Source organism: Lissotriton helveticus, chromosome 3_1, assembly GCF_964261635.1.
Source record: "Lissotriton helveticus chromosome 3_1, aLisHel1.1, whole genome shotgun sequence".
NCBI lineage: Eukaryota > Metazoa > Chordata > Amphibia > Caudata > Salamandridae > Lissotriton > Lissotriton helveticus.
In genome coordinates, this window is record NC_136061.1 from 594,262,361 (window position 1) to 595,415,793 (window position 1,153,433).

The 1,153,433-nt window shown below is 47.1% G+C and overlaps 1 protein-coding gene across 1 annotated transcript; it reads right to left on the minus strand.

Annotated features, from left to right (window-relative positions):
• Nucleotides 1-261,453: 261,453 nt before the first annotated feature.
• ACADL (acyl-CoA dehydrogenase long chain) lies at nucleotides 261,454-824,460 on the minus strand. Its single transcript, XM_078680576.1, has 11 exons — nucleotides 824,305-824,460; nucleotides 731,301-731,477; nucleotides 668,894-669,031; nucleotides 668,616-668,780; nucleotides 657,116-657,182; nucleotides 620,739-620,903; nucleotides 539,601-539,702; nucleotides 470,717-470,830; nucleotides 445,609-445,736; nucleotides 340,450-340,536; nucleotides 261,454-261,807 (listed from the first exon to the last, which is right to left on the minus strand). The coding sequence occupies exons 1-11, from the start codon at nucleotides 824,403-824,405 to the stop codon at nucleotides 261,714-261,716; spliced, it is 1,338 nt and encodes a 445-aa protein (XP_078536702.1). The 5' UTR covers nucleotides 824,406-824,460; the 3' UTR covers nucleotides 261,454-261,713.
• Between the last annotated feature and the right edge of the window lie 328,973 nt (nucleotides 824,461-1,153,433).

The window sequence follows — 1,153,433 nt, forward strand, 5'->3', positions numbered from 1 at the left end:
GCCCACCCTGCCTTATGCCCGCTTTTAATTTAATTGAGCGGGTCTAGCGAGTGCCCACCCCGCGTTGCTCCGCCGCGGCCCGAGCCGCGCTCTGAAACTTTTCCGCCGAGCTGCCGGTGCTGCCCCGGGCCGACCCGGAAGCCAGGCGGCCTTGCCTGCCTCGGGGCAGGCACGGGGCGCATCATTTCCGCTTCCCCCCGCGGTCGGGGAGAAGCCGTGCAGAGCCCCGCGGGCTCTCTTGCAAAAGTCCCGGTCCCGAGACGGGGAACTGGGTGAATATGCGCCCCGCTCCCGGGCGAGGCATTGTGTGTGTGGCAGGGCTCCCGTGAGCGAAGGGGAGCCCCGGATGCAGAGTCCTGCGCTGTCCCCAGAGAGAGGAGACGACAATGCCGGCAGAGAGAGACCAGCCCAGTAAGGAGGGGGGGTGTCCCAGTTTCCTGCCCGAGCGGCCCCACTTGGCAGCGGGCCGCTCCAACGTCCGGACCAGTTCTTTTAAAGCCCACGCAGGGCTCAGACATTGAGCCTACTTATTTGCAGGCCATTGGGGCCCGTGCTCTTCACCAGGGGACATATTTACTTAGGGGGCAAGTGTTGCTCATTATTTGTTCTCAGACCCTGTGTTGGCTCCACCATGTGCCTATGTATTTACCGCGCCAGCACATTCCAAATTGCGCTCCACCCTTTGGGGCCAGCTCTTTCCCTAGTTGGTGCACAGTTCTTTATCTAGCACCAGAGTGCTCCTAGGGACATGCTTTATTTCTAGAGCCCCTTGGCTCTAACATTTGCCCACATTTGTTCTATTGGCTAGTGAGAGCCCATGCTGCATTTTGCATATTCCCAGCTGCCTAGCAATTAGTAAAGGGGGTGGTGATGAACAGAGTGTCTGAATTAAGCAGACCACTCTTACCCAGTCCAAAGATCAGGGCTTGATCCATCACCGTTTTTTAGCTCACTGCACCATCCCAGCTCAGAACTTGGCTATATGCAAATTAGTCTGTCCCTAGCCCAGTGCATCATGGGAACAGGGCAGACCAAACTACCAAGCCAATTCTTCACCAGAAAGGAGACAAGCTACCGGGGACCGGTTTCTGGCATTTCAGCCTCTTCGGCCCGGCTTGCTTGAATCCTGATGGAGCAGTGAGCTAAAAAACGGTGATGGATCAAGCCCTGATCTTTGGACTGGGTAAGAGTTGTCTGCTTAATTCAGGCACTCTGTTCATCACCACCCCCTTTTCTGAATCATTTTGTCCACCATAAGCGTGGAAGGGTATACTCAGATGTGAGTCCCTTGCTCATTGCACCATCAGGATTCAAGCAAGCCGGGCCGACGAGGCTGAAATGCCAGAAACCGGTCCCCGGTAGCTTGTTTCCTTCCCAGTATAAGAATTGGCTTGGTAGTTTGGTTTGCCCTGTTCCCATCATGCACTGGGACAGGAACAGACTAATATGCATATAGCCAAGTTCTGAGCTGGGATGGTGCAGTGAGCTAAAAAACGGTGATGGATCAAGCCCTGATCTTTGGCCTCGTCGGCCCGGCTTGCTTGAATCCTGATGGTGCAATGAGCAAGGGACTCACATCTGAGTATACCCTTCCACGCTTATGGTGGACAAAATGATTCAGAAAATGGGGTGGTGATGAACAGAGTGCCTGAATTAAGCAGACAACTCTTACCCAGTCCAAAGATCAGGGCTTGATCCATCACCGTTTTTTAGCTCACTGCACCATCCCAGCTCAGAACTTGGCTATATGCATATTAGTCTGTTCCTGTCCCAGTGCATGATGGGAACAGGGCAAACCAAACTACCAAGCCAATTCTTATACTGGGAAGGAAACAAGCTACCGGGGACCGGTTTCTGGCATTTCAGCCTCGTCGGCCCGGCTTGCTTGAATCCTGATGGTGCAATGAGCAAGGGACTCACATCTGAGTATACCCTTCCACGCTTATGGTGGACAAAATGATTCAGAAAAGGGGGTGGTGATGAACAGAGTGCCTGAATTAAGCAGACAACTCTTACCCAGTCCAAAGATCAGGGCTTGATCCATCACCGTTTTTTAGCTCACCACCCCCTTTTCTGAATCATTTTGTCCACCATAAGCGTGGAAGGGTATACTCAGATGTGAGTCCCTTGCTCATTGCACCATCAGGATTCAAGCAAGCCGGGCCGACGAGGCTGAAATGCCAGAAACCGGTCCCCGGTAGCTTGTTTCCTTCCCAGTATAAGAATTGGCTTGGTAGTTTGGTTTGCCCTGTTCCCATCATGCACTGGGACAGGAACAGACTAATATGCATATAGCCAAGTTCTGAGCTGGGATGGTGCAGTGAGCTAAAAAACGGTGATGGATCAAGCCCTGATCTTTGGACTGGGTAAGAGTTGTCTGCTTAATTCAGGCACTCTGTTCATCACCACCCCCTTTTCTGAATCATTTTGTCCACCATAAGCGTGGAAGGGTATACTCAGATGTGAGTCCCTTGCTCATTGCACCATCAGGATTCAAGCAAGCCGGGCCGACGAGGCTGAAATGCCAGAAACCGGTCCCCGGTAGCTTGTTTCCTTCCCAGTATAAGAATTGGCTTGGTAGTTTGGTTTGCCCTGTTCCCATCATGCACTGGGACAGGAACAGACTAATATGCATATAGCCAAGTTCTGAGCTGGGATGGTGCAGTGAGCTAAAAAACGGTGATGGATCAAGCCCTGATCTTTGGACTGGGTAAGAGTTGTCTGCTTAATTCAGGCACTCTGTTCATCACCACCCCCTTTTCTGAATCATTTTGTCCACCATAAGCGTGGAAGGGTATACTCAGATGTGAGTCCCTTGCTCATTGCACCATCAGGATTCAAGCAAGCCGGGCCGACGAGGCTGAAATGCCAGAAACCGGTCCCCGGTAGCTTGTTTCCTTCCCAGTATAAGAATTGGCTTGGTAGTTTGGTTTGCCCTGTTCCCATCATGCACTGGGACAGGAACAGACTAATATGCATATAGCCAAGTTCTGAGCTGGGATGGTGCAGTGAGCTAAAAAACGGTGATGGATCAAGCCCTGATCTTTGGACTGGGTAAGAGTTGTCTGCTTAATTCAGGCACTCTGTTCATCACCACCCCCTTTTCTGAATCATTTTGTCCACCATAAGCGTGGAAGGGTATACTCAGATGTGAGTCCCTTGCTCATTGCACCATCAGGATTCAAGCAAGCCGGGCCGACGAGGCTGAAATGCCAGAAACCGGTCCCCGGTAGCTTGTTTCCTTCCCAGTATAAGAATTGGCTTGGTAGTTTGGTTTGCCCTGTTCCCATCATGCACTGGGACAGGAACAGACTAATATGCATATAGCCAAGTTCTGAGCTGGGATGGTGCAGTGAGCTAAAAAACGGTGATGGATCAAGCCCTGATCTTTGGACTGGGTAAGAGTTGTCTGCTTAATTCAGGCACTCTGTTCATCACCACCCCCTTTTCTGAATCATTTTGTCCACCATAAGCGTGGAAGGGTATACTCAGATGTGAGTCCCTTGCTCATTGCACCATCAGGATTCAAGCAAGCCGGGCCGACGAGGCTGAAATGCCAGAAACCGGTCCCCAGTAGCTTGTTTCCTTCCCAGTATAAGAATTGGCTTGGTAGTTTGGTTTGCCCTGTCCCCATCATGCACTGGGACAGGAACAGACTAATATGCATATAGCCAAGTTCTGAGCTGGGATGGTGCAGTGAGCTAAAAAACGGTGATGGATCAAGCCCTGATCTTTGGACTGGGTAAGAGTTGTCTGCTTAATTCAGGCACTCTGTTCATCACCACCCCCTTTTCTGAATCATTTTGTCCACCATAAGCGTGGAAGGGTATACTCAGATGTGAGTCCCTTGCTCATTGCACCATCAGGATTCAAGCAAGCCGGGCCGACGAGGCTGAAATGCCAGAAACCGGTCCCCGGTAGCTTGTTTCCTTCCCAGTATAAGAATTGGCTTGGTAGTTTGGTTTGCCCTGTTCCCATCATGCACTGGGACAGGAACAGACTAATATGCATATAGCCAAGTTCTGAGCTGGGATGGTGCAGTGAGCTAAAAAACGGTGATGGATCAAGCCCTGATCTTTGGACTGGGTAAGAGTTGTCTGCTTAATTCAGGCACTCTGTTCATCACCACCCCCTTTTCTGAAGCAATTAGTGGGCAGCTGCACCGTTTAGGTTCTTTCTTCTAGGGGGGATATGTACTTTTATCCTGTCCTGGATAAAGGGGGCTCTGCAGCACTTATCCTTTTGGACTTGTCGGCAGCCTCTGGTACGGTTGACCATGTCACTCTTGTCAACCGTCTCAGTAAATTAGGCATTGCCGACAAAGCACTGGCTCTACGCCAATCATTCCTTTTTTTTTTTTGAAAGTATATTTTTATTGCAGAAGTTAGGAACAAAACATCGAGAGAAGCAACCATCAGTCCCCCCGCCACACAAGGCACCACATGTTTTCTGGCATTTACATAGCCCATCAGCCCACATCCCGGAGGCCGGGCGGCGCAAGGTCAATGTCCAACAAGGTTCCCAGTATGGTGCATAGGGGCGATTGGTTACAAACATAATCCTGTTTCCGCATTTTAAATCCGCACAGCTACAACTACAACTACCCCCCCCCCCAAATATCCCCTAGAGGGTCGTGCTTACCACACTGATCACCCCGAAGCTTACTGAGTGCACCAAGCCTGGTGCCGCCTTTGTATCAGTGAGAGGACTCACCCGTGTCATACTCAGGACGTCTACCTCCTATCTCCGATATGGCAGTCCACGAACACCACTACTCCCTCCCTCCCCTGGCTACTGCTGATGTGGGTGGCGGTGATGTGTGTCGGACAGGTGGGTGTGTCAGCATCAATGGTTAAATGTTCGTGTGTCTAGTCTCTAGGAACTCGGTTCCGAGGATCCCTCCTCTGTATCGTCCGTCAAGTAATCACTCAGAGCCTGCACAATCGTCTCCCAGGCTCTAGCCGCCTCTCTGCCCTTCTCATTCCCCAATCTGGTGGCCTGTCGCATCCTCAATACACTCTCGCACCTCGACCACTTCAACAGCTCAGTCGTCCACCTCCCCAGCACAGGCCCTTCCCTAGTTTTCCAGCGCCACGTGATCTCCCTCTGCGCTAACATAAGCCCCAGATCAATGAACTTGCTCGTGACTTTCGTTTTCGCTGTGTGAGGGAACCACAGTAAAAGGCACGCCGCCATATCAAATTCCACCTCCCTATCCGTGACCGCATTCAGAAGGGCGCCCACCTCAGGCCAATACGTATTCAACTTCGGGCAACCCCACATCATGTGGTCCAGTTCAGCCTCCGGCGCCGAGCACCGCGGGCATGCCGCGTCCTGCACCTGGAAGTGCCGGCGGAGCTTCCCCGGGGTCAGGTATGCTCTATGTATAAGGAAGAAATGTATTTGTTGGAACCTAGCATTCCTGCTACCCTTCCACGTTCGTTTCAAGATGTGGCCCCATTCAGTGTCCAGAATAGGCTTGCCTACACTGGTCTCCCACCTGGCTTTCAACAACGTAAGCGGCTCCAGCCCGTCGTGCAGCATCCGTGATTGAAGGCACGTCACCGCCTTAATCGTACCCGCGGCCATCATCACGTACTGACAGGCCGTGGTCGTGTCCGGTTCCGCCAATCCTCTCTTCCAGTGCTTCTGCATTGCTGCAGATATCGCCGCATGCAGGAGGTAATCCCCATCAGGAAGGCCAAATTGCTCCCGAAGCACCGCAAACGGGGCCAGCACTCCTTCCATAAACAGGTCACCCACAACATGCAAACCCAGCTCCTCCCAGCCCGCCAGCGGAGACCAGTCCCCCCCATGTGGCAGCGCCGTCAGCATCCCTATAGGGATCTCCGGGGCATATGGCCTCACTGCTCGCGCCCGCCTCAGGCTCCTGTTCCAGCATAGCCGGAGGGTTTTTTCTTCTAGGGTGAGCTCGCTCAACACCAACCTCTGTTGCATAACAATATAGGAAAGGACATGTCTTTGGACACCCAGCCCTCGGAGCCGTTCAGGACCTCTAAACTCCCTAGCCACGTTCTGTGTCAGAATTTGAAGCTGGGCCGCCAGGTAGTATAACTCAAAGTCCGGCACAGCCATCCCTCCCTCAAGTTTGGGTCGAATCATGGCGTGCAACGCCACCCTATGCCTGCCATGCCCCCAGAGGAACTCAGTAATCATCGACCGCAGTTCTCGGAAGATCCGCTGCGGGATCCAAATAGGCAAGGTTCTGAAATAATATAACAGTCGAGGGAGTGCCACCATTTTCAGCAATGCCACTCGCCCTAGCACCGACAAAGGGAGAGATGCCCAAAAGGACATACATCCGCGTAATCCCCTGATGCATCGCCCAATATTGCCCTCCAGGAGGTTTGCCGCATCATGATAGATTCGGACCCCCAGATTCGTAAAGCACCTATCTGCCCAGAGCACATTTACCGGAAGGGGGGGCACTGGGTATCCGCTCGCAACGGGAAGACACATGTCTTATCCCAGTTCACCCTAAGTCCCGACAATTCGCCGAAGGAGGAGAGCAGCCCCACAGCACAGCTTAAGGCCTCATTGGTATCCTCCAAATACAGCAGCAGGTCATCGGCATACAATGAGATGTAGTGAGTATCCTCCCCGCAGCGGACTCCCATAAAGGAGTTCCCCGTCCTGGCTAATGCCGCCAGTGGTTCCATCGCGAGGGCGAACAGAAGGGGAGAGAGCGAGCATCCCTGCCTAGTCCCTCTGCGTACCGGGTAGGCAGTCGATATGAGCGATCCCACTCGCACTCTAGCTGTGGCCAAGGAATATAGAACCTTCGTCCAGCGCCCAAACCCCCCACCGAGTCCGAACCTCTCCAGTACCCCATCCAGGTAACACCATTCAAGGCTGTCAAAAGCCTTTTCAATATCCACCGATAAAACAGCCGACGCACCGTCCGAACCCAGGGCATCCTGCAGTATACCGATCAACCTGCGAGTGTTAATGGCCGTGTTCCTTGTAGGGATGAACCCTGCCTGGTCATTGTGCACCAGCCTGGAGATATAAGGGAGCAATCTGGTGGCCAAAATGCGGCTCAAGATTTTGTAGTCTACCGTCAGCATGGAGAGGGGTCTGTACGACGTCACCTCCAGCTCCTCCCTACCCGGTTTCAGAAGCGGGATCACCAGCGCCTCCCTCATGGATACGGGAAGGCTCCCCAGCGTCATCGCCTCCGAGTACACTGCTAGCAATCTGGGCGCCAGTACCTCCACATAGGTCGCATAAAACTCGACAGGCAGGCCATCTACCCCCGGCGTCTTGTTCCTAGCCATCTGCTTAATAGCCCCGCGGATCTCCATTAATGAAATCGGGCCGCCCAGATCGTTCGCTGGCTCCTCGTCAAGTACCGGGAGTCGCACCGCGCGCAAGTAATCATCTATGGTCGCTGGACCCGCCTCTAGCTGAGTATCATACAGGCCCGCATAATACGATCGAAAACGCTCCAGAATGGCCTCTTGAGAATGGACCACTTCCCCCGTGTCGGTTCTAATGCCCATAATCGGGCCACTCTTCGGCACCGGGTTAGCAAGCCTCGCCAGCAGAGTGCCCACCTTATCCCGCTCCGCATGGACTTTCAAGAGGTACAATTTATAATCATAACATCTCAGTCTCTCCGTCTCTCTCGCCACCACTTCCTTCGCTTCCACTAGTCGTCCCTGCAAATCCAGGCATTCAGGCCTACTCCGCTCAATCGTTCTCAGCGCACCTTCCGCTTTCTCCAGATCCGCCAGGACAGTCGTCCGGACATTCGAGAAGGTTCCCATGCACACCCCACGCACCACCACCTTCATCGCATCCCACTCTATTGACCTATTGGCAGTCGAGCCCTCATTCTCTCCAAAATAGAGCGATATACCTTGGCCAACCCTCTCCCCAAACACCAAGTCCTCTAGCGTGTCCGGCCGCAGCCTCCAGGTCGGAATCGCAGATCTCGCTCTCTGCCATCTGACCGCTATCAACAGGGGATTGTGGTCTGAAATGGTCCTAGCAAGATATTCAGTATGAGTTACCATGGCAGCTACGGGGGCGCTACATAGCATAGAATCAATTCTGACATGTAGGGCGTGCAGTGTCGAGTGAAAGGAGTAATCCCTATCGTTCGGGTGCTGTGTTCTCCACACATCTAGCAGACCCCACCTGTCCTGCCAGTCTCTCCTTCGTTCCGACAGCTTATGCACCGGGGAGTCAGCCAATGGTGGATGGGATCTATCCCACACTACGTCTGCGATGGAATTAAAGTCGCCCCCTAGGAAAATGGGGCCCGCCAAAAAGTGGGCCAAGGAGCCCGAGAGAACATCAAAATAACGGGCTTGATCCACATTGGGGGCATACACGCTACATAAGACCACCTCAGTGCCCTGCAGCCTCCCCCTCACCGCCACAAACCTGCCTCCAGGGTCCACCACCTGCTCCGCAACCTGAAAGGGAACCCCCGCCCTGACCCATATGAGTACCCCCCTCGCAAACGCCGAATAAGAGGTTCCAAATACTTGGCCGCGCCACCTTTTCTGCAATGCCTCACACTCTAGTTTAGTCAAATGAGTTTCCTGCAGCATGGCAATTTGAACCCCCCTCCTCACCAGGTAGGCATGCACTTTGTACCTCTTCGACATTGTTCTAAGACCCCGAACATTCCATGTGAGACACTTTACATCAGGTAATGATCCCAGCGCTGCAGACTCTCCTCCACCCCTCCATGGTCAACCAACCCACCACAACATAGCAGCCATACCCTCCCCCCCAAACACCCCAACAAACTTCCCCAACCCCACTCCCCAGGACAGGACCTAACAGCACTGCTCCAGCCCCCATCCAAACGCATAACATCACACTCATTACACTAATCTGTGGTAGTCTCCACAGAAAGCCTTAAGGGCAATAGAGGGATAGTCCAGCTCCAACCTGTGACGGGCCGCCCTGCACCCCAGGCCCATGACCCCATGAGAAAATCACAACAGAGTACCTGCTAAACGCCGACCCGCAGGATAACCATACAGCAGTGAAGAACCATCATCAGACCCCCATATCAGTCATTAAACAGGCCATCCGCCGTTTCAGGCGTGACCGTCGGTCCTGCAGTACTGTCGGCTTCCGAAAGTTCTCCACCCGATTTGCGTCTTCCGATTCCGAATCCTCTCCCATCTCTCCTTGCTGCGAGCCCGTGATGGATGCCGTGGCAGCCAATGCTCCCCTCCGTTCTGCCGCCAACAGGTCCTCTCTCATCGCCTGTTTGAGCCTGTCTCGTTTACGGATCCGCTGCGACTTGCGAATCTGGACCGGTCTCGTCTTCATCTTCTCTCCTTTGTGCTGTCGGTCAGTCCCCGCCCTGTACGATTCCAGCCACGACCAGGCCTCGTCAGGAGATTGGAAAAAGTGGGTCGTGTCGTCCATGATCACTCTCAGCCGGGCTGGGAAGAGCAACGAGTATTGGATACCCTCCTCCCTGAGCTCCTTCTTGACCGCCAGGAACGTTGCTCTGTTCCTCTGAACTTCTTGTGTATAGTCTGGGAAGAGTGTGACTTGACTGTTCTCCACCTGGAAGGGTCCCGCCGATCTTGCCCTCTGGATCAACAAGTCACGGTCCTTGAAATGCAAGAGCCTGGCCACCACCGGTCTAGGGGGACGCCCCTGCTGGGGCGGACGAGACGGAACCCTATGCGCCCTTTCTATTGAGAAGAACGGAGATAAGCCTTCAGGAGCGACGGTAGATCTGAACCAGTTCTCCAAATACGCCACTGCATCGCCCCCTTCAATTTTTTCCGGCAAGCCCACCACCCGCACGTTGTTCCGGCGGTTGCGACTTTCGGAATCTTCCGCTCGTCTCTCCAGTGCGGCCAACCGGGACATGACATCGGACAGTTTATGTTCTGCAGTGAACACCGCAGGCTTTAGCTCCTGGAGCAGCAGTTCGTTGTCTTTCACTCTGTCAGAGAGTTTGGCGTGATCCGTCCGCAGGAGACCCAGCCCCGTAGCCACCTGCCCAATGTCCTGGTGCAATGACTCCTTGGTCGCCGCAATCGCCTCCAATATATCATCCAGACGCGCATTCAGTCTACGTTCCTGCGCTGACGCCGCCGGACTCTCCTGGAGGGCGCCAGCCATATCTGGCCCAGCCGTCAAAATCTGAGTCCGTCCCACCGCCACGTCGCCATCCACATCCGCCATCTGGAGCAACACACAGGCGTTCACCACAGCCCCCAGGGCGAGCTGTTCAATCTATACCAGTCCTCAGGCAGTGGTACCCCTCCTTGTTAGTACTGGGCAAGCGCCAGGTGGGGGCGCCCCCTTCTCCGACTCGTGTGAAGGCGCAGTAGTGAAGAAAATGACCTGAGATCACGTGCTCTGCCAGGATTAATCCACCTCTGTAGGGGTCCCACTACGTCCACTCCCACGCCGACGCTTCCCAGCTGCCCAGTTCTCAGTTGCAGGCCGATGCTGGAAGTCCAGCCGGGGGACAGGAAGTCGCCGCGCCTCCACTCCCGCAGGGTCCTCAGTCCAAGCCCCTTTGTCAGACCGGGCAGGGCCCCCCAGCCGCGCAGCGCCGCCTCCGCTGACGATCACCCAGACAGAGCGCCCCACTCCATCATCATCTCTTGCTGTAAAGGAGCACCCAGGCAGAGCGCTCCCTTCAGTAGGGATATTATGTAGCCCGGTCAGCGCCGTACCAGCGTGTGAAGCCCTTCCCTCGGCCCCCTGCGCTCCACCTTATCCTCAGGCTCTGCTAGCGTCGGGACGGCCTTCACTCCGGGGCCCGCTGCACAGCGCCGGCGCTCCCCGACTGCAAAGCCGTCCGTGTCCCTCACCTCTCAGTTCGGTGCCTTGAGGAGCCGTGAGGGCAGCCGGCCTCCCGACTTCACCAGGGCAGCAGTGGGGGGAGGGGCCACCAGCTCGCCAGCCTCAGGTCCTCGGAGCGCTCATCACAGCGCAGACATCCCCCGCTCCACAAATTGCCGGCAGGGCGCCTTCCTAAAGTCCGCGACCAGCGGCCACCCGATTGCCCCGCGGCTGGGCTGCCCGGGCGAGCCCCGTCCTTTAAGCCCAGAACAACGTCGCCGCCGCCATCTTTAGACCCAAGGCACAGCGCCTTCGGAGCTCCGCTCTGTCTCCCCGCACCGCAGCGGGGCAGAATCCAGTCCCGGAATGCCCGTCCCCAGCAGTCCGCTGCGGAAGGCGAAAGCCCAGAACGTTTCGTCGGCCCTATAGCGGGTGTAAACAGGAGAAGTACGGGATCTGGGACGGAGCTCCGGGCTCACGCCGCCATCCCAGTCGGCGCCAAACCACGCCCCCCTACGCCAATCATTCCTGACAAATAGAAACCATTCTGTTATGTTGGAGAATTTCTGTTCTGATTCCTTTTTACTCCCTTGTGGGGTTCCACAAGGATCATCTTTGAGTCCTCTGCTTTTTAATATTTATGTTTCAGAACTTGCCCCTCTAATTAGATCTTTTGGTTTTTCCCCCACGTCTTATGCAGACGACAACCAAATTGTGGTGGCAGCCTCGAGTTGGCAGCCTCGAACACCATAGATGCCACTTCCTCCCAGTTCCAAAACTGTATGAGAGTAGTTAGTGGCTGGATGGAAACGCATTGTCTCAAGCTAAATGCTGAGAAAACTGAGGTCATACTCTTTGGCAACAACCCTTCTTTTTGAAACTCAGCATGTTGGCCAACAGAGATGGGAACTCTTCCCATTCCTGTACAAAAAGCAAGAAATCTGGGTGTAATAATAGACGGCAAGTTAAGTTTTGATAAACACATCAGCTCGGTCGTCTCAGCCAGCTTTAACACCCTAAGGATCTTTAAAAAGATTCTTCCGTTTATCCCCATTGTAGGAGAGTAGGGTCTGCTATCCTATGGTCACCCCATTTTTTGCTTTTTGCTTCACTGGTTTTCGACTTAATGTGGCTGTGGGCCTTCTAATCAGACCCACAGCCCTGCTGTTCTCTCTAAATTCACACCATGTACTTTAGGTACATAACCAATTGGGATTTGGGTCACTCTTATGAGTCCCTGCACAGTGTACTATAGGTACCCAGGGCATAGGTGCACCCAAGGCCTACCAGGGGCTGCAGCATATCTTTTGCCACCCCTGGCTGGCCATCCAAACTGACATAACTGGCTGATCACTCAGCTGGGGCAAGGTCGTGTAATCACCCCTTGCTTAGATATAGTATTTCTATGTCTAACCTTATATCTGAACAACAATTAGGGGAGTGTGTAGGAACCACCTACACAATTCCCACTGACACTCCAGATGGAGAGAAATTCTCCTTCAAAGTTCTATCCAATAATCCAAATGGTTTGTGAGAAATCACACTTCATGGACTGTTCATGTGAATAGGTTTTATTTTGGAGGGTCACATATTGCATTCATAGTGATCTTGAATCCATAGAAGTGAAGGTTCATCATGTCACATGTTAACCAATTGCAATGAAGTAATCCCTATGCATTTCGGGACATAGTCCCTTCATCAGGGGACATTAGGCAATCTGTGAATAAAAATTCACTGAGTCAGGAATAGCGCAACCCAACACGGGAAAGTAATGAACATACAATAAAATTAAACTTAAATAATTCAAGTAACCTAAAACCAGGGTAGTGAAGCTCAGTAAAGGTACGACAACAAAGTGAGTATAGGATGCCGATCCAGGATAGTAGAAACAAACCGGAAACATAATGTGTAGTATTAAGTCAAAAAGCCAAAACGTAAGGTGTGCATCGAGTGTTAAAAAAATAAGAACTTGCAAGATAACACCCAGGATGAAAAAGGAAAACCGAGAGCATGATGTTTAATGGTAAGTCGAAGACCGAAGTGCATATCGTTAACGATTTGTTCATTATTTGCATTCTTTCAATTTTGGAACACGCTATGCACTTCGGTCTTCGACTTACCATTAAAATACCGATTCAGGTGTGCATGCACATGTGTGCATGCACACCTGTATGTATGTATGTATTTTAATGCTTATTAAGCGCAGCTGTCACCCAGCGGGTATCCTGGCGCTGAGATCAGTTCCACCATCTGCTCTACCTCACCTCACCTCACCTCACCTCACCTGTGCCATATGACAGGCAGACCTGCACTTAGGGCAGGTATGCCTGCCACATGGCCCCCGAATCTTTTTTGGGGGTGCTAGAGGGTGTCAAAGTGACACCCCCTGCACCCTTGTCAAAATCGGTATTTACCGATTCGGTAAATACCGACCGGTAATGCCCCATTCATTCCTATGGGCTTCAAAGCCCATAGGAATGAATGGGGCATTACCGGTCAGTATTTACCGAATCGGTAAATACAGATATTTACCGATTCGGGACAAGGAACATCTGGATGTTCCTACATCTCCACCCCTTAGATTTACCGATTTTTCATTACCGAATCGGTATGATTCGGTAATTAAAAATCGGTAAATCTATTTTACCTACATCGGGCCCCTAGTGTCCAGATTTCCAGTTGTTTAGTCCTAGATAGTAAAGACTGTCCGTACTCACCTTTTTCGTAAATTGTACTGTCAATTGACTTTGTTCCGCATCTCGCGTGTGAGTTCACACTCTGCACACGCTTCCCATGGGCCTCCTATTACTTACCTAAGGTTAGGATAGTGTAGTCCCAGCGATCCTACAGCCTCTGGACAGCTCCATTCCTTCTATCGATTTCCTTATACCATTTACTTAGTATATGGTTTGTCGTGCCCCTAGGGCACCATTGTAATTTTGTGCAACTTATCGTATTTTTCGTAAGAGATTGTCATGTGCTTAGCCCTCTGATCTCACAAAGAGTTCAGAGGTGTTTGTTATTAATAAATATATTGTTTATTTTCAAAACAACCTGTGTGGTGTCCTTTCATCTGGTATTCAAGGGGTTATATGTGGTAAAACAGCTGGCTTCACGGGGGCGTGGCCAACCGGGCAGCGAAATGGCCGCTTTGTGAGCGAGCTCCGCCGGCTACAACCATAAATCCTAGCATTATCCTGTTCCAAGACCCGAAGGTGCTTCAAACGCATATCGCAGAGGCGGAAGACGTCAGCCGCTACCTCCGAGCCGACCTTGGTGACTGAAGACAGCCGCTGGACACAGGTGCAACCCCCCTTACATTTGGCGCACTACGCTCCGTCCGCGACCCAGCTTACGTGGAGACGCCGCCGGGCGGCACTGTGAAATTGAAGTCGGGGATTGGTGGGCCGTTCGGAGCCTGCTGGGACTGCTGCGAGGCCTGCGAAAGGACTGCGCCTGCAACGGACCACATTGCTGGTGAGTCACGATCCAGCTCTGCCGCGCTAGATGCCTGGAGATCGCCTCCGCGCCACATTACGTGTTGTTGCACAGCCAGGGGGAGCCTCTGTGAGCGGTCCGGCGGTATAGCCGCCATTTTGGAGGCAGCCTATCGGTGCAGTAAGAGAGGTGGCAGAGACCTCACATAACTCCCGCACCTGAAGGTTCACGGCGCTACGACTTGTTTGATCCTAGGGGGGCCCCCCCAATTGAAGCCTGCTGACGCTACCAGCCGGGTATATTGCTACACTTGACACCTGCTGTTAGCACATCAGCCCCGTTCTTTGCTGAGGGGTGAGCTCCCTGAGACTGCTGGCTGCTCTACACTTGGTCCGACATGGCGAGGCCTTGCTGAGGGAGCGTGGCCTCCAGCTTTGTAAAGTGACCCCCATACTGCCGCAACTTGAACCGCACAGTATCCTATACTGTCACCAAGCTGTACATATAGCGCCGCCTCTATAGCTGCGACCAACCTATTAATCGGAGAGCCTCGACTGTGGTCACCCACTGCGCATTTGCTGTACGAACGCTGTTACAGATAGATCTAATTCTATAGCCGGCTTCATATCCCTGCTGCTGAGAAGGAGTCCCTCACACTACTGCTCGTCAGACTCAAAAGTGGAAGAGGAAACTTTCGGATTGCCGCCATTTTGTGGGCCTGTGACACGTGACTGGGTCCGCGCTGTGAGAAAAGCCTCCCATGCCTACCGGAGCTGCGCTAAGGACGCCTGTATATGATCTGTAGGATCCACCGCAGCTGGGTGCACACGGATCCCGAAAAAACCATACACCTGCAGTTGCCCTGTTCTTCGCTGAGTGTGCCACCAAAAGACCCGTTCAACTGTCCGACTCCTCCCGTGCTGCTCCCTTCTCGACAATATGGGGAAGAATGACGCAAAACAGCCCAAAATCACGTTCGAGCAAAAACGCCTGGACAAACCGAACTCGACGGACCAAACTGCGGGCGCTTCGATGTCACGGGGGGCAGGTGCGGACATGGATTTTGGGGCACTGATGATGGAGGTTCGGGCGAGCCTCAAGAGTATTGACACTAAATTAGATGCGATGTCCACACAATTAGAATCAGTCAAAACCAAGGTGGATGCCCACGAGGTGCGGCTGGACTGCTTGGAAAATCGGCACACCAAATGCAGTGAATTTCAGCAACACACCAAACAGCACATCACCAGCATAGAAAAAGAATTGGACTCCCTGCGAGCTAAAACAGATGATTTGGAGGCGCGCTCCAGGAGGTCGAACATCCGCATCACTGGAATTCCGGAATCTGACAACACTGGCAAGATGGAGGTGTTTGTGACGGATCTTCTGCATGAGCTCTTCGACCCGCATCTATCTCAAGTGTTCACGGTGGAACGTGCGCATAGATCGCTGGGGAAAGTTCCAGCTTTGGGCACGCCGCCACGTCCCATCCTTGCTAAACTGCTTAATTTCCAGGACAGAGACCTCATACTACGCCTCGCTAGGGAGAAGGGTAAGATTACGCATAAAGGTAACAACATTTCCTTTTATCCTGACTTTACCCCCCTGGTCCAAGCAGCGAGAAAAGAATTCCTGCCAGCCAAGAAGATCCTCTTGCAAGCTAACATTAAATACGCACTATTGTACCCAGCTAAGCTAAGGGTCATCCACGAACAAACCCCGCATTTTTTCACGGACGCAAAGTCAGCACTGAAATTTGCGAAACACATTAGTGGCCCCGGAGCGAGGCGAAAGTCACCGAGACTTGAGACTGACTCTGACCACCTTAGTGATAATGATTGAAGCGCTAGCATAGATGATCTACTGTGCTTTTCATTTTAACTCTAAAGAAATGCCTTTCTGTTCTTGGTCACAATCTTCACACTATTGCGCTCCGTGCTGGGCCTAGAAGAGTTGAGAGTAAAGCATTTTACTGCCCTGTCACTCTGAAGTTACTGCTGGGTAAAAAGCTTTGTCATTATTTCGCTGTAAAGTCTGGTTGTGACACTGGTAATTGATAGCCAATTGGGACATGGAACTATATACCTGTATGTAGCCACCCTGTGTAAACGGGGGTGTACGCCTGGAGCGCCACGCCTCACGGGGTGTCTCCCTTTTGTTTGAGTGTCTAGTTTAGGACACGAACTGGGAATGTATAGCGGGGTTTTGTCACGACCTGATTGGGGGGTTGGTGAGGGTGGAGGGAGGTGGGAGGGGTTCAATTGTTTGCTGAATGTTCAAAGTTGTTTTTTTGGGGAAAACACTCTGATTGCCGTAAAACGAACAGTATTTTTGCACTTAAGATGGGCCACGAGGCTTGATGACAAATGGGCGAATGCCGGACTGTTAATTTATATCTTGAATGTAAGGTATTATGGGGGATGTTAAACTGTGGACTTGGAACGTCAGGGGACTGGGGGATTATAAAAAGGCCAGATTGATGCATGGCATGCTAGCTAGACATAATGTTGACATATGTTTTTTGCAGGAGACTCATGTAAATTCTACCCCATCGCCCAGGTTGAAGCACTCTAGATGGTCACAGGGATACTCTGCCATTTTTTCGAACTATGCGAGAGGTGTAGCGATACTCATTCGTAGAGGCCTAGACTGGCGAGAACATGATGTTATACTTGATGGAGAGGGCAGATATGTTATTGTACATGGTTCTCTACATGGCAGACCATTAATACTTGCCGCACTTTATGGCCCAAATGTAGACGACCCAGAATTTTTTAGAAATGTATGGGCCAAAATAACGATGTTAGATTGCGCGCATATTGTCTTAGGCGGGGATTTCAATGTTCCACTAAACGATGATTTAGACCGAAGAGGGGTGGGTAGGCCAGCACACACTAGCGCAAGACAGGCCATTCTGGATGTGATAGCGGAAGGGACACTATCTGATGTGTGGAGGGCTAGGCATCCAGTGGATACTGTAGGTACATGCATAACCAGCCACCATGCCGCCTGGTCCAGACTAGACTACTGGCTGGTGTCCCCAGTTGTGGCAACGTGGATGATGGACACATCCATACAGGCTAGGTCCCTCTCTGATCATGCCCCCTGCCAACTAGATTTGAAGATACCTGGGGTCCCTAAAAGAGCGTTCACGTGGCGGCTACCCCCCCATGCCCTAACAGATACTGTTTTCACAGAGGAAATCCGAGCATATATTGTGCATTATTTTGAAGAAAATGAGGGGTCGACTTCCACGGTGGCTACGGTATGGGACGCTTTTAAAGCGGTGATCCGCGGGCAATGCATCGCCAGGCAGGCTGGAGTGTTGCGCTCTATACGCACCTCGCTGACCACGATAGAATCGGAGCTGCGCAACCTAGACCGGGTGTTCTGCCAGGTGCCGTCTCCGGAAACGGCGGGCCACATAAAGGCAAAATTGATTGCATTTGATGAGGAGGCACAACGTGAGATTGCCTTCCTGGGAAAGCATGCTGAGGCCCGTAGATACGGGGAGGGAGACAGGCCAAGCAGGACGCTTGCAAAGATGATTGCTCCTCGCACTCAATCCAACTACATACACTCCATCAGAAATACTGCAGGGAACATGGTTGTGGGACAGGAAGAGGTGCTGGCGACATTCGCTGCGTTCTACGAATCTCTGTACACCTCCAGACAGCCCACAGTTCCTGAGTCTCTGGAACATTTTTTAGACTCCATCGCTCTTGTCTGGTTCAATGACCTCCACAGCCAATACATGGACGTCCCCGTCACTGTCCAAGATATAGCTCAGGTGATACAAAGCATGCCTGCGAGCAAGGCCCCAGGCCCAGACGGTTTGACCACGGCCTTCTATAAGACATACTCTGAGGAGCTGGCGCCCAAACTGCATGCGGTGTTTGTTGAAGCCCTAGAGTTGGGCTCCCTGCCCGAATCCATGCGAGAAGCTCTAATTATAGCGCTGCCCAAACCAGACAAAGACCAACTGCTCCTAGATTCTTACCGTCCGCTCTCCTTAATTAACGTAGATGCGAAAATATATGCCAAAATCATTGCGGATAGGCTACAACCCTTACTTCCGATGGTGGCACTCCCTGATCAATCTGGCTTTATACCAGGTAGAGCTACATCACATAACCTAAGGACGATCTTCTCTGTCCTTCACTACTTGCATCCCTCTACACAAGCTGCAGTCGCGTTCTTAGACGCTACTAAAGCATTTGATTCACTAGAATGGCCTTTCCTCTTCAGAGTCCTTGGACGAATGGGATTTAGCCCTCTCTTCATAAACTTAATTAAAGTGCTGTACGTCGAGCCCAGGGCTAGGGTACAAATTAATGGACTGGTATCGGAGTCATTTGCAATATCCCGCGGGACCAGGCAGGGATGCCCCTTATCCCCGCTATTATTTGCGATCGCGATGGAGCCCCTTGCCGCTAGGATTCGACAACACCATACAGCGCGAGGGATCAGTTTCAGCTCCAGGAGTCTGCTTATATCCCTATACGCAGATGATGTCACGCTGTATGTCCTCAACCCCTCAGAGAACCTGAACCCCCTCCTGAGGGAATTCGTCAGATTTGAAGGTTTGGCTGGGATATCTATAAACTGGTCAAAATCTGTGGTGTTCCCTCTCACAGATGCTACGCGGGAGACGCCCTCAGACTACCCATTACGCTGGGAACTCGAGGCTGTGAAATACCTCGGGATCTGGATAAGCCGTAATTTACAGGATCTGTGGTCTCTTAATTTTGGGAGAGCAGTGGACTGGCTGGAAGGCAAGGTGGCGATATGGAACAAACTGCCCCTGTCGCTGGTCGCAAGGATAGCACTAGCGAAGATGGTGGTCCTTCCCAAGCTCCTCTACCTATTTGTAAATCTCCCCATACCGCTAACGGCGCATTTTCATGCGAGAGTGCGCTCACTGCTCTTAACACTTGTGTGGGCTGGTGGCCAGGCGAGAACATCTTGGGCATTACTTACACTCCCGCTGCGACAGGGTGGCCTGGGGGCTCCTGACATGAAACTATATTCACTATGTGCGCAGGCGCAGTTCTTGCACTTCTGGGCGTTCCCCACCCCTTACCAGCCACATGTAGCTGTGGAGATGGCTGCGGCGGCCCCTTCCCCTCTAAATGTAGCGCTATATGGCGCGGTGTCCCGCCCTTCGAAAGACGTGGACACAGTTGAACTACTTCGCTGGACATGGCGCGAATTACGAAAAAGGGCCAAACTGTCATTGCTATATGCGCCAGCGATCCCGCTCCGTGGCAACCCTATGTTACCCTGCTTACAGGAAAGTGGTGGCACAATTACGATACGAGGGCAGTCGCTGCATACGTTTGCGGATCTGTACTCTGAGGGTGTCTTCCGCGACCTAGACGCGTGCGGGGAAGAGCACCAAGAGTCATTTTCTGACTTGCTCTTATACCACTCGCTGAAGGCGTCCTGTAAAAAGATGTGGCCCCAGTTCCCCGATGAGCCGCCACAGCTTGTGGCCCTTCAGAATCTGCTTTCTACACCCTCCCCCAGGAAACTTGTTTCCCGATTGTACAACTGCATGCAGAATCAGTCACCCATTGTAGTGCCTTCTTCACAGCAGGCCTGGTCTGCGGACCTGGAGGAGCCCCTCACAGAGGAACAGTGGGAATTCTGTTGCGGCCAACTTACGATGTTATCGCCCAATTACAGGCTGAGACTAATACATTTCAAGTTTTTGCACAGATATTACCGCACGCCAGTATCGCTACACCGCATGGGTATTAGGGAGGGCTCTGAGTGTTGGAAATGCGGCTGCGAAGATGCCTCCATTATACATGTGGCATGGAGTTGCCCTAGACTGGAGCAATATTGGCTGGACATCTTCGCGGCCGTTAACCAGATACTTAATAGGGCTGATTCACCGACTCCGCTATTGGGGCTACTAGGCTGGGTTCATGACACATTATCCGCACACAGAAAACTGCATGCGATACTACTCCTTTATGCTGAGCGGCAGGTGGCGGTGCACTGGGGTAGGCGAGCAACTCCTTCATTTGCTGCATGGATTCGTGATGTGACATACGGAAACACACAACTTGAGAGATACTGGGAATTGATGCCCTCCGCCTCCAGACCTAGAGACATATGGGAGCCCTTTCTGCAGTGGACGCGAGAGCGTGCATCCTCTCCAGACTCTACGCAATCGCCAAATGGAGCGATATCCGATGATATGGGGTGACCTTGCTTTCCCTACAAATACTCCCCTCTGAGGGGACACGCCCTGGTGGGTGGCTGCATTTTCTGTGGATGCACTCAATGTGACGGAGAGCTATGAGTCCGGGGTATGATCTGCAACTCATACACAAACATGTCTTTTCTCTTCCCCTCCCCCCCCCTATACAAATGGCCCCCTCCTCTCCCCCCCTGCGCTTCCATGGTCCCCCTTGCTATTCGGTCTATTGACTATGCCGGTATGTTCGCTACATGTCGTCTCGCCCACAGACATTGATGATTTCATATGCCTGTCCTGATGCCCGTTCAGTGCACTTATCCTATGCAACAGAGTGTAGTTTAACCAATGGTTTGTTTGGTCTGTTGGGGTGGGTGGGAGAGGGATGGTGAAAGGAGACTTAGGTAGATGGACGCTCCTTGAATTGTAACATGCCGCTTTCTGTTCTTTGGACATCCTTATGCTTCCAAACAAGCTGTATTCAGTTTCATTGCCAGCTGCCTGTTACATGCCTGTCTGTCAAATATTGTAACCGTCTCTGATTTTTGCTGCGACATATGCCAACTGTCGTTGATTTTAGGTTACAGCTGCTGTTTACACATTGCCTGCTGTGCACTAACCTTACATCCTTAACGCTCACTACTTGTTTGATAGCGGCCTGCCTCAGGGTTGTCGGCATGACGCTGTGTACCTGCAATTTGGTCTCAATAAAAACGTTTAAAAAAAAAAGTTTAAAAAAAAAAAACAGCTGGCTTCACATGCCAAAAGAGTTTAGCCTAAGACTGCTTTGTCCATGCTACCATTAGGATAGCTGGTCTATAAGGTTTACTTACAACCAATCACCATAAGGGTTGTTTGGACTTATACAAGGTGATTGCTAGAACTAGTGAACATCATATATCAGGCCAACTTCTCACAGTTACCTCTCAAAAAGCCTAAACAAGATATAGTGGACTATGTACTTGGTCTCCGCTCCAGGATGGCTGAGTATATGGAGAAGGCTTCTAAAACCCTTGAGGCTAGCCAAAAACTTCAAAAAGCTTGGCATGACCAAAAGGCTGTGCTGACTGAGTACCAGCCAGGACAGAAGATGTGGGTGTTGGGGCCAGTGGCCCCAGCAGCACTCCAGGACAAATGGTCCGGACCCCACACCATTGTTGAGAAAAAGGGAGAGGTCACCTACTTGGTGGACCTTGGCACCCCTAAGAGCCCCCACAGGGTGCTCCATGTCAACAGACTCAAGGCATATGTTGACAGGGCCGACATGGGCTTGCTCATGGCTACAGATGGGGAACAGGAGGAAGAGAGTGACCCTCTCCCAGACCTGTTGACTCAGTACCCTGATGATGGTTCAGTTGATGGGGTGGCCTTGGCAGGCAGCCTCACTGACCAGCAGCAATGGGACTGCAGACAAGTTCTACAGGCCAATAGACGTATGTTTTCCTTAACACCTAGTCAGACTAACTGGTGCACCCATGAGGTTAAAATGGCAGATAGATGCACAGCGGGATGATGAGAGAGGTTAAGCTGGAGTTTGTATTCTTGTAGGTGCACAATAAGGTGGCGTCGAGGGTCCTCCGACGTCGAACAAAATACTTAGATTGTGGGGCTAGAGGGTCTCTAGTCCCATCCCTTAATTGCCACACAAAATGGTTGTCCTTCCTTGGAGCAAGAAAGAGACTTTCATTCAATGTTCATTCAGATTTGCTTTGATGTTTATTTCATAATCAAGTTCATTATTTTCAAAAAACTGTTCTGATCATTTCACAATCATTTTCAACATTGTAAATCCAAGCACTGTCTTACAAACGGGTCCAATGCATTTCGGGCATTGTTAATATGCCCTTCATCAGGGAATTGACACTGAAAACAATGATATGAGCATACGTTAGAGCGGTATTAGGTATGTGCAAAAAATCATAAAGTAGCATACATCATATGCAATATACTCGTCATTGTGCAAAGAAAGATCTAAAAAACAATGATTAAACATGTCAAAAAAACATTTGTGAATGCGTAAAAGAAAAACACTTATGATGTGTGCATGCATTACTAAACTTTGGAATGAGACGCCGTGTCACTTACGTGCCTCTGATGGAAAGTTATCGGAATCTAAAAAGAAAGGGCGGACGAGCTCTCGTTAAAGTCTGGCGGTTATGTGAATGCCATAATTTAAATGGGGTAGCTGGGAGACTAGAGACTGACCTGAAGTTAAGCGGCAGTACGCCTGGGTCCGATGTTTGACTCTGGAAGTCGCCGGCAAAAGATTCACGTTTGCCGGTTAAGATACATTCAAATGAGGGTGTCATGTGATCGGTGACGTGTGGATCAACATGGTAGAAAGACTATGGGGCCGATTAGGATGGCGGTTTTTCCGCATCCTCCGGGCCGGCGGAAGTGTCCGCCGGCCTGGAGGATGCGGAAAAACCGCGGCGGAGACTCCAAAGACCCACCGCCAAATTAGGATGGCTGGTGGGTCTGGAATTCCGTCCGCCGCTTTTCCGCCGCGGTCGGAGCCGACCGCGGCGGAAAAGCCATAACATGGCAGGCGGTGTCTATGAGACACCGTCCGCCATATTATGATGTGTGTGTAAATATGCTTTTCCACGGCGGCATTGCCGCCATGGAAAAGCATACGGACCTTCACTTCGGGGGCCCGTTGCGGGCCCCCTGGGTGAAGGGGTGGTGGTGAGTGCACATGGGGGGTACCTATGGTACCCCCCTGCATTTGCGTGCACAATGCAGCAGGCACCGCGCGGTGCCTGCCGCTTTGTGCACGGAAATGCTGTGCATGCATTTTTTACATTGGGGCGGGTGCAGCTTGAAGCTGCACCCGCCGCAATGTTAGAGATAGAGGATGTGACCGCCACCCTGGCGGTCACATCCTAATCAGATCGGAGGGAACGCCGCAGCCCATGCGGACGTTCCCTCCTCCTCAGGGGTCGCGGACGGACTCAAGTCCGTCCGCGATCCTAATCGACCCCTATGTGTGTCGGTGATTAGCTGTACTGAAGTGTGGGCTCAAAAATATACATTGCCGGTATTCCCGTGGAACTGTTGCAAAAAAGGGTGTAGAAATGTCATAGTGAGAGCAAGAATAATGATAATAAAAATAAAAAATGTTGAGAAATTAAAAAGCTCGGGGGTTCGAACCGAGGTCTATGGGGTTATGAACCCAGTGATTTAGGTCAAGTAGCTAAAGGGGAGTGGGATGGAAACGAGCTGATTGAACAGTGTCAATGGTGTTGTGACTAGGAACGCACACATTAACAGCCAAGTAGGTGTACAGGGCAATTAAATCATAAATAACATGAAAACTCAATTCTGTCATTAAGGCCCATTGGTTTCTGGGTCGACAGTTTGTATATCCAATAATTCTCTCGTCTGAGTAGAAATTTATTATTGTCTCTTCCTTCTGTTTTCATGACTGTTTCAAGAATGATAAATTTGATCTGGGAAACATTGTGTTGTGCTTCAACAAAGTGAGATGATAACGCTGATTTGGAATTTTTCAGTCTTATGTTGGACTTGTGTTCCGTTAAGCGCACCTTGATGCGTCTTTCCGTTTTACCGATGTAAAACTTGCCACATGGGCATTTAATTCCGTATATCAAGTTACTGGTGTCGCAAGTTGCATTCACTCGTAGTTTGATGGAATAACCATATCTGGGGTGTTGAATTCTGTTACCTTTAATGATGTTGTTACAATGTCCACAACTTAAGCAAGGTTTAGTTCCATGAAAAACAGAAGTTACTGTCTGTTTCTGTTGTAACATTTCGCCTAAGTTTTTGGCCCTGGTGTAGGCGAATATCGGTGGTTGGTTGAATGAATTAGCAAAGTCAGGTTCCATGTTGAGGATCATCCAGTGCTTCATTATGCTTTGTTTGAACCTTCTACTTGCTGTGGAATATTTAGAAACCACTACAGTCCGTGTTGGTTCAGGCTTTGTGGTAGGCGAAAGTAGTTTAGATCTATCTGTCTCAACAATTCTGGTTTTGGTTTTTTCCACTAAAGGTTTGGGGTAACCTCTGTTTGTAAATTTATCGGCCATTTGGGAGAGTCTGACTTTGAGAGTGGTCTGATCAGAAGAAATTCTTTTTACTCTCGCCATCTGTGAGTATGGCAGGTTTCGAATCAGGTTTGGTTCGTGGAAACTGGAGTGTAGCAGCATGTTATTTCTGTCAGTAGGTTTGACATACAAGTCGGTGGTGAACCCTTGTGACGTGACTGTAATTTTTACATCGAGGAAGTTGACGGATATGTCAGAGATATCCCAGGTCAATTGGATCCGTTGATCTATGGCGTTAAATTTGTTAAGTTCCAATTTCAATGTCTCTTCAGTTCCAGTCCAGATGATAAAATAATCATCTATGTATCGGTTTATCATTTTGAGGTGCTTAGTCCAATCTTTGTTCGTGAGGATATGTTGTGTTTCGTACCATTGCATGAAAATGTTCGCATATACAGGGGCTGCAGAATTGCCCATAGCCATCCCTGTGAGCTGCTGGTACCATTCTTCTTGAACTCTAAAGTAGCTGTGGTACAAAGTAAAGTACATCAGTTCCATTAAAAATAGTTGAAAATCTTGTTCCAAATCAGTCTTCAACAGTGCTGCTTCCATTGCTTCTATCCCCATATCATGGGGTATGCTTGTATAGAGGCTACAGACATCCGCTGTGCAAAGGTACATTTTCTCAGTTGGGTTGAACGGAATTTGTTGCAATTTGAGTAAGAAATCCGTAGTATCTTTTATGTACGTTTGCATCGATTGTACTGAAGGTTGGAGATATTTGTCGATGAGTTGACCTGTTGGTTGGTGCAAGCTGCCTCTGGTAGAGACGATGGGTCTCATGGGAGGGTTTTTAAGATCTTTGTGTATCTTGGGTAGCATTCTTAGAGTAGGACTTTTTGGGTTGAGGGTGGTGAGGAAGTTTTTCGTTCTCTCTGTGATGGTTCCTTGTCTTAATGCACGATCAATGATATTTCTCAAGGTTGTAGAGTATTCCATAGTGGGGTTACAAGCTAATCTGTTGTAAGTTCTCGTGTCACTGGTATGTTCTTTGATTTTTTCATTGTACATGCGAGTGTTCATAATGACGATTCCACCCCCCTTGTCCGCTCTGGTGCATATGATTTGGTTGTTCGATGCTATTTTATTCAATGTGTCCAAGTCTTTCTGTGTGATATTTCTCTTTTTTGGTTTGGTGTGTTTCATTTTACTGAGATCCTGTTTAACTAGATTCTCAAAAAGATCAAGTGTCTTGTGGCTTGTGGGCGCTTGAAATGTACTTTGTGGCCGTAAACCCATCAGTTGGTCTTTCTCCTGTTGTGAACGTGCAGGAATGATGTTATCAAAAAAGTGCCTGAGTCTCAGTTTACGCATAAGCTTGAAGAAACTGACTTCAAGTTCAAGATGGTCAGTGGAAGTAGTGGGTACAAATGATGTTCCTTTCTCTAATAGTTTTAGTTCGTAAGAGCTAAGATCCTGGTCACTGATGTTGATGACTAAGCGCTCTGAGGTTGGTTCTTCTAAATTGAACTATAAATAGCACAACATGAGTAACTATGAGGATATCTCGAAAAGCAGAGCCTCCACCTTCGCATTTGAAACAAAGGACGTGGACCAAATGTACTCTTTAATCAGGGAGGAACTCGCACAAGAAACTCCAAGCAGGTCGAAAGAGCAAAACATTAAACAGCTACTTTACTTATCCAAAAGGAGAACTAACCAACAACTTCACGCTAGCACACTCATCAAGTACCACAGGAACCAACGCATACCTCGCGGCCTAAGAATAGCTCTCAAACCATCTTTATGTAAACACTCAAAAAAATTCCAAGAACGCTGGTATGAGATTTTAAATAAGTGTTCGTTGGATTTAATTCTCTTGATTATACAAGAACTTTCTACAATCTTAGAGGAACTAACAGTTGAAATTCAGGAAACGTCAACAGAACTCTCTACAATGATGTCTGAAGACGATCTGAAAACGACTTTAGAAGATATCAAAACACAAATCGACCGCCACTCAAGAGAAATTAACGAACGGAAAATCCGGAAATTCAAACGTGACACCTTGGATTACCGATTAGGAGAGGTTTACTCATGGGCCGACATCTACGCCCAGAAACGCAGAAATCGTCCCCACAATTCGAATACAGATACCTCATCTAACGAGAGTGATTCCACCCAAAAACAACGTAGACAACCACCTTCTAGAACTCCTCAGGAGCAGACACCCTCGGAAGAACCCACCACCAGCAGAACTCCTGATAGCAGTCCTTTTTTAGAACAGGGCCAAGCACAAAGAGGCGACCCAGGAGAGGGAAAAGAAAAGGAAAAGGAGAAAGAAAGGGACCCCCGAACACTCGCAGTACCACTGCGACGTCCAAGGAAAAGGAGAAGAAACCCAAGAAGAACCAACCTCAGAGCACTTAGTCATCAACATCAGTGACCAGGATCTTAGCTCTTATGAACTAAAACTATTAGAGAAAGGAACATCATTTGTACCCACTACTTCCACTGACCATCTTGAACTTGAAGTCAGTTTCTTCAAGCTTATGCGTAAACTGAGACTCAGGCACTTTTTTGATAACATCATTCCTGCACGTTCACAACAGGAGAAAGACCAACTGATGGGTTTACGGCCACAAAGTACATTTCAAGCGCCCACAAGCCACAAGACACTTGATCTTTTTGAGAATCTAGTTAAACAGGATCTCAGTAAAATGAAACACACCAAACCAAAAAAGAGAAATATCACACAGAAAGACTTGGACACATTGAATAAAATAGCATCGAACAACCAAATCATATGCACCAGAGCGGACAAGGGGGGTGCAATCGTCATTATGAACACTAGCATGTACAATGAAAAAATCAAAGAACATACCAGTGACACGAGAACTTACAACAGATTAGCTTGTAACCCCACTATGGAATACTCGACAACCTTGAGAAATATCATTGATCGTGCATTAAAACAAGGAACCATCACAGAGAGAACGAAAAACTTCCTCACCACCCTCAACCCAAAAAGTCCTACTCTAAGAATGCTACCCAAGATACACAAAGATCTTAAAAACCCTCCCATGAGACCCATCGTCTCTACCAGAGGCAGCTTGCACCAACCAACAGGTCAACTCATCGACAAATATCTCCAACCTTCAGTACAATCGATGCAAACGTACATAAAAGATACTACGGATTTCTTACTCAAATTGCAACAAATTCCGTTCAACCCAACTGAGAAAATGTACCTTTGCACAGCGGATGTCTGTAGCCTCTATACAAGCATACCCCATGATATGGGGATAGAAGCAATGGAAGCAGCACTGTTGAAGACTGATTTGGAACAAGATTTTCAACTATTTTTGATGGAACTGATGTACTTTACTTTGTACCACAGCTACTTTAGAGTTCAAGAAGAATGGTACCAGCAGCTCACAGGGATGGCTATGGGCAATTCTGCAGCCCCTGTATATGCGAACATTTTCATGCAATGGTACGAAACACAACATATCCTCACAAACAAAGATTGGACTAAGCACCTCAAAATGATAAACCGATACATAGATGATTATTTTATCATCTGGACTGGAACTGAAGAGACATTGAAATTGGAACTTAACAAATTTAACGCCATAGATCAACGGATCCAATTGACCTGGGATATCTCTGACATATCCGTCAACTTCCTCGATGTAAAAATTACAGTCACGTCACAAGGGTTCACCACCGACTTGTATGTCAAACCTACTGACAGAAATAACATGCTGCTACACTCCAGTTTCCACGAACCAAACCTGATTCGAAACCTGCCATACTCACAGATGGCGAGAGTAAAAAGAATTTCTTCTGATCAGACCACTCTCAAAGTCAGACTCTCCCAAATGGCCGATAAATTTACAAACAGAGGTTACCCCAAACCTTTAGTGGAAAAAACCAAAACCAGAATTGTTGAGACAGATAGATCTAAACTACTTTCGCCTACCACAAAGCCTGAACAAACACGGACTGTAGTGGTTTCTAAATATTCCACAGCAAGTAGAAGGTTCAAACAAAGCATAATGAAGCACTGGATGATCCTCAACATGGAACCTGACTTTGCTAATTCATTCAACCAACCACCGATATTCGCCTACACCAGGGCCAAAAACTTAGGCGAAATGTTACAACAGAAACAGACAGTAACTTCTGTTTTTCATGGAACTAAACCTTGCTTAAGTTGTGGACATTGTAACAACATCATTAAAGGTAACAGAATTCAACACCCCAGATATGGTTATTCCATCAAACTACGAGTGAATGCAACTTGCGACACCAGTAACTTGATATACGGAATTAAATGCCCATGTGGCAAGTTTTACATCGGTAAAACGGAAAGACGCATCAAGGTGCGCTTAACGGAACACAAGTCCAACATAAGACTGAAAAATTCCAAATCAGCGTTATCATCTCACTTTGTTGAAGCACAACACAATGTTTCCCAGATCAAATTTATCATTCTTGAAACAGTCATGAAAACAGAAGGAAGAGACAATAATAAATTTCTACTCAGACGAGAGAATTATTGGATATACAAACTGTCGACCCAGAAACCAATGGGCCTTAATGACAGAATTGAGTTTTCATGTTATTTATGATTTAATTGCCCTGTACACCTACTTGGCTGTTAATGTGTGCGTTCCTAGTCACAACACCATTGACACTGTTCAATCAGCTCGTTTCCATCCCACTCCCCTTTAGCTACTTGACCTAAATCACTGGGTTCATAACCCCATAGACCTCGGTTCGAAACCCCGAGCTTTTTAATTTCTCAACATTTTTTATTTTTATTATCATTATTCTTGCTCTCACTATGACATTTCTACACCCTTTTTTGCAACCGTTCCACGGGAATACCGGCAATGTATATTTTTGAGCCCACACTTCAGTACAGCTAATCACCGACACACATAGTCTTTCTACCATGTTGATCCACACGTCACCGATCACATGACACCCTCATTTGAATGTATCTTAACCGGCAAACGTGAATCTTTTGCCGGCGACTTCCAGAGTCAAACATCGGACCCAGGCGTACTGCCGCTTAACTTCAGGTCAGTCTCTAGTCTCCCAGCTACCCCATTTAAATTATGGCATTCACATAACCGCCAGACTTTAACGAGAGCTCGTCCGCCCTTTCTTTTTAGATTCCGATAACTTTCCATCAGAGGCACGTAAGTGACACGGCGTCTCATTCCAAAGTTTAGTAATGCATGCACACATCATAAGTGTTTTTCTTTTACGCATTCACAAATGTTTTTTTGACATGTTTAATCATTGTTTTTTAGATCTTTCTTTGCACAATGACGAGTATATTGCATATGATGTATGCTACTTTATGATTTTTTGCACATACCTAATACCGCTCTAACGTATGCTCATATCATTGTTTTCAGTGTCAATTCCCTGATGAAGGGCATATTAACAATGCCCGAAATGCATTGGACCCGTTTGTAAGACAGTGCTTGGATTTACAATGTTGAAAATGATCGTGAAATGATCAGAACCGTTTTTTGAAAATAATGAACTTGATTATGAAATAAACATCAAAGCAAATCTGAATGAACATTGAATGAAAGTCTCTTTCTTGCACCAAGGAAGGACAACCATTTTGTGTGCCAATTAAGGGATGGGACTAGAGACCCTCTAGCCCCACAATCTAAGCACCCATGAGGTTGACACTGGTGACAGTCTGCCTGTGAAGAGTAAAATCTACAGGCAACCTGACCATGTCAGGGACTGTATAAAGACTGAGGTGCAGAAAATGCTTGAGTTGGGAGTAATTGAGCTATCAGAGAGCCCCTGGGCCAGCCCAGTAGTCCTTGTACCAAAACCTCACACCCAAGATGGTAAGAGAGAGATGAGGTTCTGTGTGGACTATAGAGGTCTCAATGCTGTCACTAGGACAGATGCTCACCCAATTCCAAGAGCAGATGAGCTCATTGATAGATTGGCTTCTGCCAAGTTTCTGAGCACGTTTGATTTGACAGCTGGCTATTGGGAAATCAGGTTAGCTGAGGAAGCCAAGGCCAAAACTGCTTTCTAAACCCCAGGATGTCATTATCAATCTGTGGTAATGGTTTGGTTTGAAGAATGCACCTGCCACTTTCCAAAGGTTGGTGAACCAAGTCCTTGCTGGGTTGAATTACTTTTGTGCAGCTTATCTTGATGCTATTGCTGTCTTCAGCTCCACCTGGGAGGATCACCTGATCCACCTGAAGAAGGTTTTAGAGGCCCTGCAAAAAGCAGGCCTAACTATCAAGGCCACAAAGTGCCAGATAGGGCAGAGTAAGGTTGTGTTCCTGGGCCACCTTGTAGGTGGGGGTCAGGTTCAACCACTGGAGAGTAAGATCCAGACCATCAAGGACTGGGCTCATCCAACTACCCAGACACAGGTCAGAGCTTTCTTGGGCATGTCTGGGTTCTACAGAAAATTTGTCAAGAATTATGGGTCCATTGTGACACCACTCAATGACTTGACTTCAAAGAAGATGCCAAAAAAGGTTCAGTGGACAGTTAGCTGTCAAAAGGCATTTGATGACTTGAAAAAGGCCATGTGCTCTGCACCTATCTTAAAGAGTCCTGACTACTCCAAAGAGTTTATTGTCCAAACAGATGCTTCGGAGTTGGGGGTGGGAGCTGTGCTTTCACAACTTAATGTAGATGGTCAAGACCAGCCATTGCTTTTATTAGCAGAAGGCTGACCCCTCGAGAGAAACGTTGGTCAGCTATTGAGAGGGAGGCCTTTGCTGTGGTTTGGGCGCTGAAGAAGTTGAGACCATACTTGTTTGTTACTTTGGTGGTAGTAACTGAATCCCTTTACTGCCCCTTTACGTATCCTTTTTTACGTCACTCTTTCGTTGATTTGTATTCATACTTGTTTGGCACTCACTTCAAGATTCAGACCGACCATAAGCCCCTCTTGTGGCTAAATCAGAATAAGGGTGAAAATCCAAAACTGCTCAGGTGGTCCATGTCCCTACAGGGGATGGACTTTACAGTGGAGCACAGACCAGGTACTGACCATAGCAATGCAGATGATCTCTCCAGGTATTTCCACTTAGAACATGAAGACTTATCTGGTCAAGGTTAAGTTTAATGTCCCTGCGTTTGGGGGGGGGGGGGTTATGTAGGAGAGTAGGGTCTGCTATCCTATGGTCACCCCATGTTTTGCTTTTTGCTTCACCGGCTTTCGACTTAATGTGGCTGTGGGCCTGCTAATCAGACTCACAGCCCTGCTGTTCTCTCTCTAAATTCACACCATGTACTTTAGGTACATCACCAATTGGGATTTGGGTCACTCTTATGAGTCCCTGTACAGTGTACTATAGGTACCCAGGGCATAGGTGCACCCAAGGCCTACCAGGGGCTGCAGCATATCTTTTGCCACCCCTTGCTGGCCATCCAAACTGACACAACTGGCTGATCACTCAGCTGGGGCAAGGTCGTGTAATCACCCCTTGCTTAGATATAGTATTCCTATGTCTAACCTTATATCTGGACACATATGCACCTATAAGTCACTCCTATGGCAGGCCTTAAGAATCTTGAAGGCAGAGTGTTTTATGTGAGATGGTGCTCTAGCATGAGCTGAGCCTGTCTGCAGCTTTCGGAACCATGTCTTTATAGCTGTTCCAGGATATTGCCATACCATATACTCTTAAGTGCATTATAATCCTCACGGTTATTGCTGACTTTGGTTTGGCTTTATCAAAACATGTCCTGTAAGGTGTCATACTCTTTGGAATACTACCCCCTCGCCAGTTCTGGCGACGTGGGTAGCATTTCACCCTTCTAGAGGGGAAAGACATGTTACTTCCATTAATCCCGGTTAAAGTTAACCAGAGCCTCAGCATCACAAAATGGATGCTGCTGCCACAGACACAAGTCTGACCTCCTGCTGCTGGGAGTCCTTCCAGCGAGGGAGGCTTGGACAATAGGTTTACTGTCACAGGGAGGTGCTAGCACCACCCCAGACAGGAGATAGTGGATTGGGGCAGGGAGGGCTGAATGAAATGAGACACTGCCTGGGGCACACAAGGTGTCCCATGCATAGGCCAGTTCAAACCGGTGCTGGGGCACCCAAGCCCCAGCTCTGGCGCGAAACTGGACAAAGGGAAAGGGGTGTAAAAACCCCCTTCCTGGGTCCCACCCATAGGAGGGACCTAGCAGGTAATCCAGCCCCTTGATTTGGAATAAAGGTAGGAGCTGTGTCCTTAGACTTTAGATAATCCTGACTGAAACTCTGATACGAAACTCTGGACCCTTCGACATCCTACTCGACGTAGAAGACCGAAGAATCTCCCTTGTGGTCAAGGAGTGACCACCCTGTGCAAGCAGGCACCATCAAGCGCTCAACGGTTTGCTTTTTCGTTGCTCCCGCCGGAGCTTGTACACAGAGACTGACAAGACCCGGACTTCCAGACATCCAACAGCCCGATCCACAGCCACAGCAAAGCTGAGACCCGTGGAGGCGACGAGAGAAGTGGGACCGGCCATCTTGGAAAGCCAGCTAATTGCTTTCCGTGCAACTTCTGAGGCACCCTCGAAGTTGTGCATTGGGGATTGAGAAGCCCCAGCCCCGAGCACCAACTGCACTGAAGATCACCTCTCCACACTCACCGAGTGCTGCGTGGGGCCCTTTTGTATTAGCTGCTCAACGCGTCTGTTCGGTCACTTGGCCATTGGCTAGTGGCCTCTGTGACGATGAAATCTGAAATCTACACCACTGGTCTGGTTGCTCCTGACTGGCCCTTGCTTCCCTGCAAAGGAGAAGCCCCTCAGTCCTTGCTGGCCTTAGTAAGAAGCCATCTTCGATTCCTGCGTGGGTTGCGTTTGCCAAGGCCTGTTGACTCCGAATCGAGATCCAACACCGCCAATAGCGAGAGCCTTTGTGGGACAGTCCGTATCCAGCTCCTGGTTGTTGTCAACACCTCCTGGTCCACGTGGCTGCAGAGACAAGCTTCACGACATCACCTGATTGCATCCCGACATCGCCTGGTTCCTTCCTGGTTCCTTTCTGGTCACTGGCTAGTGACCCAGACTCTGTCCCCTCTGCTTTCAGGTACTCTTCATCCTCGATCCACCCTTGGATCCAACCAGACTCTTCTCTCCTGGTCGCCTGCAACATCTTTTCTCCAAGGCTCTATAGAACTCCACGACGAAACCCGACACACTTTGACACCTATGCACCCGCTTCCTGTGGGTGAGGTAACGCAAGTACTGCGGTGCTCCTGTAGAGATTTACACTCCTAGTGTCCTAGTTTTAAGTGTTTAGTTCTAGTCCAGTCGGAAGACTCCAAACTCTTTAACTTTCTAACTTTACGCACCCATTGACTTCTATAGGTGCACGCGTGTGCATTTAGACACTGCACCCGCATCCTGTGGGCATCCTGCTCCCTAACTATTGTTAGTACAGTGTAGCCCCAGCGATTCCCAAGGCCTTAGGCCTTACCATTGTTCGTGACGTGGTTCTTATACCACTATTTTAGTATATGGTTTAACGGGCCACCAGGGCCTATCCATATTGTGCAACTTATTGTATGTTATATTAAGTTCCTTGTTATACGCTTGTGCTTCTGTGCTCATGAAGAGTACAGGGGGTTGTTTAGAAATAAATACATATATATTTTGAATATATAACCTGTGTGGTGTCCTTTCATTTGGTATTAAAAGGTTTGCATATGGTAAAACAGCTGGCTTCACATGCCCTTTCGAGTTTAGCCTAAGACTGCTTTTGTCCATGCTACCACTAGGATAGCGGGTCTATAAGGTTGACTTTACAACCATCACCATAAGGGTTGTTTGGACGGGTGCAAGGTGCTCACTAGAATAGTGAACATCATATACCAGGCCAACTTCTCACTCCCATGCCAACCAGAAAAACAGTTGTCTCTTTATTGATCTTATCGAAATTGGATTACTGTAATGGTCTTCTTGCCAAACTTCAAAAACAAGAGTTGAAGAAACTTCAGAGTGTACAGAATGCGGCTGCCGGGCTTGTTTTCGACTTGCCTAAATTTCACCCAGTTTCATTTGCCATCAAGGAATTGCATTGGCTGAAGGTTGCAAAGCGCATTAAATTTAAGGCATTATGCCTTTTTTTCAAAGCCCTGCACAATTAAGGCCCTTGCTATTTAAAAACATCTGTTTCATGGTATGTTCCTAATAGAGAACTTCGCTCTAAAAATGCCATGACAATGTCCTGCTCAAGATACAAGAGACAAAGATGGGGAGGCAGTTGTTTTACCACTGAAGCCCCTGCCCTGTGGAACAGCTTACCTATAAACATCAAAGCAGCCCCAACTTTGTTGGAATTTAAGAAGCTAATAAAAACCTGGCTTTTCAATTCTTAGGTGCATAATCACTTTCAGCACCTATTACCCTCACCTAACTGCCACTCAAACAGCGCGAAGACCCCTATGGGTATTCGAACGCTTTAGAAACATTTTAACATAACATAACATTATGGCTCATGACCTCCTGTAATATCTTGTATCCCCTACTTTCCAAGGGTTAGCTTTTAGTCATTAAGCAACTGGAGTTGCCTTTTATTTGATACAAGATTGCAGTCTCTTTTTGCAATTTTGATTTCATTCCACAATCTTTCACATCTGTTTATTTTGGGGATACCAAATATAAGGGGCCATACTGGCTATCATATTTGGCATCCCCTATATTTCTCAGGTTCGAACTTACCAGGATTCAATTTGATATGGTCTGATGTTGGTTGAGTGAGCACAGTATTGTTCTGACAACTGGCACCCTTCTTTGGGTTTTCCAACACCTTTTAATTCCAGGATACACAGATTACGGCATATACGTTGCTGTATTATCTTGTATACCCTACTTATCAAGGGTTACCTTTTAGCCATTCACCAACTGGAGTTGCCTTTTATTTGATACCGGATTGCAGTCGCTTTTTGCAATTTTGATTTATTTTCACAATCTTTCAAATTTGTTTCCTTTGCGGATACCAAATATGATGGCCTATACAGACTCCAGTATTTGGTATCCCCTATGTTTCTCTGGTTAGAACATATCAAGATTCATTTTGACATGGTCTTATGTTGGCTGCGTTAGCACAGTATTTTTCTGCCAACTGGAATTTTGTTTGCATTTCCCAACATTTCTTACTATGGGGATACTGAATATTACGGCTTTAATCAAGGCTGTAATATTTGTATGCCCTACTTTTATGGGTTACCCTTTATCTATTGAATAACTGAGATTTCCTTATATTTGGTAGCCCATTACGGGAGACGACCTTTACTGAGCGGGTGTTTCACAGCTGTACGTTTACAATGCTGGCTTTACAGCGCAAGTCGCTTCAACGACTTGAGCTAGAGGGCGCTTTAAGCTAAGGAATAGTACGATTTACTATTCCAACACCTTCCCTACTGTACGAAGACTGGTGTTGGAATAGTAAATCGTACTATCCCTAAGTCCAGCGCAAGTCGTTGACACAAGTTGTGTTGTAAAACCTGCGTTGTAAGATACCGCGATCAACATGATCGGGTAGTACAGTCATACATTCACCAATTCCAGCACCTGTTCGCATTTTATATTTCATTCCACAATTTTTACATTAGTTTCCTTTGGGGATACCAAATATAATAGCCTATACAGACTATAGTATTTGGTATCCCCTATATTTTTTCTGGTTAGAACTTATCAGGATTCATTTTGACATGGTCTTATGCTGGCTGGGTAACCACAGTATTTGTTTGCCAACTGGCACCCTTCCTTGAGTTTTCTAACTACCTGTTGCTATGGGGATACAACATATTAAAGCTCATATATTGCTCTAATATCTTGTATCCCTGCTATTCAAGGGTTAACTTTTAGCCATTGACCAACTGGAGTTGGCCTTTGAGTGATACAGATTGCAATCTATTTTTACATTTTTGATTTCATTCCACAAACTTTCACATCCGTTTCCTTTGGGGATACAAGATAAAATGGCCCATACGGACTATGATATTTGTTATCCCCTAGGTTTTTAGGGTTATAACTTACCAGGATTCAATTGGGCATGGGTTTTATGTTGGCCTGGTGAGTACAGTATTTTTTTGCCAACTAGCACCCTTCCTTGAATTTTGTAGCATCTGTTAGTATGGGGATACCAAATATTACGGCTTTTGCATGGGCTGTAATATATTGTATCCCCCTACTCTTTAGCCATTGACCAACCAAAGTTGTGAGAAGCCGGGTCAGTACATGGTGCTCACTAATGTAAGTGTAGCACCCTGCACTAATCTGGGCGACCCTTATGGTGATTTTAGGGGTTTATATAACCCTATAAAGCTCTCCAAGTGGTAGCTGCGGAGAGCAGCCTTCAGGCTTAATCTAGGAGGAGTGCAACGCAGCCTGGATCACCAGCATTTAATAGTTTAGTATAGGCTAAATGAAAAAGAACCACACAGTGTACTTATAATAATAGATACTTATTAAATCACTCACTAACACGTTACACTATCTCCCACCCGTAGAATTTCACAATGCGCACAATATTTTGGACATAGAATAGCAGTTAGCACCAACACACAGTGGGACCCAGAAGGGAGACAGACTATATATCAAATTGATGGGAAGTGAACCACGACCTAAGGTGAGACTGGACCCAAGTAATGTAGAAGAGTCAGGTACCCAAGGAACCACCCCAGGTGAGAGTTGAGTAACCCCCCAACGGTCAGGTAAGAAGGAATACTTGACCATACACTCTTTACTGATCAGCAGGTACGTCGCGGTTGCAGTCTTACCACAGAAGGATGAAAGAGTCAATTGGAACTCAGAAGTTAGTTCGAAACGAAGAGTACCTGAAAGCAGAAGGGACAGGCCACACCGGGACATCCAGAAGGCACTCGAGTTCATTTTTTTCAAAACGTAGTTTATTGGTTTTGTACAAAACATACATGAATCTTCACACAATAATAGCCATCACAACCGCAAAGAGGTAATTAAAATAAACCCCCCCAGCATTGAAGTAGTACAGTACATGCTATACCTCCATAATGGAACCTCAGTGGCAATGCTCCAGATATAATGCAATCTTCCGCAACATAAGAAGGCACTCTAGTTCATGAAAGCAAAAGGTGAATAAAGAGGCTTCAAGCTTGGGTACACTGAAGTGGTAGCTCTGACTGAGCCATAGCGATGCTGAGGACAACAGAGTTGTTCAGTCCAACCAACTGCATCAGCAAGGGTCACTTATAGCTGGACAGATTGTCAACAGAACCTCTGGATGTGTACGACTCTGTGTGGCACAAGTCAGTCGGGGTAACCGTTGCGGTCACGGGTGATTGAAGCTATGTAGAAACACTGTGCACAGGGGTTTGGTTCCGGAACGTTCTACAAAGGACACTGGTGTCAACTCGACGGATCGGACAGTTCAGGCCTCGAGGGAATGCAGAACCACCGCCTGTGTTGCAGAGCCTCTTGGAGTCCATGGGAGCCCACGCTCTTGTTGCAGTGCCTGCTGATACAGGGGAGTTACTCCTTCACTCCAAGGGAGATACCTTTTGATGTCTTTAGATGTCCACAGGCCCAGGACAGCACCTGTATGGAGCACGGACACTGATGTTGTAGCGAGTTACCAGGACGATGACGTCAGGAGTCGACAGAGTCTCCTCCGTTGCAATCTTGGTCCGGAAGCAGAAGGACGATGCGATCAGTTAGGAGCAGTCAGCACGACTCAGCCAAGATGTCCAGATAGTCAAAGAAGAAGTGGATTTGAAACTGAATCGAATCCAACAATGAATCTAGGTGCCCTCACACAGGTAAGCCCCTAAGTACCCTAAACTGAGGATTAGGATGATTCAGGAGTCCCTCCCAGAGAAGGGGGCAGACAGTGGGGAGGATACTCCCATGTCCTTTGTCCAGTTTCGTGCCAGAGTGAGTTGCCAACTGCTCCCAGATGTTGTTTGAACTGTAGTATGCAAGCAGGGCCCCAAATGTACCCTTCTAGCAGTCTATGGGGCTCTGGCAAGTGCTCCCACCCCAGCCCAATACACTAAGTCCTGTCTGGGAGGTGTTCACACCTCCCTGCGACAGGAAACCTGTTGTCCTACCTTCCCCTGCCCGGGCTTGTCCCCTCAGCAGGAGGGCAGAATCATGTCTGTGATCGGTAGCAGCCCTAGGTTGCTGTCGGGCTCTCTTAGATTGGTCCCGGGAGCATCGAGGGCCTCCCGGAGGAGCCCTACTGTGGATGTGATCATACCTCCAACACCGGTTACCGCGTTGGGGTATGATTCCCACCTGTTTGATACCAAACATGCAAGGTTCACAGTGCTTAATTTGTAAAATATGAAGTCCAGGTGCTGAATTGTTTGTTGGAGGACACACACTTTCCCTGGCTCCACCCACTTCCTCACTGGCTCCACTCACTTACTCTATGGACCACACCCACATCTTCAAATGGCACTGCTGAAAGTCAAATGTAATACCCGATCTGAATTTCAGCAAGGGAGCCTTCCTCCAAGTAAGGTTTTGATAGGAATTAAATAACTTAATAAGCTGTCACTGGTCAGTGAAATACTAAAAATTGGGATCTTTTGAGGGCGCGGCTAGCAGCCGAGAGCGATGGCTGCTCCTTGAGCGAGCTCTCCCTCGTCCACGGCACATATCTTGCGACACAGCCTGCAGACCAAGTGCAATTTGTGGCGAAATGACCAATACGTTGTCCTATACTCCCATCGAGGAAGCGGAGTGAGTTTTATGAAGCCTGCACCCCTCTTAGCAGCAAAATCTCACCTTCGATGATCCGGGAGTCAAGGAGGGAAGATGGCGACGGCCGCCTGCGGGGATGGGACTTGCCTACACTTTAAGTTGTTATTATCCCTTGATGTTGTCGCTGGACATATCTTGGATCTGGCCTAGTTACTGTAAACCCTTGTGTCTTGTTCAGGAATCTATCTTGACAGTTAATTATTTGTGTCTGTGGGCTAGATTAACCATTTTTTCCATTCAGGATTAGTTCTGTTTTGTTGTAAAATATAATTTACGTCTACCTCCTCATCTGTAGTTCTATTACTATCAGGTGTGGGCTTTGGTATAGACGGTTTGTTTAAATCTTTTATCTTAGCCAGGCCAAGACAAGATGTCTGTTGAACAGTTTCATTTAAGAACATTATTTGTTCGGGGATGATGCATGCTCTAAATAATGCTTCTAAACCTTGTACCTGCCAGTCTTTTGTGCCTCAGACAGTTTTTGTCTCAATGTTGTCTTTCCAAAAGTCAAAGCCTAATGTGGACAATTGAGCATAAAAGGCAGAAGAATACATTTGCTTAGTATTAGTTAACATACTTTTCATGCCTGTTTTATTAACATTTTTAAAGTTTCTGGATTTGTGATATTAAAACCTGTAAAGTATGGAAATTTTCCATAAAATGTTTTCGAGCAACCTTTTGGTGGCGTTGGACAATGTTCCCATTGATTATAAGTTAAAACATTTCTATGGTTCTACAAGGTTGTCCAACAGTGATTCGGATGGCACGAGTGCTGAGCTATTTACCTCTGAGGGGTCGGGGTCGGATGGAGAGGGAGGTGGGAGTGGGGTGGATGGGTCTGGTCTGGGATAGTGCCCTGCTGGATCCGCACGTATACTTCCAGATGTTACTGAGAATTGCTTTGCTCCTTAGAGATGCAGCACAAACTGTAATGTCTGTACCCAAGTGTGCCATAATGAGGTGAACAAACTGTATACATGTATTGTATTATTGATGCCAATTGCGGGGGGGATTGTTTTGCTGTTGCAATAAAAAACTAAAATAAAGATAAAAAAAAAAAAACATTTCTAGGGTTTGCAGATTTGTGCAAATAATGATGACCAAAATGATTAAAACAATACATTTCTTCATAATTTGATGAACCATCTAAGTATTCATGTTTTGCAAATTCTGCTGACATTTCTAAGTCTGCGATCATGTTATTAACAGTTTCAAACTCCCAATCATCAGAAAATGTACTCGGTGAAACAAAATCACTCAAGGAAACGTAAAATTGGTATGGAATCTTCAGCAGCTCAACAGGGCCATTAATGTCATAATCAGTTCTATCCCAAGCTTTACCACCAGGTAGAGGAACGTCTGTGATGTTTACTGATGACAGGTATCTTTGCTTATGATGAGATGATTTGTGTGGCTTCAGGAGCAAGTTGATGTTCTTACTTGCTGTGTCCATTTTACTATATTTCCCATCTATTAGCTTTCCCAAACTTAAAACAAGAATGAGCCATAGTAGGAGAAAAAGTATACCCAACACAATCCAAAGTTCAACCCATGGTGAAACCAGATATGTATTTGCAAGCTGGTGAAAAACGTATTTTACTTGTTCCTTGAAAGTTTTGTTTGTTGGCGTTGTTTCAGGCTCACTTGGATCCTCAGAAAAGGTATTAAAGTTGATGAAATAGCCAGAGGCAGTTTTGTCAATGGTTGGTATTGCATTCGGATTATTTGAAATCGCTAGAGCTACTTGTTCCCTTGACATGTTAGTATAGTCCATTGCTACATCATTGTAATCAGGAGTTTCTTGACGAACTGTTATTAGGGTTTCAAGAGGCACAAGTTCCATGGCTTTGTTTCACAGTCCTTCTTTTCTCACTGCAGATTCTTTAAAAGTGATGAGTCTTTCAGTTTGAACCTCTTGGATGGTAGCAAGATTTGGTTGTCTGCTACATCTTTGAAGTCCACTGGGCTTACTTCTTATTATCGGACACATGGTGGGGTTTTACCAGGTCAATTGATACAGACCGGTTCTCCTTTCTTCCAGCAAGGGGCGGCAATAACACTGTCCTTGATCCGTGGACTGCTAGTACAGGTACTGGTTATCTGTAAGAAGCCCAAATTCCTTCTTATCCGCTATTTTTTCCCTGACCAGATCCCCAATCTTTGGAATCCAGACAGGTCTTGCTGGGTCAGGTGGTTTTTCTTCAGTGGTCGTTGGCTTTTGTATGGTGTTGCTTAGACTTCTTCTTGTTTCATTTAAGTTCTGCAAAACATCCAAACGATCTTTGATATCAAAGGGTTTTTGTTCTACCACTGAAATATGATGATCGAGGTCTTCGACCATCATTCTAGTACCAAAAAGGATTTCATATGGAGTGATTCCACCCAGAGAATTTCTTGGCAGGTTATTAAGACTACGTTGGACACTTATTAGATGTTTAACCCACCCGTCACCCGAGCCTAATACCCTAGCTGTTATAGATTGCTTTATGTCACATTTTTTTCTTTCCACTACAGAATTTCCCTCTGGATGGAATGGAGTCGAAAACCGCAATGCAACGCCCAGGCTGGCCATTGCCTCCTTGTAAGCCCGAGAGCTAAAAGCAGGACCCTGGTCCGAATGTAGCGTGTCGATTGCGTATGTGCCGATAAAGACTCGCAAATCTTTTATAACAGTTCGGGCGTCAGCCGAGCGCTGAGGCTACATCCAAATGAATCTTGAGCATGAATCCACTGCGACCATGACATATTTATAGTTGCCATCCATTTGTAAGGGACCACTGTGGTCCAGGTAAACACATGCAAGTGGTTTATCTGAAATTAAAAGGGGCGTCAGCGCCGGGGGTTTCGCTGTTGAAACTTTCATTTTCTGACAGATTTCACATTCCAAAACATAGTTTCGGGTCTGTTTCCTCATGCGCGGCCACCAGTATCGTTGTTTTAATAATGACACTGTGGCTGAAACGCCTGCGTGTGCAGAAGCAAGTCCTTCATGTGCTGCTAAAATTAGTTCCAATCTGTGTTCCATGTTTGGAATTACTCTATTCCCCACTCTAGTTAATCATGTGCCTCTATAACAAAAATTACCCTACCACCTCTTGCTGATAGGCCATTTTCTATGAGCTTTATAGCTATTGTTTTCCTTACGTTTTCCAGGATGATTATAGCATCCACATCGTCTTGTCGGAAACCTGTAACGTCTAAACCCGGTTGGTCTGCATTTACTGCAGTTCCACTGGTTCTTGTAGGTATACCGGTCTCGGAGTCGCTATCCAACATTTTCCTGAAAGTCTTGCAGAGCAAGTTTCAAGGAAATAAAGATAAGGTGCACAGTATTTTGGAACACTGTATCCTTCAACGTTGAACAAACCTAAAACTAATAAATAGGAATTTTCGTCCTACTCAGTAATATTTTATCCTTTAACCCACTCCAGACGTCTTTTGGAGTATTTTACGGGATAAAGGGGTCTCTGTGAAAAGCACGACTGAGTTACTCTAGTATCTAGCATTAAATTAGTGCCTTACCAAACGTTGGGGGCCATGTAGTGTAGTTCCTATATTCCCAATAGGCTCTGCTCATTGGAATAATATATCCTATAGATGTGACATAGGACTTATGTCTACTAGGTCGCTATCGAATATATCAGACTTAATTGTGAGTGCCAGCTAGCTCAGAGGTCACTTGAAACTTTCTCTAATTCACAAGAAGGGATATTCGGCCACATGCATCATTGCACCCATTTAGGATTCCTAAATTGCGAAAATTAAGGAATTGCAATTTAGAAATTGCAAACTGCAATGCATGAACAATTCGCATTTATTTTTGAGATTCGGTATTTTTCCTTAATTGCGATTCACAATTTGCGAATCGCAATTAAGGAAAACCCTTCCCATTGATTCCTATGGGCCAAAAGGCCCATAGGAATGAATGGGAAGGCATTCACATTTTGCGAATTTCAAATTGCGATTCGCAAAATGTGAATGCAATTTCAAGGGTGCAGGGGAGGTCCAAAGAACCCCTCCCTGCACCCCTGAAATGTAACTTTAAATGCAATTTACACACACACATGCCCCAAGGGCATGTGTGTGCGTGTAAATTAAAACTTTCAAAAATGCAATTTGTGCATATTTGAAAGTTTTCGGTAAATTAGCATGAAGTTCAACTTCATGCTAATTTACCACTTCCAAATTGCAAATTCGCAAATAAAAAATGATCATGCATTGCATTTAAGAAATCTGAAATTGCGATTTCTTAAATGCAATCGCAATTTTAGAAATCGCAACATGGTTGCGATTCCTAAAATTGCGAAATGCATGATGCATTCCAAATTAGTCAATTGCATTCGCAAACGGCCGAAAAATGCGATTCGCACTGTTTGCGAATGTAATTGACTTTGATGCATGTGGGCATTAGTTTCTGACAACCGCATAAACATGACAACTTTGTTTCCCCAAGATAAAACTGACCTTCAGAGTCGTGGAAACAATAGATAGATATTTTACTCAGTCATTCGTGAATGCCTAGTTTCACCAGGGCTGCAGAGAAATAGATAGACGGGAGTTTTCAATAAAAGAGTATTTATTGAACAGTCTTCTTTCTCATGCAGAAGAAATTAACTGCTACAATCGTAATACTGGTTGCAAAGTATAATGCGTACATTAAGAATAGTATTATGAAATAATACTGTAAAAGCATTGTATGGTTCCTAGACCATGGATAAATACATTCATAAATAACAAAGGCTAAAAAGTACTCAACTGGTGCTTCTAAAATACACCTACCCCAATGTACCTAACCTAAGTCTAGTACGAGGGAAGAAGTAAGTGAGGTGTAGCATAAATTTAGTATTCTTTGCCAAGAATCTATCCAAGATTTCTCTTAAGGTCTAATCAGCTCCGTACCTTGGTTAAGAATGAAGGAGGTCTGGTATCTCTCTGTCTCCGGACTCGATTTCCCAACAACCCGCAAGGGTGGCTTGGAAACACTGGAGCTGGATTTCGCTGTAATAGAAAAGACAGCGTCTCTCTCAGTGTGTCTCCTGGAGGGTCAGCTTCCTTCGGCACTTGCTGTAGCAGGATGCGTCGGGCAAGTAGATAATCAAACTGCTCCAAACCACTGTGTGTTTGCTATAGCAAGTGTGGGCATATTTATACATTGAAGGTGCCGAGATTGACGTAAAGGTGGACATAATAACGTCATCAAAGAGTCTCAGTTCTTTGAAAACTCCATGAGTTCTTGGATAAGTCAGTATTCAAGCAAGGGGAAGTCCCTAGCTGCTGAAGCAGAGTTTTCCAGTAAATCGTTGTGGATTTTCAGAACTGGTGGAAGTAGCCCTGCTGAATTTGGACTGCATGAGTTATGTCTAAATATGTTTATGATTTCTATGCCTATATAAGGATATGGTGATTTATACCTATATAGGGGCATGAATCGGGAAAATTACACTAGGGTCCTAAAATGCTATACAACATGACAGAATCACGCTGGAATTGGTTGTGGTTTGCTAGCTTACTTTTTGCAAATTTTGGATTGTTTTGAGCAACAAATAATGGGTGCTGTGTTGAAAAACCTGAAGCCCCTATTGTACCTTCTACTGAGGGTCAGAAATTACCTGCTGAGGGAATGCCTGCCTATGATATGATCACGGACATTAAATTCTACTTTTGTACCCTATTTCTGAATGGCATGGATACACTGCTTCTGGTAACAACTTACAGTTTCTTTAAAAGATACCTTTACTATTAGAAAGCCAGATTTCCTGAGACCAACTATGAATGATAGATACCTATTACTTAGACCTACACAATATGAGGAAATTTACATATGGGATTGTATTACTACAACGCAGGATAGAACGAAAATGTTGGAGCAGGTGAAGAGTTCATTTAGGCAACAGCTTGAATGCAATTGGGATCGACAGGAACAATGCCGGAGGGAGGATATGATAGAGGGAGAAAGAGTTTCTTTGTAATGATCAGAGACGAAAGATAAAAAGGAACATTTACAAGACAGCCATAGAGAAATAAAATCAAGATTCAGATGACAAGGATAACTTTTTAAAGGGAAACAACATTTACAATGCAGTCATTACATCGCAACATTCTTTACAACGCATATCACTACAACGCAGCCATTACATTGGGTGTCACTACAATGCATGACACTACAAAGTATGTCACTACAAGGCAGGTATTACATTGCATGTCATTACAACGCATACTATTACAACGCATAGCACCCCTACACTATCCAACACTTACCCTACTGTTGCACCCCCTGGAGTTAGAATAGTACTTTTTACCCTTACACTATCCAACACTTACTCTACTGTTGCACCCCCTGGAGTTAGAATAGTAATTTTTACCCTACACTATCCAACACTTACCTTAAATGCAATGTAACGGTATGCGTTGTAAAGGTATAATGCGATGTAATGGAATGCGTTGTAAATGTAGTTTTAAAAAATTTGTTTCAATGGCATGCAATCTAAGTGTATGCATTGTAAAGGATGTTGCGATGTAAAAACTGTGTTGTAAAGGCATGTGTTGTAAAGGCAGTGTAGTATGCAAGCAGGGCCCCAAATGTACCCTTCTAGCAGTCTATGGGGCTCTGGCAAGTGCTCCCACCCCAGCCCAATACACTAAGTCCTGTCTGGGAGGTGTTCACACCTCCCTGCGACAGGAAACCTGTTGTCCTACCTTCCCCTGCCCGGGCTTGTCCCCTCAGCAGGAGGGCAGAATCATGTCTGTGATCGGTAGCAGCCCTAGGTTGCTGTCGGGCTCTCTTAGATTGGTCCCGGGAGCATCGAGGGCCTCCCGGAGGAGCCCTACTGTGGATGTGATCATACCTCCAACACTGGTTACCGCGTTGGGGTATGATTCCCACCTGTTTGATACCAAACATGCAAGGTTCACAGTGCTTAATTTGTAAAATATGAAGTCCAGGTGCTGAATTGTTTGTTGGAGGACACACACTTTCCCTGGCTCCACCCACTTCCTCACTGGCTCCACTCACTTACTCTATGGACCACACCCACATCTTCAAATGGCACTGCTGAAAGTCAAATGTAATACCCGATCTGAATTTCAGCAAGGGAGCCTTCCTCCAAGTAAGGTTTTGATAGGAATTAAATAACTTAATAAGCTGTCACTGGTCAGTGAAATACTAAAAATTGGGATCTTTTGAGGGCGCGGCTAGCAGCCGAGAGCGATGGCTGCTCCTTGAGCGAGCTCTCCCTCGTCCACGGCACATATCTTGCGACACAGCCTGCAGACCAAGTGCAATTTGTGGCGAAATGACCAATACGTTGTCCTATACTCCCATCGAGGAAGCGGAGTGAGTTTTATGAAGCCTGCACCCCTCTTAGCAGCAAAATCTCACCTTCGATGATCCGGGAGTCAAGGAGGGAAGATGGCGACGGCCGCCTGCGGGGATGGGACTTGCCTACACTTTAAGTTGTTATTATCCCTTGATGTTGTCGCTGGACATATCTTGGATCTGGCCTAGTTACTGTAAACCCTTGTGTCTTGTTCAGGAATCTATCTTGACAGTTAATTATTTGTGTCTGTGGGCTAGATTAACCATTTTTTCCATTCAGGATTAGTTCTGTTTTGTTGTAAAATATAATTTACGTCTACCTCCTCATCTGTAGTTCTATTACTATCAGGTGTGGGCTTTGGTATAGACGGTTTGTTTAAATCTTTTATCTTAGCCAGGCCAAGACAAGATGTCTGTTGAACAGTTTCATTTAAGAACATTATTTGTTCGGGGATGATGCATGCTCTAAATAATGCTTCTAAACCTTGTACCTGCCAGTCTTTTGTGCCTCAGACAGTTTTTGTCTCAATGTTGTCTTTCCAAAAGTCAAAGCCTAATGTGGACAATTGAGCATAAAAGGCAGAAGAATACATTTGCTTAGTATTAGTTAACATACTTTTCATGCCTGTTTTATTAACATTTTTAAAGTTTCTGGATTTGTGATATTAAAACCTGTAAAGTATGGAAATTTTCCATAAAATGTTTTCGAGCAACCTTTTGGTGGCGTTGGACAATGTTCCCATTGATTATAAGTTAAAACATTTCTATGGTTCTACAAGGTTGTCCAACAGTGATTCGGATGGCACGAGTGCTGAGCTATTTACCTCTGAGGGGTCGGGGTCGGATGGAGAGGGAGGTGGGAGTGGGGTGGATGGGTCTGGTCTGGGATAGTGCCCTGCTGGATCCGCACGTATACTTCCAGATGTTACTGAGAATTGCTTTGCTCCTTAGAGATGCAGCACAAACTGTAATGTCTGTACCCAAGTGTGCCATAATGAGGTGAACAAACTGTATACATGTATTGTATTATTGATGCCAATTGCGGGGGGGATTGTTTTGCTGTTGCAATAAAAAACTAAAATAAAGATTTAAAAAAAAAAACATTTCTAGGGTTTGCAGATTTGTGCAAATAATGATGACCAAAATGATTAAAACAATACATTTCTTCATAATTTGATGAACCATCTAAGTATTCATGTTTTGCAAATTCTGCTGACATTTCTAAGTCTGCGATCATGTTATTAACAGTTTCAAACTCCCAATCATCAGAAAATGTACTCGGTGAAACAAAATCACTCAAGGAAACGTAAAATTGGTATGGAATCTTCAGCAGCTCAACAGGGCCATTAATGTCATAATCAGTTCTATCCCAAGCTTTACCACCAGGTAGAGGAACGTCTGTGATGTTTACTGATGACAGGTATCTTTGCTTATGATGAGATGATTTGTGTGGCTTCAGGAGCAAGTTGATGTTCTTACTTGCTGTGTCCATTTTACTATATTTCCCATCTATTAGCTTTCCCAAACTTAAAACAAGAATGAGCCATAGTAGGAGAAAAAGTATACCCAACACAATCCAAAGTTCAACCCATGGTGAAACCAGATATGTATTTGCAAGCTGGTGAAAAACGTATTTTACTTGTTCCTTGAAAGTTTTGTTTGTTGGCGTTGTTTCAGGCTCACTTGGATCCTCAGAAAAGGTATTAAAGTTGATGAAATAGCCAGAGGCAGTTTTGTCAATGGTTGGTATTGCATTCGGATTATTTGAAATCGCTAGAGCTACTTGTTCCCTTGACATGTTAGTATAGTCCATTGCTACATCATTGTAATCAGGAGTTTCTTGACGAACTGTTATTAGGGTTTCAAGAGGCACAAGTTCCATGGCTTTGTTTCACAGTCCTTCTTTTCTCACTGCAGATTCTTTAAAAGTGATGAGTCTTTCAGTTTGAACCTCTTGGATGGTAGCAAGATTTGGTTGTCTGCTACATCTTTGAAGTCCACTGGGCTTACTTCTTATTATCGGACACATGGTGGGGTTTTACCAGGTCAATTGATACAGACCGGTTCTCCTTTCTTCCAGCAAGGGGCGGCAATAACACTGTCCTTGATCCGTGGACTGCTAGTACAGGTACTGGTTATCTGTAAGAAGCCCAAATTCCTTCTTATCCGCTATTTTTTCCCTGACCAGATCCCCAATCTTTGGAATCCAGACAGGTCTTGCTGGGTCAGGTGGTTTTTCTTCAGTGGTCGTTGGCTTTTGTATGGTGTTGCTTAGACTTCTTCTTGTTTCATTTAAGTTCTGCAAAACATCCAAACGATCTTTGATATCAAAGGGTTTTTGTTCTACCACTGAAATATGATGATCGAGGTCTTCGACCATCATTCTAGTACCAAAAAGGATTTCATATGGAGTGATTCCACCCAGAGAATTTCTTGGCAGGTTATTAAGACTACTTTGGACACTTATTAGATGTTTAACCCACCCGTCACCCGAGCCTAATACCCTAGCTGTTATAGATTGCTTTATGTCACATTTTTTTCTTTCCACTACAGAATTTCCCTCTGGATGGAATGGAGTCGAAAACCGCAATGCAACGCCCAGGCTGGCCATTGCCTCCTTGTAAGCCCGAGAGCTAAAAGCAGGACCCTGGTCCGAATGTAGCGTGTCGATTGCGTATGTGCCGATAAAGACTCGCAAATCTTTTATAACAGTTCGGGCGTCAGCCGAGCGCTGAGGCTACATCCAAATGAATCTTGAGCATGAATCCACTGCGACCATGACATATTTATAGTTGCCATCCATTTGTAAGGGACCACTGTGGTCCAGGTAAACACATGCAAGTGGTTTATCTGAAATTAAAAGGGGCGTCAGCGCCGGGGGTTTCGCTGTTGAAACTTTCATTTTCTGACAGATTTCACATTCCAAAACATAGTTTCGGGTCTGTTTCCTCATGCGCGGCCACCAGTATCGTTGTTTTAATAATGACACTGTGGCTGAAACGCCTGCGTGTGCAGAAGCAAGTCCTTCATGTGCTGCTAAAATTAGTTCCAATCTGTGTTCCATGTTTGGAATTACTCTATTCCCCACTCTAGTTAATCATGTGCCTCTATAACAAAAATTACCCTACCACCTCTTGCTGATAGGCCATTTTCTATGAGCTTTATAGCTATTGTTTTCCTTACGTTTTCCAGGATGATTATAGCATCCACATCGTCTTGTCGGAAACCTGTAACGTCTAAACCCGGTTGGTCTGCATTTACTGCAGTTCCACTGGTTCTTGTAGGTATACCGGTCTCGGAGTCGCTATCCAACATTTTCCTGAAAGTCTTGCAGAGCAAGTTTCAAGGAAATAAAGATAAGGTGCACAGTATTTTGGAACACTGTATCCTTCAACGTTGAACAAACCTAAAACTAATAAATAGGAATTTTCGTCCTACTCAGTAATATTTTATCCTTTAACCCACTCCAGACGTCTTTTGGAGTATTTTACGGGATAAAGGGGTCTCTGTGAAAAGCACGACTGAGTTACTCTAGTATCTAGCATTAAATTAGTGCCTTACCAAACGTTGGGGGCCATGTAGTGTAGTTCCTATATTCCCAATAGGCTCTGCTCATTGGAATAATATATCCTATAGATGTGACATAGGACTTATGTCTACTAGGTCGCTATCGAATATATCAGACTTAAATGTGAGTGCCAGCTAGCTCAGAGGTCACTTGAAACTTTCTCTAATTCACAAGAAGGGATATTCGGCCACATGCATCATTGCACCCATTTGCGATTCCTAAATTGCGAAAATTAAGGAATTGCAATTTAGAAATTGCAAACTGCAATGCATGAACAATTCGCATTTATTTTTGAGATTCGGTATTTTTCCTTAATTGCGATTCACAATTTGCGAATCGCAATTAAGGAAAACCCTTCCCATTGATTCCTATGGGCCAAAAGGCCCATAGGAATGAATGGGAAGGCATTCACATTTTGCGAATTTCAAATTGCGATTCGCAAAATGTGAATGCAATTTCAAGGGTGCAGGGGAGGTCCAAAGAACCCCTCCCTGCACCCCTGAAATGTAACTTTAAATGCAATTTACACACACACATCACCCAAGGGCATGTGTGTGCGTGTAAATTAAAACTTTCAAAAATGCAATTTGTGCATATTTGAAAGTTTTCGGTAAATTAGCATGAAGTTCAACTTCATGCTAATTTACCACTTCCAAATTGCAAATTCGCAAATAAAAAATGATCATGCATTGCATTTAAGAAATCTGAAATTGCGATTTCTTAAATGCAATCGCAATTTTAGAAATCGCAACATGGTTGCGATTCCTAAAATTGCGAAATGCATGATGCATTCCAAATTAGTCAATTGCATTCGCAAACGGCCGAAAAATGCGATTCGCACTGTTTGCGAATGTAATTGACTTTGATGCATGTGGGCATTAGTTTCTGACAACCGCATAAACATGACAACTTTGTTTCCCCAAGATAAAACTGACCTTCAGAGTCGTGGAAACAATAGATAGATATTTTACTCAGTCATTCGTGAATGCCTAGTTTCACCAGGGCTGCAGAGAAATAGATAGACGGGAGTTTTCAATAAAAGAGTATTTATTGAACAGTCTTCTTTCTCATGCAGAAGAAATTAACTGCTACAATCGTAATACTGGTTGCAAAGTATAATGCGTACAGTAAGAAGAGTATTATGAAATAATACTGTAAAAGCATTGTATGGTTCCTAGACCATGGATAAATACATTCATAAATAACAAAGGCTAAAAAGTACTCAACTGGTGCTTCTAAAATACACCTACCCCAATGTACCTAACCTAACAGTGGCGTAACGAAACCTGAGGGGGCCCCCCTGCAAAGTACATGGAGGGGGCCCCCTGACCCACATTTAATGAAATGCCTCGATAGGGTCTGCTGGCCGGCTCCAGCACCCAGCTCATAACTTCTTTGTTGGCTTGCGCATCTAGGGTTTTCTGACTGCCACCGGAGCTGGGTTAATAGAACTCATCATATTGTACCCACCACCGCTCTGTCGCAGTCGAAGACCAAGTCTAAGTTATAGTCAGAAGGCTTGTTATACAGTCCATCGTACAGCTGTTGTGGGATATCTCCGACTTTAACACCATAGGACCACACTGTGTCACTCTCTAGCCATATGTAACTGCAAGATCGAAATTTACTTACAGAAGAACGTAGCAATTTTTAGGCAGAAGGTGGGGCCTAGCACTCATTTAATTGATAAGCTTTAGCGATCTGCAGTCATGCTAGGCGAATCCTGGTCCTCCTATGCAAGGCCTTCAAGCAATTAAGATCTCGAACAATCCACATGAAAAAACTGGGCACGGAACAGTCCACAAGAAAGAGCAAATGCAAGGCAGCCCATATTGGGATACTCCCCTGAAGTTTAGAAATAACAGTCCCGCCCACCCCCCAAATTAAAAAATTGAATAGGCAAAAATATTAGTTGAATAGGAAACAAGCATTTGCAATGCAATAGGTATTGCAATTGGGAGATTTTGAGCTATTGGCATTGTAAATGACAATGCCTTTTATTTATGTGTTTAAAAAACCTGCAATAATAAAAGGCATTGTCATTTACAATACCAATAGGTCAAAGTTTTTAAAATGTGCGACCTATTGCACTGCAAATGCTTGTTATGAGAGTAACAAAGGAGTGGAAGAAGTATGTGATTGTAACCCGGTCCTGAATGACAATCTGTGTAGGGGCAACTGAAAGGAATCCACACTCCACATTCCCTGTAAGAGGGCCATAAAGCTCTGTTTGTAGGCAAGAAGCATTATTCACTCATTAGAACTGCTCATTTTCATTTCATTCATGTTTCTATGTCATATAGCTTTAATCAGTTAAAAGTATTTATTTATTGCCCATTTCATTCTGTTTTTCAAGTTTCTTTGTTAACGTACGTTTTTCCATAGAGGTTCGTGATGTGCCTTTTTCCCAACCAACATGTGATTTACCCTATCATGGAATGGAGGCCCAAGGCTTTAGGTTGGCATAGCTTTAAAATATCAATACAAAAGACACTCATGTGAAGCAACCACACAAATCTGCCCTTTTTGCAACATCAACATTTGAAAAAAAAAATGTGCCTATATAATCTTTATAACCATGGGTGCTAGTTGATGTCTAGGTGTGTTTCTTCTATATATCACCATTTACAGCAACACCATCGAAGATTGTTTTGTTAAATCAAAAGCACATTCTAAATCATCATTCCAGTAATCGAAACTGAGAAGTTTGAAGGCAAGAAAATGAAAAGCAAACTGCCCTGGTTTAATATGTATTTAGCTTTTGTGAAAAAAGCCTCACTGTTACAGTGAGCAAAACAAATGAGGAACAGCATGTGTGCTAAGGAAGCGATCGAAGTAGTCTAACTTTCCTTGATGACGCCATATGTGTCTTTGTGTTTCCCTGCAATCAGCACAGCACAAATGCACTGGTAATGTGTTGCTCTCGAAATCACACTTACACGTTCTACCACTTGAAGCCTATTTCCCACACATCCCTTAACTCCTGTGTGGTCTTTGCACGTTGACTTACCTCCCTCATGGCACGTGCAACATCTGCTCACAACGACCAAAACACTGAACGCCGACGAAACACACTATAAGCAATGCCTGAACCGCGCATGTGTGAAGCCAACAATTGCCTTCCTTAGATCCTTAAAAAGCATTTGCAATGCAATAGGTCTCGCATATTGCATTAATGATTTTTTGTTCATTTATGGATGCCACATCCCCTTCTTTCGACATACGGAGTCTAAGGAAAGGGGCGCAGGCACTATTAAAGTGAAACCACTGCATGCAGTGCTTTGATAAAAAAAAAAAACATCTGTTTGTGAACTTGAGAAACAGATGTTTTTTTTGGTAAAAGCGGCCATGCTGTGCTTTCCCTTTAATAACGGCTGCGCACCCTTCTTTAGACATGGTTAGTCTAAAGAAGGGGACACGGCATCCATAAATTTGAAAGCGCCGCAAGGGCGCTAGTGAACCAAAAAATAAAAAAAATAAGTAAATGCGGCCGATATGCTTATTCTAATCCTGCCATTGGTTGAAATCGCAAATGCATTAAAATGAGGCTACCCCTGAAAATGATGCCAATAATTTTAATTGGGGACACTATTAATGCAGATTAAGGGGTTGGAATTGAAACCATTGTTTGTACGATAATAAAAAAGTGTAATTCACATATAAATATATATTACATGGTTGTCTGGCTGTCGTGATCATATTTAACGAGGATGATGGGTTGCCCATTAATATTTCCACATCCGGGTGCATGGCATAGAGGTATGGATTTTATTGCACTGTCACCCCTGAGGCTGGAGGCCCCGCCGGTGATGAACTTACTTTGGAGTTCAGCTGTTCGGACTGAGTCTGTGGACAGTCCTGAGCGTGGGCGGGCCTAGCAGGCTTTGTCTTCGCTCTCTTCTCTGTCTTCTTGTCGAGTGTGCCTGGCTATGCGCGCCCCTGATGCCACACGCCTAACGCGCATTTGCGTGTGAGCTCATCGTGCCGCGGCCGCTGGCGATTTCGTTGCGCATGTGGGGCTGCCAGGAATTGGTCACCACTCACCAGCCATCCCTGCCCCCGCCCCCCACGCGCATACGCGGCGGCGGTGGAAAGTGAAACTCAGGAGAGGACTCAAGAGTAGAGTAAACAATTGTGTGCGCGCCGCGCATCCACCCCTGTGTCCCGCCGCCATTTCATCGATTCGAGTTGAGAGGATCGACTCACTGTCACACTCATCATGATAATTACACAGTACTGATGATAGATAATAAATTAATAACTGCTCACACCAGGACTGCTGCTCAGTACCTCTCACACACAAAGTGCAGTGCCTCACTCAGTCTCAGAGTGACACTCACACGGGTGTTAACGACGGGCCGGCGGGGCCCCGGCCGGGGCCCCCCACTATATCGGACTTCACTGTACTAGACACTCTCTCTCGGGGCCCCGGCCGGGGGCCCCGCACCGGCGCACCCAGTATTTCTAAGACTCGGGCCCCGGCCGGAGCCCGCACCTGACCATTTCGAAGACTCCCAGGGGCCCCCGCCCGCACGGCCGCAGCATTTCAAAGCCTGGCTGGGGCCCCGGCCGGGCCCCCGCACCCATTTCAAAGACTCGAAGGGGCCCCCGCCGGGGCCCGCACTGGCTCTGTCTGCGCACCATTTTAGAGCCTACTGTGCGACGCGTCACAGATGTATTGAGGGCTGGGGCCACACCGGGGCCCCCCGAGCCCGCAGGCCCCCCCGCAATGCGGGGGCTGCGGGGGCTTGTGTTACGCCCCTGTAACCTAAGTCTAGTACGAGGGAAGAAGTAAGTGAGGTGTAGCATAAATTTAGTATTCTTTGCCAAGAATCTATCCAAGATTTCTCTTAAGGTCTAATCAGCTCCGTACCTTGGTTAAGAATGAAGGAGGTCTGGTATCTCTCTGTCTCCGGACTCGATTTCCCAACAACCCGCAAGGGTGGCTTGGAAACACTGGAGCTGGATTTCGCTGTAATAGAAAAGACAGCGTCTCTCTCAGTGTGTCTCCTGGAGGGTCAGCTTCCTTCGGCACTTGCTGTAGCAGGATGCGTCGGGCAAGTAGATAATCAAACTGCTCCAAACCACTGTGTGTTTGCTATAGCAAGTGTGGGCATATTTATACATTGAAGGTGCCGAGATTGACGTAAAGGTGGACATAATAACGTCATCAAAGAGTCTCAGTTCTTTGAAAACTCCATGAGTTCTTGGATAAGTCAGTATTCAAGCAAGGGGAAGTCCCTAGCTGCTGAAGCAGAGTTTTCCAGTAAATCGTTGTGGATTTTCAGAACTGGTGGAAGTAGCCCTGCTGAATTTGGACTGCATGAGTTATGTCTAAATATGTTTATGATTTCTATGCCTATATAAGGATATGGTGATTTATACCTATATAGGGGCATGAATCGGGAAAATTACACTAGGGTCCTAAAATGCTATACAACATGACAGAATCACGCTGGAATTGGTTGTGGTTTGCTAGCTTACTTTTTGCAAATTTTGGATTGTTTTGAGCAACAAATAATGGGTGCTGTGTTGAAAAACCTGAAGCCCCTATTGTACCTTCTACTGAGGGTCAGAAATTACCTGCTGAGGGAATGCCTGCCTATGATATGATCACGGACATTAAATTCTACTTTTGTACCCTATTTCTGAATGGCATGGATACACTGCTTCTGGTAACAACTTACAGTTTCTTTAAAAGATACCTTTACTATTAGAAAGCCAGATTTCCTGAGACCAACTATGAATGATAGATACCTATTACTTAGACCTACACAATATGAGGAAATTTACATATGGGATTGTATTACTACAACGCAGGATAGAACGAAAATGTTGGAGCAGGTGAAGAGTTCATTTAGGCAACAGCTTGAATGCAATTGGGATCGACAGGAACAATGCCGGAGGGAGGATATGATAGAGGGAGAAAGAGTTTCTTTGTAATGATCAGAGACGAAAGATAAAAAGGAACATTTACAAGACAGCCATAGAGAAATAAAATCAAGATTCAGATGACAAGGATAACTTTTTAAAGGGAAACAACATTTACAATGCAGTCATTACATCGCAACATTCTTTACAACGCATATCACTACAACGCAGCCATTACATTGGGTGTCACTACAATGCATGACACTACAAAGTATGTCACTACAAGGCAGGTATTACATTGCATGTCATTACAACGCATACTATTACAACGCATAGCACCCCTACACTATCCAACACTTACCCTACTGTTGCACCCCCTGGAGTTAGAATAGTACTTTTTACCCTTACACTATCCAACACTTACTCTACTGTTGCACCCCCTGGAGTTAGAATAGTAATTTTTACCCTACACTATCCAACACTTAACTTAAATGCAATGTAACGGTATGCGTTGTAAAGGTATAATGCGATGTAATGGAATGCGTTGTAAATGTAGTTTTAAAAAATTTGTTTCAATGGCATGTAATCTAAGTGTATGCATTGTAAAGGATGTTGCGATGTAAAAACTGTGTTGTAAAGGCATGTGTTGTAAAGGCATGCGTTGTAAATGTATGCGTTGTAACATCATACATTCCTCTTTAAATGATTTTTTAAATTCCAGACTTCCTCCATATACAGATGGAGTATATAGACAGTGTCCTGGTCCTGAGTAGTATCATATATGGGTGCAGCAGGAGATAGTGTGGGTGTACAAGCACAGACACCAACTAAATCTGCGGTTGTGACTACAATTACTAGTCTCCAAAAGAGATTGTAATTACAGCATTACCAAGTACTAGTGGCGATACAACAGCAGTTTCTCTAGGTCCAATTGATTTGCCAGTTATTACTGCTGTTGTTGAAGAACCTCCTAAACAAGGAGTTACTAATGTTGGACTTTTAAAAATTGAAACTGGGGACATTTTACAAGGAACAATTGACCTGAACAGATTTTTGACATATAATGGGGCTAAATGAGCAGCAGCATATGTAAATGAGGCAAATGACAAACTTAAAGAATTGGCTGATGAGTGTGAGGTAGACATTAATGAAATGAAAAATGTGAGGAGAAATTACAGAATAAATCTGATTAATGATGAAATAAAAGAACTAGGTCTGATAACCATAAAAGCTCATACAAAGGATTTATTTTAAAAGTCAAGAGAATGGAGTGACTTAAAGAAATGTGGAAGAGAGTAATTACTAATAGAAAGTAAGCTTTAGAGACCAGAAAGAAAGTGAAGGGGTCAATTAGGGATTTTGGAAATGGGGACAGTTTTTAAACTTGCTAGAGGAACCTGAAAAGTTATACGAAGAGGTTCATACCACTTTATGTGGTTGCTGAAAAATACAAGGATGTGATGGAGCATTTGAAAAAGGATGGTACCAGAGAAGGACATTAATTGGGTAAAGATTTTGAGATCTTCACAGCAGCCTAAACAGTTAGCGTATTCTTACTATCAGAGACACATGCGGGGCGGGGCTTGGCGCCGATGGCGGAGGAAGCTTAGACCTGAGCTCCCGCCTGCAATCCCCCATCTAGGGCCATCCTGAAGCTTGTGGGGGGCCCAGCGGCAGACAAAGGACCCTCCCTGGCTCCCGACACGAGGGGCATGCGAACAGTCTGTCACCCGGCTCAGACAAAGCAAGTTGCGGAGCCCCCGGAGACGAGACCACATGGCAAGGAGAAAATGGCGCCTGGGGTGCCGAGTTGAGACCGGCAGAGACTCTCGGGGCACAAGCATCCACAACACATACCGGTGAGCCACCGCAGGGAGAGGGAGTGAGACACGCCGAGGCCAGCAGCTTGACTGGAGGAAAGAAGTGAGTGCGTCCCACAAGGCTGCAGGAGTTTGGCCCGCAGGAGCGAACTACTGCAACAGTGGCTGCAGAGCTGGGCAGCAGCCTTGGGGGAGAGGGACAGGTCACGGCCCCACTCGGTGTAAAGCCCTAGGCAGGCCTCTCAGTGCTCTGGCTCCGATCAAGACCAGGACACTCGGCCGGGATGTCCTGCTCTTGATCGGAGCCAGAGCACTGAGAGGCCTGCCAGTGGACCACGAGCAACACAGACACTGGCATCATCTGATGCAGGACCTGGAGGGCTGCATAGCGCCCTGCTCCTGTGACCAGTGCTCCTGTGATCTGTGCTCAGTGACCACTGCCCCCACTCGGCACAACGCCCAGGGAGACACCTAGAACCACTCCCCATGCTGAACGCCACTGTACCTGAAGGTCTGCCTGCAGGACATGGGTGTCCACAGCTGCTGGAACCAGCTGCTGTGGAGCTCTGTGCACTGCGGATGGCCCTTTTTCTGGCCACTGCCTGAGAACGTTGAGGAGTGCTGGAACCCGGAGAGGGCTCCAGTACCTTCCACCACTTAGCCCCATGTGGGTGCAGACAAGATGGCAGGACATACTAGGAGAGCCTGGCTCACAGCCAACAAAGACCTCTAACTCCCCGTCTCAGCAGAGAAACAGTGGCAGCCAGCGGGAAGCGATGAGTAAGCCAGGGACCGCCAGCTGGGGACAAGAGGAAGGGAGAGGAGGACCTGGGCTGGGAGAGCGAAGGCCCGCGGAGAGGACAGTGAACGCATTAGATCGGGGAGGTCCCGCGAGAAGCACCCAGGGACCTAAAACCACTGCCTAGGAGCGACCGAGAAGGTGCAAGAGGGCTCAAGGAGCTAGGACTGTTCGGGATTCATCCCTGAGCAGAAACCATATGTAAACCAAGCACAGGACCTCCCGTGCAGAGTACATAGGGGCCAGAGCATGAAGGATGCCCAGCGAGACAAGAACATAATCAACAAAGAACACAGTCCTAGACTTGGTCGCATGGGCCCAACCTGGGTTCGGAGAGCGCCGGAACCTGAGTCACGGCCTGCAGAGAGCAACCAGGGGGACAGTAAAGGAAGTACGCAGTGAGGCTCCCTTCGCAAAGAGGTGCCCACTATGGGGAAACCCACCAAACAATGTGAGCAAGACCAGCAAGAACTGCAGGGGGAAAAGTCAGGGGATACATGTATAAGAGGGCAATGGATCGAAATATGGCGAAAGAGACGCCGGAAGACCCATCACTGTCAGACATTCTCTGGGCCATCGAATCATCAAGGACAGCAGTGGAAACCAAAATCGATACCCTCAGAGAAGACTTGTGCCTCCTGAGAGCGAACCACCGGAAAAATGCAGACTGGGTCTCAACAACAGAGGGAGAAATGGGGGAACTGACACCCGAAGTGACCACAGCCAACCAGAGGCTCTCTGACATGGAGAAAAGAGTACAAATATTGGAAATCAGAGCGGAGGACGCTGAAAACAGAGCACGGCGTAACAACTTACGCATCGTAGGCCTTCCAGAGAAAGTGGAAGGGAACAATATGGTGGCCTACCTAGAACAATGGCTCCGCACCGAAGTGGCAGAGGAGGGACTATCCCAATATTTCGCACTGGATCAAGCGCACAGAATCCCTGCCAGAGCACCTCCACCGGGACGACTGCCGAGCCCGGTAGTAGCACGCTTACTATTCTACCAGGACAGGGATCATGTACTGAGACAGGCCCGGCATTAAGGCCAGCTAAAGGTGGCAAATAGCATCGGCAGGATCTTCCCGGACATCTCCCTGGAGATCCAGAGAGAGAGGGTGTCATATGTAGCCACCAAACGAAAGCTGAGACAAATGAACATTCAATACTTGATAGTGTTAATGGCCAAGCTAAGACTGTCGATAGCAGGCGGGACCAAGTTCTTCACCACGCTACAGGAGGTGTGGGAGTGGATCAACCAACACAGCCAGCAGGACAGAGGAGACCAAAGGCAAGAGGGTCAAGACAGAAGTAGGGCCCGACCTGGAGGTAATGGAGGGAAACCGGCGAGTCAACCCAGGGTGGAGGAAACACAGAGGGAGAGAGGCAGTGCGGTGGCGGCAATTGCATCCCTTAGCGCCCAAGGATGAAAGGGCGTTGCTACAGCATCAGGAGATGACCTGAGAGACTCAGACTCTGGGCACAAGTACAGTGGGGGAATCCAGTCAGGAACTTCCGCACGTTATCCCCGGAACACCAGACAACATCATATGAAGCCACCAATGCGATACACAAGTATATTCAGGCAAAACTGACACACAGGAGGTGTAACTTAGCACACTGACTGGGCGCACTGAAAGGCGGGGAGAACCCATGAGCATGTTCTGCTGATTCAAACCTACAAGTACTTTGATGGGGGAGACCCTGGGTAGGGGGGGCAGGGGAGCGTTCCTCCTTCCCAGATAGGTGCCAGACCTGTCACTACCGGAACTTTGGACACTTCTTAAAAGTTGCACTTGAGTGCATAATTTGGATGGGGGAGAGAACCTCACTTGTCCTGGGGAGGGGGTGTTGGGGTTGTTCTAGAGTTTTATGTTGTGGACACTGCAGACCATTAGAAATGGGGCTAGCGAGAATCTACATAGGGCAGACTTATTAACTCTGACTGTTGGGGGACCTCAGCCCTGGGGCCAGGAAGCAGGAAGAGAACAAATAATTAAAGATGGGGGATATAGTAACGTATAATTTGCTATCCTGGAACATAAGAGGCATGCACTCTATGCATAGGTGAGATAAAATCTTCTCCTACCTTAATAGACAGGGAGTATGCATCGCCATGCTGCAGGCAACACACACACTGGCTTCCGAGGGGGCAGCGCTGCATCGGAGATGGAGGGAACAAGCGTATTACACCTTGTTCTCAGCGTTCGCGAGATGGGTCCTAATCTGGATACGGGCGGGGGTCCCCTTTCAGCTAACTGGACACAAAGTTGACCCAGAGGGCAGGTACCTCATTGTCACAGGGAGACTAGACGGACAAGACATAACACTGATAAATCTCTATGGACCGAATACAGACCAAGCAGCCTTCCTGGAAAAGGAGAGTGGGGTGTTAGCACCTCACATGCTGAGCTCAGTCATTGCAGGATGAGACTTCAACTGTGTAGCAGATCCGGACTTGGACCGCTCTCACCCTCCATTTCATGACTCCCCCATACATAGAACGACCAGGGACTTTTGGGACTGGCAAGCTGATAGGTACTGATTGATACCTGGAGATGCATGCACCCACTAGATAAAGAATACTCCCACCTTTCACATGCAGATGAGCTCCATGTAAGGCATGATCCGGTCCTATGCACCCCAGATATGCACACTGTGAAGCGAGAGGCGGAGTATCTGAATCGCACTATATCAGATCACAATCCCCACCGTGTGAGGTTGCAGATGGGGGCCCTGCTCCAGCCCATTCCAACATGGCACCTAAAACCAGAGGCGCTAGAAGATCAGGTATCCAACAGGAGATAATGGGTCATATCGCCTCAGACTTCACAGATAACACTAGTTCCACGGACTCCAGACTGGTGGAGTGGGAGGCCTTTAAGGTAGTGTTAAGGGGGAGATGCTTGGTAATGTCCATTGGGGTAAGAAGGGTATTGCTCGGGGGAAAAGAAAAAGCTGACTGCCCGCTTAGAGAGCTAGAGATGAGGCGTCCAGAGAATCCGGAGCTCCGCCAGGAGCTACTGGAGGCAAAAGAAGAAGTGGCGGTTCAGCAGGAGCGCTTAAGATGCTTCTACTACAAGAAGTATATGGAGCGGACACACGCGGAAGGGGATAGAGCGGGCAAACTACTGGCATGGCTGGCCAACCCTTCCCGTAGAGGGAACACCATAGTACAGTTTGCTGACCCAGCGGGCCACCTTCTGTACAAACAGGCAGACATAAACAACAGGTTCCTTGAATACTATAAATGCCTATATACGAGCTCTGGGCCCCGAGGAGAGGAGGAGATAAGGGAATATTTAGAGGGTATTCCGCTCTCCCTATTATATGAAGACGACGCAAACCATCTGGGGCAGACATTTCGGAACAAGAGGTCAGAGTAGCTATCAAGGGCCTGGCGAGGGACAAAACCCCACGAACAGATGGATTCCCTACAGAACTTGATGCCACCTATGTGGAGGAATTGCCCTCCAGACTAGCGGAACTTTATAAGGCGGCAAGGGAGGAGGGAGTCCTCCCACAGACTACCGGTGAGGCAGTTGTGATCCTGCTCCTAAAACCGCAAAAGCCCCCTTTCGACTACACGGCTTACCGGCCCTTGTCGACAGGCTCAACCTCGACTTTAAAATCCTAAGTAAAATACTGGCGTCCAGACTGCTCCTGCATATGACCTTTCTGGTCCATCCCGATCAGGCTGGGTTCATACCGGGCAGAAATACAACCCAGAATATAAGGCGACTTCTTTCAATTGTAGACTTTGGAGGCAGAGCAGAACGGGAGGGGATGATATTCACTATTGATATATAAAAGGCCTTTGACAGCCTGGAATGGGAGTTTCTCTACGCGGTGCTGGAAAAGATGAGAATGGGACAGGATTTCCTGCGCTGGGTGAGACTACTGTACACAGGCCCGACGGCAAGGGTGCGCACTGGTCGCACAATCTCAGAGCAGTATCAGGTGGAGAGGTGTACTCACCAGGGGTGCCCCCTCTCTCCCCTGTTTTTCGCCCTGGCGGTGGAGCCATTGGCCTGCGTGGCGTAGCTGGGGAACAAATACAGGGAGCTGCACCTGGAGGAGCAGGTACACCATATAGCACTAACCTCGGGTGACCTCCTGCTGTTCTTGAAAAACCCAGGGGAAGAACTACGCGGGGCTTGGGATAGGATGAAGGAGTTTGGGCTCTCTCGGGCCTGCACGTAAGCGGACAGAAATTCGGACTATTCCCCATGATAGCAGATCAACAACAACCCAAGGGGTTGGGGGACCTGAGATGGGAACCTCACTGTTTCCGATACCTGGGAGTAAAAATCTTCCACTTGCTAAAAGATGTGCAGGAGGGAAACCTAGGAGGGGTGCTAAGATCCCTGAAAGACAACATGAGATTTTTGGGGGGACTCAGCGGTAGTGGGAAAGATCGCCTTGTTAAAAATGGAGGACCTTCCACAACTGCTGTACTTTTTTGTCACACTACCTGTGTGGATACCCAGGGCGTGGTTCTGGAAGCTCGACTCCTGCCTCTCGGCATTCATCTGGGGATCTAGGAGGAGGCGAGTGGCTTTAGCCACACTAAAGAGGCCGTCGGCGGAGGAAGGGATTCCAAACCCGGACTTCGAAGCGTACTACTTGGCGGGACAACTGCACAGATTCACACAATGGATGGCGGGGAGGCTCATGCCAGGTATAGGAGTGCACCCCTTTACCCTGGGAAGAGATGAACTACTCCGAACACTACTGAGGACTGCAAAGCCACACCACATATGCACCAGCGAGCATGATACAGAGGTGTTGGAATAGGTGTCTCCAAAAAACCCAGACAAAATACCCATACTCACTGGAAATCCCGCTGTTGGTGCTCAAGGCACTGCCACACGTGGGACAATGGGAAGGCATAGACGACTGGGTACAGGCAGGGGCGATAAAGATAGGGGACCTCTATAGGGATGGAGAACTACTCCCATTTGAAGACTTCAGAGCTGACTGGGATGTCCCGCAGGGCCACTTTCTGCTGCACAGACCAGTCACGGGGCAATGAGACGGCACTGGCAGATGGGCACAATAGAACCACCACAACACGCCACATGTGAATATATTGGAATAGCCGGAGCGGTTATTAAGGCAGTCACATCATTTAGACCACTAGAGGGGCTAAGGAACTGATGGGCAGAGGACATAGGACGCCCCATGGAGGATAAGGACTGGGAAAGTATACTGCAAAGGGCACCAAGGGTATCACGGAATGCACGAATCAGGCTCATAAGCTTCTAAATGTTACATCAAGCATACCTCACTCCGGACCGAATAAACCGGTACTTCCATAGGTAAGATGCTGAGTGCCCTAGATGTAGAAAAATAGAAGCGAATTTCATCCACATGATGTGGAACTGTTGGGCATTGGTCCATTACTGGCAGGAGGTCACAAGGGAGATGGCCCCTAATCAACGAAAAAATAGTACCCTGTACACCGGCACACTGTCTGCTCAATATGTTCCCACACACGGCCAAGACCAAAGTTACCACCAGATTCCAAAACCTGGCCCTCATATTAGCCAAGCGGGAAATCACCAGCAGATGGAAGGCACCTGATGGCCCTAGCATCACTTGGTGGAGGCATGAGCTAGAACGTTGGGTGGGCTAGGAGAGCAGGGTCCTGATGAGAAATGCAAGGCGTGGCATAGGCAGAATAGAGAGGGCCCAAACATGGGATATACTGGTGGAGTAGATGAAGCACGCTGGCCAAAAATCTTGCAACTCTACCCCAGCGGCAGGATCCAGACAGGGGAGGCCCCAGAGACAAGACCCTGAACCTTGCCCGGACTTAGAAAAGCAGACTAGTTCAAATACACCTAAGAGGTGCAGATGTGAAGGCTATACAGCCCAGTACCGATCATTAGAGCAAACACGGCCCATATTAGAAGGCAAGACTTGCGATGGCCTGCAGTGAGAGGGAGGGTGGGAAGTTGGGGAGGGGGGATGGGGGAGTTGGGGAGAGGAAGTGTGAACAAGCTCAATAGCTTAGGAATGCCAAGGTAATACCTGGGGTACCCAGATAAACAGAATGTAACTCAGCAACTGTTAGTCATGTAACATGTGACATGTAATATTCACTGATGACAGCAAGTGTATGTGTATCGCACCAAAACCAATAAAATATGTTTTTAAAAAATCAGAGACACATGCAGATTTTTAAGTTGAAGATCCCAAGAAAGGTGGTGCAAGATGGTTTTGTTTTGCTTTTGCTATGGGTTTATATTCTGAACTTAGATCTCATATTCAGCAGAGTATGATTTGCTGCTGGCAAACAAAGAGTATAGATGAAAACTTGAAATTTGCCAAATACAGCAGTGATTGGTTTGATGTGAAGCAGAAAAGAATCAAAGAGAAGCCGATGGTTGCCCAGACAAACCGTTTGAGGGGAATGGAAGGAATCAGTTGATGGTTTCTGATTTGGGAAATATGCCATCTGACAATTCTGGAATTAATGTGATGTTCACAATACAAGGTGTGAAAGTGAAAAATTGCATGATTCAAATGCAGGGTCGTGCAGGAGGGATTGTGAAAATGTCAGGAATTATTGGAAATGTTGACATTCTGAAGAAGAGCACTACTTATCATTTCTGTGGTAAAATCAGGCACTGGAAACAGGAATGTCAACAAAATCAAATCCAGAATGATTTTGTTATCCAGAGTCAAAGAAATATGACTCGGACACAGATATAATCAATAGCCCCAGCCCAGTCAGCTCCTGTACAAAACATGCACAATCAAATACAGTTTTGCCTAGATACCCAGTGTTGCAGCAAAATATGAAAACCAAAATAAAATGTCATATAATCCAGGGTATCATTTCCCTCAGTTTTGTCCACAGAATAATTCCCATTGACGGTGCCTGAGGGCAGGAGTATTGCTTATTTGGAGCAATCCTGGAGGCAGACCAGAGTTGCCCCTATATTGGTGGCAAAGTAAATTGGCGCCCTGTTTCTTTCTTGATACAAGGGCTACCCACTTTATAGTAAGTTCTGTGGAGGTTCCAAACCTACCGCTCTCGGGAATAGAAGTCCAAGTTATAGGCTTCAGTAATAGAGAAAAATAATTAGTTCATTCTGTGTGATGCGAGTCCTGTAAATTTGTTGGTCAGAGATTTGCTTTGCAGAGAATCTGAATTTAAAAATACTCCACATAAATCAAGAGTCCAACTGTTCCCTGTCCTGACCAAAGATTTATCTCTGGATTTAAAGCTGTCAAAGAAGAGGTATGAGATTTCTCTGGTAAAGAGATAGGATTCATAAAAAGTTCAAAGCCTGTAAAGATAAAATACAAAACCAATAGTGTTCTGCCCAGAACTAAACAATACAAACATTCAGGGGAAACAGAGAAAGCAATGAAGATTGTCAGTTAACAAAGTATTGAACAGGGGGCGTGGCCAATATGGCGGCGAGATAGGACGGTGTTTCCCTACTCCAGCCTGTCGCCGCCAGAGAATAGCACCTCTTGGGGCCCGAACTTGGCCCCCGAGACCCGAACCTGGCCCCCGAGACCCGAACCTGGTCGGGCTCGTTGAAAGCAAGATCCAGGCACCATCAGAGGGTCCGAGACTCAGCGCCACTTGCAGTAAAGAACACAGACCACCACGTGATGCTGATCCCGGCACAGGCTACAGCGTGGACTAGGGCGGACGCAGACGTAGGCGGCCTGGATCTCCAGAGAGGCTGCCGGCAGTCCTGCGCGTCTGATGACACTGTGGCTGACGGCAGCTCCGGGGACGAGATCGGGGATATGAAGACCTGCCGATACGAGCGGCGGGGGACGCGAGGTGCAGAGAGTCCAGTCCCGCCCCACATACAGAGGCCTATGCGTGTTGGGCGCAATGTGCCAGGCCTGGTGGAGCAGTGAAGCCAGGCCTGGCTGGGAGCAGCGGCTGGGCTGGTGAGCCGCACCCAGATGTAAGGCCCAGCCCGGCATAGCTCTAGACCCGTTATAGCGATCTTCGGAAATCCCTACATTGGGGGACGTGGAGCGAGCATCCGCTTCAGTAGAGAAGACGGCTTAGACTGCGGCGATGATCCACGAGGCAGACCCCGGCCCACTGATCCACGGAGCAGGAGGAGGGAGGTGAGTGACGGGTAGCAGACTGAGTGAAGACGTGAGCATGGACGCCGTTAGAGGCGGTTGCCGAGGGTGGGACCCGGTGGCCCGTGGAGGTGGCCCGGCCAGGTTCGGGGGCGGCTTGTGGGTGTGCCGTGCGGTTCTCCGCTCAACCTCTAGCCTCCATCCAACAACATGAAGAGATTCCCGTCGCCTCTGTTTCCAGCCCGGGCCTGCTGTTTGGGAGGGGGCTTTGCTGCTCGGCGGAGTAGCGCATAGACGTGATGAGCACAGATTCAACAAGGGTTCCTGTGCAGTGAGCCCTGGCCTGCAATTAGGGGATCCTCTTTTTGATGCTGACTACAGAGGCAGCAACGCTCTGGAGCCAAGATTCAAGGGACAGAGGAGAGGGCTGGGGAGTGCTTGAGAGGGAGTGCTCAGTCAGAAAGCTGCTGGTAGGCCTGGGGGCATACTATCCTTCGCCCTAGAGGTTATATGAGGGTGAGAGCCCAGCAATCGATCAGGATCTGGACAGGTCTAACCCACACAGGCACGCTGCTCCCCGTGAAACAAGATTGCCCCGGGCGTGAGGGGACCCTAAAATTTCTCTGCAGGTCGGAAATTGAAGATTCAACACCTGGGAAGGAAGGAATTGATGGTCACAAGCCACACTCTCTTAGAGGTCCACTGAGACGGTGCTGTGACCACCGCTATTACAGACACACCATCCTGCCTGAAATAGGACGATGACCTCTATACGGGGGAAGAAAGATAAAACGCTAAAGGAACTTTTCACACTGACCCAGGGTGGCACCAAGATGGACCACCCACTCCCGGGGAAGCCTCCTCAAACGCAGGCAGAAAGTTCTAAAGAGTACCCAGTGACACAAGCCTTCCTTGAATCACTGTTCACAACGCTCCTCGAAGACCTTCAAACAGTTAAGCGCGACCTCACAGTAGTAATTAAAGAAATTAGAAGAGATGTGGATGACATAGGAGAACGGGTCCCCGCACTAGAAGACAAGGGTGACAGCAGAGAAACCGAGGTGGCAGGCCTATACAGGGGGTTATCAGTCTTCATTAACAACAGGTTGATCTCCAAGCTCATCTTGAATACTTGGAGAACCGCTCCTGCAGACAAAACATTAGGATCAGGGGGTGAGAACCAATGAGGAGGCCAGGGAAATGTTCACATATACGAGAGACCTCTTCAACCACATCCTTGGCAACCCACCTGGCACAGACCTCAAGCTCGACAGAGCACATAGAGTGGGCTCCCCTCTCTCTGACAAAGCACCCCCTGCAGACATACTGGTCTGTGTCCAAGACTTTTGCACGAAAGAAGAGATCCTCCGTAAAGCCAGATCTATGCACCCGGTTGCCTTCAGAGACCAGACCCCAATCCTGTACCGGAATCTCGCCGCACTCACTCTGCAGAAACATAAAGCGTTTTGACCCATCACTATGCATTTTCCTTAGTGCGACATCTCATACTCATGGGGTCATCGATTTCGGCTAATCTTCCGCCTCAATGGTAAGCTCCACCAGCTATGTTCCCTCTCTGAGGCGAGCCGGCTACTGGTTGTTGCCGTCACAGAAAAAGAAGATGAGAGACGCAGCACCACCCCCGGCGCAGGGGACTCGTCACCGCGATGGCAGCAGCAAGGCCGCAGATGCCGCCTAAAACGACCAAACCCGGCAGAAATCTTGAAGGGATAACAGGCGGTACTAGAGTCCCTACCAGAGGCATTGGCAAAGACTTCGTGAGCATACTATATGTCTGTCTTCCCCTTTCTCATTGCATTGAGGCAGGTGGCGGGCGGGACGGAGGGGCACACTTGGCCACACTATGGACCCTGTAAAGACTCCTTACCGGTTGTCCCTGGATGATGGACTATATCCTGAACTTTCTTTTTCTACCCATAAGTTTATTACGTTGGTTTATTAAAAAAAAAATATTTTTTTATTGTTGGGGTCCCCCGTTCATTACTCTCCGGCACACATGGGCTTTGTACTAAGATGCGGAGTACTCGCCATCCTCAAGCATGCACCCGAACATACAGGTTACACTTGGGCGCTTGGCATACTCTCCGTAACTTGACCCCTAGATGCCTCTCCCTAATTTCAAGATCCTCATGTTAAATGTGAGGAGTCTCAACAACCCGATTCAGTGTAGGGCGATTCTCTCGTATCTGGAGAACACTAGAGCAGGAGACACACCTGGTCTTGCGAGACCGTCACCGACGTAACCCCTTCACCGCAGCAGGAATTCCGCTGCGGTGTGGGCAGGGCTATGGGTGGGCGTGTTGCCGCAGTGCTCATGACGGCTCCTGGCCATCATTAAAACACGGTGGGCCTGTGCTCATCAATCAATCAATCAATCATAGTACTTGTAGAGCGCTCTACATACCTGTGAGGGTCTCAAGGTCCTGAGGGGAGGGGGTTGCTGGCACTGCTCGAAGAGCCAGGTCTTGAGGAGTCTTCTGAAGGTGAGTAGGTCTTGAGTCTGCCGTATGTGGGTAGGGAGGGTGTTCCAGGTCTTGGCGGCGAGGTAGAAGAAGGATCTGCCACCGGAGGTCGTTCGTTGGATGCGGGGGACAGTGGTGAGGGCGAGGCTGGCAGAGCGGAGCTGGCGGGTGGGGGTGTAGAAGTTGAGTCTGCTGTTCAGGTAGGCTGGTCCGGCGTTGTGGAGTGCTATGTGTGCGTGGGTGAGGAGCTTGAAGGTGATCCTCTTGTCGACGGGAAGCCACTGTAGGTCTCTCAGTTGGGGGGTGATGTGGCTGAGGTGGGGGACATTGTCAATTAGTCGAGCGGTGGCGTTTTGGATGCCTTGTAGTCATCGTAGGTGTGTGGCTGGGATTCCTGCATAGAGTACATTGCCATAGTCCAGTCTGCTGCTGACGAGGGCCTGTGTCACTGTTCTTCTTGTTTCGGTCGGGATCCACTTGTAGATCCTGCGGAGCATGCGGAGGGTATTGTGGCAGGAGGAGGAGACGGCGTTGACCTGTCTAGCCATGAAGAGGGAGGAGTCGAGGATGAGTCCTAGGTTGCGTGCATGGTCGGTGGGTGTTGGTAACGTTCCCAGTGTGGTCGGCCACCAGGAGTCGTCCCAGGCTGAGGGGGTGGGTCCGAGGATGAGTACCTCCATCTTGTCCGAGTTCAGCTCATGACGGCCGGGAGCTCCCTGCCGTCATGAGCACACGCCTACCGTGACTCATGACGGCCGGGAGCTGTCATGAGCACCAATGTGGTTAAATCACGTATTTTCCCCATTCAATTTTTCTCACCTGGCCCTTCTAAGGCAGCGGGGGTGGCAATACTGGTTTCCCGGACCTTCCAGGGGAGGGTGGCGCAGAAAGTGGCAGAAATCAGAGGACAGCTGTTGATCTATCAGTTTACGATTGGGGGACATATGTTGGTTATTAGGTCCCTCTATGCTCCAAATGAGGGTCAGGAAAGATTCCTACACGATCCTCTGACCGAAGCTGCTGCAACAGTTGAGCGCAGGATACTCCTGGGGGCAATCTTAACTTAGTATTTAACAACTCCCTTGATAGATCGGCAAACACTTTAGCCAGATCGGTGCGCTTTCCACAGCAGGGCTGACCTGACTGCAAGAATTAGGCCTAGTAGACTTGTGAAGGTGTCATCACCCCATTCTCAGAGAATACTGCTATTCTAACGCTCACAAAACCTACACCAGAGTTGATTACTTGATAGGTTCGGAGGCCCTACGTGACCTCACTTCAGATGTCGAGATCTTGGTGGCATCACTTGCAGACCACGTTCACGTCATGACCACCCTCACCCTCCCCCCCGTCTCAATGACCTGCGCGACAGTGGGTTCTTCGGGACATCCTTTTACAATGCCCGGAGGTGGTCAAGCAAATACAGCGCGCTATTGACGATTATCTAGCGCACAATGACAACCCTGACACACGTATGTCTACCCGGTGGGAAAAGCTTAAATCCAAGATCAGGGGCGAGCTCATAGCCATATCGGCGTCAGACAATCCTAAACGCAGGCAAAAGAGAGAGGACCTAATGCAGAAAATAAGGGAATTAGAAGAAATATACCAGCGGACGGGGCACCTAGAATTTGGTGCCAATTGACTGCAGTCCTGGCACAATTAGCGGCTATTGACCAAGCCAGAGCGGAATATGCAGCGCTGCGCCTAAGCCACTTGTTCTATATCGGGGGATAGATGGGGCCGCTTGCTAGCACACAAACTACGTGAGATCCGACAGTTACAGGGGGTACGGGATATTTGAGACTCAGCCGGGAGACTAGTCACGGATGACGCGGCAATAGCAGAAACTTTACGGGACTTTTATTCTCAACTGTATGCGGGGTAGCGAATGGATGCTGCAGATAGTGAGGCTTACCTAACCGGGACACACCCTCCCACACTAACACCAGAGCAAACAGAGCAATTAGAGGGGAATATCTAAGTAGAGGAAGTCATAGGGGCCATATCACCGCTCAAACTGGTAAAATCCCCTGGGCCAGACGGCTACACAGCGGCCTTTTATAAGCAGTTCTGCTCTACATTGGCTGCACTCCTAACTAGGCTCTTTAATACATTTGGGATCCCCCGGGAGCTATCTCACAGGCTATGCTCAAGGCCGCAATAGTGGTTATTCCCAAACCAGGGAAAGACAAAGCTAGCTGCGGGGCATACCAACCCATATCCCTCTTAAATATCGACCTGAAACTGTACACCGGGATTTTAGCACAAAGATTGGCCGCTCATATGCCAGGGCTAATTGAGCCCGATCAGGGAGGCTTCATACCCTAAAGGCAGACTAGCAACAACACTAAGAAGGTCCTGCACCTCATAGTGAAGGCATCTCGGATTCCGGGAACTTTATGCTCCTCACCATTGACGTGGAAAAGGCCTTCGACAGGGTTGATTGGCCTTACCTAGAGCAGATGTTGACCCGCAAGGCCTGAATGACAAAATGAGGACGCATATTTTGAATTAATATCACTCCCCCACGGTGTCAGTTACGGTAAACGGACAAACCTCAACTCCCTTCCCTATAGGCAGAGGCACAAGGCAGGAGTGTCCTCTATCACCCCTGCTCTTTGCTCTGTATATGGACTCCATGGCAGAGAGTGTCCGGGAGCACCCACACATCACAGGAATTCACTTTGGGTGATATATACACCATAAGTCTATACGCAGACGATGTGTAGGTCACCGTACCAGACCCAGCTCTGGCCCTGGGAGCCTTTCTGACGGAGCTTGACTCCTTCGAGAAGGCCTCGGGCTTCAAGGTCAATATCGAGAAATCAGTCACTCTCAAACTTTGTCTGTCATCACAAGCACAGATATGTCTCCAAACTCAGCACCCCATACAATGGACTGACAATACAGTCCCATATTTGGGAATTCAGTTAGCCTCTACCCTCAAACTACGGCATCAGTTAACTACGCCAAATTACACAACCAAATCCGCTCTGACCTGCAGCGGTGGAAGCAATACCCTATTTCTTGGTTAGGGAGGATAGCAGCCGTCAGAATGATCATTTTACTAAAGATCTTATATTTATTCCAGACGCTTCCTTGAGAGCCCCAGAAGGATGGCTCAATCGGGTACAGTCAGAGCTTTCCCTCTTTATATGGCAGAGCCGCAAACCGCGACTGAGGAAACTCATTAGCACCCTCCCACCTGGTGAGGTCGGACTGGTGATCCCTGACCTCCAACTCTACTACAAGGCTGCGCAATTATGACATTTAGTACAGTGGCATCGCACTTAGGGCAAGCCGGGCGCTCAGGAAGATCCCCTTCCTGAAGGAAGCACATAGACCTCCGAATCTATATGCCTCCTATGTAACGCGAACCACACTAACAGCATGGGATCAGACCAACATGAGACATGAGCTAACCACCTTTCCCTCTCCTCTCACCCCGCTTTTCGATAATCTGGACTTTAGATCTGGGATAGGTGAGACAGCCTTAACACACTGGCGCACTTCGGAATATCGGGCCCTGGGCCATCTTTTTGACGAATGGGGAGTGCTTTCCTTCCCACAAATCAGATTGGACTATGGAATCCCTTTATCTGAAAGGCTCCACTACCTGCAACTTAGACATTGGGCATTACACCCTGACATTAGGCCACACGCACAGAGACATCTCACCCCTTATGAACGATGGCTTATCACACGATCGTCCGATAAGAAATTAATTTCTAATACAGGATGCTGCTCTCTCGCCATACGCATGCAAATAATGTGAGTCCCGCACTCTGGGAATGGGACCTGGGATGAGAACTTAGTGGTAAAGAATAGGAGGGTGTTTATTACAGGGCGCAACACACAGCAAGCAACATGGGCTTGACTGACATATTAACCAAACTAGTCAGATATTGGTACTACACTCCAGAGCGCATTCACCAAGTCGAAAAGCCCGGACTGCTGGAGAGGGTGTGAGGAAACCGGAACATTTGTCCACCTCCTATGAGAATGTGGGCATATACAACAATACTGGTCTCAGATTATCGACGAAATCGATAAGCACCTCGACACCGAGCTCCCACGATTTCCAGCGTACACTCTATCAGGAGTACCAAATTCCCTCACATACCCCCTCAAATCCAGAAGTGGCCGCCAGGTAGCTCTGGGAACGGCTGTTCAAAACATTCTCATCCACTGGAAAACTTCTCACATTCCCACATTCATGGGTTGGCTCCAGCATCTCTGGCATATACTGGGGATGGAGAAGATAACCCTCACCCTAGCAGGGAAAGGTTCATCCTTTGGAGATCTCTGGCAACCATTCCTAACCCTACTGGCCTTAGAATTCCGAGAATTATAATGTCCCAGGTACCTGCGCCTCCTACGACTATCCACACCAGACACCAAAGCTCGTCAGGACACGGAGCAACAGTGACATGCTATAAACCCAAACAAGACCATTAACGTGCAGTGAACGAGGAAGTGGGGGATGGAGGGAGTAGGGATGGGTTCCAATTTTTCTGTTCTTTATTTGGTAAGAAAATACCCGGGCTCTGCGTAGCCCGCTACTTGACATAGCTTTCGAAGCGCATTGCCTTGTATGTTGAACTCAATAAAAAGATTTAAACCTAAAAAAGGAATGTCAACTGTGCCTCTTTTGAAATTTGGCTGTACAATGCTACTTTGTCAGATCATAGGGGCAATATTCAATGCCAATACTAGATAAGCTCACCGCTGAAGTAAAGAAACTAGGTGTGGCCCAGAAAAAGATAGCGGATGAGGTGACAAACATATCAACCATAGTCACAAATTTAGGTAACATAAACATAGAGCATATCACGAGTGGGTTAGAGGGAGGTGTAAATGAAGCACAGATCAACCCTACTGGACATTTACCAGCTATAGACCATAACCACCTAGTGACAAGAGAAGATCCGCCTCCAAAACCATCTGAATTGACCACATTAAGCGTAGAAAAAGACTTATTACAATTTATAGAAGATGCCTCACCCTTAGTGTTGGTACTGGCAAATGTTCCCACTTTGGTTACTGGCCAAATAGAATCCCCCTCATCACTGACAAGTAAGGCCCTGCATTGGTTGTCGGGTAATATGCAGATGGCCCCTCGGGGAAAACAACAGTTAGCAGGAGAGGTTAGGTCAGCCAGAAGGGTATCTTGGATAGGGCAAAACCCAAAAAAGTTTAATGGTGATTGTATAGTTCTAAACTTTACGAATTCAGCTGTACTACCCAATATCCTATCAAATATACTCCCTCCTCAACGTAGGAGAGGTACTATTGTCCCACTCACTCTAGAATTTTTTGGTAAGAAACAACGAAGTATGATTTACCCCAAGATAACCCACACCTTTACTAGGCCAGTACAGAATGGATCAACATATGGATGGGGCACAGGTGCTTCTGTCAACAATTGGGGGTCTAGTTTAGAAAGGTGGGAAGGGCCACATCAAACTCACCAATATGAATATCAATACCCTACCCACTTTAATAACCAGTACAACATCCCTATCTTCAATAGGTTTGACGCCTTCTATGGACAGGGAGGGCTGGAAGGGGTTGAATGACTACCTGATACACTGTCTCCCCCTGATCATAACAATTGTATACAACAAGGTGTAGGATTAGGGTATGAGGTTAATACTTTTGTACTGCATGGTTTTAACTCCGAGACCACTGTTTCATCAGCCCAGATTGATCAACCTAAAAACTTATCAAACATGCATAACCCTGTTTTTACGCAAGCTGATATAATATATAATCTCGTGGAAGAACAGGTAGACAGATGTATAGGACCATCGCACGTTATCCCAATTGAAAAGGTAAACACAGACACTAAAACTCTGTGTTCATCATCACCCTGTAATGAAAGTCTAATATCATGGAATATTGCAGGGCTTTTCGATAAATTTAGCGATATTGGATGGTTGTCTCTAGTTAAACAATATGCGGTAATATGTCTCCAGGAAACATGGCTGGTGGAAAAAAAAATTCATATCGAGGGGTTTCAAAGCTTTTTCATCCCAGCAGAACCCTCAACCAGCGGTAGAGCAAAGGGTGGTTTGGCAATTTATGTTAACCTGGCTCTTATATGCTCTAAAGCTGAGTATCATTCTGGAGATAGAAACATTCAAGTTTTGGAGCTAAGGAGGGGTAAAACTACTTTCACACTGATTAACTTCTATAAAGCAGTGAATCAGACAGGTAACTGTAACATACAACCTTTGTGTGATTTTCTGAGAGAACATGCCGAGAATTTGCCCCGCCAAATGCTAATCGTAGGTGATTTTAACACACACCCGTGTGGAAACCCCGGAGAGACTGTTATCGAGCAACTGGGATGCAACAGCCTGGAAGGCTTCCACTTTGATCACTCGCGGCATGGAACAGAACTAAACACGCTAATGAATGAAAATAATCTAATTTCAGCAATGTCTACGGTGGCGGACCAATCTCTTTTTCCCATTCCTACGGTTAAAGGCCATGCAACTGGATCATACATAGACCACATTTTATTGTCTGCTGACCTTGCCAACACTGTTCTGGACTTCTACATCCAATTGAGCATTTATAGTGATCATAATCCTATATGTATCAAAATGTGTGGGGGATTCTTTGAGCAGCGAAAGCCACGAGTGGATCGTGGGTTCATAAAGTGTATAAATGGTAAGCGACGTTTAAAATGGTCAATGGTGAACTGTGAAAATCTGTATACTTCTATTAATACCCTGTGCAGTTCTGAACTCTCACTATGTATATCACCTGTCTCATCATCGCAACAAATTCTGGCAGCCTTTGAGGGTGTTGCCTTAACAGTAGGGTCGATGTTAATGGTGCCAGCTAAAGGGATTGCTAGTAGTGATCCTAAATGGTTTGATAATGCCTGCTCTAAGGCTAGCCGTGAGCTTAGGAATGCATTGAAAACTAAACCCAGAGACTCGGTCCGTATTAAGGTCATGCGTGCTAGGTACAAAAAATCCCTTGCTACCCGAAAGAGAGAGGTAAATAAAAGTGCTTGGGAGTCCCTTTTAGATCCCGAAACACTGAGAAACAGTGCCAAGTTCTGGGATATTATAAATAAACCCCTGTTTGATTGTTCAAGTAATTCTACTGTGGGTACAAATATCCCAGAGGAAGAGTGGGTAAACCATTTTTGTTCTATTTTTAAAAGCAATGAGCTTCAGGCAGAAAATACTTTGGTTAAATTTAAGGAGAATTCTCTGCTCTTCACATTAAATGAGGTTGAAAAGGGAATTGAAGGGCTGACAAGTAACAAGGCCCCAGGACCGGATGGTCTTCCACCGGACCTTTTTAAATCCTGCATATCGTTATAAGCACCAGTCCTCACCGCCGTACTTAATGCGGCCGTGTCTTCGGGTTGCCCAAAGTCGTGGGGGGTATCCACCATCGTACCCATGTTCAAGAAAGGTGACCGTAATAGCCCCCTCTGCTACAGACCAATATCATTAATTAATTCTGTTGTCAAAGTAGTGGGGGGAGTAATTTTAAATAGATTAGTCGCATGGGCAGATGAAAATAAAGTAATATCCCCAATTCAATACGGATTCAGATCCGGCCACTCTACGATCACCCAGTGTCTGAATTTGTACCTAATTATAGGGAAGTACACCATGGCCCGTCAAGGCACAATTCGCATGGCGTTCATGGATCTATCGTCGGCTTTCGACTGCGTAAGCCGTAGAAAGCTCTGGGACGCCATGGTGAAATTGGGCGTAGAGCAGAATCTAATTAACTTGTTAGCAGACATGCATTCTGATACGAGAGCAAACGTCCGGTACACACAAGATTTAAATGTGACAAGAGACTTTGGAGTGTACCGGGGCGTCCGACAAGGGTGCATTTTAGCCCCGTTCCTCTTTAATTTATATATAAATGATTTGGAAGAGCACCTTTTAAGCACAGGAGTAGACTATCCTTATATCGGACGAAAGGGACTGCCGGTACTGCTTTATGCGGACGACGCAGTCCTTTTGTCCAGAACTGCCACCGGTCTTCAAATATTATTAAATTCCTTCTTTACATTCATGAAATCTCGAGATTTGAGCATAAACAACTCTAAATCCTTCGTAATGAAGGTTGGCCAAGGTAATAAAAAGCCAAACTGCCTAAATGTTAATGGGGCAACAATCCCCGTAACAAAAACATTCTCCTATCTCGGAGTCCTGTTCGACCATCAACTGAACTGGGGACCCGTAGTACTGAAAAAAAAGGGAGAGGTAACTCGGGCAAATGCAACAATAATCGGTTTTGCAAGAAAAATGGGCAATAGTCCAGTGGCAGCATTATTGCAACTTTACCAGGCCAAGAGTGTTGCTACTGCATGCTATGGCAGTGAGATATGGGGATATGCCCCACTAGGAGCCCTGGAGATAGTAGAAAATAATTTCCTTAAACAGATACTGAGGGTTCCTAGGGGAACAGCAAATTTTTCCGTACACGAAGAGCTGGGTATGCCATTTTTATGTGATAAAATAGCGGTAAACCCTCTAGTATGTTGGCTAAACTGCTGGCTAATTAATGATGTACCTCTTACTCAGCTCATATTGAGGGAAGCACTAACGTGGGAAAATAGGCTTAAGGTCCCTTGGATAAAGTATTTAAGCAATTGCTTTAATGAAATGGGGCGCCCCAAACTCTTTTTGACTCCAAAATCCATCACGAAATCGGATGTTACTCTTGTAAAGAAGGCTTTCATCTCCTCCAGGTATTTAGCCAGGGAGGCTGGTGAAATAAAGAAAGGAAGTGTACGAAAGCATGTGCTATTAAAAACATCCTTGCTCATGGAACCGTATTTGACGTGGCAGATGACAAGCTATGATCGTTTTTTACTGACAAGGTTCCGGCTGGATTTATTTCACTTACTTCTGGCTGTGCCTAAGGGATCCTACCGTGGACAAGTGTTGCCGGCTTGCGGCTGCGACGAAATGTCTCCGCAAGACCTGGCACACTTTTTATTTTTCTGTCCATTTTATATTATACCACGGAGGTTATACCTAAAACCCTGTCTTAAAAAATTTAATTTCTCTCAATTTAGACCAGCACTTTATTATCTTCAGATGTTAAGCCGTGATTGTATTTTATTTGTATGCAGTTTTTTTAAAATTAGCACTAAAATTTAGGAACAGTATGGAAGGATAACAGTACTGGTAATAGTTATATTTCCAGTAAAATACTAACCTTATTATATTCCCATAAAACTCTCTTTTAATATTTTGAGTGTATATTTTGCCTGTAACTTTTTTTTGTAATTCACCTACTCTAAAGCTGTTTTTATCTCTTCTATGTAAGTATGAGTCAATATATGTTTTGTATGTAATGCTTTTATGGTTGTTACTTTAAACAACCGAATAAAGTTATTTGATTGACAATGCCAATACCTTATTAAACACTGGAACTAAAGTGTAATCAATTTTTGAACTATGCTTGGCTTGTTTTCACAAAGATTTTTCTTTTAACAAAGTTAGCCCAAGCTATAGTAGATTATTGTGACACATTTTAATACCATTACTCGTCCTACCTGAAGAGTTAAATGTGATCAGATGTAAATTCAAGTCACCAGAGATTATCAAACTGGCTTTGGATAACAAAGTGCTAATGTTCTTATGATGTCCCACAGGGTAAACAGCTGGGTCATCTTATTTTTCCTTAAATAAACATTCAATATAATCATCATATAGCAGTTATACTGTACAAGAACACTTTGTAACCATGCCAACTGCAAATCAATTGCTTTTACTGTTAGTCTTAATTTCGTTGGAATATAAAATGAGAGACCAACTTTTTCTTGGCCTTGTTTATTAGTGCCCATAGCTGAAAGATTTAATTAGTCAAAGCCGAGCAATGGGGTGTCTTGCTCTCTCTATGTTTCTTGAAACATTAAAATCTCAAAGGCGTATAAAAATGAGAGTGTGTCAGGGTCGGCCAACAAAATGGGCCAACCCGTGCACATTCCATATTGTCAATTGTATATAATTTTCACTAGCAGCAGGCAAAGTTCAGTCCTCATCACCTAAAGCATTGGTCTCCAACCTTCTCTGCATTGAGAGCTACTTCTGGTAAGTGAAAATGGTTGTGAGCTACTAAAGGCAAAGCAACTCGCACATTTTTCTGAGCAAGAGCACCTCACACCCAGCTTCAATTATTTTGAGCCAAATTTCTTTGAAGCCCATACTGTGGTTAGATAGTAAGTAGAGGCATCACTCTGTGCAGCCCAGCCCCCAATATTTGTATTGTTTCATGGTACCAGTTTTGCCTGTAAGTTTGGATCTCCCATTACTTAAATCAGGGGTCTCCAACCGGTCAATCGCGAGCTACCAGTAGCTCGCCGACCACCTGAAAGTAGCTCGCGCTGGGATCTAATAAGGCTACATTCTAAGAATTAATTATTATCACGTCAGTGTCTTTTAGGGCTGTTCTCAGTGCTTGCCCGCCCTCATCCAGACTGGCTGCTCAAATTGGCTGAACTGAGCTTAGCTGGGGCAGGGCAGGCCGAAGAACGTGACGTTCTTCCTGCACTTGGCACAGTCTAGGGCCTTTTCCAGGCTGGCACAACGCTTGATATCTACCACTTGCTCCTCGCTGAGTAGCTGCATAGGTAGGCAAGCCACTGGCCTTGTACCTGCATATTCAGTAAAAGCAGCTCAGTGCAGGCAAAGCCCTTTGATTATAGCGTTGGCTGCCAAGCTGCCTTACCCTTTAAATGTACCTTCAATAATAAAACGCGGTGACAGCCGACATTTAAAATCCAAGGTCATTGCCTTCACTGGGCCACTACCGTGCTTTACATTGCCTTCCACAGTAAAGTGCGGTGGTGGCCCAGGTTAAAATTCAAGGTCCTTGCCTGCACTGAGCCGCTTTCACTGACTACACCACGCTTCATATTTGCATGCATGTCGTAGTCAGTAAAAACAGCGCAGTGCATGCAAGGCCTTTGATTTTAATGTCCGCTGCCACCGTACTTTACCTCTGCGTTCAGAAGTAAAGCACAGAGGCAGCTGAGGTTCAAATCAAACGGCCTTGCATGCAATAAGCCGCTACCATGCGGGACCTCGCCTTCAATAACAAGTATATACAATGCAACGGTCTCGGCATTGCAAAAGTTAGAGCATTGTAAATGAACGCGAGTTTAAGGTCTTGACATTGTAAATGACAAGGTCTTTTATTTATGTTTTAAAAACCAAAACATCAATAAAAGTCATTGTCATTTACAATGCCAATAGCTCAAAGTCGTGTAATGTGTATGCCAAACTACAGTAGCCTCCTGACGAGTGCCCTTTCACTTAATTTTTTACAAATGAAAGCCCTGGCATTTCTTTTTTTTACAAATTAAGCACGGGTGGTGTCCGTGTCTGCATGGCAGTGGTGGTGTCCGTGTGTGCATGGGAGTGGTGGTGTCCGTGTGTGCATGGGAGTGGTGGTGTGCGTGTGTGCACGGCAGTGGTGGTGTGCGTGTGTGCACGGCAGTGGTGGTGTCCGTGTGTGCACGGCAGTGGTGGTGTCCGTGTGTGCCCGGCAGTGGTGGTATCCGTGTGTTTATGTCAGTGGTGGTATCCGTGTGTGTATGGCAGTGGTGGTGTCCGTGTGTGCATAGCAGTGGTGGTGTCCGTGTGTGCATGGCAGTGGTGGTGTGTGTGTGTGCACGGCAGTGGTGGTGTGCGTGTGTGCACGGCAGTGGTGGTGTCCGTGTGTGCACGGCAGTGGTGGTATCCGCGTGTGTATGCCAGTGGTGGTGTCTGTGTGTGTATGGCAGTGGTGGTGTCCGTGTGTGCATGGGAGTGGTGGTGTGCGTGTGTGCATAGCAGTGGTGGTGTCCGTGTGTGCATGGCAGTGGTGGTGTGCGTGTGTGCACGGCAGTGGTGGTGTGCGTGTGTGCACGGCAGTGGTGGTGTCCGTGTGTGCACGGCAGTGGTGCTGTCCGTGTGTGCACGGCAGTGGTGGTGTCCGTGTGTGTATGCCAGTGGTGGTATCCGTGTGTGTATGGCAGTGGTGGTGTCCGTGTGTGCATAGCAGTGGTGGTGTCCGTGTGTGTATGGCAGTGGTGGTGTCCGTGTGTGCATAGCAGTGGTGGTGTCCGTATGTGCATGGCAGTGGTGGTGTCTGTGTGTGCATGGCAGTGGTGGTGTCCGTGTGTGTATGGCAGTGGTGGTGTCTGTGTGTGCATGGCAGTGGTGGTGTCCGTGTGTGCATGGCAGTGGTGGTGTCCGTGTGTGCATGGAAGTAGTGGTGTCTGTGTGTGCATGGAAGTGGTGGTGTCCTTGTGTGCATGGAAGTGGTGGTGTCCGTGTGTGCATGGCAGTGGTGGTGTCCGTGTGTGCATGGCAGTGGTGGTGTCCGTGTGTGCATGGGAGTGGTGGTGTGCGTGTGTGCACGGCAGTGGTGGTGTGCGTGTGTGCACGGCAGTGGTGGTGTGTGTGTGTGCACGGCAGTGGTGGTGTCCGTGTGTGCACGGCAGTGGTGGTGTCTGTGTGTGCACGGCAGTGGTGGTATCCGTGTGTGTATGCCAGTGGTGGTATCCATGTGAGTATGGCAGTGGTGGTATCCGTGTGTGCATAGCAGTGGTGGTGTCCGTGTGTGCATGGCAGTGGTGGTGTGTGTGTGTGCACGGCAGTGGTGGTGTGCGTGTGTGCACGGCAGTGGTGGTGTCTGTGTGTGCACGGCAGTGGTGGTATCCGTGTGTGTATGCCAGTGGTGGTATCCGTGTGTGTATGCCAGTGGAGGTGTCCGTGTGTGCATGGGAGTGGTGGTGTCCGTGTGTGCATGGGAGTGGTGGTGTGCGTGTGTGCACGGCAGTGGTGGTGTGCGTGTGTGCACGGCAGTGGTGGTGTGCGTGTGTGCACGGCAGTGGTGGTGTCCGTGTGTGCACGGCAGTGGTGGTGTCCCTGTGTGCACGGCAGTGGTGGTATCCGTGTGTTTATGCCAGTGGTGGTATCCGTGTGTGTATGGCAGTGGTGGTGTCCGTGTGTGCATAGCAGTGGTGGTGTCCGTGTGTGCATGGCAGTGGTGGTGTGCGTGTGTGCACGGCAGTGGTGGTGTCCGTGTGTGTATGCCAGTGGTGGTATCCGTGTGTGTATGCCAGTGGTGGTGTCCGTGTGTGCATGGGAGTGGTGGTGTGCGTGTGTGCATAGCAGTGGTGGTGTCCATTTGTGCATGGCAGTGGTGGTGTGCGTGTGTGCACGGCAGTGGTGGTGTGCGTGTGTGCACGGCAGTGGTGGTGTCCGTGTGTGCCCGGCAGTGGTGGTGTCCGTGTGTGCATGGCAGTGGTGGTATCCGTGTGTGTATGGCAGTGGTGGTGTCCGTGTGTGCATAGCAGTGGTGGTGTCCGTATGTGCATGGCAGTGGTGGTGTCTGTGTTTGCATGGCAGTGGTGGTGTCCGTGTGTGTATGGCAGTGGTGGTGTCTGTGTGTGCATGGCAGTGGTGGTGTCCGTGTGTGCATGGCAGTGGTGGTGTCCGTGTGTGCATGGCAGTGGTGGTGTCCGTGTGTGCATGGCAGTGGTGGTGTCCGTGTGTGCATGGCAGTGGTGGTGTGCGTGTGTGCACGGCAGTGGTGGTGTCCGTGTGTGCACGGCAGTGGTGGTGTCCGTGTGTGCACGGCAGTGGTGGTATCCGTGTGTTTATGCCAGTGGTGGTATCCGTGTGTGTATGGCAGTGGTGGTGTCCATGTGTGCATAGCAGTGGTGGTGTCCGTGTGTGCATGGCAGTGGTGGTGTGCGTGTGTGCACGGCAGTGGTGGTGTGCGTGTGTGCACGGCAGTGGTGGTGTCCGTGTGTGCACGGCAGTGGTGGTATCTGTGTGTGTATGCCAGTGGTGGTATCCGTGTGTGTATGGCAGTGGTGGTGTCCGTGTGTGCATGGGAGTGGTGGTGTGCATGTGTGCATAGCAGTGGTGGTGTCCGTGTGTGCATGGCAGTGGTGGTGTGCGTGTGTGCACGGCAGTGGTGGTGTGCGTGTGTGCACGGCAGTGGTGGTGTCCGTGTGTGCACGGCAGTGGTGGTGTCCGTGTGTGCATGCCAGTGGTGGTATCCGTGTGTGTATGGCAGTGGTGGTGTCCGTGTGTGCATAGCAGTGGTGGTGTCCGTGTGTGCATGGCAGTGGTGGTGTCTGTGTGTGCATGGCAGTGGTGGTGTCCGTGTGTGTATGGCAGTGGTGGTGTCTGTGTGTGCATGGCAGTGGTGGTGTCCGTGTGTGCATGGCAGTGGTGGTGTCCGTGTGTGCATGGAAGTGGTGGTGTCTGTGTGTGCATGGAAGTGGTGGTGTCCTTGTGTGCATGGAAGTGGTGGTGTCCGTGTGTGCATGGCAGTGGTGGTGTCCGTGTGTGCATGGCAGTGGTGGTGTCCGTGTGTGCATGGCAGTGGTGGTGTCCGTGTGTGCATGGGAGTGGTGGTGTGCGTGTGTGCACGGCAGTGGTGGTGTGCGTGTGTGCACGGCAGTGGTGGTGTGCGTGTGTGCACGGCAGTGGTGGTGTGCGTGTGTGCATGCCAGTGGTGATATCCGTGTGTGTATGCCAGTGGTGGTATCCGTGTGTGTATGCCAGTGGTGGTATCCGTGTGTGTATGCCAGTGGAGTTCTGGACTTTTTAGTTTCCGTCCAGAGGTGTCAGGGACAACACCCGAAGACCCCGGAGTTCAACCTGTCTTGGATACACAAACAAACAGAAACACGGGCTTCTCGATGGTGGCGTCAAAGACCAAAGGTTTATTACTGCAGGGACACAGAAGTCACAGAAACTACACATGGGCAGTATCTAGGAGCCTGTTCGATTTGTACAAAGAGGATTGCTCCTTATATACTAAATATTGGGCTTCAGGCAAATTCTTTACATGTTACCACAGTTCTAAACATTCGTGTCTTAAACAATAAATATTTGGCGTTGCACAGGAATCGTCAACAGTATCTGATGTCAAAACATTACGAATGAGGGGTTCCCACTAGTCCATCATAATCCCATGTCAATTCTTCATTCAAGACCCGGACCGCCTCATCGTAAATTTCGTTACCTCCCCCTAATAAAGGCCCAGAAGGAAAGGAGCAGAGCCAGGTGTAGAAGATAGAAAGACAGGATAAGAAATGTTTGTGGGTCGTAAATGGGCACGGTTACCAGCTTCGGCCGCCTAATCATGATCAGGCCAACGAACACAAGAACCAGTATAGCAGGACTGGCCTCAGGCTGGGGAGGCAGTTCTTGCCGAGTCATGCTGCTACAGCGTTGCTGGCCTAAGGTGCACGTGTCACTAGCAAGGTGAATTGCCGGTTAAAGCCTACGTGTCCTTTAATGAAAAAGAGATCATTGCGTGTCCATTGACTATGTGAGGGCAAGGAATACAAAATGGCTTCCGTGTTCTAAGATGGATGTCACGGGTAGAACAGAAATGTGTTTGTAACTGGAGTGCTCTTGCTCGTAGCATAGCGAAAACACCAGGATATACTAAATGGATCATTTGCGGTTCACTGATACCAAAATTATGTATTTCCGACAATGTTACAAACATGAGTAAAATCGTCACGGAACCTCAGACCCTCCTTTTGCCCTTACATAGGCAATTACTTAGTCTATATCAGAGTCAGAGTCTAATTCTATGCTCATTAGGTCAGTGACATGTTGTTGTATCATCATCCTGTCTCGTGTTTTTTCTCCTAATGTAGGTGGTTTTCTGAAACAGGTTGCAGCACAGAGGCTACACAGAGCGGGACCACATTGGATAATAAGACAGCACGAGAACAGAAATACTAGGATGACACCAATGACCATCAGAACCTTCCATCCCCACTCTGATACCAGAGTCCAAAACCACTCCATGAAGGACCAGTTTCCCTTATCTACGTGTATAGAGTCGGAAATCTTATGTAGCTTAGAGATTGCTTCATAGACTGTTGGAGCATTATTTGGAATAAAGACACAGCAGCTCGATTGGATCATTCTGCATACCCCACCTCGATCTGCAAGTATTACGTCTAGAACCATACGGTTCTGCAACGTCATGAGACGATCCGCTTGAAGCTCAGCTGTTAAGTTACTAAGGGCACCAGCAGTTTCTGTAATAGTAGATTCAACTACTCGTGTTAGTTGACGTATACTTCTACTATTAGCCATAGGCCCCCAAAACGGAAGGAAACCTTTGAAGAAGTCTCCAGCTTCTTGACCAGCGGTATCTTCCTTGCTGAAGACACCTCTTGCTACTCTGGTTTTGTGATAATCTGAAGAAGCAGTGTATGTCGGAGGTAACAATCGAGCAATATAACATGAACCTGAAAAGTCAGCAGGCAGCCATGTATATGCTCTGTCCTGACAAATGAAGTAGGTACCCCTAGCAGTCAGAAAGGCAGGGGAGGAGTCAGACGGAAATACGTAAGTCTCAACGCACTCACTGCTCCCTAGCTGAGCTCTCGGATTTCTCCCATTTCCTTGCAAACAGACCTGACCTCGGTGAGGCACGACCCAAACTGAAGTGGAGCTTTTACGCTTGCTTTCTCCCAAACCAAGGCGGTACTCTGTAGAGTTCCAAGTCAAATACACCAGCAATTCATCTCTAGGATAAGATGGAGTATTATTGACGTCTTTAATCATATCAATAATTCCCTGGACTAAAGCTTTGTTGGCTGAGTTGTATTTAGTGGACCGTGGTGGACGCGGAGGATAGGTCTCAAGGGCATATGAAAAAATGGTCTGGAAGGCCTGAAATGATCCATTATAGCTAAAAGGCAAGACTAGATAGGGAATGCCTTTATCCATAGTGTGAGGTATCAAACCACACACCCAGCAGTCTGTAGTATTAACTATCAGTTGGTGTTGATGCGAGAGCTGTACAAATGTATTGTTAATAAATTCTGAGCGTCGAGCTTGTTCGTGTTCAGGAAATGAGTGAAAAGAATGCATAGAAGAAACCGTAGAAGTAGCAGGATCAAGGGAAGGTACTGTAGTTACTGGCATAAAAATCAAATGTACACCAAAGACGATTCCACCCACCAACGTTATTAAAACAATTAAAAATGTAACTGCACATTGCATTAGAAAGCATTTGCTGTGTAGTATTCTGTTCAGTCTATTTCTGTGAACATAAATTACATTTTCTCGTGGTAGCTCAGGAAGCTCCATCTTCTACGACCGTTCGCGACCACTGATGATGTGCACGTAGATGAAAATGCCTCTATCAGCCCTGGGAGTTCCCAGAACTAACAGAAAGATCGACCTTGTGTCGGACCCCCGCAGATTCAACTAGGCACACAGCCACGACCCTACGGCTACCCAGACGGCAAGGCAATTTTAAAACAAAAAGAAACAATACATAGTATTAGCAAACTTCCTGGCTGGAGGCAATGTATAGCAAATTCAAATCTGAAAATAGGCAGTTTCCTGCTTTATTTGTCCATATTGCGAGAACGTAAGTTGTATCTCAGTTTTGCAGGAGCTGTCTGATCTGGAAACAATGTATTTTCAGCTGACGTTGCAATGTTCACGTTCGCAGATGACAAATGTTCTTTTGGTACAGATGACAAATGTTCAGGGTTCAAAAGAGCAGTTTCGGGAGGAGAGTCAGAATTTGGTGAATCCGTGATCAGTTCTGCATCACTGAAAGGTATGAACCTGGGGATTTGTTCCGTTTCAGAGGCACCGATTCCTTTCTTTACCCAGTTGTCGTAAGGAAGTGGCAGAGGCACACGTTTAGCATGAGTCGTATGGATCCAATTTCTTCTTCCGGCCACACGAATAGCAGTTCTCGTTGCTAGCAGGACTTGGAACGGGCCAATAAATCTGGGCTGAAGATTTTTCGTTCTTGCAAAATTTCGGATGACCACCTGATCACCCGGTTTCAGCTGATGACCTGGACTCTCCGATGGCTTTGGCAATGCATCGAAAACCTGTTGGTGAATAAGACTCAATTTAGCAGTCAAGTCGAAAAGGTAATCAATTAACATTGGGTATTCCAGCTGCTTAAATTCTTTCGGTCTAGGTACCCCCCAAACATTTGCAGGACGACCGAAAACTATTTCGTAGGGACTAAGCCCTATTCTAGAATGTACAGTTGCTCTTGTTGATAGCAAAGCCAAAGGCAATGCGTCTGGCCAGGACAAACCCGTGGATGCTTGTATCTTAGCGAGTTTCAGTTTAAGGGTGCCATTGTAACCCTCGACTAAACCCGCGGACTGGGGATGATTCGCACTATGAAATTTCTGTCTAATCCCTAGGCCGGCACACACACTCTGCATAACTTTCCCTACGAACTCACTTCCGTTGTCTGACCATACAATCCGTGGCATTCCGTATCTGGGGAAGTATTCTTTAAGAAGAATTTTGGCAGTGGATAAGGCAGTATTGTCCTTCAGTGGGTATGCTTCGATCCATCTGGAGAAAGCACAAACTACCACTAGGACGTATTTCAGGTTATTACAACGATCCATGTGAATGAAGTCTAGCTGGATCACTTCAAAGGGGCAGGAAGGAGGAGCGAAGTGACCTGCAGGTGTGGGGATTCCCTTGCCAGGATTATGCATCAAGCATACCATACAATTCCTCACCACTCTCTCTGCACACCTACTAATCCCGTCATTCTTCCAGACCGGAGCCAACATCTTACAAATCCCTTTTGAACTGATGTGCGCTGTTCCATGTGCCATTGTTACTACTGCAAGCACATACGCATCAGGCAACATCCAACGCTGTTGTTCCGACAAGTCAATCCAACACCCACTCGAGTCCAATTTACCCGTGCTCTCTTTCCATGCAAGTTTTTCCTCCTCAGTCGCCTCTTTCTGAATTTCTTTCACGCTTTCCACTGTGTCTTCACATATTCCAGACTCAGAAATCCATCTTGCAGACGTTGCAAGATACATTCTACTCGTCATATTTCTGGCTGTCTGTTTTGCAGTCTCGTCAGCAAAAGCATTCCCACGACCAACATCATCCGTGATTGCTTTATGAGCACTGCATTTCACAATCGCAACTTCAGTCGGTAAGGTTAGAGATTCCAACAAGTCATTAACTAGCTGACCATGTTGAATCTTAGTCCCATGGGACGTAATGAAACCTCTCTCTTTCCACAAACGGCCAAAACTATGGGCCACGCCGAACGCGTACTGACTATCTGTGAACACGTTCACTCTCTTTCCCTTAGCTAAAACGCACGCTCTTGTTAGCGCGATCAATTCTGCAGCCTGGGCAGAATTCTGACTCACTCTTGCAGTCTCCACAATCGTACTCAAGGTCGTTACTGCATAAGCAGCAGTCACATCACCATTCTCCAATTTGAAGCAAGACCCGTCAACATACAACGTGCCATCTGGTTCTGACAACGGAGTGTCTTTTAGGTCGATTCGTCCTTTTGTTTCTTCCTCAGTTCTGAAACAACAGTCGTGTGGTTCGGAATCACTCGACTCTTCGCTAGTCGGCAACAATGTTGCTGGATTCAATACATTGCATCTTTTGATCTGAATATGACTAGCTAACAGTGTCAGTTCATAACCTGATAATCTAGCACTGGTAAGGTGTTGCGTCTTGGTTCGGTTCATGAGTGTATCCACAGCATGAGGAACCATGACTACTAACATGTTGTTCATTACTAAACCAGCAGATTGTCGAATGGAAGCTGCAGCTGCGGCTGTAGCTCTCAAGCAGCTAGGCAATGCTCTGGCTACCGGATCTAACGTTGATGAAAAATACGCACAAGGGCGTTATTTATCACCGAATTTCTGCGTCAAAACACTCAATGCACAACCTTCTCTCTCGTGGACATAGAGCGTGAATGGCTTACTGTAGTCGGGTGTACCCAATACAGGTGCTGAACACAGTGTATTTCGTAATTCAGAAAAACTCTGCTGACATTCAGCAGACCATGGTACCGGACTCGGAACATTTTTCCCAGTCAAGGCTACCAATGGTTTTGCTAGAAGAGAAAAATTTGGGATCCATTGCCTACAATATGAGGTAATACCCAAAAAGGCACGCACTTCTCTCTGCGTGCTAGGAACGTTCATCTGTGTAATTGCTTTTATTCTCTCTGGGGTCAACTTCCTTCCCTCCTTTGACAAGAGATGACCTAGGTAGGTCACTTCTTGGCAGCAGTATTGCATTTTTGAAGGTGACACCTTGTGATTCAAATCTGACAAGTGATGCAATAAAGAAATCGTAGCTGTTTTGCAAGTTTCCTTGTCATCGGCAGCCACTAGAAGATCATCGACATACTGTACTAAAGCAGAACCACTAGGAAGTACGAAGGAATCTAACTGGCTTTTTAATGCTTGACTGTAAATGGATGGGCTTTCACAATAACCTTGTGGAGCGCGTTTAAATCTAAAACTTCGTCCTCCTAGAGAAAAACCGAAGATATCTCTGCTTTCCTCGGCTATCGGAATGCTGAAAAAGGCATTTTTCAAGTCGACAACCGAAAACCATGCTGCTGTAGCAGGAATCAACGTTAACAATGCAGTAATGTCTGGAACCACAGGAAACTGTGGGATCACAATTTTATTAACCTCTCTAAGATCAATTACGAACCTATATACTGGAGGCTTTGTAGGGTCAGTTCGTTTCAAAATAGGCAGTACAGGACTATTACAGACATTACCTCTAGTCTCTTCTACAACATCTTTCTTGATCAGGTCTTGTACTATCAGTAGGAGCGCACGCTCACCTTCACTAGAGATTCTGTATTGTGGAATTCGTGGAAGTTTGACATTTGCTTTCAAAGTTACTACATAGGGTGGAATTTCCAATAGGCCTACATCATTAGGACCAGTCGCCCAAAGAGTATCAGGGAGTGAACGCAGCTCTGGTGGGAGCGCATCCATCGACAAGTACATCGGAGAGATTATTCTTTTACCCAACGTAAGCTGTACTCCTGCTGGAGAACAGTATAATGTCGCGTACAGGCGTTTTAACAAGTCTAAACCAAGCAGATTTTCGTTACAACCTGTCGTCAAAATCAGGGGTGCTTTCAATTGACGGGGTCCAACAGAAATAGACAAAGGACCAGAAACAGGGTTGTGAACAGGGGCGCCGGAAAAACCTACTGAAATGTTTGTTGAGCCAGACAAAGGTGCGCCAGGGAGTTTCGCATGTATGATAGAACTTTTTGCTGCACCAGTATCCAACAGAAACGGTTCGACTATACCTGATGTTGCTACCGCGACATAAGGCCCACTCTGATCTACTGGTACTGATACTACTCCCTCTCTTTGTCCATGGCTGTCCTAGTATTCACTTTGCTGACCTTCCTCACTAGCTTCATAATAGTCTTCAACATGATACTGTGGAGACCTATTCTGTTGGGCAGATTGTCCATTACGCTGGTCGAAATAATTAGAGGGGCGATCACTTGTCTGTGGAGGCATAGCACCTCGTCCTCGACCTCTAGAGTTTTGCATAGAACTACCACGACCTCTCTGAGCGGCCGCATCATTATTTTGCGCCCGAACTGGACAATCACTTTTGTAATGACCTTCCTTTTTGCAATAAGCACATTGATTCCATTGGTATTGTGGCCTTTGAAAATTATAATCCGTTCTTTGATATGACCCTTGCTGCATATTAGTTTGATTCATGCGAGGCGGATAAGCTTGCTGTAAAAGTACTTTAGTTTTTAAATCTTTCGTCTTTTTATCTGATTTTTCCTTCTCTTCTTTATCCCTATTTTCGTAGTACTGAGCAGTCGCAAGTATTTGCGCAGTCGTAGAGACAGCCCACGCACTTTCAGAATTCTTTAATTTACCACTAAGTTCTGGCAACAGATTGTGCACAAATTTATCAACAAATAATCTCTGGCCCCCTTCTGTGCTCATATCCTGACCACTATGATCTACGAAAGTCTCTTCGAATCTTGTGAAAAAGTCGGAGACGCTTTCGTCTTTCTTTTGTTTGCATGCGGACAATTTATCCCAGTTAACGCGTAATGCAGGCATTAAGGTTTTCATTAAATCGATTATTCTACCAGGCAAGTTAGCAATTAAAGGTTCAGGTTTGGAACCACCTATTTGTTGACCATCCGCTGCAGTTATAGCTGCCCAGTCACCACCTAGGGCGACTGGATGATTCTCTTTACGAATTTTAACCCAAATTGGTTGCGGTACTACGTTACCAAATAGCAGATCTATGTCAGCAAGATTCAATACACAAGCGTCAACTGTTTGAGCCAACTCTTTGTAGTACCCTGCAGGATTTTTACGCGGATCTGGCAAGGCCTGTTTTACTGCTAACACTTCAGCTCGTTTCCATGGAATATGTATCCAGACTCTCTGGAATTGGGCCGGAGCGGCTGCAATACCAAGCGGTGCATTAGCTTGCACAGCTTCGCGCCAAATTGGTGGAACCTCTCTCATTGGATATTGACGATTTCGTTTCGTACTACGTTTCTCTAACTCTCTCGGTGAAAGAAGGGATGAGTCGGATCTATAACTTAAAATTAGTTCCATCGCTTCTTTTATATTTTGACCAACTATCATACCTGTAGCAAACTCTTTCTGAACATTAATTAATTCTCCTAAATTTGATTCAGGGTCATCCTCTTCCAATTCCTCACGTAGAAGGAAACACATTTCATCGAACACATATCGTTGTGTCGGTTCGTTCCATTGCATAAATGTATCTAATACATTTTGTACATTATATCTTCCAACTTTCGAAACCCATCTAAGGGCAGTGGAATCTAGTATTCCTCTTTCTTCAGTACTGGGAAGCTGACTACGTCTCTGCACAGAGTCAGAGGTAGGAGTCTTAATCAGAGTTTTATAGAAGGGAGATAGAATATTGGAGACAGAATCAGTGATTCTTCGTCGAACAGAAATCGGAGTCATAATACTTGCAGAGGCAGTGAATAGAGTAGTGGTTGGAATAGATAGATCAGGAACAGTAGGAGTAGCAGGCAAAATAGCTTGTGAAGTGGCAGGTGTGAGTGACACAGGCATAGGAAAAGAAGCCGGCAACCCTAGAAGAGGGGTTGTCGAAGGAACATTAATATTGACCACAGGAGGTACAGGAACTAGATTCAGGGGAGCGGGAACCGGGACACCAGGTTGTCCAGCAACCGGTAATTGAACATTCGGTATAGGTGGAGCCGTAGCACCCTGTGCATACGGTGGGGGTGATCGTAACAAGTAAGACAACAGGGGATCCTTTTCAGGGTCCTCTACTGTCTTAGCCGTACTCGATGGCAAGGCAGGATAGCACTTGTCTATCGCTAAATTACGCTCTCTATCGGCCACCTCCATCGCTTTCTCAGACTCGTTGAGTTGCAGCTGCCTAGCAGACTGTTCTAAAGTCAACTCTTGCTCTTTCTGTTCTTTCTTCAACTTTTTAATTTCTCTCTGTTTAGATTCTTTTCGCCAATAACGGAAAGAATCAAACATTGCCGGCCGGGCTTTCTTCTTAAACAACCTTCTTTCTAGATTATCGAGAACTTCAGGTTCAAAACTACCATGCAGTGGCCAACTAAGGACACCGTCTTTCTCTGTGTAGCGGATCCATACCTCATTATAAGAGATAGGGCCCACACCAAATTTGCAATATAGATCATAAAGGGGAGTTCCAATCGGAGGAACCAAACACGAGTCCTCCAACCGGGAATCACTGTTGCAACTAAAACAAGACAACATACAATTTTTCCGACTTACCATTTTATAATCCGGAACACAAGACAAACAAGACACAAACAGAAAAGATGCGCACTCGAACCACGAACTTAGGCCTACCAGAACTGACAAATGTATCGATACCTGAACTGAACAGAATGATTATCGTAACCAGAATAACCAGTGATAATCTTACAGAACTGAACTGAACTGAGAACTAAAAGGATTATCCAAACAGGAGCAATCCTTACAAAATATTTAACTAGCAACCACTGAATACTTAACTGAGGCACTGAAGACGTCACCAAGGAGAAACCCGTCACGTTTCGCCGTACTGAGGACTGCACCTCGGGTCCAAGACAGGGCGACGGTCAAGGCAACGGAGCACTGCAGCCGTCTGAACGGGAACCCTCGTGGAAGAGGACGTCGGGGCCACTTTTGCGATATGCCGGGATCGATGAAGTGGGGCGCCTCCCTCTGAAATCTTCACACGAAGCTCCTCGAACTCTTCAGGCTTTTGGACCGGTACCGAATGACGTCGCCCCGAGTTGGGCGCCAAATGGAGTTCTGGACTTTTTAGTTTCCGTCCAGAGGTGTCAGGGACAACACCCGAAGACCCCGGAGTTCAACCTGTCTTGGATACACAAACAAACAGAAACACGGGCTTCTCGATGGTGGCGTCAAAGACCAAAGGTTTATTACTGCAGGGACACAGAAGTCACAGAAACTACACATGGGCAGTATCTAGGAGCCTGTTCGATTTGTACAAAGAGGATTGCTCCTTATATACTAAATATTGGGCTTCAGGCAAATTCTTTACATGTTACCACAGTTCTAAACATTCGTGTCTTAAACAATAAATATTTGGCGTTGCACAGGAATCGTCAACAGTATCTGATGTCAAAACATTACGAATGAGGGGTTCCCACTAGTCCATCATAATCCCATGTCAATTCTTCATTCAAGACCCGGACCGCCTCATCGTAAATTTCGTTACCTCCCCCTAATAAAGGCCCAGAAGGAAAGGAGCAGAGCCAGGTGTAGAAGATAGAAAGACAGGATAAGAAATGTTTGTGGGTCGTAAATGGGCACGGTTACCAGCTTCGGCCGCCTAATCATGATCAGGCCAACGAACACAAGAACCAGTATAGCAGGACTGGCCTCAGGCTGGGGAGGCAGTTCTTGCCGAGTCATGCTGCTACAGCGTTGCTGGCCTAAGGTGCACGTGTCACTAGCAAGGTGAATTGCCGGTTAAAGCCTACGTGTCCTTTAATGAAAAAGAGATCATTGCGTGTCCATTGACTATGTGAGGGCAAGGAATACAAAATGGCTTCCGTGTTCTAAGATGGATGTCACGGGTAGAACAGAAATGTGTTTGTAACTGGAGTGCTCTTGCTCGTAGCATAGCGAAAACACCAGGATATACTAAATGGATCATTTGCGGTTCACTGATACCAAAATTATGTATTTCCGACAATGTTACAAACATGAGTAAAATCGTCACGGAACCTCACCAGTGGTGGTGTCCGTGTGTGCATGGCAGTGGTGGTGTGCGTGTGTGCACGGCAGTGGTGGTGTGCGTTTTTGCACGGCAGTGGTGGTGTGCGTGTGTGCACGGCAGTGGTGGTGTCCGTGTGTGCACGGCAGTGGTGGTATCCGTGTGTGTATGCCAGTGGTGGTATCCGTGTGTGTATGGCAGTGGTGGTGTCCGTGTGTGCATAGCAGTGGTGGTGTCCGTGTGTGCATGGCAGTGGTGGTGTCCGTGTGTGTATGGCAGTGGTGGTGTCTGTGTGTGCATGGCAGTGGTGGTGTCTGTGTGTGCATGGCAGTGGTGGTGTCCGTGTGTGCATGGCAGTGGTGGTGTCTGTGTGTGCATGGGAGTGGTGGTGTCTGTGTGTGCATGGAAGTGGTGGTGTCCTTGTGTGCATGGAAGTAGTGGTGTCCGTGTGTGCATGGCAGTGGTGGTGTCCGTGTGTGCATGGCAGTGGTGGTGTCCGTGTGTGCATGGCAGTGGTGGTGTCCGTGTGTGCACGGCAGTGGTGGTGTGCGTGTGTGCACGGCAGTGGTGGTGTGATTGTGTGCACGGCAGTGGTGGTGTGTGTGTGTGTGTACGGCAGTGGTGGTGTCTGCAGATCAAGCCTATCATTCAGGTTCAGGGACTTTAATTACTGTTATGGCCCTCAGCAGCAGATTGGAATGCTATTAGATAGCCTGGAATTGTGGGCTTTCCAAAACAATAGGTATTGAAGGGAATACAGAGGGGTTCAGTTGTATGTCTTATTTTTCCAGTAAAGTCTTGAAATGTACTGCATATTAGCATATGTGTTAATGACCGACGCTGCAAACCGCACTAGAACATGGCTACTGCATACCCACAATCCAATGCCCGCGTCATAGTTTGCACACGGTAAACAATTCATGCACGTGTTTAATGTGACGCAGGAGCAGAGTCCCGGGATGGCCTGTTTTGCAACACATCGCAGTTTTTCAGACTCATTGCTGAGGCGTTATATACACTATGCGGGGAGTGACGCCGAGTAGGATGTTTGTGTACCGTGAGAGTGGGAGAACCGGCTATAGATTCAGATCCGTTCCGAAGTTATGTGAAAGGACCTGCATCACCGCGATGAGGCTGCCGCGCGCCTCGTGAAGAGCGCCACGCGCCCCTCTGCAGACTCCTCTGCATTCCAGAGAGGCGCGCGACGCGATACGGTCTGGAATGCAATTCTGTGGACACAAGACCTGGCCGCGCGCACAACGTTATCCTATGGGGAAACGCTGCGCGCGGCCAGGTCTTGTCTCCCTTCGGCGTCTCAGACTGCTGAGACGCCGACAATAGTTCTCGGCGAGAACGCGCTTTCAGCCCCATAGGAATGAATGGGGAGTTATTCCTTATTTGCGATTAGCAATTAGCTAATCGCAAATAAGGATGCGATTTCAAGGGTGCAGGGGTGTCCAAAGGACGCCCTGTAGCACCCCTGAAATGTAATCTACATTGGTGTTGCGCACACACATGTCCAAAGGACATGTGTGTGTGTAACATGCAACTTAGAAAAATGCATTTAAATGCATTTTTCTAAGTTTTTGCTATTTACCACGAGGTCTGACCTCTCGATAAACAGCGGCCCAAAATTGCAATTTCGCAATTTTAAAATGATTCATGAATTGCATTTAAGGAATCTCAAATAGAGATTCCTTAAATGCAATTATTCGCAAATGTGCGAATTCTTTAATAGCGAATTTTACATTTGGGATGATGAATCCCAAATGCAAAAATTGCACTCGCAAAAGGCAAGATTCTGAGAATCTTGCATTTTGCAAGTGCAATTTAGCTTGATGAATCAGGCTGTAAGAGCTTTATTTAAGTGCTTGCTGCAACACAATGGAAACAACAATGTCCTCTATACTTTCAGTGCCAGAGTAAGTGGTCACGGTGAAGGACTTTAGATAGGAGGGCAGGGAATCGGTCAGACTAGATGACTGTCTCTTTTCTAGCCTCTCCTTACATTTTAACTGGAAACGTTTGGAACTCTCGTCTTATTGTAGCAACCCTCAGTATTCCCACTGTCGCTTCAACTTTACGTACACTTGTTTTGCACAAAAACTGTGCTTCAGATTTGTCTACTGCGATGTTCATTTTTGCTGTTGTCCCGTACTGTCATTGTGAAGGAGTTTTTTGTTGGTTTGTTGAATATCTTCAGACAAGTACATAGAATGTTAAGCAGTGCCAAACAAGTTGTGTTGCAATTACTTTAATCCGAGCGAATGTTTCTTAATATGTAAGTCATTGTGTAGTGTTAATTTTGCATAACCTTTCCAGTATTCTTTTTTGGAGCCACATTGTTCAGATAGCATTGAAATTCCTATCCATAGACATAAGTGGTTTATAATTGTTTTTGTAGAGGTAATTCAGAATGCCAGGTTCAGGTTTGGTTGTGTGGTGACAGAACTACAAGATGAAAAGTCAAAGTGGTGACTGGTCTTGAAAATTAATAACAAATGGTAGGTGGTATAATGTGAGGGAAACTGGCGCTACAAGGTTGATTTCACCAATATCTCAAAAGAACTATATCAATTCAATTGTGCTGTAGGGGGGGGGAGAACCACCGGCCTCCCCAAAACTCGTGGCCTAAGCTACAAAGACATAAAAGATGCCATCCCCAGCACTTGTTACTCTGTTTCCTAAACAAATAACAGCAGTAGCATAGGTAGGTCCACGTAATCACAAAACAAACATAGTGATGAGGTTCTTTGTTTATTTTATTCTTTTTATATAGCGCAAACTAGACCCGAACCGAATCAGGTATCAGAGCGCTTTACATAGCACCAGTTACGTTACATGAGGACACACTTTCATTTTTAGGCACGGGGAGATTAAGTGATTTGCCCAGAATCACAGGAGGTTTTTGGCGTCGTTACCGAGACTCGAACCCAGATCCCCAGGTCCGAGGTCGAGCGCCTTAGCCGTTAGGCCAACCCCTCTACCTCTCTTTTTTTTTTCTTTTATTCGTACAAGTTCATAGCCAGCCAACACGTAATTCGTCGCCACAGTGGGAATATTAACCCGCAACTTTTTCAAGGCTCTAATGTCACTTGTCCTAATATATTTCAAATGTTGTGCTAATTCCAACCCACAAGGTACATCAGCGAAGATATTCATATATTGCGCCAATAGCTTCCGATAGTCATCCAATGACAGAAAATAAATCTCGGTCTGTTATCATGATGTGTATAGTTGCAAAATTCACAATCGTGTTCAGGTATTGGTGCCTTGAGTGGTCTTGAAAATTAGTATTTATTAAAACAGGTGCCCAGTTAACCTCCTCCCACTATCTATATAGTAAATAGAATTTAAATACATCCTTAAAATGTCTTCTGAAGACTACTTTTGCCAAATTTGAGCGTTTTGACATTGGGCTGACACTGGTCTTCGTTGGGTTGAATTTTGGCTTATACTTGAGCGTCTTTGGGCTTGGGATGGGTTTCAAAACTGTCAACACTGTAAAAAGTGAACCTCTGATTAAGAAAAGTAGACTACTTGATTGTGCTGTCGTCTTTACTTGAGAGAGGATGTAGTCTTACGGTCAGAGCTGCCGCCTTTGGAGCTAGGGAAACGGGCTCGAACCTCGGCTCAGTATCCTGTGATTCAGGGCAAATCATTTCACCTCCCCGCGCCTACCAAAAAACAAGCATTTACAATGCAATGGTCTCGGCATCATTAAAGGTAGAGCTATTGGCATTGCTCATGACATTTCTTTTTTTTTCTTTAAATCATAAATAAATTGCATTGTCATTTACATTGCCAATACACAGCACTCTGCACTCAACAGCACACACCACTCTGCACTCAACAGCACACACCACTCTGCACTCAACAGCACACACCACTCTGCACTCAACAGCACACACCACTCTGCACTCACTACTCTGCACTCACTACTCTGCACTCACTACTCTGCACTCACCACTCTGCACTCACCACTCTGCACTCACCACTCTGCACTCACCACTCTGCACTCACCACTCTGCACTCAATACTCTGCACTCACCACTCTGCACTCACCACTCTGCACTCAATACTCTGCACTCAATACTCTGCACTCAATACTCTGCACTCCCTACTCTGCACTCCCTACTCTGCACTCCCTACTCTGCACTCCCTACTCTGCACTCACTACTCACTACTCTGCACTCACTACTCTGCACTCACTACTCACTACTCTGCACTCACTACTCTGCACTCACTACTCACTACTCTGCACTCACTACTCACTACTCTGCACTCACTACTCACGACTCTGCACTCACTACTCTGCACTCACTACTCACGACTCTGCACTCACTACTCTGCACTCACTACTCATGACTCTGCACTCACGACTCTGCACTCACTACTCACGACTGCACTCACTACTCTGCACTCACTACTCACTACTCTGCACTCACTACTCTGCACTCACTACTCTGCACTCACTACTCTGCACTCACCACTCTGCACTCACCACTCTGCACTCACCACTCTGCACTCACCACTCTGCACTCACCACTCTGCACTCACCACTCTGCACTCAATACTCTGCACTCAATACTCTGCACTCCCTACTCTGCACTCCCTACTCTGCACTCCCTACTCTGCACTCCCTACTCTGCACTCCCTACTCACTACTCTGCACTCACTACTCTGCACTCACTACTCTGCACTCACTACTCACTACTCTGCACTCACTACTCACTACTCTGCACTCACTACTCACTACTCTGCACTCACTACTCTGCACTCACTACTTACTACTCTGCACTCACTACTCTGCACTCACTACTCTGCACTCACTACTCACTACTCTGCACTCACTACTCTGCACTCACTACTCTGCACCCACTACTCACTACTCACTACTCTGCACTCACTACACACTACTCACTACTCACTACTCACTACTCTGCACTCAATACTCTGCACTCAATACTCTGCACTCAATATTCTGCACTCCCTACTCTGCACTCCCTACTCTGCACTCCCTACTCTGCACTCCCTACTCTGCACTCCCTACTCTGCACTCCCAACTCTGCACTCCCTACTCTGCACTCACTACTCTGCACTCACTACTCTGCACTCACTACTCACTACTCTGCACTCACTACTCACTACTCTGCACTCACTACTCACTACTCTGCACTCACTACTCACTACTCTGCACTCACTACTCACGACTCTGCACTCACTACTCTGCACTCACTACTCACTACTCTGCACTCACTACTCTGCACTCACTACTCTGCACTCCCTACTCTGCACTCCCTACTCTGCACTCCCTACTCTGCACTCCCTACTCTGCACTCACTACTCTGCACTCACTACTCACTACTCTGCACTCACTACTCACTACTCTGCACTCACTACTCTGCACTCCCTACTCTGCACTCCCTACTCTGCACTCCCTACTCTGCACTCACTACTCTGCACTCACTACTCACTACTCTGCACTCACTACTCACTACTCTGCACTCACTACTCTGCACTCACTACTCTGCACTCACTACTCTGCACTCACTACTCACTACTCTGCACTCACTACTCACTACTCTGCACTCACTACTCTGCACTCACTACTCTGCACTCCCTACTCACTACTCTGCACTCACTACTCACTACTCTGCACTCACTACTCACTACTCTGCACTCACTACTCTGCACTCACTACTCTGCACTCACTACTCTGCACTCACTACTCTGCACTCACTACTCTGCACTCACTACTCTACACTCACTACTCTGCACTCACTACTCTGCACTCACTACTCTGCACTCACTACTCTGCACTCACTGCTCACTACTCTGCACTCACTACTCACTACTCTGCACTCACTGCTCTGCACTCACTACTCACTACTCTGCACTCACTACTCTGCACTCACTACTCTGCACTCACTACTCTGCACTCACTACTCTTCACTCACTACTCTGCAATCACTGCTCTGCACTCGCTACTCACTACTCTGCACTCACTACTCTCTACTCTGCACTCACTACTCACTACTCTGCACTCACTACCCACTACTCTGCACTCACTACTCTGCACTCACTACTCACTACTCTGCACTCACTACTCTGCACTCACTACTCTGCACTCACTACTCACTACTCTGCACTCACTACTCACTACTCTGCACTCACTACTCTGCACTCACTACTCACTACTCTGCACTCACTACACACTACTCACTACTCACTACTCTGCACTCACTACTCTGCACTCACTACTCTGCACTCACTACTCTGTACTCACTACTCTGTACTCACTACTCACTACTCTGCACTCACTACTCTGCACTCACTACTCACTACTCTGCACTCACTACTCACTACTCTGCACTCACTACACACTACTCACTACTCACTACTCTGCACTCACTACACACTACTCACTACTCTGCACTCACTACACACTACTCACTGCTCTGCACTCACTACTCACTACTCTGCACTCACTACTCTGCACTCACTCCTCACTACTCTGCACTCACTACTCTGCACTCACTACTCTGCACTCACTACTCACTACTCTGCACTCACTACTCTGCACTCACTATTCTGCACTCACTACTCTGCACTCACTACTCTGCACTCACTACTCACTACTCTGCACTCACTACTCTGCACTCACTACTCTGCACTCACTGCTCTGCACCCACTACTCACTACTCTGCACTCACTACTCTGCACTCACTACTCACTACTCTGCACTCACTACTCTGCACTCACTACTCTGCACTCACTACTCACTACTCTGCACTCACTACTCTGCACTCACTACTCTGCACCCACTACTCACTACTCACTACTCTGCACTCACTACACACTACTCACTACTCACTACTCACTACTCTGCACTCAATACTCTGCACTCAATACTCTGCACTCAATATTCTGCACTCCCTACTCTGCACTCCCTACTCTGCACTCCCTACTCTGCACTCCCTACTCTGCACTCCCTACTCTGCACTCCCAACTCTGCACTCCCTACTCTGCACTCACTACTCTGCACTCACTACTCTGCACTCACTACTCACTACTCTGCACTCACTACTCACTACTCTGCACTCACTACTCACTACTCTGCACTCACTACTCACTACTCTGCACTCACTACTCACGACTCTGCACTCACTACTCTGCACTCACTACTCACTACTCTGCACTCACTACTCTGCACTCACTACTCTGCACTCCCTACTCTGCACTCCCTACTCTGCACTCCCTACTCTGCACTCCCTACTCTGCACTCACTACTCTGCACTCACTACTCACTACTCTGCACTCACTACTCACTACTCTGCACTCACTACTCTGCACTCCCTACTCTGCACTCCCTACTCTGCACTCCCTACTCTGCACTCACTACTCTGCACTCACTACTCACTACTCTGCACTCACTACTCACTACTCTGCACTCACTACTCTGCACTCACTACTCTGCACTCACTACTCTGCACTCACTACTCACTACTCTGCACTCACTACTCACTACTCTGCACTCACTACTCTGCACTCACTACTCTGCACTCCCTACTCACTACTCTGCACTCACTACTCACTACTCTGCACTCACTACTCACTACTCTGCACTCACTACTCTGCACTCACTACTCTGCACTCACTACTCTGCACTCACTACTCTGCACTCACTACTCTGCACTCACTACTCTACACTCACTACTCTGCACTCACTACTCTGCACTCACTACTCTGCACTCACTACTCTGCACTCACTGCTCACTACTCTGCACTCACTACTCACTACTCTGCACTCACTGCTCTGCACTCACTACTCACTACTCTGCACTCACTACTCTGCACTCACTACTCTGCACTCACTACTCTGCACTCACTACTCTTCACTCACTACTCTGCAATCACTGCTCTGCACTCGCTACTCACTACTCTGCACTCACTACTCTCTACTCTGCACTCACTACTCACTACTCTGCACTCACTACCCACTACTCTGCACTCACTACTCTGCACTCACTACTCACTACTCTGCACTCACTACTCTGCACTCACTACTCTGCACTCACTACTCACTACTCTGCACTCACTACTCACTACTCTGCACTCACTACTCTGCACTCACTACTCACTACTCTGCACTCACTACACACTACTCACTACTCACTACTCTGCACTCACTACTCTGCACTCACTACTCTGCACTCACTACTCTGTACTCACTACTCTGTACTCACTACTCACTACTCTGCACTCACTACTCTGCACTCACTACTCACTACTCTGCACTCACTACTCACTACTCTGCACTCACTACACACTACTCACTACTCACTACTCTGCACTCACTACACACTACTCACTACTCTGCACTCACTACACACTACTCACTGCTCTGCACTCACTACTCACTACTCTGCACTCACTACTCTGCACTCACTCCTCACTACTCTGCACTCACTACTCTGCACTCACTACTCTGCACTCACTACTCACTACTCTGCACTCACTACTCTGCACTCACTATTCTGCACTCACTACTCTGCACTCACTACTCTGCACTCACTACTCACTACTCTGCACTCACTACTCTGCACTCACTACTCTGCACTCACTGCTCTGCACCCACTACTCACTACTCTGCACTCACTACTCTGCACTCACTACTCACTACTCTGCACTCACTACTCTGCACTCACTACTCTGCACTCACTACTCTGCACTCACTACTCACTACTCTGCACTCACTACTCACTACTCTGCACTCACTACTCTACACTCACTACTCACTACTCTGCACTCACTACTCACTACTCTGCACTCACTACTCACTACCTGCACTCACTACACACTACTCACTACTCTGCACTCACTACTCACTACTCTGCACTCACTACTCTGCACTCACTACTCACTACTCTGCACTCACTACTCACTACTCTGCACTCACTACTCTGCACTCACTACTCACTACTCTGCACTCACTACTCTGCACTCACTGCTCTGCACTCACTGCTCTGCACTCACTGCTCTGCACTCACTGCTCTGCACTCACTGCTCTGCACTCACTACTCTGCACTCACTACTCACTACTCTGCACTCACTACTCACTACTCTGCACTCACTACTCTGCACTCACTACTCACTACTCTGCACTCACTACTCACTACTCTGCACTCACTACTCTGCACTCACTCTGCACTCACTACTCTGCACTCACTACTCACTACTCTGTACTCACTACTCACTACTCACTACTCTGCACTCACTACTCTGCACTCACTACTCACTACTCTGCACTCACTACTCTGCACTCACTACTCTGCACTCACTACTCACTACTCTGCACTCACTGCTCTGCACTCACTGCTCTGCACTCACTGCTCTGCACTCACTACTCTGCACTCACTACTCTGCACTCACTACTCACTACTCTGCACTCACTACTCACTACTCTGCACTCACTACTCTGCACTCACTACTCACTACTCTGCACTCACTACTCACTACTCTGCACTCACTCTGCACTCACTACTCTGCACTCACTACTCACTACTCTGCACTCACTACTCACTACTCACTACTCTGCACTCACTACTCTGCACTCACTACTCACTACTCTGCACTCACTACTCTGCACTCACTACTCCGCACTCACTACTCTGCACTCACTACTCTGCACTCACTACTCTGCACTCACGACTCTGCACTCACTACTCTGCACTCACTACTCTGCACTCACTACTCACTACTCTGCACTCACTACTCACTACTCACTACTCTGCACTCACTACTCACTACTCTGCACTCACTACTCACTACTCTGCACTCACTACTCACTACTCTGCACTCACTACTCACTACTCTGCACTCACTACTCTGCACTCACTACTCTGCACTCACTACTCTGCACTCACTACTCACTACTCTGCACTCACTACTCACTACTCACTACTCTGCACTCACTACTCACTACTCTGCACTCACTACTCTGCACTCACTACTCTGCACTCACTACTCTGCACTCACTACTCTGCACTCACTACTCTGCACTTACTACTCACTACTCTGCACTCACTACTCACTACTCTGCACTCACTACTCACTACTCTGCACTCACTACTCTGCACTCACTACTCACTACTCTGCACTCACTACTCTGCACTCACTACTCTGCACTCACTACTCTGCACTCACTACTCTGCACTCACTACTCACTACTCTGCACTCACTACTCTGCACTCACTACTCTGCACTCACTACTCTTCACTCACTACTCTGCACTCACTACTCTGCACTCACTACTCACTACTCTGCACTCAATACTCTGCACTCACTATTCTGCACTCACTACTCACTACTCTGCACTCACTACTCACTACTCACTACTCTGCACTCACTACTCACTACTCTGCACTCACTACTCTGCACTCACTACTCACTACTCTGCACTCACTACTCTGCACTCACTACTCTGAACTCACTACTCTGCACTCACTACTCACTACTCTGCACTCACTACTCACTACTCTGCACTCACTACTCACTACTCTGCACTCACTACTCACTACTTAGCACTCACTACTCACTACTCTGCACTCACTACTCACTACTCTGCACTCACTACTCTGCACTCACTACTCTGCACTCACTACTCTGCACTCACTACTCTGCACTCACTACTCACTACTCTGCACTCACTACTCACTACTCTGCACTCTCTACTCTGCACTCACTACTCACTACTCTGCACTCACTACTCTGCACTCACTACTCACTACTCTGCACTCACTACTCACTACTCTACTCTGCACTCACTACTCACTACTCTGCGCTCACTACTCACTACTCTGCACTCACTACTCTGCACTCACTACTCTGCACTCACTACTCTGCACTCACTACTCACTACTCTGCACTCACTACTCACTACTCTGCACTCACTACTCACTACTCTGCACTCACTACTCTGCACTCACTACTCTGCACTCACTACTCTGCACTCACTACTCTGCACTCACTACTCACTACTCTGCACTCTCTACTCTGCACTCACTACTCACTACTCTGCACTCACTACTCTGCACTCACTACTCTGCACTCACTACTCTGCACCGACTACTCTGCACTCACTACTCACTGCTCTGCACTCACTACTCTGCACTCACTACTCTGCACTCACTACTCACTACTCTGCACTCACTACTCACTACTCTGCACTCACTACTCACTACTCTGCACTCACTACTCTGCACTCACTACTCACTACTCTGCACTCACTACTCACTACTCTGCACTCACTCTGCACTCACTACTCTGCACTCACTCTGCACTCACTACTCACTACTCTGCACTCACTACTCACTACTCTGCACTCACTACTCTGCACTCACTACTCACTACTCTGCACTCACTACTCTGCACTCACTACTCACTACTCTGCACTCACTACTCTGCACTCACTACTCTGCACTCACTACTCTGCACTCACTACTCACTACTCTGCACTCACTACTCACTACTGTGCACTCACTACTCACTACTCACTACTCACTACTCACTACTCACTCCTCTGCACTCACTACTCTGCACTCACTACTCACTACTCTGCACTCACTACTCTGCACTCACTACTCTGCACTCACTACTCTTCACTCACTACTCTGCACTCACTGCTCTGCACTCGCTACTCACTACTCTGCACTCACTACTCTCTACTCTGCACTCACTACTCACTACTCTGCACTCACTACCCACTACTCTGCACTCACTACTCTGCACTCACTACTCACTACTCTGCACTCACTACTCTGCACTCACTACTCTGCACTCACTACTCACTACTCTGCACTCACTACTCACTACTCTGCACTCACTACTCTGCACTCACTACTCACTACTCTGCACTCACTACACACTACTCACTACTCACTACTCTGCACTCACTACTCTGCACTCACTACTCTGCACTCACTACTCTGTACTCACTACTCTGTACTCACTACTCACTACTCTGCACTCACTACTCTGCACTCACTACTCACTACTCTGCACTCACTACTCACTACTCTGCACTCACTACACACTACTCACTACTCACTACTCTGCACTCACTACACACTACTCACTACTCTGCACTCACTACACACTACTCACTACTCTGCACTCACTACTCACTACTCTGCACTCACTACTCTGCACTCACTCCTCACTACTCTGCACTCACTACTCTGCACTCACTACTCTGCACTCACTACTCTGCACTCACTACTCACTACTCTGCACTCACTACTCTGCACTCACTATTCTGCACTCACTACTCTGCACTCACTACTCTGCACTCACTACTCACTACTCTGCACTCACTACTCTGCACTCACTACTCTGCACTCACTGCTCTGCACCCACTACTCACTACTCTGCACTCACTACTCACTACTCTGCACTCACTACTCACTACTCTGCACTCACTACTCTGCACTCACTACTCTGCACTCACTACTCTGCACTCACTACTCTGCACTCACTACTCACTACTCTGCACTCACTACTCACTACTCTGCACTCACTACTCTGCACTCACTACTCACTACTCTGCACTCACTACTCACTACTCTGCACTCACTACTCACTACTCTGCACTCACTACACACTACTCACTACTCTGCACTCACTACTCACTACTCTGCACTCACTACTCTGCACTCACTACTCACTACTCTGCACTCACTACTCTGCACTCACTGCTCTGCACTCACTGCTCTGCACTCACTGCTCTGCACTCACTGCTCTGCACTCACTACTCTGCACTCACTACTCACTACTCTGCACTCACTACTCACTACTCTGCACTCACTACTCTGCACTCACTACTCACTACTCTGCACTCACTACTCACTACTCTGCACTCACTACTCTGCACTCACTCTGCACTCACTACTCTGCACTCACTACTCACTACTCTGCACTCACTACTCACTACTCACTACTCTGCACTCACTACTCTGCACTCACTACTCACTACTCTGCACTCACTACTCTGCACTCACTACTCTGCACTCACTACTCACTACTCTGCACTCACTGCTCTGCACTCACTGCTCTGCACTCACTGCTCTGCACTCACTGCTCTGCACTCACTACTCTGCACTCACTACTCTGCACTCACTACTCACTACTCTGCACTCACTACTCACTACTCTGCACTCACTACTCTGCACTCACTACTCACTACTCTGCACTCACTACTCACTACTCTGCACTCACTCTGCACTCACTACTCTGCACTCACTACTCACTACTCTGCACTCACTACTCTGCACTCACTACTCACTACTCTGCACTCACTACTCTGCACTCACTACTCCGCACTCACTACTCTGCACTCACTACTCTGCACTCACTACTCTGCACTCACGACTCTGCACTCACTACTCTGCACTCACTACTCTGCACTCACTACTCACTACTCTGCACTCACTACTCACTACTCACTACTCTGCACTCACTACTCACTACTCTGCACTCACTACTCACTACTCTGCACTCACTACTCACTACTCTGCACTCACTACTCTGCACTCACTACTCTGCACTCACTACTCTGCACTCACTACTCACTACTCTGCACTCACTACTCACTACTCACTACTCTGCACTCACTACTCACTACTCTGCACTCACTACTCTGCACTCACTACTCTGCACTCACTACTCTGCACTCACTACTCTGCACTTACTACTCACTACTCTGCACTCACTACTCACTACTCTGCACTCACTACTCACTACTCTGCACTCACTACTCTGCACTCACTACTCACTACTCTGCACTCACTACTCTGCACTCACTACTCTGCACTCACTACTCTGCACTCACTACTCTGCACTCACTACTCACTACTCTGCACTCACTACTCTGCACTCACTACTCTTCACTCACTACTCTGCACTCACTACTCTGCACTCACTACTCACTACTCTGCACTCAATACTCTGCACTCACTATTCTGCACTCACTACTCACTACTCTGCACTCACTACTCACTACTCACTACTCTGCACTCACTACTCACTACTCTGCACTCACTACTCTGCACTCACTACTCACTACTCTGCACTCACTACTCTGCACTCACTACTCTGAACTCACTACTCTGCACTCACTACTCACTACTCTGCACTCACTACTCACTACTCTGCACTCACTACTCACTACTCTGCACTCACTACTCACTACTCTGCACTCACTACTCACTACTCTGCACTCTCTACTCTGCACTCACTACTCACTACTCTGCACTCACTACTCTGCACTCACTACTCACTACTCTGCACTCACTACTCACTACTCTACTCTGCACTCACTACTCACTACTCTGCGCTCACTACTCACTACTCTGCACTCACTACTCTGCACTCACTACTCTGCACTCACTACTCACTACTCTGCACTCACTACTCACTACTCTGCACTCACTACTCACTACTCTGCACTCACTACTCTGCACTCACTACTCTGCACTCACTACTCTGCACTCACTACTCTGCACTCACTACTCACTACTCTGCACTCTCTACTCTGCACTCACTACTCACTACTCTGCACTCACTACTCTGCACTCACTACTCTGCACTCACTACTCTGCACCGACTACTCTGCACTCACTACTCACTGCTCTGCACTCACTACTCTGCACTCACTACTCTGCACTCACTACTCACTACTCACTACTCTGCACTCACTACTCACTACTCTGCACTCACTACTCACTACTCTGCACTCACTACTCTGCACTCACTACTCACTACTCTGCACTCACTACTCACTACTCTGCACTCACTCTGCACTCACTACTCTGCACTCACTCTGCACTCACTACTCTGCACTCACTACTCACTACTCTGCACTCACTACTCACTACTCTGCACTCACTACTCACTACTCTGCACTCACTACTCTGCACTCACTACTCACTACTCTGCACTCACTACTCTGCACTCACTACTCACTACTCTGCACTCACTACTCTGCACTCACTACTCTGCACTCACTACTCTGCACTCACTACTCACTACTCTGCACTCACTACTCACTACTCTGCACTCACTACTCACTACTCACTACTCACTCCTCTGCACTCACTACTCTGCACTCACTACTCACTACTCTGCACTCACTACTCTGCACTCACTACTCTGCACTCACTACTCTGCACTCACTACTCTGCACTCACTACTCTGCACTCACTACTCACTACTCTGCACTCACTACTCACTACTCTGCACTCACTGCTCTGCACTCACTACTCACTACTCTGCACTCACTACTCTGCACTCACTACTCTGCACTCACTACTCTGCACTCACTACTCTGCACTCACTACTCTGCACTCACTACTCTGCACTCACTACTCTGCACTCAATACTCTGCACTCAATACTCTGCACTCACTATTCTGCACTCACTACTCACTACTCTGCACTCACTACTCACTACTCACTACTCTGCACTCACTACTCACTACTCTGCACTCACTACTCTGCACTCACTACTCACTACTCTGCACTCACTACTCTGCACTCACTACTCTGAACTCACTACTCTGCACTCACTACTCACTACTCTGCACTCACTACTCACTACTCTGCACTCACTACGCTGCACTCACTACTCACTACTCAGCACTCACTACTCACTACTCTGCACTCACTACTCACTACTCTGCACTCACTACTCTGCACTCACTACTCTGCACTCACTACTCTGCACTCACTACTCACTACTCTGCACTCACTACTCACTACTCTGCACTCTCTACTCTGCACTCACTACTCACTACTCTGCACTCACTACTCTGCACTCACTACTCACTACTCTGCACTCACTACTCACTACTCTACTCTGCACTCACTACTCACTACTCTGCGCTCACTACTCACTACTCTGCACTCACTACTCTGCACTCACTACTCTGCACTCACTACTCTGCACTCACTACTCACTACTCTGCACTCACTACTCTGCACTCACTACTCACTACTCTGCACTCACTACTCTGCACTCACTACTCTGCACTCACTATTCTGCACTCACTACTCTGCACTCACTACTCTGCACTCACTACTCACTACTCTGCACTCTCTACTCTGCACTCACTACTCACTACTCTGCACTCACTACTCACTACTCTGCACTCACTACTCTGCACTCACTACTCTGCACTCACTACTCACTACTCTGCACTCACTACTCACTACTCTGCACTCACTACTCTGCACTCACTACTCTGCACTCACTACTCTGCACTCACTACTCTGCACTTACTACTCACTACTCTGCACTCACTACTCACTACTCTGCACTCACTACTCACTACTCTGCACTCACTACTCTACACTCACTACTCACTACTCTGCACTCACTACTCTGCACTCACTACTCTGCACTCACTACTCTGCACTCACTACTCTGCACTCACTACTCACTACTCTGCACTCACTACTCTGCACTCACTACTCTGCACTCACTACTCTTCACTCACTACTCTGCACTCACTACTCTGCACTCACTACTCACTACTCTGCACTCAATACTCTGCACTCACTATTCTGCACTCACTACTCACTACTCTGCACTCACTACTCACTACTCACTACTCTGCACTCACTACTCACTACTCTGCACTCACTACTCTGCACTCACTACTCACTACTCTGCACTCACTACTCTGCACTCACTACCCTGAACTCACTACTCTGCACTCACTACTCACTACTCTGCACTCACTACTCACTACTCTGCACTCACTACTCACTACTCTGCACTCACTACTCACTACTCTGCACTCACTACTCTGCACTCACTACTCTGCACTCACTACTCTGCACTCACTACTCACTACTCTGCACTCACTACTCACTACTCTGCACTCTCTACTCTGCACTCACTACTCACTACTCTGCACTCACTACTCTGCACTCACTACTCACTACTCTGCACTCACTACTCACTACTCTACTCTGCACTCACTACTCACTACTCTGCGCTCACTACTCACTACTCTGCACTCACTACTCTGCACTCACTACTCTGCACTCACTACTCACTACTCTGCACTCACTACTCACTACTCTGCACTCACTACTCACTACTCTGCACTCACTACTCTGCACTCACTACTCTGCACTCACTACTCTGCACTCACTACTCTGCACTCACTACTCACTACTCTGCACTCTCTACTCTGCACTCACTACTCACTACTCTGCACTCACTACTCTGCACTCACTACTCTGCACTCACTACTCTGCACCGACTACTCTGCACTCACTACTCACTGCTCTGCACTCACTACTCTGCACTCACTACTCTGCACTCACTACTCACTACTCACTACTCTGCACTCACTACTCACTACTCTGCACTCACTACTCACTACTCTGCACTCACTACTCTGCACTCACTACTCTCTACTCTGCACTCACTACTCACTACTCTGCACTCACTCTGCACTCACTACTCTGCACTCACTCTGCACTCACTACTCTGCACTCACTACTCACTACTCTGCACTCACTACTCACTACTCTGCACTCACTACTCACTACTCTGCACTCACTACTCTGCACTCACTACTCACTACTCTGCACTCACTACTCTGCACTCACTACTCACTACTCTGCACTCACTACTCTGCACTCACTACTCTGCACTCACTACTCTGCACTCACTACTCACTACTCTGCACTCACTACTCACTACTCTGCACTCACTACTCACTACTCACTACTCACTCCTCTGCACTCACTACTCTGCACTCACTACTCACTACTCTGCACTCACTACTCTGCACTCACTACTCTGCACTCACTACTCTGCACTCACTACTCTGCACTCACTACTCTGCACTCACTACTCACTACTCTGCACTCACTACTCACTACTCTGCACTCACTGCTCTGCACTCACTACTCACTACTCTGCACTCACTACTCTGCACTCACTACTCTGCACTCACTACTCTGCACTCACTACTCTGCACTCACTACTCTGCACTCACTACTCACTACTCTGCACTCACTACTCACTACTCTGCACTCACTACTCACTACTCACTACTCACTACTCACTACTCACTCCTCTGCACTCACTACTCTGCACTCACTACTCACTACTCTGCACTCACTACTCTGCACTCACTACTCTTCACTCACTACTCTGCACTCACTGCTCTGCACTCGCTACTCACTACTCTGCACTCACTACTCTCTACTCTGCACTCACTACTCACTACTCTGCACTCACTACCCACTACTCTGCACTCACTACCCACTACTCTGCACTCACTACTCTGCACTCACTACTCACTACTCTGCACTCACTACTCTGCACTCACTACTCTGCACTCACTACTCACTACTCTGCACTCACTACTCACTACTCTGCCCTCACTACTCTGCACTCACTACTCACTACTCTGCACTCACTACACACTACTCACTACTCACTACTCTGCACTCACTACTCTGCACTCACTACTCTGCACTCACTACTCTGTACTCACTACTCTGTACTCACTACTCACTACTCTGCACTCACTACTCTGCACTCACTACTCACTACTCTGCACTCACTACTCACTACTCTGCACTCACTACACACTACTCACTACTCACTACTCTGCACTCACTACACACTACTCACTACTCTGCACTCACTACACACTACTCACTACTCTGCACTCACTACTCACTACTCTGCACTCACTACTCTGCACTCACTCCTCACTACTCTGCACTCACTACTCTGCACTCACTACTCTGCACTCACTACTCTGCACTCACTACTCACTACTCTGCACTCACTACTCTGCACTCACTATTCTGCACTCACTACTCTGCACTCACTACTCTGCACTCACTACTCACTACTCTGCACTCACTACTCTGCACTCACTACTCTGCACTCACTGCTCTGCACCCACTACTCACTACTCTGCACTCACTACTCACTACTCTGCACTCACTACTCACTACTCTGCACTCACTACTCTGCACTCACTACTCTGCACTCACTACTCTGCACTCACTACTCACTACTCTGCACTCACTACTCACTACTCTGCACTCACTACTCTGCACTCACTACTCACTACTCTGCACTCACTACTCACTACTCTGCACTCACTACTCACTACTCTGCACTCACTACACACTACTCACTACTCTGCACTCACTACTCACTACTCTGCACTCACTACTCTGCACTCACTACTCACTACTCTGCACTCACTACTCTGCACTCACTGCTCTGCACTCACTGCTCTGCACTCACTGCTCTGCACTCACTACTCTGCACTCACTACTCACTACTCTGCACTCACTACTCACTGCTCTGCACTCACTACTCTGCACTCACTACTCACTACTCTGCACTCACTACTCACTACTCTGCACTCACTACTCACTACTCTGCACTCACTACTCTGCACTCACTACTCACTACTCTGCACTCACTACTCTGCACTCACTCTGCACTCACTACTCTGCACTCACTACTCACTACTCTGCACTCACTACTCACTACTCACTACTCTGCACTCACTACTCTGCACTCACTACTCACTACTCTGCACTCACTACTCTGCACTCACTACTCTGCACTCACTACTCACTACTCTGCACTCACTGCTCTGCACTCACTGCTCTGCACTCACTGCTCTGCACTCACTGCTCTGCACTCACTACTCTGCACTCACTACTCTGCACTCACTACTCACTACTCTGCACTCACTACTCACTACTCTGCACTCACTACTCTGCACTCACTACTCACTACTCTGCACTCACTACTCACTACTCTGCACTCACTCTGCACTCACTACTCTGCACTCACTACTCACTACTCTGCACTCACTACTCTGCACTCACTACTCACTACTCTGCACTCACTACTCTGCACTCACTACTCCGCACTCACTACTCTGCACTCACTACTCTGCACTCACTACTCTGCACTCACGACTCTGCACTCACTACTCTGCACTCACTACTCTGCACTCACTACTCACTACTCTGCACTCACTACTCACTACTCACTACTCTGCACTCACTACTCACTACTCTGCACTCACTACTCACTACTCTGCACTCACTACTCACTACTCTGCACTCACTACTCTGCACTCACTACTCTGCACTCACTACTCTGCACTCACTACTCACTACTCTGCACTCACTACTCACTACTCACTACTCTGCACTCACTACTCACTACTCTGCACTCACTACTCTGCACTCACTACTCTGCACTCACTACTCTGCACTCACTACTCTGCACTCACTACTCTGCACTTACTACTCACTACTCTGCACTCACTACTCACTACTCTGCACTCACTACTCACTACTCTGCACTCACTACTCTGCACTCACTACTCACTACTCTGCACTCACTACTCTGCACTCACTACTCTGCACTCACTACTCTGCACTCACTACTCTGCACTCACTACTCACTACTCTGCACTCACTACTCTGCACTCACTACTCTGCACTCACTACTCTTCACTCACTACTCTGCACTCACTACTCTGCACTCACTACTCACTACTCTGCACTCAATACTCTGCACTCACTATTCTGCACTCACTACTCACTACTCTGCACTCACTACTCACTACTCTGCACTCACTACTCACTACTCTGCACTCACTACTCTGCACTCACTACTCACTACTCTGCACTCACTACTCTGAACTCACTACTCTGCACTCACTACTCACTACTCTGCACTCACTACTCACTACTCTGCACTCACTACTCACTACTCTGCACTCACTACTCTGCACTCACTACTCTGCACTCACTACTCACTACTCTGCACTCACTACTCACTACTCTGCACTCTCTACTCTGCACTCACTACTCACTACTCTGCACTCACTACTCTGCACTCACTACTCACTACTCTGCACTCACTACTCACTACTCTACTCTGCACTCACTACTCACTACTCTGCGCTCACTACTCACTACTCTGCACTCACTACTCTGCACTCACTACTCTGCACTCACTACTCTGCACTCACTACTCACTACTCTGCACTCACTACTCACTACTCTGCACTCACTACTCACTACTCTGCACTCACTACTCTGCACTCACTACTCTGCACTCACTACTCTGCACTCACTACTCTGCACTCACTACTCTGCACTCACTACTCACTACTCTGCACTCTCTACTCTGCACTCACTACTCTGCACTCACTACTCTGCACTCACTACTCTGCACTCACTACTCTGCACCGACTACTCTGCACTCACTACTCACTGCTCTGCACTCACTACTCTGCACTCACTACTCTGCACTCACTACTCACTACTCACTACTCTGCACTCACTACTCACTACTCTGCACTCACTACTCACTACTCTGCACTCACTACTCTGCACTCACTATTCACTACTCTGCACTCACTACTCACTACTCTGCACTCACTCTGCACTCACTACTCTGCACTCACTCTGCACTCACTACTCTGCACTCACTACTCACTACTCTGCACTCACTACTCACTACTCTGCACTCACTACTCACTACTCTGCACTCACTACTCTGCACTCACTACTCACTACTCTGCACTCACTACTCTGCACTCACTACTCACTACTCTGCACTCACTACTCTGCACTCACTACTCTGCACTCACTACTCTGCACTCACTACTCACTACTCTGCACTCACTACTCACTACTCTGCACTCACTACTCACTACTCACTACTCACTCCTCTGCACTCACTACTCTGCACTCACTACTCACTACTCTGCACTCACTACTCTGCACTCATCACTACTCTGCACTCACTACTCTGCACTCACTACTCTGCACTCACTACTCACTACTCTGCACTCACTACTCACTACTCTGCACTCACTGCTCTGCACTCACTACTCACTACTCTGCACTCACTCTGCACTCACTACTCTGCACTCACTCTGCACTCACTACTCTGCACTCACTACTCACTACTCTGCACTCACTACTCTGCACTCACTACTCACTACTCTGCACTCACTACTCTGCACTCACTACTCTGCACTCACTACTCTGCACTCACTACTCTGCACTCACTACTCACTACTCTGCACTCACTACTCACTACTCTGCACTCACTGCTATGCACTCACTACTCACTACTCTGCACTCACTACTCTGCACTCACTACTCTGCACTCACTACTCTGCACTCACTACTCTGCACTCACTACTCTGCACTCACTACTCACTACTCTGCACTCACTACTCACTACTCTGCACTCACTACTCACTACTCACTACTCACTACTCACTCCTCTGCACTCACTACTCTGCACTCACTACTCACTACTCTGCACTCACTACTCTGCACTCACTACTCTGCACTCACTACTCTTCACTCACTACTCTGCACTCACTGCTCTGCACTCGCTACTCACTACTCTGCACTCACTACTCTCTACTCTGCACTCACTACTCACTACTCTGCACTCACTACCCACTACTCTGCACTCACTACTCTGCACTCACTACTCACTACTCTGCACTCACTACTCTGCACTCACTACTCTGCACTCACTACTCACTACTCTGCACTCACTACTCACTACTCTGCACTCACTACTCTGCACTCACTACTCACTACTCTGCACTCACTACACACTACTCACTACTCACTACTCTGCACTCACTACTCTGCACTCACTACTCTGTACTCACTACTCTGTACTCACTACTCACTACTCTGCACTCACTACTCTGCACTCACTACTCACTACTCTGCACTCACTACTCACTACTCTGCACTCACTACACACTACTCACTACTCACTACTCTGCACTCACTACACACTACTCACTACTCTGCACTCACTACACACTACTCACTACTCTGCACTCACTACTCACTACTCTGCACTCACTACTCTGCACTCACTCCTCACTACTCTGCACTCACTACTCTGCACTCACTACTCTGCACTCACTACTCTGCACTCACTACTCACTACTCTGCACTCACTACTCTGCACTCACTATTCTGCACTCACTACTCTGCACTCACTACTCTGCACTCACTACTCACTACTCTGCACTCACTACTCTGCACTCACTACTCTGCACTCACTGCTCTGCACCCACTACTCACTACTCTGCACTCACTACTCACTACTCTGCACTCACTACTCACTACTCTGCACTCACTACTCTGCACTCACTGCTCTGCACTCACTACTCTGCACTCACTACTCTGCACTCACTACTCACTACTCTGCACTCACTACTCACTACTCTGCACTCACTACTCTGCACTCACTACTCACTACTCTGCACTCACTACTCACTACTCTGCACTCACTACTCACTACTCTGCACTCACTACACACTACTCACTACTCTGCACTCACTACTCACTACTCTGCACTCACTACTCTGCACTCACTACTCACTACTCTGCACTCACTACTCTGCACTCACTGCTCTGCACTCACTGCTCTGCACTCACTGCTCTGCACTCACTGCTCTGCACTCACTACTCTGCACTCACTACTCACTACTCTGCACTCACTACTCACTACTCTGCACTCACTACTCTGCACTCACTACTCACTACTCTGCACTCACTACTCACTACTCTGCACTCACTACTCTGCACTCACTCTGCACTCACTACTCTGCACTCACTACTCACTACTCTGCACTCACTACTCACTACTCTGCACTCACTACTCTGCACTCACTACTCACTACTCTGCACTCACTACTCTGCACTCACTACTCTGCACTCACTACTCACTACTCTGCACTCACTGCTCTGCACTCACTGCTCTGCACTCACTGCTCTGCACTCACTGCTCTGCACTCACTACTCTGCACTCACTACTCTGCACTCACTACTCACTACTCTGCACTCACTACTCACTACTCTGCACTCACTACTCTGCACTCACTACTCACTACTCTGCACTCACTACTCACTACTCTGCACTCACTCTGCACTCACTACTCTGCACTCACTACTCACTACTCTGCACTCACTACTCTGCACTCACTACTCACTACTCTGCACTCACTACTCTGCACTCACTACTCCGCACTCACTACTCTGCACTCACTACTCTGCACTCACTACTCTGCACTCACGACTCTGCACTCACTACTCTGCACTCACTACTCTGCACTCACTACTCACTACTCTGCACTCACTACTCACTACTCACTACTCTGCACTCACTACTCACTACTCTGCACTCACTACTCACTACTCTGCACTCACTACTCACTACTCTGCACTCACTACTCTGCACTCACTACTCTGCACTCACTACTCTGCACTCACTACTCTGCACTCACTACTCTGCACTCACTACTCTGCACTCACTACTCTGCACTCACTACTCTGCACTTACTACTCACTACTCTGCACTCACTACTCACTACTCTGCACTCACTACTCACTACTCTGCACTCACTACTCTGCACTCACTACTCACTACTCTGCACTCACTACTCTGCACTCACTACTCTGCACTCACTACTCTGCACTCACCACTCTGCACTCACTACTCACTACTCTGCACTCACTACTCTGCACTCACTACTCTGCACTCACTACTCTTCACTCACTACTCTGCACTCACTACTCTGCACTCACTACTCACTACTCTGCACTCAATACTCTGCACTCACTATTCTGCACTCACTACTCTGCACTCACTACTCACTACTCACTACTCTGCACTCACTACTCACTACTCTGCACTCACTACTCTGCACTCACTACTCACTACTCTGCACTCACTACTCTGCACTCACTACTCTGAACTCACTACTCTGCACTCACTACTCACTACTCTGCACTCACTACTCACTACTCTGCACTCACTACTCACTACTCTGCACTCACTACTCTGCACTCACTACTCTGCACTCACTACTCTGTACTCACTACTCACTACTCTGCACTCACTACTCTGCACTCTCTACTCTGCACTCACTACTCACTACTCTGCACTCACTACTCTGCACTCACTACTCACTACTCTGCACTCACTACTCACTACTCTACTCTGCACTCACTACTCACTACTCTGCGCTCACTACTCACTACTCTGCACTCACTACTCTGCACTCACTACTCTGCACTCACTACTCTGCACTCACTACTCACTACTCTGCACTCACTACTCACTACTCTGCACTCACTACTCACTAATCGGCACTCACTACTCTGCACTCACTACTCTGCACTCACTACTCTGCACTCACTACTCTGCACTCTCTACTCTGCACTCACTACTCTGCACTCACTACTCACTACTCTGCACTCTCTACTCTGCACTCACTACTCACTACTCTGCACTCACTACTCTGCACTCACTACTCTGCACTCACTACTCTGCACCGACTACTCTGCACTCACTACTCACTGCTCTGCACTCACTACTCTGCACTCACTACTCTGCACTCACTACTCACTACTCACTACTCTGCACTCACTACTCACTACTCTGCACTCACTACTCACTACTCTGCACTCACTACTCTGCACTCACTACTCACTACTCTGCACTCACTACTCACTACTCTGCACTCACTCTGCACTCACTACTCTGCACTCACTCTGCACTCACTACTCTGCACTCACTACTCACTACTCTGCACTCACTACTCACTACTCTGCACTCACTACTCACTACTCTGCACTCACTACTCTGCACTCACTACTCACTACTCTGCACTCACTACTCTGCACTCACTACTCACTACTCTGCACTCACTACTCTGCACTCACTACTCTGCACTCACTACTCTGCACTCACTACTCACTACTCTGCACTCACTACTCACTACTCTGCACTCACTACTCACTACTCACTACTCACTCCTCTGCACTCACTACTCTGCACTCACTACTCACTACTCTGCACTCACTACTCTGCACTCACTACTCTGCACTCACTACTCTGCACTCACTACTCTGCACTCACTACTCTGCACTCACTACTCACTACTCTGCACTCACTACTCACTACTCTGCACTCACTGCTCTGCACTCACTACTCACTACTCTGCACTCACTACTCTGCACTCACTACTCTGCACTCACTACTCTGCACTCACTACTCTGCACTCACTACTCTGCACTCACTACTCTGCACTCACTACTCTGCACTCACTACTCTGCACTCACTACTCTTCACTCACTACTCTGCACTCACTACTCTGCACTCACTACTCACTACTCTGCACTCAATACTCTGCACTCACTATTCTGCACTCACTACTCACTACTCTGCACTCACTACTCACTACTCACTACTCTGCACTCACTACTCACTACTCTGCACTCACTACTCTGCACTCACTACTCACTACTCTGCACTCACTACTCTGCACTCACTACTCTGAACTCACTACTCTGCACTCACTACTCACTACTCTGCACTCACTACTCACTACTCTGCACTCACTACTCTGCACTCACTACTCACTACTCAGCACTCACTACTCACTACTCTGCACTCACTACTCACTACTCTGCACTCACTACTCTGCACTCACTACTCTGCACTCACTACTCTGCACTCACTACTCTACACTCACTACTCACTACTCTGCACTCTCTACTCTGCACTCACTACTCACTACTCTGCACTCACTACTCACTACTCTGCACTCACTACTCACTACTCTACTCTGCACTCACTACTCACTACTCTGCGCTCACTACTCACTACTCTGCACTCACTACTCTGCACTCACTACTCTGCACTCACTACTCTGCACTCACTACTCACTACTCTGCACTCACTACTCTGCACTCACTACTCACTACTCTGCACTCACTACTCTGCACTCACTACTCTGCACTCACTACTCTGCACTCACTACTCTGCACTCACTACTCTGCACTCACTACTCACTACTCTGCACTCTCTACTCTGCACTCACTACTCACTACTCTGCACTCACTACTCTGCTCTCACTACTCTGCACTCACTACTCTGCACCGACTACTCTGCACTCACTACTCACTGCTCTGCACTCACTACTCTGCACTCACTACTCTGCACTCACTACTCACTACTCTGCACTCACTACTCACTACTCTGCACTCACTACTCACTACTCTGCACTCACTACTCTGCACTCACTACTCACTACTCTGCACTCACTACTCACTACTCTGCACTCACTCTGCACTCACTACTCTGCACTCACTCTGCACTCACTACTCTGCACTCACTACTCACTACTCTGCACTCACTACTCACTACTCTGCACTCACTACTCACTACTCTGCACTCACTACTCTGCACTCACTACTCACTACTCTGCACTCACTACTCTGCACTCACTACTCACTACTCTGCACTCACTACTCTGCACTCACTACTCTGCACTCACTACTCTGCACTCACTACTCACTACTCTGCACTCACTACTCACTACTCTGCACTCACTACTCACTACTCACTACTCACTACTCACTCCTCTGCACTCACTACTCTGCACTCACTACTCACTACTCTGCACTCACTACTCTGCACTCACTACTCTGCACTCACTACTCTTCACTCACTGCTCTGCACTCACTGCTCTGCACTCGCTACTCACTACTCTGCACTCACTACTCTCTACTCTGCACTCACTACTCACTACTCTGCACTCACTACCCACTATTCTGCACTCACTACTCTGCACTCACTACTCACTACTCTGCACTCACTACTCTGCACTCACTACTCACTACTCTGCACTCACTACTCACTACTCTGCACTCACTACTCTGCACTCACTACTCACTACTCTGCACTCACTACACACTACTCACTACTCACTACTCTGCACTCACTACTCTGCACTCACTACTCTGCACTCACTACTCTGTACTCACTACTCTGTACTCACTACTCACTACTCTGCACTCACTACTCTGCACTCACTACTCACTACTCTGCACTCACTACTCACTACTCTGCACTCACTACACACTACTCACTACTCACTACTCTGCACTCACTACACACTACTCACTACTCTGCACTCACTACACACTACTCACTACTCTGCACTCACTACTCACTACTCTGCACTCACTACTCTGCACTCACTCCTCACTACTCTGCACTCACTACTCTGCACTCACTACTCTGCACTCACTACTCTGCACTCACTACTCACTACTCTGCACTCACTACTCTGCACTCACTATTCTGCACTCACTACTCTGCACTCACTACTCTGCACTCACTACTCACTACTCTGCACTCACTACTCTGCACTCACTACTCTGCACTCACTGCTCTGCACCCACTACTCACTACTCTGCACTCACTACTCACTACTCTGCACTTTACTCACTACTCTGCACTCACTACTCTGCACTCACTACTCTGCACTCACTACTCACTACTCTGCACTCACTACTCTGCACTCACTACTCTGCACTCACTACTCTGCACCGACTACTCTGCACTACCTACTCACTGCTCTGCACTCACTACTCTGCACTCACTACTCTGCACTCACTACTCACTACTCACTACTCTGCACTCACTACTCACTACTCTGCACTCACTACTCACTACTCTGCACTCACTACTCTGCACTCACTACTCACTACTCTGCACTCACTACTCACTACTCTGCACTCACTCTGCACTCACTACTCTGCACTCACTCTGCACTCACTACTCTGCACTCACTACTCACTACTCTGCACTCACTACTCACTACTCTGCACTCACTACTCACTACTCTGCACTCACTACTCACTACTCTGCACTCACTACTCTGCACTCACTACTCACTACTCTGCACTCACTACTCTGCACTCACTACTCACTACTCTGCACTCACTACTCTGCACTCACTACTCTGCACTCACTACTCTGCACTCACTACTCACTACTCTGCACTCACTACTCACTACTCTGCACTCACTACTCACTACTCACTACTCACTACTCACTCCTCTGCACTCACTACTCACTACTCTGCACTCACTACTCTGCACTCACTACTCTGCACTCACTACTCTGCACTCACTACTCTGCACTCACTACTCACTACTCTGCACTCACTACTCACTACTCTGCACTCACTACTCACTACTCTGCACTCACTACTCTGCACTCACTACTCTGCACTCACTACTCTGCACTCACTACTCTGAACTTACTACTCACTACTCTGCACTCACTACTCACTACTCTGCACTCACTACTCACTACTCTGCACTCACTACTCACTACTCTGCACTCACTACTCACTACTCTGCACTCACTACTCTGCACTCACTACTTTGCACTCACTACTCACTACTCAGTACTCACTACTCTGCACTCACTACTCTCTACTCACTACTCACTACTCTGCACTCCCTACTCTGCACTCACTATTCTGCACTCACTACTCACTACTCTGCACTCACTACTCTGCACTCACTACTCACTACTCTGCACTCACTACTCATTACTCGGCACTCATTACTCACTACTCTGCACTCACTACTCTGCACTCACTACTCTGCACTCACTACTCACTACTCTGCACTCACTACTCACTACTCTGCACTCACTACTCTGCACTCACTATTCTGCACTCACTACTCACTACTCACTACTCTGCACTCACTACTCACTACTCTGCAGTCACTACTCTGCACTCACTACTCTGCACTCACTACTCTGCACTCACTACTCACTACTCTGCACTCACTACTCACTACTCTGCACTCATTACTCACTACTCTGCACTCACTACTCTGCACTCACTACTCTGCACTCACTACTCACTACTCTGCACTCACTACTCACTACTCTGCACTCTCTACTCTGCACTCACTACTCTGCACTCACTACTCTGCACTCACTACTCTGCACTCACTACTCACTACTCTGCACTCACTACTCACTACTCTGCACTCACTACTCACTACTCTGCACTCACTACTCACTACTCTGCACTCACTACTCTGCACTCACTACTCTGCACTCACTACTCTGCACTCACTACTCTGCACTCACTACTCACTACTCTGCACTCACTACTCACTACTCTGCACTCACTACTCACTACTCTGCTCTCTCTACTCTGCACTCACTACTCACTACTCTGCACTCACTACTCTGCACTCACTACTCTGCACTCACTACTCTGCACTCACTACTCTGCACTCACTACTCTGCACTCACTACTCACTACTCTGCACTCACTACTCACTACTCACTACTCTGCACTCACTACTCACTACTCTGCACTCACTACTCACTACTCTGCACTCACTACTCACTACTCTGCACTCACTACTCTGCACTCACTACTCTGCACTCACTACTCTGCACTCACTACTCACTACTCTGCACTCACTACTCACTACTCACTACTCTGCACTCACTACTCACTACTCTGCACTCACTACTCTGCACTCACTACTCTGCACTCACTACTCTGCACTCACTACTCTGCACTCACTACTCTGCACTTACTACTCACTACTCTGCACTCACTACTCACTACTCTGCACTCACTACTCACTACTCTGCACTCACTACTCTGCACTCACTACTCACTACTCTGCACTCACTACTCTGCACTCACTACTCTGCACTCACTACTCTGCACTCACTACTCTGCACTCACTACTCACTACTCTGCACTCACTACTCTGCACTCACTACTCTTCACTCACTACTCTGCACTCACTACTCTGCACTCACTACTCACTACTCTGCACTCAATACTCTGCACTCACTATTCTGCACTCACTACTCACTACTCTGCACTCACTACTCACTACTCTGCACTCACTACTCACTACTCTGCACTCACTACTCTGCACTCACTACTCACTACTCTGCACTCACTACTCTGAACTCACTACTCTGCACTCACTACTCACTACTCTGCACTCACTACTCACTACTCTGCACTCACTACTCACTACTCTGCACTCACTACTCTGCACTCACTACTCTGCACTCACTACTCACTACTCTGCACTCACTACTCACTACTCTGCACTCTCTACTCTGCACTCACTACTCACTACTCTGCACTCACTACTCTGCACTCACTACTCACTACTGTGCACTCACTACTCACTACTCTACTCTGCACTCACTACTCACTACTCTGCGCTCACTACTCACTACTCTGCACTCACTACTCTGCACTCACTACTCTGCACTCACTACTCTGCACTCACTACTCACTACTCTGCACTCACTACTCACTACTCTGCACTCACTACTCACTACTCTGCACTCACTACTCTGCACTCACTACTCTGCACTCACTACTCTGCACTCACTACTCTGCACTCACTACTCACTACTCTGCACTCTCTACTCTGCACTCACTACTCTGCACTCACTACTCTGCACTCACTACTCTGCACCGACTACTCTGCACTCACTACTCACTGCTCTGCACTCACTACTCTGCACTCACTACTCTGCACTCACTACTCACTACTCACTACTCTGCACTCACTACTCACTACTCTGCACTCACTACTCACTACTCTGCACTCACTACTCTGCACTCACTATTCACTACTCTGCACTCACTACTCACTACTCTGCACTCACTCTGCACTCACTACTCTGCACTCACTCTGCACTCACTACTCTGCACTCACTACTCACTACTCTGCACTCACTACTCACTACTCTGCACTCACTACTCACTACTCTGCACTCACTACTCTGCACTCACTACTCACTACTCTGCACTCACTACTCTGCACTCACTACTCACTACTCTGCACTCACTACTCTGCACTCACTACTCTGCACTCACTACTCTGCACTCACTACTCACTACTCTGCACTCACTACTCACTACTCTGCACTCACTACTCACTACTCACTACTCACTCCTCTGCACTCACTACTCTGCACTCACTACTCACTACTCTGCACTCACTACTCTGCACTCATCACTACTCTGCACTCACTACTCTGCACTCACTACTCTGCACTCACTACTCACTACTCTGCACTCACTACTCACTACTCTGCACTCACTGCTCTGCACTCACTACTCACTACTCTGCACTCACTCTGCACTCACTACTCTGCACTCACTCTGCACTCACTACTCTGCACTCACTACTCACTACTCTGCACTCACTACTCTGCACTCACTACTCACTACTCTGCACTCACTACTCTGCACTCACTACTCTGCACTCACTACTCTGCACTCACTACTCTGCACTCACTACTCACTACTCTGCACTCACTACTCACTACTCTGCACTCACTGCTATGCACTCACTACTCACTACTCTGCACTCACTACTCTGCACTCACTACTCTGCACTCACTACTCTGCACTCACTACTCTGCACTCACTACTCTGCACTCACTACTCTGCACTCACTACTCACTACTCTGCACTCACTACTCACTACTCTGCACTCACTACTCACTACTCACTACTCACTACTCACTCCTCTGCACTCACTACTCTGCACTCACTACTCACTACTCTGCACTCACTACTCTGCACTCACTACTCTGCACTCACTACTCTTCACTCACTACTCTGCACTCACTGCTCTGCACTCGCTACTCACTACTCTGCACTCACTACTCTCTACTCTGCACTCACTACTCACTACTCTGCACTCACTACCCACTACTCTGCACTCACTACTCTGCACTCACTACTCACTACTCTGCACTCACTACTCTGCACTCACTACTCTGCACTCACTACTCACTACTCTGCACTCACTACTCACTACTCTGCACTCACTACTCTGCACTCACTACTCACTACTCTGCACTCACTACACACTACTCACTACTCACTACTCTGCACTCACTACTCTGCACTCACTACTCTGTACTCACTACTCTGTACTCACTACTCACTACTCTGCACTCACTACTCTGCACTCACTACTCACTACTCTGCACTCACTACTCACTACTCTGCACTCACTACACACTACTCACTACTCACTACTCTGCACTCACTACACACTACTCACTACTCTGCACTCACTACACACTACTCACTACTCTGCACTCACTACTCACTACTCTGCACTCACTACTCTGCACTCACTCCTCACTACTCTGCACTCACTACTCTGCACTCACTACTCTGCACTCACTACTCTGCACTCACTACTCACTACTCTGCACTCACTACTCTGCACTCACTATTCTGCACTCACTACTCTGCACTCACTACTCTGCACTCACTACTCACTACTCTGCACTCACTACTCTGCACTCACTACTCTGCACTCACTGCTCTGCACCCACTACTCACTACTCTGCACTCACTACTCACTACTCTGCACTCACTACTCACTACTCTGCACTCACTACTCTGCACTCACTACTCTGCACTCACTACTCTGCACTCACTACTCTGCACTCACTACTCACTACTCTGCACTCACTACTCACTACTCTGCACTCACTACTCTGCACTCACTACTCACTACTCTGCACTCACTACTCACTACTCTGCACTCACTACTCACTACTCTGCACTCACTACACACTACTCACTACTCTGCACTCACTACTCACTACTCTGCACTCACTACTCTGCACTCACTACTCACTACTCTGCACTCACTACTCTGCACTCACTGCTCTGCACTCACTGCTCTGCACTCACTGCTCTGCACTCACTGCTCTGCACTCACTACTCTGCACTCACTACTCACTACTCTGCACTCACTACTCACTACTCTGCACTCACTACTCTGCACTCACTACTCACTACTCTGCACTCACTACTCACTACTCTGCACTCACTACTCTGCACTCACTCTGCACTCACTACTCTGCACTCACTACTCACTACTCTGCACTCACTACTCACTACTCACTACTCTGCACTCACTACTCTGCACTCACTACTCACTACTCTGCACTCACTACTCTGCACTCACTACTCTGCACTCACTACTCACTACTCTGCACTCACTGCTCTGCACTCACTGCTCTGCACTCACTGCTCTGCACTCACTGCTCTGCACTCACTACTCTGCACTCACTACTCTGCACTCACTACTCACTACTCTGCACTCACTACTCACTACTCTGCACTCACTACTCTGCACTCACTACTCACTACTCTGCACTCACTACTCACTACTCTGCACTCACTCTGCACTCACTACTCTGCACTCACTACTCACTACTCTGCACTCACTACTCTGCACTCACTACTCACTACTCTGCACTCACTACTCTGCACTCACTACTCCGCACTCACTACTCTGCACTCACTACTCTGCACTCACTACTCTGCACTCACGACTCTGCACTCACTACTCTGCACTCACTACTCTGCACTCACTACTCACTACTCTGCACTCACTACTCACTACTCACTACTCTGCACTCACTACTCACTACTCTGCACTCACTACTCACTACTCTGCACTCACTACTCACTACTCTGCACTCACTACTCTGCACTCACTACTCTGCACTCACTACTCTGCACTCACTACTCTGCACTCACTACTCACTACTCACTACTCTGCACTCACTACTCTGCACTCACTACTCTGCACTCACTACTCTGCACTCACTACTCTGCACTCACTACTCTGCACTCACTACTCTGCACTTACTACTCACTACTCTGCACTCACTACTCACTACTCTGCACTCACTACTCACTACTCTGCACTCACTACTCTGCACTCACTACTCACTACTCTGCACTCACTACTCTGCACTCACTACTCTGCACTCACTACTCTGCACTCACCACTCTGCACTCACTACTCACTACTCTGCACTCACTACTCTGCACTCACTACTCTGCACTCACTACTCTTCACTCACTACTCTGCACTCACTACTCTGCACTCACTACTCACTACTCTGCACTCAATACTCTGCACTCACTATTCTGCACTCACTACTCTGCACTCACTACTCACTACTCACTACTCTGCACTCACTACTCACTACTCTGCACTCACTACTCTGCACTCACTACTCACTACTCTGCACTCACTACTCTGCACTCACTACTCTGAACTCACTACTCTGCACTCACTACTCACTACTCTGCACTCACTACTCACTACTCTGCACTCACTACTCACTACTCTGCACTCACTACTCTGCACTCACTACTCTGCACTCACTACTCTGTACTCACTACTCACTACTCTGCACTCACTACTCTGCACTCTCTACTCTGCACTCACTACTCACTACTCTGCACTCACTACTCTGCACTCACTACTCACTACTCTGCACTCACTACTCACTACTCTACTCTGCACTCACTACTCACTACTCTGCGCTCACTACTCACTACTCTGCACTCACTACTCTGCACTCACTACTCTGCACTCACTACTCTGCACTCACTACTCACTACTCTGCACTCACTACTCACTACTCTGCACTCACTACTCACTAATCGGCACTCACTACTCTGCACTCACTACTCTGCACTCACTACTCTGCACTCACTACTCTGCACTCTCTACTCTGCACTCACTACTCTGCACTCACTACTCACTACTCTGCACTCTCTACTCTGCACTCACTACTCACTACTCTGCACTCACTACTCTGCACTCACTACTCTGCACTCACTACTCTGCACCGACTACTCTGCACTCACTACTCACTGCTCTGCACTCACTACTCTGCACTCACTACTCTGCACTCACTACTCACTACTCACTACTCTGCACTCACTACTCACTACTCTGCACTCACTACTCACTACTCTGCACTCACTACTCTGCACTCACTACTCACTACTCTGCACTCACTACTCACTACTCTGCACTCACTCTGCACTCACTACTCTGCACTCACTCTGCACTCACTACTCTGCACTCACTACTCACTACTCTGCACTCACTACTCACTACTCTGCACTCACTACTCACTACTCTGCACTCACTACTCTGCACTCACTACTCACTACTCTGCACTCACTACTCTGCACTCACTACTCACTACTCTGCACTCACTACTCTGCACTCACTACTCTGCACTCACTACTCTGCACTCACTACTCACTACTCTGCACTCACTACTCACTACTCTGCACTCACTACTCACTACTCACTACTCACTCCTCTGCACTCACTACTCTGCACTCACTACTCACTACTCTGCACTCACTACTCTGCACTCACTACTCTGCACTCACTACTCTGCACTCACTACTCTGCACTCACTACTCACTACTCTGCACTCACTACTCACTACTCTGCACTCACTGCTCTGCACTCACTACTCACTACTCTGCACTCACTACTCTGCACTCACTACTCTGCACTCACTACTCTGCACTCACTACTCTGCACTCACTACTCTGCACTCACTACTCTGCACTCACTACTCTTCACTCACTACTCTGCACTCACTACTCTGCACTCACTACTCACTACTCTGCACTCAATACTCTGCACTCACTATTCTGCACTCACTACTCACTACTCTGCACTCACTACTCACTACTCACTACTCTGCACTCACTACTCACTACTCTGCACTCACTACTCTGCACTCACTACTCACTACTCTGCACTCACTACTCTGCACTCACTACTCTGAACTCACTACTCTGCACTCACTACTCACTACTCTGCACTCACTACTCACTACTCTGCACTCACTACTCTGCACTCACTACTCACTACTCAGCACTCACTACTCACTACTCTGCACTCACTACTCACTACTCTGCACTCACTACTCTGCACTCACTACTCTGCACTCACTACTCTGCACTCACTACTCTACACTCACTACTCACTACTCTGCACTCTCTACTCTGCACTCACTACTCACTACTCTGCACTCACTACTCACTACTCTGCACTCACTACTCACTACTCTACTCTGCACTCACTACTCACTACTCTGCGCTCACTACTCACTACTCTGCACTCACTACTCTGCACTCACTACTCTGCACTCACTACTCTGCACTCACTACTCACTACTCTGCACTCACTACTCTGCACTCACTACTCTGCACTCACTACTCTGCACTCACTACTCTGCACTCACTACTCTGCACTCACTACTCACTACTCTGCACTCTCTACTCTGCACTCACTACTCACTACTCTGCACTCACTACTCTGCACTCACTACTCTGCACTCACTACTCTGCACCGACTACTCTGCACTCACTACTCACTGCTCTGCACTCACTACTCACTACTCTGCACTCACTACTCACTACTCTGCACTCACTACTCACTACTCTGCACTCACTACTCTGCACTCACTACTCACTACTCTGCACTCACTACTCACTACTCTGCACTCACTCTGCACTCACTACTCTGCACTCACTCTGCACTCACTACTCTGCACTCACTACTCACTACTCTGCACTCACTACTCACTACTCTGCACTCACTACTCACTACTCTGCACTCACTACTCTGCACTCACTACTCACTACTCTGCACTCACTACTCTGCACTCACTACTCACTACTCTGCACTCACTACTCTGCACTCACTACTCTGCACTCACTACTCTGCACTCACTACTCACTACTCTGCACTCACTACTCACTACTCTGCACTCACTACTCACTACTCACTACTCACTACTCACTCCTCTGCACTCACTACTCTGCACTCACTACTCACTACTCTGCACTCACTACTCTGCACTCACTACTCTGCACTCACTACTCTTCACTCACTGCTCTGCACTCACTGCTCTGCACTCGCTACTCACTACTCTGCACTCACTACTCTCTACTCTGCACTCACTACTCACTACTCTGCACTCACTACCCACTATTCTGCACTCACTACTCTGCACTCACTACTCACTACTCTGCACTCACTACTCTGCACTCACTACTCACTACTCTGCACTCACTACTCACTACTCTGCACTCACTACTCTGCACTCACTACTCACTACTCTGCACTCACTACACACTACTCACTACTCACTACTCTGCACTCACTACTCTGCACTCACTACTCTGTACTCACTACTCTGTACTCACTACTCACTACTCTGCACTCACTACTCTGCACTCACTACTCACTACTCTGCACTCACTACTCACTACTCTGCACTCACTACACACTACTCACTACTCACTACTCTGCACTCACTACACACTACTCACTACTCTGCACTCACTACACACTACTCACTACTCTGCACTCACTACTCACTACTCTGCACTCACTACTCTGCACTCACTCCTCACTACTCTGCACTCACTACTCTGCACTCACTACTCTGCACTCACTACTCTGCACTCACTACTCACTACTCTGCACTCACTACTCTGCACTCACTATTCTGCACTCACTACTCTGCACTCACTACTCTGCACTCACTACTCACTACTCTGCACTCACTACTCTGCACTCACTACTCTGCACTCACTGCTCTGCACCCACTACTCACTACTCTGCACTCACTACTCACTACTCTGCACTTTACTCACTACTCTGCACTCACTACTCTGCACTCACTACTCTGCACTCACTACTCACTACTCTGCACTCACTACTCTGCACTCACTACTCTGCACTCACTACTCTGCACCGACTAATCTGCACTACCTACTCACTGCTCTGCACTCACTACTCTGCACTCACTACTCTGCACTCACTACTCACTACTCACTACTCTGCACTCACTACTCACTACTCTGCACTCACTACTCACTACTCTGCACTCACTACTCTGCACTCACTACTCACTACTCTGCACTCACTACTCACTACTCTGCACTCACTCTGCACTCACTACTCTGCACTCACTCTGCACTCACTACTCTGCACTCACTACTCACTACTCTGCACTCACTACTCACTACTCTGCACTCACTACTCACTACTCTGCACTCACTACTCACTACTCTGCACTCACTACTCTGCACTCACTACTCACTACTCTGCACTCACTACTCTGCACTCACTACTCACTACTCTGCACTCACTACTCTGCACTCACTACTCTGCACTCACTACTCTGCACTCACTACTCACTACTCTGCACTCACTACTCACTACTCACTACTCACTACTCACTCCTCTGCACTCACTACTCACTACTCTGCACTCACTACTCTGCACTCACTACTCTGCACTCACTACTCTGCACTCACTACTCACTACTCTGCACTCACTACTCACTACTCTGCACTCACTACTCACTACTCTGCACTCACTACTCTGCACTCACTACTCTGCACTCACTACTCTGCACTCACTACTCTGAACTTACTACTCACTACTCTGCACTCACTACTCACTACTCTGCACTCACTACTCACTACTCTGCACTCACTACTCACTACTCTGCACTCACTACTCACTACTCTGCACTCACTACTCTGCACTCACTACTTTGCACTCACTACTCACTACTCAGTACTCACTACTCTGCACTCACTACTCTCTACTCACTACTCACTACTCTGCACTCCCTACTCTGCACTCACTATTCTGCACTCACTACTCACTACTCTGCACTCACTACTCTGCACTCACTACTCACTACTCTGCACTCACTACTCATTACTCGGCACTCATTACTCACTACTCTGCACTCACTACTCTGCACTCACTACTCTGCACTCACTACTCACTACTCTGCACTCACTACTCACTACTCTGCACTCACTACTCTGCACTCACTATTCTGCACTCACTACTCACTACTCACTACTCTGCACTCACTACTCACTACTCTGCAGTCACTACTCTGCACTCACTACTCTGCACTCACTACTCTGCACTCACTACTCACTACTCTGCACTCACTACTCACTACTCTGCACTCATTACTCACTACTCTGCACTCACTACTCTGCACTCACTACTCTGCACTCACTACTCACTACTCTGCACTCACTACTCACTACTCTGCACTCTCTACTCTGCACTCACTACTCTGCACTCACTACTCTGCACTCACTACTCTGCACTCACTACTCACTACTCTGCACTCACTACTCACTACTCTGCACTCACTACTCACTACTCTGCACTCACTACTCACTACTCTGCACTCACTACTCTGCACTCACTACTCTGCACTCACTACTCTGCACTCACTACTCTGCACTCACTACTCACTACTCTGCACTCACTACTCACTACTCTGCACTCACTACTCACTACTCTGCTCTCTCTACTCTGCACTCACTACTCACTACTCTGCACTCACTACTCTGCACTCACTACTCTGCACTCACTACTCTGCACTCACTACTCTGCACTTACTACTCACTACTCTGCACTCCCTACTCTGCACTCCCTACTCTGCACTCCCTACTCTGCACTCCCTACTCTGCACTCCCTACTCTGCACTCCCTACTCTGCACTCACTACTCTTCACTCACTACTCTGCACTCACTACTCACTACTCTGCACTCACTACTCACTACTCTGCACTCACTACTCACTACTCTGCACTCACTACTCACGACTCTGCACTCACTACTCTGCACTCACTACTCACTACTCTGCACTCACTACTCTGCACTCACTACTCTGCACTCACTACTCACTACTCTGCACTCACTACTCACTACTCTGCACTCACTACTCTGCACTCACTATTCACTACTCTGCACTCACTACTCACTACTCTGCACTCACTGCTCTGCACTCCCTACTCTGCACTCCCTACTCTGCACTCCCTACTCTGCACTCACTACTCTGCACTCACTACTCACTACTCTGCACTCACTACTCTGCACTCACTACTCACTACTCTGCACTCACTACTCTGCACTCACTACTCTGCACTCTGCACTCACTACTCTGCACTCACTACTCACTACTCTGCACTCACTACTCACTACTCTGCACTCACTACTCACTACTCTGCACTCACTACTCACTACTCTGCACTCACTACTCACGACTCTGCACTCACGACTCTGCACTCACTACTCACTACTCTGCACTCACTACTCTGCACTCACTACTCTGCACTCACTACTCTGCACTCACTACTCTGCACTCACTACTCACTACTCTGCACTCACTACTCACTACTCTGCACTCACTACTCTGCACTCACTATTCACTACTCTGCACTCACTACTCACTACTCTGCACTCACTACTCTGCACTCCCTACTCTGCATTCCCTACTCTGCACTCCCTACTCTGCACTCACTACTCTGCACTCACTACTCACTACTCTGCACTCACTACTCTGCACTCACTACTCACTACTCTGCACTCACTACTCACTACTCTGCACTCACTACTCACTACTCACTACTCTGCACTCACTACTCTGCACTCACTACTCACTACTCTGCACTCACTACTCTGCACTCACTACTCACTACTCTGCACTCACTACTCTGCACTCACTACTCTGCACTCCCTACTCTGCACTCCCTACTCTGCACTCCCTACTCTGCACTCCCTACTCTGCACTCACTACTCTTCACTCACTACTCTGCACTCACTACTCACAACTCTGCACTCACTACTCACTACTCTGCACTCACTACTCTGCACTCACTACTCTGCACTCTGCACTCACTACTCTGCACTCACTACTCTGCACTCTCTACTCTGCACTCTCTACTCTGCACTCACTACTCACTACTCTGCACTCACTACTCTGCACTCACTACTCTGCACTCACTACTCTGCACTCACTACTCTGCACTCACTACTCACTACTCTGCACTTACTACTCACTACTCTGCACTCCCTACTCTGCACTCTCTACTCTGCACTCACTACTCACTACTCTGCACTCACTACTCTGCACTCTCTACTCTGCACTCACTACTCACTACTCTGCACTCACTACTCTGCACTCACTACTCTGCACTCACTACTCTGCACTCACTACTCACTACTCACTACTCTGCACTCACTACTCTGCACTCACTACTCACTACTCTGCACTCACTACTCTGCACTCACTACTCTGCACTCTGCACTCACTACTCTGCACTCACTACTCTGCACTCACTACTCTGCACTCACTACTCACTACTCTGCACTCTCTACTCTGCACTCACTACTCACTACTCTGCACTCACTACTCTGCACTCACTACTCTGCACTCACTACTCACTACTCTGCACTCACTACTCTGCACTCACTACCCCCCACTCACTACTCTGCACTCACTACTCACTACTCTGCACTCACTACTCACTACTCTGCACTCACTACTCACTACTCTGCACTCACTACTCTTCACTCACTACTCACTACTCTGCACTCACTACTCACTACTCTGCACTCACTACTCACTACTCTGCACTCACTACTCTGCACTCACTACTCACTACTCTGCACTCACTACTCACTACTCTGCACTCACTACTCACTACTCTGCACTCACTACTCTGCACTCACTACTCACTACTCTGCACTCACTACTCACTACTCTGCACTCACTACTCTGCACTCACTACTCACTACTCTGCACTCACTACTCACTACTCTGCACTCACTACTCTGCACTCACTCTGCACTCACTACTCTGCACTCACTACTCACTACTCTGCACTCACTACTCACTACTCTGCACTCACTACTCTGCACTCACTACTCACTACTCTGCACTCACTACTCTGCACTCACTACTCACTACTCTGCACTCACTACTCTGCACTCACTACTCTGCACTCACTACTCACTACTCTGCACTCACTACTCACTACTCTGCACTCACTACTCACTACTCACTCCTCTGCACTCACTACTCTGCACTCACTACTCACTACTCTGCACTCACTACTCTGCACTCACTACTCACTACTCTGCACTCACTACTCTGCACTCACTACTCTGCACTCACTACTCTGCACTCACTACTCACTACTCTGCACTCACTACTCTGCACTCACTACTCTGCACTCACTACTCTGCACTCACTACTCTGCATTCACTACTCTGCATTCACTACTCACTACTCTGCACTCACTACTCACTACTCTGCACTCACTACTCTGCACTCACTACTCACTACTCTGCACTCACTACTCTGCACTCACTACTCTGCACTCACTACTCTGCACTCACTACTCACTACTCAGTACTCACTACTCAGTACTCACTACTCTGCACTCACTACTCTCTACTCACTACTCACTACTCTGCACTCACTACTCTGCACTCACTATTCTGCACTCACTACTCACTACTCTGCACTCACTACTCTGCACTCACTACTCACTACTCTGCACTCACTACTCACTACTCTGCACTCATTACTCACTACTCTGCACTCACTACTCTGCACTCACTACTCACTACTCTGCACTCACTACTCACTACTCTGCACTCACTACTCTGCACTCACTATTCTGCACTCACTACTCACTACTCTGCACTCACTACTCACTACTCTGCACTCACTACTCACTACTCTGCACTCACTACTCACTACTCTGCACTCACTACTCTGCACTCACTACTCTGCACTCACTACTCACTACTCTGCACTCACTACTCTGCACTCATTACTCACTACTCTGCACTCACTACTCTGCACTCGCTACTCTGCACTCACTACTCACTACTCTGCACTCACTACTCACTACTCTGCACTCTCTACTCTGCACTCACTACTCTGCACTCACTACTCTGCACTCACTACTCACTACTCTGCTCTCACTACTCACTACTCTGCACTCACTACTCACTACTCACTACTCACTCCTCACTACTCACTCCTCTGCACTCACTACTCTGTACTCACTACTCACTACTCTGCACTCACTACTCACTACTCTGCACTCACTACTCTGCACTCACTACTCTGCACTCACTACTCTGCACTCACTACTCTGCACTCACTACTCACTACTCTGCACTCACTACTCACTACTCTGCACTCACTACTCACTACTCTGCACTCTCTACTCTGCACTCACTACTCACTACTCTGCACTCACTACTCTGCACTCACTACTCTGCACTCACTACTCTGCACTCACTACTCTGCACTCACTACTCACTACTCTGCACTTACTACTCACTACTCTGCACTCCCTACTCTGCACTCCCTACTCTGCACTCCCTACTCTGCACTCCCTACTCTGCACTCCCTACTATGCACTCACTACTCTTCACTCACTACTCTGCACTCACTACTCACTACTCTGCACTCACTACTCACTACTCTGCACTCACTACTCACAACTCTGCACTCACTACTCACGACTCTGCACTCACTACTCTGCACTCACTACTCACTACTCTGCACTCACTACTCTGCACTCACTACTCTGCACTCACTACTCTGCACTCACTACTCTGCACTCACTACTCACTACTCTGCACTCACTACTCACTACTCTGCACTCACTACTCTGCACTCACTATTCACTACTCTGCACTCACTACTCACTACTCTGCACTCACTACTCTGCACTCACTACTCTGCACTCCCTACTCTGCACTCACTACTCTGCACTCACTACTCACTACTCTGCACTCACTACTCACTACTCTGCACTCACTACTCACTACTCTGCACTCACTACTCTGCACTCACTACTCACTACTCTGCACTCACTACTCTGCACTCACTACTCTGCACTCTGCACTCACTACTCTGCACTCACTACTCTGCACTCACTACTCACTACTCTGCACTCACTACTCACGACTCTGCACTCACTACTCTGCACTCACTACTCACTACTCTGCACTCACTACTCTGCACTCACTACTCTGCACTCACTACTCTGCACTCACTACTCTGCACTCACTACTCACTACTCTGCACTCACTACTCTGCACTCACTATTCACTACTCTGCACTCACTACTCACTACTCTGCACTCACTACTCTGCACTCCCTACTCTGCACTCCCTACTCTGCACTCCCTACTCTGCACTCACTACTCACTACTCTGCACTCACTACTCACTACTCTGCACTCACTACTCTGCACTCACTACTCACTACTCTGCACTCACTACTCTGCACTCACTACTCTGCACTCTGCACTCACTACTCTGCACTCACTACTCTGCACTCACTACTCTGCACTCACTACTCACTACTCTGCACTCTCTACTCTGCACTCACTACTCACTACTCTGCACTCACTACTCTGCACTCACTACTCTGCACTCACTACTCACTACTCTGCACTTACTACTCTGCACTCACTACTCACTACTTTGCACTCACTACTCACTACTCTGCACTCACTACTCACTACTCTGCACTCACTACTCACTACTCTGCACTCACTACTCTGCACTCACTACTCACTACTCTGCACTCACTACTCACTACTCTGCACTCACTACTCACTACTCTGCACTCACTACTCTGCACTCACTACTCACTACTCTGCACTCACTACTCACTACTCTGCACTCACTACTCACTACTCTGCACTCACTACTCTGCACTCACTACTCACTACTCTGCACTCACTACTCACTACTCTGCACTCACTACTCACTACTCTGCACTCACTACTCACTATTCTGCACTCACTACTCTGCACTCACTACTCACTACTCTGCACTCACTACTCACTACTCTGCACTCACTACTCACTACTCTGCACTCACTACTCACTACTCTGCACTCACTACTCACTACTCTGCACTCACTACTCTGCACTCACTACTCTGCACTCACTACTCACTACTCTGTACTCACTACTCTGCACTCACTACTCTGCACTCACTACTCACTACTCTGCACTCACTACTCTGCACTCACTACTCTGCACTCACTACTCTGCACTCACTACTCACTACTCTGCACTCACTACTCTGCACTCACTACACACTACTCACTACTCTGCACTCACTACTCTGCACACTCACTCTGCACTCTGGACTCACACTCTGCACTCACACTCTGCACTCACACTCTGCACTCACTACTCTGCACACTCACTACTCTGCACACTCACTACTCTGCACTCACTACTCTGCACACTCACTACTCTGCACTCACTACTCTGCACTCACTACTCTGCACTCACTACTCTGCACTCACTACTCAGCACTCACTACTCTGCACTCACTACTCACTACTCTGCACTCACTACTCTGCACTCACTACTCTGCACTCACTACTCTGCACTCACTACTCTGCACTCACTACCCTGCACTCACTACTCTGCACTCACAACTCACTACTCTGCACTCACTACTCACTACTCTGCACTCACTACTCACTACTCTGCACTCACTACTCTGCACTCACTACTCTGCACTCACTACTCACTACTCTGCACTCACTACTCACTACTCTGCACTCACTACTCTGCACTCACTACTCTGCACTCACTACTCTGCACTCACTACTCTGCACTCACTACTCACTACTCTGCACTCACTACTCACTACTCTGCACTCACTACTCACTACTCTGCACTCACTACTCACTACTCACTACTCTGCACTCACTACTCTGCACTCACTACTCAGCACTCACTACTCTGCACTCACTACTCTGCACTCACTACTCTGCACTCACTACTCTGCGCTCACTACTCACTACTCTGCACTCACTACTCACTACTCTGCACTCACTACTCTGCACTCACTACTCTGCACTCACTACTCACCACTCTGCACTCACTACTCACTACTCTGCACTCACTACTCTGCACTCACTACTCTGCACTCACTACTCTGCACCCACTACTCACTACTCTGCACTCACTACTCTGCACTCACTACTCACTACTCTGCACTCACTACTCTGCACTCACTACTCACTACTCTGCACTCACTACTCTGCACTCACTACTCACTACTCTGCACTCACTACTCTGCACTCACTACTCACTACTCTGCACTCACTACTCACTACTCTGCACTCACTACTCTGCACTCACTACTCTGCACACTCACTACTCTGCACACTCACTACTCTGCACACTCACTCTGCACTCTGGACTCACACTCTGCACTCACACTCTGCACTCACTACTCTGCACACTCACTACTCTGCACACTCACTACTCTGCACACTCACTACTCTGCACTCACTACTCTGCACACTCTCTCTGCACACTCTCTCTGCACACTCACTCTGCACACTCACTCTGCACACTCACTCTGCACACTCACTCTGCACTCTGCAAACTCACTCTGCACTCACACTCTGCACTCACACTCTGCACTCACACTCTGCACTCAATACTCTGCACTCACTACTCTGCACTCACTACTCACTACTCTGCACTCACTACTCTGCACTCACTACTCTGCACTCACTACTCTGCACTCACTACTCACTACTCTGCACTCACTACTCACTACTCACTACTCTGCACTCACTACTCACTACTCTGCACTCACTACTCACTACTCTGCACTCACTACTCACTACTCTGCACTCACTACTCTGCACTCACTACTCACTACTCTGCACTCACTACTCTGCACTCACTACTCACTACTCTGCACTCACTACTCTGCACTCTGCACTCACTACTCTGCACTCACTACTCTGCACTCACTACTCTGCACTCACTACTCTGCACTCACTACTCACTACTCTGCACTCACTACTCTCTACTCTGCACTTCACTACTCTGCACTCACTACTCTGCACTCACTACTCACTACTCTGCACTCACTACTCACTACTCACTACTTTGCACTCACTACTCACTACTCTGCACTCACTACTCTGCACTCACTACTCACTACTCTGCACTCACTACTCACTACTCTGCACTCACTCACTACTCTGCACTCACTCACTACTCTGCACTCACTACTCACTACTCTGCACTCACTACTCACTACTCTGCACTCACTACTCTGCACTCACTACTCACTACTCACTACTCTGCACTCACTATTCTGCACTCACTACTCACTACTCTGCACTCACTACTCTGCACTCACTACTCACTACTCTGCACTCACTACTCACTACTCACTACTTTGCACTCACTACTCACTACTCTGCACTCACTACTCTGCACTCACTACTCACTACTCTGCACTCACTACTCTGCACTCACTACTCACTACTCTGCACTCACTACTCTGCACTCACTACTCTGCACTCACTACTCTGCACTCACTACTCACTACTCTGCACTCACTACTCACTACTCTGCACTCACTCACTACTCTGCACTCACTACTCACTACTCTGCACTCACTACACACTACTCACTACTCTGCACTCACTACTCTGCACACTCACTCTGGACTCACACTCTGGACTCACACTCTGGACTCACACTCTGCACTCACACTCTGCACTCACACTCTGCACTCACTACTCTGCACTCACTACTCACTACTCAGCACTCACTACTCCCTACTCTGCACTCCCTACTCTGCACTCACTACTCTGCACTCACTACTCACTACTCTGCACTCACTACTCACTACTCACTACTCTGCACTAACTACTCACTACTCTGCACTCACTACTCTGCACTCACTACTCACTACTCTGCACTCACTACTCACTACTCTGCACTCACTACTCTGCACTCATTACTCACTACTCATTACTCACTACTCTGCACTCACTACTCTGCACTCACTACTCAGCACTCACTACTCTGCACTCACTACTCACTACTCTGCACTCACTACTCACTACTCTGCAGTCACTACTCACTACTCTGCACTCACTACTCTGCACTCACTACTCTGCACTCACTACTCACCACTCTGCACTCACTACTCACTACTCTGCACTCACTACTCTGCACTCACTACTCTGCACTCACTACTCACTACTCTGCACTCACTACTCACTACTCACTACTCTGCACTCACTACTCACTACTCTGCACTCACTACTCTGCACTCACTACTCTGCACTCACTACTCTGCACTCACTACTCACTACTCTGCACTCACTACTCTGCACTCACTACTCACTACTCTGCACTCACTACTCTGCACTCACTACACACTACTCTGCACTCACTACTCTTCACTCACTACTCTGCACACTCACTACTCTGCACTCTGGACTCACACTCTGCACTCACACTCTGCACTCACTACTCTGCACACTCTCTCTGCACACTCTCTCTGCACACTCACTCTGCACTCTGCAAACTCACTCTGCACTCTGCAAACTCACTCTGCACTCACACTCTGCACGCACTACTCTGCACTCATGGAATCTTCCACCACACTTTCTAAAACTCTATAGTCCGAAGCATAATAGGCACAGGACCAAAAGAAGGGTAGACATTTGCTTAAAATAATCTTATTGTATTTATGAGAAGCAAAAGCGAGACTGTGAAATGTGCTGAATATCAGTTTGTTACGAATCAACAGAGTGGAGTTAGAGAACCAAGAAATAGTAATTCAGAATCCGGGTTAGAAGGAGTAGTAATCACAAGCTGAGGATCAACGGGCGCGAAACAGCGTGGTGGGCGCGCACGAGACGCAGCGTGGGCGTGCACATCAGCTGAAGATCGCCGGAGAAGACACCGAGTCTGCCTGCTGCCATGACTGACCCGCTGCGGAGGGAAAGAGCCCGGTGAGTGGGGGTAGAGGGGGGGCGGCAGAGAGGGAGTGGGCAGAGAGGGAGGGGTGTGTGTGTGTGTGTGTGTGTGTGTGTGTGCGTGCGTGCGTGCGTGCGTGTGTGTGTGTGTGTCTCCCCCGTCTGTCTGTCTATGTGTGTCTGGCACGTGCCTGCCAGGGTGTGTGCCGTTATCACTTCTAAACAGTCGCCCTCTCCCGACTTGGTTACTGCAGTTTGCTGTATGTACATCGGCCCGTGATTCTGCCTGCAGCTGGCATGCAACCCAGGAGTCAGCCTTGCAGAGTGTATTGGGAGCACATCACATGAACCCTACACCAATTAGGTGCCTTGAAGACAACCGTTCTCAAACACCAGCTGCACTGGTTAAACCGATCAATAAGGCGCTTTCTCTTGAAACTTTAAAAACCTTATTAACACAAATCATTTAATGAATCTAGCAAGAAAACCCAGAGCCTTCAAACCCCTGCAACAACCTAGGCGCTACGTTTTACAGCCGCGAAGACTGTTTATTGTTCATTCTTAGTTCGCGAATGATCATATAATGCTTTTTAATCTCTTGGTGGTTTATGGGTGTGTACCTTTTTGAAACGTAGCAGGTAGCACCAAATAACATTATCGGTAACTCCAATATTCAAAGAAGAACATCATACATGGCTAAATGGTAAATTTAACAGTCATGTTAAATAAAGTTCAGTTAGCCAGTAAATGCATTTTAACGGTCACCAGATATCATGGCATTCTTTCATTTCCTCATATTGTTTTTGTTGTTTAAAAAAATATATAGATATACACGATGCAACATTGGCCCAAACAAAACGAAGCTGAAAGTAATCGACTAACTTATTGTTATAGTTTAATCATATTTGCTCCTCCTACTTATGCGTTACTTTGAGGAAGTATTATAGCCTAGCATGTTTTTGGGGTAGGGAAAAGTGAAGCCATTATGATAACGTTAAACTATCCATCATCGGCTGTGCAAATAGCACATTTTCTTGGTTCACGTAATATTTCTGTATCAAGTACCTGTAATCGCATGGGACACTGAAAGCATCTGTTTTTATATTTATCATGTTTACCTTTGAATGCTCACTTCAGAAGTACCCGTGTGACCCTCATCCCTTGACTCTGCATGGCAGGTAGCATGTGTGTGCTGTGTGCAGTGACATGAAAAGGAAACTATTGACTGTTATCCCGCACGGAAGTTGCCCTCTGCTAATGAGGAAGCGAGAAACATTCCTGGTGAAATGGTTACCGAAGAGCAGTTCACGGACGAAGATGGCAACCTCGTCAAGAGAAAAGTAAACCGCGTGCAGTGTTTCATTGGGTTTTGAGCGTGTCTCCCGTTAGCCACTATGCTTTGAAAAGATTTTTTTCACACATTGTTTCTCACAGGTGATTCGAAAAGTAGTGAGACGTGTTGTCATCCCACATGAGAGGAAAGGTGGCGAAACGGTAAAGGTGTGAGCTGAAGTGATCAGAATGTGCTAGCAGAGTTTTTTCTGTAGTGGTAGTTTCCTCATGCTAAAAGTTTGCAGTGTCATGAGCCTGGCAGGTTAAAGCGCCCGCAACGTGAAGCTGTGTTTAAACTACAAAGGTGCTGCTTGAAATGAGGCTTGCATTATATTGCTAGATTGCTTCATTTGCCAGGGTGTACCACAAGGAGGCATAGGAATCCTCATTCATTGCTTCTAGCCTTATATATTTTCCCATTACTGAACGCTATCTTGCGCCTCGTGAAGAGCGCCGCGCGCCCCTCTGCAGACTCCTCTGCATTCCAGAGAGGCGCGCGACGCGATCCGGTTTGGAATGCAATTCTGTGGACACAAGACCTGGCAGCCTAGATCCCCAGTGTTGCAGCAAAATATGAAAACCAAAATAAAATGTCATATAATCCAGGGTATCATTTCCCTCAGTTTTGTCCACAGAATAATTCCCATTGACGGTGCCTGAGGGCAGGAGTATTGCTTATTTGGAGCAATCCTGGAGGCAGACCAGAGTTGCCCCTATATTGGTGGCAAAGTAAATTGGCGCCCTGTTTCTTTCTTGATACAAGGTGTTGTATCTTGTTGTATCTTAAATAATGTGTGTGTTGCTTTATATGCAAATGTCTCACCTTGCCTACTGGATTCTGGAATGTAGAATCCAGGTGGCACAGATCTGACTTGGTTGATGGAGGAGCAGGACCTTGATGCCTGAAGGGGTTGATTATACCATTAAACCTTCTTAAGAACCATATACTGCGTATCTCCAGTCTTTACAGTGGCCACGAGGATGGGATGAAGCACCAAAGAATCAACATTGAACTTTGCTGGAGACAAATGAATTTATGAAGAAAAAAAAAAAGAGAACTTTCAACCTCTACTGAAAATTTTCAACCCCCAGGCTAATTACTTCAACCACAAGGTACCTCAATTTATTTAAATGAACAATTTATTTCTACTCTCTTTGAATACGTCAATATCGTTTTCTACAACCTTTGCATGACTGAACAGTGCGAGTGCGCCTTAATCTTCTAACTGAATATCGTTGTCTACCTTCAATCTACAACCTCGGAGTGTATGAACGGTCCGCCCAAAACATAAAGCAAAATCGTCGATTTGCTCTATTAGCGCAAAAACTTTGAACATTTTGTTTAACACTACAACCTAAAACGCGATGTCCACTTACAGTTATACGTGTTGATTTTTAAAGTGTGTTGCTTTTCGAAGGAGCTACGCGCCCGCCTCGGAGTGTTCTGTGTCACCGTTCCTGAGCTGATGCGCATCTCTACGTCAACACGCATCAACAATCGTCACTCTTTGAACGCGTAACAACGCATTTCGACGCACGGCGGCCATCTTAAGTCACCACGGCAACCACATAAACAATCTTCACGGAACAAAAACGAAGACGTCGTTCAGGATTTATCGCGTCTACAAAAAAAAAGCGGTATTAAAAATTTTGACACCTCAAAACATAAAGCGGAAAATATACAAAGACAATTAACACACAATACTACAATTATTTTAACTAACTAATAGACGATCTGAAATCTCACAGGAAACACACATAATGTTTGGGTGTTATTTGAACTGTTGGTTACCACTCAGCAAGTTAACAATTCACACAATCTGAATATTAGTAATTGTTGGACAGGCCACATGAAGGGCTCGCTCCCTCCCCGCAGGACAGGGCCCGGGCCCCCGTCAGCACCATTGCCCGGCCCAGCCGCCATCTTGGACACGGCACCACGCGGCCGCGCGGCCTCAGCCCGACCCCAACCCTGGGCCTGGCCAGGCCCCGACATCCCGGCACCACCCTCCACCCAGGAGGTGAACGGACCACTTGGCAGGTCAATGGGAGTACGAAGTGTCGATGGCTCTCCCCCGCCAGGTGCCGAGCACCCCCAGCCTCCTCGGGCGCTGGCTCCACCCCCCTGCTGGGTGTCTGGACTCCCTCATCCCAGACCTCCCGACCTCCAAGAGCGAGGGTCCGGACATCAAAGGGGGCCAGACCTATAACTGAGGCAGCCCCAGGACAGGAAGGCAGTTGTATCCTGGAGTCGAGAGACACCGCGACGAACTCATCCTTGACGGACTGTTGGCGCTGCCACAGCCCTGCCTTGTGAACTATTGTCCTGCCCGCTGGCGCTGCCGCGGCCCTCTGCAACCTTCATCCTCGTTGGGACCTGCTGGCGCTGCCGCGGCCCTCTGCAACCTGCATTCTCGTGGGACCTGCTGGCGCTGCCGCGGCCCGTAGTAACCTTCATCTTCGTGGGACCTGCTGGCGCTGCCGCGGCCCGTAGTAACCTTCATCTTCGTGGGACCTGCTGGCGCTGCCGCGGCCCGTAGTAACCTTCATCCTCGTGGGACCTGATGGCGCTGCCGCGGCCCGTGCAACCTGCATTCTCGTGGGACCTGCTGGCGCTGCCGCGGCCCGTTGTAACCTTCATCCTCGTTGGGACCTGCTGGCGCTGCCGCGGCCCATTGCCACCTACGACCCCCTTCGGGACCTGCCGGCGCTGCCGCGGTCGGACCCATCCGAACACCGAGCTCGAGGATTGTGAGCTATCACCGTTACACACCCGTACCCGTGGGTACCAAGACTGTCCCGCTACCCCCTTCCCTTACTAGAGACTAGAATTGAGAGGATCATCGTGTCCTGATCGCCTTGTATCGTACCACTCTACTACCAGAAGTGCCTATAAAAGGTGTTACCCTAATCTTTGTGTGGTGTCCATCTGTGGGGGGGAAGTTACCTGTCTGTGCGATCACTGTGCTCGGCCGACCCTCCAGGTCCCCGTCTAACATTGGTGGCTAGCGGCGCGATCCGAACCAACGCGTACCGTACAGACAGTAACTCACCCTACGACTAAAACCACAATGACGACCAAAGAGAGCGGATCGGCGGAGAAGTTCCAGATGGAAAAGCTGGAAGAATACAACCACCGAGAGCTCAAACAATTTTGCATGGACTTAGGCATTGCTACCACCGGGCTAAGCACAAAAGAAGACTTCAAAAACGCCCTAGAGGCCTGGACAGAGACAAATACCGCAACCCCCCGGGACCCCGCAGCCCCGGAAGTCAACACCACTCGGACGGAGGAACGGAGAACAGGCCCCTCCCATGAAGAGATCCAAGAGCGGGAAAAAAATAGATTACACGAGTTAGACTTGGCACGACTCAGATTAGACGGAGAATTGAAACTGGCGGAACAAAAAATAAACTTAGAACACTTACGGCTCAGAGAAGAGCGAGAGGAAAAACAGAGACCGAGAGACCTCGAAGAAAAAAGACTGGCATACGAGCACGAGTGCAAACTAGCGGAGATAGAAATACGCAAACTGAACAAAAACCTAGGGGTGCCCGAGCAACCGCACTCCCCGGGTCCTACCGAGCAGAAGGTCCACATCCCCAAGGATGTGGTCCGAGAATATCACCGGAACGACGACATACAGCAGTGGTTCAAGGCCTATGAGATTGCCATGACCGCCCACCGGGTCGCTCGAAGCGACTGGGGAGCCGGTCTATGGGGGAGATTCGTCAACGAGGGTCGTGATGCCCTGCTGCAGCTTCCGGACCATCAAATGACGTCCTATGACCACATGAAGGCCGCCCTCCTCAGTCGATATGGACTTACACCCGAAATGTACCGCCAGAGGTTCCGCAACTGCACCCGGATCCCAGGTACGACGTGGTTGGAATACGTGAACTATTTCAGCCGAGCCTTCGAGGGGTGGATCAAGGGTAACAACGTAACCACTTACGAACAACTCTTCAATCTCATTGTGTGGGAGCACCTCTCCAACAACTGCTTTGTCGAGCTCAGGCAGCACCTCCTCGACAGTAAATTGACTGAACCCCGGCAGCTCGCCACCGAGGCTGACCGGTGGGAGAGCACCCGAGTGGCCCGGAGTGGGCCAAATGAGCAGAACAGAACCAACCAAGGTCACCATCGTCCCCGAGGAGGAGGAGGAGGCCCGGGCCGGGGCAGAGACGCCGCCCCGGCCGCACCCACTAACGCCACCCCGGCCCCAGCAGGCCGGGGAAACCCCCCGATGCGCCCGGGGTTCCGAGCTAACGTGACGTGTCATCGATGCCAGCGAGTCGGCCACTATGCCAGTGACCCGACCTGCCCGAAGAACCAGGCCCCCGGGCCTCGCCAGATGGCGGCCGCCGCCCTGGGAGAAGAACAAGTCTCCGAAGACACGGAGACCTATGAGTCGGAGCAGTTCGAGTGGGAACCCGCCGCCATGACCCTGGCATGCCTAGGAGGAAGAGACATGGTCCCGCGGACTCCCCTGCCCGCCAACACTCGGAAGTACAGCCAATGGGTGAGCATCAATGGGCGCAAGGCCGAGGCCCTGCGTGACACCGGGGCCAGTGTGACGGCCGTCCGCTGTCACCTGGTGACCCCAGAACAAATTCTACCAAACGTACTTTGCCCCGTCCGATCGGCAGATAACTCGGAGAGCCTGTGTCGGATGGCCTGCGTCCCCTTCGAATGGGGAGGAGTGTCCGGCATGCTGAAAGTAACTGTCCGTGACGATGCCCCCGTAGACTGCCTCCTGGGGAACGATCTCGAGAGCTCCCCGTGGGCCGCTGTGGAAAGAAGAGAGCATCTGGGGATGTTGGGTCTCCCGGACTGGGCGTGCGTAACCACCCGGTCCATGGCCACCCGCACCATCCCTCGACCAGAAGGACCAGAATGGGCAGCACCTCCGCCCTCGATCACTCCAGAAGAAGACTTCCTCCAGACCGACCACCCGGACCCCACCCCAGAAGGGTCCACACAGCCCCCCGAGCTTCCCGACCTGGCTCAGTGGCATCAAGAAGGGGGGCCCACCCAGGAACAATTCCGGCAGGAGCAAAAGACCTGCCCCTCCCTCGAGGGATTGCGCCAGCAAGCGCTCGCCCAGAGCCAAGGAGACGCCACCGGGGCCCACTGGGTTTATTGGGACAATGATCTCTTGTACAGCGAACAGAAAATCGCAGAACTGGGGGCCGGGCGAGTACTGGTGGTGCCCCTCCACTTCAGAGACTTCCTGTTGAACCTAGCCCATGATGTCCCCCTGGCCGGGCACCTGGGCCAAGACAAGACCTACCACCGCCTGGTGACTCACTTTTTTTGGCCCAAAATGAGAAATGACGTATCCAACCATTGCCGGTCCTGCCCGACCTGCCAGGCCAGCGGGAAGAGCGGCCGCAAACTCAAGGCACCCCTACAACCATTCCCCGTGGTGACCACCCCGTTCGAAAGGGTGGGAATAGACATTGTGGGGCCCCTGGACCCCCGAACAGCACAGGGACATCGCTTCATCCTGGTCCTGGTGGATCACGCTACCCGCTATCCTGAGGCGGTCCCCCTTCGTACGATAACAGCCCCAGTAGTGGGTCGAGCCTTGATGGGGATCTTCTCTCGAGTGGGCTTCCCCCGGGAAGTCGTCAGCGACAGGGGTACGAACTTTATTTCAAAGTATATGAAATCCCTCTGGCAGCAGTGCGGAGTCACTTACCGATTCACCACCCCCTATCACCCCCAGGGGAACGGACTGGTCGAGCGGTTCAACCGCACCCTCAAGGGGATGATCATGGGGCTGGAAGAACCCCTACGCCGCCAGTGGGACGTGCTACTACCGTGCCTCCTCTTCGCCTACCGAGAAGTCCCCCAGAAGTCCCTCGGCTTCAGCCCCTTCGAACTCCTGTACGGACACCCCGTTCGCGGGCCTCTCAGCCTAGTGAAGGAGGAATGGGAAATGGCCCCCCTAAAGACCCCTCCGGACGTCTACAAATACCTCCTGACCCTCCGTAATCAGACCCGGAAATTCAGGGAGATCGCTAAAGCCAATCTGGAGGCCAGTCAAGAGGACATGAAGAAGTGGTACGACCAACATGTCTCCTCCATCGAGTTTGAACCGGGTCAGCAGGTATGGGTGATGTCTCCCATCGAACCGTGTGCCTTGCAGGACAAATGGACGGGGCCCTTCAAGGTGATCGAGCACAGGAGCCCCGTCACCTATCTCGTCGACCTGGAGTCCCCCCGGAACCCCCTCCGGGTCCTCCACGCCAACCGACTCAAACCCCACTTCGTGCGCTCAGAGCTCAGCCTGCTGATGGCTACCGACAGTGGCGCAGAAGGAGACTCCGAGCCCCTCCCTGACCTACTGAGGACCCGGGAAAGAGATGGTTCGGTGGACGGGGTCCGACTCTCCGAGGCCCTGACCCCAGAGCAGCGTCAAGATTGCCGGGCCCTCCTGCTGCCGTTCGCAAACCTGTTCTCTCTCGCACCCGGAGTCACCTCCTGGTGCCTGCACGACGTGGACACGGGGGACAGTCCTCCTGTTCGACACCGGGCGTACCGAGTACCGGATCGGGTACGTACATGCATCCAAGAAGAAGTCTCCAAGATGCTCGCCCTCGGGGTCATCGAACCTTCGGACAGTCCCTGGGCCAGCCCGGTCGTCCTGGTCCCCAAGGCCGCGGCCCCGGGCACCACCCCTGAACTCCGGTTCTGCATTGACTATCGGGGTCTGAACGCGGTCACCCGAACCGACGCTCACCCTATCCCCCGAGCAGATGAACTAGTCGACCGCATGGGGGCAGCCCGCTACCTAAGCATCTTCGACCTGACAGCGGGCTACTGGCAGATCGGTCTCACCCCCAGAGCCCAAGAACGTTCCGCTTTCTCCACCCCGGATGGGCACTACCATTTCAGAGTGATGCCCTTCGGCATGAAGAACGCTCCAGCCACTTTTCAAAGACTGGTGAACCAGGTATTGGCGGGCCTCGAAGAATTCAGCGCCGCCTACCTGGACGACATCGCGGTATACAGCCGCCACTGGACGGATCACCTCCACCACCTCAGAGAGGTCCTGCAGGCCCTCCAACAGGCCGGCCTCACCATAAAGGCCAGCAAGTGCCAAATCGGCCAGGGGTCCGTGACCTACCTCGGACACCAAGTGGGGAGCGGTCTGGTGGCCCCCCTCCAACTCAAGGTAGCTGCCATTCAGTCCTGGCAACCCCCCGAGACACAAACCGAGGTCCGAGCCTTCCTGGGGCTCACCGGATACTACCGGCGGTTTGTAAGGGACTATGGCAGCTCACGTCTAAGAACCACCCAAAAAGAGTCAACTGGACTCCCGACTGTCAAGCAGCCTTCGAGACGCTGAAGGCCGCCATGTGCACCGCTCCTGTGCTCCAGGCCCCCGACTACAGCCGCGAGTTCATCGTGCAGACCGATGCCTCTGACCATGGTATTGGGGCCGTCCTCTCCCAACTGAACCCCGAAGGAGTGGACCAACCAGTGGCCTTCATCAGCAGACGCCTACTGCCCCGAGAACAGCGCTGGAGCACCATTGAGCGAGAGGCCTTCGCGGTGGTATGGGCCCTCAAGAAGCTCCGGCCGTATCTCTTCGGAACCCATTTTCGGGTACAGACGGACCATCGGCCCCTGCAATGGCTCATGCAGATGCGGGGGGAGAACCCCAAACTATTGCGATGGTCCATCTCCCTGCAGGCGATGGACTTCACTGTGGAACATCGCCCTGGCCAAGACCACGCCAACGCGGATGGCCTGTTCCGCTTTTTCCGCCTCGACGAGGAAAGTCCCCAAGAAGATGGGTGACTCTCCCCGCCTTCAGCTGGGGGGGACGCATGTTGGACAGGCCACATGAAGGGCTCGCTCCCTCCCCGCAGGACAGGGCCCGGGCCCCCGTCAGCACCATTGCCCGGCCCAGCCGCCATCTTGGACACGGCACCACGCGGCCGCGCGGCCTCAGCCCGACCCCAACCCTGGGCCTGGCCAGGCCCCGACATCCCGGCACCACCCTCCACCCAGGAGGTGAACGGACCACTTGGCAGGTCAATGGGAGTACGAAGTGTCGATGGCTCTCCCCCGCCAGGTGCCGAGCACCCCCAGCCTCCTCGGGCGCTGGCTCCACCCCCCTGCTGGGTGTCTGGACTCCCTCATCCCAGACCTCCCGACCTCCAAGAGCGAGGGTCCGGACATCAAAGGGGGCCAGACCTATAACTGAGGCAGCCCCAGGACAGGAAGGCAGTTGTATCCTGGAGTCGAGAGACACCGCGACGAACTCATCCTTGACGGACTGTTGGCGCTGCCACAGCCCTGCCTTGTGAACTATTGTCCTGCCTGCTGGCGCTGCCGCGGCCCTCTGCAACCTTCATCCTCGTTGGGACCTGCTGGCGCTGCCGCGGCCCTCTGCAACCTGCATTCTCGTGGGACCTGCTGGCGCTGCCGCGGCCCGTAGTAACCTTCATCTTCGTGGGACCTGCTGGCGCTGCCGCGGCCCGTAGTAACCTTCATCTTCGTGGGACCTGCTGGCGCTGCCGCGGCCCGTAGTAACCTTCATCCTCGTGGGACCTGCTGGCGCTGCCGCGGCCCGTGCAACCTGCATTCTCGTGGGACCTGCTGGCGCTGCCGCGGCCCGTTGTAACCTTCATCCTCGTTGGGACCTGCTGGCGCTGCCGCGGCCTATTGCCACCTACGACCCCCTTCGGGACCTGCCGGCGCTGCCGCGGTCGGACCCATCCGAACACCGAGCTCGAGGATTGTGAGCTATCACCGTTACACACCCGTACCCGTGGGTACCAAGACTGTCCCGCTACCCCCTTCCCTTACTAGAGACTAGAATTGAGAGGATCATCGTGTCCTGATCGCCTTGTATCGTACCACTCTACTACCAGAAGTGCCTATAAAAGGTGTTACCCTAATCTTTGTGTGGTGTCCATCTGTGGGGGGGAAGTTACCTGTCTGTGCGATCACTGTGCTCGGCCAACCCTCCAGGTCCCCGTCTAACAGTAATAACCTGAATATTTACAATGGATGTCAATTCTTCTGTCACTCCTCCTCCCAAATTTCTTCAAAATCCTGGTTCACCTTCCATGAATTGGGAAGATTGGTCTGAATCATTTGAAACCTATTTAGAAGCTATAGGGGGAGATGTGTTTTTACCTTCTAGAAAATTAGCTTTGCTCAAACACAATTTGGGTGTAGAAGGAAGAAAAGTTCTAAAAACGTTACCTGTAAATAATCGTGTTGTATCTTCTGTGGTTGATACTGTAGATGAAAGTAGTGAAACCAGTGAAACTAGTTCCAACGATACGTCCATAGATGTTTATTCTGAAGCCTTAAAAGCTTTGGAAGAAAACTATGGGAAAAAGACCAGCATAGTAGTGGAAAGACATAAGTTTTTCTTTAGAGCACAATCACAAGGAGAAAATGTACAACAATATGTAGCTTGTTTAAGGTCTTTAGCTGTAACCTGCAAATTCAAAGATTTACACGAAGAAATAATTCGAGACCAATTTATTAATAGAATTAGAAATATAAAAATTCAAGAGCGTTTACTTGAGCTTAAAAATCCATCATTACAGAAAACCTTAGATATAGCTAGGAAAATGGAGAACACATCTCATTATGTCAAGGAATTAAGTGTTTCACAACAAAAAGATACTGATGGATCTAACAATGTTAGTGTAATAAACAACAGTAAAATAAGAAACGATTTTAGATCTGATAACAAAGATGCAAAAGGCAATTTGTCAAAAAATAGGAGTAGTTTTAGCAGGCGTGTTTGTTTCAGATGTGGCAGTCAAAAACATACTGCTGACTTCAACAAATGTCCTGCTGTAAAAGTCACTTGTAGCAAGTGTAAGAAAATAGGTCATTTTGCCAAATGGTGCCGTACTGGTGATAAAAGTAATTGGAAACGTTCAATTAATTTTATCGAACCACAAGATGAGAGTGAAGATGATGATAATGCTAATAGTGAAATAGAAGTGATGGTAGTACAAGATGACTCTGTGTGTGAAATATCAGATGACTATCAACCTCCCAAATGTATAGTGAGAATAAATAATGATGACATGGCACTATGGGCGGATTCATGTTCACCGTATACTATCATAGATAAATACATGTGGGAAAATGGAAGTAAGCCAACTTTAATTTACTCGGTAGCATCTCCAAAAGGGTATTGTGGAGTTAAGTTACCTATGATGGGGTATTATGATGCACAATTAACATTCAAAGGAAGATCTTGTTTTAGTCCTGTATATGTAGTTGAGCAAGGACGTGCCTTATTAGGATGGAAAGATGCAAAGAAAATGGGTTTGATATTAGATCCTAATCATCCCGATCAAGTGTTATTATCCCAAAATTTTGTAGATCAAGTGCTGCTAACTGAAGACGAGCACTCTTCAAAATGGGAATCTATATTTCCAAAACTATTCAGCAAAAATCTCGGGTGTTTAGTTAAATTTGAACACAAAATCATCCTCAAATCAGACAACAATCCGGTTGTTCATAAAGTAAGGAATGTGCCGTTTGCTTTGCGAGGCCCATTAAAAGAGGAATTAAAAAGACTATGTGATGCCAAGGTAATTGAACCAATCGAAGCATCTGATTGGCTTAGTCCTATAGTTTTAGCTCGGAAAACCAATGGAAAAATTAGGATGTGTGTGGACCTGAGAGATTTAAACAACAACATATGGGTTGACCGTTATCCGCTACCACACATAAATGAAATGATATCTAGTATAAAGGATGCCATGTATTTTTCTTCTATCGATTTATCCAATGCATACCATCAAATTAAATTACATGAAAGTTCCAAACACCTGACATCTTTTATAACTCCCGAAGGTGCTTTTCAATACTTGAGGATGCCGTTTGGTTTAGCCTCTGCATCTTCAGTGTTCCAAAGGGTTATGAGCAACATCTTGAAAGATGATAAACATGTGAGAATTTTTCAAGATGATATTTTAATTTGGGGTAATGATTCACGTTCCCATGATAAGAATTTGCACAGTGTTCTTAGTAAATTGCAGGATGCTGGGTTAACAGTGTGTGGTGAAAAATGTAAATTTGGAGTAAGACAAATTGACTATTTGGGTCATACAATATCAAATGAGGGAGTCAAACCAAAATTGAAGTTATTGGATGCCATAGAAAACGCTCCGCATCCAGTGAATAAAGATCAGCTGCGGTCTTTTTTAGGACTTGCGGAATATTATTCCAAATTCGTTCCTAATTTTGCTGACAAAGTACATAATTTAAGAATGTTAATGAAAAAAGGTGTGTCATTCAATTGGTCTACATTGTGCCAACTAGCTTTTGATAATGTTAAAAAAGATATCACCAACGCGGTGGCTTTGAAACCGTATGATCCTTGTCATACTTCAATCATTGTGGTTGATTCGAGTGCATTCGGTTTAGGTGCTGTTCTCATGCAAAGAGATAATGACAATGTAGAAAGAATCATCGCTTTTGCTTCTCGCACCCTTAAAGGAGCTGAACCATCTTATTCAGTTATTGAAAAAGAAGCATTAGCATGTTGGTGGGGTGTAGATCACTTTAAGACGTTTATCTGGGGCACTGCATTTGAGTTATGGACTGATCATAGACCTTTAATTGATATATTCACAACCAAGGGAGCTTCAAAAGCCACACCAAGGATAGCAAAATGGTCTTACAGATTACAAGAATATAATTTCAAAATAAAATATGTGCCAGGTCACAAGAACATCAATGCTGACTGTCTTTCACGTCTGCCATTGAATAGTGATGTGGAAAGTATAGACAATGACAAAGATGAGTGGTTAATAGCCAACATTGAGGATTCCTGTAACAATGCAGTAAAAGAACAGGAGTGGATAGAAGCTGTCGCTGGAGATGACGTTTTGCAACACATTATCAAAGGGTTGCAGGAAGGTGTAGATCCATCTACCTTAATCAAAACAGATTTGGCTGATTACAAGATGATATGGGGAGAATTATCTATTGTTGGAGGTATTCTTAGGAGAGGTGACAGGTTGGTGGTGCCCTTTTCCCTTAAAGAGAAGATGTTAAATTTATTACATGAAGGGCACAGTGGAATGACTAGCATGAAGAGGAGGGCTAGGAATGATTTTTGGTGGATAGGCATGGACAAGGATATCGAAAGATGTGTTAGAAATTGTGTGGCGTGCATGTGTAGTGATAAATCTCACAAGTCACAAGAAACTACAATTTCTGCGACATCTTTTCCCGACAAACCGTGGGACAAGGTTGCCATGGACATATGTGGTCCATTTCATGTAAAGGGAATTGAAGACAAATATGCCATAGTTTTGGTAGATTTCCATTCCAAATGGCCCGAAGTAGCCTTTGTAAAAGACATCAAAGCTTCTAACATAATTGAATTTTGTGAGGAAATTTTTCGTAGAGAAGGGTATCCTAGTATAATTCTGTCGGATAATGGTCCACAATTTGTGGCGGGTGAATTTGCAGGTTATCTCAAAATGGTTGGTATTAAACACAACACTACCTCAGTCTACAATCCAAGGGAAAATGGTTTAGTAGAGAGATTTAACCGTGTTTTGAAAGGATGTATTCAACTAGCTAACAACAATGGTGAAAATTGCAAAGAAGCTGTAAAAAACATGTTATGGTCATATAGGAACACTCCGCACTCAGCCACTGGAACATCTCCTTTCAGTCTTTTAAAGAGACGAGAGGCTGGTTCCAAAGTCAAACCCAATTGGATGTGCAAGAATGATGACAAATTAGTCAGGGATGACACAAAAATATCTGATAAAGTACAAGATTATCAAGAAAAATATGTTCAGAAGCACAATGTGAGAGTGAAGACAACATTGAAACCTTTAAAATGTGGTGATTGGGTACGTACACAGCGCATGGAGAACAGAAAACCTGGTTCTTCCAAGTGGTCTGATCCTAAACAGATCGTTTATGTTGTAGGAAATATAGTCAAACTAAATGATGGGAAGAAATGGAACATGAGGAATGTAACAAAGTGCAATGATTTAGAATGTAAACTCCTTGGTAGCCAAGGATGTATCGAATCAGCATCTAATTCAACAAGACTTTTTGATGCGGATTCGAGTGTGAGGGGGAGATGTGTCCGTCCTAAATCTAAGCCCGTTTGGATGAAGGATTATGAGTATACATAGACTGTATATATAGTTATTTAGTCAGTTGCAACTTTTGATATGTACACTGGAGTATTGTCTATTGTATTCAGAAGCATATGCAAATCTATTATCATTTATAATTCAAATTTCATCTTTCATCTTATTTTGTTTTATTAGTTTCAGTTTTAACTCCTTAAGAAAACTTTATCTAGTTCATTTTATTTTTGTAAATTAGGAAAGAAGATATGTTGTATCTTGTTGTATCTTAAATAATGTGTGTGTTGCTTTATATGCAAATGTCTCACCTTGCCTACTGGATTCTGGAATGTAGAATCCAGGTGGCACAGATCTGACTTGGTTGATGGAGGAGCAGGACCTTGATGCCTGAAGGGGTTGATTATACCATTAAACCTTCTTAAGAACCATATACTGCGTATCTCCAGTCTTTACACAAGGGCTACCCACTTTATAGTAAGTTCTGTGGAGGTTCCAAACCTACCCCTCTCGGGAATAGAAGTCCAAGTTATAGGCTTCAGTAATAGAGAAAAATAATTAGTTAATTCTGTGTGATGCGAGTCCTGTAAATTTGTTGGTCAGAGATTTGCTTTGCAGAGAATCTGAATTAAAAAATACTCCACATGAATCAAGAGTCCAATTGTTCCCTGTCCTGACCAAAGATTTATCTCTGGATTTAAAGCTGTCAAAGAAGAGGTATGAGATTTCTCTGGTAAAGAGATAGGATTCATAAAAAGTTCAAAGCCTGTAAAGATAAAATACAAAACCAATAGTGTTCTGCCCAGAACTAAACAATACAAACATTCAGGGGAAACAGAGAAAGCAATGAAGATTGTCAGTTAAAGTATTGAACAGGGGGCGTGGCCAATATGGCGGCGAGATAGGACGGTGTTTCTCTACTCCAGCCTGTCGCCGCCAGAGAATAGCACCTCTTGGGGCCCGAACTTGGCCCCCGAGACCCGAACCTGGTCGGCCTCGTTGAAGGGAAGATCCAGGCACCATCAGAGGGTCCGAGACTCAGCGCCACTTGCAGTAAAGAACACAGACCACCAAGTGATGCTGATCCCGGCACAGGCTACAGCGTGGACTAGGGCGGACGCAGACGTAGGCGGCCTGGATCTCCAGAGAGGCTGCCGGCAGTCCTGCGCGTCTGATGACACTGTGGCTGACGGCAGCTCCGGGGACGAGATCGGGGATATGAAGACCTGCCGATACGAGCGGCGGGGGACGCGAGGTGCAGAGAGTCCAGTCCCACCCCACATACAGAGGCCTATGCGTGTTGGGCGCAATGTGCCAGGCCTGGTGGAGCAGTGAAGCCAGGCCTGGCTGGGAGCAGCGGCTGGGCTGGTGAGCCGCACCCAGATGTAAGGACCAGCCCGGCATAGCTCTAGACCCGTTATAGCGATCTTCGGAAATCCCTACATTGGGGGACGTGGAGCGAGCATCCGCTTCAGTAGAGAAGACGGCTTAGACTGCGGCGATGATCCACGAGGCAGACCCCGGCCCACTGATCCACGGAGCAGGAGGAGGGAGGTGAGTGACGGGTAGCAGACTGAGTGAAGACGTGAGCATGGCCGCCGTTAGAGGCGGTTGCCGAGGGTGGGACCCGGTGGCCCGTGGAGGTGGCCCGGCCAGGTTCGGGGGCGGCTTGTGGGTGTGCCGTGTGGTTCTCCGCTCAACCTCTAGCCTCCATCCAACAACATGAAGAGATTCCCGTCGCCTCTGTTTCCAGCCCGGGCCTGCTGTTTGGGAGGGGGCTTTGCTGCACGGCGGAGTAGCGCATAGACGTGATGAGCACAGATTTAACAAGGGTTCCTGTGCAGTGAGCCCTGGCCTGCAATTAGGGGATCCTCTTTTTGATGCTGACTACAGAGGCAGCAATGCTCTGGAGCCAAGATTCAAGGGACAGAGGAGAGGGCTGCGCGAGTGCTTGAGAGGGAGTGCTCAGTCAGAAAGCTGCTGGTAGGCCTGGGGGCATACTATCCTTTGCCCTAGAGGTTATATGAGGGTGAGAGCCCAGCAATCGATCAGGACCCGGACAGGTCTAACCCACACATGCACGCTGCTCCCCGTGAAACAAGATTGCGCCGGGCGTGAGGGGACCCTAAAATTTCTCAGAAGCCAGACTCTCTTAGAGGTCCCCAGAGTGATTTTCCAGACTCCTACCCACACTGGAGTGTTTGGCCCACTGAGACGGTGCTGTGACCACCGATATTACAGACACACCATCCTGCCTGAAATAGGACGATGACCTCTACACGGGGGAAGAAAGATAAAACGCTAAAGGAACTGTTCACACTGACCCAGGGTGGCACCAAGATGGACCACCCACTCCCGGGTAAGCCTCCTCAAACGCAGGCAGAAAGTTCTAAAGAGTACCCAGTGACACAAGCCTTCCTTGAATCACTGTTCACAATGCTCCTCGAAGACCTTCAAACAGTTAAGCGCGACATCACAGTAGTAATTAAAGAAATTAGAAGAGATGTGGATGACATAGGAGAACGGGTCCCCGCACTAGAAGACAAGGGTGACAGCAGAGAAACCGAGGTGGCAGGCCTATACAGGGGGTTATCAGTCTTCATGAACAACAGGTGGATCTCCAAGCTCATCTTGAATACTTGGAGAACCGCTCCTGCAGACAAAACATTAGGATCAGGGGGTGAGAACCAATGAGGAGGCCAGGGAAATGTTCACATATACGAGAGACCTCTTCAACCACATCCTTGGCAACCCACCTGGCACAGACCTCAAGCTCGACAGAGCACATAGAGTGGGCTCCCCTCTCTCTGACAAAGCACCCCCTGCAGACATACTGGTCTGTGTCCAAGACTTTTGCACGAAAGAAGAGATCCTCCGTAAAGCCAGATCTATGCACCCGGTTGCCTTCAGAGACCAGACCCCAATCCTGTACCGGAATCTCGCCGCACTCACTCTGCAGAAACATAAAGCGTTTTGACCCATCACTATGCATTTTCTTTAGTGCGACATCTCATACTCATGGGGTCATCGATTTCGGGTAATCTTCCGCCTCAATGGTAAGCTCCACCAGCTATGTTCCCTCTCTGAGGCGAGCCGGCTACTGGTTGTTGCCGTCACAGAAAAAGAAGATGAGAGACGCAGCACCACCCACGGCGCCGGGGACTCGTCACCGCGATGGCAGCAGCAAGGCCGCAGATGCCGCCTGAAACGACAAGACCCGGCAGAAATCTTGAAGGGATAACAGGCGGTACTAGAGTCCCTACCAGAGGCATTGGCAAAGACTTCGTGAGCATACTATATGTCTGTCTTCCCCTTTATCATTGCATTGAGGCGGGTGGCGGGCGGGCGGGACGGAGGGGCACACTTGGCCACACTATGGACCCTGTAAAGACTCCTTACCGGTTGTCCCTGGATGATGGACTATATCCTGAACTTCCTTTTTCTACCCATAAGTTTATTACGTTGGTTTATAAAAAAAAATGTTTTTTTTTATTGTTGGGGTCCCCCGTTCACTACTCTCCGGCACACATGGGCTTTGTACTAAGATGCGGAGTACTCCCCATCCTCAAGCATGCACCCGAACATACAGGTTACACTTGGGCGCTTGGCATACTCTCCGTAACTTGACCCCTAGATGCCTCTCCCTAATTTCAAGATCCTCATGTTAAATGTGAGGAGTCTCAACAACCCGATTCAGTGTAGGGCGATTCTCTCGTATCTGGAAAAAACTAGAGCAGGAGACACACCTGGTCTTGCGAGACCGTCACCGACGTAACCCCTTCACCGCAGCAGGAATTCGGCTGCGGTGTGGGCAGGGCTATGGGTGGGAGTGTTGCCGCAGTGCTCATGGCGGCTCCTGGCCATCATAAAACACGGTGGGCCTGTGCTTATCAATCAATCAATCAATCATAGTACTTGTAGAGCGCTCTACATACCTGTGAGGGTCTCAAGGTCCTGAGGGGAGGGGGGTGCTGCCACTGCTCGAAGAGCCAGGTCTTGAGGAGTCTTCTGAAGGTGAGTAGGTCTTGAGTCTGCTGTATGTGGGTAGGGAGGGTGTTCCAGGTCTTGGCGGCGAGGTAGAAGAAGGATCTGCCACCGGAGGTCGTTTGTTGGATGCGGGGGACAGTGGTGAGGGCGAGGCTGGCAGAGCGGAGCTGGCGGGTGGGGGTGTAGAAGTTGAGTCTGCTGTTCAGGTAGGCTGGTCTGGCGTTGTGGAGTGCTATGTGTGCATGGGTGAGGAGCTTGAAGGTGATCCTCTTGGCGACGGGGAGCCACTGTAGGTCTCTCAGGTGGGGGGTGATGTGGCTGCGGTGGGGGACATTGTCAATTAGTCGAGCGGTGGCGTTTTGGATGCCTTGTAGTCATCGTATGTGTTTGGCTGGGATTCCTGCATAGAGTACATTGCCGTAGTCCAGTCTGCTGCTGACGAGGGCCTGTGTCACCGTTCTTCTTGTTTCGGTCGGGATCCACTTGTAGATCCTGCGGAGCATGCGGAGGGTGTTGTGGCAGGAGGAGGAGACGGCGTTGACCTGTCGAGCCATGAAGAGGGAGGAGTCGAGGATGAATCCTAGGTTGCGTGCATGGTCGGTGGGTGTTGGTGCTGTTCCCAGTGTGGTCGGCCACCAGGAGTCGTCCCAGGCTGAGGGGGTGGGTCCGAGGATGAGTACCTCCATCTTGTCCTAATTCAGCTCATGACGGCCGGGAGCTCCCTGCCGTCATGAGCACACGCCAACCGTGACTCATGACGGCCGGGAGCTGTCATGAGCACCGATGTGGTTAAATCACGTATTTTCCCCATTCAATTTTTCTCACCTGGCCCTTCTAAGGCAGCGGGGGTGGCAATACTGGTTTCCCGGACCTTCCAGGGGAGGGTGGCGCAGAAAGTGGCAGAAATCAGAGGACAGCTGTTGACCTATCAGTTTACGATTGGGGGACATATCTTGGTTATTAGGTCCCTCTATGCTCCAAATGAGGGTCAGGAAAGATTCCTACACAATCCTCTGACCGAAGCTGCTGCAACAGTTGAGCGCAAGATACTCCTGGGGGCAATCTTAACTTAGTATTTAACAACTCCCTTGATAGATCGGTAAACGCTTTAGCCAGATCGGTGCGCTTTCCACAGCAGGGCTGACCTGACTGCAAGAATTAGGCCTAGTAGACTTGTGGAGGTGTCATCACCCCATTCTCAGAGAATACTGCTATTCTAACGCTCACAAAACCTACACCAGAGTCGATTACTTGATAGGTTCGGAGGCCCTACGTGACCTCACTTCAGATGTCGAGATCTTGGTGGCATCACTTGCAGACCACGTTCACGTCATGACCACCCTCACCCTCCCCTCGTCTCAATGACCTGCGCGACAGTGGGTTCTTCGGGACATCCTTTTACAATGCCCGGAGGTGGTCAAGCAAATACAGCGCGCTATTGACGATTATCTAGCGCACAATGACAACCCTGACACACGTATGTCTACCCGGTGGGACAAGCTTAAATCCAAGATCAGGGGCGAGCTCATAGCCATATCGGCGTCAGACAATCCTAAGCGCAGGCAAAAGAGAGAGGACCTAATGCAGAAAATAAGGGAATTAGAAGAAATATACCAGCGGACGGGGCACCTAGAATTTGGCGCCAATTGACTGCAGTCCTGGCACAATTAGCGGCTATTGACCAAGCCAGAGCGGAATATGCAGCGCTGCGCCTAAGCCACTTGTTCTATATCGGGGGATAGATGGGGCCGCTTGCTAGCACACAAACTACGTGAGATCCGACAGTTACAGGGGGTACGGGAGATTCGAGACTCAGCCGGGAGACTAGTCACGGATGACGCGGCAATAGCAGAAACTTTACGGGACTTTTATTCTCAACTGTATGCGGGGTAGCGAATGGATGCTGCAGATAGTGAGGCTTACCTAACCGGGACACACCCTCCCACACTAACACCAGAGCAAACAGAGCAATTAGAGGGTAATATCTAAGTAGAGGAAGTCATAGGGGCCATATCACCGCTCAAACTGGTAAAATCCCCTGGGCCAGACGGCTACACAGCGGCCTTTTATAAGCAGTTCTGCTCTACATTGGCCGCACTCCTAACTAGGCTCTTTAATACATTTGGGATCCCCCGGGAGCTATCTCACAGGCTATGCTCAAGGCCGCAATAGTGGTTCTGTAGTAGGGGATCTCTGTGTATAGTCATAATCTAGTGAATAGTCCCGCCCATGTGCGTGGACCCCGGAGCAATCAAAAATAATCTCTTACAGTGTTGAAAAATGCAGAACTGCACAGACACTTAAGAGAGAATTTAAAGACAGATAATGCAGCCTAAAAAGGCTACACTGTCCAGTACTTCAACTAGAAATTCCACCACAAAAATCCACAAAACAGCAAAGCCTGTACAGATTTCCCTTGCTTTAACAGCAAAATCCCTCAGGAATGATAGAGAGAAGACCCTGGATAGACAAGCCCCATAGGCTGCCATTATGTGGCTCAGAGCAGAATACTGTGCCTTTAAGAGAACTTTCCAGAACTTCACAGTATCCCAGAACGCCCTGCAGGTCCCAATTACTTTCAGTACTTTTTTCCGGCTCCTGCAAGCAGGACCCTGGAGCATTGAGCTCTCCCTTTTCAAGGGTTTATTGGTGTTTTTTCACTGTAAAATCGATTTGAGTACTTTCTAAGTACTTTTAGGCTTTTCTTCTTGGTGTTTTGCACTCTTTTGATGTCAAATATGCCTGCATTATTTTACAAATGCCCGGAGTGCTCCAGGAAGAAGGCAAAGTCAGACCCTCATGAGGTGTGTATCATCTGCCTGCCCTCTTCCCATATTCCAGAGGAGTGTGAGATCTGTCAAGGCCGCCGTCGAAACGGAAGAGGTCGCCGTCGAGGCAGAAGAGATCTCCGGCGAGGATGAAGTCGCCGTCAAGGCGTTCGAGGTCGCCGTCGAGGCGGACAAGGTCGCCGTCAAGGCGTTCGAAGAGGTCGCCGTCGAGGCGGTCAAGGTCGCCGTCGAGGCACAAGAGATCGCCGTCGAGACATAAAGGATCGTCGTCGAGATGGTCGGGCTCGACGTCGAGGCATGGAGGCCGTTCGACGCCGAAGCATAGAAGACGGTCGACGCCGAAGGGGCGCTCGAGGTCGAGGGACCTACGTTCGACGCCTGGTCACCGTTCTTCGGCGTCGAGGGGTCGTGCTGACAGGCCTAGGACTGTGGGGGCTCCCTTCAGTCCGGTAAGGCTGTTCCACCTCCTCCTCCGTTGCCAGGAGGTCTACCTCCGAGGGCTCCAACCCGTCCTCCGTTGCCTCCTCTGCCTCCACTTCCAACAGGACCTAGGACCCCTGTGCCAAGGTCGGTCTTGTTGCCCAGGCTTCCGACCCCTCCCAAGAAGACTCCTAAGTCTAAGGAACCGCCCAAGCCCAAGACGTCCGCCCCGGGGAAACCGGCAGAACGCCCCAGACCTAGGAGGTCAAGGTCGCGCTCCAGGCGGAGAGACAGATCGAGGAGCAGACACAGGTCCTCCACCAGATCTAGACATCGCCACAGGAGGCATAGGTCCAGATCCCATAAAGCATCATCTAGGACCCGTTCCTATTCGCCTACTCTATCGGATTCTCCGGGGACTAGGGTGTCCCCGGTCGACGACATTGGCACGTTCCAGGAGGTGCTCCTGAGGGGGGCTGCGAAGTTGGGTATCACGGTGACGGCTCCTACACCTACGACGTCCGTGATATTCGAGACGCTTCACAAGAAGCACCTGTCTCGCCCTCTTCTGCCGTTGGTCCCAGGACTGGTCGAACCGGCAGAAGTGCTGTTCCTTACACCGGCGGTGGTGAAGGCTGCTCCCTCAAGACTCCTGAAAAAGTACCGAGCTCCTGACTCGGACCCGGCTTTCCTACGTGTGGACCCGGTGCCCGACTCGGTGATAGTGACGGCGGCCAGGAAGTTGCATTCTACCTCCCCGTCCTCCACAGTGCCACCGGATAAAGAGAGCCGCTGGATTGATTCGGCTGGTAGGAAAGCCTGTGGGACTTCTTCCACCACTATGAAAGCCTCCAGCGATTCGGCTTTGCTAGGGCGGTACAACCGTGCGCTATGGGACTCCCTGGAACAGTTTGCGGACCTTGTGCCACGCGACAAGAGGGAGGACTTCCTGGAAATTGTCTCGGAAGGGATGCTGGTTTCCAACCAGGCCATCAGTGCCGCTGCGGACATAGCGCTGTTGGCCGCACATGGCTACTGTCACGGGGTCAACCAGCGCCGCCATGCTTGGCTCAGGCTTACGTCACTCAAGCCTGAGGCGCAACAGCGGGTGGCCAATCTGCCGTTTTCCGGTGAAACACTCTTCGTAAAAATGCCGACGACGAAATGGCCCGGATGAAGGCCGAGGCTGAAACCCTGATGGCTGTGGATCTGGAGAAACCCAAGGACAAAAAGCCTTACCGCCAGTTCCAACGGCGGTTCGGCTCGCAGGGGAAAGGAAGAGGACAGTCTTCTGGACAACAGCAGCGGCAACAACAGCAGCAGTTCCGAAGACCCTTCCAAAAACGTCAGAGGGGTAGAGGTGGACAGCAGTCCTCTACCGCGACCAAAGGCCCGGCCGGGTCTCGCCCCTGAGCGGTTACTTCCCCTTTATCAGTTACCCGCTCCGGTGGGGGGAAGCGTTCAATTTTTTCTGGCAGAGTGTAGAAAAATTACTCAGGACAAGTGGGTGCTGAATATTGTTTGCAATGGATACAGTCTTCGGTTCATCAGCCCTCCTCCATCGATTCCTCCGGTCAGCTCGCAGTATCAGCTGCGCGAGCTCCAGGCGGAGGCCGATATCCTGTTAAGGAAAAGGGCGATAGAAGATGTACCTCTGTCTCAAAGGGGAAGAGGTCTGTACTCCCGGTTCTTTCTGGTCCGCAAGAAGGACAAGAACGAGTTCAGGCCCATTCTGGACTTGCGACAGGCAAACAAGTGGATTCGCAGAGAAAAGTTTTGCATGCTGTTGTTGCATCAGATTTATCCTCAGTTGCAACGGGGAGACTGGCTATGTGCCATAGACCTACAGGATGCATACTTCCATGTGCCCATTGCACACAAACACAGGAAGTTCCTGCGATTTCAAGTCGGCACCTATCACTATCAGTACACGGTACTTCCGTTCGGGCTGAAGTCTGCGCCCAGGACGTTCTCGAAGTGCATGGCAGTGGTAGCGGCACACCTGAGGAAGAACAAGGTGTTTGTCTACCCGTACCTGGACGATTGGTTGATCAAGGCCTCCTCCTTCTCGGAAGCTCAAGCACACTTCCAGAAGACGTGCGTTCTGTTGAACAAGCTGGGGTTGCACATCAACATGTCCAAGTCTGTTCCGACTCCGGTCCAGTGCATTCAGTACTTGGGAGCCTCCATCGATACGCTGTCAGCAAGTGTGTCTCCTTCGGAGGAGCGACGCTTATCACTCCTTCGGAAGGCTCAGGCTCTCATGTCCACTCCATCTACGACAGTAAGGACGGTGTCTTCTCTACTGGGATCGATGGCCTCTTGTATATTCCTGACGCCACATGCGCGGCTGCACATGAGACCGCTGCAGGAGTGCTTAGAAGATCAGTGGGACCAGAGGAGAGGTTCTTGGGACGACAAAATACGACTGTCTCTGCATGCTCTTCAGTCTCTGAAGTGGTCGTGTTCAGCGGAGAATCTCCTCAGAGGGGTTCCCTTCCACAAGGACATTCCCACACAGACTATCGTGACGGATGCTTCTCTCCAGGGATGGGGAGCGCACTCCGGAAACTTACATATTCAAGGGACGTGGTCCCCGACGGAGTCCACGTACCACATCAATTTCCTGGAACTCAGAGCTGTTCACTTAGCGCTGAAGGCTTTTCACCCGTCCTTCCGGACCAACTCTCTGCTTGTACAGACGGACAATACGACTACGATGTATTACCTCAATAAGCAGAGGGGCTCGAGATCCCACACTCTGTCGCAGGAGGCGCAGGCGATCTGGCACTGGCTTCTGGCCCGAGGACTGTCGATAACGGCCACTCATCTGCCAGGTGTGCAGAATGTTCAGGCAGACGATCTGAGCAGACTGATTCAGGAAAACCACGAATGGGTCATAAATGACGAAGTACTAGGAGAAGTCTTCGCAAGGTGGGGCACTCCAGATGTAGATCTGTTGGCCACCGCCGAAAACAGCAAATGCCGAGACTTCGCCTCCAGGTACTACCAGCCAGGGACGCTGGGGAACGCGTTATGGATCAACTGGTCGAACAGCTTTCTGTACGCTTTTCCACCCATTCCCCTGATCCCGACGGTTCTCATCAAGCCGTCCCAATCCAGGGCGAGGATGATTCTGATTGCCCCGGAATGGCCCAGACAGTGGTGGTTCACAGACCTGCTTCACCGGTCTCTCCTTCCTCACATGAAGCTGCCGTGCAGGCCGGACCTTCTCACGAAGTTCGGGGGGCGAATGGTGCACCCCAACCTCTCGTCTTTGAGTTTGGCGGCATGGCTCCTGAAATAGTGCAATATGGCCATCTGAATCTCCCAGAGGATTGTATGGACATACTGAAGGAGGCCAAGCGACCTTCCACTAGGACTTCTTATGCTTACAAGTGGAAGAGGTTTTGCATCTGGTGCAAGTCTAAGAACTATGACCCTACGACATGCAAGGAGGATGTCATCCTTCCATATCTGCTACATCTGGCGCAGTCTGGCCTTAATGTCCATTCCATTAAGGTTCATCAGGCTGCTTTGACTGCCTACAGGAAATGCCCTTCACAGACTTCCTTCTTCCAGATCCCTGTGATCAAAGATTTTCTGGAAGGCTTGAAGAAAGTATTCCCTCCTGTCAGGCTTCCTTCGCCTTCATGGGACTTGAATGTGGTGCTGTCCAGGTTGATGAAGGAGCCTTTTGAACCTATTCATAAGGCTTCGTTGCAGCACCTGTCCTGGAAGGCGGCGTTCCTCGTGGCCATTACATCGGCCCGCAGGGTGAGTGAAATTCAGGCGTTGTGTTGCCAAGAACCTTATACTGTATTTCATGCTGCTAAGGTTGTTATGCGTACTCACCCTAAATTTCTTCCCAAGGTTATTTCTGATTTTCATATCAACCAGACTATAACTTTACCTACGTTCTTTCAGAATCCTTCATCTCCAGCGAAAAGGTCACTCTTAGGTCGTCTGGTCTGTCTATGTTGACTGTCCCTGCAATTCGTCGTGCAAGATTGGGAGGTCGGTCTTTCCGCTACTTAACACCCAAGGCTTGGAACGATCTACCACTGTCCTTGAGATTAGCTCCCTGTCTTCTTACTTTCAGAAAGGACCTGAAAACTTGGCTCTTTATGAAATAGCCCCTTTCTTTTCTCTGCTCTTTTCTGTTGTGTGGTTGCTTTTTATGCTGTTATTCTTTGCCAAAGCGCCGGGATGCTCCTTTGGAGTAGCCGTGCGCTATAAAAGAAATAAAGTAACATAACATAACAAGGTCCTTGCATTCCCTGGATGTTAGGAGGGTGCTGAAATTTTATCTGGATAAAACCAAAGATATTCGTAGGTCAGACCAATTGTTCATCAATTATGGATCAGTCAGGATGGGTCTTGCTACCTCTAAACAGTCCATCTCGAGGTGGATTGTGTCCTGCATACAATTGTGTTACCAACAAGCTAATAAGACCTTAGGGGGAAAACCTAAGGCTCATTCCACCAGGGGCAAAGCCGACACGACGGCTTTGCTTCGTAACGTGCCAATTGCGGAAATCTGCAAGGCGGCCAGTTGGAAGTCGGTCCATACCTTTGCTAAGCATTACTGCCAGGACTCTGATGCCAGGGCAGACGCTCAGGTTGGGCAGGCTGCGCTGCGAAATCTGTTCGCACAATAGTGGTGTTATTTCTCGTTTCTCCACCGCCGCTTTGGTGTGGGGATGGGCTTGCCATTCTATTCACTAGATTATGACTATACACAGAGATCCCCTACTACAGAAGGAGTAGTTTCTGTCCTGTAACTCCAGTTCTGTAGTAGGGGTATCTCTGTTATAGTCATAAGCGCCCTCCTCCCCGGTGGAGAGAGATATTCATGTTCGGAATGCTACAGGTTTGGCGTGTTACGCCTTCAAAAAGAACTGAAAGTAACTGGGACCTGCAGGGCATTCTGGGATACTGTGAAGTTCTGGAAAGTTCTCTTAAAGGCACAGTATCCTGTTCTGAGCCACATAATGGCAGCCTATGGGGCTTGTCTGTCCAGGTTCTTCTCTCTATCATTGCTGAGGGATTTTGCTGTTAAAGCAATGGAAATCTGTACCGGCTTTGCTGTTTTGTGGATTTTTGTGGTGGGATTTCTAGTTGAAGTACTGGACAGTGTAGCCTTTTTAGGCTGCATTATCTGTCTTTAAATTCTCTCTTAAGTGTCTGTGCAGTTCTGCATTTTTCGACACTGTAAGAGATTATTTTTGATTGCTCCGGGGTCCACGCACATGGGCGGGACTATTCACTAGATTATGACTATAACAGAGATACCCCTACTACAGAACTGGAGTTACAGGACAGAAACTACTCCTTATTCCCAAACCAGGGAAAGACAAAGCTAGCTGCGGGGCATACCAACCCATATCCCTCTTAAATATCGACCTGAAACTGTACACCGGGATTTTAGCACAAAGATTGGCCGCTCATATGCCAGGGCTAATTGACCCCGATCAGGGAGGCTTCATACCCTAAAGGCAGACTAGCAACAACTCTAAGAAGGTCCTGCACCTCATAGTGAAGGCATCTCGGATTCCGGGAGACTTTATGCTCCTCACCATTGACGTGGAAAAGGCCTTCGACAGGGTTGATTGGCCTTACCTAGAGCAGATGTTGACCCGCAAGGCCTGAATGACAAAATGAGGACGCATATTTTGAATTAATATCACTCCCCCACGGTGTCAGTTACGGTAAACGGACAAACCTCAACTCCCTTCCCTACAGGCAGAGGCACAAGGCAGGAGTGTCCTCTATCACCCCTGCTCTTTGCTCTGTATATGTTCTCCATGGCCGAGAGTGTCCGGGAGCACCCACACATCACAGGAATTCACTTTGGGTGATATATACACCATAAGTCTATACGCAGACGATGTGCAGGTCACCGTATCAGACCCAGCTCTGGCCCTGGGAGCCTTTCTGACGGAGCTTGACTCCTTCGAGAAGGCCTCGGGCTTCAAGGTCAATATCGAGAAATCAGTCACTCTCAACCTTTCTCTGTCATCACAAGCACAGATATGTCTCCAAACTCAGCACCCCATACAATGGACTGACAATACAGTCCCATATTTGGGAATTCAGTTAGCCTCTACCCTCAAACTACGGCATCAGTTAACTACGCCAAATTACACACCCAAATCCGCTCTGACCTGCAGCGGTGGAAGCAATACCCTATTTCTTGGTTAGGGAGGATAGCAGCCGTCAGAATGATCATCTTACTAAAGATCTTATATTTATTCCAGACGCTTCCTTGAGACCCCCAGTAGGATGGCTCAATCGGGTACAGTCAGAGCTTTCCCTCTTTATATGGCAGAGCCGCAAACCGCGACTGAAGAAACTCATTAGCACCCTCCCACCTGGTGAGGGCGGACTGGAGATCCCTGACCTCTAACTCTACTACAAGGCTGCGCAATTATGACATTTAGTACAGTGGAATCGCACTTAGTATCAGAAACACTAACTATTTCAGGATCATGCAGTGGCAAGCACAGCGCTCAGGAAGATCCCCTTCCTGAAGGAAGCACATAGACCTCCGAATCTATATGCCTCCTATGTAACGCGAACCACACTAACAGCATGGGATCAGACCAACATGAGACATGAGCTAACCACCTTTCCCTCTCCTCTCACCCCGCTTTTCGATAATCTGGACTTTAGATCTGGGATAGGTGAGACAGCCTTAACACACTGGCGCACTTCGGAATATCGGGCCCTGGGCCATCTTTTTGACGAATGGGGAGTGCTTTCCTTCCCACAAATCAGATTGGACTATGGAATCCCTGTATCTGAAAGGCTCAACTACCTGCAACTTAGACATTGGGCATTACACCCTGACATTAGGCCACACGCACAGAGACATCTCACCCCTTATGAACGATGGCTTATGGGGGCGTGGCCAAGACGCCGATGTAGAAGGTAGTGGGACTGCGGAGCTCCTCCGCTCCCGCCTTACCCCACACCATATCCTGGCCCCCAGCTCGACCTCCCGCCCCTCGAACGCACAGGAGAGGGTCTGGGGATCGCTGGGGCAGACTTTGGCGGCGCTGGGATCTCCGCGGCGACCCAGGACGAGCGACTTTGCTCCCGAGGGAGCGCTCGGAGCGTCAGGCGTCCAAAATGGCGGCTGCAGTCCCTGCTGCCTGCGCCTGACGGCGAGTCCCTGGGAGCGGCGGAGAACATTAGGGGCCAAACCGGACCATCCGCGCTGCAGTGGGAGCCCTCCGGTGCCGTGGGTGAGTGGAGACTTTACCCAACGTGGAGCCGTTTGGGGAGGACGACGGCCGGCGGCGCGGCGAGCTGCCTGACCTCAAAATGGCGGCCCCGGAGTACCGGAGCCGACCCGGACACTAGCGGCGGCGCGGCTGGGCTGTGCAGAGACGCCGCCCTACCACTGCAGAGGAGCCCCTGTGGCCTCAGGCCCTGGATGGACTGCCGCAGACAGCATTGGGAGGCCGAAGGCGTAGAGCCCTGAGGAGAGACAACCGGAGTGCTGTGTGGGCAAAATGGCGGCTGAGGCCTGTGGCTGCGCAGTCTGAGGGCTGCGAACTGGGCCTGCTGTAGTGCCTAAGAGGGAGAGTAGAGCATATGCCCTGGGACCCCGCCTGGCAGGGGCTGAGCAGCACGGAGGAGCCGAACAGCTGAGGAGGTACAAGAGGGAGGTGCCCTGCCTCGCTGGTGCCCGCCACGAGGACGCCTGGACTGCTGGGGGTAGAGGTTGGAGCGCTGACCAGGGGCGCCTGCACGCTGCACACTGCCCTGGATCTGCCGCTTACAGACGGGGACTCGGCCCCGGGCACTCGAGGGGGCAGCCAACACCCATAGCGAGGCGGCTGGAGCTGATGCACGGCCCGAAGCCCTGTCTGGGGGGGGCTTGGAGGTACAGCGCCGAGTGACTGTGGTGGAGTCGGAGGGAGACCCGGAAACTCCCGGATCAACTCGGGCCACGGTTGCGAGACGCGGATTTCTCTGCCCGGCAGCATGGCGAGAGGAGGCAAGAAGAAGGGCTTCGAAGCACTGAAGCTGGACGACCCGGGCCACCTGGAGGAGGAAGGAGCGCCGGCATCTGGAGCGGGCAACTCGGCTGGCCAGCGAGATCCGTCCTTGAGTGACATAATGCAGGCGATAGTAGCGTCACGAGAAGCTCTTGAAAAACGCATGGACACCATCGGCTCCGACCTGACCCTACCGAAGGATGACCACAGGAAACTGAAGGAGAGAGTGGCGGCCTCGGAGGTAACCCTGAAAGACTTGCCTGGGGATGTGGCCACCCTGAGAGCGTCGCTGGCGGAGGTGGTGCAGAAGGTTCGAGTGCTGGAGCTTCGGGCCGAGGACAGTGAGGGGCGCTCCAGACGCAACAACCTCCGCCTCGTGGGAGTTTCGGAGAAAGTGGAAGGCCAAGATGCGGTAGCATACCTGGAGGGATGGTTGCGGAACGAGGTGGCTCCGGAGGGGCTTTCCCAGTTTTTCGCCCTGGAGCGGGCGCACAGGGTACCGGCGCGCCCTCCCAAGCCGGGGAGGCCGCCGAGACCAATAGTGATGCGCCTCCTGCACTTTCGCGACAGGGATCACATCCTAAGGAGGGTCAGAGACCTGCCGGACTTCAGAATAGATAATAGCAAGGTCATGATCTTCCCGGACTTCACCAGGGACGTACAAAAACAACGGGCCTCCTTTTTGGCAGTCAAGCGGAAACTGAGGTCGCTGCAACTACCCTACGCTATGTTGTTCCCGGCCCGACTGCGGGTCATCGCTGACGAACGATCCCACTTTTTCCACACGCCGCAGGAGGCTTGGTGCTGGCTGGACAGCAGAGGGGGATCGGGCGCGGGCCCTCCCCCGGAGGCTTCACCTAGTAGGCACTCTGCTGAGACGACGTCGCCGCGGAGATCTGGTTCCCCGTCGAGATGGCAGCAGGAGAGGGCTAAGGCGGTGCTGGCGGTGGCGGCCATCAGCAAGGGAGACGTCAGCCCTACCAGCGGCACATCGGAGCACTCAAAGGTCGGCGCTCCCAGTCCTGGCTCCAGTAGTGGACATGATCTCTCGGAGACGGACCTGCCGGTGGTGACTCCCCAGACAGCGGACGGCATCTTTGGCTGATGACGACGGCAAGCAGATGGACGAATCTGTAAGGTACTGGGCCTGGGTTGTGGGTGAGAGCTGCCTTTGGACGCTATGCTGTGGGATGCGGAGGACTCCTGATGCTCGCCACTGAACTGTGCGGGGGGAATAGAGCAAGGGGGAATTTTCCTGTCTACACCGGGGGGAGGCGGGGATGGGGGACTCCGGTCCTGTTTGGGTAGGCGCTCTGACCACCCTAGCCCTATTCACTTGAGATACGCTTTCGTTACTAGAGTTTGGATGGGGTTTCCAAGTTGGATGTCTGTCCTGGGGTGTGGGAGTTGGGGACGTTTACTTGATAAGTTTGGGGGGGAATGGGGAGGGGACCCGGACGTGCCAGGGGGGTCGCTGAGAGTGTGATAGGAGTGCAACAAACTATACAATGGGACCCGACCTAGGCTACAAATGCATCACATGGAATGTTAGGGGAATGCATACTATGCACAGACGCCACAAAATCCACTCCTATTTGATCAGAAGGGGTGTTCATTTCGCCTTCCTCCAAGAAACACATTTACTAGATAAGGAAGGGAGGGCACTACAACGGAGGTGGAGGGGGCAGATTTACACCAGAGGGGAGATACGTCATGGTGCGGGGCAAATTGGATGGGAGGGACCTTTCCTTGGGTTGCCTGTACGCCCCGAACACTGACTTGCCGGCTTTCCTCTCCCTATTATCCAACAAGCTGGCCCCGTTTTTGGTGGAGCCTTTGATCCTTGGTGGAGACTTTAACAGCGTAATTGACACTACACTAGACAGATCGCATCCCCCCTTGCCTAATGCACCAGCTGGAAGACTGGCACTTGCGCGCTCTGCTTGGCAACGCCAATGGGGTCTGGTCGACTCTTGGAGGGCTAACCATCCGTCAGACAGAGACTACTCGTTTTTCTCCGCTCTCCACGAGCTCCACGTTCGCATTGACGCCTTCCTGTGCTCTCAAGATGTACATGCAGAGGTGTGCCACAGTGAATATCTTACGTGCACGATCTCTGACCATAACCCGCTGCTTGTTCAGTTGCGCTGGTCGCGGTACCGCCCGCGAATCCCAGCCTGGAAGCTGCGCCCGGAGGCACTGGACGACCGGCTCTTTCGCACCACTATAGCCTCGAACATCGAAGCATACTTCCAGCTCAACGCAGGCTCCGCGAGCACAATTGCGATTGAATGGGACGCATTCAAGACAGTGGTACGGGGGCAATGTATTGCGGCGGCGTCGGGAGTTAGGAGGACCTTACTAGATGACATTACGAAGGGGGAAGAGAAGCTGAGGGGGCTAGAGAGGGGGAGACCGGAGCGGCCGTAGATGCATGAGGCACTACTTGAGGCGCGGGAGGTGGTGGCGGCGACGGTGGAGCGTCTCAGGTGCTTTGACTACAAGACCTACCTTACGCGTGCACACTCGAAGCGCGATAAGTCGGGAGCTCTCTTGGCCTGGCTGGCCAATCCGGCTCGACGACGCTCGGTCATCCTAGAGCTCAGGGACCACTCGGGTGCGGCGCGGTTTGACCAGGGAGGGATAAATGAGATATTCTATGACTACTATACGGAGCTGTACCGCAGCCGGGTCCTACCATCGGCGGAAGACTTCCAGAGCTTCACGGAAGGACTAGACCTGCCGGAACTAGGGGAGGAGGACGCGAAGCGACTCGGGAGCAAAATCGAGGAGAGGGAGGTGAGAGTAGCCATCAAGAGTATGGCACGAAACAAGACGCCGGGCTCCGATGGGCTGCCGACGGAGTTCTACCTGACTTATATTGACCTTCTGGCACCCCAGTTGACGGGCCTGTATAATGAAGCAAAACAACTGGGCAGCCTACCGGCGTCTACTAGCGAAGCGCTCATAGTCCCCCTCTTGAAACCGGGCAAGCAACCGTGGGACCGGACGGCGTACCGCCCCCTGTCCATGCTCAACCTGGACTATAAAATTCTGAGTAAAATATTGGCGACACGATTGCTCCCCTTTATGTCCAGATTAATCCATGCAGACCAGTCTGGCTTCATCCCGACCCGCAACACGGCGCTTAACGTGCGGCGGCTCCTGCATGTTTTAGAGGCTGACACCTACGACGGAGATGAGGCGGTGGTGTTTGCTGTAGACATAGAAAAGGCCTTTGACAGCCTGGAGTGGCCTTACCTCTTTCATGTCATGCATACACTGGGTCTGGGCGAGGGCTTTGTGGATTGGACAGAGCTGCTATACCGGAACGCAACGGCGAGGGTCAGAACTGGGAGAGTTATCTCTGAGTTGTGTGCGGTGCGCCGGGGCACTCGCCAGGGGTGTCCTCTCTCCCCCCTCTTGTTCGCCATGGCCGTTGAACCCCTCGCAGCACGAGCCCGGTTGGGTCGAGCATATTCGGGGCTGGATGTTTATGGGCAGGTGCACCACATCGCATTAAATGCAGACGACCTGCTGATGTTTCTAGCGGACTCCACGGACTCGCTCCGGGGCGCAAAAACCCTCCTTCAGTCGCTGAGCAGGGTGTCGGGACTCAGGGTGAACTGGACGAAGTCCTGCTTGTTCCCGGCCCGCCCGCGAAGGATGCACCCACAGGCCACGGAGGGGGTGACATGGGAGGAAGGGGGCCTGCGTTATCTAGGGACCTCAATCTTCCATGATAAGAAGGACATTCTGGAGGGAAATATCGGGTCGGCGATCAGACATACTAAGGAGAACCTTGATTTTTGGAGCACGCTCCCGCTGTCGCTAATGGGAAGAGTGGCACTCCTGATGATGGTGACCCTGCCGAGGCTGCTCTACTTCTTCAAGACCCTCCCGATATGGATCCCGGCAAGTTACTTCAGGCGACTGCGATCGTTAGTAATTGGTTTCCTGTGGGGAGCGGGCAGGCGTAGGGTGGCCCACAGTAGGCTCCTCCGCCCTCGAGAAGAAGGAGGTCTCGCGGTGCCGGATTACGAGCTCTACTACCTTGCAGCCCAATTACAATGGCTGACGCAATGGATTGCGAGAGCCAGGCAGGGAGGAGATGGATGAGGGGAGCCGGCGGGCCCGGTGCAGGTGCTTTCCCGGATAGTTCTGGGGCTCCCAATGGGAGATTTCCACCTCATGCAGGAATTTGCGACGGCCCGGAAATGCTGGAACAGATATCGTCGAAGGGGCCATATTACGATCCCTTACGCCCCTGAGATCCCGCTTAGGCTGTGCGGGGCACTACCGCATGGGGGCTCGTGGCACGGGCTCGATGGATGGGAGCTGCGCGGACTCTCGTCCATGGGAGACCTCTACGAGGACGGCATCCTGCTGCCCTTTGACCTTCTGAAAGACCGTTTTGATTTGGCGGGGGGAGACTTTCTCCTTCATTCGGCGCTAACGGCGGCAATCCGCAGGCACTGGAAGTCGGGCATGATGGAACCGCCACTGTCCCTGGGCTGCCAGTATGTGGTGATGATGGCGGGGACGATCAAGGCAGTCACGTGCCTATACAGGCGCATGATCTCGGAGACGATCACCCCACTGCTATCCCTGAAGTCGAAATGGGAAGCTGACTTATCGGCGGAAATACCTGAGGAGCCGTGGAACGGTATAGTGGCCCGGGTCCGCAACGGGACGCGTAACGCTAGATTCCAGCTGGTGCACCTTTATGTCCTACATAGGGCCTACCTGACCCCTGACAAACTGCACACATATTTCCCGACCCACCCGGCGGCCTGTCCGCGTTTTCCGGCGGACTTAGCCGATTTCCGACACATGTTCTGGTCCTGCCCAGCCCTGGGTTCCTTTTGGCGGGAAGTTGTAGACAGCCTGAGGGAGGTTACGGAGAGAGATTTGCAATACACCATGGCGCACTGCATCCTACATTGGTTGCCGCACACATCGAGGAACAAGATTACTAGCAAGTTCCTGGACCTTGGGCTACTCCTAGCGAAGCGGGCCATAACGTCCCAATGGAAGGCGAATAAGGGCCCTGCGGTGGAGAGGTGGAAGGCCGAGCTTCTCAAGTGGGCCCGGTGCGAGGGGGAGCTGCGTATGCAAGCTGCACTTAGAACAGACAATGAAGTGGCTCTGGAGGGGGCGAGGGCGTGGGAGGGGCTGATCTTGGAGTTCGCACTTTTGGATGTGGACGAGGTGGACACCCCAGTGCATAGTCCTGTTCCGGTACACCGGCCGCCCGATGAGATGGGGTCCTAGTACCCATTCCTAATTCCCCTATTTCCTAGGTGTTGGCTGACTGTTATTAGTTGATTGCTCCTGATAGTCTGTTTCGGGTCTGGATTGATTGAGATGGGTGTGGAGGCACACTGAGGTTCCGCTGGCACGTTTGGGGGTTGGGGGGCAGAGTTAAGGGTGGGAGGGGTAGGTTCAGGGGGGACGAGAGGGTAAGTTGAGGTTTAGCAGTTTGAACGGGTGAAGGTTGTTGGACAGCAATGCAGAAGAATATTTACTGATCCCACTAGGAATTGTGCATGGGGACAAGGCAAGATGAGCTGGAAAGTAGCATTGCCATATCAAGGTCACCCGGATGCTACGGAGACATACTATATATCCTTGCACGAGTTCTCATTTCCGTTGCGCCGCTCGACCTCCGGGGTGTGAGCTAAACGGCTGTGTGGTACAAATACGGAAAGCTAATGGATTTCCCGGGCACCGAGGGGATAGATACTAATGCTTTGTTTGTACCACCTAATTTGCTGCAATAAAAATATATTTACAAAAAAAATGAACGATGGCTTATCACACGATCGTCCGATAAGAAATTAATTTCTAATACAGGATTCTGCTCTCTCAACATACGCATGCAAATAATGTGAGTCCCCCACTCTGGGAAAGGGACCTGGGATGAGAACTTAGTGGTAAAGAATGGGAGGGTGTTTATTACAGGGCGCAACACACAGCAAGCAACATGGGCTTGACTGACATATTAACCAAACTAGTCAGATATTGGTACTACACTCCAGTGCGCATTCACCAAGTCGATCCCACAAAAAGCCCGGACTGCTGGAGAGGGTGTGGGGAAACCGGAACATTTGTCCACCTCCTATGAGAATGTGGGCATATACAACAATACTGGTCTCAGATTATCGACGAAATCGATAAGCACCTCGACACCGAGCTCCCACGATTTCCAGCGTACACTCTATCAGGAGTACCAAATTCCCTCACATACCCCCTCAAATCCAGAAGTGGCCGCCAGATAGCGGTAGCTCTGGGAACGGCTGTTCAAAACATTCTCATCCACTGGAAAAAGTTCTCACATTCCCACATTCATGGGTTGGCTCCAGCATCTATGGCATATACTGGGGATGGAGAAGATAACCCTCACCCTAGCAGGGAAAGGTTAATCCTTTGGAGATCTCTGGCAACCATTCCTAACCCTACTGGCCGTGGAATTCCGAGAATTATAATGTCCCAGGTACCTGCGCCTCCTACGACTATCCACACCAGACACCAAAGCTCGTCAGGACACGGAGCAACAGTGACATGCTATAAACCCAAACAAGACCATTAACGTGCAGTGAACGAGGAAGTGGGGGATGGAGGGAGTAGGGATGGGTTCCAATTTTTCTGTTCTTTATTTGGTAAGAAAATACCCGGGCTCTGCGTAGCCCGCTACTTGACATAGCTTTCGAAGCGCATTGCCTTGTATGTTGAACTCAATAAAAAGATTTAAACCTAAAAAAGGAATGTCAACTGTGCCTCTTTTGAAATTTGGCTGTACAATGCTACTTTGTCAGATCATAGGGGCAATATTCAATACCAATACCTTATTAAACACTGGAACTAAAGTGTAGTCAATTTTTTAACCATGCTTGGCTTGTTTTCACAAAGATTTTTCTTTTAACAAAGTTAGCCCAAGCTATAGTAGATTATTGTGACACATGTTAATACCATTACTCGTCCTACCTGAAGAGTTAAATGTGATCAGATGTAAATTCAAGTCACCAGAGATTATCAAACTGGCTTTGGATAACAAAGTGCTAATGTTCTTATGATGTCCCACAGGGTAAACAGCTGGGTCATCTTATTTTTCCTCATACTTAAATAAACATTCAATATAATCATCATATAGCAGTTATACTGTACAAGAACACATTGTAACCATGCCAACTGCAAATCAATTGCTTTTACTGTTAGTCTTAATTTCGTTGGAATATAAAATGAGAGACCAACTTTTTCTCGGCCTTGTTTATTAGTGCGCATAGCTGAAAGATTTAATTAGTCAAAGCCGAGCAATGGGGTGTCTTGCTCTCTCTATGTTTCTTGAAACATTAAAATCTCAAAGGCGTATAAAAATGAGAGTGTGTCAGGGTCGGCCAACAAAATGGGCCAACCCGTGCACATTCCATATTGTCAATTGTATATAATTTTCACTAGCAGCAGGCAAAGTTCAGTCCTCATCACCTAAAGCATTGGTCTCCAACCGTCTCTGCATTGAGAGCTACTTCTGATAAGTGAAAATGGTTGTGAGCTACTAAAGGCCAAGCAACTCGCACATTTTTCTGAGCAAGAGCATCTCACACCCAGCTTCAATTATTTTGAGCCAAATTTCTTTGAAGCCCATACTGTGGTTAGATAGTAAGTAGAGGCATCACTCTGTGCAGCCCAGCCCCCAATATTTGTATTGTTTCATGGTACCAGTTTTGCCTGTAAGTTTGGATCTCCCATTACTTAAATCAGGGGTCTCCAACCGGTCAATCACGAGCTACCAGTAGCTCGCCGACCACCTGAAAGTAGCTTGCGCTGGGATCTAATAAGGCTACATTCTAAGAATTAATTATTATCACGTCAGTGTTTTTTAGGGCTGTTCTCAGTGCTTGCCCGCCCTCATCCAGACTGGCTGCTCAAATTGGCTGAACTGAGCTTAGCTGGGGCAGGGCAGGCCGAAGAACGTGACGTTCTTCCTGCACTCGGCACAGTCTAGAGCCTTTTCCAGGCTGGCACAACGCTTGATATCTGCCACTTGCTCCTCGCTGAGTAGCTGCATAGGTAGGCAAGCCACTGGCCTTGTACCTGCATATTCAGTAAAAGCAGCTCAGTGCAGGCAAAGCCCTTTGATTATAGCGTTGGCTGCCAAGCTGCCTTACCCTTTAAATGTACCTTCAATAATAAAAAGCTGTGACAGCCGACATTTAAAATCCAAGGTCATTGCCTTCACTGGGCCACTACCGTGCTTTACATTGCCTTCCACAGTAAAGTGCGGTGGTGGCCCAGGTTAAAATTCAAGGTCCTTGCCTGCAATGAGCCGCTTTCACTGACTACACCACGCTTCATATTTGCATGCATGTCGTAGTCAGTGAAAACAGCGCAGTGCATGCAGGGCCTTTGATTTTAATGTCCGCTGCCACTGTGCTTTACCTCTGCGTTCAGAAGTAAAGCACGGAGGCAGCTGAGGTTCAAATCACACGGCCTTGCATGCAATAAGCCGCTACCATGCGGGACCTCGCCTTCAATAACAAGCATTTACAATGCAACGGTCTCGGCATTGCAAAAGTTAGAGCTATTAGCATTGTAAATGAACGCGAGTTTAAGGTCTTGACATTGTAAATGACAAGGTCTTTTATTTATGTTTTAAAAAGCAAAACATCAATAAAAGTCATTGTCATTTACAATGCCAATAGCTCAAAGTCGCGTAATGTGTATGTCAAACTACAGTAGCCTCCTGACGAGTGCCCTTTCACTTAATTTTTTACAAATGAAAGCCCTGGCATTTCTTTTTTTACAAATTAAGCACGGGTGGTGTCCGTGTCTGCATGGCAGTGGTGGTGTCCGTGTGTGCATGGGAGTGGTGGTGTCCGTGTGTGCATGGGAGTGGTGGTGTGCATGTGTGCACGGCAGTGGTGGTGTGCGTGTGTGCACGACAGTGGTGGTGTCTGTGTGTGCACGGCAGTGGTGGTATCCGTGTGTGTATGCCAGTGGTGGTGTCCATGTGTGCATGGCAGTGGTGGTGTGCGTGTGTGCACGGCAGTGATGGTGTGCGTGTGTGCACGGCAGTGGTGGTGTCCGTGTGTGCATGGCAGTGGTGGTGTCCGTGTGTGCATGGCAGTGGTGGTGTCCGTGTGTGCATGGAAGTGGTGGTGTCCTTGTGTGCATGGAAGTGGTGGTGTCCGTGTGTGCATGGCAGTGGTGGTGTCCGTGTGTGCACGGCAGTGGTGGTGTGCGTGTGTGCACGGCAGTGGTGGTGTGCGTGTGTGCACGGCAGTGGTGGTGTGCGTGTGTGCACGGCAGTGGTGGTGTGCGTGTGTGCACGGCAGTGGTGGTGTCTGCAGATCAAGCCTATCATTCAGGTTCAGGGACTTTAATTACTGTTATGGCCCTCAGCAGCAGATTGGCATGCTATTAGATAGCCTGGAATTGTGGGCTTTCCAAAACAATAGGTATTGAAGGGAATACAGAGGGGTTCAGTTGTATGTCTTATTTTTCCAGTAAAGTCTTGAAATGTACTGCATATTAGCATATGTGTTAATGACCGACGCTGCAAACCGCACTAGAACATGGCTACTGCATACCCACAATCCAATGCCCGCGTCATAGTTTGCACACAGTAGACAATTCATGCACGTGTTTAACGTGACGCAGGAGCAGAGTCCCGGGATGGCCTGTTTTGCAACACATCGCAGTTTTTCAGACTCATTGCTGGGGCGTTATATACACTATGCGGGGAGTGACGCCGAGTAGGATGTTTGTGTACCGTGAGAGTGGGAGAACCGGCTATAGATTCAGATCCGTTCTGAAGTTATGTGAAAGGACCTGCATCACCGCGATGAGGCTGCCGCGCGCCTCGTGAAGAGCGCCGCGCACCCCTCTGCAGACTCCTCTGCATTCCAGAGAGGCGCGCGACGCGATCCGGTCTGGAATGCAATTCTGTGGACACAAGACCTGGCCGCGCGCACAACGTTATCCTATGGGGAAATGCTGCGCGCGGCCAGGTCTTGTCTCCCTTCGGCCTCTCAGACTGCTGAGACGCCGACAATAGTTCTCGGCGAGAACGCGCTTTCAGCCCCATAGGAATGAATGGGGAGTTATTCCTTATTTGCGATTAGCAATTAGCTAATCGCAAATAAGGATGCGATTTCAAGGGTGCAGGGGTGTCCAAAGGACACCCTGTAGCACCCCTGAAATGTAATCTACATTGGTGTTGCGCACACACATGTCCAAAGGACATGTGTGTGTGGAACATGCAACTTAGAAAAATGCATTTAAATGCATTTTTCTAAGTTTTTGCTATTTACCACGAGGTCTGACCTCTCGGTAAATAGCGGCCCAAAATTGCAATTTCGCAATTTTAAAATGATTCATGAATTGCATTTAAGGAATCTCAAATAGAGAATCCTTAAATGCAATTATTCGCAAATGTGCGAATTCTTTAATAGCGAATTTTACATTTGGGATGATGAATCCCAAATGCAAAAATTGCACTCGCAAAAGGCAAGATTCTGAGAATCTTGCCCTTTGCAAGTGCAATTTAGCTTGATGAATCAGGCTGTAAGAGCTTTATTTAAGTGCTTGCTGCAACACAATGGAAACAACAATGTCCTCTATACTTTCAGTGCCAGAGTAAGTGGTCACGGTGAAGGACTTTAGATAGGAGGGCAGGGAATCGGTCAGACTAGATGACTGTCTCTTTTCTAGCCTCTCCTTACATTTTAACTGGAAAAGTTTGGAACTCTCGGCTTATTGTAGCAACCCTCAGTATTCCCACTGTCGCTTCAACTTTACGTACACTTGTTTTGCACAAAAACTGTGCTTCAGATTTGTCTACTGCGATGTTCATTTTTGCTGTTGTCCCGTACTGTCATTGTGAAGGAGTTTTTTGTTGGTTTGTTGAATATCTTCAGACAAGTACATAGAATGTTAAGCAGTGCCAAACAAGTTGTGTTGCAATTACTTTAATCCGAGCGGATGTTTCTTAATATGTAAGTCATTGTGTAGTGTTAATTTTGCATAACCTTTCCAGTATTCTTTTTTGGAGCCACATTGTTCAGATAGCATTGAAATTCCTATCCATAGACATAAGTGGTTTATAGTTGTTTTTGTAGAGGTAATTCATGAATGCCAGGTTCAGGTTTGGTTGTGTGGTGACAGAACTACAAGATGAAAAGTCAAAGTGGTGACTGGTCTTGAAAATTAATAACAAATGGTAGGTGGTATAATGTGAGGGAAACCCGCGCTACAAGGTTGATTTCACCAATATCTCAAAAGAACTATATCAATTCAATTGTGCTGTAGGGGGGGAGAGAACCACCAGCCTCCCCAAAACGCGTGGCCTAAGCTACAAAGACATAAAAATTGCCATCCCCAGCACTTGTTACTCTGTTTCCTAAACAAATAACAGCAGTAGCATAGGTAGGTCCACGTAATCACAAAGCAAACATAGTGATGAGGTTCTTTGTTTATTTTATTCTTTTTATATAGCGCGAACTAGACCCGAACCGAATCAGGCATCAGAGCGCTTTACATAGCACCAGTTACGTTACATGAGGACACACTTTCATTTTTAGGCACGGGGAGATTAAGTGATTTGCCCAGAATCACAGGAGGTTTTTGGCGTCGTTACCGAGACTCGAACCCAGATCCGAGGTCGAGCGCCTTAGCCGTTAGGCCAACCCCTCTCCCTCTCTTTTTTCTTCTTTTATTCGTACAAGTTCATAGCCAGCCAACACGTAATTCGTCGCCACAGTGGGATTATTAACCCGCAACTTTTTCAAGGTTCTAATGTCACTTGTCCTAATATATTTCAAATGTGGTGCTAATTCCAACCCACAAGGTACATCAGCGAAGATATTCATATATTGCGCCAATAGCTTCCGATAGTCATCCAATGACAGAAAATAAATCTCGGTCTGTTGTCATGATGTGTATAGTTGCAAAATTCACAATCGTGTTCAGGTATTGGTGCCTTGAGTGGTCTTGAAAATTAGTATTTATTAAAACAGGTGCCCAGTTAACCTCCTCCCACTATCTATATATTGAATAGAATTTAAATACATCCTTAAAATGTCTTCTGAAGACTACTTTTGCCAAATTTGAGCGTTTTGACATTGGGCTGACACTGGTCTTCGTTGGGTTGAATTTTGGCTTATACTTGATCGTCTTTGGGCTTGGGATGGGTTTCAAAACTGTCAACACTGTAAAAAGTGAACCTCTGATTAAGAAAAGTAGACTACTTGATTGTGCTGTCTCTTTACTTGAGAGAGGATGTAGCCTTACGGTCAGAGCTGCCGCCTTTGGAGCTAGGGAAACGGGCTCGAACCTCGGCTCAGTATTTCAGGGCAAATCATTTCACCTCCCCGCGCCTACCAAAAAATGAATGTGTCCTTGTGTAACGTAACTGATGCTCATGTAAAGCACTCCAATACCTTCGGGTCGAGCTTGCAGCTATATAAAAATGCAACAAAAAAACAGTACTTTTCCTTCTGATTAAGCAGCGCCGTTTTCCTTAAAATTGTGGCGCAACCTTTGTCGTTATCACTTCTAAACTGTGGCCCTCTCCCGTCTTGGTTACTGCAGTTTGCTGTATGTACATCGGCCCGTGATTCTGCCTGCAGCTGGCATGCAACCCAGGAGTCAGCCTTGCAGAGTGTATTGGGAGCACATCACATGAACCCTACACCAATTAGGTGCCTTGAAGACAACCGTTCTCAAACACCAGCTGCACTGGTTAAACCGATCAATAAGGCCCTTTCTCTTGAAACTTCAAAAACCTTATTAACACAAATCATTTAATGAATCTAGCAAGAAAACCCAGAGCCTTCAAACCCCTGCAACAACCTAGGCGCTACGTTTTACAGCCGCGGAGGCTGTTTATTGTTCATTCTTAGTCCGCGAATGATCATAAAATGCATTTATATCTCTTGGTGGTTTATGGGTGTGTACCTTTTTGAAACGTAGCAGGTAGCACCAAATAACATTATCGGTAACTCCAATATTCAAAGAAGAAACATCACACATGGCTAAATGGTAAATTTAACAGTCATGTTAAATAAAGTTCAGTTAGCCAGTAAATGCATTTTAACGGTCACCAGATATCATTGCATTCTTTCATTTCCTCATATTGTTTTTTGTTGTTTAAAAAAATATATAGATATACACGATGCAACATTGGCCCAAAGAAAACGAAGCTGAAAGTAATCGACTAACTTATTGTTATAGTTTAATCATATTTGCTCCTCCTACTTATGCGTTACTTTGAGGAAGTATTATAGCCTAGCATGTTTTTGGGGTAGGGAAAAGTGAAGTCATTATGAAAACGTTAAACTATACATCATCGGCTGTGCAAATAGCACATTTTCTTGGTTCACGTAATATTTCTGTATCAAGTACCTGTAATCGCATGGGACACTGAAAGCATCTGTTTTTATATTTATCATGTTTACCTTTGAATGCTCACTTCAGAAGTACCCGTGTGACCCATCCCTTGACTGTGCATGGCAGGTAGCATGTGTGTGCTGTGTGCAGTGACATGAAAAGTAAACTATTGACTGTTATCCCGCACGGAAGTTGCCCTCTGCTAATGAGGAAGCGAGAAACATTCCTGGTGAAACGGTTACCGAAGAGCAGTTCACGGACGAAGATGGCAACCTCGTCAAGAGAAAAGTAAACCGCGTGCAGTGTTTCATTGGGTTTTGAGCGTGTCTCCCGTTAGCCACTATGCTTTGAAAAGATTTTTTTCACACATTGTTTCTCACAGGTGATTCGAAAAGTAGTGAGACGGGTTGTCATCCCACATGAGAGGAAAGGTGGCGAAACGGTAAAGGTGTGAGCTGTAGTGATCAGAATGTGCTGGCAGAGTTTTTTCTGTAGTGGTAGTTTCCTCATGCTAAAAGTTTGCAGTGTCATGAGCCTGGCAGGTTAAAGCGCCCGCAACGTGAAGCTGTGTTTAAACTACAAAGGTGCTGCTTGAAATGAGGCTTGCATTATATTGCTAGATTGCTTCATTTGCCAGGGTGTACCACAAAGAGGCATAGGAATCCTCATTCATTGCTTCTACCCTTATATATTTTCCCATTACTGAACGCTATCTTGCGCCTCGTGAAGAGCGCCGCGCGCCCCTCTGCAGACTCCTCTGCATTCCAGAGAGGCGCGCGACGCGATCTGGTCTGGAATGCAATTCTGTGTGGACACAAGACCTCGCCGCGCGCACAACGTTATCCTATGGGGAAACGCTGCGCGCGGCCAGGGCTTGTCTCCCTTCGGCGTCTCAGACTTCTGAGACGCCGACAATAGTTCTCGGCGAGAACGCGCTTTCAGCGCGTTATAGCCGAGCCCTAATAAAGCGCAGTGGCAGCAATGTTTGAATCCAAGGTCCTTGCATGCTTTGGGCCTCTTTCCCTGACTACACCATGCTTTTTGCGTAGTAATCAGTGAAAACTGCTCAGTGCATGCAAGGCCCTTTGATTTTAATGTCGGCTGCCCTATGCTTGTCATCTGCCTTCAGTAAGTAAAGTGAGGTGGCAGCCCACATCAAAATCAAAGGTCCTTGCCTGCACTGAGCTGCTAACGTGCTTTACATCTGCCTTTAATAGCAAAGCACGGTGGAAACCAACATTAAAACCTAAGGCTCTTGCCCCTTCTAGGACGCTTTCACTCACTGCACTTTATATTTGCATTCACGTACTCGTCAGTGAAAGCGGCTCAGTGCATGCAAGGCCCTTTCTTTTTAATGTTGGCTGACACTGTGCTTTACATCTGCCTTCTGTAGTAAAGAGTGGTGGCAGTTGTAGAGTCCTGGTCTAGGCCTACAAGATAGGGACTCAGGACACATGCGTTACTGTTGGTGGCTAGTAACTAACTGACCACGCCCTGGACCCTGGGCTCTTTATTAACAATGTAGCGTGTCCACGCTCACGTCTGGGCTCTACCAAAACCCCTTCACGCCTGAGGGGCGAAACATTCAGGAACAGTCGGAGGGGGCGTGTGCTGCAGTGGTACACCCCACTGGCAGCAACACTACATTCCTCCTTTACCTAGGGATGAAAAGAAACTGAAAACAACCACACAAATACTAAAGAGTCTATCCGGTCAGCGAACATGCTGTGAGAATTGTGATGGCGGCATTCAAACAAAGTTCACCAACTGTCTCTGGTTCAGTCTCTGCTCAACTGGTACAACCCATAACATTTCGAATATCAAAAACAGAACAGTCTTACTTTTTTTTCTCGGCGGGGTCAGCCATCTCGATCAGTTCAACGCCAACACTGTGCCACAAAGTCACGATATCTCTGGGAAGGCTTTGGACACGGACGCAGGCTGTATCTTGCTTGGCTTCGGCTTTCTCCCGTAGCTGTGGGTGACTCTTCTGGGTCTCTGGTCTCGTTGACGGTGGACTCCTCCGCTGGTCTCTCCGTGACGTGGACGCTCGGGGTAGTGTCTTCTGTTGGGCCCGTTGCAGCGTCTGTTCCCACCGATCCTGATGGCCGACGTTGGGGGGTCGGGTACCACTCGTCCTGGTCAGGGTCTGCACTTCCCTCTGGTACTTGCTTGAAAAATGAGACGTTTCTTGTGACAGATTCGCCATTCCTGATAGCTGTAACCATGGTTCCGTTTATCTCCGTCACAGTCCATGAGTCCAGTTCGAAGGGCAGACGGAACTTTCCTCCGGGGTGGCGGTCTTTCACCAGAACCGTATCCCTGACCTGTATGGGACTGTCTGTTGCTCTTCTCCGTCGGGACGCTTCCTGGTTGGTTTTGGCGCGCTGTTCCATGGACCGGTTCCTTGGGTTTGGGGCGAGCTCCCACGCTGGGTGGTGCGGGATGGTGTCCGCCATGACTCGATTGAAGGAGAGTCGGCTTGGGGAGATTCCTGTAGTGCAATGTGGGGTCAGGCGGTACTCTCGGAGGAATTGGTAGATGGCCAGCTCCAGGCACTGGCCGTCGGCAACTGCAATTTGTATCGTTTTGTTCAAAGTTCTCATTAGTCTCTCGACCTCTCCATTAGCTTGAGGCCATCTTGGCGTTATCCGTCTGTGTTTAATACCCTGGCCCTGAAGATATTCCGTGAATTTGTTGCCGTTGAATGGGGGTCCATTGTCAGTGCGGACTTCCTTCACGAGCCCGTGGGTGGCCAGTATCTTTTCGAACTTTGGTATTACTTCCAAGGCTGCGGTTGACGATATAATTTCCACTTCCGGGTAGCGGGAGAAATCGTCCACCACGACGAGCATGTACTTGCCCCCAGGGAGGCTGCCGAAGTCTGCACTCACTCGCACCCACGGGGATGTGGGGCCTTCTTCAGTTACCACTGGCGCCGGAGGGTTCGGGAGGCTCGTCGCAAGACACACTGGACACCTATGGATCACTTCTTCAACTGCTCTGTCGAGCCCCGGGAACCACACCTTGCTCCGGAGCCTGTTGTTGGATTTGACGATCCCTTGGTGTGATCCGTGTGCCAGTAAGGCGGCTTGTTGGGTCAGGCTGCTGGGTAGCACCAGGCGGGGGCCTCGCAGGAGGCACCCTTCAGTTGATACTGACAGTTCGTGTCGGACTTGGTACAGGGCTTTCAGGATGGCTTGGGCGTCAGAGGTGCGAAAGGATGCCGGGCTCTGGAGCGCCTTCCAGTCTCCGCACTCTATGGCATGGATCGCGATCTGGAGACAGTCATCGTCCTTAGTGGCTCTTGACACCTCTTCCAGGGACATGGGACGTGGCCTTGACCTTTCGACGATTAGTCGGACGTACTCTTCGGTGGCTGCTGCTTCGGCCGCTTCCGCGTCAGTAACTGGTCGGGCGTGCCTTGACAGGTAGTCTGCAGGATTACGCGAGCCGGGCCGGTATTCTACTGTGAACTGGAACTCCTGCAACTGCAGCACCCACTTCTCGATCCTTGGGGGTGGGCGAGAGGAAGAGCCTTGGAAGAGTGGTATGAGGGGTTTATGATCGGTAACCACTGAAAAAGGATGTCCATAGAGGTAGATGTGGAAGTGGCGGCACCCCCACAGAATTGCGATGGCTTCCCGCTCAATTTGGGAGTAGCGTTGTTCGGTAGGTGTGAGGGTACGGCTGGCGTACGCAACGGGGGCCCACTCTCCGCATGGTTGTCGCTGTGACAGGACGGCTCCCAGACCGGTGGGACTGGCGTCCACTAGCAGTTGCGATTCGTTTTGCGGGTTAAAGTATGCCAGTGTTGTGTCAGCTGATAGGGCTGCTTTCGTGTTCATGAACGACTCTTGTTGCTCCGGGCCCCACGTCCAGGTGGTACTCGACTTGGTGAGATCGCGGAGTGGTCCAGTTAAGTCAGACAGATCTTTTATGAAATGCCCGCAGTAAGTCACCATGCCCAGAAAGCTGCGGACTGCTGTTACTGAGGTGGGTGCTGGCGCGTTGTGAATGTCCCTGACTTTCTCTGGGTCCGGGCCTACTCCTTGATCGGAGAATTTGTATCCGAAGAAGCTTATGTCTTTGCGCAGAAACTCGCATTTGTCTTTGTGGAGAGTCAGTCCCCTCTCCTTTAGACGGTTGAATACTGCTTGGACGCGCCGGATGTGTTCGTCCAACGTCGGGGCATGCACCAGGATATCGTCGCTCACGTTTAGTACCCCATCGAGGCCTTGGAGGACGTTGTGGATAATGTTCTGAAACACCTCGGCGGCGCTTGATATGCCGAAGTTAAGCCTCGTGTATCTCCACAGGCCGGCGTGTGTGGAGAATGTCGTGATTGGGCGCGAGTCGGGGTGAAGCGGGATCTGATGGTATCCCGATCTCAGGTCCATTTTGGAGAACCACTTGGACCCTGCGAGCTCCCCGATGATGTCATCAATGGTCGGCGTCAGATGACGTTCTCTTTTGATGGCCAGGTTGGGGAGGCGCATATCCACACATATTCTTACCGCATCGGGTTGCTTCGGTTTTTTGGCCACGACAATGGGGGATACCCACGGGGTGGGTCCCGTCACACGTTCGATGATTCCTGCTTGTTCTAACATCCTCAGCTCGGCTTCCACTTTGGGCCGGAGGTGGAATGCGATCCGCCTGTGCCGGAGGGCTACCGGGGCCACTGATCGGTCAATGTGGAGTCGGACAGGGGGCCCTCGTAGACATCCGATGCCCTCGAACAGCGAGGAATGTTCTGCGACCAGATGATCCAGACCTTGAGCTTGTACTGTTAGGGCAAAGTGTATGAGTCCGAGTTCACGTGCAGTTTTGCAACCAAGGAGGAACCCTGATCCTTCTTGGGAGACGTAGATCTTTGTCTGCAGTTGCATGGTATCGTGGGACACTGTAGTCCGGAATACTCCGCACAGGCGCAATGGGCGCCGGGTTCCGTATGCGAACACTTGTACTCTGGTGGGGTGAAGCGCGGGAGCGTCTACTAGGCCCTGGTACACACTGGCCGCCATGAGGTTTATCGTAGCGCCGGTGTCGATGAGGGCTCTGGCTGCCTGGCCATGGACTTGGACGGTGCACATTGGTTCGGTTGACGACGTGGCAGCTAGGGAGTTAAGCATGCGCACCACGTGGACAGACGCGGCGTCTTCCTCGTCGTCGTCCATGTCGCTGCTGGTTGACGTGTTCGGTAGTGGCGCCACCTGTCGCGCCCTCCTGGGTGGGCCGCTTTGCTTCTTCCGCTGTGACGATAAACAGACACTCGCAAAGTGGTTGGCTTTGCCGCACGCGCTGCAAGTTTTACCTTGGGCTGGGCAGGCGCCTTTGTGTGGAGTGGCACCTCCGCACCACATGCAGGTTCGATCGCGGGTGGACTGGGCCTGATGTGGCTGTGCGTTCCTCTGAGGCCTCGTCCGGCTGTCTGGATGTTGTGACTTGACAGCGCACACCGGCTCCGTCTTGACTTTGACTGCTGGATCTGGCTCCTTGTGGGCCACCCGGGCTTTGGAGAGTTCTTTGGAGCGTCCCAAAGTGAGGATGTCGCGCATGGGCATGGCGTCCGTTTCTAGCACCCTCTCTCTCAGCTTCAGAGAGGCGCACCCCTGAATGAATTGGGCGCGAATTTCGTCCTCCGCGTCCGGGAGTGTACACGTGCTGGCTAGCTTCTTAAGACGCGCGTAGAATACATCAACAGACTCCTCAGGGAGTTGGCGCGCTTGTCGGAGCAGGAAACGCTCATAATCCGCACTGGTGAAGGGCTCGAAGTATCTTGTAATGGCGTCTCGCAGGGTGGCGTATGTGTGGGGTGGGTCGCCTTCCGTGATGTCCTTGGAGATGTCGTGAATAGCCTCTCCTCCCAGGTGTAGGAGCATTGCACGGCGTCGCGCCACTGCGATATCTGCCGCAATAAAATAGGTCTCAAGCCGTTCCACCCACTTTCTCCATCGAGCTGCTTGCGAGGGCGGCGTACGGGTGACGGAAAACGGCTCCAGGGGCGGCACATTGGCCATGGTGGCGGAGGTAGGGCCAGGCGGGACACTCTCGCTGTGCCGGCGGGTAGAGGCGAGTCTTCTTGGCTCCCACACACACACCGGGGCGATGCAGGCACTCCCGGGGCACAGGAAGGCTCCGTCCCGCCAGAAGCGTGATGATTGGCAGCGCTAGCGGGCCGAGGACACGCGAGATGCATGAGGAAACGCCGCCGGGTGCCAACTGCGCATGCGCGAGACCGCTGGGGCGTCGCGCGGGCCTGGCGGCGTATGGAGAGGCGTGCGCGGGCCCAGGGGTAGCGGGAGCGAGGCGTGGGCAGGGCACCGGGACAGCCGTGCGGAGCGGGCAGGCAGCGGCCTGTACCTGAAAGGAGGCGACTGCTGGATGGCTGAAAGGCAGGCGGAGGCCACGTGGAGGCACCGGAAGGTAGCGGGGGCAGCTACAGGCAGGCGGGACGTCGCTCGGCAGGCGGGACGTCGCTGGGGGCCGAGGCGGTGCAGGTCTCCGTTCCGCTGGGATAGAGGCGGGCCAGGGATGTCCGGTGGCGTCGCCGAGGCGGCAGGCTGTTTTGGAAGGCAGGTAGGTGTGCCACGCACAGGGAGGCACGGCGCAGGGCTGCGGGGCAGCCGCGGGTGACCGGCAGGGTCACGGCGCAGCAGGGCACACGGTGGGCAGGCAATAGACCACCGTCGTCGCCAGTGTAGAGTCCTGGTCTAGGCCTACAAGATAGGGACTCAGGACACATGCGTTACTGTTGGTGGCTAGTAACTAACTGACCACGCCCAGGACCCTGGGCTCTTTATTAACAATGTAGCGTGTCCACGCTCACGTCTGGGCTCTACCAAAACCCCTTCACGCCTGAGGGGCGAAACATTCAGGAACAGTCGGAGGGGGCGTGTGCTGCAGTGGTACACCCCACTGGCAGCAACACTACAGCAGTCGATGTTAAAATCAAAGGGCCTTGCATCATATACTGAGTCACTTTCACTGATTACTAAACAAAGGCAGATATAAAGCACGATGTTGGTGAACAGACAATAACTATGTGTATTTTTTTTGATAATGGACTTTGCGGGAGGAGGAGCCAAGATGGCGGCCGGGTCGGACGTGTAGTCCCTCGGCTCCGAGGACCGTCTCCTTCCTCGCGACTATCCTGCCGGCGATCCTGCATTCTGAAGGCGCATTGCGGTGGCGGTTATGCTCCGACGACCAGTGGTGAAATCCTGAAGCCCGGGCCCCTTGGCGACCGGGAGAAAAGTTCGGCGGCAGTTTGGGGCCCGCAGTGACCTTGCGACCGGGGCCTCAATTTAGTGCTGGAACCGGCCGCGGAGCGAACAACATCGGACATCGTCAGCTATCCTGCTCCGGTCGGACCCTCTATGGTGGGTGCGGCCGACTTTGAACTGCGCGCCCCACTTGACTACTGGTGCAGAATTGTTTGTACCGGGTGAGTGTCGGAGGGGTTCTTTTGTGACGGTGACAACCTTTCCTGTACTTTGCCGAGTGCCCGCCTGTGTGCTGCCCCGCTGCCAGCGGGGGACTCCCGAATTTTTCGCCCCACTGATCTCGACAGGGGCGGCTGCGTCTGGAACACTGCCGGCGGCCGTTCAGATCGGCTGGGCTTTCCTTGAAACAGCAAGGCACATAATGACGCATAGCCTTGGGGAGCGGGGGCCATGGTGTGATCGAGGAAGCGTGTCGCAGTGGGTCACGACTGACGTAGACCGTGGAGGTGTTTGGGGCTACGACGTTTTGTTGGCGGCTATCGTCTCCCTTCACTATGACATAGTTTACTCTGCGCGAATCCTGATCAATAAGGTTCACGCTCTATTGATTCCACGGGGGTGCTCCAAAATGGCGGACCTACCTGACCACTGCGTTCCTTCTTGCCCCGCTCCTGATTCATACAAGATGGCGGCCTCGTGTACTGCTGGTGGCTATGGTGTTCCGGTATTCGTGGCTGTCCCCGCGACGGACGATGTTAGCCTTGATCGTGATGTGACACATGGATCGCGACCGCGATTGGAATCCTTTCCCCACGTCTTCCCCCCTGCTACCGGAGGATCCTTCCAGAAGGGACGGGACATTGCGACTTTTTCCTTTGGTTCTGATTCGCTGGATGCTTCGAGGGTTATATGCTTCTGGCTCAGCAGGGAACCGATGTACTCCAGTGCTCTTGGCTTACCTGTGTATTTGCAGCAAAATTTCCTTTTTGGATTACAGTACACGCCCGTTTGGGTTCCTTCTGCTAGGGGTTGGGGGTGCGTGAAGACGGGTCAGGGGTGACCGCTTCTTGTCGTTGTCCTGTGGTTCTCCTCGTTCTAGACCGGGTGTGGGGCGTATTGACTTTTGTATGCCGCAATGTGCCTCTTCTGTGACATTTATTCTGTAAGTTAGTAATGGTGTTGCTCACCGGACTGTGCATCCTGGATTTATGTTGGACTAAAGGAACTGTGATGCCGGGGGGCTGATGGTGGGCTCCTCCTCCGCTTCTCGCCCTTCTGGGGGCTTTGTATGGTTCCTTCTTTCTTCCTTTTCTTTCTGCTTAACTTTAGTCTAGGTGGGTGGTAGTTTCTTTTCTCTTCTTCTACATTTCGGGTTTCGTTACAGGGGCGACAGGCACTCTGCTGAGGGGGGGCCGTAGCTGGAGGCAGGGCTGCAGGGTGGGGGGTATTCTTCGTTTTTCTTTCTCTTTTTCAGTTTCTAGGGCCTCTATTTCTTCTGTTTTGTTTGCCTTTTTCTTTTCTTTCTTTCCCTTTTCTCTATGGGTTTCTGCATGGCGTGGGGTTTACTCTTAAGTCTTCGACCAGTATGGGGGATGTTATACTGCCTTCCTTTTTTGGATCCTGGGGCGGGAGCTGCATGGGGGGGCGTACTGTATTGTTTACTGTTTATCCTGTTTTAATGCGCGTTCTAGCATGTGCCCCGCCTGCAGTGGTCCCTATCGTGCGTATCCTGATGTGACGTCCCCTTCCCCTGGTGTTATTATATTGTTTGCCATCGGATCCTGTTCTATTTTTGATTTCTTGCAAAGTAAAAATCAAACCTCTCTTATCCTAGTGCCGTTAGGGTGCGACAGTATCCTAGTTGTTGATCCGGACTTTTCGGGGCGGGATGTATGTGGATTGACTTATTGATTTGTACTGCCCGTCTTCCGATAATAGCCGGCCGTGTTCTTGCTGGCTGGTGATTGTATCTGCCTTGTTTTCAAATAAAGATTTCAAAAAAAAAAAAAAAAAAAAAAAAAGATAATGGACTTTGCAGACTTGAGCCATGTGTTCAAGCACTGAGTGAAATGCTTTTTTAGAGAGTGTTGAGCATTGGCATGGTGGAGAAGGGCAGTTTTTTTTTTATGTTTGCACAAAAATGCAAGATGGTGGGCATGTGCAGAGAGTGCATGGCCTTTCTCGGAGCTTTGAAGGGTGTGTAGGAGTTACATTACTCTTAACGCAAAGGGGATATTTACCAAGCAAGAAAATGATTCCTATGTGGATGCCATGGATTTATCAAGAATACTCGAGGACCAGAGAGAAACACATGGTCAATTACGTAAAAAAAGCAACAGTATTGGCATCTGCTAACAAGTCCTACGAGTCAAATACGTTTTATACTCATGCTGTATAAAACTACACAAAACCAATAATACTGTCAACATTTAAAAGTAATGCTTTTAGAGCGCCCAGTGTTTAAATGTGGTTTTATAATAATATTATAAAAAACCGTACGTCATGAAGTAAAACATAATCAACTGATACATAGGGAAGTTTAGCTATAAGAATTAATGATAATATCTATATTAATTGTTTAATGACTATGTTGAAATCATGGAAGTCAAAGATTGCTTTGTGTGCACCTTTCCTCCCTCTCCTGTAGGTGAAGGTGCTACCTACATATAACAACCAATATTTTATGGAATGTCCTGTAATAAGTTTGTTAGTATTTTTGCCAAACAGTAATATTTGTCTCTTACTTGTCAGATTTTAGTGTCACACTGGAAGATCTACCTATTTCTAAAAAACAAAGATCTCAATAAGAGTCTTAAATATGGTAAATTTCTGAACTGCGGGTCTCCCGGCCGCCGCCAGTTACATCCCGCGGCTGCCGAGGAGGAGACCACAGCTCCCAGGCTGCTGTGTGTCAGCCCCGCCCACTGCCACGCATTTCGCGCGCCCAGAGGCGCTTTAACTTTGGAGGCTCCTACCAAGGAGCGGGGGACATTCGAAGCAGGGTCTTACCTGCCACGCTGCTCCAGTTGCTCCTGGGTGCCCAACGCTGCGGGTCTCCCGGCCACCGCCGCCAGTTACATCCCGCGGCTGCCGAGGAGGAGACCACAGCTCCCAGGCTGCTGTGTGTCAGCCCCGCCCACTGCCACGCATTTCGTGCGCCCGGAGGCGCTTTAACTTTGGAGGCTCCTTCCGTGTCGCGGGACGCGCGCGGGCGGCGCCGGGCAAAGCCCGGGACAAGGGCGGGACCACTAAGGCCATCTTAGGCCAGAGGAGGCCGGGTCCGGCCAACCCCCTTGGCCTTGAACAAAAGGTGGTAAAGAGACCCGAAGACTATCCATAGGCACATTCCGGCCCTCCCCAAGGGAAACCACACTGTGATGCACGAACATTCTAGGTGCTTCTAGGTGTTTCTTGCTGTTCCCGTGCTAAATACACAAAAGCCAGTTACATTATGACATGCAAGGGAGTGCCTAAAAATACTATCCTCCAGAGGGACTCGGACAAGGGGACGTTGGATCACTACCTAAATAGGGCAACATCACCCATTGTTCGTGAAATAGAGAGAACAGAACGACGTCTGTCTACAGATAACACTTTCAGTAAGCGATCTCCCTCACAGACAGTTGACGTAGCACAAAACTCATCATTGTTGGAGGAACTAAATAAATTATGTAAATCTATGTATGCTCCTGTGGAATCGAGAATCGAACAATCTAGTGCTCCTACCTGTCCAACAATAATCACAAGTCCCCAGTCTAGTACACTATCCCAACTAAATGAAAGTTTGCTGGGTACTCCCCTTTTACTACCAGCAAAAGTTAACACGCAATCTATAGTGTTCCCTCAGGTGCTCTGTGTTAAAAAGAAAGCGAAACGGGGATAAACACACGGGGAGTCAAGCAAAACAACAAAAACTGTACTTAAGCACTCCATTGCCCATCACCATCACCCCTAAAGCATGTAAGATTTTTGTGAAACGGGAAACTTCTGCACCCCTTACCCGGGCAACTCTATTGGCCCAGATAGAAATCATGATCAACTCTATAATATCCCCCTTGATAGAAAGAATGAATAACTTAGGGGATAGGGGAAATGACTAAGGCAAACTCGCTACTCTTAAAAAGTATGGCAGGACCCAACCAAACACAGTTTTTAGCTGCCACTGAAGTGCCTATAACAACTGCACAAAGTAACAGTGTCCAAAATCAACCAGTAGCCTCACACATGTTATCTTCAAACACTCCAAAAGTAACCAAAAAATCCATAATAGCACAGAGCTCATCCTCCAGAGTAGGGCTGAACAAAGAACCCACATCCCATAAAGGGACAGTTCCTAACCACGGGAATAAGTCACAAAAAACTAACCACATACACTTACCGCCGGAGGCTGCTCCGTTTGTGTGCGTCATCTCTGGAGTGCCAGCACTTACAAACGGAAAAACTGAAAGACAACAGGACTTAAGAAATAAGGTTGTGTTCTGGTTAACAAAAAATAGACCGCCCAAACCATCAATTTATGGTGCGGATATGGATGTCAAAAAGAAACTCTAGCCAGTTTGTTACTCAAAAAGTGGTGCTGATAGCGTGCTGTGCAGGGCTCAAGTGAAGTGATAATTAAAATTAACTACTTGGACAAAAAATGTGTTTATTAGAGATTGTACAAGTGTTAAAATTAAAACCACGCCTGGTAGTCTAAATTTATAACTACACTATGGTGCTGTGCAGAACGGTCAACATGTTTCAGCCAAATGGAAACTCTATCCGGCTTTCTTCAGGACCTCAATGATAGTAAGCTACTGCAGCATGTAGAAAATCTAGTGTGGTGATAATGTGCAAATGAAAAAGGAAATAATATACTTTACAATACTTATATCTACCAGGAACTTGGAGCCCCAATGTATACTGGAAGAAGTACGTTGTCTTTCTCCTGTTGGAAAAACATACACAAACAAGCACATATTTACATGTATGTCCACATAATTACATAGAAACTGTACAGACAACACAGTGGCATAAGTATTTTATACTCCGCTTTTCAATTGAGCATACTAGCTCCATCACAGAAAGAAATTCCCTTTCTGTAATACTCACCCAGCTTTTTGTGGGAGACGACCTCACCTCACCCGGCAACTGCTCGGGAATATGAGGCCCCGCTCTAGTATGTAAGAAAAATTGTAGGGCATAATTAACAAGCAATGTCTTATATGTCCAAGCAACTTGCTTTACATCAAAACCCTAACTATCTGGTATGGGGCTCCAAGTTCCTGGTAGATATAAGTATTGTGAAGTATATTATTTCCTTTTTCATTTGCACATTATCACCACACGAGATTTTCTACATGCTGCAGTAGCTTACCATCATTGAGGTCCTGAAGAAAGCCGGATAGAGTTTCCATTTGGCTGAAACACGTTGACCGTTCTGCACAGCGCCATAGTGTAGTTATAAATTTAGACTACCAGGCGTGGTTTTAATTTTAACACTTGTACAATCTCTAATAAACACATTTTTTGTCCAAGTAGTTCATTTTAATTATCACTTCACTTGAGCACTGCACAGCACGCTATAAGCACCACTTTTTGAGTAACAAACTGGCTAGAGTTTCTTTTTGACATCCATATCCGCACCGTCATTTGATGGTTTGGGCGGTTTTTGGATCGATTCATAAATCCCACATGATGAGATTCCGCCAGAAGGGTGGGCTGATGGGAATTTCTCAGCCAGATGTAACTCATTTTTTCTTTACATGAGTCCTGTTGGTTCTTAGTCACTAGTACAGCAGCATACACAGTGGACCTGTCATCTTTGTTTATATTTTGATATCATTAAACTAGGGGAGTGAGATGTCAGGTCGTTAAACATATTCCCTTGGACCCTCTTAAAAACATTTTTATTGGTAACAAAAAATAGACCCTTGCCACCTAATATTGATGGAAGAATACGAAATGTTAGAAGGGTGGCCTGGCTAGGTCCCCTCCGAAAAGATATACCTGGTGACCTGGTATTAATAAATTTCAGAAATAAACACGTCGTCCCACATCTTCAAACCTGGCAGCCACAAATAGGAGACGGCCCCATACACACCTGGGAACTGTGTGACTTTTACCCTAGAGCATCATACCTCCTTCAACCAAGATCAAATGCAGAGAGTAACCTTTCGATGGGCAGAAGCGGCCTCGGATTGAGTGGCTATAATATTCAGACTTCCAATCGATTTGACTTACTTTGTAACAAATTATAATCTATGCCACCCAGCCCTCTTAGACCCATAGAGATTTAACATAATTTTATCTGTTGTAGCAATTTTCTACCACTTTTTTGTTTTCATATTATGCATTAAGTAAATTAATCAGCTTGGTCGTTTTGTACAGCTTGTTTATAAGGGAAACATGTTTTATATTGAAATTGTCTATGTGAATGGAAATTTTAATGTTTTATGCTTTTATGGTTATATCCTAACCGAATAAAGTACTTTGAATTGAATTGAATTGATAATGGACGGAGCGCTTGAGCAAATCAAACACTCGCCTCTAGTCAACTGATCTGGGTTTAACCCATCATCATTCTTTAGCTCACTCCACCACCCCAGTTCAGACATGGCCATATGCAAATCAGTCTGACCCTGTGCCTCATGGGAACAGTCCAGCCCGAACAGCCAATCCATGTCTTCCCTGGACCGGAAACAAGCATCCTGGGACCGGTTTCGGGTTCATAACCCTCATCAGCCAGGCTATCTTGAATCCAGTGGCAAAGCGAGCAAGGGACCCACGTCTGGGCATACCCTGGCAAATTACGGCGAACAAAGGGATACCAAAGGGGATGATGGACGGAGCGCTTGAGCAAATCAAACACTCACCCCCAGTCAACTGATCTGGGTTTAATCCATCATCACTCTTTAGCTCACTCCACCACCCCAGTTCAGACATGGCCAAATGCAAATCAGTCTAACCCTGTGCCTCATGGGAACAGTCCAGCCCGAACTGCCAAACCATGTCTTCCCTGGACCGGAAACCAGCATCCTGGGACTGGTTTCGGGTTCATAACCCTCATCAGCCAGGCTATCTTGAATCCAGTGGCAAAGTGAACAAGGGACCCACGTCTGGGCATACCCTGCCAACTTACAGCGAACAAAGCGTTACGAATGGGGATGATGGACGGAGCGCTTGAGCAAATCAAACACTCACCCCCAGTCAACTGAGCTTGATTCCGGTCCAGGGAAGACATGGCTTGGCAGTTCGGGCTGGACTGTTCCCATAAGGCACACGGTCAAGACTGATTTGCATATGACCATGTCTGAACCGGGGTGGCTTGGTGAGCAAAATAACGATGGATTAAACCCAGATCTGTGACTGGGGGTGAATGTTTTGCCATTGTGCAACATTCCATCCATCATCTTGCTGGGTAGATTTGGGGCTCCTGATATAGAGCTTTATTATAGAGTTGCACAAAGCTCCCATGCCTACCACTGGATGCATTCACAACTGGACCCCCTTCACCCACATAAAGAGAAGTTAGCTGCATACCCTGCCATACTCCCAACTCGATTATTTCATGAGGCCGATCGTAGAACAGGTATTCTGGACTCGATTAATACTACCGTCCATGCATGGCACGACCTGGTAAATAGACAAGGTTGTACTATATATATTGTCCGCGTACTTCGATGGAATGGTGTGGCTGGTTACCCATAGTTAGGGAAAAGGAAGTGTCTAAGGCATTGAAGACTGTCAATATTACTAAAATTGGAGACCTATTCCTTGATGGATGCGTACGTAAATGGGCCGAGACTGGAGCTGAAAAGCAAAATGTCACGCCATTAGTGCATTTTCAACTTCATAGAGTTCAGCACGCTTTGCGGAAACTCCTTGGAGAGGACATGGCAAAGGCACCGGAGGTCACTCCTCTCTACTGTTAAAATCAGAATCACCTAGTGGGCTGGTATCTAACTTCTATGGCACAGTTCAAGACTATCGCAAAAACGATTACACTAAATCACGATTGGAATGGCAGATAGACTTAGATATAGCCATAGATGATGAGAAGTGGAACTATTGCTGTGGGGCGACGTGGGGAATATCTCTAAATGGGAGACATAGGCTTGTTCACTTTAATTACCTGCCCATTTGCATAGATATGGGCTGAGAGAATCGACGGAGTGCGATGGATGTAGAGCATCCCCAGCAGACTTTTACACACAGCCTGGCAATGCCAGAGTATAGCAGAATTTTGGGGAATCATTTTACAAGAAGTGAGTGCCATTGTGGAAACAGCAATAGCTCTGGACCCTCTACTAGCCCTACTGGGCTACTTGAAACAATTAAAGAAAGATTTTCGCCGCATGGTGGAGATGGGTCTGTTGATTGCAAAGCGCTGAGTGGCAATGTGCTGGGGACGTGGCCCGTCTCCTACCCTGGCAGAATGGGCTAGAGACATGCTATATTGCAACACACAAATGGAGGTATACAGCGAACTACTCCCTCCCCAGACTCGCCCCAAACATTTCTGTTGTTTCTATCAAAGTTATTTAGCGCGAAAAGTACCCAATACCCCTGAATAGCTTATTGATACAAATCTATATTGTACGTGTCATAGAATTTTGTTAGTAGAAATAAGATATGGGCCGGTTACCAAGCCATGTATGTTGATATAGACATAATTTACTTGCAACTGTACTGTTTGCCGTATAAGGGTAAATTGGTTTCTTACCATTGTAATCCGTTACTCGTCCCTAGCTGACTCCTAAAAGAGACTGTAACTGGACTTACAGATATTGTATCAATGTCCCATGAACTAGACGCTGCTTTGTGATGTCACTTATACCTATTGTCACGGATAAGATCTATTGTAGGTACAATTTCCTGTTGTGCTCAAGATAAGAGGGTACGGTCACAGATGTGGTTCTTCCATGTTTTGCTTTTGTTTTTGGATTTGTTGTCTTTCTTTTTAATTTTGTTGAATCAAGCGCAGGTGTTATATCCTCTATGATACAGTATTTGATATTGCTTGATATGTTTGTATTATATGGTATAACATTTAAATAAAAAGATTTTAAAAAAGGAGGTGATCGCCAACCGAGGGACCAACTTCATGTCTACGTACATGAAGGCCATATTAAAGGAGTATGGGGCAACCCTCAACTTCTTCACCTTCTACCTCCCCGAAATCAATGGGTTGGTTGAGAGATTCAGCTGTAGCCGAAGGGCATGATTATGGGTTTTTCAGACTCTATGAGGCATAAGTGGGATGTCCTCCTGCCATGTCTTTTGTTTGTTTATAGGGAGGTTCAGAGGAAAGGGGGTTGGCTTGCGCCCATTTGAGCTTATGTATGGACCCCCCTTTGAGGGGTCCTCTCAGTTTGGTGAGGGAGGGCTGGGAGCAAGATCCAAGGAAGCTGCCCCAGGATGTATTCAGTTATGTCCTGGCCTTCCCCAACCAAACAGTCAGCTTAAGGAAGCTTACTCAGACAACCCTAGAAGCAAGCCAGGTTATGAAACAATAGTATGACCAGAACACCAGCCTGGCCAAGTGTGTCATGGTCCCCGTAGAGCCTCAGGCTCTACAGGACAAGTGGTCCGGGCCATTTGAGGTGAAGGAGAGCAAGAGTGGCGTCGCCTATCTGGGGGACTTGCAAACTGCTAGGAATCCTTTGTGGGTCCTGCATGTCAATCGCCTCAAGGCACCTTTTGAGAGGACAGAGTTGACCATGCTGTTGGTCACGGATTATGGGGTGGAAATGGAGACTGAACCCCTCCTGTCCTCCATGGAGCAGGATGGGTCAGTAGAGGGGGGGGGGGAGGTGAGTCTCTTCCCTAGTCTGGCCCAGGAGCAACAGGAAGACTGCCACCTGTTGATGGGGCAGTTTGCTCCCCTGTTCTGGCTCACTCCGGGGTAACCCATTGGTGCATTCAATATTATTGATAAAGGGATAGTCTACCTGTTAAGCATAAAGCTTATAGGTTTTCTCATAAGGTAAGACAGAGCATCTGTGAAGAGATTTTCAAGAGGCTAGCCCTTGGGGTGATTGAGCCCTCTAACAGTCCTTGGCCTAGATCTGTGGTATTGGTGGCCAAGGCAGTTCTCTTCGGCATGGTAACTGAACTTCGGCTCTATGTGGACTATCGAGGGCTCAACGCTGCCACTCGGACTGACTTGCACCCATTTCCCAAGCAGATGAACTAATTGATCGGTTAGGGGCTGCCAAGTTTCTTAGTACATTTGATCTTATGTCTGGGTACTGGCAGATTGCCTTATTTGACGGGCCTGCGAGAGAGGTCAGCCTTCTCGACACTGAAAGTGCCTTTCCAGTTTAAGGTTATGCACTTTGGATTGAACAATGCGCCTCCTACCTTTCAGAGGTTGGTCAACCAGGTCCTCACGGGGCTGGAGAACTTTAGTGCCACCTACCTTTATGAATTTGTGGTTTTCAGCTGGGTCCTTTCGAGGGTCTTCCTGTGCTTCAGTGGGCTCCCCTGCTTGCTCGGACCTGCTCTGACTCTCCTGCACTTGGTGAGTCACTTGGTCCTTGCTGGTCCCAATGTTTGCACCTTTTTGCTCAGACGTGAGTCCCATGCTCTCCACACCACTGGAGTCAAGCTATCCAGGCTGATAACGGCTGATAGCCAGAAACCGGTCCTTGGATGCTTGATTCCGGTCCAGGAAAGACATGGCTTGGCAGTTCGGGCTGGACTGTTCCCATGAGGCACAGGGTCAAGGCTGATTTGCATATGGCCATGGCTGACCTGGGGTGGTGTGGAGTGCAAAAAAACGATGGATTTAGGCCCAGATCTCTGTACTTGGGTGAATGTATGACATTGTTCTGCATTCTGTCCATCAATTGTTGTTTTTGCATTTGTCACCCCGAGTGGGATGGGTATGCTCACCCATGCTCTCCACACCACTGGAGTCAAGCTATCCAGGCTGATGACGGCTGATAGCCAGAAACCAGTCCTTGGATGCTTGATTCCGGCCCCGGAAAGAAATGGCTTGGCAGTTCGGGCTGGACTGTTCCCATGAGGCACAGGGTCAAGGCTGATTTGCATATGGCCATGTCTGACCTGGGGTGGTGTGGAGTGCAAAAAAACGATGGATTTAGGCCCAGATCTCTGTACTGGGGTGAATGTATGACATTGTTCTGCATTCTGTCCATCAATTGTTGTTTTTGCATGTGTCACCCCGAGTGGGATGGGTATGCTCAGACGTGAGTCCCATGCTCTCCACACCACTGGAGTCAAGCTATCCAGGCTGATGACGGCTGATAGCCAGAAACCGGTCCTTGGATGCTTGATTCCGATCCAGGAAAGACATGGCTTGGCAGTTCGGGCTGGACTGTTCCCATGAGGCACAGGGTCAAGGCTGATTTGCATATGGCCATGTCTGACCTGGGGTGGTGTGGAGTGCAAAAAAACAATGGATTTAGGCCCAGATCTCTGTACTGGGGTGAATGTATGACATTGTTCTGCATTCTGTCCATCAATTGTTGTTTTTGCATTTGCACCTTTTTGCTTTACATACCATTTGTGGCTACCAAGGCTTGTTGGTGCTCCAACCAGACACTGACCACTTAGACACCAACATCCCACATTGGATAGCTTGTGCACGGCTCCTGGTCTTCCTCAGCATCGCCTGGCCCTCACAGCTGTAGCAACAAGGTCACAATCTTCACTCATGAACCTCTCGATATTGATGGGCATTGTGCTTTCGTGCCTCCTGGTCAGCTCCTAGTTGCCTAGACTTTGTCCCCTCTGCTTGTAAGTTCTCCACTTCAAGAATCCACCCGACTCCTTCACAGGCTTCTCCAGAGACATCTTCTTTGAAGTCATCCATTGTCATCTAGGGCATGTTCCGACGTCACATCACCCCTATGTACCCACCTTCCCTGGTGTAGGTAACCTGGTTCCTGAAGTTTCCGCGGGTGGGGTGGCTCTCTAATCTTCTGTCTTCCAAAGTGCTTCTTCTGGGAAGGGTCCTTCTTCTTTAAAACTGAAACAGCAACTTCTCTATTGACTTCCAATGGTATGGGGCTGTATTTCCACTCTGTTCCTGGGTATTTACCTTGGGTGGTTCCTTAAGTCCCCAGCTCCTCTGAGTTTTCTGGTCCAAGTCTTTTCCTCCTTCGCAGTTCGCATACCACTTAATTAGTATATGGTTTGGTCTTCCCAAGGAGACCAGTGTATATTTGTGCTTGTTAGACTTGTCTTTTTCAGCGCGTTTACTCGCAGACTTTTTGCTTTTTGGCATCCTGTTGTTGACCTTGTTTTTACTGGTTTTATGACTCTGTGCACTTTACCACTGCTATTCAGTGCATATGCTTTCCATTAAAATTGTGTTTATGCATTGCTGTTTCCATGATTGGGTTATTTAATTTTACTACGAAGTCCCTAGCACAGTGCACTGTGTGTGCCTATAGCCTGTAAATCAAATGCTGCTAGTGGGCCTGCAGCACTCCAAAAGTAGCTTTTTACAGGTCTCCCTGACACCGTAGGTGGCACGCAATGCTGCGGTCAGCCAGAACTGTTGAACTTGTTGTTCATGGCGCCGTGATAGCCCCGGACACAGCTATCGACTTTTTGGAAATGCATATAAAGTCTATTTTTGCTTTATTAGTATTGTAGATTACTGCATGGTGAATTTATATGATTTTAGTCTTGTTTTACACAGATAAATATTGGATATTATTCTAAAACTGGTGTGGTGTCATTTTGTATTGTGTTCACTGTATTACTGTTTGTTATGTGCAAATGCTTTACACACTGCCTCTGGGATAAGCCTGACTGCTCTTGCCAAGCTAGCAAGGGGGTTAGCAGGTGTTATTTTAGACGTGTATAATCCCCTCATCTGGACTGGACTCTGCCTGGCTTAGGTGCAAACCCTAGCCAACCAGAAATCCCATTTCTAACAGTGCTACTTACCTGATTATTTTGAGGTATTCTTGTGTGTACTGTTGATACCTTGGGACAGGAGATATACCAATGTGTTAGTGATTGTGCTGGTTAATAAATAGACCTATTTTTATAAAACACTGCGTGGTCCTTTTTCATTTAATCTACACTGTTGATTAAATGTGGTAAACCAAACTGCTTTACACTCCTTCAAGAAAAAGCCTGAAGGCAGCTCTCCACAGCTACCACTTTGAGAGCTTTCTATAGTTATCAAAGACAACTAAAATTACCATAAGGATTGCCTGGATTAATGCAAGGTGCATCACTCTGGAGAGTGGCCACCATATACAAAGCCAGCCTCCTATATTGGTGTACAGCTTTTGTGATGAAGGCCTACCCTATTTTACCACTTATTCTAAGTGTAGGTTACATGAAAACCATTACTAGCTAGGCATATATAAAATACTTGTATCTAGTAAGTTCTACTGAACTTTTTGGATTGACTGTCAACGGTTTTAGCCCAATCCTTTTTCCAATCTTTAGAGGTTTAGTTGACTAGGATAGGAAGGTGCGTTACACCACACTACACCTAGTACGATGTCTCAGGTTGGCGAGTTTGCTGGGGCTCAACTCTCTAGGTACAGTGGTCTTATGTTCCAGGAACTCAGGACTCTGGCTGCATCTAGGAAACTTATGACAGGTAGCAACCCTAACAATGAGCAGCTCTTAGAGGTGATCCTGCAGGATGACCTCCAAAATCCTGATACGTCAGGTGGGCAGGATAGTTGGATATGAGTGGTGGTGCTCCATAAAAAAGAGGAGCGGGGGTGTCCAACACATGCTTCTGAGCATGTCCAGAGGAAGTCGGAAGACCCCTTACTGGAAATCTCAAATCCCCAAGAGAATAGTTTTAGTGACACAGAGGAAGACCCTAGAGGTAGGACCTCCTTTATTTCTCCTGGGAGGGTACAAAGAGTTCAGGGGAGATCCAGGTCCTCCTCAGTTATTTCAACCTCCTGTGTCACTTCCATTGGGACCTCGATCTTTAGAAAGAGGGAGGATTCCTTAGAAATGGAATACCACCTGCTCAAACTTGAGGGAGCCAAGCTCAAAATCAGGAAGGAACAGTACGCCCTAGAAAAGGAAACCCTAGAAGTTATAAGGGCTAGGAAGAATTTGGGATTAGAATCCCATGGTGGCAGCACTAGTGAACCTAGAGTTAGGGAACACTCATTTGACACTAGGAACTTAAGCAGGATAGTCCCTCCTTACCATGAGGGTGATGTCATCTATGAGTGGAATATTGCATTAGAGAGGGCCTGTAAATTTCAGAAGGCTCCTCGGGGCAGTGACTTGCTATCCTGTTGCTCTCATTTGCTAACTAAGGTAGAAACAAACTCTTGACCGTAAAGGATGAAGAGTGTCCTCTTAGATGGGGTTGGGTTTACCACTGAGCAATACAAGGCTAGGTTTAGAGACACACAGAAAGCACACACACACAAGACTGGGTAGATTTTGTAGACAGTGCTATTAAGGCTCTAGAAGGCTAGCTTCAAGGAAGTAATGTGCAGGATTACGAAGGACTTTACAGTTTACGAGTTAGGGAGCACATTCTTAATAACTGTCAAAATCAACAACTGTGCCAGTACCTGGTGGACTCGGATATGACCTCTCCCCAAGAATTGGGAAAGAAGGTTGATAAGTGGGTCCGCACCAGGGTGAAACAGAAGTCTCATGGTGGTGATCACCAGAAGAAGCAAGATTCTTCTAAGGCCTAAGAAAAAGGCGGGGAGAAATAAAAAGAGAAGAGTATTCTGAAGGTCCCCAATAATCTTCCTCAGGGGGTGGGGTCTTCCTTTTATAACAAGGAACTTTGGTGCTATTTGTGTAAGGAAATGGGCCATAGGGCAAAGGATGCCAAATGCCCTAAGTCTAGCACCAATACTGTTACTACTACTCCTAAACCTCCTATTCCCCCTAGCAATAGCACTGGTAGTAGTAGTACTCCCAAGAGTTTAGCTGGGTTAACCTTGGGTACTGAAGTGGCTTCTGGCCAAGTCAGGTTACCCACTCAGGCTGTTTTAGTTTGTGATGGTGGCACCGAGCGTGCCACCCTTATTTTAAGTCCTACTAACTTGGGCAAATACAGACAACAGCCTCTCATCAATTGTCAGGAAGCTGTGGCTCACAGGGACACGGGACCCTGTCACTATGGTGACAGAGAAACGTGGGTCTCCTGGGCAGATTCTACTTGGTGAGATTTACCAATGATCAATGCTAGCAATGTCAGGTCAGATCATTCAATGGCAGTTGTCAACCTCAGCTGGGGAGGGGTAACTGGCCCAAAGAGAGTTGTGGTATCCTCAGACCTACCTGTGGACTGTCTACTGGGCAATGACTTAGACTCTTCAGCCTGGTCTGAAGTGGAGCTCAGGACTCGTACAGAAACGATTGGAATTTCAGCCAGTGTATTTGCTGTCACTAGGGCTCAGGCCAAGAAATTAGTCACTGATGGAGCCCTGGATCCTGAAAAAATGAACCAGTCCGCTCCAAAGAGAAGGAGCAGGCAGTGTAAAGATGTATCCTCCTCTCAGACTCCCAGTGAGAATAAGTCTCCTGAGGGAGATGATAACAGGGCCTGGGAAGGAACTTCCCCAGGGGCAGCTTGAGCCTGACAAGGCAGAACTACTGGGAGCAGGGGGACCTTCCTGGGAAGACCCGAGTCTGGAGCAGAAGGCCTACCCCTCTCTTGAGCAACTCAGACAGCAAGCTGCTGTTGAGGAAGCAGGGAATGTCAGTGAGTCCCATAGGTCTGATTGGGAAGATGGGCTCCTGTTTTCTGAAAGTAGAGTCCTAAAAGCCTGGTACCACCTGGAGGATGGTCATACCTCAGACGTTCAGGGGTTTCCTATTGACTCTAGCACACAACATTCCCCTTGCAGGACATCTTGGGCAAAGCAAGACTCGGGACAGACTTGTCCCTCATTTTTACTGACCCCATATGTCTGAAGACACCAAGGAGTTTTGTCGCTCTTGTGTCACCTGCCGAGCCAGTGGTAAGTCAGGTGGCTCTACAAAGGCCCCCTTAATCCCACTTCTTGTGGTGGGGGGTCCCTTTAAGAGGGTAAGGATAGACATTGTAGGTCCCTTAAACCCTCCAACAGCATGTGGGCATAGTTATATCCGAGTGGTGGTGGCCCATACCACTAGATATCCAGAGGCTATTACCCTTAGGACAACTACAGCTCCTGTGGTTGCCAGGGCCCTCTTGGAAATATTTTCCAGAGTTGGGTTCCATAAGGAGGTCTTGTCAGACATAGTTACTAACTTCATGTCTAGCTACATCACTGTTATGTGAAAAGAGTGTGATGTTAACTATACGTTTACCACACCCTACCATCCACAGGGCAATGGGATTGTTGAAAGGTTCAACAAGACCATCAAAAGGTATGATCATGGTACTCCCAGAAAAGCTGAGGCAAAAATGGGATGGCTTACTATCTTGCCTTCTCTTTGCCTACAGAGAGGTTCCTCAGAAGGGGATGGGTTACAGCCCATTTGAACTTCTATTTGGACACCCAGTTAGGGGTCTACTATGTTTACTTAAAGAAGGATGGGAGCAACCTCTCAAGCTTCCTAAACAGGACATAATATACTATGGACTAGGCCTGCGTTCTCGCATGGCTGAGTACATGAAGGCCCGCAAAAACCTTGAGGCCAGCCAGGAGCTTCAGAAAATATGGCATGACCAAAAGGCTGTACTGACTGCTTACCAGCCAGTACAGAAAGTATGGGTGTTAGAGCCTGTAGCCCCAGCACCTCTCCACAACAAGTGGAGTGGCCCCAACACTAAGAAAGGTGAGTTCACCTACTTAGTTGATATAGGTACTCCAAGAAGTCCCCACAGGGTACTACCTGTGAATCACCTGAAAACATTTGCTGACAGGGCTGACTTGAGCTTGCTTATAGCCACTGATGAGGGACAGGAGGAAGAGATTGACCCTCTCCCTGATCTTCTCTCACAAGACTTTTATTGATCCTTCGATAACCCTTGGACTAGTCCTGTAGTCCTTGCACTAAAACCTCACACCCAGGATGGTAAGCGAGAGATATGGTTTGGTGTTTACTAAAGAGCCCTCATTGCAGTCACTAGGACAGGTGCCCATCCAATTCCAATGGCAGATGAGCTGATTGATACTCTGGCCTCTGCCAGGTATCTCAGTACATTTGATCTGACAGCTGGTTATTGGAAAATCAGACTCTCTGCAGAATATATAGATGATATATCTGTCTTTAACTCCACCTGAGAAGATCACCCGGTCCACCTCAGACATGTACATGCAGCCCTGCAGAGGGCAAGCCTCACTATCAAGGCTACAAAGTGCCAGATAGGGCAGAGCAAGGTTTTGTACTTGGGCAACCTTGTAAGTGGAGGCCAAGTTCAACCACTGGATAGCATAATTCAGACCATCATGGACTGGATTGCTCCCACTACCCAGACTCAGGTGAGAGCTCTCTTGGACCTGACTGTGTACTACAAACGTTTCATTATGGGTTATGGATCAATAGTGACGCCCCTTAATGATCTCACCTCAAAAAGAATGCCTAAGAAAGTTAAGTAGACAGTTAGCTGTCGGAAGGCATTTGATGATCTGAAGCAAGCTATGTGCTCTGCTCCAATTCTGTAAAGTACTGAGTACTCTAAACCATTCATTGTCCAGATAGATGCTTTTGAGGCAAGGATAGGTGCAGTACTGTCACGACTCAAAGAAAGAGGGCCAGGATCAACCAGTCGCTTTTATCAGCAGAAGGATGATAAACCGAGAGAATCATTGGTCAGCTATTGAGAGTGAGGCCTTTGCTGTGGTCTGGACATTAAAGATGTTGAGGCCATACCTTTTTTGGCACTCCCCACTCAGTGTAGCACAGAAAGTACAAAGTTCCCCAAGAGTGCTAAAAGGAGGGGACAAGGAGTGTGTAACCTAAAGTGGGTAGAGTCAGGGAGCGAAGAGCTCCCTTGTTAGAACTCAGAGGCCTCACACACCCAGCGAGCTAGATGTCATGCTTCATCATTGGCCTCTTGCTCCTCGACAGGCTGGCGCTGCAATGCCTGACGGGCGCCACAAGGGCGCTCTTTGTCGGAGATCTTCAGTTCAGGCCAACGGTTGAGTGCATGTGAGGGGGAGAAATAAGGGTGTAGTCTAGTGGAGAGTGTGAGATTAAAAAAGGTGAGTCAATTCACAAAGATTTTTATTGGCGTGACTGATTCCCTTGATTAAAAGGTGGGAGGGGAGATAGAGGCTGTAGCTGGCACAGGGAAACTACCTCGACCCTCTGATCAGGTCGACATGTTTCTTGCTTAATAACGCAATTCTTCAGGACCTAAAACAGTAAGTACTACACAGTGAACAATATACAAGTGAAAATGAAGCGATACAACCTCTCAGGGTCTGTAAAGGGGCATACCGGGAGGTTCTGCATTGAAGGGAAAACCTATAAAAAAGGATACGAGAAGTTTGGCCACAAATTTCATACTGGCACCATCAACTCATCCAGAGGTAGGTCACACATAATTCTTTCTTGTGAAAATATATACACACTCCAAGGGGGGATTAAAAGGCAGAAGCCCTATCGGAAGATAGAGTCTTCGCAGGATAAATAGTAAAATTAAAATTAATGACGATGGCAACAACACAAACAACTGCATACAGGCTGATGCTTACCCTAATAGAAGTCCCTAATGGGCCTCGCAGTCTGTTCCCGTGGGGCAGCACAATAGGGAAGGTACCCTAAGGGGGAACAAAACTCAAAAAAACAAACAAAAACACACTGGTTCAAGGTAGTTATTTAGATGAGTGAGAGGGCCAGCGTATATGATACGGCTGTGGGAGCTCCACACTAACGAGTGGTCAGGCGGGGGCACCGCCAAAAACCAGTGTCCGACATCCGGGGTATTCAGAGCCAGGTACCAGATCACTCGGCCCCCCGGGGGTAAATGGAGGTGTGCAGAGAGGCCCCAAATATCGGTATGCACGCAAACAGGGGCATGCCACCACGGCAACCGTGTCCACTGAGAGAAGTGTACTCAAGGACTGTCGGTCCGTAACCTTCGAGAAGCACGCAATAGAGTGCCCCCGGCGTGCAACCCCATCCCGGCCGCACGCACCCACCCAGTCCGGAGCGGGTCAGCGAGGCGAGGGCATCTGTTCCAAAAACTCGCCAGACGTCGTCAACACCGACTCGTGGTCCGTGTCGGCCAGTACCAAAGGTCAACATTAGCTCTCGTGGGAGGAAGGCAAGGGACAAGCAGCGCACTCTTACCTGTTGGCAGTGCAGACCCTGGCTTGCAACCTACCCACACGCGAAGCGCTCGAACACAGGCGCGGAACAGCTGGTCACGGCCATGCTGGTGTGACCGAGTTAAATGCTGTCCGACACTCCACTTCGGCGGCCAGGCGGGGAGGGCGTGGTTTGGAAACCGGGTCAACTGCGCATGCGTGGACAGAGTGCACACGCTTAGACTATCCCACAGTCGCATCATAGCGGCCATCTTGGAGTGGGGGAAGTAACCCTCCAGAAAGGCAATGTTGGCAGTAACGATGCACCAGGTCAAGTCAAGAATGTGCGCACAGACACAAGAGTGCGTACCACGTAAAATCGGGGCGTAGGTGTCACCCGGAGAGTGTAACAAAGTCCGGGCTACCAAGGCACGAAATAGGCAAAGACTGCCACAACGGAGGCTAGCACTTCAAGGGAACACAGCGGCCATCTTGGAAGGGTTGTATTAGCGTCTCAAAAATAGAGCAATGAAAATGGCACTGACGCTACAGGGCAGAGACAACCATTTGGCACAGAATTACGAGCATGCATTCACCCCTGAGTCAGGAGTGAGTGTGGTCCAAATCATGATGGGGTAAACAGAGAGGGATCAGTGTTGCTGAAAGGTGATGTCTCAGGGGTATCATCACTGTCAAACTGAAAACCCAAGGGGGAAGGGGGAACAAAGGGGGGGGTTGTTATTGGGATGCCAATGGAGGGCAGTGAGGCAATCATCCCTAGTTGGTCAGGGATGCCCATGGGACCGAATCGTTAAGGCCAAGGGTGTCTAACTGTAAGCGGTGGACCCACCGTTGCTCAATTCTGAACAGTGCTTGTTGTGTGATCGAGGGGTGTGATTCAAGCACCACCCACTTGATACTGTCAGCATGATGGTTGTGTTGCAAGTAATGGTCATAAAGGCGTGTATGTGTTTTGGAACAACGGATGTTACTCTTATGTTCCATTATTCTCCGCTTGACCTGTCTCATCGTCATGCCAACATACTGTTTCTCACAAGGGCAGATGAGCATGTAGATGCAACAGGGACTGTTGCAGTTTGTGTGCCTGTTAAGATGCCAGGTGAAAGTGTCAGATAGTTTTATGTCTTTGCATTGGATTGTCTGAGGACATACCACACATCCCCCACATTGGTAGTGGCCCACCACCGGTGGAAGATTCCAGAGAGTGTTTTGACCGGTGGGGGTTGGTCTTTTGGGGCGTGTGTGGATGAGGGCATCTTTGAGATTAGATGTACGTTTGAAGGCGAACCGGGGTCGTGGGATGTCTAACTCCCCTGTGTTCAATAACCCCCAGTGCCTGTTCACGTTTTTTTTGAAGAAGGTCGAATTCTTAGTAAAGCAGGTCACACAAGTAATCAAATTGTCTTGTTCTTTTGGGTGTGTTTCCAGTAATGCCTCTCTGGGATTGTTAAGCGCCCTTTTGTGTGAGTTCCGAATGAGCTTGGTGGGATAACCTCTATCCTGGAGTTTGTGCTGAAGAAGGACAGATTCCTTATTGTAGTTGGTGCTAGTGGTACAGTTTCTACGTATCCTAAGGAACTGTTCAAAGGGGAGATTATCTTTTAGGGCCTGAGAGGTTGTATCGCTTCATTTTCACTTGTATATTGTTCACTGTGTAGTACTTACTGTTTTAGGTCCTGAAGAATTGCGCTATTAAGCAAGAAACATGTCGACCTGATCAGAGGGTCGAGGTAGTTTCCCTGTGCCAGCTACAGCCTCTATCTCCCCTCCCACCTTTTAATCAAGGGAATCAGTCACGCCAATAAAAATCTTTGTGAATTGACTCACCTTTTTTAATCTCACACTCTCCACTAGACTACACCCTTATTTCTCCCCCTCACATGCACTCAACCGTTGGCCTGAACTGAAGATCTCCGACAAAGAGCGCCCTTGTGGCGCCCGTCAGGCATTGCAGCGCCAGCCTGTCGAGGAGCAAGAGGCCAATGATGAAGCATGACATCTAGCTCGCTGGGTGTGTGAGGCCTCTGAGTTCTAACAAGGGAGCTCTTCGCTCCCTGACTCTACCCACTTTAGGTTACACACTCCTTGTCCCCTCCTTTTAGCACTCTTGGGGAACTTTGTACTTTCTGTGCTACATGTTTGACCAGACGTGTACACTGGACCCCATTAAATATTGTCCAGAATTGGTCCCCCTTCTTGTACTGACTCCCCACTCAGTGGCCACAGGTGTCCCGCAGGAGTCATCCCTTAGTCTCCTTCTTTTTAACATCTATGTCACCCCGTTGGTTTATCTAGCGGAGGCTAAGGTGATGGCCTATGCTGATGACACCCATCTTCTGTTCTCTTGGGGATGAGACGATGATTCAGTCCTCTCTGCCCAACACTGTTTGTCTTCTGTCTTTCACTGGCTAGAGCAGGCACAGTTAAGTGCAATGAGGAGAAATCTGAGATCCTCTTGTAAGGCACATTTCCTGCCAACTTCAGAGAGAAGCTATGGCCCCCAGGTTTCCCCTTTCCCAGTTCTAAGGGAGACTCTGCCAAAAATCTGGGGGTTTGGTTCAGTGAGAACTTGACCTTTTCATCTCAGGTCAAGAAGATGACCGGTACCTGTTTTAGCATTCTGAAAACTCTGAGGAAGTTTCTCCCTCTCCTTCCAAAATCGGCAAAGGAAACTGTCGTTCGCGCCCTGATTCTCTCACGGTTAGATTAAGCTAATGCTGGGTGTGAGTGTTTGATTGGTTCAGATGCTCTGTCCATTACCACCCCTTTTTGTACCGCTTTTGGCCGCCATAAGTGTGGCAGGGTATGCTCAGACGTGAGTCCCTTGCTTACTTTGCCACTGGATTCAAGCAAGCCTGGCTGAAGACGGCTGGAATGCCAGAAACAGGCCCTAGGAAGCTTGTTTCCGGTCCAGGGAAGGCATGGCTTGGCAGTTCGGGCTGGACTGTTCCCATGAGGCACAGGGTCAGACTGATTTGCATATAGCCATGTCTGAACTGGGGTGGCAGAGTGGGCTAAAGAACGTTAATGGATTAAACCCAGATCTTTTGACTGGGTGTAAGTGTTTGATTGGTTCAGATGCTCCGTCCATTACCACCCCTTTTTGTAGCGCTTTTGGCCGCCATAAGTGTGGCAGGGTATGCTAAGACGTGAGTCCCTTGCTCACTTTGCCACTGGATTCAAGCAAGCTGGGCTGAAGACGGCTGCAATGCCAGAAACCGGTCCTCGGAAGCTTGTTTCCGGTCCAGGGAAGGCATGGCTTGGCAGTTAGGGCTGGACTGTTCCCATGAGGCACAGGGTCAGACTGATTTGCATATAGCCATATCTGAACTGGGGTGGCAGAGTGGGCTAAAGAACGGTGATGGATTAAATCCAGATCTTTTGACTGGGTGTGAGTGTTTGATTGGTTCAGATGCTCCGTCCATTACCACCCCTTTTTGTAGCGCTTTTGGCTGCCATAAGTGTGGCAGGGTATGCTCAGACGTGAGTCCCTTGCTCACTTTGCCACTGGATTCAAGCAAGCCGGGCTGAAGCCGGCTGCAATGCCAGAAAACGGTCCTCGGAAGCTTGTTTCCGGTCCAGGGAAGGCATGGCTTGGCAGTTCGGGTTGGACTGTTCCCATAAGGCACAGGGTCAGACTGATTTGCATATACCCATGTCTGAACTGGGGTGGCAGAGTGGGCTAAAGAATAGGGATGGATTAAACCCAGATCTTTTGACTGGGTGTGAGTGTTTGATTGGTTCAGATGCTCCATCCTTTACCACCCCTGTTTGTACCGCTTTTGGCCGCCATAAGTGGGGCAGGGTATGCTCAGACGTGAGTCCTTGCTCACTTTGCCACTGGATTCAAGCAAGCCGGGCTGAAGATGGCTGCAATGCCAGAAACAGGTCCTGGGAAGCTTGTTTCCGGTCCAGCGAAGGCATGGCTTGGCAGTTCGGGCTGGACTGTTCCCATGAGGCACAGGGTCAGACTGATTTGCATATAGCCATGTCTGAACTGGGGTGGCAGAGTGGGCTAAAGAACGGTGATGTATTAAACCCAGATCTTTTGACTGGGTGTGAGTGTTTGATTGGTTCAGATGCTCCGTCCACTACCACCCCTTTTTGTACCGCTTTTCGCCCCCATAAGTGTGGCAGGGTATGCTCAGACGTGAGTCCCTTGCTCACTTTGCCACTGGATTCAAGCAAACCGGGCTGAAGACGGCTGGAATGCCAGAAACCGGTCCTCGGAAGCTTGTTTCTGGTCCAGGGAAGGCATGGCTTGGCAGTTCGGGCTGGACTGTTCCCATGAGGCACAGGGTCAGACTGATTTGCATATAGCCATGTCTGAACTGGGGTGGCAGAGTGGGCTAAAGAACGGTGATGGATTAAACCCAGATCTTTTGACTGGGTGTGAGTGTTTGATTGGTTCAGATGCTTCGTCCATTACCACCCCTTTTTGTACTGCTTTTGGCCGCCATAAGTGTGGCAGGGTATGCTCAGACGTTAGTCTCTTGCTCACTTTGCCACTGGATTCAAGCAAGCCGGGCTGAAGATGGTTGCAATGCCAGAAACCGGTCCTCGGAAGCTTGTTTCCGGTCCAGGGAAGGCATGGCTTGGCAGTTCGGGCTGGACTGTTCCCATGAGGCACAGGGTCAGACTGATTTGCATATAGCCACGTCTCAACTGGGGTGGCAGAGTGGGCTAAAGAACGATGATGGATTAAACCCAGATCTTTTGACTGGGTGTGAGTGTTTTATTGGTTCAGATGCTCCGTCCATTACCACCCCTTTTTGTACCGCTTTTGGCCGCCATAAGTGTGGCAGGGTATGCTCAGACGTGAGTCCCTTGCTCACTTTGCCACTGGATTCAAGCAAGCCGGGCTGAAGACGGCTGCAATGCCAGAAACCGGTCCTCGGAAGCTTGTTTCTGGTCCAGGGAAAGCATGGCTTGGCAGTTCGGGCTGGACTGTTCCCATGAGGCACAGGGTCAGACTGATTTGCATATAGCCACGTCTCAACTGGGGTGGCAGAGTGGGCTAAAGAACGGTGATGGATTAAACCCAGATCTTTTGACTGGGTGTGAGTGTTTGATTGGTTCAGATGCTCCGTCCATTACCACCCCTTTTTGTAGCGCTTTTGGCTGCCATAAGTGTGGCAGGGTATGCTCAGACGTGAGTCCCTTGCTCACTTTGCCACTGGATTCAAGCAAGCCGGGCTGAAGCCGGCTGCAATGCCAGAAAACGGTCCTCGGAAGCTTGTTTCCGGTCCAGGGAAGGCATGGCTTGGCAGTTCGGGTTGGACTGTTCCCATAAGGCACAGGGTCAGACTGATTTGCATATACCCATGTCTGAACTGGGGTGACAGAGTGGGCTAAAGAATAGGGATGGATTAAACCCAGATCTTTTGACTGGGTGTGAGTGTTTGATTGGTTCAGATGCTCCATCCTTTACCACCCCTGTTTGTACCGCTTTTGGCCGCCATAAGTGGGGCAGGGTATGCTCAGACGTGAGTCCTTGCTCACTTTGCCACTGGATTCAAGCAAGCCGGGCTGAAGATGGCTGCAATGCCAGAAACAGGTCCTGGGAAGCTTGTTTCCGGTCCAGCGAAGGCATGGCTTGGCAGTTCGGGCTGGACTGTTCCCATGAGGCACAGAGTCAGACTGATTTGCATATAGCCATGTCTGAACTGGGGTGGCACAGTGGGCTAAAGAACGGTGATGTATTAAACCCAGATCTTTTGACTGGGTGTGAGTGTTTGATTGGTTCAGATGCTCCGTCCACTACCACCCCTTTTTGTACCGCTTTTCGCCCCCATAAGTGTGGCAGGGTATGCTCAGACGTGAGTCCCTTGCTCACTTTGCCACTGGATTCAAGCAAGCCGGGCTGAAGACGGCTGGAATGCCAGAAACCGGTCCTCGGAAGCTTGTTTCTGGTCCAGGGAAGGCATGGCTTGGCAGTTCGGGCTGGACTGTTCCCATGAGGCACAGGGTCAGACTGATTTGCATATAGCCATGTCTGAACTGGGGTGGCAGAGTGGGCTAAAGAACGGTGATGGATTAAACCCAGATCTTTTGACTGGGTGTGAGTGTTTGATTGGTTCAGATGCTTCGTCCATTACCACCCCTTTTTGTACTGCTTTTGGCCGCCATAAGTGTGGCAGGGTATGCTCAGACGTTAGTCTCTTGCTCACTTTGCCACTGGATTCAAGCAAGCCGGGCTGAAGATGGTTGCAATGCCAGAAACCGGTCCTCGGAAGCTTGTTTCCGGTCCAGGGAAGGCATGGCTTGGCAGTTCGGGCTGGACTGTTCCCATGAGGCACAGGGTCAGACTGATTTGCATATAGCCACGTCTCAACTGGGGTGGCAGAGTGGGCTAAAGAACGATGATGGATTAAACCCAGATCTTTTGACTGGGTGTGAGTGTTTTATTGGTTCAGATGCTCCGTCCATTACCACCCCTTTTTGTACCGCTTTTGGCCGCCATAAGTGTGGCAGGGTATGCTCAGACGTGAGTCCCTTGCTCACTTTGCCACTGGATTCAAGCAAGCCGGGCAGAAGACGGCTGCAATGCCAGAAACCGGTCCTCGGAAGCTTGTTTCTGGTCCAGGGAAGGCATGGCTTGGCAGTTCGGGCTGGACTGTTCCCATGAGGCACAGGGTCAGACTGATTTGCATATAGCCATGTCTGAACTGGGGTGGCAGAGTGGGCTAAAGAACGGTGATGGATTAAACCCAGATCTTTTGACTGGGTGTGAGTGTTTGATTGGTTCAGATGCTCCGTCCATTACCACCCCTTTTTGTACAGCTTTTGGCCGCCATAAGTGTGGCAGGGTATGCTCAGACATGAGTCCCTTGCTCACTTTGCCACTGGATTCAAGCAAGCCGGGCTGAAGACGGCTGCAATGCCAGAAACCGGTCCTCGGAAGCTTGTTTCCGGTCCAGGGAAGGCATGGCTTGGCAGTTCGGGTTGGACTGTTCCTATGAGGCACAGGGTCAGACTGATTTGCATATAGCCATGTCTGAACTGGGGTGGCAGAGTGGGCTAAAGAACGGTGATGGATTAAACCCAGATCTTTTGACTGGGTGTGAGTGTTTGATTGGTTCAGATGCTCCGTCCCTTACCACCCCTTTTTGTACAGCTTTTGGCCGCCATAAGTGTAGCAGGGTATGCTCAGACGTGAGTCCCTTGCTCACTTTGCCACTGGATTCAAGCAAGCCGGGCTGAAGACGGCTGCAATGCCAGAAACCGGTCCTCGGAAGCTTGTTTCCGGTCCAGGGAAGGCATGGCTTGGCAGTTCGGGTTGGACTGTTCCTATGAGGCACAGGGTCAGACTGATTTGCATATAGCCATGTCTGAACTGGGGTGGCAGAGTGGGCTAAAGAACGGTGATGGATTAAACCCAGATCTTTTGACTGGGTGTGAGTGTTTGATTGGTTCAGATGCTCCGTCCATTACCACCCCTTTTTGTACCGCTTTTGCCCGCCATAAGTGTGGCAGGGTATGCTCAGACGGTAGTCCCTTGCTCACTTTGCCACTGGATTCAAGCAAGCCGGGCTGAAGACGGTTGCAATGCCAGAAACCAGTCCTCGGAAGCTTGTTTCCGGTCCAGGGAAGGCATGGCTTGGCAGTTCGGGCTGGACTGTTCCCATGAGGCACAGGGTCAGACTGATTTGCATATAGCCATGTCTGAACTGGGATGGCAGAGTGGGCTAAAGAACGGTGATGGATTAAACCCAGATCTTTTGACTGGGTGTGAGTGTTTGATTGGTTCAGATGCTCCGTCCATTACCACCCCTTTTTGTACCGCTTTTGGCCGCCATAAGTGTGGCAGGGTATGCTCAGATGTGAGTCCCTTGCTCACTTTACCACTGGATTCAAGCAAGCCGGGCTGAAGACAGCTGCAATGCCAGAAACCGGTCCTCGGAAGCTTGTTTCCGGTCCAGGGAAGGCATGGCTTGACAGTTCGGGCTGGACTGTTCCCATGAGGCACAGGGTCAGACTGATTTGCATATAGCCATGTCTGAACTGGGATGGCAGAGTGGGCTAAAGAACGGTGATGGATTAAACCCAGATCTTTTGACTGGGTGTGAGTGTTTGATTGGTTCAGATGCTCCGTCCATTACCACCCCTTTTTGTACCGCTTTTGGCCGCCATAAGTGTGGCAGGGTATGCTCAGATGTGAGTCCCTTGCTCACTTTACCACTGGATTCAAGCAAGCCGGGCTGAAGACAGCTGCAATGCCAGAAACCGGTCCTCGGAAGCTTGTTTCCGGTCCAGGGAAGGCATGGCTTGACAGTTCGGGCTGGACTGTTCCCATGAGGCACCGGGTCAGACTGATTTGCATATAGCCATGTCTGAACTGGGATGGCAGAGTGGGCTAAAGAATGGTGATGGATTAAACCCAGATCTTTTGACTGGGTTTGATTGGTTCAGATGCTCCGTCCATTACCACCCCTTTTTGTAATGCTCTGTATGCTGGCATCCCAGGCTACCTTTTGATCAAATTGTAGGTGATACAAAACTCTGGTGCCAGACTGCTGCTGGGTCTTTCCAGCAGGTGCATTGTTCGTTCTTATTTGCGATCTCTGCACTGGCTCCCAGCTGAGGCCCGAATAAAATGTAAAATCCTATCTATTGCCCACAAAGCTCTCCATGGTCTGGGACGCTTCTACTTGCAGAAGAGGTTTGCTTTCAACATTCCGGCGAGACAGCTGCGTTCTTCCTTCCAACGTTTGGAGCAGATTACTCGGTTCCACCTCCAAAGGCTTGGGGGGAGCTCTAGTGCCCGGATTGCGGCGCTTGCATGGAATGCATTGCCATTGGCTTTGCGCATGGTCAACGATCCTGCGATTTTTAAGAAAAAGCTGAAAACCTTCCTCTATTACCTCTGCCATTTGACTCAGACCCCTTTTCAGGTTTGCGCCGGGACACTCCTCGGAGTATCAGTGCGCGCTACAAGTTCATATAACATAACATTGTTCAGACAGACCATAAGCCCCTCTTATGGCTTAAACAGATGAAGGTGGTCTAACGTTTGAGGTGGTACATTTCCCTACAGGGGAAGGACTTTTCAGTGGAACATAGACCTGGGAGTAACCATGCCAACTCAGATGGACTTCCAGATATTTCCACTCAGAAAATTAAGATTCAACTGGGCTTAATAAACTACAGTATTTGAAATTTGGGGGAAATCTAGAACATTCCAATATTGTTGCTCACCTTTATTTCCGTGTTGGGGAAAAAAATTCATGCTGTTTTACCAACAGAGTCCCAAGAGACACCCTCCATTCTTAATACATTGAATCGATAATACAGATGGTGACTCGCTGAGTGGAATCCTGATGAAGGCTATGTTCAAGCATATACCGTCAGTTCCTGATCATTCCATCTATTTGTTACCAATGTATCTTATAATCAAGACTGTATATTCATCAATATATTGTTTTTGAAACTGTCTTATTTGTTCACTCACTGAATGATTTGTTTAAAAAAAAGTTTTTTCTTTTCACTGTTAAAATTATGAAGTCCTATAATATTTGAAAATCTCATGGATCAACTAGTTTGACTATATATATAAAAAATGAAACAATAATTATATTCAATTTTCAATTCAATACTTTATTTCGGTCTACTTTGGACCATAAAAGTGCAGAAAATAAAAAGACAACACATTAAGTTTAAAAATTATCATTACAGCAATTTACAAAAAGTTTAGCAATCCTAGTGAATATACCAAATAGAAGGGATGGGGGAGTTATTTCCACATTTCATCAGTAATTTACATATAAAATCGGTTATATTTAAAAAATACAATAAGTTATTTAAATAGGTATAAAAATTAACAGGGGTATTAAAGTTAAGAGCTTGCATTCCGTTAAAATATTAATGTACAGTCAATCAATCACTGCTGGAATTCTCCAGTGTAAAAAAGAAAATGGACGAACAACATTTTAAAATAAAAATTAATTTTCCTTCTTGTAACAATTTAGATAAAGTGCTGCTGCAATTACAACTTTAAACCTCTTTTGGCTCTAAAAAGCATTACGTTCATAAGAAAGCTAGACACACAGAATACTATCAATCGAGTTGTATCAGATCGTAAAATCCGTTCTGCCTGTCTGCAGTGTCTTAAATTAAGAATGTTACATAAAGGTTTAATCCATCTTTCTCTTGAATACCGATAAGCCGGGCAGAAAAATAAGATATGCATATCATTTTCTATGACAGATGTGACATTTTTACAGAAATCACATTTGTCCGAATCTTTATCATGTGCATTACTGCCCCATTTAGATTTCTTATCGTTGGTCTGCAGGACCCCATATCTGAATTTAAGATATAAAGATTTTGCTACCGGGAGGTTAATCTCATCCAAAAGTATTTCAAATTTAGGAGTGTCTTTAAATTGAAGAAACCTTACAGTCAACGAACCTAATTTGGAATCTTGTAGCAGTATGTTACTTAAGTAATTCCAAAACAAACGTTTTACTATTTTGTTACACGTTTTTGTTAACTCTTGAGGGTTTTCCCAGTAGTTTGATAGTCCTATTCTTTTAAGCCAAGAGGCAATATGTTTAAACCATAAAATATTTTTTTGAATACCAAAGGGCATTATCTCTTGTAGTCCAGTTCTGTAATGGATAAGCTCTTCTGTTGTCCAGATTCTTATCCAATACATAAGGGGGCGTAACGCAGCAAGATTGTCAGTAAGCTTTAGATTAATATCCAAACAAAACGGTGTCATCGGAGTTCTATTGGGTAGGGATAATAATCTTCGTACAAAATTGTTTTCGTCCACTTCAAAAGTACACTTACAATATGGACCCCAAAGTTCTGCTCCATAAAGGGCTGCTGATTGGGCCTTAAATTTAAAGACCTCAATAGCAGGTGATGCAGCCTTAGAAGTACTCTCTCTATGTTTCTTTCTAATAGGCATAGAATTTTGGAGCAGTACTAATTTTGTTTTTACCAATTGGGGTTTCCATGACATTTTGGAGTCCAGCGTGATACCTAAATAATTAAAATTATTCACATATTCTAGTCCGGGGGTCTCCAACCTTTTCTGTAGTGAGAGCTACTTCTGATCAGTGAAAATCGTCGTGAGCTACTAAAGGCCGAGCAACTCACGAATTGTACCCAGAGTCCCCCCACACACATCTTGATTGACTAAAAGGCCACAACAGAGAAAGAGCTACCCATTTAGTATATGCAAAGCACAACATGAAACAAAAAAACCTATTCCGGCTTCCCTGTTGAACAGACTGTGTGATCCTGGCCTTTGCAGTCACCAGCAAAGCACACTACAAAATCATAAAATTATAGGGACTTGCAGAGCTGTGTAAAGCTACCAACATGCTGAAAACCACCACAAACTAAATCTCTGCCTCTCATTCCTGGTCATCAACTATACTGCTCCGTCCCATAACACAGTAAAGACACCTCGACGGTCATCACGTATGACACGGAAACACTTCCACACAAGATCACATGACAATGACAACACCATACCAACCACACATCCTACATGGCATAGCCTGCTGGCCATATATGTAAGCACCTCAGTGCCCCACAAAGGGATAATAAGCTCTTAAAAAAATATAAATGCTGCGATACAGCAATTTTTGTACATTGTGCCTTCTTTTTCTTTATTATCACACATAACTGTAACTTGAAATGCTTGAGTTCAGGGTGTGCACTGTGCAAAAATCTCCCCCAAGAGAATATAAAGCTGTACACATGAGTTGCCTCTTAGTACATTAATATAGCATTGTCATGACATAAGGGACAGTGGCAGTCCATGACTGTTTCATGTTTAAATACTATCACTTTTAAAAATGCCTCTAAATGCAGTGGTGTAATTTGATGCTCCGTTGAAATGCTTCTCTGTGTTGGTTGAAATAAAAGAACATTATTATTATTTTTTTTTAAACGGTTGAACAGAAACACACTGCACTTTGTCTTTTACTTCCCTTCACAATCAACGCAAACACTTCTTTCAAGACACACTCATCATTCATCCCTAGCCACCTTTCTTCTTTTTTTAAATTTTAAATTTTTTTAAAAAAATGTTTATTTTTAGTTTTATTAGAGAGAACAGAAGAAGAAAACAGCGACAATCCCGCACATCTTCCCACCAAGGGGGCATAAGCAGAGGCAAATAGCCAGGGTATCGAGTACTAGCAAGCTACCACCGCACAGCGCAGAGGGGCAGTGCCATAGGGCAATGGAGCAGTTCAGGTGTGGGCACAGTTCCAGAAACCCACCAGGGGTGGAGAGCTCTGCAAGGGTGGAGTAGTAGTATTCAAACACACAGTTTATCGTATCGGGTTCTGAAAAGCCTCATGCATCTGTGAGGGTGCCTCAAAAAGTTGACTAACAAAGTACATTACCCCCCCCCCTCCCACCCCCCTGTTAGTGGTGGTGACAACAACACACATCAGTCATTCATTTTAGCTCCTCTGTTAGACCTGAAATAGGTGGAGCGCTCGTACTGAGGCTGGGCAAACTGCAGATGGCAAACCTTTCGAAAGAAAACGGACCAGGGGACCCCAGCGAAACTGAAAGTTTTTGATGTTGCCCAGGAAGATGTCCGCTACTCGTTCCACGCTCAGCAATTTCCATAACCTTGCGTGCCACGGGGAGATCGCCGAAGCCTCCGTTTTTTTCCAGGCCGCTGCTAGAGTAAGTTTGGCAGCCCCGAGACATAGCCACAGGATTTGTTTGTCCGCACGCGTCTGATGTTCGAGAATGGGATCTCTAAGACCCAGAAGTACTTGGGCCATTGAGTCCGCTACCGGGTATCCGAGGATGTCTTTGATATGGGAAAGAATCTCTTCCCAGTATGGGCGGATGATCGGGCAGTCCCACCAAATGTGGCGGAAATCCCCAAGCAGACCACAGCCCCTCCAGCATCTATCAGAAGAGGCCGGGAAAATGCGGTGGAGCTTGGCTGGGTACAAGTACCAATCCATGAGCGTCTTAAGGTGGGCCTCCCTTAAGTCCAGCGAGTGATTGTGCATAGCAATGTCCCGCCACAGGGCCGACCATTCCCCGACTGAAATGTCCCGCCCCAGGAGTTCCTCCCATTGTCCCATATAGCGGGGACGAGGTGACACTGCCGAGGTAAGCAGTAGGTTGTAAAGAAAGGAAATAACACCCTTCATGGTAGTAGTCCGAAGGATGAAGGCCTCAAAGGGCGAGTGAGGTCTCGTAGCCGCGTCGAGGACCCCAGGCGACATAGCCCAATGGAGCAGCTGAACGTGATGGAATCGCTCCGACGGTGGGACTCCATAGTCCCTCGTACAGCTATCAAAGGTAAGCGGAGTATAGCCGTGAAATAGGTAGGTTAAAGCCCTACAGCCCCCCTCCCTCCATACCCTGAAAGGCAGCGCCGGCGGAAAGGCCGGGTTAAAGTGTATAGGTGTGAACGGGGAAGGGAACGTAGTCCAACGGTCATCCGTAGCCAACGTGTCCCAGACCTTCAGGGTGGTGCCGGTGGGGGTACTAATGTAGGCGTTCTTGGGTCTATCTTTCTTGGGTTTCTAAGCCAGGTCCCAGATTGATCTCCCCGCGACACGTCTGTCCATATGTAGCCAGTGTTTTTCCGAGTATTGTTGGGACCATTCCACCAAAACCCGTAATTGTGCGACTTTGTAATACAAATGCATATCGGTAAGACCCACACCTCCCTCCCCCGCGGCCGTCGCAAAGTAGCAAAGGAGAACCACTCTCGTCCCCCCTGCCAGACGAAAAGGAGCATCTGGGTTTTAAGGCGTCGGAAGAAATCTACATCCAGAGGGATAGGGAGCGCCTGAAAGAGGTACAGGAATTTGGGGAGGAGGACCATTTTAATTGCATGAATTCTACCCAGCCACGATATATATTTTGGCTTCCAGCGGTCCAAGTCCGCCCGGGTCTTTGCCAGCAACGGTGGGAAGTTCGCGGAATACAGCTTCCCCACCGAGGGTGTCAATCGGACCCCCAGGTATAAGATGGAGTTGGGGGCCCAGGGTAACGGAGCAAGAGGCCGCACTTGATCCACCTCCGCAGGTGAAAGCGTACGATTTAGAATATAAGATTTGTCATAATTGACCTTGAAGCCGGCCACCTCCTCGAAGCGCGATAACACCCTTTGGACGTGTGGTAGAGAGTGAGCCGGGTCCATAATAGAAAGAAGAACATCATCAGCAAATAGGGAAATTTTGTGCTGCTCTCCGGTAAAGGGAAGGCCCCGTATTTCCTCGTGTTCCCGCACTGCTAACGCCAATGGTTCAATGCTCAGGGTGAAGAACAGGGGGGAAAGGGGACAGCCCTGTCTGGTGCCGCGGGAATGCGAGAAAAATGCTGACAGGTGGCCATTTACCGCTACTCTAGAGCGGGGGTGCTGTAGTTTGCTTTCACCATCGAGAGGAACTTAGCCGAGAAGCCGAAGGAAGCTAAAGTATGGAACAGGAAGCCCCAGTTCACGCGGTCGAAAGCCTTTTCCGCATCAAGGCCTACTAGCACTGCCGGTATCCGGAATCTGTTAGCCTTCTCTATCAAATGGACAACCCGTCTCGTATTATCATGGGTCTGACGGCCCTTAATGAATCCAGATTGGTCCGGATGTATGAGCGCCGGCATCAGATCTTGGAGCCTACTTGCAATGATCGAGGAATACAGCTTGGCGTCGATGTTGAGGAGGGCTATCGGGCGATACGAAGAGCATTGAGTGGGGTACTTCCCTGATTTAGGTATAATTGAAATTACAGCCTCAGCCATTGATCCCGACGTTACCCCGGACTCAGCCATGTCATTAAAAAGGGAGACCAGAAAGTCGCACACTTCGGTCGCGTACGTCTGGTAAAAAAGGGCGGTTTAGCCATCTGGCCCTGGAGCTTTATGAAGCTTCGGGTTTTTAATGGCATCAAGCACTTCAACTCTAGTGAATGGGGCAGCGAGTAGCTCGTTCCATTCCTTAGAGACCTGTGGTATGGGTAAGTCCCGGAGATAACCCCGCTGGTCTTCAGGATTGAGGGTATCCCCTGCATAGAGCGCGGCATAAAAGCGTCCAAAGAGATCGGCCTTAACCTCGTCCCGGTGCTGCAGAGCCCCCATCGAGTCCTGGATACCTCCTATGTAATCCCTTTCCCTCTTGTCCCGAAGCTGACGAGCCAGGTGTCTCCCCACCTTATTCTCCTGGGAGTAAGAGAGGTGCCGTAGCCTCAACAAGGTGAACTCTGCTCTATTGTTGTAATGGGCCCTCAGTTTGCCCCTAACCGCCGTGAAAGGGCGAAGGGTCAATCTTGAAGGGTTCAGTTTGTGCGCTTGCTCAAGAGCCGCAAGCTCTATTTCCAGCTCCTCTCGTTCCTTTCGCCGCATTTTGTTGAGGTTAGCATTGAGAGCCAAGCAAGTGCCCCTCACTGATGCCTTAAAGGCGTCCCAGGTGGTGGATATCGATGTGTCGGACACAGGGTTGAGAGTAAAAAATTCCCGTATGGCCTTCCGTAACTCCTTACACGTGGTGTCATCCCTGACTAGCGCGGCTGGGAAGTACCACTTGCGTTGTCCGTCACCTTTCGGTGACCATTGCAGCCCGAGCACGAGTAGGCTATGATCAGAAACAGACAGCGGGAATATACTAGAGTCGCGAACATCTCCTCTGAGGGCTTGACTCAGGAAAATGTGGTCTAGGCGAGAATGGGAGTGGTGGACATGGGAAAAAAAGGTGTAGTCCCGGGACAGGGGGTGCAGGGAACGCCACCCATCTACTAAGCCCAACTCACCAAGAAGCCGCTCTGTCTCCGCAGAGAACAAGCCAGCATTAGCCCTCTGAGTACGAGAGCTATCCATCTCTCTATTCCACACTAAGTTAAAGTCCCCCAACAAAAACAGGTGTCCCTCAACAAAGTCTTCCACCTTCTGCAGCAGGTCCTGAAGAAAGCTATTCTGTCCCGCATTGGGGCATACACCACCACAAAGGTGCACAGTCTACCATGCACCAGACCTTTGACCATCAGCCAGCGGCCCTCCTTATCGCTGCGCACACCCATAGGCTGAAAATGAAGGGTCGCACGAAAGAGAAGAGCCACTCTCCTGTGTTTCGTGGAAGCAGATGATCTGTAAATGAGGGGGAAATGTCTGTGCCGGAGGCGGAGCTCATCCTTGCGCGCCAAGTGGGTCTCCTGGAGGCCCACGACATTGAGCTGGTGATCATTCACATATTTCCAGACCTTCTGACGTTTTTGCGGGGAATTCAGGCCTTTCACATTCCACGTTCCAGTACTAAGAGGCATTACTAGGCAGTGACCCCACCCCCGCTACTTCCACACCACACCGCCCCTCCCACCCACAACCACCACTAGGCGACCAGAGCTGGTGTACTACAGCAAGGACATTCACAAAGGCCCAAGGGCAGGAGGACACAGTCCAGCCCACCTCCCCGAACCCACCCAGCGCACCAGGACCCCCCCTCCAAGCAGCCCCAAACTCCATCCCTCCTCCCCGTTCTCCGGTGCATCAGGGGTCCCCCCATAGCCACCCCAAAAACACACAGTCAAAGAGGAAACCCCTAGAGCCCCAGGGGCCAAACGTATACTTTCCGAAGACATTCCACTTACATTCCGGAAGTCAAGAGTTGCAGCAAGCCAAACAACCCTGTCACCACCACTACCCCCCGCACCCCCCCTCCCACTACCCACAACGAATCCCTTAGATTCCTCCCCCCAAAAAAAACTGTGATTTCCACCACCAAACCAGCAGAACCATAGGAAGCAACATGAAGAGAAAGGAAAACAAGAAAAAACAGTGTCCTTGACATTCCCAAGGCGTGGCCGTCTGTAGATTCCCCCAGGGGGTGAGGGACGGGGCACCACAGGGTGTGCCCCCAATGTTCCGGACCGGGGTGTCTTCCCAAAAGTACAAAATTACCCACGGTACCTGAAAGTATGTGTCCCTCCGGCGCCAATCAAACGTCTTCCCAGGGCTCAGGCAGCCCCGGAGCTACCTTGCGACGGCGCCACCGTCACCGAGGCCACAGAGGCAACCGCTGCCCCCCTTTCCTGTAGGCTGGTCGTACAATCAGGTCTCCTCAGATCCGTCTCCCGACCCACTCTCTGCCAGGACGGTGACTGCCGTCTCCGCCTCGACGGGGAGCTCCCGCCGCCCGGGGAGGGGGCTGCATCATCAAGGCCCAGGATGTCACTTGCTGCCTGAAGAGATCAGACCTGTACCAATCTGTTCTGCCACCTGAAAATGAGGCGAAATGGGTGGCCCCAGGAGTAGGATACATTTTGTTCTCGCAAAAAGGTGGTCACAGGGCGAAACTCACGCCTCTTCTGGAGTGTCGATGTCGCCAAGTCCTGGAATAACTGGGGGCGGTGGTCTCGGAATTGTAAAGATGGGGTCTCCCGGGCCTTTCGAAGAATGCGCTCCTTCAGTTGGAAGTCGTGGACGCAGACCAAAATATCGGGGGGAGGGGCCCCTCCGCGTCTAGGCAGTCCGACTCTGTGGACCCTGTCCATCCTAATCTCGCTTATGTCCTCATCATCCAGGATCTGCAAAAAGAGCGCTTCTACATATCCTCGCAGATCACCAGCTTCCCCGTCCCAGGGCACTGCTCGGATGCGGATGTTGTTCCGGCGGGAGCGATTCTCCAAATCCTCCGCATGCGCCTGGAGGTCCAGGTTCTGTTCCGTGAGCCGGATCACATCTTGCTGCAGTTGGTGCACATCGTTCGCCACACTCAAATCGTGATCCTCCAGGGTAGCTACCCGCTCTCCGATGCCATCCACATCTCTCCTCACCTTGCGAAGGTCCAAAGCCAGCTGAGAGCGGAGTTCAGAGATGTCCTCCTTAATGGAAGCGAAAAGTTCCAGCATAAAGGCCTTAGTTGCGGGCGCTTCATCGTCCTTCGGTTTAAGTGATACGCTGGGTCCAGGAGACGCCGCCTGCTGGGTCCCCTTCGGAGGGGCATCCTTACCGGGCTTCCCTTTACGCTGTGTGGTGGACATTGCGTCGCTGCTGGTCTTCCCTCCTCCCGACAGCGCGTGAGAGATGGCCCCGGAGCGCCGGAGCGGTTCGCCACAGGTCGTCTCGTAGGTTCCGCCGCCTCTGCAGCGAGTATAGGGCCGGTACTAGTGCAGCTCAGACCGTTCCAAGTGGCCAGCCGGGTAGCGTCAGTAGTTGCCACCCGGGTATCTTCTGGATGACACTCCAAGCCCCGTCGGAAGCATAGGCCACCAGTCCCAGCCCAGGGAGCGATCTTCCTGCGGCCACAGCAGCGATCTCTCCAGACCTGTCTCCAATGGCGCGACCAGGTCCCGCCGCTCGGGTCAACACACAGGCCTAGGGACAGGAACCGGGGCGAAGGACCACCGTTCACCACCACCGTCGCGCTCAGGGACCAAACCTCTCACCGTCACAGTTCAGTACCTGGCCCAGGTGCAAGACGTAAGCGCTCAGCAGTCCTCCGGTAGGTATTGCGCTTCCCACGTGGCACAGGCCGCCCACCACCACTCACACCACTCGGGCGCCTGTGCAAGTCCACCGCACCGCACATGCTGCCAGGCCTCTATGTTGGAACCGGCCCAATCACGGCTCTGCGGGAGAATCCGGGGAGGGTGCCACCCAGGATGTGACCACCCGATGGGAGCTCCCCCGCCAACCAGACATTCCAGGGATCCGGGCCCACTTCCTGCTACAGTCACCCGCAACCGGGGCCCACGATCCAGCAGCCGCCGGCGATACTTCTTTGGCCCCTGCTCCTCAGAACTGCGCCAATCCGGGCACTCCAACAGGCAGGGTAACCCCGAGGCACAGGCCCCCAGGGGATATCCTCTGCGCTGGGGAGGTCACCGCAGACTCGCAGCGGCACTCAGGTATGCCGGACGACCACAGGCCAGGGCACTCCAACGGCGGCCCACCGCAGCAGCGCAGCCCTCTGACCGAAGGGCGAAGGGCGGTGCGGCAGCACCCCCCCGGGCGTCCCCAGCAGGTCACCGAAGCCCTGGGGGCCCACCGCAGCAAGGCAGCTCCGGCTGCTAAATCAGTCCAGTGACCGAGGAGGGGGGAGGGGCAGCGCGGCAGCGGCTCCGGTCTTCACCAGCAGGCCGCCGCCACCGGTTCCCTCCTGCCGGGCTCTGATGCGGCCGTCTGGCAGCGCCCCATGCGCCGGGAGCACTCCGCGGCAGCCGCCGGGAGAAGATGATCACAGTGCCGGCCGATCCGGGGCCACCTCAGCACACGGCCCCCCGCCGGCGCCCGCTCTCCGTGCCACAGTGCTTGATTCCCGGCCACTCCTCTCACTCGAGGCCGGGGATCTCAAGGCCTCACCACGCCGCAGTGTACGCGGCAAGACACCACCGCCACAGTGCTTCCGGGAGTCAAAACTCCGCCACCGGACCGTGCCCCTCTGCTTCGGGACTCACAGCGGGCAGGAAGGGCACTGATAGCTCACTGCTTCGGGGGCTATACCAATGCGAAGCTGATGTTGGCGCCGGAGGGACTTTGCAGCACGTCTCACTCCGTCGCCATCTTGGCCACGCCCCCAGAACATTATTTTTTAAAGGATACCATTTTTCCATGACTTTTGTGTCATCATTTGCAATATTTTCAAACCTGTGCTCGTGCAAAGATGGGGCCATACACCTAAGCTTGATTTATGTTTCAGCTTTCCATGTTCATTGGCCTCAGAAAAATATAGTCACTACAGGTTAGGTACTTTTTTCAAATGGGATACATAAGTGATGTGTTGAGCCTTATGCTCATTGTGCCATAAAATTAACACTTGATTTTAAATTTCTCCCATTATTTCATGAAATCAAAGCAGCGTTTTTCAGGGATTTTAAAAATAAATAAGGTACCTCTTGCAAGTTGTCCCTATACACAAACCAAAACCAGGAAGTTATTATACCTTTCTCTCATCATTTCATTAAATTTTAATGAAAATAAATGTAAAATGATGTTCCTGGGTCCGGTTTGGGGCCAGGAACAACTTCACAGCTGCCACGTTTTCAGGTTGCTTATGTATGACATTTAGGCATAATTACCATGGAAACAAATAAATATCACCAATTGTCCCCGTCTGAGACATGAAAAAATTTGTAGACTTACCATAACTTGGTCTTCCTGCTGATGGTTGCGGTGCTAATCTGCTGGTATCACACGTTCAACAGGGGCAGAGGCGCTCTCTCTGAAGGGGGCATGCTGCTGCAGGTCGAGTGGCATCATGTCAAGGACACTGCTGGCTACAGGCATTACTCGTCCCTCTGTGGCCTCAATCAATGCTGGTCCTCTGCTGCTGGTGGCACGCTAGGCAAAAATGCATAGACTGCTCTCTTGACTGGCCCTGGGGCTCAGCAGAGGGCACGGACTGCATGCTGCCTGCAATACTGGTCTACCGTTGCTGCAGAGGTGTCTTTTAAACGGCAGCAGTCATCTTTTAAAGACAGCTCAACGCTGCTGGGAACAGCGTGATTAGACAACAGGTGCGTGCTTACCAGCCACTTCAACATGCAGGCCCATCAGGAGAGAGCCATCCCTACAATCTGGACGACAGTGTACCCTATGCACCCTCGACCTCCCGCATGAGGGCTCAGGTGAGTGCTCCTCCTGTTTTCACTGGGCGACAATCATTGTCTGCTAGTGCTTCGGGTGGGGTGGCCCCCAGGAAATAAAACACACATCTTCCGATGCCTAGTCCATGTGGCACCAGGGATGCATGACTTCCTCTGCCCACATGGTTAAAAAGTGGTACTTGAGCCGAGCAGCGGCTGGCACCAGGAATGGCAAATTTAAGCTGGTTTCGACATTGTCCAACCACCCTGCGTGGTCATGGGGGGAGGGCACTGCTCGGTGATGCTCATTCTATGACAGGCCACGTGGTATCAAGGATGCCACTGCAGGGCTGAGTGAGTCTCCATTTGCTTGAATCACGTAGTCAGCTCCAAGGCCGAATTGTAATGTGAATTGTTGGTCCTCCCCCTAGGGCTGCAAAAATCTAACCATGCTTCTGACAGGAAGACTTCACCCACTTCTCCCCGCCCCAGCTAACTTAATAGCCAATGGCAGCAGTGTAATACCAGAAGGAACGACATGAACAGACAAGAGGTCAAAAAGGCCTGAAAATAACATAATGACAGTGACAGGGTACAAAAGTGAGCATCGGACCGCGAGCTACTGGTAGGTTGTTGGCGAGCTACCGGTAGCTCGCGATCGACCGGTTGGAGACCCCTGTTCTAGGCTTTCCCCTTGTAATTCCAACTTTTTTCTAAAAGTTTTACTTGGGTTAATAGACATATATTTTGTTTTGCTAGGGTTAATTTCAAGTCCTTTTTAAATAAAATATAGATGGAAGGTGTTAATCAGATTTTGGAGGCCGCCGGGAGTCTTAGAAATTAAAATGGTGTCGTCAGCGAAGAGTAATGCAGGGATCACATGCCCTCCTAGCCTTGGTGAATCACTCTTGCTTCCCTCAAGGAAGGAGGGGATGTCATTTACGTATAAAGAAAACAAGGTTGGTGCCAACACACAACCTTGCCGTACTCCACGCTTCACTGGAATTTCTCTTGTAAGTTCTCCCCTTGGTCCCCATCTTACTTTTGCAAAGTTGTTTTCGTGCATCCTGATAATTTGAACTTGTAATTCATTGGGTACTCCAAGTTTTTTCATGTGGGACCAAAGACTAGTTCTAGGAACCAAGTCGAAAGCGGCTCTAAGGTCCACGAATGCTACATGCAATGTTCCCTGCCTGATCGTAATATACTTCCAACATAAACATTGAAATCTAAAGACTTGATCAGTAGTGCTGATCTTTTTTCTAAACCCTGTTTGGAATGTTGTTAATAAATCAACTTCTTCCATCCAAGATGAAAGGTCGCAACAATATATGTCTAGCAAATATTTTCTGTGGAATGTCTATCAGACTGATCGGGCGATAATTTGCCAGATCAAGTCTGTCCCCCTTTTTAAAATTCGTGATAATTTCGGCCCCCCTCCATGTATTTGGAATTGGTTCAAAGTTTGCTATAGCGTTACATAGAACATTCATATAAGAAGCCCAAACTGTCAAATCATGTTTTAGTAGGTCGCCGGGAATTCTATCGGGGCCTGGGGCTTTGTTTGATTTTATTGTTTGTAGTATATAGTTAGTTTCTTTTATGGAAAAACGTAGATTGGCTGTCTTTGCTAGCTCAATCATTTCGCCCGTCAGAACAAAAATATTGGTACTAGGTTCAATATTGGATTCGTTACTAATACTATTAAGTGTGGGTGTTCATGCTGTTTGGATAGCCCCCAAAGATGAGCGTTTGCTCTGCCATTCTGAGGAAATGCGTCTCTCAGTTAGAGCTATTTCTTTTTCTAAAACAAAAGCAGCCCTTGTAATAAAAGCGTCTAAAGTCCCTCTCACAGAGCCTCCCACTGATGATTTTCGTCCTAGGCTCTGGATATTATTCATATTTTGTAAACAGTGATCTTTAACACAATGGACAAATAAATAACAATGTGATGCCTTACGGTTGGTACTTATTGTCTCACTTCGCTGATCGTAGGATCAATGGGGGGTGGCCCAGCCCAGCCTTGGCCAGCCCCAGACGGCCAGAGACAGCCCGCCCTTTGCCCGGGCTTAGCCCGGAGCCGCCCGCGCGCGTCCCGCGACGCGGAAGGAGCTCTGTTCTTTTCAGCGCCTTCCAGGCGCGTCAGTGGGCGGAATAGGGCGGAGTCAGTAAGCAAAGGATTGTGGAGGCTGTAGTCCCCCTGCTCGGCGGCCGCGTGGTGTTCCTGTCGTGGCGGCGGAGGGACCAACAGCCGGTGATGAGACAAGCAATGGTAGCGCTGTAGCCAACAATATCCCCAACTTCAAAAGCTCAGCTGCCCCCGGTAAGTTCCTGCTAAAAAGAGAAGGTCGCCCGCTCCCCAGATGGAGCTCTGTTCTTTTCAGCGCCTTCCGGGCGCGTCAGTGGGCGGAATAGGGCAGAGTCAGCAAGCAAAGGATTGTGGGGGCTGTAGTCCCCCGCTTGGCGGCCGCGTGGTGTTCCTGTCGCGGCGGCGGGGGGGGACCAACAGCCGGTGATGAGACAAGCGCTGGTAGCGCTGTGGTCAACAATATCCCCAACTTCAAAAGCTCAGCTGCCCACGGTAAGTTCCTGCTAAAAAGAGAAGGTTGCCCGCTCCCCAGATGGAGCTCTGTTCTTTTCAGCACCTTCCGGGCACGTCAGTGGGCGGAATAGGGCGGAGTCAGCAAGCAAAGGATTGTGGGGGCTGTAGTCCACCCGCTCGGCAGCCGCGTGGTGTTCCTGTCGCGGCGGCGGGGGGGACCAACAGCCGGTGATGAGACAAGCGCTGGTAGCGCTGTGGCCAACAATATCCCCAACTTCAAAAGCTCAGCTGCCCACGGTAAGTTCCTGCTCTTTACAGACCCTGCCGCTCCTGTGTCTATACAGGCCGTTTTTTATTTTGCCAAATTTCTACAAACTGCCTCTGCAAAGACTGAGTCAGCGTGTTACTCTACTGTGTCTCTCACTCGCCGATTCTATCACCCGTCACCTAAATGCGAAAATGTATTTATTTATAACAAAAACATACACATGAAAAACGTTTTTTATATGTTTATTTATGAAATAAATATCTATTTTTGAATATAATTTGCAATGAGTGAAAGGTAATGAATGGAAGGACTGCAAACTGAAAATACTGATTTACTACTGCAAACCTTGTACACTTTCGATGATATTGAACTATATGGATATGAATTTTCTAAATCTATAGCTACCATATACTCTTTTGGCAACTCAATAGGAATGATTTTCTGTAGATTGTCCATCTTGAAATGTACTGTTTGTATCCACTTGTTGACTATTCAGATTCAGAACGGATCTGAAGGCTCCTGAGGACTTCTTTACAAATAAGAATTAAACCCATGACTTACTTTCTTCCTGGGAACCGGTACTATTGCTCTTTTTTCTAAAAATGTACACATACCTCCCATCAAAGCCAAGATTTTTTCTTTGTTCTTCGGTATAAGATTAAGGATGCTTCATGAGTTTGGATGTATGGATTCAAATTCAATCTCATACCCTATCTGAATGATATTGAGAACCTATTGATCGAAAACATTCTTTTCACATTCTTGAAGAAACATTTTCAGCCGGCCCTCAGTTGGAAACATCTCTTTCTCAGCATAATTAGAACCATGGCTGTTTCTGACTGAGCTTGATATTGAAGGTTCTGAACTCTTTTCCTTAGGCTGGAAAGGCTTACTGCATATGACCCTTCCTCCTTTCCTCATAACTTCTTACCCTTCTAGCCAAAGCGTGCTTCCTCTCTTTGAAAGCCTTTGTTACTGTTTATTCCTGCTGGACCTCAAACAATGTTTTGCCTTCAAAGGGAATATTCATTAATGTTGACCATTCTGTTGCCTTCACCTTCCAATCCCTCAGCCACATATGTCTTCTGGTTAGGACAGAGAAACCTGTTGCTAGTTCTGCAGATCTTACATAATCGCAGGGAACATTCAACATGAATTGCACTTGTTGGTCCATATTAACTAGTAACTCGGAACAATCTTGTTCCTCCTGCATAGCAACTGCCAGTTTTTCAAAATCCCTCACTAAGGACTGGGCTGGAGGGCCCTCACTAAGGACTGGGCTGTAGAAGCAGCAAATGTTCCAGTTCTTAACAACATTATTAACTTCAAGAGCTTTTTTTCATCGCCTTCTCTATTCTTTTATCCACCTGATCCTTTGGGTACACGCCTCTGGGATGACTGAAGTGTGGTCAATGAGGGTCGCGATCATTGCATCAATCTTAATAGAATAGGGAAGATTTTTCTCTGCTGGATAACTCCAGGGACACTCAGATGTTCCTGATCCTTTCCTTCACGGAGAATTAGAGTCTTAATTTTCTTGTAAAGTGGTATGTTAATAGTTGAAAGTCTTGAACACTGTGGAAACAGTTCTTCAGTTTCCGGGGAGAGATCTACCTCCAGAAAACCCAGGTTACGTCTTACATGATCCAATACTTGCCTGACATCTTTTCTGCATATATATTTGCCACCAACCACAGAACTTGTGCCTGGTTAGGAGTCTGAGGCAGAAGAATCATTGTTGTTCTTATTCTTTCTCCTACTTCCTTTTACAGCCTTTGTGACTGATTCTTTAAACAATGCATGCACCTCATCAGCAGAAATAACCTAATCTTCAAGATCTTCCTTCTTTTCTTTAGAATGTCTGGAGTTGATTCTGTGGCTCCAGTTCACCTCTTTCCTACAAGAGGAATCAGAGGAGCAATGCCTTCTCTTAGCTTTCCATCCATGTTTCAGTAGAACAGCGAAAGTGAAAACCAACCTCCTTTAGTATGCACCACATAACCAGGAACTAACCAATGCCCTGGAGGGTCATCAATCACACCCAGACATATTTTGTTTAATAAAAGTAGAGCTATAAAATTATCCCGTTCTCTCTTTACTCTTTTTTTAACCAGTTCAAACCAACCAATGAAAGTGTGTCAAGATGGATGCCCGACTTTTTAATCAACAGACTCTGTTATATGAAACGTAAAGCAACCGCTGACGTCTTTCCAATTAATCCCCTAATGAGGCCAGAGATGCAAGCAGGAAGAGGAGAAGAGCACGTTCAGACCAGAGCATCTCCCATCTGGTGAGTATCTTAATACATCATGGAAGTGGTGCATATACACTGTATACCACGCTAGTCCCACAGCCATGCCAGTGCATATCAGCAATAAATGTGCTTGGCAATAAACACTTTTGCACGTGGCCTCCCAACTCCGCTATATTAATGTCGCCTGCACTGGGACTTCCATTATTAAAAAAAAACTTCGTAGAAGTCACTGGAAGCATTAAGCAACAAAAACGTTGCAGCCTTTCCTCCGCCTTCTGCTGACCTGCCAATGGAGACAAAAAGGACTAGGCAGAGTACGGTAAGGAGCCAAATAAACATGTTTTGTAGGGAGGAGTACGTGTTTGGCAGTTTTTGTTGATTGATTGGGCTTATTACAACCAGTCTGTGAAAGCACAGGCGCGTCCCTTTGTAATGAGAGGCAGGAGGAGGGGGACTAAGAGGTAATGTGTACGCAAAGTAAGGGTATTAGCATAAAACCAATTGCACTTTGCTGTAAGTAACATTCAAATGTAATAGTAGAGGAAAGTTCTTTTTAAATCATTGTATTGCTGAAGGAATTGAATCCTTGCACCTCATCTGGCTTTAGATCTGTATGTAGTTTACCCTTGCACACAAGGAGTAAAGTGCCTGTGTTCCCAATTCGACCAATTTAAATTGGATTATTGCTGACTGCCATATTTAACTTGCCTTTAAATTCATGATATACGGTGTACAAAATGCCCCTAAAACCTGGAAGTTAAATGCCACTTCTAGCATCTACTAGAGTGGCAGTAAAAACACGTCTTCAGGCTTACCCTGTGAAGCCTGGCTACTGCAGTGCAAAACCTGCAATGTGACCAGTCAAAATAACCCCTTTTGACAAGTAAAGACCTCACATTTAAATATTAGTAAGGCACCCCTACATAGGGCTTGTAGCCCTGAAGTCACAGGGTATGGTATTTGGGAGCGGGACAGATAGAAATGAATATTACCATGTACCTACTGTGACAATGCCATACAATCCACTTTCATTGTGGCAGGCCTAGCTGTCCTACACAGAAAACCAGAATGCATATGAAAAGGCTGATATTTTATCTTTACAATGGGAACATCTAGATAAATAATTTTACAACTATTGTAATAGTTATTAAAAATCAGATTCAATGGTTAGGTCAGAATGTTAAGGAAAAGTACCTTTAACAAAGTTACCTTTTCGCTGCCTGACGTTCCTGAATGCTTATTTGCTTCAGCTCCCCAGAAACTCCCAGCTCGTTCTCAGCCCTTGAAGACGTGTGAACTTGTTTTCAGGAGTACTCAATGAGCTGATTTGAATGGGCTCCTCTGAGCTAAATAGATAATTCTGCAGGGTGGGGGCTGTGCACATTCTGTTGACACCACTGTGTCAAATCCTGCCTAACAGGCCTGTGGAGCTGCATGTAACACATGGCACACTTGCAAGGCAGAGAATGAGATGGCAGGACAATTTTAGAGTATCCCCTGTCTGGTTGCGAAAGGACCCTGATTTTTTCCTACCAGATTTCTGTGTCTATGTTTGTTGTGGATACAGTGGCTGCTTCAAATTGGATTTTAGTGTTAGATGTGGGAGGACAGTACCAATTATTCAAGGGTATTCTCCTACACACCCACAATCCTCAAGTTTAGCGTGGTTGAAGAATTTCCTCATCTTGAAAATGCCTTGACACAAGGCATTTCATGTCTAGTTGCATTGAGACAAACAGGAATTATTGGAAAAGTAGGTAGGGTTGTACCCGGGAACTTCCACCCCATTAAGTAGGGAGTGCCTACTAGCTGGAGCTAAGTATAAACATTCTACCTGTGGTAAATTAAATTTACTTATTACCTCATTTCTGAATTTCTATGCTTAATAAATCATAATTTCTTGTCAATGCAAAGCGAGGAGTCCGTGGTGCTCAAATGAACGAGGAGGAGACCAATAACTCGGGTTAAGGGGAGCGCTTCCAGCGCCAAGCGGGCACAGGAGCAATCTCTCAAGTCCCTCTCTTGAAGTGGGAGTTTTTATTTTCAACAGCAGGACATTTATACAGTCTTGGTCATGAGGCAAAATAGAGGAACAAACAGGTCATGGCAGATAGAGGAACAAAAATCAGCAAGAGGAGCAGATTTGTGAAGAAATGGGGCATGTCTTAGGCTTCGTGAGGGGACTTGCGATGTGAAATAGTCTGACAGTTGGAAGGGGGAGGCTTCCTCATTTGGGGTTTGTGCTCGTGCTTCATGTCAAAAAGAGGAACTATCTTGTGTAAAACAGAGACCATCTGCTCTCTGGCTTGCAGTAACTATTTCTTAAAACAGGAACTATCTGCTGGTTCTGGGAATTGGCTGAAACACAGGAAGGGGTGGTCAATGAACTAAGATGCCAGGTGCAGGGTGTCTTACAGTTAAGAACAGGAACTATATGCTGCTGGTTCCCAGAATTGGCAGAACCACAGAAATGTGTGTGTTCACAGTGTACAACCTTGTGCTTCCTCTATTAGTTGGGGTGGTTTCAGGGCCTAACCTCGTGCTTCCTCTTTCAGTTGGGGGTGGTCACAGGGCAGTTGGTGTGACAGGCTGAGTTACCAACAATGGACAGGTTGTGGCTGAGTCTCTGGCACAACTGGGGGAGGGCACACAGACAGGCTTCTTGGAATTGGCTCGACCACAAGGAGCAGGGGGTTGTGCAAGATTCAATGGGGATGTGAAGGACAGTTTTCAGACAAATTGCTGAGAGCATGTCACACACAAAATGGGTGTTTGTCTGAGAAAAATGTCTGTCAGGCAGAAACAGGGAAATGATGGGGCACAATTGTCAATTTTATTTCCACATTCCCTCCTTGCCCCAGAGTGTACCTACATTATATCTCAATTTGCATGAGATCATTTATACATTCTTGTAACATGATTCTTTCCCTTTCTCTCTGCTGGACAAGTGGTTTAGGAATGCATTTTGCAGCGCATAGACCGCACAGGGCAGGACCACATTGGATGCAAAGGCAGCATCCAGTTATTATCAGGAATATTATACCTGCTGCTGACAGCAGTTGCCATCCCCAGGACGATATTATCTTCCAGAACCAGTCAGACCACGTCCAAGTGCCAGGTTCTTGATGTAAACTTACGGCTATCTTGTGTAATTTTGTTATGGCCGTGTATACAGATGGGGAATTATCAGGAATAAATATACAGCAGCTAGAGCCTATAATTTTACAGGCTCCGCCTATGTCAGCCAAGATGATGTCAAGGACAAGGCGATTTTGGAGAGTAACCAATCGTATGGCAGACTGCTCCTGGGTTAAGCTCCCAAGGGCAGACGCCGTCTGGTTTACAACAGCCTCTAAGGTCCTTGTCAACCTGCGTATAAGCTTGCTGTTCTGTACAGGGCCAACAAAGAAGAAGAACCCTTTGTTAAAATCTGTATACTGTTCCCATGAGGTTTCCGTTTGGTCAACCAAGGAGGTATCGATCGTTCTTTTATGTCTGACATGGGGCACTAGGAGGTCTCGGTGGTAAGTGGATGGGGCCACAAAGACAGGGGGTAACAGGAATGCTATATAGCAAGTTCCCCCCCAGTTCAAGGGCAGCTGCACATAGGCCGTTTGGCCACAGACGAAATAAGTATGGCGAGATGCTAGGAATGAGGACTTTCCTCTGTCTTCAAAACTTATAGTGGTATGACAGTCACTGTGTCCTAATGGAACAGAGCCATTTTTCTGGATGCACAGGTGTCCTTTTACTGGTGAGACCGAGATGGAAGGGGGACCAGCATTCTTTTTAGGTTTGGTATTTAACATCTTGTAGGACATGGTCATGTTCCCTTGCTTGTATTCTTCACTTTCTAGGACTGTACCTGTCGCCTGAGGATCTCCCTCCTTATTAGGGTAACAGGCAGTATTGAGTACCTTGTTTAAATCCCCCCAAGGCCACCCATTCTTGCATGAATTATTTCCGTCAGGGCAGGAGGTGGGGGTAGTATCGTCAGCTGTTATTAGGGCGAACCAGGTTTCACAAGTTCCATTATAAGAGAATGGGAAAGGAAAAAGAGGCATCCCTACCTTTTTCTGATGAGGTGGGATGCGGCCACGTATCCAACAATTGGTGCTATTACTGGCCTGCTGAGTGTGGTGTAGCATCTGTATGAAGGTATTGTTTCACAAGGCTAGTCTATGGGCTTGTTCATGAGGGGGTAGGTCGTGATAGGTGTGTTCCTGAGTGCTGTTGGGTGTATGACAGGTGTATTGTGTTGGAGGAAAAACAGTGTGGAGAATCCAACCAAGACATGTCATAACTGCCATGAGGAAAAATAATACTGTCAAACATATAGTAGGACCATTATGTCTTTTTCTAGAGTTAATTTTTTCTTTCTCCCACATAGTCAAGGTGTTAAAATCCATTCCCATGCTCCAACCGCTTCACCACTGGACCGACGCCCAATGGACTTAATTAGCCAGAGTCCGAATGGCAGACCTTAACTTTGATTTGTAATGAAATGAAATGAAAAAGAAATTTCTAGAGCGCACTGCGGCCAAGCGGCTTCCTGGCGCTAAGGAACACAACAGTATCTGCCAGGGGCCCAGGGGGATTAGCTAGGGAAAGCCTGAAGAAAGAGAAAAGTTTTGAGGGCTTTACGAAAGTGAGAGAAAATAGGGATAGAGCGAATGGAGAGGGGGAGATTGTTCCAGATCTGGGGGGCCCGCACCGAGAAGCGGGTGCCCCCGGTGCGGGATTTACGGAAGCGGGGGACGTGAAGAAGAGAAAGAGAGGAAGAACGGAGGGAGCGACTGGGGGCATAAGAAGAAATTAAAGAGTTAATGAAAAGCGGAGCAGAACGGGCATGCGCCCGAAAGGCCAAGCAGGCAAGTTTAAACTGGGACCTGAGATGAACGGGAGCCAGTGAAGGGTTTTTAGGGCCGGAGTGATGTGGGAGGATTTGGGAAGACGGAGGATGAGACGGGCCGCCTGGCTTTGGATGGCCTGGAGACGGCGAGTTTCGTAGGCAGGAATGCCTACGTACAAGCCGTTTCCATAATCCAGGCGGGATGTAATAAGGGCAGTGATGATGACTTTAAGAGCGTCAACAGAAAAAAAACGGGACATTTTGCGAATGAGGCAGAGGGAAAGGAAGCAGGAGGAGACAACGGAACTAATTTGGGCGTGCATGGATAGATCGTTGCTGATCTTGATGCCCAAAGTCCGGACAGTGGGAACTGGGGAGGGAGGAGGGCCAAAGGAAAGGGGCCAGTGTGCTGAAGACCAAGGATTAGAGGGGCCACCGGTGAGAACAAGCTCTGTCTTGTCGGGGTTGAGCTTCAAATGATTGAAGCTCATCCACTGGGAGATAAAGACAAGAGTAGAGCGGAACTTGGGGAGAGAATCAGTTGGGGAAGAAAGATCGAAGACGAGCTGGAGGTCGTCTGCGTAGTTATACACTGAAACCCCCAGCTCGAGAAGGGAAGAGATAAGGGGGCGGATATAGAGGTTGAAGAGAAGGGGAGAGAGGGAAGAGCCTTGGGGTACCCCACAAGTGACCGGGAGGGGAGGAGCGGAGAAATCAGAAAGGTGAACTGCCTGTGATCTGCCCTGAAGAAAGGACGCGATCCAGGAGAAGGCAGTGCCCTGGATGCCCGCTGCTCTGACCCGGTCGAGGAGAATGGCATGATCGACCGTATCAAACGCAGCGGACAGATCCAAGAGGACTAAGGCCTGGGGGAGGTTGCTGTCGGCCTTCCCCTTAAGTTCATCCAGGACCGCAAGGACCACACCCTCAGTAGAGTGGCCGGGTCGGAAACCAGCCTGGTGAGAGGCCAGGATATTGTTCTCCTCAATGTAGATGGAAAGGCGAGATGTCACATAGCTCTCAAGAATTTTCCCTAGATAGGGGAGGAGGGAGATCGGCCTGAAATTAGATGGAAGGGAAGGGTCCAGGCCGGCTTTCTTCAAGAAAGGAAGAACAATGGCAGATTTAAAGGAAGAGGGGACACAACCCAAAGCCAGGGAAGAGTTGAGAAAAGTGAGGGGGGGGATGGGACAACTGGTGTAGAGAGTTCTGAGGATCCGTGCAGGTGCACAGTCCGCGGGGGAGCCAGACTTGACCTTAACAAGGAGGTCAAGGAAGCGCTCAGGTGAGATGGGTTCGAAGTGATCCAAAGCAGAGGGAGAAGGGTAGGGATGATCCGGCAAGTCAGGTTGAGGAACGATCGGAATGTTGGCCTTAATGGTGATGATTTTATTGATAAAGTAATCATTCAAAGAATGGCAGAGAGATTGGGAGGGGGCAGGGGCAAGGCATGCACGGTCAGAGGTGGCAAGACTGTGGACCAGTGAGAAGATCTCACGCGATTTGTTGCCGATAGGGCTACGCGCTCAGTAAAATATTTGGATTTGGCCACTAAGATGGCCTTTTTATAATTATTGAGGAGGGCTTTGTAATTGAGGCGGAGGGTAGGGCAGTAGTTGCGGCGCCAACGACGCTCGGAACGCCTAAGCTCTAATTTCAGGGATTTGAGGTCGTTGGAAAACCACTTATGGGCGTCATGAAGGCGAGCTGACCTGATCTTTTTGAGTGGGGCGACCCGGTCACAAGCCGAAGAGAGCCAGATGTTAATGGCATCTGCCTGACTTTCCAAAGACAGGTCGGTCAGGGTAGGAGCCAATGAAGACAGAGAGGAAGAAAGATCGTTGAGATCAATCTTGTTCCAACTCCGAGCCAAGATGTTTTTAGGCAGGGAGGCTTTCTCGAATCCTGTTGTGGGGTTAGTTCCAAAGGCAATAAAGATTGTTCAGTCACAATGTCAGTGGGATTGGCAGGGCCATCAGCAACAGTGTCTTTTTGTCCAAAATGTTTCCGGCAGTGGCTTGCGTGGAGCCAGCCCTTCCTGCCCTCGACCTTCACTGCTGTCCGTGTTGTTAGTAGTACGAGTCTTGGCTTCTTCCACCTGGGCTGGAGGGGGCTGGTCCGGTCGAAGTTCCTCACGAGGACCCAGTCCCCGGGTCGGATGGCGTGTTCTTCCGGGTTGGTTTTGTCAGGGAAGGTGGCAGCAACCTGAGAACGACAAGATTGGAGTGCAGACATCAAGGAAGCCAGGTAGTCAGTCAGCATAGTACTGTCAACATCAGTAATTCTTTTAGGCCTTGGCGTACCCCACATATTTGGTGGTCTGCCAAAGACCACTTCATATGGAGATAAGCCAGTTCTGGAATGGGCTACCATACGCATGTAAAAGAGGGCAACCGGTAAGGCTACAATCCAGTCCATGCCTTTGTCAGTGCATATCTTGGCCAATTTTGTCTTCAAAGTTTGGTTGTGTCTTTCTACTAGACCTGCTGCCTAGGATGTCTTACACAGTGAAACTTCCAAGTGTACCCTAACAGAAGAGACACTTGCTTCATGAGTTCCGAGGAAAAAAGGTTGGCCGTTATCTGAGTAGATGACACGGGGCAACCCATACCTCGGGAAAAACTCTCTAACTAATTGTTTAGCAGTTGTCGTTGCAGTGTAATCTGGGACGAGATAGGCTTCTGTCCATCTGGTCAGAGCACACACTACAAACTAGTACATACTTGTGACCTCTACATCTCTCCATCTGGATATAGTCCATCTGGAGAACTTCAAATGGATGGTCAGGGGGTTGGAATCCTCCCTGTTCCACCTTTGTGCCTTTTCCTGGGTTGAACTGATTACAAATCATGCACGTTTTAACTTTTTGTTTGGCTGCAGTTCTCAAATGTTTGTTGTGCCATATATTCTGTATGCTGTCTAACATTGCTTTTTCTCCCAGATGCGCTGGTCCATGTATGGTGTTTACCATAACCTGTACCATGGCATCCGGTAGAAACCATTCTGCTCTTTCAGGTGTCATCCAGCCTTGATCTGTAAGGACCCCTCCTTTTTCCTTCCATTCTAGCAGTTCCTGTGGTGTGGCGTGACTTTGGACATCCTGGATGTCAGAAAAGGGGTCTCGTATTGTATATTGGCGGTGTGGTATACTTAATTCTGTGTTTGCTGCTAACTTGGCTGCACTGTCTGCAGAATCATTTCCTTTTGATATTTCATCTGTTCCTTTTGTGTGCGCTTTACATTTTAGCACTGCGATTTTCTCTGGTAACTGACTGGCCTCTAAGAGGGCAGTGATGAGTGTAGCATGCTGTATTCTGGACCCATGTGATGTGAGAAATCCTCTCTCTCTCCACAATGTACCGAAGTTTTGTACAACTCCAAAGGCATATTGTGAATCAGTGTAGATGTTAACTGACTTTCCTTTTGCTAAGTGACATGCTCGTGTTAGGGCTATGAGTTCTGCTGCCTGTGCCGACAGTATCTCTATCTTGTGTGCTTCTAAAGTGTCTGTACAATTTGTGACGGCATAGGCTGCTGCTAATTCTCCTGTGGGGAGTCTCATACATGAACCATCAACAAAGAGTGTAATTTCTGCCTTAGCAAGGGGAGTATCTTGTAAATCTGGTCTTGGTTTGGTCACTAAATCAATTATGTCAATACAATCGTGAATTTCTTCAGTAGGAGAGGTCAGTGGCAACAGTGTTGCTGGGTTTAAAATGTTGCAGCGTCTAATCTCAATGTGTGGCTGAAAAAGTGTCATCTCACATCCGGTGAGTCTGGCTATTGTCAGATGCTGTGTTTGTGTTCTGTTTAACAGAAGTTCTACAGCGTGTGGGACCTGAACTATCAGATGATGTCCCAATACAATAGAATCGCTTTGTCTAATAGCTTGTGCAGTAGCTGCTACTGATTTTAGACATGCAGGCAATGCTTGTGCTACTGGATCTAATGTGCTTGAAAAATAACCACATGGTTTATGTTTGTCTGCTTGAAGTTGGGTCAGAACTGATAGTGCTGTACCTGAGTTTTCTGTTACAAATAATGTAAAATCTTTGGTGTAATTAGGTGTTGCCAGCACTGGGGCTTGACACATAGCTTTTTTAAGAGACTGAAAGGCTTGCGTGTCTTCATCTGTCCAGGGTAATTGTGGAGTAGCGCCAGCTTCGAGTGTTGTCAGCTGCACTAATGGTTTAGAAATGAGTGCAAATTGTGGGATCCACTGTCTACAATATGAGGTGAGACCAACAAAGGCTCGAACTTGTTTCTGTGTTGTTGGTTGTGGTATTTGTAGTATGAGCTGGATGCGTTCCTGAGTAAGCTGCCTACCCTCCTTTGACAGCAAGTGCCCTAAGTATGCCACTTGCTGTAAACAAAATTGGAGCTTACCAGGTGAAACTTTATGGCCATTTGCAGCTAGGAATTCTAGTACTAGTAGTGATGCTTCAGCACATGCTGCGTCAGATCTGGCCGTAATGAGGATATCATCAACATATTGTAGTATGGCTGTATCCGTGGGCATTTGAACAGTATCTAGTTGTTTTTTTAATGCTTGGCTATATACGCTTGGACTCTCTGTGAAACCTTGAGGAGCTCTTGTGAATTGGAAACTTCGTCCTTGTAAGGAGAAGCCAAAAAGGTATTGACTGTCTGGGTGAATAGGTATGCTAAAGAATGCGTTTTTCAAGTCAATGACTGAAAAATGTGTTGCTTCCGCATCTATGGCTGTGAGTAGGGTGGAGATGTCTGGATTCACAGGGTGTTGTGGAACGACACATTTATTGAGCTCTCTCAAATCCACCACTAGTCTGTAGACAGGTGGTGTTCCTGGTTCCACTTTTTTATGAACTGGTAAAACCGGGGAATTGTAAATGTTAGAAGGTGTTTCCTTAATCACACCTGACTGTATTAGGTCCTGAATAATTAACATTAATGCTTGTTCAGCCTGAGGTGGAATTTTGTATTGCCTTATACGTGGTAGTTGGGCTCCCTCTTTCAGTGTAACCTTGTCAGGTGGTATTTCCATACATCCTACTGTGGTGGAATCAGTGGCCCACAGGGTGTGTGGCAAATCTTTCAAACGCTCATCTAATTCTCTACTTGTGTAGTGCCCCTTGAAATCTCGCAGAAATAGTCTGACATCTGTAGGTGAGCAAACAATGACAGCTCCTAATTATTTCAATGTTTTTATACCAAGCACGTTTTCTGGACATGATTTTGTCAATATAAGATCTGTAGTTGTCGTGAGGGGACCAACCTGCAAGGGCAGTGGCTTTGACGTGACGTTTGTCACAGGTTGTCCCGAGAAACCCAGAGAAATACTTTTTGAACCCGAGAGAGGAGCCTCTGGGACCTCTTGATGGCTTATTGTTGTTTTACTGGCCCCAGTGTCTAGTAGAAACTTCCTATCCTCCCCAAGAAGTCGGACCTCTATAAATGGACCTGTCTGATCTACTGGAATGGGGATTAGGGGCAGTTTGTCATCTTCTCTCTCTGGGCAACATCATGAGAAATCTGGGTATTATTCAGTGTAGGCGCTGTCTATAATATTCATTTGGGCCATTTGTGTTGTCAGTGGAACTGAAGGTGTTGAACTGTCTAGGGAACCATTCTGTTTTGGCTGATATGGGCGTGGCTGGGTCTTACCAGTAGCCAAATTGTGCTTTAAGACAGGGCAATCTTTAACTAAGTGTCCCATCTTTTTGCAATAATTACAAGTGCTTTTTATATTTGTCTGGCTACTTGGTGCCTGTTGACGCTGGGGTGCAGTTTGGGCTACTAATGCTTTCATCTTTGTATCTTTCATGCGTTTCTTATCATTTTCTTCTTCATCCCTAATGCGATTCTGGTGATATTGTAGCATTTGTAACACCGGTGTAGGTGTATGTGCTTGCCAGGTACTTTCTACTTTTAGTACTCTGTCCTTAATGGCTGGCAAGGCGTTATCTACTAATTTGGAAACAAACAGATGCGGGTAAGCTTCACTTGTCGGCGTAAGGCCGCTATTTACCGCAAAACACTTTTCAAGTCTAGTGTAATAATCTCCTATGTCTTCACCATGTTTCTGTTTGCAGGAGGAAATGGCATCCCAGTCCTCCTTTTTCACTGTTAGTAACTGTGGTAGCACCTTTAAAATAGTGCCAGGAAGTGCTTTTAGTCTGTCTCCTATACCTTGACCTGCTACTCTGGTATTTTCGTCATTCTGAAGTTCAGTCCATCTAATGTGTTCACCTGCTACTTCCCAATCTTTTTCTCTTAGTTTGTCATATATACCTGATGGCAACAATAATTTCAGAATTGCTGTGATATCAGAAAGAGTATATGTTCCCATCATTAATACATCTCCTAATTCCTTAAAGAATCCAGCAGGATCCTTTGAGTGGGAGGGAACCATCTCTTTCATCCTTAGTAACTCAAGTTTTGTCAAGGGTACATAAATGAAGACACGTTGTAGCGCTCCATTTGTGTCAGCTCTGGGGTGGACCTCTCTCATGGGGAACTGGCGTGTTTGAGGAAGTCTATTAGTTGATCCACACGTATTATTGAAAGATTTATATTCAGTCTTTTTCTGGTATTTCTGTCTAAAATCTATAAATGTGTTGAGAAAAACTGAACTATTGTGGAGGAACATGTTATCAGCGCAGTCAGACAGAAAATCTTCGAGTCTTGGATCATGTTTAAAATGAGTGTCATTGAGTGTGATGAGATGTTGTACCATGTAGAGACTTGCTAATCTTTGATGTGAGCGTGGTAATGCTAGACAAAGTTGGGCTATGAGATCATTGTCATATATCTTATATTGAGAGACCCATAGGGTCGCAGTTCTGGCTATTTCCTCCTCCTCCGGTGTAAGCGGAGGTTCCTGGTCTAACCAGTAGTCTAATGCATTGGATGTATTTTCAAATAACTCATCTGGAGATGACCGTTCAGAGTGACCTTGGAGGAATGTAGGCGGGGGTGTTCGTGAATTAAGGGCGGAAGAACGAACGGGTAGGACTTTTTCAGTAGGTTCAGTAATTTCCTCCTCAAGTTTCTTATTCTCTTCATTTGTTTGCAAGTTTTGCAGAATACGGGTCACCTTACGGGTGAACCTGTCTAGTGCATCATTTATAAGTTCTAGACTAGTGTGGTCGGATGCGGAATCTAATAATTCAAAAAGTGAAACTGGTACATTTCTTTCCTCTGCTTGTATGTGTTTTATGAAACAGCAAAGGAGGAACCTATACATGTGCATTTTTGCAGGGTGTGATCTTCTTGTAGTCATAGCGTTAATGGCTTGTGAGTTCTCTCCAGTACGAAGAAACTCAGAGGCCGCTTGAAGAAACGTGTCAATAGCTGGTAGATGTCTTATTTCTTCCCAGGAGTCATGAAGTATTTTACTTATTCGGCCCGCCTCCCCTGTGTTGCTCGGAGTTGGGTCATAGGGGCAGTCGGGAATTGTTTTACCTGGGTCTGGACCTACGGCACCCCCTTCTGGAGTGAGAGGTGGTGTGTTATGTTGTAAAAGGGGTGGCGGAGGCAGACGGTGTTGAATTACTGGAACCTCATATGGAGGTGGAGTATCTAAGAGGAAATTGGTGAAAGTATCCTCTGGTAGTGGGGCTGTAGGCTGTGCTGATGCAATGTTAATGTTTTCAGGTGCAGATGGCAATACAGGATAAAAACCAGTAGAAATGGCTGATTGTTCCCTTTTATTCCTTTCACTAACTACTTCTTTCCCTATTTCTTGTAACTGTTCTTTCTTGGCCTGCTCTGACATTCTCTTACCCTTTTCAACTTTATGCAATTCCTTCTGTTGCCTCCTATGGGCTTCTTTTCTCCATAACTCTACTGAGTCACTCTGTGACTGGCGGACTCTCTTTTTCTTCCATAACTGTTCCTCTAATTTTATAATACATTCCATGTCAAAAGTACCATTTTCAGGCCATCTATATCTGTGTTCTAGGGCTTTAGTATAATCCACCCATAAATCACAATAAATAAGTGCACCGAAACCATGTTTTGCATACATGAAGTGTCCTGGAGTATCCCGAGGAGGAAGGGGAATTTCCTTCTCAAGAATATTCCTTTTGGTTGCCATCTTACGTATTTTCGAGAAAATAGGCATGATGGCAAGACTTTCAAAGATTTTAGAAGTGAGAAAAACACAAACAGAACAAATATCTTTACCGTACCCACGAAAGAGGTGAGTCCGTCTTTTATACTAGTTTAGTAGTCCTCACAAAATAAGTGAGAAACCCACAAAAACATGTATCTTTACCGTGCCCACAAGGTAGTGAGTCCGTCTTTTATACTAGTTTTAGTAGTCCTCACCAAAGATAGGTGAGAAACCAACAAAACGCGTATCTTTACCGCCCCCACAAATGCTGTGGGTTCGTCTTTATACTTTTCAGCAGTACTCACCGAAAAATAACTGGAAGGCCTCTTGAAGATTTTGGAAAAACGCGGCGCGCAGTTTCAAGGTGGGATTTGTAGAACCTCGGACTCGTCTGCTTCGCAGGTTGGGCTTTGGTTCAGGACGTTCCGCTATTTCCTCACCGCCTCGTGTGGATGCTGGGCCGCAGTCGGTCCCCCTCTTCGCCTCGAGGGAGTTAGCGGGAATTCCCCGAGTTGTGCACTTTTGAAGTCCGTCAACGGTCAGGAGGAGACAGTACCGGGTCCAATATCGCCGGCGCATGGGGGAAAGGGAATGTCCCTGTTCCGGGCGCCAATTAATGTGGTAAATTAAATTTACTTATTACCTCATTTCTGAATTTCTATGCTTAATAAATCATAATTTCTTGTCAATGCAAAGCGAGGAGTCCGTGGTGCTCAAATGAAGGAGGAGGAGACCAATAACTCGAGTTAAGGGGAGCGCTTCCAGCGCCAAGCGGGCACAGGAGCAATCTCTCAAGTCCCTCTCTTGAAGTGGGAGTTTTTATTTTCAACAGCAGGACATTTATACAGTCTTGGTCATGAGGCAAAATAGAGGAACAAACAGGTCATGGCAGATAGAGGAACAAAAATCAGCAAGAGGAGCAGATTTGTGAAGAAATGGGGGCGTGTCTTAGGCTTCGTGAGGGGACTTGCGATGTGAAATAGTCTGACAGTTGGAAGGGGGAGTGTTAGACCTGGCACCTTGGCGTGAGTTTCCCTTCCACTTTTTGCTGTTGTGCCTCAAATGTTTTGCTGGTGTCTGCTACTCAGGGCACTGCGCCACGGCCAACCCGTGCCGCAGTGCAAGTGCTCCCTACTGTAAAGTGTACATGTGATTGATGCCCATGATTGGTTCATTGGATTTACTGTTAGTCCCTAGTAAAGTGCACCAGGAGTGCCAGGGCTTGTGAATGCCAATACTGCTAGTGGGCCTGCAGCGCTGGTTGCGCCACCCACAGAAGCAGCCTTAAAATGTGTCTAGGGTCTGCCATTGCAGAACCTGCGTGCAGTCTGGTACTGTCATGCTGGCTGGGCAAGTGCACACACTTGCCCACCCCTAAACCTTCCCTTAACTTCATATTAGTCACCCCTATGGTAGGCCTGAGGGCAGGGTGCATTGTAAGTGTAAGGTAGAACATGCCCTGATGTGTGTGGCATGTTCTAATAGTGAATTACTGCCAAATTCGTTTTTCACTATTGTAAGGCTACCAGTTCCCTTCTAGGCCAGATGGGCTGCTGGAATTATTACACTCTATAATCCCAGCAGGCTCAGGGAACATGGTAGAAATTCATGTTTAGTATGCCTGGACTCAGAATAATAAAATACTTCTTTTAGTAAAGTTTATTTTAATATCCTGTGTTTGCAAATGCTACTTTTAGAAAGTTAGCATTTGCTGGCCTAACCATTTCAGCCCGCCTCTGCTTGGATGTGGATCTGACTGTCTGGTGTGTGTGAGTGACAGGGCTGGGAGTTGACAGGTAGTGAATAGCCAGATGACACCTTAGTGGGTGGTGGGAGTTTCCCCTGAATGATGCATCAGGCTGTGCTCTGCCACCACAATGCTGGCTCCGCCCTCCTGGGGAGCGACTGATGACTCAGCCTGCACCTGGCCCAGGAAGGACCGAAGCTTGTCAACAAAGTGCTCAAGCTGCCTCTGTCTTCACAATGCCGGCTCCGCCCCCCTGGGGAGCGGCTGATGTGCCTGCCCTCACACTGCATGCAGAAGCCAGAAGTACCCACAACAAGTGCTCAGAGACTGGAGCAGTTATGCAGAGGCCCCCCTGGCTTGCTAGAACAAAAGAAACTGGGTATAAAAGTAGGAGCCCTGCTCCTTGTAAATTAGATCCTGTTTGTGCTACAGAAGAAACTCTGCCCGAAGAGAAGGACCTGGAAGGACTACAAGGAGGAGTGCTGTCTCTGGCCTGTGTCTGGTGCCTTGCTGCCAAAGGAGAGGAAAGAAAAGACTACAAGAGACTTTTGCTTTACTGAAACTTTGTGCCAAACTCTGCTGAAAGATCTCCAAGGGCTTGCCTGTGAACTTGCCCCCTGACCAGCGTCCCAGGAACAGTGGGCGCTACCCCTCTGAAGAAAAGCTGCTGCTGGTGTGTGCTGTGTGTCTCTACAGCGCCAAGAAAAAGAGAGTTGAGAGCGCTGTGCCTTCCGCCACGCTCTCTGACAATTTGTGCAGCTGTGGCCCTTCCCCGACCACCGTGACTGTGGCCTGTTCGTGTGCCAGCCGCAAAGTAAGGACCAGCCCCACGCTGGTTCGAGCGCCGTGACTGTCCGCGCTGAGCCGCCCTTGCAAAGGAAAGGGAGGACCTGCCCGGTCTGAGCATCGCCGCCTGTGTGACCCCCGAGGTACAGGCTGCTTCGCAAAGACCGGCACTGCCAAGATTGTGCCCCTCGTGACTTGGGCGCTGAGACCCCCTTGGCCCCCGCAGCTGGAAGTGACTCGCTGCTGAGCCGTGCCTGAATTGTGCCCCGCGCTCCGTGGAGTGCACCCCCCTCAGCCCCGCCTGCCTGCAGCTTCCCCCTTTAGTGTGAGCGAACCTGACCCCGGAGAATCCGGCCCCGCATCTGCACCGTCATCCCGGGTGCCCTGTGACCTGCGCTGAGACTCGCAGGCCGCCGCACCCTCCAGGAAGACAACGCGACGTGGGACAGCTCCACGGACAGCCGTCCGCTCCAAGATCTGCGAGACATCCAAGGTACTGTGTTCTTTGCCCTTGCGGTGCGAGCATCCTACGACCTGAGCTCGCACCGCGCTGCCTGCTTCACAGCGCGAGCCGCCTCTGAAACCGAGGCTCGCACTGCTCCTGGTCCGCGAGGCCCACGCGGAAAGCGTGAGCTTTGGCCGGCCGGGCCCGATCTCCTCTCTGAAGCGAGCGGAGACAGCGGAACGCGCATTTAGGCGCTACAAAACACGGAACCTTGTTCAAAAGCTGGGCAGAAGGCCCAAAAGACCGCATTTATTCAAGAACTGTGCCTTTTCATAAAGAGTAACTGGAACCTGCATTTGAAGTAACCAAGACTGTATTTACAAGCCTGCTTGAAATTTATATAAAGAGAATATATTTTTACAAATACAGTTTGGTGTCATTGTGTGGTGGGTTGGTTGTGATGGTGTGATGCTGCAAATGTTTAACCCTATATGCCCCAGGGATTAGCCTAAGACTGCTTAAGCCACACTACCTAGAGGGTAAGCAGAGGTTGTCTTGAAGGTAACCCTCAGCCCTGACGGGGAAGAGAGAGTCCCTGCTTGTCGCCAGTGCTGCACTGCGCCAACTAGAGACTCCCCCTTCCTACAGGGAGGCTTCCTCATTTGGGGTTTGTGCTCGTGCTTCATGTCAAAAAGAGGAACTATTTTGTGTAAAACAGAGACCATCTGCTCTCTGGCTTGCAGTAACTATTTCTTAAACCAGGAACTATCTGCTGGTTCTGGGAATTGGCTGAAACACAGGAAGGGGTGGTCAATGAACCAAGATGCCAGGTGCAGGGTGTCTTACAGTTAAGAACAGGAACTATCTGCTGCTGGTTCCCAGAATTGGCAGAACCACAGAAATGTGTGTGTTCACAGTGTACAACCTTGTGCTTCCTCTATTAGTTGGGGTGGTTTCAGGGCCTAACCTCGTGCTTCCTCTTTCAGTTGGGGGTGGTCACAGGGCAGTTGGTGTGACAGGCTGAGTTACCAACAATGGACAGGATGTGGCTGAGTCTCTGGCACAACTGGGGGAGGGCACACAGACAGGCTTCTTGGAATTGGCTCGACCACAAGGAGAAGGGGTTGTGCAAGATTCAATGGAGATGTGAAGGACAGTTTTCAGACAAATTGCTGAGAGCATGTCACACACAAAATGGGTGTTTGTCTGAGAAAAATGGCTGTCAGGCAGAAACAGGGAAATGATGGGGCACAATTGTCAATTTTATTTCCACATATCCCCCCCAAGCTACCTGGAGAGAACACTTTCTGACCTGCAGAGGATTATAAGTGGATGGGACCTGCTCTCTATAATGTGAGAGGAGCCCTGAAGGACTGCAGCAGCTCTCCTTTGCACTCAGGGCAAAGACATGGACACCATGGGTAAGTTGGCTGATGTCCTGTGTGACTACAGGGACATATACTGCTGCAAGACCCCTTTTTCATGGAGTGACCAGCTGACCAGTAGCAACCAGTGATCAGGGCAGACGGCTTAGATGGGGTATGGCTATGGAGGAACGGTTTATGGAAACCTTACTCCCCAAAATTGAGGGACCGATAGAAACTTGTCTTGACCAAACTGCCTCGAACCTTCAGGTTGTCACAGCTTTTAATTGTATCTGTGCACAAACTGTCAGGGATCTTATAAAACCCAAATCAAAGTACCCTACAATGCCCCACAAATGGTTTGATAGCAAATGCTCAAGGTCACATAGAGAATTGAAACTGGCCCTTAAGGCCAAGGAAAGGGATAAAGAGTTAATCTCTCATCTGAGACGGGCCTATAAAGCCAACGTGAGGGCAAGGAAAGATGAGATCAAGAACAATGCATGGAATGATCTACTCAATGTAGATGTTCTAAAAAACAGTAAACAGTTCTGGGAAATCATTAACCACCCCTTTTTTATAGGGGAGAACAATCTGAACACAGATTGCGTAATTCCCGATGAGAGATGGGTACAGCATTTTAGCTATATTTATGGGGGTGAATCATTAGTCTGCCCAATTACTACCGAGGTGGCCTATTGTGCAGCCACAGTGGTATTTACGGAAGAGCAAGTCCTAAAAGCCATTATGGATACCACAAAAAATAAGGCACCTGGCCCTGATGGTGTCCCGGCAGACTTTTTTAAATTTTGCCCAGTAATCTGGAGTAAAGTACTGACCAGAGTGTTTAGAGCAGCAGCCGAAGGACTCCTACCTCAAACATGGGCAACATCCATAATAGTTCCCATCTTTAAGAAGGGAAATCGGGAGGACCCCGGGTGCTATCGCCCAATTTCCCTTATCGACTCTACTTTTAAAATCTTAGGTAGAGTCCTATTGGTCCAACTAAGGGAAAATTTAGAATTGAATGGGGGACTCTCGAATATTCAATACGGCTTTCGCGAGAATAGGGGGACATTGGAACAATGTTCCAATCTCCACCTTCTAGTCTCCAGGTATACGGTGGCCGGGGAGGGGTCAGTTTACTTGGCCTTTATGGACCTTTCCTCGGCCTTCGACCTGGTGAATAGGAGTAAGTTATGGACTATTCTACTAGAGCTAGGCATAGAGGAGTCCTTGGTGGCATTTATGGCAAGGTTACACCAAGATCTTGAGGCAAAAATAAGAGTCACCAGGGATGGAAGGTGCACGGAAAGTTTTAAATCTGAAAAAGGGGTGCGCCAGGGTTGCATCCTGGCCCCCCTTCTTTTTACTATTTATATAAATGGCCTGGGGAAACACCTAGAAACAGGATTGGCTGACGTTCCCCGTGTAGGAGGAGCTCAGATCCCAGCCCTCCTATACGCGGACGATGCCGTCCTGATAGCTCGCACAGGGAATAGTCTACAGATTCTTCTGGACCGTTTTGGTTCCTTCATGGAGAATCTAGACTTGAAAATAAACGTCTCCAAGTCCCACACTATGATTATTGGTCGTAAAGTGAATATGTTGCAGAAAAAAACTTTTATTTGCAAAGGGGAGATTCTCTCTAGGGTTCCAGTCTTTCCTTATCTGGGAGTCCTTTTTGACCAAAGAGGGTCCTGGGCCCCCCAGATCAAAGCAAAAAGTCTTAGCTTAGCACGATCTTCATCAGCCCTGCTGGCCTTTACAAAAAGACTGGGAGCCAAACCAATGGAGGCGCTGATTAAAATATACAACAGTAAGTGCGTTCCAATCGCTATGTATGGATCTGCAATTTGGGGTTATGTAGAGACGGCAAAGTTACAGAGGATAGAAAATGGTATCATTAGGAATATTTTATCTGTCCCTGATTCCACACCTACTTTCTCTATTCATGAGGAAATAGGTTTACCATATATCTCTGACAAACTAAAATTAGCCCCCCTCCTTTTCTGGGTCAAAACATGGCTGAACCCCGAGCTGACGCTAAACCATGCCATCCTTAAGGACGTCATTGCAAGGGATAACGCCATGAGAATTCCCTGGCTAAAATATATTAAATCTACATTACTAATGCTGGGGAGACCGGAACTTTTTAATGACCCATCCAGCATCAGGAGGGAGGATGTCAGATTGATTAAGCAGATGTTTCTGGAGAGGGTTTGTATGGATAGAGAAGAATTGGAATTGAGGAAACCCATGGTGAGGGCACATATTGTTCTAACGACTTCGCCCACCATGGAACCCTATTTAAAAATTGTGACTAATCCTCTCCATAGACTCCTCTTAACTAAATTCAGGATGAACTTAATCCATTACTCTCTAGGAAATTTTCCGGTGTGGTCAAAACCTGATGATGGTCCGCCATGCGGATGTGATCAATTTTCAGTTCAAGACACCCTTCATTTTATATTTTTTTGTGACTTTTATAGTAGCGAAAGGAAAAAATATCTATTCCCTGTTTTGAAAGCGGCGGGCTTTTCTCAAATAAGGCCAGCCTTAACCTTTCTCCAAATGTTAGCAGATACCTACACCATGTTTAGCGTTGCTTGCTATTTAACTGCTGCATTTAGATCTAGGAAAAAAAGATTACCCCGGATAGACCTGTCTTAAACTCAAATTTGTTCTTAAAGAAAAATTCTTAATATTTGTAAATAGATTTGTACTTTTGAGAAACAACCTGTTGAACTGTAATCACTAAGCAGAAAACTTTTTGTAATGAGATCGAGTGATGTTTTAAAGAAATTGTATTTGTGTTTGCTTTATGTCTTTTATGATTTTAACAAAAATCGAATAAAGAGTATTTTGACTGACTGACAGTAGCAACTGGATCTGGAGTGAACCTTGGAGGTAGCCTCTGCTGGAGTGAGTTCTGCCCCAGAGGTTCTGGGAGTCTGAGAAGTGACTCAGAGTAGCTGCTCCAGAATCCCTGGAAAGTTGGGACTAAGAGGACTAAGTCAGAAGTTAAATACTTTGCCCGTGACAAACCAGGTTGGTATATCTGACCCGCGCTACATCACAGTCAGCCTGAAATTGTTTCGGTCTACCACAATCATAAATTATAATTGGCGCTTAGTGCTTTTTGGCGCGATGTCTACTTAAAACTTTAAATATTAATATCTCTGGCTTTCTTTATTGGTTCTTTGTCAATTTAGTGTTATTTTCTTTATTACATTTTACTTGGATTTTTATTGCTTGGTGTTTTGACTTTATTACTGTTTTGGTACTGCATAACTACTTTACACATTACCCTAAGTTAAGACTGTCTGCTCTGTGCCACAGCTATTAGTGTGTGAGCTGAGGGTAAATTAGTGACTTTGAGGGTTCATCCAGGCAAGAGTTGTAATTATTTCTTCAGGTGCGCAGCCGCCCACCTCTAATAATAATCTCATTTCTTTCAATAACAGATAAAGAAGTTAGCAGAGCAGAACACAATATTTCAATGCATTTAAAGCTGTGCACACAACGAACGCTCCAGTTTGAGTTTGTTTCCTCAACACTGCCTAGAGCTCTCACTTCACTTAACCTCTGCTCTGAGGGTTTGGTGTGCTTCTGTTCCTCCCTCGCTGCTCAGACAGCTTCTCAAAACAGATCATATTGTATTTTCCTTTTTCCTCTTTTCCAGTCTTTTTCTTTACGTTAAACACAAGCTAAGCAATCTAAATAGGCAGACAATGAAAAGTAAAAAAACTTGTTTTCTTTCTTATTATAATGGATCATGTTAGTTTCAGTCTGGTTTTCAGACTGGCCACACTAGAGACTGCCTTTACTGCCGAGTTGAGCTTCAGTCTTCATGCTCGTCATTAGTAATTATCCTCTATATCGGTAGCGTTGGATCTTTAAATTCCTTTCAATACTGTCTATAACATTTATATTGTATGTTCTTTGGGTGTTTCAGGTTTTGTTTCTTGTTTGAGTTTCCATTTATTTGGTCATTCTTTTTTTTGTTTCTTGGAAAGCATTTATGTCCTTCTCATCCCCACCTCCCCCAGGTAGGGCCTAATGCAAGATTCTGTGATTGACCCGTCAATTTTAAACTCTATACTATTCTACTCTTCTATTGAAGTTCATGTTAATTTCTATGCAAATGGCACTTAAGACTTCCTATAAAAGTTCACGGATTTTGCTCCATGGTCCTCTCTTTCACAGTTTTAATGCCATTAAAACACAGATGGCCTTGAATACTTAACATTTAAGTTCTTAAAAAACTGAAATCGTAATGTTCTATGCCTCTGAATCCATTTTATCTTTAACCTCAATCACTTATCCTTCCTTATTGTTTCAACATCTGCTCCCAAGCTAGGTATTAAGTTTGATTCTACTCCAATTTTTCAAAAACAAATGTCTGGTTTCTATACAGGTTGTTTTTAACTGTACAATATCAAGAAAATCATGGTTTCTGTTCCCAGTAACAAAACTTCTTCTTCAATCTCTAGTTGCATAGCCGTTGACTCTGCTGCTCTTTATATGTAGGCCCTCCTTGATAAGTGGTTTCCATTTCAATCCAATTCCTATTCTTGTGTGTGCCTACTTTTTGGTCTAACTCTTCTTATATCACTCCTTTCTTATCTCGGGAACACTAGTTGAAAAATCTGTATCACACTTTCAATATCACTATGCATTGTTTTTAAATTCACTAAAGGGCTTGCCCTCACCTGTTAACCTGGTTTAAATTACTGTCAACAGGATACATTTCTCTGCTGCCAGCCAACTTCCAGGTTAGTTGCTTTATTGGGTTCAAGGCTGTGGAATGATATCTGTCCTACTATCTGTTTACTCGCTTCATTGTTTTCCTTCAAATAAAATCTTAAACGGTAGATCCCTGAGCTGAACGTTCCACGTCAGTCAGCATAATTATGCATATTCTGTTGTGTGCTCATGCTCAAGGCACTTATGTGCACTATTTTTGCAGGTTTTTAAAGTTTCACATGTGTTTCAGTCCTTTGGAGTTTTATCAATCCAATTGCATGAAAGGCATAGGATGTATAGATGCAAAACTGCAGAAGAATTATATATGAATCAAATGAGTCCAGCAAAAGACAATACAATCATGAGACATAAATAACTAAACTTTGTCTTCATAAGCAACCATCAGAAATAAATCAGCTTTTGGATAGTGCAACTTTCATCATTAGAATGAGTTTCTTCCAGGCTGTGATAATTCTATATTGCCTGTGGCTTCAAAACAAGATAAATATAGCATCGGAATTCAAACTAGGTCAGACCTAACAATAATTCATAGGAATGTAAGTAAAACATTAATTAATAAAGTGTACAGCAAATTTGAGTCAACTACAAAGAAGCACTTCTAGTAATGTTACTTTGCACATATACAGAGACAACACGTTAATAACATCAAAAAACAAAGTGCTATTTTATGTCTTTATTTACATTCATTAAGAAAATGAAAAAGTTAGCACTTCATTTTAAATAACATTTATATTGGCTGCAGCATTATTCTTTTTTTTTAAGTTCTTTTTTTAGCTGCAGCATTATTCTTAATAGATTTTTAAAGAAAATAGATTTGGACTAGAAATCACAAATTCCCAAAAGAATCAGTCCAATATTCCACGTCTGATATTTGAAGTATCATCCTAATAAAGACCAAGAGTTCAGCATCTGGTGGCTTCAGTGATCACTCACAATTGTCCTGGCAATGAGTTCTTTCATGATCTCATTCGTACCGCCATAGATCGGTTGGACACGGGAATCTACAAAAGCTCTACAGTGGAAAGAAAAAAAACAGATAAATCGAATTAAGACGTGATCATATTTGAGAACTAACATCTCTATTAAATATATTATCCTCAAGCTGGAATGGTGACTCGTGTTACTGATGGACTCAGCCATTCACAATAGCAGGAAATCTTATACAAGAACCCATTTTAATAAACCACCAAATACAGGTCAGCCTTAGATTGATAACAGGGTGCACTCACTACTGGGACAAAAAAAGTTACAATTTCCCTTTCGCTAAAATGGTTATGAATGTGTTTGTAATGCAACTTTGTAAGTGCTGTGTTGCATTTATTTGGTGTTCCAAAGAGCCATAACAAAAGAGGGGTCAATTTAAAATACACAGAGTCCAGATTAAAAGGTGAATAACTCCTGTGCAAAACAATGTACAATAAAGGAATGTTGGAAAAGGAAAATGCTACTTACCCAGTATGCATCTATTCTTGCCATGTAGAGCTGGAGATTCACATGCTTTGCATAGCCTGCCATCTAGTGTTGGGCCTGGATGTTTGCACTATATATTTTTTTTAAGAAGAAGTCTTTTCCAGTCTCGAGGTAGTTGACTCCTCCTTTGGGTTGTTACAGTGCGCATGGGCATCAACACCATTGTTAGATTGTTTTCCCGCAGACGGTGACAATGGAGTTAGTAGGAGTAGTAGAAAGAGATGTCCTTGTATATATGTATCTAAGTAAGTTGTCACTGCTACAGGTATAGGTACCTGAGGAGGTGGATGGGCACATGTGGATCTACAGCTCTATATGCCAAGAACAGTAGCATTTTCCTTTCCATAGACTATACCGCAGTGATCTCCCAAAGTGGTGGCTAACCTGTAGCTGTTGCAGTTGTTTGAAATAGTGTACATAAAACTGCTTGGCCCACACTAGCTTGCTGTCTTGCTAACACATCTACCCAATAGTGTTTTGTGAATGTGTGTGGTGTAGACCATGTTGCAGCTTTGCAAATGTCATCTATGGGTATATTTCTTACAAATGCCATAGAAGCCCCTAATTTGCATGTGGAGTGCGCTCTAGGGGGAATTGTCAATGTTCATTTTGCTTTTGCATAGCATATTTGAATGCACTTGACTATCCACCGTGCAATACCTGATTTTGAAATGGGATTGCCTTTATGTGGTGGAGCAAAAGCCACAAATAGTTGTTTGATATTACGGAAAGGTTTTGTCCTTCCTATTTAGTGGAGTAATGCTCTTTTCACATCTAAGGTGTGTAGAGCACGTTCTGCCATAGAATCTGGTTGAGGGAAGAACACAGGCAACTCAACAGATTGGTTGATATAATAGGCAAAAATTACCTTTAGTCGAAAGTTAGAGTTGATCCGAAGAACCACTTTGTTTTGGTGAACTTGTAAAAATGGTTCTTCTAAGGTTAGTGCCTGAAGCTCACCCACTCTTCTCAGTGATGTGATAGCTAGGAGGAAAGCTACCTTCCCTGGACCCCGCGAACGCCACAACACCAGACTCCGCTAGGACGCCAGCACCCTCCACGCACTCAACGCCGGCCGAAACCACATCTGCTTCCAGGCCGCCCGAAACGGACCCACGGACCCTTCTCCTGCCGCATCTGCAGGCTCACCTGCGACAAAGCCACCAAACCTCCAAGGACTGGACCCAACCACCTCCGCTGCATACTTCTCAACACCCACTCTACACGCAAACACGCCGCCGAGCTCTGGGATCTGCTCGACACCTCCGCCCCAGACGTGGCCTTCCTAACCGAGACCTGGTGGAAGGACCCCTTGGCGCCCGACATCGCCATAGCCATCCCGGACGGCTACAAGATCACCCGCAGGGATCGCGCCAACGGAATCGGAGGAGGAATAGCCATCATCCACAAGTCCACCTTCAAGGTCGCCACCCACGCAGATGACACCCTCAACACCGCCGAACACCTGTACTTCCGGATCCACACCTACCCCAACACCACCCTCAGAGGAACACTCGTCTACATACCCCCCCAGACCCCAGGCTCAGTTCAGCGACTCCATCGCCGACCTCCACGGCCTACATCCTCCTCGGGGACCTGAACTTCCACCTCGAGAACAACGACGACGCCAACTCCGCCACACTGATCGACAACCTCGGCCTCAGACAACTCGTCACCGCACCCACCCACGCCGCCGGCCACACGCTGGACCCCATCTTCTCCACAAGCACCCAAGTAGCCTTCGACCACACCACCGAACTCCACTGGACCGACCACCGCTGCATCCATTTTGCCTTCAAGAAACCAACAATGCACCACCGCACCCAACAACTGTCTAGTCGCTGCTGGAGCAAAGTCACCAAAGACCAGCTGATCACCACCCTCGCCCAGAACCCACCCACCGACCCCACCAACCCAGACGCCGGAGCCCGCAACCTCAGACAGTGGATCGACGACTGCGCCAACACCCACGCCCCACTCAAGAAACCCTTCAACAGCGACGCCAGCAAGAGAGCCACCTGGTTCACCGACGAGCTCCAGACCTCCAAACGCGCATGCCGGAAACTGGAGAAGAAATGGCTCCACGAAAGCACAACGGACAACCACGCAGCTCACAAGGACGACACCAGCAGACATCACCACCTCATCAGATCAGCCAAGAGATCAGCCAAAAGATCCTCCTTCGAAGACCGGCTGGATAACAACGCACATGACAGCAAAGAGCTCTTCCGCATCGTAAAAGAATTCTCCAACCCCAGCGCCAATGCAAACGACATCCCGCCCTCACAAGAACTGTGTGACTCACTGGCCACCTTCTTCCACCGCAAGATGGCTGACATCCACGACAGCTTCAACACCACGACTGCCCCGACTACGCCAGACTCCACCTCCCCTGCGAACACCACCAGCGCCAACCGCCTGACCTCCTGGTCCAACATCAACGACGACAAGACACGCAAGGTCATGAACTCCATCCACTCAGGATCTCCGTCAGACCCGTGCCCACACCACATATTCAACAAAGCAGATGCAGCCATCGCACCCCAACTACGGAAGGTCATCAACATCTCCTTCGAAACAGCGACATTCCCGGAAAGCTGGAAGCACGCCGAAATCAACGCCCTCCTCAAGAAGCCCAAGGCGGAACCCAAGGACCTCAAGAACTTCCAGCTCATCTCCCTGCTCCCGTTCCCGGTGAAGGTCATAGAGAAAATCGTCATCTGACAATTGGCCCGCCACCTCGAAGACAACCACATCTTGGACTCGTCCCAGTCTGGATTCAGACAAAACCACAGCACCGAGGCAGCCTTCATCGCCGCTACAGACGACATCAGGCGCCAACTAGACAATGGCGAAACATCAGCCCTCATCCTCCTGGACCTGTCAGCCACATTCGACACGATCTGCCATCGCACTCTAAAGACACTTCTCCCAAGAAGCTGGAATCCAAGAGAAGGCCTTTGACAGGACCACGTTCTTCCTCTCCGGCAGAACCCAGAGCGTCCGCCTCCCACCCTTCCGATCCGAAGCCACCGACATCATCTGCGGGGTCCCCCAGGGCTCATCCCTCAGCCCGACGCTGTTCAACATCTACATGGCCCCCCTCGCAAACGTGGCCCGCCATCACGACCTCAACATCATCTCCTACGCTGATGACACCCAGTTCACCCTCTCCCTCACCAAGGACCCACACACCGACAAAACAAACTTCCACGAGGGAATGAAGGCCGTCACCGACTGGATGAGGAGCAGCCGTCTGAAACTGAACTCGGATAAGACGGAGGTCCTCATCCTCGGACCGACCCCCTCAGCCTTTGACAACTCCTGGTGGCCGACCACACTGGGAACAGCACTGACACCCACCGACCATGCACGCAACCTAGGATTCATCCTCGACTCTTCCCTCTCCATGTCTAAGCAGGTCAACGCCGTCTCCTCCTCCTGCTACAACAGTCTCCGCACGCTCTGCAGGATCTACAAGTGAATCCCGACCGAAACAAGAAGAACGGTGACACAGGCCCTCGTCAGCAGCAGACTGGACTACGGCAACGCACTCTACGCAGGAATCCCAGCCAAACACCTACGACGACTACAACGCATCCAAAACGCCTCCGCCCGACTGATCGCCAATGTCCCCCGCCGCAGCCACAACATGCCCCACCTGAGAGACCTTCACTGGCTTCCCGTCGACAAGAGGATCACCTTCAAGCTCCTCACCCACGCACACAAAGCACTCCACAATGCCGGACCAGCCTACCCGAACAGCAGACTCAGCTTCTACACCCCCACCCGCCAGCTCCGCTCCGCCAGCCTCGCCCTCGCCGCTGTCCCCCACATCCAACGAACTACCTCCGGTGGCAGATCCTTCTCCTACCTCGCCGCCAAGACCTGGAACACCCTCCCTACCCACCTACGGCAGACCCAAGACCTACTCGCCTTCAGAAGACTCCTCAAGACCTGGCTCTTCGCGCAGTAGCGGCACCCCCCTCCCCTCAGCGCCTTGAGACCCTCACGGGTAAGTAGTGCGCTTTACAAGTACTCTGATTGAAACTCTAAGACTTCAGGTGCCAGATGGCAAGGTTGAGATGACTGGGATCAGGATGTCTTATCTCTCCATGGCTCTGCATGAGGAGATTGGATGCAAGATGTATTTTGTGGTGAGGAACTACCGAGAGCTCCAATAGGGTGGTGATCTAGGGTTGACTGGCCCTTGTGGGAGCAACTAGGAATAGTGTGAGGGACGCCTGTCGGAGTTTATGAACCACTGATGCAATGAGTGGGAGAGGCGGAAAAGCGTAGGCAAATATCCCTGACTAATTCATCCATAGTGCATTGCCTCTGCACAATGGGTGTGGATACTTGGATGCGAAGCCCCACATCTGAAAGAATGGGAGGAGAACTCGAGGGTGGAGTTCCCACTCATGGGTCTGCTGCCTTTGACGACTGAGCAAATCTGCAATTTGATTGTTTACAACTGGAAGGTGTTTCCGCAGTACGCTGGTGTTCACTGCTGGTGTTCAAGCTACTCCCTCCACAACATCGGACCCACAGACCTCAACGAGAGTCTCCTTCCACGTGCCCAAAAGGAACCTTCGCACCGCTGACCTTGCACTAGCAGCGACCCCACGCATTTGCAGAATTAGAGCAGGCGGAAAACACTTCTCCTACGTCGCAGCCTGGAACGAGCTCCCACTCAACATCAGACCCTCCCCTACTCTACACACCTTCAGGAAGATCCACAAGACCTGGCTCTTCGACTGAACCGAAGCTGCGCCCCCCCCTCACCCCCACACCCCCAGTGCCTTGAGACCCTCACCAGTGAGTAGCGCGATTAATAAAACGCTGATTGATTGCTGTGTCTGCTGCGTCTAACGCGCACCTGATGGAGGTTTTGGCGATTAATTTACCCTCCTGAATAAGGTCATTAGCCTTTTATTTCTGTTCATCAGGCAGGAACAGCATTCGTTTTTTTAGCTCATCGTCATAGCGAGCTAACAAAGCTTGCGCATTAGCAATGCGTCAATGATTGGCCACTTGCAACACTACCTTTTTGCCCGGGGCATCAGATAATCCTTATCAGGAGGAGGGGCCTCACCTGTAGTCTGTGAGTTAGCTCTCTTGCGAGTGTTGGGTACTACAAGTGAGTCTAAAAGCGGCTGACCTTTGATATAAGTGGGGTCAGTAGGTGCTGGCTTATACTTTTTCTCCACCCTGGGTGTAATACTTCTTGCCATCACAGGATCTTTAACCGCATCGGTGCGGGGCATTTTCCCGCTGTGCGCTAAAGATTGCAGAATCCCGCGGTTCGAGCATACAAGAGGTGTACTTCATGACGAGCTGAGCTCGTCATGAGCGTCGAAGGGGTTAAAGATCACATCTGTATGGTTAAGCATCCCTTTGAGCATTGGTAGTGTATCAGTAGCTCTCTGAGAGGAACTTAGGGTTTCGAATAAGAAATCCTCTTCTAGAGCCTCTTTATGTAGCTCCACCCCATGATAATGAGCAGCCCTGTTAAGTAACTCAATGTATCCTATTTGTTGTTGGATGGTGAGAGTTTGGAAGGATATAGATCCGGATCATTATCAGTGTTCAGTCAGTGTCATAGTCTTCCCATGGGTCAGTATACTTTGGCCTATTCTCATCCCCTTCATCCTGTGGGTCAGGTGGTGGTGGTGAATTTGTGGGTGTGATGAGCATATTTGGATTAGTGGGCGAAGGAGGTGGAATGTAAGGTGGAGAAGGGTTAGCACCCACATTTTTTCTCTTTATGCATGGGCTCAAATGGTGGGCCCATTAACTGTATGAGGACTATGTAAAGATTCCACACTGGTGCATGTGGAAGTCTTGGAGGTATAACTCTTTTTAGTCCCTCCATAAAAGCTTTGATAAGGAGTACGCTAAAGAGAGATAAGTGTTGCCTATTTTGTAAATACTCAGCTATTCCAGCGAGATGTAGCCGGATAGAAGTATAAGCTAATTCTGGCCGTTGCAAGTGTAACAAATAACAAATGATATTTTGTATGGAAGCATCAGGAGGATTGATATTATTATAATCGATAACAAACCGCTTCCATTTAGCTGCAGAACAAGCTCTTGTAGTAGGTCTTCTGGCCTCTCTAATAATGTTCATACAGTCTGGTAGAAGATTAAGATAATCAAATCAGGAGCCAGATCACCAGGTTGAGATCTTTGGGATTTGGGTGTCTGATTTCTCCATGGCTATGTGTGAGGAGACTGGATGTGAGATGCAGTTTTTGTGGCAGGATTACTGATAGCTCCAACTGGGTGGTGAACCAAGGTTGACAGTCCCATGTGGGAGCTACTAGAATCAGTGTGAGGGATGTTTGCCTGAGTTCCCGAACCACTAAAGGAATGAGTGGGAGAGGCGGAAATGCGTAGGCAAATATCCATGACCAGTTCATCCATAGTGCATTACCTTGGGAGAGAGGGTGTGGCTACCTGGAGGTGGAGAAGGTTGGGCATTTTGTGTTTTGATATGTGGTGAAAAGATCTATTTGAGGAAACTCCCAACTTTGAAAGTATGGGTGGAGAACTTGAGGGTGAAGTTCCCACTCGTGAATTTGTTGCCCCTGTCTGCTGAGAAGGTCGCAATCCTGTAATAAATAAATAAATAAATGAATACAATTGTTTTCTTTTGGGAGGTGGTCTGCTATGAGATAGATTTTGTGGTGGATGGCCCACTTCCAAATGTGTTGAGCCAGGTGTGACAGTTGGGAGAGTCTGTCCCCCCTGTCTTTGTATATAATACATAGCTGTCATGTTGTCGGTGCGAACTAGGACAGCTTTGCCTTCAAGGTGAACTTGAAAGGCTGTGAGCGCTAGAAACACTGCTAGCAGCTCCAGATGATGTATGTGCAGTGCGCATACCTTTTGACTCCACAAGCCTTGAACTGTGTGATTTTGGAGATGAGCCACCCAACCACTGAGCGACCCGTCTGCTGTTAGCATTGTCTGTGGAACCGGGTCTATGAAAGGCCTTCCTTTTGATAAATTGTGTGTGTTCCACCACTGCAGAGAACGATGAGTACGGCTGTTTACCAACACTAGATCGGTTAGGAGAACCTGTGACAGGTTCCACTGACTTGCTAAGCATTCCTGAAGGGGACGCATGTGAAGCCAATCAAGATACAAGAGGCCATCATTCCGAGCAGCTGCATAAACAATTGAGCTAGTAGGGGGTGAGGGCTGAAACTGAAGAATTAGCACCTGAATATTGCGAATTCTTGCTGCATTGGGGAAGGCTTGAGCTCTTTGGGAATCTAAAGTGGGTCCTAGATAGTATTGAGTGTTGGAGGGTTGAATATGCGATTTCAACACATTGATTGTGAACCCCAGTTGGTGCAGTAACTGGAGTGTTATGTGAGTGTGGTGGAAACATTATGAGTACATACTGGCTTTAATAAGCCAGTCATCTAGGTACGGGCAGACATAAATGTGTTGTCTTCGTAGGTGAGCAGCAAATACTGCTAGGCATTTGGTAAAGACTCTGGGAGCAATGGTGACTCCGAATGGGAGTACCTTGAACTGGTAATGCTGCCCCGCTACTACAAACCTGAGACATCTGCAACGAGCGGAATGTTTTGGAATGTGGAAATACGTGTCCTTTAAGTCTAGAGTAGCCGTAAAGTCACCCTGTTGTAACAGTGGGAGCACTTGTTGAAGCGTCACCATGTGAAAGTGTCCTGATGGTATGTAAAGTTTAATTCTCTGAGGTTCAAAATAGGTCTGATAGAACCGTACTTTTTGGGTATGAGAAAGTACAGAAGTATACACCCGACTCCTGATATTGTAGAGGTACAGGCTCTAAGGCTCCCTTCAAAAGGAGAGATTGAACCTCTTGTTTGAGAAGGGGTAAATGTTCTGGTGACATTTTGTGTGAGGGTGGAGGAATGTTTGGAAGATTGTTGGTAAGCTCCAGGCAATACCCAGAACGGATAATTCCTATTACCCATTTGTCTGTAGTTACTGATTGCCAGACGGGTAGGGATTGTGAAAGATGCCCCAGACAGGTGTTAAATGATCGGGGGGGGAGTGTAGGCAAGTCACTGCTTGGTATTGGAGGGGGCGGTGCATGTGCTGGAACCTCTATCTCTACCTTTGCCATTGTTGCCTCTGTAACCCCCTCTGAAGAAATCTTTAGAAGCAGAAGGCTGATTGTTGCTTTTGTATTGTGTCTGAGGAGGTATTGTTGGACCCAACGTGATAGAAAAAGCACTGAAATTAACCACGGCCAGAAGGGAACTGTTGAGCTCCCATAGATTTTGCCACATCTGTGTCCTTTTTCATCTTTTCTAAGGACGTATCTACAACAGGACCAAAGATGGTGTTGTTTGTCAAAAGGCTTGTTAAGAATAGGAACTTGAGATCGTGGCCAAGCGCGGACTGAAGATGGCCACGTAGTATGTGAGCTCCGCCGTCCGATTGCTCCCTCGTCTATCCTGAACGACCATCTGACATACCTGAATGCAGCCCCTAATGTGAGCGCCAGCGGAACCCATCCTGCCTGCTCCGGTGTCCAAATCGCGCCGACCAAAGGAAATCTCACCATCGGAAAGTGGAGGCCTACACGCGGACCACTGTAGCTGAGTCTCCCCGAAAATAGCTCCTCCCAGCCCATCCTCGCATAGCGGTTGCGCCGCAGTTTCGGGGTCCGCCAGGACTGCCACCTAACATGAGCACCTGAAGGGATTTCAAGGACCTGTGGTCGCGGAGGTGCTCTTGGACGCACGTCAGAGCAACGGTGAGGGCAAGATGTGTTATAGCCGCAGCAAGACAGGGCGCGCCGGCCGCGGGGCAGAAAATGGCGGCGGCGCGGCCCTAACGACTGAGGCTCTCCCCTCCGCCTCCTTCATTGCGGATCCTGCACACCATTGAGAGCTGCGGCCTGCGACTGGGCCTGGGCCTCCAGTAGCCCAGGCCAATCATCACCCTGGGGTGGTGTTGCGGGTTGGAACGCCTCCGCAATCACTGATTGACTGGACTGTACAGGAGGGGTCTGTTAACTCCATATAGCAGGGGCACCTGAGATCTCGCGTTGCTGAATTGGGGAAAGACATGGCCCACATAGCTACCGAGAAACAGGCGCGCAGGCCGCTGGGAAGTTAATAACGGTGGCCCGTCATTGACAGCGGAGACCCTCCTTTTGCCTGCCTCGGTATTGCAGAAGCTAATGGCCCTTTGGGAGCTGCGGCCCACAGTGGAGCCTGCGGCAGGGAATCACAGAAATTAATCCTCCCGGATGACGGCTGCACACATCCTGCACATCCAAAGCAGGGACACCGCGAGTCTTCAAAATCGTTGCGATCCTCACGCAGCGGGACTACCTCAGGGGGAGGGGACAGGGGGGGGGGGGGGAGTCATCAGGGCCAACGTTGGTGGTGGTTATTCCACTCTCGCGGAGGGGACAGGTGAAATCAACGGACACTCCAAATTGAGGCAAGGCACAGTGTGCAGGCTGCGGGATAATTCATGAAGTTGGTGCACCTTCACCGTTTAGAACACTCTTTTCTGCTGGCCTCATTGTTGGTTGCCTTGGGCCCCCTCCTTACCCCGGACTTCTGGTGGCCCCCCCAGTGCCTTCTCCTCTTGTCGGTGAAATCGGGAACGGCTTGGACTGCAGCCGGTTTAATTGACAGGAAATACCTACCCGGCTGGACTGGTGGGCTCCATTTGGGTTGGGTTCATCCTATTTTCACTAACTGTAGTGACCCTGGAGTGACATCACCGCCGAAACCAGCTTTCAGGAGTCCTCTTGCCCTGTAGTGAAGGTGAAAGAGTGCGGGGCTCACTGTGACATGCCCTAGACCCAAACTGGAGCTGCGGGTGGTGGTTTAGCAGATCACCCTTGGTACCTTGATCCCGCCTGAGTCACACCCTCACTGACACAATGGAGCGTGTTAAGGGATCCGGGACCAGGGGACCCAAGCCAACAAGCTGGACCACTACACAGTTTCCAAGTAGCCGCAGCGGGCCGTCTGTCTGAGGAGACTGCGAGAGGGAGCCCTGAGGAGGAGGAGGAGGAGCAGGAGCTTTCCCTTAAGGATGTCATGGAAGCTATCACAGGCGTAAAAACCTCCCTGGAACATAAAATGGACTCCATGGCCATTGACAATATCTCATCAGGGCCAATATGGGAATGCTTAATAAAAAGGTTAAACAGGTAGAGCTTACGACCACTAGCCTTGTGGGGGACGTCACACAGCTGCAAAGGGAGGTCCGAGAAACACAGTACTCCCGTAACTTCATTGACCTCAAGCTGGATGACTATGAAGGCCGACTCCGTTGTAACAATCTCCGCATCCTAGGAGTTCTGGAGAGATCGGAGGGGCAAACTCCAGACCTATTTGTTGAGGACCTTATTCTAAAGCACCTGCAACCTAAGGGCCTCAGTAATTTTTCATGATAGAGAGAGCTCACAGGGTCCCGGGCGGCCGACCCAAGCCAGGCGCTCCCCTGCGGCCCATGTAGGCTCGGGTCCTGAACTTCCGAGACACGGACGTGATCCTTCAAAACTCCAGAGCCAGTGCCCCTCTCCGATATGAAAATGCAGCCATCTCCTTTTTCCCAGACTTCTCACAAAGAGTGCAGAAGCTAAGGAGGTCATTCCTATCCGTTAAACACGACCTGAGGGGAAGGGGCTTGAAATATTGGATGTTGTTCCCGGCGCGCCTCCGGGTTGAAGCGGAGGGAAGAACATGGTTTTTTGATCGTCCGGAAGCATTTGCGGGATTAATTGAATATCGAGGGACTCCAAGCTCAGCAGAATGTGGAGCCGGGGAAAGTGCGGGCAGCAAGCCATCCTGAAGCAGAGGCCTGGACGATGGCCGCCTCTTTGCTAGTAAAGGAAACTTTGATGCGGAGTGGGCTAAGGAGGGTGAGATATCTGTGCTGTAATTAAGGGGACTGCTAGTTTATCTACGGCTTTACCTTACTAGTTCTAAAAGGATGGGATAATGATTCTAATTAGGGCAATGACACGGAGCCCACTGCTTTTCCCCCCCTGTTTTTTCTCTTCCTTAGAATTTTTCTAGGGCGACATGCATTCTGCAAGTTTATGATGGGCGGTTTTGAACCCAGAGAGCAGGGCAGCAGGGTGGGGGGTTGTTGGGTTGGGGTATTTTGTTCGTTTTTTTGGTGGTTTATTGGTTACATCAGCACAATAAGTGGGTCTGGAAGAGTAAATGTGGAGGATTGTCAACATTACTATATGCATACAAAAGATAATGGGGGATAAGGAGGTGAAGGTTTTGAGTTGGAATGTTAACGGGTTAGGTGATAATATCAAACGGAGTGTGGTTCTCCAGTATATCAAGAGACATGCCCCGGATGTGGTCCTGCTTCAGGAGACACATCTGGTCGGAAACCTATGCAAAGCAATGCACAGAGGGGGGGTACAAGATGATTGCACATTCAGGGTTTACATAGGGTTCCAGAGGGGTGGGTATCCTGACTCGGAACACGTTCCCACAGGCTGTGGCCTACACTTGGGTGGATGATAGAGGCAGATACACTGGCGTCACTGGTAAATGGGGATGGTCGTCAAATAACATTCATGTCCATCTATGTTCCTCCAGGCCTACAGGGTACAACATTCGCTGATTTGGGAGCAGTCCTGCTCACCGTCCCAGAGGGGCTTTTAATTCTGTTAGGTGTCTTTAACGCAGTCGTATCCGGCACATTGGACAGACACCTGCGACGGGACGGGTGACCCGTTGGTTACCAGATTTCATAGAAGCGATGAGACTAGTGGATGGCTGGAGGCTCTACCACCCAGATCAAATACAACATACATTTCACCCCAGGCCTCACCACAGTCTCTCCAGTTTAGACTACTGCCTCGTTCCAGCAGCACAAGCCTCCTACTTAGCAGAAACTAGACACCTAGCTAGAGGTATCTCAGACCACTCTCCACTGTGGATTCACCTCCTTGTGAGCCGGGGCACCGCGGGAAGGTTAGCTCCAATCAATCCTTGGTATCTCCGTAATCCTAAGATTCGTAAGGATCTCATTAAAACTTTGGACAAATATTTTACCAATAATGTGGGGTTGGTGTCTTCCTCTCAGGCGGGTGGGAGGCGTTTAAGACAGTCATTAGGGGTCAGATTCTATCATTGATAACTGGCTCTAAGAAGGATAAGCAGAAGGAAGTCGTTGAGCTTGTGGCTTGAATTTTTACAGGCTGGAAGGTGACTTGGAACTGGGGATAACGCCTGATAAACTTCACTTGTTAAGCCTGAAGCAGCACGACTATAGGAAACTGGTTTCAGACAGGGCCAAAGCCCTTAGCAGGGAACAACAGGGTAGGCTCTATGACCTGGGAGATAAGGCCGGGAAACCTATTGCATGGCTGGACGAGCCACCTTGTTCCGGAGCTCAGAATAGGGGGGGGGGGGGGCAATTACAGAACCGCAGGAAATAGTGGACAGATTCGCAGATCACTTTCAGGCAGTCTATTCGTCGGTCTCCCCCCATTTGGAGGCTGTATCCCATAAACTACTCCACGACATCAAGCTCCCCTGTCTCACCCCTGAGAACCGTGACTATATGGATAGCCCTCTTGCAACGGACGAGATTGCCCAAGCAAATCATTCGATAAACTCCGGGAAGGCACTGGGCCCAAAAGGGCTTCCCATCAAGCTTTATTAACTTAGGCCAGACAAACTTGCACCCTACTTAAAAGCAATGTTTGAAGAATCCAGAGAAATAGGAATGCTGCAGTTGGAGCAAAGGATAGCTACTATTTTCACGATTCACAAGGAGGGAAAGGCTAGAACAGACTGCGCCTCATATAGGCCCATCTCTCTTCTAAATGCTGAGCCCAAGATCTTAGCCAAGCTCCTGGCGAACCGTTTGGTAAAAGTGATCAGCAACCTGGTACATCTCGATCAATCCGGCTTTATGCCACATAGGAACACAGCCTTAAACTTGCGTAGAGTACATGGGGTGATAGATAGAGTCCACACCCTTCGGGAGCCAGCCATAATTGTATCATTGGACGCGACAATGTCCTTTGATACAATCGAATGACCCTATTTGTGGGCGATTCTTGCCAAGTTCAGATTTGGTTCCGAATATATCCGGTGGATGCGCCTTCTGTATTCAGCGCCGCTTGCGCAAGTGGTTGTAAACAATAGGGTGTCAGCCTCATTCTCACTCAGTCGGGGTACCTGCCAGGGCTGCCCCCCCTTCTTTGTTCCTCGGCATTGGAACCCCTTGCGGCTTGGATATGATGGAAACCAATGATAAGAGGGTTGCAGTGGTCCCCCGGATGGGAGGACCGTGTATCGCTGTCCGTAGACGATATACTGCTCTATATGGCTTCCCCTCATAAGTCCCTTCTAGTGGTTCTGGATATACTAACAGCTTTTGGGAGATTTTCGGGACTCTCGATCAAATGGGGGAAATCCTTACGGTTTGTCCTGAGGGGGGACCCCCCCTGTGCCTCCCCGGAACTGTCCAATACAAATTAAGACTGATGAGTTTAAATATTTGGGAATGTTTATCTCACTAGACTCCTCGGTTAGGTATGCCCAGAATCGTTTTCCTTCTTCAGAAGCTCAAAAGTGATATTGCCAACTGGAAGAAGCTCCCTATCTCATTCCTGGGTAGAGCCGCCCTCTTTAAAATGATGGCCTTGCCGCAATTTCTCTAAGCCCTATAAAACACCTTAGCTGTCGTCCCAGCAGGTTACTTCCGGGAGATTGAGGGCCTCCAAAGGGACCTACTATGGGACGGCAAACCTCGAATCGCACAAAATAAGCTAGCGCTAAATTGTTACGATGGGGGCATCAGTCTCCCAGACATCAGGAAGTACTACTGGGCCTCCCAGCTGGCGGCAATCAACCATGGTACGTTTGGTCGTATAGACGATCCGGGCAATGCCATGGACAAGTGGCTCCTCCCAGGGGAGGAACTATAGTAGGGCTCTGTACTCCCGACCGAAGAGATTTGCATTAACAGGCCCTACGAAGCACGCCGTTTGAATTTTGGAGGACGCCACTGGTTCTTTGTGATGTAGACATAAGCTAACATTAGCCATCCCACTCTGGGACTCCGAGAAACAGGGTAATCACAGGAAAACAAAGGGATTTGAGAGGTGGGACCTTATTGGAATTTCCACCATCAGGGATGTGTGAGGGAAGGGGGGGTTAAGTACTTTTAGGAACTTGAGAGGGAGTATGAGCTGGCAGACGCGGAGTATTTTCGTTATGTGCAGGTTCGACACTCACTTCAGTCCTCCCTACCCAAGGGAACGGATCCCTCAGAGGCCTCTCCACTGGAGGACAAAGTTTTAGATGGTCACCTCCCCGAAAAGACAATCTCACTAACATATTAAAACCCTAATCAACCACATGGCAGATCCTCTCCAGGCATTGAGGGATAGGTGGGTGCAAGATCGGATAGAGCTTTACGACGAAGATTGGCAGGCAGCAGTGTCATCCCCCAGAGTAGTAGCAATTCCAACAAGCTTGAGACTGGTTCAGCTTAAGATCCTGCACAGGATTTATATTACAGGGCCCCGATTGGTGAGCATGGAATGCAAACGGCAATGTGGTCTCACTGGCACATTCATGCACGTCATCTGGGAGTGTGCACATATCAATACTTATTGGCTCAAAGTGCATGACATAATTAGCAAAGTACTATGTATCTCCCTCCGTCCAGAGGCAAGGAGGTGCCTCCTAAATATATGGGAACCCACAAACTTGAACACCTCCCAGACGCAGTGGGCCACTCTAGGGTTTATGCTGGCCAAAAGGAATATCGCTCAACTGTGGGGGGCTGTGCAACCATCTATCTTAACCGCATGCGTGCGGGCGGAATTCCGCTCGTACGCTGAGATTTTTCAAAGCGCACTTTACGTGACGAGCTGGGCTCGTCATCAGCGTAGCAGGAGGCTACCTCATGACGAGCCCAGCTCGTCATCAGCGTCGAAGGGGTTAAAAGCATTGGAAAGTAATCTAGATTGGTGTATGTTTAGGGAAAAACGTGTATCTTGCAAGGGGATGCCCCAGGAAATGGTCACTTGTCTGGGGCCCTTGAATAGCTACAGAGGAGAGATCTGCACACCACCTCGGAATATTGCTCAGGATGACCCCTCCTCCCCATAATGTTCCTCTCTTCTGTATTATGTTAACATCCTTCTACCCTTCTGTATTGAAGTGTACAATTTGTGCGACCCTCTGTATTGTATTTCTAGCTGATGTGTTTGTCAATAAAAAGAACTATAATTTTTTTTTTTTTAAAGAATAGAAGCTTGAACTTCTGACTTGAACCCAGAAATTCTTAACCATGTACGCCTTCATAGTAACGAGCCCCTAATGGAATGGTTAGAGATGAGCTTTCCCTCTTGCACCAGGTCTTGAGCTTTGGACTTGTGCTTATCAGGCAGGAATTAGAGCAATTGCTCCATTTCGTCCCAAGGCGCCCTATCGTACCTGGCTAAAAGGGCTTGGCTGTTAGAAATGTGCTTGAAATTTGAAGCTTGGCATGCTACTCTTTTTTCAGATGCGTCTATCAACTTAGATTCTTTGTCCGGAAGTGGAGCATCTCCTGACGTTTGAGAATTAGCCAGTTTCCGGCATTAGAAACTACAAACTAATCTAACTGGCCCTTGATGTAAATTGGGTCTAATGGCGCAGATTTATACTGTTTGTCTATCCTGGGTGTGAGAGTACGTACCCACACAGGATCCTTAAATATGTAATCCACATGTCTTAGCATACCCTTGAGCATGGGGTGTGTGTGAGTGGATCTTTTGTTGTAATTTGGCAGCGATTGGGTTAGCATTAGCAGAAGCCATCCTGTATTTAGAGGTTATCTTATCCGTTTTGGTTAGCATTAGCAGAAGCCATCCTGTATTTAAAGGTTATCCATTTTGTATTTCTGGCAGCCATCTTGTTTGCCATGTGCTACCACATGCGTGCCATGTGCTCTGTTCTACCTTGCTGTTGTCTGCTCTTGGAATCTGCCTAGAGACAGGTTATATTTAGTTTCTTCTGCTTCGCACATGCTCAGTTGAGCTTGCAGCTGTCCATGCAGCTGCTGTTAGTCTGTAACTGTCAGGATATGTTCACCAGAATTAGCAACTGTTAGCTCCTCCCACTTGTTGACTGTGCATTTTCTGTATGACCTTATATGTACCTAAAACCTTCTTCTTGTACTTGTAACGCCTTCTTTTGAGCCCCTGTGTGGGTATAAAAGGACCAAGCTCCTTCAATTCAGTGTGCTACTTCATACATTACCGAAGGGTGCTGTGTGAATGTAGTTCCACCTCATGAGGTTTAATAAATCTTGTATTTTCTATTTCAGTTTCTTTGCTAAATTCTATTCTTTGGTCTGAGGACTCTGTGCAGAGAAGGGTGAACCCCTAGCACTGGTAGGCCTTGCTGAGGCCCACTACTACACTTTGGGAACTGCTAAGTGTTTAAAAAAGGAAATCCTCCCCTAGAGATTATTTGTGCAATTGAACCCTGTGATAATCAGCTGCTCTGCTTACTAGTTCTATATAGCCTACGTTTTCATCTGGTGGAGAAGGTTTAGTAGGGTAAAGCTCAGGATCGTTACCTGTGGGAGAGTCTGTATTGTAATCCTTCCAGTGGTCTGCGGGTGCAGGACCATTGTCCCCATCCCAGTCATTCTGATCATCAGGTGTGTATGGTGGTGGTGAATTAGTATGGGTAATTAACAAGTGTTGTGTTTCTGGGGAAGGAGGTGATGGAAGAGAAGGGTTAGTACCCACATGTTTCTTCTTTAAAGGAATGTGGTAGGCTTCCTCAGAGCAAGTTTTGCGTTTGAGTGACAATTTAGTCGCAACATGTCCAGTCTTTGCATGGATGTACAGTTCCTTTTGTTTCCGGTCTGGTTTTGGAGGCGGGACATCGAAACGGGGCTCCTTTGATGGTACTGGAGCATCTTTATGTTTCGGCCCTGAGGTTTTTGGTGCCGGTGTCTTAGGTGCCAAGGATTTAGGTTCAGAAGACTATTTCGGTGTCTAAGGAGGTGGGCCTGAGACAGGTTTTGGCTTTGAACACGAAGGTGGGACCGGAGCCTTTTTTTTTGGCTGAGTTGGACTTTGGAGCGAGGGACGATCGGTACTCACGATACGCTGGCCTTGCGGGATATCTTCGTCCACATTGGAGACGGATTCTGAGACGGATATAGGATCCTCCTGTTCTTACTCTGCCCCTAGTGCATCCCCAGCCTATTGTTCGGAAACTTCTCCAAAGAGGTCCAGAACAGAACCGGTGTTCTGGCTCTGCATGTCGCAACATCGACCTCGACGGTCGCCGAGTGTTTTTGTTCGTTGTGCTCTGGAGATAAGCACAGTTGCACATTTCGTGCGAGTCGGTGCGTGGGAACTTCACGTGGCACCAAGGTCAGAATTTGAATGGAGTCTGTTCCACCGACTGAGAGGTGGACCGACGCATGTAGGCCCAATGGCCTTCCCAGAGTTTCCCAACTGAAATTGGGAAACTTTTTTTGTACAAATACGATACTTGGAGAAGGGAAATACGTGATTGAAAACAATACCATTAAGGGTAAGTGGATTGCACACTGAGGTGAACCTGAGAAACGATGTCGAACCGGAGCGCAACAATTCACGTCTGAACCGGATGGCGGAAAAAAACAATCTAATAATGGAGTTGATGCCCAAGCGCACTATCGCCGAAAGGAGGAGTCACCTACTTTATGACTAGAAAGACTTCTTCAAAGAAAAACAACTTGCAAACATCAGGACTGAACACTAGATAGCAGGAGTATGCAAAGCATGTGATCTACAGCTCACATGCCTCAAATATATATATATATATGTAAATATATATATATATATATATATTCACTGAAAAAACCATAGGTTATAGACCATATATAGTTAGGAATTAGCATTTACAAAACCTTGAAAATTCACTGAAAAAACCATAGGTTATAGACCATATATAGTTAGGAATTAGCATTTAAAAAACCTTATTTTACTCACACAAAACCATTGAAATTCCATATATAGTTAGTTGTACTAACTATATATCGCGCACCCGCAATCCACTGCTGATCATGTCACATATTACATCATTCATGACATGGTCAGTGACATCACTGATGACATCACTGATGACATCTCAAATGACATCACTGATGACAACATCCAGTGACTGTATTTTTCTGTAAAGTTAAAATATGTCTTGAGTGGATGTATAAGTGTCTGGATGAAGGATTTAGTAGGTGCATGACTGACTGTATGAGTGAGTGATTAAATGTGTCTCACTGAGTGCATGGGTTAGTGACTAAACTGTCTTAATTTGTGCATCATTATGTCTGTTGTTCTGAAAACTGCTGCATGTGTTGTTCAGTAGCTATATGAGTAACTATATGGGTTATTGGATTGGTTGCCCAAGTATTTGTATGGGAGACTGAGTGTGTGTGTGGGTGGCTGGGAGGTGTATGACTCTGTGCATAGATGTGTGAGCAGTTGATTCACTAGATGTATGGGTTCAAAAGTGCATGTGGAAACAGCTGTATGGGCGGTTGACTGTGTGCATCAGTGTATTGGTGAGTGAATGGATATCTCAGTGCTACATGTCAAAGTAAGTACATATGTAAAACACAGTACATGTGAGACTTGACATATATAAATAACTGTGCATAAGAGCCAGTGAATGTGTGAGTGGCTGTATGCATCATTGTGAACTTGTATCCAGGATTGTATAAGAGAGTAAATATGTTTTAGTATATGTTTGAATAAGTAAGGTGTGTATAACTGTATAGTTGGGAAAATGGAGGTGTGATTGATTGTTTGCATGACTGACTAGGTGTGTGTGTAACTTCATGGATGAATGACAATCTGTGAGTCTGTGTTTACACTGAGTGTATCTAAGGTTATATTAGAGTCTGAAGAGGTTCATCGTATTATCACATGAATGATGTAATCAGTGATGTGATCAGTAATGTCAAATGAGATGTCATCAGTGATGTCATCAGTGATGTCATTTGAGATGTCATCAGTGATGTCATTTGAGATGTCATCAGTGATGTCATTTGAGATGTCATCAGTGATGTCATCAGTGATGTCACTGACCATGTCATGAATGATGTAATATGTGACATGATCAGCAGTGGATTGCGGGTGCGCGATATATAGTTAGTACAACTAACTATATATGGAATTTCAATGGTTTTGTGTGAGTAAAATAAGGTTTTTTAAATGCTAATTCCTAACTATATATGGTCTATAACCTATGGTTTTTTCAGTGAATTTTCAAGGTTTTGTAAATGCTAATTCCTAACTATATATGGTCTATAGCCTATGGTTTTTTCAGTGAATTTCAATGGTTTTTTAATAGCAAATATCATAAGCTGTCGAATGTCAAGTACGTGGTAAGTAAAAACATTTTCGTGTTTATGCACACTGATCTGCTTTGAATGCTGCCCCCCCCCTCATTTCTATTAGGAGTACTCTCTCTTTGCAGATAGTGAAGGGTAGTTAACGCAGGCCTTTGCCCCCGTTGTAATCCGTCGTGCCTGCTTCTCTCTCCATTTCATTGATTGTTCTCTTTGGTTCATTCTCTATTTACAAACAAGCACAGAGTCGCAATACTCTGTTTAGTCTTTGCAGATAGCGAAAAATCGTGTAAAAAAATAAAAGGAATCGAGCAAAATCAGTAGGCCACTAATGGGATCTCTTTTTGACCTGGCTAAAATAGAAACATTAGGAACAACCTGTTGAAAATAGCAATGTGTATGTACATAAGCGGCGTTCATTTGTGTTCACAGTACCCCTTGTTGATTGTTTGAATCGAGCATTGAATTGTTCGAAGTTGGTTCTCTTAAGGATCTTCTCTGCCTGCAAACGAGGAAGAATAGGAATATTCTCTCTCCCTTTGCAGATAGTGAAAGGTAGGTAACGCAAACCTTTAACACGTCGTGCCTATTTCGTTCCTCATTGATTGATTGTTTGCCCGAACATTGACTGTTTGGGAATTGGTTCTTTTTGGAGGTATTCCCTGTTTGCAAATAAACGTAGGAAAATCTTTGCAAGTAGTGAAAGGGTAGGTAATGCGGACCTTTGTCCCCCGTTGTAATCTGTCATGCCTATCTACTCCCCACTGATTGATGCACCTGTTTCACCCGGACCATTTACTAGAGATAGGTCATCTGGCCCGACCAGAGAGCACCCCTAGTGAAAAGGACATATGCAATAATAACGAAGTGATCACTGTATCCTGTTAACAGAAACTTTAGCATGAAACAACCTGGAAAGAAAGGAATAGGAAAACGAAAATCAGTAGGCCACTGATGAACTTTTTATTAAATAACAAACAAAGAAACGATAACAATACGTAATGATAAAACCTATTATTGTCCTAGAAACAAGAAACGTTAGAAGTAAGCCCGTAATAAGAAACCTGAAAACAGTAAGAGAAACCAAGTGTGACATTGCAACGGCCACAAGGCAACGAGGCTTCATCGCCCCTCACTGCCCCAAAAGGTGTCTGTCCCACCGCCTGCCACGCCCAAATAACGGCAAACTGGGAAAGATACAAGTCAGCAGACATCCGCCCCATTCTGGAAACTTTATCGGGATTGTACTTGATTGAGTGTGATGTCACAAACAATTGTGCGGATCTAGATTGTGTTAAGGAATACAATAGGTTAAGAAGAGAGTATGCGCCACATTTGCCTCAATATCCTTTGTTTGAGAAACAGGTTTCCGGCTACGCCCAGCCGGAAGCAACACATATAAGGCGGGTCCTGCTGCCAACCGTCGGCCAGGAGATCATCACGTAGGGTGTAGCCGGAGGAGAGGCCGAGGCCAGCGGGACCCGGCCAGGGGGATTGCTACGACCACCCTGGAGAGTTGCAGGGGGGGAATGTCCGTGTCCTCGACCCTCCCCTCTCTCTCCCAGTCCGGCCACCATCAACCAGAGGCCGAGGCCCACAGGATCCGGCCGCGGTGGCGGTAACCCTGGAGAATTGCAGGTTAGACCCTCTCTCTCCCAGTCTGGGCCAGCATCCATGGAGGGCCTGGGAGTGGAGAGGCCACTGCACGAAAGGCCCAGGAGAGGCACCACACGCCAAGGCCTGCCCCACCGGATGAGCCAAGGAACCCGTTCATGGGGCCAGAGCAAAGGGCGTCCGGCCGCCATCCACCGGAGGTCCGGCCCAAAGACGGACGGGACATTTCTTCTTTCTTTTATAATGGCTGCGACAACACTGGGGGGGGATGTCTTGCACATGCCTCCGACCCCCCCCCCCTCCTCCTCATCGCCTGGTCCGGCCATAACAAATGTCAAGCGAGACGCCGTGGGGTGCACTGGGTGGGAGAGACGGTGCGAACAGGCCTCTCCCGCCTCCCCAGGTGGAGGCTTCCCAGCTGCACCCTCAGCGCTCCAGGCGCCCGGAAAAGGGTTCTTCCACTGTGGCGATGCTGCAACGTCTCGCCCGGCAGGGTGGAGCCCGTCCGCTCATTTGACCCCGCGATCGCCAGTAGCTACCGAACTCTCAAAATGGCGGTCGACCTGGCAAGAGCGGGCCCAGCATGAAGAAATGGCCCGGTCACTGGTTGACTCCACCACCGTAGTCCTCCACGACCTTGAAGATTCTAGAGGAGCCGCGGGAGTCCCCGACCCCCGCAGACACCCCCGATGGGGAATGACTGCCATGATCGCCCGTGGAGTGACGAAACTGTAGCCGCGGGACGTCGGCGCTCCCATGCTGGCGCCAGCCTCAGTTTGAATGACTAGAAACCTGCAGACCTCAGTTCCGGTGAAAGCACAGTGTGACCCGGTAGGAAAAATTGTTGCACCCCCTCCCCTTTTTGACTGATGGTTCAAACCACCGATCCTTTCCTTTGCCCTTTTAACGGAACTTTGGACTGCCTCCCCCCCCCCCCCCCCCCCCCCCCCGCGGCGCCCCACGCCGTTATTTGCTGGGCGGCAACTTACTAGACATCACCTTCGTGCCATCCAGATTTCAGCGCGTTCTGCTGCCTTGGAACTATTCGCACAACAGACCGCTACTGACAACCCACCCCCCGGGACGCCCCACGCCGGATACCCAAATCAGTGCGGCACCCAGGCAACATCTCCTGAATTTTCATAATTTGAAAGAACTAGTAACATGTCCCATCAGGAATTTCCTCTTCAATCATCTCATCAGGAATCTCCTCATGAAAAGTCTGCAATGATGATTCTTGTAACTCTATGGTCTCCAAACATTCGATAAATTCGCCATCAAGAGATTGATCAAAAAAATCATTCAAGTCATCTCCTCCTTGTGAGAATATTTCATTATTGGTGCTGTCAATTTCATTAAATGTAGTGGATAATTCAAAAGAAATTGCCACGGTCTCTTCATTGTTTAAATGTTTTTTGTTTTGTTGTATATATTTATAAGTTATTAAAGTTTTATATTCCTACTACTTTGTTGGAGTGCTATATATTTTTAATGTGACACATAATTGTAAAAACTTTGATGTACAAAGAGTCATCCCTGGAATCTTCCGCTTCAGGCTCGGTCCCCTCCCCAATCACAATACAGGATGGTTTTCAGATAGTAGGAACGCGTGTGGTTTGACAGATCTCATCGGGTGTGGGCCTTGATCTACTATAACTCCTTTGAAGAGGGGTGATTCTTTACAGCTGGGGCCATAAACTACATCTGCAGGGCTAGCTGATAGCCTGGACAATCGGACACAGAGGAAGAGGAGTGTCAGAGGGTGCGGTAGTGAATAGGGCGAAAGGGAGGTGTCGGGCGGGCACAGAGTGTGATTCTCAGGGAAGAGCAGCGCAGATGGGGGGAGGTTTATTGCCGATGCATAAGACAGAGAGCGGGGGTGACCAGTGCCTGGGGAAGATGCTTGCGAGGGTGGGGAGCCATGCTACGGATCAACAGCGTGCAGAGAGTGGGTCTGGTCAAGGCATCTAAAATGGCTGCCGTGCACGACAAAAGTGTGGCATTTCAAAAAAGGCAAGATGGCGCAGACAATGTTTTTCAACACTTCCTCATTTCCTTCGAATCGAACGTTAACAGACGTTGGTGCATATTACCAAAGTTAAGCGATATTTATCGCTAACGATGCTTAGCAACAAATTTTTTACCGCTAAGCATCGTCAGAAATTATCGCAGATAAACCTTGCTATTATCAAGGTTTATCGCAAATGCGATAAAAAACGGCTGCAATGCATGAATATCGCTAAAAAGTCAGCGATATTCATGCATTACCGAGCTAATGCTCTTAGCCATGTTATCCACCTCCCATTGGATAACATGGCTAAGAACTGCTCAGGGCAGGTGTTAGTTTTTGGAGATATTCGCGCTTAGCTCGAATATCTCCAAAAGTTGGTAATAGGAGATAGATATCTTGCATGTTGTAATGCAAGTTATTGTGGTATATGGAACTCATACCATAATCTCTCAGGAAAACAGAAACTGATCTTTTGGGACCGCCTGAGAAGGCCTAGGGGGTGAGGGGTACTCTACTTTGCCCCCTTTTCACGTTCCGAACTATTTTATTTTACTCTCTTCTGTAATTACACAAAATGGCAGCGATAAGATGCATCAGACACAGACAGTGAGAGAAAGGAGGCCGGAGATGAAGAAGAGATGTCAAATACACATTGGAGATAATATAGTGGGAGAAGGAAAGTAAATATGAGTAAACTTACGATGTAACATAAAAATGTTGCACTCTATACTATAAGTCTCATTTTATACTACAATCACTTCGCTACAACCTCATAAATTAAAAATAAAAATGAATAATGTCTCAAAAATTTTTGATTTCTAAATATACATTTATTCTTCTGAATTTTCAAAATTTGAAAGAACTAGTCCTCATCAGGAATTTCCTCTTCAATCATCTCATCAGGAATCTCCTCATGAAAAGTCTGCAATGATGATTCTTGTAACTCTATGGTCTCCAAACATTCGATAAATTCGCCATCAAGAGATTGATCAAAAAAATCAATCAAGTCATCTCCTCCTTGTGAGAATATTTCATTATTGGTGCTGTCAATTTCAATAAATGTAGTGGATAATTCAAAAGAAATTGCCACGGTCTCTTCATTGTGAGCCATTTTATTTTGAAATTGCTTGCTGTAAATTGCAGAAAAAAATAATCACTTTCATTTATCGTTTTTAGTAATACATAATATAAAACTAACTTTATCAAGTATTTAGTATAACAGAAGGACTGTAAATAAATAAGAGAAAACATTTTTCAAATTATCTTAAAGTGTACAACATAGTTCCCCTTACAAATTAACAACTCACCTTTTTAAAAGTAGGAGAAGTGTTAGTACTGTGTAAATCAAACACCAGAAATTGAGCACCAAAAATTCCTCACAAATATACCTCAGACAGTAGTATCACAAAATGGCTGTGGTTTCCTCTCATTTTAGATATATACATAACCAATTAACTTTCATCACACACAAATACAAAACCAAAGTAACATTTTAATTGGTTCTAAATTTCAACACTTTCAAATGTGTTTTCCCCATGCAATTTTCCATAGGACATTTAGATACGTCTACAGCCTGAATGGCTGAACGGAATTACAGCAAACTTGGCAAAATGGTACATCAAACCTAAGAGGTCAGGGAGGATCTACTATGCCCCCTTATGGTCATTTGCCCCTTCGCTTTGGCCTCCTCTTGTCTCTCGATCCTACCGAGAGACAAGATGGCGGCCGCTACGGACTGTTTGGAATGTTTACAGACGCCGGAGAACCAATCAGCTTCGCAAAGCTCCGTAACGCGAAAAGTACGCGAAGCGGAGCGATGTTACAGATATATATCTTTTTTTGAACGTTAATTTCTCAAAATCCACTGGAGCACATATATTGAGACCTAGCAAAGGCACATCGGGCTACCAGTCCCTAATATTTTGCCAAGTTTCGTGCAAATCCATTCAGCCGTTCGATTATTATTATTTTTTTTTTTTTTGCCCCGCGGGGCCCTTTTAAAACCTCCACATCAAACCTAGGGGGTCAGGGAGGATCTACTATGCCCCCTTATGGTCATTTGCCCCTTCGCTTTGGCCTCCTCTTGTCTCTCGATCCTACCGAGAGACAAGATGGCGGCCGCTACGGACTGTTTGGAATGTTTACAGACGCTGGAGAACCAATCAGCTTCGCTTCACAAAGCTCCGTAACGCGAAAAGTACGCGAACTGGAGCGCTGCCCGGTCCGCTGTTACAGATATATATATCTTTTTTTGAACGTTAATTTCTCAAAATCCACTGCAGCACATATATTGAGACCTAGCAAAGGCACATCGGGCTACCAGTCCCTACAATTTTGCCAAGTTTCGTGCAAATCCATTCAGCCGTTCGGGCTAAAAGTGAGGCCAACCGCCCTATGGAAAACTCAATGTTAAAAACACGTTTTGGGACCCCCCTTTTTTCTCAGCCCCCCTTGACAAACCCCCCCCAAATTTTCAGTGGCTGCTCAGAAACAAAATGTTCCATTTTCCTGAAAATTTCAGCCAATTCCGTCCACAAACGCCAAAGTTATTAGACATAGAATTTTCAAAAATCCCATAGAGAAAAAATCCTAACTATATATACCTACTGGCGACCACCAGTAGGTAATATATATATATATATATATATATATATATATATATATATATATATATATATTCTTTCGGTTGCATGAGTGCACCAGAACGCTGTGGGTGCAGATTGACGTCACCGCTGGCGTCTTAACATCTACAACTGCTCCTCCAATTTTCAAAGACAAGTTTGCATTAGAGGTGCAGGTATTTATTAATAATTTAGCAGCTTGACTTCAGGATGGGTTTCAACTGTCTATGCAGCCTTTATTAACTGGTTGTGAATGCTGTCCATAGTTAAGTACTTGCACATGGGTTTGAATTCAACTGAAATTGTAAAAATACTTCAGTGCTCTACACCACGTTAATTGTTGCATCTTTGTTTGCATGAACATCATGTTTTTACTACCATGAAGTGAAAATACATTTTCAGTGAATACCTACACCTCAAGTGTGAACTTCTCTTTAAAAATTGGAGGAACAGTTGTAGATATATATAGTGAAAGAGGTGAAAAAAATGCAGGAGGGAGTGATAAAGATAAACTCAGATACTGGGAGAGATTATCAAAGAAAGAAATAAACAAGTGGTGGGAACTCATAACCGTGGAAAAGTATGTGGAAGTAAACCGCATACCTAGAGGCCTACGCCTGATGCTAATGCCCAGTCATCAAGACATCAGTGGAAAACTCCTGCAAGAATGGATGGGAACATCTATTGGAGTCATCAATGGGATTCATATCAATTCTGATCAAATACATTGATTAAAGCCTTGAAAGAAATAAGGAAAGAATTAAAAACTCTGGAAGAAGAGGTGAACACAATCACATTAAGTGAAGATCTGCAAAAACTCAAAACCGATATCTTTAAAAATCTTGAAAAGCATGAAGAAAGGGCGAAACAACGAAAACAACATACATTTTTGCAAGATAAATTGAATTTTGAAGAAGGCAGAATATTCACTTTTAGAAGGCAATATGATGAAAGGAAGGGCAGAATGCATCCGGAAATGACCAGTCAACAGTCGTCAAGCTTTGATTCTCTCACAAGTACAGATCTTAGTGAGAATGAGGATCCCCCACAAGCTTCAGTGGAAATGAGAAAAAAGACCAACTTTTTAATGGAAATGCGCATGGCGTTAAAACAACAAAACAAAAAGACCCAACCAAAAAGAGGTGGTGTGAGAGGCAGTGGAAGAGGACTACCAAGAGGAAAACAAGGAGAGGCCAGAGAGGCAAGGGAGAAACAACAGAAAGTGGATACATGGTCGAAGGATCGTTTGAGGCAACCCATGAAATAGAACCTGAAGAGGAGATTTTAATGCGACAGGATTTAAACACAATCAATCTCTCACAGAAAAGAACGAGGTCCTTACAAAAGGACTACATTTCTGTCCAACATCCCATCTGGACATTGCCCAAGCGAGAATTGACCTATGTAAGTATACAAGAAAATTAAAACTGGCAAAAATCCACGCAGAAAAAGGAAACAATGGGGTACAAAACACAACTAGACCAAAAATGAGTTCCCTTCAGGTCGAAGACACCAGAGGCCTTGAAGCTTTAATGACAATGGGCACGGTAACAGAAACCCAAGAAATGGCAGCACTTATGGAAATACAAGAATATCAGAGAATAGAAGTTGCAGGAGAAAGTGGCCTAAAATTGAAATCCAAATAATATCCAAATTTACCATCTGGTAATAAAATCGATATATTTCATGAGGCGATAACGGAAGACCTATATAAAATGAAACAAACGAAAGGAAAAAACAACTTATCAAAAAACATTTAAATGCTTTGAAAAATCTACAAGAGGATAAAACAATTGAAATAAAGTCCGCAGATAAAGGCGGTAATATCGTCAATATAGATAAACAGGATTATATTTTGGAAGCAAAGAGACAGCTATTGGACCCAGAATTCTACCAATGTCTGACTAAAGAACCAACAAAAGAGATACAAGAAAAACTGGAAAAAACTCTCACAAAATGGGTCCATGATGGGCTAATAAATGAAGATGAACACAGATACATGAGCAAACATCCCACAATGGCGACTTTTTATTGTCTTCCCAAGATTCATAAAAGCAAGGTTAATCCATCGGGAAGACCTATAGCATCGGCAAACAACTCCTTATTGGAACCAGTTGGAACCAGTTTAAGACTATGTCGATCAATTTTTGGCACCCTTAGTAAAAGATCTAAGTTCGTATTTGAAGGATACGACAGATCTCCTGCAAAAACTGGAAACAATTGCATGGAATACAAATTAAAAAATAATCACGATGGATGACATCTCATTATATTCTAACATCGAACATGGAATAGGTATGGAAGCCTGCAAATTCTTCTTGGGTAAGCGTAACATCCAATACAAAGAACATAATGCCATGCTCAATCAGATGATCTCCCTATGTTTGAATAATAATATTTTCTTATTCAATAAACAAATATTCAAACAGACAAAAGGATGTGCCATGGGCTTCTCGTTTTCACCAAACTATGCGAATTTAACCATGGGGTATTTTGAACAAAACGTGGCATGGTGTATAGAAAATTATGAATTTCGTCAGAAAATAGTTCTATGGCTTCGGTTTATAGATGATCTTTTAATTATTTGGGATGGATCAACAATTGAATTCAACACATACTTTGAAAGAATTTAAAATTCACGTATGAAATCAATGAAAAAAGAGTGGTGTTCTTAGACACAGAAATCTATGTTTAAAACAATGATTTGAAAACAACACTACATAGAAAAAAACTGCGACAAACTCAACCCTACATGGAGAAAGCTTTCACAATGAATCGCTGAAGTGGAGTATCCCATATGGGGAGTTTTTAAGACTTCATAGAAACTGCTCAGATGATACTGAATTTTAAAAACACTGTCTATAAGCTTGAAGTAAATTCCTTAAAGGAAATACCCAAAAAAAGTCATCAAAAAAAGTCTTCAAAAAGTGGTAATACAGAATCGTAAGGATATCTTACACAAACCTCCTAAAATAACTGAAACAAACCAAACACAAATAAGGTTAATAACAATGCATAGAGCAGAAAATAAGAAACTAACAAGAATAATCCAGAAAAACTGGGGAATTCTAAAACTGGATCCAACCTTATCTGAAATCATTGGAGATCACCCAAACATAATATACCGACGTGCCAGAAATATAGGCGACAAAATCGTTCATAGCCACTTTCAAGAAGCCCCGATAACCACCTGGCTCCAAAGAGAAGGTTTTTGACCCTGCAAACAGTGCAAAGTCTGTAAAATTGCAATGCCAACAAAATCATTGGACACTAGACGGGGCACAAAATGGAAAATCAACTAGCACCTGACATGCAAAAGCACCTATGTGATTTATATGGTGTAATGCCCCTGTAAAAAGCGCTATATAGGGAGCACGATCTTTGAGGTAAAGAAGCAAATTCTGGAACATACTCGAGCAAAAACACACAAAGATCGATCCAATGCAGTGCTTAATTTGTAAAATATGAAGTCCAGGTGCTCAAATATTTGCCAAAGGCCACACCCACTTTCCCCCTGACTCGGCCCACTTCCTCTACAGTGGGCCCTTACCTCCCCATACCCCCTCTGTTCCCTCCACCAGAACTGCAAACGCCCTTACATCTCCCTCCCTCCTGCGGTCTCCACACACCTGCGCACTTTCCCCTCTTACGCTCAGCCTCTATCTAGGCAATCTCTAACCCCCCCACCACCTTCTAATGTCTCCAAGGCCTGTAAACTCACCCTCTTCTGCAGCGTGTCCCCATTTCTTCTGATATCTACTTGAGGCCTCCTCTCCCTCAGCCCTGATTATGACTCCGCTCCCCCATGTCAAATTCTAACCTGGTTGTCCCCTACTTTCCTTCGGGTCTTTTCGCTATGCCTGACACCGCCCCATCTTACACACCCTTCTAATCCCTCCCTCCCGCAGGCCTGCACACTTGCTCCTCTCTTCTGCTTTCTAAACATAGACTCGCCCCTCTTTCCTGCTATCTTCTACAGGGTTGCCCTGCCCCCCCCCCCCCTTCTGGTCTCCAGTCTCCTGACATCACCTGCCCTCCTCAGCCCTCTCCAGGCAGGCCTCCAAACTACCATTTCTCCCGCTCTCTCCTCTGTCCATACTGGGAGGGATTTCCGGGACGACCCCAGCCCCGCTTTTCAACCTTCTCTAGGAATGCAGTGCATACCCCCTTGCAGGGAGGGGCCCCAGTGTGACGTCAACTCACCGACTCACTCTACAAACTAACCACTCACAAGCAAGGACATCATGTACCAGGACATGCCTGCCAACAAGCCTTTCACCTCCACCAACCCTCAAACTCCCCTGGAAGGCTGCAGCCAGGTCTGTGAACTGAGGCCTTGTCATACTTGCACTGTTCTTCACACCTCCCACATTGTGCAAATCACCTTAACAAAAAGATTATTATCACACCTTTTATTCCGTTCATGGATTTTTTTTTCTTAGCCCAGCCAAATAAAAAGTAAAGTATGTCAAACATTTACCAGAACATGCCTGCCAACAAACCTTTCACCCCCACCACCCCTCAAACTTCCCTGGGGGGCGGCAGCAAGGTCTGTGGGCTGAGGCCTCGTGATTCTTGCACTGTTCTTTAGCTTAAATATTGTGCCAGGAACATTCTTGCATGGCTAGCCCTCCTGACCCGTGCACACTATGGATGTTGGATGAATGCTTGTGAAAAGTTCAGTTGGAGTGATATTTAGGGTTATTTCCTTTGCCTTCCTTGCAACCTGATTATCGCCACTTAGGTTTGAAATTGTACACGTTAGACTGTACATTTTGGTATGCTTAACAGTGTTCTTTACTGTATTTTATGTGGCACAAATGGATTTACAGCTAGCTGCAGGGGGATGTGCAGGGATTATTCTTTTTTTTTTAAAGGTCATATCGAACAGGGAGTGCTGTAAATAGACGAGTGCATTAGGGACATAGGAAATCTGAAATTAGGGATGAGTGAGACGTGATTTGGCTGCACACTGTTTGTGTCATACGTGCAATGTCACCAGAAAGATTCTTTGCTTTGTGACATATGAATACACACGGTGCCCCGCCCGACGCCGTTGGCATGATTGCTGGGGCCTCTCTAACTCGGTTCAAGTGACTGTCACCACGAGCCAGTAAAAGCAGCATTGTTTTTTTATTATTTACTGTCTGTGCCACGGTTACTGCTGGCGGCGCTTCAAACACAGGACAAATCATTTCTCAGAAAGATTATTGCACTTTTTTTTTTACCCTTTTGTCTTTAATGGATTTTTTCATTTCTTTTGAGCACTGCCAGCTAAGTGAAGGCAAGTATCTCATAGTAGAGATTATACCATTTAGAGTAGCCAGGGTTAAAATTCAGCAGCCTCGTAGCATAGCAATGCACAACACGCCCCGCCCGATGCCAGTGGCAATTGCTGGCACTTCTGACTCGCTTCATTTTTTAATTTTTTTATTATTTTTATAGAGACCAAACATTTAAACAGTATAAATTAACAATTGAGCTACTGAGTTGGCTATACAGAATTCATAAAGAAAAAATACATAATACAAACATTAATTCAGAGAATGAGAGAGATAATAAACAAAAGCATACAGCCTATTACAGCTAAGAAAAGGCATTTTCAGAAACATATGAATAGAATACTAGTACAAGAATACCGTCCTAATACCACTAATAGTTTATCCGATCCATTCGGCAACAGGTGCCCAAACTCGGGTCGCCAATTGCCGGCGTCTCCCCCCTCTACAGGAGAATGCTGAAAATTCTAAACAGTTTATGGCAAGCAGTCTTGCCCGCCAATGTACAAATGTAGGTGCATCCGGAGATAGCCACTGGGAGGTAATACATAGCCGGACCTGTGACATAGCGATAAATATAAGGGCTGATTTATTGGAGGTGTTTCCACCTGCTAATATATTTCCTACATCTACCCCAGACATCACCAGTGCAGGTGTTATTATACATCGAATCTTAAGCGTGACATTAATAAAATGCTCAATGTCATCTAGAAAGGCCCGGAGCGATAAGCAGGAATAGAACATATGCGTTGCATCAGCTGCATGCAACCCACATCGCGGACATGTATTATCTTTTGTGGCCCCCCATTTTGCAATCTTAGCAGGCATATAATATAAGTCCAACATAGCCATATAACTTTGAGTTTTTAAAGAGCCAGACACTATAACCTGATTGGCAAGTTCTATCACCGGACTTAAATCAATACCTGCTATACCCAATTTCACTTCCCACTTGGCATTTTGAACAGTCAAATCATCGGGAAATGTTGATAAAACATAATGATATAAAATACCAATTCTGCGTCTCTTTCTTATAAGCTCAATAAGGAGCACTTCGTCCAAAATACAAGAGTTTATCCTAAGAGTCATTACAGCCGTGTGAGGTGCTGCGTCGTTTCCCCAGCCGAATCCCCTGTCTATCGGGGCTTTTTCCTACCTTCTCCGGTTGCAGCTGAATGTTGTTTAGGGTGGCGGCCTGACCGGTAGCTGCTGGACGAGGCTCGAGGTTCGAGGGCTTCTAGCGGAGCTACAGCACTATCTGGCGGCTCCCGCGGTCGGTGTCAGAGGTCACGGTCATAGGACTCAGCTGCGTTGGTCCGGGAGCCAAGAGCCTGAGCCTGAACTAGCTCCATTTGTTCGCCTGCTGAGCTACGCGGCAGCAATTCATTCGGAGGAGGAGAGGAAGGGAAACATTGTGTCTATTACTCGGATTGTATCCCCTGAGGTATATTTTGCAAGACATTGCCGAGTCAGGTGAGAGCGGACTATAATTTTCAAGCTCTCTATCGCTTATACTATAACATAAGCAAAATCCCCAGCAGCGTTTAAAAATTAAAAATTCCTCAGCTAAAAGACGTTTTTGGATTTACAGGCTTTTTGTGATGAGATCAAACAGAAGGGGAAACATGAAAAATAAAGGCGGAGGAGCGATTGAAACTCCGGTTGGAACTCCTATAAGGAAGGGGCTTGCTGAGGGGAATGATTCTGGAACAAAAACGAGAGGAGCTGCCTGTAAGTCCAAGGTTCCTGAGGTAGAAAGTCGACTGAATCCGACAGCTGTAGATGTTGGTACAGGTGGAAAGTCTAACGTTATAAATGCAAAAGTCCATTCTACTTCACAGCTACATGCACGAAATGGGCAAGGAGCCTTAGGTGATTTGCAGACAAACTATAGAGACTCGGCAGCTCATCAGTCTCAAGAGACACCTGTTAAACAAAAAACTGCCGCTGTTGCAGCAATCTTCGATAAAAGGCGGGGAATTCGGCCAAAACAAACTGCTGATTTAGATATTGAGCCCACTAGCGAGTTTAACGCCAGAAATGCTGTAGTTGGAGATGGAAGTGAAGTGAACACCTCTGAGTCTGCCAGGAGTCGCGATGTAATGGTGGCTGAAGGTATGACTGTCCAGACTAGCGCAAGAGCTGTTTTGGATAAGGATCTTGAATCCGAGGTAGAAGGGAAATTCTACTCAATGTCAGACTTAACTAACTTTTCGGACAAAGAGCAAGAATTGGATAGCGCTAGTAATCTTGGTGACTGGGCGGATCTACCTGAATACGAGGACGGAGAGGATCCGGAATTGCTTCAGACTCAGGTTACAGTGAGGAAGATGAAAGATACTGGTGAAACATCACAACTAGCCCAAGAACAGCTATTTGCCCAGATTAACTTGGATGAAGAGCTGGAAGATGAGGCAATTACACTCGGTCTTATATACAAGACTATCATGACTCATCGTAATGAGACAAAAATGGAGGGTCTGCGAACGCAAGGTGCGGTGAGGAAACTACAGAATAATGTACGGCGGCTAATTAAAACTTGTGCAGAAGTTACATCACGTGTGGTGGAAGTAGAGGAGAGGGTCTCCTCTGTAGAAGATACTTTGGGGAAGCAACAATCTGCTGTTGAGACTTTACAAAATGCAAAAATTGATGTAGATTGGAAGCTTACGATTTAGAAAATCGCTCACGACGCAATAATTTGCGAATTTTGGGTGTAGCAGAAACAAGTGAGGGGTCAGATCCTCGCAAGTTTGTTGTGCAGCTGTTCAAAGAGGCTTTTCCAGAATTGTCTAATTGGGACTGGGAAAGAGCGGTAATTCGGGTGCACAGATTTCCGTTTGTAGCACGACAGCGTGCGAGGGATAGACAAGGTGCCCAAAATATATACCCAAGGGCTATATTGATTTGCTTGAATAATTATCTGTTGCGAGAAGCCCTTTACGATCTTGCCCGTCCTGGGAAAAAGCGCAATGCCATGGGCTGTGAGTTTTTCGTGCGCCCGGACTTTTGTCCGACAACTGTAAATGAACGATGGCATATGCAGAAGTTATTTACTCCCTTCCAAGCAGCAGGTGCCCAGGTTTTTTTGCTTAATCCTTCCAAATTAAAGGTTGTCTTTAATGGGCAAACAAGGTACTTTACGTCTAGTCGCCTGGCACAGGACTATTTGTCTGATATCAAAAAGAAGGAATGTTGAAATAGATGATAATTGTTAAAATTTATCAATAGGAGAGGCCGATTTATTCAGATATGTTGCTTTAATAATTCGAATCTGAACCGACAACTTGTAATTAATCACTATTTAGTTCCTGAATCTAGGGGGATGGGTAGGATTAATGTCCCCTTTTTTTTTGTTTTTTCAGTTGAAAGTCAACGAGTGTATCTCTCTTCATAAAATATCGGCTATGTTATAAATACAAATAAGAGAGGAGTAGGCCATTAGCTTTTAAAGAGCTGGTCTATCACAGACAATGTATTAATTGTATTAGTTTGTATTAGTTTATAATTGTTTATATACATAGACAGGGCAGTCTCTTTATTATTATTATTATTATTATTTTGTTTAGGTCTTTAGAGATTTGTTTTCAAAGAATGACTCAACACCGATATTAACGACTAAAAAGTCAACTATATTTGAGAAAAGAAGTAAGAGAGTACCATTTATTGTGGGCAGGGAATTCGACAATTGGGGAACGGTTGACGCATCTCAACATCAATGAGGACAGTGTCCTTAAGCCTCTTTTTTGGGTGGTGTGGGGGGGTTTGGGGGGGTGTGGGAGGAGGGTGGATGGTGCTGGAAGGGGTGGGTCGGGATGGTGGGGCAAGAGTAGGGTTGGGGAAAAAAATAAAAACTGAGACCTATCATGTAGAATTGGCTGTACAAATTCTTTTGTATTTTTTTCGGGGTTTAGATGGGGGAGGATAAAATTACTATTGGTACCTGGAACATATGTGGTCTTAATGACGCTAAAAAGGGCTCTCTTCCGAAGAATTGTTGATTTTATGTATGTAGATATCCTTTGCATACAGGAGACACATATTCCATGGAGGAAGAGGGAATGTCTGAAAATTCCTGGTTTTGAGTTAGTAGTCTGCTCTAAACAGATATTCATGATTAGAGGGGTCGCAATATATGTAAGGTGTGGTTTGTGTAAATGTAAAAAGTCATTGGCCGATAAAATGGGTAGGTGGGCTATAGTGGAACTGTGCATTGGGGGGAAGTCGCTAACAATCTGTAATGTATACGGATCGAATCTAGATGATCCCGAAGTGTTTGAATATCTAGATGTTGAGCTGGCAGTATGGCCAACCCACTACTCATGTGTGGTGATATGAACATTAATATGCCAAGTGATATGGATCTTTCGAATGTTAGTACTTATGCTGGGAGAAAACCAAAAGTCTTTAGGGCTCTTCAGTCTCTCCTTCAAGAGCATGGACTTATAGACTTATGGTATCTTCATAAGAGAACTGAAGATGGCTACACGTTTTACTCCATGCCTCATAAGAAAAACGTCAGGTTAGATTTCGTTTGCTTATCTAAACAGCTAGCAGCGGTCAGTCATATCTCCTGTTTACCACGCTTTCTCTCAGACCATAATCCACTGACTGCTCAGTGTCCTTGGCCTTGTGCTAGAAAACCACCAAGAGACTGGACTTTCGATAGGAAGCTTCTATTTGATGAGGGGTATCGTGCACACATTAAAAAATGGGTAGCTCAATTTTTGAGTATTAATAGAGGGTCTGCTACAGATCAAGTGGTCTGGGACACTTTGAAGGCTGCGTTACGTGGGGAGACCAAAAGTTTTTCTTCGTTTAGGTGGAAAGGAGAGCAAGAACGGATGCGTAAGGGAGCTAGCGAGCTTAGAGATGCTGAGATAGCATTGACCTTGAATATCAGGAATGGGAATGATACAGCTCCCTGTTTACAAAAGATAGCGATTCTTAGGGCTGCTTTGTTGGAGCCTCTGGGGCAGGATCTTGCGCTAAAATTTTTTTTAGTATCGCACAGAAATGTTTGAATTCGGGGAAAACTCTGGCAGGGTCCTGGCTAAGAGGCTACGCCAGCGGAGCATTCAGAGCCAAGTAGTTAAAATTCAAGACGAATACGGAGTGGTACACGAATCACAGGAAAAGGTTAATGATGTTTTCTTAAGATTTTATTCTTCTTTATACAGTGAAGATACCACTCGGCTTAATATTGAGAGTGCTGCCGAAGCTTACCTGACAGACCTGCAGACTGTTGTTATTTCTTCCGAACAGGCTGAATACTTGGCCTCCCCCATTCAATGGGAGGAGCTCGAGATGGCGGTAAAATCATTGGCTAACGGCAAGGCCTGTGGACCAGATGCTGTACCTCTTGAGTTTTATAAGTTGTTTCTACCTGAAATTGGTCAGTTCTTCTTGGAGGTTTTAAGAGCAGCTCAGAGGGGTACGATACCAGAATCGTGGCAAAATACAATTATAGTCCTGTTCCAAAAAAAAAGGCAAACCTGAGCTGCTACCATCGTCATTCCGACCTATTTCTCTAATTAATAGTGACTCCAAAATATACTCAAAAATAATGGCCAGTCGATTTGTACAGGTGATTACCCCTCTGGTTTCAGTATTTCAGCATGGATTCATACCTGGCCGAGATACTGCTGATCATGTCAGACGCTCCATAGCATTACTGGACTGGGCTCAGGTTACTAATTCTCCACTCGGGTTGATCCTGTTGGACGCCGAAAAGGCGTTCGACAGGGTCTCCTGGGGGTTTCTGTGGGCCGTCCTGAAGTGGAAGAGATTCCCTAAAGAATTTATACAGGCAATCTATGCAATGTATACTTTTCCTAGGGCCCAACTTCGCATTTCTGGCCAGCAGACTCGTTTTGTTTCTATTTCTAGAGGCACGCGACAGGGGTGTCCCTGTTCCCCCTCATTATTTGCTTTCATATAGACCCCTTTCTTTCTAAGATTATGGTTAATTTGCGTATTAAACCGATAAGTGTCAATAACATGTCTTATAGCTTATTAGCGTACGCAGACGACATAGTAGTTATAACCTCTGAAGTGTCTTCAGCTTTTAGGGAACTTAAGCAACTGGCAGAACAGTTTGGGGTAGTGTCGGGCTACAAGCTCAATGTCTCAAAGACGCAGGTGGTTCAGACACCTTGCATGGCTATTTCAGATGCCCCAGTGGTTACGGAAGCCATGTACTTAGGGGTGCGCATAACCTCTGTAGTGGAGAATATACCTGATTTAAACATCTTACCCGTTATAGATGAAGCCAATAAAAAACTGGAAAGATTAGATAGTCTACACCTTTCCTTATTTGGACGGTGCAGTGTTATTAAAATGCTAATATTACCCAAGTTTTTAATATTTATTTAAGACTATTCCTCTTTTGTTTTCCCAAACATGTTTGGCAAAAGCGAATAGAGTTTGTTATAGATTTCTGTGGGGGTATAGACGCTCACGAAGAGCAGCCAAATGGATGTACCTTCCCAGGGATCGAGGGGGATGGGCGGTCCCTAATCTTGTTTTGTATTATTGGGCTGCAATGCTGCAGGGAATGGGCCTGTTGCTGTGTGGTGATAAAGCAACTATACCAATATGTAACTCTCCCACTATATATGAGATAGGGCTAGGTTCAGCTGCAAAAGGTATATTACTTGAAGTCTTGGAGCCTAGCTATTTTAAGAGGACTCGATTTAAGGTCTTGTTAGCAGCATATTCCATTTGGCGAAAGATTAGGAGGAAATTAAATATCCCAAATATAAATTTATATACACCTTTTAGTGCTATACGAATATTTCCTAGCATATTTCAGGATAATGTTATGTACAGATGGCAAAATAAGGGTATTTTTGTGCTCAGTGATATTTCAGAGAATGGCGCTGTTTTATCATATAAGGAAATAAGGGATACATTTCAGCTATCTCCACGAGATTTTTTTAAATATCTACAGATTCAAAGCTTTATCCTCTGACTCGCTTCAGGTGACGGGCCCCACGCGCCAGTAAAAGGAGCAGCATTGTTTTCACTTACTGAGGTTACTGCTGGTGGCACTCTGACTTACTAAGAGGCCTGCTACTGCTTCAAAGTTCCCGCCTCGATGTTGTGCTAACGGATGCCGAGGACTCGTCCAGTACATGTGCGCTGGGGTGTGGACGTGTGGTCATGTGGTCCACCATCCATGGAATAAAAAAAGGTTACGCACGCACGCACGGCACGCTGACACAGCCCCCTACACTATAGAACTAAATACAGACCAATCAGGGGCCCGCCCACCTCCGGCAAAACTGAAAGCAAATTAATTTGCATCAAGGAAATGAAATTATCGGGCTCGCTCTCTCAGCAGCACTGCAGAGAAACACTCTTCTTCACCGAGGAGAGGACTCTGGAGACTGTCTGAAGTGAACAACTTGGCAGTACGGCAATTATATTTTATTTACTTTGACCATGACGTGCAGACTGCAGTGCAGTCGTTTTGGTGATGTGAGTTGCCAGTGGCTGTGTAGACCTGATAAAAAGGTGCCGGTGCTAAGCACCGGCAAGCACCGGCACAAATTAAGCCCTGATCCAATGCCATTGCAAAACATATGGCTGCACACCATGAAGGCAAATGGGAGTCATTGAAATTTTGGGCATTGGAACAAGTAGCCCTATCAGATCGAGGGGGTGATCGAATAAGAGCGCTGAGACAGAAAGAATCACGCCACATTGTGACATTCAGGACGCTAGATCCCAGAGAATTAAATCAGAATGAGGAACTTCACACACACATTTAAAGGATAAAATCACATTTACATCAAATGGAGAACTAAAACTCACTAGTGAGATATGAGATTGCTTAACTAACAAAAACAACTGAAAAGAAATGTGTCATCCTATAAAGAATGCAGAAAGGAATAAACTGCCAAGAAGGATTCGACAATTTTGGGTAAAAAAAGTGGAAATAAATAGCTCACTAGAGAGCTTAAAAAGCATGAAAGAAACTTAACAAAGGCTCACTAGCGAGCAGAAAAATATCGGGACTGAAATTAAACCAAAATGACGAACACTGCATTGTAAATAAAGCTTGGACTATATATTTTATAAATGCATTATTACACATGAGTGAAATCACATGTAAACACTTTGTTAATTCACATGTGATAGTAAAGTAAACTACACATACCACAATGTATCACTTTGAAAATAGAAGTGAAATAAAAGATGTCCACACCAACCTTGTGACATCGGGTGATCAAGCCTTCAGGGGAAGGTGAAACGCCTTGGGAGAGGCAGCGCTTTTTAAAATAAAGTCGCCTTAAGAACTTCACTACATCCGAGAGAGTGCGTCTTTCTTATGCAATCACTATTGTTTTGGCAGCGGGGTTGTACCTTGATGAAATTAAAACCAGCTTGGTCCTGCCGGGAAAGACGCACCTTTTGGGAGCAAAAGAGCGCCAGCGTCAAACCTTTGGGACTGCACTGCAGCATATATATATATATTTTTATTACAGCTCACGCTCCTTTCGTCAAAAAGAAGATGCTGCACTCACGGGTGATTGTGTCTGATATTTATTTCAGCACAAAGTGGGACGCGTCTTTGCTGAAATATCAGAAACAATCACCCATGAGTGCGGCATCTTCTTTATGATGAAAGGAGCGAGAGCTGTAATTTGATCTGTGGACCCAACGCCTCGTTAAGCCATACACGTTCCAGACTGCTGTTTGCGCATATACGGTGGACTCGAGCCTTAAGAGCAGGAGCAGGCACAGAATTTTGTTACACAAATTAACTGCAATTCCTTAAACCTAGGATTTACTGCTATCAGTGAGTCATCTGTCAACTTTTTAGACACCCAAGTCTATATCTACAAAGTTTTTACAGAAAGAAGACAGCAGGTAATTCCACCTTACATGCACATAGTTCTCATCCAAAACATTTGCTCAACAGCATACCGTATGGCGAGATGCTTTGCTTTAGACGGATATGCAGTAATGAAATTGACCTAAAAAGAGCCCAGATTGAGAGCAAATCTAGATTTCTTGAGAGAGGCTATGCTCCTAATATCATCTTGCAGGTCATCTCCAAATCTATGAGCATGTCCAGGGAGGAACTCCTCATAGACAAACAAATACAGACAGTCTCCAAACCTTGTGCAATTAGCCCCATCACCAATTAATTTCGCGTGATTTTGGGGTATAGTCGTCAAAACAAAGCCATTCAAAAAATCTTGCAAACTAGTTGGCCTCTTGTACTTACTGACACGGTGAATGGACCCCTGCTACTGCAGAGGGTGTCCATCACTTACAGTAAAGCGCCTTCTTTGAGAGACAGTCTAGTTACAACTAACCCTGAGATTATTGACAATACAACTTGGTTACAGACACACAAGGGATTTTACAAATGTAAGACATGAAAAGCATTTATCCATGGCAAGAATACCAGTATATACTCCACGCCGTTCTGTGATAGGGAATACAAAATTCAAAAACTGTTGACATGTAAATCCGAATATGCTGTCTATGTGCTCATGTGTCCATAAGTACATAGGCAGCACCAAATTATAGGTTCACAAATGGGTCCTTCAACATCTCCGTGCAATCACAAACCAAGACAACAAATACCCTGTAGCTTGTAATTTTAGAGAATTCCATCAATCAGATAACAAAAATTTGAGCTACTTTGTAATTGACACCATACCACCCAGTAGGCGTGGAGGCGACAAAGACCAAATTGAGAAAATTGGGGGAGACTGTAAATATTACAACTCAATGCCAAGTTCCCAGGTGGTCTCAATGTCACGGAGGATCTTTACACACGTCTGTAATCTGTGACCATAGTATTTCGTCAAGGGTTTAGTTGATTCTGCCATATCCGTGATTTCAACTTGCTGTGCTAGGTTTTACACACGTTGATCCCCATATTATGATGTGAGATCAACCCATGATGCATATTCATTTACTATTCTGTGGTTTTACTATAAATGTTAATCAGGATATGTTTATATGCTATATATATTTATTTTCATATTTTGATCATATTTTTAATGATATGTATATTTATATGATAATTTTTATGTACACTTCTTTATATGTACTTATTTTAACATGTGTATGTTAACCCTAGACGTAGCTCTATATAGGTCATGTCAGAGGGGTCAAGCATCTTTGCACAGCAAGTTTGCACAGTTACATTTGCACATCATCTGGTGGTATATGCGGCTGTACATACCACATAGAATGTTATGAAATCTGTGTCTAAACACGATTAGGCATTGTTGACATCATTGTTTTGCACTGTCCATGATCAGGATATATATCCATGAGTATTGGTATTTGACTTAGATAAGTAAACAAAATGGCATCTGCATTATGTATATATAGTCATCCACTTCCCACCTGAAGCTTTGAGATGCGCCAGCACTTTCCTTTTGACTTATTCCTACATGTCAATTCATGGCATAAGTTTTTAAATACCGAGAGAGATAAGCATTCATTATTTAGGAAAGCATCAATAATTGACTCAACAGTTATACCTGTTGCAAAATAATTATTTAAACATTTCTATTTGGTTAATATTTTGCACCACACATTAGGCAAGATTGGCTCTTTACCAATGACTTTCACACCGTGACCGTCATCCGGGCATTTCTACGCATTTATTTTCATCTACAATAACTCAATGTTGGCTTTTAATGTTTAGGCACGTTTGAGGAATGAGATTTGGCCATAAGCTTTGAAAGTCTAATATGCTGCAAAGTAATTTCATCTTTCATTCTGACATTTTGGCCATTGTTAGTTATGTAACTAATAGTGGAGATTTTTCAGTATTTCACTGTATATGTATCTACCAATTTAGGTCTTTAGATTGTTTATTTATATCTCTTGATCACTGTCTGAAATTTGAAATAAGTATTGATGATCCAGGCTGATCTCCAGTATTTTACGTACATTTGTGTATGCTTTATGAAATGTGTTTAAGATTTATTACCATTTCGTCTATGTCTATGCTTGGCAGGTCATGTGGTGTTTTTACGCATTGCACTATCACTTTAATAATGCACTTAAATCGTGCTCCGACATGTCATGTGAACAAGTCTCGTTTGAGCTGAAACGTGTCATGGCGACAAATGGAGTAAATTATTGTAAGCACCTACTTTGGATGGATATATATATATATATATATATATATATCCACCACCAAAACTCTATACATAGAGAGAAGGACTCGCGCTAGGGATAACCAGGGTTTATTTCAGGCAAGGTAACGCGTTTCAACAGTCAAAGCTGTCTTGATCACACAATTTGCCACAAGACACAGAGCGTCAATACATAGATATTCGACAGAAACAAAGGACTACACGTTTGATAACTAGTGTTGTCGAATTTGGCGGCCATCTTAACACTGTAAAATATATATACCACATTGGGTTAAACGTATATTACATGCATATTAACATAGAATATGCCCAGAAAATGCTTGACTATAAGCCTATGTATAAGTCTAATGCCTAATATGGGGCAAAATATACATTGTTATATATATACAATTGCTTGGGGTCACATGACTGAGATTCCGATCGACTTAGTGTCATAAGAAATCAAATGTCAGGAACTACTTGAATGAAGGCTGTATGCAGATATCTACTGCAGTGCAGATGATAATGTACATTATTGTATATACATATTTACAATTATTTTTAACCGTCATTCAACTCGATGTCATAGAATTCCCCGAGGTGCTATGTACATACGGCATAGTGCCACCATTGCATTTATATACAATTTATACAGTTATATACAACAAGCTTCCTGGACATGATCCTATAGATATATAGGTAAAGCAGCCAATCTATGTCACTATTACGAATAAACTGTGTCATGAAAAGTGAAAAGTGCAGGTACAATACAAAGTGCAATGTTATATCTACAATTATCTGATGGACAAAAAAGAGACTCAGGTGGAGGGATTAGCCATAGATTCCTGAATTTCATTGTAGCCAGTCTCTTCCACCTAGGAAAATCAGATAAGACTAATCAAACAGTGTTGTGATATGTGAAGCTACAAACAAAATTAATTAAAAATGAAAACATGGAAACAGATACCAAAGTTTATATGCGACTGCATGAACCTCATCACATATGTGTGCATGGTTTACTCATTTACTCTTTTAGATGGACGGCTAATTCCTCGTCCAAATTATGGCCATTTGGATACTTAGATTCCATATTAATGATCCATTTTGACTCACGTTTGCGAAGAGCGAGAGTTCTATTTCCTCCTCTTACACCTACGTGAACTTGTTCTAGTGCAAAGAAACTGAGTAGATTGCAGTTCGAATGGTGACACAGTTCGAAATGTCTGGCTATCGGGTAATGGGGATCTTTATTGGTGATAGCTCGCATATGTTCCAATACTCTGTTCTTTACTGCCTTAGTGGTGCTACCCACATATTTCATTTTGCACGGGCATGTTAAGACATAGACACAGAAAGATGACCCACATGTTAGGAATTGGTCAATTTTTTTGGGGGTTGCATAACCAGGGATTGTAACAGTTTTGACCATACTGCTGTTGCGGCAGGCTTTGCAATGCCCACAAGGAAAGAAACCTTTGAGCTGATGTTCGTTAGGATCTTTCGTGGGTGTGATATCATTTCGCACAATGATATCTCTTATGCTCCTGCCTTTCCTGTAGGTGATTTGTGGTCTACGTGGCATGCTTGGGCCGATAAGAGGATCACTAGTAAGTATCTCCCACTTGTCAGCCAGGATTTTGGATATCTGTTTGGAGTTGCTGTTATAAGTAAATACAGCTCGAACAACAGGCTCTTGATCTTTTTTCTCAGATTCCCTTACTGTGTCTGGATTCAGGATAGTAGTGCGATCTACACTCTTTACTCTATCTTTGGCTTTCTTTAGAACCCATTCCGGATATCCTCTATCCTTGAATCTTGATATCATGGTATCCATTTCTGTCTCAAAATCCACAGTGGAACTACAATTTCTCCTCGCCCTCAGCAGCTCCCCATAAGGGATACTCCACTTGAGAGTATCTGGGTGGCTGCTGAGAGCGTGGAGAAGAGTGTTTCCGGCTGTTGCTTTGCGAAAAAGGCTAGTCTTGAGAATACTCCCTTCAGGAGTTATACGTAAGTCCAAAAATTCGATGGATGTACTGCTAATCTGACTTGTCAATTTGATGTTATAATTATTAGTATTGAGGATGTTAATAAATTCAACTGCCTTTGCTTCGCCACCTGTCCAAATAATGAACAGGTCGTCGATATATCTCAACCATACTTTGACCATCGGAAAATATGTGGATATGACTTGATCAGATTTAATCTCCTCCTCCCACTTCCCGAGAAAGAGATTGGCGAAGCTAGGGGCAAAGCATGTGCCCATGGCAGTGCCACGTATCTGTTGGTACAATGAACCATTGAACATAAAAATGTTGCCAATTAGACACATCCTCATCATGTCCAACACCATATTGGTGTGTTCTAAAAATTGTATTGGCCTTTGGTTCAGGTAATGATGACTAGCTAGTATGCCCTCCTCGTGGTCAATGATGGTATACAGTGAATTAACATCCAATGTTATTAGTACGTCATTAGCATTCCAAACAACATTATCCAATTTACACATAAAATCAGAACTGTCACGCACATATGATGGTAACGCAGTAACATATTCCCTCAAAAAGAAATCAACATATTTTGAGACATTTTCCAATGTACTGCCGATAGAGGACACAATTGGTCTCCCTGGTGGAGACGTGGGGTTCTTATGCACCTTCGGGAGAAGGTACAGTATGGCTAGTTTGGGGTAGTCTCGTTTTAGGAAGCAATATTCCTCCCATGTTAGCAACCCCAATTCTTCCCAATGTTTTAATTTAGTCCAGGTGTCCACAATACTTCTATTGTATGTGTCTGTGGTTGTAGGTACATAGAAATGTTGATCTTCCAACTGTCTCAGAGCTTCTTTGACATATAAATCTTTAGGCCAGAGGACAATGTTGCCTCCCTTGTCGGCCGGGCGAATCACAATGTCTGTTTCCTTGGCCAAATTAGTCAAAAAAGTTCTTTGTTCTTTGGACAGGTTAAAGTTTCCTTTACTGTTAGAATTTCTTTTTAGCTTGGATAGTGATTGAGTAACAACATCTTGGAAGGTGTCTATATTGTCGTGGGGTAGGATGGGATAGAAAATAGAGCGTGGTTTAAAACCCGTATGTGGAGTTCGATTGGTTGTCATCCCAAGCCCTGTCTCATTAAGACCCTCTTCATCCTCCCCAGTGTCAAGTTGTTGTATACTGCGTATCCCTGGTGCGTCCCCCACTGTGAAGGTGGGAAAAGTACTAGAGACAGTTGCAGATTCAGATATGGTGGTAGTGGGATTTTGTTTGTACAGATAATGCCATTTTTTGAGCTTAACTTTCCTCACAAATTTGTACAGGTCTATTCTAGCATCAGCATAATTAAAGATCTCGGAGGGGCAAAATGTTAAACCAAGACATAATGTACATTTTTCGGAGAAGGTTAAATGTCTGCTACTTAAGTTAATAATAGTTTGGTTTACCGTAGCAGGATCCATTACTCCTTGTTTGTTGAGCTCCTTGTTCTTGTTCCCACGGGCTCCTTTACGTTCTTCTTTGTCTTGTTTTTGTTTCCTTCGTTTCCGTCTTTGTTTGCTCCTCCCCTCCCTCTTCCTCTTCCGCGACCTCTTCCCCGAGGTTTTCCTCTCGTCGGTGGGGAAATGGGGACTGGTTTCGATACTTGGCGGCCCTTCCTTAGGACCTTGAACTCGTCTAAAAAATTGGCTCTTCGTGTTGGAATTGGTCTTTCTGAGATTGAACTTATAGTTGACACTGAGAGATCCGTCTCCGAGCCAGTGGATTCTACCGTAGTGTTTTCATTGTGTGCAGTACCTTCCACTGTTGGCGTCATCTGTGGTGGGAGATCTTCATACAGATAGTCATATTTTGGACTATATGTTAGGATTCTACCTGTTTCGTAATCCAAACAATCTCTATGTAGTTTGCGTTGTTTTCTGATCTTAATATCTTCTTCATGGCGTTCCAATCTAGGCTTGAGGTCCTTCATGAATTTATTTATTAGATCTTGATCAGTGCTTTTGGTTAGTTCTTCCTCTATAGTTTTTATTTCAGTCATAATAACTTCACGGTCCTCCCAGGCATATTTGATCAGGATATTCATCATTACTCGTGACCCATTGGCTGAATTCTCTTGCCAATCTAGCAACATTTGAGGGTTGAGTGACTCATATGACGGCATGATGTAAATTCGTAGGCCTCTAGGTACCATTTGCTTGTCTACATAATCCTGAAGTGAGATTGCTTCCCACCATTTCGATGTCTCGTTTTTCTGAAGTTTTTCCAATCTTTTGAGTTTAGTTAATAGTGAGGTGTCAGGAGGAATGTCTTTCTTTAGTGGATTGTTTGTACCGGAGCCAGGGGCCCTCGAGAATAGAGCTGCAGCCGCAGCACGGCGTTCTGCTTCCATGTTCAATAAAGGATTAAAATGTGAGTCCCAATGTACCACTGGTACACATGCGTAGTGCTGTATATTCTTTAAGCACCTCTCTGTTGTTAATAAACTCCTGGTTAGTATCCCCCTTCTAGCTAGAAGGTTTCTGTTGCCGGTATTTCATTCGTTTTGATTGTCCTCCGTGTGTTGGCTGGTCCGTGATTCAATAACAACGATAGTCGTGTCATAAAAAATAAATTCAAATACCAACACGGGTAACTGTGGATGTTCGAGGTGTTCAGAAAAGGGGTACTTATTAGTGGAAAACAAGGTGTGGATTCAATCCTCAGGTTGTTGTGTACTGTTAATTTTCTGCCTCCATACGGAGATCACCATATACACAGTACCGGGGCAAACGTCTCCTACAGTGAAGAAGAGAGCAGACGAGCGGGCGCGTCTGTTCCCAAACGAACCCGCCCTCTCCCTCAGCGCACTTCCCCAAAGGGCTAAAGGAGACGTTAACCTACCGGTGTTCTCCAACGATCCTCGACCCCAACGTCACGAATTCCACAGCGTATTTCTCGGACCACAGAGTCAAAATGCCGGCCGGCCGATGGACTTCTCCGTTCAATGCAACACCAGAAAAGACCCGTTGATTCACGAAGTCCGTGGCCCATTCACAGATGGCGAGTCCAACCGAGCGGGACACTCGGTAATTTATCCACCACCAAAACTCTATACATAGAGAGAAGGACTCGCGCTAGGGATAACCAGGGTTTATTTCAGGCAAGGTAACGCGTTTCAACAGTCAAAGCTGTCTTGATCACACAATTTGCCACAAGACACAGAGCGTCAATACATAGATATTCGACAGAAACAAAGGACTACACGTTTGATAACTAGTGTTGTCGAATTTGGCGGCCATCTTAACACTGTAAAATATATATACCACATTGGGTTAAACGTATATTACATGCATATTAACATAGAATATGCCCAGAAAATGCTTGACTATAAGCCTATGTATAAGTCTAATGCCTAATATGGGGCAAAATATACATTTTTATATATATACAATTGCTTGGGGTCACATGACTGAGATTCCGATCGACTTAGTGTCATAAGAAATCAAATGTCAGGAACTACTTGAATGAAGGCTGTATGCAGATATCTACTGCAGTGCAGATGATAATGTACATTATTGTATATACATATTTACAATTATTTTTAACCGTCATTCAACTCGATGTCATAGAATTCCCCGAGGTGCTATGCCATTCGAACTGCAATCTACTCAGTTTCTTTGCACTAGAACAAGTTCACGTAGGTGTAAGAGGAGGAAATAGAACTCTCGCTCTTCGCAAACGTGAGTCAAAATGGATCATTAATATGGAATCTAAGTATCCAAATGGCCATAATTTGGACGAGGAATTAGCCGTCCATCTAAAAGAGTAAATGAGTAAACCATGCACACATATGTGATGAGGTTCATGCAGTCGCATATAAACTTTGGTATCTGTTTCCATGTTTTCATTTTTAATTAATTTTGTTTGTAGCTTCACATATCACAACACTGTTTGATTAGTCTTATCTGATTTTCCTAGGTGGAAGAGACTGGCTACAATGAAATTCAGGAATCTATGGCTAATCCCTCCACCTGAGTCTCTTTTTTGTCCATCAGATAATTGTAGATATAACATTGCACTTTGTATTGTACCTGCACTTTTCACTTTTCATGACACAGTTTATTCGTAATAGTGACATAGATTGGCTGCTTTACCTATATATCTATAGGATCATGTCCAGGAAGCTTGTTGTATATAACTGTATAAATTGTATATAAATGCAATGGTGGCACTATGCCGTATGTACATAGCACCTCGGGGAATTCTATGACATCGAGTTGAATGACGGTTAAAAATAATTGTAAATATGTATATACAATAATGTACATTATCATCTGCACTGCAGTAGATATCTGCATACAGCCTTCATTCAAGTAGTTCCTGACATTTGATTTCTTATGACACTAAGTCGATCGGAATCTCAGTCATGTGACCCCAAGCAATTGTATATATATAACAATGTATATTTTGCCCCATATTAGGCATTAGACTTATACATAGGCTTATAGTCAAGCATTTTCTGGGCATATTCTATGTTAATATGCATGTAATATACGTTTAACCCAATGTGGTATATATATTTTACAGTGTTAAGATGGCCGCCAAATTCGACAACACTAGTTATCAAACGTGTAGTCCTTTGTTTCTGTCGAATATCTATGTATTGACGCTCTGTGTCTTGTGGCAAATTGTGTGATCAAGACAGCTTTGACTGTTGAAACGCGTTACCTTGCCTGAAATAAACCCTGGTTATCCCTAGCGCGAGTCCTTCTCTCTATGTATAGAGTTTTGGTGGTGGATAAATTACCGAGTGTCCCGCTCGGTTGGACTCGCCATCTGTGAATGGGCCACGGACTTCGTGAATCAACGGGTCTTTTCTGGTGTTGCATATATATATATATATATATATATATATATATATATATATATAACCTACTGGCGGTCGCCAGTAGGTAGTTATAGTTAGGATTGATTTCCATAGGGAAATCGCAACATTCTATTTGGAATAACTTTGGCGCCGGTTGAGGAATCGGCCTGAATTTTTCAGCAACTTTGCCTCGCGGCGCTCCGCTCCTTCTGTGAAAGTTTGGGGGGGATTCGTCAAGTGGGGGCCGAGATAAAAGGGGGGTCCCAAAACGTGTTTTCCCCATGTTAATTTCCATACGGCGGTCGGTCGCACTTTTAGCTCGAACGGCTGAATGGATTTTCACCAAACTTGGCAAAATTGTAGGGACTGGTAGCCCGATGTGCCTTTGTTATGTCTCAATATATGTGCTCCAGAGGATTTTGAGTAATTTAGGTTCAAAAAAATGTATATATCTAGAGCCGCGCCCCGGTACGCGCACCGGGGAGCGCTCCGGGCGCGCCACGCGACTTGCGCACGAGAAGCTGATTGGCTCTCGGGTGTCTGTAAACATTCGAAACAGTCCGGAGCGGCCGCCATCTTGTGTCTCGGTAGGACCGAGACATAAGAGGTGGCTAAAAACAAAAGGGGGAAATGACCAAAAGGGGGCAGGGTACACCCCCCCTGACCCCCTAGGTTTGATGTGGGGGCCATAAAAGGGTCCCGCGGGACAAAACATTTTTTACATTTTTTTTCGATTTTCACGGGGGGGAGCTTACTATGGAGAAAAAAGAATGACAGAGTTTTTAAAAAATGCAGCATTTTTTTATAAATTGGAGGTAGTTCTGAAAAGAACTTTTTTTAAAAATTTTAGTTTTTTTATATTTTTTTATACTTTTTTAAAACGATTTTATATATTTTTGGGATTTTTTTCAGGGGAAAAACAAAAACAGGGATTCCAAAACTGCTCAACAGGAGCAAAAAATTGTGAAAAATTAGGGACGGGGAGGGCAGCGGTGTTCCTGTCTCTTTATAGCAATGAGTTCAACGCTCTGCTCCCCATAACAGAGCAGTTCATCACAGTCCACGCATAGAAATTTTATGCCTGCAAACACCGGCTGCACGTTAGGGACCATTCTTCCACGTGGTGTTCCTGAAGGTGTTGCTCCACCAGTGGAGGTGCTGCTGCCATCTCTTGGTAATTTCCGTGCCAGGTCCCTCACACTCTCCCTGGCATAGTTTTTTGGGTGTCTTCTCTGGACATGCCTAATTAAATTGGCATTTCCAAAGCTATATTTTTTATTAGGATTGCCTCTGGATAAAATACTGCCACATATCTTGCAGGTTACCTTAGCAGCATTAACCTTTTTTTTTCCTTCAGGGATGTCATAACATTTCCAAATGAAGTGGTCCTTTGTTTTGTGGTGAGGAGGGTCCTCACGCAAAAAACCATCAGAATCACTGCTGGATGACTCCCTTGCAGCCATTGCTGTAGATCAGGAAACTTTGAGAAGCAGATAATGCAAAGAACACCTCTTGCTCTCTCCAAGTACAAAGCAATAGTGAGAGAAATGGGTGGGTTTCTCAATATTTTGAAAAAAAAATGTTCTGAACCAATGAAAAGTGTTATTTTAAAGTCACATGGCTTGACGCGCTTACGCTACGCGCCCTGTGGCGCGTCCCGGGGCGCTTAGCGTAAGCGCGTCGGGGCGCTTACGTTGCGTGATCGTATGCGATTGCGTGCTTCCAGGTGCGCTTACGCAGTGCGTCATATGACGCATCACGCGGCTACGCGATACGCCACGATGTTGTTTTCGTTCGCGGGAATACATGAGTGATGTCACTGACCATGTCATGAGTGATGTAATATGTGACCTCAACAGCAGTGCATTGCACGCGCAAGTTATAGTGAGTCCAACTAACTATAACGTGGGAATTTCAATGGTTTTATGCAATAAAAATTTCCAGCTAACTATAACTGGTGTAAAACCTATGGTTTTTTCAGTGAATATATATATATAGTTAGTGAGCAAGGCGGGAAGAGCCGCCGAAACGCGTCTGAGCAGAAGCTGATGTAAGAAATAAAACCCTTGAACTGAGATACACGGAGTCAGCGCCTCTTTTGATGATGAAAGTTTGGTTGGTGATAATATATATATATATATATATATATACTTCAAATCCTGCACTGCCGCCACGTATCAATTCACGCAAAGCCGTCAAAGCAGGACACGGACCCAATTTTCGTGCTCGTTGTTATTTTATTCGCCCAAGTGTCTGATTTTTTTTTTTTCGTGCTCGTTGTTATTTTATTCGCCCAAGTGTCTGAGACGCGTTTCGCAGCGCGAACGCCGCTTGTTCACTCGACAGTTTGTGTTTACCCAGAAGGCGTTTTTTAAAGTGACAGTGCTTGCATTAGTGTATCACGTGAATACTTTTCACTATAGACATAGACAAAACACTCTATCAGCTCATCTGAATTACGTTCTGTACATATTGGGCTTTCAGTTGATATACAATTGTTGGTAAAATACATTTTTGTATTGAAATCAACCATTTTTGTGGCAGAGTACACAATTGTTATTTGCTAAAAAATTCCATGTAAAATACATTAGCCCAAAAACTGCTGTATATAAGTAATACAATACTGTAGATGTTCTGTCTTATTTCTAGTGAAAATAAATTGAAAAGTGCTTAATTGTGCCAGTGCTATTAAAATCTTTACAGTGAATATTCTTATCTGAAACCAGTTTGATCTAAATTCGCCACTATAATCTCTTTTATAAATACACACCATCTCATATTCTGATTGTTCATTACTGTTGTTTGTTTCTAAATTGTTTCATTCTTAAAGTCTCTAAATAGCAGCATAAAACATCGATCTTATATAATTAACTGATAGACAATCACAACGGTGACTGAATTTTTCAACATAAATGCGTATTTGTACACATATATATATATATACCAGTGTTGTTCTCTCCCTTTCCTACAAAACATAATACTAGATCTGATCTTATAAATAGTAATGTAATACTTAAAAGAATTCTAAAAAAAATTCTAAAATATTTACAAGTGTTTAAAAGTGTTAGTATAAAAGTTCAATTATAAAGATGTATAAAATATTGTCAACACCAACACTTTTTTGATAATAGTATATGTTTCTTTTGTGTTTCGTAAGGGGTTCACAAAAACTATATAATTAGCTTATTGGACTGGTTATGTTGGTTAGTCAAAAAGGACCAATTTTCTCTGTAGTCACTACTCTAGACAAGTGTATAAATCTTCCGTTAGGTTCAATCCATTCGGATGTTTCAAATCTAACAATAAAATGTATCTAGTCTCCAGCTTTCTCAGTTTTTTCTCCCTATCTCCACCTCGTCTATTTGGAGGGATTGCATCGATGAGGTAGTATGACAACCCTTTGTTGTTCGATCCGTGGCACGCCATAAAGTGCCGGGCCACCGGGTATGTGTTGTCTGTATTCGTTATTGCTCGGAGGTGCTGGAGTATTCTGACATGTGCTTGTAGTTTGGTTGAGCCTACGTAGATTAATCCACATGGGCAGGTTAGCACATATACAGAATATTCAGTTTTACAATTTAACATTTTGCTTATTGTATAAGGTCTTGTCTTGAATGGACTACAATATGGTTTAGTATTCGTCCCGTGTGTACAGGCTTTACATGATGTACATTTTTTAAAACCTTTGAGATTTTGATACCAACCTGGTTTATTTAAGATCTCAGGGTCAGATACAACTAAACAATCCCTCATTGAGGGAGCCCTACTATATGTAATGGACACCCTCTGCGATAGCAGGGGTCCTAATACTGGGTCACTAAGTAGTATGGGCCATTCATCCTGAATAATTTTGTGGATTGTTTTATGTTGTTTGCTGTATCCTAATATGAGGCGAATTTTTTTTCCTCTTCACTTGTTTGAGATTTGTGTTGCTCCCTGTCTTTCTTACTAACCAGTAAAGTATCTCTGTCTATTGATGTTGTTTTTGCAATGGCATTGTCAATCGTTCGTCTGGAATAACCTCTAGCTAGGAAATGCTGTTTGCTCAATGCTTGGGCCTTATGTAATTCTTCCTGAGTGCTGCATACCCTTTTTATCCTTAGCATTTCTCCATAGGGAATGCTGCTCACTAAGTGGCAAGGATGAGAACTGGAAGCATGTAATACTGAGTTTCCTGCAGTTTTTTTATGATATAAAGTCGTTTGTAATGTATTGTTAACAATATACACTTCAGTATCAAGGAAGCTGACCCTAGAATTGCTAATCTCAGCAGTTAATGTTAAATTAAGATCATTGTTGTTAAGTTTGACCAAAAACATTTCAGCTTCCACTCTAGTTCCATGCCAAATTACAAATAGGTCGTCTATAAACCTCAGCCACAACTTCACCTTGGTTGACATAATATCCTTGTGTATTCCGCCGAGGACCAGCTTCTCCCATTTGCCCATATGTAGGCAAGCATAGCTCGGGGAGAAGCTGGCCCCCATGGCTACTCCCTGCGTTTGACAATATAGAAGGTGATTAAACATGAATATGTTGTTGTTTAAACAAAAATGTATCATTGCCAAAAGCATCTCATTGTGTTGTTTGTACATTGGCTCTCTGTCCTTTAAAAAGTATTCAACCGCTTGAATTCCATCCTCATGTATTATACTAGTGTACAATGATGATACATCTATTGCCATCATAGTATATTCAGAGTTCCACTCAAAGTTCTTTACCTTGTTTATAAAGTCGCTTGTATCCCTGACGTAGGATGGTAATGATTTTACGTAATCCTGGAGGAAAAAGTCTACATATACTGATGTTTTTTCTAGGATACTATTCCTTGCACTAATTATAGGACGTCCTGGAGGTTTTTTATTGTCCTTATGTATTTTAGGAATGAAATATATCGTGGGTACAGTAGGATTGTCGTTGTTCAAGTACCGATATTCATTCTCACTTATAAGTTGCTTGTTGCACCAGCATGATAATTTTTTGTAATAGGCTCGATACATTTCTTTTAGTTTGCCAACATCAGTTCGTGTATAACATTGTCTGTCATTTAATTGACTCATGGCCTCCCTCATTATATTCAACATGGGCCCAAAGGACTGTATTTCCTCCCTTGTCGCTGTTTCGGATTACCACTTCTTTTTGTTGCTCAATTTCTTCATCAATTGGAAATACTTGTGATCCTGATTTCGATGTTTTTGAATGCTTGTACTTGTTCCTATCTTTTTGTTTAACTTTTTAAATTTTTTCGTAATGACTTCATGAAAAGTATCAATGGCATCATGCAACATGATAGGGCAATATTTTGATTTGGGTTTGAAATTCGTTAAACCTGCCCCTTTGTTTGACGTGTTGGTAATCAAGGGATTATGTGTTCCAGCCGGAGCATTATCTTGATTCCATAGTTCCTCTAATTCGAGTTCAGTATTAGATCCCAATGATATTGTTGCCATGAGAGGATCATCAGAGTCTTCACTTGATCGTTGTTTTTGTTTCATTGCGTACATTTTTTTAAGTTTTAGTTTTCTTACTCCTTTATATATATCCATCCGGATATTTGGGTAATCAAAGTTGTTAGGTGGGCAGTATGATAATCCAAGACTTAAAGTATTTTCTTCCTTAGTTGTTAATTTGAAGTTGGATAAGTTAATTACTGTTTGCATTACTTCTTTCTCCAGTAATTGCGTTTCCGTCTTGGTTGATTTGGATTTACGTTTTGCTGCATTACGTCTCTGTTTCCGCTTGTTGTTTGCCTGCTTCCGTGCGTTTGTGAACGGGTCATTGGCCTCAAAGTTGCCATTCTTTGGGCGGCTAAAATCTTCATTTCTTCCTCCGGCGTTGGTCCAGATCCCGTTGGGCCACACGGGGTATTCCTCAGCTCCGAATCATCCTCACTATTCGAGGTATACTGATCGCTAGATGTTGTGGCGGCTTCCTCATCTGTTCTCCTTTGTCGACTGCCAATTTTATTAGCATTGCTTTGGCCTTGTTTTCGATGGATTTTGCGTACTGCATCATACTTTCGAGCAAAAGTAAAAATCTGTCCTACTTCATAATCAACTTTGCCGCGTTGAAACTTGTGGGTCTTTCTATCCTTTATTTTGTCTTCTTCTTTCTTTAGTCGGTTAGTCATCTCTCTCCGTAATTTGGCAATTTCATCGTCATGACCCATAGAGGCCAACTCTTCATTGAGGGCATCTATTTCTGTTAATAAGCGTGCCCTATCTGTGTCAGCGTACTTGATTAATATTAAGATCTGTCTTCGTGATGAGTCTAGGTTGACTTCTGCCCATTCTCGCATTAAGTCAGGATGCGGTTCTTCATAGGTAGGTGCAGTTAGATTTCGGAGCCCCCGTGGGACTCTGCCCACCTCAATATAACTTTGTAGGGACCTTGACTCCCACCACTTAGACATTTCCATCTTCATTTTCTTTTCTAGTATTTTCATTTTGTATGCCACAGAATCAGGTTTAGGTATTGTAGCAGCTTCACTGGGTTTTGCAGTAGAGCTCACTGAAAGGTCATTCACGAACATTCCCGTGGCTGCTGCCTCCCTTTCTTTAACAATGTCGCTCGACATCTTGGGTTTGTTCTACTGGATAAGGCTGTATCTTAAAAAGCGGGTTTATGATGTCCTGATTCCCACGTTTCGTTAATCAGCCTAGCACACTCCTCAACCCCGCAATACCGTTTAACACAGTACCTGTTGCTCGAGCCCTCGAACTCCTTGCCTTGTATGCGGGTGAAACCACTCGCAGCCAGCCGGTGCCTTCGTGCTGTAGCCCTTCAGGTACACAATGGATATGTTTTGGTGTTGGGGGGGGCCGCGGTATTTCCTTTCCAGGACTTGCAATTGTCCCCGGGTGAACCCGGTAGACGGTTCCGTTTTTCACCGCCGGCCCAATATCAGAGGAGGGGTCCCGTGTTAGACTGGTTTTGGAACGCCAGTCAAATATACTTCAAATCCTGCACTGCCGCGACGTATCAATTCACGCAAAGCCGTCAAAGCAGGACCTTTCCACACTCGGCAAAATCCACACCGAAAAGATGGACACAGACCCAAAGTAGGTGCTTACAATAATTTACTCCATTTGTCGCCTTGATGCGTTTCAGCTCAAAAGAGACTTGTTCACATGACATGTCGGAGCACGATTTCAGTGTATATATATATATATATATATATATATATATATATATATATATATATATATATATATATATATATATATATTATATATATATATATATATATATATCAGAAATCGTCCTCCAGCCACACTTCCGATCTGTATAAGGACGAGGCAAACCAAGGTAGATGGTGCAAATTGTTTATTTGTTTAGCCCAACAACACCACCGCCACGACGCGTTTCAGCCCGCGTAGGGCCTTGGTCACATGACATGTCGATAGGATTGCAACAATTTAAAGTGCCAGTGCATGAAAGTACTTCCCCTTCCAGTCCGTAGACATAGAAAACATACTTTGTTGGTATAATTGCATAAATACTAGGACTGTTAATGTGCAAAATAAATTAATCTATGTGTAATACACAGTTGTGCAGTCAAAATGCTAAATTCAAATGTAAGAACTTATGCATAGATGAAAACATCAATTAATACACTGAAAATTTACAAAGATGAAAATAGTATCAAAAATCCACTTTGTAGAGATATATATACACGTATAAATACATAAATAAATAAATCAATATTTAAATATTTGAATTAAAATACATATCTATACCACTTTTGAAATTCGCATATATACATATAGAAAATATATACATATATACAAATCCATAAATCAATATAAATACAATTGAATTTTTTCTCTGTATTCAAACATATCTATATACATTTTTTATTTGTAAAGACAGCATTGCACTATTAAAGCATGTTGTTATCTATGCATTCGGTTTCTTAAAATATGTATATGGTTTGAAAAAGAGCAGTCTTAAGAAGTTTTCAAATTAATTACATCTTAAAATAAAAACTCACTGCTCTTAAATATATATCAGGGTCTACCAGCTAAATTCTATTTTTTCCCAAAATGTTCCGCCCCTGTGAGCATATGGTCATCTGACCAACTCAATTCATATAACCATATTACGTCAGACTACAGGGAGTACTTGTAAAATCAATGTGCAAAATGTGTGCTAACCCTGGGTAAAAATATATTTAAGAGAGAAATTCCTAAAAAAAGTTTTAAAATTCAAAAAATCTTATCATAGGGAGGGAGGTAGATGATACTTAAATCGAATATGTTCAAAATAGTTTAATATAAGAGTGATCTTAATGAAGGTAAGTATAAAAGTCCTCACTTGTATTCAAACCATCGGGCACCTTACAGTCAGACAAAATTATGTGCCTCGTTTCCAATTTCCTCAATTGAGTTTCTCGGTTTCCACCTCTTCTCTGTGGTGGAACCGTGTCAATGACAAAATATTTGAGGCCTAAAGCATTGCCATTATGTACCTCACCAAAGTGCCTGACCACTGGGTACGCAGTGTCGCCGTTGTTGATGGCCCGTATGTGCTGGAGTATTCTCTTGTGTACCTGCAGCTTAGTGCTTCCCACATAGCGCAGGCCACAGGGACACTCCAGCACATACACAGTGTACTCAATTGCTCTGTTTGATAATCGGTTTGGTACGTAGCGGGGTCCTGCATTCTGTTTTGCTTACTCCAAATTTGCACGCTTTGCAAACAGAACATTTTTATAAATCCTTTCCTGCAATTCAACCAGGAGCTGTTGACCTTCACCTCAGGACTGCTAGACACTAAGTGATTACTTAGTGATCTGGCTTTTTTATATATGCAATACTGGGAGACGGTGTCATTCCCTGCTCCAAAACTGGATCACTAGTGAATAAGCCCCAATGTTTACTAACAATTTTCCGAATGCTTTTATGTTGGTTACTATATGTCATGATCAGGCGTGTTTCATTTTTCTGTGGGTTTGACTGGCTAGGCAAGTTGGTCTTTGTTGTATATCAGTTCGGGTCATTTGCTTTCCTGATTGCCCCATCTACCACTCCTGGTAGATAACCTCTCCTCAACAGCCTTGCCTTGCAGTCTACTTGGGCCCCTGCACAATCAGAGTCATCACTGCAAATTCGTTTGATGCGAAGCATTTCCCCGTATGGAATGCTCCTAATCAAATGTGTTAGATGATGGCTTGAGACATGTAATATCGCATTGCCTGCAAAAGGCTTGCGATATAGTCTGGTTCTCAGATCACTCGCATGTTTGTAGATCTCGACATCCAAAAAGCAAATTGAAATATCGCTGATCTCACTAGTAAACTTTAGGTTTAGGTCATTGTCAATCAAGTTGTTAATGAATTGCCTGGCATCCCCCATCGACCCTTTCCAAATAATGAAAAGGTCATCAATAAACCTGTACCACCTTACAATGTTGTTTGCCATGACCTCTGGGAATGTTGATATGAGGACCTGTTCCTCCCAATAGCCCATATGCAAACAGGCATAACTAGGGGAGAAACAGGCCCCCATAGCGACACCCCTGACTTGAAGGAACACCTGACTTGAAAACAGAAAGAAGTTATTTTCCAAACACAGTTTTATCATTGTCAATAACATTTTGTTGTGCTCATGGAATTTCATTGCTCTCCTACTCAGAAAGTACTCCACTGCCCGTAATCCATCCCTATGGTGGATGCTGGTATACAAGGCAGATACATCCAATCAGACCAACAAATAGTCTGCTTGCCATTGTACACCCTTCAGTTTATTTAACAGGTCTCCTGTGTCCAGAATGAATGAGGAGAGGCCTCTGACATGCTCCTGGAGAAAAAAGCCTACGTACTTGCTGGTGTTTTCCATTATTGAGTTGCATGCCGAAATTATGGGTCTGCCCGGAGATTTGCCAGTGTCCTTATGAATTTTAGGGATAAAGTATATTTGGGGCATCACTGGATGTTCATTTTTCAAAAATGTGTACTCCTCCATTGTAATCAAGCCCTTGCTACTCCATCCCATCAAATTAGTGTACAATACATTCCAGGCCCCTTTGGCCTCACCGTTTGTAGATCTTCTGTAGCAGTTCCTGTCATTCAATTGACCCAAAGCCACCTCCATGTACATTTCTCTGGGCCATAAAACAACGTTTCCGCCTTTATCATACTGACGGACTACCACATTGGTGTTGTTTCGAATTTTCATAATTAACTGATGGTACGCCTGGTCAAGGTACTGATATTTCTTATGTACATTAACTTCTCTCAAGTGTAGCTGCTTCAAGTCAGACCCTACTTTCTCATGGAATGGATTGATATTGTCTTTGAGCATTAGTGGACAAAAAGTTGATTTAGGTTTAAAATTAGTGGGTGCTGTTGCCATCGTGTTTTCCTGATATGGTATGATTGATGACTGCGTGCTTTCTGCTTGGATCTGCCACAAATCATTGTACAATTCCGCATCACCTGCTGTCAGGGGTGGGGGACTTAGACTGGGGGGTACATTCACTGGTCTAGTCTCTAGTTTGTTTGTTATATGATATTTCCGAAGCTTGAGTTTGCGGACATATTTGTATATGTTTATGCGGGTCCCCGCATAATCAAAGTTGTTTTTGGCACTATAGGAGAGGCCCGAGGCCAAGATATTAGTCTCTTTTTGTGTCAGTGTGAGATTGCGGAGATTGATGACAGTATTAGAATCATTGGGAATATTATTATTATTATTATTATTATTATTATTAAAAAAGATATTATTAAAAAAGATTTGGTACCGCGCACATACACCAATTGGTTTCTTGGCGCTCAAGACCAGGTGGGAGAAGAGCAAAAGGTACAGAACAGCTAGCCGTGAGCAAGGCGAAACAGGTGAGTTTTCAAAATATTGCGGAAACAGAGATAGTCGGTAGACAGTCGGATAAAGAGAGGAAGAGAATTCCAGGTCGAAGGAGCAAGAAAGGAGAAACAGGCACCCCCGTGTTTCTTGCGGTTGAACCTGGGAGTGGTCAAAAGATTGTGAGCAGAGGATCTGAGGTGGCGGGAGGGGACATAGGCGTGCAAACAAGAAGAGATAAAAGCAGGGGCACAAATAAACAGAGCTTTAAAGACGATGCAGGCCATTTTGAAGACACACCGTTGTGCAACTGGGAGCCAGTGTAAAGTCTTCAGCAGTGGAGTGACATGCTGGTGTTTAGGCTGCTGGAAGATTAATCTGGCTGCCTGGTTTTGAACCAGTTGAAGTCGGGACAGATGGCAGGCAGGGACCCCCACGTATAGACAGTTGGCATAGTCTAGACGTGAGGTGATGAGGGCCAGAATAACAAGAATAAGGGCCTCTTGAGATAGAAACCTGCGAATCTTCCCGATTCGGCGGAGATGATAAAAACAGGCCGAAGTAACGGTGTTGATATGTGGCCGCATCGAAAGGTCGCTAGAGATGGTAACCCCTAAGCTCTTCACAGTATTCACTGGGCAAGGAGGGGAGCCAAGAGCGGTAGGCCAAAAGTTGGGAGACCAGGGAGTGTGAAGGCCGCCAGTCAAGACCAGCTCCGTTTTACTAGGATTAAGCTTTAACTGGCTAAGATTCATCCACTCGTAAATAAAAAGCATGGTGTTTTGAAAATTGGAACAAGAGGAGGGAGAGGAGTCGATAGGAAAAATAAGCTGCAGATCGTCTGCATAATTAAAAGCAGTAACTGAAAACTGACGAAGAGAAGTAAGAAGGGGCTGCATATAAAGATTGAATAAAAGCGGGGACAGCGCGGAACCCTGGGGAACACCACAAGAAAGTGAGAGTGAAGGGGCAGAAAAGGGAGAAAGACGAACAGATTGAGAGCGGGATTGGAGAAAGAAGCCACCCATGACAGGGCCAGACCAGAGATGCCGGCGTTTCTGACACGGTCGACCAGGATTCCATGGTCGACCGTGTCAAAAGCGGCTGAGAGATCTAAGAGTACAAGGGCCTGGGCTAAGTTCTTGTCAGCCCCCTGTTTCAGCGTGTCCATGACTGCCACCGCCACTGCCTCGGTGGAATGAGCAGGTCTAAAGCCAGCCTGCCGATCGTCGAGGAAGTGTGTTTCCTCGATAAAAGCACTAAGGCAGCGGGTGACATAAATCTCCAAAACCTTTCCCAGGTAAGGGAGGAGGGAGATGGGTCGATAGTTGGCCAACGTGGTAAGGTCAGACCCAGGTTTTTTTAAAATAGGGACCACCACGGCGCTTTTGAAAGCATTGGGGACAGAACCTGACAAAAGTGAGTGGTTTAATAGATCAAGAGGCGGACCGGGGCAGGCCGTAAAGGCATCTCTTAGAATAGATGGAGGACAGCAGTCATTAGGAGAGCCAGAACTCACAACCTGAAGTAGTGAAAGAAAAGTATCCAGAGAAATAGGGGGAAATTCAAACAAGGAGTGAGGGTTGGGGGGAGGAAGAACAGAGTCGTGAGACAGAGTACTAAGGGGAATATTGTTTTTGATCTTGGAGATATTATCAGAAAAAAAAGAATTAAGGGAGTTACATAGGACTTGTGAGGGTAGAGGCTGGGGGGTGACCCGATCAGGAAGGGAGAGTTCGGCGACGATGGAAAAAATTTCTTTAGTCTTCGATGCCGAAGTCAAAACCTTCTGGGAGAAGTAAGAGAGTTTGGCCGAAATGATCGACTTTTTATAAGTTTTTAATAGATCAGTATAAATAGACTTAGATAAAGAGTCGTAATTACGCCGCCAACGGCGCTCAGCCTGTCTGAGACGAAGTTTGTCGGCCTTCAATGTAGAGGTAAACTAGCGCTGAGCGTCGTGGGGGCGTTTGGACTTAACAATTTTAATAGGGGCGACAGCATCACAGGCTGAAGACAGCCACTGATCAAGGGAGGTTGCCTGTAAGTTCAGGTCAGGATGGTCAGGGGGGAGTGTGGAAGCAAGGGTCGAGGGAAGACGAGAAATGTCGGCGTGCTTCCAATTGCGGGCCTTGAAGTTGTGAGAGACCGGATGGCAAGTAGGCAGAAAGAGGTGTAGGGAAAATGAAATAAAGAAATGATCGGACCAGGAACAAGGAGAAACCAGAGGAGGGGAAATATCAGAGTTAATAGTCCAAATCTGGTCTAAGGTGTGACCTTTGTTGTGTGTGGCCACAGAGATATGTTGGGATAGATTCAAGCCAAGTAATGAGACGGTGAAATCACGAGAAAGAGATGATTCTTGGGGGTCTGATGGCCAATAATTGAAGTCGCCTACAATCAGAACCCTAGCTGAATTGATGGCTATTTGCGAAACCAAATTACTGAATAGGGATGGGAAAAGAGGCATATTGACGGGGGGACGGTAAACTAAAATACAGATGAAGGAGGAATTAGGAGAGGTGAATTTCAACGTGAGAATATCCGAGTTAGCTATGGATGGGGTGGAAAGGGTGGTGAATTGTAAGTGAGAACGGATGATGGCGGCGACTCCACCGCCAGACCTGCCAGAGTTTCTATTAGAGTGGAGGATATAGTAACCCACTGGAATGGCGGCCAAGATATCCGGATATGAGTCCGCATTTAGCCAAGTTTCTGTTAAAAGCAAGATGTCAATGGAGCCCCCTTCTAGAAGTTGGAATATTTCTAGTTGGTGTTTCGGAAGGGAACGGGTATTGAGATAGAGTAATGAAAGAGGATCCCGGCCCCGAGGGCTGGACTGAGTCAACAGAGGGGCTACGGGGGTGGGGGGGGGGGGGAATGGGAGGGGAAGGGGCCAGAGGAATAGTGGACAGGGGAGAAGGTAAAATATTGTTTTCCAGTATAGTGGCTATAGCATGAGGGGCAGGGGGGACGTGATGGGATAAGGCACGGAGTGCATGTGAGGAATAGACAAGACGTTGCACAGCATGCATGGCCCCGGGCCTCGATCAGCCGCGGACGGGCGCAGACGGGCTTGACTTGTGCGCGACTTCGGCGCGAAGTCGGCGCTCCCGCTGCGCTTACTCCAGATGGCCATTTATGCTGGCCAACGTGAGACACTAGACCGCTCACCTGCGCGGTCTGGAGGCAGGGCGGAAGTGCAGCAAACCGGAAATGGCGCTCTTGCAGGGACCCTCCGCTACAAACGGCACACAGCCGGGGCGGACCGGGGTCAGGAGCGGGTAAGTGTTAAGTAAAAAAATGAGCGTCAGAGCATGAGTGCTAGCACTGTTAACTATAGCGCAGAGCAACAGTACAAAGATTAATACACGTGCGCTGAAGCTCGTAGTCAGCTTCAGTGCACCCAAAACATTAAAATCCTGAAAGTTACAGCTCCAAGTCAGCTGAGGGAATTTAAGAACACTTGTAGGTCGCGCTGGTGCACGCTAGTGGTCTAATAATGTCACTTACTTGCGCTTCCATTGCTTGCGCTGTTTCTTCTGTGTCGATTTTGTTAGTTCACCATCTTTGTTTGTGACACTTCCTCCTTGCGCTGCGTTTGTAGTTTGCCTTTTGTTTCCATTGGCATTTCTGGCACCTGATCGCAGGGTCTGCTTGCGGTCCTAGCGCATGCAATCCAGTTCTTGCGCTAGGGTGAATTTGCGAAACCCCACCCTTTGTGCCCTTTGTTGATCACCATCAGATTCACTGTCAATATTTGAACTTATATCAGAGATTGATGATGCCTCAGGTGGGGCTCCCGCCCCCGTTGTTCAGCATTCGGCATGGGGGCACCGATTTTAGTTTTAGCCTTCACATTGTCATATTTCCTAGCAAATGTCCATGCTCATAATCTAATCTGTCTCTTTGAAATGTATAACTCTTCCTTATCTTTATAATCTCCTCCTCTTTTTGCAATCTTACTAAAATCTCCTCTCGATATTTTGTAATTAAGGGATCTTTAGGTAGTTTATCAATTTCCCCATTAAGCTCCTCTATTCGGCTGAGTAATTTCACCGTCACTCTCGGCATATTTTACTAAAATCTCCACCAGGCGCCAAGAGGACTCAAGGTTACACTCTGCCCACTCAGAGAGTGTGTATGTATAACTATATGTATATATATATATATATACACACACACACATATATATATATATATATATATATACACACACACACACACACACACACATATATATATATATATATATATATATATACATACATATACTTATATATTCTCCAGTACAAGAAGGATATGGCAGAGCGAGTGAAGAAGTTGGGAATCTCTATCAAAGAGCGGAAAGCCCAGAAATTCATAAGAGATAAAAAGGATTATGATCGTGGACAGATTTACACTTTGGCTAAAAAATTCGAAAATGTCAGAAGAATAAAAATGAGTGGTACCATGCAAAGACAACAAGTGGCCCAGTCAGGCGCAAGTAGCGTCCCGAGTTCTGATGTGGCAACTTCAGCTGAAGAAGGGGAGAGTGGGGAACGAATCCCTACAGTAATTGATTAATTCGTTTTTTTTCAGGAAGACCGACGATTCAAACTACGCCCCAGAACAAGAGTAAACTATGCCAAACCACCAAGAGGAAAAGGCAAAGGAGCAAAAGGCACAAAGGCGCAAAACAACGAATAATGAATAATGCAAAAGTACAATCTGACCCTGTTAGACCTGTCTGGCTTTTTGCGTAGTCCTCCCAATTCATTATTTATTTTGTCCCCTTTTTGCCCCTCATACCTTTATTAATTTTTGTGTCCACTAGCTTTTTCTAGGCGTTGGTCAAGGGGATAGGTGTTCTTTTCCCCCCTCATAGTTTTTCACCTCCGGCCTAGAGGCCTTTTCTGACAGGGAAATAGCTGGAGTCACAAAATGGTGGCTACCAACTGTCCCAACTGTCATACCCAGAACCTGTCCCATAGAGTAGAATAGGGCGTTCCAGAACCTTCTGGTCCCTTCTGGACTTCTGAGGGTCAGCCTATAAAAGGCGGAATGCTGGTCAGCCATTTTGGCTAACCAGAGAGAGTCAGCTGGAGGATAGGCTGTAGCAGAAGGTGGGGGTAGGATAGTCAGAGGGTTGACCTATTGATTCACCACCCTTCCTCCCTTGGGTTACTTGACTTGTCCCCGCTACATGGGATTCCTGGAGACCCTGGGCGCCTGACCAACCTCTAGTTTGGAAGATAGGGGTGTGAGAAGGAGAAGGAGACTGCGGCGCTGTGGAGCGCAGTCCTCTGCCCAGTTGAAGAGACTTTGGAAGAGTGTTCCTCATCCCCTATCACCAGCCTCCGTCCAGCACTGTGTGATAATAGGACCTTGGTAGGGATAGGAAGTGGGAGCTGATGAGTGAGGAGATCTAGCGCTGTTTCCCATCTCCCTGGGAATTAGGGAAGGCTAATGCCCTTGTGTCCCTGAGGGCCCTTACCAGACGTGCAGTCGGCAAATCCCCTGTTTCCCTTGTGAGTTGGAGAAAGGAGAGGGGTGCCGGTTTCCTTGAGGCAACGCCGTCTCAGCCGTGTGCGGGACCCCGGGGACTCCGATCGCGTTGCTGTGGTAGCGCCACTGTTGTGAGGAGAAGGTGGGGGCTAGACACTGACAAAAGGCGCCATCGCGCATGCCCCAAGTAATTGCAGTTATCCCTGGAAGGAGGGGCCTGGAAGTGAGCAGGCCCGTGTAGGAGACGCTGCTAGCGTCAGGTGATCGGGGCCGACTCCCGCCTGGTGCCGCTAGTCTCCCGCACTTGCGCAGTTGCACCGCGGTGAGAGAGACGTCCCGGACCGGCGAAAGGAAGAACGTTGAGGAAGCGGGCAGGAAGCAGGTACCGGCGCTTCTCCGCTCCTGGAACCCCTTTCCCTGCTTGAGCTCCAACACGGAGGAGCGGTAACGAGCAGAGGAGAAGGGGCGGGGGCCCATCACGAGTGCCTGTAAAGTTTGGTGTTGTTTTTCCTCACGCCAGGCAGAGTCACCGGCCCATGAGAAGGGGGCCCAACAGTAAAGAAGTAAGGAGGTTGAGTGGGGGACGTGGGAGGCTATAGAGTCTCCATCAAAGAACTCAGACTATCACTTGGCTACCTGAGGATTAGGCTGGCCCTGGGGAAGGCGATCCAGCTATATAAAGGAAACCAATAAGTCTTAAGCTTCAAAGCAGGAAGTTTCTCTTTGGTAACTGTGTTTCTTGATACTAATGCCTCCCCTTACTTTTGACATCTCTGGAAAGGAGGGGGTAAAAGGGTAAAACTTGTCTAGCGAAGTGCAGACACTGCCTCTCTGAACTATTGTACTGAGATGAAAGTTGTAGAGTCTCATAGAAGTTAAACCTAACCAATTTTGGAGTCTATTGTAATGTACTATTGATGCTGATAATGAAATAAGTTAGCACTTCTGAAAGTATTATTATTAATAATTTCATGACAACTGTATGTACTAAGCGGTGATTTCTAAAGACATAAGAGCAAGAAATATTTTTATAAACAAGCTCGTATTTTTCCAACAATGGTGTGGTGTCCTTTTTGTGTGTTATTGCGTTGATTTACTGCTGGGTGGTTTGCAACCTTCACACATGTGCCTCTAGTATTTGTGTCTTACCCTAGGCCAGGCTACCCTAGGTGACCTGACATCCCAGGTTCCAACAGACCCCCTCCCGGATGTGACACAACCCACAACATCGGTAGTTAATTTGACCAACATGGAATTGTCGACAAAAGAAGAGGAAATCCTGAATCTAGGGTTATCATTTTGTCCGACAGCGGAATTTAATTATGTCCAGACTCGAATAGACATTTTCAAGTTTACTAGACTTTTGAAACTTAAGAAACATTTCACTCTGAACCGAGGTTCGATAAACGAGGCTTCGAATCAAGGAACCAGTGAGGCTTCACTGGGTGAATTGAATGTACAGGACATAGACCTTATGCTTGATCTTCAGCCATCAGGCACAGTGTTGAGAAGCAATGAAAATGGTGAAAACATTGAAAGATCTACAAGTGGTGATCCACCGGAATTGATGAACCAAGCAGATGAAGTGGCAAGGACTGAGGGTCTTGTCATTAATGCAAGTGATCCTACTGACTTTAGACCTAGGTCTCGGTATATTCCCTACACTGCACGAGATAATATCGATGTATTTAATGACCTAGTTGTCAATGATCTGAAAAACTTAGAGAAATGCACCAGTGTGTGTAATAAAAGATTTAATCAGCATGAAAAAGACCAGGCTGCCCTTATTAACAAAATTCAACAGAATGACATGTGTATTGTGCGTAATGGAGATAAGGGTGGGAACGTGGTACTTTGGGATAGGCAAAAATATCTCTCTGAAGCCTATAAACAGTTAAACAACAGAGCATGCTATATGAGGATTAAACCAGAAACTATGATAAATAGTCACACACAATACAACTCTGAACTTGATAACTGGTTTAGTCAGCAATTGATTACTCATGATGAACATAGATTTCTTAAAATAGTTAATCCGGTAACTCCGGTTTTCTATTTACTACCTAAAGTCCACAAAGATCTCTGTGACCCCCGGGAAGACCTATTATTTCTGCGATAGGTAGTGGACTCGAAAACACTTCCAAGTTTATTGACTCTTATCTTAACCCACTAGTTGCATTGCTTCCGTCTGTCACAACGTAGCCTGGGTTGTCTGTATGAATGAAATTAGTGTGAGAATGTTAGTACACTACATTGCCCAGAATGCCTAGGGGCGGATGTCCTTTCTATCTTTTCATTTTCTAACTTATACTCCTCCTCTACCAGCAGTCAGGTGCTTGTCACCTGATCCTAGGAGTAAGCTGTGTTTCTTAGCAGGTCTTGCAGCGCCTTGAAAAACGACAGATTCCCTTCATTTTTTGTTTCCTGTTGGTTCGCCATTCTTGAACTTTTGAAGCAAGTAAGCTTGAATTCTGATTCTGCCTAGCCTAGATCGCGCACTGAACGTGCTGGGATCTGAGGCAGGCACTGCTTTCTGATGAACGGAGACCCGACGCTTACACCCACTTTGAAATTGGCTTCACGGTAAGGCGCCTTTGTTTCTTTCAGCAGCGCATTTTCAGTCGCGCTAATCCCAGAAGAAGAGCGGATGCTCTAATGGTGATTGGATAAGAAAAAACGAACATTTTTAAATTCAACCTTGACTTGAGGGGAATTTATTTTCTGCTTTTGGAACTTGCCAAAAACATTGGATTTTCGTTATGATTTTTGGAATCAAACATTTGGATATTTACATGTTCCTAAGGAGTAAGACTGTGTAAATCCAATACTAGCTGGGCAGTGAATCCTTTTGTGAAGTAACAGAAGATTCTGCAACGTTTAAGAACTGTTAGCTTGCATAAGACTAAGGAGTATATTATTCAAATTGCAAAAGGATCTAATGGAACAACGCTCTAGTATTTTGAGTGTCTTGCTACCTACAGAATCTTTTTCTTTACTTTTATGCTTTATTTTTTCCTGTTTTTGAATGGTTAATAGGAGATTCTTGCGGCTATCTAAACTGTAAGTTATGTTCCATTCACATAGTGTATTGATCTATTCGGAGGTCTGGAATGTATGAATGATACCTTGTCTCTCCCTCTGCAGGGGCTACCATACAAGATCAGAGAGTTATACTTCGAACAGATATCCGAAGTTATCTGCTACTTTATTTTGAACAGCTGCACTTTATTGTTTCTTTTATCCATTTTTTCCCCTTCCCTGGCGGTGTTACGCTCAGTGGTGTTGGTTTATTACACCCGGGGTGTGCCATTGCAGGGGATAGGGAGACTTAGCGTCGGACATCGCTCCTGCTGCACCTTGCTACAGTTTAGTGCATCTGTATGGTTTCTGACAGAGTGACAAGCCCAAGGTTACGTGCGGCCTGAGCGATGGACACCAACACTGTTTTGACATCAGTGCTGGAAACTATGACTGCATTGAGGATGGAGGTGGACGCCTTTAGGGGGGAGAACTTAGAAATGCGGAAAGAGTTAGGTACACTTCGTAGGGAGGTAGCTGGTATCTCTCGAGCTAGCCCGACAAGTACACGAGGTACTCCTTATATAAAGAGTTGGACTCTTCCTCCTCCCCAAGTACATGACGCCACTCAGGTACATTCCGGGGGGTCTGGGCCATCCACCATTCAAGTACTTCAGCCCTTGCAGCTTCCATTGGCTCCTCCAGAAAGATACTTTGGGGACCCAAAGAAATTTGGCACATTTTTGGGACAATGTAAACTGCACTTCATGTGCAAACCTGCAGTCTTCCCGGATGATCAAGCCAAAACAGCGTTTGTAATGTCTTATCTGGGGGGTAATGCTGCTAGTTGGTCCTTTCCATTGATGGAAAGGAATGACCCAGTGTTGCGCAATTTTAATAACTTTTGCGACGAAATGCGTAAACTCTTTGATAGGAAGGCACATCAATTGACATTAGATAGGGAGCTCATAACACTGAAACAGGGTGCACAGGATCTTCTTACGTATATCACCTCATTTAATAGGTTGGTCGTAGAAACTGAGTGGCCAGTTGAGAAAAGGACTTCACTATTCTACCAGGGCCTGAGAGGTGAACTGAAAGATGTGTTAGCACAGGTAGTGAACATGCCGTCAACTTGTGATGAGTTGATAGACTTGACAGTTCAACTAGATCATCGCCTTCAGGAGAGGAAGGGAGATAAACAGAGGTCTGATTCCAGGATGTTGTTTACACGAACGAAACCTAGTGCTGAAGAACGTCCTCCGTCCATGGAAGGAGTGGAACCCATGCAAGTGGGTGGAATCAGAGGGCCCCTTAATTCCGAAGAGAGACAGAGAAGACGGACCTTAAAGCTATGCATGTATTGTGGAAAGCCAGGTCATTTTATTAAGGAGTGCAAGTCTAGAACCAGAACCTCATATAAAGATTTTCCTGGAGCAAAAAACGCTTCTGGTGTGGAAATTCAGTCTGAGACGTCGGAAAACTAAGGAGCGCAAATAAGCAGGAGACCCCTTGTTTGCAGCTAGAGAATTCCGAGGTCTTCCCTACTCTGGCTAACACTGTACAGACTTCTGTTGCTCATATGAATGTATGTGTAGTATTGGAGATGCAGAGTTCTGGAATCATTCAAGTGCATGCTCTTTTGGATTCCGGTGCTACAGGAAACTTTATGGACCAAAGATACGCATATGAGATGGGTATTCAATGTATTAAAAAATTGAAGCCTGAGCCTGTGAAGGCAGTGGACGGAACTGCTTTGACCTCTGGACCTGTATGTTACCACACTCAGATGTTGTCTATGCAGGTTGGGTCCACACATTTCGAGACAATACAGTTCGATCTGATTGATGCCCCTCATTTTAAGCTCATTTTAGGGATGCCTTGGCTCACTTTACATGATCCATTGGTGAAATGGGCAGCTCGTACCATAGATCTCAATTCTGCCTACTGTATGGAACATTGCACTCGAGAGATGAGAAATTGTCCGTCGAACCAAGAAACACCTGCATCCTTATTAACTTCTAGTTGTACCACTCCTTCCGTGTGTTTCCTTGGATCCATTCCAGAAGAATATAGGAAATATAAGGATGTGTTTGATGAACAGGAAGCCAGCAGACTACCTCCCCACAGGGAATACGATTGTGTTATAGATCTGGAACCAGGAGCCTCTATACCCTGCAGTAGGATTTACGCTTTAACAGAGGCCGAAAATACCTACTTGCAATCGTATCTAAAAAAGATGCTGAATTCTGGATTCATCCGTCCTTCTTCATCTCCTGCGTCATCGTCGCTTTTCTTTATACCGAAACGGGAAGGTGGTCTGCGCACGTGTATAGACTTTAGAGCCATTAATAAGGTCACAAAAAAGAACAGGTACCCGTTACCCTTGATTCCAGTTCTACTCGATCAATTGAAGGGATCTACCATCTTTACGAAACTGGATCTTAGAGGGGCCTACCATTTGGTGCGAATGCGGCGGGGGAATGAATGGAAAACAGCTTTCCGTACAAAGTACGGGTTGTATGAGTACCAGGTGATGCCTTTTGGTCTCTGCAACGCCCCTGCCGCATTCCAATACTTTATGGATGATGTGCTGAGAGGCTTATTGGATGTATGCTGCATGGTATACATTGATGACATTTTAATATACTCTGCTTCCTTGGAACAACATGTGCCTCATGTGGCTGCAGTATTGGAAAGACTGAGTAGACATGCCTTGTACGCTAAGTTGGAAAAGTGTCTTTTTCACACAGAGGAAGTAGAGTTCTTGGGGTACGTGATTGGGTCGGGAGGACTCTGCATGGATAGGAAGATAACTGATGCCATAGTCCTTTGGAAATCCCCTACTAGTGTGAAAAGTCTCCAGAGTTTTCTTGGATTTTCTAATTTCTATCGCCGGTTCATCAGGGATTTTTCGAAGATCATCCAACCCATGACTCTTCTTTTGAGAAAGGGAGTGCAATTCCATTGGACAGAGGAGGCAGAGCACGCCTTCCAGACATTAAAAGGTTGTTTCACCAGTGCACCTATATTGAGACATCCTGATCCTGCTCAGCCCTTTGTCGTGGAAACGGATGCGTCCTATTATGCTATCGGTGGTATCCTATCTCAGAGAAATCCAGATATGGGCCAACTACATCCGGTTGCTTATTTCTCAAAAAAGCTGACACCATGTGAGGTGAACTATAGCATTACAGACAAGGAGTTGCTGGCAATTAAGAGGGTCTGTGAAGAATGGAGGCACCATTTGATGGGGGCTAGGCATACAGTGGAAATCTTTACAGATCATCGGAATCTGCTGTTTTTGAAGAGTGCTAGGGCATTGACGCCTAGACAGCTTCGATGGTCGCTCTTTTTCGCAGATTTCGATTTTGTGATCAAGTTTAGACCCGGCCCACAAAATGGTAAAGCCGACGCCCTGTCACGACCTTCCTCTGGTATTGAAGGAGGAAACCCAGATGTCATCGGAAGAACCTCCTGTTATTTTACAGAATGCCTCTTTTGAGTCTGTGATTCCAGTGGTGGTAACAGCAGATGATTTCCTAGAAGAAGTAAAAACCCACTACCAACAAATGGATGTACAAGGATGGTTGGATGGAGCTCCTATACACAGAACGAGGGCACATGGCTTGCTATTCCATGACAATAAATTGTACATTCCTCAAGTGCCAGTACAACAAAAAGTGTTAGCATGGACTCATGATTCCCTTCTAGCAGGTCATCTGGGGTTACAAAAGACGTTTCATGCTTTGTCTAGATACTTTTGGTGGAACACTATGCGCAAAGATACAGAGACTTACATCAAACATTGTTCTATATGCGCTCAATCTAAGTCTAGGCATCAGCCTTCTAGTGGGTTGTTGAGGCCAATACCTGTTCCACCTGCACCCTGGCATACTGTCTCTATGGACTTTATAGTGGAGACGCCATTCAGTCGGGGTAATGATACCATTTTGGTCATTATAGATCATCTAACTAAGATGGGTCATTTTGAATCATTGCCCAAATTGCCTACATCAGGAGAATTAGCTATCACTTTCCTTCATCAAGTAGTGAGACTGCACGGAATACCTTCTGTTTTGATTACAGATAGGGGAACTCAGTTCACCTCGAGGTTCTGGAAGGCATTATGCTTAGCCATGAAGGTAGATGCTAGATTATCTACTAGTTATCACCCCGACAGATGGCAAAACAGAAAGGTTAAATCAAACCTTGGAGCAGTATCTCAGGTGTTTCACCTTACAGCATAATGAGGAGTGGAGCATGCTTCTTTGGACAGCCGAATTTGCATACAATAACGCTGTTCATTCCTCATTGGGCTGTTCGCCTGTCTATTGCCTTAACGGATTTCATCCAAACATGATTCCTTTTGAGCAACCAGTTACCTCTCTGCATCCTACCATACAAGATCATCACACTCATCTTCGGGCAGTCTTGCAGGAAGCTAAACAACATCTAGAAACATCTAGAGCCAGGGATAAGAGTCAGGCTGATAGAAAGAGAACGCCCGAACCCTTGTATAAGGTGGGAGAGAAAGTGTGGCTCGACACTAAGCATCTGAAGTTCAAGAGTAACACTAGGTTAAAACCTAAATTTGTGGGTCCATATCCTATTAGCCGTGTTATTAATCCTGTGGCTATGGAACTGACTCTTCCCTCTTCCTGGAACATTCATCCTGTGTTTCATGTGTCCCTTTTGAAACCATGTCCCCTTCTCACTAGGTTACCCTCGAAGCCATCTCCGGTACTAGTGGAGGGTGAAGATGAGTATGTGGTACGGGCTATATTGGATTCCAAATATGTGAGAGGCCGAGTGATGTATCTCGTGGATTGGCAAGGGTATGGCCCTGAAGATAGGTCTTGGGAGCCCCGTGCTAATGTACATTGTCCAGCTCTGTTGAGGCGTTTTCACGCTCGTTTCCCTTTGAAGCCTGGTGGACCGCCGAGGCGTCGGTCCTAGTGAGGGGGTTCTGTCACAACGTAGCCTGGGTTGTCTGTATGAATGAAATTAGTGTGAGAATGTTAGTACACTACATTGCCCAGAATGCCTAGGGGCGGATGTCCTTTCTCTCTTTTCATTTTCTAACTTATACTCCTCCTCTACCAGCAGTCAGGTGCTTGTCACCTGATCCTAGGAGTAAGCTGTGTTTCTTAGCAGCTCTTGCAGCGCCTTGAAAAACGACAGATTCCCTTCATTTTTTGTTTCCTGTTGGTTCGCCATTCTTGAACTTTTGAAGCAAGTAAGCTTGAATTCTGATTCTGCCTAGCCTAGATCGCGCACTGAACGCGCTGGGATCTGAGGCAGGCACTGCTCTCTGATGAACGGAGACCCGACGCTTACACCCACTTTGAAATTGGCTTCACGGTAAGGCGCCTTTGTTTCTGTCAGCAGCGCGTTTTCAGTCGCGCTAATCCCAGAAGAAGAGCGGATGCTCTAATGGTGATTGGATAAGAAAAAACGAACATTTTTAAATTCAACCTTGACTTGAGGGGAATTTATTTTCTGCTTTTGGAACTTGCCAAAGACATTGGATTTTCGTTATGATTTTTGGAATCAAACATTTGGATATTTACATGTTCCTAAGGAGTAAGACTGTGTAAATCCAATACTAGCTGGGCAGTGAATCCTTTTGTGAAGTAACAGAAGATTCTGCAACGTTTAAGAACTGTTATCTTGCATAAGACTAAGGAGTATATTATTCAAATTGCAAAAGGATCTAATGGAACTACGCTCATAGTATTAAGAGTGTCTTGCTACCTACAGAATCTTTTTCTTTACTTTTATGCTTTATTTTTTCCTGTTTTTGAATGGTTAATAGGAGATTCTTGCGGCTATCTAAACTGTAAGTTATATTCCATTCACATAGTGTATTGATCTATTCGGAGGTCTGGAATGTATGAATGATACCTTGTCTCTCCCTCTGCAGGGGCTACCATACAAGATAAGAGAGTTATACTTCAAACAGATATCCGAAGTTATCTGCTACTTTATTTTGAACAGCTGCACTTTATTGTTTCTTTTATCCATTTTTTCCCCTTCCCTGGCGGTGTTACGCTCAGTGGTGTTGGTTTATTACACCCGGGGTGTGCCATTGCAGGGGATAGGGAGACTTAGCGTCGGACATCGCTCCTGCTGCACCTTGCTACAGGTTAGTGCATCTGTATGGTTTCTGACACCGTCATACATACTGGACACTGGGGCGTTTCTTAAGTCTATTTATGACATCCCTTGGGAAGATGACATGGTATTGGTGACAATTGATGTAACCACTCTTTACACCAGCATTAAGCACAGCGACGGTCTGAATGCTGTAAGACACTTCCTGGGGAATAGACCAATCAAACTTTGGGCCCATATTCAAATGCTTCTTTCGATGGTCTCAACTTGTTTGAAGAATAATTTCTTTATCTTCAATGATGAATTATTCCATCAGACGTGTGGCACGGCGATGGGCACCTGCTTCGCCCCCAGCTATGCTAATTTGCATATGGGCTGGTGGGAGGAGCAGGTGATCCGGAAGCAATGCCACGTGGAATGGGACAATAACATTCTCCATTGGAGTCGCTTTATTGACGACCTGTTTCTTGTTTGGAGGGGAACAATTCCTGACTTGAATGTGTTTTTGGCCAAATTGCAGAAGAACAGTTTAAATCTAAAATTCACAAGTACTGTGAGCACTGAGTCTGTCAACTTTCTTGATTTAACAGTATATGTAAAAGACAATAAGTTGCACACCAAGCTCTATAGGAAAGAAACATCTGGGAACACCGTGTTACACGCGAGTAGTTTCCATCCCACCAACCTGGTAAATAGCATCCCCTATGGGAAGGGTTTGAGAGTCTTAAGAAACTGTAGTGACCCTGCAGAGAGAGAACGGGAATTGAGGACTCTCAAATCTAGATTTTCACAACGTGGGTATAGTGAGAACTGTTTGAATAGTTCATTTGGTAAAGTCAGGCAAAAAACTAGAGAAGATGTCCTTTTCAAGCATAGAGATAAGTAGAAAGGTATGACTGATAATGAATGCAGACTGATTACCAACTATAATAAGCTGCATGGTTCAATAAGGAAGATACTGGCACGACATTGGCATGTCATCAAAAATGATCCAATTCTAGGCCCTTCGTTGGCTAGTCGACCCCTTATCACCTTTCGTAAAGCGAAATCATTCAAACAAATGTTAGTGAAAACAATGGTGACCAAGGTTAAGAAAAAGAGTAAAAAGAGTAATTGGATGGCAAGAAAGGATGGGTTTCTGAAATGTAGCAAATGTAAAGCTTGTGAACATGGAAAAAATGTCAGTACATACAAACCAGGCCTCTCTAACAGGGTAAAAAAGATAAGAGGACAATATGACTGTAAAACAGACTATGCCATCTATGTCTTGAAATGTGATTGTAACCTGCAGTATGTGGGGAGTACAATTAAACCCGTCCATCAACGGGTGTTACAACATCTTAGGGCGATCAAAAATGCAGATAGATCATATCCGGTCGCCCGGCATTTTGAAAGATTTCATAACAGAGATGTTGGTGGTTTGACTTACTTCGTTATTGATTCTATACCTGTAAATGAAAGAGGGGGTGATAGGATTAAGAAGCTACGGAAACTCGAATCGTGGTACATTGTGGAATTAAATTCTAAAAGCCCTTATGGATTGAACATTGAAGAGGATCTTTATACACACCTATAACTATTGATTAACATCGTATTGTTGAATGAAATATATTATCCAGACTATTGCCCCCTAGACAGTGGCATCCAGTTTTCTTTTTTAAGGTTTTTGTTGGTTTAAATTTTTTTTTATGTTTTCACTTTATGTTGAGCTGAACCTCTGGCCCACTGGGGCAGTACTCTCTAGCTGTAAAAACTTTTTTAGTTGCTGTGTTGTAAATCATGATTGTGGGTATAATTCACTATGGCAAACGGAATGTGGAAAGGATATATATTCCTTGATGGGAATATTTTAGCTCCAGAGTATTAACATTTTATACGATTGAAGAGCATGGTTAAACATTGAGGTTTATAGCGTGTCTCTGCCCACTGGGGCTTAATTGACTACAGAACTGATTTGAAATGTGGTATGGTTATAATATTGAGTGACAACAATTAATGCGATCAATTGTATTTGATACTTCATTTCTATTATATTTAATGGAGCGTCTTACCTTTCTTTAAATGATTATTTGTGTAATTTAGCCGTTTAGCAGTTAAGGATTGTTGACTAATTCCAGCAACATATACAGCGTAAAGAAAGTCTTTTGTTCAGTTCCATGGATTTTATGGGCCATGTGACATGTCACAAGGTACCAGTGCACTTTAAATGTTGTTTGTATTCAAAAAAACGTTATTCGTGATCAAGCCTGCTGGGTCAGGCGAAACGCGTTGAAAAGCGATAATAAAGAAAATCTATCTTCACCACATTGGCGTCGTCTCCTCTCCGTATCCAGTGTTGAGGTTGAGTTGGAATATATATATATATATATATATATACACATATACTTATACATACACACTCTCTGAGTGGGCAGAGTGTAACCTTGAGTCCTCTTGGCGCCTGGTGGAGATTTTAGTAAAATATGCCGAGAGTGATATATATATATATAGCGTTCTTTATTCTTTTAAGCCAGACGTCATGGTGTTCAATAAAATCAACAGCCCTACGTGTTTCACCACTCCTGCGCCTTGCTAATGGGCACCTAACAAAGTCAGCTGACGGCCTTTGTTGACCAAAGGACTTCATCAGCCGCGGTTCTGGCATGCCCATAACTAATATTTTGTTCATGTTTCCTACCAAGGGACACTGAACTCACGATGGGTACATCCTAAAGCGGGGGTAGGACACGCTGGTTCCACAAATACTACAAAGAAAGGCTAATGCACTCACAGGATTTAAGATATGCCTTTATTCTACCGCAGACGCTCACGGGCACCTAACAAAGTCAGCTGACGGCCTTTGTTGACCAACGGGGTTCATCAGCTGCGGTTCTGGAATACCCAAAAGTAATTGTGTTAGGTTTCCTACCAAGGGACACTGAACTCACGATGGGTACATACAAATGCGGGGGTAGGACACACTGATTCCACAAGTACTGCAAAGAAATGCTGGAGCACTCACAGGATTTAAGATATGCCTTTATTCTACCGCAGATGCTTTTCAGCATGATTGCTTTCCTCGGTGCAGCCAAACGAAATCCGACATAAGCAGCCCAATTCTATTTAAACTGTCCCACTATGCCATTGGCTGTTCTCCTAGTCAATCAGAACGGAGGCAACAGTTCTGGCATAGGATGAAGTGTCGGCACTGAGGCATCATCGGTCAAATTCAGGAGTACTCACTGGATTTAAGATACGCCTATACATATATATACATACACATCAATAATAAAAGCTATAAAAGAAGAATAGAAAACATGAATTAAACAACCTAGTCCATGTAACTTCCTAATAAACAACAATGACACGTTTAATGTGGGTAACTAACCAAGCTGAACAAAAGCAGGATTTAAATGAATGATAACTTGCAGGCAAATCTGTAACACAATGCCAATACAAATGATAACTTCACAGCTTTTTCCCTACCACCCAATATAGGATTATAGAAGTCGTCATCATCAGTATCGGATTTACTCTATTTGGCCTTGTAGGTGTAAAATGGGAATATTCCCAAACCGAATATGACATACGTTGTAGGATCTGTGCAAGAGTAGTGACATTCCAATATGACTCACAAACTTCAAATGCATCAATGGACACATATTCTGTAGTTAGTGTGTCATTTTAGGCATCTTGGTGCATCATTACCAACATAGTGCTCCAATATCTTTCAACTCAAGTCTTCAGATCTATCACTGCAGTCCACTTATTTCAGTAACCCCCAACTATACAATTACAGTCGCTAAACACACACATACACGCCCATTTATGTTGAGTTGCACATATTGCAGTTTGGAACTGAAGGATTCTGCATTAGCCCGCAGGTTCCCCATAAACCTAAAACCAACCCACATGACCTTTAGGGACTCACTATACTTACTTTGCAATGGGGTACTCCCACATATAACCCCATCCTCCGTGGAGCTGTACGCCTTGTGTGGCAATAGTGTTCTGGAGATCTGAAGCCCTACAGAAGCAAACACAAATGGCTATAAATGCTCTAATACATTTGACAGAAAACAGAGCCAAGACATTCCTTTTAAACAGTCCAACTGGATGAAAGAAATAAAAGTCATAGATTGACTGAAATGTACACCACGTAAATAGCACCAGGTCAGTTAGGCTTCCCATTTTTGTGCCATTCGTAATACTGTAAACTCTTACTTATTGTGCCGGTGCCAAACACTTATGAATTCTTTTACAATGGTTGACCCCACCCACCCTGAAACCCATGCTGCAGACCTGTGGCGTCTGGTGGATTTGAAAAATTATGGGGCAGAAAAGTAAGATCCGAGTTGCAGTGCACAAGCTAGCATAGCGTAAACTTATAGAGGAGGGGGTTGGGCTAGAATTGCAAGACACTGTACAAGAAACAATAATGAATAGTCAGTTTTAAAATTCCCTACATCCCCCCAATATTTGGTTCCCTACATATAATGCATCCCTTACTCTTTACCACATCATTCAATCAACAATGAGATAAGCTGGGTCAATGAACAAGCGGGGTTAATACTAATAGCTAATGATCGATCCATTCATATCTCCTTACTGCCATTTGTGAACAACCCAGGAAGGATGGACTTCTGAGTCCACCTTACCATGATTTGAACTCTTTATCTCCAGATCATTGCAAATGTCAGAGGCATGCATTAATTCACTAAGCCATCATGCTTATTTGGTTTGCATTTAAAACCCCATTTTGTAGTTCATCAAACATATAGTTTACAGGTGTGAATGTAGCAGATTCAAATTCTCTTATCTTCATCATTTTGTCCCCACTCTGTCAAGCTATTAGCATTCAGACACAGTGGTGCACCATTTGGAGACACTTTTTATATGTACATATGGATGGGTGAACACACACCCAACTTTCTTTCAGGCGACATTTAACCTTGCTTTCTTGATTTCAATGATATTTTAAAATCGGGGTTAGTTACCCGATAAACCTGACAGCTAGTTTCTAAGGCAGGCTCCTTTCTACTCAGAGGTGAGAACAAACACGGGTCACTTCACTAAGGATGTCTGACACCCAAATTTTGTTGCCACTTAAGGCAAATGCTACTTTAATCCTCATGAAGTCCTTGTTATTTCCGATCAGCATTTCACGTAGAAAAAAAACATGTTTTTGTAGGTAGTGGAGTGAGCAGTTCAGGAAATATCCTGGTCTACAATGGTGGCAGTGTTTTCTGTATTCCTTTCACTCTGCTTGTCCTCTTTTTTCTCTCATCTACACCATTTTCCTCCTCCCCTTCTTCAAATGCTACATGCTCCACCTAGTGTCATGAAGTCTTATCTTTAACTCTCTCTCGTTGCATTTTCCATCTATCTTGTTGGATTTTTTTCTTGAGCTGCTCTCTTACCATCATGTTTTCACTTTCATTTGATGTTGCTGTTAACTTATTCCTCCATATCAAATGTTTTAAGCTGCATTCCCAGCGCCGAGTGCGTTGCTTATATTTTGGCATGGCCTGGGCAGGCCAGAATTTGCCTTGCTTACTTTTCAGGTCTCGCCTGAACCAGCGCTTGCGCTGGTCTAGCGAGACTAAAAAGTAAGGGCTTAAAAAAATGCTACCGTCGGCTACAGCTTGTAGTGCATGTTTTATTTTATTTTTGGAGTTTTATATAGCGCTGGCTAGACCCGGAGGTATCAGAGTGCTTTACATAAGGTAGAACGTGGACAGTAGACAGGTTACATACAATAGATACACAACATCAATGTCCAAAACTAAAAGTGCAGCTGAGCAAGGGAAAGATCACAGTTACACTTAGCAAAGCGGAGATGGGAATAAGGCAGACAGTAGTAGGAAGGAGAGTTCAAGACCAAATAGACCGGCACCAACAATGGGGGACGAGAGGTGAGTCCATCCCACCTGGCACGAACATAGGCATGTGCGCGAGCGCGCGCTTGAGCATAGGTGCCATATGGCATTCCTCATGCTCATTGAGCGCATCGCTTGCCCCGCGCTATCACTTTCACTTTTGTCACTTTCATTCTGGCTCCTCTGCTCCTCGCATTCCCCCCTCCTTTCCCGCCCAGACCTTTGATGCTCTGCTCGCATCTCCCTCCTCCCTTTTCATCAGTTTCTGACTCCTCTGCTCCTTGCATTCCCCCCTCCCTTCTCGCCCAGCCCTTTGATGCTGTGCTCGCATCTCCCTCCTCCCTTTTCGTCAGTTTCATTTTGGCTCCTCTGCTCCTCGCATTCCCCACGCCCAGCCCTTTGATGCTCTGCTCGCATCTCCCTCCTCCCTTTTCCTCCTCTTTTTTCGTCACTTGTTTTTTTTGGCTCTGCTCGCTTCTCCCCACTCCCTTTTCAATATTTTCATTTACTTGTTCCTCTCCCCTGATTAAGGCTTTAAACTAGTCAACAACAAGAACACACGTGGACCACTTCCACGAAGACAGTACAATTGCATCCGAGTCACCACAACTACTCCATATATGCCATATATGTCCGATTGCTATTCTTTCACTGCGCCTCCTTCTCAGCATCCTATTCACTGTGCTCTTTAAAGTGGCCGAAAAGTGGAGAAACTGCTAAGAAATTAGAAAGTGGCGAGTAGGCAATGTAAAACTGCATAAAAGCAGCTGTCTTCTAAAGTAGGCCATTGTACAGCTCACATAGAGGTTGTTGCTGGTGACATTCAGGTGTGGGTGGATCGTCAGGCAAACTGTGTAAGTGTGAACATGCATCTGCCCCACCCCTTTGCTGGATTCCACAAGGGTTCATCCTACACACTGGATTCATGAATATCAGTGGTGTTTGTCTCACGTGCTCGGTGGAAGGTACTCGGGCACACTGGTCCACTTCTCCTGGAGAATGCAGGCTCATTTGATGAGTGGATGGGGCTAATGGGGTGCTCGGCCTGGAAATTACCCATACCTGCTCTGCTCTCTCTCTTTGTCTCTTAGTCTGACCTTGCTCTCTTCTTTATTTCACTAATCTTACCAGCTGTTCAGCCACATCTCATCCTTTATTTCTGCTCCCTTCCCTCTGCAGCCCATATTGCCCACTCCTGTCCCTCCACTACCCCCATTTTCTTCTTCCCCTTTGCCGCTCCTCCACTTTACTCTCGCCTCTCGGGTGTCCCTGCTTCTCTACCCATCTCGGTTTCTCTCTCTCACTCTTTCCTATTCCCTCACTGCTCTTCCGCCTTTGTGTGCGTACGACTCCTCCACTGCGCCATTCTTCTTCTCTACTCTCTTGTCTTCTCAATGTCAGCCTCCACTCTCCGGCCAAGTCCACTCTTAATTTACTTCTACCTCCCCCAAAGCACCACCTGCCACCATCTCTGCTCTCCCCCGTCTGCAGGTTGCACCGTGCCCAACCTGCGCCATCTCTGTTCGTCATGCATCTCCTGCTCACTGCCGCCCTGTCTTACTGTGCAGTTGTATCAACAAGCATTGGCATTGCCAATAGGTCTCGCCTTTGGGACCTTATAAGTGTTTAGCCATGCAACAGTTGATGTCCTTGCACCAAGGATATTGTGCTGCATAACTAAATACTTAATGCCAATGCTTGTTGCAATTTGCACGAGAGTGAGGCCGGGCGCGGGGGCAGAGGTGGAGGGACCTTGGAGCTTGAATTAAATGTTACACACATGTTCAGGTGGGCCTGGGGTGAAGTGTGCACGTATGGTCGTACGGGTGCCTTGCTGTGACCAGCCTGACATGCGCACTTGAACCCTCAGGAGCCCGGGGGATTAGTCACCGACCCCAGGTCTCCGAAGGAGCTTTGGCAGCGCCTGCTGGAGTCAATCATGGCGCTGCTCTCATGCAGTTTACTAACAAACAGCAAGGGAGCAGCGTCATGACTGGCTCAGGACATGGGGGGGGGGGGATCTGAAGGGCCAAGCTGGTCACAACTTCCATGCACACCCTGAAAGTCCCGAGTGTTCTTTGAAAATGAGAGGGACTCGTGGGAAGGTGCTGCCATGGCAGACACGAGTCACTGAGTCGTGCAAGGTGCAGCTCGGGAAATGTGTGTTATACCAATGTACTAGAGTGCAGTAACAGTATAATTCCATATTAGAATGCGTTAAGTATAAAACAAGGAGATGTTCATATCCTGAGTTCAGTACGCCTTGTGAATACAACAATGTACAACATGGGAGGGGTCAACAATAAGGTGCAGTTTAAGTCATAGTCCTGTTGCGCTGACAAGCTACTTAATCAGGCCATCACGGTGAGGTGCTGCTTCCATCCAGTTCAACATGGGTAGGCCAGGCCAACATCTCATCGACCTACTACTACCACCAATATCTGTGGGACTGGTCCCACCTCAGCCCTGACTCAAGTCTTCCGCCATTACCATCAGGGGGGCGGGAGGTCGGGAGAGGCACAAGCACACCAAGAATCCCCAAGCGGCAACAAGATTGATATCTTAATGCCCAGCGATAGCCATTTAAGCACTATATGGGCCTTAAAAAGTGGTGCTACTCATCTTAGGGTAAAGCACAACCAAAGGGGATGATGGACGGAGTGTTCCACATTGCAAGCACTCACCCCAGTCAACTGATCTGGGTTTAATCCATCATCATAATTTAGCTCACTCCGCCACCCCAGTTCAGACATGGTCATATGCAAATCAGTCTGACCCTGTACCTCATGAGAACAGTCCAGTTGAACTGCCAAGCCAGGTCTTCCCTGGACCGGAAACAAACACCTGGGACCGGTTTCTGGCTGATGAGCCGTCATCAGCCAGGCTAGCTTGAATCCAGTGGCAAAGTGAGCAAGGGACCCACGTCTGGACATACCATGCCAAATTAGGGCAAACAAAGCAAAACCAAAGGGGAGGCATGGTGAGCAAAAGAATGATGGATTTAACCCAGATCTCTTGACTGGGGGTGAATGTTATGTTAAAATAAATTTATAAAGCGCGCATACACCGAGGAGGTTTCTTGGCTTACAATGTTTTCAGAACCCAAGTCCGAGTGCACGATTAGAAGGCTTGACGAAATAGCCAAGTTTTAAGACAACTTCTAAAACTAAGAAGAGTAGGACAGAAGCGTATTTTGGAGGGGAGAGAGTTCCAGAACATGGGGGCCAGGACAGGAAACCTGGCACCACCAATGCGCTTTAGTCTGTAGGAAAGCAGAGACAGAAGTTGCTTGTGTGCTGAACGAAGGTTACGCGTGGGAACATGCTTGTGAATCAGATTGTTCACAAATGTAGGACTTTTCCCATTGAGGGATTTAAAAATGAGGCACCCGACCATAAAGGCGCAATGCTGGATTATTGGGAGCCAATGGAGTTGTTTCAGGAGGGGGGTAATATGGAGATGTCTGGGTTGATGAGTAATCAAGCGAGCCACCTGGTTTTGAACCAGTTGTAAACGTTTGGAAAGATAGAGGGGAATGCCATAGTAAAGTGAATTGGCATAGTCAACATGAGACATAACCATAGCAAGAATCACCTGGATTCGAGCTTCAAAGGTAAGGAATCTGCAGATCTTTTTTATTTTCCTAAGTTAGAAAAAGCAGGTAGCGATCACTGACCCTATCTGAGCCTTCATCGTGAGGTCCTGGCTGATGATGACCCCCAGGCTCTTGGCCGTGGTCGATGGCGAGGGAGCTTGGCCAAGTTCCCCAGGCCAGAAATGAGAGCACCAGGGGTTCTTAATAATGCCACCAGTGAGGACTAACTCTGTCTTGTCCGGATTAAGCTTAAGAAGATTGCTGTTCATCCACTGACTGATAAACAGCATGGTGGACTGGAAAGTGTGAACAGACTCCAAGGAGTTACTGATGGGGAAGATGAGTTGAAAATCGTCTGCATAATTGAAGGTGCAGACTTTGTGTTCTTTCAAAGCTCGGACAAGAGGGAGGAGGTACAGAATAAATAACAAGAGAGAGGGCGAGAAGCCCTAAGGGACTCCGCAGGAGATGCTCACTCTGGGAGCGATGAAAGGTGCTGTCCTGACTGCCTGTGATCAATTCTCCAAAAAGGAGATAATCCACCAAAGGACAGGTCCAGTGATTTCCGCGTCTCTGACACGATCGAACAAAAGAGTGTGGTCGACCATGTCAAAGGCCGCAGAGGGGTCAAGCAGGACAAGGGCCTGTGGAGAACCAGCGTCAACCCTGTCACGAAGAGAGTCTAAGACTGTGAGTATCACTGCCTCAGTGAAGTGAGCCGGGCGAAACCCTGCCGGGTTGGAATCAAGGAATTCAGAATCTTCTAAGAACTCAGTAAGGCATCTCGTGACATGAGTTTCTAGAACCTTGGCAAGGTAGGGAAGGAGAGAGATAGGGCGATAATTTGTTAACAATTGAGGGTCAGCCCCCGACTTCTTCAAGAGGGGAATGACAATGGCCTCCTTGAAGGTAGCAGGGACAGTGCCCTGGGATAGTGACTGATTCAGAAGATGGAGTGCAGGACTGGGAAGGGTAGAGACAATTTATTTCAAAATACTGGGGGGACAACAGTCGGTAGGAGAGCCTGTCTTGACCTTAGAAAGCAAGTCCACAAAAGCAAGCTCGGTGATGCTTGGAAATTGTGTAAAGGTGCTATGGTTTTGGACGACAGTAGGGCTGAGCGGCAGGTTATTACACAACGGAATGCTGACCTTTATCATTGCAATTTTGTTGATAAAGAAGGAGTTCAAGGAGTTACAGAACTTTTGCGAGGGGACGGGTTTGATAGAGATTCTGTCAGGATTAGATAGCTCATTTACTATAGAAAAAATCTCTTCTGTACGATTAGAAGTGGACAACATTTTAGAGGAGAAATATGTTGCTTTGGCAGTCAAAATGGATTTTTTATAAATCTTCATCGAATTTATATAGAGGCGTTTGTCTTCAGGAAGGTACTTGCATCTCCAAGATCTTTCTAATTGCCATACGACTAATTTCTGAGTTTTTAGCTCGTCAGAGAACCACTTATGAGCGTCATGACGGCGAGGGGCATGTACTTTCTTGAGGGACGCAAATTTATTTCTAGTGGCCAACAACCAACAGGTAAGCTGTTAGTCAGCCTGGTTCATGGAAGAATCGATGGGGGGGGAGAGAATTAGTAAGTGAATCAAGGAATAGAGTTTTATCACTAATATTCCGATTTCTGCGAGTACCTCCTCCTTGACAAGATGATTTAATAGGGAAATTATCAAGAATAGTTAATTTAATTATATAGTGGTCAGACCAGGTGCATGGAGATACCGATACAGGGGACATGGCTATATTAACAGTCCAGATCTGATCAAGGGTATGTCCCTTGATGTATGTATGTATGTATGTATGTATGTATTTGAGCTTGTAAAGCGCACTGCTACCCGTCCGTAGGTTTCCTGGCGCTGTATAACTCTGGGGAACCCATCCTGGCTTTTCCCTGTGGGATGGCCCCTGCTGGGAGTCCCCAAGGTGGAGCCAGGCATCCCCGGAATTGATGGGGCCGTTGTGGAGATTAGGCAAGCTAATGCCCAGAGTTGCCGAGTGGAACCCCTGATTAGAGTAAGCACCGAAGCGAGAATTATCGAGCCCGCTGACCCAAGTCCACGACCCTGCCGCGTCGGGAATCGAACCCTAGTCCCAGGCCGACTTCTGCTCTCGGGTCTGCCGCCTCTAACCAGTGAGCCACACTACTCCACAATGTGAGTGGCCGTGGTAACTTGTTGCACCAGATTTAGTCCAGAGAGTAACTCACTAAGTTAAGCTGATTGGGGACCACCCGATGATTAATTGGCCCAATAGTTAAAGTCACCAATCAGCATGACTTTCCCGTGGGTGGTGACTAAGTGCGCAACCTGTTCACCTAGAGAATGAGGGAACAGGGGCATCCTTTGAGGGGGCCTGTAGAGTAGGACACAAACCAACGGTGTCGCGATCGGTACGCATTCAAGTTTGAGCACTAAATTGTCCACAGAGGGTAGAGCTAAAGAGGGAAGCGTAGAGTATTTACAGTCATGCGGTGTAATGATAGCTACTCCTCTGCCAACTTTCCCCTGAGGATGGTTAGCTTAAATGATGTGATAATCAGAAGGGAGAGCAGCTAGGATGTCAGGGGAGGATTCCTGAGATAACCAGGTTTCTGTAAGCAATAGGAAGTCTGGTTGTTCAAATTTGAGCAACAAGAAGATGTCTAATTGGTGCTTGACCAGAGAACGGGTATTTAGGTATATGACAGAAAGCTTTCGAGCGACATTATGCTCCAGAGTCTGGAAAGGAGTTGCTGTTTGAAAAGTAGTTAATTCGGGGAATATTGTTCTAAGCTGCAAGATCCCCTGAGATTGTAAAGTAGAATAAGTCAGGGTGTCAAGAGTGGAGGGCAGTTTGTGCAGTGTCAATAGTTCAGTACTGCTGTAATGGATTGTGTTTTGGGCATAGTGACAGGCCCCAGGCTCTGTACAGGCGTGGATGGGCGCAGACGGGCTTGCCTTTGACGCACCGCTGCGCGCGTCCGCTGCACTCCCGTGATGTGATCGGCATGTAATAGCTGCTGGCAGCCTAAGCTCTGCCCCGCCTGCACTGTGATTGTCTGAGGGAATCAGCTGGCAGTAGCTGGTCCTGCCTCGCTCGTGAATCAGCTACAGGAAAATTACCCCAAGGTGAATTTTTTTGAATGTTTTGATTTGTGCTGCATTCCGTCCATCAATTGTATGTCTTTTGCTTTCTTGACCTAAGTGCACCAGGTATGCCTAGACGTGGGTCCTGGGCTCACTCTGCCACTGGAATCAGGCTATCTTGACTGAAGAGGGGTGAAACCCCGAAACCGGTCCTAGGATGCTTGTTTCTGGTCCAGGGCGGACCTGGCTTGGCAGTTCGGGCTGGACTGTTCCCATGAGGCACTGGGTCAAGACTGATTTGCATATGGCCAGGTCTAAACTGTGGTGGCATGGTGAGCAAAAGAATGATGGATTTAACCCAAATCTCTTGACTGGGGGTGAATGTTTTAATTTGTGCTGCATTCTGTCCATCAATTGTCCATCTTAGGATAGGCCCCCCTCACATCTGTCCAGGCCTCAGCGATGTCCCGCTGACATTAACCAGGCTCACTGTGGAATAGGTTTGTGACTTCTACTATAGTTACATGATTTGTAAAATTATTTTGCAACTCGTAACCATCACGGGAGGCGCTAGCGAAAATAAACATTGAGAAAAAACAGCGTTTGGGTATCTTTCATTTTGTGATTTCCCTCACTCGCTAGAGGTTTCCACAGTTTACTACCCGAGGCGTGGTCGGAATCGACAATTTAATTCCAAAAGATTCCCTGAATATTGCGCGAAGGGAAGCTGAACAAAATAGCATATTTCCTTTAGCTTATTGACAACCAATCAGTGACTTCACTCAGATACTTGCTGTTTGGCAGTTCAGTTCGGCCTGAATTTAGTTTTAAGATTAGGGGGTAGGGTGGGGGATAGCAATCTTTTAAGGGTGTTTTTGTAATCTATTTCATGACTTATTTTTATTTGAGATCCCCAGACAGAATTATTGTTTTCTCGCCTTATTTGATACAAGTAAAATATGTGGCTTCTGCTCCTTTGTTGTCAGCTGATCGTGCAGTTCTCATTTCAGAGATTCAGGTGGCTTTATTAAGAAGCTATGATGTTTTGCATAACTTTAGCATGTATAACCAACTGACTATTAGGAACACCCTTAACCCCTTGTGTGCTAGTGACGAGCTCAGCTCGTCATTAGGGACGGTTGAGCTGCCCTCATGACGAGCTGAGCTCGTCACAGCCGTTTGAACATTTGCACGCGGAGATAATTTCCCCGCTATGCTGAACGTTCGAAAACGGGTGTGGTTGTGACGAGCTCAGCTCGTCATGAGGGCAGCTCCGCTGTGCTTCATGATGAGCCGAGCTCGTCACCAGCACAGCGGCGGGCCCCCTTCTCCCCCGCACAGCGTGGGAAAAACACCCCGCAGCTAAGGAGTTAATAAACTAACAGTGGCCTAGATCAGGATGAAGTATTCAAAATATTTAGATCAACAATCCAAAATGGTTGAAAGGATTTGAACCCTGCCTAAACCCTCACAGACCGAGCTTGAAGAGAAAATTGTATAACTGGCTCAGACTGGCTCAGAATCAAAGCATAAACCACAAAATACTATTAAATAACTACAGAAGCCAACACAGCTGAAAGAATGTTTGAAACAAAAATGGCTAAAGGTGAATGTTGTTAAAACAATTGGCGACGATAAAGGCAGGTGGGCCATTGCCCAACTAGAATTTAACAAAAAAAGCTATGTATTTTGCATTATCTACGGACCTAATATCGATATTCCCAAACTGTATGAAAAATTGACTATCGAGCTACTTGATTGGGAAGGGGAATTGCTCATAATGGGGGACTTTAATTGTGTTATGAATTATGCTATAGATTCTTCAAGCAAAAGAACTAGAAATAGAATGGTTAAAGGGAGATTTGCTATAGAGGAACTAGCCAGGGTGCACAATTTGAAAGATGTTTGGCGTACTAAATACCCTGCCATCCCTGGTTTTACATTTTACTCATCCCCACATCAAACTCTTTCTAGAATCGACATGGTATGGACATCAGCTAACATCCTAAAAAATTGTGAAATAGAGATCTGCCCTAAAGTCACCTCAGATCATAATCCTATATTGTTTGAATTTAAAATCCTGGACTTTAAACAAACTACCCGGCAATTTTCATTTCCCAGATATCTACTTACTGACCCTAAATTCATCTCTGGTATTAAGAACCACATACAGGAATATATATCACTAAACATCAACTCTACTGCTATTAACTATGTATGGGATGCATGCAAATGTAGCATTAGGGGCTACGCACAACAATACATCTTTCGGGATAATGCTGAAAAGCGAGGGGAAGCTAAATCGGCCACCTCTAATATCGTAACAACTGAACAACAACTTTCTGATGCTATTATCCAAGGCAAAACAAACATCAGAGATTTAAATCTAATATTAGTTTCATTAAGAGCGACATTAAAGAAGACTCTTAGGGAGAAATATAGCTGTAAAATGCACAAATATAAGCTCTCACAATACGAAGGGGGAGATAGGATTGGAAAAATCTTAGCTTACAAAGTAGCGGACAAGAAGGCTAAAACTAGTATAAAAACAATAAAAGGATTAGATGCTAAAAATTATAATGAACCAGAGCTGATCTTGGAACAATTTGCCAAATACTATTGCCATCTTTATACCCCAGAGAATACACCTACTTTAGAAGCAATAGAACTATATTTAGAAACACACAAACTCAAAATAATGGACCAAGAAATAGCTAACCAGCTCAATACTAAAATTTCTACTGAAGAAATAAGCAAGGCTATACAAACACTTCCCCTAGGCAAGGCTGCAGGAGAAGATTGCATACCAATGGAGATCTATAAGATCTGTGAGCGAGAGCTACTCCCTCTATTCCAACAAGTGATAGACTCTATTGGCAAATCGGGAAGTGCTCCTATTTCATGGCGAACTGCTAAAATAATTTTCTTTTTAAAAAAAAACAAAATACCGGAAGAACAGGGATCATATAGACCAATTTCACTAATCAATACGGACGCAAATTTTTTTGCCAAAATACTTGCCAACCGCCTCTCCCCTATAATGCCCGATCTGGTTAATTGCCAACAACATGGATTTGTGGTGGGGAGGGATACCACCGCCCACATCAACACCGCGGTAACTGCTTTTAATGTAGCATCGACTAATTCCACCCCACTCGGAATGGTCATGTTAGACGCAGAAAAAGCGTTTGACCGAGTGGGGTGGGAATATTTGTGGGCCTCATTAAAATCAATGGGCATACAGGGACAATATCTGGGATGGATTCAATCTTTATATGAGACACCCACAGCCATAGTTAGCTATCTCGGCAATAACTCGGATACCTTTTCAATAAAGAGGGGCACTAGACAGGGGTGCCCTCTTTCACCACTGCGTTTTGCTCTAGCCCTAGAACCTTTCCTAAACGCACTAACAGCTCAGGAGCATATTACCCCAATAGAGCATGAAGGCAAGGGCTTAAAAATCACCGCCTTCGCCGATGACATCGCCATATACACTACCGACTTGGTACAAGCTATGCCTAACATAATTAAGGAAGCTAGTGATTTTGGCGATGTCTCAGGCTATCGCCTTAATGTTAACAAAACCCAAGTGGTAGCAAACTATCAACCTCTACAGCTAATAACAGGGCTATGCTCTAACGCTATCTATTTAGGGGTAAAACTTACCTCCAATATAGACAAAATCATTCAAATTAACTATGATCCTCTACTCAAAGATATTACTTCTATACTTAAAAATTGGCATAAAATCCCACTTAGCCTGATTGGACGCATTAATACAATTAAAATGAAGATAATACATAAAATACTTTACCTTTTTAGATCCATCCCGCTACAACTAAATAAATCATACATCAAGAAAATAGAAAGCATTTTTAGCAGCTTCATTTGGGGATACAAAAAAGTCCGTAGGTCAATGAAAGCACTTAAACTACCAATTGAAAAAGGGGGGCTAAACTTCCCAAATCTTACAATTTACTTTTTTGCCACCTTTATCCAACGCATACGTAGCCTCTTGTCTCAAGAAACCTCTCTATTTTACCATCAATTCATGTTAGGGCCACAAAGCAATCAGTTCCTATTCCGGGTACACGACCCAAATTACTACAAGAGAGTGAAATTTAAGACCGCTAGAGCAATTAAAAGAATTTGGGAACAAATTATGGTCACTAATAAAATATCTTTTTTCAACGCCGAATTGCCAATATGGGGGAACCCAGGGATGCCAAACATTTTTTCCGACGATGCCTGTGCCCAATGGATGGATCAGGGAATTAATACCCTAGGAGATCTCTACAGTCCGGAAGGCTTCCTCAGCTCTCATACACTAAAATTACTCTATAAAATTAAAGACACCACTTATTTCAAATACATGCAGATACAAGACTTTTTGATAAATAAAATGAAAATTGAAATAGTTGAGCGATCAGATATTCTCCAATGTATTTACTCGAACTATACCAAATCTCTCATTAGTAAAAGTTACACTCTTCTAAATAAAGGACAAGTGGGTGACTGCGAGAAAATGGCGGATAAATGGACTAATAGGTTGGGCATTAGGATCAACTCTAACCAGATTGCGGGCTCATTCAAACAACTAAATCGGGTGGTGCACTCTTCAAATTTAAAGCTACAACTCTATAGGACTATCACTCAAATATATTACACACCGCAAAGAATTTCTAATTGGAGTCTTGGCAACATCTCTAACGAACGGACCAAATGTTTAAAATGCGATAAGGAAGCCGCCGGCATAGAACATATGCTTTTTCAATGCCCAAAACTTTCGACTTTTTGGTTGGGAATAACTGAAGTTCTCAACAAAAAACATATAATATCACCTGCTCTATCTGCCCACTTAATTTTGTTAGATATACAAGATACTAGAAGCAACTTTCATGATTTACTAACAATAATATTTGCGTGTGCCAGACTGGTCATTGCACGAACCTGGATATCAATAGAACCCCCAAGTGTTATGGAATGGTGGTATCTAATGCATGAAATACATACCATGGAGCTTTCATTGGCTAAACTAAGAGGCCCAAAAGCACTGAAAGGAAGGGAGAAAATATGGGGAACATTTATGGATTAAACTGTGGAGTATACTGTGTGACCGGCAAATTAGTTTGTCTTTTAGTATTTCTTTGTGTTATGATTCATAGCTTTGTGAATATCTATTTTGCAATCTCCTGTCTTATCTTTTTCTTTAAACATAAAGATTTAAATTGTATAGATAATTATAGATAATCATATATATATATGTGTAACTAATGTGATTTCCATATCGTGTTTATTTCTCCTCTTGCAATAAATAAAAACAATTAAAAAAAAAACAGTTGAAAGAATGTGCCAGCATTGTGATTGTGGATCCTGGGCAAACCTGTGCTAAAATTGTGCACCTGTCTGCACAGCAAGCGAACCTGTCGGTGGAAACAGAGTTTGTATGAGCTTTAAGCAACGCCATAGTAGAAGATGTTAAAAACAGCATCCTTTTATGGGTCATTCATTAATATATAATTTAACCATTTCCGTGCGTCGGACGTCCGGGAGCCGTCGGACGTTACGCTGGGCTTGTGCTTCGGTCGGCTCCCGGCCGTCCTAGCACCCAGCCATGGGGGAAGCGCCGGCGCTCCCCCTGTGGGCCGGTCTTTAAGGTGCTCCCACCGGGGAAGGCAGGGGAAGCCCTTCCTCTGCCTCCTCCCACCCTTTCCCCCACGTCACCTAATGACGTCAGTGCGCGAGGCGCGCTGACATCATTAGAGGATTCCGGACGTGCTGGAAGGAGGTAAGTTTCTCCTCGGAGGAGGGGGGGCATTTAAACAAAAGAGGCATCGGGGAAAGGAAAGGGTTTTCCTTTCCACTGATGCCTCTTTTGAGCATTCCTGCTGCACTATAGTGCGATCGGGCAGCAGGAAGGCCCACTAGACACCAGAGATTGTCTTTTAATTTGAAATATGATCAACTGTTTGCGGGGAGCAGCCCCTTAGACAAGGGTCCCTCCAATTTTGGGGTAAATTTTGTTTGGCTGTGTCTGCCTCTATGCCACCAGTGATTTCTTTTTATGTTGGGGAGCGGCCCCTTGGACAAGGGTCGCTCCCCTTTATGGGAGGATGATTGTGGCCATTTCTGCGCTAGTTGGGTGGCAGATCAGCAGTATTTTATAGGCCCATCTGTCCCCAAGGAGGGCAGAAGCCACTAGACACTAGGGTATTTTAAATTTTGGTGTTGGAGAGTGGCCTCTTGGGCCAGGGTTGCTCCCCTTTTACGGGGGTGAATATTTTATTTATACTCTTAGGCCCACCTACCCCTTAGCTTGGCTGGTGGATTGAGTGTGGACTGGTGCATTATTTGCATATGTGATTGTAATATTTTTTTCTCCTTTTTATTCTAGTGTAAACCTTTTGATTCTTGTTTGCGGTTTCGGCAGTGGTTGTTCTGCAGTTTTGCATAGTTGCATTTATTTGGTAAGAAAAATGTTTTTGTTGTGTTAACTCCAAATGAGTATTATTGCCAAACATGAATGATTTTTTTTGTAAGTGGTGTCATAATAGCAGCATATTTAGTTAGTGTTTTGAGCATGAAATTCTTTGTGATGTATTTTGCATAGTCTTATATGTAATTTCTTTTTCTTTTTTAGTGGGATATTGTTGATCCTTACTGTGTCTGTGCAGAGTAGGTGGTGGTGAGTCTAGCTGCTTCTGGCAAGTGATTGGTATAGTTTTGGAGTATATAGGTCTTTGTAAAATAAACAAAATATGTCTTTATCACAAAGTGTTTGTTGTTGTTGACTTGTTTGACAAGTTACCTTAATTAGTAAGGATTATGGCTAGCCTTAGAATTACTGCTCAGCAGGTGGTTGGTATGCTTTTTGAATCTTCCTCTGTGCAGGATTATAAGACGGACAGTGCGTCTGAGGGAGAGGAGGGAGTGCAAGATTCTGGCAGTGAGTTTTCTGCCCACGAGGAATCTTCAGATGAGCAGACTAATTTGTAAGCAAACAGTTTTTGAGGAACAACAGTGTCAGACTTAGGCTCGGCTCTATAGCTACCTGGTAGACTCCCACAAATCTGGATGAAATGAAGAAGTTTTTGGGTTTTACTTTTTTGACGGGCTGGCTTCATATTGGTCTACCAGTCCCTTGATGGCAACGGACATATTTCCTGCAATTAGGAGTTGTGATCAGTATTTATTTTTGCTTCGAAACCTGCATTTTGCTGATAATGCTTTGGAGTTGCCACAGGATCACCCTGACTGTGACCATCTTTTTAAGATTCGGCCTATTTTTGATCACTTTGTAGATCGATTTTCAGAGGCCTATACTCCATGAAAAGAAATAGCTGTTGATGAGTCTTTGGTCCTGTCCATGGGCAGTTTGGTTTTTAGGCAGTACACTCCTACCAAGAGGGCACGATGTATATGCTGTCTGAGAGTAGGACCGGATCGGTCTATAATTCCCGGGTGTACACTGGTAGGGATTCCATTATTGACCCCCCTGATTATCCATCCACTTTTGGAGTTTCAGAGAAAATTGTGTGGGATCTTGCTAGAGAACTGTTTAACAGAGGTCATCATTTATACCATGATAAATTCTACACTGCTGTGCAATTGTTTAAGGAATTGTTCAAAGTGGACACGTTTGCTTGTGGCACAATCCGCTCTAACCGTAAAGGTTACCCAAAAGAGCTTGTTTGCAAAAAGCTTCAGAGGGGACAGTGCAGTGCCTTGCATAGCGAGAAACTGCTAGCTGTGAAATTTGTGGACAGGAGGAATGTGTACATGCTGGCTACCATCCATGATGAGTGTACTTCACCTGTGACTGTTTGGGGTCAGGTTGCTGAAGTGCACAAACCTGTGTGCATGGTACACTACGATAAGGACATGGGTGGTGTCAATAGAGTAGATCAGAGATTGGAACCTTACACTGCTATTCGTAAGACTACATTTGGTAAAAGAAGTTCGCCATCCATCTCTTCAATGTAGCAACATTTAATGCTTTTGTTTTGTTCAAGGAGTGTTCTCCTGCATCAAAGATAAGTTTTATTCAGTTTCAGGAGTCTGTGAGCGGCAGCCTTGTTGTAGTGGAACAGGCAAGTGTCCCTAGAGTTGGAGTGGTGGAGGATGTGGCTAGAATGAAAGATCGCCACTTTCCTGATTTAATTCCTCCCACGCCCCCAAAAAACAATCCCTGTAAGAGATGTAGAGTCTGCTTGCGAAGAGGTATGCGGAAGGAGAGTCCTATGTACTGTGCTAATTGTCCTTCTAATCCTGGGCTGTGTGCGCCTACATGTTTCAGATTATATCACACTCAAAATAATTTTTGGGAGCAACCGTGAGTCTAATAGTGTACTGCCTGGTCTGTATGGTTTTATATAGTAGCTGTTCAGTTTCACGGTTGGCATTAGAATGATGTCTTTAGTTACTGCTGTTGTTTTTGTAGTTATAGTTTTGTATCTAGTTGCAATTGGTATGTGTGTTCATTCTTGTTAAAAAAAAATATTGACGTGTGCGTGTACTGGCGATTGGCTGGCAGTGTGCATGAACTGGCGCTTGGCTGGCGGTGTGCGTGGACTGGTGCTTTGCTGGCAGTGTGCAGGACTGGCGCTTGGCTGGCAGTGTGCGTGGGCTGGCACTTGGTTGGCAGTGTGTGTGGACTGACGCTTGGCTGGCGGTGCCCGTGCACTGGCGCTTGGCTGGCAGTGTCCGCAGACTGGCGCTTCGCTGGAGGTGTGCATGCACTGGCGCTTGGTTGGAGGTGTGCATGCACTGGCGCTTGGCTGGCAGTGTGCATGCACTGGCGCTTGGCTGGCGGTGTGCGTAGACTGGCGCTTGGTTGTTGGTGTGTGTAGGATGGCATTTTGCTGGTGGTGTGTGTGGGCTGGCACTTGGCTGGTGGTATGGGTGGGCTGGCGGTGTGGGTGGGCTAGTGCTTGGCTGGCGGTGTGGTGCGGTGGCGCTTGGCTGGCAGTGCGGGTGGGATGGTGCTTGGCTGGCAGTGTGCGTTGGCTGGAATTTGGCTGGCAGTGTGTGAGTAGTGACTTGCTGCTGGTCATTACACACTCTGCTAATCAAACGCCACTGCAGACCACCAGCCGCTGTGATTGCTGTATCAGTCATGTGGGGGTATGAAAGTGATGGGCCCTCGAATGGCCCTGTCTGTTGATGTGAATGTTGTAATGTGCTGGGCCCACGGCTGGCGGTGTGAATGGTCTTGTGTGTCACGTATGAAAGATGTGTGAATGGCTTGTAAAGTGGTTGGTACATTGCAGTGGATTTACAGCAAATCATTGGTTCAGGTTTTTAACCTTTTAAATATTAACAGTGCATTTCCTTTTTGTGAAATCTCTTGTTAATAGAATGTTATGCTCTGAACCTTCACTCACCCTCGTGCCAAATCCAACCAGTATGTGTGAGAACTTAAGGAAATGTTCAGTTTGAAGTAATATTTGACTTTTCTGTTTCTCCAGGGTGTACATTGTCTCCACATTGTCTGTGGATGTGAGTGTTGTAATGTGCTGGGGCCGCAGCTGTGGGTGTGAAAGTGTGTGTCAGGTATGATTGGTGCCTTGTCGTGGCTTTACAACTCACGAGCTGTGAGTCATTGGTTCAGGTTTTTAACCTTTTTTTTTTTCACACAACCGTGTTTATTAGAAGTTTAAGCAGATCATATGTACAGTTCTCCAAAATCAGGAGAGCACGTCAGTGGTCTACACACAAAAGAGTACATGCATAGCTTAAATGTTTAACTGGCCCCCTCCTACCTCCCTGTCCCACCCAACAACCCCAAAATCCCCCACTACCCACCCCTTATCCCACCCTAGCCCAATGCACGTGATCACTATCAGCTGCAGTATACAGATTAAAGCAAAAATAGGCATCTTGGAGCCACCTAGGCCCCGAGGTCTCCGTCTGTAGGCAGTCCATCATCCATGTCAATGGGAGGCTCCAAGGTCAGGTCCCTGTAATCTGCCCACCGCTTCCAGATCTTATAATGTTTTCGGGGGCAGCCCCTGGCCTCAAACACTGGTAACTCCAACCCCATGAGTAAATCCAAGCCCGCCCTCCAGGTGCCAAGCGGGGGAGCGCGGTCACTTTTCCAAGCCCTCGCCAAATCCCGCTTGGCCACGACGAGGCCCAGCAGAAGGAGATGACGCTTATAGATGTTACCACCTACTTGATCTAGGATATGAAGAAGACCCAATCTGGGCGTACGAGGCAGATCCCACCCCAGCACCTCCGATAAGCAGTTCCATACCCCATTCCAGAACCGGGCTAGACCCACACACACCCACACAGTATGCACCAATGTGCCTCTCTCAGTCCCGCAACGCAGGCAGTCTGGGGTAGCAATAAGGCCAGCCTTCCACAGTCTCTCTCTGGTGTAATAGGCCCGATGCAGGTACTTGTATTGTATGAACCGTAGTCTCACAGCTATTGCCGCTCCACGGGGGGACTCTAGTGCCTCCCTCCAGTCATCTTCATCCAACGGCCCAACATCCATCTCCCAGGAGGCCTTCAACGACATAAGGGACGAGGAGCAGTGAGTGACCAGCGTTTGATAAATTTTGGAGACTTTTTATCCCCCAGATCTCCCATGAAGAGCTCAGCTTCCACGGGGCTAAACTCTGGAAGCCGGTCCAGCCCTACTAGGCTCGGCGCAAGAGCATGACGGAGCTGTAAGTATTTAAAAAATTGGGTCTTGGGCATATCAAATTCAGTGCTGAGACCTTGAAAGGATTTGAGGGTAGTTCCGGTAAGGACATGACCAAGTGACGAGATCCCTATGGAGTCCCAGCCACCAAACCCCTGCAACGAGGCCAGCGCAGGGAGCTGTCCGTTATTCCAAAGTGGAGTTTCGGCCGTCAGCCGACCCCACCAGCCCATGCGGCGCAGTACTTGTCTCCAAATCAGGAAGACTACCTGAGTAGCCTGCGGCAGTTTTTTCCGCTGCCCGGCTGAATACAAGAGTGTATGCAGCGTGGCGTCCCCCATCAGAAAGTGCTCTAGGGCGTATGCCGGATCGCCATGTCCACCGTACCACCACTCGTTTAGAACCAACAAATGGGAGGCTTGGTAGTAGGATAGGATGTCCGACGTTGCGAGACCTCCACAATACGTGGACAAAAAACAAGTCCGCAGCGCCACTCTGGAAGCGCCCCCAGCCCATAAAAATCGGCCTAGCAGAGAATTCACACGACTGAACCACTGCGGGTCCACCCTGTGTGGATGGTTTTGCAGTTGGTATAATAGTCTAGGAAGGGCGACCATCTTGAAAATGGCAGACCTGCCATAAATATTAAGGGGCATGCGCGACCAAGTTTTGACGTCCGATTGAACCTTGTCCCACACCGGTTGTATGTTACGCTCCCATGCAATGGCAGCAGACTCCGACAGGAAAACTCCCAGATATTTCAGTCCACCGATCGCCACTTGTAGAGCCGAGGCCCAAGGAGATACCTCGGACCTTCCCCCCAGTACCCAAAGAGTCGATTTGCGCGGGTTGAGGAAGAGTCCCGAAACGTCACCAAAAATGCGCAGTATTTCCAAGATTCGAGGGCCTGAACGATCAAGGTCCGTCAAAAAGAAAAGGACATCATCCGCATATAGCGCGATCCTGTCTGAGAGTCCCACTCCCCATACAAAGCCGCGAAGCTGTGCATCAATGCGCACCCACGCAGCCAGTGGCTCCATGACCAACGCAAAGAGATAAGGGGACAGGGGGCACCCCTGCCGGGTCCCCCTAGCAACCGGAAATCTCTCCGATATGGCTCCTGCAATACGCACCGAGGCGGTGATGTCTGTGTACAGCAATCTGACGTATGAGACAAAAACCGGACCCAGATTGAGGCGCGGTAAAAGAGCGAAGAGGTAAGTCCAGCTGACAGAGTCGAACGCTCTGTCAATGTCCGCAAGCAGGAGCGCCGCCCGCTCCCCAGTCGCCCCCATCGCGTCCACCACCACCTGTGCACGTCTGATATTGTGTCTTGTCGCTCTACCCGGCATAAAGCCCGCCTGATCCGGGTGGACCAAGTCCACTATATATGGGAGGAGACGATTCGCCAACGCTTTAGCCAGCAATTTGGCTTCAAAATTAATTAGAGATATGGGGCGATACGACGCGTGTCTGTCGGGAGGCCTGCCCGGTTTCTGGAAAACTACGATCTCAGCCTGACGCCAGTCCACCGGCAAGCTACCACACTCCCGCGCTGCTTCCAAAGCCCGCCGATAGTGCGGTCCCAGCTGCAAGTGAAATTTCTTGTAGAATTCACTGGGAAATCCACTCGGTCCGGGCGCCTTACCAGTGTTAAGTTGTCCCAGCGCATCACCTAGTTCCTCCGCTGTCAAGGGAAGGTCCAGGGCCGTCCTGGCTTCGTCCGATATCGCACGGGGGGGAAGGTCAGCTATGAACTTGTCAATCGCCTCTGGTGGGAGACCGTCCCTTGGGGCGTATTGTACCGCATAGTAGCCAGCAAAGCTTGCCGCCAGGGCAGCAGGATCTGTCATAGCAATCCCCTCTCCGTCCGTGAGGCCCGGCAGAGTAATCGGCTGTAGAGTTTGTTGACACAACCTGTGGAGCATGGTGCAGGATTTGTCGCCCCATTGGTAAACCCTGCTCCGCGTGGCCAGCCAGGCTTGTCGAGCTTCGTCCAGTAGGACCGAGGCGTAGGATTGCTGCGCCTGCAGGAGCAGTCTTAGCGCTACATCGCCATCGTCCTCCCGACACCGATTCTCCAGTTCTCCCACCTTAGCCGCCGCTGCCACCGCGGCCTCCTGACGTCTTCGACGGGCAGCAGTACACCAGGCGATATCCACGCCCCTCAACGTGGGCTTCATGGCCTCCCAGACCGTCATACTATCCACTCCCTCTGTCAAGTTCTCCTGCCAGTATTGGGCAATCGCTCCGCGCATGTATGTCGTATAACCCGCCTGCTGGAGATGCCACGAGGACATCCGCCACCGGAACGGCTGGTGCGACTTGCGCAGCCCGATCCTTACCACGACCGGGGAGTGGTCTGACAGCCCTCGAGTAGGTTTTTAACCTTTTAATTATTAACAGTGCATTTCCTTTTTGTGAAATCTCTTGTTAATAAAATATACATTTTGAACCTTTCACTCACCCTCGTGCCAAATCCAACCAGTGTGTGTATACCTGAGGAAAAGATGGATAGGCAGTCATATTTGTCTCATCTGTATTTCTGTGCTAAGGTGTAGTCTGTCTCTAGGGAACATTTACCAACTTTAGATTTTTCTGTAAAGTAAAATAAAAATGGGGGAGTGCTGGTTGGTGTGCCTCACATGGATCCCAAAGAGTGTTTTTACTCACAACGCCATGTAAACCACAAAATGTGATTATAGTCAAGCATTTTCCTTGCACTACTATGTCATAATATTCTGGTGTCAGAAAACCCACATTTTTCCTGCCAACCAGCATTCCCCCCAGGTCTCCCGATAAAAATGGTACCTCACTCGCTTGGGTGGGTCAAGCGCCCGCAGCAGGCAAGTGCCCCAAACCTATTGAGGCGACATCAAAATTACCTATCACAAAACAACCTGGTTTTGCAAGGGAGTCCCCTGGGTTTTTGGCCCCGGGCTCAGCGGCCATCTTGGGAAACTACCAAATCCACACATTTCTGAAAACAAGACACCCAAGGGAGTCCAGCGAGGTATGGCTTGCATGGACCCCCCAACGATTTCCTACCCAGAATACCCAGCCAACCTAAAATTTAGCTGAAAAGAATCACTGTGCTTTAAAATGCACTATCTGCAATGTACAGGCCACAAAATGACCCCAATACACATTTGTACAATCAATATAATAAGGAGAGGATGTTGCATTAAGGACAGAGCTACCGACTTAGGAACTAGGGAACCAGGTTTGAATCTTGGCATTGGCTCAACATCCTGATATCCTGGGCAAATAACTTTGGCCCATATTTATCATGGGTGTGCGTCACCCTTGCACCAGGTAAGGGTGTACAAGTTTGACGCGAACCCTTGAATAATATTTACTAAGCCAAGCAAGGCCACACTTTTTCGCTTGGAAAATGTGGGGTAATTCAAAATGCTGCCTTGCGCTACTCAGCCCCATGGAGGCGTTACATGGGTGAAACGTATGTGTTCTCACGCATCCATCCACGTACTTTGGTGCATTCCCAGATTTGCCATTCGTGGTATTCCTGGGAATGCGTCAAAATCCTACGCACCCCCATCCCAAGGAAGGCATAACGAGGAGCAATATGCCTATTTCTCCTCGTTCTACTTGTGATGCATTCTGTAGCACACATGGAAAGAGGAAATTGCCTCAGAGGATTGTGTTTGTGCAGGACAGTGCCCCTTCCTGGAAAAATAATCCTGCCTTCAACACAGGCACCCTTGCACCATGGCCTGCATTGCTGCTAGGACGTCAAAAGTGTGCCAGATCTAGGAAAGACAGGAATGCGCTGTACAATCAAAAATATGACACATTCTTGCTCTTTCATGCAGAGCATCAAGGTGGCTTGCTGTGTTGTGTGAATTTAAGGTAAATGTGGCCCTTAATCTCCCCATGCCTAAAATATAAAATAAGAATGTGACCTTGTGCAATGTAACTGGGGATCCTGTAAAGTGCTCTAAATACCTTCAGGTCAGGTTTACGATATATAAAACTGCAAAATACATAACATGGCCACCCACAAACTATTTTAAGGCTGAGGCTGAAGTTGGCTTCGCCTCCAGCATTTGAAGTGTCCACTCCCCGACCCCAAAATGTGGGTTTAGTTGCGCCCCTGCATACATGCGTAGAGATACACGCACTCAATGCATATATCTACACACAAAACTTCACAGTTGTGCACACACACACAATTATGTTTAAATGTTTTTATTAGCATTTTCAAAAACAACAACAATGGCAGTAAAATGCAATAGACATACATCCATTTTTGCAATGTAAAAAAGGTATATTGCTTACAAATAATCTCGCACTTTCGTATCACTGTCAAGGCTAGGAGGACATTGCATTGCAAAAGACAGCACTGTTTATGTAGAACAAAAAACTGAAACAACCCCCCGACCCCGTCCGATATCCCTCGGCCCCTGACTGATTAAATCTTGTCTCACCACACTAACGATTCCTTTCATACAGTAGAAACAGGTGACAGCTCTGTCCCCAGGTAACACCCTCAGGTATTTGGGCCGCGTGATTTCATTGAATTCTGCTAAAAAACATTTAAAAAAAGAATTCCATATTTTCTGGAACGAGGCAGCTGAGCCACTCAGTGTGGCAGAAATGCATTCCATCCCAATGATGTGCCATATGCGATTAAGCCACCCACATATGTGGGCGGAGTGGCCGCCCCCCAATGCATCAAGATATTCTGTATAGCTGCACACAATGCTTCAGGGGAAATGTAATGCAGTTAGGTAGGCCCAGGACCACATACACGGGGAGCCGCAGGATTTCACTAGCAAACAGGTCATCTATCTTGTCTAGAATTTTGGATCAATAGAGGGACAGTTTGGGGCATTCCCACAGTATGTGAAGCAGAGTGCCCTCTTTGTCACAGCCTCACCAACAGGTGGGACTCCTTTGAGGGTTGCCCCTGTGAAGGTGCACTGGTGTTAGATACCAATATGTCACTATTTTCATAGCATTTTCAATGCTAGCTACATTGCGGGCAGTGTGGTTTGCTCTGTAATAAATGCCCTCCCAATCCTTCCCAGATCACCTTCCAACTCTATCCCCCATCACTACTGACCCTGGGTTGCCTGTGGGCCCGGTCCATCCCGGAACATGACGTACATTTCTTATTTTAACCCTTTGTCTGTAAGTTTAGTGATTAACCATTTTTCGTATTTGGTCAATTTGCGACCCCCCTGTTCCCTTATCCCGGGCTGGAGGACCCAGTGTCGTATCTGCAAGTATTCCAGTCTTTCGATCTCAGGAATCCCATATTCTAGCTTCAACTGGGTAAATGGGATCACCCCAGAAAGATCAAACAAGTGACCCACCGAATCGCACGAGGTGTCACGCCAGCCCTGAAATGATTTGTCAGGCATGTCGGGGGTGAATTCACTATTGCCAAACAGAGGGTTCAGTGGAGAGGGAAAGGTTGTGAGTTTCTTGAATGTCGCTACTTCATCACATACCGCCATTACCGATTTAGTGACTGGAGAGCCCATCAGGCCCTGTGGCTGCTGTGACCTCCGGAGAAAGGGGACCTTCCACAAGGGAGTGCCAGCTAGCGCCCTATCCTGGAAAAGCCACTGCTTTTCGGACTCTGGCTTGGCCCACTCCACTAAATAACATAGTTGGGCCGCTTTATAGTAGTTCAGGAGATCTGGAATCCCGAGGCCCCCATGTTTGGGGCGCATGTATCCAAGGGCTTTGCTCATCCGTGGTCTCTTCCCCGCCCAGACAAACTGATTGATGTTGTGCTGCAGCGATGCAACCACTCCAGCGGGAGGTTGAGCCCGCAAGGTTTGGAACAAGTTGAGTGCCCTAGGAAGTAGGGACATTTTAACCATGGCAACCCGCCCGAGGAGAGAAGGGATGCTTGCTCCAAGAGCCCAAATCTTTCACAGCTTGACGCAACAGCTTAGTGTAATTTTGCTGGGCCGTTCGCTGAACCGTTGCCGCCAAGTCTAAGCTGAGAAACAGAATTGTATCCACAACTTTTATGCCAGTTACCCAATCGCCTGTGGATGACGGCGGGGGCAACAGGGAGGAAGCTGCCGAGCCGAGAATCAGTGCCAGGGATTTGCCCACTTTGACCCGGAAGTCAGAGACCTGGCTGAATGCATCCAACTCCTCCACGAAGGCGGGAAGGGAAAGCTTGGGTTCTGACAAAGCTGCCAAGACCTCATCAGCGTATAGGCTGAAGGGATGAGTTTCCCCTCCAAAGATGATCCCCCTAATTCTCGGGTTATCTCTAACCCGCAGCGCCAATGGTTCAATGTATAAAGCGAATAATAACGGCGACAGCGGGCATCCCTGCCTGGTCCCTCTTTGAATAGCAAAGTGTGTGGAGGGAATGCAGTGGACTCTGATGCACGCCATAGGCTTGGCATAGCAGCACCCCACCCATTCACGGAACCGCTCACCCAGGCCAAATTTCTCCATTGTGTGTCCCATGAACCCCCAGTCCACCCGATCGAACGCTTTTCGCCGTCAATCATCAACAGGAGGGCGTCCATATGCGTTTGGTGAGCCTTATCTACAAGATGGAGTATTCTCTCAGTGTTATCGCAGCATTGACTGGACTGGATGAACTCCGCCTGGTCGGGTTCTATCAAATTTGGCATATAGGGGCTCAAGCGCGACGTGAGGATTCCTGTAAAGAGTTTGAAATCTACATTTATTAGAGAAATTGGGTGATATGAGCCGCATTGTTGCTTATCCTTGCCTGGCTTAGGCAATACCACTATTGCTGCCGCCGACATGGTGTCTGGAATCTGGGTAGGGCCTCCGAATGTATTAAATAGACTAGTCAGTATCGGCGCGAGGGCCAAGGAGAATTTCTTGTAAAGGAGAGAAGGGAACCCGTCCGGGCCCGGGGATTTAAGCAGTTTCAGGTGCGAAATCGCCATGATGACCTCCTCCACGTGGATGGAGGCGTCCAAAGATGCTGCCTGAGTGGGGGACAATGCTGACATAGAGACAGATTGCAAATAAGCCGCTGAGTCGGTGCCGGGCTGAGATTCCGCCGTGCAAAGCTTCTGATCGAAGTCCCAGAATGCCTGTGCTATCTCTGCATCCCCGCTAATTTCTCCCCCGCCCGCCCCGTACCTGTGCTAACAAGGTGGACCGCACCTCTTAGCGCTCTCTGTTTTGGGCCGCTGCGATCCCTAAAAGCTACCCGCGTACCACTGCTTTCAGTGCCTCCCACAGGGTGGTAACTGCAATGTCTGGCATGTTATTTATGGTGAGATAATCCCTAATGCAGGTACGGAGTTGCTGCTCCACCTCCTTGTTATGAAGCATGTGTTCCTTAAGCCTCCGACTTCCATTCCGGTGTATGCGTGGGTTCGGCAAGACCTGTACCGACAATGCATCATGATCCGACAGACCATGGGTTCAATGCATGTCTCCCCGCATGGCAACATTTACCTCCCTGGCCCCCAGAAAGTGTTCTAAGCAAGCATAGGACTTATGGGTGTGGGAGTAGAATGTATATTGTTTTGATGTGGGATGAGCCACCCTCCATATAACAATCAAGCCCATTTCCCTCAACCATTCCTTCCAATTCCGCACGAGCTCCCCTCCCTGAAAAAAGGATGCATGGAACCTGCCCATGCTAGGGTCCATGACTATGTTGCCCCCCCCCACCAGTGTCATGCACCCCTGCGGAGCCAGTACATCCACAAGGGCTGCTTGGAGAAAATGTTCCTGTCCTGAATTAGGGAGGTAGATGGAGCCAATCACTAAGAGCTGGTTACCAAATTGAAAAGTATAAGCCCCTTGAGTTCTTCCACTTTCTCCTCCACCTGCCCCTTACATCGTCTAGAGATGAGAATGGCTACCCCAGCCTTTTTCTCCCCCAAGGAGGAGAAGTACTGGAGAGGAAAGGCCAGTGATCGCATTCGATGGGTAGCTTTGGGGAGGAGGTGCTCCCACCCAGAGGGAACAGCTACTAATGCGGCTCCCTCCAGATGGGAGAAATATTTTGATCTGTTTCCCTGCCCGCTTCAGTGCGGGAAGAGGAATAGATTCAAAGCTGCCATCCCAGAGTCCATGGGGCACAGGGTCAAGACTGATTTGCATGTGGCTGGGTTCAAACTGGAATGGCATGGTGAGCAAAAAAACGATGGATTTAGGCCCAGATCTATGTACTGGGGTGAATGTATGACATTGTTCTGCATTCTGTACATCAACTGTTGTTTTTGCATCCCAGAGAGTGGGAGCATTTTCAAAGCTCCTGCCAGCTGGGAGATGCCTTTTTGTTTGATTTCGCTTTGTGGGGGTTTTGAAAATGCTTACGCTATGCGAAAGCAAACCGCCATTTTGTTTTCTGATACCATGGGAGTCTTGAGGGATCGCAGCTTTTTTGTGAACATATTTTTTCTTTTATGGCAGTAGGGCCCCATGGGGCATAGGGGGTCAAGGTGCACCTACTCTGGATATATATCAGCAAGCTTTTACATACTCGTAAATACAGAAACTGCACTCCACATAGTGGAAGCAAAATAAACACTTGCATGGCAAAGGTATTCGCCTGGTTTAGGCAAAATCAACTGCTATGTAATTTAGAAAAGTCAGAAATAATTTTTGGGGGACATAACCCAGGCGATGAATGGTGCTAATGGTGACCGCAGAATTTGTCCCCCCCAGCAAGCTCAGTCACCACCGTAAAAAACCTTGGGGTGAAACTGGACGCTGATATGTGCATGAAGTCCCAGGTTCAATCAGTGGCCGGCATATGCTTTGGGCTACTGAAAACAATGAGGAACTTCCTCTCCTTGCTTCCAATCTCGCAAAGGAAAACAGTGGTCCAAGCCCTGATTACGTCAAGGTTAGACTATGTCAAAGTGCTGTACTTAGGCCTCCCCGATTATTTACTAAGCCGCCTGCAGGTGGTACAAAACGCAGTCAAGGGCCGTACTCATGGTCGGACCCAGGACACATATGACTCCTCATTTAAAGACCCTGCACTAACTTGTGGTGCATAAAAGGGTACATTTTAAAGCCCTGGGGCTGGCCTTTAAGGTCTTTCACAACATAGGGGCCCCTTCAATTAGGAACAGAATTCAGCCCGATGCACCATCCAGAACCTTGCGGTCTTCGACCCAGCGCCTGACGATCGTGCCAAAGTTAGTTTGTTCGCGTATGGGGGGACGCTCCTTCCAGGTGGCAGCCTCTAAGCTATGGAATAGCCTGCCGCCCTCCCAGAGACAGGTGCATGATCTCCTCAGTTTCAGGAGAAATTTCAAAACTTGGCTCTTCCAACATTAGATGAGGCACCCGCTGTTGTGTTCACTGCTCTGTCAAGGGGTCATGCTAGCGCTGAGACATTCTCAGGAGTAGCCGCGCGCTTTACAAATACCCAGTAACATAACATAACTGGGACAGTTCACCCTATTAGGATGCACTGCCCCCCTGGCCAGCCATTAACAGTGCATTCAGTGAAATACAGAGATGCTTACAAGTCGCTCCCTGTTTCTCTGTGCAAGCGACAACCTGCCTCCTCTTTAAAGAGAGCACACAGTGAGTAACTGCACTCGCCCTGCAGGGGAATTTCTGTGGAATCCAGGGGACTCCCTTTTCCCCCTCCAAAGGCTGCCCTCAGGAGTTGCACTAACAGTACGCCACCTTTATGTGAAGCACTGTCAGTAGTCCTCCTAAGGGCATACTTGCCTCTGCACCAGTTATGTTATGTTATGTTACGTGAATTTGTACTGCGCACAGCTGCCCCAGCTAAGGGGCGTCCTGGCGCATGGCAAGGTAACACGCAACAGCCACAGGAAACACAACAGCTAAAGAAAAGGAACCAAGTTAAAATAAGAAGGTTTTAATAGCCTTACGGAAGGAGAAAAGATCCTCCAACAGCCGAATCTCCACCGGGAGGGAGTTCCACAGTTCGGCTGCTTTGACCCGGAAGGAACGACCACCAACACGGCACAACTTATATCGAGGGATGATAGTAAGAGCTTGGCCCAAAGATCTCAAAGGCCGAATGGGGACATACCAGGACAGGAGGTCCGTAAGAATTTGAGGGGCCGTACCCTTTAGAATCTTAAAGGCCAGGCACAGTACCTTGAATTGAATTCTGGCCCTAACTGGCAGCCAGTGCAATGCTTTCAAAGTACTGGAAACAGGGCAGGATCTAGGAAGACCAACGATTGCTCTAGCGGCAGCATTCTGCACACGTTGGAGGCGGGTGACTTCAGCCAGGTTAGCCCCCACCAGGAGAGAGCTGGCATAATCCAGGCGCGATATAACAGTCGCCTGTATTACCAACTGCCGGGTGCGGGGGTCGAAAAACTTCAGGACTGGTCGCAGAGCCCGGAGGATTCCAAAACAACAGGCGGCCGTTTTCTTCGTGTGCCCCACAAAACTGAGAGTGGGATCCATCCACACTCCCAGGTTTTTTAATTCCGTCACCGGAAGAGGGGCCGACCCAAGCTCCGAAGGCCACCACCTGTCCCCCCAGAGATCCGCCCTTCTACCGACAATCATGATCTCTGTCTTCTTCGCGTTGAGCTGGAGACAGTTGGCCTTCATCCAGCTTGCCACCGCCCTAAGTCCATTCTGAAACCTGGGAGCATCTTGGTCCGCATCCCCGCTGATCGTAACCGCTAGCTGGGTGTCATCGACATATGACACCATGGTCATGCCCCACTGCCTGACCACCTCAGCCAGCGGTCTCACGTATAGATTGAACAACGTGGGACTCAGCGAGGATCCCTGCGGCACTCCCTGTTTCAGAGGATGGAACTTGGACTGAAACGGTGGCACCGCAACGCTGAAGAAGCGACCATCGAGGAAGGACCGGAACCACTGGAGGGCAGACCCGCCCACCCCAATCTCCTCCAGGCGATGCAACAGGATGGAATGAGAGACAGTATCAAAGGCGGCGCTTAGATCTAATAATACCAGCGCCGCCGTCTGTCCTGCATCCATCACTGTGCGAAGATGTTCAGCCATGGTGAGAAGGGCGGTCTCCGTGCTGTGACCAGCACGGAACCCATTCTGGGTGGGGTCTAAGATGTCAGGTCGAGTGAGATGGTCGGAAAGAACCTTGTTCACATGGGCCTCCACGACTTTAGTCGGCCAGGGGTGCAGGGAAATAGGCCGATCATTTTCCGGTTTTTCCGGGTCCAAGGCGGGTTTCTTCAAAATAGGAGAAACCACAGCCCGCTTCCAACTGGCAGGAACCGTACCCGAAGCCAGCGAGATATTAATCAGGGAGAGTACCGAGGTACGACCCACAAACAGCTGGTCTCTAAAAAGGGCTGACTTAAGCGGATCAGCGGGCGACCCGGATTTCACCTGCTGAGCCAAGATGTCAAATCCCTCAGATGTCAGCGGGGGCAACACATGAAGCAGAGAATCTCCATAGATGTTACATAGAGTACCTACCGGAGGCCTAGTGACAGGGAATGTTAAGTAGATGTTCTGAACTTTTTCTAGGAAGTACAGGGCAAGAGCCTCACAATGCGCCGTGGAGCTCGTAGTTATAGCCGAGGCCCGCTTTGCCACAAGGTCCTTCATCACTTTGAAGATGGTTTTTGATGGATTTGGGCTATTGCCGAACTCCGCAGCGTAAAAAGCTGCCCGGGCCCGGCATATAGCACGATGGTAAATTTTAACGGCAGCGAGGTAAACAACCTTCTTCCCGCTGTCGTACATCTTCCGCCACTCCCTCTCTGCTCGCCTACAACTGCCCTTGAGTGCGCGTAAAGCACTGTCATACCAAGGGCTTGACTCCCTGGAGCTGATTTTCCTAGCCGAGATGGAAATCAGGGAATCAAGTGCCTTAGTAACCCAAGAGCAGAACTGATCGTAACCTGCATCTACGTCCTCCAAAGGTCCCAATGGCTCTGCCACGAGGACACGATGAAGGTCCTCAAGTCTCAATTTACTCCAGTGCCGTGTGGAGACCATCCTTACGGGAGCAGAAGAAGAAATTCCCGGCAAGGGGACATGGATGGCCACCGAAGAATGGTCCGTCCAGCCGAGCGGAGTAATGGCCGTAACAGTGGCCTCTGTCAAGTTCGTAAAAAACGGATCTAACGTATGGCCGCCTACGTGTGTGGGGTGCAGCACTAATTGTTGGAGTTGAAGAGCCTCCAAATCGGCTAGAAAACTGCACACCGTAGAGATATTCTGATTCTCAAAGTGCAAATTGAGGTCCCCCAAGATAGAAAAATTAGCACACCCCAACGCCAGAGAACTTACAGCGTCGGGAAAGGCAGCCCTAAATGCCACATCGCTTCCCGGAGGGCGATAGACTACCATCCCTGAAAGGGAGAAATGAGGGTTAACCAAGATTTTAAAGACAGCACTCTCGCAGCCTGCGATGTTAAGGGCAGACCAACAACAAGAGAGACTAGATCTCACTGCGAGAGCGATGCCCCCTCCCCTAGTCAATCGATTCAGGGTGAAAACCGAAAAATCAGAGGGGAATGCCAGATTAATGATGGCCGTATTGTCATCCTTCAGCCACGTTTCCGTAATAGCCACAATGTCAGGGGCCTCATCTCGTATCAGGTCCCTAACGGCTTGGTGATGTTGAACTAAAGACCTCGCGTTAAGGCTAAGGATGCGCAGAGCGTGAGCCTGACGGCTGCTACACGGAGCGACCGGTGGAGCCTCCTGACAGATCTTGACCGGAGAGTCCACCGCCCACTGGCCACAGGCGCACTGATAAGGGCCACTGAGCGGGTGTATAGGTGCATGTATACATCTCGGGACAGAGTGTCCTAAGGCCCGCAGCATGGCGGCAGAATATACAAGCATAGCGCAAACCTGTGTAGCTGAACCTGAGGATGTGAAAATACCTAAAGGCCGCCGCGCCCGGCGCGTCCTCAGCGCGGACGGGCGCAGACGGGCAGGATTTAGGCACGACTCCGGCTTAGCGACGGCGTCCCACTGCGCGATCCCGCTGCGCGGGAGAGGACGACCTTAAGTAGGCGATGCGATTAGCATACCGAGCGTAGAGACGCTCCAAGATGGCGCCCGTGGAAGATCTGGACAGCCCAAGGCAAGATGGCGCCCACCAAACCAACCCCGGGACCCGGACCCGCCAAACGGCGGTGCGTATACACTTTTATATGCAGGTGAGAGGGCAGGAGGGTATTCCCAAGCAAAGCGCCTAAAAACAGGGGAAAACGAAAATCAAAATAACACAGATAAAAAACGGGCAGTTAAAATAGACAGCGCAGCAGCAGCGCGACCTGCAACAAAGCCAGTACCTTGACCAGGCTACTGGTGTCGAGTCCGCCTTAAGTAGGCGATGCGATTAGCATACCGAGCGTAGAGACGCTCCAAGATGGCGCCCGTGGAAGATCTGGACAGCCCAAGGCAAGATGGCGCCCACCAAACCAACCCCGGGACCCGGACCCGCCAAACGGCGGTGCGTATACACTTTTATATGCAAGTGAGAGGGCAGGAGGGTATTCCCAAGCAAAGCGCCTAAAAACAGGGGAAAACGAAAATCAAAATAACACAGATAAGGTCGACACCGGAGGTCCCGATCTCGGAAGCGGTCGGCCTCCGCCAGTGCATCGCAGACAGGTGGTGCGGGGGACTCGGAACACTCTGATGCCGGCAGTTGAACTTTGATGGGACTGGGCCTTGTTGCTGAGTGCTGAGTTGCCCTTCATCGGCTGGTGAGACTGTTCTATTATGACTTCCCTATACTAGTCTGTTCCCGTTTGCGGACTCCTCTCCCTTTTAGCGGGAGCGCAATGGGGCTCGGGAGGCACCTTTTGTGGGCCTCTGACCCTCACGGTTGTGAGTGTTGTGGGGGGGGGTGGTGAGTGTGTGTTGATTGGGGTGTTGGGATCCATTGGTATGGCGGGCCCTGGGTTCTCTGTTCTGGACCCGGGTCTCTCCATGCCGCGACAGATACTTCAATGTTCTCTGAGGTATTGGGGTGGGGGGAGCGGGGCGAGGGGGGGATGTTCTTTTGTTGCTAATGGTTGGGGGGGTCTGGGTCTGGGGGGGGTTGCTGAGTGTTGGGGTTGGAAGGGTGGGACCACACGTGCCTATGACTATTGATTTTGTTGCTTTGTGGGGTGCGCCGGGGTGGTGTGGAGGGCCGGGTGCTGGTCACTGTGTTGATTATGGCTGATCATACGACTGTCTCCTCAAAAGACCCTGCGTGTTGTGACATGGAATGTGAGAGGAATTCTAGATAAAATCAAGCGTGGGGCTGTGCTACGTTGGGGGAAGAGGGAGATGGTGGACGTGCTGCTGCTTCAGGAGACCCACATGCTGGGTTCCAAGGCCCTTAGCCTCCAGAGGTTCGGCTTTCAACAAGTGTACCATGCGGGTTTCACGAGGGGCTCGCGGGGGGTGGCTATCTTGGTGCACCGCAGGGTGGCTTACGTGCATGAAAAGCAATGGATTGACCCTCAGGGCCGATATGTTTTCATCAAGGGCCTGCTGGGTACCGAGCAGGTGGTATTTGGTAGCGTGTACGCCCCCCCCCCTCTCCAATGGGCCCTGTCTGAGCGGCTGTTTGCGCTGTGGGATGAGATTCCGGAGGTGCTGACCATGGTGGGAGGTGACTGGAATGAGGTTATGGATGTGGGCCTGGATCGTCGGAGGCGGGTGCCTGTTGTGGTGGATCCCCCCCCCCCCCGCTGCTGCTCCCACCAGATTGCGTGCAACTGTGAGTGGCCTGGGATGGGTTGATGTGTGGCGACATTTTCACCCTGCTGCGCGTGAATTCACATATGTGTCGGCGGTGCATGGGTCCTTTTCGAGGCTGGACTATCTGTTTGTGCCGGGTGCCTGTCTGAGTCGAGTAAGAGATGCTGTGATACTCCCCAGGGGCCTGTCTGATCACTCCCCTGTCCTAGCTACCATGACCCTCCCTTCCAAACGACAGCCGTTTAGATGGCGGATGCCGTCCTGGCAGCTGCAACGGCCCGAGTACGTGCATCACCTGCGTGAGGCGATTGATCACTATTGGCGCGAGAATCTAGTGGGTGATGTGGATGCAATGGTGGTGTGGGAGGCGCTGAAACCCACGCTGCGGGGTATTGATATTGCTTGGTGTGTGGCTGCTCGGCGGAAGCATCGGGAGGCCATTGTGACCGCTGCCGCCCGTGTGGAGGAGCTGGAGCAGCGTGGTAGTCTGGGGGGCGACGAAGGCATGGTGCGGCGGCTCCTGCAGGCCCAACAATCGTAAGCCTCCGTCCTATACGATGAAGCCCGGCAGGCGTGGCTCGCCACGCGCAGCAGGGTGTACCAGTGGGGCGACAAGTCCTGTACTATGCTACATAGGTTGTGTCAGGCGACCTTCCAGCCTCTTGTGTTGCCGGGTCTTACGGCGGAGGACGGCTCAATTATGACCGACCCAGCCTTACTGGCGGCTAGCTTTGCCCGCTATTACGAGATGCAGTACGCCCCTTGTGATCACTTGGAAGTGGGTGGGATCTCCGCATATCTTGATGACCTGCTACCACGGGCCGTTCCTGATGAGACCAGGACCGCCCTGGACGCCCCGCTCACGGCTGAGGAACTCGGGGAGGCCCTTGGTCAATTGAATACCGGGAAGGCGCCCGGCCCGAGCGGATACCCATGCGAATTCTATAAAAAGTTTCACGTCCAGCTGGGGCCCCACTATCGGCGTGCCCTGGAGGCGGCGCGGACTCGGGGGGAGCTGCCGCCGGACTGGCGCCACGCCGAGATCGTGGTCTTTTTGAAGCCGGGCAGGGAGCCGGACAGGCACGACTCTTACAGGCCAATTTCCCTGTTAAACATCGAGGCCAAGATTCTGGCTAAGGCCTTAGCGAACCGCCTATTGCCCCACATTACTGACCTGGTCCACCCTGACCAGGCTGGATTCATGCCTGGGAGGGCCACCCGGCATAACATCCGACGGGCGCAAGCGGCAGTGGATGCTATGGGTGCTAGAGACGAGCAGGCGGCACTCTTCTTGGCGGATATGGACAGAGCCTTTGATTCTGTGAGTTGGGTATACCTGTTCGCCCTCTTAGCCCGCCTCAACCTGGGGCCGGTTTTCCTGTCATATGTCCGTCTTCTCTACACAAACGTGACGGCCTCGGTCCGAGTGGCCGGAGCTACCTCTGGGCGCTTCCATATAGGTCGAGGTACTCGGCAGGGTTGCCCTCTGTCCCCGTATCTGTTTGCCCTTGCCATGGAGCCCCTGGCGTCGCGGGTACGAGTGGATGCCCAGTTGTGTGGCTTTGTCTGGAATGAGGACCTGGCGGATAGGATTGCGCTGTATGCGGATGACGTCCTCTTCTTTCTCACCGACCTACGGCTCTCGGGTCCCCGGGTCCTGGAGATTATGCGTGCGTTTGGCGAGGCCTCGGGTCTTCGTCTTAACCTTAATAAATCGACCCTGTGGGTGCTGGGTGGCGGAGTGGTTGCTGACCCCTGGGCTGCGGAGTTGCGAGTGGTGACGGATGGCCTGAAATATTTGGGCGTTTTCCTATCGGAGTCGCGGGTCGTGGCCTGGGCGCGTGGAGTCCTGCCGGTGTGGGGGCGGGTACAGGCTGATGTCAAAACTTGGTCCAGGATGCCGCTCACTCTCTTTGGAAGATCGGCCATCTTCAAGATGGTGGCGCTTCCGCGTCTCCTATACCAGCTTCAGAATTTCCCATACCCCATTGGCTTGGAGTGGTTCCGTCAGGTTAACTCAGTGTTGGGTCGCTTCCTGTGGGATGGTGGTGCGGCCAGGGTGGCATTGAGGACGTGTTTTCTGTCCACATACTGTGGCGGCCTGGCCACCTCGGACCTCCTCTCCTACTACCAGGCTTCCCAGCTACTTGTCCTTAATGAGTGGTGGTATGGCGATAGAGGTGACCCGGCTTACGCCCTGGAACGATCGCTCATGGGTGATCGCACGCTCCACACCATCCTTTATTCGGCTCGCCTGCGTCGTGGGTTACCTTCGGTCACAAGGGTGGTCTTTGCTGTGTGGCGACAGTCCTTGCGCCGCATGGGATGGTGGGGCAGGTCGACGGCTGAGACGCCGCTTTGGCATAATGGTCTGCTCCCGGAGCTGGCGGCCTTGACCGGCTTCGAGGGTTGGGAAGCCATAGGGGTTACACAACTGGGCCAGGTCATGTCCGGCACCACCCTCAAATCCTTCGAGGAGCTCCGCACGGAATTCCAAATGCCTCAGTCCCAATTCTTTCGCTACCTCCAGCTGCGACATGCCCTCACCCCGAGCATCGCCGGCCTCGACTCCTTGCCAGAGTTTAGCCCGATCGAGGCTAAAGTGTTTATGGGAGACTTGGGAGACAGAAAGGTCTCCAGGATATACCAGACGCTTATTATCCACTGCTCCTCCACCCTGCACTCTCTTCGGGAGGCATGGGAAGTGGACGTGGGCCCCCTCGATGAAGACGATTGGAGGGAGGCGCTGGAGTCCCCACGTGGAACCGCCATTGCTGTCCGGCTCCGGCTCATTCAATTCAAATACCTGCATCGCGCTTACTATACGCGTGAACGATTGTGGAAAGCTGGTTTGATTGCATCCCCGGAATGCTTGCGCTGTGGGTCGGTGCCTGGGTCCCTAATGCACACTGTGTGGACGTGTGACCGGCTGACTAGGTTCTGGAGGGGTGTGTGGGGTTGCCTGGCTGAGGTGCTGGGCTGGGACCTTCCTCGTACCCACCGGTTGGGCCTACTGCACATCATGGAAGGGGTTGGGGGTAACATGTATAAACGCCACTTGTTGCTATTGGGGCTGGTCGTGGCTAAACGGGACCTGGCCCGGGCATGGAAAGCAGTGAGGGCCCCCCCCCTGTCTGCATGGAAGGCTGGGCTGGATTACTTCATGGGTCTGGAGAGGCCGATCTTTGAAGCGCGGGGCTGCCCTCGCAAGCACTACAAAATTTGGAAGTGTTGGGCTGACTACCGTGGTCTATCCCTGGACCCACCGGCGGAGCGAGAGGAGGACATTTGACCACAGTGACACTATTGGCCCGAAGCGGCGTCGCCCTGGTGGCGCTACACCTACTTACTTTTCTTTATTGCTTTCTATGCACGTGTGGTAGGGGGGGGGTTGGGGGTGTCCGGGGCTGGGGGGGTAGAGTTGTGGGATAGGGTGGGTCGCTGGGGAGCTTCTATACTGAGCCTATTTTTTGAGTCTGCTCCATCATTTGCTACCTATGTAATTGCTGTTTTGATATTGTTGTGGTGTTCTTCGGTTGTGGAGATGCCACGTTCTCAATGCTTATTTGCTCAATAAAATTGGTTGTGAAAAAAAAAAAAATAACACAGATAAAAAACGGGCAGTTAAAATAGACAGCGCAGCAGCAGCGCGACCTGCAACAAAGCCAGTAACCATAATATGGTAGTATCCATAATATGATACAGATGCAGAGGGAAAGTGATTCCTTCATTTGTATGGGCCCACTCCCACAGGCAAATGAGGAAACATCCTCCCACGATGGCGCAGACACTATATGTGCATCAGCGCTATCAGTATTACTTATCTATTGGTCATGTCTGACCTGATTGACCACAGTACTCTCAAATCTGCCCTCACCTCTATTTGGATCACCGTACTAACTCTAAAATGGCTCTTTTCATGCCTCTCAGGCCACGTGTTCTCAAAGTAGTAGGATTCTGAAATCCTTACCCATTGCTTTATCGGTTGAGGTTCCCTCAAGGCTAGAGACTGGTTTCACACTGTTTACTCTATACACCACTTCCTCTGGATAGAATTTCTTATTTTGAATTTTCTTATCACCTTGAGGCAGATTACAGTCGAATCTTTTTTTTCCAACTTCCCAACCATCTCCCAACCCCACCCAATCACATATCTTAGACTATTTTGGTTAATGGATTGCACTGCAATCCCCGATGCTAAACTCAGAGACACTGTATATACCTTTCCTTCCTCTACTTCACCTGTCTTTTTAACTCATCAGTCTCTCTCCAGACACCCTGAACTTCATCTCCTCTAGCAGGAATCTCAGGGGTGTCTTCAATCCTACCATACAAATAGAATCTTTCCTCACTACCATTGCAGCTTAATTCAAATGTTAAAATGTACAAGTTACATCCTTTCATCCCTTTCCATGCGGTCAATGCAACAATAAATTGTCTCAGTAAACAAGAGTGGTACAGGAGTTTGTAAGAGGTTTGCCCTCAGCATTATATTACCTCTGTAGATAAGAGACGACATTTTTCTACAAAAATATACTGAGGTACCCTCCCACATCATTAAGGATGTTAAAAGAAAATTCAAAGGGCATTGTGCACGTTACTGTCTTTAAAGCCGTTCACAGCACATTCTCAGATTGGCTTTCTAACACACTTAACAGCTGTAACCCTACCCCCGCAATCTGAGATGGGTGAATTAGAGCCTTCTGGTTTCACCAAAACCGCCATTTAGATCATGGTTCTTCAATTTATTGGGTCCTATTTACTGAAAAAAGCATACGCTTGCCACCAGGACCTGCCTTTCAATCTAGGAGTTTATGAGAGCCCTCAAAAGCCATATCTTGGCACTAGAAGGGAAACGTCAAACAATGCATTAACAAAAATGTGTGACTTATTTTAAATTGTCAATAATTTAATCGTTTTTTATTTGGCCATTTAAAAAAATGCAGCCAGCATTTTGAACTCCGAAATAAACATTTTTGCATGGTATGTGATAGTCGTTTTACCTTTTATGTTTTTTTCAGTCTGTTATATAACACACAACCTTGCATTAATCCATACATATTTGCTAATATTACATGTTTTTCCCTTTACACTACACCCTTTCCATAAAAGTGACTGTAGAGTTTGGCATTAAGATACGATGGATCACATGAATGACTGCCTAAGAAACGAAAGAGTGATGCATTTGGGTAATCCATGGAAATAAACTAGTTACCTACCTGTAACAATAGTTTTGCAGCTTGAACTCTTCTAGATTAACATACTATGGATTTATCCTGCTATTTAGTGGTTGGAGTCGAAAAAGCGAATTGTTTTGTATTTCTTTTCCCCAATGAGTGTGTATGAAACCAGATCTGACTGGCTTTGGCTACAACCCCTTTTGTGTGTGTGCTGGGTGTGCAGTTGAAAAGGCGTAATATTATTTGTATGTTTTTATTGTGGTGAGTGTGGCAGTGCTTGTTGTGTGTTCCACATATGTTGTAGTATGTATATTTTTGGGCTCACAATCAAAGGAATATTAATATCTGTATTCTTATGCTTTGTTTATGGATTTATTACTTCTTCCATTATATAAGAACTATATAGTTGAATATGTGTGGCATCCTTCTGAAATGTCACCTATTATAAACGTATACGTGTAGCAATTCTTTTTGTTTTTATTTATTTATTTATTTTATGTAGCTCTGGCTAGACCCGGCGGTATCAGAGCGCTTTACATAAGGTCGAACGTGAACAGTACACAGGTTACATACAATAGATACACAACATCAATGTCCAAAACTAAAAGTGCAGCTGAGCAAGGGAAAGATCACAGTTACACTTTGCAAAGCGGAGATGGGAATAAGGCAGAGGGTAGTAGGAAGGAGAGTTCAAGACCAAAAAGACCGGCACCAACAAGAGGGGACGAGAGGTCAGTCCATCCCACTGGGCACAAACATAGGCAGGAGAAGAACCCACAGGAGGGTTTTGATCGAGCACAGCAGCGCAGCGGGAGGGATTTATTCGCCGTACCAAATAATGTACTTTGGGTTCAGGATCTGTGTCCTGAGCTTTTCTTTTTTCTTTTGTTTGTTGTTATCACACCTTTATTTATCTGTTTCTCCAGGTAGGTAACTAGTTTCTTATGCAGCATGGACATCTTCTATATTCTAACACTATGCATCAATTATGTAGCGGTATTCGCCCATTGTGGAGGAGGGAATGAAATTTCAGTAGTTCCAACAGAAATCATTGTGTGGTTTACCACTTGTTCTCTTTGAGAGAGAATGCATTCTCCACTGTGTCTATATAGTAGGTATCCATATAACCTGTAGGAAGCTGGCTCTTTATACGATATACCAAAATGAGGTACATTGTGCATAGAGTCCAAGGGTTCACTTATGAGTGAACAGGGGCTTGCTCTAACAAACTCAAGGACCTCTTCTAGGGGATAGTGTGGTCAAGCAGTCTTAGGCTTATCAGAAAGGAGTGTTAGACATCTGCAAATACACACATGGCCCATAAACGATGCATAAAACTCAATAAGGAGATTCTCACCAATTTATAAAAAATAACACATATCTTTGAATATATTTAGGCACCAGATAAATACACTTGGGTAAGTACCTTTTGCAGGAGAAATACTTTTTTTTTTAAAAAGTCGACAGTGCAATTTTCAGCAGCTGCAATGTTATCCAAGCACAAATATGGCATACAGGTAGAGTACAGCGACTTACGAGACTAATCTCCTGGACTAAAGTTAAGTATGGGGCGAGGTCCAAGGCAGCACCAGCAAGTCTGCTACAGCAGCACAAGTGTCCTTAGCCGTCAGGTTTTTGTCACCGGGAGCGGTGGCAGTACAGAGGGCCTGCAAACAGAGGCTGCAGGCGATGTTGAGAAGTCCACTGCGGGAAAAACCAAGGTGGGCTTTGAGTCCGGAGGGCCAGGGACCACGTTGGCACCATTGAACCAATTCAGCTTGGGCTAGGCGGCTCGGGTACAGTGTTATGTTAATTGCGATTTGTAGAGCGCTTAATACCGCCAGGTCTTTAAGCGCTAAGCGCTGAGAGAGAGTAGCCACAGCCTGTTAGCCTGTGATCAATCTGCATTATGGCCAGGCCTCTGAGAAGAGGAGGCGCTTTAGTTTTTTCTCTGAAGGCGAGAAGGGCTTTTTCTAACCGAAGGTAGCCAGGCAACTTATTCCACAACTGCGGGATAAGGACAGAGAAGGCTCGCCCTCCTTTAGTCGTGTGGTTAAACCGTGGCAGGCCAATAGGCTTCCCTTGGATGACCAAAAGGTGCGGCCGGGGACATATTTCCCCAGTCGCTCATTAATTCATCTTGGGGTCTGGCCATAGAGGGCCTTGTGGGCAATAAAGAGGCCCTTGAATCTAGCCCGCTGTTTGACGGGAAGCCAATTAAGTTTTTGCAGCAGGGGAGTGGCCCGTGCGCATCTGGGGAGCTTGAAGATCAGCCTAGCTGCATCATTCATCACAACTTGCTGTTTGCCTAGCAATTTTTCAGGTCGCCCAATGTATAGTACATTGCCATGGTCTAGGAGCGACACGATCAATGCGGTCACCACCGTCCGCATGGTGGAAAATGAAAGTAGGGGTCCCACAGGTCCCGATCAAGGAGGACACTTGGTTGGTCTGTGTGAGTTTGTCATCGATTTTAATACTCAAGGTTTTTACAATTGGGGCTGGTGACGGTGTGTCTCCCAGCTCCTGTGACCAGAAGTGTTAGCTGCCTGTAGTGATGGCTAGTACCTCCGTTGTATCTGGGTTAACCTTAAGTGACTTGCCCGTCATCCAGTTGACCACGTATCCAAGTGTATCTTGCACATGTGTGAGGGCTTGTGGGGTGTTGTCAATTTGTAAGATAATTTGTGTATCATCTGCATAATTGAACACCTGGCAGTCCATCTGGGCCAAGTCCCTCACCAGTGGTCTGAGATAGATGTTAAACAGAAGCGGCAATAGTGTTGACCCTTGAGGGACTCCACAGGTTATTGACAGTATGTTGGACACACAGTCACCCATCTAAATTCTTTGGGTATGGTATGTCAGGAAGGAGGTGATCCATTGGTGTACCGTCCCACAGATACCAATGTCCCTGGATCTGTGCCAAGAGTTGACTGTGGTTGACAGTGTTCAACGCTGCTGAGAGGTCTAAGAGGACCAGGGCCACGGCTTCTTGCTGTCTGCTGGGAGCCTGATTTCGTCCAGCACCGACAGCATCATCACTGTGGTGGGCTCTAAATCCTGTCTGGCTGTCCCCAAGTAGTTGATGTTCCTCTATAAACATCGATAGGGTTTTGAGGACATGCTGTTCCATTACTTTAGCCAGGAAAGGAAGTTGGGAAATGGGCCCATAGTTTTTCATGTTGGTGGTGTCTGCTCCCACCTTTTTGAGTAGGGGGTTACTCCGCCTTCTTTAAAAAAGAGGGGGCCAACTTGAATATTCTTGGTGGACACGGGTCTGCGGGTGAGTCTGACTTAATTCTGGTCGCAATGTGGAGGAAAAACTCATAGTCAAGCCTTGGGAAGGAGGTGATGGACTCTTCCATGTCCCCCTGTGACTCCACCCTAGCCAAGGCGCGATAGTTGATGGGGGTGTTGTGTATGTCTGTTAGGATGTCTTTTACTTTGTCTAGGAAGAAGGTCAGAAAACTGTTAGTGTTCCTGGCTAGTGGGAGCTTCTTGCATCTGCTTTTGGCTAAGCTCCTTCAGGATTCTAAAGGTTTCTTTTTGTTTCTTGTCTGCCTCCATAATCCTAGATTCCTAGAATTCGGCTTTTCTTTTGTAGGTGGTTAGTCTAGTCCTATACTCTATAAACGCATGTGGATCATAGGCTTTACGCCACTGTCTTTCATACTGACGGAGGGTCTGTTTCACTCCACTTAGTTCTTCGGTGAACCGGGGGGCTTCCTTACCTTGTTTTCCACTCTTACTTTATGGGCCAGTGCTAGCCTGTTGATGGCTACTCTCAGTTGGTTCGATATGAATTCACTCCTCTCCTCGAGATCCTCCGGCCTAGGACTCCTTGGAGAGTCGCCTCACAGAGCATCCCCAGGCTATCCTCGTAAATTTTGTTCCAGCTTTGCACCATTTTCCATTTTGGAAGGGGGCCCAGTGATGCTTTCTGGCATTGGGTTTCGCGGTCATGGAACCACACAGTTCTTTCTTGGTACCTGCAAGATGCGGGGGAGCAGTACAGTGGTTCCTCTGCAGTTCCTGCTTCTTGGGTGAAGTGCTGGCAGTTCTCCTAGGCTTTGGAGACACAGCAGCTGCAGGACAAGTCATCTTTTGGCGCCATTATCGATTGCAGGCTCTTCATGTCTGGCTTCTTCTTTCAGGTCGGCAGGATCAGATTTCTTGGTGCCAGGGGCTCCCCTAAATGCTAGGGGCATTAGGGGAGTGTAGAGTAGTAGCCAATGAGCTACCTACCCCTGGGGTCATTTTACCTCCTATATGACTACTTTCTGTGGTAAGTAGAGTTCCTAAGTTTACCATCACAAATATGGCAGACTCTGAAATTTCATCTTCCCTTCAAGTAGCCCACCTTAGGAGTGGAACTAGCCTGAAGGTGAACCCACCTACCTGACTACTAATTTTACAGTCTTGTCTAGCTGTCAAATGGACCCTGATTAAGGGGGGGCCGGCATCCTCTCCTGTGAAGGAAGCCAGATTAGCATACCAAAGGCGGTGGGCTCTTTGAAGTTCCCTGCCTTGGCATGGTAATTTGCAGGTCATTCTGTGGGTGGGTGTTCCCTCTGCCCGAGCAGACTTTGTTCCTAGCCTCCTGAGAGCAAAGGCCCTCGCCCTGGGGAGTGGGGCATTAGAAATACGTATGTGGTGACAGGCTGGCTAAGACTAGTCCTTGAACACACCAGTAGATGGTAGGTTTTGAGGGGGCACATCTAAGGTGCCCTTTGGGTGTATGTATTAATACATCCAACACTGAAATCAGTGAGGGCTTACTAATACAAGATGTTTGATACCAAACATCTCTGGTTTCAGTGAAGTCATCATCTAGCTGGGGAACTCGTTTTCACCATTGTCCAACATTTGTACTTAAAATGGCTTTCCTGGTCACTTGCACTGGCAGCAGTAGAACTGACCAGTACAGGGACGTATTTGTTTGTGCAGATATGTCCAAACATGTAGTATAGTGCACCCTGCCTTACGCTATAAAGCCTTCTGTAGGGGTGATTTACCAATACTGCATGCAGTGTATGTGGGCATGGCACACAGGGATGTGTTGTGTTTTCACTTTTGTCTGCAGCAAGACATGCAGCCTGAAGTGGCAGTCTGTATGTGTTTGGTGAGGGGTCCTTTAGGGGGGCCTAATTTGTGCTGCAGCCCTTAAGGACTCTCTTAAGCCTCCTTGCCCTAGGTACCAGGGGTTCCATTTCCCAGGGACATACAGAGACAAGGTATTGCCAATTGGGGAAACAATTGTAGAGTTTTGGGAAAGAGTTTTCGCACTGGGGACCTGGTTTGCAGGAACCCAGTGCACTTCCAATTGTACTCCAAATCACATCAAATACTCGGCAAAAAGTGGGGGGGACACCATGTCAAAAAGGGGCACGTTCCTACATATCCATATATTGAGAAATAATGTATGTACATACACACATCCCTAGACCTTCTTGCATGAGTGTGTGTGTGTGTGTATAACTATCTAAAAGGCTTGACCATGAAACCTTTTATTATGTGGTTACCAGCTAGCAGTTAACCAGATTTATGTCAAAACTCTTATATTCCCTTGGCCCATACATCTGTATTCAGGGTAAAGTTGAATTTGGTTATATTATTTTGTGTATGCTGTTTTAATATGCTGAATGCGTACATTCTAGAGGCCCCTGATTATACTGTTACCAACAATTAGCTTGTTGTTTTGTTAACCAGAGACTGTTTGCAGTTTTTTTTTTTTTTAAATTAAAAAACTTTTTTATTGGTTTTACAATCAGTGCATAATACATTCATATAACACATATATATGGCTGTATTCATATCTACAGAGTTAGGTGACATTATTTATTCCAACAATACCTGCTGTAACCCAGTAAGACAGTTGACCTGTGTTCATGTTCATACCACTTATTCTTTCCATTAGTCGGACACATCGTCTCTCTCCAGTACAGGAGGGTCACAAATATAACCTCTAAACTCGTTCCATATTCCCCATATTTTTACCCATTTGCGTGGACATCCGCGGTGGATAAAGACCGCCCTTTCTGCCACAATGGCTTCATCCATGACCTTGCACCATTCCTGGAGTGTAGGTGTTTCCCCCGACCCCCACAATTTAGCAATATTGTGTTTGGCAAATGTCAGTCCCAGAGTCACCCAGTCCTGTGCTTGGTGGGTGAGATCAATAGGTTCCCATGACTGTTTGTAGTTTTCGAGATATAATGGGCCAAACCTTAATGCTTTGTGTAGATATGGATAATGGGTTACTGGGTGCTTGGTTGCTTTTATGTATGTATTTGGTTGCTTTTATGTATGTATATCCTTTTTCTTTGAAGCCTACTTTTAGCAGCAACCATAAGCTATGTGCATTCTGCTGATGTGTTGTAGTCAGTCCTTTCCTCTCCATGTTTATGGTTTTCCTATAACGTGGAAAGTACGGTATGATTATGTTAGATATACACACGTTTATGCGTAAAACCCCAAAAGAATCGGTGCTTCACCTTTTTATATGGTCAATGTCTCTGTACAGGAAGCTGGTGTTGGTTGATATCAGGGAACTTAGTCTGTACATATAAATATATATATATATTCACTTAAAAAAGCAAAGGTTATAGGGGCGTTATAGTTAGGCTCACATTTTATTCGTACAAAACCAGTGAAACTCGAATATGCCTCCTTACAATGCATGCCTTTTCCCAGCAGGCTATTACAACGCATACCATTACCCTGCAAGTCATATCAACGACTTGCTCTGGGAGGGATGGGGGGGCGCCGGATGTTGGAATAGTATGATTTACTATTCCAACTCCAGTCTGTGCAACAGAAGGGAAGGTGTTAGATTTTAAATCTAACACCTTCTGACCCCTCCGCAAGTTGGTTTTATGACTTGCGGAGTAATGGTATGCGTTGTCACAATGAGGTCATTGTAATGACCGCGTTGTAATAGCCTGCGGGGAAAAGGATTTGTAGTAAATGATGTCTACAGTGAAATTCAGCAGTTATAGTTAGCTGAGCCGACTATAACTTACACCCCCACAATGAATTGCTTATGACCTCACATATTACATTACTCTTGACATGGTCAGCGACATCTCTAATGACATCCCAATGACATCACTGATGAAATCACCAAGTGAATGTGAGTGTTTTATAAACGTTTACGAGTGTTACACATATATACCATGGTACTACAAAAGTTAAAATAGTTACTTTCTGTACTACTAATGAGTGATACTATTTCTAACACATATTATGTGCATGACTGTGTGCATCCGTATGTGAGTGGACGTCTGAGTGCATGTATGGGTGGATGTGTGAGTAGCTGTGTAGGTGAATGAGTGGCTGTGTGAGTGACTATTGGCGAGCGAGTGAGTGGTCGAGTCAGTGGCTGTATGGGTGAGTAAGTGGCTGTGTGAGTGGCTGTATGGTTAAGTGACTGGATGTATGAGCAGCTGTATGGGTGAGTGGTGGTTGTGTGAGTGGCTGCATGAGTGAGTGGGTGTGTGATTGGCTCTATGGATGAGTGAGTGGTTGTGTGAGTACTTGTATGGGTCTGTGAGTAGTTGTGTGGGTGTGTGAGTGGGTGTATGAAAGATTGTATAGGAGTATGAGTGGATGTGTGTATGCTTCTGTGGATGATGTCAACAGTGATATCATTTGAGATGTCATCAGTGATGTCACTGACCATGGCATGAATAATGTAATATGTGAGGTCCTAAACAGGGGTGTAAATTATACTTAGCTCAATTATGACTGCTGAATTTCACTGGTTTTGTTCAAGTGAAATGTGAACCTAACTATAATGTCCCTGTAACCTTTGTTTTTTTCAGGGAATTTTTTAGTTTTTAAAATTCTATTTTCTAACTGTAACCACTACCCTTTGATAGTGAGTGAGTGCATGAGTGTCTGAGTAGGTGTGTGACTGGGTGAGGGTGTCTGAGGAGGTTTGTGAGTGGGTGTGTGAGTAGGTCTGTGATTGGGTGTGTGAGTCGCTTAGTGGGTTTGTGAGTGGGTGCAAAAGCCTCTGGGGGCCGGGCCATATATGACTCCAGAAGGGGGATTACATGGCCCCCTCCTTTGCTGATTAGAGGCGGGCCCTGGAGAGGTGGTGCTTCGGGACATATATTGCTCGGGAGGGAGGTCGTGCAGCCTCCTTCCCCCTTTGAATTGTTTTTTGGCCTATCATAATGGTTGGGGGTGCCACACCAAACCATGTGGTGGTGAATAGTCTTTTTTAGGTTTAAATCTTTTTATTTGCATTTAAAAAAACACAAAGGCCAGCTGTTTGATACATACATGTTCTCCAACGCAAGTCAGGTTGACCGACAATAAGCTGCGAATGGTGGAGAGAACCAACAGTTGCAAGTGTACAAAGGGCCCAAAAAAGGAAACTTATTCTACCCTACCACCCCACCCGAGCCTCGTCCACCGACTAAAAGACTAATGCGAGACAGGCCTACTCCTCCTCCTTCAACTGAGCCTCCCGACACACTCCCTCGGGGAGGAGGGCGGGCTGAGAGAGGCAGCAGGCAGAGATATCTCGGGTGGTGAGCTCCCTAAACTCAGAGCCTAGGAGAGTGAGAAATGGCTGCCAAAGATCTACCAAAGTGGAACCCTTCCCTGCTAATGCAGGGGTCATATTTTCCATCCCCAAAACCTGCCACAGGCGCTGCAGCCAGCCAGTAAATGTGGGGATACGAGTGGTCCGCCAGTGGAGCAGAATGTTTTGTGTAGCCGAACCCAGAGCAATCGCTATCTGGCGGCCCGCCGCGACCGGAACAGGTATGTGAGAGGATTCAGGAGGCCCAGTAGGACATAGCTTGGAAAACGTGGGAGGTGGGTGTCGAAATGTTTGTCTATTTCATTGATAACCTATGTCCAATAAGTGTGCAACTGTTCACAGTCCCACAGAAGATGTACCAGTGTGCCCAGTCTCCCACAGCCCCGCCAGCACTTTTCGAGGGGGTTATCGAGTGTAGGCTATCGGGTGTGTAATACCAATATGTGGTCACCTTGGTCAGGGTTTCCGTCAGTTCCATATTACCTGCTGAATGACGGTCTCTAGAGTATAACCCTTCCCATTCCTTGTGATTGAGGACCCAACCTAGGTCCCGTTCCCAGCGCGTGCGACCTGCATTGTAACTATGTGTATGTCTAGCTAGCAGTATCTTGTACAGGTTCGAAATTAGCTTTTTGTCAGATGTGCGCGGAAGTAACCATTTTCCGTAGTGTGTGAGGAAGCGCTGTGCTTGCGGTTTCACAAGGGGGTGAAGTGCCCAGTGGCGGAGCTGAAGGTAGTGGAATCGTTCAGATTCCGGAATCCCGTAAAGTGAGCGAACCTGAGGGAAAGTAAGAATTCCATCAAGGTCAAACAAATGCCCCAGGGACCGACAGCCCGGGGGGCGCCAGCACGTGAAGGAGGTCTCGCCCATTCCCGGTTGAATTCTAGTCTTGTGCTTTCCGGCTTTCGGGATGACCACAATGGCTACTTCCAGCATGTTCTCCGGGATTGCACCCGTGAGGGAGGAGGAATTAAAAAGGCACATTAGATGGGGTGCTATCGTCGGGCAGAAGGTTTTGTAAAAGGCGGCTGTGTAGCCATCGGGACCAGGAGATTTGGCCAGTTTGAGGCAAGAAATCGCCGCTAGGACCTCCTCCACGTGTATCTCTCTCTTCAAGTGGTCAGCCTGTGCCTGCGTGAGGGAAGGAAGTTGCGCAGCAGCTATGTACGTTTCGCTGAGCGAGCTAGCTAATGCTTGCGTCGAGTACAGTTGGGCATAAAATTCACGAAAGCTGTTCACGATTTCAGCGTCGGCTGTCACCACTCTCCCTGCGCCATCGTGTAGTTCCTGAACCCCCTGGCGCAGCCTGATCTCGTGCAGTTTGAGAGCAAGTAAACGGCTGCACCGGTCTCCTCCCGTGTAAAAGGCCTTGCGCAAGCGGAGGGCTGCATATTACGCCCTATCATTATCAATAGCCTCCAGCTGGGCCCTCGCTGCGCGCAATTGTTGCCAGATCCTAGGTGCCCCGGTGCGCCAGTGCATCTGTTCCAACTCCCTAGTGCGCTGTGTAAGATCTTCTCGTTTACGCCTGCGGTCGATATTATCTGCCGTCGCGATGGCCATAATTACCCCTCACAACACTGTCTTTAGCTCTGCTCATTGAGTGGAAAGTGGAGTATCATTATTGTCAGTATGCGTCAGGGAGTTGTCTATCGCATTCTGCACTTGCTTGACCACGTCTGCGCGGTGGAGGAGGGTGTCGCACAAGCGCCATTGGCGGAATAGTCTTTTTAACTGAAGCAGACTCGTCGTTTTTGTTTTGTGATAAACACCTTGTTTAGTGATAAATTAGTGAGGCAGAGCTTTGTATGTTTACTTTGTGTTGAGGGCAGGCTCCCTTGGTAAAAAGGTGCTATGCAGCATTTATGGACGTGATTCGTTAGTAGTGATTTGTAAGTCCTACTATGTGAGTGAGATCCATCCCTTCACTAGAAACTGGCTGAGAATATGTAATAGGATAGTGTATGGTTTTGCGGTGCAAACTTTATCTCTCGAAAGAAAGGTTGAAATCCCAGTAGGTGCAAACAGGGTTGCAAACAACTTTAGTAGTAAGTGTTATTACTCCCATGACCTTTAACTGCTGTACATGTGAATGTGTAGAAGCAGAGAGCTATTATATGTCCTTAGTCGGAGTAGCTGCATATATAAAAAAAAATCCATGTATGCCTTGGGAACTGTGATTGCTTACAGCAAGGAATTTAGTTATAAGCCGGTGTGTAACTGGTAAATATGTATTAATCTTTATATAGGCATTATTGTTGCTTTAATAGGCATCCCCATTTAAGGGTTCTGAATTGTTCCCATAGTTCACCATAATAGTGACCTGTTGTTGTATTGGGAATAGAAAATTACCCTCCTGTTATTACCCCTGGGTGTACATACTGTACATATTCATAATCTAAACTGTTCTTGCCTACAGCAATGAAATTAGGAATAATGCAGTGTGCAACCGTTAAAGATGACCTTATTTTTATATAGGCATTATTGTTGCTTTCTTTGGCGTCCCTATCCTAGGGTGCTAATTTTGTTTATCAATAGTTGATCTAAATAGTGACAACCACTCCTTTTATTACCCAGATTTCCCCTCTGTGCATATATGACTAGTAAAAGGCAATATATGGGTAAGTGTGTGTTTACAGATCCATGACCCATGTACATATAGTGTGCGAACAAGCCCCCCTGTCTTTGTATCTTTGACCACGGGTCGTTAGGCGATTTCTTTTAATGCTCATTGCACAGAAGGTTATTTCACAGAAAAGATATCAATGCAACTAGTTCACAGAGATTTTGTGGCGCACATGAATGAGACACCCATATGCGTGCATTAGTACTTGCTTTACTATGCAGCAAATTATTTTACTAAGTGGTTGTAGTGACTGGTAACTGTTAAAACTGCCCTTATATTAGTGTGTTCTTTAGGCACACATGTTCTCTTACTGTGAGTGCTACTTGTTATGTAGTATAGCTATGGGAAAAGAAGAACAGGTTTGTGCATGTAAAGAATAGTTGCGTTTTGAAAGTATTTGACCCTAGTTTGCCTCTGAAAAGTCAAAATTAAAGAGAATAATTAAGTACCCTTTTTAGTTCTCGCCTAGTGAATGCAGCTCATGCGCTGCTTCGCTTGGCAAAACTCTATTGTTGTGGCTTTGGAGAGCGAAGGGGTACAAACCATGGGCGCACACGGACAGGCGATGTGCGTGCGCATGGCTCCACCTCTGTGGCTCCCACCGTGCGCTTGACATGAGCGCGCCTGACAGGCGATAATTACCCACATGGCGTCTCCTGCGCTCGCTGCGTCTGAGCAAACAGCTGTCACTCTCCCGGCATCAGTTTGTTAGTTCTTTCTCCGGTTTCATGTCCTTGTTTCGGTTCTGCCTCTAGCTTATGTTCCTTGACAGGAGCCCAATATGTTCGTTTGCTGCTCGGCTTCCTGGAGCTGATTTTAAGGATATTATTTTTCAGCTGCCCGGAATCGATTCGGTGCTGGCGCCAGCTCCTAATTGTTCCCTGGATTGGAGACGTGTCTTTACATTGTTGACTTGTTTGAGGTGATACCGCTTCCCTTGAATTATATCCTTCCTTTCTACTCTCAGCAGGGTCACCGGGCGACACATTAAGGATGTCAATGGGCTGATTAACTCTTTTTGTGTCGAGTAGGCCACCGTACACGCGACCGCTACATGCGTTGAAAGGACCGCTACATGCGTTGAAAGAACACAATATGTATTTCGTGCGAGTTCCAAAAATCTTTACTAAAACGTCATACTGCATTTTGTTAAAGTAAGACCTTGCTATTCCTGCTGTGCTCTTTTCAAGCACGTTTCTTGTTTCTATTAATGCTTTTGAACAAATTAAAAAAAGTTTTGTCAGCAAAAATGCAATTGCTTCCGTTCAGTTGTCCCTCCTGTGAGTTTTCGTACACTCTGAGATTTCAGAGAACCCTTCGGGTTTCTATAAACTGGAGGGCAGAGATAATCAATTCACACTAGCCCCAGAAGCAAAGGAAATGCAGAAAGGCAACATCAGCAGTTTTTTAATTAGACTCCTCAGAGTTATGACAAGAAGCTTCAAATTTGATTGTTATTACATTTAAATACACTTTGCATAAACTTAGGTCAAATCTGAAGGTTTAGACGGATCAACCATATTAATCTGCATGTAGGATAAACTGACGTTTTGCAAAATGTGTACAAGAAAGCAATATTTAAAAGAAGGTAACACAGTATGGTGGTCTTGCAGTTGTCAGGGTCGTGATATGGTGGTCAAGATTGCAAACATTTTCTAATTGCTTAAATCAAATAAAGTATTAATTTCAAAATAAAAGTTCTTTTTGAAGGCTCAATGCCTCGTTAGAAGTGCTGGGGAAAATCGCGTGAAAAACTACATATAGGGAAATTAAATGCTGTTTCTGTACAATATTGAGTCGGTTCTGTGATGTAGTTCAAAGTTTTCAGCAGGGTAATAGAAAATAAAATGCAGTAATGAATGCCCTTTTTGACCTTTATTACTGCACTATATACCATTTACCATGTCCCTTTGGTCATACAAATTCCTCTATGTGATAAATGTGAAGCGTGATCTGCATTACCCATTTTTGTCTTCTAGTTACTTGATCCAGTTTTAGTGGGTAAATGACATTCATCTTTGTAACAAAATGCCATCACAGTATTTATATTATGTTGCAACCTCTGTGAATGGCCATTAGTGGCTCAAGTTTCAAAAAGACACATACAGCATGCCACAAAAAGGAAGGAGGCTGGGGAGACAGCCATGACAACGCAGGGTTTACACCGCACTGCCATTACAACGCTGCCATCATAACGCAAGTCGTTACAACGACTTGCGCTGGAGGGCGCTCTTGGTAAAGGAATAGTTTTATTTTCTATTCCAACACCTTCCCTACTGTTACATGGGCTGGAGTTGGAATAGAAAATTAAACTATTCCACAATCCAGCGCCTACAGCGCAAGTCGTTGTAACGACTTGCGTTGTAAAGGCAGCGCGGGGTAACGCCCGCGTTGTCATGACATACATCCGGAGGCTGAACACCCGAGCCGATAGCCCTTTCCTTTTGTGACTGGCTAGACCTGTTCCTTTCGGCAGAAGGTATCTCATATACTGTCTGCTAGAAGTAGTGCCACGAACATGGGATTGAAACACTCTAAAGGGGACTAGGCTGAACTAGTTTGAGTCCAGTTGGAGGGAAAGCTAGGCATTCCCATGTACAAAGATGTCCCTAGCAATCTTGGATGTTAGTCCACTAGGTACTGTGGGAGATTAGTCAGTAGGAAGAAAGTTTACGTTGCAATGAGATATGTGGGACTAATTTTGTATCACCTACCAATGTATATCAGTTTCCTTTTTAAAAACATTTGCTTGATACACCTATCAGTTGCAAAGAGTCCTTCTAACATTTGACATGGGAACTCGGAGTTTGTGCCACCCCTGGATACAACCTGGGCTTCCAGGGCTAGAATACAGAACTACGAGGGCTAGCATCCCAGAAATACTTGGCCCTGCATATGTTGGAAAGGCTGCGTACTGGACAGGCCGCCTACAGGGACTGAATAGCCTCTGGAACCACACAAATGTGCTCATCAGAAAATCCTTGAACTAAGAAGACTGAGCTTGGTAGTACCAGTTACTAAGAAGAAGCACCTATGCTGGGTTTCGGTTAACCTGCTGTAACCCTTTGGAATCAGCATTAACATCCATATCAAGCCCTGGACAATTTTGAAACTCCTGTCGTTGAACCAGCACCATGCTTCAGCCTAAGAAAAGCGTCTTCACCTACTTTTCCTACCACAGACATACTGGCCGCTCACAGAACCTCAAGCTTCAAGTTCACCATCTTTGAATTTAGAGCTACAGACAGATGCCTTGTTACAAGTGGCCAGTAAAATCCAATGGGTCCGAGTAATGGGAGCCCAAATCTCTGTGTAAAACTCCATGGGAAGCAAGGGGACGTCGGAATAGAAACACAGTCTATTCCCTGGAAATCCAGAGTGGAGTAAACAAGAATTTGCAATGCAATAGGTCTCGCAACTGCGAGTTTTGGAGCTATTGGTATTATAAATGACAATGGACAATGCCTTTAATTTATGTTGTACAAACCAAAACATGAATAAAAGGCATTGTCATTTACAATGCCAATAGCTTAAACTTGTTTCTTTTAGTTGAAGTACTCCATAATAGTGCATGTGTTGGCAGGGCGTCTCCCACGTGTGCTTCCACCCACCTCCTTTTTGTTGCTTGCCTCCTCCCACTCTCCCATCTTTTTTGCATGTCCCGTCCCGCTCTGTGTTGTTGCTTGCCCCCACCCACCCCATCCTGCATTGTTGCTTACTTCCTCCTGTCCTGTCCCATGGCCACGTTGTTGCTTGCCCGCTCACCCCCATCCTTCATTGTTGCTGGCCCCTCTCAACCCCCTTGTCCCACCTGAATATACAGCATTGAAGTATTGGGAAATCGAATAGGTCTCATCTTCGAGACCAATTGGCTAAGGTATTAGCCATGCTGCACCGCAGTGAGGCAGCTGTGCAGCATGGCTCAAAGTAATAAAGTGAATTGGACGTGTCATAGTGCCTTATTTTATTGCTGGTATTGGCATCTAAACTCTCTGTATTGCATTTCCGGAACCCTGTGCCTGACAATTTTAACCCAACTTCCCTCATCGTCTTGTCTCCAGATACCAATTCTCAGCGTCCGGATATTTACCAGTGTCTAAATCAGGACGGCCTGCCAAAGATTAAGATTGTTTCTCACAGATTAAATAAATCTCTTCTAGTTTGTAATGGAGCTATGTGGTGCACTCCCAGAGCAGTCCAAACTACAATTCCCAGCAGCCTTCATGATCCTGTAGTGCAGTGTTTCCCAAATGGTGGGTTAAGGACTACTGGTAAATTTCGAGTTGCTTTTTGGTCGGTCGCTTAAGTCTAGTCAACAAAGAAAGATGCCAATAAATATTGTCTTTATAGTGTCACATTTGCTGTGCTTGTCAGCAGATGAGCACTCAATTGTCAGGCTATGTCTTAAGCTGCTTATTTTTAGGTCGAGCCTGGGCAGTACATGCGCTGCTCTGCGAGGTATGCTGTATTGGAGTATGGACTTGAAGCTCCGCCCACTCTCTGCCCTTATTTTTCAGTGGCTTGTGTCATTGCCCTTTGTAAATGCTGGCTTCTAGCTCGTTAATGGACTTAATAGTCCCTCCTTAGTACTGCCTTGTCTGCATTTGTAAACTCCCATGAGGACTGGCCCTTTTACTTCTGTTGTTACACGGTATGTCTTATTTAGTCTGTAAGCGATATTTTCTTTCCTGAGTTTCTCTTACTGCAGGCTAGACATGCTTTCCTGCAACATTCGGCGCGCCATGCACGCTTTCACTTTCCAAGGAGCCCTGGACAATGGCGCCCACTTCTTTGAAGTGAAATAGGTCTTGTATTTACAAGAGTTTGAGCTATTGCCATTGTAAATGACAATCCCTTTTATTTATGTGTTAATTATCAAAACAGATAAATAAAAGACATTGTCATTTACAATGCCATTACCTTACACTTTCACAAATGCGAGACCTATTGCATTGCAAATGCTTGTTTTCTTTTCTTGGAATGTAATTCTGCTGTCCTGTCCTTGGTTTGAGGGCAGATAAGGTATGCGCTTCCTGGAGATAAGCATATTATTTATGAGGTATTTGTGCTCGACATGAAAGCAACTTTGTGGTATCTTTTATTCTCTGCTGGACGCTTCCCTGTTGTGGAATCCTTATGTGTGTTCAACAAGAAAAAACGTTTTGTAATCTTTACAGCCCCTTGTCAGAGCCCACCAGATGTGAGCTATGTATAGGAAGCGTGGAATTTACTTTGTGCATACATGTTTATTTGCCAGTGCGACAAATAACTTGTGTTGTCGAATTTCTTTTTATTGAACATTTTCAGTAACAACATACAGTATTAGCTCATTCAGATAATTCCCGTTAACCATGTTAAAGCTATAGAAGGAATACAGTTGCTCTCACTGGGAAAAATCATACAGATAACTTACACATTACAAGTATTCATCGCTGTAAAAGAGTTCTTAATATCCTGAAAGGTCCTATAAATCCTCCCCATTTATCCTCCCCCAACCACTTCCCCACCCAGTCAAGCGTAACGAGGTTGAGAGAATAGAGAGTGACAAAAAGAAAGAGGAAGCAAAGGAAAAGAATAGAAAGAAAATAGAAAATAACCCCCTGGCAGGCTCTTCAAGGTGAAAAACGTATATAGAAGAGGAAGTGGATTCACTGGGTGCTCTACTCTGGGTTTAGAACTGGAAGAGATGTAGGACTCTAACAGTAGGAGGACTTGTTGTCAGAGGAATGCCCCGGGAGAGATAAGACACCAGAGGGCCCCAACAAAACTCAAAGTTTTTAAAGTTGCCCCTAAAGATGTCTGCCATCCTCTCCATTGTGAGCGCCGTGCTTGGGCCCGCCTGCCATTCAGTCAGGGCTGGAGCTTCTTTCTTTTTCCATGCTGCTGCTATTGCTAGTTTGGCAGCTCCCAAACATGCCCAAGCACTGCCTGATCTCCTTTTGTCCGATTCTCTAAACCCACGTCCCTCAGGCCCAGTAGGGCAAATTCGGGTGTGACAGGAACCGGGTACCCGAGAATTTCTTTGACTTGTGCCAAAATCTCTGTCCAGGAGGGACAAACTGTGGGACAATCCCACCACATATGTCTGAAGTCCCCTAGTAGGCCACCAGCACAAATCAGAGGACCCTGGAAACAACTTCTTTAATCTTGCGGGGCGAAGACACCAGGCATACAGTATCTTATAATGCGCTTCTCTCATACCTATAGAATGGTTATCTCTTGTTATATCTCACCACATGCTCTTCCACTGATCCTCAGAAATCTCAACCACTAAAGTGTGCTTCCAAAAGTTCATATGCCTCAGTCGTGGGGAGTACATTGTGGAAAGCAAGACTGCATACAAAAATGAGATGTTCCCCTTCGAGGACCCTGCTCTTTTTACAAAGGTTTCTATGGGGATCAATTCAAGGGTGGCTGCATCTCTTACCTTAGGTTGTAGAGCGCAGTGTTTGTTCTGGAAGAAATGGTAATACTCGGGGGAGGAAGGTGAAAGTTGAGCTGACAATTCTCAAAGTTTAATAATTCGTAATTGTGAAAGAGGTCGGATAATGTCAAACAACCCACTTTTCACCACTCATCAAAGGGTCCCGGCTGGCACGCTGGTGGGAATTCCAGGTTGAAATGGATCGGATTGAGAGGAGGGGGGAAGGCTGTCCATCCCGCTGCCTCCACAATTGCATCCCACACTTTAAGAGAGGTCTGGGTGGGCGTGCTCAAGTATGAATTAAGGGGCCGGTCTTTCCTTGGTTTCCAAAACACATTCCCACTATGGCCCTGTCCATGTGTAACCAGTATTTATCTGATTCTCTTAGCAACCATTCTGTTATCAAACGCAACTGTGCTGCTTTGTACAAGAGAACAAAGTCGAGTAGAGCTACCCTTCATGTGCTTTTTGGTCACCTAAGCAATGCAAAGGACAACCATGCCCTTCTATTCTGTCAGATATATCGTGTTATTTGCATCAGAAATTTGGAAAGGAAGTTGCTCTCTAGACCTATGAGGAGGGCTTGGAATAGATATAGTAATTTCGGAAGGATCCTCATTTAGATCACATGGATGTGGCCTAGCCATGATAAATATAGTGGCTTCCACAGTTTAAGTTCTTGCTGTACTTGATGAAGTAAGGAAGGATAGTTTGCTCTTAACAGTCCCTCCACTCACGCCGTGATCTTCATACCTATATAGGTGAGATTGTGTTTAGCCCACTGGAACTTTAAGTCAACAATTAGGGACTTCAACTCTTTTTCTGGGAGTGTGAGATTTAGTAGGGAGGATTTGGCCGAATTAACGAGGAAGCCTGCAATTTCTTCAAATGCCTTGAGCGCCTTCTGAGGGGCTGACAAGGAGGTTCGAGGCATGGAAAGCGTCAGCAAAATATAGTCAGAAAATAATGATACATTGTGTTCCACTGACCCAAAACAAATTCCCCATATATCTTGTGAAGCTTTGATCCGTGCAGCTAGCAGCTCTATACTCAGAGCGAACAACAACAGGGAGAGAGGACACCCTTGTCTCGTCCACCTACCTAGGGGGGACATATTCAAACTGACCCCATTGAGCACTACTCTAGATCTCAGTTGGAAGTAGTTTGCTTTTATCATACTGATCACAACCTCCCCAAAACCAAATTTCTGCAAAGTCTGGAAGAGAAAGGGCCAATCCACTCTGTCAAATGCCTTCTCTGCATCTATCCCAAACAGGATTGCTGGAATTTGGAATGTTATTACTTTTTCAATCAAGTGAGCATCCTTCGAACATTCTCATGCGTTTGCCTGCTTTTTATAAATCTGGATTGGTCCAGATGGATTAATTCTGGCAACACCTCCTCCAACCTAATCGCTATTATCTTTGACTAAGACTTGCTATCTAGATTTACTAACACTATTGGTCTATAGCAGGAGCAAAGCTAAAAGCTCTTTCCTGCCTTTGGAATAACTGCAATCAGGGCTTCAATCATTGAGGGCATTGCTGCCTTCCCAGCCGCTATATGGTTGAAAAGGAGGGTCCGCTGTGGTTTGATCTCTGCTACAAATGTCTTATAAAAGTGGATCGTGAGACCATTGGTCCCGGCGATTTATGAGGTTTCAATGATGCGATTGCAGCTTGCACCATTTCTTCTGTTATAGAAGCTCCCAAAAACTCATTCTGAGCGGGTGTTATCTGAAAGAGGGGGACCGACTCAAGGTATGCGGTTTGAGCTGTTTCCACTGTGGACGCTGCCCGATATAGTTCAATGTAAAATTCAGCAAACAGCTTTGCTTTTCAGAGTTTTTAAGGACTCCCCCTGAGTCACTGGTCCACCTATGCATTCCTTTGCTCTCTTCACCGTGAGTTGCCTAGCTCAATGTGGCCCTATTTTGTTTCCATGTCCATAAGAGTGAAGTGGTAAGTGAAGGAGTGCAAGTTCTGCTCTAATTGTGTATATTCCATGATTCTCCCTTTTAAAACCGTTAATTTCAGTTGCATTACCCATTTGGGTATTGTTTTATGTGTTGGTGCCATTTTCCTCAATTCTAGTTCAAATGCAGCCCATTCCTTTGTCCTCTGTTTGTTCAGAGCGGTATTGAGTTCCAGACATTTACCCCTCAACACCGCCTTGAACGTATCCCAATTGTTTGATGGGGAGGTATTGTGGGGTAAATTCAATTGCAAGTATTATTTAATTGTCCCTTGTAACTCATCCCATAGCAGCCTGTCGTGAGTGAGGGACACAGGAAAGAACGAACGTGTGAGCCGGGGTGAGTGGACTCCCCAATCAAGGCATATTGATATTGGGGCATGGTCAGAAATGGTAATGGAGTGGATCTTGGCGTCTTGTAATGTGCCCAAGAGGCCCTGACTAATAAGAATATAGTCTAAGCGTGAAAATGTCTGATGCGCATGAGAGAAAAAGGAGTAGTCCTTTGTTGTTTGGTATAGAGTTCCACAGGCATCCCTCAGCCCCCAATCCTGCCCAGCCATTTTATGACTCCTGTGGAAGCTACCAGTAGAGGCTTGGTGCGGGTGTGTACTGTCTAGACTGAGTGCCATGTTAAGTTAAAATCTCCCACCAGTATTACTGGGTTCTCAGCAAATCCCCCCTACTAATTCTATTACGGTGGCAATAAAAGTAGGTTGAGCAGTGTTGAGCGCATATACCGGCAAACTGTTAGAATTTCCCCTTCAGTCTTCCCATTACAGTACAGCCCTCCCCTCTTTATCAGTTTTAACTCCCTCTGGATCAAATCTGGTAACAGCGTGAAAAAACATGGCCACCCTCTTATGTTTTGCATTGGCCAAGGACTGGTAAATCATAGGGTAGCTTCTGTGTCTCAGACTATAATTGTTGTTTCTATTAAGATGGGTTTCTTGTAGAGCCACTACCTCAAACTGCTGATCTAGCAAATACACATTTTGACGATTGAGTTGGGAGTTACGATCTTTCAAATTCCACAATGTGATAGCAATCATTCTGTCCTATACCTGGTGTTCCCCTGACCCCCAGTCATGTCGTTTTGTCACCTCCCTTTCCCCTCGACCCCCAACCCAGTTTGCCCCCAGCCTCATCCCAGGTGTTTTGTAGCCTTCCATAGCATGTGACGAATGAGCCTGCCATTCCTCCCCCCAAAAAAAGAAAACCCCATAAACATAAAAAACACCAACCTCGAACATGAACTGTGGGCTCCTTGGTCCTAATTTGATATGTCTAGTTTGGAAAGAAAACACTGCAACAGGCTTGTAGAGCATATACAGCTGGAGTTGTCTCCCGGCGTCCTTGGATAGCCGATGAACATTTCTCCGGTTTGAAAGGGCAATCTCCCTCCACCCCAGGCCACTCGTCAAGGGACCCTGAGTGAACAAAGATGTGAGCAGTCACCAAGAACAGATTTATTCATCACCTTCACTTTCAGATTCCGCCCTCTGTGTTGAAATTGATTTTTGGGAAACCTTCCTCCGGTCGCTGTTGTCACCTTGAGAGGATTTATGGTTGACTGATGAGTCTTGATGTGGCAGTCCCAGAATCTCCATCGCCTCCATCAGCTCCGTAACATGCCATGGTTTATTGTTAAGCTTAAAGGCCAAGCCACAGTGGTTAAGTCCATCTATTCCTAATATAGTTTTGTTTCAATTTCACAGGCCTGAATTTTTGGCAGATGTCGCTTTGTCTAGTTCTTGTGTCTTGGTCTCTACATCAAGCACTCTGGTACTCACGTAGTCTACATCTTGTTGGATAGATGCTATGCAGCTGGAAAGGTAAGCTTTCAGTTGTTCCAGGGATGCAGCCATATCCAACTTAAGCTCAGAGCACAGTTCTTTTTTTGAAGTCTCTGAGTGAGGCTAGCAGATTGTCTTTTGTGAGCACCATTTCACTCTCCACGTTTTGATGTTCACACATATTCTTCTTCTTTGCTGGTGTAAAATAGCTGGACATTCTATTGGTAAGCTTTTTTGGTGGCATAAAGGCGGTCTATGTCCTCCCAGTGACCCCCACCTCTTATACCTCCGGCAGCTTCGTTCGTCCACCTCTCTTCCAGGAGGGGACACCCTCTCTTGGAAAAGGGGTTGTGTGCTTTGTACCAACCAGCTTCTCTTGGGTTCTAGGCGGTTTGCTCTAGTACTATTTCAGAGTGTATCCCATGTTGGCCCAGTACTCCAGGGACTATGTTGTCGTAGATCCCTACTGGCCTTTTTCTGCCTGATGAGAGTGAGTGCTTAGTAGCCTTCCCTATTTGCTGCTTGGTTACCGCCTGCTGCCGGGGTCCTAAGCTTTCGCTCACTTTCTCCCCTTTTGGACTCCATGCTTAGTCCAGGCAATGCAGTGCGGCCCATTTGTGAGGAAAGTTATGTTTATTCAGGCACTGTGTCCGTGTTTCCTAGCTCTGGATCATTCCCAACAGTCTCTCTGTTAGCGATATGGGGGTGAAGGTGTTGCCTGCTCCCCCAGCCAATCACATCGTCCAGCCTCACGCTGACGCAATTTTAGGGTCAGGCGCGTCCGCAGTTTTGGTGTTGAATTCTCCTACCTGGCACCGTGAGCCAGTGCAAAGCTGTCCTCTGCCCCGCGATAGCTGCTACACGGACATCTGCCCGCTGTGTAGTCCTTGGCCCTGCGGCAGCCTCTATGCCCCTCCTTCTGTTCGGCGTTAGGCTCTTGTCTGCTCTGAGAAACCCAAAGTCCAGAGGCAGCTCTTTGGTATCTTTAGACTACGTTCACTGCTCTTCTTCTGTCGCTGTGTCCCGCACCCCAGATCTCGGTAAGTCAACGCTCGAGGAGGGGGCAACACACCGCCTGAAGTCTGGCACTAAGTCTCTTATTACAGATGGGACGAACAGTTACCAGGCCATCTGCCCCTTCATAACATGAATACAGGGCCTGCTGTCATCATCTTACTCGGTGCCGCGGCCTCCTCAATCTCCTTAACTCTGTCGGATATAGTTGGAATCAGGTTCTGACAGGGTTGCCACTTCTCCCCTCTGACAGCTATTTCTCTGTTAGGCCTCCCCCTAGACTCAGGACAGTCTCGAGGCAACTACGGACAGAGCGGGGCCTCTATATCCTGAGCATGGTCCAGGTGAGGTGAGGTCCAGTCCCCGGTCAAGCTGGATGCCATCTGCATTCCTTGATGCGGAGGATTAGTACATAACAGGTTGTATTTATTCCAACCTGTATTGCTTTATTTCATTTTAAGACTTGGTGCATAAATTATCATTAACTTTTTTGTTTGCACTTTATATCTCCATTGGGTATAAGTAACACGTTGTCTATGCAGTAGAAAAGTTTGAGAGCAGAGGCCCTGAAGAAAGCCTAGGGGTTAATTGCCCGATTGGCTGAAACATGTTGGCCCTTGTTCTGCAGTTATTTGTTTAAACTGCCCCTTGCACTGTTCTGTTTTTAATTAGGGGATGTGTCTGTACTTTAATAAAATGTTTTCTATTTTCGGCCTCATCACCCTATTTTAATTCACCACATATTTTTTGTGTTTTGCACTGCACTTTATTATTTTTTTGCGATCAACTATTCAGTTGCTCATTGGTTTGTCTAAAGTGACTGTGAGTGCGATCCAGCCCATGATCATTAGAATGGTAGTACGTCTCTATGATCAAGAGACACACCATTCCGCCAGCTGGATGACCAAATGATAAGATTGATCACGATGATACGTTGATGGCAATCCAGACATACGGGCTCGGATTTTACCACTTATCACTTTATCGTTAGTTCTGTTTCTTGGGCTTTGTTATGATTTGGGTACCAACTTACTTTTGAGAAGAAGTTAAGGTTAGCCCGCCATAGTATTGGCCTTTAGACCCCCGTTTTTTTCTGTTGAGCATATTACAGTAGTTGGGGATGTGAACCTGGGCAGGTCTTTAAAATTCTCCTATGACCCTTTCTCTCTCAGTATTGTTGTAGTAGCTATTTCTCTGTTCCCTGCCTTTGCGATAAATTACTGCTTCATGACCTCCCAAGAAGGCGCTTTGGCAGCACAGCCGTTACGGATCATGTACACTCGGACATCACAGATATATTCTTTTGGCAATCTTAAACATTGTGAAGGCTAGAGTGCCTTTAGTGATGTTTGAAAGTAAAGAAAGATTGGGAAACAATTAAGTGCTTACCCACACAATATAAAGCAAAATACAAAGTGTGTAACAGCACATTGAAGTAGGCATGGGCATCTTAAAGATGCTGATATTTACAGAATTTGTGAAATACGTTGTTAATGCATTTAAAGCTTATGCATGGAGCAGGCCCCCTGTGTTCTGCTTCTATAATATAGTTACAAGTAAATTCTTATCACATGCTTGGATGAGGCATGAGTTCTTTGCACCACATTTTCCAAATTACAAGCTTTGGCATAGCCAGTAGGTCTAGCCTTTGGGGCCTTGTAAGAGTTTAGCCATGCCATGTTAAGTCCTAGCTTACTCTTGAAAGTCTGTAATACTATAAGAGTAAGACCCGTCAGCATGTTTGGTAATCCTGCCCTAAGTGTTTGAATATATGATTCCATGCACAAGTGTTTACATGCAGCTCTTTGACAGCAGTTCTTAGCTAGATTACTATTGTAAATTGTGAACTGCATAGTAACAAAAGGATCGGTGTGACAAAAGCAATATCCACAGAGTTATACACTTAAAATACACTGATGTGATCTGCGTTGTACAAATTATTTGCAGCAGTCAAATTAACCCTTAAAAATGGTTACATAAAACTACTAAATTAGAACCTGAAGAAAATTAAAAGTGCTAAACAAACACTTTAAATTCATAAGGGGAAAATCACAGCAAGGAAAACTAGAATGTGTGGCACTGCAGAGAAGTTTCCTATTCAATAGTCCCAAATTTTAATCTCTAGGGCTACATTTGTGTTTGGCTTGCAATGCCAAGGACATTGGCAATCGTGATTAAATAGATCGGCGACTTCTTCATTGGTAAAGGAATTTTTATTTGCAAACTAAGGGCCATATGTATCATGCAAATTCGCAATCGCAAAGGCCGAAATTGTGTGAATTTCGGCCTTTGCGAATGCGAATTTGCTAAACGGAATGTATGAAGCAAAACCGGTGCAAAATAAGGAATCGCAAAATTTGCGATTCCTTATTTTGCAATTGCATTTATTCATTTATGCATTTACTCATTCCTATGGGCCTCCTGGCCCATAGAAATGAATGGGAAAGTATTCCTTAATTGCGATTCGCAATTTGCTAATCACAATTAAGGAATTCTAAGGAATCGCAAAAAAATGTGGATTTGTACATACATACCCATTTGCGATTCTCAAATAGCGATTTCTTTAAAATCGCTATTTGAGAATCGCAAATGGGTATCTTGATACATATGGCCCTAAATGGAAAACCCACAGATTTCTCGTCACACTGGGGGAAAACTGCTTATTATGAAAAAGTGACTCACACAGGACACACAAGAACCCCCTTGGTCCTTCCTGGTGCACTAAATGTCACTCAAGTGCTTCTGCTCGTGCCCATAATTTTCCTCAACAAAAAAGGGTACACAAAATTTGCCAAAGAAAATGTTTGACACCAAAGGTTCAAACGTTTGCATAGGAGATTCACAAGGCTTTTGTTCACGAGTGAAAATAAATCCATATGCATGGTGAAAGAACAACTCTCGTGATGTGGGTTATTTCCATGATACAAGTGAGGGAAATGGATGAAGCATGCTGCAGTTAATAGGTACTCATGCTTTCCTTTTTGTAGTAACAAAAAAAGAGTTAACTCCCCGTCTTTTCATAAATGTTATGTGATCAATGAAAAAAAAAGAAATTCTCCTCTCATCCCCATTTCCCCCGTGCAGGGGAATCTGCAAAAGCCAGCTAGAGACAATCATCGTTGGAGATACTTGTGCACATATTTATTGCCCACCTTGAAAGCCAGCTAAACCACTGATGGACAAATGGGAAAACTCATTCATTTCATGAAGCTTTATTCGGTTCATATTATACAATGACCATAAAAGCACATAAGCAAAATGCATGATACAAGACAATACAGTTAAAAAGGTGTATAGTAAAAAATCAATACAGGTTAAAAGGAATAAATATTTGAAATAACATACTATTTCTCATCTGGACTGATTTGGAAATAAAAGTGGCAATATAAAAACATTTGTCCGGAGAATTCATATTATAAATTAGCTTCATCGCATCCTCCACATTTCCTACACCATATTTTACAAAAATCGGTTAAAAGTAGGCCACCCTAACATTCAAAAAGAGAGTGCAAATTAACATAAAGTGCAGGGTACTTTGCTTGGAATGCCCATCACATGGGCACGGCCCAACGGGTTGCTTCTTAGGTTGGGGAAAGGCCACCAAAACGTGAGCCGTACCGAATCTTAGTCTGGTTAAAACAAACCTATGTGCAGGTCTAGTTACCATACTCAGGTATAGCTGTGGTACATCACCTTCAATGTATTTATTATAAAGACAGACTGTAAGGCGACAGTTAACTTCCAGGCGTTTCTGTGCTCTGTACTGCATAAAGATGTTTTTCATGTCTGCTTTAGGGATATTCCATGCAGAACATGGTTCAGCCAGTACATTGAGCCCAAAAATATCCCTGAAGCGGTCTAGAACATACTTAAGCCAGGGTATCTTGGTGTAGTTGTCTAGGTCAAGGCAATCCTTAATGACGCTTTGATTAAAGGCCGTTTCATCCTTCCCCCAGATCGCATGCCATATCATCAGGGGTCTCAACGAAATGAGGTCGCCTAAATAGGCGACACCCAGTTCTCTGTGAGTCAATTCAATTGGGGCTGAGGTAGGTAGGCAAAGGAGTTTTTTGAGGAAGTTATTTTCTTCTCTTTGCACATATAATGCAATTGAGACACTCCTGGTCTTGTAAATTGACATCATGTCCCTAATTCGTCTATCGCCGATCTTAGAGGCAAACTTAAAGATACCATGGGCACTCTTTACCATTTTAGTCCTAACATTTGAAAGTTCTTGAGACCAGCTATTATTATGCGTAAAGGCAACACCCAAGTAACAAAATGTTTCCACCTGCTGCACTTTTACCCCTTCAATAAAAAAGGCGTTCCTTTTATTACATTTAGCCCCACAAGTCATAACAAGAGTTTTACTCTTATTACACTAATAAAATCAGAGAACTCAAAACAGATCAAGAAGAGAAAATATTCACCTCTGTCATCTAATGAAGGCTGAAGAGCTATATGTATGTCTAATTGAGATCTTCAGAGATCCACTGTACAGCGGATGCGTGGGCACAAATCTAACAAGCATTTGCAATGCAATCTGTGTCGCATTTGTGAAAGTTAGAGCTTATGGCATTCTAAATGCCAACTTTTTTTAGTTTTGTGTTTTTTGTTTTCAGTGGATATTTGCATAGAGCTTTTGACATTCATATGACTTCACAGCACCGGAGAACCAGGAAATGGGAAATAGGTTACGAAGTAGGGGAGGTGAAAAATAAATGACACCAATGAAAAAAGGAATTATAAAAAATGGGAAGGATTTGCTGTAAAGGGTCAGGGATAATGTAGGACAGGAGAGGGCGTGATACTGGAGCAGAATATGTGCGTGAGAGACAGAGTGAAAGAGGGTTAAGAGAGAAGTGTGCGTAATGGGGCATAGCTATGTTCTAGACTCGATCACCATCATCATGCGATGCCACTGGATGCCAGCGGAAGATGAAAGGTGGGTGCTTATGGCCAACCTGTGACACATATTTAAAAACACGAACCACAAAGTGAGGGTGGTCCCATCCTGTGTGAGTGTAAAAAATTAACATGTAAATCTGTTAAAGAAGAGCTTTAACACCAGCATGTGCACATGTGGTACTTTTTAGTTTGCAGAGACATAACTATTGTTTAGAAATCAAGAAACAGTAATGCTTTAACGCTGAATGTTATGATTTCGAGGAGAAAATTTGACAGTGCACTGCGACAGTGATGCTACCTGCAGAGAAGGTGATTTAGCTGCAGAACAGACATGTAGAGAGGGTATTCAGATGAGACGCCAGGAGGGAGGTGGGGGCCGGGGGCCTGGGAGTAACACTGGGGAGCTTTACAAAAAAAGGTGCTGCTGCTAAATACACAGACCAACCTTTTGTCCTAGTTTAATCAGTAAAAGAAAAACAAAGGTTTGAGACACACCCACGAGCATATGACTTTGAACTTTGTCTGCAAACAAATAGCTGAAGACCACACAGTCTTTGCACCTACCCTCCTTGAAATATAAGAAAAAGAAGGCTTATTCGTAAGCTATAGCCTCACTTGCACAAGCTCTAAACTCTGAGAAGCATTCTGGTATCTTCCTTTGTAGTCTTTTCTGTATTCTGTGTTTTGATCATGAATAAACACTCTTTTATTCGTCTTCTTTTCTAGCTGTGTGCTCCATCCTTACTGGCGTTTCTAATTTCAGTTTTGACAATCCACATTCCTCTGATTACGTTACCAGGTGGCGAAGTGGTGTGTCTGCGGAAGATGGGGTGGGCCATGCCTGCGCTTTGGCTTATTTATTTATTTATTTATTCAAAGTTTTATATAGCGCGAACAAGATCCTTACAGATATCAGAGCGCTTCACAGAGACAGGGGTAGGGGCAGCAGGAATGAGCAAGATAATGGGAGCAGTATAGTAATCACTAACATAATAGGATAACAGTAATGTACAGAAACATATCAAAATACAATCAGGTAAACAAGTCATATAAGACGGCACAAGTCATTGCTCCCACTACAGAAGGGTTCAGGTAAAACCGTGGATGTGTGGATGGCTTATACCAATTTCTTAGGATAGAGAAAGCACTGGGTGGGGGCATCGGGAGGGTGATTCAATACACCAAAGTGTAACATATATTGGTCGGTAGTAAGAGAGAAGCGTAGTAGTGACACCATCAAGTAGGAGTATAGTGCCAAAGGACAAGGTGATCAGTGATACAAAGCGATGCAGAGTCTCAGATCCAGTATCTATAAAGTTCAGGAGATCTTGGCCAGAAGGATTGTTTTCACCTCTTTCTTGAAGAGTGCAGTGGAGGAGATAATCCTGGTTTCCGGAGGGAGCGCATTCCAGATCCTGGGTGCCATTCCTGAGAAGGAGCGCTTGTATGTTTTTTCTTTCCGGAATCTACGAGGTTTCAGGAGTAGATTTTTTGTACTTCGATTGGATCTCGACCCTCCTAATATAGACAACTTTTGTGCAAGGTAGTTGGGTGCCTTGTGGTGCACGGCCGAGTGTGTCATAACTGCAATTTTTAGCTGTATTCTGGCTTCAAAAGGCAGCCATTTTAGAGATTTTAAGTCTGGGGATATATGCGAATGTTTTCTTGAGCCAGTAATGAGTCTCGCGGCAGCGTTCAGGGAGGCTCTTAGGGGTGCTGTTGTGGATAGCGGGAGTCCGCTGAGGGCCACAATTCCGTAGTCTATGCGAGGGATGACTAAAGCTTGTACAGCAGTTTGGAAGTCTTTGGCAGGGAGGAAGGGTTTAAGTTTCCTCAGTGTGTTGATTTGGAAATTAGCTCCTTTTGTGGCTTTGCTAACGTGCTGTTGCATGTTGAGCTTGGCGTCGACTGTGATGCCTAGGGATTTCGCTGAGTCCACGATGGCAGGTTGGACATTGAGTGCTGTTAGGTTATTGAGCCAAGTTTGGGTGGTGGAAGTTTTCGCCGGGGGGTGAGATGAGTAGGAACTCAGTTTTCTGCGCATTTAGTTTGAGGTGATTATCGGCCAACCAAGATTGAGTGTTGCTAAGTGTGGAATTCAGAAGTTTGATATCTTCCGGGGATTGTAGCTTTAGGTAAAGTTGTGTGTCATCGGCGTACATATGGAATTGAACATTGGATGCTTGGAGCAAGGTGGCGAGCGGTTCCATGACGAGGTTGAACAGTGTGGGGGAGAGGGAAGATCCTGTGGAACACCTAGATCTGCAGGCACCGGTGTAGATAGCTTATTGTCGATCTTGAACTTCTGAGACCGGTTATGAAGGAAGGAAGAAAACCATTTGAGAACAGTTCCCGATAGACCCATTCTAGTGCTTAGCAGCTCCAATAAGTTCTCATGTTTGACCGTGTCAAATGCTGAAGAGAGGTCAAGAAGGATGAGGAGGCAGGACTCATTGCGATCAAGGATTTGGAGGGCGTCATCAATTATGTGTGTCATAGCTGTTTCCGTGCTATGTTTCGCTCGGAAGCCTGATTGGTGAGGGTTGAGGAGGTCAAATTGGTCAATGTGTTTTGTTAGTTGGAGTTGGACACATTTCTCCAGCAGTTTGGCCAGGGTGGGGATATTGGTGATAGGCCGGTAATTGTTCAGGTCAGACGGGTCAGCTGTGGTTTCTTGAGTATAGGTGTGACTTGCCCCACCTTGAGGGAGTCTGGGATGAGACCTTGTTGAAGGGAGCTGTTGATGATTTTGGTCCAAAGAGGGAGGAGCAAGGGGATGAAGTCTTTTACTGCATTAGCAGGTAGGGGGTCTGTGAGGTGATTAGAGGGCTTCAAGGTGTAGAGTAGTTTGTGTATTGCTTCTTCCGAGTAGGTGTCGAAGTACAGCCAGGATGCCTTGTTTTTAGGTTGAATGTTAGACATTCTGGTGTGGTTGGGGAATCGGCTTAAATCCATGACGAGGTCATTTCTTATGTTGTCTGTCTTTAGCTTAAAGAAAGCAGAGAAGGCTTCACAGTGTGGGGTGTCGCTTGTTGCGCTGTTTGATTGTAAGGGTTGTGTCTTTGTTTGAGTCTTGATTAGTTCGAACAGTTTTCTTGGCCTGTTTTTTGCTTGGTCCAGCTGGAGGCTAAAGAAGTCCGACTTTGTGCGCTTTATTTTCCTAAAGTAGGCATTTCTCTTGTTTTTAAGCGTTTTTAGATGCAGTGATGAGGGGTCAGATCTCCACGTACGCTCTGCCATTCGCATAGTACGCCTGTCGTCATTGAGTCTGCCGTCATACCAGGGGTTAGAAATTTTGTTGGAGACTCTCTTCAGTTGCAATGGAGTGACTTCATGGACTATTGAATTCATAGAGTCAAGGTAGTGGTCGGTCAGTGATTGAACATCCGAGACACCTGAAGGGGGAAGGAGGAGACTGCCGATGTGGGGAGGCAGGGTAGTGGGGTTAAGATTCTTCATGTCCCTTTTCCAGGTTTTGGATTTGGTGGGTTGAGCCGGGTTAGGTTTAACTTTTTCGTTGATAAAGAAGGTGATAATGTGGTGATCTGACCAGTCGCAGGGTTGGATCGCCTCCAGTTGGGTAGAGTCCTCTTTGGCGATGATGAGATCGAGTATCGAGCCTTTGTCGTGTGTTGGTCTATCGCATATTTGGGTGAGGTCAAGCGCATTAAGGAAAGTTTTGAGACTATTCACCGCTGTGTCTTTCTGATCATTCCAGTGGAGGTTAAAGTCACCCAGGTAGACTTGGGTGATCTGCCGACCGGCATTGGATGTGATCGTGTCCATGAGTTGTTGGGTGAATATGAGGTTGTCACCAGGCGGGTGATAGATAAGATGTAAAGCACAAACTTGTTTGCCCTCGCTGGTGATATCGAGGCAGAGGAGTTCACAGGAGGTAAGGGAGGGGGAGGCGGCTTTAGTAACGGAGAGGTTGCTCCTAAAAATGCATGCAATTCCCCCGCCCGTCTTGCCAGGCCTGTCCAGTCTAATGATGTGATAATTGGGGGGACTAATATGTCCATTATCGGGGTAGAGGCTTCAGTAAGCCACGTTTCAGTCAGAATGGCTTGGTCCAGATCCATTGCTGAGACGAGATCAGCGATGTCGGAGAAGTGTCTCTGGGCCGATCTGCAGTTGAGTAGGATGCATTTGAGTTTGGGAGTAAGAAGGGTGGTCGAGCCTTCTAGAGAGAGGGGGACTTTTCTGAGGTTGTTAGGGATGGAACCTCTGTTGCTATGCGTTGGGAGCCTCAGAGGATTTGAGAGAATTGTGGGTATGGGGATGTGTGTGTTGGATATGTGTTTTACCGGACCTGGGCCATAAGGGCTTGAAAGTAATAGCATGCATCTAAACAGCTGATTTGTATGTAAATAAAGAACATATGTGCTCGTTTAAGATTTTTGTTTAGGCAAGCAGATTAAAGTGTTTGGCCAATGTTTTGCAACAATGCTTTTGAAAGGTTTCATAACAGCCAGAACGCATGGCACGGGGTCAATTATTTCGGCACCCAGACAATTCCACCCTTTCAACTTTTATTGTGCTCAGTGGCTGAATACACCAGTGGAAGATGGCCGTGGCATAAGCTCACACAGCTGACAAATTTCCTGTTACTTAATTCGTACTCCATTGTCCAATTGATCCCTTCGGCCCCTATGGCTGTAAATGGCGGCCCAACATGCGTTCAATTTGAACACACTTCAAATAATAAGTTACGTTTATAGGGAATCATTGGTTTGAATGGAAGCACGCTCACCCATTGGTTGTGGCCGCAGTCACTAACCAAGGAGGCATCGATATAAGAAACTAAGAAGTACACGGCTACGCAAAAAGTTAACCTCTTTACATATTAAATAGCATTCACGCCATTGTTAGTCGCCAAAATTTGAAATTAATATTTTTATAACAATGCCACCTAAGTACATACATGTATTTGGATATGTTTGCGAAAACTGGAGAGAGCACATTGACAGTAACAATATTAGCAATTACTCTTTGTTTATTGAAATCGTGCCAGAGGTTCCACATCAAACTTTCTTTATGATAGGCAGAGGCCGGGATTAGGGCATGATGCATGTGCAGTGGGCATTGCTAAGGGGGGCAGGGGGCCTGAATCAGTGTACCTTGCAGGTCAAGAGTAGCTGCAGCTGAATGTTGTGCTTCGCGAGGAACATCGGAGATGCGTTATTGCATAGTTGTGGGATGCAGCATGTTCTATCTGATGCTAGAAGTTGGGGGCGGAGGCTGAAGATTGTAACTCCCAGCAGATGTTTAGTGGCGGTGTCTCGTGACATGAGGAGCGGGGGCCCGAGAAGGGTGTGCAGTATGACTCTGGTAAATCTGGGCATGCCTTGATGTTTGCACTTCGCTGCGTTTGTGTTGGAGGATGGGAAGCAGCGATGGATGTGCCGTATCTTTAAGGGTAAGTCTGCGTTTGTGTTGAAAGGTGATGGGAGAGCGCACATTCGGCAGAATTCTGTGATGCAATACTGGCGCTCTGGTTACAGAGGCTAAAATAACTGCCCTGCGGATAACGCCACAAGGAGAGTCTCCAGTTACAGACGCAGGGGGTAATCTCCAAAATAAATAAACAAACGCAGCGTGAGAAACAGATGGCACACTGTACGCAATTAAAACAAGTGCAAGCGGAGCGGACAAAAACTCTAGTTAGGCGCCGCTGCTTCGGGACTATATTATTATTATTATTATTATTATAATTGCATTTATTGAGCGCGCAGCTACCCGAAGGTTTCCCGGCGCTGTAGCAAACGGAAGATGGAACAGTGAAGAAAACCATGGGCATGGCAGTTACATGTTAAAAAGCCAGGTCTTAATACCTTTGCGGAATGTCATATAACAGACTTCCGAGCGCAGGGATTGGGGCATAGAGTTCCATAAAGAGGGGGCCAGAAAGGCGAACGAACGTCCGCCCATCTTGGCTCGCTTAACACGTGGAATTTGAAACTTGTTTTGGGTAGATGATCTTAAAGTGCGGGATGGGACATAGTGCTGGACCAAGGAAGATAGATATTTCGGGGCTTTGTTCATTTTTATACGATGCATAATACAAAGGGCTTTGAATTTTATACGGCTCTCAATTCGTAACCAATGCAGTTTGTGCAGATGGGTAGTAGCCGAAGATCTAGCAGGTAGGTTACATATCAGGCGCACAGCCATATTCTGAACAACCTGAAGTTTCTTTAATACCTCCTTACAGGCGCCCAGGAGTAGTACGTTCCCGTAGTCCATCCGGGAGATGACAAGGGCTTGGACCACGGTTCTCAGGGTATCCACTGGGAGCATCCATGTGATTTTTCTAAGCCACCTGATGATGGTAGTACAGGTGGCAGAGACCTTTACCACATGTTGCTTCAATGACAACTGGTTGTCAAGTAGAACCCCGAGATTACGGGCAGAATCTGAGGGGGTAGGTAAAGGGCCCATCTGCGGAGGCCAATGTTGCGGGCCCCACAAAGGTGCATTGGGACCGAATAGGAGCAGCTCCGTTTTGTCCCCATTGAGCTTTAATTTATGTCTCTGCATCCAATTGGCGATCTGTTCCAAACCTGTCTGCAAGGAGGAGGAAGGCGAGTGATTCTTGGTGGAAAGTGAATAGACGATTTGAGTATCGTCAGCGTAAGAATATATTGTGAGACCCGCTTGCTCTGCCAAGAAAGCAAGCGGTCTCACATAAAGATTAAAGAAAAGGGGACTAAGAATCGACCCTTGGGGAACACCGCGAGGGGAAGAGTAGATAGAAGAAACAGAAGTAGCAGAAAAGACCTGGAAGGTGCGATTAGAAAGAAAACTAGCAATCCAAGCCCGGGCTGGGCCAACAACCCCCACGGATTGCAAGGTGGACAATAAGATGGGATGGGAGACGGTGTCAAATGCGGCACTCAAATCAAGCAAGATGAGTGCCACAGTCTCCCCATTGTCCACCTGTCTCCTGATGGTCTCAGACACGCCAAGAAGCGTAGTCTCCATGGAGAAACCAGCCCTGAACCCAGACTGAGAGCAGTGAAGAAGGTGAGAAGATTCAACATAAGAGGTGAGAGAAGAATTCACGTGTTTTTCAAGAATTTTAGAATAACAAGAGAGGAGAGAGATAGGACGAAAATTAGAGGGGTTATTAGAATCCGCATTGGCCTTCTTTAGCAATGGAACCACCATTGCATGTTTCCATTCGCTGGGAACTGAAGCCTCCTCCAGTGAGGCATTCAACATATCTAGTATGATCTGAAGCAAATTTGGGTCCAGGGAGGCCATTATTTGAGGGGGCAGAGGGTCAGTGGGGGAACCCGATTTAATTTCATGTAAATATTTCTGGAGGAGCGGAAGAGATATCGGTTCCCAAGAGAGAATTGGTAGAGAAATATGAGTACCATCATCAGCAACAGCGAAACACGGGGTGGAGAGTACGGGCTCAGGGAAAGAAGGAGCATTGGGAGTGGCATCAAGGATAGCATAGATCTTATCAATTTTGTCCAAGAAGAATTTAGCCAAAGCGTTGCATTGGGAAGAGTCCAAAGAAGGGTCTCTAGGTGCAGAAGACATGCCAGAAGATCTTTTACTAGTTTAAACAGAGCCTTAGGTCTATTTTGGGCCTTAAGTATGGTGCTGTTTGCATGATTGGCTCTGGCAGTGTCACAGGCGGAGTGGTATGTCCGAATGGCAGCCTTGTAATTTGCTTTCTTAAGTGTGCAATAATCCGAACGCCATAAGCGCTCCAGTTTCTTGCAACAGGACTTTTCCCTACGCAATGAGTCGTTAAACCAGGGAGCTGGTGGGTGATGGAACTGTGACTTATTCCTCTGAGTGGGAAGACACAAATCTAGGGCTGTATTTAGCCAGGAATTGACTACAGAAACCTCCTTGGTAGAGATAATAGGAGATGTTGGTTTGGAATTATCAAGGCAAAAATTAAGTTTGTCTATATCCAAACGTTTCCAGTTCCTACTAGCTTTATGAGGGGGAAGTCTAGAGGAATTATTATGAGCTGGTATTCTAATTGAAAAGTTGACAGTAAAGTGATCAGACCAAATGACAGGAGAGGAAGAAAGGTGAGTGATACAGTTGAGATTTGAGATGATGGGATCCAATAAATTACCGGCTTTATGGGTGGGGCCGGAGTTGTGTAAATGGAGGTCAAGGGCAGCTAAGTCCTGAAGTAGGCGCATACCAATAGGACAAGATGTGAGATTAAAATGAATGTTTAAGTCACCCACTACTAAAAAGTTAGTGGATTGTAAAATTAGAGGGGCGATAAGCTCGGGGAAAGAAGAGGCCCAAGATTTGGCCCAACCCGGGGGGCGATAAATCAGGGTTCCAGTCAAAGTATAATGCGGGGTGAGGGAAAGTTTAAAGAGGCCAGCCTCGCAGTTAGGGAAATCGAAATCCTCCCATTTACAGGAAAACTCTCTTTTAAAAATTATCGCTATGCCACCTCCCTCCTTGAGCACACGATTTCTTCCCACATAGGTGTAGTTATTAGGGAGAGCCATAGCAATGTCAGGACCAGAGCAATTGCTAAGCCATGTTTCTGTTAGAAACATTGCTGCTGGACTTGCCGATTCGAGAAGATCAAAAATCTCTCTTTTATGTTTTGCCAGAGATCGGCAATTTATGCTAATAAAATTCATAGAAGGAGTGGATATAGGCATATTGATGGAGGCCAAATGCGTAGCCTGAGTGGTGGTCCAAAAGGAGGAGGACAGGGAGTCTGTGACCGCAGGGATGGAATCCAGAGTAAGGGCACAGGCACAACATTTTAATGGAGCATCTTGTTAGTTGAAAATGGGAGCCAAGGTGCAAGAGGAGGTCTGAAAAGACAGTAAATCGGAACGGGAATATGATGTATAGCCCGGGGCCGATGGAGAGGCCCCTGGTCCCGTCCTGGCGCGGACGGGCGCAGACGGGCAGGACTCTGGCTTGACTCAGGCGCGATAATGGCGCGTCCGCTGAACGCGTCCGCTGCGCGGAGTCATAGCCGTTTATTTTTATAGACTTTCCTCTCGCCCCAAGGGAGGAAGCCCTGCCCAAGATGGCTGCCACACTAGCTCTGCCCTAACCCCAGGTCGAGCAGCCCCAAGATCGGCCGGACCCTCTGAGGAAGGTAGCGCTGGGTGTGGTAAGTGAGGAAATGCTCAGAATTAATTTGGCAATTTTAAAAGTGTCTTGACCCCAAATCGGACAAGACAGTCAGCGTCGCGCTAAATCCGCGTGCTGGGTGCAGGGGGGGAGAGGACACAAGGGGAAGTGAAATCAAGGAACAAAAGTTAACAAAAGTTTTAAAACAAAGATTAAAACGAAGTGTAACTGCCCGGCTCAAGCCTCAGGCACCGAATGCAGGGATCTCCCTGTCCTGATCCTATGGAAGTTGCCATAGGATCAAGAGCAAACAGAAAGCAAGATAAGAACAGCAATGCCACAGGTAAACCAATCGCAAGCAGAAAAACAAATTACACAGAGTTTCAGCCAACATATAGATTACTTTATGTCTCGCTGAGACAGCGCATGCACTGCCAAGGCGAGACCTAAAAATGAGATTGTGAAGACACACCGGCAGGGAAGACAATCTAAAGAGGTCGCTGTAAGACCAAGACACAGTAGTGAAGTTATTCGACTCTAGGCACAAAGAAAATCATAGTCTATACCACACACATGGAAAGATTCACATAGTGACAGTAGGGTGCTGCTCTTCAAAATGTATCAGCCATAATTCCAAAACAAACAGTAGGCCGAGATTGCTGACTGAATGTTTTTTTTTATTTTTTTTATTTTCAAAACCTTTATTTGGTCACCATACAATACACGGCTCTCAGCCTACAACCCGGAGGCCGGCAGCTATCGTAAACACTGGCGTATACACATCTGTTTTGTCAACAACCTCAGGGGCAGACAGCGTGTTAAGCAGATGCATGGGCGTAGTCCGTATTGGGATTATAATCATCTCAGTGCATTATGAAACATCAGGCATCACACCATGGACATCTTCCATTACTATCTTTCTTAGTCGCAAATCTCAATTCTTCGTATAATAAACCACTCCCACAGCACACATCCTGTCTGAGTGGCTCCGTGCATGCAACCCATGTGTCTCACATTCCCTCCCCACAGAGTGTCTATGGCCTTGTTGTGAGCAACTGAACTCCGGCTACTCCGTCTGAAGGTCCGCACCCCTCAGTCTCAGCCAATCTACAAAGGGGGGCCATATATCCTCAGGCCTAGAGTTCCCCGGCATCTGTTCCCAGTATCCCTCAAGTTGATCTTTGCAGTAGACGACCGCCTGTATCCAGGCCGCCACTGTCGGGGTTTTTTCTTTCGCCATTGGATGGCCACTTGCCTTTTCGCCAGCAGCAGTAGCATTGCCGTGAGTTTACGCCGTTTCTCCGGGATATCTCTCACATACCCCAGCAGCGCCATGTTTATCGTCCTCTCTACAGTGGTGCCTGTTATGTGCTCAATGTGTGCGAGAACCTCCCACCAATATCGTGAGACTACCGGACATCCCCAGGCCATGTGTGTGAAGTTGGCATCTTGTGCATTGCATCTCCAGCACCTGTTATCGTCGCTCAGTCCCATACGGCACATCTGAGTGGGCGTGCGGTATAGACGATGCAGATAATTAAAATGAATAAGCCTAAGTCTATAGTTTGGCGACAGGTACGTCAGTTGGGTGCAGCAATATACCCATTGTTCCTCCGTAATGTCCAAGTCTGCCTCATCATTCCAAGCCTCTCGCGATTTAGTATTTATTAATGGGTTTCCCCGCTGTGTGATGCTATATATGCGCGTTACCAGTTTGCAGGGCGAGGCGTTAGCCAGTACATTCTCTAGTGCTGGAAGTGACGTCGGCTCATTGGGAAAGTTCTCATAAGTGGCTCTCTCAGCTGGTAATAAAGTAAGGTATCGGACGCCGTGGGGGCCTCCGTGCCGCATAGATCCTGCAGTGATAAAAATGTCCCCCCCGGGTATAAGTCACCTCCCTTGTGTATGTTGTGCGACCGTGCCCTTTTCGCTATTGCCTCGTCTGTCAGCGGTGTCAGCATGGGATTGCCCCGCAATGGCATCGACGGAGCATATAATTTATCAATGTGTGCCCTTCTTGCAATCTTCCCCCAGGCCCACCGTACACTTTCAGCGGTGTCTACGTCCTGTCTAGGGTGTTTGTACGGCTGAAAAACTGCCGTGTTTATAGGGGTAGGGGCTACTCTATCTATTTCAATTGCTACATGTGGTTGATAGGGGACCGGATGGTGCCAGTAATGTAAGTATTGTGCTTGCGCGCTATAGGCATAAAGTTCAAAATCTGGAGCTCCCAGCCCTCCCTGTGAGTAGGGTAAAGTCAGTACCTGCCAGGAGACGTGAGGTTGCTTATTCGCCCATATCAGGATCAGCACCGCAGTGCGTAAGCGTTTGAAAAAGTGCGAATTCAGAGGAATAGGCAGGTTCACAAAAAAATACAGCAGCTTGGGGAGAATTATCATCTTTGCGATGGCTATGCGCCCCGTCAACAACAGCGGGAGGTTTTTCCACCTCTCTACTTTGCTCTCTATCCATTCTATTACTCTGCCATAGTTCAGGGTCCACAACTCTTGTACCGAGCGGCTCAGCTGAACACCCAGATATCGCACCTCTTCAGTCGTCCACTTTATAGGGAATTCTGAGGTAATCGGGGTTGTGCCGTCAGTTAGTGGGAACATAGTGGATTTGGCCCAGTTAATCTGGATGGCTGTCAGGCCACCATATCTAATGAACTCACGCATTATCGTGTCGAAGTTGTCACTAGGGTTGTTGAGATACACCGTGATATCGTCGGCGTATAGGGAGATGAGGATGCCACGCGTAGTGAACCCTATGCTTTTATGGGCATGTTGTTGTCTTAACTTGGCTGCCAGGGGCTCTGTCGCGATAGCAAAGAGCAGGGGCGACAGCGGGCATCCCTGTCTAGTGCCTCTGGTTATGCTGATTGGCTCAGATGTGCGCCCGTTCACTCGAATTCTGGCAGAGGGTTCAGTGTATAATAATATGTTGCAGGAAGAGAGGGCTGAGACCCAATCGCTGCAGCAAGGTGAACAGATAGTCCCACTCCAGGGAATCAAACGCCTACGTGGCATCTAACAGGGCAGGCGCTGCCTGTACGTGTGGGGCTAAGTAATGGAGCATACCGAAAAAGGTTCTCAGGTTATGCGCTGTGGATCGTCCCGAGACAAATCCTGACTGATCTGCCAAGGCGATTTGCGGCACCATAGGCGTCAGTCGATCCGCAATTAGTTTAGCGTAGATCTTAGCATCTAGATTAATGAGGGAGAGCGGGCGGTAAGAGTCCGTCTTAGTGGGGTCTTTATCCGGCTTCAGAATCGTGATAATTATAGCTTCACGTACAGTGGGCGGTAGTTTACCGACCTCGAACGCCTCTTGATACATACGATGCAGCCAGGGAGCCAATGTTTCCGCGTATTTCTTATAAAAGGCAGCTGTAAGTCCATCTGCTCCCGGGGCTTTGCCGCCTGGCATAGCGCTTATTACCTTCCGTATGTCTTCCACCGTAAACGGTAGGTCCATATATTGCCGTGCTCCGTCATTAAACCATGCAAGGCATATCTCATCTAGATACTTGATTAAATCCGCCTATGACGGGGATAGTGTAGAGGTGTATAGCTCAGAGTAGTAATCAGTAAATTCCTTCGGTATGTCCGGCGGTGTACGGACTGTCTCACCACCCAACGTCTGTATCTCCGCTACATAAGAGGTGCCCCTGGGTGTACGTAGTAGGTTAGCAAGTGTCCTGCCAGGCCTATCCCCCTCGCCATATTTCCTGGCTTGTGCGTGTTTATGTATGTACACTACCTCCCTTTCCGCCTCAGTTTGGTATTCAGTGAGTTTGGATCTAATGTGTGCTAAAGTCTCTTGCGATGGTCTGTCCACTTGCTGTTTCTCTAGGTCTTGTATTTCTCTCTCTAGTCTCTGTAGTGAATTTCGGATGTCGCGCAGTACTCCAGTCTTTAGGGCTATGCAGTCCCCCCTCACAACAGCCTTAAAGGCCTCCCACAGCACTCCAGGGGAGTCCACCGAGCCCTCGTTGAGAGTGAAATATTCTTCTATTTTGGTCCTAAGACCCTCACAGAAAACCTGATCTCGTAAGGCGTCGGACGGAAATCTCCATGTAAAAGGCTGGGTGTACATCGGGGGGATTCTAATGTTTATCTGTACCCGGGCGTGATCCGATAAAGTGCGGGAGAGATGTGAGGTCTCAGTCACCCACGCATGTAAGTCTCTAGTAAGCAGCCAGTAGTCTAATCGCGACCAAGCACTTCTGTGGTGTGTTATGCAAGTGCCCTCCCTACGCGTCGGATGCGCTTCCCTCCATGCATCTACCAGAAGGAGATCCCCCATTATCTCCCGGAGTAGTGCTGCAGCTTTAGGGTGATGTGCCCGTGAGGCTCCCTGTCTGTCTAAATCCGCTGATAGGGGAACATTAAAGTCACCGCCCCATAGGATCGTCATAGGGCCCAGCTTCTGCAGTTCATGCCATATTATGCTATAGACGTCAGGACTGTCAGTATTAGGTCCGTATATGTTCACTAGGGCGATAGGTGTATTATACAGTGCTCCCACTAGTATTAGGTATCTGCCGTCCCTGTCAGCCAGTGTGGAATGCGTTCTCCAATGTAGGCCTCTCCTTATCATTACCGCCACCCCCCTGGAGTAGCTAGAGTACCCAGCCGCAGCTACCACCTCCCATCTCCTGTTCCTCAGAGTGGTCGTGTCAGAGCTGAGCAAGTGTGTTTCCTGCAAATAACAAATGTCTATACCATGCCGTATCAAGTATGAGTGTGTGAGTCGTATTTTACGTCGGTCGTTAAGGCCCCTAACGTTCCATGTGAGACACTTCAATGTGTTTATAGTAGGCGCATTCGTATGTTCCGCCATCTCCCAGGTCATGTAATAGCGTCAGCAGGCGGCCTCTGCCCATACCGTAGTTGTCGGGCAGATCTGTCTTGTGCCAATCTGAGTGTTTTACATCTAGGGTGCATCAGGCATGTCTTACACACCGTATAGCCAACATACCCATCGTTACGCAGTGGTTGTATGCATGGTGACTCAGTAGTTAACAATAATGCAAAAAAAAACATCAATGACCCTCTTCCCCCCCCCTCCCACACCAACCCCCCAACTAGGTTGTGCATCAGACCCAGTGAATAACAATAGTGCAAAGTAAAACAGCACAATTTCCCACCTCCCACCACCCACACCAACCCCCCAACCAAGTTGTGAATCAGTTCCCACCCCGTCCCATGATGCGTCCCAACTAGCAGTGAAAAAACAATCACCAGGGATCAGTTCAGTTAGTATAGTAATAGCGGGAATCATCCCAGGGGGTGCGTAGGGTGACCGCCTTTTTGCCCTGTGCTTGTGACAGAGTGACCAAGCGCAGCTAAGAGCGCTGCCTCTCTAGGACCCCCCCCCCCGGAACCGTACCGTACATTATGACAGGTGCCCTGTCCAGCTCCGTCCATCTCTCAGGCATTTGCCTTTCCACACCAGGTTGTTATTACAGCAGCCATCTATTACAGTAAGTCAGTGCAGGGAGCATAGTCATCATTCAACATCACTCGTCTGGTCCGGAGCAGCCTGCTCTCTCTGATTAGGCCTTTGATTTTGTTCTTTCGCCAAGTGCTTGGCATATTGGAGTGCGGCTTTTGCATCTACAAAAAACATTGGCTTCCCGGGACCCTGCACTCTGAGCTTCGCCGGGTAGATTAAGGCATATTTCGTGCCCGTCTGTTGAAATATCTTCTTGGCAGGTATGAATTCCCTGCGGGCTGCTTGCACCTGGAGAGTGAAGTCTGGATATATTTCTATGTTATTGCCTTTGTACTGTATTTTGCCTTTTTCTCTGGACAATCTCAATATCGCGTCTCTATCTCTATAGTTCAGAATGCGGGACAGGATCGGCCTTGGCGGGGCTCCCGGTTTAGGCTTAGGGCCTAGTGATCTGTGCGCCCTTTCCACTAAAAACATCGGGGATAGACCGTCGTCAAAGAGGTCCTTCAGCATGGTCTCCATATAGCGCTCCATGTTGGATATATCCGTGGTTTCCGCCACGCCTATGACGCGTATGTTATTTCGGCGCGAACGCACTTCCAAATCCTCATTTTTTTGTTGTATTACTTCCAGGATCTTATCCATACCTCTCACTTTCTTTTCCAGTTCTGTCTGGTCCTCCTCCATTTCGGTCACTCTCGTCTCCAGCACGCTCACCCTGCCTTCTTGCTTGTCCATGCGCCTCGTGATGCCATCCATTCGGGCAGCCAGAGTGTTCATCTTAGCATCGATGGTCAGTAGGCTTGTTTTCAAGTCCTGGAACATATGGCGAATATCTTCCGCTGGGTATTGTTGTGCACTCTCACCTCCAGTGTCCGACTCAGCCTGTCCCTGAGTAGCCGCTTTCTGTTTCGTTTTATCGAATGTAATTTTCGGTTGTTGCGTGTCCGGCTTACCCATGTTGTCCCAGACGACAGAGCCAGGTGTCATCCAGGCCCCGTCCAGGTATGCCTCTCCCAGCTGCTCACTCCACCCAGACAGCAGGCCTGGCTGATCTTGCTTTATGCTCTCAGGCAACGTGCCGCAGCTGCCAAGACGGCTCTGCTCAGGAGATTCGCCACCAGGGTCTCACTATTCACAATGACAATATCCTCCGCAGCGCAAAGTGACCTGCAGGCAATAGGCGTCGCCCCAGCAGTACCCGTACGCAGTCACTTTGACTTCATATGTATTGCTCCGTTGCACGTGTGTCAACACGGCCCAAGTTTTGGTCCGAGTCCTGGCCTGCTCTGTCCCTTCTGCCCACGAGGCGCAGCTTGTGGCGTGCTATGATGCCCCTGTTTCAGTCGTCCAGCTGGCAGTTATGAAGTTCTTCTGGCCGGTCTCGAAAACCTTCACGCCCCCCCCAGCCCCCACCAGCAGGCACAGTTCAGCCCCGCAGCGCGGGCCGCTTCGCGCCCAAGATGGCGGCCCGAGTGCAGCACTTTGCACAGGAGAGGCAACTCCGATGTCTACTGGCCCGCGTTCCTGCGCCGCAGCGCCACAGTTATGGAGCGACGTGGTAGGTTTATGCAGGCGCGGAGCAACTTTTCTCCGACCGCCCGGCCGCCCGCACCGCCCCAGTCTCCAGCGGTCGGGCTCAGCGGGGGCGCCGCGCGGTCCTCTGTGTCCTCTCGCTGCGGTCGCTCTGCCTCGGCCCTCTCCGTCGCCCCGGTCTCCCAGGCGCAGCGGCAGCACTAACCTCGTCCCGCGACAGCCGGCGGGAGGGGGGTGGGGGCGGTCGCGCCCCGGCCGATGGCTATGCCCGCGCCTCAGGCGTTGGCGATATTCCGCTCTCGGTCCTGCTACTCTTTCCCCTGGGCTGGGCAATAATCCAGGTCCCGCGTCGGCACCTCGCACAGGCCGCACCCCATCAGCCAGGCAGCCTTCGGCGCGGCCGTTTTCGCGCTCTCCGTGGCACCAGAGTCACCGGGACAGCGACCGGAGGGTCGTGTATGTAGGCTGGCTCCCCGGGGGACCGAGATGCAGCGTCTATTGGCAGGATATATATCGGATGTATGGCTTGGTCTGCGGAGCCGCCGGATTAAGCAGCCATTCCGCTCGGCAGTTAAGCCACGCCCCCATTGCTGACTGAATGTTACCTGCTCCAGCCACCTAGGGCACGGTGCGCGCTCTCCTGGTGCTGCCGGCAGGAGCCTGCCACAAACAGCCATGGACACGACCGTAAGGAATGGATGAGGATGGAAAAGAGGGTCCCGCTGCGCCTGTCCTGCACTCTAAAAACCAGAAGTGTTGCTGCCACCGGAGGGGCTCTAAATCAAGGGAACATTGCCTGACACTGCTGAGGGGGCCGAAATTGCAAAGCCGCTCGCGACTCGAGTGACCAGGAGTCCGTGCGTGCTTGCAGCTGCGAGGAGCCCCGCCCCCCCCGCACACCGGGGCTTCATTACAGCTTGCCGGAAACACGCTGGCGCGGGTCTGCTGCGCCTGTCCTGCACTTCTAAAACCGGAGCTGGTGCTGCCCCCGGAGGGGCTCTAAATCAAGGGAACATTGCCTGACATTGCTGAGGGGGCCGAAATTGCAAAGCCGCTCGCCGCACGGGACTTGAGTGACCAGGAGTCCGTGCGTGCTTGCAGCTGCGAGGAGCCCGCCCCCCCCGCACACCGGAAGATATAGTTAGTTCCGACTGCCGCAGTGCGGGACGCACGCGGGACGAGCCGGACAAAGCCCGGACAAAGGGCGGACAGTCTGTGACAGTCCGGGACAGAACAAGGCTGGGCTGGGCCACAGACCCTGGACCTCATACGGCCCTTTACAGTGAGATTTTATAACTTATTAGGTCCATGTACAAACCTTGTGTTTCTGTTAAAGACCAGTGCCACTAGTTTAGTGGTTTGTTTTATTCTGTGCAACTCATGAGAGCTTTATTTCGGTTTCTTATTGTAAATAAATTTGTGACCAATTAGTTTTAAGTATGTCTAAACAAAAGGCTTTTCCTACGCCATGCACCTTGGACAACTATCTAGTTAAGGTTGTCAACAAAATTAACAATGAAAGGCGACAGTCGCTAGGATTAAGCAGTTCCTCTTTATTTCCTACAACCTGTCCTGTCCCGGTTTCATTGGCGCTGGATGTTAGTATTAGTCTTAATAATCCCGACGTTTCCGTCAGGGAAACGCCTGTGCAGTCCACTTCCACTCAAGTTGTCTTGGATGACCCCACAGACTCTACAACACAGTATCCGCCGACTCCTGTGAAAAGATTAGTCAGAGTATGCAGGAAAGCACAGACCAAACGTAGGGGCTCACGTACCATAAGAAAAAGAGCTGCCACCTCTCCTAAAAATATAGATAAGGATGATGGTGATACGGCCGAGGATGAGGTTGTTAAATTGGATGCTGAACAACTTAAAAACCTAGTCAGTATCATCAACTCGAAGATTAAGGGTATTATTAAACCTTTAGTGGCCAAACTTGACCAGCTGGCCGCAGAAGTTAATAGATTAGGAGGACTCCTTAACAAGTATGGGGAGGAAGTGGGTAGTTTAACTGCCCTAACTAAGAGAAAGACTGATCAACAGGATGTTCCTTCTGGTGGGGGTACATGTGGTAGTGAGAAAGTTGTTCAGACCACCCCGCCCGTCCCGCCCCCAGTCTGTCATGATAGGCAGGATGTAACAGTCGTAGAAAGGAAAGAGGGCTGGACTGAAGTAAGGCGAAAGCATACTACTAACCTCCCTCCTGACTGTGCACCATACGTGGTAGTCTTAACTAATGTACCCCCCCCCCCCCCCCCGAGAATGAGAATCACCAGGAAACACACGATTCATTAAAAAATAAAACGTTATCCTGGTTGCATAGACACTGCGGTTTCCCGACTGATTATTCGGACCAAGTTTTGACTACAAGAAGGGTCAACTGATAGGGAGTTCCAGGAAGCACTATAGGGGAGATTGTGTTATTGTTAACTTTAAATACCCTCAACATGCTGCCACTGTACTCCTGAGAGCTGCCTCTCTACCAATTACTGATAACGTGTGTGCCCGCTCGCTTGTTTTTTTTTATAGCCATCTTAACACTGCCCCTCATGAGAGTAAAAGAAGCAGATTCTGCCCTGTTACCGATAGGCCATACCCTGATATCACAATACCAAACCGTTTTCAGGTTTTAAACTCCTAGGACGTAAATGATTGACTTGTCCAGGTAGGACAGCCCCAACCCAAGGAGACTATTAGCCCTTGTATGGTTGTCTCCGAAGATAATATTTTGGCCCCAGAGTTAATAGTTATACCAGAGTCAAACCTGGTGGGGGATTCAGGGGAGATTATGGAATGTGAGGATGCAAGTAATATAAATCAGAATGAGCGTGCGAGTGTCCTGATGTTAGACAAGGGTGGTACAAGAGGTAAAGGTATTACAATCGTCAGTTGGAATGTGGCAGGACTGAAATCTAAGGAGAGGGATTTGGGATGGTTAAATTTTATCGATGCCCATGACATCTTATGTTTCCAGGAAACATGGTGCAGAGATGATGTCAGTTATGAGGGATATGTCTCCTATAACCTACCGGCGGTGGGTGTGGGACCAGGTGGAGCCAAAGGGGGTCTTTTGACACTTGTATGGATTCTTCGCCCAATTGTTGTTAAAAAGTATATACCAGTGGGCGATCTTGTGCAGATACTTTGGCTCACTGAGGACAAAGACCGTAATATTTTATTGATTAACTATTACAATAATATTTTTCATGGCACAAGGGTCAAAGTAGTACTAGAGCTGGCCAGTGCCATCGAAGATTTATGTTCGGGAGTGAATGTGGTTTTTGATTTTATTTGGATAGGGGATTTTAACACTACACTATGTGAACTGTCATCACTAAAGGTTTGCAGGGTCACAAATAATGCCGGGTGGGATGTACTGCATTTTGGGCATAGCAGCTATGGGGAAGTACTGAATAAGCTCATGGGCTGTTATGACATGGAAATACTGGAGTGTTGTAAAGATGTAAATGGTTTACCCATTCCCACCTTTCAAAACCGGCATTCTAGCTCTGTAATTGACCATGTGATTGTCTCCTCCAATATCATCTCTTGCTGTGCCCCCCCCTAGGGTCGATGTAACCTTATTAAGTGACCATAATCGTATCATCTTGGACACTATTCTTTGGGCAGGTAGTGCAGTCAGTATAGGGAGTACAATCACTAATATAGAACCACATATGACTAACGGAGTAAGGCTTAGATGGGCATGGGGAAAAGGGTCAAGAATTAACCAGCTCTATAATCAAGGAGAACCTGCTGGGCATTGTTTCTATTTTGGAAAATAGAACTGATCATGAGAAGGTCATATGCTCTTTCAATGGAATCAATAATGCTATTGACGCTAAGTTCACTGGACATAGTAGCGGGAAACCGGGATGGTTCGACCATGTCTGTACCACTGCATTAACTGATCTCAAGCAGGCATTAGCAAAAAAGCCAAGGGATAAAAATCTAATTATTAATTTGAGATTGGAATACAAATGTGCGCTCAAACAGAGGAAGAGTGAACTGCAGCAACAGGCCTGGGATTCCCTTAACCAAGCAGCAGAACAATCAAATTGCACCTTATTTTGGGCTACGGTTAATTCTGCTTTCCTTAAGGATGAAAAGAAACCCGAATTAACCTCTAACATCTCGAGTGACGGTTGGATAGCTCATTTTTCTAATATTTTTAACTCCAATAGAATTATTGATGCCAGTTACAAGGAATGGCCTGTTTTGCCGCTGGATATCTCAGTTAGCGAGGTTGAATCCGACATATGTGCAAGCAAGGGAGGGAAAGCCCAGGGCCCGGATGGGGTGCCTATAGATGTTTACGAAGCTGCTCCAGAGGTCTGGGGACCTCTTTTGACCACCATTTTTAATGCAGCCGTGTTTTCTGAGGCCCTGCAACCTGGGGAGAATCGATTATAGTGCCCATCTACATAAAGGGAAGTAGGTCTGACGCTAAAAATTATCGCCCCATTTCTCTTCTTGACTCCTCAGTTAAAATCATGAGTAGAGTCATGTTGGTGAGATTAGAGGAATGGGTCGAGCAGGATGGCATTCTGGCTGACAGCCAGTATGGATTCAGGAAGGGTCGGGGAACACTCGATCAGTACATCAACCTTGATCTACTGATCGGGAAACATACAAAAGCTAAACAGGGCTCCCTGTACCTCTGCTTTGCAGACCTGAGTAGTGCATTCAACATGGTTGACCGTTCTATTTTATGGCCAACCCTGTTGAAGTTAGGGGCACCCGAAGGTATAATTTTCTTTCTCACTAGGCTATACGAGAAACTGAAAACTAGTGTGCGCTTTGGAACTAAAGGAGAATGCACCCCAAAATGTAGTGTCAAAAGAGGAATTAGGGGGGGCGTGGCCTAGCGGGTGAAGATGGTGGACGTAGCTTGTTAGAGCTCCCACCGGCCCGAGATTAATCCGTGCATTTATCCTAGCCCCCGGACCTACCTGGCAGTATACAGGCTCAGCGTTGGTGGCGAATGGTGTGCGGCGCCCTCCGGTGTGCCGAGTGGAGTCCCCAAGCCATCGGGGGTTGACGGCGGCGGCGACGTCTTGAGGCCTGGTCCGGCGCGCGAGGCCGGGGCCTCGATTTTGGTGGCGTCCGACCGGGTGGCTGTTGCGCCGGTCCCTGGCCCTGGCTTCTGGTGCCGCCCTGACCACCTAAACGGACACCGGAGCAGAGGGTTGATGCCCCGCTGTGCCCCTCGGCTCCTTGAGCAGTGGCCTGGGCGCCTCGGACGCCGGGGGACGGCATTTGCTGGTGCTGGGGCCTTGAGACCGGGGCCTCGATTTTCGCGTCCCCTGGCTGGGGGCGGGATCGCTGGAAGCAGACACGTGTGGCAGAGGGGGCGGCCCGCCTGCAGTCTCGGCGGCGCCACTGATCCCTGCGCTGGACGCCTTTACCCCCTGCCCGGCTGGGGCCCCCCGCAGAGTGTCTCTGGAGTCGGTGGCAGGAGTATTATTGCGCTACAAGTGAGTCTCCCCGGTCCCTGTGTCTGTGCCTAGGGACGAAGACGGTCGGGGAGTGAGGACCCAGTGTAGTGGTGTGTGCGCAGATTGCTTTGGGGCCCGAGGGCGAATTTGGTGCGGCGGCCCTCCTACTGCCTGCAGCATGACCAGGGGCGGAGGAGGCAGTGGCCCTGCTAAACCGGCCCAGACCGGTGATTGCACGGCTATTGAACTATCATGACAGGGACACCATTCTGCGGGAGGCGAGAGCGAAGGACACGTCTTGTTTGATAACCAGAAAATCATAATTTTCCCGGACTATACGAAAATGGTGCAGCAGCAACGGCATTCCTTCATAGCAGCCAAGGCAAAGCTACGCGGCCTGAAGCTCCAGTATTCGCTACTCTATCCGGCCCGTCTTCGAGTGATCTTCCAATCGCGGACACACTTTTTTGACACCCCGGAAGACGTTTTCAAGTGGACGGATGAGACGGTGAGAGTTCGACCGCATGCTCAGCCAGGCCTGAATCCAGGTTCATCCAGGGCCTCCTCGCCGGATCGGGCAGATCAACGTGTCCGGGGAAAGAGACACAGGAGTTCTAGGTCACGGCAGCGCTCCCCTCCTCATGCTGGGGCGGGAGATGGAGCACCTACAGACTCGGACCACTCTACTAAGGACAATCGAAGGCTGTTGGAGTGCAAGGTGACTTTTTGCTATAGTGGATGTTGGCAGTGTGTGGCTGATTAGTGTGTCCGGCTGCTCACCTTATTCGGAACTGGATACCTTGACACTGTTTGCTTTACATGTTGGGGATAATGTGGGACTGCGGGGTGGGGTTCGGGGTGCTATTTGATAGGGGCTACATCCCTCCGTTATGGGCGGGTGTTGGTAAGGGGGGGTTCCTGAGGGCTGAGTGGGTAGTTGGGATCCATTGGTATGGATGGTTTTGGGCGCTCTGTTTTGGGCCCGAGGTCACCCATGCCGCGACAGATACTTCTGTGTTCTATGAGGTATAGGGGAGGGGGGTGGGGGTTGAGAGATGGGAAGTTTAGGGGGGGGGGTTTTGGAGGGTGCGAGGGGGGGGAGGGGGTTCAATTCGTTGTGCACGTGATTCTCATGCTGGGCTGGTAATGGTGTTGTGTACTCGAGCCCGCTATTGGATGCTCTTGCTTTGTATTCCTTGGGATTATGGTTTATGCTTTGCCTATGGGGCCCCATGGAGGGTCTATACGCATATTAAGCTGGAATGTCAGGGGACTGCTGGACAAAATCAAGAGGGGGGCCGTTCTGCGGGTGGCAAAGAGGGAGGAAGCGGATGTACTGCTCTTGCAAGAGACACATATGATGGGAACGAAGGCACCCTGCCTGCAAAGGTTTGGCTACCACCAGGTTTTCCATGCCGGCTTTTCGAGGGGCTCTAGAGGGGTTGCCATCTTGATTCATAGACGAATTGCTTATGTACACGAGAAACTCTGGCTTGACCCCCAGGGCAGATTTGTTGTTGTGAAAGGAATGGTGGGTACAGAACCGGTCGTGTTTGGGAGTGTCTATGCCCCCCCCTTTACAATGGGCTCTGACTGAAAGGCTATTTGCGGTGTGGGCGGAGGTCCCGGACTCTCTGGCTGTGATTGGTGGAGATTGGAATGACGTGATGGATGCGACTGTGGACCGCCATCGATTACAGGGAGCGCCTGTGGTTGCCGCCCCCTCACGATTGCGTGCGATGGTGGATGGTCTGGGCTGGGTGGATGCATGGCGACATCTGCATGCGGAGGCCAGAGAGTATACCTATGTTTCGGCAGTGCATGGCTCCTTTTCACGGCTGGATTGTGTGTTTGTACCCGGCGGGTACCTGAGTCGAGTGCGGGGGGCGGCCATTCTGCCCCGTGGGTTGTCAGACCATTCCCCAGTGGCCGTAGATGTTGAATTGTGCAGGCGGCGGCAGCCGTTCAGGTGGCGAATGTCCCAATGGCATCTCCAGCGGGATGACTATGTCCGACATATGCGGGGGGCAATAGCCCACTACTGGCAGGAAAACCTGGTCGGGGACACGGACGTGTCACTGGCTTGGGAGGCTATGAAGCCCACGCTTCGTGGGGTGGACATAGCGTGGTGCGCGGCGGCTCGCCGCAAACACAGAGAGGCCATAGTTGCGGCGGCTGCGCGGGTAGAGACCCTCGAAAGGCGGTGTCAAGAGGAGGGGGGTGGCGAGGCTGTGCGGTTGCTCCTGCAGGCGCAACAGACTCACGCATCTGTACTGCTAGATGAAGCTCGACAGGCATGGCTCGCTACTCGCAGTAGAATTTACCAATGGGGGGACAAGTCGTGTACTATGCTCCATCGACTGTGCCAGAATACCGTGCAGCCCATTACGCTGCCGGGTCTCACAGATGAGTCCGGGGTTACTATCACGGATCCGGTAGAGCTGGCGGCTAGTTTCGCACGATACTATGCGGAACTCTACGCGCCACAGGACTGTCTCCCGGCTGAAGCGGTGGACAAGTTTATCGTTGACCTCCCCCCAAGGGCAGTTTCTGACGAGGCGCGTGTGATTTTAGACCTCCCTATTACAGGGGAAGAATTGGGGGACGCACTGGCGCAACTGAATACGGGAAAGGCGCCCGGACCGAGTGGTTTCCCATGCAAATTTTACAAGAAGTTCCAGCTCCAGCTGGGGACTCACTACGGGGCGGTCCTAGAGGCAGCGCGTGAGTCGGGCCGGTTGCCCGCCGATTGGCGTCATGCTGAAGTGGTGGTGTTTCAGAAACCAGGTAGGCCGCCTGCTAGGCATGACTCGTATCGTCCCATATCACTGCTTAACATAGAGGCTAAGCTACTGGCAAAAGTACTGGCGAACCGGCTTCTTCCCTACATGGCGGATCTGGTTCATCCAGACCAGGCGGGCTTTATGCCGCGCAGGGCGAAGCATCACAATGTTAGACGGGCCCAGGCGGCCGTGGACGCGGTGGGGGCCACGGGTGAGCGAGCGGCCCTGTTGCTGGCGGACATTGATCGGGCGTTTGATTCTGTGAGCTGGGCCATCTGTTTTCTGCCTCACCTCAACCTGGGCCCGGTTTTTGTCTCCTATGTTCGACTGCTCTATACTGACATCACAGCGGCTGTGCGAGTTTCGGGTGCTGTTTCCGAGCGGTTTCCAATCGGGCGGGGGACCCGGCAGGGCTGCCTGCTCTCCCCTTATCTGTTCGCGTTGGCTATGGAGCCCCTTGCTTCCTGGGTGCGCATTGATGCTCAGTTGCGAGGTTTTCGTGGGGACGGTGGACACACGGATAGAATCGTGCTGTACGCGGATGACGTCCTGTTCTTTCTCACGGACCTGGACAGGTCTGGTCCGCGGGTGTTAGAAATTATGCGCATTTTTTGGGAGGTCACGGGTCTGTACCTCAACCCGCGTAAATCCACCTTGTGGGTGTTGGGCGATGGAGCGCGAGCGGGCCACTGGGCCCTGAAGGTGGCGGTTGGTGGCCTATTGTATCTCGGTGTGTTCTTATCTGACTCTGCGTCGATCTCCTGGGAGCGAAATGTGGTACCGGTCTGGGATAAAGTCCAATCAGACCGTAAGACGTGGGCACGAATGCCCCTCACCATTTTTGGCAGGTCTGCTATATTTAAGATGGTTGCTCTCCCGCGCCTTTTATACCAACTGCAGAACCACCCTCATCCGATTGCACCCCGGTGGTTTCGACAGGTTGACTCGGCCTTAGGACGCTTCCTGTGGGCTGGGGGCGCCGCCAGAGTGGCGCTGCGTACATGTTTTTTGTCCACTTATTGTGGCGGGCTTGCGACATCGGACGTACTATCCTACTACCAGGCCTCCCACCTGTTAGTCCTCAACGAATGGTGGTATGGAGATAGAGGGGACCCTGCATACGCGTTGGAACACCTACTCATGGGAGGCAACACTCTGCACACAATTTTCTACTCGGCCCGACTACGGCGGCTGCTGCCCCGAGCCACGCAAGTGTTTTTTACAGTATGGCGACAGACACTGCGCCGCATGGGTTGGTGGGGCAGACTGACGGCTGAGACCCCACTGTGGCATAATGGGTGGCTCCCTGCGTTGGCCGCGCTGTCGGGGTTTGAAGGATGGGACTCCATTGGGATCTCCTCGTTGGGCCATGTTGTCTCCAGCACAGCACTCAGGTCGTTTCAAGAACTCAGGGCTGAGTATCGTATGACTAACACCCAATTCTTTAGATACCTTCAACTCCGCCACGCACTTGGACCTAGCTTGGTGGGCCTGGAGTCGCTGCCGGAGTTTAGCCCCCTGGAAGCCAAAGTTTTTATGGGGGATCTGGGTGATAAGAAAGTGTCCCGCATATACCAAACGTTAGTCACTCACTGCTCTTCTTCCCTCCTCAAACTGAGGGAGGCCTGGAAGCCGGACATTGGCCCACTAGACGAGGATGATTGGAGGGAGGCTCTGGAGTCTCCGCGGGGGGCGGCCATTGCGGTGCGCTTGCGCCTGATCCAGTTCAAATATCTACATAGGGCCTACTATACACGAGAGCGATTGTTGAAGGCAAGCTTGAGTGGGTCCCCGGAGTGCTTGCGATGTGGTACTGAGGCGGGCACGCTGCTACATACGGTATGGTCCTGTGCTGGTCTGTCCCGGTTCTGGAGGGGTGTATGGAGCTGTCTGTCGGAGGTGCTGGGATGGGACCTTCCCCGGACTTCACGTTTGGCCCTTCTTCATATTCTTGAGGGTGTGGGGGGTAACATTTACAAGCGTCATCTGTTGTTGCTGGGCCTTGTCATTGCCAAGCGGGACTTGGCACAAGCTTGGAAGAGTGAGCGGGCCCCCCCTTTGAGTGCTTGGAAGGCAGGGATTGATTATTGCATGGGGCTGGAGCGCCCGGTGTTTGAAGCGAGAGGGTGTCCCCGTAAACACTTCAGGATCTGGAAGAGGTGGGCGGACTATCGGGGTTTGATACTAGATCCCCCGGTGGAACTGGATGAGGAAGACACTGAATCAGTGGACGGGCGGCGGGCCTGAGGAGACACAGGCTCCTTTGCTGGATTCGACTGACTACTGGTGACTGGAGAAGATCACGTGCACGGGGATTGGGAGGGATAAGGGGTGGGTAGTGGGCTCTTTGGGGGATGTTGGTTAGTGGGGGGGTTGGGTGGGGTTATTTCTGATTGGGCATGCACTTTGTGACTATATGCGTCCGATTGTGGCAGGATTCTCCTGACTGTGGAGGACTGCGATTTTGCTTACCTGGTCAATAAAATCAATCAAATTTGTTGTTAAAAAAAAAAAGAGGAATTAGGCAGGGCTGTTTATTGGCCCCCCTCCTTTTTATTTTATTTATTAATGGAATTGATGCTATTTTAAAAAAGGTTAATGCAGACGCCCCACAGATTAAAGGGGTTCCGGTACCGGTGTTATTATAAGCCGATGACTCCGTTTTACTCTCTAGAACCCCTGTGGGATTACAGCGATTAATGGATAGTTTTTCTTCCTTTATTAAAGACAGAAAATTAGTAATTAACAAAGGGAAAACACATACTATGATCTGTGGGGCCAAAAGTAAACTGTCAAATGGCTTTTTTATAGACAGTGAAAAGGTGCAGCAGGTTGACAAATGTTGTTACCTAGGTATCACCTTCTCTAAAGACAGGAAATGGACTAATGAATTTAATAACATTTGGAACAAAATGGCAAAGAATGCCTATGGTATCTATAGATTTGCTGCGAAGGTTGGGGATCGTCGCACAAGGGATATGTTCACGATTTGCCAGGCTAGATGTGTTACCATAGCGCTGTATGGGGCAGGAGTATGGGGCCACAGCTGCGCCCATAATTTACAGCTGGAGGAAAATCTATTTCTAAAAAAGCTCCTATTTTTGCCCGCTTCAGCTCCAACTGAATTGAGTCATCGAGAACTAGCCACCAATTATTTAACTGATCTGTTATCCCTTAGGCCGTTGATGATTTGGCGGTCAATATGGCTGAAGGATGAGAAGGCATTTAACAGATCTATTATTGCGGACTGTTTACAATTGGATAAATTTCGAGAGATACCTTGGGATGAATATGTTGTTGCCTGTTTTTCAGACATTTTTTATTTAAACATTTTATTTGATCCCAGTGCAGCATCAAGGATACCTAAAGCCGAAATGAAAAGTATATTCTTGGCATATGCGGGGAGGAAGCGGGCTTTTGCCATAGGATCTATGTCCACTGTCATGTTTTACAACAGATATCGTTCAGTGGAAGGTTTTCCTTCGTATTTAACCATGGCAACTAGGCTTTCACATAAATTTGTGCTAACCAGACTTAGATTTGGTATGGCACATTATTTAGTGGCCCACCCAAATATAAAGAAACATCCAACTGGGCCATGTATGTGTGATGCTGTATCCACTCAGAGCACTTTGCACTTTTTGCTGTTTTGTACACTGAACACGAATTTTCGTATTACCTTTCTGAAACCTATGTTTGCCAAATATGGTGTACGATCAGTTAATCATGCTATGACCTTAATTTTTAACTTGCAATCAGCAGACATATGTTTTTATACTGCAACGTTTTTAAACCAATGCATCAACTCCAGGAAAAAGTATGTGTTTTTAACGTATTTGGATTGTTAATATTAATTGTAGAACTAGCTCATGAATCATGAAATGTTTGTGTGTTTTTAATGGATTGTTATATTTTGTTTTGTGCTTTTATGGTCATATTTATGCACCGAATAAAGCTTCATGAACTGAATTGAAACAGTAGGTTTCGTCCAAAAGTCCAGAAGCTTAATTTATGAAGCTGGGAACCCCCGAGGGGTGCCATCCCTGTCAAGGAGCACAATAGAACATAAGTCTAACAGCTGTAAATAGAGAGAAAGAGTGTGGGGGGGAGGGGTGGGTAGGGGCTGAGGACACAAAGCTGCGCCTCTGATGTAATCTAAGATGTTTTGTAACTCCATTCACTTTTATGTCTCACCCTCCTAAACATCTGGCCTCGCTCAAGAGAAAACCAGTTGATACATCAGTCAGTGTGCAGGTTTGCATTTATTATAAACTCAGTTTGAGTGTCACTCACAAAGCCCTCCATCAAAACACCCTGCCGTATCTCTCAGTCCCTCCTCTGCAAAATATAAAATCCATGCAATCTCGCTCCTTCTCGGGAACCGCTCCAACCATCTGGCATACCCTCTCTAAAGACCAGCGTTGTAACCCCTCCTACTTCTGCTTCAAAAAGGATCTAAAACTGCACCTTCTTAATAAATATTAGGGTCCATAATCCTTGCCTCGAATGCTGACCCCTATTCTGCTTCCCCCTGTCAGGTTCCCCTCCACTACCATCCTGTCTCTCACCTCTCCACTCCTTTGCCTATCTCCCTTAAGCTTCTCTCCCCCTGCCTCCCTAGTTCCCCTCCCTGCCTCCGACTTCTCTTCCCTGGTCCACTCCTAACCATCCCCTTTCACAGTATCCCTCTACCTACTCCTCTTCCCCTTCCTCTATCTATTCCTCACCCCCCTACCCTATCCTTATTACTCATTAAACGCTAAAGCCGTATGTAATCTTTATGTAAATATTCCTTGCAATTTCAATTTGTGCTTTTTGTCCTTATGGTTCTGAATACTATATCTTCGAGCAAATGTTTTATCTCGGTTCCTCTTCAAACTCCTGTAAAGCGCTCAGATACCCCAGGATCTAGCCAGCGCTATATAAAACCTTTTAAATAAATAAACATCACAGGAGCCTTGCTGTAAACAGTAGGTTACTGTGTAGCCCAACTCTCATGGACAAAAGCAGGCGCCATCTTCTATCTCAATAGAAGAGAGTTTGTGCCTTTGTGTAGTGAATCAAGACACCAGTCACCAGACCCTCGGCCAGAAGAGCCGCAGCAGAACAACCCACAACCCGAACACATCCCACAGCAGTGTCCTTAGCAGCGGGTCGTAGCTATCAATAGCGCTGAAGGTTCAATAGCGCCGGGACTCAAGTCTCCAAGCGGCCCTATGTACCAAATTATGGCCGAGATTTATTACAAAGCTGAGTGGGGACAGCATTATCCTTGCTCGCGTGTGAGACAAGGCACCGTTGCTACGCCACTGACTGGCACATTGATGAAACCGGGTGTATTACAGATTTGATGTTTTCAGTGGCAAAGGCCATAGCTGGTGCGAGCGCAGTGGGTGGAAGCGCTCTACGCATCATGACTCCTGGAGGAGCCAAGCGTTTCTAGAAAGCAACAATTGGTTCATTCAAGTGTGTAAGCTGTCTCTACAAGTCCTCGATGTTAGCATCCAGAAGCCATTGATAAGGAATACCGTACTGTATGTGCTCATTTGAAACAGAGGCCAAGTATTTAACCGGCAAGCACCTGGTCAGAGTGGGTTTCATCACTGGGAGAGACCCATGGAAGGAAGACCAAGCTGAAACCCACAGGGGACCCGGGCCTCGTGTTAGTGCCTAGAAACTAACTTGTTTGCTTCACAGTTCTCATACATATGAAACAGATCATGGGTTTCTCATGAAGGAAGATAGTGAGTAAATACAAGTAAAATGGCTGATTTAACACCCCACTGAAATCTGAGGCAACTAATGCATCTTAATCGCTGCTTTACCGAGCTCTCAAGTTTCCCAGTTCCCTGTTCAATTAACTTGTGTGTTTTCATCTTTTCTTTAGTTTTATATGGCACGCATCTCGCTACAGGGTATTGTTACCTTTACATGATCTAAAGATTTTATAACAAATGGTCCGTGTTTCTTGAGAACAGCGGAGAAGTGATGTAATTAGCCCAGAATTAAAGCAAGGCGAGCGGACGCTGGGACGTGAGCCAGGAACCCCTGTGGCCACTACTAAGCTCGGCAGCTGTGGAAATTACACCACATCGTATCTCCCTATTTGAATTTTACAGTTTTAGTCATATTTGTGTTATAATTAACCACATTTCAAGAACAAGCATTTGCAATGCAATAGGTCTCGCATTAGGAAAGTTTGAGCTATTAGTATTGTAAATGACAATTTTTTTATTTATGTGTTGGTTTTGAGAATAGCGAAATGAATAGCTTTGTCATTTATAATGCCAATAGTTTTAACTTTCGCAAATGTGACATCTTTAGCATTTGTAATGCAATATGTGTTGTATTTACATGACTTAGATGTATTGATATTACAAAGAACAATGGCTTTTATTTTTTACAATAATTAATAGTTAAATAAAAGTTATTGTAATTTATAATGGCACTAGCTTAAATTTTTGTAAATAACTTTTGGGAAGATTATGTTCTTGGATTTTCGTCACAATAAAATACAATGAACAGAAGTGAAATATTAACATTTTTTTGTAATAAAGCGTGAAACATTGAGCTAACATATTTGAACCAGTTGTTGCGTACCAGACTTCAACATCAGCCAATCGCGCTGATAAAGAGGTTTTAATGCGCACGATTCCAACGATTGCAAGTTGTGTACGATCGAATTTTGAGCAATATGTTCCTGTGACGTGCAGCAAGTTTTCCCTGTTGCAAAACACGATAATGGATGCCTATATAATGCGATATTGAATATTGCTCCGAGCGCAAAACGGGATTTTTGGCCCAATCATAAAGAGAGCATCGGGGTTCAATTTTTGGAAGCCTGATTCTTTTGGGGGGAAAAATGAACTTCACCCGTAGATGTATTGTTATTTTTGGGTATAAAACTAAAATGTTGGGATTATTTATGTGTGTAAACTGAAACCATACCTACATACACACTTCAGCACCGCCCACGTCCTGTAAACTGGGCCCCAACTCGAAATCTATACTCTAAAATTAATTTACTCGCCAATAGTCTCACGGACATATTTGCTCTGTGACCGCGGCGGCTGGGACACGCTAGTAGCCAGAAGGAGGCGTGCTCGCGACAGGCTGGGGAGCGCGCGCACAGGTTCCAGGCAGTGACGGAGGCCTGGCGCGCACCGCCTCCCTGTGCCGTATCGCGCGCCGTGGGTCTCGTCCCCTTTTTCTCTTCCCATTGTGTGCACCGCGGGGGCCTGTTTCCTACGCTGGGGGCCTGCAACCGCCGCTTCCTGCGATGTTGGCGGAGGCTAGCGGGGATGCGCCCCCGGTATGGGGGAAGCTGCTGGTTTTGCAGCCACTTTCGGTCCTTCCCCTGAAGCCGGGCCCGCCTTCCCACCACTGCCTCCTCCACCTGGAGCCTACGGAGCTGCAGAGGAGCCTGACTCTAGACTGGCCGGAGTACGAGGAGGAAGAGGTGGTGATTCCGCTGACCGCTCTGGTGCCTAACTAGTAAGTACCGAGATTCAGGGGGGATGGCAGATCTCCCGATGCATGGGGCGGGCGTGTATGTCTGTGTGTGCGTGCAGGGGGGGTAGGGGGCGGCAGCGTGTGTATGCGTGCGTGTCTGTGCGTGTCTGTATGTGTGTGTGTGGTGGGGGGGGCGGCAGCGTGTGTACGTGTGCCTGTGTGGTGTGTGTGCAGGGGTGTGGGGGCTGGCTGTGTGCGCATGGGAATATGAGGCACGAGATGGGCACGGCGGTGTGCGCGCCCACGAGGTCAAATCTGCGCTAGTGCCCCTCTCGTGTCTACATTCCCAGAAACGGGCAGCAATAGGTCTCGAGCAGACTCTGCTCAACCTAAATACAAGAATTAAAGAAGCAAGGTGCGCTAGGTGCCGCTATCTTCAATGTTACCGGAGTGAACCTCATGTCGAAGAGGTGTCTGTGAGTGGCATTAGTTTCTTCCCTTGCGTGTTTAAGCCCTCCCCTTCCCGCTGGCTGCACACCTAAGTGACGTATAATGGGACACACAGCGGGCTGCTCTGAAAGTAAAAGCATGCATGGCCATGGCATGCTGAATGTTGCAGGAAAACATGTGCCTGCAGTAGGAGAAACGCATTAAAGACAATAGTGCTTACAGACTTAAAAAAACATCTGTCTAACAGCCGAAGTAAAAAGGCCAGTCGCCATGGGAGGTTACAAATGAAGACAAGGCGGTACTAAGGAGAGACTAACAAGCCTATCAACGAATCAGAAGACAGCATTTAAGAAGGGAATCTAGGCTCAACCTAAAAAAAAGGCAGGGAACATTTATTTTATTTTTGGAGTTTTATATAGCACTGGCTAGACCCGGAGGTATCAGAGGGCTTTACATAAGGTAGAACGTGAACAGTACACAGGTTACATACAATAGATACACAACATCAATGTCCAAAACTAAAAGTGCAGCTGAGCAAGGGAAAGATCACAGTTACACTTAGCAAAGCGGAGATGGGAATAAGGCAGACGGTAGTAGGAAGGAGAGTTCAAGACCAAATAGACCGGCACCAACAAGGGGGGACGAGAGGTTAGTCCATCCCACTGGGCATGAACATAGGCAGTCCAATATGGAATGAGGAACCCACAGGAGAGTTTTAATTGAGGCACAGCAGTGCAGCAGGAGGGATTTATTCGCCTTACCCAAAACAAGTAAACCACTACGAGGGCCGTTAAGAGGGGATTAAATTGCGGCCTTGCACACGCCATCACCGCCAACAGGTAACAGACGAGAAAGCGGAGGGGGAGAAAGAGTGGTACATTGCAGTCAAACGCTGGAAGCGGGACTGGCTGCAAGAGTTGCTCCTGTAGAAAAAAAGCCTCCCAACTCCAAGATGGAGGGCTCAGTCAGTGATCGCCAGACCCAAGAAGAACCTCAGCCAAAATAACGTAGGGAAGGGACTCTTAGTATCCATAAATGACTCATCAGCGAAGCAAAGGCTGATCCTACACCTGGACTGTACGTGGGGCAGCCAAGGAGGTGAAAAAAGGCTGATGTCTGTAAAACCACAGCTCTGTCTCCGCTCCGATTGGGGGAGATCGTCGTAGTGATCGCAACGTCTTTTGTTTATCTGGAGCCTGTGTAGATCTCCCAGGTGACCGGTGATGTGGCTGCTGCGGGGGGATGTTCAGGATGAATCTGGCGGAGGCGTTCTGGATGTTCTGCAGTTTTTTTTTAGGAGTTTCCGGGTGGTGCTGGAGTAGAGTGTGTTGCCGTAGTTGAGTCTGATGCAGACGGGTGCATGAGGGACCATTTTTCTGGACTCAGTGGGGATTCACCTGAAAATCTTCTGAAGCAGGCAGAGCATGTGGAAGCAGAAGGATGAGACGGTGTCGATTTGGCAGTTGAAGGAGAGCGAGGAGTCCAAAATGATGCTGAGGGCTTGTGAGTGAACTGTGGGTGTGGGGGGTTCTGAGTTCTGCGGCCCACCTGGAGTTGTCCCATGCGGAGGGAGCTCAGGATGGGAAATCTCTGATAACCATGGCGGAAAAAAATTATCTGAGAGCTGGCACATACACAAAGGGGATTGTAGCCAAAGCTAGAAGGATCTGGTTTCACATAAAAAAATACAAAACAAGTAGCACTTTCCGACTCCAACTAGATGATAGGATATATCAATCAATCAGGCCTTGTGTTAAGTGCGACTACTCAGCCGTAAGGGTCTCAAGGTGCTGGGGGTGGGCGGGATGCAGGCTCCAGTCCATCAAGGAGGGGGTCTGTCGAAGAGCCAAGTTTTGCGGTTTCTTGCGAAGATGGGGAGTGATGTCAGTTTGAGGTGGAGCGGAAGGGTGTTCCAGGCTCTGGCTGCGAGAAAGGAGAAGGAGCAGCCTCCCGATCTGGTCTTTCTGGTGCTGGGGGACCACGGCGTAGAAGAGCTGGGCTGATCGTAGGGTCCTTTGGGGTGTGTGGAATTTGAGTCGGCTGTTCAGGTATGCTGCTCCGGTGTCGTGGAGGGCCTTGCCTGTGTGGGTGAGCATCTCTCTAGCCTCGATGGAACGCCAGTAGAGTGTGCAGAGGTGCTGGGAGATGTGTCAGTGTCTCGGCAGGTTGAGGACCAGGCTTGTGGTGGCGTTCTGGATGTTCCGTAGCTTGTGGGTGAGGTTTTTGTTTATTTCGGTGTAGAGTGCGTTCCCGTAGTCGAGTCTGCTGGTGACGAGCGCATGCGTAACGATCTTTCTGTGTTCGAGGGGGATCCATTTGAAGGTCTTACGTAGGAGGTGGAGGGTGTGGAAGCAGGAGGACAAAACTGAGTTGATCTGGTGGTCCATTTTGAGCTCTGAGTCCAGGATGATTCTCAAGTTGCGTGCGTGGTCCGTGGGAGTGGGCTTCCGAGGACGGGGGGGAGGGGCCACCAGGTGTCATTCTAGGCGTCAGGGTTTGGGCCTATGATGAGTTCTCGGTTTTGTTTGTGTTCAGTTGTAAGCAGGTATTTTTCATCCATTTGGCGATGGCTTCCATTCCTTCTCGAAAGCTGTGTCTGGCGGTGTTGGGGTCCGCAGCTCCGTTGAAGACGTGGTGGGGCAAGGGTCCGTGGGGGCCCCGGAGTGGATTGACTTCATCGTCTTCAGTGGGTCTTCGGTGGAGAGGGCTGCCCAGTTGTAGATCGCTGGCTTCAGGGTGCCGGGCTGGTTGGTGAGGGTTCAATGTGTTGGTTGTCTTCGTCGAATAGTATGGGAATCTAGAAGATGTCCAAGCTGCAAAACAATATTTTGTCATCCATAGCATGAATGCAGAGTCACTCTGAATAGCCTGAATACTGCAGCATAAGACACATTAAGAAATGAATTACTTCCATATGCTTAAGAAAATTCAGGGACTGTATTTGGTATCACACAAAAAACTAATCTGGCTCTGAGCAGGCACAAAAGACAACACCAGGCAGTTCACGCTCTGCTCGTTTTAACCTTGGCCTTTTTAGGTCCAGCTGCAGACATATTCAGATGTATTATGGGCTTCATGTTATCTATAATTTAACAAGCATTTGCAATGCAATAGGTCTCGCATTTACATGAGTTTGAGCTATTGGCATTGTAAATGACAATGCTTTTTATTTATGTGTTGTTTTAAAAACAGATAAATAAAAGGCACAACGCCAATAGCTTACACTTTCTCAAATGCGTGACCTATTGCATTACAAATGTGTATAGTGCTATAAAAAAATGTAAAAAAGCGTTCGGAGAGTGCATGTCCTGTTTGCAAAAGCAGGCAGGACAAAGCTATTTCAGAAAATAGTGCTCGGAGGCTGTAAGTAAAGCCTATAGAAGTAACAACACACGTAACAAGGGGTGTTGCCATGGGATTTTACAAAATGTGTCAAGACAGTACTAAGGCGGGGCTACTAAGCCTATTGACCAATCATTAGTTATGGTTTACAGTCGCCAATGACAAAAATCAATGAAAAATATAGGTGGAGGGTGGGCAGAGCTTCAAGTTCCTACCTAAACACAGCATTCCTCGCAGAACAGTGCATGTGCTGCCCAGGCTCGACCTAAAAATCAGATAATTATGCAGCATATAATGAACTACCTCGGTACTGAGGTAAATTCATACTGATGAAAAAACTCACAGATGTAGAATCACTTTTAAGTAGTTTCCCTTGGTTTACCTTGCACCAACTACTAATCTGGAATCAAACTTTTTGCAAAATAAATCATGCCACAATCTAGCCTACTTATTTGGTAAAGAAATTATATGTGATTGCGAACAAGGCCATTGAGACAGCACATAAAGAAAAAAAAGACAACACAAAAGGGGGTCGGACTGTCCTCAATCATTAAAGAGAATTGGAATGCTAATACGCCAAAGCCAGAACAGACTTCAGAACAAAACAGAATACATTTAATATATAAGCAAATCTGAAGGTGTGTTCACACAAACAAATATGTATGTAAGAGGAGAACATTGCTCTCTCGTTTTCACCATAATGGGACCAGTGGCCCTATTCAAAATCATGGGTCTCCTCTGCAGAATATGAGAAGGGGCCCGCAGCATCACATATCTCACAGATATTCATAGGCCTTCAGAGGCATGTGGGCTCCTTGAATATTGGGGGCTTCTTGCACCACGCCTCCGAAGGGAATGTATGATTAAATGAATACGCTTTCCAGGGACAGCTCTGCCCTCCTAATTGTTAAGAATGGCTGCACGTTTCAACCATGTGTCCATTTGAACCACAAGAACCTTCTAAAGAGTGTTTACAAAATCTGTTTGTAAATCATGTGTAAATGTAACGCATGTATCTGTAACTTTCTGTCCTGAAAATGATGGCGCTGCCAGGGATTTAACACAGAACAGACGGGTGCTGTAGAAAATATTGTGCAAACACATTTCCGTAGTTGTTCACTGCTGCACGCATGAGCTATGAGTACTGTAGGGTGGCATGCTGATGCAAAGACACCAGACTCAGTGGCTTGAACAATATCTTATAGGCTGAAAGGCTACTTTGTGCCTTGATGCGCCAGGCGTTTAGTGTAGTACAATCCCCCTCCACTGCATTCACATGGCAAGTTGTTGGACACTAGCCTTTAGATGTCTGTTTTACTTTTCAGTAACAGAAGATGGTTGCCACAGAAGCATCCTTTGCCATGACACCGTTTCCCGCCTCCCACTGCTGCCGGTGTGTGAGTTTTATAAACGTAAAATTCCATTCAGTGGCACAGCAAGGAGGCTTTAATCAGAAAGCAAGCAATGCACACGAGTTCAGTGACCAAACATAAGGGTGATGATAAAAAAGGCAACAGCGACAATGGGGATCAGAGGAACCCTCACATAAATCGGACCTGGTGCCAATGCACCTCCTGCACTAAAGCTACGTCCGGTTATCACTAGAAGAACAATATTTTCCCAGAATAACTAATAATGCATAACTGGCACCCAAGCGGCCATTGTGCATTACCAGTGTGCAAACGAAATAAAAGCATTAATAATAAGAAGCAGCCTTACTTGTCAGTGGCCTCGCAGGCTGGAAGTGTCCCATTTCGCAGCGCTGTTGCTCTCTTTGTTTTACATTTGTGCTTAGGTGAAGGGGAGGTAAGGGAGCGGGGCAAGGGGAGAGGGCTGAAGTGAGGAGAGGCACCCGAGAGGCCATTGTGGCGAGCGACGCATTTTGTAAACATTATGCCGGCCCCCTTAGTAAAACAAGCAGAAGGTCACCAAATCAGGTTGCCTGAAATTAACTAAGCAGCAGGTCCTCGTCTTATACACCAGGAAGTGAGGTGCACTGGAATGCTGACAGCGTTTTGTGCTGCCCAAATCCAATTTGCTGGAATTAAATAAGCAGCAGGACAGCGTCTACAGAGGCAAGGAGTAGGATAAAGTACGTGTGACAGCGTTTTGAGCTGCGCGGCCCGACCCACAACAACAAAGGGATTTTTTTTTAACGTAAAGTCAATGAAAATACAAGAACCGGATTGTAATGAAACGTACTTACAGTTGCCTGTTACACAGCAAAAACTCGCTTCTGGACAACTGTTGACACGAAGAAAAAAAGCGGTGCTCTGCAGGACAGCACCTACTTCCGGTTTGGCGGCAATGCTTCCGGGTCGCCGCAGGCAGCGCGGCGGCCCGCCCTGCACGGGGAAGGGAGGCAGCTTTCGAGGAGGACAGCACCTGGCCGCGAGCGCGTTCTCGTGCGCGTGACCTTAACAAATCGCCGCGCGCGGCCAGTGCTGTCCTCCTGGAAAGCTGACACGCTAACTATAGGTCTTTGGCGAGAGCGAGCTTCGCTCGCTTCTAGCCGAGACCTAAAAAGGTAGGCTAATGTCAGCTACTAAACGCCTAAAAATAGCCTGTGTTTTACTTTGCTGTCATAACATGTTGTTGAATTTAGAGGTTTTTTGTTCTAATAATATCCATATGAACCCACACAAGCTTTCTTGTATCTATTTGTAATATTTTGCTTTTTATGACTTATCATTTCACTACTTGGAACACAAACTTCATAATTGACTCCGTTTTATACCCCTCTTCTTGGAGGGTATTTCTCAGCTCTTCTAGCACAATTGTCGAACAAAGGGCCCCTACTCCCATCTTCCATATTGTAGTAGCCTAAAATATATTTTCTTTTTTAGGACCACCTGGTGCAACACCTACAATGTCATCCAAACATTATTAAGCACCTTTCTAAAGAAAATCCAGGTCTATTGACTAAGTCACTATGTTTAAGAAAGCAAGACTGATTGGTTTACCAACGCTTGTTTTTATCCTTTTGCCACTGAGAAAAACAAATAACCTTCATTCAAAAAGAAAGGAACCTATTTACATCCCTGAATAATCTAGGAGGTATCTAAATCACTACAATTGCCAAACAGCTATGAAAAGAACTCAAAGGCCAGAGACACTGGTTTATGTGAAGTTTAAAGCAGCAGACGAATTTAGCAGATTATCTTCAGAATAGGCCCCTTTTCAGGCTTAAATAACCTTAACCCAACACTTACCAGTATTTGGCCATAGAAGCAGTTGCAGAGTCCAGGCGTTTTTGGTTGTGCAGCTGGAGGCAGTTGTCGATGAATGCACGGCCAATGCAGATCTGCGTTTTCATTTCTGCCAACTTGTGCTGCACTGTCTAATTTCCATTCAGATGAAACAAGAGAAAAAGGTAGAATTCAGGGCTCACTTTAATTTATCTTTAAGTCCCAGAATTCCTGTAAGGCTTCTAAATGACACTCACAATTCTCATAGCAATTGTTTTGGGCTAGCTTTTGAGGACAACTCAATTACATAAGACAACTCTGAATTTCATACATAAATAAAAAAGCATCGCCATAGCCAAAAGGGCTTCGTTCTAAAATGCCAAGCTATTTGCTTTGCTAATGCTCGTTTGCATTGGCATTAATAAAGCTGAAAAACCTTTGTAAGATATCCATGGATGAGCGGGAACACATGCATCGTGATGCACTGGCTGCAATTTTGTCATTTATAATTTACAGTTCCAACATGGGGACCATTTTGGAATGGTAAATTAAAAGTAAACAAGCATTGGCATAGCCAATAGGGATCGCATTTTGGACCTTATAAGTGTTTGGACATGCAGCACATTATCCTAAGAGTTGTGCCACTAGGGATTGCAGAGCTATACAATTACTACTACACTTTGGGTCATGGAGTCTGATTCAGAAGTACATGCTTGCCTCAGGAAGCATTTATGGATACATTCCAAGGCTTTTTTAAGGCTCAGACAGAAAGACTTGCTTGCACGTAAACATCACTATAACATTCTGTGTTGACTATCGCTAGATTAATGAACAGCCTGAAGAATCAGCGTTTAGAAACATATTAGATGGTGAAGTAATACAGCTCAAGGAATGGGAGAGGATGTAGCCGGAGCTGCTGACTTAAGAAAAAAAATGTTTTGAGGCCTTGTACTGCTTACTTATCTTACCTTGAGAAGGCAACCCTCATCTACTTCTAGAATAATAGTGCAGCTCAAAATAATTTATTTGCAGTGAAACATATGTACGCAGCTCTCACTCTATAGAGACCCTCTTTTTACCCAAAACAGCTATTTTCCTAATATGACCACCCTAAATGTTCAGTTCAACACGTTTCAGCAGAAAGAAAAATGTGTAAAAATTCTGACGTTCGAACACACTCATTGCTACTTTGACAGGTTGAGTTTTGTATCGGAAACATCTATCCATCACTTCACTCTGGAGTGAAACTGAAACCAGAAACATTACACAAAAGATGTGAATAAACATTTCAGAAAAATAAGCATTGGTGCCGGCTTACAACATGATACCAGAGGTTAGAGAACGACAGACATGCCAGGGCATCACTGATTGTACAGAAAAATATTTTCCGGCTTACATCCTGCACAGGGCCATTGGAAATTTGTAAAACGGGAGGGTCAAATTATGTTGCAAGAAGAAAGGCAAATTATGTGGTATAACGCACATTTTATGATAGCATGATGCCTTTTTTTTATTTTATTTCAAAAGACTATAATATTTTCCATAAAAGACAAAATAAAACATGTTTGGTAAGTATACACACTGCACACGTCGCAATATTACAATTAAACAATGTGTTAAATTAACAATATACCACAAGGAATATTATGGCAACCAATTTAAATCCAAGTAATTGTTAAAGAAAAACCGAAAAAGGAAGCAAAAGGAAGCAAAAGGAAAGAAAAAGAGGAAAAAAGAAAAAAAGAGGAAAACAAAGAAGATACCGAATAAAAAAGAAAAGACCATGAGAAATAGCTAACATAGTGTAACTAAAGATAAATGAGGCCCAATGTACACCCAGTAAATATGAACAAGTACAACACACAAATTACCTATCAATTATAAGCTTAGTTTTCGCTAACTGGGTAATCAACTGGGAACGCAGGAGTTGGAACAGAAAAACAAGCATTGAAAATTAAATAGGTCTCGCCTTTGATTAAGTTAAAGCCATTTGCTTTGCTCATGGTATTGTACAGCAAAGCAAATGGCTTCAACTTCATAAAAAGCGAGACCTATTGCATTTTCAATGCTTGTTTATTTTTAGTTTTGCACTACATAAGAGTGCATGTGTTTGCAGGCTCTCTCAAACTCACCCATCCCTCCCACCTTCTACTGTCATAGCGTTTTTTTAGGAATCTTGTGTGAATGTTTTTGCTTTCTACAAATGAATGTGATTAAAAGTCAGCCCGGGGCACGGGCACCTTGTCTTCTTTTTGTGTATTTGTTTTGTGTTTGGGTAGAACGGTCAATTTCTATAGTGCTTCTGAAGAGTTTTCGTAGTCCTTACTTAAAAGTGCTGGGCAGAGTGCTCCTGCTCCTTCCTGAAGCCACTGGAGCAGACTTATTCGGAGGGGCTGACAAGATCAAGCAGCCTTGGGTTTATTTGCAGCCATAGCTGCTGTGGAGATGGGGTGGAGGACCTGAAGGAAACCCTTGTTTATATGGGGGTTTGCAGGTAGAAGCTCCAGCCGGAGGTGTATATGCACTTGGTGGCTTAATGGTATGCGATTTATACATGTTTAGGGCAGAGTGGTGTCATCTAAGAACCTGCTTTGATCAGGCCCATGTGTAATCGCTCACAACTGCACACAGACACACACTCGTCAAACATTGACACACAGCCATGTAAAAACACACGGAGACAAATGCGCACATGTACCCCTTAAGGACACACATGAACACACAGGCACATATAACAAAGAAATATCCAAGCATACACAAGGACACACCACACAAGGAAAGACACCCTAAACATTAACAGCTATTTAAGAGACATGCACTCAGCAGAGGCTCACATATCAACCATAAACACACACACAAAAAGTACACCCAGTCAGAAATCATACAGAAACGCCCACGCTTGCAGAAACATCCTGCATGGACACACACCCCAAATATTGAGAGTTGCTTAAATACACACGTACAAAGTAGGTGCACACATATACACCTCAAAGACAAACACAAATATTCATAACACAATTGGACACACGCCTCATGGATCCTAAACAAACATACAGCCAGGCATGTAAAAGATATAGCTGTACCCACACGTGTACGCTCATTCACTCACAACAAGTTCACATAAATTCTCCTAACGGTTTTGCGTCTGTACACAAACACAGCTCACAAACACATACACATGGACTTAAAATACACAAATAACATTGTGTGCACGTGCACATCTAAACATGCACCCACTGATGCACTATCACCCACGTGTAGATTCTTGACAACAGTAACTAATAAATCACAAACCCAGCGGCATTGAGAATAGATATGTAGAGAAAGGTAAACAGATGGGGTCTGAGTTTGTGGGATGGGGAACTGATGGCGTGAGCAGTCGTTAGGAGGAACGGCAGCGCACTTTAAAATATGAGACTCTCACTTGAACAATCAACAGGGATCATCTGCTTGCACAGTGCCAGCTGCTTAGCTGCCAAGTTTGAGGTCCATGCTTGATAAATTAGCTCAGTTCCGTTTTTTTCCTTAGAATTGTCTTATTGTCTTATTTACCCCAATATAATCCCTCAGCCCCTGCAGGCTCTCACCTGTGGGAACGCTGTCCAGGATGTGTAGGTCGTAAGCTCCGGGGCAGCGGTAGTTGGTAGCGGTGCCGTTGTCCCAGACCACCACCACCTCCTCGGGGCTCTCAAAGCTGCACACGGTGCCTATGTGCCCCTCGCCACCGTCCTGCTTGCCACACTTCCAGTCGGGCCCACGGGAGACAGGGGCTCCCACGCCCTCCACTATCACGCAGTTGTTGCGGGTGTTGCTCGCCACAGGGCAGTACTTTTGTAGGTCATTCACCGACCGCACGGAGATGGTGGTGTTTGTTAAACAGCGCGCAGCTGACATCCAGCCATCCTGAGCCCGAGAGAAAAGCACCACTTCCGGCCGTAAAGAGGAAGGCGCGGGGTCTCTGGGAGGAAGCGGCAGCTAGAGCAGGGGCGGGTAACCCGTTTTGCTGCCTTGGGCTTGCTCCTATTGGGCGTAGACATGGAACGAGTACTGTTTTGATGGAAAATAACCGACAGCGGCCATCTCAAAGCAGTACACAGCAGGGCAAACAGTTTGCATTTCTGTTCTGTTGAAGGAAAATATCAACGAGGCACAGTTTATAATTTGAGACATCTACGATAATTTAATTACTTCTGGCAGCAGCAAAAAGTAAAGTAGTAGTGGCAAAGCAACGAGATCTGACCTAGGAAAGACCGTATTACATTTCAATATTTTGGGTGACACAAATTGAGTCACGTTTTAGCCGCGGAGCCGGATTACATTAGCGATGGGCACGACGTACACATTTCTTCTATTTCTGCCGTCCCACTTGGACGGGATCGGCCGGACTTCCTGCTGGCGTAAAAGGATTATTATCTTCTTTATGGGGCCATCTGTTTTTCCCAATAAAGAAGATAACAGACCTTTTACACCAGCAGTAAGTCAGGGCAGCCAGTCCAAGTGGGACAGCTCTAAAGGAGAAAAGTGTACGTCAGAGGACGCTCTTTTCCAAGGGCTTGCCACCGTTTACCCTAAACGGTGACGCCAGCAAATGGAAAAGAGGGGCGGGGCTTAAAGCCCGCTAGTGAAAGCTACCCAGAAACATAAAATCTTGCAAGCGAGACTGCGCATGTGCAGCCTACGCTAGCCGAGACCTAAAAAGGGAACTAAGGAGGAAGTGGAGAGGGTGGGGGGTTCTTATTGTTTCTATGGGATTATGTTATGGGGCTTTAGTCGTGGCTCAAGTTAAGTTGTGCTGGGGTGTGGATATACCCTGTATTCCGGGTGTGATACATTTTGTCATGTTTTAGCAAAGTTTGATCCTAGCTGGAGCTAAAAGCAAGTATTTTATTTTGTTCAAATCAGTAAATAAGTAAGCAGATAATGGATTATGTGACAAATCCATATCTATGCGAAAAAGACCAACGCTGCAGAATCACATCATTCTGGTGGATGACGATACAACAAGCTACGCCAAAGTTACACGGACTTACAAGAGACCTCCTTATGGTCAGGGAAATACTCAAAGTTATGCAATGTCATATGCTGAACCTATTTACATTAATATTAATAACAACACTAATGGGAATAATAACAGCTATAAATTATCATCAGCATCAATTGCATTGTTGTTGATACTTCCAGTAAAGTATTTACAGCACGTAATTGACGGTGGGAGATGGCTTCAAAATGAATACTACAGTGGGAAGTCAACAAAGTGAGTTTGGGCTCACTGACAAGAATATGGCTCAGTGGGTCCAGCACACATTAGGTTTTCCACATTATCCTGGCCGTTGTGTGCTAAAATAAAATACGCAATCAGTGTAGTATAAATAATCCGGATCAATGGAGTAACGGAAGACCAAATTATGTTGCAGGGTTTACTGATTAACTGTATTGTATTTTCTTTATATTGTGCTCTCCTGCCCCTTGTGAGGCTTAAAGAGCTTTAATTATATTATCAATGAACAGCTAAATATAAGACACAAGATGCCATTAGAGACAAATTCACCATATGTAAGAAGCTGGCTCTACATATACTATACCAAAGTAAGGTATAGTGTGCACAGAGTCCAGTGGATCCCCAGGGTCTAAAGTAGATAACACTAAAGCTCTCTTTTGTGGTAGTGTGGGGGAGCAGTTAGGCTTATCAGAGGGTAGTGCTAAGCATTTATTCTAAACATAGAGACACAAAATGAAACACACACTCAAAGACTAAGTCCAAGACCAATGGTTTTATAAAAATGTTACTTTTGGTATATTTATTTTATACAGCCAAAGATACTTTTATGCAAGTAAATCAGTTTTTACAATATCTACGCTTTTCAATTTAAAAAGTGGACACTGCATTTTTTCAACAATACAATGTTATCGTATTGGAGGGAACACAATCAGCAATATTCAGGTAAGTAAATGATTTACCCTATTGAGTTTCTGGATTAGGAATCAGTACCAGGTAAGGTATAGATAAGTAACAAAACCGCACAACCAGTGGCACTGGGAAAGCCGGGTGCAGAGGTCAAACTTGGTATCTGGTGCTAATTTTATCCAATGTTAATTTTATCCAATGGAGAAAGGGGGCAATCAAAGTGGTACTCCTTACAAGTAAGGAGCACGGCTTGGTAACCCAGTCTCCGGGGGTCAAAACTTACACCTTTGACTGGGGGAGAATGTTTGCATTGTCAGCATTCTATCAATCATTTGTTTGCTGTAAAACTTACACCTTCAGCAGCACAGGCGCGGCCGAGGGCAGAATGCCATCACACCATTCGGCTCCCAATACACATCAACGAGGAATCTCAAAGTTGGTAAAAAAGGCTGCAGGCTCAGACCAGGAGGCCGATCGAAGGAAACCTGCAGCGGCACAGGTAAGCTGGGATGTACAGGAGCATCAGGACACCATTGGTTGATCTCCCCAAGATCCAGGGGTTCCGGGTGCAGGGGTGTCCTTGATGTCAAAAGCAGCTAAACTGTCCCGATTGGGAGGGGAGGGGTGGGGCGGTTGAAGAGGCTGCAGGTGTCGATGTAGAGTTGGCAGGGGTCTGCCCGCGATGGACTCTGGCTCTGAATCGCTGGGGAACCTTTGCTGGACTAGTGGGCCACTAGGCTCCGACCGTGAGCGTCGGGCGCAGAGACAGTAGATTTCGTGATTCTGCAAGCAGAGTTTTGGTCTTTGAAAGTTGGCTCTCTTTTGGGCAGATCCAACTTCCACGGGAGTTTAGGAGTCTTTATGTAAGGCAGGCAGTCCTCCCAGGGTTCGGGCGGTCACTAGTCTGCGTGATGAGTCGTGGAAGCTTGCGAAGTTCGCAGACAGGCTGGCTGGGCTGGGACCAACTCAGTTGCTGGAGCTTTCTGTCATGCAGTAATCAGCTCTTCTTTGTCCTCTTTTTCATAGGTCATCTGTAATATAAGACATAAGGCTCAGGGATGCCCCTAAAAACGAACTTTAAGTGCATTACCTGGGTTAGATGGTAGTAGCCAATGGGGTGCATACACCCTTTGTATGTCTACTCCCTCTGGGAAAGGGGCATATCCCTGATACTATTGGTTAGTGTCCTGCAAAACAATAGAGATGATTCTGAAAGGAGGGGGTCATTTCAGCTCAGGGCACCTTAGGGGTGGCCCTGGCTGAGAGTGGACACACCTCTCTGGCTTACTTATTGTTCCGCTGAGCTTGTCGCCAAAAATGGGCTTTGGCCAGGTGGGGCGGGCATCTCCACAAGCTGGAGAGGCCCTGGTGAGCATGACCTAGGAAGGGAAGCCTTTGAGGCTCACCACCTTGCTATGCTGTTCCTGCACGTGGGTAGGTTTGAAGCTCGTCCACCCGAGCAGGGTTTGTTTCTGACACACGAGAGCAAAAGGCTCCCACCTTAGGTGGGAAGAAACATGTCTAGAGATCGCAGGCTGGTGGGGACCAGTCAGGCACACACTAGAGAGTTGGCAGTATGTCAGGGCGCACCTCTGAGGTGCCCTCTGGGTGAATTTTGCATTAAATCCAACATTGGCAACAGTGTGGGTTTATTATGCTGAGATGTTGAGTACCAAACATTTTGGATTTCAGTGATGCCATCATGGAGCTGTGGAGCTCGTAATGACAAGCTCCCAGCCCCATGTACTCAGTATGTTTTCACTGTGTACTTTTAATGTCTAAGAATGGACTTAAACACTATAGGGGCATATCTGCTCATGCAGTTATGCCCTCACATGAGGTTTAGTAAGTGCACCCTGCCTTAGGGCTGTAAGGCTTACTGTAGGGCTGACTAGCCTAAGTCTCCTACAATGATGGTAGGCCTGGCACACAGGGATGTGTGTCAGGTCAACTCTTCAAATATCTCCACCAAAATACGCAGGCTGCAGTGGCAGTGTGCCTGGGTTTGGTGAGAGGTCTCTCATGCTACAGCCTTTAGAGATCCTCTCTTGTTATAAGACCCTTAGTACCAATGGTACCTTTTACAAATGACTTGTTTGTGTTTTTCAGAGGTCTCCCAATTGTGGAATCATTGGTACAGTTTAAGGGAAAGGACACAGGCACTGGGGACCTGGTAAGCAGGAACACAGTGCACACGCAGTCAAAAATGCAAGAGAATCAGGCAAAAATTGGGAGGGGAGAGGCAGCCATACCAAAAGGGGTTCTTTCCTACACCATATTCTCTGGCAACAATTGCATATTTTTTTTTATTACACAAGCGTATTTCCACATAAATCCCAATTTGTTTGAGCTACTAATGTCTTATGTAGTTGCTTGCTTTTTTCATGGCTATATTGACTGCATATATTATCTCCCAGGAGAAATGGTTTGAGGAGAAAGGTCACAACAATAAACGCCACAAGGTAAGGGAGTGTAAGACAACTTCTGCTTTAGCGTTGACTTTTAATTCCTCAGGCGCAGCATCTTTTCTTTACCTTTCTCTCACTAGTGAAGTGTGCTAGAAGCTCCGTATTGCTCTTGTAGTTTTTGTTGTAGCTTTAAAGCCCCTGTTTGTTGTATGCCGAAAGTTTGTTTTGTCAGACTGTTCAATTCATGAGATGTAGCAACATTGTGCGTTTTATCCCTTTTACCACATGATGTCACTGTGGTGTAACATTTTGCAGAGTGTGACCACAAGCTACTCAAATTACCCTAGTAAAGTGGCTGGAAACCAGAGTGAAAGAAAAAACAAAGGCAACAGGCATTGGCATAGCCAATAGGTCTCGCCTTTGGGGCATTATAAGTGTTTAGACAGAGCTATTGGCTTTGTTAACGTTTTTAATATGTGTTGTAGAGCATTGTGAATGTTGTGTTACAGTGGCGGTACTGGTGTGCTTCCTGTCTGGGCAGCACAGGGGCACAAATGTTGCTGCTGATGATTTAAAAACAAACAAATAGTGTAATAAAGGGCAATAATGTAAATGCCAAAGTTGCAAGGAATAATAAAAATGTATAATATTATCATACTATCACAGCAACTTGTGGCTGAGTTTTTCCCTCGGCCGGAGTGGAGAGGATGTGCCTTGCAAGGAAAGCTGCAAGGTCCAGCACCTTGGTGCTTCTGTCAGGGTGCTTTATAATCCAGCTTATGGCGGTGGGGTCTGTCCCTCGGCCTGGGTGGAGGGGACGCGCCTTGTAAGAAAAGCTGCGAGGTCCAGTGAGTTCACAATTGCTAGTATCGGAAACCTGTGCATCTGTGTATGAAAGTTGTTTATTAAACAGAAAACGAGAGAACCACGTGGGTGTGATGGAGGAGGCACGTGCAGCAGGGTGAAGGAAACATGCACCACAGCTGTGCACAGTGCAGTGGGGTGAAAGGAAGCACGCACCACAGCTGTGCAATGTGCATTAAGGTGAATGGAAGCACACAGCACAGGTGTGCACTGGGGTGAAAGGAGGCACACACCACATATCTGCACTCTGCAGTGTTGCGAAGCAGCGCCACTACTGGGCAGTGGGGTGAAAGGGAGCCCTCGCCACAGCGGTGTACTGTGCGGGAAAAGGAAGCACACACCACAGCTGTGCATTGTGCAGAGATGTCAAAGGTAGCACGCACCACGGCTGCGCAGAGATATGAAAGGAAGCATGCACCACAGCTCTGAAAAAACACAAATGTTAAAGGTGTAGTCAATTTTTAAGCTGTCTACTGTGCTATGTACGCACCACAGCTGCACAGAGGCATTATTTAGCAGCCGGTGCCAGCAAGCACGCACAAAAAGCAAGTGCTAATAATTAAGTGCCTAAGTGCGCACCGGCAGACACCGGCTCAAATTAAGCCCCCAACAAGGGCATGCGTTACACCCCTGGCGAGCGAGCACCAAAAGCAATGTGGGGAAAAGTAGCACGCACCACAGCTGAGCAGAGGTGTAAAAGGAAGAACGCACCAAAGTGATAAAAAACGCTAATGATAAAAGATGCTGTAAATTTTTAAGATGGGATCGAAAAAGAAGCAACTATGGAGGCCAACTACAGAGTACAGCAAATGTCTTGACAATAACATACTAATACAAATACAACAGTGCAGGAAGAGAGTGCTGACAGAGATGAAATCAAAGTGCTGGAAAAGAAGAGCGCACTCATTTGGCGGTGGGGTCTGTCCTTTGACCGGGGTGGAGGGGATGCACCTTGTTAGTATCTTATTGTCATGAATGAGAGTGCTGGAAAAGAAGCGCGTACTCTTGTGGCGGTGCGGTCTGTCCCTTGGCCGGGGTGGAGGGGACACTCCTTATAAGGAAAGCTGCAAGATCTTGAAATGAAACACGATCCACTACAGATGGCACGCTGCGCACTCCCAACAGATAAACGCTGTGGGAGTAAACATTGGCCAATTGTGTGCTTTCATTTTTGAAAGCCACACGCAAAGGCCAAAAGCATGTGTGGAAAATCAAACACCACTCGCACAAGTTTGCAAAAAGTCTGAAGTGATTCCTAGAGGCCTTCTCCTAGAGCAGCGCATGCGCACTGAGCTAGGCTCGACCTAAAAATCTTCGGACTGAGCAGGAGTCAGCGTAAGATAGATATGAAATGGCTCTAGTCCGTATGACTGTGGGAGTGGCTTAACATTGTGAGATTCTGTGCAAACTATTTTAATATCCCATGCCGAAAAAAATGAATATTAACCTGTGCTATGTAAATAGTGCTCATGTAAAGTGCTCACTGAGCAGCAGACGCACCCCTGTTGCAGCAGCTCCGATCAGAGCACAACAGCTGGTCTTTTCCAGCTGTGGGCGATGAGGAAGTTAAAGGGGGCAGAGGTAAAGGTACAGCAGAGAACAAGGATTATTTAAGGGGGCAGGCACAGGACAGTCAGAGGATTTAAACACACACCAGCAGGAAACGAAGACAAGTAGCAAAGCGGGAGGGGTTAGGGCGTGGGGAACTACTCTCACTTTTAAGTCAGAGAAAGAAAATTACCTTGCGTCTGGCATTTGATATTGGGATTTCAATACACAGAAAATCTGAGGACATAACAAGAATTACAGCCCTGTTCACATAAACCGAAGTGGGAGCAGAGGCAAAGAATAGAATGAGCAGGGAAACATCGATCTGGTCAATACTCTAAGAGAAAGGGTAAAGTAGTCCCTAAACAGGTGTTACAATGAGACAAGTGGAAACAAGAACTGCAGCATTGGTCCGGTGGATTGAAAAGGGGCGACAAATAGGAAAGATTGACCATGAGCAAGAATGGATTATTAAAGGAATCTGAAACAAACCAAGGAAAAGCAATATGCCCACAAAGAAGTATACACTAAAGTATATGAAGTATATACTAAAGTATGTACAAGAGGTCTTGAAAGCTCGACCTAAAAAAGTGCTCTGCATAAAAAAAGGAAGCAGCCGTCCTAATAGCACTTTGCCTCTCCTAAGGCCACTGTAATAAAATAACATTTTTGCAAAAAGGAAAGGTGTGCTGGGATAGCAGGAGGTGTTACAGCAAACAAATGATGGATGGAATGCTGACAATGCAAACATTCTCCCCAAGTCAAAAGAACTGGGTTAAATCCATCAATCTTTTGCCCACTACGCCACCCCAGTTTGGACCCAGCCATATGCAAATCAGTCTTTACCCTGTACCCCATGGGAACAGTCCAGACTAAACGGCCAGGCCATGTCCTCCCTGGACTGGAAACAAGCATCCTGGGACCGGTTTCAGGGTATGTCACTCTTGTTCAGCCAGCATAGCTTGAATCCAGTGGCAAAGTGAGCAAGGGACCCACGTCTGGGCATACCCATCCCACTTAGGACCAAAAGTGTTACAGCAAACACATGATGGATGGAATGCTGACAATGCATACATTCTCCCCCAGTCAAAAGATCTGGGTTAAATCCATCGTTATTTTGCTGAGTCACTCCTCAAGCTTGCCATTCAGTTCCCTCAGTGTGCCCGTGAACCCTTGCATCACATGCACAAAAAAAACGCTGGGTTACGTTCATGGCAGAAATTTTGGAATGGGCCAGTAGTGATGGACGTTTTTAGTTGGCTTCCGGTGCGCCTCAGGTTTTCACGCTAAAGCGCACAGCTGATCCTCGCTCAGCTTCTAAAGCGCATCAGCTCGCGTATCCTGCAAAGTGCATCGCACCCACGCACTGATGCATCCAGCTGTTGTCTTCAGAGAGGTCTAGTGTAAGGATTTATTTTATTTGTACCTATCGTCTCAGTATTTAATACTGGGTGTGCATCAGGCTTTCACACTGATGCGCACAGCTGGAAAGTTGTTTGGATTACACAGCTGGCTTCATTTGTTTCTGGTTGTGCGTCAGGTTCTCACGCTGATGCACACAGCTGGAAGGTGGTTTGGATAACTCCGCTAGCTTCATTTATTTCTTGTTGCGCACCAAGTCCTCAAGCTGATGCACACAGTTATCAGCGCACCAAGTCCTCAAGCTGATGCACACAGTTATCACCTTTGTATAACTATTTTGTGGTGAACCTATGCTTGGGAGGCATTATCTTTGATCAGCTGTGATCTGCATTTCCACAAGTATTTTCTGTGTTTCGTGTGATCTCTGTACATCATGCAGAATGCTACTGCACCTACTTTCTTTTTTTCTTCCCCGGGTGACCCTCCTCTTCCTTGGCTAAAATGGGAAAAGGCTTTTGCACATTATGCTCGAGTATGTGGTACTTCTCTTAGTGCGGAAAGGAAAACATTTTTGTTCATGCACCTTTTGGATTCAGAAGACCAGGAGGTCTTTGAGCACCTCCCTGATCTTTACGACATGGATTATTCTAGTTTAAATGAATAGGAGAATTGTATTTCTAGGAAGATGGGGTGAGAAGAAGGATTGTGTGGAAGAACTCAAAGTACACTGGCCGATCAGGGAGAAGCTGGTTGTAATTGATGGTCTTCTTGTGAGGGGTAGCAAATTGGTTTCCCCTAGTGGTCTCAGAGACAAATTGGTGAGTAATGCTCATGCTAGTCACATGGGTATTGCCAAAACAAAAGAAAGAATCAGAGAGGCCTATTGGTGGCCTGCCATTGACATACATATTGAGAGTGGTTCGAGATTGAGCAGAATGTTTGTCCAGTAACAGGATTTTGAAATGCAGGACGCAGACCTTAGTACAAGGATATTGTGCTGCATAACTAAATACTTATAAGGTCCCAAAGGCGAGACCTATTGGCTATGCCAATGCTTGTTGAACTAAGGTAGTCTGGTTACCATATTTCTGTATTGCTTACTAGTGCACAGAAGGTTTTAAACAGATCTGTGTCTATTTAAGTGCTATTTCTGTTGTATTTGGCGAACATATCCAAAGGCAGCAGAACGCTGAGCAGGGTCAAAACCAAAGATGCAGTTACCAAGTGGATTAAAGGTAGCTGTTTTTTGGATTGTTACTGCATCACGGTTTCAGCAGTTGGATGTGGAGGGGTTTTCATCATGATAGGGTAATTTTCAGTTGTAGCAAAGGCTACTCCCGTTAGAAGTGACCCAGGGACATTTTAAGGATTTTGGGGGCCCTGGGCCAAGCATATTGGGGGGCCCTGTGAGGAACAGTTTTGAATTTATGATCCTATTTCAGCTCTTTCATGCCCTCTGTGGCCGAGTAAATTTGTGTTTCCGCTCCGCGTTCAAATCGAAAAGTTTATATAAACAATCAACCTGCATAACAAACATTGTTGGTGTTTGCCAAAATGTAGACAGTGTATCTTATCTGTACACATAGAAACTAGGTTAATATGTGGAAATAGTGCTGCGGTGAATGTGCGTAGACGCTGCCTGGTCTTCGGCTGAGGCGTTCCGTGGCGGTCACCTGCAAGAGTGCACAGTTTTTAATGGAGGGAAAGATCACGGAAGTCTTTCATACGCCCTTCGTGGACAAGTAGTGCTTTCATGACTCCAGCAGCCGCGGAGAAGCGACGCTGCCAGGAACAAAGAGAGCTTCATTTCGCCAATGAAACCAAAGGTGCAGTGCAGAGGGAGAAAATGGCATTGAGTTGCTTTTATCTCTCTGTGCACCATCCTGTTACCCTGGTCACGTTTGGGTGTTTCCACGGGACCCGCCCTGCCCGACCGCGTCTATGATATTTCTTTAAATAGGAACGCAGGCGCATGTATGGAATCTTTCTGGCTTAAGGAAAGGTGTTCCAGGGACTGTTTTGAACTGAGTTGGCACAGAACTGTTTCCCCTGTAGTAAGAGGCAGTTTATAGAACATATTGCGACGGCAACAGTGTGGCTTGCTTGGGAGAAAGAAGGCCCCCCATTGCTTACACTCCGTCTGACCCAGCAGACCGCCCTGCCCAAAGTGCAGCTAGAGTGGTGTACATGGACTTGTGTCTGCACGCGGGCAAAGCATTTTTTCTTTGATATATGCCTTTGGTGAGGCTATTGGTGTATGGTTAATGCAGTGCTTGCTTTTCCAACTTTTTGTCTTTCCAAAGTGTGGATCTTCACCTAAACAACCTCCTAACGTGGATGTCCTTTTAATTTCTCCAGAAGTTCATAGCCATAGTAGAAAGTGCTCATATAGATGCATTAACAAGCATTGGCCACGCGGCCGCGAAAGTCATCGCGATGAAAGCGAAAGTGATCACGATGACGCGCTCTGTGATGAAATAAAAAAAAGCGCGAGCGGTGAGGCATGTTGTGCGCACGCGGCGACGGGAAAAAGTGCTGTGAATGTTGCGTACGCTTGTTCGTGTAATAGTAAGCTGGTGGCCGGCAAGGTAGCACCTTCGAAGCCGCTACTAAATGTCTCGCCAGGACAGCGCATGCGCTGGCTCAGACGAGACCGAAAAAAGGGAACAAGTTAGTGGTCCATGGTCTGACGTTACATTGGACATTTTAGGCCCAGGAAGTTTGAAATCGAAGGACAGATGTGTATTAGTGTGTCTTGATATGTTTTCTAGATGGCCGGTGATTAAGGTTGTTAATTTGGTTGAATCAGTGGTAGTGATTGAATTCTTGGAGGAACTTTTTTAACTAGAGCTTTTTCCGTTGTCTATTTTGTCTGATAATAGTATCCAGTTTACCTCTAGGGTAGTGGAAGAGTTTCTGAGAGAGAGGAGTATCAAGCATAAGAGGGCGGTGTTGTACCATCCAGAGAGTAATGGTGTTGTGAAAAGGTTTGTCAAGGTACTTAAAGGAACAATGCAACAAGTGGCTGTATCTGGAGGCAATTGGGAGGTAGCCATGAGGGAAAAAAGTACGAAAGTACAGATTTACGCTGCATTTCTCAACTGGTGTAGCTCCATTTCGTTTGTTCAAGGGCAGGATTGCTACTACTGAAGAGACAACCGTGTGAGTCACTGCTAAAAGAGGTGTTTTGGATGAAGGAGTGGTTAGCACAGAGGGGTGGAAAGAAAAAGAAAGGGCTAAGATGGAAAAAAGGAAAGTGTGGTATGATGAGAAGTAGGTGGTGAAAAGGACTGTAGTGTGTGTGGGTGATTGGGTCAGGATCAAGTCACCCAGGAGAGATGGGAGGAAGTCCAAATTTAGTCAACCAGTTAAGATTCTTAAGGTGTTTAAGAATGCCGTGAAGACACATGATCACAAGATTTGGAACCTTAACAGAGTTGCCAAGTGTCAAGCAAATGGGGTTGGTGGAACGAATACACAGGATGAGCGCAAGGAGGGCAGTAGGCCTCTTCGTATAAGAAGAATTTAACTCTGATTACAAGGCTGCGTCTACTGAGAAGTGGCCAGCAGAATTTTTTATTGATGTGTTTTTATTTAGTTTTAGTTTTTACTCAACTTGTTGGGCTTCATTAGGTGGGATGTGATGTGGTGTTCTGTATTTATCTTTTCTGTAATGAGGTTGGTTTCCAGGTGATAATGTAGGGGATCAAAATGTGGGTGGTTGCTATGTTAGAATGTGAAGTTCTGAGAAAAAGTCAGTTGGACCTGGCTGTCTTGTGGATGGGGTCTCTGTTACTGCTGTTGTTAATAAATTAAACACAAGATGGTGGATGGAGTGCTGAAACTTTTAAACCACTCATCCCCAGCCACAGATCTGGGTTCAATCCATTGTTCTTTTGCTTACTATGCCACCCTAGCTTGGACCTAGCCATATGCAAATCAGGGGAACAGTCAAGCCCAAACTGCCAGGCCAGGTGTAAGAATTTAAGCTGGATAAGTCAGAGCTGTGAGGGGATGACTAGCACCCATGGGGTGCATACAGGCATCTCTCCAGCTGTTGTCATCTAGTTGCCCCAACCATTCTTCTCAATGTTGAAAAGAGATCAGGAGAGTTAATCCCTATCCCCTTTTCCATCAGGGATGCATTAGGACCTTTGCTTTGCATGGGCTACATTCAAGTAAATGTCCGAGAGAGTCAAGGTGGGACATGAGTGCATGTCGCACTTGTAAATAACAACAACAAAAAATAATGTGCATTTATGCAAGTCAAAATCTGTTTGGAGACCTAGAAAATTATTCACCGCAAGTCTTGTATTACTAATATGCCAATAAGACCATCAAACTTCAAAACGTTCAAGGGCTGGTGTGTGTTGAGGCCAGTTTCCCCACCACAAAGGCTTTTTGACCATATCTTCCGGTCTTACCAGATCCATTTTGGACAGATCTCCATGCAAGACAGACTACTTTAGTGACTTCTGGAAGGCACAATAGGGTAGCCATAAAGTAATACCCACAATAGCCTCTCGACCCACCAGTGCCACTATGGTGTTCTGCATATATCTTTTCTGTAATAATGTTGGTTTCCAGGTGATGATGTCGGGTATCAGAATTTGGGTGGTTGCTATGTTAGATTGTGGAGTTCTGAGAAAAAGCCAGTTGGACCTGGCTGTCTTGTGGAAGGGGTCTCTGTTACTGCTGTTCTTAATAAATCAGCATTCATCACTTCCTTGGATTATGAGCTTTATTCTGAAGAAAGAACTCACTTCCACAGTCACCTCCAACAGGGAGGCAGAATTATGTGACCCACCACTCAACCTGTCATTTATCACCAGGATCTGTGCTGCCCAGTAGTATAGATGTATATCTGCCATGCCTATCCCCGTCATACTGTGATTTTAGGCATTTTCCAAAGGCCAACCAGGAGGGCTGATTTTACCAAAGAAACAAGCAAATGTTCACAAGCAATTCCTTGAACCAGATTTTGAGGAAGGGGCAATTCGGGAGGATGTACAATAGTCGTGGTAGCCCCTTAATTTGATTCTAAAGTCAAGTCTTGAAAATAATCCCCACACTGTGACCTGCATAATACTGGAAAATTGTGGAACATTTTGAAATGCTTGACCACATCCCTAGTTTGTCTACAATGCCTTAATCATTAGGCCAAAACCCTTATCCAATTGGTCAACAACTTTGTCTCAATAACTTGCAGTCAGACACATTTTACAACCCCCAAACACAAGGTACTTAGAATGTACACTACTCCCAGAAACAAAGGAAGCAAGAAGGCATGGCTTAACCGAAGCCCTGGGCTGGTTAGAAACGGACCCCTGCTCAATTGAAAAAATCCATCACCACCCCCTTTTGTACCGCTTTGTTCGCCATAAGTTGGCAGGGTATGCTCAGACGTGAGTCCCTTGCTCACTTTGCCACTGGATTCAAGCAAGCCTGGCTGAAGATGGCTGGAATGCCAGAAACCGGTCCTAGGAAGCTTGTTTCCAGTCCAGGAAAGGCATGGCTTGACAGTTCGGGCTGGACTGTTCCCATGAGGCACAGGGTCATACTGATTTGCATATGGCCATGTCTGAACTGGGGTGGCAGAGTGGGCTAAAGAACGGCGATGGATTAAACCCAGATCTTTTGACTGGGTGTGAGTGTTTGATTTGTTCAGATGCTCCGTCCATCACCACCCCCTTTTGTATCGCTTTGTTCGCCATAAGTTGGCAGGGTATGCTCAGACGTGAGTCCCTTGCTCACTTTGCCACTGGATTCAAGCAAGCCTGGCTGAAGACGGCTAGAATGCCAGAGACCGGTCCTCGGAAACTTGTTTCCAGTCCAGGGAAGGCATGGGTTGACAGTTCAGGCTGGACTGTTCCCCTGAGGCACAGGGTCAGACTGATTTGCATATGGCCATGTCTGACCTGGGGTGGCAGAGAGGGCTAAAGAACGGTGATGGATTAAACCCATATCTTTTGACTGGGTGTGAGTGTTTGATTTGTTCAGATGCTCCGTCCATCACCACCCCCTTTTGTACCGCTTTGTTCGCCATAAGTTGGCAGGGTATGCTCAGATGTGAGTCCCTTGCTCACTTTGCCACTGGATTCAAGCAAGCCTGGCTGAAGATGGCTGGAATGCCAGAAACCGGTCCTAGGAAGCTTGTTTCCGGTCCAGGGAAGGCATGGCTTGGCAGTTCGGGCTGGACTGTTCCCATGAGGCACAGGGTCAGACGGATTTGCATATGGCCATGTCTGAACTGGGGTGGCAGAGTGGGCTAAAGAACGGTGATGGATTAAACCCAGATCTTTTGACTGGGTGTGAGTGTTTGATTTGTTCAGATGCTCTGTCCATCACCACCCCCTTTTGTACCAATTGAAAAAAACAGCGTGCTTTCTCAGTCTGTAAAAACTCAACCAGGAAAAGCCCACATGGATTGATTTGTTAAAGCCAGAAACAGGAGCTTTATACTATGACCTTTTTAAAATTAGCATCACGCTGGACAAGGAATATGAAACATCGATTAATTTTTCGTTGTTTTTTAATCTAACAGCATTTCCAGTGATTCACGTTAGACAAACTACTATTTTCTCCTATCTGATCAGCTACATAATACCTAATTAAAGCACTAAGGCATAAAATGAGCTTTGCATCAATTGATCATGTTTATGAATTTAGTCAGTTGAGTGCATTTTCTGTCAAAATTACTTTCTTTACCTCTTGTTTTCCTTTTTTGGACTGGCTACAGCGGATGTTACAGTTAAAACTACATAGAGAGAGCCATGTTCGACCAAGGCCTCAATCGCAACCACAATCTGGGGCACATAGTGGTCACATGACCTACCTCCGGGTTGCAGCCCATTCAGCTTTTACCACCAGTAGGAACAGGTTCAAGAAAGTCTCAGTCTAGCATCACACGCAAGCGGGCTAAAGGAGGTTACTTGACATTCCACAGCACCTGCCAATCGCAGCAAGTTTTCATTATGCATTTGTGTGACATGTCTATGCTTTGCCTCATGCCTTATACATGGCAATCCAAGTGACATTGTATACGCTCTTTAGATTAATAGGCGATGGTCCGAATGAGAACATGCAAAAAGAATCAATGGGGAAAATATAAACATGCATGATAGTGAGAACTAACATTTGTGGTCATTCGAACACAATGGTGTGTAGCCAAGTGTAATGACTGGCATAATAATGGTAATTTATGTAATATCACTATGTTACTTATTCCACCTCCTGCCCACTCCCTCCAGACACTGGATTTAGTACCAAGGTTGTGGCAGGTGTTATATTCATTTCTTTTTAGGTCGAGCTAGAATACGCATGTGAAGCATGTGTTTAGCTCAACAACTATAGTCATCCGTCTCCTGGGAATCTGAGACAGGGGCCGGGCACGAGCATCGACTTCACCTCGTGGGCGCGCACGCCAAGCCCGGCGCCGTGCATATCCCCTGCCTCAGATTCCCTGAGGTGCGCAAACACACACATGCACACACACACACACAGGCAGGCACACACACGGCAGGCTCACACACGGCAGGCTCACACACGGCAGGCTCACACACGCAGCTCCTCCCCCCCACACACTCACCGGGCTCTTTTGCATTTCCTGCTGTCTCCCGAGACCCGAGTTACTCGCGCTCCGGACGAGCTACGTGCCTACGTCACCGCTAGCCTGCTACAGAGGCGGGGAATCTGCTGGAACTTCGCAGGCTCCTGCCTATCAAAGTAGAGCCCGCCTCTCTTGCCTGCGTTCCACGCCTCGGAAGTTTGGCATCCTGGTTATATGTGATTTGTTTTCAGGGGTGTTGGTCCCATTAAACTTAACTACCTGGTAAGTGTCTAGTTTCATTTCTGCACCATCAGCATTGTTGTATTATGGAATCAGGCCATGTTAAGTTTTTGCCGTAAATTGTTGCTGAGTTGCATCGTAGTCCCTAAAGTGTTGCTTTTTAGGTCTCGCCTGTCGATGCGCATGCGCATCGAGCTTGCGAGACTATTGGGGCTTAACCACTCTTTAACTAACTTGCAAGGAATCGTGGCGATTCCTTGCAGTGCCCGTGACTTTTAAGCTCAATGCGCATGCTCATTGAGCTTAAAAGCGCGTGCACATCAGTTCCCTCAGCCGCACTCCAGTCCCCTGCTGCTTTCACACCCTCTCCCCGCTCCGCCCCCTCCCCTGCCCGCCGTGTCGCATTTCTCCTCCCCCCTCCCCTTATCTGCCTTTCCCTCCGTCTTGTTTTTTTTTGTACCCGCTCCGCCCCCTCCCCTGCCCGCCGTGTCGCATTTCTTTTCTCCTCTTTGCTCCTCCAGCAGTTCTCTGTCACCTTTCCTTCTCTCCTCCCTTGTCCACCTTTTCATTGTTTTTGCCCACCTCTCCTCCAGTTGAACTCTGTCACTAGCTCCTTTCAGCCCCTTCTCATTCCAGTGTTTTCGGGTCCCATCTCATGCTTGGGGTTAAGCTCCCTTTGCCTGCAAATGCACGGGAAAACGGACAGACACGCACCAGGAAACACCACACAGACGCAGTACAAGCATTGATTAATCACTCGCACACATCACGTTTTACTCCTTTGCTAGTGTTCTCGTTGTTTACATCAGAAAGAAACAGACCTTAAAACGATTGAATAATTGACAGAATCCTCAAATATTGTTAATTCCATTGAAGTCTAGTGAAAACGCTGCTCGAAGATGATATGTTGCTAAAATTACCGTAACAAAATCAATCCACTCACTGTAATATTCTTAATGTAATTGTATGTGCTAGCACCAGAAGGTATGGAGTGAAATTACTTAACTTGTGAGTAAACATATTTGTTCACACCCTCTCCCCGCTCCGCCCCCTCCCCTGCCCGCCGTGTCGCATTTCTCCTCCCCCCTCCCCTTATCTGCCTTTCCCTCCGTCTTGTTTTTTTTTTTTACCCGCTCCGCCCCCTCCCCTGCCCGCCGTGTCGCATTTCTTTTCTCCTCTTTGCTCCTCCAGCAGTTCTCTGTCACCTTTCCTTCTCTCCTCCCTTGTCCACCTTTTCATTGTTTTTGCCCACCTCTCCTCCAGTTGAACTCTGTCACTAGCTCCTTTCAGCCCCTTCTCATTCCAGTGTTTTCGGGTCCCATCTCATGCTTGTTATAAAGGGGCTGCCAAAATGCGGACACTCCTCAACCCTCTGCTTCACATGAGACTCTGCGGCTCTCCTGGGACAATAAACCACTCCAGAACAAACATGGAGTTGTCATACGCGGCCATCTATCTCAATTAAAGGCCACATAGCTTCTCTAACCTCTAGGAAAATCTAGCCCTGCTATTTAATTTTGGTGCGGGATTACTGTGTAAAGAAGGTTTGCATAACGTCTCATCTGACTAACTAGTGCTTTAGTTTAGCATTGTATGTGTTTTCATAGGCTTGTGTGTATGTCCTTTAATGCATGTGCATGCTTGTCTTTTTCTGTTCAGTTCCCGTGTCAGTGTGTGCTTACCTGAATTTCCGTTTGTCTAATTTATGTGGCCTTTGTCAACGAGGCAATCCGCTACTCTGTCCAACGTTTATGAAGACGAGACACTCAACCACGCAATGCCACTCACACACACAACGCCACTCACACACGCAACGCCACTCACCCACGCAACGCCACTCAGCCACGCAACGCCACTCAGCCACGCAACGCCACTCACACACGCAACGCCACTCACACACGCAACGCCACTCACACACGCAACGCCACTCAACCACGCAACGCCACTCAACCACGCAACGCCACTCAACCACGCAACGCCACTCAACCACGCAACGCCACTCAACCACGCAACGCCACTCACACACGCAATGCCACTCACACACGCAACGCCACTCAGCCACGCAACGCCACTCACACACGCAACGCCACTCACACACGCAACACCACTCACACACGCAACGCCACTCACACAGGCAACGCCACTCATCCACGCAACACCACTCACACATGCAACGCCACTCAACAACGCAACGCCACTCAACCACGCAACGCCACTCACACATGCAACGCCACTCACACACGCAACGCCACTGAAACAACAGCGCCACTCAAACAACAGCGCCACTCACACACGCAACGCCACTCACACACGCAACGCCACTCACACACGCAACGCCACTCACACACGCAACGCCACTCACACAAACAACGCCACTCACACAAACAACGCCACTCATCCACGCAACGCCACTCATCCACGCAACGCCACTCATCCACGCAACGCCACTCATCCACGCAACGCCACTCATCTATTTGCAAAACGAAAAATGTTAAACTCTTCTATTGCGAGACCTATTGCATTTTCAATGCTTGTTATTAAACCTTTCTAATGTCATCATCGCCTAAATAGTACTGCTGATGATCGATTATAGCCACACCGGGTTTCTTCTTCTCATTAATCACTGCCCCCAAAGCTGGTTATTACTATTTGTTTAAGATCAGCGTGGCGCCCGCCTCACGTCCACCGCGCTTAACCTTAAATCATGGCGGCCCCTTCCGGAGGTCACAGACTGTGCTCAGAGAACTTTTCACTTGCATGTGCACTGCCCTCACAAGCTGCCACGAAAGGCTCTGTCTGCACAGCTCACCACACCCTGCAAAAAGCCTCAGAGTGCTTGAAATGAAAGGATACCAAAGCTACTGCTAGACTGCTACGGCTCTGCAGCATGAATCAGCTCACTGCCTGGCACGGTAAGAGCTTTTCATTCCTTCACATGACTCTAAGGGCTTGAAAAACAACATATCGTGGTTCAGCACAAGTGCAGTGAAAGAGCCGCATGTCACAGGGTATATTGCAGGCAAATGTTATTTGCAATCCCCGCAAACAGCACTGAGCGGAGTTGTTTATCAGAGAGAAATCTTTCTGGGGCATACGTGTTTGGTTTCCACCACACTTTGTTTGTGTAAACTGCGGCGGAGCATTTCTCGGTACCAAGTACTTACTGTGTCTTGTCCCTACTGGAAAATCAGTGTCAGAGCCAACCTTCTCCAGGTCTCAGGCTAAATGCACTGCAGCATAGAGATCCGGTGCATTAGGTTGTTTCCTTTGCAGTGCCTCCCCGGCCACGGACTTTCTTTTGTTCTGTCGGTGCTACACTACCTTCTTCCTGGCTTAGTGCGGCTGCGGAGCATGGCCGGCATCCAGCTTGGTGCAAATGGTGAATTTCGGTCTGCTGAACAAGATAAGTTTATATTTAACCCCTTCAGGAAGCCGTGTCCATGACTGGGGCTTCTGCATACAGAGCGAGAGTTCAGGCTGAAGAGATGTTTACTGTAATTATGGCGGCTGCGTCTTTCGTCAGGCTTAACTTTTAATCTTGTTTTTTTCTCTCACTCTCTACTGTGCTTATATATGTGTCCCACCTTTCTGTTCCTTGCGTGTTCTCTCTTTTCTGCTCTACCGTCCCCTGACTCGACCCTCTCTTTGCCCCCTAACGCTCTTCACCCACTAACCCTCTCTTTGCCCCTCACCCCTTCTAACACTCTCTTCGCCCCTCACCTCAACTAACCCTCTCTTCACGCTATCAGTGACAGTCATGGACTATATGGCAAGCAGCCTTTGTAGCACCCTCACACAAGCCCCGTGTTATGGACAGCGCCTTGCAGTAATAACAGCCGTACTCTCGGCACTGCACAAAGCATGACTAGCACAGTGTGCAGTGGAAGCCACAACACTCACTTGACAGTGCATAGAGGTTGTAACCAAGTACACTGTGCAGTGGTAGCTACTCGGTCACAGTGTGCACTACCAACTTACAAACGCACTGCATCCATCAAGGAGACCACTAGTCACCAAACACTGCTCTGCTGCTGGCTTCGAGGCACCTAGGCGTGTGCACATGATGTCACTCAGTCACACTCTTCCTCCCATTTCTGCTCAATTGTCTTCTCTTCTCCATTTCAGTCTCTTCTCTCTCAACTCCTCCTGCCTCTTGTGGCCCTCCTCGGGTTTGTGTGTTTTCTCATGCGTTTTTTTTCTTTCTCACCACAGTGGTTGTATCCGTGTCCCACCTTTTAGCAGCGCTTTATCTGCACCACAATAGTTGTGTCCCACCTTTCTGCTCATTCCGTGTTCTCCCTTTTCTGTTCTACCACCTTCACACCCAATCCTTTCTTCACCCCCTAACCCTCTCTTCGCCCCCTTACCCCACCTAACTCTCTCTTCATGCTATCTCCCCATCTTCCTTTTACATACGTCTGCCCTTCTCCTCCGTCCCCAAACTGAAGACCGTAAACGAGGGGGCCTCCTCACTCCTCACCAGGCAGAGGTCTGTAAATAACTAGCACAACAGTAGCCCCCCCCCTCCCACACACACGATCCTAGCATCGCCACATCATTACTCAGCACTACACCAGCATCACTCAACACCACCACATTATCACTCAGCACCACCACATTATCACTCAGCACCACTCAGTACCACCACATTATCACGCAGCCTTACCACATTATCACTCAGCCCCACCTCAGCACCACTCAGCACCACCACAACATTACTAAGCAGCACCACTCAACACCAGTCAGCACCACCACATTACCACTCAGTAACACTACATTATCACTCAGCACCACCACAGCACCACTCTGTACCACCACAGCACCATTAAGCACCACAACAGCACCACCACACCATCAGTCAGCACCACCACTGCACCAACACAGCACTGTCACGTAAATACAAAACATGTTGCATTACAAATGCTATAGGTGTCACATTTGCGAAAGTTATAACTATTGGCATTGTAAATGACAAAGCTATTATTTAGCTATTTTCAAAAACACATAAATAAAAAAATTGTCATTTACAAGACCAATAGCTCAAATTTTCCTAATGCGAGACCTATTGCATTGCAAATGCTTGTTTTCACTTTCTTTTGGTTAAAAGTAATCTTGATCATTCATGAATATGACTGCGAGTCAAATTTGACTGTTCTGAGTTGTTCCAACCAATCATAAATACTTTAATAAAGCTGAGTTTACTATGATCAGAAGCAAACACATCAGAGATTGCTTTGACATTAGATTGTTGCTTACCTGTAAATGAGCAATGGTTTTTTCAAAAGCCTTCCTCTGTTTCACATAGTTCCTGGTTTCCTCAAACATGAACTCGCAACTGGCAATAGCCATATCAGCAATCAAAAGTCTTTCCTATAGGAAGAGAATGAAAATATTCAGCAAGGGTAATTAAAAATCTTATAATTATAGATATTCTACATCACTAACCTACATCTCGATCTACGTATGTTCAGATCGAGAGCGTCTTCAACAGAAACACTTTACATTCCAGCACGTCAATTAACACACAGAATATTAATAGTTTGGGTGAGTACATTTACTATTGGAAGTGTGATCCTACAAACGGAAGCTAAGACACAATTACCAACAAGCATTTGCAATGCAATAGATCTCGCATTTGCGAAAGTTTGAGCTATTGGCTTTGTAAATGGCAATGCCTTTCTTTTATGGGTTTGAAAACCTGCAAGCCGTGCGAAAACGGGCCATTTGTATTTATAGTCCTTGCTGATGAGAGGCAAGGCTGGCAGTCTCTTTTGCTGCCAGCTTTGCTTCTTGTAGGCGAGGGCTATGCATGCAGGGTGTATGTGCACCGTTTTTGGGTTTTCGAAACAGGTTAGTGGAGGGCGTTGTCATTTATAATGCCAGTGGCACAGGCTTGGATGCGCCACCTATTATTGCCTAGGAGATGCTTGTTTTGGGTGCTTTATTCTAGGTGATCTGTCCCAGTTGTGAGTGCACTTGTTTTGGGGACTAGTGCTTATTTTTCGCTATTGGGCTTTGGCCTAGAGCACGAGATGGGGGGGGGGGCTGGAGGGGGACAGCCATCTGTGGGAGAAGCAGGTTTCAAAATACAAAGTAAACCCGTACCTGCGGATGATCCATTAAGGCTGTCCGATGCCTTTGAATCAAATCCAAGCATCGAGAGAAGGCGCAACAGACATTGTGTGCCCTCATTGCTGGAACAACTGTAGAATGCTGGAAACTGCAGAGTAGAACAAAGTTAAAAGTCCCTCGCAGCTGATTTACCACCAAACAACGGGTCGGTGTTGCATCGTGGCGGAGCTGCGCCGGTCTTTCATCCTTCTGGGGATGATGGATGGAGTTCCGAAGGGGCAGAGGTGTGAAGTGCAGGGGATCTCGGATGGAAGACGCTTACACATGGGTTCAGAGGTGGGAAAGATGTGGAGGACGGTGGGTGGGTGGGGCTCAGGCCCGGCTCCAGGAATTTTTATTTGGGTGGGCCAAGGGTGCATTTGGGTGGGCCACTGCGGGCTTGATTTGTTGCATATATGTCTAGGCAGGCCTGCTTCAGGGCCCTCCTTTATCTCTTCTTAGTCTTACAAGGCCCAGTAAAACTCACTATTTTCCAAATCTCTTTTTAATGTTATCACTCTCAAAAAGTGTTTTTTCCATGTAATGTTACTTTGATGGGAAGAGGAGGTTTCTGAGGTGGGAGTATCAGGCAAGTGATATTCCTCGGGCTCCCTCTGTGTGAGCCTCAGGGAGAATCCCTCTGCATTACTACCTCTACCTGACCATGGACTCTGCAACACACTCCCTTACAGGCTTGATTAGCCACTATTCCTCTCCAGTGCACCTTATCGCACAGATGACATTGGGCCTCAGCCCCATATCAGGCACCATCAGGCTCCACTTTCATTTTTCTTGGTAAAAACATTAGTAAAATCACCTTCATACTTTAAACATTGAATATAGCAGTACATATAATTAGCAGGCACTTTAAAATATGTTCCACAGTTGCCCTTATGGCCGTGTCTGCTAATTAAATAAACAAAAACAGAAAGGCCATGACAGGGTCGACTTAAGCGCTGATGCGAAAGTCTTTTTTGGCACTGCACCAATAACCTCTTTTCAGCAAATACCTTTACTACCACCTTTCAACAGTGCCCCTCATCCCTCCAGGGCCCCCCTATTGACTTCTTCCTCGGATTCCCCACTGCCACACGCCACAAGTGCCTCTCTTCTCCCCATAGCCCCTACCCCTTATGACCTTTTCCTTGGATTCCCTCACTGCCACCCTCCAACAGTGCCCCTTATCTCTCCGTAGCCCCTCCTATTGAACTCCTAATCTGGCTCCCTCACTACCACTCTCCAAGAGGGCCCCTTATCACTCCATAGCCTCCCCCTATTGACCTCCTCATCAGATTCCCTCACTGCAACCCTCCACCAGTGCCCCTCATCTCTCCGTAGCCCCTCCCCCTCATGACCTCCTCCTCAGACTCCCTCACTACCACCCTCCATCAGTGCCCCTCATCTCTCCCTAGCTCCTCCCTCCACCCCATGACCTCTTCCTCGGATTCCCTCACTGCCACCCTCCACCAGTGCCCCTCATTGCTCCATAGCCCCTCCCACTACCTCCTCCTCGGATTCCCTCACTTCCACCCTCCACCAGCGCCCCTCATCTTTACATAGCCCCTCTCTCATATGCATTTCATTTGTTGTATAGCGCTACTCATATCAGTGTAGTGTGTGTCAGTACTTTACACCACACACACATTATACAGAGACAATGAATCATACAAGTATGTAATTCAGTCTACAGGGAATGTCACATAAACCAATGAGGATTACAAGGTGTAGGAATCACATGTCATCCATACTGGTGGGCAGTATCTTTTAAGAGGGTTTGGTCTGGGGAAACACAACCTTAGGATTTAAAGAGTATTCCATCGGGGTCAGCTTTACTGATAAAATGTATATCTGCCCAAACATACTCATTTTAGCAACATTTTTTTTTTTTAAGTTTTTTTTTTTTTGCAATAAACATCCAAACAGTTCCCCCCAGATCAGCATCATGAACAAAACATATGTGTACAGTTCGTTCATCTCCTGCTGGCCCACGTGGATACTGACAGCTGAAATACTAGCGTAAAAACCCTTGGGATCCAAGGCATATCACAATAACAATAGCGGTCAGACATGCGTTTCCAGCAAGGCACTACTCCAGGGCAAGCCCCCCTTCCACCTCCCCGCTCCCACCACCCTCACTCTCGGATCCCGACTCCTCTGGGGTGAATAGTTCAGCACTAGTGGCATCCGAGTCACTGGTGGACGCACCCACAGCACACATCATCCTCCATGCAAGCAAGTCCTCCTGTAGCCTCTCATCCCTGCGCGTGCGCTGCATGTGCGTTTCCTCAGCCAAGGACCATTCCCTAACATCTCTCAGCCACAACGACATTTCAGGGGCCCTCTATCCCATCCAGGTGATAGCCACCCTCCGTCTTGCCAACACTAGCAACAACTGCAGCATCTTATAGGACAAGTTTCTCTTTCTGGGCTTGGGGACCAGTGCCAATAAACAATGAAGGGGGGCCAAATCGATCCGGAGGCCCGTGACATTCGAATGCGCTCCACCACGGTCTTCCAGAAGTCTCCAACCCGCAGGCACTCCCAGGCCAGATGCAGAAATCCCGCCCCCTCCACTCCACATCTAGGGCAATCGTCCCGCCTGTCCCCAGAAATGCGCCGCAGGGAGACCGGGGTCATATAGGTGCGATGGACAAAGTTGAAATGAATCAATTTTAATTGTGCGTTGCACGACTCCTTACGGGTGAGGGCCCCTATGCGTTTACGCTGCCCCGGATCCAGGGCCACTCCTAACTCATTTTAGCAACATTAGAATGGTGAATGACTGGTGAAGTTCTAACTATATCACAAAACAAAAAAAGCGAAGTTCTAACTATACCATCCATGTTTGTATGCAGCTCTTTGGTGACAGTTCATTGGTCACTGTCCTATGTTAGGATTGTAACTTCTGAACTGCAAGTAACACAAGGATCTCTGTGACAAAGGCAGTAACCCACTGAGCTATCCACATACAATACAGTTCACCTGCATTAAAAAACTATTAACAGACAAATGATTGCTCTCTAGAAGGATCATTAATCACCAGCGTTATCTCGGCATTTTGTATTGTCTTATTGCTGTCCTGCATCAGCCATGATAATGATAATAACTGTTTAAATAAAGCACACACAAAGTATGTGTCCTGCTGGGCCTGTGCAGATTTTAAAAAGAAAAAAATGTAGTAACACATTCTCTACCTACTAAATGAGTCAAACTTTGTGTCACAGCTGATGTGGTAAGCCGCTGCAGGGGTTAGGAAAGGTGACTAGGAATAAACAAACTTCTTTTCTCCTGTGCTGCATAGAAAAAGAAATATCAACGCAGCAGGACAGTAGGCAAAGGTTACCAAAGGTTACCATCGTCAAAGAAAGGATTTGTCGCCTTTCACCATGCAGAGATGAAGGGGTGAAAAAATAAACGCGAAGCCCAGTTAACATTTAAATGGTCTTTAAAGCCCTGTGAAGTACCCGGGTGCGGCTGCCATCATCTCTAAAACTGTCTCTGTGTGCGCGCCCGGGAAGCTGTCTCGACCCAGGCTGACACACACGCCCTCACTGCGAGGGCCAAGGCTCCTGTTTGGGTGGGCCAGGCTCATGTTTGGGTGGGCCTGGCCCACCCAGCCCACCCGGCCCACCCGCTAGAACCAGGCCTGGTGGGGCTACTGGTGTGGTGGATGGGAGGGTGAACAGTCGCTGCATTTATCGCCGTCGATGTGGGCATGAATGGTTTGCCGGGTGATGGAGGAGCAGTGTGGTGACAGACAGTTGAATTCGTTAGCAGTAACGCGCCATTTGGTGGGAAGGGGTGACGTCGGGGTGTTCTTGCATGGCGGGGGAGCTCAGGGGCCAGCGTGTTGAAGTAGATGAGTAGTGCTTGAGTTGCTGGGGTTGTTTCGGATGGTGTGCCTGCGATTGTGGAGGGGCGGGGGGGTGATGGCCTGGGAGACGTGTTGCTTTCGCGTATGTGGGAGAGCAGCTGGAGGTTGGAGGGATAGATTTGGCCACTGGCCGACTTTCTTGTGTGGCACGCACATGCAGGGGGAGTGTGAATTGCAGGTGGATGTCTCGTCCAGTTGGACAGCTGAGCATGGTGGAATACCCAGGGGCAGGGGGTCGAGCACTCATCCTCCAGCTGAATCTTTGTGGAGGTTCAGTGGACGCGCCGTAGTGGGGCTAGGGTTGGCGGGAGTGCACGCCCATGGGCTCTGCCTGAAGGGGCGGTGGGAGGGAGCTCTCCTCGGACGGGTGTCTCTTCCCTCTACACCGCCATGCAGGAGCCGTCAGAGTGTTCCTGGGCTGCTTTTGGTGTGGAGCTTCCGCCCGATCACTGGAATCTGCTTTGGGGAGATGGGGTGCGCCTTCGGCCGGGAGGGAGAGTGCAGCCCTGCGTGTTGCTTAGAGCCGGTGCACATGTTGAGTGGTGCGGTCGAAGCGGTGGGTAGAGCTTCCGTTGGGGGGCGGAAGATGCAGCTTTCTTTGGACGGGATCTCGGTGGAGCGCACCTGCACATGCACTGTTTGTGGACGGTGAATGCGGAGGCCTTGCGGACCTTGACAGGTGTGGGGGAACGCCAGCATGATCATATCTGCATGCGGGAGACTCTTGTGAACAAGTGTGAAGGCGCGGCGACACCGCAGCCTTGCTGATGCTGCTGTTGCCCGTTCCAGTGGCGCTGGTGTTCTTGTCTCGAGGAGAGTGAGGATATGCTGGTGGCATGTTGGCATTCGGCTCCCTGCCTTGCTGGCTGTGCACAGGTCTTTGCAGCAGCGGACGGGCGCGTGAACCTGCTGGGCTGTCCTAGTCTAGGGGCGGAGGAGGTGATGCAACACACCGCGGTTTGTGCTTCGCTTGCAAGGGTCACACATTGAAAGTGACAGATTCGGGGGGTAATTGATTCCCTTTAGGGAAAGAGGTGGGAATTGTGAGATGAACACTCGGGAGACTCCCCGGTCTCCCCCCCTCTTCAGCCCTCGAGCCATGTGCTTCGGCGAGTGTCAAGGAAGGCGTTCCTACTGTTGGGGGTTACGTGTTTGCTTTGAGTCTTGTCGCGTGTGCCTGTGGGTGCGCTTTGGTGGGCACGCACACACGGGTGGGGGATTGCAGGGAGGCTCAGCGCGGTGTTGGTTGTTTGGAGCGGAGATGCGCTCGGTTTGTACTCTGTGTGGTGGGGAGTGAGATTGCTACACTGAATCGTGCCGGCTGTGACATGTATGTATGTGTGCGTGCCCGGGGGGACTCCGGCCTCCGAGCACCCTCCATGCCGCTCCCGGTTGGCTCGTCCACTCCTCCAGCAGGCGCCCGGTGCCAGGACCTGGAGTGACTACCCACCGACTGGGATGCTCGGGCCGTTGGCTGCCAGGTCCTTTTCTGGTGAGTGAGTGGCGACCGTGGATGGCTTGGAGTTTCGGGAGTTCAATGCTGCTGCTGGCTTGCTGGCTGTGGGTCCTGATGCCACCGCAACCAGCATGGATGATCCGGGTGGAGCGGGGCCTGCACAGCTTCCCATCAAATGGGGTGGGTATTGTTGAACTGTGTGGTGTGGCATCTCGTGTTTTCGGCACGAAGAGGCGGTGGACGTGCTGTGTTAAATCCTGCAGTTTGTGAGGTGTTGCGCTGGGATGCTGGCCAGCTCGGCGGGTCAAGTGTGTAGCATTGAGGCATGGCTTTGCTGGACGCGCCCGAGGCTGGGTCAGAAGGGAGGTTTCTTTCTCTATGCGCCAGTCCGGGGCGAGGGCTTCTCTAGCCGAGGGGTTGCATTGTGTGTACACTTCCATGCAGGTGAAGCGGTGTGCCTATTTGTTTGTGCCGGCTCATTCACACAGTTGCGATCGAGACGTCTCCCTATAGATGTGATTGACATGGGCAGCTTGCTGCTTGAATGGGGAGGGGTGGGAGAGAGACGAGCACGCATTGTGGGCGTGCACATTGCCGTGGTCTGCGGCTCGTGCCCAGTGGTGGCGCTTGCAGGCTTCGCCGTGCTCCGGTCGGTGGGTGCTGCGCAGCTCGTGCGGCCCAGGGAGGGGGCCGCCAGGGCAGGGACACATGGCGTGCCGCGGTTTGGAGAGGACTCGGAGGTGGGAGCCACAGAGGTACTCCTGTAGTTGCGGGGGAGGAGCGCTTCGGTGCGCGTTGATGGGCCGGCAACGGGGGCTGCCGTGTCGTGGAGACCAATTTGAGGGGCTGTCTCCGTGGAGCATAGGGGGAGGGAAGGGGTGTCGGCTCCCTTGATGCTGTCCCGCGGCGCCGGGTTGTTGAGCGGTCGCGGCCGCTTGCGGAGCCGGTGCGCCCGCGTTGACCCCCATAGTGGGGGACAGCGAGGGCTCTGGACGTTGGGGATCCGTGCGGCTCCTGCGGCCTCTCGGTCCCTCTGCCCACTGCTGTGCCGGTGGTCGGGCGGGCAGCGGCTTGCTGCTGTTGGGATGCGGCGGTGGGAGGCTCATCCTCAGCGCGGGGGTGGTGGAGAGGGGGGACATGGGGCGTGGTGGTGTGGGACGGTGGTGCGTGCGGAGATGGGCAGTGGCGCTGTCGGGCAGCGAGGCAGAGTGAGCACAATTTGTTGTGTCACCCGGAGGTGAATGTCGAGTGGAGCTTCTGCCACATGGCGCCGGTGGGACGCCCGCTCACGAAACAGAGGGTAGTTGTCTTGGCAGGCCGCCGGGCGCCTCGCATGCTGCTGGGTGCTGCCCCGTCTTCCGGGGCACGTTCACACTGTTGACTCGACCCTGGTTGGCGCGCGCCAGCTGTGCACACTTTGAGGCAGGCGCACGGGCACGTCCAAAGACCACAATCGCGCGTGCCCCGGTCTGTACCACTTGGCAGGAAGACGACAACAATAGATCTCGCTGGTGACAGCGCTTCGCGCTGCATCGCCGGGTGCGAGACCTAAAAACAGCAGGTGCTCAGCACCAGTGAGACCCGGCCCACTTAAAGCCCTGGCTGTACCATTGGTAGCAGAGCCCCGGAAGTGTTGCATTTTGAATTTTGATGAGGGCAGGGCAGAGGCTAGCACGAGCAACTCAGAGTGCATCTCCTTTTCCATCACTGAAACTGAGATAAATAGCTCTGTTCCATTACTGAATAAACTGTGCATATTACATTTAATCTAGGGTTGGCCAGACATTCTTTTTTTTCAAGATGGTAGGGTTGGCCAGACATTCTGCATTTGAGGTGTCTGTCTTGCGTCATGCAAAGAGCTAGTGTGGGTTGCACAATGTTTTCGTTGCCGGACAACAGAGGCAGCTTGTGAAGTCCAGAGATTGGAGCTGAACCTCTTCCTAGCAGGTCCTACATCCGGAAAGGTTTCAGCCCTTTGACAGTTAGCCGATCAGGGAAGTCTTCAGCAGGCTGTACAGTCCCAGCTCTGAGACTGTGAACAAGAGCTGCGAACAACAGGTGTGAGCAGCCAGCGTTTTCTAACATGGTGATAGGTTGGAGAGCTGCAGCAGGATTGTATCAGCATAATGCTGCTTTAGCAACACATTTACCTTTACAAATACAGACACAGATGTGGAATATGTGTACCTGCAGGGAAGAGGTCAAACGCAGAAGGAGACTGGGCATAATTGGGGCAACCACCTCACTCCAGTTCATTACAGACACTGACTCTAGTGCTAAACCTTTTGACAACTAATCATTTATTTCAGGGGTGCCCAGAATGCATCAGGTTATCATACAAAAGTCTAGGGCGAGCTAGAGAGTCTGTATTTACCTCAAGCCATAAACCAGCAGAAGAATGGACCTAAACCAGCACAGGAAGGGATCCCAAACCGGCAGCAGCGCCCCAAAACACATTTGCTAACTGAACTAAGCCAGAGAAGGTGCATTGAGCAAACATGATTTGCCCAAGGTCAAACAATGTGGTTAAGTATGAGACACAGGATTGTAAAGCAGGACTGCTCCTTTCAAGGCCAGTAAAGCTCACACTTAGCACATTTTAGCAAATTTAAGATTAGCGTGGGGCAGCCTTCCACCCGAACTAACATTCAGTGAGTATTTGGTTCAGATCCTGTGTCCTGTCACAGCATCTATCCACCTGTACCCCTTGTTCTCACCCCTAGGACTGTGTCTCTGTGGTGAGTTTGTGCATACAGCGCCAATCAATACCGCACACTGAATGGTGTTGTATCCGAGGCTGCATATGTCATACAACGATAATAAACTACCTTGCCATAAAGGTGTCGCACAATGCTTATTTTGGCGCTATAAAAGCTTCAGAAATGATCTTGGTAGTGAGGGAAGCGGGTCAAAGAGCTTGCGACAGCCCTTCAGGCGTTAGCCAAAGTTTTGGGCTTTTCGAGAAAGTATGTTGCACAAAAGGGGGCCATTTTTGGAATTCATCGCAGTGCATGGGTACAACTTCTTAATTCTACAAATGAAGAACTGTCACGAGGAAGGTTGCTTCTAGGACACTGAGATGTCACGCATAGGCACCCTAAAAACCAAGGGGGTAGCTTAGTCAGTAAGATTTGGGGGTGGAGGGAGGGAGCTTCAGATTTCCAAAGGATCATGTTGGCGCATAATGATAATTCACATTATGCGACAAGCAGGGCGCACCAGAGGGTGAGGAATGCAGCTTTTAAGGGGCGGGGGGCACTGGGTGAGAGAAAGCACATTATTTTGAGAAATAACCAACATTTTTAAAGTCTTTCCAAACAGAGAGGAAGAGACTGTGTGTGTATTTGTCTGTGTGTGTAAACATCCCTGGTGAAATACCACGGACAACTCACCATACTCCTCTGAAAGCACCTGTACCCAACCATATATCATAAAATAGATTTATTAGGAGAGTGTAACACCTCGAACGCCCCTGGAAGGCACGCACCTGCTGATAATACGGAAATGTCACACATAAGTAAATCGAAAACTAATGGTTGTCGCTGACGGTGTAGGAGGACGGACGTGAACAAGGCAAGGGTATTAACATTCTGCGCTTTCTTATCTGCTATTCTATCACTTAAAGTGAAACTTTCTACCAAGGCGAGGTTTTTTTGTCATGAAAAAAATTGGCAGGCCTTCTTACAAACGTAAGTTGTAACTAGAGGTGGAAAACCTGTGCCATGCTCGAGCCTAACCCCTGACTGTGTCTCTTCTCGAGGTCCCTTTGGATTTTCTAGCCCATATCGAGAGATTTCATGTGGCGTCTGAAACTAGGGAACCAGGTTTGAATCTCGGCGCCACCTCAACATCCTGTGATTCTGGGCAAATCACTTAACTTCCTCATGACTAAAAAATGAATGTGGCATGCATAATGAATGGTGGTGGGGCAGGGGCAGCAACGGATCTAAATTCAGGTCTAAAAACGGTGATATAATGTGACGCATTAGAGGAGAAGGTTGTATATGTTAAAGAAAAACACTTTTTTGAATGCTAAAGAGACTGACAAGTTATGTGATGTTTGTTGTAATGACTCGCATAGCAAATGTCTTCAGGGTTTGGATCGCGTACGAGCTCTACGAGCCGAGCCAGACCCTGGGCTCAACTCTCCATGTTCATTCGTTGGCTCGCTCTCCTCTAGTGGTAACAAACGCATGTGTGCACACCCTTGGCACAGAGCCTTCCCCGGCACACGCGTACACTTCTGAGGTACTTACAGATCTGTGGGGACTTGCCATCGCTGCACGACGTCCGACCGAGGGCAGCAGTTGTCACTAGTGGTTCACAAGTGATGCAAGGGGTTTACAGTGAACGAGGAATAGAGGCTCCTAACATCCCCTGCTGGGGCTGCTGCGGCTGTGAGGGCGCCTGACAATCCCGGCCTCGAGGCAGCTGGCATCGCCCTCAGGATCCGTGCCCTTCTCGGCGCTACAGAGCACTCACTGCCCGCCACTGCGCGCTGACGACACCTCAGTTTCTCCTGCCTCGCCCAATACGCCCCTTGCTTCCTTTTGTAGGCGATGGTGAAAATAAACAAGAAACAAGACAGAGCGTGCCGTGCTTGGAGCACGCCTGCGCATTAGAAAAAGAAAGTGAAAACACACTTTAGAAGCAAGTGCGACTTAACAAGCGCGTCCACAAACCCCAATCGCCTGCGTGTGCCCCGGTCTGTCTCCCTTGGGAGGCATCACAACGACAATAGGTCTCTCTGGCGAGACCTAAAAACTGGGAGTGATTTACATGAACACACATTACTGTGGGAAAGTTTGGAAGAGAAGATGTGACCTGGAAGCACATCATCAGAGACTACAGGCAAATAGCTGGGTAGAGCTCAATCGCTAAGCCTCAAGTTTGTGTAATGAGGATATCAAGAACACTTCAAAGGCAGGGATAGCCCTGTTGTCAGCTGCGACAGCAGCCCAGAGGTACCTGAAAGATGCGAAAACTTAATGGTGAGTAGGTGATTCCAGCAAAGCCAAGTGGAGTTGAAGGTTAGCCAAATGCAGTATTCAAAGTAGGAGAATAACGAGATTGCAAGGTCGGGCGAGGAATGTTTGCGTAGCCTTCCTTGAAAATGATTGTGAGAAGTTGAGATTGAGCTCTGTTACGCAGATAAGCAGCCTGCCTGTCGTTGACAAGGTGATGTAGGTTGGAGTGAGAATAAAAAATACTGTGTTCAAAGTTTACAGCTGTGTCAAATGGCAAAAAGCTTGTTGAGCCAAAAAAATACAGATGGGAAGCACCGAAGCACAGAATATAACAAGCGAGGCCCAGGAGTGTGGGATGTTAATGCTTTGAAGGGGAAGCGTCTTCCGTATTTTTCTAAACCGCAGGAGGTTCACAGTAGCTTTCATGGCGATTTGGATGTTGTTCCAGGTCCTGTGTGTTCTGCTTTTTTTATTCTGACACTTCTTTGTCTCTAATCTGCCAATCTCTTGTCTGCTGGTATGACGCAGTCAACCTGAAGTCGATCGTTTCTGTGCAAGGTATACTGAGTTATTTGTGATTGACATGTGATTTAGAGCTTCTTGAAGTTAACATGGGCCTGAAGGGCTTGGAGGGGGCAGTGTAGTTCCTTCAGCACTGGGATAATATGGTCGAACTTAAACACCTTAATGTGTAGGATGCCTTTCAAAGGTACCTGGGTGGTATCAGGGAAGCAAGAACGTTGCCTATATCTAGGCAGGAGAGCACCAGGGCCTGCACTACTGCTCTGAACTCAGCTCCCTGGAGGAAGGAATCACCTTTTTTAAAGGAAGGATGATTGGTACCATGCTGTTTGCCCTCCTTTGAGACATATTGTTTGAAGGGGAGGTCTGCACTGAGGGTCAATTCAAGTGATTTTGCATTGTCACTCAGCTAGTTGGTGAAAACATCTAGGTTCACGTCAGATAGCCAGGATAGTGCCTGTGGTCGTTTGCAGCTGTTGTCAGCCAAACAATGAAATAATAAAGTCCTACTTTGGGAGGCCAACAATCCGGGGTGTAATCAAAGTGACAATATAAAAGTAATATAATTCCTTGATGTCAGTCATACATGAAAGTTAAAAGACATATATATAGTCAGGAATAACAGAGTTAAAATCCAAGAGGTAATTCAACACTAAACTCTTCCTCTAAGCGACTGCTCTTTTAAAAAACATCGCAACTTTCCAGATCATGTCCGCATTATCCAGGGTTTGCAGTGCAATATACGCAGTACGACAAGTCCTAAATCCCATCATTTTTAACATTGGTCAGATCCACACTTTCCTTATTGCGGAGTAAAAAACACAAAAAACGAGTACATGGATGGTGGATTGACATGAGCAATCATCACAAGGACAGGGTATCAGAGTATGACTCCAATTATTCATATTAGGAAAGCTGGTGAGTCTGTGTAATATACAGAGTCGAAATCTTGTTAGTAAGAACCTGTCATACCCTGCTGGGACTATGGCTAAATAGGGCTGTATTTTAAAGACGCTTAAAATCATTTGGTTATCCAATACAGAGGGCTTGAGTATTTCAGTCGTCAGCCTTGTCATTTAAAGCAACGCTATACCTTCCTTTTTTAATTCCTTCCTGCTTACTGATTGCAAGGTTTCGGGGTCAGTAAAATACTCAGGATGACCCATATTCTGCAAAAATTAAAAACCTAATAAATCCAGTGAATCTTTAACACTTTTTCCAATGTCCTCTAAAATATCCCTGTTTAATGTGGGTTCCTTTTTAGTCCATACACGATGCCACAGTAAGACTGGTTCGAGTTTAATGATGTCAGTCAGATACGTTAATTCCAATTCGGCATGGCAAACGTAGGAAGATGTTGTACTGGGTACAGACAATAAATATCTTAAAAATGTATTTTCCACTACTTGCAAAGAATTAGTATTTGCAATACCCCAGACCCATAGATTGCGGTAGAAGTACATTTTGCCCGATAGATTTGTAAAAGTTCCAGTGGTGGTCGTTTCTCTAATCTTTTCGAAAACTGGTTGAATGCGGATATAGTGTTAATGAAACTAAGGGCCAGATGTAGGAGCCCTAATACCGGACGCTAACCGCCGAATTCGGCCGTTACCGACCGGTATTAGGGTTTTCTGATATAGGGGGCCTATATTTTACCGATTCTGTAAATTTACCAAATCGTAAATTTACAGAATCGGTAAAATACCGAATCGGTATATTTACCGATTCCGTAAATCCATATGTAGCTGACACTCCTAAGAGTGCCACAGGCCCTTAAGAGTCGGTATTTTACCACCCAATCCTATTGGGTGGTAAAATACCGAATTCAGGTGTGCATGCACATCTGTGCATGCACACCTGTGCAATGTGACACACAGACATGCCCTTAGGGCATGTATGTGTGCCACATGTCACACATGCCTGTACTTGGGGTGCTAGAGGGTGTCAAAGTGACACCCCCTGCACCCTTGCAGGATTCGGTATTTACCGATTCGGTAAATACCGAATCGGTATTGCCCATTGATTCCTATGGGCTTCAAGGCCCATAGGAATCAATGGGCAATACCGAATCGGTATTTACCGATTCGGTAAATACCGAATGTTACAGATTCGGTAATTCAAAATAAAAATTTACCTATATCTCCCTCCTTTTAATTTACCGATTCATAAATACCGAACAATCTAGCCCTAAGAGTTTTAGATCTTGTTGCCTGTGCCCACGTGTCTTCTTGGTGGAACATGACCCCCAGATAAGAGAAGGGTTTGGTTGTTTCAAGCTTTTGATCCGCAATAAACATTTTACAACATTTTTTACTCCCCACGCTACATCACTGTTAGTCTTAAGTCCCGCATAAAATCATTAAAACCATTCAGAACTCTCTGTAAACCGACTTGGGTTCTGGACATTAAAACCACATCGTCGGCATATAAAAGGGCAGGGATTGGACGACCGTTAATCTTAGGGAAGTCAATGTTTTGCTGAATTAATGCGTCCTCCAGATCATTTATATATAAAATAAAAAGGAACGGTGCGAGGACACATCCTTGACAGACTCCCCTACGTATTGGGATTGGAGTTGTGATCCCACCCTTAACATCAAAACGGACTCTAGTTTGAGCGTTGCAGAAAAACCGCCTTAAAAGTGAATAATTTGGAGGTCCACGCCTATCTTTTCTAAAAGCTCTCACAGTTTAATATGTTGTACCGATTCAAAATCAGCTGTCAAATCTACAAAGGCTAAAAACAAGTTGCCATTTTTCACACAAACATTATTTTCCCACCAATAAGGCAAGATTAAGAGACTGCTCAATGGTGCCCTCTCCTTCCCGAAAACCATACTGCAGATCGGAAAGAATCCTATTATCAGAGGCCCAGGCTTTTAGTATTTATAAAATGACACGACCTAGGATTTTTGTCATTGAGTCAAGTAATGAAATAGGCCTGTAACATTTTGGGTCTTGGCGGTTTCCTTTTTTGAAAATGGGGACTATAATTGGCTCAGTCCAAGTTGCTGGGAATGGAGCGTAGCAGCTAGCATTTGCTACGTGCGCAACGATTAGGCCCCAAAAGGATAAGTCAGATTTAAAAAGGTCACTGGGGACCCCATCTGTTGCGGGCGGTTCATTAATCCATCTTTTTCATTACAGGTGTTGTGCATTAGAGATTTAGAGTTACAGAATGAAAGATCAGCTTCAAACGCCTAGCTTTTTGAACTGGAATTTGAAGGCCATGGAATGAATTACTGCACCCTTCAGTCAAACAATACTCCAAGATTTGTGGTAGTAGGATGGGACGAAACAGGAAGGTTCCTATAGTGAAGCAGAAAATAAAGTATATTTCACTTTTACGGAAATGTGTGCAAGTGTGATGTCTTCCCTGAAGTCCAAGGTAAGTAAGCAAGTGTTTACTTGCCAGTAGCCTGTGTGGTTACTGCTAACTACCAAGTGTGTCCTAGTACTACTGCACTCTAAATAGATGTTTTTGGCCTCTCCATCAGTTCTGGAGTCAAACAGTCAAGGCTTGCTCTAGGAGATGGCAGGGTTTAGAACCTAAGATACTGCTTTATTGGGCATTTAAAATTCAGATGCACACATAAAAACTAGAATTTGCTGACACATGAATGCAAGCATGTTTAGAGAATTTCCACACCAAGTTTTAAAATAACATTGGGCTTATGGTCAATATTATCCTTCACAATAGTATTTGTTCTCAGATAGGTTCAGGACTTGTCAAGCTCACTAGTATTTGTAAACAGATCTGAGTCTGTATTAGTGGGCCTCAGCTAGGCCTAACAGTGCTAGGGGTTCTCCCTTCTCTGCACAGAGTCCTCAGACCAATAGAAAGAAGTTGGCACAGAAGCTGGAATAGAAAATACAGAGTTTATTAAACCTCATGAGGTGGAACTACATTCACACAGCACCCTTCGGTAATGTAGGAAGTAGCATACTGAGTGGAAGGAGCTTGGTCCTTTTATACCCACGCAGGGGCTCAAACGAAGTCAGTACAAGTACAAAATGCTGGTTTTAGGTACATATAAGGTCATACAGAAAATGCACCGTCAACAAGTGGGAGGAGCTAACAGTTGGTAATTCTGGTGAACACATCCTGACAGTTACTGACTGGGGACAGCTGCAAGCTCAACTGAGCATGTGCGAAGCAGAAAAGGCTAAATATATCTTGTCTCTAGGCAGATTTCAAGAGCAGTTAACAGGAAGGTAGGACAGAGCACATGGCGAGCACATGGTAGCACTTGGCAAACAAAATGGCTGACAGAAATACAACATGGATTCCACAAAACGGACAAGATAGTCTCTAAAAACAGGATGTGTTCTTCTAATGCTTAACCTAATTGCAGCCAAATTACAACAAGTCAATGGATTAGAGGTACCCGACACAGAGAAACACTGATTAGTGTTAAATATGATGTGTCTGCTCAATACCCTTTTGGCTATAGCAAAGAAGACAAAACGGGTCAAAGGTTGCTTTGATATCACAGGGCACACCCATAATAAGAGGACTCACCCAAGACACAAGGATCTTATTTCTGTTTGTCGAAAGAAGGCTCACTGTCACTGTGTGCATGTAACAAAAGCTACAGGACATTTTTAGGTCGAGCCTACAGCGTGCATGGGCTACAAGCAAGACCAGCTGTGGTCAATAAAGGACTTTGCTCCTTCGTCCTGCTCCTGACTTGTTCAATCCATTGTCCCTCTTATTTGCTGCCTCCTAACTAGTTCAGGCAGCAATACCTCACTTCACTCAAAGCCACACAGTTCTAGGCCACACCTTCAACTCCACACATTTCCAATACACACCACATAATTCCACACCAAACAACATATTTCAACTACACAACACAAACCCACAGTACACCACATACCTCCAATCCACACCACACATTTCCACATCATGTCACGAAATTTATCAGCACATCACATAATTCAACTACACAACATGCAACTCCACAACACTCAATACCAATCAGCATAATTAACTCCATAACACACAATCTCACTTTACATAATTCCAGTACACTTAATACCATTTAATTACTATCCATTAAATTCCACAGCACACGATGCCACATATTTCTGGTACACAACTCCACACCAAACCACAACTTTCCACCTCACACGATTCCACAACAAATTATTCCAATACAACTCATCTCTCCCTCACACTGCCACTAGGCCCTAATCTTGCAATCCCATTGCCCGTCTCATTCCTACCTCACACTCCCTCTCTATACTGCCTCCTCACACATGCTACCTTCTTATGCGCCTTCTTGTACTGTGCAGTAGTCCACCGCTCGCCCCCCCTACCTGTGAGTGCCTATCACACTTGTCCCTTTTTCTCTAACGCTCTCCCACCCCTCAAATGTGGATTACTTTGAGGACATTTTCTTTTTTCTTGCCTTTTCAAGGTTTCTGTTCCTCAAAGCCACGCTCTTCTTGGGGTGTATTGCACTTACACAGATGCTCCTTTTTTATATGTCTGGGGCCTGCTGCCTCCTTTATCTCGTTCTAAACACATACTTTCTGCTTCTCTGTATGAAGTTCATTCACCACTTCGGGCACAAGCAACCTATACCTATCTATCTTCCTTTCTATCTATTCTCTGCAGCTCTCATCCCTATCTATTTACCATACCACACCATTCCACTACACACCACCCTATTCCAAGCCAAAGAGCCCCAATCCTACCCACATAATTCCACTCCACATCACATATACCCACTCCAAACCAAAACACGTAGGTAAAAAACATTGTCATTTACAACGCCAATAGCTCCAACTCTTGCAAATGTGAGACCTTTTGCAATGAAAATGCTTGTTATGTCTAGCATTCAAATACAGGAACAGACTGCTTTGTCATCATTATCTTTGTTAAAACTCAACTTAATTCTTCCAATTGTTCCATGTATGGCTTTAGGTAGATCTGGTCATTTTAATTCCCTAGAGCCAGAAATGTTAGGGTAATTGAGTATTCTACAATACTTTTCATCATTTTCGCCAGTCTTAGTTACCAGCCTTTAAAGATCCAACTAGTCTCAAAGCATTACAGTATTCTATGAGGAAAAAAAATCTTTTGGGCTTCACTCTATAGAAGTTCAAGTGGATAACAAACTCTGGGATCTAAAAAGGCCCAGTTTTTCTGGTGGTGTCCGCACCACACGCTCAACTTGTTATAAGGGGAGATGGAATGTAGAGTTCGGTTTCTTTTTTTATCCTCATTCCGCTGTTAATTTTTATGCCCAAGTCTGCCTCTTATGGATGGGCTTAATTTCTCCATCCCAGACAAGTGGCTGCATGTCTTGCTGAATAATTCTTACTTTCGCGATAACCCAACCTAGTCTCAGCAGAGCTTTGAAGTAATCATTGGACTGTTTCTGTTCCTCTGCTAGGTCACACAAGGGAGCCAGTCCCCCAACATCTTTATTGTTAAAGGTTAAGTCTAGTTGGCAAACATAACTTACTGAGGTGATCCAGTTTAATCATGTTGGGGCTTAGGTAAGATCTATCTTTTACAGTTTTTCCTCCTGGCTATTAACATTAAAAAGAACATTCTTAGTCCATTTGTTCGCCATTGTAACAATCCCAAACAATATTAAAGAATGGCTTTCCTTGACTATGACTCACACAAGGCCCAAGATTGGACAATCCTTAAACACATGCTTATCATCCCCTCATACCAAGTTGCACCTCTTGCATCCTGATGTCTCTAGTAAATTTGGCCAGTCTCATGGGTGTCCAGTAGGCCCTATGGAGTGTGATAAGGTGGTTCCATTGTAATGGTGCAGACTTTACCGTATTATAATGGAAGTTCAAAGATACTTGATATAAGTTTTTTTCAGCCTCCTCCAGCGAGTCCTTCTCCCATATCCGATGGAGGTCTGTAGACTTCTTGTCTTCGGCTGCTACTATATCCCAGGACTATAAGGATACTCCTTTCTTGATTTGCTTTTAGTCTACAAAAGGCACTCATGTTCCCAGTGGTTAGTCTTTGCCAAACCCCGGCGCCGACCCACATCAGCATAGCTGAAAAATATGAATTTGGAGACTCTCCCCTCAATTAGTGCCCAGAGTGCATGCCAAGAGATGGGGGCTTTACCATCCCTCAATTCTCTCCGGGTGCTAAATCATTAATTCTATAAGTGTTTGTCTGAGGGGTTACCGTCAGCGTCTCGACCACGGGACATCTGGGAACCTTATACAGCGTATATACTGGTGCAATCAGATGATGATTAAAGCACAAAATAATTGTATACAGCGTTCGATGTGCACAGCATTGTTCTTCTTGGGATAGGCAGCCTGACACTACTGCTGGCTCTTGGTTAATGGAATCGATGCCCTAAACTGCGAGTGATGATGTTAGTACTAAATATGAAAGATGTGATGGATGTATTGATTGAATCCCGATGTATTCCTTCCCAATGATACTCATACCTGATGTATATAACTGTGACCACTTGATTGTTTATTGTATTATATGGGAAGGGAATGTATTAGCATTTCACAGCTGTACTGTGTTTTTCTGTTGATAAATAAAAAAAATGTAAACAAAAATGTTTTATAAGTGTTTGTCACTTAGCCAGTGTGGGGTTCCAGGGGAGTCCCAAATAGGTGACATCTCTGTATAATAGTGGATTCCCAAGAGTCTCCTCAAATATATCCATACTAAGAGTGCTCTGAGGAAAACTTTTAATCTGTCTCGCTTAAAGAATTTCGAGTCAACAAAATTGTTCAAAACCTTCTCGAAGCTCAGATGCATTAACATAGCTGTGTACATATGTCCTAAAGGAGATTTATCAGGTGTCCTAGCTAAAAGCCAAATGTGTATCATGTGAAAGGCATAACAATATATCTAAAAGTCTGGCATGACTAAGTCCCCTTGATTTAGCTTCTTCCTAAGTTTTTTCCAGGAAATCCTTGCACCTTTGGACATCCAAATTAAACTGGATAACCTTCCTTGTAGTTTCCTAATCTGCTTGCAGGGAATGACAGCGGTACAGTGCTAAACAGGAAGCTCACTTTAGGAAGGCTCATTGTCTTAATGATGTTTTCTCTTCCATATATACCAAGTGGTAAACTCTCCCATCTCCCTACCAGCCTTTCAATTTCATACTGACTTTGGCCAGATTTTTCCTGAGGAGCTCGTCGAACTTGAGTGTTACTACGACACCCAGTACCTAATCTTGCCTTTGAGGAGGTGTATAGAACTTACACTGAGCCATGCCATTACCTCACTTTTAACCTTATTTATTGAGTAGCCAAATAGTTCCCCAAAAATCTCAGCATGCTATTGAAGTGTAAGTATGGAAAGTTCTGGGATGGTGGTGTACAGGATTAAATAGTCCACATATAACTCTATCTTGGTTGAGAACTGAGAGGATTCAAAAGGAAGCCTAGATTGCCTGTGGACTGCCTGCACCAGGCACTCTATATATAGAATAACAAATATTATTTAGAGTGTGGACCCCTGTCTAGTGCCTCTGTGGGGCAAAAAAGCTTCAATAAGATCATCATTGATTAACACCCTTGCTGTAGGTGCCTTAAATACAGTTTGTATTTCCTTCACTAAGTTAGCACTGACACTGAATATCTTTAGTACTTCCACAGGTATCAACTAGGGATTCCTTCTGATATGCCTTGCGTTACTGCCGGTATTTCGCTTTTTTTCCTAATGATCCTATCGATCAAGTCCTACTCCCTTTTTCTCTCACGGAGATATGCCTTATAAGGGGCACAACTGCAATAGATAAGTCACTGATTTCATTCAGAGCCTGACAGTGAAAGGACCAGATGCTACATCTGGGGTGCCAAGGAACTCTAAGATCCCAACCTGCGGGCGTATTTTATATTGTGCCCTAGGAGCAAAACGGGCATGTGTGCCCGCTTTGTGTGTCCCTGGGCCACAATGGTGTTACAGAAAGGGCTACAGACGCTTGTGCGTTCCCTTTTGCTACACTGATAGCACTGGTGCACAAGTAGCACCAGCGCTATGATGAGAGGACCTCCTCTCATTTTCATGGGGTTGTGGCCCAATGCAAATGAGGAAGGCTCCTTGTCACTGAGCCCGCTCCATATTATGGAGGCAAACATGCCCTTAAGAGGTACACTGATCCAAACCCCTGTGCTGTATTTAATTGATGAGTGCCTGGGACCCTAACCCCTAGCCCCCCACCACCAGAAAAGGAAGTGGGAAGCACCTAATGGACCTCCTAGAGTCAAGTCAGCAGCCTGTGATCCCAACTCTGGGCCCTGATGTGAGCAACTATCGGGAGAGTAGTGTTGCACTCCTCCCAACTCCAGGCCCTGGAAGAGTCTAGGAGAACAGAGGAGCACCACCGTGTTCGCCCCAACCATGGTGGACCTGCCCCACTCCCCATGCCTGGGGGGAGAGGGGCATACTCCTTGATATGGGAGTACCAGATTATCTTTGTCATCAGCTGAAACGTCTGCACTAAGACAACCATGCGAGAATAAGATATGGTAAAAAGGTGAATTGACCGCTCCCTTTCCTGTAAAGGAAGGGGTGAGACAGGGATGTGAGCCCCGACACTGTTCTCCCTCTTTTTAAACGGCTTAATTGAAACCTTACTAGCAGGGAAAAACATAGACGCACCGAGGTTGGCGAACCGCAAAATTCCAGCATTTATGTTTGCGGAAGATACGCTGCTACTCTCTAAATCACCTATGGGTATGCAGCGGGTACTTGAGGATTTTAGTGCTTTCTGCAGGAAGAGAGGCTTGGAGATAAATCTCCAAAAAACAAAATACACGGTCTTCCATGCTAACACCACTAACTGCCCACACCCTCAATTGGATGGCAGGCCCTTGAGAGGGTGTCAGGTCTTGATTATCTGGGGCTTACACTTAATAAGATGGATTGGGGGTCACAAGTAAAGAAAGCTAATTTAAAAACCGATTTATTCTACAGGGGACATTTTAAAAATACATAGAAATTACTCTCAGAAAGTGATAGGCCTACCAGCTGAAATTGACAAAATACTGGCCAGGGGAGCTTCCTTATACGGGGCACAACTATGGGGTCACTGCTCACCAACTTCACTATCCATGACAGAGAATCTATTTCTCAGGCAATTGTTGGGCCTCCCCAAGAGTAATCCACTAATACCACTTAGGATGGACCTGGGGATTGGTCCCATAGCCAATGTAGTTGCCTCTCGACCACTTCTTTATTGGCGCCGCCTCTGGAGTACACCGGAGTTAGTCAACTACAGAGAGGAATTGAAGGATGTCATGACCCTTCTGGGTGCAGGGAACTTACCATGGCTAGTCCATATTAGGAATTCCTGCCAGGCACTTGGAGGGCAAATATGTGGTCAACACCCGAAGAGATCTGCCCCACAATTCCCAAAAAGGCTTTACTTGTCTCCTACAGAGAACACAAATTGGCCCAACTATGCCAGAGGACCAATTCCAGTGGCTTGACCTCCAGGTTTCTAGATTTCAAACAGAAATATAAGCTGGAGCTAGTACTTGATAGTATCCAACCACTATTGGCAAAGAAACCGTTCCTCCAATTTAGACACGGGGTGCTCCCGCTCCGAGCATTCACTAACAAATAGCAGGGAGCACTCAAACTAGATTGCCCAGGGTGTGATACAGTTGAAGAAACAGTAATTCATGTTCTTCTCTTCCGTCCTGCCTACAGTAGGCCAAGGTCTAAGTGGGTGCTTCAGCTCTTTAGAAATCTGGGGATTAGACACCATACCAAGGCCTATAGGCTCCTCAAACATGAAACAGACTCATTACTCGTGTTCGCTATTTCTAGGTTTCTTTATGCGATGTGGGGCATTCGTAGGGGCATTTTAAAGAAAAAGAATTTAGAAAATCCTTAATCTCGATTGCCTATTAAATATGTTCTTATGCTATGTCTGCATATCCCCATAGCTTGAATATTGCTTTGTAAATTCCCTTTTTTTTGGGATGCTTTAAAAAAAAAAATGAATGTTCTTTATCTCAAATGCTTTTAACGTGTTTTTTTAATATACACCTTTGGGATATCAGTTAAAGCTAGAAATGTTATTATGTATCAACTGATAAAGTGTTTTATATATTAATACAATGGCAATCACTAACAACATGGGATATTGCAATTGCTCTTATTGTGATGTAGAACACATACCCATTGTTGAATATTGCCTGCACTATTTTAGTATTGAGAATTGTTGAGAGGGAGTGCAGTCAATGCTGAGCCAGAAAACGTTGTATAATCTGGACCTGAACTCTTGGTCTTACGATGATATTTTAGTGTAACATTTGTTATTTTTATTGTATAAAATGTATTTGCATTATTCTTTATGCTTTTATGACTGTACGGCCGTAATAAAGTTTTCATTGACTGACTGACTGGCATACCTTTGGTTGATTTTAGTAAAGTACTGCATAGTATTAATGGTGTGGGGGGGGCTGGGTGTGTGTGTGTGCTTGTGTAATGTACTTTTACTTTTCTAACAGAAAAAAACCAGACTGGACAATTATTTATTTATTATTATTGTTGTTGTGTGCCAGCGAAGAGGGAATGCTAGTCCAGACCACCTCCCTTCAGTAGGCCTTGGACTGCTCCGACTTGCTACCCAGAGAAAGTCAAGCGGTACAATGATTGTTTGGTTCACAGTGGAAGGGTGAATGTGGGCTCATTACTTGTGCAGGCCACACAACTATTGGCACGTTTTCATAGTCTTATTCCGGCAGACAGCAAAAGGAGTTTGGGTACGTTCATAGGTCTGTAGTGCAAGGCTTTGAAGCTGATGTAGCCTAACTTGAACTTAATTTGTGCCTCGAGTGGTAGCCAATGGAGGCGTCTCAGATTCTGGAGTACATTTCAAATCATTTTTCTCCAATATGAGTCTAGCAGTGGCATGGCAGATGGCTTTGAATGGAGGCAATTTTGAATTCCTGCTTGGATTGCACTACCGGTTTCAATTCTTGAGATGATCAAGGTTTGGGCTGCTAATCTTAATTGATCCTAGGAGAGAAGATGTTTTCTTAAGGTGGTGGAGGTAAAAACTGGCAGGTTGTGCCATTTTGTTCACTTATGCTGATAAGGACGGTGTGGAACAAGCGTAAAACCAACAGATTTGACTGTTCGCTGAGATGCGTTGAAACCCAATAATGATATGTTGGCAAGTAAAGTAGGAACAATCTTGGGGGAGGATTCGAGTGGGATTATGAGATAGTCCATTCTTGAAAAGTTCAGTTGCAGACAGTGCGAGTCCATCCATCCCTGAATAATTTCTGTGCCTTTTAGTAGGGTGTGTAAGTCTTGTACTAATGATTGTCTTAATTATAGCTGTATGCCATCTGTGTATTTGTGTTGTATTATGTCAGGGTTGTTCAGAATCATCTTGAGTGGGTCCAGGTACAGATTAGATTGGCGAAACAGCGGAACCTTGCGTGAGGCTGCAGGTCATTATTTCCGTTATAGAGTGTAACGCCCAACGGAAACCAGCAGAATCAGCTTAGTACTGCCTCTCTGAGACTCATTTTAAGTTCCAGGGTCTTCAGGAGGAGATCATGGTCCACCATCCCAGGGGAAGCCGATAGGTCTGAGACGACCAGAGGGATATGGTACAAGTTGTCTAGTATTTTAATGGTAGCAGTTTTTGCGCTGTAGCCTTCCCTGAAGCTCAATTGGATATTGGAAAATAAGTTATTGCTGCTTATGTGTTTGTTCAGTTGCAGAGCGACATTTTTTCAGTGGCTTTTCTTAACCAGTAGATGTTGCTGATGGGTCTGAAATATTTGAGGATTTTAGGTTTAACACTTAGCGGTATATGTACAAGAACTGCCGCTAACTAACGCTAACGCTATTTATCAGCAGTTTTCTTAACAAGGCCTATCACCAAAAACTATCGCCCTGTTAGCGATGTATATACAATGCATAGCTACATGGCAATAGATTCAGGTAGCTGCGGTGAAAACTATTGGTAACACTAGCGTGAAGGCGATACAAATTCTGACGTTAGCGGGCGAAAACTGACGAAAGGCCCATTGGGGGCAAAAATACTCACGTTAGTCAGCCCAATGTGACTTTTTTTTGCCTCTAGAGGCACAAATAGCCTATAAGTCCACCTCCAAGGAAAAATAGGAAATAAAACCAATGGCATGCAGAATGGAGCAGCCAGGGCTAAGTGCAGCACAGATCAACACCCACCCTAAACCCCCCAACAGCCAGGATGACCAGCCAGAGTCCCACTGGAAGAGGAAATTCAGGGCTACATCTATGAACAGTGGTGCATCGCTGTGCCAAACCAGTGATGTATCACTTTTCATTGCGCACTCCTTGCAACACCATGGCATCCAAAACCTTGATACTATGGACAGTCCCTGGGGCCCGGGGACCTCGCTGGGCCTGCGTCTGGGACCCGGAAAGGGATGCAGAGAAGCTGTGGGGTTGCTGGGCCGTGGCGGTAGACATTGAGGCATGGTGATCGCCCTTAAATGGTGGTGACATCTGACAGGTCACATGGGAGACACGATGCTGACCTGTGTGAGAAGACCGCCTTGCGTCCCTTGGAGCTGTGAACGGTAGAGCATCTCCTGTGCACCAACGTAGGACGGTCTAAATTGCATACTATGATCCACCGCTATCACTGGGGCACAGAGGAGCTTATCAATGGTGTGTCGCGCCTCTCTGCATCACAGGCCGTAGGATTTTGTACTGGTCGGACGCTGTGAGGGTGAGACCCCTGAGCTGTACCAAACTTGTGTGGCGGAAGGGCTGCAACTTTACGTCTAAGGGGGCCCTGTTGCCACACCAGCATTGGGAGGTTCACCAGCAGACATGGCGGCGACTGCTGTACCCAGGCTTGTGAAAACCCATCTGGCTGAGGCTCCTGCTGGCTGAGCCACATATTTAGAGAGAGTGCAGTGCACTGAGCCCCTGTGTCAATGTCCGGGTGAGTAGAAGATGGGACACTTAGCAGAGGAGGCCCGGAGGCGAGTCAGGCCCAGGCCTAGCGCATGTGGGTGAGGCACCACGTGCACTGAGTAATCCCTGCATTGCGGCTGACCTACATCATTGAGGGATTTTGTTTATATACAACAGTTCTTTTGCTCAGATTCCAAAGATGTAATATCAATAAATTCTTTGAACCTATGTGTATAGATCACTGGTTTAGGCACTGAATGCACTACCAATTAAATCAAAAATCAACTACAAACATGGGAATATCTTTTAGAAATTGTATTATCTGTTTACTTTTCAAAATGTATACGGTACATCCAACATTCAGGTTTAAAACAAATGCATACATATGAAAAAAGGTACAGCTTAATTACACCTTAATTTCATTAGTAAAAATCCTCTCCTAATAAAATCATAAAATGACCAGTATTTTCAATGAATAACACAGTCACTTAATGTATATTAATACATGAGGAGTTGGATAATGCAGTTGACGTTTCGGTCTTCTGTCGTGTAAATCCTTTAGACCATCATCAGGACAATGCAATCTGCGTTTTTTTAACAATGACCCCTAGGAGAACACAATGTAAATTATTACTTTTGTGTACAAAGATAATACAATTTCTAAAAGATATTCCCGTGTTTGTAGTTTATTTTTGATTTAATTGCTAGTGCATTCAGTGCCTAAACCAGTGATCTATACACATAGGTTCAAAGAATTTATTGATATTAAATCTTTGGAATCTGAGAAAAAAAACTGTTGTGTAAGCCTCCAAGGGTATATTGGGTTTCCCCATGTCCTTATTAACTACATCACTGAGGCCACCTCACAAGACTGGTGGGGGACTCCACTAACTCGCTCAATTAGTTGAGAACGGCCATCGGAGGCTGTGGTGCCAGGGGCCGGTTCTGGCCCCCATGCAGCTTGCAGCTTGATCCGCTGTTACTTGCTGAGGAACACAGTATCTGGTTGCCACTGTCGGATCTGAAGAGGCAACTGGGGGGTGCTGCCTTTCCTTGCCCCCTGTTAGCTTGCTTTTGGGTGTACGGGGGTCTAACCTTTAGTTGACTTCCTCTTTTCACAACACTGCACCGTCTGGTTGATGCTGCTGCTGTCTCCATCTGCTGCTTCTGGTTCCTCTCACCAGCGTCCCCGCCCCCTCCAGTGTCCTTTCCTACGTTTCCATCCTCATAGCTGTCTGGCCCCCCTGCAGCACTACATAATGGCAGACGCTGTGCGGCCATGTGCAGCGGGTGTGCCACTGGTGCGCTGAAGGGAAGCGAAAGGCAAGCCTGTCTGTGTCTGTCCGGCCCTGTACCGTGCCCAGCACCAGGGACCCTGCCTCTCGGACGCTCAACCGCTACGACGCCAGCGCCCTCAACCATGGACGCCAAGCCGCCTGCAATCTAGCATCACCGAAGAATACCCTTGCACCCTGCGCCTGTCAAAACTGCAAACGCACCTTGTGCCACACTTGCGCTTCTTGCCGCCTAGCCAACTAACAGCACACCCAACAGGCTCAACTCCATCCTCCACAAATACGCCACAGACATCTGGGATCTCCTTGATAACACCTCTTCAGACATCGCCTTCTTCACGGAAACCTAGACCAACCTCTGCTCAGGGCCAGACATCTAGGCATACGCGTGACATTGTGAAGCCCTGTGCCACATTATACCTGCATCAGGTAAGATGTATGCAGGGTGGGCATTCCCACGCAACAAAGCCTCATAGGAGTGGCGCAGTGAAATCATCAGATTTCACTGCAACAATTGTAGGATGCCACTGCGTCAGTACCTTACGCCTGCCTCATTGCAGCCGTAAGGGTGATGCAGTGAGACAGGGATACGATAGCCTCATGCATTGCTGCAGTTGTGTCATGCTTGTGACACAACTGCAGCAATACGTGACTTTAGTGCTGACAGATATGTCAGGATTCCAGACGTACTTGTCATTAATTGCGACATGGAGCTCTGTACAGTGAATAGAGTGCATCCATGGTGTCAAAAGAAGGGCCTAGTGAAAAGTGGTGCAACGCTGTTTTGCCGCAGCAATGCAACACTTTTCATGAATGAGGCATAGGAATGGTCCTATGGTGTCAAGAAGAGATGGGTAGATTCCTCTCTATATGGAATTATACCAGAAGAGAGATGGATTGAGCATTTTTAAATCTGTATAGCTATAGGATTCCTACTGCAAAGTATCCCTACCAGGATATCCTTCTTCCTGAGCAAAGGTCTGTCAATAAAAATTGCCCCCTCCCAACCTCACAAGAAAAGCGCAGCTGGGATTTGGCACATTTATTACTGTAAGGCTACAGTTAACTTTGGGCCCCATGCGGTCCTGAAACTTGTCACCTTTCAATAATGATCCCTATCCTCAAAAAGGGAAATTGCGCAGATCGTGGCTGCTACAGGCACATTCTCTTCTTTGATTGTTTGCTTAAACTGTTAAGTGACTTGCTTCAAAGTCACAGCATGGACCATGGAAAGCAATATAATTGTTAAAGTTCAGTATGAGTTTTAGGAGTACCTTGTCACTTGGGAACAGTGATGTTTTTATTTTGAGGAAATGTAGAATATCACATCGTGGTTTATGTCAGGAGAAGTAGACCTCTGATAGTATTACTGTATGCAGATGATGCCGTTTTAAATTCAAAAACTGCCACAGAGTTGAAAAGCTGGTTTCCCTGTTTGTGGATCATTCCTGGTCTTCCAGCTATTCTTACAAAAACCAAAGATCAATCTCTGGGACTTGCTAAAACTGAATGCAAGACTATTGCAGTGGCTAGTGTCTCTTTAAGACGAGTTTAAGTCTTTCTTCTATCTTGTTATTACCTCTGTCCACTAATCAGCCAAGATAAATTGGGTATATTCAGATTTGATACTAGCCTTCACGTTCTCACTATGATAAATATTATTGTGAAAAAAGTATCCTCTCTATCTGTTATAGTGTAGGAGTCACCCAATGTTTGTAGGTGGAGAACACTTTTGTTAATAGACTTTTAGGATTCCAAAACTCAATTTTGAGTTGTGTTTTACGAGGAGAATGCACACCCTTAAGTTTCAGATAAGATGAAATGGCTACTCATAGATTTGTGAACCCTGATCTGGTCTAACCCACCTGACACACTCATGAGATCAATTCTAGCCAATTGATTAGAAAAATTATCATTAAACATCATGGGTGAATTTTGCACTAACATGGCCATTAAAGAGGTTATGAGGCCATGTTTGATATGCCAGATGGATTGCCTTCATGCTTTGACATCATAAGATCCAAACAACATGCAAATTAGAAAAACCCTTTAAGAGCCTATGTTCATATATTAACAATTATAAAAAATAATAATCTTGAGTGCAGTGGTGGCTGGTGACATTTGAAAGTTCTGGGCAAAAAAGTTGCGTATAAATGTTAAGTTGCAAGCGTAACCATGACACCGTAACAAGCTATTAAACTATTCCCTGGGACCCTATTAACTAATTGCTCAATACTCTAATAACCAGTTCAACAGGAAATTATTCGCGTATTCCGTGAAATACTGTTAACAAGTTCTCTCAGACACTATCACCCAGCTTCTTTAGACACTTTTATCCGGCTCAATAAGAATCTGTAAACCAGTTCATTGAGACACTATTAAGCAACTTCGTAGAGCACTATTAGCTTGTTCCCTAGGACACTATTACACAGTTCCTTGCGAACCACTATTAAGCAGTTGTATCTGTTTACCACTTTCCTGAGACACTATTAATCCGCATGTAGAGGTACTATTAATTAAATCTGTGACACACAATTAACCAGTTCTTTTTGAGACTCTTAACTAGCTCTATCATACATACTTCACCAGTCTATGTTTCTAATATCTGCAAACACTGGGAGTTTTCTGATGCCGGTCAGAATTAATAATGGCTTTTATTGGGTTGAAGCATGTGGAGGTGAAAAAATTGCAAAGCATTATAATATGCACGCAAGAAAGTGAGAACTTACTTAACCATGTGAAAAATACATTACGCTTATGTAAGCATATTTTTCACAGAAATGTTGGCTCAAATAAAACTTCTAAAACCTTTACTGACTATGCTAGCAGTCAAATGGGGTGTCCGCAGACATTTTTCCAGGGGAAGGGGGCGTGGGGGTGCAAAATGTCAACGTCATCACCTTCCTCCAACATGATGTGTGCCAGGTGGGGCACAAGAGACACTGGGGCGCAGAACTAGGATAGACTCAATTAAATGTCAGGAATCCAGGACATGTGACTGATCCTGCCACAGGCCAACAAGCACCACCTGTAGGGAAAACGCTAAACTTTCTGACAAGGTGCTTTATCTCCGTCTGCTAGGTGTGCAGACTTCTGGGTCCTCGATCCAACACCAATCAAGGCTGTCTTCAGTACGATTCGATTTTTATCAGAATACTTTAAAACAGCCTATGATTAAAGCACCAGATTAAATATACTGTATGCACAGTGTATGTTAGGGATTATTTGTAGCACACATATTTACCAATATTGGCTTCTTGGTGCTAGAATTCATGATAACTTTTATCCAAAGTTAAAGAACAACGTAAAAGTTAGTAATAAATAATGCGGCAATCACACCCGCTAGTGATTTGCCAGTGGGTGCTCCCTTTACTAGAATTCCCCGAGCATTGCTAAATTTTACACACATTCAATTAATTTATACAAAATCAAATGTATAGGTCCAAATGTTAGCTATATTTTTTAAAAGAAACTTAGAGTCCCTTTAAGTGTAGTCAATGTCAAACTGACATTGTGCGCACGTTTAGGGATACAATAATGGCCAGCTCCCTTATGCGGAAGCCCGGCACCGTAAATGTGTGGCACATGCGGCGCCCGCAGCTGTGCCACATCACAGGTCCAGGGATGCTGAGTCTTACACAGTGGTCGAAGTGGGGGGAAAAAAAGTAGGAGAACAGTGGGCGGAGAATCAGAGGGCGGGAATAACCCAAGGATTGGATCTGTGGGTGGAGCCAGAGTTGTGGCTAGAATGCACAGACATCCCAATTTTTAGTATTTGTTCGGCATTTCACTGCCCAGTTTAATCAACCAATGGTTACACATGATTATTTAAGGTTATAATGAGCTATTGACATTAAAATATATTCACAAAGTGGGATATGCTTCTAATCACAGAATGTACCAAATACGTTAAAATGTGGAAACACAAGCCATTTGTATCTGAGCCATGGAGTTTCTGTCATCAGCACTTCACCCTTTTTCAACAACAGCAGTTCAAACATGAATGGCAAAATATCCTAGTTTGCAAATGTTTTCTCTAAAATTATGGCTCTGCCATATTTTTCATAATGCAAGATCTGCTGTATGATCTGACCATTTAAACTAATACATTGTATGTAGCTCAAACATATCAAAAGTTAATATAAAATGTGACTTGTGTTGCTGCGGAGTGGATAGCCTATTGTAAAGGTTGACTGGTCACATTTCTCACTGCTGCGTATGTATGTTACACTGGTACTAATAAGGCAAAATCTTTCCAGAGACTGTTAGAATGTGTACACACGTCAAAATAATAAAATATCTGAAAATATACTGCATTACGCTGCAGCCTTTTTTTTTAGTCAACACTACGGCATAATGTTGTCATCCTTTGCTGCATAATTAATTCCAGTGGCCCCACAGCAGGCAGCACATGTTAAAAGTGATTGTGAATGAAGCAGGGAGACTGTGAAGTTTGCAAACTTAGTTTGGTGTGCGTGCAAATCCTGCATTGCCAATCCCTGGTGAGTTGCAGCTACTGCTGCTGAAACAAGGCCAATGGAGGTACCTTTGGGTGAGGCAGACTAGCCTCAAGGGCAGGGCCAGCCATAGCACTGGTGGTGTCCTGTGCATTAATGTTTGTTAGTGCCCCCCCAATGACCACCTCTGCCATGGATTCCCTCACTACCACTGTTAGAAAGGTGGTCCCGGGGGAGGCAGAAGATGTCTGACTGACCACCCCTAGGTCCACCCCTCCGTCGAGAAGTAGCCGAGCGTTAGCGAGAGGCCTCCTGGGTGAGGGTCCCCTCCTAGGTTCGTACAGCAGAGTAATCACACCACTACAAATGGACACCACACAGGAGGATAAGTTCTTTAGGCTTTTATCAAGAATAAAAGGTTGTTGGTCTTCAGCGATAGATACAGGCAGATCGAAGGATCTGAAAAGTCTCGTAAATAGGGGACAGGGTAGCGGGATAGTCTTTGTCCTGAGGACGGAAGGGATACCCTGCGCACAGCTCTCAATCCTCGAGCCGGGGGGTTCCGAGAGGATGGGCCGCGGCAGCGCCAGCAGGCTCCCAAGATGGTTCAGCTAAGGTGGACCGCAGCAGCGCCAGCAGGTTCCCGAGATGGTTCAGCTCAGATGGACCGCGGCAGCGCCAGCAGGTTCCCAAGATGGTTCAGCTAAGATGGACCGCGGCAGCGCCAGCAGGCTCCAAAGATGGGTTCAGGCTTCAGGGTAATGAGTTCTTCTCGGGTCAGCCGCGTCAGCGTCAGCAGGGCTCTTGACTCCAGGATTCAACTGCCGTCCTACTCCGGGGCTGGCCCAGATATAGGACTGGAGTCCTTTGATGTCCGGACCCTCTCGCCTGGGGGTCAGAGGGGCGGGATGATGGTGTCCAGACACCCAGCAGGGGGGTGGAGCCAGCGCCCAGGGAGGGCGATTGATACCAGGCGCCGGGGACGACTGGAGGGCCATCGAAACTTCCCTCCTCTAGGATCTGTTGAGTGGCCACTCTACCACCCGGGGGGATCTGGGTGCCTCGATGTCGGGGCTTCGCTGGGGCCTTGACGTGGTGGTCCAAGATGGAGTCAGACGAGGCCTCGTGCTCGTGACGTGATGGGTCCAGGATGGAGTCGGGCCGGTAGGGTTGGGGATGTGCTGGGTCCGCCATGTTTCAGGGGAGGAGAGCGATGGTGTGTCAGGGGGGTGGCTATCGTTGGTAGTTCGTGTAAGGTCGGGCCAAGGGGCGCCCGGGGTCTGATGGAGGGCCGTTGTCGTCCTGGGCCCGCCATGCGGGGAGGGTTAGGACCACGCCGTGGGGCCGGGTCCAACACGCGTCCCCCCCAGCTGAAGGCAGGGGAGAGTCACCCATCTTCTTGGGGGGTCTCCTCGCCGAGGCGGAAAAACCGGGACAGGCCATCAGCATTGGCGTGGTCGTTGCCAGGGCGATGCTCCACAGTGAAGTCCATCCCTTGGAGGGAGATGGACCATCGCAGTAGCTTCGGGTTCTCGCCCCGCATCTGCATCAGCCACCGCAGAGGCCGGTGGTCGGTCTGCACTCGGAAGTGGGTGCCGAAGAGGTAGGGCCTGAGTTTCTTTAAGGCCCACACGACGGCGAAGGCTTCCCTCTCAATGGTGCTCCATCGTTGTTCCCTAGCCAGCAGGCGCCGACTGATGAAGGCCACGGGAAGGTCGATTCCGTCAGAGTTCACTTGGGATAGGACGGCCCCAATGCCGTGCTCGGAGGCGTCGGTTTGGACCACAAACTCTCGGCTGTAGTCGGGGGCCTGGAGCACAGGGGCGGTGCACATGGCAGTCTTCAAGGTTTCGAAGGCTGCTTGGCACTCTAGGGTCCAGTGTACCTTTTGGGGTAGTCTCTTGGATGTTAGTGCTGTGAGGGGCCCACAAGGCTCCCATAGTTTTTAATGAAACGCCGATAATATCCTGTGAGCCCCAGGAAGGCTCGGACTGCGGTCTGGGTGACCGGGGGCTCCCAGGCCCGGATGGCGTCAATCTTTGGCTGGAGGGGAGCCACCTGGCCGCTCCCTACTTGGTGCCCTAGATAGGTCACAGACCCTTGGCCTATCTGGCACTTGCTGGCTTTTATTGTCAGTCCGGCCCGTCGGAGGGCCGTCAGGACCTCCCAGAGGTGGGTCAGGTGTTCGTCCCAGTCGAGGCTGTATACTGCAATATCGTCCAGATACGCGGCATTGAACTCTTCTAGCCCCGCCAGCACTCTATTCACGAGTCTCTGGAAGGTGGCCGGGGCGTTTTTCATGCCAAAGGGCATCACGGTGAAATGGTAGTGGCCATCAGGGATTGAGAAAGCAGACCGCTCTTGGGCACCAGGGGTGAGGTCGATCTGCCAATACCCGGCCGTGAGGTCGAAGGTGCTGAGATACTTGGCGGCCCCCAGGCGATCGATCAGTTCATCCGCCCGGGGGATGGGATGGGCGTCGGTCCTGGTGAAGGCATTCAGCCCCCGGTAGTCGACACAGAACCTGAGCTCCGGGGGTGCGCCGGGGGCGGCGGCTTTAGGGACCAAGACAACGGGACTGGCCCAGGGACTGTTTGAGGGTTCGACTACCCCCAGAGCCAGCATCTTGGCAACTTCGGACTGAATGCAGGCCCGAACTCGGTCGGGAACCCGAAAAGCCCGGTGTCGTACAGGCGGGCTGTCCCCAGTGTCTACATCGTGTACACACCACTGGGTGACTCCGGGAGTGAGGGAAAATAGGTCTGAAAATTGCCCCAGCAGCTTCCGGCAGTCTTGGTGCTGCTCTGGGGTCAGGTTAGAGGAGAGCGCGACCCCTTCGACGGAGCCGTCCTTCTCGGTGGTGCTCAGGAGATCTGGTAGAGGCTCGGAGTCGTCTTCAGCTCCGTCATCGGTAGCTAGCAGTAGGCTCAGTTCGGTGCGGGCAAAGTGAGGCTTGAGCCTGTTGGCGTGCAGAACCCGGAGGGGGTTCCGGGGGGACTCCATGTCCACCAAGTAAGTGACGGGGCTCTTGCGCTCCACCACTTTGAAGGGCCCCGTCCATTTGTCCTGGAGGGCACAAGGTTCGACCGGGGACATGACCCAGACCTGCTGGCCCGGCTCGAACTCGATGGGCGAGGCGTTCTGGTCATACCAGCGTCTCATTTCCTCCTGACTGGACTCAAGGTTGGCCTCGGCAAGTTCCCGGAACTTCCGAGTCTGGTTGCGGAGGGTCAGGAGGTACCGGTAGACGTCCGGAGGTGCATCTTGGGCAGCCGTCTCCCAGCCTTCTTTGACCAAGCTGAGGGGGCCTCGGACAGGATGCCCATACAACAGTTCGAAAGGGCTGAACCCCAGGGACTTCTGGGGCACCTCTCGATAGGCGAACAGGAGGCAGGGCAGTAGGACATCCCACTTGCGTCGTAGCGGTTCTTCTAGGCCCGTGATCATTCCCTTCAAGGTTCGGTTAAACCGCTCTACCAGTCCATTTCCTTGGGGGTGATACGGGGTGGTGAACTTATATGTGACCCCGCACTGTTGCCACAGGGACCGCATATATTTAGATATAAAGTTGGTGCCCCGATCACTCACGACCTCTCGGGGGAAGCCGACTCTGGAGAAAATCCCCATTAGTGCTCGACCCACCACGGGGGCCGTGATGGTGCGGAGGGGGATGGCTTCCGGATAGCGGGTGGCATGGTCCACCAGGACGAGGATGAAGCGGTGCCCCTGAGAGGTGCGGGGGTCCAGGGGCTCCATGATGTCGATCCCCACGCGCTCGAAGGGGGTGGTGACCACGGGAAAAGGCTGGAGCGGGGCTTTGATTCTCCCCCCGCTCTTCCCGCTGGCTTGACAGGTCGGACATCTTCGGCAGTGGTTATTCACGTCGTTGCGTATTTTCGGTCAGTAAAAATGGGTCACCAGGCGGCTGTAGGTCTTGTCCTGCCCTAGGTGCCCGGCGAGGGGCACGTCATGTGCCAGGTTCAAGAGAAAGTCTCGGAATCGGAGGGGGACGACCAGAACTCGGCTGGCTCCCAGTTCGGCAATCTTCTGTTCGCTATAGAGGAGGTCGTGATCCCAATAGACCCAGTGGAACCCCGAGGGGCCTCCGGCGGCTTGAGTGGCGGCTTGTTGACGGATTCCCTCGAGGGAGGGGCAGGTTTTCTGTTCCTGTCGGAACTGTTCGCGGGTGGGGCCACCTTCTTGGCGCCATTGAGCTAGTTCTGGAAGGTGGCCGAGCTCGGTGAGGTCTTCAGCGCTGGACCCCTGGGGCCCGTTTTCAGTGTTGGCGTCCTCGGCGACGGCGGGCGGCGGAGGTGCCGGCCACTCCGGTTCTTCAGGCGGGGTGTCTTCGTTCGGGGCGGAGGCCCGGGCGGTCATAGATCGAGTGGTCGCACAGACCCACTCGGGCAGGCCGAGCATCCCCAGATACTCTGTCCGCTCGACGTGGGCCCAGGGGGAACTTTCCAGGTCGTTCCCGAGGAGGCAGTCCACGGGGGCATAGTCCCGGACAGTCACTTTCAGCATGCCCGACACCCCTCCCCACTCGAAAGGAATGCGTGCCATCTGGCACAAGTTCTCGGAGTTGTCCGCCGACCGTACTGGGCACAGGATGTTGGGCAGGATTTGTTCAGGGGTCACCAAATGGCAGCGGACCGCCGTCACGCTGGCTCCAGTGTCACGGAGGGCTTCGGCCCTGTGTCCATTAATGGTGACCCACTGGCGGTACTTCTGAGTGTTGCCTGGGATTGGGGCTCGGGGGATCATGTCTCTTTCGCCCAGGCACACCAAGGACATAGCTGCGGGCTCCCACTCGGTCTGTTCTGGGACTTCGTCCTCTTCCGCGCCGCCTTCTTCACCCAGGGTGGCGGCCATGATCTGGCGGTTTGGAGGACCGGTGGTGCCGGGTCGCTGGTTCATCGGGCAGAGAGGGTCAGTAGCATAGTGACCCAGCCGCTGGCATCTGTGGCAAGTAACGTTCGTACGGGGCCCTGGGCGTGCTGGAGGGGCCCCCCTTCGGCCTAGGGCGGGCGACGTGGAGGTAGGGGACGGCCCCGTGGGGGCGTCTCGGCCTCGGCTCTGGCCACCTCCGCCGCCTCATGGTCGGTGGTTCCCCGGGGATCCCCGACCGTAGTCTCCCATCGGGCTCCGGGGGACTCGGGTGCTCACCCATCTATCAGCCTCGACAGCAAGTTTTCGTGGCTCGGTCAGTTTGCTGTCGAGGAGATGCTGCCGGAGTTCGATGAAGCAGTTGTTGGAAAGATGTTCCCATATAATGAGGTCGACCAACTGCTGGTAGGTGGTGACCTGACTGCCTTTGATCCACCCCTCGAAGGCTCTGTTAAAAAAGTTCACATATTCCACCCAGGTGGTATCGGGGATTTTTTTTACAGTCTCGGAATCGCTGCCGGTACATTTCGGGGGTGAGTCCGTAGCGAGTGAGGAGTGCGGTTTTCATGTGTTCGTATGAGGTCATCTCGGTATCGGGAAGCTCTAGCAGAGCGTCCCTCCCTTCGTTGACGAACTTCCCCCACAAGCCGGCGCCCCAGTCCTTGAGGGGTACTCGATGGGCGGTCATGGCTACTTCATAGGCTTTGAACCACTGTTGGATGTCGTCGTTCTTATAGTATTCCTTGACGACATCCTTGGGTATGTGCACCTTCGTGTCCACCGGAGGGAGCGAAGTCTTGCCCCCGGAGGCGCTGGCCTCATTTGTCTTGGCCTTGATCTCTAGTTCCTTTAAGCCACGCTCATTTTCGTACGTGAGTTTCTTTTCTTCGAGTTCTCTTTGTCTTCGTTTCTCCTCCAGGTCTCCTTCTAGTCGTAGTTGCTCGAGGGCTATTTTTTTCTCGGCCAGCTGTAGTTCTCCGTCTAGCCGGAGTCGGGCTAGTTCTAGTTCGTGCAGCCTGTTCCTCTCTCGTTCTCGGGCGTCTTCGTGGGAGAGGCCCGTGTCTAGGTTTGCGGGTCTTTCCCCCGCTGGAGACGCGTTGGTCTCCGGGCGTCCGTTCGGGCCCGGGTTATCTTCATTCTGGGGTGGCGAGTCTCCGGCTTCCACCCATGCTTGCAGGGCCAGTTTAAAGTCTTCCTTGGTGCTTAGGCCAGTGGTAGCGATGCCCAGATCTTTGCAGAATTGTTTTAACTCCTTATGACTGTACTCTTCCATTTTCTCTTTCTGGAATTCTGCGGTCGGTCTTGTTTCTTGAGTAGTCATGCTCGCGGTGTGTCTTCCTCGGTAGCGGTTGACTCACTCTCTGTACGAATGGCGTTGGCTCGGGTCGCACCGCCTGCCACCAATGTTAGAAAGGTGGTCCCGGGGGAGGCAGAAGATGTCTGACTGACCACCCCTAGGTCCACCCCTCCGTCGAGAAGTAGCCGAGCGTTAGCGAGAGGCCTCCTGGGTGAGGGTCCCCTCCTAGGTTCGTACAGCAGAGTAATCACACCACTACAAATGGACACCACACAGGAGGATAAGTTCTTTAGGCTTTTATCAAGAATAAAAGGTTGTTGGTCTTCAGCGATAGATACAGGCAGATCGAAGGATCTGAAAAGTCTCGTAAATAGGGGACAGGGTAGCGGGATAGTCTTTGTCCTGAGGACGGAAGGGATACCCTGCGCACAGCTCTCAATCCTCGAGCCGGGGGGTTCCGAGAGGATGGGCCGCGGCAGCGCCAGCAGGCTCCCAAGATGGTTCAGCTAAGGTGGACCGCGGCAGCGCCAGCAGGTTCCAGAGATGGTTCAGCTAAGATGGACCGCGGCAGCGCCAGCAGGTTCCCAAGATGGTTCAGCTAAGATGGACCGCGGCAGCGCCAGCAGGTTCCCAAGATGGTTCAGCTAAGATGGACCGCGGCAGCGCCAGCAGGCTCCAAAGATGGGTTCAGGCTTCAGAGTAATGAGTTCTTCTCGGGTCAGCCGCGACAGCGTCAGCAGGGCTCTTGACTCCAGGACACAACTGCCGTCCTACTCCGGGGCTGGCCCAGATATAGGACTGGAGTCCTTTGATGTCCGGACCCTCTCGCCTGGGGGTCAGAGGGGCCGGGATGATGGTGTCCAGACACCCAGCAGGGGGTGGAGCCAGCGCCCAGGGAGGCCGGAGGGCGATTGATACCAGGCGTCCGGGGACGACTGGAGGGCCATTGAAACTTCCCTCCTCTAGGATCTGTTGAGTGGCCACTCTACCACCCGGGGGGATCTGGGTGCCTCGATGTCGGGGCTTCGCTGGGGCCTTGGCCGGGGCCGAGGCCACGTGCTCGGGACGTGGTGTTCCAAGATGGAGTCAGACGAGGCCTCGTGCTCCTGACGTGATGGGCCCAGGATGGAGTCGGGCCGGTAGGGTTGGGGATGTGCTGGGTTCGCCATGTTTCGGGGAGGAGAGCGATGGTGTGTCAGGGGGGTGGCTCTCGTTGGTAGATCGTGTAAGGTCGGGCCAAGGGGCGCCCGGGGTCTGATGGAGGGCTGTTGTCGTCCTGGGCCCGCCATGCGGGGAGGGTTAGGACCACGCCGTGGGTCCGGGTCCAACAACCACCCTTTAACTGTGCCCCCCAAGTCTTTATAACCACTCTCTCTCAGATGCATTTAATTTGATTTACAGCGCCACTCATACCATTGTAGGGTGTCAGAGCACTTTACATCACACACATTATACAGAGACAATCAATATGTGAGTAAATCACTGTATAGAAAATATTACATAAGACTAAGGACTACAAGGTGTAGGAGTCACATGGCAACCATACTAGTAGCCTCTAAGGTTTTATAGTGATTGGTCTGGAGAAACACAATACCCGGAATTTAAAACGTAATACCATGGTTTAGGGTTCTCCTTAATAATCAGAATTGATTTCTGTCCAAAAGAACACTTTTTGGGACATTAGGATAATCAAAGACTGGGGGAGAGGGGGTGGGGGGAACATAACGCTCTAATGTATACCTTGCAGTTTGTATGCAGCTCTTAGATGACAGTTAATAGCTCACTGTTGTAAGTTAGGATTTTAACTTATAAACTACAAGTAACAAAAGGATCTCTCTGACAAAAGCAGTAGCCCACTGACCTATTTACATTATGTGCACTTTGTGATCTGCATGGCGCATGTTCTTTGCAGCCGGTACATTAACCCTCTGAACTACCTGTCCATGAATCAAAACTTCCACTAAACAAAATTCTGATCTCTCTCTAGGAAGAACATTAATCACCAGAGTCATTGGGACATTTTTATTGTTGCCGAAAATTGCTGGAGGACAGGAAGGAGGCAGCAAGCATTTTTAGAACCATAATATACTTTCAGCCATGGTGCCTTCACCTAAAGTAAGCACCCGGTGCGGTCACACTGGTTGCACCTGGATGCGCAATTTAAATTACACACTAGACAAGAGCAATATGCGGCCTACCAAAAAAAAAAGTAACAACATCCTGGAAAAAGCAAACGCTTATAGGGAATGCAAAATTTAGCAAACCATGGGAAATGTAAGCAGGAACAACATAGTTACCTTAATGCTTTTACACTCACTATTCAGAAATCAGTGAGTGCTTTTGCCTGAAAAGTTAAGGACAAGACTACAGGGCCCTGAATGGACCCATTTCAATGGCCATTGCTTATATCCTTACAAAACGTAAGCAGTATGGTAAAAAGACCACATCCCTGGACGCAGAGCCGCAGCACACATTTTGTTTTCCAATCCACACATTGCAGTACCTCCAGGATTGGTGCACTAGTTCCAAGTCCAGGGAAAACAAGGACAAGAAAACAAAAATAACGCTTCACAGGTAAACTCTGTAAAAGTGGCGCTAATGTGTTTTAGTGTGAATAAAATCAGTTTGGCCAGTTTGCTACCCTACCACTCTGTCTTACTTTATTTAGTTATTTATCTATTTTTCATATTTTTAGCCTTTTATTCCCAATGCTGCACTTTGGAATTAAAATGTCAGAAAAATCCCGACATTTCCAGCAAAAGCGTCTTTCTTTTTTGGATCCATTTCACAGGGAAGCAAATAAAAGAAAGGAGAGGTAAGAGAGTGAGAACCCCGTCTTGAAGTCACGGTTTTCATGGGCGTCCGCAGGGGGGGGCAAGGAGGGTCGCTCCAGGGGGGGGGGGGCAAGCGCCCCTCCTTGCCCCCCCTGCGGACGCCCAGGAGCCCAAAATGTGCAAGTAATGCCTTAGGCCCCTCTGGAATGCCAGCAAAAAAAGAAGCATGTTATTTATTAGCATCTAGGGCTAATCTTGAGAGGTGCGGAGTGAGGGTCGGTCTAAAAAGAGCGCATTTTATTCCACTGCTTCTGTCTGTTTCCCGTTATCGGGGACATGCCAAATACTTTGGCTTATGTGGTGGAAAAGACTTGGAAGGAGAGTCATGACAGGAGCTTACACTAAGATTTACTCATGAAAACTAGGCCAGGTGAAAAAATAAACGAAATAATTTAATTTCTTGCACAATTACTTCATTTTTTATTCATGAACTGTAGTGAGATCGGTGACGTGATTCAGCCAGGTGTGGGAGCTGGGATCGGAACCGAGCTCTGCTTAATGAGCTGACAACCTAAACGTTGTGTTACTTCTCAAAGATGCGACACGTGCAGGGGCTGCCTTCTCACTCACATATATGCAGAGCCAGGTGTTCCTTACCTGTGCATGCCACGTTGAGAAGGAAGAACACTGCAGCCCCCAGGGCATCCCCTGTAAGTCACCTGGCTGTCATGGTTCCAGACTCCACAGCTCCCAGAGTGAGCTGTAAACAAGCCCCTCGGGATGGCCTCCCATAGGGTCAATGATTGACAGAAGATGGTTTGTTTAGAGGCAGCTTGGCAAGCCGGGGAGGTCTGAAACTATGACCTGTGTGTGCCCGGAGGCCTGCTCTAAAATGTCCCTCGCCTCATCACCCACACTGGCTCATCCGTAGGAAAACCATAAGGGGAAACAAATGCCAGCCAGGTCGACCCAGCGGATTAAGGAGAGTTATGTATTCAATGTTATGTTAAAGGGCCCACCCTAAAATAATAACTATAAATAAAAATTGTACTTACCGACGCTTCCTTGTACTACGCTCTATGTTTCTTTTGGAATGCAGTCCATGCAAGTCCTCCTGGAGCCTCAGCCAACTCACCCCTATGAATCCGGACGCTGATCTCATGCTGCTGATACTGTCAGCCGCATGAGTGAAGAGCCAGGATTGGCTGGAATGGGCTGCCTTGAAGCTCCATCGGGCACTGGGGGCCTGAGCCTGCTCTCCACCCAGCTGTCTAAGACAGCTGAGAGGAGAGGTTTAAAATGTGCATGTCAGGCTGGCAGTCGCAAGACAACTGACTAAAGTGACAAGCACAGTTTAAACTGGAACAGCCAGCAACACACCTCTCTACTGCCATTCAGCAGCTATAGCCCCGCCCAGTGATGCCACTCAGTTTTGATAAAATGAAAAAAAAATGTAGTAATGAAATCTCTTCATTACTATTTTATTATTCATGTTTGCTGAACTGTCAGTGGGGAGGGGGTGAAGTTTGGGGGGAGAAATAGAGGAGGGGCAATGCTCCTCCACCCTAAAGGACCCATCGCCGCTGCATGATTTGGTACCAGGTACCCCAGATAGATACTTTCTGGTGAGATTTAGGACTCGCCTGCAGCCCACCTATAAAGGTTTCCAGAAGAAATACCAATACTTCATACCAGTCTTTCCCCTTGGCATGCAAAATCGGTCCAAATCAGTACACATCTTCTTCATGTAAGCTGTATGGGGCTAGAGGGGTACATTTTTAGGTCGAGGACTCCGTCGCACTGCTGTTAGCAGTGTGGGCGGGGCTCCGAAGAATGAATGTTTTTAGTTAGGGGGCTTGGAACCCGCCCCTCTTCTCCATTGGCTGGCCTCGTAAATGCTGGCCAGCCATTGAAGGAGAGGGGCGTCACTCTCCGTAAGCCCCGTCTTTTTCGGATTCGGGGGGGTGTTTTTTAGGTTCTTTGTACCTGTGACGTCATCCGTCACTCAAACCTAAAAACACGCCCCCGATTCTGAAAATATCGGAGCTTTGCGGCGGCCATTTTTTTGTTGTTGTTGTGAGGAACATCTTGTTTTTTTTTGTTAATGTGAGGAACAGCTTGTAAATACTGTCAAATCCACCCAAAAATGTTTGCTGTAAACATATTGGGTTTAACCAATATGTTTAAAATGGATAATGTATTGCTATTTTCTTGTTTTTGAATATGTGTTGGTGGTAAGTGGGCAGTGGCAGTGTCCCTACCGCTTCTCTGCTACAGCGCTCGCCAGTGCGTGGGTGATTGCTACCTGTGCGCTGTGCGATCAATTTTGGTGTGTGAACTTTTAAACTTTACTTTTAAAACCACATTGTCCTGACCTGGCAGTGTTCCTACCGCTTTACTGCAGCGTTCGTCAGTGTGTGGGTGATTGCTACCTGTGCGCTGCGCGCTCAACCTGGCGTGTGATTTTTAAACATTTAATTTTAAAATGGCATTGTCCTGACCTGGCATAGCGGTGTGATAGCGCGCACAAGCCTCACTGCGCTCTTGCTGATCCCGCCATTTGTATTCTGCTCGGCTGAGCTTCACTAGCGGAGACGCTTTACCATCACTTAGCAACGAAGTGCTGGACTCGTCCCTCCCTCCCGCCTCGTTCTGACGCCGGTGACTAGCACCGTTCGAGCAGAGGGCGTGGAGGGTCCGAGCCAGCACTTCCGGAAGCTGCCTGCAGCGCTCTAGCTGTTGGGCGCTGGGGGGGATATAAGGCACTGGAGCCTGCTCCCTCGCGTGGTAAGTGGGCAGTGGCAGTGTCCCTACCGCTTCTCTGCTACAGCGCTCGCCAGTGCGTGGGTGATTGCTACCTGTGCGCTGTGCGCTCAATTTTGGTGTGTGAACTTTTAAACTTTACTTTTAAAACCACATTGTCCTGACCTGGCAGTGTTCCTACCGCTTTACTGCAGCGTTCGTCAGTGTGTGGGTGATTGCTACCTGTGCGCTGCGCGCTCAACCTGGCGTGTGATTTTTAAACATTTAATTTTAAAATGGCATTGTCCTGACCTGGCATAGCGGTGTGATAGCGCGCACAAGCCTCACTGCGCTCTTGCTGATCCCGCCATTTGTATTCTGCTCGGCTGAGCTTCACTAGCGGAGACGCTTTACCATCACTTAGCAACGAAGTGCTGGACTCGTCCCTCCCTCCCGCCTCGTTCTGACGCCGGTGACTAGCACCGTTCGAGCAGAGGGCGTGGAGGGTCCGAGCCAGCACTTCCGGAAGCTGCCTGCAGCGCTCTAGCTGTTGGGCGCTGGGGGGGATATAAGGCACTGGAGCCTGCTCCCTCGCGTGGTAAGTGGGCAGTGGCAGTGTCCCTACCGCTTCTCTGCTACAGCGCTCGCCAGTGCGTGGGTGATTGCTACCTGTGCGCTGTGCGCTCAATTTTGGTGTGTGAACTTTTAAACTTTACTTTTAAAACCACATTGTCCTGACCTGGCAGTGTTCCTACCGCTTTACTGCAGCGTTCGTCAGTGTGTGGGTGATTGCTACCTGTGCGCTGCGCGCTCAACCTGGCGTGTGATTTTTAAACATTTAATTTTAAAATGGCATTGTCCTGACCTGGCATAGCGGTGTGATAGCGCGCACAAGCCTCACTGCGCTCTTGCTGATCCCGCCATTTGTATTCTGCTCGGCTGAGCTTCACTAGCGGAGACGCTTTACCATCACTTAGCAACGAAGTGCTGGACTCGTCCCTCCCTCCCGCCTCGTTCTGACGCCGGTGACTAGCACCGTTCGAGCAGAGGGCGTGGAGGGTCCGAGCCAGCACTTCCGGAAGCTGCCTGCAGCGCTCTAGCTGTTGGGCGCTGGGGGGGATATAAGGCGGATGTGTTGCAGGCAGCGCAGCGGACGAGCGCAGCGGGCGCGACGAAGGCGCGCCGGAGTTGCGCCTGAGTTAAGCCCGTCTGCGCCCGTCCGCGGCCGATCGCGGCCCAGGGCCAGAACCCCTGGTCCTCCTGCAGCACATATTCGCTGGAGCCGAGAGGAACTACTTCTCCTCCGCCATGGCCACCTGACACCATGCTTACACGGCATGGAGGCGGACAAGAGCGTGGACTGCAACTACTGCGGCTTCACCTTCTGCTCAGGGCAAACCAACACTAGTGCCCACCATCCTTTGATGTGCGGTCTGTTGAATGTCCGCTCCTTGCGAAAGCACCGCCTCGACATCCATGACCTCCTTGCTGGAAAGCGATGGGACCTACTCTTCCTCACAGAGACATGGCTGGACTCGGACTCCATGCCAGAAATTATTGAGGCCATCCCAGAGGGTTACTGTCTTCAAAGATTAGACAGACTTAGAGGGAGAGGTGGGGGTATCGCCATAGTGGCGAAACAGGAATACCAATGCCAGCTGGAACGCACCACTATTGAAGGTAGTGAGGCAGGTGCCTTTTCCATTTCACTGAATCGCAAGTCCACCTTAAAAGGCTTCCTGATCTACCGCCCACCGGGCTCCCCCACAGCTTTCATTGAGAAACTAGTGGAAGCTGTTACTGAAGCCGCTCTGAGCACTGATAGGTATCTAGTCTTAGGTGATCTGAACCTACATCTGGATACTCTAACAGATAAGACAGCTAACGATCTTTGTCTCACAATGGCTAATTTACAATTTGAGCAGAAGGTGCAGCATCCCACCCACAACCTGGGTCATCTTCTTGACCCAATCTTTGCTAATTGGAGTCAAGTGGAAGCATGCGCACCGGTTCCCATCCCATGGACAGACCACCACCTTATTCCCTTTACTATAGGGAGTCAAGAACCTGCTCCAACTGACCCTCCAGCCGATAAACACCCTAGGCGGAGATGGGCAGCATTCTCCCAACCCGCATTCAATCTGGCTTTAACTGCCAAAGGTCATCCAGGCGGAATAGGTGTGGTAGACATCAACTCCAACCTAGACCAACGTATTACAGAGGCCTTGGATTTGGTTGCCCCACTTGGTGCGGCCAAATTGGGGGGCCGAGCAAAGAGATCTGCTCTCTGGTTTAATGCTGATATGCGGGTGGCAAAAGCAGCGTGCAAAAGGGCTGAAAGACAATGGAGAGTAGCATATTCCGCCTCCGCTAAAGCAGAGTATACTAACTGTAGGCGTAGCTACCATAAATTGCTACGGAAGGGCAAATCGGCGTACTTCTGCGCTAGGATTGAAGGAGCTGAGCAGTCCACTAAAGAGCTCTTTTCAATCTACAAGTCCATCACCATAGGCAAGTCTGCTGTATGCCCCTCGAAACTCTGCACGGTGGAGGGCTGTGACCGTGTTGCAGAGTTTTTCACTAACAAGGTCACTCACCTCTACAATTCCTTTCCTCGGCAGGCACTAAACGCTCCCACATGGGGGAAGGGTGTCAAAAAGATGGGAGTACGACAGCTCACCTCTTTCTTCACCCCGCCCACAGAAGAGCTAATCCGCATCTGCGGGTCAATTAAATCTGGCTCTCCAAGAGACCCGACGACCCCTAGTCGGCTTAAGGGTAGCTTGCAGGTGCTTGAACCTTATGTTCGCAATCTACTCGATTCCTCTTTTCTGTCCCAGAGTGTCCCCAAGGCTTGGAAGCGGGCAGTTGTACTCCCCCTGCAAAAAAAGGCCAATGTGAATTTCGAGAAATTCGACAATCTCCGCCCCATTTCTCTTTTGCCTTACATGGCTAAAATAGCGGAGAAAATTGCTAATACTCAACTGATGCAGTTCGTGGAGGAGGCATCGCTACTCCACGACTCGCAATTTGGCTTCCGTCCCAGTCACTCAACGGAATCTGCACTTCTTGCGGCGGTGGAGGCACTCCGACAGGGTGTGGATGAGGGCCAGACCATGGCGCTGATCCTACTTGACTTAAGTGCAGCATTCGACACTGTAGCACATACCATCTTGCTACAGTGTCTGAGTGAAGGTGGGGTCACAGGCGCTGCGCTTGGTTGGATCAAGTCCTTCCTGTCTGACAGGTGCTTCCAAGTCAGGATGGGAGAATGCTATTCGAGGGAGATCGAGTTGGGCCAGGGCGTACCACAGGGTTCGTCACTGAGCCCGACCTTATTCAATACCTACGTCTCCCCTTTAGCAGCCATCGCGGAGGGCCACGGTCTCCACCTGGTGTCTTACGCCGACGACACGCAGTTGGTCGTCTCCCTGTCTCGTTCCCCCGGCCTTGCGGCGGACATCTTCAGGAACTGCATGCAAGATCTTGCAGCCTGGATGTCCGCACACTGTTTAAAACTGAACGGTAGCAAGACCGAGGTGATCGTGGTGGGGGGCGGGCCTTCTGCGTGGTCGCCTGCGTGGTGGCCACCCTGCTTAGGCGAGGCCCCCACTCCCAGTCTGGAGGCCAAGAATCTTGGCATGTGGCTTGACAAGGACCTTGCCTTTGGCCCGCAGGTTGGCCGGGTGACGGGGGTGTGTTTCGGCGTCCTGAGAACTTTGAGGAAGGTTTTAGATCTGCTTCCCATTTCGGCTCGTAGGACGCTGGTGCACGCCCTGGTCACCTCGCGCTTAGACTATGGGAACCTGCTCTATCTGGGGGCTTCAGGCAAGGTCATGGGTCGCCTCCAGGTGCTCCAAAATGCCGCAGCACGGCTCGTGCTTAGACTCCCGAGAAGGTCACCTTCTAAACCCGCTCTCCAAGCCCTCCATTGGCTCCCGATGGAGAAGAGAGTTGAGTTTAAGGCCCTCTCAACGTGCCATCGCATTCTGAGCGGCAAAGCCCCTGTGCCGCTCCAGAGTTTGGTGTCCCATTATGAGCCTACCCGCAATTTACGGTCCTCTCAGACGGGACTACTGGTGGTGCCCAGAGTTAGGAAGGCACGGATGGGGGGGAGATCTTTCCGATACCTTGCTCCCAAATGCTGGAATGTCTTGCCCCCAGACCTGCGTCTTGAGCCATCAGAGGCCCTGTTTAGGAAAAAATTAAAAACTCACCTTTTTAGCAGGTAACTCCTGGGGGAGGGGGGGATGGCAACTGCTCACTTATCATAGCGCGGGGACACGCCCTCTGGCGTCACCAGGCGCTTTATAAATGTCCTAAACTAAACTAAACTAAACTAGGAGGTAATATGAGTAAATAATTGGTATGGGAGGATAGCTTCTTTCAGCGGGCACTTTGTACAGTGATATGTCTGAATATACTGGGGTGAGCGTATTTCTGTGCTTCTGATTTCTTTCCCTCCCACAGCTGCAGGCATCATTTTGAAGCAGGGAAGTGAAAGCGCTGCGCACCCTCCATTCCGCCCAGAGAGCAGCTACAGCACAGGAAGAAGGAACGACCCTGCAGGATGGTAAGTGTCTCTGCTTCAGATGAAGGGAAGACAGGTCCCCCTCTAGGAACCTCTAAAGCCTGAACAGGTGCATTTTGTGACCAAAAGACGAAGGTTGTTTCCCCCCATCGAAACGCGGGCATTTTGCAACTTCCCATTGAAAGACGCCGTGGGGGGGAAATGGACGCGATAATAATGGCGAATGTTGGTTGCCAGAAGAGGGGACTTCGCGGAGCCCCATTGCCTAGGGACGGGTGAAGCTCCCGCGTGGCAGCCAGCTCGGAGGTGTGCAGTTCTGCTCTGTGTCCGTTGACTTTTGGGTTCGGCTGGTTAACCGGGAGAAAGTGTCACTGTTACAAGAGCCCCCCCCCCCCCAGTTTCCAACTTGATGACCGTTGGTGCAGAGCTGGGAATGGCGGCAAACACCCCAACCCCGTCTCACCCCTCCGCCACCAACGGGGGTGCGGAGGATGCGGGAAAATGGGGTGACAGAACCTTTAACTGTACATTACATACAGGAAGTCTTCATAGCGGCACTTGGTTTACGTGGTGCGGTTTGACATTTTGTTTTCTTTCGAAACGGAGCTCCCAATGTTCGTAGGTCCATGCGTGAGGGATCGCACAGTCCAATTTTTTTGCTTTGCCTTCTGGGGCGTGGAGTCCTTTCTGTACTGACGCGCGGAACCTGGGAAACATTTCTATGACGTATTACCGTTCACTCCTAAAGTGGCCCAGGCCAGCTCCTCAGTATAAGTGGGTGAGATGATTGGAACTACCGGATCATGTTACTTCCGGTACCAGAGTTAATTCCAAGGAATGCGACTCTTTTCAAAACATCATGAATAAATTAGTGCTGACATGACACAACACCAACCTCTGCTTCGTTTGGAGGATATGGCCCTTGGCCCTCCACATACTGCATGACAAATCTTAAACTCGTCTCCGCTCTTTTAATGAGGGTTGTGTTTTTTCTTAAGTCCTGCGTATGACATATCCTGTGAACAAACTCTTTGCTCTGAGGAGATGCAGGGTGTTTTAGGGCCTGGAATTTTAAATATGCATTCCTTTTAAATACTTTTGTCCAGGTTGCGTACATTACTGTCCCTGGAAGAGTTGGTGTCTAGAAGTACTGGATGATTAGTTTCCCTATGTGCAGTTATTGTGTTTTTTTCATGTACCTTTAGGTTTCCCCTAAGGCAGCGCATGCCCCCTCGCTGTGCTTGCTTCCCTGCCCCCTCGCTGTGCTTGCTTCCCTGCCCCCTCGCTGTGCTTGCTCTCCTGTGTGTGTATGTGGCTCTGGGTGTGTGTGTGGCTCAGGGTGTGTGTGTGTGGCTCTGGGTTTGTGTGTGTGTGTGGCTCTGGGCGTGTGTGTGTGGGGCTCTGTGTGTGTGGCTCTGTGTGTGTGTGTGGCTCTGTGTGTGTGTGTGGCTCTGTGTGTGTCTGTGGCTCTGTGTGTGTGTCGGTGGCTCTGTGTGGGTGGCTCTGTATGTGTGGCTCTGTGTGGGTGTAAATGCAATAGGTCATGCATTTGCGAGCTATTAAGCTATTGGCATTGTAAATGACAATGCTATTTATTTAACGATTAAGCTATTGGCAATGTAAATGACAATGCCATTTATTTATGATTTAAAAAAGAAATGTCATGAGCAATGCCAATAGCTCTACCTTTAATAATGCCGAGACCATTGCATTGTAAATGCTTGTTTAAATCATTGCTCAGATTCCCTGACCCAAAGAACTTTCAGGCCAGCTTTCTTTAAACTTGCTGACGTTGAATACTATACATATCTGTTTTGCAGTTAACCAATTTTGTAAAAGTAGCTGTTCTGATAAGAATGCCATCTGGTAATGACTATGCTCCGCTACAATGAAATGTCTGCATGTAAATAATTGTTATTTTGTATAGCAATCCACGATCATTCAGCTTCTTCAACTCAGTACATGCTACTTTGAGGAGAAATATTTTGTTGGTATACTACTGTCTTTATCATACAATATGCTTTGTATTGTGTGTTTTTAAGGCCAACAATAAGCAAATACACTATTCTGATTGCTTGAGAATACCACAACAGCACAACCTCTCAAGTGGTTTGAACACTTAAGCATCACAAGACACATAGGTGCAGCAGAGCTGTGGAGTCAGTACAACTAATGCCAGTATTGTCAAATGACTGAGTCTGCATATGTTCACTGAATAGTACCGGACTTCACAGCTTAACTAACCAGATTTTTGATTTCACATAAAGTCTTCAACTTTAAATACACTACCGGAAAAAACTGAGTTGCAGTTGGAATCAGTGGCTAAAAATATAGCTCACTGACTTGGGAGCCAAGTGTCACGACATATGATGTGGAGAGGACACAGAAGGACTATAAAAGAGAAGTTCCACTCATTATTCGACATGGGAGCCAGTATCTCGGATTCACAGCAATGCTCTACGCATTATGTTCAGGCGTGCTGGTAAACCAGTTTCCACTTTAAAACGCCCATCTCCAGATAAAATTATAATAGAGAAGAATTGGTTACGTATTTGTCATCCTGGGTCTGCATCTTAGGCATCCTCATTTACTTTATAAACTTTAGAGTAATTCCTTGTCGCTTGCGAGGACCACATATTAATTCACCGCTATGTGCGGAGCCCCAAGAACACCGGTATTTAGTGCATATAGTTGTGAAAGGGTGAGGAGTTCAGCTTAATGAAATGCAGTCATTCACCCCCAAAAAGACTTTTCAGCCAAAGTGTTTTTTCAGACTATGAAAAAATGTCTTTAAATCAGAGATGCCCTTTCCAACACTACATTACAGCACCTGTGAAGTCAAGACAATACCCTTAACGAAACACAGGGACTTCCGTATACAATGCTGCCTTGTACTGACAGGTGCCTCACAGTTCTTTCTGACGCGTATTTGACTAAGCACTAATTTGACGTACCCAGTAACCAGCTGTTCGTAGCTTGTTGTGCTGTAGTTTCCCATGCTTTGCATACTCCTGGCATTTACCCCCAGATTCATCAAAGTCCCGTTTTGCGAGTCCTTAATAGTGATTATTAAGGAATCGCTATTAACCCCTTCCATGCTGATGACGAGCTCAGCTCGTCATCAGCGTTACCTATCGTGTGCTGATGACGAGCTGAGCTCGTCATGTAACGCGGTAATCTGAAAAATGCCGCATACCGCGGGAAAAACGGCCGCACGCATGCGGTTAAGGACTCGCAAAACGGATTCATGTAGAAATCGCACAAATTATAGCGATTTCTACTGCCTCCTTATTTGCGATTCGCAAATTGCTAATCGCAAATAAGGAATGGCATCCGCATTCATTCCTATGGGCCTTTAATGGGGAGTCATTCCTTATTTGCGATTAGCAATTTGCGAATCGCAAATAAGGATGCGATTTCATGGGTGCCTGGGTGTCCAAAGGACACCCTGTAGCACCCCTGAAATGGTGATTTACACAGGTGTTGCGCACACACATGTCCAAAGGACATGTGTGTGTGTAACATCCAACTTAGAAAATTTTTCGCTATTTACCACGAAGTCAGACTTCGCGGTAAATAGCGGCCAAAAATTGCGAATTCGCAATTCTTAAATCGTTCATGAATTGCATTTAAGGAATCTCAAATAGAGATTCCTTAAATGCAATTCCACGCAATTTAGCGATTTCAATTTTTGTGATTTTTGCATTTGGGATGATGAATCCCAAATGGAAAAAAAGCGCTCGCAAAGGGCCAGATACGGAGAATCTGGACCTTTGCGAGCCGATTTTTGCTTCATGAATCTGGCTGTTAGTGTTGGGCTTGGAAGTTGTTTTTGTTCAAATAAGTATTTTCCCATGGGCACCCATTCTATTGTTAGATTGTTTTTCACACAGTGAGTAAGCGCAAATTTGGAGTGGCGAGTTGAAAGAGCATGGTGACAATGTAAATGGTGTATGAGAAAGATATATACTAATAATAGAGAAATCTGCAACTAGACACCAAGTCCAGGAGAAGGGTGCACAGGTTAACTTACAGCACTACAATCAACGAACAGATGTTTACTGGGTAAATAAAATGTTCTGCTCAAAGCATGTGCGACTGTAAATACACATGCTCTGCATACACTGTACAGCAGTATTATCGAAAGCAGTGGCTAGTCAGCTGATGATACAGATCTCTGGAATAAAGTTCTTAAGACTGTTAGACCAACTCTAGCCTGTTGACAAGCCAGAATGTCCACACAGTCATGCTTTGTAAAGGTGTGCGGGGTTGACCATGTCATTCTTCACAGAGGTCAGCTACAGAATGTTCCCTAAAAAAAGCCATGGTTGCCCCTTTCCTCCTAGTAGAGTGTTGCTTGGGGAGCAATCTTTTGGGTTTAAGCAGGGCCGGACTGAGAACCAAAACAGGCCCTGGCAAAGTGCTCGGCCGTCCCCCCTCCCCCCCACCCACAGGGGTTGGGGGTGTCGCCGAGCTCTTTGCTGGGGCTGGTTTTTCGGCCGATTTTGTACTGGGCCGATTTTGCAGCCATGCTGCAAGAAAGTCCCTGTAACAAAAACGGCACCCAGGGGCCCAAAACCGGCCCCCACCAATGCGGCCCACCGGGGGATTGCCCAGTGCCCGCTACGGCCAGTCCGGCCCTGGATTTAAGCTTGCTTATTTTAAAGAACTTAACAATCCATCTAGCTATGCTAGCTTTTGATATTGGGTGACTTTTACATGTATTGTCAAAAGTGAAAAGGTTAGGTCCTGTCACTGCAGTACATTAGAGTTCCCTTTACATCTAAAGTGCGGATCAGGGTGGGGGGAAAAGACTGGTAGCTCAATTGCTTGACTGACATGGAAGCGAGAGACCAATTTGGAAAGGAAGTTTGGGTTGGTTCTAAGGACACCCCGTTCTGAATGAATCTGTATGAAGTGTTTTTGTAAAGTCTGGGCCAGTAATTCACTTATGCGTCTTTGAAAGGTAATAGTTATGAGGAAAGTTCCCCTTCCAGGAGGGAAACTGCAAGGGACAGGAATGCAGTGGCTTGAATGGCAGGCCTATGAGTCTTTAATGACAAAAATTCTAAAAAGCGATTAATATTGTCTATTTTTCTTGTATGCTGCAATAGCCACAAGATTGAACGGAAGTGCATTCTAAACCTGATTTTTGTAGGTGAATACCAGATTGCCCGGTCCCGCAGGTTTAAAGGGGTCAAAATTCTTAGAAATGCAGTAGTGGACAAATCTTTTCAACTTTGCAGCAGAGCAGCCTCTTGTAGTAAGCCTACAGGCTTCTTTGTGGATACCCATACTTTCTAGCAGTAGATTTAAATAACCAAAATCTAAGACCTCAGATGCCAAATTGCTATAGTGAATTGTGTGGAGAAACGGTGTATCAGATTTTGCCCTGCTTCTGAGTATGAAGGTCCAGTCTGCTTGGGAGCTTCTTGTCAGGAGTAAGTAAAATTTTGAGTAGAGTTGAGAACCAAATTGTGAGGCCCATGTGGGAGCTATCAGGGTGACGCTGAGGGAGGTTTGTCGTAGCTTCCTAGCCATGTATAGAAGTGGGAAAGGAGAAAACGAGTGCATTGTCCATGGATGAAGGAAACCTGGAGGTTATGTTTTGGCATCTTGTGTTCTAGCTAGTGGCAAATAGGTCTATTTGTGAGAATGCCCTATGCAGGAAGTACTGTAGTAGGGCTTGTGGGTGGAGTTCCCACTCATGGACTTGTTGATGCATCCTGCTGAGCAGGTTTGTAAAGTCATTGTCCACTTCTGGCAAGTACTCTCCGGGCATGTGAATGTGATGTGATTGGCCCAGTGCCAACTCTTTTGTGCCAATACTAAGAGCTGTGGTGAGTGAATTCTGCCCTTTCTGCAGGTAGTACATGGGGGTCATATTGCGGGTTTGTATGAGTACTACTTTGCCCTGAATGTTCTCAAAGAGGACTAGGTGAATGGCAAGAAGTTCCAGGATGTTGAACTGTTACTTGGGTGACCATAGACCTTGAACTGTTATGTAATGGAGATGCGCCACTCGCTGGCTCCCCAGTCAATGAGAAATGCGTTGTGGTGATCGTCACTTGTGGAATGTTGTCCATGAAAAGGCTGCCCTACAGTGTTCCACTACTGCATACAGTGACAAATAATGGCCCCTACCAACATTAGATTCTATGTTTGACCCTTCGCTTGTGACTATTGTGTTGAGAGGCAGTCCTGTAATGGTTGCAGTTCAAACTGGCATGGAGAACTATGGCAATTCAAGAAGCCATCACTCCTAAGAGGCACATCACTGTTCTGAATGGAAGCCGACAATTTAACTGTAAAAGAAGCTGTACCTGCTGAAAGTCTAGCACCCTTTGATGGTTGGGATATGCCCTGCCTGTGATGGCATTGAGAACTGACCTTAGAAAGGGCTGAATTTGTACAGACGTTGTTGCATTTATTGTAAATCTCAAGCAGTGAAGCTGAGGGTTAGCAACTTGAGTGTTTGCTAGAATGATGTCTGCACACACTCTTGATCAGCAAATCGCTTAGACAGGGGTAAATAGATATGCACCTCCCCTTCTAAGGTGGGCAGCTACGAACGCTAGACATTATGGAAACCCAGAAGCCAGGCAAACTGAATTAGTAGTGTTGTCTACATACCATGAAGCGATGGTGGTGCCGGTGAGCGGGATGAATGGGTACGTGGAAGTAGGCAATCGTCAGATCTAGAGTGGTCATGCAGTCACCTTGCTGTAGCAGTGAAATACCACCTTGTAGGATTGTCTTATAAAAAATGTTACTACAGAAAGTATTTGTTGAGGGGTCTGAGAGAGCCATCCATTAAGGGATTTGAATGATCAGGGATTAAACCCATTGCCCGGGTTTTGTGAGGGTACTGGCTCCGTTGCCCCCTTTGAGGAGGAAAAGGGAAAAGTTGTTCTGCATTTAGGGTGTGTGCCAGGGTTGGAATGTGTGATGCAGGTTGAGAGAAATTCTAGGCATGCCTGTGTTGTATAATACCTAGAATCCAATGGTCTGAGGTGATTTATTTCCTCACAAAGGGGAATGAAATCTTGCAATCATGCCCAACAGGCGACGTCTCATATGAAGATACTTGGCAAGTTAGTGTTTTGCGGTGGAGGCTCCCTTGGTGGGAGTACCTCTACCCTTGTTGAAGCTGCTACCCTCCTGTATAATCCCTGCTTTGGTGGTAGGACTGCTGCAGCTTTTATTTTGACTGGGGCTGCTCAGCAGAAGCGTTCTTCACTCCTCCCCCGCTATATTGCTGCCTACTAAAGGAGCCGTAGTGGATGGCATCTGGAGGGCACCCATAGATTTTGATATTGCTGTTGGTTTTTTCATTTTTTCTAAAATGTCATCTACCTGATCACTGGAGAAGTGTTCAACGTCAAAAGGTAGACTGATGAGGTGTTGCATCTCTGTCTTAAAGCCGTAGATAGTAGCCATGAGTGACGGTGGAGGATAATAGAGCTGTTTACTCCCCTAACTGCAATGTGGGTTGCATCCAGGGCACATTATATGGTGGCACTGGTGAGGAGTTTGCCCTCCGATACGACCTCCTCATCTCTTTTCCTAAACTGCTCAAGAAGGTGTTACAATAGGCCTTCATTTACTCCCACTTTCCAGGATCAGCCTTTCGGAGTACTTGGATCCAGCCGAAGAAGATGTTCTTCGCAAGGACGCTACATTAGGAGCTGAGGTAGGGGCAAGCGATGATGCGGTTGTATTCCATATTGGTACTATAATATAGGCCTCAGTAAACTGGTTACCCTTCACCTATATTCTCTCCCTACATATACTTGTCACGGTTTACAGGGACTGACTTTTTACCTTGATATTACACTGCATTCAAAACGCGGGTTTTCCCTAGTTCGAAATCTCATACATTATGCATGAGGATTCCTGGAAGCACAGCAGGACTGCCATCTCCTGTATAAAATCTATCTATAAAGTTCATGCCCAACGTCATCCTTAGGCCGAAACAGTAATACAGCAAGGTCGGACCCCTGGGAGACCTATGGGTATATATAAATCACATCTTGCTAAGATAGATAGAGGAGACCAAGACTTCCCGGCCGACACATTGAACAGAGATGCTGAGGTTCCTGCATGCAGACACTCCAGCTCGCAGTGGTCTAACATCCCTCGCGGGGTGTCAAGCTCGAGACCAGGACGGGGCTCACTTCAGGTAATGGGGTTGACTAAATCCTAGAGGAATTCTTGGCTTAGGGCCTACACCCATGCTAGGTAAACTTAGGTACATCTAGTTAGGGAGGCATCTAGGAGTATGCATCCTTTTATCATGTGTTTTATATACTTGAATGTATTCACGATTTTAGTAAGATTGTAGAACTGTACCATCCTTTTACCTTTATAGTAATGTTAATCATTTATCTCTTATACTGTCTAACGGCTGTTGCAGCACATCTATTCTACACCAGAATAACAACTGTTCAATAAATGATTATTGAAAAGGCCCAGCTTGTTTTATTTGGTGTATCTCTTTAAGTAAGCACAAGTGACTGAGCTAAAGGTAGTACATTGTTTCCAAGGTCCTGAGGGATCAGGGTTGTCATGTTCAATGGTTGCCAAGAATTATTTCTTTCCTGGTAAGAGGAGATTCTAGTGGCACTGTGAGCTAGTTGGTACAAGAAGGCCAACATACCCGGTGGGGGTGGTCAAAGTTCGTCTGACACCAATCCTACAGTGTATGATCCAGTCCTACCTACAGATCCAGTAGATTTTCTATAGGCAATACACAACAATGCAGTCTTTGGCTTCAAAGGGTGTTTCTTTCTTTCAGAGCCAGAGGGTCAATCAGTGGTGGGGGGTAGAAGGTCGAGGCTCATTGTTGAATCCTGTTTTGACTCCAATGTCCTGCCTTGGTGCCAACCAGGCACCGAAAGCTGCGAAGGCCCTGTAGGTGGCAGTGTCTTGTAATTGTAAATTGTATTTATATAAAGCTTGCTACCTCCGATGTAACAATGCAGTGCTTTGCGGAGACTAGCACATTATTTCACGACTCAAAGTAGAGGTAAAAGGGCAGTAAATTAGTAAAAGTGCTTTGTTTTTCGTTTATTTCTTTGTGCAGTAGTTGTAATAAGTATGTTAAATGTGTGCTCTTGAGAACTCATACATTTACCTTATTGTTTCCAAAGAAATAGATTGATTGAAGTGGATTAGTAAAGGGAAAATTTGTGCTATTATTGGAGTGATGGATATGTGCGCATGTTAGCTGGATAAATTGATGAAGGAGGGAAGAATTTGGAGAGGATGTTCAGTCCATAGCAGCCAGAATGGTTTGGGATCAGTCGAGGTACAAGCAGCGGTTAAAAGGGAGAATTAGGTATTTTTTTTAAACGAAACTTCCCCCTCCCCCAGGAAGTATACATACATGTTTGGAGACATACCCACACATTTAAGTATTTTGTGACATGCATACATATATAAACACAGTTATTACATTTTATGGAAAAGGCACAAACCTCACTATATATGCACATTCATGTGCACATACTGGCAGCCGGACTCCCTAAAGGATGGTTCTCCCCCTCTATATGTGATCTCCTACAAGGTTTATGGTGTTCTTGGGACTCGGTCTCACGTCTCTCAACGTCAATTTCGTTCGAGGCGTGGTGTCACTTGAAGTGTATTGGACGTCCACCTCCTCTTGTTCTGGTTTGGAGGTGCCAGAGTTGATTATCTCTGGGCCAGGTTGATGTGGTGGGACACCTTGATGATCCACAGCTGCCTGCCTCTGTATTGCGATTTGCACCCAGCTTATGTCCCTATGCTGCCAAAAAGTATTTTTGCACCTACAGGGCAGGCAGAAGGTGTACTCAGTGTCCTTGTCGTCCAGGAGAGGCAAGAGATCACATACCCTGTGGAGGGTGGACCATGGCTATTTTGCATGGGACTGAGGGCATTTCCTGAAAGGCATCCGTTCCATCACCCTGGATGCCTCTTAATTCTCCAGAGTTGGTGAAGAGGAGACCGCATTAAGCTCAGAATGTCGGGGACCGGCTCTTCCATTCACAGAGTCAGAAACATGTCAAGCTAACAGGGAAAAATCTGACCTCAGGAATTAAAGAAGTGTTTCTCAGCAATGTGAGTGGTTGTCTTTACTGCATGGGCCGAAGCAGCCAATAAGGAACATTTCAAGTCCGGAAGCCCACTAGGTAATTATACAAACCCCATGGTGGTCAAAACCACATAACAGAATCCGTGCCCATGAGCTTTACCAACTAAAAGAGGAGTTACAGGGTATCTTGTGTCCTGAAAGAACTTCTTCTAAGAAAAAACACTTGCAACTTCCAAGCCCAACACTAGATGGCATGAGTATGCACAGCATGTGTATTTACAGCAACACATACTACGAACAGGAATAGTAAACACTGAAAAAAATACACATGCTGTATGGCCAAGACGAGATTCTGAGAGGAAGGTGGACAGTTTATGACTTCAATGAAGATGCCTACAATGAAGAACCAGGACTACAAGTAAGTAACCATTTCTTCTGAATCGTAGATCTAGTGTATCACCTTTTTAAAACTTGATGCTTAGTGTTTCTCAGTCATACCACACATTAAAAACGCTACCAGAAGTGATTATGTAATGCAACTTTATCATCCTTAGAACAGCGGTTTCTAACATGGCTTGACTTATGCTATGGTTTGCTCTAGTATCAGAGTCTAGGCAGAAGGGTCTCCTAAAAGTGTGGATTGACTTCCAGGTTGCTGCTTTACATAAATCTGCTAAAGGGAAATTTCCCCCCATACTTTAGTCTCCGCTTTATCTCTAGTGGAGTGATATTTGGTAGAAGTTTATTAGCTAACCAATAATATGTGATAAAATACAAGAAACTATTAAAAGAGTGATGGATTACTTTGAAGAGGCGGCCAACTGTGTAATGGACCATAGCTGACAAGTAAATTATCAGATATACATATATCTTTGGTTTTAAGTAAAAAAATATAACACTCTACTGACATCAAGCACATGTGAAGAACACTTACCTTAGTTAGATGGATTGCTAAAGAAAAATAGTAAAGTTATAGTCTGGTTTATATGAAAATACAACAGATGCACTTGAGATGGAGGTTAACAAAAAATGGTGCTTAATAGAAGTTATGGAGTTCAATTTAAGAGAACTGCAGTGTGGATCAAGCCAAATATAGTAAAACGGGTAGAATCTCTTCTTTTTGCCAAGTAATGGGAGTGTGACCTTTCTGTTGATATCACAAAGTCTTTCCATTAGAAAGAAAAATAACGTCTTGTGGATGATCATTTTGCCTCCCTTAAAATGTCAATCCATGTGACCATATTGCCTGACCTCAGGAGTCATTGCCAAGTTCAATGATGTTAAATTCTTGCATGGGTTTATTAACAGCAATAGCCAGTAATATGACTTTTGGCTAGAAGATGCAAGAATCCAAAGCTTTCATCTCAAAAAAGTTGAAAATTGGGGCACCATCAACCATATGTTATATGTTGGTGCACGGTCTTCAACATCTAGGACAGCAACCATTACGTTAGCGACCCCACCTAAGGTTGGCTGGTCAATAATATAGACTCAATTTCAGTTTAGCTCAAAGCAAAAAACATTACCAATTTTTATAGCCTTACACTAGTTTGTTACCACTACATTAGTACCAAGTTTGTTGCTCCAGTATGCAGCTACTTCAGAATAATCTTTTGTTTTCTTGAAGTTATCATAAGAAAGCATTGGAAATCCAGACATAATAAAAGTATTTCTATCATTTTTTTGAATGAAGTTTCTAAACTGGAGGTATTTAAAAAAAATGACTCTTTCGGTATTCCATATTTCTTTTGTTACTGAGAAAATTAATATATTATGGTTTCATCACATACATCATCCAGCCATCCGATTCCAGCATTTTTCCATGGTCTAGAGTGCCCGTCTCAAAAAATTGGGAGTAGAGACCAAGAACACCACGACGGGGGTGTGGTAATAATATAATTTGATGTTGAATACTTTAGTCCTTACTGTTCTTAGCTTCATAGCACTTCAAAACAAACTTTTGCAAAGTAGCATCGTTCTGTAAAATCGCTTAAAAATTTCTTAGCAGTGTTGCCCAAACGAAATTCCTAAATTGAGGGTAAATTACTTAGTTGCTGTGTTGTTGAGGTCTAACAAATGATTAGAAAATGTAAATGGCTTATCATAGCTGAAAAAATAATACCTAAAATTAGTGAATACCAAATCACCTCTGGTAAAAGTCTAGGATATTTTATAGCTCTGCGGAGTCATTTATATTCCCAAATAAAGCTAGTAAAATGTAATAATTGTTTTTAATCATATAGCTTGTAAATACAGAATTATTGGAGGAAGGAAATTGTTACTTACCCTGTAAGCATCGGTTCGTGGCATGTAGTGCTGTAGATTCACAAGCTGTGCATACTCTTGCCATGTAGTGTGGCTCAGATGTGTGCAAGTTGTTTTTCTTTGAAGAATTATTTTGAGTCACAAGGTATTGTGAATCCATCAATTACTGATAATGGGCATGGACATCGGCTCCATAGTTAGATTATTTTTTACACCCAAAGGGTGAGGATGTAGATAGAGCATAGAGATACCGAAAAGATGACAATACAAGAGAAATAGTAAACGTAAAAGAGGTTAAAAGTGTCAGCAATACTGAAGGGCTTCTGGGGAGGGGGTTGAGAACACGTTAATCTACAACACTACATGCCTCGAACAGATGCTTAGCAGGGTAGGTAACATTTTCTGTTTGTGGCACATGTAGCAGTAGGTACACATGCTGTGCAAAGATTGTAAACCAGTTCTCCCTCAAAGCAGTGGCTAGCCATGGATGTTGCAGAAGATTGGTAAAAAGTACTTAATACAGCCTTGTCCACTCTAGCTTGTTGACAGGCTGAAATATCCACACAGTAATGTTTAGCAAGTGTGTGGAGCAGGCCACGTAGGTGCTTTACAGATGTCAGCTATAGGAATATTACACAGAAAAGCCACAGGCTCCTTTTTTTACAGTTACACAAAGGATAGTGGGGCTTCCAGATGCTTGCTTATGGCCACAATTAAAGAAGGGAATAGAGCCCTAATTAAGGAAGCTATGGGATCCTACAAGGCTGTCATTTAAAAGGCGAAGTGCAAGCATGATTTGATGTTTTGGGAGACATTACTGTTTGCAGTAAAGGGGGAATGATAGTCACCAGGTTTGGCATACATTTGCCAATAAAGGCCCTGGAACTTCAGACCCTTTAACATGTAATAGATTAGCTACTGCCTGGGTTGACCATTTCTCTGGGAAAGCAGCCGGCCTGGATAAAGTTCCAGGTTATCTTTTTAAAGCAGCGAAGAGCATCTGGGGTCCTTACTTTTTTGTGTTTTTTAATAGTATCATGAATAGGCTACTAATGCCAGGGTCATGGGTCGGAGCAGAGATCATTCCAATTTATAAAAAAGGGTTTGGGGTCACTTCCATCCAATTACTGACCGATAAGTCTTATTGATAGCATCTCAGAAGCACTTTAGCTGAATTATACTGAGTCGACTGCAGGATTGGATGGAGGTTACAGATGTGCTCACACCACTACAGGGGGTTCAGGGCTGGGATAAGTACCATTGATCAGATCCTTCAACTGCAGATATTATATTGGAAATATATTACTTTGGGTGGTGGTCGTTTATATGGCATTTTTGTTGATCTTCGATGAGCATTTGACCTTGTCCCTAGGGAGGCACAATGGGAAGTTTTGACCAACATGGGTGTCCCGAAATATCTTGTGGATGTTTTAAGAAGGTTACATACGAACAACTATGCCCAGGTCAGATGTGGAACTTCTGGGGAGTTAACTGATCCTATCACAGTCACTCAGGGTGTGAGACAAGGCTGTGTTTTAGCCCCAACACTTTTTTCTTTTTACTTTTTATTAATGATCTAGTGATTCATTTGGAACACTATAAGCATGATGCACCAATCCTGGCCAATAGGAAGATCCTGGCATTCCTGTTTGCGGACAATACCTAGCTGATCTCTAAGTGTCCCATGGGCATACAAAACCTTCTTGCCTCACCACTAGGTCGCACCCAATTTACAACTGTGTTCCCCTGGAGAGAATTTGCACTTTTGATTACTTGGGCTTTGCTCTCAATTACTCCTTTGGTATGTCTTCTCAGATTTCGAGGGTAAACTTAGATTGGAGCATTATTCGGGAGGCATTTTGAGGGTGTCCATGGCTCTAGCTTTCGTCCAGTTACTCCTGCTCTGCAGATCTAAATTTGTAGGGATTGGGAGGGTGGCTATGTGGTTGCGAACTCTGGGTACATGAGAATGTAAACAACTTGGTAATGGGGGAGAACTGTTTTTTACATATCCTCAACAATTTGCCGACAAGTACCCCCCCATTGCACCTTTGCGGTTAGATCTGCGTATTATCTCTTGAACATAGGGTCAGACTAAGACCACTGATGTACTGGATGAGGATGTGGTCCACCCCTGAAATGGCACATTATAGGCTGGGTCTTGAAGACATTTTAAAATGCTGGGGGATAGGCAAGATTGCTTGGCTAGAATATATCAAACGCAGCCTAGTTGAGATCGGTTGTGAATCCCTTTGAGAACATCCTGAAACTGTTGGTAGGATGACAAAGTCCAGGTTAAAAGCAATCTATCGGAGACATATAGATGAAGGGTTTTATAGGCTAGAAAATGTGGCCCCCTTATGGCAGCATTCTTGGAATTCAAAGATCCCCATTTTTTTGGAAGAGACTATGGATGACATCGAGCTTTCAGCTGTTAGAACATTGTACATTAAATTAAGGTTTGGAGCCCTGCCTCTCTGACTTTTTACGGCAAAATGGCAGTGCTCCCTTACTAAGCAGGAGATGAGCTGTCTCTTTTGTGTTGGTACCAAGGAAAATGTAGAGCACTTTTTCCCCCCCAGTTCTATTTTTATAGGAGGGCCTGGATTGTTCCAATTTGCTGAAATTATAGGGTTAGGCACCACAATTCTGCCTTAATTTTAAGCTCCAGTACAGCTCGCCCAATAGTCCTTGCTGTTTCCCTTACATAAGTGGCGGTGTAGTCTGAAGTGGGCTACGTTCCATCTATAGACCAGCCTGTGTGATTTCTTTTTAGGTCGAGCCTAATGCAGCGCGCATGCGCGCATAGGAAATCAACATCTTGGAATCACTTCAGCTTCAGTAGAAGCTCGTGCCTGTGATCCTCGCACACGATTGGCCTTTGCGTCTGGCTTTAGTACGCAATTGACCAAAGGCGTTTAGAGGTCCCAGCTTCTTTTGAAAGGTTTACTCCCAGAGCGTTTTGCTCTCTGGAGCCAGCAGCGGCGCGCAGGGGTCATGCGTTTTGGGTCAGGTTCCCTTGGGGCTTTCATTAGAAGGCGCGTCCCCAACTAGGTTTGGAACTCGTTATATGTTATCTGTTTGCTTCCCAAGGCTGCTAAGCGCTACTTGCTCCGAATTGATCACACTGAGAAGCCAGCACAAATACAGCGTTAAATGGGTCCTCAGGAATCCTCGCTCGGCCTCCCACCGCTCTACTGGGACAAGGCTTGCTTTCTGAGCAAAAAACATGCGCGTAGAGGCACGCTAAGTGAGTGAGTGTAAGAGGAGGCATTGAGGCACCCAGCTGATCTGGCACTAGAATGCGCCCGGGGCTTGGCAGCCCCTTCCTCGCCCCGACTGCTTATTTGAATTAGACTGCAATTCCACTCTCACGCCTGCTCGCCCTCTCTCTCTCTTTCCCCCTCGCCGAAGCACGGTCTGGAAAACTGCTGCTGCCCCAGAGTGCAGTTGACTGGCTGTCCTGTCAGCATTGTTCTGCTGCTCATTTCATGTGTATGTCACATCACGGCTCCATGCTCTCCTTCACCCTCACTCCCCTTCCCCCTACTGGTGTGCTTTCTCTCGCTCTCACTTTTTTTCCTCCTCTCCCCTCTAGTTTCTTTTACTGGCAGTCTGGCACGAGAGTGCTGTGTTCGCATTTATTAGTCTGTAATTTAGTAACGCTCAGAAGAACTGATTTGGGAAAATCTACTTCTTTTATGGGCGCTTAAGTCGCCAGTTATATTTCCCCATTTCTCCACTTATACCAGTAGGGTCTCCAGTCCTAATCAATACGTCAGTGGGACTCCTTGCAAACTCTGTATTTCTACTGCCTTAGCCTAGTTTACCTAATTTCTCTTCAAACTGGAAAGCACCAGGAGGGCACCTGGGGCCTGCGGAGCTGCTTTCTATCTTGCTCTGCTCGTTTTAACCGCTCTAATGCGGATTCTGTAATAATCGCCTTAATGACCTGGCTTCGCCCCCTCCATCCCAGACAGGGCCTGGTCTCACTTTCATCTGCCTTATCCTCGTCTCCCTTTAACGCGTTCACGCTGCCACTACCCCGCAGGGCTTCCTCTCCTCTGCTTCCCCCCCACTTCTTCGACCTCTTCTGCCCCCGCTGCGAACTCTCCTCTGTTCCCCACCCAACCCCCTGCGGCCGCCTCTCTTCTCTGAAGTGGGCTGACCCATTGCCCTCTCCTGTATGCTGTAGTGGGAGGAAATAGCGTGACTAAAACACTAACAGACCAATGGATGAAGAGGACTACCCGAAAGCCCCTATAATAAGTAATTATATTATAAATATTATTTTAATAAAATCTTAAAGTCTTCTCTAACTCTTGCACTGAAAATGGCCATTTATTCAGTGCGCACTGCAGCGTTTTTGTGTAGCGTTCACGACTACATATTTGGTGTTGGGTAGCGCTATAAGTAACTCGCGCTACTGTTGACCAGCTCATTTTTACGATGTTTAACGATTGAAAGGCAGAGTCAACTGCTCTGGGCTTTAAATCAGTGACTTGCAGGATGCACGGTTATCAAAGCACCAAGTGCAGAAATTAGTATCCTTTAGCCAAGTATGTCAGCCCACAAGATCTGTAAGTATTAATTTGTAGTGCTCTAACTGACACCCTCACCAGCCATTCACATTAAATTAAATAGGTCTCACCTTTGGGACCTTATACATTTTTAGCCATGCAACAATTGATGTTGTTGCACCAAGGATATTGTGCTGCATAACTAAACACTAATAAGGTCTCAAAGTCGAGACCTATTGGCTATGCCAATGCTTGTTAATATCTGCCATTGCTGCTAATGTAATATTATTATGTCTTCTCTATGGGATTGTTTGATTTTAGCCTAATGATATTTAAAAAAAATATTTATAGTTGCCTATTTGTATATTTATCTTGTTTTATTTTGAAGGTTTTAACTGTGTTTTACGAAATGTGCTTTTATGTCTATCAGCCAAAATAAAATAAAATAATGTAAAGTAATACATAAGCCGTCTTTTGACATCTAATGTAAGGAGAGCTTGTTCTGCTACAAATTCTGGATGAAGGAAGAACACTGGGAGTTCTATAGTTTGATTAAGGTGGAAACTAGAGACCACCTTCGGAAGAACTTAGGGTTCGTCCTGTGGACTACTCTATAGTGGTGAACTTGGAAGAAAGGTTCTTCCAGAGGAAAAAGCTGTAGCTCACTGACACATCTGAGGGAAGTGATAGCTACTAGGAAAACTACCTTCTAGGAAAGGAAGTGCAAGGCGCCCGAGTGAAGTGGCTCAAAAGGAGGTCCTATAAGACTTGTTAAAACTACATTGAGGTTCCACACCGGGGCCTGCGGCACCCTTGTTAGGATAACCTACTTGAGACCCCCAAGAAAAACTTTAATAACAAGAACCCTGTAAAGAGAAGTGTGTTCTCTGTTTTGAAGGTAAGCGGCGAAAGCAGCTAAATGAAGCTGGATGAAGTGTACACAAGGCCTGACTTCTGCAAGTTGATCGGATGTTGGAAAAAATAAAAAGGACACAGAAACAGCCAGAGCCGTGGGTGCCTTACAGACCTCATCTGCCAGTGGCTCCTTTCACCACACACCATACCGTGCAGCGACTAAGATTACTTCTTCTTAGCCATCCACGTCCTATCCCAGACAACAGCAGCAACATACACCCTCTCGAGGTTACTACATGGGAGGATAATAGAACAACAACAACGGAAGACGCAAGGGAAAGGATGCAGACCTGAGTGTGGCCACATCTTCCAAGCAGTGACTTCCTTATCATTTTCCCCATACCATAGAACACCTGACCGGGGCAGATTGCGAGGGTGCCTGTCGCGCTGGTCAGAGTTCACCTAGGCAAACACAAGGAGATGATGAACGGAGCGCTGAAACTTTTCAGGCATTCACCCCCAGTGACAGATCTGAGTTGAATCCCTCATCGTTCTTTAGCTCACTTCGCCACCCCAGTTCATAACCAGCTATATGCAAATCAGTCTTGACCTGGTGCCACATGGGAACAGTCCAGCCCAAACTGCCAAGCCAGGTCTTCCCTGGACTGTAAACAAGCATCCTGGGACCAGTTTTGGGGTAACACCCATCATCAGCCAGGCTAGCTTGAATCCAGTGGCAGAGTGAGCAAGGGGCATAACCTGCCAACTAAGGGCGAACAAAGCAAACGCAAGGAGATGATGGACGAGTGCTGAAACTTTTCAGACACTCACCCCAAGTCACAGATTTGGGTTGAATCCATCATCGTTCTTTAGCTCACTTTGCCACCCCAGTTCAGACCCAGCTATATGCAAATCACTCTTGACCCTTTGCCTCATGGAACAGTCCAGCCTGAACTGTCAAGCCAGGTCTTCCCTCGACCGGAAACAAGCATCACCTCGGGCCAGTGGGTTTTAGATATCAAAAAAGGGTACTGTCTAGAATTCACACAAACACCACTAAACATCCCCCCTGACACAGATTTACCCCAGATCATCAGTGTCTGCTCCAGGAAGAGATGCATGCACTACTCAGCAAAGGGGCCATAGAACCCGTACCACCACAACACTGCAGCAAAGGGCTATACTCCCTTTACGTCCTTAATTCCCGAGAAGGATGGGTCTCTCATCCTCGATCTGAGACACTTCAACAAGTACACCAGGATGCCATACTTCTACTACACTAAGGCAACTTCATGACCTCCCTGGATCTAGAGTATGCCTACTTTCCCATCCCGATCCACCCTGCACATTGACGATTCCACCGCTTTGTAGTAAGTGGTCAGCATGAATGACCTGAATGGAACGTCAAAATTGTCCGACCACGGAAACGAGTACCAAGGAATACACGATGGGTTGATCCAATGAGCTAATGCAACTGTAGTCCTTGGAGGAGGAAGGCACAAAAATGACAGAAGCTGAGGCATCTCTGGGGTCTTGTCACTTTTTCTTTTCCCTGGTCCTAAGTACTTTCCTTGCAGTCTGATGCCTTTTTTGTCCTCATTTGGTCATTTTATGGCAGCATTCACACTCAACAATCGAATATAAAGCTGGGAGACACACTACACATAACTTTTGAGGGTCTGTGGCTGTTTTCTTCCTTCCACACGAAGCAGACTCCACAAAAGTGAGGGTATAGTGCTAGAAATCAATGGATTTAAAAGTAAAAACACCATTAAATGCTTTCTAACGCTAAAGGTGTAGAGTGAAGTCAAAAACTGCAGGCTCTGACACGATTAAAAACACACACAGGTAAGAAAATACCCAAGATGTTCCAGGATCTCACTAACAGGAGCAAGGAAAAATAAATTACTCTGTGATGCAACTGCCAGTACAAGGCCTCAATGAATACTTAAGTCAGTGAATTTAATTGACCCTTCTAATGCAAGCTTATGAGGCTGCTTTTTTTTTACTCTCTATTTAGGCATGTTAGACTGCAAGCACTTTTCCTCGGTGCTACACGATGAGGAAAAGGTCATCTCCAATTTAATGAAATACTGTATAGCATAAATAATCTGAAAATGCCTGAATAGGCTTTTGGGGATGATTTGCTATATTACATAATGCAGGATTCTCCATCTTCACACAACTCTATATGTTGAATATCAGTATTCTGGGTCCCTGCACGAAACACAGAATTATTCAAGGGAACCTGTTCGAAGCTGGGAAGTATTTCAACACTTGTGCCCAGAATTTAACACAAAATACAACACTGGTTCAGATAAGTGCTTGCATTTTTCCATTACAAACATGTGTGAATTGGTCTGTTAAGGTGAGCATACCCAAGGTAAAATGTTTATAATCACACTATACATACCTTTTATCAGTACTTCTTACTGAACTCTCCTATGGAGGACAGTGTTACTCTACCAGTAAAGCTGAAAGGTTTCACCTTTTGCTCCTGGTGAAGAATGGCGCGGGCACACCAGATCCCTCCTAACTAGCCAGTGAACGCCTTAGATGTCTCAGGCAAAATTTACACTTTCTTTTAGAGGTGGTTGGGTATTCACAATATTTTATGTACTACTAGTTCATGAAGATAGGCCTATGGAAATCTCATTTGTTAATGCAGAGGAACAATCCACGTGTGGAAATTGTGTTTTGAGGGAGGGGAACTTGTTAAGCCATATGAAACTGGCTCTCTGGTTTTCACTTTGAGTAAGCCAGAGAGATCTGATATGACCTATAACATGCAGTGGTTTCTTTCCCTAGATACTGGGACATGCTGGGTGTCTGGCAGGAAGGGCAGTTTGTATTTAAAACATGTTTCAGGTGCCAAGACTAAGCAGAGGTGAAAGTTTGAGCAACAAACAGAAGGAACTATTTAAAAAAAAGTAAGGGTGGTCCTGAAGGGAAAATGAGTCAAAGCTACACTTAGAATTGGAAGAAACAATAAGGGATTTTAAGGAAATAAAAGGAAAACTGGAGTGGGAATAAGAGGGAAATGCTACAGAGAGTAGGAGTTAGACAGCACGTAGACTTCGCAAGAAGTAAGGAAACCCACCTGTATGAAATCCAAGTCAGAGGCAAGTGCTAATGCCAAATCAAGACAGAAAATAAAACCATTCATGAAAAAGTTACTAGAGCTTGACTCCTAGAACAGGTACTGAATATCCATAGAGAAACAACATTCTTATGCAAATAAATGTTTGTCTTTTCAAACGGCAGGGACAGCAATTATAAAGATAGAGCTGCATAGAGCTGGATAACTCCTTGTTAGAAAAACTGTTCATCATGATTATATAAACATCTCAAAAGGCCTACTACAAACTTATCAACTACACATAATGCCAGATTTATGGCATGAACAGAAGTGGTGGTTATTTTGATCTGAGTCTCTACAATGATCTGGCTGCATATTAAAGATCTGGAGCGCATTGTGGGGGAGTTCAGGACACTATTCCTTCATAGACAATGTACTGACATTATTTGGTATTTGATTTTCTACAGAATTTCAATTTACCACTGTGGGAAATAGTAGTGGTGGCATCCAATCAATTATGCCTTGATTCTTACTTGTGGCAGCTCAGCCATCAAATAGTAAAATCCCCTGTTCTCTTCTCCGAGTAGTGCATCAGCTGGAAGACGAACATCCTCAAAGAACAACTCTGCTGTGTCCTGGAAACAAACAGATCAAGACTGAAAATAAAGAGGATGAACAGAAAACAGGTCACATAATATAAAGCATGATTATTGTCTGTTTTTTTTTTAAATATCAGTGCACCTAAACCAGCTCTTAACTGTCACTTTCCATACAATGGGGCGGGAAGGGACCACAGGTGGAACCAAAAACCAATCTTTTGAGCCTCGCTTGTAGACCATTTAAATTGTTTTCACACATCATACAAGATACAGATGCATACAGAAAGAAGCTTTTGGATACAACCCAGTCATCCATTGACCACTGTCAAGCTAGCTTAAAAATGTACTGATGAGGGCCCAGGCTTAATGCTTCAGCTGAACTCAGTTGAACTCTGACCAGGGCACTGCCACACACCCTGTCGAAAGCTCCTGCACTCCTTGGCATCCCAAGTACCCCAGATAAGGATCTGTGTTCTGGAGTCAAAGCAGGGTAATCCTCTGCCTGATAAGGTGTTTGCTGAATCTTGCAATGATTCTACAAACCGAAGCCTCTCTGTACTGCCTCTGCATTGATTTAACTTTCACACGTGACAGCAATGTCATTAGTTCACCTCGAGGATGCAGGTTTTTTTTTACATAGATGATGAGAACAGTAGGCATCGGGGTAAAGCAGTCTCCTAATACAGGCAGCCATAATGCCTGTGAGCCATAGCAGCACCAACCTCCCAATGACCTAGTCAGAACTTAAAACCCAAGGTCTTCTTTTCAGGGGAGATCGGAGAGAACAGTGGACCATACAATTTGTGGATGGGCAGGTGGTCAAGCAATCAATATCCTGGTAACACATGCAGCATACCCCACTTTTACATAGCGTGAATCATAACCCCTCTACATTGAATTCCATCGGAGTTGGGAAATACTATTTCCTAGCCTGGTTAATATTGGTCCACTTGTAGAGCCAAGAACAACCAACAAGATCCAGTCCACGCGACTCCTACTCCTGGAACTCTGACCTCAAGCTGCCATTTGGCCTTGAAGCGAAGTCTGACTTTGATCCTATTACGGATGGTAACTCTCCAAAACGTAGCCTGGTTAGACTTGGTCCACCTGTAGATTCTAAAAGAATTGCCTTGACTTGCTCAACTAGAACCAGTCAAAAACCTTTCAACTCCCACAATCCAGGGATAATGCCCCAAAGGTAGCTCTGCTCAACTCCCCCAACACAGCTTATCCCAAAGTGTGGGCATTTTCTACCCCTGGAACGCGGCTTGAGGCTTGCAAGTGCCCACTTGTAGATTAACTGTGGCAGTATTCACAGTGGATACAAGATGGCCTCACCTTGCTTGTTTGGATAGAACATAGCAGTTGTGTTACAATTTGGACTTTCTTGTTCTGAATCTGGTTCTTGTAGGTTTTCAGTGCCAGGTAGATGATTTTTCAGTAGCTGATGTGCTTCGTCATCTTTTGAGCAGACCACAGTCCCCTTATTGTTATCCAACCTACAGGTGATACGTCTGTTATGATGGCTTGGGGAAGGCATACTGAGAGAGCCCTCCCCTGCAATATGTTCTCTCTGTTCCACTGTTCATCTCCCTGCTGCCATTAGATTGTTAAAATCAAAAGAACCTCCCATTTTCCCAGAGTTTGCAACCATTGGTTGTTTAGCCAATCCTAAATAGGTCTTGTGTAATCTTGATTTTGGGAATCGGGAGAATACAAAAGGCCATGATACCAAACAGCTTCATTACTGCCCTCACTGTCTGAGACTGAGATATCTGGAAAAGGAAAGCCGGCTCTTGCAATGATTGGACCCTCTTTAGGGTACGCAACGCCATTGCTTTCGGCTATGTTGAGATTCGCCCCCAGGAAATTCTTCTTCATTTCATGGGCAGGGGAAGATTTTTTCCATTTCACTGTGAACCAAAGCTGATGAAGTTCACCAACTTTTGAATGCTTAACTTGCATTGCTTGAAAGTGCTCGGATTTACCAACCAGCCATCCAAGTAAGGATAGACATGAGTAGACAGCCTCCTTAGGCAGGCTGCTACCATTGTCCATGTCTAGGTAAACACTCTTGAAACCGACTTGATTCCAAAGGGCTACACTTTGAACTGATACTGTCCCTCCTTCATAGCAAACCTGGGGTAGCTTCTGTGTGAATGGTTTATCGGTTTTGTCTAAGTATCCTTTAAATCTATGGGCACCAGATAATCCTTCCTTTCCAGCAATGGTATGACCTATTGGAGTCTCGTCATCTGGAACCTCTGAGTCTTGACAAACCGCAGGTCTAGCAGTAGTCACACAGTTAGTTGGTCTTCTTATGGGCCGAGGAAGAATACAGAGTAGGTCCTAGGGTTTCTCTCTTCCAGGAGCACTATCTCTACTAACTCCTTCTGTAGAAGTTCCTGGACCCCCACTTGGAGTTATTTGTTCCTGATCTTTTCTGTATCTCGGTGGCTTTTGAGGTTTTGCAGAGGGTGTTCTTATGAATTATACATATTACCTGCCACCCATTTCTCTGACGTTACAGACTAACAGGTGCTTAGGAAGTCCTACATCATAGCCCCCACATCAAATCACAGGGGTTAGCTGTGCGGTGGGCAGCAGCAAATCTCTTCAGAACTGGAATCTGCCCCTCTGGAAGTTGTGTCTGTGCTCCTACTCCTACCACGCGAGAGGCTCTCGAGAGTCTTGCCGGACAGCCAATTTAAAAATAGACCGTTCTGAATGGTTCACTGAGCTTTTTATTCCCTTGGGCCATCTCGCTCCCGCAGGACCGAGGGCTCGGATTAGTTGCCAGCAACATGAGAAAAATATTGCTGGCAGTTAATACAGGATACGGAGACTTCGTCTCCTATACTGTAGTGTTAGAAATGGGTTTTCTGGCTGGCTAGGGTATGCACCTAAGCCAGGCAGAATCAACCACTCTAGTCAGGATAAGGGGACTACATGTCTAAAATAACCCCTGCTCACCCCCTTGGTTGCTTGGCACGAGCAGTCAGGCTTATCTCAGAGGCAATGTGTAAAGCACTTGAACATAACAAACAATAATACAGTGAAAACACTACAAAAGGACACCAGATCAGTTTTAGAAAAATATCCAATATTTATCTGTGTAAAACAAGACCCAAAATGATAATCCAATATAGAGTGATCACACTACTAATAAAGCAAATATAGATTCAAAAACAGTTCCTTCAAGTCGATAGCTCTGTCCAGGGCTATCACTGTGTCCCAAGCTGACAAATCTAATAGTTCTGGCTGTCTGCGGCATTGCGGGCCAGCTATGACGTCGAGGAAACCTGTAAAACAGTACCTTTGGAGATGCAGGGCGTTGGACCTTGCAATGGGCTCAGGTTGAGTTGCAGGTAGCAGCTCAGTGACGGTCTAGCAGCGTCGGTGAGACTAGGGCTGCGGTGCGTATCGGTGCTCGTTACGAAGCTGACAGGTCACAGTGCAGTCAGCGGTGTCTGTGTTGCGTCGTTGTCTGGGATACGGAGGCGGCGGTGTGAAGCGAGGCGGTGCGAAGGGTGGTTGCCACAGGTCACGATGCAAGCAGCAGCTCGGTGGCATCATCATTGGCGAGATCAGGGTTGCAGTGCGAAGTGTGGCGGTGCCCTCTGTGGTGCCTTCAGGTCACGGAGCCCGCTGCGGGGTCTTTGACGGCATTGGGTTAACTTTTTCCTCTGTGGCAGCTGAAACATCCAGTTCCAGAAGCCGGTACCGAGAAGAAGTTGAAGTCTTTGATTTCCCTGAGACTTCCAACAGGAGGCACGCTCTACATCAAACCCTTGAAGATACTTAGAATGCAGAAAGTCCAGTCCTTTCTGTGCCCAGACCGAAGCAGCAACCGCAGGCCAACCCAGCAAAGTGGTAGCCTCTCCGCACAGCTCTTCCAGCCCTTCTTCCTGACAGGTTCCTTAGTCCAGCAGTAATACAAAGTTATGGGGTCAGGGCCCCAATATTTATACAACATTTTCCTTTGAACTTGGTACGAACAAAGTTCCTCTGACACACATAAACCAGTTCAGCCTGGCTCAGGCCAGGTTCACCACAGGAGGTGGAGACAGCTTTGTGAGAGGCAGCCACAGTCCATTCAGGTGCAAGCAACAACTCCTCCGTGAAGGAAGTGACCCGATTAGGGCCACCCGGGTCACTCACGACCACCTCTTAGCCTTCCATACAAATGAAGAGTTGGTCAAACATTAGAGAATACAAACTAAAGTTATTATATTAGTATTCACTCAAGCGGAGTCCAGTCTGACCAGCCTCCTTAGATAGCTGCTGAGGGACATTTCCAATACCTCTAAGACACGACCAGACTGGAATTTTCCAGCATGAGCACAGATGAGCAAAGAAGATACAGAAGGATGAGCTACAAGTCTGAGACCAGGAACACACTATCTTAGCTTTAAGGTTACTCAGCCAGTGCCCTTCTCTGAGAGTGGGAGCCGGGCTACATACGAAGAAAGGCATGCAAACACAGAAGGAGCTATTCATTAGTACAATGAAGTTCAACCTTGAATGAAAAAAAGAACTATCAAGACTGTTTTCCACTGAGGCAGACGTGTGAGGCAGAAGCTTAATTTCGTTCATGGCACAAAATGGCGGCTGAATATAAAATGGTGCCACAAATGCTAACTTAACTCGCATAATGCTAAAAGAAGTCAGCCAGATACATTTTCAGTCCAACATCCCACTACTCTAAAAGCAGCCAGGTCTATTCAGCCTGGCTATGAGTCACCCAGGAAAGGCAGGACACACCTCAAAACCCCCCTTGTGTCTGTCTAGTGTGAATGCACATCTCCTTCTTCTGTCACTCTAAACCCAGACAAGGAGTACACAAAAGGTAGAGGCACACAGGATGGTTAGGCAAGAAAATACCCACTTTCTAACAGTGATATTTTCAAACATACAATATAAAAATCCTCTTTACTAAAGAAGTATTTTTAAATTCTGAGTTCAGGCACACTAAACTCTGTTTCTTTATCAGCTCCCACTAGCAAGTTACCTTGGTAAAGTGTTACCAAGCAGCCTCAGCTTAACCTATGGGAGAGATAGCCTTTCAACAGTGAAAACAAAATACCAAGTATTTCACTATTAGGACATGCAAAACACACCGGTATATGTCCTACCTTTCAGATACACAGCAACCTGCCCTTGGGGTTTCTTGGGCCTACCTGAGGGGTGTCTTACATGTAAGAAAAGGGAAGGTTAGGGCCTGGCAAGTGGGTTCACTTGCCAGGTTGACATGGCAGTATTAACTGCAGGTAGCCACTGCAGAGGCAGGTCTGATAACCCTTTGAAAGGCTACTTGTGTGGGTGGCACAATCAGTGTGGAGTTCTGGACTTTTCGGTACCGTCCAGAGGTGTCAGGGACAACACCCGAAGACCCCTGAGTTCTACCTGTCTCGGTGCACACATAAACAGAAACACGGGCTTCTCGATGGTGGCGTCAAAGACCAAAGGTTTATTACTGCAGGGACACAGAAATCACAGAATCTACACACGGGCAGAGTCTAGGAGACTGTTCAATTTGTACAAAATGGGTTGCTCCTTAAATACTATATTTTCAGCTTGGGGCAAATTCTTTACATGCTAGTACGTTTCTAAACCTTTGTGTCTTAAACAATAATTATTTGGCGTTACACGAGAATCGTCCACAGTATCTGATGTCAAAATATTACGAACGAGGGGTTCCCACTGTTCCATCACAATCCCACGTCAACTTTTCATTCACGAGCCGGACCGCCTCATCGTAAATTTCGTCACCTCCCCCTAATAAAGGCCCAGAAGGGAAAGAGCCGAGCCAGGTGCAGAAGATAGGAAAGCAGGATAAGAGATGTTTGTGGGTCGTAAATGGGCAAGGCTACCAGCTTCGGTCGCTTTATCATGATCAGGCCAACGAACACGAAAACCAGTATAGCAGGACTGGCCTCAGGCTGGGGAGGCAGTTATTTGCCGAATCATGCGGCCACAGCGTTACTGACCTAAGGTGCACGTGTCACTAGCAAGGTGAATCGCCGGCTAAAGCCTACGTGTCCTTAATTGAAATCAAATAATCAGAGGTCACTGTGTGTTCATTGGCTATGTGAGGGCAAAAAGACAAGATGGATGCCATGATCTAAAATGGATGCCCTCGGTGTATCGGCAATGTGTTTATAACAGGAGTGCTCTTACTCGTAACGTAGTGAAAACACAAGGATATACTAAATGGATCATTTGCGGTTCAACGGTACCAAGATTATGAGTTTACGACAATGTTGAAAACACGGGTTCAAATCGTCGCGGAACCTCAGACCCTCCTTTTGCCCTTACATAGGCAATTACTCAGTCTATATCCGAGTCTATCTCGATGTTCATCAGGTCAGTGATATGCTGCTGTGTCATCATCCTTTCTCGTACCTTGTCTCCAAACACAGGTAGTTTTCTGAAACAGGTTGCGGCACAGAGGCTACACAAAGCAGGACCACATTGGATAATAAGGCAGCACGAGAACAGGAACACTAGAATAATACCTACGACCATCAGAACCTTCCATCCCCACGCTGACAGCAGAGTCCAAAGCCACTCCATTAAGGACCAGTTTCCTTTGTCTACGTGAATAGAGTCGGAAATCTTGTGTAGCTTAGAGATCGCTTCGTATACTGTCGGAGCATTATTGGGTATAAAAACACAGCAGCTCGATTGGATCATTCTACATACCCCACCTCGATCTGCAAGTATTACGTCTCGAACCATACGATTCTGCAGCGTCATGAGACGATCCGCCCTAAGCTCAGCTGTTAAATTACTAAGGGCACCAGCAGTTTCTGTAATAGTAGATTCAACTACCCGTGTTAGCTGGCGTAGATTTCTACTATTGGCCATAGGCCCCCAGAACGGAATGAAACCTTTGAAGAAGTCTCCAGCTTCCTGACCAGCGGTATCTTCCTTGCTGAAAACACCTCTTGCTACTCTAGTCTTGTGATAATCTGGAGAGGCAGTGTATGTCGGAGGCAACAGTCGAGCAATATAGCATGAACCTGAAAAGTCAGCAGGCAGCCATGTATATGCTCTATCCTGACAGATGAAGTAGGTACCCCTAGCAGTCAGAAAGGCAGGGGAAGAGTTAGACGGATACACGTAGGTCTCAACGCACTCACTCTTCCCTAGCTGAGCTCTCGGATTTCTCCCATTTCCTCGCAAACAGACTTGACCTTGGTGAGGTACGACCCAAATTGGAGTGGAGCTCTTACGCTTGCTTTCACCCAAACTAATGCTATACTCCGTAGAATTCCAACTCAGATAAACTCGTAGTTCATCTCTAGGGATAGGTGGTGAGTTATTGACGTCTCTAACCATGTCAGTTACTCCCTTTATCAAGGCTTTATTAACAGATGTATACCTAGTGGAGCGAGGAGGGCGCGGGGGATAGGTTTCGAGAGCATAGACGAATATGGCTTGGAAGGCCCAACATGATCCATTATAGCTGAAAGGCAAGACCAGATAGGGAATGCCTTTATCCATAGTGTGGGGTATCAAACCACATACCCAGCAGTCTGTTGTGTTAACTACCAGTTGGTGTTGGTGCAAGAGCTGTACAAAAGTGTTGTTTATGAATTCAGAGCGTCGAGCTTGTTCGTGTTCAGGAAACGGATGAAAGGAATGGTAAGAAGAAATAGTAGAAGGCATAGGATCAAAGGGAGGCACTGTGGTTGCTACCGGTGTAAAAATTAAATGCACACCAAAGACGATTCCACCCACCAACTTTATTAAAACGATCAAAAACGTAATTGCACATTGCATCAAGAAACATTTGTTATGAAGAATCTTGTAAAGTCTATTTCTGCGAGCATAAATTACATTCTCTCGGTGCAGCCCAGGAAGCTCCATCTTCTACAACCGCTCGCGACCACTGATGATGTGTACGTAGTTGAAAATGCCTCTATCAGCCCTGGGAGTTCCCAGAACTAACAGAAAGGCCGACCTTGTGTCTGGCCCCCGCAGATTCAATTAGGCACACAGCCACGACCCTACGGCTACCCAGACGGCAAGGTAAGTCAAAACAACATAACATGCATGTTAGCAAACTTCCTGGCTGGAGGTAATGTATCAAGATTCAAATATGTAAAATAGGCAGTTTCCTGCTTTATTTGTCCTTTGGGTGAGAACGTAGGTTATATCTCAATTTTCCTGTAGTTGTTTGATCCGGAAACAGTTTATCCTCAGCAGGGGCGGCAATGTTCAAATTCGCAGATGGCGAATGTTCTGTTGATGCAGAGGACAAATGTTCAGAGTTCAAAAGAGTAGTTTCAGAAGGGGGGTCAGAGTTCGGTGAATCAGTGATCAGTTCTGCATCGCTGAACGGTATGTATTTTGGAATTGGTTCGACTTCGGAGGCACCAACCCCTTTCCTCACCCAATTATCATACGGGAGTGGTAAGGGCACACGCTTGGTGTGTGTCGCGTGGATCCAATTTTTTCTACCGGCCACTCGTACAGCAGTTCTTGTCGCCAAAAGCACCTGATATGGTCCAACGAATTTTGGTTGAAGATTTCTGGTTCGTCCAAAATTCTTCACAACGACGAAGTCTCCAGGTTTCAGCTGATGGCCTGGACTTTCCGGAGGTTTTGGCAATGCATCGAAAACCTGTTGATGAATAAGACTCAATTTAGCAGTCAAGTCAAAAAGATAATCGATTAACATTGGGTATTCCATCTGCTTAAACTCCCTCGGTCTCGGTACTCCCCAAACATTTGCGGGTCGACCGAACACAATCTCATAAGGGCTAAGCCCTACTCGAGAATGTACAGTCGCTCTTGTGGATAACAGGGCCAAAGGTAAGGCGTCTGGCCAGGACAAGCCCGTGGAGGCTTGTACCTTAGCCAGCTTCAGTTTGAGGGTGCCATTGTACCCTTCAACTAAACCTGCTGACTGGGGATGATTCGCACTGTAGAACTTTTGCTTTATGCCTAAGCCTGCACACACATTCTGCATGACTTTTCCTACGAACTCACTTCCATTATCTGACCATACAATCCGTGGCATACCAAACCTAGGGAAATATTCTTTGAGGAGAATTTTGGCAGTCGACAAAGCAGTATTGTCCTTAAGTGGATAAGCTTCAATCCATCTTGAAAAGGCACAGACTACCACTAGGACGTACTTGAGATTATTACATCGGTCCATGTGAATGAAGTCTAACTGAATCACTTCAAAGGGACAGGAAGGTGGAGCGAAATGACCAGCAGGTGTTGGGGTTCCCTTGCCAGGATTATGCATCAGGCATATCATGCAGTTTCTCACCACTCGCTCTGCACACTTACTAATTCCATCATTCTTCCAAACTGGGGCCAACATCTTACAAATCCCTTTCGAACTGATGTGCGCTGTTCCATGCGCCATCGTTACTACCGCAAGCACATACGCATCAGGCAACATCCAACGCTGCTGTTCCGTCAAATCAATCCAACATCCATTCGAGTCCAACTTACTCGTATTCTCTTTCCATGCAAGCTTTTCCTCTTCAGTCGCTTCTTCTTGAATCATTCTCACACTTTCCATTGTGTCTTCACACATTCCCGAATCAGTAACCCACTTTGCAGACGTTGCAACATACATCCTACTCATCAGATTCCTAGCTGTCTGTTTTGCTGTTCCATCAGCAAAGGCATTTCCTCGACCAACATCATCCGTGATTGCTCGATGAGCACTGCACTTCACAACCGCAACTTCCATTGGTAAGGTTAGAGATTCCAGCAAGTCATTAACTAGTTGACCATGCTGTATTTTAGTCCCATGTGACGTAATAAAACCTCTTTCCTTCCACAATCGTCCAAAACTATGGGCTACGCCAAATGCGTACTGACTATCTGTGAACACATTCACTCTCTTTCCCTTAGCTAAAACACACGCTCTAGTCAACGCAATCAATTCTGCAGCTTGGGCAGAATTCTGACTCACTCTTGCAGTCTCCACAATTGTATTCAAAGTTGTTACTGCATAGGCAGCAGTCACATCACCATTCTCCAATTTAAAACACGACCCATCAACATACAACGTGCCATCTGGATCTGACAACGGAGTGTCTTTTAAATCAATTCGTCCTTTTGTCTCTTCCTCTGTTCTGAAACAACAATCATGTGGTTCGGAATCACTCGAGTCTTGACCAGTCGGCAACAATGTTGCTGGATTCAATACATTGCATCTTTTGATCTGAATATGACTTGCAAGTAGTGTCAGCTCATAGCCTGATAATCTAGCACTGGTAAGGTGTTGTGTCTTTGTTCGGTTCATGAGTGTGTCCACAGCATGAGGAACCATGACCACTAGCATGTTGTTCATAACCAACCCAGCAGATTGTCGAATGGACGCTGCAGCTGCCGCTGTAGCTCTCAAACAACTAGGCAACGCTCTGGCTACCGGATCTAACGTTGATGAAAAATACGCACAAGGGCGTTGTTTATCACCAAATTGCTGTGTCAGAACACTCAACGCGCAACCTTCTCTCTCGTGGACATAGAGTGTAAATGGCTTACTGTAGTCAGGTGTACCCAACACAGGAGCTGAACATAGTGCATTTCGTAACTCAGAAAAGCTCTGCTGACATTCGTCAGACCATGGCACTGGATTTGGAACACCTTTCCCCGTCAAAGCCACCAACGGTTTTGCCAGGAGGGAAAAATTTGGGATCCATTGCCTACAGTATGAAGTAATACCCAAAAACGCACGCACTTCTCTCTGTGTGCTAGGAACATTCATCTGCGTAATTGCTTTTATTCTCTCTGGGGTCAACCTTCTTCCCTCTTTTGACAAGAGATGACCTAGGTAGGTCACTTCTTGGCAACAGTATTGCATTTTTGAAGGTGACACCTTATGATTTAAATTAGACAAATGATGCAATAAGGAAATTGTAGATGCTCTGCAAGTTTCCTTGTCATCGGCAGCCACTAGAAGATCATCGACATATTGCACTAGGGCAGAACCAGGAGGAAGGACAAAGGAGTCTAACTGACTTTTTAATGCCTGACTGTAAATGGACGGGCTCTCACAATAGCCTTGTGGAGCACGTTTAAACCTGAAGCTTCGTCCTCCTAGAGAGAAGCCGAAAATATCTCTGCTTTCTTCGGCTATCGGAATGCTGAAAAAGGCATTCTTCAAGTCGATCACTGAGAACCATGTGGCTGTGGCAGGGATCAGCGTTAGCAATGCCGTAATGTCTGGAACCACAGGAAACTGTGGAATCACAATTTTATTAACCTCTCTAAGATCGATTACAAATCTATATACTGGAGGCTTTGTTGGGTCAGTTCGTTTCAGAATAGGCAGTACAGGACTATTACAGACATTTCCTCGGGTTTCCTCTATTACATCTCTTTTTATCAAATCTTGCACTATTAATAGGAGCGCACGCTCACCTTCACTAGAAATTTTGTATTGTGGGATTCGTGGAAATTTAACATTTGCTTTCAACGTCACTACATATGGCGGGATTTCCAAAAGGCCTACATCGTTAGGACCAGTTGCCCAAAGAGTATCGGGGAGAGAACGCAGCTCCAGTGGGAGCGCATCCATTGATAAGTACATCGGGGAGATGATTCTCTTACCTAATGTAAGCTGTACTCCTGAAGGAGAACAGTACAATGTCGCATATAGGCGTTTTAACAAGTCTAAACCAAGCAGGTTTTCATTACAACCAGTCGTCAAAATCAAGGGTGCTTTTAATTGACGAGGCCCAACAGAAATAGACAAAGGACCAGAAACAGGGTTGTGAACGGGGGCGCCTGAAAAACCTACAGAAACATTTGTTAAGCCGGACAAGGGTGCACCAGGGAGTTTCGCATGTATGATAGAACTTTTTGCTGCACCAGTATCCAACAGAAACGGTTCGACTACACCTGATGTGGCTACTGCGACATAAGGCCCACTCTGGTCTACTGGAACTGATACTACTCCCTCTCTTTGTCCATGGCTGTCCTAGTATTGATTTTGCTGGAATTCCTCACCAATTTCACAGTAATCTTCCACGTGATACTGTTGAGATCTAGCTGGCTGTGTAGACTGACCATTTCGTTGATCAAAATAATTAGAAGGGCGATCACTTGTTTGTGGGGGCATAGCACCTCGTCCTCGACCTCTAGAACCTTGCATAGAACCACCACGACCTCTCTGAGCTGTAGCAGCATTATTCTGTGCTAATACTGGACACTCATTCTTGTAATGACCTTCCTTTTCGCAATACGCACATTGATTCCATTGGTATTGCGGTCTCTGTGAACTATAGTCATTTCTCTGATATGACCCTTGCTGCGTATTCGTTTGATTCGTGCGAGGCGGATAAGCTTGTTGCAAAAGGACCTTAGTTTTTAAATCTTTCGTCTTTTTATCTGATTTTTCCTTCTCTTCTTTATCCCTATTTTCATAGTACTGGGCAGTGGCAAGTATCTGCGCAGTCGTAGAGACAGCCCACGCACTTTCAGAATTCTTTAACTTATTACTGAGCTCTGGTATCAGATTGTGCACAAATTTATCGACAAATAATCTCTGACCTCCTTCCGTGCTCATATCTTGACCACTGTGATCTACGAAAGTCTCTTCGAATCTGGTGAAAAAGTCGGAGACGCTTTCGTCTTTCTTCTGCCTGCATGCGGACAACTTGTCCCAGTTAACGCGCAACGCTGGCATCAGAGTTTTCATTAAGTCAATTATTCTACCGGGCAAATTAGCAATTAAAGGTTCAGGTTTAGATCCCCCAATTTGTTGGCCATCTGCCGCAATAATAGCTGCCCAGTCCCCACCCAGGGCCACTGGATGATTTTCTCTACGAATTTTAGCCCAAATTGGTTGTGGTACTACGTTACCAAATAGCATATCAATGTCCGCTAGATTCATCACACAAGCTTCAACCGTCTGAGCCAATTCCTTGTAATATCCAGCTGGATTTTTACGCGGATCTGGCAAGGCTTGTTTTAATGCTAACACTTCTGCTCGTTTCCACGGGATGTGTATCCACACTCTCTGAAATTGGGCTGGAGCGGCTGCAATACCAAGGTTTACATTAGCTTGCACAGCTTCACGCCAAATTGGTGGAACCTCTCTCATTGGATATTGACGATTTTGTTTTGTGTTACGTTTCTCTGAATCTCTTGGTGAGTGCCGGGAAGGATCAAATCTAAAATCTAAAACTAATTCCATTGCTTCCTTTATCTCTCGACCAACTATCATACCTGCAGCAAATTTCTGCTGAACCTGAATTAATTTGTCTGGAACTTGTTCGGAATCGTTCTCTTCCCACTCTTCACGCAAAAGAGAACACATGACATCAAACACATAGCGTTGTGTCGGCTCGTTCCATTGCATAAATGTATCTAATACATCTTGTATACTATATCTTCCCACTTTCGAAACCCATCTAAAAGCAGTGGAATCCAATATTCCTCGTTCTTCGATACTAGGAAGCTGACTGCGTCTCTGAACAGATTCAGAGGCAGGACTCCTAATCAAAGTTTTGTAGAAAGGAGAGAGAATATTAGAGACAGAGTCAGTGATTCTCCGACGAACAGAAAGCGGAGTCACATAGCTTGCGGAAGTCTGAAGTAGTGTAGTAGTTGGGACAAGAGAAACAGCACTAGTAGGAGTAGTAGGCAAAATAGCTAACAGGTGTTAGCTGTACAGGCACAGGCAGAGGAGCTGGCAACCCTGGAAGAGGGGGTGCCGGAGGAACATTGATAACCACGGGGGGTGCAGGAACTTGATTTAGGGGAATAGGAGCCGGTATACCAGGCTGTCCAGCAACCGGTAACACGACATTCGGCAAAGGTGGAGCTGTAGCACCCTGTGCATACGGTGGAGGTGACCTCAACAAATAAGACAGCAAAGGATCATTTTCCGGATCCTCCAATATCTTAGTTGTACTAGATGGCAAGGCAGGGTAGCACTTATCTATCGCTAAATTACGTTGTCTATCGGCTACCTCTATCGCTTTCTCAGATTCATTGAGTTGCAGCTGCTTGGCAGACTGTTCCAAAGTCAATTCCTGTTCTTTCTGTTCTTTCTTCAACTTTTTAATCTCTCTCTGTTTAGATTCTTTCTGCCAATAACGGAAAGAATCAAACATTGCCGGCCGGGCTTTTTTCTTAAACAACCTTCTTTCTAGATTATCGAGAACTTCAGGTTCGAAACTACCATGTAGTGGCCAACTAAAGACACCATCTTTCTCTGTATAGCGGATCCATACCTCGTTATAAGAGATAGGGCCCACACCAAATTTGCAATAAAGATCATAAAGAGGAGTTCCGATCGGAGGGACCGAACACGAGTCCTCCAACCGGGAATCGCTGTTGCAACCAAAACATGAAAACACAGAATTTTTCCGACTTACCATTTTTAAAAACCGGAACACAGAACAAACACAAATAACAGTGCGCACTCGAACTTAGGCCTACCAAAGAGAACAAAATGTATCGATACCCAGACTAAACCAAAAAGGTTATCGTGACCAGAACAACCAACGATAATCTCACAAAACCAAACCAAACCAAGGAACTAAAAAATTATCTGAAACTTTACGAAGTAACAAAGCAACTCACAACCGCTTAATACTTAACTGAGGTACTGAAGACGTCACCAAGGAGAAACCCGTCACGTCTCGCTGTACTAAGGTCTGCACCTCGGGTCCAAGACAGGGCGACGGTCAAGGCAACGGACCACTGCAGCCGTCCGAACGGGAACCCTCGTGGAAGAGAACGTCAGGCCACTTTTGCGATATACCGGGATCGATGAAGTGGGGCGCCTCCCTCCGGAATCTTCACACGACGTTTCTCGAACTCTTCAGGCTTTTGGACCGGAACCAAATGACGTCACCCCGCGTTGGGCGCCAATTGGAGTCCTGGACTTTTCGGTACCGTCCAGAGGTGTCAGGGACAACACCCGAAGACCCCTGAGTTCTACCTGTCTTGGTGCACACAAACAGAAACACGGGCTTCTCGATGGTGGCGTCAAAGACCAAAGGTTTATTACTGCAGGGACACAGAAATCACAGAATCTACACACGGGCAGAGTCTAGGAGACTGTTCAATTTGTACAAAATGGGTTGCTCCTTAAATACTATATTTTCAGCTTGGGGCAAATTCTTTACATGCTAGTACGTTTCTAAACCTTTGTGTCTTAAACAATAATTATTTGGCGTTACACGAGAATCGTCCACAGTATCTGATGTCAAAATATTACGAACGAGGGGTTCCCACTGTTCCATCACAATCCCACGTCAACTTTTCATTCACGAGCCGGACCGCCTCATCGTAAATTTCGTCACCTCCCCCTAATAAAGGCCCAGAAGGGAAAGAGCCGAGCCAGGTGCAGAAGATAGGAAAGCAGGATAAGAGATGTTTGTGGGTCGTAAATGGGCAAGGCTACCAGCTTCGGTCGCTTTATCATGATCAGGCCAACGAACACGAAAACCAGTATAGCAGGACTGGCCTCAGGCTGGGGAGGCAGTTATTTGCCGAATCATGCGGCCACAGCGTTACTGACCTAAGGTGCACGTGTCACTAGCAAGGTGAATCGCCGGCTAAAGCCTACGTGTCCTTAATTGAAATCAAATAATCAGAGGTCACTGTGTGTTCATTGGCTATGTGAGGGCAAAAAGACAAGATGGATGCCATGATCTAAAATGGATGCCCTCGGTGTATCGGCAATGTGTTTATAACAGGAGTGCTCTTACTCGTAACGTAGTGAAAACACCAGGATATACTAAATGGATCATTTGCGGTTCAACGGTACCAAGATTATGAGTTTACGACAATGTTGAAAACACGGGTTCAAATCGTCGCGGAACCTCAAGTGCTGCAGGCTCACAAGCAGCATTTGATTTACAGGCCCAGAGCACACATGTGCACTTTACTAGCGACTTAGTAGTAAATCAAATAAGCCAATCATGGAAACACCAATCCATAAACACAATTTAAATGGAGAGCATATGCTTTAGCACTGAATAGCAGTGTAAAGGGCCCAGAGTCCTAAAACCAACAAAAACAATGTCAAAACAGGATGTCAAAAAGTCTAGGGGTAAACCCGATTAACAAGAAAACTCTAACGTGTAGTTTAAAAAATATATATATATATATAAATATATAATGTTTTAATTGGCGCCTCCACAAGACTCTTGCAAGCCTCCTTCGTACCCAACCATCCAAATATACAAATATTGTTACACCTTAATTTCTCAAATACTACTGAACGTATTTACACCAAATCTCAAAAAGGACAATCTGTCTGACGAAGATATAGCATCCTGTCAAATTTGGTTTATTTCCAATTCAGCAATTTTTGCAGTAGCGCTTCTTAACCCCTTCCGTGCTGCGCAGATTTGCACACTGTGTGGGGGTTTTATTAAGTGGGCGGAATTCGGACGGCCGTCGTCACCACACACCCATCGTGACGTCGGATGGCCGGGGGCCAACCGAAGCACAAAAGAGGTTAAAGACGATGGAAAATGCATGGGGATTTTACATTTTTGGACACCCACCCCCCTTTTTCCCAGCCCCCATTTGACGGATCACACTGAAACTTTTCAAGCACAAACTAGGCAAAAAAGAGAACTTTTTGGGAAAGTTTTGTGGAGATTCATCAGAACACAAAAACGCATTTACTATGGAAATGCTGACACTAGTATAACTACCCAGTGGTGACTGACAGTGGCTAAAATATATACATACATACACAAACATAGAACATTTTGAATATTCTGGGTAGACCCAAATGTACGCAATAAACGACAGAGCTTTTTTTATTTAAAAAGGTTTCTCAAAGTTTCCTGGCCTACTTTGGCCTCTGCTTGGTATCAGCTACTAGACAATATTGTCTAGTGAACGTGTGGATAGATTTTTATTTTGCAGCTTTACAAATATCAGCAATAGGGACATACCTTATCCATGCTATTGTAGCTGCTTTACCTCTTGCAGTGTAAGTTCTGAGTGTTCCCTGGTAAAGGGCTTGTTCAAAAGTTGGTAACATAATGAAATATAATCCCTGTCCACCTTGCAATGGATTGTTTAGCAGTGGCCAGCCCTTGTCTAATGTGACCATGGTTAATATAAAGTTTTTTTTGTTTTTCTTATCTTTTTGGTTGTATTTAAATAAAAACATAGGACTCTTCCAATGTCCAGCAAATGGAGATACATTTCTGCTGGTGTAGATGGGTTAAAGAAGAAGGTTGGTAAGGTAATGGTTTGATTAATGTGGAAATCAGACACTTTTGGTAAGAAGAAAGGATGTGTCCTTAAAAACGCAATGTTTGAATGAAAGTCGGTAATCGGTTCTACTGTTAATAATGCCTGCAGTTTGCGAACTCTCCTAGCTGTAGATGCAGTGTTGCTCTATGCATAGGCTCAAATGGAGAACTCATGAATTTCGCATATACAAAGCTAAGCTGCCTTGGAGGAGATCGTTTTTTTTTTTTTACAGGTGGAAAATAATTCTTAAGTACCTCAAGGAAGTCTTTAATGAACGCATTATTAAACAAGGATTTACAATGCAATGGTTTCGCCTTTGGAAAATTTAGAGCTATTGGCATTGTAAATGACAAAATTTGTATTTATGTGTTGGTTTTGAAAACAGATAAATAAATGGCATTGTCATTTACATTGCCATTAGCTTAATCTCTGCAGTCACTCTGCAGTCCCATAGCACTCCATAGCACTCCCTAGTCACTCTGAACTCCCTAGTCACTCTGCACTCCCTAGCACACCCTAGTCCTCCCTAGTCACTCTGCACTCCCTAGCCCTCCCTAGTCACTCTGCACTCCCTAGCACTCTGCACTCCCTAGCACTCTGCACTCCCTAGCACTCCCTAGTCACTCTGCACTCCCTAGCACTCCCTAGTCACTCTGCACTCCCTAGTCACTCTGCACTCCCTCGCACTCCCTTGCACTCTGCACTCCCTTGCACTCTGCACTCCCTTGCACTCTGCACTCTCTTGCACTCTGCACTCCCTTGCACTCTGCACTCACTAGCACTCCCTAGCCCTCCCTAGTCACTCTGCACTCCCTAGCACTCCATAGCCCTCCCTAGTCACTCTGCACTCCCTAGCACTCTGCACTCCCTAGCACTCTGCACTCCCTAGCACTCCCTAGTCACTCTGCACTCCCTAGCACTCCCTAGTCACTCTGCACTCCCTCGTCATTCTGCACTCCCTAGTCACTCTGCACTCCCTCGCACTCCCTAGTCACTCTGCACTCCCTAGTCACTCTGCACTCCCTCGCACTCCCTAGTCACTCTGCACTCCCTAGTCACTCTGCATTCCCTCGCACTCCCTTGCACTCTGCACTCTCTTGCACTCTGCACTCCCTTGCACTCTGCACTCCCTAGCACTCCCTAGTCACTCTGCACTCCCTAGCACTCCCTAGCATTCTGCAGTCACTCTGCACTCCCTAGCATTCTGCAGTCACTCTGCACTCCCTAGTCACTCTGCACTCTCTACTCTGCACTCTCTACTCTGCACTCTCTACTCTGCACTCTCTACTCTGCACTCTCTACTCTGCTAACTCACTCTGCACTCACTACTCTGCACACTCACTTTGCACTCTGCACTCACTAGTCTGCACACTCACTACTGTGCACTCACTACTCTGCACTCTGCACTCACTACTCTGCACACTCACTTTGCACTCTGCACTCACACTCTGCACTCACTAGTCTGCACACTCACTACTGTGCACTCACTACTCTGCACACTCACTACTCTGCACTCTGCACTCACTACTCTGCACTCACTACTCTGCACACTCACTTTGCACTCTGCACTCACACTCTGCACTCACTAGTCTGCACACTCACTACTGTGCACTCACTACTCTGCACACTTACTACTCTGCACTCTGCACTCACTACTCTGCACTCTGCACTCTGCACTCACTACTCTGCACACTCACTCTACACACTCACTCTGCACTCTGCCTTGCATCGCCTTGTGCAACGTACAGACAACGCAACACCTTTTATAAATCTGGGCCTCGGTATTCAATTTTACACAGAAATCAACTCAGCAAACACATTCTGCAAAGTCTGCCTTCCATCCAACATAAACAGCTCCACGCCGACTGCAGCCCCACCGCATGCAAATTAAAAGGTCCACTGGATTGTGGAATAAGTGACAGTTACTTGCTCTTACAGAACTAGAGACCGAATATACATACTGAAGCTGAGGATCTCCCTCTCCCAACTTGGCCACAAATCAGCAAAAGCACCTTTGACTGGGGGCTTACTGTTTTACTCCAGACAAGTAAACACTCTCCCTTTTACTCAAAATGTGCTCTATACTTTCTCTTCCGTTTAAAACAATTTAACCACTTCACCGTTTTTGCAGTCTACTACGGATCGACTGATAAGAATCCATTTCGATCATATTAGCTGTTGTGATGAGCACTTGCCTGGCCCGACCTTGCTTTTGTTTTGCAGTTTCCATCCTGAGAGGCCATGCACGCGGGAGAAGTGTGGGGGAGGGGTGGTGCCCTGGCTCTTTAAGGGACTCCTTTCAGAGCTGGTCCAGCGAGTTATTGATTCACGCTCTGGTAACGAATATTAGATTGTGTAGAGCTGGAAATAGTTGCAGAGCGGGCCGACTGCTTGGGAAGCCCGGCTCCTTCTTGTAAAGCAGCTCCCTGAAGGGGGCGTGGGTTAGACATGCTTTTGCCTGCATCAGTTAAATGCGCCTGGCTGGGAGTGGGGCGATGGCTAGACCCAGGCTAGGGTCTGGGTGGGCGCAGGGGCTGTCTTGAAGGGGTATAGTCGTTGGTGTAAGCATAGGGCATCAGACCAGAGATGGGCGGGCCTTCAGAAAAACGGAGCGAGTTCCCGGACCGCCGGCGTCTTTGAAAGGCTAAACAGGATGGGGAGCATTGCATGTCAGCGACATGAAGAGATTGGCGTGACATGCCATTGATTCAGCCCCAGACACGAGCGCCTTCCACGGGCACTGGGGGGCGGGAAAGGCACGGACAGCGGGAGGGTGGGGGCGGGAAGACGAACAGCGGGAGGAAAAAAAAAAAAGCTTACCTGCTAGCAACTCGAAATCGCGCAGCCCACCCCTGCAAGGCACACGTTGGTAATGAAACCAACATGCCGATACGAAAAAAAAAAGCACCGCCCACCGCCGCATGACGTAGGAAAAGGGGAGGGATGAGTAAAAATCGCGGGAACGCCCACGAATCTGCTCCGTCAATGACGGACAGATGTCTGTTCCAATGGCTAGCCTCCATTTATGGAGCTAGCCAATGGAACAGAGGGGCGGTACTACACACACTACTCTAGAACTAAAGATTTCGCCTCGCGCAGCCTTTCGGCGAGGCAAAACCTAAAAATGAAACTTGGATATGGCTAAATAGAGCAAATATGGAAGGAAAACTTCTATCTGGCATGAAATAAGATTGACACCTTTATATTGACACCAAATTCAGAATCTTTTCTATTTTAATGTGTAACAGGATCTTGTCAATAAACATTTTGCTCCTTTAAGTACGTCCATGCATTCTTCAGGGAGAGTTAGAAGTCCGTACTACCTTACTTCAGGAGCCATGCAGCCACATTCTATTACTGTAGGCTTGGGTGATGGATCTGATCTTAAAGCCACGTCAGTAAATCTGGTCTGCTAGGAAGTCACACGAATGGCTGATCCAGATGGTCTAGGCACCACCACTGTCTCAGCCAATCTGGGGCTATTAAGATTATATTGATCTTAGATTTGCATAGCTTGACAATTGCCATAGGAATGAGTGGGGTCAGAGCAAAAGTGTAGGAAAATGTGTTGACCATTTGATCAAAAGGGCATTGCCCATTGAGTTGAGTTCTGGTGCTCTGGACACAAAGGGGGTCATTAGGATGGCGGGCGGACTTTGTATGTCCGCCATCCCGACGTAAAAAGGGACCGCCTGCTATAAGGTCGGGGGTCCCATGGGGGCCATTAGGATGCACCCGCCACACTGGCGGTGCATCTCGTATTTTTAACATTGCGACAGGCAGTGCTGAAAGCAGCGCCCGCCGCAATGCTTAAAATGCACCTCATGCATTTCAATGCACAACATGACAGGCACCGCGCGGTGCCTGCCACATTGGACATTGAAATGCAGGGGGGGTACCATAGGTACACCCCATGTGCACCCCCTACCCCACAAAATCCCTGGGGGGCCTGCAACGAGCCCCCGCAAGAGATTCCCACATGCCTTTCCGTGGCGGCAATGCTGCCACGGAAAGGCAAGTGTCCGCCCCATCATAATGTCTAACAGAGACCGCCACCATATTAAACTCTTTTCCGCCCGGTCGACTTGTCGACCGGGCGGAAAAGCGACGGAAGGAAAGACCGTCCGCCGCTGGTCCCCCCGCCATAGTAATATGACGGGGGAAATGGGTGGCGGGCAGGGACGGATGGTGGGCGGATCGCCACCGACATTTGGGCAGTGGCGATCCGCCCGACATCCTAATGGGGCCCAAAGTCTCCGCATTTTTTTATCCGCTTCTTGATTTTAGCTTCCTGAGACATGAATTGCTGTCAGTGGCCTTTGGCTATGGCCCAATGCCACATTGTTTGAGCATGAATAGACAAATGTTTTGAATTTGCTCTAATGTGCTTATTTGTATAATACACAGTAGTGGTATTGTCTATTTGGCTCATGACGTTTGATTCTAGGTAAGGAAGAAGAGCCTTGAGAATGAGCTGAACTGCAGCTTTCAGTTCCAAAAGGTTGATATGTTAAGTTTTTCTTTGGCTGGCCACAGTCCTTGAATTGTTAGGCTATTGAGGTGGGCTACCCAGCCTATTAATGAGGCATCTGTCACCAAAATTTGTTTGGTGAGTTTTCTTTTGGAGGGATATTCCAAGGAGATTGTTGCATAACCATGTTAGTGACAGAGTTGCTTGCATCATTAAGGATATACGGTCTTCCCAACTGTCTTTCTTACGAGACCACTGACCCTCCGGACACTGTTGGAGAAGTCTCTCAAACAGCCAAGGACTATGAAAATACAAAATGACAGGCCTCCTAGAAGGGAGGTGTAAGAAACTGGAGTATTGTTTGGGGTGGGTGACTAACCACCTAAAAGAATAATCACAACTCTTGTAAGGGTGAACCCTCAAAGTCACTAATTTAACTGGAGCTCAAACCTATAGTAGCCATGGCACAGAGCTTTAACTTAGGGCAGTATGTAAAGTATTTGTGCCATTGCAAAACAGCAAAACAGGAATACAGTAAAAATAAAAAATAACAGAATAGATAGAAAAATAGAGTAAAAGTTAATAAACAAAAATACCCCAAAATTAAAAGAATCCAGAGATATGGATTTTTTAAGTTTTAAGTAGAACTAGTGTCAACAATCACAAAGCTAGGTGCAATTTGAAGCAGACTACAATGGAGTAGGGGTCGGATACACCAACCAGATTCCTCCCAGTCAAAGATTTTACCTTCTGATGTAGTACTTTAAGTCCTACTCCACCACAGGAGTACACTACTAAAGCCCCTCAGGACTTTCGGGGATGTACATAGAGACTCACAGGGTGCCAGGTAGAGGCCAAAAGCAGGTTTCAGTCCATGTTCAGTAGCCACTGGTCCGCAAGGTACTTCCAACAAAGGCCTCTTACAGCGTGTTGTCTCAATGGAGCCACACAGGAGGCCAGCCAACTAACCCTTTGAGTTCACTTTGTCCTGGGTAAAAGAGGAAGCAGGTCTAGTGCTTCAAGACTATTCTCAGGTCACGGATAGCAGGCCCAGGCCTTTTCTGAACTTCTGCAGGTCCAGAAAGTCTTCTTAAGTGGTTGTCCACAGGTGCCTCATTTATGCATGGCACTAGCTAGTGGTGGGAATGACTCCTGGGCATGCCCTAAACAATGCAGTAAACGTTCCCGGTGCCAGCAACACTCACTTCGGGCATTTCCACGATGGCAAAAGTCTTTGTTGAAACTAAAATTGGGATCTGAGGCTCGAGTGTGTGTGGGGAGTATACTATGGTAAGTCTGTGCCCTCCAACAAATAGCATTAAAATCCTGTTCAAGGCAGCCACTATACCCACAACAAACCCAGAGACGGAATCTGGCACGACAAAAGAAGAGTTCTTCAGCAAGCAGACAGTGGATCCACAAGAATTGTTTTGGCATCCTGTTCTCTCCCCTTTTAAGTGTGCCCCAAGTGTTACATTTGACCTCAGCAGACCAGTCAAGCAGGATTTGACTCTGTGGTGTCAAACAAGGTGGCTGCAGCCCCCACACAGCATATTCTGTGGAGTTCAGAGGAGATATCTCTGCCCATTCAGGTCAGACTATGTTTTGCTTTTGGGAGGCATTTCACACGTATTTCACACATATTCAAGGCTAAGTACAAGCAGGGAGAAGCTGGAGAGTCAATGCAAATTTGACTCCAGGAACGTCAGGAAGGTAATAGATAACTTTCTAAATGTTATCTTTCCTGAATAGTTCATAAAAATCCAAATTCACCTTTCAACTGGATTTTTTAAAAACTATTTAAAATAGCTGGTTAGGTTTTTATTTGGCTTGTCACTCCTGACATACAGTATTGGAATTTTAATCTGTACATGATTTTCAACATTGGGCAGCTAGGCCTGCTACAGTGGAAATATCTATTCGGTGCTAGTCACTATAAGTATATGTTAACATGAAGTTTCTACATGTCCTGCTTTTAAATACTACGCACCCTGCCTTGAGGGCTACAAGGCCTAAATGGGGAGGCTTAATAATACTTAAAAAGGAGGTTTTTACTTGTCAAACTAATTTGTTCACTGCTATACTCAGGCTACAACGGTAGGCCTGAAACCATGTGTGCAGTGCCACTGTAATGGATGACACAATAGGTGGTGCAGTCCAATGACATTGAACTTCCAGGCCATGGGTACATTTTGTGCCATACAGTAGGGACGTATAGGCGAGTTAAATTTACAAATTAAGATTATGCCAATTTTATCATGTTTAAAGGAGGAACACAGGCATATTACAACTGATTAGCAGGGGTAAAGTGCACAGAGATCCAAAGATAGCAAAAACATAGGGTCCAGCAAAGGTGAAAAATCCGGGTTGAGCAAGCAGAAAAGGTGGCTTTACTACAAGAGGCAACCTGACGGGCTGTGGGGTTGGCAGTGGTTTTCAATTTGTAGTATTACTTCTAGATAGAGGAGACTCTACTCTGAAGGGTACACTTTTTATAGTCTTGCGTCTATCTTTGTTACTAAGTGGTAATTTTTGTATGTTTATGTCTAGACCAAGACTTCTCATCAGGTTTGTTGTAGATTGAAAATCCAGAGAAGCTTTCTTTTGAGAGTCTGCTTTTATAAAGCAGTCATCTAAAAATGGGTAAACAAAAATTCTGTTTTTTCAGAGATGGGCTACAACAATTGCCATGCATTCTGAGAATATTCTTGGAACAGGTTTTAGTCTGAATGGAAGTACGGTGTACTGATAGAGAGCGTCTCTAACCAGAAATCTCAAATATCTAAGTTTATCAATAACTGGAACATGAAAATAAGCATCCTGCATATCTATGGAACAAAATCAATTGTTTCTTTTTATGTTGAGAAACATTTGGTTAAGAACCAACTTTCTGAACTTCTCTTTGAGATTAAATCTATTGAGCTGTTTTATTGATGAAAAGGAATATTTCGCATGGGTCTTTTGGCCAAAAAGAGCTGAAATTCCTCTTAATAAACAGAGGTTGTGAGAAAGTGCCTCTTTTGACATGGTTAACCCCCCCCCACACACACACACACTTTTTGCCTGGAAAATGATGTAGCTTCAATTCCCCTGTGCCAGTGCCTTTTCCCTAAAACTATTCCACAATTGGCAACTTCAGAACCCTGTAAATCCCTAGTAAATGGTACCCTTGTTACCTAGGGCATGGCAACTGAAGAGGGGCCCCTAGGAAGCCCGCTTCAAGGCCATGCCACTGCCCTGCATCTGGCATGCCCTGGTGCAGTGAAAAATGGCAAAGTCGATATGGCACACTGCCTGTGTTCCAAGCCAACAAGCAGTGCCTAAAGTATAGAGAAGTCTCCCTCCTAGCAGGCCTTACAGTCATAAGGCAGGTGTAACATATTACAGGTGTTCACATATCTGTATGAGCGGACATGAACCTACAATATTTAAGTCTATTCTTTGATATTGTAAGTGCCAGGCCAGCCACAGAGAGTACATGGGCTGGAAATTCGACAACTCAAGTTCCCCAGCACCATGATGGCTTCTCTGAACCCAGGAGTGTTTGGTACCAACCGACTCCCCTGAATAAACCCACACTGATGCCAGTGTTAGATTAAACTATGTACTCAGAGGGCACATAAGAGGTGCCCCCTGAAATCCTACCAGCCCTGCTGTGGTCTCTGACTGGATTTAGGCAGCCTTCCACCACTAGACATGTTGCTGGACCACTGGGTGGACAGACTCTGCTCTATGTGGAAAGAAACAAAGCACACCCCCACCCCCAGGATAGGCACAGCGCTTGAGAGGGGAGTTTCAAAGGCCTGCAGCCTTTGTTATGCGACCCCCAGCCTCTGCTGCTAGCAGCAGATAGCTGCCCCTGGTTCAAATCCACACTTTGGGGGGATAACAAGCAGGAAAACCTAGTACGAATAGGAGGTGTGCCCTCCTTCACAAACTCCACCTCTCAGGTGTAGGAGGTGAAGTAAAGCACACTTTCCAGTGCCCACCATTTTGAAGATAGTGGGACTTATCCAATGAGGGCTAATGCTGTGCCCCCTCCTACATGAGGGTGGCATAATAGTGGGTGTAGCCACCCAAGGTAAGAAACCCACTGATCCCTACCTGCTACTCCCCTGTGATGTCCCTAAATCTAATATTTAGGTGGCTCCCCCAGACCTTGAAATGGTACACTGACTAAATATTGACATAAAAAAATATCTATGTAAAAAACTATCTACATCCTATACTTATAATGGAAAGTACAAAAATATCAAGAAACAAATATTGATGTCATAAATATAGTTGTAAAAATATAGTTTTTATACATTCATAAAATAAATTATTAAATGTTAAAGAATACAATTAATTTAAAAAAATGTAGATTCAATACACATTTTAACAAATATAACAGATAAAATTAATTTGAAAAATTGAAACACATATATAATAATTTATATATGTTTACTTCAAAACAATTATTAAACTAATAATTGCAATTTATTTTATAATTTTAAGATTATATAAAATGGATATATATATATACACACACACATACACAAACACGCACATATACCAATAACAATCTATTTAAAAAAAATCCTATTATAAATTAAAACATTATACTATTTTATCTTTGAACTTAAATTTCCCACTCCACTCAGCGCAACAGTAGTGAAAGTGTTGGATAGCGGAGGAGAGGATGTAGCCTTACGACTAGAGCAGGTGATCTCGAAGCTGGGGAACCAGGTTTGAGTCTCAGCAGGGACGCTCAACATCCTGTGATACTGGGCAAATCACTTAATCTACCTGTGCCTACCAAAAATGAATGCGTCAATCTGTATTGAAACTGGTGCTCATGTAAAGCGCTCTGATACCGATTTTTCAGCTCTACTTCGAGCTATATAAAACCGTACAAAAAAATAGAAAAAAAGGGGTTGAAAATTACTATTCCCACTCCAGTGAGTGCAACAGTAGGGAAAGTGTTGGATAGCGGAGGGGTAAAAATTCCTTTTCCCACTCCAATGAGTGCAACAGTAGGGAAAGTACTGGATAGTGGAGGGGTAAAAACTACTATTCCCACACCTGTGAGTGCAACAGTGCAACAGTAGGGAAAGTGTTGGATAGCGGAGGGATAAAAATTGCTATTCCCATTCCAGTCAGTGCAACAGTAGGGAAGGTTTTGGGTAGCGGAGGGATACAATTTACTATTCGCACTACAGGCAGTTCAAAATTAAAAACAAACAAAATATCAACAGAATAAAAAAAAATTGTTAGTACATGTTTTTATAAATATGTAAAAAATAAAAATATATTTACTAAAAATAAAAAAATAAAAACTAATTATAATGTTATATACATATCACAAATACCTACAATTATATTAAATAAAATAAGAAAATGTATTTTGAATCAAATACATATTTATATTTAGAAATTATTTAACAAAAACATTACATACATTTCGTCTATTTACTTCCTAGCCTATGACACCACAAACACACAAAGTATTTGCATAATTAACATAATTATCAATTAAACAATTATTATTAATTAAAAAACAAAGAAAACACATTAAATGAAATTACCTTTCCATCCTTTACACCTATATTCCCCACAACCCACACCTAAAATTAAGCTGTAACAAAAATAAAATTACACACTTTAAAAAAACAATTAAATAACTAATAATATTTAACAACTAATTATAAAGTAAGTAAAATGAATTGACCCCCACCCTAAACCCCTATAAATCCGAAACACACAAAAATCAAATTAAACAAGTACCCTAATTATCAATTAATTAAAATTAAGTCAATAAAAATAAATTACTTCCCACCCTAGACCCCTAAAACCCCATAACCCACAACTAAAATTAATTACACAATTTCAATATTTAATTGTCAATTAATTAAATAGCAATTAACTAATTATTTATGAATTAAAAATAAATTACTACCCCCTTACACCTATAAACCCCACAACCCGCACCTAAAATTAATTACACAATTGTCAATTAATTCTTAACTAAATTAATTACAAATAAATTACTTCCCATCCTTTACCGCTATAAACCCACAACCCGCACCTAAAATTTACCAAAACAAATTAAAAACACATTTAACATTTAAAATCTCAATTAAATAAATATTAATAAATAAAAAATATTCATTCATTTATTATAATCAAATGACTTCCCATCCTATTCCTCTATAAACCCACAACCTGCTACAGAACTAAAAAATACAAAATGTAATTAAAATAAAGTTATTACCTACTAAAAATGTAACACATATTAGAAAACATAAAAAATACTTATACAAAAAATACATCACAAATATTTAAAACATATACAAAAATACATAACACTAATTAAAAAATCAATATTTTAAACAACTATATTTTGGCAAACAATTATGAATTCTATATTTTTAAAATCGATGTTTTTTTACCTTAATGTCAATATTCTTGACCACAATATTCTTGCAGTCGATATTTCTGTGTCCCAATATTTAAAATTCGATATTAGTCAAAGTCGATATTTCCAACTCCAATTTTGACTGAATAACCCCTGAAACTAGTTCCTGCCGACCTAAGAAGAAAGAGGACAAAGAAGGCGCTGTGCAGAGAAGACTGAATATTCCCACTGAGTTGGCCCCAGCCCTACCGACCTGCCTACAGTTTGAAGATCCTTCAAAGAACCCGATGCCTGTCCTGCAGCCAGCAACCTCCAAAACCCTTGAGAGGTCTGCCTGACTGTGAAAAAAAAAACAGAACTACAGAGGACAAAGGACTCTGGTGCCCACCCCCCAACCCACCTCAAACTGTGATTGCTGACCAGTCTGCACCAGATGCCACCAGCGTGTTTCCAGGTGGCCCACCGATCCAGAGTCTAAGTCTAGCATTGGCTCACCCCTCCTGGAGTCCACGACGACACCTGCAGTGTGAATGCAAAGGCTCCCACCAACCGCGAGGGGCTCTAGTAAGAGAAACCAGACATCAAATGTCAACCCTGCACCTGATGCCCCTGGGTCTTTGCGAGCTCGACTGATGGTGTTCATGTGATATACAGCATCCCAACTTACCTCTGTCATCGCTGGTGTTTTTCGTGCAGCTTCCAGTTCGACGCCTGGAGCCTGTTTTCAAAACCGTGGTCCTACATTCACTTGTATTGAGCGCCCAACACCGTGTTTGCACCCTGCACTCAGCCGCCCCTGTGCCGCTGGTGGTGTAGGTTTGGTGCTACCTTATGGCACACCCTGTGCTTGCCAAAACCTCCACCACTTGAACCCAGCAGCCACATTACTTACCTGCAAGCAGTGTGTCAAGCACCCCCAGTTTATATTGGTTAACATTGGGCCCTAACTCCGGATTTTCCCTGTGCTGCTGGTGGTGCAGTGTTTGTGCTTACCTGAACCATGTCCACTTTTGAAACTGAAATTTATTTTTATTTAAAAACGTACTTGCTTCTATGAAAGTTTTTAGGTCTTCATAAATAAATATACTTAAGTACTAGTTTTATAAATTGGTCTCGGATTTATTAATTGAGTGTTTGTCATATTTATTGCCACTCTGTACAACAAATGCATTAACACAACCTCTGAAGAGCCTAACTGCTCGCCCACACTACGACAAAAAGGAGCACTAGTGCTATCTATTTAGACTTTGCACAACCTCTGGAGACCCACTGGACTCACTACACACTATACCCCTTTGGGTTATAGCATATGGTGAGCCAACCTCTCACAGAGGTGGTACATTTGCTGTTGGTTTTGGTGGAACAGGTGCCTCGCTGCGGATGATGTAGCCCCTTCTTATAAAGTTCAGTACCCATTTGTCTGTTATAGACTTCCACTCGTACAGGTGAGACGTCACTGCTCCTACTACAGGAGTGGCTAACTATGTGAGGGGGGCTTGTTGAAACATCATTGGTGACTGCCTGAGGAATTTCTTCCTCTGGAATATGAGATCTTTGGAAGTATGGATTTTCTCTTTTGGTACCTCCGCTTGTAATGCGGGGTTTGCTTTTGTTTTTGTTGTGTCCAAATGGGCCGATTCAGGTGTTGTACTCTGTGATGGAAAAAAACATCATTCTTTCTGCTTATACCGACTGAAAAAGTTCTCTTACTGTTTAAGGCCAACTGTCTTCAAGGTCTCAGCTTCATTTTTCACACAAAGTATTTCTTCCTCCATATATTGCCCAAAGCCTGCAGTACCCGCAAAAGGCTAGTTATCTTGGATTGTGCCTCAGTTTTTAGTCTCAGCCAAGAAGATGTTCTCAACGTGATGAAGTGACTATATTCTGTGGCAGGTAGTTCTGCTGAATCCACAGCAGTGCTAATCACCTGACTAGTGATCAGGTAACCTTCATTAATCATTTCCAAGAAATCTTGCAGGAGGTGTTTTGGCAAGTCTCCCCAAAAGGACTTAATTCCATTTCAAATTGTCTGATAGCACAGGGAAGTGGTGTTGCACTTGCATTTTTAGGTAAGTTGATGCTGTCCCACACTTCTTTCTTCCAGTTACGTCAAACTCATTTACTATCTCCCTCCGGTTTAACAATGATGTGCTATTTCTCAGATAGTGGCAGGAGTCATATTTTTTCTCTGCTATTTCTAAAAGTTCTGGTACTAAAGGTAATAGCAGTTTAAGAGCTACTCTAGCTTTGAGCATCTCTCGAATTACAGACAAAGATATATGGAACATTCCTAAGTGGATGTTGTGCTGCCACTCTCTGAACTACCTCCTGAAACGTGACAATGTCAATTGGTGAAACTCTTGATGGTTATGGAGCAGGTGATGTAGGACTGTAGAATGTCACGCCGGTGTAAGAGCAAGGAGAATGAGGCTGTGTGTAAGACCTTGTGCCTCTAAAGGAGAGCTTTAAGGTGCAGTTGGTCAACTCCTTTGTGATTTCTGTGGAGAAGTGGTTTCCACATTCACAGAGAAGGCATCAAGGCTACCTTAGAGATTGTTCTTTGTGGTGAACGGTCTTACTGTGTTAGAGGAGTCTGCACCTAGTCCTGAAAGGGAATTATAGGAGTAATAGGATGATACAGCAAGGGTGCCAGGTGCAAGAGTGAAATGACCAGCAGGAGTGAAATTTGTTTCCTCTCGTTCTCCCAAGCAGGTGGACTTTCTTCAAGAGGCAAATATATTATGGCCGGAGACGCTAGTGAATAGATGGATTGAACAGCAGAAGGTTTATGGACTATGCTTTACACATGAGAAGGTAAGATATAAAAAAATGTGTCTTTCGACATAGATGGTGAAGTAGTCTGTAGCGTGCAGCATCTTTTTGACGTCAGCGGTGTGCGTCTGTTTTCTCGACGTTGAAGAGTGATGACAGTGTTTTTTTCAGTGTCGACATTGACAGCTCTAAGTTTCATCAGTGCATGGTCCACAATTCTTTCTTTGACAGAGAACACATCAGCACAGATGGTCTCAATGTTGTTTTGATCTCAACGTTATTCATCGGTTTCGTTGGGAGCGATGTCTGCTCCTGTGAGCAGATTTTCTCTTTGGACCTACCTGTGTTGCACTTTTCCAGTAAATAGGAGAAAGAGACTAAAAGAGATGGAGAGGCTGATCTTTCTATTCTCATTTTCTTCTTCCTCTCTTCTTCTTTCCTCATGTCTTCCAGCAAGCTTCTTAACATGCTCCCTTCTTGTCTTGTAGGAGTCTTCTAGACATTTTTCTGCAGATGTCGCATTCAGAGACTAAATGAGAGGCAGACATAAATACAGGACACACCTTATGCATGACAGGAATAAAAAAAAAAATCTCCCGCAAGAGACACTCTGAGAAGATGGAATTTTGAGTTAAAAAAATGCCTTCACTGGACTGTAAATGTTCTCTCCCTGGCAGCATGGTTTCATCCCAGGCCGGGGTACTACGGATCACATAAGACGAGCAATAACTCTGTTTGATGTCCATGCTGCTGGGGAGGGGGGGGTGGCAATGATCCTCCTCGATGCTGAGAAAGCGTTCAATGGCGTCAAGTGGAATTACCTTTGGGGAGTATTGGAGGGAAGGGGGTTTGGACCAAGAATCCGGACGGCTATCCAAGCTATCTATTCAGACCCAGTCGCTAAGATTCAACTGATGGGTGAAAGCGCAGACAAAATGTATATAACAAGAGGGACCCGGCAGGGGTGCTCCTGTTCACCCATTTTGTTCGCGCTTTACATAGATCCTCTGATACAGCGGATACTGGGTAACCCAATAATAAAACCGGTCATCACAAACGGCTTCAAAACGAAAATCTTGGCATACGCCGATGATTTGGCAGTTATTTCTGTGGAACTGGATGCAGCTTTGCGGGCACTGGTTGACATCACTAAGTCATTTGTGAGGTACTCAGGCTATCGGTTAAATGAGGAGAAAACCCAAGTGATTTGTTCCCAGAACATTGCCAAGTCAGATTTGAGATTTGTTGACTCGGCTGTATATTTGGGGGTAACGATTAATGCGGTACCTGAACATATCATCAGAGACAACTTTACCCCAATACTGAAATCAATGGAGGCAGAATTAAAAAGAATGGATACATTACATCTGTCAATAATAGGGCGCTCCAACGTCCTGAAAATGGCAATGTTTCCAAAAATGTTATACATGTTTCGGGCTATCCCCTTTCTAGTAGACGAAAAACTTATTAAATCAATAGAAGCCATATTCATGAATTTTATATGGCAATATGGAAAGGTTAGATGCTCTAAAATTTATGTCCCTTCCACAGGAAAAGGGAGGCCTGGGGATCCCCAATATAAGGTAGTACCATTGTGCTTGTCTATTAACCCAAATGGCAGTCTTATTCGACCCTGCAGTTAATGAACCAAGTGCTTCTTATAGAAATGAAAATTCCCCTTCAATATACAAACTAATACTAGGGAGGGAGGCAATTGGGGTATTATTGAGAAGGACAGAGCGACGCTACTTCAAGAAAATGAGATATAAGACAATAGAAAGCGTTTGGGGGGGGGGGTCTGGAAGGCAGTGCAGAAATTATTGGGAATCCCAAAGTTTAATTACCATACACCTCTGTGGAAATCAGGGCTATTCCCCAATCTATGTAGTGATGGTATGTGGGCATGCTGGGAGCAACAGGGCATTTTGTTAGTGGGAGATATTATGGTTGGGGAAGAGGTCAAAAGCCTAGAGGATCTACAACAGAGACATCTCCTGCCTAGAAACCAAGACTTTAAGTATGCTCAAGTCACCCAGACAATAAAATCTAAGAGGCCATGTATCGATTCAGGCAAAAGGTGTAGTATACTAGATTACCTGATAAAAGGAGGACGCAGGATCAAAGTCATTTACAAAACTCTAATGGATGAAACTCAGGATGACATGGAAAAAAACGAGGCTTCATGGGCCACAAAATTGGAAGATCCCGATGTAGATCTGGACAAAGCTCTACAGCTGGATAAAAGGTTTCTACGCTCCTCCAATTTAAAGGTGCAACATTTTAAAACATTCTTTAATTTATACTATACGCCCTCTAAGTTGTTTGAATGGGGCAAGAGGGAGGATAACAGGTGTCCTAGATGCTTGGAGGGCCCAGCCGATCTACTGCACATGTTTCATCAGTGCGAAAAACTTAGAATGATCAAAAGTGAGATCGAGGCATTCTGGGGGGGCTGCTAGACATTAAGATAAGTCTATCCCCAACCTTGATGATCTTAGGTAGAGAAAGTAAGTTGGCTCTAAAGGCAGAGACAGAAGCACTGGTTTTCATATCAGTGGCAGTTCTTCGCATTCTTATTTCAGCCGCTAGGAAAGATACGGTTGCACCCTCCTTCCAGGTGTGGATGACCAGACTTTTAGGTATACATAATCTAGAGGCCGCCTTATATGAGCTCAAGGGCAGGAAAGCACGGGAGATGGGTTTAAAGATCTGGGCACCCTTGGATAAATCGAGGGCCGCAAGGCTGTAGTAATAAATTATGCATTTTAGAAGTATACAATAATGTATATAATGGTTTTTTACTATTCTCTGATCGTTGTACAACTTGTAAATGTATGATTATGTATATATGGTGTCCCTCTCTTTTAAGGCTGCCAGTGGTTTTAGTGGTTTTAATGCCGGATAATATTTATTTTTGTACTATGAAGTTTGTTTCTGTGGCAATTAATTCTCAATAAAAATAAAAATTATTTTAAAAAAATTAAAAAAGGACTGTAAATGTTTAAAGATGTGCTTTTTTTCTGTGAAAAAAGCTCCCAAAAACGTGGGAGTTGAAAAAAACCTCAGCAGTTGTCCCGAGATACCTCTCATGAGCTATAAAAAAAGACAAGAATCAGAGAGGCACATGCTGGTACAAGGCATTCTGGGAATGGGTACCTCCTTGACTCTTAACTGGATAGGATACATTTTTCTGACTCTCTTCGACGTAAGCCGAACAGGCTGCATTTTTACATTCATGTTTTCTCTACAATAAAAGGGGCATTTTTATTTCCGCACATAAATGAGGCTATCCGGTTCTATTAATAAAATTTGAAGATTTATGTGAACAGTCATGAACAAAGAGCCATTTTTAGACTTACATCGCAGAGTTTTACATAAGAAACATGAACAAATCCATTCTGTGATGCGGTAATATATATAAAGGTGTTCCATGGCTTGCAGGCTCTGCTGGCAATTATTCAAGCGTTTATGAATATCAATGAAGATCTTACCATGAAGAATAGTGGTTAAATGTGTGCTTTTGGGGTGATAACTGACAATGATCCACTAGATGAAATTACTCTAAATGTTTTTTAGCTGGTTTGTGCCTATTCCTATTATCAGTTTGACAGATAGAGGTAGTGTACTAATGGTTCGTAAATGATAGGTCCAGGTGGGTTACAGATGGTTCCTTAGTAGTGCAAACTAGTTCATGATTTTCTTCTAACACAATAGAAAGCAAGTCTAAGCAAAAGGTGTTCATGATTTTCGACAATAAGAATGCAAACAGTGAAACAATGTGATAAAATCACAAAGGTAGAGAGACCAGATTTAAAGTTGAAGAGCTTTGTTTGAAAACCGGAAGATGAACTATACTTTTGTAGTTGGTTTCAGAGAAAGACAATCCACTAAATTAAGGGTGGCATACAAGTAGCAATTTCTGTCAATCACTCCCAGGATCAAATTTACTTTTATTAAATTTTCAGCAAAATTGGGTAGGCAAGAATTTATATTTTTCATATCGGGTGTTGCATTTGTTTAGGATAACTGTTAGACATGATAGCCTTGGGTGGTCTTACCCCAACTTTTCTAACTTTGTTAGTGCAGGTTATTGGACTCGGAGCACTTTACCACTGCTAGCCAGTGCTGAATGCAGGTGCTCTCTCTCTTAAACATGTTATGACTGGCGTATACCTTTTTGGTATATTTAATTTACCTATACGTCCACTGTAAAGTGGTATATCATATACCCAGGGCCTGTAAATTAAATGCTACTAGTGGGACTGCAGCACTGATTGTGCTACCCACACAAGTATTCAGGGCCTGTATGTGCAGATTGCTGCCACTTCGATTTGGCATGTAAAACTACTTGCCAAGCCTTAAAACTCCCCTTTTAAACATATATTCACCCCTAAGGGAGGCCCCTGGTAACCCAAAGGCAGGGTGCTATGTAAGTAAAAGGTAGGACATGCACTTTTATGTTTTACATCTACTGGTAGAGACAAACATCCTATTTCATTTTTCACTACTGTTAAGCCAACTCCTCTCATAGGCTAGCACTGGGAATTTCTTAATACACTTAATGTGTAATTCCTAATCAATAAGGAGTAGTGGGCTTGATAAATCCTCTTTAATAGTGAAACTGGATTTAACATTACTAGTTTAGAAATGCCACTTTTAAAAAGTAGACTGTTTCGGTTTAGAAAACATAGCTAAAATGGATACAAACATTAATAACACAAAGGAAAATATTTAAATTGTGGGATAAATAGCAGCTTCATGCAAAATGGAAATCAGTTATAAAACGATACTTTGTTGAGGGATATAAACCTTTTTAGGATAGGTCCATTATCTGTGTTCCCAGGTTTACTGCCTCTTATTTTGTGACGTGACACAGGTTAACACAATACATGTTGCTGAGTGGGAGCTTAAAAAAAAACAGGTATTCATTAAAAAATATTTTTTCTTGGCCTGGGGATGCTTTGCGCTAAAATTTATAGGAGTTGATCAGCTGAATGGAGTAGCTTATTAATGAGAGGAGAAATTTTACTCCTCGGCATATCAGTGGAATGGAAGAGCCGCCTAGTCAGCTGATGACCCCTTGCCTGCAAGTACGTATATCCACCTCCAAGAGAATTGGCTTGAGAAGGATCTTCCTTTGTGCCATGACTTTTTGGCATGTGTACAAGATGACTTATTGATTCCGTTTTGTAGACCCATAATCAGCATTTGTGTTTGTACCCACTCTTCCATGTGGGGAGGAGATCTTTGGAGTCGTATGCCAAATCGAAAGAGCATAAAACTCGATTTGAGAGCTGGATGGAAGGACGCAGTGACGTATGCTTGAGGCCTCAGGTTATTGTCAGAGTTTAATACTGCCCAGGTGTGCCGCCGCGGTGCTAGGATGTTTTTATTGTGTAGGAGCGACAGCTTTTTGATTTGAAGTTGTTAACTTGGCAAATACAGTTGACACTTCTTGAAACTTGGGTTTACCAGAGCTTTCTCAAGGTAGGAACCCCATGAGTATGCTTGTTTTTTCTCCATTTGAGACTTTATCTCAAGCCAACAGATTATTCAAGGTTTCACTTTCTGTAGCAAAAAGTCTCCAGCATAGTTTCACATTTGTGAATATTTCTGGTTTTGGAGACCAAATTTCAAGCGTACTTGGGTTGGAGAGGACACTTTTTGAATCCTAAAGACTGATTTATTGACCTTTGTCTGGAGCTGATTTAAAATTGCTGTCTCCTTCCCATGCCATATTTCCAGCCCATACATCAAGAGCGGCAAGAGTTGTGCCGCCATCAAGGTAAAGGAATATGCTACTTACCAGTATGCGACTGTTCTTGGCATGTAGGGCTGCTGACATTTATATCTATGCATAGATCGCCGCCTAGTGTTGGGTCCGGATGATTGCACATTGTTGTCCTGGAAGAGTCTTCGAAGTATCACGAGATAGGTGGCTCCTCCCCTGGACTACAGTGCGCATGGGCATCCTCTCCATGCTCAGATTGTTTTTCGCCATTGTGGCAGAGATGGAGTATGATATAGTAAGAGATGACCATGCTTGAGAATAATTCTGAGTGCTACAGCTGCGACAGGCACCGGGGAGGAGGGCGGGCGATATAAATGTCAGCAGCCCTACATGCCAAGAACAGATGCATACTGGTAAGTAGCATATTCCGTTCGAGGCATGTGGGCTGCTGAATTTATATCTATGCATAGAATAAATAGTAGTACCCTCCTTAGTGGCGGTTACCCGTGCCAGCTGCAGCAGTCTGAAAAAGAGTTCTGAGAACAGCTTGACCTACAGCCGCTTGCTGTTTTGAGTGTACATCCACGCAGTAGTGTTTGGTGAATGTGTGTATGGTGGTCCATGTGGCTGCTCTACATATATCCTCTAGAGGAATGTTACCTAGGAAAGCCATGGATGCCCCTAACTTGCGTGTGGAATGCGCTCTTGGGGGAACTGTTAATGTGCGTTTAGCCTTTTGATAACTGATCTGTATGCACTTAACAATCCATCTGGCTATACCTGATTTAGAAATCGGGTTGCCCTTGTGCTGTGGAGAGAAGGCAACAAACAGTTGTTTAGTTTTCCTGAAATCTTTAGTCCTGTCTATGTAATACAGGAGAGCCCTTTTAACATCTAGTGTGTGTAGTGCTCTGTCTGCCACTGAATCAGGATTTGGGAAGAATACTGGTAGTTCAATAGTTTGGTTAATGTGGAACTGTGACACTACCTTGGGCATAAATTTAGGGTTGGTACACAGCACTACCCTATTAGCATGAATTTGAATAAAGGCTCCTGAATAGTGAGGGCTTGCAGCTCACTAACCCGTCTTAGCGACGTGATCGCCACCAGAAAAGCTACTTTCCATGTGAGAAATTGTATCTCACAAGAGTGAAGAGGTTCAAATGGTGTACCCATGAGCCTAATGAGGACTATGTTGAGGTTCCAGACAGGCGAAGGCGGGTGTCTTGGAGGAATGACCCTTTTGAGTCCCTCCATAAAAGCTTTAATGGCCGGCACTCTGAAAAGGGATAGGTGCTGTCTATTTTGAAGATAAGCTGCCATTGCAGCTAAATGTATCCTGATGGAACTATACGCTAGATTGCATCTGTATAGGTGCAGCAAATAACATATGATGTTTTGCGATAAAGCATTCAGTGGGTTTATGTCATTATTGGAACAATAGATGACAAAACGCTTCCATTTTGCCGCATAGCATGCCCTGGTGGTAGGACGTCTAGCCTCCTTGATGATGTCCATACAGTCAGGGGGCAGGTTCAGGTAGCCAAACTCTATGACCTCAGGAGCCATATTGCAAGGCTCAACTGTTGTGGATCTGGGTGCTGAATGTCTCCATGGCTCTGAGTGAGGAGACTGGGTGTGAGTTTTAGGCGCTGGTGGGGCACCACTGAAAGTTCTAGGAACGTGGTGTACCATGCTTGCCTTGCCCACGTTGGAGCAACCAGGATGAGTGTCATGGAGTGCTGCCTCAGTTTGCGTGCTACCAGCAGTATGAGTGGTGCCGGAGGAAAAGCGTACGCAAATCTGTTCGACCAGTTCATCCATATCGCATTGCCCTGAGACTGCGGTGTGGGAACCTGGCGGCGAAGGTGTGGCATTTAGCGTTTTCTTGTGTGGCGAATAGGTCTACCCCATTGGAAATATGGTTGTAGCACTGAGGGATGTATCTCCCACTCGTGCATCTGATGGCTGTGTCTGCTGAGCAGGTCCGCCATTTGGTTGTCCCTGCCTGGGAGGTGTTCCACCATGAGGAACATGTTCCTTTGAATGGCCCACTTCCACATGCACTGTGCTAGGTGTGACAATTGTGGAGAGTGTGTCCCTCCCTGCTTTTGAATGTAATACATCGCAGTCATGTTGTCCGTCCGGAACAACACGACTTTGTTGCAGAGATGCTACTTGAATGCCTTCATCGCCATGAAGATTGCCATCACCTCCAGTAGGTTGATGTGCAACCTTTTCTGCTGCGTAGTCCACAGTCCCTGCACAGTATAATGGAGGACATGAGCTCCCCAGCCCTGGAGAGATGCGTCTGCTGTTAGCACTACCTGTGGTACAGGCTCCTGGAATGGTCGTCCCCTGCAAAGGTTTTGTGTGTTCCACCAATGCAGAGAGTTGTATGCACGACCGGTCACCAACACTAGGTCTTTTAGCTGTCCCTGAGCCTGATTCCACTGGCGTGCCAAGCATTCCTGAAGTGGACGCATGTGTAGCCTTGCGTGAGGGACTATAAAGATGCATGAGGCCATCATGCCTATTAGTTGCATGAACACTTGCGCTGGGAGTGAGTGTTGTGGCCTGAATTTTTGAATCAGCACCTGCAAGCTGTTGACTCTCGCTGAGTTCGGTTGCGCTGTGACAGTGAGAGTGTTTATTTCTGCGCCTAGGTACTGTTGTACAGGTGCGGGTTGAAGATGAGACTTTTGGTAATTTAGTGAAAATCCTAGACTGTGTAGGAGGTGAATTGTGCGGGACATGTGGCTGGCACACTGCTGAGCCGATTTTGCCTGGACAAGCCAGTCGTCTAGATACGGATAGACATGGATGTGTTGTCTCCGAAGATGCGCGGCCACTGTCGCTGAGCACTTTGTAAACACTCTGGGGGCTGTAGTGACCCCGAAAGGCAGGACCTTGAACTGGTAATGCTGGTTGTTGATGGTGAACCTGAGATATTTCCTGTGACTGGGGTGAATGGGAATGTGGAAATAGGCATCCTTCAGATCTAGGGTTGCTAGGAAATCTCCCTGACTGAGCAATGGCAGAACTTGCTGTAAAGTGAGCATGTGAAAGTGTTCCGATAGGATGTATTGGTTTAAGGGTCTGAGGTCTAGAATGGGCCTGAGAGACCCGTCTTTCTTTGGGATTAAGAAGTACAGTGAATACACCCCTGTTGGTCTAAAGGCACAAGTTCTATGGCCCCCTTTTGCAGCATGGAGATGACTTCTTGCTGCAATAAGTGCATGTGCTCTGCGGACATAGGACGGTGCCTTGGGGGTATGTTGGGTGGAGTGGAGGTTAATTCTAGACAATAACCATGATGTATAAGTTGTCTCACCCACCTGTTCGTGGTAATGCTTTCCCAGACGGGCAGGAACTGCTGAAGTCTTCCCCCGACCGGTGTTGTATGGTCGGGGGGCAGTGACAAGACGTCACTGTTTGTTAGTGGCGGAGGATCTGGCATTATTATTTCCACATCCTCTGCCTTTGGTGCTGTTCCCACGGTATCCACCCCTATTGTTCTTGTTATAGGTGGTTTGTGTGCCTCCCTTGGTGTATTGTGCTTGTTGCAACGCTTGTCCTCTAGAAGCTCCCCTGTTACCGGAGCGATGAAAGGAACCGCCCCTGAACTGTTGAGACTGCAGAGCTCCCATGGATTTTGCAGTTTCAGTGTCTTTTTTAATCTTTTCCAGAGTGGTGTCTACCTCAGGACCAAACAGGAAGTCAGGGTTAACTGGCTGGTTAAGTAGAGTAGTTTGGATTTCCGACTTGAAACCAGAGATGCGGAGCCAGGCATGCCTTCTGAGCATGACGCTAGTGTTTATGGCCCTAGCTGCTGTGTCAGCTGCATGTAACGCGCACTTAATGGACGCGTTGGAGATCAACTTCCCCTCTTGTATAAGCATTTCTGCTCCCTCCTTATAAGCATCTGGCAGGTGTTGCATTAGCTGCTCTAACGTGTCATAGTGGGCCCTATCATATCTTGCTAACAGGGCTTGTGTATTGGAGATCCTCCAAAGATTAGCTGCTTGAGCTGCTACACCTTTCCCAGAGGCTTCTAAGATCTTGGATTCTTTGTCCGGAGGAGGAGCATCACCAGTTGTTTGAGAGTTCGCTCTTTTACGAGCATTAGCCACCACTAAGGAGTCCAGGGGGAGTTGGCCCTTGATATAGGTAGGGTCCACAGGCGCAGGCCGGTACTTCCTCTCAATTCTGTGGTTCACCACCCTTGCTTTAGTGGGCTCTTTAAAAATACCGCTTGCATGTTTGAGCACACCTTTGAGCATAGGCAGAGTTTTTATAGATCTTTCTGATGTTGAGAATGTATCAAAGAGAAAGTTTCCTCCACGGGGTCGGCGTGCATGTCGACATCATGGTTATGTGCCGCCCTTTCAATCAGTGCGTTAAACGCAGCAGTATCTTCAGTAGGCGAAGGTTTGACCGCATATGACTGAGTGTCAGGGGTGGTGTGTGGTTCATCAGGGTCCACAGTGTCAGCCCATGGCTGGGACTCATCCTGATCTGTATCAATGGGATAGTTAAACTGGTCCTCATTGTCCCCTTCCTCCACATCCTCAGTGATAGATGTGGGAGAGTAGGTATAGTCTCGCCCATGTGATTGAATGGGTTCAAAAAGGATAGGAGAGGTGGTAGAGTTCCTCTTTTTCTTTAGTGGTATCCTGTAAGACTCCATAGGAGTTTCAGGCATGATTTTACGTTTATAAACGGTGAGTCAACCTGATTCGTAGTCGATGTATAGTTTGGACTGGTCGTCGTAGGACGGTGGCTGGAACATAACGTCATCCGTCCTAGGCTGAGTGGGTGCGGCTACTGATGGTGACTTGGATGAGTCGGTAGCCTTTGGCAGTTGAACAGTTTTAGGCCGTGCTGTCGGGGGCAGTCCGTATTTTATCGGCGCCGGAAGCATCGGTGACGGACTGACTTGCTTCGATGTAGGCGTTGTCTTCGATCCGACAGACTTCGACAGTTCCGTGTGCTTGAGGCCTTGCGTCGACTCGAGCCGTTGTTGCGCAGCAGGTACGCTCTTGTTCTTCGACGCGGTCTGTTCTTTCGGTCCGAGTTTGGGTTTTCGGCTCGAAGGCTTTGACTAACAGCGGCTTCCTAATTTTCGGATCGATGGTTTTTTGGGCCTCGAGTCCTTTGGAAGAGTCGCCATCTTTGGCGCCGGACGTCGACGTGAGCATGACGTGCTTAACCGTAGACACGGGCGTAGTCGATCCGATCTTCGGATCGACGCCCCCTTTCGACCCCGAGGGGTCGAGCACACGTTGGTAGGTTCCGAAGTCGTCGAGCCGATGGTTGCTTTCACCAGTTTCGGTTTCGATTTAGTGTCTTTCTGTTTCTGTTTCGATTTTTCCACTGATTGTGGCCGATCGACCGATGGCTCTTTGGAAATGTTCTTAGTCGGGCCTTGAAGCGGGACTAGAGAACGTGGACGAAGATCTTGGCTAAGGCCTTCCGGCGATGCCTCGACCTGAGCCGTGGAAGAGTCTTTATGGGGCCCCGCTACTGCGGTTGGGCCTAGCTCCTCGCGTGAGTCGTCGTCGACGGCTCCGATAGGTTGTACGTCGTCTCCTACCTCGACGATGTCTTCATCATGGACGTATAGTTCTTCCTCGTCCTCATTGTAGTTGGAGTCTTGCTCCGGCGCGGGATCCGAGTGCTGATCAGGATCCTCCTCTTGTACACCCTCCTCGTCGTCACCCCCGAAGATGTTTTCTGGGTCGGGTGCCGACTCCCGCGCCGACCGTCGTGCAGCGCGCCTAAGACGGAGAGTTTTCTTCGATCTGAATTTGGAACAGGCCATGCAGCTGGCCTCGTCGTGGTTCGGTGAGAGGCATTTATTGCACACCGGGTGCACATCGATGTGGGGGTATTTCGAGTTGCAAACGGGGCAGCGCTTGAACGGACTCCGTTCCATCGTCGATCGTCGATGGGGCCTTTGGTGTCGAAAGGCAATAGTCCTTCGACGTCCTGTTCTAAGAACTGGAAAGAAGTACAAGGCACTGAACGAAAGACAATACCGACGCCCTGAAGGCCTTTTGGCCTTGAGAAAGAGTATCTAATATATATTCCGAACGTGAGTTAAGAAGTACATCCGAACCCAATGGCGGAAAAAAACAATCTGAGCATGGAGAGGATGCCCATGCGCACTGTAGTTCAGGGGAGGAGCCACCTATCTCGTGACTCTTCCAGGACAACAATGTGCAATTATCCGGACCCAACACTAGGCGGCGATCTATGCATAGATATAAATTCAGCAGCCCACATGCCTCAAACCAAGCATTTGCAATGCAATAGGTCTCGCATTAGGAAAGTTTGAGCTATTGGTATTGTAAATGACAATTTTTTTTTAATGTTTTGTTTTTGAAAATAGCGAAATTAATAGCTTTGTCATTGCTTTTACAATGCCAATATTTATAACTTTCGCAAATGTGACACCTATAGCATTTGTAATGCAATATGTGTTGTATTTACGTGACTTACATGTATTGATATTACAAATAACAATGGCTTTTAATTTTTTTCATAATTAATACTTAAATAAAAGTTATTGTAATTTATAATGGCAATAGCTTAAACTTTTGTAAATAACTTTTGTGAAGATTATGTTCAGTGTATTTTATTGTGACGAAAATCCAAGAACAGAAGTGAAATATTAACATCTTTTTGTTAATTTGTAATAATGCTTGAGACATTGAGAGAACATATTTGAACCAGGTGTTGTTGAATAGTTGCACAGATTGATGCTGTGGTGGCGCCGAGTGATGTTGTGATGGCGAACGAGTGATGCTGTGGCGTTCAGTGATGCTGTGGTAGGGCATAGTGATGTTGTGGTGCCCCTGAGTGATGCTGTGGTGGTGCGGAGTGATGCTGTATGCTATGTTATGTTTTGTATTGTTATGCTATGCTATGTTTTGCTATCCTATGCTTTGATTGGTTATGCCATGCTGTGTTTTGTTATGCTATACTATGTTTTGCTATGCTATGCTTTGTTGTGTTGTGTTTTATTATGCTATGCTTTGTTTTGCTATTATATGTTTTGTTTTGCTATGCTATGTTTTGTTGTGTTTTGTTAAGCTATGCTATGTTTTGTTATGCTATGTGTTGTTGTGTTTTGTTATGCTATGTTTTGTTGTGTTTTGCTATGCTATGCTTTGTTTTGCTATACTATGCTATGTGTTGTTGTGTTTTGTTATGCTATGCTATGTTTTGTTGTGTTTTGTTATGCTATGCTTTGTTGTGTTTTGCTATGCTGTTTAGTTTTGTTATGCTATGTTTTGTTTTGCTATCCTATGCTTTGTTTTATTATGCTATGTTTTGCTATCCTATACTATGTTTTGTTATGCTATGTTGGTCAGGGTGTGTGAGGGTGAGTGAGGGTGAGGGTGTGTGAGGGTGATGGGGTGTAAGGGTGATGGGGTGTAAGGGTGATGGGGTGTAAGGGTGAGGGTGTGTGAGGGTTGTTAGCGTGAGGGTGAGAGGGTGAGGGTGGGTGAGGGTGTGAGGGTGTGAGGGGGTGTGGGGGTGTGAGTGTGAGGGTGGGTGAGGGTGTGAGGGTGAGTGAAGGTGTGTGAGGGTGAGGGGGTGTGAGCAACATGGCATTTTGTTAGTGGGAGATATTATGGTTGGGGAAGAGGTCAGAAGCCTAGAGGATCTACAACAGAGACATCTCCTGCCTAGAAACCAAGACTTTGTGTGTGTGAGGGTGAGGGGGGTGAGGGTTTGTGAGGGTGAGGGAGGGTGAGGGTGAGGGGGGGTGAGGGGTGTGAGAGTGAGGGGGTGTGAGGGTGAGGGTGTGTGAGGGTGTGTGAGGGTGTGAGAGTGTGAGGGTGAGAGAGTTGTGCGGGTGAGGGGGGTGCGGGTGTGAGGGTGAGTGAGGGTGTGTGAGGTTGTGTGAGGGTGATAAGGTGTGTGAGGGGGAGGAGGTATGAGGGTGAGGGTCCGAAGTAAATGGTGGAAGGGCAAAAATCATGAGACAGAGAGAAACACACTTGTTAAGATAACAGTGCTCGAAGGGGTTGTGAGAAGGTGGAAATGGGATTAAAGGAGAAAGGATGAAAAGTTAAGTAGGAAAGAGGCCAGAAAGGAGACACAAAGGAGTGGAGTGTGTGGCGGAAACAGGGAAAAGCAGAAAAGAATGAAGATGGATCCGAGAGGTTGCAAGTAGGGTCACATGCGGGAGAAGGAAGACTTGTTAGGAGAGAGTGATGAGGGTGATGCTAGAGAGAACAAACAAGAGGACACAAGTGCGCCGAAAAAAGAGCGCATATTAGACATGATGGTAGAGTGAGGGAGGTAGAGTGAGGGCGGTAGAGTGGTAGAGTAAGTGCGGTAGAGTGAGGGTGTGAGGGCAGTAGAGTGGTAAGAGTGAGAGCGGTAGAGTGAGGGCGGTAGAGGGGTAGAGTGAGGGCGGTAGAGTGAGGGCGGTAGAGTGGTAGAGTGAGGGCATGAGGGTGGTAGAGTGGTAGAGTGAGGGCAGTAGAGTGAGGGCGTGAGGGCGGTCGAGTGGTGGAGTGAGGGTGGTAGAGTGAGGGAGGTAGAGTGGTAGAGTGAGGGCGGTAGAGTGGTAGAGTGAGGGTGGTAGATGGAGGGCGTGAGGGCAGTAGAGTGGTAGAGTGAGGGTGGTAGAGTGAGGGCTAGAGGGCGGTAGAGTGGTAGAGTGAGGGTGGTAGAGTGAGGGTGTGTGGGCGGTAGAGTGGTAGAGTGAGGGCATGAGGGCGGTAGAGTGAGGGCGGTAGAGTGGTAGAGTGAGGGCGATAGAGTGGAAGAGTGAGGGCGGTAGAGTGGTAGAGTGAGGGCGGTAGAGTGAGGGCGGTAGAGTGGTAGAGTGAGGGCGGTAGAGTGAGGGTGTGAGGGCGGTAGAGTGGTAGAGTGAGGGTGGTAGAGTGGTAGAGTGAGGGCGGTAGAGTGGTAGAGTGAGGGCGGTAGAGTGAGGGCGGTAGAGTGAGGGCAGTAGAGTGAGGGCGGTAGAGTGGTAGAGTGAGGGCAGTAGAGAGGTAGAGTGAGGGCAGTAGAGTGAGGGTGGTAGAGTGGTAGAGTGAGGGCGGTAGAGTGGTAGAGTGAGGGCGGTAGAGTGGTAGTGTGAGGGTGTTAGAGTGGTAGTGTGAAGGTGGTAGAGTGAGGGCGGTAGAGTGGTAGAGTGAGGGTGGTAGAGTGAGGGCGATAGAGTGAGGGCAGTAGAGTGGTAGAGTGAGGGTGGTAGAGTGGTAGTGTGAGAGCGGTAGAGTGATAGAGTGAAGGTGGTAGAGTGAGGGCGTGAGAGTGGTAGAGTGAGGGCAGTAGAGTGAGGGCGGTAGAGTGGTAGAGTGAGGGTGGTAGAGGGGGGGCGGTAGAGTGGTAGAGTGAGGGCATGAGGGCGGTAGAGTGGTAGAGTGAGGGCGGTAGAGGGAGGGCGGTAGAGTGGTAGAGTGAGGGCAGTAGAGAGGGTGTCAGGACGGTAGAGTGTTAGAGTGAGGGCGGTAGAGTGGTAGAGTGAGGGCGGTAGGGTGGTAGAGTGAGGGTGGTAGAGTGAGGGTGGTAGAGTGAGGGTGGTAGAGTGAGGGCAGTAGAGTGAGGGCGGTAGAGTGGTAGAGTGAGGGTGGTAGAGTGGTAGAGTGAGGGCAGTAGAGTGAGGGTGGTAGAGTGAGGGCGGTAGAGTGAGGGCGGTAGAGTGAGGGCGGTAGAGTGAGGGCGTGAGGGCAGTAGAGTGGTAGAGTGAAGACGGTAGAGTGAGGGCGTGAGGGCGGTAGAGTGAGGGCAATAGAGTGGTAGAGTGAGGGCAGTAGAGTGAGGGCGGTAGAGTGGTAGAGTGAGGGCGGTAGAGTGAGGGCGTGATGGCGGTAGAGTGAGGCTGGTAGAGTGGTAGAGTGAGGTCGGTAGAGTGGTTAAGTGAGGGTGGTAGAGTGAGGGCAGTAAGGTGGTAGAGTGAGGGCGGTAGAGTGGTTGAGTGAGGGTGGTAGAGTGAGGGCAGTAGAGTGGTAGAGTGAGGGCGGTAGAGTGAGGGTGTGAGGGCGGTAGAGTGGTAGAGTGTGGGCGGTAGAGTGGTAGAGTGAGGGCGGTAGAGTGGTAGAGTGAGGGCGGTAGAGTGAGGGCGGTAGAGTGAGGGCAGTAGAGTGAGGGCGGTAGAGTGGTAGAGTGAGGGCAGTAGAGAGGTAGAGTGCGGGCAGTAGAGTGAGGGTGGTAGAGTGGTAGAGTGAGGGCGGTAGAGTGGTAGAGTGAGGGCGGTAGAGTGGTAGAGTGAGGGCGGTAGAGTGATAGAGTGAAGGTGGTAGAGTGAGGGCGGTAGAGTGGTAGAGTGAGGGCGGTAGAGTGGTAGAGTGAGGGTGGTAGAGTGAGGGCGATAGAGTGAGGGCAGTAGAGTGGTAGAGTGAGGGTGGTAGAGTGGTAGTGTGAGAGCGGTAGAGTGATAGAGTGAAGGTGGTAGAGTGAGGGCATGAGAGTGAGGGCGGTAGAGTGGTAGAGTGAGGGTGGTAGAGGGGGGGCGGTAGAGTGGTAGAGTGAGGGCATGAGGGCGGTAGAGTGGTAGAGTGAGGGCGGTAGAGTGGAAGAGTAAGGGCGGTAGAGTGGTAGAGTGAGGGCAGTAGAGAGGGTGTGAGGACGGTAGAGTGTTAGAGTGAGGGCGGTAGAGTGGTAGAGTGAGGGCGGTAGGGTGGTAGAGTGAGGGTGGTAGAGTGAGGGTGGTAGAGTGAGGGCGGTAGAGTGAGGGCGGTAGAGTGGTAGAGTGAGGGTGGTAGAGTGGTAGAGTGAGGGCAGTAGAGTGAGGGTGGTAGAGTGAGGGCGGTAGAGTGAGGGCGGTAGAGTGGTAGCGTGAGGGCAGTAGAGTGAAGACGGTAGAGTGAGGGCGTGAGAGTGGTAGAGTGAGGGCGGTAGAGTGAGGGCAATAGAGTGGTAGAGTGAGGGCAGTAGAGTGAGGGCGGTAGAGTGGTAGAGTGAGGGCGGTAGAGTGAGGGCGTGATGGCGGTAGAGTGGTAGAGTGAGGCTGGTAGAGTGGTAGAGTGAGGTCGGTAGAGTGGTTGAGTGAGGGTGGTAGAGTGAGGGCAGTAAGGTGGTAGAGTGAGGGCGGTAGAGTGGTTGAGTGAGGGTGGTAGAGTGAGGGCAGTAGAGTGATAGAGTGAGGGCGGTAAAGAGAGGGGTAGAGTGGTAGCGTGAGGGCGGTAGAGTGGTAGAGTGAGGGCGGTAGAGTGGTAGAGTGAGGGCGGTAGAGTGGTAGAGTGCGGGCGGTAGAGCGGTAGAGTGAGGGCGGTAGAGTGGTAGCATGAGGGCAGTAGAGTGGTAGAGTGAGGGCGGTAGAGTGGTAGAGGAAGGGCGGTAGAGTGAGGGCGGTAGAGTGGTAGAGTGAGGGCGGTAGAGTGAGGGCGGTAGAGCGGTAGAGTGAGGGCGGTAGAGTGAGGGCGGTAGAGTGAGGGCGGTAGAGCGGTAGAGTGAGGGCAGTAGAGCGGTAGAGTGGGGAGCGGTAGAGTGGGGGGCGGTAGAGTGGGGGGCGGTAGAGTGGGGGCGGTAGAGTGGGGGCGGTAGAGTGGGGGCGTGTAGAGTGGGGGCGTGTAGAGTGGGGGCGTGTAGAGGGAGGGCGGTAGAGGGAGGGCGGTAGAGGGAGGGCGGTAGAGTGCTACTGTTAAACTGTTAAATGTTGTAAGAAACCATGGAGAAGAAATCTAGAGTTGAAGCCTAACCACCGCCCTTCTCACAGAAATAGCATGTTTTAAGTAATTTCCAACTCACGTGGATATCAGGAACAGCAAAGCAAACTCTAGAGTGGAAATGCATGATCAGAGTTAAGTATCTATCATGTGAGGAAGCAATTAAGTGAAGGTGAGAGGGAGGAAGGGGATGGAGAGAGAGAAAGGATGTGAGAACAAATGAGAGATTATGAAGAGAGGAAGGAGTGACTAAGATGTTACATTACCTCACTAAGGCGGCCTAGTGAGGGTGAAATCCGCCTTCCATGGGTGTTTTCTAGCTCAGGGTGGGCATGGCCTGACAATTCATGTTATGCTGTTCATACTGAAGCAGGACCAATACAGATTTGCATATGGCTGCGGAGAACGTTTAATTAGAAAAATAAAATTGTGTGTTTAACATGGACGGGACGCGAATGGAGTAAATGTATTGTATTTTCTTAATAACGTTTTAAACTTGCCAGAACAAGGCCTCAAGTGAGAGCAATAAAGCAACAAGCTCTCGGCATTGCTGTGGCGGGAGAGCGCATTCCTTTGAAGTCTGAAGTGGGGGCGGGGGAGCGCATTCGTTTGAAGTCTGAAGCGGGCGGGTGGCGAAGCACATTCCTTTGAAATCTGATGCCGAGGACGATGGTGTTTGATGTGCATGCGCCTGGCTCACATGAACTGTGTCTAATCCGTAGCTAGGGGAGACTTTTCGGAAGCCTTACTAAAATCTCGCCAAACAATGCTTTCGCATTGCTTCAGCGAGACCTAAAAAATGGCTATCTGGTAGACTGCTCAATTTCTTTTTCATAAGTTTCAAGATGAATATTGAGGACTGGGCTTTTGCTTGTAAGATCCTGGTGTGACTGATAAACGACAGTTGGCGCCTCAAGGGGATTCCCAGGAATCTATACGAGTTGACTGACACAATTTGCTCAACTTTAATGAACCGCATGTGCTTATTGTATTTGAAATCCACTAGGCGCACCACATTGGTTTTCCGCAGGCTCAGCTCTAGCCCTTGTTGTTCAATATATCGTGCCAGTGCGATGATCAGTCTTTGCAAGCCGACTGGTGTTCGACTTAGTACAACAATGTTGTGATTTTTGTGTTAGCCAGAATAGGTGGATGACTGTCAAGAATTGTCAAGTGGATGTTCATGTCAGTCAAGTATAAGTTTAACAAGCTCAGGGCCAGAACACACTCTTCTTTCAGGTCGTTTTTGGTGTTAATCTTTGAAGTGGTTCTGCTGCCGTAGAGTGAGGGCAGTAGAGTGAGGGTGGTAGAGTGGTAGAGTGAGGGCAGTAGAGTGGTAGAGTGAGGGCGGTAGAGTGGTAGTGTGAGGGCGGTAGAGTGATAGAGTGAAGGAGGTAGAGTGAGGGCGGTAGAGTGGTAGACTGAGGGCGGTAGAGTGAGGGTGGTAGAGTGAGGGCGATAGAGTGAGGGCAGTAGAGTGGTAGAGTGAGGGTGGTAGAGTGGTAGAGTGAGGGCGGTAGAGTGATAGAGTGAAGGTGGTAGAGTGAGGGCGTGAGAGTGGTAGAGTGAGGGCAGTAGAGTGAGGGCGGTAGAGTGGTAGAGTGAGGGTGGTAGGGGGGGCGGTAGAGTGGTAGAGTGAGGGCATGAGGGCGGTAGAGTGGTAGAGTGAGGGCGGTAGAGTGAGGGCGGTAGAGTGAGGGCGGTAGAGTGGAAGAGTGAGGGCGGTAGAGTGTTAGAGTGAGGGCAGTAGAGAGGGTGTGAGGACGGTAGAGTGTTAGAGTGAGGGCGGTAGAGTGGTAGAGTGAGGGCGGTAGGGTGGTAGAGTGAGGGTGGTAGAGTGAGGGTGGTAGAGTGAGGGCGGTAGAGTGAGGGCGGTAGAGTGGTAGAGTGAGGGCGGTAGAGTGGTAGAGTGAGGGCAGTAGAGTGAGGGTGGTAGAGTGAGGGCGGTAGAGTGAGGGCGGTAGAGTGGTAGCGTGAGGGCAGTAGAGTGGTAGAGTGAAGACGGTAGAGTGAGGGCGTGAGAGTGGTAGAGTGAGGGTGGTAGAGTGAGGGCAATAGAGTGGTAGAGTGAGGGCAGTAGAGTGGGGGCGGTAGAGTGGTAGAGTGAGGGCGGTAGAGTGAGGGCGTGATGGCGGTAGAGTGGTAGAGTGAGGCTGGTAGAGTGGTAGAGTGAGGTCGGTAGAGTGGTTGAGTGAGGGTGGTAGAGTGAGGGCAGTAGAGTGGTAGAGTGAGGGCGGTAGAGTGGTTGAGTGAGGGTGGTAGAGTGAGGGCAGTAGAGTGATAGAGTGAGGGCAGTAAAGAGAGGGGTAGAGTGGTAGCGTGAGGGCGGTAGAGTGAGGGCGGTAGAGTGGTAGAGTGAGGGCGGTAGAGTGGTAGAGTGAGGGCGGTAGAGTGGTAGAGTGAGGGCGGTACAGTGGTAGAGTGAGGGCGGTAGAGCGGTAGAGTGAGGGCGGTAGAGTGGTAGCATGAGGGCAGTAGAGTGGTAGAGTGAGGGCGGTGGAGTGAGGGCGGTAGAGTGGTAGAGGAAGGGCGGTAGAGTGATAGAGTGAGGGCGGTAGAGTGAGGGGGGTAGAGCGGTAGAGTGAGGGCGGTAGAGGGAGGGCGGTAGAGTGAGGGCGGTAGAGTGAGGGCGGTAGAGTGAGGGCGGTAGAGTGAGGGCGGTAGAGCGGTAGAGTGAGGGCAGTAGAGCGGTAGAGTGGGGGCGGTAGAGTGGGGGGCGGTAGAGTGGGGGCGGTAGAGTGGGGGCGGTAGAGTGGGGGCGGTAGAGTGGGGGCGGTAGAGTGGGGGCGTGTAGAGTGGGGGCGTGTAGAGTGGGGGCGTGTAGAGGGAGGGCGGTAGAGGGAGGGCGGTAGAGGGAGGGCGGTAAAGGGAGGGCGGTAGAGTGCTACTGTTAAACTGTTAAATGTTGTAAGAAACCATGGAGAAGAAATCTAGAGTCGAAGCCTAACCACCGCCCTTCTCACAGAAATAGCATGTTTTAAGTAATTTCCAACTCACGTGGATATCAGGAACAGCAAAGCAAACTCTAGAGTGGAAATGCATGATCAGAGTTAAGTATCTATCATGTGAGGAAGCAATTAAGTGAAGGTGAGAGGGAGGAAGGGGAGGGGATGGAGAGAGAGAAAGGATGTGAGAACAAATGAGAGATTATGAAGAGAGGAAGGAGTGACTAAGATGTTACATTACCTCACTAAGGCGGCCTAGTGAGGGTGAAATCCGCCTTCCATGGGTGTTTTCTAGCTCAGGGTTGGCATGGCCTGACAATTCATGTTATGCTGTTCATACTGAAGCAGGACCAATACAGATTTGCATATGGCTGCGGAGAACGTTTAATTAGAAAAATAAAATTGTGTGTTTAACATGGACGGGACGCGAATGGAGTAAATGTATTGTATTTTCTTAATAACGTTTTAAACTTGACAGAACAAGGCCTCAAGTGAGAGCAATAAAGCAACAAGCTCTCGGCATTGCTGTGGCGGGAGAGCGCATACCTTTGAAGTCTGAAGTGGGGGCGGGGGAGCGCATTCCTTTGAAGTCTGAAGCGGGCGGGTGGGGAAGCACATTCCTTTGAAATCTGATGCCGAGGACGATGGTGTTTGATGTGCACGCGCCTGGCTCACATGAACTGTGTCTAATCCGTAGCTTGGGGAGACTTTTCGGAAGCCTTACTAAAATCTCGCCAAACAATGCTTTCGCATTGCTTCAGCGAGACCTAAAAAATGGCTATCTGGTAGGCTGCTCCATTTCTTTTTCATAAGTTTCAAGATGAATATTGAGGACTGGGCTTTTGCTTGTACGATCCTGGTGTGACTGATAAACGACAGTTGGCGCCTCAAGGGGATTCCCAGGAATCTATACGAGTTGACTGACACAATTTGCTCAACTTTAATGAACCGCATGTGCTTATTGTATTTGAAATCCACTAGGCGCACCACATTGGTTTTCCGCAGGCTCAGCTCTAGCCCTTGTTGTTCAATATATCGTGCCAGTGCGATGATCACTCTTTGCAAGCCGACTGGTGTTCGACTTAGTACAACAATGTTGTGATTTTTGTGTTAGCCAGAATAGGTGGATGACTGTCAAGAATTGTCAAGTGGATGTTCATGTCGGTCAAGTATAAGTTTAACAAGCTCAGGGCCAGAACACAGTCTTCTTTCAGGTCGTTTTTGGTGTTAATCTTTGAAGTGGTTCTGCTGCCGTCTCCCAATTGTACCTTTGCCCATGTGTCTTTGTGTAGACCTATGATTGCATTGAGCATTTTCCCTGGCATGCCCTGCTTTTTCAATTTTCAGAGTCGTTTGCGTGGCACTCCATTGAATGCCGATTTGAGGACGAAGAAGCAGGAGGACAGCCTTGTTTTCCTCCTGTTTTCTGTCAAGATGCCCAGAGTTACGAGGCCCTTGGGAGTTGGGAGATCCTTGGGGCAAGATGGCATCCAAGACTATGGCAGAGTAAGCGGACTCCTACCTCTCCCTGCTTTACCTCTCCCTCCCATGTAGCTTATCGGAGATTAGAAGACTTACCGTCTTTACAGCATGGATGATCTGGTTGTGGTGGTCTTGGTCTTGGCTGTGGGGAGGTTCCACTTCCTTTTCGTCTGGTGGCTTGTAAAAACTGCGCTGGCAAAGCGGCAATGCCTCCAAAAGCAGTCATCAAAGGCAGCAAGGCGCGGGGGCGCCGACAATTCCTAGCAGTCCTCGCAAGGTGGATCATGCTGGGGTCAGTCCTTACTCTGTGGGACCCGGCACTGGAAAGGCGGCAGCGGGCAGATCCCCAGGGTTGGGCGACCCACTGAAGAAAAAGAGTATTGTCACTCGTGGAAGGCAGACGGTCCCCGCGTTGTTTAAAATACAGTCTGGAAAGAATAAGGGTGTGTGGGACCCGGTAGCAGGTGAACAACCAAGTGGTAAAGATGCCTCCTCCCCGCCGATTCCGGAGATTCGTAACAAATCTTTAACTACCACTTCCCTGGCAAACAAGCCTCTGCGAGGTAAGGCGTGGGTCAGGTAGAAAGTGGGTGAGAGCACCGATCTGACTCTTGTATGGTGGGGGATGGGAATCCGGTTGCTGATGTCAGCGTGGATAGTGGTATCCCTCAGTTGCTGTTTCTTTCAGATTCCTTGGGAGCGATTGAGAATCCGGTTTCACTGCAGAAACAAGGCATTGTGGGAAATGGAGTCTCTCTAAACCATAATCAGTCAAAGGTTATAACGGAGGTGACTCCTAGGGACTTTGCCGGTTTGGAACCCACTTCCTTATTGTCTAAGGAAGAGGAGTCTGCTGACAATTGTTTCTGTCTATCAGACCATTCCAGTCTGTCTGGCGAAGACAGTAATGGTAATGACTGGCCCGCACAAGAGAGCGATACCAGCAGTTTGCAATGGGAGGAGGAAGGCAGTGATACGGCTCAGATGAATACTGGGACAGTTCACAAAATAAAAGAGCTAGGTACTTTCAGTTGAATGGTAATGAGGCAGTCTCAGGGGATGTGCCGACAGCTAGTAAGGATGATAATCTTAATAGCTCTGAAAAAATCACGTTGTCAACGATATATCAGAATATCATGGCTCATCGTGCGGAAACCAGAGCAGAGAGCTCTCGGACACAAGGGGCATGTCGTAAGCTGCAGAATTCGATGCACCGGATGGCGAAGACATGCTCTGATTTTGCAATAAGAATTAGCAAGGCTGAGACGCGGATTTCACAATTGGAGGACGAGCTTGTTGTACAGAAATACTTGACGGAATCTATTAAAGCAGTGAAAGACAATACAGTCTGGAAATTAACGGACTTGGAAAATAGATCAAGGAGGAACAACTTACAGGTCCTGGACATCCCTAAAGGCAAAGAGACAGAGGATGCCCGGCAGTTTGTGATTGAACTTTTTGATGAGGCAATTCCTGAATTACAACAGTGGGATTGGAAAGTGCAAGTTCAGAGGACTCGTCAATTCCCTTTTACCCAGCGTAAAAAGGCCGGTCAGGCAGATAACAGGCTGCGGGCTATTCTTATTTGCCTGAATAATTTTCTGGCTAGGGAGGCTCTGTATGACTTGGCTAGGCCGGACCAGAAACGAGCTGCAAAAGGCTGTGATTTTTTTGTAAGGCCTGACTTTTGTCAGGCCACTGTTGAAAAGAGGTGGCTTCTGCATCAATTAATACCAGCCTTTCAGGCAAAGGGGGCACAAGCCTTTCTTCTTAATCTTGCCAAATTAAAGGTGGTCCATCAGGGGCAGACCCATTACTTCCAGTCTGAGATTCAAGCAAAGGAATTCTCGCTTTCATTATAATGTTGGGAGGATTTATATACTTATGATTGAGTGTTTTTTTTCACAATTTGTATTTTGTTGGGGTCTAATAGGCTATTAGTATTGCTAGGGAATTATTCACTGAGTTGAAAGCAGGACAGATAGCCTAGGAGTGGGGGGGGCTAGTTTAGCAAGGAGGGTGGAGGTTCATCTCAGCATCACCTGGGACTTTTACTCCCCATGTCCTATGTGGTGGATGGCAGTGGAAGAGGGTGGTGGGGTGTGGGCTGGTAGTGTAATGTTGTTGTTGTTGTTGTTGTTCACATTGTTTTTTACATTCTTTCATGATTATATTTGTTTAAGGAAACTGGTAACCATTTGTACAATTTGGAACTGTGTTTTGCTTCAAATGTCTAGGCCCGACGAAGAACCTGATTTTTTGCAAAATGATAGGTAGAAGGGGAGGAATATCTATATGCTCATGGAATATTTGTGGATTAAGTGACAGGGAAAAAGTTTTTTTTTTATCCAAATGTGTACCCCTCATGCAGATAGATATCCTTTGTCTACAAGAAACCAACATCCCAGCAGTAAAAGTGGTTGGCTGAAGGAATTTGGTTTAGATCTTGTGGCATATACACGCAAAGTACTACTATTAGGGGTGTGGCTGTACTCGCACAACGTGGTGTAGGAATATGTCGGAGAGTTAAGGAGGACCAATTTGGGTGTTGGGTGATTGTCGAATTCATAATCAAGAGGGTCCCCTTTACAATTTGTTCAGTTTATGGATCTAACATGGATGATCCTGACATCTTAAACTTCTTGAACATGGAACTTGTGATGTGGCCACACCCATTAATTCTCTGCGGGGATTTTAATATTCATTTGGAGAGCAATTTTAATGTGTCGAGTGACTCTTCGTATCATGGGCGGAAAATTCTGACTTTTAAGGCTCTACTGGGGTGGTCAGAGAGCATGGGTTAATCGATCTATGGTACAGACATAAATGGTCGGACATGGGTTATACTTTCTATTCTGCCCCCCATAACAAGATGGTCCGCCTGGATTTTTTTTTTGTTTCATGTTAAAGGGCAGAAGGGACTAGCATTAGTATATACCCCAGGATCATTTCAGACCATAATCCTGTAATGGTGGAACTTCCGTCTAGCGGATTTATGGTGACTCCACAATTACTAGAGATTGATTTGTGTTAACATAGTCCGTGATCTAGAAAGTATCATAACATAGCCTGATCTTCTGTTATTATGGGAGGAATTTGCTCATAAGAAAACTCTTAGCTTATTTTTTGAAAACTGACGTGGATGAGATCCTTCTAATACTCGGGGAAGTGAATTCCAGATTCTTGGTGCAACACCAGAGAATACTCTGTCATAAGTTCTTTTCTTTCGAAGAGGGCAGGTTTCAGTAAGAGGTCTCCATTGCTCCGAGAGAATCTTCTGCCTCCTGATATTGTGATTTTCTGGGCTAGGTATAGTGGCGTTTTGTAGTGTATCGCTTTGTGTGTGATACATGCCATCTTTAGTTGGAATCTTGCCTTGTAAGGTAGTCAGTTAGCGCTTCCAGATGTGGGTGATGTGGTCAAACTTTCTGGAGCCCGTTACGAGTCTTGTGGCCACACTGAGATAGGCTTTTAGTGGGGATGATTAAATCTTGGGTAGTTGTGATAATGTTGTGCATCCATACTCAATTCCTCAAAATGACCAATGCCTGGACTGCTGTTTTGAGGTCTGATGTAGCTATAAATAGTTTCAGTTTTCTAAGACAGCTCAGATGGAAGCAGACTTTTTTAGCCATCGTGCTAATGTGGGATTGCATGTTCAGGTTCTTATCTAGTGTAATTCCATGAGACTTGATTGAGTCCACTAGATTTGTAGTACAGTTTAACTCAGTGATCAACTTGGTCCATTCCATTATCCTCGCTGAGCTTTTCTGGGATGAAAACAGATGGAATTCTGTTTTGTTCGGGTTAAGCTTGAGATGATTATTAGTTAGCCAAGGAACGGTCCTTTTCAATGCCAGGTTCATGATGTTGATTTCTTCCAACGATGTGATCTTGATATATAGCTGTGTGTCATCTGCATACATGTGAAAGGAGATGTTTGCCTGCTGTAAATTTTCTGTTAGTGGTTCTACATAAAGATTGAATAGAGATGGGGATAGTGTTGATTCCTGTGGCACTCGAATAAGATTAGGGGATGATGCTGATAGTATTTGGTTGACCTTGAATCTTTGTAATCTGTTCACTAAGAAGGATCTAAACCAATCTAGGAATGTGCCCGATAATCCCATCCTTTTCTCCAGCCGGGCTACTATTTTGACATGGTTTACCGTGTCAAATGCGGACGAAAGTTCGAGCAGGAATTGGAGACAAGTTTTGTTGTGGTTAAGGGCAAGTAGTGTCATCCACTATGTGAAGAATTGCTGTTTCCATACTGCGATTTGGTCTGAACCCAAGTTGGCAGTTGTTCAGGAGTTTGAATTCAGAAATGCGTTGGCTCAGTAGTTGTTGAACACATTTTTCCAGAACTTTGGCTAGCATGGCAATGTTTGTTACCGGTCGAAATTTATTAGGGTGCAAGGGGTTCTCAGTAGGTTTTTTTAAGATTGGAATGACTTGCCCCGTTTTTAGGCAGTCTGGTAATGAGCCTTGCGATAGCAAAGCATTAATAACCTTGGTCCATGAGGGGATGAGCAAGTAGTTGATTGTAGACCAGCATTTTGAAGGGAGAGGATCATTGAAATGGTTGAACAGTTTTATGGTCAATAGGGTTTTGGCAATATCTTTTTGGTCATAAAACTTGAATTCGGACTATAGAGCATTATTTTTGGGCATTTCCTGAACGGGTTGAGACTGAAGCTTAGCTGGATTGCTGTTTTGAATCGAGGGGTTCACCGTGGCATTCTTGAGCTCAATCTTAAGGGAGTTGGCTTTGGCTGTAAACAAGGAAGAGAATTCTTCACAGCTGAATTTCGATTTTGGAGCTTTTAGAGATGATTTGGCAGTTTCGTTAGATTGATCTTTAAAAAGGTCGAAGAGTTTCCTCAGTCTGTTTTTTTGCATTATCCAGTTCTCTTCTAAAAAAGTCTTTTTTTGATTTTAGAATACTTTTATTGTAGGCGTTTCTGGCCTGTCTTAGTAGTTTTAGATGGGGGGAGGATAGGTGTTGTCTCCATTTCCGTTCTGTTAGTCTGAATATCTGTCTTTCTTCGTTGTGGGATCCGTTAAATCAAGGGTTCTTATCTTTGTTCGGTATTCTTTTGAGTTTTAAAGGGCTATCTCATCCTTTAATTTCGTCATTGTGGTGTTGTAGTGTTCCGTGAGTTCGCTGGCATCAGCCATGTTGTTTGGAGGTTGCCGTTCTTCCTCACATCGTGCTACAAGATTCTCCATATTGAGACCTTTGGTGTCACGGACCGATTGTCTGGGTTTGATCGATTGTGAGGATGTTTTCCTCTTTATGTACAGTACTTGGAAGGTAATAATGTGATGATCTGACCAATCACAAGGGATGATCGCGATTGTATCAATGGTTTTTTCTTTGGAGATGATCCAAGCTAGTGTAGAGTCTTTCATGTGGGTAGGTAGATTGCATGCTTGAATCATGGATTGATCTTCAAGGAAGACTCTGAGCAAATTGACCGGACTATGATTGTGGTCTTCCCAGTGAAGATTGAAGTACCCTAAGAAAATATCGTTGGAGTGAGGAGCAGAGTCTGCTGCGGTGATTTCGCTCAGCTGGTCTATGAATATGGTGGTTTTGCCTGGGGGATGGTAAAACGTGTGTAGTTTGCAAAGTTAGTTATCTGTGGATCTTAAGGACAGACCGAGGTATTCACATGATTCAAGGGGGCCAGAGTGTACTTTCGTGATAGCGAAGTCTGATCTACATATACAGGCGATGCTTGAGCGTGGACCTTAGACCTGTTATATCTCTTCTGTGGGGTTTGGCAAACCCACCGATTGCCATTGGTTACAATCTGTGGCATTCAGAAATACTGGCTTCTTATTGAAGCATTTCTGTCAAAGTTCCACCGTTGTGTGTTTAGTACCCTTTCCTGCGATTTCACTCTCAGAACATTTGATTTGGCCATCACACAGTACAGCTGTTATGTCCTCTCTTCCCTCCTCCTATCTGGCTATTGCAGGTCAGCCAGAGTTGTTTGTATTTATTTATGCTTTTTTTTTGTATAGCGCAAACTCGATCCGCAGATATTGGAGCACTTTACATGCAAGAAACATACGTTACAGAATGACACATTTTTAGTAGGCGCGCAGAGATAAATGTATTCATGACGCCTGAGTGGGCGGAGTCGAGGCTGCTCCCGTTAACTCTGTGACTCCAGTTTCCGCTCCTGCTCATGTATTGCTGGTTATTAAAGTGTAACATGCATCACAGATTTTCACCCACCCACCCAGCCATCATAGAGCCTGTATACTCGGTGCATGAACAGGCGCTGCAGCCCGTGCAGTACACTCCGGTTATCGAAAGTCCTTTTAATTCACAGGTTTGTGTTCGTGCTGAGTCTGCAGTGGGAAGGGGAGGTTTTGTAACACAATAGGAAGTTAGTTTGGGAGCTAAAGCGGTGGCCACAGCAGCTGACAATGGAACACAAGTAACCCTTTTGTATGAGCAGGTCTCCTGAGGCACTTAACAACAGGGTGACTAAGTGTCGCGTCTGGGCGTGGCCAAGCCCTGGTGACCGGATGAGGCCTTTGTGGCTGATGATGGTGATACTGCCGTCCAAACAGGCCGATGTGGGGTTGTCCACGGGGTCTTATATAGGGCAATAGTTTGGGATACGTGAAGTGACTTCTTGGAGTGCATGTCATATTCATTTTTGTTAATGGAATGCACATTTTCTGCCATTTCTGAATCGAATATTGAGTATGTTTGGTGAAGGCTAACAGAAGACTACATATCCGTAGTGACACAATTTGAGGCAGATGCATTCATTTAAGCACTCAGTGCATTTTGGGAGCTGTAGTCCCAGTTCACAACTGGCCTAGAGATACAGATTACAATGATTTTGAGAATGAAAAACTGGATGGAATATATGATCCCGCTATTGGCACGTCCAGCAGGCCGGGCATTAGCTTAACGCAGCGCATTTTGGAAGCTGTAGTCCGTGGCTCATTCCAAGTGCCAGTTGGGTTGCAGTTGAAGGTGATCGAAATAAAGAAAACCTGTAATCTAAAGGGATAACTGACTAAGGTTGTGTGATCCAGAGAAATGGGGGTGGGGAGGCAGCTTTTTGTCTTCTTGGCGCTAGAGGGTTGGGGAAATCTCCATTATCCAAAGACCTTTGCCTGTAAAACGCCTTCTGGATTGGGCACATACCATCCAGTGTTAAAATAAAAATCCTCTAGGTTTGTTTCGTTTCGGCAGAAGCAGCATGACCTTTTTTGACCAGAAATCCCACAAAAGATCAGGTGTGGTATACATCATGTTAGATGTGATGGAATAGAGAAGTGGGAGAGAAGTGAGGTTTTCAGCAAATTAGCTGTTTTGTGACGAGGAGGGTGTGGGTACACGCTAGAAGGAAAACACGAATAGTATAGTCGGGCAAGGTGTAGTGACAGGACAGGCCTCTTTCCACTTCAGATGCTGTCATTAATTCTTCTTTTGCTCCCGGCTCGTCAGATGGCTTCTCAGGATTCTTCTGAACCCAATGAGAGGGGCATGCGCTGATATTTGGGCGTATAGGGGAGGGGCGGTCGGTTGCAGTAAGATCAGCAGGTTATTGCAGTAATCTGATTTACTAAGTACTATTGAACTGATGACTTGCGGTGCTGGGTGGCAGCAATTAAATGAGTTTTGCATTCGGTGGCCGTGGAATTGGCACATTTCCATATTTGGGTAATAGAAAAGCTTTGTTTGAGGTGCTTATTGAGGAATGAGACCCAGTCCATGTTGGTGCAATGGTGGATTGTAACTGGTAGCAAAATATGTAATGCACATAATCCCGTTTACCACGAAGTTGCACTGTTGGGCACACTTTGGAATGCTATGTTGAGTGCTTTAGTATAGCACATTGAATTCATTTGTATAGTCCCACAGCACTTTCAGAATCTGGGTTCTCTTTACACTTCTCATTGATGGAAGTTGAAGTGTTCAGATGACACTGTATTCGGTTGAATTAAATTGTTTAGAAGTGAATCACACTGGACAGTGGTCAGCAAGGTTGGAGTTGACTAATGGATGCGACTGATGCGATCTCAGGCCTTTCAGCCTTCCACACATCGCCCTGTTGTAATTTATCCTGCATTTCTAATAGCTAAAATGTCCATGTGTGTTTCAGTTGTTGCTGAATGTGGCTGTTGGTTGATGGGCTTGAATGACTGGCAGGAGTATGCTGTTGGAACTCACCCCCTGCAGTACGCTGTGAGGGGCACTGAGGTTTACTTAGCAAGAATGATTGTGTTTCCTCATCTTCTCTGCTTTGCCTCAACAGCTGGCCTTCCTTCAGCGATGACAGGCAAGCTCTTGCTAGGCCACAAGACCTATGCACTAACAAAGCACCAAATTATACGGCAATGTACCTAATTATGCAGCGAGGAAAGACAAATGATGCAACATTACTATTTAGCAATTTTGCAATTTTAACAAACCTGGGCTTGCTATTAAAATGATTCCAATGCCACACAATGCATTTCTTAGGGAACAATACTTAAAATTTTAAATGTTACTGAATGTGGAGTCAATAACAGGTAGTCATTTTGATTTGCACAGACCAGATCTATTGGTAAGCTTTTCTACGTTTGCAATCACTTGGGCCATTATGCATCTTCGTTTTGGTTGTCTGCTTCTTAAAATCACACTAGTTCACGCCAACAGCTCAAATTTCTTTTTAACTTTAAAAACTATATTCTCCCCAATGCACAGAAATTGAGAGGAATGCATTTTTGGGATGAGTAATGTGGCCTAGGTTCCATTTGGTGTAAACTGCACAGAATCTTCTAGTTAAATTATGACTTTTATCCAATTTTAGGTCTAGCATTAGTGAACAGCATTTGATCATACTAAAAAATGTTTGTGTATATATATAATTATATTTGAATATTTAGAGTTTCTAGCAGCCATATTCATATGTTGTTCTGTTCATTTTGTTTACAGTACATTAAGACGGTGACCTGATGAAGGCGACCTCGCCGAAACGCGCGTAGTCTCACTACCGCCTTGCCATCATCATTTGTGTCTCATGTTTTTATTCTGTACTGTGTACTTGTACTATATAATGATCACCATGACTAAGCATTAATATATGTCTTATATTGTATTGTAAAAAGTATCAATCATTTTCGACATTTAAAAATAACAATAATAAATTTACAAAAAAATGATTGAAATTATGATTTATTATAATAAGGTATTTTTTAGGCCACAGTTTTGCTAGGAAATATCAATTTGGGTTTCATTAATATGTCACAGCATCTGACGAAGCTATAGACCTTTCCCTACTAGTTTCTTTCCCCATGTATAGCTAGTCCAGTCACTATATAGGGGTCCCCTTCTTTCCAATTAAATAATACTCATAGCCAGTCTATGAGGGGATGCTGCTCTGTTCGAATGGTCCATGACCATCTTTAAAATAATGTCTTCTCCTTCTCTTGTACTATTGACCACATTTTAATTTATTAGACACTTTAGCATAGGTTTGTTGTTGTTTTGCTCTATTATATAGGCTCTCACTGCATGTTATAATTATCTTTTTGATTTGATTTTTTAGCCTTAGCTTATTTATAAATATAATCATCTATTTTTCTGTATTGACAACATGGCCAGTTTAAAAAGCTTTGGTTTCTCCGATGATGACTTTATTGCCATGGTTTGAGAATCAACTAGCTTTGAACACAGAGCAGGCCCTAATTCAAAAGATAATGCAGAGCTAGTCAAATTGTTGGCTCTGAAAAAGAAAACAAAGAGAATAGAGCTACATGGCGACTATATGCTGCAATATTTACGTACGGGGATAATCCCGCAAGGGATTACAGGTCAAAAACATATCTGGTTTATTTACACATATCAAGGAATTTCTGGACAGATGGTCTCAAATAGCTAACCGCTGAACATCCACAAAACTACCAGTAGTCCTATACCAAGACCTATGTTTGCGTACCGTAAAAATAGACACATCAAAGATATTGTGGTCAGATCACGTATGCCTACCCCTGTAAAAACAGTTAGTCAACGAAGCATTGTTGGAAATAACCCAGTTGAAGGTACTTTCAGATGTGGAATGTGCAAAATATGCCCTCTCACAATAGAATGTAAATCCATCTGTTATAATGGACATACTATTAACAGCAAAGGAATAACAAACTGTGAAACGAAATTTTTTATATATTTTTTGTTATGTCCATGTCAGAAGGCATATGTTGGAGAAACATCACGTAGACTGATTGTCCGTCTTACTGAACACAGATCGGCGACTAGAACGCGTAAAATGAATTCTCCTATGGTTTCTCATTTTGTGGAATATAACCATTCAGAAAATGACATCAAATTACCCCGCACCCTGGACTGTGCCCAGATAAAATAAGAAAAAACGTGAGGTATATTACATCTTCCTCCTAGAAACTGTAAAATCAGGATTAAATGCGGAAATACCCTGGGAACAGGCTATCATTTGATAATATAGATGACCTTAAACAGCTAACTGCAGCAGCAGCTAGCCCCTCTATCTATTAGGTCCATCTTCTTCTATATATATCACATATGTGTCACTATTAGAAATTGAATCTTACAGTGCTTTTTTATATCTTAATAAGCTTGAACAGCTTAGATCTATGTATGTAGGATATGTACTGTATTATGAAAATCCACCTATATCTTCATTTCTGTTTTTGCAAATGATATGTTGCAGTGCCTCATATATGTATGTAGGATATGTACTGTATTATGAAAATCCACCTATATCTTCATTTCTGTTTTTGCAAATTATATGTTGCAGTGCCTCATATATGTAATATTAACTAGATCTGTAAATAGCCTGCATTTCGAATAAGTAATGGGATCTTTAATTTCATGTTTTGACCCCATTAGATATTGTATTTAGATATACAAAATACCCTATTCACCACATCTGGTTTTCTTTGTGACAAACCTATGAAATAGAAACACCATAGAGCTGTATTGCGTTTAGAGGCAACAAAAAATTACATGACCCACTTTAAAAGATCTTGCAAGGACTGACACACTCTGGGCTATATTATATACACAATCTCGGATTTGTACCTTTTTGCGACAATACTTTTTCACTCTAATCATTATCTATTGCTGGTCTATTTTTCACTTCTATTTATGGCATTATATCTTCGTTCTTCTATATACACAGGATGGTGTATATAAAGCTACATTTTATCCTTACAGTTTTGTATGAACCTTTTGAGTTCGCATTATTCTCTCATACTAACATAGGACATTCTTATATCCTCCCTTTCTTTAAATATGTCTAAAATTGCGTCTTTTTTTGTTTGTTAAAAACGATAGTGCCTCTTTTAACGCTAGTTATAGCTTTAACCATCTGCAGGTCACCGCGTTAGGTGAGTCTTTTTTCGTCATTTATCTTCCTTATTCTTTTAGTCCATTTTTCCTTTCTATGAGTGCGGTAGCCCTCTGTCAGTTTCTAGTGGTCATTCACCTGTTTCAAGTTTAAATGCAAGTTAGTGTTCGGCGTGCGAACTAAATCTATTTAATGGCGCCGCACTTGCAACTCGCAACAGCCATTATTCGCGGTCTAGGAGCTCGGGCTGCTGCTATTGATCCCCTACTGTGCCGTTTCTCTACAAGGTAAGCGCGGATACTCTATTCCTTTGCTACGAGAGAAGGCTACAGATTACATATATTAATTCGCCCCTTTTTTCCGTTTCTTTTTTATTCATTTTTGAATCTTTTTGTGTTTTCTCTGGTTTCATAGTATACTGTCCCGTTCCATCGTGAAAATATCTGGCTCCGACTATATGATATCCAGCCTGTAAACCACAATGAATGTTATTGTAAAATCCACATCTCGCCATATCAGGTGGGCAATCTATATGAACTCTTTTTTGTTCATATTCTGCATTCACTTTATCGATGTTAGCAACCTTTGATTAAACATATCTCTGTCTTTGTTCGATCCCCGACATACAGGATCTAAATGTAAGGGGCACTTTAAACAAAGAATCTGGATACAATTAAGAACTATAACTCTGCACCACATCACGGTGACATCTTTCTTCGATACAGGTTACCTGGACAGTCAGTAATGGTCTTAGAATACCATGCCCTCATCTTTATGATGCGAGCACTTACATCATCAGGAGAGACTTATTAGTCTGTGTTGGACTTGGCCTTTTCCCCCCAAAATTTTTCGCTTTTGACCCCCTTATCTAGATTGTCTCCCCCATGGGATTAAACCTGTATAGGCCATGAGTGGTGTGAGACACCTTGTGAAAATGTAATTACCTGAAGTAATGTGAGCACTTGTAAAATCCCCCATTTTAAAACTGCCCCTGATTGAAATGTATTGTATTTAAAATGGATGCCATGGCCCTGGGTTTTGCCACTGGACTGACATAGGTCAGCGGTCTAGATAATATTACCCAGCTACCCCTAGCTTTTGGAGGGAAAGCCTGGCACCCAGGGTGCTCACCCCCTCCCCTAGAACCAGTTTAGGCTAGATGTGCCAACATTCTAGAAGGTCCTGGCACTGCCTGGGAGGAGGGTATAAATAGGGAGAAGTGTCACCAGAGAGTCAGTCAGCGCTGGGACAAGGAAGAGAGGGGACCTGCTGTGAGGTGCTACCGCCACATGGGCCTGTGAGCTGGGCCCTGCACCCCTATAAACCCCCCCTCTGCTGTCCCCATGGGCCCCTGACAAGGGAGGGCCCCTACCCAGGTCCCTGACACTGTGGGAACCGGGAGTTACGCCAGCGCTGCGATGAAGAAGCGCCCAGGAGGCGAGAAATAGGATTGTCCACTCCCCCTGCTGAAGCTGTGACCCTGTGGAAGTACTGGGTCGTGAGGAGCTGCCTGAAGGAACTGTTGCCCCTTGTGAGGTACTGCCCGGCAAGCGCTATTCTGGGGAGGTTGATGCCCAGGGAGGAGTGTGCCCTCGAGGAACTGTGTCTATTAGACTGCCCCTGGACTGCCTATCAAGCGCTGTGGGGAGAGAAGCGCTGGGGCTAGTGTGGCCCCCGGAGTGCTATTGGCCCTGGAAGTGGTATGGGCCGAGGAAGGAGTGGTGCGCTGTAAATAGCGCCGTTTTCACTGTTTTCCTGAGGAGACTGACAGCCTGTGAATAGCGCCGTCTGTGGAGGCGCGCTGTCCACCATATAATTAAGTAATTGAAAGGGAGCCTACCCCTTGTTATCGGCGGAAGTTACCGCCGCAGCCCGGCGCTGCCCTTGAGGAACTCCCGCCGTGTTTGGCATCGTCGCAGCGGCCCCCGGTGCCAGGAGAGGGCCGCCGATGTGAAGTGAGGGCCGCGCTGGGCCCTGAAGCTGTCCGGGCCCGCGTCACATGACGGGGGCGCCCGGCCGCGTCATTGGCCGCGCCCCCGTCCTTGACGCGCATGGATTGGCTGCCTAGTCAGGCAGCAGGAAGAAGCCCGCGGAAGCTGCCGAGAAGCTCCGGGTTCCCGTGAGGCCGAGGGAACCCGGACGAAGCCAACGGAGGTGTTTCGGGGCTCCCGTGGTGAAGAGGGAGTCCCGATTGAGCCGGCAGCCAGAGAAGAGGCCATCCAGCCGGTGAGTGCCCCGGGCCGGAGGGAGGGGCCCGGGAGGAAGGAGGAAGAGCGCCGGTGTCGGCGGGGCTCTGGTGAAGAGAGGAGCCCTGCGCGAAGGGCGACAGCTGCCTGCAAGAGGGCCCCGGTTGGACAGGGAAGCCCCGCTATTGTGAAGGAGCTGTGCGGGAGCCTCCCTTGCACTAGGCCCCCGCACTCAAAGGAGCCGGCCGCCTCACGAAGGCCGCTTTGAAGTCCCGGGTCCTCGTGAGGGAGGAGGGACCCGGGGAAGCAGAGGAAGAGCCCCGCATGTTCCCCATGCCTGCCGCCAGCTGACCGTGGTGAGGGGAGAAAAGTTCCCTTTGCGTGCGCTACGCCAGGGGGCCTCGAGGCACGTTGTCGGTGCCTGGCCTCTTCGCCTTGCAGCCTGGGTCCCCACCAGATAAGAGGGGCCTATGAAAAGGCCGCGTGGAGCCTCCGGATCGCCCCCCCCCCTGGATAAAGGGGTCAGCAGTGTGGATGGAGCCCGGAGTTAGAAACCAGGAGTAACCGGTGAGTGGGGCCTATGAAGAGGGTGGAGAGGGCAGCGGGGCACAGGGTCGGTGCTCGCCCCCACCCATGACTTGTACATTGAAGCCACCTTGTGAAAGGGCCCAAGGTGGTAGGTGCGTCCAGTTCGGACGGTATAGGTGGACCCTGGAGTGGGCAGTCATCTGAAGAGTGAATTGACAATGATGCCTAGTGGTTGCCTGTCACCTGTGGTGCATAGGGTCCCAGACAGGTCGTGAAGCTCATGTACAGGTGCCCCGGCCCCTAGAGGTTAGGCTTATCATTCAATTTATATGTTATGCCCCGAGGAGGGTTTACCCTATGTTGAGGTTTGTAGGCCTATGGTTCTATGCCCCAGGGGATATTGTCTCTTCTAAGGTGACCCAGGAAGAGTTGTTGCCAATGCACTGCCTAAAGTTTATGTTGTTGGTTGGGGGCTAAAAAGCCATGTTCCCAGGTTGCCTTTGATGCCTAGGGTGTATACCTCAGATATTGGTGAATGCCAGGTGCCTTCCTACCTGTTGTTTTATACCCGTAGGTGGAGGGCGGAGTAAATCTGGGTGTTCCCTTTTACTGCAGGGGTGCCCCTAAGCTGGCCTGACAAGTTATTCCAGGTCCCTGTTCATGCCCCTGGTTAATGAGCCAGCCATGTTGATTCATGATAGGTGCTCCTGTCTAATATTAAATGTGCTGTGATGCTCTGTTTTTCTTTTACAGGGGTTGGGTTGGCGTGATTGTGCATGATATAAATATCTATGCTAAGGTGGTATTTTGCATTTACAGCCTTCCCTGTAGGATGAGAGTCTGAGTTGGCCCCGCCAGATTGGGCTCCAGATCTAATGACATTTTTAACCCATCCTTTTTCCCTTACAGCATGGACTTTGGACTCAACCCTTTTTATCCCATGTAAATAATCCCCCTCTGAAGTACTGGGCTCTGGTGCCAGTTGGCGCCGTGTTATGATGACACTGTTGATGCATTTTTGCCTTGCAGGTTGGAGATACTAAACTGCTTAATTTTCCAACTCAAACTGGTGTCCTGCCTCTTTTGTGGTGTGCCTGGTGTGTTGACTGAGGGTACTGCGTGAGTGCTTCACATGTCCTCGAAGTTTGGCCTGCCCGCTTGATGCCATGCTACCCCCTTTGAGACTTGGGCAACCCCCAGTTCCAACATTTGGTGGCAGAGCGGTGGGATAGGACTTGTGTTTGCGCAGTACCACAGCGGCCACAGGTTACACCACAAGTAGAGCCTTGTGGTGGGGATTATTGTTTGGAAGATTGGTTGCTAAATTGCTTCCTCCTGAAGAGTGTTCTGAACTGTCCCCTTGTTCCACTGTGGGTGTGTCCCGGGTGTATCTCGCCACGATGGGGTTGATTTACCAGGAAGTGGAACTGATGGAGTACACCGAACAGGAGGTGATAGATTTCCTCCTGGAGAGAGGGATACCCCCAGTAGGGAACATTAGGAGGAATTTGTTTCTCTATGAGGCCCTCAAGAGGGGAGAGCCCTTAGAGATTGATGGGGACTTGTCTGACTACCCCCCCGAAGTTTTGAAGGGTCAGTGGGTTAGAGACCAGAGAGAGGGCTCCCCATCCAGAACCCTGGGAGGTAATTTCTCCAATGAGGAGGAGGAAGAGTTTAGCAGGGCAGAGACGCCAGTAGCTGTGGAGGACACCGAAGATAGGGAGTCTCGCACTGGGTCCAGTCCCGGGGGCACTGCCCCATCCCTTTCCCTGTCCCCAGAAGAGTGGGTAGATAGGAGAGAAGTAAGGGAGCATCAGCTGGCGCTGGCAAAGCTCAGGCATGCCGAGGGCTTAGCGCAGCTGAGGGTAGAAGAGCAGCGACTAGAGACTGAAAAAGTCCTAGCGCTGGAGAGGTTGGCGGAGGCGGAGAGGGCCTTCGCCAGAGAGAGATCAGCTCAGGTGGGTAGGTTGTCCCCTGAGAGTGGTTTTAGGAGTCTGGATTCACCGAAGAGGGTGGGATCCAGTGGTGGCAGCGAGTGTAGGTCCAGTGCAAGGAGTCCCACTCCCGAAGCCCAAGAGACTGTGCCTGATTCCCCGGAAGAGGAGGACGGGTTAGTATTTAGGGGCAGGGGAAAGCTGTTCCATCAGTCCTGGGGAGAGTTCGAGGAGGAGTGTTGGACTGTACTGGAGGATTGGGTGGTGAGGAGAGCAGTGGAGGATTGGGAAGGGCTGTGCCATGCCGTTATCCGGGAGCACATGCTGAGGAGTTGTTTCCCAAGACTGCGTCACCATCTGGTGCGGTGCGGGTTCTCAGACCCCAGGGAACTTGCACGGGAGGCAGACCTCTGGGTAAGTGCCAGAGCGTCTGGGAAGGCTGAGGGGAGTGATCCTGAAGGGAGTGAGACGGGGAGGTGTCCCGAGATGCCCCAGCTGTGGTCACCGGGCCTGGAGTGTTCTTTAAGAGAACCCCAGGTTGGGAGTCTAGGCTGTCCCGATGTGTCATCCAGAGGAAGGGATCCCCTCATGTCAGGAGGACCCGGAGCATCAATAATTGGAGTTCCAGTGGTTCGGGGGTCTGACCAGTCACAGGGTTTAGATCCTGGACTGGGGTTCCAGGTTAAGGGGTTGCCTGACTTGGAGGGTGGGGTACCTGTAATTCAGGTCCCTACCAATTTGACTCCCAGGGGTACTACTCCCAGTGGGAGGGTGCGGAACTCTGGGAGGGGGTGCAGAGGGAGGAAGGTCTCTTCTCTGTCACCAGCTCAGCCACAGGGCGCAGATCCTGGGTTGGGTGGCCAGGGACAGGGTTTGCCTGCCCTGGTGGGAGGGACCTCTGTAACCAGAGTCCCCCCAGAAGTGACTCCCAGGGGTACTTCTCCGGGTAGGAGGGTGCGGAACTCTGGGAGGGGGTGCAGGGAGAGGGAGGACTCGCCCCTGTCACCAGTTCAGCCTGTGGGTTTCGACTCCAGGTTGGGGAGAGAGTTGTGTGAGGGTGTCCCCAGGCGTAGGAGATGGAGGAACCCTTGGAGGAGAAGTAGGGGGAGGAGAGCCTTGCCCCTAAGGACTGGTCAGTCTGAGGGTGTAGACCCCAGGTGGGTGGACCAGTGGCAATTTGGAGAGAGAAGAGTGGTCCAAGAGAATTACAAGCCTGAGGCTAGAGCCTCCCACTCTAGGAAGGAGAAACATCCCACTAGGGAACATCAGTGGGGTGGTTTTGTTGGTGAATGGAGGGTTGCGAAAGAGAACCATTGGGTTCCAGAGTGGAGGAGAGACTGCAGGTGCTCCTGTAGTTGCAGGCCTGCGTCCACCTTTTTCCGCCCCAAGCAGGGAAGTCCATCAAGGCATTGATATGTCTACCCTGGCTTTTGGCTGGGGGGGAGTCGTGTTGGACTTGGCCTTTCCCCCCCAAAATTTTTCGCTTTTGACCCCCTTATCTAGATTGTCTCCCCCATGGGATTAAACCTGTATAGGCCATGAGTGGTGTGAGACACCTTGTGAAAATGTAATTACCTGAAGTAATGTGAGCACTTGTAAAATCCCCCATTTTAAAACTGCCCCTGATTGAAATGTATTGTATTTAAAATGGATGCCATGGCCCTGGGTTTTGCCACTGGACTGACATAGGTCAGCGGTCTAGATAATATTACCCAGCTACCCCTAGCTTTTGGAGGGAAAGCCTGGCACCCAGGGTGCTCACCCCCTCCCCTAGAACCAGTTTAGGCTAGATGTGCCAACATTCTAGAAGGTCCTGGCACTGCCTGGGAGGAGGGTATAAATAGGGAGAAGTGTCACCAGAGAGTCAGTCAGCGCTGGGACAAGGAAGAGAGGGGACCTGCTGTGAGGTGCTACCGCCACATGGGCCTGTGAGCTGGGCCCTGCACCCCTATAAACCCCCCCTCTGCTGTCCCCATGGGCCCCTGACAAGGGAGGGCCCCTACCCAGGTCCCTGACACTGTGGGAACCGGGAGTTACGCCAGCGCTACGATGAAGAAGCGCCCAGGAGGCGAGAAATAGGATTGTCCACTCCCCCTGCTGAAGCTGTGACCCTGTGGAAGTACTGGGTCGTGAGGAGCTGCCTGAAGGAACTGTTGCCCCTTGTGAGGTACTGCCCGGCAAGCGCTATTCTGGGGAGGTTGATGCCCAGGGAGGAGTGTGCCCTCGAGGAACTGTGTCTATTAGACTGCCCCTGGACTGCCTATCAAGCGCTGTGGGGAGAGAAGCGCTGGGGCTAGTGTGGCCCCCGGAGTGCTATTGGCCCTGGAAGTGGTATGGGCCGAGGAAGGAGTGGTGCGCTGTAAATAGCGCCGTTTTCACTGTTTTCCTGAGGAGACTGACAGCCTGTGAATAGCGCCGTCTGTGGAGGCGCACTGTCCACCATATAATTAAGTAATTGAAAGGGAGCCTACCCCTTGTTATCGCCGGAAGTTACCGCCGCAGCCCGGCGCTGCCCTTGAGGAACTCCCGCCGTGTTTGGCATCGTCGCGGCGGCCCCCGGTGCCAGGAGAGGGCCGCCGATGTGAAGTGAGGGCCGCGCTGGGCCCTGAAGCTGTCCGGGCCCGCGTCACATGACGGGGGCGCCCGGCCGCGTCATTGGCCGCGCCCCCGTCCTTGCCGCGCATGGATTGGCTGCCTAGTCAGGCAGCAGGAAGAAGCCCGCGGAAGCTGCCGAGAAGCTCCGGGTTCCCGTGAGGCCGAGGGAACCCGGACGAAGCCAACGGAGGTGTTTCGGGGCTCCCGTGGTGAAGAGGGAGTCCCGATTGAGCCGGCAGCCAGAGAAGAGGCCATCCAGCCGGTGAGTGCCCCGGGCCGGAGGGAGGGGCCCGGGAGGAAGGAGGAAGAGCGCCGGTGTCGGCGGGGCTCTGGTGAAGAGAGGAGCCCTGCGCGAAGGGCGACAGCTGCCTGCAAGAGGGCCCCGGTTGGACAGGGAAGCCCCGCTATTGTGAAGGAGCTGTGCGGGAGCCTCCCTTGCACTAGGCCCCCGCACTCAAAGGAGCCGGCCGCCTCACGAAGGCCGCTTTGAAGTCCCGGGTCCTCGTGAGGGAGGAGGGACCCGGGGAAGCAGAGGAAGAGCCCCGCATGTTCCCCATGCCTGCCGCCAGCTGACCGTGGTGAGGGGAGAAAAGTTCCCTTTGCGTGCGCTACGCCAGGGGGCCTCGAGGCACGTTGTCGGTGCCTGGCCTCTTCACCTTGCAGCCTGGGTCCCCACCAGATAAGAGGGGCCTATGAAAAGGCCGCGTGGAGCCTCCGGATCGCCCCCCCCCCCCCCTGGATAAAGGGGTCAGCAGTGTGGATGGAGCCCGGAGTTAGAAACCAGGAGTAACCGGTGAGTGGGGCCTATGAAGAGGGTGGAGAGGGCAGCGGGGCACAGGGTCGGTGCTCGCCCCCACCCATGACTTGTACATTGAAGCCACCTTGTGAAAGGGCCCAAGGTGGTAGGTGCGTCCAGTTCGGACGGTATAGGTGGACCCTGGAGTGGGCAGTCATCTGAAGAGTGAATTGACAATGATGCCTAGTGGTTGCCTGTCACCTGTGGTGCATAGGGTCCCAGACAGGTCGTGAAGCTCATGTAAAGGTGCCCCGGCCCCTAGAGGTTAGGCTTATCATTCAATTTATATGTTATGCCCCGAGGAGGGTTTACCCTATGTTGAGGTTTGTAGGCCTATGGTTCTATGCCCCAGGGGATATTGTCTCTTCTAAGGTGACCCAGGAAGAGTTGTTGCCAACGCACTGCCTAAAGTTTATGTTGTTGGTTGGGGGCTAAAAAGCCATGTTCCCAGGTTGCCTTTGATGCCTAGGGTGTATACCTCAGATATTGGTGAATGCCAGGTGCCTTCCTACCTGTTGTTTTATACCCGTAGGTGGAGGGCGGAGTAAATCTGGGTGTTCCCTTTTACTGCAGGGGTGCCCCTAAGCTGGCCTGACAAGTTATTCCAGGTCCCTGTTCATGCCCCTGGTTAATGAGCCAGCCATGTTGATTCATGATAGGTGCTCCTGTCTAATATTAAATGTGCTGTGATGCTCTGTTTTTCTTTTACAGGGGTTGGGTTGGCGTGATTGTGCATGATATAAATATCTATGCTAAGGTGGTATTTTGCATTTACAGCCTTCCCTGTAGGATGAGAGTCTGAGTTGGCCCCGCCAGATTGGGCTCCAGATCTAATGACATTTTTAACCCATCCTTTTTCCCTTACAGCATGGACTTTGGACTCAACCCTTTTTATCCCATGTAAATAATCCCCCTCTGAAGTACTGGGCTCTGGTGCCAGTTGGCGCCGTGTTATGATGACACTGTTGATGCATTTTTGCCTTGCAGGTTGGAGATACTAAACTGCTTAATTTTCCAACTCAAACTGGTGTCCTGCCTCTTTTGTGGTGTGCTTGGTGTGTTGACTGAGGGTACTGCGTGAGTGCTTCACATGTCCTCGAAGTTTGGCCTGCCCGCTTGATGCCATGCTACCCCCTTTGAGACTTGGGCAACCCCCAGTTCCAACAGTCTGGTATAATTTTTTTTATATATACAGGACATACACAACCATGACGTGTTTAATGTAGAACCAGCCAGAGATCGTGAGCTCTGTTTTTTGCCAGACTGCAGCACAGCTTCCAGGTTATTAAGGTAATTTGTACTTTGGATATAGGTGTTTCTGCTACATATTATCAAGAACCCCCACCGCTACACATGGCGTTATATCCTTCTATTTTGTAGGTTTGTTAATAAACTCTTATGTACCACTATGAAGGCTGTCTGCTATCACCCATATAATCTTGACGTTTTGAAAGCAATACCAGTCATAAACAGCCTCGGATTGGTAACGCAATGCCCGAGGGGCCGGTGTCTGAGTTCCTGCTGTAGGCTGCTTTTTTGAGCAGTATGGGGCGGATTTGGGGGGTGTCTCTATTTTCGGAATACAACCAGCGGCCCAGTGGGTGACTGAGTGGCCTTTCTGCAGATAGATGGGCGCTCATTAACACCCCTGCCATCAACACCGCCGGTACCCCACCCCTGGTTTAGCAACATGCAGAGGTATTACTCCCTTTGTCTCGCTGGCCGGCCCATTAATGTATGCACATACTGAGCGGGGCAGGGGGCCCCAGTAGAAGTGGCCTCACTTGTTTTCAGGTGTGTTTCACTAGTGTAAACTAATGCGTGCATTTTTTAAGCCTCCCCCCCTCCTTCTTTCTAATGCAATTACGCTGAAGCAGTGATTTGAGGAAAGGCATTATGCAAATGGGACCGATTTTTTTGTGTGTGCCCGGGCCGATTTTCAATCCCAATCCGACCCTGGTCATAAACCGAGAGCTCCATAGTTCGCCAGAATGCAGCACAGTTTATTCAGGCAATATGTATATGCGGTCTGGGTGTTTTTGGTATATATCAAATAGAACCCTATCATTATACTTGGTGCTATATTCTACCATCTTGTAGGTTTGTTCACAATTTTGGTATATCGCTATGAAGGCTGTTTGCTATCAGCTAGGTCAGTCTATAGCTGGGCTTTAGCGCACTATATTTGTATTGTATACCTCCTAGTTTTTTGTCTTCTAATGATGTATATTTTGTATTTCATGTATGATATTAGTTATGTTATATATTTCTTTTTTCTCTTCTTAATCATTTTCAGTTTATATACACTTGCAATCGGGATAGAAATACAACATAGTGTACAGTTTCAATCTATATCCTTTTTCGGGTGTTACAGGTAATACTGAGGTCCCTTTCAGATAGTGGATAATAAAATGTAACTTTTTGAATCATCATGAGTCCGATAAGATGTTGCCTATCTAATTGCAATTATTAAGTTCATCTACTAGTTGGAGAACGCGTAAATAGCATTAGAACCTACATGATCGATTTCAGGCTCTTACTCAATTATGCTAGTTGGTATTCGTCTGTTGAAAGACTGCCTCTATTAGGTCATATTATTCTTGTTTTCATTTAAAGTCCATACCATGTTAGTTTTTCATTACATTTCTTAGTTACCTAAAAGCTGGCACACTTTCATGTTTATATAATCCTATTTGGATAGCAATATAAGGTATAACATTTGTGGCTAAGGCTATATATATATATATATTGTTTGGATATTTTCTGGTTGTTCTTATGTCGAATTTTCAAACCACTGTAAATATGTATAGATCACTATATTGATATATGTGAATTATAACTTTTAGATTCTCTGTTCATTATGTACATGATATATTTATATCTGTTTGTGGTCACTATATTTTTTTAATGGTTAGGAGAATTATGAGCTGTGTTTATGATTTTCAAGACATGTAACCCATCCTTAGTAACAATATGTTAAATAATAGCTATGTCCTATATCATTTTGTTTACAGTACATTAAGACGTTGACCTGATGAAGGCGACCTCGCCGAAATGCGCAAGTCTCACTACCGCCTTGCCATCATCATTTGTGTCTCATGTTTTTATTCTGTACTGTGTACTTGTACTATATAATGATCACCATGACTAAGCATTAATATATGTCTTATATTGTATTGTAAAAAGTATCAATCATTTTCTACATATTTAAAAATAACAATAATACATTTTCAAAAAAATTATTGAAATAGAAATTATGATTTATCATAATAAGGTATTTTTTAGGCCATAGTTTTGCTAGGAAATATCAGTTTGGGTTTCATTAATATGTCAAAGCCTCTGACGAAGATATAGACCTTTCCCTACTAGTTCTGTTCAACTATCTCATGTGTTAATCCCACCCACCACAGCATTCAACATAGGCAACAGGTCCGCCCACTTGAGACAGTGTATTGTTTTTAGGTCTACTACAACAGCGCATGCAGTTTCACTTGCGAGATTCTATACAATAAGGGGTTTGCAGTCCGCCCATTGCTTAACATTAGTTGGCTTCATTGTCACTCCTATTTGCTGCCTTCTAATTGGCCGGCGCCTGCTGGCTTCACTGAGTCTTTTTTCGGCTGGAGCATGGAACAAGTCCTGATTGGTTCAGCTTGATAACTGTTCTTCCACTGATTTCACTGATTGAGGCACTACTTTTCTTTTTTTCTTATTCCGTCCTCCTTGTTGAACCTAGTACCTTGTAATGCCACATACATTTCAAAGAAGCCCTTTTCTCCTTTGAAATGGATGTTTATTGTGACAACGGATGTTATCTGCTTCAAAATGTACTTCCACTAAGACATGGACATGGGTGCAATTGAGTTGGGGTTTTTTGTATATTTTTTTATAAGATAAATTTTCTTTTGCCAACTGTCTTTTTTGTAATTTTCTTCCCACATGGGGAGATTAAATGACTTGTTCAATATTGGTGGGTATTGTACGGAGGTCTAACTAGCGTTGGTAAAGCTAATAGGTCTCATCTTAGGAACTGTTGGCTCTGTCATTGCTTTTTGTTCATGCTGTACCCCGTAGGCATTGCTGGCTTCGGCAATGATTTGTATCCATGCTGTACAGTAGCATGGCTAAAAAAATTAAATAAGATGCATCCAGTGCTAATGCACTTAAAAAGAAATGCATTACCCCTGGCCACATCATAGCGCTTTTTAAATTTAGTTTTAGCCACACTGCAAAGCACCTGTGATGCTTCACAGCATGGGCACCACACCTTGCCAAATCCAATAGCTCTCATGGGCGAGACCTATTGGCTTTGCCAATGCCTGTTTTTCATTCTATTTGCTAACTATAATGACTCTGTAAACTTTTTTTTTTAAAAGGAGTTTTTAGGGTTCTTAACTAGTCACGTTTACTGAGTGGTAGAGAAAAGGGGCGGGGTCTCCGACCAGCTATCCGGAATGATGCTGCGCTCTGACTTACTAGAGGTAACAGGTGGGCTTCTGGGCCCCAAGGAACCCTCAGTATCAAGAGGACTTCATCCTCCAACCAGCAGTGTGCCAAGAGGCGCATTCGCAGAGTGTAGCAGAAAGGAGGCGTGGCCACTGAAGACCTTAGCATTCGTGCTCTGTGGGACTTACTAGAGCTAGCAGGACCCTCAGCATCCAAGGGAACTTCATCCCCCAACCAGCACTATGCCAGGAGGAGTTTGCAGAGTGCTGGAGGAAGGAACCGTGGCCTCCGGCTACTTAACATTCTTTTTGTTTTTTTTATTGGAGAATGGCCTGTATGCCCCCACTTCCGTGGGCCTATTTCGTCTCTGATCCCATTCCCAGGGCCAGGCTGATTTTTAATGGGGGAGGGGGCGATTTCGCCCCCGGAGCCCAGGCTTTTTTTTTTTACTTTAAGGAAGGGGACCGAGCACTCCCCCCTTTAAGCCCCAAGGACCTCATCCCCCAGGGCCTGGCATCACTTGTGGGTGCCCTGATCCCACACATGGCACCCACTCTGTTAGGGACCGTGGGGGGGGGGGGCTCAAGGCCCTTGCGGTCCCTGCCATTGCTTTGACAGAGAGGGAGGTGCTAACATACAGCTCCCTCTCAGTCAAAGCAATTGTACTCACTTTCTTTTTGAGAGATAGTTCAATTAATCTCTCTTTTCGTACAATTTGTCTACACTTTCACTTCCTGCTGTGGCTTGCTCTCGATTTGGATCCACGTTCACTCCTCTTGTTCTCTCCCTTATCCTTCCTCCTAATCTCATCACCCCTCCTCTTTGATCTTTAGGATGTGTCTTTCTGAGTGCAGCGGTACTTGATTTTTAACTGAGCCTTGTTTAGTTGCTTACCCTAGACACTGATTTCTTTTAGTTCTCGCTGAGTCAGCGCATGCGCTGCTCGGCGAGACATTTAGTGTGTGGGCTTTCAAAAGTCTTACCAGACGCTTTTGCTGGCCACGAGCGTGCGGTTACGCGCACAATGACGAGCAGAGGCGCTATGTGGCTTTCCTCTCTCGTCATGGTGTGCACCACCGGACACCACTCACCAGACGTGCACCAGACGTGCAGCTGTTTTTTTCACTTTTTCCGCCGCGCACGCACCACTCACGTGCTTTTTTTTTCTTTCCGCGCGCACCCAACTCACGGGCTTGTTCATTTAGTTAGGATGTAGTGCGTCACTGTTTGTTGATCAGCCACTTCAGAAAGCTCTTATGTTTTTCATGATGTAAGAAGCATGCCAGAAAGGAGCAAAGTAGCAAACCAGCTGTGAGACAGACAATGAAACCCGATCACGTGCACGTAGGGCATCTGTGGTTACATGAGTAACTGAATAAATGTGGGCTGCTGACAAAAAAGGGCGATATGAACCAATGATTCAAATCAGTGCAAATAGCGAGTTTCTAGAGAGCAAGCTCTGTTAGGAGTGGGTGTGAACTGAGAATGAGCCCAGAAAGGAGTGGGAATAACAAGGACTAACTGCAGGAGACCTAGACTGAATTCCCTTTATTGTTTCTATGACTGCACGATGCTTCTTTTCTTTTTATTCTGTTGTGTAGATACTTCCTGCAATAACATTCTAAATGTTTTTAAAAACATGAAATGTAAATAGCAGCAGATGTGATTGCCTTTCCGCAATTAACTCACCAATCAAGATTGTGGATAGACTTTTTTCCTCCCGAAAAACACTAACGGAATATTCAGGTGTATGACAGCTTGTTTAGATCATGATGGAGACACTCCGAGAGCCATTGGTCTTTGAAATATGTAAATATGTGCCGAGAGACCAGAGTAGGGACAATATGCAGAAGGAATTTTTGTTATCAATAGGAAGTAGCATTATAAAATTCCAACAGTTTTTGATATTCACCTTGAGAATATACCTAGGTAATAAATGGAGCATAGGTATTAAACTTGCACATTGAATTAAAAACATCTGTAAAACTAATGCATACGTTTTTTCCTCAAATTCCCACTTGCATCTGTAATTGCATAATAGGCAGATTGGTCCATGGATTATTCCAATCCAGACTGTTTCTATTTATTGAGTTGTCGACTTCGTAGATATTTTCTGAATTCATTATTTAGAACATAAATCAAAACAATACTTCTGCCCAAAATGTGGTTGTGAATAATGCATGTTTGGCTATGTTGTTTGAAGTTCCTATGATAAATCACTGTCAAACTCCATTATCCCTTTACCAGAAAATGCCCTATTGGCCTAACCAGTCTATTTCCATGCCTCGGTTTCATTTTATTTCTATGGTGATCAGTCTCCCTAATAATCTTCTTCTTTCTTTACCTCTTTTTTTTATATCCATCTGCTGTTATTCATCTATCATCTCTTTCTGTATCCAGCTATCACTTTCTGTACCTACCAATATGTTTGTATCTACTTGTCTTTTTCAGCAAATTTGTATTGAGTTCTCTCTATTTAACATTTTGCTTCTCCCTTCCATTTTCTATACCTCACACCCTCTTTCTTTCACTACAGACCTCCTTATACTCAATGTATCTCTTTGCATATCCATCCTTTCTGTCTTTAGATCTTTCAATTTCTACATATGTAATCCCCGGCTATCTGTTTTTTTCATGCATAAGGCTTTCTGTCTCTACAAAGGTTTGGCTCACAGTCTTACAAAAGACACAGTGGACTTAAGAACCACACACTCAAGTAGTCTGCCTCTAATCTCAATGCATGTCCAACTATCTCTTATTAGTTCTGCATATCTTTAGATCATTTGATCATTTTCCATTTCTCTCTGTCATTTTTATATCCACCTATTCTTTTCCGCATGCATCTATCTTTCGTTCTCTACTTCAGATTTGTTTCTGTCTAAATCTTTATAATTCCCCCGTCTTGTTCTATCACTTCCTAGCTCTTTCTAGATTAATTACTAGGCCTGAACAAATGATTCTGTATGAATCACAAATATTCAGCATATTTGACATGCAAGTCAGAAATCTTATAACATTTGCACATCTATGGTGTGTCCACAATCCCACATGACAACCTTTTTCATTAAAAAAAATCTAAGGTAGAAGGTTGTTTTTTTTACCACATTTAATGTCCCTTCATCCCACTGCTGCCTTTGGGACCTTATAAGTGTTTAGCCATGCAACAGTCAATGTTGTTGCACCAAGTTATATTGTGCTGCATAACTAAACACTTATAAGGTCCCAAAGGCGAGACCTATTGGCTATGCCAATGCTTGTTTTCTTTGTATTTGTTCACATTGCGCACTCTAATTAAGTTGCTGATAAAATGTATTAATCAAATTAAATGAACTACTTCTTTTGTAAAGCAATCAAACACCATCTGGTAATGTTCATGCTACATAAAACGGCTTTAATAAAATACATTATAATAAAATGAATACAGACTTGACCCATGGCTGACACCTTAAAGTAAAAAATGATTTGTGTTTGAGGACAATTCCAGACCTTAGCTACTAAATGGCAGACTAATGCACAGAATATGAAAGTTTAATTAGGGAAAATTAGTACAGCCTCTTACTAGAGTAAGCTCGTCTCTAAAGAAGGTGAAACAACCATTTCTGAAGACAGATGTGGTAGAAGAGGAGGTAGCAATAAACAAACTGAAAGGCTTTAGAGGGCCAATGAGTAAACGGATTAGGCTTAATCATGATTGTAGGATTCAGCTATTTCCAGATCTTACCAGAGGCATACTGCTGAGGAGTGAAGAACTGTTAAACCCCACAGGACCTGCCTTAATTTCAAAACTCGTATATCTGTCTGCCACCCTAGTATGCTACGGGATGACTTGCATGTTTTTGCAGACAGACAGAGTGAGCACTTTTCACAACCAAAAAGCAGATGAATACGGTGATTGTTTTGGGGAACTATAATAATGGCTTTTCATGTTGCTTTTCGAAGGCCGCTCAGGGATCTCTCTTGATATCTAGTCTCTAGTGAGTTGAAATCTGATCGATGTAATTCAAAGTTAGTGATCATATGTGCCGATGCAGAAGAATATGCAAGCAGAGGTTTCAACTGTCATCATGATTCTCATCCTACTCTTTTCTCCAATCTAGACTTGAAACATGGCTGTTGCAAAGCCGTTGCGAGTTAGAAATTAAGTAGGGTTATTGTGGATTACTTTTACAACAATGCTGTCTATGACTGTCAGGATTTTGTTAACTTTTTGCTCTATATTTATTGAAATATGGAAATATTTTACTTTTTAGAGCACGATTAGTACATGGTCCTTAAACTACAAGACTGAACAGTTTCAAAGTAAATGGTAAAGGGCAGGGTGCTCTAGCCAGTTAGCACAAACGGAAGCATTTAATATTCCCAACGAGGACTTAACATTTTAAAAGAGTAAACCTGCATGCAGTTAGAGACAGAATTGCGGACTGTGACAGATTTTAACCATTAGGCTGGCAGTTCCAGTGATTGATGGTTGCATTTTATTTAAGAGTGAATCCTGATCATTAAAGACACTGATTTATGCCATCTCCATTACATTGCTCCTACCCACTGAAATGTACTGCCTCTTGAGTTTCACAGATATGACCTTTCAACCCACCTGGGCTTTCAGCCCGATCTTTTCCAGCTTTCGGCCCTTGACAAAGCCTTTCATTCCATTGTCCACCAGAAACAGGCTGATCCCATGTGCTGGTGACCGAGCTTCACGGTTCGTCACAGCAACAACAATCACAACGTCACTCAACCAGCCATTTGTGATGAATACCTTGAAGAAAGAATCAGAAGAAGGCACTTAAAAGGGCATCATACTATAAAATAGATTTTTCTGTGATAAAGAATGTGAAACTCACCGATTTAGGGACTTGCATTACCTGTCAGCTAAAAACACTTGTAATCTAGTACTAAGTTTTACATCACACTGTAAACTAAATGGGTGGTGTATCCAATACATGTAGACAAGAAATTGGGCTACAAACAACAAAAGGGTAAATATTTGAATCATTTATTTAGATGTTAGAAATCACCTCACGGTTATCTTCAGAGCGCTGTTGAGTTTATACTACAAGGTTTCTGGAGTAGTTGCAGTCTAACCAAATGTAGAGCAATTCACTTTTCTGATATTGCTCTCTTGTTATCCCAGCAACTGAAGGCTAGTATCAATCAGTGCCTACTGCAAACTTGTCAACTGAATGCCATCTTGGCTTACTAAGATCTTCATGCCACCCCTTAGCAACAGGTTCGCTAGCTAAAAAGTTCCATAATTATTGCTGCATAATTAATTCATATAACTGATTAGGATAATGTTACTTACCCAGTAAGCATCTGATCTTGGCATGTAGAGCTGTGGACTCACATGCTTTGCATACTCCTGCCATCTAGTGTTGGGTCCGGATGTTTGCAATTTGTTTTTCTTCGAAGAAGTCTTTCCTGTAAAGAGGTAGGTGACTCCTCCTTTCCGTGATAGTGTGCATGGGCATCAACTCCATTGTTAGATTGTTTTCCACAGAGGGTGAGAATGGAGTTAGTAAAGGTAGAATAAAGATGTCCATGCGTATGTATGTAAAGTAGGGAAAAACTACAACAGGTATTAGTGCCCCGGGGAGGCAGGTGGGCGCATGTCAATCTACAGCTCTACATGCCAAGAACAGATGCTTACTGGGTAAGTAACATTATCCGTTCAAAGCATGTGAGCTGTAGATCACATGCTTTGCATAGACTATACAGCAGTAATTCCCAAATCGGTTGGCTAACTTGTAGCTGTTTCAGCGGTTTGAAAAAGTGTTTTAAGTACTGCCTGGCCTACATTAACTTGTTGCCTTGCTAAAACATCTACACAATAGTGTTTGGTGAATGTGTGCGGTGTAGACCATGTTGCTGCCTTACAGATGTCAGCTAAGGGAATATTCCCTAAGAAGGTCATAGTAGCCCCTATTTTGCGGATGGAATGCTCTCTAGGGGGTATTGTCAAGGTTCTTTTCGCTTTCACTTAACATGTTTGGATACATTTCACGATCCATCTTGCAATACCCGATTTAGAAATGGGATTGCTTTTGTGTGGTGGCGAAAAAGCAACAAAGAGATATGTTTTACGAAAATGTGTTGTTTCCACATAATATAGTAGAGCTCTTCTAACATCTAGTGTATGTAGAGCTCGTTCTGCTACAGAATCAGGTTGAGGAAAGAACATAGGTAACTAAACTGATTAATTGATGTGAAAAGCAGAAACTACTTTAGGAAGAATTTTGGGATGGGTTCGAAAGAACCACTTTGTCTTTGTGAAGTTGAAAGAAAGGCTCTTGTATAGTTAGTGCCTGGAGTTCACCAACTCTCCTTAAGGAAGTGATTGTGATAAGAAAAGCAACTTTCCATGAAAGAAATTGTAGTGGACACTTGTTCATTGGTTCAAACGGTGGACCCATTAGCCTGGTAAGGACTATGTTCAAGTTCCATACTGGAGCAGGTGGAGCTCTTGGTGGTATTACTCTTCATAGTCCTTCCATAAAAGCTTTAATCACTGGTACCCTGAATAAAGATAAGTGTTGTCTGTTTTATAAGTATGCAGCAACTGCAGCTAAATACAATCAAATGGATGTGTAGGCAAATCCAGATTGTTTTAAGTGTAAAAGATGACAGATGATGTTTTGCACTGAAGCATCAAGGGGATTGATATTGTTATTGTTCCAGTATATAAGAAATCTTTTCCACTTTGCTGCATAACATGCTCTAGTAGTAGGTTTCCTAGCTTTTTTAAAGATATTCATACAGTCTGGCGGTAATTGAAAATAACCAAGCTCTATGACTTCAGGAGCCAAATTGCCAGGTTGAGATCCTTGGGATTTGGATGCCCGATTCCTCCATGAGTGATGAGACTGGAGTTGAGATGCAGCTTTTGGTGTGGAACTATTCAGAGCTCTAGCAGGGTGGTGAACCAAGGTTGACATGCCCATGTGGGAGCTCTAAGAAAGGGGTTTGAGGGATGATTGTCTGAGCTTCCAAACTAGTAACGGAATGAGTGGAAGAGTAGGAAAAGAGTAGGCAAATATCCCTGACCAGGTCATCCACAGGGCATTGCCTTTGGAGAGTGGTGTGGGAACCTGGAGGTGAAGCTTGGACAGTTTACGTTTTGAGCTGTGGCAAGCAGGTCTACGTGAGGAAATCCCCACTCCTGAAAGTAGGGAAGAAGAATCTGGGGATGAAGTTCCCACTCGTGGATTTGCTGTCTGTTTGCTGAGAAAGTCTGCAATTTGAATATTTACTCCTAGAAGATGTTCTGCTAGGAGATAGATTTTGTGATGTATAGCCCACTTCCAAATGGCTTCTGCTAGGCGGGACAGTTGGAGAGAGTGTGCTCCCCCTGTTTTTGTATATAATACATAGCTGTCATGTTGTCCGCGCGGACTAGGACAGTTTTGCCTATTAGGTGAGTTTGAAAGGCTTTGAGCGCTAGAAACACTGCTAGTAGCTCTGGGGTCATTTATGTGGAGGCTCTTGTACTTTAGAGTCAAAAGTCCCTGGATTGTGTAAGTTTGTAGGTGAGTGTCCCAACCAGTGAACAGTGCGTCTCCTGTTAGCACGGTCTGTGGAACAGGGTCGAGAAAGGGCCACCCTTTGGATACATTTTGTAGGTTCCACCACTGCAGAGCGGCCCTCTACCAACACTAGAACGGTCAACTGACTCTGCAATTGGTTCCAATGACTTGCTAAGTATTCTTGAAGGGGACGCATGTGAAGTCTTGCATTTTAATTGTTCCCCACGCAAGAAGCCATCATTCCTAGCAGTTGCATGAATACTTTCGCTTTTAATGACTGGTTGGGCTAAAATTGAGTGAGAATGGACTGATTATTGTGAATCCTAGCTGCACTGGGAGATGCTAGAGCTTTTTGAGCGTCTATTGTGGCTCCCAGATAAGTTTGTGTGTTGGAAGTCTGTAGATGATACTTTAACGCATTTACTGTAAACCCTAGTTGGTGAAGTAAGTAAATAAGTGCTTTGTGTGTGTTGGAGACACATTTGGTAATTGCACGCTTTGATGAGCCAGTCGTCTAGGCATGGAAGACATGGATGTGTTGTCTACTTCAATGTGCTGCGACTACTGCCAGACATTTGGTAAATTCCCTGGTAGCAGTGGTGACTCCAAACAGGAGTATTTTGAATTGGTAATGTTGACCCACTATTATGAATCTGAAGTATTTGCGGTGAGCGGGATGAATTGGAATGTAGAAATTTGCATCTCTGAAGTTTAGAGTAGACATAAAATCGCCCTGTTGAAAAAGTGGGAGCACTTGATGAAGTGTTACCATGTGAAAATGCTCTGACAGTATGTAGAGGTTTAGTTCTCTGAGGTCTAGAATAGGTCTCAGGGAGCCATCCTTTTTGGGGATGAGAAAGTACAGGGAGTATACACCTGTTCCTTGATATTGTAACGGCACAGATTTGATGGCTCCTTTGGAGAGGAGAGACTGGACCTTTAACTGAAGTAGATGTAAATGTAAATGTTCTGGTGACATTTTGTGCGAACGTGGTGGAATGTTTGGAGGATTGTTGGTAAGTTCCAGGCAATAACCATGTTGGATAATTCCTAGAACCCATGTGTCTGTAGTTACGGATTGCCAGATGGGGAGGAATTGTTCATGACGTCCCCTGACAGGTGTTAAATGATCGGGGGGAAGCATAGGCAAGTCACTGTTTGTTAGGAGAGGGGGAGGTACGGTTGTAGAACTTCTACCTCTACCCTTGCCATTGTTACCTCTGTACCCTCCTCTAAAGAAGCCTCTCGAGGAGGAGGATTGATTGTTGCACTTGTAGGGTGCAGCAGTAGTGTCTGAAGAGATGGTCTTGAACCCACCACAGTAGAAGGAGCGACTAAAGGAGCCACGATTAGAAGGAAACTGTAGGGCTCCCATAGATTTAGCCACTTCCGTATCCTTTTTCATCTTTTCTAAGGAAGTATCTACTACAGGTCCAGAGAGATGCTGTTTATCGAATGGTATATTCAAAATGGATTGCTGGACTTCAGGTTTAAATCCATAGATCCTTAACCAAGCATGCCTCCTTAATGATACACTAGTATTGATTGCATTAACTGCAGTGTCAGCAGCATCTAAAGTACACCTAATTGATGAATTTGAGATGAGCTCTCCTTCTTGGACTAGGTCTGGAGCTTTAGCCTTATGCTCATCTGGTAGAAATTGGAGCAATTTCTCCATCTCATCCCAGTGTACCCTATCATACCTGGCTAGAAGGGCCTTTGTATTGGCAATACACCAGTGATTTGCTGCTTGGGGGGCTACCCTTTTACTGGAGGCGTCTTATCAGTTTGGACTATTTGTCTGGAGTGGGGCATCCCCTGAAGTTTGTGAATTGGCCCGTGTACGGGCATGAATACTAAAGAGTCCAGTGGTAACTGCCCTTTCATAACAAGCATTGGAAATGCAATAGGTCTCGCAATAGATACGTTTGAGCTTTTGGTGTGTAAAATGTAAATGTTTGTAATATTTATTTATGTTTTTAAACAGATTAAAGTAATATTTTTTGTAATACAAATGGCAATAGTTCTGAATTTAGCAAATGTTACATCTATAGCATTAGTAAAGGTACATGGTTTAGTTTTTCCCTGTCTTCTATGTATTGTTCTGACAAATTACAATGTTTTATCAAGAACATACTTGAAAATATTTAACTTTTTTAATGTATTTTTTATTAAATTTAGATACATTGACAGAAATGTGTTGATGCATTTGTAGTTGAATTGTTTAACAGATTGATGCTGTGGTGGCGCAGAGTGATGTTGTTTTTGCGACAAGTGATGCAGTGGCGTTCAGTGTTGCTGTTGTAGCGCATAGTGATGTTGTTGTGCCCCTGAGTGATGCTGTGGTGGTGCTGAGTGATGCTATGGTGATTGAATAGATAGAGTGAGTGAGATAGATAGATAGAGGGATGGTGAATCATAGAGGGAGGGCGATAGAGGGTGAGCAATAGAGGGAGGGCGATAGAGGGAGGGAGTGCGATAGATGGAGGGAGGGGGATAGAGTGATGGAGGGCAGTAGAGTGATGTTGAGCGATAGAGTGAGGGAGTACGATAGAGTGAGGGAGGGTGATAGAGTGTGTGAGGGTGGTAGAGTGATTTAGGGCGGTAGAGTGATGGAGGGCGATAGAGTGTGTGAGTGCGATAGAGTGATTGGGGGTGGTACAGTGAGTGAGGGCGGCAGAGTGAGTGAGGGCGGTAGAGTGAGGGCGGTAGAATGATGGCGGTAGAGTGAGGGTGGTAGAGTGAGGGTGGTAGAGTGAGGGCGGTTGAGTGAGGGCGGTAGCGTGTTAGGGTGAGGGTGGTAGAGTGAGTGCGGTAGAGTGAGTGCGGTAGAGTGAGTGCGTTCAAGTGGTAGGGTGATGGTGGTAGAGTGTCAGAGGGAAGGCGGTAGAGTGAGGGTGGTAGAGTGTTAGAGTGAGGGCGGTAGAGTGGTAGAGTGAGGGTGGCATAGTGGTAGAGTGAGGGCAGTAGAGTGTTAGAGTTAGGAAGGTAGAGTGAAGGCGTGAGGGTGGTAGAGTGAGTGCGTGATGGTGGTTTTTTCTTTTTTTTTTTTGAGTGTTATTTCTCCCGTACATTGAGCGTTTACAAGTTAGTGTTATTTTGTTCCATATATCTGTTAATATATATATATTTTGCAAACATGCAGGTGAATATTCATTACTGTTTGTCCGCCTAGTGTGATAATAAAATACATTTAGTGGGCGTCTTTTATATGTACAAAGTGATGCTGTGAATTGTGGTGATTTTTTTTCTTTTCTTATTTAAGCATTATTTTTGTTGAGTGTTGCAAGTGTTGTGCTGAGCGATGCAAGTGTTGTGCGTAGTTTTCCTGTGTTGTGTTGAGTGTTGCATGTGTTGAGATGAGTGTTGCATGTGGTGGGATGAATGATGTTGTTGTTGCCCTTAGTGATGCATGTGTTGTGTGTTTTGATGCTGTGGTGTTGTAGATTTGTGTGTTGTTGGAGCCTTTGATGTATAGTGATGCTGTATTCTTGTTGAGTGGTATTCTGTTGTTGTTTAGTTGTGTTGTGGTGTTTGTTATTGATGCTTTGCTGGTGCTGTATGAGTGTATTGTAGTGTTGCTATGTTTAGTGTGTGATGTGTATATTTGTAGATGTGATGTTGTGTAAGTGTTTTTTAGCATTATGTAATAAATGTAATGTGTATCTAAATTTTTTTTTGTTTGTTTGTGTTTATTAATATGTATTGTGTGTTGTGTGTGTAATAGTTGTGTTGACTGCCGTTTTTGATGTTTATGTATGTATTTAGAAAAAAAAATGGCGGACGCAATGCTTCCCCTTGACGCTACCTACGTTAAGTAGGTCAGCGGTCAAGTTTTTTTTAGTTTTCCTATTGCCAGTGTACCAGTTTTGATTGACGTTTTTTTTACAGCCAATCGGAGCGCTACGTTTTTGACTGATGAATTCCCCAGAAGATCGAGAATCGCGGGGCGCGGAAGGCGTGTTCTTGTTCCTGTGCTGTTGTTGCATCGTTTGACAGGTACGATTTTATTTCTAAGGGTTTTTTTTATTTAATTGAATGTACTATTGATAGTATGTATAAATTACGTAATGATTATGAGTTTTTTTCTATAAAAATGTACATGTTTTGTTTGCGACTATTATTTTTTTGGTATTTACTTAAAATAAAGTTTTTAAAGTTGATATATAATGTATAGGTTTGTGACAACTGTAATTTAACGGATTTATTGGTTGTGTTCGTATTTTTACGTACATGAACTGTATTTTCACTTAGAAGGGGTATGTACTTAGAGTATATTTATGTAATAATCGGATGTGCTATGTTTTAATGATTTTATTTTGTTTTTTTACAATGTATTATAATTTGTTATACTATGTAATACATATTGTGATATTTTTTTATTCAGCGTATGTAATTAATTTGTTATTGCGGTGTAAATACTTGACATTGTTTTAAAATTATAGGAGACACAGTGTTTATATGAAGGTGTGTAAATGTATACTTTTGCAAATGTCTTATGGTTTTATTCTTCATTAACGAAATATGCGAATAATGTTAGGCAACACATTTTAAAACTGCAAATGTGGATGTTTCTTTGTGTTTTAATTTGCAAATGTATGTTCACGTTATTCCCATTTATCCTTCTTTTTTCCGTGTTGATTGTTTAGCTTTTAAATTTTTAGTTTTGTGAGTGTTACCTAAAGGTGTTAATAATGAACGTATTATGCGTTAGTTATGTGATTGTTAGCTAGTGTAGTTTTTATTTACTTTGTGAGTAACAGATCTTGTGCATTTTTTTGTTATTTAGAATTTTCTTTTTGGCATTTTTGAAGGTTTTTTGGTTTTGTTGTTCGGCCTTAGTTTTGTAGTTGTTTGTCTAGGTCTAAAAAGGATAGCGTAGATTTTTTTTTAATGTAGTTGATGCGAAACTTTAATAATAGGGTGTAAAAAACTTGCTTTATAATACTTGAAGAAAAAGAGCATGCTAGTTTAATAATGAGGTGAATTTTCAAAACGCAGGAAGTTGCCTGTAGGTGTTAATTGGAGGTGAAGATAGTTCCAGACAATGGACCCTTCAGAGTGAAGGCATCTTCTTTCAGCAAAGCATTCTTGCTAGGTTGATAAGTTGGCAGAAACCTTTTGGATGTCTCCTATTTGTGAGTAAGCTGACATTTCCAGAAGGTTCTGAATCAGTGAACTGCGAGACTCCTGTGTAGTGCCTTGTGGACGATGCAACGATCCACAGTCTGAGCATGTGGTCTAAAGGGTGCTACCTGTAGCTTGGTAGTTTGATGATGAAAAAGTTGTGTGTGATAGTAATGTCCTAATCCACTCTAGGAAGGGTCGCCGCAGGAGCAGGGTGCCTCTGTGGGGGAGAACAAGAATTTGCAAGAGTCCCCAAAGTAAGCTTAGGTGATAAAAGACACAATTGATTACGTCCTTGACAGTAGGAATGAAAGTGAAGCATAATATTAAAACGTTTATATTCAAACCTGAAAATAGTCTATTATCATCCCTACCGATGGCATGCATTTCTTGGACGGTGTTGTGAACACAGTGCATTGTATGCAGTATAACTGACTTGACGTCTCACACTTTAGTGAAAGTCATTGATAAAATCAAGCAAGAACATTTCTGGCCCTTGTTAACTACACTTTGGGCAGTGCACCTTCGCATGAAAATGGGCACTGCTACATTGCAAGAACTTGGAAGGACTCCAGGGCAGGTGTGATAGCAGTGACTCTTTTCAGGCCAAACATGAGACAACCTATATTGTTCTGGACCCTCTTTGAAGGTATGTTTGTTGGGGAGATCAAAGCAGTGCCTCCTGCAGTAATCAAGTTGGAGACAAACACATGAGAACGTTAAGGCAATTTGATGAAAGATGTGAAGAAGTGTTAGAACATATCTTTGAAGACAAAGGGGGCATAATGCAGATTCACCAATAGTATATATTTGTAGTGTAAATGAGATCTCACTGTTGAATAACACACTATAGCAGTGGGCTTGGACATTAAGGTTAATCTAGGGAGTCAGATCAAGACAAACGGACTGTTTAAAGGTACCAAAATAGAGTTATATTCAAATAGATACCTCAAAATTATTATAGGGAGCATTTTTATTGATATTTGGGCAAATAGTGAATGGATGTGCAGAGTTAGATTAGAATATACCTTTATTTATGTTCAACTACAGTACTTGAACGTATTGTGTTAGCTTATAGCACTTTTAATCTATAGACTGATCACTGTGCATGTAGTTTACCTTTGTTAGATAACAGGTTATTCAAAGACACCAGGTACATTGTAGGGCTTTGATGTACACGTGTGTGCATGGACGGCCGGTGGTGTGTATGCCTGGTGAAAGTGTGCACTGATGGCTGGTGATGTGTGCGTGCGCCTGTTGAAAGCATGCACTGATGGCTGGTGGTGTGTGTGTGCCTGGCCGGCTGGTGGTGTGTGTGCCTGGTGAAAGCGTGCACTGATGGCTGGTGGTGTGTGTGACAGTTGAAAGTGTGCACTGCCCTTTTCGTGGTGTATGGCTGGTGGCAGCGTGCACTGATGGCTGGTGGTGTTTGTGGCCGGTGAAAGCGTGCATTGATGGTGTCTGGTCCTGGTGAGAGTGTGCACTGACGGCCGGTGGTGTGTATGCCTGTTGAAAGCATTCACTGATGGCTGGTGGTGTGTGTGTGTGTGTGCCTGGTGAAACCGTGCACTGACTGCCGGTGTTGTGTATGCCTGGTGAATGTGTGCACTGATGGATGGTGGTGTGTGTGTGCCTGTTGAAAGTGTGCATTGACGGCCGGGGGTGTGTATATGCCTGGTGAATGCGTGTACTGATGGCTGATGGTGTATGTGCCTGGTGAGAGTGTGCACTGATGCCCGGTGGTGCGTATACCTGGTGAAAGTGTGCACTTTTGGCTGGTGGTGTGTGCGTGCCTGTTGAAAGCGTGCACTGACGGCCGGTGTTGTGTATGCCTGTAGCAAGCGTGCACTGATGGATGGTGGTGTGTGTGTATTCCTTGTGAAAGTGTGCACTGACGGCTGGTGGTGTTTGTGCCGGTGAAAGCGTGCACTGATGACTGATGGTGTCTGTGCCTGGTGAGAGTGATCACTGATAGCCGGTGGTGTGTATGCCTGGTGAAAGCGTGCACTGATGGCCGGTGGTGTGTATACCTGGTGAAAGCGTGCACTGATTGCTGGTGGTGTGTGTGTGTGCCTGGTATAAGCGTGCACTGACGGCCGGTGGTGTGTATGCCTGGTGAAAGCGTGCACTGACGGCCGGTGGTGTGTATGCCTGGTGAAAGCGTGCACTGATGGCTGGTGGTGTGTGTGCCTGTTGAAAGCGTGCAGTGACGCCCGGTGGTGTGTATGCCTGGTGAAAGCGTGCACTTATGGCTGTTGGTGTGTGTGTATGCCTGGTGAAAGCGTGCACTGATGGCTGTTGGTGTGTGTGCCTGGTGAAAGCGTGCACTGATGGCTGGTGGTGTGTGTGTGTGTGTTTGCCTGGTGAAATGTATTGTAAAACTGTGCACTGAGCTCACTTGACCCACCACTCTAAATGGTGCTCCTATGACTATTGTCACATACAGTGCGCGCACAAATGTCCTAATAGGTCTGTCTAGTGTTATTTGCCTGTTTGTGCTGCTCTCATTATTTGCCTGATGTTATCTGCATTGTCACCTGTGAATATTATTAGGTCTCGCCTGTCGATGCGCATGCGCATCGAGCAAGGCGAGAGTATTGCGAGTTATCCACTCTTTATCCACACTGCAAGGAATCGTGGCGATTCCTTGCAGTGCCCGTGACTTTTAAGGTCAATGCGCATGCGCATTAAGCTTATGCGCATGCGCATTGACCTTAAAAGTCACGGGCGCGTGCATGTCCGTCTTTGTTTACCCGCTCCGCCCCCTCCCGCCGTGTCGCCTTGCCTACTCTCTTCCACAGCCTCCCCCAGCTCCGCCCCCTCACTACTTGATTGCACGGCCGCTAGGCCGTGCCTCCCCTACTCTCCTCCCCCCTCCTCCTCTCCTCCCCTGCCTGCCTGGGGTAATATCAGCACGAAGCCAGAGAGCAGGTCTGTCGGGACTGGGTGCCCGTCTCCGAGCTGCAACCAGGCCGCTCACCCCCCACCCCCATTACCCGACGGCGTAGGCACCAATCTCTCCACACTTCCGTGCCTCAGCCTGAAAGCGCCATCCCGACGACATTTATTTAAAATGAAAATGACGGTTAATTTTTATATATTCGTACCCGATGTGGGCCCAGCTCTAGGTACACAAAGTTAATGCCCCAATTCAAGTGCGCCTCTCCACCCTACTACAGTAGGAAGATCACATTACTTCCTGTCATTAGGGGGCACCAAGTTCTCAATTCGGGTAAGAAAATAGAACCTCAGCTCGACTTGAAAGTTAACCATGACTATTCGCGATCATGCAATAAATTGAGGCCCGGAATGGAGCCACCGTGCTTATACCCGCTGGATTTCGTCACCCTCACATGCTCACTCTTGCTCGCCCTGGGATGGGGTATGAGGGTCGGGCTCACCTCGATTGAAAGTCTCCGGCGTCGCGAGGCATATCTGAGCTCACTCAGTCCGTCTTGGGAGCGGCGATCTTGAGTTGTTGCCGGGGGCGCCTCACTCCCTCGTCGGACTCATCCCTCCGTTTCATGGGGCCGTCGCTCCAACTTCAACAATCCACTATATTTTAAAATGGTGTCCTGAATGCGCTGCCCTTGGACGCCCCTCCGTCCAGTGCCAGATTGGAAGTGAGACCGGTTTCAGATTTGGAGCCGCCCCCCCCCCCAGGCCAAGTGCAGATCTGGTGTGAACTGGATTAAAACGGTAGGCCCAGGAGCCGCCTCTCCCCTCAGGAAGTGCGCTCCCTGGGTGCCCTTGTGTGGGAGATGAAAGAGACGGGAGGGGGGCAATTCAGAGGTTCACTTCCAAAGCTAAACTGATTAGAAGTATTGTGCGAGGGCCTGAGACCTGCAGGGGGTCTGTGTGCAGCCCAGCCCCCTATCCCGGCTCACCCCAGTTCACACCCGGGGCTATGGAGATACCAGTGTGTCCCAGCCCCCTCTCACACCTATCGGTGCATACAGTGTCCAGCACGGAAGATGGGCACAGCCAACACGTTCAGCACAATAAAGATGGCGCTGATAAGAAGTCCCAAAATAAAACCAACCGACAGTTCAAACGCAGGGCGTTGATCCCAGGCCAGTGCCCTACAAGGACCAATCACTGACGGTGCTGATACTGGACAGATTTGCAAACTGCAACCAGGCCCGTGCCTCGGCGTTGACCTTAATGAAACTCAACATAGACTACACCTGGGCAGTGCTGCAAGGGGCCGTCCACAAATTGCACCTTACTCCGTCTGACCCACTTACAAGGAGCTATCTAAAAATTGCACCCTGCCCATCTTCTGGACAGTGTTACAGGAAACGTCGTCTAACTGGACCTGCTGCTTCCTCTGGGCATTGCTGCAAGATCAGTACAGAAACTGCACTCTATTCCACTTGCCCCCTACCGCAAGGGGCGATATAAAAACTGCACCATGCATCTTACCCGAACAATGATGCATGCTGCATCTTAAGCCTTATCTGAGCATTTGTTCACGGGGCAGTTAACAGAATCCAATTACACATAACTCCGCCTGACTCCTGCTGCAAGGAGCCACATCCAAACTGTACCATGCTTGCAGCTGCAGGAGGCACGCCAGTCCAGGGGCTCTGCCTTGTACGGAAACATGATGGGTGCATGTACCCATAAACTAATTCCGGGCAAAACTGCACGGGCCCAGCTGCAGAGTGCTGCCACAGGTCCACGTGTGCACAGCAGAGGCCACGTATTTGCTAACTGCTCATTCACAGCTGCCCAGGGTCGGACTGGTTTATAGGCAGGGCCACTGGTATTTTGAGACAGGAGCGGGCCAAATTATGCGGCAGAGTTGAGTAAATTGTGCGGCAAGGAAAGGAAAATTATGCAGCATAATGTGGTACATTTGTTAATAGTTTCACTACTTTATTTTGTACTTTCACACTTTTTAACATTGTCTGGGCATTGGGTGCACATCATTAGGACCAGTTTAACACCCAAATATAGCAATAAGAAACAGAAAGGTGACCTGGCAAAAGGCGCTCCACTGCACGGCAACATGTGTCACTGCGTTTTTAGTAACTTTTGAAACATTTACACTAGAAACAACATTTGTTTTGTTAAAATCTACAGATAATGTGGAAAATGCAGCAAATCTATAATTAGGTGGAAATTGTCACAACTGCACAGTTGCATAATTTCAGTGGCCCCGCTTATGGGGCAACAAGGCAGTACCAGATGGGCTGATCTGACAGGTCAATGTGAGGACCATTTTTTGTTGTTGTTTGTGGACAACTACAGGTCACAGAATTCAAAGAAAAAACCTGGACTGAAGCAGCACATCACATATGGACCAGGGAAACATGGCAGGGTAAACTCCTAAGTCTGTATTTTCTGACAAAATGGAAAGTATTGCTACACCGCACTGCACTACGCTATAAAACTTTGCTTTTTACAGAGTTCTCAAGTTTCCCAGCTCCATACATGATTAGCTCATCCAATAGAAGTTTTATCCTTTGCCGTCTGGGATTTGTAGTACTGTTGATTCTATTATAAAATCAGGATTGCAAGTGCCAAAACACAAAGAAAATAATCTGAACAGGATAACCTACTCACACTTGGACCTAGGAAACTTGAAAGCACTACTGTCTACGAGCTAAGTCTTGGCATTGACACGGTGCATTGCTCTCTAGTTTCCCAGGTGTATCCGAGAGTTGGGCTTGAAGTACAAATTTATTCTTTGACTTCTGTGACTTATAGTCCTGATGTTGTGTTGGGCTAAACATGACTACAAACAGAGGTATTGCGAGTTATCCACTCTTTATCCACACTGCAAGGAATCGTGGCGATTCCTTGCAGTGCCCGTGACTTTTAAGGTCAATGCGCATGCGCATTAAGCTTATGCGCATGCGCATTGACCTTAAAAGTCACGGGCGCGTGCATGTCCGTCTTTGTTTACCCGCTCCGCCCCCTCCCGCCGTGTCGCCTTGCCTACTCTCTTCCACAGCCTCCCCCAGCTCCGCCCCCTCACTACTTGATTGCACGGCCGCTAGGCCGTGCCTCCCCTACTCTCCTCCCCCCTCCTCCTCTCCTCCCCTGCCTGCCTGCCGCTAGAAAGCAAACAAAATGTTAGCGGTAGCAAGCAGCAGTATTGCTCGATACCCCGACCTCTTCCGGTGAGAATATTAATGGTGTTATGCTTTGGCGACTTTAAGAACGGACACATCTTTCTTGTCGGATAATGATTTTGTCCCTTTGTTTATTATATATGTCGGAGTGTTCCCGGCTTCGAGTAAACAGCTGACACCTATCCTGAGCAGGCCCAGCTGTCCCGTCGGTGACCAGCCGTTACCATTCCTCAGTTTAGATTTCAAGTTTATTAAATAGAAGGCGCTCCCGTACTTTCCACCTCTCGAGTCCCAGCGCCGCCGCTGTCGCCGCGCAGCTCGTGTGCTGCCAGGTTCATTATCCCTTCGGCTCGATGCTTCCCACGTTTGATTGCAGCTCCCATGGAACGCGTTGGGCCCACTGGTGAAACCCGATCTCCCGCCTTCTCAGGAGCTTGTGTTCCAGCCGCGTCGTTTGTCCTCCCCTACTCTCCTCCCCCCTCCTCCTCTCCTCCCCTGCCTGCCTGCCGCTAGAAAGCAAACAAAATGTTAGCGGTAGCAAGCAGCAGTATTGCTCGATACCCCGACCTCTTCCGGTGAGAATATTAATGGTGTTATGCTTTGGCGACTTTAAGAACGGACACATCTTTCTTGTCGGATAATGATTTTGTCCCTTTGTTTATTATATATGTCGGAGTGTTCCCGGCTTCGAGTAAACAGCTGACACCTATCCTGAGCAGGCCCAGCTGTCCCGTCGGTGACCAGCCGTTACCATTCCTCAGTTTAAATTTCAAGTTTATTAAATAGAAGGCGCTCCCGTACTTTCCACCTCTCGAGTCCCAGCGCCGCCGCTGTCGCCGCGCAGCTCGTGTGCTGCCAGGTTCATTATCCCTTCGGCTCGATGCTTCCCACGTTTGATTGCAGCTCCCATGGAACGCGTTGGGCCCACTGGTGAAACCCGATCTCCCGCCTTCTCAGGAGCTTGTGTTCCAGCCGCGTCGTTTGTCCTCCCCTACTCTCCTCCCCCCTCCTCCTCTCCTCCCCTGCCTGCCTGCCGCTAGAAAGCAAACAAAATGTTAGCGGTAGCAAGCAGCAGTATTGCTCGATACCCCGACCTCTTCCGGTGAGAATATTAATGGTGTTATGCTTTGGCGACTTTAAGAACGGACACATCTTTCTTGTCGGATAATGATTTTGTCCCTTTGTTTATTATATATGTCGGAGTGTTCCCGGCTTCGAGTAAACAGCTGACACCTATCCTGAGCAGGCCCAGCTGTCCCGTCGGTGACCAGCCGTTACCATTCCTCAGTTTAGATTTCAAGTTTATTAAATAGAAGGCGCTCCCGTACTTTCCACCTCTCGAGTCCCAGCGCCGCCGCTGTCGCCGCGCAGCTCGTGTGCTGCCACGTTCATTATCCCTTCGGCTCGATGCTTCCCACGTTTGATTGCAGCTCCCATGGAACGCGTTGGGCCCACTGGTGAAACCCGATCTCCCGCCTTCTCAGGAGCTTGTGTTCCAGCCGCGTCGTTTGTATGGCCTTTCTCACTTTCACCGGCTAATGCTTTATTTATGTAGCGTGCTGTCAGCACTGGAGGCTGCAGCAGCCGGTTCCACGCGTTCTTGCAGCTTTTGTTAATGCAGGAGAGGTGATCGAGGCGCTGCGCATGTTCACCCTCTCACGTCCCCCTCGCCCCACAGACCCCAGCCAAGGGAGCTCCCAGTATAGAGCGGAGGGGCCCCTCAAATTCATCCTCTCCCCTCCCCCTCGCCTCACAGACCCCGGCCAAGGGAGCTCACATTGTAGAGCGGAGGGGCCCCTCATGTTTATCCTCTCACGTCACCCTCAACCCCTCACCCTCACTCACCCTCAACCCCTCACCCTAACTCACCCTCACCCTCACTCACCCTCAACCCCTCACTCACCCTCTCACCCTCAACCCCTCAACATCAACCCCTCACCCTCACTCACCCTCACCCTCACTCACCCTCACCCACCCTCACTCACCCTCACCCTCACTCACCCTCACCCACCCTCACCCTCACTCACCCTCACCCACCCTCACCCTCACCCTCACTCACCCTCACTCACCCTCACCCTCACTCACTCTCACCCTCACTCACCCTCACTCTCACTCACCCTCACTCACCCTCACTCACCCTCGCTCTCACTCACCCTCAACCCCTCACCCTCACTCACCCTCAACCCCTCACTCACCCTCACTCACCCTCACCCACCCTCACCCTCACTCACCCTCACTCACCCTCAACCCCTCACCCTCACACAGTGCAATAGGTCTCGGAGCATTTGAGTTAGAGCTTTTAGAAATGTTTATGGCTTTTTTTTTTAATTCTTTAGCATTGGCTACAGGAAACAAAAATGCTAAAGATTTACACAAAAACCCATAAACAATTCTAAAAGCACTAACTCTAATGCTGCGAGACCTATTGCATTTCCAATGCTTGTTTTTTTCTTGCAAACACGTTGCTGCAAAGAGACTGAGAGAGAGACTGAGACTGAGAGAGACTGCGAGAGACAGACTGAGAGAGAGACTGAGACTGAGACTGAGAGAGAGACAGAGAGAGACTGAGAGAGAGACTGAGAGAGAGACTGAGGGAGAGACTGAGGGAGAGACTGAGACTGAGAGAGAGACAGACTGAGACTGAGAGACTGAGACTGAGAGAGAGACTGAGACTGAGAGAGAGACTGAGACTGAGAGAGAGACTGAGACTGAGACTGAGAGAGAGAGACTGAGACAGACTGAGACTGAGACTGAGAGAGAGACTGAGACTGTGAGAGAGACTGAGACAGAGAGACTGAGACTGAGAGAGAGACTGAGACAGCGAGACTGAGACTAAGAGAGAGACTAAGACAGAGAGAGACTGAGACAGAGACAGAGACAGAGAGAGACTGAGATTGAGAGAGAGACTGAGACAGAGAGAGACTGAGACTGCGGGAGACTGAGACAGAGAGAGACAGACTGAGAGAGAGACTAGGACTGAGAGAGAGACTAAGACAGAGAGAGACTAAGACTGAGAGAGAGACTGAGACAGAGACTGAGAGAGACTGAGACTGTGAGAGAGACTAAGACTGAGACAGAGAGAGACTGAGACAGAGGCTGAGAGAGACTGAGACGGAGACTAAGAGAGAGACTGAGTGAGACACTGAGACTGAGAGAGAGACTGAGAGTAATTGCAGTTGTGGATTAAAAAAACGCGAAGGGAGATTGTGAAGTTTAGAAATGAAAAGGTCGGAAGACTGCTCTTGAATCTGTTTCCCTCCAAGCTTCTACTCTTGAGCTCTGGCTGAAGGCAGCTGCCGATGTTGTAGCCCCTTTAAAATCCATTAAAACCTCTCGCCCCCACGACGCTCAGCGATGGTTCTCGGACCAGCTCAAACTCGATAAGCTGGCCCTTCGCCAGGCTGAACGTCGCTGGCGCCAGAAGTACGACCCTGCACTCAAGACTGAATTCACTACTCTACTAAATAAATACAAATCTTCTATTCTTGAAGCCAAGACTTCCTACTTTTCATGCCGGATCCTGGAGTCGGCTTCAAAAGCTAAGGACATCTTTTCTATCGTCAATGAGCTCTCCCTCCCTGACCGTATCACCCTCCCGCCTGCTCCCACCCAGGCTCTGTGTGATGAGCTCAATTCCTTTTTCCTAGACAAGATTTACACAATCAAAAACAACATTCCCCCGCCCTCTCCCTCCAATTCTTTCCCTCTCCCTTCTGAAAATGCCCAGAACTTCTATACCTTCCCTCCTATTTCTATCACGGAATTTCATAGTCTCCTCCACAAATTTAGCTCTGGCTCCCCAAGGGACTGCTGCCCCCCTCACATCTTTAAAGAAATTTTTAGGCTCTGCCCTGATCCTGCCCTGGCCCTTCTCAACTCTTCGTTGACATCAGGGGTTGTTCCTGAGGCTTTTAAGCAGGCCATTGTGTTACCCATCCTGAAGAAGCCTAGCGCAGACCCTCTTGTGATGAGTAACTACCGACCCATCTCTCTCCTCCCCTTTCTGGGAAAGATCTTGGAGACATATGTAACCAAGTGCCTCAGCTCCTTTGTGGAAACTTCCTCCTTCTTGGACCCTCATCAGGCTGGCTTTCGCCCACTACATTCCACAGAGATGGTGATTGCTGCAGTGATGGACACTCTTAGAACCGGCGCCGACAACAACATCCCCCAGGCTCTTGTCTTGTTAGATCTGTCGGCGGCTTTTGACACGGTCGATCACACCATCTTGATCGACCGTGTCAACAACGCCGGGATCCGCGGGATCGCCCTTGAGTGGGTTCGCTCCTTCTTACACGGCCGCTCCCAGGCTGTCCACCTCTCTACTTTCTCCGCCCCTTTCTCCCCCCTCACCTGTGGTGTTCCCCAAGGTTCAGCCCTCTCCCCGCTCCTCTTCAACTTATATATGCAACCACTTCTGGCATCCCTTCGTCACTCCCCAGCCACCATATACAACTATGCAGATGACCTGCAACTGATTTTTCCCCTGGACACTTCCCCTATCTCCCGTCTTAACATCCAAACCATAATGCTACGTATTTCTGACTGGATGGCTCATAGCCAACTTAAGTTGAATCCGTCCAAAACGGAACTCGTCCTGGTGGGCGGCTCCACCAACCCCTGGAATGACAATTTTTGGCCATCTTCCCTTGGCGCCCCTCCTCGTCCAGTCAGTACTGTGAAAAGTCTAGGAGTGATCATCTCGGAGGATCTATCTATGAAACCTCAGATCTCTGCAGTCACATCATCCTGCTTCTTCCAGCTGCGCAGGATTCGCAAGATCTGCAGATTCTTAACCAGAGAGGCACTCATTCTTACCATCTTGGCCTTGGTCATTTCCAGGGTTGACTTTTCTAACATCCTGTATGTGGGGATTCCCGCCTACCAGCTTCAAAAACTTCAGCTAATCCAGAACCAGGCTGCTCGCCTGGTGTTTCGTCAACCTAAACATCAGCATGTCTCCCCTCTTCTGAAGAGCCTTCATTGGCTCCCTGTGGCCAAACGGTGCTCCTTTAAACTCGGTTGCACCGTATTCAAGTCCCTTCACAACCACGCCCCCGAGTTCATTTCCTCCAAACTCAGGCGATATCTCCCATCCCGCTACCTTCGATCCTCTGCCGACAATCTTCTCTGCATTCCATCCATTCGCCGAAAAAAACACGGTGGCCTCCGGCTTTCCTTTCTAGGCCCCACTTTTTGGAATTCCCTCCCTGTGTCCTTTCGTCACTGCCCTTCTTATGATTTGTTCCGAAAAACCCTGAAAACTCACCTTTTTAAGTTGGCCTTTGAGTAGTGCTCCCTGCCTCAGTTGTTATGTCTGTTATGAGCGCCAAGAAACCGTCTCGGTGTACGTGCGCGGTACAAATTTTTTAACATAACATTAACATAACATAACAGTGAGTCAGAGTGTGGAGGGGCCGGGAAGGTGGTGGCATGCGACTGTACTTTGAGCCTGAGGCTGCTCTGTGGTGGGGGAGAGGGAGGGGCAGGTGTGAGAGGCAGGAAAAGCAGATGGCCACAAAGGAATGCAGGAAAGAGTGAGGCCAAGCGCGTGCTGGCCTTTTGGCAACTGAAGTACAAACACTACTTCTGTACATTTTAGGAACGGATCGACTCTAAACACAGGTTGCCCGCCCTTTCCTCTCAGATGTGCGGTGAGTGAATGCATTAAAGTAGAGAGGCCCGTCAAGTGTCTGAGAGCTCTTAGGAGCGCGGCTCGGGAGTGGCGTGCACCGACACTGACGGGGAGGTGGTAGACGGGCCATGGCTCTCCCTGCAGCAAATTTGCTACTGATTGGGAACATCAGAGGAAGAGAATTGTAAGGGTGAGGACTGTGTTACTGGTTTCAATGACAATAAAGTATCGATGAGTTGCGTGCGAACATTAAAAGGTAAAAGTGTGGCAGCAAGTGCTAAATAAAACAATCTAGTAACAAAAACAGAAAGGGAAAGACGTGAAAAGCTAAGAAAGTTTTGCAAGAGGTCTGCTCCAACAACAATAAAGGTGCTTCAACAAGGTCTGAAAGCGCCGCCGATATGAAAGGAGGCGGGAGGGGTGGGCATACTGTGTGGGGAGGCGGGAGGGGGCTGAAAGCACAGCTGCTATGAAATAAACAAGCACCCTTATGTATGTCTGACTACTAGGTAATGGAAAATGCAAAACTGCAAGTCTTCAATATCAAGGTACTCTCAGATTGAGTAAACCAGAGAATGAGAAATGCAGGAGACAGAGGTAGGGAAGAGAGTGAAAGACTAGAGAATGAGAAGGCCGGGAGAGCGAGGAAAGAGACAGAGAAAGAAAGAAAACAGAAACACGAAGGAGAAAAGAGAGAGAGGAGAAAATTAGAGAAAGAAAGTTCGAGTGGTAGAAAAGGGCAGAGACCATAGAGTCGGGGAGAGAAACAGAGGGAGAAAGGGATACGAAGGGCTAGAGTTGGAGAGAAATGAGGGAGAAAGAGCGACAGAGAGAGAAAGAGAGAGGAGGGGGTGAGCGGGGATACGAAGAGAGAACGGAAAGAAAACCAGGAAAGTAAAGAGGAGGGGAAGGAACAGAGAGCTATGAAAAGTTATTTCTGAAGCTTCCCGCACAGGAGATGAAAATCACCAAGAACAAAGACCAGTATCTGTTCCAATCTCTACAGCCGTGAGGTCCCTGGGCACCGAAAAGAGGTTCGCGCAGTAAAACCACAAGCACCAGCCTGGTGCCATCAAGCCGGCAACTAAAGATGCCAGCAGATAGTACAGCGACTCTCGGGTACTGCATGAAACAGAATAAAAGAACACAGAGCAAGGGTATCTAAACACCAAGGAACTCTGAGCAGGAGACATCACAGGCACACGGAGATCTACCCAAACAGAAAAGAGAGTGGTAGAAAAGGGCAGAGACCATAGAGTCGGGGAGAGAAATAGAGGGAGAAAGGGATACGAAGGGCTAGGTGTGTAGAAAGATGACTTGTAATGTCAGCTGGGGTGACTTTGTATTGTCAGCTGGGGTGACTTTGTATTGTCAGCTGGGGTGACTTTGTATTGTCAGCTGGGGTGACTTTGTATTGTCAGCTGGGGTGACTGTATTGTCAGCTGGGGTGACTTTGAATTGTCAGCTGGGGTGACTGTAATGTCAGCTGGGATGACTGTATTGTCAGCTGGGGTGACTGTATTGTCAGCTGGGGTGACTTTGAATTGTCAGCTGGGGTGACTGTAATGTCAGCTGGGATGACTGTATTGTCAGCTGGGGTGACTGTATTGTCAGCTGGGGTGACTTTGTATTGTCAGCTGGGGTGACTTTGTATTGTCAGCTGGGGTGACTTTGTATTGTCAGCTGGGGTGACTTTGTATTGTTAGCTGGGGTGACTTTGTAATGTCAGCTGGGTGACTTTGTAATGTCAGATGGGGTGACTTTGTATTGCCAGCTGGGGTGACTTTGTATTGTCAGCTGTGGTGACTGTATTGTCAGACGGGGTGACACTGTATTGTCAGCTGGGGTGACACTGTATTGTCATCCGGGGTGACACTGTATTGTCAGCCGGGGTGACTTTGTATTGTCAGCTGGGGTGACTTTGTATTGTCACCTGGGGTGACTTTGTATTGTCAGCTGGGGTGAAAGTGTATTGTCAGCTGGGGTGAAAGTGTATTGTCAGCTGGGGTGACTTTGTATTGTCAGCTGGGGTGACTATGTATTGTCATCTGGGGTGACTTTGTAATGTCAGATGGGGTGACTTTGTAATGTCAGATGGGGTGACTGTATTGTTAGCTGGGGTGACTGTATTGTCAGCTGGGGTGACTGTATTGTCAGCTGGGGTGACTTTGTATTTTCAGCTGGGGTGACTGTATTGTCATCTGGGGTGACTTTGTATTGTCAGCTGGGGTGACTTTGCAATGTCAGCTGGGGTGACTTTGCAATGTCAGCTGGGGTGACTTTGTATTGTCAACTGGGGTGACTTTGTATTGTCAGCTGGGGTGACTTTGCAATGTCAAGCTGGGGTGACTTTGTAATGTCAAGCTGGGGTGACTTTGTAATGTCAAGCTGGGGTGACTTTGTAATGTCAAGCTGGGGTGACTTTGTATTGTTAAACTGGGGGGACTTGTAATATCAAGCTGGGGTGACTTTGTAATGTCAGCTGGGGTGACTTTGTATTGTCAGCTGGGGTGACTGGCTCGGGTAATGGGATGATGATCGACAGGCGGTGTGAGGCACTAATCATAGTACTTGTAGGAGAGTAGGGTCTGCAATCCTATGATCACCCAGATTTTTGCTTTTTGCTGCACTGGTTTACGACTTTCCCTGGCTGTGGGCCTGCTAATCAGACCCACAGCCTAGCTGTTCTCTCTATCCAAATTGTACTCAGGTACTGAATTGGCACTGGGCCCTCTCCAAGTCCCTGTACCCAGGGCTGAGGTGAACCCAGAAGTCTCCCAGGGGCTGAAGCATGTATTATGCCACCCCTGGGCTGACTAACTAAACTGACACAACTGGCTGCACGACAGCTGGGGCAAGGTGGTGTACTCACCCTTTGCTTTAGATATAGTATACCTATATCTAACCCTAAAATGGACACACAGATCTCCTATCAGTCACTCCTATGGCAGGCCTTGACAATCCTGAAGGCAGAGTGCTTGGAATCGTGTGAGATGGTGCTCTGGCATGAGCTGAGCCTGTCTGCGGCTTTCGGGATCCATCCCTTAGCCGTTTCCATGATATTGCATACCATATACTCTTAAGTGCATTATAATCCTCGCGGTTATATGCCAACTCTGGTATCGCTTTATCAAAACATGTCGAGTAAGGTGTCATACGAATTGGAATACTAACCCCTCGCCAATTCTGGCGACGGGGTTAGCATTCCACCCTTCTAGAGGGACACGACATGTATGTAACCCCTAACCCCGGTTAAAGTCAAACAGGGCCTCAGCTCCACAAAATGGATGCTGCCACCGAGACACAAGTCTGCCCTCCTGCTGCTGGGAGTCCTCCCAGAGCAGGAGATAAGGACAAAGGGTTTCCTGCCAGGGGCGGTGCCAGCACCGTCCCAGACAGGGTTTGTGTATTGTAGGTAGGCAGGGCTTCAGAGGAAGGTGACTGCACGTGGCACCCCGGTGCTCACTGTGCATAGGCTGGCTGGAACCAGTTCCAGGGTCACTCCAGACCCTGTGCTGGGGAAAAGCCCGCCAAGGAAGTGGGTGTAACCACCCCCCTCCTAGTCCCACCCCTAGGGCAGGACTTAGTCGCGTGCCAGCCCCTTTTTACAGGATAAAGGTAGGAACTGGCCCCCTTCCAAATCAGATCATCTTTGAATCCTGAAACTACTTTCCACGAAAGGAACTCAAGACTTCTTCCTAAGATTTCTCCCTTGTGACTAAGGAGTAGTCACCCTGCATCCGCAGGCACCATCTTAAGAACACTGCGGTCTGCTGCAAGTCTCTCCTCCGGATCAAGACTGCCCAGCTCGACGAGAACCGGCTTCCCTGGCACCTCTGACCTCTACCTACATCATCAGTCACGCTGAGATTCGTGGGTGTGACGAGACCTCGAGGGACCGGCCATCTTCAAGACTGCACGACTTCTGCACAGCAAGCCCGCCGAGTAATTTCCTGGTGAGTGCTTTGGGGTCCGAGAAGCCCCGACCCTGAGCAGCTCCAGCACCGAAGTGCAGCCTCCCAGCATCTCCACGATCTGCGTGGGGCCCTTCTGCTTTTTGCTGCTCACCGCGTTGTTTGGCTACTAGCCCGCTGGCTTGTGGCCTTCTGAACGACGCCCGACGACATCACTGCTGCTAGTCTGGTTGCTCCAGACTGGCCCTTGCTTCCCTCCATCGGAGAAGTACCCTGGACCCTCCTGGTCCGGCTAAGACGCCATTTTAGGTCCACCGCGTGGGCCTTGCATTTGCCAAGACTTGTTGCCCAATCCTGGGTCCAGCGACGTCGACAGCAAGAACCTTCGTGGGACAGCTCGCACCTCCATCCTGGTCGCCGACAACGCCTCCTGGTCCGAGAGACTGCAGAGCCCAGCAGCGCCCACTCACCTGACTGCGGTGACTTCGCCCGGTGCCATCCTGGTGCCCATTTAATCACTGGCTAGTGATTCAAGAACTTGGTCCCCTCTGCTTTCAGGTTTTCTTCTTCCTTGATCCAGGCTTGGATCCATCGAACTTTTCTTCACTGGTCGCCTGCCAGCAACTTCCTTCTTCCAGGCTCCTGGTCCGGCAACGAGATTCCCGACGTCTTTTCAGACCTATGCAGCTGCGGCCCCTGGGCTAGGTAACTTCGGCACTTCGGTGTCCCAGCATAGCCTCACTATCCTAGGGTCAGGATCCACTGTCGTTTTCTTCCTACCAGGTCGGGTTCGCCCGTGAACACTAACTTTGCCTTTACTAGCTTCCATAGACTTTGTCCCGCATCCCGCGTGAGAGTGCACACTCTGCACCCGAGTCCCCTAGGTCTCCTAGAAGTAATCTAACGATTCTATAGTCAAGTCCTAGCGATTCCAAAGCCTATTAGTACTGTACTTACCTGCTAGTAATTTCGCATTCCACTTTTAAAGTATATGGTTTTTCGTGCCCCTCGGGCATTTGTGTATACCGTGCTAACTTAAGTATTTTCGTAAGAGTTTTGTTGTGTGCTTAGCACCCTGTCCTCATAAAGAGTACAGGGTTGTTGTGATTCTAATAAATACATTGTTTATTTTCATAACACTTGTGTGGTGTCCTTTCGCTGGGTGTTCAAGGGGTAATGTGATGGTAAAACAGCTGGCTTAACACGCCCTCTAGAGTCTTAGCCTTAGACTGCTCGTATCCATGCTACTAGGATAGCTGGTCTATAAGGTTGACTTACAACCAATCATCAATAAGGGTTGTTTGGACTGATATATAGTGATCACTGGAATAGTGAACACTGCACATCAGGCCAACTTCTCACAGTACTGAAAGCTGTCAAAGTTATATTTGTGCAGGGTGTGTCAGTGGCTGATCAAGTGGGCTCGCTGTCCAGGGAAGGAGGAACACAGGGTATCTTTGGGAGAAACCGATGAGGACGGGATCCATACTCAGTGCTTGAAATGGAAATATAGAAGAAGTGCAGATACTCCTTGATCCAGAGTACACGTTTGCTGCAGGGAGTGCCAGTACTCTCATATTAAAACTATAGGAGAAGTGCGGAGAGGTGCCAGTACTGGCCCTTCCAAATAAAAGAAGTGCAGGTACTGAGTACCTGCCCACTTAAAGCACTCCCTACCTACACACTTTAAAGGGCGATGTGAGAGGAGACGGTCTATGGAGCGAGACAGCGGCATGCATCCCACTAAGAGTCGAAGAGACAGCCCAGGCATGGAGTGAGATATGCAGACAGCCGGGCACTCTCTTGAGGGAGGGGGAGATGGCAGACGCCCTGGGCATGGAGATAGCTGTGTGTGAGCACTGTTGGAGAGAGCAGGCGTCATTGGGAGGGAGAGAATTAAATCGCTCACGGAGGATGGGAGAAGGGATGGAGTTTATGATGTTTGGACAGAAAGGGAGAGCGAGCTGAAGAGAGCAGCCGGCCAGCTGGCCTGGAGTCGAGCCCTGTATAGTGAGTCTAGGCAGGGACAAAACTAAGCATTGCATGAAATGAGTAATGGGGGTACGGCATTCTGAAAATAAAGAGAGCAGGAAAGTTCGGTCTCAAAAAGTGAAAGCGGGGGAGGGGTAGGGTGAAGCCTGCGGCGCCTTACGTAGAAAGAAAAGAGCCCATGTCCACATTAAACAAATACATGCCGATTATCCCGTCGGTGCCTGTCTTAAAAACCTGAATGCATCCCGACCGCTTGAGCCTATATTGGACATTCCTGCGCTGCCCCCCTGGGGTCACAGAATTCTAAATCAAATAAAGATGTTGTCGGTTGCTGCCCGCTATCCTAGAGGACGAGAGGACAGCACCACAGCACAGAGGGACGAGGGAGAGGTGGGGAGGGACAAGTAAGCACTCCATAAGGAAAGAGGGATACGAAGGGCTAGAGTTGGAGAGAAATGAGGGAGAAAGAGCGAGGGAGAGATAAAAAGTGAGGAGGGGGTGAGGGGGGATACGAAGGGAGAACGGAAAGAAAACCAGGAAAGTAAATAGGCTGAAGTTCAGAAACATTTGTTACATGGAGTCAGTTGCCAGCAAGTGAGTGCAGACAGGGAAACTGAATTAAATATAAAACAAGCAGCAATATCGAGAGGTGGTGGGGGCAGGGTTAAGGGGTAGGGAGAGACGGCACAGGCTGGGCAGGCTGCGATGGGCTGGTGGGAGGAGAAATGCGAGTGAGTCACGGCCTGGCGGCCGTGAAAAGTGAAGTGAATAATTAGGGGAGGAGAAATGCCAGAGGCCGGCCGAGCGCACGCTAGGGGAGCCTTTGAAGTCATGGGGAGGGAAGCCTGTGGGAGGCTGATGCAGGGGGGAGTAGAAATGCGAGTCACGGCCTGCGGCCGTTAAAAGTGAAGTGAATAATTAGGGGAGGGAGGCTGATGCCTTTCATGTGGGGAAATGCGCGTGCTTGTGGTCACGTGATTCACGTGAACTGTTGAAAATCCGCTTTGGGGAGCCTTTTAAGAGCCCAGTGGTTTAGTGGCATTAGACTCGCATATTCATTCCTGCGGAATGGAATAGGCGAGACCTAAAAACTGGATCTGATGGACAGGCTTGTACTTTTTGTCTATCCTGGGGGAGAGCATGCGAGCACGAACAGGATCTTTGAATATATCGTCTGCATGCCTTTGAGTACATTGAGAGTGTACGTGGACCTTTGTAAGCTTTGAGCCCGAAGGTTTCGGCTCGGTGCCCGAATTTAGTCAACTCGATCCTGAGCCGGAAGGCTTTGGTGCATGTTTCGGTGCCAAGTCAGAAGGCGAGTGTTGGAAACCTCTTTTCGGCGGGACCGGAACCTTTTGCTTGGGCTGAATAGGTATTTGGGGCAAGAGGTGTTCAGTACTCACGTTATGTTGACCTTGCAGCATGTGTTCTTCCATGTCAGAGTACGATACCGAAATAGATACAGGTCGTACGCATCGTAATCTCCGAAGACAGTATTTGAATGGAGTCCGTTCCTTCGACTGAGAGGTGGCCGACGTGGTGAGGCCCAATGGCCTTCCACGAGTTTTCCGATTTAAATATGAGTTTTGTGGGGGCGTGGCTAGCAGCCGATGATGGCGGCAGCATAAGGGACAGGCTCCGTAGTTAAGGCGGCCTCTCCGACGATCCGGCAAGCGATCCGGCACAATCTTACATCCCTGCAGGAGGGAACCAGAGCCCAGGACCGGGCGGAGCAAACGGCGGTGAGCGGTGTCTAAATCCGAAGTCTGGAAACCGACGGCCGTTGCAGCTGCAGACAGGCCCACTGGGACTAAGCAGACCGGGGACTGTCCTGACGGCCGTGCCCGACAGGAAGTGGGGATACTCCGGGGGACCCTCGCCGGAAGTGCCCCTGCTCATCGAGGGAGTGCGGAGATCCGGAGAGTGCCCCAATCAATACCCCTCGGATCGCCACTGGAGAAACGGAAACGGTGTCTACTCTCCTCTCCCTTCACCCCGGTGGCCGCGTCAGGCGCAGCGGCCCGGTGAGAGGGAAGATTGCGGACTGTGGAAGGGAGCCGCCATTTCGCACAGTGTGGGTCGCTGCTCGCCAGGCGCGAATTGAAAACTGACCGAGAGCTCTGGCCCAGGCGTTGTGAGACGCGGTGATTGCGGAGGGTGAACACTCTTACACGGGCCGGACGACTGGGTGTACACCGGAAGGGCGCAGGATTCATCAAGCCCTCCAAGATAAAGGGCTCGGTGGACGTGACTGATAGCCGCTCACATCCTACTTCGACCTCCACCGGTGGGGCCAACAACTCAGACCGCGTGGCGCTGGGGAGACAGACACCCCCCCCGAATATACCACCAACCGGCGGGACCTTCGATCAAATATACGGAACTGGGATTTGGAGGTAACAGGGGGACATGTGACACGCCTCAGGCACTGGTCCCGCGCGGCGACGTAGGGGGGAACTATTGCCACAGCAACACACCGAGATCTACCACTCGAGGAGCAGCGCGCCCTGATTCGCCCAGCGGGTGGATCCACCCGCCCGTTGCCTACACACGTCCTTTGAAACCGAGGCGGCGACGGCTCGTTTGGCACCCCCTGCACGGTGCCGCACGCGGACGACCCCATACAAGTCAATTCAGGCCCTGCGCTGGAACTGGTCGGCGGCGCGCTTCCTGCTGAGAAAAGCTGGGTACATTCACCACTGTAGAACGGATCTCAGCCTATAGACCACGCCTGGCGCAAAAGAGACTTTGCGGATCTGCAGACCTTGGCTCGCTGACCCCCCTGGACGGTGGTGAAGTGCCCTGCCTGACCACGAACTCAGGCGACGACCTCAACACACAATAACGATAGCAGGAGGAGGCGATCCTCTGGGTCAGGAGTACCTGAAGACCGCGAAGACCGCAGGCATGGCGGGGAGGGGACAAAAGTCTGGCACCACGCAGACCCGAATAGACCGCTACGCTTGCGACAAACCAACCACCTCCCCGATCGTGGGGACGGGGACAACCGGAAAAACCACGGAAGCATCAGGGGGCAAGAAGGCGACGCTGGACGATGTGATGCAGGCCTTGGCACATTTACAAACTACAGTGGGCTCGATTTCCACCGATGTAACCCTGCTCAGGGCAGACTTCCATAAAATGACGGAGAAGGTAAACGCCATGGAAGTGGTAACAAAATCCCTGGTGGAGGACGTGTCTGACCTTCAGCAGGCGGTGGAAAAGTTGGCGACAGACAACAAGGTTCTGCGTGAAATACTCGACGAGCGGGAAGGGCGCTCTAGACGGAATAACATCCGCATTATTGGCGTGCCGGAGTCGGAAGGCACGAGAGCCATGGACTTGTACGTTGAAAACCTGATTACGAAGGAACTTAAACCAAAGGGACTGTCCGCCTTCTTTTCTGTGGAGAGGGCGCACCGCGTGCCAGGTGGCCAACCTAAACCGGGGGCGACCCCACGACCAATTGTTGCCCGACTGTTCAATTTCCGGGACCGGGATGCCATCCTGCAGGCAGCACGGTCCCCCCCCCTATTAGACTACAGAACACCACTGTGGCTTTCTTCCCAGACTACACGGCGGATGTCGCACACAGGAGAAGAACCTTCTTCGAAGTAAAGAAAGAACTTAGGGCAAGAGAACTCCCATATTCAATGCTCTTCCCGGCTAGGTTGCGGGTTGTTGCAGACAATAGAACATGGTTCTTCGAACCCCGGAATCCGCGCGAGAATGGCTGGAGGGATGGCGAACGGACACACACCCTCGGAGATCTAACCGGCACCAGAAAGGTCGTCCGGCCACTGGACACTGGGCGCTGGACATCCGGGGAAGAGACTGAGGGGCCGCTGACTTCGGAGCGTCCTTTACCCCAGCGCGCAAGTAAACTGTTGTGGGAATGGGGCATGCACTCTGCTAAGTTGGGGGGGGCGGGCAGTTTTGAGTCCGTATAGCAGGGGGGCAGGGAGGGGGGCGTTTCAGGGAAGGGGAAGGGTTCATGTTCGGGATCAGTTGGTCCTAAAGGTTCAAGGCTTGACTCACAATCACACTATGTATTACGGCACTATCAACACACAACGTCACAAGACTCGCGTACAGGCACACGACAGTAGGCATGCTGGCGATATGCCTGCTTTGCTCCTTAACAGACACAATGCCCAATGCACGAGGAGATGGGCTAGCCCCCACATCAGTACTTCCCACGGGATACAGGAGGGAATGAATCCGGGGACACTACTTGGGCCCCATGACAAGCCACCGCCATGGCCAGGATAGATAGCCTCGCCCCGATAACCCCGCTACAAATCATGTCATGGAACGTTAGGGGACTGGGCGATAAGATCAAAAGGGGCCTGGTTAACCAAGGAATTAAGAGGTTGGGTCCTGCCCTGGTTCTGGTACAGGAGACACACTTAGTGGGTGCGGCCACACGGGCGATGGATAGAAGGGGTTACCGCATGATTGCACACGCGGAATTCACCTCGGGATCCCGCGGTACTGGCATACTGCTACGAAAATCCTCCCAATACATTGTGAAGTCCACCAAGACAGACGATCAGGGCCGCTTCGCGGCGGTTCATGGCCAGTGGGAAGGCAGGCCATTGAATGTGGTGTCGGTCTACATCCCGCCGGCGCTGCATGCCGTGGCGCTGCCAGACCTCGGCAAGTTCCTCTTGAGTCTCCCTGACGGGGACTTAATCATTGGGGGAGACTTTAACACAATACTGCATAACACTCTTGATCGATTCCCGATACGAACGTACACAGAAGGTCCCAGTAAGCTTCATAGTTTTCTGGAAGCGCAAGGGTTGGTGGATGTGTGGCGCCTGTTACACCCCGAACAACAGCAATACACCTATTACTCGGCTACACACAATAGCCTCTCACGGATAGATTACTTCCTCACATTAGGAAACGGTCTTCTTACCATAGACGAAGCACAGATACAACCGAGGGGTATTTCGGATCATTCACCGATTACTTTGATCGTGTCTAGTTTAGGGAAAACGCGCAAGAGGATCTATCCAATCTTTCCAGGGTATCTTAGGATTCCATCTATTAGTACGGAACTAAAGAAAGCTACCCGATATTATTTTGAAGAAAATCGGTCTTCGGTACAATCGCCTTCCATACTATGGGAGGCTTATAAAACAGTGTTCAGAGGGCAAGCCATTGAAGCGATCACGCACCACAAGAGAACGCAAGGGAGGGAAGCTTCAGAACTGGAATTAGATTTAGAAAGGGCCAACACTGCCCATATGGCGGATCCATCGGATGACACACTACACTCACTACAATTGCATCAGCGTCGCCTCGACGACCACCTGAGGCAATTAACCTTGGCGGATATTGCAGCCACCAAACACAGGGTGTACGATATTGGGGACAAAGCTAGCAAACTCTTGGCATGGCTCGATAGAAAACAGGGGGGTAACAGGAATATATTGCAAATTACAGACTCACATGGGACAGTGCATACCAGGCCGGAAGACATTGTTGACGTGTTGGCCGATTACTTTTCTGAGGTATACACCCCCGCGGTACTTGTGACCGAAGAAGAGGCTCGGGAGGCTCTTAATCATGTATCCATACCAACGCTGACGGAGGAGGCGGCAAAAGACCTTGATGCCGCTCTGACAACTGACGAAATTCAGTTGGCTATTAATGCGCTCCACTCAGGCAAGGCTCTAGGCCCAAATGGGGTGCCCATTGAATGGTTTAAAACGATGTCGGAATCCCTGAGTGCCCCCCTTCTTCAGATGTTCGAGGAGAGTAGAGGGAAGGGTACATTGCCCCCAGACCAGCGGATGGCGACCATAGTGGCCATTCCAAAACCGGGTAAACTGCCTAACGAATGTAAGTCATATAGGCCTATCTCACTCCTGAACCCTGAAGCGAAAATTCTAGCGAAATAGTTGGCAAACAGACTCATGCCGTGCTTAACCCAGCTGATCCACCCGGACCAATCTGGATTTATGCCGCACAGAAGCACGGCATTGAATCTTCGTAGAGTGCAGGGAGTATTGGCGAGAACCCCACTGTTGAAAGAACCGGCTGCAATACTGTCCTTAGATGCCAAAATGGCGTTCGATATGGTGGATTGGAACTACCTATTCGCAGTACTCACCCGCATGGGATTTGGGCGCACCTTTATCGCATGGATCAGATTATTGTACAAAGACCCAGTGGCAAGAGTAGTGGCAAATGGACACATATCGCGTGATATACGTTTGGCGCGAGGAACTAGACAGGGTTGCCCGCTCTCACCCCTCCTTTTCGCGTTGGTCCTAGAGCGGCTGGCAGTTACTATTCGAAAGACGCCACAATTGAAAGGGATTAAATGGGATGATAGTTGGGAAGACAGGGTGTCCTTGTACGCGGACGACATGTTGATTTACCTCACAGACCTGGGAAGTAGTCTCCCGAACCTCCTCACATTATGCAACTCACATGGGCGGCTGTCCGGCTACACTATCAATTGGTCGAAATCGACACTTTACGAGCTTAGGGGACCGATCCCGGCCCTTCCGGAGTCTTGCCCTCTGGAAATGGCTGGCACTTCCTTTAAATACCTAGGAATACATATTACCCGAGAGGCCACAGACTTCATTACTCTTAATCTACAACCCCCTCTCGTACGGCTGCGCAATGACGTACAACACTGGAAGGAGCTTCCATTGACATTGCTAGGCAGAGCAGCATTATTTAAAATGATGGCACTGCCGCGCTTTTTATACATACTTGAAAACACTCCAACGCTCATACCCACCAGCTTCTTTCAGAGGGTGACAGCGCTGATGTCGAGTCTATTATGGGGGAATCGCCCGGCCCAAATAGCCCACGTGAAGCTCAACAGGAGCTGGTTCGATGGCGGGATTGCACTGCCTAACGTGCAACTGTACTACTGGGCGGCCCAACTCAAGGTTATAAATCAATGGATGCATGCCCCACAGGACGACCCGGCATTTCAGGCGGACAGAGCACAACTAGGCACTCACACCCTACTGGCGCCTCTGTATCACAAGGGTGCTGCGGCGAAATTGATAGGACCCACTAAGCATACCGTACAGCTATGGTACAAGGCGCACACAAAACTACGCTGGGAAGGGATCATTACGAAACTCACTCCACTGTGGGACTCCAAAGCACTGGGGCACTTGAGGCATACTAAGGGCTTTACCCAGTGGGACAACATCGGGATCTCAACAGTGGGAGACATGTGGTCCAGAGAGGGGGTGATTCCATTTACGTCCCTTCAGGAACAATACGAATTAGGGGACAATGAACTGTTTAGATACATTCAAATTAGGCATGCCCTCCAGGCAGTGATCCCTCAGAACACCACACCACCAGAGTCTTCCCCGCTTGAAGACCACCTGCTCACAGACTTTATGCAAGAGGGAGCAACATCATTAACTTACCGCAAGCTACTTAATAACATGCCTGACCCCCTGGGGAAACTAAAAGAGAAATGGGTGGAGGATGTCGGCGATTTCGACGACTCTGAATGGAATGCTGCTATTGCCTCCCCACGTGAAGCTGGCATATCGGCTAGGTTCCGCCTGGTACAGTTAAAAATCCTGCATAGGATATACTACACGAGAACTACTCTACATAAATTACTGAGGGCGGATCACCCGTATTGTCTAAGGGGATGCGGCGAGGAAGGTACTTTCATACACACACTCTGGAGCTGCACTAGCATCGTGTGTTATTGGCAGCGGGTGCTCCGCACCATCGCACAAACACTTGACACCTCATTAACACTAGACCCACGTGTGTGCTTGCTCAATGTCTGGGGGCCTACTGATTTAACATTTTACGGTAGGTTGTGGGTCACGATAGGCCTCATGACAGCTAAACGGGATATTGCACAAAAATGGGGGACGGCCGAGCTCCCCACCTTGGCACAATGGAGTAGAAATATGGACATGCTCATGCTCACAGAGAGGGCGGTATACAAAACAAGAGCCAGTCCGCGTAAATGGAATGGAATTTGGCAATCCTGGAACACATACAGAGGGGACATTTGCGACCCTTTGCCGGAGGATGATATTGACAGTTCAGAGGATGAGGAAGAAATTGAGTGACGGCCGAGGGCTATAGCAGAGGGCATGCACAATGGGTACAAACCTTGTCTGATGCAATAGGAGCAGACGGGGGGCGGTAGGGAGGGGGGTGTAGCTTTCTTTGGCTTGTGGGCATGACATACATCAGGGTAGCGTTGAGGTTGAACTGCAAGGTGTGAGTTCTGTGAGTTATAACTGAGTCACGTGTTGAGTTGTTTATTAGTTGTACATAAAACACAAAATGCAAGTTTTCATTACGCACATGTCTAACATATCCATAGGGATCCAACAACATACCTGACCATTAATATAAAGAAAACCTGAGTAGGGCAGAATGCATATTTGAAGACCATGCATGTGACACCTTTTAAGCCGGCCTCAGGGTTGTAGGCACAAATGCGAACAGTTGTTGGTATTGATTATCTATATTCTTGCGACAATAAAAGAAATTAAAAAAAAATATATATGAGTTTTGTCAACTAATATGATATGCGGAGAAGTGGGATATGTGTACGAAAACAATATTATCGAGACTGGAGTGGATTGCGCACCAAGGGGAACAAAAAGTAAGTTTCAAACCGGAGCACATCAATACACTTCCGAACCCGATGGTGGAAAAAATCAATCTAACAATTGAATCGATGCACATGCGCACTATCACCAAAAGGAAGAGTCACCTACCTCGTGACTGGAAAGACTTCTTTGAAGAAAAACAAATTGCAAACATTCGGACCCAACACTAGATGGCAGGAGTGTGCAAAGCATGTGATCTACAGCTCACATGCCTCGAACTAAAAGTTCTTTTAAGCAGGACATTGCATGTAATTACATCTTTAGTCAGAGATGCCAGTGGATGGACTTGTGCATGAACATCCACATGTATATGTTATATGAGTTAAACGTTGCTGTACTTGAATATATGGATGGCAATGTGTTTTAATAATTAATGCAATTTGTGATATTGGATATTGCACAGTTTAGCATTGTATGGGTGAAAACCTGTTTGATTTGGAAAGATGTATGTGGCGGGGTGGAAGTTAAAGTGAGTGAAGACAGTGGTATTGAGCTATGGCTAAGGTTAGACCTTAACGTGTGAATTTCATTATTTTAAGACTCAGCCATTACTACATCCCATCAGCCTGAACACTCTCGCACATGCTCTCTCTCTCTCACATGTCCACGAACAGATATCAGTAAAAGAGCTGAATATTTATCAGTGCGGTTACCATTCAATCTATCTAGCAACATTGATATTCATGATGAAGACGAGCCAAGGGACCTTCCTTGGCTTGAGGGAGACAACATGTTAATAGCTCTCACTCCCGAAAATATCCCTGCTCCTGGAAGACAATTTCCGAGTGCACTTCTGGTCCTCTCCCACCTGGAGGAAAGCAACGCTTGAAGACAAGCCTTCTCCGTTATTGCATTCAGGATATGGACCAGCATCAACACTGACTGCTCAGACCCTCCTGCATTTCAGGAAGAAGCTAAACACAAATCATTTTGTAAAGAGAATTATCACATAACACACAAGAACTTATATGCAGTCTGCTTACCCCACACAACTATCATTCCCTGGGTTAATTTCCATGCTCAACACTCCTTCCCAGCTATATGAGTGTTGTTTGATCTCTATATTTTTAAAGTACTGAACATGCAGATTCAAATCTTGGTTGTCTCCTGAAACAATTTACACTCCATAAAATGGAATGGGGATATAGAAAAAGGCCATAGCTCTGAATGTTCAGTTACAAAGTGTGATCTAAGTCCAACATTTATAATCTACAAATAAAGTTATGTATAATCCTAATTTGACAGAGACAGGTATGGCCTTGAAGTGATAAGAAATGTGTCAGAGTAACTGGACTTTACTTGATGTTTTCGATATGCTACCCCCACACTGGTATACTTAGTTTAGATTATTATCTAACAAAAACTACATCATCATGTAGAAAAACATACATTAACTAGTGAAAGGGATGAGGAAACAGATGATCAATTAATGCTCACGACATGCTCTCTGCTGTGTTGCTAGCTATAGTGAACAACAGACTTCTATCTTTTTTCAAGAATATGAAAACAATTCCTTATGAAACAAAACCAGTCGTTTCACATCTAAACATATACAGTTAAGTGTACGCATTGCCCTTTTCCAAATACCAGATTTAAATTAATTAGTACAACACAGACCAGACAACAAACTGAATTATATTGTGGCACCTAAAAGCTATACCCAATTCGCTGATACTCAGCTTATCAAGCTTGGAAAATCTGAGGCAGAATTAATCTTTCATAATTTGAACTAGTGCCGTTAAGTTCAGGAAGGCTACAAGGCTTTATGGCAGTGGGACACCACCTGTCAAGCGGAGGCTTACTCTTCACAATTCATTATGAGCAGGCAAGTTAATCCAACAAGTTCACTTGAAGAACACGAACACTACTATTACTCATACTGCTAGAATGTGCACATAATCGAATTGAACACTATTCTAGGTTGGCATAAATCTCTGCAGCACATATACTAACCAAGTAAATGATCTTACAAAGCAATACCCCTTCTGAGTAACTTGCGGTCTGGTTCCCCATCCCTAAATAGGCACCAGCAAAACACACCGACATCATCAGACCTACCTTGCTCCCATTTAGAATCCAGTCACTTCCATCTTTTTTTGCATTTGTGCGAACTCCTTGCAAATCACTGGGATGCGTAACAAAATAGGAAGAAAATGATATATTTAAAACAAAATACGAAGAAAATTATATATTCAAAAGACAACATATCACTCATTTTCAGCAAACACATGCCAAATCCCATTGACTTCAACCCCACTAACCAGCCACCAAATCAGTACAATTACCCACCAAAACCTCATTTATGGTCTACCTGGAAAGCCTTGTTCATGATGCCATTATTTTAAACCCACAGACACCATTACTTTATTGCTTTCTCTCCACTAGTAGGACTACACAAGAAGCACACCATTACTTATTTATGTTTATGGCATTATTATAGGGCCTTCTAATCAAGACTTAATAAGGACAAATGGGTTGGCAAAAGTCAAGAGTTCAATAACATTATTATGTTCTTCTTACAAAGGTACCACGTGTGGATATCACATGTTAATCAGGAAGGACAAGTCTCTTTATCTGTTCCTGTGACTGTTTCCTACGAAATAGTTGGTTCTGTGACTGGGGTAGTTCTACTTCCCCACTCACTCTGAAAACTAACAGACAGACAGCCCTAACAGGGCTGGACCTGAGGCAGTCCCAGAGGAGGACACTAAAGCACGGTGCTCTGGGTTGTCTGGTCCTCCAACGCATTTATATGGACTGGAACTTGGTGGCAACCGCTATATGGATGCCACAAGGCAATAGTAGTCTGGCAACATGTGATACTCACACAAGAGCCACCAAGCCTGGGTAGGTTTGCACATGGACAGTTATCTACCTCCTTCTAGACTGGATGTTGTTTCACTGAGGCTCTGCATGAAGGCATAGCCATGAGCTAGAAAGTCTAAGACTGAGAATCATGGCAGGCCAGGCATTAAGATAAGTCACCTTCATTAGTGGTGAGGGAAGATAGTCGTCCTTCTAATGAGCCACAGGTGCACAAATTATTTCCCATGATTGTAGAACTCTTTCCTATAGGGCAGGGAAGGTGTTCCATTAAAACAGCCACTCAAACTAATGAACGCTTAGGGAACTCAGTATGGTAATTAGGAAGAGAAGCCCACCTTTGAGAAGATATAAGAGCTTACTATGATGGAATCCCAGAGTGAACAATTATATGTGAAGGCAATTCATGTTTTTCGGAGAGGCCCTATAAAGGCCTAACCACATTCCCAAAAGGACCACTTCTTTTTTACCTCATGATGGTGCAACCAGTGCGCCCAATGTAGCTCAAAATCTAACTGCCACTTAATTGAGCTACAGGCTGTGGTCATTTGAAGTTGGGAGGAAAATAATTCCTGGACTGCACAATGAATGGAGGTGACACTAAACTGTTGGAATTGTGCTTTAAAAATTCAAGAAGTGCAAGAGATACTGCACACTGTAGGAAAATGCCCATTTTAGGTCGAGTCTAGGCAGCGCGCTTGCGCCGTCTTAGAAACATGCTGTATTCACTGTATGGGCTTTGGGCACACCCCTCACTTTTAATTGTTTCCCTGTAGTGCCCCTGGTATAATCTTGCTTTTTTTTATTGTCCCTTTGTTGTCTTCGTCCTCTTTTGGCTCTTTGTTTCCGCCCTGGAGACTGACCATGTTACATGGATCAGTTCACTTGTGACCATTTAGGTAGGTTTGGAGCACTACTTTTTTTTTGTTTTGACTCAGCTCGCGGTGCCGCCCCCAACCACCTCCCGTCCGTCGCTGCGTTTCCTGCTAGAGTCGGATTCCAGGCATCTCCCTCGTGTGCTTTTAGCTCTGGATGTTCTGCATTTCCATCTAAGCACGCTCAGTCAGCTGATGGCATTTTAGTTCCAGAACGGTAGCTACTGCGCCTCCTCATCTACCCAGCAAGGCTTTCCCGCGGTCATGTATTTGGGATATATATATATATAAATATATATATCTATAGGGTGTTGAGCCTCCCGCACGGAGGGACGCGTTCCGTATTTTTACATACTGCCAAAAACCCACAAGAATGTGTCACCTCCCCCCGGGAGACCCATCGTCTCGGGGTTGGGTTCACTTCTTGAGCCCCTTTCAAAATATTGTGACTATTTTTTGAGACCTATCATTGAGTCTACTAGCACTTATTTAAAAGACACGAAAAGTCTCCTCTCCTTGCTCAGGACGATCACCTTACCTGATGAGCCTTGTTTCCTTGTCACGATGGATATCGAGACCATCCAGGTGGTGAAGGAAGCACTGGACAGAGCTCCCTGGGACTTCAATACAACTCGTGATTTTATAGTAGACTGTGCCACCCATGCCCTGAAATGCAATTATTTCGAACATGAAGGAAAGATCTACCTGCAAGCTACAGGGACATCCATGGGCAGCACTTTTGCCCGTTCGGTGGCGGGCCTTTACGTGTTTAATTTTGAATCCAACCACATCCTGAGTGCTGCGAACCCATATGGCATGAACATCATCTTATGGCAACGCTATATAGACGATGTGCTCATGATTTGGCAGGGCGAGGAGACAATGTTATTCAATTTCTTCACTTGGGTTAACACGTGCGATAACCACCTAAGATTTACGCATGAGCATGCCCGTGATAAAATAACATTTTTGGATGTCAGCATAAGTAGGATTGGCAATCAGCTTGAGACCAAGACCTTTTACAAGCCGACTGCCAAGAACAATTTGCTGACCTTCACCAGCTACCATCCCCGGGCCCTACGGGAGAATCTCCCGTATGGGCAGTATCTTAGGATACGCCGGAATTGCAGCAACCTCTCGGACTACAAGCAGCAGGCCAATGAACTGACTACCAAACTGACAAGCAGAGGGTACCCCAAGGGCATAATAGACAAGAGTCAAAAGAGGGCTAGAAACCAACAAAGGGATGTGCTGTTGGATGACAACCCCAAAATAGGAAGTGATGAGATCCCTTTGACATGCGTAACAACCTTTAATTCACTGTCAAATGCAGTAAGTAAATGCATCACAAAAAACTGGAGAATCATCACCAGCAATAAGACAAATTGGAAGAAGCCCCTTTTCTCTTATAAAAGAGCCTCCAGTCTTAAAGACTCTTCAGTCCATACACGACCAAGGTAGGTGGTAACAAGTAACCATGTACAGAGTGTTCTTAATGCCTGGGGGTTTCCTCCAGTTACAGGACACTATCCGTGTGGTAATTGCAACGTTTGCCACCTCACTTCCAACACAAAATTCCTGGACCTGACGGATGGCACACGTTGGGAGCAACGTAGCCATACAAATTAAAATACCGCTAACGTCGTGTACCTGGTAACCTGCAGATGTAGTCTACAGTATATAGGGATGACATCTAGACGCATAAAAACCAGGATATGCGAACATCGTAGTAACATACGTTGTAAAAAAGCAACAACTAAATTGACAACGCATTTTTTACAACACACCTAATGACCTGCGATGGACAGTATTGGAGCATTTGGAGAGCGGGTTGGAAGCTAGGTTGTTCGAGAAAGAACAACGTTGGGTCTACCGTCTCGGTACCAACAAAACCGGTTTGAATGATGACATACCATGGGGCAGTGTGCTAAGACGATAACTGATCCTTTAATTAGTGACTTAAACTGTGTTACCTCATGTACTCTGTGGCTTTCACATTTCATTAGATCACACTTTTGTCCCTGTAGTCTCTCCTGCCGCTATTTGTCACGTTGGATCCCATCTGTTCAGGTTGGTGTCCTGTGTTACACTACCCCCATAGTCGAGGGCTCACGCTATTTGCGTGGTGTATTGAGATCGGGCGCCAGTGTGAGGAACGTCCTCTGATTCTGCTACCAGACCACGGGAGTTCATTTCCTACCTCCCCGTGTGCATTGTAATACAAACTCATGGGTCACGATTATAATAATTAATTTTCTGTGTAAAAGAAATCGTGACCGAGTCAATACCGTGATTCGAACCCCTGTACCGAATCCCTCTTTTGTAATACTGCCACTTTAAGGTCTTCGGCTGAACGGCAGCGAGGTGACGTCACACCACCCACGTGACCGGCCTCGACTAATCGAAATAATATACAATAAAAGCCCACTCCTCCCCTCTCTCGGCATTTCCGGGAGACAGCAGCCTAGAGAGCAGGTATATCGCGAGGAGCCGCGAGTGCTGAAGTAAGCGTTTGTGTTTTTATAAATAGCCATCGACAACACGGGCACTGATTTTCTCTACGAGTTTTCATTTGCCCATTTTGTCTCTTTAGAGAGACACCGCGTGAAGTTCACCCGCGCTGTCCTTACCGAAGGGGCGAGTCGACGCCATCCGCTAAGTGAGTCATTTATGACCTTTTGCCATACCACTACCACCTTCCCTGTAATTAAGGGGCGGGATCTCTTTTCCCTCCATTGTTTTGACTCTTGTATGCCACCACGTATGACGATAATCTATAAATATGATGTTGTTTCTTCTCAAAAGGACGAGTTTAATAATATATTGGCTCACATTGAATTTTGCCGAATTAAGCAGGATTAGCTTGAACATTAGCGCTAGATGCCTTTCCTTACCTCCAAGGTCGGATATCATGATTCGGGCCATGGTGGGGTACCCATTAATCATGGAAAGCACTCCTCATTGGTTGGAGGGCCTCCCATTGTAAATTCGACACGATGGGGGCATTTATTTTCGATATCCTTTGAACTTTTTAAGGCAATTAATCAGAAATAACGCATTTCATCGCAGGACTTATTATTTCAGGTCCTCTTATGTGTTATTGTTTGTCTTCTTTCTCCACACAGGTTTGTTGTATATTCCTGCAAATCGCAGTGAATAACCATGGATACCAGTTTTTATATATTTTTATATATTTTTCACACATAGAGCCTCACAGGAGGATACGCCTTAGCGCGCGCACACCACCGGAGGACTTATTTGGTAGGTACTGATGAATGCTGAGCAAATTGCACTCCAAGCAGCAGAAACATGTTGACCATTTTTTGATATCTAACAGGACTCAGGTTCCGTAGCTTAGAACATTGTCAGTCCATTCACTTTGTTTTTAATGCCATGCAGGTTGGCCATTATTAAAGACTTTTGTAAAGGCTACAACCGTTGCATTTTTTAATACCTAGGCACATAGTTATTATCACATTCTAATTTGGGCACTGTTACACTCACCACATCCCGCTCCGCTGTAATCAGGCGTTGTAGCACGCTGGGGGGGCATTCGGTCACCCCAGCGGGGACCCAATGATGAAGCATGTCACCAATTAGTGGTGAGTGAGGGTCCTTCATAAAAGTAGGGATTTTCCCTTCCCTCCTTTGATATTCTTGGGTTAGTATTTCCCAGAGGAGGTGCCCTCCTAGGAAGGGGGATTAGTGGTATTCACGGGGAGACAACTAGGAAATACTTCAGACAGGCACTTGTGGTGGTGTGTATGATTTCTATGTACGCTGTCATATGCCAAATATGGAGTAATAAGATGGACATCACAACATAGTTGTTTTGATCACTATTTGGTTTATTTAGCTTTTCACTTAGTCACTCCTTTGTTGTTGTTTACACGAGCCTCCCGCACATACACAAACCGCTGTAGCCCTAGTGGCAAAGTCAGCAGCTCTAGCCTAAACAACACCTCATCTCCCAAGATCAGCATTTAAAAAGGCTGGTACTCCTTTAGAACGCACAATTAATATCCATCAAAACAGCGCTGTACATCTTTTTTTCAAATGCTACAACCCTGTTGAATAATGTGGCGCATTGGATTTGTGCGCCACAAGTATGCTTCCAAGGGAGGAAACTTGCATATCCTACACTTCAGCAGCACCTACTTTAACAGGATTCTTTGTGTTAGCCCTTAATCACAAGCTGTATACAAGTGCTGGTGCTCAGTCATTTCAATCTTAAACTAGAACATGGAAGCCTTTCTACGACTAATTTACAAGACCGGATGTTTTCACCCTATTTGCAGGAAAAGCAGTTAAGTATTAAGGTGTGCTCTGCAGATTTAGTTTTTGTGGTCTTGTTCTTAACTAGGCTGTGGTTAAATAATGACAATGAATTTGGGGTGTTGCATTACGTATATTTATTTGGTACATCTAATTGTTTTTGAATAACAATGACATTTGTTTAACAATTGTTGGAGCAGGTTTGAAGAACGCAAATTATGTTGTTGGAGTTTTGTGTATATTACTTTACTTTTGTTGTTTTCATTGCTTGATTAAACAGCTAGGGACTTTTAAAACAAACCTCCATGATAAGCAAGTCAAGTGCTTCACTGTATACTACCCTTTGTATATGGAGGCTTAACTTTTTAAAATATATTGCAGTCTCGAACACAATCAGTTTGTATCCTTGCTTTATTCAATAAAGTTTTATTTTTAAAGCAGGCTTTGGGGTCAATGAAAGGAGTTTTTTGAAAATATAAGACCCACACGCATTTATTCAGCGACACTGAAGGTTTTCTATAATGAAGTAATTTATATAGTGTACAATCTGCCATTAATACGACACTTGCATCGCAAACAGAGTCCAAGTAACTTGCAACCCCTTATTTGATGATTTCACAACAGCTCGCCATCTGAATTGCCTTTTAAATCTGTAAAATCAGTAGTGGATTTGTGGTTCTTTCACTGTTTCCAGGACGAGTATCTTAGTCATTGATGTATGTAAGAGGATTCTTTTTAGAAAAGTGTGGCAAGGAGTCTTCTGAAATCGACTGGGCGCAGACTGGGTTATTGTAGATCAAGGAGTGGTTGTTATCTTGGTCTGTGTTAGGAGGTGCCTGGATTCCACTACCGGTTGTTGCCACACCGGTCTTGCATGCCCCTCAACTCAATGTCGTTTTTTCCAGTACTTGGGGTTGGTGGGGTACAGAAAGTTCAAATGGTCACATGTCATACATGTGAAGTTCATTCTGTCCTGTTTCTTTCACTCTGGTACTGGTATGCTTTAATCTATAAAGTGAAGAGCAAAACTATAGGTGCCAAAAGTTAAAGAACTAAGATCAAACCATTCACATCTCTAGGGAATGTATGTAAAAAATATCGTCCTGCCATAATATTGTTGGGCAAAATATCTAGGGATTAAATGCATGTAGTGTATATGCCATTTTCCGAAATTCGATATTGAGGATGCTACCAGTGCCCATTTCTAATACTCTATTTCTCTGGCTTTAGCTGTTCCTCTTGTGATTTGTTATCCAAGATTGGCATATTTGATTTACTGGTAAGCCCCCAGTAAAGTGCACTGAGTGTGCCAGGGCCAGTAAATCAAATGCTACTAGTGGGCCTGGAGCACTGATTGTGACACTCACATGAGTAGCCCTGAAAAGATATCACAGACCTGCAATTGCAGTGTCTGTGTGCAGTTTTAAACCTGCCATGTCGACCTAGCAAAAGCACCCACTTGCCAGGCCTAACCTTCCCTTTTCTTATATATAAGGCAACCCTCAGGTAGGCCCAAGGCACCCCCATGGGCAAGGTACAGTGTATGTGAAAGGTACGACATGTACTGGTGTGTGTGACATGTCCTGCTAGTGAAATACTGTGAATTTCGTTTTTCACTATTGAAAAGCTATCTGACCTAAAAGCTAACATGGGGGATACTTTGTAACATCTTACAAATATATATTCCCATAGTGACAAGATAGAGGAATAACGTTTAGCCTCTTTGAACTCAGAATTTAATAACATATATTTTAGTGAAGATGTTTTTTAAATCATGTGTTTGAAAATGCCACTTTTAGAAAGTAGGCATTTTCTTGTTTAACAAATCTGTGTGCCTCTGCCTGTTTGTGGACTGTCTGACTGACTGGTTTTGGAGTGACAAGGGCTGGTGATGTGCATTCACTGTAGACAGTCACTTGGGGGGGGGGGGTGTGGGGGGGAGTTTGAGGTGGGCCTGGCCCTTCCTGTACGACTCAGAGCTGAACCGAATAGGCCGTGGCTGCATTTAGAGTGGTGAGAGGAGTTTTCCTAGCACCTGTCTCCCTTGCACAATCCTGCCTCCACCCTCTATGGACATTCTGCACCAGTGAGGACATAACTGGTTTGGACTGGGCTCAGAGACCCTGGCACAAAGAAGAACAAAGACAAAATGGGGTATAAATAGTGGACCTTAAACCACAGAACTTTAGTATCACTTCTGCACTCAAGAGGAACCTTTGCCAAGGAGAAGAGCTATAGAGCTGTGAGGAGGAGGAGTACTGCCCCTTTGCTATGTGCTGTGTGGGGTTGGCCTGCTGTTGATGCTTCTGCCAAGGAAATAACAAAGACTGGAACTTTGCCTCTGAGAAACCTGCTTTAAGAAGAATCTCCAAGGGCTTGTGTGTGCGGGACTGCTGTTCTGAAGTCTCAGGGACACAAAGACTTCACCACCAGCTCCCTTGAACTCCAGTGCTGGGAGTTCTGACTTGCCCGCAGGTGCCTGTTCCAGTTTTGGACCTCTGGGGATTATTGCTGCTGCTGAGAGCTGGAATCACCGACGCCGTTAGTGACGCCGCCGTGACCTACACCGTGGCTAAAGGCACCACTCATGAAGTGCACGATGCATCACCCGGTCTGCAGTACAGCTCTGATGCCTACAGTTATCGGCCTTACCGGCGCCAGTGCTCGCCCTGACTCAGTCACTGCCACCGCCTGCATCCAGTTATAGCGCTGATGATAACCGTTGAGGGGGATTCCACAAACTCACCGACTTAGCATCGATTCACTGGAACCGATGCCACCGAATTCCCCTGTCCTCAATTCAACACTTTTTCTCCTCGCAGACACGACTCCTCGCCTCCCCCGTGGCAGTCAGTGGTGCCAGCCTCGACCTTGGGAACGACGCCTCACCTCCATGACACCAAGCAACGTCATAGACTTCGTTATCCAAGTTAATTATTGTTTGGGGGTCTGTGTGACTCCGTTCCCATCGCTGTGCACCTCGCGGTTTGTGCTGTACTTTGGATTTAATGATGTTGTAATGGCCCCAGGTGGAGCGATTTGTTTTCTACAAGCTTTACTTTGGAAATAACTGTTTAAAAGTGCTATTTTACTACATGTATGATGGATTTTTGTTATTTTGGTCTTGTTGAGTTTAGATAAAGATACTTTCGTTTTCTAAACTGGTGTGGTGTCCATTTGTGGTGTTTTCACTATATTACTGTATGTTTTGAGTACACACACTTTACACATTGCCTTTGGGATAAGCCTGCCTGCTCGTATTAAACCACCAAGGGGGTGGGTGGGCAGGGGTTATCCAGAGTGTGTATCTCCCTTACCCTAACTAGAAGCCAGGGTCCCTACTTGGACAAAGGTGCATACTTCTGCCAACTAGAGACCCCCAGTGCTAACAAGGTGTTCTAAAGATTGAATACCCCTATCGTCAGCAGAGGAATGTCATCCTGCCAGGCTGTCTTTTGGAATGACTAGATGCAATGTAGCAGAAAAGATTTGGTACATAGCTTTTTCCTTTTCAGGAATTAGGAAGTAGATGTCTCCTTATCAATGTTGGTGTACTGCCACTATTTCTAATGTGTGCTTGAAAAAGAGCACTCGTATCAGTTCTGGACCACCGCTAACAAGAATTTCCAGGATGTCCATGCTGATTTTGTAGGAGCAGGTATTTTGGAGGGGTGGTGTGAGATTCCAGGCAATAGTTTGGGCAATGCGCATTCTAATCAGAGGTTAAAGCCTCCCTTTGGAGGAAGGTACAATCTCAGCCATCCCTTGGCAGTTACTGGATGATCAGGGTGGATGTAGTGAAGGTCACTGTTAGGCAGCAGAGATGCCTCTTCCTTGGACACCTCAAGCCATAGAAAGCCCATCAGCAGTATTAACCCTGCCTGAACTGCTGCTGCATTTCCTGAAATGACTACTTTGGCTGGTACTGTTGCCTTAAAGTGCCATCAACGGCTTTAGGTGCTGAGCTAGATTGCGTCCATCAAAAAGCTGTTTTTTGCTATTGATGTTGGATGACACCCATAGCTTTTGCTGGGTCTTCTGTCCTTTTTTTTTTGTTGTGACATTGCATCAATTTGAGGTCCGAATTGGTATTGGCCAAAGGGTAGGCGTATAAGACATTGTAAAACTTCTGACTTGAAGTCAGAAATCCTGAGCAAAGCATGATGATGCAGGAGGATGTTTGTGATGATTTGTCTCGCGGCCATTTTCGCTGTCGCCAAAGCGCACCTAATGCTGGTATTTGAGATTAACTTTTTCTTCTGCACAATGGCCTCGGCCCTCTTTCTGTGTGAATCGGGGAGATATTGCAAGAGTTCCTCAAGCTGTTCCTACTGGTGCTTAACATAGTGCGCAATAGGCCATACACTGGGTAATACAACACTTTGTAGTCACACCCAGCGTTGCTCACTTTCCTGCCTTTTTAATCTTGTTTGGGGTGGACTTCTCGCCTGTTGAGTGAGGGCCATTTTACGGGCTGTCTCCACCACTAGGGAGACTAAGGGCACCTGTCCTACAGTGACCAAGGTGCCAGGTTTGTATTTTTCTCCACCCATGGGATAACTGCCCTAACATTTACTTGGTTCATAAAGTTGACTATTAAGCACTTCAAAATTGTTTTTAACAGACAAAAATTGGGTGGTACTCTCAGTCATAGAAAAAGTTTATATGAGGTGTATCAGAAGCAAGTATCCCCTGACGGACTTTGAGTACTTAGGCGGCTTCAAAGTAGACTCCAGAGGAGTCAACCGGATTTCTCTTAGCTCTTACAGTCCTGACCTTGGCATTTAGATTTCTCCGGTGTCAAAAGTGCCTTTCACCATCAAGAGATCTCAATCACAGTGGGTAGAGCAGACTGCTGAGACTTCTTTGAAGGAGGTTCTTCAGTCTAGGCATGACGTTCAGCTTGAGGCCACTTTTTGCACTGGAACGAAGACACTTTTCAAGGCTGATCCCAATCTCCTCAGTGTATATATGGACTTTGTCCTTTTGAGGGGATGGTGAGACTGGTCCCGGCTGTTCATGCCTGAAAGAAGAGGGCTGGGTGCAGGCTTACTTGGTAGAACTGGAGATCGTTGATGTATGGAGTCAGAGTCTTCAAGGAACGCAGAGGTTGGGCTCTATTCCCGCTGGGCATCCAGGCTATGGATGGGCTCCCTAAATTGTTGTGATTTGAATCTTTTGATGTCCTCATCAACTACGCTGAATGGGGTCTCTGTAGAGACCTGGTGATACACAACTCTGTTGTACACATCCTGTCACAGTCAGTGCTGGATGGTCTCTTTTGCAATGAGATGCATACAAGATACAAAAGCTGACATGCTGACCGTAAACGCCAAATACTCCTTACAATCTCAAACCACCTGCTCTTTCCACCCCAAAGTTTGCGCCTACAACCATTTTCTCTGCATGCAATAGCAAGTTGTAGGAAACGGAATGGTTGTAAATAAATAGTAAATGGTGACATATTATCAAGATCTTAAGGGCAGACCTTTTCTCCTCTCAAAAGAGATTTACAGATCAAACAAATATTTTAATAGGTATCTCGATAGGAATAAATCTGTAATACTATTCAGCTTATACAGTACCTGCCAGCTCCTGGCTCTGTCATGGCTATCGCACCAATACATTTCCCTGCAGCCATCTGGGGGATGTAGCGCTCCACCTGACTTTTGCTCCCGTAACGCGATATGTATGGCATAACTATGTCAGAGTGAAGACTGAACCCAGGGCCAGTGCAGTTTACATACATCCTAGATGAAGACAAAAAAGGATTGAATTTAACGTGTACCTAAATCAATCAACAATAAATCTCTAACGTCCAACGCACAGTGGTAGATGGTGGCTATAAATACCAAATACTTACTGTTCCTCCCACACTACAGCGGATGAAAGGATGTCCCCTCCCATACCGCCTTGTTCTTCTGGAATATTGGCACCAAGTAGCCCTTGCTGTCCGGCTTTCTCCCATGCCTCCCTGCTCACCTGACCATCCTTCTCCCATCTGCAAAAGGTGACAGTATTAGACTTCAGTACACTCTTTTGTGCTCAATTAACAAAAACAAATTGATGATTTATTATGCGACGCACCAAATGCCTGCATTGTCCATAGCAGAAAGGGAAATGTGGAACAATACATTTATATTTTACAATTGAAAGGCAATACTCTTCCATTACCTGTGTCCAGCAGTAGGGAGAGAGGAGTAACAAACCTCCTTCATTTAACTCCCCCAAAACCCATCCCCTCCACAGACAATCAGAAATGTCCAATCCAGAACATAAATAACCACCCAGAAAGTACATGCAAATAATTTACACTCTTACAACTTTTCAATGTGTAAATGATCCTCATAGAAAGAAATGTGCATAAGGTAGCACACTGTCGAAAAGTAGGTGAATTCAAACATGGACCCACTAATTCCTGAGGTATAATATCTAACCAAGCCTAGTAAAACCAGTTATATATTATCCGGTGTTCCTAAACAGTACACTAGCTTGTAACTGGTTTGTCAAAAATTATACCCAACCTAGGGCCCAGCAGTCAAAGTATCTACTGGGCAATTCTGACTATTAAACATGTCTTACTGATTGAAATCGCAGACCACATCTTCTCCTGTTTTAGCCCACTGTATATCTGGTATTGGCTATGAGCAATCCTGAGTGCATCCACATGTGTGCAAAAAGAATACTGAGTTCCCCGGGGATCAAAAGGAGGTATGGGAAAGTGGAGACAAAACTAAACTAAAGTCAGGGAACTGGGTGTTCCCTTGTTGGAACTTAGTTCCAACAAGGGAACACCCAGTTCCCTGACTTTAGTTTAGTTTTGTCTCCACTTTCCCATACCTCCTTTTGATCCCCGGGGAACTCAGTATTCTTTTTGCTTACAAGTTATCTGGACATATACTCTGGACCCCGTAAAAAACTGTCCACACTGGTTCCTTCCTTTGTACTAAAATGCATCCACATGTGTCACCGACTCATTTTAGGCTGAAGCCTACTGGACAGTGGAGCGGTCTGGTTTGCTAACAACATCTTGGGGACATTCGGAAAGTTTCCCTGGCAATGCATTCCATCCACTGCTTACCATTGGTTTGGTGGTGCATGTGTGCTTGCATTCTATTTGTTGGCTTCATTAGTTTACGCTGTCCAGCTGGAGTTTGTCCTTTTCCTTGCCCAAACTCTATTTACTGTATTCTTCCACCAGTACTGTATTTATGTAAACAGACCTTTAAATCTTGTTCTTATCTTGTCACATTTGAGAGGTCAAAGGATGTGAGGGAGCTTGGTCTTTCTTCGACTCAGAGTGAGAGAATGTATATGACAATCATGCTGGCTATTGGGAAAGTGCTTGAGGAAGGCTGTACAATGTTATTTTGGCAGATTTATTCTGTATAAGGGTCACCACTTTTTTCATCTTTGGCCAATAGCCAGCTGTGCATGATCACACTTGTTTGGAAAAGCATTGGTGAACGTTTTCAAAACATTTATGATTGTTTTCAAAAACATCCATATAGATTCTAGAAACAACCCTGGAGTGACCACTTTGGTATAAAAGACCCTCACTCCCCCCTACAAATTATAGGAGAATTCCTTCCAGGCTAAGATGGGGGTCCTGCGTACCGAATCTCCAACATACAGCAGCCTTGACATCCCTTGTGGTTTGTCATCCTCGACGCAGAGATGGGGTCCTTCGTTCTAAACCATCAGGTGAGGGGGCTGGTTCTTCCCTCTGGGTTTCTTGGCTACAGATACACATAGCTATACAGATATACACCTACACATCCAGGTTAGGGTAGGTACAATTAGGCAGATTACTTAGGGCACGCATTATAGGAATATGCAAGTGCTACTGTTTTAATCTGATCTGCTTATGTTCATCTTATTAGCACTATGGTAGAAATGTATCTACTATTTACTATATTTATACTAGCAATCTCTTTTGTATGCTTCTGTCTCCTGATTGGCACAGCACATATGTTTTACACAAGGCTGTTGCTGGACCAATACATTTTTATTGAAACGTCCTAACCGCCATCCTGTGTATTTTCTGAGAGAAAGCAAACACGAACGAGTGTCTAAGCGAAACGTACTGTACTGTTTTCAACAATCCCTGAGGAATTAGGGTTGTCATGTTCAGTTGTTGCCAGAGACTACCTACACCACTGTATAATACAGAGGGGTGGTAGTGGCACTGTAGAGCTAGCTGGTCTAACGGCTGACATATCCTCTGGGGGTGTACGGAAGCGGCTGGGACGCCAAGCCCTCAGTGAAGGTCAGCCAAAATGCGCAGGTCCTGGGGGACTCCTAGGAACTACACGACATGGCGCCGCCAATGTTGGTTTGGTTCCTATATTAACAGTGAAAATCTGAGTAGCTCCATTGTGCTTTCTCAGGAAAGCCCTACTCACAACTTTTCAGAGACGTCTGAAGTGGGAAGGGAAATCTGCCTCAGCTGACCATATATACTCAGTGTATTGGCTGGAGGTTTAAACAAGCTTGTAAGGATAAAAGGTTCACCACATTGTGCAAAACCCTAAGTTTTAAAATAATTTATTCTTCTCCATTTGAGAATGATTGATTCCATGAGCAGTGGTTCAGGGAATGGGGAGGAAGAGTTGGCAAACGCTCTTAACATTACAGAAAACTGCAGACACGCAGTTACTACAAAATTGTTAGGAACACGGCGTACAAGCAACTGGTGGCTGTGTTACCTTTGTGAGTGAGGCACTAGAGGTGTTCGGATCAGAGGTATTCTATTCTTGGGTTCAGTTCCCACCTGCAGATTCAGTGACTTCACTGTTGCTGAACCACTGGAGGAATACATTCCATACGAAGACATTGAAGTCCCGTTAACTTACCAGGAGCATAAAAGCTGTTTTAAAGGCGACCTCCCACACACAACATCAGTCGTGAGACTTGGTCGGCTCAGCATGGAAGGAGCAACCTGGTCAGTCTTAGCGACATATACTCCACATCCATAGATAGATACACTATCAGTGGATGAAGTACGTAAAATATACAAAGACATAGTCTATACAGACACATTGTGCAGTTAGTCATGTGAACATTAACAGTCCAAACTGTGAGAAATGCTCCAGTTGGTCCACACCAGACCACATCTACAATTAACCCACAGACACTAAAATCAGTAACGGGGATAATTTCTTCCAAACAGAAGCAAATTTCATTCTGGGTAGCACAAAAAATTGCACAGCAAGAAGCATTATTTACCCAAACGGGTCCGCAGGAAAAACATAGAATGATAACAATTTGCTTGTCAATGGGGATGGTCCCTCGATTGAAGATTGTACCACTTGGGGAATAATCTTTGTAGCAGTTTACGTCAGAATACACAGTACTCCTTCCTTATCAGTTGTTCCAGATGTATTGAAACAAATACAGAATGAGTACGGGGCAGGACCTGCCCTGGACGTGGGAATGAACCTGATGGATAATTGTGCCCAAGTCTCTGCAATCATGCTGAACAATATAAAGGGGGAAGCAGCAGCAGCGGCCATACACAGCCGCCTAAGGGAAATAACACCTAGAAATAAGGGGCGAGAACGACCCAAAATTATCGAAGAAACCTATGCTGAATTAGGTAGAGATAATTTGGGAACAAAAACAGGGGAGGCGACAAATGGTGCGTAGTCTCAACAAGGACAACTCGAAGTAGGCACGCACTTCTTAAAAGAATCCTCTTTCTATGTGGGGAGAGCCGACATCGGGGTCCTCGTGCCGCGATCTCGAATGCCGTTTGCGTCACGTCACTCCCACAATTCTTTGCGGTGAGTCACGTGATGCGAAACAACTGGACCACGACGCTACACATCTTCCCCCTTAACAACAATGGCAAAAAGAACTGTAACAGAAGAGAAAGAAAGAGAGAGAGAGAGAGAAAATGTTCATAACTGGATTTCGCTGAATCGTTTCGGAAGCTTCACTGTACGGCCCTTGCGGGTGTGCTTGACAGATGCCTGGTTGCCTTGCTCTCATCTACTGATGGCGGCCTGGACTGTGCCCATGATCACCCGTGGAAGCGTTCCACTTGGCCGTTGCCAGCTGGGTGGTAGACGGGTGTGCCTTTTGCCTGGATACTGTTGCGACTGGTGAATGCTGTAAACTTGGCGGATGTGAACTGTTGTCCGTTGTCACTGGTGATGGTTTTGGGAATGCCTTCCCTCAGGAAGATGCTGGTGAGGAAGGCGATGACAGTGTTGGAGTCCACAGATTCGCAGATTTCGACCTCTGGCCACTTTGAGTATCTATCCACTAAGACAATGAGGTATTTAGGTGTTCCCCAGGAATCCAGGATGGGGCCTACGATGTCAATGGAGACGTCCTCCCATGGGTTGTTGGGTGTGTTGAACTCTTCCATGGGTGGTCTCATTGTAGTGAGTGTTTTGTCAGCCTTGTTGCAATGTTCGCATGCTCTCACAAACCTCTTCACTTGGTTGTCCATGGCTGGCCACCAGTACAGTAGTTTCATTCATCTTTTCACTTTGACGATGCCCAGGTGGCCTTCGTGGTTGTTGTGGAGTATGCGGTCGAGTAGCTCCTTCGGGGGTACAACTCTGTCACCTCGTAGTAGAAACACTGAGTTGTCACTAATACAAAGTTCACCGCAGACTTCCCAGTATCTACTGAAGTTGTCCTTTGTGCTCTTCTTCTCTGGCCATCCGTGTGTAACGTATAGTTTGACATGTGACAGTTCGGTGTCTTGTGCATAGGCGTCTGCCCAGTCCTGGACACTGATTGTGTGTTCGTGATCAGTCAAAGGCAACGCTGTACTCGTCCCAGTCTGACTGCGTGACGGTTCCTTCCATGGCTGCTGCTCTGCTAAGTAAGTCTATGACTTTGTTCTGTGGTCCTGGGATGTATTCCACGTCGAACATGAAGTCCAAGAGTCGCAGCGTCATCTTCGCGATGCGTGGTGTGGTTGTCACATTGCCGCTGGATGTGTGGACTTTGATTAGGGGTTTGTGGTCAGTGCGGAGCGTGAATCTGGATCCCCACAGATATTTCCGGAATTTTTCCATCGCCCAGATGGATGTAAGCATTTCCTTTTCGATCACGCTGTACTTCTCTTTGCTGGGGGTGAGGGATCGCGAGGCAAATCCCACGGTGTTCTGCGTGCTGTCCGTAGCGCTCTGTGAGAGATCCGCTCCCAATCCTTTGTCGCTGGCGTCTGTGGTGAAGATGCTGGGAGCGGAACTGTCGAACCCTTGTAAAGGAATCGCTCTGCAAATGTCACTCTTGATGGCGGCGAATTCTGCTTCTGACTCTTTGGACCAGGACGGTCTCGTCTTTCAGCAGTTGATGTAAGCTGTGTGTTTTGGTCGCGAAGTTTCTTACGAATTTGCTATAAAACTCCGCCATCCCCAGGAATGAGCGGACTTCTTCTTTGCTTTTGGGGGAGGGCGCAGACTTGATGGCTTCTACATTGACGGTTTTGGAGAGATGCCTGTGTCGCTGATCTCGTGTCCAAGATAGGTCACTTTGCATAGGCAGAATTTGCATTTTTCAAGTTCTGCCCTGAGACCGTTTGCTGCCAGCGTATGCAGGAAGGTGTGCAGGATGTCATCGTGTTCGGTCTTGGTCTTTCCCATGACTAGGATGTAGTCCTGGAAGTAAAGGATTCCATGGACGTCCTTGAAGAGTGTGCGCATGAGTTTTTGGAAGACAGCCGCTGCAGATGCAAGGCTCAAGGGTAGCCATCGGAACCTGTAGCAGCCGAAGGGCGTGATGAAAGAGGTGAGATTCCAGCACGATGGATGGAGCGATACCAGATGGTAAGTGGCTTTGAGATCGATGGTGGAAAACCATTTTACCCCCTTGGTCTGGGTTAGAAGCTCATTGATTTTTGGCAGCGGGAACTTGTTGATGATGATATTTTTGTTGAGTTCGCGGAGATCAATGCAAAGGCGTATCTTACCGATCTGTTTGCGCGCCACCACCAAAGGCACGAGCCATTCGGCGCACTCTATTGGTTCAATGATGTTGTTGTCTTCCAGCAGTTTGAGCTCGAGCTGAACTGCCTCCCTGCAGTTGAACGGGATGTTCCTGACTTTGTAGGAGACGGGCACCGCTCCCTCTGCAAGCATGATTTTATGGGTGAATTTGGACATCTTCCCAACGTGGTCGCTGAAGACTGCTGGAAAGGTTGCTTTCAATGAGATTGGCGTGGTTGAGTCGTCCATCGACAACACTTGCGTGTCTCCTCATGGGTTAAGCTGGATGGCGATTTCTCCCTGGTCCGCCCACCCCAGGACCGAGGGGCCTTTCTGCGCGATGTACAACTTCGCGGTCGTGTGCCTGCCCTTAAACTCGAACAGGAGCCACCGGTATCCCACCATGGGGATTCATCGTGGACATATTTGACTGCGGCACTTTTGGACCTCCGCCGGCAGACCTTGCCGAAATGACCTGTGATGCAGCAGAAGGAGCATTTGACGTGGAATGCTGGGCACTTCTTATCGTTTGCCATGTGGGATTTGCTGCCGCATCTTTAGCAGGTTCCTTGCTTATCCATGGGAGCACGACTGGGTCCTTTGGATCTGGACGTAGATAGTCTGTTAGAGGTAGCGATAGAATGGGTCGCAGGTTTTGCGGTCGGGGCTCTCCAGTCGGATACTTTGCACACCACAGGCTGTTGGAGCAGTTCCTTCTTTGCAGCAAGTGCGCACCATTTAGATAGTTCGGCTCTTTTGACTATTGCGATGATCTCCGGGAGGGACGCTTTACCACTAACTCATAACTTCTCCTGGACGCTGGAGTGGGTAGTGTGCATTATGATCTGATCGTGGATGAGGTCATCATGTAGAGTGCCAAACTTGCAGTTGATGGCTAGCTTCTTGAGGGCTGCCACATAGTCCTCCACTGATTCCGACTCGGTCTGTTTCCGCTGAAAAAAATTATACCAGTCGATGGCTGTGCATATTACCGGTGGGTAATGGTCATTGAGGTTTTCCAGGGCATGTTGGAACACATCGTCGTCTGTAGAAGCCCTGGTCTTCTTCACCATGTTCTCGTAGACGCGCAGACCTTCCGGGCCCAGATTATGTAGGAGTATTTTCTTTCGGCGTTTGCTCGAGAACGCCTCCTCGCCTTCGTCTTCCAGCGCCGATAAGTAGTACAGGAAGTACCCTTTCCAGTCGGCCCACTTCATGGCCGGTTCTCCTGGCTTAGGTAGGAAGGGCACTGGGTTGGTGTGTGAAAAGGTCTGGGCGCCCATGATGCAGGTAGCGTGGAAGGCGGAACGCCTTGAGGTGGTGCTGATGCGTCAAGAGGACGTTAATGGTCCTCTAATTGGCGTGCCCGGTTGAGGGCAGGAGCCCTTATGTCCTCCCGCCCGTAGCGTTGTGCTCTTGAGCAGGGAGCCCTTTTCCTTCTTGCTTGAAGAGTTGTGCTCCAGAGTGCTGTGGTGGTGCCACGCGGTCTGGTGGGCTGCGTTCTCTTTGTGGTGCAGTTGCGGTGTACCTGGTGCGAAAGGCTTCTTATGGCCCAAACAGCACCCCTGGAAGTAGGCCTAGCCTTGATGGTCGAGGGCAGGGTGGGGTGAGAGGCGCTCGCCGATGTACGTGCCGAGGCCTTACGTGGTGGGACTTGGGGACCCCCATTCCTGCAAATGCGCCTGGCTGGATGCGGCGAGCAGGCTGCACCCACACTTCCGATCGCTGGCTCTCCCCTACCTTGATGGCAGCCTGGGTGCATTGGGCGGTTCTGCCTCCTCGTCGCCACTGTGGTGTAGGGAGCTGCACCCTCCCCTCCAGTGATGGCCAGGATACTGGGTTAGTGTTCAGAAAACTCTTTCTTTAATTATCCTCTTTCTATGTGGGAAGAGCAGACAGCGGGGTCCTCGCGCCGCGATCTCAAATGCCGTTTGCGTCACGTCACTCCCACAATTCTTTGCGGTGAGTCACGTGATGCAAAACAACTGGACCGCGACGCTACAGAACCGCGTTATCTAATCTGAAGTGAGGCTTTCCTTCAGACGAGGATTATTTTCTACTCTCAGAGGATGCTGCCCCAATTACTACTAAAAAAAGATGTACGGTCTCTCGGAAGACAAAGCATGTTAATAAGATGAGTAATGAGGTTTCACCTAGAGCTACAACAGTATGTGGTGCCTTCAGCGGCACAAAGAGCATGGCCCACCTTAACGTGGCAACATTTGGAGGTGGTGTCCAGAGCGGCACAGAAGGAAAGAGTGCCCTTATTGGTAAAAAAGATGGACAGGGCTCCTCTAGCATAGAGGAGGAAATCTATAATAATGAAGACACAGAATTAGATGACTACTTATTTGACCCGCATGAGGGTTTGAGACTCTAGAAGAGGACTTGTAACATCCTTCAACCTCAAGGGGCATCAAAGATCCTCTGGGGGGCATACGTTTGGTCCCAATACAATTAGCTGCCCTTGTAGCCGCGGTTGTGGCTAATGAAGCACTTTGCGAAGTTCATTACATTTTCACTAAGGAAACCCTTGAGCAAGGACACTTGCAATTTTTTGAGAGCAGAACGTCCAAGACCGTTCATAGAGAACAAGGCTTGTATTACCCTTAATCTTGACCCAGAGCTATTAACCTTTCTTTTTAAAACTGGGAAAGACCCAAGAAAGGGGACTGAACGCTGCTTTAAACAGTGCCATGATAGACTACTGGATTTTCTGGGTCCCTTGGCTCATGTTTGAAACATGGCCGTGGATGTAAATTGTAACAAAAACGAGGGTTGATGTGGAACTCTTAAGAGGATGGATTCAACATGCTTTATGTATGTTAGGGAATGCTAAAGCAGGTTTAACAGTGGAGAGAAGGAAGGCTGTTTTTATGAGAATGAACCCCCGATTGGCAGATTTAGCAAACAGGGGGTACGTGGGCAAGCCAAATGGGTGACTTTTTGGAGAGAGATTTGTAAAGTCCTTAGGCAAATACGACTCCACCTTCACAGCTTTTAGCAAGGCTCAGATGAGTATGAAGTGTGTTTTAGGCTCCAGACTGTTTTAAAGGGCTTACAGGAGGGATCTAACTGCCGGCTGTGAAGTTCAAAGGTCCTTCTATTACTTTCAAGAGCCAAGAGGTTATGGAAGGAACTTTCGTTCCAATAAGGGTTTCTTTCTGGTGCGTCTGAGCAGCTGAATTGGTTCTTCGAGGGTTGGGGGAAGCCTTCAATTCTTTAGTCATAACTGGGCAAATCTAACAAGTTAATTAGATTTGTGGAAAATTCCTTTTCCGAAAATCCAGCCAAGAGAGCTGGTTTTGGACTTGGAACAAATGGCATTACTTAGAGGTTTCCCAAATGCTAAACAAATGGGTAAATACAAGAGTTGCAGAGCCAGAAGATGGTTTTGTGAGTACGGGTTATTTATAGGAAAAAAAGACAAGTGTAGGCGTCCCGTAATAAATCTGAAAAATTAAAACAAATTCTTTGTATACAGCCATGTCAAGATGGAGGGGAGCCATCTTTTGCAAGAGATCTTGCAGGAAAGGCATTGGCTGGTAAAGTTGGATTTGAAAGAAGCTTATATCACAATACCTATGAAATGGCTTCCCAGACATACCTACACTTCAGGTGGAGAGGTATCCTGAACCAGTTTCACTGTCTTCCTTTTGGTTCGTCCTCAGCTCCTTGATGTTTCACCAAGATGTTACGGCTAGTAATAGGTTTCTTGAGTGAGAGGGGTGTCAGGTTGATAATTTATTTAGCTGACATATTGTTGAGGTGTCAGGACAGGGAAAAACTGCTGAAGCACCTTGGACGGACAAGAGAACTATTGGAGAGCTTAGATATGGAGAAGTCTATCAGGATTCCAAAACAAAACCTGGAGTTTTTAAGGTTTCAGATGGACACTCAAATATTTCATTTGTTCATTCCTCACAAAAAGATAAGGAAGGAAGTGAAGTTTGCCTTGGTGAAGAAGATGGTGACCCTAAGGAATCTAGCAAAGGTAATTGGTTTTCTATCATCATCAATCCAGGCCACATATCCGTTCCCACTGCAGTGCTCTTCAGAGACTGAAGGCCTTGAGTCTGAGGAAAGGCTTGTGGTACGCAGAACCCATCTCTATTACATTAGATGCTTTGAAGGATTTGGGATGGTGGTTAGACCAGGGGTTTCCAACCTTCTCTCTAGTAAGAGCTACTTTCGATCAGTGAAAATAGTCATGAGCTAATAAACTTGCACATTTTTCCAAGAGACCCCACCAAAACCCAGCTTCACTGACTTTAAACCTAATTTCTTCTGAGCATATTCTGTGGGTTTGAACAATATTACGTAGGGTTCCCTAGAAACACTCAAATAGGAATAGGAATGACTTTCTATTTGTGAGGTCACCATGCTTCAAGACTTTCCAATTAATAGCGGTCACTGAAATAATAATTGAACAACACTTCTCCCCTAAAGTACTGCAAATCACAACCTACCACCTTTTCTGTTACCACTGACACCCATCGTCAGAAAACCCAGACTTCCCACCTGGCCTCAAAACCCCAGATTTATTCACTGGAATGTGGGAAGACCCTTGCCTACTCTGCGCGGCCTATATTATGAAGGCAAACTATGCCCTTGAAAGGAGCTACAGGCAGACTGGCATCTAGGGAGAGAAGGCAAGTATCGCCTCACACAATTACTCCATTGGGCGCGCATACCAGAAGGAGTAGTTTCTGTCCTGTAACTCCAGTTCTGTAGTAGGGGTATCTCTGTTATAGTCATAATCTAGTGAATAGTCCCGCCCATGTGCGTGGATCCCAGAGCAATCAAAAATAATCTCTTAAGGTGTCGAAAAATGCAGAACTGCACAGACACTTGAGAGAATTAAAGACAGATAAGGCAGCCTATATCCTCAGGCTACACTGTCCAGTACTTCAACTAGAAATTCCATCAAAAATCCACAAACAGCAAAGCCTGTCCAGATTTCCCTTACTTTAACAGCAGAAAAAACCCTCTGGAATGATAGAGAGGAAGACATGGACAGACACGCCCCATAGGCTGCAATTATGTGGCTCAGAAAAGGATACTGTGCCTTTAAGAGAACTTTCCAGAACTTCACAGTATCCCAGAATGCACTGTGTTGGACAGGCCACGTGTAAGGCTTGCTCCCTCCCCGCACGACCAGGCCCGAGCCCCGCTCCTCAGGCGTTACACGCAACAACAACCCGTTTCCCGTCTCCTATAGGGCCCCTGCCCCTGAACATCTCCACATCGGGGGCCCGATTCCCTACCGGCCCTCTCGCCCTGCCTGGGCGCCATCTTGGACACGGCACCACGAGGCCGCGTGGCCTCCGATCAACCCTAACCCTGGGCCTGGCCAGGCCCCGACATCCCGGCACCACCATCCACCCAGGAGGTGAGCGGACTACTTGGCAGGTCAATGGGAGAAAGAGGTGTCGATGGCTCTCCCCCGCCAGGTGCCGATCGCCCCCAGCTCCCCCAGGCGCTGGCTCCACCCCCCTGCTGGGTGTCTGGACTCCCTCATCCCGGACCTCCCGACCTCCCAGTGCGAGGGTCCGGACATCAAAGGGCGCCAGACCTATAACTGGCGCAGCTCCAGAGCAGGAAGGCAGTTGTATCCTGGAGTCGAGAGACGCAGTGAAGAACTCATCCTTGACGGACTACTGGCGCTGCCGTAGCCCTGCCTTGCGAACTACCGATCTGCCTGCTGGCGCTGCCGCGGCTCTCTACACCCATCTTCATCGGGACCTGCTGGCTCCGCCGCGGACCGTCACTACCTTCAACCATCCCGGGACCTGCTGGCTCCGCCGCGGCCCGATCATCTAGAACGCCGAGCTCGAGGATTGTGAGCTGATTCATCTACCACCACATCCCCCAGAGTGGTAACGAGACTGTCCCGCTACCCCCCTTACCCAACCAAGAGACTAGAATAGAGGGGACCCCGGAGTCCAGATCTCCTTGTACCACCTCACCGTACTTAAAGAATTGCTTATAAAGTAACGTTGAACCTTATCCTTGTGTGGTGTACGTCAGTGGGGGGGAAGTTATTTGTCTGTACGATTGCTGGAGACGGATCTCCCCGGAGACCTCTCCCCTTATCCTCGGCCGACCCTCCCGGTCCGTCTAACATTGGTGGCCAGCGACGGGATCCGAATCAACGCGTAATCGTACAGAGAGTAGCTCACCCCACGACAAAACCACAATGTCAACCAAAGAAAGCGGATCCACCAAAAAATTCCAGATGGAGAAATTGGAAGAATACAGCCATCGTGAGTTGAAACAATTCTGCATTGAACTAGGTATCGCTACCACCGGTCTGAATACTAAAGACGATTTCAAGCACGCCATTGAGTCATGGGCAGAAACCGGGGCCGTCAGACCCCCGGACCAAAATCTCGCAACAGCAGAGAAAGACACCACGGCTCCCGAGGAGCGAAGAACGGGTCTCTCGCAAGATGAGATCCAAGAACGAGAAAGAAACCGACTACATGAGCTAGAGATGGCCCGGCTCAAAATGGATGGCGAACTCAAATTAGCCGAACAAAAACTAAATCTGGAACATCTGCGGCTCCGAGAAGAACGGGAAGAGAAACAGAGACAAAGAGAGCTTGAAGAGAAGAGACTGGCGTACGAACACGAACGCAAACTAGCTGAGATAGACTTACGCAAGCAGAACAAAGAATTAGGAGTGCCCGAGCAACCGCGCCCCCCGGGGGTGACAGAAAGGAAGGTACACATCCCCAAGGATGTCGTTCGAGAATATTTCCGAGAGGACGACATACAGCAATGGTTCAAGGCCTACGAGATCGCTATGACCTCCCACCGGATCGATCGAAGCGACTGGGGAGCCGGTCTATGGGGGAGGTTCGTCAATGAGGGCCGCGATGCCCTGCTACAGCTCCCAGACCATCTGATGACCTCCTATGACCACATGAAAGCTACCCTCCTCACCCGCTATGGGCTCACACCCGAAATGTACCGCCAGAGGTTCCGAAACTGCACTCGGATCCCGGGCACAACTTGGGTGGAATACGTGAACTATTTCAGCCGGGCCTTCGAGGGGTGGATCAAGGGAAGCAACGTAACGACTTACGAGCAACTCTTCAATCTCATGGTATGGGAGCATCTATCGAACAACTGCTTCGTCGAGCTCAGGCAGCACCTCCTCGACAGTAAATTAACTGATCCACGACAGCTTGCCGCCGAGGCTGACCGGTGGAAATTACCCGAGTGGGCCGAACTGGGCCCCATGAACAGAACCGGAACAACCACGGTCAGCACCGTCCCCGAGGAGGAGGAGGGGGCCAGGGACGAGGGAGAGACAACGCCCCGGCCGCTCCCGCTACCAGCACCCCACCCCCGGCCAACCGGGGCAACACCCCGGCGCGGCCGGGATACAGAGCCAATGTCACGTGTCACCGATGCCAGCGAGTCGGCCACTACGCCAACGACCCGAATTGTCCACAGAGCCAGACTCCGAGACCCCGCCAGATGGCTGCCGCCGCCCTGGGGGAAGAACAAACCTACGAAGAACATGAGGAATGTGAGCAAGAACGCCAGGAATGGGAACCAGCCGCCATGGTTCTAGCGTGCCTAGGGGGAAGAGACATGGTCCCGCGGGTCCCCCTACCCGCCAACACCCGGAAGTACAGTCAATGGGTGAACATTAATGGACGCCGGGCCGAAGCCCTACGTGACACCGGGGCCAGTGTAACGGCCGTCCGATGTCACCTGGTGACCCCAGAACAGATTCTGCCGAACGTCCTCTGCCCTGTCCGTTCAGCCGACAATTCGGAGAGTCTATGTCGGATGGCTTGCGTCCCCTTCGAGTGGGGAGGAGTCTCCGGCATGTTGGAAGTGACGGTCCGAGATGATGCCCCCGTAGACTGTCTCCTGGGAAATGATCTTGAGAGTTCCCCGTGGGCCGCCGTAGAGAGGAGAGAGCACCTAGGGATGTTGGGCATCCCGGATTGGGCGTGCGTAACCACCCGGTCCATGGCTGCCCGTGCCATCCCCCGACCCGAAGAACCTGAATGGCCGGCACCTCCTCCCCCGGTCGCTCCAGACACCGACCGTGCCGTCACCCCAGAACAAACTCCCGAGGGGCTCGTTCAGCCTCAGGACCTTCCCGGCCTGGATCAGTGGCGTCAGGAGGGGGGGCCCACCCAAGAACAGTTTCGCCACGAGCAGAAGACCTGTCCCTCCCTCGAGGGACTCCGCCAACAAGCCCTCGCCCAGAGTGCAGGGGATACCTCCGGAACCCATTGGGTCTATTGGGACAATGACCTGTTGTACAGCGAACAGAGAATCGCAGAGTTAGGGGCCAGTCGAGTACTAGTGGTGCCCCTCCGCTTTAGAGACTTCTTGCTAAACCTGGCCCACGATGTCCCCCTGGCTGGCCACCTGGGTCAGGATAAAACCTACAGTCGCCTGGTGACCCACTTTTTCTGGCCCAAGATGAGGAACGACGTACTCCAACACTGCCGATCTTGCCCCACGTGCCAGGCCAGCGGGAAGAGCGGCCGCAAGCTTAAAGCACCTCTGCAACCTTTTCCAGTGGTCACCACCCCGTTCGAGAGGGTGGGGATAGACATTGTGGGACCCCTGGACCCCCGTACAGCACAAGGACATCGGTTCATCCTAGTACTGGTGGACCACGCCACCCGCTACCCCGAGGCTGTTCCCCTGCGAACTGTGACAGCCCCGGTAGTCGGCCGGGCCTTGATGGGGATCTTCTCCCGGGTGGGCTTCCCCCGAGAAGTCGTCAGCGACCGGGGCACAAACTTTATTTCAAAATACATGAAGTCCCTCTGGCAACAGTGTGGGGTCACCTACCGATTCACGACCCCCTATCACCCTCAAGGAAACGGACTGGTTGAGCGGTTCAACCGCACGCTCAAAGGGATGATTGGGGGGTTGGAAGAGCCCCTCCGTCGCCAGTGGGATGTGCTACTACCGTGCCTTCTCTTTGCCTACCGAGAAGTCCCCCAGAAGTCCCTCGGCTTCAGCCCGTTCGAACTCTTGTATGGGCACCCGGTGCGGGGGCCGCTCAGCCTAGTCAAAGAGGGCTGGGAAATGCCCCCTCTAAAGAACCCTCCAGATGTTTTCAAGTACCTCCTAACCCTCCGCAACCAGACCAGACGGTTCAGAGAGATGGCAAAAGCAAACCTGGAGGCCAGTCAGGAGGACATGAAAAGGTGGTACGATCAGAATGCATCCTCCATCGAATTTGAACCCGGCCAACAAGTGTGGGTAATGTCTCCCACCGAACCATGCGCCCTGCAAGACAAATGGACGGGGCCCTTCAAAGTAATCGAGCGCAAGAGCCCTGTCACCTATCTCATCGATATGGAATCTTCACGAAACCCTCTCCGGGTCCTCCACGCTAATAGACTTAAACCCCACTTTGTACGCTCAGAGCTCAGCCTCTTGATGGCAACCGACAATGGAACCGAGGAGGACTCCGAACCCCTCCCTGACCTCCTACGGTCTCGGGAGAAGGACGGCTCCGTGGACGGGGTCCGACTCTCGGAGGCCCTCACCCTGGAACAGCGCCAAGGCTGCCGAGACCTCCTGCTGCAGTTCGCCACCCTGTTCTCCCTCACCCCAGGGGTCACCCCCTGGTGCTTACACGACGTGGACACTGGAGACAGTCCCCCTGTCCGCCATCGGGCCTACCGCGTACCAGATCGGGTACGGGCCTGCATCCAAGAGGAGGTGGCCAAGATGCTCACGCTCGGGGTCATCGAGCCCTCAGACAGCCCCTGGGCCAGCCCAGTGGTACTGGTCCCCAAAGCGGCCGCCCCCGGCGCCACGCCGGAGCTTCGGTTCTGCGTCGACTACCGGGGCTTGAATGCGGTCACCAGAACAGACGCACACCCCATCCCCCGAGCAGATGAACTAATCGACCGCATGGGAGCTGCCCGCTACCTCAGCATCTTCGACCTGACAGCGGGCTACTGGCAGATCGGTCTCACACCCCGGGCCCAAGAACGATCTGCATTCTCCACTCCTGATGGCCACTATCACTTCAAGGTCATGCCATTCGGCATGAAGAATGCCCCAGCAACATTTCAGCGGCTAGTGAACCAGGTCCTGGCAGGACTCGAAGAATTCAGCGCCGCCTACCTGGACGATATCGCTGTGTACAACCGCCACTGGTCCGACCACCTCCACCACCTCCGAGAGGTGCTACAGGCCCTCCAACGAGCTGGCCTCACGATCAAGGCCAGCAAATGCCAAATTGGCCAGGGGTCCGTGACCTATCTCGGGCACCAGGTGGGAAGCGGTCTGGTGGCCCCTTTGCAACTCAAGATCGCTGCCATCCAGTCGTGGCAGCCCCCCATCACCCAGACCGAGGTCCGCGCCTTCTTGGGACTCACAGGCTACTACCGGCGGTTCGTGAGGGACTATGGCAGCATTGTAGGGCCCCTCACGGAACTCACATCCAAAAACCAACCCAAGAAGGTCAACTGGACCCCAGACTGTCAAGCGGCCTTCGAGAAGCTGAAGGCCGCCATGTGCTCCGCCCCGGTGCTCCAGGCCCCCGACTACAGTCGGGAATTTATCGTCCAAACAGATGCCTCCGACCATGGCGTTGGGGCAGTCCTTTCCCAGCTGAACCCCGAAGGACTTGACCAGCCAGTGGCTTTCATCAGCAGACGGCTCTTGGCCCGAGAACAACGCTGGAGCACCATCGAGAGGGAGGCCTTCGCCGTGGTGTGGGCCCTCAAAAAGCTCCGGCCTTATCTCTTCGGCACCCACTTCAGGGTCCAGACCGATCATCGACCCCTGCAATGGCTAATGCAGATGCGGGGGGAAAACCCGAAACTACTACGTTGGTCCATCTCCCTGCAGGGGATGGACTTCACTGTGGAACATCGACCCGGGCAAGACCACGCCAACGCAGATGGCCTGTCACGCTTTTTCCGCCTCGACGAGGAGAGTCCCCAAGAGGATGGGTGACTCTCCCCGCCTTCCGCTGGGGGGGGACGCATGTTGGACAGGCCACGTGTAAGGCTTGCTCCCTCCCCGCACGACCAGGCCCGAGCCCCGCTCCTCAGGCGTTACACGCAACAACAACCCGTTTCCCGTCTCCTATAGGGCCCCTGCCCCTGAACATCTCCACATCGGGGGCCCGATTCCCTACCGGCCCTCTCGCCCTGCCTGGGCGCCATCTTGGACACGGCACCACGAGGCCGCGTGGCCTCCGATCAACCCTAACCCTGGGCCTGGCCAGGCCCCGACATCCCGGCACCACCATCCACCCAGGAGGTGAGCGGACTACTTGGCAGGTCAATGGGAGAAAGAGGTGTCGATGGCTCTCCCCCGCCAGGTGCCGATCGCCCCCAGCTCCCCCAGGCGCTGGCTCCACCCCCCTGCTGGGTGTCTGGACTCCCTCATCCCGGACCTCCCGACCTCCCAGTGCGAGGGTCCGGACATCAAAGGGCACCAGACCTATAACTGGCGCAGCTCCAGAGCAGGAAGGCAGTTGTATCCTGGAGTCGAGAGACGCAGTGAAGAACTCATCCTTGACGGACTACTGGCGCTGCCGTAGCCCTGCCTTGCGAACTACCGATCTGCCTGCTGGCGCTGCCGCGGCTCTCTACACCCATCTTCATCGGGACCTGCTGGCTCCGCCGCGGACCGTCACTACCTTCAACCATCCCGGGACCTGCTGGCTCCGCCGCGGCCCGATCATCTAGAACGCCGAGCTCGAGGATTGTGAGCTGATTCATCTACCACCACATCCCCCAGAGTGGTAACGAGACTGTCCCGCTACCCCCCTTACCCAACCAAGAGACTAGAATAGAGGGGACCCCGGAGTCCAGACCTCCTTGTACCACCTCACCGTACTTAAAGAATTGCTTATAAAGTAACGTTGAACCTTATCCTTGTGTGGTGTACGTCAGTGGGGGGGAAGTTATTTGTCTGTACGATTGCTGGAGACGGATCTCCCCGGAGACCTCTCCCCTTATCCTCGGCCGACCCTCCCGGTCCGTCTAACACACTGCAGGTCCCTTTTACTTTCAGTTCTTTTTGAAGGCGTAAAAACGCCAGACCCGTAGCATTTCTTACATGAATATCTCTCACCACCGGGGAGGAGGGCGGGCGCTTATGACTATAACAGAGATACCCCTACTACAGAACTGGAGTTACAGGACAGAAACTACTCCTTCTGTAGTAGGGGATCTCTGTGTATAGTCATAATCTAGTGAATAGAATGGCAAGCCCATCCCCACACCAAAGCGCGGTGGAGAAAAGAAAAATAACACCACTATTGTGCGAACAGATTTCGCAGCGAAGCCTGCCCAACCTGAGCATCTGCCCTGGCATCAGTGTCCAGGCAGTAATGCTTAGCAAAGGTATGGACCGACTTCCAAGTGGCCGTCTTGCAGATTTCTGCAATTGGAACATTACGGAGCAAAGCAGTCGTGGCAGCTTTGCCCCTGGTGGAATGAGCCTTAGGTTTACCCCCTAAGGTCTTACCAGCTTTTTGGTAACACAGCTGTATACAGGACACAATCCACCTAGAAATGGACTGTTTAGAGGTAGCAAGACCTGTCCTGACTAATCCATAATTGATAAACAATTGGTCTGACCTACGAATATCCTTGGTTTTATCCAGATAAAATTTCAACACCCTCCTGACATTCAGGGAATGCAGGGACCTTTCCGCTGGAGAGGTAGGATTCTGAAAAAACGTAGGTAACGTTATGGTCTGGTTAACATGAAAATCAGATATAACTTTAAGAAGAAATTTAGGGTGAGTACGCATAACAACCTTAGCAGCATGAAATACAGTATAAGGTTCTTAGCAACACAACGCCTGAATTTCACTCACCCTGCGGGCCGATGTAATGGCCACGAGGAACGCCGCCTTCCAGGACAGGTGCTGCAAGGAAGCCTTATGAAGAGGTTCAAAAGGCTCCTTCATCAATCTGGACAGCACCACATTCAATTCCCATGAAAGCGAAGGAAGCCGGACAGGAGGGAACACTTTCTTCAAGCCTTCCAAAAAATCTTTGATCACAGGGATCTGAAAGAAGGAAGTCTGCGAAGGGCATTTCCTGTAGGCAGTCAATGCAGCCAGATGAACCTTAATGGAATGGACATTAAGGCCAGACTGCGCCAGATGAAGAAGATATGGAAGGATGACATTTTCCTTACATGTCGTCGGGTCATAGTTCTTGGACTTGCACCAGATGCAAAACCTCTTCCACTTGTAAGCATAAGAAGTCCTAGTGGAAGGTCGCTTAGCCTCCTTCAGTATGTCCATGCAATCTTCTGGGAGATTCAAATGGCCATATTGCACTATCTCAGGATCCATGCCGCCAAACTCAAATACGAGAGGTTGGGGTGCAACTTCTGCCCCCCGAACTTCGTTAGAAGGTCCGGCCGGCACGGCAGTTTCATGTGAGGAAGGAGAGACCGGTGTAGCAGGTCCGTGAACCACCACTGTCTGGGCCATTCCGGGGCAATCAGTATCATCCACGCCCTGGACTGGCACAGCTTGATGAGAACCATCGGAATCAGGGGAATGGGTGGAAAAGCGTACAGAAAGCTGTTCGACCAGTTGATCCATAATGCATTCCCCAGCGTCCCCGGTTGGTAGTTCATGGAGGCGGAGTTTCGGCATTTGCTGTTTTCGGCGGTGGCGAACAGATCTACGTCTGGAGTCCCCCACCTTGCGAAGACTTCTCCTAGTACTTCGTCGTTTATGACCCATTCGTGATTTTCCTGAAACATTCTGCTCAGTGCGTCTGCCTGAACATTCTGCACACTTGGTAGATGGGTAGCCGTTATCGTCAGTCCGCTGGCCAGAAGCCAGCGCCACATCGCCTGCGCCTCCTGCGACAGGGTGCGCGATCTCGAGCCCCCCTGCTTGTTGAGGTATTACATCGTGGTCGTATTGTCCATTTGCACAAGCAGAGAGTTGGTCTGGAAGGACGGAAGAAAGGCCTTCAGCGCCAAGTGAATAGCTCTGAGTCCCAGGAAATTGATGTGGTACGTGGACTCCGTCTGGGACCACGTCCCTTGAATCTGTAAGTCTCCGGAGTGCGCCCCCCAGCCGTAGAGAGACGCATCCGTCACGATAGTCTGCGTGGGAATGTCCTTGTGGAAGGGAACCCCTCTCAGGAGATTCTCCGCCGAACACCACCACTTCAGAGTCTGAAGAGCATGCAGAGACAGTCGTATCCTGTCGTCCCAGGACCCTTTCCTCTGATCCCACTGATCCTCCAAGCACTCCTGCAATGGTCTCATGTGCAGCCGTGTGTGTGGCGTGAGGAAGATACAAGAGGCCATCGATCCCAGTAGAGAAGACACCGTCCTCACTGTTGTAGATGGAGTGGTCATAAGAGCCTGAGCCTTCCGAAGGAGTGATAATCGTCACTCCTCCGAAGGAGACACGCTTGCTGACAGCGTATTGATGGAGGCTCCCAAGTACTGGATGCACTGGACCGGAGTCGGACAGACTTGGACATGTTGATGTGCAACCCCGGCTTGTTCAAGAGAACGCACGTCTTCTGGAAGTGCGCGTGAGCTTCCGAGAAGGAGGAGGCCTTGATCAACCAATCGTCCAGGTACGGGTAGACAAACACCTTGTTCTTCCTTGCACATGCACTTTGAGAATGTTCTAGGCGCAGACTTCAGTCCGAATGGCAGTACTGTGTACTGATAATGATTGGCGCCGACTTGGAATCGCAGGAACTTCCTGTGTTTGTGTGCAATGGGCACATGGAAGTATGCAGCCTGTAGATCTATGGCACACAGCCAGTCTCCCCGTTGCAGCTGAGGATAAATCTGATGCAACGACAGCATGCGAAACTTCTCCCTGCGAATCCATTTGTTTGCTTGTCGCAAATCCAGAATGGTCCTGAACTCGTTCTTGTCCTTTTTGCGGATCAGGAAGAACCGGGAGTACAGACCTCTTCCTCTTTGAGACAGAGGTACGTCTTCTATCGCCCTTTTCCTTAACAGGATATCGGCCTCCTCCTGGAGCTCGCGCAGCTGAAACTGCGAGCTGACCGGAGGAATTGATGGAGGCGGGCTGGTGAACCGAAGACTGTATCCATTGCAAACAATATTCAGCACCCACTTGTCCTGAGTAATTTTTCTCCACTCTGCCAGAAAAAATCGAACGCTTCCCCCCACCGGAGCGGGTAACGGATGTAGGGGAAGTAACAGCTCAGGGTCGAGACCCGGCCGCGCCCTTGTTCGCTGTAGAGGACTGCTGACCTCCTCTACCCTTCTGGCGCTTCTGGAAGGGCCTACGGAACTGCTGCTGTTTTTGCTGCTGCTGTCCCGAAGCCTGTCCTTGCCCTCTGCCCTGCGCCCCAAACCGTCTCTGGAACGGGCGGTAGGCTTTCTTTTCTTTGGGCTTCTCCAAGCCCACAGCCGTCAGAGTCTCGGCCTCCGCCTTCATATGGGCCATCTCATCATCTGCATGTTTCTCGAACAGGGTCTCCCCCGAGAAGGGCAGATTAGCCACTCGCTGCTGGGCCTCCGGCTTGAGTGATGTGAGCCTGAGCCAGGCATGGCGTCGCTGGTTGATCCCATGACAATACCCATGGGCCGCCAAAAGAGAGCCATCAGCGGCCGCGCTGATGACCTGGTTCGAGACCAGCATCCCTTCCTTCTGGATCTCCAGGAAATCCTCCCTCCTATCTCGTGGCAGATGTTCCGCGAACTGCTGGAGGGATTCCCACAGGGCACGATCATAACGCCCTAGCAGTATCGCTAGCGGCCTCCATGGACGTAGAGGCCGTCTCACAGGCCTTCCTGCCATTTGAGTCGATCCATCGGCTCTCCTTATCCGGAGGCACGGTAGAAGACGGAGAGGTAGAGTGTTGTTTTCTGGCCGCCGTCACTATAACGGAGTCCGGAACAGGGTCAATCCTCAGAAAAGCCGTGTCGGAACCCGGAGCCCTGTACTTCTTAAGAAGACGGGAAGGAGCGGCTTTCGTCGTTGCAGGCGTAAGAAACAGCTCCTCCGCTGGCTCTACCAATCCTAGCACGAGCGGTAGTAGAGGGCGAGACAAATGCTTCTTGTGAAGTGTCTCAAAAATCACGGACGTCACCGTGATTCCCAATTTCGCTGCACCCCTCAAGAGAACATCCTGGAACATGCAGATGTCATCCACAGGAGACACCCTCGTCCCCGGGGAGTCTGACAAGGTCGGGGAGAAGGACCTGGTTCTGGAAGAGTCCGTACGGGACCGTGATCCACGCCTTCTGTGGCGCCGTCTTGACCTCGTAGAGGATCTGTGACGACTGCGCGACCTCCCTCTCCGTCCGGAGCGGGATCGCGCCTTCCTTGGCTTCGGACGCCCTGCCGGTTCCACCGGGACGGAAGACTTTGGCTTGGATGGAGCCCTCGGCCGAGGGGTTCCCTTAGGAGGAGTCGGAAATCGTGGCAACGAACCGTTCCTCGGAGGAATCGGAGGAGGTTTGTCAGCCAGCAACTGGGGTTGCGGTTGAGGCTGCGGAGGAGGCGGAAGTGGAGGCGGGGTGGGAGCCCGCGGAGGAAGTCCTCTCGGTAACGGAGGAGGAGCAGGAGGAGTAACTATCTTTGGCCTAGCACGGGTATACACAACAGAGTACACCGAGCCCGGTGAACCGCCCTCCTTACTAGGCTGGGACTTTGGAGAGTCTTCCATAGGCACTTGACGCCTTCCAGACTGACTCCTGGCACCAGAACGCCTTCCCGGCGTCAAAGAACGGCGACCAGACAGCGAGCGTCGGCCCCTCGACGGCGAGCGCCGATCCCTCGACGGCGAATGCCTTCGCTTCGACGGCAACCTTCTTCGCCTCGACGGCGACCTCATGTGCCTCGACATCGACCGTCTACGCCTCGACGGCGACCTTCTATGCCTCGACGGCGACCTTCTGCGCCTCGATGGCGACCTATGCCTCGACGCGATCTTCTCCTCGACCTCAAGGATCCCCTCGACGACGACCTTCTCCTCTTCGCCGACGGCGAAGTCGCCTCGACGGCGAGCGCCGACGCCGGGCCTCTCGACGTCGAATACTCGACGACGACGCAGACGAAGACGACGACGAAATCGTCACTGGAGACTTCGACGGCGGCCTGTTTAGGTCCCTCGACGCCGAACGTCGACGTCGCCTCGACCCAGAGCCCTGGGGAGACGGGGAACAGACTGCAGTCATCCCTCTCGACGTCGTGGTCGGTGCAATCGACGCCGACGGAGAATGGGGACGTTTGCTGGTCTTCCTGTCCCTGGGGAGCCCCGCAGAGGCCTCAGCATGGGCAGATGAAGCCCCTCCAGACCCACCTTGTGCCTTCCGTCTTCTGTCTTCAAGGCCCTGAAACCTGATCTTCATCCTATCCCTCAGGGTCCTGCTAGAGAAACCCTGGCAGATGTCAGGAAGAACCGGGAGTACAGACCTCTTCCTCTTTGAGACAGAGGTACGTCTTCTATCGCCCTTTTCCTTAACAGGACATCGGCCTCCTCCTGGAGCTCGCGCAGCTGAAACTGCGAGCTGACCGGAGGAATTGATGGAGGCGGGCTGGTGAACCGAAGACTGTATCCATTGCAAACAATATTCAGCACCCACTTGTCCTGAGTAATTTTTCTCCACTCTGCCAGAAAAAATCGAACGCTTCCCCCCACCGGAGCGGGTAACGGATGTAGGGGAAGTAACAGCTCAGGGTCGAGACCCGGCCACGCCCTTGTTCGCTGTAGAGGACTGCTGACCTCCTATACCCTTCTGGCGCTTCTGGAAGGGCCTACGGAACTGCTGCTGTTTTTGCTGCTGCTGTCCCGAAGCCTGTCCTCGCCCTCTGCCCTGCGCCCCAAACCGTCTCTGGAACGGGCGGTAGGCTTTCTTTTCTTTGGGCTTCTCCAAGCCCACAGCCGTCAGAGTCTCGGCCTCCGCCTTCATGTGGGCCATCTCATCATCTGCATGTTTCTCGAACAGGGTCTCCCCCGAGAAGGGCAGATTAGCCACTCGCTGCTGGGCCTCCGGCTTGAGTGATGTGAGCCTGAGCCAGGCATGGCGTCGCTGGTTGATCCCATGACAATACCCATGGGCCGCCAAAAGAGAGCCATCAGCGGCCGCGCTGATGACCTGGTTCGAGACCAGCATCCCTTCCTTCTGGATCTCCAGGAAATCCTCCCTCCTATCTCGTGGCAGATGTTCCACGAACTGCTGGAGGGATTCCCACAGGGCACGATCATAACGCCCTAGCAGTATCGCTAGCGGCCTCCATGGACGTAGAGGCCGTCTCACAGGCCTTCTTGCCATTTGAGTCGATCCATCGGCTCTCCTTATCCGGAGGCACGGTAGAAGACGGAGAGGTAGAGTGTTGTTTTCTGGCCGCCGTCACTATAACGGAGTCCGGAACAGGGTCAATCCTCAGAAAAGCCGGGTCGGAATCCGGAGCCCTGTACTTCTTAAGAAGACGGGAAGGAGCGGCTTTCGTCATTGCAGGCGTAAGAAACAGCTCCTCCGCTGGCTCTACCAATCCTAGCACGAGCGGTAGTAGAGGGCGAGACAAATGCTTCTTGTGAAGTGTCTCAAAAATCACGGACGTCACCGTGATTCCCAATTTCGCTGCACCCCTCAAGAGAACATCCTGGAACATGCAGATGTCATCCACAGGAGACACCCTCGTCCCCGGGGAGTCTGACAAGGTCGGGGAGAAGGACCTGGTTCTGGAAGAGTCCGTACGGGACCGTGATCCACGCCTTCTGTGGCGCCGTCTTGACCTCGTAGAGGATCTGTGACGACTGCGCGACCTCCCTCTCCGTCCGGAGCGGGATCGCGCCTTCCTTGGCTTCGGACGCCCTGCCGGTTCCACCGGGACGGAAGACTTTGGCTTGGATGGAGCCCTCGGCCGAGGGGTTCCCTTAGGAGGAGTCGGAAATCGTGGCAACGAACCGTTCCTCGGAGGAATCGGAGGAGGTTTGTCAGCCAGCAACTGGGGTTGCGGTTGAGGCTGCGGAGGAGGCGGAAGTGCAGGCGGGGTGGGAGCCCGCGGAGGAAGTCCTCTCGGTAACGGAGGAGGAGCAGGAGGATTAACTGTCTTCGGCCTAGCACGGGTATACACAACAGAGTACACCGAGCCCGGTGAACCGCCCTCCTTACTAGGCTGGGACTTTGGAGAGTCTTCCATAGGCACTTGACGCCTTCTAGACTGACTCCTGGCACCAGAACGCCTTCCCGGCGTCGAAGAACGGCGACCAGACAGCGAGCGTCGGCCCCTCGACGGCGAGCGCCGATCCCTCGACGGCGAATGCCTTCGCCTCGACGGCAACCTTCTTCGCCTCGACGGCGACCTCATGTGCCTCGACATCGACCGTCTACGCCTCGACGGCGACCTTCTATGCCTCGACGGCGACCTTCTGCGCCTCGATGGCGACCTATGCCTCGACGCGATCTTCTCCTTGACGTCAAGGATCCCCTCGACGACGACCTTCTCCTCTTCGCCGACGGCGAAGTCGCCTCGACGGCGAGCGCCGACGCCGGGCCTCTCGACGTCGAATACTCGACGACGACGCAGACGAAGACGACGACGAAATCGTCACTGGAGACTACGGCGGCCTGTTTAGGTCCCTCGACGCCGAACGTCGACGTCGACGTCGCCTCGACCCAGAGCCCTGGGGAGACGGGGAACAGACTGCAGTCATCCCTCTCGACGTCGTGGTCGGTGCAATCGACGCCGACGGAGAATGGGGACGTTTGCTGGTCTTCCTGTCCCTGGGGAGCCCCGCAGAGGCCTCAGCATGGGCAGATGAAGCCCCTCCAGACCCACCTTGTGCCTTCCGTCTTCTGTATTCAAGGCCCTGAAACCTGATCTTCATCCTATCCCTCAGGGTCCTGCTAGAGAAACCCTGGCAGATGTCACACTCCTCTGGGACATGGGATGAAGGAAGGCAGATGATACACACCTCGTGTGGGTCAGACTTGGCCTTCTTCCTGGAGCACTCAGGGCATTTGTCGAATAAGGCAGGCATATTTGACAATTAAGAGTGCACCCAAAGACAAACAGGAAGAAACAGCAAAGTACTTCAAGAAAAGCACTCAAATAACTTTGAAAAAGTGAAAAAAATCACCAATAAACCCTTGAAAAGGGAGAGCTCAATGCTCCAGGGTCCTGCTTGCAGGAGCCGGAAAAAAGAACTGAAAGTAAAAGGGACCTGCAGTGCATTCTGGGATACTGTGAAGTTCTGGAAAGTTCTCTTAAAGGCACAGTATCCTGTTCTGAGCCACATAATGTAAGCCTATGGGGCTTGTCTGTCCATGTCTTCCTCTTTATCATTCCAGAGGTTTTTTTTGCTGTTAAAGCAAGGGAAATCTGGACAGGCTTTGCTGTTTGTGGATTTTTGGTGGAATTTCTAGTTGAAGTACTGGACAGTGTAGCCTGAGGATATAGGCTGCATTATCTGTCTTTAATTCTCTCTTAAGTGTCTGTGCAGTTCTGCATTTTTCGACACCTTAAGAGACTATTTTTGATTGCTCCGGGGTCCACGCACATGGGCGGGAATATTCACTAGATTATGACTATACACAGAGATCCCCTACTACAGAAGTGAAGGATAAAGATGCAATCCAAACAAAAAAAAAAAATTTTTAAGCACACACTGAAAATCATATCTGCAGACACAAAAACACCAAAATGAATAACCCTGCTACAATGAAGTGTCACAAAACTTGGTGCAAGTACTAAATATAAGTACACACACTCATAGGAAGGGGATTTGGCCCATTATATGGGAATATATGTGAAGTAGAGCTGCAAAATCATCCATCTGCACTTCACATAAAGAAAGTGCATATAAACTATTCACCCACTGAAATCAGCACGCCCTACCATAGCTTTTAAGGACATCAGTTCAGAATTGGAAAGAACAGCATGTGCGTCCAGGCAAGCACAATGAAGACCTCCTGGAGTGCTTTATCATTTCTTATCTGCCAGCCAGCACGCATTTACAGTCAAAGCATGACATTTATGAGATATCTATGTTTGCATGCGTAGCTTTATGTGAAAAGTAGCCTTCCAGACTAGTCAAACATCGAGCAAAAAGCAGCCTACGTCAGATCCCAAAAGACATTTTACACAACTCTGGGGAAAAAACTTGTTGACTCAAAAACTGAGAGAAACATTCCTCCTACTTGATCAATAACAGATTCCACAGAAATAATTTCACATTAAAAGCTTTAAGTGTAAGTACTTTTATATTGCATTGCATCGTGGGAACTACGCAGTATAGAAATCTGTTCAATAATTTCTTTCAGTGGCAGGGTATTTCTGCATGGCCAAGAATATAGAGGACTGTGAGAAGTTGGCCTGATGTGCAGTGTTCACTATTCTAGTGATCACTATATATCAGTCCAAACAACCCTTATTGATGATTGGTTGTAAGTCAACCTTATAGACCAGCTATCCTAGTAGCATGGATACGAGCAGTCTAAGGCTAAGACTCTAGAGGGCGTGTTAAGCCAGCTGTTTTACCATCACATTACCCCTTGAACACCCAGTGAAAGGACACCACACAAGTGTTATGAAAATAAACAGTGTATTTATTAGAATCACAACAACCCTGTACTCTTTATGAGGACAGGGTGCTAAGCACACAACAAAACTCTTACGAAAATACTTAAGTTAGCACGGTATACACAAATGCCCGAGGGGCACGAAAAACCATATACTTTAAAAGTGGAATGCAAAATGACTAGCAGGTAAGTACAGTACTAATAGGCTTTGGAATCGCTAGGACTTGACTATGGAATCGTTAGATTACTTCTAGGAGGCCTAGGGGACTCGGGTGCAGAGTGTGCACTCTCACGCGGGATGCGGGACAAAGTCTATGGAAGCTAGTAACGCTAAAGTTAGTGTTCACGGGCGAACCCGACCTGGTAGGGAGAAAACGACAGTGGATCCTGACCCTTGGATAGTGAGGCTATGCTGGGGCACCGAAATGCCGAAGTTACCTAGCCCAGGGGCTGCAGCTGCATAGGTCTCAAAAGACGTTGGGAATCCTCGTTGCCGGACCAGGAGCCTGGAAGAAAAGATGCTGGCAGGCGACCAGTGAAGATAGTTCGAGTTGATCCAAGCCTGGATCTGGAAGATGGATGACACCTGAAAGCAGAGGGGAACAAGTTCGTGACTACTAGCCAGTAGTCAGTGGGCACCAGGAGGGCACCGGATGGCAGTCACCTCGACTAGGTGAGTGGGCGACGCTGGCTCTGCAGATCTCACGGACCAGGAGGCGTTGTCGGCGACCAGGATGGAGAGGCGAGCTGTCCCACGATGGATGAAGCTGTCGGCGTCGAAGTTACCCAGGATTGGGCAACAAGCCTTGGCTAATTCAAGCCCACGCGGTGGACTCAAAATGGCGTCTGGAGTGGACCAGGAGGGTCCGGGGTGCTCCTCTTCGGGAAGGGAGCAAGGGCCAGTCTGGAGCAACCAGACCAGCAGCAGTGATGTCGTCGGGCGTCGTTCAGAAGGCCACAAGCCAGCGGGCTAGTAGCCAAACAACGCGGTGAGCAGCAAAAAGCAGAAGGGCCCCACGCAGATCGTGGAGATGCTGGGAGGCTGCACTTCGGTGCTGGAGCTGCTCAGGGTCGGGGCTTCTCGGACCCCAAAGCACTCACCAGGAAATTACTCGGCGGGCTTGCTGTGCAGAAGTCGTGCAGTCTTGCAGATGGCCGGTCCCTCAAGGTCTCGTCGCACCCACGGTTCTCAGCTGGGCTGTAGAGGTGGGTAGAGGTCAGAGGTGCCAGGGAAGCCGGTTCTCGTCGAGCTGGGCAGTCGGATTCCGGAGGAAGGACTTGCAGCAGACCGCAGTGTTCTTGCGATGGTGCCTGCGGATGCAGGGTGACTACTCCTTAGCCACAAGGGAGAAATCTTAGGAAGAAGTCTTGAGTTCCTTTCGTAGAAAGTAGTTTCAGGATTCAAAGATGATCTAATTTGGAAGGGGGCCTGCTCCTACCTTTATCTGGGAAAAGGGGGCTGGCACGCGACTAAGTCCTGCCCTATGGGTGGGACCAGGAGGGGGGTGGTTACACCCACTTCCTTGGCGGGCTTTCCCCAGGCCAGGGGCTGGAGTGCCCCTGGAACTGGTTTCAGCCGGCCTATGCACAGTGAGCACCGGGGTGCCACTTGCAGTCACCTTCCTCTGTAGCCCTGCCTACCTGGAATACACAAAACCCTGTCTGGGACGGTGCTGGCACCGCCCCTGGCAGGAAACCCTTTGTCCTTGCCTCCTGCTCTGGGAGGACTCCCAGCAGCAGGAGGGCAGACTTGTGTCTCGGTGGCAGCATCCATTTTGTGGATGCTAAGGCTCTGTCTGACTTTAACCGGGGTTACAGGTTACATACATGTCGTGTCCCTCTAGAAGGGTGGAATGCTAACCCCGTCGCCAGAATTGGCGAGGGGTTAGTATTCCAATTCGTATGACACCTTACTCGACATGTTTTGATAAAGCGATACCAGAGTTGGCATATAACCGCGAGGATTATAATGCACTTAAGAGTATATGGTATGCGATATCATGGAAACGGCTAAGGGATGGATCCCGAAAGCCGCAGACAGGCTCAGCTCATGCCAGAGCACTATCTCACATGATTCCAAGCACTCTGCCTTCAGGATTGTCAAGGCCTGCCATAGGAGTGACTGATAGGAGATCTGTGTGTCCATTTTAGGGTTAGATATAGGTATACTATATCTAAAGCAAAGGGTGATTACACCACCTTGCCCCAGCTGTCAAGCAGCCAGTTGTGTCAGATTTGGATGGCCAGCCAGGGGTGGCATAATACATGCTGCAGCCCCTGGTAGGCCCTGGGTACACCTATGCCCTGGGTACCTAAGGTACACTGTACAGGGACTGATAGGGTGACTCAGTATCCAATTTAGATATGTACCTAAGGTACATGGAATCCATTTTACAGAGAGAGCAGTAGGCCTGGGGCCCTGAATAGCAGGGTCCCCGGTCAACTAAGTCAGAAAACCAGCAAAACACCAGGCAAAAAGTTGGGGGCAACCATAGTCAGGGATCTACCTTCCTACATAACCCCCCCCCCCCCCAAACGAAAGGAGATAAGGCTATCCTTGCCAGGTAAGCCTATATTGCCTGAGTGGCCATATAAGGAAGTACCAGCACTGGCATGGTTACCTCCTATCTCATGGTCCACTAAGCAATCCCTCACCCTAAGGGTATCTGAGGGTCTCCACCATAGGGAATCTCTACCTGTGGTGTGTTTTGGCAAAGGAAAAGGCTGGTGCTGAAATGGGGTACTGAAGTGAGGCTCCACTAATTTTGGGCTCAGCTTCCTCCAATCATTTTCCACCATAGAGGCCTTTCTTTCCAAGACTGAGTTGTTTTGGGCTCTCAGAGTCAACCTCTGGCTACCTACAGCTGGAGGTTGGGTCCCTCTGTTTGGCTTACTGGAGGGACAGGTCAGGTTTGGGGCCCTCAGGTCCCAGGTTTGGCTGTGCCCAACAGTGTCCATCTGTGGGAGGTCCCTCACTAAATTTAAGGGGGATCCCTCAGGAGTTGATTTTATTTTCACTTGGCTAGGACTACTAGCTTCAGTGCCCTTAATCTGCTGATTGGGGAATTCTTTTGGACAGGGGGCCCTTTGGGGTCCAACACTGGCCTCCCTGACCTCTACAGCCCTGGGCTGACTGAGGCAGGGTAGAGAGGGGCAGGTTACCTGCTCCAGACTGGGCCCCACCTTGGAAGGGTCCACTGACATCAGGGGTTCTGCCAGGCTAGGCCTGACTACCTCTGTGGCAGTTTCTTCACAAGGGGTCAGATCGGTTCCCTGAGGAGGCTGACCCTTTCCTAAAGTCTGGTGGGAGGGAGATTTCTCTTCCTCCTCAATGCTCTCTGTCTGAGTGGAGTGAATCATAGTTTCAGGCTTCACAACACTATCATCTGTCTGAGTTTGAGCTGTGGCCATCACAACTCTCCCAACCTTTTCAGGAGGGGGCTCAGTTTGGGTGTGGGCTGTGACCATCACAGCCTTGACAACCTGTTCTGGGAAGGAAGTTGTCTGAGATTGGGCTGTGACTGGCACAGCCCTCCTGACCTGTTCAGGGAGGACATCTTGGACTGGGGCTGTGGCTATCACTGCCCCACTAACCTTACCATGGATGTTTACCATTTTAAAATGGGTTTCTTGCTCTACTTCAGCCCAGGCTGAGAGCTCTAAATCATTCCCCAGTAGGCAATCTACAGGCAAGTTTGGTGACACTGCCACTCTCTTGTGGCCAGTGACACCTCCCCAGCGGAGATTGACCACTGCCATGGGATGATCTCTCTGTACTCCATCAATATTGGTCACCTGGTATGTGGCACCAGGTAAAAGTTGCCTTGAGGGGACTAGACTCTCAGTCACCATAGTGATGCTAGCCCCTGTATCTCTATAGGCCTCAACTTTTATACCATTGATGAGGGGCTCCTGTCTGTACTTGCCCAAAGTGTTGGGACAAGTTGTGAAGTTGGCAAACCCCATGCCAGTCTCACAGACAAGAGTATCTAAGTTTGGGGACCTGGTTAGGCCAGAGTCCCCAGGAACTCCCAAAGTAAATGCACCCAAATTCTTGGGGGCACTCCCACCACCTGGGGGATTACTACTAGTAGTAACAGGAGGTTTGGGAATGTTACTTGGGGGTATGTTCTCCTTATTGTTATTCTTTGGGCAACTGCTGTCAGTTTTCAAATGACCCACCTGTTTACAGGGATAACAATGAGGTTTCTTCTGGTTATTAGAAGGATTCTGGGACCCACCCCCCTCAGAGGATTTTTGGGGCCCTGATGTGGTTTGATCTGGAGATTTATTCCCACCCTTCTCTTGAGGCTTGGTTGATTCCTTTTTCTGGTCACCACCTTGGTTCTTTGGCCTAATCCTGGTTCTGACCCATTTGTCTGCCCTCTTACCCAATTCTTGTGGAGAGATCAGATCAGAGTCTACCAGGTGCTGGTGTAATAACTGGTTCTGACAATTATTTAAGACTTGCTCTCTCATAATAAGATTATACAATCCTGTGAAGTCAGTAACCTTGCTACCCAGTAGCCAGCCTTCCAAAGCCTTAGTGGCACAATCAACAAAGTCAGACCAGTCCTGAGACTGAGTTTTCTGGGTGTCTCTGAACAGCAACCTGTACTGCTCAGTGGTTAAGCCAAACCCATCAACCAGTGCATTTTCAGGACCTGGTAATTGTTAGCATCCTCCACTCTTGTAGTGAGGAGCTTATCTCTACCTTTACCATCAAAGGAGAGCCACAGTATAGCTGCCCACTGACTCTTGGGAATGCACTGCACAGTGCAGGCCCTCTCCAGAGCAGCCATCCATTTCTGGATGTCATCCCCTTGCTTAAAGGGGGGCACTATCTTTGTCAGGTGTTTAGTATCTAAACCCTTCTCTCTATCTCTTGGGAGATTGCTGCCACCAGTGGGAGCTAGCCCACTCATCTGCTGCTCTCTAGCAAAAGCAAGCTTTTCTTTGGCCAGGGCAAGTTCTTCCCTTTCAATCCTCAGAGCAGCCTGTCTCATTCTAGCTTCATGCTCTATTCTCTGAGGGGAAGTCACTCTCCTCTGTGGAGAGTTTCTCCTCCTCTGGGAAGAGGCATTAGAGTGCAGAGATCTATTGGAGTCCCTAGAAAGAGATCTATCTCTCCTAACTCCAAGGTTAGGCCCACTTCGGGTTAGTACTGGGGGGCCCCCAGATCCTAGCCCAAGTAAGTCTAAGTTGGCCCTGGTTAGCCTTCTGACTACCTCAAGACCTTTGTCTACCTCATCCCCAGAGAGTTCCTCTTGATCCTCCTCCTCAACTGCAGTAGCAGTGTTGGAGAGGTCTGGATCCCCAGAGGTTCCCTCTAAGGCTGGCATATTCTCATGTAACTGAGAAATCTTTCTGGCATCATATGTCTCTAAGAGACCTATCAGAAAGGGAATGGTGGGGTTAGACCCCTGCTTCAGTTTCCTGGAGGTACAGACTTGTCTCATCTCCTGAAAACTGAGAGCTGCATATCTTGAAGTGACCTGTGGAGGGTCAACACTGACCAGGGGAGTCTCAGTAGATTCTCCCTGGGTAGACATGCTTTTCTAGTGAGGTGTAAGTGGTGCACTTACCTACACTATGTGTTTGCCTACTGATCCCTTGCTAGAGTTGTAGTTTAGGGTGTGCCAGGCCCTAGGAGCTACAACAGCTGGTTCAGTAGAACTCAGAGTATTCTAAGCTAAGTTATATGTACCTTTAGTACTTATGTGATCTTTCACAAGATATTCTTAGGATATGTGTGGTAAAACAACAGCAAGCTCAAATCCCAACCGCTGCTCACCAATGTGAGAAGTTGGCCTGATGTGCAGTGTTCACTATTCCAGTGATCACTATATATCAGTCCAAACAACCCTTATTGATGATTGGTTGTAAGTCAACCTTATAGACCAGCTATCCTAGTAGCATGGATACGAGCAGTCTAAGGCTAAGACTCTAGAGGGCGTGTTAAGCCAGCTGTTTTACCATCACATTACCCCTTGAACACCCAGTGAAAGGACACCACACAAGTGTTATGAAAATAAACAGTGTATTTATTAGAATCACAACAACCCTGTACTCTTTATGAGGACAGGGTGCTAAGCACACAACAAAACTCTTACGAAAATACTTAAGTTAGCACGGTATACAGAAATGCCCGAGGGGCACGAAAAACCATATACTTTAAAAGTGGAATGCGAAATTACTAGCAGGTAAGTACAGTACTAATAGGCTTTGGAATCGCTAGGACTTGACTATGGAATCGTTAGATTACTTCTAGGAGGCCTAGGGGACTCAGGTGCAGAGTGTGCACTCTCACGCGGGATGCGGGACAAAGTCTATGGAAGCTAGTAACGCTAAAGTTAGTGTTCACGGGCGAACCCGACCTGGTAGGGAGAAAACGACAGTGGATCCTGACCCTTGGATAGTGAGGCTATGCTGGGGCACCGAAATGCCGAAGTTACCTAGCCCAGGGGCTGCAGCTGCATAGGTCTCAAAAGACGTCGGGAATCCTCGTTGCCGGACCAGGAGCCTGGAAGAAAAGATGCTGGCAGGCGACCAGTGAAGATAGTTCGAGTTGATCCAAGCCTGGATCTGGAAGATGGATGACACCTGAAAGCAGAGGGGACCAAGTTCGTGACTACTAGCCAGTAGTCAGTGGGCACCAGGAGGGCACCGGATGGCAGTCACCTCGACTAGGTGAGTGGGCGACGCTGGCTCTGCAGATCTCACGGACCAGGAGGCGTTGTCGGCGACCAGGATGGAGAGGCGAGCTGTCCCACGATGGATGAAGCTGTCGGCGTCGAAGTTACCCAGGATTGGGCAACAAGCCTTGGCTAATTCAAGCCCACGCGGTGGACTCAAAATGGCGTCTGGAGTGGACCAGGAGGGTCCGGGGTGCTCCTCTTCGGGAAGGGAGCAAGGGCCAGTCTGGAGCAACCAGACCAGCAGCAGTGATGTCGTCGGGCGTCGTTCAGAAGGCCACAAGCCAGCGGGCTAGTAGCCAAACAACGCGGTGAGCAGCAAAAGGCAGAAGGGCCCCACGCAGATCGTGGAGATGCTGGGAGGCTGCACTTCGGTGCTGGAGCTGCTCAGGGTCGGGGCTTCTCGGACCCCAAAGCACTCACCAGGAAATTACTCGGCGGGCTTGCTGTGCAGAAGTCGTGCAGTCTTGCAGATGGCCGGTCCCTCAAGGTCTCGTCGCACCCACGGTTCTCAGCTGGGCTGTAGAGGTGGGTAGAGGTCAGAGGTGCCAGGGAAGCCGGTTCTCGTCGAGCTGGGCAGTCGGATTCCGGAGGAAGGACTTGCAGCAGACCGCAGTGTTCTTGCGATGGTGCCTGCGGATGCAGGGTGACTACTCCTTAGCCACAAGGGAGAAATCTTAGGAAGAAGTCTTGAGTTCCTTTCGTAGAAAGTAGTTTCAGGATTCAAAGATGATCTAATTTGGAAGGGGGCCTGCTCCTACCTTTATCTGGGAAAAGGGGGCTGGCACGCGACTAAATCCTGCCCTATGGGTGGGACCAGGAGGGGGGTGGTTACACCCACTTCCTTGGCGGGCTTTCCCCAGGCCAGGAGCTGGAGTGCCCCTGGAACTGGTTTCAGCCGGCCTATGCACAGTGAGCACCGGGGTGCCACTTGCAGTCACCTTCCTCTGTAGCCCTGCCTACCTGGAATACACAAAACCCTGTCTGGGACGGTGCTGGCACCGCCCCTGGCAGGAAACCCTTTGTCCTTGCCTCCTGCTCTGGGAGGACTCCCAGCAGCAGGAGGGCAGACTTGTGTCTCGGTGGCAGCATCCATTTTGTGGATGCTAAGGCTCTGTCTGACTTTAACCGGGGTTACAGGTTACATACATGTCGTGTCCCTCTAGAAGGGTGGAATGCTAACCCCGTCGCCAGAATTGGCGAGGGGTTAGTATTCCAATTCGTATGACACCTTACTCGACATGTTTTGATAAAGCGATACCAGAGTTGGCATATAACCGCGAGGATTATAATGCACTTAAGAGTATATGGTATGCGATATCATGGAAACGGCTAAGGGATGGATCCCGAAAGCCGCAGACAGGCTCAGCTCATGCCAGAGCACTATCTCACACGATTCCAAGCACTCTGCCTTCAGGATTGTCAAGGCCTGCCATAGGAGTGACTGATAGGAGATCTGTGTGTCCATTTTAGGGTTAGATATAGGTATACTATATCTAAAGCAAAGGGTGATTACACCACCTTGCCCCAGCTGTCAAGCAGCCAGTTGTGTCAGATTTGGATGGCCAGCCAGGGGTGGCATAATACATGCTGCAGCCCCTGGTAGGCCCTGGGTACACCTATGCCCTGGGTACCTAAGGTACACTGTACAGGGACTGATAAGGTGACTCAGTATCCAATTTAGATATGTACCTAAGGTACATGGAATCCATTTTACAGAGAGAGCAGTAGGCCTGGGGCCCTGAATAGCAGGGTACCCGGTCAACTAAGTCAGAAAACCAGCAAAACACCAGGCAAAAAGTTGGGGGCAACCATAGTCAGGGATCTACCTTCCTACAAGGACCTAGGAGCGGAGCTCGACAAATCGTAGGCATACTGTTTTAGGATTTTTTTAAATTTTCATTTAGTCCATTTCTCGAAAAACCTCTTAACGTTCAAGCAAAGCTCCAAAGAAAATGTTGCGGCTAGTGTGTAAATACAGCTGTTTTGGAACAACTTTCCAAAATATGCTACAAACTTAATAGCTATGTGAAAACGCAGTAGAGGCATTCGAGTAAAATCAATGCTGCCCTACTCTCACCGTCTCGGCAGCTAATTAGACCGCCAGGGGCTTGCTGTGTAACTATCAGGCCAGTGCTTGCCGATCTGCTGCACCGCGGGCTGGAAAAAATACGGCTGCAGTGCCAAGCTACTAAAGGCGGATGGCACGGTTCTCGCTAATAGCAGTACAATTCTGCTTGCGCCATGTTGCAGGGATTCTGCACAGACACAGAACTATGCGCAGGAAACCAGGACCTCGGTGTGTATTGGTGTACCAGAAAACCCACCTCAGTACCCAGAACACCAGTCCGACTAGCTATGGTGTCTCATTCATTCTCCGTACTACAGCAATGCTACCAATGATTAGATATCCTAGAACATGTCAATCCGTCCCTCTCAGGAATCGCTTGAAGAAGAACACTCTTTCAATCAAACACTCATACTTGTCCACAATGTGAGTAAATAGAGACACGGTATAGTTTAAAATGTTTATTTTAACTAACGTGATCTACAAAGCAGTATACTAGCCAACACAAGCAGCGAAATGCATAAGAACAATTTAATCAACATGGTTACAATTCCATAAAGCACAAACGGGGCAATCATTTTATAATGATAGTGGAAACACGGCTACAGCGCCTTACCACCCTCCCCGTGCAACAAGCTAGTTTATTATAATTATAGAAGACCTCTAGGCTTTGTCAGAGGGACCCCATACCTCTTAAGTTTAGATGCAAGGAATCACATCTTAGGACAAGCACAGCTTTTCTGCGTTGGAATGAATCTCTCCAAGTGCCTTTTCATGCATGCAATGCCATATTAAAAGCACTCGACTTTCAATAGTCCAGCTATGCTCTAGGTTGTGTCTATGGGCGCGGGACTGACCAAAGTGAATCAACAGCATACATTGTTTTTCAACCTTGAATACGCTGCGCAGACTAGGAGTACGGTGTGCCGCTAAATGTGTGAAGGGCAGACCGTGCTCATGCACAAATTCATCAGCAGTTTATCCACGAGAATATAGGCATGTAGTAACGTGCGCAAAAGCGGCAAGATGGCTGCCAAGCATAAACAAACTAATGCTAACTTAGCAATGTCTTGTCACGATTTCCCCCGGCCGCTGGTAAATCACTGCCTGCTCTTCGATACTGAACGGGTTGGGAAAACTACATATCCCATGATCCTTTACGCGGCGCGTTTCTATGACGCTGTGCGACTGGAGTGGATAATACGGCGTCTCACGGGGGGCGCGCTGCCGATTATTCCTGCTTGGCGAGGAGAGTCTCTGACTGTGTATCCTGTCTCCTTTGGGAAGGTTCTCTGGATTTCGGCGGCGGTAAGCGTTTGTTCGCTTTAACCGGTATCACGGATTGCTGAGGTGGGGCTTAGGAAACGCCTGCTACTAGCGCTGTGGATCAGCGTTCTTTGTTTGGGTCCTTGGATTATCCTGGTGGGGCTTAGGAAGCGCCTACATTGGAAAGGTCTCCAAAAGTCTGTACACGTGAACTCTGGATTACCCTGGTGGGGCTTAGGAAGCGCCCGTATGGTCACCTGTTAACGGAGCTTCAGGTTATCCAAAAAAGAGTGTGGTGCTAGAGTCTCTCTGGTGGAACCGGGTGTTCGTGTACTTGTCATAGAGGGCATTCGGGGAGCGTCTTGCTCCGGGTTTTGCAGGACACCTGGGCTTAGGTGCCGCGAGCCCAGTTATCGCACCACATTACTCATTAGCGCTTACAGAGAAGGATCTGTAAAGACGCTTTGTTTATTCTTTAAGCTGGGCATAGGATTTTGTTCTTTTGTTTCTTTCGACAACAAACAAGTAGGGAATGTATGCAACATAACTGGGGTTGACTCTTCCTGATTTACCCCGTGAACATTTGTTTCATACTATTCTCAGGAGGAGGAGCCTTTTGTTGTGATCGGACCGTTAAGGGATGTGATCATCTTTCGTTTGTGTTCTGGGCATTTGTTTTGGGTTATCTTCATCCCCAATTCTGGGTAGGTGTCCTGATATCAGCGCTGTCTTTCAGAATTCCGGTCACAGGATGGGAGGGAACATGGGGGTTATCTAATGTTTTCTGTCTTATGTCTTCTAGTAGCACATGCCAGGGGATTCAGAAGCAGCCCTTTAGATACTCCCTTCATTCAGGCACGCCTGTAGGATATACAGGTGAGGTACCATGTGGTATAATACTTAGCAGGTCTACCCGCTTAAGGTTGTATTTCCACTTATCCCTTGCTTCTATAATTGCAGGTTGCGGTTCCAGTTGCCCAGCTGTTCCCCTCCGGACACTTCTTTTTTCCCCCGCTTGATCTCCTTAACAGTCTGTGTCAATTGACAGTCGGACTTGGGACGATCTAGAGGTGGGCCCCTTTATAGCATTGATCTGATCCTGAGGAGCAACCACGACCGACCTGACAGAATAATCGGCCCAAGAGTATTTGCTCCTCCCGGTTGGGTTGATATAAAGGATGGCCTCCTTGGAGGAGGTACTGACCGCATTAGGCTTAGTACAGGCGGAACTAGCCGCCTCCCGCCAGGATACTGCGGCGTTACAGGCACGGATGGATGCCATGCAGCGGAATCCGTTTGATGCAGGGAACCCTGCCCCTCAGCCTGCCTCAGTGGTGGTAGAAATGCCCTCCCCTGTACCCTTAGCTCCCCCGGAAAGGTTTACGGGAGATAGAAAGAAGGTGCAGGTGTTCATGACCCAGGTGATGTTGCATTTCACCTGTAAGCCTAAATGTTTTCTTACCAACCAATCACGGGTTTCCTTTCTGATCTCCTATTTGGGTGGAGAGGCAGCTCAGTGGGCGGTCCCTATTGTCCGGAATAACGATGGGATCCTGTATGATTGGGACTTGTTTCGTGCCGAATTTGAGAAAACATTCGACAGGAGAGCTGAAACCTTCTCCGCAGATAAGGAGTTGCTTGTTCTTAAACAAGGTAATTCCGATATAGTGACATATCTAAACCATTTTAGGAGATTAATTGCTGAAACCGATTGGCCTGAAGCTAAACAGTTGGTTCTGTTCTACCAAGGGCTCACAGACAACCTAAAAGACGTCATAGCACAAGTTGAACCCCAGCCTACCGCATGTGCGGCCCTTATAGATTTGGCCTTACGTTTGGACCACCGGTTGAGAGAGAGAAAAGGAGAGACGGGAAGAAAGGACAGGCCTTTGTTGTTCGGGGAGAAACCAACCGGTGGGGAGAAAGCCGAGGGAAAATCTGAACCCATGGACATTGGGGTGGTGAGAGCATCCCTCACAGCGAGTGAAAGAGAACATCGCCGCAAATTTGGGCTGTGCCTGTACTGTGGAAAAAAGGGTCACTTTCTGCGCGAATGTCCTGTGAAACCAAAGGGAGGACGCTATCGTGCAGGACAAGGAGTAGTATCCACGGTGGACAAGGGGTCGGAAAACTCAAACGCTTGAGTCCAAAGGAAGGGAGGGACTCGAGTGCACATTTCATCCCTTCAATAACAGAGGAGGACTTCGAGGGAAACCATCTGTTCTTCGTAGACATTGAATTATGGATTGATCAACACCCTAAGCAGGTCCGTGCCATGGTAGATTCAGGAGCCACAGGTTGCTTTATGGACTTGACTGAAGCAAGGAAGTTGGGAGTTTCTCCGGTAGATAAATCTGTCTCTGAAGACGTGTTTGCAGTAGACGGTCATGTGTTGGAATCTGGTCCTATCACCCAGCACACCCCGGAGTACGAGATGTGGTATGGGGGTTATCATATGGAGCAGCTTTCGTTTAACCTCATCCAGGCCCCTAACTATGGAATAATATTGGGTCTCCCTTGGCTGAAGAAACACGAACCCACCATAAAATGGAAAGAACAGTCTTTGGAATTCTCCTCCTCTTATTGCTTAGACCACTGCCTCCAGGAGTATCCCCGACCATCAAGGATACTGGCGGTTACTCATACGATCTCTACTGCCGCTGAAAAAGAGGTGGAGCTTCCTCGGTGTTACCAAGAGTATGAGGAGGTATTCAGTAAAGTAAAAGCTGAAGTCCTTCCTCCGCATAGAGAATATGACTGCCGCATTGATTTAACACCAGGGTCAGTGGTTCCGTGTGGTCGAATCTATGCGTTGTCACAACCTGAAACAAAACATCTTCGGGAATATTTGGACAACCTCCTTGCCTTGGGATTCATCCGACCATCAAGATCTCCAGCAGCTTCCCCGCTTTTCTTCATTCCAAAGGCCAATGGGGAATTACGCTGCTGTATAGACTACAGGGCGTTAAACGCCATAACAACAAAGAATCAATACCCTCTCCCACTGATACCGGTGTTGTTAGAGCAAGTAAGAACGGCCAGGATCTATACGAAATTGGACCTGAGGGGAGCCTACCATTTAGTGCGCATACGAGCAGGCGATGAATGGAAAACAGCGTTTAAAACAAGGTACGGGCTCTTCGAGTACTTGGTTATGCCCTTTGGGCTATGCAACGCCCCTGCCTCCTTCCAGTTTTTCCTTAATGAGGTACTGAGAGACTACTTGGATATCTTTGTTGTAGTCTATATAGATGACATTTTAATATACTCGAATGATGAACCAGAACATATCAAACATGTGAGTCAGGTGCTGGAGGCCCTAAAGCAAAACCAACTGTACTGCAAACTAACGAAATGTGAGTTTCATGTCACTACGGTGGAATTCCTGGGAGTCATGCTTACTCCATCAGGGCAGATAATGGCCGAAAGGAAGGTACGGGCCATCGTGGAGTGGCCAAGACCCACCTCTGTGAAAGAGATCCAAAAACTCCTTGGATTTGCGAACTTCTATCGGAGGTTCGTCTCGCACTTTTCTGATTTGGTAACACCACTCACAAAACTAACTCGGAAGAACACCCCCTTTGTATGGGGGAAGGAAGAACAGACCGCGTTTGATCGGTTGAAAACTGCGTTCACGTCGGCACCGATATTGGTCCATGCTGACCCTGACCTCCCCTTTGTGGTAGAGGCTGATGCGTCAGAACTAGCGATAGGAGCAGTTCTCTCGCAAAGGAGTGAGAGTACCGGCCATCTCCACCCCATCGCCTTCATGTCGCGCAAGTTAAATCCTGCAGAACGCAACTATACCATCGCTGAGAAGGAACTGCTCGCAATCAAAGACGCCTTCATGGAATGGAGGCATTGGCTAATGGGCGCTTCACACCAAATCACTGTATACACCGACCACCGTAATCTACAGTTTATGCGAGCAGCTCGTCATCTCACCCCCAGACAACTAAGATGGATGCTCTTCTTTTCTGAATTCCGTTTCATGGTTACCTTTCGTCCGGGTTGTGACAACCGGAAAGCCGATGCTCTCACGCGTCAAGAAAGTCACCCAGCATTGATGGCATCCCCAGAGACCAGCATCATTGAACCTCGACAAGTGGTAGGGGTGATCCACACGGATGAGTTTCTCCGCAAAGTCAAGAGAGGTATCCAGACCTTTGCTTGGAAAGCATGGATTCGTCTATACCCGGAATGGAGAATAAGGCAAGGAGTGCCGAGAAAGGGGTCCCAGTTACTTCTCCCCACACTCGCCTTAAGGCAACAAGTTTTCCAGTGGTGCCACAATCTGCCATGTGCCGGACACACGGGAGGGAAGAAAACTTTGGAAAAATTGTTACGCACCTATTGGTGGCCAACAATCAGGCCGGATGTGTATGCTTGGGTTCAGCGATGTGACATCTGTTCGCAAGCTAAAAGCGATCATCGACCAGCACAAGGGCTGTTACAAACTATGCCCACTCCTGTGAGTCCTTGGGAGAGCTTTTCTGTAGATTTCGTGGTGGGTCTCCCTAAAGACCAAGGGATGACGGCTATATTAGTTGTTGTAGACTACTTAACAAAGATGGGCCACTTCATCGCCTGTAAAGGGGTTCCCACAGCTAGCCAATTAGCCCATACCCTGCTAGTTCATGTAATTCGGTTGCATGGTCTTCCCAAGGTTATCGTTTCCGATCGGGGGCACAATTCACCGCAAAATTTTGGAGGGTCTGGTGTGACCGTTTAGGCATTGCCTCTTCTTTGTCCACCAGTTTCCATCCTCAAACGGATGGGCAGACCGAAAGGTTGAACCAGACCCTCAAGCAATACCTGAGGTGTTTTGTGGATACGACTACCGAGGCGTGGGTGGAATGGTTATGGTCTGCGGAGGTGGCATATAATGACGCAGTTCATTCCTCTACCTTGTATACCCCGTTTTTCTGTACATATGGGTTTCATCCCAGATTTGCCCCCTTGAGTGTACCAGTCGCTGAAGCCCCTATTCCGCAGTTACAGTCCAGATTAGTGCAGTTGAGGAAAACGGTATTGCAGGCTAGACGGAATCTTGAAAAGGCGAAGCTGAGATACAAATCCCAGGCTGATAGACACCGAAGGCATTGTCCTGGGTACAAGCAGGGGGATTGGGTGTGGCTGTCCACTCGGAACATCCGTTTCAGGAAGTACAGCGTGTTCAACCCTAGGTTCATTGGTCCGTACCAGGTGCTGCGCCATGTCAACCCGGTGGCGGTGAGATTAAAACTTCCCTCACATTTCCGGATACACCCGGTGTTCCATATCTCGCTGCTCAAACCTGCTCGGGGTCCGGGCCATGTGGCCCCTGCGCCTGTGAGGGTGGAGGGGGATGTGGAGTACGAGGTGAGGCGAATTCTGGACGCTCGTAGGGTGAGAGGGAAGCTCCAGTATTTGGTGTCTTGGAAGGGATATGGGCCGGAGGAGGACTCTTGGGAGCCGGTTGGTGCTGTTCACGCTCCTAGACTGGTGCGGAGGTTCCATTTGTCTCATCCTGGGAAACCTGGTGGCAGTCAGTGAATGTCGTGAGGGGGGGGTGTACTGTCACGATTTCCCCCGGCCGCTGGTAAATCACTGCCTGCTCTTCGATACTGAACGGGTTGGGAAAACTACATATCCCATGATCCTTTGCGCGGCGCGTTTCTATGACGCTGTGCGACTGGAGTGGATAATACGGCGTCTCACGGGGGGCGCGCTGCCGATTATTCCTGCTTGGCGAGGAGAGTCTCTGACTGTGTATCCTGTCTCCTTTGGGAAGGTTCTCTGGATTTCGGCGGCGGTAAGCGTTTGTTCGCTTTAACCGGTATCACGGATTGCTGAGGTGGGGCTTAGGAAACGCCTGCTACTAGCGCTGTGGATCAGCGTTCTTTGTTTGGGTCTTTGGATTATCCTGGTGGGGCTTAGGAAGCGCCTACATTGGAAAGGTCTCCAAAAGTCTGTACACGTGAACTCTGGATTACCCTGGTGGGGCTTAGGAAGCGCCCGTATGGTCACCTGTTAACGGAGCTTCAGGTTATCCAAAAAAGAGTGTGGTGCTAGAGTCTCTCTGGTGGAACCGGGTGTTCGTGTACTTGTCATAGAGGGCATTCGGGGAGCGTCTTGCTCCGGGTTTTGCAGGACACCTGGGCTTAGGTGCCGCGAGCCCAGTTATCGCACCACATTACTCATTAGCGCTTACAGAGAAGGATCTGTAAAGACGCTTTGTTTATTCTTTAAGCTGGGCATAGGATTTTGTTCTTTTGTTTCTTTCGACAACAAACAAGTAGGGAATGTATGCAACATAACTGGGGTTGACTCTTCCTGATTTACCCCGTGAACATTTGTTTCATACTATTCTCAGGAGGAGGAGCCTTTTGTTGTGATCGGACCGTTAAGGGATGTGATCATCTTTCGTTTGTGTTCTGGGCATTTGTTTTGGGTTATCTTCATCCCCAATTCTGGGTAGGTGTCCTGATATCAGCGCTGTCTTTCAGAATTCCGGTCACAGGATGGGAGGGAACATGGGGGTTATCTAATGTTTTCTGTCTTATGTCTTCTAGTAGCACATGCCAGGGGATTTAGAAGCAGCCCTTTAGATACTCCCTTCATTCAGGCACGCCTGTAGGATATACAGGTGAGGTACCATGTGGTATAATACTTAGCAGGTCTTCCCGCTTAAGGTTGTATTTCCACTTATCCCTTGCTTCTATAATTGCAGGTTGCGGTTCCAGTTGCCCAGCTGTTCCCCTCCGGACACTTCTTTTTTCCCCCGCTTGATCTCCTTAACAGTCTGTGTCAATTGACAGTCGGACTTGGGACGATCTAGAGGTGGGCCCCTTTATAGCATCGATCTGATCCTGAGGAGCAACCACGACCGACCTGACATGTCTGCAGTTAATTTATGACCTCACTACAGCCACCAGCACCATGCTCGTGTTGAGAATCGAGTTGAACGTAACTGACACGGAAGAATACCACGGAGTTCACAGAACCTAACAGAATTCGTCCAACGAGGTATAATACAGACGAGTTTTTCGAGACTCATTAGTTCCCTGATGAAGAGCAATTACTGCTCGAAATGCATTGGAGCAAGGGGCATTATGAAGTTGAATAATGTTTCATGATCAGCAAACTAATTATCAATGAAGAATTGTTAAAATACAAATGAAACAACCACTAAAAGCGTTGGAATCATTTAACGTCTTCTAAGAAGGATACCAAAGGAGAATGCACACAGGGGGATGCAACCAATGATATTGGAAGCACAATTTCAAATTGAACATTAAGGCATACTAAAATAGGGTGGAAACTTCACCCCTAGAGCACCCAGAAAGCAGATTAAAGTTATACACAACAAAGTGTAACCAAGGTTGTGCGCGGGTTAATACTTAAGATATTCTGAAGTTCACATGACAAGCTTTTTGTTGTTAGATGACTGGTAAAGGTAATAGTAATAATTAACTGTTTATACATCTTTGCACTTTGTTGTGATCTCACCGAAAGCAATGTTTGACATTATGCGTTTATATTGGTTTTATTGATTGCAACAACAAAAAAAGGTTTATAAAAAAATAGGATTTTTCGGAAGAATCTTGGGCACCGGGTATCAGGAAAACATACAGTGGAGTGTGAAAAAAATGGTTTAGATGGTGCATGGAGCGGAATTTGGATCCAGTGAAAGCTCCTGTAGTGCAGGTGGCAAATGATCTGGCTGACTTGTTAAATTCAAGTCTTTCTTACAGAATGATTAATTATTATAGATCAGCTGTGTTGGCAGGTCATGCTTTGGTAAATCATTTTTCTATAAGAAGCGATCCTTTGGTCCGTAGAGTCCTGAAAACAATTAGGGTTAGGAGCCCTCCTAGGGCTCGCTATTACGCTTCATGGGATGTAGGAATGATTTTCAATTTGTTCGTTTCATGGCGGAGGTATGCCTATATTTCCTTGATGCAGAGATCTCTAAAGTTGGCAACTTTACTTCGCTTGATTTCCTTTAGAAGGATTTTAGATGTCAAGCCTTCAGAGATTTGTAACAGGTATTACTCTCAAGAAGGCTTATAAAGTAGTTTCAAGTGCTAATTTGTCAAGGTGGGTGTTGGGGAAGCTGGAGTAGATCTTTCAAAATTTGGAGCTCATTCCTCTTGGGGTGCAATGGCTAGTAAGGTTTTCTGGGTAGGTGGATCTCTTACCGAGATTCTGAGGGTGGTCAAATGCAAACACCTTTGCAAAATTCTATTTGAGACATGTGGAGCATGTGAGCAGTCTGGATCGGGATGGCTTTAAGCATGCATACTGGTAGCCTCTGGTTTAATGAAATGACAATTCTCCCATTAACATGCAGAGAGAATCTTGATTTCAATAAAGAGAACAGAGGCTAGCATTATCCCACCCTCCGCTCCCAATTCGGTTGTTTAGATAGAGAGTCGTATATACTGTTGGAGAGAAGTAGGGAGAATATACTTTATTCTTTGGCTAAACTTTCGGTTTGAATGTGCAAATAAGCACATGTTACTAATTGTTTTCTAATGGGGAAATTTGTCGATGTATTTATTTATCTTTACAGACTTTTTGCAATAGAAGAATATGGTTCAAGATTAAGAAAGTGTCATGTTGTATTGCAGCCTCCATAGATAAATAAAATCAAGATTCTCTCTGCATGTTAATTGGACAATCGCCATTCTCATTAATATATACATAAATCCCAATAAGAGGAAAACAAGATAAATGATAAGGGAAATAATAATTGACATTAGAGTAAAGAAACTCTAATATTCTTTGCTTCAGTTGCCAAGACAAATTCAGTTGATGTGAGGCAAGCACCAATTAAGACTCTCCCGGATAAGTTACGCCTGGATAAAATGGGGAGAAATGTTGTTATTTTCTGCACAATAGCAGGATTGAGAGTGCTAAAAGACAGGTTTACAGACTACACTCCCCCATCATGGAGACGTGCGTCTCATATCTGGACAACACAATGGCAACCACTTCTTTATTTGATCACATACTGCGATATAGAATTGAACAACGCTTAGAAAGTGATAATGATCCATAGGTTATCATCTTATCTGTGAAAATACCAGTCCGTCAGATAGTTAAGATATTAATAGTAGAGGCGCATACAACACATCTAATAAAAAGGCTACAGTGGATCAAAGAGGGCCTGCCACCACTGAGAAAACCCCAGCAATTTTTGCCTTGCACGCAAAAGGAGTAGATCAGATTTGTATCTGGAAGAAACTCACTGAATATATAATATCAAAATTACTATGGAAGTACAGTGTCGCTAGTTCTCCCCAGGAAGAAAAACAACAAAATACTAGCAGTGAAACTGGGTAGGAAAAAACCATTAAAATGAAGCTTTGGCTACACAATAAGACCAGCCTCGAAGAACACTGGCCTAAGATAGTCTATGCTAGCAAGTGCAAGAATCCGGCAAAATTCTGGCAAATGGTAAACCAGAGGGAATGCAGACTGCTAAGCACAATTAACACGAATATCAGTGAGCAAGTCTGGATCAAGTAGCTAACAATTCACTAGGCAGTTGAGGAGGTGGATAGGCGCCAATGATGAAGCATGTCATGATAAGTGAGTGAGGCGTCTACTCCAATATCTTTGGATACCCCATCTTGCAGGATAGGACAGAGGAAAAACACAACATCCTGACCCAACAAGAAGCCCAGAGTTCCTTGGGAGTACTTCTAAGGCATCAGTTGCTTGTGAATGAAAGCAGTTGAGGAGGACAAACAACAAATAGACAGCAGCCTGGAAATAAAAAAGGAGGAGGAATTTAGGCCTCCAAATATCCATGCAAACCCTGTGGATGAACAGTGAAGTCACACTTCTGTGCAAAATATACAATGAGGTGATGAGAATGAGTTAGAAGCTGGTCCTTTGCAACGACAAAAGTGATCAGCAGTCAGCTACAGAAACTTATTGAGCATTCGCGAGCTGTGCTCTGGGGCCAAGTATTCCGCAAGGAGTTTTCAAAAAGCCCCCTAAGTTCTGGGCAGATAAATTAGCCCCTCACTTCAGAGAAGTCCTTCAGAAAGATGAAGCCACAGATTCCTGGAGAGGTTCAATAATAAATCCCATTTGTAAGGGAGGGAAGAGCAATTATCGTCTGATATCGATCTTAGATGTGGAAGCAAAATACTTTTCAGGAATGCTTTTGAAGGATTTGAAATCCTGGGTTGAAGAACCTGGTGAGTGGTGGTGAGTGGGCAGTGGCAGGGTCTTCATACCGCTGCATTTTTCGCCTGTTTTTAACTGCACTGGGGTCTAATCTATAATACATAACGTGACTACTGTGTTTTAGCAGAACTTTTAAAAATGATATTTTACCTGCTCTGGGTGCTTTCTTTCTGAGACCGACCCGAGGCCTGTACTCGATCTCCTCCTTCCCGCCCCGGTTCGACGCGGTGAATAGCACCGTTGCGCAGAGGGCGAGGAAGGGTAGAGACAGGCACTTCCGGTTGGCTGGGGGGCTGGTTAGCGGTCTAGTAGCCATCCCCTGCTCAGTCTTTAGGGATAAAAGGCGAATGCTCATCGACCGCGCAGCGGACGCGCGCAACGGGCGCACCAAAGGCAAGCCCGTCCGTGGCCGTACGGGGACCGGGGCCAGGACCCCTGGCCCCTTTGCAGTCAGAATACAATATGGCATGGCGGAACTGCAGGCATTATGCCCCCTTGTAGATAGTGCTTGCAGACACAGCATGTCGGCTACTCAAGTTAGTGCCTGTAATTACTGTCCATTTAGGTGTAATAAGGATCACATAAGGCAGGTAGGGAGAGGTGTACTCTGTTGTGGGTTACTGAATTGTAGATCTCTCAGTAAACACAAAATCGAAATCTCTGACTTGCTCTCGGATACTAAGCTTGATCTCCTATTTCTTACAGAGACCTGGCTGCACGCCGATTCTGAGCCAGATATCCTAGAGGCACTCCCCTCAGGCTATACTATAGCCAGAATTGATAGGGCGGTAGGCAGAGGAGGGGGGTTAGCGGTGATCTTTAGACCTCTCCTTGAATGCTTCCTTGAACCAGTTATGCTATGTGAAAGTGAGGCCGGCTCCTTTTCGCTGAACATCAGCCCCAACCTTACAGTGAAAGGGCTTTTGGTCTATAGACCCCCGGGTTCCCCTACACGCTTTATGCCCAGTTTGGTGGAGGGTATTGCTCATTTGGCCTTAAGGCATGATAATAGTTCTGGGTGATCTGAATCTTCATTTGGAGGATCCCCTGAATAAGGGGGTATTCGATCTACGTCAGGATCTTCAGTTACTTCACTTATGCCTGAAATCATGCGTCCCTACTCATCAGCACGGACACATACTTGATCCGGTGTTCGCTAGCTGGGAGAATGTAGAAGTATCCACCCCCCTCCCCGATCCCTGGTCGGATCACTTTCTAGTACCCTTTGTGATAAGGGTGCCAGAGATTGAAAGCCAGCATTTAGCCGTTAGCAATCACCCGCGCAGGAAATGGAAAAACTTTGTACAGGATTATTTTAATAGAGAGTTGACAGTGGGCGGGCCCCCAGGTGGCTCAGACAATGAAACTGCCTCTATGAATCTGGAGAGGCGCATAAAGGACGCTTTTAGTAAGGTGGCCCCACTGCTCTCTAATAAAGCGATGGGAAGGGTACATAAATCTGCACCCTGGTTCACCCCTGCTCTACATCTCGTAAAAGCTGAATGTAAACGTCTGGAGAAGCAGTGGAGAAAGGGATTTTTGTGCCAGGATAGATTGAAATACAGGGAGGAATAGAGAAAATACCATGGTCTTTTAGGACGGGCTAAAGCCACCTACTACAAGGCCAGAATTGGGATGGCAGAAAATTCTACAAAAGAACTCTTTAAAATATATAAGGCAATCTCTTCCCTTGCTGCTACGGCTGTGCCAATTATGGGCTCAGCTGAGGCTTGCAATCCGGTTGCGAATTATTTCTCGGAGAAGGTGAAAGAAATCTATTCATCCTTCTCAGGGACCCTAAGGAGGGGTGTAGAATTTGAGGAACAGACAGGAGAAACGGAGGCAGGGCAGAGACTGAACAACTTCACTGTCCCCTCTCCGGAGACTCTTAGTAAAATCTGTCTCAGTATTAAATCTGGTTCTCCCAGAGATCCTGCCCCACCTAAAGTGCTGGGCAGGAGTTTGGAGATTCTTGAGCCATTCATAAGGCATGTTTTGGAGGTCTCGTTCAATTTACACAAGGTGCCAGGGAATTGGAAACGATCTATTGTTCTCCCAGTTAAGAAGAAGCCGAATATCAGTCAAGACAAATTAGAAAATTTGCGACCCATCTCGCTTCTGCCATTTCTGGCAAAGGTAGCAGAGAAGGTGGTTAATCGGCAACTCATGACACATATGGAAGAAGCGAGCCTCCTACATCCGTCGCAATCTGGGTTTCGGGCTGGTCATTCTACGGAATCCGCACTACTGCGTGCCACGGAAACTATTAGACAGGGGGCTGACGCTGTGCACATTATGGCTCTGTTCATGTTAGACCTCAGTGCCGCCTTTGACACTGTATCAAAATCAGGGGGGTTGCCAAGTGCACACCTGTTTCTTCTTTTGTTTATATTCTCGAACATTTAACAATTTTTAAACTTTCAGCGTGCAGCCCGGTGACGTAGTCTGCCCAAATACTGCGTATTCAATAAACACTGCAAGAACTGAAGCGTAATGACACTCCAACCAGACGCACAGCTTGCTCCTTGCTTAATAGCAAACAGTATTTTCACATCTTGTATATATTTAATCAGAACTTTTTATTCCGTGTACTCCAAAACCTTAATTTCATTAAATATTTTTCTGTCACATGAGGCACTTTATGTATTTGAAGTTTTCTAATGTTCAAGATATGCCAATCCAGGCCTTTCTCGAGAACATGACATATACATAAACCATCCTCCATCCACCAGAAAAAGATTTCATGAAATTAATGTTTTGGAGTACACGGAATTAAAAGTTCTGATTACATAGGGACTAGATGTGAAAATACTGTTTGCTATTAAGCAAGGAGCAAGCTGTGCGTCTGGTTGGAGTGTCATTACACTTCAGTTCTTGCAGTGTTTATTGAATACGCAGTATTTGGGCAGACTACGTCACCGGGCTGCACGCTGAAAGTTTAAAAATGGTTAAATGTTCGAGAATATAAACAAAAGAAGAATCAGGTGTGCACTTGGCAACCCCCCTGATTTTGAAACATTGCAGAACTGCCCGTCTGCCAAGTTGCACCCAACGAGAAGAACTAAGATTTAATTAAAAGGCAATTGTCACATGAGCGATGGCACAAATATCTTTTCACCGGAGGAATGGAAGTTCGAGTTTCATGGAAAAATTATGATGGACGTTTTTAAGTCGGACTATGTATAAACAGTCAAGAAGAGTGAGAATTCATCATCAAATAATTTGTCAGTAGCATGCAAGCACACGTTTTTCAACTAAAAAGTTATGTATGGAAAGTTAGAACTGAAATATTTGTTCAGAATTGACGTTTGTTATACATCTTTCGGAGGGCGGAGTATTCTAGGTTGTGACCCGGGGAGATTCTAATGAAGAGGAGTGTTGGGAATGAGGTATTCAGAGTAGTGCCTTGTGGGATTTGGAGTTATGGGTTGTGGAAGGGCAGGGTTTATCTGACGCAAATGACTGATGAAGAGGGGTGGGGTCAATCATTCGTATTTGAGTGCGAAAACATCAAGAAGGGGTAGAACACTGTTTGGCGCAAGGAGAGAAACCTGCTGAAAAAGAGATTAATCTGTTTAACGTTAAAGGTACAGGCGATTGTTTATGGAGCTTTGAACCACAGGCTTTTGAGAATGTGGAATATTAGGCTATGGGAATAATCAGGTTGGTTGTTCTACGATCGGAGGTTAAGCATGGGAGAGTCATGGCTGTTGGGAGTAGCACCGTGGGCCACAAGCTTTTGGCGCATTTGTGCGCATTTAGAGGGAAAAAACGTATGTTGTTAGTATAACATGAAATTGATTGTTTGCAGCTATGTTTAAATTAAATGCACAGAAATCTCAAAATGTACACTAATATCTATGTCTTAATACTTCCAGTGACCCCCTGAGGAAGGGCTTTTCAAATGCCCGAAATGCATTGGGTTAAAATGATCCACTACCGAGGATGGTTTATGTATATGTCATGTTCTCGAGAAAGGCCTGGATTGGCATATCTTGAACATTAGAAAACTTCAAATACATAAAGTGCCTCATGTGACAGAAAAAGATTTAATGAAATTAATGTTTTGGAGTACACGGAATAAAAAGTTCTGATTAAATATGGACTAGATGTGAAAATACTGTTTGCTATTAAGCAAGGAGCAAGCTGTGCGTCTGGTTGGAGTGTCATTACGCTTCAGTTCTTGCAGTGCCTTTGACACTGTAGCACACTACACCTTGCTGCAGTGTCTGAATAAGGGCGGCGTATCAGGCCCGGCCCTGAAATGGCTGAAGTCCTTCCTGGTAGGCCGTAGTTTTCAGGTTAGACAAGGTGCACATTACTCCAATGACATTAAACTGGAGCAGGGATTGCCTCAGGGCTCTGCCCTGAGCCCTACCCTGTTCAACCTGGAGATAGTACAGGGTTTTGGAGTTGGGGTGGTCTCTTATGCGGACGACACCCAGCTGATGATCTCCCTATCCCAGGCACCGGAGGATTGCATGCAGGAGGTTGCCTCCTGGATGGCTAAGAACTGCCTGAAACTTAATGGCAGCAAGACAGAGGTGCTTGTGGTGGGGGGTGATACATCGAGCTGGACGTCGGCTTGGTGGCCTCCGAGTCTGGGCCCTACCCCCATACCATGCACCGAGGAGAAAAATCTGGGGGTCTGGATGGATTCCACTCTTTCCAATGATGGGCATATTAGATGCGTAGTGGGGAAATGTTTTGGAGTCCTCAAAAATCTACGCAAAACGTTACATCTTCTCCCTATAGGGGCTAGGAAGACGCTGGTGCATGCGCTTATTACATCTCGCCGAGACTTTGGCAACATACTCTACCTTGGCGCCACGGCAAAAGGTCTAGGGAGACTACAGGTCTTGCAGATTGCTGCCGCACGGCTGGTACTTCTGCAGCCTATGAGGGTGGCTTCAAAAAAAGCCCTGGATTCACTGCATTGGCTTCCAGTAAAGAAAAGAGTGATGTTTAAGGCATTATGCACCTGCCACCGCATCACCCAGAACCTTGGCCCTTCATATCTGAGCGACCTGGTCACCAGCTATGTGCCAGGAAGGTCCCTTAGATCCAGTGGGACCGGGCTGTTGAAATTCCAAAGGTAAAGAAGGCCTGAATGGGAGGCCGTTCCTTCAGGTTCCTAGCAGCTCAAAACTGGAATAAACTCCCTGTAAAACTCCGGGTGGAGATCTCTGAAGCTAGGTTTAGGAAAGCGCTTAAAACATATTTGTTCTCCGGTTGGCATAGCGTGGGCCTCAGATTGGATCTCACTCAGCGCGGCGACAAGCCGAGATGTCGTAACCATGCGCTTTATACATTTTCTTTATTATTATTATAAGAAATGGGCTTAATATCTATGAAACACACAGAATTCCGACATAAACAAGGCTGCATCTCGAACTTGCTTGTAATCTCTATGCTTATGTTCTGAGCTCTCCATTCACAGACACTCCTCTAGATTTGTTTTGTTGACTTTAACGCCTTAACGGCGGCCGCGATTTTGCGGAAGTGCGGCACTTCCGCAAAACGGGCGGGCCGCGTCAGCCATTAGCCGACGGCAGCACTGGAGAGGTAGTGCTGCCGTCGGAAATGGCCGACAGCAGCACGAAACGGGTTAAGGCAGCTTTTGACACGGCCCCTAGAAGTCTATTGTGGAAAACATTGTACTCATGGTCCATCCCTGTGAACGGCAATAGAACTTTTATACTCTGACACGGATAACATTAGGTGAAGGTAGTCTTTTTTATTCAAGGAAAATCCGCAACACTGTAACTAAAACAAGGCTGAGTCTTAGCTCCCTTGCTATTTAAACTTTATATATCGAATCTTGTTAACTCGCATTTGCCGAAACTGGGAGATAAATTACCGTCTTATCCATTGAATGTGGATGATTTAGGCAGAACAAAAGTGATTAATAAATTAGATGAATTTACCAGGTCCAATAGATTAGAAATTAATTTGAGAAAAACTAAAGTTGTTATCTATCCCAAAAGAATAAAGAAAACAGGAGCCTGGTAGTTAAGAACCGAAAGTCACGACCAAGTGAAAGAGTATACGTACACAGACGTTTGGATTGACGGAAGATGAAACCTGATACACCACAAAGAATCAATCAGAAACAAAGTCCAGGTCCTGCAATGTGCTTTCATAACTGCCTCAAAATATCTATATATAGTACGGGGCACTACCCGCAGACAGGAAAAAAAACCTTGTGTGTGTTATATGTCTGTGTCCCGTGCTCTATAGAGGACGCAAGCAGCTTTTGCGTAGTTTTTTAACAATCTCAAGGTGCGGAAAGGTCATCATGGCGGGGTTGAAGCTTGCCAATATCCATTTGAACATCAGGCTGGTAAAGTTTCTGCCTAAGTTTCAGGAAAAGATTTGACTTCCATATAATGCACTTTATGGCTGAAATCTGTTTTACTGGTCAAAATGCACTTAACTACAATTTTAATGGAACATATCTTTTGTAGCACTTTATTATAAGCACTTGATAACCGACTGTGGTTTTGTGACAGCATAGGCTTTTAGAGAAGATTTTATCGTTGTTTGTAATGAATGAATGGAAAGATTTTAATTAATCATGCAAATAAAGAGATGGTAGTCTGATGATAAAAAAAAACTCCTACCGCAGAAGTGAGCCCATTTAAAAAGGTAACTGAACTAAAAAAAAAAAAGGTGAATGGAGAGAAAAAGAACAGAACAGAGAAGCTGGGTGGTGGAGAGGGGAAAGGGTGAGAAACAAGAAGCACCGAAGTGGGAGAAAAGCACATGAGGGAGACAGCTGATAAACACGCACAGCACACTCTCATGGAGTGCCTCGGCAAAAAGGAAACTTAGGGCCAGATGTAGGTAGCCAAATACCGGTCGGTAACGGCCCAAAATCAGTAAAATCGGCCGTTACCGACCGGTATTGAGAAAAAGAGATGTAGGTGTCAAAAATATACCGAATCGGTAAATATGAATCGGTAAAATACCGATTCTGTATTTTCCGAATACATATTTACTGAATCGGTATTTACCGATACCTTATTTACCGAGTCCTTATTCACCGAATCGGTAAATAAGAAATCTGAAAAAATGCCCAAAAATACCGAATTCAATGAAATTCGGTATTTAAGAGTCGGTATTTACCATGGACTGAAAGCAGGTGGTAACCATGTGCAGGCTATAAAAAAGGGCCCAAAATGCAACAGTGTTGCAAAAATGGTGGCACTCTATGTGATTGCGAGGAGGCGAAGGCTACAGGCTGCAGGTCTGAGGGTATGGCAAAGAGAGGAGCAGGTGTACAGGCAGAGGATCACTCTGTTCCAATTGACTGAGCCTGAGATACTCCAGAGGTACAGGCTGCACCCCAGAACCATCATGGATCTAATAAGGGACCTCCACCCATACCTGGATCACCCAACACCCAGGGCCCACGCCATCCCACCCCATGTCCAGGTGCTGGGTAGCTTACACCTGCTGGCCTCTGCTGGCCTCTGGGAGCTACCAGAGTGTGATAGCTGCAGTAGGAGGTGTATCCCAGAGCTGTCTGTCCCGTTTTTTCAGGAAGTTTCTGGATGCCATGACGCAGAGAATGCGACATTACATCCGGTTCCCTGACACACCTGCGGAACTTGCAACAACAAAAACTGATTTTTATGGACTGGCACACTTTCCGCATGTGATAGGCTGCATAGATGGCACCCACATTCCCCTATGCCCACCTGCAGCCACCGAACACATATACAGAAACCGTAAGTCTACGCACTCCATCAATGTGCAGGTGATATGCAATGCAGGCATCATCATCACCAACATAGTGGCCAAATTTCCTGGGAGCACGCACGGCTCCTACATTTTCCAGAACAGCGGAATATACACACGGCTAGTTGCTGGAGATTTTGGAGATGGATATCTGCTAGGTAAATAAGTGTAACACACCCTGTAATGAATGGCAGCTGAATGTGCAATGTGATTGTAACTCATGTACCTCTCATTCCCTCCCAGGTGATAGTGCATATGCCCTGCGTTCCTTTGTGCTCACACCGTACCTCAACCCAACCAACAGAGCCGAAAGGCGATACAATGTGGCACACAGGTCTACTCGCACGTAGTGGAGCGAACATTTGGACTCCTCAAGAGCAGGTTCTTCTGCCTCCACAAGAGTGGAGGTGCTCGACAGTACACCCCCATCCTGTGTTGCAAGATAATAGTGACCTGTGCCATTTTGCACAATCTTGCTACCAAGGAAGGCACAGAGGTGGAGTTGACACATCGCGCGAACATCGATGATGACCAAGAACATGCAGAGCCCCAGGCAACAGGACCAGCAGCACTAGATGGTAGATTGAGACGGACAGAAATTACACGTCGATATTTCTAGGTAATGTATGACACATAGACAGGTGTAGTGTTTGACAAGTGTAGTTTAATCTTCACTACATCATCATTGTCACATCGGAAAAGGCTTCATTAATCAAAGTCAATGTCTCTGGCTGCTCCTGCTCAGTTGCCGTCACTGTGTGCAGTTGAGTCAATCTGCAGCATAGGTCAGTGCTTACGTCCACGCACTACATTGCGCGATTGTTGTGCCTGGCTTTCAGATTCCCTGCTGGGGCCTGACTCAGCATGGCTGCGCCTGCCGCTCCTGCGCACCTCCGGAACTGGTGTGCTAGAGCCACTCCTGCTGGTTGACCCCTCTGTCTCCTCCACACCCGTGTCACCAGCATTGCCTGTGTTAGTGTTGAGCATCTGCTCCATCGCTGAGGTCACTCTTCCTATGCCCCGTGTCAAGTCTGTGCAGCAGTGCACAATTGCATCCTGCATGGAAATAGAGCGTCGGCACAGTAGTGATGTACTTGTAGCAAATCTGTTCATTGCCTTTGTTTGTTAGCGCATATACTGTCGATCCCTGCCACGCTGTAGATGATCCCTGTCCAACTTATCCGACAGTACTCCCATGTATGTGGAGATATCTGTAATCCCCTTTGAAATTTGCTCCAGACTCAATGCAATGTGGCCTATGCCCTTGTCCATGTTGGTCATTTTATTGTTCATGCAGCGAACCTGCCTATGCATGGTTGACAGTGCTTTGGCCTGCTGGCGCTGTACCTTCACCATTTTGCCCTCCAGGCCACAGAAGTCGCTCTCCCCTTCCTGCCCCTCCCCACCCTCACGTGCCCTCCTGCCAAGAACACTGGTGCGCGCAGCGCCTGCTGCAATCGGTGGTCTAGCCCTGTCAGCCACAGGTGCAATTTTTTTGGGGACATCATCCTCATCCTCCGATTCAGAGGTTTGCAGGATCCTCTGAGGGGGCTCCTCATGCCTACTTGCCCCTCCCGGCATGGACACCCTGGACATTGCAATGTGTGTGTTTGACAGGTCAGGAGATCCAAACAACAGAGGGGAAAGTGGGACAGGTGTTGTGGGTCGGTCTGGTGATGAGGCTTCCTGGGTGGTGTTGTTGCCTCCTTCTACCGCGCTGTGACCAGATTTTCTCTTCTCTTTCTCCCCCCTCTTAGTTGCTGGTGCCCTCTCCTCCCTTGGTGGTGCTGAACTGCGTGAGGACTCTCCTGTGGAATGAAATTGACATAGGGTCAATGTTGTTGTTCATCTGTGTGTAGTTATGTAGGAAGGTAGATCCCTGACTATGGTTGCCCCCAACTTTTTGCCTGGTGTTTTGCTGGTTTTCTGACTTAGTTGACCTGGGACCCTGCTATTCAGGGCCCCAGGCCTACTGCTCTCTCTGTAAAATGGATTCCATGTACCTTAGGTACATATCTAAATTGGATACTGAGTCACCTTATCAGTCCCTGTACAGTGTACCTTAGGTACCCAGGGCATAGGTGTACCCAGGGCCTACCAGGGGCTGCAGCATGTATTATGCCACCCCTGGCTGGCCATCCAAATCTGACACAACTGGCTGCTTGACAGCTGGGGCAAGGTGGTGTAATCACCCTTTGCTTTAGATATAGTATACCTATATCTAACCCTAAAATGGACACACAGATCTCCTATCAGTCACTCCTATGGCAGGCCTTAACAATCCTGAAGGCAGAGTGCTTGGAATCGTGTGAGATGGTGCTCTGGCATGAGCTGAGCCTGTCTGCGGCTTTCGGGATCTATCCCTTAGCCGTTTCCATGATATCGCATACCATATACTCTTAAGTGCATTATAATCCTCGCGGTTATATGCCAACTCTGGTATCGCTTTATCAAAACATGTCGAGTAAGGTGTCATACGAATTGGAATACTAACCCCTCGCCAATTCTGGCGACGGGGTTAGCATTCCACCCTTCTAGAGGGACACGACATGTATGTAACCCCTAACCCCGGTTAAAGTCCAACAGAGCCTCAGCTCCACAAAATGGATGCTGCCACCGAGACACAAGTCTGCCCTCCTGCTGCTGGGAGTCCTCCCAGAGCAGGAGATAAGGACAAAGGGTTTCCTGCCAGGGGCGGTGCCAGCACCGTCCCAGACAGGATTTTGTGTATCCTAGGTAGGCAGGGCTTCAGAGGAAGGTGACTGCAAGTGGCACCCCGGTGCTCACTATGCATAGGCCGGCTTGAACCAGTTCCAGGGACACTCCAGACCCTGAGCTGGGGAAAAGCCCGCCAAGGAAGTGGGTGTAACCACCCCCCTCCTGGTTCCACCCATAGGGCAGGACTTAGTCGCGTGCCAGCCCCCTTTTCCCAGATAAAGGAAGGAGCAGGCCCCCTTCCAGATCAGATCATCTTTGAATCCTGAAACTACTTTCCACGAAAGGAACTCAAGACTTCTTTCTAAGATTTCTCCCTTGTGACTAAGGAGTAGTCACCCTGCATCCGCAGGCACCATCTAAAGAACACTGCGGTCTGCTGCAAGTCCTTCCTCCGGAATCCGACTGCCAGCTCGACGAGAACCGGCTTCCCTGGCACCTCTGACCTCTACCCACCTCTACAGCCAAGCTGAGAACCGTGGGTGCGACGAGACCTCGAGGGACCGGCCATCTTCAAGACTGCACGACTTCTGCACAGCAAGCCCGCCGAGTAATTTCCTGGTGAGTGCTTTGGGGTCCGAGAAGCCCCGACCCTGAGCAGCTCCAGCACCGAAGTGCAGCCTCCCAGCATCTCCACGATCTGCGTGGGGCCCTTCTGCTTTTTGCTGCTCACCGCGTTGTTTGGCTACTAGCCCGCTGGCTTGTGGCCTTCTGAACGACGCCCGACGACATTACTGCTGCTGGTCTGGTTGCTCCAGACTGGCCCTTACTCCCTTCCCGAAGAGGAGCACCCCGGACCCTCCTGGTCCACCCCAGACGCCATTTTGAGTCCACCGCGTGGGCTTGAATTAGCCAAGGCTTGTTGCCCAATCCTGGGTAACTTTGACGCCGACAGCTTCATCCATCGTGGGACAGCTCGCCTCTCCATCCTGGTCGCCGACAACGCCTCCTGGTCCGTGAGATCTGCAGAGCCAGCGTCGCCCACTCACCTAGTCGAGGTGACTGCCATCCGGTGCCCTCCTGGTGCCCACTGACTACTGGCTAGTAGTCACGAACTTGGTCCCCTCTGCTTTCAGGTGTCATCCATCTTCCAGATCCAGGCTTGGATCAACTCGAACTATCTTCACTGGTCGCCTGCCAGCATCTTTTCTTCCAGGCTCCTGGTCCGGCAACGAGGATTCCCGACGTCTTTTGAGACCTATGCAGCTGCAGCCCCAGGGCTAGGTAACTTCGGCATTTCGGTGCCCCAGCATAACCTCACTATCCAAGGGTCAGGATCCACTGTCGTTTTCTTCCTACCAGGTCGGGTTCGCCCGTAAACACTAACTTTAACTTTACTAGCTTCCATAGACTTTGTCCCGCATCCCGCGTGAGAGTGCACACTCTGCACCCGAGTCCCCTAGGTCTCCTAGAAGTAATCTAACGATTCTATAGTCAAGTCCTAGCGATTCCAAAGCCTATTAGTACTGTACTTACCTGCTAGTAATTTCGCATTCCACTTTTAAAGTATATGGTTTTTCGTGCCCCTCGGGCATTTGTGTATACCGTGCTAACTTAAGTATTTTCGTAAGAGTTTTGTTGTGTGCTTAGCACCCTGTCCTCATAAAGAGTACAGGGTTGTTGTGATTCTAATAAATACATTGTTTATTTTCATAACACTTGTGTGGTGTCCTTTCACTGGGTGTTCAAGGGGTAATGTGATGGTAAAACAGCTGGCTTAACACGCCCTCTAGAGTCTTAGCCTTAGACTGCTCGTATCCATGCTACTAGGATAGCTGGTCTATAAGGTTGACTTACAACCAATCATCAATAAGGGTTGTTTGGACTGATATATAGTGATCACTAGAATAGTGAACACTGCACATCAGGCCAACTTCTCACAAGTTCTTAAATAAATAGTCTACACACCTTTGCCCAGTGCACATTGTGTGTTTGGTGATGTGTGTGGCATGCCTTGCAGAGTCATGTGGTGGATGCTTTGCATCTATGTATTCATGACTACGTCTACCATGATGCATTGCTGCCATCAAGTATGAGCTGTTATGCAGTGCGATGATTCTACACAGTGGGGTACGGGGTCAGGTTGATGGTTGTGGATAAGGGTACATGCCTCTTACCTTGTTTCTTAGTAGCTTTTGCTGTACTGTCCAGGTCTCCTATCCCATGGATGCATTCTACCTCCATGGTGGTTTCCACTAGCTCCTCAATCGCTGTCAGCTTTGGTGCTTTGCTCCTGCCACCTCCAGTCACACCAGCATCCTTTTTCTGGGCTGCAATCTTTTTTTTTGTCACGATGCGCAGGTCATACCACCGCTTTTTTATGTCCTCAATCTCCCGGTGGGTCAAACCAATGGCATTCACTTTGCCCTGTATGGAAATCCAAATGTTCCTCTTCACAGTCTCTGCAACATGCAGAGACTGTCTCCCGAAAATTTGGCTGCAGTGGCTTACAATTTCTTCTACAGCCACCTGTAGTTCCTCTGGGCTGAACTTGATCTTCCTTTTTCTCTCCTCACCATCCTTTTGGCCTTCATGTGACTCCATTCTGTAGCACTGCTTGCCTGTGGATGCTCTGCTCCTCTCACCTCTGCTAAATTGTTTGTTCTGTTGGTTTGCACCTGCATGGGTGTGGCCACTCCCAGGTACTGGGGTGGGGTGCTTCAATCTGATTGGTTGGATTCTCAGGGGCTTGGTTGTGGGGTGTGTAGGGTGTCCCTGATTGGTTGGCAGGCTCACATGGCGTTTTTCAAACTCCCGATTCGGTAATTACCGATTCGGAAAATTCCGAATCGGATTTATCCGATTCTGTAAATCCCATTCATTCCTATGGGCCAGGAGGCCCATAGGAATGCTTGGGTTTCACCGACTCGGAATTTACCGACTCGGAATTGTCCGATTCGGTAATTACCGAATTGGGTTACCGAGTCATACCGAATCGGTAACTTTTACCGATTTTTTACCTGCATACCATTTACCGATTCAGAAATACCGATTCGGTATGAGTCGGTATTTATGAATCGGTAAATGGAAATTACCTACATCTGGCCCTTAGTTCCCTAAAAGTGTGCTATGCTCTGTGGGAGACAAATACAAGATGGACAAGGCAAGTAAACAAATAAGAAGCTAGCAAATCAAAGTCATAATAAATCCCATCAATGGTAAACAATGGACGAGCTACCAGCCACGGCAAGTTAATAATAGGTATTTTGAAAACATAGGCTAGATCTAAAAATGGGACAAATCACTTAGGGCAATTCTTTGCATAAGAGACTGCAAGGACATACTTGGCATAGCATTTAGGCAAAGCCAACTGGAGGATAAAGGCGCATCTTAGGCACAAACATTGTGAAATATTAGCTTTGTTAAGTCCTGTAAAAGTAAGGTGAAAACCCAGCACGTTTGTAATGTACACATGTTTTGCCATACTTGCCACTGAATTCATGTTACAGGAATGCATGTTCAATAGATAGTGTATGGGCCTTTCCTCATTATTTATACCATTTAGAAATTCCAACACTACCTGGGTGCCCTTTCTGTCAAATCATAAGTCAACATTTGGTGGATTAAGTATGGGGTGGCTAACTGCTGAACATTTGGTAGAATAAGTATGGGGTGGCAAACTGCTGCTTGAACACAAAGTCATGGATTTAAGTGTTTGGGTCTCAGGTTTTACAGGATCTTTCTCCATCTCTAAATAAATAAATATCAACGAGAACAAAACCATTTTACAATGTAACTGTCCAACTTTGTAAAGGCTTTAATCTATTTTGAAGTGCCTTCAAATACAGAAAATGATAAACAAGCAGGTAAACTAATAGCCAATGCTGCTAGCATCTAGTTCTTATCTCCTAAAACACAAGCACCAATCACTGCGCATGAAAATCAACAAGGCCCTGCGCATTCTTAGACAAACATTACCAGTATAAATGGATGTTTTATGGCACATAGAAGTACATTTCTTTCAAAGTCTTATGTGTAAACATGTGTTTCATGCTTGCGAATAATTTTTGCAGGCTTTCAGGTCAATTGCATAAAAGGGGAATTTAGCATGTTCTGCTACAACATTAAAACTCCAAAATGTTCACACAACAAACAATGAAAAGTACAGGTAAAGATAATCCGTTTGCCTACTTTGCATGGTGGGGAACCACCTCTTCCTGGAAGAAACGCCTGGCACTATGCCTGAAGATATCATGTTCTGCAGATAAGATCCGTCGGGTTCCTATATCCATCAAGCTCTTAGCAGAAGATGGTTCGGGGCGGAAATCCCCAAGGTTTTCATTCTTTTGACTCTGGGTGTGCTGGCACCTAGAGAAACAACACACACGCAGTCAGAAAAAAGTTCTACTGTGCCAATATAAAATAAATGCAAACAGTCTTGCACAATACTTAACCAATGTAATCTAAAACGGTAAGGTTTTCTTGACAAATGCTGAACCAGTTAATCAAAAGTCCCCCTCTCAGAAAAAAGGCAGGGGGCACTTTTACCATCGGGAAATGCGATTTTCAAAATGTTACACTTGTGGAAGCCCTGTATGTAAATAGATGTTTTTTGAAGGTCATCTTGTCTTGGTCTCAAGGATTTTTCTCCCTTATACCTGCTCATTAGGAATATTGAAACTTGTGCATAAAAACGAATCTAGAATATTTATAATTAGTTATTAATATGTGTACTCTTGTCTTCAGAGAGCTCTACTCCATAGCCGATCAGTGGGACCCAGTGCTTTATTTTTCTGAAATTCACAACGTTTAATAAATACATTTAAAGACAACTGAAAGCTGAATTTTGAAGTTTTGTTTGACAATATTTACTGCACTGGCCGAGAATCACAATGCTTGAGCAGAAGCCACAGCTGGGTTGAACCAGCCCTCCACTTTAGGAAGAAAAGCATGCAATGTTGGGACGGAGGCTTTTATGTAGGGACCCCAGGGGACAGCAGGACGCTCAGCACATCAACCAGGTCAGGCAGCTTTCATAATTTAAACTTCAAATTGGTCGGATTTGTATTTATTAGTTTAAATTAGGATGCTTTTCATTACCATGATAGTTTTGGGATGAAGAGGCCTGTCAGTGTCTAAAAAGAGAGTAAAGTGTGGTAAGAAAGGAGGCCCTTCAGGGCATAAGGAGGTGATGAAAATCCAAGGAAAGACAGGGTGTTTCAGACGAGATATTGCGTATGTATAGGTACCCAGTATATACCACCCTGTTGAATGAACGTGGTTTACGAATAGATATTGGTTCAGCCGGCCTGGGTGCTCTGTACATTACAACAGGTTGTGATGGAGCCTTCCCTAATGCAAAGGGGCCAGTAGTACACAGAGGTTCATAATGTGTGAATGTATACTTTCTGAAGAGGATACAACAGGTCCTGCAGAGGCTCGACCTAAAAAGAGCATAGATTGCCTGCTGCTGACAGCTGATGCCCGGGAGGAAGTCCCTGTTGTATCCTCTTCTCTAGGCTTTTGGCACCCACATCGATTGCCATAGGTTGCTATCTGTAGCATTCAGAAATGCTGGCTTGTTATTGGTGTTTGTCCATGTTAGTCCCTCCTTTCTGTGTCTGTTCGTGCCCCATGGCAATTTAACTAACTGTTTCTTTTGGTTGGCTGCTGCAACATACTTCAATGTGCCCTTCCTCCCTTCGTATAGGCATGCTACTGTTGTCTTCCTATTTGCCATTGTTTTATTTTGTTCACACGTGATCATCATGTATTTAATACTTTTAACTAGACAGGGACGCTTAGACTCTAACCCAGCTCCAAAGTCGGCCGCTTTGGACGTTACGCCACGTCCTCTCTCCAAACATTACTGGTTTTTAGCTGGTTGGTCAGCTGTTCAGTGGACTGTAAACAATTGTAAAATGCCAAAGGATTGTGTTCTATCTACACCCAAAATTAAAACGTGAATACATTAAAGACAATGTTCCAATTTGCCATTGCATTATTTTAACATCATGTACCTATTTGTTTGTATGTAGGCAGGGAATCTTAGACTTGAACCTGGTTCCCCAGCTCCAAAATCAGCAGCTTTGGATAATATGCCACGTACTCTCTCTAAATATTGCTGGTTTTTAATAGCAGTGATCGCACTAAGTGGGGGGATTACCAGTCCATAATGTCTTTATAAAAGAGAACGCCTTCTACAGTGCAATGGTCTTAAACTTAATCCCAGCCCAGGCATTTTTTAATGGCAGCTCACCCCCATTTGGTGATTATTGCTGAATTATACGGTTAACCTCACTCTGGGGTAGTGAAGGTTGTCCATGCGAGAGAGTGCACTGGTTGGGTGTTTGATTTTAGCTTCTATTGAACTGTGTTTTCACAGTATGGAGTGGGGTTCTCTTCCCTGCACTTAAAGGCCTGGCATCGTCTGTACGAGATGGCACATGGCTCGATTCGCAGATTTGGGGTGTAGATCGAGGAATGCCAAGTTTTAGTTTAGTGTGTACCAAGCAAAACATCAAAACCCAGTTACAGTTAAAAAACATGTCTTTTATTTACTATGTTGTTGTGAGCCTAAGACAGCCATCTCTCAAAGACGTTTAACAATCACAAACCCTTTTCACTTCGTTGGATGGATTTCATAGGCTGGTCAGTGGACAGTAAACAGTTGTAAAATTCCAAAGGGTTGTGTTCTACACCCACTTTGAAAACGTGAATAAATTAAAGGAAGACAAAAAGAGATAGGGGACATAAATTTGTATAAATACCTCATACATTATAATTTTTTGCAGTTTTTTTTTAAAATACAGCGCAAACTTGCTTCAAAGTTTTTGGAGCGCTATATAGGCGCATAAATTGCATTACACAATGTCACCTTTATTTTGTAGGCACGGGGAGATTAAGTAATTTATCCAACATCACAGGATGGGGAGTCTGTGGTATTGCACTCTTTCCCTGCTTCGTGTACATTAGAACGGTAAATATTGCTGTAGCCAAAGGAGAGACTGACTGCATTGCAAATGCTTGTTCTTGGTGTTGTGCTCTCCATCCTCCCTTTATGGGAATGAATTGCCGTAGCAGGTAGCAGACAACTTAAACCGTTTCTCCTTTTTTGTGAAATACAGTAAGCGAGGTTAGAAACGGAACTCGAAAATCTAGTCGCTAAGATTCCGCCAAAAGAGACTCCCACTTATTTTATGTATACCTATTATGGGAAAAGCACATGCAGCTATTTAAAAAATTGGGACAAGTGCACAGTCCTTCTCTGGTACAGGGTACCTTTGAATAGAAGTTAAAAAGAATTAAATAGAGGTTGAAGGAATCTATAAGATGTTTTTTAGAGCTATGCAAGCTTTCTGAAATTGGCAAGAGGAAACCCTCAATCACCAGCAAGTCTCAGATTAGAGTTTTTAAAGGCTCTAAAAACAAGCATTTGCAATGCAATATGTCTCACGTTTACTAGAATTTGAGGTATTGGCATTGTAAATGACAATGCCTTTTATTTACTTGAAGCAAATCCATTTTTGTGGGAAATGAAGCTAATGGGAAGAGAGGAGAGGATGTAAGGTTTCAAACTGTGCCCTGGTACAGGAGAGGAGATGCTAGAAAGGGGGTTTGGACTTGGAGTTGCAGGATGAAGGGCGAGTGGGGAGGAAGCAAACAAGGGTGAGCACATCACGGAGGGAAGTGGGGAGGAAGCACATAGGATGAGCACATCATGGAGGGAAGTGGGGAGGAGTACACATGGGTGAGCACATTACGGAGTGAAGTGGGGAGGAAGCACACATGGGTGTGCAAATCACAGAGTGAAGGGGGAGGAAGCACACAGGGTGAGCACATGACGGAGGGAAGTGGGAGGAAGCACTCATGGGTGAGCACAAGATGGAGGGAAGTGGGAGGAAGCACACATGGGTGAGCAAATGACGGAGGGAAGTGGGGAGGAAGCAAACAAGGGTGAGCACATCACGTTGGGGAGGAAGCACACAGGGTGACCACATGACAGAGGCAAGTGGTGAGGAAGCACACATGGGTGAGCACATCACAGAGGGAAGTGGGGTGGAGTACACATGGGTGAGTACACATGGGTGAGCACATCACGGAGGGAAGTGGGAGGAAGCACACATGGGTGAGCACATCACGGAGGGAAGTGGGAGGAAGCACACATGGGTGAGCACATCACAGAGAGAAGTGGGGAGGAAGTACACCAGGGTGAGCACATCACGGAGAGAAGTAGGGAGCAAGCACACATGGGTGTGCACATCACGGTGGGAAGTGAGGAGGAGTACACATGATGAGCAAATCACAGAGGGAAGTGGGAAGGAAGCTCACAGGGAGAGCACATCACGGAGTGAAGTGGGGAGGAGTACACATGGGTGAGCACATCACAGAGGGAATTGGGGATGAAACAAACGAGGGTGAGCACATCACGGAGGGAAGTGGGGAGTCTGGTGGCACTCTATGAGACCTAGCACATGCCCACTCCTGGAAATGTTTCCCATGTAATTCATGTAACAAACATCACAAACAATATAACTTTTCTTCAAAATAAAAAAAACACATATCTTTAACTTGTAACGCCTTTGACATTAATGATTTACATTATAGGCTCACTGAGAGGTAATGTGCAAAAGGTGGGATTGCTGAAACAAAATATTTGCCTAAATTCACACAGTTTGTAAGTACGGGTGCTTGGGTTAAACCCAGCTTTTCTTGTTTCACTGTATAAAATCAACCAATTGTTGGTATCTATTTGTCTCTCTTTTTCACCACAAACATGAGTGCTTGGTTTTAAACTTTGAGCACCAGGGTAGAGCGAGGGTGGCAGGCAGAAGCCACGTGAAAGCTTGGTTCGTTTTGAGATCCCAGAGGACAATGAGCTGAGCCAGAGCCCAGGATCCGCTCGAGCCTAAGTGGCTCGCCCACTTTTATTACCAGGTTGTGACTCAGCAATCCCCTGGGGATTGAACGCAGGGGCAGGGGAGGCTTGGCTCTCTGAGGCTCCAGGTAATCTCAGCTATGGTGGCTGTGATAGGTTTTTCAGTGCAGGTAAATGCATTAAACAACTAAACACCATCAACTAAAATCTGCTCTTCGACTTGGACACGGAGATTCTCTGTGATGCATAAAAGTGGTCTGTCCCACTATTATGAGAACACATTTTACCTCCCTTATAAGTAGGGAAGAAGAAAAATAACTGGTAGGCTCATCCAGTGGTTAGACAGAGTATCTTTTCCAGTGAAGAACGGTGCTGAACGCATCAGAATGCGAGTGTGTGGAGCGATGCGGATAGCAAATGAGATCTGTTTGTGAATGTCTTGCTCTGCCTTGCGGCCCCTCTCCTCGAAGGCAGTTATCCTCATTTACGGCTTCCCCGAACTCTTGGCGCACTAATCAATGATTCTGCCATCTATTAAGTTTCGGAGAACACAATGACACAAAGGCAGAAAAAGAGGAGTGCACTTTGTCTGATCGCGCTAGGACCAGAGCAGGAGGGCTTGGGAGCACCGAAGAACACTACAGCCAGTCAAATCCTAACCAGAACCAGAACAAAAAAAAACAGGCTGAAGGGTTGGGCCGGCCCGACTCTTATAGAGGTCAAGAGTGTATTGTGTCGGACATATTGGGAAGGGATGGGAGGCGGACTTTTTGCTTTGGAGGGTTCTGGTGTGGAACTGAAGCTCACTTTGTTAGTCATGTGGCGAGGAAGACTAACAAGGAGGTAATCGAATAATCCCAAAAGTTTTGAAAAAGTATATGAAAGAGAAAAAACGAAAATCAGGAAGAAACAAAAGGAACGGGGGAGAAGGGATTGAGAACAGAAATTCTTGTCTGTACTATAGTGAGTCACAGAATAGTTATCTCTGCGGATTCGTTCACTTTAAAGAAAAGCCACTGGCCTATTAAGGCTGCAGGGCTTAACTTGTCAGTGCTGCCTTGTGCACCGGCCGTCAACCATGAGCTCCCACTTACACATTACACACATGCCTTGCAAATTCAATTAGCAAAGAGACATTAGGGGCAAAAAATCTCTACACTGGTCTATAGGAAAGCAAGAGCATGGAGGAAGCTACTGCCAGTAGAGAGAGGTCACACTCACTAACACTAAAGAAGGGGGCCTGAAGTGGGGGTGTAGGAGGTCTACAATATATATAAACCAGCATGAAAATGAAACGAGTGGTGCGTGCGAGCAGCCTACCTCTCTTTCCTTCTTTCATTTCGTGGCTTCCCTGGGAAATGGATCCAAAAAAGTAGAAGCATGCGAGTGGTGCACGCGCGCCAAAGCGAGCCATGTGGGTTCAATTATCTAGGCATGATTATTGAAATCACATGACGGCCGGTGCGCGTAATACACACCAATAGGCCGCGGGCGGAGCAATGTGCCTGCCTTTGGCCAATTGCGTGCAGTCTTTCATTAAAAGACGCGCGTAAAGGCCAATAGCGTGGCCCAAAAGGAATTCAACATGCACAAGAGTGTGCGATTCCTAGCTCCGTTTTCAAACCCCCCTCAAGAGGTCTCTCACTGCGTGCGCAATGCTGAGCACAGCAACGCAGGCGCGAGACCTATAAAAATAAAAATTTTAAAAAAGAAGGAGGAACAACTGATAATTGGGATATTGTAGGAGGCACAACTGTGCTGGGTTGAAATGATGATCTCTGTATGTAACTATGATGGTGTCCATGTTTCTTACTAGAATATTACGAGCCTAATGAAAAAATATTATAAACGAAAAAGAGATACCAAATCAGTCACATGAAGGAAATCATTAGAGCTTGGACCCCAACTGTACTGCCTCCCAGTTACCACTTCATCAGGACATAAAGGAGATCAAAGAGGACAGAGTAGAGGATCTCAAAAGAATGCTAACCTTCCTTAATATCGTGAACAGAGCAGGTGTCCTAGGATAAACCTTCCTTAATTTGGTGAACAGAGCAGTTGTCTTAGGATGTCCACCAGTCTGTGTGCATGCGAGCGGAGCAGCACCAGCCAGTGGCCAGGCAGATATTGTGCAAGCAGCACAATGGAGATAGACTGTGCACAAGAAGGTGCAATGAGAGACAGCAGCAAGGGAGAGGCCATGACAGAAGGGCAACACAACGCCCTAATTGTAGCCTTCTGTGAGGTCCCAAGAGGTGAATGCTCAGAGCAGACAGGTGCGTATTCTGAATATTGCCCGCGATAGTTTCAGAACAACAGAAGGGGGAGTTCGGAGCACACTGCCTCACATCCCAGCACAGTTCGCCCCTTTGCATTATGGTAAATGCAGTACACAATTAGCGCTTACCTCAAAATATTTTTTCACCAAAGTCAGTGCAGATAGTGTTGTATATCTGTAGATAATAAATATTTGTTTCTGAATTTCGTCCTTTATCAGTCCAGAGCAGCAAAATTTCATCCGGGGTAGCAGGAATTGCCGACGAAATTTTCACAGTTCACAGTACCACTTAGAGGAACACAGGTGCGTCTCTAAAGCTTGTCAAATCAAGAGATCCCTTTAAACAGGAGGCGAGTTGGCAGCACACTGCCTCACATACCAGAACAGTTTGCCCCTTTGCATTATGGTAAATGCAGCACTCAATTAGCGCTTACTTCAAAACTAAGTATCGTTTTTAACAGTTTTTATTTTAGTCTCCAATATAAGGATGTGTTAAAACAATTCTACTAATAAAAAAATACCTTAGCTCTTTGTGCAGGATTTGAAAGTGTCTTGTTGCATTGCCCAGCTTCATTATTGTAGCAGGTCTGGAACCACTCTTTCTTGTATTCTGACTAAAAATACCTACCTCAACATAGCTAATTTGTGTTCTGACTTCTTTTCCATTCCTAATCACCCTTAAAGCCAATTTCTATTTGCATTCTTGTATGAAAGAAAATTAACGTGGGCAAGACTGCCCAAGTTGACAGTGAATCGCCTATTATTTTCCTCAAGCTCTTATGATTTACTTTTCAGAAAGGGACTGAGGTAGAAAAACACGTTTTTCAAAGTTCTGTGAAGATTCGTCAAATCACAACAAAGAGTGCCGTGGCGATTCATCAAATGCCACCAAAGTTATTAGGATAGCAAAAAATGCTTTTCCTATGGAAATATAATTTTAACAATAACTATCCAGTGGCAACTGCCACTAATTATATATATATATATATATATATATGACACTGACGAAGCCTTGTGCGAAACGCGTCTGTCGAGGGTGCTGGGGGGTTTGGAAATAAAATGAACTAAGAACACCGACACTGGAGTGCTGGCCGTTTTTATCCTGGAACCGATTTCTAGGAGTGTGTTGCAAATATATATATATATATATATATATATATATATTATTATATACATACATGTACATAAAAAGGATATGGGTAAGTCTGCAGTCCCACTGAACAGTACGCATCTGGATCTGAACCACGTGTCCACAATAAATACTTACAGAGACAAGTCACCTTTGTTTAGCCTAAAATCTCAACTTTTCATAAGTGTGATCCACTATATAGATACATGGTATAAGCTATTTCCTCTAATGCTAAACACGTTTAACAGCAGCCACATGGTAGCATTTTGATGTGTCTTGAAACAGGCTAAGAGAAAACTTCTGTGAATCAATATATAGTAGAACGCTGGCATATTTTCTAGAAAAACTGGGAGAATCAACATCCCAGGATACAAGCCTGCCATTCAGTCACTAAAATAGTATGTGTTATTTGATCCGGAGTTACTCTAGCAATAGTTACCCCAGGGATCATGCCTGTCCCATGCAAACTGTATTAATGAAGCATGTTCTGTTTTTATGAATTCACACAGTAACTTCTTTGGTGCATTGAACTTTCGACTCCTGATGTGTTTTTGCCCCTGCGTACTATCTTTTTACAACCAGCCTGTGCACTTCCTACTCTCTTTTAATCTCCCTTTCTCCTCTGCTCACTCTCAACCCAGCCTTCCACAAGAAACCACCCTCTTTAATAGGCTGTAGAACAGCAGAATTTTTGGGGTCCATAAATGGGATCTCCTGGACATTCAATTTTTTATCTCGTGAATTCATTGCCTCTTTCTCTAAAGTATCAAAAACAAAATTAGAACCCTTTTATTTTCTCTTTACAGTTGTCAGTCTTTCAGTTTTTGCGAATTTCTGACCTTTGTTTGTTTCAGAGTAAAACCTGACAGTTAGATTTGATCTACATCTAATCTTGGCCTCTCAGGAATACAACTGCTCCCACTTTCTACACTGAGTCAATAAACTGTTAGTGGCCACTGATGTGAAAGATTTTTATATTTTAACCCAGAGTGAAAAAATGTGTTCATGAATCCCCCCTATTTGACGTATTGTCTTTTTATGTTGCTGTAGCAGCCTAGATACCAGTTCAAAGTGTTTCCTGAAGTCTTGGAAAAGAAGAGTTGCAGACATTCTGGTTAAGTGATCACTGAGATATCAGAGACCAGATGACCTGATGGAAGATCACTGGTGTAAGAGGGTTATTTATTGATTTGTCAAATCTAATTTTGTGCATAATTGTAGGAGACGGATAACTGAATTGTGAGAAAGCTTATGTTTGATATAGTGAACCTGAGTTGCCTATGGTGACCAGTAATAAAGTACATAGGCGTGAGTGGTACATGGGAAATGTCATGTCAGATGTCATAGGTGTGATCTGCTCAATGTCAAAAAATAGAAAAAAAGCAGTAGGCACGACCTATTAATTGTGAAAAAATAGAAAAAAAGCAGTAGGCCCGACCAATTAATTGTGAAAAACATTTGTTAAGAGCTGTATAGCCATCTTTAAAACTGGTAGAGTTGTGTTGCCAACAACATGACTGAGTACATGTGTTTGCCGCGACCTCCGGCCACCGGAGTTAAGCCGACCCATATCCTGCCTTTCCAGACGCCTTCAATGCACATTTCAGTGCCTTAAATGCAGCTCAACTGACCCTACCACGTCACTGGCGTCTATTGAGGGTCAGAAGTGTACACAGCTGAAAGTACACGACCTGCGAAGCTGCCACTGATCCAAAAAGAAGAACACCGCTTGACCGCACTGACTGTAGCGGCAAGGCGGGAGGATTGAGACGACCAGGCTGTGATAGTGAGTGGCTGCCCTGCCCTCATTACCAAGAGCTCTGGAGAGAGCCATAGTGGAAAAGCGACCCCCTGCCCTATGACGGGTGCACAAGCCACAGCTTCCCCGGGAGTGGAGCTGCTAGTGAGGACCGCATGCCAGGCCCTAGATGTACAAAGAAATTGTGGGGGAGTCCCGGGCCGGAGAGACGAGGCCTGGACTTTGCTGGAGCTCAGGGAATGGCACTGAGGCCATAAGAAACAGGATCAAGAGCCCTGAAAACATTGAGGGGGAGACTCCTCTGCCTCCACTGTCTAGCCCTGGGTGGGAGATCTCCTCTGCCGCCTGACTCCCTGTTGTGTGACTGGACTGCAGCACACTGTGAAATGTAGATGCTGTGGACTGAGTTGAGGGCCTTGGAGCCATAAGGTGAGAGATTGCTACGTGAATGTGCGCTAATGAAATCTAAAATGTACTCAGTATCCCCACACTGCTGCAAAACCTTTGGGACCTGCTTGGGATCTCCGGAGACCGCTGGAGGTGGAAAGTGCCACCTCCCACCCCACTCAAGGAGTTTCTCAGTGGGCGACACTCTTCCTAGGGGTCCCGAAAGGCGCAGAACATGGTGCCCGAGACCCCGACTTTGCTGGCAACTGCCGATCGCATTAAGACCCTCTGATGCCTCCATTTTTCTGCACTGAGAGGGGTCTGTACTGGATGCTTGCCGCCGTCGGGCATCGCCGAGGAACACCCAAGGCCCTTTTTCCTGCTGGAACTGCAACTATACCTTCGACTACCACACACACCTGCCCCACCACCCACCATGCAACAGTCAAAGCCAGGACCCAGCAGCCTCAACTGCATCCTGCTCAATACATGTTACCTCCACAAACACGCCGTAGAGATCTGGGACCTGCTCGACTCCATCGACCCCGACATCGCCATCTTCGCGGAATCCTTGATGAAATCTACCTCCGCCCCGAACATCGCCACTATTATTCTAGGTGGCTACAACATAATTCACAAGGGCCACATCAACAAACCAGGAGGTGGAATTGCCATCGCACACAAAAGCACCCTCCGTCTCACCATCCACGCAGATGACCCCTTGTCCAACATGGAGCACCTCCACTTCCAGACAAACCCGAACACCACCCTCTGCGGCACCCTGATCTACAGACCCTTCACACCCTGCCCACCCTTCAGTGATTCCATTATCGACCTCATCGCACCCCACGCTCTTGCCTCCACAGACTACATCCTTCTTGTGACCTCATCTTTCACCTGGACAACTCCATCAATAAAAACACCTTGTCTTTGCTGAATAATCTCGCCACTGTTGGACTCAAACGACCAGTCACCACCCTAACCCACTCAACAGGACACACGCTCAACCCCATCTTCTCCGCCAGCAACATCATCACCTTTCAGCCACACCACAAGCTCCAGTGAACTGACTACCGCTGCGTCCACTTCTCCTTTACCAAACCCACCATACACCACCACGCCCGCAACTACCCTACAGAAACTGGAACAAGGTCACCGAACAACAGCTGACCACCTCACTCAACAAAACCCCTCCACTGACATCCACAGACGCCAATTCCTCAGAGCGCAACCTCCACTGATGGATCTCCGACTGCACCAACACACTGGCTCCGCTGAAGATAGCCCCAAGCAAACAACACTCCAAGAAAGCCAGCTAGATCTCTTCCGCCTTTCAGGAGTCCAGACGCACATGTAGATGGCTCGAGAAAAGATGGAGGAGCAGCAAGACCCAAGAAGACCACTCGGCCTTCAAGTCCACTGTCACCGCACACCACCACCTCATCAGAAAAACTAAGAGTGGCCCTACAAGAAAGGATCAACATCAACGCACACAATAGTAAAAAACTTTTTACCGAGGTCAAAGTATTCGCCAGACCCAGCACAGACACAACAGACTTCCCCCTCTCCCAAGACCTCTGCAACAAACTTGGCACCTACTTATACCCCAAGATCAAGGAGATACCCAACAGCTCTGACACCCAAGATACCCTCCCACCCCACCGCAACAACCGTAACATGACAACACCAGCCCCGAACGGACTGCAATCAGCTGGACTCCCCTCACCACGGATGACTCCCTCAAGATCATGAAGAGCATCCACTCCGGGGCACCTTCGGACCCCTGCCCGCATAACATCTTCAACAGAGCTGACACCACCATCGCCCCCGAACTCTGCTGCACCATCAACTCCGCCACCTTCCCAGAAAACTGGAAACATACAGAGATGAACCCCCTGCTGAAAAAGCCTTCTGCTGGCCCAACGGACCTCAAGAATTTCCGACCCATCTCTCTCCTCCGCTTTCCAGACAAGGTCATTGAGAAAGCCATCAAAGATCAACACTCCAAGTTCATCGAAGGAAACCATATCCTGGACCTCTCCCAATCTGGCTTCCGAAACAACACACCACTAAGACTACCCTCCTCCCCGCCACCGATGACATCCGCGCCCTCCTCAGCCAAGGCGAAACAGCAACCCTCATCCTACTAGACCTCTTGGCCACCTTAGACACCGTCTCTCCCTATACACTAAACTCCACAACGCCGGCATCCGTGACAAAGCCCTGGAATGTATCTGCTCCTCACCGGCCAAACACAGAGTCAGACGACCTCCCTTCTACTCGGGACACCACAGAGATCAGCCGCGGAGTGTCTATTGGGATCCTCCCTGAGCCCCACTCTCAATAGCTACATGGTCCTGCTCGCAACCATTATCTAGAACTACGGACTCAATATTGTCTCCTACTCTGGCGACACCCAGCTGATTCTCTCCCTCATCAATGAACCCACAGTCGCCAAAAACAGCTTCCACAACGGAATGGAGGCTGTCACCACCTGGATGGAGAAGAGCTGCCTCAAGCTCAACTCGGAGAAGACTGAAGTCCTCATCATGGGCGCCACCCCCGCTACCAGAGACAACTCCTAGTGGCCCGCAGCACTTGGAATCCCTTCGCTCCCACACAGACCACACATGAAACCTCTGCATCATCCTGGGCTACTCGGTCACCATGAAACACCAGATCAATGGCATCTCTTTATTGTGCTTCCACACGCAATGCCTGATCCGAAAGATCTTCAAGGGGATTCCCACCGAGTCCGGAAAGACGGTCACCCACGCACATGTCAGCAGCATAATTGACTACGGCAACACACACTATACAGGCATCACCCAGAAACCCCTGAAGAAACTGCAGAACACCCAGAAGGCCTGTGCCACACTCATCCTCAACATCCCCTGCCACAGTCACATCACCAGCTCCCTGAAAGACCTCCACTGGCTCCCAGTCATCAGAAGAATCACCTTCAAGCTCCTCACACACACCTACAAAGCCCTACACAACACTGGGCCTTCATACCACAACCACTGCCTCGCATGCCACGCACCCACCAGAGACCTCCGCTCAATTGGCACTGGCCACCGTCCCACGTATCCATAGGACCACAATCGGAAGAACATCCTTCTCCTACCACACAGCAATGACCTGGAACACCCTACCTCTCCACCTCAGGTTATCACCATCTCTGCGTCAGTTCAGGAAGAACCTCAAGAACATGTTCTTCAACTGAAGCATATCACCTTTGGCAGACCAGCAGGCCCCCTCACCCCTCTCCTTGAGACTTTTTTGGGAGAGTAGTCGGGTTTTACAAGCCACCTGATTGATTGATGGATGACATCACCAGGGGTGTCTCTGCAAGAATAGCTAATGTGCTGTCCCCGTCTGGATATCTTGAGCCCCTCTCCCCCCAGACTTCACTTACCCTCTCCCCCGCACTTTACTTAGGGTCCCGATCTTGCTTTGTTGCCACAGCTGTGATGCCTTGTGCTCCCTGGACTCTCTACCTCCCCCTTACCTCACCCCGAGGTGTTCTCATCTGCCTGGCATGAGGGAGCAACCCCTGAAAGGAACTAGTGGAGTTAAATGCCTGTGAGACCAGTTGCGGACAAGGCCTGCGATTCTCTGGCTCAGAGACCTGCATCAATCCATTTATAGATGAATCTGTCCCAACTCTCTGGAATATGCAGGGGCTGATCTTGGCCCAAAGACTACCCCATTCACATGACATAAAAGAATGCTTGTCCCGGAGGTGGCCTCCCTCACCTGCGGGCTTTCCAAGAATGTTTTATTTACATTGTTGTTTTCATTTATCATTTGGAGAAAAGGACACAATGACATTGCTAAGGTAACGAGCCTAGGCGGGAGTGAGGAACATCTGATGTCATTTTGACACAATAAGCACTACTGACTACGATCTCCAACAGCACTCCATCCTCACCTGGAATGTGAATGGGATGGGTAGGAAGATCAAAAGAGGGCTAGTGGCCGCCTATCTTAAACATCTTAAGACTGACAAAGCCCTATTGCAGGAGACTCATTTTAAGGGTAATGTCTGTCATTTCCTGGCCCAAGGCGCACACAGGCTTCACATCTGGATCTCAAGGAAAGCAATTTTGATCCGGTGAAGAAATCTTGGTTGGATCTCCAAGGAACGTATGCCACAGTCCAGGGTCTTGGGGTAAGATTAAATGTCACCCCAATCAGAGCCTAACCCCCGATACCCGCCTCCAACCCTACACATTAACCAAACACAACGACATTTTACTTGAAACAAACTCCTCTCTACATGGCAACTTCAATGATGTGATAGCACTGGGCCTAGACAGATCTGAAGGGACTCCTTAATCCGGGTAGAAATACACCCCTAGACCAATTTTTTTTAGGGCTCGCCCTCTGCCAATGCGCTTGCGCATTGCAGATGTCGAGACATATTGGGGCTTAACGAGAGCTTAACCAAACGGGTGATTTGATGCTGGGCCCGTGAAAAAAGCTTGTGCACGCATCAAAGCCACCAGCTTCCCTCCCACAAGATTCCCCCAGCGTGCGCTCTGGCATTTCTCCTCCCCTAAATATTCTGTGCCCACGGCCGGCCGGCACATCAAAGGCTGTTGCTCCCCGTGCGTCTCGTCACCCTTACTCTCCCCTATTCTTCCCTTCTTGCCTCTCCCCGCCCCCCTCCCCACCACAGCAATGCCGAGGGCTTGTTTTTCATGCAAGCAAATGCACTCTTTCTTCTGTACAATGCAACACCTATAGCAGTGTCTCTTTTATTCTAGGAGGCCCGGGGGGGTACCGAGGCAGCCTTCTAGACTGCCACTCCGTAATAGCTCGCCTTTATTTCCATCTCCAACAATGCGCTACCCTTATGTATCCACCTCTTCCATTTCCTGCCTTATGCCGTCGGTTACCCCATCTTCCCGTCATTCCAGCCTCTATCTACCCGTCTCCATTCCCTGGTCCCTATCTCTCCTACTTTTTATGAAACACATTTTCTTTTTTCCACAACACCTCTTACTGCGTCACATTCCCTAACGATTTGTATTCTGTTGTCTCATTCTCTCTCCCCTTTGTCCTTCCCTACTCCTACCTCTTCCAAACATGCCTCTCCTTCTCACCACAGCTCCACCACGCCCCCTCCCCCTCCCCTGACCCACACCCCGTCTCTTGACCAGGGCTCCTCCGCTCTGATCTCACAAAACAGGGAAGGTCAGAGAGTATCCAGGGCATTTGTTTTAAACTTATGTCCGCAACCAAAGCCGTGCCGTGCTCTGGGACACACTTGTTTTTCCCTTGTTTTTGTGCCCTTCTGCCCTCTGTTAGACCTGTGTTTCCCTTGTTATGTACCTGTCCTTCCCTCCCTTCCCCGCCATTTAAAGACTCTGACACTGGTCCACCGGTGCTTTCACTTTATGTAGCGCCTCGTGCAGCAGCACTGTCAGTGCTGCAGTCACATGTAGCACTAGCACCCCGTGCAGCAGCACTGTCAGCAAACGTAACATTTTGAAAACGTAGACTTTGGAAGCCGTGCCTTTCATTTCTCTAGCGCCGCACGCAAAAGTCTATTTTTTCAATGTTATACACTTTTAATAACTAGCGCTGCACGCCGCTTGTGCCGCTCTGGTTACTAAAAGCACATAATATTAAAAAAATAGACCAATAAGTCTTTTTATTTCCCCACTTCTCTCTATCCGGGACTGCCGTTTCCGAAGCATTTGTTCCTCCCCCCTTCTGCCCCCCCTAAACAAGGTTGTTAATCTTGGCTCGGTTGGAGGGGGTAGAAAGTCTTTTGCTTGAAATCAACTGAGGTGACAAAGACTGCTTTTCCAGCCCGCCGCAACCTCTTACAGGCCCCAACTCCTTGCCCCTCCCCTCTCAGCTCGGTCTCCTGTCGGGGACTTACTCTTCACTTTCACTTCCCTTTTGTTTTTACGTACCTGTCCTTCTCTCTGCCCCCCGCTCTTTGAATCGGGCAAGCTGCATGATTTCAGCCCCCACCCACAAAGCCAGATGAACTGGTTGTTCCCGTTTTATTGATTGAGTAGAAGGATGTTTCAGAGGGGGGGTTTAACGAGAGGCGAGAGAGACCTTGTTGACAGCTGGCTCTGGACCTTTGACCCCAGAGTGAGTTGAATGATAAGGAGAGGAGAGACACTACATCCCCCACTGTCCTACCGTTATGCATAGAGCGGCCACTAAATTGTATTTTCCAGTCCCGTGCATTACTTCACCGCTGCATCTAGATTTAAAAGGTTTGCTTGTCTTTTAAGCGTCGCAAAAAAAATTTCATCTGGTACATTCAAGTTTCCAGTTGGAGGTCACAAGGTTGGAAATAATTTTAAAATGGGAGTTAAAATGCGAGCCACATCTTCCTCTGCAGCACAGACAGCTTTTTTTGTGGCTCCTCTTACATCACCTACTGCGCTCTGAAGCTAAAACATTGTGTTTCTCATGCCAGACTACTTTTGCGCATAATGTTTGCTTGTCTTATGCTCACATCACGCATCACAAATGAAGGGCCGTTTTAAGGCACTACATCCCCCACTCCATCTATCCATCCATCCCCCCCACTCCATCCATCCATCCATCCACCCCCCACTCCATCCATCCATCCATCCATCCCCACACTCCATCCATCCATCCCCCCACTCCATCCATCCATCCCCCCACTCCATCCATCCATCCCCCCACTCCATCCATCCATCCCCCACTCCATCCATCCATCCCCCAACTCCATCCATCCCCCCCACTCCATCCATCCATCCCCCCACTCCATCCATCCATCCATCCCCCACTCCATCCATCCATCCAACTACATCCATTCATCCCCCACTCTATCCATCCATCCCATTCCATCCATCCATCCCCCACTCTATCCATCCATCCCATTCCATCCATCCATCCCCCCCACTCCATCCATCCATCCATCCCCCCACTCCATCCCCCCACTCCATCCATCCATCCCATTCCATCCATCCGTCCGTCCGTCCCCCCACTCAATCCATCCATCCATCCCACTCCATCCATCCATCCATCCCCCACTCCATCCATCCATCCATCCCCCCACTCCATCCATCCATCCATCCCCCACTCCATCCATCTATCCCCCCACTCCATCCATCCATCCCCCCACTCCATCCATCCATCCCCCCACTCCATCCATCCATCCCCCCACTCCATCCATCCATCCATCCCCCCACTCCATCCATCCATCCCCCCACTCCATCCATCCATCCATCCCCCACACTCCATCCATCCATCCATCCCCCCACTCCATCCATCCATCCCCCACTCCATCCATCCATCCATCCCATCCATCCATCCCATCCATCCATCCATCCCATCCATCCCCCCACTCCATCCATCCCACTCCATCCATCCATCCATCCATCCCCTCCATCCATCCATCCCCCCACTCCATCCATCCCCCACTCCATCCATCCATCCATCCCCCACTCCATCCATCCATCCATCCCCCACTCCATCCATCCCCCACTCCATCCATCCATCCCACTCCATCCATCCATCCCCCCCACTCCATCCATCCATCCATCCATCCATCCCCCACTCCATCCATCCCCCACTCCATCCATCCATCCCACTCCATCCATCCATCCCCCCCACTCCATCCATCCATCCATCCATCCATCCCACTCCATCCATCCATCCCACTCCATCCATCCCACTCATCCATCCATCCATCCCACTCCATCCATCCATCCCCCCACTCCATCCATCCATCCATCCCCCCACTCCATCCATCCATCCCCACACTCCATCCATCCATCCATCCATTCCCCGACTCCATCCATCCCTTCCCACCCCACACTCCATCCCTCCCCCGCCCCACACTCCATGCCTCCCCCGGCCCACACTCCAGCCCTCCGCTGCCCCACACTCCAGCCCTCCGCTGCCCCACACTCCAGCCCTCCCCTGCCCCACACTCCAGCCCTCCCCTGCCCCACACTCCAGCCCTCCCCCGCCCCACACTCCAGCCCTCCCCCGGCCTACATTCCATCCCTCCCCCGGCCCACACTCCATCCCTCCCCCGGCCCACACTCCATCCCTCGCCCACACTCCATCCCTCGCCCACACTCCATCCCTCGCCCACACTCCATCCCTCGCCCACACTCCATCCCGCGCCCTCTTGTCCTGCCTCTATCTCTCGCCCTCCCTCTATCTTTCGCCCTCCCTCTATCTTTCGGCCTCCCTCTATCTATCTATCGATCTCACTATCCATCGCATCACCACAGCATCACTCAGGGGCACCACAACATCACTATGCGCTACCACAGCATCACTGAACGCCACAGCATCACTCGTCGCCGCCACAACATCATTCAGAGCCACCACAGCATCAATCTGTGCAACCATTCAACAACAACTGATTCAAATATGTTCTCTCAATGTTTCAAACTTTATTACAAATGTCATAAAAAAATGTTAATATTTCACTTCTGTTCTTGTATTTTCATCACAATAAAATACACTAAACATAATCTTCCAAAAAGTTATTTGCAAAAGTTTAAGCTATTGCCATTATAAATTACAATAACTTTTATTTAAGTATTAAATATTGAAAAAAATACAACCCATTGTTATTTTTAATATTAATACATCTAAGTCATGTACATACAACACATATTGCATTACAAATGCTATAGGTGTCACGTTTGCAAAAGTTAACACTATTGGCATTGTAAATGACAAAGTTATTAATTTCGCTATTTTCAAAACAAAAACATAAATAAAAAAATTGTCAATTACAATACTAATACCTCTAACTTTACTAATGCGAGCCCTATTGCATTGCAAATGCTTGTTTATTTTTATTATTATTAGGTCCATTGTCGCTGACTTGGCTCTCAAGGGAGACAGGAGATGGGCACGTGCAAGACGGACTGCAAATGTGGACTCGCGCGTGAACACACGCTAGCATCCACTGTGAGCCATTGCTGATAATTACGTTTCAGTTTCATTCTTAACCCCTTCGGTGCTGATGACAAAGCCAGCTCGTCATGGGCGTTACCTGCGCTACGCGGATGACGAGCTGGCTTTGTCATAAACAGCGGGATTTTCAAAAATCAGCGCATAGCGGGAAAACGCGGTAGCGCGGTAGCGGTTAAAGATGTACAGCTGGCGCCTGGCACTTGCAAACGCGTTAATGACCCTTTCTTTGTTGTGCAAGATTTACAGGCTGTACTTTGTTTTGCAAGAAGGGGCTTTTGAATATACTCGCCCCATCGTTGGAGTGGCCCGCAAACGGCGGTCCGCTCAAGAAATAAACCTGTACACTGTGCCTTCATCGGCACAACCACTGACTGCCCGCTTAGTCGTGCACCACCCCCCTCCCCCAGGGAAGAGCTTAGCCACCCCCTGCAGAGACGCAAACAAACGGAGAATCCCCCACTCACCGGGTCTGCGGGGAGAACTCCTCCTGAAGAGCGGCTAGCTGCGGCACGCTTCTGGAGCACTCTAGCTCCTCCGTAGTTCTGCCAGCACGACGCAGTCATGGGAGCCCCGCACAGCTATCTGGCGCTCTTCACCCGGGCCCCCTCCTGGGACCCGGGACTTCAGGTCCCGCACTTCTTCTCTGGCGCCAGTGCTCCCTCTTCACCCCGGAAGAGGACAGGCGCTGCCTGCACCGCCCACACGCGCCGACACTGGGCACAAGCCGCAGGGCACGCAAAAACTCCAAGTACCTCGCATGCGCGGGCAGCCCTCGCCCTCCCAGATCTCCTCTCCGGCCCGGATGTTTATTTAATTTACCTCCATAATGGTAGCTAGCGGTGAATGTCGATGCAATTAAGTGGATTAAGGTAACAAACCACATCTTAAAAAAGCAGCTGCCACCTCGGACTTGTCTAAGTTTCAATGCAATGCATATCTGTGACAGCATCTTCTATGTTGCATTTACTCGTTAGGTCTCGGCCTAGAGACGCCCGAAGCGCGTTCTTGGCAGAGAACTATAGCAATCGTTTCTGCCGACAAACAAGACAAGAGCTGGGCACGCGCCCAGCATTATGAATGGAGAGAGAGCGACAAGAGCTGGCCACGCGCGGATTTGGTCGCACGCGCGCTCACGGCGCCAGCGTCTCCGCCGCACGCCACAGCCCCATGATGTGTGTGGTGATGTTACTGGTGGAGCCTGCGCCGGTGACTGGAGAGGAGCAGAGGTCGGGAGGAGGACTCGTGAGGTGAGTGCAGTGTGCGGCTAGCACGTCGTTGCCGAACCACAGCTCAACTCCTCGCTATACACTGCTGTCTACAATCACCCAAGCATGATGCACCGTAATATAAGAAGTACACCGCAACACGCGCATCGCCGTGTATGCCAGCGCACACCAGGGCATGCAGCCCACACATGTTCACTAAAATGAAAGCAAATCACTGTATTCCACAGCACACCATTTGCTCACACTTCGACAAGGCTTATAACAACATCACACGCACAGCACATAAGGACATGCAAATATTGCACACCTTCACTCAGCGCATCTGGTTATACTAGCCGCAGACACAGGCTGCACTCCGTGCCACACAACCCATTGAATGACTACCGCCACCACACACCACCGCTCCACTCCCAGCGGTGTGCTGCGCGGCTTGCACTGGCCGGACTCCCCACAACAACCACACACCGCGTGGCTTCTTCCGTCACCGGGCTGGCAGGCATTGTGCACGCGCATTCGCTGGCGTCTCCCCCTCTCCGGGAAGCCCCGTCTCCTATCAGACGCACGGATGGGAGGGCTGCCTCCACCCCGCTGCTTTGTTTGTAAGCTCAGCATGGGGCGCGTGTCACATGCACACAGGAGCTTCCGCACCCCAAACCCGCCGAGCGTCCACGAGGCACTCCCTGTCTTGTTCCCCGGAGGACATGCCGCCGGGAGGGGGGACCACACACACCCAAGCAGAGCTCCGACCACCGCCAGGCAGGCAGCCAGGCTCGCGCAGCCAGGCAGAAACTCTTTCCAGGAATCAGTTCTCAAAAGAGCCCAGCACTCGCTCCTCAGTATGACTCGCACATGGCCTCATACAGCCCCACGCACTTTGTACGTTTTAGAAACCCGTTGATGTGCCCCCGGCTGGCTTGCACCGCGTCGTGGCCAACGTAGAAAACATGCCGCCACCCCTTCAATTAATGCAATGCATGGAGGGTCTGCTGTGGGCGCCTGGCTGCCTTATCAGGGTCCACTGGAAACCACGTCCTGCTCAGCGGCAAAACCGCAGGAAAAAGCTTCTGTTCTCCTCAGTGTGTGAAGCCACTTCCACACTCTACCACCCACGAGCCCTCGCTCGCTATGATTACCCTGGAAGTAGGATTCCGCATTCTGTGTTTTGTTGGGGTAGCAACCACTTGGGGGGGGGTCTCATTATTTTGGTAGGGGGGGTCGCATGAGCTACTTATGCCGATTATGGGTGCCGGAGCCACAAGCCAGCACGAAAGGGGCGTGGGACGCACACCTTCCACGCATGGTGTTTATATGTAAACAGAGGCCACCTTATCTGAGGACAGTGACCCTGGCCCATGCCTGAGGCTAAGGGGAGGGAACCCCGGCTCCACCGTGAAGTGCATGGCCTCCCCGGAGTGTCACAGGGTATCCTAACCGGGACCCACCAACCAGCGCCTGCCTGGTGATTTAGCGCGTGTTTTGAAGTTGCATTCGAGCAGGCAGTCTTGCGCGCGGCTGATGGTGTCTCGCGCCTGATCCTTTGTGGTGCTGCTGAGCTCGGGCGGGGGGGGAAATCTGGTGCTTCGCCTCTTTTAAGACCCTCGCGCCTCAGCAGCACTCATATGTCCGGCCAGTACATCATGCTCGTTTTGTGTCATGCTCATAGGGGTGTTCTGGTGGACTGTGTGTCCCTGCCTGGGACGCGGTACTTGCTTTGTGTAGTCCTCGTAGGGGTGCTGTGAGGCAGTCGGTGTCGAGGTAGACACTGGGATTTGGCCTGGCCTATACGTAGGGTGGATTAGGGAGATGTGGGTACCGATGCGCTGAGTGTGAGAGTATGGATTAGAGACAAAGTGTTTGATCCAACGATTGTCTTGAAGAAGAGGCTGGGGTGTAGAGATTGAGTGTCTGTTAGATACGGCTACCCCTATAAATGAGGTAGAAATACTCAACCATTTATTTATGATTAAAAAAAAAAAAGAGTCATAAGCAAGGCCAATAGCTCTACCTTTAATAATGCAGAGACCATTCCATTGTAAAGGCTTGTTTATATTTCCAGCTGAAACTACTGAGCTAAGTAAAGCCACTTATTTTTTCCTGGCACTAGCTGTGCTCGTTTTCGAAATTATTTGGAGTGAGATATCTTTTATTGGGGCATGAGGTGCACTATTCCTAACATTTCCTATCGTCAGATTCTTGTTACATTTAAACTGTTTCGGCACACCCTTTGTGTGCATTATTTTTTGGGCTGTTTTCTAATGCCCGACGACAAGCGAGCGCATCAAATAAATGAAACGTGCCGCGTTAAAGAATGTATGTAATTAATCTTTTTTTCTGCTAGAAAAAAACGAGAAACCGAGACAAACTAAATTAACGACGCGACTGTAAACAGGCAGGTTGCTTTGAATATATCTCCCCCTCTGAAGCCTCACATCTTTTTTGTACATAACATTTTCACAAGGTTCCCAGCTAGAAAGTGGCGAGATTTGAGCGCTGCAGTTTTATGTGACGTCAGTCGGTCAGTGCTCACTGATGGAAGGTGCTGGGGCACTGGGCTTTACCATCTGGCAATCGTAACAAGCATTTACAATGCAATGGTCTCGGCATTATTAAAGGTAGAGCTATTGGCATTGCTCATGACATTTTTTTTCAATTTCTTTTTCTTTAAAACATAAATAAATGGTATTGTCATTTACAATGGCAATAGGTGAGCATTAGACAGTAGTAGAGTATTCCCGGACACAGAGCCACGCACACACACACAAACGGCTCCGTGTGTGTGTGCGTGGCTCTGTGTGGGTGTGTGCGTGGCTCTGTCTGTGTGTGGGTGTGTGCGCGGCTCTGTGTGGGTGGGTGCGCGGCTCTGTCTGTGGGTGTGTGCGCGGCTCTGTCTGCGAATACGCTCTACTACTCTCTAATGCTCACCTATTGCCATTGTAAATGACAATACCATGTATTTATGTTTAAAAAAAAGATGAAAAAAATTGTCATGAGCAATGGCAATAGCTCTACCTTTAATAATGCAGAGACCATTGCATTGTAAATGCTTGTTTTGGGTCTTGACCTGAGAAAATCTACTATGTGTATATCTATGTATATAGAGATAACTCTAATCACTAGTGTATGCAGCAGACCTTTGTACTCTCTACCATTCTTATTTGACTCTTAGAGTATATCCATTCTTATCTCTTCCTTGAGTGACTTTACATCTTGTACATTAGCATTTTTTTCTGTTTGTATCTTTTATGTAATGCATGTAATCCTAAATCCTTATGTGTTGCAACTGGTTCTTATGTAAAGCGCTGACACCTTCGGGTAATGTTCGGGCTATATAAAATCACATTAAATAAATAAAAAATAAAGAACAAAGGTTTCTAACATATCAATTCATTTTCCCAAGTGCTGCTAAAATATATACATTCAACGTTGAACGATTACAATGGCCACGAGCAACAAGCTTTGGCATAATTTGTTCCTGCACTTGTGTGAAAAACTATTGAATTCGTGCACATCCTGGATGATGCGCTATTACAGCAACGTGCACAAATACATATATTCGCTGATGTACGCAAATATGCAAGATAGATTAAGTAGCACTTCTCAAGAATTCTTCCTGTACAGTTATCTAGCCCACAGTGTGAAGTACATTTAAATTAGTGTGTTTTTAAATGAGAAGTTGTCCAACACCGGATTGAAACTCGGTTTCCGAAATGTATTTTAGGAAAACTGTTGCATGTGGATTGTTGATTTTTAAAAATTCCTGACTGACTTTAAACGGCCCTCCTTTGGGCGGAGCTCTGAGGGTCACAGAAAGTGGACAGGCATGAGGGTCACAGAAAGTGGGCAGGCATAGTTTCTGTGATGGAAAGACATGTATGAGAAAGAGAACAAGGTATGGAGAGAACCAGGATCAAAGGAAAGGCTTAAGAGTCCATGATGGAAACAAGCATTGGCAAAGTCAATGGGGCTGAAATTAGCTGTCAGACTATTAGCTTTGTTGGTGCTGGTTTTGTTTGCTTTTGTTTTTGCAAAACGTTTTTGTTGGGGGAAGATGCTGGACCTCGCCCATCTAAAACACATTGGCTAAAAACAAAATATGATTTGGTTCTGAAAAGCACACATTGCCACAAGACACCCTGGCACTTAAGGGAACTGCCTGTGGTGAATGGACAAAGCGGGCAGGAAAGATGGGACATGTGACAACAGGGTGACAGAGTGACGAGGAGGGACCAGACTGTAATGAGTGCACGTCTAGCTGTGGTGCGCCGGAGCTTGTGGTTGTGAAGGCTACTACAGCACTGCCCAGTTCCTAGCGCCTTGAAGTGGAGGCTGGGTTTACTATTGGAGCTGATCACCCCAGATAATGCGCCTACTCACTGAGTGTAATTTCCCAGGGCCGGCCTGTGCGGAAATGCTGCCCCTGTAGAGTACGGTGGCGCGATGCACACTGGTGTCCGGAGGTCGGGAGAGCGGTCAGATGCGGGAGCGCACGGACCCTGCTGGGGACACACAGATGTCTCTGGTGAGAGCGCGCTTGTGTCCGCTCCCTGCGAGCCACACTCCGTCCCTGCCCCTCTTGTTATAGTAACCCTCTTTCACTCCTGCTGACCAGAAAATGCAGAGTGCAGTGAACGAGTGCCTGCGCCTCGTCTCCCTCTCTGCACGACGTTAGCGCTTTAGCGGACTCTGGATCCCCTCTCCCGCCCCGTACACACCCCTCACTCCTTCCCTAGCCCTTCTCACCTTGTCGTCAAGTTTCTCCTTTCATCGCCGGAGCTGTTACATCCCTCCCCAGCGGCCAGAACTTCCCCTCGCTTCTCACAAGTCCTCCTTCTTAATGTTTTGAACTGCTGCGCCCTCACGAGCCAACACGATTGCGCATCACCTGATGCAAATGTGAACGCCCACGCTCTGAGGTCATCAGGGTGAGGCTGTGGACAGTTTTTAATACAACGTTACGTACAACAGCCTACAGTGGGACATCTGTTTTCACGTACGTCACTAACAGCAGTGACTTGGTTGCAAGTGGAGACAAAAGGTCCGATACACTTAAATGCCACTGAAGTTGGAGTGCCTACTTCAGATGTCGAAAATGAAAATGAGTGAGAGGTGGACCGGAACCAAGGAGACTATTAACAGAAAACAGCCGTACACTACACGCTGCTAGAAAAGTGTAGTAATGACCAGTACCTAGAGACGTTACAGCGCAAGCGTTAATCTGCCCTAACGCCTGTGTTTAAGCTAAGTGCAGTTCTATATACACACTACCACTGTCTTTTTACTAGTACTCAACACCTGTGCTGACTGCTTCATCTTAACCCCACTATCAACGCTCTCGTGCAATAGGCGATACTCCAAAAGCCACATTAATACCTCAGAACTGCAGCCCAGTGACCTAGGATAGTACTGGTACTCGCATTATCGCGGCATCTGTCCTACCATGCCAGTGCCGGTATAGAGCACTGTAGTCTGTAAACGAGAACCCAGCATTGATTGAATCAAAGGCATCTGTACCAGTAGTAATCGCATTAAGCGCAGACACCACTTTCAGTATTAGTTTAGCATTTCACACTCAGTGACACTAGGACTCGTTATGTGGCCTAATGGTCAGAGCTGCCGACTTTGGGACTGGGGAACCAGGTGAGAGTCGTACACCGGCTCATCGTGCGCTAATAGTCTAATTCTCCCAGTGCATACAAAATAATCGTGGAATGCAATCCGATGCTCTTGTAAATGCACTGGACCAGATTCGCGCTATATTTGACTGCAACCACGTCTACCCCCATCATTGATATTCACAAACACCAAGAAAACGGTTTCCCAGTATAATAATCTCATTCGTACCCGGAGCATTAGCACCAACATCCCAGACCTAGTCCACTATGACCTAGGTAGCTCCTCAGTACCGACTGTTAGCTGATCTATTCCTCGAGGCACTAGCATTCGCAGTGCTGGGGCGACGGTACATGTCAACATTTAGAAACAGGAACGAGGTAAGAACAAAACGAACGTTTAAAATCGTATAGAGACTAACATTGAAACGGAGATAATTTTAGACGAGAGGCATGGGAGCCCCGGCAGGCAGCTCCCGACTTCCTCTTTCCTGTCCCGGGCCGGCAGCCAATCAGAGCGCGGCCCCGGGGATGATGTCATGGGATGTCCCGCAGTCCCGCCCCCGGCCTGCCTGACTTCCTGGTCGCGGCCGGGCGGCAACAGGGACTATTTCACCTGGCAATGCCGGGTGGGCACCGGCGGTAAAGATAAATTAAGCGCTCCCAAAGCCTGTGGTGAATGGACAAAGCGGGCAGGAAAGATGGGACAGTAACAACAGGGTGACAGAGTGACGAGGAGGGACCAGACTGTAATGAGTGCACGTCTAGCTGTGGTGCGCCGGAGCTTGTGGTTGTGAAGGCTACTACAGCACTGCCCAGTTCCTAGCGCCTTGAAGTGGAGGCTGGGTTTACTATTGGAGCTGATCACCCCAGATAATGCGCCTACTCACTGAGTGTAATTTCCCAGGGCCGGCCTGTGCGGAAATGCTGCCCCTGTAGAGTACGGTGGCGCGATGCACACTGGTGTCCGGAGGTCGGGAGAGCGGTCAGATGCGGGAGCGCACGGACCCTGCTGCGGACACACAGATGTCTCTGGTGAGAGCGCGCTTGTGTCCGCATTTTCTTTCCTGTCCCGGGCCGGCAGCCAATCAGAGCGCGGCCCGGGGGATGATGTCATGGGATGTCCCGCAGTCCCGCCCCCGGCCTGCCTGACTTCCTGGTCGCGGCCGGGCAGCAACGGGGACAATTTCACCTGGCAATGCCGGGTGGGCACCGGCGGTAAAGATAAATTAAGCGCTCCCAAAGCCCTCGTGAAAAATAAACCGCTCCCTGCGCTAGGGCACAAATCAAGCGCACCGCTGAGCCAGCCAGTGAGGTGGCAGGGACACTGCGCATGCGCAGGAGAGGGGGGGTCGAGGAAAGAGCAGCCTAATAACACGGAGGCAAGCTCCGTCTTTTTTTCGGATTTGGGGGCGTGTTCGGTGGGCGTGGCTAAAAAGTGGAAAGAAGAACGACGAACACACCTCCAAATCCGAAAAGGAGGGAGCCTATTTGGAGTGACGGCTCTCTCCTGCAATGGCTGGCCTCCATTTAGGAAGCCAGCCAATGGGAGAGAGCCAAAATTAGAGGCGGGATTAAGAGCCCCTCTAAGAAACATAAGATCTCGCTACTTCCGGTTCTGACGAACCGGATAGTACCTCGACCTAAAAACGAGCGCAATACACATTTTTATATGGGATGGGGTGAGGAGGGGGCTAGAGAAACAAACTGAACACTGTGTCAGATCTCTATGTCCCCCGTCTTATCCTCCTGCAACAGACACCTTCCAACAAGCCTGTTTCCCTCCTGGCTGGGTGCTGGACACTCAGTGGTCAAGAGTTCAATTTTTGTTGTCCCCTTCTCTGTGAAAGGGCTGGGGCAGGCAGGGGGTCAGGAAGTGCAGCAGTTGTATAAGTCAACATCCAGCATCGATCTCCAACTACAGACTTGAGCGAAAGACAGAAAAAAACCACACAAACGTGACAATTATGTCCTGCTGGCAGTGAGAGTCAGCGTTTTGGATTCAGTTTAAAAATTACCTGATGGCTCCGTGTGATTGGGAACAACACCGGGTTTCCTGTCCTGCGGTTTCAGTTTACAAATTAATATTTGCAAGTGTTAATCTAGTTGGTGAATAAAACCGACAAGACTACAACTCCCACAATGCAGTAGATTCTGGGGGTAAAACGCTCAGGATTACAAAATAGTTTCTCGCTGACATGCTGTCGCCTGGCAATCCCACATCTTGCACACACTGGTCCGCTCTTATACTTGGTTTCTTGGGCGAGAGACAGCCTAGCTAGGTAAGGTGTTCGGAATTTTCAGCCCAAGAAAACGACTAACTAGGAGATGCACAAATGGAGTTCTGTGGTTCGGTCGCCATTAGTAAGCTGTACAAGACCCCTCAGTTTCGAGTGAGTTATGTACATGGGCATGTCTAGGTTTTGACAAGAAATTCAACAATGTGATGCTTCAGTTAATCTCAGCCAGAGAGAGGTCTGTGGTAGGGTATGCCATGACGTGGGTCCCGTGCTCGTGGTATAATTGGACTCATGGTGCATGTGGCAAAAGAGGCCCAGATAGGCCCAAAACCGGTCTGTGGTTGCTTGTTTAGTCTGTTAATGAGTTTCTCCTACTGTAGCAACAAAATGCTTTCCTGGAATATTCAGCGCCATGCAAGCTTTCACTTTCCAAGCAGCCCGGGACAATGGCGGTCGCTTCTTAGCATTGCAATAAGTCTTGCATTTACAAGCTATTGGCATTGTAAACGACAATGGCTTTTATCAATGAGATAATTAGCAAAATAGATAAAGAAAAGGCATTGTTATTTACAATGCTTATAGATTAACCCTTGCACATGTGAGACCTATTGCATTGCAAATGCTTGTTATAAATCTTTTTATGAACAATGCTCATGAGACCATACAGTATACAGTAGTTCCAAAAGGCCATAGTTGGAGATACCAAAGAAATCAGCAGTTAAACAATCATGAGGGAGGGGGCGTGGCTTCGAGAGCGGCAATGGCGGTCGCAGCTTCTTAGAGCTCCCGCTTGCCCGTGATACATCTGTCCACTTATCCTGGTCCCCGAGCCTCTACGACACACCCCAAGTGAGGCGATTGCAGCTGAGGGCACCGGGCCTCCTCCGGTGTAGTTGACGGCGATTCTGGCGCTTTGATCACGGCTGGGAGGCAGGGAGAAGAGTGCGGCCTGGTGCACAGCCGGAAGCCGGGACCTCGATTTTGGCGCTCCCCGTCCGGGAAGCACCTGTGTGGCGCGGCCGCCTTGCCGCTTCTCCGGCGCTGGATTGACCCGGCGGGACAAAAGACGGCTGACACTGTCCCCCCGGGAGTCCGGCCACTGCACTACAATTTTGGAGGGGCGAGGCTCGCTCCATTGGTTGCAGGGGCCTAGCGGGACCGGCGGAGCCGGGGGGCTCGAGTTTCGCGGCTCCCGCCCGGGGCTTGCGGTGGGCTGTGGCCGCTTCCGGGACTGGATGACGCCTCACCACTGCTCCTCTACAAACGACGACCTATTCACAGCGGTGCGGCGGTTGGCGGGCCCTGTGGCGGACGGCACATCGTGAGTACCCCCATCTGGACCCCCAGGCATTACCGGCAGTGGCGGCAGGACTAAGGGCGCAAAGAGGGCGAAACAAGGCCCCATCAATACGCTAAGTGACTTACGGGCCACTGGTGGCGTGGGGGTGGCTCCCGAGGCCTGCCTTACTTCACTTGAGCTGAGATACTAGAGGGGTGTCCGGGTGAACGCATCTGGCGGTGGGACGTGATCGGCTGAGGGGGTCCCCATTGGGCTGGACGGAGGAAGTGGGAGACCCCATACTGCCACGCCTGTGTTGACTGTCGGTGGCCCACGGGCGGGTGGCGATCATGACCCGAGGAGGAGGCGGCAGCCAAACCAAGCAGCCGACCATCGACAAGTTCACAGGACCTGCTGGAGGTCCAGGCCCATCGGGTGGGGGACAACAACAACCACCCCCCCCGGACAATACCGCTCTTATGGCCGCCATCACCCAGTCCAGGGACATGCTGGACGCCAAAATCGGCGCGGTGGGCGCGGATGTTACCTTGATACGCCAAGACCTACGGAATGCGGTGGCGCGGATTACCGAAGCGGAATCCAGAATCTCTGTGGTGGAAGACGATGTCGGGTCCTTGAAGAAACGACTAGCGGTGGTGGAATCGGTGCAGAAGAATCTGGCGCTTAGGGCTGAGGATGCGGAAGGACGCGCTCGTCGTAACAATCTCCGATTTGTTGGTTTTCCGGAACGCTGTGAGAAGGGGAACATGGAACAGTTCCTTACTCAGTGGCTGCAGAGCTGGCTGCCTCCGGGGATCCTGTCCACGTGCTTCGTCATTGAACGCGCACATCGCGCCTTGACCCAGAGGCCGCCGGAGGGTGAGCGGCCCAGGGCAGTGATCGCTAGACTGTTGAACTACCACGACCGCGATGTTATCCTGCGGGAGGCGAGGTCCAAGGATGCCATCCTATATGAAAACCACAAGATCATGGTTTTCCCAGACTATACCAAACTCGTGCAGCAGAGGCGACAGTCCTTCATGAATGCTAAGGCGAAGCTCCGTGGTCTGGGTCTCCAATACTCCCTGCTGTACCCTGCTCGCCTGAGAGTAATCTTCCAATCCAAGACGTTGTTTTTTGATTCTCCGGTAGATTTGTTTCGATGGACGGATGAAACGGTAGCGCTCAGGCCCCATGCCCAGCCGGGACTGAATCTGGGGTCCTCGAGGGGTTCCTCGCCGGAACGAAGAGATCGACCGACCAAGGGTAGGAGACACCGGAGATCTAGATCACGAAAGCGATCGGCCTCTGCCTCTGGTGCACAGGGAGGCGGCAGAACCGAAGATTCGGACCACTCTGGGAAGTGACATTAATACTTTCAGGTACTCTGTACTCCCTATTTGATGGTATGGCTCCCGGGGAGGGGAGAAGTAATGGCGGTGGCCCGGCGAACTGGACGCTTTACTGATGCCTCAGCGTCATCTCGAGACTGTGTTCTTGGATTTAAATGGGGTGGTGGAAACTGGCTCGGGTACAGCCGATTGGGGGCTGTCCCTCTCCTACCCTCGTAGGAGTTGTTTTTTGGGGGGGGTTGCGACAATTGGTTTAAGGGTGTAGGGATCCATTGGCATGGTTGGTCTTGGGCCCTCTGTTTTGGGCTTGGGACTGCCCATGCCGCGACAGATGCTTCATAGTTCTGTGAGGTGTAGGGGGGGGGGGGTTGGGGGAATGGACAGTAGGTATAGAGGGAGTTGGGGAGGCTCGGGGTTCGTGGGCAGAGACGACTGTTGCTTTTCTTGAGGGGGTTTTGGGGCAGATGGGGGGGGGTGCACGTGTTCTTTACAAAGCTACAGATGCTGAGGCGTGGTGGGTGGTGTGGGTGCAGAAGGCCCTCGGGGTGGGATACACCTGATTATGGCTGATCTAGTACATGAACTCCCAGCGGCGTCTCTGCGAGTGGTTACATGGAATGTCAGGGGGATGTTGGACAAGGTGAAACGTGGGGCAGTCCTCCGCTGGGGCAAGGGGGCGGCAGCAGATGTGCTCCTGCTTCAGGAGACCCATATGATGGGGTCAAAGGTGCTCAGTATGCAGCGGTTCGGTTATCAGCAGGTATTCCACGCTGGCTTCTCCAGGGGGTCCAGAGGGGTGGCTGTCCTAATCCATCGCAGAGTGGCCTACATACATGAGAAGACGTGGGCAGACCCGCAGGGCCGCTATATATTTGTCAAGGGCGTAATGGGCACAGAACCCGTGGTCTTTGGGAGTGTGTATGCCCCCCCCTCTGCAGTGGGCCCTGGCTGAGAAACTGTTCCAGATATGGGAGGATATCCCTGACTCCCTGGCGGTGATTGGGGTTGACTGGAACGAGGTGATGGATGTGGGGATGGACCGCCAGAGGCGACAGGACCTGGGTGGGCCGGCCCCTTTCCCCTCCCCTCCTACCAGGCTGCGTGCGATGAGTGACGGCATGGGCTGGATTGATGCCTGGCGACATATGCACCCTACAGTGCGCGAATATACGTATGTGTCTGCTGTACATGGTTCCTTTTCACGTCTGGATTATGTGTTTGTTCCCACGGTGTGTATGTGCAGGGTGCGAGCAGCGGAGATTTTACCAAGAGGTCTATCTGATCACTCCCCGGTGTCAATCGAGGTGGAACTCCTCAGGAAACGTCAACCTTTCAGATGGAGGATGTCCTTGTGGCATCTCCAACAACCTGGTTATGTCAAGCATCTTCGAGAGGCCATAGACCATTATTGGCGGGAGAACCTGGTTGATGACATTGACGCAGTGGTGATATGGGAGGCGTTGAAGCCTACTGTGCGAGGGGTGGACATTGCGTGGAGTACTGCGGCCCGTCGTGGGCGGCGCGAAGCCGTCACGGCAGCTGCGGCACTGGTAGCAACATTAGAGCACAAGAGTCGGGAGGGAGGGAGCGAAGTGGACATACGGCTGCTTCTCCAGGCACAACAATCCTATGCGTCGGTCTTACTGGATGAGGCCAGACAGGCGTGGCTAGCCACGCGGAGCAGGATATATCAGTGGGGCGATAAATCGAGTTCCCTGCTCCATAGACTATGTCAATATAGCGTTCAACCCATCACGCTGCCTGGCCTCCTGGACGCTGCCGGGGTAGCTATCACTGATCCTACGGAGTTAGCGGCGAGCTTTGCTACCTACTTTGAGACACAATATGCTCCGTGTGACAGCTTGTCGGTGGACGAGGTGGCTAAATTCATTAATGACTTACCCCCTAAAGCAGTGTCGGATGAGACCAGAGATTCCTTGGAGGCTCCCCTGACGGCGGAGGAACTGGGGGAGGCCCTGGGACAGCTCAATGTGGGTAAGGCCCCCGGGCCGAGCGGATTCCCCTGTGAATTTTATAAAAAGTTCCATGTGCAGCTAGGGTCCCACTATCGCCGTGCCCTTGAGGCGGCACGTGCACAGGGTAAGATGCCTCCAGATTGGCGCCATGCCGAGGTGGTGGTTCTTCCGAAACCGGGCCGTCCCCCCGATAGGCACGACTCATATCGTCCCATTTCGTTACTCAACATAGAAGCCAAAATACTGGCCAAGGCCCTGGCGAATCGGTTGCTTCCGTATATAACGGATCTAGTACACCCGGACCAATCCGGATTTATGCCTCGCAGGGCCACGCGCCATAATATTCGGCGTGCGTGGGCGGCGGTGGATGCTATGGGGGCCACGGGTGAACAGGCGGCTTTGTTGCTTGCCGATATTAATAAGGCATTTGACTCAGTAAGCTGGGCATATCTCTTTGAGCTCCTCCTCCTGCCCCGGCTGAATCTGGGCCCGGTGTTTCTGTCTTATGTTAAGCTACTTTATACCGATATCACGGCTGCAGTGCGTATTGCCGGGGCGGTGTCGGGGACCTTCCGCATTGGACGGGGTACCCGACAGGGATGCCCTTTCTCCCCGTACCTGTTCGCCCTGGCCATGGAGCCTCTGGCCGCCTGGGTGCGTATTGATGTACAGATGCGGGGATTTGTGTGGCCCGGGGGCCTCTCTGATAGGATTGCGTTGTACGCCGATGATGTCCTTTTCTTCCTCACCGACCTGAGGCGCTCAGGGCCTCGGGTATTGGAAATAATGCGGGTCTTTGGAGAGGTCTCGGGCCTGTACCTGAACTTGTGCAAATCTACCCTGTGGGTCCTTGGGGGGGATACAGTAGATGACCCCTGGACGTTGGAACTGCGGATGGCTGATGGCGGGTTGCGATACCTGGGAGTGTTCCTTTCGGAATCGGTGAGCCTCACGTGGGAGCGCACCGTACTGCCGGTTTGGGAGAGGGTGCAGGCTGATGTGAAAACCTGGACTCGGATGCCCCTTAATATTTTTGGCCGGTCTGCCATCTTTAAGATGGTGGCACTTCCGCGCCTTCTGTATCAGCTGCAGAACTTCCCACATCCAGTCCCTTCCTCATGGTTTCGGCAGGTGAACTCCGTCTTAGGACGGTTCCTGTGGGCTGGGGGCTCCGCCAGGGTGGCGTTGCGTACGTGCTTCCTATCTACGTATTGTGGAGGGCTCGCCACCTCGGACCTCATGTCCTACTATCAGGCTGCTCAATTGCTCGTCCTCAATGACTGGTGGTACGGCGATCATAGCGATCCGGCCTATGCTCTGGAGCGGGTCTTGATGGGTGAAAATACGCTTCACACGCTCCTTTACTCGGCTACGACGGGGGTTGCCTAGAGTCACGAGAACTGTCTTCGTGGTATGGCGACAAGCGTTGCGGCGCATGGGCTGGTGGGATAGGCTAACGGCGGAGACGCCATTATGGCGTAACGGTCGACTGCCCGCACTGGCCTCACTATCGGGCTTCGATGGCTGGGACGCGATTGGGATCTCGTTGCTGGGACATGTGATGTCCGGGGTTGCCCTCAAGTCGTTCCAGGACCTCAGTGCGGAGTTTCACATGCCACAGACTCAGTTCTTCCGGTATCTGCAGCTTCGACATGCGCTGACACCCAGCATCGCTAATTTAGACTCGCTCCCTGAATTTAGCCCCATTGAGGCGAAATTGTTTATGGGCGATCTCGGAGACAAGAAAGTATCCCGCATATACCAAACAATGGTCACTCACTGCTCTTCTGACCTCCTTCCCCTGCGGACAGCTTGGGAAGCAGACATTGGCCCCATGGATGAAGACGATTGGCGGGAAGCCCTGGAGTCCCCGCGTGGGGCTGCCATTGCAATGCGGCTCAGATTTATCCAATTTAAAATTCTCCACAGGGCTTACTACACCCGCGAGCGATTGTGGAAGGCTGGACTGATTGCGTCGCCGGAATGCCTGCGCTGTGGGGTGGAGGTAGGCTCACTGCTCCATACTGTATGGACGTGTCCAAGAATAGCTGGGTTTTGGAGAGGTGTGTGGAGCTGTCTGTCTGACGTGCTGAATTTGGACCTGCCACGCACCCATCGGTTAGGCATGCTTCATATTCTTGAGGGGGTGGGGGAAATGTTTATAAACGTCATTTATTACTACTGGGTCTTGTCCTAGCCAAAAGAGACCTGGCGCGAGCTTGGAAAGACGTAAGAGCCCCTCCTCTGTGTGCATGGAAAGCAGGATTGGATTTTTGTATGGGGTTGGAGCGACCGATATTCGAAGCACGAGGGTGCCCCCGCAAACACTTTAAGATATGGAAGAGATTTGACGCTGGATCCCCCTGTCGAACCTGAGGAAGAGTTCTAGACATCCACTCGCGCATGGGCCTATAAATTGCGCCATGCCTGCCGCACCATGCTCACACACAGTTGTTCCTTTAAACACGTGCACGGGGTTAGGGAGGGATACCGGGGAGGGGTGGGCTGTGGGTGGTGGGAGTTGGGGTGGGGTGGAGGGGGGGTAGTTTATACTATATATGTTTTGCCATGGTCCTAGTCTGGACTTTGATCCTGAGATATACAAGGTGTCAAATGTTGGTGGTTTCTCCTGACTGTGGGGTGCCACATGGATTACTTTGCTTGATTTACCCAATAAAATCGGTTGTGAAAAAAAAAACAATCATGAGGGAACTAAACAGATAATCAGTAATCCCCCATCCCCCTACCTCTACATGTTAGCCCCAGATTCTCTGTATTTCCGCCATGGGCGCCCACACTTTCTTCCATTTTTTAGCACACACCCTACTTTTGTACACAGTTTCTTCGGCCCTTTGGCACCAATCGAGGTCCCGCTTCCATTCCTCCAGTTGCAGGCGTTCGGCGCCCCTATCACCTAGCAATATTGCGTTTTGCGATTCCCGCAGCCAGGACTAACCATATTTCCTCATGCCTAGTCCAATCAGTGTCACCTTTAATCATCAGCAAGAGCCACTTCGGCTCCATCGGGATCGCCTCTCCCACCACCCTACCACATGGTATCAGTGACCCTCTTCCAGAAATGAATGATCTCCTGGCATTCCCATAGTGTGTGGAAGAAGGTGCCCTCTTGCTGGCACCCCTATCACATAACGCTGATTGAATCTTGCCCCTTGTATAAAGGTGTGCGTGTGGATAGTATGTGCAGTGTAGGATATGTACCTGCACTAGTCTAAAACGAGAATGGACTGCGATCTCTGGAGGTCTCTGCAGCGCATCCTGCCAGTCCTCATCTATACTTCCAAGGTCTCTGGCCCAAGCTTCTCTGAGAGCGATTGAGGGGTCAGGTACGTTGTTAAGTTTGCGATAGATCAGGGATGTCGGTTTCTCTGTGATGGGGTCGAGCAACAACCTATCCTCAAGCGGGAAGTATTCCGGAATATACATATCGCTGTGTATATGTGTATGTAGCACATGTAAAAGTCGGATATAATGGTACTTCTGTGACTGATGAAGGCTGTATTCCCTTTGGAGATACTCGAAGGAACGGGGGAATCCCCTTTTCAGACATCTCCAAAGTAGTTGATCCCTATCAGTTTCCAACGCCTTGAAGCCAGTTAAAGCGGCCACTAACCGCATTTGGTCACCCAAACACAACGGGGTCCTACCGGTCAGTTTTTCCGACCACCTTAAGAGCTTATTTGCCTCTCTCCAGAACTGCAGTACCACCTTGGTATGCTCGGGCCCCCATATATGTGACCTCCAAGCATATAGGAGAGGTTCACAATTTCCATTAGGCATAACCATCCTATCTACACTATAGGCAGGTTCACTACTATCCATGTAGATCCAGTCCTTTATCACCTGAAGCTGCGAGGCCCAGTGATATAACTTGACATCCGGGATCGCCAAGCTTCCATCGTACACTCCCCTTTGCAGCTTGTGTAGAGCAATTCTCTGAGACCCGCCTTCCCACAACAAGGTTCTAACCGCCTCTGCTATTCGTTTAAAAACGCCTGGCGGGACAGGGTATGGTGTATTCTGTAAGATGTAGAGGAGTCTCGGCAGTGTCAGCATTGTGAATAATGCCGCCCTGCCTATGAGGGAAAATGGAAGGGTACACCAATGACTTACATCCGCACCTAGACGACTCAGTTGGGGCTCAAGATTTCTATCAAGAAATTCTTTCTTGCCTTGCGTGAAGTAAACACTGAGATATTTAAAGGCCTCTGCTACCACTGGGGCCGAGCACCGAGATGGAGTCCTGGGGGCAGGACCTGACAGTGGAAAGATCACTGACTTCGACCAGTTAATAGTATAACCGGAGTAGCTACCAAATAGGCCGAAGATATGTAGCACACGGGCTATTGAGTAGTATGTCTCGCCAGGTACAGAACGATATCGTCAGCGCAGAGGGAGATGCGCTCCTACCAACCCCCCGGCGCCATTATGCCCTAAATCTCGGGGTCCCTCAGGATCCAGTGAGCCAGTGTTTCAAATGCGAGAGCGAAAAGGAGAGGAGACAGGGGACAACCCTGCCAGGTACCTCTACGCAAGGGAAAAGCTCTGGAAATTGCCCCATTGACCCGCACATGATCCGTGGGCAGTTCGTAGAGGAGTCGCACCCAGCTGCAGAAGGTCAGACCAAAACCCAGCCTCTGGAGGAACATAAACAGATAAGGCCACTCGATGCTGTCAAAGGCCATTGAGGTGTCCAGTGCCATCAATGCCGTCTGTGAACTCTCAACCTCCTCGGTCATATATAGCACACCATACAGTCATCATAAATTATGACAGATGCTTCTGTGGGCCATAACCCCGGACTGGTCTACGTGTACCAGCTCTGCTATGATGGACACCAGCCTATCCGCCAGGACTTTAGCAAGGACCTTGGCTTCAACGGTGATGAGAGAAATAGGACGGTACGGGCTGCACTGGTCAGGCGGCTTTCCCGCTTTGTGGATCACCACAATAATAGCCTCCTGCTGATTAAAGGGCCCGCCGGAGAACTGGAACAATCCAGATCCGGGATCATGACTGCTTTTGTAGCCCCACCAATTAGGAGAACACCTGAGGGGAGGTCCGTTAAGAAGGAACTCAATTTGGAAAGGCTTATGGAGTTCAGGCCAGGGGGTATATAGCAAGAACAGACTACCAACAAACGCCCCTCCCATCTACCCGCTGCCGCAGCAAAACAACCTGCGTCGTCCGACCACGTGCCGGTTATCACCAGGGATAGAGCATTACGTACCAGGATCTCTACCCCCATGCACTAGATATGAACCCTGAATGGGCTACCATTTTATATCCAAGGCGATCCAGTGGCCTACATCTATTCCCCCGTAGGTGCGATTCTTAGGTCATGATTACATCTGGGGAGTGCCTCTTTAGATGTTGTAAAACTAGTGTGAATTTGATTTTGTTACCAAGCCCATTCACGTTCCAGGTCCAAACCTGCATTCTAGCTGGATCACCCATAATCATGGAGAGGTCCCAGAACCTTCGAGTAGTTGCTTGCCCCTGCTAGATCCTCAAGGTTAATCTCCAACAACTGATGAATATCAACGTCTCGAGCAAACATCCCCTCCCCCTTCAACACAAGCCCTGCTAGGTGAGTCCCCAACCTCCCACCACCAAAACTTGCAGAGTACCTGTCGCCCAAATAGTTCTAGAAAAAACACAGCCAGCATGAAGAAGTACGTATCTGCTGGCAAAGGTGCATGCCCACACTGTAGAAATAGAAATGGCATTCCCGTCGGCAGACCACAGGGCCGACCCAACTACCCATCAAAATACAGGTATCAACAAGAGTATAGAAGCTGTGTTGTGGCAAAGTCAAATGAGGGGCTGCAGGCCCCCCACCCAACTGGATAGTAGCACTTCACCCCGCCCCATTCCCTAAAAGCCAGAGCACCCTAGAAATGTGCACTGGAAGGCAACCTGCGAGTTCAGCAATGTGCGGATAGCCCCAGAGTCACTTAAATGTCCGCTGCTCTTGCATCCGTCTGCTAGGTGGCCACCCATCCTCCAGCTCGACCTCCTCACAGTTCTGACTTGACCAGGGGCGCGGCTGTCTTCCCCCACGGCCAACGGTTCGCCAACCCTCCAACCAGTCGCTTACATCTGCCGGTGCATAAAAGAAATATACTTTCCATCTAGGATTTTGAGTCTGGCCGGGAAGAGCGTCATGTACTTCACACCCTGATCCCGGAGGGCCTTCTTTACTCCATCGAAGGAGCGCCGCCGACGCTGGACCTGGAGTGTAAAGTCGGAAAAGAAGAGGACGGTTGCATTTTCCAGCCGAAGATCGCCATGCGTATGTGGAGCCTGCAGGATCGCATCCCTATCTCTACAGTTCAGGATATGGGCGATAATTGTGAGAGGAGGACCCCCAGGTCAGGACTTGCCCCCCCCAGGGCCCTATGAGCCCGTTCGACAGAAAATAAATTCGAAAGGCGTTTGGGCTTCAGATGGTTCAGAATCAAGTCTTCTATGAACCAGTCCATTGATGGTCCTTCCATCTCCTCCAGCACTCCCACCACGCAGATGATGCTGCGCTCCCTTCTTGGTCCTCCAGCCGGGCGTACATATCTGCTTGGTTTTTCGTAATGGTGGCTGCTTGTTCTTCCAATCATTTGGTTTTGGATTGTAGGCACCCAATGCCTGCCTCTGCAGTGGAAATCTGCTCGGACATTTTCCTGAAGTCCGCACGCAAAAGGTTCACTTCTTCAGTAAAAGAGTCAAGTTTGGGCTCCAGGGTTCCATTAAAGTCTCTGATGGCCCTCATAATGTCCTTCAGCAAGGGGTCCGTACCATTGTCATCCGGATCGTCCTGCGGGCCTCCATCCGTCGCACCCTCATCTCGTCCGATGGCAATGGTGTATTTATCAATTTAGTTAGCCTGGCCAGGTCCCGTTGCCTTCTTACGGCCCATGACGGAGGTCAAAAGGTGTCCCTAGCAGCACTCCATTACCAGAAAGGACGGTGGAGGTGCCCAGGTACTAATGGTGTAGTTACACCTTACAGCGCGGCCGTCTCAGGATCGTCCAAGCCAATGCCAGCTCCAGGAGTCACTGAGTCTAGAGCTCGCTGTGGGCCGCGGCGCTCCTATTCTCACGCCAGGCCCAGGCGCCTAACACCAGCCTAGGAGAGAGGTCCGTGAAGTAGCAGAGTTCCCACCAGTAGGGCTCGCCACACTGACCCCCATGGTATTGCCCAGGAATGCAGGTGAACGAGTTAGCAACTCCTCCTTGACCACACTGGGCGAGCCAACTGTCGGTCAGTCAGGGGGGCCGGAAAAACAACACGATCCTCCTCGGCCACGGCTCCACCAGCCCTCAGCGATTTTGCACCACTCCACTCCCGTCACGGGGAGTTTGCGCGGTCGACCTCAATGTCCCCACTGCAGGATCCGTGTCACAGGCGGCCCTCCGGCATCACCGATTCTTTGTTCTGTGTGCTGTCTTCCCAGAGACACACCGTCCCAGTCCCGCAGGGTCTCCCAGGTATCGCTGTGCGTGATCTGGTTCTCTGACGTCCTTGCAAACACTGATATCGTAGGTAAGAACCAGTATGCCCTAGTTTCTTCTCTCCCGATATCGCTGCCATTTTAGCTACTGCAGTGGGTTCATTAAGTAACATCGAGCAACTTCCCTTTTCCTCCAGCTTACCGTTGGCCTAACGGCTAAGGCGCTCGACCTCGGACCTCGGGATCTGGATTCGAGTTTCGGTAACGACGCCAAAAACCTCCCGTGATTCTGGGCAAATCACTTAATCTCCCCGTGCCTAAAATGAATGCGTGTCCTCATGTAACGTAACTGGTGCTAGGACACCTCCGGGTAACAGTGCGCTCAAAAAATGTGAAAAATAAATAAATGTAAAGCGCTCTGATACCTGATTCAGTTCGGGTCTAGTTCGCGCTATATAAAACTCTTTTTATGTCTACCACTTTTCTACACTACAACCGATGGAAAGTCTCACGTCATGTAAGCTCCGTCTTTTTCTTCTCTTTTCCCTCTCCATAATTATGTAATACGTCTTGTTCCATGCTGGTAATTCGCTCATCGCTATTTTACTCTGTCTTTAGCCGCACTGTGGGTCCTTGCAAACCACGTAAGTATACATACGCTGATCGAAAATCAGAGCGTAAACCCTATTCAATTACTGGTAAGAACCAGCTGAAAGGGTTTTTCACCTTTATATAACTAGAGCTTCCTTTACCAAGCCATGAGCTTGTAATACCCAAGATGCACGCCTTTAATTATACATTATGGGCAGTACTTATCGAGATTGCTCAGATGCATGCGCACCCAAATAGGATTAACATGTCCCCCTATTTATTTTCACCTCGTGCTCTTGTAGGACACACATTGTTCTTTCATCTCAGTATTGCTAGTGTGAGCTGAGCAGGCCTTATGTATTTGCGGTCATCATGAGGTTTTCTCAGCTATTGAATTCATTAATTACAGGCAGAGCAATATATATCCCCTCTTCTTAACTATTGGATAATCTGGCAATACAGATAACATTTCTTGCAATCTAATGTCTAAACTGTACCTATGTTATGTCGCCTAGACCCACGACCGATACGAAAACCACATTTGTTGCAATTTCAACCCTTCTACTTGGACCAGAGGATCCCTACCTACAGAGGTTCCATTCTAATGCCGGACTATTTATTATTGATCAGTAATGCCCTTTACATGAGTAATGGATCTTTTACTTTATCCAAACTAATGTATATACAGTTCACTCTTGGACATACCTTGACTCCATTTTGTTGTTATTCCCATATAGAACCATTTATCCAACCTGAGGTTTCACATTCTCCCCGGTGATTTACCTCATAAGTTCTAATAAGGTACCCATTATTTTAATCCTTTTAAGAAATCCCTTTATAATATGGAGTCACTGGATCAATAGCACATACTACTTTTCTGCATTCAATTTGCATGGTATATAGCGGTCACCAAGGCTATTTCTGCTTCTCTATCCTATCCTTGGCATATTATTGCTTCATTTTATCTTTCACCCTTAGGTATCTTTGGCACTGCTGGTCTTATTCTATTCTTTAGTGATGAATATTTAGTAGATATGGCACACAGTTAAGTCTAACTATTTGTTATGTGTTTTTGAGAGTTATAATTGCCTTGCAATTAGAGTTTTTAATCCCTCAGCCGCTTTTGGTCTGAGTTTTATCTTTCGCATACCATATGGTAGCCAACACTGTAATAGAACCGTTAATCTCTTATTAATATTGACTTAAGTTTTGTTTGTACATGCACCCTCTCTCTCTCTAGGTTTCAGTTTTTTGTACATGGCTTCCTGATGAAGGCACACAGCCGAAACGCACGTAAGACACTGATTTACTAGAGCCATGGCAGAAATTACTGTCCTCTGATATTGTAGGAGAGTAGGGTCTGCAATCCTATGATCACCCAGATTTTTGCTTTTTGCTGCACTGGTTTACGACTTTCCCTGGCTATGGGCCTGCTAATCAGACCCACAGCCTAGCTGTTCTCTCTATCCAAATTGTACTCAGGTACTGAATTGGCACTGGGCCCTCTCCAAGTCCCTGTACCCAGGGCTGAGGTGCACCCAGAAGTCTCCCAGGGGCTGAAGCATGTATTGTGCCACCCCTGGACTGACTAACTAAACTGACACAACTGGCTGCACGACAGCTGGGGCAAGGTGGTGTACTCACCCTTTGCTTTAGATATAGTATACCTATATCTAACCCTAAAATGGACACACAGATCTCCTATCAGTCACTCCTATGGCAGGCCTTAACAATCCTGAAGGCAGAGTGCTTGGAATCGTGTGAGATGGTGCTCTGGCATGAGCTGAGCCTGTCTGCGGCTTTCGGGATCTATCCCTTAGCCGTTTCCATGATATCGCATACCATATACTCTTAAGTGCATTATAATCCTCGCGGTTATATGCCAACTCTGGTATCGCTTTATCAAAACATGTCGAGTAAGGTGTCATACGAATTGGAATACTAACCCCTCGCCAATTCTGGCGACGGGGTTAGCATTCCACCCTTCTAGAGGGACACGACATGTATGTAACCTGTAACCCCGGTTAAAGTCCAACAGAGCCTTAGCTCCACAAAATGGATGCTGCCACCGAGACACAAGTCTGCCCTCCTGCTGCTGGGAGTCCTCCCAGGGCAGGAGGCAAGGACAAAGGGTTTCCTGCCAGGGGCGGTGCTAGCACCGTCCCAGACAGGATTTTGTGTATCCTAGGTAGGCAGGGCTTCAGAGGAAGGTGACTGCAAGTGGCACCCCGGTGCTCACTGTGCATAGGCCGGCTGAAATCAGTTCCAGGGGCACTCCAGCCCCTGGCCTGGGGAAAGCCCGCCAAAGGAGAGGGGTGTAACCACCCCCCTCCTGGTCCCACCCATAGGGCAGGACTTAGTCGCGTGCCAGCCCCCTTTTCCCAGATAAAGGTAGGAGCAGGCCCCCTTCCAAATTAGATCATCTTTGGAATCAAGACACGACTTTCTACGAAAGGACATCAAGATTTCTTCTTCAAGATTCTCCCTTGTGACTAAGGAGTAGTCACCCTGCATCCGCAGGCACCATCTTAAGAACACTGCGGTCTGCTGCAAGTCCTTCCTCCGGAATCCGACTGCCCAGCTCGACGAGAACCGGCTTCCCTGGCACCTCTGACCTCTACCCACCTCTACAGCCAAGCTGAGAACCGTGGGTGCGACGAGACCTCGAGGGACCGGCCATCTTCAAGACTGCACGACTTCTTTCCAGCACGACCGCCGAGGGATCCTCTGGTGAGTGCTTTGGGGTCCGAGAAGCCCCGACCCTGAGCAGCTCCAGCACCGAAGTTCAGTCTCCCAGCATCTCCACGATCTGCGTGGGGCCCTTCTGCTTTTTGCTGCTCACCGCGTTGTTTGGCTACTAGCCCGCTGGCTTGTGGCCTTCTTAACGATGCCCGACGACATCACTGCTGCTGGTCTGGTTGCTCCAGACTGGCCCTTGCTCCCTTCCAAGAGAGGAGCTCCCCGGACCCTCCTGGTCCACTCCAGACGCCATTTTAGGTCCACCGCGTGGGCTTGAATTTGCCAAGACTTGTTGCCCCAATCCTGGGTCCAGCGACGTCGACAGCATCCTCCATCGTGGGACAGCTCGTACCTCCATCCTGGTCGCCGACAACGCCTCCTGGTCCGTGAGACTGCAGAGCACAGCGTCGCCCACTCACCTTGTCGAGGTGACTACCATCCGGTGCCCTCCTGGTGCACCCTGACTACTGGCTAGTAGTCACGAACTTGGTCCCCTCTGCTTTCAGGTGTCATCCATCTTCGATCCAGGCGTGGATCACTCGAACAATCTTCACTGGTCGCCTGCCAGCAACTCCTTTCCTTCAGGCTCCTGGTTCGTCAACGAAGAATCCCGACGTCTTATCAGACCTATGCAGCTGCAGCCCCTGGGCTAGGTAACTTCGGCATTTTGGTGCCTCAGCATAGCCTCACTATCCAAGGGTCCAGATCCACTTTCGTTTTTGACCTACCTAGTCGGGTTCGCCCGAGAACACTAACTTTGTGAACACTAGCTTCCATAGGCTTTTTCCCGCCTTACGCGTGAGAGTTCCCACTCTGCACGTGGTGTCCCTAGGCCTCCTGCTCCTAACCTGAGTGTTCAGTATTGTAGGCCTAGCGTTCCTAAAGCCTCTGAGAATCGTTACTTACCTGCTAGTAATTCGCATTCCACTTTTAGAGTATATGGTTTTTCGTGCCCCTCGGGCATTTGTGTAAATTGTGCGACTTGAAGTATTTTTATAAGAGTTTTGTTGTGTGCTTAGCTCCCTGTCTCATAAAGAGCCAGGGTAGTCTTGTTATAAATAAATACACTGTTTATTTTCATAACAACTTGTGTGGTGTCCTTTCACTGGGTGTTCAAGGGGTAATGTGATGGTAAAACAGCTGGCTTAACACGCCCTCTAGAGTCTTAGAATTAGACTGCTCGTATCCATGCTACTAGGCTAGTTTTATGTTTGTTTATGTATTTAATCTAACCTATTTATAAAAAATAACAATAAATAAAAAACACTTTTGATACCATTGAACAGAGGCTGCATGTACATGTCTTTAATATTGTTTAGGTCCATATCTATTTCCATTGCTCCTGAAATTGTGATATTTACACCCTTGTCATTCTCCCTGATTCAGGAACTGTTGTCAGGGGTACCCTTGCTCTCACACACACCGCTGTGTTCCAATGCAGGTCAGTTTCAGCCAGCGGAGTATAAAAGCCTGAAATTGCCGGGCCCGCAGCACAACCACCCGGGGACTCAGGACCCTCTGAGTACCCCGGCTGTCGATTCAACGATCTGCAGCAGTTTCTGAAGTAGCACAATGATCGGGTCCCGGACACTCCGACGTGCGTTTCCGCTTTCTATAAAACTCCGGCCCCGCTGCCAGCAACGCCTCAGAGGCTCGTCAGCTTCCTTTGCTTCTAGGCAGCGGAGGGCATCGGGGTGAGGGGGGGAGGAATCAAGGGCCTCCACTCACGGGTCGCTGGTGGATGCCATTTTGTCTCCTCCCAGCCGCCGAACTCCCCCACTCTGTATCGCCACACCCGGCACTGTAACACGGCTATTTCTCACCATACACAATCGCCGCCACTCTCCGGTATCTGTGGGTGATCTGTCCGCTCACGGATAACGACGGATGTGTGGGCTTAAACGCTGACAGCTTGCACAACGCGATTAGCTAGCGGCCATGTTCTGTGGCTGCAAGCCACGCCCCCCCCAGACCAACACATTAGGACTCATTGGGCTGAGATTACTGCTACTACTCAGTATCCCACAACGTCTATTCTAGACTGGACTATTTATTTATACCTGCGAAATAGGTGGGACAGACACACAGACCCTACTATTTAGCTAGGGGCCTCTCCGCTCATTACTCACTATGGATAACACTAGGTAAGAAACACCATAAAGCCACAAATGCATGGAGGTTAAACGCCTGCGAATCAAGAGATGCTGCCACATTGTGAAGGTTGCACAGAATCGGATGTATACTTTCTTGACAATAAAGACTCCGTTGATTCAGCCGTCACACTATGGGAGGCATATAAGACAGTCATGCGAGATAGAATCCAAAATAATATTGACTTTAAGAAACGGAAGGCAATACGGGAAATAGAAAACCTATAAAAACAGAAAGCAGAGGACAAACACATCCTTTTGCCTAGCCCATATTAAAAAGACAGATATACACCGTACGCACTGAATATAACAAATTGGCTACTGACTCGGTACGTAATCATAAGCTTGCCTCACAACATCGTCTCTATGAAGTAGGCGACAAAGCCAGCAAATAGTCACCTGGCTGAGTCTTCGGGGAATCGAAGCCAGTTGGATAAACACAGGATACGGAGGGCACCCTTTATTACACAGATGGAGAAATACTGAGGGAATGTATGAAATAATAGGCTGCCTTTCATCAAGCACGACCCCAAGCAAATACTGTCCAAGCTGATGACTATCTTGCAGAGATCAATCTACCGGCCCTGCCCAGCAACAACTGTGACTTCCTTGATGCTGAGATCACCTTAGAAGAAGTTCAAAATTATATTACTCGAATAAAGCCCGCTAAAACTACTCAGCCATAAGGTCTCCAAGACAAATTTATTAAGAAACAAAGGATATGCTTGCCCCTCATTTACTCAATTTATACCAAAGGGCACAAGAGGATGGTACCTTCAAGCCAGATCTCCGTAGTGCCACGATAGTAGTCATCCACAAAACCGGCAAACCTCCCACCTCCTGTGGCTCTTACCGACCAATTTGCCTGATTGACCCAGAAACTAAAATCCTAGTCCCATATTAGCCACCAGACTTTTGAAGATGATCACTCCATTGGTCCACAGTAATCAATCTGCTGTAGCGCTCCACGAGGGGGAACTTATGTAGACTTCATAATTGGTTGGTGGGGCTTAACACAGACCGGACCCCCACATTTTCATTTCGATTGACACCGAGAAGGCCTTTGATGCAATTCACTGGCCCTTCATGGCCCAAACCCTACAGATTTCAATGTTCACGTTTTTCAACCTGGCAACTGTGCACTGTTGCCTAAAACAGTTGTAGGATTTCTGAATGGCTAACCTTCTTCATACCAATAAATTCAAAAACGGGGGGAGGAGCCAAGCTCGCGACCGAGATGGCCGCTCTGTAACTCGGCTCCGCCAGCCTTCCTGCCCAACACACAAATCCTGTTGAATATCCTGCCTCGAGACGACACACCCTGGAAGGAAAAGGAAGGGGAAACAACGCTGGTACTCACCGTCTGGCCTGGGGGCCCATACATGCTGTGGATCCGCTGCTGGGCTCTTGCTTGCTCCGGGGCGTTTGCGGTGTAGAGACCGGGGACTTGCCTGTGTGGGTCAGCCGGTGCTGCGGTGTCGGCGGCGGGCCCCGGTGCGGGGGCGGAGCCGGCTGTGAGGGCCATTGTGCGAATAGACCGGTGGATCCTGGCCGGGCCGGTCCTGCGGCCGGTGGACCCCTTGTTGGAGCACGGAGCACCGTGGAGGTGGGAGGTCTGTGCAGGATGACCCCCCTTTGATGCCTTGTCCGGCCATCTTGAAGCCCTGCGCCCGGAGTCGGCGGGAGGCGCCCTCGGGTGCTCGAACAGCGGGCCCCCGAATTTGATGGCGCTTTTTCTGCACCAAGATTGCCATTAGCGTGTCCCGGTGACCCCCGGCGGTGTCCCTGCGTGAGAGCCCGTCCCGGGCGTTGTGGAGTGTGGTGACGCAGCTGACCCCACAAGATGGCGGCTGACGCCCAGGAACACGGATTTCATCGGGGCTGCGGATCTGTGTCGCTGACGTGTGCGGGGGCCTGGTCATGTGAACCCACGATCGGCGATGTCTTGGCTGCCCTGCAGTCTTTGCGTGCGGCCTTGGCCCCCGGTGCCCCTGTGGGGGTTGGGCGCTCCGCCGCCATCTTTGAAGGACCGTTCCCCATGGTCACCCCTCGACTTTGTGATGGCGTTGCTTTGTCCCCCCTGGTCACTACAAGGAGTGCTTCCGCTGTGCGTGGACAGGATTGTCGCCATGCGGCCCCGACTCTCCTGGCAGCTGTGAATGTGGAGTGCGAGGGCATGGGCTCCATGTCAGGTTCGTATGCTGCTTGAGGGTTCAAGGAACGGCATGGAGTGCTGATCCGATCTGCTATGGGGAGGCCCTGCTGTTGTGCTGCAGGGGGGACTCCACTTTCCTGTGCTGCGATGCGAGACTCCTACATCTTGCTGCTCATCGTGTTACTGTCGAGGGTTCTGGACTCCCGTGACTGGTCCTTGTTTTATTGCTGGCTGCCGGAACCCTTTGATCTGCGCCCTAGTCCTGGTCTGTTTCGACCGTGGAGCAGCTTCACTTTAAACTGCTTGCCTTTCCTTGCTATATCGCATATGGTGGTGAAGACGAAGACAGGCCAGGGATGAGCCGATGCTGCACCCGGCGGACTACCGGTTAATAGCTTGCTATGCTGATGGCCCCCGCTTATGATAATATGGACGGTTTCCTTTACAAGTTTATAATACCTAAGGTTGTGTCGATCTCGTCTGGACGTTGCATATTCGTATGGGTGGGCGGGAGGCTGGGGCCCACCGACTTGCCTTATGTTCTCCTCCCTCCCCCCTTTTTGGGTTCTTTCCCCCCCTCTTTTTTGCCTTCTTATTCCTTTCTCTCTTCTTGACTTCTCTATATTTCGGGTTCTGATTTAGGGCGACAGGCACGCTGCTGGGGGGGTAGGCCGTAGCCTTCTGCAGGGGTGCAGGGTGGGGTGGGTGGGGTGGGGCTTTTTTCTCTTTTTCCTTTAGTTCTATGGCTCTTTTGTATCCCTTTATCGGAGCGCCGCGTCTGTGCTTGTCTTCCATGGTATGATTGCGGGTGGTAACTGGGGGTGTGTTGTTCTCCCTTCTACTGCATTGCCACATTGCTATTGCGACTCGCGTGTCCACCTCGCTGGCTGTACCCTCACTCTTTTTGCGTGCTCCGTTGCTGTGGGGCGCGTGCCGCAGCGCGGCGTTCTCCCCCTTTCTGATTTATTTTATTTTTCCCCCTTTTCCCCCTTTATTCTCTTCTTTTCTTATTATTTGGGTTAGTATGGCGGATGATTGTATTTCTTGCTGCTGTTCTGGTTCCTCCGTTCACTCTCAGTATGTGCCTGGTTGGTGGGGTGACTAAAGGCGGGCCAAGGTGACCATTGATTTGTTATATGGCGTATATATCCTAATTGATGTACACTGTTGCTGATGATAGTTTTCTCCGCTGCCTTTCTGTTTTGCTGTCTGAGTTGTGGCCCGCTATGGGAATTCGGATGACCATACACTGCAATTAATCCTGCTATACTTCCTAATATAAAATTAACCTTCTTTGCTCCTGCTTTCGGTTGTCGTATATGGCCGTTCTCATATTGACTGCTTACCTACATAATGTAATGTACATCCCGGCACACTTCCCTTCGGATACATTGGCTTATTATATTGTGTCGTGGCCTACCTGAGCGGATGTTGGCCCGTATTTGTATATCCTTAACTGTACAATAAAGGTTTTCAAAAAATAAATAAATAAATAAATTCAAAAAATTTAAAATGACAAACAATAAATCGTTAAAGCATCCATAAATGTCCTTATATCATAAACATGTTTAATTTGTTCCAATTACAAATTTGATTCTTTGGTGAATTTTCAAGCTTTCCAAGTTTCAAGAAAATCGCCCAATGCATTTCGGGCCTCATGGCCCATCTTCCGGGGCTAAATCTGTGAATAAAGTGAACATACTTTCATGTAATAACAGAACCCAACTTTGTGTAAGCAGTCTAGTAAATGTATGCGTAAAAACATCATCATGTCATCAGAAAAGACAAATGCAACAGAAATGTAGATAAAAAAAAAAAGAAAAAGATGGACAGAAGACCCGTGAATAGACTGAAAGGCAATGTAGTAAAAAGAAAGTGTCAGGTGGCTGACTGACAATTGCGACTGATATGCTCTATTACGTGAAACAGAATCCTATCCAACAGTAGTGCACAGGAATCCAGAAACCGTGAATATGTGCTGACAAAATGGTGCAACTATAGAGTAAGAAAAAAACGTGACCAGGCAATAGATTAACGAACCTTGAACTCCGTCCGTGAATTTAAACTTAGAATCTGGCAATCTGTACATATCTGTGGAACAATACATGCACACGCTAAAGTTATGAAGTCCTTGATCTAATAAACTGAACCAACAGAAATACTGAGACACGTGAGATAGTAAAGGCGGTGTCAACCAACGTCATTCCCAGCGTATAGCAGAGAACCGCAGCTTCTCCGTCTGTCCTACTGGGTGTTAACAGATTAATCCAATCTGTAAAAAAATACATGTAATTGCTCAAAATACCAACCCACTACTACATTGTACATCTACAATAATGGAGACCATGCTGAAACCACCCGCAATGTACTGACCTTTCACCAAACTATAAACCTCGTAACCCGATCTTCCCGTCTGACCGGCCTTCGATTCAACTGCTGGTGAACGCAACGCATGCTCAGATTATGGCCGTGGTATAAATCTTGAGAAAAGGATGACGGACTTCAAACACAAACTTTAACTGATATGGGCGCCATTTCTACACGGTGAAACCAAGCACTATATAAACAAACTGATCATGTCGCACCGAAACGCAGGGCAGTGAATGAGAAGGTTTTTGGAATTAAAAAGAAGTGCTCTGAAAAGAGGCAAATCCACATGTGCAAGAAAATCATGGAAGAAAGTAGGTAAACAACATATCTTAAGCAAGTGTTACACTTCACTTCCAGAACAATAAATAACATAGCCCTTCAGGTAGACTGTGAAAATACTACATACATAAGAAATAATAGTCAACAAAAATCAATCTCATTAGTGTATATTGAAAAAATGGCCTGTATTGCTTACAGTCTAATGCAGTGCTACAAAAAACATCCTAGATCAACTTTGTCATTGATCTCTTTGGGATCTTGAGTGTTAAGCCTCCTTATCCAATACATTTCTCTTTGCAGTAAAGTCCTAGTGAGATCTCTCCCGGGGGCAGGTTTGACCATCTCTATGACCTGGAATTTCAACTGAGCTATAGTGTGACGATTTTTGTTCCAATGAACTGCTAGACTACTGTTCATGTTGCAATTGCGGATTGTACTTTTATGTTCGGAAATGCGAGTTTTAATTTTTCGCTCAGTTTTGCCTATATACAATATGCCGCATGGACACATAGAGCCATATGCATGAACACATTTTCCCATAGACACAGAATGGGCAAAACCCTTTGATGCATCTGGCCCTTAATTCCATAAATCAAATTCATTGAGTTGCAATCAGCGTTGTGTTTAGTTTTTATCGTCTCTCCCGTCTGGGGATGCTGTTTGCTGTCGCTGCATATTACATTATTACAGTGAACACAATTCTGGCACCTTCTAGTGCCCCTGAAATTTCCCATTATTTCTGTTAGTTTGGGCTTTAGAATTTCTTTTAAATTACATGATCGTCTGTAGGCAAATATAGGTTTGTTCTTAAAAAGATATTGGAAATCACTTTCATTGGCTAATATTTCCCATCGATGGTTGATAATCCTTTTGACTTGCCGAGAACATGTGGAGAATTTTGATACAAATACTGGTCTATTAACGTCTGTTTTGACTTTTGTTTCTAAAAGACTGTTTTGGTTTCTATTCTCCACACTCTGAATCGCATGTTCCAAGATCGATTCCGGATAGCCTTTAGATGTATATCTTTCTTTGATGATACAGAGATATTTTTGTAAAGAAATGTTGTCAGAACAGATCGTTTTGGCTCTAAGGAACTGGGAGTACGGAAGATTGTGAATTAAACTTCGCAGATGGAAGCTGGTGAATAATAAGGCGTTATTTTTATCAGTTGGTTTATGATACACTTCTGTATGCATGTTTCCGTTCTCCAAGGTCACTAATACATCCAGAAACAATAGAGATTTACGGTTCATTGTGCTCGTGAATTCAATGTTCTCATCAAACGGATTCAATTGATTAATTTTGGTGTTCAATAGTTCCAAGCTGTTGTTCACAAAAAAAATATTTCATCAATGAATCTACAATATAGTAGCAAATTGTCAGACCATTCTTTATCATTGTAAATGAAGGAATCCTCAAAATTAGCCATGCAAATATTTGCATACGCCGGGGCCCCCGTAAAACCCATAGAGGTACCTTTTCGCTGCAGAAAAAATTAGTTGTCCCATTCAAAAAAGCTGTGATGAAGGCAAAAATTTAATATCTCAAGTATGAATACTTTGTCAGCACCTATAGCATTTTGTTTCAATAACTCCCATTTCACAACCTCTATTCCCCCGGAATGGGGGATTGAGGTGTATAATGCTTTGACGTCCAAAGTACACAGAATGGTGTCCTTATCAGGTTTGACGGTACTAAATTTCTGCAGAAAGGGAGTAGCATCTTTTTATGTACGAGTTCCAAGTCTGAACAAAAGGTTGCATAAAATGGTCTATATATTGACCAATGGGCTCAAAGATGGTTCCGTACCCCATGAAAATTGGTTGAAAAGGGGGATTAGTTAAATTTTTGTGGATCTTCAGTAGCAGGTACAGTCCAGATCTTTCTGGATTGGTGACGGTGAAATATGATCGGGTATTGGTCGAAATCCATTCAATCTCAATGGCTTTATTTAATATTGTTTCAAGTGTTGAAACTAAATCACGCGTGGGATCTTGATACAATTCAAAGTAGGTGCTAGAGTTTGAAATGTGCTCAATTACTTTTGATACGTAGAACTGTTTATCCATTATAACAATGGCACCTCCCTTATCTGCTTTTTGTATAACAATGTGGGCATCCAATGCTAGAGATTTCAAGGTGCTCTTTTCATGTTTGGATACATTTGTTCATCTAGATCCTTTGACTTCAATTTTAGATAGATCATTTTTCACCAAGTTTTCAAATGCATCGAGAATTTTATGAGATATGGGTGCTTGAAAAGTAGATTTTCTTTTGAATTAAATGAATTCAGGTTCTGGTCGGGTCTGGTTTTCAATATTAATGGTGGAAAAAAAAGTATAGTAGGCGTAGCACTCTCATGAACGTAAACAATGCAATTTCATTCTCCAATGTGTTAGTTTGATGCGTAGGAACAAATCCTAATCCTTTGTTTAAAATTTGAATTTGTTGTGGAGTAAGCACAACAGATGAGATATTGACTATTGAACATTTTTCTGGCTCATCAGGTTTTGTCTTGGTTTTTCTTTTACTTCTCCTTGTGTTCCTGTTGCCTTGCCTGGTGGTTGGCTGATGTTGGTTTCCTGGGCCAAAAAAGACTTTGATGTGGAAGCATGGCCCACACTTGTCTCACCGTTGCTCCACGTGATGTTTCACTGCTTTTGTCGATGTTTCAACTTGGTGAAAAATGATCTATCTAAAATTGATGTCAAAGGATCTAGAAGAACAAATGTATCCAAACATGAAAAGAGCACCTTGAAATCTCTAGCATTGGATGCCCGCATTGTTATACAAAAAGCAGATAAGAGAGGTGCCATTGTTATAATGGATAAATAGTTCTACGTATCAAAAGTAATGGAACACATTTCAGACTCTAACACCTACTTTGAATTGGATCAAGATCCCACGTGTGATTTAGTTTCAACACTTGAAACAATATTAAATAAAGCCATTGAGATGGAATGGATTTCCACCAATACCCAATCATATTCCACAGTCACCTATCCAACAAGCATTTGCAATGCAATAGGTCTCGCATTAATTAAGTTTGAGCTATTGGCATTGCTAAATATTGCAACACCAATTGCAACAAAAGTCTATAAATTGTAGGCCAAAAAAATGTGTATTTATTTTTGTAGCAATTGTGGCATACTACGCTTTAGATGAATATGTTTAAAAGTAAAGTGTGCCATACTGCGATTGCTACAATAGTTAATTGTGGATGCGTTAACAATTGATGTGTGCACTGATGGCTGGCGGTGTGTGTGCCTGTAGAAATTGTGCACTGATAGCTGGTGATCTGTGTGCCTGGTGGAAGCGTGCACTTATGGCTGGTGGTGTGTGCGCCTGGTGAAAGCGTGCACTGGCGGCTGGTGGTTTGTGTCTGGTGAAAGCGTGCACTGACGGCTGGTGGTGTGTGTCTGGTGGAAGAGTGCACTGACGACTGGTGGTGTTTGTGCCCGGTGAAAGCGTGCACTGAAGGCTGGTGGTGTGTGTGCCTGGTGAAAGCGTGCACTGGCGGCTGGTGGTTTGTGTCTGGTGAAAGCGTGCACTGACGACTGATGGTGTCTGTGCCTGGTGAAAGTGTGCACTGACGTCTGGTGGTGTGCATGTGCCTGTAGAAAGCATGCACTGACGGTTGGTGGTGGGTGTGCCTGGTGGCAAAGCGTGCACTGATGGCTGCTGGTGTGTGTGTCTGGAAGCGTGCACTGAAGGCTGGTGGTGTGTGCGCCTGGTGGAAAAGCGTGCACTGACATCTGTTGGTAGGCGGATATGTAGACAAAAACGATGGCCAACTGAGTCTCGAGGTAGGCGCATTTTATGAAGGAAACCGTGCCGAGGCTCCAATTAAAGTCAGTTGCGATGGTGCTTTCAGTGATGTGAACTTTGGTGTGCTGGTAACTGAGCTGAGACCAGTATCCAGCACAGGACAGTGCACAGAGGTCTGCTTGGGAATGGCTTCGGGTTATGAACAATCCGAGTTTGGCTCCTTTTTCTTTAGGAACCTTTATATAAAGTTGCAACTAAGCCATGATTTGGAACACTCTGCCTCAGAGGTCATGTGCCAAAATTCGCACATGCAAAACATCTTGTGATGTGAAGTAAATAGAGCAGCAGTTGCATAGAAATATTTCGATGACAGAAATTAACAAGCATTGGCATAGCCAATAGGTCTCGCATTTGGCACCTTATAAGTGCTTAGCCATGCAACAGTTGATGTTGTTGCACCAAGGATATTGTGCTGCATAACTAAATACTTATACGTTCCTACAGGTGAGACCTATTGGCTATGCCAATGCTATGTTTTTCGGATGTAATCCCACATTTCACCTCCCTTCACTATGGACTTAAAGCTGGTACTGTTGCAGGTCAAAATAATAGCATAGATGTTTAACAAAAAGTGCCCATAGGTGTATGTTTTTATCTTACTCAAATATCAATTAATTTAAAACATTTTTTAATGTTGCATTAACAAAGTTGGTGTCCCGCGACCGGTCTTTATGCTTCATAGGGCTTTAAGGATTCCGTCTGCAGTTCTAAGATGTTCCACAGTGGGGCGGTAGACAGCAGTACAACACAAGCACACATCATTCCTGTGCACTCAAACTTTAGTGGTGATATCATCACTTCAAAGATGCTCCCTTTACTGTTTGAGTAGGAACCTGCTCTGGCTGCAGAAAACCAGATACTTGGCTGCCTTTCAGGGACTTGTGCGGCGTCGTTCCGATTGTGACACATTTATAAGGGAGCTGGACAGCTAGAATGCTGTAGTATGCTTGTCAAATTGTATTATTAAAGAGTGAACCTAGCAGTGCTGTGCAAGACCGGTGAAGGGAGCACGACTGCTTGTAAGAGGACGGAGGGTACCTATTAACATAGCCCCGGAGAAGTACCAATATAATGTTACGTTTCGATAGTGCGTAGTGACGTTCCACATAGTGTGGTGCACGGAGTCGGTTGCATTTTAACACTGCACGTTGTTTTACGTGGCCGCCACTGGAGAGGCAGGTTTTAGATCAAGGCACGCTCCACGGGGCAGATGGGGCACGGGTGTGGGAGGGAGACATATGTGTAGTGTCACATTTCACTGTAGCATTCAATGTCTTTGTTTCGAATTATAAATGGAGCTAATGGCTCTTGGTATGTGCGTTCACGAACAAGCTTTTTTACCGCCATGACCTAAACTAATGCACAAAGAAGCGCTTTAGGGGCCTCTCTATGGTGGTCACAAGGCGAAATGCATGGGGGATATGCGCCCCATTAACAGACCTCTGGCAGGAAAGTCTGGTGCATGGGCCCCCGAAACATCATGTGCCACGGTGTAACACAGAACATAAATCCGTGAAGCGACAGGGCAGTTGTGGTTTACCAGTGAACTGTCCTAGAGGTTTAAATGAGAAATCCAATGTAGTCGTTATGAGTGCTTGTAGGATCTGTGCATGTCCGTGATAGGAAATTGTTACCCGATAGTTCTAATCTTTCAAATAAATCACTAAAGTATATTAAATCACTAAAGTAGGTAAACTAACAGAGTGCCCCCGCCAATAGTTTTATCTGTGTCAGTATTTTTTATTGCAACACTTTATCCATCTGAAAGCTAAAAAGGAAAGCACCATAAGGGAGAATTAGAGGAGGAAGGAAAAGGGGGGAAATGAAAATTTCGAAGTGAGCAGGAAGCAAGAAAAGAAGAGAAACCATGGAAGAACACGAAAAGGAACAGGGAGGGGGGTGGGGGGAGAGGGCAGAAGTTAAGGAGCCAAAGAGGACGTTGGGGGGGGGGGCGGGGAGGGAAGCCTGTGGGAGGCTGATGCCTTTGATGTGAGACCAGTGAAGTGTGAACCAGTGGGCGGGGAGGCAGGAGCAAATGGAACCCTTTGAAATCACGGCCTGCGGCCGTGATGGCAAATGCTGCTAGCAGGGGAAGCCTGTAGGGGGAGGAGAAATCCAAGAAAGGCTGTGTGCGGGGAGAGGGAAGGGGGCTGATGTGCGTGCTTGTTTGTTCACGTGAGAAAACCGCAGCAAAAAGCCCTTGGTTTGACGAGCTTTTTGAGCACTTGAATTCTCGCTCCGCTCAATGCGCTTGCACGCATTGATAGGTCGCGAGACCTAAAAAGACCTGGACTGTACATGTTACCGCAGATCCACACAAATTTAACTAATCCCCCTTTTTGACCAATTTTCACAGGGTACGGAACCATCTTTGAGCCCATTGGTCAATATATAGACCATTTTTTGCAACCTTTTGTTCAGACTTGGAACTCGTACATAAAAAGATATCACTCACTTTCTGCAGAAATTTAGAACCGTCAAACCTGATAAGGACACCATTCTGTGTACTTTGGACGTCAAAACATTATACACCTCCATCCCCCATTCCGGGGGAATGGAGGTTGTGAAATGGGAGTTATTGAAACAAAATGCTATAGGTGCTGTCAAAGTATTCATACTTGACATATTACATTTTTGCCTTCATCACAGCTTTTTTGAATGGGACAACAATTTTTTTCTGCAACTAAAAGGTACATCAATGGGTTTTGCCGGTGCCCCGACGTACGCGGCCTATTGTATATAGGCAAAACTGAGCGAAAAATGAAAACCTGCATTTCCGAACAATTGGAATTGCAACATGAACAGTAGTCTAGCAGTTAATTGGATCAAAAATCGTCACACTATAGCTCAGTTGAAATTCCAGGTCATAGAGATGGTCAAACTTGCCCCCGGGAGAGATCTCACTAGAACTTTACTTCAAAGAGAAATGTATTGGATAAGGAGGCTTAACACTCAAGATCCCAACGGGATCAATGACAAAGGTGATCTAGGATGTTTTTTGTAGGACTGCATTAGACTGTAAGCAATACAGGCCGTTTTTTCAATATACACCAATGAGATTGATTTTTGTTGACTATTATTTCTTATGTATGTAGTATTTTCAGAGTCTACCTGAAGGGCTATTTTATTTATTGTTCTGGAAGTGTAGTGTAACACTTGCTTACGATATGTTGTTTACTTTCTTTCTTTCATGATTTTCTTGCACATGGTGGATTTGCCTCTTTTCAGAGCACTTCTTTTTTATTCCAAAAACCTTCTCATTCACTGCCCTGCGTTTCGGTGCGACATGTTCAGTTTGTTTATAGTGCTTGGTTTCACCATTTAGAAATGGTGCCCATATCACTTAAAGGTTGTGTTTGAAGTCCGTCATCCTTTTCTCAAGATTTATACCACCGCCGTAATCTGAGCATGCGTTGCGTTCACCAGCAGTTGAATCGAAGATGGCCGGTCAGACGGGAAGATCGAGTTACGAGGTTTATAGTTTGGTGAAAGGTCAGTACATTGCGGGTGTTTTCACCGTGGTCTCCATTATTGTAGATGTACAATATAGTAGTGGGTTGGTATTTTGAGCATCTACATGTATTTTTTTACAGATTGGAATAATCTGTTAACATCCAGTAGGACAGACGGTGAAGCTGCGGTTCTCGGCTATACGCTGGGAATGAGGTTGGTGGACATCGCGTTTACTATCTCACGTGTCTCAGTATTTCTGTTGGTTCAGTTTATTAGATCAAGGACTTCATAACTTTAGCGTGTGCATGTATTGTTCCACAGATATGTACAGATTGCCAGATTCTAAATTTAAATTCACAGACAGTGTTCAAGGTTCGTTAATTTATTGCCTGGTCACGTTTTTTACTTACGCTATAGTTGCACCATTTTGTCGGCACATATTCACGGTTTCTGGATTCCTGTTCACTACCGTTGGATAGGATTCTGTTTCACGTAATAGAGCATATCAGTCGCAATTGTCAGTCATCCACCTGACACTTTCTTTTTACTACATTGTCTTTCAGTCTATTCACGGGTCTTCTGTCCATCTTTTTCATTCCTTTTACCTACATTTCTGTTGCATTTGTCTTTTCTGATGACATGATGATGTTTTTATGCATACATTTACTAGACTGCTTACCCAAAGTTGGGTTCTGTTATTACATGAAAGTATGTTCAGTTTATTCACAGATTTAGCCCTGGAAGAAGGGCCCTGGGGCCCGAAATGCTTTGGGCAATTTTCTTGAAACATTGAATTTGTGATGGAAAGCTTGAAAATTCACCAAAGAAACAAATTTGTGATTGGAACAAATTAAACATGTTTATGTTAAAAGGACATTTATTGATGCTTTAACGATTTATTGTTTGTCATGTTACATGTTTTTTTAATTTATTGGTATGAAGAAGGTTAGCCATTCAGAAATCCTACAACAGTTTTAGGCAACAGTGCACAGTGGCCAGGTTGAAAAACTTGAACATTGAAATTTGATGGTTAATGGCACATTCAGACAGCGTGACAGCCCCTGTAGCACGCCTGGTTTTTTGTTGATAAAAAATAATTACTATAAAAAAAATATAGGAGTGCTCTTTTACGCTTATTTTTAGCCAAACCCTACAGAAACTAGGCTTCGGACCATGCTTTAGAGAATGGATTAACTTACGTTACATGGAACAGATGGCTGCAGTGAGGGTTAACAATATGTTGTCTCATGACTTCCCTATAAAGAGGGGTACCCGACAGGGCTGCCCCCTTTCCTTCTCCGATTTGCCGTGACCTTGGAGCCCTCACCATGTTTGATTTGAGCCCACAATGAGACCAAGGATTTCCCTAATTGGAGGCTCTCCTGTCCCAGAGGAAAAGATTTCCCTATAAGCAGATGGCACCCACCTCAAAAACTCGATCCCAACAGTCATATATACATTTGAACGGCCACTCCGGGCATACGATAAAGTGGGAAAATCTGTACTCTTTCCCAAAGGTGGCTACTTTGACCCAACCCACCTACCCCGACAACTTAAAAAAACTAGGGAGGAATTGCAATATTTGGGGATCTATGCAATGACAGACTCTGAGCTCTGTGTCGCTCACAACATTAATAAAATAATAGCTGACTTTCAAACAGACGCAAACGTTAGAAAAGACTTCCTTTAACACCCCCGGTGAAGAGTAGCATTATCTGAAATGATCACCCTCCCCAAATTCATATATGCTCTGCAGATCACATACTATAAGCTCTCCGACAATATTTTCACTCGAATTGAGGGCGACATTACTGTTGAACGATGGCCATCCTAGAATAGCCCTCCGTAAACTACAACATAATCCCTACAATGGAGGTAAAGGTCGTCCCAACCTTATGGCCTGTTATTGGGCATCCCATCTAGGACTATGGATACATAGATAGAGACTACCCCACTTCCGCCCTAGAAAGGACCCAATTTCAGACACACCCATACCAACATTTCTGCTATGGTGATAGGGGAAAATGCGCCCTTTTAACAGCTACAAAAATAACTTTAGAGGCATGGGATAAGGCAGATTCTGCCATGGGTTGGAAAGAGAAAAATCACACATGAGACTCAACTATGGATGGGCAGAAATTTGAAGGAAATTACCAAATGAAAATGTTTTACACCCTGGGACCAGATAGGCATTTCCAGAGAGAGTTCCAACTTCATGATCGCCAACATTATAAACACCTACAACTTGCACATGCATGGAAAGCTGAACATATCCCCCTGTACCTCCCAGAGTAGGCTCCCTTATTAGGCAGGCTTCTGATGGACGAATTACAACAAAAGACAGTGTCCTACACTTATAAAACTAGAAGAAAAAAAAATATGCCGGATACCCTCCTAAAATTGAGGATAATGTGGGAGGCTGATGTTGGCACACTTGGAAATATTGACTGGGAGGCCGGACTGATGTTCCAGCAAAAAGTAGCAATTAGAACCCAGCTACGCCTTGTACAATATAAAATCTTGCATAGGATTTACTACAACAAGGCCAAAGGGGGAGGGCAGCATTATCAAACTGTCTGTGTTGTGGGAGTAACTGAGGAGACTTCATCCATACATTACAGTCATGCACGTCCATACAGGCATACTGGCACTGAGTACTGTCGGAGTTTAGCACAATACTGGAGGTACAAATCCCTGAGGACCTACATCCATACCACAATCAGCCTCGTTGAACAAAATAGGGACTAACTCACCTCAAAGAAAAGATTCATAAAGATCCTGAAAGGGACCTGTATCTAATAACCAGGATCCCAACAGGTCTTCTTCTATACACTCAGTGAGTGTTAGGTCTCATTGAGTTTGAAGAGGCTGACTGAGGTATGGATGTAGGTCTGTGTACTCAGAATAGATTAACTGAGTGCAAGTGTTGTGTATACATATGGGGAATGTGTGAGCATAATGCATGATGGCGAGATTAAATTAGGGTGACACATGACTGATAATTAGAATCAACCGCAATGGATCGCACACCGCTAGCCCCTCCTCTGGATCGCCCCTAAGGATTCTGGTACGTATAGTTCGTAAGTGGTTCACCTCAGTAGGTGCAAGTAAGTACTTGTTGTTTTGAAGATCTCTAGACCCGAGACATGGCCTGGGTTTCGGGATATCTTCTCTCATCAGTAGAGAACGTAGTTGGGGTGGAAAAGAAGGCCGCCAAGGAACCGTCACAGGCCTTGATGCCTAACCGGCACGCAGGTGCGTCATCCAGAAGCTCGTCAGCCTAAAGGCTCAAGGGAGCCGATTTGTAGAATCAACCGCAATGGATCGCAAACCGCTAGCCCCTCCTCCGGATCGCCCCTAAGGATTCTGGTACGTATAGTTCGTAAGTGGTTCACCTCAGTAGGTGCAAGTAAGTACTTGTTGTTGTGAAGGTCTCTAGACCCGAGACATGGCCCGGGTTTCGGGATATCTTCCCTCATCAGTAGAGAACGTAGTTGGGTGGAAAAGAAGGCCACCAAGCAACCGTCACTGGCCTTGATGCCTAACCAGCACGCAGGTGCGTCATCCAGAAGCTCGTCAGTTTAAAGGCTCAAGGGAGCCCATTTGTAGAATCAACCGCAATGGATCGCACACCACTAGCCCCTCCTCCGGATCGCCCCTAAGGATTCTGGTACGTATAGATCGTAAGTGGTTCACCTCAGTAGGTGCAAGTAAGTACTTGTTGTTGTAAAGATCTCTAGACCCGAGACATGGCCCGGGTTTCGGGATATCTTCCCTCATCAGTAGAGAACGTAGTTTTCCTGTTTAGGGATCCCGTGAGCCTCCACAGCTGACGAGCTATAGGTGAAGCACCTCCGCGCCCAAGAGGCAACGAAGCCTGGATTGTTTGGCAGCCTCTTAGCCACCCCAGATTGATCTCTACTGATGAAGGATACTATCCAGAAACACGAGCCATGTCTCGTGTCTAGAGACACCTTATACTAAGCACCTGCTTGCACCAACCTTGGTGTAATACCTACGAACTTTGTCCTGAATCTTATGAACTGCATTTACCAGAATGCGAAGGGGCGACCCGGCTGAGAGGTCAGGAGTGTGCTCCCTCCCTGTTTCCTGTTAGGGCTCCTGTGAGCCTCTGTAGCTGACGAGCTATAGGTGAAGCACCTCCGCGCCCGAGAGGCAACGAAGCCTGGATTGTTTGGCAGCCTCTTAGCCACCCCAGATTGATCTCTACTGATGAAGGATACTATCCAGAAACACGAGCCATGTCTCGTGTCTAGAGACACCTTATACTAAGCACCTGCTTGCACCAACCTTGGTGTAATACCTACGAACTTTGTCCTGAATCTTATGAGCTGCATTTACCAGAATGCAAAGGGGCGACCCGGCTGAGAGGTCAGGAGTGTGCTCCCTCCCTGTTTCCTGTTTAGGGCTCCCGTAAGACTCCGTAGCTGACGAGCTATAGGTGAAGCACCTCCGCGCCCGAGAGGCAACGAAGCCAGGATTGTTTGGCTGCCTCTTAGCCACGCCAGATTGATCTCTACTGATGAAGGATACTATCCAGAAACACGAGCCATGTCTCGTGTCTAGAGACACCTTATACTAAGCACCTGCTTGCACCAACCTTGGTGTAATACCTACAAACTTTGTCCTGAATCTTATGAACTGCATTTACCTGAATGCGAAGGGGTGACCCGGATGAGAGGTCAGGAGTGTGCTCCCTCCCTGTTTCCTGTTTAGGGCTCCCGTGAGCCTCCGTAGCTGACGAGCTATAGGTGAAGCACCTCCGCGCCCAAGAGGCAACGAAGCCTGGATTGTTTGGCAGCCTCTTAGCCACCCCAGATTGATCTCTACTGATGAAGGATACTATCCAGAAACACGAGCCATGTCTCGTGTCTAGAGACACCTTATACTAAGCACCTGCTTGCACCAACCTTGGTGTAATACCTACAAACTTTGTCTTGAATCTTATGAACTGCATTTACCTGAATGCGAAGGTGTGACCCGGCTGAGAGGTCAGGAGTGTGCTCCCTCCCTGTTTCCTGTTTAGGGCTCCCGTGAGCCTCCGTAGCTGACGAGCTATAGGTGAAGCACCTCCGCGCCCAAGAGGCAACGAAGCCTGGATTGTTTGGCAGCCTCTTAGCCACCCCAGATTGATCTCTACTGATGAAGGATACTATCCTGAAACACGAGCCATGTCTCGTGTCTAGAGACACCTTATACTTAGCACCTGCTTGCACCAACCTTGGTGTAATACCTACGAACTTTGTCCTGAATCTTATGAACTGCATTTACCAGAATGCGAAGGGGCGAACCGGCTGAGAGGTCAGGAGTGTGCTCCCTCCCTGTTTCCTGTTTAGGGCTCCCGTGAGCCTCCGTAGCTGACGAGCTATAGGTGAAGCACCTTCGCGCCCGAGAGGCAACAAAGCCTGGATTGTTTGGCAGCCTCTTAGCCACCCCAGATTGATCTCTACTGATGAAGGATACTATCCAGAAACACGAGCCATGTCTCGTGTCTAGAGACACCTTATACTAAGCACCTGCTTGCACCAACCTTGGTGCAATACCTACGAACTTTGTCCTGAATCTTATGAACTGCATTTACCAGAATGCGAAGGGGCGACCCGGCTGAGAGGTCAGGAGTGTGCTCCCTCCCTGTTTCCTTATTACATGACTGATAATTTTCCAGGAAATATCACAAATGTATGGATATCAGTATTGCCTCGGTATAGGAGACACTGGGATATTAGTTGTGGTGGGCTGTCAATAGTTTGTCTAGTGGTGCTATGCATTTTATGGATGACATGTAAAATTATAAAATAAGTATTGTCTTTTTTCGCAGTTAATGGGTCTTTTTATGTGGGAGAATCAATGTATTGGTCCTGAAGAAGTGAACTATAAAATTGTCCATGATCCACAGAAACGCTTTGACATAACTTGTAATACTGAATCCTTGAAAACTGGGATATGATAGATGGTGATTCAGATACTGTATTATTTACCACAGATTGAACGGATCAGTATGTCTGTTTAGACAATTGTTGTCTGTTTATGTTTATCCCCATTATTATTTTAATTATGTAGTGTATTTATGGTATATAATTGCTTTGCGCTGCACTGGAAAGATCTCTATCTCAAGAGATTACTATTTTTAAAATGTCAATCTCAATTGTAAGAGATCTCTCTATTTAAAACAACAAACTGTTTTTAATCTTTAAGAATGACCTGTTAATTATGGTATGATATTATGAATGTACACACTGCAAGGTCTTACAATTAGAATTGTTAACACGCTATTAAAACTCAGTGTTTTTAATTACTGTTGTGGTACTGGATTTGTAGTGGTAGGACATTGCCCCACGGTTAAGTAAGGAGTGAAATATATATGTGGAATGATCATTTCCCAGAGGGGAGATTGAACCTTATTCAATTAATCTTAGCCACTGATAATTACCTTGGGCACCAAGCCAGACAATCGTTTTTCAGGCACCATGCCAGAGGATGTTATTTGTTGTAGTAGATGCCCTTAGTGAGAGGGGATTGAAACATTTCTGGGCTGAATATATAGCTTTGCAATCCTACATGTGAGAAGAAGGTTGCAACATACAGCAGGATTTGTGCGGTTCTAATAAGTGTTATCCAGAACTTAGTTCTAACTTAAAGATCCACTATTCTAGTCTACAACACTGTCATCAACTGTAGGGGTGAACCGGTGCTCTTATGCGAAGGTCTTATTTAAAAGGAGCATACTTGTTTCCCTTCTCACAGACAAGGAATGGTTTTCCTTTGGTGGAAGCTTTCTATGGGTTGTGTAGATGAGCTGATATTTAGCCAGCTATATGGACTTACCACTAAAACACCCCAAGATCGGTGGCTACGAGAGCGGCAATGGCGGTCGCAGCTTCCTAGAGCTCCCGCTTGCCCGAGATCCATCCGTCCAGTTATCCTGTCCCCGAGCCTCTAAGACACACCCCGAGTGAGGCGATTACAGCAGAGGGCACCGGACATCTCCCGGTGCGGCCGCCGAAGACCCTGGCGCCTTGGTCACGGCGGGGAGGCAGGGAGAAGTGTGCGGCCTAGTGCGTGGCTGAATCCGGGACCTGGATTTTGGCGCTCCCCGTCCGGGAGACACCCGTGTGGCGCGGCCGCCTTGCCGGCTTTCCAGTGCTGAATTGACCCGGCGGGACAGGTGAGGGCGGATACGGTCCCCCCGGGTGCCTAGCCACGGCGCCATAACATTAGAGGGGCACGGCTCGCTCCACTGGCTGCTGGGGCCTAGCGTGACCGGCGGAGCCGGGGGCCTCGAGTTTCGCGGCTCCCGCCCGGGGTTAGCGGTGGGCGGTTGCCGCTCCCGAGATTGGAGGACGCCTCGCCACTGCCTCTCTACACTCGAGGTCCAGTACACAGCAGTGCGGCGATTGGCGGACCCTGCGGCGGGCGGCACGTCGTGGGTGCCCCCCTCTGGACCCCCGGACATTGCTGGCAGTGGCGGTAGGCCCACGGGTGCAAAGAGGGCGGACGAGCCCATTCGACAGACTTGCGGGGAGACCCCATTTTGCCACGCCGGTGTTGACTGTTGGTGGCCCGTGGGCAGGTGGCGATCATGACCCGGGGTGGAGGCGGCAGCCAAACCAAGCAACCGACCATTGACAAATTCACGGGACCAGCTGGAGGTCCGGGCCCGTCGGATGGGGGTCAACAACAACCACCCCCCCCAGACAATACCGCGCTCATGGCCGCCATCACCCAATCTAGGGATATGCTGGACGCCAAAATCGGCGCAGTGGGCGCAGACGTTACCCTGATCCGCCAAGACCTGCGGAACGCGGTGGCGCGGATTACCGAGGCGGAATCCAGAATCTCTGTGGTGGAGGACGATGTTGGGTCCTTGAAGAAACGACTGGCGGTGGTGGAATCGGTGCAGAAGAATCTGGCGCTTAGGGCTGAGGATGCAGAAGGTCGCGCCCGCCGCAACAACCTCCGATTTGTTGGTTTTCCGGAACGCTGTGAGAAGGGGAACATGGAACAGTTCCTTACCCAGTGGCTGCTGAGCTGGATGCCTCCGGAGAGCCTGTCCTCATGCTTCATCATTGAACGCGCACATCGCGCCTTGACCCAGAGGCCGCCGGAGGCTCGGCTATTGAACTACCACGATCGCGACGTTATTCTGAGGGAAGCAAGGTCCAAGGATGCCATCCTCTATGAAAACCACAAGATCATGGTGTTCCCTGACTATACCAAACTGGTGCAGCAGAGGCGACAGTCCTTCATGAATGCTAAGGCGAAGCTCTGTGGTCTGGGTCTCCAATACTCCCTGCTATACCCTGCTCGTCTGAGAGTAATTTTCCAGTCCAAGACATTGTTTTTTGATACTCCGGAGGATTTGTTTAGCTGGACGGATGAAACGGTGGCGCTCCGGCCACATGCCCAGCCGGGATTGAATCCGGGGTCCTCGAGGGGTTCCTCACCGGAACGCAGAGATAACCCGACCAAGAGTAAGAGACACCGGAGATCTAGATCGCGGAAGCGATCGGCCTCTGCCTCTGGTGCGCAGGGAGGCGACAGAACCGAAGACTCGGACCTTTCTGGGAAGTGACATTGCTACTTTCAGGTACTCTGTGCTCCTGGTTGGATGGTGTGGGTCCCGGGGAAGGGTGAAGTAGGGGCGGTGGCCCGGCGCACTGGATGCCTTCCTGATGCCTCAGTATCTTCTCGAGACTATGTTAGTTGAGTTGAGTGGGGTGGTGGAAACAGGCTCGGGAACAGCCGATTGGGGGCTGTCCCTCTCCTACCTCTGTAGGAGTTTGTTTTTGGGGGGGGGGGGGGGTGATGATGGGTTTAAGGGTGTTGGGATCCATTGGCATGGCAGGTCTTGGGCCCCCTGTTTTGGGCTTGGGACTGCCCATGCCGCGACAGATGCTTCATGGTTCCGTGAGGTGTAGGGGGGGGGCGGGGGGGGTTGGGGGAATTGGCAGTTAAGGGGGGACCGGCAGTTGCTGTCCCTGAAGTTTCTGGGTTTTGGGGTGGTGGGGGGGGGATGCACATGCTTTCTATGAGGATGCGGATGTTGTTGAGTGGTGGGTGGTGTGGACGCAGTGGGCCTTCCTGGTGGACTCCATCTGACTATGGCTGATACTATACACAAACTCCCTGTGGAGTCCCTACGAGTTGTTACGTGGAATGTAAGGGGGATGTTGGACAAGGTGAAACGTGGGGCGGTCTTGCGCTGGGGGAAAAGAGCCGCTGCAGATGTGCTTCTGCTTCAGGAGACTCATATGATGGGGTCGAAGGCGCTCAGCCTGCAGCGATTGGGCTATCAGCAGGTGTACCATGCTGGCTTTACCAGGGGGTCCAGAGGAGTGGCTGTTCTAATCCATCGTAGGGTGGCGTACATACACGAGAAGATGTGGGCTGACCCGCAGGGTCGTTATTTGTTTGTCAGAGGCAGGGTGGGTACGGAGCCCGTGGTCCTTGGGAGTGTCTATGCCCCCCCCCCTGCAATGGGCCCTAGCTGAGAGACTTTTCCAGGTGTGGGGGGATATCCCGGAGTCCCTGGCGGTGGTCGGGGAGACTGGAACGAAGTGATGGATGTATGTATGGACCGCAGGGGGCGCCGGGGGCTGGGCGGGCTGACACCCCCTTTCCCCCCTCCCCTCCCTCTACTAGGCTGCGAGCGGTGTGTGATGGAATGGGCTGGATTGATGCTTGGCGACATATGCACCCTACTGCGCGTGAATATACGTTTGTGTCTGCGGTGCATGGTTCCTTTTCCCGTTTGGACTACATGTTTGTTCCCCGGGTGTGCATGTGCAGGGTGCGTGCGGTGGAGATTTTGCCTAGGGGACTGTCTGATCATTCCCCAGTATCGATCAACATAGAACTCGTTAGGAAACGCCAGCCCTTTAGATTGAGAATGTCCTCGTGGCATCTTCAGCAGCCTAGTTATGTTAAACACCTCCGGGAGGCCATTGATCACTACTGGCGGGAGAACCTTGTTGAGGACATTGACGCGGTAGTGGTGTGGGAGGCTTTGAAGCCCACAGTGCGAGGGGTGGATATTGCGTGGACCACTGCGGCTCGCCGTGGGCGTCGTGAGGCGATCGTGGCGGCTGCAGCACTGGTGGAGACACGGGAGCGGCAGAGTCGGGAGGGAGGTGATGAGGTTGGTGTGCGACTACTTCTCCAGGCACAGCAATCCTACGCGTCAGTCCTACTGGACGAGGCCAAACAGGCGTGGCTGGCCACGCGGAGCCGGATTTGCCAGTGGGGTGACAAGTCGAGCTCTATGCTCTATAGACTGTGCCAGTATAGAATTAAACCCGACACACTGCCCGGTCTTCTTGCTGAGGATGGAGCGGCTATCACGGACCCTGTCGGCCTAACAGCGAGCTTTGCCGCCTACTTTGGAATGCAATATGCCCCGTGTGATAGCCTGTCGGGAGAGGAAGTGGCTAAATTCATTGATGACCTGCCCCCTAAAATGGTATCTGATGAGGCCAGGAAATCCCTGGATGCTCCCCTCACGGCGGAGGAACTTGGGGAAGCCCTGGGACAGCTTAATGCAGGTAAGGCCCCTGGGCCGAGCGGCTATCCCTGTGAATTTTATAAGAAATTTCACACGCAATTGGGGCCCCACTTTCGGCGTGCACTGTAAGCGGCGCGTACTCAGGGCAGGTTGCCGCCTGATTGGCGTCATGCTGAGATTGTGTTTTTTCCGAAACCGGGTAGGCCCCCTGATAAGCACGACTCATATCGCCCCATCTCGTTACTCAACATTGAAGCCAAAATACTGGCCAAGGCCCTGGCGAATCGGTTGCTTCCATATATAGCGGAACTAGTACACCCCGATCAATCGGGCTTTATGCCTGGTAGGGCTACACGCCACAATGTTCGGCGTGCGTGGGCCGCGATCGAAGCTATGGGGGCCACGGGCGAGCGGGCTGCTTTGTTGCTTGCTGATATCAATAAGGCGTTCGACTCGGTGAGCTGGACATACCTGTTCGCGCTCCTGCCCCGTCTCAACCTGGGCCCTGTTTTTATATCCTATGTTAGGCTGCTATATACGGATATCACGGCCGCTGTGCGGGTTGCCGGGGCAGTGTCAGAGACCTTCCGCGTTGGCCGGGGTACCCGACAGGGATGCCCTCTGTCCCCATATCTCTTTGCCCTTGCTATGGAACCGTTGGCCGCCTGGGTACGTATAGACGCGCAAATGCGAGGATTTGTGTGGCCCCAGGGCCTCTCTGATAGGATTGCGCTATACGCGGATGACGTCCTTTTCTTCCTTACAGACCTGCGTCGCTCCGGGCCGCGAGTATTGGAAATAATGCGGGTCTTTGGCGAAGTCTCGGGCTTATACCTGAGCCTAGGTAAATCCACCTTGTGGGTCCTGGGAGGTGGTACAGTATCGGACCCTTGGACACTGGACCTACGAGTAGCGACCGATGGCCTGCAATACCTGGGAGTGTTCCTGTCCGAGTCAGCGACCCTCACGTGGGAACGTTCTGTGCTGCCAGTTTGGGAGCGGGTGCAGGCCGACGTTAAAACATGGTCCCGGATGCCTCTTAACATCTTTGGCCGGTCCGCCATCTTTAAGATGGTGGCGCTTCCACGCCTTCTATACCAATTGCAAAACTATCCCCATTCGGTCCCAGCCTCGTGGTTTCGTCGGGTGAACTCGGTCTTGGGGCGGTTCCTGTGGGCTGGGGGTTCTGCCAGGGTGGCGTTGCGCACGTGCTTCCTATCCACGTACTGTGGAGGACTCGCCACCTCGGACCTCATGTCCTACTATCAAGCAGCTCACCTGCTCATCCTTAATGACTGGTGGTACGGTGATAGGGGCGACCCGGCATATGCTCTAGAGCGCGTACTGATGGGCGACAACACTCTCCACATGCTCCTCTACTCTGCCCGGCTGCGGCGGGGATTGCCCAGTGTCACGAAGACGGTTTTCCTTGTTTGGCGTCAGGCGTTGCGACGCATGGGCTGGTGGGGTAAGCTGACTGCGGAAACTCCGCTGTGGCGTAATGGCAGACTGCCTGCGCTGGCCTCCCTGTCGAGTTTCGGTGGCTGGGACGCAATCGGGATCTCGTCGCTGGGCGATGTGATGTCTGGAGCTGCTCTTAAGTCATTCCAGGACCTTAGTAAGGAGTTCCACCTGCCACGGACTCAGTTTTTCCGTTATCTGCAGCTTCGGCATGCGCTCACACCTTACATTGCCGACTTAGAATCGCTCCCCGAATTTAGCCCTATTGAAGCGAAGTTGTTCATGGGGGATCTCGGAGACAAAAAAGTGTCCCGAATATACCAAACGATGGTCACCCACTGCGCCTCCGACCTTCTTCCCCTGCGGACGGCCTGGGAGGCGGATGTTGGTCCCCTAGACGAAGACGATTGGCGGGAGGCCCTGGAGTCCCCACGAGGGACTGCTATCGCGATGAGGCTCAGGTTCATCCAATTTAAAATCCTCCACAGGGCTTATTTTACCCGTGAGCGCCTCTGGAAAGCTGGACTAATTGAATCGCCGGAATGCCTGCGTTGTGGGATGGAGGTGGGCTCACTGCTTCATACGGTGTGGCTGTGTCCTAGAATTGCTGGCTTTTGGAGAGGTGTGTGGTGTTGCTTGTCTGAAGTGCTAAGATGGGACCTGCCCCGCACCCATCGATTAGGTTTGCTTCATATCCTTGAGGGAGTGGGAGGGAATGGTTATAAGCGCCATCTACTGCTGTTGGGGCTGGTACTAGCCAAGAGAGACCTGGCGCGAGCTTGGAAGGACGAACGGGCTCCTCCTCTGTGTGTTTGGAAGGCAGGATTGGACTTTTGTATGGGTCTGGAGCGCCCGATCTTTGAAGCACGAGGGTGCCCCCGCAAGCACTTTAGGATATGGAAAAGATGGGCCGAGTATAGGGACTTGCCACTGGACCCCCCAGTTGAACCAGAGGAAGAACCCTAGGCTTCCCCCATTGCGTGGGCCGGTGTCTAGCGCCATACCGACTACTCTATACTCACTTAATGCTGTTACCTCTTCACATGTGCACGGGGTTAGGGAGGGACTGCGGGGTGGGACTGGTTGAGGGTGGTGGGAAGTTGGGGAAGGGAAGGGGTGGGGGGTAGTTCCGAATAAATGCGATTTGAAATGTGTCTAGTGCGGATTCAGATCCTGCTATATGTAATGTATTCAAATGCTTGGTGGTTTCTCCTGACTGTGGGGTACCACATTCATTGCCTTGCTTGACTATTCAATAAAATCTGTTGTGAAAAAAAAAAAAACACCCCAAGATCTGAAAAATAATTCTAAAGAGCATTGGCAACACATCTTTTGACAAACACTTTTGTACTTGAATAGTCAAGAGTTTTTAAGATTCTCTAGACACAGGTGGTGCTGGCCCAATATCACATTAATATGCATAACCTCATTAAAAAAAGGAGGAAGGGGGCCCACTATCAAATAAATTTGAGGATTTTAAATAGATGAATAAAGTACAGGCACTTGAAAATGGAAGACTTCCATCTTTAACGGGGCATGTTACAATCAAAGGATTGGGTAGTGAAGTTGGATTTGATTGATGCTTACTTCACGGTACCAATGTAGAAAGAGTCAGAACTTTCTTCAATTCAGATGGAAGAACCAGTTTTTATGTCCCCCTTTTGGACTGTCTTTAGCACATTGGTACTTCACAAAGTTAATGCATGTTGTGGTAGCTTACAGGCGAAAGAGGGGGAGCCGTATGATTGTGTATTTGGACGCCATTATAATCATGTCTCAGGATGCTGTGGAGTTGGTTTCATAATTCAAAATAACAATGCAAACATTGGAAAGTTTCAGATTCATTATATATCAGAAGAAGCCAATTCTGGTGCCTACACAGAATATGGAAATCTTAGGATACAATATAGACACAATAGAGAAAGTTTTGAGGTTGCCTAGGAAAAAAAGTGAAGATGATAAAGAAAGCGGTACAAAGAGCTTTGAGGAAGGAGGATACAATGTTGAGAGAGTTAGAAAGAATACTGGGGTTGTTTTCTTCTTCTATACAGGTGATATTTCCCAGTCCATTGCATTATCAGGATTTACAGTGAGTAAACACAGTGGCGTTGAGGAAAAGTTTATGGTATGCAGACAAAGTGAGTGAGTCAGGAAGCGAGAGAGGAATTAGATTGGCGGTTGCACAATCTAGAGGCATAGAATGGGAGAGCGGTTTTTGGATTTGAACCACACTTTGTACTAGAGATGGATGCCTGTCTGTTAGGATGGAGTGCACATTTGAGAGAAGAGGAACAGGTGGAGCCTGGTCAGGAATAGAGAAAGGTTGTCACATAAACTGTTTGGAATTGACAGCAGACTTGTTAGCTTTGAGAAGTTTCAGGGAGAAATTACAGGGAAAGACAGTATTGTTGATGATGGACAACATATCAGCAGTGACTTACATAAACAGATTAGGAGGTTGCTGGTCAAAAATGATGTCAGATGTGGCAAAGAAATTGTGGATGTTTTGTTTGAAGAACAAGATTGCATTGAGAGCGGAGTATCTGCAGATGTTAAGAATGTTATAGCAGATTGGAATTCAAGAAATATGAAGGATTACAGCGATTGGATGCTGGGGCAGGAATATTTCAGGAAAATAGACCATATTTTGGGGCCAATGAAGTGGATCTGTTTGCGAGCAGGTTAACTTGTCAGATGGCGAGATATTTCAGTTGGTTGCCAGATCCAGGAGCTGCAGTGATAGATCTTTTCAGCAGGACTGGACAGAGATAAAGGGTTATGCGTTCCCTCCATTCGCAATGATTCAAAGGGTACTTCTGAAGGTACAATAGAAATGATGTCAATTAGTGTTGATAACACATTTTTGGGTGTCTCAGGCATTGTTTCCAGCGGTGTAGCAGTTGGCATGCGAGAGACCTTTTTTGCCTTATGCAGAGAGCGGTCTGTTAATAAACGAGGGAGGAGAGGATCATCAATTGGTTCAGAATTGCATGTTGAACCTTCTTGTTTGGAAGGTGTCAGGAGAACCTGTGCAATCGAGGAACTTTTGCAAGGGGCTGGGGATGGTGCTTGAGGAATCCAGGGCTCCAGGAACAAGGAAAAGATATAGAGGAATTTTGAAGTTTTGGGTAGGTTGGTGCTTGGAAAGGAGTATTTGGGTCCCGTGGAGGCTCCTGTAGTGGAGGTAGTGAATTGTTTGGTAGAACAGTTTGAGACAGGTTTGAGTTACAGAACTGTAAATTGCAATAGATTGACAATTTAGTCAGGACATATTTTAGTTGGAGGAAAGGCTGTGGGTAGCAATGCTTTGGTTTGTAGAGTTCTAAAGAGTATGAGGCTAAAGAGACCTCCTACAGCTCGGTATGAGGTGATATTGGACATAAATATGGTATTGAAGTGGTTTCAAGATTAGCCTGTTAATAAGTATTTAAGGAATAAGAATCATTATGTAACGTTAGCAACTCTTTTGTGTCTGATATCTTGTAGACGGTTGTCAGATGTTAAATGTTTAGAGGGGAACAATAGAATGTTTAGTGCAGAGGGGGTATATTTTTAAAATACGGAAAGGCCGAAAACAATGTCTAATTTAATATTTTATTCAAAGTATGATGAATGTAAGAAATTATGTGTGGTGGAATGTTTAAATGAATATGAATGTAGGGTTTTAGCGAACAGAAGTGATGGTGAGTTTCAATTATTAATTACATTTGTGAAACAGTTTAAAGCGGTAAGTACTGCGACGATTTCAAGATGGGTAAGATGTGCAATGGAGCAAGCAGGAAAGAACATGGAGAAGGTTAAAGCACATTCTGCTAGAGGGCAATGACTAGCAAGTCATGTTGGTATGGAGGAAGGCTGGAGAACATTTTAAAAGTAGCAGATTAGTAAAATGTGGTAACTTTTACAGAACACTATTGTAGACCAATAGAGCATATGTCAGAGGTGGTGTTGAAGTGCTTTCAACAGTTGCTTCAAGTTCCACCATCCTTTTTCACCTAAGAAAGCGGCGCCTTTACTCATTTTGATAACTTGTACAGTGTTCGAAAAAACCAAAATGCCTTTTGAAACCTTAAAAGGCTTTTTAATCATCACCCAATCCCCAACAGAAAATTCCACAATTCTCACAGCCTTTCTTCTATCAAAATGTTTCTTCATTAGATCTTGTTACCCTTTAACCAGCACTGACTAATTCTACTTGCTGCTTCTGTGGTTGCTGCCTCTCTCGAGCTGTATGCGAGCGGTGCATGTGCTGGGAGAGCGTTGAGTGGGTTAAAGGGATTGGTAATATTTGAGAAATTCGTGGGAAACTGAATTCGAAATCTTGCCTAGCCCAAGGCTGAATCGGGGACTGGGCAAAGTGTACATTAGTGACGGCGCACGCATGCTATTAATATATATTTCTACGCGTGCGCCTCTCCTCTGGGGCTATTAGTAGGTTAATTGATAGGCAGCAGATGTAGCCAATGGCTACACGGATATTTGTTGTATCAGGAGACTTTACCTCTAATACCTCCGCCCCTAAAAACGTGATTCTGCTCAAATTGCTTAATCTGTTGGTTCAGATTCATTATTGACAACAAATGGGAGTGCTTAGAAACGGGTTTATTGCCAATTGAAAGGCGAACATTTGCCGATGTATCACAAATTCGTTGGGAATAGCTGGATTTGTCCCCCACGAGGTCTTTCACTTTCAAACAATTACAGGTCTCACATTTTATTTTCAAGAACCGTGGATGTCATTTAGGGGTCGCCCATAGCTTGCCCCTTGCTACCCCTGACACTGCCTTTGTGACCCTGGCCACAGAGGTAGCAAAATCAGTGCCAAGAACACAGGGGTGTCTGTGTCTCGCATTATCAGTCAGTTTCAAACCTCATTTTCTGATCTTTTTTTATTATATAAATAGTGAATAATACGTTTATTATTCATTATTAATGTAATAGAAAATGAAGGAACATCTTGACCTTCACTGGCATCTTAGATAAGATTTGTTTTTTGCTTAATCTGTATGTTGTGTGTGTGTATGTGTGTGAGTTTGGGTGAGAGATTGTGTACATGTGTAAGCATGTATATGGGATTGTGGATATGTGTGTGTGTGATAAAATGAGTGAATAACTATAAGTGAGTGAGAGTAAGAGTGAGTGAGAGAGTACGAATGAGGGATTCAGGGTGACAGTGAGTGCACAAGAGTAGGTGAAAATGAATGAGTGCAAGTCAGTGCTAATGATAGAATTAGTCTAAATAAGGGAATGTAAATGAGCTTGTGTTCCAACTGTCCCATCTTCCTTGCATATGACTATATTCCCTTTCTATTTATAAGCGTTACCTCTGACTAGATAATTAATTTATTATGTGAGAATGCATTTGCGTTCCAAACCTACTGCCACCTGCTGGGGTGAGGAGGGACTGCTATCCTGAGCTACCAAAGGAGAATCAGGAGCGCGGTTTGATAACTTGCCTAACCCATTGAAGGGTAATAGTATTGGGCCAATGCACCAGAGGTAAATAAGAGTGCATACTGTGAATACTCTTGCGTCACTGTGATATGTTTCCTGGGTCAATATTTCAGAACATGGCCCGGGATTGACTTTCTAGATGCCTTGGCACTAACAACTTTGTCAATGTGCCAATCCTAGAAAGAGAGCCAATTGGACTGACCCCACCCCCATGCCCACTGAGCAATACCTGAATGAGATTGAAATCCTATCCTAATGCACAGTATATGAATAATTCATTGATGAACCCTTTAAAGTAAACAATGAGCAGAAGAAGGCCTGATTAAACCTTTACTTGTTTCAATTCTGTGAAATGGTCTCCTTTATTAGGTTTTGCCTGGCGAAAAGATGCGCTCTGCGCATCTTTTTCGCGCAGGCGAAAACCTGATGAGAACTGTAGTGGGGTTTGGGTATGCCCTCGTCATTCATTGGCTGGCTCCATAAATGGAGCCTAGCCATTGGACGAGGGGCCTGTCCGTCAATGCCGGACCAGATTCGGGGGCGTTCCCGAGATTCTTTGGCTTTTGCCGACGTCACGCTACGTCAGCCGAAAGCCGATTCTCGGGAACGCCCCCGAATCTGGGTCTGCATTGAGCCTACACCCACCTTCCTGCCGAAGGAAGCAGCCGTCCGTCTACAGCAAGGGCCGCGCTGGGATTGGCCCAGCCGGCCGAGCCTCCGCCGTGTCATCGGGAGGAGGAGTGGCTTTATTTTGAAGTGGTTCCGACGGTATGTATGCTGCTGTGTTTTTTTTTTTGAGGTAAGCCATCTGCTTTATTTTGCTAATGTAATGTTTCTCCCTCTCTTTTCCAGGTCCAGCATGGCCCGTGTCTTCTACCTGCAGCTGTGTGCACCGCTGTGCAGGAAGTGGTTCCGACGGTATGTATGCTGCTGTGTTTTTATCTTTGAGGTAAGCCATCTGCTTTATTTTGCTAATGTAATGTTTCTCCCTCTCTTTTCCAGGTCCAGCATGGCCCGTGTCTTCTACCTGCAGCTGTGTGCTCCGCTGTGCAGGAAGTGGTTCCGACGGTATGTATGCTGCTGTGTTTTTATCTTTGAGGTAAGCCATCTGCTTTATTTTGCTAATGTAATGTTTCTTCCTCTCTTTTACAGGTCCAGCATGGCCCGTGTCTTCTACCTGCAGCTGTGTGCACCGCTGTGCAGGAAGTGGTTCCGACGGTATGTATGCTGCTGTGTTTTTATCTTTGAGGTAAGCCATCTGCTTTATTTTGCTAATGTAATGTTTCTCCCTCTCTTTTCCAGGTCCAGCATGGCCCGTGTCTTCTACCTGCAGCTGTGTGCACCGCTGTGCAGGAAGTGGTTCCGACGGTATGTATGCTGCTTTGTTTTTATCTTTGAGGTAAGCCATCTGCTTTATTTTGCTAATGTAATGTTTCTTCCTCTCTTTTCCAGGTCCAGCATGGCCCGTGTCTTCTACCTGCAGCTGTGTGCACCGCTGTGCAGGAAGTGGTTCCGACGGTATGTATGCTGCTTTGTTTTTATCTTTGAGGTAAGCCATCTGCTTTATTTTGCTAATGTAATGTTTCTTCCTCTCTTTTACAGGTCCAGCATGGCCCGTGTCTTCTACCTGCAGCTGTGTGCACCGCTGTGCAGGAAGTGGTTCCGACGGTATGCATGCTGCTGTCTTTTATCTTTGAGGTAAGCCATCTGCTTTATTTTGCTAATGTAATGTTTCTCCCTCTCTTTTCCAGGTCCAGCATGGCCCGTGTCTTCTACCTGCAGCTGTGTGCACCGCTGTGCAGGAAGTGGTTCCGACGGTATGTATGCTGCTGTGTTTTTATCTTTGAGGTAAGCCATCTGCTTTATTTTGCTAATGTAATTTTTTTCCCTCTCTTTTCCAGGTCCAGCATGGCCCGTGTCTTCTACCTGCAGCTGTGTGCTCCGCTGTGCAGGAAGTGGTTCCGACGGTATGTATGCTGCTGTGTTTTTATCTTTGAGGTAAGCCATCTGCTTTATTTTGCTAATGTAATGTTTCTCCCTCTCTTTTCCAGGTCCAGCATGGCCCGTGTCTTCTACCTGCAGCTGTGTGCTCCGCTGTGCAGGAAGTGGTTCCGACAGTATGTATGCTGCTGTGTTTTTATCTTTGAGGTAAGCCATCTGCTTTATTTTGCTAATGTAATGTTTCTCAAATCTCTTTTCCAGGTCCAGCATGGCCCGTGTCTTCTACCTGCAGCTGTGTGCTCCGCTGTGCAGGAAGTGGTTCCGACGGTATGTATGCTGCTGTGTTTTTATCTTTGAGGTAAGCCATCTGCTTTATTTTGCTAATGTAATGTTTCTTCCTCTCTTTTACAGGTCCAGCATGGCCCGTGTCTTCTACCTGCAGCTGTGTGCACCGCTGTGCAGGAAGTGGTTCCGACGGTATGTATGCTGCTGTGTTTTTATCTTTGAGGTAAGCCATCTGCTTTATTTTGCTAATGTAATGTTTCTTCCTCTCTTTTCCAGGTCCAGCATGGCCCGTGTCTTCTACCTGCAGCTGTGTGCACCGCTGTGCAGGAAGTGGTTCCGACGGTATGTATGCTGCTTTGTTTTTATCTTTGAGGTAAGCCATCTGCTTTATTTTGCTAATGTAATGTTTCTTCCTCTCTTTTACAGGTCCAGCATGGCCCGTGTCTTCTACCTGCAGCTGTGTGCACCGCTGTGCAGAAAGTGGTTCCGACGGTATGCATGCTGCTGTCTTTTATCTTTGAGGTAAGCCATCTGCTTTATTTTGCTAATGTAATGTTTCTCCCTCTCTTTTCCAGGTCCAGCATGGCCCGTGTCTTCTACCTGCAGCTGTGTGCACCGCTGTGCAGGAAGTGGTTCCGACGGTATGTATGCTGCTGTGTTTTTATCTTTGAGGTAAGCCATCTGCTTTATTTTGCTAATGTAATTTTTTTCCCTCTCTTTTCCAGGTCCAGCATGGCCCGTGTCTTCTACCTGCAGCTGTGTGCTCCGCTGTGCAGGAAGTGGTTCCGACGGTATGTATGCTGCTGTGTTTTTATCTTTGAGGTAAGCCATCTGCTTTATTTTGCTAATGTAATGTTTCTCCCTCTCTTTTCCAGGTCCAGCATGGCCCGTGTCTTCTACCTGCAGCTGTGTGCTCCGCTGTGCAGGAAGTGGTTCCGACAGTATGTATGCTGCTGTGTTTTTATCTTTGAGGTAAGCCATCTGCTTTATTTTGCTAATGTAATGTTTCTCAAATCTCTTTTCCAGGTCCAGCATGGCCCGTGTCTTCTACCTGCAGCTGTGTGCTCCGCTGTGCAGGAAGTGGTTCCGACGGTATGTATGCTGCTGTGTTTTTATCTTTGAGGTAAGCCATCTGCTTTATTTTGCTAATGTAATGTTTCTTCCTCTCTTTTACAGGTCCAGCATGGCCCGTGTCTTCTACCTGCAGCTGTGTGCACCGCTGTGCAGGAAGTGGTTCCGACGGTATGTATGCTGCTGTGTTTTTATCTTTGAGGTAAGCCATCTGCTTTATTTTGCTAATGTAATGTTTCTTCCTCTCTTTTCCAGGTCCAGCATGGCCCGTGTCTTCTACCTGCAGCTGTGTGCACCGCTGTGCAGGAAGTGGTTCCGACGGTATGTATGCTGCTTTGTTTTTATCTTTGAGGTAAGCCATCTGCTTTATTTTGCTAATGTAATGTTTCTTCCTCTCTTTTACAGGTCCAGCATGGCCCGTGTCTTCTACCTGCAGCTGTGTGCACCGCTGTGCAGAAAGTGGTTCCGACGGTATGCATGCTGCTGTCTTTTATCTTTGAGGTAAGCCATCTGCTTTATTTTGCTAATGTAATGTTTCTCCCTCTCTTTTCCAGGTCCAGCATGGCCCGTGTCTTCTACCTGCAGCTGTGTGCACCGCTGTGCAGGAAGTGGTTCCGACGGTATGTATGCTGCTGTGTTTTTATCTTTGAGGTAAGCCATCTGCTTTATTTTGCTAATGTAATTTTTTTCCCTCTCTTTTCCAGGTCCAGCATGGCCCGTGTCTTCTACCTGCAGCTGTGTGCTCCGCTGTGCAGGAAGTGGTTCCGACGGTATGTATGCTGCTGTGTTTTTATCTTTGAGGTAAGCCATCTGCTTTATTTTGCTAATGTAATGTTTCTCCCTCTCTTTTCCAGGTCCAGCATGGCCCGTGTCTTCTACCTGCAGCTGTGTGCTCCGCTGTGCAGGAAGTGGTTCCGACAGTATGTATGCTGCTGTGTTTTTATCTTTGAGGTAAGCCATCTGCTTTATTTTGCTAATGTAATGTTTCTTCCTCTCTTTTACAGGTCCAGCATGGCCCGTGTCTTCTACCTGCAGCTGTGTGCACCGCTGTGCAGGAAGTGGTTCCGACGGTATGTATGCTGCTGTGTTTTTATCTTTGAGGTAAGCCATCTGCTTTATTTTGCTAATGTAATGTTTCTCCCTCTCTTTTCCAGGTCCAGCATGGCCTGTGTCTTCTACCTGCAGCTGTGTGCACCGCTGTGCAGGAAGTGGTTCCGACGGTATGTATGCTGCTTTGTTTTTATCTTTGAGGTAAGCCATCTGCTTTATTTTGCTAATGTAATGTTTCTTCCTCTCTTTTCCAGGTCCAGCATGGCCCGTGTCTTCTACCTGCAGCTGTGTGCACCGCTGTGCAGGAAGTGGTTCCGACGGTATGTATGCTGCTTTGTTTTTATCTTTGAGGTAAGCCATCTGCTTTATTTTGCTAATGTAATGTTTCTTCCTCTCTTTTACAGGTCCAGCATGGCCCGTGTCTTCTACCTGCAGCTGTGTGCACCGCTGTGCAGGAAGTGGTTCCGACGGTATGCATGCTGCTGTCTTTTATCTTTGAGGTAAGCCATCTGCTTTATTTTGCTAATGTAATGTTTCTCCCTCTCTTTTCCAGGTCCAGCATGGCCCGTGTCTTCTACCTGCAGCTGTGTGCACCGCTGTGCAGGAAGTGGTTCCGACGGTATGTATGCTGCTGTGTTTTTATCTTTGAGGTAAGCCATCTGCTTTATTTTGCTAATGTAATTTTTTCCCCTCTCTTTTCCAGGTCCAGCATGGCCCGTGTCTTCTACCTGCAGCTGTGTGCACCGCTGTGCAGGAAGTGGTTCCGACGGTATGTATGCTGCTGTGTTTTTATCTTTGAGGTAAGCCATCTGCTTTATTTTGCTAATGTAATGTTTCTTCCTCTCTTTTACAGGTCCAGCATTGCCCGTGTCTTCTACCTGCAGCTGTGTGGGGGCTTGCAGTGTGTGTGGGGGCTTGCAGTGTGTTGGGGGGCTTGCAGTGTGTTGGGGGGCTCGCAGTGTGTGGGGGGGCTCGCAGTGTGTGGGGGGGCTTGCAGTGTGTTGGGGGCTCGCAGTGTGTTGGGGGGTTCGCAGTGTGTGGGGGGCTCGCAGTGTGTGGGGGGCTTGCAGTGTGTGTGGGGGGCTTGCAGTGTGTGTGGGGGGGCTCGCAGTGTGGTGGGGGGCTCGCAGTGTGTGGGGGGGCTCACAGTGTGTGGGGGGGCTCGCAGTGTGTGGGGGGGCTCGCAGTTTGTAGGGAGGCTGTGTGGGTGTGTGGGGGGCTTTGTGTGGCTGTGTGTGTGGGGGGCTCTGTGTGGGTGTGTGTGTGGGGGGGTCTGTGTGGGTGTGTGTGTGGGGAGGCCTCTGAGTGTGTGTTGGGGTGGCTCTCTGTGGGTGTTTGTGTGTGTCATTTGCGAGAGATAAAGCTTGTGGCATTGTAAATGACAATGCCATTTATTTATGTTGAAAAAAACATAAATAAAAATATTGTCAAGAGCAATGCCAGTAGCTCAAACTTTAACAAAGGCAAAACCATTGCATTGTAAATGCTTGTTATTAGAAAAACATTCAAGAAATGAGATTATGAGCTTCCATGATGCCTTGTCCATAACAATTAAAAAAGAAAATTTTTAACAGAGAACGAGGTTCATACTAAATACTGTAATATTCAAGCAGACTTCTTTATCACATTGCAGTGAAAAATGACACATTTGACACGCATATCTAAATAATCAACACATGCAGCTCTGAAAAGGGTCTATCAAGAATGGGGAAAAGATTATAATATAAGTATTATATATTATATTATAAGTTATAATAACTGCTGCTGCTCTAGAATCTGGAGGAAAGCCCATACAGCCCCCATTGATTACTAGGGTATAAAGAGTTAATTTTGATGTCAGTTAGACCGTGGGCATGAGCACGAGATATCGACGAGCACAGTAGCTTACCCAACTAAAACGCAATAGCGGCTAGTATGAGGTGTATTGGAAGGATAGAGAAGGTAGGTGGGGGTCTTTTGAGGCAGAAAGTTTGTATTTTGGAATGTAATAACATTTTTAAAACCCTTAAATCGATCCCAGCACTGAGGTATCTGTGTGTTGCACAAGAAGAACTTCAGAGTTCTGTAGTAGTAGTGTGGGCCATTCCTCAAGGCTATACCATCAAGTGTCATAATAGTCAGACAGGCAGGGGTGGAGGACTAGCTATTATTTATAAAGACATATATAGCTGTCGCATCACCCCCTCCACCTCTTCATCGTGTGAAAACCTATATTTTTCATTATGTCTGTCTCCGACTACTACCTTTTCTGGGATCTTGGCATATCGACCACCAGGCGCTTCTGGTGATTTTATTGCCAACATAACAGACCTAGCAGCCAACTCTGTACTTACCTCCGCCAACTTCACTTTGCTGGGCGATCTAAATCTGCATTTAGACGATCCCCTCAACGCCGCTGCTAACGACCTCCGTTCTAGCCTCCAATCCATTGGTCTCACCCAAAAGGGGCTTCAACCGACACATACTAGGGGCCATCTGCTGGACCATGTTTTCAGCAATTTGGACACGCTCTCGGTGGAAACACCAGTACCACTGCCATGGTCTGACCATTGTCTAATTCCCATTACATGGTCTATCAACACTCCCACTACCTCTGCACCTCATATTAGGCATTGGGGTAGAAAATGGAGTGCGCTTCCAATTCACACCTGGGAACAGGCCCTCTCTGAACAACTTCCCCAAAAAACGGAGAATCCTGACCTAGCAGTCTATAATTTTCATAACTGGATCTCCAACTCTCTAGATCGAGTCCTTCCAAAACGCTCCCTGCAAACAATCAGAAGGCCCAAAGTCGCCCCCTGGTACTCTCTCGCCCTTAGGGCCCTGAAACAATCGTGCCGGAAAGCGGAGAGAGCGTGGAGGAAAGACCGCTCTCAATCTAAAAAATTGGAATACAGGGCAGTTATAATGAACTACAAGAGGGAGATAAAACTTGCTCAAGCCAAATTTTATGAAAATAAAATTAATATGGCAGCAAACTCACCTAGAGACATTTTTAAGATTGCTAAATCTCTGATATCTCTTCCGGCGGAGAGACCTATATCAGAGGGGGCGCAGGCCCGCTGTGAGGATCTTGCCACTTTTTTCTCACAGAAGATTCAGGCCATCTATTCCCAATTAGCAGCAAATGATGGGGGCACTAATCCACTGCCCACCTCAGACTCAGACCTGTCTCCATCCTGCTCCCTGGCTACCTTCCCTCTCCTGGACCCTAATACATTAGATTCTCTTGCTCAGAAGGTCACCTCAGGATCTCCAAATGACCCTGCTCCTCCCCAGACCTTAGTAAAAGCAATGGACACCATCCGCCCCTGTTTGCTGGAGGCTCTTAACACCTCCATTACCTCCAACTCTGTACCAGTCGCCTGGAAGTGTGCAATGGTAAGGGCCCTGTTAAAAAAAACGAATTTGGATCCTAACAACCTATCCAATTTTCGCCCTATCTCGCTGCTTCCATGGATGAGCAAATTGCTGGAGAGGCATATCAACAAAGCATTAGGGGAATATTTGGAGTCCAATAAACTGCTTCAGGTCTCCCAGACAGGGTTTCGCCCACAACATGGCACTGAGACCGCTCTTTTAGCGGTTACAGAGGCAGCGAGAGCCATAATGGACCAGGGTGGTAAAACAGCTATCATACTCTTGGACCTCAGTGCCGCGTTCGACACTGTGAACCATGCCACACTATTACATCGCTTGAGTGGCCTGGGAGTGTCGGGCGCGGCCCTGTTATGGCTGACCTCCTTTCTGGAGGAACGCTTTTTCCAGGTATTTGAAGGCGAGGCGACATCATCAAAGCATCTTCTCAGCTGTGGGGTTCCTCAGGGCTCCTCCCTGAGCCCCACGCTGTTTAATGTTTATATGCAGCCGCTGGAGAAGATCGTTCTCCCCTTTGGTGTGCGTATTGTCACCTACGCAGACGACACTCAACTCGTGGTCTCTTTGGACCACGAGGGGGGTTCGTCGAACACTTTGGGTCCATGCCTGGAGGCTGTAGCGGGGTGGATGCAACTTTCCCACCTCAAGCTTAATGGGGAGAAGACCGAGATCATGGTGCTTGGTAATTCCTCCCCTACCTCCTTCCTGGATGACTGGCCTCTGTGTCTCGGTACTCCCCCTCCTCCTAAAGAGCAGATAAAGAGTCTGGGAGTCTGGTTGGACAGAGCGCTAGACTTCTCGTCCCAAGCTACTATCACTGCCTCGGTATGCGTGGGGCTAATGAAAATGCTCCGGAAAGTGCTCCCCCTGCTCCCATTCCAGGCGAGGAGGGTCATGGTCCAGGCCCTGATTCTCTCCCGCCTGGACTACGGAAATGTTTTATATCTTGGGGCCCCGGCAACAGTGACAAAAAAACTGCAGGTCACTCAAAACTGCGCCGCCCGCCTACTGTTTAATATTCCTCGCTGGCAGTCGGCGAGAACTGCCCTAAAGGAGCTTCACTGGCTTCCAGTGGCCTCAAGAACATTATTCAAGGCCATGTGCATCCTGCACAAATCCCTTCATCAAACTGGCCCGGCAGTACTGTACCCTCTAATACCGCCGTATGTGCCACTTAGATCCCTACGTTCAGCCTCACTGCACCTGGCAACTAAAGTAAAAATCAAGAGAGCCAGATGGGGCGGCCGCTCTTTCACCTATTCAGCGGCTAAGGCATGGAACTCCCTGCCCCTGTCCCTCAGGAAAAACAGCAACCTGATGTCATTTAGGAGGGATTTGAAAACCCATCTGTTCTCAAAAGCGCACTAATCCCTCCCTGCAGTCGCACACAGAATTCAGTCTCTAGCGCTGCGAGGCCTTCGGGTGGTTATGCGCTATACAAATGGAATTTTCAATTCAATTCAATTCAGAACCGTTCCAACCAGGAGTAAATGTAGGCCATTGTCACTTGCAATGTACAAGCTCCAGTCCCAGAAAGATAGCTCAAGAGCTGGGTGCCTGCCAGTGCTATGTGGGTACCTGCTGGTCACCGATTCCTGTGACACAAAGATGGCTTGGCAGGTTAATACATGCAAGTGTGTGTGTTTAGCTCTTTAAAGAGAACATATTTCTGTTAGCAGGAGTATCTGCACATCTGTAATGTGTCTGTGGGACTCTGTTGAAATGAGGTCTTAAAAAACAATGTGGCCGGGGGTAGGGGATAGCCTCATTTTGGGAGGGTATAAGCCACCAGGTCTAAATTTGCATGATTTTATTCCATTTATTTTCCATGCCCTGGTGTGTGTGTGTGTGTGAGTGTATATGGGGGAGGGGGGAGGTTCTGGGAGGGAGGTAAGAAGTGAGCAGGGCTTGGTATACAGTAACACCTGAAAGATTTGGATGTGCGTGTCTGTGTCTCCAACGCTGCTGTAACCAAGGAATCTCGACACAGCTGACCCGGAACCTCCGACCTGACCAGCTAATAAAAACATTTATTAGTGGATTTAGCACATCCAATGCCCCACCTTCAATAAGGATGCACCCTGAGCATACATCTATAAAGCTCGCATTTGTATCCACCTCTTTCCACAAAAGCTTTGTTCGGTTACAGGGTTTTCATGTTTTGAGCCGTGGATTTCCCCTTTGGATGCAGGAAACAGTCTCTAGGAATTTAGTTACAAAGGTTGCTTAATTCCGCTCCCCCTCTCCCCCACCGGTGCTGTTCGTTTGTCTTTTGGTCTTTTGTCCTAGGTAGAGTAATTCCTGTAGTGTTAAGTTCTGCTTGTAGGAAGCCTGTTTCACGTGCTCCTACAGTCAGATGGCGACCACCAGCTCTGAGCAGCGGAACAAAGGAAACACCCTGGGCATCCCGAAGCACTCCCCAGCGCGATAGCCGGCCAATGTTTATACAGCCGCTGGCAAGAGGGGTCGGGCACGGCGCCCCCATCACAGGTATCAGACACAAGACTGTGTTCGGTGCTGGGCGAGGCGACGGAACTCTGACTCTCTGTGCCTTGGAGGCTTTTAAAGATGGTGAGAGATCGGCGGGCTGCTTCATCTGGTGGGGGTTGCTGAGTGCACAACACAGCTGTGGCGAACCAGCTGCAGCTTCTCTGTGACTGCCCTACGCCTGTGTATACTCCCAGCTGTAAGATCCAGGCACACGTTGAGTGATTACGATCGCGTCCTCCCACCACGACCGATCGTGGGTTTGAAAACAGCGTTTCAGCTGGGCTATTCTGGGCATGCTGATGCGAGCTCTTCTTTTCCGGTTGTGCTTGCTCCCCTGCCCCCTGGCTTTGCTTGCTCCCCTGCCCCCTGGCTGTGCTTGCTCCCCTGCCCCCTGGCTGTGCTTGCTCCCCTGCCCCCTGGCTGTGCTTGCTCCCCTGCCCCCTGGCTGTGCTTGCTCCCCTGCCCCCTGGCTGTGCTTGCTCCCCTGCCCCCTGGCTGTGCTTGCTTCCCTGCCCCCTGGCTGTGCTTGCTTCCCTGCCCCCTCGCTGTGCTTGCTTCCCTGCCCCCTCGCTGTGCTTGCTTCCCTGCCCCCTCGCTGTGCTTGCTCTCCTGGGTGTGTGGCTCTGGGTGTGTGTGTGGCTCTGGAGGTGTGTGTGTGGCTCTGGGTGTGTGGGGGTCTCTGGGTGTGTGGGGGTCTCTGGGTGTGTGGGGGGCTCTGGGTGTGTGGGGGGCTCTGGGTGTGTGGGGGGCTCGCGGTGTGTGGGGGGCTCGCTGTGTGTGGGGTTTGCTGTGTGTGTGTGTGTGTGTGTGTGTGTGTGTGTGTGTGTGTGTGTGTGTGTGTGTGTGTGTGTGTGTGTGTGTGTGTGTGTGTGTGTGTGTGTGTGTGTGTGTGTGTGTGTGTGTGTGTGTGTGTGTGTGCTCTGTGTGTGGCTCTGTGTGTGGCTCTGTGTGTGGCTCTGTGTGTGGCTCTGTGTGTGTGTGGCTCTGTGTTGGTGTAAATGCAATAGGTCATGCATTTGCGAGCTATTAAGCTATTGGCATTGTAAATGACAATGCCATTTATTTAACAATTAAGCTATTGGCAATGTAAATGACAATGCCATTTATTTAACAATTAAGCTATTGGCAATGTAAATGACAGTGCCATTTATTTATGATTTAAAAAAAAAAATGTCATGAGCAATGCCAATAGCTCTACCTTTAATAATGCCGAGACCATTGCATTGTAAATGCTTGTTTCCCTTGGCAGGAGCTGTTTGTGAGGCGCTCGGGGGAGCAGCATGCGGCTCCCACCCACCGTTTCCGGCACGAGTGCTCGTCATGCAGGCGGCGGCACCCAGTGCTGCGGTGCTGGAGGCCCGGTGGCCCCCCGGGGCAGCAGCCCGGGCAGGGGGCTGTGCCAGCCAGAGGAGGACAAACTGGGGTGAGGGGTGGGGGCCGAGGGGGTGGCGCTGGGGCTATGGGAAAAGGCTCATACGCCGGTTAGGATCGAACGGATGGAGCCCTGGTTGGCGGCGTATCCGCGGGCGGAGGATGCTGCAGTGCTGCGTCGTGGTTTCCGGGAGGGGTTCAGGCTGGGGTACGAGGGCCCTCGGATTGCTCGCTGGGCGGACAATCTGAACGCACACAAGGGCGTTGTAAGAGAGAAACTGTTCAAAGAGGTCAGGGAAGGTCGGATGGCGGGCCCCTTCACGGCACCGCCTTTGCCGGGCTTGATCATCTCCCCCATCGGGGTGGTGCCCAAGAAGGTGGAGGGACAGTTCCGGCTGATACAGCACTTGTCTTGGCCGGAAGGGGAGTCGGTCAACGCCTACATTTCGGCGGATTTGGCATTGGTGACTTACTCGTCGGTGGACGTGGCGCGGAGGCTCGTCGCGGCGGCAGGACAGGGCGCGCTGATGGCAAAATGCGATTTCAAGTCTGCTTTCCGACTCCTTCCGGTACACCCGGCGGATCACCAGTTGCTGGGGATCCAGTTTCAAGGTCTCATCTTCGTGGACAAGGCGCTGCCGATGGGGTGCTCCATTTCATGCGCGCTGTTTGAGCGTTTCAGCTCATTCCTGCAGTGGGTTTTTTCCAGGCGCACAGGCTCGGAGTCAGTGACGCACTACCTGGATGATTTCTTTCTGGTGGGACGGCCCGGAACGGCGGACTGTCAGCGGCAGCTGGATGGTTTGGCCGGGTTGATGGGGGAATTTGGGGTTCCCCTGGCGCCAGAGAAGACGTGAGGTCCCAGCACAGTGTTGTCCTTTCTCGGTATCGAGCTCGACTCGGTCGCCATGGAAGCGCGCCTACCGGAAGATAAGAGGTCAGCGATGCTGGTTTTGGTGGATGAAATGTTGTCCAAGAGCAAGGTGATGGTGCGAGAGGTACAGGTGTTGTTGGGGCATTTGAATTTTGCTTGCCGCGTGGTGCGGGCGGGCCGGACGTTTTGCAGGCGTTTGGGTTTGGCGTTGTCCGGTTTGACTTTGCCGCATCACCATGTGCGCCTCTCGGCGGGACTGAAGGAGGATCTGCGCATGTGGCGGGCGTTCCTAGAACGGTTCAATGGGATACCCATGGCGCCGGCGGAGGGCTGGGAGTGGGACGTCACCATGTACTCGGATGCGGCGGCGGTTTCGGTCTGTACTGGGACGGAAAGTGGTGCGCAGAGCAGTGGCCGGAGCAGTGGCAGGCGGGCGGGAGGAGCATCGCGTTCTTGGAGTTGTTCCCGTTAGTGGTGGCAGTCACGGTGTGGGCAGGGGCGCTGGCGCACAAGCGCGTGCTGTTTCGAGTGGACAATATGGCCGTCGTGCAGGTGGTGAACAGGCAGTCGGCTCGGGACCCGCAGGTTCTGAAATTGATGAGGGTGTTTGTCTTGCGTTGCTTGGAGAATGACATACTGTTTCAGGCACGCCACGTTCCAGGTGTGGACAATGACATTGCCGATGCCTTGTCTCATTCACAGTGGGAGAGGTTCCATGGGTTAGCCACGGCGGCGGAGGAAGTCAGAACGCCGGTGCCGGAGGAGCTGTGGTCGGTGGGCGAGGCCGGGTCTTTCAATTGGTGAAAGGGTCGGTAGCGGTGTCCACGTGGAAGGCATACGAGCTAGCGTGGGAGGAATTCCGGAGGTCCGGTGCGGTAAGGCATGGGGACCGGTGGCAGCGCGAGGAGCAGGTGGTAAGGTATATGCTGGCGCTCATGGATAGAGGGCTGTCGCGAGTGTCGATTGCGGGCAAGTTGTCGGCGGTGGCGTTCATGGGAAAGATGTGGTGGGGCTACCCCCCCCGTCGGCGGGGGAACTGGGGACCAGGCTGCTGGAGGGGTGGGCGAGAGAAGGGGGTGCAGAGGTGCGGCTGCGGCGTCCCATCACGGTGGAGTTGCTGGGGGGAGTCATTGGCGCGCTTCCGGCAGTGTGCAGGGACGAGGACGAGGCAGTGCGTTTTTCTACTCTGATGTCCTGGCTGTTCTTTGGAGCGTTTCGAGTGTCGGAGCTGCTGGGCGCAGGGGGAGGCGGGGGGTGTTGTGGGGGGATGTGGAGGTGCGAGCGCAGGAGGTGGCGGTGCGTTTGCGGCGCTCGAAGACGGACCAGCGGGGGGTTGGGACCTGGGTGGTACTGGGCCCGGCCGGCGGGGAGGGGGTGTGCCCGGCGGCGTGGGGGCGGAGGCTGATGGCGGGCGGCAGCAGCAGGGAGGGGGAGGTTTTTGGTCGAGAGGAGGGGAACGGAGTGTCAGCGTCTCAGGCTTTGTGGGTTCTGCGGCGCGCCCTGCGGTACTTGGGGGAGGACCCGCTGGCTTTCGGGACGCATTCCTTTCCGATCGGGGCGGCGACTGAGGCGGCATGGAGGGGCTGGGGTAAGGAGGAGATTCAGAAGCTGGGACGGTGGAAGTCGGATTGTTACCGGACGTACATGCGGTTGAGAGAGGCGGAGGGGGTGTTGTAACGGTGTTTCCCGATTTTGACATGTGTGTCTTTACAGGTGCTGTGGCGGGGCCGGCAGTGGAGGTGTTGAACATATACATTGTGGGACACTCATTCGTCAAGAGGGCAGAACAGGCAGAGTGGGACAGGCAACTGACACTCAATTTGGGATTGGATGCAGGGTTGTACCGTTGTCATTGGAGGGGGAAAGGGGGTAGACGTTGGCACGAGTTATTGCCTTTGTTGAACACGTTTGTGAGAGGGGGGGTATGCCCGGATGTGGTGGTGATTCATCTGGGCGAGAACTATTTGGTGCAGTGCAAGGGGTTGGCGCTGCTCAAACAGATGAAGCGGGACCTGAGGGAAGTTAAGAAGCAATGGGCGGGCTGTCATATCATCTGGTCCGAGTTTATTCCCAGGCGAGTGTGGAGGGGGGCTGAGCGCCCGGGAGCCATAGACAGGGCTCGGAGGAAAATAAATCGGGAGATGCGCGAATTCTGTGCCAGGGAGGGGGTGGGGAGGATGGAGCACCCGGAACTGCGCTATGGCGCAGTATATTTCTTACGGGAGGACGGGGTTCACCTGTCCAGGTATGGCATGGAGTTGTACTTAGTCCAGTTGAGGGAGGCTTTGGATGGGGCGTTGGGGGTGCTCAGGTATCCCAGGAGGCAGGAGTCCTAGGGGGGGGGGTCAAAAGTTGTATGCGAATTTCGAGTGGCGCTTTCCTAAGGAGATAGGGTGGTTTTTCTGGAGGCCTGGGACTGTATGGTAGGCGGGGGTGAGGTCATGGAGGTCACTGGGGCATTCAGTCGAAGGGTAGGTTGCTGAGTGGATGGTTGTATTTAAGTTGAAATGTTGGGGTTACATTTAGGGGTGGGGGTGGGGGGCGGTCAGGCAGTTGTTATTTAGTGAGAAGTAGTTTTGTTCGGCACAGGCCAGGTGGGACAATGTTGTAGGTGCACCTGATTCCAATAAAGCGGCTTTTTCCACACTACGTTGGTTGTCTGTGTCAGTGCGTCCCCCCCCCTCACCTACTGGTGTGCCCCAATGGGGATTTGGGGGGGTGGCCGACCAGCGGGAGGCTCTCCCCCCCGGGGAAGTTTGGGGCACCAGGGGAGGGGGGGTGGAAGCTTGACCCTGAGGGCTCGCCGTAGCTGGCGTTTTTGGGCTGGTTTGGGCTGGTTGGGCTGGTTTTGGGCTGGCTGATATATAATGCGGCCATTTTGTGCCACCGCACATTGTTTGTGGCAGTGACACAGCAGCCAGGTTAGCTTAGGCATTTCGTGGTCCCACCCTCCCTCCCTGTTAATTCCTTTCTGGGTATGGGGTGGCGGGGGGGGGGTCCGTGTCCGGAGGGGTTTTGTTGGATGATGGTGCACTGGGTTAGGGTACAGTTGTGTTGTCGCTGGAACAGGTGCGGATTCTGGGGCGCTTTCCTAAGGAGATAGGGTGGTTTTGCTGGAGGCCTGGGACTGTATGGTAGGCGGGGGTGAGGTCATGGAGGTCACTGGGGCATTCAGTCGAAGGGTAGGTTGCTGAGTGGATGGTTGTATTTAAGTTGAAATGTTGGGGTTACATTTAGGGGTGGGGGTGGGGGGCGGTCAGGCAGTTGTTATTTAGTGAGAAGTAGTTTTGTTCGGCACAGGCCAGGTGGGACAATGTTGTAGGTGCACCTGATTCCAATAAAGCGGCCTTTTCCACACTACGTTGGTTGTCTGTGTCAGTGCTTCCCCCCCCCCCCACCTACTGGTGTGCCCCAAATACTATTTTTAAAAATGAAATGGTATTATCCGAATCTGGAGAGTCCACAAACCTATAGTACATCCATTTCGAATAGTAGTCCATCGCGAAAATAAGGTATCTCATCCCCTCAGACAAGACATAATAGGGACCCGAAAAATCTAATCCCACTTTTTCCCAAGCTGAGCTAGGAAATTGAGTTGGATGTAACGGAGAAGCTGACGTTTTCCAGTGCTTATCCGAGAGTAAAACACTCTTCACAGTTATTCACCACAGATCTAACCTGTGCATCTAAACTCGGCCACCAATAATGCAATTTAATTCTCATACAAGTTTTTGTAACTCCTAAATGACCTTTATAAGCCATTCTTACTACAGCGTTTCTTAGTTCAGCTGGAGGAACAAATTCATCACCCCTTAATAAGATGTTATCCTTTACCGATAGCTCATCTGCAACCTGAGCAAAATTTCTCAATCCGCCTGATAAATTTCTAACATCGGACCCAATTTTTGTCGAAAATTGTCCCTAACCCATTCATGCTTGCATAGACTGAAATGACTGACATACAGTTGTCACGAAAAGCATGAAGCGCTTGCGCTGAGACAATCAATTCCTTCACCTGGGCAAAAGTCACATCAAGTTCTTTAGACCATAAAATGTTTTGCTCCTTTTTAAGTAAAACACGAAGTGGTTCCACAATTTGAGCATAATTGACAACAAATCTAGCATAATACTCTGCGAGACCCAAAAATGAGCGTAGAGAATCCTTATCACTGGGAGCCTTTGCTTCCTTCAAAGCCCTGATTACTGAAAATGTCGGTTTAATGCCGGACTCAGATATTGTGTGACTTAAGTACTCTAATTCATTCACACCAAACATACATTTGTCCTTTCTTACGGTCATACCACGTTCCCCCAGTAAAGAAAGCACTTTTCTCAATAAAATATTGTGTTCATCTAGACTTTTTGCAAAAATTTAAATATCGTCCAAATACGCCTGAACTCCCTTCAGATCCTTGGACATAGTATCCATAAGTCTCTGAAAGACGCTGGCCGTCGATGCCAACCTTCTGTAAACAAGTAAACCCATTACACCACTACACTCTCCCCTGAAGTTAAGAAAACGCAGTATGTGCTTCATGTGACACATCCAGTGTAAATATGTTCTTATGTAAAGTATTCTAAATACTTTGGTTAATGTTTACGGTTAAACAAAGAATGAAATAAATACAGAACAGCTGTAGAACCCTAACCCTGCAGCGTATGGGAGGATTGCTTGAAAACGTTAAGAATCCCTAGTCTGTCTTACTGGGGTGTTTACATATAGTTTCATTGTAAACTATTTTCTCAATGTAGTTAGAATGCTGAGAGCGTGTTGCCCAGGCGCTGTGCAGCCCGTTCAAGCTGCGGAGCTTCGTTGAGATTTGAATATAATAGCACCATGTTGATTAAAACGATTTAGTGCCAAAGGGTCAGGGACTTAAAATACGGATTTTGACTAAAGACAATGATGGCCCCAACGAAGCAGATCAGAACTTGCCAAGGGGGCCAATATCGTTAGTGTCCACGACTGAACGTCTACCCTGCCCTGCCCCGCCCCCTCCCGACGTACTGCGGCTTTGTTGGCTGCTCGTCTAGTTTTCAATAACGTACATATAAGCTCAAACGTTCGAAAGACGCCTTCCCATTACGTCGTAGCGAACAGTCAACTTCCGCTTTGGCGACATTAGCCCCAAGCTGCTCAAGACTGACGTGCTGGCCGTACGTACCGTCCCTGCTTAACTTTAAGTCATTTATCGGGAGCCTTACTTACCTCGATCGTGTTCGGGAAATGGCGGGACCCACGGGCCCCAACAAAGCGCATCTGGCGGCTCGTATATAAGAAGCTCGGAACAGATAACATGAGGACGCCATGGTCCCGTTTCCGTGATCGTTGGTCGGGGATGCAGGAAGCGGAAGCGGAGAGAAACTGGGGCAAAGTTCACAGCGGGGCTGTTGTTTACAAACAGTTAAAGTCCGTCGGTGCTGAGAGTTAAGCGTGTTTCACCGCTTTGTGCTGACGCACACGTACGCTCAAACACACCCCTCGTCCATCATCACTCGAACATAGAATGTGGCGCTTCTGTGCATATGAATAACTCAGAATATATTGGCCAAAACGCATCTGGAGTACAGAGCGACTGTTTTGTTCGTCTTTTACTTATCTCCTTCCACAGAGCCTTTCCATTTGCAGATTTACCAACTGCACACAATTTAGAAAGAAGGGGACCCCTACTATTGGTGAACTCACTAAATGTAGGGAATAGTATAAACTCAATTTGTAACACAACCAGTAGTGAGCTAAATTAATAAGCCAAAACACCCAAGGAACCTAATACAAAAACTAATGTGACATGTGATTAAATTAGATCAAACAAAGAGAGGGAGATAACTATTTTTTGTATATAAATCAAATTATTTTTGTTTTATTTAAATCATTTTCTTCTTCTTTGATAAACATTTCATATATATCTGTACATATTACATTAAAATGACAACCTTGTGTAGATACAACAAATATGCAAAAAACAAGCTAAATCATAAGAAAAAGGGGGAAGAAACATAGAGGGGAAAAAAACCAAATGACTATGATGTTAAGCGGGGCTATTGGAGTAAGCAAAGCGGTGGATGGAATCTCTACGCGCGTTTCGGCATTTGCCTTCTTCAGGAGTCCGTCATTTGCAGTAAGACATTTACATAACACTGAAAAACATATAAAAGAACCATGTCACAGACTATTCATCTACTATATTTACATACATATTATACATCATCCTTGGGCCTAGGTCTCGTCTATATACAAAATCACGCATAACACATATAATACAATTGTGGTATTTACATATATACATCGGAGCAGTTATATCTACATGAACAAAATAGTCACCAAAAAGGTTAGAGTAGCTACCAAATACATACCTAACACTCCTTTTAACCTCACATTGGAAGAGTACAATGCGCTTAAATCTCTGAAAGAATCACCGTCCATTACAGTAAAGGGCTGTGATAAAGGAGGAGGCATTGCTATCCTAGACACCTCCCATTATACAGCAAAAATAGAAAATATGCTGAACGATGATGTATTTTATAATGCAATATCAAAAGACCCTACTGCCAAAACTAAACAAAAAATTCAGAAACTGACATCTAGGGCATTAAACAATGGCCATATATGCCAGAAAGAGTATGACTATCTAAATGTGGCATCACCTAGAATGGCTTGTCTATATGGAACACCAAAGGTCCATAAAAATGAGGTAGATCCACCTTTTCGCCCGATTGTCAATACCATAGGGAGCATCACTGAACCCCTGTCAAAGTACCTGGATGCCATTTTGAGACCATACATATCAAAAATACCTGGGTATGTAAAGGACACCGGCCATATTATCAATCTATTAGAAGGAACCGCATTTAATGAAAAAAGACAATGGCTAGTGACGTTAGATGTGGAAAGCTTATACTCTAACATTCCTATCGATGGTGCCATTTCAGCAACAGAATGGTTTATCAACACATATGAAGTCGACTGTGATATTACCTTTACCTTAGACTGCCTAAAGATTGTTTTAGAAGAAAATGTTTTCGAATTCCATGGGAATTTATACAAACAAACGAAAGGAGTGAGTATGGGCGCTTCTTGCGCCCCTACTATAGCTAATATTTACATGGCACATTTCGAAAATATTCATATTTTTAATGAAATTGCACCATTTTTCGAGACAATCTTTCACTGGTCGAGATATATCGACGACGTGATTTTCATATGGGATGACAATGAGGACATTCTCGATGAATTTATATCATGGCTAAATGATTGTGACAGCAACCTCAGATTCACGTCTCATGTTAGTAACATTGAGATGGAATTTTTGGATATAACCGTAAAGCATGAACAAGGGCAGCTCTTTGTGGACCTGTTTGTAAAGCCCACTGCTCGTAACACCTTGCTTCACTATAAAAGTTTCCACCCTGCTTCACAAAAAAATAGCATCCCGTTCAGTCAATTTTTAAGATTAAGGCGCAATTGCACTAAGCTAAAAGACTATGATGAACGATCCTTAGTGATGAAAAAGAAATTTGAGGATCGAGGATACCCGCACAGGCTTGTCCGGGAATCATTTAAAAGAGCCCGATTTTTCGACCGACAGTTCATACTACAAGATAAGGACAAAAAACAAAATGACAAACTAGTATTTGTCACCAGACATTCCTTACTCAATGACAAACTACGGCAAATTATCTGTTCCAACTGGCATCTTTTGAATGTGAATAAATCCAAACAAGATCAGATACCAAAACCAGTTTTTGCCTGTAAAAGAAATAAGAATATAAAGGACCTAGTTGTAAGATCAAGGCTACCAGATAAAATGGAATCTGTACAAAGAAGCATAACTAGTGACAACCCGGTGAAAGGTAACTTCAAATGTGTAAACTGTAAAATTTGCCCACAAGCCATTGAAGGTAGAGATTTGAGATTTAATAACAGAATAATCTCTAGCAAAACAATGACAAACTGCAAAACACAAAACGTAGTATACCTGATACTATGTCCATGCCAGAAAGGATACGTAGGGGAAACCTCCAGAACAATTAACAAAAGGATAACAGAACATAAATCTGCAATACGCACAAAAAAGATCAATGCCCACCTGGTAGAACATTTTTTAGAACATGGTCACTCTCCAGAAGATGTAAGGTGGTACATTCTTGAGAATATACAACCTAGACCAGGATTGTGTCCAGACAAAATCCGAAAAAAGAAAGAGGTATACTGGATTTTTTCTTTGGATACAACCCTTACGGGTTTAAATTGTGATATTCCGTGGGAGCAAGCAATCATTTAAACAGCATCCTGTATGGCAATTTAGAGTCATTTAGCTATTATATAAGCCAGGAAAACACCTGATATACTGCAGGACAGAAACTACCCTACAATTTCGTTAGCTCATCATCGGAATGTAAGTTACCTTTGCGTTTTCAATCTGACTATAATTTTTACAATATTACTGAAATATCGAGGCTTTAAAATATATGCATTTTCTTTATTTTGCTTATATCTCCACATCGTGGTTATTTCAGAAAAACAATATAAATGCCAAATAAAGATTGTTTGCAGTAACATAAATATAACATTTTTCCGTATTAGTAAGTTGTGGTATCATTCGCAATCGTTAGGGATCAATATATCTTATGCCTGTAGTTCTATGCTAGAACTACTCGAGGACGTCCATTGGTAGACACTTCCATATGACCTAGTATCGAGAAGGAACGAGACTTACAATATTTGCACTGTCTCGCTTGCATGTAGTTCGACATTTGAACTACTGGCAGGTGCCTATTGGCCGAGGATTAGAACATGCCCCCCTAGTCTTTCATCATGTTCAATTTTTGCAAACGTCAGGGATGTATATATCCTATGTTTGTAGTTCTATGCTATAACTACTCGAGGACGTCCATTGGTAGGTTCTACCATGTGACCTATTATCGAGAAGGAACGAGACTTGCGATAGTTGCACTGTCTCGCTTGCATGTAGTTCGATAATTGAACTACTGATAGTTACAGATTGGCTGAGGATAGTACACGCCCCCTCAGCCTTCTATCATGCACACCTGTCTCACCTTACATCTAGGCGGGTTACTTAAGCAGGGTAAAACTGAAAGTCGGTTCCATCCAGTATCACCACGACGAAGGACGCTCTCCAGAACCCCGTTTTCATCTCGGCGCATGTTGCCGATAAAGGTATGCTAGGACTCTATGCTTAGTATTAATATTGACATATCGAACTAGATACGACTTTTACATCCGTTTCCCCCAATTTTTCTTGCAATTTAGCTTAAACGCTGAGGACTACCAATATATTCAGTCGGCCCAATATCAAGATTTTAGCTACCGGATACAATGCGACGCCACATATAGACAAGGTAACTTTAATAACCCAGGATTAAGAGGTCACTCTTTTCATAACTTTGAAACACAGTCGGGAGTAAACTTAACTCACTAACCTGATCCCTCTTATAATCATTTATGTTTTAAAGGTTATCAGGATCGTGTGGGCCCCCCCCCCCTCCACCCCCACATTACTTCTACCGTCGAATAAAGACATTTATGTCCTTGCGACAGGTAAATAAATAGTTCACTTTACTTTGGCATATTTGATATTTATGTGACCCGAAGTGGAATATTATGTAACAGTTTTTTACATCTTAGAGCCTCCTAAAATAGTCGATATATTCGTCTCCACAGGTGACATGAACACCCCCTATTGGAGCTAATAGTATCCACAGGCTCTACCAATACTGCTGATTTAATTAACTCGATATAACTAACTATATCAAGATATACCCATCAGGAGATAAGGTAAGACGCCAATAGGTAGATGCCTGAATATAAAATGTTGGTCTAGAGTCTAGAGTAATCGCAATTGGTATATACTTAATTTCTTGTAGCGTTCTCTATCATATATACCGGTTTCAACTCGTCTGTGTCCTCCGTATGAAGCACTTTTACAAGAGATTGTTGTATAGCTCCTATATATCCATATTTCGTGTTAAGTTAGCATAGGTACATTTTAGATTTAAACGCCATTTTTCCTTTCTTGCAACTTCTGCACACGACCCTTAATTGTTGACTTAGCTTTCAACCTAGTGGTTTGCCGTGGTGAATGTGAGAATAATATGTTATTGCTCTGATATCTGCTTTGTTTAATAAAACATGTCTGCACGGAGAGTGCTGAAGTTTCAGGAGCAACACGATATGGAATTGTTATGAGGTCTGATCTCCACGCCTTCATAGTCATAACACAAGTGCAGCCTTTGCCAACTTGGGCTTGAGGCGGGATTGATATTGCTTTGCACGAGAATTGTTAACACACTTGATGCGGTGCACATGCAGAGAGAGCTGGTGTATGCTGATGTGATTCCTTCATGCTAGGACACTAAGGTATGGGCCCGCCCTAAAACAACCCAAAGAGACCTTCTTAGATAATAATATAATATATGTGTTAGGGAGGGTGAGATATAAGTGTTGTTAACTCTTATTCATTACAGCATGTTAACATGCTGTCACCATTCGCTTTTTATGTCTTAGTAACTATGCTGATAATTTTGCTACTGATAATAAGTATACTTGTATTATCAAAGATACTGCGCCTGAGAAGACGGCATTAGTAAATAAACATTTCAAATGCACATGTGTCTTCTTTACTCCATGTTCTGGTTTGTAATGATAATATAACGAAAGAGTGTTCATGAGTCCCACGTACCCTGAGGTACTGTAAGTTCATGTTCTGGTTTGTCTAAACATTGGGTGTTTGATATGTCCAATGAGACACTGTAGCTAGCTCGGTAAGGGGTGAGTTGGTTGCTAAGGTAAGTTTTGGGACATCCTAATTTGCCGAGGTTCCACTCCTCTGTGCACAGTTCTGTGTGAGTACAGAAACCCTGCAACATGGCGCCCAACGGTTTCGGTGGTCTTATATCATGACACTCGAGTAGTTTATCGTTCATGCCTTAACCCCTTCACGTCCGTTTCCGGAAAACGGGGTGTTGGTGAAACCTACCTATTTTTTGAAATAGGTCTTTATTCAAGCTTGATTCTTACTTAAACGGTTTCTTTGAATTACTACCCAGTTGTGCTACAAAGTATTCTTTGTGTTTTCTTGTTTCCATTCTGTGATGGCGGCAGCGGTGGCTATTGCGCAGCATAGTCGCGTAGCGGTACGCAACCATCTTCAGACGTACCAGGTCCCAGTAGATGGGATGGCTGTGATTTTCGTGGTAAGTGCAGATCCGGCGTTTCCTTACGAGTTGTTTTACTCTTGGGTTACGTTTCCGGCTGTGGACGCTAATTCTGGTTTGTACCACTCCTACACCGCCTCGGATGTCCCGGCTGAATATACGCCATACAGAGCTTTGGAAATACCTATTGATCATTGGCAGCATCGAGTTTGGTTTGATGGCGCCCTCCCCCACTCTTTGTCCCGTGCGAGGTTAGGTCCACTCTCGATTCCAGGTACTAATTGGCCTGCGCTTGGTGGCTTTACCCCGCACCCGAATCACGGGGCTTGTACCCTGATAGAAATTCGCAGGCTGCATGTAGTTTCCATTTCCGTGATTCGTGCTTTAGTGCAATACATCGGTCGACATCTTCCTGGTGGTCCCCAGGTGGGTGTGATCGCTCCCATGGAACGAGGCGGAATGCGTCTCAATCCTGTTATGGTAAATTCGGTTTTTGGTGCGCGTCCTGTTGACAACGATGACTTCCCATTCTGGCTAGCAGAGAAGTTTGATCAACTGGAAGCGGTTTTTCCGAATTCCACTCCTGCTGATAAACATAGAATGTTGACGATTACTCTCCCGAAGGATATTACTCCTGAACTTGCTGACTGTGACAGCTGGGGAAAAACATTTGCGGCAGTTTATACAAGGTGCTTCGGCACCCCGTCTATGACTGCCCTGCCTGAAATCGTTCGACGTGTTCAGAATGATCACGGTCCAGAGGCTGCGGTTGAATTGGGTATGCGCCTGTGTGGTTCATTTGAGATTGTAAGTGATCTCATTCTCTCCAATGTTAAAGGAGATGCAGTTAACTTTCAGGTGTCGAATGCTTTGGCTGCTCTGCCCGATGCCGACAAACCCCGCCAGTTAGCAAGGATTGTGGTGGCCGCTTATAAAACGATTGGCCGCACAAGTAGAGGTCTGAAATATTTTCCAGTGAAGGAGAAAAAACAACCACTGGGACAATCTGCAGTGACAGATGCCCAGCCCAAGTCCAAGAAACAAAATTGGCCTAAAAAACAGACACAGGGGAAGCAGACAACGCAGACTCAGGGTCCTTTTCCTGCAATACTAGCTCCTGCACCACCCGAAAAAGTTTATGATTTGCGCGACCGCGCGATGATTAAATCACCTGATCGTTTTCAGGGTTCTGATCAACGCTCTCCTCGTTCCTTTCAGGACACATCGGCCCAGAAAACCGGTGGAGGAGGAGGGGGTGGACGTGGACGTGGTGGCCAACAAGGACGTGGTCAGTCCCGCCAGACGGACGGCGCAGTGAAGCAGGAGGATTCTACGCCTCGGCGTCCGCAGTTTGCGAAAAAGAAAGTCGCAGCCTTAACAGCGCATCGATATGCCACAGATAGTGAGAACGCGGCTTCGGAATCTGACGTGGGCTCTGACCTTGCTGGACAGCGCGGCGGAGATAACAATAGTCAGAGAGGCGCTGCGTCCACTACTGAGGGTGACAGCGACTGATGTCTACGTTGTGATAGAAACAGCGGATACGAGACTTGCTCCCCCTGAAAGACTATATGAAATTGTCCTGTTAATTGAAGGTGACATACAGCGTACCGTTAAGGGTGTATTTTGGGAGAATCTGTCTTCTACATATGATATTTTACTTTCGGAGGCTGACTGGCCCCCACCTTTTGTGCTCGCAGCGCCGCGAGGGGAGGAGGTGATCCTACCCAGTTTCGCGAACACTGTCTCGAAAGAGCATGCGCAGCATTTTGCAGAAGAGTGGGCTCGGGCTCTCGCGCCGGCTCTGTACCGTAACCAATGTGGTTGGGATAAATTGTCGCCTTGCCACGAAATACCGTTGCGGTCTCAGCCGCAGCCTCAACCTCAATATCCCATCCGGCGTGAAGCAAAATCTTCCGTCGCGGAAATCCTTGAACAATTGGAATATCAGGGAGTTATTGAAACGTGTGTGTCACCGATGAATAATCCCCTTTTTACTGTGAATAAACCTGACGGGTCATATCGTTTGGTTTTGGATTACCGGCATTTGAACTCGCATTGCCGTAACTGTGCAGTACAGAATACCCACGGCTCTGCCCTAGTGGATAGTCTCGTGCGTAAGCGTTTCAAGACAACGCTTGACATATCCAATGGTTTTTATGCCCACCGATTGGACAGCTTTAGCTCCCAATGGACCAGTTTTACAAGCGCTGGAGTCCAAAAGCAATTCCGGCGTCTTCCAATGGGCTACAAGAATAGTCCTGGTGTATTTACCGCTCGAATTGTCTCTATTTTGGAGGCACTCGACCCTGATGCTTTTTCGTATGTGGATGACATATATCTCACAGACGACGATATTTGGGAGCATCTGTGTCGTGTAAATTCTCTTGTTTGCAACTTCGCAGACATGGGTTACAAATTCAACTTTGCAAAATCGCACATTGCTGAACACACAGTGTTGTTTTTGGGCTATGAGCTCAACAATGAAGGTAGAGGTTTGGCTCCTCACTTCTTGGAGAAGTGCGCACAATTACGCGCACCAACAACACTGAAGAAATTACAATCCTTACTGGGCTTTTTGAATTTCGGCAGAACTTACATTCCGGAATATGCCCAGCGTGTCAAGCCTCTGTATGCTTTGATACAACCAACTTTCTCAAAATCATGCTGGCTGCCTGAGCATTCAGCCATTTTGCAATCCTTGCAGGCTGATCTGCTCGCTTCTAAATATTTACTGACTCGTGATAACCACACCAACCTGGTAATAAGAATAATTCCTGGGACGGTGGGTTTCACCTACCTCACTTTTAATGAAGGTGACACAGTACCTATTGCTTACAAGTCACACTTGTACACCTCGGCTGAGATGCGGTTTCCCACCATAGAAAAGGTTTTAACTGCTGTACAGATGGCAATTCTAAAAGAACGTGCTCTGTCACAGGGGAAACGCATGCTAGTGGTAACACCCTGTCCTCATTTGGAGGCAGTCACGAAAGCCAGTGTACCAAATTCAAAGGCTTTGCACCCTCGGTGGATTCAGTGGGCTGCGTCATTGTCATCCGCAGATGTCATGTTTATTTTTGACGCCTCCTTACGGTCACAGGAGTACTTGCAGTATGAATTCGTTCATCCTGCTCCTCTGGCGATGCGACCTTTGGAGGACTTCCATTGCATCATTTACACTGATGGGTCGGCGCAGGTTGCGCATGGCTCTAAACATGCCTACGTTTCCGCATGCGCCATTGTGGTCGGTGCTATGTTGAATGACGAGTTCATTTCCAGGGAGGTACACACGTTGCCCCTGGGCGATTGCACTGCACAATTGGCAGAGCTTCGTGCTCTATTACTAGCTTTGGAGTACGCAGATCCAAGTGTTACTACTCTAATTGTAAGTGATTCTTACTACTGTGTCCAGTCTTACAATGAAAACTTGTTCTTTTGGATTCAAAATGACTTTCGTGATTCCAAGGGTAGCACAATAAAACATAAAATGATCTGGGTTCGAGTGGCAGAGCTTAAAGCTATGTTGCCACTCGTTTATGTGATTCATACTCTCGGTCATCAGCGCGTGGGAGTACACGCTCTTGGCAACTCGCTTGCTGATGAAGCGGCGAAATCAGCAGTATCTACATACTTAGTTGCAGCAGTTACTAGGTCTAAAACCAAGATTGATAGCGACATCTTGGCAGCGGTTGCTGCCTCTGAGAAGGGAAGTAAACATCCTTCGGGATTCCCTTCGAAGTATAAATACCACTTAAGTCCCGAAAAGGTTCCTTTTGTGACAATTCCTGATGTTGGGGAACGGCTGATTCCCAACTCGGATCGCAGAACAGACTTGATTACAGCGGCTCATGAAGGTGTGGCGTCTGCGCATGCGGGCGTCTCAGCCACTGTAACGCAATTACAACAACGTTTCTGGTGGCGGGGACTGTACAAACAGACGCGTGATTATGTCCTTCTTTGTGACATATGCCAGCAGATTAAACCTTCAACTGCTACGCGTCCGCCTCAGACTCAGTTGTACATTTCTAATAAACCACTAGGCTGTGTTTATTTAGATCACTGCGGTCCATTTTCATCTGATACTGCGTATAAATACATCTTAGTAGCAGTTGACTCATGCACACGCTTTGTGTGGTTATGGCCACATCGCAGCGCTGATTCCCGGACTGTCATCAGAGATTTGCGTATCTTTATAGGGATTTTTGCCTGTGGTACCTTCCATTCGGATCAGGGTCCGGCTTTCGCCTCTAAGGCGTATAAGGATGCCATGACTTCGATGGGGGTCCAAGTCAAGTTTTCGTCACCCTACAGACCCGAGGGTAATAGTGTAGTTGAACGAATGAACCGTGATTTAAAGCAATCTTTGACAGCCCGAGTTATAGGCACTGGCAGAAACTGGCTGGCTCACCTCTATGGCGTGCAGCGTGCTCTTAATAATCTCCCTAGAAGGTCTCTGGGTGGGCGGACCCCATACGAAATGCTCTTTGGCATCAAGATGTTCGTCCCTGACCTTGACGGTCTAGACTCGGTGGTTCGCGCCACTACCTTTGACGCAGATGAACATTGCAATGTTTTACAGAATCTACAAAAGACGAGAGACACTCTTGCAAAGGAACATTTGCCCTCCACATCGGATGATGCGTTGCAGATCCCGGTAGTTGGCTGGCTACCCCAAGTTGGAGAACTGGTTCGAGAGAAGATCGACAACAAGAAAGAGTTTGGTCCCTCCTATCGAGCTCCAGTCCCAGTGCTTGGAGTGAAGGGCACAAGAACAGTCATTTTACCACCACTTCCAGGTCGTAAGGAAAACAGGTTTATTTCTATTGACAATGTCAAGATACACAGAGTGGCCGATTCTTCTTAGCATGACACCGGCAGTTTCCTGTCCTTCCATTGTGAGAAATTCAGTTATGCACACTGCTTCTGATAATGAACCTGAGGTGGCAATCGATTTACCTGCTGTTTCCAGTCCATTATTGAATAATTTACCAGGAACTAACCTTGATGAGACAGACTATACATACCCCACTGATCTGTCCATGCCTGACCTGCAAGCTCGTTTAGCCACGGAATCCAGATTTTCATTTGACTCTGCTTCCCTTGCCTCGAAAAAACCCTCTAAAATTGCAGTATATGCCAGCCTGTTTAAAAAACATTTTTTGATACCTCCTTGGATATACATTTGGCTGGTCCTTTTTTCAGTTTACCTTTTTATGTCAATTGGTTTTGTGTTTTATTTTTTTCGGATTATGAATGGACACTATGTCGAGGAGAGAACTTGCATTACTCATTTAAATGGAACTTTGGCCCCACTTTCCTCTTCACATTCTACACACAGATTAAAAAGAGACTTGACTTTGGTTAACATCACAGCGTGGCCTGTTCTGGATGGAATCGCGTGGGATGCAGTTCGTTTTCAGATTCATGGTCCAACGGAAGTCGTTAATGTCCCTAATGTACTAAGAGTTAATATGGGGGATGTAGTGAAACAAAACATTCGTTCTGATGATTGGGATGTTAATGCTGTGGAGAGTTTGTTTTCTGATTTGAAATATTATGCTGCTTTTGATGCTGAGGATTTATATTTAGAATCTGCTAATTATGGTGAATTGTTCTGTTACCAACATTATGGCAATCACTTCTTACACAAGACATCTTCCCGAAGGGATGCGGTTAATTTTACTCAGTGGGAACATTGCCCAGCACCAACACAAGGGAGTTCTGATACGTTTCTTAAAAAGTATACTTATTTCACTGACTTTAATCAGTCCAATCCCGAGTCCTTTTATTTTAAATTTCACAAACAGCCACAGTCCAAGGTTCGACTTACAAATACAAAATTGTTATATTCAAAAGCCTTCCTGGATCAATTAGTTACTGGAGGGTATGAGTTATGGAAGGATACCATAGACCTTAAATCAGTTTGGGGCTCAAGGGCCTGGCAGGTACAAGGCACTGAGGCTTTGCACCGTGCATGTCTCATCCCAAATCATATGTGGTTTTTAAATGAAACCATTTCCCAGACCACGTGCTTTGGATTGGCTACGTCTAAAAGGTTAAACACCCCGTCTTTCCCGGAGTTGGAGGAATATGAGAATTGGAGTAATTTCACTAACTTGTCCATTAGAGAAATACAGGCTTTGCTTCTGAATTCCTCCTTTAACATTTCCAGTATGAATCCCAAGGGTTGGCTACTTTGGCACCGTAGTGCTGATTCTTGCCAAAAGAGATTTTTAAATATAACTAACGGTTTTAGGGCTGTTAGATCTGATCCCCGTTTTGATTTGAGTCATACTGTCACCTCTTACTCAGTTGGCAAGTTGTGTCAAGCTTGGCTGAAACATTCAACTTTACCTGCGGTTAAGTGTCACCTTTCCAAACTGAATGCAGACGTGGATTTGAATGATTTCATTAAAGGCCCGGCTAGTGGCAGGTCGAAAAGATGGTTATATGGGGTTTACAATGAAATTTGGAAACTCTCACAGATTGAGGCTGCTTCACGTCTTAGGGCTATTGATCAAGCAAATCTTGAAAAAGTGCTTGCAGTGGTTGACAATAGCATTAACGTGCTTTCCTCTAGAATTTACACATTAGATAATATTGTGTCGTCTGTTGTTGATATTGTGCATGATGAAGTGTCTGTATTATACCATGGTCAAAATCAATTACGTTCAATCATGCAGTTTGCATGGACACTACAGACTCTAAAAATGGGTAAAGTTCCCTGGGGATACATGAACGTTTCCTCTTTATTTGCACCATTTAATTTGACAGACAAACAACGCTTGCTTTCAATGCGTGATGCTTCCTTTTCAATGCTCCATATTGAAAGGTTGGAATCTTTACCTTTCTCTGTGGCAGAGACCACTGCTGCTACGTGGCTTATCCACGGTTTGATAACACTGCCTTTTGCTTTATATAAGTTTTCAAATTGTATGAAATATGTGCCAATAGGTCGTTTTGAACCCTTAGGTAGCGGTTTTCTTCATGAGGTCTGGTCACTCCCATACACATACAGATGTTTCAAGGATGATCAAGAGGTTTATCTGACAGGGGATGAGTGTACTGAGACTCCAGATCATTCTTTAATGTGCAGACACATACAGTTGCACGGTTCATGTAACAAGGACCGCCCGAATATGGCTTGCGTTTTACAGGGCACGCCAGTTCCTGCTATCATCCCCACGTTTAAATTGTTAGAGAATGGTAGTTATTTAATGCTCAATAATGAAAACTGTTGTGGTTTAATTAAAGGTATAGCTTTCATAGTAACAGTTAGTGAGCGAGTTATTTGCTGCAGAAATGTTCTTTATCCTCCCACACGTGAACATAGGGAGTCTTCCATTTGGCCACAGATACCGACCTTGGGAGCAGAATTCAGCGGCATGGCTAGAATAAGAGCTCTATTGTCCCAGAAAGAGGTGGCCTTGAGCTCGGCCCGTGAAACTTTCGTGCTTCACATTGCTAACACCCGCACGGAGGTTCAGGCTCTTTTAAACACTGATTTGCCCTTGCATTTCGGAGCCATGGTCCGTTCTATCTTTAACGCGTCCTCCACGACGGGCCTAGCACATTTTTTTAAAGTTGTTAGCGGTGGTCTCGTGACTTCCTTTGAGAAGATTTTTGGAGTCATCCCTGCTTTCTTCCATTCTATTTTTTCATCCTTGTTTGGAGGGTTTCCGTTTTTGCTTGCATTAGCGGCTGGCGCATTGGTGGTTTTCTGCCTTTTTAAATATGGATGCCCTTCCTGTGCAAGACCACGCACGGCTACTACTGACGCGGTTTCGCAACCGCATGCTTGATTACTATGGCACACTGCCGTTAGCGACTCTAAGCACGGCTTTTGGATTATCTTTTCGGTTCTCCTATTTCACCTGTGTCCAGCCTGTATTTCGCTGCCTGACCTGTGATTTCCTTTGGGCCATTGATTTGTGTCTCTGCGGACCGATATCTGCTGACGTCGATTTTGATCAACTGATGAGTCCTATCATTGCTCACGAGTTGGTTTGTTCTGACGAAAGGATTATGGCCTTGGCGGTGGCACATGGACTAATGGGTCCCTGGGATGTGTTGTCGGCAGCGCGAAATTTCTTGGAACTAAGTTTTCTTGAGAACCCACCGAGCTGTCCTCTGATGGTTATAGAGGATCCGGTGCTGGCAGATCACGTATGTTCCTTTCATCTTTTAAATTGGATGGCTGAACTGTTTTCGGATGAGGACGGTGACTTCCTCCTGGAGGCTGTTGCAGCTTACTTTTCATATACGGTCTTATCATAGACACTGCCTCAAATTGGCATGCTGATTGATAGCATTTCCTTGATTTTATTGACTTTTGGTCAAGACATTTTATTTTTTTGCTTGCCTATTGGCTTGAGCCACATTATATTTGTGGACTATTTTTTAGCATTAGTTTTTATTTTTTGAATTTTTATTCATGCTCGTTTATAAATGAATTCTGCTCTCATGTGATGGCACTTCTGTTACCTTATTTAGTCCGTTCTCGGATCATGGGGGGGTGTTGTATAGCTCCTATATATCCATATTTCGTGTTAAGTTAGCATAGGTACATTTTAGATTTAAACGCCATTTTTCCTTTCTTGCAACTTCTGCACACGACCCTTAATTGTTGACTTAGCTTTCAACCTAGTGGTTTGCCGTGGTGAATGTGAGAATAATATGTTATTGCTCTGATATCTGCTTTGTTTAATAAAACATGTCTGCACGGAGAGTGCTGAAGTTTCAGGAGCAACACGATATGGAATTGTTATGAGGTCTGATCTCCACGCCTTCATAGTCATAACACAAGTGCAGCCTTTGCCAACTTGGGCTTGAGGCGGGATTGATATTGCTTTGCACGAGAATTGTTAACACACTTGATGCGGTGCACATGCAGAGAGAGCTGGTGTATGCTGATGTGATTCCTTCATGCTAGGACACTAAGGTATGGGCCCGCCCTAAAACAACCCAAAGAGACCTTCTTAGATAATAATATAATATATGTGTTAGGGAGGGTGAGATATAAGTGTTGTTAACTCTTATTCATTACAGCATGTTAACATGCTGTCACCATTCGCTTTTTATGTCTTAGTAACTATGCTGATAATTTTGCTACTGATAATAAGTATACTTGTATTATCAAAGATACTGCGCCTGAGAAGACGGCATTAGTAAATAAACATTTCAAATGCACATGTGTCTTCTTTACTCCATGTTCTGGTTTGTAATGATAATATAACGAAAGAGTGTTCATGAGTCCCACGTACCCTGAGGTACTGTAAGTTCATGTTCTGGTTTGTCTAAACATTGGGTGTTTGATATGTCCAATGAGACACTGTAGCTAGCTCGGTAAGGGGTGAGTTGGTTGCTAAGGTAAGTTTTGGGACATCCTAATTTGCCGAGGTTCCACTCCTCTGTGCACAGTTCTGTGTGAGTACAGAAACCCTGCAACAAGATAGGACTACAATAACAAGGTACAAATAATATGACCTTCCATTTCATGTACACAGATACTATCTCTGTTTGTGATTACTTAAATGATCCATACGTAGGAGATACCGCTATCTTTAAGATAATTCCTCCCTTCCGGTCTTAATGAATATAGCAGCGTAAGAAATGTACTATGTACATATTGAACGAACAAATTACCCCATGTAGGATACTTTCAATAGCAAACTACATGTGTTCTATGTATGCTTTGAAATCATAAAAATCGAGCAATACAACATCAGACGATTGTAATGACTAACTTGACTTCATCTGCTAATTTTTTTTTTGTTAAAGTGTAATGTATCCTATATAAACCAACAGAGGAATGATACTATCACCCACTAGCTGAACAATCCAGTCAGGACATTAATCATAGAAGAGTATGACACCTACCTTTTATGTAAGTAGCTAATAGAGAGAGAAATTTAACTAATTAATTTTGTCTAACTCCATAGTCCTTTTAGCAATCTACCATGGGCTATCAGTTTTATAATCATAGGCACTAACTAGGTGTAGTTTTCTCATTAGACTCATCTTGGTCCCTCTCTTTCTTCCTTTTTTTACTGCTCTCTCTCCCTCTTTCTTTACTGCCATCTCTGTATCTCCTTCTCACCCTCTTTTCATCTCATCCTACTTATGGAGTTCTCAGTATTTACAAATGTGCTAGTTTAAAAAAAGTTAAATTATCATTCATCTTTGAGTATATCTATGAGATACATTTCTCAAATTTGGAAAGGCAATATTAATTCTCTAAAAAACTAGCGGCCACAAGATGGAAAGCATAAATAACTTTATGTGGTCTCTAAGAGTAATAAGGTATATCTTACACATCAATGTATAATACATGAGATCATTTGATTAACCCGTAAGAAATATTTTGTTCATGTAGATATAACTGCTCCGATGTATATATGTAAATACCACAATTGTATTATATGTGTTATGCGTGATTTTGTATATAGACGAGACCTAAGCCCAAGGATGATGTATAATATGTATGTAAATATAGTAGATGAATAGTCTGTGACATGGTTCTTTTATATGTTTTTCAGTGTTATGTAAATGTCTTACTGCAAATGACGGACTCCTGAAGAAGGCAAATGCCGAAACGCGCGTAGAGATTCCATCCACCGCTTTGCTTACTCCAATAGCCCCGCTTAACATCATAGTCATTTGTTTTTTTTCCCCTCTATGTTTCTTCCCCCTTTTTCTTATGATTTAGCTTGTTTTTTGCATATTTGTTGTATCTACACAAGGTTGTCATTTTAATGTAATATGTACAGATATATATGAAATGTTTATCAAAGAAGAAGAAAATGATTTAAATAAAACAAAAATAATTTGATTTATATACAAAAAATAGTTATCTCCCTCTCTTTGTTTGATCTAATTTAATCGCATGTCACATTCGTTTTTGTAATAGGTTCCTTGGGTGTTTTGGCTTATTAATTTAGCTCACTACTGGTTGTGTTACAAATTGACCACCTGCACACAATTACATTTCTTGCTGGTAGTATTAGTGGTCCTGGAAAGAAGACTTTTTAAGTTTGGCCTGCGTTAAATCTATTGTTTTTTTAATCAAAATCTTGAATGGGTCTTTCCTGGCTTTTCATTGGTTCCTGTGATTCCCACTTTCCTTCACTCCATTTGGTTGTCGCATATTTTCCTGCATTTACCAATGCTTCTCTTTCTCTTATCATTTTCCCTAGAACAAATACTGTTAAAATCGCTTTGGTGGAACTATTTTTCATAAGAGTTTTGCCTCTTTCTGCTTTTTCGGCTTGAGTAATACTTTTAATTAAATTAGCCCAATTTATCATCCAGGGAGATGAAGTGATTTTCCAAGACAGCCCTGCCAAATACAACGCATCAGGCATTAGACTAATGCATTTTTAGTGTGGTGTCCACATCACCGCACAAAAATACGTTAGTCACGCATTTATAGTGCCTCCCTGACGCCAACGGTGCTGTGGGAGCCTTACATAGAACAGGTGCCGCATTAGTATCGTGAGTGCGCTGCTGGCACTGGAGTGAGACTGATGCTGCAGACACTGGCCTCTCAGTTTATTCGCAAATTCGATGCACATGGCTGCTACACCCCACTAATGAAATGATGGCACCGCTGCAGCCAGGGGCTCAATTGAATCAAGCCACCATTCAGCCGTGAGCTTCAGGTATCACATGCCCCATCACAACGGTGCATAACCACGTTAAAAACACAGCACCGAAGGAGTGGCCAAGATGGCGGCGGAGTAAGACGTGCTTCACTGTCCCTCCGGCGCCGGGCCTTTCACAGCCTTGTTTAGCACTTGCCCCGGCCTCCTACACGGCTTTCTGAGCGACCCCGGATCCACTGGGGGTCGTGCCCGGCGATTGGCATCGAGCGAGGGGAGGAGCGGCTTGGAATCGCCGTCGGACCCGGGGCGGCCAAGCGGAGAGACCGGCCGGCGCTGCTGGGCCTCCGTGGGGTGCTCCGGCCGCGCTGTGGCTGCTGCGGGCCGCGGCGGTCCCTGAGGTGAGCTGTTCGGGCCGCCGGACGGAGGGGAGCCGCATCGGCGGCGACCGGCGCGGTGGAGAGAGCCGACGCTGGTGCGGAGGTGGGGCCTTGGGGACGACGCGGCGGCGCCTCCTGACCCGGCCTGTGAGGAGCGCGAGCCCGGGGACTGCGGCCTAGCTAACCTGACCGCCAGTCACCGCGCTGGTAGCGCTAGCTGGGGCGGAGCAGCAGACTCCCACCTGGGTCTGCCCTACGAGCCTAGGAGGTGTGGAAGAAGCATGGCCTGCGGTGGGGGACGCCTGGGCACCCGGACTCCCGATCTGCCCGGGCCGGTGGCCCCTGGAGTTGCACGACAGGCGGAGCCACGGATGGTCGTGGGCCGGACCCCCTGCATCACCGGCGGGGCTGCGGTTCTGCCTGGCCTGGGTCCCCGCAAGGTGCGTGGAGGTGGTGCACCTGGAGACGCGAGCCCCCGCTGGGATTCCCCCGTGCAAGTGGAGAGCTGCCGGGATTGGCGAGGAGCCCGACGGGGCACACAGTAGCGGTCCCGCTAGGGACGGGAGGGGCCTCCAGGGGACTCCCCGGCTGAGCGGCCTGGATTCCATCGCCTTCTGGGAGCGAGCCCTGACCCCCGCCAACGGGGAAAGAAGACGGTCTTGAGAGCCGAGGCGCTACGCATTGGGGCCCAGATCGCTGTCGGGCTGCGGGCCCAGAGGGAGGAGTGTGTGAGGCACCCCGATTGGATCCCGGATCCTGTGGCACTTGACCTGCGCTGCTGGCCTCGAATGGGACAGAGACTTGTGAGCCATCGCGCACTCCCCTACATCGGTGCGACTCATCTGTGTACTGGTGCCACGGGGTTGTGCCGACCTACGGCGCCCGGATCTTCCTCGCCCAACTCAGGTCCATTGGGCCACCGGGGGCCGCTGGTGCAGCGTCCCCACTTGTGACTAGCTACAGGGGCCCGATGGAGCTCGGCTCTCCTGCACGGTGCTTTCCCGCTTTTCCCCCGGATGGAGGGGTGCAGCAGTGTTGGCCGCCTCGCAGCGCAAGGGGAAGCCCGGTAAGGAGGGTCCGTCCAAAAGCTCCCAGCCACCGGCCTCACCTGGCCCTAGTGCCTCCCCCGGGAGAAACGATGATGAGGCTCCGGCCACCAAAGCTTTCATGACAGAACTCTTCACCTCGATAAAGGAGGATATCTCGGAACTTCGCGCCCAACTTGCGTCGGATCTTCGCGACGTGCGGAGGGACGACCTGGTCTGTATGTTTCGCGTGAAATCTGATGCCATTTGTTGTCTGGAGGTGCATGTTGCAGCATCTCTATGTGATTGTCACCATATTTGTGCCTGTGATCGGAGAGCTTGTGGCCACGCTGGAAGATCACGATCTTAGCATGGCCAATGATGTCCATCAACTGCAGCAGGATGTACTCCGTCTCATGGAACAGAACATAGACCTCCAGGCCTACGCGGAGGACCTGGAGAATCGTTCCCGTAGGAACAACATCCGCATCAGGGCGGTGCCGTGGGATGGCGAAGCAGGGGACCTCCGAGGCTATGTGCAGGCGCTCTTTCTACAAATACTGGACGAGGAGGACCTGCGAGAAATCAGGATGGATAGGGTCCACAGGGTTGGGTTGCCCAGGCGTAATGGTGGTCCTCCCCCTGACATACTTGTATGTGTGCATGACTTCCAGCTCAAGGAGCGAATCCTTAGAAAGGCACGGGACATTCCTTCCTTGCAATTCCGTGAACATCGTCCTCAACTCTATCAAGACCTGGCTGCCACGACACTCCAGAAGAGGCGCGAATTCCGGCCGGTGACAGCCTACTTGCGAGAGCACAACATCTCCTACTCGTGGGGCCATCCCTTTTGCATAGTTTTTCGATGGCAAAATAGACTGGCACAGATTCGGTCTCTCCGGGAGGCAAAGGAGCTTCTGGGTATTGACGACAAGACCCCTGCACCTGACCCTCGCAGCCCGTCACCACGGAGGAGGCGTCGATCCTCTTCATGGCACAGAGTGGGTTCAGAGGCGAGTCGCAGACGACCTGATCGCACGACTAGCCTACAGGAGAGAGGGAACGCGGTGGCATCCGTGGCTTCTGTAACGCTGATGTCCTCTCAGCAGAGCTCCCGGGCGGCCTGATCTTCGGGCAGCTGGCCTATGGTGCCGGAGGGCCACGTGTAATCAGGTACCGGGGGTATGTTTGTACTTTCTGAGAAGACACCCCGGTCTTCGGCCTTGGGAGCACCCTTGTTGAACTCCCGATCCTGCCCCCTGGGAAGTTGCCCTCAGGGTTTGTTTATTTCAGGACTGTATTACTTTGTTTTGTGGGTTCTTGGTATGTTGGGGGGGAGTAGGGGGGTTGGGCGAGGAGGGGGGCCTGGGGGGAGGTTTTGTTGGGGCGGGTGTTGGGGTGGTTTGGGCGGTGGTGGTGACAACTGAATGCTTGCTAAAGGTATTACCCGTTTGGGGGATGCGATTGGCTGGCTCTTGAATACGTTCTTCTCTGCATATTGTGCTCCAAGGGGGGGTTCTCTGATGGACTCCTCCCCATACTTGATCGGGGGCCGGGGGGGTTGGATGCATGGGGCTGGGAGCGGGGACAGGCGGCGGGTGGGGAAGGGTATGACCCGGTGTGCACAGGGGGGACCTGTTGCGAAAGGGGGAGATTGGAAGTGTGCGGTGTGGAAGGGGTGGAGAAGTGTTGGTTTAGCTACTGTGGAGCGGTGGGGTTTGCAGTCTTCTTATGCCTCTTAGCATTGGCACATGGAACGTGAAAGGTCTCAACTCCCCACAGAAACGCCAAAAGTTATGGAAATATTTGTTGGACCATCATCTAGATGTGGTGGGTCTCCAGGAGACCCACCTAGCACGTAAAGATGAGCTCCGGCTCCGACACAAGCAATTCCCCCTCATCTATAGATCTTCTTCTCTACTAAGCACAAGGGAGTGGCTCTTCGTTTTCGGGCGTCCCTTCAATTCCAGCCTTTGGGAGTGAGTTGTGACAAAGAGGGCAGATGGTTGATGGTCAAAGGATTGCTATATGGCCGTTTGTGTACGTTTGTGGTGGTGTATGTGCCCAATGCCCAACAGAATAGCTTTCTTCAGGGTTTATTGGATAAGATGGGAAGCTTTGTGGAGGGTCATCTGTTTGCCATGGGTGATTTCAATATGGTGTCGGACAAAACCTTAGACAGCTCCCTTTTTGAACTCCCGATCCTGCCCCCTGGGAAGTTGCCCTCAGGGTTTGTTTATTTCAGGACTGTATTACTTTGTTTTGTGGGTTCTTGGTATGTTGGGGGGGAGTAGGGGGGTTGGGCGAGGAGGGGGGCTGGGGGAGGTTTTGTTGGGGCGGGTGTTGGGGTGGGTTGGGCGGTGGTGGTGACAACTGAAAGCTTGCTGAAGGTATTACCCGTTTGGGGGATGCGATTGGCTGGCTCTTGAATACGTTCTTCTCTGCATATTGTGCTCCAAGGGGGGGTTCTCTGATGGACTCCTCCCCATACTTGATCGGGGGCCGGGGGGGTTGGATGCATGGGGCTGGGAGCGGGGACAGGCGGCGGGTGGGGAAGGGTATGACCCGGTGTGCACAGGGGGGACCTGTTGCGAAAGGGGGAGATTGGAAGTGTGCGGTGTGGAAGGAGTGGAGAAGTGTTGGTTTAGCTACTGTGGAGCGGTGGGGTTTGCAGTCTTCTTATGCCTCTTAGCATTGGCACATGGAACGTGAAAGGTCTCAACTCCCCACAGAAACGCCAAAAGTTATGGAAATATTTGTTGGACCATCATCTAGATGTGGTGGGTCTCCAGGAGACCCACCTAGCACGTAAAGATGAGCTCCGGCTCCGACACAAGCAATTCCCCCTCATCTATAGATCTTCTGCCTCTACTAAGCACAAGGGAGTGGCTCTTCTTTTTCGGGCGTCCCTTCAATTCCAGCCTCTGGGTGTGAGTTGTGACAAAGAGGGCAGATGGTTGATGGTCAAAGGATTGCTATATGGCCGTTTGTGTACGTTTGTGGTGGTGTATGTGCCCAATGCCCAACAGAATAGCTTTCTTCAGGGTTTATTGGATAAGATGGGAAGCTTTGTGGAGGTTCATCTGTTTGCCATGGGTGATTTCAATATGGTGTCGGACAAAACCTTAGACAGCTCCCGTGCCCAGAGGACGGACTCTGGCGTCTTTTCCACTGCAACGAAGGACCGGGTGGAGGAACTGGGGCTGATAGATGGCTGGCGCACTGTGCACGCTCAGGCACGAGACTATACATTCTTCTCCCACGTGCACCACACCTACTCCCGCATTGATTATATTTTTTTAAGCCAGGCACTCAGGGGAGATGTCCGCGATTCTAGGATCTTTCCACTCTCTGTCTCAGATCATAGCCTCTTGGTACTCATGCTACAGTGGTCGGCGAGGGGAGATGGCTTTCGGAAATGGTACTTTCCGGCGGCGCTAGTTCGAGATGATACCTCCTGTAAGGAACTCAGGAAGGCCATCAGGGAGTTCCTGAATCTTAACCCGATCTCGGATACGTCGGTATTCAACACATGGGACGCCTATAAGGCTTCTTTGAGGGGCACCTGCATAGCCCTCAATGCGGCTCTTAATCGCTTGAGGAGGGAGGAGCGGGAGAAATTGGAGGCAGAGCTCGTGGACTTAGAGCGGCCGCACAAGCTGAACCCTTCTCGAACGACACTCCGACCACTAACGGCTGTCAGGGGAAAGTTGAAGGCCCACTACAACAACCGTGCTGAGTTCACTCTCCTGAGACTGCGACGAGTATCGTACTCGCAGGGGAACAAGGTGGGATGGCATTTGGCCCGTCAACTTTGTGAAAAAAGAGAGAGAGAATATATTAGGGGGATTCAGGACTCCGGGGGCTCCGTACGGCATCGGGATGAAGATATGGCGGACATCTTTGGGCGATTTTATGAGGCTCTTTATAAGGGTGATCCCCTGGATCAGAGTGCGCAGGACGCATTTCTGTCTGGCCTCCCCATCCCGCAGGTCTCTAAAGAACGAAACGAACAACTGACGGCCCCCTTCTCCAGGGAGGAGGTACTGGAGGCGATTAAGGCCCTGAAGCCTAATAAGGCTCCCGGCCCGGATGGCTATACTGCTTATTTCTACCAATCGTTTGCGTCTGAATTGGCTGACTGTTTGGTCTCCCTCTTCAACGAAATGGCGACCACTGGGAAGACCTCTGGTACTATGGCCGAGGCCATGATCACGGTGATCCCCAAACAGGGGAAGGACCCCTCCAGATGCGCGTCATATCGCCCGATAGCCCTCTTGAATGTGGACGCTAAATTATACTCCTCTATCATTGCCCGCCGACTACAGGATCTGATGCGGGCCATTATACATCCGGACCAGTCCGGGTTCATTAAGGGGCGGCAAACGCATGACAACTTACGGCGGGTGATACACCTGATAGAGAAGGCCACCAGATTCCGCATTCCGGCGGTACTGGTGGGGCTGGATGCCGAGAAGGCGTTCGACCGCGTCGACTGGGGATTCCTGTTTCGCACCCTAACCGCCTTTGGTTTTTCGCGCCAGTTCCTCACGATGATCCGTGCTAATTATAGTAGCCCTACTTCGCGGGTGCTGATTAACGGACACCGATCTGCTTGCTTCCCTCACTCCCGGGGTACGAGGCAGGGGTGCCCCCTCTCCCCCCTCCTCTTTGCCTTGAGTATCGAACCCCTGGCCCTGGCGATACGGGAGAAAGAACAGATCCAGGGCCTTCCTTTTACGGGGGAGCAGCACAAAATATCCCTTTTTGCGGATGATGTGCTGTTGTCATTGGGAGACCCGGCTCACTCCCTGCCGCATGTCCGCGAGGTGCTTTCCCGCTTTGAGGCAGTGGTGGGGTTCAAGGTCAACTTTGACAAATCATACATACTGAACCTAACTCTTCCTCCGGCGGAAGTGGAGCGAGTGAGCTTGCTCACGGCCTTACCGTGGGCTCCTACCTCCCTATTATATCTGGGGGTACACCTGACGCCTACTATTGGGTCCTTATTTGCGGCCAACTTTACCCCTATGCTGGCCGCGGTGTGAAATGACTTGGACCGGGAAACCGAAATTCCTTTCATGGCTCGGCAGGATCCATGCCCTTAAAATGGTCCTCCTGCCTAAGTTTCTTTATCTTTTCCAGGCCCTCCCTATTCCTCTAGACATGGACTTTTTTCGCCGCTTACGGACTCTGATGCTGAAATATGTCTGGCAGGGTGGCCGGGCTCGTATCCCCTTCGCAACGCTGCGACAACCACGCTGGGAGGGTGGAGTGGGATTCCCTGACATGCTCCTCTACTATAAGGCTGCGCAGCTACGGGTGGTGGTGGAATGGTCCCAGCAGCTTTCAGAGAAACACTGGCTGCATATGGATAGGAGCGTGGCTGGGAAGTCGATTTGGGACTTGATTTGGAAGCCCAGAACGGACCGGCCGAAAAATGCCTACGTTAGCACCCCCACTAGCACTGTTCTGAACGTGTGGGACACAGTCGCTGGCGACGACCGATGGACCACGTTTCTGTCTCCCTTCACCCCCATTCACTTCAACCCGGCCTTTCCACCGGCTCTGCAGGAGGGACCTTTTAGGCTATGGAGGGAGGGAGGCTGATGGGCGCTTACGCATTTGTTTCACGGGGCTGCTCCGCTCACGTTTCACTACTGCATGCGTGATTATGGGGTTCCGGTCACTGAGCGCTTTCGCCACGCCCAGCTTCTCCACTGGGCTACATCGGCGGGGATTGCTGAGGCCACTACCCGACCACTTTCCCCTTTCGAATCCTTTCTTCTCCGCACCTCCAATGCGGGGGACGATCTCCTTCTTGTACGGGCTGCTACTGGCCACTGCGGTCTCCTGCGCTATATGGAACAGTGGGAGGTCCTTTTGGGTCGTGACATCTCCGATGACGAATGGAAACACCTCTGGAGTGACATTGTGACGCACAATCACTCCGTGCACCTTAGGGAAGCCCACTTGAAGACCATGCATGATTGGTATCTTTACCCGTCCAAACTTCACCGGATATTCCCAGCTTCTTCGGATAGATGCTGGAGGGGTTGCGGCCTGTTGGGGGACTTCCACCACATCTGGCGGGACTGTCCGGTCATTCGCCCCTTCTGGGCTGAAATTCTTTCCCACATCAAGGATATCTTGGGATATCCGATCTCGGACTCCATAGCTTATGCACTGTTGGGTCTCCGAGATCCGATATTGGAGCATCAGACTAAGGCGGATAAACGCATTTTGTGGCTTTGCTTAGGGGCAGCTAAGCTTACGCTGGCGGCAGCATGGAAGAAACCTCATGCCCCAGCTATCACCTTGTGGCATGCGAGACTCTGGAGCTTACTGAGCATGGAGAGAATGGCGGACATCTTCTTGGGCAATTTTCAAAACTTTCTGTTCCGTTGGGGTCCACTGGTCCGTTTCTTGTCACGTGGCCTGCCGTCTGCGGTGTGCCCGCATACGCTCCATGCACTCCACCTGTTCCAAGTTTAATCGGATTGCTTGCCTATGATGCTCAGTATGGAGCGAGAATGTCTGTGTTGTCACCACTGGGGGGGTGGGGGTGGGTGGGAAACAGTTGGGTAGGGGTTTGTTGACTTGTTGACTATTGCGACACTACTCAGCCTTTTGGGGATACAGAGTTTCTGTATTATTTACTGCACCCTTCTTCTACCGGCCCTCGGGCTGGTTTGGATCTGGGCCTGGGAACTCCCAAGCATGCACTGGACTTCCATATGGACTTGGTTATCATGCTTACCATCTCATCCGGCCATTCCACGCTTATATCCTCAAGTGCTTATTGCAGCTTCCCCTGTGAGGGTTTTTTTTTGGCGGAATTGTCGCCTGTGTGATTTTCTTTATTCTTTCCTCTTCCCCTTCCCTTCCCCTTTCTGAAATTTTTTTAATAAAAATATATTTTACAAAAAAAACACAGCACCCTATCAGAGGAAAAGATGCATCGACAGGAGCTTTGTTTTCGTTGTTGCGCTGCTTACCACCAGAGTATCCTTCAGTCCACACAGCCTAGCACGACTCGGCCTCAGTGACATAGGTGGTGGTGATCTAGTGTGAGGAAGTTGGCATGCATGATTTACGCCGGGTGGGGTGGCTTTTAGCAAGTTCTGCTGGGCCCCCAGGAAGACATCCGTTTGACCCATGTAGTGCGGCAGGCCTGGGGACGCCAAGCTGCTGATGCTAGCGCAGGAGGCCTTGCACGGGGGCAGGAGCGCTGATGCCACATACGGACACCACACAGTTGGCTCGGGTCGGAAGTGAAGTTCACGAGTGGCTGCACCTCTTTTATTATCGCCCCGCAGGCCATGCCTGGCCTGCAGATGTAGTGGGTGGGTGAGTGTTGGCGAATAGACTGCCAACCATTACATCCCTATCCACCTCGGACCTTTAAACAAACACAAAAGTAACAGTTGTATGCATTGTCTTACAGTTTAGCACATTAGTTCAGTACTGGCACTTGCCCCGGCCGATGGCGTCCAGGCAGTTTTAGCAGGCATAGTCTCTCAGACGCTGGCTTGGGTGGGGATTCACCTCAGGCTGTACCTTTGGGTGCCAGTGCGCCCGCTGGTGGGGCTCAAGCTGGGGTCTTCAGCGCGGGCTCCGGATTGAGATGATGGGTTTGCTTCTGAAGCCTCCTCCGCTCTGCCGCTCGCAGGTTCTTCTTCCCCCTCTCCAGGTGTAGCGCAGGCCAGCGTCGGATTGGTAACGCGGGCATTCGGGCAATGCCCGAGGGGCCGGTGTCCGAGAGCTGCTGTGGGCTGTTTTTTTAGCAGTCTGGGGGGCTATTTGGGCGCTGTCTCTGTTCTTCTGATACAGTCAGCGGCCCAGTGGGTGTCTGAGTGGCCTTTCTAGGTGCAGATGGGCTTTCATTACCTCCGTTTAGCACCAGGCAGAGGTGTTACTCCCTTTGTCTCTCTGGCCGGCCCATTAATGTGTGCACATACTAAGCGGGGGCAGGGGGCCTGAGTAGAAGTGGCCTCACTTGTTTCACCAGTCTAAACTAACATGTGCATTTTTTTTACCCCTCGCCCCCTCCTAAAGTTTTTTTATAAGATTACACCAACGCAGTGATATGAGGAGTGTTTATGCAAATGTGGGCCGATTTTCTTTTGTGTGTGCCCGGGCCGATTTTCATTCCCAATCCAACCCTGGCGCAGGCTATGGGTCATGTCTGGTTCCTTGGGGTCTCTCGTGGATGTATCGACTCGACCTCCTTGAACCACAAAATGTTCCTGGATACTTCCTCTTCTCCTCTGCGTGCAGTTACCATGGTGCCATGGTTGGCGGTGACCGCCCAGGTGCCAGGTTCGTAATTGTCCGGAACTTTCCTCCTTGACGCCGGTTTTGCAGGAGGACTGCCGTTCCAGGGCTGATCACTCTTGGGGTAGCGTGTTGCCGGACTCTGGCATCTTGGTTGTGCCGTCTTCTTCTTTCTTGCACCTCTTCTGCCTTCAACTGCGGCGGTGACCACCCTCAGCAGGTAGGGAGCAGGTCTCGGCGTGCCCCGTGAAGCATGAGGGCCCACGGGCTCCGTTGGGTTGCGCCTTGAGGAGTGCTTCGGTATTCCCTCAGGAAAGCGTATAGCTTCTGTTCAGGGTCAGCTTGTTCCACTACCGCTATGCGGAACATTTTGTTTAGCGTGCGCATGAAGCGTTCGACGTCCCTGTTGGCTTGAGGCCACTGAGGGGTGATGCGACAATGAGATATGCCTTGTTGTTGGAGAAACGTGGCGTACTCAGCTCCTTGGAACGGAGGACCATTGACACTGCACACTTCTTGGGGATGACCAAACATGGCAAAGGTTTTCTCCAACACTGGTCCCACTGGGTATGTCGAGTATGCATCGATGATCACTAGGGTGTGTCCTCCTCCAGGGAAACTCCTGAAGTCTACGCTGACCTTGGACCATGGGACCGTGCATGCTTCTTTGGTGATGACTGGGACAGGTTTCTCAGGGCCGCTGGTCAGCTGACACAACGAGCAGCGTCGCACATATTCTTCGACCATGTCTTCGAGCTCTGGGAACCAGACTTTCTCCCGGATCCTTGCTTTCATCTTGGTGATGCCCTGGTGCCCTCCGTGGGCTAATTGGACTGCTCGGTGTTGGAGGCTTCGTGGGATCACTAGCCTGGGTCCTCGCAGTAGGACGCCATCATTGGTCGCACTGAGTTCGTGACGGACCCTCCACATCCTCTTTAAGGTATCCTGATCTTCTGGGGTCCACGAGTTAGCCTGCTAAGGGTAATTGGTCCATGACCCTTCTTGTACCGCACTTAGGGTCCTGGTGTAGATGGCATCATTGGCGGCAGCCTCTTTGACGTCGTCTAAGGACATGCTTTGAGGGCACGCGGCCAGCACCACTAGATGGGCATAGTGCTCGATGTCTTATTTATTTATTTATTTATATGCTTATTTCGCGCCTGAATCAGCCCCGAAGGGGTATCTCCGCGCGTAGCTTCTGAACCGGTATCATGGAACAACCAAGAACATAAGACTGCTGCGATTGCAAGGGAAAACATTAGTCTTGGGAAAAAAGGTATGTTTTTAGCTTCCTTCTAAAGGACAGATGGTTAGAGGTGTGCCTCAGCAATGGGGGCAGAGAATTCCAGAGCATCGGGCCTTTAAGTGAGATGGCCCGTCCTCCCTGTCTTGCTCTCGTCACCCTAGGAACCTGAAGCAGCATAGTGCTGCTGGAGCGTAGAACACGTCCTGGTAAGTAGGGGACAAATATGTCTCTTAGATATTGAGGGCCGGATCCGTAGATACATTTGTGCATTATACAACATACTTTGAAGTCAATGCGCTGTTTCACCGGGAGCCAGTGAAGAAAAAAGAGGAGAGGGCGAGAGGCAGTTCGGGGCAAAGCATTCAAAATGAGTCTTGCTGCGGTATTCTGTACCACCTGCAGCCTACCCAGCTGTTCTTGGTTGGCAGAAATAAGAAGTCCATTGCAATAGTCCATCCGACCGATGACCAATGCTTGTACCAGCGTCTTCCTATGGATGTCAGGTAGGAAGGGGAATATGCGTCGAAGCAACCCTATCACACGGAAACAAGTTCCCGTAACTTGATTGACGTGGTCTTTTAAGATCAGTGCTTGAGCTAGACGCACTCCCAGATTTTTTACAGTCTGCTTTGGTACCGGAACAGGTCCTAGCTCAGATGGCCACCAGTCGGGAGACCATAGCAGAGTGGCCCCTCCGAACAGCATGACTTCGGTCTTAGTCACATTGCATTGGAGGAAGTTGTGGGCCATCCAATCTGCCACGGCTCGCATACCATTTTGGAAAGATTTTATAATCGTTGGTGTAAGGGTTTGGAAGGGAAACAGCAGCTGGGTGTCATCAGCATAGGAGATTGGGGTGAACCCGTAGGATCTTATGATGTCTGCCAAGGGGGCCACGTATACGTTAAATAACGTGGGGCTCAAGCAAGAGCCCTGTGGCACACCCTTAGTAAGCTTCCTACAGATGGAATTGTAGGAGCCTAGTTTGACACCTTGTTGGCGGTCCGCAAGAAAGCTTTCTAGCCATGCCATGGCAGCCCCTTTTATTCCCACCTCCCTCAACCGGCCGAGAAGGATGTCATGCGACACCGTGTCGAAGGCAGCAGACAAATCCAATAGCACCAGAATCACTGAGCTCCCCCCATCAAGTGACATCCTGATAGTATCAGTCACTGACAGGAGAGCTGACTCTGTGCTATGGTTGGGCCTAAAACCAGATTGAGAGTGGTCTAGGCCGCCTGCTGCCTCGATGTAGTTGGAAAGGTGTGCGTTGACGTGTTTCTCGGCAAGCTTACCAAAGTATGGTAGGAGGGAGATGGGTCGGAGGTTGGAAAGTTCCGACCAGGGGAGAACAGCATTCTTGCGGATGGGGTTCACCACCGCTCTCTTCCACACAGTGGGCACGTTTCCCTTCTTTAGGGACTGATTTATTACATCTTGAATGTAGGGGCCCAGCAGGGGACTCAGGGGGACTAAGATTTTAGCAGGAATCAGATCTTCTGGAGACCCGGATTTTACATGGGTCATTAGTGTTTCAAGTTCTTCACTTTTAATGGGAGGAAAGGTGGTCAGAGAGAAATTGGTGTTCTTATTAAGGAGAGGTGTATTCAAAGTACCTCTTTCTGTTTGGGACACCAAGATCTTATCATAAATGGAGTCAATTTTATTTTCGAAATATAGAGAGACTTCCTCGCACAGACTTTGAGAAAAATCATCTTCATCTTCATCGTCTTCTTGCCTCTCTGGCTGAACTGGGTGCCTTGAGAGAAAATCGGCCGGGTTCTTGGACCCTGGGCGGTATACCACCTCCATTTTGTATGGATGCAGCTGGTCGGCCCAGCGCTCAATGCGTGGGGGCGGATGCGGGGCAGATCCTTTGAAGAGGGGAACGAGAGGCTGATGGTCGGTGACTATAGTAAACAGCCGTTCCCGGAGGTACAGATGGAAATGACTGCACGTCCATTTGATGGAGAGCTCCTCGTGCTCAATCTGGGCGTATCTTGTTTCTGTAGGAGTGAGGGATTTGCTAGCGAATGCTAGGCCGACCCATTGGCCTTGCTCGCGCTCTTGTGCTAGTAATGCCCCGAGCCCTACGGGGCTTGCGTCAACTAGCACCTCCGTTCGCTTCGCGGGATCGAAGTAGGCCAGCGTTGCTTCTCCCAGGAGGGCATCTTTTATCCCTTGGAACGCCTCTTCCTCCTTCGGGCCCCAGCGCCATGCTGCGTCGGCTTTCGTGATGGTTCGCAGTAGTTCGCTCCGGGTGGCCAGACCGGGTATACACCGCCCACAGTACGTTGCCATCCCCAGGAAGCTCCGCACTTCCGTCGGTGTTTTCGGCGCGGGGTATCCTTGATGGCTTGCAACTTCCTCGGGTCTACTTGTATGCCCTCTTGGTTGAAGACATATCCAAAGAACTCGAGGGAAGGCTGGAAGAATTGGCACTTGTCTTTATGTAAGGTTGCTCCATATTCACTGAGGCGTCTCAGCGTGCGGCGGAGATGCTGGTGGTGCTCGGCGGCTGTTGCTGAGTGGATGAGGATGTCGTCACTCACGTTCAGCACTCCCGGTAGGCCTGACAACAGCTCTCGTATCGTGTTCTGGAATACTTCGGCCACCGAGGATATTCCGAAGTTCAGCCGTTTGTATCTTCTGAGCCCTAGGTGTGTGCTGAACGCCCTGATGTATCGGCTCTCTTCAGACAAGGGTAGTTGGTGATACCCTGCATTTAAGTCAATTTTCGAGAACCATTTGGATCCGTTTACATCCGCAATGATGTCATCCATCCTTGGTGTTATGTGACGTTCTCTCCTAATCTCCTCATTGGGTAAGCGCATGTTGATACATAGGCGTATGGCTCCTGGCTGTTTCGTTTTTTCCGCGATGACCATCGGGGACACCCATGGCGTCTGCCCGGATACTTTTTCGATGACTCCCTGTGCTTCAAGGGCCTCCAGTTCTTTCTCCATGAGCAGCAACAGGTGGAAGGGAACTCCCCTGTGGCGCAACTCAACTGGGGCAACTGATTTATCAATGTGTAGTTTGATGGGGTCGCACTTGATGCACCCGCGGCCCTGGAACAGCTCGGGGAACTGTCCGAGAAGTTCTTCTACCTGGTATGTCTGGATTCGCCTGGCGAAAGCAATTAACTTCAGATCCTCTGCGGTGTGACTGCTCTGGAGCGTATCCGCCTCCCTGTCGATTACATGGATGGTCGCCGTCACTTTGAGGTCGTCCGCTTTGATGGGTACTGTGATCTTCCCCTTCAGCAGTAAAGGTGTGTCCGCTCTGTAAGCATAGATTCTGGTTTTGGACGGCACGATAGGAGGGCGAGGCCGTAGGCTTCGGAATTGTTGTAGGCCCATGATGTTCGTCGTTGCTCCTGTATCGATGACCGCTGTCACCTCAGTTCCCGTGACTTGTACTATGCACGTAGGTTGGGGTCGGTGGCGCTGTTTAAGCTCTCTTGCGAAAGAGACTATATATACTTCTTCGTCGTCATCTTCTGACACATCTTCTACCGTTGGCAGGTGTTTCACTGGTCTCCTCTGCGCGTGGTCGGGAGGTGTGTCGTCTGTCACCGACAGTTGCCGGACGGCTCTCGTTGGGGGTTCCGTTCCTCGAAACTCTCGGTTCCTGTTGCGCCTTCTGCAGACCGATGCAAAGTGGTTAGGTATCCCACAGTTGGTGCAGGTCTTTCCTTGGGCGGGACAGTCTTTGGCAGCATGAGGTTCATAGCCACAGTACCCGCATCTCGATCTGGGGGTGTCACCTCTTGTCCCTCCGAAGGTCTCTCCTCTGGGCTTGGTTCTCACAGCATCAGCTCGTTCCGTCTTGATGGAATCCGTTTTTCAGTGGGGTTTGGTTAGGGCTTGATCCATTTCATTTGCCCTCGCTGCAGATAGTTCATGGGATCTGGCTAATATCAGTATGTCCTCTAACGAGATTTGTGGTTTGCATAGTATGACTCCTCGTAGGGTCTTGTCGCGGCACCCTTGAATTAGTTGTCTCCGGATCTCTATAGGCTGGTCATCAGTGCACGTGCTGGCCAGTTCTCTGAGACGCACATAGAACACGTCCATGGATTCTCCTTCCCTCTGGCGGGCTTGTCCGAGTTTAATTACCTCAAAGTCCGGGTTCAACTGTGGGTCATAATGGCCGTTTAGTGCCGTTACTGCTGCGTCATAGTCATTAGCCGCCCCTGTGTTAGGTAAGTGCTTGAACAACTTAAAGATCTCATCTCCTGCATAGTGGAGTAGCAGGGATCTTTTTACTTCCGTCTCCCTGGTCGCGACAAAGTAGTTGTTGAGGCGTTCGATCCATATCCTCCAACGAGACGCAGGATCTTCTAGCTCACTGAAAGGGGGCAGGACTCCTGACGCGGCCTGCTGGAACGGTGCGCTGGCTGGTGCTGCGGCGTTGTTTTCATCTCCCATGGTGCCTGGTGGAGACTGTCTGTGATCGTGTGCGGGCCGGTGGCGTGCCACGTGTTAAGGCCGGGTCTAGGGGAAGATGGCGCAAGGTTATGCGTGATGTCCCGTCCTGCTGTTCTCTTATTCTGGGCCTTCTGTGGTTATAGTACCCCTTTTTACCTCCTTGGTTGACGTGCACCCCTTCTTTTCTTCCTCTTGTTTGTTGTTCTTTTACTTGTCCATTCACAGAAGGCTTTTGAGGCAGCTCATGCTTGTTTGCTCTTTGCCTTTGGCAGGCGCTCAGGCAGTTGGGAGCAGACGATGAAAAAGAGGCCTCGGGCAGCCCAGGGAACATACAGGGCCCGCTCGCTGACACAAGGCGAGGGCGTGGCCCGGAAACACCGCTCGGCTTGGGATCCTCTGCCGTGGGCGTCTGAAGGTTCAGTTGACTCTCTCGGTGCTTCCCGCACTGATCGCGGCAGATGCAGAGGCTTGGGTCGGGTGTGCACACCGCCTACGCGTGGAAGCGCGGGATACACACGGAGCGCAACAGCGCCGTCACGCTGGTAAGGCAGCCGCTATCCAGAGCAGCGAGGCGAGGTGGTGTGAGCGAGGGTTGGGCCCCCTCCTCCCGTCGCCAATGTAGTGGGGCAGGCCTGGGGATGCTAAGCTGCTGATGCTAGCGCAGTAGGCCTTGCGCTGGGGCAGGAGTGCTGATGCCACATACGTAGACCACACTGTTGGCTCGGGTCGGAAGTGACGACCACGAGCGGCCGCACCCCTTTTATTATCGCCCGCAGGCCACGCCTGGCCTGCGGATGTAGTGGGTCGGTGAGTGTTGGCGACTAGACTGCCAACCATTACATCCCAGACAGGGCTCGGATTCACATCAACAACTCATCACGGTGAGCGCTGTTCTTAATGGTAAAGCTCAGTCTGACAAACCATATCACAGCCTAGCTCACTCACCATAACCTGCTGAGACCATTTGCCCCCATCAAAGAGCTGAGTGTGTGTGTGTGTGCACGTCAGCCAATGCGATAAAGATGGCTCGAAGCTGCTTTCCGAGTCTGATGGTAATTTAAGCTCACCCATCCAACCAGCAGCCTGCCATAGTCAGCAGCACCTACTTTGTGGTGACATGAGGGAGTCTGCCATAATCGGACGGAGTTAGTGACTGAAGGGGGGATTCCTGCAGCTTACCGTGACAAGGCCTTCCCCAGCCAGTATGTGCTCATAAACTACAGCGGAATCGGGTAAGTTGGAGAGACAGTACGAGGACATCCCTCTTTCTACTAATGGTAGTCACTAGACTCCCAAGCCTCCTTGTTCAGGCCCAGTAAATTTACATGCCGCGCATTAAATGAAAAGGAAATGTTTTACTGATTTTACAGCAAAAGGTACGTCACAGAAAGTCATGCAAAGCAGTTGAATGTTAAAACCAGGTTACTGCTGACAAAGTTTAGGAATACAAGGAAGCAATTGTCATTGTGTAATAAAATGTTGAGCTACATTCCCTAAGTGCTAGTTTCCAAGTAAATTCATCACCCTGTCAATCATGGTATTGTACATGTTAGCTTGTGGTTCTATCAAGATTGATTAAGAATAGTTGTGCTACTGCAGTATCAGTAAATTTCAGTTTATTTTGTTCATTTTAGTTCCACATTTCCCAAAGCATTCTCATTGTTTGCCAAATTTCTATAAGGTTTCTTAACTCTCACAACTCCAAACAGGAGTATTGGCCAAGCTGTTCTTTAACCTTCTGGCTTAAACTTAAGTGGCAGGATGTAGTATCCCAACATAAAACAAGTAGCAGTGCTAAAGTACAGACCCTTGCAATTGCATCAGAGGTCAGTTCTGCTCTGGCACATGCAAGCATGGTTGTAGTTCACCGTTGTTCCTACTCCCTCTGGCACTCATCCATACACTCATTCGCACCTGCACTCATAAAACCACTGGTGTACTTACACTAGCAATCTCACTGCCACATGCACGCACCTGCAATGGTAGGTGAAAAGTAATCTCATTTGCAACTCACTTTCGCAACTGGAACTTGCACCAGTAAATTTACTCTCACCTTGCTCACACCTCTACAGTCAATTGTACCAGCACCTGTACTGGCACTTTAACTCTCAGATGCACTCACTTGGGCTGGCATCATTAATCTCTCTCACAGCAGCACTGACATCTTATCTGGCACTAGCATTCACCCATGCACTCACAGGTATTCTGACACTTGCATCAGTAACATCTGGTCACTACTAGATGATTTGAATAAAATTAATTGGTGGCTTCATGCAGTGTCTCACAGCCGACTCACTGCCGAGTAATGAAGGAGGGTGATTCCTAATCCTTAAAGAGCCGAAACATCTCTAAAGAGACTCCTGCTAATGGATGGTGAACTTTTATACCGGTAGAGTATAAATTGGTGCGCAAAAGTAATTGTTTTATTCTGATTGTGAAGTGGATGCATAAAGGAGAATAGTACAATTGTGACAGATGTCTGTGTGTGTTGCATTCTTTTGGGAACACAGCATGTGTCAACCAACTACAATTGTCTTGCAATTTAATTTCAGAATTGTAATGTCTGAGTAAAACCAGATGTGCCAAGTACCACGCATCAGGTGTTACAGATCCAGAGCTGAGCTAAACATTGCAGTCACTGTCCACAGTCTGCACAAAGTTGAGTTCAGCATCAGTGAGGCTGTCTCAGGCTCCGCGCTAGGTCCTCTTTCAAATCCTAGTGCCCTTTCAGTTCTGGTGCTTTGCATCAGTTTTAAGATCTTCATAGGGTTTCTCATTGCTTCCTCTTCTTCATTGCTTGATTTTCCTTCCGAAAAAGTGTCACTCATAGTTATTGAATGTCACTCATAATTACACTGAAATTATGAAATTGTCGTACATGAGCAATCTGAAACCTTGGCAGCTGTGCCCAGAATCACAGGATGTTGCATCATGGAGACTCGAACTGGGATCCCCATCTCTTGAGTCAGCAGCTCTGGCCACTGCACCTCATCCTTTCCACTCCCATGGTACTGGTTTAAAATATATAATGCTAAATAAACGTTTTTGTGAGACAATACCAATCCATTTTAGATCCTAAATAGAAGAAAAAAAGACAACCAGGTCTTGTGAATGCATGCAGGTATTCAACTCTCAGATAATTGGTTTGGCTCCACGAAATCATGCTGAGACAATGTAAATTATATTTTTCCTGTGCCCCCAGCTCTCCCTAGCAGTGAGAAAATGAAATCTTTAAATGTTAGCTGTCAAAACAAGCATTTGCAATGCAATCAGTGTCAAATTAGTGAAAGTTAGAGCTATTGGGGTTGCAAATGACATTGAATATTAGTTATGTTCGCAGGACACCCCCGCGCCGCACGGCCACCAGCTGTGTGTGTGCCCCCGCCTCGCTGCTGCCTGAAAGCCCGTTGTGCCTGCCTCGCCCGTCCGCCATATTGCGTGTCTCCATTGTGACCGTCTGACTGTCTAATCGCTTCTTTGCCTCCTATTTTGTTTTTCCTGCCCTGCACTGTTGTCCCTGGTTTAATCGTTTTAACTCCGATTTGTTCCTTGCCCTGTACTATTGTCCCTGGTACCCCCCTGCACGTTGCTGTTGTTAGGTGTTATCTCCCAGCCCCCCTGTGCCTTCCCACCCCGCTCCCCGCTTCCCGCCGCCGTGCATACGGACACGCCCTCTCTTTGTTTTGTGCCCGCCCTGCTCCCGCCTCCCAGCTGCTCCTCCCTCCCTCCCACTTCGCCATATATGGCGACCGCGCGCACGTGCAGCGGGCGCGCCGATTGTGCGCCGAAGGCGCGCCAAAGGCAAGCCCGTCTGCGCCCGTCCGTGCCTGGACCGCGCCCAGCGCCAGAACCCCTGGCCCCCACCAACGCAAGACGACCCGACAGACCTACGACGCCGCCGCCCTCAACGCACTCAACACCGGCCAGAACCCCGCCTGCTGCCGGGCCGCACCGAAACGCTTCCACGGACCCTTCACCTGCACATCCTGCAAGTTCACCTGCCTCCGAACGTGGACCGCGCCCGCCAAGCCAAATCCCAGCAGCGACCTCAAGTGCATCCTGCTCAACACCCGCTCCGTCCACAGACACGCCGTAGAACTCTGGAACCTCCTCGACACAACATCAGCGGACATCGCCTTCCTCACTGAAACATGGATGAACGCCTCCTCAGCCCCCGACATCGCCATCGCCATCCCGGATGGATACAAGATCCTCAGGAGGGACCGCGTCAACCAGACCGGAGGAGGCATCGCCATCGTCCACAAGAACACCATCCGCATCACGACCGACACCGACGACACCTACACCGCCGCCGAACACCTCCACTTCCAGATCTTCACCGACCCAAAGACGACCCTCAGAGGAACCCTCATCTACAGACCCCCGGGACCACGCACACAATTCAGCGAAGACATCACGGACTTCATCAGCCCACACGCCCTCCGCTCCGCCGACTACATCCTCCTTGGGGACCTCAACTTCCACCTGGAGAACAACAAGGACCGCAACACCACCACCCTGCTGGACAACCTCGCCAACCTCGGACTCGAGCAACTGGTCACCACCCCCACTCACTACGCCGGCCACACGCTTGATCCCGTCTTCTCATCCAGCAAGCACATCACCTTCAGCCACTCCACCGGACTCCACTGGACCGACCACAGCTGCGTCCACTTCAGCTTCAGAAAATCCACCACCCACCACCACCCGCAACAGGTTCCTCACAGGAGCTGGAACAAGATCACCGCCGACCAGCTCACCGCCTCCCTCAGCCAGAACCCACCTGCCAACACACCGGACCCCAACGAAGCAGCCCGCAACTTCACGCAATGGATGACCGCCTGCACCGACGACCTCGCACCACTGAAGAACCCCCCCAGCAAACCCAGAAGCAAGAAGGCCCCCTGGTTCACCGAAGAACTCAAGGACTCCAAGAAGACCTGCCGCACCCTCGAGAAAGCCTGGCTCCTCGACCGGACCACTGACAACATGGCCGCCCTCAAACACGTGACCCGCAAGCACCACCAGCTCATCCGCACCACCAAGAAGAAATCACTGAAGGACCGTCTGGACAACAACGCCCACGACAGCAAGGAACTCTTCAGCATCGTCAAGGAGTTCTCCAACCCCAGCACCGGCAACAACGACATCACCCCTTCACAAGATCTCTGCGACTCCCTCGCCTCGTTCTTCCACCGCAAGATCGCCGACATCCACAACAGCTTCGACACACCATGCTCGCACCCTACCATCGAACTAACGCACCCCACTGCCACCCTCCGCACCTGGACCGCAGTGACCACCGAAGACACAGCCGGCACGATGAACACCATCCACTCCGGATCTCCGACTGACCCCTGCCCCCACCACATCTTCAACAAGGCCGACTCCACCATCGCACCCCAACTCCGAGACATCATCAACACCTCCTTGGACACCGCCACCTTCCCGGAGAGCTGGAAGCACGCCGAGCTCAGCGCCCTACTGAAGAAACCAACAGCGGACCCCACCGACCTCAAGAACTTCCGCCCCATCTCGCTCCTCCCTTTCCCTGCCAAAGTCATCGAGAAGATCGCCAACAGACAGCTTGCCGCCTTCCTCCAGACGAATGGATCCCTCGATCCCTCGCAGTCCGGTTTCAGAGCCAACCACAGCACCGAAACCGCCCTCATCGCAGCCACCGACGACATCCGAGCCCTCCTCGACAACGGGGAAACAGCGGCACTCATCCTCCTGGACCTCTCCGCCGCGTTCGACACTGTCTGCTACCGCACCCTAGTCCAACGCCTCAGCAACACCGGCATCCAAGAGAAGGCACTGAAGTGGATCGTCTCGTTCCTAGCTGGAAGAACACAGAGAGTCCGCCTCCCCCATTTCGTTCCGAGGCCACCGAAGTCATCTGCGGCGTCCCGCAAGGATCATCACTCAGCCCCACCCTCTTCAACGTCTACATGAGACCCCTCGCAGCCATCGTTCGCCAACACAACCTCAACATCATCTCCTACGCCGACGACACCCAGCTGATCCTCTCCCTCACCAGAGACCCCGACACCGCCAGAACCAGCCTCCACAAAGGGATGAAAGACGTCGCCGAGTGGATGAAGAACAGCCGCTTGAAACTGAACTCAGACAAGACGGAAGTCCTCATCCTTGGACCAGCACCCTCCGCCTGGGACGACTCCTGGTGGCCCCCTGCCATGGGCACCGCCCCCAAGCCGACAGACCACGCACGCAACCTGGGCTTCATCCTGGACTCCTCCCTCTCCATGACCAGACAAGTCAACGCCGTCTCCTCTTCATGCTTCCACACCCTGCGCATGCTCCGCAAGATCTTCCAATGGATCCCGATCGAAACCAGGAAGACGGTCACCCAGGCCCTCGTCACCAGCCGGCTGGACTACGGTAACACCCTCTACGCCGGAACCACAGCCAAGCTACAGAAAAGACTACAACGCATCCAGAACGCCTCCTCCCGACTCATCCTGGACATCCCTCGACGCAGCCACATCTCCGGCCACCTGAGGAACCTGCACTGGCTCCCCGTCAACAAGAGGATCACGTTCAGGCTCCTCACCCACGCACACAAGTCTCTCCACAACCTGGGCCCCAAGTACCCCAACGACCGCCTGACCTTCCACGCGCCCACCCGCCAGCTACTTCAGCTAGCCTTGCCCTCGCCGCCGTTCCACGCATCCGAAGAGCCACCGCCGGAGGCAGATCCTTCTCCTACCTGGCAGCCAAGACATGGAACTCCCTCCCCATCCACCTTCGGATGACCCAGGACCACCTCACCTTCAGGAAACAACTCAAGACCTGGCTGTTCGAGCAGTAGCGTCCCCCTTCCCCCAAGCGCCTTGAGACCCATCCGGGTGAGTAGCGCGCTATACAAGTGCTATGATTGATTGACTGATTATGTGTTTTTGGGGAGTTGCAGCCTGGCTTTCGTGTTTTTTAGTGAAACATACATTAGCAGAGCTTTTTATGAACACAGCATTGCGAGTGACTCATACCAACAAACCATGTAGTTAACAAAGAACCCATAAATAAAACAAAACTACAGAGAGGACTTTGGTAATGTGGAAGTGTAAAATAAAAACATGAGCAAAGTATAGTGCCAAAATGAAACTTTAAAACGGCAGGAACATTGAGGGGGCACCGATTTCATAGCACAAACAACCTAAAAACAGCACAAAATCCTTGTGTACAATGTACCACAAACACCTTAAAAGTGCACCGCTTGGAGTCTAAGTTTGGTGCTCAGATGGTGAAAAAACAGAAACCAACCTCCCTCTCTCCATGCGGTCCTTACCCAGACGAGGATCGAATTGCAGTCTTGGGTTTCAGAAGGGGCAGCAAAAATTGTGCCAAAGTCTTGGCTGTCCCAAAGCAGTGAGTTCTGCCGGTTGCATGAGGGATAAATGTAGTTTGTTGTCGGAGCCCTAAAGCTTTAGACATTTTGCGGTGCAGGGGAAGCTGGGAAAGTCCATATGTATAACTGAGGGCCTCGGGAATGGAGAGAAAGGTCAGTGGAGACAAGTAACCTTGCGCGGCCATGTAGTTACATTAGAAAACTACAAGTCCCAGAATGCAAGGAAAATGACTGGACTAGATGTACTCTTTATACATGATATGGAACCCAACGTCCCTCTGCCCTTAAGTAAAGAATCAGCTGAATAAAAGCGCGCAATTCCTACATGGAGCACCACTCCTTCATTTGACTCTGCCTGGACTCAAGATGGCCAATCCTTTGACTCTCGATGATCTGTGCCTATTTAAAGATAGGATCTTTAAAAACAACCCAACCGCTGCAATGGCTACCAAGTAATGAAGAACTCAACTGCCTTCTGTCTGTAACTATAGAAGTATCCTGCCTCTACGCAGACTCTCATTCTCCAATGCACATTGAACACCCCTTTATCAAGAGAGTGAGCTACACCCTAACTCATCCTGGCTGAGGTGATCCCTCAGCGCAAAAACCTATCCTCATAGTAAGTGCTCCAGAATTTTAATGACAAAAATCAGGTTACACCAAGAAAATAGTAAAAGGACCACAGTTTGACATTAACCTGACTACTTTCCTGAAACAACTGCTTAGTATCACTGCCTGGTAAAATACAGATAAACACCTCCCATAGCTTTTTGCAGCCAATCCTCCTTGATTAACGGGATAGTAGCTACACTCACTGAAAACAGCGGTGACTAGGTGAAAAAGCGAAACTGTCTGGGCTAACCTGAGATGCAGAGGAACCCTTACTAAGGACGCACAGACCAAGCCACACCAGACCCGGAGGCCTGCACCATAAAGAGGTGGTCTCCCAAAATCAATTCCACCTGATCTCCACTGGCATGGCAATAAGGGTCCATACAGTTTCATCCTTATCCTCCCCGGTACAACTTTAGGCGACACTTTTTAATTCACCCCCTGCTGTTCTGTCCAAATGCACCAACTGTCTTAGAATCCCTTTCAGATGCACGGTCCCCCCTCTTCTAGTAATCCCACAATGTCACTGGACACACCAACCCACTCCAACTAACACATATCGACCCACCTGAAACCTCACAGCGCGAACGCATTCACTATTAGCTCCCCCCCAACCTCTCTCTTAAAGCGAGAAGAAGACACATATCACTGCCCCTCCAAAGGTCAGATTAAGTTGGACGTAATCTTTCACACCACTTTCAGATCACAACTCTACATCTCTAAAATCAATACCACCTCACATAGCTGCAAACTAACAACCTCGCTCCCTATTCGCTCGTCCAGGAGTAGGAATACGTCTGTGACCATCTACACTAACCGCACTGTCCTGATTCAGGCTAATAACGAGAACCTAGAGGCTTTCGACTCCCTTTTCCCCATACTCCAATCCGCTCTCCCTCACTTGTCTCAACCCTTCACGACACAACTCCCACCAACAGATAACCAACCTCACATAGATAAACAAATTTCACCACCTCGCCCTACACCTCCTCCTCCCGCCTCCCCCGAGCCAACTCCCACTCCAGCGCCTCCACAAAATGTGTTCTCCTATTCCCAGTGGAATTTCAAACTCAACTTCCTCATGTCATCCACCCACCTCAACACCCCGACCCGCTCTGCCGATTGCCACCTCGCCCTACTCCTCCTCCCGCCTCCCTCGAGTCACCTCCCACTCCAGCGCCTCCACAAAATGTGTTCCCCTAATCCCAGAGGAACGTCAAACTCAACCTCCTCTTTTCATCCACTCACCCCTACACCACTACCTTGCTGTGCCGACTTTGACCCTTAATGTCACTAGTCCTAGCGTAGACCTCAGAAGATCAAATTCTCGTCATGACCCTCCGCACCCCCCTCCCAGGGTCCCAAAAGGAGACATGTTCTACACAAATAGTAATAGGCAACATAACCTAAACATGACCTACACCACTCAGAGCGCCCCCCCCGTCCCGCCCAAGATACCCTCACACCTGCCCACGACCTTATGGCGCAGCATCTCGCTTCACTAGAAAGCCAACTAGAAATTATAGCCCGGGCTTGAACGAAATCCTCACCAACCTGGGCAAGGCCCGAAGGCCCCTTTTATCCCCGCCCAGGGTATCCTCTCCATTCAACCCCAACCACCCTAAGCGCCCTACAAGGCCCTTAGCAACCCGAGTGGCACGGGTACAAAGACCCTCTAGAACGGATACCGAGGCCCTGTCACAGAGAACCCTAAGAAACACAATCTGCGCCACTAGGGTCCAAAGACACACGAATACCGACATCGAGCCCATGACTTCAAGACCCTCTAGGACTGAAGCCGCAATGTCTGACAAAGAAGCGGCCGATCTGGCCTCTTCATACAACGCACCTCACTCTGACTCTCCAAGATCCACATGATCCCGGGTTACTGAAGAGACCATCCTTGCACGAAACCCCCTAGACCGCCCTTCCTAACCACCCTACCTAGGGCGCCCAGGGGAAAGAACCCCGGAAATAAAGGGCTTTCCACCAATTGCATGCTCATCAACTACAGATCGGCGTCTATGCAGGCAACCGATCTAGCAGAAGCCATCCTCTCGCATGACATTGACATTGCGTTCATCACGGAGACTTGGCTCAATGAGTTCTCCTCACCATGCTTAGACATGCTTGTGCCCCCAGGTTTTTCCATTATTAACAAAGACAGAAAAGACCAAGGGGGAGGGGTAGCTATCATTCATAAAGACAACATCGCCATCATAGAAATAGACTCATGCAAGTTCAACACCTTTGGATGTCTTACCACCAACATGACGACTAAAGACAACAGAGCTATACGCTGCCACCTTATTTACCACCCATCAGGCAACACCTCTGCATTCGGGGAACACTTTTCTGACCTGATTGCTCACTGTGCTCTTGGTGACATCAACAACCTAATTCTTGGTGATTTTAACCTGCGGTGGAATGAAACAAACAACCCGCTTATTCAAACGCTATCCAATCTTCTCTGTCACAACAATTTAGCCCAACACAGAGGAAACGCGCTACAAACGAGCTACCTTGGATGCCATTATCGCTCAACGAGGCGCAATTACTATCGACCACATACTCCCCGTGGACTGGTCGGACCACCACATGATCCTATTTCATATCAACCAACAAATACTCTCTCAACTACCTATGCAAGACCCCCCCCAAATGGGCCAGAAACCTCGCCCAGATTCCCATGGTAGCCCTTGAAGAAAGGATAAACTTGCTACTTCCCTGCTCCAACGACCACCTCTCCACAACCAAACTCACTGCGCTTTACAACTCAAACTTGGTGGCTATGCTTGACCAACTAGCTCCTCTAAAGCTAAAAAAAAGCTGAGCCATTCCGTCAAGGTCTTGGTTCAACACTGACATCAATTCCGAAATGAGAAAACTGAGAGCCAAAGAAAGAAGCTGGAGGAATAACCCTAATTCCACCATCCGCAAACAACTTAAAACAGCTTGTAGGAAGTACAACAATCGCATCAAGAACAAGAAATCCACTTTCTTCTGCTCTGTGCTGGACAGCGTAAAAAATAGACCCAAAGAGCTTTACAGCATCATCAGGCAACAAACCACCAAGCCCGTTAACGCCTCAATACAGGCGTCCAAAGAACTCTGCCCCAACTTCGCCAACTTCTTTAATGACAAGATCACTAAGATGTATTTATTATTTATTTATTTAGACGTTTCTTATAGCGCTAGCTGGACCCGGGGGTATCAGAGCGCTTTACAGCATATACAGTAATGAGCAGACATATGATACAGGGGAATGGTAGAACATGAGGGTTCAAGCAGGGAAGGGAACAAGCGAGTGGGCGAAGGGGCAGAGGAGAAGAGGATGCAGGATAAGTCTGATGATTTGAATCAGTGTCGTCAGTCACGAGGTTTGAGGTAAGGTGGAGTGTCGGCTGAGAAGCTACAGGTGTTCTTTCGGAACGCTCAAGATCGGTCGAGGAAGAGGGCTTTGAGTGGGCTCTTGAATTTTGGAAACAAGGGGGTTGTTCTGATGTGAGGGGGCATGGAGTTCCAGATTTTTGGAGCGTTACCGGCAAAAGATTTGGCAGAGGTTTTATGCTTGCGAGTTCTTGGAGGGATGAGTAGTAGAGAGTTGGAGCTCCTGAGATTTCTTGACTGGCCTGCCCTATTGAGTTTGTCGGCCAGGAAGAGCAGCACGAACGGGGCGTACGATATCGCTCCTTGTCCCTCTTCCAAATCTTGGCTAAGCTTCTGACTCATTCAGGAATCTGAGATAATCACTTTAATCTCCACCTCCAAACCCTCATCTCATGTCCTTGACCCCATTCCGCCCCTACTGACCAAAAAGCTGAAGCGCTCCCTAGCTCCGCTTTGGTGTACGATCATAAACCGCTCCATGAAAAATGGGGTAGTTCCAGACTGCCTTAAAGTGGGACAAGTCACACCCTTGCTAAAAAAAACGGCCTTGACATACGGATCTGAATAACTTTAGACCTGTATCTAACCTTCCCCTTCTGTCCAAGATCCTAGAAAGATGCGTACTCCTACAACTAACCCAACACCTGGACAACATCAACCTCCTGGACTGCCATCAATCTGGCTTCAGAAAAGGCTGTGCACAGAAACCACGATCCTCAACATCATCGCCGATATCCACAAATCACTAGACTCTGACCAATGCTGCCTCCTCATTCTCCTAGACCTATCGGCATCATTCGATACTGTAGACCACAAACTCCTCATTAGGGCTCTCCAAGAAAGAGCTGGTCTTGGCGAGATGGTCTTCCGATGGTTTTCTTCCTTCCTACACAATCGCACTCAAAAAAAAAAAAAACAACTTTGCTTCCGTCCTCCACCCAGTCAACAAGGGAGTCCCTCAAGGCTCAGTGCTCTCCCCGCAACTCTTTAACATCTACATGGAGCCTCTCACCAAACTACTCAAAACAGCCAACATACAATTCCATCTGTATGCTGACTATACACAAAAGGATCTGGAAACCACCTCCTTCAGAGACATTCAAAGACTCAATGATGTACTGAGAGATGTCCAACACTGGCTGTCATGTAATCACCTTAAACTAAACCCCGACAAAACCGAGATACTCCTCATCTCGAACAAAGAGCAGAACCCCCAAATTGCTGAATGGCTAAAGGCTGTTGATGTGCTAAGCGGGAATCTGTCCTTGGCTGACTCTGTTAAATCACTAGGTATCACGCTTGACCCGAAACTGAACATGACCAGAAACATCAAGAATTCGGCCAAGAGCGCTTTCCTTAACCTAAAACTACTGAACAAAATAAAACCCTTCATTCCGCCCAGCGATCTTAAACAGGCCACTCAAACACTGGTGCTGTCAAGACTTGATTATGGGAACGCAGTCCTCTCAGGAATAGCAAAATCACATTTGGCTCCCATCAAAACAACTCTGAATGCGGCAGCCAGAATGGTCACCGGAATCAAGAAATTCGACCATATTTCCCCCGCACTCAGAGATCTTAAGTGGCTCCATTAAAAATGCGGATTAGTTTCAGAACAGCCTGCCTCACTCATAAAGCCCTACATACCGGCAAACCTGAATATTTGGGGGCCAAACTCAAAAAAGCCGGTCAGGCCAGGAACCTCAGAAGCTCAAACTCCCTCCTACTCACCCCCCCCAAAACTAGAAAACAAGAAACTGCAGCACGATCCTTTGCCAGAAGCACGCCTAAAATCTGGTACTCTATTCCCTCTCAGATCAGAACCATTCCCTCTTTTGGAAAATTCAAAAGCCAACTCAAAATCCTGTTCCTCGACCGCTCCCTAGGGAGTCGATAGGATCAAACGGAGCGGGAGAATACAGACACCTCGCATTGCTCCGACTCCTTGTCCTCAAGACTACGAAGCTCTTAAACAGTGTCCTGCAATGTGTTCTTGCTTCTAATTGTTTGTTGTGAATCTCTGCACTGTATCTGTTGTAAAGCGCTCCGATACCCTCGGGTCATGCCAGCGCTATATAAAACTTCTTAAATAAATAAATAAAATAAATATGCTACGCATATGTTTCATAATAAAATACATTAGCAATACCAAAACTTCCATTCAAACAAGTGGGCCTAAGTACACAATAAACGCTATGTTTGAATGTGAAATTCAGTTCCACCTCTTAACGGGAAGCTGCAAATATCTTAAGCTAAGAGAAAGTAACAAACACTCTGTTCACTTCAAACCATTCTTTGCGACCAAACATAGTTTTACTGACATGGGATATCAGTTCATGTAATTTACATATTATTTGTTAAATGATGCTGAAGTGTTAAATAAAAGGTAAATCACAGATCATATTTTTTTATAAGTAGTTGCAAAATTTCCCTGATCTGCTGTAGAAGGGTTGAATCTGCTCCTCTCAAATGTACTCTTGTAAAGCCTTAAAATTCACTTATTTTCTGTGAGAAAACAATAAGCACTATTTAACATATAGGTTTTAATCACAGTCCCTAAAACATGTCTCTCACTGTCATCTTCGAAACCCAGAAATAAATGGCTTAGGCACGTTTGCTTTCAAAGCAGGATAGATCTGTACAAACATTTGATAAAAGCACCACAAATCTAAGTGTTCATTATATTTTTTAGCAGATGGCCCCGCCCCCAGGGCCTCTCAGGAAGCTGCAGCTTGGTTTGAATGGATAGGTGATAGCATCACAATTAGGACAAGGACAGCCCCAGGAAGCAGGCTTTGCTGCCGGCAACTCGCTTCAAGAAAGTCGCATATAAATACACTGACGTCTATGGCCAGCAAGAGAGAGGCTGTGGCATAACCTTAGAGCTGCCGACTTTGGACATAGAGAACCCGGTTCGCTTCTCGGCATTGGTAAAACTGTTGTACATTAAAAAAAGAATAGAATGTAAATTAATGAAGATCATTTCTACAATGGCAAAGTAAATAAGGAATGCCGACAGTCAAACTAAAGCTGGAAGTGAAATGGAATAGCGGGAGTGGGGCTGCGAAGTCACCTCTGTTCTGCTTGCTTAAGCATGGGAGGGGAGCAGGGAATTTACAACTTGGACTGCATGGGGGAGAGGAGCTAAATTCTACATGGACAGTGGTGAATAATAACGAGAAAAGAAAGGCATCCATCAGCTGAGCGTGAGCGCTGCTTGAGGACAGCTAAAAAAAATTGTGTTGTGCCTGTAGTAGGCGAAACTCATTAAAGAAAATTGTGCTTACGGTCTAAATAAGACATACTTTGTAACAATAGAAGTAAAAGGGGAAGTCCTCTTGGGAGGTTATAAATGAAGACAAGGCAGTACTAAGGAGGGACTAACAAGACTATTAACAAATCAGAAGCCAGGATTTACGAAGGACAATGACACAAACCAATGAAAAATATGGACGAGAGTGAGCGATTCTTCAAGTCCATACTCTAATACAGCATGCCTCACAGAGTAGCACAAATGCTGGCCAGGCTCGACCTAAAAAGAAGGCCCTCAGTGTGTGAAAGTGGGTTAAGGGAGATCGAAGACAGGAGGGCAGGGCTGGATGAAGGCTTTCAAGCGACAAACTAGATAGTGTTGGCATTTTTAATTATGGTGTACGATTTCCAAATGTTTTCAACACATCAAATAGTACTCATGTCTGGCAGTTCAGCAGTGGAAAGCTTCTCTCTGGTAAGCCTAAGCGGTAGGTGTGCAGCTCCGTGTTGGCATTGGACATTACACTGTCTTAGCAGTGGCAACATTGGCTATACTGCTCAGGGCTTGCAGTTTATATCTGGCCACAACACAGCATATTGTTGGTAGTGCTAGCAGTGTAAATGCTGATCAGGGCGTACAATATTACCATTAGGTACTTTGCCGGCAGTGTTAGCACTGCATTTACTGTTCAGGGCCTACAGTGTTAGCATGATGGTGTTAGCATGGTTTACAATGTTTTTTTTTTTTGTAAAACTTTTTATTCAATTACAAAAGCATAATGGTACTTGTAGGACTTGGCCCTTTCCCCAGAAATTGTTCGCTTTTTGCTCCCCTTAATTTAGGATGTCCCCCATTGTAATAAAAGGGTATAGGCCTTGTGTGGTGGAGATGCCCTGTGTAATGTTAAACTAATGTTAAGGTGCAGGTGCCCTCTTCCCCTAACATGGCTGCCACTGACCCCTGCTACTGCAGCGCGGTCTTTGTGGGCGCATTCTAGTAGCCAGGAGCTGGCTGGAACCCTCCAAACAATGTATCAATACTAGCCTGCCAGCCTGCCCATAGCCAGAATGGTGGAACCTCCTGGAACCTTCTGGAACAGGTGAGGTGTCACCAACTGCCACTGCCAACTGTCAACTGGCACTATAAAAGGAAAGGGAGGGAAACTTTCCTGTCAGACTGAGGGAGCACAGACCTGGGGAAGAACCTACGCAGGAGTTTTAGGCAGTGGGGCCTAGACAGGGACCTATGACACTGGTAGTGACAGGGCCTAGGTGCTGCCTATCAAGTGTTGAGGGACCCTGAACTTGCCCCCTGACCTGGCCCGGCGGGAGGGGAACCCCGGAACCACTTGAAGGGAACTGGCTGAGGAGACTTGATACCAGCCATCATCTCCAACCCTCCCCCCTTCAAGGAACCCACAGACTGCAATTTACAAGGGCGCAAGAAATATAAAGCGCCAAGAAGAAACCAAATCACCACAGGACCATTGAGAAATCAACCAGGTATTGGTGCTGTATCGCTTCCCGCGCTCCCTGACGCCACCTGGGATCCCTTTTGCTGGTTTGCCACTGTTGTGTGGCCTGTCCTGTTGGTCCTGCTGACCTGCTTCCAACTAAAATAAACTGTCTGCTGGTTGAGCGCTCTTATTCCCTGGCGCTAGCACCCTGCACTACCTGTCCTGAGGAAAGTGCCCCACTGAAGTGAATGCTAAGCGCTATCTCTGCGTAGCGCTAGCCTCCTGAACTGCTAGCCTAACTGAATTGCCTGAGGCTCAAGCACTGTAACTGCATGCAGAAGCGCTAGAACCCTGAAGCGCTATATCTGCCTGAATTGCTAACCTGCATCATCTGAACTGCCTAATTTACTTCAGCTTGCTAAACTGGACAGAGCGCTGTGTCCCAGGCGCTATCCCTCCGATCACCTGCTGAAGAGCTGTGCCTCCTTGAGAAGCGCTTATGTCCTGCAGACTGTTGGGCCCTGAAGCGCTATACTCTTAAAGCGCCACGAAGCTCCTGGGCGCTATTCCTGCCTGAAGCGCTTTTGCCCTGATGAGCGCTGACTCTGCCTGAGACGGCTGTTGTGCCTTCAAGCGATGTAGCCCCCTGTGAAGCGCTGGAATCCCGAGGCGCTGTGCTAATTGTCCCCCTCAAGCGCTCACCTGCCCCGTCTGGTGAAGCGCTGAGATTAGCCCCCAGGCGGCCCCCGGTGCCAGGAGAGGGCCGCCGCCGTATCTGGAGGAGTGGGCAGGAGAAGATGCCAGATTCAGGCGTGCCCCGAGGCCGTTGTCACCGCCGCCGCCCAGCCAGAGAGTGGGAAATTCCCGCGGCGGCCACCGCAGCCAGAGGTAGGCCGCCGCGTTTGATTGAAGGCCGCGCTAGGCCTGAAGCCGCCCCTCGCGTCATGTGACGGGGGACGCAACGTCACTGGCCGCGCCTCAACCTATCGCCGCGCAACCATTGGCTGCTGTTGTTACACCCCCGGGTCCCGCCTCCTGATTGGTTCCCGGGCCGTGGAATCCACGGAAGGCCCGGGAACAGCCTTGCGACATCGGGGAGGGCTCCGAGTGAGTCCGAGCCCCCCCCATCTGCCACTGCAAGCCCCGGGCGGGCCGAAGACCAACAGGGAGCCCCCACCTGCCGGCGACAGCCTAGAAAGGGCCCTGACTGGCTGACTGGCCCCCACACCGCCGGAGGGCTCCTAGAAGAGCACGAGCCTTCCCCCAACCAATCAAATCTCCGCAAGGGCCTTGGAAAGGCCGCAGAGAGAAGGTAACCCCGGGGAGGAGGGCGGGAGGCCGGAGAAGGCCTACAAGTTCGCCCCTCCCCGGGAGTAAGTTGAAGTTGGGCCCTGCTGGCCATGTGAGACTGAGAAAGCTGTTGTTGGGCCCGTTAACCCTAATTATTCAAAGAAGGCCCACTTCTGACAGGGGCAGTAGCCCTTATTGACTGGGTAGGAATCCCCAAATTCCTAATTAGTGACTGGTCTGAGGAGGAAGTAGTCCCTAGCTGTGGGATTTTTTTAGCCAGATTGCTTCTTAGCTGGGGCTGAGTTTCACAGGGGGAAATCCCCTGCGGATTCAATGTTTTATCCATGTCTAGAGAGATGTTGATGCATTGCCTACCAGTGTAAAATGAAATGCTGATTAGGAAGAAATGAAAGGCTATGCCTATATTGTATGTGTTGCACTGGTGAATTGCTCCCTTTACTCTAACCCAATGGGATGTTTACCTAAGGGTATGCCTATTCTTGCTCAGGAAATGTTGTGCCTTTTTATGGGGTACTTACCTGATAGAATGTTGTTTAACAACTAAAATGGAAATGTTTAGTCAAGTTAATGACCTGTTTATTCCTGATTAAGGAAATGGTTACTTCTGCTAATTGACCTTTATTGAAACAAGTCATTGCTATTGAGAATATGAATAGCTCTATATGAAATGTTGTTCTTACCTGCAAACAGGATAATTCCTAATGAAAGGTCCCTTCTAGATTAAGGGGATGTTTACCCTGGTATTGGACTGTTTTAGAGGTCCCAAGGCCCACCGTTTATAGGCCTCAGTTCATAAAAAGGTTAACCCCTGATTAGGGGCTGTAATAGAATGCCTACAGTACCAGGATGAAGAGTATTAGCAAGGGCTAGGCCCAAACCTTGGGATTATCCATATTCCGCCTAGTGTCCTGTTCAGCCTAGGCCTTATGAAAGGTTTACCTGTTAGTAAATGTTTACTCCTGCTCAGAAAAGTGGTTACTAGCATAATGAGATGCTCACCCTTGCTGGGTGCCTTGTTTTAGAATGCTTAAGGAGATGGTTAATCCTGCACAAGGGGTTGTTTAACCTTAATGACATGTTTTCTCCCCTTAAGTGCCGCATTTACGGGAAGCCTACAGTTATTTATTTACGTGTTTTCTGCTGTAAAACGCTCACCCTTGCTTGGTGAGAAGTGGGTAATATGCCTACAGAACTAATATGATGCAATGCCATTTGGTTGCTTTTGTAATGTATTTCTTACAGGTGGTGACAAGAAACAAGGCTACGGTCAGGCCTGTGATTATCTATATTTTATATAATCTAATATTCAATATTTATCTGATATTTAATATTTATTCATCTGATTATTTATTAAAAAATGTTGAAACCTATGTATTCTGAAGGAGAACTAATGAGATATTGATACTGCAATTCTTGATTTCCCTGAATCTGCTCTTTATAAAAGTTATCTAATTTTTATACAAACTAACTGGAGTGGTGTCACTCATTGCGTGCCCATTTTTACCGTCTCAGTGGTTGTGTGTGCTGTATGGTCGCTTTACACATAAGCTTTCGGATGCCTACCCGCTCGTGCCATGCTACCCTCGGGGAACTGGTGACCCCATTTCCCACAGTACTGTAATATATGCATGACACAGATACAGATCATAAACAATGCATTTCAAATTATTCACAATTGCAGCTGTGGGGAACCTTTTCCTTTGCATCTGAAAAACCAGGAACTCTCCCAATCCATAACACGGTAGTCCGGTCTCCCAAAAGAGAAGGCATTTATTCACTCTCATCTGAATCACTGTCCTCCGGAGGTGGTGGGTCACATATGCCTCCCCTATACGAGTTCCATTTACCCCATACTCTTTCCCACTTTTTGGGACATCTTCTATATACAAAAACAGAAATTTTCCGCCACCATCGCTAGGTCCATATCTGCACACCACTGGGTCAGTGTCGGGCAGGTCCCGGCGCCCCATTTCTGCGCAATATTCCGCTTGGCCACTGTGACCCCCATGGTTACCCACCCTTGCATTGTCACGTTCAAATCTGTTGGTTCACAGATTTTTAACAGGTAATATTTTGGCTCAGGCAATAGCGTGACTTCTGTTACTTCAGAGATTGTTCTCAATACTGCCATCCAGTACCTCTCTATCACTGGCCAGGCCCACATCGTGTGGAAGAAGGTCCCTAGTTCCCCGCACCCTCTCAAGCACTGTGGAGTGTCTGCGCTTTCAATTTTGTGTAAGAGCACCCTCGTGTAATATGTGCGATGTAATATTTTGAGCTGCACCAGACGCAGTCTGAACGGGATTGCAGCCTCTCTTGGGGAGGCGAGCGCATCCCTCCAATCCGCCTCGTCAATGTCTCCTACATCCCTTTCCTATGCCCTCTTCAATGTTTCTGTGGGGTCAGCTCTATTGTTAATGATTTTTTTATACGTCATCGATATCGCCTTTTTTTGAAGGTGGTCAGTCAGGAGCCTATCCTCCAACGGCGAGGACTCCTCTGGGGTCTCGCCAGGAGGTAAAGCCGATGTCAGAGCATGCTTAGTTTGTATATAGCGGAAGCATTCCCTCTCAGCAAGGCCATAGGTGGCCTGTAATTGCGCAAATGAAATCACCATTCCTTTCTGCCATAGATCTCCCACTGATGAGATCCCAATGTTGTCCCAATTCCGAAATCCTTTAGAGTTACCCAGTCTGCTCAGCTTTCGGGTGTCCCATAATGACGTTGCCAATGTAATCACTCCCTCCCATCCCATTGCGCGCTGCGCCATAAACCAGATGCTAATCGTATGGAGTGTCGGTCCGGTGGCCAACTGCTTACATCTCCTATTATATAGGGCATCCATGATACCATACTTCTCAAGATATGCCTGTCTAGCCTAAACGCTGGCTCATCTTGGGGGACATGTAGCCATTGGTTAATCGGAACAAGGTGTGCAGCCCAATAGTAGGCCCTAATATCAGGTAAAGCTATTCCTCCGTCAAACCAGCCTCTATGCAGTTTCTTCATAGCAATGCGAGGTGTCTTCCGTTCCCACAGCAGCGTGGTCATTTCTGCCTCTATTGCTCTGAGATATGTAGACAGGACCAGGAACGGAGTGTTTTGTAACGCGTATAGAAATCTCGGCAACGCCACCATCTTAAACAGCGCCGCTCTGCCGAGGGGCAGTGAGCACCAATGCTGGACATCCTGCTTGAGTCGCTGTAGCGGCTGCATCAGATTTTTATCAATAAAGTGTACCCTGTCAGGTGTAATGAAGATCCCCAAATATTTGAAGCCATCCGTAACTGTCTGGCAATCGAGGTGGCGGGCCACGGAGGACATATAATAGCGACTTGTCCCAGTTTATCATATAGCCAGATGCTTTTCCGTACGCTGCACAGATGTCCAGTAAACAATTAATAGACCTCCCTGGGGAGGTGAGTTACAGTAGGATGTCGTCAGCGTATAATGAGATTCGATCTTCCCATCCCATCGCCCATCGTATACCCTTTATCACTGGGTCCTGTCTCACCCACGCCGCTAATGGCTCCAAGAATATAGCAAAGAGCAGGGGGATAGCGGGCACCCCTGCCGTGTCCCTCTTCCCAGGCCAAACTGTCTGGATAAACATCCGTTTACCACCACCCTTGCCAGTGGCTGCTCATATAATAACCCCACCCACTTACAGAATTTACGGCCAAAGCCCAAATGCTGGAGGACTGCAAATAGAAATGGCCATTCCACCAGATCAAATGCCATACGCACATCCAGGGAGAGGGTGACTGCGTCTTCTTCTAGCTCCTCTCTTCGTTCTAGCACACCGAACAACCGCCGCAGATTGAGTGCCGTGTTGCGGTGGGGAATAAAGCCCTATTGGTCCGGGTGGATGATGTCGGCGAGATAGGGCTGGAGTCTGGTAGCCAGAGCCTTCGCTAATATTTTAGCCTCTGCATTTAACAGCGAAATTGACCTGTATGAAACACATTCCTGCACTGGCTTGCCCGGCTTGTGGATTGCAACTATAGTGGCCAGACGTCGGTCCCTCGGAAGGGCCCCCTGCAGTAGGCTTTCCTTGTACATGGCTAGCAGGCGCGCCGCTAGCTGCGCGTTTCCCAGCTTATAGAATTCTATGGGGATGCCATTTGGTCCCAGTGCCTTTCCCGGGTGCAGCGCCCTAATTGCTTGTACTATCTCTTCCTGTGTCATGTCTTTTTCAAGTGCAGAGACCGCTTCTTCCCCCAGCCTGGGAGTCTGTATGTCATGTAAAAAGGCCCTATTATCTTCCACTGTTGCCGTAGCTACTTGAGTGTATATCGATTCGTAGTGACGTGCTAGTTCGTCTGCAATCTGCTGTGGGCCCTGTACCAGTGTGTCTTCCCGCGTACGTATTTGCATTATCCAATTTTTTTCCCTTTCTTTCTTTCCTAACCATGCCAGTAGTTTTCCTGCCTTGTCTCCCTGACCGTAAATAGTATGCTGGGTTTTTGTAAGTCTGTCAGCGACCTCCTCTCGTGTGTATGCCCTGTATTCCTCCTGTGCTAGCTTTAATGCATGTGTCGTGTCCTCAGTAGTATCTATTGTATGCGCCCTCTCTGCCCTGTCTACTGCTTCCTCAAGGTCTCCTATATGTTTCTGCTGATCCCTCTTTTGGCCTGTAATTTCCGAAATAGCCTGGCCTCGCAAAACAGCTTTATATGCCTCCCACAGTGTCGATGGTGAGGTGACCGAATTCTCGTTTTCCTCAAAATAGCGCTTGGTTGTCAGGAGTAAAACTTTCCGAATCGTCTTATCTTGTAAATAGCCTGGTTTAATGGGGAAGAGTCGCCGATCCTGTAGGTTTGACGACGTGTATGTGATGCTGACAGGGGAATGATCCAAGATACCCCTCGGGTGATGCTGTACTTCTGTCATGCCCAATATCCCAGTGGCTAAAGTGAAGACATAGTCAAGTCTAGAGAGACTATTATGGGCCCCCGAGTGATACGTAAACTGCTTATCCGGTGGGTATCTAGTTCTCCACACATCCACAAGTCCCATTGCTTCTACAAAGTCCCTTAATCTTCGTGTCTCCCGGCTGGCCTCCCTCTCAGGTTGTCTATCTAAGTCTGGGTCTATAACTGCGTTGAAATCCCCCCCTATAATCAATTCTCCCTCAGGGAGGGCGAGAAGGAACTTCCCCAGATCTGCCAGTGTATCCTGGTGTAGCGTCGGTGGGACACATACTGAGACCATATTATATTTCTTGCCATTCCATTGACGCTTATTCACTAAGACACAAACTCCCCTGGACCCTGAGGAGAATTCTGCATGTGCTGCCATGTGTAGCCCCCATCTATTCAGTGCCTTGACCGCTGTACCCTGCATGTGTGTCTCCTGAATCAGTGCTACTGCCGGGTTTTTCCTTCTGATGTATTGCAGCACTAAGCCCCGCTTTATTTTGTCCCCCAACCCATTAATGTTCCAGGAGAGCACTGTTCGTTGCGGCGCCCGCTGCTGGGCCTCCTGAGTCCCTGTGGATGTGCTACTAGTGTTCCGATGTGTCCCCGCCATATGAGTAGATGTGTATATCCTGTATCTGGATTATCCCAATTCGATCCAATCTGTCATGCATCAGTTTTCTTTTAAAGAACAAACTCCCCATGAACATTGGGGACATGATTCCAAGAACGTCTCCCCTCTCAAACCCCCCCCGACCCCCTCTCTGCCTCGCAGACTCAAAACTACCCGCCTCCCCAACATAGCAGAGTGCTTCAATCCCCAACCGTTATACATCTGTAACTTGGGGGGTGAGAGAACCCGCCTACCCCGCCCACCCGAACCCTTAGTATACTCAGCTGAAGACCTGTAACGGAGTCTCTGCTTAGTCCATGGCCAATAGTCCCCATATTGCAGTATCCTCTCCTTGTTGAGACAAGTCGGCGTTATCCTACTCACAGTTCTATATGATCCATGTGCTCGAGTCGATTTTCCCCCAGCCGCTCGAATTTCTCTTTAGCGGGGGTTGTACCCAGTCTATGTCCGTATCAGTATCAATTGTATCGTGGAATCTGCTTGGACCTCCTATCCTTCACTCGTCGGCATCGCCAGCTCTTTGTTCCTCCCTTATCTCCTGTGTCCCCTCCTCTCGTTCCTCACCTCCGTCTTGCCGAGAGGACCACCGGCACCGTTCCCTCTGATGTTTGTTAGCTGGCCTCCAGCCTTCCAGCCATTCAGTAGCCTCTCCAGGCGATTCAAAAAACCAGGTTTTTCACTCTTCTTCCACTCTTAGCTTTGCTGGGAAGAGCATCGCATAGTTCAGTTCTCTGTTGGGAGTTCCTTCTTTACTTCCATGAAGCTGAGTCTTTGGGCCGTGTCTGCCGCCGTACAGTCAGGGTAGAGCGTTACCGCACTGTTCTCCACTTGGATAGGGGGGCCCACTCGGGCCGCCTGGAGGATCGCATCCCTGTCTCGGAAGTTAAACAGTCTTGCAAGAATCGGTCTCTGGGAAGCTCCTGGTCTGGGTCGCCCGCCCGGGACCCTGTGCGCCCTTTCTACTGAGAAGAATTTAGATAGTCCTTTGGGGCGTAGCTTAGTTTGGATCAGGTCTTCCACAAATAAGTCCAGTTCTGGCCCCAGTACACTCTCCGGCACACCAACGAGGCGCACGTTGTTGCGCCGAGAGCGCCCCTCTTGAATCGTCCAGCTTTGCCGAGAGTTGTAGGTTCATTTTTTCTAGGTGCGCCATTTGTTTCTGCAGTGTTGCAGTGTCTGATGTGAGGGTTTTCGTCGTGGCTTCTACCTCCGTCACCCTAGTGCTCATTTTGGAGAGATCAGCCCTTAACAGAGACACCTCCGTGGAGATGGAGCCTATGGATGTTTGCATCTGTAGTAACGTTGCCATCACGTCTTGCAATGTGACCTCTTTTTGGGGCTCGTCTGCCTTGGCGCCCTTGGGCGGAGATCCCGATTGTGGCTCTGCCTGTTGAGCCCTCACAATTGTGTATTTATCATTGCGATTCTGTTGCACCTGCCTTATCCCCCTGGAGCTCATCTTGCCGCTCTCCAGGTATCCTGCGTTGATTAACCCCCCAGGGGGTGGGGGTGGGGGGGCAGGTGTGGGGGGGTTTGCCGCTCCTCAATTGCAGTTTGCTGCCTCCCCACTGTCACTCACCGGGTCTCGCTAAAGGCCTCAGAAGCCCTTCCTGTGTATATCGCCTCCTTTTCACCGTTTGGGCCACACCAGCACTGAAGGCGTTGCACTGCCTCGGGCATTCCTCTGCCAACTGCGCTGCAGTTTAACCCCCCGGGTGTTTCTCTGGCTCCCACGCTGTGCTCCGCCAAGACACTCTGCTCTAATGTACACACTATTTATCTTGGCCAGGGGGGTCCGTTTCGGGTCGCCGCAATTGCGCCAGCTGCAAAAAAGTACTCGCGACCGGCAACACTCTAGCCCGGCTCTTTGAAACAGGAGCTGGTCGCCGCCCCGCCGTCCAGCCGCCGTGCGTGCTCCGACGTGAGGCCCTGGTCTTCACTGTGGGTCCCTGCGTTGTTTATGGTTGTCAGGCCTCAGCTCCGCCCCTTCTCCTTTCCCGGTTCTGGGGACACTGCGCTCCTTACCGGATCTCTTTTTCAGGTAGCGGAGGACACACTGCCGCTGTTACAACGCTCTGGGCACTTCAGGTTGCAGGATTAATGCAGGATATGTGGGCCAAGGCTGTCGGGTATCGGGAGCCTCTCTAGGTTGCGGCCATCTTGAGTCGGTCGCAAGCCACGCCCCCTACAATGTTAACATTATACACATTGCTCATTCCCTGTGGCAACATCAGTGCAACATATACATGTAATGCTCAGAGCATAGATGAGCATTGAGAGCTTTGCTTGCAGCGTTTGGATTGCATATGCTGCTCAGGGTCTGCCAATAGTGCTAACATACGACACACTGCTTATTGATGGCTATTTTAGCAGTACAAATACTGTTCAAGGTGTTCATTGTTAGCATTTGGCACATTTTTCAATGCTGGCAGTATCCACAGTATATATACTGCTCTGGGCTTACAGTGCTAGCATTGCCCACACTTCTTGTTGGGAATGAAAGCAGTACTTATACGGTTCAGTCGTTCATGGCTTACAGTGCTATCTTTGGGCACCTTGCTCATAGTTGGCTGTTGCTAGTAGTGTATATAATTCTCAAAGATTGTAGTTTTTTTTATCATGAAGCGTGTACATTGTAACACTGGGGTAATTACAATGCATACTTGCGCAGCAGGGTTGGTGCATGCACACTTAAGTATCATTATGCTTTTCTAAAGTTTTTTTTGGGTTCGGCATTGGTAATAACTATTTCTTTGCCAGTGCTGAACAGTATAGGCAAAAAAAGTATTGGCAAACCCTATACGTGAAATCTATTGGCTTTGCCAATGCTTATTACTATATACCGGTGTGAGTGCTTGGGCTGCAATCTCAAAACATAAACCAACTGCATCCTGCTTGTGTCACATGAACACATTGCTACAGCACTAAACCACACCTGAGCTTCAATGACTAATAATTAAAGGTATTTGTAGAGCTTAGCTCTAAATGTCATGTGAAAACCAGCTGAGTGAGTAAGTCCTGAGGCGGAAGCCGGGACTCTGCTTGTGTGATTTCTATTGCTTACGCTCTGGTGCTTACTATTTTAAAATTGCCATACATTGTTTTAAATGTGTATTTTTCACTTTCGCCCACAATTTAAAAAAAACATTTACTGCCTTTGCGCACTCGGCGCTTACATATTGGGAATTACCTGCCTCTCCCTGAAGCGCTGTAGCCCCCACCACAGACGACTAAGGTCTGGCTGGGTTCGACTACTTTGGGCGCCATCTTGTGTGAGGCGAGGAGCCGGCGAGCGGTCTAGTGCTCGGCCCCTCCCGCCCCACAAGCTTAAAACCATCGGCTTTTTACTCACTCGGCGATTTTCAGCTGAGTGAGTAAGTCCTGAGGCGGAAGCCGGGACTCTGCTTGTGTGATTTCTATTGCTTACGCTCTGGTGCTTACTATTTTAAAATTGCCATACATTGTTTTAAATGTGTATTTTTCACTTTCGCCCACAATTTAAAAAAAACATTTACTGCCTTTGCGCACTCGGCGCTTACATATTGGGAATTATCTGCCTCTCCCTGAAGCGCTGTAGCCCCCACCACAGACGACTAAGGTCTGGCTGGGTTCGACTACTTTGGGCGCCATCTTGTGTGAGGCGAGGAGCCGGCGAGCGGTCTAGTGCTCGGCCCCTCCCGCCCCACAAGCTTAAATGGTCCCTTGGTGCCGGAAGCGCAGCGGACGAGCGCAGCGGGAGCGCCGACTTCGCGCCAAAGTCGTGCCAAAGTCCTGCCCGTCTGCGCCCGTCCGCACCAGGCCGGAACCAGGGGCCACTCTTTCTCTGTCTGCCCCAGATTACATCACATATTCACGCTCGGCCCTATTGAGTCTACAGCCACCTCCCTGCACTTTTGCCCCTAGCCTGAACTGTCAAGATGCACCGTTAAAATGTCCTAAATGTGCTCTTACGCTAGACTCTGTTACCTCGGTCACAGATTCCCTCTCATCCACTTTCTGGGACACTTCGCCTACTATACATCAGGTTCCCTTTTCTAAGTTGAAATGCCCTGAGTTTAACTTTATTAGCATCAATTGCCGATCTCTCCCTAGGCATAGGAGAGATATTTTTGACCTCCTTGAGTCATCCAGCCCGGCAGCCATGTTTGTAACAGAAACATGGCTCAACGAGAGCTCCGGCCCTGACATCGCCATGGCCCTCCCCAACAACTACACCTTTGTGGGGAGAAACCGTGCTCTCAAGGAGGGCGGAGGGATTGCTGTTATTTTTAAAAGAGATTTTTCCTGTTTATGGGAAGACCTTGATTTTCCAGGTTGCGAAGCAGGTCTCTTTAAACTTCTCCTCTCTCCTTCCTTCACTCTGACAGGAATCCTTATTTACCGTCCCCCTGGGTCAGCCTCTGCATGGGCCTCTGCTCTTCCTGAGCTTATTGCCCCTCTGATTCTACAATCCACTAATCTCCTTATAGTGGGTGATCTAAATATTCACTTTAATCAAGCTTCTTGCCCTATAAGTACGCGCCTATTATTGGACTTAGCCGCCTTGGACCTCCACTTACTTAACTCCGGCCCTACCCACAAAGCCGGTAATTTATTAGATCCCCTTATTTCGAATCTTAAGTCTATTACTTACCACTCCTCTTCTCCTGTTATTTGGTCTGATCATTTTATTATTGATTTTTCAATTAAGATATCTACTCACAACTCTTTCACTAGTTTAGACCCCCACAAGGCTAGTAGGAATTGGAAACGACTAGACAAGGATAAGTTGAACATCTGCCTTGACATCTCTAAACCTAGGTGTTCCATCATCACCACGAAGGAGGTGTCTGTCGTTAGCTCTTGGTTGACATCTGCCCTAGACTCCTGCCTCCCAACTCAGAGAAATAAATCTCAGATCCATCACCCTCCGGCTCCCTGGTTTAATGACGCACTTCGCCTTGAAAAATCTTGTTGCAAGAAATTGGAGCGCATTTGGCGCTCCAATTACTGTACGACTAATAAAACAAGATATAAGGACGCCTTGCGGGCTTACCATTCTGCCTGTGATACCGCCAGAGCTAATCATGCCAACATTACCATACTCAATGCCCAAAATCGACCAAAGGCCTTGTTCAAAGTGGTAAAAGATCTTTCAGGCATGTCTTCTGCACCTAAAGACCCCTGTCTGGATACAACCCAATGTAATGCCCTGGCAAAAAAATTTCTGGAGAAAATAGATAAGATCTACGCTATTTTCGATGCTACTCCCACTGTTTCTTCCACGTCCGTGTCTCAGTTACCCAATCTTGGTCCCACTGATGCATTTAATCCAACTCCCACTGCCCCCCTACTTCACTCCTGGGAGCCGATTTCGCTCTCACTTTTTCAAAACTATCTTAAAGAAATAAAATCTGGTTCTCCCCTTGATCCTATGCCTCCACAAATACTGCGCACCGTGGATCCAACCATACTCCAGATCATTCTGAATCTTCTAAATGCTTCATTGGTTGAAGCTACGGTCCCTAACGAATGGAAACATGCGATGGTGGTTCCATTGATAAAAAAGGCCAACGCGGACCCAAATAACCCTTCCAATTTTCGTCCTATTTCTCTGCTTCCCTGCTACTCTAAGGTTCTTGAAAAACACGTTAACTCTCTTCTTTCCTCTTATGTTGAATCTTCCAATCTTCTACATGGTTCTCAATCTGGGTTCAGGGCTGGCTTCTCTACTGAGACCACACTTCTCGTGTGTCTGAGACCATTAGAAGACAGGTGGACAGCGGGGAGACTGTGGCACTCATTCTGTTAGACTTGAGTGCCGCGTTTGACACCGTCTCCCACTCCATCTTGCTGTCCACCTTGAAATCTGTGGGTATTGATGGTCCCGCCCTGGCCTGGATTGCTAGTTTTCTTTCTAATCGCACTTTTCAAGTCTTTTCTTCCTCGTCTGTCTCCTCTATCTTTTCCTCCCCTCACGGTGTGCCCCAGGGGTCTATTCTCAGCCCTCTCTTTTTCAATCTCTACGTGAGACCTCTTGCCTTTTTGGCAGAGCAAGCAGGCCTCAGGATCTATTCTTACGCAGACGATACACAAATCGTCTATTCGCTATCCACCAATAAACATCTTCCTACGTCCTCTCTACAGTCCGGGTTGGAACAAATCGCCAACTGGATGCACAGACATAAATTAAAACTGAATGGTGACAAAACTGAGCTACTTCTATTCGGCCCTCTCACCTCGCTTTGGGGCCCTCAACATTGGCCTCATCAGATGGGTCCCACTCCTACCCCTTCAGCCTCAGTTCGCAACCTCGGGGTCTTTTTCGACAACCAGCTGTCATTTAAGCAACATGTTGTAAAAGTCTCTGCCACCTGTACTACCATCATAAGGTGGCTGAGAAAAATCACGTGGATGCTTCCAGCTGACACCCTGAGGACAGTGGTCCAGGCCCTTGTCACCTCTCGCATGGACTACGGGAACATTCTGCTTCTGGGTGCCTGTAAGGAGGTAACAAAGAAATTTCAGGTGGTCCAGAATATGGCAGTCCGCCTTCTCTGTAACTTGCCTGCCAGGTCATCGGCCTCCATCCATCTGCGCAAGCTGCACTGGTTGCGCATTGAGAGCCGAGTAAAATTTAAAGCTCTCTGCATAATGCACCATATTAAAATGGGTAAAGCCCCTAAATACCTATCCTCCTTAGTCCAGCATTATGTTCCTTCCCGTACACTGAGATCCTCCACACAAAACAAGTTTCTGATCCCTCGGGTCAACAGAGCCAAAATGGGCGGCCGCTCGTTTGCTCTACTGGCACCCTCCTTATGGAATTCCATGCCCCAATCCTTGCGATCTGAAATCTGTTACTTGACATTCCGCAAAGGAATTAAGACCTGGCTTTTTAATACTTAATTTGTGTCCTGATTCCCTCTTAAACTCACTCACCTTCTGTTTTTCTTTAGCGCCGGGAAACCTCCGGGTAGCTGCGCGCTCAATAAATGCAATTATAATAATAATAATAATAATAAACCAGGGAGTAAGAGATGGTCACGTTCTGGCATTTGCAAGTGTGTTTTGAAGTTTGCAGCGGCTGTGGGAATAATGTACTGCTCGACAATAGTTATCAAAGCTACCAGTTGTTACACATATAATGAATTCACATCTGTTTCTCTTGCATGAGAACTGAATTGTTGGGTAAAGTTCATTTGCTGAATGAGGGTATAGCTACCTTTGTCTAGAGATTTTTGAGAGACATTTTGCTGGAAATCCTGGAGCTCCCATACCATTTAGCTGAATAAAACTTTGATCTCAAAGAAGATTCCTGTTTATTGATTTTATTTAAGATGTGGTTGTTGACACCAATGGATATGAGGACCACCGGTTTGACTGATTTGAATTGTCAAAGATGTAGTCAAGTGAAGCAGACTTCATACATCTAACTTGGCTGTGCCTGGATGTCGGATTCTGGAGGAAGGTATTCACTGAACTACATCTCATGATACTGTATGGTGCCTGACACAACGGGCAGGAATGTTTTTAAAGGGAACATCAAGCCGCAATGGAAAATATACACGTTGCGACTGCCGTGAAGGCGGTTGCATTGCAATAAGGCCAGCAGGACCATCGACTCCTTGGCGGGTGGTCCAGTTTCTGCTATGGTGTCCGACCGACATCACACTAGATAAATACAAACACAAGATTTTTTATTTGACTACATGAGTGACAATTCACATGCATACATAAACATGGCATATTGCTAACACAATAAACATATACACATGTACACAATCCTGGTAACACACCGTGCCTTGGCCACTATTAACATACTTTATGGTTCTTAGCTTGTCTTGCTGGCTGCCTGGTTATTTAGCCGTAGCAAGGTTAATGTCACAGTCTCCCTGCTAATGTGTACACAGGGTGAACAGAGGTCTCCCTTACATCTCAAACAAGAGAATGCCAGAAACGAAAGAGAGAGAAACATTTACATAAACAATCAGATACTTGGGCTGTCTCGCAATGTAATTAGATGATACCGCAGGTGCCAATGAGAGCAGAGCTATACTTTAGGATGCCTTGGAGCTAAAGGCTTGCATTTTAGACAGCATAGTAATGAAACTGTTTAGTTGTGCTTCATATAGCGCCTAACACTTAGCCCCAAGTTGCACCCGTGATCAGTAGATGCAACATGCTTAAAATTATGTTGTATACTCAGAAGGCTGGCTGCGGCTGGCATGCCGACTGGAGTAATTTTTAGCTATTAAACACTTCAGATGTAAGATTCTGCTGTGCTGTGCCTACGAGTAATGTACCAGTATTGTTTGGGATTAGCTTCATGGATAAATAAACTTGGCAACCATTCTTACATCTTAAAAAGAACACAGTCTAAACAGAATAGTAATGCTAAGGAAAAACAAAAGTTCATATATAAGTTACCGCCCCACTGAGAGAAACTCACACTGGCTTCCGCTACAACTCAATTGTGCCCTGCTATAAACACCTAGATGGGACTCAATTCAAATTGTGCTCTAGAGAAGAGTAATATGCTGCCTGGAAAAAAAGTAATATCCTGGAAAAAGCAAACACTCATTGAGAATGCAAGTTTAAGTAAAGTGTGTGAAATGTAAGCAGAAACCACATTGTTACCTTAATGCTTTTACACGCGTTATTCAGAAATCAGTGAGTGTTGTTGCTTGAAAAGTTAAGGATATGACTACAGGGCCCCAAAGGGACCCGTGTCAGTGTCCATTGCTTATATCCTCACACAACGTAAGCAGTATGGTTTAAAAAGACCACATCTCTGAACACAGAGCTGTGGTACCCACTTTTAAAAATAAAATAAGGAAAACAGCTGGGAAGGATCACAATAAACGTTTACTTATCCATACATCAACCGGGAATTGCAGGACTACCAGGAATGGTGCACTTTTCTACCCGGGTAAAACAATGTTGTTCACAGAAAGAAGAGAAGATGAAAGTAGCACTTCTCTGGCAAGTGTCACTAATGTGTTTGGGTGTGAATAAAACCAATCCGGCAATTTTGCAACCACTCTGTCTTGCTTCATTTAGGTATTTAGTTACTTTTCGTATTTTGAAACTTTTTTTCTCTCTGTCCCAAGGCTGCACTTTGGAATTGAAAAATGATAGAAAAAGACGACATTTCCAGCAAAAGTGTTTCTTTCTTTTTTTGGATCCATTTCCCAGGAACAAAAGGAGCGGAAAGAGAGGGTAAGAGCCTTTTCTTGAAGCCACGGCTTTCAGCAAGTGAGGAGGAGCAAGACAGAGGCAGAGAAAGAAAGAGAGAGAAGAAGAGGAAGAAGAAGAAAGAGAGCGGGAGGCAGCTGCCAGAGGCAGAGCAGGAGGAGTGGACACTCGTTTTTATGCAGCCCCTGCGCATAATAAATTTGAGGAGGAGGGAGGAAGCGACTGCTGAAGCATTGGTGCATGAGGGTTGAGTCCTGTTACTCTGCCACCTGCCGCTGTTCCTGGGCCCCAGCCCCCTCCTCTGTGATACAGTGAGAACTTGGTGTCAGCAATAACGCCAGGGAAAATGCCAGTGCTCTTTCGAAGCAGTGACATAATAGTCTAGGGAAAGGGGAGGCAGCGAGGCATCCGCACTGCTGATGCTAGAATTGGAGGTCAGGAGCTGGCCGAGCTCGGGCCGCAATGAGAGGTCAGCGGGTTGGTTGAGCTGGCGAAGGGGCCACCGAGCATGCACCAGTACTCTGGAGGGTACGGATGGGGCAGTAATGCCACGGATGCCGGCAGAGTCGGATTGGTAACACGGGCATTCGGGCAATGCCCGAGGGGCCGGTGTCCGAGCTCTGCTGTGGGCTGCTTTTTTTGAGCAGTCTGGGGGGCCATTTGGGCGCTGTCTCTATTGTTCGAATACAGGCTCAGCCAGCAGCCCAGTAAGTGTCTGAGTGGCCTTTCTAGAGGCAGATGGGCGATAATGACCTCCGTTTAGCAACAGGCAGAGGTCTCACTTTCTTTCTCCCGCTGGCCGGCCCATTAATGTGTGCACATACTGAGCGGGGGCAGAGGGCCCGAGTAGAAGTGGCCTCACTTGTTTCACCAGTGTAAACTAACGCATGCATTGTTTTACCCCCCTCCTAAAGTTTTTTTTCATAAGATTACGCCAAAGCAGTGATTTGAGGAGTGATTATGCAAATGTGGGCCGATTTTTGTTTTGGCGTGCCCGGGCCGATTTTCAATCTCAATCCAACCCTGGATGCCGGTAGGTAAATGGGTACCTTTTTTTTACCTGTGTTTTCATTGATGGTAAAGCAGAGAACAAAAAACAAAGGCACTCACGCACATAGCCACTGAATAAATGGTGAAAAAAAGTACCTAAGCAGAAAGCAAAACAAGACTCTCCAAGGACCCAAACAAAATGTTTCCCAAGGGTGCCCCCCTTGTGTTAGTTTCAATTATTCAATACGAGAAAGATGTTCAGGTTTAAACAACGGGTTGGGGCGGTGGATTGGGCTGTGCTTTGATTAGAGTTCGAAAACAAGCATTTAAAACCAATATATCTCGTCTTTGAGACCTATTTCAAATACCCTCAGCACACAACAACGAGAGGAAATGCGGATGTATCGTGTAGCTTTTAGAAAAACGTGCTTTAAGATTGTTTTCTTAAAAGTTACATGTGAAAGACACCGGAATTTAGTGCCTATCACATCAAATGAAACAAGCATTGGCCACGCGGATGTAAAAGTAACGATGCGCGGCCGCGAAATGAAATTAAAAAAAAACACGAGTGGTGACGCGAGTTGTGCGCATGCGCAACGGTAAAAAGTGCTGTGCACATCGCTCGCGCGCGTTCTAGCAAGCTGGTGGCTGGCAAGGTAGCGCTTTTTGAAGCAACTACTAAATGTCTCACCAGAGCAGCGCATGCGCTGACTCTAGCGAGACCTAAAAAGCAGAAGCAAACAAACTACATACAACAGATGACCCTGCAGCGCAACGCTGTAGGCTCAATCTAAAAAGTAAGGAGCTGTTTGTGTTAATTAAAAAAAGTATAGGCATGTTGTTCTCCACAAATCCTGCCTACATCAACCTCTGTACAAGTTAAATTATTAGTGTGTTGTATAAGAGCTGCACAGAATAAAAGTCTCTTTGGTATCCATGTTATGTGCATGAACAGGCAGTACATGATACAGTCCATGTCCTGTTTCCTGTAGGTTTAATGTTTACATATCATTGCTTAATTAGATTGTTCTGTATTGTGCTCAGATTCTATTTCGTGGTTTTGGGTTATGAGGGTTCCATGGATGGCAGCTGTTGCCTGTCTGTGGTAAAAACAGTAGTGGGTGGTGAATTTAAATAGTGATGTAGTGCAAATTCCCAATGTTAATTATAATATGAGCGAGAAGGTCAAGCTTGCCATAGAAGCTAGTAAGGTTGTCCCAGCAAAAAAATTAGACAAGAACGGGTTTAAATCACACCGTTTTTCAGCACAGTAATGCTCATCCTTGTGCAAAGCATAGTAATTTCTGATTTCAAGCACAGGCACTCCCGAATCCCAGACACTGTGATTAGATTTAGGCAGTGGTTGTAGTGGGTGGGATCGTCAGAGCACGACGTGGCCCTACTTTTTAAATTTAATAGAATCCCATCCCCTACTTTTTTTAATTTGAAAAATTCATCCCCCAAAAGAGGCAAGATGGTGGTCACTGCAAAAGGCCTCGTGGCTCGCCACTTGCAGTGACAAGGGAGAGAGGTGGCCGCCTGAGGCGAGGCAGCATGGTGGCTCTGAGGACAGCAAGTGCACCCATGGAGTGGGGAGCCTAGCTGGGAGAAGAATTTGTGCTCATCCACCGACCACCTGCCAAGAACGAGCAACCCCAGAGGCGAGGGGAGCCCCCTCAGTGACAAGGTTTCAGATGCGTACAAAGGCAACCAAAGAGGATACCTGCAGCTGGGTCCGGCCGATAACCGGAGGAGTCTGTGCTGAGGAACGCTGGTGGCAGCCTGACACTCGAGTCCTGGACAGCCGGCGACGGGGCCTTGCCGCCGAGATGCGAACAAGTGGGCCTCAGGTGGAGCAGCGATGGAGGGAAAGCGAACTGCCCTTGACCGCGACGGCATTCTCAGCAGAGGTAGTGCACGTCACTGCTACACAGGTACAGCGAAGGGTGGGAGGAGGATCATGGGGCTGAGTGTCCCCGCCTCCCACCCCCGAAGGGTTGCACTCAGCCATCAGGGAGCGCAGACCCCGGGACGGGGGTTCCTTGAACAAGGAACAAGGGGCCCGATGTAGGTAAAATAGATTTACCGATTTTTAATTACCGAATCATACCGATTCGGTAATTAAAAATCGGTAAATCTAAGGGGTGGAGATGTAGGAACATCCAGATGTTCCTTTTACCGAATCGGTAAATATCTGTATTTACCGATTCGGTAAATATCTGTATTTACCGATTCGGTAAATACCGACCGGTAATGCCCCATTCATTCCTATGGGCTTTGAAGCCCATAGGAATGAATGGGGCATTACCGGTCGGTATTTACCGAATCGGTAAATACAGATTTTGACAAGGGTGCAGGGGGTGTCACTTTGACACCCTCTAGCACCCCCAAAAAAGATTCGGGGGCCATGTGGCAGGCATACCTGCCCTAAGGGCAGGTCTGCCTGTCATATGGCACAGGTGTGCATGCACACATGTGCATGCACACCTGAATCGGTATTTTACCATCAAATATATTTGATGGTAAAATACCGAATCGTTAAGGGTTGTGGGACTCAGAAGAGTCCCACCTACATATCAATAATACCGAATAGGTATGAATACCGATTCGGTATTTTACAGAATCGGTAAATTTACCGATCGGTAAATTTACCGATTCCGTAAAATACTGGGCCCTACATACCAAATCAGATTTACTGGTCGGTAACGGCCGAAAATACCGATTTTCGGCCGTTACCGACCGACCTACATCTAGCCCAAGGTGAGCCTGGGGTAACCTCCATAAGGTGAGCCTGGAGAGGAGAAACCTTCAGGGAAGGCTACAGCATTGACCTGGGCCGCAGCAGAGGCAGCAGCGATAGGAGGCAACGGCGAGTGGGCTAAAGGCGTGGATAAGCCGGGAAGAGGCCTTGCAGGATGGGGAAGTTGATCCTAGTTCTCCGAGCCCCTGGCTTTGCCTGCATGCTTCGGGCATAGGATGAGGAGAGAGCCTAGTGCAGCAAGAGCGACTACAGCCAGTTGAGTGTGGAGAAGTGTGAGCCCGACTGCAGAAGGAGACGGTCCAACTTGGCACTACAACTGGGCCCTAGTGCTCACGGGAGCTAGGCGTGGTGATCTCTGCCCAGTAAAAATTGACCGGCACCAGGATTGCAGCTTCTCTGCCTTGGGTGTCCCCGCTGGGTTCTGACTACCTGCTTTTGCTCCTCAGTGGGGGTGTGCAGAGACTGACCCTGGTGCTGGGCTCGACCGGGCCACAGGATCTGGTGTGAGCTGGCCCCAGGAGGGTGGAACGTTCCAGGGTCACTCTGCATTGCGAAGCGACTCGAAGCTGGGGCACTGGCTCAGAGGGGCCCAGCGCGCTGCCTGTTGTGGGCCCTGGATTGCTCTGATAGGGAAGATGGAGGGACTGACTGTTGAGCTGGAGAGCAGCGACTGGGTACCCTTGACTCGCAGTCACGGGACCTAATGACAACCACGTCATGCTAGATGGGTCTCTGCGGTCACCTTGCGCTGCATGCTGGGGAAGATCCTCTTTTAGCAGGAGCGTTCTTGCATCTGGAGGACTTACTGGAAATGGTGCAGCAAGGGCCCGGTATCACTTGTGGCAGGCAGGCCAGTTGATGACCCACATCATGTCCTCTGTGCACTCTAAGAAGATCCGATCTCATAGAGACATAGACCACCAGGAGGGTCAGAGGAAATAGACGGTCCGGCCACCAAAGCTTTCATGGCATAGCTTTTCTCGTCCCCTCGAGAGGACCTACCAGCTATGCAAATGCCTTCTCTGTGGATTTGAAGGGGGTGCGTCTGGACCTAGATTTGATTTGATTTGATTTTACATTTTATAAAGCGCAGCGAATGCCCGAAGGCGTCTTGGCGCTGAGGAGCTTGGAGATCAAGTGGCTGTGCTAGAGTACACGAAACAGGAAGGGACGAACTAAAGATGATTCAACAAGAGATCCTCTGGTTAAAGGAGCATCAAGTAGAGCAACAGGTGCATACGGAAAATCGGTCTCGCCAAAACAATGTCCGAATCTGGGGGTTCCGGCCCAGACAGAGGGAGAGGACCTGAGGGGCTACGTTTGGGCCCTGTTTCGCCATATCCTGGGGTACACCGATGAACCGGAAATTCAAATAGACTGAGTACATAGAGTCGGCCTGCCCCTAGCTAGCACCGCCCCTCCTGCGTACATACTGGCATGTGGGCATGACTTTCAAATCAAAGAAATGATCCTTTGCCAGGCTAGAGAGTCTCACCCGGTAAAGTTCAGAGGACACACCCCAACATTGTACCAGAATCCGTCCGTGATCACCCTCCACAAGCATAGAGAATTCTGCCCAGTCATGGCACACCTAAGGGAGAAAGGGATTTCATACTCGTGGGGGTACCCCTTCCCCCTCATTTTCCTGCACAAGGGCAGATTACAACAACTGAGATCCCTTAAAGAGGCCTTAAGAGGTGGTGGGCTTTAAGGAGGAGATGGCACGGAGACGAGACCGCCGTCCCCGGACGATTATCAACACAAGCAGCACTGATGGCGGAAAATCCTTCGGGAGACACAAACCAGACACAGCCACCATGGCTAAAGAAAGACAGGCAATACTTACCACTTTATCAGTTTTACCAGCATCTCTCACGACTGCCAAGCAGGATGAATTCAGCATGACGGAGTCGGAGAGGTGTGCCAACTGCGCTACTACTCTGCTGCAGCCTTTACATCTGGGAGCTGGAATCCTGCGGTGCTGGTGTTTGAATTGCCTTCGGAAGTCCCAACTGGCCAACACCATGAACGAGTTTGAGTACTGAGACAGACTGATGTCACCTTTTGTTCTAATGTTTGTTGGTGATGTGTACTTTTATTGGGGTTTTTTGTTCTTTTTTTATTCCTCCGCACCAGTTATTCACGGCGTACCAATACAGACATACTACCGCAATCCCCAGTTGCTTAAGATGCTCACGATTCCCACTATGCCTGTATCTGAAGAGCACTTGGCAATTCGCTTCCTTCTTGATCCATTCCTAGGGAACTAAAGATACTTAGTCTCAATGTCCAGGGCTTAAACAATCCAGTAAAGAGCGCTGCAATTTTGTTTTTTTTGGAGCGTATGGGGGACATATGCTTGCTTCAAGAGACATACATGCTCCCCAAGGGCACTGTTCTCATGCGCTTCCGCTGGTTTCCCTGTCAGTTATGGTCCTTGGGTCCCATGAAGAAGAATGAGATAGCTATCCTATTGGCCCAGTAGTTTAACAGTAAGCTAATTGCTACAATCGCCGAAACAAAGGGGCACCTCCTGACAGTTCGCATACAATGGGGCTCCTTGTTCTTCACCCTGGCCAATATCTATGCCACAAATGAATGGCAGGAACCGTTTATCCTGAACGTACTTGCAACGGTACTTGCCACCCAGAACTCAGTGGTGCTAATGGGGGAGGAGGGAGTGGGGGGAATGGGGGGGGGGATTTTAATTTAGTCATTGATCGCGAAAACCAGCGTTTCTCACAAGCTGGGACTTTCACAGCTGGGGGCATGAGGTGGCTTGCAGAGGGAGGGCTTTGTGATATCTGGTGCCAACTACACCCTTCATTAAGGGACTACGGGCCAGATGTAGGTAAAATTATTTTACCACCTCTTAAATACCGAATCATACCGATTCGGTATTTAAGAAGTGGTAAAATATAAGTACCGAGATGTAGGTAAATACAGATGTGCATTTACCGAATCGGTAAAATTCGGTATTTACCGATTCGGTAAATACCGACCGGTAAATGCCCATTCATTCCTATGGGCTTTGAAGCCCATAGGAATGATTGGGCATTTACCGGTCGGTATTTACCGAATCGGTAAATACCGAATTTCACAAGGGTGCAGGGGGTGTCACTTTGACACCCTCTAGCACCCCCAAAACGGGTTCAGGTGCCATGTGGCAGGCATACCTGCCCTAAGGGCAGGTCTGCCTGTCATATGGCATAGGTGTGCATGCACACATGTGCATGCACACCTGAATCGGTATTTTACCATCAACTTGTATTTGATGGTAAAATACCGATTTTGTAGGGCTTGTGGGACTCAGAAGAGTCCCACCTACATCTCGATTTTACTGATTCTGTAAATATACCGGTCGGTAAATTTACCGACCGGTATATTTACAGATTCGGTAAAATTACCGAAATGGCCTGTTTTCAGGCACCTACATCTCAAAAGCCAAATACCGGTCGGAAACGGCCGAAAATCGGTATTTTCGGCCGATTCCGACCGGTAAAGGGCTACCTACATCTGGCCCTGCACCTTTTATTTGGCATCACACAAGTCATATGCGCATATTGACCATTTTCTTACTACCTCCACACTTATGACCTGGCTTGGTGACGCAAACATAGAGCCACGATCTCTTTCGGACCATGCCATGATCACGTTGATGCTGAGGATGGATGACTCTCCACCCCGTGACTCCCGGTGGTGGCAACGCGACACAGTGCTGCAGTCGTTACCACGATGTCAGCAGTATGCATGGTGCTTGAGTATTACTTGTGCATCAATGACGTGGAGGACACTCCCCTTTCGTCGGTATGGGAAGCACTGAAGCTGATAGTGAGGATGAATTCATCGCTATTTCAGTTGCAAAAAAACAGGTACGAGAGAGGCATCAGCAGCTGGAGTAGGTGGTCACGGAGCTGGAGGCCATACACAAACGCAAGGGGCCCTCAGGGTCTGGCGAGACCTGGAGCATGAGATGCTTCCCTTGGAGCGTCTGGATCTGGATGGGGTGGAGTATGCCCTTCTCCGACTGAGGCACAAATGCTAACTGAGTAGTTCCCACTGTGAGCGCATGCTGGGGCATAGGCTCCACACTATGGGGCCCAATAGGATTGCGGGCCCCGACGTAAAACGGGACCGCCTGCCATAAGGCGGCGGTCCCGTGGGGGTCATTAGGATGCGCCTGCCACACTTGAAGTGCAGGGGGTATGTGCGCCCCACCACCTCCCAGAATCCCTGGGGGCCCGCAACGGGCCCCCGTAGGAGATTCCTGCATGCCTTTCCCGCTGCCTTCCTAATATGGATGGCGGTGTCTAACAGACACTGCCACCATATAGAACTCTTTTCCGCCCGGTCGACATGTCGACCGGGCGGAAAAGCAGCGGACGGTCTTTCCGTCCGCCTGGGTCCCCCCGTCATAGTAAAATGGCAGGGGGGAAATGGGTGGCGGGCGGGGAAGGATGTCGGGCGGATCGCCACAGTCGGCATGGCGGTGGCGATCCGCCCGACATCCTAATAGGGCCCTAACACTCTGTCGGGTTCCGTCAGTTCGATTAGGCAGGCTTCGGGGGAGGGGAGATGCACACAGACTGAAATTGCAGCCACCTTTAAGGACTTTTACCATGTTCTGTATTCCGACTCGGACGGTCCTTGTGGGGACCCGAGACCCTACCAATGGGGGGGTCCACCTGGCTCGCTTGCAGGTGGCAATCGCATCCCAACTGGATCAGCCAATACAGATCGAGGAGGTTGTTGCTGCCATTGCACGTCTTAAGTCCGCAAAGGCACTGGGGCTGAATGGCTCCATGGCCCAATTTTATAAATTCTTTTTCCAGGAGTCGGCTCCTCTCCTCATCTGACATTTTAATTCTTTTCACGACTCGGGCGCTAACACACTCGATGAGGGAGGCGTCCGTTTCTGTGATACTTAAGCTAATGAAAGACCCTAGGAACTGTGGGTCATATAGACCCATTTCCCTTCTTAACATTGATGTTAAGATCTTCCCTAGTGTCATGGCCTCTCGTCTGAATCTTTTCATGTTGGGACTGGCCAACCCTGACCAAGCCAAGACAAGGAGCGGACAATACCAAAGGGCTTTTACACCTCCTGGACATAACTCAGAGGTGCTTCTCCTTTCCATCAATATGAAGAAAGCCTATGACCATGTCCAGCGACCATACCATGTTTGAAACGCTACTCCATTTTGGATTTTGAGACAAATTTCTAAGGTGGATAGGTTGTATTTATAGCACCCCCAGAGCGTTCGTCCAGATTGACACCATAGGATATGTTCTCGATAGCGTACGTGACCCCATCTGCCCTCTATATGGAGCCCTTGCTCTCATTGCCACTGGATTCAAGCAAGCCTGGCTGATGAGGGCTGTTGGCCCGAAACCGGTCCCAGGATGCTTGTTTCTGGCCCAGGGTAGACATGGCTTGGTAATTCGGGCTGAACTGTTCCCATGAGGCACAGGATCAAGACTGATTTGCATATAGCTGTGTCTGACCTGGGGTGGTGAAGTGAGCTAAGGATCAATGATGGTTTCAACCCAGATCTGTGACTGGGGATTAGTGTGTATGAAAAGTTTCAGCGCTTCGTTGATCATCTCCTTGTGTTTGCTTTGTTTGCCCTAAGTTGGGAAGGTATGCCCAGACATGGGTCCCTTGCTCACTTTGCCAGTGGTTTCAAGCTATCCTGTCTGATGAGGCCGCTTAGCCCAAAACCAGTCCTAGCTTGTTTCCGATCCAGGGAAGACATGGCTTGGCAGTTTGGGCTGGATTGTTCCCATGAAGCACAGGGTCAAGACTGATTTGCATATAGCTGTGTCTGAACTGGAGTGGTGAAGTGAGCTAAAGAACAATGATGGATTCAACCCAGATCTGTGACTGGGGGTGAGTGTCTGAAAACTTTCAGAACTCCGTCCATCATCTCCTTGTGTTTGCTCTATAGGTTGCCCATGGCACAGCACATTAGCACCCACAGATTGCAGGAATTTGGTTTGGGGCTGACACTCATACTATCAGTCTGTATACCGATAATGTGATGTCATTCTCTCACTGGCAGACCCGATGACGTCCCTGCCGAACTTACTGGATGAGCTGCAGTGCTCCGGCGACGTCCTAGGCTATAAAGTCTTAGATCTTGAACCTGTCGGTCACCCCTCCTCAAGAGGCAGCTCTTCGTGCCCAGTTCCTCTTTGCTTGGTGAACGGAGGCCATCCCGTATTTGGGAATATAGCCTACTCCCACAATAGCAAAGACCCACTCGACCAGACAAATAAATCACTGACTGTTTGGAGTCGACTACGGCTGGCCTGGTTGGGGCACATTGTAGCTTTCAAAATGACCGCACTGCCGCATATTCTTTACATCTTTCAGACAGTCCCGCTGGCACCCCCTCCCTTGGCTCTATGCTCTTTACAACTCGCTTTCAACACATTTTTCTGGGGTGGGAAGATACCGCGTCTTCCAGCTAGCCAACTAGTGTGGCAAAGGATGAAGGTGGCTTGGGGCTCCCCCTGATCAATCGATATTACCAAGCCACGCAACTCTGATATTCTGTGGTTTGGAATAGGCCCCCTCACCAAAAAACACTGGTCCTTTATGGACCAGACGGTAGGCGTTGTAAACATTTGGTGGGAAGGCAGACTTCCTCCGACGATGAAAGTCTGGAACAGCATTGACCTCCTTAAGGGTTTGATGTTGTTCCCCTCCCCGGTGTCGCCAATTGTCGATAACCCTGACTTCACCCTGGGGTGCGGCTTGGAGGTGTTCAACCGCTGGTGTGAGCAAGGATGTAAATGGGTTGGTTCCCTCTTCGATCCTTCAGGGATCATCCCCGTTGAACTGCTTAAGCAGGCCAATTCTCTACCCACTGCGGATGCGTTCCACTATTTCAACCGAGGCACTGGGTGACCTCCCCAGGTTATAAGACGGTGGCCTTCCTCCCACTCACTGTGTTTGAGAAATGGCTGGTCAGCAAAGAGGGTGACAAGCACCTTAGCTCCAAGCTCTATACTATGCTTTCAGAAGCGGGCATGACGTGTAATTCAGAAGACAGTTGCACTGGGAGGAGGAATTGGGGTGCTCACTCGCCTCTAAAGAATGGGCTGACATTTTTTATAGCAAAACGACACACAATTGATGGATGGAATGCAGAACAAATAAAAACATTCACCCCCAGTCAAGAGATCTGGGTTAAATCCATCATTCTTTTGTTCACCATGCCACCCAGTTTAGACCTGGCCATATGCAAATCAGTCTTGACCCTGTACCTCATGGGAACAGTCCAGCCCGAACTGCCAAGCCAGGTCCTCCCTGGACCTTAAACGAGCATCCTAGGACCAGTTTCGGTGTGTTTCACCCCTCTTCAGCCAGGATAGCTTGATTCCAGTGGCATAGTGAGCCCAGGACCCAAGTCTGGGCATACCTGGCGCACTTAGGGCGAGAAAGCAAAAGACACACAATTGATGGATGGAATGCAGAATACATCAAAACATTCACCCCCAGTCAAGAGATCTGGGTTAAATCCATCATTCTTTTGCTCACCATGCCACCCCAGTTTAGACCTGGCCATATGCAAATCAGTCTTGACCCTGTGCCTCATGGGACCAGTCCAGCCCGAACTGCCAAGCCCGGTCCTCCCTGGACTGGAAACAAGCATCCTAGGACCGGTTTCGGGGTTTCACACCTCTTCAGCCATTATAGCTTGATTCCAGTGACACAGTGAGCCCAGGACCCACGACATTTTTTATAGGCCACATCACACAGCACACAACATGGCCGATACAGAGGCAGCCTACAAAATTTCCTCCTATATGTACTTTACACCTGCACGTATACACAGGTGTAACAATGGGCGCTCAGAGAATGCTGGAGGGGTTGCAGGCAGATAGTTTCTCTTCTTCATCTTCTGTGGCACTGCCCCAAGCTGTCCAGATTCTGGGAGCAGGTATTAAGCGACATTGATTTCTCTTTTGACACTACTCTTGCGAGCTTCCCCTCATTTACTATACTTGGCCTGCCGAATCCCCTGATTTTTCAGATCCGGTCGCTACCGGATCGGCAGATGTCCCTGGCATTAAATGCTGCGTGCCAAGTGATCCATGTGCTCTGGTGTTCGGAGAGCGTTCCGACCATACCTCCTGGCTTCACAGACTATCTCTCGCAGTGAAGAATAGAGCAGCTGCTTACCTGGAGCTATGGGCCCCCATTATTCGTATTCTTTCGACAGAATTCAGGGAAGTGACATGCCCCAAATATCTACAGATTTTATGCATGCTTCCCCGCGAAAAGCGGAACTGGCAGAGCCCCTCCCAACCGGCATAGACTCTTCTCAGTGCCCATAAGGGACCTAATGCTGCCCGGGGCTCAACAAGTACATTCTTCTGGTGCGGAGGAGAAGGGGGGAGGTTGAAGTTTTGTCATTGATTTTTTTGGCTTTTCTTTTCTTGTGCAAATGGTCCCTGCATCGCTGCCGGCCTCCAGGTTGTGGCACACAGCTATGTATTGCGGGAAACATCCTTTACAACGCAACTTTTACCACGCAGTGCCTTTACGACGCAACTTTTACAACGCAAACCATTACAACGCATTGCGCTGGTGGGCGCTCTAGGATAGGGAATATGTTTAATTTACTATCCAACACCTTCCCTAGTGTCCACGGGGACTTGAGTTGGAATAGTAAATTAAACTTTTCACTATCCATCACCCCAAAGCGCTATGCGTTGTAAAGGTTTGCGATGTAAAAACCGCGTTGTAAAGGCATGCGATGTAAAAGCATGCGTTGTAATGTCATACATCCATGTATTGCTAGTTCCAATGACGTACACTGCTGACCGCCAGTTGTGGGCAAAAGCTGTTTTATTTACGCTGTGTATCTCTATCAATGAACAGAATTTTTCCATAAAAATGCATCCCAGGATGGCAGAAATAGCCAAGACCTACACATCATAAGGCTCAACCGTCTCCTGGCTGTTCGGGAACGGGTGGAAAGTAGAGAAGGAAAAGGACTACTCTGTCTTTTTCTTCCTATCCAGAGAAGACAGGGACAGTGCCCACTTATTCCATCTATTTCTGTCTCTGTCTCGCTCCTCCTCACTTGCTGAAAACCGTGACTTCAACAAACGGCTCTTACATTCTCTTCCCTCCTTTCCTTCGTTCGTTCCCCTGTGAAATAGATCCAAAAAAGAAAGAAAACACTTTTGCTAGAAATGTCTTCTTTTTCTGACATTGTTCTAGTCCAACTTGCAGCCTCAGGACAGAGAGAAAAAAGGTTAAAAAAACAACAACAAAAATAAAGCATGCCAGAGTGGTTGCAAAGTGGCCAGATTTCTTTTTTTAACCCAAACACATTAGCGCCACTTTACAGAGTTTACCAGTGAAGCACTATTTTTGTTTTCTCATCTTTCTTTGAAAAGCATTGTGATGTTTTCCACAGTTGGGGAAGTGCACCATTACTGGAGGTACTTCAATACTTGGTTGATGTGTGGAGTGGAAAACGTTTAATGTAACCCATGTCAGCAGTTTTCCTTATTTTAGTTTAGAAAATGTCTAATGCCGTTTTGTGTTCAGGGATGTGGTCTCTTTAAACCATACTGTTTACGTTTTGTAAGGATTTAAACGATGGACATTGAAAATGGTCCCTTCCAGGCCCAGTTGTCATGTCTTTAACTTTTCAGGCAAAAACAATTATTGAATTCTGAATAATGAGTGTAAAAGCATTAAGGTAACCATGTTGTTCCTGCTTACATTATACATGCTTTACTTAATCTTGCATTCCCTATGAGTGCTGACTTTTTCCACAATGTTTTTTTTTCCAGACAGCATATTACACTTGTCAACCAATCAATCAATCAATCAAATAATTTGTAAATTGCACTACTTACCCGTGAGCGTTTCAAATTGCTGAGGGGGGGAGGTGGGGTTGTGCTGCTGCTACTGGTCGAAGAGCCAGGTCTTGAGTCGTCTTCTGAAGGTCAACAGGTCTTCATTTCGTCGTAGGTTTAGGGGGAGGGTGTTCCAGGTCTTGGCGGCGCGGTGGGAGAAGGACCTGCCTCCAGATGTGGTTCTGCGGATGCGCGGGACCGTTGCCAGGGCGTGGTCAGCGGAGCGGAGTTTCCTGTTGGGTACGTAGAAGGAGAGTCGGCTGTTGAGATAGGCCAGGCGGGTTTTGTGGAGTGCCTTCTGTGGGTGGACCAGGAGCTTGAAGGAGATTCTTCTGTCGCCGGGGAGCCAGTGCAGGTTCCTCAGGTGGGGGGTGATGTGGTCGCGGCGCGGGATGTCGAGGATGATTCTTTGCAGTCTGTTGATGAGCTTGGACGAGGCTCCGGCATAGAGGGCGTTTCCGTAGTTGAATCTGCTGCTGACCAGGGCCTGGGTGACTGTTTTCCTCGTGTTTGTTGGGATCCATCTGTAGATCTTGCGGAGCATGCGGAGGGTGTTGAAGCAGGTGGAGGAGATTGCATTGACTTGTTTGGTCATGATGAGTTTTGAGTCGAGGATGACTCCCAGGTTGCGTGCGTGGTTGGTAGGGGCCGGGGGTGTCCCCAGTGATGCGGGCCACCAGGAGTCGTCCCACGCTGAGGGGTTGGGCCCGAGGATGAGGATCTCTGTCTTGTCTGAGTACAGCTTAAGACGGCTTTCCTTCATCCAGTCGGCAACGGCCTTCATTCCCTGGGGGATGGTTGGATTTGGCGGTGAGAGGGTCCTTGGTGAGGGAGAGGATCAGCTGCGTGTCGTCGGCGTAGGAGATTGTGTTGAGGTCGTGCTGTCAGACGATGCGTGCTAGTGGTGCCATGTAGACGTTGAACAGCGTCGGGGTGAGGGAGGATCTTTGTGGGACGCCGCAGATGATCTCGGAGGCTTCGGATCAGAACGGGGAGGCAGACTTTCTGAGTTCTGCCAGTGAGGAAGGAGGTGGTCCATTCCAGGGCCTTGTCACGGATCCCTGCATCGTGGAGGCGCGTGCGTAGTGTGTGGTGGCAGACGGCGTCGAAGGCGGCAGAGAGATCCAGGAGGATGAGGGCCGCCGTCTCGCCATTGTCTAGTAGGATCCTGATGTCGTCTGTGGCAGCATAATTTGAATTGAGTCTCATCTAGGTGTTCATAGCGGAGCACAATTGGGTTGTAGCTGAAGACAGTGCGTGTTTCTCTCAGTGGGGCAGTATGGTGTTCAGTTTGGGAGAGGATGTGGCACTATGGTCAAGGCTACCGAATTTGGAACTGGGCAATTCATCCTTCATAACTAGTCCACCAGACCACTCTCCTGAGGGAGCACATTCCATTGTTAGACCATAGAAGTCCACGTTAGACCTTATAAGCGCTGGTGTCTTTGTACCAACAGGTTCACCTCCAGTCTTGTGGGCAGGTCTACGAATCAGCACACCGTAGAGGAACAGTGACTCTATCACTGAGGTCACAGGCCTCTTGAGGCCTGTCCACCTCACCCATCGGTATCTCAGTTGGCCTTGTTTCAGCAGCAGCAGTACAACTCAACAGGGATCGGCAATGCAGGGTTTGCATGCACACCAAACTACAGGGGAGACTTAGTAAGATTTTGCGCCGTGTTTGCATCACAAAAGTGACGCAAACCGGTGCAAAATCTTTTTTTCCTTATTAACTTTCCAACGTCAAACCTGTTTAGCAATGGCAATAACAGAAAAGTAACGCAAAGTAGCGCACAGTGCTGCTTCACATTACTTTATGCCAAGGGGGGCGTACCGAGGGTGGTGCATGGGTATTCCCTTGCAACCACCCAAGGTTTCTCACGCTTAACCCAATTTACTTAAAACAGTAGATTAGGTTTAGCTTGAGAAAACTGCGCTCTTTTCAATTAGGTGCAAGGAAGGAGAAAGGCTTTCATTTCTCCTTCCTTTTCCGACTTTGCATGCGTGCTGCACTGTGTAGCATGTATGCAAACCGGGAAAAGCTTTGCGTGGTGCCTAGCGTAGTATTTTGTACAGGAAGAGTAGCCTTCCTGTACAAATCCTATGCTACACTCATGAACACTCCCTAGCACTATGGCGCTAAGGTGTGTGGGTGGCGCACGGTAGCTGAAATCAGCGCAAGAGAAAGGGGAGTAGAGAGCCATATCTTTGAAGATATGACACTCTCCTGCTGCCTCCCTGTCGTGCAATACAGCGCAGCCTGGCGGGGGCTGCGCTGCCTTGCATGGAGATTTTGTAAATCTCCCCCTAAGTTCACAAACTTCATGGTCTATCTGCTTCATGCACAAGCACTTTTAACATGTGCTGCCTGCTTTAGGGCCATTGGAAATATACAGCATTGAAGGAGAAAATTATGTTGCAGTGTTGACTAAATTATGCAGCAAAAGAAAAGCTGCAGCGTAATGCAGTACATTTTCTGATACTTTATGTTTTTTTTACATTTTTACACGTACTAACATTCACTGCAAATATTTTGCCTCATTAGTACCAGTGTATAATACAAATGCAGCACCAAGAAAGGTGATCAATCAACCTTTGCAAAGGGCCTGCCACATTTTTTTGTAACTTTTGATCCGTTTGAGCTACAATTTTTTAGTTAAAATGGTCAGATTATGCAGAAAATAATGTATTATGTGGCAAATATGGCAGAGCCATAATTATGTGGAACAGATGTGCCAAACTAGGATATTTTGCCATTCATGTTTGAACTGCTCTTGTGGAGAAAGGGAGGAGAAGTGCTGATGACAGAAACTGCATGGCTCGTAGACAAAGGTTTATGATTCCAGTTTTCCCATGAGGCACAGGGACAGACTGATTTGCATATAGCCATGTCTGAACTGGGGTGGCGGAGTGAGCTAAAGAATGATGGTGGATTAAACCCAGATAAGTTGACTGGGGGTGAGTGCTTGCATTGTTCAACACTCCGTCCATCATCCACTTTAGTTTTGCTTTGTTTGCCCTAAGTTGGTAGGGTAGGCCCAGACGTGGGTCCCTTGCTCACTTTGCCACTGGATTCAAGCTAGCCTGGCTGATGATGGTTGATTAGCCAGAAACCGGTTCGCGGGATGCTTGTTTCTGGTCCAGGGAAGACATGGCTTGGCAGTTCGGGCTGTACTGTTCCCATGAGGCACAGGGTCAGACTGATTTGAATATGGCCATGCCTGAACTGGGGTGGTGGAGTGAGCTAAAGAATGATGATGGATTAAACCCAGATCAGTTGACTGGGGGTGAGTGTTTGATTTACTCAAGCGCTCCATCCATTATCCCCTTTGGTATCACTTAGTTCGCCCGAAGTTGACAGGGTATGCCCAGACTTGCGTCCCTTGCTCATTTTGCAACTGGATTCAAGCTAGCCTAGCTGATGACGGCTGATTATCCAGAAACCGGTCCTGGGATGCTTGTTTCCGGTCCAGGGAAGACATGGCTTGCCAGTTCGGGCAGGACTGTTCCCATGAGGCACAGGGTCAGACCGATTTACATATGGCCATGTCTGAACTGGGTTGGTGGAGTGAGCTAAAGAATGATGATGGATTAAACCCAGATCAGTTGACTGGGGGTGAGTGTTTGATTTGCTCAAGAGCTCCGTCCATCATCCCCTTTGGTATTGCTGTGCTTGAAGCTAGGTCAGGCTAGTTGTACTGAGTCAGGAGTGACTGCACTTTGACTCAGGAATATCTACAGACTTCAAGCCTGTTCACTCCCAACTCCAGTACAGTTAATCCATCCAAGTAAAAACAAAAATGTATATTGCTTATTATTCCTTTTTCTCCTTTTATGAATGAATGGTTATTCCAAGATTTATTAAAACCTTTGCAAAAATACAATACATAAAAAAATTCTACGACTACTACAGGCTTAAAACTGCAGTTCAGCACACATAAGATCACGATGCACCATAAAGAGCATGTTATTAAAGTGCAATGTAACTAGATACCGTTAAAATTAATGAAGTGCAAAATCCTTACAGAACATGATTACCACGCATTATATGAAAATTCCCTAAAACATAAAAAATATATATAAAGTCACAGTGTTTGTAAATTGCATGTTGAAAAGTTCTATATAACTGGGTGCCATTACAATCAATATATACGTACATTTTAACAATAAAGTGATTTAGGACAAATGTCTGTTCTGCATGGGCATTTAATTGAACTTACTTATACACTTCACCAGCCTAATGTTCAAGTGGGTGTTAAATGGGTTTAGCGCCACCATAATACCCTGTCTGCAAGGGATATATGACATTACAATGAATGCCAGTACTACGCATGCCTTTACCATGAAATGCCTCTACCATGCAATGCCTTTACCATACATATGCCTCTACAACAAAAATGGTAAGTATATATCAGGTAAGTGAAACCCATATTCCTCCTGAAATTACGCGTTTCGGGCACCACTTGCCGTTGATCACATGATATGTATGTATGTATGTATATATTTATATATATATATATTCACTGAAAAAACCATAGGTTTCAGCCACGTTATAGTTAGGAATTAGCATTTAAAAAACCTTAGAAATTCACTGAAAAAAACCATAGGTTTCACACATGTTATAGTTAGCTGGACATTTCACTTATACAAAACCATTGAAATTCCCCCGTTATAGTTAGTTCTGCTAACTATAACTCGCGCGCCCGCAATCTACTGCTGATGACGTCACATATTACATCACTCATGACATGGTCAGTGACATCACTGATGACATCTCAAATGACATCGCTGATGACATCATCCAGTAAATGTGTGTCTTTCTGAAAAAATTTCTTTTTTTATATATATGTATATCTGAAGGTCGATGGAAGAATAAATGGGTAAATAAGTGTCTAAATGGATGGATTTTTTGTAAAATTGATTGTATAACTGACTTATTAAGTGTAACTGTTAAATTTCCATGAGAGCGCCCCCAGGATTAGTAGTCATGAGGAATGATCTAAGACTACAACACCCAGAAGTCTTAGCAGCATCATGCTCAAGGGGCGTGTCTATATAGGAGTGTACTTCCTGTAACTCTTTGTCGGATATTCTGGCTGTTTTCGACCTCGGAGGTATCCTGTTGGATCTTGTGCTTTGGTACCGTCTTTCCTACGGTACATTCCCGCTTTGCTTTCTTGCTTGGAGTTGTATAATCGAATCCGCATTCCGGCCAGTCTGTTCACGCTTTTGTCCTCTGTTGGCGAGTCACTGTAGACTCACGCAGAGGACAATTTGGTAAGGCGGAGCAGGTGCGGAATTGCTTGCGTAGTATTTGCCCTCCGTTGGAAGAGCCCCTGGACACCGGCTCATGCGGAGGACGAATAGCGTTTCATCACTGGCTTTGGCAGATATCTGTTACCTATTTAAATTGCAACGTGTTGCCCTTCGTTGGCGAGTCGCGATTCTCGTGGCTCATGCGGAGGACGAAAACTCTACTACCAAGGAGTTCCATACCCGACTGGGTAATCGGCTCCTTCTTTGGCTGATCTTACGTTCCGCATGTTACATGGAGGAAGTTGTGTGAGGCAAAACACATTATTCCGTCTACCCGTTCACGGAACAACGTAGGTCATTTGTGATATCGAACTTGGAACCTTCACTGGTATTGATCCCTTGACCTTCTACGGGTGAATTAACCCATTAGTGATTTTGCGTTTTTACAACATTATCTTCAGATGATTCCTGGGCTACCAAGACGTTCAAGAAATTTCACTTCCCAGTTTATTGCATTACAGTGAGGATATGTACAAGCAGTTCAAAGTTCAGAAGATGTTCTATATGAGGGTATACAGAGAGTAAGAGTTGTTGTTCTTGTGTGCTGCAGTGAGGTGAGAAGTAGCGCAGTATTGATCCGCCCAGGGTTTGATGGTCACGAAGAGTCTTATCTTCTACATATACAAATCTGTTTATTTCTTTTACAGGTATAGTCTATATAGAACGTACAAATGGTGGTTGGGTTAAGTGGATAAGGAATACCACTGAGATATTAGAATTGTTTCAAATATTGTGTTTTGTCATTTCAGATCTCCTTCCCCGCTGTTCCCTTCCTTTCCCGCCCTCATTTGATTCTTCCTTAACCCACGGCTATTACAGCGGGTTTGGATAGATCAAGAGGTGGCACTATTTAAGCACCACACTGATCCTGAGGAATGCGAGGATAACAGTAACTTAGTGAATACATGTATTAGCAAGTAATATTTAAATATTTAAATATCTGTATCAGTGTCTCACTTTGTGTATGAGTGGCTGCATGGGTTGGTGAGTAGCTACATGAGTGTGTATATGGGTTATTAGTTGTTTTTTTGAGTATCAGTATGAGTGTCTGTATGGTTCGGCGGGGATATTACTTAGCACATAGATGCATGAATGAGTGACTCATTGTTTGTATGTGTTTAGAAGAAGCATGTGTGCAGGACTGTATGGGTGGATGAGTGTGTGTATGGGTGTGTTAGTGAGTGAATGACTGTGTCAATAGTGTCTCTATGAGTAAGTACATATATTTTAAACTACTATATGTGAGTATTGATGTATATAAGTCAGTATATATGAGAGTAAAAGATTGGAAGAGTTCCTGTATAAATAAGTATGTGTTTCTATAAGTGATTGTTTAAGAGAGTAAATATGTGTACGTTCCTGTAGAAGTAAGTGTAGTGGTGTGTGTATAGCTGTATATGCAAGTAAATGGATGTTTGATTCTTTATTTGCATGTGTGAGTATGTGTGTAAGTAACTATGTATGAGTCTAGGTGTGTAACAGGATCTATAGGTGTATGAGTACATATGATGAGTGAGTACATGTATGAGTGACTATATAGAACTGATCGTGAATGAGTGGATGTGTATGTAGATTTTGGAATTCCTGTATAGGTTGTTCTAACTGGTATTGGTATCTCCATTGTTTTAAAAATTTTAGTTTCTATTTTTCAATGTGTGTATCAAAGTTAATATTAGGGTGAGAGGAGGTCTGCCACTCTTTCACAAGGATGATGTCATCAGTGATGTCATCAGTGATGTCATCAGTGATGTCATTTGAGATGTCATCAGTGATGTCATGAGTGATGTAATATGTGACGTCATCAGCAGTGGATTGCGGGTGCGCGAGTTATTGTTAGCAAAACTAACTATAACGGGGGAATTTCAATGGTTTTGTATGAGTGAAATGTCCAGCTAACTATAACATGTGTGAAACCTGTGGTTTTTTTCAGTGAATAATCAAGGTTTTTTAAATGCTAATTCCTAACTATAACGTGGCTGAAACCTATGGTTTTTTCAGTGAATTTGCAAGGATTTTTAAATGCTAATTCCTAACTATAACGTGCCTAAAACCTATGGTTTTGTTCAGTGAACTTCATAGGTTTTGGAAATGCCAATTTTTAAATTTATTAATTGGTATGTTTTTTTTTTATACTAATTTACTAAATTTTTTATAATTATTATTTTTAGCTATTTTATTTTTTAAATTACATTACATATTTTAAAGGTAAAATAACAAAAACATTCAAAAATTATGTATTTTATTTGATATTTTTTTTCAATTTATTAAAATTAATTTCTATTTTGTTTTGTTGCTTTTTTTGTAGTAAACTTAGGGTACGCGTTTCGTCGTCGCACACTGCTGCGCAAGTATAATCGTACTGTACGTGTACCCGCGCGTACGTCACAGATACGTTTTGACATTACGCGTCGCATCGGCGCTTCCTCGTGACGTCATGTATGTTTGTACGGCGAATATACAGTCAGTGATACCCCGTACCTTCCATGTTGGCCAAGTTGTGGAACTTTACAGATATAATGACACATTTACTTTTAAGACCCGGGTGACGTCAGCACTACAAAACGGACATCTGATTCACATGATTTTTCATATAGCTCGCGACGGAATCAAGCCCATAGCTCCGGAATCATGCTTCAGAGCCTTGCGCAGCACTAGTGTACGTCAGGCCAGCCCACTCCGTTTACGCTACCAGGAAAACACAACAACATTACATGGCCCAGATTTCCATTGTAGTGATTTGTTAGTTCCAGGTCTAGTTGTCTGAACGGTACACACACTCCCTCATGGCTGGTGTACACCCGCACCACACCCATCCAGAACATGCGTCACATCACACGTGACCCTCGCTATAAAAAAGACGGGGCGCATGTGCTCTATGCCATTTTAGAGTTGCTCCCATCCCAACCGCCGTGATGGTCTGTCCTACTGGTTTGAAAGCTTAATGTAGGCCCGAACTACCGAACAAGGAGGCCCATTCGTCCAGTTCATCGTGTGCATACCTCATTTGTTGAGTTCATCGAGTGCATACCTCATCTTTTTCCTGGCCTTGCAAGGTGAGAAATTTGCATTATTTTTGTTATTGTCTATACTGTAACTATGAGTACTGTATTGTTTCCCGTACATCGGCGTGTATTTCTGTGTCGCATTTTTGTGCTGCGCCACGTGCCCTGTGCTTCCTTGTATGTAATGGTAGTGTAAGGTTTAATCCTAGTTCTGTGGTGGTCCAATCACTTAATCCTCCCTTGACTTTCATATTTATTCCTGCGCCGCTTGGCCTGTTTTTTCAGGCCTCTATTCTTATAAATCGTGCATGCATGACTGTAATACTTCTGGCTCCGTCACATGGCCCTCCCTGGCCTCTATTCTTATAAATAGTTCGTGCCATACCCCGAAGATAAGGTACATTTCTCCCACTCAGGAAATTGATTCTTGTGAATTTCTATGTCACATTTTGCTTCCTCACATATAATGGTAGTGTAAGGTTTAATCCTAGTTCAGTGGTGGGCCAATCACTTAATCTTCCCTTGACTTTCATATTTATTCCTGCGCCGCGTGGCCATTCATGGCCTGTTTTCTCAAATATAATGCATGTCTGACGCTGAACTTTATGTAATGTGGTCCCTCTTAATCCTCCTGTGATTGTAATAGTTGTTGCTGCGTCACGTGGCCCTCCCAGGCTTCTATTCTTATAAATCATGCGTGCATGATTGTAATACTTCTTGCTGCATCACCTGGCCCTCCCAGGCCTCTATTCTTATAAATAGTGTGTGCCATACCCCGAAGTTAATGTAAGTTTTCTCCCGCTCAGGAAATTGATTCTTGTGAATTTCTGTGTCGCATTTTTGTGCTGCGCCACGTGCCCTGTGCTTCCTCGCATATAACGGTGGCGTAAGGTTTAATCCTAGTTCTGTGGTGGGCCAATCACTTAATCCTCCCTTGACTTTCATATTTATTCCTGCGCCACGTGGACATTCCTGGCCTGTTTTTTCAAATATCATGCATGTCTGATGCTGAACTTAATGTAATGTGCTCTCTCTTATTCCTCCCGTGTTTGTAATAGTTGTTGCTGCGTCACATGGCGCTCCTAGGCCTCTATTCCTATAAATCGTACGTGCATGACTGTAATACTTCTTGCTGCGTCACGTGGCCCTCCCAGGCCTCTATTCTTATAAATCCTGCATGCATGACTGTAATACTTCTTGCTGCGTCACGTGGCCCTCCCAGACCTCTATTCTTATAAATAGTGCGTGCCATACCCCGAAGTTAAAGTAAGTTTTCTCCCGCTCAGGAAATTGATTCTTGTGAATTTCTGTGTCACATTTTTGTGCTGCGCCACATGCCCTGTGCTTCCTCGCATATAATGGTAGTGTAAGGTTTAATCCTAGTTCTGTGGTGGGCCAATCACTTAATCCTCCCTTGACTTTCATATTTATTCCTGCGCCGCGTGGCCGTTCATGGCCTGTTTTCTCAACTATAATGCATGTCAGACGCTGAACTTTATGTAATGTGGTCCCTCTTAGTCCTCCCGTGATTCTAATAGTTGTTGCTGCATCACGTGGCCCTCCCAGGCTTCTATTCTTATAAATCATGCGTGCATGACTATAATACTTCTTGCTGCCTCACGTGACCCTCCCAGGCCTCTATTCTTATAAATAGTGCGTGCCATACCCCGAAGTTAATGTAAGTTTTCCCCCCGCTCAAGAAATTGATTCTTGTGAATTTCTGTGTCGCATTTTTGTGCTGCGCCACATGCCCTGTGCTTCCTAGCATATAATGGTAGTGTAAGGTTTAATCCTAGTTCTGTGGTGGGCTAATCACTTAATCCTACCTTGACTTTCTTATTTATTCCTGAGCCACGTGGCCGTTCCTGACCTGTTTTTGCAAATATCATGCATGTCTCACGCTGAACTTTATGTAATGTACTCATTCTTAAACCTCCCGTGATTGTAATAGTTGTTGCTGCATCACGTGGCCCTCTCAGGCTTCTATTCTTATAAATTGTGCATGCATGATTGTAATAGATATTGCTGCGTCTCATGGCCCTCCCAGGCCTCTATTCTTATAAATCGTGCATGCATGACTGAAATACTTATTGCTGCGTCACGTGGCCCTCCCAGGCCTCTATTCTTATAAATCGTGCATGCATGACTGTAATACTTACTGCTGCGTCACGTGGCCCTCCCAGGCCTCTATTCTTATAAATCGTGCATGCATGACTGTAATACTTATTGCTGCGTCACGTGGCTCTCCCAGGCCTCTATTTTTATAAATTGTGCATGAAGGACTGTAATACCTATTGCTGCGTCACATAGCCCTCCCAGACCTCTATTCTTATAAATCGTGCGTGCATGACTGTAATACTTCTTACTGCGTCACGTGGCTCTCCCAGGCCTCTATTCTTATAAATTGTGCGTTCCATACCCCGAAGTTAATATAAGTTTTCTCCCGCTCAGAAAATTGATTCTTGTAAATTTCTGTGTCGCATTTTTGTGGTGCCCTGTGCTTCCTTTCATGTAATGGTAGTGTACGGTTTAATCCTAGTTCTGTGGTGGGCCAATCACTTAATCCTCCCTTGACTTTCATATTTATTCCTGCGCCGCGTCGCCATTCCTGGCCTGTTTTTTTTGAAAGATCATGCATGTCTGACGCTGAACTTAATGTAATGTGCTCCCTCTTAATCCTCCCATGATTATAATACTTGTTGCTGCGTCACGTGGCCCTCACAGACCTCTATTCTTATAAATCGTGCGTGCCATAACCCCCAAGTTAATGTAAGTTTTCTCCCGCTCAGGAAATTGCTACCTCCATTTAATGCTAGGTATTCTCTGTCCCTCGCCTAAAATTCATGGGTGGATTGAGCTGTGAAGACAGAGTGACACTTGTTTTAGTAATTGTGTATTCACACACCTTTATAGTTATTTATGTCTTTGTAATTGAATGTTAGCATGCACCTTTATAGTTATTTATGTCTTTGTAATTGAATGTGAGCATGTACAATTTGTTCTTTACATCTAACATGCAATTCTCTTTGTTTTTTTCTCGTTTATCTTTATTTGAAATAGAAATGATTGCCACTAAGTACCAAGAGCTTCTGGATTATGTAAACCGTAATCTGTATCCTGGTGGTTTTAGTAAAGTCCAGAAGCATGAATTGCGTAGACTGTCTAAAACATTCACTGTTGACGGTAGTATAATTTTCTGAGTATTGATTTATCATTGCAATGTGAAATTTAGAGTACTCCAATGTGTATTTTAATCTGAAAATGTATGTGATATGTATTTATACATACATTTACTTGTTGAATACTTGTTAAAAACATTACATCTATTTTTTGCTGTGCTAATTTTCTTGTTTTTGTCATAAAATGTATTTATAAAAATGTTACTTTTTTCAATTTGAATAGAGTATATATTTTTAAATGGTAAATATCAGTGATTGAGTTTTATGTTTCCTTTATTACCTTGAGTTTGTACTACTAATAGAAAGCGAATATGCAGGCATTATAGCAGAAAAGAACATTAGAAAAGCAGAATTGCAGAAGCACACAAAGCAGAATATTGATGTTGTCCAAGAAAAGCATATAGAAAAATATAAAAAGAGAGTTTCCAAGAAATATAAGGCGTGCACCTTCAGAGAAGGAGATTTAGTGCTTCTAAAAAATTGCAGTCGAACAACGAGAAAAGGAGGGAATTTTGGAGCACAACTTTACTGTATCCTACTGTATTTCCGAAATGCAAGGAAACCATGTAAATTTAGTCTATGGTAGCAACATGCCTTAAATATAATCTCGACATGTTGAGGCCTTATAAATTGAGCGTGAAAGGTAATATATTAAAGGGTACCTTTTTTTAAACAATGGGACATAATTTAGATGTGTGGTGTAATGATGATCCAGTTACTTAGCCATACATAATAATTCTTCATCAATGTGTGTACTGAAAACCTTTTATTTTAATGTTAGTGTTCAGCAATCTCAACAACAGTGTCGTCCTGTATATTCCTGGGCAAATATCGATCATCTGCTTTTCGGGTAAATATTCATATCTGTTATGTGATTTTTCAGTGTTACAGGTGCAAAGGAATATTGAAAGTTAGTGATTCTTTTAATTAATGTTTGAGAGTAGAATCGAGTAATGTTTAGAAGACTATGACAAATGTAAGATGTTTTTCAAGGGAAGTTTGTTTATTTTGAATATATATTGCATTGATATTCCCGTTTTTGAATTGTTGTAAGTCTAAACGTATGTATTTGGGTTGTAATGTAAAGTTATTCATGATTGTATTTTTAACTCGACAGGTACCTTTTGAGAAAATGGACATTGTTCTTTGCCTGACAAATTCTGGCTTTTTTTTTTCAAGGAAAACAAGTGGTCCCAAGCTTAAGGAAAATAGTTTTAGCAAAATAGTATAAAGACCACAGTGGGCTACTATATAGTGTGTAAAATCCCTTGCCCAGCCGGGCAGGGTATCTTTATTCAAGTAGTGATTTGTCTAGATGTAGGAATGAATCAGGTAACCAAAAACATCAAGGTTACTGTAAGGCACAATCCTGTGCCATACAAAAAGGAAGAAGTAAAGAGGACAGTAAGTGCAAACAATATCAGGCAAACAAAGTGAGCTAGCAGGCCACTGACATAAATTGAAATCAACAGTGTGACCTGGAGTTAGACAACCATACTCAAATGCAATACATTTTAAATATGGGACACTCTTAAAGCAGTCGACGGACGTTTCGATCCCAAGCTCAATTATAAAGGGATCATCTTCAGGACTTTCACAATCAAAGCTTGTGCCTGAATATAACCTTTTAACATAAAAACCGCCTGTTGTGGGAAAGATAAGAAGGAAAAAGGAAAAAACAGAAGTATAATCAGTGAAAAAGACATGTACAGTATATATATTGACAAATTCTGGCTGTCATTGGATACTTCTGGTTACTGCAAGTTTTTCAACATTTATCAGTCCGTTTTGAAAGTTTTTGTTAGAAAATATGACTGGTTGTAATAGATTAAAGTGCCTAAATTTTTTTTTCAAATAACATAAAGACTAATATTTTTAAATGATTTTGTAATGTATTTAGAGTAGACATCTGTTAGTTTTAACCATAAAAGCACATACAAGTACATATACAGTTTTCGAATAATTCATTGTTATCATCATAAATCAACAGAGGGGAAGAGACAATATATTAAAACTTTAAAACTTTAAATATCTACAGATGTTTAAAATTTATAGGATGTCCCTTACTGGTCCACTTAATTCCCTGAGTCTCTACGATAAAACTAAATACAATATGTGCCAATTTTAACTGAGCAATTTTCTTCGAGTAATCCACATTGAAAACAGAAACTTGACTACAGCGGACACTATCACTGGATTTGTATCAGATTTCAAAATCCTGAAGCAAACAAGATAGTTCTTAATACCCAGATTGATACACAACTGGATTATCCACTTTCTCCGTATAGTGCCATAGGCCGGACCGAAGAGGGTGACATGGAGAATAGTTTCATCCTCTATTCTACAGCCTGGGCATGGACGTGCAGGGCCCCCCGACCACCTGTCAGTCAATGAATAAAGGGGCAGTGTTCCATATCTAAACTGTAGATACAGCTTCTTCGCTAGGGTAGGTTGGATTACGTCAATCTCCTGTTCAAAGCTATAAAATGACTTATGATCCAGGAAGGCATCAGTCAAGCTTGCTGGTATAGCTGAACAGAATGTCTTCCTGAGATTAAAGTCCTTTATGGTGTTAGACAGTGTTTTCTTAGAGATAGCTGAGCAGGAGACCTCTGGATTTGACCATAAATGTTCATGTCCGATCAAAATAAAGGACTGCCTAACGAAGGATAACCATTAATCCTGCCTACTCCTAGGGAGGCCAATACAACCTTCAATTCCTCCTTATACGATCCCAACTCGGGAGTGCTCCACAGCCTCCTCCAGTAAAGGAGTGGGCGTGAGGCAATAGCGTCAGCAATAGGGATAATTTTCAAATCCAGCCTAAGTGGAACTAGTGGAGTGTTTCTAGGGGATGTATGACATTACAACGCATGCATTTACATCGCATGCCTTTACAACGTAAGTATTACAACACAGTCCATTACAACGCATAGTGCTTTGGGGTGCTGGATAGTGAATAGTTTAATTTACTATTCCAACTCCAGTCCCCGTGGACACTAGGGAAGGTTATTGGATAGTAAATTAACCTCTTCCCTATCCTAGAGCGCCCCCCAGAGCAATGCGTTGTAATAGTTTGCGTTGTAATGGTTGCGTTGTAAAGGCTCTGCGATGTAAAAGTTGCGTTGTAAGTGTTGTAAGTGTTGTTCACCGTTTCTAGGCAGAGATAGAATTTGCCTAATAAAGTTGTTTTCTGTGATGGTTAGCTCCGGGGATGGGACGTGCCCCCAAAGTTCTGCCCCGTACAGGGATGATGACCTAGCTTGAACTTTGAATATTTCTAGGGGGCACTAACTATTTTAAATGCACAGTTTTTTTGGACTTTTAAAATCCCACCGGCAGTCTGAGTTAGTCTTAAATTGTCCTTGGCCATTTGTTGGCCCCATCCCATTCTGTCATTTAAAGTTAAGCCTAAATAGTCAAAGGTTGGGACCCTTTCTAGGGGTCTACCTTCCATCATAGGATGGGTACAGTTGGTAGTATTAGCATTAAATACCATGTACTTGGTCTTGTCGATGTTGACCACCAGGTTTCTTTTATTACAAGAGTTAATGAACTGGTTCAGCACCCTCTGCATGCCCATTGGCGATTTAGATAGCAGCAGGGTGTCATCCGCAAACATTAATGCGGGAAATCTCTGAGATGCCAGTTTTGGGGAGTCAATATCTTTAACAGTTAAGAGATCTTCTATAAGCCAGTTGAGAAAGAGGGAAAAGAGGGTTGGGGCAAGCACACATCCCTGCCTGACCCCCTTCTCAACCGGGAAAGGCCCAGTTAGCTGACCATATTTTCCATGACGTACCCTGGCATAGGTGCCATCATGAAGAAGTTTAAATTGGTAGCATAGGTATGGTGGAACTCCCATAGATAGTAAAATAGACCAGAGCTGGGTCTGGTCCACCATATCAAATGCTGACTTTAGGTTCACAAACGTTAAATATAGACTTCCTCCGTCCAAAACAACGTGCTTCCAGTAAATAATCTGTAGCTGAAATAATTAGTCAGTTGTGGACGTTTTGGCCCTAAAACCCGCCTGAAGCGGGGTCAGCATATTATTATCATTGATCCAGTCCTGTAACCGTTGTAAAAGTAGCCTGGCATAGATTTTCTGGCTAACATCGATAAGGCTGATCGGCCTATAATTTGAAGGTTCGATCGGAGAGCCTTTCTTGTAAATGGATATAATCTCCGCCCCTAACCAAGTACCTGGGAGAGGTAGGCCCTGCAGAATTGCATTATATAATAATAGGAGATATGGGGCCCAGACTATCGGTTCCTCTTTAAAAAGGTCGCCCGGAATCCTATCTAGCCAAGGGGCTTTGTTAGGTTGCAGGCTGTGCACAGCAATTTGCACCTCAGCCAAGGAAAATAGCGGTGTAGACCACATAGGGTCCGGGGCCAAAAGGGTTGGAGGGGCTACACTTCTTACTGTAGAAACGGTGGAGTAGAGCTCTTTAAAATGCAGAGACCAAGATTCCTCAGGGATATTTGGATCAATCGAGGTCTTACCTTCTGGTTTCCCGGTGGGAATGAGATTCCAGAAGGTCCTGGTATCTTTTGCCTCGAGTGCAAATCTGATGGCATGCCATTGTTCTTCTTCCCAGTCTGATTTTGCATTAAAAATCATTAGCTTGTAAGCGCGCCTAGCTTCCGACACTGCAGCCAGCGTACCTTGTTTGAGTGCCCTAAGCAGTGCATGCTTCGCATCCCTACATGCCCCATTGAACCAAGGGTGTTTACCACCCTGTATCGTGGGTTTAATGGGGGCTGTTTTATAAAAGCAGTTTGCCAGTAGTGCGGTAAGTTCCTTATGTATTCCTAAAAGGACCCTTTCCTCACTGCTTTCATATGGGAGAGCAGTAATTGAGTTAGCCCTTTCCAACAGAGGAATTAGACTCGAGTACATATTGGCCATGGTTTCGGTGGACATCTTTATGTTTGCCCATCGAATTCTCCTCCCACCTTGGATAATTCTAATGTCACTGGTTTTGGGGGATGCACTGCCCTCAGTGATCAGGTCGAAGTTCCTTTCAATGGACAGGGGGTTATGGTCACTTTCCGAGTGACTAGTTATATAGAAATTAAGAATTTTAGGCCGCAAGGACATACTGACCATAAGATAATCGATTACAGAAGTGCGCCCCATTCCACTATAAGTTGTATGCCCTGGGCTGTCCCCCTGCAATCGCCCATTACATGCTCTTATGGAGAAGGAATAGGTAAGGGAGATTAGCTGAAGAACCAGGGCTGACCAGTGTTTCACTGGGTAAATATTCGGGTATGGGACTAGCCATGTTTCATCCTCTTCGGTTGTAATCTGAGAAACACCATGAGTGGTTCGAAGTGACAATTGAAGTCACCACCAATCAACAGTGCAACATCTCCCGGAAGAGAGTGGATTAAGGTGGACAAAGAATCTAAGGTCTGGGAGGTGCCTCCCGATCTGGCTGGCCTCGAATAGATATTAATGAGTGCCAGTTTAGGTGTTTTAGTGTGAGATAGTAAAATACATGTCAGATCGGGACTGTTGGTATCTATTCTTTTCATAGTAAAACCAAGATAAGCACCTACCCAAATGCACAGTCCCCCCGATGGTCTGCCTCTATGGCCCTTTGTAGCTGGCTCCATATAGGTTGCATAGCCCAGTCTGTGTGTATGGTTAAGGGCCCAAGTTTCCTGGAACAAACATATCCCATGAAGGTCTACAAAGTCGCACCAATCAGGAATTTCTAGATTGGCAGCAAGACCCGCTACATTCCAGGATAAGATTTTTAGAGTCACATTTTATTTGGATGTCCTGCATACACAATTATCCTGGAAGACCAGACTGTTCGAACCCCAAGTACATTATTGAGCCCATGTTGTACCAGGCTGGTTGTGAGGCTGAACCTGTTATTTACAGGAAAGCCCAGAACATAATCGCTCGCCCTCCAGCCCCAAAGGCCCTCTTCATGCCATCGAATATCATCTTGTAAATGACAAGGGATCGGATTGTGTGAGTGAGCTGGGGGATAAAAATAGCTTAACTTTAATGTTTTGATATTAGTACCTGAGCTATCGAAGCGGTTGCTACACACATAATCAATTACCCTGCTGTTCTGGAAATTTATTACAATACGGTCCCCGATCATGTCTTTCGATTTTGGGCCCACCCACCCGACTCTTCTAACTAACAGAATCTTGCTATGAACACTATTTGGCCGAGGTCTATGAGTGTTCAGCCAATGTATTGTTTTAAATTTGAGTCCATAAAAGATTCTGATCTATTTGGGGCCAATGTAGGGACCCCAGTGAGGAATACTACATAAGGGGCACTCTCGGGCGGTAAGTCAATATGTGGTGGATCCAGAGAGCGTTGATTCTCCCTTAATCAATTTGTAGGGGCTCTGCTCGGAGATTTTACCTTCTCTGGTCTAGGAGATGGAATTTTACCAGCTGGAATTCGCTCAGAACTGCTTAAGCTTGCGCTGGATCGTTGTGGTAACGGAGCCTCCACTACAACAGTTGGAACTTGTAGTTGTGCATTGGTAGTAGGAGGTTCCTTTACGTAGGCCATGTTTAACACAAATAAATCCTCCAATTTCGAGAGCTTTTTTTCAATAGATTTTAGTCTTTGGTCCAAGGGCTGGATAAATGATGCTAAGATCGAACTCAGCTTTCCCATCATCAAGTCTTCTCTGGAGGTGTTCAAAGGTGTAGGATCAATACGAGCCTCAGAAGAACTCTGTGGCGGGATTAGAGACTCGCTTTGATCACCTTGCTCTACAATATGGGTCTCGGTACAGTTGTTGTGTTTGGACTGTTTAGGTTTTCTACCCCGGAGTGGTGCACCCGCCCTTTTCCGTTTAGGCACTGCGTCTTCATTAATAGTACTGAGATTGGAAGGAGTTGTAGTACGATCTAGGTGTACAATCGCTTTATGGGACACCAGACCAGATGAAGGTTGGTTGGTCGAGTCCTCCGTGCCCAATACATTATTTAGAGGAGTATTTGTGCTCCCTGGCAGCCCCTCCATTCCAGTTGTATGTTGGGGGGAGGGTGGGGGGGCGGGGTAACGCGCTTGAGCCAGAAGGCCCAGGGATGATCTCCTGAAAAAAACCGGGTCCTGTGAAATCCTGCGTTCTGTCATAGCGATCTCGCGTTCTAGTACAGATGATGCCCTCGTTATAAATTGGTCCAAGGTCCCTGCTACGTGCCCTGTAGGTGTGGGTTACATGCCCCTACGGGCCGCCATACTAGCTAGGGATAAGGTAGAGGGCAAACAGTACTCACGGTTTCAGTTGAGCGTTAGAGAATGGGTCCGGTCCGGTCTCTTCCATTCTCTAGCGAGCTAGAATGGGCCCGCCCTTGGCCCGGGCTTCGCCCGGCCCCGCCCGTGCGCGTCCTGCGGGGCGGAGATGGCCAGCTGTTGATATCCGGTAGGAGGGGGCGGGGCTGTGCGCGCTGCTGCCTGACGGGACAACGAGTCCCTCGCGCTGCTGTTTCCCCGCTGCTCTCCCTCACTCTGGGGTCCTGTAATCCGTGTGGCGGTTCGCTGCGGGTCCAAGGCGCTGCGTCTCCTGTGGAGCGGGAGACGCAAGGTCGTTTTTCAACAGCCCGGTAGGAGGGGGCGGGGCTGTGCGCGCTGCTGCCTGACGGGACAACGAGTCCCTCGCGCTGGTGTTTCTCCGCTGCTCTGCCTCACTCTGGGGTCCTGTAATGCTTGTGGCGGTTCGCTGAGGGTCCAAGGCGCTGCGTCTCCTGTGGAGCGGGAGACGCAAGGTCGTTTTTCAACAGCCCGGTAGGAGGGAGCGGGGCTGTGCGCGCTGCTGCCTGACGGGACAACGAGTCCCTCGCGCTGGTGTTTCTCCGCTGCTCTGCCTCACTCTGGGGTCCTGTAATGCTTGTGGCGGTTCGCTGAGGGTCCAAGGCGCTGCGTCTCCCTACAACATATACATTTATAACTCTCTTTTCAGTTTGCACAATGTTAAATAAGTCAGCTGTCAGTTGCCCAGATTTTTATTAATGAAATATTTCTTGAGAATTATCTATTGAAAATTGCAATGGACCTAATGGAGTCATAAGGTTTGACTTTAACATTTCAATGATAAAAAAGGTGTAATACTCTAGTAATGTCATGAAGATTGGATTATTTGGTATTTTGTTTTGTCATATACATTTTTTTTAGAAAAAGGCATAACTTTAAATTTTAGCACAGTATAGGAAGACATTTTCATTATGTTTGTGAATTTTCAATTATGTTCGTTGTCTAGCCATTACAATTTCTTTGGAACAGTTGTGACTGACTCATTTCCTCCATTTGAAAACACTTGGAAACATGTACAATATATAACAAATTACATTTTCTATGGTTAGCATTGCTGTTATGATACGCTAATGAACTACAAAAGTACTAGAGGGTCTAAATATATGCAGCAAAATTAAAGAACAGGAAATCAAACTCACATCCCTTGCATATGGTCCACCCAGTCACCCTTAATCACGACCCTCATGGTGGTCAGGAAAGGATGCCCATCAGTCACCACACGAAACCGCCCTTCATCATTTGGGTTTCTTTTAAGACCACCAAGAAGGGTACCACTCGTCTCGCACGACGAGGGCCCAGATGTTGGAACAAGTCTGTACTCATTCAGGCAGATCTTATGGGGTCTTATAACTCTTTGTGAGGATGTAAAAGTAACTGGGACTGATGTTGCAGTGCAAAAAGGTGTGTGAGAAAAAGTGAAAAAAGTGCATTTAAAATTGGATTAGTGGGCACTAATAACTTTATTCTGTTGTTCCCCACTATGCCAATATTAAAAAGTAGTCAGAGACGATCAAGACATTACAAATTGTCTAGATGTGTATTGGGGTCGACATGTTTCAGCAAATCTGGCATGGTTTGCCTTTGCTTTCTTCAGGGCCAATCTCAATTAATAGCTACTGCAACCTTGTGAAAAATAAAATGTGTTAACAAACCATACATGATACAAAGATCACCTGTATTTACTAGGTGTCCTTGACCTTTTCCTCCTTCCCACTCCAGATGAATTTCTGAGGAAAGTGACAAAAAAAGGGGGGACTTTAGAATGAATCCACTGTCAATAAATGTTGCATTCATATCATAGCATAAGTCTATAAGGTGCTAATATAGGCATCCTTGCACTCAGTACTAAGGTAGCGTCTAATGTCGTTACCCTCTACAGTTCAGTACTAATTACTCCACATGTACTCGTAATTACAGATGAACAAAGGAAATAGAAACACATTACCCGATTTGGGAGGTGTATGGACCTCACCCCACCTGGCCACGGCTCAGGGATAGGGGAAGCACCGCTCTAAGGAGAAAAGAAGCACAAAAATGAGCCCTAATGCCCCTTCTTTGTTTGTCTACTTAGCAAATTACCAGCGCCACCCCTTCAAAACGTCTCAATGAAGGCAATGAACTGAAATAATGACAGTAACAACTAATGGTACTGCCCAAAGTTCAACAAATAGGGTCACTGCCATGTCGTTCTTAGAAAGCCTGGTAAATCTACTTCAACGTGACACGCAGATAGATTGACCTAAACGTGACCCGCCCTGCAGCATTACCGCGCGCATATCCGATACAAGCCTATTCGAATCCGCCTTGTGTTTAAGCTTTATTAAAAAACGCCTTGTGTTTAAAAACACATCAAATGATAACAGAAACGCTGCGTTTTTAGGAAGCAAATGAACCCAAAGTATTGCGCTGGCCACGCAACATACTACCTCTCCGTCGGTACTCCAGGACTCAGCTTCTGAGCCGATCGGGGAGGTATCCGGACCAGCATGGTGTCTGTATATGAAGCCGCGCCTGATTGGTCAGACGTCCGATCACGTGACGCTTCTGATTCTCTAACATGGCGTCTGATTGGATAGGACAACAACCAATCCAGGCGCGAGAAAAACGTCACCGACATCGAGCCTGTACTGCGTTTTTTTAAATCTCAATAGTGCTTTACACATAGCACTCGCAGGGTTGTTCAACATCAAAAACCTTTTTCCACGAAATAACTTTAATAGCTGTCTCTCACCTTATCACTCGATTTTAATGATTTTAGTGACAGCTCAATGTTGAACCCATTATGACATAGATGCCCTTTGTTGAACCCATTATAGTGATTTTAATGACAGCTCAATGTTGAACCCATTATGATATAGATGCCCTTTGTTCCCAACGGTAAGTACGTCACTATAATCAATCATGGGAAATAGATGTAATGTCCCAAGACAATTGTTCTATTGAAAAGAACAAGATACCTCCACAGGATATTCTGTGAACAAGATGCTTCCACAGAACCGGGCTAGGCAGAAAACACTTGGAAACATGTACAATATATAACAAATAAATTTTTCTATGGTTAGCATTGCTGTTATGATACGCTAATGTACATCTTTTTTTACATTTAGACTCTGTTGAAAAGTATTGTGGTGTCTGCAACCAAAAAGCTTCAGCAATATATACGGAAAACTTTATGGTAAGGGTCTTTTCTGAGTTGCGTCCGCCCTGTTGGTTCATTGGCTATGCACCCTTCCTAGTAATAGACTCAACACCAATTTGCCACTGACTGAGGACAGTCACTATGTTTACTATGTAAATAAGTTGAAGTTAGCATAACAAAAAGCTATTGACATTTATACAATGCAAATAGAGTAACAAATTATTTTTCACTTTCTTACCAACAGGCACAATGTTTAGAATGCTGCAGATGGGTCCACCTTGAATGTATCGAAAAGAATGCAAGATCTTAGTTACCTTTTTCATGTTACACATTTAACAAATGTATGTATTAAGAAAGTAAAGATGTGATTGCATACCAGCTGTAGAATTACATGTTCTGCATACTCCAGCCATATAGTGTTGTGTCCGGATTATCATAAGTAGTATTTATTTGAAGAAGTCTTTCAAGTTGGGAGTAAGGTCACTCCTCTTCTTTTTATTCTGTGTGGGCATCGACTCCAATGTTTCTATTCACACACGAGTTTGATAACGGAGTAAGTATGTGTAAGATAGAGTTGTTAATGCGTATGTGAAATAAATAATAACATGAAACAACAACAGGTGTTGACAGGGTAGGCAGGAGGACGCATGTTAATGAATAGCTGAACATTCCAATAATAATGCTGACACTAATAATGTCCCAGATATTCACCCTGTTTGCAGTTTCTTACATAAGTCAACAGCCCGAAGCAGATATTTTAAGAAGTTTGCAAAAACCGAGCTGTACAGCGACTAAATTGTCATAGTTATTTAATTTGATCAAATTTGATTTTCAAAAATTACAGGTTGTCCTTTTAAAGGAGTAAATTGTGGTAGATCTCCAAAAACTATGACGTGTTTTCCTCCAAATAATACATCGTACTCTGTTTTAAGAATTTGCTGCATTCTTAAATGCACAAAGGCAAGCATTAAGTTTGATACCATTCTTACCTCATCAATAATGATAAGTTTCATTTTCTTCAAGACTCTTGAAACTTCACAACAAGCTTCTCAAGATAGCTTGTAGTATTCCAATTTGTTTTCATGCTCTACTGGTAGCATTAGTAAACGATGTAAAGTAATTCCTTTAATATTGTGTGCTGTCAACCCAGTTACTATTTGAGACGGGGTAAGGTGAATAGACATATTCGACATTTTTTAGTACTGCATTTTAGTTTAACAGCCTGAGTCATTTTCCATAGTCATAAGCAATGACTGGTTTCGAATTGTATGAAAACTAAAGAACAGGATATCTTTATAAGTAATTATATTTATATAACCTTATAAACTACTAAAACTCTACTGTTGGACTGTTATTTGACAACTGTATATACATCATATTTTTTGGGGGTCTGTAAGGGAGGGGGTCTTATGAGGACTGATATGAAGGTAATAAGGGCCAATAGTCGTTCGTAGTTAGAGGATTGTTATTTATTTCACGATCAACAAAGTAAACCAGCTAGTTCAGTCAGTCTTTGACTACACAATAAAGGGAAAGAAGCGAGGTCCTCAAGTTTCGTTTCACTTGGTCCGGGACTTCTTGACTTGGTTCCGCGTCTCGGCGTCATGAAAAACAAGGAGAACACAAACCGACCATTACTGATACATCTGAGTGCTTCGTAGATAAGGAGGGGGAAAGGGGTAGTGAGGAGTCACCGGGGCCCGACACCAACCGTAAGCAATGTTTTCACTGCGTTTTGTCCCAAAGGAAACAGCATTACCGGGAGTGAGACACACAGTGGGTGTACCGGGTCCTCCCTCAGACCTCCCTTATCGGTTCCCACCCTGTGAGGCAAACAATCCCTTCAAATGGCCCCGTACCTTGTCCAGCCACACTTCCCCAGAAGTGCGGCAGGGCGGCTCGTGGTGACGGTGGCCTCCAGGCATACTCCTGGTCCCTTCGTCTACTTCTTGTCCTGGCAACTCGTCGGCTTCTCGTCCTGGCAACTTGTCGGCTTCTCATCCTGGCAATGCGTCTGCTTCTCGTCCTGGCAACACGTCTGCTTCTCGTCCTGGCAATGCGTCTGCTTCTCGTCCTGGCAACACGTCTTGAACGGCGTTCAACTCCCGACTCCCTTCTCCGGCTTTCGCGCTGTGCTGTTCCGGGCGCGTTTCCTTATCCGCCCCCTCTGGTGCTGATAGGTCGGAATTGCCTGACGTCAGAGGAGCGGAGTCCACCTCCACCGGGGAGATCCAAGCTGCGTTAAAGGGACAGTAGGGTTCCTGAGGACGGGGCGGAAAGGAACAATAGTTAAGGTCCCCGCCTCGTTCCATGCTGACACCAGAGGCCCGTGACAGGGTCAAAATAGTTAGTAAACCTACTTATGTATTATGTACTAAGAAAACTGTTAAAGTGATGTTTTTATGTTTCTTTGCTAGGACCTAGAACCTAACAGATTTGTTATGGATAAAGAGGCCAATATTACAGAAGAGACATTAAAAATGAGCAACAGTGTAATTGAACTACAAAATCAATCTATAACAGGCAGCGAGACTAATTCAGAGGACATCAGTACTGTAGATGTCATCTGTGAATTTGAAAATGAAAGCAATGATGCTGATTTTTTGGAAGCACTGGATAACGTAGAGATACTGGAAGCTATAAACTCTAAAATGGCAAACCAGCAGACAATGTTAGACAACTGTATTTACATGTGTAAACTCTTCATCCCCACAATTAAGCGAGAGCTGCATGCGACAGGCTGTGGAAAAACCCTCCACCAGCGGTAGCCAGCACTTCCACAGCACCATCAACTCCGCATCTGGACATCCGTCCCGATTTTGCAGACCTTAATATTTCATGCAATAATACGTTTTTGGTAACTACTTCCCCGACAAGGCAGTGGCTAATTTGCGCGTCTGCTGCCTTCGTTGGATGTGGTTGCCAATTCTTATTCTAATTCAAATTACAGACCCTCAATAGAGCCCAGTATTGTTGATTTTTGATACCATGGCATGCACAGAAAATAGCATCAAAAGTTGATAGTGGAGACATCTGAACGTTTCGTCGTCTTCAGGGGAACGTGCAATCATCCCAAGGTTATCTATAGTATGTATTTAGTATGTATTTTAATGAAACTATTACAAACACTTTTCCATTGTATCACACACACACCCACACACCTACATTTAAAAATGTCTAATTTTATTAAAAAAGGTAGCACAGTTATCGGGCGTTTTCTTGGCGATGGCCAAGGCGTCTTCCATCTTTTTCAAACGTTAGAGGATACTTTATTTTTTGTTTCAAGTTGTCAACTTGCTCAAATCTTCTTTCATATACAGAGCCACTTTAATTCTTCTTCCAAGTTAAGCGACAGGAAATGTCGACTTGCTCATTCCAATTACAGGGCCTCGTAAGAGCCCTGTCTTATTTTTTGTAACTACGTCACCGAGTCGGGAGTGTGTAGTTTGCGCTTCTGCAGCCTTCCTTGCATATGGCTGACGTTTATAGACTCCCTCTACGGACTCATACTTTACAATTCCTTTTTACCTTATTCGTGTAGAATGAAAAGCTTAACATAAAATGTAAACTCTCCATACTAAAAATCTTATTTCTATATTGGTTTTTTATAGATGTTGAAACCTTTAACCAAGTCAATAATCGTTCATGATTCACTGAGTAACAAAGTTCAGACCTATCAAGAGTTTTTACTAAATTGAAGGTAACTTTTCCTTAAAAAAATCTCAGTTATCTCTTTATTATTTCTTATATTGTATAAATATAAAATTGTCCATATGATTTCTCTTTATGAAATTAAAAAAGCAAAATATTTAACATAACCATTCGTATGTCTCTAAAGGGTTTTCCTACAGCAATTGAAGCCTCCCGACTATGACAAATGGCAGTTAGTCGTAGAATGTAACCAAAAGCAACAGGACAGCCACAATTGTGTTTTTTTGCATGCTGGTAATGATACTTCCATTATGTTTTTTTTATCTTAATTTGTTGAAGATACATTACTTTATCTTAATAGCTTACTTCTTTACAATACTCGTAAATAGCAAAGAGGGTTTTTAGGGATGACATTTGTGAACGTCTACCGAATGTATCTATAGTGTCCGTCAGAAGCATTTTGCTATTCGCAAATGATTTTGTCTGACCACTATTATGGTCCTAACGTGCTTTCTCTGAAACCTATGATTGCTTTTCAACCCCAATCTTATTGCGAACAATTGTTTTTGTGTAAATTAAAATTCAGGTTGGACATTTTGTACAACATATACAGTTTCAGTTCAAAAACTTTATTTCGGTTAGTTTTAACCATAAAAGCACATACAAGTACATATACAGTTATCGAACAATTCATTGTTATTCTAAAATGTAAGATATGTCATCATAAATCAACAGAGGGGAAGAGACAATATATTAAAACTTTAAAACTTTAAATATCTACAGATATTTAAAATTTATAAGACGTCCCTTACTGGTCCACTTAATTCCCTGAGTCTCTACAATAAAACTAAATACAATATGTGCCAAATTTAACTGAGCAATTTTCTTCGAGTATACCACATTGAAAACAGAAACTTTACTACAGGGGACACTTTCACTGGATTTGTATCAGATTTCAAAATCCTGAAGAAAGCAAGATAGTTCTTAATACCCAGATTGATACACAACTGGATTATCCACTTTCTCCGTGTAGTGCCATAGGCCGGACAGAAGAGGGTGACAGGGAGAATAGTTTCATCCTCTATTCTACAACCTGGGCATGGACGTGCAGGGCCCCCCGACCACCTGTCAGTCAATGAATAAAGGGGCAGTGTTCCATATATAAACTGTAGATACAGCTTCTTCGCTAGGGTAGGTTAAATTACGTCAATCTCCTGTTCAAAGCTATAAAATGACTTACGATCCAGGAAGGCATCAGTCAAGCTCGCTGGTATAGCTGAACAGAATGTCTTCCTGAGATTAAAGTCCTTTATGGTGTCAGACAGTGTTTTCTTAGAGATAGCTGAGCAGGATACCTCCGGATTTGACCATAAATGTTCATGTCCGATCAAAATAAAGGACTGCCTAACGAAGGATAACCATGGAATCCTGCCTACTCCTAGGGAGGCCAATACCACCTTCGATTCCTCCTTATACGATCCCAACTCGGGAGTGCTCTCCAGCCTCTTCCAGTAAAGGAGTGGGCGTGAGGCAATAGCGTCAGCAATAGGGCTAATGTTCAAATCCAGCCTAAGTGGAACTAGTGGAGTGTTTCTAGGCAGAGATAGAATTTGCCTAATAAAGTTGTTTTCTGTGATGGTTAGCTCGGGGGATGGGACGTGCCCCCAAAGTTCCGCCCCGCACAGGGATGATGACCTAGCTTGAACTTTGAATATTTCTGGTGGGCACTAACTATTTTGAATGCACAGTTTTTTGGACTTTTAAAATCCCACCGGCAGTCTGAGTTAGTCTTAAATTGGCCTTAGCCATTTGTGGGCCCCATCCCATTCTGTCATTTAAAGTTAAGCCTAAATAGTCAAAGGTTGGGACCCTTTCTAGGGGTCTACCTTCCATCATAGGATGGGGACAGTTGGTAGTATTAGCATTAAATACCATGTACTTGGTCTTGTCGATGTTGACCACCAGGTTTTGGAGTTCTGGACTTTTCGGTACCGTCCAGAGGTGTCAGGGACAACACCCGAAGACCCCTGAGTTCTACCTGTCTCGGTGCACACATAAACAGAAACACGGGCTTCTCGATGGTGGCGTCAAAGACCAAAGGTTTATTACTGCAGGGACACAGAAATCACAGAATCTACACACGGGCAGAGTCTAGGAGACTGTTCAATTTGTACAAAATGGGTTGCTCCTTAAATACTATATTTTCAGCTTGGGGCAAATTCTTTACATGCTAGTACGTTTCTAAACCTTTGTGTCTTAAACAATAATTATTTGGCGTTACACGAGAATCGTCCACAGTATCTGATGTCAAAATATTACGAACGAGGGGTTCCCACTGTTCCATCACAATCCCACGTCAACTTTTCATTCACGAGCCGGACCGCCTCATCGTAAATTTCGTCACCTCCCCCTAATAAAGGCCCAGAAGGGAAAGAGCCGAGCCAGGTGCAGAAGATAGGAAAGCAGGATAAGAGATGTTTGTGGGTCGTAAATGGGCAAGGCTACCAGCTTCGGTCGCTTTATCATGATCAGGCCAATGAACACGAAAACCAGTATAGCAGGACTGGCCTCAGGCTGGGGAGGCAGTTATTTGCCGAATCATGCGGCCACAGCGTTACTGACCTAAGGTGCACGTGTCACTAGCAAGGTGAATCGCCGGCTAAAGCCTACGTGTCCTTAATTGAAATCAAATAATCAGAGGTCACTGTGTGTTCATTGGCTATGTGAGGGCAAAAAGACAAGATGGATGCCATGATCTAAAATGGATGCCCTCGGTGTATCGGCAATGTGTTTATAACAGGAGTGCTCTTACTCGTAACGTAGTGAAAACACCAGGATATACTAAATGGATCATTTGCGGTTCAACGGTACCAAGATTATGAGTTTACGACAATGTTGAAAACACGGGTTCAAATCGTCGCGGAACCTCAGGCCCTCCTTTTGCCCTTACATAGGCAATTACTCAGTCTATATCCGAGTCTATCTCGATGTTCATCAGGTCAGTGATATGCTGCTGTGTCATCATCCTTTCTCGTACCTTGTCTCCAAACACAGGTAGTTTTCTGAAACAGGTTGCGGCACAGAGGCTACACAAAGCAGGACCACATTGGATAATAAGGCAGCACGAGAACAGGAACACTAGAATAATACCTACGACCATCAGAACCTTCCATCCCCACGCTGACAGCAGAGTCCAAAGTCACTCCATTAAGGACCAGTTTCCTTTGTCTACGTGAATAGAGTCGGAAATCTTGTGTAGCTTAGAGATCGCTTCGTATACTGTCGGAGCATTATTGGGTATAAAAACACAGCAGCTCGATTGGATCATTCTACATACCCCACCTCGATCTGCAAGTATTACGTCTAGAACCATACGATTCTGCAGCGTCATGAGACGATCCGCCTGAAGCTCAGCTGTTAAATTACTAAGGGCACCAGCAGTTTCTGTAATAGTAGATTCAACTACCCGTGTTAGCTGGCGTAGATTTCTACTATTGGCCATAGGCCCCCAGAACGGAATGAAACCTTTGAAGAAGTCTCCAGCTTCCTGACCAGCGGTATCTTCCTTGCTGAAAACACCTCTTGCTACTCTAGTCTTGTGATAATCTGGAGAGGCAGTGTATGTCGGAGGCAACAGTCGAGCAATATAGCATGAACCTGAAACGTCAGCAGGCAGCCATGTATATGCTCTATCCTGACAGATGAAGTAGGTACCCCTAGCAGTCAGAAAGGCAGGGGAAGAGTTAGACGGATACACGTAGGTCTCAACGCACTCACTCTACCCTAGCTGAGCTCTCGGATTTCTCCCATTTCCTCGCAAACAGACTTGACCTCGGTGAGGTACGACCCAAATTGGAGTGGAGCTCTTACGCTTGCTTTCACCCAAACTAATGCTATACTCCGTAGAATTCCAACTCAGATAAACTCGTAGTTCATCTCTAGGGATAGGTGGTGAGTTATTGACGTCTCTAACCATGTCAGTTACTCCCTTTATCAAGGCTTTATTAACAGATGTATACCTAGTGGAGCGAGGAGGGCGCGGGGGATAGGTTTCGAGAGCATAGACGAATATGGCTTGGAAGGCCCAACATGATCCATTATAGCTGAAAGGCAAGACCAGATAGGGAATGCCTTTATCCATAGTGTGGGGTATCAAACCACATACCCAGCAGTCTGTTGTGTTAACTACCAGTTGGTGTTGGTGCAAGAGCTGTACAAAAGTGTTGTTTATGAATTCAGAGCGTCGAGCTTGTTCATGTTCAGGAAACGGATGAAAGGAATGGTAAGAAGAAATAGTAGAAGGCATAGGATCAAAGGGAGGCACTGTGGTTGCTACCGGTGTAAAAATTAAATGCACACCAAAGACGATTCCACCCACCAACGTTATTAAAACGATCAAAAACTTAATTGCACATTGCATCAAGAAACATTTGTTATGAAGAATCTTGTAAAGTCTATTTCTGCGAGCATAAATTACATTCTCTCGGTGCAGCCCAGGAAGCTCCATCTTCTACAACCGCTCGCGACCACTGATGATGTGTACGTAGTTGAAAATGCCTCTATCAGCCCTGGGAGTTCCCAGAACTAACAGAAAGGCCGACCTTGTGTCTGGCCCCCGCAGATTCAATTAGGCACACAGCCACGACCCTACGGCTACCCAGACGGCAAGGTAAGTCAAAACAACATAACATGCATGTTAGCAAACTTCCTGGCTGGAGGTAATGTATCAAGATTCAAATATGTAAAATAGGCAGTTTCCTGCTTTATTTGTCCTTTGGGTGAGAATGTAGGTTATATCTCAATTTTCCTGTAGTTGTTTGATCCGGAAACAGTTTATCCTCAGCAGGGGCGGCAATGTTCAAATTCGCAGATGGCGAATGTTCTGTTGATGCAGAGGACAAATGTTCAGAGTTCAAAAGAGTAGTTTCAGAAGGGGGGTCAGAGTTCGGTGAATCAGTGATCAGTTCTGCATCGCTGAACGGTATGTATTTTGGAATCGGTTCGACTTCGGAGGCACCAACCCCTTTCCTCACCCAATTATCATACGGGAGTGGTAAGGGCACACGCTTGGTGTGTGTCGCGTGGATCCAATTTTTTCTACCGGCCACTCGTACAGCAGTTCTTGTCGCCAAAAGCACCTGATATGGTCCAACGAATTTTGGTTGAAGATTTCTGGTTCGTCCAAAATTCTTCACAACGACGAAGTCTCCAGGTTTCAGCTGATGGCCTGGACTTTCCGGAGGTTTTGGCAATGCATCGAAAACCTGTTGATGAATAAGACTCAATTTAGCAGTCAAGTCAAAAAGATAATCGATTAACATTGGGTATTCCAGCTGCTTAAACTCCCTCGGTCTCGGTACTCCCCAAACATTTGCGGGTCGACCGAACACAATCTCATAAGGGCTAAGCCCTACTCGAGAATGTACAGTCGCTCTTGTGGATAACAGGGCCAAAGGTAAGGCATCTGGCCAGGACAAGCCCGTGGAGGCTTGTACCTTAGCCAGCTTCAGTTTGAGGGTGCCATTGTACCCTTCAACTAAACCTGCTGACTGGGGATGATTCGCACTGTAGAACTTTTGCTTTATGCCTAAGCCTGCACACACATTCTGCATGACTTTTCCTACGAACTCACTTCCATTATCTGACCATACAATCCGTGGCATACCAAACCTAGGGAAATATTCTTTGAGGAGAATTTTGGCAGTCGACAAAGCAGTATTGTCCTTAAGTGGATAAGCTTCAATCCATCTTGAAAAGGCACAGACTACCACTAGGACGTACTTGAGATTATTACATCGGTCCACGTGAATGAAGTCTAACTGAATCACTTCAAAGGGACAGGAAGGTGGAGCGAAATGACCAGCAGGTGTTGGGGTTCCCTTGCCAGGATTATGCATCAGGCATATCATGCAGTTTCTCACCACTCGCTCTGCACACTTACTAATTCCATCATTCTTCCAAACTGGGGCCAACATCTTACAAATCCCTTTCGAACTGATGTGCGCTGTTCCATGCGCCATCGTTACTACCGCAAGCACATACGCATCAGGCAACATCCAACGCTGCTGTTCCGTCAAATCAATCCAACATCCATTCGAGTCCAACTTACTCGTATTCTCTTTCCATGCAAGCTTTTCCTCTTCAGTCGCTTCTTCTTGAATCATTCTCACACTTTCCATTGTGTCTTCACACATTCCCGAATCAGTAACCCACTTTGCAGACGTTGCAACATACATCCTACTCATCAGATTCCTAGCTGTCTGTTTTGCTGTTCCATCAGCAAAGGCATTTCCTCGACCAACATCATCCGTGATTGCTCGATGAGCACTGCACTTCACAACCGCAACTTCCATTGGTAAGGTTAGAGATTCCAGCAAGTCATTAACTAGTTGACCATGCTGTATTTTAGTCCCATGTGACGTAATAAAACCTCTTTCCTTCCACAATCGTCCAAAACTATGGGCTACGCCAAATGCGTACTGACTATCTGTGAACACATTCACTCTCTTTCCCTTAGCTAAAACACACGCTCTAGTCAACGCAATCAATTCTGCAGCTTGGGCAGAATTCTGACTCACTCTTGCAGTCTCCACAATTGTATTCAAAGTTGTTACTGCATAGGCAGCTGTCACATCACCATTCTCCAATTTAAAACACGACCCATCAACATACAACGTGTTATCTGGATCTGACAACGGAGTGTCTTTTAAATCAATTCGTCCTTTTGTCTCTTCCTCTGTTCTGAAACAACAATCATGTGGTTTGGAATCACTCGACTCTTGACCAGTCGGCAACAATGTTGCTGGATTCAATACATTGCATCTTTTGATCTGAATATGACTTGCAAGTAGTGTCAGCTCATAGCCTGATAATCTAGCACTGGTAAGGTGTTGTGTCTTTGTTCGGTTCATGAGTGTGTCCACAGCATGAGGAACCATGACCACTAGCATGTTGTTCATAACCAACCCAGCAGATTGTCGAATGGACGCTGCAGCTGCCGCTGTAGCTCTCAAACAACTAGGCAACGCTCTGGCTACCGGATCTAACGTTGATGAAAAATACGCACAAGGGCGTTGTTTATCACCAAATTGCTGTGTCAGAACACTCAACGCGCAACCTTCTCTCTCGTGGACATAGAGTGTAAATGGCTTACTGTAGTCAGGTGTACCCAACACAGGAGCTGAACATAGTGCATTTCGTAACTCAGAAAAGCTCTGCTGACATTCGTCAGACCATGGCACTGGATTTGGAACACCTTTCCCCGTCAAAGCCACCAACGGTTTTGCCAGGAGGGAAAAATTTGGGATCCATTGCCTACAGTATGAAGTAATACCCAAAAACGCACGCACTTCTCTCTGTGTGCTAGGAACATTCATCTGCGTAATTGCTTTTATTCTCTCTGGGGTCAACCTTCTTCCCTCTTTTGACAAGAGATGACCTAGGTAGGTCACTTCTTGGCAACAGTATTGCATTTTTGAAGGTGACACCTTATGATTTAAATTAGACAAATGATGCAATAAGGAAATTGTAGCTGCTCTGCAAGTTTCCTTGTCATCGGCAGCCACTAGAAGATCATCGACATATTGCACTAGGGCAGAACCAGGAGGAAGGACAAAGGAGTCTAACTGACTTTTTAATGCCTGACTGTAAATGGACAGGCTCTCACAATAGCCTTGTGGAGCACGTTTAAACCTGAAGCTTCGTCCTCCTAGAGAGAAGCTGAAAATATCTCTGCTTTCTTCGGCTATCGGAATGCTGAAAAAGGCATTCTTCAAGTCGATCACTGAGAACCATGTGGCTGTGGCAGGGATCAGCGTTAGCAATGCCGTAATGTCTGGAACCACAGGAAACTGTGGAATCACAATTTTATTAACCTCTCTAAGATCGATTACAAATCTATATACTGGAGGCTTTGTTGGGTCAGTTCGTTTCAGAATAGGCAGTACAGGACTATTACAGACATTTCCTCGGGTTTCCTCTATTACATCTCTTTTTATCAAATCTTGCACTATTAATAGGAGCGCACGCTCACCTTCACTAGAAATTTTGTATTGTGGGATTCGTGGAAATTTAACATTTGCTTTCAACGTCACTACATATGGCGGGATTTCCAAAAGTCCTACATCGTTAGGACCAGTTGCCCAAAGAGTATCGGGGAGAGAACGCAGCTCCAGTGGGAGCGCATCCATTGATAAGTACATCGGGGAGATGATTCTCTTACCTAATGTAAGCTGTACTCCTGAAGGAGAACAGTACAATGTCGCATTTAGGCGTTTTAACAAGTCTAAACCAAGCAGGTTTTCATTACAACCAGTCGTCAAAATCAAGGGTGCTTTTAATTGACGAGGCCCAACAGAAATAGACAAAGGACCAGAAACAGGGTTGTGAACGGGGGCGCCTGAAAAACCTACAGAAACATTTGTTAAGCCGGACAAGGGTGCGCCAGGGAGTTTCGCATGTATGATAGAACTTTTTGCTGCACCAGTATCCAACAGAAACGGTTCGACTACACCTGATGTGGCTACTGCGACATAAGGCCCACTCTGGTCTACTGGAACTGATACTACTCCCTCTCTTTGTCCATGGCTGTCCTAGTATTCATTTTGCTGGAATTCCTCACCAATTTCACAGTAATCTTCCACGTGATACTGTTGAGATCTAGCTGGCTGTGTAGACTGACCATTTCGTTGATCAAAATAATTAGAAGGGCGATCACTTGTTTGTGGGGGCATAGCACCTCGTCCTCGACCTCTAGAACCTTGCATAGAACCACCACGACCTCTCTGAGCTGTAGCAGCATTATTCTGTGCTAATACTGGACACTCATTCTTGTAATGACCTTCCTTTTTGCAATACGCACATTGATTCCATTGGTATTGCGGTCTCTGTGAACTATAGTCATTTCTCTGATATGACCCTTGCTGCGTATTCGTTTGATTCGTGCGAGGCGGATAAGCTTGTTGCAAAAGGACCTTAGTTTTTAAATCTTTCGTCTTTTTATCTGATTTTTCCTTCTCTTCTTTATCCCTATTTTCATAGTACTGGGCAGTGGCAAGTATCTGCGCAGTCGTAGAGACAGCCCACGCACTTTCAGAATTCTTTAACTTATTACTGAGCTCTGGTATCAGATTGTGCACAAATTTATCGACAAATAATCTCTGACCTCCTTCCGTGCTCATATCTTGACCACTGTGATCTACGAAAGTCTCTTCGAATCTGGTGAAAAAGTCGGAGACGCTTTCGTCTTTCTTCTGCCTGCATGCGGACAACTTGTCCCAGTTAACGCGCAACGCTGGCATCAGAGTTTTCATTAAGTCAATTATTCTACCGGGCAAATTAGCAATTAAAGGTTCAGGTTTAGATCCCCCAATTTGTTGGCCATCTGCCGCAATAATAGCTGCCCAGTCCCCACCCAGGGCCACTGGATGATTTTCTCTACGAATTTTAGCCCAAATTGGTTGTGGTACTACGTTACCAAATAGCATATCAATGTCCGCTAGATTCATCACACAAGCTTCAACCGTCTGAGCCAATTCCTTGTAATATCCAGCTGGATTTTTACGCGGATCTGGCAAGGCTTGTTTTAATGCTAACACTTCTGCTCGTTTCCACGGGATGTGTATCCACACTCTTTGAAATTGGGCTGGAGCGGCTGCAATACCAAGGTTTACATTAGCTTGCACAGCTTCACGCCAAATTGGTGGAACCTCTCTCATTGGATATTGACGATTTTGTTTTGTGTTACGTTTCTCTGAATCTCTTGGTGAGTGCCGGGAAGGATCAAATCTAAAATCTAAAACTAATTCCATTGCTTCCTTTATCTCTCGACCAACTATCATACCTGCAGCAAATTTCTGCTGAACCTGAATTAATTCGTCTGGAACTTGTTCGGAATCGTTCTCTTCCCACTCTTCACGCAAAAGAGAACACATGACATCAAACACATAGCGTTGTGTCGGCTCGTTCCATTGCATAAATGTATCTAATACATCTTGTATACTATATCTTCCCACTTTCGAAACCCATCTAAAAGCAGTGGAATCCAATATTCCTCGTTCTTCGATACTAGGAAGCTGACTGCGTCTCTGAACAGATTCAGAGGCAGGACTCCTAATCAAAGTTTTGTAGAAAGGAGAGAGAATATTAGAGACAGAGTCAGTGATTCTCCGACGAACAGAAAGCGGAGTCACATAGCTTGCGGAAGTCTGAAGTAGTGTAGTAGTTGGGACAAGAGAAACAGCACTAGTAGGAGTAGTAGGCAAAATAGCTTGCGAAACAACAGGTGTTAGCTGTACAGGCACAGGCAGAGGAGCTGGCAACCCTGGAAGAGGGGGTGCCGGAGGAACATTGATAACCACGGGGGGTGCAGGAACTTGATTTAGGGGAACAGGAGCCGGTATACCAGGCTGTCCAGCAACCGGTAACACGACATTCGGCAAAGGTGGAGCTGTAGCACCCTGTGCATACGGTGGAGGTGACCTCAACAAATAAGACAGCAAAGGATCATTTTCCGGATCCTCCAATATCTTAGTTGTACTAGATGGCAAGGCAGGGTAGCACTTATCTATCGCTAAATTACGTTGTCTATCGGCTACCTCTATCGCTTTCTCAGATTCATTGAGTTGCAGCTGCTTGGCAGACTGTTCCAAAGTCAATTCCTGTTCTTTCTTCAACTTTTTAATCTCTCTCTGTTTAGATTCTTTCCGCCAATAACGGAAAGAATCAAACATTGCCGGCCGGGCTTTTTTCTTAAACAACCTTCTTTCTAGATTATCGAGAACTTCAGGTTCGAAACTACCATGTAGTGGCCAACTAAAGACACCATCTTTCTCTGTATAGCGGATCCATACCTCGTTATAAGAGATAGGGCCCACACCAAATTTGCAATAAAGATCATAAAGAGGAGTTCCGATCGGAGGGACCGAACACGAGTCCTCCAACCGGGAATCGCTGTTGCAACCAAAACATGAAAACACAGAATTTTTCCGACTTACCATTTTTAAAAACCGGAACACAGAACAAACACAAATAACAGTGCGCACTCGAACTTAGGCCTACCAAAGAGAACAAAATGTATCGATACCCAGACTAAACCAAAAAGGTTATCGTGACCAGAACAACCAACGATAATCTCACAAAACCAAACCAAACCAAGGAACTAAAAAATTATCTGAACCTTTACGAAGTAACAAAGCAACTCACAACCGCTTAATACTTAACTGAGGTACTGAAGACGTCACCAAGGAGAAACCCGTCACGTCTCGCTGTACTAAGGTCTGCACCTCGGGTCCAAGACAGGGCGACGGTCAAGGCAACGGACCACTGCAGCCGTCCGAACGGGAACCCTCGTGGAAGAGAACGTCAGGCCACTTTTGCGATATACCGGGATCGATGAAGTGGGGCGCCTCCCTCCGGAATCTTCACACGAAGTTTCTCGAACTCTTCAGGCTTTTGGACCGGAACCAAATGACGTCGCCCCGCGTTGGGCGCCAATTGGAGTTCTGGACTTTTCGGTACCGTCCAGAGGTGTCAGGGACAACACCCGAAGACCCCTGAGTTCTACCTGTCTCGGTGCACACATAAACAGAAACACGGGCTTCTCGATGGTGGCGTCAAAGACCAAAGGTTTATTACTGCAGGGACACAGAAATCACAGAATCTACACACGGGCAGAGTCTAGGAGACTGTTCAATTTGTACAAAATGGGTTGCTCCTTAAATACTATATTTTCAGCTTGGGGCAAATTCTTTACATGCTAGTACGTTTCTAAACCTTTGTGTCTTAAACAATAATTATTTGGCGTTACACGAGAATCGTCCACAGTATCTGATGTCAAAATATTACGAACGAGGGGTTCCCACTGTTCCATCACAATCCCACGTCAACTTTTCATTCACGAGCCGGACCGCCTCATCGTAAATTTCGTCACCTCCCCCTAATAAAGGCCCAGAAGGGAAAGAGCCGAGCCAGGTGCAGAAGATAGGAAAGCAGGATAAGAGATGTTTGTGGGTCGTAAATGGGCAAGGCTACCAGCTTCGGTCGCTTTATCATGATCAGGCCAACGAACACGAAAACCAGTATAGCAGGACTGGCCTCAGGCTGGGGAGGCAGTTATTTGCCGAATCATGCGGCCACAGCGTTACTGACCTAAGGTGCACATGTCACTAGCAAGGTGAATCGCCGGCTAAAGCCTACGTGTCCTTAATTGAAATCAAATAATCGGAGGTCACTGTGTGTTCATTGGCTATGTGAGGGCAAAAAGACAAGATGGATGCCATGATCTAAAATGGATGCCCTCGGTGTATCGGCAATGTGTTTATAACAGGAGTGCTCTTCCTCGTAACGTAGTGAAAACACCAGGATATACTAAATGGATCATTTGCGGTTCAACGGTACCAAGATTATGAGTTTACGACAATGTTGAAAACACGGGTTCAAATCGTCGCGGAACCTCAGTTTCTTTTATTACAAAAGTTAATGAACTGGTTCAGCACCCTCTGCATGCCCAGTGGCGATTTAGATAGCAGCAGGGTGTCATCCGCAAACATTAATGCGGGAAATCTCTGAGAGGCCAGTTTTGGGGAGTCAATATCTTTAACAGTTAAGAGATCTTCTATAAGCCCGTTGAGAAAGAGGGAAAAGAGGGTTGGGGCAAGCACACATCTCTGCCTGACCCCCTTCTCAACCGGAAAGGCCCCGTTAGTTGACCATATTTTCCATGACGTACCCTGTCATAGGTGCCATCATGAAGAAGTTTAAATTGGTAGCATAGGTATGGTGGAACTCCCATAGATAGTAAAATAGACCAGAGCTGGTTCTGGTCCATCATATCAAATGCTGACTTTAGGTTCACAAACGTTAAATATAGACTTCCTCCGTCCAAAACAACGTGCTTCCAATAAATAATCTGTAGCCGAAATAATTAGTCAGTTGTGGACGTTTTGGCCTTAAAACCCGCCTGAAGCGGGGTCAGAGTATTATTATCATTGATCCAGTCCTGTAACCGTTGTAAAAGTAGCCTGGCGTAGATTTTCTGGCTAACATCGATAAGGCTGATCGGCCTATAATTTGAAGGTTCAATCGGAGAGCCTTTCTTGTAAATGGGTATAATCTCCGCCCCTAACCAAGTACCTGGGAGAGGTAGGCCCTGCAGAGAAGTGTGGCTCACTGGTTAGAGCGGCAGACTCTGAAGCAAGGATCGGGCCCGGGACCAGGGTTCAAGTCCCGACGCGGCAGGGTCTTGAGCTCAGTGTCCGCGGACTCGATAATTCTCGCCTCGGCGCCTACTCTAATCATGGGTCCCACGCTGCAACTCTGGGCAATAGCTTGCTTAATCTCCACAATGGCCCCTACAACACTGGGATGCCTGGCTTCACCTTGGGGGTGCCCAGGAGGGACTTCTCACAGGGAGAGCCAGGAAGGGTTCCACAGCGTTATACAGCGCCAGGACGCCCCGTTGGGGCAGCTGTGCGCTTTACAAAATACACTACATAATAATAGGAGATATGGGGCCCAGACTATCGGTTCCTCTTTAAAAAGGTCGCCCGGAATCCTATCTAGCCCAGGGGCTTTGTTAGGTTGCAGGCTGTGCACAGCAATTTGCACCTCAGCCAAGGAAAATAGCGGTGTAGACCACATAGGGTCCGGGGCCAAAAAGGTTGGAGGGGCTACACTTCTTACTGTAGAAACGGTGGATTAGAGCTCTTTAAAATGCAGAGACCAAGATTCCTCAGGGATATTTGGATCAATCGAGGTCTTACCTTCTGGTTTCCCGGTGTGAACGAAATTCCAGAAGGTCCTGGTATCTTTTGCCTCGAGTGCAAATCTGATTTTGCATTAAAAATCATTAGCTTGTAAGCGCGCCTAGCTTCAGACACTGCAGCCAGCGTACCTTGTTTGAGCGCCCTAAGCAGTGCATGCTTCGCATCCCTACAGGCCCCATTGAACTAAGGGTGTTTACCACCCTGTATCGTGGGTTTAATGCGGGCTGTTTTATAAAAGCAGTTTGCCAGTAGTGCGGTAAGTTCCTTATGTATTCCTAAAAGGACCCTTTCCACACTGCTTTCATATGGGAGAGCAGTAATTGAGTTAGCCCTTTCCAACAGAGGAATTAGACTCGAGTACATATTGGCCATGGTTTCGGTGGACATTTTTATGTTTGCCCATCGAATTCTCCTCCCACCTTGGATAATTCTAATGTCACTGGTTTTGGGGGATGCACTGCCTTCAGTGATTAGGTCGAAGTTCATTTCAATGGACAGGGGGTTATGGTCACTTTCAGAGCGACGAGTTATATAGAAATTAAGAATTTTAGGCCACAAGGACATACTGACCATAAGATAATCGATTACAGAAGTGCGCCCCATTCCACTATAAGTTGTATGCCCTGGTCTGTCCCCCTGGAATCGCCCGTTACATGCTCTTATGGAGAAGGAATAGGTAAGGGAGATTAGCTGAAGAGCCAGGGCTGACCAGTGTTTCACTGGGTAAATATTCGGGTATGGGACTAGCCATGTTTCATCCTCTTCGGTTGTAATCTGAGAAACACCATCGAGTGGTTCGAAGTGACAATTGAAGTCACCACCAATGAAAAGTGCAACATCTCCCGGAAGAGAGTGGAGTAAGGTGGACAAAGGATCTAAGGTCTGGGAGGTGCCTCCCGATCTGGCTGGCCTCGAATAGATATTAATGAGTGCCAGTTTAGGTGTTTTAGTGTGAGACAGTAAAATACATGTCAGATCGGGTCTGTTGGTATCTATTCTTTTCATAGTAAAACCAAGATAAGCACCTACCCAAATGCACAGTCCCCCCGATGGTCTGCCTCTAGGGCCCTTTGTAGCTGGCTCCATATAGGTTACATAGCCCAGTCTGTGTATAGGATTAAGGGCCCAAGTTTTTTTTTTTTTTTTTTTTTTTTTTTTTTTTCGTAAGACCTTTATTAGCAAAAAGATTTTTACACAGCATGAGCCTACAACCCTGGGGCCGGCTCGCTACGTTGGTAGTATCCACAGTTATACCTCGCTTGTGCACAGGAGAATAGTACAGTATTACAAAGTCGAGCCCCCCCACACAACCTCCGTAGGTCCACAAGCCGACGCATTACTTGAGTCTCACCATTTAACATTTTCATAGAAAGGAAAACAGAAGTCAACATACCCCAACTAAGACCTCACAGCTCCATCGTACACATTCTAAACATCATTTATGAGAATAGTTCTCACGCCCTCCAAGAGTTGCCATCCCCAGATACGGGTCTGCGCTTCATACATCCTCCCAGTTAGATTGAAAGTAAAGGAGAGTTAGTCCTCCTCACTGTCCTGCAGAGAGGTGAGGTAATCTGTTAGAAAACACCAAATGTCCTTTGGTCTGGACTTAGCCGGCAATTGCTCCTCATATGTTTGCAGTTTGTCACGGCATGTAGTCATATCATAGAGCCACGTTTTCTTCGTTGGCACTTTGCGGCTGTTCCAACATTGCGCCACTTGTCTCTTCGCCATTAGCAAAGCAATTGCACAAAATTTTCGCTTTAAGGCCCTGAATTGTGGCACAATACCCAGCAGACAGATCTTGGGTGTGCACTGCACCACTTCTCCCAGTATCAACGCTAGTGTGTCTGTAACCTCCCCCCAGTATGTCGTCACTCCTGCGCAGTCCCAGGCCAGATGCCCAAAGTCCGCCCCCTCCCTGCCACACCTTTTGCATTTGTCTTCCTCGTACAACCCAAACCTGAGCAATTTCGACGGTGTATAATATATTTGATGAAGAAATTTAAAATGAATAATCCTCAAATTGCCGTTAGGTGTCAGTATCTGTGTTAAAGCGCAGGTGCTACTCCATTCCTCATCTGTTAATGGTGTGTCCATCAATGCATCCCACCGCCCTTTAGCCTTATGAGTATTACCCGCTATCTCTGATTGCGCTGCCGTATATAATCTGGACACCAAATGTGAAAGATCATTAGAGGTAATTATCAGTTGTAATGGTGCAAGGCATTCTGGTTCCTGTGGGAATGTCGGGTAGTGTTCCCTCAATGCTCTGGTCAATCTGTAGTATGTGAAACTAAACATAGGAGTCTGATTTTGAATGTAGTGCAGTTGTTCTAGACCTACGAATGTGCCTTCCTTAAACACATCACCCAGTCTGTCAATCCCAGCGTTACTCAGCAAAGACATCCCAACCTTTTCCCCAGTCACAGACAGGGCCTGATGATGTTGCAGCGGCATGGCAGGTGCATAGAGCGGGGCCTTATGAGCCAATTGTCCCAGCCTGTGCCATGCTCTAACCGTCGTATCCACAGTATTGATATCGTTTGCATGCAGTGGCGGCCTCTTGTGCGTGACTATTGCAGAGAGAGGAACCGGATACGCATCATCCCTTTCTATAGCTGTGTGTGTTAGATATGGGACCGTATGGTACCAATATGCTGCATACTGTGCCTGTGCACATAGGTAATAGAGGAGGAAGTCCGGCACCCCGAACCCACCTTGCGCGAATGGTAATGTAAGTGTTTGCAAGTCAATACGAGCTTGTTTGCCCGCCCATATTAGCGTCCTCACCAAGGAAGTCACTCGGCGGAATATTGCCTGTGGTGGCGTGATCGGTATGTTGTTGAACATATAGAGCAACTTGGGTAGCACGTTCATCTTGACTATAGCTATTCTATCAGCCAGCGATAGCGGCAGATGAATCCAGCGTTGAATTTTGTCTTCCAGTTTGGAGAGCACCACCCCATAGTTCGCTCGTAGAACCTCATCCGGATCCCTGTGATACATAACTCCCAGGTATCTAATCGGCTCTCTCTGCCATTCCAACGGAAAGTCTACTGCAAAGGACAACGTAGTGTCGGTGAGGGGTATTATGGAGGACTTAGCCCAGTTGATCGCTAACCCTGAATACCCGCCAAACCTGATGTATTCCCTAAGCAGCGGGTTCAGGTGCGTCTCCGGGTCCCGGACGTATAGTAACATGTCGTCCGCATATAATGAAATGTGGAGAGGTCTGTCAACAAATCTCAGCGCCGACTCCTTGTAGTTCTGTCGCACTATGCATGCCAGTGGCTCCAGAGCCAGCGCAAATAGCAGTGGCGACAGCGGACAGCCCTGCCTGGTACCACGCTCTACATCAAACTGTTCAGAGACATAACCATTTATTCTGACCCTGGCGCGCGGTTGTGTGTACAGCAAAGAGACCCATTGCACAAACCTCTTGGGGAACCCCATTCTATGCAGGACCGTAATCATGTAACGCCATTCAATTGAATCGAATGCCTTGGCGGCGTCTAGCATGACAGCCACCGCCTTAACCGTGGGCTGCAGGTAGTGTGAGAGTGCAAATAAGGACCTAGTATTGTGGGCAGTCGATCTGGTGGGCACAAACCCAGACTGGTCCGGCAGCACCAGTCGGGTCATCAAGGGGGATAGTCGTCCCGCCAAGAGTTTGGCGAGAATTTTCGAATCTACATTGATCAGGGAGAGAGGTCTATAGGAGTCACACTCCTCCGGGTCCTTGGACGGCTTTAACAGGGCGATAATCATCGCTTCTCGCAGTGATGGGGGAAGGAGCGATCTCTCCAGGGAGGCACCATACATCGCCACCAAGTGTGGAGCTATCTTGTCCGCGAAGTGTTTGTAGAATTCCGCGGTGTACCCGTCGGGGCCCGGTGCCTTTCCATTTGGCAAGGAGCATATCACTTCAGTGACCTCCTCCACCGTTATGGGTCTGGCCAGGAGCTCCCGTTGTCCGTCCGACAGCCAACCAATCGCTACGTCATGTAAGTAGTCGTTCGTTTCCTCCTCCGGTGCCGTGGGTTGTGACCTATACAGTGAGCCGAACGAGTCCACAAAACATCGCAGTATGTCCGCTGAGTGTGTTTGCAATACACCCTCCCCGGTTTTAATTCTAAGTATTGCTGATTGCCCCTTTCCCTCACAGATTTTCCGAGCCAGCAGCGCCCCTGGCCTTCCCCCTTCTCCGAAGGTTCTAGCCACATGTGGGCGGTCTAGGTACTTCATTTCAGATTCCAGGAATTCTGCATGTTCAGTATGCAACTCGCGTAGTTTAGGCAGCAATGAAACGTCACTAGTCGTCTCATATTGGACTTCTAGATCTCTCATCTGCCGTTCGCAACGGTGGATCTGATTCCTGACGTCTTTTAGCACCCCTATGGTGGTGCCAATGCATACACCCCTAATAGTGGCTTTGAACGCTTCCCAAAGCAGGCACGGGTCGTCCGTCGTCTGTGTGTTAATATCAAAATAGTCATTTATTGCTGTCATAATGGTGTTTACATATACCGTGTCTGTAAGAGCACGGGAATTGAATCGCCACTGGAAGGGGGGAGGGGTGTACTGCGGAACGTCCACCTGCAACATGACCGGATTGTGGTCCGATAATGTACGTGGCAACAACTGTATCTGTCGTACCCACAAGGCCCAGTCTCTCGATCCCAACCAGTAATCCAATCTAGACCAACTATTGTGATATGTCGTGACGTGTGTGGCGCCCGGCGTGTCAGTGTGCTGCAGTCTCCAGAGATCCGCTAACCTTAAATCCTGCATCATGTGGCCTATCAATTGTCTCGATTGCTTATGTGGCTCCAATGAATTAGAGGAACGGTCTATCCCGTCCTGCAGTGTCACATTCCAGTCCCCCCCGCATAGTATGTGCGTGTCAGCATGTTTTTGCAAGTGATCCCAGACTTCCCTAAAAAAGTCCGGAGCCTCAGTGTTAGGTCCATACACGTTAAGCAGCGTAACACGCTGGCCCCGCAAAGTACCCGTTACTATCACGTATCTGCCATACGGATCCTGTGTGACCTGGTGCGCTTCAAATTCCACCCCTTTCCTTATCAATACTATCACTCCACGAGAGTAGGAAGAATAGGAAGCCCTGTATACAGACCCAGCCCATCTCGCTCCCAGATGTGCGTGAGTGTTGGGTGCTAGGTGTGATTCCTGCAGAAACGCCACATCCACTTTCCATCTAGTAAGACTGGCAAAGATCTGTCTGATTTTCTGAGGCCTTGAAAATCCCCGGATGTTCCAGGTGAGCACGTTTAAATTACCCCCGCCCGTACTTCCAGAACCCTTGAATAGCATCTAATGCAAAACATAACATTTTCATACAGTTACATGACGCAAACAATATGATTTTTCCCTTCGCATGATAGCCCTCCATATCCACGGTAGGCAGTCCCGGCGGAGAACCAAAGAACACTTTCAGAGACAGTGCTGTCGGTCTATGCAAACATACAAATAACCCCCCCTCCCTTATCCCACCCACTCCAGCATCCCCAACCTGCCGAAGCCATATCCCTTCTGGGCACCCTCCCCATACATAGAAAACTTTCAACTCAATGCCCATATTCAGAACTTGTGTTGGGTATTACCCTCTGGGAGGACCGCCAGGTGCACACTACATCACCCAGAATATGGGTGCGGCAACACTATATAAACTGTGTATATGCGTGAATTTTGTGATCCTCCGCCACCCACCCCTCCTCCCTCCAAGCAGCGCCTAGTATTTTCCAATCAGCGTCAATGGCACAGGGTATCATAACAATTCTACAACTTCTGCCGATGGCGGTTTCCGCACTTTTCTCCTCATGTACAATGGTCAGTGCGCGCCCTGAGACAGTCTCTGCCTTGTCCTGAGGCTGCACATTTGAGACTTCCAGGAGCGAGTACGCAATTGTCGGGTGTCACACCCCTAATTCTAGCTGCGCATGGTGCATCTCATTCCTTCTCCGGTGACTCTCCTGCACCCACTATCACATGCGCCCTAAAATCACCATCATATTGCTGTTGTTTCAGCGTACACGTGCCGCCAGGCGTGCCTATTGTTAACGTGTTCTGGCAAAAACAAAAATAAAAAACAGCCAGCGAGAAAACATTATGCGTTGTAGCAAATCTTCATACTACAAGAAGTGTCAGTCCCTGAAATATATAAGCAGTGCATCACCATCTAACTGATCCGCCCTGCGGATCCGGCAGCCATCTTTGCATAGTTCAGTCGTAGGCGAACACGTGGCAACACACAGCCGTCAACAGTATATTATAACTCACCACCTGCAGATGTGGGACATTTCCAGCGGCCTCAGTCTGAGTCTCTCCGTTGTTCGTTTTGCGATTCCGCCCTCGCTTCCCGCTGTGCCTTTTTAACAAACTCCAGGGCCGCTTTAGGTGTGGGTAGCAGCAGTGCCTTCTCCTTCCACACCACTCGAAGCCGCGCTGGGTACAACATGGAGTATGCAATGTTCAAATCACGCAGCTTAGCCTTCACTGAAGCATACTCCCTTCGGGCCTGTTGTACTGCAACAGTGTGGTCCGGGTAGAACTCCAGGGAGTTGCCTTGATGTTGTATTTTACCCTTCTCTCGCGCGAGCCGTAGGATGGTATCTCTGTCCCGATAGTTTAGGATCCTCGCCACTATCGGTCTAGGTGCGGCACCAGGTGGCGGCTTGGGGGCCAGTGATCGATGCGCCCGCTCCACTATGAAGATCGATGAGAGGGCCTCCGCCCCAAAAAGATCCTTGCACAGGCCTTCGACGTAGTTTTCCATCTTCCCCGTGTTTGTCGTCTCCGGCAGGCCCGTGATACGCACGTTGTTGCGCCTCGAGCGCGCTTCCAAATCCTCCTCCTTCGCTCTTATCACTTCCAGTATTTTTTCCATACCCGTGCATTTGGAGGTGGAGGCACGTGCTTCGTCCTCAACGGCTGAAATCCTGGTTTCGGCTTCATCCAACCTCTCGCCATGTTTTTCCTGCCTTGCGGCCATGCCATCCATCCTGCAAGTCAGGTTGTCCAGCTTACCGTTGATATCCTGTAGATTAGATTGTATCGCCAACAGGATCTTCTCCATGTTGCTGTTAGACATATGCTCAGCCGCGCCACCATTGTCCGACACATCCTCCGTGGATTTGGTTGTTTTCCTGTTGTCGAAGGAGATCCTGGGCTGCTGCTTATCCGGTTTCCCCATGTTCGTGGATGGGGATGTCACTTTCCTGCAAACGGGCCGAGACGCCCTCGTGGTCCTTACCGCAGTCGCCGTGATTTACCACCCTGGGCACTCCACTGCTACAAGCACCACTGCATCTGTTATTAAGGGTCAGCGTTGGGTAAACCGCCCCTCAGATTCTGCGGGTGATGGGGCTCGAGGCCAGGATCCCACTGCAACAACACGGCGCAACAAAGCAGGGTAGTGTCCTTCTGTTCACGCTGCACTAAGGACGGGTAGTACCTGTCCTGGGCTCTTCACCCCACCATATAGCGCAGGACACCGAGGCGCATATGTCTTGCCAAGCTCCCCGCCGTCTGTGCTGCGTGGGCTTCCGGCGCCGACTTTACCGGTCTGTGGCAATTGAAAGATGCAGGAATTGGCAGTGCGCTCTCCGGGAGTTGGGAGCAAGCGCTAGTACCCAGTAGCGATGGTCTTCATTAGACAGCCAGCCAGGGAGAGCAGACCCGCGCAGTCTGTGCCCCAAGGCGCGAAAGCAACAATGTCCGCACACCGCGCGGCCATCTTGTCAGGCACTTGTTCGGCGATCTTGGTGCGTTAACCTGCCGCGTAAAGTAGGCTGAGGTTGCTTGGCCCAGCGATTCCGGCGGCTACGGCTACAGCTTACCCTGTGTGGTAATCCGCTGTTGTAACGCGCTGTGCTCACGCCGCCAACACTCCTTTAGGTCGATGATCTCTCAGTGCCGCCGGCCATTTTGTCAGGCATTCGACCGAGCGCTGCAGTCCCTCCGGCTATAAACATCTTCTGCCGCAGAAAGTGGGATTATCACCTCACCGAGCGGAGCAGCACTCGTTCCCCCACATGTACAGCCGCTTGGAGGGTGGGTTCGAAGGGGCTAGAGCGGTAGATTCTCACATTGCCTGCGGTCGCCCGGCGGAGCTGCGGTTCAGGCAGCCATCCCGCTGTGCGCCCCCTAGCGCCTCCCCAAGGGCCCAAGTTTCCTGGAACAAACATATCCCATGAAGGTCTACAAAGTCCCACCAATCAGGAATTTCTAGATTGGCAGCAAGACCCGCTACATTCCAGGATAAGATTTTTAGAGTCACATTTTGGTTGGATGTCCTGCATACACAATTATCCTGGAAGACCAGACTGTTCGAACCCCCAAGTACATTATTGAGCCCATGTTGTACCAGGGCTGGTTGTGAGAACAAACTTTGGTCAGATGGTACAGTAGTTTGAATAGGTGTTGGGGTAACCACTATTTCATTTGTAGATTTACCCCCTTCATGGAAACACTCTTCAGTAGATAATAGCAAATCCGGGGAACCTTTCTTCCCCCCCTGTCCTACCCTCCCATAATCTGCTGGTAAGGGCAATACATCGAAGGTGGAGGACATTTGTGGTCAATCCACCTGGTCCAGGAGGCTGAACCTGTTATTTACAGGAAAGCCTAGAACATCATCGCTCGCCCTCCAGCCCCACAGGCCCTCTTCATGCCATTGAATGTCATCTTGTAAATGACAAGGGACCGGATTCCCGGTTTGATAAGAGTAGCGTGAGTGAGCTGGGGGATAAAAATAGCTTAACTTTAATGTGTTGATATTAGTACCTGAGCTGTCGAAGCGGTTGCTACACACATAATCAATTACCCTGCTGTTCTGGAAATTTATTACAATACAGTCCCCGATCATGTCTTTCGATTTTGGGCCCACCCACCCGACTCTTCTTACGAACAGAATCTTGCTATGAACACTATTTGGCAGAGGTCTATGAGTGTTCAGCCAATGTATTGTTTTAAATTTGAGTTCCATAAAAGATTCTGATCTATTTGGGGCCAACTTAGGGACCCCAGTGAGGACTACTACATAAGGGGCACTCTCGGGCGGTAAGTCAATATGTGGTGGATCCAGAGAGCGTTGATTCTCCCTTAATCGATTTGTAGGGGCTCTGCTCGGAGATTTTACCTTCTCTGGTCTAGGAGATGGAATTTTACCAGCGGGAGTTCACTCAGAACTACTTAAGCTTGCGCTGGATCGTTGGGTAGTAGACACGACCAATGAATTGGTGGAACAAGCAGTTTTAGGCTTAGAGTGTGGTAACAGAGCCTCCACTACAACAGTTGGAACTTGTAGTTGTGCATTGGTAGTAGGAGGTTCCTTTACGTAGGCCATGTTTAACACAAATAAATCCTCCAATTTCGAGAGCTTTTTTTCAATAGATTTTAGTCTTTGGTCCAAGGGCTGGATAAATGATGCTAGGATCGAACTCAGCTTTCCCATCATCAAGTCTTCGCTGGAGGTGTTCAAAGGTGTAAGATCAATACGAGCCTCAGAAGAACTCTGTGGCGGGATTAGAGACTCGCTTTGATCACCTTGCTCTACAATATGGGTCTCGGTACAGTTGTTGTGTTTGGACTGTTTAGGTTTTCTACCCCGGAGTGGTGCACCCGCCCGTTTCCGTTTATGCACTGCGCCTTCATTAATAGTACTGAGATTGGGAGGAGTTGTAGTACGATCTAGGTGTACAATCGCTTAATGGGACACCAGACCAGATGAAGGTTGGTTGTTCGAGTCCTCCGTGCCCAATACATTATTTAGAGGAGTATTTGTGCTCCCTGGTAGCCCCTCCGTTCCAGTTGTATGTTGGGGGGGCCGGGGGAACGCGCTTGAGCCAGAAGGCCCAGGGATGATCTCCTGAAAAAAGCGGGGTCCTGTGAAATCGTGCGTTCTGTCATAGCGATCTCGCGTTCTAGTACAGATGATGCCCTCGTTATAAATTGGTCCAAGGTCCCTGCTACGTGCCCTGTAGGTGTGGGTTTCATGCGCCTACGGGCCGCCATACTAGCTAGGGATAAGGTAGAGGGCAAACAGTACTCACGGTTTCAGTTGAGTGTTAGAGAATGGGCCCGGTCCGGTCTCTTCCGGTCTCTAATGGGCTAGAACGGGCCCGTCCTTGGCCAGCTGTTGATATCCGGTAGCAGGGGGCGGGGCTGTGCGCGCTGCTTCCTGACGGGACAACGAGTCCCTCGCGCTGGTGTTTCCCCGCTGCTCTGCCTCACTCTGGGGTCCTGTAATCCGTGTGGCGGTTCGCTGAGGGTCCAAGGCGCTGCGTCTCCCGCGGAGAGGGAGACGCGAGGTCGTTTTTCAACAGCCCGGTAGGAGGGGGCGGGGCTGTGTGCGCTGCTGCCTGACGGGACAACGAGTCCCTCGCGCTGGTGTTTGCCCGCTGCTCTGCCTCACTCTGGGGTCCTGTAATCCGTATGGCGGTTCACTGAGGGTCCAAGGCGCTGCGTCTCCCGCGGAGCGGGAGACGCAAGTTCGTTTTTTAACAGCCCGGTAGGAGGGGGCGGGGCTGTGCGTGCTGCTGCCTGATGGGACAATGAGTCCCTCGCGCTGGTGTTTCCCCGCTGCTCTGCCTCACCCTGGGGTCCTGTAATCCGTGTGGCGGTTCTCTGAAGGTCCAAGGCGCTGCGTCTCCCGCAGAGCGGGAGACGTGAGGTCGTTTTTCAACAACCCGGTAGGAGGGGGCAGGGCTTTGCGCGCTGCTGCCTGACGGGACAACGAGTCCCTCGCGCTGGTGTTTCCCCGCTGCTCTGCCTCACTCTGGGGTCCTGTAATCCGTGTGACGGTTCGCTGAGGGTCGAAGGCGCTGCGTCTCCCACGGAGAGGGAGACGCGAGGTCGTTTTTCAACAGCCCGGTAGGAGGGGGCGGGGCTGTGCGCGCTGCTGCCTGACGGGACAAGGAGTCCCTCGCGCTGGCGTTTCCCCACTGCTCTGCCTCACTCTTGGGTCCTGTAATCCGTGTGGCGGTTCCCTGAGGGTCCAAGGCGCTGCGTCTCCCTACAACATATACATTTATAACTCTCTTTTCAGTATGCACAATGTTACATAAGTCAGCTGTCAGTTGCCCAGATTTTTATTAATGAAATATTTCTGGAGAATTATCTATTGAAAATTGCAATGGACCTAATGGAGTCATAAGGTTTGACTTTAACATTTCAATGATAAAAAAGGTGTAATACTCTAGTGATGTCATGAAGATTTGGTATTTTGTTTTGTCATATACATTTTTTTTAGAAAAAGGCATAACTTTAAATGTTAGCACAGTATAGGAAGACATTTTCATTATGTTTGTGAATTTTCAATTATGTTCGTTTTCTAGCCATTACAATTTCTTTGGAACAGTTGTGACTGACTCATTTCCTCCATTTGAAAACACTTGGAAACATGTACAATATATAACAAATTACATTTTCTATGGTTAGCATTGCTGTTATGATACGCTAATGTACATCTTTTTTACATTTAGACTCTGTTGAAAAGTATTGTGGTGTCTGCAACCAAAAAGCTCCAGCAATATATACGGAAAACTTTATGGTAAGGGTCTTTTCTGAGTTGGGTTCGCCCTGTTGGTTCATTGGCTATGCACCCTTCCTAGTAATGGACTCAACACCAATTTGCCACTGACTGAGGACAGTTCACTATGTTTACTATATAAATAAGTTTAAGTTAGCATAACAAAAAGCTATTGACATTTATACAATGCACATAGAGTAACAAACTATTTTTCACTTTCTTACCAACAAGCACAATGTTTGGAATGCTGCAGATGGGTCCACCTTGAATGTATCGAAATGAATGCAAGATCTTAGTTACCTTTTTCATGTTACAAATTTAACAAATGTATGTATTAAGAAAGTAAAGATGTGATTACATACCATCTGTAGAATTACATGTTCTGCATACTCCAGCCATACAGTGTTGTGTCTGGATTATCATAAGTAGTATTTATTTGAAGAAGTCTTTCAAGTTGGGAGTAAGGTCACTCCTCTTCTTTTTATTCTGTGTGGGCATCGACTCCAATGTTTCTATTCACACACGAGTTTGATAACGGAGTAAGTATGTGTAAGATAGAGTTGTTAATGCGTATGTGAAAAAAATAATAACATGAAACAACAACAGGCGTTGACAGGGTAGGCAGGAGGACACATGTTAATGAATCGCTGAACATTCCAATAATAATGCTGACACTAATAATGTCCCAGATATTGACCCTGTTTGCAGTTTCTTACATAGGTCAACAGCCCGAAGCAGATATTTTAAGAAGTTTGCAATAACCGAGCTGTACAACGACTAAATTGTCATAGTTATTTAATTTGATCAAATTTGATTTTCAAATATTACTGGTTGTCCTTTTACAGGAGTAAATTGTGGTAGATCTCCCAAAACTATGACGTGTTTTCGTCCAAATAATACATCGTACTCTGTTTTAAGAATTTGCTGCATTCTTAAATACACAAAGGCAAGCATTAAGTTTGATACCATGCTTACCTCATTAATAATGATAAGTTTCATTTTCTTCAAGACTCTTGAAACTTCACAACAAGCTTCTCAAGATAGCTTGTAGTATTCCAATTTGTTTTTATGCTCTACTGGTAGCATTAGTAAACGATGTAAAGTAATTCCTTTAATATTGTGTGCTGCCAACCCAGTTACTATTTGAGACGGGGTAAGGTGAATAGACATATTCGAAATTTTTTAGTACTGCATTTTAGTTAAACAGCCTGAGTCATTTTCCATAGTCATAAGCAATGACTGCTTTCGAAGTGTACGAAAACTAAAGAACAGGATATCTTTATAAGTAATTATATTTATATAACCTTATAAACTACTAAAACTCTACTGTTGGACTGTTATTAGACAACTGTATTTACATCATATTTTTTGGGGGTCAAAATAGTTAGTAAACCTACTTTTGTATTATGTACTAAGAAAACTGTTAAAGTGATGTTTTTATGTTTCTGTGCTAGGACCTAGAACATAACAGATTTGTTATGGATAAAGAGGCCAATATTACAGAAGAGACATTAAAAATGAGCAATAGTGTAATTGAACTACAAAATCAATCTATAACAGGCAGCGAGACTAATTCAGAGGACATCAGTACTGTAGATGTCATCTGTGAATTTGAAAATGAAAGCAATGATGCTGATTTTTTGGAAGCACTGGATAACGTAGAGATACTGGAAGCTATGAACTCTAAAATGGCAAACCAGCAGACATTGTTAGACAACTGTATTTACATGTGAAAACTCTTCATCCCCACAATTAAGCGAGAGCTGCATGCGACAGGCTGTGGAAAAACCCTCCACCAGCGGTAGCCAGCACTTCCACAGCACCATCACCTCCGCATCTGGACATCCGTCCTGATTTTGCAGACCTTATTATTTCATGCAATAATAAGTTTTTGGTAACTACTTCCCCGACAAGGCAGTGGGTAATTTGCGCGTCTGCTGCCTTTGTTGGATGTAGTTGCCAATTCTTATTCTAATTCAAATTACAGGCCCTCAATAGAGCCCAGTATTGTTGATTTTTGATACCATGGCATGCACAAAAAGTAGCATCAAAAGTTGATAGTGGAGACATCTGAACGTTTCGTCGTCTTCAGGGGAACGCTCGATCATCCCAAGGTTGTCTATAGTATGTATTTAGTATGTATTTTAATGAAACTATTACAAACACTTTCCCATTGTAGCACACACACACCCACACACCTACATTTAAAAATGTCTAATTTTATTTAAAAAGGCAGCACAGTTATCGGGCGTTTTCTTGGCGATGGCCAAGGCGTCTTCCATCTTTTTCAAACGTTAGAGGATACTTTATTTTTCGTTTCAAGTTGTCAACTTGCTCAAATCTTCTTTCATATACAGAGCCACTTTAATTCATCTTCCAAGTTAAGAGACCGGAAATGTCAACTTGCTCATTCCAATTACAGGGCCTCGTAAGAGCCCTGTCTTATTTTTTGTAACTACGTCACCGACTCGGTAGTGTGTAGTTTGCGCTTCTGCAGCCTTCCTTCATGTGGCTGACGTTTCTCAGGCTCCCTCTACGGACTCATACTTTACAATTCCTTTTTACCTTGTTTTAAATTTGTGTAGAATGAAAAGCTTAACAAAGCCACTTTAATTCTTCTTCAAAGTTGCTAAGCAACATGAAATGTCAACTTGCTCATTCAAATTACAGGGCCTCGTAAGAGCCCTGTGTTGTTATTTTTTGTATCTACGTCACCGACTCGGGAGTGTGTAGTTTGCGCTTCTGCAGCCTTCCTTGCATGTGGCTGACAGACTTTATTTCTTCTACCAAGTTGTCAACTTGCTCAAATCTTCTTTCATATTTCACCATTGTAGGCACAGAAAATAGCATTGAAAGTTAATAGTGAAGACATCTGAACGTTTTGTCTTGAGGGGGACGTGCGATCGTCCCGAGGTTATGTAGAGTATGTATTTTGTATGTATGCCTTCAACGCCGAACGTCGAGCTGACAACGGCGGGGGACTGCTACTGCTCAACGCTGATTGACTACTACGTCCCATGTTGGACACATCTGTGAAATAGGCTGGAGATCCAAACATTCTACAAGAGACACAGACTTTTTTTTTTATTCCAAGTTGTCAACTTGCTCAAATCTTCCTTCATATACAGAGCCACTTTAATTCTTCTTCCAAGTTAAGTTATCAAGTTCCACTGTAAGGAGGTATCTGTGCGCTGTTTTTCTTCCAAAGTAGTATATCCCATGCAATCCCACTGCATACCAGTAAGTTCTCAATATTGTGTACCTAGACTGTTGCATCCCATTGACTCAGAGATTCAAAGAGGGTGCACTACGTGTCGAAGCAGGCTTTTCAGTCGTTGTTACAAAGGCCACGCATCATCATTGTAGGTCTTTAGATTCTGTTGAAGACTTCGCAAGAAACAGCGTTCATTTTTCACCTTATTCAGCATCCACACAAGGCAGTGGTTAAATTGTGCATCTGCTGACTTCGTTGGATGTGGTTGCCAATTCTAATTCTAATTACAGGCCCTCAATATACCCCAGTATTGTTGTTTTAGGTAACTACTTCCCCGACAAGGCAAAGGGTAATTTGTACATCTGCTGCCTTCGTTGGATGTGGTTGCTAATTCTAATTACAAACCCTCGATAGACTCCGGTATTGTTGTTTTTGGCAACAACGTCCCCGACAAGGCAGTGGATAATTTGCGTGTCTGCTGTCTTCATTGGAGATGGTTGTTAATTTTAATTCCAGGCCCTCATTAGAGTCCAGTATTGTTGTTTTTGGCAACTACATCCTCTAACAAGGCAGTGGGTAATTTGCACATCTGCTGCCTTCGTTGGATTTGGTTGCCAATTCTTACTCTAATTCGAATTACAGGCCCTCGATAAGAGTCCAGTATTGTTGTTTTTGGTAACTATGTTCCCAACAAGGCAGTGAGTAATTTGCACGTCTGCTGCCTTCGTAGGATGTGGTTGCCAATTCTAATTCTAATTACAGGCCCTCAATATACCCCAGTATTGTTGTTTTAGGTAACTACTTCCCCGACAAGGCAAAGGGTAATTTGCGCATCTGCTGCCTTCGTTGGATGTGGTTTCTAATTCTAATTACAAGCCCACGATAGACTCCAGTATTGTTGTTTTTGGCAACTACGTCCCCGACAAGGCAGTGGGTAATTTGCGTGTCTGCTGTCTTCATTGGAGATGGTTGTTAATTTTAATTCCAATTACAGCTCCTCTATAGAGTCCAGTATTGTTGTTTTTGGCAACTACGTCCCCGACAAGGCAGTGGGTAATTTGCACGTCTGCTGCCTTCGTTGGATGTGGCTGCCAATTCTTATTCTAATTCTAATTCCAATTACAGGCACTGAATAGAGTCCAGTATTGTTGTTTTTGGTAACTACGTCCCCGACAAGGCAGTGGATAATTTGCGTGTCTGCTGCCTTCGTTGGAGGTGGTTGTCAATTCTAATTCCAATTACAGGTCCTCGATAGAGTCCAGTATTGTTGTTTTTGGCAACTACATCCCCGACAAGGCAGTGGGTAATTTGCGCGTCTGCTGCCTTCATTGGATGTGGTTGCCAATTCTAATTCTAAATCTAATTACAGGCACTCAATAGAGTCCAGTATTGTTGTTTTTGGTAACTACGTCCTCGACAAGGCAGTGGATAATTTGCGTGTCTGCGGCCTTCGTTGGAGGTGGTTGTCAATTCTAATTCCAAATACAGACCCTCGATAGAGTCCAGAATTGTTGTTTTTAGCAACTACGTCCCCGACAAGGCAGTGGGTAATTTTCGGATCTGCTGCCTTTGTTGGATGAGGTTGTCAATTATAATTCCAATTACAGGCCCTCGATAGAGTCCAGTATTGTTGTTTTTGGCAACTACGTCCCCGACAAGGCAGTGGGTAATTTACGCGTCTCCTGCCTTCATTGGATGTGGTTGCCAATTCTAATTGTAAATCTAATGACAGGCCCTCGAAAGAGCCGAGTATTGTTGTTTTTGGTAACTACTTCCCCTACTAGGCAATGGGTAATTTGCGCGTCTGCTGCCTTCGTTGGATGTGCTTGCCAATTCTAATTCCAATTACAGGCTCTTGATAGAGCCCAGTATTGTTGTTTTTGGTAAATACTTCCCCGACAAGGCTGTGGGTAATTTGCGCGTCTGCTGCCTTCATTGGATGTGGTTGCCAATTCTTATTTTAATTCTAATTCTAATTCCAAGCCCTCAATAGAGTGCAACAATAGCTCAACATTCCAAGAATAGATGCTGCCACTAATAATGTTCCAGATATTGACACTGTTTCCAGTTTCTTACACAAGTCAACAGCCCGAAGCTGATATTTTAGGAAGTTTGCAAAAACCGAGCCGATTAACGACTAATTTGTTGTACTTCTTCAATTTGATCAAATTTGATTTTCAAAAATTCAATACATCTCTATTTAGATAATTAATGAAATCAACAACTTTACCCATTGCTCCATTTACTAAACCTTTTTCCACATTCTTTTCCAAACCAGCAGTTTTAGATATCGATTTCTCTAAAGAATCTAATTTCCTATTACACTTTTCTGTCAAAATATTAGTGATTCCTTCGTGCTCTATTTTATCAATAGCTTCCAATTTTATAATGTCTTGTTTGCCATGTTCAGAAACTTTTCCAATTCTTATATCTTGAAGAATAGTTCCATAATCAGCATAATTTGCCTGTCGCATATTTGTAATAAGTTCCTTGTATTCAAAATATGACCAAATGTTAACATTTCCAATGCTACCCAAAAACTTTCTGGTATCTTCATGTTCAAGAGTTTTAAATACTGGTTGTCCTTTTACTAAGTTGTAGTAGATCTTCAAATCTAGAACATATTGAATACAAGACAACTGGAGAGTTGTGTTCCTTGGATCCAGTTAATGTATGCAGGTTTTTCAATCATAGATTTGAACCTATGATGTGTTTTATCTGTAATAAAAAAATCCTCTTGGAGAAGTTATGGATTTCTTTTGGAGAAAGGAGCATCAAGCAAGAGGTGCTCCTCATATACATATGCTAATATGGATCAAAAATGCCCCCAAATTCGGAACAGATTCGGATGATACTGTGTTGTCTTTTATTGAAGAATATGCTACATGTGCTATACCCAAAAGCACAGAAGAAAAAAAATTAAGACAACAAGTCTTACGATTCCAAAGCCATCGTTGTGGGAAATACTGTCGTCGAACGTACAAGTCAAAGGAAACGTTTTATACCAAATGTCGTTTTAGTTTTCCATATCCTATAATATCCAAAGGAAGAGAAAACTGTTTTATGTCAGCTATGCGACATACCTTGACAAGAAAGTGTTCAAAGAATACCTCTAATTTGAAAAGAAGAGAAGAGTCAAAATATATAAATGATTATAATCCAGTTATTCTGTCCATGTGGAATACTAACATGGATATTCAATATGTTGCGGACAATTCCATTGCTGTTGCACGATATGTAACATCCTATATAACAAAATCAGAAAAGACGGAATTGAAGAAAATGTGGGAAGAGATTTCCCACGAGAAGAGTCTAAGTAAGAAATGATATAGTTAGGTTTGAAGATGTTATCTCATCAAGAAATCGGAGCGTGTGAATACTTAGATCGCTTATCATCTGCAAGTCTATACTCCAAATCTAGATGAATCATTTGGGTGAGTCCAGATCTTGCTGCAACATGAAATCGAAGCACGCTTCGCAGTCTTTGTTACAATGGCAACGCATCATCGCAGAATGTAGAAACGTAGAGCTTTGTAGGTTTTGGGGGGGTGACGTCAATTTCTGAATAACTAAATATTGAGCAAATACAAATATATGACCAAGTGAGAGAACAGATTGACCATGGATTACTTCATGAAAAGAAAGAGTGCTCATGCTCGTCATTTTAACCTATCCGAATGTACGTGACTGGACAAGCTGGAACAGGAAAAAGTTTCTTAATTAAAGTAATCACCAGTTATCTACAGAAAACAACTGAGTCGCATTTGTCTTGTGTTGTCACTGCTCCAACTGGGTTGGCAGCACACAAAATTAAAGGAATTACTTTACATCGTTTACTAATGCTACCAGTAGAGCGTGAAAACAAATTGAAATATCACAAGCTATCTGGAGAAGCTTCTTGTGAAGTTTCAAGAGTCTTGAAGAAAATGAAACTTCTCGTTATTGATGAGGTAAGCATGGTATCAAACGTAATGCTTGCCTGTGTGCATTATTATCTGCACATCTTAACGACTATCGTAAAAAATATTCATTTGGAACTGCCAGCATAGTAAAACATGTGAAGACTCTTCATCACCGCAATTATGCAAGAGCTGCATGCGACAGGCTGCGGGAAGACTCTCCACCAGCTGACGCCAGCGCTTCCACAGCACCATCAACTCTGCATCCAGACATCCATCCCAATTTTGCAGACCTTATTATTTCATGCAATAATAATTTTTCGGTAACTACTTCCCCGAGAAGGCAGTGGGTAATTTGCATGTCTGCTGCCTTCGTTGGGTGTGGTTGCCAATTCTAATTCTAATTCTAATTACATGCCTTCGTTAGAACCCAATATTGTTGTACTTCCCCGACAAGGCAGTAGGTAATTTGCGCATCTGCTGCCTTCGTTAGATGTGCTTTTCAATTCTTATTCTAATTCTAATTACAGGCCCTCAGTAGACCCTAGTATTGTTGTTTTTGGTAACTACTTCCCCGACAAGGCGGTGGGTAATTTGCGCGTCTGCTGCCTTCGTTGGATGTGGTTGCCAATTGTTATTCTTATTCTAATTCTAATTCCAAGCCCTCGATAGAGTCCAGTATTGTTGTTTTTGGTAACTACGTCCCCGACAAGGCAGTCGGTAATTTGCGCGTCTGCTGCCTTCGTTGGATGTAGTTGCCAATTCTTATTCTCATTCCAATTACAGACTCTCAATAGAGCCCAGTATTGCTGTTTTTGGTAACTACATCCCCGACAGTTACTGCCTTCGTTGGATGTCATAGCTGTTTGTCAGGCACCCACGGTGGACTCTGACTCACACTCTGTATAATGGCCTGGAAAACCAAACAACAAAAAGGCCTTAGTTGGATGTCGTTGCCAATTCTAATTCCAAGCCCTAGATAGAGTCCAGTATTGTTGTATTTGGTAACTACGTCCCCAACAAGGCAGTGGGTAATTTGCGCATCTGCTGCCTTCGTTAGATGTAGTTGCCAATTCTTTTTTTTGTTTTGTTACAAGTCTGTTTTATTTTGGAACAAAAACCCCTGACAGGGGCACATGGACACAGCGTTAAGCCTACAACCTCTATCCGAGGCCGGCCGCGGAGAATATGCAATAAGGTGATACAATTTGCATAGACAAACTAGTTAACACAGCGCCTTGCCTACAACCCCAAGGGGGCCGGCCGCGTGGCTTAGGAGAAGCTGTTAGAGTTATTCAGCCTTTTAGAGCCCCAATGACAGATCAGTGAGAATAGGTGGACAGGCAACAAGCCCAACACTTAGAAGCGACCCAACAGAGGTCAGTAAACACAGGAGAGAGCTATGGAAAGAGGTGCGAAAGGGAAAGAAAAAATGAGAAAGAAGCCAGAGACAAGAGATAGGAGGGATAGCGCGCTGGCAGGGTGGATGTGTTGGTCCGTGGGTGAGGGGCGGTATCAGGCAGCAAGAGGTGGGCTCTAGAACTCACATGTCATGAAAGATGTCTATGGGAGCAATCTAGTGGGGTCTGCAGGGACGACAGCATCCTCAAAGAGATGCAGGGTCCGGAGCCTAGTGGGCATGTGTCGCGCATGTTCCATTGAGCAAAGGTAGCGCACCAAGGGCTTCCAGACTGTCTCAAAGCGAGTGTTACGCAGCTCCATTGCCAAGACGTGCCACAGCCGCCCAAACCAGGAGGCAATAGGAGGTGCTTCAGTCTTCTTCCAATACAAGGCTATGAGCTGCTTGGCCGCACCTAGCATTTGCAGTGTTACAATCCAGTCATTACGGGTGAGGGCCAGCAGCGGTGCGTCCATTGGGGCGTAGGGGCGTAGCCCCACCAGCCACCATGGACGCATCGCAGCCGCCGGCCTATCTAAATAAAAGACATTGCCTCACAATCAGCCTCCGGGAATGCGCAGGGGGGGTGTGGCCTGCTGCAGCTTGAGTGACAGACACTCAGGCTGTAGCAGACCGTAGTGGGCAGTCCCGCTAGGGAACTTATAGTGCGCATGCTTGGGAAAGTTGAAAACTTTCCCAAGCATGCGCACTGTAAGGTCCCCAGCGGGACCCAGGGGTGCTGTTCGCCTGCCACAGCCCGGGTTTACAGAGGGCGAAAAGGGCGAGCAGCAAATATGCCATGCTAGCCAATCCTTGCGCTGCTGTCCACCGGTGCAGCATCCCATTGGATGCCGCGCTTGGGGGTGGCACACACACTGTCTGACGCACGCACTGCTAGGATGTCGGCGCCGCCCGCGGTAAGAAAACTTTGGGAACCTTTCTCCCGTTATTGTTTTTTTTCCAGGACGACTTGTAAAAAATGTTGGTATTGAGATGCTCGGCTCGCAAAGGCTAGACGGTAATAATGACTAGGTTCCATGAAAGTGTCCAGCGGATGATGAAGAACTGCTCCCTGCCTGCATGCACCGCCACCTTCGCTTTGGCGCCGACCCGGCTTTTAAAATGTCTTTATTTATGCAATGTTATATAGCGCGGACTTTACCCGAAGGTGTCAGAGCGCTTCACAAAAGGACCAATAATGATACACGAGTAACAAAATATAAAAGCAAACATTAAGTTACATGGATGGATCAAAAGTTTTGAAAGTGACGGTGCATTACAGGAGAAATAAAAGTGATGTGTGCTGGTTACAAAAACGTACAAAATACAAGTATTTGGTAAAAAGCCCATAACGTTAAGATCTCTGCGCGAAGTCCAATTCAAAAGCTCGTGACTGCGGCTCACACTCAGCAGTGCTAATTTGCTACGAACAAGTTATCATAGAAATTCTGACTTTTTTTTTGGCCGCCAAAATAGCAGTGGAGTTGTTTGCATAGTGGTTACAGAAAGAACGTCTGCCGAGGGAGGAGGATTATGGTTACAGCAGCTGCACGCGCACACGCCATCGCTCCCCAGGGGTGAAGATGAGATAATGCCCTGATGTGCGCTGTGCCTACAGCACAACAACATTCCTTGCCTTGTCATGGCCTGTGTCCAAAGCACTCTCCTCCAGATGGCAGAGTGGTCGTGACACTATTACACTAAAAGAACTACTTAAATGCTAGTCTACTGAATAAAGAGGACTTCATCTGTAGAATGCCTGCTTAATTTTCTGTTAAATGTGGTCTGGAGAGGCCTTTACATTAAAGTTTAAGTGCCCAGATGTGCTTGGCAGATGCCTTTCAACAGAACAGTTCAGTTGTTCTCTAATGATTCGTATGTTCTTTGTTAAGTTTTCTTAAATACAAATATTGCTCTCTAACTTTTTTTTTTTACTGAAGGTGCCTTTTTGATCACGTTTAAAGTGAATTCTTATTTTCTGATTGTTGAACCGTCAAGCTAATGGCTTTGATATTTCATCCTTTGGCGTACCTGATAGGATGAAAGCATGGCTACGGGCAAAGTGAGTGTTTAGAGAAGGTGCGGCGTGGGATGACACTGGGGGTGGAAGGTATAGATTCTAGAATCAGGTGATGCTAGATTCCAATTTATAGCGAGCTGACTTTGGAAAGTCCATGACTCAGAGAATATTGTTAATTCATTGGTCTTTGAAAGCGAATCAGTGCTATAATCAGCCCACGCAGGAAATTGTTTATGACTCAGCCAGTGACACTAAACAAAAGAGGGTTGAATTCAAGCCTGAGATTTGAACGCCACCCTCGGCAAAGCCAGTAGGTTTGAGCATTTTATAAGTGGAAGCTCTCTGCAATAAAAGGCAGACACTCCAGCACAAGAACAAACGTTACGTAGGCAATGGTGGCCGGGTGCAAGTATCAAAAGCAAACAAAATGTGCGTGGTAGCAAACAGTGTGTTACAAGACGCTTCGTAGCTTGTGTGTCTGCTTGTTGGGATTGGTGGTCAGTTTGTCTGGAGCCTGTTTTGTTCGTACTGTCCACAGTCACCTTCGTTGCCAACATTTACAGATATTCCTGATGTCCGTTGTTGCGAGGCAGTTCCATGGATAAGAACTTTCTACCCTATGTAGCGCCTGTTGTACACGGGCTGGGCTGTCAGGACTGCTTGGTGAATAAAAGACTGCTGCTGAGATGAGATGATTTGGATGGCATGATTTCAAACCTGCAAGGCTGACTCAGCCTTCCATCCGTTCGATGACCTGTCTGCTGGCTATTGATCCGGCTGGGGTTCAGGCAGCCATCACTCGGATGCCCGCTCTCTGCAGCGATAAAACATGATTATCTGGAGCCCACGTGAGGATCTTCCATTACCGACATGTTAGGACGGGTGGAGGAAAGCACACTGTAAAATCAATCCGCTTCCTTATTTTTTTTATTTATTTATTTATTATTCATTATGTGATTTGGGGCATATCTATCTCAATGTGCACAGAACTGTAAATGTATATGTTGATGTGCTTTGAGTTCCGTGCCGAGTTATATGCCAAGTACATGTTACTGCGTCTCTTCCATTGAACCTTCTCAGCACACATCATGCTGTTGTAGCTACCGCACCCCATACCCAACATTTTTATGGTAGAGCGTTTCAGGGCCTTTCAACATGGCAGTGCAAAAATCAATTTGCAGATGTGTGTACCAGCGATGAGGTTGATCAAATTCATGTGTTGTGAGGCAGGAGGTGGGTCTTGCAGTAGGGTTAAAGGAACAGGGGCAGCGGGACCCATGGGAGTAGGAATGTTACCAGCATCTGAAAGTGATCACATGCAGTAGTCTGGGCTTGGTATGTTCTTGTTTGCAGAACTGCTGGCGAGAGTTGTCTGTAAGCCCTGTCTGCGCAGTGTTTATATGTACGTCATGTTTGCTGTCAGTTGACCTCTGTTGCAAATGTATATTAAACAGTTTTGGGTGGAAAGGGAGTTCTGCCGAATCCCAGGATAGTACCTATTGTATTACGAGGGAAACTGGGAATTGCATTTATATAGCGCCTACTACCCCTGGCCATTCGTTGGCGCGCTTCACTGCGAGTATCCAGTTGTTCCGACTACCGTCCTCAATGTAGCATCCTTGTTGGCTAGGCTACCCCGGCATTCGATGGTGGCTGTATAACTAGTTATTTTTATGTAATTAAAATGATAATGGAATCGATTAGTCGTTGACTGCGAAAAGCAGAATTTGTATGATTTCCAAAGTCGTCCTAAAGAACATTGTAACAGAAAGGTGTTTTTTTTTCTCGCCAGTGCACTTAAATTGGTGTGAAATCCCCTTTTATTTAGCTCAGCGGGTTAATACATCTGCTGCAGAAATATGCAAGTGCAGATCGATTTGAAGCGCCCCAAAGGGCTGACTAAGAGGTTCGTTCTTCTGTACTTAGGAAGATTTCCTTTTTTTACTAAGGGGGGGCGAGTATATCTTTTGCGACCGATACCCACATCTGGGTACATTGCCTTCCTTCCCAAAATCCCATCAGTGCCCGATAAATGAGCCGAACAAAGGGTTATCATAAACGTCTGTAAATACGTGATGATATGTAGAATGCAGGAAAGCGATTATCAGCTTTACTTTGAGACGCCTTCACCGCACCTTAGTGTAAAGGTCACTTCCGGGATTGTGGTGGTTCTTTCAAGCTTGTGCCGCATACTTGGCTCTGGAATCGACTAGAAAAGTCCGGGGTGTCTGAGAGCGCGAGTGAGTGGGTGTGTGAAAATTAGATGCACACTGCTTCCAGCGCTGCGGCCGCGCCATGTGATCTTGTGCATGCCCATCCCCCACTGTCACCCCTGTCATTCTTTGTGCATGCTTACTGTAGTTCGTTGTCACACTTGTTTCGCTTTTGCCAAGAGGGACATGTTTTTAACGTGCCTTTTTATTCTTCCTTTTTAGTTTGAAAGATTGGAAAGCCCGCATGAACTACTTCCTGCAGCATTCCCCCGCTTCCGACGACTCCCCGAAAACCGTCCAGGGCAAGAAGGGCAAAAAGTACGCCTATTGCAGGTAAGAGTGCCACTACCTTGTGTGTACATATTGCATATCGGGTGCTGAAGTGCACTTTATACTTTGCTTTTGGGTGACACCAAGTATTGCTGGTTTAATTGGATTCAGTTTGCTGACTTGTGATGCACGGCTTGATGGGTGCATGCGTTTGTTTTCCTGTGACTAGTTTGTTCTGATATAATTGTCTTATTTAAAATAGTTTTCAGTACACAGTTTGCTCAATCAGTTATGATTTTGTGTGACTACCTGGATTCCTGGAGTGCCTCTAACTTCGTTCTGTTTCTTTACTTTTTGTGACTGTTGGTCCTGCGGGGAAACATTTTCAATTTATGTTGTCTTGTTTACTGGGAGCATTGCTTTTATTTTCCTTTAGTGTAATAGGCTGGCTGGTGAAGTGCACTTCCCATAGTGTGCAGTCACTTCAATTTGCCTTTAGGTGACTACCTGGCTTGATGGTGGTTTTCTATTTGATTTCATGTAAATCCTTGTCTTGATGAGTGCATTGGTTTTAGTTTGTTTGAGGTAACTGCTTCACATGCTGGTTTCATCACACAGCTGACACCCACCCTGAGAAAGCCAGAGCTGCCCTGTTAGTGGTATCAACACCAGTGCGCTTAGGTTCCTTACAGCTCCTTCACTTGAAGTGGGTTACCACCTACCCGTTACTTTTTGTATCCTGCTCGTACCAAGTCAGATCCAGATCCAGACCCAGACCAGTCCCCACAGTTGCTCCGGATTAAGGGACATTGTCATGTCATCTCAGGCGCGATGTAAAGACTCCCAGTGAGCTGAGGACTCTTTTGGCTCAAGAACCAACTAGCTGGAGACCCTTGTGGTTGTTTAAAGATTTAGGATCAGCCTGTAACTCAGTCTTGAGCTGGGTGGGTGACCTCGATTACAAAGTGGCTGTGCCAGATGTCCCATTATGACCCCTTTTGCCTGTCTCCCCTTCAGACACACAGGGCATAAAAGTGGGGGGTGCTCCACCCTGCCAAAAAACTGAGGGGTGACCCTAAGAGCACAGCTGCCATCCTATCAGTGGTGGGATGCTTTGGTGTGCTGGTCTGGTTTTCTGGATGCATTGGCTCAAGTTTTTCCCCATGTAATTGATTAGGTGTCTTGGTAAGTTGCTTTTATGTGAATGTCTGACTAATGACTGCGCATTCCTTTCAGTGTGCACTTGCTTCAGTTTACTTTTTGAGTCACTGTCTAGTTTGCTGGATGTATTGCTTTCATTTTTCTTTCATTAAACTGTTTGACTTGCTTGGTGCTTTTATGTTGGTGCCTGCATGCTGAGGTGTACTCTTCTTCAGTTTAAATGTATGTGACTGGCCTGTTGACTAGCACCCTGCTTTCAAAGTGAAGGTTCACAGGTTCACACTTGCTTTAGTTTACTTTTGTATGGTTGACTGCATGCACAGTTTTGCTGGATGCATTGCTTTAAGTTACTACTTGATGCATTGCTTTCAGTTTGCTTTCAAGTAATTGCCTCTCATTTTCCCAATGCTTGTGAAGGCTGTTTCCCAACTGCTGAGCAACTTCTTCTACTCTTAGAGCTGAGATTTTCATGAAAGTCTTATAGTCTGAATTCAGCGTAATAGGACGGAATGTATGAAGCTCTGTGGTTATACTGAATAAGCAGCTACCTATGTTATGCCATCTATTAATGTAATAACTGCACTTTCACAATTGCTTTATTAACCTTCCTGCTTTCTCAAATTTGCTTGAAAATGCACGATTTGTCTTCTTTTTTTCAAAATTTTCTTGGGGGGGGTTCTGCCCCCAAATGCCCCCTTTTGGGGTTCGGGCTCGCTCGCTGCGCTCGCTCGCTACGGTGCTGGATGATAATTACTTTGCGCCCCACCACTTTCAAATGTCACCCACCGCCCCTGGTGAGGGCCTTGAGGCCTAGAGGCCTAACACCCAGCAGGAGCGTATCTATGGCTTCAGGCAAGGGGAACCCCAACACCCCCCTAATGTGGCTAAGGACTTCCTTCCAGAAGACAGTTAGGAGCGGGCACGCCCACCAAATGTGCACGAAGTCCCCCGTTGCAGCCTGACACCTCCAGCACAGCGGCGAAACATTGGGGAACATCTTGTGGAGCTGCAGGGGAGTGTAATACCATTGAGTTAGAAGCTTATAAGCATTTTCTCTCTGCGGAATACTCCGGTACACCTTGGGGATGTCTCTCCACACTGCGTCCCACTGCGAGGGCTCAATGTCCGCTTTGGCCGCTATCTGCCATTGGCACTGATATGGGTGGATGGGTATAAGTGATGGGTGCTGCAGAATGTGATAAATCTGGGAGACCAACCGCTTGGAGCCCCCAAGGGAGCGTGCCAGTCTTTCGAAAGGGGTTGTCACGATTTAGGTGCCCTTAGGAGTAGACTACATTTCCCGGAATGCCTGCTCTGTTGTCTGTTGTTTGTTTCCTTTACTTTTTCTCCTCTCATTCCTATATCCGGTGTCTGCCTGCAGCGCTCGGTGCTTGTCACCTGGTAGCCTACCTGACGCTGTGTTTTTGCAGACCGAGGAATCTGGAGCACATCAGTAACAGAAACGCTTTGGAGCCGCGTTTAATATCCATCGTGGGAGACCTTCTTCAATCATTTGCTGTACTCGCGTATTTTGACCCCTTCTTGACCTGGAGCCGCGCTGGCAGCCGCGCTGGGAGCCGCGCTGAATATCCATTGAGGGAGAGAGCTGGGGAGTGTGAACATTATCGTTGTGGAAGTGCTCTTCTGATACAGAGTGCGCAACGGAGCCCCTTTGAGAAACTGTATTGTTAGTCACTGGTAGAGGTACCTTGCCAATTGTTGGAGCAGAAAGGAAACCCTAGAGCTGTTGAGAGGCTCGGATTATGTCCTGAACCATTATTAGGAAAACAAGAAGTATTGTTTCCCGGACAAGTTCTCGAGGCTTTGGAACTCATATAACCAGACGGATGAGACGTCGAGTTGTGAGCTAAGTAGCTTCATCTTCCCTTGATAGACTTTCTCCAAGCATCAAGGACTCTTGGGAGAACTTGTGTTTCTTTTGCCTTTTACTTTATTTTTGCCTTTTTACTTTGAGATCTTTTCCATGGGTGATTGTGGCAGCTTATGGCAGTAAGTGATTCTTGCATCCATATAATTAGTAACTGCATACATCTTTCCTGGAGTGTATTTATGTGTGTTCTTTGTATTCTAATGCAGGAACCTGAATGCCGACCTAACGTATGGTACCTCTCCTGTCGCTGGGAATTGTTGATGGTTTCTGGCTGCCAGTCCTTTATGTTTTATTTCTCCACTTTTCCCCTTCCCTGGGTGAGGTCCTCCTAGGAGAGTTATATATATATATACTCACTTGGGGCGCCGCCCCTAGGGAGGAGTGAAATCAGCTACTACATCGCTCCTGCTGTATCTGATTATTGAGGTTAGTCAATCTGCAACTATTGTGACAGGGGTGAAGGCACGCATGGCAGCCTGGTACATGTCCCCATCAGAGACCCAGTGTCGTAGTTGGGCATACTGCAGCCGTGCCGCGGGCTGCACGCGGAACTCCTCGCGACATTGGTCGAACGATTTAAATGAGCCCCCGTCAAAATGGTCGCAGATCACTCTGCAGTCCACTTGCACCGAGGTCTCAAACGCCCGAGTTTGATAGGCCGGCGGGAAGTGAGGGTTTGCCGCTATGGGAGTATGGGGAGACGGAAATGTAGTGAGACCCCTGGATACAGCAGTGGCATCCCAGATGTCCAGCACCGTTTTCGTGGGTACTGCAAGGTATGCACTCCTGGAGCGGGCCGCCCGGCGGATCCACGGTAGATCCCAAATGGTATGTCCCGTCACCGCCCTGTCCATATGCAGCCATCCTTTTTCACTCTCCCTCATCCCCCACTCTATTACAAATCGGAGATGCGCAGCCCAATAGTAGTGGACCAGGTTAGGGCAAGCTAGGCCTCGCCTGTCTCGTGGAGCCATAAGAATTTTGGGGGAAAAACTTGATCGCTTACCGCCCCAGACAAAGGATATAAGTTCGCGTTGTAAGCTTCATATGCAGTGGAGCGGGATCGGAGTAGGGAGGCATTGGAACACATAGAGGATTTTGGGGAGGATCGACATTTTGACAGCGTTGAGGCGGCCTAACCATGACAGCATCAGGGGTTTCCACCGCTGCAGATATTCCAAGACCTCCTTTCAGCAGTCACGCCAATTTACAGATGTCCAGTCATCCAGGGAGGGAGTCAAGGTGAGGCCCAGATATCTGATATGGCGCTCAGCCCACTGATAGGGCACAATCCCTTTCAAAGTGGAAAGATCCTCTGCCGGGATAGTAAGATTAAGAGCCCAGGACTTGTCATGGTTGATCTTGAGGCCGGAGGCTCTCTCGAAAAGGCAGAGCACCCTATGAACAGCCGGTAAAGAGTCCCGCGGGCGCGTTAGAGTAAGTATCAGATCATCCACGAACAGTGCCACCTTGTTGTCCCGGCCACCGTGCGCTATCCCGTGGATGTCCGAGTCGCGCCGTATCAGCTCTGCGAGAGGTTCCACTGCGAGGGCAAATAGAAGGGGCAAAAGGGGGCACCCCTGTCTAGTGCCCCTATGTATTGTTAGTGGCAGCGTTAAGTCTCCGTTGACCCGAATTCTAGCCTGGGGTCCTATATACGGAGCCATAACCCTAGCAGTCATCTTCGGACCCAGCCCAATTTTACGAAGCACCGCTCTAAGAAAGGTCCAATCCACCCGATCAAATGCCTTCTCCGCGTCCAGGGAGAGAAGGCAGGCCGGGGTTTGCCAATGACGTACTTTCCCCACAAGGTGCGCAAGTTTGCGAAGATTGTCTGCTCCCTGACGATCACGAATAAATCCGACCTGGTCAGGGTCCACAAGCCATTGCATAAACGGGTCTAAGCGTTTGGCGAGGAGCTTAGTGTATATTTTGAGATCCGTATTCAGCAAGGCGATAGGGCGGTAGGACGCACACAATGCGGGGTCTTTCCCAGGTTTCGGTATTAACGCTATCTCTGCCATGCCCATGTCAGGGGATGGTCCCACATCCTCAGAGAAAGAGTTGAACAGTCGAAGGAGGTAAGGCCTAACCTGGGTCTGAAATGTGTGATAGAAAGATAGCGGCAGGCCATCCGGACCCGGTGTTTTCCCCAAAGGGAGGTCTTTAATCGCTGCCGTGATCTCCTCCTCTGCAATGGAGCCTTCTAGCTCCGTCATGCTCCCAGCAGATAGCGTCGGCCCCTCGTATCCATCCAGGACAGCCGCCATCGCATCCACCGAGACAGGTTCCCTCCCGTACAGAGAAGTATAGTAGTCCACAAATGCAGCCTGCTTGGACTTCTCCGAGACTACTTTCGACCCATCCTGCAGTTTAATACTAGTGATGTGAGCCTTGGCGGCGCACACTCGCAGCCTTCCCGCCAGCAGTCGGCCTACCTTGGCGCCGCCCTCAAAGTACCTTTGCTTCAAGGCCAGCAGGGAACATTCCGCCTAGTTGGTGCGTAGAAGCCGAAGTTGTCCTCTGAGATTGGCTAATCTCCTTCTAGTGTCTCGCGACGACCGCTCCCGATCGTGCACCTCGGCCCTCTTAATGTCCGCAGCCAGATCAGCCTCCAGTTTGCAGGCAGCGCGCCTCCGTGCAATCACCAGAGAGGTGACATGTCCCCGAATCGTGGCCTTGAAGGCGTCCCAAACCACCGAGAAAGGCATTTCCGGGGTATCATTAGAAGCAAAATTAGCGTCTATGGCCTCCCGGATGCTATCCACATCATCAGCATCTCGAAGGATGCTCGGCGGGAAAGACCAACGAGTGGCACACATGGGATGCATTGCCGGGTCCTGGAGGAGCATTTCCACATGGGCATGGTCCGACAGAGAAATGTCCGAGACGGAGGCTCCCAGTGTGTCTCAGAGCAGCTCCAGCGACGCAAAAAGGAAATCGATATGGGAGTAGGATCTATGGGCGTGTGAATAGAATGAATAATCTCTAAGATCCGGGTTGTGATAGCGCCACGCATCTAATAGTCCTAAGTCTGCAATCTGTTTACGCAGGACATCACCCCAGAGGCGTTAGAAGCAACACCACAGCGATCTATGTCAGGGTCCCACACTAAGTTGAAGTCCGCTCCCAGTATTACATGCGGGTCTCCACATGGAATCTGATCCCTCAAGAGCGTCTGAAGATATCGGTCCTGCAACTGATTGGGTGCATACACGTTGCACAAAGTGAATCTGCGCCGCCCCGCATATACTGTGACTTTGAGAAAGCGCCCATCTCCACTCTTATAGGGTCCGGAGTCTCCCCTCCTGAAGCCAGCTCTGCATAGTATGGCCACCCCCGCAGTTTTAGTGTCCGCAGCTGCCCAGAACTGGAGAGGGTACTTGAGGTGGGCCATGCGGTGTGTGTCCCCCTGCAGTAGGTGGGTTTCCTGGAGAAAAATAATGTCAGGTTGCTGCTGGAGGAGATAGCGCCAAACCTGCTTGCGCTTGTTAGGGGAGTTTAGGCCCTTAAGGTTGAGAGTCAAAACCTTCAGGGTCCTAGGCACAGTCGCAGCCATGGCATGTAGCGAGTAGGATCCACCCACGTTCCCCGCTCCCACCAGTGCAGGGAGAGGTGACCAGGAGAGCCCCCCTCCCGCCCACCCCCCCCCAGGGGACAGCTGCCACCCCATCCCTGTCCCACCACCCACCGAACCAGAGGAAAGGAAAGAGAAGAGTTCCAAAGGAAGAAAAGCGAGATAGAGGAGGAGGAGAGGAAAAGAGGGAGAAGGGGACCAATAAGAGACCAACCAGGCCTCGTAATTACCAAGGACAACAAAGGCCAACAGGGCCGTTTCGGACTACCCCAGTCACCGGGCATCCTCTACCCAAGGGTTTGGACGCACTCAGGAATGTCACTCCCTATGGGGCAGTACAGGGGGTACCCACGTGTAGTGCAGAAAACCTCGACCCCACTAGCCCCGCTGCTCGAACCGTAGTCAGAGGTACCATACAGCTGGACGGAGCAATCAGGCATGTCAACGGCCATCGCTCAGCCCCTCAATGCGAACCAGGCACTGCAATCCAGGCGGGTCCCCTAGAGTTTCAGGCCCACCACATGAATGACGCCAGTAGGGGGCCGTCTGTTGAAGCCGGTGGCAGTGCAACCCCAAGCACAGATTAGGCCAAGACGTCCCGGGGATGCAGGTCATCCGTGCTACAAAGAGATCAGCAGCTCCTCCGGCGACAGTAGTAGAGGGTAGGAGTCTGGGCGCCGTAAGGGGTGCCAGCGCAGTCAGCGGGCCAATACAGCATCGCAGGTCAGTGAACATGAGAGCGCCCCACATCAGCGGCAAGAGCCACAGAAGAGTATGTCTCGTTGAGTTCCAGGTCACGGGGTAGACGGATGTGAGGACTGGCCCTCACTGTCGCCCTCGAGAGAGCGGATGTGCGCTATGATGTCCTGCTTGGCCTGCGATGAGGATCTCTCATCCACCGGAGGGGAGCGGCGATGTCGCCGAACCTTGGTCCAGTCCGGGCGAGCAGGGACCCTCTCCTGTTGTTGCGATCTTGAAGGGCTGTGGGCCGGCGATTCCAGCATCTTGAGGAGTTGGGCCGCCTCTTGGTAGGACCGGATGACCCTGCGTTTGTCCTCCCAGCGAAAGATGAGTGCGAAGGGGTGGCCCCTCTGAAAGGCAATGTTGAGAGCCCTCAACTTCTCCGTCACCGGCTGGAAAGCCCTCCGCCGGCGCAGGGTGTTAGGAGCCAGATCCTGGAAAATTTGTATTTTGTGGCCTCCGTAGGTGAGATCGGGCTTGTCCCGTGCCGCTTTCAGGATGGCTTCTTTTTCCGTGAAGTAGTGCACTCGCGTTAAGATGTCCGGGAGGAGGCCCGCTCTGCCCGCCGGTCCGTACACCCGGTGGGCACGATCCAAAGTCGGGGAGGAGGCGTCCTCATCCCCCCATACCTCATGTAGGAGCTGCGCCACGTAGATCAGGATGTCCTTCCCCTCCTCATCAAGCGGAACACCTCGGATTCGGAGGTTATTTCGGCGGCTTCTGTTCTCGAGATCCTCCTGCTTAACCTGCAGTTCAATGTTCTGGTCTTCCAGGGCCGCCACCCTCTGCCACAGCTGCTCTTGGTCTTCAGTGCGCGCGTTAACGAGCTTCTCCAAGCCGTCCACTCTGTTGCACAGCTCGGTGACCTCCTTGCGCAGTTCCTTGACGCATGATTGCACTTCCGAGCGTAAGGAACCTATCTCTGTCTTAAGCTCAGACATGAAGGAGGCCATAAAGGCCTGAGTCACCGGCGGCCAGTCTGCAGCCGTCTGCGAGGGGCCGTCAGCCGGCGCCGCCGCTCCATTCTTGCCCCACATAGCCATCACCGACGTGTCTTTAGCCGTCGCCGCCGAGTCCAGTTTGCCTCCCTTGGATCTCGTCATCGCCAGATCTGCAGGTGGCAGCTATCAGCTAGTGCCACTAGGTACAAGCAGGGCGCAGCCCAGCGGGCTCAGGGGGATAGTTAGTGAGAGGAGGTTCCACACCGGGCTGCGTCACCGCAAATCTCTTCACCCCCCTATCGATACAGCAAAGGCCCAGAACCCCCAGGCGGCAGCAGCCCAGGGACCAGCGGCCAGGACTTCCCGCTCACCACCGGACCAGGGTGGAGGGCACGCCGGGGGCACGCACGAACAGTACAGGCATAGGACAGGGCCAGGCAGCGTAGAGGGATGGTTTAGCCACCGTGTTCGGGGGCAGAGAGGCAACAGGCAGAACGCACACAATGTGTAGAGGCAAGTCCCCGGGGAAGCAACGCCTCCAACACCTCGGCAATGCACCGCGGCCCGCTCGAGCAGTCCGGGTGAGGGCCACCTCCACCGTCAAGGGCCCAAGTCTGGCAGCGTCTTAAGTCTCCCCGGTTAGCTCCGCCACCCAAACAAGCCAAGGCCCACGCCACCGCTCGAAGTGCAGGGTCCCCAAGTTGCAGTTCGTAGGGCAGCTCCCAACGGCAGGCAGCACCTCCGTCCACCCTCGATCAGCACCAAGCGGCAGGTCTAAAAGTCTGCAGGGTCTCAACACCCCCCCGCCAACTTCACGCTATCAGCCAGGAGGTCAGGGCGCAGTCAGGCAAGGCCCAGTCGAGCTCGATGGCACGCCGCAGCTTACAGCAGGGTAAAGCCCGTCAGGCAGGGACCATCACAGGCCCCAGGGCCCCCAGTCCGACCCGCACGTCCTTCGAGGAGGGCGCACAGTACCCCACCGCTCCTCACCTTGCAGGCCGGGTCTCGGGGCAGTTCGCCGGGGTCTCGCGCCTCCAAGACACACAGGGGGGCGGCCAGCGGGCAGCCGAAGACGCAGCTCCACACCGTGTCCCCCGCTCCGGAGGGTCGCCGGGTCCCAGCACTCCCACGCCGATCACTGCTTGTAGGCAAGGCTCTAGCACATAGGGGGGGAGGGGCGCAGGATAACAGGCCGCAGCCCCCCAAAACTGAGCCGCCACAGACACCAGGGACGAGGGGGCGCCCTCCACGCCCAGCTCCAACTGCCGCAGCCCCCAGCAGGTACAGCTCACCTCCGCCTTCGCGCTGATCACTCAAGGCTCCGTGACCAGGCGGTGCCGCCACCACTGACCGGCTGGCCGGATGCACAGCTTTCTTTGATTGTCCATGTTATGGAGATATGGCCGGGATAGGTCTCAGGACTGGCCCCTCCTTGCTAACGATGATGACTTGGAATGTTCGTGGTCTGAACACCACGCGGAAGCGCAGACAGGTACTGAACTATGCTGTGCACCACAAGGTGGATGTACTGTTCCTACAGGAAACCCATTTGATGCATTCGGACACTCACTCTCTGGCCAGGGGATGGGGTGCACACAGAGTGTTTTCATGTTACAGTAAATACGCCAGAGGGGTGGTGATTCTGGTACATAAACGTATTCCCTTTGTGCTGCTCGATAGCAAGACTGACGATGAGGGCAGGTATGTGCTTATCTCTGGAATGTTGTATGGGTATAGGATTGCCATGGTGTGTGTCTATGGCCCTAATGTTGACTCCCCTGCCTTTTTCCAACATCTACAGCTTCTGCTGCTCCGATCTGACATTGACTTACTGGCGATGGGGGGTGACTTCAACCTCTTGATGAATCCCGGCAGGGACAGCACCTCCCTCTCCCCGGACTGCAAACCGATTGCCCGCTCAGTGATGGCGGACATCTGCTCCCACTTTTCCCTCATCGATGTAGAGGCCAGGGCGCACCCACACACCCCTGCTTACACACATCATTCAGGCTTCCATAACACCAGCACCAGAATAGACTACTGGCTACTCTCTCCAGGCGTGGCCGGTTGGATGTACGCTCTTTCCACGCCCCCGCGCACACTGTCCGATCACTCCCCGGTGGTGTTGACACTGGCAGTCCCGAGGCTGGGCGGATATGAAAGGCAGTGGCGTTTCCCCGGCAAGGCCTTGCTTGACCCGATTTTTACGGAGGAGGTCCGCACAGCCATTGATGACTATTTCGAAACTAACACGGGCTCGGTGGCCTCCAGGGCCACACTGTGGGAGGGTTTTAAAGCCACCATCCGAGGGTTTTGTATCGCCAAACACGTTGGGGCCCTTCGTGACACTCGCATCACTTTAACCAGCATAGAAGCTGACCTCTCTGCACTGGATAGGGAGCTACTTGGAGGTCCCTCCCCGGCCCGGGAGGCAAGGCGCCTTGAACTCCTGCTGGAATTTAGAGACACTGCGGATAGGGAGCTCCGATTCCTAGGCAAGCACTACACAGCGCGTCAGTATGGGGAGGGGGAAAGGCCGGGCAAGTTGCTAGCGCAGATGCTCCGCCCGCCAAACCAAGCGGCATACATAACTGATATCCTCGACGCTCAGGGTACGAGACATTACTCCACTCCCGACATTTGCGATGCCTTTTTGTCCTACTATACCCGTCTTTACACTTCTACACTAACCGGTGCCAACTGCGACCCAGGGCCCTATCTTAACAAAATAGCCATGGTCTACCTCGAGAAACATATGCAGGACTTTCTGGCGGACCCCATCACGCCAGATTACATAATTGAGGCTATAGACTCGCTGAAGAGCTCCTCGGCGCCTGGTCTTGATGGGTTTACTGCCGATTTTTATAAGGAGTACAAAGAAGAACTGGTACCGCGCCTGATGGAGGTCTATGCGGAGGCATTGGAGACAGGCGTGCTCCCCCCCACCCTCCGTGAGGCGGTCATAGTTCTGCTTCCAAGTCGGGCCGTGATCCCTCCTATTGTAGTTCCTACCGCCCTCTGTCCCTCCTTAACCTTGACTACAAAATTCTAGCGAAGGTCCTGGCAATTCGCTTGGCGCTTCTTGTGGATACCCTGGTCGCGCCGGCCCAATCCGGCTTTGTCCCACACAGGTCCACCTCCCTCAACCTCCGCACGTTGTTCTCTGTTCTACATAAAATCGACCCCTCCACCCCGGCGGCTGCGGTCTTCCTGGACGCTGAGAAAGCGTTCGACACCCTGGAATGGCCCTTTTTTTTATCCATCATGCGCAGAATGGGAATGCCTGCGATGTTTGTGGCCACGGTAGAATTGCTATACACTGCGCCCACGGCGCGCATACGTTTGAATGGCACCATAACTGGAAACTTTGCGCTTTCTAGAGGGACCAGACAGGGCTGCCCCCTGTCCCCACTCCTTTACATTCTGGCAATGGACCCCTTGGTCCGTCATTTTCAGGAGAAGCACCTCCACAGGGGTCTGCAATTCCGCACGGGCCCTCTTCTTGTCTCTTTATATGCGGACGACACGGTCCTGTATGTCCGCACCCCTAATACTAATTTGGAACCCTTGATCCATGAGATCACACGATTCGGCTCGTACTCTGGCCTGCAGATTAATTGGCACAAGTCGCTTATTTTTTCCTTCACCCCCTCCACGGTGCAATGGGATTGTCCCTTCCCATTGGAATGGTGCACGGACTCCGTCAAGTACCTTGGAATACACATCCACCTTGATGCGGTGTCCATTGTGCGACTAAACTATGGGCGCGCCCTGGATTTTTTGGAGGATAATACGGAGCGTTGGCTCCGTCTTCCTCTGTCCATGGCTGGCCGGATTGCCATTGTTAAAATGGTTGTCCTCCCTCGCTTTTTATATTTGTTCAACAATATTCCGATCCCTCTGACTAAGGTTTTTTTCACACAACTTCGCTCTGCCTTGCTGCGCCTGATATGGGGCGGCAGGAACCCTCGTGTGGCTTGGCGCACGTTGACATTACCTTATGAACGGGGAGGGTTCGGGGTGCCGGATTTTCACCTTTACTACTTGGTGGCGCAATGCTCATACGCGCACTCCTGGTTTCACCCGGATGCCAGAATTCCCTTCCTGCGGCCTGAGGCCGATACGGCACTTCCGGTGCCGCTTTGCTCCATACTTCCCAAGGGGCTTCCCCGTGACCCACAAGACATACAGCCGGTCTCCACTACGAGCTGGGCCTGGGATAAGTTGCGGAGACTACTCCGCATGGATAGGTTGTACTCTTCTTCGCTTCCCCTCCCCAACCCTCACTGGCTCCCCATCACTGGAGAGGCGATAGTTGACCGCACGCTATCCAAATTTCAATTACACACGATTGGCGACCTGTTCCCTGAGGGACATGCTTTTTCATTGACCGAGGACGCCCGCTTCGATGACCGCTCATTCATGGATGCGTTCACCCTGACCAGGCTCCCGTCCATGCTGCGCGCTGAATTCCCCACGTTTCCATTGTCTCCGCCCGAGGACCCTGCACTCACGTTTATTATACAGACTCAAACAAGCGCTCACGTAGTGTCACGACTATACAGACTATGCATGGCATCTCTTCCCTCCTTTGACACCGCGGTGCGCGCTGCGTGGGAGAGGGACTTGGGCATCCAGATTACTGACGATCAGTGGGAGGCATGCTGCGCTGTCACCAAAACGGTGTCCATGAATAGTAGGCACAAACTTCTCCACTTCAAGTTCCTACGGAGGATGTACCACACCCCCGCGCTTGCTCATAAAATAGACGCTAACAGGCCACACGGTTGTCCCAGGTGCGCCTCTCCTCATGCTGACTTTTCCCACTTGTCATGGACGTGGCCGAGGATACATACATATTGGCTAGAAGTCCACAGGGTCTTGGGTGAAATACTGGGCATGACACTACATCCCACCCCCGAAATTGCGTTGTTGGGCAAAGTAGCTAATTTCCCACAACCTCTCCCACAACCTCTCCGTAGACTAGCATCCCTGTGCTTCCTTCTGGCCAAGAGGGAAATTGCGCTGCTCTGGTGCGCGCGTCGCGCTCCGCAGGTTGGCGCATGGCTAAGGAGTGTGGCCCACTGCAATGTTAACAGCGTGGAATTTTCGGCCTTGCTCCCTTCAGCTTCCCGTCCGACAGACATATGGGGGCCATATCGAAACTATGTGGAAAAACTGACTCAGAAGGCACAGTCCCAATCCCTTCATTCCATTGTCCCGGAGGGGGTGGGTTAGGCTGTGAGCGGCTCCACCGCGCGCCCGGCCTATGTGGAAAAACTGACTCAGAAGGCACAGTCCCAATCCCTTCATTCCATTGTCCCGGAGGGGGTGGGTTAGGCTGTGAGCGGCTCCACCGCGCGCCCGGCGCCATCTGACGTCCCACTCACCAATTTGGGCTCTACACTGCAGACTGCCTTGGATGGAGGAGTGGGGCGTAGGCGTGGAAACTGGTGTGTTCCCATGCATAATGCTTGCCAACTGTGGAGTTTCGCTCCTTTTTTGAGGAGGGATCTGTGCTAGCGGATCCGTGGCGGGATGCGTGGGTTATGTCCCGGACCACTACGACATTCTAACTATTTACCTGCCCCTGTGCTGCCCGACTTGCCTTCTTGATTCTCGCATGCTTGTTGATTTCATTTCCTTTGCTATACTGTGTCTTTTTTGTTTTTCTTGCACTTTGTTCATTTTTTGTCTTTATACTTCTCCTGTATTGGAAAATGGCACTCTGTATTTCTGATCGAACCGACCAGGACTTCCCCGCTCCTGCATTACTCTCCTTCATTTGTTATGTATTGTATCGCCATCTGGCACACATATACGGTTCTGGTTTGTTGATAACTGCTGTGCATTGTATTTGGTGCTGAATAAAGTCTTTTAAAAAAAATAAAAAACTACGTCCCCGACATGGCAGTGGGTAATTTGCGCATTTGCTGCCTTTGTTGGATGTAGTTGCCAATTCTTATTCTAATTCCAATTACAGGCCCTCGATAGAGTACGGTATTATTATTTTTGGTTACTACCTCCCCGATAAGGCAGTGGGGTAATTTGCACGTCTGCTGCCTGCGTTGGATGTGGTTGCCAATTCTTATTCTTATTCTAATTCCAATTACAGCCCCTCGATAGAACCCAGTATTGTTGTTTTTGGGAACTACATCCTCAACAGTCGATGCCTTCCTTGGATGTGGTAGCAGTTTATCAGGCACCCACTGTGGACTCCGACTCACACTCTGTGTAATTGGCTGGAAAACCAAACATCCAAAAGGCCTTAGTTGGATGTGGTTGTCAATTCTAATTCTAATTCCAAATGCGGGCCCTCGATATAGTCCAGTATTGTTGTTTTTGGTAACTATGTCCCCGACAAGGCAGTGGGTAATTTGCACGTCTGCTGTCTTCGTTGGATGTGGTTGCCAATTCTTATTCTAATTCTAATTCCAATTACAGGCCCTCAATAGAGTCCAGTATTGTTGTTTTTGGTAACTACGCCCTCAACAAAGCAGTAGGTAATTTGCGCGTTTGCTGCCTTCGTTGGATGTGGCTGTCAATTCTTACTTTAATTCTAACTCTAATTCCAGTATTGTTGTTTTTGGTAACTACGTCCTCGACAAGGCAGTCGGTAATTTGCGTGTCTGCAGCCTTCGTTAGAGGTGGTTGTCAATTCTAATTCTAATTACAGGTCCTTGATAGAGTCCAGTATTGTTGTTTTTGGCAACTACATCCCCGACAAGGCAGTTGGTAATTTGCGCGTCTGCTGCCTTCGTTGGATGTGGTTGCCAATTCTAATTCTAAATCTAAATACAGGTTCTCAATAGAGCAGAGTATTGTTGTTTTTAGTAACTACTTCCCCGACAAGGCAGTGGGTAGTTTGCGCGTCTGCTGCCTTCGTTGGATGTGATTACCAATTCTAATTCTAATTACAGGCCTTTGATAGAATCCAGTATTGTTGTTTTTGGTAACTACTTCACCGACAAGGCAGTGGGTAATTTGCGCGTCTGCTGCCTTCATTGGATGTGGTTGCTAATTCTTATTCTAATTACAGACCCTCAATAGAGTCTAGTATTGTTGTTTTTCATAAGTACGTCCCCAACAAGGCAGTGGGTAATTTGCGCTTCTGCTGCCTTCATTGGATGTGGATGCCAATTGTTATTTTAATTACAGGTCCTTGATAGAGTCCAGTATTGTTGTTTTTGGTAACTACGTCCCCGACAAGGCAGTGGATAATTTGCGCGTCTGCTGCCTTCATAGGATGTGATTGCCAATCCTTATTCTAATTCCAATTACAATTACAGGCCCTCGATAGAACCCACTATTGTTGTTTTTGGTAACTACGTCCCCGACACTTGCTGTCTTCCTTGGATGTGGTAGCCATTTCTCAGGCTCCCACTGTGGATTCCGACTCACACTCTGTGTAATGGACATGAAAACCAAACATCCAAAAGGCTTTAGTTGAATGTGGTTGTCAATTCTAATTCCAATTACAGGCCCTCGATAGAGTCCAGTATTGTTGTTTTTGGCAACTAAGTCCCCGACAAGGCATTGAGTAATTTGCGAGTCTGCTGCCTTCGTTGGATGTGGTTGCCAATTCTAATTGTAAATCTAATGACAGGCCCTCAATAGAGCCGAGTAATGTTGTTTTTGGTAACTACTTCCCCGACTAGGCAGTGCGTAATTTGCGCGTATGCTGCCTTCGTTGGATGTGGTTGCCAATTCTAATTCCAATTACAGGCTCTCGATAGAGACCAGTATTGTTGTTTTTGGTAACTACTTCCCCGACAAGGCAGTGGGTAATTTGCGCATTTGCTGCCTTCGTTGGATGTGGTTGCCAATTCTAATTCTAAATCTAATGACAGGCCCTAGATAGAGCCGAGTATTGTTGTTTTTGATAACTACTTCCCCGACTAGGCAATGGGTAATTTGCGCGTCTACTGCCTTCGTTGGATGTGGTTGCCAATTCTTATTCTAATTCCAAACCCTCGATAGAGTCCAGTATTGTTGTTTTTGGTACCTACTTCCCCGACAAGGCAGTGGGTAATTTAAGCATCTGCTGCCTTTGTTGGATGTGGTTGCCAATTCTAATTCTAATTACAGGCCCTCAATAGAGTCCAGTATTGTTGTTTTTGCTAACTACGTCCCCGACATGGCAGTGGGTAATTTGCGCATTTGCTGCCTTTGTTGGATGTGGTTGCCAATTCTTATTCTAATTCCAATTACAGGCCCTCGATAGAGTACGGTATTATTATTTTTGGTTACTACCTCCCCGATAAGGCAGTGGGGTAATTTGCACGTCTGCTGCCTGCGTTGGATGTGGTTGCCAATTCTTATTCTTATTCTAATTCCAATTACAGGCCCTCGATAGAACCCAGTATTGTTGTTTTTGGGAACTACATCCTCAACAGTCGATGCCTTCCTTGGATGTGGTAGCAGTTTATCAGGCACCCACTGTGGACTCCGACTCACACTCTGTGTAATTGGCTGGAAAACCAAACATCCAAAAGGCCTTAGTTGGATGTGGTTGTCAATTCTAATTCTAATTCCAAATGCGGGCCCTCGATATAGTCCAGTATTGTTGTTTTTGGTAACTACGTCCCCGACAAGGCAGTGGGTAATTCGCACGTCTGCTGCCTTCGTTGGATGTGGTTGCCAATTCTTATTCTAATTCTAATTCCAATTACAGGCCCTCAATAGAGTCCAGTATTGTTGTTTTTGGTAACTACGCCCTCAACAAAGCAGTAGGTAATTTGCGCGTTTGCTGCCTTCGTTGGATGTGGCTGTCAATTCTTACTTTAATTCTAACTCTAATTCCAGTATTGTTGTTTTTGGTAACTACGTCCTCAACAAGGCAGTGGGTAATTTGCGTGTCTGCAGCCTTCGTTAGAGGTGGTTGCCAATTCTAATTCTAATTACAGGTCCTTGATAGAGTCCAGTGTTGTTGTTTTTGGCAACTACATCCCTGACAAGGCAGTTGGTAATTTGCGCGTCTGCTGCCTTCGTTGGATGTGGTTGCCAATTCTAATTCTAAATCTAATTACAGGCCCTCAATAGAGCAGAGTATTGTTGTTTTTAGTAACTACTTCCCCGACAAGGCAGTGGGTAGTTTGCGCATCTGCTGCCTTCGTTGGATGTGATTACCAACTCTAATTCTAATTACAGGCCTTTGATAGAATCCAGTATTGTTGTTTTTGGTAACTACTTCACCGACAAGGCAGTGGGTAATTTGCGCGTCTGCTGCCTTGATTGGATGTGGTTGCTAATTCTTATTCTCAGTACAGACCCTCAATAGAGTCTAGTATTGTTGTTTTTCATAAGTACGTCCCCAACAAGGCAGTGGGTAATTTGAGCTTCTGCTGCCTTCATGTGGATGCCAATTGTTATTTTAATTACAGGTCCTTGATAGAGTCCAGTATTGTTGTTTTTGGTAACTACGTCCCCGACAAGGCAGTGGATAATTTGCGCGTCTGCTGCCTTCATAGGATGTGGTTGCCAATCCTTATTCTAATTCCAATTACAATTACAGGCCCTCGATAGAACCCAGTATTGTTGTTTTTGGTAACTACGTCCCCGACACTTGCTGTCTTCCTTGGATGTGGTAGCCATTTCTCAGGCTCCCACTGTGGACTCCGACTCACACTCTGTGTAATGGACATGAAACCAAACATCCAAAAGGCTTTAGTTGAATGTGGTTGTCAATTCTAATTCCAATTACAGGCCCTCGATAGAGTCCAGTATTGTTGTTTTTGGCAACGAAGTCCCCGACAAGGCATTGAGAAATTTGCGCGTCTGGTGCCTTCGTTGGATGTGGTTGCCAATTCTAATTGTAAATCTAATGACAGGCCCTCAATAGAGCCGAGTAATGTTATTTTTGGTAACTACTTCCCTGACTAGGCAGTGCGTAATTTGCGCGTATGCTGCCTTCGTTGGATGTGGTTGCCAATTCTAATTCCAATTACAGGCTCTCGATAGAGACCAGTATTGTTGTTTTTGGTAACTACTTCCCCGACAAGGCAGTGGGTAATTTGCGCATCTGCTGCCTTCGTTGGATGTGGTTGCCAATTCTAATTCTAAATCTAATGACAGGCCCTCGATAGAGCCGAGTATTGTTGTTTTTGATAACTACTTCCCCGACTAGGCAATGGGTAATTTGCGCGTCTACTGCCTTCGTTGGATGTGGTTGCCAATTCTTATTCTAATTCCAAACCCTCGATAGAGTCCAGTATTGTTGTTTTTGGTACCTACTTCCCCGACAAGGCAGTGGGTAATTTAAGCATCTGCTGCCTTTGTTGGATGTGGTTGCCAATTCTAATTCTAATTACAGGCCCTCAATAGAGTCCAGTATTGTTGTTTTTGCTAACTACGTCCCCGACATGGCAGTGGGTAATTTGCGCATTTGCTGCCTTTGTTGGATGTGGTTGCCAATTCTTATTCTAATTCCAATTACAGGCCCTCGATAGAGTACGGTATTATTATTTTTGGTTACTACCTCCCCGATAAGGCAGTGGGGTAATTTGCACGTCTGCTGCCTGCGTTGGATGTGGTTGCCAATTCTTATTCTTATTCTAATTCCAATTACAGGCCCTCGATAGAACCCAGTATTGTTGTTTTTGGGAACTACATCCTCAACAGTCGATGCCTTCCTTGGATGTGGTAGCAGTTTATCAGGCACCCACTGTGGACTCCGACTCACACTCTGTGTAATTGGCTGGAAAACCAAACATCCAAAAGGCCTTAGTTGGATGTGGTTGTCAATTCTAATTCTAATTCCAAATGCGGGCCCTCGATATAGTCCAGTATTGTTGTTTTTGGTAACTACGTCCCCGACAAGGCAGTGGGTAATTCGCACGTCTGCTGCCTTCGTTGGATGTGGTTGCCAATTCTTATTCTAATTCTAATTCCAATTACAGGCCCTCAATAGAGTCCAGTATTGTTGTTTTTGGTAACTACGCCCTCAACAAAGCAGTAGGTAATTTGCGCGTTTGCTGCCTTCGTTGGATGTGGCTGTCAATTCTTACTTTAATTCTAACTCTAATTCCAGTATTGTTGTTTTTGGTAACTACGTCCTCAACAAGGCAGTGGGTAATTTGCGTGTCTGCAGCCTTCGTTAGAGGTGGTTGCCAATTCTAATTCTAATTACAGGTCCTTGATAGAGTCCAGTGTTGTTGTTTTTGGCAACTACATCCCTGACAAGGCAGTTGGTAATTTGCGCGTCTGCTGCCTTCGTTGGATGTGGTTGCCAATTCTAATTCTAAATCTAATTACAGGCCCTCAATAGAGCAGAGTATTGTTGTTTTTAGTAACTACTTCCCCGACAAGGCAGTGGGTAGTTTGCGCATCTGCTGCCTTCGTTGGATGTGATTACCAACTCTAATTCTAATTACAGGCCTTTGATAGAATCCAGTATTGTTGTTTTTGGTAACTACTTCACCGACAAGGCAGTGGGTAATTTGCGCGTCTGCTGCCTTGATTGGATGTGGTTGCTAATTCTTATTCTCAGTACAGACCCTCAATAGAGTCTAGTATTGTTGTTTTTCATAAGTACGTCCCCAACAAGGCAGTGGGTAATTTGCGCTTCTGCTGCCTTCATTAGATGTGGATGCCAATTGTTATTTTAATTACAGGTCCTTGATAGAGTCCAGTATTGTTGTTTTTGGTAACTACGTCCCCGACAAGGCAGTGGATAATTTGCGCGTCTGCTGCCTTCATAGGATGTGGTTGCCAATCCTTATTCTAATTCCAATTCCAATTACAGGCCCTCGATAGAACCCAGTATTGTTGTTTTTGGTAACTACGTCCCCGACACTTGCTGTCTTCCTTGGATGTGGTAGCAATTTCTCAGGCTCCCACTGTGGACTCCGACTCACACTCTGTGTAATGGACATGAAAACCAAACATCCAAAAGGCTTTAGTTGAATGTGGTTGTCAATTCTAATTCCAATTACAGGCCCTCGATAGAGTCCAGTATTGTTGTTTTTGGCAACTAAGTCCCTGACATGGCATTGAGTAATTTGCGCGTCTGCTGCCTTCGTTGGATGTGGTTGCCAATTCTAATTCCAATTACAGGCTCTCGATAGAGACCAGTATTGTTGTTTTTGGTAACTACTTCCCCGATAAGGCAGTGGGTAATTTGCGCATCTGCTGCCTTCGTTGGATGTGGTTGCCAATTCTAATTCTAAATCTAATGACAGGCCCTAGATAGAGCCGAGTATTGTTGTTTTTGATAACTACTTCCCCGACTAGGCAATGGGTAATTTGCGCGTCTACTGCCTTCGTTGGATGTGGTTGCCAATTCTTATTCTAATTCCAAACCCTCGATAGAGTCCAGTATTGTTGTTTTTGGTACCTACTTCCCCGACAAGGCAGTGGGTAATTTAAGCATCTGCTGCCTTTGTTGGATGTGGTTGCCAATTCTAATTCTAATTACAGGCCCTCAATAGAGCCCAGTATTGCTGTTTTTGCTAACTACGTCCCCGACATGGCAGTGGGTAATTTGCGCATTTGCTGCCTTTGTTGGATGTAGTTGCCAATTCTTATTCTAATTCCAATTACAGGCCCTCGATAGAGTACGGTATTATTATTTTTGGTTACTACCTCCCCGATAAGGCAGTGGGGTAATTTGCACGTCTGCTGCCTGCGTTGGATGTGGTTGCCAATTCTTATTCTTATTCTAATTCCAATTACAGGCCCTCGATAGAACCCAGTATTGTTGTTTTTGGGAACTACATCCTCAACAGTCGATGCCTTCCTTGGATGTGGTAGCAGTTTATCAGGCACCCACTGTGGACTCCGACTCACACTCTGTGTAATTGGCTGGAAAACCAAACATCCAAAAGGCCTTAGTTGGATGTGGTTGTCAATTCTAATTCTAATTCCAAATGCGGGCCCTCGATATAGTCCAGTATTGTTGTTTTTGGTAACTACGTCCCCGACAAGGCAGTGGGTAATTTGCACATCTGCTGCCTTCGTTGGATGTTGTTGCCAATTCTTATTCTAATTCTAATTCCAATTACAGGCCCTCAATAGAGTCCAGTATTGTTGTTTTTGGTAACTACGCCCTCAACAAAGCAGTAGGTAATTTGCGCGTTTGCTGCCTTCGTTGGATGTGGCTGTCAATTCTTACTTTAATTCTAATTCTAATTCCAGTATTGTTGTTTTTGGTAACTACGTCCTCGACAAGGCAGTGGGTAATTTGCGTGTCTGCAGCCTTCGTTAGAGGTGGTGTCAATTCTAATTCTAATTACAGGTCCTTGATAGAGTCCAGTATTGTTGTTTTTAGCAACTACATCCCCGACAAGGCAGTTGGTAATTTGCGCGTCTGCTGCCTTCGTTGGATGTGGTTGCCAATTCTAATTCTAAATCTAATTACAGGCCCTCAATAGAGCAGAGTATTGTTGTTTTTAGTAACTACTTCCCCGACAAGGCAGTGGGTAGTTTGCGCGTCTGCTGCCTTCGTTGGATGTGATTACCAATTCTAATTCTAATTACAGGCCTTTGATAGAATCCAGTATTGTCGTTTTTGGTAACTACTTCACCGACAAGGCAGTGGGTAATTTGCGCGTCTGCTGCCTTCATTGGATGTGGTTGCTAATTCTTATTCTAATTACAGACCCTCAATAGAGTCTAGTATTGTTGTTTTTCATAAGTACGTCCCCAACAAGGCAGTGGGTAATTTGAGCTTCTGCTGCCTTCATGTGGATGCCAATTGTTATTTTAATTACAGGTCCTTGATAGAGTCCAGTATTGTTGTTTTTGGTAACTACGTCCCCGACAAGGCAGTGGATAATTTGCGCGTCTGCTGCCTTCATAGGATGTGGTTGCCAATCCTTATTCTAATTCCAATTACAATTACAGGCCCTCGATAGAACCCAGTATTGTTGTTTTTGGTAACTACGTCCCCGACACTTGCTGTCTTCCTTGGATGTGGTAGCCATTTCTCAGGCTCCCACTGTGGACTCCGACTCACACTCTGTGTAATGGACATGAAACCAAACATCCAAAAGGCTTTAGTTGAATGTGGTTGTCAATTCTAATTCCAATTACAGGCCCTCGATAGAGTCCAGTATTGTTGTTTTTGGCAACGAAGTCCCCGACAAGGCATTGAGAAATTTGCGCGTCTGGTGCCTTCGTTGGATGTGGTTGCCAATTCTAATTGTAAATCTAATGACAGGCCCTCAATAGAGCCGAGTAATGTTATTTTTGGTAACTACTTCCCTGACTAGGCAGTGCGTAATTTGCGCGTATGCTGCCTTCGTTGGATGTGGTTGCCAATTCTAATTCCAATTACAGGCTCTCGATAGAGACCAGTATTGTTGTTTTTGGTAACTACTTCCCCGACAAGGCAGTGGGTAATTTGCGCATCTGCTGCCTTCGTTGGATGTGGTTGCCAATTCTAATTCTAAATCTAATGACAGGCCCTCGATAGAGCCGAGTATTGTTGTTTTTGATAACTACTTCCCCGACTAGGCAATGGGTAATTTGCGCGTCTACTGCCTTCGTTGGATGTGGTTGCCAATTCTTATTCTAATTCCAAACCCTCGATAGAGTCCAGTATTGTTGTTTTTGGTACCTACTTCCCCGACAAGGCAGTGGGTAATTTAAGCATCTGCTGCCTTTGTTGGATGTGGTTGCCAATTCTAGTTCTAATTACAGGCCCTCAATAGAGTCCAGTATTGTTGTTTTTGCTAACTACGTCCCTGACATGGCAGTGGGTAATTTACGCATTTGCTGCCTTTGTTGGATGTAGTTGCCAATTCTTATTCTAATTCCAATTACAGGCCCTCGATAGAGTACGGTATTATTATTTTTGGTTACTACCTCCCAGATAAGGCAGTGGGGTAATTTGCACGTCTGCTGCCTACGTTGGATGTGGTTGCCAATTCTTATTCTTATTCTAATTCCAATTACAGGCCCTCGATAGAACCCAGTATTGTTGTTTTGGGGAACTACATCCTCAACAGTCGATGCCTTCCTTGGATGTAGTAGCAGTTTATCAGGCACCCACTGTGGACTCCGACTCACACTCTGTGTAATTGGCTGGAAAACCAAACATCCAAAATGCCTTAGTTGGATGTGGTTGTCAATTCTAATTCTAATTCCAAATGCGGGCCCTCGATATAGTCCAGTATTGTTGTTTTTGGTAACTACGTCCCCGACAAGGCAGTGGGTAATTTGCACGTCTGCTGCCTTCGTTGGATGTGGTTGCCAATTCTTATTCTAATTCTAATTCCAATTACAGGCCCTCAATAGAGTCCAGTATTGTTGTTTTTGGTAACTACGCCCTCAACAAAGCAGTAGGTAATTTGCGCGTTTGCTGCCTTCGTTGGATGTGGCTGTCAATTCTTACTTTAATTCTAATTCTAATTCCAGTATTGTTGTTTTTGGTAACTACGTCCTCGACAAGGCAGTGGGTAATTTGCGTGTCTGCAGCCTTCGTTAGAGGTGGTTGTCAATTCTAATTCTAATTACAGGTCCTTGATAGAGTCCAGTATTGTTGTTTTTGGCAACTACATCCCTGACAAGGCAGTTGGTAATTTGCGCGTCTGCTGCCTTCGTTGGATGTGGTTGCCAATTCTAATTCTAAATCTAATTACAGGCCCTCAATAGAGCAGAGTATTGTTGTTTTTAGTAACTACTTCCCCGACAAGGCAGTGGGTAGTTTGCGCATCTGCTGCCTTCGTTGGATGTGATTACCAATTCTAATTCTAATTACAGGCCTTTGATAGAATCCAGTATTGTTGTTTTTGGTAACTACTTCACCGACAAGGCAGTGGGTAATTTGCGCGTCTGCTGCCTTCATTGGATGTGGTTGCTAATTCTTATTCTAATTACAGACCCTCAATAGAGTCTAGTATTGTTGTTTTTCATAAGTACGTCCCCAACAAGGCAGTGGGTAATTTGCGCTTCTGCTGCCTTCATTGGATGTGGATGCCAATTGTTATTTTAATTACAGGCCCTTGATAGAGTCCAGTATTGTTGTTTTTGGTAACTACGTCCCCGACAAGGCAGTGGATAATTTGCGCGTCTGCTGCCTTCATAGGATGTGGTTGCCAATCCTTATTCTAATTACAATTACAATTACAGGCCCTCGATAGAACCCAGTATTGTTGTTTTTGGTAACTACGTCCCCGTCACTTGCTGTCTTCCTTGGATGTGGTAGCCATTTCTCAGGCTCCCACTGTGGACTCCGACTCACACTCTGTGTAATGGACATGAAAACCAAACATCCAAAAGGCTTTAGTTGAATGTGGTTGTCAATTCTAATTCCAATTACAGGCCCTCGATAGAGTCCAGTATTGTTGTTTTTGGCAACTAAGTCCCCGACAAGGCATTGAGTAATTTGCGCGTCTGCTGCCTTCGTTGGATGTGGTTGCCAATTCTAATTGTAAATCTAATGACAGGCCCTCGATAGAGCCGAGTAATGTTGTTTTTGGTAACTACTTCCCCGACTAGGCAGTGCGTAATTTGCGCGTATGCTGCCTTCGTTGGATGTGGTTGCCAATTCTAATTCCAATTATAGGCTCTCGATAGAGACCAGTATTGTTGTTTTTGGTAACTACTTCCCCGACTAGGCAGTGGGTATTTTGTGCGTCTGCTGCCTTCGTTGGATGTGCTTGCCAATTCTAATTCCAATTACAGGCTCTCGATAGAGCCCAGGGTTGTTGTTTTTGGTAACTACTTCCCCAACAAGGTTGTGGGTAATTTGCACGTCTGCTGCCTTCGTTGGATGTGGTTGCCAATTCTTATTCTAATTCTAGTTCCAATTACAGGCCCTCAATAGAGTCCAGTATTGTTGTTTTTGGTAATTATGTCCTCAACAAAGCAGTAGGTAATTTGCGTGTTTGCTGCCTTCGTTGGATGTGGTTGCCAATTCTTACTTTAATTCTAATTCTAATTCCATTTACAGGTCCTTGATAGGGTCCAGTATTGTTGTTTTTGGTAACTACTTCCCCGACAAGGCAGTGGGTAATTTGTGTGTCTGTTGCCTTTATTGGATGTGGTTGCCAATTCTTATTCTAATTACAATTATAGGCTTTCCAATGCTACCCAATGACTTTCTGGTATTTTCATGCACAAGTGTTTTAAATACTGGTTGTCCTTTTACAAGAGTAAGTTGTAGTAGATCTCCAAAAACTATGACGTATTTTCATCCAAATAACACATCGTACTCTGTTTTAAGAATTTGTTGCATTCTTAAATGCACAAGGGTAAGCATTAAGTTTGATACCATGCTTACCTCATCAATAATGAGAAGTTTCATTTTCTTCAAGACTCTTGAAGCTTCTCCAGATAGCTTGTGGTATTCCGATTTGATTTCATGCTCTACTAAACTACTAAAACTCCACTGTTGGAATGCTATTCTTATTGTAATTCTAATTCCAATTGCAGGCCCTCAATAGAGTCCAGTATTGTTGTTTTTGGTAACTACTTCCCTGACAACCATCTCTTTTCTGAAGCTTCTGTGTTTTTGAAGACATCTTTATTATGGCTGCACCCCAGGAGGAAGATACATCTGAACACTCTTCAGAAAAAGAATTTCTTGCTGAGGATGCACAGCCAAAAAGGAAGGAAGGTTCTAACTATAATTATGTCATTACTCTACAATAACAGGATGTACATGCAACTCCGAGACTGGAACACTGGTTTCAGCATCAAGTTGTACAGTAAACCTGAATGACCACATACGTATATACTTTTCATCCCTACCACCCGGAGTCGGGAATAGGTAATTTGCGCACTTGCTGCCTGCCTTGGATGTGGTAGCCGTTTCTCAGGCTCCAACTCCGGACTCCGACTCCCACTCTGTATATTGGCCTGGAAATCCAAAGACCCTACAGGAAACAGACTTTATGTCTTGTACCAAGTTGTCAACTTGCTCAAATCTTCTTTCATATACAGAGCCACTTTAATTCTTCTTCCAGGTTAAGCAACTGAAAATGTCAACTTGCTCATTCCAATTACAGGGCCTCGTAAGAGCCCTGTGTTCTTATTTTTTGTAAGTACGTCACCAAATCGGGAGTGTTTAGTTTGCGCTTCTGCAGCCTTCCTTGCATGTGGCTGACGTTTCTCAGACTCCTTTACGGACTCATACTTTAAAATTCCTTTTTACCTTATTTAGCATTTGTGTTCAATAAAAAGCTTAACAAGGCTACTTTAATTCTTCTTCAAAGAAAGTTCTGACCCTTTTTTAATGAACAGAGTTATTTTCAGAGCAATGATTTGTTGCATGCAGTTGAGACCAGTGGTCAAGCTTATGAGGTTAGAAATGGTTGTCCTATTGAGAAAGAGAAAATTGCCTGTAAGATGTGTGGGACCATGATTTCTACAGGTGATCCGAATAAAAAATATTAATTTGGAACCGTCAGCATGCTGAGACATGTGAAGACTGTTCATCCCCACAATTATGCGGGAGCTGCATGCAACAGGCTGCGGGAAGACCCTCCACCACCTGTAGCCAGCACTTCCACAGCACCATCGAGTCCCGATTATGGAGACCTTATCATTCTTTGCAAAATTTGTGAAGAGACAATATGTTATGGCGAACAGTCCATTGATTTGATTTGCAGGCGGTAGATAATTCTACTATATGTCTTCACATTTTGTTTAAATAAGTGACAAAAAGCATTTGTCCATGTCTGTGTCAACAACTGCCTTCAATTAACACTGCGGACAGCAGGGTTCACAATTTGAATTCAGCTTTCCATCTACACTACGGACAGCATTCAAGTTAGCCTTGTTTTATGTAAGGCAGAGACAATATTGCTAATGGATGTCACAAAAAACGTTCCTCAATGTCTGTATTAAGTACTGCCTTCAAATGTACACTGCGATCAACAGAGTTTACTACTTGATACCAAAAGCGCATCAGCACTACAGGCAACATGGAATTTAGTCTCGATTTATATAAGGCAGAGACAATTGCGCAATGTCCTCTGATTTTCTTAAAGTATGAACAGTAGGAAATTCAGCCTTAATTTATTTACTGCAGAGACAATTCTACTATATGTCTTCACATTTTGTTTAAATAAGTGACAAAAAGCATTCGTCTATGGCTGGTAACAACTGCCTTCAATCTACACTGCGGACAGCAGGGTTCACAACTTGAATTCAGTTTTCCATCTATACTACGAACAGCATTCAAGTTAGCCTTGATTTATGTAAGGCAGAGACAATTTTGTAAATGGATGTCCCAAAAAACTTTCCTCAATGTCTGTACTAAGTACTGCCTTCAAATGTACACTGCGATCAACAGAGTTTACTACTTGGTACCAGTGGCGCAGTAGCACTTAAGACAATATTGAATTCAGTCTCAATTTATTAAAGGCAGAGGCAATTGTACTATGTCCTCAGATTCTGTTAACTGTAACAAAATAGCATTCATCGATGTTTGTGTCGAGTAGTGCCTTCGATCTACACTGCTGACAGCAGGGTTTACAACTTGAATTCAGCTTTGGATGTAAATTTGTCTTCAGTATCTGTGCTGAGAACTACCTTAAATCAATTATGCGGTCAGTAGAGTTCACAACTAGATACCAAGAGCGCCAGCACTACAGAAAACATTAAAAACAGTCTTGATTTATTTAAAACAGAGACAATTGCACAATGTCCTCAGATTTTCTTAAAGTTTGAACAGTAGGAAATTCAGCCTTCATTTATTTACTGCAGAGACAATTCTACTATATGTCTTCACATTTTGTTTAAATAAGTGACAAAAAGTATTTGTCTATGTCTGGTAACAAATGCCTTCAATCTACACTGCGGACAGCAGGGTTCACAACTTGAATCCAGCTTTCCATCTACACTACGGACAGCATTCAAGTTAGCCTTGATTTATGTTAGGCAGAGACAATTTTGTTAATGGATGCCACAAAAAATGTTCCTTAATGTCTGTACTAAGTACTGCCTTCAAATGTACACTGTGATCAACAGAGTTTACTACTTGATACCAAAAGCGCAAAAGCACTACAGACAACATGGTATTTATTCTCGATGTATTTAAGGCAGAGACAATTGTTCTATGTCCTCAGATTCTGTTAACTGTAACAAAATAGCATTCATCGAACTTCGAGTCGAATAGTGCCTTCTATCTACATTGCGGAAAGCAGGGTTCACAACTTGAATTCAGATTTGGTTGTAAATTTGTCTTCAGTATCTGTGCTGAGAACTGCCTTCAATCAATTCTGCGGTCAGTAGAGTTGACAACTAGATACCAAGAGTGCCAGCACTACAGAAAACATTCAATACAGTCTTGATTTATTTAAAACAAAGACAATTGCACAATGTCCTCAGATATTCTTAAAGTTTTAACATTTGGAAATTCAGCCTTCATTTATTTAATGCAGAGACATTCTACTATATGTCTTCACATTTTATTTAAATAAGTGACAAGAAGCATTTGTCTATCTTTGTCAACAACTGCATTCAATCTACACTGCGGACAGCAGGGTTCACAACTTGAATTCAGCTTTGGATGTAAATTTCTCTTCAGTATCTGTGCTGAGAACTGCCTTCAATCTATTCTGCGGTCAGTAAAGTTGACAACTAGATACCAAGAGCGCAAGCACTACAGAAAACGGGGAATTCAGTCTTGATTTATTTAAAACAAACAATTGCACAATGTCCTAAGATTTTCTTAAAGCTTAAACAGTAGGAAATTCAGCCTTGATTTATGTAAGGCAGAGACAATTTTGTTAATGGATGCCACAAAAACTGTTCCTCAATGTCTGTTCTAAGTACTGCCTTCAAATGTACACTGTAATCAACAGAGTTTACTACTTGGTACCAGTGGCGCAGTAGCACTTAAGACAACATTGAATTCAGTCTCTATTTATTAAAAGGCACAGACAATTGTACTGTGTCCTCCGATTCTGTTAACTGTGACAAAATAGCATTAACCAATGTTTGTGTTCCCCTTTACCACTCATGATCACAGGGTACGTACATGCTCAGTGCCAAAGATACTACTAACTCAGTGCACCATAAATCATCGCAAAGAAAAATTAACAATTTTATGTCCGCAATGAGGCATACTATCACTTTTAAATGGAATTGATGCAGAATTTACTGTGCCTCTCCCCCGACCACGCATCATCACAGGGTATGTTCAAGGTCAGCGCCAAAAGAATTACTAACTCAGTGCACCAGAAATCATCACCACGTGACCGTATTGAAAGAGATAACTTATTCAGAACAAAATATTTCTTAGTTTTTGGAGATATACTTCAACTTACTTCTATGAATGGACAACCAATATTTATTAGAAAACTTGATTTTATAGACTTTGCTACCAATGCGTCCTGCTTAGACCACGCATCATCGCAAGCTCCATAGAACCTTGTTGTTTCAGGTACCACTAACTCAGCGAAAACCAAACTAAGTATAACACCTATCAAAACCGAGAAAATATCCCTTTAGTATCCTTCCTTCAAAAATATATTTTATATCACTTATAGATGTAGTTGAATAATGAAATGCATGTTGCATACATGTTCGATCTTCCACTTGCACTATGATTGCTGATGATGCACTCCACCCTAAGATGTACACTACGGACAGCAGGGTTTACAACTTCAATTCACCTTTACATCTACACTATAGACAGTACAAAATTCAACCTTGATTTATTTAATGCCGAGACAATTATACTGTATGTATTCAGATTTTGTTTAAAAAAAGTGACAAAAAGCATTGTTCTATAACTGTTCTGACTACTAGCTTCCATATACACTGTGCGCTGTAGGGTTCACAACATCAATTTACCTTTTCAACTACACTACAGACAGAATTAAATTCAGCCTCGATTAATTTAAAGCAGAGAAAAAAAAGTGCTGTTGCACTGCTAGTATGCGAAAGCTCCATCAATCATTGCATTCTGTGAACTATGAAAAGAATGTACGTCCCATGTTGGACACATCCAATACTAATAACTAATATGTCCCATGTTGGACACATCTGTGTAATGGCCTGGAAATCCAAACAGCCTAGTTTAAGTTGTCAACTTGCTCAAATCTTATTTCATATACAGAGCCACTTTAATTCTTCCTCCAAGTTAAGCGACACAAAATGTCAACTTGCTCATTCCAATTACAGGGCCTCATAAGAGCCCTGTGTTCTTATTTTTTGTAAGTACGTCACCAAGTCGGGAGTGTGTACTTTGCGCTTCTGCAGCCTTCCTTGCATGTGGCTGATGTTTCTCAGGCTCCCTCTACGGACTCATACTTTACAATACCTTTTTACCTTATTTAGGGGCAGATTTATGAAGGCCCTGCGCCGCCGGTGCGTCACTTTATTTGACACAACGGCGGCGCAAACAATGCGCCCTATTTACAACGTTTCATAAAGGGGGTGGTTCATATATAAACTATTTACAACGTGGCGCATCTAGGAGATGCGTCACGTTGTAAAGCCCTGCGCCATAAGGAGGCGTTCCTGCGCAGGGGGGGGCGTTCCTGCACAGGAACGCCTCCTAAAAGTGGCTGAGTGAAATCTATGAGATTTCACTCAGTCACTTTCAGGACAATGCTGCGTCAAAACCCTGCGCCTGCTTGAAGCAGGCGTAGGTCTTGACACAGCATTGTGGAGATGGGGCACCCTCGAGCCTTGCTGGAGCTGCGTCGCGCTTGCGACGCAGCTCCAGCAATGCGTCACTTTTACGGCACAGATGCGTCACGCATCTGTGCCGTTTTTGCCCCATGGTGCGCCGCATTATAAATGCGGCGCAACATGGGTGGCGGAGCAGCGGCGCAGGATGACTGGCGCATCCCTGGGGATGCGCCAGTCATCATAAATCTGCTCCTGAGTATTTGTGTAGAATAAAAAGCTTAACAAAGCCACTTTAATTCTTCTTCAAAGTTGCTAAGCAACATGAAATGTTAACTTGCTCATTCCAATTACAGGTCCTCGTAAGAGCCCTGTGTTATTTTTTGTAAGTACTTCACCGAGTCTGGAGTGTATAGTTTGTGCTTCTCCATTCTGACGTTTCTCAGGCTCTCTCTATGGACTCATACTTTACAATTCCATTTTACCTAATTTAATGGCCTGCAAAACCAAACACCCTACAGGAAACACACTTTGTGTCTTGTTCCAAGTTGTCAACTTGCTCAAATCTTCTTTAGTATTTCACCATGGTAGACACAGAAAGTACCATCGAAAGTTGATAGCGGAGACATCTGAACGTATCGTCGTCTTCAGGGGGACGTGCAATCATCCCGAGGTTATCTAGAGTATGTATTTTGTACATATACGTATGTATTTTGTATCTACTCCTCAACGCTGATCGACTAATACATCCCATGTTGGACACATCTGTGTAATGGCCTGCAAATCTAAACACCCTACAGGAAACAGACTTTATTTCTTGTAACAAGTTGTCAACTTGCGCAAATCTTCTTTCATATTTCACCATGGTAGGAACAGAAAGTAGCATCAAAAGTTGATAGTGGAGACATCTGAACGTATTGTCGTCTTCAGGGGGACATGCGATCATGCCTCAGGTAGCAGATTCTTACATAACTCAACATCCAAAACCAGAATTTTGAATAAGTTATACATTTTTTGAGGATTTTACATTCCACATTGCAGACCTTTATTCACATTGATTTACACCTTCTTCACCTTAATAGATCTTGTTCACAAATAATAAAGAAATGTTCACTTTTTGTGTCGCATTATTTTGCTACGCCACATGACCTGTGCTTCCTCGCATTTAATTGTAGTGTAAGGTGTAATCCTAGCTCTATGGTGGGCCTATCCATTAATGCTCCTATGACTTTCATATTTATTCCTGCGCCACGTGGCCGTTCCTGGCCTATTTTCTCAAAAATCATGCATATCTAACGCTGAACTTAATATAATGTGCTCCGTCTTATTCATGGTGTGACAGCAGGAGGTGTGAAGAAGATGGGAGGAAGGCAGGACATTGATGGGGTAGTAACAATTACACTAAGATACATTAAGGGATAATTACAAAGTCTATAAGGGAACCCCATTGAGAACAAGTGGGATGGGTGAGATGCTGTTTGTATGACATTAAGTCAGGCAGCTCCCTGACAATAGAGTCAATTCCCATGCAGAATATCATCAAAGGAGGAGACAGCCTTACCAAGTGACTAAATAGACTTCTTCAAAGAAAAACAACTTGCAAACATCCTAACACAACACGATATGGAAGGACTATGGAAACCATATGAATCTACACCACTACATGCCAAGAAGAAATGCTTACTGTGTAAGTGACATTTTCCATCTGTAACATGTAAGATCTGTCAGTATTAAAAAAACATGTTGTCATTGAAGTGAAATAAGTTATTTCGATACATTGAAAGTATTTTCACAACTTGTTTACTGTTCTATCTGTGTTTGTAGTCCTCACGTTTAATATTTTGAGCTACACTCCAACTATTTTTACAACTTCTTTACTGTAATATCAGTGTTTGAGGTGCTCACATAACATGTTTTGTAATACATTGAAACTATTTTAAGAACTTCTTTACTGTAATATCAGTGTTTGAGATACTCACATAAAATATTTTGTGAAACATTAAATTTATTTTTACAACTCCTTTACTGTAATATCGGCGTATGTGGTGCTTCAGAAGAAATGTATTTCATATTTATTTTGAAAATGAAGGAACAAAGTGAACTTGAGTAGAAAATATTATGATTACATTCAATAAATAAATACAATATATAAATACAGTGTCACTATGGATTGTGTCAAGTGCTTTATTTAAGATTTGCAGGAATATGGTCCCTTTCATTGTCATGACACACAAAGCCAGATAAGAATGAACAGTGCAACTCAATTATTATAGAATGGTACAAAGCATGTAATTTAATGATTGGGTATTAGGATGGCAGACCGAGATCACATATAAATTGATTCCCGAACCTTCTTACTTTTTCTCTTAAAGGGTTGATACAGTCTTTCCAAGAGGTTTTGAATATTTAAAAGAGGAAAGTAGGAGGTAAAAAACAGAGGTAGGAGGTTACATCTCAAGATGCAAGTATGGATGAAAAGGGTGGTCCAAGGTCTGCATATACATTGGCCAGTGGAGGCATTTTGAGGGCGGATACACTCAAGGTGGTGTATAATATGCAATATCTGGTGGCGGTACCACCACACACACAGACTGGGCAAGGGCAGATGAAATGATAGATTGTATGTGCTTGGACTATGAGGAGAATACACTAGAGGAAGGAGGTGGAAACAAGGGGCAGGGGGGTCCATGAGTGGTGGAGGCGGGATTCCTTAATCCGAGTCCTACCTACTGTGTTGCAAGCTTCAGACACTGACAACCACAAACCCTTACTTTGTCTCCCCCCATTAGGTTGTCAATTAGGATGGAGGCAGGGAAATGGAAAGGAATAAAGTACATGTCAACAGATGTACTGGTATGTGCAGGACTCTGAATTAAGCACTAAAGAACCAAGGTCAGATATAGAAGACGATGCACAGAAGGCTGCACAAATAGGATGGCGAATCATGTACACAAACCTTTAAGTCAGTAAAAGAACAACAAGGCTAAGAACACTGCAACAAACGGACGCTATACTGTGGAACTGATTGACATAAGAGGTAGAAGAATACTCTAAAAAAAAGCCAGGTTCAAATACAGAAAAGAGAAATAAGATATCCTATATGATGACAAAGACAATGGGGTAGCACTCTGTTGTCCAACACAGAAAAGATCGTACAGAAATTATATGTTAGAATGTTTAAGGAGCTGCAAAGGGGGTACACAAATAAATAAAATATAAATATATTTATAAATAAATAAAATCAAAAATATAGGCCTATATAAGCTCCCTTCTAATTTAGGGGGGTACACAAAACTACGGGGAACACAAATACTATCTGCTCCCTATCAGCCCCAGCCAAACCCTAGTCAACTCACACAGCCAACCTAGAATAGGCCTGTATAAGCTCTCTCTTCCAAATAGGAAAGCTGTTTCCAATGACAGGGTGGGAGCCACGAGGCTCCCACCCTGTCATTGCAAACGGCAGTGTCCCGGGGGTGTGCACCCCGCGACACTACAGGAGCCGGCCCTGGGGGGTGGCGGTCCCCTGGGGCTGAAGGGGCCTCAAAGACCCCCACACATATACATTTACATTTACTGCAAGGTGGCCGTGAGCCCCCCGCACATATATTTAAAAAAAGCACCGGGGTTGGCGATCCCCAGGGTCAGGGGCCCCTCTGGGCCCCCATTATAGCAAACTACATTGCCCCCGAGAGTTTGCCCCCCTGGGGGCTAAATAGCACTAAAGCAGGCTTCAGATGTTTTTTTTAACGTGATACGCGTATCCGACGCGCATCCTGCGATTTAAAAAAAAAGAAAAAGAAATTTTTTTTGGCCTTGGGGTCCTTGTGAGGAGTGTTTCTACCCTGCCCCCTTTGCGTCTTTTGCGCACTTGTTTTTCAGTTTTCTTGTGCCTCGGTTCTACCGAGACACAAGATGGCTGCCAACACTTCCTGGTTTGGAGTGTTGACAAACAATTGACTATTGTACAAGACAGTGGACCCTAGTTATTTAGGATCATGTAAAGGAATAGACATATACTAAATAGTATATAACCTCTGTCCAGCCGGACAGGAATTTATTATTTAGATTTTTTGTAATGGTTCAGATTTTTCAACATTTATACAAAAGTGGGCACAACCTGTGACCCACAGGAGACAAGACAAAACAAGTGACAAGATTTCATGTAGAAAGCGCACAAGGCGGTCTGTACTATTACTCAGTATAACAGACTAAGATTCATTTTGAGCAACCCATTGTTAGCAACATTTCTGTAAATTCATAACAACATATGGTGCTTTTAAAGTCGACGACGTTTCGATGCAATTCAAAGATACATGCATCATCTTCAGGACAAAACTATTAAGCCATGTTTGTCTTGAGATTATTTTACATATGTTACATAACCACTGTTGCGATTCACATAAATACAAGTGGAGAAAAAGAGGAAAAAACATAAACAGAAAAATTTCAATTAGACGCTAGGCATGACTGACTTTCATAGTCTGGTGCTACTGTCAAGGTTTAGAGGTGACATGGTGATTTTAAAAAAAAACATTGGTGAAGGTTGTGCATCGTTTCAACAGTTGCATGCGTACCACCTGGGTTTTTTTTTGGTGTTCGGCGCTCTGCGCAAGAATGCAAGTGATATTGGTGAAATTTAAAACCATTCATTCGAGCTGTACTTCGTGCATATTCACGCCGGTATAACCCCTGGGGTATTTAGTACTTATACGTTGATAATAGAGACCATTCATAGGAGCTATACTTAGTGCAATCTCATGCAGACGTGCCTCCTCGGGTTGTTTCAACTCAGAGATAGTTGTATTAAGTATTTCATACTCATGAATTGAACCACGGTACCATGCGAGAAGCCGTGACGATTCGTGGTGAAGACGTGAGAAAATAGAAATAAACGGCGCGGTGATAACTAAACGGCGCAGTGAACTGGGTGGAAGAAGGTAGAGCGAGGGAGTGAGGTTGCTATCTCGGTGGGCCAGGTCATACCTGGAAGGGCTGAATACGATAGCCATGTTGCAGTTATGGGCTGATTATAATAGCCGTTTTTTAAGTCAGGGGGCCGCGGGATATTTGCATGGCATCTATGAGGGCGGGAAAATCGAGAGCATTATTTTAGCAATTACTTGTGAAATCTTGTCGTGCTCTTAAAAAGTGCAGCTAAAATACTCACTTCAGGTTGGTCAGCACGGGGAATTTACCGGAAACTGGGGAATAAGGGGAGGGATAATTAGCTAAGTAATAATCTGAAATAGGCGGGTAACCGTAAAGACAATCTAAGTCTTACTTGATAAAATAAGTTCCTAGATCTGGAACGTGGTGCTGCCGGGCTTCCAAATGGAATGCTGAGAAAACAAGAGTATTAATTATTTACAAGCCCCGGGTCGGATAATATGGGAGGAGGAGTGGAGGGGAGGCTCGGACATCGTGGGTTACTTACTGTGAGAGGTCTTGCTCAATGGCAGGCCGGATGGGGTTCTGGCGGTGATCGCTACAGAGTGGTGGGAGGGACTGGGTTTTGGAGGTGCCAGAAATAGAAGAAGGACTAAAGAGTCCGTGACCGGGCAGACATCTTAGAATGGTGAAAGTGGATTGGGAATCCGTGACAGATGGTGCTCTTGTGACATGTGGTGATACATACGTGCTTTTTTAAAAAAAACATGTTGAGAGACATTTATAACAGTTCGATTGATTTCATCGAGGGGGCCACTGGGAGCGGTCCTGCTGTGAAAAAAATGTTATAGTAAGGAAGTCCAGTCCTCAATCCTGTTTAGCCCTTTCCTTATACTGTCTGTTTTCAGGATCCAATGCAACTCCTCTTTATTTAGGATTTGGGAAATGTCTGCTCCTCGTGGGGGGGCTTTGATCTGTGTGATGACAGTCCAAGTGAAGTCATCTTCCGTGTGTCTCTTTTCTTTGAAGTGTTCCACAAGAGGCGCATTGGCGGTTTGGCATCGGATTCTACTCCTGTATTGTCCTATTCGTAGCTTAACCTTCTGGCTTGTTTGTCCTATATATAATAGCATACATGGACAGACAATCGCATAAATCACATTGTTAGAATTACAATTTGTGAAGTACTGTCTGTCATATTTAATTGTTCCATAGGAGAAGGTCTTGCCCTCAATGGTTGAGCCACAGGAGACACACTGACCACATTTGGCATGACCCTTGAGGGCCGGTAAGTCCCACATATCATTTAGTGTAGTTCTTATTTCAGGTTGAGGGAGTGATGCGCGTACCAAGTGATCTTTTATATTTTTCGCTCTTTTGAAGGCGAACATTGGTCGTTCCAAGTTAAGGACCCCAGCATTAAGTACCGGCCAGTGTTTTACAACACTCTTCTTGATTGCATTAGATGCAGGTGAGAACGTTGTCACACAGGTAATTCTTTCTGAGTTGTTTTTGATACGTGGTTCTAGTAATGTCTCTCTGGGGCAGTACCATGCTCTTTTTAGTGAGCGGCGTACCAATTTGCGTGGATAGCCTCGTTGTCTTAATTTTTGACTCAGCGTCTTTGCCTCTGCAAAGTAGTCTTGTTTGAAATAACAATTTCTACGGATACGTAGAAACTGCGAGTAAGGTAGAGAATCTCTTAGGGCGCGGGGATGGTGACTACTATAATTCAGTAACGTGTTTCTTTCTGTAGGTTTTCTGTGAAGACTTGTTATCAATTGTCCCTCGCAGTGTTTTATCTCAATGTCTAGGAAAGGTAGAGATTCCTTGCTAGTGTTTAGGGTGTATTTCAGGCCCCCGCTGTTGTTATTTAGCCAGTGTAGGAATTGGTTAAGTGAGTCCTCTGAGTCTGTCCATATCATAAAGATGTCATCAATGTACCTTTTCCACAGGGCAATGCCACGGTGGAAAGGGTTTGATGCATCGAGGATGGTAAGGTTTTCAAGGTGGTCCATATACAAAATGGCCAGGTTGGGGGCAAAAATAGCCCCCATAGATGTTCCACGGACTTGTCCATAAAACTGTCCTTCAAAAAGAAAGAAATTTTTTGTTAAACATATCTCTAGCAGTTGGAGGATAAAAACAGATGGGACATTATGAGGCCGAGGACGTGTGTCTAGAACAGTTTCTATCACTCGGAGGGACTCATATTGGGGTATATTAGTGTATAGTGATTCCACATCCAGCGTGCACATTGTGCTGGATGTGGGATCAAAGGGGTGTTCTTCAATGAGGTTAATCATAGACATAGTATCTCTGATGTAGCATGTGGTAGTGGGGACAAACGGTTTAATGAAATGATCAATATAATGTCCTAGGGGTTCTAGGATAGACCCACACCCAGACACTATAGGTCGTCCTGGGGGTTGTTCAGGGTTTTTATGGATCTTGGGAAGGCAATATATGACCGGAGTCCTTGGGGCTTTGGTATTGAGGAACTCAAATTCCTTTTTAGACAGAAAACCTGCTTCTAAGCCTTTGTTGGTCACTTCAGATATTAGTTTCTGGATTTCAGCAGTGGGGTTACGAGGTAATTTGCAGTAGTGCTCTTGAATCGAGAGTTGACGCAGAATTTCATTTTTGTACTGCCCCATTTCTTGAATTACAATGCCTCCGCCTTTATCAGCCGGTTTTATGACTAATGATTGATTGTTTTTGAGAGTAGAGAGAGCGTTTTTTTCTTGAATAGAGATATTGTAGGGGATGAAGGATCTTTTATTTTCTAACGAGGCCAAGTCATTCAGGACTAATTTCTCAAATGTGAGAATTTCTGGAGGAACCATGGCGCTAGTAGGTGAGAATTTAGATGGGGGTTTAAATGGAGTATTGGCATATTTCTGAGGGCTAGGGTTCAAGATGAAGTAGCTATGTAGCCTAACTTTCCTGAAGAACCTAAGGAGTTCGGTCTGGGCATCTAGAAAATTAGGGCGGACCGTAGGGACAAATGAGAGACCCTTGCTGAGCAGTGAGATTTCACTACATGATAGCGTGTGTTTTGTAAGGTTGAAAATAGGGAGGAGTGTGGTATTGTTTTGGGCATTTTCATGTTCATAGTCGTGTTCATTTACCACTGGTAATGTTGACGACGGGTGAAGCGTTCGCCTGGAGGGTTCGGCCATCTCTGTGGTTGTTTGCCTCTGCCCTTCCCTGGTGGTTCTGGTTGTCCTTGGCCTCTTGATAAAAAATTCCTGTTTGAGGGGCCTGGGCTGTCACTTTGATCAGAGTTACCTGAGGAATCGGCTGAACTGTCTGAAAATCCTACAAAGTTCTGCCGCCTATTAAACCTACCCCACGGTCTCTGATTTTGGGGCCCGCTATATGCGCGATTGGTATAGTAATCCTTAGTGAGGTATGGGTATGCCCTTTCTTGACTAAAGCTTTTTATATCTTTTCTGACTTTAGTGGTTTTTTTGTCGGTTTCAAATTTATGAAAATCGTCGACAGTTTTATGGATCTGGTCTAAAAGTTTTTTTGCCTCAGTGTTTGTGTTATCATCATTTATTTGTTTCTCTAAGTCGCTGATTTCAATGGCCAGTTTTTTTAGTTCCTCTGTCGCGATATCAATCCCTAGCACCATCCAGTGCCGGGAGCATGTAGTACTTATATAGCTAAATCCGTTGAGGTATTTCGGATTGTCTGTAAAGACACCAGGGATATTACGTACTTGTAGCCCGATAGGGATTATATTGGCCTTGAGATAATCTGTTAGCAGTTTTATCATTAATGTAAGTCTGACTTCTTTTTTCTTTGCTTTCTCCAACTCGTCTTTAGAAGAAGAGCTTGGTGCGTTGGGGGTGTTGCCTGAATCAGAAAGTAGAGAAGGGCCTCCTAGGATTTTGTTGATATAATCAAGATTATATAGGGGTGGGTGGGGGTCAGACATGCCTAGTAAGAGGTGTTTTTTGGAAAAAGGAGATTTTTAAGTGAGGGGAGTGAAGGTTGGGACCCACTTTTATGAAAAAAGGGGGGGAGGGATTCCAATCCCTTGCAATCATGCGATTGCGCTAAATTCTGTTTTTTCTAGACAAGGGAAAACCCGAAGGAGTAGCACTAGGGTCCTTGGGCAGTAATCTATTGTACAAGACAGTGGACCCTAGTTATTTAGGATCATGTAAAGGAATAGACATATACTAAATAGTATATAACCTCTGTCCAGCCGGACAGGAATTTATTATTTAGATTTTTTGTAATGGTTCAGATTTTTCAACATTTATACAAAAGTGGGCACAACCTGTGACCCACAGGAGACAAGACAAAACAAGTGACAAGATTTCATGTAGAAAGCGCACAAGGCGGTCTGTACTATTACTCAGTATAACAGACTAAGATTCATTTTGAGCAACCCATTGTTAGCAACATTTCTGTAAATTCATAACAACATATGGTGCCTTTAAAGTCGACGACGTTTCGATGCAATTCAAAGATACATGCATCATCTTCAGGACAAAACTATTAAGCCATGTTTGTCTTGAGATTATTTTACATATGTTACATAACCACTGTTGCGATTCACATAAATACAAGTGGAGAAAAAGAGGAAAAAACATAAACAGAAAAATTTCAATTAGACGCTAGGCATGACTGACTTTCATAGTCTGGTGCTACTGTCAAGGTTTAGAGGTGACATGGTGATTTTTAAAAAAAACATTGGTGAAGGTTGTGCATCGTTTCAACAGTTGCATGCGTACCACCTGGGTTTTTTTTTTGGTGTTCGGCGCTCTGCGCAAGAATGCAAGTGATATTGGTGAAATTTAAAACCATTCATTCGAGCTGTACTTCGTGCATATTCACGCCGGTATAACCCCTGGGGTATTTAGTACTTATACGTTGATAATAGAGACCATTCATAGGAGCTATACTTAGTGCAATCTCATGCAGACGTGCCTCCTCAAGACCGAACTCCTTAGGTTCTTCAGGAAAGTTAGGCTACATAGCTACTTCATCTTGAACCCTAGCCCTCAGAAATATGCCAATACTCCATTTAAACCCCCATCTAAATTCTCACCTACTAGCGCCATGGTTCCTCCAGAAATTCTCACATTTGAGAAATTAGTCCTGAATGACTTGGCCTCGTTAGAAAATAAAAGATCCTTCATCCCCTACAATATCTCTATTCAAGAAAAAAACGCTCTCTCTACTCTCAAAAACAATCAATCATTAGTCATAAAACCGGCTGATAAAGGCGGAGGCATTGTAATTCAAGAAATGGGGCAGTACAAAAATGAAATTCTGCGTCAACTCTCGATTCAAGAGCACTACTGCAAATTACCTCGTAACCCCACTGCTGAAATCCAGAAACTAATATCTGAAGTGACCAACGAAGGCTTAGAAGCAGGTTTTCTGTCTAAAAAGGAATTTGAGTTCCTCAATACCAAAGCCCCAAGGACTCCGGTCATATATTGCCTTCCCAAGATCCATAAAAACCCTGAACAACCCCCAGGACGACCTATAGTGTCTGGGTGTGGGTCTATCCTAGAACCCCTAGGACATTATATTGATCATTTCATTAAACCGTTTGTCCCCACTACCACATGCTACATCAGAGATACTATGTCTATGATTAACCTCATTGAAGAACACCCCTTTGATCCCACATCCAGCACAATGTGCACGCTGGATGTGGAATCACTATACACTAATATACCCCAATATGAGTCCCTCCGAGTGATAGAAACTGTTCTAGACACACGTCCTCGGCCTCATAATGTCCCATCTGTTTTTATCCTCCAACTGCTAGAGATATGTTTAACAAAAAAATTCTTTCTTTTTGAAGGACAGTTTTATGGACAAGTCCGTGGAACATCTATGGGGGCTATTTTTGCCCCCAACCTGGCCATTTTGTATATGGACCACCTTGAAAACCTTACCATCCTCGATGCATCAAACCCTTTCCACCGTGGCATTGCCCTGTGGAAAAGGTACATTGATGACATCTTTATGATATGGACAGACTCAGAGGACTCACTTAACCAATTCCTACACTGGCTAAATAACAACAGCGGGGGCCTGAAATACACCCTAAACACTAGCAAGGAATCTCTACCTTTCCTAGACATTGAGATAAAACACTGCGAGGGACAATTGATAACAAGTCTTCACAGAAAACCTACAGAAAGAAACACGTTACTGAATTATAGTAGTCACCATCCCCGCGCCCTAAGAGATTCTCTGCCTTACTCGCAGTTTCTACGTATCCGTAGAAATTGTTATTTCAAACAAGACTACTTTGCAGAGGCAAAGACGCTGAGTCAAAAATTAAGACAACGAGGCTATCCACGCAAATTGGTACGCCGCTCACTAAAAAGAGCATGGTACTGCCCCAGAGAGACATTACTAGAACCACGTATCAAAAACAACTCAGAAAGAATTACCTGTGTGACAACGTTCTCACCTGCATCTAATGCAATCAAGAAGAGTGTTGTAAAACACTGGCCGGTACTTACTGCTGGGGTCCTTAACTTGGAACGACCAATGTTCGCCTTCAAAAGAGCGAAAAATATAAAAGATCACTTGGTACGCGCATCACTCCCTCAACCTGAAATAAGAACTACACTAAATTATATGTGGGACTTACCGGCCCTCAAGGGTCATGCCAAATGTGGTCAGTGTGTCTCCTGTGGCTCAACCATTGAGGGCAAGACCTTCTCCTATGGAACAATTAAATATGACAGACAGTACTTCACAAATTGTAATTCTAACAATGTGATTTATGCGATTGTCTGTCCATGTATGCTATTATATATAGGACAAACAAGCCAGAAGGTTAAGCTACGAATAGGACAACACAGGAGTAGAATCCGATGCCAAACCGCCAATGCGCCTCTTGTGGAACACTTCAAAGAAAAGAGACACACGGAAGATGACTTCACTTGGACTGTCATCACACAGATCAAAGCCCCCCACGAGGAGCAGACATTTCCCAAATCCTAAATAAAGAGGAGTTGCATTGGATCCTGAAAACAGACAGTATAAGGAAAGGGCTAAACAGGATTGAGGACTGGACTTCCTTACTATAACATTTTTTTCACAGCAGGACCGCTCCCAGTGGCCCCCTCGATGAAATCAATCGAACTGTTATAAATGTCTCTCAACATGTTTTTTTTTAAAAAGCACGTATGTATCACCACATGTCACAAGAGCACCATCTGTCACGGATTCCCAATCCACTTTCACCATTCTAAGATGTCTGCCCGGTCACGGACTCTTTAGTCCTTCTTCTATTTCTGGCACCTCCAAAACCCAGTCCCTCCCACCACTCTGTAGCGATCACCGCCAGAACCCCATCCGGCCTGCCATTGAGCAAGACCTCTCACAGTAAGTAACCCACGATGTCCGAGCCTCCCCTCCACTCCTCCTCCCATATTATCCGACCCGGGGCTTGTAAATAATTAATACTCTTGTTTTCTCAGCATTCCATTTGGAAGCCCGGCAGCACCGCGTTCCAGATCTAGGAACTTATTTTATCAAGTAAGACTTAGATTGTCTTTACGGTTACCCGCCTATTTCAGATTATTACTTAGCTAATTATCCCTCCCCTTATTCCCCAGTTTCCGGTAAATTCCCCGTGCTGACCAACCTGAAGTGAGTATTTTAGCTGCACTTTTTAAGAGCACGACAAGATTTCACAAGTAATTGCTAAAATAATGCTCTCGATTTTCCCGCCCTCATAGATGCCATGCAAATATCCCGCGGCCCCCTGACTTAAAAAACGGCTATTATAATCAGCCCATAACTGCAACATGGCTATCGTATTCAGCCCTTCCAGGTATGACCTGGCCCACCGAGATAGCAACCTCACTCCCTCGCTCTACCTTCTTCCACCCAGTTCACTGCGCCGTTTAGTTATCACCGCGCCGTTTATTTCTATTTTCTCACGTCTTCACCACGAATCGTCACGGCTTCTCGCATGGTACCGTGGTTCAATTCATGAGTATGAAATACTTAATACAACTATCTCTGAGTTGAAACAACCCGAGGAGGCACGTCTGCATGAGATTGCACTAAGTATAGCTCCTATGAATGGTCTCTATTATCAACGTATAAGTACTAAATACCCCAGGGGTTATACCGGCGTGAATATGCACAAAGTACAGCTCGAATGAATGGTTTTAAATTTCACCAATATCACTTGCATTCTTGCGCAGAGCGCCGAACACCAAAAAAAAAACCCAGGTGGTACGCATGCAACTGTTGAAACGATGCACAACCTTCACCAATGTTTTTTTTTAAAATCACCATGTCACCTCTAAACCTTGACAGTAGCACCAGACTATGAAAGTCAGTCATGCCTAGCGTCTAATTGAAATTTTTCTGTTTATGTTTTTTCCTCTTTTTCTCCACTTGTATTTATGTGAATCGCAACAGTGGTTATGTAACATATGTAAAATAATCTCAAGACAAACATGGCTTAATAGTTTTGTCCTGAAGATGATGCATGTACAATAGATTACTGCCCAAGGACCCTAGTGCTACTCCTTCGGGTTTTCCCTTGTCTAGAAAAAACAGACAAACAATTGACAGCCAATTAGCATGCAGCTTGTGCTCGTAAGGGTACGCGTATAATCCTCAGACGGTACTTCGTTCATAGATATATCTATGATTTTACTTTTGATGTTCTCGGGAACTACTGCACAGATTTACACCATTTAACAAAAAGCGTCATCTGCGAACCAAACTCTACCTCTCTGCCCAATTTGGTGTAATTCAGTTCAGCAGTTCGGGCTGTAGCCCGTCTTATAGGTCCCTATTGAAAATTGCATGGGGAAAACACGTTTCGGGACCCCCATTTTATCTTGGCCCGCTTGATGAATCACCCACAAACTTTCAGGGAAGGAGTGGAGCGGAGCAGGCCATCTTCTTGGAGAATTTCGCAAAGATTCATTTACAGGCACCAAAGTTATTCTAAATAGAATGTTGTGGATTTCCTATGGAAACTGGGTCCTAACTATAACTGCCTACTGGCGACCGCATTTCTGCAAGCCCGTCAAACGGCGGATTTGTGCAAGACACTGGTGCCGTTTTTTGAGGAATACAAATGGGAGCCATGAACTGTGACCTGACACCACGATCCACTCAGATGTTAATAATGTTTAATTTGGTACAGTAAGCAGCAGGCAACTCACTCGAGAATAATGGTGACACTACAAATACCAGCAGGCCTGAGTCCAGGCCACGCCCAATGAGGCGGGGTGTTTGTGGACATTTAATGATGCCGCCGAAATTGCCCTGCTGTTGCTGCCTTCTCCTAAGCCCCTGATGAAGTAACTATGAAACGCGTTGGGTCTGGAGTCTGTACCTTGTGGGCATGGTTGCATTCACGCTGCTGCTTCCTGCAATAAAACTGAGGTGGCGAATATTACCTGTGGTGAGACGTCTTCCATATCAAGGAATTCTTTGGTTGGATATATATACATATATATATATATATATATATATATATATATATATAGATAGATAGCATGTGAACGAGGGCTTTTTAAGCCCGAAACGCGTAGTGCCCTCTTGCCTACCGACAATTTTGCAATAAAGAAAGAACCTGTGAAGCGCATTTGGTGGTCCGTCTCCTCTGTTACCTCGCCGATCTGACTCCTGTCTGACTCGGAAGTGGTGTTGTTTGGAGTTTCTGCATATATATATATATATATATATATATACACACACACACACACACATACATACTGAGATGCTTTTAACTCCATCAATGCTACAGCAATTCTTCCTCTGTGCTGAAAATCTTTGAGACCCATGTTTCATGACGAGCTCAGCTCGTCATGAGCACGCAAGCAGTGTACTGCATGATGAGCTGAGCTCGTCATGAGCATGGAAGGAGTTAAATATGTTACGTTGGTGCCTATACAACAACATATTTTGGGGGGGGTAGATTTGTGTCGGCAGCTAAGGGGAACGACCATGGGCATCTGCTTTGCCCCCAGTTATGCAAATTTGCATATGGACCGGTGGGAGGAGCAGGTGCTGGCGTCTGAGTTTGCCCTAGAAATTACTAAAAATTTGATCTTATGGTCACGCTATTTATTTTTATTTTTTTAATTTTTTATTGAAACAATAACAAGAACACAACAAACAGGCAATAATGGCAATTGAGCGGTAGGTCACGGGTCCGCGCAGAAGGCGCTCCGGAGCAACGGCATATATCATACAATCAGTAACCATAAGAAGGGGGGGGAGGGGCGCAGCGAGGAGACAAGCAATAATACCTGAAAAGTCAACAAGTGGAATGTCAATCATGGGGACAAAGTGACGTCGGGAAGCAAAGCATGTGGGGGGGTGCAAACATCTCCACGATAGGAGTTCCACTGCGACCAAATTTTACTCCATTTTTTGGGTCGACCCCGTGACAGATAAACAGTTTTCTCCCTAAACATGCACCAGTCCATGTTCTCCTTCCAGGACGATACAGTAGGCGGCCTGTGGGCACCCCACAGCTGTGCAATGTCTCTTTTTGCAATCATGTTGCCCAGGGTCGCCCAGGTAGTCTGAGCCGTATTGTAGCCAGTGGGCTCCCAGACATTAAGGAGACAATGCCTGGCTTCGGGAAGTAATGCAACACCAGTCACCCTTTCCATTACAGCATGCACACGGGACCAAAATTCACACACCACCGGGCATTCCCACAGAATATGGAAAAAGGTACCAATCATGCCGCATCCACGCTTACACTGAGCATCCGTAGAATAACCCATGCGAACCAGACTCGGACCAGTGACGTACACACGATGGAGGATCTGGAGTTGGACGAATCGAAGGCGAGCTGGTATGGCGACCTCCTTAGGTGAGGACAAGGTGGATTGCCAGTCCTCGTCGTCCACTTCTAGACCATCAGCGGTCCACGAAGCCCTGAGGCGCACAAGCAGATCAGCCCTGTTGTTTATGAGCTTCTTATAAATCAGAGAAATAGTGCTATCGGGTACATGTCCATCAAGCATACGATCCTCGAGGGGAGAGGACTCAGGAAGATCCGTACCCACGGTAAAAACCGACAATAGGGCATGCCGGACCTGGGCATATCGGAAATATTCTCTATCCCCCAGGTCGTACTCAGCCTGTAGCACCGCAAAGGATTTAACGTCTCCTTTGGACCAGAGATCCCCAACCTTGCTGATACCAATCATGTCCCATTTATCAAAACCTTTCGTTCGCCACAAATTACCCAAACATTCAGAATCATACAGGGGGTCGCACGGGTGAATCTGTCATTCCATCCCAGAGCCGCAGTCGCATAACGCCACACTCGTGACGCAATTTTAGTGGGGCACGTCAGCGATTTACAGAGCCTCCAAGAATAAAGCGCTTTGTTGAAATTTCCCCCCGGCAGAAGGTGTTTATCCATTGCAAAGGCCGGGGCCGGACCGGGGGCATACGTCGCGTGGTTAACCGCACTCAGCTGGGAAGCCCAATAGTAGCGCCTAATGTCAGGGAGGGCGATACCTCCGTCGTACCACGGTAATGTGAGTTTAGACAGAGCAATGCGCACACGCCCATCCCAGACAAGTCGTCTTTGTAGACCCTCCACCTCACGAAAGTACCGAGAGGGAACAAGATCAAACGAGTTCTGGAGAGCGTACAGAAATCTGGGCAGCGACATCATTTTAAAAAGGGCCGCACGACCCAGCGGGGACAACGGCAACCGACGCCAGCGAGCGACATCTAACTTCAGCCTTTGAAGAGGAGGTAGCAAGTTACGTTCATAACGAACGGCGGCATCCAAGGAGATGTAGATCCCCAGATATTTAAAGCCGGTCTCAGTCACTTGAATTAACCATCTACGAGGCGATGGGGGGGGTCCCCCAGCCAAAACGTAGACACAAGATTTGGTACAATTAATAACGAGACCCGAGTTCTTCCCGAAGGAGGTCAGAACATCGAAAAGCACATTAAGAGATTTACGAGGGGAGGTAAGGTACAGGAGAATGTCATCCGCGTAAAGCGAGATACGATCCTCAAAGTCAGGAGTCCACCGAAAGCCCCTCATGGAAGGCTCCCAACGGAGCCACTCAGCCAGCGGTTCCAAAGCGAGGGCGAAGAGTAACGGAGACAGCGGGCAGCACTGCCGGGTACCCCGCCCGAGCGCAAAGGCCCCGGACACCTTACCATTAATCACCACCTGAGCCAGGGGGTTTCTCATAAAGAAGCTTAACCCAAGCGATGAACCCCGGGCCGAACCCAAACTTCGAGAGGGCAGCCCAAAGGTAGGGCCACTCAATGGTATCGAAAGCCATCGTCGCTTCAAGGGAAACCAAAATGGCCGACTCAGTGAGAGTCGCAGCCCGCGCGAGAACTCCATGGAGTCTCCGCAAATTAAGGGCGGTGTTACGATGAGGAAGGAAACCGGACTGATCCGGATGGACCAAGTCCCCGATAACCGTAACCAAGCGGGTGGCCAACAGTTTGGCAAGAATTTTGGGTTCAGCGTTAAGCAATGAAATGGGTCTATACGAGGCACAGCGATCACGAGGCTTACCCTCCTTGTGGAGAACCACAATGGTAGCAAGCCGCTGATCCGCAGGCAAGGAACCAGAGTCCAAAGCCTCCAGGAACATCCCCTTTAAATAGGGTGCCACGGTGTCAGGTCGCAGCTTATACAATTCGATGGGCAAGACATTGGGGCCCATTGCTTTACCAGAGCGGAGGGAACGGATAGCACCCGCGATCTCGTCTACTGTGATGGGCGCGTCCATGAGGTCTCTGTCGTCCTCTGAAAGACAGGGCAACGCAATGTCCCGAAGAAGTAACCGGGAATCATCCTCGTCTCTGACAGAGATCGAGGCATATACAGTTTGAAAGTGGTCAACTAAGCAATCAACGATCCCAACAGGCTCAGTAATACGCTCACCATCCAGCCTCTCAATCACAGGGACAACACGATTCTCTCTCTCTTTCTTATCCAGCCACGCAATCAATTTACCAGCCTTGTCCCCCACGTCATACAGCCGACCCTGTTGCTCACTGTACATCACCTTAGCCGCATCAGTAACGAGGGCTTGGTAAACAGCCTGCTTCAAACTGAGGGAATGCGACGCCAAACGTGTCACTCCAGAACCAAGATCATTCTCAAGTGCAGTGATATCAGTTTCAATCCGCACAATTTCCTCATTTTTAGCCTTCTTTGCAGCAGCAATAAGTGACAGTGACTGCCCACGGATAACCGTCTTAAAAGCCTCCCACAGCGAAACAGAAGAAGAAACAGACCCCACATTGTCATTGAAGTAGTGGTCAATAGCTTTAACAATTTCAGAACGGGTCTTAGGATTACGGAAATACCAAGGGTTGATGGGGGCCATCCTACCCGCACTCTCAGCTCCAACCCGAAACCGAAGCCACAAAGGAGAATGGTCCGATATACCCCTGGGAAGATGACGAACCTCGTCGATGAGGGAAGATTGGGCTGAGGGCATCAGGAAATAATCTAGCCTGGAGAGACTACCATGCGCCCCAGAGTGGAAGGTGTACTGAAGCTGTGTGGGATGCATCAGTCTCCAGCTATCAATGAACCCAAAAGTTTCCAGCAAATCACTTAGCCACATCTGAGATCTAACCAACTCCCGGGGTGGAAAACGGTCAGCAGTACCAGAGACAACAGAGTTAAAATCCCCACCAAGGATAAGAAGACCCTTGGGTAACCCTAGCATAACCTTACCCACATCGGCATAAGTAGGGGCCTGTAGGCCCGGAGGGACATAGATCGAGAGAATGGAGAGAGTCTTCCCCTCCCATCTACCCGTGAGGGCAGCATAGCGCCCCCTATCATCAAGTATCACCTCATCGATCTCGAAAGGGAGAGACAACCTGATGAGAATGCCCACCCCCCGGGAACCAGAAGTGAAACCAGAGTGAGCGACTAAGCGATAACCACGCCTATTCAAGGCTTGACAGACGTTACCAATCAGATGCGTCTCCTGTAGGAGAACAACATCGGGAGAATGGCGTCTGAGGAACTGCGAGACCACCCCCCGCTTTATTCTGTTTCCCAACCCATTAACATTCCAGGACAACTGTCTCAACGCACCACCCCCCATCCCCGAGAACGAAGCAGGGCACCCCACACACGAACCCAAATGACACGAGCAGAAAGAAAAATCAATACGAAGCCTTGTGACAAGAAAAAAACACACACAGTCCCCTCAGTACGACTCAGAAGCCACCCCAATTTGCAGTGTGCCTGTCGCCCCATAGTGAAACTACTCTACACAAAGAACCCAGGAGGAGAAAGAGTCCCCAGTAACCCCCGCCACCCTCAGGCCTGATCTATAAAATAAAAACAAAAGAACCAAAGTCCAGACTCAGCCGAGAGAGTAGAGAAGTTCAGACGCCAGGGCCCACAGCCTGCTCGGACAAGCCACCTTCAGAACCACCAGGGTGCTCAGTTCGATCATCACTTTTGGGCAAAGAGTCAAGCCAGTCACTGACACTGTCCGGGCGATCAAAGAAAAACGTTTGTTCACCACGTTCCACACGAAGTCTGGCCGGAAACAACATGGCATATTTTAGTCCCAGGTCCCGCAACCGTCTCTTAACTCCCTGAAACCCCATCCTCTGCTGCTGAACAAATGGAGTAAAGTCGGGATAGAAGTTCACAGTAGAATTTTCGAACTTTACCGGGCCCTTGTCCCGGGAGGCCTGCAGGATAGCGTCCCTGTCCCTAAAGTGGAACAATCTGGCAACAATGGGTCTCGGTGGAGCCCCGGGCTGAGCCTTCCCTCCCGGAACCCTGTGAGCTCGCTCAACCGCAAAGAATTTGGGAGCAAGATAATTCGAAACCAGATCTTCCACTAGGAGGTCAGTAGCAGAGGGCTCGGGAGTCTCTGGAACACCAATAATGCGCACGTTATTGCAACGGGACCGACTTTCGTAATCCTCCAGACGACGGGCCATCATGTCCCGAGAGGAACGCAGGTTCTCGATCTCCATTTGGATCTCTGTAACATCAGTAGTCAGACTGGAAGTCTTCAGATTTAACTCCTTGACCCTCTCATTGGTCTTCGCCAAGTCCGCTCTGATTAACATAACATCCACAGCCACCGTGTCGATCTTGGAGGCAAGCGCCTCATATTGCTGTCCCATGGAGGTCTTAAGGCCGGTGATGGCGCCCATGACATCCTGCAACGATATCTCCGTCGCGGCAGGTACAGCCTTAGGATCGTCAGGCGAACGGCCAGCACTGCCGGGGGATCCCTTTAGTTGAGAATAATGGTCCATAATATTCGTCTGGGATGGGCCCCCACGAAGCGGTGCCTTTGCCTTACGTTTCTCCGGCTTGTGTCTAGCGGCCATACTGGAATAGGAACCCCGGAGGGGCCCGTGCGACCTGGTGAAAATGGCCGAATGCGATGAGGTCAAAAGACCAGGAAACTGGGCCAAATGGGCGCAAATGTCAACAATGTTGAGGACACGGTGGTCAAATGAAATGGCCAGAAACAGAGCTGCTAGACCAGGCTGGGGCAGGAGTCAATCTGAGCCACAGTCCAGTCAATCCACGCCGGGAGTAGGAAGTGAAACCGAAAGTTAGACAGAGGCCGCCCGGGGGGAGAATCCCTTCGGCCGATGTTGTTCAACTACTCCCCGGCCAGCAAATCAACTGAGCCTCCGGTGTCGCCTCGGAGCGGGCAGAGAAAGGTCCAGACGATGTAGAAATGGACCCAAGCGTCCGATTTCGATTTTTCGAAGAATGTTGACATCAGCCAGAGTCTGCCTTCAAAAGCCCATCGGTAAAATCAGGATTTAGAAAGGATAGATGCGAAGGGCGGCGCGGGTTTCGGGAGCTCCTCACTCACGCGACCATCTTGGATGCCCGCGAAGCTCCTCCCTGGTCACGCTATTTTGATGATCTTTTTATTATATGAAGTGGCAATAAGTCAACAGCAGAAAGCTCTCTGAACAGACTTAACAACAATAAACTAAATTTGACTTTTACATCTAATCTCAGTGAAAGGGAGGTTTAGTTTTTAGATCTAACGGTATATGTAGAAATTGGGCAGCTGCACACAAAAACGTACACTGCAGGAAACGCAGTGCTACATGCGTGCAGTTTCCATCATAGGGAAGAGGTGTGGCGCCACGGCTAGGGCGACTGATGTTGGAATCTGCGGATCACGGTTCGATCCCCAGCGTCAGCGGCAGATTAGCCCAGCACCATGTGACTCTGGGCAATAGCTTGCTTAATCTTCCCGACGGCCCCCAGCGCCTGGAGACCCTTACGGGTGATTGTTCGCGCTTTAAATGTGGATTATTATTATTATTATCATAAAAAGCTAAAGAATAGCATTCCTTATGCTGAGAACTTGCGTATGAGGAGAAATTGTAGTAGCCCAGTTCAGCTCTGCAAAGCACAAATATATCTCAGTGATAGATTTTAACCACAAGGCTACGATAAATCCATCCCGGATGGGGCCATAAGTAAAGCAAATATGAAACTCGGAGAGCAGTTGATATTCCCAGAAAAGACAAAGAATCCACCTACTCAGCAAGATCAGAATTTCTGGTTCATTACAGTGTATAGCACTCAGCATCGGAGAATAAGAGACATTTTTCAGAAACATTGGCACTTGTTACTAAGTGATCCAGTGATAGGTTCTAAAATACAGAGTAGACCTCATCACTTTTCGAAAAGCAAAATCGATGAGACAGGACCTTGTTGTCTACAGTCCAGGGACTCAGCAACAAGACATGGCTGAGGGGAAGCAACGGCTTTAGAAGATGCCATAAGCTCAAAGCATGCAACTACGGAGTAAACCGTATAGAAGTGCCTTTGACATTTTCTGAAAGAAAGTGTAGGATTCCAAAACCCTTGAACTGCAGGAGTGAGTTTATAGTCTATTCTCTAAGATGCACTTGTAAGAAGCTCTATATAGGCAGCACAATGTGACTTGTAGATACACTTATCTTACAGCATGTCAATGCCATTGAAAATAAAGACCAAACCTAACTGGTGGCCAGGCATTTTGAAGCTGTAAATGCTAGTAAGATAGAAGATATAGAATATTTTTTATTGGATCAAGTGCCAAGCCGATTGAGAGGTGGAAACAGAGAGAAATGCCTCAGAATACTTGAATCTTAGATCTTCTACCTCTAGATGCTAAAAAGACCATTATTCAGGCTCTGATTACATCTCATTTGGATTACTGCAACATTCTCTACCTAGGGATCACTACATGTAATATGCTGCAGAAATTCCAGAAAGCTGCTGCCCGGATGTTATTGAACATCCCAAGGCGAACCTCGGTGGGAGCGGCCTTGAGGGAACTACATTGGCTACCGGTGCAGAATTTAGTAACTTTTAATCCCTTCGATGCTGATGACGGCCGTCATAAACCCGCCCACTCATGATTCTGCCGCACAGGCGCAGAAATGCGGCCGCTCCCAAGGGGTTAAAGCTATGTGTTTCTGCCATAGGATTCTGAATGAGAAAAGACCTAGCTCTCTTCTGCCCTTACTCACTCCCTACCGACCAATCCGGAATCTTAGGTCCGCAGGCATGGCGAGCAGACAGTGCCTAAAATCCACCTTTAGAAGGCAGGTCCTTTAGCTTTTAGCAGTTAAAGCTTGGAATCAACTGCCATGGGAGCTGAGGATGCAGCCCTAAGAAGTTCTGTTCCGTAGGAAACTCAAAAAATGGTTCTTAGAGTCTCCTTCGGGGGGTAGGTGCTAATTTTTGCTTTTTTTTTTCAGACAGGGATGTCTTAGCTCGGGAACACCCCATTGGAGAAACCATGTGCTTTATAAGCTTTTAATCTATCTATCTAATCTAGCTATGTACATTTTAAGGTTCAATACCAAGATGCGGAATGGCCTCAAAACCGAGGAAGATTTACGGGTCCACTTATAGTAAAAAATAATATAGAAGCTATCCAATCAGACTGTTTTTATTTTCACAGTATAATAATTTAAATATAATTGTTTGGGGGGGTTTCACATTTAGCACAGATGGCACTTTACAATAGAATAACCACTGTCAAAATTATATTAACTGGATATATGAAATCAATAGCAGACAAATGAATATACAAATGACTGATGCCAGCCCAAAAATTGATGTGGATGGTTAAATAGCTGTATAATTGGTATTTGTTAATGAGTGGAGTGTATCTATCAGGGTCAATTATGTTGTGTATAAGACACACATTTTTCTTTTGCACATGAGACAAAAGCTTTTTTAACCGTTTCAAATATAATTTTGATGATAGGTTATAAGGGAAGAATGTGCACAATAAATGTCTTTGAAAATAATGTAAATATTAATAGACAATGTGATTTCTCTAATTTGTAACAAGCACTTTATAATTAGAAATTGGGATTGAACTGTTGAATATTTAGGATAACAGCACAGTCTTTAATAGACATCGTGATTTTCTCATTTGCAATATGTACTTTACAATTGGGCATTGGGACCTATGTGTGGAATGTTAATTTGCTAAATTTGTTTTGCTATTGTGGGCAATAAATTACCTGAATAATATTTTAGACGAGTGGTTCAAGTTTTACATGTCACTTTAAGAAAACATTGAAACTATAAAATGTGCATGTCACTTTAAAAGGTTTTTGTTGCACTGTCACTTTAAAGATTTGAAACCTTGCTACCAGTATAAGAAGAACCAAAATGGCAACTTGTATAGTTTTGACAAAAACCGCAGAGGCGGTTGAAACGTGTCTCCTATAGCCACAAATAACGTCTTTTAAGTGAGCCGCAGCGTTTAGGAGCCTGTTTTTATGGAAGACCAGGCATGTTGAAGATATATATATACATTTGTGTGCATGTTTTTGTGTATGTGTATATATATATATATATATATATATATATATATATATATATATATATGTATGTAACACACAACCGTGCTCCCGAAGGAAAAGATCACGCACACGAAGATAGCAGGAATCCGGCTTCTTTATTGTGATGGGCCTCCCACGACCCAGCTACCAGGAGAGACGCGTTACGGCTGTAACAACCACCTTTGTCATGAAACTTTGTTATTGTCGAAAAGTCCATGGGGCCTTTCTACACTGCTCGAGAGATTATCCTTATATTGTAGGGACTATGGGCTAGAAATCAATTACAACTAAACCAAGAATATGGTGTTTGGCGACCACAAGGGCAAAATGAGAAGACCTATATCAGGGGATGGGGTAGACCTCGAGCGGATGTCTGAGTTTTATTACTTGGGTGTTCGCTTGGAAGATTCGCATAGGTAGCCAGCTCAATTGAGGATGAGTACCATGTTGTTAAAGCAATCTTTAGGGTCAATTATAAGGTTTGCATATAGCGCACCATCCTTTCCCACTTACCCCTTTGGAAATTTATAGGAGCCGCCAAGCGTGTGGGCAGCCCTATGCGGAGCAGATATCTGGGGTTACTGCAATTTGGAGATGTTGGAAATGGCAGAGAATAATTTCTGAAATCGCTGTTAAAAATTCCGCCTAGCACCCCTACAGTACCTATCAATATTGATCTAAACTTGAGATCTATTGCGGATATTACAGCAATGAGACCAATCCAGTATTGGCTAACGGTCTAGGTGACAAGAGAACTCAAGCCCTATAGAGAGTGGCTCTAAGGTTTCTTAGAGGGGTTGTGTGCTAACAGGATCCCTTGGTGTGCCTAAATACATTGATGGCCATACAAGCTGTACTTAGGGGACTTTTGGTCAAACTCCAATGATATATTCGGCAATGCCATTGGAAGGCACACATTGGCCTATTGGGCTCACATTTTGGGAGAAAAAATTAGTAGGGCCACTTTGGGCAGCCTGACCAATGATTTTTATTTAAATGGGGTTCTGAGTATGAACCTTATTTACATATGGTTGCAATCCCGTTTGCACAAGCACTTTTTATCAAGCTTAGGGTATGCACATTACCGATAGTTCCCTTCACTTGTTGCTGAAAGAAGGGGCCAAGTATACCAAATATGTACCCCCTGGGAAGTGAGGCCATTGAGTCCGTCGAACATGTGTTATTTTTTTGTGTGGCATATAAAAAGCAACAGACGCACTGTATTGTACAATCATACAATTATGCAGAATGCTGGGCCTCAATGACCGTATTACCACACTTAGAATATGTATTACGGACACGAGTGTACCAGTTGTCTTTTCTATTGGTACATTTCTGACAGCCATATGGTATTTGAGGACAAAGAAATTCAGTAAGGGCGATAGTTTATTTTATAAACATCTTACATTTTTTAACTGTTTATATTTCTTACCCAAAGGACTGTAACCTGTTTTTAGAACTTTTTAACCTATAGTATTTTTATTTGTGTATTGGTACTTTTTATTGTTACCTTTTATGATTTTTTATGAACTGAAATAAAGGATGAATGATGATATACCCTTATCATCCCCTAAACGCATCCTCCCCTAATTGCTACACGACCTTTGCCACGGAGTACCTATACCCACATCTAAACCCTAAAAATACCCATACCACTCAATAACTCTACCCACCCTTAAACCCTAAAAACACCCTTACAACCCAATGCCCTTACCCACCCTTAAACCCTGAAAATACCCTTACCATGCAATACCCCCACCCATCCCTAAATCCTAAATACACCCTTACTGCCCAATATCTTTACCCACTGCATAACCCTAAATGCACCGTTACCGCTCAATATCCTTACCCACCCCATAACCCTAAAAACACCCTTACCACCCAATACCCTCCCATCCCTTAACCCTAAAAATTCCCTCACTACCCAATACCCTCTCCCACTCCTAAACCCTAATATCGCCCTTACCATGCAATACCATTACCCATCCAAACACTAAAAACACTCTTACAGATATACATATACAAAAATTAGTGCACATTTTGAGTGACTTCCCAAATCCTCTTCTATTTCATTAAAAAATTCTGACATGCAGTCTCCCAAGATGGCCACCAGAGACAAAAGAGCCCAAATGTAGCCCAAATATCACCCAGATGTAGCCCAAGTATAGCCCAATGACAGATTGTCCCAGAGTGTTCTAAAGAACAACTAGAGCGCTAACAGTCTTACTTATGACAAAAGTATGGCACACCAGAAGCCATCTTGATTGGAATGAAGTGGTAAGTCTGAAAACATTTAATTTAAAAAGGAACAAAATGAGGGGGTTCATTTTGCCATAGAAAGTATGATTAGCAGCAGACTTCCCTGGTGAGCAGTAGTTTTACTACAGTGATCTAATGAGCAACTAGAGTGCTAACATTCAGAATTTATGGCAAATGTGTGACACATCTGAATGCCTTCTTGATGGAACCCAAGTAAACAAGCATTGAAAATGCAATAGATCTCGCCCTCGTTTAAGTTAAAGCCATTCTGTTTGTAATGAGGTGGCTTTTTAGCTTTGCTTTTATTAGTGTTTTTAAAACTTTCATGTAAATAACATGCATATGTATGCATATATGTATATGTATGCATGTATTTATATTTGTATTTATATAGATATGCAGATTATATATGTTTATATATGTATGTATATATATATACACACACACATACATAAATGCATATGCATATATATGCATATATATATGTGTATATGTGTGCGTGTAGAGAGAGGTAGAGAGGTAGAGGTGTAGAGGTAGAGAAGTAGAGGTAGAGAGGTAGAGGTAGAGGTAGAGAGGTAGAGACTAGTAGAGAAAGAATTAGAGAGAGGTAGAGAGGTAGAGAGAAGAGAGTGAGTAATAGACTAGAGAGTGAATAGTAAAGAGTAGTAGAGAGCAGTAGAGAGAGTTGCAGAGAGTGAGTAGTAGAGAGTAGTAGAGTGAATAGTAGAGAGTAGTAGAGAGTGAGTAGTAGAGAGTAGTAGAGAGTAAGTAGTTGAGTGAGTAGTAGAGAGTAGTAGAGAGTAGTAAAGAGTGAGTAGTAGAGAGTGAGTAGCAGAGAGAGAATAGTAGAGTAGTAGAGAGTGAGTAGTAGAGTGAGTAGTAGAGAGTAGTAGAGAGAGAGTAGCAGAGAGTGAGTAGTAGAGTAGTAGAGAGTGAGTAGTATAGAGTGAGTAGTAGAGAGTAGTAGAGAGTGAGTAGTAGTAGAGAGTAGTAGAGAGTGAGAAGTAGAGAGTGAGTAGTAGAGAGTAGTAGATAGTGAGTAGTAAAGAGTGAGTAGTAGAGAGAGAGTAGTAGAGAGTGAGTAGTAGAGAGTAGTAGAGAGTGAGTAGTAGAGAGTAGTAGATAGTGAGTTGTATGGAGTGAGTAGTAGAGAGAGAGTAGTAGAGAGTAGTAGAGTAGTAGATAATGAGTAGTAGAGAGTGAGTATTAGAGAGTAGTGGAGTAGTAGAGAGTAAGTAGTAGAGAGTAGTGGAGAATATTCCAAAGTTTGGCAGAGCACCACTTGCACAATAAGTCCAATCAAATCATATCACTTAGAGTCCTTATTGAAGCGCTGAATCTTGGTGTATATTCAAATGCTTTTATTTTCCTTAAGTTTATGTACCACAGCCAGCTGACGCATTTCGTTCTGTACAACAGAACTTCTTCAGGGCGTTCTTATTTCCTTCAAGTTATGTCGGTATCCTGTTGTCATATAACTAGATATTTCTTCCAAATGTTAGACGAGACGTAAGTACATTCTTATTCCAAGTGACTAGGTATCAATTTTACCCACACAATTCGGGCAGACTTGAGTAATTTATTGCATCCTCAAAGTCAGTCTTTCAAAAATTCCAAAGTATAGGACATGATAATCCAAACCCAAATGTTTCTCAAGAAAAGTCATTTTCAATTGTTCGGAATATCGGCGTTTGGGCAGATATGACCCAGGGACCCCCAGTATGCAGGGGGAATGAGTCCCCCCCTCTGCAAACGCGCCAGTGGGCTGTGTTGCAGAGAGGTGTAAAAAGGGGCATAGCCTCATTACACCTCTGCAATGCAGCCCCCTGACGCATACTGGAGGTTCCAGGTGGGCTAGTTGGCCACAGGGGCCCCCAGTATGCAAGGGGAATTAGTTCCCCCTCTTCAAACATGCATGGGGGCTGCGTTGCAGAGAGGTGTAAAAAAGGGTGTGGCCTCATTACACCTCTCTGCAATGCAGCTCCCAGGCGCATACTGCAGGTTCAAGGTGGGCTAGGTGGCCCCCAGGGACCCCCAGTATGCAAGTGGAATTAGTTCCCCCTCTGCAAACACGCCCGGGGGCTGCGTTGCAGAGAGGTATAAAAAGGGGCGTGGCTTCATTACACCTCTCTGCAATGCAGTCCCCTGGCGCATACTGGAGATTCCTGGTGGGCTTTCAGGTCTTATATAGTTAGGATTTAGCATTAAAAAAACCTTTGAAATTCACTGAAAAAACTATAGGTTTCAGGCCTTATATAGTTAGAAATTAGCATTTAAAAAACCTTGCAAATTTACTGAAAAAACCATAGGTTTCAGGCCTTATATAGTTAGGAATTAGCATTTAAAAAACCTTTGAAATTCACTCAAAAAACTATAAGTTTTAGGGGTGTTATAGTTAGCTGGACATTTCACTCATACAAAACCATTGAAATTGCTCCTATATGGTTAGTTGTACTAACTATATTTCGTGCACCCGCAATCCACTGTGTAGATGTCACATATTACATCATTCATGACATGGTCAGTGACATCACTGATGACATCTCAAATGACATCACTGATGACATCACTGATTACATCATCCACGTGACAATCACATACACCTTTTCATACACTAGTAAAATCTTTCATCACTCTTTGTAAAATACAGAGTATCATATTTGAATCCATTGTTACAGCAATCCAAGTATCTAAAAACCCACTCAGTGATTCATAGATGTATACACACATCTAATCACTTACCTGTAGATGTATGACGTTACAACGCATGCTTTTACCACGCATGCCGTTACAACGCAGTTTTTACAACGCATACCATTACAACGCATAGCGCTTTGGGGTGCTGGATAGTGAATAGTTTAATTTACTATTCCAACTCAAGTCCCCGTGGACACTAGGGAAGGTGTTGGATAGTAAATTAAATCTATTCCCTATCCTAGAGCGCCCCCCAGCGCAATGCGTTGTAATGGTTTTCGTTGTAAAACCTGCATTGTAATAGCACTGCGTGGTAAAAGTTGCGTTGTAAAGGATGTTTCCCCTTACCTGTAGATTCACTCATACATGCTGTCAATGAACAATAGAACACTATCAAAAATACTTGTACACCTAAATCGACATTACACACCAGCACACATCCTATTCACATATGAAGTCATCCTACTCACTTATGCAAACAATGGATCATACTTACATATTTACTTAGCTACACACTTATACAAACACAACTTCATCTATTCATTTAGATAGTAAGTCATACTTAGTAAATTATAAAATCATTATTACAAGTATAAAGTTATCCATACAGTCACTCACACAATCATTGAGTCTTATTTATACTTATTTGTATTCAACAACTGACACATACACTGTCTTTTATTTTTCTAGTTTGTCGGACATGTACCATTGAGAAATATATTTGCTCATCACCACACCCATAAAGATATTCACTCACCCAAACAACTGTTAGAACATGTAGTTTTAACTTCATATACCTAGTGAATCAACTATTCACACATCTTTGGGCAGTCACACCCCTCCCCCCCACCGAACCACACACACAAACACTCTCCCATACAAATACTCAGTTAACTAATCAATAACTAATATAGACTTTCACATAGCTAGTAACCAACTGCAGTACCAGTTTACACAACAACTGACAAAGTGATACAGATATTCAAACAGTTTAGTCACTATCCACTATATTTAGTGAGACACTATAAATTGGTCAATTTGCAATTTCCGCCAGAAGTTTGGACTTCGTCCCCCCAGCTTGTTGATATAACGCACCGCGGAGACATTGTCCATGCGGAGAACAATGCAACAGTTGGACATCTGGGGGGGTGAGGCAATGAATCGCAAAGGAGCCCGCCAGAAGCTCCAAGCAATTGATATGAAGGGACAGTTCCGTTGGGGACCAACGGCCCCCGTGGATAACGGACCGCAACGGGTGCCCCAGCCCCACCGACTGGCGTCCGATTCTATCACAACATCCGGGGACCTCCCGAATAGGGCTCGGCCGTTCCACGACTCCATGTGCTCCAACCACCACAACATCTCCCACCTCGCCTCCTCTGAAAGAGGAACCTGATCCGAGTAGCTGAGGCCTTTGCGGAGATGAGTGATCTTGAGGTGCTGAAGAGCCCGATAATGCAAGGGGCCTGGAAAAATCGCCTGGATGGAAGAGGCGAGGAGACCCACAATCCGAGCCACCGATCTCAACGATACACTCTGTTTGGATAAAAACAACTTCAACTCCCTCCTGATGGATCTGATCTTTTGATTGGGCAGAAGGAGGAGACAAGAGACCGAATTGACCTGAAAGCCCAGGAAGTCTATTGACTGTGAAGGAGCGAAAACTGATTTCTGGGGATTCACCAGAAACCCCAGAGATTGCAAAAGATCGATCGACCAACTCAAATGGGTCTGTAAGAGGAGCGGACACTGAGCCAAAAGGAGAATGTCGTCGAGATATACAATCAACCGAACGCCTCGGGCTCGCAAGGACTCCATCACAGGCCTCAGAAGTTTCGTGAAGCACCAAGGTGCTGACGAGAGGCCGAAGGGAAGGACTGTGTACTCGAACCAGGTCCCCAACCACTGGAACTGAAGGAAACGACGACGAGGGCCGTAAATTGGGACCGACAAATAGGCATCCTTCAGATCCAAACGGACCATCCAGTCCCATTCCTGAAGCAGATCCCTCAAGAGATGGATGCCCTCCATCTTGAAATGACCATAAACAACTCCCCCGTTGAAGTCTCTGAGATTGAGCACCAGGCAAGAGCCGCCTCCCTTTTTCTGTACGAGAAACACCATGCTGACGAATCCCTGAGGATGATGAGATGTGCGAACTATCGCCCCTTTGGACAGAAGAGATTCGATCTCCCCGGAAATTAACTCCTGATCTATTTGGGAAAAAACTAAAGGAAGTGGTGGATGGGATTGACGGGGGCACCTGTAAAACTCTATCTTGTAGCCCTGCACAGTCTCCAGTATCCAAGCACCACCTGAGATCAAGCGCCAATTGGGGAGAAAAAACCTGAACCTGCCCCCCAAAATAACCTCCGATGCCAGAATAAGGCTTACCTGAGGTGGAGGAGTCTTGACGTCCTCCCTGATTGCCACCGTAGTGGCCCTTATTGTACTGTCCTCTGCCTTTCTTGGAAGGGTAGAAGGAAGAGCGGCTGGTGTTGAAGTCTTGACCTCTACCCCATTGGGACTGTGAACCACGTTGTCCTTGTTGGCCTTGGCCACGGCCGAACGAACGTCCCCGTCGTCCGGTCCTACCAAAAAGTGGGCGGAAGGCCCTCCGAAGTGAAGATTGCGCCTTGTCCAGGCCACTGAAGGTAGACACGAATTTGGTCAGCTCCTTTAGGAAAGGTTGGCCAAAGAGCAACCCCTGAGCATGAGGACCTGACTTGGATTGAACGGCGGCGTTCAGAAGATAAAGCACTGTTAGCATTACCTAAAATGCAAATGGCCCTTTGGGACCATCCCACAAGCACCTCCGGATCGATGAGAGCACCAGACTCCTTTGTGCGGAAACCCAGGTCTAGGATCTTTGTGAGGGGGCCCAAGAGATCTAAAACCTTGTCTTGACAAGTACGCCACGACCTGTCGATGCCCTTTTTGGGATCCTTGGCGTATTTCTTGAGGTAAGTAACCATCATGGGCTCTACCTCAGGTGTATCCGCCAATTTGTCAGCCAAGTCAGGACGAGGACATTCAGAACGAAGATGAGCCCTTACATCTTTATCAAAAGGCTGACGAATGTGTGCCTGCACATACTCTGCCACCTCCGGTGAAGGGAGCCAGGCCGAAGAATTCGGATGAATAATATCCGAAGGATCAAAGGTCAAAAATGGTGGATGAGAGGGGGCATCAACAAAGCGCTCCTTATGAGCCTTCTTGGCGGGTGGAGGAACCACGGGGTCAGAGGACGAAGAAGAAGAGGTAGAGTCATCATCCTCAGGCTGGAAGGTGGAAGGCACATGAGAAGACTTGGCAGCCTTACCAGAAGCTTTGTCAGAAGCCAGAGACCTTGCAAGTTTGGCAAAATCTGATTTGTGCGGATTTGAGGGAGATTTAGATGGGCGCCCCGAAGTAGTGGGCAACCAGCCTTGTTGGGTGGCATACTCCGAAAGATGGCGCTTCAACAGAGCAATGGCGCGTACCAAGGTGGTATTCACCAAGCGCTGGACACCCAGGTCAAGAGCCTCCACCAGGTCCTGCTCCATGGAGCCAGAGGCCTCCTCATCACAGTAATATTCCTCCTCATCCTCATATTAATCTCCCATTATTACAGCGTAATAAAGTAATGCCCACGAGGAATGAGGAATAACCAAAGAAGTAAGTAAAGCCACAGGCTAAATATAATGGGGGAGTGGGGACCCCAAAGCAAGCCCTGTAAGAACAGGCAGAGCACCTGACAACAACAAATAAATTCAAATGTGGAGGGAAGGGCTTGCAATAAAGCTGCCACTCTAGACAAAGCCTATGAAGTAGTTTAACTGCCCACATTTTTCAAAAATAAAGGCGTCTTAAGGGGACCAAACATCGCGTACAGGCTGTGGGCAATGAGCTAATAGAAAACGCTGCTCAAGCGTGTCGAGCTCCGTGAGAGAACACGGAAATGTAAACAAGCTGCCGCGCATGCGCGCTGAACAGCCGCCTGACGCCGCAGGGAAAAAAATGGAGAGGCGCGCGCTAGAAGCTCAAAGCGCCCGAATCGGGAGGCAACAGCACACACTCCCAGGAAACACCCGCAAGCCGCGAGAGAAGAACGCTGCCAAGAGACAGAGCCGCAACACACAACGCGCACCGGAGAGCAATGAGACACTGCAGGGGCGCGAGGCACAATACAAGATAGCGGTAAGCAAGTAAACATCAAAAGTCAAACAGGCAACATGCAATAAGCACAATATGTTGAGTAAACAGAAAAGAGACTTAACTGGCTGCGGAGCAGCAAAGAAAGAGGAAGTGTTGTCCTCTATGGTTGCTTTTATACCCTATACTCTCTATGGTTACCAGTGGATTCATGGGTATTGTAGTTTTTCTTTTCTATTGGCTGCTGTGAGTTTTGAAGTAAAGAAATTGAGAAAAGCATAATCAGGGCCTCCGTCCTGCCATAGAATTCATCTTGCTTACTGCTCCGGAGCCCACTGAGGGTGGAAATAATGCTTTTAAACGTTGGAATGCGTCACAGGACCTACTATAGGTAAAAAAATTGTTCTCTGGGACTACAAAGCCCAATGTGCACTGTGCGCACATAGCACGAATAAATGCTGAAATGAGAACCGCCTGTGTGTTTCAATATGCAAATGACCTTCGAGAAAGAGGCAGAGAGCCTCGAAACGCGTCAGGTTAGTGGAAAATTATCTGGGAGCAGCATTGCGAGATTGTGTTATTGTGTTATCACCGGATGTTGCAGCCTGTTGGGAGTGCGCCCCTGAAAGCTGGGATGTTTGGTGGAAGATGTTTGTGCACGGTAGTACTACCGTGAGGGTCAGCAACAAAAAGAGAAAGGGAGGCCTTGGGTCGGAACTGTTCAAGACTCTGCTACGGCACAACAGACTGTCACTAATTCATCTTGCTTGCTGCTCCAGAGCCCACTGAGGGTGGAAATAATGCTTTTAAACGTTGGAATGATTCACAGGACCTACTATAGGTAAAATAATTGTTCTCTTGGACTACAAAGCCCAATATGCACTGCGCGCACTTAGCGCGAATAAATGCTGAAATGAGAACCGCCTGTGTGTTTCAATATGCAAATGACCTTCGAGAAAGAGGCAGAGAGCCTCGAAACGCGTCAGGTTAGTGGAAAATTATCTGGGAGCAGCATTGCGAGATTGTGTTATTGTGTTATCACCGGATGTTGCAGCCTGTTGGGAGTGCGCCCCTGAAAGCTGGGATGTTTGGTGGAAGATATATATATATATATTTTTTTTTTGCAAAGTTGTGAAAAGTTTGCAGCGCACTCTGTCTGCCAGTGGTGGTGTTATGAGAAATATAATAAATTAACACACAGTAGAAAGTGTAAAAAACACGAAAACATGCATAACAGCAGACACCAGCAGAAAACCCACGGCTGTACGTGCTTAAAGAACAGTGTAGGCCCAGATCTTGCGCTGACGAGAGAAAGGTGAAGAGTTCACTTGAGGACACAATGGAATAAGTAACTTAAAAGAGTTTCAATTAAAGGCCAACACATGTTTAGGAAGGATGAAAGAATTTATAGCTGTAGCACATGGGCTCACCAACACAAACTTTGGGGCAGATTTATGTTGGACTTGCTGCACTTTTGCACCGCCGTTGCGTCACTTCTGTGATGCAGCGGCGGCGTAAACCCTGCGCCACATTGCAACATACTTACATCGTGACGCATCTATGGAGATGCGTCACGGTGTAAGGCCCTGCGCCACATAAAACCTGCGTCAGGTTTCATGTGGGCGTTTCCACGCAGGGGGGGCGTTCTGTCGCAGGAACGCCCCTGAAAAGTGACTCAGTGAAATCTACAAGATTTCACTGAGTCACTTTCCCAACGCTGATGCGACAAAACCCTGAGCCTGCTTGAAGCAGGCGTAAGGCTGATGCACCATGTTAGAGATAGGGCAAGTTGGAATAGTCCTGGAGTTGCGTGCCGCACGCAACACAACTTCAGCACTGCGCCAACTTCACGCCCTAGATGCGACACGAATCTGTTTATTCCTGCGCCATGGTGCGCCGCATTGTAAATGCGGTGCATCATGGGATGCGTCAGGCAACATAAATCTGCCCCTTTGTGTTTCGCAATAGAGTGTAACTTGATTAGACAATGGGTGCAGGAAATCCAATTAGCTTCGAATACATGGAGGGCTTAGGTGCACAATGACAAAACACACAAACTACTAAAATTGCATTTACCATGAATACATATGCATTCACAAGTAGAAGAATGCTTTGTTTTTTAAGCATTGTCAGAACTGCAGTAAAGACTGTGTCGAGAATTAGGTCAGAGTTTGGGGGTCACAGGTCTTTGAGTGTTTTTCCATTTTCAATCTGCAACCTACAAGTTAACTATTATTTGTTGTTTTGTAATAAAGCATTGTGTAAATTCTGTATGAAAAGGGCTGCCTGTGAAGCAGCAAATTGAAACCGGTTGCCTGCCTGTGTGTAACGAAAGTCAGTCTCCCTGTCGCGAAAGTAAAGAGCTATCTTTACATTTCCAAAGAGGATTCTGTCATTTTCATTTTTTAGAAGTTTTAATTCACCCTGCAACAGTTGGCGAACCATCCCAAGAGGTCCCTAACATGACTTCTGACATCGGAAGACTACTTCTCCCCACTGAATAGATTTTTTGAAGTAAGTAGACACCCTGTAAACTGAAGTTCTGACTGTTTACAGGGGTTGGGAAGGATCCAGGATCTGCCATCTGTTAAAGGTGAGGACAATGCTGACTATGGGGTCCATTAGGATGACGGGCGGACTTTGTCCGCCCTTCATCCTAGCAGGAATTGGGAACGCCCGCCATAAGGGTGGGGGTCCCGTTGGGGGCATTAGGATGTGCCTGCCACAGTGGCGGGCACATCCTGCATTTGTAGCATTGTGGGGCGGGCGGTGCTCTCAGCACCGCCCGCCCCAATGCTAGAAATGCATTTCAGCATTTGCATATACAAAGCGGCAGGCACAGTGCGGTGCCTGACGCTTTGTTTATGCAAATGTGGGGCGGTACCACAGGTACCCCCATGTGCAGCCCCCACCCCTCCTTCACCCTGGGGGCCTGCAGGGGTCCCCCAGAGTGAAGATCGCTTGCCTTTCCGTGGCGGTATTGCCGCCACGGAAAGGATTTGTAAAATGCCCATGCTAATATGGCTGGCGGTGTCTGATACACACCGCCACCATATTTTACTTCAATGATTCGAGGGAGTGGACTCCACTTCATGAAAATATCACAGGGTCAAAAATTGTTGATTGCCAAATTTTTCTTTTGATTCAAGTATCCGTCACACATTGACGACAGTTTCCAAAGTTAATTCCAATATTGCAAGTAAATCCAAGATGATCACAAAACATCAGACAGCCGACGCGTTTCGTCCAATGAAGGACATCATCAGGGCTGTTGAAAAAAAAATCAAATATAAGAAAATATATATTACATCAATATAACCACATGTCAATTATTTACATCCTATTACAGTGTTTCGACACCTGCCTATTTCACAAACTAATATCATTACAAATAGTGTTCATTCAACCCCCCCAAAAAATTCAATTTTTTTATCATAACGGATTTCACGAACAAATTCATGCAGCTCACAGAATTTTCCAATTTTTAAAGAAACCTGCATAATCAGCACCCATCACAGATACAGTTTGCTTTTTCTATATACATTACCAATATAAAGTAATGCCTATCTTTCAAAGGCTTTTCTAAAGACACTTTTCTTTTTCCAGTTCGCATCAAATTAGTAAGCAACAGTATTCGAAATCTGTGAAAAACATCATATTGGTATATAAGTTACATAGTCCAATATTCCCTATTGGCACCTCATTCATTCTATTGATAAAACTTCTGTTTAACTAGTAGACACTTGGTTGCAACTGTTTGCATTCTAAGATACTATCATCACTCACATAAAATCCCGATCATGATCCTGCTCCTGATCCAGATTAGTAAATCACCTAAACATTCCTTATCCACTATATCTGTCCCACTTGCCAGTCCTTTTTTCAATTCAAATTGTAAAGTCTTACCTATGTTCTAAGTCTATTCAGCTGCAAGACCTCAACCTCCCTTTTATTCTTCCAATGTGTCCTATTCTGTACTCTGAAAAAACACAATATATAATTCAGCCAGTGATTATTGATTAATACTATTCCCTGACATATATCATGTTGTCTCCAAGCGTAACCACAAATGACTGCTTACCACTATGACTATCAACCGTCCCCAACAAGGGTTAACAAATCTCAAGAGGACTCAAACATTTTCTTTTGATTCTGTATCTGTGAAAAAATGTATATATAAAAAATATATTGAAGGAAAAGTTCAATGTTAAGGAGATGCTTGATTACATTGTCACTGCACTATCATCATAAGTCCATAACCTCACCTGCTCTCAATCAAATTCTTCCATCAAGGTTCTGTTAAAAAAATATAAAATAAAACAAGATATCTCTATCATTACCCATTATCAAATCCAACTATTAAGACAAATAATGTGTAGGTCATATATAACTATCCTCCTCCCCTCTTTACCTGAATCAATTCTATTAGATCATCTGCGGGAAGTCCTGGTCCGCGGCGACGGGCATCTCGTCTGGCCTCCGTGCAATTATCCTTCTCGGGTTGCCGTTATTTAAACCGGCCCTCAGCCAATCACCATTATTCTATTTTCGCGCTAAAAATCTCAATAGTTTCCCTCTCAGGTCCGCGCTGTATTACTTCCGCCAAACCTGCATCATCACCACCCATTCCGTCTGGTGATTTCCGCTTCCCTGAGCTCACCAATTGTACACCAATCACAATCTTCCCTTGTTCGTATGTATAACTATACGGAGCTCCCTTTCTGGTCCGATCCTTATTCCCTGTTCAAGAGAAGAGTTTATGTCCGCAATCCTATTGTATCCGGTTACCATTGTTTCCGGTTTCCTATTAACCAATAGGATTGAGGGGCACGAAATACTCTCGGTAAACAACTTCATCTGCCCTGTTTCCGGTTTTCTATCCACCAATCAGATTAAGGGACACGAGTTTCTCTTCAACTTCACCTGCCCCGTATCGAGTATTCTTCCACGTATATTCAACATTTCATATCATATTAATTATATTCTTGTAACAGAACCAGCCGCCATCCTTCTCCACCTAGATGTTCACCCTGTGAATTAATATCTACAATGTTCCTATTAATGTATATTGACAAATTTCCACATATTCTACTCGCCTGCACTCTAGATCTTCAATGCACATTGATACAATTACCACATATTCTTATCGCCTGTACTCCAGTTCTTATTGTTACATTCACAACCATCCCATTACTATTGTTGGTATTCAATAATAAAAAGATCCACTAATCCATACAAAGATTTTATTAGAGTCTTATATTATGCTCGCAAACAATGTTTCACATTAATGTCAAATATCCACTAACTAGCGGTGTACATTCCTGCCTGCTCCTACTCATTACATGTCAAGCATGTCCTCTCTTAGCCCTACATTCACTCATTCATGATTTTTTAACTATTTAAACTTCTACATCAGAGACTATGCCTTTTAATATCCTCGAAGGATAATTCAAATAAAGTAATGTAGCTCATGTCTGTATTGAGTCCACATTGTACATCCCTACAGCGACTGATCCATCGTGACTCCTGGTGTCGTAATTGCAATACCCAATCTCCTCCTCTTTTCGAGGTCTTAACTTTTTGTAACCCGTGAAATCTAATCTTGTTCTTGAATTGATGATGTGTTCTGATATGTTGATAAATGGGTGACTTATCATCATAATTCTGAATGGATCTGACATGTTCCTGTATCCTTAATTTGAGTTTTCTTTTAGTGCTCCCAATGTATACTTTATTGCATTCACATAGAATGGCGTATACAACTCCCTCACTATTGCAATTAATGAATTCCTTTATTGTATGTACCTGCTCAGGATGTATGACATTATAACGCATACTATTACTCCGCAGACCATTACAACGCGACTTTTACTCCGCATACCGTTACAACGCATAGCGCCTTGGGGCGCTGGATAGTGGTAAGTATAATTTACTATTCTAACTCCAGTCCCCGTGGACCCTAGGGAAGGTGTTGGATAGTAAATTATACTTATTCCCTATCCTAGAGCGCCCCCCAGCGCAATGCGTTGTAATGGTATGCGGAGTAACAGTCGCGTTGTAATGGTAGTGCGGAGTAAAAGATGCGTTGTAACGGGTGTATACCACCTGCTCAGTGTTGAAACTGAATTTCTTGGTCCTGTGCATGCCTATATCACAAGATCTAAGTAAAGCAAGAACAGGACCAAGAAATTCAGTTTTAACACTGAGCAGGTACATACAATAAAGGAATTCATTAATTGCAATAGTGAGGGAGTTGTATACGCCATTCTATGTGAATGCAATACAGTATACATTGGGAGCACTAAAAGAAAACTCAAATTAAGGATACAGGAACATGTCAGATCCATTCAGAATGATGATGATAAGTCACCCATTTATCAACATATCAGAACACATCATCAATTCAAGAACAAGATTAGATTTCACGGGTTACAAAAAGTTAAGACCTCGAAAAGAGGAGGAGATTGGGTATTGCAATTACGACAGCAGGAGTCGCGATGGATCAGTCGCTGTAGGGCTGTACAATGTGGACTCAATCCAGACATGAGCTACATTACTTTCTTTGAATTATCCTTTGAGGATATTAAAAGGCATAGTCTCTGATGTAGAAGTTTAAATAGTTAAAAAATCATGAATGAGTGAATGTAGGGCTAAGAGAGGACATGCTTGACATGTAATGAGTAGGAGCAGGCAGGAATGTACACCGCTAGTTAGTGGATATTTGACGTTAATGTGAAACATTGTTTGCGAGCATAATATAAGACTCTATTAAAATCTTTGTATGGATTAGTGGATCTTTTTATTATTGAATACCAACAACAGTAATGGGATGGTTGTGAATGTAACAATAAGAACTGGAGTACAGGCGATCAGAATATGTGGTAATTGTATCAATGTGCATTGAAGATCTAGAGTGCAGGCGAGTAGAATATGTGGAAATGTATCAATATACATTAATAGGAACAAAGTAGATATTGATTCACAGGGTGAACATCTAGGTGGAGAAGGATGGCGGCTGGTTCTGTTACAGGAATATAATTAATATGATATGATATGTTGAATATACGTGGAAGAATACTCGATACGGGGCAGGTGAAGTTGAAGAGAAACTCGTGTCCCTTAATCTGATTGGTGGATAGAAAACCGGAAACAGGGCAGATTAAGTTGTTTACCGAGAGTATTTCGTGCCCCTCAATCCTATTGGTTAATAGGAAACCGGAATAAATGGTAACCGGATACAATAGGATTGCCGACATAAACTCTTCTCTTGAACGGGGAATAAGGATCGGACCAGAAAGGGAGCTCCGTATAGTTATACATACGAACAAGGGAAAATTGTGATTGGTGTACAATTGGTGAGCTCAGGGAAGCGGAAATCACCAGACGGAATGGGTGGTGATGATGCAGGTTTGGCGGAAGTAATACCGCGCGGCCCTGAGAGGGAAACTATTGAGATTTTTAGCGCGAAAATAGAATAATGGTGATTGGCTGAGGGCCGGTTTAAATAACGGCGACCCGAGAAGGATAATTGCACGGAGGCCAGACGAGATGCCCGTCGCCGCGGACCAGGACTTCCCGCAGACGTGGAAGAGGTGTGGCGCCGCGGCCAGGGTGACTGACTCCGGAATCTGGGGATCACGGTTCGATCCCCGGCACCGGCGGCAGTTTAGCCCAGCACCATGTGACTCTGGGCAATAGCTTGCTTAATATTCCCGACGGCCCCCAGCGCCTAGAGACCCTTACGGGTGATTGTGCGCTTTACAAATGTGGATTTAATTTAATTTTAATAGAATTGATTCAGGTAAAGAGGGGAGGAGGATAGTTATATATGACCTACACATTATTTGTCTTAATAGTTGGATTTGATAATGGGTAATGATAGAGATATCTTGTTTTATTTTATATTTTTTTAACAGAACCTTGATGGAAGAATTTGATTGAGAGCAGGTGAGGTTATGGACTTATGATGATAGTGCAGTGACAATGTAATCAAGCATCTCCTTAACATTGAACTTTTCCTTCAATATATTTTTTATATATACATTTTTTCACAGATACAGAATCAAAAGAAAATGTTTGAGTCCTCTTGAGATTTGTTAACCCTTGTTTGGAACGGTTGATAGTCATAGTGGTAAGCAGTCATTTGTGGTTACGCTTGGAGACAACATGATATATGTCAGGGAATAGTATTAATCAATAATCACTGGCTGAATTATATATTGTGTTTTTTCAGAGTACAGAATAGGACACATTGGAAGAATAAAGGGGAGGTTGAGGTCCTGCAGCTGAATAGACTTAGAACATAGGTAAGACTTTACAATTTGAATTGAAAAAAGGACTGGCAAGTGGGACAGATATAGTGGATAAGGAATGTTTAGGTGATTTACTAATCTGGATCAGGAGAGGATCATGATCGGGATTTTATGTGAATGATGATAGTATCTTAGAATGCAAACAGTTGCAACCAAGTGTCTACTAGTTAAACAGAAGTTTTATCAGTAGAATGAATGAGGTGCCAATAGGGAATATTGGACTATGTACCTTATATACCAATATGATGTTTTTCACAGATTTCGAATACTGTTGCTTACTAATTTGATGCGAACTGGAAAAAGAAAAGTGTCTTTAGAAAAGCCTTTGAAAGGTAGGCATTACTTTATATTGGTAATGTATATAGAAAAAGCAAACTGTATCTGTGATGGGTGCTGATTATGCAGGTTTCTTTAAAAATTGGAAAATTCTGTGAGCTGCATGAATTCGTTCGTGAAATCCGTTATGATAAAATAATTAAAAAAAATGTTGGTGTTGAATGAATACTATTTGTAATGATATTAGGTTGTGAAATAGGCAGGTGTCGAAACACTGTAATAGGATGTAAATAATTGACATGTGGTTATATTGATGTAATATATATTTTCTTATATTTGATTTATTTTTCAACAGCCCTGATGATGTCCTTCATTGGATGAAATGCGTCGGCTGTCTGATGTTTTGTGATCATCTTGGATTTACTTGCAATATTGGAATTAATTTTGAAAAACTGTCGTCAATGTGTGACGGATACTTGAATAAAAAGAAAAATTTGGGAATCAACAATTTTTGACCCTGTGATATTTTCATGAAGTGGAGTCCACTCCCTCGAATCATTGAAGTAACATTTGTCAGTTTCTAGATCTCTGGACGGTGGATCCTTTTTGAGGTTCGAGTGGACAACGGACCAAGATAAGACATTTCGATTGAAATTAAATTTGGTTGTTTTCTGTGCCACAGTCTTTTGGCCCTTACCGTCGCTTCTATTAGTTTACTGCCACCATATTATTCCTTTTCCGCCCGGCCGCAAAGAGACCGGGCCGGGAAAGCGGCGGGCGGTCTTTCGGTCCGCCGTTGTCCCCCCCGCCATACTAATATGGCGGGGAGGAACTAGTGAGGATGTCGGCGGATTGCCCCCGCCAGGCTGGCGGTGACATCCTAATGGGCCCCCATGTTCCTTGTTTTTGTATATATTGTCTAACTTGTTTCACCTGGCAATGGTAAAAAAAACTATGAAAATATAAGATATATAAGGTTATAAGAGACATAAGAGTCTGCAAGAATGTGTCAATGATTTGCACAATAGTCAGAAAGGCGCTGCATAATTGGTTAACCTGTTATTCCCTATATAAGGTTGGAAGTGGTGAATGTGGCAATTTGAAATTGGAAGGTGATAATATGTGTTTCAGTGCTTGACATAGAGGGACAGCTGAAAAGCAGGTGTCACTAAACTTTACCTCCAGATACGATCTGAACGCTCAAATTACTGCCCTGGACCCAATGTACAGAAGTAATTCTATGGTTTGAGAGACACATGGTTTGAAAGGTTTACCTTCTCTAAGCACGGAGGAAAGTGACCAGTGGTTGCTATTTGCATTTACATTTTGGAATAGAAAATGATGATTAATATTTAGAAGGAGTAGAAGTGTTCATATGTTAATGCTAATGGTGAGTGTGTGTGTATGAATAAAATATGGCCACAGTATGATGTTGTTGTGTAATGTTGCATAATGTACATTTTAATGTGCATCACTTAAGTGGTAAGATGAAAGGTTGATGATTTTCCTGTTTTTAAATACTTGTGTAAGTTTTAAAAGAGGAATAGCATTCATCTAGATAGATAAAAAATTTAATTATAGAGGGCATGATCATGGAGACTCACTTAGCACATATGCAAAAGAATGTTCCACATCATGAGAGAAAATTGCAACAATATAACTTAGAATGGTTTAATTTGAGATGTTTGGCACCAGACATCTTGGGATTCGGTGAAGCCATTGTGGGCCTGTGGAACTCGTATTGGCAAGCTCCCAGCCCATGTACTCAGTATGGCTTTACTATGTACTTATAATGTCTAAGAATGGACTTAGTCACTTTATGGGCATAGGTGCTCATGCAGTTATGCCCTCATTAGAGTTATAGTGCACCCTGCCTTAGGTCTGTAATGCCTGCTATAGGGGTGACTGACCTATGCCTCCTGCAGTGATGGCAGACTGGCACATAGGCAAGTGTGGCAGGTCGACTCTGCACTTTTAGCTGCACCAAAACATGCAGGGTGCAGTGGCAGTATGCACATGTTTGGTGAGGGGTCTCATAGGGTGGCATATTGCATGCTGCAGCCCAAAGTCGCCCTCTCAGCTCACATTGTCCTTGGTACCACTGGTACCGTTTACAAGGGACTTATATGTGGGCCAAAGGTGTGCCAATTGTTGAAACGAAAGTACGGTTTTGGGAAAGAACACAGGCACTGGGAACCTGATTAACAGGGTGCAGTGCACATTCAAAGTGGCATTCAGTCAGGTAAAAAGATGGGGGAAAGGGTAACCATGCCAAAAGGAGTACTTTCCTACAGGCGGTTTGCAACTGAGGAATCCTCTAGGGGGAAACACAGTGAGCAACTTTGGGCTTATGACTTGCTTGCAACTTGGTTCTGGAGCCAGGGGTTTAGGGCCCAGCAGCATTAGCAGTTATTGACAGAGTGCGCTCCTTATAAGCATGAGCACAATTGTACTAATTTATACTTGTTTTTTGCATTGCTTTTGGGGTGACTTGTGATCCTAGAAGTCATGAATTGTTGGGAGTAAAATAGTGGGAGGTATTGGTCCATAGGTAGGGTTTTGGCACCAGGATTGTGTTGTTTAGTTCCCACCCATCCTTAGGACCTGCTCGTTTGTTGACATCATAAACTTTGGATGAGGTGCGTAGACTGATTCAGAGCACCCCTGCAGGATATGTTGCCCTAGAGACCAGCTAGCTCACAGTGCCATCATAAGCCCCCCTAACCCTACCAGTGAGCAAATGGTTTCTGGAAACCAATGAACATGACAACCCTGACTCCTCAGGCATTGTGGTAACAGATCAGAACCTCTCGCTCAGTCACTCGTGGTCTTTTGTTCTCAGAGAAATATACAGAGAATACACTCTGGGACATTTTAAATATATATATTTAACCAAAGTTATTCTTGTATAAAATACATGTGGTGCGATAATCAGTAGACAGAAGCAGATGAAAGTGATTACAAGCACCAAAAGAGTAAATAGTGGATACAGTTCTACTATGGTTCTAAAACAGTGTATACATGCAGACATATAAAACAAGATAATAATCAGGCTTACTCCTATGTTGTGAACCCTACTCTGCGTACCTAGAGTGTGTGTAGGTGTAAAGCCAAGAATACCCTCTAGGGATGATCCAACCCCATTACCTGGAAAGAGCCCGTCTCTTTAGTGAAGTCTCTGCATTGACTTCCTTGGTGTCAGCTGAAGTGCCTCCTCTTCTTATTCTATGAGATGCTGATCATTTATAATAAAAAGCATCCTTGCGATGTACGTAAAGATTAGTAATTTTATGGATATGTAGATAGCCCTGTCGCCCCATGTATGAAGATAGACCATTTGTACATTTGTGCGTAAAGGCCTTGTCCTGCGAAGCCAGATGTGCAAGCAGAATTTGTTTCAGAGAAACTAATCCAACATTGTCATGTGCACAAATATTTGCAAAAAGCCACAGCACTAATAATGTGAAAAAGAGGACTGTGTAGAAAATAAACAGCTTTGCCACATGGGCCTCACCCGGGCGCATAACAAGTGAGGAGCAGAACCATGCGTGAAAAGGTGTAACAAGCACCACACAATATAAAAATAGATGTGGTTAACACTGATGCGTTTTGGTATCTTGGCCGCGAGGTACTAATGTACACTGGAGTGGAAAGCATCAGTGTTTCTAGAATACTCCAATCGGTCAAATAAACACATATGTACAGCGCACATAATATGTCAGCGGCCATCTTTGGAAAGGCTTGTCTGTTGGCCACAGAAACAGACATGCGCGGTGCACACAACACATCAATGCCATTTTGGGAACAAATTGGTCCAGCTGTCAGCAAAAACAACTTTGATTGCCTGCAAAAATTGAACATGTATGATGTCTCCTAGCCATTTAGTAAAGTTTCCCCATCTTGCACAAGCTTCTGCTGGTTCAGGTGAGAGGCAGCCATCTTGAATGATTGTAATAACTGCAGTTTTCAAAACAAGTGTGTCTATTTCTTCTTATAAGTTTGGTGTGAAATGTAGATTTCCTAGTAATTTATATTGGAAAGTCTTAATTTTATTTAAGACAGTTCGGCGAGTTTTATTCTATCTTAACTTGCTTTAATATCAGTCAAGAGAAATAAAAAACTACAAACCCCAAGAGGCTTAGCAACCAGCTAGCCAATGGGAATAAAAAAGGTCATGTACATAACAACCAATAATATATCACCAGCACATATAATGTCCCACTTATCTGCCAACAGCCCCCTTTTCTTGTGCGTGAAGTTAGATAGGACCAGAAAACAAAGGAAAAATTGAGAAAATAATGGAGAAGGCCATAACAAATGTAAACAATTTTGCAAAAGTTCATAAGATGGAAGGTTTGTACAAGTTCCAAGGAGACCGATAAACATCCATGTGGAAGCGTTGAAGAGGAAGGAGCAGGAGAAGATTCCATTTGAACTATGATGTTCTTAAGAGTATGCAGGTGGTAAAGCAGGAGCCACTGTTAGGGAGGGGAAAAAACAGGTTACCAAGTGTTAAGGTGGGATAATACTCGCCTCCATGTCCTCAATAAAATTAAGACTTTCCTTCATAAATTACTAGGAAAATCTACATTTTATGTCAAGACCGGAGGCTCCTATTATGCTTGTTTAAAGCATGTCTACAACAACAGACACTGCAGTGAGTACAGGTTTGCAATAAAATGTTCTAAAAATTTATCATTGGACCAGTCAGCTGTTCTCAGAATGTCCTCTAATCTGGAACCTACCGAGAAGACTTTTGGAGCCATAGCACCTCTAGAGGAATGTACCCAAAAACAAAAATATCAATACCTGCCAAGAGCATTACCCCTCTGACCCAACGAGCAAGGGTGGTGGGTGGTGAAAGAAACAGGATTGTGGGGCTTACGAAAGGAAATGAGAATTTGGGACTGAGAGGGTGTTCTGAGATCCAAGGTCAGTTGTTCATATACTGTGAGACTTTATACAACACACATTGTGGGTTGATTTGGTAAATAAGGATAATATACTGAATTTAAATTAGTTTTTGTATGTTTGTTTATTGTAAACATACCTCCAGTGGGAGTGTACTGATGAGATGCTACCACTAAAAAGCCTTAATATCAGATAAACGTTTAATAGAAATTAAACACAATAACATAGTTAGGTTAGCACCAAACATTTTCAAGGAATGAACAGTATTATGAGGCCATGAAAGAAAAAGTTGTAAAACCTCATTGACATCCCAAAGTTTGTTATATTTTGGACAATGATGTTTAGAAAATGTTACTACCTTTAAAAGTCGACAGATGAGCGGATGTTCTCAAGCTGGTTTGCCATCGATGTAAGGATGATGACGTGAATTTGCCGATATGCACAGGTTTATAGTCCGGTGAGACTTAGCTCCACTGGCTTCAGCTGCCAAAAAATTAATGATATAGACTATATCGGTTGAAAACGGATCAAGATGTTTTCTCAAACACCAGCTTGACCATAAAGCCCATGCAGACTTGTAAGCCTTAGTTGTTTCTTTGCTAATGAATTCTGAAGTCTCTGACTAAATAAAATGGGAAGCTTGGGCTGATTCGCTATTCACCAAGCAGAGAGAATAAGTGTGTTGTCAAGAATCAAATTATGAGGATGGCTGAGAGGATCCTGAAGAAGATCTGGGAAGGACGGGAGGAGGACTGGGAAGTCGATCAAGAGTTTTTGATGGGGAGGAAACCACACTTGAGATTGTCAGAAAGGGACTACCAATACCAGAGAGACTTGTGGACCACTGACCTGAGACAGCACCCTGTTTATAATAAGAAAAGGGAAAAAAGCGTAGTTGACTGAAAGAGACCAGTCCTGTAAGAAAGCGCCTGTAGCCAAACCTAGGGCATCTAGACGCCAACTGAGGAAGGTGTGTATTGAGGCGTGAAGCAAAAAGATCGATGTGAACAGGACCCAATTTTTGAGAGATAGAGATAGAGTGGAAAACTGAAGGATGAAGCTTCCAATCGCTGAAGTCTCGAAAATGAAGAGAGGGCCAATCTGCGATGGAATTGAGATTGCCTGGAAGATATTCCACTCGAATAGAGATCTTGTTGAAGAGAGAGAATTCCCAAAAACATTTAGCCAGTTTTGCCAGAGGTTTGGATTTGGGATTACCCAAATGATTTATGTATTGGACCGCAGACACATTGTCCATGCGAAGAAGAATGGAATATTGTATTCTGTCTTTTGCTAGGCTTTTGATTGTGAAGAAGCCTGCCAACATCTCTAAACAACTGATGTGTAATTTGAACTCCTCAGACCAGACCATGTACCTCCAGTAGAGATTGGACCACAACTGCCACTCCATCCTGTCCAGCTTACATCTGATTCTAACACAAGATCGGGCTGATGAAAAGATAGTCCTGCTGTTCTAGGCTTCTAAATGGTCTATCCACCATTGAAGTTCTAAGTGGACCTCTTGGTTGATAAAGACCAGATTGGAATAGGCCAGGCCTTTGTGGAGGTGGCAAATGTGTAGGCTCGGTAATGAAGAGGACCTGGGAAAATCGCTGGTATGGAAGGATAGGAGGCCCACTACTCTTGCAAGAGATCTGAATGAGCTGCAAAGAATGTGAAGAATCTGCATTTATAGCTTTTACCTTTGCTTAAGGAATTTACGAGAAAACCTAGGAATTCTATTTGTTGAGTGGGAATGAGAATAGATTTGTCTTAGTTTAGAAGCTCTGAGAGAACACGGGAGACAGAGATGAAGGTGAAGAGACTGAACATTTTGACTCATGAGTAGAATGTCATCTAGGTAAATTATTAGTCTGATGCCTAAAGATCAGGTTTCATTACTTTTGTAAAACACCAAGGTGCTGAAGAAAGACTGAAGATATTAAATAAAAATTGGTAGGTTAGGTCCTGCTACTGGATTTGAAGGAATTTTATGTGGGAAGGATGGATAGAAATTGTAAAGGTATGCATCCTGTAAGTCCAGACGTACAATCCAGTTTTTCTGTTATTAGGAGTCTCCAAGATGTATTATGGTCTCTATTTTGAAATGTCGGTAGAGGACAAATTGGCTGAAGAGCCTCAGGTTGATTACTGGACACATCTTTTTGTTTTTCTTTTGGACTACAAATAGTGAACTGAGAAACCCCGCAGGATCTGGAAGAGAAATTTGAATGGCATGTTTTTGTAACCGAGATTGGATTTCTTGAGAAATTAGATTGGCCATGTCCAATGAGAACTTTGGAAGAGGGAGGGAAAACAGTTTGCAAAAGTGGAGTGTAAAAGTCTATAAGATAACTTTGAACAGTGTTTAGAACCCAAGGGTCTCCAGGTAAAATGTGCCATTTTGCAAGAAAGAACTGAAGACAGCCCCCACAGGAGAAAGACCGAGCTGAAGACTCACCTTGTTGATTGTTCCTGGTATTCTTTTGTCTGAGACCTCGTTAGCCTCTTCCTCTTTGAGAGTAGATCTATGGTTTGTAGACCTGGGAGGAGTAGCTTATGTTATAGGAGCTTCTGGATCCCTAGTTGCACTAGGAGTGGCTGGTAAAGCAGCTTCTGCCTCTACCGGCCCTCTCAATAAAACACATTGTGAGAATATCTTTTTTTAGTGATTGTTGTGCCTTGTCAATGGAAGAAAACGTAGTGACATATTGGCTTTGATCTTTGATAGGAATCTCCAAATATGAGACCATCAGCTTTAAAAAAAAACAAAAAAACGTTATTTATGCTTACAAGAGGCATACATTATAGGGAATCTATTTCAGTATATCACAGTTGGCAGCAAAGTGTTATCACCATGCATCATTATCGCATAGAATAGTCTAGGAAATAGGAAATGTATTAAACACACATAATACTATTAAGCACTATTGAACTATAACATTATACCAGATATTTTGGGGGCAGTTCATCGGAGGCATAAGGTCCCAAAAAGTAGTCCTCTGTTCTCAGCAGTGTGAGACATTGGCCAGCCACACTTTAACTCTGGGCACTGGCCTACGGCCCCAGTGTATCGCCACCCTGCACTTGGCCAGCAGCAATAACATTGCGACATGGTGGCGATGTGTGTCAAAGGTCTTCATAACATATCCAAGTAAACACATCCAGAGGTCAGGTAGAAAGGAGTTTCCCGTGATGGCACTGACAGTCTCACACACGGTATACCAGTAGTCCACCACCATAGGGCAAGTCCAGGCCAGATGCACAAATGTAGCCTGTGGCCCAGAGCAGCGTGAACACCTCGCGTTGCCAGCCAGTCCTATCATATGTTAGTGTACAGGGGTAAGATACATTCTATGTAGATATTTAAAATGTGTCAGTCGTTAGGAAAAATGCGTTCTGTTTGACTGCAGTAGTAAGGCCATTGTTCTGCTGGTATTACCATGCCTCCCTCTAGTTCCCAGGCCTGGCGGGCCCTTGAGGTGTCCAGCGAGGAAGCAGTCCGCGTCAGGGAAGAAAGTTGGGTAATGATTTTGCACAGTGATATGGTTGTGTGGATATATTCTAATGACTTGGAGATAGGGGTGGCAGAAAACATGATGTGTGCACTCCGACAGGTCACCCTGATTTGATACTATAATAATGTGTCTAGTAGTGTAACCATGCGCTCGGTATTACTGGAGAAACTGGCCATCTGGGTATAAATCTGCAAACATTTCATTTTGACTCCCAATGCACCAGCATGTCTTGCTGTGCCTCTGTCTTGCAGTGGGGTGAAAGAGGGATTCTCCGCCAATGTAGCGGATGGCGTGTACAACAAAGCGGTGCCAGTTTGTCTACGAATGCCTTCCCATGCCCAACACACACTTTCCACCGTGTTGATTTTGGTCTTGGGTGCTTTATATGGCTGGAACAAGGCAGTTTTAGTGGCCATGGAGACGTTTGGTCGCCCTCCACCGCCAGATGTAGTTGAAACGGTGTGGGGTGCAGCCAAAAATGTAGAAAGTTTGCTTGGGCGCAGAGGGTGTACAGCTTTAGGTCCGGTGAACCCAGTCCTGCGCGTGCCGGAGGCAGCCTGAGTATTTCATATGACACTCTAGACTCTCGGCCTGCCCACACTAGTGTAACTATGTCGGAGCGCAGTCTCTTGAAGAACTGTGGTGTGAGGGTAAGCAGGACATTGACAAATAGATATAAAGATTTTGGTAGGACCAACATTTTCGCAATTGCTATGCGCTCAGCGAGAGATAACAGTAATTTGTTCCATATCTGGATATGGCCCTCGAGCCAATCTACAGCATGTCCGTAATATACCCCTGACAACTCCTCTGGGTCCCTACTCAGCCATAGGCCCAGATATCTAGTCAACTCAGATTCCCATTTTACTGGATATTCCATCTGGTATGGGCATGGGGCCTCAGAGAACAGGTTGAGGCTTGACTTACTCCAGTTTATCTGAATGCCCGAGTAACCCCCAAATCTGATCACTTTCCTCATCATAGGTTCTAGGTTGTTATATGGCTTGCGAACGTACAGGGTGATATCATTGATGTACATGGACACCACAAGTCCTTGGGTAGTGATGCTGAAACCCACTCCGTGTGGTATTGGCGCAACTTAGCTGCTAGCGACTCCATTGCCATCGCGAACAGGAGCAGGGAGAGGGGGCAGCCCTACCTAGTGCTGCCTGGGCTTTCGATGGACTCTGAAATATGACCATTTAGTTTGATGTGCACTGAGGTAAGAGTGTATAGTAACTGGATTTTCTGAATAAAGCTTGAGCTAAAACCCAGGCCTCCAAGAAGGGGGAAAAGGAACGACCATTTGAGGGAGTCAAATGTCTTTGTTGCGTCAAGAAGAACCGCTACTGCTGGCAGGGAGGAATATTTGTGATGCATTACGGAGAATATAGTGCTGAGATTGTGCGACGTGACCCTCCCAGGTATGAACCCAGACTGATCGGGTCGCACATTTAAAAGTATGAGAGACAAGAATGTTTGCATATATTTTGCTATCTATATTTATTAATGACAGGGGGCGATATGAATCGTAGAACTTGTCGGTTTGTCGGGTTTAGGTATAGTTATAATGATTGCCTCTTGGAGAGTTGGGGGGAGGTGGCCCAACAACAGTGAGTTGTGGTACATCTCAATAAGATGAGTATGGTGGTGTATTCCTTATAAAAGGCAGGCGTAAGGCCATCTGAGCTGGGGCCTTATCACCAGGAAGGCTAGCATTAATAACTTGTGCGATTTCTTCCGGCGTGATCGGGGCATCGAGGTATTCCCTTTGTCCATGATCCAGCCAGAGCAGTTCAACGGAGTCAAAGTAATGTTGCAGTGACTCCTGGTCGCACACTGTCCCAGCAGAGTAAAGCTGGGCAAAAAAGGAAGACATGACTGTAGGCAATTTCGCTGCCAGTGTCCTACCAGGGCGGTCCCCTTCGCCATATTGTTGCACCTGTGTTTCTCTCCCCAGTTACTGTACCACCCCATCCATCTCGATTTGATATTCAGAGAGTTTAGCTCTGATGTCAGCCAATGTCGCTGGTTTGGGGTCACAGTTGTATGCTTGCTCTAACATCTGAAATTCCGCCTCTAGCCTCTTCAAGGTCCCTCTAATCGCTTTTAGCACTCCAGACTGCTTCGCAATTCATGTGCCCCAAATTACTCGCTTGAACGCCTCCCATAGTGAGGAGGGTGAACTTACTGACCCAAAGTTAAAAGCAAAATAATCTATGATAGCTCACCGGAACTCTTCCCAGAACGCCGCATCCCGCAGCGCATGCAGTTGTAGTCACCATGAAAGCATCCGACGTATGGTCCTTGGGATCTGAAGGACCAGACGCACTGGTGAGTGGTCAGAAATAGGGCGTGGTAAATGCTCAACTGATGTGGTCCAGGTAGAGACATCCCTAGACGCTAGCCAGAAGTCGATGCGGGACCAGGAGCTGTGTGAGGAGGAAAAGAACGTGCCATTGCTCTTGGCTTGGTGTGTGTGCCGCCAGACGTCCAGTAGTGTGTTGTTGGTAATAAGTGTGTTGAGGGCTTCCACAGACCGCAGGTATTGCAGTCTGGTGCCAGAACGGTCCAGGTGTCCCTGCAACACAACGTTAGAGTCGCTAGCCCACAACACCGGCCGAGGACCGTACTCCGATATCTGTCTCCGATATTAAGAAAGAAATCAGGGTTGTCTGCATTCGGACTATTAGTGGCTACCATAGTCATTGGTTGTTCGTAAAGTCTACCCACCAGAAAGGCATATCTACCCTCTTTGTCAATAAGGAAACGAGTAGTGAAACATGGCAGCCCTCTAAAATTGTGATGCTTCTGGCATGGCAAGAGTAGAATGTGGAATAGGACTCTCTGCACCAACGGGCACAGAGGTGAGCCATGTTACTAGTAGACAGCTATGTCCCCTGTAGAAAACATATGTCTATGCCTTGACGAACAAGGTATGCATGTACCAATGGGGATTTCCATGTTAAATATGTAACGCTTGCCACGCTGTCAGGTGATTAGCGCATGTGTCTTCTTGTGTTGCGTGCGGCATATACCCGTGTGTATTGTTGTGCCATGATGGGAGTGTTAGTGTTGCCTTCCAGTATGTGTGTCGCGCCAGAACAAGAACGAAATAAACAAAACAAAGACCCCTGCATGCTCTGCATCCTGCCCCGCCGCCCCCATCCAAGGCCCCCAGAACCTCCATTTTGGAGGGTATCAGCTGTCCCCCAAACAAGTTGAGACAATATTCCCTCCCAGCCCAAGTACCCCCAGCTGATATACATACCAGATGCACAAGGGAATTATCCCATGTGGACATGGTCACACCAGGCGGGCGATGTTATCATGTATGAGTCTAGTTGTTGTCGCTGGTACGACCTTCTTCAAACAATCTGGGTAAATTGGACAAAGTTTTAATGTCTCTGCTGATTTGTTTCGTATAGGACAACGTGGCCTTGGGATCGATGAAGAACTGTAGTTTACCACCATGTGCGATGTGCAGCTTGGCCGTGTAAAGGAAGGGTGTAAGGAATCTCCAGCTGTTGGAGGATGCATTTTACCAGTAGAAATTCTTGCCTTACAGCCTGTATTGCAAGGGTGAAGTCCAGGAAAAAGGAGATGGTGTTTCTCCGATGCCAGACTTCCCCCATTTCTCTAGCTTTCCCCAGGATCACTTCGCGGTCATGGTAATTTACCAGGCCAGCAATTATGGGGAGTGCAGGGGTGCCAGGCGGCAGTCTCGGCCCTAACGATCGATGTGCCCATTCCCCTATAAAGACTTCTGGCAGTTCTGTTTCAAAGAGCTCATGGCGCAACAATTCCAAATAGTTCTCCATCCTTGAGATCACCGTGAATTCCAATGATACGCTGGTTATTTCTTCTACAGCAGGATTCAAGGTCTTGTTTTTTGCGCAGACGAGCTCCAGCACTTTATCCATTTTTAGCGGGCGTTGTCGCTCCTCAGTGAGTGTGTCATCCGCATCAGACACTCTGTACTCCAATTGTGTTATCCGGGTGTTTTGTGTGTCAAACAGCTGTTTTACCTCATCTAGTCGAGCTGGGAGGTTGTCTAGCTTTTAATCTATAGTTTTTAAGCTGGATTTGACCTCCATCAAGAGAGACCGAAAGTCCTTGCCTCGCATACTTGGATCTTCAGTCTGTGTGGATTATTGTTCGGTATCCTGTGACAGTTCCCCATGATGTCCAGTGCGCCTACTTTCAAATGATGACTTAGACTGTTTTCCATCCGTTTGACCCATACTGCCAGGTGTAAGGATGTGGTGGCCACATGGAAGTCGGGAGGGGAGTATATAGCTGCGTGTCAATCTGGTGTGGGTCTTCTAATGTTCAAGCAGCTTACGCCCTACCCTACAAACCTAACTTGTAGGACTACAGCCATTCTGTAAGCCTCATTGGATGTGGTCTGCTTTTAGTGGTGGCTTCATGGGTGGGTATCTCGCATTCATGCTCCACGCTATCCTCAACACAGACTGATGTTTATCCCAGGCACACTGATGCTGCCACAAGGGCCGCTATGACCTTCTCGCAGGTCGCGGCGTCACACCGGGTGAAGGGGAGCGCTCCAGGCTGAGTGCTCCAGGCTGAGCCCAGGCGCCTGCAGGGCCACACTAATGTGCGTACAGACACCCACACCTCAGGGTCACACGGGCATGGCACCACGCGAAAAAGAGACAACAGCCAAGGGTGGGGGAGGGTGGGGATGCAGGGGGTTGCGGCTTGTATACAGAAGAAGCCTTCTGCGGCACTGGACCTTCCCCCCACCAGCCAATCCCAACTCCTTACTGCCGATCACAGTACCAATCTTCTCCGTACAGCAGTCCCAATCAGCAGGCTCTTTCAACGGATAATTTCCTCCCTGACTTGCATGGTGGGCTTGACTTCTCACACTACACATCGTCTAGCAGATACTAGTCTTCCAGGGAGATTGCGTCCTTGCAGCGGTTCTGGCCCAGTTTGTTCACTCTCTCGCCAGGCCCACCACGTCCATCTACATGCAGGGGGTGTTCCCGCACTGGCTGTCGATGCACAGGTTGGTGTCGCCTGGATCCAATGCACCAGCTCATTGACGCGGGTCACAGTCTATGTATTCAGCTTTCTCGAGTCCCAGTGGCGGCCCCCTCGACCCGGACAACTGGTGTGTTGATGTCACCGACTTCGGCTAGGCCCGTATTGTCTTTATTGGGCTAATAGCTAGCGGCCGGTCTGTTCCGGGTTCTATATGCGCCCCATGGTGTAGATGACCTGCCTCTCCAACAGTAATTGTCAGGAGCCTCTTATTTCCCCAGGATTGTGGTGGATTAATCGCTCGGCTGACAGAGCCCACTCAAGGTGCAGCCATCTTGCAGCCATCAAGACCACGCCCCTTCGACTATCAGCTTTAATGTCTGGATCAAGAGTAGCTAAATTAGCCAATTTAGGGTCTAACTTGAGGAGGAGACCTTTTCTTTCTTCATGAGTGACTGCTGAATTAGCATTTACAAGTAAGCGAAAAGCTCATTGAATCCACATGGAGAGGCCCAAAGTATCAATATCCAAGTTATCCAGTCTAGTGGCTTCTGCCATGTCAAAGATGCAAGCTAAAGGACCACAACGTCCAGTAATTTATCTTGGCAGGTAGACGGTGCATTTTCAATACCTTTGTGAGGGTCTTTTCTAAATTTGGAAAAGAATATGAGCAAAGATGAATCAATGGATGGGGTAGGGGTAATGTTAGAGGAAAGGGATGGGTGAGGACATTCTGATCTTAATTTACTTCTAGTTTGTTTATCCAAGGGAAGGCGAAGGCATGTAGATCCGTATTTGTAAAGCGTGAACTACTCACCTTTATGGGTCTCAAGGCGCTGGGGGCTGCTGTGGAAATTAAGTGAACTATTGTCCAAAGTCACATGGTGCTGAGCTGAGCTGCCGCCAGAGCCGGGGATCGAACCGTGAACCCTGTGCTCCGAAGTCAGCTGCCCTGGCCGCTGCACCACACCTCTCCAAGCATGAAGAAATAGTTTCCTAAATGGGCAGCAGGGAACCACTCTGTTGAATTTGGATGTTGGATTAAGGAGAGATCAAACATAGGAGAACCCTCAGATGCAGTGAGCGCAACGAAATTCATTTTATTTATTTAAATGTTTACTTACCTGTAAAACTCCGTAATCCATACATTACTACCCCCCCACCCTGCCCCTTCCCCTGCCCATGTCACCGCCCTACAGAAACACCTACTGCCGACCGCTACTGCTAGGGTGTGCCCTAATGGAATGGCAATGATATTAAAAAAAAACATAACAGAAATAACTCACATTGGCATTAGAAACGTATGGTATAAAATGGACTTATCTTTGCGAAAAAGACGACTGTTCACAGTCAAATGTGACATTATATGTGCTGGTGTTAGACTATTGGTTGTTATGTGTATGACGTTTTTATTTCATTGGCTAGCATGTTTCTAAGCCTCATGGGATTTGTAGTTTTTTATATCTCTCGACTGCTGCTATTAATATTAAAGCAAGTTAAAATAGCATAATAGGAGCCTCCGGTCTTGACATAAAATTTGGTTAAGTACTGAAGTAAGAATTTCAGCTTGAAAGCTATGTCTTCTTGGAAGAAGGCCAGAGATCTACAAGTGCTTGTTTAGATTTTAGGTGACAGGTACATAGCTGCCAAGATTTCAGATTGCTTATGTGTGACATTTTAATACTTTCAGTGTAATTATGAGTGACACTTTCCCGCAAGCGAAATCAAGCAATTTGGATGAGGGAAACCTCTCAATATCAGAAATGATACCCATTTGAGCAACGTGGAACACAAAAATGATCTCAAAACTGCTGTAAAGCATCAAAATAGAGGAACACTAACTTAGTAAAAAGCAGTAACTCACACCTAATTCTCATAAAATACAGTTTTGCGAATATGACTGGTTCATGTTAGAGGAGGTGTGTGCCACAAAGAATGCTATAAATCTTCCAGCCGTCCTGCAGTGGGAGGGCGGGTAGGATCAGGTACAGGCTGTCCTGACACATTCCTGGGCAGACTTAGGCCTTCAGCAGTGACAGACACTCTGTCAGCCCACCCACTCTCTTGGGCCCCGTTTCCAGCGTGCTTCCAAGCAGGGTTGGATTGGGACCAAAAATAGGTCCGGGCTCCCAAAAAGAGCAGCCCATGTTTGTGATCATGACTAGGCCTCCCAGTTTTATGGTATTTATTTCATCCACATTTCCATATGTATTTATCCATATTTCTTTTTTGACCATTTTATCTGTATTTAGCCATATTTACTTTGTGTTTTGTGTATAAATAAACTTGCACCTGAAAAAACGATTTCTAAAAATAGATTGTCCCCCTCTGCTCCGTGGTTTACGGATTCTCTTCGAGAACAAAGACAGAGGTGTAGGAATTTAGAAAGACACTGGCGTAGATCCTACTCTCTGGAGCAAAAGATTGAGGTTCCGTGAATTCTGAACCCGTTTCCTAAATATCGTCGTATCATGACAATTTTTGTATCAACGGACCGAAAATGGGGAGTGTACGATGTACGAGTGTTTTCGTCATGTTCGAGTGACGAGACCACCCTGAAATCAAGGATTCCGTTCTGAACCCTGGGTTCCATTTTGTGTACGGCAGCCATTTTGTGGTTGCCCTCACATAGGCTGATGACTATGGCCGAACGAGTCCTTGGGACACGTACACCTTTAGCTGACTTCTGTGTGACCTGGGCAAGCTGACTCCGTTGCCCGAAGCCAAACCTGTTATGCCAGTTCCTTTTCCAGTAGCTGGTCGAGATTGAGGATCAAGGAACAGGATTTCATAAACCCTTTATTGCACACAACTATGTCTTATCTGAATCACACCTGTCTCTGCTCCTTTCTTTATGACCTGTTTACGATGAGGAGGTGCCCGTTTTTATTAGGGGTCCGTCCGATTTATCTGATGAAGAGTGTTGGGCCTTTCCTGGTAATTGATTGTGGGCTGGACAATGAAATGTGGGTTTGTTATGCAATGCTTTTTGTCGTGTACACATGGGATTGGTCAACTGTAAATAAGGAATGTTTGCGTGAAGCACAATATTTGGTATAAAAGGGATGACACGCTTTGTAACATTGAGCAGTCTCCTATGAATATACAGCCTTTGTACTTCGTGGACCTCTGTTACTGGTTGCAGCCAATAAATCTGATCTTTGACGTCATCAAGAAGAGTCCGCGTTTCTGTAGTTCTGAGACAGGTGAATCCGGAGACTTCGGGTGTGTCCCCTGGCACCGCTGGGTCTTAAATAACCCGGTTCTTCATTTGGCGCCCACAGTGGGGCGACTTCAGCGGTACCGGTCCAAGCCTGAGGATCGTGAGGAGCTTCGTGTGAAAATTCTGGAGGAAGGCCAACCACTTCATCGACCCCTGTATGTCGTCGTGGTCCGAAAGTCTTTGCTGCGAGGTTCCCCGCTTTCCGACGGCTATGAAGGACTGCTGCCCTGACTGTCGCCCTGTCTTGGAGCCTTAGACGATTTGTAGAGCGAGACGATAGACGGGTCTTCTGGTGACATCATCGATACCTCAGTTAAGTATGAGTGGAGCGTCTCCCAGTCCTTAGTTTTGGGTATCCCTTGGGATCTTTGATTTGAGTTCTTTGATTTGGGTTCTTTGATTTGGGCCTTGCAAGTACCAAAGCAGAGGGACTCGTGTATTCGCGAGACTATCGTATTCGATACTCCCTTGAAGTTTGAAGCTAGACTAGAGAGCAAAGATGCCTGGTCTTAGCAGACTTGGAAGATTATTCTGTTGTGGTTCTAATAGGGATCCCGATTGGAGGGCTCGTGTCCGGTCCCTCCGATTGGAACTCCAACCTATGAGCTGTATGTGAAGCATGGCGTGGGCCCCATCGCGTATAATGAAGTATGGATTAGGTACACAAGGAAGGACGTGTCCTAAAATGGCCCCAATATGGTAGTTATGACACAGAAGTTCTAGATAATTTAGAGATTAGACTCTTTAAGAAGAAAGCCCGGCCGGCGATGTTTGACTCTTTCCGCTTATGGCGGAAGGAAGCCAAACAGAAGGAAATTAAATTAGCGAAGAGAAATAAAAGAGAGAGAGGTATCTCGATTATGCAAACTGCTATGCAGTTTAAGGATAACGAAGAAGAACAGGCGAGTGAGCAGTTGCACAGGCAACGTAAAATGGCGATTGATAAATGCTATCCAGCTTTGCCGCTTCTTCAGCAAGATGCAGCGAAGGAATTTGAGAAAGATCCCTTGATGTCGCATTTGTTGAGTTTGCCACCCCCTTATGCGCAAAGTGCTACAGCACCCCCGCAACCTTTAGTTGTGCAACCTCCAGTTGTGCAGCCTCCTGTTATTCCACAGCCGCCAGCTCCTCTTCAGTTGGCTCCTGCTCCTTTGGTCCAGCCTTCTCAAGGGCTGCCGACTTTGCCACCTGCTCCGCCTCTAATTACTGCAACTTTTTCACCTGTTCTTACTACCTCCTCTGCTACTGCTCCTACGTTGACCTTTTCTCAGTCCGCTTTATCTCCTGTCCTGTCGACCTCTCCTTCTGTTCGACAGAGAATGATCAACACTGTTACTAGTCTTTTTTCTCCTTTCTTTGGGTCACTTAATACGACCCCTGTTTCAGAGCGTAAACAGTTGCGTAGCCAACTGCCTGATTCTCGAGAGAGAGAAATATTGGATCGTTTGGCGCGTAAATGGGTTACTCGTCCTTTAAGATACGACGTAGAATCTGTTATGGATGTCTTCCGTCAATGGGAAGAACCGAAGCAGAGATATGTTTTCGATAAAATGTGTATTTTCCTTCGTGAAGAATGGGAAGATGATGATTTGGGACAGACTCCGCCGGAGTTGTCCAATGTGCAATCCAAGTTTGCAAAAGGAACGATTGTGGGTTCCGATATTGAGAAAGCAGTTGCGACGTTGTTGTCGTTTAGGAGCGAGTCTCTTTCTCAGCCGTTGTTTGACCCCGATCCTTCTGTTAGGAGGAAAGTGAGACAGTACCCAATGAGAGAAGTTCCTCCGGTATGGAAGGAAGCAGTTCAAGCTGATGTCGCTAATCACATTGATGCGGTACCGGCTCATTTTCAACGTGTTTGGGTACATGTTCCATGGAAACGAGCAGAAGTTTTGGCTCTTAAGCAGACCTTACCTGACCCCCGTAAAAATCCTGCAGGATATTATAAGGAGTTATCACAGACTGCAGACTCATGTGTTATGAATCTAGCTGATATAGACATGTTGTTTGGAAATGTGGTTCCACAGCCTTTATGGGGATTGATTCGTCATACTGATCATGCGCAAGAGTTAGGTGATTCATGGGTTAATATTGCTGCTGCAGATGGCCGACAAGTTGGTGGTGCCAAACCTGAGCCCTTAGTCGCAGAACTCCCTGGTAAGATTGTTACTTACATGAAAACTTTAATGCCTGCTATGCGAGTAAATTGGGATAAATTATCTGCGTGTAAGCAAAAGAAAGAGGAAACCGTATCTGATTTCTTCACTAGGTTTGAAGAGACGTTTATCGACCACAGTGGTCAAGACATGAGCACTGAAGGTGGTCAACGGTTGTTCGTTGACAAGTTTGTGCATAACTTACTACCCGAATTGTGTAAGAAGTTGAAAGATTCAGAGAGTTCTTGGGCCGTTTCCTCTTCAGCACAGATATTGGCTACTGCGCAGTACTACGAAAATAGGGATAAGGACGAGAAGGATAAAGCAGACAAGAAAACTAAAGAGTTAAAAACGAAGGTGCTTTTACAGCAAGCGTATCCACCCCGTAGTAATCAGCGGGATTATCAGCAGCCTCAGCAGTTTCAGAGAAACTCGCAAAGGTTCGAGTCTCCTCAACAGCGTTTTCTGGTAGGCCCCAATCAGTGTTCATATTGTAAGGAAGAGGGTCATTTCAAATATAGTTGCCCTATTTTGTTACAGCGTATGAATGGTGTTTCAGGTGCAAGAGGTCGAGGTGTTCAGCAAGCTCCTAGAGGTAGGGGACGTGGAGGTTTTCCCCAGAATGCGCGTTCATTTCCTCCACAAAATTCGATGAATAGTTTTGACCAGCAAAATAATGCATCTGGTAGGACGACTCAGTACTCTGCTGACGACTACTATGTCGAAGGTGAGAATGTGGATGATAATGATTGCTAGGACAGCCATGGACAAAGAGAGGGAGTTGTTTCAGTTCCAGTAGATCAGAGTGGACCTTATGTTGAAGTGATTACATCAGGTGTGTCAGAGCCTTTTCTGTTGGATACTGGTGCTACGAAGAGTTCTATTATGCATTCTAAACTCCCTGGCGCACCTTTGTCTGGCTTAACGAATGTTTCAGTAGGTTTTTCTGGCGCCCCAGATAGAAACCCGATTTTGAATCCTTTGTCTCTTTCTGTTGGACCACGCGAACTTGAAGCACCCCTTATTCTGACGACAGGTTGTGGTGAGAACTTATTGGGATTGAATCTGTTGAAAAGGTTGTACGCAACGTTGTATTGTTCTCCTTCGGGAGTACAACTTACATTGGGTAAGAAAGTGGTCTCTCCAATGTATTTGTCGAGAGATCAACTTCCGGCAGAATTGTCTTCTCTTCCTGATATTCTTTGGGCAACTGGTCGTAACGATGTCGGTCTTCTGGAGATTCCACCATATGTTGTGACGTTAAAAGCGAACGTTAAAATGCCACGCATTCCCCAGTATAGGATCTCTAGTGATGGTGAAAGGGCATTGCTAGCGATTATCCATGATTTGATTGAGAAAGATGTGATCAAGGAAACAAGAGGTAATGTGTGCAATAGTCCTGTTTTGCCTGTTTTGAAACGAACTGACTCTTCTCAGCCACGTGTTTACAGGTTTGTGATTGATCTTAGAGAGGTGAATAAGATAGTTATGCCACAGTTTCCTGTTGTTCCGGACATCACTGCTTTATTGACTATGATTCCAGCTTCGGCAACTTGGTTTTCGGTGATCGATTTGAAGAATGCTTTCTTCAGCATTCCGATTGCCGAGGAGAGTAGGGATATTTTTGGCTTCTCTTTAGAAGGGCCAAGCTTCCAGTTTAAACGCGCTTCTCAAGGCTATTGTGAGAGTCCGTCAATCTATAGTCAGGCTTTGAAAACACAACTTGATACGATTGTTTTACCTGATGGCGCTGTTCTTCTCCAGTACGTTGATGATTTACTAGTCGCTGCTGATAATGAGGAAATTTGTAAGAATGCTACTTTGTCGTTATTGCGTCATTTATCTGACTTCCATCACAAGGTGTCTCTTTCAAAGTTACAATATTGTCGACAAGAAGTGACCTACTTAGGTCATCTCTTATCGAAGGAGGGAAGAAGATTGACCCCAGAAAGAATTCAGGCGATTGCGAAAATGAGTGTGCCAATTACACAGAGAGACGTGCGCGCTTTCTTGGGTATCACTTCATATTGCAGACAATGGAGACCAAATTTTTCTCTGCTGGCCAAACCGCTAGTGGCATTGACCTGTAAAGATACACCGAATCCCCTCCCGTGGTCCGAAGATTGTCAGAAAGGTTTTTCCGAATTGCGCAGTGCATTGTGTTCGGCTCCTGTGTTGGGTACCCCTGACTACAGTTAGCCCTTTACGTTGTATGTCCACGAGAGAGAAGGATGTGCGTTGTCAGTGTTGACACAATCTTTTGGGGACAAGCAGCGTCCATGTGCATATTTCTCGTCGACTTTGGATCCGGTAGCTAGAGCGTTGCCGAGTTGTTTGAGAGCCACAGCGGCGGCAGATGTTTCTATTCGACAGTCTGCTGGTTTGGTGATGAATAATACACTGGTCGTGATGGTTCCACATGCATTGGATACGTTGTTGAACAGGACCAAGACACAGCACTTGACTAGTGCTCGATTGTCAGGTTATGAGCTGACACTCTTAGCGAGTCATGTGCACATAAAGAGATGCAATACGTTGAATCCAGCCACGTTATTGCCAAATTCAGTAGAGACAGATATTGTTGAACAACATGATTGCTTTCTCAGGACAGAGGAAGAAACAAAAGGAAGAATAGATCTTAGGGACACTCCTCTTGTGAAGTGTGATGGTACCTTATGAGTGGATGGTTCATGCTTCAAGCTTCCGAATGGTGATACGACTGCGGCATATGCTGTTACGACTTTGCAGACGATTGTTGAAGCTGCACGTATCCCACATAATTCAGCTCAAGCCGCAGAATTGATTGCACTTACGAGAGCGTGTGTGTTGTCGAAAGGAGAGAAAGTGACCATATATACCGACAGCCAGTATGCGTTTGGTGTGGCTCATAGTTTTGGACGCTTGTGGAAGGAACGTGGGTTCTTTACGTCACACGGGATAAAGATACAGCATGGTCAGTTGGTGAATGAGCTTCTGGAATCACTTACCTTGCCGTTGCAAGTTGCGATTGTGAAATGCAGTGCACACAAGAAGGTCACCGATGATGTTGGTCATGGTAATGCGTTTGCAGACGAAGTCGCGAAAGATGTGGCAAGAGATGTGATGAGTCGAATGTATGTTGCAGGTCCGGCGAGATGGGTTCCGGATAGAGGGATGTGCGAGGATACGATAGAGAGTGTGAAATCGATTCAAGCTGAAGCTACAGAGAAAGAGTTGAGTGTGTGGAGAGAGAGCACGGGTAAATTGGATGCGAATGGTTGTTGGGTTGAGTTGTCAGAACATCAGCGATGGTTGTTACCCGACGCGTATGTGTTTGCAGTGGTTACGATGGCGCATGGAATGGCTCATATCAGTGCGAAAGGGATTTGTAAGTTGTTGGCTCCAGTATGGCAAAATGCTGGAATTCCTAAATGTGCAGAGAATGTGGTCAAGAATTGTATGGTTTGTCTGAAGTACAATCCTGGCAAGGGAACTCCAACTCCAGCTGGTCATTTTGCTCCTCCGACGTATCCGTTCGAGGTTTTGCAGTTAGATTTTATTCACATGGAGAGATGTAACAACCTAAAATACGTACTCGTGGTTGTTTGTGCCTTTTCGAGATGGGTAGAAGCATATCCCCTGAAAGATAATACTGCCTTGTCCACAGCTAAAGCCCTTGTCAAAGAGTTTTTCCCTAGATATGGTTTGCCGAGAATGGTCTGGAGTGATAATGGGAGTGAATTTGTGGGTCAAGTGATGAAGAGAGTATGTGAAGGGCTAGGAATCCGCCAAAAGTTCCATGCTGCAAATCACCCCCAATCAGCTGGACTAGTAGAGTGCTATAATGGCACTCTTAAACTGAAACTGGCCAAGATACAAGCAAGCTCTGGTCTTAAATGGCCTGATGCTTTGCCATTGGCACTTTTGTCTACAAGAATGACTGTACATTCCCGAGTAGGACTTAGTCCTTATGAGATTGTGTTTAGTCGCCCGGCAAACATATGGGGAGTGCCTAGGCCGACGAAATTCAGCGAGATTGAACACCCTGTACTGCTTGATTACTTGTATGATTTGACGGATAAATTGCGTGTCTTACACCAACAGGTTCATGATACACTGCCTCAGGCTTCTGAAGATCCAGGACATGTCATCGATCCTGGTTCATGGGTGTTAATCAAAAACTTTCAGCGAACGAAGAACGATCAGCCCCGCTGGATTGGTCCCCACTTGGTGCTGTTGTCAACGCGATCTGCAGTACGAGTGCAAGGAAAAAAGAACTGGATCCACGGCGTACACTGTAAGAGGGTCCCTTTGCCTCTGCCGTACGACCGGTGGGTCCAGGAGGGTATTGCTGATTCTGAGACTGAGACTGTGCCTCGTTTTCTGCCTTTTAGCGATGCACGTTTAATTGGGACAAATTCCGAGCGAGAGAGCGACGATCTTCTACAAGAAGCTGTGCCACCGACAGTTCGATTGGACACTACTGAGCCTGAACTCCTGTTCCGAGATCAGACATTGCCAGGGAAAGGTCGTTATAATTTGCGACCAAGAGTCATGGACAAATAAAAGAGATTTCCTTTATGATCTATTTTTGAACATTCAGCTCTCCCATCTGAGAAACAGTTTTGACCGATTTTTGTTTTTCGAACCGCCATCCGGGTTCAGCTGTAGGGTCGCGGCGTCAAGTCTTTGGAGTGCAAGCCGGAGACACAAGGTCGACGGTTCTGGTTGGTCCTTGGGCGTTCCCTGGACTGACAGACGCATTCCTTAGCACGGAACACCCTACCTCCGCGAGCAGCACGGTTAGAGGATGGAGTTTTTCAAGATGGAGAGGCCTGTTGAAGAAATGAATTTTAGAGCCAAAATGTGTACAATCATAAGCAGAAAATGTTTTTAATATTGTGTCTTTGTACGTTGCTTAGTGTAATGATGTTTTTGGTGGGATATATAATATTCTCTTTTCAAGTGATGTTTGCACCCACTCCACAGCCCATACCTCCTTCCACTGTTTCCTCACATTCTTTCCACCCTCTGCCTGAACATGAGTCCATTAGGAGATTGGAATTCGCTAATAACTCCTTCATTCAGCTTCTACACCAACACCAATTAGTAGTGAACACGACTAACTGTTGGGTGTGGGGTCATATGCCTCATACTACTGATAAAGGTATTCCCTACCTGGTCCTGCCATTTAGCTACAATGGTTCTGTGTGGGCATACAGAACGATGTTCATATATGCTCGTGAAGTCCACCCCCTACGTTCTGTGAAAGACAATCCGAAGAATAGTGCTCTAGCTAAGGGTATAGTAGACATGATTAGAGGAGCTACTTCCTATGAGACTATCCAGAGAGATGAGACACTAGCGTATATTGGATGGAACGTAACCAGATATGGAGTTAGTCTGAGTGAGAACCAGCGAGCGAAAAGATCCTCTCCGATCTGGATCGTACCCCATCAGGGTCATTACTGTCTGCAGGGTAATGGCAAGAATCCGAGAGCTCAGTTAGGGAAGAGTATCTGCACTGAGACGTATGTTTTTGCATCCCAGACTTCCCCATCGTTTCTAGCAGCTAAGGGTACCTATTTTGTCTGTTACGATAGAGCATACACATGGTTGCCCCCTGATTTCTCGGGCACATGTTTTGTCTCGTTCCTGTTGCCTCCCACCTACACAGCTGCGGCAGATTATCACAAGACAAGAATTGTTAGAGGTGTCTTCAGTAAGGAAGATATCGCAGGAAAAGAATTAGGTGATTTCTTGAAGGGTTTTCTGCCGTTTTGGGGACCTATGGTTAACAGCAGGAACATACGGCAATTGACAAGAGTGGTTGAGTCCACCGTAATTGAAACTGCCGGTGCCCTTAGTAACTTGACTACTGAGCTCCAGTCTGATCGTCTTATGACTCTCCAGAAAAGAGTTGCGTTAGACGTCATACTAGCAGACCGAGGTGGGGTATGTAAAGTGATCCAATCAAGTTGCTGCGTTTTCATTCCAGACAAAGCTCCGACAGTGTACCAGGCCATTTCCAAGCTGCATAAGATCTCCGAATCTATACACGTGGATAAAGGGGATTGGTCGTTGATGGGATGGTTCTGGTAACTGATATCCACGTGGGGATGGAAGATTCTGATGGTCATTGGGATGGTCTTAGCCATCCTTTTCCTGTTCTGTCTTTGTGTACAGTGTGCTCCTGCTATATGTGGCCTCTGTGCTACATCGTGTGTGAGGAAACCTGTATCACGAGACGTGCTAAGTAATAGGATGATGCTACAGCAACATCTTGATGACCTAATGAGTATAGACCTAGATTCAGACTGACATGGGTTTAGGTTATTGCCTATGTAAGGGCAAAAGGAGTGTCTGAGGTTCCGTGAATTCTGAACCCGTTTCCTAAATATCGTCGTATCATGACGATTTTTGATTCAACGGACCGAAAATGGTGAGTGTAAGATGTACGAGTGTTTTCGTCATGTTCGAGTGACGAGACCACCCTGAAATCAAGGATTCCGTTCTGAACCCTGGGTTCCATTTTGTGTATGGCAGCCATTTTGTGGTTCCCCTCACATAGGCCGATGACTAAGGCCGAACGATTCCTTGGGACACGTACACCTTTAGCTGACTTCTGTGTGACCTGGGCAAGCTGACTCCGTTGCCCGAAGCCAAACCTGTTATGCCAGTTCCTTTTCCAGTAGCTGGTCGAGATTGAGGATCAAGGCACAGGATTTCATAAACCCTTTATTGCACACAACTATGCCTTATCTGACTCACACCTGTCTCTGCTCCTTTCTTTATGACCTGTTTACGATGAGGAGGTGCCCGTTTTTATTAGGGGTCTGTCCGATTTATCTGATGAAGAGTGTTGGGCCTTTCCGGGTAATTGATTGTGGGCTGGACAATGAAATGTGGGTTTGTTATGCAATGCTTTTTGTCGTGTACACATGGGATTGGTCAACTGTAAATAAGGAATGTTTGCCTGAAGCACAATATTTGGTATAAAAGGGATGACGCGCTTTGTAAAATTGAGCAGTCTCCTACGAATATACAGCCTTTGTACTTCGTGGACCTCTGTTACTGGTTGCAGCCAATAAATCTGGTCTTTGACGTCACCAAGAAGAGTCCGCGTTTCTGTAGTTCTGGGACAGGTGAATCCGGAGACTTCGGGTGTGTCCCCTGGCACCGCTGGGTCTTAAATAACCCGGTTCTTCATTATGCGCTATAAAAAAGAACTCATTAAGTAAAAAAAAAATGATTTTGGAAGAAAAAAGAACATTGTACACATCCAAGATAGAAACAGCTAAAAACTCTTACAGAGAATTGTACCAAGTGGTGAAACAGTTATCGGGTAGAACACCTGATCCTGTCCCTCCGCCGTCTCAAGCACTTACTGATGCCTTAGCGTTATATTTCTATGAAAAGGTAGATAACATCTATGCAGAGTTTTCCTCCAAAGTTACCATTCATACTGATCTACTTAGTACTCCCCCCCTGATTTTTATTTTTCACAATTTAAAGACATTACAGAACAGCACACAATGGATATTTTAAAATCTGTAAAGGCCGAGTCTGCCCTTGACCCATGTCCACCTAAGCTCCTCTCCCCGGTCATCAACTTGATTGCGCCGGTGATAACTCAGATATGTAATGCCATGTTTGAGACAGGGATTTTTCCAACTAGGCTGAAAAATACACTTCTTAAACCACTCCTTAAGAAACCCCACCTGGATGCAGATGAATTGAAAAATTATAGACCCATAGCTAACTTGCCCTTTCTGGCGAAGGTTGCAGAAAAAGCAATGAACATGCAACTGTCAGAATTCATTGAGGAACATCGTCTGTTGGTCGATACGCAGTTTGGGTTCCGCAAGCTGCATGGAACCGAAACTGCTCTCATTAAGGCTTCAGAGGACATAAGGATAATCAGAGACCAGGGAGGCACCGCAGTGCTCATATTGTTGGATTTGTCAGCAGCCTTCGACGCGGTCGATCATGATATCCTGATCGACCGTGTCTCAGCACTAGGCATCCAACAAAGAGCTAAAGATCTACTGTCTTCTTTCCTGTCGGAGAGAACGCAGACAGTTAGTCTTGGGCCATTTCGATCGGCCAATCTAACCCTCCCCTTCGGAGTCCCTCAAGGCTCATCCCTAAGTCCGACACTCTTTAACATCTATGTGCCGGACCTAGCTAGAGTGATAAAATCTTATGGGATGAGCCTTACCTATTACGCTGACGACACTCAGCTGGTGTTGGCCATAAATAGAGATGGAGACACTGTAGCAGAGTCTTTCCAAGGAGGCATGCTGGCCGTCAAGGATTGGATGGCCAGCAATTGCCTCAAGCTTAACACCGAGAAGACGGAGGTGGTTATCTCCGGGAAACTGTCACCTGTCTGGTCCAGCTCCTGGTGGCCTGCTTCATTGGGGTCGATACATCAACCGGTCTCAAAGGTTAGAAATTTCGGAATAACATTTGATGACAACCTAAACTTTGTTCCCCATGCCAACCAAGTGGTGTCCACCGCCTACTTTAAACTTAGAATGATAAAGAAACTTATTCCATTCTTACCAGAAAGCGCAGGAAAGACTCTGGTTAGTACTTTAGTAATATCGTCACTAGACTACTGTAATGGACTGTTTGCAAATGCACAATGCAGGGTTATTAACAAAATGCAGACGGTCCAAAATGCAGTTGCTCGTCTGCTTTCAGGTACCTCAAAATTCCAGTCAATCTCACATGTTATTCGGAAATACCACTGGCTAGCGATCAAGAATCGCATAAAAGTCAAAACCTTATGCCTGACCTATAAGGCTGTTCATAAACAGGGCCCTCAGTTTCTAATCAAACAACTGGCTTATCACTGTCCCTCGAGACATCTTAGATCTAAGACTGCACTTCAGCTAGTGGTCCCCCGTACCAAGACAGCCTCCTGGGGAGATAGACGTTTTGTGGTGACAGCAGCAAAGCTTTGGAATACATTGCCTCTACACATCCGTTCTGCTTTATCACTGCTTCAATTTCGTAAGATAATAAAAACCTGGTTGTTTAATCAGTAAATCTAAGCTCTAACATCCTGCATAGAATCTGTAGCGCCGAGATGCCCAGGGGCATTTGTTTGCACTTTATGAATTTCAAACATAAATAAATAAATAAATAAATTAAACTGTACATTTCCATATTTATTTAACTGATAGACACGTACTCATCCTTTGATCTCTGTTGTGATTTAGCTATTTAAACTGCCAAATATTACGTAACAATACATCCACTGAATATTAGCATTTCACCACAAATGTATGTTGACATAGGCCATTATTTAAAGAAATTGTATCCTGCTTTTTAATTTCCCACGCTGTCTATCTGCAAGGACACGAGCCGTGAACAAAGTCCTTTTCGGTTTTCCTGCCAGACGCGTTATGGGCCAACGCCCTCGGGGGGCTTGAATATAACAATAAAAAGAGCCGGAAACAAGAATGCGGACATCAAGTGTTCTGTGTGCAGCCCAGGAATAAGGGGTTGATGAGTGAGAGTTGTAGCGGAAAGGCATGCTAGAAAGACAGAGCCGGAGGGCAGAGCACTGTCGAGTGCTCCTTCAATGCTAAGGGCATTTTGCGGTTTCATTATTGCACACGGCGGCCCGGCCGTGGGAGGGGCACCATCGCCTGCTGAATGAAGATTAAATCACCAGCGGAGTGAGGCCATGGGGGGGCTTTCATGGATGTGCCTGCATGCATACTGTTTGGAACTCCGTGAGGGCGGCAGTCTACTTGAGGCTTTGGGGGGCTCATGGCTGCACGTCTCAGTTTGAATTTGCGTTTCCTGGGGCGGTTGAGCTTTTTTCATCTTTTGTCAGAAGCTCTGAAGTAGTGTGGCACATTTTGTGGAGAGGAGACTACTGCACACTCCCACCTCTTCGTGACTGATTGCGTCCTCCTCTGCTAAACTCCACTTGCTAACTGCTCCTGACCAGGCTGCTCATGGAGGCCCTGCTGGTGCTCGCCAGTACATTGTGATTCCCCGTTTTGCCAGTAGGAGGGCTAAAGAACCAAAGCCGTGTCTGGACTTTGCAATGTTTCCAGCACCGGAATACACTAGCTTGCATGCCTCCCATGCGGTAATGTTGGTGAGCCCCATGACCTCCCGCAGTGTACTGTAGACAGTGTCCTGCATATGGCTGGGTCCAAACTGGAATGGCATGGTGAGCAAAAAAACAATGGATTAAGGCCCAGATCTCTGTACTGGGGTGAATGTATGACATTTTTTTCATTCTGCTCATCAATTGTTCTTTTTGCATTTGTCTCAAATAAGGGAGCAGTGCAAGGTGTTGAGTTCCTGGAAAAAGAGGCAGGGGAGAATGATCAGTAGATTTGTGAAATGGTGGAGGAGGTGGGGTACTAGAACCATCTTTGCCAGGTCTATTCTCCTGACAGAGAGCCAAAGGAAAGGTTTTCCAGAAACCAGCTATGGCTCGTATACATGCTAGTACTTTGTTGTGATTGCCCTCATTAAGGTCCTTAGGAGAATGATAACGCCCAACTCCTAAATATTGAGGGGCCTGCGCGCTCCAGGTGCGCCTGATGTCTCCAGCATGTACCACATGCTGGGGTAGGTCAGGACTAAGGGGGTAAATAGTGGATTTCGCCCAACTGACTCTCAAAAGTGTCGCTGCAGCACAATTTGCGAGAATGTCCCAAAGAGACACACTCGCACATAAAGAAGCAGGTCATCAGCGTACAGGGAGACGCTGTGGGTAATGCCCGCTAATGGAGTAACCCAGTCTTTGCCCTCCCCTTGGAGACAAACGCCGGGGGCTCCATTGCTAGAGCGAAGAGTAGGAGGGAAGCTGGCATCCCTGACGCATGCCTCATGCCACCGGGAAGGGGGACGAGATATAGCGGCCGAGGCGAATCCGAGATGAGAGCTTTGTGTAAAGTAACCTTGTGTAAGCCAGGATTGTTGGGGCTACTCCCATGTGCCCAAGCATCTCAAAGAAATGAGGTCATGTCAAAGTATCAAAGGCTTTCTCCAGAACAGGCAAGCGGCTCAGGGAAATCCACCCTTTACCTTATCCTGAACATGGAACAGTCCGCATATGTTTTGGGAGGTATTTCTACCCGGGACATATCCACACTGGTCTGGGTGTAGAAACACTGGAAGGACCTGGGCATATTGGTCCGCCAGGATCTTACCTAGGATTTTGCAATCTGCCGATATTAAGGCCATTGGCCGATAGGAGGCCAGTAGCGTAGGGTCCCGTTCTAGCTTGAAGAACGATATCAGAAGACATTCACGCAGTGAGCCAGGGAGTTCTCCATCTTTCAGCGCTGCCCTGTACATGTCCACCAACTGAGGCGCCCGAAGGGTGGAGAACGTGCTGTAGTATTCTAGTGGTAGGCCATCCAGACACAGGGCTTTGTTGCGTGCCGGGGCCTGTATCCCGTGTTTCACATTGTTCACATTGATTGATGTGATCTCTGCATCAAGGGAGATTCTGTCAGATGGAGAAATTCGGGACAAGGTCAGGGTAGTAAGGAATCAATCTACGGGTCCCGAGTAGTCCAAGTCTGGAGCTCTGAATACCTCGGCATAATAATCTTGGAGGATTTGTAGGATGTCCGCCTATGAGCGGGCCATCTGAAGGGCCAGCCATTTCTGTGATTGGTTGCGCCCCTGTGTCTTGGTGATAAGCTAGGCCAGCAGTGTTCCGGATTTGACCCCCTCTCCATGTGTTCTGGCCACATATGCCCTAAAGTTGTACCTTTGCAGATCTGCTAGCGCTTCCGCATTTGCGGTCTTTCCTCCGTGTCCGGACTCGTTGACGCCAAGCTGGCATCCCCGGCCTTGGTAGGGCTACCAGTTTATGCTCTGTCACTTTTATGTTATGTTCTTGTGTTACACGGACCCCTGCTATCTGTCGGATGCCGGCTCCTCCAGTGACAACGTTGAAGGCGTCCCATTCTACCATCCTGGAGGATGCTATATGGGCATTCTTGGAGAAATTGCCCTGAATGTTTTTTTCATGCTCATGGCAGAACACTGGGTCCTCGAAGCAATCATGCAGCAGCCACCAGGAGGGGACCGGGATCAGGAGGGTTATGAGGTGCTCTTCATGGTTGGATAGGACCCGGCCCAGATAGTCTGCTCGTTGGACCAGGGGGATAACTGGTGGTGAGCATAGGAATTGGTCGAGACACACTCGCAGATTGTGTGGGATGGAGTAAAATTAATAGAGTTTGACCTGCTGATTTAATTAGCATATTTTTGTGCGGCCAGGTGGAAGATTAATTTACACAGAATCACAGGATGTTCAGCCAACACTGAGGCTCGAACACAGATCCCCAGCTCCTGAGTCTGCAGCTCTGACTGCTGCGCCACATCGTGTCACTCTGGGGATCCATGTTGGAGTCACCCTTTATTCGCCATAAAGGGGCCGTTATGTCAGGGGACTTGTTTTTTATGCACTTTTTTATTCATTTTAATAACACTCCTTAAGATTAGTTAGGAGTGGCTTGGTGCATTCCATTTAACAATATTTGGCATTTGATGTGGGCCATTCTTATTGTGGCAGTTATCATTGACGGACGACACGCCCAGCATTACGGGCCCTTGCCGTCCTTTGCACGGAGATCACATGCCATGATGCATTATTTAGGGCCACCTTTGCTTTTAATATGGCGGCCATAATTTTGTCGATAAAGTGGTTCTATTATTGGCACGTGTTATGTCTAGCTGCTCGGGTCCTTTAATTATCAGACCGGCCCCCACATGCCCTTATAAGGTGGATGCCGTGGCACAGCATTCATATTTGGAGGAGAGCTGCCCGCATGTTTTGGGTTACTGAGGTGAATGTGCCAAGTTTTCATGGTCTGACTTTCAATGTCGGCGCGAGGTCGCGCGGAAATAAAGATGCGCTGTTTGATGCAAACAGTCTTAATTACTGTTTGCGGCGTGGCGCTTTGGTGGTGTGTGCATGGGCCGACCTGGGCCAGGGTGTGCGCTTCAGTGGTCGCGCAGCAATCCGAGCAATCACTTTCTTTGCACCTCGCAATGTTTATGAAGATGCGGTGGACAAAAAGCCCGCCCAAGCATCAACGAACACAGCTCTCGCAATTAAAGCTTTCCTCGTTAACGGGCACGTCTCAGGTTACGAGGAGAGTGCCTATGAGTTCTTGCCCGCAACAGGAAACAGATCACCCCTACCTCATGCAATAATGTATGTGTCTTGCAGATGCATTTCATTGGAGCCATAGCCTGCGGGATGCCAGGTTTATGATAATAAAGTTGGATGGTTACTGTCTGACTTTCACTCGGAAAATAGCCTTTCCATCCCCGGGTCGGGGAGGCTTAGTGGGTTAATGCTTCCACGGCGGTGCACTGTGTATGACCGCTTGGTCACAGGTTCAATTCCCGGTGAGTATACTTAGCCTTTCATCTTGGCGCAGGTAGGCACATAAGCACACTTCAGTTGGTTAATAAACATCTGTTATTCAGCACCTTGATACCCCTTATGGGGGAGATAATGCACGGTGTCGGTGCAATTCATGCTTTGTGGCAGTATTATGGATGGGCTGGGGCAGACGTAATTGGCCTTCACATTAGTGACAGTCTGAGGTAGTATGGTAGTTCACGTAGCATTTGTCATCCATTTGTCAAAATACAAAGATAGAACTCAGACCTAGCTTTAATTACAGTTACCTGTGGTGCAGAGTTAACAACTGGATGTTGGCACAAGGGGATCCCTGTTCTAGAGTGCGGCCCATCAAACTCCTCACGATAGCCGCAAGCTGACGGTATGCACCACAGCAGTAGCATAGTATCACAACCATCACAACCCAAAGAGTGTCGCCAGTCCACTCAAATGCATTATTCCGTAGCAGGCAAAGTGAAGAATTTATCAACATCTAAGCTGAGCCAACCACCTAGCTGGGGTCATAGCAAAACGGGGTGCACTGGTCCTACTAATATGGATAACAGCCTAAGCGAGATCCGTCAGAAGGCCATTGTTTCAAGAGGGTCGCCTCCCTACCAAAGTTGAGACAAGCAGTTGTCATCATGCTGATCGGAGGATGTCAAAAACATCAGGGTAATTGATTGCTTGGCTGCACCAGCAACTACTTCTTAAGGGTAGTACATAATCTGGCTAGTCACCAGGCCACAGTAGTGGGAGCGGTATATCAAAGGGAATTTCTTCACCTTATGCAGAACACAAGCTAGCTAAGCGTGCGCGATGTCTCCCAGTAGATGGAACACCTGGTGTGGCTCCCAGCAAGTGTCAATTAGGTGCAATTAAGCGTAGGGGGCTCCAGGCGCGCAAGAGGGGGGCGACCTGCTGGTGGTCACAAACTTTCTGGCCTTACCGGAAATGCTCACTGCATGGGCTTCAGGTGTGAGCGAGGCTCCAGGCACCCTGGCTGACGCAATGTGTTTACAAATATTAAGGTTATAACATACGTCAAGGGTTTTAAATCATTTGCCGGCCAGGGTGACTAATTTTGGACTGGGTGCATAATAAATGCTGCAGCTTCCGATTGCCTTCAACAAGGGCAACATAATTTTCTTATGGTTAGGCGTGGAAAACAGCTTTGTGGCGGAATAGCACTCTTTATAATGTAATACAATAACAGATTGGGGAGGGGGCCCCTCTTATTTATTTGCAGGAGTCTCCTGTGATCAGGGATGCGGCTGGCCGTGCTTTTCTTGTAAACAGGTAGGGCATGTGTATTTTAGTGTGCAGCCAAGGTAAAAAGTTAACGTGTACAAATTCAACTGTTTGGCAAAGTTGTGTATGGCTCAGCTCGTCATGGAGTTTCCATTGATTTCAATGGAAATTGTTAATAAATCTTTCCAGGGCCTTAGCATCCAAGTGGTTAATAGCAGAGTGGGGCATTACTGGCCGAAGTGGCAAAGTTCCGATATGCGGCCAAGTTCTGGTGTGCGGCCAACTTTCAAATTAAAGGGTAAAGCTCAAAGGTACGGCCAAGCTGTACTACTGTGTGGCCAAGTTCACAAAATTTCTTCTGCCCCGATGCCCACTATTCAAACATAAGTGACCTTCCATGTATTAACTCAGTGCACAGTATCTACTGATGGTGGACGCTATGGGCATATGGTGAAGTTATACTGCATATTTTCCAGTATGGGCATATGGTGAAGTTATTCTGCATATTTTCCAGTGTATGCCATTGTTAAACAGGTATGTTCTCCATTGATGGTGGATGAAATAGGCTTAAAGTGAAGTTTTCCCGCATATTCTCCAGTATAGGCCAATTATAAATGGGCAAGTATGTTTTGTAGAAAACTGGGAAAGGTGGTTGCAAAGTTGGGCCGCGATGGCACTCTGGGCACAGCGAATATCACTTTATTATGTGCATAAGCAATCGCAATGGAGCGCACACCGCTAGCCCCTCCTCCGGATCGCCCCTCGGGAATCTGGTACATGAAGTTCTTGAGTGGTTCACCCCAGTGGGTGCAAGTCGGTACTTGTAGAACTGATGATCTCTAGACCCGATACATGTCCCGGGTTTTTGGGTATCGCCCGAGACATGGCTCGGGTTTGGGGATAACTTCCCTCATCAGTAGAGAAAATAGTTAGGGGTGGAAGAGAAGGCCGCCAAACAACCGTCAAAGGCCTCGATGCCAGAACCGGCACGCAGGTGCGTCGTCCAGGAGCCCGTCGGCTCAAAGCTCAAGGGAGCCTATTTGTATAAGCAATCGCAATGGAGCGCACACCGCTAGCCCCTCCTCCGGATCGCCCCTCGGGAATCTGGTACATGAAGTTCTTGAGTGGTTCACCCCAGTGGGTGCAAGTCGGTACTTGTAGAACTGATGATCTCTAGACCCGATACATGTCCCGGGTTTTTGGGTATCGCCCGAGACATGGCTCGGGTTTCGGGATAACTTCCCTCATCAGTAGAGAAAATAGTTAGGGGTGGAAGAGAAGGCCGCCAAACAACCGTCAAAGGCCTCGATGCCAGAACCGGCACGCAGGTGCGTCGTCCAGGAGCCCGTCGGCTCAAAGCTCAAGGGAGCCTATTCGTATAAGCAATCGCAATGGAGCGCACACCGCTAGCCCCTCCTCCGGATCGCCCCTCGGGAATCTGGTACATGAAGTTCTTGAGTGGTTCACCCCAGTGGGTGCAAGTCGGTACTTGTAGAACTGATGATCTCTAGACCCGAAACATGTCCCGGGTTTTTGGGTATCGCCCGAGACATGGCTCGGGTTTCGGGATAACTTCCCTCATCAGTAGAGAAAATAGTTAGGGGTGGAAGAGAAGGCCGCCAAACAACCGTCAAAGGCCTCGATGCCAGAACCGGCACGCAGGTGCGTCGTCCAGGAGCCCGTCGTCTCAAAGCTCAAGGGAGCCTATTTGTATAAGCAATCGCAATGGAGCGCACACCGCTAGCCCCTCCTCCGGATCGCCCCTCGGGAATCTGGTACATGAAGTTCTTGAGTGGTTCACCCCAGTGGGTGCAAGTCGGTACTTGTAGAACTGATGATCTCTAGACCCGATACATGTCCCGGGTTTTTGGGTATCGCCCGAGACATGGCTCGGGTTTCGGGATAACTTCCCTCATCAGTAGAGAAAATAGTTAGGGGTGGAAGAGAAGGCCGCCAAACAACCGTCAAAGGCCTCGATGCCAGAACCGGCACGCAGGTGCATCGTCCAGGAGCCCGTCGGCTCAAAGCTCAAGGGAGCCTATTTGTATAAGCAATCGCAATGGAGCGCACACCGCTAGCCCCTCCTCCGGATCGCCCCTCGGGAATCTGGTACATGAAGTTCTTGAGTGGTTCACCCCAGTGGGTGCAAGTTGGTACTTGTAGAACTGATGATCTCTAGACCCGATACATATCTTGGGTTTTTGGGTATCGCCCGAGACATGGCTCGGGTTTCGGGATAACTTCCCTCATCAGTAGAGAAAATAGTTAGGGGTGGAAGAGAAGGCCGCCAAACAACTGTCAAAGGCCTCGATGCCAGAACCGGCACGCAGGTGCGTCGTCCAGGAGCCCGTCGGCTCAAAGCTCAAGGGAGCCTATTTGTATAAGCAATCGCAATGGAGCGCACACCGCTAGCCCCTCCTCCGGATCGCCCCTCGGGAATCTGGTACATGAAGTTCTTGAGTGGTTCACCCCAATGGGTGCAAGTCGGTACTTGTAGAACTGATGATCTCTAGACCCGATACATGTCCCGGGTTTTTGGGTATCGCCCGAGACATGGCTCGGGTTTGGGGATAACTTCCCTCATCAGTAGAGAAAATAGTTAGGGGTGGAAGAGAAGGCCGCCAAACAACCGTCAAAGGCCTCGATGCCAGAACCGGCACGCAGGTGCGTCGTCCAGGAGCCCGTCGGCTCAAAGCTCAAGGGAGCCTATTTGTATAAGCAATCGCAATGGAGCGCACACCGCTAGCCCCTCCTCCGGATCGCCCCTCGGGAATCTGGTACATGAAGTTCTTGAGTGGTTCACCCCAGTGGGGGCAAGTCGGTACTTGTAGAACTGATGATCTCTAGACCCGATACATGTCCCGGGTTTTTGGGTATCGCCCGAGACATGGCTCGGGTTTCGGGATAACTTCCCTCATCAGTAGAGAAAATAGTTAGGGGTGGAAGAGAACGCCGCCAAACAACCGTCAAAGGCCTCGATGCCAGAACCGGCATGCAGGTGCATCGTCCAGGAGCCCGTCGGCTCAAAGCTCAAGGGAGCCTATTTGTATAAGCAATCGCAATGTAGCGCACACCGCTAGCCCCTCCTCCGGATCGCCCCTCGGGAATCTGGTACATGAAGTTCTTGAGTGGTTCACCCCAGTGGGTGCAAGTCGGTACTTGTAGAACTGATGATCTCTAGACCCGATACATGTCCCGGGTTTTTGGGTATCGCCCGAGACATGGCTCGGGTTTCGGGATAACTTCCTTCATCAGTAGAGAAAATAGTTAGGGGTGGAAGAGAAGGCCGCCAAACAACCGTCAAAGGCCTCGATGCAAGAACCGGCACGCAGGTGCGTCGTCCAGGAGCCCGTCGGCTCAAAGCTCAAGGGAGCCTATTTGTATAAGCAATCGCAATGGAGCGCACACTGCTAGCCCCTCCTCCGGATCGCCCCTCTGGAATCTGGTACATGAAGTTCTTGAGTGGTTCACCCCAGTGGGTGCAAGTCGGTACTTGTAGAACTGATGATCTTTAGACCCGATACATGTCCCGGGTTTTTGAGTATCGCCCGAGACATGGCTCGGGTTTCGGGATAACTTCCCTCATCAGTAGAGAAAATAGTTAGGGGTGGAAGAGAAGGCCGCCAAACAACCGTCAAAGGCCTCGATGCCAGAACCGGCACGCAGGTGCGTCGTCCAGGAGCCCGTCGGCTCAAAGCTCAAGGGAGCCTATTTGTATAAGCAATCGCAATGGAGCGCACACCGCTAGCCCCTCCTCCGGATCGCCCCTCGGGAATCTGGTACATGAAGTTCTTGAGTGGTTCACCCCAGTGGGTGCAAGTCGGTACTTGTAGAACTGATGATCTCTAGACCCGATACATGTCCCGGGTTTTTGGGTATCGCCCGAGACATGGCTCGGGTTTCGGGATAACTTCCCTCATCAGTAGAGAAAATAGTTAGGGGTGGAAGAGAAGGCCGCCAAACAACCGTCAAAGGCCTCGATGCCAGAACCGGCACGCAGGTGCGTCGTCCAGGAGCCCGTCGGCTCAAAGCTCAAGGGAGCCTATTTGTATAAGCAATCGCAATGGAGCGCACACCGCTAGCCCCTACTCCGGATCGCCCCTCGGGAATCTGGTACATGAAGTTCTTGAGTGGTTCACCCCAGTGGGTGCAAGTCGGTACTTGTAGAACTGATGATCTCTAGATCCGATACATGTCCCGGGTTTTTGGGTATCGCCCGAGACATGGCTCGGGTTTCGGGATAACTTCCCTCATCAGTAGAGAAAATAGTTAGGGGTGGAAGAGAAGGCCGCCAAACAACCGTCAAAGGCCTCGATGCCAGAACCGGCACGCAGGTGCGTCGTCCAGGAGCCCGTCGGCTCAAAGCTCAAGGGAGCCTATTTGTATAAGCAATCGCAATGGAGCGCACACCGCTAGCCCCTACTCCGGATCGCCCCTCGGGAATCTGGTACATGAAGTTCTTGAGTGGTTCACCCCAGTGGGTGCAAGTCGGTACTTGTAGAACTAATGATCTCTAGACCCGATACAAGTCCCGGGTTTTTGGGAATCGCCCGAGACATGGCTCGGGTTTCGGGATAACTTCCCTCATCAGTAGAGAAAATAGTTAGGGGTGGAAGAGAAGGCCGCCAAACAACCGTTAAAGGCCTCGATGCCAGAACCGGCACGCAGGTGCGTCGTCCAGGAGCCCGTCGGCTCAAAGCTCAAGGGAGCCTATTTGTATAAGCAATCGCAATGGAGCGCACACCGCTAGCCCCTCCTCCGGATCGCCCCTCGGGAATCTGGTACATGAAGTTCTTGAGTGGTTCACCCCAGTGGGTGCAAGTCGGTACTTGTAGAACTGATGATCTCTAGACCCGGGACATGTATCGGGTCTAGAGATCATCAGTTCTACAAGTACCGACTTGCACCCACTGGGGTGAACCACTCAAGAACTCCATGTACCAGAGTCCCTGGGGGCGATTCGGAGGAGGGGCTAGCGGTGTGCGCTCCATTGCGATTGCTTCTACAAATAGGCTCCCTTGAGCTTTGAGCCGACGGGCTCCTGGACGACGCACCTGCGTGCCGGTTCTGGCATCGAGGCCTTTGATGGTTGTTTGGCGGCCTTCTCTTCCACCCCTAACTATTTTCTCTACTGATGAGGGAAGTTATCCCGAAACCCGAGCCATGTCTCGGGCGATACCCAAAAACCCGGGACATGTATCGGGTCTAGAGATCATCAGTTCTACAAGTACCGACTTGCACCCACTGGGTTGAACCACTCAAGAACTCCATGTACCAGAGTCCCTGGGGGCGATCCGGAGGAGGGGCCAGCGGTGTGCGCTCCATTGCGATTGCTTCCACTTTATTATGTGCAGTTTGCTTCCATAGTCCGCTTCTACCTTGGGGGTTAATATATCAGTCTATTTGGAGTGATTAACATCTTAATCAAAGCAATTTTAACAACAGGAAAATCTGTAAAAAATAAAATGTTCTGGAGCACAGTCAGCGTCTAGGAGGGGGGAGGGCGAGTGCGCCGGGGAGCTTCTCACCCTGTGGCGGAGCGCTGACAGTTAACAACAAAGAGAGATGCACAACAATGGAGGTGCAACCATTCCATGGACCCCAGGAGGGGGTAGATTCCACGTGTGTAGTGGGTCGGTGGGGAGGAAGGACTGACCTGACGGTGGTCCTGGACTCTACTGCCCTAACCGACAACGTATGGACTCAGTAGTATCTTGGGGAGGTGGCCTGTGTTCAGGCAGCCTGGTGGGCCGGTGCGGTATGCGGTGTCCTGGATGTCAAGTAACGGTTGGCTGTGGCGCGTTGGGGCCTGACGGCGCAATGTGCGCAGCACAGTAGGACATTGGTGGCCGAGACGGCCAAGTTCAAATGTACGGCCGAATCTAAAAGTTAAAGTGTAACGTTTAAATGTACAGCCAAGCTGTGTGCGGTCGAGTTAAAGTGTGATCTTGTACCTAATTTCCTTACTGCCGTTGACATGTGATGCAGCTAAGTGTGATGCTGTGAATAATTCTTATATACAAGAAGCAGATCTTTCTTTGGTAATGGTCTGAGGTAAATTAACTAGCGTAATGTAAATAAAAAGGCTACGCCGTGGACAACAGACCCTGACTCCGAGAGTTATTGGGCGAAGCGGGCGGTAAGGTGAATGAATTTGGGGAGAAGGGAATGTCACGTTGTGCGCACACTATACTCATGTGCTTCTGTTATCAGTTTCCCGCCAATTAACTACTGTTCTCATTTGCATTTCTTTGAGCAATTTTCTTGCCATCGAGCCATCAATGTTCTTCCTCTATCGCTCTCTCTATTCTCCCACATTTTATCACAATACTCACATACATTTGTAAATAAAAAATTTTTTCTCAAAGCACTCATGACATTTTGCATTACTTTCTAACTACTGTTTCCATCCGCATTTGTGGAGCAATTTTTTAAGGTATTTTATGTGAGAGAACGGAAACAGACTCTGCCCCTCTCCTCACCCACACTCTTATCACATTGCCATAATCTTGTCAAGTTGCTCAAAGCTGCATTCACAAACTCTGAATGAATTCTGCAATGGCGGAAAGCAGGTGGCGCGCGTGGTGTGGAATCAGCAAAATGTAAAGGACCTTCAGATTCTGCAAGCCAAGAGCGGGGAGCATTATACTTTCTTCTCCGCACTTCAGAGGAGTACTTGTTCCATCATCTTTATGCTGCTGGGCTTCTTTATGGGTTGCACTCTCCCTGCCCTCTGGCTCCCACATGCTGCTTTACCCTTCCCCACTGTTTGTGCTCCCTATCACCTCCTCCTTCCGCAATTTGTTCTTTTTTTAAAGCACTTTTAGAAATTACGAATGCAACCCGAAGGTATCGGACATCTTTGCATGTGCCCAGACCATAAAATTACAGCCATCTCAGGGAGGAGGTAAGTGGGTTTCGGTTCTGACGAGAACCATACTGCAGACACTATGTTTGGGGCACATAAGTTTACTGCACTTTTGCATTTTCAAGTCCCTGTTGTGTGCAGGGTATTACTTTCACCTTTTTAAAAAAATGCTGGTGATTTTAGCCACTTGATTTTACTTCCTGGTTATTTGATCAAGCTTTCTAGAGGCACCATTCTATCGAGGCAGCGCTCTAGTGTTTTCATGTGCCTAGGCCATAAAATTACAGCTGCAGCGACATCAGCACCATTTAAAGTGTCTGGCTGCATGCATTTACTGTGTAGTTGCCAAGGCTTTATCCTCACTCAAACGTGCAGAGAGACTTAAAATGTTTACAGAAGGGGTCACTGCCAGCAAAAAAACCCTCTCTCATCTCCTAAACAAGGCTGGATGGAGGCATTTAATGTTTGTTTGCCAAGATGACTTGATTGTTACATGCCTTAATTGAAAACCAGTACTTGGAGCTAATATATTGGTTAAGTTAACACCCTTCTCCCAACGTCATATATTTAATCAATGTTGCCAAGGAACCACCTCTGTGTCACATAAGTCAAATTTAACCAATGCATCTAAATTGGGCAATCATATGTTCTGCGACTTCCAAACAGTATTCCATCCAGGAAACGGCACAGAATCTGCCCTCCTTGCCATCTGAGTTGACCTGAAGAACAAAGTTGACCGCAACAGGTTTGCTGTGCTACTCCTCTTGGACTTCTCTGTAGCCTTTGACACGGTTGTCCATGACACTCTGAGACAAAGAATCTACGAAGCCGGCATAGAGGGGACTGCTCTAGACTCGATCACGTCCTACCTTCGAAAACAGAACTAATGTCATCCATACCCCAACTTTCTCGTCCAAACCATACTCCACAAAACCTGGGGTCCCTCATGGCTCTATCATTTCGCCCGTGCTTTACAATATCTACATGAAGTCATTACCAATACTGATCAATACATTTCTCCTCACATGCTACAACTATGTAGTTGACACACAAATACTCCTTCAACTGGAATGCACCAAAGACATTGCAAACTCGCCAATTTTCAGTTGCTTCAGAGTCATGGATCAATGGATGACTTGGAGCCATCTCAATTTGAATGCTTCCAAAACGGAAATGCTTTTGTGTGGCGATTGGAAACATTATGACTCCCTTGCCGCCTGGCCTGATGAACTGGGATCACTGCCTAAAATATCGAAGGAAGTAAGAAACCTCGGAATGACCATGGACTCCAAGCTATTGGTGAATGCCCAAGTGGACAAACTCGCAAGATCAAGCTTTGTTACTATAAAACCTATGCAACGAATTTTCTCCCATTTGGGATTTCCACACAAGGTCCAACCTATCATCTCCCTTTTTCTGTCCAAACTCGATTATGCCAATAGCCTCTACCACGGATGACCTTTAACGACCATGAAAAGACTACAATGGATTCAGAACTCCACTGCCAGACTACTCTTGCATATCAAACCACATGAGCACATCTCCCCTGCCTTGAAAGCCCTGCATTGGTTACTGGTTGCCAGAAGATCCACATTCAAGCTGCTTTGTTTCACCCACAAAGCGATACATGGAATGGGACCACTCTTCATCAGGAATAAAATCACCAAACACATTCAACAAAGGATCCTCTGCTCAAGATTGGCACCTCGCTGCAAAATCCCAGAATACAAGAAAAAAACCATGAATGGCACATCCTTCTCTGTTCAAGCAGCCAAACTATGGAGCTCTTTACCCCCCAAAATAAGATCCACGGACAATCACCTATCTTCAGAAAACTACTCAAGAAACAGCTCTTCCCCACATAAGCACCAAACGCAAACAGAAATATACAGCATATTCCTCTCTAGGATGTATGACGGTACAACGCGTGGTATTAACACGCGTACCGTTACAACGCGTCTTTTACAACACAAGTCGTTACCACGACTTGCGCTGTAGGGGTGCGGACTTAGGAATAGTTAAATTTACTATTCCAATATCAGCCTACGTACAGTAGGGAAGCTGTTGGAATAGTAAATCTACTATTCCTTATCCTTGAGTGCCCTCCAGCGCAAGTTGTGGTTACGACTTGCGTTGTAAAAGACGCGTTGTAACGGTACTGCGGGCTAACATCCATGTTGTAAAGGATGTTCCCCTCCTCTCTATATAGGCATTTATTTGTACTATAGATATGTACCTATATTGCTTTGTATAAACATGTAGAATAATTGTTAAAAAGAAACTTAAAGTACATCAACACTTGAATACCAGAGTTTATCGAACGCATCTTTAATCTACATATACTTACTTCCTTTATGCATCTACATACCATCCATGGACTTGGATCTGTATATTTATTACTTTTCTCCTAAAAAACATATTCAATGCACTACCCTATTTCTCACCCTATACCATTAACAATATATTTAATCTACATATACTTCCTTCCTTTATGCATCTATATAATTTACATGTACTGATGGAGCTATATATTTATTACTTTTGTCTAATTCAGCATATCCAATGCACTACCCTATTTCTCACCCTATTCCTCTCTCAATATATCTTCTACCTCAACTTTGACTCATCTCAAACCTCTTTCTACTACTCTTTCCAACGCCCAACCCTATTTCTCACCATATAGTTTTTTGAAAATCTGTTTATCGGCATAGTGATTAGAGCCCTAGTACAAAAAAGGTATCATATGATGAAGCCACATATAGGTGTGCTCTATTAAGCATGATAACAGTAGGTATATTGTACATTTTGCATTTTGTTGTATTTCTGAATAGGTGAACAAATCCCTTAGGAACAGAAGAACTCCCACCCGCCACCCACAATAGTCCCACCCTTGACACTCTTACACCTTGCGTGCATATATCAGTTGGTACTTGGCTGTACCCATAAAACAGCTCTTTTCAAAAATGACATTCTATACAATCAGTCAGTGACATAAGCAAAAACATTATGGGTTATCCCATATCATGATCAAGTACACCAGGACTTTCTACGGTACAGGCGAGCCCGCTGGGGGCAGGTTATAGGTCAGTCTGTGGGTAGCGAAACATTAGACTCATCATCACCCCCTGTCTCAAATATCCCCAGCATGGCAAACCAGTCCAGTGAAATCAGCGTTTTCCTGAGGCCCCTGCGTTCTTCACGCTGCAGCGCTTCACCCTCCGCCTTACCCCAACGTATTACTTCAGTTTTCCACAATTCAGGATCAGGTGGCTTGGGCGACTTCCACCTCATAGTGATTGCACGTTTCCCAAGTAGCATGGCCATATCGGTGAAACGTGTAGCTACACTCCTTTTACGTGTCGCTGGTCCCAGCCCCAGTAGCGCATACTCTAAGGTGTGTGTTTGTAGCGTGGCACCTGCTGCGGTGAGCGATTCACTAATAGTGGCCCAGTAATAGCCCAGTTTTGGGCAGTCCCATAACATGTGTACCAGTGAAGCATCATCCGCAGCGCATCGGGGGCATGTGTCGACAGCGTCAGGGAACATGGCGTGTATGCGGTGTGGCGTTAAATGCGCCCTATGTAGTATCATTAGCTGAATGAACTTGAATTTGGGGTTCCTAGCCACTTTTTTGGGAAATTGAACTATTACTCACCATATAACTCTATCAATAGATCCTTCACTTCCTCTCTCTCATGCATAACAAACCCCACACCACTACTATGATGCCCAAAATAACCCTTTCTAGACTCTCCCCTACTCTAGCCTTCTTTGCATCATCTAACACCTCTTTTACTATACCAATCCCCCAAAACAAGGCTTTCTAAACTCTTCCCTCTGTCTCTTCCACTCCACATCCCTTTTTACTCATCCCAAGGCTCCTTCTACTGCTTTGACCTCCAAAACAAATACAAAAGTCTAAATCCTTCACTCTTCTATCCCTCCACTATCCTTTTTATTAAAAATAACAGAATAACATGGCCACGTCTCAGATTTAATATTTCACTATACTAATTCACCACTAATCCTTTATGGGTTCCTGAGTAGCGTGCTACTCACCTGAAAAGCACTTTAACACCTCATAAGGAGTAGCAAGCACTATATGAATGGAAACCTTTTTCCCTCTTCTATCCCTCTGCTATCCTTTTCAATCCAAATAACTGACTAATATATCCACCACTCAAATTACTTCCATATTTCACTATACTAATTCACCACTAATTCTTTGTGAGTTCTGGAGTAGTGTGCTACTCGCCAAAAAAGTCCTTCAACACCCCATCAGGGGTAACAAGCACTATATAAATTCAAACCTACTTCCCTCTTCTATCCCTCCGTTATTCTTCTGAATCTAAATAACTGACTAACCTAGCCTACCTCTCAAATTACTTTCATATTTCACTATACTAATTCAACACTAATCCTTTATGGGTTCCGGAGTAGCATGCAACTCACTGAAAAAGAGATTTGGCGCCCCATCAAGGGTAGTAAGCGCTATATAAATGCAATTACAATACAATATAATTGTGTCTTTATTTCTGACAAAACAGAGCTGAACGTTGGTGTTTCCCACACCAAAATGTTTCTTTTTTGGGAGTTAAAAGTAGTACATTCATCTGTACGCAAGCAAAATACTTTCTAAAAAAAAGTCATAACACTTTTACAGAGCTTCTTTAACTCGTATTGCACAACTGCTCACCTAATGCATTTACCATTGCTTGTTATTTTTGGATGTTCTGCTGGTATGTGCAGTGCAAGGGAGGGACCCTGTGATTGTATTGCCATACTAGTGTGCTACAAAATGGATGAAAACTTATAAAGTAGGAACATTCTTTGCTCTCTTATGGTCTGCAATCTAAGATTGCTCTGGGCAGCTGTTGCAGCTTTACATAAACAGACATCTCCATTGAAAGTTTATATTGCTATTGGACTGCAGGTTTCTCTTTTAAGATGAACCTACACCCTTTGTTTCTGTTGATGGCCTTCTTTTGAGGGGAAAAAAACAACCATGTTTGTAGCTATGCTTTAACGTGTGTTGCACAGATCGACAGATCACAACTCTTTAAATGAACGTTGTTCAGAGAGGGTGGTTTTGGGTGAGCCAAACATCACTATGCAAGTGTCTTACGGAAGACTATGCTTCGAGAATTTTTTCTACATTGAAAATTACGTTCTTTGCATAGAAAGATCCACATCATTTGCAGGACGTCAGTGAGTTTTGAAATGCATTATCACAGGGGCGGCTCCTCTATGTGGGCGGAGGAGCGTTGTCCCACTGCTATCTTGCAGTGCTAGAAGTGGAAACATAAAATGGTTTTATAAATAGCATTTTATGTTTCTAGCACTGCGAGAAAGCAGAAGGGTTTGGTTGGGTGCAGGCGGGTGGGCAGTCCTGCTCTAGGGTAGGGGATGAGTGGCTTGCCCACTCTGAGGGCTCTGGCGGTTTGGTCGGCCCCATGGCCAACCAAACCATTCATACGCACTCTGCCTTTCCTCCATGTAGGCTGCATGCAGAAATTGGCCTTTCCATAGACACTTGTGTGGTCGGCATCCCAACCAATCACAAGGTTGCCATAGCTGCACAGTAATTGGCTTAGGTAGGGGAGGGAGGCTGCCTGCTTCAAGTGAGGAGCAGAGAAGCAGACATGATGCGGGACTGGACTGGACCTGCAAAGGAAATTTAACTTGTGTTTTTTTTTCAAATTAAACCTTCCTCCCACGCGAAACTCGTGAGTCATACCGGGAGCGACTGCATTATCATTCAAAAGAGTTAGTCTTTCATTTAGCAGATTGTTGGTCATTCGGTTATTGAGTATTTCTCTTACCCACTTGCTATGTCCGTTATTTTGCTGCAGAAGGGTGCATATAAATGCCACTTTGCTGTTTATATTTGAATGTGTTACCGTTACATTGCCTGTATTCCTGTGATAATTTAACAACTAAGGTACTGTGTGTAACCTTGCTTTTGAGGGATATATTGCACATCCCTTTTGCTGCACTAAAATACTCTATGCTGTATAGACATTTTTCAGATGAACAATGGTTAGTATGATCTCTCTTCATTCTCATACACATACCACAATTTCACATAATTAGACTCTAACAGTGGAGAAGTGTGGCTCAGGGGTTAGAGGCAGCAGACCCGGAAGCTGAGATCAATCCTGGACCAGGGTTCAATTCCCTGCCTCGGCGGGTCTTGGGCTAAAAATTCCACGGACTCGATAATTCTTGCCCCGGTGCCTCCTCGACTCACGGGTTCACACTCTGCGACTCTGGGCAATAGCTTGCTTAATCTCCACAATGGCCCCTCACGGCGGGATGCCTGACTTTCACCTTGTGGATACCCTGCTATCTCACAGGGGAATACCAGGAAGGGTTCCCTAAGCAAGCGCCGGGAAACCCACTGCGGGTAGCTGTGCGCTATATAAGTTAACTACATTTACATAACACACAATGCCATTCCACATAATTCCAATACACTCAATACCACATAATTACTAACAACACAATCCATTGCACATGCTAGACAGTATATATAACACATAGGTAATAAAGTAAGAGTAATCTTGATTCTTAGCTCGATCTCATAACACAAATTGTTTATTCTTTAATTGGTCAAATGAAATAAAGCCTACGCCCATACATGTTTCGTCACATTTTGCTGTTGCAAGCCGCGACTTATTCAGTGCTAAGAAACTTATGTAAACAATATGGGAATTGTAATTAGCCACAGAGATTGTTCCTAACGTCACATTCACACTGTGAAAAAAGCATCCAAGACACTTAGGTCATTTTGCCTACCAGAACCTGTGGAAACCTATGCTAATGTACAATAACAGTAAAGCGTTCTATGGCTTTCTGGTGCATTGGTAGTTCACAAGTGATGTGTGCACATATTATGTAGAGTCATAGTTTCTACGGAACCACACTTATAATGTCATAGTCAATGGGAGAAAACATACACATGTAAAATTGTGACTTTCGTGGTCTAGCGCACAGTGAGTCTATTGTTATTATTTTTTTTAAACATATTTTATTGAATGAGCACAACACAGTTCATTATTAAGCATTACACCATACATCTCCATGTCTTGGCGATACACGTCACCCACCTATATGTAGAACACGGCCAATATTTAACTGCCAGTGACATCCATCGGGATATTCTGTGGTGCGGGTGGAAACATTGTCCATTCAAAGAGTACTGTGTCCATAGTCCATTAAGCTATCACTTTTCAGGGTAAACAAAATAAACAGAACACATATGGAACCAAGACCCTCCCCTCCCACCCTCTCCCCCTCCCCCTTAAGGCTCAGTGGCGCAGAAAATATACAGCATTGTACATCATTGACCTCAGCATGACCCCTCTGGTGTCATCTATAGAACTACCCATCATCCTCGGTCGGAACCGTAACCATCCTGCGTTGCCCGTCATTTATGCTCTTATTGAAACAAACTTCCACCGAACATAACTCCTGTAGGGAAGCACTCCATGGTTGCAGGGCTCTGCACTCCAGAGACCTCTGCCGCAGCCCTATATCGAGCACAGAAGGGCACATAACAGTTGTAGATATAGTCCAAACCACCAGGGAGCTGAATCTAATGAGCCACTACCAAACGGTAACCCTCCTCAACCCCCCCGCCCCAACTTGCGCAACATTCCACTGGGTTCGAGTCACAGAATAGCTTAGGGTCAGAAGGCAAGAATAGTAAACAAGCACGTATACAGATCCATAAAACCGCACCCCAACATCGGTCCTGCCCACCCCCCGCCCCCCCTCCCCGCCAGGTTCCAAGCCCCTATATGTAGGTCCCCCTGGTTAACCCCCAGGGAGATCAGCAGGCGCAGCCGGAGCATCCAACCACAGTCCTCTATAATCTGCCCAGCTCTTCCATATTTTATAATGTTTACGTGGGCAGCCACGGGCCAGGAAGATGGGCTGTTCCAGCCCCAGGCCTTTTTTCCAGGCAGACAGTGGCGGAGCCTGGGCATCCCTCCATCTCCTGGGAATATCACGCTTCGCTAAGGTAAGCCCCAGGAGCAGCAAATGGCGCTTGTAGGCATTACCCCCAACCCCCTCCATTACATGTAGAAGAGCGAGTTGTGGAGTACGCGAGAGCGTCCACCCCAGGACCTCCGATAGGCACGAGAATACCCCCCCGCCAAAATCGGTCTAAAACAGAGCATGACCACACCGTATACAAGAGCGTCTCTTCCTCCCGACCACACCGAAGGCATTCCGGTGAGGTCACGATACCCGCCCGCCACAGCCGGACCCTTGTGAAGTAGACTCGATGTAAATATTTAAACTGAATAAGCCGGAGACGCATGGCTATTGCCGCCCCCCGCGGAGCAGCAAGGGCCTATCTCCAGTCCTCTGCCTCCAAGGTGCCCACATACTCCTCCCACATCCCTCTCAACCCCTCCAAGGTCGGAGCACTATGAGTGACTAGTGATTGATAGATCTTTGAAATCTTCTTGGTCTCTAGATCTCCCATGAAGACCTTGGCCTCGAGGGGGCTATACTCTGGAAGTGTGGCCATACCCTCCAGACTGGGGGACAATGCATGACGGAGCTGTAGGTAGCGGAAGAACTGGGATCTAGGCATGTCAAAGTCCTTCTGAAGCGCCATGAAGGATTTAAGAGTACCATGTCTCAACACATCAACCAGGATCCCATCCCTTAAAGTCCTGCAGGGCTGCAAGCCCTGGTTGGTGCCCATTGTGTCACAGCGGGGTCTCCCTCGTCAGAGTATTCCACCACCCCATGCGCTTCAAAGACTGTCTCCAAATGCGGAAGACCCGCTGTGCAGCCGGCGGCAAATCTTTGTGCAACGGTGCAGAGTATAGAGTGGTGTGTAAGGTGTGTGGATCCATCAGGTGGCGCTCCAGTGCATACGCCGGGTCCCCTCTGTCCCCATATCACCAGTCATTCAGCACAAGGAGGTGGGAGGCATGGTAGTAGGAGAGGACATCCGAGGTCGCCAGCCCTCCGCAGTAGGTGGAAAGAAAACACTTACGTATTGCCACACGTACCACTCCACCCCCCCAAAGGAACTGCCCTAGCGCTGAATTCACTTGCTGAAACCAATAAGGGTGGTTCTGCAGCTGGTACAACATCCGGAGAAGCGTGACCATTTTAAAGATCGCCGACCGGCCATAGATGGCTAGGGGCATGCGCGACCAGAGCTTCATATCTGCCCGAGCTCGTTCCCACACCGGTGCCAGATTCCTCTCCCATGCCACCTCTGGCTTGTCCGATAGGAACACCCCTAGATACTTAAGGCCTGCATAGGCCAACTGCAGCGCAGAGGCCCAGGATCCCACAATCCCGGGGTCTCCCAGTATCCACAGAGTCGACTTCCGGGGGTTCATGTATAACCCGGAGGACTCCCCGAAGATGCGCATAATCTCCAGGATCCTCGGTCCCGACTTGTCCAGCTCAGTCAAAAAGAAGAGGACATCGTCGGCGTATAGCGCAATCCTGTTGGAAATACCAGGTGCCCAGTCCAGCCCCTTCAGTTGCGCATCCATACGCACCCAAGCCGCCAGCGGCTCCATCGCTAAGGCAAATAAATATGGTGACAGAGGGCAGCACTGTCTGGTTCCGCGCCTCACCGAGAAGCTAGATGATACAGCCCCGGCCACTCTTACCGATGCCGTCAGATCAGTATATAAAAGGAGGATATACTACAGAAACCGGGGGCCGAAATTGAGGCTGCGCAGTAGGGCGAACATGTAGACCCAACTGAGGGAGTCAAATGCCCGGTCCATGTCTGCCAATAGGAAGGCTGCAGGGACCCCAAACCTCCGGACCGCCACCAACGCCACATGCGCCCTCCGAATATTATGCCGTGTCGCCGCTGGGGCATGAAACCCGCCTGGTCCGGGTGTACTAAGGCCGATAAATGTGGCAAGAGGCGATTTGCCAGGGCCTTGGCCAGCACTTTGGCCTCCACATACAAGAGGGAGATAGGGCGGTACGAGGCGTGCTGCTCCGGGGGCCTGCCCGGCTTTTGAAATACAACCATCTCCGCATGCCGCCAGTCCGGGGAAAGCCTACCCACCTCCCTGGACACCTCCACCACAGCTCGATAGTGTGGGGCTAACTGGAGAAAGTACCTCCTAAAGATTTCGCTTGGGAACCCATTGGGACCAGGTGCCTTTCCCGCATTAAGCTCCCCCAGGGCTCCGCCGAGTTCCTCATCCGACAAGGGGAGTTCCAATTGCTGTCGCGTCTCGTCAGACACCGCCTTGGGCGGAAGGTTCGCGATAAACCTATCAACCCATTCCTCCGTGATGCACTCCTGAGGGGGATATAGGGCAGCGTAAAAGTCGGCAAAGCTGTCTGCTATGGCCTGGGGGTTCACTAATGGCGCTCCGCTCTCATCAAGCACTCCCGGAAGGGCCTTGGGACCAAGGGTACCCTGACATAGCCTATGTAACATTTTGCCGGATTTGTCTCCCCACTGGCAAATAATGCTGCGCGTCGCCAGCCATACTTGCCTCGCTTTCTCCAGGAGGAGGGCGGCGTAGGACTGTTGTGCCTGAAGCAGGCATCGCTCCCCTTCACCTCCATCCGCCTCCTTACTCTGACGTTCCAGCTGTTCTATCTCTGCTTCTGCCCGGACCAGTTCCTCCCGGCGCTGCCGACGAGCCGCCGCACACCAGGCGATGTCCACACCCCGAAGGGTGGGCTTCATTGCTTCCCAAACCGTTGCTGCACCAGACACCGAGCCCACGTTCGTGGTCAGGAAGTCCGCAATCGCCTCCCTCATGCGGTTATCATATCCTTCGTGCAATAAGTGCCACACCGAGAGGCGCCATCGGAGGGGCGACCGCATCCCGCCCAGTTGCAGCACCACATAAATTGAGGAGTGGTCGGACAACCCCTGCGGGTGAATACCAGCTGACACCACCCTCGGGGCCACCCCTCTAGAGACAAATAGGTAGTCCAACCTGGAGAAGGACGCATGAACCGATGACAGGTAAGTGAACCCCCTCTCATTACCATGATGGAGCCGCCACGTGTCCACCCAATCAAGGCTGAAGGCCAGCGCGTGTAGCTTCGTGGGTTGAGTGCCCCCCCCCGACCGTCACCTGTCCTATGTCTGTCCCGGAATAGGTCCATAACATCGTTCCAGTCCCCCCCTATGACTGAAACCCCCTCAGGCATGTCGGACCATAGTGTCAACAACCGCTCCACCAGATGCCACTGCAGAGGAGGTGGGGCGCAGACACAGCCCAACACTATCGGAACGTCCCCAATGGCACCCCGAATAAAAACATAGCGCCCCTGCCCATCCAGCCACTGTTGTGCATGTACATAAGGGACCCTACGGTGTATAAGAATGGCAACCTCCCTGGACCCCTGCGTGCAGCCTGCATGAAAGATCTGCTGGTAGCCATAGCGCTGTAAACGGAGAACCTTATAGCCCATCGGGTGGGTTTCTTGCAAGAGGAGAACGTCGGCCCCGACCCTCTTGGCCTGGCGCAGCATCGCTCCCAGTTTAATTTTGTCAAGAATCCCTCGGACATTCCAACTGACAATGCAGAGGGTGCCCATGGACCCCGGAACAGTCATCAGCTCGCTAGCCATCTAAGAGCGTGCAATCCTTCGGCCCTATCCTGTAGACCAGGTGAAGTGTGGACCCTCCATGTGAAACCCAGTACGGACGCGCAATTCAACCCCAAAACCAAACCGCCCCAACCCACAACAACCCCCCCCACCCCATACTTCAAAGAACTCTGAAGTATCTGTTGCGGTGAGACCGGAATCGAGCCCCCAAAGGGGGGACCCGGGCCCACCCCACCAATGGATCCCTTACTTACCACCCATGACAGTCCAACCTGCTGCCTACAGGTGTTGAGTCAGTAGGGTCCGAGCCCACACAGGATCTTCCTCAATAGAACTGTAAAAAGTGTTACAAAAGGTCCAGTCATGAGGACTCTTCAGCACATTGTGTGCTTGCCGGGGCGGATGAGCCAGTGTTCTGTAACTGACGCCGCATCTCCCACCATCGCCGGACTGCTGGACAGCGACCGCCTCTGGGATCTAGATCTCCTGCTGCCTCGCCTGCGGGGCCTCCGCAAGACCTTCCGCATCCCCTCGGTCAACGAAGAGTCAGAGTGCCGGCCGGGCGGCGTGTGGGCCCTCACTCGCACGGTTTCATCCGAGCATTTGAACACCTCCTCCGGGGAGTCGAAGAACAAGGTGTGGGACTGAAAGAACACACGGGGTGCACCGGGAAGAGCAGGTCGCAACACCCCCCGCTCCAGTGGCTAGCGCCTCCAAGACCTGGCGCAGGAACCTGTCGCGGGCAGGGCCGTCTCCAGAAAGCAGACTCCGTCGTCCGGCAGGGAAGATGTGGGATCCGCGCCGCCAATGCCACCTCTATAGTCGCCTCCTCAACCCGGCCATCAGCCACCGCGAGACGGCGTCCCCTCTGGGTCTCGCTTACCTCCGCTCCGCCGTGTGTGCCCTGCAGGATCTGCTGTCCCCAGCAGCTCTCCACGTGTCGCTGCCAATGGCGCCAGGGGGATCAGGCCCCTTCGCACCCGGGCCCCAGCACGATCTCTGGGCTGTGCCACCAGGAGTTAGGCCGCCCCTTCTGCCCGGGCGGCGCCCACCGCACCTCAGCGCACCAACGCGGTCCGATCCGGCCGCCGATCAAGACACCGGCCAATGGGGAAGGATGACTGAGGGGGATGGAGCCCCCACTCTCCACTCCTGGCAAAGCGGCGACCACCGCCGCGGAGATCAAGGCGGAGGCCGCGGCCCTCAACGTTGTCGCCTCCGCCGGCACTTTGTCAATGAAAGTCTCGGCCCAGGACGCAGGTCGGAGCGCTCCCCCACCGGCTCCTTACCGGGGGAACGTCTCCCGAATTAGTCCGCGGCCGACCTGCCCCTCGCAGGAATCCGCCGCCGCCAGTAACCAGCTGCTGGCCCTCCACTGTCGTCAGTTCACCAACTGCCACCCGCCGCGCCCTTCCGGACCTCCTTTACGGCACTCCCCGGCTTCACACGCGGCTACTAGGCCGCGACCCTCGGGATCAGCCGCGCCGGCCCTCAGACTCACCGGCCATCCAGATCGAGCACCGGACCGTCGCTGCTGGGGTCAGGAGTAAAATCGCCCCCTCCAGGACCACATTCACGTCCGAGAGAGCCAGGATAGTCGGAGGATTGCTGTAGGGCTGGACGGAGCTTTCTAGCACACGTCCGCCATGTTGGCCCAGTAAGCCATGCCCCCGAGTCTATTATTTTTAAGACAAAAAGTTGACATCTCCTTAATGTTGCCTACTATTAATAGAGATGAGACTATTCAAAACAAGGAAAATAGCTAAAGTGTTCTCGGCGCAGATCCTACAGAAGATAAGACAAAATATGTACAAAAAGGACTCAGTATTATATTCGAGTACCCTGAGGTGTCCAGCATTAATTCCCACTTAGGACTGCAGAGAAACCAACCTCAGTTTTGGTTTTAATTCCGTCCCGAAATGGGTTCAAGATACAAGGTGTCCCTGGCTGTGGGACTCTTCATGTCGTTCCTAGTGCTAGTATAAGGTGATAATACACATTTCTGTGCACCCTTCATGTATTGGTAATGGACCGAATCCTGGTAAGAGAGTAAAATGAAACCGTTATACCCGCGGTGTAGCCATGGGCTCTAAATTTTTCCCCTCCTACGACAATTTATTCATGGGGTGGATGGAGGGAAATTGGATATGGGGCACCAAAGGCAGTGAATGGAGTGATTCTGTTGTGTATTGGGGCAGGCACATTGATGATTTGCCTCCTCATTTGGACTGGCACCATAGAGAGATTGACGGAATTTGTGACACACCTAAATAACAATAATGCAAATATTAGGATTACTTATCATTACAGTAAGAGTTCAATAACTTTCCTAGATGTAGAGCTCTTTGTATCCAACAACAGAATAGAAAGCAGACTTTACAGGAAAGATACGGCATGTAACAGTATATTACACGCTACAAGTGCACACCCGAGACACTATATCAATGCCATTCCCTATGGGGAGTTTGTGCGCGCCAGACGAAACTGCAGTACAGATTGTGATTTTGAACTTTGCCTTCAGGGCATGAGGGACCGATTCAAACATAGGGGTTACAACCACAGGATAATATGCAATTCCCTTAATAGGATTTCATGGGTAGATAGACAACAAACTCTCCAGAACATTAGTAAGATAGAGGGCACCAGCATCCGGCTTACCACAAATTACAATGCACACAACATGACACTCACTAGGAGCGTGAGAAAGCATTGGCACCTACTCCGTGCAGATAAAGCATTAGAATCCTTTATCTCCTCTAGACCAGAAGTGACATTTCACAAATGCAAGAGCCTAAGGAACTTATTGAGTTCCAGCTACTTGAGGGTGGGCACCATGGAACACTGGTTATCATCTCGTGCACAGGTTTTCTTTAAATGTGGACGGTGTACTATTTGTAGATGGGCATCGGACAAAAAGAGGGAGTTTCCTGGCCCCAACGGTCGAATCTACAAGATTACCAATATCAACTGCCAGATCAACTACGTGGTCCACGCAATTGGATGCAGATGTCAACGTAGATACATGGGGAGAAAGGTCAAAGCCCTCAAAGATCGTATTGGGGAACATATGAGGGCAGTCAAACAGGCTGACACCAGATACCTTGTAGCTGTGCTAATGGCAGAATGTCCGGCTCTTGATAGCCACAGAACTTTTACTTTTTTTGGATTGAACCATACCGAGGGACATTAGGGGTGGCAACAGAGAACTGACACTGAGGAGGAGAGAGGCAACCTGGATTATGCGTCTCAAAAGTGTTGAAATGGGTCTAAGGAAATGTATATTTTGAACGACAATCATTTTTACAGGACTCCATTGATTTTTTGCATTGCCATCTCGTGGCAAACACTTTCCACACGACCCACCTGGTAGTTTTTTCTGATGTACAAGGAAAATTCTATCAGCACGACAAAAATCCATTTTTGCAGGCCTGCATTTCTGCCCAGGAACTGTCACCCGCCCAACCCCCTGTTCTCTTCAGTTCATCAGAAAGCCACATGGCCCTCACCCCGGGTGAATGATTCATTTTTCCTCTCCTGCTCCCAGCCTGATAAAACATCCTTGACACAGTGATCAGGTTATCTAGACAATGGTCTGACTGCTGGACTCTAATCAGGGTAAATAAACAAATGACTTGAAAGACCAGGGTTTGATCAGGCAATTGAACAATGACCTGAAAGAAAGAGCCCTGATTAAAGCAGAGTGGACAATGCTCTGTGTACCAAGCCTTGACCAGGTCACCAACTACAAGCATAGAGTGGACAATGCTCTGTGTACCAAGCCTTGACCAGGTCACCAACTACAAGCATCGCCTTGATCAAGCTATCAACTACAAACACTGCCCTGATTGGACAATGGACTGACAGCCAAAAGAATAGTATGAGAAATGTATAAAAGGCTTGTAAGCTACAGAGTAAAGTAGCAGCCTCCTGGGTTTTGTCTCTGACTAGCTTGGGACTCTGTTCCATAGCCCGGGCTATTAAAATAAATCTGGGTTCCTCCTGCAGACGAAGGCTCCTGTGTCTCCTTTTACTACGCATGAAGGGTATGGAAGATTTGGGTGGTTCACCCGCCGCCGAGACCCTGTAAGTGGGTTATTCTGGTTCTTCAGGTCTAAACGTTGACCACGAATTACACTACTTTTTGGGGGACTGACCAATGATGGATATCAGTACCACACCTTAGGAGCAGTCCAGCTCGACGTCTCTTATGTGGTCTCTTGTGCTGACGAGCTATGGCACTAGTCAAGGTCATCTAGATTATAAGATCAATATCTACCTATGAATGTCTATATATGTCTACCCCATCCTACCTACATACTATTAGCATTAAATGAGTGTGGAAATTTTGTTTGAAATGCTTTCTTCTTGAAGCTCTATAGAATGTATATAAAGATAAAATACTTACCACGTTCTTTCCAGGCTCTCCTGCTTTCCCACTTACATGTGCTTAACACAAGTATCTGTACCATCCTCTGACTATGACAGGTGTTGATACACTTGCTCATTTCAATTTGCATCCACAGGGTTGTGTTTGTAGACACCGTGGACTTGTGGACTGAGATGGGGACAACATTGATTATCTAAGTTCTAGTAAGCAATTAGGTTTTCGGTCATCATTTGTTTTCATTTCCACAATATTCACATATGGCCGCTAGACTTCTACTTCGGCTTAGTTTATTAACAACAAGTAGTGGTGTATTCACCTTGCCTCTTTATTCATTGGGAGACGTAAACCTTTCTATTCCCCTTTTTTTATATTTACAAATATTGAACTGGTATAGTTTTTCAATATGCTTATGATATCATGATATAGCCTACTATGCAAGCATGGACTATCATTAGCTTATTTCCCGTGTGAGTAGGCAACCAGATATATCTGTCTGACTTGCCGGCGCCAAAACTTAAAACTGTGCTTTACTAAGGCAGATACAATAGATGCTAGTCGCATACTCTGTTACAGGTTGTGGCACATTGCATACTTTAAGATGGCGGACACATGTGTACCGTTGTTTCTGGGGCTACATATAGTGCAGAACGGGCGTTTCGTCCTTCCACTATGTTCGTAATTTCCAGTTACTAAGCGCTGTTTCTCGAGCAGACTGTGAACAGACGCCCCGCGTACTCTCTGGGAGATGAACTACATATATATACGGCAAGCAATGGATAGAAGGTGCACTAGACTTGATTTAAACATGATTAGTGTGCTATCAGCGTACTTCCCCCTGCGGAAAGGCCGCCTGAGATCTTAGTCCTCGTTTTATTAGATTTTCTTGATATTATCTGTTATGTTGCCTCATTTGTCTGTACCTTAAGGCTAGTGCCTCGAGGTAGGAATGTTATGATGTATTGTAGAATGCTGATGGTGCATCTTTAGAATTGTGGGGCAGTTGCAGAGGAGTAGGACTGATTAGAGGCTGCTCCCTGGCTCTCACCTGTATTGCATTTATTCTTACAATAAAGCTGGAATCAACATCTAAGACTGAGCACTTCTTTACAATTGGCGACGATGGAACATGGAGAAGAACCCAGGAAATTAAAAAACGATTAATCGAGGAAGTCTACAGAAGAATTGCTGTTGTGGAGAATCGGTTGACAATATAACAGCGGAATCACAGACTCTGATAACAACAATATATCGGCGGTAAGCGGAAGCGATTAGAGCGACGTAGCTTTTGTAAAAAAAGAGTTTAATTTGATTACGCACGGTACCTGCTGAATCTCTAGTGCTGCATCTTATGAACAGACGGTGGGATTCCATGCGAGAAGTGTGCGAGACAGTAAACTGACTGGAAGCTCTGCTGGAGCGCGGAGGATATGACGCTGTGGCGCAGGGTCACGCAACGTAACCTTGCGAGGCGGCCATTTTAGTAAAGCGGAAGAAATTGATTTGAAGCAGAGATGCGAGAGTGTACACGGCAGAGACTCTAGGGTCTGTACACAGTGAAGGAATATATTTCTGAGCTAATATTTAAGAGAAAACGAAGAGAAAACAGAAGAAATACAGGTGAGGTTGTCGGGGAGTAGTGAGTTTCATACAGAGGAAGAGACAGCTAATAAAAAAATAAAATAAAAGAGGAGAGGTTTAGGGAGAGAGGGGACTCGAGTGGAAATAGTGATACAGACAATTATACAGAGAATACAGAGGGGAGAATGGCGCAACAACATTTCAGCATAAGTGCCCCTCAACCATTCTGGGCTACTGGTACCCAACCAGAAATTAAATGGATCGAGTGGAAAGAGTATTTTATAAATTACATAGAGGCAGTTGATGAGGAAAAAAAAATGAAACCGGAACAAAAGAAAAGAATTTTATTACATTCTTTAGGAGCAATTGGTCTAAAAACTCATTCTCGCATGAGTAAAGTAGAAGATGTTAATCTGAACGTTTTTGAAAACTGCATTAATAACATGGATAAATATTTCGCACCTAAGGTGTGCATGGGAGTGACTAGGCACACATTTTTTCAAAGGAAGCAGAGTAAAACAGAGACAGATGATGAGTGGATCGATGACTTGAAGAAATTAGCGATTGATTGCAAATTTGGAGCTATTAATGATGAATTAATACGGGACCAACTAGTTATGCATAATAATAATACAACCTTACAGGATAGACTATGGGTGAATGGCGATGCGCCATTAGAGGATGTGTTAGCCATTATGAGGAAGGCAGAAATGTCGGGAAGATGTTCTACTGTGGTTAAAGAAACTGTACATGAAAAAACCTCGGGTGCGATTTGCAAAATTATACCACAAAACAGGACCCAAACAAAGTATCAACAGAGTCCACAGGGAAGATGGAATAGTCAACCAGCAAGATTTCAGAGGAAGGATACTAGAGGAGAAGAAAGAAGATGTTATCGTTGTGATAGCAAAGAACACTTAGCTTTTAGTAGGACCTGCCCTGCTATTAATAAGAAATGTGGAATTTGTGGGATGGTTGGGCACTTTTCAAAAATGTACCGCAAACGTAGCAATGTAAAGTATGTTTGGGATGAAGAAGAAGTAGTTGTTGAGGAGGATGATGAAAGTTTGGAATGGGTAAAGAATGTAAGAGGTAATTATGTCATCAACATATCAGATGAGGCTCTAGAAGGGAAACCCTTGTGTAAGGTATCTTTTGGTGGTGTGGTGGTGGAAGTGTATGCAGATTCGGGATCCCCTTACACTATTGTAAATGAGGAGGTTTGGAAGAAATATTTCATAGGAAAAATTGGGGATCAATTAAGAGTATCAGATATTTGTCCGGTAGGGTATACAGGGAAGAGAATTGAGATGCTGGGTTACAGGTGGCTCACATTTTCATTTAAAGGAAGGAACACAAGGGGAAAGTTATATGTGTCTAAAGTGGGACCATCAGTTTAGGGGTGGTGGGATCAGAAACATTTAAGTATTATTTTGGATCCCAATAGTGAAGAAAAGGTGTTACTTATGGATGAAGAGAGCAAATTAAGTGATGTTTTAAACAAAGAATTTCCGGGAGTGCTTGGTACGGTTTTGGGGAAGTTAAGGGGCTTTGAACACAAAATACAACTCAAAGCCAATGCACAACCTAAAGTACACAAAGTTAGACCCATCCCAATGTTAATTAGAGATGAGGTGAAAGGAGAGTTACAAGGACTATTAAGTAAAGGGATCATTGAGGAAGTGGAAGCCTCTGAGTGGATCAGTCCTATTGTCGTTGCACGGAAATCCAACGGAAAGATACGTTTATGCATAGACTTACGCCATCTTAATAACAACATTGTTATAGAAAAATTTCCCTTACCTAAGATCAATGAGATGGTGTCCTCTTTTAAAGGTGCAACATGGTTTTCAACCATAGACTTATTGGCTGCTTACCATCAAGTAGAATTAGAAAGCGAGTCTAGGTATTTAACAGCCTTTATCACACCCTTCGGGTGTTATCAATTTAGACGAATGCCATTTGGGTTAGCGTCGGCTGCGGCGGTATTTCAGAGATTGATGTAATGGTTATTGGGGAACATGGATATGATTGCATTTTTTCAAGATGACATTTTGGTGGCAGCTAAGGACAAAGTGGAACATGACTCTAAGCTAAGACAAGTTTTGAGTGTTCTTGAAAAGGCAGGACTTACAGTGGAGTTATCCAAGTGTAAGTTCTGCAAGAGAAGTGTATCTTATTTAGGACACATCATAAGTGAGGAAGGAGTGAAACCCAAACCTGCATTGATTGAAAGCATTGTGAATTCAGGGGCACCGAGTACTAAGGAGGAGGTGAGGGCGTTTCTGGGCATGGCAGAATATTGTGCAAAGTTTGTGAAAAAGTTTGCGTCAAAAGTATTCAATATTCGGAGTTTACTTAAGAAAAATACGAAGTTTGTTTGGACAAAAGAGTGCCAGGATGAATTTGATAAGATTAAAGTGGATTTACAGAGTGTTAATGCTTTAGCAAGTTTTGATCCTAATGTTGAATGTTTATTAACAACAGATGCGAGCGATAAGGGTATAGGTGCAGTATTATCCCAGAAAGATTCTAAGGGAAAAGAAGTAATTATTCTTTTTGCATCTAGAGCTCTCTCCCCAGCTGAAGTCAGGTACCCTATTATTGAAAGGGAGGCGTTGGCATGCGCGTGGGCCCTGGAACATTTTAGAGCCTTTGTGTGGGGCAAACCGGTGACTATTAGGACAGATCATCGTCCATTAGTGAAAATTTTGTCATCTGACGGCATTTCTGGAGCTTCAGCTAGGATGGCAAGATTGTCTATGCGAATGAAAGAATTTATTTATGAGATGGTTTATTTGCCAGGAAGAGACAATGTAATTGCAGATTGCCTGTCTAGGTTGCCATCCCCACTTGAGGAGTGTGTGGATGATCCCTGGGGTAATGTCAATATTGCTTTAATTCATGATTCAGGTGTCCCAGCTATCAGTAATAAAGAGTGGTTGGAGGAACAGGACAAGGATTTGGAACTCAAAGAAGTCAGGGAGTATATTTGCAAAGGCTGGCCAAGACAATGTTTTATGAAAGGTAATTTTAGAGCATATTGGGAGGTTAGGATGAAATTGTCTTTGGAAAAAGACATACTTTTCAGAGGCGACAGAGTTATTCCTCCGATTTCTTTAAGGAAGAAGGTTTTAGAGCTGTGTCATGAGGGACATTTTGGTATTGGGAGAAGCAAAATTGTGGTAAAAGGCAAGTTCTGGTGGCCAGGTGTGGATAAGGACACAGAGTTATTTGTCAGGAACTGTGAAGTTAGTAGTTCTGCGGATAAAACCCTTAAGACCTTGAAACCCTACATGAGTGAGGGACTTATTCCAGAACTTCCGTGGGAAACTATTGCAGTGGATATCATTGGGCTACTACTCAGAAGCTGCTGCTGCCGCTGTGCGAGCTATATGCATTTTAGAACTTGTACAACAGAAAACTTGATTTTATAAGCTGTTTTTTTCTTAACCTACTTTGCACATTGTGAATTTTGCACAGAGGACGACAGCGAGTTAGGCTGCTCCTCACATTTTAGCTGTTATTTATATTGCACATTTCTGCTGAATAACGTGAACCTTGTCACCCGTTCTGTTTACTTGGCACATTTGCGAGGACGTCAGCGACTTAGGCTGCTCCTCTGATCACTAGTTGGTCTGGTCGCCGAATCCCGGGCTCCGTTCCACCACGGCTGAGTGCCGATTGAGTGGAGAGCTCATGGGGAGGTAGGCGGACCAATCAGGGACATCTCGGCAAGCCGGAGGGCGGAGCAAGGAGCCCGCGCCTCCCGCTACCCCTTACTTAATGCAATGTGCTGGCCGAGGCGCAGCGGACGGGCGCAGCGGACGCGACGATGGCGCGCCAAAGGTGCGCCTAAGGTAAGGCTGTCTGCGCCCGTCCGTGCCGGGACCGGGCCAAGGGACACGCCGGCTGCCAAATTTGTTGCTGGTGTCACGGGTGCCTTTGTCTATAGTCGTGACTTTCTGCATTCCCTAAACCCGGGTACCCATACAGGTTTGAAAAGGTGTAACCCGGGTTCGGATGTGGTGTGGGAGTGTCTGGACTGTAATTTCAACATTCCATCCCTATTAACCTGTCCACCTGCTAATAACCAGAAAGTGCTAAGTATTAGGGCCGCCCTTATTAATGCACGTTCTATGGTTAAGCACGCCGACAATATCCATGAGCTTATTACAGACCACATTCTGGACATCCTGTTTGTCACGGAAACGTGGTTCAGGGAATCCTGTTCCCCGGTGGTAGAAATGGCGGTCCCACGCGGCTACCGCCTAGCTAGAGTCGATCGTACCTCAGGTAGAGGCGGCGGCACCGCAGTGGTGTTCAGGGAATCATGGGCATTTACCTGTGATAAATCCATTATCGTGTTGGATGGAGAAGCCCTGGACTTCTCCTTCACTCTGACTCCTCACTTTACGCTAGGGGGAACCTTGATCTAGAGACCGCCGGGGCAGATCAACGCTTTTCTCAGCTCTTTAGTAGAAACACTGGCGGATCGTGTGCTACGCTTTCCGAAATTTCTCCTTCTCGGGGACTTCAACATTCACTTAGATTCTCCCAGTTCACAGGAGTCTTTGGCCCTTCAAGACCTTTTGGGGGTTACTCAGCTGACACAGTGGATTACTAAACCCACGCACTCTGGAGGGCACGTGTTAGATCTGGTGTGCTCCAACTTTGCACTAGATATTAAAGACCCCCTGCCAGTTACATGGTCCGACCACGATTTGATTAACTTCTCCTGAACTATCGTCCTGCCATGTAGCCACCCCCCTTCTTCGTCAGGCCCCCTAGTGCGGAAAATCAGCATACCGGGGCTGGCTGAGGCCCTAGCGCACTCTCAGATGGCCTTTGCCAATGACTTAGAGGGGCAAGTCGACCTCTTTAATGCATGGATCAACCAGGGGATTAAGGCTATCTCGAAACCCTCATCCAAAAATCCCAAGCGTGTACTGTCCTCTCAACCCTGGTACACGCCAGCCCTAAAAGAGCAAAAGAGGACGTGCAAAAAGTTTGAGCAGCTATGGAGGGTTTCCTATTCCCCACAAGCCAAAGCGAACCTCCGCTCGGCCCAAAGGCAATAATATGCTGCAGTTAAGGCGGCCAACGGAGATTACTTTGCGTCTAGAATCACAAAGGCTGCTAATAATGACAAAGAAATCTTTGCCATTGTCCAAAGCTTCTTGTCGCCGCAGGCGGAGAAAAAAATTATCCCTGTATCCGCAGGATGGTGTGAGGAACTCTCCTCTTTTTTTATTAACAAGATCAAACTCATTGAGGAGGGCCTAGCTGCGTGGGACGCCTCCTCACGCCCTCCTATCAGCACATTCTGCCCCACATCAAGCAGGAGTCTTTCCCAATTTGATTGAGTCAACCAATCGGATATTCTGGTCCTCCTCAAATCTCTCAAATCTGAATCCCCCTCTGACCCCTGTCCGGCTAGAGTTTTAGCCGGTATAGCCGACTGTGTTGGGGCAGAAGTTACAGCTATGGTCAATTGGTCGCTGCAGTCTGCAGCGGTGCCCAAGCAATGGAAGCAGGCTAAACTCCTGCCACTCCTAAAAAAACCATCAGCCAACCCACGTATTGTAGACAACTATCGGCCCATATCCCTGCTTCCGGCTCTTGCCAAAGTCTGCGATAAGGTTGCCTTTCGGCAGCTGAACGCCTTTGTGGAGGACTCTGGGGCTCTCCACCCGGCACAGTCAGGCTTCAGAGCCTCCTTCAGCACGGAAACGGCCCTTGTTGAGGTGGTAGAAGCCATTAGGGAATGTCTGGACAAGGGCGGCAGAGCAGCTCTGATTTTATTGGACCTCTCTGCCGCCTTTGATACGGTTCCCCACCAACTCCTCCTGGCGCGCCTTACATCTATTGGCATCACCGGGTCAGTGTGGGCCTGGCTGGAATCTTTTCTAGACTCCCGCTCTCAGCAAGTTTGGATGCCCCCGTATTCCTCCTCAGCCAGAGAAGTTCAGACGGGGGTCCCACAGGGCTCAACACTGAGCCCGCTCCTCTTTAACATCTATATGACCCCACTGATCTTCCTGGCTGAAGAGCTGGGCGCCAAAATTATGGCCTACGCCGACGACACCCAGCTCCTGTTTACCTGGGACAACCCAATGGTGGAAACGGACGCGGCACAAAAATGCCTTGCTGCCGTATTTACATGGTTGGCTCAGGCCAAACTAAAATGCAACGAGGGAAAATCCGAAATAATACTATATGGGAAATTCCCTCCCCGATTCACAGAATCAATATGGCCAACTGATTTCCCATGTCCCCGGTCGGAGGGCGGCCCAGCAAAAAATCTCAGCATTTGGTTTGATGACAACTTGAGGTTCTCAGAGCATATAAAAAGACTCACGGGCGTTTGCTTTGGGACCCTCAAGTCTCTAGGCAGATTTTTTTCTCTGCTCCCCCAACCAGCAAAGGAGACGGTCGCCCGAGCCCTCATACTGTCACGTCTGGATTATGCTAACGCTCCCTACCTGGGCTCCCCCTCATTTTTGGTGAATAAGTTGCAGCTTATCCAGAATGCGGCAGCGAGACTTCTGTTGGGCATCCCCAAACGCTCCAGCATAAGATCTCAACTGGCTTCACTCCATTGGCTACCGGTGGCCCAAAGAGTCCAGTTTAAGGCCCTGGTGCTAACTCATAGAGCCCTGCATGAGACTGGCCCCGCCTACCTAAAGGAAAGAGTGGCCTTTTATACTCCCAGTCGACCACTTAGGTCGGCCTCGCAGCGTCTGGTGACAATCCCTCATTTCCAACGAACCAGGCTGGGAGGCAAATCGTTTTCGGTGAGAGCAGCTTCTCTCTGGAATTCTCTCCCACTAACACTCCGCCATATACAGGACCTAAGAAGTTTTAAAAAACACCTCAAAACCCACTTATTCAGTCAGGCCTACTAAAATGCTTATCTCTTGCCGTCTATGTAGTATTGCTCCGCGCCAGGATACTCATGAGTAGTTGTGCGCGCTACAAATACCAATATAACATATATTGGTGAAATGAAGGAATTTGGGTTGGTGGCTATTGATTTATTTACAAAATGGCATATTGTAAGATTTGTGGAGAAAGCAGACACATGTAGTGTGTTGAAATTTTTGGACAAGATTTTTATTATGGAGGGTTTACCTGTTTGTGTCCTTACGGACAATGGAGTGCAGTTTTTGTCACACATGGCTGGTAATTATTTTCAGAAATGTGGTGTTAGACATAAGACAACCGTGTTGTACAATCCCAGTGGGAACGGCACTGTTGAAAGGTTCAATAGGGTGATCAAGGGGGTTATTCAAGCGGCGGTCAATAAGAAATTGGATTGGAAAGTTCAAGTACAAAAGGCTGTTTGGTCTTACAGGATTACATCACAAACAGGCACAGGAATGTCACCATTTGTTATGATGAGGGGGAGGTTACCGAGGAGCAAAATCAATCCTGGTTGGTTAATGGAAGGTAAAATTAAGCAATGGTCTCCAACTGAGGTAAAGAATGACTTGGAGTTACTCCATTCTAAAAGTAAAGAGTTTTATGATAAACACTATGGTACGAGAAGTGTGGAAATTAAAGTAGGTGATTGGGTACGAGTCAAGAAACCTTTTAAGGTACCAAAAGGTGAAAGTCGTTTTGAACCACAGAAACAGGTAATTGAGGTTTTGAGAAATGCTGTCAGATTAAGTGATGGAAAAGTATGGAATATGAAGAGCATTGCTTTTAGTCGGAATAAATCTGAGGAGGTTGAAGGAGAAGTGACAGATAATCAAAACATGTATGATTGGATGGAAGACCATTTTGAGAACAGTTGTCTACAAGCACAATTTGCTGGTACTGAGGGGAACACTAATGGAGTTGCGCGTGACTCACTTACTGTGGGCCAATCTTTTTGTGAGGAGGGGGGAAAAGTTGCTGGTCATTGTAGTAGTGGTATCAATGGTGATTCCAATAATACCAGTGGTAATTCTAGTGATCCCAGTTTAGTTGAGAGTGGCAATGGCTCTCACCTGTATTGCATTTATTCTTACAATAAAGCTGGAATCAATATCTAAGACTGAGCACTTCTTTACATTATCTTTAAGTATATCTGTTTGTTTCAACATTGGTCACCAGTCATCTACTATTTAACGGGTGCCCCGCATGGATTGCGAACTCATATTAACAGGGATTGTGGACTTGATTCTGTTGTGAAAGCTTAAATGGAAATTACACTACTGTACCGCATGCCCATTTTTGAGGTAAGTGGTAGTTTCAGAATCGCTCCTTTTATTAGAGTGGGAACAAGCCGATGCCACACAAGGGTGTGACTACACATATAACTTTGCTTCATTTTACTCTTTATCGGGATTTGGTCCATTACCAATACAAGAAGGGTGCACAGAAACGTGTACCAGCACCTTATACTAACACTAGGAATGACAGGAAGGGTCCCACACCCAGGGATGCCTTGTATCTAGAATCCATTTTGGGATGGAATTAAAACTGACACTAAGGTTGGTTTCTCTGAGTCCTAAGTGACAATTAATGCTGGACACGATGGGTACTCAAATACAATACCGAGTCCTTTTAGTGCATATTTTGTCTCATCTTTTGTAGGTTATGCGCCGAAAACACTTTAGCTATTTCCCTTGTTTTGAATAGTCTCATCCCTATTGATAGTAGGCAACATTAAGGGGATGTCAACTTTTCGTCTTAACAATAATAGACTCACCGTGCGCTAGACCACGAAAGTCACAATTTTACATGTGCATGTTTTCTCCCATTGACTATGACATTACAAGTGTGATGCTATGACTCGACATAATATGTGCCCACATCACTTGTGAACCACCAATGCTCTAAATAGCCATAGCCCGCTTTACTGTTATTGTACATTAGCATGGGTTTCCGCAGGTTCTGGTAAGCAAAATTAACTGAGTGTCTTGGATGCTTTTTTCACTGGGGTGAATGTGAGATTAGGAATGATCTCTGTTGGGTACTTACAATTCCCATATTGTTTACATATATTTCTTAGCCCTGAAGAGGTCGTGGCTTTCAGCAACAAAACGTGATAAAACACATGTTGGCTCAGACTTTATTTCATTTGACCACGTGAAGAATAAACAATTTGTTTTACGAGATCGAGCTACGGATCAAGACTGCTCTTATTTTATTACCTATGTGTTATATATACTGTTTAGCTTGTGCAAGGGATTGTGTTGCTGTTTTGCTTAGTGGTTTTGCCACAATTAAGGTAGAAGGGTGGTTCTCCTTACCCCTTTTTGCACCACTCACATAATACAGACACAAGTACACTATCTGTGTACTGCCTTGGAGGGCCATTACCCTATGTCACCACCCTCCTTGCAGCTCCACATAACTACTATCCATGTTTCGACTGCACACCATGCCACATAATTCCACTACACATTTCCACAACTAACAATTTCAATCCAAATCACATAATTCCACTCCACACCACATATAACCACTCCACTCCAAACCGAAACGTATGGGTAAATGTCAAAGTCATTTACAACCTCAATAGCTCTAACTCTAAGAAAACAAGCATTTGTAATGCAATAGGTCTCGCATTTACACAAGTTTGAGCTATTCACATTGCAAATAACAATGCCTTTTATTTTTGTTTTCGTTTTTAAAACATATATCAAAGGCTTTGTCATTTACAATGTCAATAGCTTAAACTTGCGTAAATGCGAGACCTATTGCATAGCAAATGCTTGTTTCAAAGAGCGGTATATGCAGGTTGTTATTTGAGCGAGTACTATATGGAAGAAATCAAAGTTGGCCTCTCTTCAGACGGAGGAACAGGAAGATTGTGGAACGATGTAGAGCACTGTTGTGTGCTGAGAGACACTCTTGCTTTTAGAGTTCTCTATGATTCCTTTAAAGTGTGTTGCTGTGTAAAAGAGGTCTTAAATAAGTTATGCATAATGCTAGGCTCTGTTTGTTTAATTTAACCTAGATTCCCCTAGCATATAGGTGAAGGATCGTCATTCCCTGCATCTGTATGGCTCAGACCTGGAAAGACAGCATGGTTGGACCTCGGACTACCCGCATCTCTATGGTTCAGGCCTTGGATTGCCTGCATCTCTATGGCCTGTGCCTGGTAAGGATAGTGAGGTTGGGCCCTCTACCTATTTGCTGGCATCCTTCCGCCACAACCTGTTCGCAGCCCACTTCGACCTCCTCGTGCTACATCGGAGCTGGAAGCCCCGCCCATGCCCTGTTGCACAGCCAAGTCCGTCACTGTCTATTACTCCGCATTGTCAAACTGGCGGTTTCAGCATCTCGCCCCTTCCCTCCCCCAATACATGCAATATGGACCCCTCTGTATTATTCACAGCCTCTGACAACACACTGGCGGCTCCAAGACAAAGGGAACAAGGGACACAGACTTAATCTTCTCACCGCGAGTCACACACCCCCAAACAGCCCCCTCAAGTGCCCCCCCCCTTTTGCAGGCTGCCTGCACCTCGGTTTCTCTCACTCCTTCCGTTTACCCCCTCCCTCCCCATGCTCCAATTCCATCCTCCTCCCCAATCGACCCCTCAGCTAAGCACTCAAACGGTGTTCTTGAAAAGAGTGGGGGTGAATGTAAGGGGCAATTGGGCACAATCACGGCAATGCTGCTGACAATAATTGTAATGTATAAACACCAAACTCTGAAGACTGGACTATATGCGGGCACAAATAACAGGTGTCCTTACTGCCAAAATAATTACGCAGCTGAATAAATGCATCAAAATGATGCCTATCCTGAGCTTTCAGTGGCTCGCCCACCTCCACAAACACGCGCTCCTTTCTGCCTGTATGTTTGAGCCTGATGCTGAGCGCTTCGTACAAGCTGCTGTGTTTGGGGTGAGCAGGGCCGTGGCTGGGGGGACGGTTTAACGCGGGTGTTTAAGATTCAGTGCAAACCCCTTCGGGGGCGAGTAGCATAAAGCGCTTCGTCTTTTCAGACAGAAAGATTTGACGACAATTGCTGTCGAGTGGAGCAGTGTGGCAAGTAATCACAGTCCTGTCCTTTTTTCGTACGCAATTCCACAATATCGTTGATTATATTCCATAATTCGTTTAATCTTTTTTTAAAAAAAGGCATTCGGGGAGATGCTATTATATTCCCAGAACGTCCCACTCTATAGTGGTTTTAGGAAACTGGGCCCCCAGGGGGACTTGGCAAAGCCGATGTCCCCCTGGGGTATTTCGCGCGAGGGACGACCTCACGCGGCCTGATTGGGTGGCGGGAGGGAGGGAGGGGTTTAGGACAAGCGCGGGGAGGGGAGGGAGGGTTTGACGTCACTCGGAGTGAGTGAATGCAGCGGTGGTGTCGCGTTTGACAGGATCAGCTGAGGCGATTCTGTCAGCTTGGTAGCAATGTCGGTGAGCTGTTTTTTCGATGATTTCTCGTCAGATTTTGCAGAATGGCGGCGGATGACATTGCCGCGAGCGCTGGTGGCAGTTGGTTGGAGTGATTTGCTGAGGCCTGGCGCTGTGGTGGACACTTCAGTAGCAGTGAAGCGTCCCCGTCGCCTAGCAGCAGAAGGAGTCCTGCGCGCTGTGGCTGCTTGCAGGTCGGTTCCAAGTAATGTTTCTGAGGAGGAAGGCGGCGCAAAGGCGCCGGCGGTGAGAGCCAGGAGAGCGCGTTCTGTGGGCAGAGGAGGTCGGGGTAAGAAGCTCCCTACCCTGCGCTCAGCATCTTCCCCAAGTGTGATGCAAGTCAACAGAAGGTCAGTGACTACACAACCCAGAAGACGTGCTGGCAGGCGTGGAGGCAGAGCGGGTGGAGTGTTTGACACGCATGTGTCGCTGTTTCAGCTGGCTGTGAGAGATGTTGATAGAGGGTTCAACGATGATTTGGACCATGCGTCACAGGTGCCAAGAAGGGCAATGATAAAGTCCAGCATGACAGGGCCTGCAGCTATGCCTCAAAGGTCGGAAGGTACATCCCAGATCAACAATAGAGTTGAAATAGCGCCTGAAGTGTCCTTTGAAGGGCGCAAACAGATTTTGGTAGATTATTCCAGTGATAGTGAAACAGAAGAATATGGACATACAGGAGCTGAGGAAGGTTACGATGTCATGGGCAGTGCACAAGAAGTAGAGGAGCTCCTACAGCAGGATGAGTTAATGGACTGCCAGGACATTATTGTTCCTCAGCCTAGAGGCCCCCCAAAGCAGATCCTGGATGAGGGCGTTGGTGGGGATGTAGCTTATGATACATATTTTTCACAGGATAGTCAAATTATGGAGGGGGGGGGCGGTGTGGAAACATCGAGTTGGGCAGTACCAGAGTGGGAGGCGGGGGGATACGGGTGGCAGAGGTTGTGTGGGGCAAACAAAGGGTAATGGTTCATTGTTTCCAGAAGCTAGGCCTCCGCCTAGGCATCCTCAGGTGGTTTTTGATTCGGGGTCTGAGGCTCAGCAGGGCCAATGGGTGTGGGTGGAGCATGCTGAGATGCCCGTGAAACAAAGGTCTGGTAATTCAACTCTACAGGTATCAGGTAGGTATGAGACGGTTCCTCGCTGGAGCGGCGAGTACCTTACGGAGGCTGCTGGTTTGGTAACGGATGAGCAGTTCTTTTTGTCTCAATCTGCAAAGCAGAGTGCGGCTTTTGGGGGAAGGGTTGATTCAAGAGGCGAATCTGGTGCGGATTTTATTCCTGCGACTGGGCGCTTCACACGGAGGCTTGAGTCTGAGGTTCATGATCAGTTTACTAACGTGACATCTGGCAATAGGCCAGGTACAAGTTTTGTAATTTCAGAAGTTGATAAAAATCATGAAGGTGATAATGATGAATCGGATAAGGAAAATGAGAATTATTCAAGAGGTGTTTTGTTTCCTGAAAGAAGGGTGGAAGTGGGGAGGGGGGTAGGACAATTAACTTCTGCCAGTGTGTTTCAGAGTTCTGGAGCGGTTCTCTCACCGGCACGTAGGAATCAGAGCGGACATCATAAGCATGATGGTCTGGAAGAATTTCGTCAACGAGCTTCGCAGTTACCAGCAGGTAAGACAGACTGGTGGGCTGCTTGGACACGGCCGTTGGCAGGTGGTTCAGGTGTTGCGCCTGCGGAGGGTGGTCACGGGGTAGGGGCGGGCGTGAGGAGTTGGGAACAAAAGCAGTTGAAAATTTGCAATCAACGGCAGGGCAAGGAGGGAGGAAGGACAAAGAGGGAGGAGGGAGCCCTATTTCATCGGTAGCTAGTTCCGTACACAGTGACACACCGAGACTGGGCAGTACGAAATTGCCATTTATGGGGGTGTCGATGCCGTTGGGGATCCATTTGTCTCTCAGAATTAAGCAAAGAATTTGGAACCATGATTATGTGGATGTTTTCCGGCTACTGCATAGGGAGTTACAAGCCAGGGAAGGGTCTAAGGAGGAGGAAGTGGAATTGTCTCGTCGCCCAAAAGTGCCAAAAACGATAGAGAATTGGACAGCGGCATTCCTTATTTATGCCAGTGTGTATTGCGAGCGTTACCCTGAAAGGGCGGTTTCGCTGTTTAAATACATCGATGTCATTAGAAGGGCGCAGTTACAGGCGGGAGGGTATGCGTGGTTGAATTACGACGAGGAGTTTCGGTCGAGGCTGAGTTTATTTAAAGATAAACCTTGGGGAGAAGTTGATCAAGAGTTGTTGTTACAGTGGTTGTCAGGTCATTCGTCATCTAACACAATTCATACGGCAAGTGGTTTGCCAATACCTTATCGGCCCTTTTCCCAGCGTCCCGCCACAATGGGGGCGGGTGGTTTTGGAAGGGGTCAGTTGCCCACAACAGGAGCGTGTTGGGGCTTCAATAGAGGTTCCTGCGCGCGTCAGTACTGTAAATTTAAGCATGAGTGTGCACAGTGTGGGGGCAGACATGCCATCTTTCAGTGCTTTCCCAACCAGCAATTCGGAGAGCATGGGAGAGGTCAGAGGGGGCATGGAGCGTTGCCACCCCTTATTCCGAAAGGCTCCTACACCAATTAGATTGCAAGCAATGTTGAGTTACCTGGAGATTTACACGGACGCTGAAGCGGCAGCTAAGTTGTTTTGGGGCTTTCGGCTGGGCTTTAAAATTGGCTACCAGGGTCCCAGAGTTTTGCGCTGGGCAGATGACCTCAGATCCACAAAGGAACGGCCTACGGTGGTGAGGATGAAGTTGCAAAAAGAGTTGGATTTAGGCAGAATAGTTGGACCTTTTTCGAGCTGCCCCTTGCCAAATTTGATAGTGTCACCTCTGGGTGTTATTACAAAGAAAGCGCAAGGTGAGTTTCGCTTGATTCATCATTTGTCTTGGCCGGAAGGGCAGTCCGTAAATGACTTCATTTCCACCACTGATTCGGCTGTGTCATATTCGTCGGTGGATGATGCTCTACAGATGGTGCGCAAGGCTGGGGCGGGAGCTGACCTTGCGAAATGCGATATTGAGGCAGCTTTCCGTCTTTTACCTATACATCCAGTAAATTTCGAGTTGCTGGGTATGTATTTTGAAGGAGAGTACTATGTAGACCGTGTGTTACCCATGGGTTGTGCTATCTCTTGCTCCTTGTTCGAAACATTTAGTAAATTTTTGGAATGGTGTGTCATCCGGCGATCAGAACATGCGGAGGTATGTCACTACTTGGATGATTTTCTGTTTATAGGAAAAGCTGGTACAGACCAATGTGCTAAAGTTTTGACATGTTTTCGAGATATGGCTAGTGAATTTGGTGTGCCTTTGGCGAAGGACAAGACGGAAGGTCCAACGACAACATTGACCTTTTTGGGTATAGAAATAGATACCACGGCAATGGTGGCCCGTTTGCCTTTGGCAAAAGTACAGGAGATCAGACTTTTTCTTCAAGAAGTGTTAGGAGCCAAGAAGGTGCAGCTGAGGCAGGTCCAGAGGCTTCTGGGGTACTTGACTTTTGCATGCAGAGTGGTCAGGGCGGGTAGGACATTTTGTAGGCGTCTGGGTTTTGCAATGGCGGGGGCGTTTTTGCCCCACCATCACATACGCTTGACATCAAAAATCAAAGAAGACTTGATGATATGGTTGAGATTTTTGGAAGATTTCAATGGAGTGTCCGTCAATTTTGTGGCAGAGGACACAGTATGGCCAGTACAAATTTTCTCGGATGCGGCTGGAGCCATGGGCTTTGGCTTATTCTGGGAAGGAAGATGGTGTGCGGAGCGGTGGCCGCCACTGTGGTTGCAGCAAGGTCGTAGCATTGCTTTCTTGGAGTTCTTCCCACTTTTGGTGGCACTGCAGGTTTGGGGAGAGGAATTCAGAGACCGCTGCGTGTTATTTCATATAGATAACATGGCAGTGGTAAGCCTGGTTAATGGTCAACGGGCTAGGGATGTGCGGGTGCTACAGTTTTTAAGGGCGTTCATGTTGCGTGTTCTGCAGTTGAATATTGTTTTTAGAGCTCAACACATTCCTGGAGTTAACAACACAATTGCCGACGCTTTATCTCGTTGTCAGTGGCAGAGGTTTCGGGAATTGGCACCTGGAGCGGACAGATGCAAGACATCGATCCCTGCGAACATGTGGGACCTGGGGAACTGAGAATGGCAGAGTTGGTTGAACAGTCATTAGCGGGCTCTACGAGACGCAGTTATCAGCTGGCATGGTCTGGTTTTTTAGGCTATGCTTCACAGCGCGGCATGAACGGGACAGCGGTGCAAAATGAACAGTTTATGTGGGAGTTTGTGTTATATTTGATAGACAAAGGTTTGTCACACTCGACAATTGCAGGCAAGTTGGCGGGTATTTCTTTTTACAGTCAATTGTTTTTGGGGTGCAAGGTCCGGATGGGCTTCCGTTTACAGAAAATGTTAAAAGGTTTTGGGAGAAGCACTTGGCATGCGAAAAAGTTGAGAGACCCCATTACTTTTGCTTTATTACAAAAACTGTTGGGTGTTCTGCCCGTCTGTTGCTATAATGAATGGGAATGGCTTTGTTTCAAGTTATGTATGGTGTGGTTGTTCTTTGGTGCATTTCGGATATCGAAGTTACTTGGGTTGCGAAATCAGGTGGGGATCCAGTCATCAGACATGGAAGTTTTGGGAAAAGGATTGTTGCAGATTAAGTTGAGGCAGTCAAAGACATACCAGAGAGGGCGTGGGATGCTGGTGAGACTCGGAAGGAGTGGGGTGGGGGGTTGTTGCCCGGTGGGGGAGTGGGAATAATTTGTCCAGTCAGCAGTATTTCAAAAAGGTGTGATATTTTGCCATAAGAATAACACCCAGGTGAATTGTTTCCAATTTTTAGCTGTTTTGAGAAAGGCATTGGCATTGGTTGGAGAAAATCCGAAAAGTTTTGGGACGCACTCTTTTAGAATCGGTGCGGCTACCGAAGCGGCCAGGCTGGGTTGGGGGAAAGAGGAATTGCAGCAAATAGGGAGATGGAAATCTAATTGTTGCTTTAAATATGTCAGATTGTAAATGTTTTCAAAAAAAAAAAAAAGAGGGTTTTTGTTTTCTGGTTTTGTATTAATATTAGTTTTTCCATCACAGGTCGAGTGGCGAATTTTCCTCGGAAAAAGAGGACCTGGATTGTTGGGCACTCAATAATAAAATGGGCAGCGACCTTTGCTGAACAGCAGCTGTGTGGGAGAGGTCTTGGTTTGTATAGTAATGACCATGAGGTGATTTGGAAGGGTTTAGGGGGGATGAAATGGAGGGAGCTGTTTCCTGTTTTAACCAAATTGGCTGCGGCATGGGGTACTCCTGATTTATTGATACTGCACTTGGGCGAAAACGATCTGGTGGAATTGTCTGGATTGGCTTTAATCAAACAAATGAAACTGGACTTGGCGGTGATAAAAGACAAATGGGTGGGGACTCGGGTAGTATGGACAGAATTTTTGTACAGGAGCCAATGGAAAGGTGCCGGGGTACATGCGGCTGTTGAAAGAGCTCGCCGCAAAGTTAACAGGGCTTTGAAAACTTTCTGTACAGCAATGGGCATCACGGTAATTGCACATGAGCATTTCAACAACGAAATGCTGCATTTACTGAGGAGTGACGGAGTTCACCTCTCGCCGATGGGTCAGTCATATTACCTAATGGAACTGAGAGACATGTTGGCTAATCTGTGGTGTGTTGACCTGTGGTGCTCATCAATCAAAAATCATATCAGTTGAATCATAAAAAAAAAAAAAAAAAAAAAGGCACTGTTTTTTCCTTCAGTGAGAGAATACACAAGAATTGAGTGGTCCTTTAGGAGGGGGGGTCTGGGTGGGGCAGGAAAACTCAGAGGGTTTTCCTGGGTGGCGTGTTTGAAGGGTTAGGATAATCTAGAGCGGATTCATCCTTTCTCTAGGGGGGTGGGCTTGGGAGGGTAGGCGGGGGAAGAAAAAGAAAGAAGGAAAACATATTGATGGTATGGAAAACAAGTTATGGTTTGTTTGGAAATAAAGCATTGGGAAAAAGAAATGTATTCTATGGAAAAAGGTTTGGGAAAATAAGGCAAAGTATTGTTGGGGAAAGTTAATGTTGCGGGTCTGTCTTTGGCTGTCCTGGTAATAAAGGTGACCTTTTATGCTATATTCAGAGTTGTGTGAGAGTCCTTATTTGCGCGATGGGCCCCCAGGGGGACTTGGCAAAGCCGATGTCCCCCTGGGGTATTTCGCGTGAGGGACGACCTCACGCAGCCTGATTGGGTGGCGGGAGGGAGGGAGGGGTTTAGGACAAGCGCGGGGAGGGGAGGGATGGTTTGACGTCGCTCGGAGCAAGTGAATGCAGCGGTGGTGTCGCGTTTGACCCACCCCTGGTTTTTGAAAAAAGTCAAGGTGTGCTGGTTTTTGTCCAATAGTCATGTGTTCTTGTGTTCTGTTTAAAAAAAATATAAAAAAAACAACTAAAGGAAATGTCCAGGATGTCACCTCAGGGCACTACAGGCAGACTTTTTTGTTGTGTTATCGGCGTGTTTGAAGGGTTAGGATAATCTAGAGCGGATTCATCCTTTCTCTAGGGGGGTGGGCTTGGGAGGGTAGGCGGGGGAAGAAAGAGAAAGAAGGAAAACATATTGATGGTATGGAAAACAAGTTATGGTTTGTTTGGAAATAAAGCATTGGGAAAAAGAAATGTATTCTATGGAAAAAGGTTTGGGGAAAATAAGGCAAAGTATTGTTGGGGAAAGTTAATGTTGCGGGTCTGTCTTTGGCTGTCCTGGTAATAAAGGTGACCTTTTATGCTATATTCAGAGTTGTGTGAGAGTCCTTATTTGCGCGAAGTGTACTTGTCTCCCTGCAGCATTTTTAGATGATGATGCTGATAATAATAATTTATTATTATTATAGTTGTCATTCATAGGAGTGGTGCGTACTTCATTTTGTATTTTATCTCTGTTGAATATTTTTAATTTACTATTTTTCTATCCTCAAAAAGACAGGAAGCAGACGGGAGCCTACCCCGTGCTCCTGTGCCCGTGAAGTCAGCTGAAAGTGAGCGTGTGAGCTAGCGGGGCTCCTGTGCTCTTGGAGAGCCCCGCCTGCTGCCGAGACTGACCCGCTGCCGAGGGAGAGAGGGACACGCGGAAAGAGCCCGGTGAGTGGGGGGGAGGGGAGGGGTGTGTGCGTGGGTGTCTGTGTGCGTGTGTGTGCGCGTGTGTGTCTGTACGCGTGTCTGTGTGTGCGTGTGTCTGTCTGTCTGTGTGTGTTTGCGTGTGTGTGTGTGTGTGCGTGTGTGTGATTTGATTTAGGATTTATAGAGCGCGTAGCTACCCTCGGGGTGTGTGTGTGTGTGTGTGTGTGTGTGTGCGTGTTTTTGTGTGTGTGTGTGTGTGTGCATGTGTGGTCGTTTGTGTGTGTGCGTGCGTGTGTGTGTGTTTGTGTGTCTGCCTTGCACTGCCTATGGTAGGATGGATATGTTATGTGCATTTGTAAAGTGCGCTATCACCTGCAAGAGTATTCTGTGTGTGTGTGTGTGTGTGTCTGTGCGTGTTTGTGTGTGTGGCTGTGTGTTGTGCACATGTTGTGAGTTTGTGACACATGTATGGTAGGAGGACTCTGCTTACAGTGGGCTTCTGAGTACTGGGACCATTGGGGTTCATTTTGGATGACCCCTGGCTTACCATGGGACAATATAGATGGTAGGTACAGCTTCCCCAGACAGTAGACTACAGACTGCATCTCTTTGATTGGAGTGCGAGACTGAGAATCTGAAGTGAAGGAGGATGGAGACAGAGCTCCCCTTAGAGATTGGTGACAGCCGGGCGTAGAGATCTCATGTTTCATTGTTTCTTTGTATTGGAAAATCCTGCATGGAGTGAGCATCATTGCCACCTGCTGTGAAAACCACATCCTTGCACAAGGGCTGCATCTGAGGAACACATTTAAAGGAGAACCCAACCAAATCGATTATGAAAACCTCGCATAGTGGGACCACAATCACTGCCTAGAAGATGCGCACAAAAGTGAGATCCAATCCACCCTATTTTGTTCATGTTGCAAGTTTTTCATGGCCAATGAAAAACTTGGAACGGAGTTCTCTGCAGAGTACTCAAAGAACTTTCTCTCTGAGGGCAAGTCTCCAGGAGATGAGGGGACATCACCAGAAAGGTGCACTTACTCCTAGAGAATTCGAGGGTCTGCTTAGAACGTAGAGCTCTGCCTGTCTGCTAATTAGTGGATGGAGTGTGCCTGGCACAGTAGGAGAAGAAACTTTCTAGGAGGAGAATTCTAGCATGTTCCGAGCATGGGAAAGGCCAGAGAGGGCGAGCGACTACCAGGGAGCAAATGCAGGAGGGACCCTTGAGTGGAGGGATCTCCCTTTCTCCCAAAATAGTTTTGTTCGAGAACCGCATCAAGCCTTCTACAAAAGTCAAATATCAAGTGTGTCCTACGGTCGGCCAAGACTAAAAGAGTAGTGCTCCCACTGCTGACATTGGGGTCAGTGTGCTCTGTCTTTGCTGAGAAGCGCACACTGATTGGCCAACTACCAGAAGTCATCCACAAAAGTTGTGATCAACCAGAGGCCACAATTCCATCTGCACATGGCCAAGTGAGGACACAGCTGACGTGATCAAGCTAATACCAATCCAACCTGGCCTAGAGAAACTGCAACTGCAGAAGGCCAGAGCTCAATCAATCAACCAATCAATCAATCAATCAATCAATTGGGGCTTTGTAGAGTTAACTAATTACCTGTGAGGGTCTCTCCCTCTCTGAGGGGGGGTCTGAGCAGCTCAGTTAGGGTCATTCAAAGAGCCAGGTCTTGAGTTCCTTTCTGAATTAGTGCAGTGTCGAGATCCGTCAGAGATGAAGGGGGAGTTTGTTCCAGGTCTTGGCCTTGATGTAGTAGAAGGATCTGCCACCTGCTCTGGCCCTGTGGATGCGAGGGACTGCACCTAGGGCAAGGTCGGTGTAGTGGAGGTTTCTCTGGAGTGCGTGGAAGGAGATTCGGCCTTTGACGTATTGGTGTCCAATGTTGAGGAAGGATTTGTAGGCGTGTGTGAGCAGTTTGAAGTTTATTCTTCTTTCGACAGGGAGCCAGTGGCGGTCGCGGAGGTGCTGGGTGATGTGGTCATGTTGTGGGATGCTGAGGACAAGTCTGGCTGGGGCGCTATGGATGGTCTGGAGTCTGCGAAGGAGTGTTTTGTTGGTTCCAGCATAGAGCGCGTTTCCGTAGTCCAGTCTGCTAATGATGAGTGCATGGGGTGCAGTCTTCCTGGATTCGGGGGGGATCCATTTGAAGAGCTTGCGGAGGATGCACAGGGTGTTAAACCATGCAGAGGACACAGCGTTAATCTGCTGGTTCATGATCAGAGAGGTTTGATTTTGATGCTGGGGTTACGTGCGTGGTCAGGTGGGGTGGGTGGGTTTTGGAGGGCAGGGGGGCCACCAGGTGTTGTCCCATGCAAAGGGGTTTAGAGCCGAGGATGAGGACTTCTGTTTTTCCCGCATTGAGCTTCAGGCAGTTGTTTCTCAACCAGGTTGTGACAACTTTCATCCGTTCTTGGAAGTTTAGCCTGTTGATGTTGGGTTACTTGGTAAGGGAGAGGATGCGCTGGGTGTCATTGGAATTGGAGATGATGTTGAGTCTTTGGTTAGTGACCATAGTTGCGAGGGGGCCATGTGGACATTGAAGAGAGTCAAGCTGAGGGAGGATCCTTGAAGTACTCCGGATCTGATCTCTGTTGGTTCTAACCAGCACTGTGTGATTAGTGGCTATAGCATTTTAGCGACAATGGTGAGGCCTGCGCATCATCTTTGGAATGCCAGTGAGTGAAGTCACTAATGTGTTTTGGACCATTTGCTGTTTGACGCCAACCGCTGCATCATCAAACAAGTAAGGCACAATTTATTCATGTACGCTTCATGACCCATCAACACAGTGGCTGGCCTGTCAATCGGCATAACATGACTATGATTATTAGCGCCAAATATTTTAAGTGTGACCCGCCGGTAGACTTACAGTGGGGCACTGGAATGCACATGCTGGAACCTCAAGCGGTGTAGGCGCAGTGCAGGGATGTGTGCCAGGTCGACTCGTTTACCTGCACCAAAACACGCAGGCTGCAGTGGCAGTGTGTCTGTGTTTGGGGAGGTGTCTCTGATGGTGTCACAATACATGCTGCAGCCCTTAGAGACTCTCTCTATTTGGTCAGATGACCCTTGGTACCACTAGTACCTTTTACTTTTACCTGTCATACTAGGTGGCAGAGAAAGACCTGTAGGGGGTGAAAAAGGTAAAGGACAGACAAACACAATGGTAATTAAAACCTGAATAAACAGGGGGTGTCTCTGTTGAGTCCGATACCTAACACATAGCTGGGTGGTGTTGTAATTGAACATGCACAAGTTGTAGACGTCATGGCATGCAGGTAATGGAAAAGGATAGACAAACACAATGGCAATTAAAACCTGAATGAACAGGGGGTGTCTCTGTTGAGTCTGAGCCCAGGCACATAGCTGAGTGGTGTTGAAATGGTAGTGGCGTGCAGGTAATGGTACTTATGTGGTGATAATGGCCATAGTGGTGGCCAGTGTTTATTACTTGTGCGAGCATCGTGTGGTATTTTCTAGAGGAGAGGGGGCCCAGGAGAATACATAATTGGTTTCTTTGAGTTATTGTGGGGATAGAGGAACCCTCTTTAGCCAATATACAGCTTTTACTTTAATTGTATGTATCAATCCATAGGTTGTACGCCTGAAGGTGTTCCCACATAGAAGGTCTACTAGGGCGCCACTCTATGTTGTCAGATCACCACCCAACAATTTTGGAACCAGATTTCTAGTAGTGCACCACGTTATTCACATAGGTCCTGATGAAGTGCCACACGACTCGTTAGGAGCAATATAGGCACGAAACATGTTGACCCTTCTCACAGCGATAGCCCTCTAGAAACATTGCATCCACATAGGGCAGCAACATACTTTTAACCAAGCTGGAACTACCTTAACATTAAACCTTTTGACTAGGACTGCTCCAGACTTATTTTAATATTCACCACCCGTGCAATACCCTTGCCCTCTCACATGCACACACCCTACGGCTTCTTCTAAAAGATCTCCGCCAAAGAGCCCCGTTTACGGTGAGCCCGTCAGGCATTGCAGCTCTGGCCCGACGAGGAGCAAAGCCCAATAATGAAGCATGACATCCTTCGGGGTGTGTGAGGGCATCACGGAGAAAGACTTGTCTTCCCCGCCCCCTAGCATGCCCCTTGTAGCACACAGGGATGTGCGCCAGGTTCCCAGGTCGCCAGGTTATCTGCACCAAAACACGCAGACTGCAGTGGCACCAAGTCTGTGTTTGGTGAGGGGTCTCTTAGGGTGGTACAATACATCCTGCAGCCCTTAAAGACCCTCTCTGGTCACAAGGCCCTTGGTACCCCTGGTACCTTAACAAGGGAATTATATGTGAGCCACATGTGCCAATTGTGGAAACAATTCTATAGTTTTAGTGAAAAAACACTGGTACTGGGAACCTTATTAGCAGGAACCTAGTGCTCTATAGTCAAAATTGCATCGCAAGCCAGGCAAAAAATCGAGGGGGGGTACTGCAATAGAAACCCACTTCCCTATATAAGTGACAAACAAAGCACGGACCTGCTCATTCAGTTGAGGAATGACAGCAAAGCAATTAAGGACACACAAATAAGCAGCACACTAAAATGCATGGCACAAGTATCCTTATGCTGAAGTTAACGGACATAAAACACATCAAAGTACAAATTGAATCTCATTTCAAAGGACCTGTCATTGGTGTGGGAGCTCACAGTGGCGGCTGGTGACATTTGAAAGTGGCGAGGCGTAAATGTTTGTGTTGAGTGCTTAGTGCCGGGCGAACACAGCGAACGAGTCCGACTGTCATAAGGTGGGGGTTCTCCCCTCCCCCCGAGAAAATTTTGAAAAAAGAATGGGCAAATCATGGATTTTTAAGCATATTTGTGAAAGTCAGAAGGTTAATAGAGCAATTGTGAAAGTGTATCATATTGTAGCAGCATTTATATAGCGCTTCCTACCCTTGGAGGTGCCAAAGCACTCTGGTATAGGTAGAACAGTACTCCAGCGGCACCATGGATGCAAAAGCGTGTGTCTAAAATGGTGTGTAAGGGTAGTGCTCCTGCCTTGGAAAACAGATGTGTACCCTTGCTCCATTTATGCATGGTCTTGAAGTGAAAGGATGAGGAACTGCTGCTGTCTGTGTGGGCTGCTTTTTTGAGCAGAGTGGTGGTCGATTGGGGCTATGTCTGTGCTGTTCAGATCAGATGCTGCCAGCGGCCCAGTGGGGCCCTGAGCTGCCTTTCGGGAGGCAGATGGGCCTCTATAACCTCCCTTTGACCAACGAGGTGAAGGTGTCATAACTAGTCTCTCGCTGGGCTAGCCCATTAAAATATGCAAATTGAGGGCCAGGGGCCTCCGCTAGTTAGTAAAGGCATGCCCAAACGTGGAAACTACAATTGTCTCTGGCCCTATGTCTTCATAATGCTCATCGACTTTAAAACTGACTGGTAATATCTGCAGTGCGGGGACACACTGAGTTAAGTGTAACCAGGCGCTTTACAAACTTTATTATTATTAATATTATTATTATTATTATTATTATTATTCTTAATATCTAAGTCATTTACATATGAGCAACATAAACAGATGGGCAGAGACACAAAATTCACAAAGGTAAACAGACACTAAAACACAAAAAAACGTTGAAATACTCATACAAATATTCCAGAAGAAAACACACCGGGAATGTCATCACCAGCTCATTAGAATGCCTGTGACAGAAACAGCCAGGCATAATGTTAAAACTTAAATATAACGTTCAACAAGCAAAAATAACACACTCAAACCTCGAAAAAATTCACAACACCCCACTGTGACCATGCTCTTAAATCGCCTCACCAAAGTAAAAAGACAAAATTTTACAGAAGTTAGCAAACTGTTGCATTGGAATGATATACAGGCTCAGAAACAGCTCCAGAAATAAATGCAAGGTCTGCTGCTGATAAAAAAAATCTACAGCAGCGAAGAAATCTCGAACTTTTGGCAACATCTATCCATCAGCCGCAAATCTGCAGTTCTGGCATCTTTGGTGCTATTGATTCAACCCATCGAACCCGTGGCTATATCACATAATTCAAATGAGTCCGAATGAAAACGCAAAGGTCATTCTATTAATTCGAATTTCTCTATTTAAATGAAAGTGCAAATGCTGGTTACTTTGCACTTGCCAAAACTTCAAAGACCGACAGAGGCAGATGGCGTTTGTAAAGCAAGCAGGCTGAAATCCAGTCTGCAGTGAAGAGTGCCAAACATCTGCATTAGAGCACATTGCCATCAGCTGCTTTTTAGCATGGGCACCAGAGCAGTGAGAGCAGTACACTGCAATGACATGCAGACCGCCACAGTGCACGCTCCATGGTACACAGAAGTGTTTCTGCTACACAGAAGTATTTTCCCACTGTACCTGGCCTCTGACCTGCAAAAATACCCCATTCCACTTAATCTTGTTGTGTTTTCAATAATCCATAATGAACAGCAATATGTTTCCTTTGGACCTAGTTCTTGGTAGACTGAGGTATCGCTCGGCCCCAACTTCCTGTACTTGGTCCCTGGAGCATGGCATTAGTTCCACTCACACTAATACCCCCACCCCCGCTCTGTTCTTGGACCCTGGTACACAGCCCTATCTCCACTAATCCAGTGCATGATTTGTACACATTCATTTGCCTCTTTGTGCATGTGCCCGGTACACAGCATTTCCCCCTCTACGTCTGGTTGGTACAGATCAGCAGCATCCCGCTATGTGCCTGCTCCCGGGTACACACCAGCTACTCTCTCGTGCCTGGTACACAGTGTTCTCCCCTCTGTACCTGGTGCTTGATACACAGTAACCCCCCTCTGTGTCCAGTGCCTGGTAGAAGGAAGTTTCCCTCCTCAATGCCTAGCATCGGGTACACTTTAGCATCTCACTCTGTCCTTGGTACACATAGTTGCCCCTCTTGAGGGTGCCAGGTACACAGCAGCTCCTCTCTTTGTGCCTGGTACACAGCAGTTGTTTCCTCCTCTATGTCGGGTGCCTGAACATATGCAGCAACTACCCCGCATGTATCTGCCCCTAGTAAATTGCAATATCCCGTCCATTTCTGATTAAGACCGGCAGTCCTCCCCCAACCCCCGAAAATCCCCCCCACCCCCTGCGTTGAACAGGCAGGCGGTAATTAAAGTAGTTAGCCCATCTGCCTCATCTTCTTTCTCCGCTCTGTGTCTACAGAAAACAACATTATTGCCACTTTCCATGTACTTGTGCAAACTGACACCTTACAACGCACTCAGATCACAGCGCTTTAAAACGGACCACTTGGCAGAGCCAGGCACTGGTTCAGTTATCTGTACAACAGTAACACAAGAGGGTCCCTGAGAACTGATAAAGTGAGGGGGAGGCAGGGAAAAATGAACAACAGCAAAAACAGGCCCCTCACGTAGTAATACTTTAAACTCTGTAGTACATCCTACATTCACATGAAAAATAACATTGTCCCACAAACAGAAGTTATTCAAAAAATATTGTCAAATTGTATTTACACATTTTTCTGATACTTTAGAAAATAATAGCAACATAAGCTCATACTCGTGACCACAATACACTACAAATCTTCTATATATACATATTTATATTATATACACACAAAAGAACCCCCAAAAACCAAAATCACAGGCAGATATACCCAGTCAGTCAGAACCACTCATACATTTCATCCGAACAACCAGTTTCGCCACAATCACAAGCTCACAACAAACAATATTCAAAAGGTAAACAATAAATAACAGTTCATATCAGTATATAGTACAAAAACATAGGAGAAAGCAAAAGAAGCGCCGACGCGCGTTTCGGAAAGGAACTTTTGGTCCTAAACTCCTTCGTCAGGGCGCAAATACATCATTGATTCCATATATATATTTCTTATTCTGGATATTTAGATACCAGGTCAATAATCCAATGTAATGGTCATGAGGGGGTACAATCCTAATTCAGAAGAATAATCTGAATTCAAATCCAATTTAATGAAGAATGGCACGAGTCACGAAAACCGGGTCTAGTAAATTCAGACGTTCAGTATATAGAGCAGTTAGTAGCTCACTGTTGTAGGGAACGTGCTACCTGACTATTTAGTAGGTAGAGCGAGTGTCGGTTCCCAATCGTAAAGACCACCGGGCAGGAGGTAGTGATGGAGCGAGATTCAGAAATAAATTTTATTTCAACTCATGAAGTCACACTTCCATAATAAAATAATCATGCTAACAATTTGTGCTATGTGTATATTAATTCAACCTAGTTTTAAGTTACATACATGAGAAATTACATAAAGGGCTACTAACATGTGTGCTCATAAATGTGCATTATGTTGCATTTCCTTGTTTGTGAAAATTAATAAATTAATTGTGTCTATTGTCATGTCACAACTAATTGCAGCTGTTTAAAATAAATGGCATGTGCTTATTTTGCTTCCCTGTCTATGTGTTGTCACTCTATTCTCTATAGGTGCATAAAGAACTCTGCTGGATAAAATGAAGAATGGTAGATATAAAATGCTGCTTTATTTGTGCATTACAGCTAGGTAATTTAGACTAATAGGCTAATTATTAGCAATAGAGGGTGTCAACAGAACAAACTGTATTTCTTTAATTAATTTCTCTTTTATGTTTGTTTATATAATAGTTATACTAATGAAGCTTAGAGATGGCTGCAGAAAAATAGTGCACTTTTAAAAAAGTGATGCAAGCAAAGGTGGCGCAGAAAAATGACGCTTTTTGAAAAGAGGCTTGTTGATGAAAAGCCACAAGAGAAAATAATTCTGAAAAGGATGAAAAGCCTATGAGCTTTTATTGTGAAAGATTTTGGAAAGAACTGCTAAAAGATGACTCTGTGGAGAAATTTGCTAACGTGCCACGGAGTTCAGAACGGACAGGCTCAAGGTTGGAAGGAAGAGACGTGATAGATTTGCATTGCTTGAACTCCTTTTCGCTACAAATTGTAGCAGCCTGAGGAAATGCTGCCAAGACTTTTGCATGAACAATGAACTAGTGGATTTGCCCGGACATGTGAGAAGGAGATGTCACAAATTACTGTGGCACGAGGTGGCTCAGCCAATGGAGAGCTAGTATTCGTCTGCTGGAATGTGAAAAATAGTTAGCTCAGCTTATTTTAGGGTATAAGAATCAGACCAAACAGCAGACATTTGGCTTGCGCTCGAGATTCCTGAGGGACGTGTTATGCTGATGGACTACAATCGTAAGGAAAGGAGACTTTATTATATGCTTTATTTCTAGGTGATGAGGGTAGAGACAGTGAGATAGTTAGGATTTGGAAATGCTTAATTTTACTTATTTCTGCTAATGAATAATATTTCTTGTATTTTTGCTCTCTTTATTAATTCTGAATAAATCTTTCTTTATGACTTTTTTCTAATGCTTGATAATAAAATTCCAAAACCTGAGTTTTTCTAGATGTGTTTAAATAAACTTTCATAAATGACAAGCTGGTCTTGTTTATTGTGGGTAGTTTAAAACAACATATTTAGATCTTATCGCCTCATGATTCAGTCGCTCTATTATTGATATGGGCCTAGTACTGTAGTGTAAGTTTGGTGGTAGTAGATAGAAACATTTATGCATAATTTTGGTGAGAGCGCTGGATCAATTTTTCTGGTAGCAATCGGACGGTTATATGTTGTTTTTGACATACATGTTACATGCATTACACATATATGTTAGTATATTCATAGGATAAATGTTTAACATATGTTGAGTTAGTGATTTTGTCAGATTGTTTAATGTAGTTGAAAAAGGGGTTTTCCGACGTGGAAAATCCTAGTTGTACCGGTACAGAGTAGTGTGGCCAGCGTGTAAAGTCACAAGTCACACAGTGCATTTGATCTGCTTGTTGTGATATCGTCGTGTATCACAAGTGTTGTCGTCGCGCAGCACGTGTTAGGGATATAGGTGTGTCAGATAGAATACATGCATAGTGAGGATTTTCTAAGAAATCGAAACTTTGAGTATAAGGACATTGTGTCCATTGTAAACCTCTCTGTGGGGAAAGTAATAGAATGTATTCCACTTGAATGAAGGGTAGGATAACGTCGCTTATTTTACTGACGATTCATGTTATCAGTGGGGGGTTAAAGTCCCGCCAAGATTTCATGTGTGTGTGGTTAGGGATACTTTCCTGTTTCAAAGTGCGTGAATGTTCTGTAATGTCAATGGGGTTAAAATTGAATTGCTAAATATACCTGCATTCAACTGAAACACGTTTGATTATTACCTGTTAGAAGGGTAGGGTAAGAATTGCTCTATTGGCAAATGTATATTCTTTGAGAATAGCGTCGTCGCAAAGAATTTCTTGAATGACTGTAAAACTGTCCTATTTAGAGAAGCAGACAAATGGTTTTGTTTTATGTAGTTATTAAAACGTACCAAAAGTAAATTTAAGGTACTTAGGAATGTTCAAAATAAAGTCTATACTATTCTGAGACTTTATAAAGTGTTGCGCGCTGTTTAAATACACTAAAAAGGATTGCGCACTATTTAAATCAATTGAAAAGTAACACGATCGAAAATTGTGAAGGAGGGGCTGTTTTAGAGAGCAAGAGCGTGTGGGGATAGCCTGAAACCGCAGCAACTGTGTGCGTCAGAGCAGCCGCGCTCTGATTGGGTGAGGAGTCCGGAGCGTCATAGTAAGCTGAGCTCTGATTGGTTAAGAGGCGTAAAGCCTCACAATAAAGCAGTGAGAGCATTATAATGATTTAGGTGGTCGTGTAATAATTAGTTGATGTGTACCACAACAATTTTCCAAATTGTTAATAAATTGAAGTGTCCCCGTTTTTAAAATTCTTATTTGAAAGTAATTACACAAATAAATAATGCCAGTATCATAGCTAAATGAATTATTCCCATTTTAAAAGTGTGCCCGATCTAGTTATTTCCTTCGTTTTATAAACGGCTGGTGAAGATTATTGTAAACACACCTTGTAAGGGAAGGGCAATCTAAGGAGTGGAAGCGCTGAGAGAGAGCTGGATCCGCAGCGGCTGTGGGTGTGTGAGAGCCGCCGCGCTCTGATTGGTTAATGTGTCCTAAGAGTCTCGGCAAAGCTGTGCCCTGATTTGTTGAAATGGCGGCGCGTCATAGCAGAACTGCGCTGTGATTCGCTGACAGCGTTTTTAATGTTTAAAAGTGGTTGCCCGTAATATAGATACTTTACAAGTGCCCCAAAGTTTAGTAAATATTAAAGAACTAAAGATGAGCTAACTCACTCCATATGCGCATTATATTTCAGTCTCAAGGCGTTTGGAGAGAGACTGTTTGAAGCGCGGGGTGAGAGTGAGTTAGAGCGGCAGCGGCCGTGTGTGTGAAAGAGGCAGTGCTCTGATTAGTTAAAGCACTCGGCGCGTCATCGTAGAGTAGCTCTTTGATTGGCTAGAGCTGTCTTATTATGAAAAATTGTTCCCTTTACCTTCCTGCCGAGTTGTTTTAATTTGTCTGTCACTGTTGATGTATGACAGGCGTTGTGCGTTTTTGTATTGGAGGGGTTGATAACGAGGGGAAAAGATAGTAATAAAAACGGAGTTGTGACCGAAGGAGCCGTTTTTCTATTGGCTCAGGTCCCGACTCGTCATAGAGGAGCCGCGCACCCATTGGATGATAAAGCGCAGTGTCACAGCAGAGCTGTGCATTGATTCGTTGTGGCTCCGGTAGTGTCACATCAAAAATCGTGCTGTGGATGGCTTGGTATGCATATTATAACTGACTGCCGAGTTGTTTTCTCAGACGATAACTTTTGCAGTGGATAATAAATCACTGTGCTTTTTCATGGCTTCTTTCACGCTTTGCTAAAAATGATAGGCTTTAGTTGGTAGCTGACTGTTGAAAGTGATTTTATCACTGCAAGGATATTTATGGTGGCACAAATACTTTAGAATTTAAAATGATTGTGCAAGTCTGAATTTATTTAAATGACTGTTTAAAGGGGTAAGAACATGGTGTGAAGCTTATCTGAAATATATCATCGCGCTGTGTACAAAAGGAACAAACTTGATGTTACATTAATTAATTGAAATAAAAACTGTGTCATTGTGCGCAGTCAAGCGTTTATTAAGATTTGTGCTAAAATCCTTGTCATATATGATTGAAAACAAGCAGGCAGGTGTTGGGGAAGGTCGTGTTGGAGTTTTAATGTTACACTGATTGAAAGTAAACATTGCATTCAGCCGAGTGTGGGGAGAAGCTCGTGCTGAAATACATGCTGTGCCACTAATGGAAAGTAAAAATAGAGTGAAGGAAAGCTTTTGCTGAAAGGTCTTCTGTTCTACAATTAGAAAATATAGGTCACGTGGAAGGCGTGATATCAAGAAATTCTCAAGGCATTTATTGCATTGTAATTAGCTGATGCACATTGTTATTACTGTCGAGATTGTTTGTGTTTTTGATTTCCTTAGCTAGTACTGAGAGTTTCTTTTTAAATTGTTTAGGTTATATTTTACTAGCGCTAGTATTGTGGAGCTTTAAAACTGATCACGACATTGGGGAAGTGGGACCAATTCTATGTCAGGACAGGAGGCTCCGATTATGCTTTCTCATTTCTTTTAATGAAATGCTCAGCAGCCAATAAAAATACCAAAAACTACATTTTCCATGAACATTAGGGAATGACCATAGAGACTACAGTATAAAGGGTCCCAACATTAGTCCTTCTTCCTCTTTCTTTGCTGCTCCGCAGCCAGTTAAGTCTCTTTACCCTTATTCTCATGCTTTTGCTGAATTTAATGTGGTATTGTTGTGACTTGCACTTGCCTTTGTATTCCGCTGCTTTGTCTTTCTGACGCGCGGTACTTGTGCATGCTTGGAGCATTCTGGTTTCGATTTCGTCTTTGCCGGTTATTTTAAAACAGGTTCTTCGTCCGTTGTGGCGTGTCCCTTGGGAGCGTGTGTTCGCCTCCCTGCGCCTGGCCGTTGGTGCCCGGTTGCCTTTGGTGAAGCGGGAGTTGGGTTGCCGGCTAGCGAGGGGAGCGCTCTCGAGCCGGAGTTCACAGGCGGCAGTTCGCGCATGCGCGCTGCATTATTTCCGGCTTTGGGGTTTCTCCACACGCCGGTTGAGTGAAGGGACGTTCTTTCGAGCGCTCACGCCCACAACTTGTGAACTTTCGACCCTGTTGACGCCGGTGCTCAGAAAAGCCCATCGGTTGTATTCTTTTATGCATAGGCTCTGCCTAGAGTGTTTTTTGGACTGTGCAGGCTTTTGCTCCCTCCACATTTGAATTGGTATTGAGCACAGGTTTTGGCCTGCTCTTTCATAAGCCTGCTGTGGGGTTTCACACTCCCCCCTTGACTTGTGTTTTGACACTCCATATTCTTGTGGTCATCTAGTGGGCTCTGAATATTGCATTTGTGTACAATGGCAGACTATTATGACGCAGATGATGACTACTATTATGGGGATGAGGATGACGGCTCTATGGAACACCATTTGGTGGAGGAATTGGACAAAGGAGTCCAACAGTCGGTTAATAAAGCACTGGTACGTGCAATTAATCCTCTAAAGCGTCATTTAACTATGTATGCGCAGCAACAGGGATGGCTGCCCCCTTCTAAAAAATCCACGTAGTCACCTGTCAATCCCCATAAATCAGACTTCCAGAGACTGGCCAAGACTTTGGCGGCTGCGCCTTCCAGTGCTTCTGTTCCTCACGATACTGATTCGGACAATGTTCACTCTTCCACGTCTTCAGACCATGCATCTCCCCCGCCTAAAAAGCGTGTCCGTAAAGAGCATTTTGTGGACGCTCCAGAATGTCCTTCGGTGCTCACATTTGAGCCAGCGGACATTTTACATCCAAATTCGTCTTCATGGTTGCCTTCGCCTGCTGTTGCAGCCTACATTCAAGCACATATTCGCCAGCCTTTTGAGGCTTCGGTCCGTGCACGACTCCGCTCGGAATGTCCGAGGCCCGACCTCGCTGACCATTTGGCTGAGACACCGGAGGTCGACCCTATGATGCTCACATATTTGAAGAAATATGCTAAGGACCCGAAAAAGGGCCTTGACCGTTCGTGGCGATCTTGTCAGGACAAGATGTTGGACATGCTTGGGCCTCTTACCAAGATCCTTGATCTAGGCTTTCGGGCGAAGGAGGCCTCAGCTCTTGTGGACCCGGACGAGTTGATCGAATGGGCGCAAAGGGCAATCTGCCAATTGGGTAATGCCAATTGTGCTGTGTCTGCTGAACGACGCAGGTCGATTCTTTTGAAATTGGATCCGAAGCTGTCCGAGCTGGCAACTTCGGAGTCTGGTCCTGACGCGCAAGGTCTCTTATTTGGACAGCCTTTCTTGAAAGAGCTTACTAAGTTTGTTTCAACTTTCAGTGGCATTGACAAAGCGCAAGCGTCCTTGCGCCGGGCTATGCGTCCGGTTTTTGCCAAGGCCGGACGTGGTCGTGGACGCTCGTTCGGCCGTGGCTCCGCTCAACAGTCCAACCGAGGTAATCCCTCTCATCGTGGTGGAGCACACGACTCAGGATACTCCACCAGGGCTAACTTCTATCCTTCCCGCAAGGGGAAGGGACAATATGGTAAAGGTCGATCCGGAGGACAACAAGGACACTACCAGGACTCAAACGCAGCAGGTCAGCCTGATTCATGCTTGCGATGTGATGTTGGGGGGTCGGATACAGTTTTTTCTCGAAAACTGGCGCATGATCTCCAACGATGCATGGGTGCTAGAAACAGTACAAGGTTTCAAGATAGAGTTCTATCACCCTGTGCGTCAGACCCGTCCTCCCCCTTGTTTAAGTTTTTCCCTTCAAGATCAAGCTTGCCTCTCCGAGGAAATAAATGTTCTTCTCCAGAAAGGGGCGATTCTTCCAACCGTCTGTCATCCGACGGGGTTTGCCAGCTCAGTCTTTCTGGTCGAGAAGAAGGGAGGCGGATCTCGTCTGGTTCTCAACCTGAAAGACTTCAACAGTGGGGTGGTTTACCGACACTTCAAAATGGAGGGCATCCATCTCTTGCGGGATCTCCTGCGCGAGGGGGACTGGTTGGTGCGCCTGGATCTCAAAGACGCGTATCTGTCGATACCGATCTTCAAACCTCATCGTCGGTTTCTCCAGTTTCAGTGGCGAGGAGTTTGGTACGAATATCAAGTTCTCCCGTTCGGCCTTTCGTCGGCACCGTGGTGCTTCATGAAACTACTGAGGCCAGTTGTGGAACATCTGCGAGTTCGGGGTGTCCGACTGATAATTTATTTGGACGATATTCTCCTTATGGCGGATTGTCCGATCCGGCTTCTGCTTCATCTGCAGTGGTCCATCGATCTTTTGCAATCTCTCGGGTTTCTGATCAATATTCCGAAATCAGTTTTGACTCCCACTCAGTCTATAGATTTCCTGGGTTTCCAGATAGACTCCGTTTCTTGCCAGCTCCTCTTGCCCAGACAAAAAATTCGTTACATCAAGAGGGAATTGACATCTATTATTTCCAGACAGACTGTGTCACTGAGATTGTTGGCTCGTGTGGTCGGTCTGTTAGCATCTTCGATTCAGGCGATCTTTCCGGGTCCCCTACATTACAGAGCAATGCAGCGTCTGAAGATTCAGCATCTCCGGAAAGGTCTCGGGTACTCAGATCAGATTCCTCTGTCGGAGGAAGTGAAGTGGGAGATGCAGTGGTGGCTAGACCACATGGAGGCCTGGAATGGTCGAGCCCTATTCGGTGCGTCGCCGGAACTGGTGATAGAATCCGATGCCAGTCAATGGGGTTGGGGAGCCCGTTGCGGACCTGTCTCGACGGGAGGTCGTTGGTCCCCTCAGGAGTTGTCACTCCACATAAATTGTCTGGAACTCCTAGCGGGTTCATTTGCGATCAAGTAGTTGCTGCATTCTTCTCTGGATGGACAACGTGTCCGCAGTCCGCTATGTCAACAAGCTGGGCGGGACTCGGTCCAAGGTGTTGGCGGAGATAGCCAAGGATTTTTGGCATTTTTGTTTGCAGCAGAGGATCACTGTTATTGCGGAGTATCTTCCGGGTCGCAACAATCAAGTTGCGGATTGGCACTCCAGACATCTTCGGGATTTCAGCGACTGGAGGCTTCATCCTCGAGTGTTCCGTTCCATTCTTCGGCGTTGGGGTCAGTGTCGCATAGACCTGTTTGCCTCTCGCCTCAACACTCAACTACCGATGTTTTACAGTTGGAGACCGGATCCGCTAGCTCTAGCCACGGATGCTTTTCTTCAGCATTGGCCGTCGACTCTGTGCTATGCGTTTCCCCCATTCATGATGCTTCCCAGAGTTCTGGCTTACGCCAAAAGGTTTCGAGCGGATCTGATTCTGATTGCTCCGCTCTGGAGGGCTCAAGCGTGGTTCCCGGTTCTCCTGGAAATGTGTTGCGAGCCACCTCTCCTTCTTCCCCAGAAGTGGAATCTTTTGTTGGATCCTCTCGAAGATCCACATCCCCTGATTCTGTCAGGCTCTCTCCAGTTGCTGGCGTGGCGAATCTCGGGGATCGCTGGACGATCCCGGGCATTTCTAGCGACGCTTCCAAATTCATTAGTGAGGCATGGTCTCCCAATACTCACAAACGATATAAAGGTGCTTGGAAGCGGTGGTGTGATTGGTGTGCTCAACGGGAAGTTGATCCCGTTTCAGCGGATGTCTGTTTGATCATTAATTTTTTGGCGTCTCTGGCTTCTTCGGGTCTGGCTTATAGGACGGTCAATAATTTTCGTTCCGCTATTTCAGCTGGCCACGTCCAGATTGATGGCAAGCCGGCTGGGGAACACCCCTTCATTTCCAAATTGCTTAAAGGTATTCGTCTCTCGAAGCCTCCCACTTCTAAATATGTCTCTCTATGGGACGTCTCCATTGTCCTGCGGTTCTTGGAGGCCTGGCCTTCCAATTCGTTTTTGTCCCGTAAACAATTGTCCGCTAAGTTGACCATGTTGTTGTGTCTTCTATCTTGTAAACGTGTATCGGATGTCCGCGCTTTGGATCTTGCGAGTCGCAGTTTCACGCCTGAAGGTGTTTCTTTTCACCTTTCCAGACGGACTAAGTGTAATACTACTCTCATTACTTATCCATCTTTTCCTGCACATCCCAACCTTTGTGTTGTGCAATGCCTGAAAGATTATGAGGCGAGTACTGCTTCTTTGCGTTCAGACATGCAGGGTCAATTGTTAATTGCCTTACAGAAACCATTTCGCCCTGTCACTCCAGCTACTCTGGCGCGCTGGGTGCGTTGGCTTATGTCCGAAACGGGCATTGATGTATCTGTGTTTGGTGCACATTCTGCCCGTGGAGCAATGGCCTCTAAGGCTTTTTCCATGGGTGTTACTCTTTTTGACATTATGAAGGCCGCAGATTGGTCTTCTGATTCAGTTTTCAAAACGTTTTATTACAAGCCAATTGATAGTGTTGCTTCTGTGGTGGTGGAACAGCTTTAAACAAGCATAATCGGAGCCTCCTGTCCTGACATAGAATTCAAAATTTGCAAACATACGTGACAAGAATTTTCAATTCTATTAAGGACAAGGAGGCGAGGATTATCCCACCCATTGTATTTGATTTGCATTGTTCTATTCAGCAATCTATTTGATGTAATTGTAAATCTACTGTTACTTGTTCTCCCCCCCTGGATTGCTTTTGATTCTCTTGCATTATTTGGATGTTACGGCTCTATATCTCTTTCAGGTTCAGAACCGAAGTAGAGTTGGCCGACTTTCTCCTGAGGTTCATCGTTCTCCTGGTTCACGGACCCAGAGTTCTTCTACTGCCTGCTTCCAGATCATTTGGTTTTCTGCGGTGTGTTTGGAGTTGTTATTATTATTCTACATTGGATTGTATTTTGACCTTGAACTGTTTCCACAACAAAGAAAGAGGAAGAAGGACTAATGTTGGGACCCTTTATACTGTAGTCTCTATGGTCATTCCCTAATGTTCATGGGAAATGTAGTTTTTGGTATTTTTATTGGCTGCTGAGCATTTCATTAAAAGAAATGAGAAAGCATAATCCTCGCCTCCTTGTCCTTAGTAGAATTGAAAATTCTTGTCACGTATGTTTGCAAATTTTGAATTGTTAAGTAATAGTCACCACATGCAGACACACTGCAATATTAGCTGTTAGTAGTGCAGAATTAGTAAAATAACATGCTACAATTGCAAATACTGCCACAGCGGTAACGATAGTGGCAATAACAAATAGTATTATTAGAATAGGGACCACAGTATTAGGTTGATGTGTGTTATAGTAGCATGAAAGAATTTTTCATAAACAAAAATTGGTGATTTGTGAATTTTATATAAAAATTAAATTATTGGTTTAAAGAAATTGACAGAAGGAGTCTAAAGGTTTTTACAACAAGACATTTTATTTAAATTAAAGGAAATAAGATCAGGTTTTCTTTTTCCACAGTTGTTGATGCAGAAAGGTGTGTAAGTGCAAATAAATAGATTTTAAAAATAGCTAATAACATTTAGGTGTTTTGTTGTTGTAAAAAAAAAATATTTTATATTGCTGTTTTTTCAAATTAATGTTTTTCTTTCCAGGTTTATTAAAATTAGTGATGCAGGTAAATTAGGAGGAATATTAAATTGACCAAATTATAGGATTTTTCTACACCTGATATTATTACATTAATTAATTAATTGATCAGCAAACGCTATAAGGCCAATTAAGTGAACACATTTACCTATTATAATTATATTTAACCATTTTTAACATGGATAACAATTATCAAAAGAAAGAGAAAAGGATTTCTTGGTACAAGAAAATGAAAAATGTTGTTGCAAAATGCGAGAGCAAATTAATGATTCCCAAATTAGCGAAATTAAATAATAAAGGTATTAGAGTAGAAGATAGTGATCAATGTAAAAATGATGTTGTAAATATTGATCAGAACAGAAATTTAAGAAGACCCCCAGAACAAATTAATGTAACGCCAAAGGTCCCAGATCAGATTAATGGAGTCCCAGTTCAGACTTCTTCTCAATGTGACGCGACAGAAAAGCATGATGAAATGCCTAGTACTTCTGGAATTAATATTCCTGATCATGTGAATTCATCAAAAGATTTAAAACAGTCCATGAATAATATGGAAGCAATGACAGTACCTGTGTTTGGAAAAGATGAAATTAGTTCCACAGATTTATCAGTCCCATTAAATTCAGAAATCAAAAATTTTACTGAAAAGGTTTATTATATTGTATTTGAAATTGAACTAGTAAGGATTATAACTGAGCAAGAAACAGCGATGACTCCAGTTCTAGCTAGAGAGAAGCCTGATATTGATCTGATTGATTTGACACAGCCTGATGAGTCAATAGATGAAATTGATCAACAGATTAAAACAAACTTGACAAATAATGATGAATGTCAGGATGTATTAGAATTTGACAAAAAGCCCAGACAGGACATTAAAAATGTTCCTCTGCCAGAGTCAGGTTATGTCTACTTCACTGATGGCTCTAGTCTAAGAACAGAGGAAGGCTTTATGAGAGGAGCATATTTTGTCTGCACAGTTGCAGATGTTGATTACAGCGAATACGATTATGGAGTTGAGCATGATTATGAACAGCTCTGGTCCCAAAGAGGTTATTTGACCTCTGAAAGTTCACCTATCAGAAATGTAAATTTAATTAAAGGATTGATTGATGGCATTCAGTTGTCAGAAAGGATTGCTGTCGTGAAATGTGCAGCATACAAAAAGAATGATGAACATGCTTTGAGTTCACTAATACTAACATGTGTAGTTGAAACATGGCAGGGAGTCAAGGATTTACAAGATGAAGGAACTCATGAGGAGAAAAACACATGGTTGAGAACAGAATGTAGACAGCGAGATGAGGATGGAATTTGGACACACAAAGATGACAGAATAGTTTTACCAAACAGCATGATTGATGACATGGCTAAAATGTACCATAGTTTGGAACATATTGGAAAAGATTTAATGGTCAAGCTGTGTTGCCAGCAAATGAACACAATTAAGAGAACAGTTGTGGCATTGGGAACAGAAAGACAGGAGAGTGATTCATTCACCAGATTACAAATGGATTTCATTGAGATGGCACTGCATAACAAACTGTGCTACGTTTTTATGATTTTCTGTTTGATTTCAAGATGGGTTGAAGCATTTCTTACGCTACATAATGATGCAATTACTGTTACAAAGTTACCAGATGGTAGAAGAATTGAACAAGAGCTCCAATGTACACATAGACCAGAAATTTCAGATGTTGCGGAGCAAGAGAATGGTACTATAAAAATAGATGCAAAAATGTGCCTAGCTACAGGTATAAAATGGACAGATGCCACACCTAATAAAAAGACAGATTTAAGACCACGTGATAATATGATGGGCAAGGTCATGAGACAGGTATTCATACCCGTGGAAAGAATGATGACTATTAATGATAGCATCAATTTGGAGTACTGCAGGAATTTATCAGATGCAGTGACTTCTGTGTCTAATGAAGATGGAACTGAAGTGCAAAGAAGAGAAAAAGAGCAAGCACATGATCTGTTACCAGGTAAAAAGGTCAGGAAAAAGGTTTGTCTAAATAGAAATTGTCTAGTGCCAAGGTGGCAGAAAGAGAAGCGAGTTAGTCTTGTCACAACAAATGCAGTGAAGTGCAAAAGACTGAAGAGGTGGATTGACACTGGCCATACTTTTCGTGTACCTACACCTGAAAATTATGATGAAGAAAGTGTCATCACTGCTGATTCAGATTCTGAAGAAGGGTCTGAAAGAAATCCAGATCTTGAAGATCGACAGGTTGGTCGACATCTGGAGAATTTGAATGGAAAACAAGCCTTGAATGAAGAAGACTTGAAAGTTGTGACTGAAGACTCAGAAAAAGATGAAGATCTGCTAGAAAAAGAAGCAGTAGAAGAATGTGATCAGATTGTGATTCAAGACCAGAAGAGTATTGAAAAGCAGAAAAGTAGCTCTGAAAGCAGGAACAGGAATTCTGAAACTGGGAAGTTGAAGGTAATTGAAGAAAAAGAAGAAGATGAATTGCCAAGTACCAGTTACAAAGATGACGTTCCTAACGGAGTGAAGCTGCCGAGTAAAGAAGTACCTGAGTCTGAAGTTGAAATTTCTGACACTGAAACTGATGAAGGTGATGAAGATTCTCAAGTAAGAAAATTGAGAAAAAGAGCTTGGAGAACAGAAAATAATGTGATCAAGTCAAAGAAGAAATTACCAAGAAAAGGTGATAATTGGCCAGAAGAAAATGAAGGCCTGAAATTGAAATTGGTACACAGATCAAAAGAAAAGATTGATGGAATATCAAGACAAAGAGATCCAGGAAAGGAAAGTGAGGCAGGAAAGAAATTAGAAGTGATACCTGTAGTGGAAGTAAATAGTAGCAGTAAAGAAAAGATTGAAGAGAATAGTGACAATGATTGAAGTATTTACCTGTTAAATTTTTAAGTTTTCTGTTTTTGGCATTAGGTTGAAGAAAATGTGTTAAGTGACACAAGGTCGAAGAAATTGTGTTAGCTGGAAAATAACTTGTGACGCAAGGTCGAAGAAAAACTGTTAGAAGGTTTAAGGGTATATAAAAAAAAAAATAATTTTAAAAGGGGGGTGTTAGAAATTTTTAGAAAATTTAGAATTTTTTAAAAAAAATTTTGATTTATTTTTTCCTTGCAAGCTTAGTGAAAATACTTTCATGTTTTTGTGAATAACAGTTCAAGATGCTCAATCTTTAAGGGATGTTGTAAGATGTCTCTGATATGTGTGTTCCTAATAATTTTGCTTTAGTTAGTTTTAGTTGTCATTTCCTTGTTTGGAATTAACAAGGAGAAGTTTAAGGTCATTATGACAAGTAAAGCTTCAGCTAGTCAAAACAATTATAGTGTAATATTGACACCTTTATTAGTTATAGTTTTTGCGACACTTTTGTTGAAGATCAGTTGCATGTTACACAAGAGGAAGAAATACTTGAGGAAAAGAAGAGAATTTATAAAATCAGAAAGGTACAAGAGAGAGAGATAGAACTGGAAGGGTTTTGTTAAACTGAATTTGAGAGTTGTAGGCAAACTGATGAGACAAGTCTTTAGAAATACTAACACAGGTGAAATTGAATCATGTTCATCTTAGATAAAAATTTTGCTAAAATTTTTTGGTGGTGTGTGGTGATTGGTTAATCACCAGATGAGGGAGTTGATGGAGCGAGATTCAGAAATAAATTTTATTTCAACTCGTGAAGTCACACTTCCATAATAAAATAATCATGCTAACAATTTGTGCTATGTGTATATTAATTCAACCTAGTTTTAAGTTACATACATGAGAAATTACATAAAGGGCTACTAACATGTGTGCTCATAAATGTGCATTATGTTGCATTTGGTTAGAGGCGGCAGACCCGGAAGCTGAGATCGGCCGTGGACCAGAGTTCGATTCCCCGCCTCGGCGGGTCTCGGGCTCAAAAATTCCACGGACTCGACAATTCTCGCTCCGGTGCCTACTTGACTCACGGGGTCACACTCTGCAACTCTGGGCAATAGCTTGCTTAATCTCCACTACGGCCCTTCGCGGCGGGATGCCTGGCTTTCACCTTGTGGATACCCTGCCGGGGTATCTCACAGGGGAATACCAGGACGGGCTCCCTAAGCAAGCGCTTAGATACCGGGTCGGTGATTTGCGCTATATAAATACATGTACATATATAAATACATGTACATTTCCTTGTTTGTGAAAATTAATAAATTAATTGTGTCTATTGTCATGTCACAACTAATTGCAGCTGTTTAAAATAAATGGCATGTGCTTATTTTGCTTCCCTGTCTATGTGTTGTCACTCTATTCTCTATAGGTGCATAAAGAACTCTGCTGGATAAAATGAAGAATGGTAGATATAAAATGCTGCTTTATTTGTGCATTACAGCTAGGTAATTTAGACTAATAGGCTAATTATTAGCAATAGAGGGTGTCAACAGAAAAACCTGTATTTCTTTCATTAATTTCTCTTTTATGTTTGTTTATATAATAGTTATACTAATGAAGCTTAGAGATGGCTGCAGAAAAATAGTGCACTTTTAAAAAAGTGACGCAAGCAAAGGTGGCGCAGAAAAATGACGCTTTTTGAAAAGAGGCCTGTTGATGAAAAGCCACAAGAGAAAATAATTCTGAAAAGGATGAAAAGCCTATGAGCTTTTATTTTGAAAGATTTTGGAAAGAACTGCTAAAAGATGACTCTGTGGAGAAATTTGCTAACGTGCCACGGAGTTCAGAACGGACAGGCTCAAGATTGGAAGGAAGAGACGTGATAGATTTGCATTGCTTGAACTCCTTTTCGCTACAAATTGTAGCAGCCTGAGGAAATGCTGCCAAGACTTTTGCATGAACAATGAACTAGTGGATTTGCCCGGACATGTGAGAAGGAGATGTCACAAATTACTGTGGCACGAGGTGGCTCAGCCAATGGAGAGCTAGTATTCGTCTGCTGGAATGTGAAAAATAGTTAGCTCAGCTTATTTTAGGGTATAAGAATCAGACCAAACAGCAGACATTTGGCTTGCGCTCGAGATTCCTGAGGGACGTGTTATGCTGATGGACTACAATCGTAAGGAAAGGAGACTTTATTATATGCTTTATTTCTAGGTGATGAGGGTAGAGACAGTGAGATAGTTAGGATTTGGAAATGCTTAATTTTACTTATTTCTGCTAATGAATAATATTTCTTGTATTTTTGCTCTCTTTATTAATTCTGAATAAATCTTTCTTTATGACTTTTTTCTAATGCTTGATAATAAAATTCCAAAACCTGAGTTTTTCTAGATGTGTTTAAATAAACTTTCATAAATGACAAGCTGGTCTTGTTTATTGTGGGTAGTTTAAAACAACATATTTAGATCTTATCGCCTCATGATTCAGTCGCTCTATTATTGATATGGGCCTAGTATTGTAGTGTAAGTTTGGTGGTAGTAGATAGAAACATTTATGCATAATTTTGGTGAGAGCGCTGGATCAGTAGCGTCCCAAAGGATCAACTCCACGGGGTCAGAGTAGTATCACATACGTCGGCTACCGTGTCAGATAATTTTAAAGCTGGATAGAGAGAAGCGGTCCGTCAATAGTTCGGTAGAGGTTCCAAATGAGCGGAGATCAGTTATCTGTACATTCATTCCAAGGGCCCAGTGCATAGACATCATGGGCACTGATTTAAAAGGGCTCGTGACTAAGAGCTGTGCACTGGTTGGAACAACACTTAGCTCATCACTTCTTTCGATGGTTCCCCTGTTTTGTCATCTCTCGGGTATTCCTCACTAGGCCAAGCTATGGCTATTTTACACTCGGTCCATAGATCTACCGGGACCACAATGTCGAAAAACCCATCCAGGTCTTTCCACAGGCATTTTTGCACCTTTACGAACCTTTCCACCTGCCTATACCAGTCAACTGGTTTCTCACGCAATTTCGGGAAATCGTTAGTAAAGGACACAATATCCTGTCTGGACCATGGAACGTGCACATACTTTCCACCTGGTACTTCGCGCATAGGGCATAACTGTTCTGGTTTTTCAGCTTCTTTTAGCAAGAATTCGGGAGTTGCCTGCCTAGACCTGGCCTCATCCTTTTTCTTGGCCCATCTGGCTTTCCACCTTTCCACATCTCCCCATTTTTCCAATACTGTCAATAGTTCTTTGACCTGTGCTTTCTTCCCCGACATATTCAAGTTTTCCAAATCTTTGTCTGAGAAATCTGCCCTGTATGGTTTTCGCAGCGGTTTCGATCTTGAAATATCTATTCCCATGCTAGCAGTAGTGTCGGTCAGTTTTTCATGAAGTACTCTGGTACTTCGGGTGAGACTCTTGCAGATAAACAGCATTTCGTCTTCAGAGTAGGTATTTAATCTGTCTAATCCTACGTTTCCTGCCATCAATTCCTCTATTTCTATTCTCAGCTTGTAGAGATCTAAAGGTTTCGTTGGGGACGCTTGTTTTTCAAATTCTTGACTCCATCTTTCGATTTCTTCAGGAGTCACCAAGGTGACACTCTTAGTACCTGAGGTCGATTCCATTTGAATTTCCCTTGCGTTAAAAGGATTATGTCTTTTCTGGATCCTTTTTCCTGTATTTCTAACGGGCAGATCTAGCAGCGAGACCTCCGACTCGCACTCACTTGTCTGGTCATCTATAATTAAGGGTTCTGGTCTGGTCGGTGCAATGACAGGAGTAATTACGGGAGGTTTCGGACTTCCTTGACGGTCCCCATACAACGGAACCACCGGTCCGATAGTTACTGGGATCGTCAAGGCTTCAGGACTTGCATTTAGCTGTGACATTTTCTGTATTATCTCCGCTCTCTGATTTCCTAGCGCTTCTCGTTCCTTATCTGCTAATAATCTGTCCAAAGTGTTTCCATGTAACACCTGCGGGGTTAGAATGGGAGCATAACTCGGGGCAGTGGGATGTGTCTCACTCGGTCCTCCGCCATAATTAGGTTTCTGAAACAAACTTCCTGTGCCTAGGATTCTCGGATCTTCCTCATTCTGGGGCTGTAATAACGGCATTCCTGAACCCACGGACCTCACCTCACCTCCGTAAGGGGGACGAGGGCAAAAATCTCCTTCACGTGAATATCCCATTTCCCCACCTACAGGACTCCTGGGGTAAATACTTCGGGTTTCTACGGGTCCTAGATTCTCAGTATAAGGAGGAATTAGATAATCCCCTCCTACACTTGCGGACCTGACCTCTTCCCTTTGTAGGGGTCTCTCGGAATATCTCCTGCACTCGAAGGTCGGTGTCCCTCATTATAAGGAGGCGGACTTCTCATGCATATATCATCTAATAATTCGTCATCTGATTCTCCCAGGGGCCCCCAATGTTTGGTCTTTTCTGCTCTTTTCCCCCCCCCAGGAGGATCTTCTGCTGGCATCATGGGAAACAGTCCCTCAACAATCATGCTCTGTCTCCATTGTTTCATCTTTTTGTCTCGGGTTTCTTGTCTCAGTTTTGGGTAATACTTTGTCAGCCCTTTATCCATTCGGGGCTTTTCTCTTTGGAAAGCCTCAATCTCCCATTCCTCTAATGCCTCATACTGCGTTGTCTCGGTCTGGGATGTAATTCATTCATTCGGGTTCTTAAGTTGAATAAGATCCTACCATTAAAGGTACCTTCTAACGGAAAGGCCATTATTCCGTCGTCTTTTGTGTATTTCACCCAATTTTCTAACCATACACATGTATTGTACCCTCTGTCAAACTTCATGAAAGAGGCAGGAGTATTTGGTGGTGGAATAACAATGCCCTCTCTAGTCTTAATCGGCTTGTCCTTTTTGAAGTAATTCTTTACCTTATTTACAAGGGACATTTTTCTCTTAGTTCCGTACATAATATCGTATCTATTAGCCTTCCACTGATCCCTTTCAAACCCTTGGTTTCTTGGATCGGGTCTAGTCTCTGGAGTATACGAGTGCCACATACGATTTCTACGCTTAACTTTGTTTACAAATTACCTCCAATCAGAATGCGTCTTGCACTTCCGTGCGACCAATGGGGTGCACGCGTTCAAATAATTTCGGCCAATGGGTGCGCGGCCTTTTCGCGAGACAGTTCTCACGCTTTCGGCGCTCACCCCTCCTTCACAATTCCAGCCCCGCTACCCGCCCGCTGTTTCTACCAATCCCAGCGCGGCACAGAGTGACGTCAGAGACGCTTCGCGACTGACTCCCTCCCTACGCAAGGTAACGGAAACTTTCTTTCTTTCTAAAAGTGCTTAGTACTTGGTTATTTTACAACGAATACACATTCGCCACAGTGCTCAAGTGTCTAGACAGGAAAGAGTTGTTTTACTGCAAGTAAACTACTTCCATTTACTTTTCACACACTACGGGTAGATCTCTTCCGCCTACCCTTCACCCTAGCATCAGTGAACCTGTTACTTCCCTAGACCCATCCACTCTTTCCGGGATATATCCGAGTCTAAGGTTTCCCAGCGGACCCCTTTGCTTTCACCCAAGCTCCGATGAACCTGCTACTCTTCCGATGTGACCCTTATTAGGTTACGCCACTATGGGAATTTTGCCAATGAACCTCGTTACTAACATTTATTCACACATGTATTCAGAAAAGCCCTAGTTAGTGCTTCCGGTTCTTCCTAACCTGCACCTAACTTTCCTTGAACCTGCGACCTCAAGGCAAATTGATTCTATTCACCACTTTGCCATTCAATTCCCCGGGGAGTTCCAACAACATTTAACAAAACGGTTTACATACGCATGGATTAATACATAGAACAATATAAGAACAAGAATAACAATTTTCAAACAATTCATAAATTTCAAAAACAGCGCGTTCTCAAGAGAGTGATCAAGTCCCCCGAAATGGCCGCTCTTATAGCAGCAATAGTGTTTAGCAGCTACCGACTTGACTAGCTTAACTAGTCCTACCTAACCTTTAACTATTCCCTAACCATAACTCTGCTACCAGACAATTACTGATAGAGCGCGCGGGTCACCCGACCAATAATTTCGCCGCTTCCGGCTTCGGGCCCATATATTTCAAATCACCATATACATTGATCGGATGACCTCACGGTCTACTATCAGATATTTGGGAGTTCCTTTCGTTATTCTTCAGCGTACCCGACTTACCATCCACCGATGCGGGTACCTATGACCACAATGGATCAGGGAGCTATCTGTAAAAGGAAAGGCAGCAAAATACAAACCCAACAAATAACATTCAATACCTTTGTAAAATGACCACGGACAACTGGAAGTTTTAAAGTCTTTATCTAATTTTAGTAAAATTCAGAGAATCTCAAATTCACAGTAATTAAGCAATCGATAATCAGAATAAGAGAAAGTACATAGCTGAATAGCAAATAAGTCAGTGCAACCATTTATAAACTAATGGAACCAGGACACACTTAAATGAAGGATCAGGAATTAGAACGTTTAAGATGAATCACTAAAGATGGGATAGGCTTTGATCAGGACTAGTATTCTAGAATTATTTCAAGGGAATGAGACATGAGTTCGGGGCATTTATATAACTATAGGAGAGTCTATGGAGAAGGACACGCCATGCTTTAAGGCAAAAGTTCTTTAGACAGTTTAAATAAGGAGGTTCTAGACCATATCAGGATATGACAAACTGCAATGCAAAATATAATTTCTAACAAGTAGGATAACATAGGAACACGTTATGAAATAAATGCAAATGACTTTATGATTCAATGGTTGCGGGAGAAAGCATGGAAAAATAACATATGCAAAGGTATGTCTTTATTGAAGCAAAAGACAGAAATTCAGAAAGGTGCAAGATTTCAGAGGGATATTTACCTAGACTGGTGTGGAAACCAAACCCTGGCCACGGGTCAGTTAAGGACAGGAAACCCTCAAGGAAGGATACCCCTCAATGGACAGCAGGTGCGGAATGGACACCCAGGACAGGACAGGAAACCCTCAGATTAGGAATCAGAACAGGACCCTCAGGACAGGACCAGCACCCGCAGTTCGGAAGCAACGCCTGCGCTCCACCCTCTCTGCAGCTATCGATCAAGACCCCGATTGGGTCAGCGAACTCCGAGCATAAGTGCTCCGCCAGCACTTTAAGGTTTAGTAAAACCTTAGTCTATGGTCAAATTTCGGACAGAGTGCTCCGCAGCGCTCTGTATCTTCAGTCACCTATTGAGTGCATTGGGTCAGTGACAGGTCAGCTAAACCAGACAAGTCGGACGACTTCCCTAGGTGAACCCAGGGTAGTTATACTGTTTGGGACGGTGTACCACCCCCCAATGTTGCAAAGTGTCAGAATCCCTCAATTTGGATTGGTCCTAAGGTAGGGTCTGGGTAACACACCAATCAGAATAGACTATTTGGAGGCCTAATTTACATCTCTGGGCACCGCCTAGCAAAATTGGGGTTCCCATGAGAAAGCCGCACAGAATACAATGGAAAGAATACATTTCGTTACAATAGAACATAATCATGATGCTTCTGCTGGGTGAAGGTGCTCTTTCCCAGGGTGGCTCTGGCATCAACCTTCTTTGGCCTGAGTTCAATGCCAATGGCTGCTTCTAGATTCTGCGCAGAAATACCCTCCAAGATGGACTCCCCAGCCCAGCACCCCTCCGAGTCGAGGATACATGAAAAGTAAGCGAAAACAAATTAATACATAGAAGTGACGGTATGAAAAACACATCATTGGTCTTGTACTTCAAACTTATCATTATAAAAATATACTATGCAGTTTAAATGTTAGCAACATATACACTGTCACAAGAGCATCACCACGTTATTCACGAAAGCTGTGTATTACGCATGCGCACCCTTTCCCACCAAACTTATAACTACGTCAGGTCACGTGAGTGTGACTGACGCATGCGCAGAAGCAATTTTTCCAAGCGGCGGCCATGTTTTAGAGACATGGATTAGTTGTATTAGAAATACACGTACGCAAGCTTCCTCTACCTCGTTTGAATATAAAAATAAAAGATTAGTAAGACGTACAAATTCTATTAATTGATTACACACAGGCGAGGTTCTTGACTCGAGCAAGTCGCGATGCGAAGCTTGCTCTATCAATCCCCTCTTTGATGATATTTACTATCATCACAAAAATAATGGAACCAGATGCCAACTTCTTCACACTTTATACATCTCTATCTCTTCCAACAAGCGATTCAGTTTCTCTTTCTCATTTTTGGTAGGGTGAGAATTTTTCACCTTTTTGTATATCTGATTGTTCATTTCCTCTAATTCAAGCTCATCCACACTTAGTTTCACTCCTCTGGCATTCACTTGATGCTTTCTGGTGTGTTTACGACACTTGCAACAGACAAATATGAAAAATAGGATAAGACCTATAATTCCAATTGGCATCAGTACCTTGAACAATAAGCTTTTACCTAAGCTAGCAAGCCAATGACCTACATTTGAGAGACCATCTACCAGTCTCTTCCAGGCACTGTCAACCTCGAGTGGTTTGAGTTCCTTTTCCAAATTAGTAATGTTTTTCACATATCTTTTGAGCTGCACACTTTTGTCCGGAATATAAGTGCAACAATGTTGCGCCTTCAACATCCGGCAGACTCCGCCCTCCTTTGCTAATAAGGTGTCAAGAGCAAGTCTGTTCTGCAAAACCATTGATCTGATCGCAACCATTTCGGTATTGACCAGCAGAAATCCATGAGCTGTGTCCGTAGACAACACATCCACTATGGTGGACAATTTGCAAATTCTGTGAGTGTTCAGAACCACTCCCACTCCAGGTATCAGTGCACTGAAAATACTACCCATTATTTCACCTACGCTTTCTCTTTTACTACGCACTAAGCCATTAGTATTTTCATTGCTTCCAGCAACTTTATTCACATGGTATATTTTCGGGAAGACAATGCCAAAATAGCAGCTTCCATATCAGTGATCCGGCAATTTGAAATAAGCCTTGTCCCCACATATATAATAAATTCCAGGAAACACAGGCTCTGACCCATTTTTGAAACCCCATCCTTCAATTACCTTGTAATTATGTTCACATTCACTGGAACCAATGAAAATGTTATTATAATAGCTAGTCTTCTCGCGGTGAAGACATAGCTTTCCCTTCCTTTCAAAATCCAGCAACAGAGCAGGTCCCGCCCCACCCTTTGAGGTGCCTTCCATGTCCTCAGCCCATTTTGGCGTTTTCTGTTTTTCGTCATCTGCCTTTCTTTTTATTTTTATTCTCCTCTTCTCTGCCATGTTCAGGAACATCTTTTCCTGTTCACGCAAAGAGCAGGTCAAGTTATCTCTGTGTGCGTCACCTATGTCGATATTACCTATAGTCAGAAAGTATTCGCCCATGTAGCGAGAAACGTCACTTTTGGTATGTACAGGATTCAAGTTCCCATGTATAGGAAGTTCAGAAAAGATCACGTCATTGTTAGAGTAATAGTACTGTAACGGTCCTCTTTTGTAAAATAAGCTTGCTAAAATGCTACAGGATATTCCATATGTCAGGGGCAGGTGATGGTATGTCACGCCTTCAGCCACAGAGGTAGGTAGCTTCATGCAGACATAGCAATCTTCAATTTCCATAGTCTCTACATAGTGTATTAACAAGTTTGCGAAAACATTTAAATGTGTCTTATTCTTAACTCCATGAAAATGTAGTCCTCCCTCATCTGATGCTTCTAGGTCTCGTTTTGTTTGTTTGAGTGCTCTCTCATGTCTTGCTACACTCTGTGTTTTCAGTTCTTCATTGTCAGTATTTACAATCTTAGTAGGGTCAACATTAGTATTTTTGCTCACCGCAAAAGGAATGAAAACTGTTAGTCCTATCCAAACTAATATCACTATAATTATACTACATACACATACCTTGCAGCATGTTTTGCAACAACTGTGACTAGGTCTACCATTCACGTTTGAATCAGACATTTTGGCTCAGAAGAAGTTTCTCAACCCCTCTTTGTGTCTTTACACGAGTAGCTTACTTTGTGCAAATTCACGGTGGCTCGTCTTCTTCTTCGGCAGAGTACTCAGCGACTGGTTCTCCGTCGCTTTCGTCAGTTATATCAAGATCTTCAAATTCTTCCAAAACGAGCGTCCATTCAGGAGACTTGTACTTTTTGTTTTGTCTTTTTATTCGATCGCTCCTTCTTTTGGAAGTGTCTTCTGGTTGCTCTGCTATGCGAGCACTTCTCCTTTCTTCTGCACGTTTTTCTTCTACCGTTTTTATCCTCAGTCTCAATTTCTTTATGAATCCGGCCTCAATATGCTTTCTTTTCTTAAGTCTTTTAGTTGGCACTGAGACTTCGTTCTCTTCTCTTGCCCTTTTATTTTCATTAGTTTGTGGCAATTCTGCTTCTTCTTCCCTTCCTATCTCACTAGTTCCAGGACTTGCATCTATTTCTTTTGCCTGGTTACTAATCTGGCCTTGTTCAGGTGAGTTTTGTGTTTGCTTTTCAAATGTCTCTGTTTCTGTTTCCTGAACACGGTCTTCTAACCCTGTCTGATCCTGCTCGAGCACTTCGATCCCTTGATTTTCTTCTGCTCGAACTATTACACTATGTCTAGTCTGTCCCTTTTCAACATCAGGAGTCAGTGGAGGAGTATCGATCACTTGCTCAGTCCCTGTCTGACCTTCTCCTTCCTCAGTTTTGACGTGACTCTCAATAGCCTGAGGTTCTTCGCCTGTGCCTTGCTTTTCCTCTCTATTCCACTCTCTACCTTCACAAATTCGCTCTCTTGTTCTGATTGGGTCTTCGGTGAGGTCAATCGAGGGTATCCACTCATCTGGCCATATGCTTGGCAGCTCGTCATCAGCTACTTCTGGACCAACTTCTGGGAACCCTTCAGCAGGCTGGACTCTTGGTAGCTCGTCATCAACTACTCCTGGACCAACGTCTGCGGACCCCTCAGCTTGACTGGTACTGGGCTGTACGTTGTCAGCTACTTCTGGTCTGGCTTCTGCAGGCCCCTCTACTGGACGGCCTCCTTCTCCAGGCTCCTCGTCTGGTAATACCTTCTGGGTGTGGCTGGCGTGAATCCAATGGGGAACACCTGCACACTTCACTGCTGTGGTTGTTACCAGGATCACTTGGCGCATCGGTCCCCACCTTGGTGCCAGGCAGCTCGACCGAGTATGCTTCTTTATTTTGACCCAGTCCCCTGGAACCAGTTTGTGAAGAGGAGTCGTTGGATTGGTGACGGCGTCTTCTCCGATCTGGCGAGAAATATAACGTACTTGGTCACCTAATCTCTTGCAGTATTCAAGCACCAAATCATCAGTAATACTCAACAATTTGCTTCCTGGTACCCATGCTTGTCTCATCACTCTTCCCATCAGGATTTCATGGGGGCTCAGGCCTGTCTTTCGGTCTGGAATACTTCGGAGTCCCATCAGAACCAGAGGCAGGGCCTTTACCCAGGTCATGCCAGATGCATCAAACAATTTCGCTAGTCTTGTTTTGATAGTCCCGTTTATTTGTTCCACTACTCCAGAAGCCTCTGGATGATATGCACAGTGGAGTTTTTGCGAGATCCCAAATGCCTTACAGAGTTGGTCGATCACATCATTCTGAAAATGTCGGCCTCTATCTGATTCAATAGTGACTGGAACCCCGAATCTAGGTATCAGTTCTTTCAGTAAACACTTGGCTACTGTCAGTGCGTCATTTTGGGGAGTAGGGAAAGCTTCCACCCACTTTGAAAATAGGCAGACAATGACAAGGACATAACGCTTCCCCTCACAACGTGGCATGGTGATGAAATCAACCTGTATTCTCACAAAGGGACCCCCTGACCTCCCAATTTTCCCTAGTTCCACCATTGTTCTCTTGCCTGGGTTCATCTGTTGACATGACAGGCACCTCTGGCAGAGGGACTCTGCTACTTTCCTGAACTTTTTGCTATACCAAGTCTGTTGGAATACCAGAATCATGGCGTCCCTACCAATGTGTGATCCCTCATGTATCAATCTTGCCATTGTGCCAAGCAAGTGTCTGGGTAACACAGGCATACCATTTGGGCCCAAGATGACACCATCCTCACGTCTGGGTCTACACCCTTCTTCCTTCCACTTCTCTCTCTCTTGCCAGGGTGCCGCCTGCTGCCATTCTCTCACTTCATCCCATGTAGGCACTTCTTCAAACACTCGAAGTTGGCAGCTGTTTCGAGGCCCCCCCCGTTTTGGATTTATGATCAATCGATCCCTGGCGCATAATTGTGCCACTCGATCAGCAAAATCATTTCCCAAAGATACAGGGTCAAAGTCCTTCTTATGGGCAACACACTTGACCACTGCCAATTCCTTTGGTAATTGGATTGCCTCTAAAAGGTCTTGAACAACTTTTCCATTTCGAATAGGGGTACCTGATGAAGTCAGGAACTCCCTCTGTAGCCATAATTGGCCAAAGTCATGCACAACTCCAAAACAGTACTGACTGTCAGTATACACTGTTAGGCGTACATTTTTCCCAATTTTGCAAGCTTTTATCATAGCGATCAATTCGGCTACTTGTGCAGACTTTACTTCAAATAAATAACCTGCTTCTACAATTTTAGTTAAGGAGACTACCGCATAGGCAGCACTCAGGCCTCCTTGTTCATGTCTTAGGCATGAACCATCCACAAACAATTCCATGTCATGTTTAGGCAAAGGTGTTTCTTTAATGTCTGGGCGTGGCTTTGTGCAGAATTCTGTTAAATCAAGGCAGTTATGCTCGTTTTCCTCCCCATCTTCCATATCCATTGAGTTGGGAAGCAGAGTGGCGGGGTTCAGAACGTTGCACCTGACAATCGTTATATTTGCAGCACCCACGAGAATCCTCTCGTATTTAGTCAGCCGACTAGGGGTGAGATACTGAGTTTTCGTTCTCGTTAGCAAAATTACCACTCCATGTGGAACATACACAGTTACAGGATGTCCCATGACAATGGATTCACTCTGCTCTAAACTTGTGCAAGTAGCAGCTACTGCTTTCAGACATCCTGGTAATCCAGCAGCCACTGGATCCAGGGTGGCAGAGAAATATGCCACTGGTCTTCTGGTTGTGCCATGCTCTTGTGTTAGGACTGACAACGCGCAATTATCGCGAGTGTCACAGAACAGGGCAAATTCCTTGGAATAGTCTGGCATTCCCAACGCAGGGGCTATACACAGACAATCTCGCAATTTTGTGAAGGCTATTAAGCTTTCATCATCCCATTCTACAATATCTGGTGTTCCTCTCTTGGTCATTTTTATCAAGGGCCTAGCTAGGACTGCAAATCCCACAATCCATTGCCTGCAGTATCCTATCACTCCAAGGAACATTCTGATTTCTTTCTGAGTACGGGGTAACTGCATCTTTAGAATTATTCTCACTCTTTCTGATATTACTTTCCTGATGCCTTTCTCTATCTGGTGCCCCAGATATTTCACTGATTTTGCACAGAACTGTAATTTTTCAGGGGCCACTTTATGTCCCTTCTCACTCAGGTGATTCAGTAGGGCAATGGTGTCAATCACACAGTCCTTATGACTTTTGGACGCCACCAAGAGGTCGTCAATGTATTGCACCAAGACAGAATTTCCCGGTAAGACCAAAGTTTCCAAACATTTTTTCAAGATCTGATTAAAGATAGAGGGGCTCTCTGTGTACCCCTGGGGGACCCTGTTCCAGACATACACGTGACTGTTGAAAGCAAATGAGAAAAGAAATTTGCTGTCTGGATGCAAGGGAATGGAAAAGAATGCATGACACAGGTCTATCACAGTGAACCACTCAGCATCCCAGGGAATCTGGTACAGAATCACTGCTGGGTTCGGGACAATAGGGCAACAAGGAACCACTATCTTGTTTACTTTTCTTAGGTCCTGCACTACTCTGTACTTGCCACTAGGCTTTTTGATGCCCATAATCGGTGAGTTGTATGGGCTACTCATTACTTCCTGTATGATGTTTTCTTCTAGTAATTTTTGTATTTCCAGGGCAACACCTGCTCTCACTTCTGCATTCATTCTGTAGGGTTTAGTATTAGGGTATACTGCATTGTCCTTGATGGCTATCTGTATGGGGTCTACGTTTTTCATTAATCCTACATCTTTTCCGGTAAAGTCCCATACCTCTGGCTTCACTGTTTCCTGGAGTTCTTTGGACAAATCCTGCATAGTCATCCGCTTAATTTCTGAGTCAGGTCTGATTAACATTAATTTATAAATGCCATCTTCATCTGGGGTCTGAATTTCAACACCCTTTGGTGTGCAAAAGATGGTACAGTTCATTTTGCACAGCAAATCACGTCCCAGTAAGTTCACTGGACTGGTGTCACAAACAACAAATCTATGCATTTCTTTAAAGTTTCCAATTGAGATCTCCATGGGCTCGGTAACAGGAGTACTAATCAATTGATTAGATACACCCACTACTTGGATGGCTTCTCCCGAGAGGGGTAGGTTTGGAACGTCCACTGTCCTCACAGTAGAACGGGTAGCGCCAGTGTCCAACAGAAAAGTGACATCATTTCCGTCAACCTTTCCTTCAATGTATGGCCCGGACTGGTCTACCGGCAAGGAGGCGCCAAGTACGCACTCCTCGTCCTCCCCTCTCAGGCCCCGTCAGTACTGGTCATCACAAAGGAAGGTATCATTTAGTAAATACTGCGAAGTTGCTGTATTTCTGTTCTCATTACTTTCCCAGACTTCTATGTCATCACCCTGCGTGGATTTTCCCTTAAATACTTGTTTTGGTGCTCGGGGCAACTGAATCGTTTTTACCTGTTGTTGGGTCTTTCTTGGTCTTTCATTCTGCGTCTGTGGAGTTAAATCAGGTGTTTTGGAGTTATCATCCGGCAAATAGGGACACTCGTCTCGCCAGTGTCCAATTTCTCCGCACTGGTGGCAGGGAAATTTCTTCTTAGCCTCCTCCCTGCTCATTTTGGGCCGGGGCTTTCCTCCTCCCCCACCCCCAGGACCTTGGTTCTGAGTAGTTTTGGCCATTTTATTCAATTGTTTTTCCTGCTGTTCTGCGAGCTTCACTTGAGCCCACATAACCTTCTCCTTGAGAGCCTTTTTCTTTTCTGCCATCTCGTCCTCACAGTACTTTGCGTACCGTAGGACCTTATCCATCTTTTTTGTATGCCAACAGATTTTGTTATCTTTTATCCACTGACAAATTTCGGGTCTTAAACCATTTACAAACCTGTAAATGAAATGTGTCATATCCTTCATCTCGATGTTATCTATACCACTGTATGTTTTGAACACCTGCAACAGCCTTTCATAAAAGGAGTGCACTGTCTCGTCTCTTTCCTGCGTGGTTCTGTCTATCTTGGTCCAATCAGTTTCCTTTGCTGGCACTTTTAGTTTCAGATGCTGAATTACTTGCTCATATTTTCTCATCACTTCTTTCGATGGTTCCCCTGTTTTGTCATCTCTCGGGTATTCCTCACTAGGCCAAGCTATGGCTATTTTACACTCGGTCCATAGATCTACCGGGACCACAATGTCGAAAAACCCATCCAGGTCTTTCCACAGGCATTTTTGCACCTTTACGAACCTTTCCACCTGCCTATACCAGTCAACTGGTTTCTCGCGCAATTTCGGAAAATCGTTAGTAAAGGACACAATATCCTGTCTGGACCATGGAACGTGCACATACTTTCCACCTGGTACTTCGCGCATAGGGCATAACTGTTCTGGTTTTTCAGCTTCTTTTAGCAAGAATTCTGGAGTTGCCTGCCTAGACCTGGCCTCATCCTTTTTCTTGGCCCATCTGGCTTTCCACCTTTCCACATCTCCCCATTTTTCCAATACTGTCAATAGTTCTTTGACCTGTGCTTTCTTCCCCGACATATTCAAGTTTTCCAAATCTTTGTCTGAGAAATCTGCCCTGTATGGTTTTCGCAGCGGTTTCGATCTTGAAATATCTATTCCCATGCTAGCAGCCGTGTCGGTCAGTTTTTCATGAAGTACTCTGGTACTTCGGGTGAGACTCTTGCAGATAAACAGCATTTCGTCTTCAGAGTAGGTATTTAATCTGTCTAATCCTACGTTTCCTGCCATCAATTCCTCTATTTCTATTCTCAGCTTGTAGAGATCTAAAGGTTTCGTTGGGGACGCTTGTTTTTCAAATTCTTGACTCCATCTTTCGATTTCTTCAGGAGTCACCAAGGTGACACTCTTAGTACCTGAGGTCGATTCCATTTGAATTTCCCTTGCGTTAAAAGGATTATGTCTTTTCTGGATCCTTTTTCCTGTATTTCTAACGGGCAGATCTAGCAGCGAGACCTCCGACTCGCACTCACTTGTCTGGTCATCTATAATTAAGGGTTCTGGTCTGGTCGGTGCAATGACAGGAGTAATTACGGGAGGTTTTGGACTTCCTTGACGGTCCCCATACAACGGAACCACCGGTCCGATAGTTACTGGGATCGTCAAGGCTTCAGGACTTGCATTTAGCTGTGACATTTTCTGTATTATCTCCGCTCTCTGATTTCCTAGCGCTTCTCGTTCCTTTTCTG

What these genes read in the sequence shown, in the direction of transcription:
- ACADL (XM_078680576.1), bottom strand. Translation starts at nt 824,405, where the DNA reads ATGGCGTCCTCATGTTATCTGTTCCGAGCTTCTTATATACGAGCCGCC. An exon ending in GTGGTTCCCCACCATGCAAA is followed by an intron (nt 669,032 to 731,300) that starts GTAGGCAAACGG and finishes CACCTTTTGCAG; the next exon opens with ATGGGAGAAGGATGGTCAGG. An exon ending in GCTTCTATGGCCAAATACTG is followed by an intron (nt 340,537 to 445,608) that starts GTAAGTGTTGGG and finishes TTGCTTCTGTAG; the next exon opens with GGCTTCAGATCTCCAGAACA.